Source organism: Schistocerca cancellata, chromosome 3, assembly GCF_023864275.1.
Source record: "Schistocerca cancellata isolate TAMUIC-IGC-003103 chromosome 3, iqSchCanc2.1, whole genome shotgun sequence".
Classification (NCBI taxonomy): domain Eukaryota; kingdom Metazoa; phylum Arthropoda; class Insecta; order Orthoptera; family Acrididae; genus Schistocerca; species Schistocerca cancellata.
In genome coordinates, this window is record NC_064628.1 from 105,464,845 (window position 1) to 106,618,277 (window position 1,153,433).

The 1,153,433-nt window shown below is 43.9% G+C and overlaps 1 protein-coding gene and 14 non-coding genes across 15 annotated transcripts; 11 read left to right on the forward strand and 4 right to left on the reverse strand.

The window, feature by feature from the left end:
- Positions 1–56,597: 56,597 nt before the first annotated feature.
- On the reverse strand, positions 56,598–863,386 carry LOC126177118 (uncharacterized). The gene is made up of 5 exons (XM_049924388.1): positions 863,116–863,386; positions 427,580–427,906; positions 92,900–93,015; positions 71,103–71,211; positions 56,598–58,221 (listed from the first exon to the last, which is right to left on the reverse strand). Exons 1-5 carry the CDS (start codon positions 863,246–863,248, stop codon positions 57,977–57,979), a joined length of 930 nt encoding a protein of 309 aa, XP_049780345.1. The 5' UTR covers positions 863,249–863,386; the 3' UTR covers positions 56,598–57,976.
- Trnas-acu (transfer RNA serine (anticodon ACU)) lies at positions 201,807–201,878 on the forward strand. Its single transcript has one exon. It is a non-coding gene; the product is annotated as a tRNA-Ser (tRNA).
- A 284,053-nt stretch (positions 863,387–1,147,439) lies between the features above and the next one.
- Trnas-aga (transfer RNA serine (anticodon AGA)) lies at positions 1,147,440–1,147,521 on the forward strand. The gene has a single exon. It is a non-coding gene; the product is annotated as a tRNA-Ser (tRNA).
- A 266-nt stretch (positions 1,147,522–1,147,787) lies between these two features.
- On the reverse strand, positions 1,147,788–1,147,859 carry Trnag-ucc (transfer RNA glycine (anticodon UCC)). Its single transcript has one exon. It is a non-coding gene; the product is annotated as a tRNA-Gly (tRNA).
- Positions 1,147,860–1,148,674: 815 nt separating this feature from the next.
- On the forward strand, positions 1,148,675–1,148,747 carry Trnam-cau (transfer RNA methionine (anticodon CAU)). Its single transcript has one exon. It is a non-coding gene; the product is annotated as a tRNA-Met (tRNA).
- A 322-nt stretch (positions 1,148,748–1,149,069) lies between these two features.
- On the forward strand, positions 1,149,070–1,149,141 carry Trnae-uuc (transfer RNA glutamic acid (anticodon UUC)). The gene has a single exon. It is a non-coding gene; the product is annotated as a tRNA-Glu (tRNA).
- Positions 1,149,142–1,149,437: 296 nt separating this feature from the next.
- Positions 1,149,438–1,149,510, forward strand: Trnak-uuu (transfer RNA lysine (anticodon UUU)). Its single transcript has one exon. It is a non-coding gene; the product is annotated as a tRNA-Lys (tRNA).
- A 139-nt stretch (positions 1,149,511–1,149,649) lies between these two features.
- Trnas-aga (transfer RNA serine (anticodon AGA)) lies at positions 1,149,650–1,149,731 on the forward strand. The gene has a single exon. It is a non-coding gene; the product is annotated as a tRNA-Ser (tRNA).
- Positions 1,149,732–1,149,997: 266 nt separating this feature from the next.
- Positions 1,149,998–1,150,069, reverse strand: Trnag-ucc (transfer RNA glycine (anticodon UCC)). Its single transcript has one exon. It is a non-coding gene; the product is annotated as a tRNA-Gly (tRNA).
- An 803-nt stretch (positions 1,150,070–1,150,872) lies between these two features.
- Positions 1,150,873–1,150,945, forward strand: Trnam-cau (transfer RNA methionine (anticodon CAU)). Its single transcript has one exon. It is a non-coding gene; the product is annotated as a tRNA-Met (tRNA).
- A 322-nt stretch (positions 1,150,946–1,151,267) lies between these two features.
- On the forward strand, positions 1,151,268–1,151,339 carry Trnae-uuc (transfer RNA glutamic acid (anticodon UUC)). The gene has a single exon. It is a non-coding gene; the product is annotated as a tRNA-Glu (tRNA).
- A 296-nt stretch (positions 1,151,340–1,151,635) lies between these two features.
- Positions 1,151,636–1,151,708, forward strand: Trnak-uuu (transfer RNA lysine (anticodon UUU)). The gene has a single exon. It is a non-coding gene; the product is annotated as a tRNA-Lys (tRNA).
- Positions 1,151,709–1,151,847: 139 nt separating this feature from the next.
- On the forward strand, positions 1,151,848–1,151,929 carry Trnas-aga (transfer RNA serine (anticodon AGA)). Its single transcript has one exon. It is a non-coding gene; the product is annotated as a tRNA-Ser (tRNA).
- Positions 1,151,930–1,152,195: 266 nt separating this feature from the next.
- On the reverse strand, positions 1,152,196–1,152,267 carry Trnag-ucc (transfer RNA glycine (anticodon UCC)). The gene has a single exon. It is a non-coding gene; the product is annotated as a tRNA-Gly (tRNA).
- Positions 1,152,268–1,153,070: 803 nt separating this feature from the next.
- Trnam-cau (transfer RNA methionine (anticodon CAU)) lies at positions 1,153,071–1,153,143 on the forward strand. The gene has a single exon. It is a non-coding gene; the product is annotated as a tRNA-Met (tRNA).
- Positions 1,153,144–1,153,433: the final 290 nt, after the last annotated feature.

Consider the following 1,153,433-nt stretch of genomic DNA (forward strand, 5'->3'; position numbering starts at 1 on the left):
TAAATTTTACTTAACTCCTATCTACACCTTTCTCACAGTGATGAAAGTGGTTTTTAAATTAGAAATAATTCAACATGTGTCTGTCAGTCCTTCACTGATATGTCATGTTCCACTAATTACCTAAAATATACACTTGTATACTGGTCCACACACTGTCAGTAATTAATATTAACTTTTACGTTTTGAACTTACATAATACTTTAGTGTTTAACTGCAGTATAACCACAGGATAACAAAAAATAATGGAAGGTAAGCATTTAATGGCTCATCAGGATGGAGATCATTAGAGAAAAATAATAACGGAATTGAAAATCGCTTTCACAGTGGCGCCTGATACAGGAAACTTGCTCAGAGGAAAAACTGATTGAGCACAGCCCGGATGCTGGCATAATACTGCCCAGGTGCCAGGATACTATAGGTCATACGTTTGGTCATGTGCCCTGCAGAGAAGGAAAAGGTCTGAAGGGCCAGTGACTTCTGTTGGCACTTGGGTTGCCACATGATAGCTGGTTGGAGTGCGGCCATCCCTTGTCTGTTATCTGAAGAGCTGTGCCCTGTGAGATCTGTGCCCACATAACTGGTCTGTGTTGTTGGTTGCTGGCTGAGTAGGTGAAAATCCTCAACACAGCATTCCTCCCCCCACCCATCACCACCACCACCACCACAAAGGGGAAGAGAGGTGGTAGCTTGTCCCTGAACGGGGCTGGGTTCCCAGTGGTGGCCAGGGCAGCTGTAGGGCTGAGGTCGACCTCCATCAGCGTTAGCTCTGGTGTGATATCTGGGATGCTGGAGGATGGAACAGTGTCTGGGATGGGTACTGTGGAGGACTCTGCCTCTGGAATAAAAGATGATGGCAGGCTACCACACTGAGTATGAGGACCACAGTGGGGCTGCAATTGACTAACGTGTTTCAGATACACTGTGCCATCTTGAATCTTCACCTAAGTCATGGCCCCATCCAGGAGATTGGAAATGGCCACTGGAAACCAATTCTGAAGGCCTTTGGTGAAGACAAGAGCCCAAAGAGGATCTTGGAGAGAGAAAGGCTGGTGGCTAGACCACTGAGAGGATGGGTGGGTGCTGGTGGGCTGGATGATAATTGTGGCTGATGTCGTCAGCTGTGGGGTTTTTCTGATAGGGTTGACCTGTCATGGGGAGTGGAATGATAAGAAGCCAGAAAGAGTGTGAGGGCCTTGTCCAAGGGGTGATGGTGGTGGAGCTTAGACAGCTGGGATTAATATGTCTGGATGGGTGTAGTGTGTATCAGTGCTATGCCATTTGCTCCACAGAAAGTGGTGAATTCTGAGAAGCCAAGTGAGGGGTGTTATCTGTGACAATAGTTTCTGGCAGCCCTTCAATTGGAAGAATGCAGGACAGGATTTGAATGATCTGCCCTGTGGATATGGTAGACATGCATGAGATATGGGTGACACAACTGCCAGAATCTGTGGTGATCAGCCAGGTATATTGCAGGAAGGGACCCATGAAATCCAGGCGTGACTGGGAACAGGGGGTGGAAGTGTCTGGCCAAGGGAAAAAATGACATGGAGGGATGGCCTGCTTGCTCTGGCAGGTGGGACAGGAAGTCACCATGTGGGTCATCGTTGCATCCATGCCCTGTCAGTAGACATGCTGGCAGGCCATGTGCTTGGTAAACACAATGCCATAGTGCCTGATATGCAAGAGACAAGACATGCTGCTGGGGTCATGACCCTGATGCGGCCAATGTCTTTCTGGAGCAGGGGAAGAGCTCATTCTGACAATAACAGTAGACCTGGACATTTGGGTGATGCAGCTACTTGTGGTCTGGTGACCAATCTCGTTGCATCAGGCAAAGTACTCATGGAACTCGGGTCCTCGGCGGTTTGGCACACAACAAACTTGGTGTCCAAAGGGCTGTTGGCCATGACTGCCTCAGTGGTTAAGTCAAGGTGGACAGGATCCATGTTGAAGCCAGGGTCCTGGCTGAGTGGTCAGAATTAGCATGCCATGTTGCTGAACAGCACTGAATGTCATAATTATAGCTTGATAGAAACAGAGTCCATTGATGAAGGCGGCATGCTGTGTTGGTCACAATATTTGCCGACATTTTGAAAAGATGAAGTAACGGCTTGTGGTCCATGAACAGCTTGAAATAACAGCTGTAGACATAGTCATGAAAATTTTCTATGCCAAATATGATTCCTAGGGTTTCTTTTTCTATCTGACTGTAGTTGTGTGTGCAGCAGAGAGGGTCTGAAACACAGGTGCAATTGGTCGCTCCACCCTGTCAATCACAGGTGAAAGGACAACCCCAACCCATAGTCCAATTCATCAGCTGTCAAAATTAGGAGCTTGGCTGATTGTATGCCATGAGGCACACAGAGCAGAGGAGGACTGATTTCAAGTACTGGAAGGCTTTATCACATGCCGGAGTCCATTTCCAGAGAACCTTTTTGCGTAAGAGGTGGTGTAATGGTTCTGCAGTAGCTGCTGCATATGGAATATATTTATGGTAACAACTGAGCTGCTCCAACATTGATTTCAGCTGGCTGGTGTCAGCGGGGGCAGATTTTGCTCTGCCACTTTATAATGTGAGATAGGACAGGTGCTTGATGCACTAAAAACATGACCCAAATACTACACTTAGTGAAAAAAGGCACCTGTATTTATTACATTTGAGGTTTGCCTTTTGGAGGATCATGAACAGTGCACATAGGTTGTTAGCCAACTGCTGTGTGTCCTTACCTGTGATGAGAATGTTGTCTAAATAGTTCACAGTGCAGGTCACACTGTGGGTGAGGTGCTCGAGGTGGTGATGACAAATGGCCGGAGTACTAGCAATGCCAAACAAAATTTTATTATACCGAAAAAAAAAAAAATACAAAAGGAGTACTAATCTCCAAGAACCATTGGGAATTCTCAGTTAATGGAATCTGGAGATACACATCAAGGACTTCAGTCTTGGTAAACACTTTGCCGCTACAAGGTGAGTCATTATTTATGCCTTCCACCTTGGGAATAACAAAAGCGTCTGTGACAGATTGGACATTAATGGTAGTCTTGAAGTCCCCAAAAATGTCTATGTGCCATTTGGTTTTTCTGCGATGATGATGGGGTTGGCTCATTGGCAGCAGAAACGGGAGTGAGAATACCTTCATCCTGCAACTGCTGTAGCTCCAGCTGCAGTTTATCTCTGCCTGGGCACCACGATACTGCAAGTAGTACTTTTTGTCATGTGGACTGTGGAGGACAAAGAGGTCCATGGGGTGAGAGATCACTGGTTGCCACCAGATGGCCAGGTGGAGCATGACCATCCCTTGTCTGTTATCTGAAGAGCTGTACTCTGTGAGGTCTGTGCCCACATTATCTGTCTGTGCTGCTGGCTGAGTAGGCACAAGGCCTTGACACAGCATGAACGTTTGCCTGTAGCAATTAACGGAAAGCACAGAAAACCAGTATGAGGATTACAGAATGGAAATATGAATGCACTGTTCTGTAATACAGAGTCTATCATCTTAATCATCAGCTTTGAATCAGTTCATCAGCTTTGAATCTACTTACTGTATTCAAGTCTTGGTAACCATCCACAATTTAAGTCCCCCCCCCCCCCCCCCACCCCAGCTGCCTTCCCCCCTCCACACACACACACACACACAAATACAAATGCACGCACACACTTTCTTTCATTACTTACTGTTGATAGTTTCCTCCACACAGAGATCCAAAAATGGGGCTATTTTACCTCTGGAATATTTTACCCAACAGGATGCCATCATCATTAAGCTGTACAATAGAACTGCCTACCCTTGTGAAAAAAATAGCAGTTATAGTTTCCCCTTGCTTTCAGTCATTTGCAGTACCAGGGCAGCAAGTCCATGCTGACTAGCATTACAAGGCCAGATCAGGCAATCATCCAGACTTTTGCCCTGCATCTACTGAAAAAGCTGATGCCTCTCTTCAGGAATCATGTCTTAGTCTGGCCTCTCCATTGATACCCCTCTGCTATGGTTGGGTGTATTGTTGTGGTTGAGGCACACAAGCCACCACAGCTCTGCAGGCTCTATGGTTCACTGGGAGGACAGGAGACTATTAAGGAACATGTTAGAGATATAGAAAAATAAAAGTTAGCAAAATATAGTATTATATGACTGCAGTTTCTTTCTAGCTTGTTGTGTATACTCCATTTACATTCATCTTGACCCCTGTAGAGAGCATAAATGGACTCTCCATATTATCCACAATCTATTCTAAGTATTATTTTATTCAATAATCAGAGAGAGATTTGAATTACTAAATCAGGGGCACAATCATTAAGTCCAAGTTGCAGGTTTCCTATCTAACAACTTCCAGAGGCAACAATATTTTGATTTTTGATATTTCTGAACTGAAATTTTAAATCTCTAATAATCTATTCATTAAGAAGTATAAGCTTATGCTGAAGGTTTAAAACAGTAAGTCAAGAATTACAGTTAGAAGCAGTGCACATGTATTGTGGCAGCATAACTCATGGCATGTAAATTACCCAGATTGTATTCATCCAGTACTTGAGAATAAGAGCACTTAGTGACGTGCAATAAACTCTAACACAAAATTTCAAATCTTTACAAAACTTTTTCTCATTCACATCCTCCACAAAATGATGAAAGGAAAACAGTTGATCACATACCACCTTTTCGCTGTTTGTGCAATAAAATTGTGGCATCAAGCACAATGTTTTAATTTATTACTTCTTTATTACAACCTCTATACACAACACCTTCTGCAAGCAATATCCAATTACATTACTGAATACACCTGCAAAACTGTATCACTGTGTGATACATAGTTCAGGAAATATGACATCATAAATGTTGAGATGTGCAAAAACTAGTTTCTGTTTAAAATGGAGAGTAAATTACTGTGATTACATTCATCCAGTGTTTGATAATGAGAGCACTTAGCAACTTCCAGCAAATTATAAACATAATTTCAAACCTTTCCTAAACATTTTCACACTTACATATAATGTAAAATATGTAACAGATTAACTCATTTGTCAGCTAATCAGAAATTGGAAGCTGTTTTATGCCTCAGAGTTCGACTCTTTAAAGAATTGGGGCTTTATTGCTTGGAGAGATTTGCGATAAGTACAAGGTATTCTAGTTCCCCTACTGCTACACTAAGTTCAGTTTATACATTACTTTTTAACAGCAATACTTACTTGATGACTGGTAGCTTGATTTTCTAATACATTAACTGTATACAGACATCATCTGCTGCAGTTATAATTCCTAAGCCATTATTATGACCAAACCTACTTCGTTGTTACATGCAAACTATTTGTTTCTACGCCTTGTAACATGGCACAGTGAGTTTACACTTGCTGATTTGATTGATCCCACATCAGCTTGAATACTTGATACTGCAGTAGCGTATTCCACTTGCACACTGTGTGCACTATTTAACTTCTGCATTCATATGTTTATTATCATGTGAATACTATCTCAGTTTATCATTAATACTTATGTAACTTTGGATCACCTGGTCAAAAATATCACAGAAATTAATGTTTACTATTATTTGAGCTTTATCTCAGTTTACATTTGATATTTAAGTAGCTTTGATTCACTTACAGAACAGTATTATACAAATTAGTAAATTATAAAACATTCAGGCATTGGAGTAATTTGAATGTTACTGGCACTGAGTCTTAACTTCTTTTTACATCAAAAGTCATATGCTCAACAAAGCACAAATTACATACAGATGCTGATATTATGTTCAAATTTAAGTAATCTGTACATTAGTTACAAACATTGTTACAAAAACTCATAAAAATTTCTCACAAAGCTCGTAAAATAATCAAAAATGTTATTATGTTGAAAGAATACTTATAATATAAAGTGAGTTACTATAATGCAACTTTTTCCACAATTATCATTTGTAATTGTAAGCCTATCAATGCCATGCATTCAACAGTATAATGAAATGTACACCATTATAGTATTTTTATTTAAGATAACGTGGAAGAGACCAAATGTGCCAGTCATATCAGCCATTGTGAAGCACTGTCTGCACCAGTTTGTTGAAAAATTCTTGGGTTTTTGTTAATATATTGAAAGCTTAAACACGGAAATGTGTCACCAGAATTATTTTTTTCCAACATGCGGAAGCCATGAACTACAAAAGCTTTAAATTGCAGCAAAGCTGAATTTACACCTGTCAATGAAACATTATAATCAAGGTTAAGTTATGTAACTACAAGGTGAATTAGAACCTCAGCACACGTGGCAGGACACTTAGAAAATGTGACAGATCTACTAAGGAGACTGCCTACACTACCTTACTAGGTAGGACTGATGGAGTACATCGAAAAAGTTCAAAGAAGTGCAGCACGTTTTGTATTATTGTGAAATATGGGAGAGAGTGTCACTGAAGTGATACAGGATTTGGGCTGGACATCATTAAAAGAAAGGTGTTTTTCGTTGGGTCGGAATCTTCTCACAAAATTTCAGTTACCAACTTTCTCCTCCGAATGCGAAAATATTTTGTTGATGCCAACCTACATAGGGAGAAATCATCACCACGATAAAATATCGGAAATCAGAGCTCACACGGAAAGATATTCATGTTCGTTCTCTCCGCATGCTGTACGAGATTGGAATAGTATAGAATTGTGAAGGTGGTTTGATGAACCCTCTGCCAGGCACCTAAATGTGATTTGCAGAGTATCCATGTAGATGTAGATAATTAGCACTTTTGTGGGGTACAGTTTGCAGTATTATGTTGGGGCTAGATAAGAAAACTGGGCTACTGTTAAAAAGCACAAATCAGAGAAAAGTTCCAAGAGATACTGCAAGTCAGAGAGCTTCAGTTTGGGTACCTCTCATAGCTTCATTCCTATTGAGACTGTACACAAAATTATCAGGATAACTTGAAAAAGTTCAGAAGCAGCGTGGCAGTATAGAGTATAGAGAGCATGCGAAAGGTAAGAAGAAAAATCTTGAGAAGAGCAAAAAAAAGGAATAATTGCTGGGTAGTAGTCATGGGAGGGAGATGTCAGAACTGGTACAAAACTCTAAGGGAAGTGATTACCAGATAACTAATATTTCTGAACCTAGTACTGGGCTAAGTGATTTTTTAATCAAGTGAGTTCACCTGTGATTTAGACTCTTTGGGGAGTACCTTGGGAACAAAGACCATGTAATAATAATTTTAAGAGTAAAGGAGACCATTAACCAAATATCAGAAATGTTAAATTGTCTATAGGCACACACGAAAGTGAAAGAAAACTTGCTAGCTGTCAGAATAAATCCTTTGTCAAGATAGAGTGCAAAGAAATACAGACAGAAACATGCACACACATCCACGCGTGTGCACGCACAGACGCACACACGTGTACACCTACACACACACACACACACACACACACACACACACACACACACACACACAGCTGTGCCTTTACATTGTGCCAGCTGTGCAGTCAATGCCAGGATTGCTTTTTGGCAGATGGACTAATGTAGGGTGGGGGTTGTATTGGGTCAGATGGGTAGAGGGAAAGAGAAGTGGGAGGCAGGAAGAGAGGCCGAGGTGGGTAGCTAGCAACTTGGAGGTAGGCAGCAGGTTTGCTGGCTGGGAATGTGGGAGGAACGGGTGGCAGGTGACGGGCTAGGCGTGTGATGCACGAGTACCGGAGCTGATGGGGAGTGGCACATGATGAAGGTGACTTGGTCTGGGAAGAAGCGGAAACAATTTGATGGAGGGTGTGGACACAGTGGGCTAAAGAGATCGAGGCCAGGAGGGTTATAGGGATGGAGGCCATGTGGCAAAGATAACTCCCATGTGAGTAGTTCAGGAAAGATGGCGGTGGAGGCAAGGGTCCAGACGATCTGGGCTGTGAAGCAGACACTGAAATCAAATCAAGCATGTTGTGCTCAGCTGTATGTTGTGCCACAGGATGGACAACATCTCCCTCTTTACCCAAACAACACCCTGAAAACCCACTTCCTAGATGATCCCCAAAACCCTCAAACCCAACAATCCTGGACATCCCATTGTAACTGGTTATTGTGCTCCTACTGAAAGAATTTCTCCTCTTGTTGACCAACACCACCAATCACCTAGCTTCTCACATCAAAGGTACCACTTCCTTCACTGAATATCCACCATCCCCACCCTTTATCTCCTGGATTTCTACTAATCACACTTAGTGCCACCTCCTGATACACCAACATCGCTCATGTCCCCATGGCACTGCTGCTATCAAACACTGCCTCTCCCAGTGTCCTTCAGATTTCAAACCCACTACCTCATTCTTGTAACACCTTTCCAACTATAACCTGAAACACAATTACTTCTCTTTTGAGGGTAAGGTAAATAAACCAATCTCCAGTATGGCACCTCCTAAGTCTTTCTTTTATAGGACATCTAGAGTAAACCTGGTCTGGTTCAGGTTTACTGGTGATATCTTCATGATCTGGACTCAGGACCAAGGCACTTTATCCTCATTGCTCTGCAACCTCAACAACTTTTCTCCCACCCACTTCACCTGGTCCTTCTCAATCCAACATGCCATCTTCTTGGATGTTAACCTCCACCTCTCTGATGGCTCCATCCACACCTCTATCCATATTAAACCTCCCAACTACCAAACAGTAACTGCATTTTGACGTGTGTATCCCTGACACACACACACAAATCACTCCCATACAGTCTGTCTATCTGTCTTCTGAATCTGCGGTGACAACTCTGTTATCCAATATACTGAAGGCCTCACAAGGGACTTCACAGGCAGGCACTATCCTCAAACCCAGTCCACAAACAGATTTTCCTTGCCATATCCTTGGAGACCCCTAATCCAACCACCACCCTCAAGGGTCAGCTACAAGGGAATGTATCCTTGTCACCCATTATCACCGTGGACTGGAACAACTGAACTATGTCCTTTGCCAGGGCTTGAATTATTTATCATTGTGTCCAAAAATGAAGCACATCCTACCCATGATCCTTCTCACCTCTCCAAAAGTGCTATTCTGTCACCCACCAACTTACAGAACTTTGTGGTCCACCCACACGCCACTCCCTCTCCCCCACCCTGGCTGCAAGGATCATATCCTTGTGGAAGACCATGGTGCAAGACCTGCCCAATCAACCCACCCAGCATTTCCTACTCCACTCCTGTCACAATCTTATCCTGCCCCATCATGGGCTGGGCTACCTGTGAAAGCACCCATGTCGTATACCACATCTGCTGCAATCGCTACACAGTTTTTTTATGTTGGTATGACAACTGTCCAGGTGTCCACCAGAATGAATGCCATCCATTTGCACAACATGCAGATGAGCACAACATGCTTTATGTGATTTCATTGGGTGCTTCATAATCTGGACCATCTGTATCCTTCCCTCCACCATCAGCTTTTCTGAACTACACACATGGGAGTTACCCAGCCTGAGGCAGAACCCCATGCCCTCACTTACACCACACTGACGTCTATTATTATTCATTACTTCGGTTCTCAGGTGCACATGGTCACAGCACGCCAAACATTTTTAGTTGTAATAAACAATCTTCTTAGTCATATAGGGAACAGACAGCCCACCTCCAGTAGCTCTCTATGGATTGTTATTCTCAGTGTGCTGACTCCAGATGTAAGCAATCCTATGCCTCTTCACTCACTTCACCGATGAAGCATTATGTCACAACCTCTTGAAACTCAAATACCCATCTCTTGAGGTATGACTGCCTGTCACTGCACCTTTGATCAATCTTTGCACTCTTCAGTGTCTTTGCAGGATCCGCTGCTGGTGTTTGCCTCACACTTGGCTTGTGAGAACCCTCCTCTGTCTCAACTGGTCTGGAAGTCTGACAAGGAAGCACCAGACCCATGTCAGTTCTGACAGCTCCCTTAGTGTAGCTAGTGCTTTGTCAGTCACCAGCAACAGCAATGACACTTCCGGTGGGCAAAGTGTGCTGCCTGTGTCAAATCTGGCCATGTGGCCAAAGTCTGCCATTCTTCTACTGTGATTTCTATTGATTGGATGCACGTTGAGTCTCATGACTTGGCAAAATTTGGAAATTTGTGATAAGCCCTTATGGGACCAAACTGCTGAGGTCATCAGTCCCTAAGATTACAGAATACTTAGTCTGACTTAAACTAACTTTCGCTAAGGATGACAAACACACCCATGCCTGAGGAATGGCTCGAAACTCCAATGGGGGAAGCCGTGTGGACTGTGACAAGATGCCCCAGACCGCTCAGCTGCCCCACATGGCTCCATGACTTGGTGATGGTCGTGTAGGACACTGACCTTGTTGATGGCTCTTTTGTGCAGTTCATTCTCCCACTGCCCAGGAAGTTGATATCTATCTCTGTTCTGAATGATGGAGTTCCAGTGGACTTGCAGACAGACACTGGCACCTCTACCGCCATTATCGACTGGTGTAAGTCCCCTTAAACATTTTGACACCCCCATCTGTAGTTTTAGTAATGAACTCACATTCATCTGCATTGCATTTTTGGCCCAGCTTCAGTATGGTTCCCCAGCTCTCACAGCTTGGATACTGGTGATAGTCACCCCTGGCACTTCTAACCTCCATGGTCTGGACCTCTTTAATTCCTTGGGCTCAGAGATGCACAACCCCAACCCCACTGTTAATGTGATGGACAGTGGAAGACACTCTCTCTACACTCAGGACTGTTAAAGTGTTCATCAAGATTGATCTCCACAATGCCAATCTATAGCTGACATTGGACACTGCTTCTTGGGAAGCACTCATGATCAACATTCCTTTTGACTCGTTTCAGTACAATCGGCTGTTATTCTGCATTGCTAGTGTGCCTGTCATTTTTCGGAGAGATTTTGAAGAGTTACTCCGTGATGTCCCTGGAACAGGTAATTACTGAGATGATAGCCTGGTGGCTGCCACGTCTGCCGAAGAGCTTTCACGCAATTTGAATGATCTCTTTTCCATTCCTGATGACGTTCAGTTGTGCAACAAGGGCAAGTGTGACCTCTTCATTTGACTGTGGTCTACTTGGGGCATGTGGTTAGTGCTTCTGAAATTTGCCCTAACCCTCAGTACACTGAGGCTATTCAGTACATCCTAGTGAGTAAAGACAGATCTCAGTTGAAACCAGTACTTGGACAATACAATTATTACTGGTGTTTCTTCCCATAATTTGCAGTGTTGGAACCTTTATACCATCTGGTCCACAAGAACGTTCTGTGTACCTGGTCATCACAGTGTGACAGGGTATTTCAAGTCTTACTGCACACATTCCTGCAGACCACTTGCCGTAGTGCCCGTGGCCCTTCCAAGCCTCTAGTCCTGGCAGTTAATGCACTGAATTACAGTATAGGAGTGGTTCTCCCCATATTGTGTTTCTTGAATGTGACACAGGGTAACCTCTTATCACCAAACATAAACCACAACTTCCACTGTTCAAGTTGACTGCCCCCATCCCCAAGAAGATGGTGTGCTGCTTGCAACACTAGGCTCTCTATCTCTTCAGCTACAGCTATGAGATACAGTTCCACTCCGTAGCACATCACGGTAATGCTGACTTTCTAAGCGGCTGGCACAGCAACACATCTACTGCAGGGGCAAGGATGGTGCAATAGCCAACATGGTTGCTGCCTGCTCCATGTGCCACTGCCAGCAAGCTGTCCCAGTCCACGATATTTCCCATGGCCCACTACATCCATCTCGGATTTTGAGTTCGCTTGCTTGGTGCCTCCTAGCTCATAACAATTGATGCCGGCATGAGCTTTCCATTTGTGACTCAGATGCCATCTCCCACCTCAACCACCACCCTCAACCCAGACCACCAAAGTGCTTACTCATATTTTTGCTGTGGAAAGCCTCCCTCAGACCTCAAATTTTCCTCCATTTGTGCTGTGAATGGCATCTCTGTTATTAATTCAGCAACATTCCATCCATCATATAATGGCATCACTGACGGTTCATCTGCACTTTCAAGAAGCAAATGACAATGCTGTCATCACCATCACCTGGATGACATGCTCACACCCTTTTTGGCATCCTATCATGTCATTCTGCAGGACAGGTTCCCCCCATGGAGCAGTTGCATGGTCGACTACAAAGATCCTCTCTTTCCATCCTTCTTCATCCCCATGAAAAATGCGACAGCCCTACACAGTTTCAGCAGCATCATTTCTCCTTGCAGGTGCCCATGTAAGCGACGAAATTTGCCCGTGGTCAACTCCGCTGGCTCGTTGCATGGTGTCATGCTTCCTCAACCATGCCATGCTGGAGGTCACCTGACAGGACAGCACCCAGTGTTGCAAATACATTAATCACATTGGACTGTGGCAGGACTCAAATCTTACGCCTGAAAATCTCACTCAGTTTTCTTTTCCAGACTCCCCAAGCCAGCAAGGGGCTCTGGGGGACACCAACCTGGCCATTCCTCCACAGAGTGACACGGGATGGTGAGCATACAGTACTTCATCCAAATGAATGACAGTTCTACTCTGCGCTCCCTTTCCCAACCAGGCGGGGTGGACAAGATCACGTTAACGGGGGAAGGGGAAAGGACTGGTATGTCACAGAAATTGTCAGCTGCTGATACCACCCTGCAACACACCTCTGCCAGGCGGGCTGCACGAAGCACAGTCCCTGCGAATCAATGACTGCACACTACAGTGAGGCAAGAAATTTGCAACTCAGCCTGCAGAGGGCCTTTGCATACACCAGACATGAAAAACAAGTGACATGCACAGCCACCCGTGACAGGTGTCGCTCCTGCTGAGAAGCCTCTGCTGCATCAGCCATGGCACGTGCAGCCAATCGAATGCAAGTATACCTCTGCCATGTAAAGGATCACGCTGACCCTGATCCAAGTAGTTCTGTTGCAGCCAGCTGACTGATGTCTTCTGCCACAGACCCAGCACTGCTTCAGACTGCGTGCCCTCTTCATCTCCAGCAAACAGCACCTAGTTTGGTGACATGCTCGCAGGAACTGTTGGTATCATTTGTTACTGTTAGACTTGTTCAGCAAGATATAAGGGACTTTGAATTTATGTTGGTTTTCCCAGAACTTTAAGTTTCATTTTGTTCAGACTTACACCTCCCAGTGGGAGTGGACTTAGATATTTCTCTGTCTGGTCAGGTGGGAGGACTGCATCATATCACAAAGAATATCTTTGGGTGTCCCAGTAATAAAAGGATTGTGTTATCAAGCATTCAGTGAACTTTCTATTTAGTCTAAGATTTTTTACCAGATTATTGACATTTTTGCACTTTGTATTGAACTTCAGTATCGGTCAAGGTAGGTCATCTGTGTTAAGTTGAAGAAAATCATTTTGTTATTAAATGGAGACAGAACTTTATTCTTATGTTTTCTTGTGGGAGTATTCCAAGCCTGGAACACCTCACCTGCCATTCCTCCCTCTCGCATTCCTAGTCAGCAAACCTGCTGCTTCCAAGCTGCTAGCCAACAAAACTGGTATGGCATGCTTATTCTCATACAGAGATATGTAAACAGGCATAATACGGCGCTGTGGTTGGCAACACCTATATAAGACAACAAGTTTCTGGCATAATTGTTAGATTGGTTACTGCTGCTACAACGGCAGGTTCTCAAGATTTAAGCGAGTTTGAATATAGTGTTATAGTCTGTGCTCGAGTGATGGGACACACTATCTCCAAGGTATCGATGAAGTGGGGATTTCCCCCTACGACCATGTCATGAGTGTACTGTGAATATGAGGAATCCGGTAAAACATCAAATCTCCAACATCATAGTGACTAGAAAAAGATCCTTCAAGAATGGAACTAATGATGACTGAAGAGAATCATTCAGTGTGACAGAAGTGCAACCCTTCCACAAATTGCTGCCGGTTTCAATGCTGGGCCATCAACAAGTGTCATTGTGCGAACCATTCAATGAAACATCATCGATATTGGTTTTTGGAGCCAAAGGCCCACTCATGTACCCTTGATGACTGCACAATTCAAAGCTTTACACCTCGCCTTGACCCGTGAATGCTGACACTGGACTGTTGATGACTGGAAACATACTGCCTGGTAGGACGAGTCTCACTTCAAATTGTATTGAGTGGGTGGACGTGTATGGGTATGGAGACAACCTCATGAATCCATGTATCCTGCATGTCAGCAGGGGAACAGTTCAAGCTAGTGGAGACTTGTAATGGGGTGGGGGTACATGCAGCTGGGGTGATATGGGCCCCTGATACATCTAGATATGACTCTGACAGACGACACGTGCGTAAGCATCCTGTCTGATCACCTGCACTCATTCATTGTGCATTCCGACAGTCTTCGGCAATTCCAGCAGGGCAATGTCCAGAATTGCTACAGCGTGGCTCCAGGAACAGTATTCTGAGTTTTATCAGTTCCATTGGCCACCAATCTCCCCAGACATGAACATTATGGAGCACATCTGGGATCCCTTGCAACATGCTGTTCAGAAGAGATCTCCACCCCCCTCGTACTCTTATGGACAGACCTGCAGGATTCATGGTGTCAATTCCCTCCAGTGCTACTTTGGAGGTTTGTCGAGTCCATGCAACATCATGTTGTGACACTTCTGCATGCTCGCGGGGGCCTTGCACGATATTAGGCTGGTGTACCAGTTTCTTTGGCTCTTCAGTGTATGAGTAGGTAATAAATTCAAAGTAATAGCATACACAGAAGAACATGGAAACTGAGCAGCTGACCAGCATTTCGGCCCTCCATCAAAAGGAAAAACCATTTGTGACTGGCAGGCTAGTAAAGAAGAGCTGAAAAAAAAAGGAAGACTAAATGTGCAAATGGAGGACTGAATGAAAACTAGATGATGACATATTGAAATGGTTTCAAAGACATCATCAAAATAGCATTGGAATTAATACAAAAATGATTCCAATACATGTTCATAAGCTAGCATTACAGTGGAACTTAATAAACTTTAAGCGCGTAGTTGGTTGGTGCTACAGGTTTATTAAACATCATGGACTTCGCATGAAAACCGAAACCAAAATATTCCAGAAAATGCCCACAAGAGTATGAAGAAAAAATATGAGGGTTGTCCACAAAGTAAGTTCAGTTTCCATTTCTATCTGCAGCAGTGCTACGATCGCAGTTCTGAGCATGCGTGGCAGTTACTCTGACTCAAAGAGAAGACATGTACGCCACTTCAGATCGCTACTGCCAATGTGTGTTGAGTAGTGCTTCTTTATAATGTCAGCCGTAATTGAAAATGGCATCGAATGTGAAATCAGATCAGTGATTCGTTTTAAAACAACCTACAATCAAACAAGTGTGTCAGTGCATAAAACAGTAATGGTCAAAAGTGTGAGAAGACATTATTGTTACATCTTTCAAGAACTTCAGTGTAAGTAAGGCTCTCGATGGCAGTGGAGACCATCTTGTATATGAAGAGGACAAATGTGATGATGAAGAAGAAAAAGAAGGAGCAAGTTCAGAGGACAAATTTTGGGAATGTTAAAGGTCAGTTTTGCTTTATAAACTAAATTTTTTTTTTAGTCTGGCTTTACAATCTAATAATAAAAATGGTAAAAATGTTACTTTTAAAAAAAGCTTAAAAATTAAGGTTTGTCTTATAGTTTATAGAATATGGTAATTGCCAGAAGCACCCAGTCTGACCAAAGTATTGTCTGCAGGACCATGGTTGTTAAAAAGGATGAACTTTTCACTATCAACATAAGAATAGTGAAAGAACAGAACTAACATTGTACTATTGCATCATTACGGGAGACATCAATGAACAAAAAAATAAATTTGAACCTTCATTATTTGTAATTTTGTTATTTTATTATTCTTTTAACACTAAAGTAGAATCCAAAAATAAAGATTTATTGGATATATTATTTTTTGAGTTATTAATTTCTGAAGGTTCAAAAATTATGAGTGTTTTGTCGCACTTTGAAGCCTTAAAATGATAATATCCCCACAAGACATATCTGAGATTTATGCCATTTTATTCTGTTTATTATAGGCTTTGAAAATATGAGCTACTTGACCATATCTATAAAAAAGACTTAATTTTTTGAAACTAAACTATTTTTAAATCCTTAAAATTTTGAAATTGGATTTTTTTAATTGAAAAAAAAAAAATTGCATGTCATGCACTACTTGTTAATGTGTGTGCTGGATTCCATGATGGTATTGCAGTAGGAACATACTGAAATAAATTTTCTTTTACTGAAATTTGCATTTGCCAACTGTACAGCTGCTCATAGTTAGCAGGCTGGTTTATAAAACTACACTTAAAATCAAATTATTCAGTAATAATTATGCACACCCTGGATTATCATTTTAAAAATGTACTAAACCATGCCACATAACAATAAACCTAAATAATGTAAGGGAAATGAGAGTATGTCTTTTTCATTTTATATAACTTTTGATTTAGTTGTTGTTTGTGTTTATAAAACAATAAAAAATATTTATCACCAGTACACAGGTTGACCTACAAGTACATTAACATTTGAAAATGCACTAATTCCCAGAATAATGTAGTTAGAGAGGTGAAACATGTCACATGTTCCTGAAATGACATGAGAGTTTTATTGAAACGAAAAACGAGTGCAAAAACCGGACAACAGATGGTGCTGGTCAGCAACATGAAGTGATGCCACATGGTAACACCAACAATTGCAGAACTCTTGATTTAAAATACTTCAGTGCTCAATAAAACACTAATAGGCGCATGATGAAACAGTACCAAACACAGCTACTAAAGGAGAATATTATACTCGTAGCATTCCAACATGTACTTGCCCTTAAAGCTGTGCACATCACAGCACCTCTTCTGGGAAGGGGAATGCTCTGGCCCCAGATCAAATTTTCCTGGTGGATTAATAGCAAAAGTCATTGTGCTGCCACCTTGAATGTGTTTTCTAGGTGGTTACCCACATCCCACTAGATCAATACTGTGCAGGTACCCAAGACTTCCCTTACTTACATGATTCACAAACAATTTAGATGATTTTTCTTCACTTCCACAAGAATAACACTATGTGCGCATACAGTTGGGCTACAAATATTCTGGCCTGGGGGGGGGGGGGGGGGGGATGGGGAATGGGGCTGAGACAGGGGCATCCAGCCACCCTTTGAATAAGTCAAGCCTAATCCTTTAAGTACCAACGAGGCACAAAGACACAAGAAACAGAAAAGAAGAAGTTTCCCAACAAGTGCGTTTCAGTGTTTTATTGGGTGATCAAGCATTTTAATTCATGGAACTGGCACATTTGTGCTACCTTGTCACCTGAGAATGTTCATATACAGGGTGGCAATTACTAAACTATATGAACTAAAATTGTTGTAACTTCTGAACAGTTTGCATTAGGACATTCAAACTGCATAATTGGCTGCGGCGAATGACGGGCATTAGTATGTGCTGTATGGTTTGGTTTAACGACAAAGCCCACTTTCACTTTGATGGGTTTGTCAATAAGCAAAACTGGTGCGTTTGGGGGACTGAGAACCCACATTTCATGATCTAGAGGTCTCTTTACCCTCAGCAGGTGATTGTGTGGTGTGCAATGTTCCAGTCACAGAATAATTGTTGTGATATTCCTTGATGGCACGGTGACCTCTGAATGGTATGTGAAGATCTTGGAAGATGATTTCATCCCCATTGTCCAAAGTGACCCTGATTTCAACAAGGTGTGGTTCATGCAAGATGGAGCTCAACCACATCGAAGCAGGAGTGTGTTTGATGTCCAGGAGGAGCACTTTGGGGCCCGAATTCTGGCTCTGGGTTAGCTGGGGCTACTGGCATGGGCCTTGATTGACCACAATATTCTCCGGATCTGAACACAAGTGACTCCTTTTTGTGGGTCTATATTAAAGACAATGTGTACAGCAATAACCACAAAACCTTTGCTTAGCTGAAAACAGCCATTCCGGAGGTCATTGACAGCATCGATGTTCTGCCGTTTCAGTGGGTCATGCAGAATTTCACTATTCGCCTGTGCAACATCATCACCAAGGATGGTGGACATATTGAAAATGTCGTAGCCTAAATCTAAATATTTGTAGTGATGTTTATATGCTAAATAAAATGTGTGCTGGCTGTAGTTTGTAACTAATTTACGTTTTTTTCATATAGTTGAATAATTGTCGCCCTGTATAATGAAACTGGTGGCTTAATGAATGTACAAAAATAACAGTTGCTGTGTTTCTTTTTAATAGAAACTTGGAAAACCATATCAGTCACACAAAATCAGAAGTATCAAGCATTTCATCTATATCTACATCTACATCATATTCCACAAGCCACATAATGATGTGTGGTGGAGGGTACATTTTGTACCACTAATCTGAGCCCTCCAACCCTGTTCCACTTGTGGATAGTGCATGGGAAGGATGATTGTGTAAGTCTCTGTATTGGCTCTAATTTCTTGAATTTCCCCCTCATGGTCATTACATGAGATGTATGTAGGGGAAGTAATATGTTGTCTGACTCTTCCTGGAAAGTTCCCTTCCGAAATTTCAATAGTAGATCTCTCCATGATGCACATGCCAATGAAGTTTGTTAAGCCTTTCCATAATGCTCTCATACTGACTAAATGATCCCATGATGAAATGTGCCATTCTTCGTTGGAGCTTCTCTATAGCTTCTTTCAGTCCTATCTGGTAGGGATTTCAGATAGATGAACAATACTCAAGAATGAGTTGCATAAGTGCCTTATAAACCACTTTCTTCCATGGATGAGTTACATTTCCTTAAGATTCTTCCTATGAATCTGAGTCTGGCATCCGGTTCTCACACTATTTGTTTTATTTGGTAATTCCACTTAAGGTTGTTCTGAATAGTTACTCTTAGATATTTTATGGCAGATACTGTTTCCAGTGGTTTCCCATCAATAGTGTAGCTATACACCACTGGATTTCTTTTCCTATATATGCACAATATGTTACATTTATTTATGTTCAGGGTCAACTGCCAGAGCCTCCACCATTCATCAATTCCCTGGTCATTCTGCAAATCATTACTATCTTCTGGTGTTTCTACTTTGTTATAGACAATAGCATCATTTGTGAACAGCCTTAGAGAGCATCCAACACTTTCTACTAGATAATTTATAAATATTGTAAACAATAATGGTCCCATCACACTTCCTTGGGGTACACCAGAAATTACCTTTACATCTGTCAATTTTGTTCCGTTAACAGCAATGTGTTCTGTCTGTAATGAAGTCTTGAATCCAGTCGCAAATCTGCTCTGATACTTGATAAGCTTGTATTTTTTTACATTAAATGGCAGTGTGGGACAGTGTCAAATGCCAAGTCAAGGAACACGGCATCAAACTGAGCGACATTTTCAATGGCACTGTGGATCTCATGAAGGAACAGAGTGGGCCAAGTTTTGCAGGATCTCTGTTTGTGGAAACCATGTTGATATTTACAGAGGAGATTTTCCTTCTCCAAGAATGTTATACTTATTAAGCATAAAACATGTTCTATAATTCTACAACAGTTTGATGTCAATGATATAGGTCTGCCCTACAGCCCTTCTTAAAAACGGGTATGACCTGCACTTTCTTCCGGTTGCTAGGTACCCCTCATTGCTCAAGTGATCTATGATAAATTACTGCTAGAAGGGGAGCAAGTTCTTTTGGATAATCTTTATAGAATCTTAGAGGTATCTCATTTGGTCCTGATGCCTTCCCACTACTAAGCATTTGTAGTTGCTTACCTATTCCACAAGTGGTTATCTCAATATCTGCCATTTTGATGTTCGTACAATGATTGAAAGGAAGGATCGTGTTATGATCTTTCGCAGTGAAGCATTTTTGGACGAATGGATTTAGTATTTGACCTTCCCTCTGTCATCTTCTGTTTTGGTGCCAGAAAGCTCACTCAGTGAATGAACAGATGGTTTTGGCCCACTTACTGATTTTACTAATGACCAAAACCTCTTTGTGTTTTTACTTTCAAAGACACTGAACACTTCTCTCATTGCTCTCCTTATGCTCATTTTTGCTTTGTTCAGCCTTTTGTTTGTCAGCAAGGTTTTTACTTCAGTTGAATCTGAGGTGAAGTTCTCTTTGTTCACATGGTACTTTCCTAACACAGCTATTATACCATGGTAGGTCTTTCCCATATCTTAAGACCTTACTTGGAATATATTTGCCTGGGGAATATTGGACAAGTGCTTTGAATTCTTTCTATTTGTTTTCCACATCTTCATCCTCATCACTGAATATTCGATGCTCACTGCTCAGATACTCTGAAATTTGTATCCTGTCACTCTTGCTAAGCAAAAATATCTTCCTATCTTTCTTAACATCCTTTGTCAGATCCATTGTCACTGTTTTATGATCACTGATACCTTCCTTTATGTTAATGTATCTGATAAGTTTAGGTCTGCTTGTTGCAAGGAGATCTAAGAATCTATACATGGCAAGTTGAAGTCGGCCCCTATTTTAAAGGCATGATCTGGAAAATTACTTCTCTCTGAAGTGCTCTACCACTAGAGTTCCTGACCCATGTGGGCTATAAAAGCATTCGGTTACAATTTTTGACAGATCTTTGATACTTAACTTCACCCAGATTAATTTACAAGCAGAATCCATGATAACCTCACTAGATTTTATTGAATTCTTTACTGTAATATACACGTCACCACCATTGGTGACTAACCTGTCCTTACAATAAATATTCTAATCTGGACTTAGGATTTTGTGGTTTTTAACATCCGGTTGCAACCAACTTTCTGTTCCTAATTCTATCTGTGCTTTATAACTTTCAGTAATCGGTACTACTTCTGGGACGTTTCCTTGGATGCTCCTGCAGTTTACTAAAAGCATATTAACCTTTTCTATCTCTGATCTGCGACAGCGAATGTTCTCTGAGGACACTGTGGCTAATTTATCAGGCAAATCGTCTTTGATCCCAAGAGAGGGTTTCTCTAACCTAAAAAAGTCCCATGTGCATGCCACATGTACTCCGCTCCCTAGTAGCCACTTTCTGCGCATTGTGCATGCCTGACCTATTAAGAGGAACTCTGCAATTCTCTACACAATAGTGGAGGTCGAGAAATTCACATCCGATACCATCACAGAGTCATCTGAGTCTCTGGTTTAGACCTTCCACTCCACTCCAAACCAGAGTATCACGATTGACCCTTAGAACAATGCTACAAATAGACAGCTTAGCCTGCACCCTGCCTGTGATGCTAGTTGCCTTTACCAAATCAGCCATCCACCGAAAGGAGCCGGGGATGCTTTCAGAACCCAAGTGGCAGGCATCATTTGTGCCAACCTGTGTCACTATATGCAGCTGGCTGCAACCTGTGTTCTTGATAGCTGCCGGCAGGGCCTCTTCGACATCTCACATGAGACCCTTCGGCAAACATACCAACTGCACGCTGACATTCTTGCCTGCTATTTCTGTGAACAAAGGCAAAGGAAAAGAAAAATTGTTTCTGATTTTAAGGATTCTGATGTTCATAAGAGAATTTTGGAGGTCCTGATGCAGATGCATGCTTTCGAATATATTACAGGACTTTTTGTTTGTGCTTATGAAAAAAAAAACTTTCATACTTTGTATATTAAGTCCCATAACTGGTACTGAAGAACATACAGTCTATCTAACAAAGGCTTTGAAAAGCCTCACAGACTATATCAGAAAATAATGTGCTGGTGCACCAACAATATTATTATTGCATGAGACAACAGCATTACCCCATTTAAAAGAAGACTCAAATACATAATCTTGGACACTAATAAGTTTGTTACGATATCATTATAATGTTTTTGTTGTTGATAATGAATAAAGTCTCTTATTCCAGGGCACTCAAGAACACTTTGCTAAATAGTAACAGCTACATCATCGTTTAGTTAATATTAATGTATCTGCAAAATAAAATTACAGTTAAGTAAATTATTTGTAGTCTTTATTGAGCACGTGTTGTTGTGATGTATTAATATTTTCACGGTCAACATGGGAAGCCAAACTAATAATAATAATTTGACACCCTTATTTTGTTTTTGACATTTAAGTTTTGCATTATAACTCAATAAGAAGTCCAAAGTCCAACAGATTCCACACCACATGCTGCACATATCAGTAAAATAAAACTTTAACAAGTTCCCACTGCAAATACCATAATGAAACTTGGCACACATATTAACAAATATGTATGACTGACATGCATTTTATTTTCTCAAAACAAAAAAACACCATTTTGAAATTTTCAGAATAAAAAGAAAAAAATATTTGATGTGGGAAACTTCTGAATTTCTATGAATATCATCACATAGCATCTATTTTTACAGCTTATAAGAAACTGAATAACATGGTACAAATTTTAGGTCATTAAGTCCCATGTCCTTCAGGTTTATGAATATTGTGTTGAGAACAGCTCTTTGAATGTTGTGCCATAACAGCGGGTCAAAAAACACACAAGATTGCAGAAAAAATATATATATATATATATATAGAGAGAGAGAGAGAGAGAGAGAGAGAGAGAGAGGGAAACATTCCACGTGGGAAAAATATATCTAAAAACAAAGATGATGTGACTTACCAAACGAAAGTGCTGGCAGGTTGATAGGAACACAAACAAACACAAACATACACATAAAATTCAAGCTTTTGCAACCAACGGTTGCTTCATCAGGAAAGAGGGAAGGAGAGGGAAAGACGAAAGGATGTGGGTTTTAAGGGAGAGGGTAAGGAGTCATTCCAATCCTGGGAGCGGAAAGACTTACCTTAGGGGGAAAAAAGGACAGGTATACACTCACACACACACACATATCCATCCGCACATACACAGACACAAGCAGACATTTATAAAGGCAAAGAGTTTCAGCAGAGGCGTCAGTCGAGGCGGAAGTACAGCGGCAAAGATGTTGTTGAAAGACAGGTGAGGTATGAGCGGCGGCAACTTGAAATTAGCGGAGGTTGAGTCCTGGCGGATAACGAGAAGAGAGGATGTACTGAAGGGCAAGTTCCCATCTCCGGAGTTCTGACAGGTTGGTGTTAGTGGGAAGTATCCAGATAACCTGGACGGTGTAACACTGTGCCAAGATGTGCTGGCCGTGCGCCAAGGCATGTTTAGCCACAGGGTGATCCTCATTACCAACAAACACTGTCTGCCTGTGTCCATTCATGCAAATGGACAGTTTGTTGCTGGTCATTCCCACATAGAAAGCTTCACAGTGTAGGCAGGTCAGTTGGTAAATCACATGGGTGCTTTCACACGTGGCTCTGCCTTTGATCGTGTACACCTTCCGGGTTACAGGACTGGAGTAGGTGGTGGTGGGAGGGTGCATGGGACAGGTTTTACACTGGGGGCGGTTACAGGGGTAGGAGCCAGAGGGTAGGGAAGGTGGTTTGGGGATTTCATAGGGATGAACTAAGAGGTTACGAAGGTTAGGTGGATGGCGGAAAGACACTCTTGGTGGAGTGGGGAGGATTTCATGAAGGATGGATCTCATTTCAGGGCAGGATTTGAGGAAGTCGTATCCCTGCTGGAGAGCCACATTCAGAGTCTCATCCAGTCCCGGAAAGTATCCTGTCACAAGTGGGGCACTTTTGGGGTTCTTCTGTGGGAGGTTCTGGGTTTGAGGGGGTGAGGGAGTGGCTCTGGTTATTTGCTTCTGTACCAGGTCGGGAGGGTAGTTGCGGGATGCGAAAGCTGTTTTCAGGTTGTTGGTGTAATGGTTCAGGGATTCCGGACTGGAGCAGATTCGTTTGCCACAAAGACCTAGGCTGTAGGGAAGGGACTGTCTGATGTGGAATGAGTGGCAGCTGTCATAATGGAGGTACTGTTGCTTGTTGGTGGGTTTGATGTGGACAGATGTGTGAACAGATTGGACAGATGGAGGTCAACGTCAAGTAAATCTTTGGTTGTACCTAAGATTTGCCTCTCCACTGGTCTGGGCCTTGTCATCATCATTGTGGTGAAGGCTTTGCTTAGCATCTCACTCTTGCCTAGGTTTTTGTCCCTGTTCTGGTCTGTTGTTTTGTCAGCTGTCTGTCAGTCACATTTTGCTCACATGTGTTAGTTTGGGTTACTCTTCTGCAGGTGGCTTCCTCTGTGACTTCAGTTCTTCTGGACCTTTGACATGTGCACCAATGCCCATCTACATGCAGATATAGCATTGGAAATGAGGAAAAAGGAAGTTATTTAGTAGCATGGAGGCTCAACTGGTTTGCCTGCTCGAGCAACAGTAGTAGTTAATGCAGCAGTAGCTCCAGTTAGACTTGTTATAAAAATCACTTCAGCTTCAGGTGAACAAATCGGAACACAAGAGGCTCAGTTGCACTGGGCCTAGCATCTCCCACTACTGACACCCCCATATGTTCTCTGTCATTTCCACCTTTCATTGACACTAAGGAGGATTGGTACACATACTTGCATTGTCTGAAACAGCATTTCAAGTCACGTCTTAGTTTTGGGCTTCACCAGAAACATTCTTTCTGCTTCGAAAGTCAGCTCCTCTGTCCGACCTTTTCAGGAGATTTACGTTCTGCTGACAAATTATTATTCTCAGAGGTAACACACGGTTGCCTGCAGGCTCGAGTTCCAATACCATAAACAGCCGGGACGACCATACCGCTTGTGTCACTGATCTGCAAGGCTCAGCCGCAAATGTGATTTCACTTGCACCAATCAAGCGTGCAAGGCTTCATACATGTTCTCCTTGATTTGTGATATGGTGGTCCAGCTTGCAGCAGATCTGAAGGTCCATGTGTGATATTGAAACCATACATTATCTTATCATCTAAATAATACTATTCCCATCAGAAAGTTAAATATTAATAAGAATAATGCAAGACAGTCAAGGCCCGTGGAATTTGATAATACTACCAAAGAACTGAAAGAAAAAATGGAAGAAATGTGTATGATACAAAGAGAGACCAAAAACAATGAGCACAGGGATAAATACAAACAATACAAGTACCAGTTTCGCAAGCAAGTCAAAAGATTGAAGGCTGAAAAGATTAACTCGAAAATACAAAATTCAGATTGTATCTTTAAGACCAGCTGGTCAATAGTAAATGAAATTAGAGACAGTAAAACAAAACTAAGAGGTAATATCAACATACAGATATCTAATAACAATATTGATGTCACCAATCCTCAAGAGATCAGTAACATTTTTAATGACTATTTCATAGATATCATAGAATCTGACTTTTGTACCACAGATAAAGTACCTGTTGGAAGACTTGCTGAGGATAATTCTGAAGCTAATCAACTCCATGAACTTGAAATCAAGGATATTTTGCAGCTCATCAGAGAATGTAAAAACAAAAAATCTGCTGGATGGGATGAAATTTCTCCATTTTTACTTAAACAGTGTGAAAACAATCTAGCGTATCCCTTGGTGCATCTAATAAATAGTGTCTTAAAAGAAGGAGTGTTCCGTGACATACTAAAATTAGCCATTGTTAAACCTCTCTACAAAAAAGGTGATAAATAACTAGTAGAGAATTACAGACCACTCGCCTTAACTTACGTTTTTAGCAAGCTAATTGAAAAAATAATTCTGAAATATATGTTAGAGCATTATAATAAGCACAAAATCCTGTGAGATTTTCAGCATGGTTTCAGAAGTGGTCGTAGCACCATGACTGCAACACTTCAATTTATGCTGAAAGCTCTTGACAAAATTGAGGAAGGCATGCAAGTAGCTGGAGTTTTCCTAGACCTATCAAAGGCTTTTGATAGGGTTGATCATAAGGTACTCCTGTCAAAACTGGCCAGAGATGGCATAAGTGGAAAATTATTGCACCTCATCACATCATATTTAAAAAACAGAAAACAGTGTACCTCTATTTCACACAATAGTGGAGAAACATTAAAAAGTTATACATCAAGGGTCAGGAGTATTAAATTTGGTGTGCCTCAGAGATCGATAATTGGTCCCTTCCTCTTTATATGTTACGTCAATGACTTCCCAAAGATAGTAAAAAATGATACCTTCATCACATTGTACGCAGATGACACTTCAGGCCTTTGTTGGGGAAATGATATTCTTAATCTCGGCATAGAGGTAAAAAAATTTATAGATATTGCAAAGGAAAAGTTTGAAAAAGACAATCTAAAAGTCAACTTACAAAAAACAAATATAATCCACTTCAATGTTGGTGATTGCAAACTTGTATTGATTCTCAAGATAGCAATATCGTAGGGAAAATCTGCAGTGAGTGTAAATTCCAAGGTGTATGCATAGATAGCAAACTACTATGGACACAACAAATTGACAATGCATCTACAAGGCTGTCATCTAGCCTGTATGTTTTAAGAAGAATAGCTCCATATGTCAATACCCAAACAATGAGGATGATGTATTTTGGTTCAATACATCCATTTCTAGCATATGGTCTTGCACTGTGGGGTGGGGCTTCTAAAACTCATGTAGACTGAGTATTTAAACTCCAAAAAAGAGCTTTGAGAATATTAGGCAAAAAAGATGCTCGAACATCACGTAAGGAATTTTTTATAGAATTTAAAATTGTGACTATCTATTCAATGTATTTGTTTTAAACAATAGTATTAACTGTAGAAGATAAGAAATGTACCTGTCGTAATGCAGAAATTCATGATCACAATACTAGACAAGTACAAAATTACCATATGATACACAGAAGACTGAAAAAAACCGCAAACAGTCCATATATTAATGGAGCAAAATACTTCAATGCACTACCAAATGAACTGAAGGTAATAACTGGAGAGGCATTCAAAAAACGTCTAAAATCATGGCTCATTGAGGAGTGCTTCTATAGGCTACTGTAGAAACTAAAATCTAAAGTATTATTATGCAAATAATTTGGACTGCATTCTTAAGTTCCTATTATAAAGTAAAATTAGATTTATACTGTTGTATTTTGCTACCTATTGCTATGCATGTAATTACATGCTTCACACAAATAAATTACAAATTACAAAATATAACCCATCATTGGGGGACTCATTTGAAATTGTACAGGCAGCTAACAAATGACTCAAGGTGAGGCCACAAGCTGCAGGAGTCAACGCACTTCCATGCGCTCCACTCTTGTGCTGCATGCGTAGACCACCCCAGACTGCAGAATCGTCACAATTGCACCTTGTCTGATGTTTCTATGGCATATGAGCCTCTGGTCGTACCACATTGCAGGTCATGGGGGCAACTCCTTTCATGCTCAGTGTTTTCCTGCTCACTTTCATGCAAATGTCCAGATCACTAGGGTCCTGGATGCTTTGTGGCAAAGAAGGACCTCTTTGGTATGTCACAGCCATACAACCTGTTCCTGCCCCTCCCCTCAAGTGCATCAGGACATCATACATGCACTGCTGTCAGTAATCCTGTTGTACAACCCATTCATGGGAAAGTTATTTCACACACTCTGCACTTACAATGAGGATGCCTGTTTTCACGTGGATAGAGGGGACATCATTTCTTTGATCAGTCTGGCAACATTTGCACGACTGTACTCACCTGAGTTGTCTCTGACATCATGGCATTTGGTGGGCTACGGGGTCAGTATACTGGCAGTATAACTTATGCCTGTGAGACATGGACATTAAATGAATTCATGATTAGAAAACTAATAGCAGATTGAAGACAAATGGAAAGATCAATTTTGGGCTGCACAAACAAAGACAGAAAGAAAGTAGTCGATATCGGACAGACAACAAAGGTCAGTGATGTAACGGAAAGAGTGAATATCTTGAAATGGCAGTGGGCTGGACATGTTGCTCGAAGAAAGATGACAGGTGGATAGGGCACAGAAAATACCAACTGGTGCTGGTTTCTTAATTAATGCTTGTAAAATCTGGTAAGTGAAAGTGTAAGTGGTATTCTCAGTTGATAACTCTTCTGGAGTTAAAACTTTGATTTACCAAGTATATTAGAGTTCTCAGTTGGGATAGTATTATAGAATGTACGACCATCTGAAAATTGTGGTGTGAAAACTGCCAGTAGTGAAATGGGTCAGTAGTTACCGACATCTTTCCCACTACCTTTCCTTTTGCGGGGTTTAACAATGGCATATTTCAATCTCTCTGGAATAATCCCCTTTGTTAGCGATGCTTAGCATATTTCAGAAAAGACTAAGTAGTCTGTTGGAAATGCCAGGAAATCCAGATGAGCTTTCATCTCTGGGAGAATATACGATTTTATTAATTTCATAACGAGAATAAGGTGAGACATACAATGACTGCATTTCATGAAAGTTGGTTGTTGAACATAATCCTCTGATTTTTCTTTAGATCTATTTGTCACAATATTTTTTTCAACATTTAAGAAATGATTATAAACATACCTGCTAATTGAAACTGGTCATTTATAGCCCTTCTAATTACACCAACAGTGATGTTGTTGTGTTCTGTGGCTTGTTATCCTCCCTCTCATTTTACTATGTTCCATGTAGCCTTAAATCTGTTGTTGGATTTACTGATTTCTGACATAATCTGCATGTTACTCGATTTTTTAATAACATTTCTTATTAATTTTTTGTAGTGTGCAACTACTGCAGGACCTTTACTTGTTCTTGACATCAGATACATTTTGCTTTTCCTTTCACAAGATATTTTAAACCCTCCACTGATCCATGGTTTTTCACATGGCTGTTTTATGTGGGTCTTTCTGATTAATTTATGTGGAAAACTATTTACAAATAATGATATGAATTTCTCAATGAATAGATTAAATTTTATGTCAGCAATTGGGTCATTGTAAATTTCGTCCCAGATCATCTCTCAAACTATTCTTAAAAATGTTTGTCCTGGAATCATTAATTATTCTAAGTGATTTCACTGAAGAGTATGTATAAAGTATCACAATGTCGGCCATTGCTGTGCAAACACTGTTTCCACGTACGTGTACACCATAATTACTCTATCATGCAACAATTTGTGGTTACACTCCTCTGGTATGAGAGTTCCCAGGGGGGTGGGGGGTGTTCTCTGGGGGCTGAACCGCACAATAACCCTGGGTTCAGTGTGGAGCAGTGGTGGGGTGACAATGTATAAAGTAAGTTCATAATGGGATGGACCTCCATGGTATACAGCCATTGTAAAGAAACTTCTAAAGAAACAGAGACTGTTGCATAACAGGTGTAAAACAAAGCACAGGACTGTGAATAGAGAGATGCTGAATGAAATGCATTTGGCTATCAAGAGAGTAATGTATGAATCCTTCAGTGAGTGACTACCATAGCAGAATATTGTCAAATGCTCTTTCACAAAACCCAAAGAAATTCTTGCCATATGTAAAGGCTGTTTGTGGCACAAAAGTTAAGTGTCCAGCCCCAATGAATGAGACAGGACCTGAAACTGAGGGTAGCAAAATAAAAGCTGAAAAGTTAAACTCTGTTTTCAAATGTATCCTTACAAAATAAAACCCAGGAGTATCATTCCAATTTAACCCTCATACACTGGTGCCCAATATGAGTTCCAGAATATACAGAGATTGTCATTTGTGGCTAAGAAATCAATGTGAGTTTACTATTACGCTTCTCAAACCACTGCAGGATGATTCCGGTCTTGTGTCATCATCGCCATCAGAGAAGACATCAACCATTGAGGGGTGAGGGTAGTCTGCAATAATGTTCATGTAGTTCACTGCTGTCACCGTATCTTTGAGTACTATCATAGGTCCTATGAAAGCCCAACTCAATGTACCCCACAGCATAATTCTGCTCTCATTGGCCTGCGTCTGTGATGTGGTGCACATTTAAAGCAGCCAGTCTCCTGGATGACGGTGTGTAAGGAACCAACCATCGACCTGGTGTAATGAGAAATGCAATTCATTTGAGAGGTAACACACTTCTATTGATCCATGATGGAAACTCAATGGTGCTGTGCCCATTACAATCATAACTGATGACAGAGCACTTGCCCGCGAAAGGCAAAGGTCCCGAGTTCGAGTCTCGGTCGGGCACACAGTTTTAATCTGCCAGGAAGTTTCATATCAGCGCACACTCCGCTGCAGAGTGAAAATCTCATTCTGGAAACATCCCCGAGGCTGTGGCTAAGCCATGTCTCCGCAGTATCCTTTCTTTCAGGAGTGCTAGTTCTGCAAGGTTCGCAGGAGAGCTTCTGTAAAGTTTGGAAGGTAGGAGACGAGATACTGGCAGAAGTAAAGCTGTGAGGACCGGGCGTGAGTCGTGCTTCGGTAGCTCAGATGGTACAGCACTTGCCCGCGAAAGGCAAAGGTCCCGAGTTCGAGTCTCGGTCGGGCACACAGTTTTAATCTGCCAGGAAGTTTCATATCAGCGCACACTCCGCTGCAGAGTGAAAAATCTCATTCTGATAACTGATGACGTCATTGTGTCAACACTTAGGGGTCATGTGATGTGGAGGTCCATGTTCAACAATGGCCTCTCAATGGTGTGCTCAGAAACACTTGCGCCTGCACCAATATTCTACTCGGTCATCAGATCTGCCACAGATCCCTGCCTATCCTGGATAATACAGCAAGGGGTCCTCCGACCACTATGTTTTGTGATGAGACGTGGACATTCAATACCATATGGTCCACTCATTATTTCATCATCCCTCAACAATTTTCTCTAGGTGCTCATGACAGTAGTATGCAAACAGTTGACCAGCTTTGTCATTTCAGAGATTCTCATTTCCATCCACAGCACCACAACGTGGCAACCTTTGTCAAAACTGCCTATATCAGTGGATTTCTGAATTTGCGGCTCATATCTTCACTAGAATGACTGCTCATTCATCTTTCTTCCACTTACATTCTTTCCTTACTGTGTCACATGCTCGCAAGACCACCAGGAGGCATTCAACCTCATGGTGGGCAGTGGTCATAATGTTTTGGCTCATCAGTGTATATTGAATTTGTGGCTGAGTTAACCCCTCTTCTAATTATAATCCATCATAGATCTCTTGAACAAAAACTGTGCCCAGAAGTTGGAAGGAAGCACAAGTAGCACCCATCTACAAGGCTGGTAGTAGAAAAGATCCACAAAACTGCTGTCCAACATCTTTGACATCGAATTGTTGTAGAATCTTAGAACATATTCTGAGCTCAAATATAATGAGGTATCTTGAACAGAATAGCCTCCTCCATGCCAACCAGCATGGATTCTGAAAACATCAATCATGTGAAACCCAAATTGCATTTTTCTCACATGACATACTGAAAGTTCTGGATCGAGGTGATCCAATAGATGCAGTACTTATTTTATTTCCAAGGAGCAGCTGACTCAGTACCACATCTATGCTTATTGCAAAAGTTCAATCATACGGGCTAACGTGTGAAGTTTATGACTGGACTGAGGTCTTTTGGTAGCGAGGGTCAGTTTGTCATCTTGGATGGAGAGTCATCGTCAGATGTAGAAATAACTTTGGGTGCTCTGTTCATGCTGTATATTAATAAACTTAGGGACAATATTAATAGTAACCTCAGACTTTTTGCAGATAATGCAGTTATCTGTAATGAAGTACTGACAGAAAGAAAGTGAATAAATATTCAGTCAAATCTTGACAAGATTTTAAAGTGGTGCAAAGATTGGCAACTCAATTTAAATGTTCAGAAACATAAAATTGTGCCCTTCAGAAAACGAAAAAAAAAAAAAAACATAGTATCCTATGAATGTAATATCAACAAGTCACAACTGGAATCATGGAACACATACAAATACCTGGGTGTACGGATATGAAATGGAATGGGCACATAGGCTCATTCATGGGTAAAGCAGGTGGTACACTTTGGTTTATTGGTATAATATGGGGGAAGTGCAATCAGTTTGAAAGGAAGATTGCTTACAAATCACTTGTGTGACACATTATAGAATATTTTTCAACTGTGTGGGACTAAATAGGAATAACAGGGGATATTCAATCTCCACAGAGGCAGGTAGTGTGAATGCTCACAGGTTTGTTTGACCTGCGGGATAATGTTACAGTGACAATGAAGAAACTGAACTGGCAGACTCGAAGACAGATGTAAATTATCCTAAGAAAGTCTACTAACAAAGTTTCAATGAAGAGCTTTAAATGAAGGCTCTAGGAATAAACTACAACCCCCTAAATATCACTCACATAGCGATCATGATGACAAGGTTAGACTAATTACAGCAAGCACAGACGTATTCAAACATCATTCTTCCAGTGCTCCATACATTACCTTCTGCCATGCACTTCAAAGTGGTTTTCAGTGTATGGATGTAGATGTAAATCACTATCTGTTTATCCTAACTAACTGTGCATAATGATTTGAGAGTGCATTTGTTACTGGATATATAGTTATTTCTTTACATTGAGCTTCATCAAAGAAAACATATATTAGAGTCGTACTGCCTTACCCATCCCTGTTGGAAATTTGGTTACTGATATCAAGTTGTAGAATCCAAATAAGATTTCCAGATCATTTTTCCTACCAGATTTAGAAAATCTAAATTTAAATCACTACAGACTATTGACTGCTCCCTGCTGTCTAACAGATAGCATAGAAAGGCATCCATAAGGCTCATAAACAGTTCAAAATATCCCAGTGGGGATCTACATGCAGTTACAAGTAAAAGTGAACTATTTCTGAGTATTAATTTATAAGTATGCACTTTTTTGTGCTGATCACTACAAAATATTTTTGTTTAAATGTTTCTAAACTTTGGTTCTGCTTGATATATATATATAACAACTTTCCCTTTTCCTATGTTAGTTCTACACATGTAAGACGCTACAGAGTAATCTTTCATATTTAGCTTCTCTAACCCTTTGGTTACTTGGTGGTCAGATAGGCAAAGGATGTCTATCTTTCCAGAGCTTTCTAAATTATCCAAATACAAGAAGCTCTTATACTTTATAATTCAGTTTTCTAATATTATGATGGAATAAACTAATCTTATTTTTCTGTGCATTCTTAAGTATGTTATGGTGCTTTTCTGTTCTTTTAACTTCTTTCACAGCAAGGTGCCTGATTTCTGACTCTAACCTAAAAAAGGTACTCCTGTGACACCAGTAACCACAGGGACCTTGCTTTGTGTGATGGTGGCACACAGTACATTTTCTGCAAGATGTTCAGCCAAGCTATCTTTCCCCCTCTTTTTCAGGTGTAAGCCATGTCTAATATATCCCAATCTCCCAACTGTAGCAACAGACATTGCAGACATGTTTGTCATTTCAGTCCACAGCAGACTGCTTAAATCTGTGCTCACATGGCTCACAGTATTGGTAACTGAGGGCTGGTCATGGTGCTGTAGTACTTCCACAAAATTCACACGTGTGTGAAGTTGCTGCTCCTACTCCATGCAGGTCACACTTAATGCTGTAATTTCTGTGTTTAGCCACTCTACCTACTATTATCACCAGATCATCTTTATTGAAATCCTTACACAAACTTCCTACGCCATCTGTCACCTGACAAAGGCTAGCACTTGGTTTCACAATACTTGTGTCGTGATACCCTTTTCTTAATTTGTTGTGTACCATCTGACCTAAACCCCTGGCTACTATCTAGCAGCAACTCTTTTCTCCCTAATCTCTCTTGTTACTGACCTGCACTGAGTTTCTTTGCTTGAACTCTGCCACATCCTACTGTGACTAACAGCTCGAAGAGGCTCTTGCCCTCCTACTTCAGCTGACAAGTCAAATGTATTAGATACTATAAGCTGAAATGTAGTTGCTGAAGTTTAAGAGTTATACCCCCTTTGCATTTTACTTGTTACCTCTATCCATTTCCCATGATTTTTTCATCATTCAACCAATCTAATTCAAATTTTGTGTAATCGAATCCAGTTTAAAAGACATAGATCTTTGCTTCCTGTTCAGGGAGTACCTTGTCTTCTATTCCTGACTACAATTGTCTCAATGGAATTCCAACCCACAATCAACAAACACCACTTTCTATCTGACTACCCTGCAACAACATCCACACTTATCACACATTGAGATTAAACACTTAAAAATAAAACCAAACCACTTAACACACATTACCCTATCTGCATTTTTTTTACAAGACACAAAAATTAGGTCTACAGATTGGTGCTTCAGGTGTATGATATGAAGTAAAAAGTTATATCAACGAAAATAATCAGTTTTGGAAAATATAATGTAATTAAATAGAGAAAAATCTACTCACCAAGCAGAGGCAGGAGAACACACATATAAAGATATTAAAGGTTTCAAGCTATTGGAGCCAGTGGCTCCTTTTTCTGGCAGAAGAGTTGAAGGAGAAGGAAGAGGGGTGAAGGAATAGAAGTGGTGAGGTCTAGGAAAAGGGACAGAGTTCGGAAAAGTCACCCAGAATTCTGTGTCAGGGATGACTTATCAGACAGGATGAGAAGGAAAGTCTTTCCCTCTCTTCACATCCCTTTCCTTCTCATACAGCTCGGTGAGTCTCCGCTGACCTGGGGTTCTGGGTGACTTTTCTGAATTCTACCCTTTTTCCTAGACCTCACCATCCCTTTTCCTTCACACCTCTTCCTTCTCCTTCAACACTTCTGCCAGAAGGAGCTATTGGCTCTGAAAGCTTGCAAACTTTAATAACTTTATATGTGTGTTCTCTTGCTGCCACTTGGTGAGTAAATTGTTTAATTTAAAAGGTTAGTTATATTCACCTAAAACAAAACTTGAGCAATTAATTGCCGAATGTTTAGTAACCTTATTCACAGCAAAAGGTGACTTTTAGTTCCAACTTATAACAAGCATTACTTTACATTAGACTATATTTACAGTTCACAAAATATAGTCTACTACTCACAAAGCGGTTGTACGTGATGATAAAAATATAAAACCTCAGGTACAAAATCTTCTGTTGTCCGGGCGAAGGAAATATAAAGGAATGAACTTTCGCATAAAAGATGTGTCAAACAATTAGTTTTCACTACAAAAATTGCTATCATGTGCTTACTCCCTCATGGCAATAGCACCTGTGGAAAGTTGGTACAGTCCTATAAATGTACGTTGTGACTTACTGTAATAAACAAAAACCAAACACAAAATTATTTTAAAATCTGAAAAAAAAATTAACTATGAGGAAACTAATAGGGCTGCAAGTTGCATATATGTGAGGGACTGAGTAAGAGGAATGAAAAATGAAAGAAGGATAAGAAATAAAAGAACATTTGACTGAATAGTTTCAGTAATATTTATAATTCATTCATTTACTCATTCTCACTTCATGTTCCATAAATCCCGTCATGAAGTCGTGGACTGGGTCAGGTTATGCATTACCATGTAAAAACAACCACTGCAGGCTACTTATGTAAAGTGTGCTACCACCTAACAAATAGTATTAATCTATTCACACTGATAATTATGGCAATTACTTCTAGTTTACTTTATAAATGTATGTTAGGAGAAAAACAGAATCTTTGAATAAAGCAACTGCTCCTTCTTCTATACCATATAGCAGCTCTCTTCACCTAATACTTGAAACAAAGCATTTATGTAACTTTACACGTAACACTATCAGCGGTCTATACATACTGCAAAGTCAGGATCTGTTTAATACATATATTAGAGTCACATGACATTTTACATTCTTAGGTCCAAGTATTCTGATAATCTGTAGAAGTGGCTAATGAGATACTGCTTTATTTTGTTTCTACATATATGAGGATTTTCAGTTTCCTGCCTGATGTCCACCAGCAAACTGTCACAGACTTTTGCACCAGAATATAAAACTCAATTCTGAACCACAGAGAAAGAATCATAAAGTACATAAAAATTGCGTGTTGGCTTCTGTCTCGGGTTCTTCGGCCGACGTTCATCATTAGATGAACGTCAGCCGAAGAGCCCGAGACAGAAGCCAATAGGCATTTTGTCAACAAGTGGCCACGAAAGCCTTAACAATTTTGTACATAAAAGTTATTTCTTCTTCTAGTTTTATGGCTGTGGAATGCTAAATTTATACTAAATTCACTCTTGTTACTAACCACAAATACCACCACCGAATGTATGTGGTGGCATGTAAGTGTGAGAATCCCTAGGTCCCTGAATGGACTTCACAAAATTTTCAGTTTTCAACTTTACAGAAAATTTTCATTGCATCCAGAATGAATTTTCACTCTGCAGCAGAGAGGGTGCTGATAAGAAAACTTCTCGGCATGTTAAAACTGTGCGCTGGACCAGGACTCGAACCTGGGACCATAGCCATTTACAGGCAATTGCTCTGCCAACTAAGTTGTTCAAGCATGACCCACAACCTCCCCTCACAGCTTTACTTCTGTGGGGTCTTGCCCACTCGTCACTAATAGGGTGCCTACAGAATGCAGCTTTCTCAGAATGCTATACAACAGTTCAATCAAATAACACTAGTAGTTTTATTTCCAGAAGGCAAACTGACAATACTTAACTTTATTTTTGCAGATGTCATTAGCGAGAGACGATGTGAAAACCGTACAGTTCTTTCTCTGCACAGAGTCCAAGGAAACACTCAACACGGATCACGACAATCAGCGTAGCACCAATCGCGTTACCAGACTCGGGCCTGTCTGAGTGGACAATGTTAGCAGGAGCGTCGTTTATGTGCACTTGTTGCAGGGACGCACCTGGTGCAGCGTGGTCCAATTCTGTGCACCATTGACTACCATTTCCTCACAGCCTTCTCTGCTCTTGCGTTCCGGCCCTTCGTTCTGGCATTTGTGGTTATGCCAGAACAACTTCCCCAGTACTCCTATTCTACCTTTCAGGTTCAAGTAGTGATCTGACAGTTTTACACTGCCAGGAAGTTTCAAAGCAGTGCACAGTCTGCTGCAGGGTGAAAATTCATTCTGGAAACAATCCCCGAGGCTGTGGCTAAGTCATTTCTCCACCACATCCTTTCTTCCAGAAGTATTAGCCCCACAAGATATGGTGGATAGCTCATGGGAAGTCGGAAAGGTAGGAGAAAGAATACTGGCAGAAGTAAAGCTGTGAGCGAGGGTCACGAGTCATCTTTTGATGTCTCAGTCAGTAGAGCACTTGGCGGCAAAAGGCAAACATCCCAGATCTAAGTCCCAGTCCTCCACACAGTTCTGATCTGCTAGGAAGTTCCTCATTGCATGATTTTGTTGAATAAATACTTTTTCATCTTAGTTGCAGTTCTTCGTGCTAGAAATCCTCTCTGCAGGTCATCACAGTGAGAAAGATTTCCAACACCAAACCTGGCAGAACAGTGCAGTTTAATTAAATTATCCACATGCTAGTATCACCTCAGTTTATTTTCTATCTGGCTGTCCAGGAAATTCACACGTGTAGCCCCATCTAGTGTATGCTCACTGATCTCCACTTCTGGTAACAGTAAATCATTTTTATTTGTTTGGAAGTAAATAACATGAGTTTTTTTAAGATTAAATGTTATGCTGTTGGCTGTAAACCAATAGTACGCATGCTCCATTATCCTCCTGGCTGTCTCTGCTAAGGATGTGTTTGAGATATTTATCGAATAAGTAGTGTCACCACCAAATACCATATTTGTCCCAGGTACATTATTTCTGTAGAGTAAGAACAAGACTGGACGTAGCACCAAATTTTGCAATACACCATATTTAATATTTGCCTACTACAATTTAATATTATACCTGTGATATGACCCTATCCATTCAAGGGGAAGACACATTTAATGCCCTATCACTTTAGTTTCCTTAGAAGATTTTCTGATCCACACAAACAAAAGTCTTGGCAAGGTCACAGAAAATGTCCACAGAGTATTTTTTCTTGTTTAGTTTTACTAGAATTAAGTTCATGAGACCATTGCATTCTCATTAGAGATGTCTTTAGAGAAGTCAGACTGAGCTAGTGTAAAAAATGTTATCCTCAGAAAGATGGTTCAGTATCCCTTTGCAAGCTATGTTATCAAAAATTTCTGCGAGCTTGAGTAAACGGACTATGTTCTGTAATTAGAGGTCAGTTGCCCAATTTAGAAACAATTTGAATCCTTAATTGGCTACAGGGGTAACTCAAGGGCGACACTAACGTGTCAGAATAAGATTTTGGTGCTTTAGCTCAGATACCATCATAACTGCGAGAGTTACTACCTAACCTAATGATTTTTGTGATCTCTCTAATAGATGAGTCCACAAAACTAATGTCTGGTGGTGGAGTATGAATTTCTTGTCTAAGTAAGTTTATTGGATTTGCTTTTATGGGCAATTTTTTTGTTACCATGTTTTTCAGTTACTGTTAATAAGAATTCATTGGATTTAGTGGACTTTGTCTGGAATTTAATATTATCTACTAGCTACTGTAAGCCAGAAATCCAGTGTCATTTGCCTACGGGGTTTATTCATTTCATGGCTAAAATGCTCCAAATTGTTCTTGCCTTATTCTTGGAATATTTTGTGCATAGTGCATGGTTTTTGCTGTTCTGATGACATGCTTATGAATTTTATAGTACTCATTTGATTAAATAAAGGTCTTTCTTTCTTGTGTATAATGTTTTCATACCAGGTGTTAACCAACCTTTATTCCTCTCTGACCGTAAATGTCCCTGACCTGTTGTGAAGGAAAAATGGATTCATACAGTTGTATGAATATTTTTAGGTAATAATTAAATTTCTGATATACTTTGTGTCCTTGCTAAACTTCTTCCTATTCTCCATCCTGTAAATTCTATCTGAATAGTGTAACTGATTCAGCATATTTACAATTATGTGAAATTCTACTTTTTCTTTCTTAGTTAAAACTGAATAATGGTGACGCTTTATTGTTGCCATTTGACCATCATGTTTAAGTAAGCAGTTTACTATGGGGCTCACATCCGTTTCACTAAAAACAGTTGGTTTTAGAAATAATATGTTAGTTGCCATTGCACTGTGTCTCCTTTTCTCATTGGGATTAGTACTCTGGGGTAAAATCAAAACTATACACCAATAACTCCAGGTACCCACAGTCAGAACTATTTAAGATGAAATATATTGAAATCTCCATCCCAGTCTATTACTGAAGTACAGCACATAAATATCAATTCAATGCAACATTCAGTACGGTGTAAGACCTTGGACTTCACTTCAATTTTTGAGTACATAACAATTCCCTCTTTTGCATACTACAGTATGCCTACAGTAACATGAGGAGAACTTGTATCCATCTAGGTGCATCTGTTCAATTTGTATGTCTTCCATCGGAGAGTCTGTTATTCTTAGAACATTTTTCAGTGTCCTACGTTGATACCAGAAGCTCATTCTTTTTATTGAATAAGCTTCTTATGTTTTGATGGTAAAGTCCAGATGGATTATGATTGTTGATCTTTGTGCTGTCCAACCTACCATTTTCTATTTCATTATTTATTGTTACAACTGGCAGCTCTGTCTTTCCGAAACATTTGCCACAAAAATGGCCTATCATAAATATTGGAAGTCACAAGGACTGGACAGGCAGTTTTCTGGTTTCACTAAATGCTTCTGGAAATTAGTCGTGCAAGTAATCCCTTAATGGTAACACTGAGATGTAGACCATGTCACATACGTTGCAACCTTGTGAGATTATGTCTAAACTGTTTCAGATACCCCAATGATTACTAAACTGATCTTTACCAAAATATTTCCGCCTGGGAGACTAAATGACAGGTGACTTCGCTGAGCCCTCTTCTTGGTTGAATAATACTAGTTATTGGTATTCACTACCCAGAGAGCTCTGTACTTTATGTAGGACAGGCACTCTCCTCTCATGATTACTCCTTAGGATAGTTATAATCTTTTTAACTCTGTGACTACTACCAACCTTAGCTTGTTCTTTTTCTCTGTCTTGTCAGAATGTTTCTATATTCCCTGGAGACTTTGGGCTACAGTCTACACAGAGCAGAGTCATGCCATCTACCTTCTTCCTGACGTTAATGCTGCCAACTGCAGCTCTCAATTGTTCTGATTTTGCCTGTGCTGCTGTCAGATCACTGGCACAACTACTACGGCAGTAAAAACTATCTATCCTCGCTTCTCAGCATAAAACTTTAAAAAGTCGTAGGCGCTCCTCACACTGCCGAATACTTCTCAGTACTCTGCGGCAGTTTCCACATATGTGCACCGTCACAGCTGCTTTCGACTAAAAACATCATTTATCTGTTGCTGCTTACCGTCAAATTGCGATTATTGCACTTTTTGGCGATTCTATTTTCTCATAACTCAACCTGAAAAAATCGTGGGCGCTCTAAACAGTATTGACCGTATCTCACTATTTTGCGGCAGTTTTCACACTTGTGTATGTTACATTTACTTTGGAGCAGAAAGATTATTTAGCGGTTACTGCTCCCCTAAGAACTGCGATTTTGTGTAAAATACGGACTATCTAATTACACTCATACCAGTATGTAATTTATGAAAGATACTCATTTGTATGATACATAAATGTTACTGATATTAGCTAAATCTTATGTTAATAAATAATTCTAAAATTTAGTGGCGCTCCTAAGTTCCAGCGATGTTTGCAGCGGCAGTGTTGGCAATACACGTGATGACGGCATTTCTGCTGAGCTTTCTGAACGTGACAGTATTTAAACAGGACAAAACTGTACTGTAAACGAATGCAACAATACTGGCCAAATGCGAAAGGATACAAATTATATCCATTACAGAGATCTTTTACAAAGTCTGGTTACAATAACTTATGTAGTCAATATTTATATTGTGTTGTATTGTGGACAGCAAAGTCGGTATCATAGAGCGCCACTTAGAACAGTTCTTGGCATTCTTATACTCCACTGCATTATTTAAAACTTTGCTAAATATCAAAACTAAATAACAGTTACTTATTCAAATGATACAGTGGAGTTAAGGAACTCGTAAATTAAATATTAATAAATAGTCACCTGTGTGTGTCAACAGCTTCCAACCACAACAGCGCGTGACAATTCTTCAGCTTTTGACAACATTAAACGACAGTTTGGCACTCTAAAGGAAGCATACTCAGAACCCATCAATAAACCTAAAACATTACTCTGTGGTTAACAGTTTCATCACAATCTTACTTTATCCTTAAGTACTGTGGTACCATTGCAATATTGGCAAATTTTACATGATCTTTTCTTGTTACAAAGTCTGCAACTCTTCTCTTAAAGGCAAATCTATAATGCAGAAGTGTATGTTGTCTACACGGTTAAGTGCAGATGGAGAACTGTTTCAAATTCTTTCCTTTTTACTTACCTTGCTTATGACCACTACAGGGAGGTTATAATGGTTACATCGCAAACTGTTCTCCATATAGGCCTACCTTTGGAGTATAATGCGTACTGCTTATGCGTAGTATTATTCACAATCCACGCAGTTAATTATCAGAGCAGAGACGACTTCCGTATATCATCTTTCAGGCTTTCTCGGCGAAATTAATGATTTGCAGGTTTATGGGTTTGCAGCTGTTAATATTGACTTTTCTCTCTGCGGTATTTCGACAATTTCCTTGCTGTGCTCGTCAAATGTCGACCGCAGACTCCCAACTTCAAGCAAACTATTGCCGAACTCGCTGCACACCCCGCTAGCGATTGTTTTTCGGCGTCGTCAAAGAATAAAACAGTCTCACAGAAGTTTAGGGACAGCAAAATGGCCATGCTGGTTAGAGACAGCATAAATGTTGTAAGCGATACTCTACAACCAGAGACGGTTAATCGAAATACCTAATGTAGCAATTGCCCCACACCACACTCCCTAATTTTCGAGGCAAAATGAACCTTAGCAGTTTTGAAGTGAAAATAATTACTCTGTTTAGGATAATGTGCGCATGGTTGTGCAGAATTTTTGAAGCATAGTAAATGATATATCATTGTTGTAAAATTGTGTGCTTTTTTGAATATTTGAAGAATACAATCGACGTAATTCAGTGGTTTTATGAAATTACGTATTACGAACAGGCACAAGAGTTTTATTTACCTGTACTTTTCCACTGTGGTCTGTTGCTCATTGTTACGAACTTGCACAACATTGTTGACAGTTATTAATTGCTGTCTTGATATACTCATGCACCAAACGTCGTAGGCCGATCAGCGAAACAGCCGAACAAACAGAATACTTCCATGGTCTGGCAGATATTAATCTGAACTGAGATTAGTGATACATCATCTCACTTAATGCTGCTTATGCGAGTCTGATTTACGTTTCTTTCATTATTTTTTTCTGCTACAGTGCGCCTTTTCAGTATGTTTATCAACAAAGTTTCAACACATTCCAGTAGTTTTCACACATGCCCATTAACATACGCTACTGCGCTTCATTCTCTCGCGCCGAATGTCGCGTTGTGAGGTTTCCAGCTAAGAACAACATAGATCAAGGTTAGCCAAACAATGTGTAGTGACATTGTACTGTGTGACAATGTCTTATGGGGTGTCTCGCAAAATTTTGTCCTATCCAGAGGCATAAAACACTTATAAACTTTACAATTTTATAATTATGCCTAGTATTAGTATTATATAATACGACACAGTTTATTTTTTAAAGTGAGACGCAATAATTCATCATCAATTTCGAGATAGTCTGCACGAGTCATCGCCTGCAACAGCAGGCAACTGTCAGTCCTGCTTTCTGGTATTTCGAGAGATAGAAAATACCTGGAACAGTGAGTACCTCGCTCTTCCCACTTAATAAAAACAAGAGTAAGAAATTTATAACTGGAACACCAACTAGCCACAAGCATGGTTTAACAAGGTTTATTTGGACCAAACCATGACCGATTTCGAATTTTTTATAAATAGGTCATCAGATGGTAGTTACAAGTTTCCTTGATTTCTTGCTGGTGCCTCATTTTGTATTCGTTATTGGTTTGCTACACTAGGATAGACAAAAAGTTTTTTTTCACTATTTGGTAAAGTTTACGATACATTTGTTTCTTATGGCCTCTAATAAAGCACTTACGGAAAGATTAAAGTTATTAAAATGTGAAATCCGGTGAAAACGTAAGTGCTGCATGCTTCTGTGTGACGAAATCACCCTTTCTTAGTTGTGAATTTTGAAAGTAACACATTTGTGGACTACACGTCTTCTGCTCATTCACTGGTCATGGAGCAGTTCGAAGCGGGGCTCATCACTGAAGACAATTCTTCTCCAATCAACGGGATTCCAGGCCGAGGTCGTGTCTGGAGACGCTCGAGACAGTGGGGAAGTGGCCGTGCGGTTCTAGGCTCTGCAGTCTGGAACCGCGAGACCGCTACGGTCGCAGGTTCGAATCCTGCCTCGGGCATGGATGTGTGTCATGTCCTTAGGTTGGTTAGGTTTAACTAGTTCTAAGTTCTAGGGGACTGATGACCTCAGCAGTTGAGTCCCATAGTGCTCAGAGCCATCTGAACCATTTAGACAGTGGTGGGTGCCAACCTGACTGTTGCGTACCACGGGGCCCAACAACCACGAATGATGATCCTGGGTGTCCTTTCCACAGCTTGTCTCCTTTTGTTGCCATCCACGGCAGATTCGACGATATTCCATGCCTCGTTTTTTTTTTTGCTCTTCATGTCAACCCACCCTGGGCTTACATTTCGGCAAAATAATACCCGCCCGCACATTGCGAGAGCTTCTACTACTCGTCTTTGTGATTACGAAATCCTACCTTGGCCGGCAAGGTCGCCGGATCTCTCCCCAACTGAGAACGTTGGGGACGAACCAGCTCGGAAATTTGACGATGTAACCCGCCAATTGGACAGAATTTGGCACAATATCAAAGTTCCTGGCAGATTAAAACTGTGTGCCGGACCGAGACTCGAACTCGGGACCTTTGCCTTTCTTGGGCAAGAGCTCTACCATCTGAGCTACCCAAGCACGACTCACGCCCCCTCCTCACAGTTTCACATCTGCCAGTACCTACCTTCCAAACTTCACAGAAGTTCTCCTACGAACCTTTCAGAACTAGCACTCCTGTAAGAAAGGATATTGCGGAGACATGGCGTAGCCACAGCCTGGGGGATTTTTCCAGAATGAGATTTTCACTCTGCAGCGGAGTGTGCGCTGATACGAAACTTCCTGGCAGATTAAAACTGTGTGTTCTGGCAACATCCCCCAGGCTGTGGCTTGCCCGCGAAAGGCAAAAGTCCCGAGTTCGAGTCTCGGTCCGGCACACAGTTTTAATCTGCAAGGAAGTTTCATATCAGTGCACACTCCGCTGCAGAGTGAAAATCTCATTCTGACACGATATCCCTCAGGAGGACATATAAGAACTCTGTCAATCAATGCCAAGCCAAATAACTGCTTGCATATGGGCAAGAGGTGGACCAACGCGTTACTGAGTCACTTAATTTGCAGAAGCTCTTTTTATTGAATAAATCATCCAATTTTTCTGATGTGTTAATCATTTGTTTGTCTGCCACATACATCACATCTACTGATTTCCACCACATTCGGATAATTCCATCTTGCTGCGTCTTTCTTTTTTTTGTCTTAGAGTGTATTTAAATGTGTTCGTATTTTTTTTTTTTTTGGAAAGATTCCATTGTGTTTCGTGCCGTGTCTTGTTTAGAAACGTGGTGATTAGGGACAAGTGTTTGATTTGTGCCTGTGTCTGCGAATGCCGATGCACGAAGTTTAGAAAAGAGGATGCAATCTGTTAGGGAAGAAGCTAGTCCATCTGTAAATGTAAGCTGTGAACTTAAAGTGGAAGTCAAGCAAGGCAGGCAGGTCTCAGAGATTACTGAAGTTAGAGAAAGTCACGAGAGCAATTTGCAAGAGTCGGTAGCGACGTATAGTGAGTCAAATAACATGCAGGCTAATAGGCAACAATCCCAGGCTGACCACTGTGTGAGGAGGGTGACGACGACGTCACAGGTAGCAGAAAACTCGGCAGCCTGTGGACGCGAGGAGGTGACACAGGGAGTTAACTGACCACGCGCCAACTCCTTCACCGCCGCCCCCATCAGATCTCCAGCATTTCTTAGTTGAGATGGCATTGGAAAGCAAGCGTCAGTGTGAAAAAAAAGGCAAGTGGTATAAGAATGCGGATGAGTTTTTAAAAAAGACCGAAGAACGGCAGAAAAGAGCGGAAGAGCTTTACAAAAAGACAGATGAACGTCGTAAAAAGCCAGAAGAGTTTTTCAAAAAGACAGGGGAAAACTTTGCGGCATTCGCGTTAATCAATAAAGGTCAAGATGAAAGGAACGATGCGTAATTCAAAAGAATGAAAGTAGAATTTAAGGAAAATAAGGAATACACTCCTGGAAATGGAAAAAAGAACACATTGACACCGGTGTGTCAGACCCACCATACTTGCTCCGGACACTGCGAGAGGGCTGTACAAGCAATGATCACACGCACGGCACAGCGGACACACCAGGAACCGCGGTGTTGGCCGTCGAATGGCGCTAGCTGCGCAGCATTTGTGCACCGCCGCCGTCAGTGTCAGCCAGTTTGCCGTGGCATACGGAGCTCCATCGCAGTCTTTAACACTGGTAGCATGCCGCGACAGCGTGGACGTGAACCGTATGTGCAGTTGACGGACTTTGAGCGAGGGCGTATAGTGGGCATGCGGGAGGCCGGGTGGACGTACCGCCGAATTGCTCAACACGTGGGGCGTGAGGTCTCCACAGTATATCGATGTTGTCGCCAGTGGTCGGCGGAAGGTGCACGTGCTCGTCGACCTGGGACCGGACCGCAGCGACGCACGGATGCACGCCAAGACCGTAGGATCCTACGCAGTGCCGTAGGGGACCGCACCGCCACTTCCCAGCAAATTAGGGACACTGTTGCTCCTGGGGTATCGGCGAGGACCATTCGCAACCGTCTCCATGAAGCTGGGCTACGGTCCCGCACACCGTTAGGCCGTCTTCCGCTCACGCCCCAACATCGTGCAGCCCGCCTCCAGTGGTGTCGCGACAGGCGTGAATGGAGGGACGAATGGAGACGTGTCGTCTTCAGCGATGAGATTCGCTTCTGCCTTGGTGCCAATGATGGTCGTATGCGTGTTTGGCGCCGTGCAGGTGAGCGCCACAATCAGGACTGCATACGACCGAGGCACACAGGGCCAACACCCGGCATCATGGTGTGGAGAGCGATCTCCTACACTGGCCGTACACCACTGGTGATCGTCGAGGGGACACTGAATAGTGCACGGTACATCCAAACCGTCATCGAACCCATCGTTCTACCATTCCTAGACCGGCAAGGGAACTTGCTGTTCCAACAGGACAATGCACGTCCGCATGTATCCCGTGCCACCCAACGTGCTCTAGAAGGTGTAAGTCAACTACCCTGGCCAGCAAGATCTCCGGATCTGTCCCCCATTGAGCATGTTTGGGACTGGATGAAGCGTCGTCTCACGCGGTCTGCACGTCCAGCACGAACGCTGGTCCATCTGAGGCGCCAGGTGGAAATGGCATGGCAAGCCGTTCCACAGGACTACATCCAGCATCTCTACGATCGTCTCCATGGGAGAATAGCAGCCTGCATTGCTGCGAAAGGTGGATATACACTGTACTAGTGCCGACATTGTGCATGCTCTGTTGCCTGTGTCTATGTGCCTGTGGTTCTGTCAGTGTGATCATGTGATGTATCTGACCCCAGGAATGTGTCAATAAAGTTTCCCCTTCCTGGGACAATGAATTCACGGTGTTCTTATTTCAATTTCCAGGAGTGTATTTCGCGAAATTAGAACAGCAGTTAATTGGTCACGTACGAGGGTGTGACGGAAAGACGGTAGAAACGGATAAGACGACAGAGAAGGAAGTTAAGAAATCCAAAGACACGACGAAACATATAACTGAGGAATAAGTCAGTCAATAAGTTAAACTCAGGAAGTGAAGGCCACGACTGACGAATTGCGCAAGGACAGTGGCGTCACTAAAGAATGGAAAGACGAAGTAACGGACGACCTAACACAAGTCTCCTAAACAAGTAGAGCAGTTGACGTTACATAGCGATGCAGGTCTAGATAGGATCGGAAGGAGATGAGAGTGTCATTCCAATTTAATGAAATACAGAAGACATCAACCATCGTAAATCGAGGCGCAGCCGGAAGAATTATATAAGGAGGTAGAACTTAATAGTGGTTCAGGGCACAGTACGAGAATCAGAGAGACATTAATGAGTGAAGAAGATAGGCGGATGGAAGAGGAGAAATTATGTCAGTTAACCAAGTCTCTGCCATGTACGCGGCGATCCTTTACGACCATCTTAAACGTACAGCCAGCAGTAGCTACGAGGGCTATTCAGAAAGTAAGGAACTGTAGGTCGCGAAATGGAAACCACAGTGAAAATCAAAACTGTTTTATTTGCAACGGTTAGCTACACCTTCCAGCTACTTCTTTACACAGTCGCTGCTCAGACTTAGACATCTGTCGTAGCGTTGTATCAACTTTTCACTTCCCTCGTTATAGAGAACAGCCACCAGTGCTTTTTGACAGTTTTCTACTCTGGTCTACAGCTCGTTGTCTGTGTCAAAATATTTTCTTCATAGCCGGCAGTTCATTTGAGCAGAGATGAACCTCAGGGGTAGCCAATTACGGGCTTTATCGTGGGTGATCAAACACTTCCCATCGAAAACGCTGCAGGAGCATCTTCATTGCCCCTGCAGAGTGCTGCCGAGAATTTATTGTCGTGTAGAACGAACCGCATGACAGTTGTGTTATGTGGATTGCATAGCTTCAGGCGAAATCTTTCGCCAGGCCCACGTACTTGGCGGGAGACGCTAATTTCCAGCCATCTTTACGTTCTCACTGTGAGCTCAGAACTGAAAAGAGCGACATGATGCGATCGACAGGCGTACTGGACACAGTGCCCAACGCATCTGTGCAAAGCTTCATCAGATTTTCACTGTATTTTCCATTTCACGACCAATCGTTCCTTTCTTCCGAATAACCCTCATATATGAATAGGATGTCAAAGAGGACGAAAATGGAAAACATTTTGTTTCTGTACAGAAGTGTGTGCTATTTCTGGACAGATCAAATACTTTGCATTGAAAGATTTAGATTGAACGGTTCCAAGACAGACTACTGAGATCAGGGCTACTGGACACAAAATAAATTTCATTTGCTCACATCTTTGGGAAATGGCAGCCTCCGGGATGTGAGTGATTGCGGCAAAATGCAGGACTTACGAGGAATTTAAACAGGCATTTTTGCATGAGTTTTGGGCGCAGGAGAAGCGAATTCTGATGATGGAGTTTTATACAGGATCACAATTTCGTAGCCTATTTCAATATTTTAAAGAACTGGCGAAAAGAAATCAGTTCTTGAACACATCGCTTGAGCAGAAAGAGTCAATTCAACTAAAACTGACACTGACAAAAAAGACATATGATCAATGAGTCTGAACTGTTCAAATTCCTAGTGTTCAGATACATGGTAAGCTGTCATGGAAAGGCCATGTTCACGATATTTTTCAAAAACTGAATGCTGCTATATTGACCATTAAAACAATGTCTACAATAGGTGACACTCACACACAAAAAGTAGTCTACTTTCATGTTGCATTCTTAGGTAATTCTTTCCATTCACAAAGTGTATGGTTCGGAAATGTGTTGTTCTAGCAATATGTGATGTAATATCGCTAACCACTTTTCAACTCTTGTTCAGGAGTCTGGGAATTCTGACACTAGCATCTCAGTATACATTTTCTTTAGTGCTCTTTGTTGTTAACAAAAAAATGATTCAAATGGCTCTGGGCACTATGGGACTTAACTTCTGAGGTCATCAACCCCCTAGAACTTAGAACTACTTAAACCTAACTAACCTAAGGGATTATACCCAATAAATAACATCTTTCACTCAGTTAATACTAGGCAGAAATCCAACCTGTATTTGGATTTCACCTCCTTGCCTCTAGTGCAGAAAGGTCTGCAGTATTCTGCAACACCCATTTTCAGTAAGTTACCACAAGAATTAAAAAGTCTTAGTCGTAATCCACGCACTTTCAAGTAAACTGAAGAATTTCTTCACAATTCACTTCTTCGGTTCTGTTAGTTAGTTAGCTCGTTACCTGTTCCATATATCATTCGAACGATTTTTTTATTGAAGAGATGTGGAAAGAGTCAGTTTACAGGAAATGTATACACCATTAGTGTTAACATTAGTAAACATGCTTTCTGATCCTACTCATGCAACTACACTTACATTTTTCTCTGGTGTACCGGTTTTTAAATAGGAATTCATCTGTAGTATAGAAGGAGTTGTCCAGGAGAAAAGATTTTGAGATTATATTTAAACCTTGCTTTGCTACCTGTCAGACATTTTATGTTATTGGGAAAATATTCAAACATTTTTGTTGCCACACATTGAACTCCTTTCTGAGCTACTGACAGCTTTAATAATGGATAGTAAATGTTGCAGGTGTGGACATCATTGTTCTTCTCAACTACGTTGGACTATTCATGACGAATTTCACTAGCGAATAAATGTATTGTGACTGCACAGTTCAAATACCTAACTCCTCGAAGAGTTGCTTACATGACGACTGCTGACGGCCACCACATATTATTCTTCGGCTCGCTTTTGTGCAGTCAATAGTTTCTTTCTAAGTGGTGAGTTAACGCAGAAAATTACGCCATAAGACCTTATTGAGTGGAAATATGCAAAATTTGTCAGGAGGCTGAATCGTTTGTTTCCAAGGATAACAGTTGTGCGAATAGCAATAGAAGCAGAAGTAAGGATGTGAGTACCGGGCGTGAGTCGTGCTTCGGTAGCTCAGATGGTAGAGCACTTGCCCGCGAAAGGCAAAGGTCCCGAGTTCGAGTCTCGGTCGGGCACACAGTTTTAGTCTGCCAGGAAGTTTCAGAACTTAACTGTTTGAGAAGTTCAGTAATGTGCTTCTTCCAGTTCAAGTTTTCATCAATATGTACACACTAAAATTTGGAGCATTCTACCCTATTTACTGACTTCTGTCCATGTGCTACATCACTTGTGGTATGACTGCTTGTTGAACAGAACTGAATATAGTTCGTTTTCTCAAGATTTAGTGACTATCATTTAATAATTCGTTGTAAAACATCATTAATAATATTTTCTGTGGTTTTTTTCTCCAATGGGATTTATTATAACACAGTATTGTCTACAAAAAATACCAATTCTGATTGTTGAATGTTAAGTAGACGGACATTCACAAATGTAAGGAACAGGAGTAGACCCAAAACTAAATCCTGTGGGACTTCCTTTGTGATTTTTTTTTCTCCCAGTCACTATATTTTCTACGCTTCCAATACTGTTTCAATTATTTAACACAAGTTTTTGCATTCTAATTGTTTAGTATGACTGAAACCAATTGTGTCTAAAGGCATCAGTTCCACAAAACCCGAGTTTTTCTAAGAGTGTAACAGATCTGTACAGGAAAGATAACAAAAATACCAACTGCCTGCATCTTATTATTTGAGGCTTGTACATATTTACATATTTGATGACAGAAGGTAAAAATACCATTCTTAATTGAGGAACCCTTCTGGAATCCAAACTGTGATACGCTAAGTAAATTGCTTCTACTTAAATGTGAGACTACTCTTGAATACATTACATTTTCGAATGTTTTGGAGAAAGATAACAGTAATGCAACTGGAGAATAATCATTTAAGTCTTTCTTGTCACCTTTCTTACGAAGATGTTTAACGAGATTTGACTTTTCAGGCTTTGTCGAGAGATCTGTTGCAGCAATTGGGTGTTGTGGCCAGAACAAAAGCTGACAGGACACTGAGACATAATGTCTACCACAAACTCTCATGGAGTTGTATACGAGTATGAAGGCCAAAAGCTGTCATCACCCTGTGCAATAGCGTAGTGTATTACGCTTCCTGGTACATAGAGCACTTGTGGTCCCAGATCCCATTAGCCTACCAGGTGAGCTGCAACACCTAAGAATGGTGTTACAGTAGCACCGTTATTCTGATAAACAGATATGCATTATTCATCTGTGGTCACAAAATGGTGCAAAAATTCTCGTTTGTTTCTACTAAAATGAGCCAAACATTGTTCTGATATGTTCATTCTCATGCGTTTTTGATCCAGCGTCAAAAGTCGCAGCACCCATCTTGCAGATAATTTTTTTCATTTTTAATTCTTCAATTAATATATGATATACCCTTTCAGATGACATCTGGCAAGCGTGAGCAATTAAACGCACTTTCAATTGGCGATCCTCCATGACCATTTTGTGCACTTTTGCAATGATTTCTGGAGTAGTGACACATCTTGGCTTACCACTGTGCAGATCATCATCTAAGCTCTCCCGACCAAATTCAAATTCATTTGTCCACTTGGAAACAGTGGAATATGAAGGACAAGCGTCCCTCAGTGTATTTTGGAAATCGGCATGAATGTCCTCTGCTTTCATACCTTTTTTTACGGAGTACTTAATCACTGCTCGAATCAAGATTTTTCCATCTTCGCAAGTCACTACACGGTAACAACAACAGAGTCACATCACCTCCACAGCTCTCTTCCAACAGCACTGATGTGGCACGTGTTTACAGGCAACAGTCCAATGAATATCACGTGAACAACTCGTTGCGCTAGCGCTGACCTCTCGTGGTGATTCTGAGAACTTTTGAAACCACCCTCGTTTGACTGTTCTTTGTGTCACGAATCTGATGTCGCCTTAACTTCTGCAACTGGCTGTATGTAGTCAAATAAAAGAAATTTAACACTAATATTCTAATTTTTGTTATGTCTTACTTATGTGTTTGTTTGTAATGTTGTGGAAAGCAGTTTCAAAGCAATGTTATACAGCTGCGGACCGGAGATGAAACTCGCGGCAAAGATCTTGCCGACAAGAACTGGTCACCTGAGGACCCGTCGATGTCTGATGCTAATGATGAAGCTGTTGTCGAATGCATCGGTAGCGCTACACATTTGTTTTCTCTAAATGATTCCGGAAAGTCTTAACATGGCGCTCGCGGGCAGTTGACGCTGGACCACAGTTACCGTCTGACTATGATCCAGGGTTGTTGAGCTGATTGAGCTCAAATGGGTCAGATGGCTCTGAGCACTATGGGACTTAACAGCTGAGGTCATCAGTCTCCTAGAACTTAGAACTACTTAAACCTAACTAACCTAAGGACATCACACACACCCATGCCTGAGGCAGGATTCGAACCTGCGACCGTAGCGGTCGCGCGGTTCCAGACTGAAGCGCCTAGAACCGCTCGGCCACTGCGGCCGGCGCAGATTGAGCCCTCCATGTAGGACAGGGTACGGAATTTATCGCTGGGGATCTGGAGGATAGTCGAGGATAAACTGTCGGTGTGGTAGGCCTCCTACAGAGACAGTGAATGCTAATATATCTTGATATTACATTAAGTAACTACCGCTGTTCTGGTAGTCTAGATTCCTGAGTTTTCTGGTGGAGATATTAATCCAGGGATCTTGGGGCTTGTTGAATGAGAACTGTGCTTCAATAATTTTTTTAGAGTTGTTGGATATGCATGTAAATAGGTATTCTGACCAAGTAATTTTTATTGGAGATTGACGTTTGAAGTGGTTAAAAGCGGACGTTGATCTGAATGGTACCCTACTTCGTGTCTAGTGATTCTGATGGCGACCAGAGGAAACTGAGTAGCGTAATTGATTGAGATCAAAGTGGGCACTCTTTAAGGTACTTGAGTGATTGCTAGATTTTGTAGATTATATGCACGCTATAAGGTAACAGAGTCGTGGCTTTGGGGCTATTGGTAAAAGTAGTACAAGCTTGCATTTTATTTTTGGTGACCTTTTGCGTTTTAACAGAGGTATAAGATATTTCTACGCTTGATCACCTAATACAGAAGAAGGTGTATTTGTGAAATATTAATAAAAATGAAAACTTGTGAGTGAAAAGTAATTGTTAGCCCTCGACTATTTCTTGGTAGTAATTGGAAATTTTCCCCGAATTATTTTGATAGCTGATTCATGAAGAAAGAAAAATAGAAGAAAGGCGGAAATAAAGAAAGAATTTCGTATTCGTAATTGGACATGCCGTGTGGCTAGGGTCTCCCGTCGGGTAGGCCGTTCGCCTGGTGCATGTCTTTTGACGCCACTTCGGCGACTTGCGTGTCGATGGGGATGAAATGGTGATGATAAGGACAACACAACACCCAGTCCCTGAGCGAAGAAAATCTCCGATCCAGCCGGGAATCGAACCCGGGCCGTTAGGTATGACATTCCGTCGCGCTGACCACTCAGCTACCAGGGGCGGACAGTGTTCGTAATTTAAGGAAACCTTAACAAGAAAAACAGAGTTGTCCTCCAATTTTTACGGTTAAATGACATATGTGGATAAACTTTAGTAGCTGTCATTACGTATCACCAATATTGACGAAATAAATCTTTGTGATGAAGAAAATGTGTACACCTTATTTACCTTTGAACAATCGCCCATTCATATACCATACAGGGTGGTCCATTGATAGTGACCGGGCCAAATATCTCACGAAATAAGCATCAAACGAAAAAATTACAAAGAACGAAACTCGTCTAGCTTGAAGGGGAAACCATTTTAACACGGGTAATGTATCACGAAGCAAATACCGTCCGCACTGGCGTAATGTTGCGTGATACCACGTACTTACACGTTTGTGACTATTACAGCGCCATATATCACAAAGCGAAAAAAGTGGTCCAACTAAAACATCCATATTTCTTTACGTAGTACACGAATATATAATAAAAAATGGGGGTTCCTATTTAAAAAAACGCAGTTGACCTATGACAGCGCCATCTAGGGGGCCAACCATAGCGCCATCTGATTTCCCCCTTTAAGCTACGAGTTTCGTTCTTTGTAGTTTTTTCGTTAGACGCTTATTTCGTGAGATATTTTGCCCGGTCACGATCAATGGACAGTTGAATTATATCGCTTATTCACAAGTAAAGTTGATCTTTGCTCGCAGTTGTCTTACGACTGACAAAAGAAGATAAGCCTGGCTGCCTTTAAGCAATTCTGATATAACGAGAGAAATGAAAATGTTAGTGTGTATATCCCGTAACGATATTAAAACAGTAATCGGCTAGGAAATAACCATAGATCGCTTTTCCCTACAGGTGCGTCAGCGATGTAACTGAAGCTAACAAAGAATCATTAACAAGGTGCGCGTTTTCTCTTTCCCCTAAATAGAAAACTAATTCTAATTGAATGTTTCCTGATATTATGTTAATAGGACTGAGCCAATAACTGTTTCTGTCAAATAATAACAATACAGTCATATAATGATTAAGTGTATTAGGCTGCATTGATTAGTTTCATGTTTCTAGGCTGAACGCGTATATATTACTGCAAGAACACTAGCTCTTCTTTCAGCGATTGACTTTCAGATGTGTTGGTTTCGTTGGATGTTACTTTAGAAGAGGAAGATCTGTACTGTGACGAAGCGAAAAGCGACGCGAACATCATAGGGCTCCGCTTTCCACGTCGCTAATTGTTCCATATCTTTTACTGTTAATCCCGTTCGTAAGAACTTTTTTTATATGCTACAGGGAGTGTCGAACGACATTTGAGCTGGGTCATAAAACACAACTGTACGTGTACATTTATTAGTTTTGTTCACCAAACTTAACGTTTCCTGTCGATGCCACGGCAATTTGTATTCGCCCTGCGGGCGGTGTCTTTCTTCTTTGCTTCGATACGAAGTATTGCATATGCCTTACTGTACTGACACAGTACGGGAAGCGTAGTGTTCTGTTGAGCAATGTACATAAGTGGTGGCACGCTACAGTAAGTGTTTAGAATCCCTTCATCCTTTCCAGGGCACAGTATAGGAAGTGACTTTTGCCCACATCAGGAGGTTATCGCAGCCAGACAGTACACCATAATTCGTGTATCCCCATCTCCCAACTGCAGCAACAGGCATGGCACATACTTTGAATCAAAAACAATCCATTCAGCTCTTTGTTTACACTGTTAAAAGCTGTGATAACCCTGGGCTGGATATGACGCTACCAAATCTCACCGAAACCCATGTAAGTGTGTGTTGTTGTTGCTCCTATTTCTTCCAGATCACCTTTAATATTATGCTCTAACTTGCTAGCCAAGCTGTTTCCTGCTCCGCCTACTGTTAGTACTCGATATTGTTGGAGAGTTCCTCAAAAAAATGAATCAAATTCCTGTGTTATTTGTTTATTATGCTAGTATATGTTCAGCAGCTTAAGTGCATTGGACACGTTTAAATTTTATTTGATCTTTTATTAACTTTTCAATGTTGATTTCAGGTGCTGACTCGTTCCATGATCATGGAGATTTGCTCCTCGGTTTGATTCTACGGAACTAGATTTGTAAAATAAACAAATAAAATCGCAAAGCGATTGTGATGGACGTCGAAAAGAACGGTCGGAGCTTATTGTTTAGAGACTTCAATTGTTTAATTTTGTTTTGAACATATTAATATTAAATAATCAATGTAATTCAGAAATGTTTGTTTCTTTAATGTATGTTGGCATAGAATTTTTCCGATTGATTTGGCTTCAGGAATCTATCCCCAAAGTTTGTAAAAAGTATTTCTCAAACACCCTGCAGAAGGCATCAACGTCGAACACGCATCTTTTAACATTTGTTTCCAGCTTGTCTACCTTTGTAGAGTATGAAAAATGAGATGTCGTGTGGCTAAGGCCCCCCGTCGGGTAGACCGTTCGCCTGGTGCAGGTCTTTCGATTTGACGCCACTTCGGCGACCTGCGCGTCGATGGGGATGAAATGATGATGATTAGGACAACACAACACCCAGTCCCTGAGCGGAGAAAATCTCCGACCCAGCCGGGAATCGAACCCGGGACCTTACGATTAACATTCCGTCACGGTGACCACTCAGCTACCGGGCCGGACTTTGTAGAGTATTAATCAATTTAGCACCGGTTGTTTTTACTGATGTCTTTTCTAATAGACATCACTTCTGACTATCTGTTTCAAATTTCGAATATCATTTCGACCTAACGTCATTGATATAGTAATGAAAATTCGAAGAAACAATTTCAGATCATTAACAAGAAAAAAGTGACCATATTATAAAAATATAGAGCAATGACATCATGTGTACCTCCTCAGTATCATGTAGTCTAATCTACCTGTAAATAATGACTACATAACTATAAATCATGTGTGGTATCAAAAGTTTTGTAACTCTCCAGTGAAATTTTAGCCCTGGGGCATGATATGTCCTCAGTCTCTTTGACTATGTTGTATTAAAGGTAGTAATTTTAGAACCTTGGTTCCCTCCCTTTTTTGTGGACAAATTTCTGTAGACGCCCATGATGGTGTCCGCTCGCAGCTCTGAAATAAATAACTCCAGTTTATAATGTATTTTGGAGTAATTTGCTGGCACAACTCAAGCTGTAATTTTCGCTTGTACGTTATATTTTTTGATTTGTGCTCATTTTAATCTTGACTTCATACTTAGTTTTTATTTGTCAGTGCTTGCAAGACGAAACGGAAAAACATGATAAAACATATTAGTATGGCAACATCGTGAAAGAAAAGTTGTAGGTCACAAAATGTTACCAGTAACTGATTTTTATTAATAAAATCATCTGTACACAATACTGTAAAAGAATTACAGTGCAGTTAATTACATAAGTGGAATTTTAATAAGGCGAAATTCATTAAATTTTTATTGTTCGTAGACACATTTTTATAATGCAATAAAACAGTGAAAGAAAAATGTACAAAAGTTTTCATACAATATTATCATTCTTTTTCGGTGTACTACACAATACCATAAGGTATAATGAGTATTTTTTGCCTTTATTAAGTAGATCACATTCATAATTCGTTAACAATTGACTGAATAAAAGGATGCTGTGACTGAAATAATTATTTTAACATCAGTTACTTTAAGTTATCGACGAAAACAGAAAAATAGAAACAATAAACTTATTTTTTCTTCTACTAAGTTCCTTTGTATAATTCACTGGTCGAAATTAAAAGTATTCCCTGAATGAGCCCTTCGTTACGCAAACAGGCGCAACGAAGTGGCGGTAGCTTTCACCCAGACATTCACGCTTGCAGCCTGACAAAACACTAACATACCATGAACTGTGCGAATGAAGTGGCAGCCATTGAATCCGCCGTCTCTGTTACGTTGTAAATAAGCACTTTCCTCCGGACGTGATCCGGCAAGACACGCTGTCTTCCTCGAGTTACGCGGATATTATGTAGCAAAGTTCATTTATGGCGAGTTCTGAGGCACTTCGTGATCGTTAACTGCAACAGAACACGGGCGGACGTAACTGGAATGAGAAAGACTGACGCAACGTGGAGATCTGTGGCCAGCGGCCTGCTTGTTAAAATTAAGGAATTTCAAAGAAAGGGTTAAGTCTCAGGAAACGAGAATAGTAGGTTTCACATGGCAGCTAAGGCAATCCACGGTCCGGCGAGGGAAATACGAAATTAGTTTTTTTTTTCCGCTAAATGATTCGATTGCGACCTATCCTGCGGTTGTGGTAGCATTTACGAAATAGAGCAGTGGAATTACCTCATTTTCTCCCCAGCTACTGTCGCTGGATGCAGGAAGGGTGTGTTGTGTCTCGAGCGGGTGTTGACTCAACAGATAAGCAACCGTACAGCACATTTGGATTATATGTAAAGTTGGTTTAATTTCACACGCAATTCCTGCGTAGATTCATGGACCGAAATCGATGGCGGAAGACCATACATTAGCAAGGTTACAGATCGAATCTAGGCGGTTGTAAGAAAACGCTTCGTAACAGGAAACATTATTTCTTACCTGTCACTCTTTCTCATGACGTACATTTTTGTTTGAAAAAAAAATTGTGGTACCTATTTGGTTAGAGGACAGAAAACCTGATTGAAATATTGAAATAACAGGAGAGGAACGTAGTCATTTGGACCATGATAGACTGAGCCGGTCTGTTAGTTCCAAGAAGAGGGGGAGGAGGGGGGGAAGAAAAACGTTACTCTCATCTGCTAAGTCTAACTTAGAGGCTCACCAATGTGAAATTATTAATCCTCTGAGCTAACTAGAATCCATTTGCTCTGGGAGACACATTTCAGTAGTAATTAAGATACGCGGACACGGAAAAGTGAGAGAGCGGCAGTGACTGCAGGGCGAGATCGCGTTTCTCCAGTTTCCAGAGGTCAGCTTCGCGAAGTTCCCTCGCCGGAGCACGCGAAGACGGCCGGGGCTCACCACGGAAGTTGGGCACCACTTGTTAGTCTTTGGAAACGGAGCGGACGCGACCGAGACAACTGGGAGGTCCAGACGCGCTCGCTCGGTCGCCGCCCGCTGAAAACTCCGCTCACTGTCCCCTGCTTCCAGTCCGACCGATCACTGCACTTCGCAGACGAAGAAGGTCTCGAACGAGCAGGGGCTGTCGTTCCATTTGAGGCCCTTGCCGTCGCGGTTCCACAGCTCGAGGCAGTGCTCCTCCTCGCCGTTCTCGTAGCGGAAGTTATTGGGCTCGCCCGTGTTCCAGTTGGTGAAGGTGATGGGCCGGCCGGTCGCCATCCAGAAGAAGGTGCCTTCTTCCGCCTGGTCGGTGCCGGACGTCCAGAAGTGCTCGTGGCCCAGACCTGAAACAAAATGGCACTCATGTGAACGTGCTTCAAGAATCGATGGGGCACGAGAGCGAGTATAGCCAATACCAAAACGCTGTATCTCGTTAGTGGACATTAGTATGGGGTGTGTCCACCCTTCCTCTTTATTTATTTATTTCCTGTTCCGTGGGACCAAATTAAGCAGAAGTCTCCATGGTCTTCTTTTTCCTTTATTGATTTTCAATTCCCCCCGAAGGGGTCGGGCTAGCAGCAGCTTAGTACGCTGTCCTACAGCCTACAGCCTTTTATTTTAAAAAACGGAAGAAGAAAAGAAACAAGAAAAACAGGCGATAAAACGGTGACGTCAAGTGTAAAATGGCGGAAAAATGCGGAAAGTTAAAACAGAAAGCAAAAGGGGTTGGCAATTTTAATAAAAGACACAGGAATCAGACAAGCAACATAGTACACACACAATTAAAAAATACGGCGACAGTCTGGTTTCTGTTCGCAAGAGATAAAAGGCACACCCAGTGACAGTATGATGGCCGTTCGCAACACTTCCCAAAAAACACAACACGGAACACTCTGATGAAAATCACTGGCTGTGCTGTGTGCAGTAGAGATGGGTCGAACTCGTTCATTCCCGTCAACTACTTCGTTCATGTCACCCTTTGCCGTGAAGCGTTCAAATGAAGTAGTTCATTCATGAAGTACAGAAGCCTGGCGAAATTGCCCAGTTCGCCGCTCAGCTGCGACTACGCTCGCTACGCCTCGCTCGTACACTAAAGCTTCGTAATACTTCATAATTTTACCAACAGATGGCCGAACTATGCAGTAACGTGCACGCAACGTTTTACGCTCTTACAGCGTCTGAGTTAACTTACAGGGTGTTTCAAAAATGACGGGTATATTTGAAACGGCAATAAAAACTAAACGAGCAGCGATAGAAATACACCGTTTGTTGCAATATGCTTGGGACAACAGTACATTTTCAGGCGGACAAACTTTCGAAATTACAGTAGTTACAATTTTCAACAACAGATGGCGCTGCAAGTGATGTGAAAGATATAGAAGACAACGCAGTCTGTGGGTGCGCCATTCTGTACGTCGTCTTTCTGCTGTAAGCGTGTGCTGTTCACAACGTGCAAGTGTGCTGTGGACAACATGGTTTATTCCTTAGAACAGAGGATTTTTCTGGTGTTGGAATTCCACCGCCTAGAACACAGTGTTGTTGCAACGAGACGAAGTTTTCAACGGAGGTTTAATGTAACCAAAGGACCGAAAAGCGATACAATAAAGGATCTGTTTGAAAAATTTCAACGGACTGGGAACGTGACGGACGAACGTGCTGGAAAGGTAGGGTGACCGCGTACGGCAACCACAGAGGGCAACGCGCAGCTAGTGCAGCAGGTGATCCAACAGCGGCCTCGGGTTTCCGTTCGCCGTGTTGCAGCTGCGGTCCAAATGACGCCAACGTCCACGTATCGTCTCATGCGCCAGAGTTTACACCTCTATCCGTACAAAATTCAAACGCGGCAACCCCTCAGCGCTGCTACCATTGCTGCACGAGAGACATTCGCTAACGATATAGTGCACACGATTGATGACGGCGATATGCATGTGGGCAGCATTTGGTTTACTGACGAAGCTTATTTTTACCTGGACGGCTTCGTCAATAAACAGAACTGGCGCATATGGGGAACCGAAAAGCCCCATGTTGCAGTCCCATCGTCCCTGCATTCTCAAAAAGTACTGGTCTGGGCCGCCATTTCTTCCAAAGGAATCATTGGCCCATTTTTCAGATCCGAAACGATTACTGCATCACGCTATCTGGACATTCTTCGTGAATTTGTGGCGGTACAAACTGCCTTAGACGACACTGCGAACACCTCGTGGTTTATGCAAGACGGTGCCCGGCCACATCGCACGGCCGACGTCTTTAATTTCCTGAATGAATATTTCGATGATCGTGTGATTGCTTTGGGCTATCCGAAACATACAGGAGGCGGCGTGGATTGGCCTCCCTATTCGCCAGACATGAACCCCTGTGACTTCTTTCTATGGCGACACTTGAAAGACCAGGTGTACCGCCAGAATCCAGAAACAATTGAACAGCTGAAGCAGTACATCTCATCTGCATGTGAAGCCATTCCGCCAGACACGTTGTCAAAGGGTAATTTCATTCAGAGACTACGCCATATTATTGCTACGCATGGTGGATATGTGGAAAATATCGTACTATAGAGTTTCCCAGACCGCAGCACCATCTGTTGTTGAAAATTGTAACTACTGTAATTTCGAAAGTTTGTCTGCCTGAAAATGTACTGTTGTCCCAAGCATATTGCAACAAACGGTGTATTTCTATCGCTGCTCGTTTAGTTTTTATTGCCGTTTCTAATATACCGGTCATTTTTGAAACACCCTGTAAATAGAGCACGGCCGAAGGGGACAAAGGAAAGATAAACAGAGGAGCCTGTCACATATAAAGAAGGTATTTCATTTAATCTTGCTCGACATTTTCTCATGAAGCGCCCAAAAAAGTCTTTGTCTGCCAAATGAAACATTATTTGTTGTATTCATGGACTGAAAACTAGGGCTACCAACGAAATGCAGTCCAATTTTATGTTCCTTTTAAAATTTAATCCAAAATAGAATGAGTATGTTTACCACTCTCACAAAGCCTATATACCTACGTTAAGTAATTATTCACAAGTTTTCCTGTAGATTTTATTTTTGTTGAGAATAATAACCCTCCGGATTCAAAACGTAAACTGTCACCTGTAGTCATTGGTACGATTTCAGGTAAAATCCCTCTTTCAGTGTTATTAACAAACCTCTTATTTTCACGTTGGCTGTGCCTGTTCACACAGCCAGCCTCTTCCTTTGTATCTTTAATATTCATTTGTCTGCAAGCGCTGCCAACGGTAGGCTACCTGTAGACGCGAAGTTTAACTGAACTGCACAAATAGTCACGGGTAATAATGTCAGCAAAGCAGGAAGCAGCTGACGCTGCATTCCCCTCGCCCCCCAAACCCCGTGTAAACCTTTCGTTCCCCACAAACACCGCGCGATTCGTCGACAGGCAGTACCGCCGAAGTAGTGGGAGAGAGAGAGGGGAAGAGAGTGAGTGAACTAGAAAAAAGTGTGGAGTGTGCTATCTGTGAAGAGTATGAAGTACCAGTTCACTGAAATTGAGTGGTTAGTTCACACTTCACTGGAGTGAAGCGTTCATTTGAACGACTCATTCGCGAGCTCTCCATCACTAATGTGCAGTCTGTGGCTGGTTCGCGTTGTTGAAATATTCGCTATTGCAGTGTTGGGCTGTTGGCTGTTATATATATATATATATATATATATATATATATATATAATGACTTTTGAACACTATTAAGGTAAATAGATTGTTTTTTCTTTATCAAAATCTTTCGTTTGCTAACTATGCCTATCAGTAGTGCCTTCAGTAGTTAGAATCATTTATTTAGCTGGCAGTATTGGCGCTCGCTCTATTGCAGTAGTTCGAGTAATAAAGATTTTTGTGAGGTAAGTGATTAATGAAAGGTATAGGTTATTGTCAGTCAGGGCCATTCTTTTGTAGGGATTATTGAAAGTCAGATTACGTTGAGCTAAAAATATTGTGTGTCAGTTTAGTGATGATCAGAATAAGTAAAGAGAGAAATGTCTGAGTACGTTCAGTTTTGCTCAGCTGTTTGAAAATCAAATAACGTAAGGGGTTTACCAGCACAGTATTTCACTAATTTTTCTAAGGGGACGTTCCAAATACATGAAATTATAACACGATAGTAGAAACAGATAAAATCAAATATAAGAAACATATTCAGGCGACAAGCCGTAAGTTTAAATAAAGAAAATCAACAATGTAAGACTGGAATTTGCTTAATTTTTCAGCTCTTCCAGGAGCTCCTCGACAGAATAGATGGAGTGAGCCACGAGTTTAGACTTAAAAGAGTTCGGGCTACTGCTAAGATTTTTGAGTTCTTGTGGTAGCTTATTGAAAATGGATGCAGCAGAATACTGCACTCCTTTCCGCACAAGAGTCAAGGAAGTGCATTCCACATGCAGATTTGATTTCTGCCTAGTATTAATTGAGTGAAAGCTGCAAACTCTTGGGAATAAGCTAATATTGCTAACAACAAACGTCATTAAAGAAAATATATACTGTGAGAGCAATGCCAGAATTCCCAGACTATTGAATAGGGGTCGATGAGGTTCTCGAACTTACACCACATATAGTTCGAACAGCCCGTTTTTGAGCAAAAAATGGTTCAAATTGCTCTGAGCACTATGGGACTTAACTTGTGAGGTCATCAGTCCCCTAGAACTTAGAACTACTTAAACCTAACTAACCTAAGGACATCACACACGTCCATGCCCGAGGCAGGATTCGAACCTGCGACCGTAGCGGTCGCGCGGCTCCAGACTGCAGAGCCTATAACCGCTCGGCCACTTCGGCCGGCTTGAGCCAAAAATACCCTTTTTGAATCAGAAGAATTACCGCAAAAAATAATACCAAACGACATAAGCGTATGAAAATATGCGAAGTAGACTACTTTTCGTGTTGAACTGTCACTTATTTCAGATACTGTTCTAATGATAAATAAAGCAGCATTTAGTTTCTGAAGAAGATCCTGAACATGGGTTTTCCACAACAGCTTACTATCTATCCGAACGCCTAGGAACTTGAACTGTTCCGTCTCGCTTATAATAAGCCCATTCTGTCTGATCAAAATAATGGTTCTTGTTGAATTGCGAGTCAGAAAATTTAAAAACTGAGTCTTCCTGTGATTTAGCATCAAGTTATTTTCCACAAGCCACGAACTTATTTCATGAACTACATTATTTGATACTGTTTCAATATTACACACAAGAAGCCGGCCGCGGTGGTCTAGCGGTTCTGGCGCTGCAGTCCGGAACCGCGGGACTGCTACGGTCGCAGGTTCGAATCCTGCCTCGGGCATGGGTGTGTGTGATGTCCTTAGGTTAGTTAGGTTTAAGTAGTTCTAAGTTCTAGGGGACTTATGACCTAAGATGTTGAGTCCCATAGTGCTCAGAGCCATTTGAACCATACACACAAGATGCTTCACTATCAAGCTGGTGGCATCAGCAAACAGAAATATTTTTGAATCACTTGTAATACTATGACAGCTGAACTCTCCTGGAGACACTTTCAATGAAGTGTCTTTATGCCTGTACAGGAATGGGAGCCCCTTCTTCGTCAAGAGCCGAAAACATAGAAGGAAGTGATTTTTTTTTCATAATCATTGGAAATTGGGCCTCGAGTCAAATAGACGATGGGTTCAGGTGGAATTCTGGATATGCCAGTCTATTTAAGGAGTGTTATTGATCAAATGCTGCTTTATGACAGGGTCCTCTACCATGGTGACACAAAAACACATCGAGAATTCAAAGCTAAAATGTGTTCGTATCCTTCCGCATTTGACGTTTTCTTGAGTGCAATAAAGGGACCACATCCTAACTCACGAAAAACACTCCTATACTATGACAGCTTGTCTTCTGTACTTCACTGTTGGCACTACCTGTAAAGTATCGCTCTCCAGCCATTCACCAGACCCAAATCCTTCTGTCGGAATGCTACAAGGTAATATGAGTCATCACTTCAAATCATCCACTGGCCAGTGGCGTCGCTCTTTACACTATCTCAGGCGTCACTCAGCATCGACTGCAGAAATATCTGGCTTGTGAGGAGCTGCTCACTGTTTTTAACTCCATACTCGCAGTTATTATGCTACCTTGACTGCTGATAGCAACGAAGGATTCCTTGCGTTGATTACGCGCCATTTTCTGAAACCACCCTTCACAATCACTGAGCTGTCTTGCACGATCCATCCCGCTATTACTGCCGCTGCACTGACAACACCACACTCCTTTTACACTGGCGAGTTCGCCTCTGGTCACATCTTGCGTTGATTACGCGCCATTTTCTGAAACCACCCTTCTCAATCACTGAGCTGTCTTGCACGATCCATCCCGCTATTACTGCCGCTGCACTGACAACACCACACTCCTTTTACACTGGCGAGTTCGCCTCTGGTCACATCTAGTGATCAATTCCCATGACGTAGAGGTGTCTCGATACTTTTGGTCAAATAGTGTATATGACGTAACAACACGACAGCGATAAATATCAATAGGTTGCTGAGCGTGCTTTGATTGAAGATACAGTACTGGCCATTAAAATTGCTGCACCACGAAGATGACATGCTACAGACGCGAAAGAAGACGAATAAGATGCTGTGATATGCAAATGATTAGCTTTTCAGAGCATTCACACAAGGTTGGGGCCGGTGGCGACACCTACAACGTGCTGACATGAGGAACGTTTCCAACCGATTTCTCATACACAAACAGCAGTTGACCGGCGTTGCCTGGTGAAACGTTGTTGTGATGCCTCGTGTAAGGAGGAAAAATGCGTACCATCACTTTTCCGACTTTGATAAAGGTCGGATTGTAGCCTATCGCGTTGCGGTTTATCGTATCGCGACACTGCTGCTCGCGTTGGTCGAGATCCAATGACTGTTAGCAGAATATGGAATCGGTGAGTTCAGGAGGGTAATACGGAAAGCCGTGCTGGATGCCAACGGCCTCGTATCACTAGCAGTCGAGATGACAGGCATCTTATCCGCACGACTGTAACGGATCGTGCAGCCATATCTCGATCCCTGAGTCAACAGATGGGGACGTTTGCAAGACAACAACCATCTGCACGAACAGTTCGACGACGTTTGCAGCAGCATGGACTATCAGCTCGGAGACCGTGGCTGCGGTTACCCTTGACGCTGCATCACAGACAGGAGCGCCTGCGATGGTGTACTTAACGACGAACCTGGGTTCACGAATGGCAAAACGTCATTTTTTTCGGATGAATCCAGGTTCTGTGTACAGCATCACGATGATCGCATCCGTGTTTGGCGACATCACGGTGAACGCACGCTGGAAGCATGTATTCGTCATACTGGCGTATCACTCGGCGTGATGGTATTGGGTGCCACTGGTTACACGTCTTGGTCACTTCTTGTTCGCATTGACTGCACTTTGAACAGTGGACGTTCCCATTTAAGATATATTACAACCCGTGGCTCTTCCCTTCATTCGATCCCTGCGAAATCCTACATTTCAGCAGGATGATACACGGCCGCATGTTGCAGGTTCTGTACGGGCTTTTCTGGATATAGAAAATGTTCGACTGCAGTTCTGGCCAGCACACTCTCCAGATCTCTCACAAACTGAAAACATCTAGTCAATGGTGGCCAAGCAACTGGCTCGTCACAATACGCCAGTCACTACTCTTGATGAAGTGCGGTATCGTGTTGAAGCTGCATGGGCAGCTGTACCTGTACACGCCACCAAGCTCTGTTTGACTCAATGCCGAGGCGTATCAAGGCCGTTATTACGGCTAGAGGCGGTTGTTATGGATACTGATTTCTCAGGATCTATGCACCCAAATTGCGTGAAAATGTAATCACATGTCAGTTCTAGTATAATATACACTCCTGGAAATTGAAATAAGAACACCGTGAATTCATTGTAACAGGAAGAGGAAACTTTATTGACACATTCCTGGGGTCAGATACATCACATGATCACACTGACAGAACCACAGGCACATAGACACAGGCAACAGAGCATGCACAATGTCGGCACTAGTACAGTGTATATCCACCTTTCGCAGCAATGCAGGCTGCTATTCTCCCATGGAGACGATCGTAGAGATGCTGGATGTAGTCCTGTGGAACGGCTTGCCATGCCATTTCCACCTGGCGCCTCAGTTGGACCAGCGTTCGTGCTGGACGTACAGACCGCGTGAGACGACGCTTCATCCAGTCCCAAACATGCTCAATGGGGGACAGATCCGGAGATCTTGCTGGCCAGGGTAGTTGACTTACACCTTCTAGAGCACGTTGGGTGGCACGGGATACATGCGGACGTGCATTGTCCTGTTGGAACAGCAAGTTCCCTTGCCGGTCTAGGAATGGTAGAACGATGGGTTCGATGACGGTTTGGATGTACCGTGCACTATTCAGTGTCCCCTCGACGATCACCAGTGGTGTACGGCCAGTGTAGGAGATCGCTCCCCACACCATGATGCCGGGTGTTGGCCCTGTGTGCCTCGGTCGTATGCAGTCCTGATTGTGGCGCTCACCTGCACGGCGCCAAACACGCATACGACCATCATTGGCACCAAGGCAGAAGCGACTCTCATCGCTGAAGACGACACGTCTCCATTCTTCCCTCCATTCACGCCTGTCGCGACACCACTGGAGGCGGGCTGCACGATGTTGGGGCGTGAGCGGAAGACGGCCTAACGGTGTGCGGGACCGTAGCCCAGCTTCATGGAGACGGTTGCGAATGGTCCTCGCCGATACCCCAGGAGCAACAGTGTCCCTAATTTGCTGGGAAGTGGCGGTGCGGTCCCTTACGGCACTGCGTAGGATCCTACGGTCTTGGCGTGCATCCGTGCGTCGCTGCGGTCCGGTCCCAGGTCGACGGGCACGTGCACCTTCCGCCGACCACTGGCGACAACATCGATGTACTGTGGAGACCTCACGCCCCACGTGTTGAGCAATTCGGCGGTACGTCCACCCGGCCTCCCGCATGCTCACTATACGCCCTCGCTCAAAGTCCATCAACTGCACATACGGTTCACGTCCACGCTGTCGCGGCATGCTACCAGTGTTAAAGACTGCCATGGAGCTCCGTATGCCACGGCAAACTGGCTGACACTGACGGCGGCGGTGCACAAATGCTACGCAGCTAGCGCCATTCGACGGCCAACACCGCGGTTCCTGGTGTGTCCGCTGTGCCGTGCGTGTGATCATTGCTTGTACAGCCCTCTCGCAGTGTCCGGAGCAAGTATGGTGGGTCTGACACACTGGTGTCAATGTGTTCTTTTTTCCATTTCCAGGAGTGTATTTTTCCAATGAATACACGCTTATCATCTGCATTTCTTCTTGGTGTAGCAATGTTAATGGCCAGTAGTGTAGGAACTCATCTTCGGAAACGTTATCCAATCACACTACAGACCGCCAAAATTGCAGGGAACAACGTCTGAGGCTAGATCATCCCTCAGCGGAGAACAAGAGTTGGTATGGGCCCAACAGCGGTCAGATCGTGTGATGGCGTCGATTGCGTCAACACCTGCCTTCACCACCCTCTTTAGGCCTGTCTCCGTGAAACGTTTGACAGCAAAGACGCGGGAGGCTTTGTCTCTTCAGTAGTGAATGTGGTTGACGTTCCCATACATGGTTCCTAACCTCAGTTTATTCCGTTACAATTCTCGAAGTTTGTAGGTATTGTTTGGGTAGTGTTAGGCTTTACAGGTGCAAACGAAAGGAGCGAGTAAACGACAGTAAAACAAGCACATGATCCTAATAAACGTAGGCCCGGAAACCAATTGTTTCCTCCATACGACTTGTTATAACTGAGTAAATGAACGCTTTAGACAGTGCCCCGAGGAACTTGAGGACTAATGTATTACAGGAAGCGGTCCGCATAGTCACTGTTCGTTTGAAGGCAGGCTTCACCACGCATCCTCACTGATGCCAGGACACGTTCAGAACTCCCAGTCGTGTTCTGAATGGATTGAGAACCATCTACAATGCGTTCCCGCATATAGTCGACACTCTCAACAGAGCTAGAAGAAATTTCGAAATTTGTGGTAAGGTCTTATGGGACCAAACTGCTGAGGTCATCGGTCCCTAGCCCTACTTAATCTAACTTCAACTAACTTACGCTAAGGACAATACACACACCCATGCCCAAAGGAGGACTCGAATCTCAAATGGGGGCAGCCGCGTTAACAATGACAAGCCGCTGTAGACCGCTCGGACACCCCGCGCGGCCGCAACAGGGCTAGAATACACCAAAGCTGTAATATATGTGCCTACAAATAAAAATCCGAGGGGTTCAAGTCTGAGGACCTGAGAGGTCGCAGCATTACCGAGTCGAAGCAATATTAATCCATATTTAGGTATCTGGAATGATGCTAAAATTAAACGCGGGCGTCCGCAGCTCGTGGTCGTGCGGTAGCGTTCTCGCTTCCCACGCCCGGGTTCCCGGGTTCGATTCCCGGCGGGGTCAGAGATTTTCTCTGCCTCGTGATGACTGGGTGTTGTGTGCTGTCGTTAGGTTAGTTACGTTTAAGTAGTTCTAAGTTCTAGGGGACTGATGACCATAGATGTTAGGTCCCATAGTGCTCAGAGCCATTTGAACGATTTTTTAAACGCGGGCGGTTTATTGCTTTGTAATTTGCTCCTCTTTCTAAATACACTAACAGTGTTGTAACATTCGTATGATTACCCTTCTGCATACGTTGTATAGGAGAAACTATTGGTTTTTCCGGATCTACGTTTATTAGAGTGTATAAGTGATAGATTCTACCCAAATGCCAACCTCAACTGCACGTGGTGTAGCCTATTTCACACTGACGAGACTCTGGCAACCGAATGACTCCCGGGATAAGGAGTCCCCCAGTACCCACCTCCTCTCTTTCCAAAAGCGGATTAAGGTTAGGGCACTATTTTGGCCTACAGATGGGAAACTGGCTCTAAAGGCGGAGGGACTGTGAAGATGGTCAACGGCATAAGAATGTAGAACACACTGGACAACGACTACATTAAAGGCCTTACAGCATGTTCTGGTAATCATCATAGCTGTGCTCATGGCAATCATCTGGGAGCAACAGTTATGAGTACAGACATGCAGGACTAAGATCAGGGGAGGAGGAGGACTGTGGAAAAACAGGAATGCCTTTTGAGGTCAAAAATTTAGTATGGGAGTGGCCGTGTGACACGAGGCGTTGTCATGGTGCAGCATCTGCTTGCCTGCAACGTCCGGTCTCACTCGATTCACCCTTTTCCTGAACCTTTCAAGGACTTCTTTGTAAAGCACTTGGTTAACAGTTTGTGCTGGAGGAACCAGTATTTTATGCACGATACCCCTACTGGACAGAAAATTGGTTTTTGAAGTTGAAGCTCTTCCTGAGAGAGGTCTTCAACATGTTCTCAGCCGTCCAAAAATTTGTGCCAGCGAAAAACTTGTGTACTTGGTAAGGAATATTCCCTATAGGCCTGTCTCTACTTTTAAAAGACCACACTCGGGAATTCCCCAGATTTAATACAAAACTTGATAGCATAACATTGCTCAAAATTCTGCTGTTCCCTTTTCGTAATACACAACAGAAACACAACTTCACCGATGGCGCTCTCCAAAATCACGTGATGGCTGTACGCAGCTGAAACTCGGACTGAGCGTCTGGAAGGGATGAACACAGAAGTGTACACGAGAACAGCAACACACCGTTGCCAGATCGCTACAATGTTATCAGTGTCATTAGTTATCTCACACACCTAGTAAGTAAGATGGGATAATACAGTACTGACCATTAAAATTGCTACACCACGAAGACGACGTGCTACAGACGCGAAATTTAACACACAGGAAGAAGATGCTGTGATGTCCAAATGATTAGCTTTTCAGAGCATTCACACAAGGTTGGCGCCGTGGCGACACCTACAACGTGCTGACATGAGGAAAGTTTCCAACCGATTTCTCATACACAAACAAGAGTTGACCGGCGTTGCCTGGTGAAACGTTGTTGTGGTGCCTCGTGTAAGGAGGAGAAATGCGTACCGTCACGTTTCCGTCTTCGATAAAGGTCGGATTGTAGCCTATCGCGATTGCGGTTTATCGTATCGCGACATTGCTGCTCGCGTTGGTCGAGATCACTGATATCAGAATATGGAATCGGTGGGTTCAGGAGGATAATATGGAACGCCGTGCTGGATCCCAACGGCCTTGTCTCACTAGCAGTCGAGGTGACAGGCATCTTGTCCGCATGGCTGTAACGGATCGTGCAGCCACATATAGTTCCCTGAGTCAACAGATGGGGACGTTTGCAAGACAGCAACCATCTGCACGAACAGTTCGACGGCGTTTGCAGCAGCACGGACTATCAGCTCAAAGACCATGGCTGCTGTTACCCTTGACGCTGCATCACAGACAGGAGCGCGTGCGATGGTGTACTCAACGACGAACATGGGTTCACGAATGGCAAAACGTCATTTTTTCGGATGAATCGAGGTTCTGTTTACAGCATCATGATGGTCGCATCCGTGTTCGGCGACATACGGTGAACGGACATTGGTAGCGTGTATTTCGTCATCGCCATACTGGCGTATCACCCGGCGTGATGGTATGGGATGCCTTTGGTTACGTGTCTCGGTCACCTGTTTATCGCATTGACGGCACTTTGAACAGTGGACGTTACATTTCAGATGTGTTACGACCCGTGGCTCTACCCTTCATTCGATCCCTGCGAAACCCTACATTTCAGCAGGACAATGCGCGACCTCATGTTGCACGTCCTGTACGGGCCTTTGTGGATACAGAAAATGTTCGACTGCAGCCCTGGCCAGCACATTCTCCAGATCTCTCACCAACTGAAAACGTCTGGTCACTGGTGCCCGAGCAACTGGCTCGTCACAATACGGCAGTCGCTACCCTCGATGAACTGTGGTATCGTGTTGAACCTGCATGGGCAGCTGTACGTGTACACGCCACCAAGCTCTGTTTGACTCAATGCCGAGGCGTATCAAGGCCGTTATTACGGCCAGAGGTGGTTGTTCTGGGTACTGATTTCTCGGGATCTATGCACCCAAATTGCGTGAAAATGTAATCACTTGTCAGTTCTAGTATAATATATTTGTCCAATGAATACCGGTTTATCATCTGCATTTCTTCTTGGTGTAGCAATTTTAATGGCCAGTAGTGTAGAAGGCCAACTACAAACAATGAATCACAGGGTTTCCGTACACTGTACGAGGACTCTGACTTGAAAGTGTCTAGCCTTGGCTGCGAACGAGGCAGTGAATGGTACGTACCGAAGTCTCGTATGTGCTTCTCGAGGCGGTCGTTCTCCTCCTGGCTGTTGATGCTGGCCAGGTGCATCCCGTGGTAGCGGCAGTACTGCGCTGCGCGATACCAGTTGGCCTGAAACACACCGAACACCGGCGTCAGACGAGCCTGCCAAGCGGGAGAACGCCCAGCAGCCGACACACAACTTGCGCCTGTTGTTACTGCGATAGGACTGCACCAAACGACAGTCTGCATCTAGCGAGGCAGCGGTAGCTGGTGCTGTTAGGTTGACAGCGTGAAGGAGTAGCGTCGACGTCATTCACTGAGCGAAATGCGGTGGGCTGTCGCTGAAAGACTGGAATCTGATCACACTCAGACAGAACTGAGCAGCCTCCTTAAATGTTAGTGCTTCTATTGCGAACTGAGTGTGGTAACAATTTTAATCGCATTTGGTTCAGCCAATAACGAGCATATACAATGATAAAAAATATGTAGCACCCAGAAGGCATGGTCAGACGTCAGAGTAATGTTCTACACTTATACACCATCGACCGTTATGTAAATGATTACAGTTTCAGTTCTCTCTGACAGGTAAAACGGCCAGAAGAGTGCATTTGTACAGTTTGGTACCAGGACTGTAGTACAGGGTGTCCGAAAAGACTTTCCCTGGTTACATAAATTGATAACTCAAGCTAGAAGTAAGATACAAATATGAAACTTGTGTCGAATTATTTACAACTATCAAAGTTTTTTTTCTGTTTTAGGTTCGCAGATGAGGTGCAGTGCCCAAGAAGCCATGTTAACCAATCAGGAGAAGGCACAGTGTGTCCTGTGGTACCATGAGACACGATCACCAACCACAGTGCAGAGACACTTCCAGACAACATTTGGAAGGAATCCACTTGACGTCAAGAGCATTAAAGCCTGGTATGAGAAGTTCTAAAACACAGGATCGGTTGCAGACCTTCCGAGGTCTGGTCGACTAAGAAGCTCAGCAGACAGGGTGGAAGCTGTAGGCAGTCTTTTCTGCGAAGTCCGAAGAAATCGGTGCGCAGGGCCTGACGTGAATTACAGAAGCACTCTCCATGACATTTTACACAAACGTTTATTGTTTCGTGCATACAAAGTGCAAATCGTTCAGGTCTTGTTCCCCAATGACAGTACACGTCGATATGACTTTGCGGTCGAAATGCTATCACGTATTGAGGACGATGGTTATCTCAAACGAATTGCCTTTTCCGACGAAGCGACGTTTTTAGTCAGTGGAGTAGTGAATCGCCATAATGTGCGCATTTGGGGTTCACAACCCTCTGGCGATGTCATGGAGTGCACCAGAGGCAGTCCAAACGCGAATGTTTGGTGCGCGCTATTGCACGATTCAATTATCGGCCCATTGCTCTTCGCTGAGGCTACCATCACATCTGCAGTGTATCTGCACATGTTGCAACTGTATGCTGTTCCTCAGCTGCCTCAGACTTCTTTTTATGGGGTTATGTCAAGGACGAGGTCTACCGAACACGTGTACCAGATCTTGAAACCCTGCGGCAACGGATAACCACAGTCGTTGAATCGATCCCTCCAGTGATGTTGGCTAATGTGTGGACGGAAATTGAAAATCGCCTAGATGTGCTACATGCTACCAAGGGTGCTCATGTGGAAGTTTACTGATGTGTGAAAAAAACTTTGATAGGTTGTAAACAATTAGACACCAGTTTCATATTTGTATCTTACTTCTAGCCTGAGTTATCAATTTATGTAATCAGGGAAAGACTTTTCGGACACCCTGTATAAGGGTGTGAACAGCGTCAGATCTTCAGTAAGCCTTGTGAAGGACACGAAGATGCCGGTACACTCATGTGAGACAGCATTATCAGTATCAGACAGATTTTCAAAGTGGCTGCATTGTGGGTCTCCATTTGGCCAGCTGGTTGAATCACGCTATATCCAGATTTGTGGGACATTCGGATGTTGGAATGCGTGGGGACGTGAGGACAGGTATATTCTTTGTCAAAGGACTGGTCGACCAAACGTGACCACCACAACGGGGATAGCATATTATGCACCAACCACACCGTGAAACTTTCGCACCTGCGCCCTACATCCGAGAACAGGTAATGGGCTCCCTGCGACACTGAGCATCAGCCCACAACACTGGCCAGAGAGTAACAGGAGCTGGACTTAAGGGTGCCGTGACTGGGAAGCACGGACTGTTGATGAATGGCGTCGCATTGTATTCAGCGATGAATCGCGGTTTTTGCTCTATCCTCGGATGACCATCATCAGCGACTATGGCGGCGATCCTGGGAGAGAGCCCATTCTTCGAATGTTTAGGAGAGCCACAGCGGTTTTACTTCTGGCGTCATGTGGTAGGGAGCCATCGGGTATGAACTGTCCCCGAAAGTACGCGTATGGGACCAGCTAGAACGTTAATTCAGTCCCAGGGCCAGTAGCCACGATATCAAGGACCAGCTACAACAACTGTGACCTGTGTTGTCTTAGCAGAGAAATCAGTGCAGGCGCCCAGGCCAAGGCTGGTACAACGCTATACCTGTAAGTGGGCTCGTTATTTGTAATAATTTTGACTCGATTTTGTAATAATTGACATGACATCAAATACCCTCTGCAACAGTAAAGTTTCATCTCATTTTTTCCTTTCTTCCTTGGTGCTTCACTTTTTTTCCCGGCATTACATGTAAAATGAATGATTCCATTCCAGTCCTTTAATGTTCGAGCGCAATATGATTCAGACAGAATGCCCATCTTCAAGCACCTTCACCTGTAAGAGTGACACCACGTGCACCTATGAAAAGCAACTAGAGCACTAAGTTATTCACCTGGAACAGTAACGACTCATAAATCGACGATAACTAATACTAGAGATAAAACCCTAACACCTTGAGATGTACGAGTATAAGGGGCAGTCAAATGAAAACGAGACAGACGGGAAAAAAGTAAGAAAACTCTTCCGTAACTGTTAATACATTTATCCCACTGTGAGACGAGATGGTCAATGCCTTCATGGAAAAATGTTTGCGGTTGCCTACCGAACCGTGAGTCCGTCCAGGCGTGCACCTCTTCGTCCACATCAAATCGGCGGCAACGGGTGTCTTTTTCCAGGGCTCCAAAAATACGGAAAACAATGGCGAGAGATCGGGACAGTGTGGATGATGTGTAAGGGCTTCCCAGCGAAACTCCTGCAGCATAGTCGAAACAACCGTGGGAGGTGGGTGTACTAAGCTGCAACAGAATGGTGCCGCCCATCAACATTATTCGACGTCTGGACTTGATGGTGCGCTTCAGTTTTTGCACACTGTCCTCTTACCGCCGTGCGTTAACTGTGACGCCGTGCTTAGAAAGTTAATGAGCAGCGGGTCCTTTCAGTTAAATAAAAAGGTACCACTGACACTACCGGGGGTGCCGTGTCTGTTGTTTCGACTACGCTGCAGAAGTTTCGCTTGGAAGTCTTCAAACATCCTTCATACAGTATCGACCGCTCCTCATGCCATTTCCATATTTTTGGAGGCCTGAAGAAAGACATTCGTGTCTGTCGATTTGTTTCGAATGAAGAGGCACACGCGTGGGTAAAATCACGATTCCGTAGGCAACAGCAAACAGTTTTCCATGAAGGCATTGACCATCTTGTCTCATAGCGGGATACGTGTATTAATAATTTGTTCAAATGGCTCTGAGCGCTATGGGACTTAACATCTGAGGTCATCAGTCCCCTAGAACTTAGAACTACTTAAACCTAACTAACCTAAGGACATTACACACATCCATGTCCGAGGCAGGATTCGAACCTGCGACCGTAGCGGTCACGCGGTTCCAGGCTGAAGCGCCTAGAACCGCTCGGCCACACCGGCCGGCTTATTAATAATTAAGGAGATTACTATTCAAAAATAAATACTTTACTTACCTTTTTGCCATGAGTCTCTTTTAAATCTGACTGCCCCTTACAACTGATTCAACAAGGAGAAAATGAACTCTCCAGTACCGAGATACACTGAAATGTTGGTAATCCTAAGCATTCCTTTTTCTGAAATTAAGAGAGAAGCTCTGTATTTTTGTGTAATACTTCTTGGTAATTCATGTATGAGTTTCATTTATGGTATGTAAAAGGTCGATTCTCATAACATGTGTAATTAATAATTAATGTATAACTTCATACTTCATTATTCAAAGTCAAGTAATTCTGCACATTTAATGGAAAATGTTATGTTCTATAAAACATTTGCGTTGTACATGGGTAGAAGAAGAGTTGTATAACGTGGTAAAATACTGAAACTCTTAACTAATGAAGAAATTAATGATAGAAAACTGTAAATTTGTTAAGTAAAGAAATTATGAACTATATTTATAATAAGAAAACATATAAATTCGAAAAACAAGGTATCATTTACATGTGAGAACTTAGTAACATTTTAGAGCATAAAAAACTTTTAATTATGAAATACACCGAAGTGATTGTTAGTAGGTTATAAATACATACGGAGTGGAAGCCGCTGAAACACTCTAGGGTTTTTGTCAGTGTTAGTCTGCTTTGGTCAATTTCGGCTGCCTGTTTTTCGCACTGTTGGTCGTGTTTCAGTGTACAATAAAACTCGTTTCAATTCAACAACTATCTGATTTCGCATAATTCAAATCTATGGACTAACGTAATAAATTGCAATGACAAGCTGTTTTGATTAACACATCGCAGACAGTATTTAGGTAAGGAAAATGAAGTCGACTTCAGTAGTGTAACGTTCGCCCTATAGTGCATGCGGTACCCGTAACTCATCGCAACCACAGCGATAAATATCTGCCTCCCAGTACTATTTGGGGTTGTTTAATATGAATACTGGAGTACACTATGTGATCAAAAGTATCCGGACACCTGGCTCAAAATGACTTACAAGTTCGCGGCGACCTCCACCGGTAGTGCTGGAATTCAACATGGTGCTGGCCCACCTTTAGCCTTGATGACAGCTTCCACTCTCGCAGGCATACGTTCAATCAGGTGCTGGAAGGTTTCTTGGGGAATTCCAGCCCATTCTTCACGGAGTGCCGCACTGAGGAGAGGTATCGATGTCGGTCGGTGAGGCCTGGCACGAAGTCGGCGTTCCAAAACATCCCAAAGCTGTTCTACAGATTTCAGGTCAGGACTCTGAGCAGGCCATTACAGGGATGTTTTGTCGTGTAACCACTCCACCACAGGACCTGAATTATGAACAAGTGGTCGATCGCGTTGAAAGACGCAATCGACACCCCCGAATTGCTCTTCAACAGTGGGAAGCAAGAAGGTGCTTAAAACATCAGTGTAGACCTGTACTGTGATAGTGACACGCAAAACAACAAGGAGTGAAAGCCCCCTCCATGAAAAACACGACCACACGATAACGCCACCGCCTCCGAAGTTTACTGCTGGTACTACACACGCTGACAGATGACGTTCACCGGGCATTCGCCATACCCACACCCTGCCATCGGATCGCCACATTGCGTACCGTGATTCGGCACTCCACACAAGGTTTTTCCACTGTTCAGTTGTCCCTTGTTAACGCTCCTTACACCTAGCGAAGCGTCTTTTGGCATTTACCAGCGTGATGTGGGGCTTATGAGCAGCCGCTCGACCATTAAATACAAGTTTTCTCACCTCCCGCCTAATGTCATAGTACTTGCAGTGGATCCTCATGCAGTTTGGAATTCCTGTGTGATGGTCTGGATAGATGTCTGCCTATTACACCTTGCGACCCTCTTCAACTGTCGGCGGTCTCTGTCAGTCAACAGACGTGGTCGACCTGTACCGTCTTGTGCTGTACGTGTCCCTTCACGTTTCGACTTCACTATCACATCGGAAACAGTGGACCTAGGGATGTTTAGGAGTGTCGAAATCTCGCGCTCAGACGTATAACCAAATGACCCCCAATCTCCTGACAACGTTCGAAGTCCGTGAGATCCGCGGAGCACCCCATTCTGCTGTCTCACGATGTCTAATGACTATTGAGGTCGCTGACATGGAGTACCTGGCAGTACGTGGCAACACAATGCACCTAATATGAGAAACGTAGGTTCTGGAAGGTATAAGGATACTTTTGATCACACAGTGTATGTAATACGCATAGGCAGGGTGGTGCGTTACAGTCTGAGTAACTGAACAATTTCGCGAGTAGCTCGGAGCTAGCAAATCCTGGAATCGGTCGGCAGCTCTCCTTGGTCTAGACGCAGTGGTCCACAGTATTGGCAAAGTTATCCTTCCAAGGGAAAAGTTTACCAGACGTCTCAGGTTTTGTCCTCGTATGCAGTCTATGGGTTCTGATCTAAAATGGCTCTCAGCACTATGGGACTTAAATTCTGAGGTCATCAGTCCCCTAGAACTTAAAACTACTTAAACCTAATTAACCTAAGGACGTCACACAGATCCATGCCCGAGGCAGGATTCGAACCTGGTTCTGATCGGCTATTTACGTGTTTCTGTAGGTGGAAGTTATAGCTTACATGAAATTAGTCGTCTGAGTCCGAGAATTTCATCGTATAACCAGATAAAGGTGGCACCAGCTAAGGAGACGGAATGGCGAACAATAAATAAATTAAATAAATTATATTGTACTCTGCGGGAACCGGAAGCGTTTCGGTGTGACTCTTGACCTATCTGGCTTTGAACTATTATCTTCTTTTGTTTCCGAGGAGATTTCTGCAGAAGTTGCAAGGAAATAATCGGAGGCATTAACTGTCAGAGATGGGCATGTTTATCTCGAACATATTGTACCAGAATAAAATTATAGTTCCTGTCCCACGATAGTGTTCAAGGTTTTCGCTAGGTTTCGCATGGCTGTCTCCCAAAAATTGCAAACTAGGAGTATACCTGCCCAAATATCACCCCGCCTAGTATTTGGTAGGAAATACTCTTTAAATGGTTCAAATGGTTCTGAGCACTATGGGACTCAACTTCTGAGGTCATTAGTCCCCTAGAACTTAGAACTAGTTAAACCTAAGTAACCTAAGGACATCACACACATCCATGCCCGAGGCAGGATTCGAACCTGCGACCGTAGCGGTCTCGCGGTTCCAGACTGCAGCGCCTAGAACCGCACAGCCACTTCGGTCGGCAGGAAATACTCTCAGTTTCAATGGGCGATTGTAAGACACTACATAAACAGACTATCGCAAGGAATGCGTGGATTCCGACAGCAAACGAGCGTCACACTTAGAACGACTGTGCGACATGACGGAGAACGGTGGAAGGAACTTTACGAAATCAGTGTTATTAAATTGTCCACTAATCAAAAGCATCAAATTGACACAAATGCAGGTCTGTACTTACGTAATAAACACGCCGCGCCAAATAAATTACGGTAAACAATATTGGTATCTTCATATGTCAGTCCAGAACTAGTAGAATACTTGGAAAAATAAGCATTGTGCGATTATCTGTCTTATTAAAATCTTTGTTTTTTGAGTCGCCATTCTTCTGACTGGCCCGATGCGACCCGCCACGAACTTTTCCTCTCCGAGTAGCACTTGCAACCTACGTCCTTAATTATTTGCCGGATGCATTGCTACCTCTGTCTTCCGGTGCAGTTTTTACCCTCTACAGTTCCTCTAGTACCATGGAAGTTATTCCCTGATAACTTTCACAATCCAGATTTCACTACTACACAATGCTTTGCTCCATACGTACATTCTCAGATATTTCTTCGTCAAATTAAGACCTATGTTTGATACCAGTAGACCTCTCTTGGCCAGTAATGTCCTATTGCCTGTGCTAGCCTGCTTTTTATGTCCTCGTTATACTGCCCATCATGGGTTATTTTGCTGCCCAGGTAGCAGAACTCCTTAACTTAGTCTACTTCATGATGACCAATCCTCAAGTTAAGTTTCTAGCTGTTCTCATTTCGGGAACTTCTCATTACACTCGTCTTTCTTTGATTTGCACTCAACACAAACATTAACATTACACAATATGTGATTTTAAGGTCCGTCTCGATACACCAATATTTTGTATTTGTTCACCCCAAAATACACTATTTGCCAAAAAGACCTGGGCACTAGGAGGAAACGAAATGAGACTTCACAGGTTGAGAGGGTATAAGATGTCATTTCAATGGTCGCAAAATCAGAGCAGATTTACAAAGAAGTCGGTAGTATGAACCCGCTTATCACTATGACGTTGCACTCATTCTGGCCTGGGTGGATGCATACACTGATTTGGTTGGACCATCTCCCGAGGCAAGCTGGCCCCCAAGTGTTGAAGCTGGTCTTTGGTACCCTGGACTCGGAGCTGGCATCACAGCTGGTCCCATACATGTTCTATCGGTGAGAGATCTGGGGATCTTGATGTCCAGTAGATTGCTTGAACATCACACAGTGAATTTACAGGGACACGTGCCATGTATGGACGAACTTCCTCCTGCTGAATAATGGCATCACAATATGTCGCATGAGAGGTAACACGTGAAGATGCAGGATGGCCGTGAGGTATCGTTGTGCCATCAGAGCTCCGCCAATCTCTACCAGCCGTGACCTGAAGTCATACCGGATCGCTTCCCATACCATGAAAGCAGGAGTAACACCGATGTGCCTCTCCAAAACATGCAGCCGCGATAGTCGCTCCGCCAATCTCTAGCAGCCGTGACCTGAAGTTCAAAAATGGTTCAAATGGCTCTGAGCACTATGGGACTTAACATCTATGGTCATCAGTCACCTAGAACTTAGAACTACTTAAACCTAACTAACCTAAGGACATCACACAACACCCAGTCATCACGAGGCAGAGAAAATCCCTGACCCCGCCGGCAATCGAACCCGGGAACCCGGGCGTGGGAAGCGAAAACGCTACCGCACGACCACGAGCTGCGGACGTGACCGGATCGCTTGCCATACCATGAAAGCAGGAGTAACACCGATGTGCCTATCCAAAACATGCAGCCGCCATAGTCGCTCCGCCAATCTCTACCAGCCGTGACCTGAAGTCATACCGGATCGCTTTCCATACCATGAAACCAGGAATAACACCGATATGCCACTCCAAAACATGCAGCCGCCATAGTCGCCGACGATATTCTTCCGAGGGTAACGCAGAACCGCGATTCATTGCTGAAAGTAATGTGACGCCATTCATCAGCAGTCCGATCTTCCCGGTCGGGGCACCACGGCAAACGCAGCTGTTTGTGTTGTGTTGTGAACGGCAGCCTAATGCATGGGACGATAACTCCATAGTCCGACAGCTGGTGGTATTCGAACAAAGGTCCAGGATCACACAGAATGTTGCAGGTAGTCCATTACTTGTTACTGAATGGCAGGCGCCGTTGTGAAGGAGTTACTAAGTGCGTGGTGTACAGTACAGCTATCATCGCCTGTGGTGGTCAGATGTGGCCGATGGGAATCTCGACGACGAGTTTGTCTGCCCTCATGTTACCACGCAATCCATCTTCGGGCCACGTCACATACGGATGTCCCACAAATCTGGATCTTGCACCAGCCGTCTTGCCGGGCAAATGGAGAACCACAATGACGCCCCTTTCAATGTCTGTGTGTGTGGGGTGCTGGGGTACGCGGGATCTCCAGAACCATCAAAGTGGTCACTTACCGAGTGAAGTGGTGCATGGTGCAGTGATTAGTACACTGGACTCGCATTCGGGAGGACGACGGTACGCACCCGAGTCCTGACATCCTGATATAGATTTTCCGTGCTTTCCTTAAATCGCTTCAGGCATATCCTGGGATGGTTCCTTTGAAAGGACACGGTCGATTTCGTTCCCCTTCCTTCCCTAATGCGATGGGACCGATGAAGCTCGCTGTTCGGTCCCCTCCTTCAAATCAACCAACCAACCATCCAACGAACCAATCAACCAACAGTGATCACTCTACATTGATGCTGTTCACGCTACTTTATATACTCTACCACTCCTAGTAGCAACACTAAACAGTAACAACAACTAAAGCACTCTGTTGGCCATTACACCTGTCACAGAGAATCGCACCGCTAATCACTTACAAACCCACCAATGGTGGGCGAGTTCGTTAGACACGGAGCAAGAGCACAGGTGGGGAATGAAACTGGGCGTGTCATTTTCAAAAGGACCATCTACATCTACATCTACATCTATACTCCGCAAGCCACCTGACGGTGTGTGGCGGAGGGTACCTTGAGTACCTCTATCGGTTCTCCCTTCTATTCTAGTCTCGTATTGTTCGTGGAAAGAAAGATTGTCGGTATGCCTCTGTGTGGGCTCTAATCTGTCTGATTCTATCCTCATGGTCTCTTCACGAGATATACGTAGGAAGAAGCAATATACTGCTTGACTCCTAGGTGAAGGTAGGTTCTCGAAACTTCAACAAAAGCCCGTACCGAGCTACTAAGCGTCTCTCCTGCAGAGTCTTCCACTGGAGTATATCTATCATCTCCGTAACGCTTTCGCGATTACTAAATGATCCTGTAACGAAGCGCGCTGCTCTCCGTTGGATCTTCTCTATCTCTTCTATCAACCTTATCTGGTACAGATCCCACACCGGTGAGCAGTATTGAAGGAGTGGGCGAACAAGTGTATTGTAACCTACTTCCTTTGTTTTAGGACTGCATTTCCTTAGGATTCTTCCAATGAATCTCAGTCTGGCATCTGCTTTACCGACGATTAATTTTACATGGTCATTCCATTTTAAAACACTCCTAATGCCTACCCCCAGATAACTTACGGAATTAACTGCTTCCAGTTGCTGACCTGCTATATTGTAACTAAACGATAAAGGATCTTTCTTTCTATGTATTCACAGGACATTACACTTGTCTACATTGAGATTGAATTGCCATTCCCTGCACCATGCGTCAATTCGTTGCAGATTCTCCTGCATTTCAGTACAATTTTCCATTGTTACAACCTCTCGATATACTACAGCATCATCCGCAAAAAGCCTCAGTGAACTTCCGATGTCATCCACAAGGTCATTTATGTACATTGTGAATAGCAACGGTCCTATGACACTCCCCTGCGGCACACCTGAAATCACTCTTACTTCGGAAGACTTTTCTCCATTGAGAATGACATGCTGCGTTATGTTATCTAGGAACTCTTCAATGCAATCACACATTTGGTCTGATAGTCCATATGCTCTTACTTCGTTCATTAAACGACTGTGGGGAACTGTATCGAACGCCTTGCGCAAGTCAAGAAGCACAGCATCTACCTGGGAACCCGAGTCTACGGCCCTCTGAGTCTCGTGGACGAATAGCGCGAGCTGGGTTTCACACGATCGTCTTTTTCGAAACCCGTGCTGATTCCTACGGAGTAGATTTCTAGTCGCCAGAAAAGTCATTATACTCCGCTTTTGTGGTAAGGGACTAAGCGATTTAGGGAAACCTCCGACAGCATGAATGCGGATGGCAACAAGGGAGTTGAACGGCCGTCCTCCCGACTCCGGAGCCCTTTCTTGTCACTGTGACGCCTCTCTCGGTCCGTTGATACATGGAAACAAGAGGTTTTTTAATCCGTTACATATGCAACTGATGCGTTTGTGGATGACCGCGCAGTACAGTATAGAACAGGGGTCACCAAACTTTTTAGTCCGCGGGCCACATTGACTCCTCCACGAAGTCATAAGGGCCAAGATCTACCTAACACTTCATGATCACCGTGATGTAAGGCTAAAGGAAAGATGAAATCGCAAAAATCTAAGGTTGTGGGAATAGCACTGAAACAAACAACGATTTTTATTTAATTACATAATTTTGATTGGTGGACGTACCTGAAAGAAATTCTGGCGTATTTTATTCTTGCGAATTTGACCGACAAAAAAGTAAGTCACTGCACATTCTGTATGTATTTTACAACGTAATCAAAAGACAGTGAAACCTTGCTTAAGGATCATCTTCCATAATGATTGATTACTAAGGCTAGTCGCCCATTTGAAAGACTTGCACCAGACTCCTGAGTAGAATAAAATGCAAATAATTTTTTTACTTAAAATGTTTTCGCCAAACTAGTCTGTAAACCGTTCTTTTTTTTCACTGTCGCACGGAGAATGGTCTGTCTGCTTATTGTGGATAGCCACAAGTTTAACCGTGACCTTCCGCTTTGTAAAGATAGAGCTCCGACAATGTCGCGGTGTATTGGTCGCGATAGGCCTCGAAACTCAATTGTTGGCAGTACAGGTACCACCTCAAGTATTTGGCGGGCCGGGTACCGGGGATGTCCGTCCAGCCAACGCGGGCCGGTTTCGGCCCGCGGGCCGTAGTTTGGAGACCCCTGGTGTAGAAGATGCACGGGTTAGGCACGTGTACAGCGGCGCGCGGGGCTCCGGACAGCTCGCGTACACCACCAACAGCGGCTCACGTCGTACGGACGCAAATTCGTACGCGTGGTGCGTACCGCAGCCTAGTGGTGGGGGCCCGCGCAGGAGGCGGCCGATAGTCAATACTCGCAGAAATGCCGGAAATTATGGCCGCCACGATCCTCACACGCTGCCGGAAATTAGCGGCCCGGCTGTTCCTAATCCGAAGCCGTCGATGTCTGCGGCTTGAGCCCCGCCAGAGTGGAGCGTCAGTCGCGCGTATCTCTGCGGCGGGCCGGCCAAACGTAAGCGGTCAGCTGCGGACTCATGCAGCACCGTTGCTAGGTGTTTTGCCGCCGTAGGCGAGAAGCGAAAAATGACGCTCCCCTCTTTTTTAATAGCATCTGTCGGAACGGTTTTCGCTTATAGTTTTCTTTCCGGTACAGGGACCCTTACCTCAAACTGATACATTTATCGTTCTTCATCATCCTTGGAAGTCTGTGTCATCATCACGGAATCATGATGTATGTACATACATTTACAGTTGCCGGCGCCTATAAATTTGACGCACTGTAGCGCCGTTTGATGACTTTTCCGGACATGGGTTCCTATGTGAAACTTGATCTACTAAATCCCCTCTTGCAATCTCTAGAGGTGTGTAACATGAATAGCGAAACACCCTGTACGTGTAGATGTAGGTAAACTGTTGGAAGACTAACTATATGCCTTTGATTCTATCAACGAATGTCTGTGTTACTATATTCTCACTGACACAAAAAAAGTTGTATCCTATGATTATAGCATCAATGAGTAACCGTTGGAACCAATCAATTCCCACAAATACCAGCCTATAAGAATAGATTGGGTTATGAGAATATCACACAGACTCGATCGTAGATAAAGCAGGAGGTAGACTTCGGTTCGTTGGTAGGGAGCAACGAAAATACAGTCAACCAGGGAGAATGCTTAAACAATATTAGTGTGACCCATTCCAAAATATTGCTTAAAGGTATGCGACCAGTACGAAGTAGGACTAACCGGGAATATTGAACGTATACAGAGAAGGGTAGCACGAATAGTCAAGTTTTGTCTGGCCCATGGGAGAGTGTCACAGAGATGCTGTAGAAACTGATGTGTCAGACGTCGGGAGATAAGACGCAAGCTATACCGAGGAAGCCTTCTTACAAAGTTCCAATAATCGACTTTAAACGACCTATTTACGAGTATGCTACAACCTCTTACGTAAGAGAACAAGTTTCAATACAGCATGCACAGGGTTGGTTAAGCAGTCACTCTTGCGGGCGCTCCAGACTATTTGAACGGCAGTGAACCCAAACATGTTGTACAGTGCTGCTTGGCAGAGAGTGTACAAAGTGTGGTCAAAAAGTAATGTGAAGTTTTTCACTTCGTGGGCTTAACACATCCAATTTTCAATTTTTTATCTTGTTGCCACACGTGTTCCTTATGTACGTTTCCATTTTCAACTGTTTTGAGCCGCGCGGGATTAGCCGAGCGGTCTCGGGCGCTGGAGTCATGGTCTGTGCGACTGGTCCTGGCGGAGGTTCGAGTCCTCCCTCGCGCATGGGTGTGTGTGTTTGTCGTTAGGATAATTTAGGTTAAGTAGTGTGTAAGGGACTGATGACCTTACACAGTTAAGTCCCATAAGATTTCACACACATTTGAACATTTTTTGAACTGTTTTGATTATTTAGTTTATCGTTTATAGTCGAAAAGTTACCCGTTGTTTCGAGAGCTTGCCGAATTTTTACTTTCGAAAAGATTGGATCAAAGCATTTGCATTAAATTTTGCTTGGAAAATGCAATAAAGTGCACCATCAAATTCGAAATCTTAACAGTGGCATTTGGCGAATCTACTGTGAAAGACAAGAGTTTACGAGAGGTTTAAACGTTTCAAACAGGGTCGAGAAGATGTTAGAGACGACGACCGGCCTGGACTCCCTAGCACATCGATTACTGACGACGCTGAGGAAAAAGTAAAGAAAATGGTTCTGGAAATCCCCGAATCACCATAAGAGAGGTTGTCGATGATGTCGGCACATCCTTTGGCTCACGCCAAGCAATTTTTTTCAGATGTTTTGACCATGAAATGTGTACCAGCAAAGTTTGCTACAAAATTGTCGAATTTCGACCAGTAACGACGCCCAGGAATTGCGCAGTGAAGTCGACAATGGTCCAGAGTTAACGAAGAAGCTTATAACAAGTGACGAGACATCGGTATACGGGTACGATGTCGAAACAAAGGTGCAATAGTCCCTGTGGAAACTGCCTGAAGTGCCAAAACGGAAGAAAATCCGGTCCCATGTGAAGGTTCTTCTCACTGTTTTCTCGGTTTAAAATGGGATAGTGCATCATGAGATGGCTTACGGTCTTACGGTCAATAAGGAAGACTACGTGGAAGTTATGCGCCATTTGCGTGAAGAAATCCGGAGGAAACTACTACAATTGTGGCAAAAATACGCGGGGAAATTGCATCACGACAACGCTCCCGAACACTCATCAACGCCTGCTCGTGATTTTTTGGCAAAGAAATAAAACCGGAATGTTGCTTCAGCCACCGTATTTGCCAAACTTCTTATTCCCGACGCTGAAGAGAACCATGAAAGGACTCAAATGTTCAAATGCGTGTGAAATGTTATCGGAATTAACTGCTAAGGTCATCAGTCCCTAAGCTTACACTCTACTTAACCTAAATTATTCTAAGGACAAACCCACACACCCATGTCCGAGGGAAGACTCGAACCTCCGCCGGGACCAGCCGCACAGTCCATGACTGCAGCGCCTCAGACCGCTCGGCTAATCCCGCGCGGCTGAAAGGACTCGTTTTGCCACCACTGATGAGATAAAAACAGAATCTCTGAAGGGGTTGAACACCGTAACGAAAATTGAGATCCAGAATTGCTTCCGAGACTAGAAAAGGCGCTGGCATAAATGTGTTATAGTGTGAGGGGGCTACTTTGAGTGGGACAATGTTGATGAATAAATAAAGATACTTTAACAAGCAACAAAATTCCGGTTACTTTTCGACCACAGCTCATATGTAGATGAGGTGCCTTTTGACGCTCCTTGGTTGCTTGGTTCTTCCCCTGCGTTACATATCCGCCCCACAATCGCACACCCACTCCGCCCCCGGCAACGTGGTTCTCTCAGCCAGTGGGCGTCGTGCTTGCCCAAGAGGTATACGCCACGCCGCTCCGGCTGGCCCCCCGCGGCCTACATAATTCTTATGAAACAAGTGTGCGCCGGGTAGCGGCACAATCCTCGCGCACTGTCTGGACCGCGGCTGGTCCCCAATAACAGTACAGGACGAGATGGCACACTGAGATACGGCAAGTGGGGCGTCGTGCGCTGTCAGTCGCGTAGAACTGGCGCCAATGGGCTGTCCGCAGCTAACGACTGAATTAGCGGCGATTTGTTGGTGCGCACTCAATTAGGCAGGAAGAAACCTGCCCCACCGCTGCCATCAGAGCGCTGAGTGTTACCACGTTCCCCGCACTGACATACGCGGCGTCCCAAACCTTTAGGATCAAAATTATACAAGATACGAACGATCTTGAACTGCGAATTAGGAGATGAATATTTCAATTGGTGCCAGGTCTGGGATGAAGAATGGCGTATTACGCACGTACAGAACTTGTGAACTGCTATTTTTCATAATAAACAACTGCCTGCCGCATAGACGTCATTGGCGCTACCTTGTTATACGCTGAGGTGAAAAAAAGGTAATAGGATAGCGATATGCGCTTATATAGAAGGCGAGGTATAAAAGCGCAGTGCACTGGCGGAACTGTCAGTTGTAGTCAGGTGATTCATGTGAAAAGCTTTCCGAAGTGATCATGGCCGCACGACGTCAATTAACAGACTGGGAACGCGAAATGGTAGTTGGAACTAGACGCAGGAACATTCTATCTGGGAAATCGTTAGGGAATTCAATATTCTGAGAGGGTAAAAATCGTAGAGGGAGACCAAGAGATCAATACACTGGGCGGATTCAGAGGGATGTGGGTTGCGGTGGGTACTGGGAGATGAAGAGGCTTGCACAGGATAGAGTAGCATGGAGAGCTGCATCAAACCAGTCTCGGGACTGAAGACCACAACAACAACAACAACGAGACCCATGTGTCAAGAGTGTGCTGAGAATACCAGGTTTCAGACATTACCTCTCACCACGGACAACGCAGTGGCCGATGGCCTTCACTTAACGACCGAGAGCAGCGGTGTTCGCATAGGGTTGTCAGTTTCAAGCAGTGGGACGTCCGATGCCCTTATCCATTAGGACAGTGCGGGGAAATTCAGCGTTAATGAGCTGTGGCAGCCGACGACAGACGCGAGGGCCTTTGCTAACAGAACGACATCGCCTGCAACGCCTGTCCTGAGCTCGTGACCGTATTTGTTGGAGCCTAGATGACTGGAAAACCTTGGCCTGGTCGGCTGAGTCCAGACTGCAGTTGGTAAGAGCTGATGGTAGGGTTCGAGTGCGGCGCAGACCCCACAAAGCCATGGATCCATGGATCCATAACGACGTTGTCTGTGTTTTCTTGGAAAGAACTCGGTTCTGGTTTTGCTCTGCTACATAGAAACTATTTGCAGTCAGTCCTGAACTTCATGTTTCCAAAAAAACCATGGAATTTTTATGGATGACAATGCGCTATGTCACCGGGCCACAATTTTTTGCGGCAGGTTTGAATTTTTTTTAGATTTATTCGCATATCTAGGGCCTCTCGCCGGGCAGGCCGTTCGCCGGGTGCCGGTCTTTCAATTTGACGCCACTTCGGCGACCTGCAGTCGCTGAGGGTGATACGATGATGACGAGGACAGCACAACACCCAGCTCCTGGGCGGAGAAAATTCCCGGACCCAGCTGGGAATCGAAACCGGGCCCAGAGGATTGACAATCCGTCACGCTGACCATTCAGCTACCGGGGGCGAACATTCCTGAAAATACGAGTGAATAATTCAGCTACCCAGATCACCTGACATAAATTACATCGAACGTTTATGGGACATAATCGAGAGGTCAGTTCGTGCACAGCGGCAACATTTCGCAATTATGAACGGCTATATAGGCAGAATGACTCAATATTTGTGCAGGGAACTTCTAACGGCTTGTTGAGTGCATGTCACGTCAAGTTGCTGTACTACGCCACGGCGGGATTTACCGTTCCTCATGAACGGTTGCCCTAATCTCTTTTCTTTCCCCCAGACCTCTTCAACTTCAGGCGTTGGCCTCTATCACCTCTACTACCCCCAAAACCTATCTAACCTACAAACAAAAACAGTAGCTAGCGCCACCGCCACTTTCACCCTAAAACCTAATTCGGACGGTTGTTTACTACCACTTCAGACTCCGCCCGCGAACAAAAAATAAATACGCCCCTGATCGTTTTGTTAAAAAACGAAAAATGTAAGCGAATGGGTACAATATTTTTATTACATTTTATTTGTTTCATTTTTATTGTGTTTTTCTTTATTATTTTTTGATCTTCTTTTGGGGGTGTCCACAGCACCAGAGGGTGGGATGCCCAGGTCGCCTTCTATTTCAGCGAGGGTTGAACACCCTATAACTACCGTTGATGTGTCTCATCGGTCCATCATGTGCTACATCATGAATCTCTCTTCACACCCGGTACACCCCAAAGGTCTGGAGGGTGCGTAAACAACGACCCCAAGTAATTCGCAAAGAGCGAATCATACGACTCCTTGCGCCGTAAAACCACGTAGTTGTCCGTTAAATAGCGACAAAAATCTAACAGCCCTGCAATGCCCTCACTAAAGAAGTATGACACTGCCATACTCTTAATCCACAGCGTCGTCTTCGGCCATCCGGACACGGCCCCTGACCGACTGTAACTTCCAGCTTATCGCACGCTGCAATGCAGCATCCCTCGTCCATTAAACCCCTACTCGCAAATTGTTGGTTATTGAATTCCCTAACAATTTCCGAAATGAAAATGTCTCTGGCGTCTGTCTCCAAGTACCATCCAGCGTTCAAGTCTGCTAATTCCCGTCGTGCGGCGATAGCCACGTCGTAAGCCTTTTCACACCGATCAGCTGAGTTCAAATGACAGCTGTGCCAATGAATTGCCGTTTTATACCCAATGTACGGAATACTTCCGCCATCTATATATCTGCATACCGCTATCCCACGACTTTCGTCACCTCAGAGCACATTTCGCGTAAGGACCTTGAATACAAGTTAAGAGAAATTAGGGTTCTGACGAAGGCATACAAACAGTTGTTTTTCTATCGCTCCATTTGCGCTGTACGGCTTGTGGTGGCTACCAATCCGAGCTTGGGCTGCGTCTGTAATGACTTCACGTTGACTTACCGTTGACTTACCATTAAGCACTGAGCTAAATCTTTACGTTGACAGAGTGTTCGAACGTGCGCGCACTCTTATTCGAGGGCTATGCCGAAAGTTTTTAGCAGCCCGTAAACCGTAAGGCAGAGGACAATGGGGTTGTTTTCATTCGAAAGAGCGATGGTTTTCGACCTTGGGACGTGCACGAGCAGCCCCTGGCTAGCGGTGATCCCCCCACAGCGCGGTAAGAAAGCACAGGCAGTGCTGAGTCAGAGACGGTGCAGGACGGAGCTGTCGCGCCGCGATCTTCGCGCCATGACTTTTTACGATTGTAAAAAGGGTTTCAGTGCCGAAGAATGCCATTCTTCTTTGCTGCGTGTTTTTGGTGAAGCTTCCCCTTCTAGGGCCACAGTTGGAAATTGGTTTCGCGAGTTTTCGAGGGGTCGGCAGTCAATTGAAGATGAACATCGTCCCGGTCGGCCAGCAGCAGCTGTGACTCCTGAAAATATTGATGCTGTGAGAAAAATGATCAAGGAAGATCCACATCTTATATTATATATTGAAGGGACCCTAAATATTGGATCAACAGCAGCACAGACCATCGTTCATAGTCACTTAGGCCTTACTAAGAGATGTGCCCGTTGGGTGCCACATTCCCTGATAGAAAGCCAAAAGGAGGCGAGAGTGGACTGATGTCGTTTCATGCTCGAAAAAATCAATGGAGGGAAGTCCCGAGACCTACAATATCGTCACAGGTGATGAAACGTGGGTGTAACATTATGACCCTGAACGAAGAGACAGTCTTCTGTGTGGTGCTTTCCAAGGGAGGAACCACCCACAAAAGTTGAAGAAGTCGGAGCTCTGGAAAAAAGATGGTGGCAACTTTTTTCACAAAGAATCGGACATCTCACCTCAGTGAGCTTGGACACACGTCGTACAGTCAATGCTGAATGGTACATGAACGATTGTCTTCCAAAAGTCATCGCCACATGGAAGTCACAGCATCCAAAGTCCAAGAGTGGGCACCTTTCTGCTGCATCTGCACACAGGGCTGCCAGAACGATGGACTTTCTGGAGAAGGAAAAAGTGCGAGTGTTACCCCATCCCCCATATTCACCTGCCTGGCCCCCTTTGACTTCTTTCTGTTCCCTAAGACTAAGGAAAAAATTAGAGGGCAGCAGGTTTCATCAGATGAAGAGGCCATTGCAGCGTACAAGAGTGCACTAAGTGACATCCCAAAAGAAGCCTGGACTGACACATTTTCTAAGTGGTTTCAGAGAATGGAAAAATGTATACATGCTAATGGAGAGTATTTTGAAAAGTTGTGAACTTTTTTGCAAATAAATTTTTTTTCACACATTCTCCTAAAAACTTTCGGCATAGCCCTCGTAGTTAGGCCTCCTCGCTAGTGAGCTGTGGTGAAAACTGCAGCTCATAGTGTGAAGCAGTCGCCCTCCGTTTCTGGCGGTGGCGCCGCTGTGGCAATCAAAGCTTTGGTGTCTCCCTCTGGTGGGAAAGGGGAAAGGTTGCTGTTCACGTGCATTTAAGGGGCGCTATGAGCTCACCAGTGAGTCAGTCTGGGGTCGTCTCTCATCCCCAGCTTCCTAGTCCGTCTCTCATCTGCATTTGTTAGGCAGTTAGTGTCTGTCTGCTTTCAGAATGTTAGTATGTCTGTCGTCCGGATCAACCTTTAAAGCCGGCAAAACGAGAGTCTTTCCACTCCACCAGTTAGAGATTTCAGCAAGTGGTCGTCCGGTCGGGGCTTAGTTCCTGCATCTGAGTCTGCGCGTTAGGCCGCCAGTCCGCTCGAGTTTGCTCAGGCAGTGGTCATTGGCAGTTGGATCGATCGGTTGGTCGGTCGTGCTCTGAGACACAAGATGACTTGTCCGCCTTGAGCGTCGGTGCTTGTGAGGTCGCCACGTGAGTCCAATGGGCCGCGGCGCATAGCGAGGGGTAGTGACTTCGCGGTCGACACGAGAGCAACAGGAGTCAACCCACGACATCAGTCTGGCCGGTGCGAGCTGCGACGCGGTGAGACGGGAGATCGGCGCTCCTTCCTGGGTCCGTTGAAGCAGCTGGCAGCGGACGGTTGGGGAGAGTCATTTGGGGGTGCTGCGCCAGGTCTTCTCGAGAAATCGCAGCTTATTAGAAGTTAAGTGATTGGTGATATGTTGTGTGATTTACTCTAGTTAAATTCTATTTGTTTTCTTGATCAGTCTTTCGTCCCCAGCTTGCTCGTTTGTCTCTCGTCCGCATTTGTTAGGCAGTTAGTGTCAGTCTGTCGTTTGGAGCTGCCTCTGTCACGTTTGTCAGATTTGGTGCGTGAACGAATTTATTGCTTGGAGTGTAACGGCCCAATACCTGAAGTATGTTTTGATCTTGCCTATGATCTTGAGAGGCGGTACCTGTGTACTGCAGAGCACGTTAACTTGTTTGGCCAACCTTGTAGAATTTTCTATAAAATTGCCTTTCATGGGCTTTTATTTAAATGATTATTTTAGTGTATAAAGTTGCCACCTTCTCACCGTAAGACTTTTCTTAGAAGTTAAAATTAAGTTGCAGCTCCGGTGGCAAAGTCAGTATTTTAATTCTTAGTGTTTTGTACCATTTCCATCTCTCCTACGGAGGTGCATAGTTGGTGTGCGTGTGTAAATTTTTAAAACTTTTATTTTAAAGTAATCTTGTGTGTTGCAGATTTGCACCAGTGTCGTCTTTCAGAGGCTGTTGCGATCGGTCATAACTACGGCCGTATCAAAAGGGAGCGGCAAGGTTCTCTGCCTGAAAGCTCATACAGTCAAAACATGTTTCCTTCTGCCTTTGAATAAATTGTAACATGATTTTTAGAGGGTGCTTTCTGATTATAATTTTAAATCTGTTTCTTTAAAAAAATGCTTCTAGGAATAAAATACCCATTTGTTAAAAGGAATTTGATTATGATTTCATCTGTTACTCCTTGGCACCTACTTCCACGCTTACATAGTGTGTGTTAATGTTCTTGATGAATCCCTAGTAAATAAAACAAATTCTTAAGAATATTCTTTGAAAATAAATCACGGTTCAGCTAGAAGGTACTCACTTGTTTTCGTTGACTTTTGTAACAGGATTGACCCTACACTAACACAGTCTCGGCTGAAACCTCTCAGAAGTCGGTCAGGAGGCCGTTCAGTGAACTTCGGCCTCATATTGTAAAATGGGCTCCGCAAGTACACCACTGACGCATAAGCAGCGAATGAGGCAGTAGCAGGCGTGCGGCGCTCACCTTGAAGAAGATGCCGAGGTAGTAGCGCTTCTCGCCCAGCTTGAGCAGCGGCATGGTCCACCTGTTGACCACCGCGGCTCCTGCACTCTCGTCCACGCAGTTGGTGCACTCTCCACCTGTGGGCAGACAACAGCACGAGTCACACCACGTTGCTCCACTGCAAAACGTAAACACCAGGTAAACACTACACAAATCAGGATGGGCTGTGTTCGAGGCTGTAAAATTTTCTATGTAAGGTACCACACACTAATACGGTAAGTGTAAAACTTTCGAACTGTTCAGATTTTGCAGAGAGTTCTTGGCAGTTGCTCTAACTGTAACTTTTGAAAATACACCTACGCATATAAAAGAGACACTAACCAACTGTCGACAGACCTCTTAACTGGGGTAGAGAGTGCCGGCCTTTGTGGCCGAGCGGTTCTAGGCGCTTCAGTGCAGGTTCGAATCCTACCTCGGACATGGATGTGTGTAATGTCCTTAGGTTAGTTAGATTTATGTAGTTCTGAGTTCTAGGGGACTGATGATCTCAGCTGTTAAGTGCTTAGAGAGTAGTGGGGTAAGGGATCTGTACATCATATTTTGGTACCACGGTTTTTTTCTGCTTTCGACTGGCGTCACAGGTCCATGCGGCGTACCTTTGACTTACAGGAAGACTTCGATAGAGATCTGCACTATCGTGTTGTTAAATACGTGCATACGCAATATTCGGACAGATGTACGATTCAGCAAATTAACTTCCTTTAGGAATGTGGATGTACTCAACGACTGTTATATGACCTTGAAAATGATGGAGTACATCAATCAGTCGTCCTTTCCTTCGAGGTTTTATTAAGCAAATCTAGATTTCGACTACGTACTAGACCCCTGTTGTTCGAGCCTCTGTCACAGTTCGTTCAAGACTGACGGGGGACTGACGTACTAGGACATGCATTGATACAATGAAATAGTGCATCGATAATGGCTATGCAGTAGCCGAAATCTAGATTTCCTTAATAAAACCTGAAAGGAAAGGACGGTTGATTGGTATCCTCCATTATTTTGAACCATGTACGATTGGTTTGAAGACTTTCCTGCGATCAGAACTCAGTAGGTAGTCCTTAATGAAGAAACGTAATTAGAAGCAAATATAGCGTCAGATGTAGGTCAAGGTAGTGTTATAGGGCTGCTGCTATTTGCTATATATGGGTCTATAAAATATTTAATTACGTGGTGGATATAGCCTGAGCAATAGGAGGCTGTTTGCAGAGGGCGCGGTTCGGTACAGGGAGGTGACGTCACCCAGAAACTCGCTACGAAATGCAGAGAGGCTTGCAGATGATCAGTGCATGTTGAGAAGTTTGGCAACTGACCTTCAACATCAAAAAATTTAATGCGATTAGGGTAAACAGACGAAAGGATCCGGTCTATCACTGGAATCAACTTTCAAGTGTCTAGGAGTTTCTGTCTGGGATGATTTAACGTGGTTTGACCGCACGTGGTCAAGGCAGACGCTACATACAGATCTGTTGGGAGACTCCTAAGAAAGTCAAATTCTCGCATATTTAACATAAGAAGAGGCTAGAGATGCATTTATGAAGCGATTGTAACTCGTGAAAATGTAGTAATAGAGTGCTTCGATCAAAGACTTACAGTTGATGGATTGTTTAAGAGGCTGTAGTTTCTATGGTACAATACACGAGGAAGAAGCACATAATGTTCTCAACAACTATCAGATTCATATTCCAGGAGAGAGCTTCAAAAATATGTGAATATTCAGTGATGAAGAAAGCATGACAATTCTTAATCACTACCAGCACAGCGTCACTGTAGACCCGGCATCAGAGGAGGCAGTGGCATGACAAATGTCATCACTGGGCTCTGAATGCATGATGTTCCCAAGATGTATTAGGAGCTTCAGATTCAGAGTTCTTGAAGTCTACCAGCGGTCCCGGCTTGGTGGACATTCCTAGACCAGAGCTTACGCATCGTTTTCCAGTAATTGAGGAAAGAATGACAGCTCGTCACTTCAACAGAGACTTCAGTGCCGGACAACGGAGAGAACCACAGCTGCATCCGCTGGATGACATCCTACGTGCCAAAAAACTCGAAGTCCAACGTCAGATTGAAGGAAGTGTGATGGAACGTGCTGGGCGTGTTGCAGCACACCGGGTACAGAGATATGTGCTGCGACTGCCGGTTTGACGCTCGTGATGCGCAGATAGAACCGTGGCAGAATTCTGACAATATCTGCGCCTAGCATTAGCTTGTAATTTCTTTGTATCATAATGGTGTCGGGGTCGTTATAGGATGTCGTGTGCAAGTCGATAGGGTGCGTACTATCAGCTCCCTGGCGTTCGTGCAATCGCAAGAGCTCATTTGGTATTAACATTGAGGTGTCAGGTCAGAGGGGTGTTCTGAATACAGTTTCGACACAAAGCAGCTCAATAGGCTGTGGAGTGGAAGGGGTAGGCTAGCAATAGAGCAGTGCATCACCATTGACTAGACACTCATTTATTGAACACATAAGTCAGGTATTACCCAAAAGGAACAATCGGTACAAATTACAAAATAATATTCTTTTCCTTTAAGTCACTCAAACATTTAAACAGGCAAATAGCAATCATTTAACTGAAAGCCTTTTAAGAAAGCAAGACTAGAAAATTTGAATGATGAGTTAAAATCATATTTAAATAGGCTCTGACCGAGAACATATTTTAAAACGAAATACTTCCTTTAAGGAACCAGCGATCAAAATTACATAATCATCAACAACCACATTGCATCCAAGACATTTAAGATTAAACAGTAATATATAACATCAGAGAGCTGCAGTCCCAAGTTTTAAGCAGCACGCTTCAGATGGACTGCACTGCAACAGTACAATACTAGTCCCTCAGAGGATCTCCCCACACAGGAAGTTATTGCCGCAATCGACAAAATATCAACATCATTCCAAGTACAGACCTAAAACAAACTAAAAGGTCTCTTAAGTTTGTTACAGTTAATTCCCTTTCAACATAACATACATCACAATTCTAGCCCTAGGACGGCACCGACACCCCGCAATTTAGCACGCGAAAACCTACAGCGATGCACTCATCCCGTATCCGTACAAAATCCAAGAACAGAGAGCCGGCTCCCCAATAGTGGAACATTTAACCACGCGCAGCGTGCGGGTTTGCAGGATGCTAATCTCGCCCTTAACCTCAACACCTGTTCAAATACTAGTCAGCCTACAATCCTGAACCACCATACACATTCCTTCAGTTACTGCATAGAAAGCCAATGTGATAGGCAAATAGACCAGCATATGATAAAAGCTTAAGCAATTCCTTACTAGACAACCCTTATGAATAGTAGCTGTATTTTTTTTAAACGTGAGCACACCCACAATCAAAAGACAAACAACGCCAATCATAAGGACAATAGCACATAAGCAAGTACCAATGGTAACTTCTGCTTAGATTGGCTACAAATCAGCGTGTGATTTAACACACCAGAGAACAGTCTTTACAACACAACCATCAATACAATAGCAAATTACTCACACGTGTACTCCCTCACGATTTCGATTCGCAAAGCCATAGACAAAACGTGGAGAAAGTATCACTTGGACCAACATAATGGTGCTCCCTCAGTTACCCCAAATAACTGACTCCCTTAGTTGCACAGCAAAGAACCAGACCTAATGAAACCACCACAGTTTTTGCCTCTAAATTGTCACAGTACAAGTGAGACTCAATCATAAATGTAATTTTACATCACCAGTTCCCGTATAGTCAATACAAGCATCTGATTTTCACCCGTTTATAACGGCAGGCAGCAACATCGTATGGAAAAGAGCGTAGACACAAGCTCATACCAGTTCTCTTGCCGGCCGGTGTGGCTGTGCGGTTCTAGGCGCTACAGTCTGGAACCGCGTGACCGCTACGGTCGCAGGTTCGAATCCTGCCTCGGGCATGGATGTGTGTGATGTCCTTAGGTTAGTTAGGTTTGAGTAGTTCTAAGTTCTAGGGGACTGATGACCTCAGCAGTTAAGTCCCATAGTGCTCAGAGCCATTTGAACCATTTTTGAACCAATTCTCTTTTCCGAAAGCAGCCACCGCAACTCTCGGGAACCACTGGGACATCCAATGCAAAAATCGTTACTCCTTCACACAAATTACAGGACGCCCGCTTCCCGCTGCTTGCTACGGCGCCTTCCGTTCAGAGCCAACTTGTATTTCTCCGTGCGATAGGTCCGGTCCCACACTCGCTGCGTCAACCCTACAACCGTCTTCCACCACGTCCCGGAGCACACCCCCACAGGACCTCGCCTCGTTACTCCTCGCGTAGGCCCCAGAGGGCGCTGCTTACCGCCCTGACCGTGGCACGAAAGATAAACCACCAGAGTGGCACTATCGATATGAGCCGCCACGGCACAAACATTCTTTATTCAGTATAGCGCACGTACAGAGATTGAGCTCAGTGACTCGGCGGCGTGAGAAGACACCTTGGAGCAGCTGCTAGCGACGTGGGGGCGTGTTTGGCCGCGGGACAGGAGAGATGCTTCAGCGAAGTGGCAGCGGCTGGTGTACCCTCGCCAGCGTGACACACGTGTCCGGGGTTCGGCAGGCAGCATGCGCATATGTGCTGGACCGCCCGCCGCTCCGGTGCTGTGCTGTGCTGATGTGCATGCCCCGAATTCAGGACCCTTGATATCGCCCAGAGACCGGACGAAGTCCCCCTGGAAATGGTCTCTTGTTGGTGGCGTCAGCCAGAGCACCAGAATTATCGCGTCTAATGCTCGGTTTACACTAGCAAGTTATTGCAGAAATTTACTTGCGCGGAGGAACTTACCGCGCGAGTTGCGAGTGAAAACATATCGCCAAGTCGACTTGCGACCGTAGCAATTTATTGCGGAAGTGACTTGCTGCAGGTTTTCCGCTTCCAGTGTGAACACCATGCAAGAAGTATCTGCAAGTAACTTGCAGCTTTTAGGATTTATTTCTACTTCCTGCAAGTAGGAAGCGCAAGTTGTAGTAAGTATGTCGTCTGCATAACACTCATATTTAACATTTTACTTAATGTGGTGACTTAATTTTATGCAACCATCTTACGAATTATATGCAAACAAATTTCAGAAATGGAGGAGAAACTGGAATGGATGAAGCAGGATACAGAACGTTTTATTGAAGCCGTGGAGAGCTATCGCGAAATATGGAACGTGCATAACCGGGACTTTACGGATAGAGTGAAGAAGATGAGCGCATTAAATGAAATCTCGTCGATATTCGACACATCTGCGAAAGAAGTGCAGAGCAAGTAGCATAACTTGAAGACACAACCCCTTTGCCACCTGCATCCACTAGCTTGTTGTTTTAGGAGTCTAGAAAAAGACGATGTGTAATTATTACATGTTCTATTTAATTACCTTGTCACTTTTCATTTTATGAACATTAGAAAAAAAATTTTTATAAGCATATCATTCTGTAAAATGCAGTTTATTTCAACAAAAATTTAATTTCATTGTTGTGTTTTCACATACCTTCAAATAATTTTCCCTTTTCAAGACGTCAAAAATGGCTCTACATACATCGGGTACGATCAGAGAAATCGTGCTGACGAGAATATGAAACAAGTACATTAGGGACTTGTATGGGTCTCCTACAAAGAATAGATTTCAAAATTCAAACTTCTTTTGGTTGTATGTTTCACATAAATAAATGAAATGCCTATTGTATTCGTAGCTCGCCTGTAGCTATAAATCGTAGAGTGACTAGCAAACGTTCTTATGCTGAAATATCAGTACGGAAGTTTGTGTCTCCTTCTGATATGACGGGCGCTATTAACATCAACAAATACTCCAGATCATTTGAGGACGTTCTGTAAAAGTTTTCAAAAGTATCCATGCTCTCGATACTAAGTTCTTGCAAAAGGTTGTTATAGGAACCATTTTGCGATCTTCTCATTATCCACTCTCTAACCCAAATATTTTTCTTTTTCACGTTTTGCATTACAAGAGCTGCAGCATATCTCACCTACCTACTTGTCATTTTATACTTCGGCTGTCACTCGTAGTGGTACTGAAAGCATATGTAAACAGTATCAGCAAGTTGTTGACACAAGTTTCTTGCCAAAGAACTTGTGGAAGAATCTTGTTTAATTCTTGCGCTATTGTGTAAACACAGCTTCAAGCGGCTAGCAATAGCTTGCAGCAATAACTTCTGCAAGCGATTGCTAGTGTAAACCCAGCTTAACAGCGGGTCGTAAACCCACAGGTAGTGGATGACGCCGCTAGACACAGACCTCGCTGGTTGGCCCACGTAGGGCCGATAGCTGGTGCGGAGATGTCTTGGTGTCGGCAGAAGTCGAAGACAACGAACTGCTGGCGTCTCAGCAGCGAGTATTTGTGGTAGCTCTCCCGAGCTTTGTTGTGACCCCTTACCAATCCCCCCCCCCCTCCCCCATTTCAGTCAGCCGGCCGATGTGGCCGTGCGGTTCTAGGCGCTGCAGTCTGGAACCGCGAGACCGCTACGGTCGCAGGTTCGAATCCTGCCTCGGGCATGGATGTGTGTGATGTCCTTAGGTTAGTTAGGTTTAAGTAGTTCTAAGTTCTAGGGGACTGATGACCTCAGATGTTAAGTCCCACAGTGCTCAGAGCCATTTGAACCAACCCATTTCAGTCACGTAACAGAGGCATGGCAGCGTTGGGGCACAACACCAAGGAATTTAGCTAAACACGGGAGTGGACTAGGGTCCTGTACCATCCTGCTTCAGCAGTATTCCAGCCCTAGCAGCAGAATCTCGTAGGCAGTTAAATTGCCCGCCTCGCCATTGGCTGTGGAGTTAGGATCAATGGGTGCTGCTGCAACAATATTTTCTAACAACTACTAAATGGTTCAAATGGCTCTGAGCACTATGGGACTTACCTACTGTGGTCATCAGTCCCCTAGAACTTAGAACTACTTATACCTAACGAACCTAAGGACAGCACACAACACCCAGCCATCACGAGGTAGAGAAAATCCCTGACCCCGCCGGGAATCGAGCCCGGGAACCCGGGCGTGGGAAGCGAGAACGCTACCGCACGACCACGAGATGCGGGCACTTTTTTAATGCGATGTGGATCTTAATAACAATAATAACTGTGAAATACGACTTTCAGTAGCTTCTAGGACGCGACTTTTTTCTAAAGAGGTGCTGTTGGGTATATTTAGGACGAATGTACGATGATTCTGCCACCGTCCTTATGCATCTGGCAATCATCAGAATAAAATTAGAGAGATTAGGACAAGTAAAGAGCCACACAGTTTTCTCTCGCCCAGTATGTGTATGCAATACGACTGAAAATCGGAGCCGGCCGGTGTGACCGAACTGTTCTACGCGCTTCAGTTTGGAACCGCGCGACCGCAACGGTCGCACGTTCGGATCCTGCCTCGGGCATGGATGTGAGTGATGTCCTTAGGTTAGTTAGGTTTAAGTAGTTCTATGTTCTAGGGGACTGATGACCTCAGATGTTAAGTCCCATAGTGCTCAGAACCATTTTTGAAAATCGGAAATATTGCTAACCTCCGCCACGCACTGCACAGCGGTTCGCGTAGTATTTATGTAGGTGCAGAAGCTTTGTTTCTCATCGAACAATAAGAAGGACACAGCAGCTTTGATGCGGAGAAAAGAAACTGGTGCAGTGTGTAACATTACTGTGCAACTCCAGCCACCTTGACCTCGCCCAAAAGTGCTGAGAGAGATTTGCAGTCGGCACACTTTGTCTTATGAATACGTGACTCCTTTACATAGAGACTTGTCCTGGTTACGTACAGTCCGACTGCGAGATTACCACAGACTGTGCCAACCCGGTAGTTTTCCGGGACAGCCACAACCTCAGACATTAATTCTGAAACACAGAATCCTTGCATTAACAACTCCCACGAGACACTGGAGCCTTTCATTCTAAATTACGTTCAGTCCGCTTTCGTATCATTTGTGTCTACGCCTAGCACTGTGTTGCAATTACTCGGCTACGACCTGACCTCTCTACCGAGATCTGAGAAATTACACACACAATTTTTAAAAATATCTTTAGCTCAGCATTTATACACTGCCAATTACAATTCCTTGTTCATTATTATCCAGATTTTTGGTCCTTTTATTTTTACTCTTCCTGGTCCTCCTCCTAGTGCATCTACGTAGTGACTAATGAAAAATAGTATCACATCGGAACTCTAACTAGTCTTTTGTACTCCTCACAAGCAGTTGCCCTAAATATTACACCATCTGAGCATCCTCCACAGCACTGGCTCATTCTGTCATTGTCACTGATGTTTCCATCTATAATTTACAGACGCTGCAATCAGTGGTTCTCTTACGTGCCACGTGGGAGTAGCATTATTGGGGGAACAGAATCAGTGAAGATTTTTTAATCGGTGAAGATGCAAAGATCGCTTCTTATTATGAAAGTTATTTTTGTATAAGTAGTAATACAATGCAAAACTCGTAACATAATTTTGTTTATTCACATTTATTGTTATGTGCAAAGAAGGTATTTTTCTCTTGTGGGAGGTAAGGTATCACCGTAGGAAGGAAGATTGGATTTAACGTCCTGTCGGCTAAATTGTCACCAGAGTCGGATAGTACAAGAATATGGAAGGAAATCGACTGGGTCATTTACAAAAGAAAAAAAAAAGCACCCCGTCTTCAGGCCACAAGTGGCTCATCGGGACCATCCGACCGCCATGTCATCCTCAATAAGGATGCGGATAGGAGGGCCGTGTGGTCAGCAAACCGCTCTCCCGGTCGTTACGATGGTTTTCTTTGACCGGAGCCGCTACTGTTCGGTCGAGTAGTTCCTCAATTAGCATCACGAGGCTGAGTGCACCCCGAAAAAATGGCAACAGCGCATGGCGCCCCGGATGGTTACCCATCCAAGTGCCGGCCACGCCGGTGATCTGACGGGAACCGATGTAGCCACTGCGGCAAGGGCCGTTGCCTTTACAAAAGAACCATCTGCTTAATCTATTTAGTGAAACCACGGAAACCAAATGTGGATACCTGCTGTAAACGATGCAGCACGACTTCAGTGCATCATGAAACCAACCAAAGCTGCTACAATGTGTGTTTATTTATCGATAACCAGTTTTGGCCAAGTGACCTCGTTCAAGCCACGGATAGCGTTACACCAGGTTAAAGGAAGGGCCCTTGGTGTCAAGTATATAATTACAAAGGCGCTTAATAATTGAAAAGACAAATTGATGTGGAGATGAAACAGTTTGTAGGGGAAGTTTTATACTTTCACGACTTTAGATAGGCATCAGCTGACGGATAAAAATTGTTTTGCTAACAACTTAAATATTGGATTTAACGATGGTTTGTGCGCTTAAGCTTCCAGATAGTTGAACAACGTTCGGTGATACTTCTTTTTTGTTTTCTGACGGTGAAAATCGACTAAAATCTTTTCTAGAATGATCGAATTGTATAGTGAAAGTTGTATGAATTGCGGAAAAGTGTGTAGAACAGTTCAAAAACGGTCGAGTCTCAGTGACTGACGAGCAATGTCTTGGCCGGTCAATTGAAGTGTCACGTCCTTCGCTTGAAACTAGCACTGACGACATTATTCGTGAAGACCGACGTGTTACAATTGAACATATAGCAGAAACAGTTGCAGTAAGTATTGGAACAGTTCGTAACGTTATCAGTATCATGCTCAAGTATAGCAAAGCAAGTGGAGTTCGGGTCCCGAAAGAGTTGCCGCAGTTACACGAGGAAGTAGAACTCAGAGTGTGTACAGACTTGAACGAACGCTATTAAAGGGAAGCTGATCCTTCTCTAAACAAGATTTTAAAATCTGAAATTCAGAACGCAAGAATCAGCGGGACAAGTCATGTTGACTGCTTTTTGCGGCGCCCTAGGTGTCGTCTTTCGTGATCATTTTGAAGATCAGCGTAGAATAAACAGTGTCTACTACTCAGACATGCTGATGACAGAAAAACGATGTTGATCTCGTAGAAAAGACGTGGTACTGCTACACGACAATGCTAATGATAACAACTCCCAGATGACAAAATTGAAGAATGGGTTGGTAGTTACTAGTTCATCCTCCCTACAATCCAGGTTTAGCCCCTTCGGATTTTCAATTTGTTTCGTCCACTCCATGAGGCATTACGCGGAAGAAAAAATTTAGCAACAACAAGGAGGTTAAAGAATTTGTGGGAAAGTGGCTCAAACAATCAGACAAATACTTCTTTGTATCAAGTATTAAAAAAAAATGTGTTCATTGTTGGGGCAAGTGTGTTAATATTGGTGGTTATTATGTTGAGAAAAATTGAAAGTCTCATTCAGTAAAACTACAGTGTTTTGTACATCAGTTTGTCTCTTTAATTATTGAAGGTCCCTGGTATCATTGGCAGCGTCTGTCATTTATATGTAGATCTATTATCTCAAACACTTTTCTATCGGTTACCATGTGTACAAACTGGCACTCCACTGAAGTGTACCGCATACTGTATGATCCAGTTCAATGGCCAGTTTATGGTACGGGAGAGATGTGGAATGGCATCAGGTAATATCTTCACACGTTGCCAGATTGCATTCGTCACGGAGATGCAGGAATAGCACCTGACCTGAAGGTACGGAATACTATTGGGTAGGCAATATGTTCAGGCATGGCTCCAGTACGCGGAATATTAGGACAGCATTCGTTACGCTTCTGTCATGTTAAGCTCAGTGGGTGCGATCTATCTTGGAAATGTCCGTGATGCTGTTTGTCAGCAAGATAACGCAAGACTACAAGCACAGCAGCACAGAATGACGTATCTATATATGTCACCCAGGCTCGATGTCCAACTGCGTTAGACCCATTGCTGCTACAAGAGATGGCAACTTTTTGTAGTAAATTTCGCACCTTCGCCCCCCCCCCCTCCTCCAAAATCATCTACAAAATTAAAAATGTACTCTTCTTCTACACTGTATTTTCTTATTTGCTAAACTTCATGACCGAGCGAGGTGGCGCAGTGGTTAGCACACTGGACTCGCATTCGGGAGGACGACGGTTCAATCCCGTCTCCGGCCATCCTGATTTAGGTTTTCCGTGATTTCCCTAAATCGCTTCAGGCAAATGCCGGGATGGTTCCTTTGAAAGGGCACGGCCGATTTCCTTCCCCATCCTTCCCTCACCCGAGCTTGCGCTCCGTCTCTAATGACCTCGTTGTCGACGGGACGTTAAACACTAATCTCCTCCTCCTCCTCCTCCTAAACTTCATGGCGTAATGGCCAGTAGTGTGGCTGTAGTAAATCGAGATGTTGTAACATTGGAAAATTGTATTGAAATGCAGGAGGATCTGCAACGAATTGACGCATGGTGCAGGGAATGGCAATTGAATCTCAATGTAGACTAGTGTAATGTGCTGCGAATACATAGAAAGAAATATCCCTTACCATTTAGCTACAATATAGGAGGTCAGCAGCTGGAAGCAGTTAATTCCATAAATTATCTGGGAGTAGGCATTAGGAGTGATTTAAAATGGAATGATCATATAAAGTTGACCACCGGTAAAGAAGATGCCAGACTGAGATTCATTGGAAGAATCCTAAGGAAATGCAATCCGAAAACAAAGGAAGTAGGTTACAGTACACTTGTTCGCCTACTGCTTGAATATTGCTCACCAGTGTGGCATTCGTACCAAATAGGGTTGATAGAAGAGATAGAGAAGATCCAACGGAGAGCAGCGCGCTTCGTTACAGGATGATTTGGTTCAAATGGCTCTGAGCACTATGGGACTTAACTTCTAAGGTCATCAGTCCCCTAGAACTTAGAACTACTTAAACCTAACTAACCTAAGGACATCACACACATCCATGCCCGAGGCAGAATTCGAACCTGCGACCGTAGCAGTCGCGCGGTTCCTGACTGTAGCGCCTTTAACCGCATGGCCACCCCAACCGGCGATCATTTGGTAATCGCGAAAGCGTTACGGATATGATAGATAAACTCCAGTCGAAGACTCTGCAGGAGAGACGCTCAGTAGCTCGGTACGGGCTTTTGTTGAAGTTTCGAGAACATACCTCCACCGAGGAGTCAAGCAGTGTATTGCTCCCTCCTACGTATATCTCGCGAAGAGACCATGAGGATAAAATCAGAGAGAGTAGAGACCACACAGAGGCATACCGACAATCTTTCTTTCCACGAACAATACGAGACTGGAATAGAAGGGAGAATCGATAGAGGTACTCAAGGTACCCTCCGCCACACACCGTCAGGTGGCTTGCGGAGTGTGGATTCAGATGTAGATGTAGATGTAGATGTACCAGCATCTTTTAGATGAGACTTTGCTTTCAATATGTGTTTTTGCGACGTCGTTTGCTTATATCCATATTAGTGATAATGCGTAACTTCCGTCACATGATACCACCGATGGGAAAAAGCGCACTTTATTTCCAGAAAAGCAGATATAGGCTCATTTTTAGATAAAATACCGTGCTACTGCCAAGATCTAAGGCTTCTCAGTCTCCAGTACCTTGTTCAACACGTCTTGCTTGCTGCAACTTGTTGGCGCATAGAGGTGAAACTCGCTGCAACCTGTTAGACACTGCATATTAACTGACCGTTCTTTTTATTTCGATGCAGATTCTTGACCGAAACGCTGCGAGCCTCTCTGCTTTCACCGAGAGGTCGCAAATGTGTGAAGCGTGCGTGTGTACAAACTGGTTTCAGTTCTCCCTTTAAATGGAGATAACTCGTTTCGCCTAGCTGCACCTAGGCACATAAAATGCAGACTAGAAACTTGTTGCTTGAATCAGGAACAGATTTTGATCCCTTGAGGGTTTGTCACGGAAAACTGCTGTTCGAACGACCGCTGACAGAAAAAATACCAGGTGATCGAAAAGTCAGTATAAATTTGAAAACTGAATAAAAAAAATGGCTCTGAGCACTATGGGACTTAACATCTGAGGTCATCACTCCCCTAGAACTTAGAACTACTTAAACCTAACTAACCTAAGGACATCACACACATCCATGCCCGAGGCAGGATTCGAACCTGCGACCGTAGCGGTCGCGCGGTTCCAGACTGTAGCGCCTTTAACCGCTTGGCTACCCCGGCCGGCGAAAACTGAATAAATCACGGAATAATGTAGATAGAGAGGTACAAATTGACACACATGCTTGGAATGACATGGGGTTTTATTAGTACCAAAAAAATACAAAAGTTCAAAAAAAAACCGACAGATGGCGCTTCATCTGATCAGAATAGCAATAATTAGCATAACAAAGTAAGACAAAGCAAAGATGATGTTCTTTACAGGAAATGCTCAATATGTCCACCATCATTCCTCAACAACAGCTGTAGTCGAGGAACAATGTTATGAACAGCACTGTAAAGCATGTCCAGAGTTATGGTGAGGCATTGGCGTCGGATGTTGTCTTTCAGCATCCCTAGAGATGTCGGTCAATCACGATACACTTGCGACTTCAGGTAACCCCAAAGCCAATAATCGCACGGACTGAGGTCTGGGGACCTGGGAGGCCATGCGTGACGAACGTGGCGGCAGAGCACACGATCATCACCAAACGACGCGCGCAAGAGATCTTTCACGCGTCTAGCAATATGGGGTGGAGCGCCATCCAGCATGAACATCGTACGTTCCAGCAGGTGTTTATCAGCCAGGCTGGGGATGATGCGATTCTGTAACATATCGGCGTGCCTCTTACCCGTCACGGTAGCAGTTACTGACGTTCTGCTGTCCAGCGCCATCTGTCGGGCACTTTGTGAACTTATTTTTTGTTCTAATAAAACCCCATGTCATTCCAAGCATGTCTGTCAATTTTTACCTCTCTCTCTACATTATTCCGTGGTTTATTAAGTTTTCAAATTTATACTGACTTTTTGATCACCCGGTACATCGAAAATTCCCTGCTTTGTACTATTGTCAGTAATTGGGAAAATAGATGTACGTTAAACTTGCAGAAATTATTGGTCGTGTTTAAATGCTGGAAATATGGTGATCTACCAGTGTGCTGGGATTTAATCTCGAGGCTTCTAGTACGAGCACGTCCTGCATCATACGTGAAACACAGCCGGGTCGCATAACCTAAGTTTATCTAATACATTCGCACCTCATTTATAGACAAGAAAAAAGAGATCTTGTGTAAGGAGTATCATCTTGCGGTTATGAAATCTTGTATTTAGATTCAATAACATTGCACAACACTATCAAGCAAGGTGTCATCAAAGGATAAGGGAATGATTACGGTTTAAGTGATGGAGATGACTAGTTTACTCTAGATGGTGCGCAAGGTTGTATTGTGGAAGGATAGGGGAGGAATCGGCCACCTCTTTTCGAACCAACCATTCTGATGATGACATTAAGCGATTTAGGATACCGTGATGAAGCTAAATCTGGTTAGTCGGACGGGGAGTTGAACGCTGGCCTTGTCTTAAACTCTGCTTCATTCGCTTTGTTGTAGTTATGAAACAGATAACGAAATAAAGTGGCTGTGGTGTAACTCATTAACAGTGTTTCCCAAAAGTGGTAAACGTTGCTGTCAAGTCTCTAGGTAACTGTATAAGGGAATATGAATCAGCGTATTTTGTGCGCGGTTGTTGCCCTTAAATTCCGCTGTTAGGGTTATGGAAGTTAGTCAACTTCTTTCGAATTTTGCAGCTCGTTTAATTCGTCTTCTCTGTATTGTTTTTATTCTTGATGTTATGCACACTATATTTACATGTCACACACCCCTAGGGAAGCTAGAGGTATCTTACCGCCAGGAACTTTTCTTTCCATTAGCCATACAGTATCGTGTGTGTTCCGTAGTTGTTTTTACGTATGTAAGACCCTTCTCATCCCCAGGGTCAGACGGCGGTAATCGTGTCTAGTTATTCGCCCCTCCCCCTCCCCTCCCCCGATGTCCTTAACACTTTATTTCCATACAGTTCTTTTGCAACTACCCCAGGCGTTTCACATTCCTCGAAGAAAGACCCCTTACTGCATGATTAAACGGTTGCAGAATAATCGCTGGAAGCAGCTAGATACACAAAATATGCAGGAGTGTGCGTCAGGAGCGGCTGAAAGTGGAACGACCACATAAAAGTAATCGCAGATAAGGCAGAGGTCATACTGAGATTCAGCTACTCAGGAAGTGTAACCCACCCACAAAAGATTACAAAACTGTCACACGACCAATATTTGAATACTGCTTGCCAGTTTGGGACCCGTACGACATAGAACATATGGAGGAAATAGAGAAGACCCAAAGATAGCGTGTTTCTTTACAGGTTAAAATAGTAAACACGAAAACGTCGTAGAGATGATAAACCAACTCCGGTGGTAGAAACTGCAGACAGGCTTTCTGCATCTCGGTGGAATTCACAGTTCAAGTTCCGAAAGCGTACGTTCCTAGGAGAACCAACCAAAATATTGATTCCTCCACTATGTCTCCTTACATATCGCGAAAAGACCTAGAAATTAAAGTTGTAGATTCGAGCTCACACGGATACTTACAAACAATTGCTCTTCTCGCACAATTCGCGACTGAAGCAGGAAAAGGGCGAACTAAACAATGGTAACGTCCGCCATACACCATAAGGTGACTTACGAAGAATAGATTTAGATGTAGATGCACGAGGAACTTATGCACAAGTTTTTCTTTTCCAGTTTGTAAACCATGTCTGTACCAAGGTTTGTTGAAATTGTTCGAGGCATTTTATAGAGTTATGCTGGAACCTACACGGCCAAAAGCATTGCACACATCCATTTATATTATGAATGCAGATTGCACGACCAAAAGAGACGTCACGTTAGCTCAGACACGGGATACTAGTCTTATCTGGAAGGTACAGAGTTCAAAACTTCATCTGCCAGGGTGCAGATTTCACGAGGTTCCTTGAAATGAATATGGTAAGTTATTGGGGTGATTCCTAAAGGATGTTCCAAATCTATTTTCTTGCACATCGTGGTCCAAAGTGACGCTGTACTGCGCCTCTTATGGCTTAGATGTCGATCGGACGTCAAACACTAACCACACTTCTTTGCAGAGCATTTTCATGAACCATATTCGACAGGACTCTGCGGAATACTGTGATTTCGTGCCAGACTTCACAGACCTGACCTTACTTAAGCTCTCGTCAACAGCCGTGCCGAGTGGAAACGAAAGTCCCGTCACATCGCTGAGCTTAAACACCATGGGGTGTACCTGGATGGCTGACTGTCTCGCTGCGCCGCGAGCTGTTGACAATTTTCTTTGTACCTTTAAGGGACAAGGGACAGGAGGGGTAGTTGTGTAAAGTGTCTGAACGCCAGTATTTTCGCCAACGTCCTGGACTGAAATCCAAACCCCTCCGTACTGTCTCATTAAGCGCATGTGAGACTGCTGGTGGTGATTCGTCCGTCGGATGTGGACGTTAAGCTCGGTTGCCTCCTTAGTGCTTTGTGCCGGTACTGGATTTCACCCTCTCCCTTCTTATCATCATCATCATCATCATCATCATCATCACTGAACTCGAACCGAGCGGTTCTAGGCGCTTCAGACTGGAACCACGCGACCGCTACGGTCGCAGGTTCGAATCCTGCCTCGGGTATGGATGTGTGGTGTCCTTAGGTTGGTTAGGTTTAAGTAGTTCTAAGTTCTAGGGGACTGATGACCTCAGATGTTAAGTCCCATAGTGCTCGGAGCCATTTGAATTTTGAAACACACACACACACACGGCTCTAATACTTCGCGAAAGAAAGGTGCCTGTGGTTTGTGGAGGATAAGAAAAATCTTTCCAATAAGGCAGCTGAACCTGGTCTTCGGAGTCTCTCACACATTCATGTCGTACGACTTTGCTTTACTAAAACTCTCGTCAAATATTGATTTCAAAAATGGTTCAAATGGCTCTGAGCACTATGGGACTCCAGTCCCCTAGAACTTAGAACTACTTAAACCTAAATCACCTACGGACAACACACACATACATGCCCGAGGCAGGATTCGAATCTGCGACCGTAGCAGTTCAGCCAGCCGGAGTGGCCGAGCGGTTCTAGGCGCTACAGTCTGGAACCGCGCGACCGCTACGGTCGCAGCTTCGAATCCTGCCTCGGGCATGGATGTGTGTGATGTCCTTAGGTTAGCTGGGTTTAAGTAGTTCTAAGTTCTAGGGGACTGATGACCACAGCAGTTAAGTCCCATAGTGCTCAGAGACATTTGAACCATTTCGTAGCAGTCCCGCGGTTCCGGAGTGAAGCGCCTAGAACCGCACGGCCACTGCGGCCGGCTATTGATTTCCCACTCTCGAGAAAACCATTCGTTATCTGATCACAAGAATCTAAAAAAGAATTTCACACACTCTACAGCCTGCATTAAACTCGTAAGATGAGCACAAATATTTTAAATGTAATAATTTCGACTAAGTCCCCACGTAATTTGACTCAAATTTCACGCGGAATGTGGTAGAGGTATGAAGGGCGGTCAGGCACATTTTGGACCAATATAGCCCAAGATGGATGGCTCGATCAGGGTCTTTACTTTGGCCCTCAACATCACGTGACCTCAGTCCTTCGGAATGTTCTCTCTGAGTCCACCTCGAAAGTCAAGTCTACAGAACTGTTGAAGGACTGTAGCACAAATTATACAGTCTTGCCCAGATTTGCGAGATGAAATGGAGAGTACGAAAGAATTCGTAATTTACAGCAGCAGCGATACATATCGCATACAAATGCTAGGACGACACGTGGAACACCTCCTTTAACAGAGATGAGTGTACAGTAACTTGCATCAAGTAACTTGCTCGAGTGATATTGTATTACATATTATAGTAGGCCAGGGTGAAATTTGAGCCCAGTTAGATGGGTACTGGATGGAAAATGTTTGCAAGTCAAACACGTCTGTACAAACTATCGCAATGTGTTACACTGAAGTCAGTGGCGGGTCGTAATCACACAGTAGCCGTTATCTCGAAAACTGCTCGTTTCAGGATCTATGTTTACTGGAATATCTTTGTTTCTATAATCTTACACTTTCACCCAAGTGAGTAGTCGCTGGTAATTACGATACACTCTTTCATCGATTCTAATGTCAGCGTGAGACAATCAAGTTGTAGTTTATTAGACTGCCGTAGGGTTTACAGCAACAGTCATCTCCAGTTAACAGCTTCTTACGGTAGACAAACAAAATGCCACGTGGACAGATTCACAGGTAGAGCAAACCGTAAAGAAATATACGCTGCTACGGTCGCAGGTTCGAATCCTGCCTCGGGCATGGGTGTGTGTGATGTCCTTAGGTTAGTTAGGTTTAAGTAGTTCTAAGTTCTAGGGGACTTATGACCTAAGATGTTGAGTCCCATAGTGCTCAGAGCCATTTGAACCATTTTTGAAATATACGCTGCCTGCCAAAAAAGCTGAAGCATCCAGAAGGTGAAGAGGAAACGAAATGAAACTCAACGCGTTGAAAGGGTATGCGATGCTATTACAGCGACCACAAAAACGAGCCCACTTCTCTGTACGGCGTTGCACCCACTGCTGCCAGGATGCATGCGCTGATTCAGTAGGGCAGGATGTCGTACAGCCGCTGTATTTTCTCTCGAAGCAAGCTGGCGCACAACTCGTGTAACTGATGCTTTATATCTCGGCTACTCACAGAGGGATGGATTTGACATCCGCGCTGGTCGCACGCACGTTCTACCAGGGACACATCTGGAGATCTTGCTTGTCACGAGGGTATCTCAACAACGCAGGCAGTTCAGTTCACTGAGGCAAGTACCACGCGTGCTCGAGCACTGTACTGTTGACAAATGGCACCGTGACACTGCCACGTGAAAGGTAACAAGTGTTCGAACATTACGAATCACATCGAAGAGAGCGGTCTATTGACACACAGTCAACACGGGTTTAGAAAACACAACTAGCTCTTTACTCACGCAAAGTGTTGAGTGCTGACAGGGGATTTCGAAGTGATTGCGTATTTCTAGAGTTCCAGAAGGCTTTTGAAACAGTACCACTCAAGTGGCTTGTAGTGAAATTGCGTTTTTATGGGATATCATCTCAGTTAACGCGACTGGATTCGTCATTTCCTGTCAGAGGGATCAGAGTTCCTAGTAACTGACGGAAAGTCGTCGAGAAAAAGTAACAAGTTCTGATCCGAGATCGCATCCGTAAAACTTTACTTTACCGATTTCCGTAAACCGAGTTACCATCCTGAGGGTACTTTCGTTCTGTCGTTGCTACAAGAAAACGCGTGTTTTTTGTTTTCTTCACCAGACGCGTTTCGCTTTATTCAGCTGAAGTATCATCAGTGGTCTGTAATTAAAGATCTTTACAATTTGATTTGTTTTTGTTATTGAAGAGCAGTTCGTTAACAATATGTTGCTCTTTACTTACAGTGATTTCCGCTTGGTTTCTCGGGTACATCGGGAAATGCCGTCTGCTAGCACACCTTTGGTGTCATTAGACACTGATACTTGCAGTATTATTTTTAGTTGCTCTGCAGAAGAATGCATTTCTTTTGTTTTACACAACACACTTTTTCAAACAATATTGTTTTTTTATATATGTTATCCTATGTGTTGCCTATGTTTGGATTGTCATTAGTTTGTCTTTGACCTATACCGGTACTTCTTTTTATTTTAGTCAGTTGTATTTGTGTAATTCATATAAATACTCAGTAATACAGTTAAATAGAATTACACACATACTATTAACTAAAATAAAAAAGTTTAGGTCAAAGACAAACTAGTGGCAATGTTATGTTGGCAACACAACAAAACACAAACCACAATACACACTTAGAAGTATAAAAATAAACAGAAAACAGTGGTGTGCGAAAGAGTGTGGTGTGTAAAACATAAGAAATGCGTAGTTCTGCAGAGCAACTAAAAGTTAGACTATAAGTATCGACCGAGCGGGGTGACGCAGTGGTTAGACACTGGACTCGCATTCGGGAGAACGACTGTTCAATTCCGCGTCCGGCCATCCTGATTTAGGTTTTCCGTGATTTCCCTACATCACTCCAGGCAAATGCCGGGATGGTTCCTCTGAAAGGGCACGGCCAACTTCCTTCCTAATCCTTCCCTAATCTTATGAGACCGATGACCACGCTGTCTGGTCTCCTTCCCCAAACCAACCAACCAACCAACTACAAGTATCAATGTCTAATGAAGAAAAACACCAAAGGTGTGCTAGCATACGGCATTTCCCGATATACGCGAGAAACCAAGCGGAAATCACCGTAAGTAAAAAAGCAACATATTGTTAACGAACTGCTCTTCGATCTTAAAAACAAATTAAACTGCAAATAGCTTTAACTACCGACCACTGATTATGCTTTACCTCAATAAACCGAAACGCGTATGCTGGGAAAAAAACACGCATTTTCTTGCAGTTGCAACGACAGAACGAAAATACCCCCAGGAATTGTACAGCAACTACGGACTATATGGCCACACAAATGAAGAGTTTAGAGTTACCATCATCTGATGTCAGTATATGTTCATACAAGTGGTCAATCTGAGCCACATTTATAGCTCAGATTGGCCGCATGTATTAACCTATACTGAGATCAGTTGGTGGGAACTCCGTTTACCGAAACCGATCATCGTAAATAAAGGCTTCACAGATGCGCTTTTGGCTGAGGAGTTGTCTTTCTTCAAGTATAATCATTTACACAGCCACCAATGGCGTGTGCATGTACGAAGTTACAATGTCATCCGACGGTGTCTTCTACGTGCTACACTTTTTCTGTCAGGCAACGTAGTTTTCCCCAAGCATTGGACTAGTTGAGGGATGGAGTTCAATCATCAACATCCCAAGGAAAGGTGTTTTTTTTTAGTCGCGCGGGTGATTTACATAATAAGGGATTATTTCTGAACTGGTTTTTCTGGCCGGCATGCACTGGAATTTAGATTGGTGAGATTTTCTGCTAGAGCAGCAATTAGAACGGCCATTGCACTGAGGTGCAGCGAGCCGATGTGTCGGCTGAGCGAAAGTGGGCGTGGCTGGAGAGGACGGCATTAGTAGCGAGAAAGTGCGTGGGGCGGCAGGCAGCAGCTATTACACGGATAGGGGGCGGTAACGAGCAAAAACATCGCGTCGTTAGGGGCACTAGAGCACCCGGGCGCGTTTAATCGCTGCGTTCGTCGCCTAGTCTGTCATTCACTGTAAAAAAGAATGAGTTTGCTGGAAGTTTCTATATGAACTCTCGCCGAAGAAATAGGCCTCCTTGCCATCGTAGTACACGCCGGCGATAGAGGCTCTAGAACTGAAAAATACTGTATTCCATTTCGTTGCTCAGGAGGAGCACAAATCAGTAGGCCATGACAACTAAAAACTATTAGCATCAGTTTTGCAGAAGTGCAGCATTTCTTCGTCACAATTTCGAAAAATGGAAACATGGTTTCCATTTGCTATTCTTAAAATACGCAGAAGCTGTTTTGAGAAGTGTGGGGCCTAAACAGATTCATTGGAACAATCGTAATAAAAACGTCTAGGAATAACGTGCCTTGCAAACTCCTAGTTAGGCTAATCATTCTGGTACTCTTCACAGATAGAGACAATTGAAAGAGCTGCGTGTTTCATCACGAGTCCATTAGTCTGCGTAAAAGTTTCATGGAGATCATCTAGTTCCAGTGGCGGACCCTCCCTAAAAGCACAGCACTTTGTACCATGGAGACGCTTATTGTTAAAATTCCGCGAATTAAAGTCAAACAACAACAAAAAAATGTTCAAATGTGTGTGAAATCTTATGGGACTTAACTGCTAAGGTCATCAGTCCCTAAGGTTACAGACTACTTAACCTAAATTATCCTAAGGACAAACACACACTCCCATGCCCGAGGGAGGACTCGAACCTCCGACGGGACCAGCCGCACAGTCGATGACTGTAGCGCCTACGACCGCTCGGCTAATCCCGCGCGGCGTCAAACAACATATTCCTTCCTTGCATATATGTATAAGTGTATGAATTGCTACTTTGCCTAGGGTTCATAGATTTTGAGAAAGATTTCAGTAAAATCTTCACTAACAACCTTTGAGATACGAGGCACTGATTCAGTTTCCGTTTGTATATTTAGGAAATTATGCCTCATTGTTACAGGTTCCATCAGCTATTGTCAAGATACTGAGAAGTTCACAATTGAGATTCGAGTGAGAAATCTACATATACTGTAAGCCACCTCGACGAAGTTTTGTTTGTTATTAAAGAAGGCATGTTACTGGAAAATATTTGAACCATATTCGTTAAAAAAAAGAGCACCTGGGAGAAGAAACATCATAAGAGCTCATAAAAACATTTTGAAAAAGGAAACTTGCTGGCAGATTAAAACTGTGTGCCGGACCGAGACTCGAACTCGGGACCTTTGCCTTTCGCGGGCAAGTGCTCTACCAACTTTTTTTTGTTTTTTGTTCGTTGCATCTGCTCGGGGCGGACGTCGTAAGACATCCGTTTAAGTTCGTTGTTGATCCATTAACTCAGTTTTTTTTTTTTTATTACAGAGGGCAGCTAACCGTCCGACCGAACACGCTGAGCTACCGTGCCGGCTAAATGATGATGAGGACAACACATCACCCAGTCCCCGAACGGAGAATATCTCCAACCCTGCCGGGAATCGAACCCGGGCCCGCTTGCATGGGAGGCGAGCATGTTACCTCCCATCTAAGCAGACGGACGCCAAATGGGCTACACAAGCACGACTCACGCCCCGTCCTCACAGCTGTAATTCTGCCAGTACCTCGCTTCCTACCTTCCAAACTTCACAGAAGCTCTCCTACTATTTTGAAAAAGGCTTTGTTATGGAATTACCTTTGACCATGGGGGTTTTGTTTTAAATTAATTTGTACTAGTTTTGCATTTCGATGAGGTCACGACAGGCATCCGTGCATTGTTGTCACCGTTCTGGGGTCAAGGTGTGCGGGACATACTTTGCACACATTTTTCTCTTCTTCAAAAAATTCTCGAGGAATGTCTTGCATACTCGATTTACATACATTTCTCCATTGTGATCTGTGCCAACGCAGTGTTGATACACTACAGCCGCACGTCTACTACTTAAAACTGCCTGTTCACAACTGATTGGTCGAATGCTAGTCTGTTGTTTACTGTTGTTGGTTGAAGCTGCTGCTGTAGCTACTTCGCTAACGTCGCTATTGCGCCAGCAACAAAATCGGTCTCGGAACTTTATGGCAGGACGGCGTATTTGTAAAAGCCACGAAAAGTGAAACACTTCACTTTCCGAATAAACAATAGTGCTCTTTCGGCCGTAGTGGCCAAGCGGTTCTAGGCGCTACAGTCTGGAACCGCGCGACCGCTACGGTCGCAGTTCCGAATCTTGCCTCGGGCATGTATGTGTGTTATGTCCTTAGGTTAGTTAGGTTTAAGTAGTTCTAAGGCTAGGGGACTGATGATCTCAGATGTTAAGTCCCATAGTGCTCAGAGCCATTTGAACCATTTCTGAACAGCGCTCTTTCACTGTCCAGAAGTATTCCTCACTTTTCGATACTGACATTTTCGTTTCGATTCCGAACACCCGAAATTTCGGCAGTTTGAGAAAAACTTCCATCAAATGGCAAGCTCGCCGAGTAAGTGGAGCAAGATGCAAGAAACTGACTCCAGTCTCTTGCAGAAACAGCTTCTGGAAGTTGAAGAAACTTGCAAGAGTCGCCTTGCTGTGGTGTTTTCACGCCAAAGGACTTGCAGAAGCAGCTTCTACAAGCGACTCGCCGAAGTTTAGCTGCTAGTGGGCCCTCACCTTCGCGCACACTCATGCACCGATCGGAGACCGGTGATCTTACGCCCACGACACGTCACCCGGCGTCCCTAGCGGCTGTTCCCGCGACAAGCTGGTGATCTTTGCGCCGGAGGAGCCGGCTGTGGGAAAGTGAGAGCGCGGCTGGGGGACCGTTAGTTAGCGCAGCTCATCCGCCTGGTCGGCTGCGGCCTTGGCGGCCAGTGGGCATCGCGGCTGGGTCACTGCCTCCCGCACACCGCCTACTCTCTCCCACTGTCCACCGGCTGGATCCGCGCTTCCACTACCGCTCTCACATTCCTACCAATATTGTCGTCTGCATCACAATATTCTCCCTACAGGTCATCAATCACGAGCAGGGGAGCCGTTTTATCGGAACCGAAGACTGATGCTGCACAATTATTCTGCCGGAGTCGAGAAGTCCAAGCGAGAGGCGGTATTTTCCTAATTACCATCTATTACTAACAAGGGTACTGTGTAGAATTGTCAACTTATTTCTTTACACACGACATTTGTTTCATAATATCGGGCACTTCTAAAAGATTCATCCCATTTTACGACATTGTACACCGAAGCGCGGAAGAAATTGGTATAGGCATGCGTATTCAAGTACAGAGATACGTAAACAGGCAGAATACGGGGCTGCGGTCTGCAACGCCTACATAACAAGTCTCTGGCGCAATTGTTAGATCGCTTACTGCTGCTACAATGGCAGATTATCAAGATTTAAGTGAGTTTGAACGTGGTTTTATAGTCCGTGCACGAGCGATGGGACACAGCATCTCCGAGGTAGCGATGAAGTGACGATTTTCCCGAACGACCATTTCACGAGTGTACCGTGAATATCAGGATTCCGGTAAAACATCAAATCTCCGACATCGCTCCGATCGGAAAAATATGTTGCAAGAACGGGACCAACGACGATTAAAGAGAATCGTTCAACGTGACAGAGTGCAAAATGGTTCAAATGGCTCTGGGCACTGTGGGACTTAACATCTGAGGTCATCAGTCGCCTAGAACTTAGAACTACTTAAACCTAACTAACCTAAGGACATCACACACACCCATGCCCGAGGCAGAATTCGAACCTGTGACCGTAGCGGTAGCGCGGTTCCAGACTGAAGCACCTAGAACAGCCTGTCACACCAGCCGGCGCAGAAGTGGAACCCTTCTGCAAATTGTGGCAGGTTTCAATGCTGGGTCATCAACAAGTGTCAGCGTGCGAAACATTCAACGAAACATCATCGATATGGGCTCCCGGAGCCGAAGGCCTATTCTTGTACCCTTGATGACTGCATGACACAAACCGACGTTGGACTGTTGATGACTGGAAACATGTTGCCTGGTCGGACGTGTACGGGTATGGATAGAACCTCATGAATCCATGGACCCTGCAAGTGAGCAAGCAACTGTTCAAACTTGTGGAAGCTCTGTAATGGTGTGACGTGTTTGCAGTTGGAGTGATATGGGAACTCTGAGACGTGTAGAAACGACTCTGACAGGTGACACGTATGTAAACATCCTGTCTGATCACCTGCATCCATTCATGTCCATTGTGCTTTCCGACGGACTTCAGCAATTCCAGCAGGACAATGCGACACCCGACACGCCCAGAATTGCTACAGAGTGGCTCCAGGAACACTCTTCTGAGTTTAACACTTCTGCTGGCCACCAAATTCTCCAGACATGATCATTATTCAGCAGATCTCGGATGCCTTGCAACGTGCTGTTCAGAAGAGATCTTCAGCCCCTCGTTTACTCTTACGGATTTATGGACAGCCCTCCAGGATTCGTGGTGTCAGTTCCCTCCAGCACTATTTCAGACATTAGTCGAGTCCATGGTAAGTCGTGTTGCGGAACTTCTGCTTGCTCGTGGGAGCCCTACAGTGTATCTTCCCCATCTATCAACGCAGCATGTCATTCTCAATGGAGAGAAGTCATCCGAAGTAAGAGTGATTTAAGGTGTGCCGCAGGGGAGTGTCGTAGGACCGTTGCTATTCACAATATACATAAATGACCTTGTGGATGACACCGGAACTTCACTGAGGCTTTTTGCGGATGATGCTGTAGTATATCGAGAGGTTGTAACAATGGAAAATTGTACTGAAATGCAGGAGGATCTGCAACGAGTTGACGCATGGTGCAGTGAATGGCAATTGAATCTCAATGTAGACAAGTGTAATGTGGTGCGAATAGAAAGAAACAAAGATTCTCTATTATTTAGCTACAATATACCAGGTCAGCAACTGGAAGCACTTAATTCCATAAATTATCTGGGAGTAGGCATTAGAAGTGATTTAAAATGGAATGAGCATATAAAGTTGACCGTCGGTAAAGCAGATACCAGACTGAGATTCATTGGAAGAATCCTAAAAAAATGCAATCCGAAAACAAAGGAAGTAGGTTACAGTACACTTGTTCGCCCACTGCTTGAATACTGCTCAGCAGTGTGGGATCCGTAACAGATAGGGTTGATAGAAGAGATAGAGAAGATCCAACGGAGAGCAGCGCGCTTCGTTACAGGATCATTTAGTAATCGCGAAAGCGTTACGGAGATGATAGATAAACTCCAGTGGAAGACTCTGCAAGAGAGACACTCAGTTGCTCGGTACGGGCTTTCGTTGAAGTTTGGAGAACATACCTTCACCGAGGATTCAAGCAGTATATTGCTCCCTCCTACGTATATCTCGCGAAGAGACCATGAAGATAAAATCAGAGAGACTAGAGCCTACACAGAGGCATACCGACAATCTTTCTTCCCACGAACAACACGAGACTGGAATAGAAGGGAGAACCGATAGAGGTACTCAAAGTACCCTCCGCCAGACACCGTCAGGTGGCTTGCGGAGTATGGATGTAGATGTGGATGAAGATGTAGAGCTGCCGAGAAGAGTAGTAACGTTCCAAAACGATGTCTATCGTGTATGAGAAAACACAATTAGCTTCTTCAGACATTCATTGAAAGGGGAAGTTGTGACGTGATTTGATTTTCGTGATACAGACGCACTGTACCAACTGTAAACATACGCCGCCCCATATCGCTCACAGCTTTGTGTACAGGTTGATTCAAAAAGAAAGAAATAACAGATTGCAGTTGCTTACTAAAGACACACTGGGAAAGATAGGAACACATTGTGCATGTCACTGAATATAGGAACATCCAAAGTTTTATATTCGTACATACACTATACCAGACACTCAACATGAGCAACATGCGTTACTCGAGAAACATCGATTTCATTCCACACACGAATCAACAATTCCCTGTTTATGGAACTGACAGCTTCACCAATTTGATCTCTCAGCTCTTGACGAGTAGCTGCCGTAGGTGGGACAAATACTGTCTTTTATGTACCGCCACAGAAAATGTCATAAGGTGCGAGCTCTGGTGATGTGGGAGACCAAAAGCAATGAACGCGATCTTGTTGTCCACCTCCTCCAATCCAACCTTGTGGGATGGTGTTGTTAACATAGCGCCACATTTCAAGGTGGAAATGAGGGGGGGCGTCATCATTCATAAAAGTTAACTGATTGGAAACTTTGAGAAGTTGAAGAAACGACCAATTTTGCAGCATGTCCACGTATGACATTCCCGTCAGTTTCCTCCGAAAAAAGGAAGGTCCATAACTTTTGTGTACAGAAACGGCACAAAACACTTTCACTTTCGGTGAATCCCTTATGTTCGACGACGCCACAATTTTGTGGCCCCCAAATTCTTACATTATGACGGTTTGCAATTCCCGGTGGATGAAACGTCGACTCGTCCGAAAAGACGAGTCGTTCGGGAAAAATGTCCTCTGTCATATCTTGTAGAACTGAAATGCAAAATTCATGCTTTCTGTTACGGTCACCGGGACGCAATTCCTGCAGTAACTACAACATGCAAGGCTTCGTATGCGCCGTTCGGGGTGACCGAGCGGTTCTAGGCGCTACAGTCTGGAACCGCCCGACCGCTACGGTCGCAGGTTCGAATCCTGCCTCGGACATGGATTTGTGTGCTGTCCTTGGGTTAGTTAAGTTTAAGCAGTTCTAAGTTCTAGGGGACTGATGACCTCAGAAGTTAAATCCCATAGTGCTCAGAGCCATTTGAACCATTTGAAAGCTTCATATGCAGGCGCCGTTTCAGAAAACGCCACATCGTTGTTTGAGAAAGTTGAAGTTCCTGGTCTCTCCGACTTGTGGACTTACGAGGGTTCCGTCTGAACGTATCTCGAATGCGCTCGACATTTTCATCACACGTGAGGGCACTACGTGAGCTCTTCCCTTTGGATATACGACACACACCCCATAATACTGTCTGCCAGTCATAATTCTGCTTGTACAAGGGCGGGTTGTTGCTGAATCCACGGTGGAATGCACGTTGATCTTGAACAATGTATTGACTCAACACACAAATGATGTCTCTTGTGATATAGTCGCCAATCGCTTCTAACAAACAACGGCGCTCCTGCCTAAAAAATTTGAACTTTTCTCTGTCCACTGACATGTGCAATGTGTTTCTACCTTTTATTTTGGAAATTTGTGGTAAGGTCTTATGGGACCAAACTTCTGAGGTCATCGGTCCCTTAGCTTTTTTTTTTTTTTTTATCAGTCTACTGACTGGTTTGATGCGGCCCGCCACGAATTCCTTTCCTGTGCTAACCTCTTCATCTCAGAGTAGCACTTGCAACCTACGTCCTCAATTATTTGCTTGACGTATTCCAATCCCTGTCTTCCTCTATAGTTTTTGCCCTCTACAGCTCCCTCTAGTACCATGGAAGTCATTCCCCCATGTCTCAGCAGATCTCCTATCATCCTGTCCCTTCTCCTTATCAATGTTTTCCACATATTCCTTTCCTCTCCGATTCTGCGTAGAACCTCCTCATTCCTTACCTTATCAGTCCACCTAATTTTCAACATTCGTCTATAGCACCACATCTCAAATGCTTCGATTCTCTTCTGTTCCGGTTTTCCCACAGTCCATGTTTCACTACCATACAATGCTGTACTCCAGACGTACATCCTCAGAAATTTCTTCCTCAAATTAAGGCCGGTATTTGATATTAGTAGACTTCTCTTGGCCAGAAATGCCTTTCTTGCCATAGCGAGTCTGCTTTTTATGTCCTCTTTGCTCCGTCCGTCATTGGTTATTTTACTGCCTAGGTAGCAGAATTCCTTAACTTCATTGACTTCGTGACCATCAGTCCTGATGTTAAGTTTCTCGCTGTTCTCATTTCTACTACTTCTCATTACCTTAGTCTTTCTCCGATTTACTCTCAAACCATACTGTGTACTCATTAGACTGTTCATTCCGTTCAGCAGATCATTTAATTCTTCTTCACTTTCACTCAGGATAGCAATGTCATCAGCGAATCGTATATTGATATCCTTTCACCTTGTATTTTAATTCCACTCCTGAACCTTTCTTTTATTTCCACCATTGCTTCCTCGATGTACAGATTGAAGAGTAGGGGCGAAAGGCTACAGCCTTGTCTTACACCCTTCTTAGCTTACACACTACTTAATCTGACTCAAACTAACTTAACGCTAAGGACAACACACACACACACACACACCCATGCCCGAGGCAGGACTCGAACCTCCGACGGGGGGAGCCGCGCGGACCGTGACAAGACGCCTAAGACCGCGTGTCCCCCACGCGGAGTAGCTTTTATAGTTTGTCTGTGATAAACAAGTGAAATCTGTTCTTTCTTTTTGAATCACCCAGTATACAACCCAAGGTCGGCAACTTACTCCAAGTTTCGAAAGCACCTCGCTGCCTGGTTGTAAGCCGGCCGGAGTGGCCGAGCGGTTCTAAGCGCTACAGTCTGGGTTGGGTTGGGTTGTTTGGGGGAAGAGAGAAAACAGCGGGGTCATCGGTCTCATCGGATTAGGGAAGGACGGGGAAGGAAGACGGCCGTGCCCTTTCAACGGAACCATCCCAGCATTTGCCTGGAGCGATTTAGGGAAATCACGAAAAACCTAAATCAAGATGGCCAGACGCGCGATTGAACCGTCGTCGTCGCGAATGCGAGTCCAGAGTGCTAACCACTGCGCTCCAGTCTGGAACCGCGCGACCGCTACGGACGCAGGTTCGAATCCTGCCTCGGGCATGGATGTGTGTGATGTCCTTACGTTAGTTAGGTCTAAGTAGGTCTAAGTTATAGGGGACTGATGAGCAAAGAAGTTAAGTTCCATAGTGCTCAGAACCATTTGAAGCATGGTTGCAACAGACAGATATGGTAATAGACGTCCCAAAATTCAAAAATGCGTGTTACTTTGCTGGGACGTGTTTTTCCCATGAACCACGAAAGAGTTAAAACCTATTCTTAATTGGTGTAGAAGATATCCCCTTCCGAAATAGGATGCTAGTTTTTTTTAAACTGAATACGTAACTGATACAAGTTATAAATAGGAGTACTGAAAATAAGAAGAAATCGCATCATCATCATTACTGATGTAATAAACTGCATTAAGCGAAGACCATGGATACGTTTGTAACTACTTCCTGTGTGTCGAATAGAGTGAAACTGTCTACGCGTTGACAGGAGAAAACGTTACTATACCCCGTTCTTCGTGTTCTCATTGTCAGTCAAACAGAAAAGAAAAATCATTGCTCTTCTCCTAAATCGTAGCAGTTACATACCTACTCGTGTAAATTATTCGAAGCGCAAGTATGTCGAGGTGAAAATAATTTGTCGGCTTGCAAGAGGTAATCACCATATGTCTCATTTTCTTTCTTAGATCGAAGTCTCTCTCTCTCTCTCTCTCTCTCTCTCTCTCTCTCTCTCTGTGTGTGTGTGTGTGTGTATCTTTCTTGTAAGATTATTTTCTTGACCTTTTCAGACGAGCAAAACGCCACGTCAGTCAAGGCGCAGCATCATTCCTGGCGTGTCACGATTATGAAAGACGAGTTCCTCCGTCTGGCTTTCGTCATGTCCTTGCAAAGGTCCTTCGACCGAAATGAAGTTAAAAGCTGTCTTGTAACGCTAGCGCCGATTCTTCGCGCTGCGGCGGTAATTACGGGAAATATTTGCCCATTTGATCTACACGTTACGCAACATAGCAGATCAAGAGGCACAAATCAATTTCAAGCGTCGGTACCCCCCGACAGATGCAACCGATCGCGCTACAAGTTAAGCTATCTCCGAACGACCAGTTATTCTGATCTGTGAATCAACGGCCGACCGGTGTGGCCGAGCGGTTCTAGGCGCTTCAGTCCGGAACCCCGCGACCGCTACAGTCGCAGGTTCGAATCCTGCAGTCCTGCCTCGGGGCCGGCCGGAGTGGCCGTGCGGTTCTAGGCGCTGCAGTCTGGAGCCGAGCGACCGCTACGGTCGCAGGTTCGAATCCTACCTCGGGCATGGGCGTGTGTGATGTCCTTGGGTTAGTTAAGTTTAATTAGTTGTAAGTTCTAGGCGACTGATGACCTCAGAAGTTAAGTCGCATAGTTCTCAGAGCCATTTGAACCATTTGAACCTGCCTCGGGCATGGATGTGTGTGATGTCCTTACGTTAGTTAGGTTTAAGTAGTTTAAGTCTAGAGGACTGATGACCTCAGATGTCAAGTCCCATAGTGCTCAGAGCCATTTGATCCAGCTGAGATACGTGAAAACAGATACAGAACACCGATCTCTTGCTACATAAACTGTCGTATCCTGCCCACTCGTCTAATATAGGGCGCCTAGGAAGCTGTTTTCTCGGATAGCTAGACAGCAATTCAAGCAACTCTTACTAATGGTGTTGATTATAGTGAATTAAATTGACAATACTTAACTTTGCGTATTTACAAAAATGGGTCGCAAGCAAATGGCGACATGCAAACAATCAATGTCTTTCGATGTATACAATTTCCATGCAAGCAAATTATACAGTTCACAAGTCACTACTATAGCGTTTACATCACGGCTCGTCTTCTAGTACGGTCGCGGCTAGTCAGAGCGGCACTTATGTTCTCTTCGTATAGGGGCCGCTTCTGCCTCGGTTTCGCCCCAGTCAGCGTACTATTGGCTGACGTCGTGTCATAGCGCTGTCTGCTGTAACGTTCCAGGCCGACGTGCCGGCGCTCAATGTTACGCCGGAACATAAACGAATATGTAATAATTTATTTAAAATTTCCATCGTGATGGAACGCGGAAACAGCGTCGTATGCTGAGTTCAGATTAAGAACAAAGTTGCCTCTTACTGCGGAAATTATCTTCAGATTATTTTTGTCGTGTCACTATCGATTTTCTTTTTTTACAAATATTGTGCTACTCGTTGGTTAATGTGTTATAAATTCATTGACCTCTTCCGGCCGTGAAATCGGATAATATTCTTATGTTCAGGTCAAACTGAACGTTAAGTTATTATTGTGCATACAGTGGAGACTCGATTAACCGGACTAATTGTTGTCGTATGTCACTTGTGCAGTCGGAAATGCGGAAGACTGAATCTGTGAAGAAGAGCCGTTTGTGTATTATTTACTCTAGAAAGATAATCTATGTCACCCACATACGGTTATCTTTTAGGTACGTTGTCATGTAGTTAACTTTCCAGGTGTAAGACATGATGTTAGGTGTTTATTCACAACAACAAAAACAAATTAAACTTATTAAAATCAAGAAAAATCAATGTTTATTAAGAGATTAGAGACACATTTTCTTAAAATTATGAAAATACTGCAACCTTAATCATAAAATACCTAACAAAAGTCTCATAGGAGAGTTACTAAAGTTCAAGTTTGCTTAAAATATTTGTTAATTGTCATTTGATTTAAATAATTTTTTCTCTCAGTTGCCGCTACATTACGAATTCGTTTCAATTGTAGTAAACTCACGGTATGACACTCTGTTTTTCGAACAATTGGAGAGTTGTTTCCAGGGCTTGAAATGCATCTGCATGAGATGGTCCTGCATTAGTTTCTGCATCTACCGTCCCTTCTGATTCATCTTCTCGCTTTTCCTACTGTTCGTTTGCCTGTAATATGTTTTCAGAATTTCTTCATCCGGCATGATCCAACACCCTTGATCATTACTGTCACAATTGAGCCACTTTTTCATATCATCGGCATCACATTCCTGGCATATTTGTATGTTTGTAATTGGCTCATTTATATCCTCCGAAAAAGAATCATCCGTATCGGTTGCTGAATCTTCGTGCTCCCGTTTTCGTGTTCTCTTGCAAGCTCTGTCAAAAATCTTTCTTTCAATCAAATCCCACGCTTGTACAAGCATGTTACAACACTGCTTTACATAATGAGATTTTCGCTCTGCAGCGGAGTGTGCGCTGATATGAAATTTTCTGGCAGATTAAAACTGTGTACCGCACCGACACTCGAACTCGGGACCTTTTCCTTTCGCGGGCAAGTGCTCTACCATGTGAGCTAACCAAGCACGACTCACGCCCCATCCTCACATCTTTACTTCTGTCAGTACTTCGTCTCCTACCTTCCAAACTTTACAGAACTTCTCCTGCTGGCAGAAATAAAGCAGTGAGGAAGGGGTGTGAGTAGTGCTTCGGTAGCTCAGATTGTAGAGCACTCGCCTGCGAAAGGCAAAGGTTCCCAGTTCGAGTCTCGGTCCGGCACACAGTTTTAAACTGCCAAGAAGTTTCAACACTCCTTTCAATTAATTTGCTTGAAAAATGACAAAAGACTTCTATGTTATCTTTATCAACAGATAACAATCTGCGTAAAAGGATTTTTTCTCTACAGTCGTTTTAACGTTTCAAAGACACTTTGATCCATTCGTTGCAGCTGTGATGGCAGATAGCAAAGGGCGCGAGCGCGCAGTGCCCGCTGAAGCCGGTACACACACGGACTAGACTCCAAATTCAGTTGACAATCTGGAAAAACCACGAATCCATATGACCGAGGTCCGGACAATCGAGTGTCTAATGTAGTATGTTCTTGTCTATGAGAACGTGGAACTGTAATTTTGTGTATAGTTTCACCTGAGCATAAGAATATCTGCACAATTTTGTAGCTCTGCGGGTTCTAATCGTCAGCTTCGTCTGGATTCGGCACACCTGAAGAATCTTGCAGACTCTCTTCTTCTCCTAATAGAGGCCATTACCACCGCTATAGCCTATGTTACACAGTGTTACCGTGACGTCTCCCGTTAGTGGCTAATTTCTTGCACAGTTTGCTTATAACAACGGAAAAGCACGAGCGATATTTAACTAATTCTGTCACGAAAATTAAGTAAGTGTGCGAAGCGTGCCTAAAGTAACAAATGACGTCGTTAAAGAGAAAAACGAGAGACTGTACTGAAGCTAGACAATACTTTGACGACTGTAACAAAATGTAATCGGAGTGGATCTTTTATAATTATACCCAATAGGAAACTACACTACTGGCCATTAAAATTGCTACACCAAGAATAAATGCGGGTGATAAACGGGTGTCATTGGACAAATATATTTTACTAGAACTGACATTTCCACGCAATTTGGGTGCATAGATCCTGAGAAACCAGTACCCAGAACAACCACCTCTGGCCGTAATAACGGCCTTGATACGCCTGGGCATTGAGTCAAACGGAGCTTCGATGGCGTGTACAGGTACAGCTGCCCATGCAGCTTCAACACGATAGCACAGTTCATCAAGAGTAGTGACTGGCGTATTGCGACGAGCCAGTTGCTCAGCCACCATTGACCAGACGTTTTCAATTGGTGAGAGATCTGGAAATTGTGCTGGCCAGGGCAGCAGTCGAACATTTTCTGTATCCACAAAGGCCCGTACAGGACCTGCAACATACGGTCGTGCATTATCCTACTGAAATGTAGGGTTTCGCAGGGATCGAATGAAGGGTAGAGCCACGGGTCTTAACACATCTGAAATGTAATGTCCACTGTTCAAAGTACCGTCAATGTGAACACGAGGTGACCGAGACGTATAACCAATGGCACCCCATACCATCACGCCGGGTGATACGCCAGTATGTGCGATGACGAATACACGGTTCCAATGTGCGTTCACCGCGATGTCGCCAAACACGGATGCGCAATCATCATGCTGTAAACACAACCTGGATTCATCCGAAAAAATGACGTTTTACCATTCGTGTACCCAGGTTCGTCGTCGAGTACACCATCGCAGGCGCTCATGTCTGTGATGCAGCGTCAAGGGTAACCGCAGCCATGGTCTCCGAGCTGATAGTCCATGCTGCTGCAAACGTCGTCGAAATGTTCGTGCAGATGGTTGTTGTCTTGCAAACGTCCCCATCTGTTGACTCAGGGATCGAGACGTGGCTGCACGATCCGTTACAGCCATGCGGATAAGATGCTTGTCATCTCGACTGTTAGTGATACGAGGCCTTTGGGATCCAGCACGGCGTTCCGTATTACCCTCCTGAAACCACAGATTCTATATTTTGCTAACAGTCATTGGATCTCGACCAATGCGTGCAGCAATCGCGATAGGCTACAATCCGCCCTTTATCAAAGTCGGAAACGTGATGGTACACATTTCTCCTCCTTACACGAGGCATCACAAGAACGTTTCACCAGGCAACGCCGGTCAACTACTGTTTTTGTATGAGAAATCGGTTGGAAACTTTCCTCATGTCAGCACGTAGTAGGTGTCGCCACTGGCGCCAACCTTGTGTGAATGCTCTGTAAAGCTAATCATGTCCACATCACAGCATCTTCTTCCTGTTGGTTAAATTTCGCGTCTGTAGCACGTCATCTTCGTGGTGTAGCAATTTTAATGGCCAGTAGTACATATTTTAAACCCGAACATTTTTAGTTTAGGCTTTATTGTGACTGTTATTGTTATCCAATGAAACGAGAACTTTACCAATCACTGTTTATTTATTTCTGCAACGTGTTTCACGAAGATATAACCTCCGTCATCAGATGGATTTATTTGTATTAATATGGCATGCGTGTTTTCTGCTACGAGTTTGAGGCAACGTGTGGGACTCTCTCCAGTAGCCACAGGCTCCTTCCTTTGTCCTAATACGCCATCTGTAATTCTTCGAAAGCAAAGATCTTTGTTTACCAAGTTTTACAGTTTATATGTGATCTATTACGACAGAGAAAGGAACCTGTGACCACTGGAGATAGCGTCATACGCTACCTCAAAGTAGTAAACAGACACACGCGTCATATTAACACGCTTAAATCTACCTGATGATGGAGATGTAAATCTTTGAAACGCCTTGTGGAAATAAATAAACGGTGACTGGTAACGGTAAAATTGTTTTATTCGAGAAAACTATGTGATACAAAATCGCGTCCAGTGTGCTCTTACGGTATCAACTTCTGTTTCATGAAATGCTTCTTATAAGTTTTTATGAACTGCGTCGTTTCACACTCGTGACCTATACTTTTTTACCATTTCAGCTACGATGTGACATGATTATCTACTGCACATGAATATGAAATAAGTACTCACACCATTTATATCTTAGTACCACCTGTACGAAGGTCATCGGCTTAATTTTTATGGTTCTGGGTATGTAAATGACGCATGGCATCGTTAGCTAGGAAATCACACAGAATGGGTTCAGTCGTCTAGAGGAAAGGGTGTTCTTTCTCCGCGCACACTGCCCCCTTTCCTTGCGGATATGTGACAGTTGTATTGTATGTCTAGTTGAAGAGAGTACGTGAGTGGAGTGCATACGTGTGTAGCGTGTGTTATGTGTGTGTTGTATGATGATGATGATGATGATGATGATGATGATGATGATGATGATGGTGATGTTGATGATGATGATGAGAGAAGGGAGAGGGTGACACCTACCGTCGGCACATAGCCAACTTCGTTGGAGTAGAACGAACGGGGCCGCGGAGCTTAATATCACCAGCCGATGGACGCACTAACATCAACAGTGTCACATGTCCTCAGTTGATGATACATTGCAGAGAGGTGTGGAATTTAATCCAGGACACTGGCGCAAAACCTTGTGATCAGGAACTCTACATCACCACCTCTCCTCACCTTGCCGGCCAAATACTGGCAGTAAAAATTTCATCCATCACCAGGAGTCAAACCAGGTCTACGGAGCCGAGCACCATTGCACATGACTGCGTTAGAACTCGGCTACGGAGACGTGTTAACCTTTGCATCTGATTCTAAAATAACCATTCGGATTAGTGATGTCATTTATGAAGTTCATACGGCGATTTTTACGGTGACGGTTACGCTCTGTGTGATCGTAAATGGTAATCAAAACAGGATTCCATTCAAGCGACAGCTTATCCTGGACATCATAGCGCTCTTCAGTTTTCTCGCATATGCCACGGTGCGGACATCAGCTTAACTCGTGTTTATGTCAGTGTCTGGTGTTTGCAGTAGGTATTTTATTATCAGATGAACTGAGGTTATGTGTGTCGACCGTAGGTGTCTGCCGCTGCCGTGACTCCTTTGTAAGGCCCACCACTCCCATGCGTGCCCTGGCGCCAAGGCCGACCAGGGCCCCTGGAGGCGACCTTGCCTGCCCGCAGGGTCATCGCTCGTTGGCAGAACGACGCTCCGACTGGACGCTGCACCCGCGCGGAATTCTGAAACGTGATACGTGCTGCGGCCTCCCTGATCGCCGCCCACCAGGCAGTTCAGAGGCCTGTGGTGCACACAGGGGAAGGGGGAGAGGTGACTGGCGATACGAGCCGACTGGCGCCGGTGGGCGCTCGCGCAGAAAACCTGGAACGCGACCCGCCACTGGTTGCCAAGATCGCTGTCCAGGACTAAGGTCACGGCCGTCGCTGGAGTCACTGAACTGACGTCACCGCCCTCCCAAGCATGCCATATGCCGGAACATGTGAATTAGAAGCAAAGACACTCAGTACTGACTGGACATCACTGTAGTCGACCATTATGGCGGTCTTTATCTATATCTGCATTGATACTCTCCAAGACACTGAAACGTCCCGTTAGAAAAATTATAAATGACTGCTTAAACTGACACACAATATTTTTAGCGCAACGCTATCTGACTTTCGAAAATCCCTACAAAAGGATGGCCCTGACTAACAATGACCTATACCTTTCATGAATCACTTACCTCAAAAAAGTCTTCGTTACTCGAACTACTGCAATACAGCGAGCGCCACTACTGCCAACTAAATAAAAGATTCAAACTACTGAAGGCACTAACTACTGATAGGCGTAGTTAGCAAATGAAAGATTTTGATAGAGAACAAACAATGTATTTACCTTAATGGTGTTCAAAAGTCATAATATATATATATATCAGTTCATGACGTCCAGTATTACAAATTTACTCTCTCTGAAAGACAGACGTCCAGATCATCCGCATCTCAAAACTCCGCCATCTCTCTCCCCACATCCACCACTGCTGACGGCTCACCTCCAACTGCGCAACGCTACGCGCTGTTCACATCCAACTGTCCAATACTACAATAGCGAATATTGCAACAATGCCGACCAGACTCAGACTGCACACAGCACAGTCAGTGATTTTCATACAGAGCGCTACGTGGCGTTACCAACATAAAAACCTAAACAGCCTACTTACAACACCATACGGTGCATGGTGGAAGTTTTATTTTACAGCTGTCAGTCATTTGGTTTCCTCTTCTACTCGCAAATGGAGCCAGAGGAAAACGACTGTCTACGCAAATGGCAGTTATCTGAACTTCTTCAATAGATTGTGAATCTTCACTGTAGATGACCATCAGCTATACATTTCTTGCTCAGTGCTACCGATCTCGATCAGTAGACCATTATCAAGCCGGAGCCTAACGGACAGACAGAAACTTCCAAGTGCAGAGGCCATAATATGCTAACAAAATAAAACTTAAATCGTTGAATAACGTAGAAATTATTTACAAAGTGTAACCAAGTTGTCACTAAAATTGAAGTGAATAACTTCCATGTAGGTAGAAATATTCAAATGTATGTGAAATCTTATGGGACTTAACTGCTAAGGTCATCAGTCCCTAAGCTTACACACCACTTAACCTAAATTATCCTAAGGACAAACACACACACCCATGGCCGAGGGAGGACTCGAACCTCCGCCGGGACCAGCCGCACAGTCCATGACTGCAGCGCCCTAGACCGCTCGGTTAATCCCGCGCGGCTCCTTGTAGGTAGTAAACATAGCTTCTATTACAATAAATTATCTCCAAAAGACACAGAGATGTACGAGACGCACGCAAGACGATCATACATTTCAGACAGAAGAAAATTAACAGCAAAGATCAAAGCCAAAAGACCGCTCGGTTAATCCCGCGTGGCTCCTTGTAGGTAGACAAACATAGCTTCTATTACAATAAATTATCTCCAAAAGACACAGAGATGTACGAGACGCACGCAAGACGATCATACATTTCAGACAGAAGAAAATTAACAGCAAAGATCAAAGCCAAACTGGAATGAATCTTGGACAAAGATCGCAAGAGAGTAACTGTAGCTGTAACATCGATAATGAATGCATATCACAGGTGCATGTGTGATCTTTGGAGTATTTTGGAGCCGGCCAGTGTGGCCGTGCGGTTCTAGGCGCTACAGTTTGGATCCGAGCGACCGCTCTGGTCGCAGGTTCGAATCCTGCCTCGGGCATGGATGTGTTTGATGTTCTTAGGTTAGTTAGGTTTAATTAGTTCTAAGTTCTAGGCGACTGATGACCTCAGAAGTTAAGTCGCATAGTGCTCAGAGCCATTTTGAGTATTTTGGAGTTCATCGATTTAAGAACGATATAAACAGTGAAGCAGCTTAACGAAAAACGTATACTTAAGAAACTGTATCATAAAACTCAGACAGCGGATAGACATGTGTGGCGAAAGAAAGCTTTCCAAAAAAATACAGTGTCAAATTAATAAAAAAATAAACAAGAAAACATCGAATTAGTGTCCTGTAAGGTCATGTGTCATGCAGAAGTGAATATGAGGTCACAATGTTCTCAATATTGTTTCTCGAAAATAGCGGTTTCCTCCCTCCAGGGATTCCCATTTGTGTTCACGGAGGATTTGGGAAACAGTCGCCTGTTGATCGAACCTATCAAATACAGCAGCAATAGTTGCATATCCAAAATACGCTAACTTTAAGAGTGGGTCGTACAAACGATCTGTACGTGGTCGCCTTCTTAGATTAGCTGCACTTTCGTAGAATTCTCCCGATAAAACGAAGCTGAACACTCACAATCCCTACAACCTACCTTACGAGCTTGCTTCCTATCATGCCACTTTGCAGCGTTACAGCCTATATATTAATCGATGGGAATGCGTCAAGCAGCACACCACTAGAAAAGTGTTCGAACAGTGCAGGATTGTTTTTCTTATTCAGCTACATTAATTTATATTTTTCCACATTTAAAGCAAGCTACTTTTTTCATCACACCAAACAGAACTTCTGCCCAACTTGCCATGTATCCTTCTACTGCCACTTGAAGTCGACACCGTTCGTATACTACAGCGTCATTAGTGAACAGTCGCAGACCCTGTACATCAGATCGTTCATGCGTACAGATAACAAGAGCGCTCCTAACAGACTTTCCTTTGGCACTCTTGACGATACCTTCGTCTCCGGAATCTGGAGGAAGGTATTGACAATGTGCGGTACGCTTGGGTCGGTAAGTGCAGTTGTTGTTGTTGTGGTCTTCAGTCCTGAGACTGGTTTGATGCAGCTCTCCATGCTACTCTATTCTGTGCAAGCTTCTTCATCTCCCAGTACCTACTGCAACCTACATCCTTCTGAATCTGTTTAGTGTATTCATCTCTTGGTCTCCCTCTACGATTTTTACCCTCCACGATGCCCTCCAATACTAATTGGTGATCCCTTGATGCCTCAACACATGTCCTACCAACCGATCCCTTCTTCTAGTCAAGTTGTGCCACAAACTTCTCTTCTCCCCAATCCTATTCAATACTTCCTCATTAGTTATGTGATGTACCCATCTTATCTTCAGCATTCTTCTGTATTACCACATTTCGAAAGCTTCTATTCTCTTCTTGTACAAACTATTTATCGTCCACGTTTCACTTCCATACATGGCTACACTCCATACAAATACTTTCAGAAATGACTTCCTGACACTTAAATCTATACTCGATGTTAACAAATTTCTCTTCTTCAAAAACGCTTTCCTTGCCATTGCCAGTCTACATTTTATATCCTCTCTACTTCGACCATCATCAGTTATTTTGCTCCCCAAATAGCAAAACTCCTTAACTACTTTACGTGTCTCATTTCCTAATCTAATTCCCTCAGCATCACCTGACTTAATTCGACTACATTCCATTATCCTCTTTTTGCTTTTGTTGATGTTCATCTTATACCCTCCGTTCAAGACACTATCCATTCCATTCAACTGCTCTTCCAAGTCCTTTGCTGCCTCTGACAGAATTACAATGTCATCGGCGAACCTCAAAGTTTTTATTTCTTCTCCATGGACTTTAATACCTACTCCGAATTTTTCTTTTGTTTCCTTCACTGCTTGCTCAATATACAGATTGAATAACATCGGGGAGAGGCTACAAGCTTGTTTCACTTCCTTCCCAACCACTGCTTCCCTTCCATGCCCCTCCACTCTTATAACTGCCATCTGGTTTCTGTACAAATTGTAAATAGCCTTTCGCTCTCTACATTTTACCCCTGTCATCTTTAGAATTTGAAAGAGCGTACTCCAGTCAACATTGTCAAAAGCTTTCTCTAGGTCTACAAATGCCTTTTCTTAATCTAGCTTCTAACATAAGTCATAGGGTCAGTATTGCCTCACGTGTCCCAACATTTCTACGGATTCCAAACTGATCTTCAAAATGGTTCAAATGGCTCTGAGCACTATGGGACTCAACTGCTGTGGTCATCAGTCCCCTAGAACTTAGAACTAATTAAACCTAACTAACCTAAGGATATCACACACATCCATGCCCGAGGCAGGATTGGAACCTGCGACCGTAGCAGCAGCGCGGCTCCGGACTGGAGCGCCTAGAACCGCACGACCACCGCGGCCGGATAACTGATCTTCCTCGAGGTCGGCTTCTACTAGTTTTTCCATTCGTCTGTAAAGAATCCGCGTTAGTATTTTGCAGCCGTGACTTATTAAACTGATAGTTCGGTAATTTTCACATCTGTCAAGACCTGCTTTATTTGGGATTGGAGTTATTATATTCTTCTTGAAGTCTGAGGGTATTTCGCCTGTCTCATACATCTAGCTCACCAGATGGTAGAGTTTCGTCAGGACTGGCTCTCCCAAGGCTGTCAGTAGTTCTGATGGAATGTTGTCTACTCCCGGGGCCTTGTTTCGACGCAGGTCTTTCAGTGCTCTGTCAAACTCTTCACACAGTATTATATCTCCCATTTCATCTTCATCTACATCCTCAGTAAGTGGAGTACGATTGAAAAAAAGTGGAAAATCTACAGCGAAAAGGCGAGCAGTAGCCGTAAATGAGTATCAGTATTTCCTTAAAGGGAAACAGTGCTGGAAATTTGTGGAAATGAGAGAAAAATAACTTCTGTTTGAGCACCACTCCTCTGAGTTTCATGCTACGAATATCTGCGGTGAGCACTCATCACGGAGAAATTGTGTTTAGGACATCCGTTCTGAACAGTCTGATAAACACTTTGGTGATGAATCAGTTCTTACGAGCTACTTTATGGTTGAACCTCATTTCTACTGTAAGTAGGCTGTTTAGGTTTTTATGTTGGTAAAGCCATGTAGCGCTCTATATGAAAATCACCGACTGTGCTGTGTGCAGTCTGTGGCTGGTTTGCATTGTTGGAATTTGCCATTGTAGTGTTGGGCAATTGGCTGTTAACAGCGCGTAGCGTTGCGCAGTTGGAGGTGAGCCGCCAGCGGTGGTGGATGTGGGGAGAAAGATGGCGGAGTTTTTGAGAGTGGATGATCTGGACGTGTGTCCATCAGAGACAGTAAATTTGTAAGGCTGGATGTCATGAACTATACAAATTTGGCCGTTAAAGACCGTGAAAACAGTTATTTCTTGCGCTTCTGGGAAGTCTTCTTTCTCTCAGTCCACACTTCTTTCATTCTTGCGCTGAAGGCGGCTTTTCTCTCTTCAGACCATTTAGTTCTACAAGTCTTCTTAATTTTCACACCGAAACCCGTGAATGAATTCAGTTTTTTTTTCTAAAAAGGTTTCTGTTAAATATTGTTTCCTGATCTATGTCCATTTCTTTTAGTTCTCTTTCTGTGTTGATAAACCATAAATTTTTATTTTTTAGATTTGCGATGTACGAAAATATTTGTTTTGTAAGCCTATTCGGGTTCATCCTCATGATGTGAGCATAAAAGGAGCATCTTCTTTTTCTAATTTCGTCTGTAATTTTGCTGCACTTCGTATACACTTCTTTGTTGCTTTTTAGTCTGTATACAGGCTTGCCTTGATCATCTGTTATTTTCCTGTGTCCAAGAATTGTCCTCACAATTCTTCTTTCACGATTTTCTATCCGTTCTGCGTATGTAAAATTTGCCAGTGTTTCTGATGCATATAGTATCTGCGGTCTAATGACAGTCTGGTAGTGTCTGAGTTTAATGTTTTTGGATATACATTTTTTTGGATACATTTGTCTGCAGTAGTGAGTTGCTGTCCCTAGTTTTTGTATTCTAGCCCTGCAGGCTGGATGACCTTTTGCCACAGGCTGAATTAGTTCACCAAGATATTTAAAATGTTTAGATACCTGTATTTTCCCGTATTTCGTAGTTATTTTCTTTGGTGGATTTTTGATATTTGTAATGATTTCTGTCTTTTCAAATGAAATTTGCAAGCCTGCTTTTTCAGCAGTTTCTTTAAGTAATTCTATTTGTTTTATTGTGTCTTTTTGTGTATAAGCTAAACAGGCGAGATCGTCAGCGAAGGCAAAACAGTTGGTTTCAATGGCTTTGTAGCACTTCCCTCCAATTTGGACTTTCTCAACTCCATGTTTTTGCGTGAGTTTTCTCCATTCTGCTATGACTTTATCCAGAACACAGTTGAAGAGTACCGGGGACAGCACATCTCCTTGTCTGACGCCGGTTTTGACCTCGAAATGCCGTGAAATTTCTCCTTGGAATTTTACTTTTGATGTTGTATTTGTTAATGTTTCTTTGATTATGATGATTGTTGTTTCATCTATTTCATATTCTCGAAGTGTTTTGATGAGTGTGTCCCTATCGATTGAGTCATAAGCTTTTTTGAAATCAATGAATGTTATGAAATATTTCTTGCTCCTTGTAGATAAATAGTTCATTGTTGGTTTGAGGTTAAAAATTTGTTCGGCGCAGGATCTTCCTGGTCTGAAGCCAGCTTGATATTCTCCAAGTTTTCCGTCTATAATTGATGATACAAGATTGAGCAGGGCTTTTGATAGAATTTTGTATGGGACTGGGAGAAGCGATATTCCACGATAGTTGTTAACATCCCTTTTGTCACCTTTTTTAAACAAAGGGTGAATTAGGGCAGTTTTCCAGTGACTTGGGATTTTCTTGGTTTCCCATACTTGTTCAAGTTCTTTGTGTAGTGCTTCTACTGATGTTTCTCCCCCAAGCTTGAGCATTTCTGCTGTAATTGTGTCTTCTCCACATGCTTTCCTGTTTTTGAGATTTTTGATTATGTTTGTGATTTCCTCTCGTGTCGGAGGTGTTGAGTGTGTTGGTAATGTTTCTGGTTGCGTAAAACTGAGAGTCTGGATGGGTGTTTGGCAGTTTAGGAGTGTCTCAAAATATTCAGCCAGGATTTCACAGTTTTCTGTATTGTTGGTGGCGAGAATCTTATTATTTCTCATAAGGTTTAGGCAAGGGGACTGGTATCCTCGGAGTTTCTGGTTGAATGTTTTGTACCAAGCTGCCGTGTTGCATTTCTTGAAATTCTCTTCGATTGACTCCAGTTGTTGTTTTTCATATTGTCTCTTGGTGTTGCGAATAGTTTTCGAGGCATTCTTTCTGGCTTGCTTAAATTCATCAAAGTTGTTTTCAGTTTTATGTGAGTTCCACTTTTTCCAGGCTTTAAGTCTTTCATGCAGAACTTCATTACAGTTGCTGTCCCACCACGGGTGTCTCGGTTTGCTCTTTTTTGGAAAGATTGTTTCTGTTGCCTCAATCAAGCTGTTCTGAAATTCTTGGAGGTATATATATATATATAATGACTTTTGAACACTATTAATGTATATACATTGTTTGCTCTTTATCAAAATCTTTCATTTGCTAACTATGCCTATCAGTAGTTAGTGCCTTCAGTAGTTAGAATCTTTTATTTAGCTGGCAGTAGTGGCGATCGCTGTATTGCAGTAGTTCGAGTAACGAAGATTTTTGTGAGGTAAGTGATTCATGAAAGGTATAGGTCATTGTTAGTCAGGGCCAGTCTTTTGTAGGGATTTTTGAAAGTCAGATTGCATTGCGCTAAAAAATATTGTGTGTCAGTTTAGTGTTGATCAGAATAAATAAAGAGCGAAATGTCTGAGTAAGTTCAGTTCTGCTCAGCTGTTTGAAAATCAAATAATGTAAGGGGTTTACCAACACAGTAATTCAATAATTTTTCTAAGGGGACGTTTCACTACCAGCTCGTTAACCTAATGAGAATGACTGAATATAAATACAGATAACTAAGACCAGTCACTTATGATACGTTACATTATTTCCATGAACTCGATTTCGAGCACTTTCTGGCTCGCATTCAAATGAGACATGCAGATGTTGCATACTCATCATTTTAGCTTGATCCTTTCTACTGAGGATCTCTTCACGCGGCAGTATGGGCGATACGGGTGTTAACATCGGCCTGGAAGCTTCCACTTTCATTGGCTAGCGGCCGCAGAATTAAGCACATAGTCTTGTCATGTCAGATGAGTCTTTTTGAAACACCACGTACAACAAAAATGATTTCGAATACAAACGAACAGGAAACATCCATATGAGGCATCAACAATCTTTTGTTGAAAATTTAGTAAGGATGTAAACAAAGCTGGGTAAGAGAACTTTGTGTAGAAGACAGTGCTGAAGCGTATATATACTGAAAACGAATATGTTTTAGGAACTCGAAAAGGTTGTAATACGAGTTGGACTTCATAGTATGGAAGAGGAAAGTGACTAGATCGTCGATGTTGTCACATGCAGCGAATTAGAGGTAAGTTCTACGAATACGGCAACAGAATGTACTCATACATCTTATGAAACCACAATTTAAAGAGAAGATTTACTACTGAATTTGCGACTGCAGACGATGTCCAATTAGGTATCTTATTAGCTGGTAATAGGTTGTTCTTACTATTTAAAAGCACGCCATTACCGTTTTGATACAGTGTGTCTCTACAGTCCATGCTCCTGCCCCACAACAGAGGCGCCAATTTCACACCGGTGTCAACTATAAGTAAAGACTGAGTTACGAAGCGGAACATTGGCTCATTTACGCTGCTAATGTACCAGATGAATTTTCAGCCGGTATGATTGATTAAAAAAGTACCATTAAAATCGCGACGTAATATTTGGTGTGTTGCAACGAAAGACTCGCCATTTGGGACAATTCGTAATGTGCGCGAACATGCGATGCTGTATCGTACACTGTTCCAGTACAGGTGGAGCGGCAGACGCCTTCTCCATATCACCAACGAGAGTATTGTACTGGCTAATTTAAAAACGTCTGTTACCCGTATGCCACTATACACTGAGGTGGCGCAAGTCATGGGATAGCGATATGCTGATATACAGACGGCGGTAGTATCCCGTACACAAGGTATAAAAGGGCAGTACATTGTGGAGCGGTCATTTGTACTCAAATGGTTCATGTGAAAAGGTTTCCGAAGTGATTACGTCCGTACGACGGGAATTAAAGAGTTTGAACGCGTAATGGTAGTTCTACCTAGGCACATGAGACATTCAGTTTCCCAAATCGTTAGGGAATTCAATATTCAGAGATCCATAGTATCAACAGTGTGCAGAGAAAACCAAGTTTGAAACACTACCTCTCACTGAGGACAACGCAGTGGCCAACGGCCTTCGCTTAACGACCGAGAGCAGCGGCGTTTGCGAAGAGCTGTCAGTGCTAACAGACAAGCAACACTGCGTGAAATAACCACAGAAATGAATGTGGGACGCACGGCGAACGTATCCGTTTGGACAGTGCGGCGAAATCTGCCGTTAATGGGCTGTGGTAGCAGGTGACCGACGCTAGTTCCTTCGCTAACAGCACGACATCGCCTGCATAGCCTCTCCTAGACGACTGGAACACCCTAGCCTGCTCAGATGAGTCCTGATTTCAGTTGGCAAGCGCTGATGGTAGGGTTCGAGTGTGATGCTGACGCCACGCAGCCATGGACTGAAGTTGTGAACAAGGCACTGTGCGAGCTGGCGGCGACTCCATAATGGTGTGGGTTGTGTTTACATGGAATGGTTTGGGTCCTCTGGTCTAGCTGAACCGCTGATTGACTGTAAACGGTTGTGTTCGGCTATTCTGAGACCATTTCCAGCCATTCATGGACATAATGTTCCGAAACAGAGATGTAATTTTTACCGATGGCAATTGCTGTCACCAGGCCACAGCTGTTCACCATTGGTTTGAAGAACATTCTCGTCCGTTCGAGCGAATTATTTGGCCATGCAGTTCGCCCGACATCAATTTCACCGAACACTTATGGGACATAATCTAGAGGTCAGTTCGTACCCAAAATCCTGCAATACTTTCGCAATTATGGACGGCTACTGAGGCGGCATGGCTCAATGTTTCTGCAGGGGACACCCAGAGACTTGTTGAGTGCATGGGACGACGAGTTGCTGCACTACTATATCGCTCGCCAGTGGTTGGTTCACTTTACTAACCAACCTGAACGAAGCTGGAGTTGTGGCTCCACTGGACAATGAACTGGCAATTGTTATTGCCTTAACAGAGAATATGCTTGTGAAGAGAAGGAAAGGAGATAACACCTCTATACTTTACATACTGGTCAGGAAACTTAGCCATTTTTGGTTGGTTAGTTGTTTGTGGAATGAGACCAGACAGCGAGGTCATGGGTCTCATCGGATTAGGGAAGGATGGGGAAGGAAGTCGGCCGTGCCCTTTCAAAGGAACCATCCCGGCATTTGCCTGGAGCGATTTAGGGAAATCACGGAAAACCTAAATCAGGATGGCCGGACGCGGGACCATTTTTGGTAAACATAAGCAATATAATGTGGTTTGTAAATATCATTTGCGTTAGCTTCGCTTTGTTTCGATTCTCTGACTTGATTTATTTCTTTTCAAAAAGTTCTCCTAAGATTTTGTGTCTTTTGTTATACGTCGAATATAGTACGTTCTTTAGATTAGATTAATTATTCATTCCATGGACCCACAAAAGAGGGGATACTCCTGGGTGTGGAACATGTCAGATAAACACATTACAAAAATGTGATTAGAAAAACTTGAGTTTCATTAATTTTAATGATCCTCAGTCAATAAACAGTAAAATTATGTACATGAATTAAAATTAAACTGTAATTTTGTCATATGATGACATGATGGTGACCGTGGCTGTTGTCTGAAGACAAATGTTGATGGTGTTAGGACAGCAACCAGCCACAAATTTACTTTCAGTTCCTTTATTCAAAGGATACCTTTACCGGTTTCGAATCGTTGTGATTCATCCTCAGACGGTTTACACGCTTTCTTTATGATATGTGGTGTGTTTTTACAGATTAACTGTCGTGAAACATCGGTTTCGAGTGTTTGTTTTCATAACATTCGTCCAACAGATGTAAATGCATTCCCACTGCATCCTCGTTGTCGCACACGTAAATAGTTGTCACTGAACACTTTAGATTTGTAGCTGAGATCATTTCTACCACGCACCACAACTTCTAATATTTACAGGTTTAATACTTACATACTTTCTTCTAGCGTTTCCCTATATTCGACCAATTTCGCATAAACTATCCATTTAAAGTTCTTATTTGTATAGTCCTTACTTACTACCTGAACACGGGAACGATCTGATCCATTTACAAATTCCTCAGATATATTTGGCTGAAGCAGGAAGACGCCATGCACCGCACGATGTATCTACACCAGCTAAACGGAATCGATTTAGCGCAGAGTTAAAGCGTAACAGTCCGGAACCACGCGACTGCTACGGTCGCAGGTTCGAATCCTGTGTCGGGCATGGATGTGGGTGATGTCCTTAGGTTAGTTAGGTTTACGTAGTTCTAGGGGACTGATGACCCCAGCAGTTAAGTCCCATAGTGCTCAGAGCCATTTGAACCATTTATCGCCGGTGAAATATTCGGACTACACTGTGCCCTAAGAGACATATTTATCTGCCGATACTGATTTCAGTTACTACAAACTGGTCATATTCACCGGTAAATCGCGTCGTGTGTAACGCCGTATTTTCTGAACATCTCACGTGACCTCAGCCTGTCTTATGGCTGTAAATAGTGGTGATAAGCGAAGCAGTTTGTGGGGTGACTCGAAGGGAATGTTATACAATTAAGTTTTCTTGCCAAACCTGTTCTTTTGTGACTTCTGGTAGGTGAACGAAGTTGTCTCAGATTTCGTACAACGTCAGCGGCGCTGAACTTTTGCTGTCTCCTTTTACGCGCTCCGTACGCATGACGACAGTTAGCTGCAGTAACTGTGTGTGCTCCAGTTGCGAGTGGCTGACAGCTTAGGCGAAAGTAAGAGCGCCGGCGGGCGGCGCCTGCTAGCGAGTGGCTGGCTGGGTGGCTGGCTGGCTGGCTGACCTGCTATCGATGTGGGCGATCTGGTGCACCGCGGTCTGTGTATGTGGCGCTGCTGGCTGCTGTTGGCAAGAGGCGCGGCGCGCACCACCGAGGTGCACAGCTCGCACCTTGGGGTGCCAAATAGGCAGAAGATCGGGACTTGCTGGTGTAAAAAAATTAGCGAGACAAGGACGTAAATGTCGGGACTTCGGAAAAGAGAGAAGAGAGAGACAGAGAGAGAGAGAGAGAGAGAGAGAGAGAGAGAGAGAGAGAGAGAGAGAGAGAGAAGAAAAAGAAGAAGACGTACAGTTCAGTCCTCAGATAAAAATATTTTTGTAACCTATGGATTACGGTCCGGCTTTGTTTGTCTCCCTGCCAGCGGACTGGGTGTCCGTGTCGTCCTTAACATTTCACCTCATTTTAATTACGTAGACGTGCGAGTCGCCGAACTGGCATCAAACAGAAACACTTGCACAAGGCGTCCAAACAAGCCCAGACGGGGTATCGCGGTCAGTAATGCCATCATTTTCTTTAGTTTCCTTGTTTTGAGACGCAAGGAGCGCTCTGTGATAACACACTACTGGCCGTTAAAATTACTACACCACGAAGATGTGCTACAGACGCGAAATTTAACCGACAGGAAGAAGACGCTGTGATATGCAAATGATTAGCTTTTCAGAGCATTCACACAAGGTTCGCGCTGATGGCGACATCTACAACGGGCTGACATGAGGAAAGTTTCCAACCCATTTCTCATACACAAACAGCAGTTGACCGGCGTTGCCCGGTGAAACGTTGTTGTGATGCTTCGTGTAAGGAGGAGAAATGCGTACTATCACGTTTCCGACTTTCATAAAGGTCGGATTGTAGCGTATCGCGATTGCGGTTTATCGTATCGCGACATTGCTCCTCGCGTTGGTCGAGATCCAATGACTGTTAGCAGAATATGGAATCGGTGGGTTCAGGAGGGTAATACGGAACGCCGTGTTGGATCCCATCGGCCTCGTATCACTAGCAGTCGAGATGACAGGCATCTTATCCGCATGGCTGTAGCGGATCGTGCAGCCACGTCTCGATCCCTGAGTCAACATATGGGGACGTTTGCAAGACAACAACCATCTGCACGAACCGTTCGACGACTTTTGCAGCAGCATGGACTATCAGCTCGGAGACCGTGGCTGCGGTTACCTTTGACGCTGCACACAGACAGGAGCGCCTGCGATGGTATACTCAATGACGAACCTGGGTGCACGAATGGCAAAACGTCATTTTTTCGGATAAATCCAGGTTCTGTTTACAGCATCATGATGGTCGCATCCGTGTTGGCGACGTCGCGGTGAACGCACATTGGCAGCGGGTATTCGTCATCGCCATACTGGGGTATAACCAGGCGTGATGGTATGGGGTGCCATTGGTTATACGTCTCGGTCACCTGTTGTTCGCACTGACAGCTCTTTGAACAGTGGAAGTTACCTTTCAGATGTGTTACGACCCGTGGCTCTACCCTTCATTCGATCCCTGCGAAACCCTACATTTCAGCAGGATAATGCACGACCGCATGTTGAGGTCCTGTAAGGGCCTTTCTGGATACAGAAAATGTTCGAGTGCTGCCCTGGCCAGCACATTCTCCAGATCTCTCACCAATTGAAAACGCCTGGTCAATAGTGACCGAGCAACTGGCTTGTCACAATACGCCAGTCACTACTCTCGATGAACTGTGGTATCGTATTGAAGCTGCATGGGCAGCTGTACCTGTACTCGTCATCCAAGCTCTGTTTGACTCAATGCCCAGACGTATCAAGGCCGTTATTACGGCCAGAGGTGGTTGTTCTGGGTACTGATTTCTCAGGATCTATGCACCCAAATTGCGTGAAAATGTAATCACATGTGTTTTAGTATAACATATTTGTCCAATGAATACCCGTTTATCATCTGCATTTCTTCTTGGTGTAGCAACTTGAATAGCCAGTACTGTAGATTAGAGAAGATAAACTACTTTACAAGGGTAGCTAATAATAACCTTTATTCTCGATTACCGGTTTCGGTAACCAGTGTTACCATCTTCAGATCTCAACAGCCAGGTTATCGCATATTTCTTAAAATCGCAGTAAGAAATCTTTCTCATTAATTGGCAGGTACGTAACAGACTAGAAGACTGATACATCGGCATGTCAAAATTAAAAAGACCTAGTGTAGTGGCACCCAGTCCGCTACCGCGTGCTCTGTTGCGAGTGGCGTAAATAGATGTATGTGGCCAATAACTCTGTACATAGTTGTTTCAATTTTGACGTGCCGATGGTTCAAATGGCTGTGAGCACTATGGGACATCTGAGGTCATCAGGCCCCTAGAACGTAGAACTACTTAAACCTAACTAACCTAAGAACAACACACACACCCATGCCTATCGTATTTACATGAAGCGGATTTCGGCCGGAGTGGCCGAGCGGTTCTAGGCGCTACAATCTGGAAGCACGCGACCGCTACGGTCGCAGGTTCGAATCCTGCCTCGGGCATGGATGTGTGTGATGTCCTTAGGTTGGTTAGGTTTAAGTAGTTCTAAGTTCTATGGGACTGATGACCTCACAAGTTAAGTCCATAGTGCTCAGAGCCATTTGAACCATTTTGAAGCGGATTTGGTATCCCAGTCAAATACCGTGCGAGGGAAACAACTGTTCCACTTTTCTGATTTAGTCAGCACAATCCTCGTTTCTTTTCACTTAAAAACTAGATGTAGACAGTTTCATGCTCAGTTTCATATTTCCTCTTCTCCTTCACCGCACCACGTCCATGTTAGTCGAATATTTTGAAAACAAAACGTAACGTGACAATACAAGTAGGTTTCAAAAACAGTTGTGCGTTTACATGGGAGCAAAAATCGGTGATGGAAGTAGAAAACTGACAACTAGAAACGCATTTCCAGAATCGATTCTGAAGTGTTTACATGACCAACCTGGAACGATATTGTTAAATCGTTTTACGAAATCCAGTTTGAGGAGGCCCATGCGAACAGTGATTGTCCGGCGCGTTGATCGATAATAACATCAAACAACCTAAGAGCCAGAAAATTGTAGAAATTCATCCACGTCCGCTTTTTCAAGATATCGTGCTGTCCATTCATATTCTCCACTTGTTAACTTTATTATTCATTCACTTTCTGTTTCATTCATGAATGTACCGAACGAAAAACCATTGACTACTTGCACTGACTGTACTGTCTTTGGCGATGACTGGTTGGTTGATTTAGGGGAGCGAGGTCATCGGTCCCATCGGATTGTGGAAGTCGTCCGTGCCCTTTTAGAGGAACCAGTCCGGCATTCGCTTGATGCGGTTTAGGGAAATCACGGGAAACCTAAATCAGGGTGGCCGGTCGCGGGTTTGAATCGTCGTCCTCTCGAATGCGAGTCCAGAGTGGTAACCATTGCACCACCTCGCTTGCTGCTCCTTGCTGAAAGATAATATAGAAATTCAGTAGGTTTGCTTTTCTAGTGTCTGGATTCCTGCACAGCGCGATAGAGGGGGCCAGAATATTAATTCCCTAGTTGTGATATGCGTTTATCGAGAGAAACAGAGAACTACACAAAAACACAAGCAAGGTTCTTTGCGGGTGCCAGAAACGCACGTCCGGGGATTGTTGCACGATTTGTCAAGTCCGAAGCACGAACCAAGCCCTTGCTAAGTGACATGATCAAAATTTGTAGTTAAAGTTCAATAAATATAAAATGTTCAAAAATACTTTTGCAAGAAGCATAGAATTCGTCGTTTCAATTGTAAACAACGTCATCAAGACGACAGATACACAGAAAACCATATTTCATCTACTGCTACAAAGGTGGTAATGCTGTCGACAGTCCGCAGCTCGTGGTCGTGCGGTAGCGTTCTCGCTTCCCGTGCCCGAGTTCCCGGGTTCGATTCTCAGCGGGGTCAGGGATTTTCTCTGCCTCGTGATGACTGGGTGTTGTGTGATGTCCTTAGGTTAGTTAGGTTTAAGTAGTTCTAAGTTCTAGGGGACTGATGAGCTCAGATGTTAAGTCCCATATTGCTCAGAGCCATTTGAACCATTTTTTTTGCTATCGACAATTTGGGCAGAAACAGAAGTGAATCATAGTGAGGTTAGTCAATTGCTGATGGTGAAGAATATCGTCAAATGTTTTCTCTAACAACTTTTACTATGGAAGCCATCAAACCTATATTTACAAACCTTTCAAATGAAAAGTTATGCATGAAATGTCTGTCTGTCTGTCTATATATCTGTGTGCCTTGTAGCTACACATATATAAACTGAAGTTCCCCACGACATATCTGTCTGCAGTTTTAAGTTTGAGCTAATCTCAGGAACCACCGTAGGAATTTTGATACAGTTTTGACTAATAGATAGACTGATTGGCAAGGAACGTTTGTGAACACAGGAGACAGTCCTAAGGCCACCCCACTGCAAGCCCAGCCGGCGCAAGCCGACATGAGCAACCGACATCTTCCTAAACGACCTGAGTTGCAGGATGTATCAGATATAAGCGGATAAGATTATTTGAAAGACAGTTAATGGTTAAGAGGCGTGGAGGGAAATGTGCAAGGTAGAATGAGATTTTCACTCTGCAACGGAGTGTGCGCTGATATGAAACTTCTTGGCAGGTAAAAACTGTGTGCCGAACCCAGACTCGAACTCGGGACCTTTGCCTTTGGCGGGAGAGTGCTCTACCATCTGAGCTATCCAAGCACGAATCACGACATCCTCACAGCTTCAGTTCTGCCAGTACCTCGTCTCCTACCTTCCAAACTTCACAGAAGCTCTTCTGTGAACTTTGTAGGACCGGTTCCGGCAGACAGTTTTAATCTGCCAAGAAGTTTCAATTAACGCACACTCCGCTGCAGAGTGATAAATCTCATACTGGAAACATCCCCCAGGCTGTGACTAAGCCATGTCTCCGCATATCCTTTCTTCGAGGAGTGCTAGTTCTGCAAGGTTCGCAGGAGAGCTTCTGTGAAGTTTGGAAGGTAGGAGACGAGGTACTGGCGGAAGTAAAGCTATGAGGACGGGGCGTGAGTCGTGCTTGAGTAGCTCAGATGGTAGAGCACTTGCTCACGAAAGGCAAAGGTCCCGAGTTCGAGTCTCGGTCCGGCACACAGCTTTAATCTGCCAGGAAGTTTCATGTGTAAGGTAGCTCGCATTGGACTTGTGATGGTGTCGTGCGGGCTGGCAATTGTAGCTCGAGTCAAACTCCATGACAGTCATGTGGACCGCTGCCTTATTGGTGCTGTAGCTGGTCGGAATAGGAAGCGGCAGTAGCTCGCTCCAAACTGGCGCTGCAGTTGAGCGTACCTGGAGGCGCAACAGTTCGCAGCTCCTATCATTGCTGTAAATGAGCGTTTGGCGTCATTGGTCGGGAGGCCCCTTACAAGGCAGGTCCGGCCGCCTTGGTGCAGGTCTTATTACATTCGACGCCACATTGGACGACCTGAGATGAAATGACTATGAAGACAACACAACACCCTGTCACTGAGTGGAGAAAATCTCCGACCCGGTCGGAAATCGAACCCGGGCCCGTAGGACGGCAATCCGTCACGCTGAACACTCAGCCATCGGGGCGAACGCTGGTCAGATATGGCATTCTAAATATCAGTTAAATATGGAACACACAACACTCTAGCCTCCTGAGCCCTGAGAACATTCATAGCGTACGTTGCCTGAATCGTTTATGTTAGATGGAAGTGGTGATACTGAATCACCCAATGTTGGTCTCTGTATTCTAATCATAAATCTGCGTTGTTGCCCATGAACAAAACTACCACTATACCAAACAAGCAGCCCACCTGTAGCTAAGTTGTACTAATCTTGTAAAACCGTCGGTGGTTAGTGTAGTTCTAAGTTCTAGGGGACTGATGACCTCAGAAGCTAAGTCCCATAGTGCTCAGAGTCATTTGAACCTTAAAAACGTGTAAACACGACAGCGAAAAACGGTTTCCGGAATTCGGTTTCCGCTTTCGGAAGACGCGCCGCATGTAGTGATCTAGTCAACACACACTATAAACATAGGTGTTGCTCTGGGGTCGGGCGCACACAAAACAGATTTGCGGGCATCCGGGTGGCGTTGGCGGCAGAGCGAATTAAAACGTGCGCGCAGCAGCCTCGCCACACGGGGTGACCTTGAGCGCCGGCTCCCGACGAATGCCTCATTACCGCCACAGCACGTTATAACGGCAAGGGTGGGGAGCGAACGCCAGTGTGGCGTGGGAAACACGCCGCCCGAGTGTGGTACACCGCTTCCAAAAGATTGCGGCAGCCGCTTGCAGGGCCAGCTGAACCATAGCGTGCGTACGAAATGGGCGAAGGTCGACTTTCTCCTTATGAAGTGTTGTAACAGTATGCGGGAACTGTAAACAATGCCAGAACGGAGTAGTGTCGCAAAGCTGTAAATATTAATCAGAACGCGGTCCAACGTAGTATGAGAGCGTCACCATAACTGGCAGATTAAAATTGTGTGCCGGACCGAGACTCGAACAGGAAGTTTCATATCAGCGCACACTCCGCTGCAGAGTGAAAATTTCATTCTGTCACCATAACTAATTACTTGCATGTATGTGGCAACCAGACAGTTTTTATATAACTTTTTAATGTGAAGATGCGGTTTGTGTTTTCAGGCATTTTTAATTGGCATAATAGATTCCTGCCCATTAAAATAGCAGCGGCCTGAAGGTGGTATGGGACAAATGTCGAACTGACAAAAAGTGCACTACGTGCTTGGGTATGCAAATGAAGGGTAGAAATGTCTAACGTTCTAAGAGCCAAACCTCACTTTTGTCAGGAGATTTAAAAAATGTATCTCTTTTTATACATAACTTATTTGTATCTAAGAAATTGAGGAAATATTTTGAGACTACAGAATCATGCTGCTAACCTAATCATTGCACAAAAAAAAGAGGTAAATTAAAAAATAAACAACTTACTAACAACTTTCTTTCTGTCCGCCCTCGTGGTCTCGCGGTAGCGTTCCCGCTTCCCAATCACGGGGTCCCGGTTTCGATTCCCGGCGGGGTCAGGGATTTTTCCTGCCTCGAGATGACTGGGTGTTGTGTCGTCTTCATCATCATCATTCATCCCCATTACGGTCGGAGGAAGGAAACGGCAAACCACCCCCATTAGGACCTTGACTAGTAAGGCGGTGCGGGTCTCCCGCATCGTTCCCCTACGCTCTGTAAAGAAGCATGGGACTTCATTTCCATTCCAACAACTTTCTAGGTGCCATACCAGGGAACTGACTGGTTCTAAGCGCCAATAAGAAATTTTTTGTTTTAAGAGCAATTGATACCAAGATACTACGTTTCATTTGTGAAAATAAAAGTACAGAAATACAAATAGTAGAACTGTCACCAACAAAAATCACTTCTCATTTTTTTTTTTTAATATTTAGAAGAGAATAACGCCGAGCGAATTGGTGCAGTCGGTAGCATGCTGGACTCGCATTCTGAAGGACGCCGGTTCAAATCTGCGTCCGGCCATCGGATTTAGGTTGAAACTTCCTGACAGATTAAAAGTGTGTGGCGGACCGAGACTCGAATTCGGGACCTTTACCTTTCGCGGGCAAGTGCTCTACCAACCGAGCTACCCAAGCACGACTCACGCCCCGTCCTCACAGCTTCACTTCCGCCAGTACCTCGTCTCCTACCTTCCAAACTTCCAAACTTCCAAACTTTACAGAAGCTCTTCTGCGAACCTCGCAGAACTAGCACTCCTGGAAGAAAGGATATTGCGGGGACATGGCTTAGCCACAGCCTGGGGGATGTTTCCAGAATGAGATTTTCAATCTGCAGCTGAGTGTGCGCTGATATGAACCTTTCTGACAGATTAGTTCTGCAAGGTTCGCAGGAGAGCTTCTGTGAAGTGTGGAAGGCAGGAGACGAAGTACTGGCAGAAATAAAGCTGTGAGGACAGGTCAAGAGTCGTGCTTGGGTAGCTCAATTGGTAGAGCACCTGCCCGCGAAAGGCAAAGGTCCGGAGTTCGAGTCTCGGTCCGGCACACAGTTTTAATCTGTAAGGAAGTTTCATATCAGCGCACACTGCGCTGCAGAGTGAAAATGTCGTTCTGGAAGCAGATTTAGGTTTTCCGTGATTTCCCTAAATAGCTCGAGGAACGTATCGGAAGGTTCCTTTCAAAAGAACATGGGCGATTTCCTTTCCCACCCTTGAAACATTCCGAGCTTTTGCTCCGTCTTTAATAACACCGGTGTTGACGGGACGTTAAACTCTAACCTTCCTTCCAAGGAAATAAGAAAATTAAGAATAAGAGAGGGCTTTCAGTACTAACTTCTGTTTCTTACACAACTCCATGTTTGGGGCCAAATGGCTCTGAGCACTATGGGACTCAACTGCTGTGGTCATAAGTCCCCTAGAACTTAGAACTACTTAAACCTAACTAACCTAAGGACAGCACACAACACCCAGCCATCACGAGGCAGAGAAAATCCCTGACCCCGCCGGGAATCGAACCCGGGAACCCGGGCGTGGGAAGCGAGAACGCTACCGCACGACCACGAGATGCGGGCTTGGGGCCAAATGTTACAAAGTTTAGTTAGAAATCACTCAGCTGTTGATGGCTTTTCATAACCATTGCCATGCATACATTTTTATCTGTGTACAATTCTCTGACTTTTGTTACTATTCGGTTGGTGCGTAAGTTCGCAGCGTTTTTGTTTTTCATGTTGGAATTCCGATTGCTATGGGTTTATCTGTCGACTGACTTATTTTATTTCCGGGTCGCTGTTGCTATCTCAGTCTACATATTATCAAATGGTTCAAATGGCTCTGAGCACTATGGGACTTAACATCTGAGCTCATCAGTCCCCTAGACTTAGAACTACTTAAACCTAACTAACCTAAGGATATCACACACATCCATGCCCGAGGCAGGATTCGAACCTGCGACCGCAGCAGCAGCGTGGTTACGGACTGAAGTGCCTAGAACCGCTCGGTCACAACGGACGGCTACATATTATCATTTTGTCATTAGGAGATAGCGAGTGTAGCTATGGACCATAGAAAATGGAGTGCCAAGTAAAGAAATCGGATCAGTTCCGACGTATTCCTCTGTTTGAGTTGAATAGACGGGTGGTAGCAGCGTATTCGGGCAGAAACATTTGCGCTGTGAACGGGGATAATGCCACTGGAGACAGAAGGGCTAGAAAATGGTTTCTTCGTTTTAAGGTGGGTTGTTTTTGGCATTAGTTACTTCCATGTTCAGGAAGACCTTCGGGGTTAGATGAAAATCTTTTAAACGCATTAATCCCCAATGATCCACTTCAGTGTACTCGAGAGCTGGCAGATCTACATCTACATCTACATCTACATCCATACTCCGCAAGCCACTTGACAGTGTGTGGCGGAGGGTGCCTTGAGTACCTCTATCGCTTCTCCCTTCTATTCCAGTCTCGTATTGCTCGTGGAAAGAAGGATTGTCGGTATGCTTGTGTGTGGGCTCTAATCTCTCTGATTTTATCCTCATGGTCTCCTCCGAGATATATACGTAGGAGGGAGCAATATACTGCTTGACTCTTCGGTGAAGGTATGTTCTCGAAACTTCGACAAAAGCCCGTTCCGAGCTACTGAGCGTCTCTCCTGCAGAGTCTTCCACTGGACTTTATCTATCATCTCCGTAACGCTTTCGCGATTACTAAATGATCCTGTAACGAAGCGCGCTGCTCTCCGGTTGGATCTTCTGTATCTCTTCTATCAACCCTATCTGGTACGCATCCCACACTGCTGAGCAGTATTCAAGCAGTGGGCGAACGAGCGTACTGTAACCTACTTCCTTCGTTTTCGGATTTCATTTCCTTAGGATTCTTCCAATGTTTCTCAGTCTGGCATCTGCTTTACCGACGATTAATTTTATATGGTCACTTCATTTTAAATCACTCATAATGCCTACTCGCAGATAATTTATGGAAGTAACTGCTTCCAGCTGCTGACCTGCTATATTGTAGCTAAATGATAAGGGATCTTTCTTTCTATGTATTCGAAGCACATTACACTTGTGTACATTGAGATTCAATTGCCATTCCCTGCACCATGCGTCAATTCGTTGCAGATCCTCCTGCGTTTCTGTACAATTTTCCATTGTTACAACCTCTTGATATACTACAGCATCATCCGCAAAAAGCCTCAGTGAACTTCTGATGTCATCCACAAGGTCATTTATGTATATTGTGAATAGCAACGGTCCTACGACACTCCACTGCGGCACACCTGAAATCACTCTTACTTCGGAAGACTTCTCTCCATTGAGAATGACATGCTGCGTCCTGTTATCCAGAAACTCCTCAATCCAATCACACAATTGGTCTGATAGTCCATATTCTCTTACTTCGTTCATTAAACGACCGTGTGGGGAACTGTATCCAACGCCTTGCGGAAGTCAAGAAACACGGCATCTACCTGTGAACCCGTGTCTATGGCCCTCTGAGTCTCGTGGACAAATAGCTTGAGCTGGGTTTGACACGATCGTGTTTTTCGAAACCCATGCTGATTCCTACAGAGTAGATTTCCAGTCTCCAGAAAAGTAATTATACTCGAGCATAATACGTGCTCAAAAATTCTACAACTGATAGATATAGGTCTATAGTTCCGCACATCTATTCGACGTCCCTTCTTGAAAACGGGGATGACTTGTGCCCTTTTCCAATCTTTTGGAACACTACGCTGTTCTAGAGACCTACGGTACACCTCTGCAAGAAGGGGGGGGCAAGTTCCTTCGCGTACTCTGTGTAAAATCGAACTGGTATCCCATCAGGTCCAGCAGCCTTTCCTGTTTTGAGCGATTTTAATTGTTTCTCTATCCCTCTGTCATCTATTTCGATATCTACCATTTTGTTATCTAGAGTAGGAACTGCAGTGCAGTCTTCCTCTGTGAAAAAGCTTTGGAAAAGTCTTTAGTCTGTCATCCTCTGTTTCAGTACTATTTTGGTCACTGAGATGTGATGAACTACATCATTCCACCGTCTTGCTAAATTTGTATGCAATGGCGAGGGTTCAAAAGTCGGGTGCAGGAGTACCACATGCTTTAAGGCAAAAATCACGAAAATCAGCGTGTGGCCATACGTATATCTACGCTTGCAGTTGGCTCATGGACAACACCGACGATTCCTGTCCTTTGTGGTTAATGGTGTCTTTGTGCTAATATAACGAAAAGAAAGGAATGCTTGAGCCCAAACGTAGAAGCAACTCCCAGTATAAAGACCAGCGCTTACCCACGAAAAGTGAGTGTGGAACACCGAGGTGTAACCATCTCTGCTGACATTTATTGTCGACAACTGAGACTACTTGGCGACACAGTCCAAGAACAACGACCAGGAAGACTTCGTGAAGCGATGCTACTCAACGGTAAAGCCCGCTCGTATTCATCTACACTGACAAAAAACACTATACCGGAGTAGGGTTGGGAAGTCATTCGGCACCCACCTTATTTACCTGATCTTGTGCCCTCAGATTTTCACCTTTCCCGCTCTCTCTCGTACAACCTTTGACGAACTTCCCCTTCGGATGAAATTGGGCTCCGAAAATGGCTCGACGAGTCAGTTGCCTCACCGGCAACCCACATGGAATCGGAAGGTCACCTCAGCAGCGTTGGCAGACTTGTAAATAGTGAAGGAGAATATATTACTGATGACGAAAGTCTCTGCTGCGTGTATCTTTTGTGTTTATTATAAACTTATAGAAAAACGCTACGAACTAATCCACCAACACAATAGAATCGGTGACGCAGATGTACACACACAACTGTAACAGCTTACGGATAACGAACTCATTTGTTAAAAGTAGATGAGCCATAGACGCTAGGCGTAGAGTTCTCGGTGAAGACGTTTTCTAAATCTGTCCATTAAGGGCAATAAGGTATTTCGAAAAAAATACTCCGTAGACACAACTGCGGCTACTTCGCAAAGGATATAATAAATTTCCTTTACGGATTTATTTCCGAAATCTCGCGTTCCGAAGGCGAACACTTAACAACTTTGTTTCAGCTGGGTGGTGAAATTTGGTCCAGGAAGCCTTTAGCGTAATCGTTACTGTAAAGTAACCTCGTTACCGTTCCGCCACGGACGCACTGCTAATTCAAGATGTCCTTGAAACCGAGTGTTTATACACGGCAGTCGGGCGGAGGCCGTTACTTTGATGATAACTGCCGTTTCGTAAGGCTATTTACAATCCGAATCACTAACCTGGTCCTCGAGAGAATTAACAGTAATGGCCGTAAAAGCCTTATGGCCTGTTAAAACACCTGACATGTGTTTAGGCACTGGGTGCTTGACGATAACTCGCAATTTTCGCGCGCAGCCAGCGAACGATACGAGATAGAGATCGTAAGTTACATTTCAGTTTTTTTCTAGATAAAATTTTGCGTTTTAATTTAGTGTCAAAATGGTTCAAATAGCTCTGAGCACTATGGGACTTAACTTCTGAGGTCATTAGTCGCCTAGAACGTAGAACTACTTAAACCTAGCTAACCTAAGGACATCACACACATCCATGCCCGAGACAGGATTCGAACCTGCGACCGTAGCGATCGCGCGGTTCCAGACTGAAGCGCCTAGAACCGCTCGACCAACAGCGGCCGGCGTAATCTACGTACCTGCTAAATCTACACAGTGGAAGCTACCCTACTATGTGCGACGGAGGATATTTCTTGTGCCATTATAATTTCACCCTTTCATGTTCCATACGAGAATGGTGCACAGAAAGAAAGAAAGTCGATAAGCCTCCACACGAACTCGGATCCTTAGGTTAGTTAGGTTTAGGTAGTTCTAAGTTCTAGGGGACTGATGACTTCAGTTATATCAGTTGGTGTAATTAGTGAAACATACCATATGACAAGGACTTAAAAGTATTTATATTTATGTGTGTTTTTCGTAAAGAAAGATTTTTATTGTATTCACTTAGCTGTCACAACTCTATGAAAACTCAGAATCGAGTGGTCAATGTTAAAAACACTCAGTAGGATATTTGACCTTGTTTGTCCACCACCCGAGAATCGATATCCGGGTTACAGCTGGTTACTTTTAGCCTTAAACCACTGTCTACAGACAATCTATTCATATATATATATACATACATATATATATATATATATATATATATATATATATATATATATATATATATATATATATATGTTTGTGTGTGTTTATATTTTGTACTTGTATATTTATTGGGCCTCTAACCTTTTCTCATAAAATAGGCGGTCCGCATAGCTAGAGAAGCAGGCAACCACTGATCTAAAACGTTCAGCTGTTTAATAATTGCAAATAAGAAGAGACCAACTGACAAGCTATGTATCGTTTTTTTAGCTGTATGTACTTCATTTACAAACAAAAAGGGTGACTACTGTCGTTCCGTCGGACTAGGGCAAGTACTTGTTATTTGCCGTAGCTCTCCAGCATGTTTCTTCCCAGTAGCTGCCTCTGTTCTGTGGTCCTCCTTTCATCAGAGATAAAGAAAAGCGTGGAAAGATGCGTTGGAAGCAAGCGGACACGGAACACAAGAACCCTACCAGTGGGAGCACCTTCTTCTTCTGCCCGAAGTTCCGCTTTCACCGAACTTTATGCTCCGAGCCCCGTGGCTCTGCGGTGTTCGACTTTCCTTGTCTACACCAACAACGCGGTGTTGCTCACTTTCCGGAAGAATGGCGGCGCTTAACTGCCACCAAACCTCATTCGTGTCGCACATTCATCCTGTCAGCCGCCATTAGAAATGGCTAGTGGTAGATTCTTTAAGAAAGCTGAGTAACAACAGAGGCTTAGACTGCTGAATGCAGCTGATAAATCAAGTGTTACAATAGTAAATAAAAGGCTCCGAAATATTTCAGGTGCGATTTAACTAAGGAACACATGGGCTTTGGAAAAATGCGGTCTTTCAGCAACTATGTTTTCAGTATGAAATAGACATAGACAAAAGGAAGGAATTCTATTGGGACACTTCAATGCCCTACAGTGCGTTTAGAATGTGGATACCTTAATGCACAGAGATGAGGTTTTTATAGCGATAAGAGAATATTCATTTCACTGTTTAATAGTATGGCCTCTGAAAATCAAACTGGCAACAAATAAGTATCAAATTACATAGCTGCCACCGGGGGTCGAAGTCAGCTATAAACAAATGGTTCAAATGGCTCTAAGCACTATGGGATTTAACATCTGAGGTCATCAGTCGCCTAGAACTTAGAACTAATTAAACCTAACTAACCTAAGGACATCACACACATCCATGCCCGAGGCAGGAGTAGAACCTGCGAGCATAGCGGTCGCGCGGTTCCAGACTGAAGCGCCTAGAACCACTGGGCCACAGCGGCCGGCATAAAATGTGGGAGGAGCAAATCTCCGCGCTACATTAGTCCGCAAAACTTAAGGACGAGATAGATGAAGTAGGTCTCCCAATAGTGCGCAGAAAGTTGGACTTCAAATAGCGAGAGGTCAGCATGACTATAGAGCCTAATCTACGTCTCCATAGTGTAAGTAGGCTGTTTAGGTTTTTATGTTGGTAACGCCACGTAGCGCTCTGTATGAAAATCACTGACTGTGCTGTGTGCAGTCTGTGTCTGGTTGGCATTGTTGTAATATTCGCTGTTGTAGTGTTGGGCAGTTGGATGTGAACAGCGCGTAGCGCTGCGCAGTTGGAGGTGAGCCGCCAGCAGTGGTGGAGGTGGGGAGAGAGGTGGCAGAATTTTGAGAGAAATACATTGCTTGTTCTCCATCAAAATCTTTAATTTGCTAACTATGCCTGTCAGTAGTTAGTGCCTTCATTAGTTGGAATCTTTTATTTAGCTGGCAGGATTGGCGCTCGCTGTATTGCAGTAGTTCGAGTAACGAAGATTTTTGTGAGGTAAGCGATTCATGAAAGGTATAGGTTATTGTTAGTCAGGGCTATTCTTTTGTAGGGATTATTGAAAGTCAGATTGCGTCGCGCTAAAAAATATATATACACTCCTGGAAATTGAAATAAGAACACCGTGAATTCATTGTCCCAGAAAGGGGAAACTTTATTGACACATTCCTGGGGTCAGATACATCACATGATCACACTGACAGAACCACAGGCACATAGACACAGGCAACAGAGCATGCACAATGTCGGCACTAGTACAGTGTATATCCACCTTTCGCAGCAATGCAGGCTGCTATTCTCCCATGGAGACGATCGTAGAGATGCTGGATGTAGTCCTGTGGAACGGCTTGCCATGCCATTTCCACCTGGCGCCTCAGTTGGGCCAACGTTCGTGCTGGACGTGCAGACCGCGTGAGACGACGCTTCATCCAGTCCCAAACATGCTCAATGGGGGACAGATCCGGAGATCTTGCTGGCCAGGGTAGTTGACTTACACCTTCTAGAGCACGTTGGGTGGCACGGGATACATGCGGACGTGCATTGTCCTGTTGGAACAGCAAGTTCCCTTGCCGGTCTAGGAATGGTAGAACGATGGGTTCGATGACGGTTTGGATGTACCGTGCACTATTCAGTGTCCCCTCGACGATCACCAGTGGTGTACGGCCAGTGTAGGAGATCGCTCCCCCCACCATGATGCCGGGTGTTGACCCTGTGTGCCTCGGTCGTATGCAGTCCTGATTGTGGCGCTCACCTGCACGGCGCCAAACACGCATACGACCATCATTGGCACCAAGGCAGAAGCGACTCTCATCGCTGAAGACGACACGTCTCCATTCGTCCCTCCATTCACGCCTGTCGCGACACCACTGGAGGCGGGCTGCACGATGTTGGGGCGTGAGCGGAAGACGGCCTAACGGTGTGCGGGACCGTAGCCCAGCTTCATGGAGACGGTTGCGAATGGTCCTCGCCGATAGCCCAGGAGCAACAGTGTCCCTAATTTGCTGGGAAGTGGCGGTGCGGTCCCCTACGGCACTGCGTAGGATCCTACGGTCTTGGCGTGCATCCGTGCGTCGCTGCGGTCCGGTCCCAGGTCGACGGGCACGTGCACCTTCCGCCGACCACTGGCGACAACATCGATGTACTGTGGAGACCTCACGCCCCACGTGTTGAGCAATTCGGCGGTACGTCCACCTGGCCTCCCGCATGCCCACTATACGCCCTCGCTCAAAGTCCGTCAACTGCACATACGGTTCACGTCCACGCTGTCGCGGCATGCTACCAGTGTTAAAGACTGCGATGGAGCTCCGTATGCCACGGCAAACTGGCTGACACTGACGGCGGCGGTGCACAAATGCTGCGCAGCTAGCGCCATTGGCCATTGTGTGTCAGTTTAGTGTTGATCAGAATAAATAAAGAGAGAAATGTCTGAGTACGTTCAGTTTTACTCAGCTGTCTCTGTATCAAGTAACGTAGAATTTTACCAGTACAGTAATTTACAAATTTTTCTAAGGGGAGGTTTCAGTAGACACTCCGCAGTCCACAGTACGGCGCGTGGCAGAGGGTAGCTCGTACCACTACTAGTCATTTCCTTCCCCTCGTAAGCAGATCGGGGCAATGACGACTGTCTAAATGCCTCCATATGAACACTAATTTCTCTTACCTTATCCTCATGATCCTTACGCGTGATGTATGTTGGAAGCAACGGAATCGTTCTGCACTCAGCTTCAAATGTAGATTCTCTAAATTTTTTTCAATAGCGTCCCTCGAAAAGAACGTCGCCCTCCCTCCACGGATTCTCATTCGAGTTCCCGAAGCACCTTTGTAACACTTGACGTTTGTTCGAATCTAGCAGCTCGCGTCTGAAGTGGGGTCACAAATGGGGCTGGCCCAGCAAAACGAGGCAGCTGAAGGAACTGGAGAAGTGTTGTCAATTAGCGACTGTGGTGATGGTCTTCATTACGACATGGCCAGGAGACAACGTTTGCTCGACCTGACACGGCCAAGAAGGGCGAAGTGTGGCGACTGTAGCTCAGGAATTTGGTATTACTACCAACATTGCTCCAACTGCGTGTGGAGCATTCCGAGCCGAAAGCACTGCTGCTCAAAGGAGAGGAGGTGGGCGATCTCCGCCAACTACTGCAGGAGATGACCGCTACATTGTGCAACAAGTAAGAAGGGATCCAGATCAAACAGCGGGGGCGGCTGCAAGTATATTTAACAGGACTGCAAAGCACAGGGTCTCACGATCAACTGGATAGAGGTGGCCTGTTTGCCCGACGACTGATGCGTTGTGTTCCGTTGACACCCGCACGTCGGCGACTCCGTTTGCGGTGGTGCCAGCAGCATAGGGAATGGGCCAAGAAGGAGCAGGGCCGCATGCTTTCCTCAGATGAGAACAGTTTCAGTGTGACTAGTGGTTCTGGACGTTCCTTCACATCACGAGATGTGGGGACCCAGGAACTTTGCAGAACTTCCACGTGCACCAACGACCATCCAGCAGCCGTGAACCGCGCTGACTGCAGCACGTTGCAAAGCATGCAGTACCATCCTTGGTGATAAGACGCCCTATTAACCCTTTAGTGACCAGTGGGAACTATAGTTCCCACTTATTTGTTTTCGCTGTAAGTTCAGTGGCAATCCGTGTTTCCACTTCTAACTTGTGCTACCATCTTTGTTAGAGTGTGCTAACTATGTGTAGATTGTCAACGGTTAGGTGAAAGCTGTTGTATTTCTACCTTATGAGTCAATCAATGCAAAAGCGCAGTTCCCACGTGAAAACGAGCCACTGTTTCGACCGCTACAGCGTTTTTTGGTTAGTGTGCTTTCCTTTTGCGTGTGAACTGACTTGTGTTGTACACTCCTGGAAATTGAAATAAGAACACCGTGAATTCATTGTCCCAGGAAGGGGAAACTTTATTGACACATTCCTGGGGTCAGATACATCACATGATCACACTGACAGAACCACAGGCACATAGACACAGGCAACAGAGCATGCACAATGTCGGCACTAGTACAGTGTATATCCACCTTTCGCAGCAATGCAGGCTGCTATTCTCCCATGGAGACGATCGTAGAGATGCTGGATGTAGTCCTGTGGAACGGCTTGCCATGCCATTTCCACCTGGCGCCTCAGTAGGACAAGCGTTCGTGCTGGACGTGCAGACCGCGTGAGACGACGCTTCATCCAGTCCCAAACATACTCAATGGGGGACAGATCCGGAGATCTTGCTGGCCAGGGTAGTTGACTTACACCTTCTAGAGCACGTTGGGTGGCACGGGATACATGCGGACGTGCATTGTTCCCTTTCCGGTCTAGGAATGGTAGAACGATGGGTTCGATGACGGTTTGGATGTACCATGCACTATTCAGTGTCCCCTCGACGATCACCAGTGGTGTACGGCCAGTGTAGGAGATCGCTCCCCACACCATGATGCCGGGTGTTGGCCCTGTGTGCCTCGGTCGTATGCAGTCCTGATTGTGGCGCTCACCTGCACGGCGCCAAACACGCATACGACCATCATTGGCACCAAGGCAGAAGCGACTCTCATCGCTGAAGACGACACGTCTCCATTCGTCCCTCCATTCACGCCTGTCGCGACACCACTGGAGGCGGGCTGCACGATGTTGGGGCGTGAGCGGAAGACGGCCTAACGGTGTGCGGGACCGTAGCCCAGCTTCATGGAGACGGTTGCGAATGGTCCTCGCCGATAGCCCAGGAGCAACAGTGTCCCTAATTTGCTGGGAAGTGGCGGTGCGGTCCCCTACGGCACTGCGTAGGATCCTACGGTCTTGGCGTGCATCCGTGCGTCGCTGCGGTCCGGTCCCAGGTCGACGGGCACGTGCACCTTCCGCCGACCACTGGCGACAACATCGATGTACTGTGGAGACCTCACGCCCCACGTGTTGAGCAATTCGGCGGTACGTCCACCCGGCCTCCCGCATGCCCACTATACGCCCTCGCTCAAAGTCCGTCAACTGCACATTCGGTTCACGTCCACGCTGTCGCGGCATGCTACCAGTGTTAAAGACTGCGATGGAGCTCCGTATGCCACGGCAAACTGGCTGACACTGACGGCGGCGGTGCACAAATGCTGCGCAGCTAGCGCCATTCGACGGCCAACACCGCGGTTCCTGGTGTGTCCGCTGTGCCGTGCGTGTGATCATTGCTTGTACAGCCCTCTCGCAGTGTCCGGAGCAAGTATGGTGGGTCTGACACACCGGTGTCAATGTGTTCTTTTTTCCATTTCCAGGAGTGTATTTATCTACTTTTATATTTATGAGGGACATAGTATTCGTGTATATTTGCTGGATTTTACTGAAAATTACGTAAATATTACAAGGTAAATTAGTGGAAGCAGAAGTTAAGTATTCTGCCCATTGGCTGTGGCAGAGTATTATAAAATAATGGGAGGAGTGGATGGATTCGATCAGCTGCGTGAACGGTATGCTGTAGGCCGTCGTTCATTGAGGTGGTGGCACAAACTTTTTTTCTTTCTTGTGGGTTTGGCAATTGTCAATTCCTTCGTTATGTGGAAGCTACAGAAGACAGAATCAGACCTGCTAACATTTAGACTGCACTTGAGAAGGCAGCTTATCTCTGGCTTCTCAAGCCGCAAGAGAAGAGGAAGGCCTGTTCATTTTCAAACACCAAAAAAAGGTGTGTCTGGAGTATCAGATGAAGTTTGTCTCGAGAAAGTTGGAACTCATTTCCCTACAAAAGGTACAAAAAAACAGAAGATACCGCCAATGTAGCACCAAGAACAAAGAAAAGAGAACAAAAATAATGTGTAGGAACTGTCATGTACCTTTGTGTGTAGCACCACACTTCTCTAAGTTCCATAGTACATCACCTTAGTGAACTCAAAGGACAGTATGAACTAACACAAATATAAATGTAATGTTTAACATGTTTCTCTACTAAAAAATAAAGGAAATACATTTTTTTAAATTAGCAAGTGAAGTTACTCCAGAGTTCGGCGGGAACAATAGCTCCCACTAATTTTTTTATGCTCGTAGGCTAAACTCTCACTTTCAAGATTTAAACTATGATTTTATGAACAGTTTCTTAGCCCAATAAAGTGTTCATAAAAAGTCTACAACTTCCGAAAATAATTTGGTCACTAAAGGGTTAAGAACCGTGTCTGGCGTTTTGCAGTGCCCAGGGGACTATCATAAATCACGGTGATTTCAGTGTGATTATTGTATTTCAATAAAAATGTCGTTACTGTTCGTCTCAGTTCGTGTTTCTTTCAGTTACTTTCTTTGGCGTATTGTGATAGTTCTTTCTGTGTATGGTCCAAGTTTCATCGAGCTATATTACTTGGCAGCGACGCACCATGAGAAAGTTACTTTCGCCGGCCGCGGTGGCCGTGCGGTTCTACGCGCTCCAGTCCGGAGCCGCGATGCTGCTACGGTCGCAGGTTCGAATCCTACCTTGGGCATGGGTGTGTGTGATGTCCTTAGGTTAGTTAGGTTTAAGTAGTTCTAAGTTCTAGGGGACTGATGACCACAGCAGTTGAGTCCCATAGTGCTCAGAGCCATTTGAACCATTTGAAAGTTACTTTCGCCCTTAAGCTTTCCACACCAGTGTACATTTGCGTAGGCAGGAATAGGGTTGCTGAGGGTCTTACATGTACCGACAGTGGTCGTGGGATATAGTGTACGTGTTGGGCAAATATTTATTTTTACCAAATAGTGGAACTTATTTTGGACGGTTAGTGGGCGGGGATTTCAAGGTAGCTTTTCATACCGTGTTAGACTGGAATATTTTAGTGTTCTAGGTGAGTGGATTTGACAACTGTGGATTGTCGTGTGAAGATCTGGTGACGGAATGGACGGATAATTTTATCTATAATTACTGCATTACATTTTGCAGGATTGATGGAGGGATCCCGTTGGTTACCAGTAGATGAGATTGTTGAGTTCCAGTTGGAGGGATCATTGAGATCCATGAAGAGTGAGATGGATGACATGAAGACCGTCTTGTCAGCACATTACCGCTGGATGTCGTCTGTATGTGGAGGATGATGGTGCGGTGACAAGACGGATGCTTGAAGCTCACTTAAAAGTGGAGGAAAATGTGGGAGGACGCCCAGTTAGTGTGGAACGATGCAGTTACCCAGATGTATTTGTTTGGAAGCGTTAGAACAGGACGCTGCATTCCGTGCACTGTCGGAGACTTTTTCTGACTCTAGGAGGAGGAGGACTAGGCACTGACACTTTTGTTGTTGGTTGAGGAAGTGGAGCCGGCCGCTGTGACCGAGCGGTTCTAGGTGCTTCAGTCCAGAACCGCGCTGCCGCTACGGTCGCAGGTTCGAATCCTGCCTCGGGCGTGGATGTGTGTGATGACCTTGGGTTAGTCTAGGGGACTGATGACCTCAGATGTGAAGTCCAATATCGCTTAGAGCCATTTGAACCTTTTCTTTTTTTTTTTTTTTTTTTTTTTTTTGAGGAAGTGGATTTGTGATCATTTGTTGAAAAGTTCGAACGAAAGTCGTTCTGCGTGAAGAAAGAGTTCGGTGTCGGGCAAATTGACTGTAGAGGCGTTGGGAGAAGGTGGATTCGAGGACCTAGCTTAAGACTGAGGTCGTTAGAAGGTTTACTGGATTTTAGGGAGAGGAGGATGTTAAACTGCTATGGGGACACTATGGCGTTATAGACAGTTGCTACGAGTTCCAGGATCGAGGGATAGCATTCCTTAAGGTGATGATATGCAGTGGAGTCATGCCCAGGCGCTGTGTTATGCTTTGTTTCAATTGTGACTTTTACGTCGTTTGTGCTGATTGATGTGTTTAAATCCATCAGTGGTTTGCAGTATAAGTGCTGCAAGGTGTGAGCGAGGATAGGAATGACGTGTCTGTGTGATTGTGTGTGTTCCACTGAGTTAACGAGAAAACGTAATTTGCTGTAAGCGACCTTTCCCCTAACACGTACTTAAGAATCACTTGTTGCCTGTTTGTACTCTTCCTACCGTGTAGTTCACTCCAAAACTGGCGGTTGCTTAAAGTCCGAAGAAGATCTCTCGACCACACAACGCACTTATGATTACAGGTTCCACTCGAGCATATCTCCAACACGGTCCGTACAACTGGAGGTTCTCTTCCAGAGCCGTGTGTTCCTGTTGTTAACCGCGTGCACGCTCCCAGAATCGAGGTCACGTACTTGATAATGAAGTGCCGTAAATAATGGGATTAGCTCGAACGCCTGAATGTGCTGCCTCCTCGCGAAGGAACAGCCAACACGCAACGCAGCCCCGGCTCGGCAGAATATTCAAATGCCTGCTGCACGACTTGGCTGCCCTCGTAAACATTTAGTGCCCCGCTACACGTAACTCCCCTGCAGTAGACAGTGCGCTGGAGGTTCCTGATGTGACGTCATAGGTAACGTAGCATTACCACAGCAAGCGATTATCCGCCTTCATGACACCAAAGCTACGCATCCTGATCGTTTGAATATCATCTTGATCAGGCTGCCATACGTATCCGTGGCAGTATTCTATCCTGTCTCCTTTCCTATTACCGTTACTTCGTGTATATTTGAACATACGATTGGTAGAAACGAATAAATGTAGTAATTTGTACAGAATATCTTCCTTCGTACATCAGTGGCAAACACAAACATATTTCGAGTGAAAATAATGTTATGCATCCATACGAACTAAACTACTATCGTATGTTACGTAACTACAGTGTTTACGGCCGTAGCTCCTCAGAGAGACTCTTTAAATAAAATGGTTCAAATGGCTCTGAGCACTATGCGACTTAACTTCTGAGGTCATCAGTCGCCTAGAACTTTGAACTAATTAAACCTAACTAACCTAAGGACATCACACACATCCATGCCCGAGGCAGGATTCGAACCTGCGACCTTAGCGGTCGCGCGGTTCCAGACTGTAGCGCCTAGAACCGCTCGGCCATCCCGGCCGGCCCTGAAGATGTGAAACGTTTCGAAGAAGTATTGTGTGAGTTAAAAAATGTTATCCGGCAGCAAATGCGAGAAATGTATTTGCAACACCTTATTAGTTTGATCTTTCCTAAATGTACGCCCCACATCGTTTTGACATGAGATATCTGCATGAGTCCTGTAACTATCTACGAGGGCTATTCGGAAAGTAAGCTCCGATCGGCCGCGAAATGCAAACCGCACTGAAAACCAAAAATGTTTTATTTGCAACAGGTTGCTACACCTTTCTACGTAGTCGTCGCTTCGACTTAGACATCTGCCGTTGCCTGTACCAACTTTCCAATATTCTCGTCATAGAAGGCAGTCACCTGTGCTTATTGCCACTTCTCTACGCTGGTCTGCAGTTCGTTGTCTGTGCTGAAATGTTGTCTTCATGTGAGTAGAGATGAACTTCGGAGGGAGCCAAGTCCGACCTGTATCGTGGGTGATCCAACACTTCCCATCGAAAACGCTGCGCCGGCCGCGGTGGCCGAGCGGTTGTAGGCACTTCATCCCGGAACCGCGCCACTGCTACGGCTGCAGGTTCGAATCTTGCCTCGGCATGGACGTATGTGATGTCCTTAGGTTAGTTAGGTTTACGTAGTTCTAAGTTCTAGGGGATTGACGACCTCAGATGTTAAGTCCCATAGTGCTCAGAGCCATTTGAGCAAATTTTTGAAAACGCTGCAAGGGCTTCCTCATTGCCCCTGCAGTGCGCGACAGAGAACTGTCACAAAGAAAGAAATGCCTGGCAGGTACGTAATGTAGTGCTGCATGAAATCAGGCGAAACCTCGCAGTTGGCGTCCGTACTTGGTGGGAGACACTATTGTTGTAGGCAACTGTAAGGTGTCAGGCAAATCCAACACCTTCCATGAAAACCCTGACAAGATAACAAATCCGAAAGAATGTCACATAGTTCCGAATAAATCCTGACATTAAATTAACCAAAGTAACACGATCAACGAGTGAGCAAATGGAATACCACAGACTAACACAAGAACGCCTAAATGTATGTCATACCTTCCCACCGTGAAACAGACGCAGTTCCGAGGGGAGAAACGAGAACAGAAGCCGAGAGCAGAACCGTGTTAAGCTAGAAGGCCCTACGATAAGGGACTGACACCCACATCTCCGGCTGACCGCCAGGACCACCCCTCAGCCCATGTTAAAAGATAGAGCCCTCCAGAAGAACAGTATAGATCTAACACTAAAAGGGCCACACCAGCTGCAAGTTTTAGTGTGAGACTTTTTCGCGTCTCTGTTACGTTGCAAACGTTAAAAACATTGCCCCACCACGAAAAGTATAAAGTTTCTCATTGGATAGACAGAATTTTTGTAGGCAGAGCTTAAGGTCAACATTGAGACCATGATTGGTCAGTTGAAAACACAGCCAGATACCTTTTTTTAAACCAACTTCGGTAAATCGTAGTAAGGAGAAGTTAGGAGAGAGTTGCTTCCGAGACGGCGAGCTGTGTGGAGCTGCGAGGCCCGCCGCCCCCTGACGAACACCGACAAGGTAATGAGCGCACGCGATGCCGCATAACGGCGCATAACGCTTCACTCAGAACTGCAGAAGTCTCATCTGTTACACCCCCTTTTTACGTAATACTAGTGTCGATCGTCAATTAAAGCTCATGGTATTCACATTTGCTACTTGAAGTTAAAATCTGAAACGCGATGATTTTTCTGTTATATAATTATTGAGAAGCCACATCAGCCACTGTAACTTATGACAAGTTAAATAAGTAATTAAAGATAATTGAGGGTCACTGTAGATCATTTGGATAGTTTTCTCTTTTATGAAACTTAACTTAAACCTAGATTATAGATGTGATATGGCATAGGTTATCATTCGATCCATTGTAGAACTTGGAAACTCATTCAGGGAATATTCGTTCACATTTTTGTTGAATGCAGTTGGCTTTTATCATCCTGTATTAAAACATTTCCTTTTATCAATAGTGCAATTTATAAACAATGTTTTGTGAGCAGAATAAAATTTCCAGTGGTAAACTTAACTGATTTTTCGACGTTATTTTACCAGCTAACTAAAAATAGGAAAACCTTGAACCCCTTCCACTAAATGTAGTTAGTATTAAGATTCTTTTACAGGGCGTGCAGTGGAGCTGACGCTGAAATCATTAAGTATTTGATTATATCATCGCTAGTCTCACTGAACTATTCTGAACTCTACATGTCATGTGTGGTCTGGCGTCTCCTTACCAGCAACAGGTCCCAGGTTCAAACTAGTCAGTTCCCTAAAAAATACGCTCAGAGCGTCGTTGCGCGAAAGTAGTAGGGAGACACGACTTAGAACAAACAGACACCACACAGAATGTTAGACAACTTGATGTGCTCACCGTGTGTGCAGAACTTAAAAGAGTGACGTAGCGCGATCGACAGGCATTCTAGAGACACTGTCCAACACATCTATGCGAAGCTTTATCTGATTTTCACTGTCGTGTCCATTCCTGTCGGACCTTACTTTTGCAAACAACCCTCGCAAAACCTTATGCTGTAGTTACCAGGAGTCCTCAAGACATTTATCTTCAAACATTACAAAACTGAACATATCATCATCATACGAAGAACCTCAAAACAATAGTTTCTTATTTAAAAAAAATGTACTTAGCTTCTAACAGTCAGTAGCTCAAGAGCAGCAGATGGGTCGCTGGAATCCCCCCCCCCCAAACTACGACAACGACTACATCATCATTATCATCATCATTTAAGACTGATTATGCCTTTCAGCGTTCAGTCTGGAGCATAGTCCCCCTTATAAAATTCCTCCATGAACCCCTATTCAATGCTAACATTGGTGCCTCTTCTGATGTAAAACCTATTACTTCCAAATCATTCTTAACCGAATCCAGGTACCTTCTCCTTGGTCTGCCCCGACTCCTCCTACCCTCTACTGCTGAACCCATGAGTCTCTTGGCTAACCTTGCTTCTCCCATGCGTGTAACATGACCCCACCATCTAAGGCTGTTCGCCCTGACTGCTACATCTGTAGAGTTCATTCCCAGTTTTTCTTTGATTTCCTCATTGTAGACACCCTCCTGCCATTGTTCCCATCTACTAGTACCTGCAATCATCCTAGCTACTTTCATATCCGTAACCTCAACCTTATTGATAAGGTAACCTGAATCCACCCAGCTTTCGCTCCCATACAACAAAGTTGGTCGAAAGATTGAACGGTGCACAGGTAACTTAGTCTTGGTACTGACTTCCTTCTTGCAGAAGAGAGTAGATCGTAGCTGAGCGCTCACTGCATTAGCTTTGCTACACCTCGCTTCCAGTTCTTTCACTATGTTGCCATCGTGTGAGAATATGCATCCTAAGTACTTGAAACCATCCACCTGTTCTAACTTTGTTCCTCCTATTTGGCACTCAATCCGTTTATATCTCTTTCCCACTGACATTACTTTCGTTTTGGAGATGCTAATCTTCATACCATAGTCCTTACATTTCTGATCTAGCTCTGAAATATTACTTTGCAAACTTTCAATCGAATCTGCCATCACAACTAAGTCATCCGCATATGCAAGGCTGCTTATTTTGTGTTCACATATCTTAATTTCACCCAGCCAGTCTATTGTTTTCAACATATGATCCATAAATAATATGAACAACAGTGGAGACAGGTTGCAGCCTTGTCTTACCCCTGAAACTACTCTGAACCATGAACTCAATTTACCGTCAACTCTAACTGCTGCCTGACTATCCGTGTAAAGACCTTTAATTGCTTGCAAAGGTTTGCCTCCTATTCCATAATCTCGTAGAACAGACAATAACTTCCTCCTAGGAACCCGGTCATATGCCTTTTCTAGATCTATAAAGCATAAATACAATTCCCTATTCCACTCATAACACTTCTCCATTATTTGCCGTAAGCTAAAGATCTGGTCCTGACAACCTCTAAGAGGCCTAAACCCACACTGATTTTCATCCAATTGGTCCTCAACTAATACTCGCACTTTCCTTTCAACAATACCTGAGAAGATTTTACCCACAACGCTGATTAAAGAGATACCTCTGTAGTTGTTACAATCTTTTCTGTTTCCATGTTTAAAGATTGGTGTGATTACTGCTTTTGTCCAGTCTGATGGAACCTGTACCGACTCCCAGGCCATTTCAATTATCCTGTGTAGCCATTTAAGACCTGACATTCCACTGTATTTGATGAGTTCCGACTTAATTTCATCCACCCCAGCTGCTTTATTGCACTGCAATCTATTGATCATTTTCTCCACTTCCTCAAATGTGATCCTATTTCCATCATCATTCCTATCCCATTGTATCTCGAAATCTGAAACATTACTGCTCGTATTTTCACCTACATTGAGCAACTCTTCAAAATATTCCCTCCATCTGTCCAAGGCATCCACAGGATTCACCAGCAGTTTTCCTGACCTGTCCAAAATACTTGTCATTTCCTTCTTACCTCCCTTTCGAAGACTGCTAATTACACTCCAGAATGGTTTTCCAGCAGCTTGACCCATAGTCTCCAACCTGTTTCCAAAGTCTTCCCAAGATTTCTTCTTGAATGCTGCAACTATCTGTTTGGCTGTGTTTCTTTCTTCAACACAACTTTCTCTGTCTACCAGAGTTCTAGTATGTAGCCATTTTTGATACGCCTTCTTTTTCCTTTTACAGGCTGCCTTGACTGTGTCATTCCAGCAAACTGTTTGCTTCATCCTAACTTTACACACTACTGTTCCAAGACATTCTTTAGCCACTTCTAGTACTGTATCCCTGTACCTTGTCCATTCCTTTTCCAATGACTGTAATTGACTACATTCAACTAACTGGTACCTTTCTGAGATCACTGTTATGATTTCCTTATCCTGAAGTTTCTCCACTCTTATCCTCCTACACATGGACCTGACCTCCTGCACTTTCGGCCTCACAATACCAATTTCACTGCAGATTAAATAGTGATCAGTGTCATCAAAGAATCCCCTGAATACACGCGTGTCCCTCACAGCCTTCCTGAATTCCTGATCTGTTATTATATAGTCAATGACAGATCTGGTTCCCCTGCCTTCCAAAGTATACCGGTGAATGTTCTTATGCTTAAAAAAGGAATTTGTGATTACTAAGCCCATACTGGCACAAAAATCCAAGAGTTGTGTCCCGTTCCTGTTGGCCTCCATATCCTCTCCAAATTTACCCATAATCTTTACATAGCCTTCTGTTCGATTTCCAATCCTGGCATTAAAATCACCCATGAGCAGAACTCTGTCCTTGTCCTTTACTCTAACAACTACATCACTGAGTGCCTCATAAAAACTATCCATCTTACCGTGATCTGTCCCTTCACAATGCGAATATACTGACACAATCCTAATTTTCTTCATGGTGTGGGTTCCTGTAGTCATGTCCTAGTTCATGAACCACGGGCAACGTATGAGTGGCCAAGTAAGTGGTCCCGACAGTTGGGATACCGGTTACTTTGGAATAAGGCTGGGCATCTCGGACATATTCTGAGTCGTGGTCACCTTTGTGCTCATACGGCAAAGACTACCAAATCCACCGGTTAGTCCCTCAACCGTTAGGGGTAAAACCCAATGGGACTCGGGGCAAGTAAGGCTAGCAACCTGCTTCTCTGCTACTTTAAATATGATGCTGGCAACAATCAGGGCAAAATGCCTCGGACAACGACTAAAGTAAATAAAATAAAATAATGAATTCATTGGTTGGTACGTGACGTATTCACTGCTCTGTCTATTGGAACTCTATACGAGTGTCACACACCTAATGCATATATACGAATACGTGATGCCACTGAATTCCTTTAGTGACTACGCCGGTGTGCAACCATTAGAGTGCATTGGCCATTCCGAAAGCTCGTACACCGTGCCCTGTACCACTATTAGCGCAAGTAAGATAAACGTTTGCTGATACAGATACAGAAAGGATATCGGAAATAGTCTCCTCCAAACTACGAGGGTGAGTCAAATGAAAACCTTAAATATTTTTTAAACTATTATTTATTGTGCAGAAGTGGTACAAAGCTCTATCACTTTTCAACATAATCTCCCCCACGCTCAATGCAAGTCCTCCAGCGCTTACAAAGTGCATAAATTCCTTTAGAAAAATATTCTTTTGGTAGTCCGCGCAACCACTCATGCACCGCGTGGCGTACCTCTTCATCAGAACGGAACTTCTTTTCTCCCAATGCGTCTTTGAGTAGTCCAAACATATGGAAATCACATGGTGATGAGAAATGGCGCCATTCCTTGCTCGCTCTCTTCGTTTCCGGTTGGTGGAAGTGAACCCAGGTTTCGTCCCCAGTAACGATTCTTGCAAGGAAGCCATCACCTTCTCGTTCAAAGCGCCGAAGAAGTTCTTCACAAGCATCAGCACGTCGTTGTCTCATTTCAGGAGTCAGCTGCCGTGGCACCCATCTTGCAGACACTTTGTGAAACTGGAGCACATCATGCGCAGTGTGGTGTGCTGACCCATGATTAATCTGTAAACATGCTGCAATGTCATTCAGTGTCACTCGGCGGTTTTCCTGTACTACGGCTTCAACTGCTGCAATGTTCTGTGGAGTCACAACTCGTTGTGACTGACCTGGACGAGGAGCATCTTCCACTGAAGTGTCACACCATTTGCGAACTTCCTACTCCATTCGTAGACTTGCTGCTGTGACAAACATGCATCACCGTACTGAACCTTCGAAACCGAATAACAGAACGCTGTTCTTCCCTGGCGCAAGTCGCAAGTGGGGCGGCCATCTTTATACTGATACTGCGACGGAATGTGTGCAGCTGCACTATGCTGCCACCTAAAGGCCATTCTGCACTCTGTTTGTAGCACCCTTACCAACTTACAGGATAACGGCGCGAAATTTCGATTTGTTATTACAAATTTAAGGTTTTCATTTGACTCACCCTCGTAACTCAAACAAAATTTCTTGCCCTGTAAAAGTCCTCTTTCGAAATTAAAAATTCTTTTAAAGAAAAAGCCTATCAGTGTGGAGGCTTCACGGCTGTGTCTGGACTTTCTCGCACCTCCGTTTAATTAGGCGTATTGGAATGCTTGAAGAGCTTCTCAAGGCGTTGACCGGTCGAGTGGCCCGAAGTCCGTGTGCTGCATTCCTCGTGAGAAAGTCGAGTGCTCACGCCCATTGCCAGCGTAAAGCGTATCGACGACCTTAACCCACACTCGGCATCACGCACGCTGGAAAACTGGACCCCAGCTGGTTTTCGTCACGCGGGCACAGTGCCGCATTGCCACACCGCCTACTTAGGGTCTGGTCCTACAGTACGGGCAGCAGCCCCTCACAGGCTCAGCCGTAGCGTCCGCCGAATAAATCAGTGTTTGTTCTTAATAAGGTCTCCGGCTCCAAAGTCATCTAGGTACATCTGGACGATTTTAGAAAAAAAGATTTCAGTGCAATATCTAGCAGTTAATTTTTAAAATGCGCAAACCAATTATTTGACATGCTTTTTCACGTGATTTTAGTTGTTACTTGAAGAAACAATCGCCATCACATTCAGAAATTATGTTTGGTTGTTACTCGTGTACAAACGACAGCCTCCCCCTGAATGAGAGTCATTTCGACACCGATTTGAAGCCAAAGATTTGGCTCTTGTGCAGGCATTAAGTGATAAATTCTCATGCACATACGCTTCTCGTAAAACGGTTTTTTACATTTACCAGTACATTGTTCCGAAGGCACACGAAGTTTTATTTGTACGAAAGAAGCCGCAGTTCGCAGAACAACAGACAATACACTTCTCCTCGTGTGATATGTCAGCGTTGTCCATTGTTCTCGGACGGCTGAACGCGTTTAGAGGCTGTGCACACCGATTGGTGGTTGCTCCTGGGGTTTCTAAGCTCTCGCCTGAAGTGTTCCGACGTCAATACTACTGACATCCGCTTCTATCTGGTCCTCCATACCTTTGTCGACACTTGTGGCTTTAACTATTTGTGTTCTGTCTAAAACCACAGTGGTCGGCGTAGAGCGCAATGTGTTTCTTTATACAAAGAATCATTTCGCAACTATACCTAAAGGGATCTTATTTACATTAACATATTTTTTTGTACCATCCCACTGACCAAGAATAACCTTACGCTTATATCTCTTCAGTAGTTTCAACCTAAGAAAAAAGTAATTATCAAACTAAGAGATGTCCGGCCGCTGTGGCCGAGCGGTTCTAGGCGCTTCAGTTCGGAACCGCGCTGCTGCTACGGTCGCAGGTTCGAATCCTGCCTCGGACATGCATGTGTGTGATGTCCTTAGTTAGGTTTAAGTAGTTCTAGGTCTAAGGGACTGATGACGTCAGATTTTAAGTCCCATAGTGCTTAGAGCAATTTGAACCATTTTGAAACTAAGAGACTGTACCAGGTAAGGGGGAAAGCGACACTTCCGGAATCTTTCGCAAATGCACTATCGGAACGTATTTGAATTACAACAGCCGCAGAAATGATTTGTACCAGCAGATTATAAACTTCTCCTGCTTTCTGTAATAGAATGGAGTGCAGAACTTAAGAAGTAAAGTAACTTTCGGGAATGACGTAATTGCTGAGTAAAATATCTTGATTAAGCTTGGGCCACACCGATACATAGAAAGAACCGCTACAGTATAACAGTGGAGGTAATGGGACGAACATAAATGACACTTTTATCCAAATACAAAATTACGATGAGGACTGTGATTCATGGCGGTCCCCTGAAGATTACAAAAGATGGGACCCTATTCTTAACAGGGTGGGTACATTACGTGTTCCAACCTCTGGTCATATGAGTGTAAGTCCAGCACTGTCGAACATGATCGTTTTGGTGGTCCAAGTGTTATGGTGCGGGGAAGCAGAATGAAATGAATGGGCGTACTCGTTATTGTGAAACTGTACTCCTTCCCCACGTACGTCTTTTCTCTTCTCTTTTCCTTTCAGATTACGCTGATACAATAGCTCCCTACTTAGCAATCATATACAACCGCTCGCTCACCGATAGATCTGTACCTACAGATTGGAAAATTGCGCAGGTCGCACCAGTGTTTAAGAAGGGTAGTAGGAGTAATCCATCGAACTACAGACCTATATCATTGACGTCGGTTTGCAGTAGGGTTTTGGAACATATACTGTATTCAAACATTATGAATCACCTTGAAGGGAACGATCTATTGATACGTAATCAGCGTGGTTTCAGAAAACATCGTTCTTGTGCAACGCAGCTAGCTCTTTATTCGCACGAAGTAATGGTAGCTATCGATAAGGGATCTCAAATTGATTCCGTATTTCTAGATTTCCGGAAAGCTTTTGACACCGTTCCTCACAAGCGACTTGTAATCAAGCTGCGGGCCTATGGGGTATCGTCTCAGTTGTGCGACTGGATTCGTGATTTCCTGTCAGGAAGGTCGCAGTTCGTAGTAATAGACGGCAAATCATCGAGTAAAACTGAAGTGATATCAGGTGTTCCCCAGGGAAGCGTCCTGGGAGCTCTGCTGTTCCTGATCTATATAAATGACCTGGGTGACAATCCGAGCAGTTCTCTTAGGTTGTTCGCAGATGATGCTGTAATTTACCGTCTAGTAAGGTCATCCGAAGACCAGTATCAGTTGCAAAGCGATTTAGAAAATATTGCTGTATGGTGTGGCAGGTGGTAGTTGACGCTAAATAACGAAAAGAGTGAGGTGACCACATGAGTTCCAAAAGAAATCCGTTGGAATTCGATTACTCGATAAATAGTACAATTCTCAAGGCTGTCAATTCAACGAAGTACCTGGGTGTTAAAATAACGAACAACTTCAGTTGGAAAGACCACATAGAAAATATTGTGGGGAAGGCGAGCCAAAGGTTGCATTTCATTGGCAGGACACTAAGAAGATGCAACAAGTCCACTAAAGAGACAGCGTACACTACACTCGTTCGTCCTCTGTTAGAATATTGCTGCGCGGTGTGGGATCCTTACCAGGTGGGATTGACGGAGGACATCGAAAGGGTGCAAAAAAGGGCAGCTCGTTTTGTATTATCATGTAATAGGGGACATAGTGTGGCAGATATGATAACGCGAATTGGGATGAAAGGCGTTTTTCGTCGCGGCGAGATTTATTTACGAAATTTGTCACCAACTTTCTCTTCCAATTGCAAAAATATTTTGTTGAGCCCAACCTACATAGGTAGGAATGATCATCAAAATAAAATAAGAGAAATCAGAGCTCGAACAGAAAGGTTTAGGTGTTCGTTTTTCCCGCGCACTGTTCGGGAGTGGAATGGTAGAGAGATGGTATGATTGTGGTTCGATGAACCGTCTGCCAAGCACTTAAATGTGAATTGCAGAGTACTCATGTAGATGTAGATGTAGATGGTGCACTCGACCCTACTTTCATTTTTATGGATGACAATGCGCGGCTGCATCGAAGAGCATAGGTGTAAGAGCCCTTGGAGGTTGGAACGAGAGGATGTTGGGTGAATGGACTAGGTTGCCCGTTCTTCCGACTTAAATCTAACAGAACACGTGGGGGATGCGTCGAGCAGAGGCGTTGCTGCACGTCCGCGTGCACCAGCGACCATCCGGCAGTCGGTAACCGCACTGGTGGAGGAATTGAACGCGTGATCAACATTGTGGCCAGTATGGGGGCACGTTGTAAAGTATAGCTGCCGGCCACGGTGATCACACGCCATGTTAATAACCACGTCCGGCATTTTGTATGTCCAGAGGACCATCATGAATCGCGCTGAGTTCAGTATAATTATTGTCTTTGAATAAAAGTGTCGTTTCTCTCCGTCTCCTTGCGTATTTCCTGCAGCTACCTTCTGTACTATACTGCAACTATTCTGTCTATGTACGGTCCAAGTTTCATTGAGCTATGTTGCTTGGCAGGGAAACATGATGCGTAAGTTACTTCTGTCATTAAGCTTTGAACATCAGCGTAGGTTCCCTCGTTACTAGTATCCAAAGATTACTCAGAGATAGATCCGGGAGTATCATGGACATTGGTTTAGTTCCGAAATATTTTAATACCCCTTTTTGACGTTGAATTCAGCTTGTCTGTACTTGTTAACTGATGTTTCTCAGTTGAGATGACTCTTTAAGGCAGCTGTCCGCTGTGGCCGAAGGGTTCTAGGCGCTTCAGTCCGGAACCGCGCTGCTGCTACGGTCGCAGGTTCGAATCCTGCCTCGGGCATGGATGTGTGTGATGTCCTTAGGTTAGGTTTAAGTAGTTCTAAGTCAAGTGGACTGATGACCTCAGATGTTAATTCCTGTAGTGCTTAGAGCCATTTGAACTCTTTAAGGTATTGTCTTCGATACTGTACAAACTACATAGGGTGAAGTGGCATGTGGCGTAGTACTGATTTTTCCACCAGATGAGCTATTGGCAGTGGCAAGTTAAGATCTTCCTACTGTCGCTATCTCCTTAAACGAACCTATCTACAGCTCTAGCCAGTAAAATAGTAACACCGTGAAGCCGACGTGCAACAAACACCAAATTGATATGACGTGTATTACATTCTTAGACACAGAAGTGATTTATTCCAAAGCAACCACATAACGTAGATAAGATGGTTGTTTGGGGGAAGAGACCAAACAGCGAGGTTATCGGTCTCATAGGATTAGGGAAGGATGGGGAAGGAAGTCGGCAGTGCCCTTTCAAAGGAACCATCCCGGTATTTGCCTGGAGCGATTTAGGGAAATCACGGAAAACCTAAATCAGGATGAACCGTCGTCCTTCCGAATGCGAGTCCAGTGTGCTAACCACTGCGCCACCTCGGTAAAGTAGATAAGAATAACGTCATACACATTCCGTAAATAAGGAAAATTACGCAGCGAGTTTCCCATTTATAAATGTTTCTTTGCGAGGAGATCGTATTATGCCTCGTGTAAGAAGAAGAGCGTAGCGGAATTCAACAACGGCGCGATCGTGGTCAATCGAGACCGTGGTCTATTATTCTGCGGAATAGCTCCACGGGACTAGCGGCAGATAGGACAGACATACCGTTCGCTCGGCCGTGAAGGATCGTACTGCAACGCCACGATCCTTTAGTCAGGAAAGGAATTACACTCCTGGAAATTGAAATAAGAACACCGTGAATTCATTGTCCCAGGAAGGGGAAACTTCATTGACACATTCCTGGGGTCAGATACATCACATGATCACACTGACAGAACCACAGGCACATAGGCACAGGCAACAGAGCATGCACAATGTCGGCACTAGTACAGTGTATATCCACCTTTCGCAGCAATGCAGGCTGCTATTCTCCCATAGAGACGATCGTAGAGATGCTGGATGTAGTCCTGTGGAACGGCTTGCCATGCCATTTCCACCTGGCGCCTCAGTTGGACCAGCGTTCGTGCTGGACGTGCAGACCGCGTGAGACGACGCTTCATCCAGTCCCAAATATGCTCAATGGGGGACAGATCCGGAGATCTTGCTGGCCAGGGTAGTTGACTTACACCTTCTAGAGCACGTTGGGTGGCACGGGATACATGCGGACGTGCATTGTCCTGTTGGAACAGCAAGTTCCCTTGCCGGTCTAGGAATGGTAGAACTATGGGTTCGATGACGGTTTGGATGTACCGTGCACTATTCAGTGTCCCCTCGACGATCACCAGTGGTGTACGGCCAGTGTAGGAGATCGCTCCCCACACCATGATGCCGGGTGTTGGCCCTGTGTGCCTCGGTCGTATGCAGTCCTGATTGTGGCGCTCACCTGCACGGCGCCAAACACGCATACGACCATCATTGGCACCAAGGCAGAAGCGACTCTCATCGCTGAAGACGACACGTCCCCATTCGTCACTCCATTCACGCCTGTCGCGACACCACTGGAGGCGGGCTGCACGATGTTGGGGCGTGAGCGGAAGACGGCCTAACGGTGTGCGGGACCGTAGCCCAGCTTCATGGAGACGGTTGCGAATGGTCCTCGCCGATACTCCAGGAGCAACAGTGTCCCTAATTTGCTGGGAAGTGGCGGTGCGGTCCCCTACGGCACTGCGTAGGATCCTACGGTCTTGGCGTGCATCCGTGCGTCGCTGCGGTCCGGTCCCAGGTCGACGGGCACGTGCACCTTCCGCCGACCACTGGCGACAACATCGATGTACTGTGGAGACCTCACGCCCCACGTGTTGAGCAATTCGGCGGTACGTCCACCCGGCCTCCCGCATGCCCACTATACGCCCTCGCTCAAAGTCCGTCAACTGCACATACGGTTCACGTCCACGCTGTCGCGGCATGCTACCAGTGTTAAAGACTGCGATGGAGCTCCGTATGCCACGGCAAACTGGCTGACACTGACGGCGGCGGTGCACAAATGCTGCGCAGCTAGCGCCATTCGACGGCCAACACCGCGGTTCCTGGTGTGTCCGCTGTGCCGTGCGTGTGATCATTGCTTGTACAGCCCTCTCGCAGTGTCCGGAGCAAGTATGGCGGGTCTGACACACCGGTGTCAATGTGTTCTTTTTTCCATTTCCAGGAGTGTACTTGGGGCAAGACGGTCGCTGTTAGAGCACCGTCGATTTTCATCGCAGTGGCCATTGTTGCCCGGCATCCCTTAACGCGGCAGCACAGAAAGGCAGAACATTTGCAGCACGAAGACTATACAGAAGATTTCCTGTTTCCTGTGCTGAATCACGACCTACGTATCCTTGTGTGGATACTTTGCCGGATCGCATTCCTCATCTCGTCAGGGTGCAACTAATGCACTAGCCTTGCATTTACGGAGGGTGCTACAGGATTCGAACACGCTTCTCTCCGGCACCAAAGCGGCACATCGGTCCCCGTGGCGAGTGCGAAATCTGTCTGGGAAAGCGGTAGAGATACAGCGTCCATCGGAAGACGCCTTTTGTCTCAGATCCACAATCGCTCGTTGAAGCTCTCACTGCGCCTCGCCGTTTCGTTTTCCAATGCTTTCTGATTTACCAGATGACATGCCGAATAGTTCCGCTAAGCGAGAAGTGCTTCGGTGTAGAAGAATAAAGGCCTCGAGAGCGTCTCACTGCGGAAAACAATAGACAAGACTGTTGTATTGTATCTCCTCCTTCGGCCGGCCGGGGTGGGGGAACGGTTCTAGGCGCTACAGTCTGGAACCGCGCGACCGCTACGGTCGCAGGTTCGAATCCTGCCTCGGGCATGGATGTGTATGATGTCCTTAGATTAGTTAGGTTTAAGTAGTTCTAAGTTCTAGGTGACTGATGACCTCATTAGTTAAGACCCATAGTGCTCAGAGCCATTTTTTGTCTCCTCCTTCCTTTTCTCTGTTGGTTTACGGTTTGTCCGTTATTTCCGTTTTAACTTTGTAACCGAATTACTTTCCTGTGACTGAGTCGTCAGCTAATTCGAGAGAAGGAAAGTTGTGTGCCCCGTCATTCTCTGAATTGTGTGTATCTCATACTGTGTTGACTGTCTGCGTTTCGTGTTCTCTGAAATTTGGCTAAACGATCATTGGGAGCCGCCCAAAGCCTACACACGTGCAGGCCAGTGTACCTGCTCCGTAAACCACAAGTTTCAGTAAAATAGTCCACTGAACAGTGAAAGGCAAAATGCGTTTACGTCTGTGCCCTGATACAAATAGATTCTAGTAGTATTCTCGTCAGCCACGCGATCGATCATTTCTCCAGGGCGGTAGCTTCTTGTTCGCAGCCTCCATAGCTGCTGGCATGATAGCGATGGTAGACTATGGAAACCTCGTAACTCCAACGGTCTGTGAAAACTCTTAATTCCAGTAACCACTAATTCCTTAATCAAAGTGAGCTTTGTAAGTGCATCGACTTCACTTATCTCTCAATAACTACATCTACATGATTACTCTGCAACCCACATTTAAGTGCTTGGCAGAGGGCTCATCGAACCACAATCATACCATCTCCCTACCATTCCACTCCCGAACAGCGCGCGGGAAAAACGAACACCTAAACCTTTCTGTTCGAGCTCTGATTTCTCTTATTTTATTTTGATGATCATTTCTACCTATGTAGGTTGGGCTCAACAAAATATATTTGCATTCGGAAGAGAAAGTTGGTGACTGAAATTTCGTAAATAGATCTCGCCGCGACGAAAAACATCTTTGCTTTGATGACTTCAAAAAAATGGTTCAAATGGCTCTGAGCACTATGGGACTCAACATCTTAGGTCATAAGTCCCCTAGAACTTAGAACTACTTAAACCTAACTAACCTAAGGACATCACACACACCCATGCCCGAGGCAGGATTCGAAACTGCGACCGTAGCAGTCCCGCGGTTCCGGACTGCAGCGCCAGAACCGCACGGCCACCGCGGCCGGCTTAATGACTTCCATCCCAACTCGCGTATCATATCTGCCACACTCTCTCCCCCATTACGAGATAATACAAAACGAGCTGCCCTTTTTTGCGCCCTTTCGATATCCTCCGTCAATCCCACCTTGTAAGGATCCCACACCGCGCAGCAATATTCTAACAGAGGACGAACGAGTGTAGTGTAAGCTGTCTCTTTAGTGGACTTGTTGCATCTTCTAAGTGTCCTGCCAATGAAACGCAACCTTTGTCTCGCCTTCCCCACAATATTATCTATGTGGTCTTTCCAACTGAAGTTGTTCGTAATTTTAACACCAAGGTACTTCGTTCAATTGACAGCCTTGAGAATTGTACTATTTATCGAGTAATCGAATTCCAACGGATTTCTTTTGGAACTCATGTGGATCACCTCACACTTTTCGTTATTTAGCGTCAACTGCCACCTGCCACACCATACAGCAACATTTACTAAATCGCTTTGCAACTGATACTGGTCTTCGGATGACCTTACTAGACGGTAAATTACAGCATCATCTGCGAACAACCTAAGAGAACTGCTCAGATTGTCACCCAGGTCATTTATATAGATCAGGAACAGCAGGGGCCCCAGGACGCTTCCCTGGGGAACACCTGATTTGCCGTCTATTACTACGAACTGCGACCTTCCTGACAGGAAATCACGAATCCAGTCGCACAACTGAGACGATACCCCATAGGCCCGCAGCTTGATTAGAAGTCGCTTGTGAGGAACGGTGTCAAAAGCTTTCCGGAAATCTAGAAATACGGGATCAACTTGAGATCCCCTGTCGGTAGCGGCCATTAGTTCGTGCGAGTAAAGAGCTAGCGGCGTTGCACAAGAACGATGTTTTCTGAAACGATGCTGATTACGTATCAGTAGATCGTTCCCTTCGAGGTTTCCAATCTGCAGGTACACATCTATCGGTGAGCGAGCGGATGTATATGACTGCTAAGGAGGGAGCTATTGTATCAACGTAATCTGAAAGGAACCTAATCGGTATACAATCTGGACGTGAAGACTTGCCCGTATCAAGCGATTTGAGTTGCTTCGCAACCCCTAAGGTATCTACTTCTAAGAAACTAGGCTTCTACTATACAGTTACACGTGTAGCAACTTCCTGTGTCACTTTCTATTACTTTTTAAGAAACCTGTTTTGCTACTTCTGCAAAATTTAACAAAATGTAATTTCGAGGTTTTCATTGCCTACCACCGATTGTACAAGCAGCTAAGTAGGTCCTAGTATTCAGTATCTGTTTTTGAGATGTGGTGCTAACGGCTGTAGCGGTGTCGGGTGGCATTGCTAGTTTCTGCAGTAGCCGGCAGAGGTACTCCTATGTGGCGACGCTGTTAAACGCTGTTAAGTATCTGTCGACATCGAAGTGTGCCACATAGCGGTCTTTCACCGGCGGATGCTATCAGACTCCAGGCACCATTTCTGTTCCTTTTGCATACACAACGGTACGCCGAAGACAACGAAAATACGAATTATAACTCTAATGCTACACGACTTATGAGTCCTAGTGTGATGGATAGACGGTATTTTTCCGGAAGTGGAGGTGCCTGAAAATTCCACTTTTGCGCACATAACTTTAACGACTTAGGTGTTTCTGGAAGGACCAGGGACTAGGTCTCCAGAACATACAAGATCAACCTTTGAAGAACCTGACGAAGATGAGGAAGTCTGTCACAGAAATGGTGTTGGAAAAATGAAATTATCAACGTCGCTGGATATCGTCAAACGTATTTCGTACCATTATGGCTGTTGTACATAATATAACAGTCGACACAGGCTTAAATGCTGACATTTTACAGCCGAGTTAGCAAAACTGTTGGTGCCGATAATGATAATGATTTTCATACTGCTGACGGTCATGATAATGGTAATTATAAAGATGGCAATGTTCACGTCCGTTTGGAACCTGGACATGAAAAGTAATCAGAATTGAAATGAGTGACTGAATTCGGACCTTCGGAAATCTTAGCTTCGTCGTAGAAGATGAATCTCCTTTCTGGCACAGTCTACTGTGGGCGCAGAGAACGTACTGTCTCACCAAAAGCGTCTCTCACTAAAAGGGTTCCAAACGATTAGCACGAGACTTTACGGAGACGAACGAACTTGCTGTAGATGCTAGCTAGTCGAGCACCAGAAGAGCGTAATTTAATGGTTCAACACACGATATGGCCAGCGGAATTAAAGATATACGCTTGGTCGGAGAGGAAGCGCTCTGGACTTTGGGAATATGACTGGCATGTCTTCAATCATTTTTACAGGCCATCGGCACTATAGTCGAGGACTGTGATGGCACGAGGCGCGGCAGCAGCGTCTTCACGAACACATAGTGTGTGCGTGACGCATGGGCCACAACCTCTTAAACATCGTGCAGACACTGAGGTGTCCAGGTAAGGGTGTACCGTGAGTGCCCCCATTCGAAGAACACCATTGCCGTGGACAGAATCCATGGCGTCGTGGGCAAACACGGGTTGACGCGCGTAAACAATACAGGACAGAAGTCACACTGTGCAGTGAACTACGCCGAATCATTGCTTCACCAGAACAAAAAGAACAACAACAGCAACAATCAGTGAGCAACAGTATCATTAAGGAGTATTTCCACTCTATGGAAACACCATATCTAAAGAATGGGAAAAGACAGGTTAGACAAGTAATCGGTTATGAGCCTATAGGAAAGAGAGATGCTGGACAACCGAGAAACATACGGCTTCGGGCTGTAAATGTACTCCATGTAGTGAAGCAGAAACTGGGGGAGGGAGGGGTGAGGGTGAAATACGGAAACCACAGCCCCTCGTGTATCTCTTTTTCACAACAGAACATGTGCAGGGGTGATGATGATGATGATGAGCGTTTGGCGTCATTGGCCGGGAGGCCCCTCGCGGGGCAGGTCCGGCCGCCTTGGCGCAGGTCTTATTACATTCGGCGCCACATTGGGCGACCTGCACGCCGGATGGGGATGAAATGATGATGAACACAACACAACACCCAGTCCCTGAGCGGAGAAAATCTCCGACCCAGCCGGGAATCGAACCCGGGCCCGGAGGACGGCAATCCGTCACGCTGACCACTCAGCTACTGGGGCGGACTGTGCAGGGGTGAACAAAACCATGGAAACATCAAATACACAATATATTTAATACGGTATATGAAAACCGTTGGCATTCAAAACAGCTTGCAGTGGTCTCAGGGTGAACGAATACATGTCCTGTGTGGTTCTTATACGATTCTTCCCGTAAAATAGTGGGAAGTTCAGATAACGATGATGGAACTGAATAGCGATCACGCATCATTCTCTCCAAAGTAGAACATAACGGCTCAATAACACTGAGATCTCCTGCCAATTCATCCTCGTGCTCACAAAGCCAGTCCTGGAACTGCGAGCTGTGTGGACAGGGGCTCACCATTGGGGAACAAACATTGCCCCATGCTCCTGATCAGCCAGAATGGTCACATAATCCTCGGCAGTAATGCGATGTTTCAAGCAAACTCAGCGACAAGTTGAAAACCGTGTAAAACAAGACTCATCCGATCAATTCATTTTCTTCTGTTACTCCATAATTCAGGTTTTATGGCTTCGGCACCTAGTTTTCCTGTTACGGGCTTTTGCGTGGCTGTTGAGTGGTTTCGGAATCCCAGTTCACCCTGGAATTTACTGTTTATCAAGCCCCCGTGGTGTTTTGGTGCTGACGGAGTTTCTCGAGTGCGATATCAAGCTCTGCACCGAATTTTGCAGCTTCTGTCCTGAACTTTCGTCACAACCCTCTTCAGTGATCGCCTGCACAGTCATTCCTGTGTTCCGTGGTTAGCGGATGATATTTTTCCGGTCTCTCTCTGTAAGCGGCGTAAATCTTCGATACGATGCCTCTTCAGACACCAAACAGTCCGGCTACGTTGGTTACGGAAGCACCCACCGTACGAGGAACAAAAATTTTCCCGCGTTCGAATTCACTTAGCTCCGACATAATGCTTGCACTCACAGCTACCTAGAATACTGTTGTGGTCACTGCTGACGGTTGGAACGTACTGAGGACAATGCAAAGGTGCCGTCCGTGTTTGGTTAGAACAGAACAACCTGCAGGCTTGGCTAGCATCTGCATTTATGTTCAAGCATGCCTTTCTCTCGGCGTTTCCATTTTTTTTGTCCGAGCCCTGCGGGTTAGGAAAGGGGCACTGGACACTCACATGATGGGAAAAAATCGCATGAGATGACGAGTCGCGGCTGACTGTAGACAAGAATTAATGTTTCCCGCATCTACAGTCTTCAATATAGCAGAGATTTCCAAACGGGTGATGCACTGCACAAATGTTTGACGCACGGACGCCACGGCGCCTCCGCTGAGCCATTCGGGCGATAGACTGGCTGCCTTGAGTCGCCGATTTGAATGTGGGTTGTCAGGAATCCAATTGTACCAGGATCGCGAGAAGGCAAAGGCACTGCACACGCTTCAGCAACTCATGGACGACTCTTGTCCCTTCGCTGAAACACCGAAAAAGAGCTTAGCGGCTAAGATGGGCTCTAAAATATCGTCACTGGGTCACTGGACAATGGCGGCGTGTAACAAAGTCCAACGAATCATTGTTTCAGTTGCATCGAGCTGATAGACGCGTGCGAGTATGGCTTATGCCACGTGAAGCTAGATCCTACGTGTCTACAAGGTAGTATCCAGGCCAGAGATTGCTCAGTTATAGCGTGAGCTGTTGTTTACGTCGTGGACTCTTAGCCCACACTGTCTGTATGCACGTTCTTTGGACATCCTTTCAGCTCGTCTGTGCTCCTTTCTTCAATTAGGGTACTCTGATGGAGGTGCCATGTTTGTGTATGTTTCACGAAGGTGGCTCGATGAACACTCCACTGAGTTAATGATCGTAGCTTGACCCCCCAAACACCCAATCTTAACTCAGTCCAGAATTTATGGGACGCTGTCGAATCCTGCTCGAACTATACAAGAATACTTATGGATAGTACTGAAATATGCGTGGATCGACATTTTTCCAGAGCATTGCAATATCTCGTTGAGGCCATGCCTCGACTTTTCACTGTGGTCTTAATGCTTCCACTGGATAATGGAATATTCTAGAAAAATGTAGATCCATGGATATTGCAGTGCTACCCATAACTGTTCTTGCGTAGTTGGGGCTGGGTGCATCGAGTTTACACAGGTATCGACAGCGTCCCATAAATTCTAGATTGAGTTAAGATTGTGTGTCTGGAGGCCAAGCTCCCAGAGGAGCGATTCGCTGTCAACATCACAACCAGTGCCTTCCGACGACCGTTGACCACTCAATACAACTCACTCATGACCTATACTTGATTCCTGAAGTCAGTTTTGGCCAAACGTAAAGGTCGGTGACAGGCATTAGTCCACGCTTCGTGATGCACTGCTCTTGGTGGTGCCTTCTTACACGCAGGACGCAGAGGCAGCTCCTGGTTTCGCCTGAAGCGGACGGCGGCGGCAGCTTTCTACTGCAGCCGGTTTACAGGTGCGCCTGTGCAGACGGCCTGTTAGCTGGCTACGCAGCCATCGTTTTCCCGAGGACACTGTCCGCGTATACAAGCACTCGTACGCGAGCCTTCATAACGCGTTAAGAATCCTCCGTCCTTCCCGCCACTGGAAACTGCTGCCAGCCAGCGATCCGTTTTGAACAGACCGCTGACAATGTCCTTATTCAGCTGCAACTGAGCGAGGTGCTTCTTCAAAGCCAGATACGATAGGGTTTGATACGGGGCAGTGATCAGCACACTGGACTTGCATCTGCGAGAACGACGGTTTAATTCCCCATCCTGCTTTTCAGATTTAAGTTTTCCACGAAGCCCTAAATCGCATAGGGCAAATACCTGGTAGTCCTGTAAGTAGGCTGTTTAGGTTTTTATGTTGGTAACGCCACGTAGCGCTCTGTATGAAAATCACTTACTGTGCTGTGTGCAGTCTGTGGCTGCTTTGCATGGTTGGAAATTGTGCTATTGTAGTGTTGGGCAGTTGCATGTGAACAGCGCGTAGCGTTGCGCAGTTGGAGGTGAGCCGCCAGCAGTGGTGGATGTGGGGAGTCAGATGGCGGACCTTTGAGAGCGGATGATCTGGATGTGTGTCCATCAGAGAGAGAGAGAGAGAGAGAGAGAGAGAGAAAGAGAGAGAGAGAAAGAGAGAGGGTAAATTTGTAAGACTGGATGTCATGAACTGATATATATATATATATATATATATATATATATATATATATATATATATATATATATATATTTGAACACTATTAAGGTAAAAACATTGTTTGTTATCTATCAAAATCTTTCATTTGCTAACTATGCCTATCAGTAGTTAGTGCCTTCAGTAGTTTGAATCTTTTATTTAGCTGGCAGTATTGGCGTCGCTGTATTGCAGTAGTTTGAGTAACGAAGATTTTTGTGAGGTAAGTGATTCATGAAAGGTATAGGTTATTGTTGGTCAGGGCAATTCTTTTGTAGAGATTATTCAAAGTCAGATTGCGTTGCGCTACAAATATTGTGTGTCAGTTTAGTGTTGATCAAAATAAGAGCGAAATGTCTGAGTACGTTCAGTTCTGCTCAGCCGTTTGAAAATCAGATAACTTAAGGGGTTTACCAGCACAGTAATTCATTAATTTTTCTAAGGGGACGTTAAAGTCCTTTCAAAAGAATACGGCCGATTTTCTTCCCTTATTTGATCTTGCGTTTCGTATCTAATTGTCTCGTCGTCGGCGGGGCGTTGAATCTAAATCTAACTACTTTCCTTCTTCATTCAGTTAAGCTACCTTCCGAACACTCTCATTGTCCGCTATGACTGATAAGACTGTGCATCATAAACTAGGCAGAACATGTTGCTGTGTAAGGCAGACCAGGATTTGAAACAGTTTTCTTGCCTTTACCGGGTATTCAACCTCGCATGAAGGACCAATTTTCCCAGAATGCGCGGGATATCTCATGCTGTGGAGTTTACTCTTGCTTTCCCAAAGTTTCAGTTGAGAATACCATAGTAACACGTAAGCAAATAAAGCAGTTCGTCATTCCCCTTACAATGAACACCAATTCCCAGAACACCAATTCCCTTAGTTCTAAATACCTGCAGGGTTTCAGAAGACGACTGCGCTAAAATGCAAGGCGTATAGAAAGACCGCATGATGTGAGCACGACTCAATTGAACTTCCTGTTCACTAAAAGTAGAGTTTTTACTACAGTTTTCATTGCAGAAATCACATCTTTAGTTCAGTAATAACACAAATTCTCATACCCTAAAGAATCGAACCTGCAAGTATAAAATAGCTCCGTTTCAAGAAAAGCTGTTTTTTTAGCTCAGTGTCTATGACGTCGTATCTTTGAACTATGTGTCGCAAAATGATATAATTTTGCGGGTACATTTGGATACAGTCTGCAAAATGTGTTGCGATTAGAGTTAGTAGTAAAGAAGTAATAAATTGAAAAACGTGATGTCTGATGCTGAAGTTGTACTATATGAACAGGGAAAATGTACTAACCGATAAACTTTTTTCCTTTCGTTATTTTGTGGAGAGCGGTAGCGACAAAAAGTTTCAAAAAGGTGTAAAATTATGTGTTAAGTTTGTTGGAAGTGCTTTTACTCCGAAATACCGGATGAATTTAGTTTGGATTATTTGCGCAGAATGAGTTACGTTGCTTCAACTGTAGTACTTGCCTCACTCTGTCAAACCCTTAACGTAAGGTTGTGCTTCTTAATGGATAGATCATGACAGCAGTTTAGCTTTCTGAATTCGGTTAATAATTACATGAAATATTGAAAATAAAATTCTTGTGGCCCCTGGAAGCCGTTTGTAGGCAACATGCAACTGAGACCAAATACTCGATTTAGCGATGTAGTCATACAAATATCTAAAGTCGTTTACAGGCTGTGTGTATCTCGCCTGCGATGTGCATTGTAAGCTGTGGAACTGCGGTATCAGTTACTAGGGTCGCTGGGTCCCTGGTAATGCATTTTAAAGAATAGGGCAATATACCTCAACTTCGTCGTTAGTTAGCTGCTGTCTTGGTAGTACGACAGCGGGAACTAAGTAACAAAGCGACATAAACAGATCCTTACCGGTGGTTTCCGTTTATACTGTAACGTAAACTCTATACTATAGAGTCTATAGGCTGCCGCTGAAAACGTTATCTCTTTCTTCCGCGAACGATACGTACCTTCTCTTTTAACGATACTGCCTGGGTCTCTGCCAGTCGCATTATACAAGCTTCTTCCGTTAAACAGCTGTTTGTCTCTCTGTACAACCGAAAGAAATCGTCAGGTTGGCATTCCTGACCCCTCACAAGGAGACCTTGGCTTTTGAAGCAAGGCCTTCTGCTTCTAACTGCATACTTGGAGACAAGCAGCTTTTGCAAGAGATTATAGACAACCGAGGCATCAGTGCTTCCTAGGATGTTCGTTTCTTTGTTTGCTCTTGTTCTGCTTCCTTTCGGAACGATAACGGCGAGACTAAACCACAGGCACGGCTGTTAAATTAATAAGAGAAGTTGACGCTACCACCAACCGTAATTACTTTGATGTTGGTATTGAAATTAATGGAAAAATGGAAATACAGTATTACAAAAAGAAGTTACATTAGTGAAGTAACAGTGTCCGTAACTAGTCCACCAGCTGAAGGAAGTCGTCAACGTGAATAATAAATCTTCAGAAAGATGAATATCAAGATGTGCAATATTCTTGCTGAGCTCCTGTAAGTAATAGGTTCACGCAGACACCGATTAACGGCAGTAAGTACCACTTATTCTACAAGATCGAACTGCTTAAAAACTACACGCGAACAAATTGGAGTCATTTAGTTGTTGTTGTGGTCTTTAGTCCTGAGACTGGTCTGATGCAGCTCTCCATGCTACTCTATCCTGTGCAAGCTTCTTCATCTCCCAGTACCTACTGCAACCTACATCCTTCTCAACCTCCTTAATGTATTCATCTCTTGGTCTACCTCTGAGATTTTTACCCTCCACGCTGCCCTCCAATACTAAATTGGTGATCCCTTGATGCCTCATAACATGTCCTACCAACCAATTCTTCTTCTAGTCAAGTTGTGCCACAAACTCCTCTTCTCCCCAATTCTATTCAATACCTCCTCATTAGTCATGTGATCTACTCATCTAATCTTCAGAATTATTCCGTAGCACCACATTTCGAAAGCTTCTATTATCTTCTTGTATAAACTATTTATCGTTCACGTTTCACTTCCATACATGGCTACACTCCATACTAATACTTTCAGAAACGACTTCCTGACCCTTAAATCTATAATCGATGTTAACAAATTTCTCTTCTTCAGAAACGCTTTCCTTGCCATTGCCAGTCTACATTTTATATCCTCTCTACTTCGACCATCATCAGTTATTTCGCTCCCCATATAGCAAAACTCCTTTACTACTTTAAGTGTCTCATTACCTAATCTAATTCCCTCAGCATCTCCCGACTTAATTCGACTACATTCCATTATCCTCGTTTTGCTTTTGTTGATGTTCATCTTATATCCTCCTTTCAAGACACTGTCCATTCCGTTGAGCTGCTCTTCCAGGTCCTTTGCTGTCTCTGACAGAATTACAATGTCATCGGCGAACCTCAAAGTTTTTATTTCTTCTCCATGGATTTTAATTCCTACTCCGAATTTTTCTTTTGTTTCCTTTACTGCTTGCTCAATATACAGATTGAATAACATCGGGGAGAGGCTACAACCCTGTCTCACTCCCTTCCCAACCACTGCTTCCCTTTCATGCCCCTCATTTAGTAACAGCTTTAAATCGACGCCTCACCTAGCAAACAAGGTTTTTTTTGGAATTTCACACGTGGTTAAGTTAATTGATGTCCCTTTGCGAAATGTTACGGTCTAGACGCGAACCAGATTCATTTTCTCCGCCACAACAGATTGAAAGTCTATTACGCGGCATGTTGGTTCAATACTGCTATTTGTATGGGTTCAGCTCATTGCAAGGCCATAAAAATTTGTAACGTTGTAATGGTTCGTTATTTGCGTGACCATTACGGCACTCCAACCCCAGTTCTCGATACCAGTAATATAGTACTACTTTTCTGAGAAGTAACAGACATATTTATGTGACAATATTCACATTTGGTTTTATTAATGTATAGGTACTCCGATTATCGATATATTACAGTGATATGGCTCTTGTGTGTTTTCATTTCTGTGAGACTGTCATAATCTTTGACTTACTTGTAAACGTTTTGGCGCAAATGCGCACAGAGCAGTCTTTGTTTCACTTTGTAGAAGTTAAGTTGTTATTTCGATTTGTAAAAGAACAATCAAGTCTTGTGTTTGGTTAAAGTGGAAATTAAATATATGAAGATTGATACAAAACTGTTTTCTTGATGATGTGACAATTAAGAAGTAGCATACGTGAATTTACAAGAGGTTTAATAAAAATGTGGATCGTGAACACCAAATCAAAAATTATTTCTACCATACCATTGTTCTGATCTGGGATTGTTTGATCATTAAGAATCTCCTGAAAAACGCATTTGTTAGGTCTTCAAATATTGCTAAGATACAGATTTGGACCTTCTAGCAGTCAAAGTGGAATCACCCTAGAATCAACAAGATGATCCATAACAACTTCGACGAAATCTACGTGGGAACCCATTCAAGATAAGTGCCAAAATTAATGACGTTTTTTACAGTGACTTCATTATTTCCATTCTGACGATACGATCCACAGTCAATAACTTTGTTGTTGCCCGATAAAGCGAGCATATGCTGCGTGAGGAACATTATTAACATTATTAATCTGATTTCTAACCTACTTTGCAAGCGGTGGTATTGTTAGAACGTGATGATAATTTTCAGACTATTCGAAGTAGCGGCGTTTGGTAAAGCGAAGGTTCTTATGAAGAAATGTTGACTTGCCAAACAGACAGCTTTTTCTTAGGGGGGAACTCCGATGCTGAAACTTTAGCTACACTGTTTTTCGACAAGCGCATAGCGCACAGATCAACGTGAAGGGGCCTTACATGGTAAAGGAACTGTAGCTAACCTCGTAGTACGCTCATCACCAACTCTAACCAGTAATGCTTTTCCTCTTGGTCACCAGAGCGGGTCATACTGTTTGCCGTGGTCATCGCTACCGGTTCCGTTGGTGGTCGCTCAACTACGACAAGGCAACAATCAGACGGACACATCAAATCCCCACGCACGCCCTAGGAGCGGTACTAGCAGCTATTTGCTATGAGGAGCGCAGCTAATCCGCACCGAGCCATTTAGAGCTGCAGAAAAACAGGAAGCGCGTAATGTTATTCAGCTACTCACGAGCTGTATAACAGGTCCGCTATGGCCAGGTTTCTATGTTCTAGGTGTTAAATTTCTGTTCCAAATTGCTAACCGCACCCTTCAACCGTTTACAGTTAGATGATTAAGAAGTGCAGAGTCGATGTCTTAAGACCTTGATCTAGTGTGAACAACGTAAATACTCTCGAAACCTGGAAGAAGAGATTAGAGTGAAACTTTGAACTGAAAACGAATCTCAGCAAGTAATAACTTTCAGGCCGCTACTGAAGCTATTTCTGAGATCTACATTTGCATGTAATATACTAGGTCCTTGGTTTCTTACTACCAGAGTCGACTCATCTAGGCAACTAACAGAACATATCGTTTAAATTGGGTCCAAAACGCAGAGATATTTGCCACCAATAGTGGTACAAGTCCATTACCCCCACTTTTCTGTCTATAATGCTTCTGGAATTAATGAGCCAAACAAACAGAAAGAAAGGTTCATCTCTAGCAAGAAGCCATATACTTGAATATTGCCGGCCGCGGTGGTCTAGCGGTTCTGGCGCTGCAGTCCGGAACAGCGGGACTGCTACGGTCGCAGGTTCGAATCCTGCCTCGGGCATGGGTGTGTGTGATGTCCTTAGGTTATAGTTAGGTTTAAGTAGTTCTAAGTTCTAGGGGACTTATGACCTAAGATGTTGAGTCCCATAGTGCTCAGAGCCATTTGAACCATTTTGAACTTGAATATTTCAGGTATCTCAACTGCAGATTTTTAGGCGCTCATTTAACTTTAGGACTCTGTACTCAATATGAACAAAAATGGACTTGTACCACTATTGAAATAAGTTCTTCATATATAGTAACAAATCATCTTTGGATACATACTTCCCTTGAAAAGATTGTGTTTCCAGTCTGTAGCTACTATTACCTGAATACTCCAAATCTTTTATTAAACTGAAATAAATTGACCCAAATTACGGTCATTACGAGGTACGTTACTGAAACGTCCGCCGTTTACCTTACTAAGTGGAAAATCCTAGTGTTTATTGCGACTTAATGTCCCTTCTAGAGCAACGTCATTATGGGTGGTGCGTTAACTCGGCTGTACGTAAATAGGTGGAGTTACAGAAAGTACGCTCCCGGAATTGTCCTGTACCCAGCTAGGGCAAGCGTACTGAACCTAAACTGAAATGATAGCGAAAAATGCGTCTGTTATGGACCATAAGCGCCTTAACCATTGCATTATCGAGTCTCAGGTGCCAATGCTATTTCTGTTCACAGCGACTGCATTTAATGGCGTATTATGTATTTTCAGAGTGCGAGAAGTCTCTTTTGTGGTTTTTAACATTTTTCCCACGATCGCAGAATACCTGAGTAATATAGTTTTTACAAATCAAAATTTGACTTACATTACCGGCTTGAGGTTTACGATTTCTGTTTCGTTTTTCCCCATAGAATTATAGCGACCCCTTGGTAGCGTGGTCGAGTGGTGAAAGTTCCAGTGTTGCCCTTTATAAGGAATATAAGTATTTTACCAAGGTGACAATGGCAAGATTAAGAAATGTAAAACGTAATAATCTTGGAAGAGCAGAGTGGTTTTGGCAAAGGACGATCCTGTATGGATTGTTTTGATTTTAACTCGTAGGGAAGGGACGGGAGTTTAAGAATGAGCCAGTCATTCGGTTCATAGATTATTCTAAAACTTTTGACAGTGTGGATAGAAGTGACCACTGTGGACAGTAAGGATAAGAGTCATCGCACTTAGTGTGATTAAAGTAGCGAAAGACCAATGTAGCGTTGCCTATAGGCACGAAAAGAACGAAGATAAGACCTTACAAACAGAAAAACAAACATGGAATTACGTAAACGATGTAGTTTATCATCCTCTATTTTTTTCACGGCCTGATAATCCCATCAGAGAAAGGAAAGTAGTCTGAGACTTCTAACATTTTACTCAGAAATTCCTGTAAGTAATGTTACTGCTATTCTCATGATGGCAGGTTGTCGAATTACCGTAATATTAGGCAGTTTTACAGCGAAAATTTTCAAAATTACATTAAATTTTACAAGCTCAACGTTTCCATTAACGAAAACAAACTAATGTCCTTCGTAGGGTTCTGGCCAACAGGATGCAAGCTATTCGAGACTCGTTATTGTGCTGTTGAAAGTCGTAAATCTAGAAAGTAGATACTGATTTAAGTTGGACGTATTTTACTATCTGCTTCGAACTGTTAGGAGAACATTGGGCAAAAGAACTAGCAAAATACACTACGAAATTCTAGAAAATAATGGCTGCGAGAAGCTGCTTATGTGCAGTGAGCAATGGATGCTAAGAAAAAGCAAGATAAGAATCCGGGCTGCGGAAATGCGATTTCTGGTTTTGGTCTCATATGTCACAAGAAGTGATAGAATGATAAACGCCAGTCATGAAGATATGGACCTTAGCGGAAAAGATTTTAGATTACAGCAATGTCTAGTGGAAACAACTATAATACCGAAAAGGATTCTTACACCCCACGAGAAAGAAGAGCTGTTGGCAAACCAAACAGAAGCTGGGTCCAACAGATGCAAACTCTAAGGTGCAACAGACCGTAAGGTTTGCTGATTGATGCAAGAAGAAGAAGAAGAAGAAGGAGGAGGAGGAGGTGGAGGAGGAGGGGGGAGACAATTTGACACGTGAAGCCTTTTCACCAAGAGGTAACATCTGATATCTTAATAAGTGTCTCCTTCTACACGTCATATTTATAGTGCAGTTTACCTCCTGTAAGTACGTGGAAATAGGATATCGCGGGAAATGAATGTTCATTTGTATTTATATAGCAATTTGCGAGGCTGAATAACTGAGCTTACGAATTTTGTGATGTTCTGTCGTGCCTCTCAACGATATCATTTCGTCTAAACCTCATCTCACACATTTTCTCTTGAGTAGAACAACTTTGGTGACTGTGGAAACAACTACATTCTCAAATTCTTAAGTGTAAATATTACACAATATTTGAAGTGTTCTGAGACTGAAAGCGAGAAACCAGTGGCCGTGGCCCTTGGGGGCGACCTTCAGAGTCCGGAATGTCGTCCACATTGAGCCAGTCCCCATCTGTAGCCGGCATTTTTCAGTTCGTTGTCTTTTTCTAGCCGTCGAAGGTGTCCATTTCCTGTTATACCAGAAAAACGTAGCGATGGCGAACCCCTACACGAGGAGAATGACTAAGGCGAATTTTTAACTACTTTGTTCCTTAATTTGGACGTATTTTCTGTGAAACTCACAATCGCTATATTACACAAATATATTCGCACGTGTCAAATGGTGTTTCTGAGGTTGAAATGTGTCAAAGAAGCCTATGTCTTATTGTCTGAGGCTGAAATACAGCCTAAGGAACTGCATAAAATTCCTGTAATAGTAAATGCTAAATAAAACGTCGGTATTCGTAGGATAATACAAAGTTTTAGGCGTTGGCGATCTCATACGTGAGAAGACGGTCACGTTCTTTGTGTGTAATTTTAATTTATACACGAAGAAATTGATGTATTTTCTCTTTCAGTCTGATGTGGAGCCCGAAAAGTAATTTGGCTTTGTCTTATTCGTATGAAAACCGGGAAATATACGTGAAACCTATTATGGAATTTTTTCTCTTTCTCTGCACGTATCACAAACCAAAACACACACACACAAACACAAACAAACACAAACACACACACAAAACCACCCCCCCCCCCCACACACACACACCCAAACACCCACTCACCCACCCACACACACACACACGCACCATGGCATACATTTTGAAGGTATAATTAAAACACAAATGTCGAAGTTGCAGTTGAGGCATAAAAATAAATAGCTGGTTTTGCCAAGATTTAATCGCATATTTCCAAAAATACGTGCAAAAACTATATGGACAATGTAGGAAGAAGCAAAAGAGGGGTACAAAAAAAGATTCACAAAGTATTAAAAATATTTGAAATAACTTTAGATTCGCTAGGAATTGACCACATAAACCTAACAGCACAGAAAGTGACTTATTTCCAGTCTTGTCGCCATCGTTTGTCTCCATGCGCGAATCACAGATTAAACGTCTGTGGTCTAGATCTACTGAATTACACACTTGCCAGTTATTGCCATCAGTTTCAGACGGGAGAAATTCCACAGCACTTTACATGGAAAAGCCTACATTTTTTCCATCCCCGAAATACTGTTACCTTGTCCCGCCAAAATCATTTAATAGATTATATATATCTGCTATAGGTGTTCTACTACTACATCTGCTCCCTTGATGCAATGGCTAGATAGAAATTCTAAGATGCACTCTCGTAACGTAAACTGACATTTTGTACGACAAACCTATTTTTATCTGATACTAAATTGAAGCTTAAGATGTCCCATGCACTAAACATCTTTATCACGTCTTAAGAACATCCGCTGTAATTAATTTGCCACTTTCGTTACGAGGATTACATCCGTATACTGCTTTATTTTATTGTAAATCACCACAAGGGTGCTGGAAGATGCCGTCTGTACGTTGTCTCTCCTTCTCTCGTTGAAGGCAACATACGAACCATGATTCCGCTACTCCTCAGTTGGCCTCAAGAGGCAAAACCAGTTTCATGAGAAATAGTCCAGTCTGATCGATTTGCAAAAGCGTGGGCAATATAGACGCGAATGGGACGCGATAGTAGCAACAGGTACTCAGTCTGATCATAAGGATCTGGACCGCTATTAGTAGAGATGAAGGTGGAGTGTGCCAACTGTTCGCTATGACGGCCCGAACTCTGCTTAGAACACATCCAATGAGTCCTCTGAATGTACGTGGAAGAACGGTGGCCTATAATCCCTCAAGTGTTGGAACCAGAGACGGAAGCGACGTTGGAAGCTGAGATGTGGAGGGAAGTCTACGTCCTAATCTTCCCAAACGTGTTCCATTACGTCTAGGTTTGGACTTTGGGTGGGCCAGCCCATTTCAGCAATGTTATTGTCCACAAACCACTGCCTCGCAGCTGCTGCTTTGTGACAAAGTGCACTGTCATGCCCTTACAATCAGCATCTCCGAACTGTACACAATACACTGTGCTGTAAAACGTGTTCATATCCTTCCGCATTTAGCGCTTTCTCAAGTACAAGAACTGGAACACCGCCTAACGGCAAAAAAGAATAGCATACGGCAATACCACGTCCTCCGTATTTCATTGCTGGCACTACACACGACGGCAGGTAACGTTCTTCAGTCATGTCGCCAAACCCAAAACTTTCCGTCGGATTGCCACAGCGCATACCGCGATCCATCGATCCAAATCATTTGTTTGCAATCATCCACTGTCCAGCGGCGTCTCTGTTTACACCACCTCAAGCGTCACTTATCGTTGACTACGCAAATGTATGGTTTATGAGGAGTTCCTCGACCACTGTACCTCATTACTTCTAATTCCGTAGGCACTGTCTTTGTCCTGGCTGGACTGCTGGCAGCACTTTGGAATTCACAAGTGATTCCTTCCGCTGACTTCCCGCAATTTTTTACGAGCACCACCTCAGTACCTGAGCTCTGCCTGCCCTTTGTTTGCTGTGCTTGATGCTCCGTCGTTCGGCTTCAAAAACACATCACCAGCAGTCTAATTCGGCATCCTTTTTTTTTCTTTTTTTTGGTCATCAGTCTACTGACTGGTTTGATGCGGGCCGCCACGAATTCCTTTCCTGTGCTAACCTCTTCATCTCAGAGTAGCACTTGCAACCTACGTCCTCAATTATTTGCTTGACGTATTCCAATCTCTGTCTTCCTCTACAGCTCCCTCTAGTACCATGGAAGTCATTCCCTCATGTCTTAGCAGATGGCCTATCATCCTGTCCCTTCTCCTTATCAGTGTTTTCCACAGATTCCTTTCCTCTCCGATTCTGCGTAGAACCTCCTCATTCCTTACCTTATCAGTCCACCTAATTTTCAACATTCTTCTATAGCACCACATCTCAAATGCTTCGATTCTCTTCTGTTCCGGTTTTCCCACGGTCCATGTTTCACTACCATACAATGCTGTACTCCAGACGTACATCCTCAGAAATTTCTTCCTCAAATTGAGGCCGGTATTTGATATTAGTAGACTTCTCTTGGCCAGAAATGCCTTTTTTGCCATAACGAGTCTGCTTTTGATGTCTTCCTTGCTCCGACCGTCATTGGTTATTTTACTGCCTAGGTAGCAGAATTCCTTAACTTCATTGACTTCGTGACCATCAATCCTGATGTTAAGTTTCTCGCTGTTCTCATTTCTACTACTTCTCATTACCTTCGTCTTTCTCCGATTTACTCTCAAACCATACTGTGTACTCATTAGACTGTTCATTCCGTTCAGCAGATCATTTAACTCTTCTTCACTTTCACTCAGGATAGCAATGTCATCAGCGAATCGTATCATTGATATCCTTTCACCTTGTATTTTAATTCCACTCCTGAACCTTTCTTTTATTTCCATCATTGCTTCCTCGATGTACAGGTTGAAGAGTAGGGGCGAAAGGCTACAGCCTTGTCTTACACCCTTCTTAATACGAGCACTTCGTTCTTGATCGTCCACTCTTATTATTCCCTCTTGGTTATTGTACATAGCCTTGCTTCCATTATTAGCCGTAACGTCAGAATTGCCTCTCTCATCCCTTTACTTTGCCTAAAGCCAAACTGATCGTCACCTAGCGCATTGTCAATTTTCTTTTCCATTCTTCTGTATATTATTCTTGTAAGCAGCTTCGATGCATGAGCTGTTAAGCTGATTGTGCGATAATTCTCGCACTTGTCAGCTCTTGCCGTCTTCGGAATTGTGTGGATGATGCTTTTCCGAAAGTCAGATGGTATATCGCCAGACTCATGTATTCTACACAGCAACGAGAATAGTCGTTTTGTTGCCACTTCCCCCAATGATTTTAGAAATTCTGATGGAATGTTATCTATCCCTTCTGCCTTATTTGACCGAAACTCCTCCAAAGCTCTTTTAAATTCCGATTCTAATACTGGATCCCCTATCTCTTCTAAATCGACTCCTGTTTCTTCTTCTCTCACATCAGACAAATCTTCACCCTCATAGAGGCTTTCAATGTATTCTTTCCACCTATCTGCTCTCTCCTCTGCATTTAACAGTGGAGTTCCCGTTGCACTCTTAATGTTACCACCGTTGCTTTTAATGTCACCAAAGGTTGTTTTGACTTTCCTGTATGCTGAGTCTGTCCTTCCGACAATCATATCTTTTTTGATGTCTTCACATTTTTCCTGCAGCCATTTCGTCTTAGCTTCCCTGCACTTCCTATTTATTTCATTCCTTTCCTAATTATTTCATTCCTCAGCGACTTGTATTTCTGTATTCCTGATTTTCCCGGAACATGTTTGTACTTCCTCCTTTCATCAATCAACTGAAATATTTCTTCTGTTACCCATGGTTTCTTCGCAGCTTCCTTCTTTGTACCTATGTTTTCCTTCCCAACTTTTGTGATCGCCCTTTTTAGAGATGTCCATTCCTCTTCAACTGTACTGCCTACTGCGCTATTCCTTATTGATGTATCTATAGCGTTAGAGAACTTCAAACGTATCTCGTCATTCCTTAGTACTTCCGTATCCAACTTCTTTGCGTATTGATTCTTCCTGACTAATGTCTTGAACTTCAGCCTACTCTTCATCACTACTATATTGTGATCTGAGTCTGTATCTGCTCCTGGGTACGCCTTACAATCCAGTATCTGATTTCGGAATCTCTGTCTGACCATGATGTAATCTAATTGAAATCTTCCCGTATCTCCCGGACTTTTCCACGTATACCTCCTCCTCTTGTGATTCTTGAACAGGGTATTCGCTATTACTAGCTGAAACTTGTTACAGAACTCAATTAGTCTTTCTCCTCTTTCATTCCTTGTCCCAAGCCCATATTCTCCTGTAACCTTTTCTTCTACTCCTTCCCCTACAACTGTATTCCAGTCGCCCATGACTATTAGATTTTCGTCCCCCTTTACATACTGCATTACCCTTTCATATACTTTCTCTATCTGTTCATCTTCAGCTCGCGACGTCGACATGTATACCTGAACTATCGTTGTCGGTGTTAGTCTGCTGTCGATTCTGATTAGAACAACACGGTCACTGAACTGTTCACAGTAAAACACCCTCTGCCCTACCTTCCTATTCATAACGAATCCTACACCTGTTATACCATTTTCTGCTGCTGTTGATATTACCCGATACTCACCTGACCAGAAATCCTTGTCTTCCTTCCACTTCACTTCACTGACCCCTACTATATCTAGATTGAGCCTTTGCATTTCCCTTTTCAGATTTCCTAGTTTCTCTACCACGTTCAAGCTTCTGACATTCCACGCCCCGACTCGTAGAACGTTATCCTTTCGTTGATTATTCAATCTTTTTCTCATGGTAACCTCCCCCTTGGCAGTCCCCTCCCGGAGATCCGAATGCGGGACTATTCCGGAATCTTTTGCCAATGGAGAGATCATGACACTTCTTCAAATACAGGCCACATGTCCTGTGGATACACGTTACGTGTCTTTAATGCAGGGTTTCCATTGCCTTCTGCATCCTCATGTCGTTGATCATTGCTGATTCTTCCGCCTTTAGGGGCAATTTCCCACCCCTAGGACAAGAGAGTGCCCTGAACCTCTATCTGCTCCTCCGCCCTCTTTGACAAGGCCGTTGGCAGAATGAGGCTTTGATTATGAATCAAAGACGCTACCCCTAGACCACGGGTTCACCCCTTCGGCATCCTAAGAGTGGTTAAAACGTTCCTGACTTTACTCGGGTGATATCCAGTGACCAGTACATTGTGCAAGTCACTGATCTCTGCTGGCAGGCTCCCTTTGCTGTTGCAGCTTCTCTACAGCCGACGCAGTACTCCACGCCTCCTTTTATATTGGTGAGTCCGTATCTCGTGATATCTAGTGGTAATTTTTGCATTACTTAAGGGCATGCGGATACTTTTGATCAGATAGTGTATGTTGGATTGTGAAATCTAACGCACCAGTATGGTCCAAGGTGGACAGGTCCAGCAGGCCTTGTATTTTGTTCTGCAAGGTCACCTCACCTCAGCTCTCTGGATTTGTCTATTTGATATCCTCTCCAAAGTGAAGTGTACAGCTCTCCCGTCGGTATAGTTGAAGAACTGCAGCAGAGAATCTTACAGGCTTGTCAAAATTTACAAGATGACCGGAGATGTTTGAAAGGATTTGTAACCGTCTGCAGAGACGAGTATAGTGGCGCATCGAAAAGCGAGGACGACTTGCGGAACACCTCCTTTAACAGGTACGATGCAAAGAAAGATTATTACGTGCTGGAGTATTTCTGCGTAAGATAGACCCTGGTTGGAATTTAAGCCAATTAGATGAAGAGTTCATCGGAAAGTTTGCGCTTGAAATGTGCTGTAAGGAAAAAAAATCAACGCATCACGAAGGAACAAACGATTGAAATTTCAGAAAAATTGGATGATTTATTAAACAGAAAGAGCTTCACAAACTAAGTAAGTCAGTAATTCTTTGGTCCACCTCTGAGCCCTTCGCAATTCGGCTTGGCATTGTTTGATAGAATCGTTGGATGTCTCCCTGGGGGATATCGTATCAAAAACTGTCCAAGTGGTATATTGGATCGTCAAAGTCCCGAGCTGGTAGGAGCGCCCTGCCGTAATGCTCCAAACTTTCTCGACTGGACAGAGATGCTATGACGTTGCTTTCCAACGTAGGGTTTGGCATGCACGAAGACAAGCAGTGAAAGTCTCGCCGTGTGCGGGCAAGCATTATCTTGCTGAAATGTACCTACGATGGCTTGTCTTGAAGGGCTACAGAACGGGGCGTAGAATATCGTCGACGTACCGCTGTGCTGTATGAGTGCCAGGGATGACAAGCAAAGGGGTCCCGCTATGAGAAGAAACGGCACCCCAGACCATCACCCCTGGTTGTCGCCTTGTACAGCAGGCGACAGTCAGGTTGGGATCTCACTTCTGTCCAGGGAGTCTTCAGACACATCTTCGGCTTGGAATCGCATTGACTGGAGTAGGATTGTCTTCAGTGATGAAAACCGCTTCGAATAGAGCCTTGATGACCAGCGAATACCTGTCTGGAGGCGCCCCGACAGTGACGGGATACCAACACGAGTGTCGTCCGCCATAAGGCGCGACAACCAGGAGTGGCGGTCTGGGATACGGTTTCATTCGCAGACTGCAGCGACGAATGCAAGGCCGGGATTAGGATTGGGGCCTCCTGCTGAGTAGGCAGATGCGCCAACCAATACGCCACCCTGGCACAGTGTCTTTGCATAACTGCGCGGTCTACCACGACTGCTTCCTCTATCCAAATTCCCATTCGTGCCACTTGGGAATTTGGACTGTGGAGGGAGGCGTGCTTGGGTAGTCCGTGAAGTTACTGTGCCAGGGTGGCGTAGTGGTTAGCGAGTCTGCCTACTGAGCAGGAGCTTTGGGTTCGATTCCCAGCCTTGGTACCAAATTTCGTTCATTGCTTCAGTCTGCATATATACGTCATAAATCATTCCACTCAAAGACACGCCGTAAGAGTGCGGCTACACAAGGGCACACACAGCGAGTCCGTCTTTCATATACTACTACGCATCACGCACGCACACACACACACACACACACACACACACAAACACACACACACACACACAGGTACGTCATTCAATAAGTTGACACAAAACTGGAAAACCTGAAGTACACATACGTCTCACAAGCTACATCGAACCAGTCTTCGGACTACAACAACAAAAGCAACTTGCTCTCTGTGTCGTACATTACCAAAATTTAAAATACATAACTTTATAACTTTGTAAACTGCTATCTTCTATGTCGGACATGTCGTGTATATATAAGCGAGGACAGCTCTAGCTACTTTCAGTCTGATGCACCGTATCTTCCGAACCTGCGGCTAATGGAAGGGGGCTCTACTTGCTCATGACATGATGACAATTTGGGTCGGCTGCGAAGCGCGTTCGAATTGCTCTAGTGATCAAGGCAATCGTTCTAGAAAAGCGGAACATCCGGATTCGAGTCTTGGTCCGACACAAATTTTCAGCCTCCACCACTGATTCATTTGAATGCCCATAAGGCGGTTGAAGTTATATTTCTCGTAATAATATCCTAACAAGTATTATTAATACCGTTGGACCTTAGAATACGACAGGTCAGCCATCTGACAGCAGTGTTGTTTCTGCAGTACAGCTTAATTAATGGCATTCCGGTACTGGTAGCGTAGTCGAATTAATAGTCCGGCAGTAAGCATCGCAGAAAATCGCGAGGAACGTAACCAGCCACGGATAGGAACAGTTTGTCTAGCTTCGGCTGTGGAGCGGAAACCATTGTCCACTGTTAATGTAATTAGTAGCTGCGATCTTTAGCATATCGGTTATTGTCTAGCGGGAGTTAGTTTAAATGTACAAACTCCCGCGCGCTCGCCGCTGCCTGACAAATATTTTATGTCCGTAACTCCACAACGCTGCGTTGACGTGCCGCTTTTATTTGTAAAGTTTTGCTCCACTGGGCGTGCTCTACCGGGGTCTGACCTTATTGTCAGACTGTTTTTCTGCTCAGTAAGTATATACAGGGCGTTTCGCAATTCGTGTTACAGACTTCTAAAGGTTGTAGAGAGGGGTCAGTAGATCAAGTTTTACACAGGAACTCATGTCCACAAGCATCGTCCAACGACGCTGCATAGCGTCAGAGTTGTAGGCGCCGGCGCCTGTGAATGTATGTATACAAAGGGTTATACCGTGATGATGATACAAACTTTCTAGGATGATAGAGAAGGGCAAGTGTATCAGTTTGAGGTAAAGGTAACTGCACCGGAAATGAACGACTCGAAAGTTATAGTCCGCAGCTCGTGGCCTCGCGGTCGCGTTCTCGCTTCGCGAGCAAGGGGTCCCGGGTTCGATTCCCGGCGGGGTCAGGGATTTTCACCCGCCTCGAGGTGACTGGGTGTTTGTGTTGTCCTCATCATTTCATCATCATTCATGCCAGTGGAATATTGGACTGAGTAAAGGTTGGAAATTTGTACGGGCGCTGATAGCCGGGCAGTTGAGCGCCGCACAATCCAAAGATCATCATCATCATCATCATCGAAAGTTATAAGCGAAAACCGTTCTGATACCTCTGACAGCGGAACACTTCTAATGGTACTGTTAATGCTAAGACTCTAGGGTAGGTGGTAGCATGGGCCAAAACAAGAAGTAGTGTCTAGAAGCGTGAGCTCTAAACTGCCAACGTTAAGAGTTAAGAGGAGTTGTTCGATAGAGGAGATGCGTTTCACGGTAGCGAAGATAAAGAAGCGGTCATAGCTTCTAAGGTATGCACTCTAGAGCCCATGTTTACTGTACATGTCATTCTTGTTTTCGTCCATACTACCACCTCTGAAAGTTGGCTACCATACAGTCTTACATCTGTCCCATCGTCAGAGGTACCCGAACGGTTTCCTCTTGTAACTTTCGAAAAAAAAAAAATGTTCCAATGTGTGTGAAATCTTATGGGACTTAACTGCTAAGGTCATCAGTCCCTAAGCTTACACACTACTTAACCTAAATTATCCTAAGGACAAACACACACATCCATGCCCGAGGGGGGACTCGAACCTCCGCCGTGACCAGCCGCACAGTCCATGACTGCAGCGTGTCAGACCGCTCGGCTAATCTCGCGCGGCGTAACTTTCGATTTGTTCGTTTCTGGCCCAGCGTCCCTGACCTCAAATTGATACCCTTCTCCGTCATCCTAGAAAGATTGTAGCATCATCACAGAATCACCCTGTGTTTACATACATTTATAGGTGCTGGCGCCTGTAACTCTGACGCTATGTGGCGTCATTGTATAACGTCTCTCTGACGTCGATCTGTTGTAGAATTTTAGAGCATGTTTTTTGCTCGAGTATCATGTCGTTTTTGGAAACCCAGAATCTACTATGTAGGAATCAACATGGATTTCGGAAACAGCGATCGTGTGAGACCCAACTCGCTTTATTTGTTCATGAGACCCAGAAAATATTAGATAAGGCTCCCAGGTAGATGCTATTTTCCTTGACTTCCGGAAGGCGTTCGATACAGTTCCGCACTGTCGCCTGATAAACAAAGTAAGAGCCTACGGAATATCAGACCAGCTGTGTGGCTGGATTGAAGAGTTTTTAGCAAACAGAACACAGCATGTTGTTATCAACGGAGAGACGTCTACAGACGTTAAAGTAACCTCTGGCGTGCCACAGGGGAGTGTTATGGGACCATTGCTTTTCACAATATATATAAATGACCTAGTAGATAGTGTCGGAAGTTCCATGCGGCTTTTCGCGGATGATGCTGTAATATACAGAGAAGTTGCAGCATTAGAAAATTGTAGCGAAATGCAGGAAGATCTGCAGCGGATAGGCACTTGGTGCAGGGAGTGGCAACTGACCCTTAACATAGACAAATGTAATGTATTGCGAATACATAGAAAGAAGGATCCTTTGTTGTATGACTATATGATAGCAGAACAAACACTGGTAGCAGTTACTTCTGTAAAATATCTGGGAGTATGCGTGCGGAACGATTTGAAGTGGAATGATCATATAAAATTAACTGTTGGTAAGGCGGGTACCAGGTTGAGATTCATTGGGAGAGTCCTTAGAAAATGTAGTCCATCAACAAAGGAGGTGGCTTACAAAACACTCGTTCGACCTATACTTGAGTATTGCTCATCAGTGTGGGATCCGTACCAGATCGGGTTGACGGAGGAGATAGAGAAGATCCAAAGAAGAGCGGCGCGTTTCGTCACAGGGTTATTTGGTGACCGTGATAGCGTTACGGAGATGTTTAGCAAACTCAAGTGGCAGACTCTGCACGAGAGGCGCTCTGCATCGCGGTGTAGCTTACTCGCCAGGTTTCGAGAGGGTGCGTTTCTGGATGAGGTATCGAATATATTGCTTCCCCCTACTTATACCTCCCGAGGAGATCACGAGTGTAAAATTAGAGAGATTAGAGCGCGGACGGAGGCTTTCAGACAGTCGTTCTTCCCGCGAACCATACGCGACTGGAACAGGAAAGGGAGGTAATGACAGTGGCACGTAAAGTGCCCTCCGCCACACACCGTTGGGTGGCTTGCGGAGTATCAATGTAGATGTAGATGGGTTCCTATGTAGAACTCGATCTAGTAAGTCCCGCCTACGGCCTCTAGAAGTGTGCACAGTGGGACGCCCTGCGCCTACCTTGGCCGGGGTCCCTGGCCTGCACGGCGGCGGGCGGCGCCTGCGCAGCGGCTACAGCCGGCGGCGCCCCGGCGTCGCTGCCCGCGGCGAAGAGGTGGGCGGCGGCGGCGGCGGCGAGCGCAGCCAGCACCAGGCAGCCGAGCAGCGGCCGGCCCGCGGTCTCCATGGCGAGTGAGCCGCCAGCCGCCAGCCGCCAACCACCCGGCACTCGCCTGCCCCCTCCCTGCCCTGCCGCGGCCGACCTTCACTGCCTACAGCCGAGTTCGCAGCCTCCCGCCACTGTCTCGGGATCCCCCGTAATGCGGGCCCCCCAAGTACCACTAATCGACACGCACGGCCGTATTTAAAGCCGCCGGCACACGGACCGTGCATCCGAACGCTGAGCGTGCCGAGTTTCTGACGTCATAGCGTGGAGTAGCACGTTCGGGAGTCTTTCCGAACGTGCAGAGCAATATCTGGCATGTCAGATATTCTGAGCGTGCGTCTGAGCCTTCACCAATGAGATGCCACAACGCCACCTACGTCACACGCACGCCGTCTCCCTTCAGTATTTACAGAGTTGTGAGGCGCCATATTGGCATTCATTTCATGCCTATACGTATATATGCAGCTTTACTGTATGATTAAATGATAATGGCGTCCTCTTGGGTAAAATATTCCGGAGGTAAAATAGTCCCCCATTCGGATCTCCGGGCGGGTACTACTCAAGAGGATGTCGTTATCAGGAGAAAGAAAACTGGCGTCCTACGGATGGAATGTCAGATCCCTTAAGCGGGCAGGTAGGTTAAAAAATGGGAAATGCATAGGTTAAAGTTAGATATAGTGGGGATTAGCGAAGTTCGGTGACAGGACGAACAAGACTTCAGGTCAGGTGAATACAGGGTTATAAATACAAAATCAAATAGGGGTAATGCAGGAGTAGGTTTAACAATGAATAAAAAAAATAGGAGTGCCGGTTAGCTGCTACAAACAGCATAGTGAACGCATTATTGTGGCCAAGATAGACACGAAGCCCACGCCTACTACACTAGTACAAGTTTATATGCCAACTAGCTCTGCAGATGATGAAGAAATTGATGAAATGTATGATGAAATAAAAGAAATTATTCAGGTAGTGAAGGGAGACGAAAATTTAATAGTCATGGGTGACTGGAATTCGAGACTAGGGAAAGGGAGAGAAGGAAACATAGTAGGTGAATATGGATTGTGCCTAAGAAATGCATGAGGAAGCCGCCTGGTAGAATTTTGCACAGAGCATAACTTAATCACACCTAATACTTGGTTCAAGAATCATAAAAGAAGGTTGTATACATGGAAGAAGCCTGGAGATACTGAGAGGTTTCAAATAGATTATATAATGATAAGACAGAGATTTAGGAACCAGGTTTTAAATTGTAAGACATTTCCAGGGGCAGATGTGGACTCTGACCACAATCTATTGGTTATGAATTATAGATTAAAACTGAAGAAACTGCAAAAAGGTGGGAATTTAAGGAGATGAGCCCTGGATAAATTGAAAGGGTATAAGATGAACATCAACAAAAGCAAAACGAGGGTAATGGAATGTAGTCGAATTAAGTCGGGCGATGCTGAGGGAATTAGATTAGGAAATGAGACACTGAAAGTAGTAAAGGAGTTTTGCTATTTGTGGAGTAAAATGACTGATGATGGTCGAAGTAGAGAGGATATCAAATGTAGACTGGCAATGGCAAGGGAAGAGTTTCTGAAGAAGAGAAATTTGTTAACATCGAGTATAGATTTAAGTGTCAGGAAGTCGTTTCTGAAAATATTTGTATGGAGTGTAGCCATGTATGGAAGTGACACGTGGACGATAAATAGTTTGGACAGGAAGAGAATAGAAGCTTTCGAAATGTGGTGCTACAGAAGAATGCTGAAGGTTAGATGGGTAGATCACATAACTAATGAGGAGGTATTGAATAGAATTGGGGAGAAGATGAGCTTGTGGCACAACTTGACTAGAAGAAGGGATCGGTTAGTAAGACATGTTCTGAGGGATCGAGGGATCACCAATTTAGTACTGGAGGGCAGTGTGGAGGGTGAAAATCGTAGAGGGAGACCAAGAGATGAACACACTAAGCAGATTCAGAAGGATGTAGGCTGTAGTAGGTACTGGTAGATGAAGAAGCTAGCACAGGATAGAGTAGCATGGAGAACTGCATCAAACCAGTCTCAGGACTGAAGACCACAACCACAACAACAACAACAACAACAACAACAACAACGTATATATGACATTTATGAGCACCAGAAAATTGAGAATCACTGGAAAACCCGTTGTTAACTGCGTGACTCGTTCCAAAAATTAATGAGAAACATCATATTCGTGGCAAAAGAATTACTGTAACTTGCGTATTAAGAGAGTAGGCTATATGAAGGCAGCGATACACTGAGGATCCACCCAAAACACGTTGTTCTTGGTACAATTTGTTATAATTAAGTTTCAATTAGTTACATATCTACGATTAAGGTCTTCAGCAAGTAGTAAGATACTGTGACTGGATGTAAGTAGTGTGTTGATGGTTATGCTTAGTGAATAGCGTTACTGATCCGTATCAACTTGTATGTTAGGGCGGTGGTTCGCGTCTTGACATTTCCAAATTTTTTTTCCTAACATTCACGTTTTTATTAGATTCTAGTACTTTATTACTAGTTTAATATAGTACATACTTTAATATTTGATGTTATGTAAATATAAGTTCACCTTTTTTTTGAGAGGTGACTTTTTTCGATTCGCTTAATCTACAGGACAGCTTGCACTACTTGTATAAAGACATTTTACGCTTCGTAATTCACATGTTGCAAAGATTCTGCTACTGGGTAAGAACAGTGACCAAGTAAGACTCGCCTTGGGGTTTTACTAAAGTGTGGGAATGATGAAATAATGTTTATCTTATGTGGAGAAGTATTTCAAATTTGTATCGCTCTGTTTGTAATGGAACATATGTAAAAATCAAATGGCTCTGAGCACGATGGGACTTAACTTCTGAGGTCATCAATCCCCTAGAACTTAGAACTACTTAAACCTAACTAACCTAAGGACATCACACACATCCATGCCCGAGACAGGACTCGAATCTGCGACCGTTCAATTTCAAAGTAAGGATTTGGGTTTATAACTCGACCTATTTCCATATATTCGGTTTTCTCTTGGTTAATCAAAAGCCCGATTTTGCTGGCGCTCTGCCTGAGAGATCTGTACATATCTGTCAGTTCTTCTTCAGCTTCACTCAGCAACACTATATCATCTGCATAAGCCAGGAGTTTTACTTCACTGTGTTCGAATCGGAGACCATTGTATAGTTGTAAATTACTCTCCCGAACCACTTTCTCTAATGCATGGTTGAAGAGGACACATGAAAGAGCGTCTCCCTGTCGTAAGCCTGTTTTAATTGGAAAGGTGGGGGATATGGATCCTCTGAACTTCACTGCTGCCTCGAAGTCATCCATGCACAGTTGTATCATACTAATGATTTTATTGGGTATACTACATTTTCGTAATGTGTTGTAGAGGCTACTTCTGTGGATGCTGTCGTAGGCTCGCTGGAAGTCAATGAAGAGACAGTGGATGTTTTTGTTAAATTCCCAGTATTTCTCAAAGATCTGTCGTATAGTAAACAAATTATCAGTTGTGGAGCGGTTTGTTCGAAATCCAGCCTGGTAATCTTGAATAATGTTTTCCGCGTAAGGTTTAAGTTTTTCCAGAATGGTCATTGACAGAATTTTGTGTGTTATGTTCAGCAACCTGATTTCTCTGTAATTTCCACATTCCATTCTGTTTCCTTTCTTGTGTATGGGACAAATTATAGCACTTTTCCAATCTTCAGGCAGCGTTTCAATCCCATACTTCCCATAAATTCTTCGAACGTTTTATACATAGGGAGAAGCCCATGTTTCTCATTTTACTATTCACCGTACTTCCAGGTATGTAGGGTGACGTACTATTATTTTGTTTACTAATTCCGTAAGACTGTCATACAGGCTGCTGTAAGTAATTTGTTGTTACCTGATAATATGTTGGTGGAAATTAATAGTGAATACAGGCGCATTTCACAGCAGCTGTTGGTGGTTCCTAAACACCACTTCCTGGAAATATTTACAAGCTGTGCGACACCAACTGCACAACACATACTACCTCCTATAGGTTTGCAGTGTACCTCCTTTATGATCCATGCGAAGCGAACGCGATAACTATTATTAATGATTCAAGTCACTCGCAGCAGCGTCTTTACACTTCATTCTCAGCGTGGCCTAGCTCAAGTGCGGTGCGCTCCGTGAAATGCAATTCCATCTTCTATAACTCCTGCAAGGACACATCTGGAAGCCAAAGAAGGAAATGACAGTGGTTTCTGCAATTACGGGGAAAACAGAAATAACGGGGGAAAAAGTAGGATGGCACCTTATATTACTGAAGAATGACTCGCAGCTAACGCAAATTTATACAAGTCTTCAGACTGTGGCAGTTTGTAGCCGCCTGCAGACACCAGAAGACACCTCAAGAAGATCTGAGCAGAAACGCCAAAACGTGGAGTCGTTGAAGGAACAGAAGACGAACATTCTGAACACCGAATAGACTTTATCAAAAAGAAATAAATACCAAATACAGAACTTTCAACATGTATAATTTTCGAGGGAGAGGAGTCACTATCTGACACACACACACACACACACACACACACACACACACACGCACGCACACACACACACACACACACTCTTCATCTGTAGGTTCAATCACCATATTTCACCACTATTTATACGACCTTAAATTAGCACCAGATTACAGAGTAATAATTCATTAATAAATAGACCTCTGCACACAATAACAATTAAAACTAATTACAAAATTCTGTAGCACCACATTATGTGCACACGAAAGTAGATTCCTACATGATTTCGCAATAACAGTCAGATATAAATGTTGCAATCGCTTGTATAGCAGTGACACACGAAGAAACCAAATGCGTCTGTCAATAACGTCATGCTGACTGTCTAATATTTATGTCTGCACAGCCTGGTTAATTGAATTGTGTAAATTATATGTAGGTACGCTCTAAACAAAAATAATTCGCAGCGCCACTGATTGTTGCAGTGATAATACCACAGAATAATGAGCGCGATCTATTACTAAATATTGTTTGGATCGATAGTGTAGTAATCGACTGTAGTTTCTTGCTCCTGTTCGATACTAGAACATGTACTGTAACTTCACTTATATGACACGTTCAAGTTGTGTTAGCGATGCATTCTTTTAAGTTTTCCGTATCCGTACGTATACGAAGAAAGGCGAAGACAGCCAAACTTAAGGGCTCCAATTTAGATTATGCAGGATATTCCAGTTGCAAACTTCTAGGACTTGTACAGGGGAGCGAGTACATAATATTTTGTATGGGAACCCATGACTGGAAACGTACCGTTTCCGTTCTACGACGGTTTCAATTCAGACGTGTAAATCGTCTACGTTTGCTGAAGGAAAGAGAAAAGTCTCGGAGTTTCATGCCCTAGTATGCAATAGGGTGTACGGGATTTAACTGCCATGGAATACTTCTTGTGAGGTCGTAGGCGAAGTTTAATTTACTAGACTCCTGTAGAGAAAGAGGAAGGTCCACTGGCACGAATTCGGGGCACTAGAAACTGAAGAGACACCAGGAGAGTGTTTATCAGAACATGCTTTGTGGGTAGAACTTCTGTAACAACGTTAGTGATCGCCACATCGAGACTCTGTTGTAAAGCGTTACTAGTGTTGTGTACGTACGGTACGTTGGGTTTGTTTTTGTTTTGGAGTAATGTAAACAACAATGTTTATTGTATTGTATCGTATGTTAACTGGGGACCTAGAAACGATGGAGCGGCTCCGTCCCCGCCGCAGCCGCGAACCCAGGGTTATTGTGCGGTTCGGCCCTAGTGGATCCCCCCAGGGAACGTCTCACACCAGACGAGTGTAACCCCTATGTTTGCGTGGTAGAGTAATGGTGGTGTACGCGTACGTGGAGAACTTGTTTGCGCAGAAATCGCCGACATAATGTAGCTGAGGCGGAATAAGGGGAACCAGCCCGCATTCGCCGAGGCAGATGGAAAACCGCCTAAAAACCATCCACAGACTGGCCGGCTCACCGGACATCGACACAAGTTCGCCGGGCGGATTCGTGCCGGGGACGAGGCACTCCTTCCCAACCCGGAAAGCCGCGCGTTAGACCGCTCGGCTAACCGGCCCGGCACATAATTTTAAAGTGTTAAAACAAACAAGCGTGCTTGACTAATAAATGAGTGTTTAGTTATGTTTCCTTTCGAACTGTTACCTAAAAACTGCACTTCCTCACGCCTAATTATGTTCCTCAAGCACAAGTCCTAGAAGTGTCCGCCCCCGGTAGCTGAGTGGTCACCGCGACAGAATTTCAGTCCTAAGGGCCCGGGTTCTATTCCCGGCTGGATCGGAGATTTTCTCCGCTCAGGGACTGGGTGTTGTGTTGTCCTAATCATCATCATTTCATCCCCATCGACGCGCAGGTCGCCGAAGTGGCGTCAAAGCGAAAGACTTGCACCAGGCGAACGGCCTACCAGACGGGAGGCCGCTGTCGGATAGGGAGCTGGTTAAACCAGGTGGCAGCCGAACATTTGGCATTTGGACTACATTTCACATAAATTTTCTCAGCATGTTATAGTCTTAGGTGGAGATTTCAATTTACCAGATATAGACTGGGACACTCAGATGTTTAGGACGGGTGGTAGGGACAGAGCATCGAGTGACATTATACTGAGTGCACTATCCGAAAATTACCTCGAGCAATTAAACAGAGAACCGACTCGTGGAGATAACATCTTGGACCTACTGGTAACAAACAGACCCGAACTTTTCGACTCTGTAAGTGCAGAACAGGGGATCAGTGATCATAAGGCCGTTGCAGCATCCCTGAATATGGAAGTTAATAGGAATATAAAAAAAAAAGGGCGGAAGGTTTATCTGTTTAGCAAGAGTAATAGAAGGCAGATTTCAGACTACCTAACAGATCAAAACGAAAATTTCTGTTCTGACACTGACAATGTTGAATGTTTATGAAAATGCGTTTTAGACAGGTACGTGCCGAGTAAAACTGTGAGGGACGGGAAAAACCCACCGTGGTACAACAACAAAGTTAGGAAACTACTGCGAAAGCAAAGAGAGCTTCACTGCAAGTTTAAACGCAGCCAAAACCTCTCAGACAAACAGAAGCTAAACGATGTCAAAGTTAGCGTAAGGAGGGCTATGCGTGAAGCGTTCAGTGAATTCGAAAGTAAAATTCTATGTACCGACTTGACAGAAAATCCTAGGAAGTTCTGGTCTTACGTTAAATCAGTAAGTGGCTCGAAACAGCATATCCAGACACTCCGGGATGATGATGGCATTGAAACAGAGGATGACAAGCGTAAAGCTGAAATACTAAACACCTTTTTCCAAAGCTGTTTCACAGAAGAAGACCGCACTGCAGTTCCTTCTCTAAATCCTCGCACAAACGAAAAAATGGCTGACATCGAAATAAGTGTCCAAGGAATAGAAAAGCAACTGGAATCACTCAACAGAGGAAAGTCCACTGAACCTGACGGGATACCAGTTCGATTCTACACAGAGTACGCGAAAGAACTTGCCCCCCTTCTAACAGCCGTGTACCGCAAGTCTCTAGAGGAACGGAAGGTTCCAAATGATTGGAAAAGAGCACAGGTAGTCCCAGTCTTCAAGAAGGGTCGTCGAGCAGATGCGCAAAACTATAGACCTATATCTCTGACGTCGATCTGTTGTAGAATTTTAGAACATGTTTTTTGCTCGAATATCATGTCGTTTTTGGAAACTCAGAATCTACTATGTAGGAATCAACATGGATTACGGAAACAGCGATCGTGTGAGACCCAACAGGCTGTATTTGTTCATGAGACCCAGAAAATATTAGATACAGGCTCCCAGGTAGATGCTATTTTTCTTGACTTCCGGAAGGCGTGCGATACAGTTCCGCACTGTCGCCTGATAAACAAAGTAAGAGCCTACGGAATATCAGACCAGCTGTGTGGCTGGATTGAAGAGTTTTTAGCAAACAGAACACAGCATGTTGTTATCAACGGAGAGACGTCTACAGACGTTAAAGTAACCTCTGGTGTGCCACAGGGGAGTGTTATGGGACCATTGCTCTTCACAATATATATAAATGACCTAGTAGATAGTGTCGGAAGTTCCATGCGGCTTTTCGCGGATGATGCTGTAGTATACAGAGAAGTTGCAGCATTAGAAAATTGTAGCGAAATGCAGGAAGATCTGCAGCGGATAGGCACTTGGTGCAGGGCGTGGCAACTGACCCTTAACATAGACAAATGTAATGTATTGCGAATACATAGAAAGAAGGATCCTTTATTGTATGATTATATGATAGCGGAACAAACACTGGTAGCAGTTACTTCTGTAAAATATCTGGGAGTATGCGTGCGGAACGATTTGAAGTGGAATGATCATATAAAATTAATTGTTGGTAAGGCGGGTACCAGGTTGAGATTCATTGGGAGAGTCCTTAGAAAATGTAGTCCATCAACAAAGGAGGTGGCTTACAAAACACTCGTTCGACCTATACTTGAGTATTGCTCATCAGTGTGGGATCCGTACCAGATCGGGTTGACGGAGGAGATAGAGAATATTCAAAGAAGAGCGGCGCGTTTCGTCACAGGGTTATTTGGTAACCGTGATAGCGTTACGGAGATGTTTAGCGAACTCAAGTGGCAGACTCTGCAAGAGAGGCGCTCTGCATCGCGGTGTAGCTTGCTCGCCAGGTTTCGAGAGGGTGCGTTTCTGGATGAGGTATCGAATATATTGCTTCCCCCTACTTATACCTCCCGAGGAGATCACGAATGTAAAATTAGAGAGATTAGAGCGCGCACAGAGGCCTTCAGACAGTCTTCCTTCCCGCGAACCATACGCGACTGGAACAGGAAAGGGAGGTAATGACAGTGGCACGTAAAGTGCCCTCCGCCACACACCGTTGGGTGGCTTGCGGAGTATAAATGTAGATGTAGATGTAGATTCAAAATTCCTCATTTTGCAGTTGATGCATATCTGTAAGACTAACGACAGATTCGACTTTCACAAGACTCAGCTAAGGAAGTTAGAGGTCCAAACTTTATGTGAGTCTTAGTAGCATCGTTAGAGCATCGCATAGAGCACACAGCAGGCTTACAAGGAGAAAATCCACACCTGTTTGGCCATTTCCCGATATCAAATGGTTCACATGGCTCTGAGCACTATGGGACTTAACTTCTGATGTCATCAGTCCCCTAGAACTTAGAACTACTTGAACCTAACTAACCTAAGGACATCAGACACAACCATGCCCGAGGCAGGATTCGAACCTGCGACCGTAGCGGTCGCGCGGTTCCAGACTGTAGCGCCTAGAGGCGCTCGGCCACCTCGGCCGGCTGCCGATATCAGATAAGGTGTATACATTCTGGGCTTGAGCTATATGTGCTTCTCAGCATACACTTATGGCTATCACAATTGCAATACTCTGTAGGTGACAAGTAATAAACGTCAAATTGGCATGAACGTCTATGTTCTTACGCATCTGAATCAGATTATTAGGCTACGCTCACTTAAAAACTTTTGCATAAATTATCAACCACAGAGATTTGTTTATATGCTTAAATATACAAATGATTAGTATTTCAGCGCAACCGTAGAAAGTAGGTACGTGTAACGGAATACACATTCTATATATATATATCGAAAGAATGCGCAGCACGTATCTCATCCAGAAATCGCATTTGAATGTTGTTTACTTGTGAGAAGAGCGTGTTAAGCATCCTTCAACAAGGACAAACGTGTACCAGTAAGTGTCGGAAATCGACAGCGGCAGGATCACGGCTTTTGGAGACTGCCTTTTCTTGTTGTGCAGAATCCCTGCGGTCCCAAGCGACTATCGCAGATAAGGACAGACGTATTCTTCGATCCGCCGCGGAGGTTCGAACAGCTACGTCACGTCCCTTGAGTAAGGAAACGGACTTGTTTGCAGCAAGACAGGTGCCCACACGGACGGTGCGGCATCTGAAGAACTACATCTACATCTACATATATACTCCGCTAGCCACCAAGCGGTGTATGGCGGAGGGCACAATTCGCGCCAAAGTCATATTTCATATTCCCCCCTCTGTTCCACTCGCGGATCGCGCGGGGGAAAAACGACTGCCTGAACGCCCCAGTACGAGCTCTCATTTCCCTTATCTTTGTATGGTGATCACTGCGCGATTTGATAGTTGGTGGTAATAATATATGCTCTACATCCTCGGTGAAGATTGGATTTCCGAAATTAGAGAGCAACTCCTTCTGTTTAGCGCGTCGTCTATCTACACAAGTGTGTCCCACTTCAAACTTTCTACAAGATTTGTAACGCTCTCGCGATGGCTAAATGTACCAGTCACGAATCTTGCCGATCTTCTTTGGACCTTCTCAATCTCTTGAATCAGACCCAAGTGGTAAGGGTCCCATACAGACGAACAATACTCTAAGACTGGACGAACTAACGTATTGTAAGCAATTTCCTTTGTTGAAGGACTGCATAGCTTCAGGATTCTACCAATAAACCGCAATCTAGCGTTCGGCTTACCCGTTACTTGTGTAATCTGATCATTCCATTTGAGATCATTTCGAACAGTCACACCCAGATATTTGACTGATGTTACCGCTTCCAAACACTGATAATTTATTTTGTACTCATACATTAATGGGGATTTCCGCCATGTTATACGCAGTAGATTACACTTACTAATGTTGAGAGATAACTGCCAGTCATTACACCACGCATTTACTTTCTGCAAATCCTCGTTGATTTTTTCACAACTTTCGTGTTAAGCTACTTTCCTGTAGACTACAGCATCATCGGCAAACAGTCTAAGGCCGCTGTCAATACCATCAACCAGATCCTTTATGTAAATCGTAAAAAGCAGAGGACCTATTACGCTCCCCTGAGGGACACCTGATGTTACTCTTGTTTCTACTGAAGTTACACCGTTCAGGATGACATACTGCTCCCTGTCTGCTACAAAACTTTCTATCCAACCGCATATGTCATTGGATAGACCGTAAGCGCGCACTTTTTGTAGCAAGCGACAGTGCGGAACTGAGTCGAACGCCTTTCGAAAGTCGAGAAATATGGCATCAACCTGGGAGCCGGTATCTAGAGCCTGTTGTATATCATGCAAAAAGAGGGCCACCTGTGTCTCGCATGACCGCTGTTTCCTAAAACTGTGCTGATTTCTGCAGATGAGCTTCTCAGAGTCTAGAAAGGTTATAATGTCTGAACACAAAATATGTTCCATGATTCTACAACACATCAATGTCAGTGAAATTGGCCGGTAATTATGTGCATCTGATTTTCTACCCTTTTTATAGATTGGTATGACCTGGGCCTTCTTCCAGTCCCGTGGAACTTTCGGCTGTTACAATGATCTCTGATAGATGACGGATAAGAATGGTGCTATATTTGTAGCATAGTCAGCATATAATCTTACGGGGATACCGTCTGGACCAGATGCCTTTCTGGCGTCTAAGGATCTTAACTGCTTTACAATCCCAGATACACTAAACACTACGTCAGCCATCCTTTCGTTTGTTCGATGATTGAAAGGGGGAACCACGGTTAGCACGGTGACCACCGTTGCAGCTTCCCTTGACACAGCGACAGAGAGAGGCACAAGAACTGACCCACATTGTCGTTTCGACGATTCCGGCTTTTGGGTACAGCATCACGATGGAGCTACCCGTGTGTGGAGACTCAGAGGACAACGAAAGTTGTCAGAATACATTCGTCATCGCCATACGAGGTCAGCCCCTGGCGTGATGCTGTGGGGTGCATCTGGGCACACAATACCGTCTCCGTATCCCATAGACATAAGGTGGACAACAAGCGTGACAACATCTGACGTACTAAGACCGATAGTTGCTCCTAACTTAGAACCGTTCATGACGCTATCTATCAACAAGATAACGCAAGACGGCATGTTACCCCTACTGTCATGAGCCTGGCTACCACGTTGTCTACATATCTAACCCACTGATCATGTGTTGCCTGCAGTCTGCAGCCACTACGGCTGATGACATCTGGCGCAGAGTTCAACCAGCATGGAGTGACGTACATGTATCTGTCATTGAGGGCAGATGACAAGCCGGGTTAGAGCCACTGTTGCTGCAGCCTGCTTACAAATTTTTGGGGGCTATATACCCGTAAATCACCTATAAACTCAGTCCTGTATTTTGCCTACGGTCGAGGATCAAATAGGCAAAACGTGTGGCTCAGTAGAAATCATTGGATCGCACACGAGATACTGAACCTAAATTATAAAAGGGGAAAATATTAAAATGAAACAGGCAAAATACACTCCTGGAAATGGAAAAAAGAACACATTGACACCGGTGTGTCAGACCCACCATACTTGCTCCGGACACTGCGAGAGGGCTGTACAAGCAATGATCACACGCATGGCACAGCGGACACACCAGGAACCGCGGTGTTGGCCGTCGAATGGCGCTAGCTGCGCAGCATTTGTGCACCGCCGCCGTCAGTGTCAGCCAGTTTGCCGTGGCATACGGAGCTCCATCGCAGTCTTTAACACTGGTAGCATGCCGCGACAGCGTGGACGTGAACCGTATGTGCAGTTGACGGACTTTGAGCGAGGGCGTATAGTGGGCATGCGGGAGGCCGGGTGGACGTACCGCCGAATTGCTCAACACGTGGGGCGTGAGGTCTCCACAGTACATCGATGTTGTCGCCAGTGGTCGGCGGAAGGTGCACGTGCCCGTCGACCTGGGACCGGACCGCAGCAACGCACGGATGCACGCCAAGACCGTAGGATCCTACGCAGTGCCGTAGGGGACCGCACCGCCACTTCCCAGCAAATTAGGGACACTGTTGCTCCTGGGGTATCGGCGAGGACCATTCGCAACCGTCTCCATGAAGCTGGGCTACGGTCCCGCACACCGTTAGGCCGTCTTCCGCTCACGCCCCAACATCGTGCAGCCCGCCTCCAGTGGTGTCGCGACAGGCGTGAATGGAGGGACGAATGGAGACGTGTCGTCTTCAGCGATGAGAGTCGCTTCTGCCTTGGTGCCAATGATGGTCGTATGCGTGTTTGGCGCCGTGCAGGTGAGCGCCACAATCAGGACTGCATACGACCGAGGCACACAGAGCCAACACCCGGCATCATGGTGTGGGGAGCGATCTCCTACACTGGCCGTACACCACTGGTGATCGTCGAGGGGACACTGAATAGTGCACGGTACATCCAAACCGTCATCGAACCCATCGTTCTACCATTCCTAGACCGGCAAGGGAACTTGCTGTTCCAACAGGACAATGCACGTCCGCATGTATCCCGTGCCACCCAACGTGCTCTAGAAGGTGTAAGTCAACTACCCTGGCCAGCAAGATCTCCGGATCTGTCCCCCATTGAGCATGTTTGGGACTGGATGAAGCGTCGTCTCACGCGGTCTGCACGTCCAGCACGAACGCTGGTCCAACTGAGGCGCCAGGTGGAAATGGCATGGCAAGCCGTTCCACAGGACTACATCCAGCATCTCTACGATCGTCTCCATGGGAGAATAGCAGCCTGCATTGCTGCGAAAGGTGGATATACACTGTACTAGTGCCGACATTGTGCATGCTCTGTTGCCTGTGTCTATGTGCCTGTGGTTCTGTCAGTGTGATCATGTGATGTATCTGACCCCAGGAATGTGTCAATAAAGTTTCCGCTTCCTGGGACAATGAATTCACGGTGTTCTTATTTCAATTTCCAGGAGTGTAGAATACATGTGTTAAAAAACTGAGATTGACAGGAAGTGCAAAATGGCACAGCAGAAACGACTAGACGAAAAAAGCGAGGCTGTAGAAGCATGTATAACTATGGCAAAGACAAAAGTCGTCTACAGAAAAATTAGAGAGAGACCTTTGGAGAAGACAAGCGACAGCGTGGCTATCAAGAGCTCAAATAGTAAGTCCAAACTTAGGAAAGAAGGGTAGCTGGAATATGGGAAGCATGTACAGAGGATCTATGCAGGGGAAAAAAAAGATAAAACTAACAACGGTCGGAAGAGCGGTGTGCTGACCACATGCCCCATCATATGTGCATCAGGTGACTCCTATCAGCTGAGGATGACATTGTGGTCGGTCAGTACCTTTGGGCCCTCCGAGACCTATTCCGACGGTGTTTCGTTTAATTTACAGTGAGTATTTTCTGAGTATTTTTGGGTATAAGGGGTTCCGAAGGGTCATTACTGGGCCTGAGTTACTGTTGGAATGTGGGTCCACAAGGGTTTGAATGTGGATCCGCCAGACATTATATCTGGAACAATGTATAGAGGATGATTCGCAATGTGGTATGTCTGAGATGGGTTTCAAAGGTGGATCCATCAGTGAGAGGACTGGGTCAGGTGTATTGGAGCCATCCACAACACATGAATAGGTATAGACATACAGAAAGTAGAACAAATGCATTGCATCTGTACAATATTTAGTTGTGAGTGACTGGGTGCATTCGAATACAGTGCTATACTATGATGTCCGACTAATGTGCTGTTCTATATTGTACATAAGAATAATACTCATGACGGACTGTCTCCATCCTTCCAACGGACATCTAGCACACAAAAGATCGGAATTGGCATACTCATGTGGCATCATCATGGACCTTAAGAGTTTTTTTAGTAAGGAAAGAGGAAATATATTAAACCTGTTTCAGAGACCGCCAGTGCTGTGAATGAATAAACAGTGAATAGCATGTGTGACAAAACGCAGCCCACCCGGACTTCTCTAAAGATCTGAAAGTTTTCGGGTATTTCAACATACATCTTTATCTAAGGCGTCAGATCCCAATATAAATTTGCTATCGACGTAAGTTCGCTCTGATCAACGTCCATTTTCTTCAGCATTTGAATCAACTTATGAACCACAGACATTTATTTACGCTCTGAACAGAGCAATTTTGCACCGTTGTATGTTTGGTTAGCCGGGTATACAGAGTGTTTCACAATTTCTATTTCAGGCTTCTAGGGGATGTGGAAGGGACTAGTGCAGTAGTTGAAGTCTTGATAAGGAATGCACGTCCAAAAATGTACCGTTTGGATGAAAAATAAGTTTCTAGAGCGGATCACTTCCAAATCTCTCACTTCACAGTAACACACAACCGAGACAATGAACTGTAACCTGTGTGTTCAGCCAATGGACAATGTCTGGAATACTCGTCGTCGGGTTTTCTTCTACGTGACAAAAGAAGTCGTCTTTAAAGTCGACACTATGGAGCGTCCGTGGAGCACCGTAGTTAACCGCCCGAACTGAGAACGTATCAGTTTCTCGCAGTCGTTGCTGCAGTTGGACGAAATTAGTTCAAAAATGGATCTGAGCACTGTGGGACTTAACATCTGAGGTAACCAGTCCCCTAGAACTTACAATTACTTACACCCAACTAACCTACGGACATCACACACAACATCTGTGGTAATCAGTCCCCTAGAACTTACAATTACTTACGCTCAACTAACCTACGGACATCACACACATCCATGGCCGAGGCAGGGTTCGAACCTGCGACCGTAGCAGCAGCGCAGTTCCCGACTGAAGCGCCTAGAACCGCTCGGCCACAATGACCGGCCCAGGCGCTCTAGCTGAGAACAATAATCTGTGTTCAGTTAATTTCAGATGGCGCAGCAAATTGACTTGACAGTGCAAATCTCACACTTGTTGCAGGCCTTTAATGCTACTCAGGAAAAGCTGTTACAAAGGCTGGATGAATGGGACCAAAGGCAAGCGGTAGCCAGGCGGACGCTGGCGGAGTTGCACCAGTTTGACGCGGCAAAGGAAACTCGCTCCAGTTACCTCGCCAGACTGCAGCAACACTTCACGGCACACGGGACAATATGTTATGTTACCAAATGAGCTTTCTTATTATCCAGTGCCGGTGCTCATATCTACGGTCTGATGTAATAGTTGTTCCCAGGTGAAGACCCACATGTGTTAGCTTCTGCAGAAGTGAAGGACAAAGACTGAATATTTTCAAAGTAAGACTGTAGTGGCGGCGGCACGCTGAATTTCTATAGGGTGAATTAGAATCCCTGCACATGTCGTGCACATGTCAGTCAAAAAAACCATGGAAGCGATCACAAAACTCGGATGCTAACACTGAAACACCCGCCTTACAGTGCTGACCTGGCTCCATGTGAGTATCATCTCTTTGGGAAACTGAAAGACTCTATTAGTGGAACAAGGCTTCAAGATGATGACTCCCTTGTGCACGCTGCCAAACAGTGGCTCCAACAGGTTGGTCGAGAATTTTACCGTGCGAGTAAGCAGGCGCTGGTTCCAAGATGGCGTAAGGCAGTTGAGAGGGATGGAAATTATGTGGAGAAATGAAAATATTGTTCATAAAGGATGTATCTACACACCGTAAAACTTTCAAACATATAGAATAAAAGATGGATTAAAAAATAGTGTGCATTTCTTTTGGAGTGACCCTCGTAGCATACACTCCGCTGCAGTAAGAGAGATTTATTCTGGAGGTACAGATACATTTGACTTCTTGACAAGCCACCATTGTCTTACAACAACTGTCATGAAAAGGTAGGCTTGTTAAGCTTCACAGATTAGCAGATGAAACTTGGCTTTTCAGTTCTGAGGTCGGTTACGTAAATACGATTGATTGAATGGCACTGCAGATTGCTTTCCCGGACCCGTCAGCTTAGCGACGTCGGCGCTGACCCTTCCGCTGTCCTTTCACTGCAGTTGCAGCGTCGGCCACGGCAAGTAGGTGGCAGGAGACGAGGAGCCTCGGCGAGCATCACTGGGCGGACAGGCAGCCCTTTGTGTCGCCTCTCTGAAGTCTTACCGACCGCGGCAGGTGTCTGAAGTGTGAAGACAGACGTGGGGGGTGAGCGGTCTGGGAAAGTGGAGCCGCAGCCGCAGCCGCAGCGGTGAACTGCACGCTCATCCCGCCATTGCTCAACAGCGCTGGACTTCTACTCCCGTAAACGAAGGCACTACTTCCTGTTTGTGCACAACTACCCACTGTGCTGAACAGTTGCAATGATCCAGTTTCTTCCACTCAGTGTGTTCGACATCTGCCACCACTAATTTTCCAACGTCCGCTCCGCAGTATTCTGGCTCCTCATCATGTCATACAGCACTGCCTGCTGGGATATCTCACATGGTGCGTTCATTCACCGAGCGGAAAGGATGTTCTTCACGTGCGCGCCATGGTCCCTTTCCTTGCGGGTATGTGAGAGTGCAATGCTGTCTTTCAAATTCTGAAGGTGGCAGGGGTAAAATACAGGGAGCGAAAGGCTATTTACAATTTGTACAGAAACACGATGGAAGTTGTAAGAGTCGAGGGGCATGAAAGGGAAGCAGTGGTTGGGAAGGGAGTGAGACAGGGTTGTAGCCTCTCCTCGATGTATTCAATCTGTATATTGGGCGAGCAGTAAAGGAAACAAAAGAAAAATTCGGAGTAGGTATTAAAATCCATGGAGAAGAAATAAAAACTTTGAGGTTCCCCGATGACATTGTAACTATGTCAGAGACAGCAAAGGACTTGGAAGAGCAGTTGAACGGAATGGACAGTGTCTTGAAAGGACGATACAAGATGAACATCAACAAAAGCAAAACAAGGATAATGGAATGTAGTCGAATTAAGTCAGGTGATGCTGAGGTAATTAGATTAGAGACACTTAAAGTAGTAAAGGAGGTCGAAGAAGAGAGGATATAAAATGTAGACTGGAAATGACAAGGAAAGCGTTTCTAAAGAAGAGAAATTTTGTTAACATCGAGTATAGATTTTAGTGTCAGGAAGTCGTTTCTGAAAGTATTTGTATGGAGTGTGGCCATGTATGGAAGTGAAACGTGGACGATAGATAGTTTGGACAAGAAGAGAATAGAAGCTTTCGAAATGTGGTGCTACAGAAGAATGCTGAAGATTAGATGGGTAGATCACATAACTAATGAGGAGGTACTGAATAGGATTGGGGAGAAGAGGAGTTTGTGGCACAACTTGACAAGAAGAAGGCACCGGTTGGTAGGACATGTTCTGAGGCATGAAGGGATCACCAATTTGGTACTGGAGGGCAGCGTGGAGGGTAAAAATCGTAGCCGGCCGCAGTGGCCGTGCGGTTCTAGGCGCTACAGTCTGGAACCGAGCGACCGCTACGGTCGCAGGTTCGAATCCTGCCTCGGGCATGGATGTGTGTGACGTCCTTAGGTTAGTTAGGTTTAATTAGTTCTAAGTTCTAGTCGACTGATGACCTCAGAAGTTAAGTCGCATAGTGCTCAGAGCCATTTGAACCATTTGGTAAAAATCGTAGAGGGAGACCAAGAGACGAATACACTAAGGAGATTCAGAAGGATGTAAGCTGCATTACGTACTGGGGGATGAAGAAACTTGCACAGAATAGAGTAGCATGGAGAGCTGCATCAAACCAGTCTCAGGACTGAAGACCACAACAACAACAACAACAACAACAACAATGCTGATGATGGTGATGATGATGATGATGATGATAGTAATGAGAGACGAGACAGGGTGAAACCAGCTGCCGGCACAAAGCCTGATTCTCTCGGATAGCACCAGCGGGGCTGCCGGGCTTAACCTCCCCACGCGACGCACGGATCACAATCAACTGCGTCACATGCCCTCACTTCATGAGGGTTCCCAGAGAGATTGAAAATTCAATTCAGGATGTTGTAGCAAAGACCGTTGTTCAGGAATTTTACGCCATCACCTCTCCTCCACTAACCGGCTAAATATCTGTACTGGCAGTGAAAATGTTGTGCACCACCAGGACTGGAATCGGCTTACCTCCAAGTCGAGCGCCGCGCAGATGTGCGTGCGTTAGCGACCTCGGTCACGGCGTCCTCCAACAGTATCTGTGACCGCTGTGTCAAATGCGCACAGAAGCCGCAAAGTACTTCGGAGTATGCAGAAAATGTAATCTTTCCTCTGAACTCCTACCATGAAAATATAATGTTTTCTTCCAGGGGAATGTAGTAGAAGAAGAAGCAATTAGTGTCAGGATGAGGAAGTTACACGAAGCATACTCTAGGGGCCAAGTTCCGACATTATAATACAGTTGTAAAACCTGGGGGGCTTATACGCGACCGAAATTTTGACCATGAATAGACAAGGTCGAGCTGAGCGGCTGGAAAAGCGAGAGCGTAGGATATTAAGGAAAATCCTAGGTAGGTTGATAGACAGTGGCCAATGAGTGCAAATGAGGACTTGTAGAGCAAGACAGAACCTATCACAGCATCCGTTTAGAAGAGACGATTGCTACTTTTACGGCCATCTCATGAGAATCGACGGTGACCGATTAACAATAAGAATATGGAGTTTCATCCAGTCTCAGAAAAAAAATGCCGAGATGGTTCGAAGAGTATGAGAAAGATCTTAGGCAGATTGGTATCTCAGAAAGAGAAATTTCTGACAGGAACAAATTTAGAAGATTTGTGAACAACTGCCAAGGTTTTAAATGGCATCAACGTCCGAAAGATGGAAAGGACCTTTGTCCGAAGAGCATAAACGGGCACTTCTTGGTGGACGCAGAAGATACTGGCAGGAAGTCAAATTTGGAACAGGAACGAGACCTAGACACTAAAATGAAATTGGTTGTTACCACGCAGTCCATAGAGGCACACCTCGATAGCAAAAAAAAAAAAAGTTTTCTCTACACTCCTACCTTGAAAATACGCTTCTACTAAACTCCTACCTTGAATGGAGTAAGTTACATTGACGACTACGATACACTCAAGAAGATACGACTTCCTTAAATGCGACGACGTCACATTTACGTAGCCCATACATGTATGCATAGAGTAAACATTTAAAGCGTTTGTCGTTTTTCTAATATGCTTTTGGAGAGAACAAAGCCTTCCCCATTCTCCTGGAAAACTCAAATAGGATGAGTTTTATACATCGGCATTTATCGAGCGAGTTAGTGCAGTGATAAGAGTTGAATCACATGTGTGAGGATCGGGATTGGATGCCCGTTTCGGTCACCCAGGTTTATATTTTCCACGTTTTGACAACAACGCTTAAGGCAAGAGTCAGTATCGTTCCTTTGATAATTACACGACCAATTCCCTTCCCCGTCCCTGTTAGTTCGACCTTATGCTCCGTCTGTAATGACCCCGTCAACGGCAGAACGTTAAACCACAATCTTCCTTCCTTCAACTGCCAGACTGTAATACGGTGTAGTGGCAGTGAAATTTCAGTGTAAGTATGTTTCAACATCTCGGGACTGTAATATTTTTCAACAAATAGGGAATTCATGAAGCACTAAAAATCTCTCGTCTGAGTCATGTAGGGAGAAAAAGGTCAACGTATTTCCGGTGGATTCTCAGAGGTAGAATAATAAGGGGCGCTTTGATGTAACTCGGTGTTATCAAGTGCTGTCAGCACTACTAAACGGTGAGGGAAAGTGAGGTGGTGTCTGTGTCTCTTAGTAAATGCTATGAAACTGAAAGTTATAACTCCACAAGACAAGGCAAGAATAGCGAGTACAATTCTCGTTGCTATCACAGCCTAACACATGCAACCAAATCGTACGAATTTAAGACCAGCAAGTGCAATGCTCGTTGCTTTCATAAAATAACAAATAAATTATTCTTGTAGCTGGCCACTGTGCACAAAGACAATCACGACCAAGTGAAATGAGCCAGTTGTGTATAGAATAGCTTACATTTGTTTTTTAACTGCGCGCCTCACCAGGAGAAGTTGTAGGACACTTTAAAGAATTTTCTAATCTAAGTCAAAACAGAGATGAACAGTTATTTATTTGCTTTAATGAATGGCATAAATCACAACGAAACACAGTGGAAAGTTCTATACAGCTCAAATCGAATTATAAAATGACTAACACAGTGGGGAAGCACAAAAGTGTGAAAGACTGAATTACTGTACGGAGCGATTGCAAAAAAGGATCTGATTAACTGGCAGCTCGCGACATTTCAGCTACTGTTACTACAAGATGCCACAAATTATAACCAAACTAAGCTACATAAGTAGCGTGGAGAAGTAAGCAAGTTCGGAGCTGCACAGAATGTGTATCTCAATACCAGAATTGTGACACTTACGAGCGGTTTTGAAAAGAAAAGGTACGAAACAACTCACTGCGTAGAATTGAAGTCTTTATTAGAAATTAATCACCTGTGACACGAGCACAACTATCCCATTGTTTCACGGGACGAAGGATTACTTGTTCCCGGAATTCCTGTGACTGTGACAAGAGCCTGTCTTTCTCTGTGTCCTTCAGTTCGTCGCCAGAGTTGAAGCGCTTTCGTGGAAGACACAGGGCGTCGTGTCCGGGTTCTAGGGCGGATGCTCAGGTTTCTCACACTCCAACTTGGCCATTACAGTTTACGAGTATGTGACTGTGGAGATGTGTGGAGGCGTGTTATCTTGGAGCTGAATCTCTCCCTCCGTGAGCAGCCTGGGCCGTTTGCTCTTGATAGACTTGCGTGGGCTGCGGAGTGTCTCACAGTACACATCACTGTTAAAGGTTTTTCCGTGTCTGAGGAATTCGATGAGTATTAGACCTGGTGTAACACAGAAAATGTGGATAAAATACCTTATGCAGCATCCAAATTTTTTCGGCGTTTAATATCCGTTGACAACTTGTACTGTACTTCTAATTCAGGCTTTCTTACAGAAACCATACTTAATATCTAATGAAGGTAATAGTGTATTTATTTGTGAATGTATGTATCTACATCTACATCTACATCCATACTCCGCAAGCCACCTGACGGTGTGTGGCGGAGGGTACCTTGAGTACCTCTATCGGTTCTCCCTTCTATTCCAGTCTCGTATTGTTCGTGGAAAGAAGGATTGTCGGTATGCCTCTGTGTGGGCTCTAATCTCTCTGATTTTATCCTCATGGTCTCTTCGCGAGATATACGTAGGAGGGAGCAATATACTGCTTGACTCTTCGGTGAAGGTATGTTCTCGAAACTTCAACAAAAGCCCGTACCGAGCTACTGAGCGTCTCTCCTGCAGAGTCTTCCACTGGAGTTGATCTATCATCTCCGTAACGCTTTCGCGATTACTAAATGATCCTGTAACGAAGCGCGCTGCTCTCCGTTGGATCTTCTCTATGTCTTGTATCAACCCTATCTGGTACGGATCCCACACCGCTGAGCAGTACTCAAGCAGTGGGCGAACAAGCGTACTGTAACCTACTTCCTTTGTTTTCGGATTGCATTTCCTTAGGATTCTTCCAATGAATCTCAGTCTGGCATCTGCTTTACCGACGATCAACTTTATATGATCATTCCATTTTAAATCACTCCTAATGCGTACTCCCAGATAATTTATGGCATTAACTGCTTCCAGCTGCTGACCTGCTATATTGTAGCTAAATGATAAGGGATCTTTCTTTCTGTGTATTCGCAGCGCATTACACTTGTGTACATTGAGAATCAATTGCCATTCCCTGCACAATGCGTCAATTCGCTGCAGATCCTCCTGCATTTCAGAACAATTTTCCATTGTTAAAACCTCTCGATATACTACAGCATCATCCGCAAAAAGCCTCAGTGAACTTCCGATGTTATCCACGAGGTCATTTATGTATATTGTGAATAGGAACGGTCCTACGACACTCCCCTGCGGCGCACCTGAAATCACTCTTACTTCGGAAGACTTCTCTCCATTGAGAATGACATGCTGCGTTTTGTTATCTAGGAACTCTTTAATCCAATCACACAATTTGTCTGTTAGTCCATATGCTCTTACTTTGTTGATTGTCATTATAAGGTAAATATTGTAAATTGCTGGGTATAGCCAAGGGCAGTTTATTTAAATGTGTCGATAGCAACGGCGAAATGGCAGTAGTGGTGCCGTTGTTTATCTTTTCGTGTGGAGCGTCTCTGTCGCGCTGCGAGCCGAGAGAAAGAATAGCAGCTTGAGCCATGAAAGAGTGCGGAAGTGTTTGTTAGGCGCTCCCGCCAACGGGGTGTGCAGTGATACTCGCACCAGTGTAGGCGCGCCTGATTCGTTAGTCCGTGAGTACACAACTACAACATCGTAACACTATTAAGTGAAAAAATATAACCTTGTAGAGGCATTACCTAGTGAGATTTCTTTCGGAAAGTGTTACTAACTTGAATAATAACCTGCAATAGTTGAAACTCTTAGGGCACCTGTGTTGTCGTTGTGCGCATTCATTATTACCAAGCAGGGTCCCTTTCCTTTCCATTCAGCAACAGAGTGTCTAAAAATATGAAAATTGATTAACTACCTACTGCCAGTTTTGTTTCTTTGCTAATGACCAGTTTCAGTCTAAGCCTTCTGCCTCAGTAACCATTTATTCTTGTAGTGCATAACAGAGGATTAACTAATTTGTAATTTTGAGTATCTACTTCATTCACTTACAGTAACCTAAAATTTCACTGAAAACTAATAACTAAAGACAAGCACAAATTAAGAGTGCGCCATTTTATTTATTCTGTATTTAGCTTAGCGAGTGACTTCTGCTGCCTTGGTATGCATTTAACTGTTGTTATATTAAACATAAAATCAGTTGCTGATTTGCCTATAGTAAATTCAGTTCAGTCCTTCAATAATTGAAAGGAAATTGCTTGCCTTTTTCTAAATTTTGCACTACTTTGCTCTGAGGTTACTGAAAGTAATTTTTTACATAACGAAGTTTTAGTGAGCGTCAGTCATGTATTCAACCAGTAACTTCATTTAATTTTACTTTCAAAATTTAGTATTTCAGAATAAGTAACTGCAAACGCAGTACTTTCTGATCCATTTATTTTCTCGTGGGCTGCTGTGTTGCGGGAAAGCGCGACAACTTGCTGCCATGCCAGTGATTATTTGCTTAAATTTCTTTGCCATTACCTTTCTTAACATACTGGAGGTTCATTACCCTAGTGTGCTGGAGACCGTTTAATTACACCCTTTTTAACTAATCACTATTTTTTTATTTATCAGTATTTTTGTATTATATATTACGTGGCACTCTTTCCACCCTGTGTTGTTCATGAGCGACTCTGCTAAATTCCACTCTCTTCAGAATCACCGCCAGTATTTAGATGAAGTTTAGAGTAGATTCTTCCTTCATAAGGGTCTGTTGTACACTGTCCTTTTACTAGCCGGTATTATTTGCCTTCGGCAACGGTTGTCTTACTGTAAAATTTTATCAAGCATACGCGATCACGGTCAATTGTATGGCAGTCCAGTAGGCCGATTAGGAAGGGGGAGGGGGGTTACACTCGGACGTCGAAAATGCCGGAGAGCATCACATTACCTGTTGAGGGCTCAGCTTTGAACTTTTTAGTGGGTGGTGCCGACACTACATTTGTGTCCCTAGATGTCTCACTACGTTACCCAAAGGGCGCACATGCAAATTTCAATCGGTCTGGTTGTTAGGACGTTTCGTACCATTACATTCGAATACTGCTTTTACACACATCAAAAAAAGTCTTCATCACCTCGGTTCCGGAACCGGTACAGAAAATTGGAGTAGAGATGAACATAAACATCATTTCCGCCCTTTTTATTGCTCATGAAAACCACACGTTGTATGTTGTACCACCACACAGTGACATCTTCAGAGGTGGTGGTCCAGCTTGCTGTACACGACGGTACCTCTAATACCCAGTAGCACGTCCTCTTGCCTTGATGCATGCCTATATTCGTCGTGGAATACTATCCACAAGTTCATCAAGGCACTGTTGGTCCAGATTGTCCCACTCCTTAACGGAGATTCGGCGTAGATCCCTCAGAGTGGTTGGTGGGACACGTCGTCCATGAACAGCCCTTTTCAATCTATCCCAGGCATTTTCGATAGGGTTCATTTCTGGAGACCATTCTGGCCACTCTAGTCGAGCGATGTCGTTATCATGAAGGAAGTAATTCACAAAACGTGCACGATGGAGGCGCGAATTATCGTCCATGAAGACGAATGCCTCGCACATATGCTGCGGACGCGATAGAACCGCGGCTTTGACGGTCTAGGCATGGTTGAACTACAGACAACACGAGCCGTGTACCTCCTTCCTGGTGAAACTGATCGACTGTTGGACCCCGTCCGTCTAATAGGCGCTGCTCATGCATGGTTGTTTACATACGTCTTTGGGCGGGTTTAGTGACATCTCTGAACACTCAAAGGGACTCTGTCTGTGATATAATATCCACAGTCAACATCTATCTTCATGAGTTTTGGGAACCGCGATGATGCAAAGCTCATTTTGATGTGTGTACATTCCCCTAACAGCTAGCGTGCGCCAATGAGCACCAGACGGCGGTCAGGTATGACCCCCTCTCTGCGACTTCCCGGAGTAGTCTCACTTCACAGCCTACAACCCTTTACTTTAAGAGGTTCATCATGCAGGGGACGACTCCATGATGTTGCCAATGGACGAGAAGAATTCATAAATTCGTGACAAAAACAGGGGAAAAACACATAACTTGCCTCCTTTTGAGTACAAGACATACATTTCAAAACAGGAATCTGGTACTGCGCTGAAGCAGTGTATTCATAAGTGTTTTACATTACGTGCCAGAACACAGTCCAGAGCGACGCAGAAATATTGGCCCGACCGAATTTTTGAACCGAACGCAACCAGGTCGGACTGTGCCGCGGTGTCTGGCTGTGCGAAGTACAGGCAGAAAGGCGAAAATGTCGCGCTCAGTTATTCTCTTGTGGCTGGGGAAGTTTCAGCCTGAGATACCCTCGTTGTGTTGCTGCATTTATGAAGTGCAGAACTGAATAAAAACTATGCGTTATAGCGATGAGATGACAGCATACCTGTAGAAGTATGCTACAAATGTTTTAAACAGGTGTCAGCAGCACCTTCACAACAAAACAATATTTTTCTGTATAAGGTACAACAGTCACACTACAGCCACCAAGCGAGGTGTCAGTGGTTACCTCACTACACTTGCATTCAGGAAGACCACGGTTTAAATAATGGTTCAAATGGCTCTGAGCACTATGGGACTTAACAGCTGCGGTCATCAGTCCCCGAGAACTTAGAACTACTTAAACCTAACTAACCTAAGCACATCACACACATCCATGTCCGAGGCAGGATTCGAACCTGCGACCGTAGCAGTCGCGCGGTTCCGGACTGAGCGCCTAGAACCGCGAGACCACCGCGGCCGGCACGGTTTAAATCCCTGTGCGGCCATTCGGATTTGGGTTCTCCGTGATTTCCGTAAATCGGTGCAAGCATATTTCGGAATGGTTCCTTTGAAAGATCACAGCTGATTTCTTTTTCCATCCTTGAAATATTCTGAGCTCGTGCTCCGTCTCTAACGACCTTGATGTCGACGGCAAGTCAAATCCTAATCTTTCTTCCGTTCTTCTTTCTATACTGTAGCTAATTTGAGAGAGCACATTTTACATAACATCTTGCATATACATGACAAACGTATGTATGTTGCTGGAGCTTACGACAATGTAAAAACCACAATTTTGGGAAAAAATGTGTTTGAACATGATTACCTCTTAAACTTAGAGGTGGTACTAAATCTTTGCTGTCAGTAAGAGGAATCTGTCTTAAGTTCAGGGTAAATACTATCGGGCCTCGGATATTCAGCTCCGTTAGGGAGCTATGCTGAGCCTCTTGCTGCACATTTTGCACAAGCGAGACTGCGAGAAATGGTTCTTGCCAAGAGCATCTACCCTACAATTCGCTGATTATACTCAGATGCCAAAATTCATGGGGTAGCGATATGCACACATTCAACTGGCGGTAGTATCGCGTACATAAACTATAAAAGGGCAGTGCACTGGCGGGGCTGTTATTTGCACTCTTGTAATTCATGTGAAGACGTTTCCGAAGTGATTATGGCAGCACGACGGGAATTAACAGACTTGGAATGCGAAGTGGTAGTTGGAGATAGATGCATGGGGCATTTCATTTCGGAAACCGTTAGGGAATTCAATATTCCGAAATCCACAGCACCAACAGTGTGCAGAGTTCTGCGTTGCTCGGATACTACCATGGTTGGTGAAGTAAATGTCCCATTCAGCAGTCAACCTAAATTTCTATGCGTGACAGTCCACTCGAGATTAACTTGGAGACCTCACATTTCGAAGACAGAAACAAAGATGAATGGACTGAGATGTGAGGTCGGCACATTGGGTGGACCTCACTCGAAAACTCTACTCAGTTTGTATAGCACTCTCATGAGTTCTGTTTTGGATTATGGATACACGTTTTACCATTATGATGCAAGAAATTCGGTATCCAAAATGGGCAGACCTCGCGGTATTCGAATTTGCACTAAAGCCATGTTGCTATCCACACATACGAATGCTCTCTTGTTGAGGCAGTCCCCCCCCCCCCCCTTCTTTCCGACGCAATCTCGGAGTATCAGAAGGCAAGAACTTACGAATAAATACTTGGTGTCCCGAATGTCATACACAGGATAGCCTTTAATCAACAGGTTAATGAAATGTTGGTGGAACTTCGAAAAGTATAACATTTCATTGTAAGCAGAAGAAAGCCACTGATTGTGAAATCTCTTGATGTTGGACCTTGTACGAAAATAAAACAAAGAAATACGAAATCTTGCCAGAATTCCTAGCCCCATTCAGCTACCTAGATGATACACGCAGGGGTCTTAAGTCTCATTCGGCATCTCAACCGTGTGTGACTTCACTGGTCAAATTTCTGCTTGTCATACTCTTTTCGATCCCCTGAATCCATTTAAGCTGCAATTTTTGTTCTGTGGATTCTGTTTGTCGTCTACCCCCAAATATGTTCTTGTGTATGTTCTCATTTAGTGCTCAAACCAAAAAATTGTCTACGATTCATTTCATCCATTACGGTATCTTCCTTGTATATTATTTCCCCTGCTTCCTTATTTGTTCGATGAACCAAACGAGAGATTCTTGACTCCCGTCTTAGGAAGTACAGCTCTACAGCTTCGGTCTTCTTGCGTTTCTTTTTCGGAATTGTCCAGAACTCCAAACTATAGATGTTAATTGGCTCAATAACGGCATGAGTTTCGTTTTTAATCCGATTTTTGTGGTGCGCAGAAAGTTGTTTCATGTTTCTCTTCTTTCTGAGCTCAAACCGAGTCTCAAGTTAATTGGACGTGTTCCATCTTTATTAACTATACTCTCTAGTTATTTATAGCTTTCATAATTACCGATGATTACATTGCCTGATATTTCAAGATAAACCGATTGCGTTCCTCTGTTTTCTTGCTGTACAGATTCAGTGCCTATTTGCTATTTCTTCTGTTAATTTTCTCACCATACACGAAATCATCGGTCGCACCCACCACCTAATCAGCTACGAATTTTAAAGTAAAATTTTTGTTCTAAGCCATCTTTTGAAATCAACGAAGATTTATACGGATACATCGAAGACCGTCGGCTGTGACCAAATTGGATGCACAGTACATGTGTTGTTGTTATAGTCTCCGCTCCATAGTCTGGTTTGATGCAGCTCTCCCTGCTACTCAATCTTCTGCAAGCCTCTTCAATTCCGAAGAACTACTGTAACCTACATCTTTCTGTACCTGCTTACTGTATTCATCTCTTTGTCACCCTCAACGATTTTTACCCCCACCACATACTTTCGTCCAGTACTACATTTGTGATCCGTTGATTTCTCAATGTGTCCTATCAACCGATCCCTTCTTTTAGTCAAGTTGTGCCACAAATTTATTGTCTTTCCATTTCTGTTCAGTACCTCCTCATTAGTTACGCAATCTACTAATATAACCTTAGGTATTCTTCTGAAGCACCACTTTTCTACTCTCTTCTTGTCTGAGATGTTTATCGTCCATGTTTCACTTCCATACACTGCTACACTCCAGCCAAATACTTGCACAAAAGCCTTCTTAACACTTAAAATCTATATTGGATGTTAACAAATTTCTCTTCTTTAGAAACGCTGTTCTTCCTATTGCCAGTCCACATTTTATATCCTCTCTGGTTGGGCCACCATTATCTATTTTTCTACGGAAATAGTAAACCTGATCTACTATTTTTAGTGTCCCGTTTCCTTATCTGATTCCCTTAGCATCAAATGATTTAATTCGACTATATTCCATTATCCTTGTTTTGGTTTTATATCCTCGTTAACAATACAAAACCCTGTAGAAAATTATGAAGCCCTACATTCCCTATAAAAAGAGGCACCCGTCTACTATGCCATTTATGCAGGGTTTCTATTAATAAACAAAACTAATTTATTAATAGAAACTGTTATGTAGGGTGCTATTCCTATTTTGTGCTAAAGGTTTTTGCTGTCTACTCAACTGTTATTTACGTACTGTTCAATTTTTACTTTTTCATTGCATTACCACCACTCTGTCAAAGATGTTACTGTATGTTTCTACTTCAGACTAGACGTGTTACTTCTCTTCCAGTGTTGTTTGCAAACATTGTAACTTGGCCTTGTAAGCCGAAAACCGGTTGCCACAATAAAAGTATATTAGAGAACGAAAGCAAACTGGTGCTTTTCATTTATTATGTTGTTCTACCAAGAGCCGACGGAAGATTGTATTAACTATTTTCGTATTTTTATTGTTGTAAATGTTGCTGCGTAGCACGTGTGGCATTTACGACCAGATTGAGGCAATCATTTTATTCTCCTTTTATGTGAGGAGAAAAAAAATCATGTACCCACCACGAGTTAGGTTAGTAACTGTAAAAGCGATATATCGCTATCTTTGTCCAAAATGAGGTCCGACAGACTTCGCTTGCGGAAAAGGAGGTTAGAGGGCTGTAATTTCTTCTGAAAAGTGCACTGGAATCACTAACTCATGCTGGTGAAAGTAGCGAAGTGCTGACGGATCATCTTTTCGTTCCCACTAAATGGCTTACGAAGCATAAAGCGGATTGACCATTACCCTCATCTGAATGACTTGACTGTTGGTGGCCAGAACTGGTTTGTCGGACCGTGGCATTCGTATTTTGAAGAATATTTTGCAAAGATCTGTTTTCGCTGCGAAGATAACAGTTACTACCTATCCAAAAGCTACCGCCATAATAAGACTTTATTTGTGGCCAGGGTCGCAACTGCTTTCACTTTACAAATTATTTTCTTTGTTGAAACTGATTGATGATGCGAAAATACGCGTATGCAGAAATAACGCTATCCTGTGGTTAGCAGGTTTCTGGTTGATGTTTACATCAGCACGCACGATGCGTAGTCATTAGGAACCAATTACGATTATCTCAAGTGAATAGTAGACTATACAGAAAAATAATCTAAGAAACAGTGATGCTCATATTTAATTAAAATTACTATGAAAGAGGCAGAAAAAAGTGTGGGGAACTGAATAGAGAGCTCAAAAAAGGAATAGGAGATGGAAAATAAAATAAAAATGTAAAACAAGGTCGATACTTTCGTGATGCATTTCAAAGTAAAGGATAGATTCTCAATTAAACCGTGGCGTATCAGAGCATGAGCAAACAAGGATTAAGCTGCTAAAATTTCGTAAACTAAAATACGTACACCATAAGCACAGTGCACTGTTACGTCTTCTCACAGCAGTAGGAATCTCTGCTTCAGAGGGAAATACCACATCAGGTGACGTCTTACGACATTTCATCTCACCAAAGCGTATAAAAGGGGATACGCCATAGATGTATATTTCAACAAATATCTAAAACGATTCCAGATCTTTGTTTCAGACATCGAATGAAAAAAGAAGTGATGCAGCTTTTATACCTCAGCTTACTGGCAGATCGAAAAAAAAATATTTTTCTCGTACTAAATTCGGATCTTAAAATGCCGAGGCTGAATAAAAACTTGACGGTCACGATTTACATGCATGGTGTACGTACCACTCCAGACGCCAAGACAATGACAAATGGCACACATTACATGAAGTATGCCGGTCTTTTTATTTACCTGCAAGTTTCTTACTTGCAGTGTCACTAAACGTCAGCATTTTTTAAATACAAGTTTAATAAGAAGACAACTCAAGGTAAATACACTACTGGCCATTAAAATTGCTACACCACGAAGATGACGTGATACACACAGCAAATTTTAACCAACAGGAAGAAGATGCTGTGATATGCAAATGATTAGCTTTTCAGAGCATTCACACAAGGTTGGCGCCGGTGGCGACACCTACAACGTGCTGACATGAGGAAAGTTTCCAACCGATTTCTCATACACAAACAGCAGTTGACAGGCGTTGCCTGGTGAAACGTTGTTGTGATGCCTCGTGTAATGAGGAGAAATGCGTACCATCACGTTTCCAACTTTGATAGAGGTCGGATTGTAGCCTATCACGAATGCGGTTTATCGTATCGTGACATTGCTGCTAGCGTTGGTCGAGATCCAATGACTGTTAGCAGAATATGGAATCGGTGGGTTCAGGGGGGTAATACGGAACGCCGTGCCGGATCCCAACGGCGTAGTGTCACTAGCAGTCGAGATGACAGGCATCTTATCCGCATGGCTGTAACGGATCGTGCAGCCAAATCTCGATCCCTGAGTCAACAGATGGGAACGTTTACCCGACAACAACCATCTGCACGAACAGTTCGACGACGTTTGCAGCAACACGGATTATCACCTCGGAGACCATGGCTGCGATTACCTTTGACGCTGTATCACAGACAGCAGCGCCTGCGATGGTGTACGCAACGACGAACCTGGGTGCACGAATGGCAAAACGTCATTTTTTCGGATGAATCCAGGTTCTGTTTACAGCATCATGATGGTCGCATCCGTGTTTGGCGACGTCGCGGTGAACGCACATTGGAAGCGTATGTTCGTCATCGCCATACTGGCCTATCACCCGTCGTGATGGTATGGGGTGCCATTGGTTACACTTCTTGGTCACCTCTTGTTCCCACTGACGGCACTTTGAACAGTGGACGTTACATTTCAGATGTGTTACGAGCCGTGGCTCTACCCTTCTTTCGATCCCTGCGAAACCCTACATTTCAGCAGGATAATGAACTACCGCATGTTGCAGGTCCTGTACGGGCCTTTCTGCATACAGAAAATGTTCTACTGCTACCCTGGCCAGCACATTCTCAAGATCTCTCACCAACTGAAAACGTCTGGTCAATGGTGGCCGAGCAACTGGCTCGTCACAATACGCTAGTCACTACTCTCGATGAACTGTGATAACGTGTTGAAGCTGCATGGGCAGCTGTACCTGTACACGCCCTCCAAGCTCTGTTTGACTCAATGCCCAGGCGTATCAAGGCCGTTATTACGGCCAGAGGTGGTTGTTCTGGGTACTGATTTCTCAGGATCTATGCACCCAAATTGCGTGAAAATATAATCACATGTCAGTTCTAGTACAATATATTTGTCTAATGAATACCCGTTTATCATCTGCCTCTCTTCTTGGTGTAGCAATTTTAATGGCCAGCAGAGTATTTCTTAACATGTATTGCAACGATAGATAGCGGAATTCTGAGACAAAGGCTGAGCCAGAACATTTTGACCACCGACCTGCTATTCATCTAAACCCGTCTGCTCGCCACAGTAGTTTTGATGACTATAGAATTTAAGTCTATCTACACCAAGGTCTTTCAGCGCTTGAACTAATGTGTATTGAGATGAATATCAATGTAGGTGGTAATTATGAAACGTGAGTTAATGTTAAAGATCAATTCAAACTAATACACACACACACACACACACACACACACACACACACACAGAGTAGTTTCGCTCTTAATTATGCCCTATATACATCGTGTACCGCAGCGTAACGAGACGCCAGTATGAAAGTAATATTGTCGCAGATTGTACAAATGTATCTGAAACGGAAGCTTTTCGCTCGTATGTGACGCTGAATCACGTCTTGTGCAGAAGACTCGAATAGTGTTTGGTTAATACTGTGTATGAAACGAGTGTATTTCGTTAGCATAGGTGTGTGAGTGGTGAAATACGAAACGAAAGGGCCAGACCCTGGATTCGGGAGCCAAACACATCAAGAAAAAAGCTGAACAAGGAATGATAAGTGAACTGACCTACTGTTGTGGCAGTTTGGTAACAGCGATCGGTTCGGGCGTGAGTTGAGCGCTTTCATCGGAGGAAACCGACTAGAACCCGTGAAGTTCCAAGTATCAATATTTTTTATCGGGCAATAGTAGAAGTGTTGACTGTGGTTCTCCATGTAGAACGGAACACGGCGTCTAGACTTCGAATTGCTGCCCATGCCATGGCTTCCTCTGGAACGCATTCCTCCAGAGCTCATCGTTTGCGCTGTGTGCGTACAGTGAAGCGGGAGATCTGAAAGTGATCCATTCTTCAAACTTATTTTACGTTCAAAAGGTATGTTCTGAGACACGGGTTTATTATCAGAAGTTTACCTGCTAGTCTCCCTCAACATCTCCTAAAGCCTCTGTTTTGAAACACGAGTATATCGATGTGCTGTTTCCGCTGCATCATGGCGGACAAAGTGGCGATTTTTCTGACATTCGCAAGAAATTTTTAACGTTTACAGTTACTGATTTTTTTTCCTAAATGGTTCTATGTATTCTTTCCCTGGTATTACAAAGAGCCTTCAAAGATGACTTGAATGACGTGACATGGGGGCAAATAGTAAGACGATAACGAAGTCGCATACCTCTCAGCAGGAGAGGTCCAACAAACGTCTGTCGCACTGGACCAAATGTTATAAAACACGTATGTATAGAGATACGAAAGTAATCGCAATTCTCGTGGGAACGCAGACAGGGTACACCAAGTACAACTGTTTTATTTGCGAGTGACACAGCAGAGACCGAAAGTCCCACTACATAAAGAAGAAATGGCCGATTAGAGACGGAATGTAGCCAGGAGGCGAAAACTTCTTTCGTGTGGCTTTTGTTGGGCGTGACAAAGTTACCGCACCAATACTTCATATACAGCTTGCGCTCATGGACAATATCATAGAGGCACTACAAAAACTATCGATGTTTTTCAATACCTGTGCAACTTGTTTCTGAAGTTACGCAAACGTGAAAGGAGGTCTGTTCACAGGTCCACATTAAGGAATGTCATTGCTGATAGCCACTTCCAAGACTTACTGAGTACTGCTGAAAGACATGCATGTGTGGCATTCAAGTGAGTCTTAGCCAGATTCTTTGAAATTTATGAATCTGATGGCTGTGGGAATGCTGTACACGAACATATTAGATAAAAGTCGTTCTTTTTATATTGATGACTACAGACAGCGTGGTTGCAATACTTGTTCCCAAACAACGAAGGAATTTTTATGGATGGCAATGCGCTATGTCAACGTGTAACATTTACATCGATTAGAAGTAGGTTTATATTATGTAACCTTGTGTATGGAATTATGAAGTGTTTATTCTTTGTTAGTTAATGTCATTGATTTGAGACAGGAAATTTAAAGTTTGTAATATATAAGGAAAAAGATAAATGATCGTTTAAAACAATGAAATTTTATAATGTGTGTATATTTAGAAGAAAAACATTGTATATAGGAAGCTGGTTCACGCTTAGGACACTTTTATTGTAAAATGTAACAGATGTAGGGAAGTCCCTCCGCAACGGAAGTGGCTGAGCGCTATTTAAAAGGTGGTTTTGGCGGTCGAACTGGGCGGCTCCTTGGTGTGAACGGTACGCAGTGGGTAGCCGTTGCACGGTACACATCGACGGTGCCAAGGAAGGCAACGGGAAGCCGCTTTGCAAAGAATTTTGCCTCGGATATGGATTTGGCTGTTGCGTGGTACTCTTGGCAATAAGGAATGACTTTAGCACATTAAAAATCCACTGCCAAGAAGAAATTTTATACAGCATTCAAACATCAAGAGCTGTGAGTACAGTTAGCCGCCATGAAGCTTGCCACAACAACTTCGCCACTGCTCCACAAACTTCATGCATACAGATATGTATCAGAGCATGGACCAGTTAATTTGTGTGAGTGATTTCAACAATAATCCAAGTGCTATAAATCTGTGTTTGGACACACATCTTCTATTCTGATCATGAACCTATGCAGGGTCCTCTCCTAAGTGTTCAGAAAACCGAATATCCTGTTTCAAATGAACTGGTGATTTCTTTATGTTGGTCAAATGTGCAAGAATTAGCAAGAGTTGAAGTTAGTTAGAATGTTGATAAAAACCTCTCAGTTTATTGTAAAGTATCGTTTTGCAAAAATTCAGCAAAAGACTGTGTAAATGTTACTGTCTAAAATACGTGCTTCACAGATGATGAAAAAAAGGCACATAAGATAAAGTTATCTGAAACATAATTTAGCGCTGATTACTATCATGAACGATTTTTTTGAAGTTTAAAAAATTTGTGTGAAATCTTATGGGACTTAACTGCTAAGGTCATCAGTCCCTAAGCTTACACAATACTTAACCTAAATTATCCTAAGGACAAACACACACATCCATGCCCGAGGGAGGACTCGAACCTCCGCCGGGATCAGCTGCACAGTCCATGACTGCAGTGCCCTAGACCGCTCGGCTAATCTCGCGCGGCTTTTGCAGTTAATTGAGCTCAGTGTTGAACAATTTGCCTTGAAAAGTAAAAACATAAACTATTCCAAGTGAAGCTACGAGTTAACTTTAGTTGAATTAAATTTTGCTCTTGAAATAATCATAGGGTTTGATTAGTGATACTATACCAGTTTATGGGTCCCCACCATATTCTTCTCATATTAGAAAGATAATTGGAATATTATTCCTACTACAGAAATATGATATATTTCTTTAAATGGGAGTATAAACAGTGTAACTGTGATATTTGTTTTTTTTTATTAGTGGTTGTTACGAGGGCTATCCACAAAGTACATTACGTTTTGGAATTAAAAATAAATAAAGTATTGGAAATTTTTTTATTATATACAGATGAAAGCCACACTTAAATACTACTTTTCTACATAGTTGCCATTTAAATTAAGGCACTTATCGTAGCGATGGACGAGCTTGGAAATTCCTTGGTCGTAAAATTCGGCCGCCTGCGCCTTCAACCACATGGCGACTGTCTTTTGGGACAGAAAAGGTGCGATTTTTGTGGATTTCCTGGAAAGAGGCACTACAATAAACTCTCAAAGGTATTGCCAAACTCTGCACAACCTCAGAAGAGCAATACAAAACAAGCGCAGGGGAAAGTTGGGCTCAAAGATCTTGCTGATTCACGACAACGCGGGCCCAAACGGCAAATGCCACTCGTGAAGTTCTCGAATCTTTTAAGTGGGAGTTGTTTCCTCATCCGCCGTACAGTCCCGACCTGGCATCGAGCGACTTCCACTTATTCCCAGCAATGAAGAAGTGGTTGGCTATGCAGCGTTTTGATGACGATGCACAGCTTCAAGAAGAGGGAACCACGTGGTTGAAAGTGCAGGCGGCCGAATTTTACGACGAAGGAATTTCCAAGCTCGTCCATCGCTACGATAAGTGCCTTAATTTAAATGGCAACTATGTAGAAAAGTAGTATTTAAGTGTGGCTTTCATCTGTATACAATAAAAAAATGTTCCAATACTTTCTTTATTTTTAATTACAAAACGTAATGTACTTTGTGGATAGCCCTCGTACATGTTAGTTAAGTCAGAAGCCCCTCCTGGCCAATTGTAGTTCTGCATTTCTTGCAGTAACTTTTCGATACTGATCCAAGTAGTTATCTTCACCGTAACTATTATTAGTGTGAGTTTGGCACATTTTTGCTTTCTATGATTACTAGTTTGTGCATTGGTGGTAACTGCTGCTCCCCGCAGTTCAGAGTGTCCTGTGTCAGTTTGTATCCTATGTGCTACTCAAAGGGAAATCTTAATGAAAGTCACTTCAATAACTAATATTCAATTTGCTTATACATATATAAAGAAGGCAGTGTTATAAACGGACGAGAGTTGTTCGCGATTTGTTTGAAGAACATTGTGGACAGACTGAGCGTATAATTTGGCCACCCAGATCGTCCGACATGAGTCTCATCGAAAATTTATGGAATATGATCGAGAGGTCAAGTCGGACACAAAAAATTAACCACCGGCAATCTTTTAGGAATTATGCACGGCTATAGGGGCAGCATGGCTCGGTATTTCTGTAGGTGACTTCCAACGTCTTCTTGAGCCGATGCCACGTCAAACTGCTGCACTTCGCCGGGCAAAAGGAGGAATGACACGAAGTTAGGAGGTATCTCATGACTTTTCCCACTTCATTGTATATGTGGTATACTAAATACCATGTTGATTAGTACACATGTAGTAACAAACACTCTAGTCAAATTAATGTTTGTGTCTAGTCTGCCTTGATACAATGTTGCACGCACTAGTGCCTGGGCAAAATAAAAGTGGCTTGAAAAATACTTCATACACCTAACTATAGGCAAACCAGCTCACATCATCTATCCGGGGTGCGGAACATGTAAGTTGCGTTGCCTATATTGAGGGGCATCAAACATTTTCCGGGCTAGTTTTATTTTGCCTACCCCTTATAAATGGTTAATGTCATGAATGTGAAGAACAGTGGGTTATATAAACAAATGACTAGCATTTTACGAATCAGTATACGTTAACTGTTTCAAGTGTGTTGGATATCAAAGTATCCCACGAACATCTTGTCAGCCCTGTTTACACGAGGACTCGTGTTTACGTGGCATGACAGGCAATGAAACAAAGTATCTTTATTCTATAAATGCACGTGTTTATATCTTATATAATGTACGCATTATCTCCATTAAATCAAGTTTATTCAGTTCGATTGTTAACGATATTGGGAAAGAGATGCTCTGTTTACTTCGTGTGACTAAAGAACACGGCTTGAGAACCTCTCAGTTGTTGTTCACAATGAAGCTAGCGATCAACATCAGTTTTAACCGCTGAATGAAAAAATGTCCATTATCTCATAGCAAATCATAACGTTTATAAGGGCACGTTTACTGTTCTCATATTTTTTTTGTCGTCGAAAATATCACCCGGCAATGTTGTCCGGCAACATTGTTGGGCATACGAGTTGCAGCTAAATTTCAACAACATTTCGGCTACAGTTGGGCCGAATGATTACGGCAACAAATTTTCCCGCCGGAAGTGTTTATAGGACCACAGTACTTGCAGCGAAGTGGACAAAAGCAAGCTACGGGAAGTAAGTGCGGCTCTCCCGTTTCTGTACCCCACAAGAAAACAAATTAGCAAGAAAACGAGAAACTAGTCTTTGCTTTCTTTTTTAAGAAAGTGAACTGCATCCGTAAAGTGATGATTACATACTTTCCAGAGTTTCACCAAAATATCGAAACACAATTTTTAATACATCGTACAAGCAACTGGCTTGAAAACTGGTACGACTGATACGATTATTGAAGGCTGAATACCAGTTACAACCAGGTTGTCTGTTATCCTTCGGTTTCTGGTTACTTGGGAATTTTTCAGAACTTTTGATATTCCTCTTGGTTCAAAAATGGCTCTGACCACTTTCGGACTTAACTTCTGAGGTCATCAGTCCCCTAGAACTTAGAACTACTTAAACCTAACTAACCTAAGGACATCACACACATCCATGCCCGAGGCAGGATTCGAACCTGCGACCGTGGCGGTCACGCGGTGTCAGACTGTAGCGCCTAGAACCGCTCGGCCACACTGGTCGGCTATTCCTCTTGGTATCGGATGTTTTGCAGTGCTTTGGTGAAAGGAGTCTTGGAACTGATTAAGATAACTTTAGAATAACAATCAGATTTTTTAGGTGTTAACATATTACTGCGGTTCATCAGTGCAGTTAGCGAACTATGAACTTCATAAATGCAATTCACCAGCGGCCCGAGTTGTGGAACGTGCAAATTAATGTATAAAAACATTGTAATAACAGAGAGTACAGTTGGCAAGTTGCCGTTCGTGAACATGAAAACACATGCGATGAAAGTTGCAAAAAGTTTAGACGTCTTAAGAACGTATGCAAAACACGGTTAGGACTCACTGCTGCAGATTTGCTAATACTGTGGAAGAAGACAGACTGTTCGTATTCAGACTGCAGTCTTTCGATATATTACTTTCTGTGTGTCACTGCTCTGGTCGTAGATGTCTCACATTTATGAAACTCACGGCTCTCTCGTTTGACCGCTTTTACATTCCTCAAGAGAAACAAACTAATCGGGTGTGTCTGCGATCGTTCGCCAACGACCTGAAGTATAATAATATGGTTTCACCACTCAGATTTCGTGACTTGGCACTGTGGCCCTGTCGGCGTGAGAAAGATGAAGCAAAGCTGAGAGTGAGAGGCAAACACAGACAAGGACTGCACTATATAGGGTGTTCCAGAAGAGATGGTCCATATTCGACGATATGCCAGGAAATCTCATTTGAAGCAAAAATCTTCATGTAGATACATGCCATATTTTGAACGGTTTCCGAGATAGAGCACCTTTAATGTAAACTGTTATACACTCCTGGAAATTGAAATAAGAACACCGTGAATTCATTGTCCCAGGAAGGGGAAACTTTATTGACACATTCCTGGGGTCAGATACATCACATGATCACACTGACAGAACCACAGGCACATAGACACAGGCAACAGAGCATGCACAATGTCGGCACTAGTACAGTGTATATCTACCTTTCGCAGCAATGCAGGCTGCTATTCTCCCATGGAGACGATCGTAGAGATGCTGGATGTAGTCCTGTGGAACGGCTTGCCATGCCATTTCCACCTGGCGCCTCAGTTGGACCAGCGTTCGTGCTGGACGTGCAGACCGCGTGAGACGACGCTTCATCCAGTCCCAAACATGCTCAATGGGGGACAGATCCGGAGATCTTGCAGGCCAGGGTAGTTGACTTACACCTTCTAGAGCACGTTGGGTGGCACGGGATACATGCGGACGTGCATTGTCCTGTTGGAACAGCAAGTTCCCTTGCCGGTCTAGGAATGGTAGAACGATGGGTTCGATGACGGTTTGGATGTACCGTGCACTATTCAGTGTCCCCTCGACGATCACCAGTGGTGTACGGCCAGTGTAGGAGATCGCTCCCCACACCATGATGCCGGGTGTTGGCCCTGTGTGCCTCGGTCGTATGCAGTCCTGATTGTGGCGCTCACCTGCACGGCACCAAACACGCATACGACCATCATTGGCACCAAGGCAGAAGCGACTCTCATCGCTGAAGACGACACGTCTCCATTCGTCCCTCCATTCACGCCTGTCGCGACACCACTGGAGGCGGGCTGCACGATGTTAGGGCGTGAGCGGAAGACGGCCTAACGGTGTGTGGGACCGTAGCCCAGCTTCATGGAGACGGTTGCGAATGGTCCTCGCCGATACCCCAGGAGCAAGAGTGTCCCTAATTTGCTGGGAAGTGGCGGTGCGGTCCCCTACGGCACTGCGTAGGATCCTACGGTCTTGGCGTGCATCCGTGCGTCGCTGCGGTCCGGTCCCAGGTCGACGGGCACGTGCACCTTCCGCCGACCACTGGCGACAACATCGATGTACTGTGGAGACCTCACGCCCCACGTGTTGAGCAATTCGGCGGTACGTCCACCCGGCCTCCCGCATGCCCACTATACGCCCTCGCTCAAAGTCCGTCAACTGCACATACGGTTCACGTCCACGCTGTCGCGGCATGCTACCAGTGTTAAAGACTGCGATGGAGTTCCGTATGCCACGGCAAACTGGCTGACACTGACGGCGGCGGTGCACAAATGCTGCGCAGCTAGCGCCATTCGACGGCCAACACCGCGGTTCCTGGTGTGTCCGCTGTGCCGTGCGTGTGATCATTGCTTGTACAGCCCTCTCGCAGTGTCCGAAGCAAGTATGGTGGGTCTGACACACCGGTGTCAATGTGTTCTTTTTTCCATTTCCAGGAGTGTATATGAAACTGACGTCTTCGCACACAACTGGTTTGAATCATACTTAACAAACAGAATACAAAAGATGTGGTGAATAATTCGAACTATGTTTAAAAGGCCGAAAATTTTAATGACTGGGGAGAAATCACAAAGGCAGTCCCATGGGTTTCAGTTCTGAGTCCACTCCTATTCCTATGGGAGAAAGATATCACAAGCAAAGACGTTGTAAGCAACAGGATAGGTTGGGGTAGAATAAGACGTTCAATAGGTAGGATGGGTAAGAAACATACGAGCGCCAGTAGCCCAAAAAACAAACGTGCGTAAGCGTATTCTAGCTTGGGAGCCATTCGGAATAAGGTATGCCTATATATCCATATGAAGATTTTTGCTTCCAGTGAGCGTTCATGTCATATCCCTGAATACTGACCATTCCTCCCTGGACACACTGTATATCGCCCAGTCATAGTATGTATTGTCCTCCCTAGGTGGACAACAGGAGCAGTATTGCCAGGCCATTTTACATTAATGCCAGCCACAGTACAGCAATGTTGACAGCAACACTGTCGTAGCCACACATTGCCGTAAAATATGGCCCATGTAAACACATCTTTAAAGACGGCCATTTTGTGCCAAAGCACTAATTAGATAAATATCTGTGTAGACGAAAGAAAAAATTCATACTATGGATCTGATGAAGAACGGGTCACTTTGCTTCATTAAGATATCCAAACCCTTTCTCCAGGCAACCAAAGTTATGCTGTCGTAAACGGTAACGCTGATCATAACAAGGAACTGGGTTGAGGGTGCTTCGATATTACTGTCATTTTACTTGTTATGTAAAACCTAAGCTTGAGAAATGGAAGAAGACTAATTACTTGTACAAAATCTATGGTGGTGTTGTGGTGTTAAAATAAACAGTACGGTTGTTGGTTTCCTTAAGTTATAGTTACTTGAAAACTCAGAACGACATTCAGTTTCATGTACATCAGTGTGAAAGTTATAAACGCACGTTCAGAATTCAGTACAAATTACGTATTAGAACAGTTACTATTAGACGCTAAGCTGACGAAACTTCTTCACACTCAAGCTATGTCGATACTGTACAAAAACCTTTGTACACTAACATTATTATTAGTTTCTGTGTACACCAATTCAACTGCTGCAACGATACGGGACTGCACTGATATCCTGCTTTACATTGGAATTCAGTCTGTATGGATGAAATGCTGATGATCAGAATCATTTCCCATGTTCCTGTTTAGTTGTCTTGCCTTGCCGGCTTAGACAGCCTACCAGTATCTTTTGGACCCTCGGTTAACGTCTTCATTTTTTTGTTTGACAAAAGCTCTACCCTCGTCAGGTTTCTTCATCCAGTCTGAATTCCTGGCAATTGTGTTCCATATGTCTGAATTTATACCTGTTTCCGATCGTGCTTTGTGGGATACCAATTTGTTGCAGTTTTTTTTGCACTCTTCACAATAGCTTGTTATTGGATAGCACTATATTTGATCAACGCAGCTTATTTATTTTTACTTCAAAGCACATGACATGTCTCATACTTTACGTAATGTTTGGACTGGATTGTCTGTAGAAGTAACAAGTAGACGAATTACATTAGAATAGAGTGCCAAAAGATATGATTAGACGCCATTATATACCTGCCGTAGCATATTAAGTGAGGCGCAGGTAATGTGGTTGAGTTTAAGAGTGAAATAAATGACATTCTGTTGAACAGACCTACTCTACTGAAGAGTATTTTCAAAGAAACTCTTAAAATAAATATTTTAGGTTACTTTATAAAAAAAATAGCATTATCACTGTCAGATAAGAATCGTTAAATCATTCCATTATACCGCACTTCAATGAAAGTATATATCTGAAGTTTTTCCACCGTCCAGAGAACCCTCTCCGTGGGATCCATGGACTACGACTCGTGTGATGTAAGTGCGATGTAACATGTGTCTACCTGTATCTAGTGGCAGAACGATGTAGTTGAAGTAGCACGATTCAATTTTTTTTACCCTGAAACATGTTCCTTACTTCGAAACAGTGTGTACACTACTGCTGAGACCTGCTGTAGAGCAGTGCTTCTTAAACTGTATTCCGCCAAATTGCGGAGTTCTGTAGCCATCACTCCACGGTTCCACAGAATTAAGTGTTGTTTTTTTAAGTAACAACAATGAGAGTAACTAAAAAATAAAATTAATAGATCTTCGAAATTAAAAAAATAGAAGAATAGTTAACCCTCTCATCCACTTACTAATTTGGGTACTTCGTACGAATGCGACACCGACAGTGGATAAGGCTGTATTTATCAGGAACCAGACGGCAACAAGTTCGAGCCACGAGCTCGAGACCTATTCAAAAATATAATACCTTTTAGGAGCGGCAGGAGTTGGAACAGGAGAGACAGTTATTGAAAAAGTTAATCAGCACCCTGGAAGGTTTGAAAGAGGCTGTAAATCAGTAGTTTTCAAATGAACAACAGACTAAATATCAAAGTGAATTGTAGATTAAAAGTGTAAATTATCAATGAATGGCCTTCGACCTCCTCAACAGAAGCATACGAAACTTTTACTAAACTGACATTGCATTCATCGTTGGAAGATAAATTGGAATTAATGCTGTTATCGGAATTCTGGTACAGCTTAAAAGATTAATTCCTGAATTGCTCCAAAAGGCAATGTTGCTATTTTTACCATTTGCAATTACATATATGTGCCAGACAGAATTTTCAGATTGTGTGCGGACAAAAACTAAATACCGGAACAGAACTGCCGCCGAACCTATCATGATAATTCAACTTTTGTCCACGACACCTAATATTAGGTTTATCTACGAAAATAAAAACCAATACCACTCGTCTCTTTATTGTTTAAATTTATAAGTGCTACTTGATTACGTTATCTTAAATTTAAGATTACTTCAAGAAATTTTAGATTAATATTGAAATCATTTTTGAAGTAAGTAAATATTAGTTGAATTAATTACAACTTTTGTTATAAAACTAATCCATTTACAGACTATTGCATTAAAAACATACTATAGAAAGAAGGTAGGGTTTCAACGATAAAGGTGGACATTAAAAGCGGTTCCACTAATTGAAAAGATTGAGAAATACTCCTGTAGAGGAAATATCAACGACCTACAGACTCGTAGTATGACACATTTACAGTGGCCTTTTCGATGCAGTAGCTCAAGCAGCATGAAAAGAAACACGTTTGTGAAACCAGAATGCAGGCTATTTTTCATAGTTAAACATTTTATGTGACGACAAATGATGTCTACACAGTGGCGAAATTTACAGTTCAAGCGTGTACACTGCGAGCTACGCAGGTTAGCCTACATCGCAGGGGCTCGCTTTCCCGCGCCGCGAGGTTCCTTCGCTCCAGCTGCGTCGCACTCCCGGCTCCGGAATAGTGCTGACGCGGCGGCTCGCGCCGGCCACGCCCTCGGTGCGAGACTGTGTGTGTGAGTGTGTGTGTGTGTGTGTGTGTGTGTGTGTGTGTGTGTGTATGTGAGCGGCCTTGGGTCGACTTTTTGGCTGTGTTGCAGGCTTAGTCTCGACCTCCAGGTGTTGCGGTGGCTGAATGTTTAGGCGAGGCGGGGCTAAGTTCACGGAGAAGGGCCGTTTGCGGCCTTCCCACCGGGGACAGACACCGCCGTCGCCATCGCCGTGTCCGTGTCTCTGCAGCTGGCCGCGAAAGAAAGTGGAGCCTGTGTAGCTGTCGTACACTCGTATGAGAATAATAACGTGACTAACAGTTGTTTGTTTACAGAGCCGGCCGCGGTGGTCTAGCGGTTCTGGCGCTGCAGTCCGGAACCGCGGGACTGCTACGGTCGCAGGTTCGAATCCTGCCTCGGGCATGGGTGTGTGTGATGTCCTTAGGTTAGTTAGGTTTAAGTAGTTCTAAGTTCTAGGGGACTTATGACCTAAGATGTTGAGTCCCATAGTGCTCAGAGCCATTTGACCCATTTTTTTGTTTGTTTACAGGAAAACAAGTCAGAGAAAAAGTTTGATCAAGCCTGTTGGCCCGTTCACGTTCGTCGTATCTGTGCGCTACCTCTACTCCCAGTTACCACAAAAATGGCTCTGAGCACTATGGGACTTAACTTCTAAGGTCATCAGTCCCCTAGAACTTAGAACCTAAGGACATCACACACATCCATGCCCGAGGCAGGATTCGAACCTGCGACCGTAGCGGTCACGCGGTTCCAGACTGTAGCGCCTTTAACCGCTTGGCCACACCGGCCGGCCCAGTTACCACAGTCACTTGCATACGACTCTTGTGACCAATAATAAAACTGTTGCGATCCGTATCTGTTATTTGTACGAGGGTAGTCAAAAATTTATCGTTAAAGAAAAAAAAATAAAGTGATATAATTAAAGTTTTGTTCTGTAGACCTGGTACACACTGAAATTGACGCGTCACGTATTACGCCGCTGGAGGAGCCTAAACAAAACAGTGCAGCCTACCGATAAAGTGAAGTATCGCGCCCTAATTTATTTTCTACAGGGTGTTACAAAAAGGTACGGCCAAACTTTCAGGAAACATTCCTCACACACGAATAAAGAAAAGATGTTATGTGGACATGTGTCCGGAAACGCTTAATTTCCATGTTAGAGCTCATTTTAGTTTCGTCCACCTACGCTCAATGGAGCACGTTATCATGATTTCATACGGCATACTCTACCTGTGCTGCTAGAACATGTGCCTTTACGACACAACATGTGGTTCATGCACGATGGAGCTCCTGCACATTTCAGTCGAAGTGTTCGTACGCTTCTCAACAACAGATTCGGTGACCGATGGATTGGTAGAGGCGGACCAATTCCATGGCCTCCACGCTCTCCTGACCTCAACCCTCTTCACTTTCATTTATGGGGGCATTTGAAAGCTCTTGTCTACGCAACCCCGGTACTAAATGTAGAGACTCTTCGTGATCGTATTGTGGACGACTGTGATACAATACGCCATTCTCCAGGGCTGCATCAGCGCATCAGGGATTCCATGCCACGGAGGGTGGATGCATGTATCCTCGCTAACGAAGGACATTTTAAACATTTCCTGTAACAAAGTGTTTGAAGTCACGCTGGTACGTTCTGTTGCTGTGTGTTTCCATTCCATGATTAATGTGATTTGAAGAGAAGTAATAAAATGAGCTCTGACATGGAAACATGTCCACATAACATATTTTCTTTCTTTGTGTGTGAGGAATGTTTCCTGAAAGTTTGGCCGTACATTTTTGTAACACCCTGTATATTTGAAGGGTAACAATGCTGTAGTTATGTGTACTGCGTCGTTGGAAGCTTATAGGAACAAGGCACCATCGTATGACACAGTAGTCAGCTGGCGTAGAGGCATCCAGTGTGGTCAAAGAACTCTGAATGACAGTAAACAAAGTGGCAGACAACCTCTCTGAGAAGAACTGAGAATTGCAGCAGAAGTGGAGGCCCTGCTGCTGTATTACAGTCGAGGCAATATGGAAAACGAGAAAAGTGATCATGGATCAGTGCCTTGAACGACAGTTTGAACATGGCAAAGGTTTCGCGACTGCTCGTACTCAGTCAAGAAGCCCGCCGAATCGCGGCGACGGCGGATATGTTGCAGCTGTTTTAGGCCAAAACAGATGACTTCTTTAGCCGGCCAATCACTATGGAGTGCTGGATGTATCATTATGACCCCCAGATAGCGAAGCACAGTGCACTGTCGAAACAGAGTTTCACCACATCCGAAGAAGACGAATGTGCAGCCGTCATCGAGCAAGGTGGTGATGAGTGTCCCTTGGGCTTGCCATGATGGGGTGCTAACAGGTTATGCTCGTATGGTGCGAACCGTCAGAGTAATACTCTACCGAAATATCCTGACGAGGGTACGGGAGACTGCCAAGTCGAACCGTCGCCAAAAGCTGTCCAAGCGACTGTTTCTGCTCCTCGACAACGCCACTTCTGATCCTGCACAGGACACAGTCATACGTACGGGTTCTTTGGGTTTCAAATTTTGCCTCCCCACATCCTCCTCTCCGTATTTTCCTGATATGGCACTTAGTAGTGAAGTCCTTTTTAGATGAAGAAACCATTGTATGTATGTATGTTAACCTGGGGACCTAGAAACGACGGAGAGGCTCCGTCCCCGCCGCAGCCGCAGTGGTCCACAACCTCACGACGACTACCGCAGTCCACTTCATCCCTTCGCCGTCCCACACCGAACCCAGGGTTATTGTGCGGTTCGGTTACCTGTGGACCCCCCCAGGGAATGTCTCACACCAGACGAGTGTAACCCCTATGTTTGCGTGGTAGAGTAATGGTGGTGTACGCGTACGTGGAGAACTTGTTTGCGCAGCTATCGCCGACATAGTGTAACTGAGGCGGAATAAGAGGAACCAGCCCGCATTCACCGAGGCAGATGGAAAACCGCCTAAAAACCATCCACAGACTGGCCGGTTCACCGGACCTCGACACAAATCCGCCGGGCGGATTCGAGCCGGGGACCGGGCGCTCCTTCCTGCCCGGAAAGCCGTGCGTTAGACCGCACGGCCAACCGGGCGGGCGCAAGAAATCATTAGGTGACTGGCTTTTAAAATGAGAACAAGGTAATTTCCGAGACGGGACGTTCCTTGAACAAAAAATCGCAGTCTTCTAAGACCATGATCTGTAGCAAATCGTCCATCGTATGGAAAAATATGTCGCACTGAAGGGTATATATATACAGAACGTCTAAAACCATCACCAAGTTTCACGATCACAACTTGATCTTTCCGAGATGGTTATCAAATCCTTATGGTGCCCCTACATTGTTTCTCGAGCTGTGTCTTTATTTCACGAGAAAATGAGCAGAAGAGCGAACCCACTAGGCCTGCTGTGTATTAACGAAGAGTGTGGGAATATGCAAGGAGCGAACAAAAATATGGAAATGCCACGAACACAACATATTACCATATCTAATAGGGTGTAGTAAATCCCGTCAGTATTCAAAAAAACTTGCTGACGTCTCGGAATCGATAAGTATAGGTGCTGTATGGTTTTAAAGGGAATTGTATATCCTTTTTCCTGAAAAATAGTGGCAAGCTCAGATAATGATGTTGGAGATAAGCAGTGATCACACACTATCCTCTCCTAAGTAGGCAACAAAGGGTCAATGATACTGAGATCTGGTTGTGGGTGGCCAGGGGACATGAGGCAGTTCATCCTCGGGCTCACAAAAACAGTCATGGACGATGGGACGCTCAGTTGGTAGAGCACTAGCTCGCGAAAGGCAAAGGTCCCGAGTTCGAGTCTCGGTCCGGCACACAGTTTTAATCTGCCAGGAAGTTTCATATCAGCGCACACTCCGCTGCAGAGTGAAAATCTCATTCTATCAATGGCAGTGTTGCTAAAGCAGAGTTGCTACACACAGCCTTGCGAAATTCCTTCAGCAAAGAGCACAAAGTAAATATTACAGAATTCGAATCAAGAGCAGTTGCCACTATGAACAACTTGGAAGCAGATATCCTCGGAGTAGTGAAGCAACTTAAAATACTTGATAAAAGCAAGTCTTCTGGTCCAGACTATATACCAATTAGGTTCCTTTCAGAGTGTGCTGATGCAATAGCTCCATACTTACACTCATATCCGTACCCAAAGACTGGAAAGCTGCACGGGTGACGCCAATATTCAAGAAAGGTAGTTGGAGTAATCCACTAAATTAAAGGCTGATATCATTATGTGGGTATGCAGAGGGATTTTGAAACATACATTGTGTTCGAACATTATGAAATACTTCGAAGAGAACGTATTGACACACAGTTCATAGTAATTGAGGAAAAGTCATGGAGTGCAACAGAAGTGATTTCTGGCGTTCCCCAAGGTAGTGTTATAGATCCTTTGCTGTTCCTTATCTATATGAACGATTTGGGAGACAATCTGAGCAGCTGTCTTAGGTTGTTTTCCAGTGACGCTGTCGTTTATTGACTAATAAAGTCGTCAGAAGGTCAAAACAAATTGCAAAACGATTTAGAAAAGGTATATGAACGATGCGAAAATTGGCAGTTGACCCTAAATAATGAAAAGTGTGAGGTCATCCACATGAGGGCTAAAAGGAATCAGTTAAACTTCGGTTATACGAAAAATTAATCAAATATAAATATGGTAAATTCAGCTATATACCTAGGCATTACAATTACGAACAACTTAAATTGGAAAGAGCAGATGGAAGACGGTCTTGCAAACTTAGATTTTACAAAAATCTTAGATATTGTCCAATGGCTTCAAATGTTTAAAAACGATGCGTAAAGGTGACAAATACTCCTTATAATTTTTAAATGTTATCAGTCGCACGTCGAAAAGATAACGGTGGTGTTTACGGGGACTAGTCATCTAATAAACAATGAAGTTGTTTCAGCATTTTGTAACTCTGCAGCAAAGAAATATAGTAGATGATGATTTTGGTAAAGGCATTCACAAGCAATTTTTAGCTTCTTATTTTACAGCGTGGTAACGGCCTTGCCACAGTGGATACACCGGTTCGCGTGAAATCACCGAAGTTACGCGCTGTCGGGCGTGGGCGGCGTTTGAATGGGTGCCCACCCAGGCCGCCATGCGCTGTTGCCATTTTTCGGGGTGCACTCAGCCTCGTGATGCCAATTGAGGAGCTACTCGACCGAATAGTAGCTGCTTCGGTCAAGAATACCTGACCGCACGCCCCTCCAATCCGCATACTCCACTGAGGATGACACGGCGGTCGGATGGTCCCGGTGGGCGACTCGGGCCTGACGACGGAGTGCTTTTATTTATTTTACAGCGCCAAAACCGGACTTACGTCATGCAGATACATTAAATACGAAATAGCAGAGGTACACGATTGGAATCCCCTGGTGCACCTTTTTGTAACTGTAGTGTCTTCATCAATTAATTGGCTACTACACGTTGGCTCACTCTCGCTGATGAAATACCGATTACACGGCCTGCAAGTTTTACAGCGTCACAAATCGCTCCCCGAGAGGTCTAGGCGGCATTTCGCGCGTCGGCGGGCCCAGACACAAATCTCGCGCAAACGGCTTCGCACGCAACCAGAGGTCCGCTTTCTCTCCGGAGGTTTATTCCGCGATTCGGCCGGTTGCGCCAAGTTAATCTGCAGGGACGAGACGGAGTGAGTCATCCCGTGAGAGACCGCTCTTGCTGAGCTCTCGCACCTCGTGCTGCAGACGCCGAGTAGGCTCCGAAAATAGCCACGCGCGTGACGGGGACGCCGAGTTCCGTTAGCGCAGGCGGCTGGCTGGTTAACTGCTCGTCTGCCGCCGCGTACGTAGCGTCCGGAGGAAGAGGCGCTGCGCGCTGGCACATTAAGTGCTCCGTCTTGCAGCTTTCCACAGTGATTCGAGATGACGCGGAACTCAGCTGCTAAAAATCACACGCCGGAAAACAAATACTGGTTATTCCTCTGTTCCCTCTATAACAGCCGGCCGCTGTGGCTGAGCGGTTCTAGGCGCTTCAGTCCGCAACCACGCTGCTGCGGTCTCAGGTTCGAGCCCTGCCTCGGAAGTGTCGGAAGTTCCATGCGGCTTCTCGCGGATGATGCTGTAGTGTACAGAGAAGTTGCAGCATTAGAAAATTGTAGCGAAATGCAGGAAGATCTGCAGCGGATAGGCACTTGGTGCAGGGAGTGGCAACTGACCCTTAACATAGACAAATGTAATGTATTGCGAATACATAGAAAGAAGGATCCTTTATTGTATGATTATATCATAGCGGAACAAACACTGGTAGCAGTTACTTCTGTAAAATATCTGGGAGTATGCGTGCGGAACGATTTGAAGTGGAATGATCATATAAAATTAATTGTTGGTAAGGCGGGTACCAGGTTGAGATTCATTGGGAGAGTCCTTAGAAAATGTAGTCCATCAACAAAGGAGGTGGCTTACAAAACACTCGTTCGACCTATACTTGAGTATTGCTCATCAGTGTGGGATCCGTACCAGGTCGGGTTGACGGAGGAGATAGAGAAGATCCAAAGAAGAGCGGCGCGTTTCGTCACAGGGTTATTTGGTAACCGTGATAGCGTTACGGAGATGTTTAACAAACTCAAGTGGCAGACTCTGCAAGAGAGGCGCTCTGCATCACGGTGTAGCTTGCTCGCCAGGTTTCGAGAGGGTGCGTTTCTGGATGAGGTACCGAATATATTGCTTCCCCCTACTTATACCTCCCGAGGAGATCACGAATGTAAAATTAGAGAGATTAGAGCGCGCACAGAGGCTTTCAGACAGTCGTTCTTCCCGCGAACCATACGCGACTGGAACAGGAGGAGGAGGAGATTAGTGTTTAACGTCCCGTCGACAACGAGGTCATTAGAGACGGAGCGCAAGCTCGGGTGAGGGAAGGATGGGGAAGGAAATCGGCCGTGCCCTTTCAAAGGAACCATCCCGGCATTTGCCTGAAGCGATTTAGGGAAATCACGGAAAACCTAAATCAGGATGGCCGGAGACGGGATTGAACCGTCGTCCTCCCGAATGCGAGTCCAGTGTGCTAACCCTGGAACAGGAAAGGGAGATAATGACAGTGGCACGTAAAGTGCCCTCCGCCACACACCGTTGGGTGGCTTGCGGAGTATAAATGTAGATGTAGATGTAGATGTAGATGGGCATGGATGTGTGTCATGTCCTTAGTCTGGTTGGGCTTAAGTAATTCTAAGTCTAGCGGACTGATGACCTCAGATGTTAAGACCGATACTGCTTACAAGGGAACCTCCGCATCGCACCCCCCTCAGATTTAGTTATAAGTTGGCTCAGTGGATAGGCCTTGAAAAACTGAACACAGATCAATCGAGAAAACAGGAAGAAGTTGTATGGAACTATGAAAAAAATAAGCAAAATATACAAACTGACAAGGGAACCTCCCCATTGCACCCCACTCAGATTTAGTTATAAGTTGGCACAGTGGATAGCCCTTGAAAAACTGAACACAGATCAATCGAGAAAACAGGAAGAAGTGGTGTGGAACTATGAAAAAAATAAGCAAAATATACAAACTGAGTAGACCATGCGCAAGATAGGCAACATCAAGGATAATGTAAGCTCAGGAGCGCCGTGGTTCCGTGGTTAGCGTGAGCAGCTGCGGAATGAGAGGTCCTTGGTTCAAGTCTTTACTCGAGTGAAAAGTTTACGTTCTTTATTTTCGCAGTTATGATCTGTCCGTTCGTTCATTGACGTCTCTATTAACTGTAATAAGTTTAGTGTCTGTGTTTTACGACCGCACCGTAAAACCGTGCCATTAGTAGACGAAAGGACGTGCCTCTCCAATGGAAACCGAAAACATTTGATCGCAAGGTCATAGGTCAACCGATTCCTCCACAGAAAAACACGTCTGATATGTTCTATACGACACTGGTGACGGCATGTGCGTCACATGACAGATATATGTTGCCGACCCACCTAACTTGTGCACTTGGCGAATGGGTAAAAAGATTCTTCTACCTTGCCCGATTTAGGTTTTCTTGTGGATGTGATAATCACTCCCAAAAAAGTGATGAAAACATAAGAGTTTGTCACATAAACTGCAACAAATGAATGCAACAGTTTCACAGTCGCACAGTTTTCCCTGTGCTCTGTCAAAACATATGTTTTTAATGTTTTTGCGCTGTAGTCGACAGACGTCGTGTGTTTCGCTGTTTGTTTAGGTGTAGCGTCCCCATACTACGGCGCAGTTACCTCGCATCGGACGGACGGACGGACAGATAATAATTGTCTGAAAAAAAATTAAAATATTCACTCGAGGGAAGACTAGAACCAAGGACCTATCGTACGGCAGCTGCTCACGCTAAACACGGAACCACGGTGCTTCTGGGCTCCGGCTATCCTTGATGTTGCCTATCTTGCGCATGGACTACTCAGTTTGTATACTTTGCTTTTTTTTTCATAGTTCCACACAACTTCTTCCTGTTTTCTCGGGTGATCTGTGTTCAGTTTTTCAAGGCCTATCCACTGTGCTAACTTATAACTAAATCTGAGAGGGGGGCGATGGGGAGGTGCCCTTGTGAGTATTCCATGCGTAACATAGGTAACATCAAGGAGAGTCTGAGCTCAGGAGCGCCGTGGTCCCGTGATTAGCGTGAGCAGCTGCGGAAGGAGAGGTCCTTGGTTCAAGTCTTCGCGCGAGTAAAAAGTTTAAATTTTTTATTTTTCAGACAATTATCAAAGTTCAGGCACTCACACATAATCAACTTCGCTCTCCAAAATTCCAGGGCATGTTCAGATTTGCTTGGACATATGAAGGATTTGACGGTCTACACACGGAAAAGTTTTAAAACGTTAAATATATATGTTTTGACAGAGCACAGGGAAAACTGTGAGACTGTGAAACTGTTGCATTCATTTGTTGCAGTTTATGTGACAAACTCTTATGTTTTCATCACGTTTTTGGGAGTGATTATCACATCCACAAGGAAACCTAAATCGGGGAAGGTAGAAGAATCTTTTTACCCATTCGCCAAGTGTACAAGTTAGGTGGGTCGACAACATATTCCTGTCATGTGATGCACATGCCGTCACCAGTGTCGTATAGAATATATCAGACGTGTTTTTCTGTGGAGGAATCGGTTGACCTATGACCTTGCGATCAAATGTTTTCGGTTTCCATTGGAGAGGCACGTCCTTTCGTCTACTAATCGCACGGTTTTGCGGTGCGGTCGCAAAACACAGACACTAAACTTATTGCAGTGAACAGAGACGTCAATTAACTAACGGACAGATCATAACTTTGCGAAAATAAAGGAAGTAAACTTTTCACTCGAGGGAAGACTTGAACCAAGGACGTCTCGCTCCGCAGCTGCTCACGCTAACCACGGGACCCCGGCGCTCGTGAGCTCAAATTGTCCTTGATGTTGACCATCTTGCACATGGAGTACTCAATTTGTATATTTTGCTTATTTTTTTCATAGTTCCACACAACTTCTTCCTATTTTCTCGATTGATCTGTGTTCAGTTTTTCAAGGCCTATCCACTGTGCCAACTTGTAACTAAATCTGAGGGGGGTGCGATGGGGAGGTTCCCTTGTTAGAGCCATTTTTTGAACATCTACGCCAAACAACAGAGCTGCTATTTAATTGCTAACGATTTCAAGGGTACAAGACTCCGTTATCAGGTGGAGCTCTCTGTACAGTACGTCCGCCTCAGAACTGCTGGACATTAAAATTAAACACCTGGAAGAATACTAAATAACGGCAGTTTGGTTATGGTACCTTTAAATATGTAGGAAGTATGGAGGTAAACATCTAGCGATATTTTACTACATACAGGTGCGACGTCTGGCATCAACACCGACTATGTTTTTACCTGGCCTGGTATCGAGTCTAACTGAGCTTGGAATACAGATACGGGTACACCATTCTATGCAGCTCGAGGCTTACGAGACAAAGGCTTTGCCGCGTGCGTCACCACACGTGACTGCAGGACTCACGCGTACCTTTCCATTGACATGGAGCCTGGCGTTGACGAATTTTGGCGGACGAGGCTACTAGTGTGACGTCACAAGTTCGTTTCGGGCTCCGTATTTCTCGTGGTCCCCGACACACCTTCAGTTCCATGCCGGAGGTCAACAATCGTAGTGGCTAGCTCGGCAGTTTCTCGACAACCCATGATATGATCTGGAGAATGTGTTGTCCTGGGCAACAGTCGAACATTATCTATATCGAGCTAGATCACGACAGAATGGGCAACATACGTTCTTGCCTTATTCTGTTGAAAGACGACGTCAGGGAGACCTCGAAGATAGGGCTCTTGCACCGACCCTAACACACTGTAAATGCGACGGCTGGGTTAAAAGTATCTAATGTAGCCCCATACCATCATGTCAGGTACCGGGCTCATGACGCTGAAGAATGGAATATGGCAAGGTTCATTCATTTTCGATCTCCACATGTGGATACGATGCTTTAGGTAGAACAGCTGCCGCGCGGTTAGAGGGCCCATGTCACGGACTGGGGCCTCTCCCGCCGGAGGTCGGTCAAGGGTGCATGTGTGTTGTTCTTATCATAAGTTATTGTAAGTATTGTGTAAGTCTAGGGACCGATGACCTTAGCAGTTTGGTCCCTTAGGAGCTCACACACATTTGAATATTTTGTAGAACAGCGACTTGTCTGAATAGAAGATAGTATCCCAATTGTAAGGGGTCCACAGCACTTTACGTAAAGATAAGTGTGTTTTAAATTTTTAAACAACATAGCTGTATGGAGATAAACAGCGATTAATTTTCTTATAATCAATTATTCAAAATGAAAGTCACAATCACATTATTCATTTTGCCGCCAACCGGTTTCAACCCGCGATGGGGTCATCTTCAGGGTAATTTACACCGTAAAGTTATAATATTAGTAAGTAATCATGTAAGTAATCTACAAGCAATTAGTCAAAGTTACATAAATAAACATATTTTTATAACCTTTTCGTCGCTCGCTGGAGTCGTCACCCTGCCTGTGCGTGGTTGGTAACTCTGCATGGTTGGCTCTCTGCATGAGCTTAAATAACGGCCAACAACACGTGGGCAGACGGTAACGCCCACCACGGTCACCAACGCTAGTTACATGCTTAAGCAAGAAATCGTAAATTCTAAAATTTGTTCCAGTTGTAATATAAAACATAATAAATATAACTAATTAGACCTCGATAAATTTACTATTATTTAAAATTCAGGTAACTGTTGTCCCATTCAACTGGAACAAATTTTAAAATTTCCGCGCGCCTTCGCTATTCTGCACACGGACAGCATGCTCACTGATACTACAGGCACCGTGCGTGTGTCCGACTAGCAGTCATTCGTCGCAAGAAGACGCTGTTCTCGCCTAGACGTGTTATGTCGACAGTAGGTCGGTGGTGATGATGTTCTGGCTGATAAGTGTAAATACAGCAGTCTGCTTATAGAAATAAAAGAAAAACGTAATAAATACTATTTATTATCCGCTGTTAACTGCGAGTTTTAGGCGCTTCAGTCTGAAACCGCGGACAGCTGAGGTCGCGGGTTCGAATCCTGCCTCGGGCATGGATGTGTGTGATGTCCTTAGGTTACTTAGGTTTAAGTAGTTTTAAGTTCTAGGGGACTGATGACCTCAGAAGTTAAGTCCCATAGTGCTCAGAACCATTTGAACCTTTTTTGAACAGCAAATGCACCTGACCCCCGTGCTTAATTAAGTGCCAAGTGCAACGAAGATATTCCCGCTTCATGCACGACTGAAGCTTCAGCATGGTTGCCATTCCGAGTTGAAGGTTTCATCTCACTATCTACAAAAGTATTTGCCCTTGAAGTGCCAATTTCTATTCCTGTGTTATTTCGAAATGTGGAGGCAATTCCTTTTTGCACAGTGGCCCATCCTACCAATTTAGCGCGATTATTTTCCGTACTGGGGCAATAGTTGCCATTTGGTTGGATATTGAAATAGCTGAGCTCCAACTAATTTATTCGATGGAGATGTTTGAAATGCTGTGACCATACTTATAGAATAGACAACCGTAGATTATTCAACATTATTGTTCAAAGAAAGTCAGTATCAATTGTATCAATTGATTAGCAGAAACTAGAAATTCTTTACAAGATATGAGTATCACAAAAGAAATTACAATACATTACCCAGCCTTTGGAAATGCAGGAACGGAGCAGAGATTCACGTAGAAGCTTAAATAGAAGACTGGAAAGAGATGGTCAGCAGAATATAATGAAAAGAATAGGGATTCCAAAAGGAGAATTGGGGGTTGGTAAGAAGCCAATAACCAGCAAGCTAATTACCAAGCTTCGACACGCTTCTTACGTGGGCCAAACAAAGAAGGAACGGCGAATCTGAGCATTAAACTTAGCCCCATACAGGTAGACGACTCTCGGATAGCTGAGAGCGCAATAAACGTCACAAAGTGGTGTAAGCGATTTGGCATCTCAGCCATAGACAGTTTGCTGCCGCGTCGTATTGCACAATAACAGTCACCGAATAAAACCGACGGTTCGGCGGCGGTTGATAGGCCCTCCCTGGCCCTTCTGGGGTTCTGTCTGGTCCAGTGCCCAGTTTGATTTCATCGCCGCTCCCCTCCACCCAGTCTACCCTTCGTGGCTGAGACATCAGCGTGGCTGGTGGGATGACTGGAACGCTGTCTGCTCACCTCCGTGATGCCAGTTGTGATTGGCTGCTTGAATGAGAAGCGGCGCCTCGGGGGTCTGCAAAGACGGGAGAGAAGTGTGTTGACCCCCGCCCCTCCGTACCGTATTCAAATGAGGCCACTGGTTGAGGATGACATGGCGGTCGGTCGATCTCGATTGACCTGTATGAGGCCAGAATGGCCTTGCCTTTTTTTTACCCCTCTAATGTGCATGACATCCTCCCAATTTCAAAACAATTGGAGGCTTTTGCTGTGGACAACATTGGCTATTCTCTTACTAATTTCCCACTCAGCTATGTTTATTCTTTGTGAACAAATCAATGAGGATTTGCAGGAAATAAATGCGTGGTGTAATGACTGGCAGTTATCTCTCAATGTTAGTACGTGTAACCTACTGCGTATAACAAGGCGAAAATCCCCATTAATGTACGAGTACAAAATAAATGTCCAGTGTTTGGAAGCGGTAACGTCCGTCAAGTATCTGGGTGTGACTATTCGAAATGATCTCAAATGGAATGATCAGATGACACAAGTAACGAGTAAGGCGAACTCTAGATTGCGGTTTATTGGTAGAATCCTGAAGCGGTGCAGTCCTTCAGCAAAGGAAATAGCTTACAATACGTTAGTTCGTCCAGTCTTGGAGTATTGTTCGTCTTATGGGACCCTTACCAGATGGGTTTGATTCAAGAGATTGAGAAGGTCCAAAGAAGATCGGCAAAATTCGTGACTGGTGCATTTAGCCACTGCGAGAGCGTTACAAATCTCATAGAAAGTTTGAAGTGGGACACACTTGCAGATAGACGACGCGCTAAACGGAAGGGACTGCTCACTAAATACCGAAATCCAATGTTCACCGAGGACGTAGATCATATATTATTACCACCAACTTTCAAATCGCGCAATGCTCACCATTCAAAGATAAGGGAAATAAGAGCTCGTACTGGGGCGATCAGATAGTCTAGTCGTTTTTCCCTCGCGCGATCCGCGAGTGGAACAGAGGGGTGGAAATATGACTTTGGCGCAAATTGTGCCCTCCGCCACACACCGCTTGGTGGCTAGCGGAGTATATATGTAGATGTAGATTTATTTGTAATCGATTTTGCAGCAAACTACGGTTTCATAATCGGGCACGATAGTTATGTTACAGGTGTACATCCTGCAGGTACATGCTGGTAAAGTATCCTAAGACTAACCTGGAGATGAGGCCGTAGTTTGCTTTGAAATCGATTGCAGATAAATTAAAACAATAAACATAGCTATATGGAAACGTAGCAAGAAAATAAAATTTTTCTATATGGATATTGTTGAACAAGCGACTGTGCATTAGTAGAAAATAAGTACAGGTCACCGCGACCATTTACATATGAAATGTTTGTTTGACTGTCAAAACGGTACTGGGTCATGCGCTATCAACATAGACACTAAATAAAGGCGATTGAGACCTCTTTTTTTTTTTAAAAAAACACCACGTAGCAATTGTTGGACTTCGATAGATATTATATTTAAAACTATCTATATTTTATCATTTCCATTAACAAGTTTTCGAGGCTTTTCACGGCCCCTTCAGATGGGGTATACGGAAGTCACACATTTATTTTTTGCAGCGTGACGCTCGTTACGGGCATGCGGCAGTGTGTACGAGTGCTCGTGTTAATGGCACTTCCATTTTCGTTGCCTATTGGGCACAGAATTAATCATCATTCACTGTAAGCACTGTCAACATAAATCCATCACGTGCTTTAACACCAGCAACACAACCACAAAAAGCATCCTCTAGTACCCAGCCTCACCCTACAAACACGAATATGTTACATATACGTGCATCATCTTAAGACTAGCCTGATGATTCTCTCAAAACTAGTTAACGGAAACAAATCAGTATTACATAAATAAGAGGTCGCTGTTATCTGTATTTACACTCTAAGAAAAAAAAATCGACGCACCACGAATAAATTATCCGAATGGGACGGTAATCGATAGATGTGATGTGCATGTACAGATAAACTGGATGATTAATTCAAGAGACAGATCTTCACAAACCGAACGAGTCAAAACGCGCTGGTCCATCTCTGGTCCTTATGCAAGCTGTTGTTGGGTTTGGAATTGCTGATAAAGAGTTGTTGGATATCCTCCTGAAGAATATTGTGCCAAATTATGTCCAACTGTCTCGCATGTTAGAGTGTCAAAATCCCGAGCTGGTTGGAAACTCTGCTCATATGCTCCAAAATTTCTCAATTGGGGAAAGGTTCGGTGACACTTGTGGCGAATGTAAGGTTTGGAAAGCACGAAGACAATCAGTAAAAGATCTCGCCGTGCGCAGGCGGGCATTATCTTGCTGAAATGTAAGCCCAGGAGCCAGCCTGTGTGGCCGTGAGGTTGTAGGCGCTTCAGTCTGGAACCGCGTGACCGCTACGGTCGCAGGTTCGAATCGTGCCTCGGGCATGGATGTGTGCGATGTCCTTAGGTTGGTTAGGTTTAAGTAGTTCTCCGTTCTAGGGGACTGATGACCACAGATGTTAAGTCCCATAGTGCTCAGAGCCATTTGAACCACTTTTTGTAAGCCCAGGATAGCTTCCCATGAAGGATAACAAAGCGAGGCGTAGAACATAGTTGACGTACCGCTGTGCTGGAAGACTGCCGCGGATGACAACCAAAGCGGACCTGCTATGAAAAGAAATGGCACCCCAGTCCATCACTCCCGGCTGTCGGGCTATGGAGAAAGTCAGTCAAGTTGGTATCCCACTACTGTCCGGGTCGTCCCCAGACACCCCCTGGCTGGTCATCGGGGCTCAGTTCGAAGCGGGACTCATCACTGAAGGCAGTTCTACTCCAGTCAATCAGATTCCAGCCGAAGACGTGTATGGGGGCGCCTCAGACACCGATGGAATACTAAAGAGTAATTATTTGATTGTCTGTACTTCATATCTTCCGTCCCATTCGGATAATTACTTCGTGGTGTGACGATGATTTTTTGTCTTAGAGTGCGTATCCAAGTAAGTGAATAACCTTCGTTCTCCGTAACAAATTATTTCACAACAGACACCACCATTTCCAGAAACATGGAACAAACATTATTGTCGTCTTATGACTGAAGAAGTGAAAATCCTTATTACGTTCGCTTCCTATAGTGTAAGTAGTGGGGATCTACTCCCTCAATCGGTACGAACCATGATTGGCGGTTATCGGTGAATGGATTGCATATTCCTGTTTATCTCGTGCGCATCATTGGAAGCTCTGCGGCAGTTTTTCGCTGGTGTTGAACCCTGCATTGACGTTAAATATGTGAGGTCTAGGAAGCCTGCCTTCCCGGATCGCTAGACGACATTCAAAAAAATCGTATTAATGAGTTTTACTACGAAATGAACGATGACAATACTTAACTTTGATAATAACACAGAAAAGTCGCAAGCAAAGGGTGACATCCAAATAAGAAATCTATACATTACATGCAATTCCTAATACAAGTGAAGTAATACAGTTGACTCCTCTATTCAGGTCGCTAGTCGTGAAGCTTCTGTAGAACTGGGCCGCGACTAGTCGGGCGCAGCGCTATGTTCCCTTCGCATAGAGGCCGCCGCTGCCGCGTTTTCGTCCTCGAGAGGACTCGGTCAGCGTGAAATTGGATGACGTCTTCTTTACAGCCCTCTCTGCTCTCTTGTTCCCGACTGGCGTGCCGGCCCTTGACTTTACGCCGTAACGGCTGGCACAGGTGAAAGTTTTCTTTGCGTGTTTATTTTTTCTTTTATTTTATCTTTGTTTCACATCATCATCATCATTTAAGACTGATTATGCCTTTCAGCGTTCAGTCTGGAGCCTAGTCCCCCGTATAAAATTCCTCCATGATCCCCTATTCAGTGCTAACATTGGTGCCTCTTCTGATGTTAAGGCTACTACTTCAAAATCATTCTTAACCGAATCCAGGTACCTTCTCCTTGGTCTACCCCGACTCCTCCTACTCTCTACTGCTGAACCCATGAGTCTCTTGGCTAACATTGCTTCTCCCATGCGTGTAACATGACCCCACCATCTAAGCCTGTTCGCCCTGACTAGTACATCTATAGAGTTCATTCCCAGTTTTTCTTTGATTTCCTCATTGTCGACACCCTTCTGCCATTGTTCCCATCTACTAATACCTGCAATCATCCTAGATACTTACATATCCGTAACCTCAACCTTATTGATAAAGTAACCTGAATCCACCCAGCTTTCGCTCCCATACAACAAAGTTGGTCGAAAGATTGAACGGTGCACAGATAATTTAGTCTTAGTACTGACTTCCTTCTTGCAGAAGAGAGTAGATCGTAGCTGAGCGCTCACTGCATTAGCTTTGCTACACCTCGCTTCCAGTTCTTTCACTACGTTGCCATCCTGTGAGAATATGCATCCTAAGTACTTGAAACCGTCCACCTGTTCTAACTTTGTTCCTCCTATTTGGCACTCAATCCGTTTATATCTCTTTCCAACTAACATTATTTTCGTTTTGGAGATGCTAATCTTCATACCATAGTCCTTACATTTTTGATCTAGCTCTGAAATATTACTTTCCAAACTTTCAATCGATGCTGCCATCACAACTATGTCATCCGCATATGCGAGACTACTTATTTTGTGTTTCTGAAATATGTAAATTTTATGTATGTAAATGTTATATGTTGAGGTGCACTCAGCCCTTGTGAGGCAAATTGAGGAGCTACTTAATTGAGAAGTAGCGGCTCCGGTCACCAAAGGTGACAAAGGTCTAAAGAGGGGTCGTTCTGACCAAACAGCCCTCCATATCCGCCTCCAGTGAGACCTATAGGGTGAGGATGAGATGGCGGTCGGTCAGTACCGCTAGGATCTTCCGAAGCCTGTTCGGACGGAGATTTGTTTAAATGTTGTACGCACCATGTATCTGTTTTGTAAGTTAAGTGCTACGTCCAGAAGAACTGATATCTACATAATATCAGAGGAGCAGTTGAAGGTCAGTTGAGTCAACAGAGGAGTCATTGCGTGTTGGGATTGGTGGATTTTTGCGCGGGAAAAAGGTTCATAAACTCATTCTAGAAGACAATACGACAATTAATCTGCGTGGAAAGTGCTTTAAAGACAGCCTTGACTGTCGAAGTCTGAAGGTTAACGTTTCAAGGGAGCTGCTAAAGAGCGTATATAACCTTCAGCATTCTTCCGTAGCACCACATTTCAAAAGCTCTTCTTGTCTGAACAGTTCAGTACCCATGTTTCACTTCCGTACAAGGCTAGAATCTATACAAATAGTTTCTGGAAAGACACCGTAAACCTTAAATTTATATTAGAAATACGTGCCACAGCAAAGCTGTATTTCATATCCCCTCTGCTTTGGCCATCATCAGTTATTTTGCTGCCCAAATATCAGAACTCGTCTACTGCTTTTAGTCTCTCTTTTCGTAATCTAAATCCCTACCACTGCCTGTTTAATGCACCTACGTTCCATTACTAATATTTTATTTTTATTAATGTTCATCTAGTATCTTCCTTTCTATCTCATTTCAAGACACTGTTCCATTCAATTGCTCTTCGAAGTCCTTTGCCGCCTCAGAATTACAATGTAATTGGCAAATCCTAAAATTTTTATTTCTTCTCACTGACCTTTAACTCTCTTTCCAAATTCCTCCATAGTTTCCTTTACTGTTTGCTCACTGTACAAATTGAATAACATTGGGGATGGGATGCAACGCTCACTCTTCTCAACCAGTGCTTCGCTTTCGTGTCTTTCGATTCTTATAACCGGTCTGGTTGTTGTAAAAGTCTTAAATAACTTTTCGCCTCGTGTATTTTATCGCTGCTACCTTCAAAATATCAAACTCCATAGTTCAGTCAACATTGTCAAAACCTTTCTTCAAGTCTACAGTTGCTATAAACGTAGGTTTGCCTTTCTTGAACCATCTTCTAGGATAAGTCGAAGGGTCAGTGTTGCCTCGCGTGTTTGTTCTTTTCTCCGGAACTCAAATTGAGGCCGTTGTCTACCAGGTTTTTTCCATTCTTCCGTAAATAATTCGTGTTAGTACTGTGTAGCAGTTACTTATTAAACTGATAGTTCGCTAATATTTAGACCTTTCGGCACCTGCATTCCCTGTAACCGGAATTATTCAAATGGTTCAAATGGCTCTGAGCACTATCGGACTTAACAGCTGAGGTCATCAGTCCCCTAGAACTTAGAATTACTTAAACCTAACTAACCTAAGGACATCACACACATCCATGCCCGAGGCAGGATTCGAACCTGCGACCGTAGCCGTCTCGCGGTTCCAGACTGTAGCGCCTAGAACCGCTCGGCCACATCGGCCGGCCCTGGAATTATTCATTCTTCTTGAAGTCTGGGGGTATAGATTCGTCATGGCTAGCTGTCGCAACGATCTCGGTGATTCCGAGAAAATTTCATCTACTGAAGGGACCTTGTTTCCATTTAAGTCTTTCAGTGCTCTGTCAAATTCGTCTCTTCTTATCTTCCCGTACTGCTTCTTCTGTTAGTATGATACTGTCCGCAAGGAAGCAAGGGAGAGGATGTTGTTATGGGTGGCCGCTGTACTCTTTCTACAACACAAATGCACAAGTAGATTAATACACTTCTTTATTCAGATGAACTGGAAACTTAACTTGAATACAGTCCATGTGTTGTGGCACAAGCTCTTCAGTCTTGCATACAGTATCGGTAATCTTGCTATTACAAATTTTAGTCTCACTGCTGGTGAAGTTCAAGTCCCGCTGTAGTCACTAATCTGGTCGCTATGTACTGTCGCAGCATGTGACGTCAGCTGAGCCCGGTCTGCGATTATATTGACACACGCCAAACTGGAATGACTGAGTCAGTGACTGGGACCCTCCAGTCAGCGTCGGCAGCCTAAATACGTGCGGTCATCAGGGTGTCGGTGGATTGTAGCCTGCGGGTGTCTCTCGGGCCTATCTCGTCACAGGCGCGCTTGCTCCACGGCGTACTTATCGATCTTCGCGCTTCGTCTCTGGCGACCGGCGTGATGGCGACAGCTTACGACAGCACACTCACGTTTACTTCCCTTACTTAGACACTCTATATATTCTTTCCACCTTCTGTTTTAAAAAAATGTTCAAATGTGTGTGAAATCTTATGGGGCTTAACAGCTAAGGTCATCAGTCCCTAAGCTTACACACTACTTAACCCAAATTATCCTAAGGGCAAACACACACACCCATGCCCGAGGGAGGACTCGAACCTCCGCCGGGACCAGCCGCACAGTTCATGACTGCAGCGCCTTAGACCGCTCGGCTAATCCCGCGCGGCCATTCTGTTTTACTTTCTTTGCTTAGCAGTGCCTTGCCATTTTTCAGGTGTTAGTAGCTAACAATAAAGTCACTAATGACGAGTAACATTAGAACTTTACTAGCAGAAACTATGTCCACATTATGTAAAATTTGCATATGTCAGTGTTGTGTAGCTGGGTGAAATTTTATTTGTATGTTGTGAACTTAATGTCGACGTGAAAATTATCAGCGGGAAGACAGTAACAAAGCATAAGAGTAACATTACAGTACTGCTCGCATTCAAGTTATTGCTGCACCTGATAAGGCTCTGACGGCTGGCAGTGACAGTTCAGTATAACGCGGCCCTGCCATACCCAGGGCAGGAGGGGCGAGAGCCTCGTGGGACCTGGATGCTCTGCCGGCCGCCCACGCACAGTGGCCGGCGCCGCCCACCACCGGAGGAGGAGAGCCGGGCCGCGCCTGACTCACTGCCAGTGTCGCACGCCGACCTCGCACGCCGCCCACGCGACTCGCACAGGCGCCCCACCCCGCCACGCCCTGTAATGCGACCGACTGCTCATCACCAGCCGTTGCCCACCGCCCCCCGCCCATGCGTTTCGTACGGTACCCTTGCGAAAAGCGACGACGAACGGAGACGTTTGGTTGCACCACCGCTGCCCCGGGTGTCTCAAGGCATGTCGTCAACCTGGAATCTAACTGATTGGAGTATAACTGTGTTCAGTGATGAATACCGCTTCTAACTGAGCCCAAACGACCGGCGAAGACGTGTATGAAGGCGCCCCGGACAGCGCTGGGGTACCATCCAGACTGCCGCCCGCCATACTGCGCGACAACCAGGAGTGTGCGACGTTTCTCTTCACACCAGGACCGCTTCGGCTGTCTTCAGCGGCACCCCTACAGCGGAGCGGTACTCTGACGACATTCTACTCCCCGTTTTGTTGCCCCTTCATGGCAAGCCATCCTGGGCTTACATTTCAGAAAGGTAATGGCCGCCCACACATAGCTAGAGTTTTTTACTACTTCTCTTCGTGCTTGACAAACCCTCCCTAGTCCATTAGGGTCTCTTTTCAGTTTAGAACATTTAGAGCATTATGGGCAAGGCCCTCCAATCAGATCGAGATTTTGACGATCTAACGCGCCAGTTGGACAGAATTTGGCACGATATTCCTCGAGAGGACATCCAACAACTCTATCAGTCAACGTGAAGCCGAATATCTGTGCCAGCCGATGTGGCCGAGTGGCTCTAGGCGCTTCAGTCTGGAACCGCGCGACCGCTACGGTCGCACGTTCGAATCCTGCCTCGGGCATGGATGTGTGATCTCCTTAGGTTACTTAGGTTTAAGTAGTTCTAAGTCTAGGGGTCTCATGACCTTATATGTTAGGTCCCACAGTGCTTAGAACCATTTGAACCAGGCGCTCCGTTCAGTGGATTCTTAAAAGTGACCTCCGGGTGTTTCCATACAAGATAACGTCTGCGTCGCTGTGGACAGTGTTCCTGGCACGTAAGCCGGTCGGGGTGACCGAGCGGTTCTATGCGCTACAGTCTGGAACCGCGCGACCGGTGCTGTCGCCGGTTCGAATCCAGCCTCGGGCATAGATGTGTGTGATGTCCTTAGGTTAGTTAGGTTTAACTAGTTCTAAGTTACAGGGGACTGATGACCTCAGATGTTAAGTCCCTTAGTGCTCAGAGCCATTTGAACCATTTTGAACCTAATATCTGTTTACCTAAGGGCCAGAGGTGGATCAGCGCGTTACTGACTTGCTCAGTTTATCAAGCTCTTTCTCTTGAACAAGTCATCCAATTTCTATGAAATTTTAATCCTTTGTTTACCTGTACACGGACATCACATCTACCGATTTCCGTCCCATTCGGATAATTCCTTCGTTGTGTATTGCTTTTGTGCTAGACTTTATTTCACCCGTAAAGGAAAGTCGTGGCTCGATGTGACTGGAGTATTGTTTGCACTGAGGTCTTGAAGACTCCCATCAAGGATGAAAACTAACTACTTGGTGTAAAATATTGTTCAAAGTTGCCCAAGACAAGTCTACTGGACAATTCAAGTAACTGGAAAGTTCGTACGAGTGTTATATTAAAATATTCGTAGATAGCACTCTGTCTTCAGGCCACGAGTGGCCTACCGAGACCATCCGACCGCCGTGTCATCCTCAGTGGAGGATGCGGATAGGAGGGGCTTGGGGTCAGCACACCGCTCTCCCGGTCGTTATGATGGTATTCTTCACTGAAGCCGCTACTATTTGGTCGAGTAGCTCCTCAATTGGCAGCACGAGGCTAAGTGAACCGCGAAAAATGGCATTAGCGCATGGCAGCCTGGATGGTCACCCATCCAAGTGCCGACCACGCCCGACAGCGCTTAACTTTGGTGATCTCACGGGAACCGGTGTATCCACTGCGGCAAGGCCGTTGCCTAAAATATCCGTAGTTGCAAATGAAAAAATTTCTCCTGGCTCCAGATGTCTATGCGCTCTTAGAGATACGTTCAAGTCTAAAACGATATCGCATTCTGCGAAAATGATCATCTACAATACCATTGTACACTCCAGTGTCCTTATGGTTGAGAAAGCTGGGCACTAACTGACGCGTAGATGCAAATACTTCTAACACTTGAAAGAAAGGCGATATGAAGAATCTGAGGCCCAAGGAGAGACAGAGGTAACCCGGAGAGAACAAGAAAGAATAATGAAATTTATGAGGTAATGAACCAGCCTAACGTTTTGCAATATCAGAAGAGCAGAGTCTCCTTTCATTTCTCGCTTACAACAAAAGGACCCTGGGTAGGCCAAGAAACAGGTGGGAAGACGGCTCAGAGAAAGATGGTTCAAATGGCTCTAAGCACTATGGGACTTAACATCTGAAGTTCACTTTGAACTACTTAAACCTAACTAACCTAAAGACATCGGACACATCCATGCCCGAGGCAGGATTCGAACCTGCGACCGTAGCAGCCGCGTGGTTACGGACTGAAGCGCTTAGAACCGCTCGGCCACAACGGCCGGCAAAGAGAAAGATGCGGATGCTTTGAACTTAATCCACTGGGAGGGAACGGCAAATGAGAGAAAACAATGCAGACTCATTGTTGACACAAAGTATGGTTTACTGGGCCAGCGACAGCCGATAAGTACATGAGTAAAATAAAATATTGTTCCGTTACTGAAATAATTATTTAAAAAATCCTGAATCACTATGAATTTTGCTGAAGCTGTGTCGCAACTCGTCGTGACAACTAAATAACATGCAAAGTGCAGCCCCTCGCCGTCTCATCATCTTAAATGCTGGGTGCAGCACGTGAGGGCAGAAACACCGAGCCGTGCTTGTTAGGTGGTTGCCACACGCCAGTTACAGTGATACAATGATGGCTTTCACTACAGGTTGGCTTTGTTTCTGGTGAATATTCCGGTTTGTACTATCGAGATATGTCAAACATTTTTGTTCCTGGACTTTCGTCCAGAGCTGCGTTACACATCCTGAGAGGAGCCCCTGGTTCTCCAGAATCTTGCCCGCTGACAGCCGGACGTTGGAGAGTGATGCAAATATTGAGGAAGATGGGCATGGCAGAAGTTTACACTTGATCGGCAGAGATAATCCTTGTCAAAGATAAAACAACTGTCGAACTTCCGTGTGTCGGAGAAGAAAGAACTTAAAATACGGTAAAAACCTGTAGAAAAATTCTTTTGTTACCTAAATATGTAACTTCCCACTATATTTGTTTCTTTATGGAATTTAGCCCAACTTTTCCTCCCACTCTACAAAAACGTACGTATTACCAAAACTATGTCCCCACAAACTGTTATTCCAACTTAAACTCGCGCGATAACCTTGATTAAACAGAACCTAATTTGATTTGATCTATATCTGATCAGAATGCAACCTGTCTTTATATTAAAATGCGCAACTGAAGTGAAACAAATATCTGGCGCTAATCAAAATTTCCACTTACCTCACGTCTTGACAACATTGTTGCAGATTTATCAAAGCACAACAGCAATCAGACAGCGGCTAAGCTAAATTTTTGTTTCTAAATATATATTCATACTGTTGCATGTGGTAATGCACAACGATAAACAGTGCGGTTGGGAGAATAACTATTCCTATGAAATGATATACCAAGACAACGATTTTAGAATGAAGTATGTATTCAAAAAGAAAGAGTAAAGCTTCGACTGACCTTCATACATAACACTGGCCTGAACGATAATATGCTTAAAACGTGAACAATGATTTAATGGGGATACAATGTTAACAGAGAATTTCTATAGAAAAACAAGCAGCTTAATCAGTTAATACGGTAATACATGACTCAGGGAAGTGGGGTGGTCTTTCTCTCAGCTCTAAGCAAGTTAACTAACTGACAAGAATCATTCCTAGCTGCGCAGGGCTGCAGTCTTACCCCAGACTACTTCTCTTCAAAAATAATAACACTGTTGGATTTTCGCCTTCTAGTGTACACATCATCTTCATCCTTCCTGTCCTTTACAATAAATCTTTCTTCATCTAACAGATACCATCGCAAGGTAACGCACCACTACAAAATATGTCCACCACCTATCACACTTCAACTAAACGTGCATCAGATTGCGCAGAGGTAAAGACTGTGCCATAACAAAAATATGCATAAGGCACAGCTCCCACCGTTTCGAAAGGAAAGTGTCCACCGTGGGCGACTAGGTGGCTGAACATAATCTGCACCAGTTGGGTTCTCCCAGACAACAGTGGCATACGACTTTGGTTACTTTTACGCCCTCCCACATACGTCTCACGAAATGACCATACCTACAAATCGGAGAAATGAGAGCTCATACGCAGTATGCGCGCGTGGAACAGGGAAAGACGATAAATATAGTGGCACCAAAAACAACCTCTGCTACAAACAGTAAGATGGCTTCCGCAACATAGATGTGGATATAGATGTAGTAGTTCTTTCGGTAAGAGCATCGTACTGAGATCGAAACCCGATGGGGGCACACAGTTTCACTCTTTCAGGCATTTAAACCATAAACTCTGCACTGAACGTGTGCAAAATATCAGCCACACCTCATTGTCGACAGGTTTCGCCAAAGGAGATCACTTTCCTTGTGGCCTATCGTCACACATGCTGTTGTCCAGCCACTCTCGCTCCTCGAATTTAGAAGAGAGTGGAGACAAGAGCCGCTTTCCAAGGTGCAGAAAGAGGCGATAGTATCGCGCGTTGGTGTCACCGCTTAGAGAGCAGATGCTGTGCGAGTGTGCGCCACGACACGGTCTGCTTACTGTCAACCGCCATCCGTCATCGCCGCTGACGTACCGCCGCTATCGCTTACCTAGGCGCCGCCGAGTCGCTAGCTCGGCGTCGTCCTATTTAGAGGCGTTTCTCCCGAACATCGTCGCGACGTTCGGGCGTTCCTTGCTGGCCGGCATCTGGGTCTTTGCAGAGCAGGAGCAGTTAACACTGTACGCACATCACGTGTGCAGCGATCTGAGGGAAGTTCTGCAGCCACGAGGGAGCGAAATCGGCCTGTGCTGTCACACCTCGCCTGTGCTCAACACTTACGCTGACAGATGGCACCGAATGATGGCGATGCCATACCGTGTGAATATTGAACCATCTGACTCACTCCTGCTTGCAGGTGTGAATCAAGCAGTCACTTTGAAAGAAAAAGTACAGAATGACTAATCGAAGCTAATCATCGGGATATACAGGGTGGTCCATTGATAGTGACCGGGCCAAATATCTCACGAAATAAGCGTCAAACGAAGAAACTACAAAGAACGAAACTCTTCTAGCTTGAAGGGGGAAAGCAGATGGCGCTATGGTTGGCCCGCTAGATGGCGCTGCCATAGGTCAAACGGATATCAACTGCGTTTTTTACAATAGGAACCCTCATTTTTTATTACATATTCGTGTAGTACGTAAAGAAATATGAATGTTTTAGTTGGACCACTTTTTTTCGCTTTGTGGTAGATGGCGCTGTAATAGTCACAAACATAAGGCTCACAATTTTAGACCAACAATTGGTAACAGGTAGGTTCTTTAAATTAAAATGCAGAACTTAGCTACGTTTGAACATTTTATTTCGGTTGTTCCAATGTGATACATGTACCATTGTGAACGTATCATTTCTGAGAACGCTTGCTGTCACAGCGTGATTAGCTGTAAATACCCCATTAATGCAATAAATACTCAAAACGATGTCCGTCAACTTCAGTCCATTTGGCAATTCGTGTAACGCCTTTCCTCTCAACAGCGAGTAGTTCGCCTTCCGTAATGTTCGCACATGCATTGGCAATGCGCTGACGCTTGTTGTCAGGCGTTGTCGGTGGATCACGATAGCAAATATCCTTCAACTTTCCCCACAGAAAGAAATCCGGGGACGTCAGATCCAGTGAACGTGCGAGCCATGGTGTGGTGCTTCGACGACCAATCCACCTGTCATGAAATATGCTATTCAATACCGCTTCAACCGCACACGAGCTATGTGCCGGACATCCGTCATGTTGGAAGTACATCGCCATTCTGTCATGCAGTGAAACATCTTGTAGTAACATCGGTAGAACGTTACGTAGGAAATCAGCATACATTGCACCATTTAGATTGCCATCGATAAAATGGGGCCCAATTATCCTTCCTCCCAAAATGCCGCACCGTACATTAACTCGCCAAGGTCGCTGATGTTCCACTTGCCGCAGCCATTGTGGATTTTCCGTTGCCCAGTAGTACACATTATGCCGATTTCCGTTACCGCTGTTGGTGAATGACGCTTCGTCGCTAAATAGAACGCGTGCAAAAACTCTGTGATCGTCACGTAATTTGTCTTGTGCCCAGTGGCAGAGCTGTACACGACGTTCAAAGTCGTCGCCATGGAATTCCTGGTGCATAGAAATATAGAACGGGTGCAATCGATGTTGATATAGCATTCTCAACACCGACGTTTTTGAGATTCCCGATTCTCGCGCAATTTGTCTGGTACTGAAGTGCGGATTAGCCGCGACTGCAGCTAAAACACCTACTTGGGCGTTATCATTTGTTGCAGGTCGTGGCTGACGTTTCACATGTGGATGAACATTTGCTGTTTCCTTAAATAACGTAGCCGGCCGCGGTGGTCTAGCGGTTCTAGGCGCTCAGTCCGGAACCGCGCGACCGCTACGGTCGCCGGTTCGAATCCTGCCTCGGGCATGGATGTGTGTGATGTCCTTAGGTTAGTTAGGTTTAAGTAGTTCTAAGTTCTAGGGGACTGATGACCACAGATGTTAAGTCCCATAGTGCTCAGAGCCATTTGAACCATTTTGAACCTTAAATAACGTAACTATCCTTAAATAACGTAACTATCCGGCGAGCGGTCCGGACTTGGATGATGTAGTCCAGGATACCGAACAGCATACATAGCACACGCCCGTTGGGCATTTTGATCACAATAGCCATACATCAACACGATACCGACCTTTTCCGGAATTGGTAAACAGCCCATTTTAACACGGGTAATGTATCACTAAGCAAATACCGTCCGCGCTGGCGGACTGTTACGTGATACCACATATTCATACGTTTGTGACTATTACAGCGGCACCCTGTATAGGGTGGCGCACGAAATGCGTCACCATTTGTTTCGTACACAATTTATGAGTCGCACTAGATATGCTGTTGAGCATCTCAACAGCAGTAGCAGTAGAACTTGGAGGAACAAGTGAGCTACGAAACGACGCCTAATTCACGATACCGTCGCAAGGAGACTAGTGTTTACAACATGGCCGACATTTGGACGACTAACAGCGCAGTAGCGGTCGGCAGTTGTCTTAGCTTTACACGAAACGCAAAGGCCTGTTGCGATTCAGAGGCGGTTTCGGCAACAGTTTAAAACACAGTACGCCGCTTGCAAGAGAACTATTCACAGACTGTATGATGAAATTGTACGGGAAGGATCAATACTGGAAGAGAAGCGACTTCGGCCGAAGCCTATATTACAGCAGTACGGGATCATTTGGCCGACGACGTAGTTTACTCGTCATGGCCGGTTTCACCTTCATAGAATCGCCTGTCAACTCCATAGTGTGACGTTCAGATTCTACGAGTTTCCTCTTTTCCTCCAAATCGCTTATCAGCGTTTCACGAAGTTCTGTCTTCTTTTCTTCAAATTCTTTTGCTACTGCCCTTTTTCCCAACAGCGTACGCTCTTTCTAGACAGTCATTTAAATAATACCTTGAAACGATGGTTAAACGCGACCACTCTCTATAAGCTTGTTCTAACTTCTTCAGTTTTCCGCTATATTATGGGTGTATACCATTTTTCAACTGCTGGAGCTGTTTCTCTAAACCGGCAGTTTGTCTTGGTACATTTGCTCTTTAATTTCCGTGTATTTATAATATTTCCCCGTGTCTGTTTCACTTGCTGCTTCTGTATCTTCTTCGCTTTCATCGTGCTCGTCATTCTCTCTGTCGTCGTCTAAGTTATTATGTTCGAGTACAATGACTTCTCTGGAGACTAGAAATCTACTCTGTAGGAATCAGCATGGGTTTCGAAAATGACGATCGTGTGAAACTCAGCTCGCGCTATTCGTCCACGAGACTCAGAGGGCCATAGACACGGGTTCACAGGTAGATGCCGTGTTTCTTGACTTCCGCAAGGCGTTTGACACAGTTCCCCACAGTCGTTTAATGAACAAAGTAAGAGCATATGGACTATCAGACCAATTGTGTGATTGGATTGAAGAGTTCCTAGATAACAGAACGCAGCATGTCATTCTCAATGGAGAGAAGACTTCCGAAGTAAGAGTGACTTCGGGTGTGCCGCAGGGGAGTGTCGTGGGACCGTTGCTATTCACAATATACATAAATGACCTTGTGGATAACAACGGAAGTTCACTGAGGCTTTTTGCGCATGGTTCTGTAGTATATCGAGAGGTTGTAACAATGGAAAATTTACTGAAATGCAGGAGAATCTGCGACGAATTGACGCATGGTGCAGGGAATGGCAATTGAATCTCAATGTAGAGAAATGTAATGTGCTGCGAGTACATGGATAGAAAGATCCTTTATCATTTAGCTACAATATAGCAGGTCAGCAACTGGAAGCAGTTAATTCCATAAATTATCTGGGAATCTGGGAGTAGGCATTAGGAGTGTTTTGAAATGGAATGGCCATATAAAATTTAATCGTCAGTAAAGCGGATGCCAGACTGAGATTCATTGGAAGAATCCTAAGGAAATGCAGTCCGAAAACAAAGGAAGTAGGTTACAGTACACTTGTTCGCCCTTGCTTGAATACTGCTCACCGGTGTGGGATCCGTACCAGATAGGGTTGATAGAAGAGATAGAGAACATCCATCGGAGAGCAGCGCACTTCGTTACAGGATCATACAGTAATCGATAAAGGTTACGGAGATGATAGATAAACTCCAGTGGAAGACTCTGCAGGAGAGACGCTCAGTAGCTCGGTACGGGCTTTTGTTAAAGTTTCGAGAACATACCTTCACCGAGAAGTCAAGCAGTATATTGCTCCCTCCTACGTATATCTGGCGAAAAGACCATGAGAATAAAATCGGACAGAGTAGAGCCCACACAGAGGCATACCGACAATCTTTCTTTCCACGAATAATACGAGACTGGAATAGAAGGGAGAACCGATGGAGGTACTCAAGGTACCCTCCGCCACACACCGTCAGGTGGATTGCGGAGTATGGATGTACATGTAGATGTAGATGCCGTTGTCATCTTCAAAATCATACTGGTCGAGTACGTACGCTGGCGAATATGAAGATCATGATGAGATATTTGTACAACGTGTCAAAATATTCCACTACGTAGAAGTAACTGTTTACGTGGTACACAAGGGGGCCGTAAAATATTATATAAACAGGCACTTTTTTGTTATAGTATCCGTGGGCCATAACGGTGTATCCTGGGACAACACACTGACAGCCCGGAAATACCTATCTTTCCATCGTTCTACACACAACAAATCTGTACTGAGTATAGCATCCGTCTCTTAATTTCGAACTGGCCAATGGAGAATCCCCGGTAAATCGTGCAGAAATGCAGCACCACAACTGCGCTTATCCAGAGGCTCCGTTCAGTGGATTCTTAAACGTGACCTCCCGGTGTTTCCATACGTCTGCTCAGAGGTTCAGTGCAGAACACAAGCCTGATTGGTGGAGAATAGGGAGCAAAGTCTCAACAACGTCTGGTTTTTAGACGAGGCGCATTTTCATTTGGACGATGCGGTTAACGAACAAAATTTACTCTTTTGTACCTCTGAAATCATCAAGTACTTCATGAACGACATCATGCTCCGAGGATTACAGTAAAGGTCGCAAGTTTCAGTCACGGGTCAGTTGGACCCCTTTCCTTTGCAGAAACTGAACAGTGCTCGTTATTTGAGTATACTCCGCAACAACTTCATTTGACAGCTTTTTGCTACTGCTTCCAGGTAGTTTCAGTGACAGACAATTTTGGACCACCAAAAGTCCAGATCTCAACCGCATTTGACTTCCTTCTTTGGAAGTACCTGAAGGAAACAATTTTTCCGTAACGTCTAGACGAATTAATGGAGATAAGACGCCTTATTTTTCAGGTTTGCTGTGAAATCATGGACGGAAGACATGTGCCGTAGGGTTACCGCTAACGTTAGTGTTCTTGTGAAGGAAGTTATGAATGAAAATGGCGGACGTACTGAGCATGTGCTGAGTTAGAACAAGCTTTCACTAAGTGTTTTCCATGGTAGTATATGTTCCTTTGAGTTTCTCTTGACAGTGAAGTGTCTATTCAGAAACAAAGTGATGACCCATTTCGTGGGTGAACATTAGATGAACAGAAAGGGGAGTACCGCAACTGTAAGAATAGAGAGAACCCGACTCTTTGATTTCGAGATATTTTACATTCAAGGTTTATAGAGTGACAGAAAACAATATTTAAGCAGTGAATTCCGGAGGAAAGGGTTTAGTCATCAGTCCCCTAGACTTAGTACTACTTAAACCTAACTAAGGACATCACACACATCCATACCCGAGGCAGGATCTGGACCTGCGACCGTAGCAGCAGCGCATTTCCGGACTGAAGCGCCTAGAACCGCTCGGTCACAGCGGCCGGCTTTTATAAAGCATCAGTTAAAATTGTACTCAATGAAGCCCCTATAAGGTTGAGACGAGCGGGAGAGCGAAATGCTAGCAATGGGGAGCAACAGTGGTGCGTGATGTCGCTTTACCTGGGCCTGTAGGCCGCTGCACCTCGCCGTGTTGTCGGCGACGTCCTCCGTGACGGGAGAGACACGGGTGCTACATGTTGACTGCTCCAGGACACACACAAAAGTGAGTCTGAGTGACCCAGCTCGTTCCCATTTAAGACCACGTTCGCAGCAAGAACACAGCAGAATGTCAGGGTAGTCACCGTTGCCACCCTAAACGCCCATTCTTACGGAAAGCAAAGTCGCTCCCCAGCGAGTCCTGAGTGAACTCTCCAGATCATTCAAGTAAAGCACTCCGTCTTCAGGCCACTAGTGGCCCGTCGGGACCATCCGACCGCCGTGTCATCCTCAGTAGAGGATGTGGATAGGAGGGGCGTGTGGTCAGCACACCGCTCTCCAAGTCGTTACGATGGTTTTCTCTGACCGGAGCCGCTACTATTCGGTCGAGTAGCTCCTCAATTGGCATTACGAGGCTGAGTGCAGCCCGAAAAATGGCAACAGCGCATGGCGGCTGGACGGTCACACATCCAAGGGCCGGCCACGCCCGACAGCGCTTAACTTCGGTGATCTCACGGGAACCGGTGTATCCACTGCGGCAAGGCCGTTGCCCCAGATTATCCAAGTACTCCAGATTATTCAAAAACTTCAGATGTGTTAGGTTGCCATTACCTGGCTGTCCCGATAGCAAAATACCTCGCAGGAATGTATCCCTACGCTCTTGGCGTCCTTCTTCAAACCAAAGAGCTCACTAACGGTCACCACCATTTAGGTGACCATCAATAATTCTAAAGGGCGTTTATAAATTAGTTATACGAAAGTAACCTGTAATTGTGAAAAGGGCAAATAAGTTACAGAAATTTTGATACAGCACTGAATGCATGATATGTTCAAAGCTTTGTTTCCGGCTAATCCGTTACTTTCTGACATTCCTAATAGGTGGCACGCGCGAGTCAGTTATTCCAACAGCCGTCATGGAATCCTATGACGGTGAAGAATGTGCACAGTGTTCTATCCGCTACTATAGTTCAGGAACAGTTCCGGACTAAATACCCCAAGTCACCACCTCAAAGAGAAACTGTTGTTAACTGGTACAATCGTTTCACTGAAGCTGGCTGTGTATATCTCACAGGACGCTGGGTTAGGGTCGGCGATCAGTTGAACAAGTTCGCCAATCTTACATTTGTAGTCCGTATACATCAACGAGAGATGCTACAGAATTTATTTTCCAGCAAGAAGGCGAGCGACCACATCATCAGTGTGAAATTGTCGCGTATCTCCGACGGAATGTGCCGACTTGTATTTGACGTGGTGGAACAATATCCACCACGATCACCTTCAAATGGTTCAAATGGCTCTGACCACTATGGGACTTAACATCTGAGGTCATCAGTCCCCTAGACGTAGAACTACTTAAGCCTAACTAAGCTAATTACATCACACACATCCATGCCCGAGGCAGGATTCGAACCTGCGACCGTAGCGTCGCGAGGTTCCAGACTGTAGCGCCTAGAACCGCTCGGCCACCGCAACCGGCCCACGATCACCTGATTTAATCCCAATGAAAAGAACAAAGTTCTACGACGCCCTACCTCGCTTTCACCGAAAGGGAATGAAATAAGTAAAAATCAAAAGGAAGTTCCAATTCCCAGTTTTAACTCAGATGTTCCGGATGTTTCTTGTGGGTGTAAGGAAAATTCCGGAACAGATAATCCCCCCCCCCTGCCCCCATCTCGTTCCAAATAATTCCCAATTTGGACCACCCCTTTGCCCTACAAGAGACTCGTCTGGTAACTGGTTGGAAAGAACCGACTCGGTAATGAGCCGGATCTTACACAGTCTGCTATGTTCACTGCAATAGAGAGTGGAAGAAAAAATTGCTCCGCTTGCGTCGTTCTGTTGAGCTCCCTTGTTTCAAATTAGCGTTCGCCTTTTCAATGCGTGTGCTAACAAGTCTCCAACGGTTTTCAACAACGCCTCACTAGGAGGGGATCTTCCTGACTGGGTTCCCCTCGCGTTGCGCCCTTGATACTCGGGCGCGCTGTGGGATGAGAACACGTTTCATGGCTATCGCTGTGGCTCCGTGTCAGGGAACAACGAACGGCGGTAATCCGGCTGTCGCAAGAAAAGGTCGCGGAGGTCCCGTTCGGAGGCGGCTGCTCCACCCGCCATTATTTATCGTGTTTACGCGGACTCAATCGCGGTGTAGGGGCCTTAGCCTTTGGTAACACACGGACCACAGCCTGGGCCGCACTGCTATATAACTTGCGTGACATTAGTGCTGTGGCGTGCACGCTTTGAAAGGCTGGAATGAGTTAAGGGCCGACCGTAGTGGCCGAGCGGTTCTAGGCGCTTCAGCCTACGGTCGCAGGTTCGAATCCTGGGTGTGTGTGATGTCCTTAGGTTAGTTATGTTTAAGTAGTTCTAAGTTCTAGGGGACTCATGACCTCAGATGTGAAGTCCCATAGTGCTCAGAGACATTTGAACCATTTTGAGTTAAAGATTTTTCTCCGTCCTTTCCCCTTCCAGGACATATGAGCCCAAATGGTAAAAGGATTGATGTAAGGAAGGAAGCAGACGTTGTCTCGTCGATATCCAGGTCATTAGAGACAGATCACAATATCACAGTTGGTCCTTTTTTTCGGGGGGGGGGGGGGGGTGTATTCCTTACATTTCCAGTAACTGATTTCGGAATCTCTATCTGGCCATCTACATTCTACATTTCTACTCCGCAAGCCACCCAACAGTGTGTGGCGGAGGGCACTTTACGTGCCACTGTCATTACCTCCCTTTCCTGTCTCAGTCGCGTATGGTTCGGGGGAAGAACGACTGCCGGAAAGCCTCCGTACACGCTCCAATCTCTTTCATTTTACTTTCGTGATCTCCTCGGGAGGTATAAGTAGGGGGAAGCGATATATTCGATGCCTCATCCAGACATACACCTCTTGAAACCTGGACAGCAAGCTACACCGCGATGCAGAGCGCCTCTCTTGCAGAGTCTGCCACTTGAGTTTGCTAAACATCTCCGTAACGCTATCACGCTTACCAAATAACCCTCTGACGAAACGCGCCGCTCTTCTCTGGATCTTCTCTATCTCCTCTGTCAACCCGACCTGGTACGGATCCCACACTAATGAGCAATACTGTGGTATAGGTCGAACGAGTGTTTTGTAAGCCACCTCCTTTGTTGATGGACTACATTTTCTAAGGACTCTCCCAATGAATCTCAACCTGGCACCCGCCTTACCAACAATTAATTTTATATGATCATTCCACTTCAGATCGTTGCGTACGCATACTCCCAGATATTTTACAGAAGTAACTGCTACCAGTGTTTGTTCCGCTATCATATAATCATACAATAAAGGATCCTTCTTTCTATGTACTCGCAATACATTACATTTGTCTATGTTAAGGGTCAGTTGCCTCTCCCTGCACAAAGTGCCAATCCGCAATGATGTAATCTAACTGAAATCTTCCCGTATAATCCGGCCTTTTCCAAGTATATCTCCTCCTCTTGTGATTCTTGAACAGATTATTTATTGGCTGTTACTAGCTGAAATTTATTGCAGAACTGAGTCTTTCTCCTCTCTCATTCCTCGTCCCAATCCCAAATTCTCCTGTAACCTTTTCTTCTGTTCCTTCCCCTACAACTGCATTCCAGTTCCCCAAGACTGTTAGACTTTCATCTCCCTATACAAACTGTATTACCCTTTCAATATCCTCATATACTTTCTGTGTCTGTTCATTTTCATCTTGCGACGTCGGCATGTATACCTGAGCTATCGATGTCGGTGTTGGTTTCCTGTCGATTCTGATAAGAACAACCCTGTCGCTGAGCTGTTCACAGTAACACACTCTCTGCCCTGTCTTCCTATTCATGACGATTCCTACTCCCGTAATCCCATTTTCCGCTGCTGTTGATATTACCCTACACTCATCTGACCAGAAATCCTTGTCTTCTTACCATTTCAGTTTACTGACCCCCTACTTTATCTAGATTGAGCCTCCGCATCTCTATTTTCAGATTTTCTAGTTTCCCTACCACGTTCAAGCTTCTGACATTCCACGCCCCGACACGTAGAACGTTATACTTTCGTTGATTATTTGATCTTTTTCTCATGGTCCTCCCCTTTGGCAGTCCCATCCCGGAGATCCGAATGGGGGACTATTCCGGAATATTTTGCCAGTGGAGAGATGGTCATGACACTTTTCCAATTACAGGCCGCGGTGGCCGAGCGGTTCTAGGCGCTTCAGTTCCGAACCACGCGGCTGCTACGGTCGCAGGTTCAAATTCTGCTTCGGGAATGGATGTGTGTGATGTCTCTAGTAAATAATTTTATTATACTTGAAGCTCATCGTTGCTTATCCAACTAAAGTGGCATATTTGAACCGAATTAATTCATTTCATATACATGGCCGAAGACATCATCAGCACTTGACAAAATTGGGTATTGAAAATTGTTTCTGTGTCGTTATTTTAGACGAATACAGGACGAAACACGGCCGGAAAAGATACTGGAGCACTGTCAATGAAGACACGTGGCCACAAGACGAGAGAGAAGATTTTGCAACTGGGGAATTTCAGGAAACCGGTTGGCAGAACAGGCAACTGTGGCGTTCGAGATGGTGGAAACGGATCAGTCCGTAGAATCCCCGACTTAAGAAAGAAAGAAGAGACGTCCAAGTTGTCAGCAGCGCCGAACAGCTCCAAGTTCCACCCACGCAGGCCTGCCGTGAAATGTACCGAGCAGGCGATAGCTGCGACTGCCTTTCTATGCGACGGGTGATACGTTCACGAGATACTCCAGCCGAAGGCCGTTTTATCGGAATATCTTCGCACGCGTGCCGCCATTCACTGGCTGGAGCCGTACCGGCAGCCAACAGCTTCTGGACATAACGCTTTGAAAACGACTTCGGCACCAGCCAGAACCAGCTGTTCGCAGCGCTTGCTTCCGCTAGCTCTACGCGGGTGAGCTACTTTCTAGGACCTTAAAACAGACACGCGAGTTCAGAAAGTCAGAAGGAGTTTATTGCCGCGTGGTAATGGCCACATAAATATTCAGTGTCCTGGTGAACGTCGATTGGACTTTTTATTGTGTTTTGGTAAGTAGAGCATTACGTCAACATACTACTGTCGCCGAGTGTGGGTACTTAGTAGTGGCTGCGGGCGCGCCGGGGCTGATAAGAGCGTGTAACTGAAATTAACTGCATATTGGAATTCCACAAAACTGGAAAACTGCAGCCTGCGTTTACAGGCCTAATAAGCTACTGCAGTGCCACGAACTTAATCACGTGAATGAGGATACAAAGTACGAGTGAAAAAAAAAATTTGGTGCCAATGCAACGCATGTACTGAGAATGGCTATGAGCTTAATTTCATGATATGAGACGTAAGGTGATTATGTCGGTAAACAAAGCATTCCTTCCGACAATTCTTTTCTTGTATCACAGTACTGTGTTCAGTATCCTCTACCACCTGTATAATTCTGACGCTAGAACTTCGATGCAACTTTTACAGCTACACATTTGTCTGAACTCTACTGTATTTTGAGTGACAGAAGGTACTTTGAATGGTATCATGCGTAAAGGTTTCTTCTCAAATCACTTAAATGTGGAGTGTGGAAAGAATGACTGCTTCAAGGAGTTATGTAGTGAATGAGAGAAAAAGTATCGAACATTATCAGCTAACAGATCATTTCCATGTTACCTTCAACTGACGAAGTGCATAATGTACCTACCACGCTAAGACCACATAACTCCAGTCCAGCAATAGCTGGCGAGCGTTCGGGAATCTCGCATGACTCGTCTGAAAAAATGTCTAAAATTTCCTTAAAGTTAATTTATTGTCTGTAAAACACAAAAATGCCTATCAAGTCCGTATTTAATATCCCGACATCAATTAGGCAATGTTACTGACTGTCTGTATTATAGGTTCACACCCGAAAGCAGCCAGAAGATATTTAGTCCGGCCCGTTATTCTGAGCGTCCTATGGAGTCGCTGACCTACTTGCGAGTTAACGCATTTAGTCGTTCAGTAGGCTTCTTGTGAAGAAATGCTCGCCATAATGTCTCGTGATCTGCACGAAACACGCCACACGACGTTTATGTACGACGTGACATATTCAAACTCGAATATTTCCTATTTCGTAAAATAAACCACTCACAAAGCTCAGACTTTCACAAAATAGTACTGCAGTCAATTTTCGTCAACGACACGAGAACCTTTCAAAAGCGCGAATTTCTTCATTTCGGCACAAATTTGATCAGCGCGGTTTATCAAAAGACGGCTCCTGAGTGACCATCTCGACTCTTAGATCTGAGGCACAAAGCTCTATTCAAACGAGCAGGAAATGCTGAATTCCTATTGTCTACTATGTTAAGTAGCCACTCAGATCATCTCGAGAATTTCTACACTCATGGTATTTCTAATGTCAGCCAATCTGATTACCACAAGTAATTCCAAAACTAAATAAAATTTAATGAAAACAATGATATCAACTGAATTCAACAGGTTCTCTAGTTGTAAGTTTTCTTCATAGACGACCAGAATTACTACGTTTTCTACAGACCTTGGAATCTGTATCTGTTTTGCTTACCTGTTTATTCTTGCACTGAAATTCCCTTTAGTTTCCTCTATTATTTCTTGGACATGCGTATTAAACAATGACTGGAAGCTGAAAAATTTCCTTACATTCTTCTAAATACGAACCTGACCGTTCACTTTCACTACTTTCAGTTGATTTTTGTAGATGTAAACTTACCTTCAATAATTCAATAAAATGGGAAACTGATTCAGTGAGTGAGTTTTAAGCTGAATGTGTTGAGGACTGAGGCTCGGCCACCAGTTAGATAGGTTTTTTTGTGATTAAGACGAATTCACTTCTGAAAATACTTACATGAACGCATAAAAAAACTATTTTAACCCTGCTTAAAATTTCTTATTACATTCCATTCATAACACATAATCGAGTGGATGGTTTGGCTCTAAGGTTGATGAAAGGCAATAGAACACGAGCTAGTAAAGCTTCGTGACTCAACATCTTTGCTTCGACGATGTGTTTCTGTGCGGTGTACTGCCGCTACGTACGCCGATTAGCAAACACGGAGACTGGTTCTTGTGAAATGAAGTGTAAAACAGACATTAAAAATCTAAGTGGGACGTTATAAACTTCGGATATCTTTGTAGGTGGCAGTATTTACCAAGACTGGCAAACAAACCCTTCTATGTTTACAGTGGAAAATAGCGTTATTAAATAGTTTATGAGTACAATTAAATTTTACCTCGCTGACGACAAATTATTTTTTCACGAGGAAACAAGAAGCGAACGGAATATACATTACTGCAGGACATGTTTCTTCATTACACACGAAGTTTTCTAGTTAATGGCGCATTTCAGCAAGAGCACTTTTCGTAGAAAACTATGAACATTTCTGGCGTTTACTGTCCATTAAAACAGCGTTTCTTTTACATCTTTTTACTGGAACGGAAGTGAAAGACTGTGAAGAAGATATACTCCGCGGTAGTTTAAAAGTTTGGATGAGAATAAGAGAAAAAGTTACGTTGCGATTTAGGATGCAGTGAACTGAGTGATTACGGAAATTATCTTACGTTTATAATCGTTGTGCTTGTGGTTAAGTAATGCTACAGCACTTTCACTAGCCGGATGCGGTGGCCGAGCGGTTCTAGGCGCTTCAGTCAGGAACCGCGCGACTGTTACGGTCGCAGGCTCGAATGCTGCCTCGGGCATGGATGTGTGTGATGGCCTTAGGTTAGTTAGGTTTAAGTAGTTCTAAGTTCTAGGGGACTGATGACCTGAGATGTTAAATCCCATAGTGCTCAGAGCCATTTGAACCATTTTGAACTTGAGAAACATAATTCGATTTATTATATGTTTTGATGTATACCCGTATTCAGTGACACTTATAGCGCAGTGCATTTCGCAACTTGACATCTTGTGAGGGGGATAGGAACGTAACGACCAAAGACGAGCCCGCCTAGCCAATAGGTTACAGCTTCGAATACGAGGTTACATGACATTTGCTAATTGTTGACACGCTATCGAGGAAATGTGGTGTCACATTAATTGTTCGTTAAAGTCCACATTTGTTCGTCTTTTCTTATTTGAGCTAGCTTTCTCAAAGCGATTTTATTCTGTTGGACTAAAATAACTACGTCTACTCCTGTGCCACCTTACGGTGTGTGGCGAAGGGTGCTTTGTGTACGAGTGTCGGTTCCATCTTTCCTGCTCCACCAGCGAACGGTTCGCGGGAAGAACGATTGCTGTTAAGCCTCCGTGTGGGCTCGAATCTCTCTGTTTTATCTTCATAATCTTTTAACGAGATATACGTAGGTGGAAACTATAGGGTAACGCAAATTAGCTTCTTTCTGTGACTCGGTTACCTTCACATACTGACAGTTGCTGACTCAATATAAATCCAACATGGGATCCACACTCTTATATGGACGGAAGTGTGTGATGAACAGCATAGTACCAAGTTCTTTCTGAAGCGGTTTTTTTTCGACTTCGCTTGAAGAGTCAATTATATTAATAGCATCCTTTTTTCTGAAGTGTTTTTCTTTCCTTCCGTTACGCTAGACTTTCGTAATGAATCCCATCTCCTGAAAACGCATTATTAAGGGTAGCGAAAATCAGACGAACACTGGTTAAGATACAGAAATCTTGTCTAGGAGAACATGTTTCCCTTTGCACTGGCGAATCGAGGGGAGCACGGCTTAAACCACTGCCTAGCCATCTTGCTTTAGTTTTTCCGCGCTTCCTCCTATTTCTTTTGGCAAATGTTTGTGTCATTGCTTGAATCGCGATCGATTCCTTCTCGCATGCTTACCTAATCCGAAATTGTGCTTCGTCTGCAGTGATCTTGATATTGACGGGGCATGAAGCTCTACACCGCATCGTAACCGTTCTTTTTATCTGTGAATGAAGATCATGAATGAGTACAACAGACGCGTTGGCATTATCCTCTTCACACGGATGACTTCCATTCGCTTACCCAACCATTTCTTATCCAAGGAATTACTGTGTTGGTAAATGAGATGTCCGGAGGTAGCTCACCTAGCTGGAAGAAGGACGAAAGCAACTGGAAAAAGAACTATCCTATCTGTACTGTCCAGACGCTGATGAATGTGCTCCTTGATGAAGTCGTTGTATTACTCGTTTCTCGTTACGCAAACTTAAAAACAAAGGAAACGGCAACTGTCTTCTTAAGCAAGTACTCCGCCAATCGTTTCCTTCATCCTACATCGCTTTTTGGCTGACGAAGAGATCAGAGACTACTCTGTTCACACCTGCACCAGACCGAAATGATTTAACGAGATTGATGACAGAGGAACTTTCAGTCGAACGAAGTTGCACGTTATCGTACTACGCTGTGCTTCGCCTACTTACTAAGAAATAATAAAAAATTCGGCTTAATTTTGAAGGTCGCTTAGAATCCCCACTCCCTCTTTTTTGTCACACGTTTACTACGATGGAACATAATCCGTATTAATTCAGTAAGAAACTCGAACCCTCCAGTTCGTTATCTCTTTAGCAAGAACAGAAGCACCAAACTTGTAATATTCTGTCAACATGACAACGTATCAGTAGCTTAAGCTCGGAACACCTTCTTAGCCTATTGTGTGCACGAGCTGCAGTTTTGTCGTAATTTCGTCACAATTTTACGTCTGTCTGTTATCAGTCACTTAGCATTGACTACAAAAATGTGTGGCTTATGGAGAGCTCAAATCAAATGGCTCTGAGCACTATGGGACTTAACATCTGTGGTCATCAGTCCCCTAGAACTTAGAACTACTTAAACCTAACTAACCTAAGGACATCACACACATCCATGCCCGAGGCAGGATTCGAACCTGCGACTGTAGCAGTCGCGCGGTTCCGGACTGAGCGCCTAGAACCACTAGACCACCGCGGCCGGCTATGGAGAGCTGCTCGTCCATCACACCCCATTCTTTTTAACCTTCTACGCACAGTCATTTCAGTACCTGTATTGCTTGTACCGCTTTGAAAATTTCATGTTATATTTCACAACCACCCTCGGCAATGACTGACAGTCCCTAACCGTCAGTAGACGATGTCGGCTTAGGTGTGGCAGTGCCTTCGCGTTTCCACTTCAGAATAATATCACCAAGAATCGACTTGGGCAGCTGTAGAATGGTTGAGATATTCCTCATCGGTTTGTTACTGAAGTGCCGTCCAGTATGTGACTAGTCCACTTTCGAAGTGACTGAGCTCTCCTAACCGGTCTGCCTATCGTGACATCTAGTGGACAATTATGATTTACATAGGGGTGTCAGGAAGCATTTGATCAGATAGTGTATATTTTGACTTCAGCCGTAGCCGAAAACTGCAGTTGCAGATACTGTGGAAGGAAAGACCCGCTTGGAGACTCTTAAATATGAGTAGGTAAGGTATACGAGGTGAATTCAAGTTCTAAGGCCTCCGGTTTATTTTCTAATTAACTACTCACCCGAAATCGATGAAACTGGCGTTACTTCTCGACGTAATCGCCCTGCAGACGTACACATTTTTCACAACGCTGACGCCATGATTCCATGGCAGCGGCGAAGGCTTCTTTAGGAGTCTGTTTTGACCACTGGAAAATCGCTGAGGCAATAGCAGAACGGCTGGTGAATGTGCGGTCATGGAGAGTGTCTTTCATTGTTGGAAAAAGCCAAAAGTGACTAGGAGTCAGGTCAGGTGACTAGGGAGAAACTGTTGCGTAACGTTAGCTCGATGTGCGGGTGCGTTGTCTTGGTGAAACAGCACACGCGCAGCCCCTCCCGGACGTTTTTGTTGCAGTGCAGGAAGGAATTTGTTCTTCAAAACATTTTAACATTTTTGTAGGATGCACCTGTTACCGTAGTGCCCTTTGGAAAGCAATGGGTAAGGATTACGCCCTCGCTGTACCAGAACATGGACACCATCATTTTTTCAGCACTGGCGGTTACCCGAAATTTTTTTGGTGGCGGTGAATCTGTGTGCTTTCAGTGAGCTGACTGGCGCTTTGTTTCTGGATTGAAAAATGGCATCCACGTCTCATCCATTGTCACAACCGACGAAAAGAAAGTCCCATTCATGCTGTCGTTTGCGCATCAACATTGCTTGGCAACATGCCTCACGGGCAGCCGTGTGGTCGTCCGTCAGCATTCGTGGCACCCACCTGGATGACACTTTTCGCATTTTCAGGTCGTCATGCAGGATTGTGTGCACAGAACCCACAGAAATGCCAACTCTGGAGGCGGTCTGTTCAACAGTCATTCGGCGATTCCCCAAAACAATTCTCTCCACTTTCTCGATCATGTCGTCAGACTGGCTTGTGTGAGCCCGAGGTTGTTTCGGTTTGTTGTCACACGATGTTCTACCTTCATTAAACTATCGCACCCACGAACGCACTTTCGACACATCCGTAACACCATCACCACATGTCTCCTTCAACTGTCGATGAATTTCAATTGGTTTCACACCACGCAAATTCAGAAAACGAATGATTGCACACTGTTCAAGTAAGGAAAACGTCGTCATTTTAAGTATTTAAAACAGTTCTCATTCTCGCCACTGGCGGTAAAATTCCATCTGCCGTACGGTGCTGTCATCTCTGGGACGTATTGACAATGAACGCGGCCTCATTTTAAAACAATGCGCATGTTTCTATCTCTTTCCAGTCCGGAGAAAAAAAATCGGAGGCCTTAGAACTAGAATGCACTTCGTACTATTGCTGATGCAACAGTTATGCTCAAATGAATAGAAAGACTACAGGAAGTGAGAATGTCGGCAAAACAGGCTTAGGGTCGGTAAAAAGAAGAAATGACCGTCAAGCAGATGAATATTACATTATGTACTCATATGTTTTTCAAGTGCCACCTAACATTTTCCCTGAGAGCAGATGCGCTACATACACATTCCTTTCACGAACAGCTCTCACATTAATCCATTGTCTTCATTTCTCATTTTTTACACTCTGCACTATCTGAGTCATTATTTAATTTTCATACGCAAGTAATTGAGCTTTTATGACATCTATATTGAGCTTATTACTTTAGATATACTTATATGTTTCAATGTGTAGTGTTGGAAGGCCCGTATACACTGAAGCAGCAAGAAACTGTTGTAGGCATGCATATTCAAATACAGAGATCTGTCACTAGCGCTCCGATCGGCAACGCTTATATAAGACATCAAGTGTCTGGCGCAGATTTTAGATCGGTTACTGCTGCTACAATGGCAGGTTATCAAGATATGAGTGAGTTTGATCGTGGTGTTATAGTCGGCACACGAGCGGTGGGACACAACATCTCCGAGGTAGCGATGAAGTGCCGATTTTCCCGTACGACCATTTCACGAGTGTACCGTGAATATCCCGGTTCCCGTTAGATCACCGAATTTAAGCGCTGTCCGGCTCGGCTAGCACTTGGATGGGTGACCATCCGGTCTGCCAAGCGCTGTTGGCAAGCGGAGTGCACTCAGCTCTTGTGAGGCAAACTGAGGAGCTACTTGACTGAGAAGTAGCGCCTCCATATCTGCATCCACTGACGCCTATGGGTCCAGGATGTCACGGCGGCCGGTCAGAACCGTTGGGTCTTCATGGCCTGTTGCGGAGGAGTGTAGCTTAGTTTTACTGTGAATATCAAATCTCCGATATCGCTGCGGCCGGAAAAAGATCCTGCAAGAACGGGATCAACGACGACTGAAGAGAAACATTCAACGTGACGGAAGTGCAACCCTTCCGCAAATTGATGCAGATTCCAATGCTGAGCCTTAAGCAAGTGTCAGCGTGCGAACCATTCAATGAAACATCATAGACATGGGCTTTCGCGTACCCTTGACGACTGCACGACACAAAGCTTTACGCCTAGCCTGCGCCCGTCAACACCGACATTCAATCGTTGGTGACTGGAAACATGTTGCCTGGTCGGACGAGTTGGGTTTAAAATTGCATCGAAAGGATCGACGTGTACGGGTATGGAGGCAACCTCATGAATCCATGGACCCTGCATGTCAGCAGGGGACTGTTCGAACTGGTGGAGCCTCTGTAATGGTGGGGGGCGTGTGCAGTTGGAGTGATATGGGACTCCTGATACGTCTAGATACGACTCTTGACAGCTGACACGTACGTAAGCTTACGGTCTGATCAACTGCATCCATTCATGCCCATTGTGCATTGCGACGGACTTGGGCAACTCCAGCAGGACAATGCGACACACCACACGTTCAGGAGGGCCAGAGAGTGGCTCCAGGAACACTCTTCTGAGTTTAAACACTTCCGCTGGCCTACAAACTCCCCTAACATGAACATTATTGAGCATATCTGGGACGCCTTGCAACGTGCTGTTCAGAAGAGATCTCCACTTTCTCGAACCGTTACGGATTTAGGGACATCCCTGCAGGATTCATTGTGTCAATTCCCTCCAGCTGTACTACAGAGCTTGGTCGAATCCATGCCACGGCGCGCACTTCTGCGTGCTCGCGGGGGCCCTACACGGTATTAGACGGGTGTACCAGTTTCTTTGGTTCTTCAGTGTAGTACCTTCTAACCGGCCGGTGTGGCCGAGCGGTTCCAGGCGCTACGACCCGGAACCGCGCGATCGCTACGGTCGCAGGTTCGAATCCTGCCTCGGGCATGGATGTGTGTGATGTCCTAAGGTTAGTTAGGTTTAAGTAGTTCTAAGTTCTAGGGGACTGATGACCTTAAAAGTTAAGTCCCATAGTGCTCAGAGCCATTTGAACCATTTTTTGTAATACCTTCTGCCTGCTTCGGAAAGATCTGTTACACTTCGTGCAGGTCTTATCGCTCACGTCCAAGAACTGGAAAAAAGAAGGTATGAATACTTATTCAAATTACGGTTGAAAACCGAAATACGGAGGCATATGGAATATGGATCATCATCTGGCAGTAGTTAAACTGTTTCCAGAATGAGATTTTCACTCTGCAGCGGAGTGTGCGCTGATATGAAACTTCCTGGCAGATTAAAACTGTGTGCCGGACCGAGACTCGAACTCGGGACCTTTGCCTTTCGCGGGCAAGTGCTCTACCAACTGAGCTACCCAAGCACGACTCACGGCCCGTCCTCACAGCTTTACTTCTGTTTCAGTAGTTAAACTGGCGCAAAATACGAAGAAATGGAGAACGGTATTAAATCAGTTGAAAAACTTGTGACTTAAAGCGTACGTAGGAATACGGAAATATGGTGTTTCGGTCATAAATCTTTCACTTCGCAATCCGATAGTCTGTAAGTAGTTTGCCTCTGTATACTACATCAACCGTAACAAGCACGTTCGCACACCGTTTCCTCACGTATTTGTGTTTTTGCTAATGAGCAGGTCGATCTAATGAACCAGCGAAGTCAGGTACACTTCCAGTCAGAAAGTAGAAAGAGTTGAATACGAGCAGGAAGCACGCCTTCTAACAGTACCGGAGCGAGTGGCGATATATCATGAATGAACTTTTTCTTTTAGAGGAATGTAATACGTTCTCGACGTTAGAACCAGCATGTGATGTCTCTTTTAACAGCTCCGTAGGTCGGAATACGTCACGATCCGCTGTATTTCTTCTGATACAGGAACTAGCTTTCTCTTCTTGGTCACGATGCAAAAAACGGAACAGAAAACCCGCTAAGGATACAGAGGTTTATGTACGCGAGAGTTCTGTTCCAACTTAATGTCAGGGGACTGCTACAAAATTAATCACCCAGAAAATGTTGGAAACAAAACCCAAGTTCTAGTTTCTGAGAGCTTCATGAGATGTCAGTCAGGGGACTGCAGCAGCTGTATGCAGAATGATAGATTCGCGATATTTTGTGCATAACGGCACTGAAAAGCTAAGGTAAGGTATCCAGACCTTCTTTTCACTTATAGGTACTTGAATTTTCTTTGTTACTTACGTTTTACTACACGAGAAAGTCTCAGAAAAAAGTTTGCAGTCAGAATGGTGGTGCATTGCTGGACGTAAAGCAACTGAAACTTGAAGTCACATTTGTTGATGATCCGTCTTTTGGTGCTGGTACATCTGCCCCATTTAAACTTTTCCGTGGTTTCCAGGATTAATAGTTCAGTGCCAGTTCCCCCATCTGCTTCCCAAAGTGCTGACGTCGTATGTAAAAAAATCTTGGTGTCACGATTTACGTCCTGTTTTCGTTACAGAGTACAGACCTACGGTCATCCTGGAATATAATTGATGACCTCCCTCTGACAGAAGCCCACTGAATTCCTAGTCTGTGAAGTTATGATGACTGTCATATTGGCCAGTTTTGAAAGTATAAAGGGCAGTCAAATGAAAACGAGACAGGTAGAAAAAAATAAGTTATCTGTTTATTATTTCAAAAGTAACTTGAAAACTGATAATACATTTAGTCTATTGTGAGATAAGACGGTTAGTGGCTTCATGAAGAACTGTTCGTGGTTGCCTGTGGAATCATGATTGTACCCAGGCTTGTACCTCTTCTTCCGAAGCAAATCGGTGGACACGAATGTCTTTTTCAGGGCTCCAGAAATATGGAATTCGCATGGGAGAGATCGGAACTGCATCGAGAGTGTGTGGAGGTTCCCCAGCGAAACTTCTGCAGCATAGTCGAAACAACGTTGGCAAGACGCGGGCGGTCATTATGTTGCAAAAGAACCGCGCCGTCCGTCAATATAGCTGGGCGTTTGGGCTTGATTGCACGCTTCAGTTTTTGCAAAGTGTCCACTTGGAGCTGTGTGTTAATTACGGCGCCAAGTTCCAGAAAGTCTATAAGCAGCGGACCCTTGCAGACAAAAAATAAATAAATTAAAATTCACATAGATAAGGTCGTCACCAATTTCTTGGAGCTGACGTGCCTGTCGTTTCGACTACACTGCAGAAGTTCCGCTGGGAACCCCTTACACATCCACCGTGGAACCCCGATCTTTCTCCGCTTGTTTTCCTTTTTTTTTTTTTTTTTTAGACCCCTGAAGAAAGACATTCGTAGTCGTCGATTTGTTTTGGACGAAAAGGTGCACGCCTACGTACAAACATGGTTCCGTACGCAACCGCAGGCATTGACCGTCTTGTCTCACAGTGTGACAAATTATTAACAAGTTATGAAGATTACTTTGGAAATAATAAACAATTTACTTACCTTTTTCCATCTCTCTCGTTTCCATTTGACTGTCCTTTTAATATTTTAGACGGTATATGTCCTGAGACGTTTGGCAATTTTCTACCAAAAACAAAAGCTGCACTATGCAACATGGTTTAATCTCTCGAAAGAGGCAATAGATGCGGTGAATTCGCCTACACTACGATGGCAAAGTTTCGATAAGGTTTAACTACGAAATGTTAAAATTTAAGACGCCGTCGACGTCGAAGTCATTATGGATGGTACACCAGCTAAGATGGAAAGAGGATGGAAAAGGAAATCGTCCTTCAAAGGAACCAGCGGGGCGTTCGCCCAGGAGACCGTGGAACGCCGAAACATAAATGGCCGGGCGGTCATTTGAAGCGCAGTTGTGTCGAATAAGAGTCGAGGCTCATTGCAACTGCGCCATCTTGCTCGGTTTCGAATAGGGTCGTAATAGCTGTTTTCGGAGCTAGGATATACTTTCTCGCCAGTCAAAAGGAATCTACACGTTGCCGCAAACGTTTAGAGTCCAAAATGTACAGCTAGCAGAGGGGTCTAACCAGAAGATTTGAGATATGAAGCTAATATTTTCGCGACGTGAAGTCTTAAACAAGCACTGCATGATATACAGGGTGCCTGAGAAATTACGCGTCAAGATTATACACCTGGTATTGAATCGTAAGCTGAGTGCTTTAACGTACCATATTATTGGCTGGAAAAGAATGTAGGGTGTCCATGAAATCCCACTATAATACGAAAAAACTTCCATAACTTGGAAACTATTGCAGACAGAGCATTGTGGTTTGTTGCAAAATGGCCGTGCGGTTAAAGGCGCTGCAATCTGGAGCCGCAAGACCGCTACGGTCGCAGGTTCGAATCCTGCCTCGGGCATGGATGTTTGTGATGTCCTTAGGTTAGTTAGGTTTAACTAGTTCTAAGTTCTAGGGGACTAATGACCTCAGCAGTTGAGTCCCATAGTGCTCAGAGCCATTTGAACAATTTTTTTTGTTGCAAAATGTTCAGAAGCTCGTATAACTTTTCTATATTACGCCAGAAATACAAGTATTTAAAAGTGGTTCTATTCCTGCATCAAGGTCGTGTCGCTACTTTGTAAGTAATGACTGAATATTCTGTGGGGTGTCCGTGGTGTTCTTTTACTCCATGGCTTTACTTGAAGTAGTTGGTGTAAGAAACACCAGTAGAAGCTGAAGAGCAACTGATTAATAAGATCAAACATATCAGTCTCATTGTAGTACTGGCAGGTAGGATCTACGTCCACAATAGTACTCAGCAAAACACTATGAAGTCATTGCCAGAGCGCCTTAACATTTATACCACAGGGTCTCCACGTTAACATTGGCGTATTGAGTGCGGGAAAAATAGCTGTTTAAATGGCTGTCGGCGTACCGTAAATACACTACTGGCCGTTAAAATTGCTATACCACGAAGATGACGTGCTACAGACGCGAAATTTAACCGACAGGAAGAAGATGCTGTGATATGCAAATAATGAGCTGCTCAGAGCATTCACACAAGGTTGACGCCGGTGGCGACACCTACAACGTGCTAACATGAGGAAAGTTTCCAACCGATTTCTCATGCACAAACAGCAGTTGACCGGCGTTGCCTGGTGAAACGTTGTTGTGATGCCTCGTGTAAGGAGAAGAAATGCGTACCATCACGCTTCCGACTTTGAAAAGGTCGGATTGTAGCCTATCGCGATTGCGGTTTATCGTATCGCGACATTGCTGCTAGCGTTGGTCGAGATCCAATGACTGTTAGCAGGATATGGAATCGGTGGGTTCAGGAGGGTAATACGGAACGCCGTGCTGGATCCCAACGGCCTCGTATCACTAGCAGTCGAGATGACAGGCATCGTATCCGCATGGCTGTAACGGATCATGCAGCCACGTCTCGGCCCCTGAGTCAACAGATGGGGACGTTTGCAAGACAACAACCGTCTGCACTAACAGTTCGACCTTGTTTGCAGCAGCATGGACTATCAGCTCGGAGACCATGGCTGCGGTTACCCTTGAAAGGAGCGCCTACGATGGTGTACTCAACGACGAACCTGGGTGCACGAATGGCAAAACGTCATTTTTTCGGATGTATACGGGTTCTTTTTACAGCATCGTGATGGTCGCATCCGTGTTTGGCGACATCCCGGTGAACGCACATGGGAAGCGTATATTCGTCATCGCCATACTGGCGTATCACCCGGCGTGATGGTATGAGGTGCCACTGGTTACACGTCTCGGCCACCTCTTGTTCGCATTGACAGCACTTTGAACAGTGGACGTTACATTTCAGATGTGTTACGACCCGTGGCTCTACCCTTCATTCGATCCCTACGAAACCCTACATTTCAGGAGAATAATGCACGACCGCATGTTGCAGGTCCTGTAAGGGCCTTTCTGGATACAGAAAATGTTCGACTGCTGCCGTGGCCAGCATACTCTCCAGATCTCTCACCAACTGAAAACGTCTGGTCAATGGTGGCCGAGCAACTGGCTCGTCACAATACGTCAGTCACTACTCTTGATGAACTGTGGTATCGTGTTGAAGCTACATGGGCAGCTGTGCCTATACACGCCATACAAGCTCTGTTTGACTCAATGCCCAGGCATATCAAGGCCATTATTACGGCCATAGGTGGTTGTTCTGGGTACTGATTTCTCAGGATCTATGCACCCAAATTTCGTGAAAATGTAATCACATGTCAGTTCTAGTATAATATATTTGTCCAATGAATACCCGTTTATCATCTGCATATCTTCTTGGTGTAGCAATTTAAATGGCCAGTAGGGTAGTTCCATCTTGTTGGTCCCGAAGGGAGCGATGTGTAGGGGGAGGGAGCGGCGTGATGCAGCATATTCCCAGATTTCTCACTTAATGCTGATTCGTGAAACTTCTTTCGATGGTACATCAACAAGTAAGTTACACACTATTACGGCAGACCAAGTAACTTTTATTTAATGCTGTGTGGAGTTCCTGAACGTTGGAAAATCTCTTTCCCCCTACATATTCGCCTTTCTTCGCAGTTGTCATATCGTTGCACGACGTGTGTAACTTGTTTCTAAAGTTCATGCGTAAGTAGAGTTTCGCGGAAAAGTAACGCCTATCTTCACAGATCTGCCGGTTTACGTTTTACATCACATCTCTGCCACTCTCTGTGGGTCGAACGAACCTGTCACCAGTCGGCCTGCCCTACTTTGCACGCATTCATTATTTGATACGAGTTCCACGTGCTTCAGCAGCATTCTACGATAGATTGCGCGAGCGTTTTGCAGGTTCAAATGGTTCAAATGGCTCTGAGCACTATGGGACTTAACATCTGAGGTCATCAGTCCCCTAGAACGTAGAACTACTTACACCTAACTAAACTAAGGACATCACACACATCCATGCCCGAGGCAGGATTCGAACCTGCGACCGTAGCGGTCGCGCGGTTCCAGGCTGTAGCGCCTAGAACCACTCGGCCACTTCGGTCAGCTCTAAAGAAATATCCGTAATTACCTGTTCAAATTACATGTGATTGTGTAAGTAGGCTGTTTATGTTTTCTTATTGGCAACGTTACGTAGCGCTCTGTATGAAAATAATTGGCTGTGCTGTGTGCAGTCTGTGGCTAGTTTGCATTGTTGTCTGCCATTGTAGTGTTGGGCATCTGGGTGTGAACAGCGCGTAGCGTTGCGCAGTTGGAGGTGAGCCGCCAGCAGTGGTGGATATGGGGAGAGAGATGGCGGAGTTTGGACATTTGTAAGACTGGATGTCATGAACTGATATATATAATATGACTTTTGAACAATATTAAGGTAAATACATTGTTTGTTCTCCATCAAAATCTTTCTTTTGCTAACTGTGCCTATAAGTAGTTAGTGCCTTCAGTAGTTTGAATCTTTTATTTAGCTGGCAGTAGTGGCGCTCGCTGTATTGCAGTAGTTAGAGTAACGAAGATTTTTGGTGAGGTAAGTGATTTGTGAAACGTATAGGTTAATGTTAGTCAGGGCCATTCTTTTGTAGGGATTTTTGAAAGTCAGATTGCGTTGCGCTAAAAATATTGTGTGTCAGTTTAAGCACAGTCATGTACAATTGTTCAAAGGGGACGTTTCAATTGTGATGGCAAATAAACCATTTTTACAAGTATTTCAACAACCACTGACGTCTCCATCACGACCGTAGTGGCCTTCTTTGCAAGCCTTTTACGCGTTGTGATGCACGCTTCCAGTTATTCCTGTACGAATATTGTTTGTGTCAATACAAAACTAAATAATTTAGAGACTGTTCAAAAGTACCGCTATCATTTCAAGGAATTTTACCTCGGAAACTATCAGAGATAGGAAGTCCGGCTTTTAGCAGCTCTCAAAATTTATTTCCTTCTGTCTTTGTTGCAGATTTGCCCTCGGAATGCACCTAAATAGCGACAGAGCAGGACAAGGCGCAATGTGTTATCTGGATTACAGAATCGAAATATGTGACAATAGTACTGCTGCACTGTCGACGTCCATATGAGATGGCTTGGGGGGGGGGGGGGGGGGAGCCGTGTGCTACCAGCAAAAACAAGTCTTCAAGGATCGCGTGTACAGAAGAACAGTCAATGACATCGTTATCCTTTATGCGGGAATCGTCCGCCCCAGTAGCTGAGTGGTCAGCGTGACGGATTGCCGTCCTCCGGACCCGGGTTCGATTCCCGGCTGGGTCGGAGATTTTCTCCGCTCAGGGACTGGGTGTTGTGTTGTGTTCATCATCATTTCATCCCCATCCGGCGTGCAGGTCGCCCAATGTGGCGCCGAATGTAATAAGACCTGCGCCAAGGCGGCCGGACCTGCCCCGCGAGGGGCCTCCCGGCCAATGACGCCAAACGCTCATCATCATCATCATGCGGGAATCAACGAAGCAATCAGAATTGCTGATACTACAATGCTGACCCCCAAATGGCCACAACTCTAATGTCGGAGTGATGGTCTACGAAAGACGGGTGAGACACATCTTCTACCACAACAAGATAGACCTTTGCGAGCTACTGAACATTTTGCAGAAAACCATGATATTCTATCTCTAATAGTTTCGAAATTATGCTTTTTTGAAATGATAGCGAGACTTCCTGGAAACACTATATTGTTTTCCAATAAATAATATTATACGTGAAAGTACTCAGCTTAAGATACAATATGATCTATATGATCCTGACCGATAAAGCTTTGGAGTAAACTATATAGTGTACATTGCATTTCAATCTGTCGTTAAGCGGAATTCCAAAAACATAAATATGTAACGGCAACAAACAGAATCCATTGGAGCAAGCAATGACAGCATCTCACCCTGACACTAGAATTGCAGTGCTTGCATCTGCCGAGATGCTAGAACGTCTTTCTAGCATCTACTATACTCATATTTTATATCTTATTTTAGACGCAATAGGGACACGTATCGTCTGTGTTTTATCCCTACCTACAAAGCGATATTTTAATACAAACGGATCAGTGATCACAGATACACCCGTCACAGGGTTTTTCTTTGTCAACTCCATGTAGCGCAGTAAACACTGCTTGTAATTTACAGAACGGACTAGCTTTTCCTGAACTCGTTCTGGTTCGCTGAAAGTATTTTCCTCCAGGCAAGCCATAATTATCGAGCTTAGAATATAGCCTAGAATCGTGCAGTAGATGAGTGTCACAGATTTTAGTCTGTGCTTCTGTGCACTAAAATGATTTTACTCTTCTACGTTCTAAACTAACATCTAAGCTCCGCAATTCACCTTTAGATGAGTAGCAGAGGATATTTCGTGTACCACTGTCATTTGCCCCCTTACTTTTCCAGTTGCGGTGCGCGGGCAAAACGATTAATAGTAATCCTCTGTGTGAACTCCTATATCTCTGCTTTTACCTTCATAGTCTTTTCGCGAGATATACTTAGGGATAAGCAATAATATTGGTTGACTCATCTATGAATGTACGTTGCCGCAACTTTAACATGAAGCCACACTGGGATGCCGCTTTTGTAGCGACTGCCACTGACGCTTTCACGTTTACTAAACGAGCCTGAATCCAAACGCGCTGCTCATCTTTACTTCCTGTATCAATCTTATCTGGGAACCCTTACTGTCGGACGATACGTAAGTGTCTGTGAAAGAGGATTTTGCTACCTCCTTCGTGAGTGGTTTGTACTTTTTGAGTATTATGCTCGAGCATAACGACTTTTCTGGAGACTAGAAATCTACTCTGTAGGAATCAGCATGGGTTTCGAAAAAGACGATCGCGTGAAACCCAGCTCGCGCTATTCGTCCACGAGACTCAGAGGGCCATAGACACGGGTTCCCTGGTAGATGCCGAGTTCCTTGACTTCCGCAAGGCGTTTGATACAGTTCCCCACAGTCGTTTAATGAACAAAGTAAGAGCATATGGAGTGTCAGACCATTTGTGTGATTGGATTGAAGAGTTCCTAGATAACAGAACGCAGCATGCCATTCTCAATGGAGGGAAGTCTTCCCAAGTAAGAGTGATTTCAGGTGTGCCGCAGGAGAGTGTCATAGGACCGGTGCTGTTTAGAATATATATATATATAACCTTGGGGATAACATCGGAAGTTCACTGAGGCTTTTAGAGGATGATGCTGTAGTATATCAATAGGTTGTAACAATGGAAAATTGTACTGAAATGCAGGAGAATCTGCAACGAATTGACGCATGGTGCAAGGAATGGCAATTGAATCTCAATGTAGACAAGTGTAATCTGCTGCGAATACATAGAAAGAAAGATCCTTTATCGTTTAGCTACAATATAGCAGGTCAGCAAATGGAAGCAGTTAATTCCATGAATTATCTGGGAGTAGGCATTAGGAGTGATTTAAAATGGAATGACCATATAAAATTAATCATCGGTAAAGCAGATGCCAGACTAAGATTCATTGGAAGAATCCTAAGGAAATGCAATCCGAAAACAAAGGAGGTAGGTTACAGTACACTTGTTCGCCCACTGGTTGAATACTGCTCACCGATGTGGGATCCGTACCAGATAGGGTTGATAGAAGAGATAAAGGAGATCCAACAGAGAGCAGCACGTTTCGGTTCAGGATCATTTAGTAATCGCGAAAGCGTTACGGAGATGATAGATAAACTCCAGTGGAAGACTCTGCAAGAGAGACGCTCAGTAGCTCGGTATGGGCTTTTGTTGAAGTTTCGAGAACACACCTTCACCGAGGAGTCAAGCAGTATATTGCTCCCTCCTACGTATATTTCGCGAAGAGACCATGAGGATAAAATCAGGGAGATTAGAGCCCACACAGAGCCATAGCGACAATCTTTCTTTCCACGAACAATACGAGACTGGAATAGAAGGGAGAAGCCATAGAGGTAATCAAGGTACCCTCCGCCACACACCGTCAGGTGGCTTGCGGAGTGTGAATGTAGATGTAGATGATAGCAGGCTGGAGCTTCTGACATTATCGTCTAGGTCATGTGTGTACATTCCGAACAGTAATGATCCTATAAACTTCCCTTGAGTTACGTCCAAAGTCAATTTTGCGTCTGAAGGATTCCCTCCGTCAAGTATCACACGCTGTGTGTCCTGTTTAGTAGGAACTCTTGAATTCAATGACAGAGTGGGTTCCTGATATCCCGCACGCTCGCACATTGTCCACTAGGCGACAGTACGCAACTGGATGGAACTCCTGCCTGGTAATACAGCATCAGTCTGGAGACGGGTATCTCCTGCCTTAAGGGTCTTGCGGTCGGGTATTGTTCTCTTTCGCAGTCACGAAGGATTACAGGCTGCGTGCGAGATTCTCGGCTTTTACGAATCGGGACAGAGCCTAAAGACAGAAGGGAATTGAACACATTAACTGGTAGTGGGCATTGATTTATATCAATGGGGAAAGTTAAAAATTTGTGTCGGGCCAGGATTCGAACCCGGATCTCCTGCTTACTGGGAATGCACTGACCACTACGGCGTCCGGACACAGTGGTCGAGACGACCGCACGAACCACCCCAGCACGCCTCCCGTCTGACCCAACTTCTCAACTTTTACCACACGCTGCTGATGTAGTGGCCCTGCTGATTAGCAGCATCTCGCCGATTTCCGTTAGAGTTCAGGCTTGGTGCGCATCCGCACTGAAGGGAACACTGGCCGTCGTCGCCTTATATATATATATATATATAGGGTGAGTCACCTAACGTTACCGCTGGATATGACGAACCGATTCCACAGGCCGAACGTGAGGAGAGGGGCTAGTGTAATTGTTTAATACAAACCATACAAAAATGCACGGAAGTATGTTTTTTAACACAAACCTATGTTTTTTAAATGGGACCCCGTTAGTTTTGTTAGCACATCTGAACATATAAACAAATACGTAGTCAGTGCCGTTTGTTGCATTGTAAAATGTTAATTACACCCTGAGATATTGTAACCTAAAGTTGATGCTTGAGTACCACTCCCCCCGCTGTTCGATCGTGTGTGTCGGAGAGCACCGAATTACGTAGGGAACGGTGATGGACCTTGGGTACAGAAGAGACTGCAACAGCACGTTACGTCCACATGCTAACACCTTTTTATTGGTCTTTTTCACTGACGCACATGTACATTACCATGAGGGGTGAGGTACACGTACACACGTGGTTTCCGTTTTCAATTACGGAGTGGAATAGAGTGTGTCCCGACATGTCAGACCAATAGATGTTCAATGTGGTGGCCATCATTTGCTGCACACAATTGCAATCGCTGGCGTAATGAATGTCGTACACGCCGCAGTACATCTGGTGTAATGTCGCCGCAGGCTGTCATAATACGTTGTTTCATATCCTCTGGGGTTGTAGGCACATCACGGTACACATTCTCCTTTAACGTACCTCACAGAAAGAAGTCCAGAGGTGTAAGATCAGGAGAACAGGCCGGCCAATTTATGCGTCCTCCACGTTCTATGAAACGCCCGTCGAACATCCTGTCAAGGGTCAACCTAGTGTTAATTGCGGAATGTGCAGGTGCACCATCGTGCTGATACCACATACGTCGACGCGTTTCCAGTGGGACATTTTCGAGCAACGTTGGCAGATCATTCCGTAGAAACGCGATGTATGTTGCAGTGCTCTCCGATACACACGATCGAACAGCGGAGGAGTGGTACTCAAGCGACAACTTTAGGTTACAATATCTCCGGATGTAATTAACATTTTACAATGCAACAAACGGCACTATGTATTTGTTTATATGTTCAGATGTGCTTACAAAACTAACGGGGTTAAATTTAAAAAAACGTAGGTTTGTGTTAAAAAACATACTTCCGTGCATTTTTGTGTGGTTTGTATTAAACAATTACACTAACCCCTCTCCTCACGTTCGGTCTGTGGAATCGGTTCGTCAGTATTTGATGAGGTTACCGAAATATATCCAGCGTAACGTTAGGTGACTCACCCTGTATATATATATATATATATATATATATATGAAGAACAGACACCGTAGACAGGGTGAGACTTATTCAATTGTATGAGATAAAATCGTCATAACTTCTGAACGGTTTGCGTTAGGACGTTCAAACTGACCGGTTGGCCCGCGGGACATAATGGGAATTCGTATGCGCATGCACGGTTTGGTTTTAGCGACGAGGCCCACTTTCATTCGGATGGATTCGTCAATAAGCAAAACTGGCGCTTTTGGAGGGCTGAGAATCCGCATTTCGCGATCGAGAAGTCTCTTTACCCTCGACGGGTGACTCTGTGGTGGCGGTGTCCAGTCACGGAACAGTGGATGCGGTATTCCTTGATGGCACGGTGACTACCGAGCTGTACGTAAAGGTTTTGGAAGATGATTTCATCCCCGTTATCCAAAGTAACCCTGATTTCACAAGATGTGGTTCTTGCAAGACGGAGCTCGACCCCATCGAAGCAGAGGAGAGTTTGATGTCCTGGAGGAGCACTTTGGGGACCGCATTCTGGCTCTGTGGTACCCAGAGGCCACTGAGATGGGCCTCGATTGGCCGCCATATTCTCCGGATCTGAATACATGCTACTCCTTTTTCGGGGCTATATTAAAGACCATGTGTACAGCAACAACCAAAAAACCATTGCTGAGCTGAAAACAGCCATGCATGAGGTCATCGATGTTCCGATACTTCAGCGGGTCATACAGAATTTCGCTATTCGTCTGCGCCACATCACCGCCAATGGTGGCAGGCATCATTGTCATAATCTACATGAGAATATCTGCAGTGACGTTTGCATGTTGAGTAAAGAGTGTGTACCCCTGAGCCGTGGATCGACTCGTGCTACACCCCGTGTTTAGATTGCATTGGTTTTCCTTTTCTTCCCCTGACATGTTTGTTTGATATGTTGTCTGTCATTAAGTGGCTGCTTGGTTGTCTTTTCCCTCTGCTATCGATATCTGTGTTTTGCTTCCGGGAAACTGCTATGGAGGAAGTGAGATCTTTGACCGGTTGTAACCTCGTGTGGTGGCGCGGAAGTAGGGGCGTTGGGCGCAGAAGGAGTGTGGTGGACACGGGAGGGCAGTGTGGCTCTCCAGCGCGAAGCAGGCGTGGTCGGTTGTACCGAGTCGCCACGTGATGTATGTCGGCTGTGTGTAACGAGCGGGTCGAATTGACGGAAGAGTTCCCCGCGTGTTGGTTGTTTACAGAATCGCCCCACGAGTAGTTGCTGTTCATTTCGCCTTGGTGGGACGTTAACAAGCTTCTTTAAATCCTGCGTTTCATCACTGGAGTTTAAAAGGATACACCTAACATGAAGGATCGGTCACTACCCGTCAACGTTGCAGAGAAGACGTGAACTCCGGTGACAGAGCGTGTTGTCGCGCGACCGTGGCGTATTGGGTACGACGGCGACGCGTGCGCGGTCGGATGTTTAGATCCTTGCCATCGGAGGTCGTGTACTGCCTGTTCGAGCATAATTGCAAGTTAAGTTCGTGGAAGGTTTAATCATTAAGTAATAATTTTGTGTAACCAGCGTCTCTTCTGCCTTGTGGCCTCCGGCGACCGGGTTTCCTGTCCCTGGCACCGGTGTAATTGAAGACAGTGATCTTTTCTCCTCCTCTCGTTACTGTCCGGTGGGAGGAGTAGTTTTGGCAGTTTAATTGTTTCGCTATTTTGACGTGGGTTATGAGTAAATTCATGCTTCTTGTTCGTTGATCGTGTGGTCGCTCGTTCAGGACTGTGTCGTGTAATGTTTCCTTGCACGAGGTTAGCTCAAATTCTGTCAACAAGTTAAGCCATCTTATAATAAGTTTTCGCTGGCTAAAAGTCGGTGCAGTGACCAGCCTGAGAATGGCAATTGTGTTTACGGGCGTATTTAAATTGGTCAGTATTCTGTCTAGCCTGAGCATCCATGAGTGTGTGATTTGTGGCCGCCTTACACGGGTCTGTTATGTTCTAATGATATTCCAGGACACTTTTGTTTAAATTTTTTTTAAATTCCTCCAAGTTTGTAAATTCCTTTTATTGCGATTAATCGCGTGTTTGCTGAGACCTGTTTAATTTTTCTTTTATGGCGGTGTTGGTAGCTTCACTACCTCACCGTACCTTATTAAAAGAGTTCTGTATTTCCTTTAGTAGCCTGTTTACTAATGTTCTTTAAATTTTTTAAAATTGTTGTATTGCTATAAATTAATTTTGATAGCCGTTAGCGGCGTGTTTTAAAAGGCTGTTTATTGCCGTACTGCTAGTTTCTGTAAGATACGAATAAAACATTTGTGAAAATCTCAACTCGACAGTAAACTACTAGAAATTTGGCCGCGTTTCCCAACTTGTGGTGTGGCTTGTAGTAACTGTAACCACTGTGTGTGTCAACGCCGTAGTTTGTAACTAATTTACGTATTTTTTCATATAGTTCAATAATTGTCACCCTGCGTATACAGGGTGTTACAAAAAGGTACGGCCAAACTTTCAGGAAACATTCCTCACACACAAAGAAAGAAAATATGTTATGTGGACATGTGTCCGGAAACGCTTACTTTCCATGTTAGTGCTCATTTTATTACTTCTCTTCAAATCATAATAATCATGGAATGGAAACACACAGCAACAGAACGTACCAGCGTGACTTCAAACACTTTGTTACAGGAAATGTTCAAAATGTCCTCCGTTAGCGAGGATACGTGCATCCACCCACCGTCGCATGGAATCCTGATGCGCCGATGCAGCCCTGGAGAATGGCGTATTGTATCACAGCCGTCCACAATACGAGCACGAGGGGTCTCTACATTTGGTACCGGGGTTGCGTAGACAAGAGCTTTCAAATGCCCCCATAAATGAAAGTCAAGAGGGTTGAGGTCAGGAGAGCGTGGAGGCCACGGAATTGGACCGGCTCTACCAATCCATCGGTCACCGAATCTGTTGTTGAGAAGCGTACGAACACTTCGACTGAAATGTGCAGGAGCTCCATCGTGCATGAACCACATGTTGTGTCGTACTTGTAAAGGCACATGTCCTAGCAGCACAGGTAGAGTATCCCGTATGAAATCATGATAAGGTGCTCCATTGAGAGTAGGTGGAGGAACATGGGCCCCAATCAAGACATCACCAACAATGCCTGCCCAAACGTTCACAGAAGATCTGTGTTGATGACGTGATTGCACAATTGCGTGCGGATTCTCGTCAGCCCACACATGCTGATTGTGAAAATTGTGGCGGTGAATCGAGGAAGTACAGTACATACTGACGAAACTAAAATGAGCTCTAACATGGAAATTAAGCGTTTCCGGACACATGTCCACATAACCCATCTTTTCTTTGAAACTTCCTGGCAGATTAAAACTGTGTGCCCGACCGAGACTCGAACTCGGGACCTTTGCCAGTTTAACTACTGAAACAGAAGTAAAGCTGTGAGGACGGGCCGTAAGTCGTGCTTGGGTAGCTCAGTTGGTAGAGCACTTGCCCGCGAAAGGCAAAGGTCCCGAGTTCGAGTCTCGGTCGGGCACACAGTTTTAATCTGCCAGGAAGTTTCATATCAGCGCACACTCCGCTGCAGAGTGAAAATCTCATTCTGGAAACATCCCCCAGGCTGTGGTTAAGCCATGTCTCCACAATTTCCTTTCTTTCAGGAGTGCTATTTCTGCAAGTTTCGCAGGAGACCTTCTGTAAAGTTTGGAAGGTACGAGACGAGGTACTGGCAGAAGTAAGGCTGTGAGTACCGGGCGTGAGTCGTGCTTCGGTAGCTCAGTTGGTAGAGCACTTGCCCGCGAAAGGCAAAGGTCCCGAGTTCGAGTCTCGGTCGGGCACACAGTTTTAATCTGCCAGGAAGTTTCATATCAGCGCACACTCCGCTGCAGAGTGAAAATCTCATTCTGGAAACATCCCCCAGGCTGTGACTAAGCCATGTCTCCACAATATCCTTTCTTTCAGGAGTGCTATTTCTGCAAGTTTCGCAGGAGAGCTTCTGTAAAGTTTGGAAGGTAGGAGACGAGGTACTGGCAGAAGTAAAGCTGTGAGTACCGGGCGTGAGTCGTGCTTCGGTAGCTCAGTTGGTAGAGCACTTGCCCGCGAAAGGCAAAGGTCCCGAGTTCGAGTCTCGGTCGGGCACACAGTTTTAATCTGGCAGGAAGTTTCATATCAGCGCACACTCCGCTGCAGAGTGAAAATCTCATTCTGGCATCTTTTCTTTATTTGTGTGTGATGAATGTTTCCTGAAAGTTTGGCCGTACCTTTTTGTAACACCCTGTATACAATGAAGCTAAAGCCGCGCATTTGATGTCAGATCTAATAGGAATTCCTCCATAGCGTGGTGTCTTTCTCCGGCATTTGTGGCCGCCTTTCAGCGACGTCTGAGCAGAACCAGGGCAGGCAGGCTTGTAATTAGTGGCGAGTCTCTCCCCGAACGGAGCCGACAACTACTTTGCAGTGCGGGGCGCGCGTTCTCCTTATAGGCGCGCCGCCCGGCTTGGAGACAGACGCCGGCCAGCACTGACCGCCTGCTTTCTCCCGCAGTCAGCCGCGGCCGGCACCGGGAAATGCCGCGCCAGTGACAGCAACACTCGGCGCCACAGATACCGTCACTCCCACCCACGTCACACACGGTCGTTTCTCACCTCGATTCTCTTGACAACGCTCTACGAAAGTGACTCGATGTTATCTTCCTGTCATCGCTCCTTTCTCCGCACAATACTACTCCGTTAGCCCCAGAGGCTACCGGTTCCGATCCTGAAGGTGCAAAATGCTATGGCCATAGACACGGGTTCCCAGGTAGATGCCGTGTTTCTTGACTTCCTCAAGGCGTTCGATACAGTTCCCCACAGTCGTTTAATGAACAAAGTAGGAGCATATGGACTATCAGACCAGTTGTGTCATTGGATTGAAGAGTTCCTAAATAACAGAACGCAGCATGTCATTCTCAATAGAGAGAAGTCTTCCAAAGTAAGAGTGATCTCAGGTGTGCCGCAGGGGAGTGTCTTAGCACCGTTGCTATGCACAGTATACATAAATGACCTTGTGGATGACATCGGAAGTTCACTGAGGTTTTTTGCGGATGATGCTGGGGTATATCGATAGGTTGTAACAATGGAAAATTGTACTGAAATGCAGGAATGATCTGCAACGAATTGACGCATGGTGCAGGGAATGGCAATTGAATCTCAATGTAGACAAATGTAATGTGCTGCGAATATATAGAAAGAAAGATCCCTTATCATTTAGCTACAAAATAGCAGGTCAGCAACTGGAAGCAGTTAATTCCATGAATTATCTGGGAGTACGCATTAGGAGTGATTTAAAATGGAATGACCATATAAAGTTGATCGTCGGTAAATCAGATGCCAGACTGAGATTCATTGGAAGAATCTTAAGGAAATGCAATCCGTAGGTTACAGTACGCTTATTCGCCCACTGCTTGAATACTGCTCAGCAGTGTGGGATCCGTACCAGATAGGGTTGATAGAAGAGATACAGAAGATCCAACGGAGAGCAGCGCGCTTCGTTACAGGATCATTTAGTAATCGCGAAAGTGTTACGGAGATGATAGATAAACTCCAGTGGAAGACTTGGCAGGAGAGACACTCAGTAGCTCGGTAAGGGCTTTTGTTGAAGTTTCGAGAACATACCTTCACCGAGGAATCAAGCAGTATATTGCTCCCTCCTACGTATATCTCGCGAAGAGACCATGAGGATAAAATCAGAGAGATTAGAGCGCACACAGAGGCATACCGACAATCCTTCTTTCCACGAACAATACGAGACTGAAATAGAAGGGAGAACCGATAGAGGTACTGAAGGTACCCTCCGCCACACACCGTCTGGTGACTTGAGGAGTATGGATGTAGATGTAGATGTAGATGTAGAATGCTTTTTGTACGTGAAGACATCTTTAACATCAATTCCAGACGTTGAGAGGCAATTGCAAGTGACGGCAGTTTCTGTCGACGTAATACAAACACCCATTTGCTAGGCTCAAAATAGAAATAATGTCACATATCTTGGAGTCGCCTTATAGTGTAAGAATCATAATATGTGTCATTCTTCTCCGCTATCAGTGGCGGGGGATGTCGCCATCTGTAAATATGCAAAGTGAGCCCAAGATTTTTTGAGTTTACGGAATCCACACGTGTTTATAAACACTATCATATCTCAGACATTAATTATACCATTTGAGAGAACCGACTGTGGTTTTGAAGACGGGTGCAAGTGTTACAGTTAATGCTAAGCTCCAAGTATGTACGAGTATATCGGAAACTAATAAAAACACGAAAAAATGAAGAGGCGTGGTTGTGAATATGAAAACTTCTAAAATTTTCCATTTTTTGTAAATATTAAGATATAAGAGCGTGAACTCATTGGTACATGTGCATAGAGCGCAAAAATTCGAAGACGATGTCAGCAAATAGCTGGAATCGGTACTGAAATTGGAGCACAGAAGTGGCAGTAAAATAGAACAAATAAACGCTCTCGGGCAATACAAGCGGCGTACGACGAAACTTAGATATTATGGATGAAGATGAGTCAGACAGTAGTGCAATGAAGGTGTATCCCGTCGCATGAGACCCACTCGAAGTACCTAATACGTCAGCGGAGGCTCAAACTTGGATCGCCAGATACTTAAAAAAAAAAAAAAAAATCCCGTACTGCGATCGACAGAAATAGGAGAGGTAGTGTTGGTCCTCATACTTTGCGCCAGAGTGCTGAGCTAAATTCTAAACCTTCCACAGCGTCCCATGATGTAAGGACGTGTGGTACTGTTCACTCTTCACTGGAACCAAAGCTCAGCAGCGCTCTTGGTGGTATTCGAGGGGAATATTCACGTCTCCCAACAATTATGGTCTACGTAGTATTAGTTCCACTACATTCCATTCAAATCCACCGACATATGGGCAACATCGATCTGTCACGACGTGAGCTCACGTGGTGTCATTCTGGGTGGCAAGTACCGTCAAAAGTAGACAGATTTCTTGACATCTGATATGTCCCATACATGAATCGAATAACGAATTTTCGTTGTTTTTTTTGTGTGGAATGTTCGGCAGGAAGGGCTCCAGCACTTCTTCTGTAGCTACATGGCAAGATTGCCTACTATGGTACAGGTACTTGAAGGCTTTCGTTGTATTATAATGGCTGTCGTATTATAGCACGGTACCTGAATGGGTCGTTGCAGTACAGAGGTTCTTTTCTATAACTGTCCATCTTTTATGGTTCTCTATCGTCGTTTGAAGTTTATCTTGTCATTTTAGAAACACCGCGTGTATTCGATAACATATGATAGCTCAAGATAGCAACTCTAGACAACTCAACGTAACGAGTTAACATCTTAATAAATACTGATATATTTTGAAGAGCACTGAGCACGTGATGAATGCATGAACATAGTAATCTAGTGCAACTGATAGCAATAACCTACTTCTTTTTTCTCCTATTGGGAAGTATCACATTGGATTACACAGTACAACAGTTACAAGCTAACGAGGCACCCTATCATGTGGTTACGGGGCATAAAAGATGGGTACCGCGCATCTATTTGTTATCCACTTGCGAACAAATTTTTGCAGGTCACATGGATTGTTTTGAGGAATATTCAATATTGTCTAAGCCTTGGAAAATAATTGCATACGGTAATATAAACCTTCTCACACAGGGCTCACTGCTTAGTTACGAGCTGACAGTTCTGACGTATACACACATCAAAAAAAAAGTTTTGCATCACCTCGGTTCCGAGAGTTCCGGAACCTGTACAGAAAATTGGAATAGAGATCAACATAAACATCATTTCTACCCTTTTTATTGCTCATGAAAACCACACATTGCATGTTGTGCCACCATGCAGCGAGACCTTCAGAGGTGGTGGTCCAGAACGCTGTACACACCGGTACCTCTAATACCCAGTAGCACGCCCTCCCTCACTGATGCATGCCTGTATTCATCGTGGCATACTGTCCACAAGTTCGTCAAGGCACTGTTGGTACAGATGGTCCCACTCCTCAACAGCGATTCCGCGTAGATCCCTCAGAGTGATTGGTGGGTCACGTCGTCAATAAACAGCCCTGTTCCATCTATCCCAGGCATGTTCGATATGGTTCATGTCTGGAGATCATGCTGGCCACTCTAGTCGAGCGATGTCGTTACCCTGAAGGAAGTCATTCACAAGATCTGCACGATGAGCGCACAAATTGTGGTCCATGAAGAAGAATGCCTCGCCAATATGCTGCTGATGGAGGATGGCATTCATGTATCGCACAGCCATTGTGGCGTCTTCGATGACCACCAGCGGCGTACGTCGGCCCCACATAATGCCACCTCAAAACAGCAGGGAACCTCCACCTTGCTGCACTCGCTGGAGAGTGTGTCTAAGGCGTTCAGCCTGACCGGGTTGCCTCCAAACACGTCTCCGACGGTTGTCTAGTTGAAGGCATATGCGACACTGATCGGTAAAGAGAGCGTCATGTCAATCCTCAGCGGTCCATTCGGCATGTTGTTGGGCCCATCTGTACCGAGTTGCATGGTCTCGTGGTTGTAAAGATGGACCTCGCCATGGACTTCGGGAGTGAAGTTGCGCATCATGCAGCCTATTGCGCACAGTTTGAGTCGTAACACGACGTCCTATGGCTGCACAAAAAGCATTATTCAACGTGGTGGCGTTGCTGTGATGGTTCCTCTGAGCCATAATCCGTAGGTAGCGGTCATCCATTGCAGTAGTAACCCTTGGACGGACTGAGCGAGGCTTGTCGTCGACAGTTCCTGTCTCTCTGTATCTGCTCCATGTGCGAGCAACATCTCTTTGGTTCACTTCCCTTGTTGAGAGCCCTTTCTGGCACAAAGTAACAATGCGGACGCGCTCGATCAGCGGTACTGACCGTCTAGGCGTGGTTGAACTACAGACAACACGAGCCGTGTACCTCCTTCCTGGTGGAGTGACTGGAACTGATCGGCTGTCGGACCCCCTCCGTCTAATAAGCGCTGCTCATGCATGGTTGTTTACATCTTTGGGCGGGTTTAGTGACATCTCTGAACAATCAAAGGGACTGTGTCTGTGATACAATATCCACAGTCAACGTTTATCTTCAGGAGTTCGGGGAACTGGGGTGACGCAAAACTTTTTTTCATGTGTGTCGCCGGCCGCGGTGGTCTAGCGGTTCTAGGCGCTCAGTCCGGAACCGCGCGACCGCTACGGTCGCAGGTTCGAATCCTGCCTCGGGCATGGATGTGTGTGATGTCCTTAGGTTAGTTAGGTTTAAGTAGTTCTAAGTTCTAGGGGACTGATGACCACAGATGTTAAGTCCCATAGTGCTCAGAGACATTTGAACCATTTTTTTCATGTGTGTATATGGGAGATTTCTACATGTTATTGGATACTGAAACGACGGAAGTTCGTGTTCGAGTCGTTTAGCTAATGCATTGTAATTCACTACTTACTCCCAACGCTTTCGCTGTTCCTGATGGAGGTTGAGAGGCGAAACTTACCTGTAAACAAAAGAAACAGAGTCATTAGTGAACTACAGACGACTTAACATCCTGCTCTTTATACTAAACAACTAAAATCTTGTAGCTACTCAGCTATCATGCTTAGAAGAAAGCAAATGTCATAGAACAAGACAGGTTAAATGCAGCATAAAATAAACTCTGTACTGATTTAGCAAGTTGCTGCCGATCTAGAACACAACGCAAATGACCAGGATATAAGCTTTAACTGCAAACCAGTTTAAAACGTATGGTAAACGCACCCATGTTAGCTGATGGGGAAAGATGGCTGGCTACACAGTGAATGGTGTAATTCCTCGTTCTACACAGCTTGGGTGACGTCAGACCTTCCTCTGATCATCAGCGTGATTGGTGAGTGCAGACCGAAGCAAAAGCGGTATCAGCGCAACTGATCGTGGCCAGATGTGCACACCAAGCGAGGCGGGGTAGTGGTTAGCACTCTGGACTCGCATTCGGGAGGACGACGGTTCAATCCCGCGTCCGGCCCCCTGATTTAGGTTTTCCGTGATTTACGTAATTCGCTCCAGCCAAATGCCGGGATGGTTCCTTTGAAAGGGCTCGGCCGACTTCCTTCCCCGTCCTTCCCTAATCCGAAGAGACCGATGACCTCGCAGTCTGGTCTCCTTCTCCGAAACAACCCAACCCACCCCAGATGTGCGCGACACATGGGCCACCCATCTCCGAGACTGTGCAGGGAAAACCGCTGTCGCCACGGTCAGCTGCCGAGGGCAATGATGTTTTATGACAGAATCCGTTTGCACGCGCTAGCTAGTGAGCCCTAGGCTTCTCTAGTATCCACGTCTGTTCTGCCAGCTGGGGCATCATCGTGCTGCGCCCCGGCAGTGCTTACAGTAACGAGCACGAGGTGTGAAAGTGGTTTCGCGTAGGTCAATCAGTGAGCTGCATGTTCCACGTATCATTTGAACGAATATTTTCTCTAAATGAAGTGGGACAAAGTTTACAGGATATGTATATCTGATTATAGTGTAGTCAGACGAATCGTTATTTTGGCTCATTTCCAAATGTGAGAAGGCGGCAAGTGCCCAATGAGGCGATTAACGTGCTGTGTGTGGAGACGATAACTCCAGCGGATGTCGTTCTGTGATATTTCGGTGGTTTATTTCCTACTAACACCTGGGCCTCCTCATTCAGATTGTCGTGACCAAATGTTGCCCTTACCTTCTATATCTTCGTCATGAATATGCTGTGGACTCTCCCGTCTTACAAGATGTGACGAAAACTCATGCATCGTATGGGACCTCGAATGACCCGCCCTATCTCAATCCCACAGAAAATGTCTGTGACTACTTGGAACAGAGGATGAAAAGAAGCAATCAACATTCCCGAAGTTTGATGACTCTACGGGATGTAATCCTCAATGAGTGGTTTCATCTGGATACAGCATATATTGCCGCAGTGGTAACACCAGCTCCCGTCAGGTACCTTGGACCTTCACGGCCTGCTCGTACAGCGTTTTTGTTTTTTCGTTTTTGAAGAAATTTATTGAGGTAACTGAGGCCATGTCAAAGTTACAGGCAGTGTCACACATCAGGACGATGTCTGTTGGAGTGCGTCCAGTGTGCTTCTAACGATAGATATCCCCAAGTTGGCAAAGTTTTACAGAAGTTGGAAATACAGCGTGTACTTCAATGCGAGATGATTTTCATAATTTCCACAACGAAATTCTGTCTCAAAATCTGGCAGAAAAACCCAAAGAGATTCTGGCCATACATAAAGCACACCAGAGGCAAGACGCAATCAATACCTTCACTGCGCGATAACAACGGTGAAGTCACTGGTGACAGTACCACTAAAGCAGAGTTATTAAATACGGTTTTCCGAAACTGCTTCACCAAAGAAGAAGACGTAGATGTTCCTGAATTCCAATCAAGAACAACTTCCAAGATGAGAAACATAGAAGTAGATATCCTCAGTGTAACAAAGCAGCTTAATTCAGTTAATAAAGGCAGGGCCTCCGGTCCATATTCTATACCAGTCAGGTTCCTCTCACAGTATGCTGATAAAATAGCTCCATGTTTAGCAATTATATGTAACCACTCGCTCACAGAAAGTTCCGTACCTAAGCACTGGAAAATTGCTCAAGTCACACCAATAACCAAAAAGGGAAGTAGGAGTAATCCGCTGAATTACAGGCCTATATCACTAACGTCGATTTGCAATAGGGTTTTGGAACATATACTGTATTCGATCATCATGAAGTACCTCGAAGAAAACGATTTATTGACACATAGTCAGCAAGAATTCAGAAAATATCGTTCTTGTGAAACACAGCTAGGTCTTTATACTCATGAAGTAATGAGTGCTATCCACAGGGGATGTCAAAACACACCAATCCTCAAAAGCGTCTTCTAACCAAACTGCGTGCCTACGGAGTATCGCTTCAGTTGTGCGACTGGATTCGTGATTTCCTGTCAGAAATGTCACACTTCGTAGTAATAGACGGAAAGTCATCTAGTAAAACAGAAGTAATATCCTGCGTTCTCCAAGGAACTGTTACAGGTCTTCTATTGTTTCTGATCTATATTAATGACATAGGAGACAATCTGAGTAGCCATCTTAGATTGTTTGCAGATGATGCTGTCATTTACCGTCTTGTACAGTCATCAGATGATCAAAACGACTTGCGAAATGATTTACACAAGATATCTGTATGGTGCGAAAAGTGGCCATTGACCCTGAATAAAGAAAAGTGTGAAGTTATTTACATGAGTACTAAAAGAAATCAGTTAAATTTCGATTACGCGATAAGTCACACAAATCTAAAGGCTGTAAATTCAACGAAATACTTATGGATTACAACTACAAATATCCTAAATTGGAACGATCACATAGATAATATTGTGGGTAGAGCAAACCAAAGACTGCGAATCATTGGTAGAACACTTAGAAGGTGCATCAGGTCTACTAAAGAGACTGCTTACACCACGCTTGTCCGCCCTATTCTGGAGTATTGCTGTGAGGTGTGGGATCCGCATCAGGTGGGACTGACGGATGACATCAAAAATGTTCAAAGAAGGACAGCACGTTTTGTAACATCGCGAAGTAGGGGAGATAGTGCCATAGACATGATACGTGAATTGGAGTGGCAATATTAAAACAAAGGCGTTTTTCGTTGCGACGGGATCTTCTCATGAAATTTCAATCACCAGTTTTCTTCCTCCGATTGCGAAAACATTCTGTTAGCACCCACTTACATAGGGAGAAATGATCATCACGATAAAATAAGATAAATCAGGGCTCGCACAGAAAAATTTAAGTGATCGTTTTTCCCGCGTGCCGTTCGAGAGTGGAACGGTAGAGAGACAGCTTTAAGGTGGTTCATTGAACCCTCTGCCAGGCACTTTATTGTGAATATCAGAGTAATCACGTAGATGTAGATGTATAAAAAGGACCTGATACGTACAGTTCCTGGGAAGCAGCTCCTGGGTAACAACAAATAAATAAATAAAAGATACGCTCATACGGACGTTTGTACACTCCTGGAAATGGAAAAAAGAACACATTGACACCGGTGTGTCAGACCCACCGTACTTGCTCCGGACACTGCGAGAGGGCTGTACAAGCAATGATCACACGCACGGCACAGCGGACACACCAGGAACCGCGGTGTTGGCCGTCGAATGGCGCTAGCTGCGCAGCATTTGTGCACCGCCGCCGTCAGTGTCAGCCAGTTTGCCGTGGCATACGGAGCTCCATCGCAGTCTTTAACACTGGTAGCATGCCGCGACAGCGTGGACGTGAACCGTATGTGCAGTTGACGGACTTTGAGCGAGGGCGTATAGTGGGCATGCGGGAGGCCGGGTGGACGTACCGCCGAATTGCTCAACACGTGGGGCGTGAGGTCTCCACAGTACATCGATGTTGTCGCCAGTGGTCGGCGGAAGGTGCACGTGCCCGTCGACCTGGGACCGGACCGCAGCGACGCACGGATGCACGCCAATACCGTAGGATCCTACGCAGTGCCGTAGGGGACCGCACCGCCACTTCCCAGCAAATTAGGGACACTGTTGCTCCTGGGGTATCGGCGAGGACCATTCGCAACCGTCTCCATGAAGCTGGGCTACGGTCCCGCCCACCGTTAGGCCGTCTTCCGCTCACGCCCCAACATCGTGCAGCCCGCCTCCAGTGGTGTCGCGACAGGCGTGAATGGAGGGACGAATGGAGACGTGTCGTCTTCAGCGATGAGAGCCGCTTCTGCCTTGGTGCCAATGATGGTCGTATGCGTGTTTGGCGCCGTGCAGGTGAGCGCCACAATCAGGACTGCATACGACCGAGGCACACAGGGCCAACACCCGGCATCATGGTGTGGGGAGCGATCTCCTACACTGGCCGTACACCACTGGTGATCGTCGAGGGGACACTGAATAGTGCACGGTACATCCAAACCGTCATCGAACCCATCGTTCTACCATTCCTAGACCGGCAAGGGAACTTGCTGATCCAACAGGACAATGCACGTCCGCATGTATCCCGTGCCACCCAACGTGCTCTAGAAGGTGTAAGTCAACTACCCTGGCCAGCAAGATCTCCGGATCTGTCCCCCATTGAGCATGTTTGGGACTGGATGAAGCGTCGTCTCACGCGGTCTGCACGTCCAGCGCGAACGCTGGTCCAACTGAGGTGCCAGGTGGAAATGGCATGGCAAGCCGTTCCACAGGACTACACCCAGCATCTCTACGATCGTCTCCATGGGAGAATAGCAGCCAGCATTGCTGCGAAAGGTGGATATACACTGTACTAGTGCCGACATTGTGCATGCTCTGTTGCCTGTGTCTGTGTGCCTGTGGTTCTGTCAGTGTGATCATGTGATGTATCTGACCCCAGGAATGTGTCAATAAAGTTTCCCCTTCCTGGGACAGTGAATTCACGGTGTTCTTATTTCAATTTCCAGGAGAGTATCTTGTTGAAGGGCGATGGTCCAGCCACAAAGTTTGAAAAAGTACTTTTGATACAACTCTTAAGAGCGGTGGTCAGTGGTGTAGCGAGGTTACGCGAGCAACGAGTGGTTACGCGAGCCCTATCCAGAGCAGAGATAATTGGCGCAGTGAGAGGTAGAGGCGGTCCACCGGAAGCGAAGGTGGTGCCTCCTGCGCTTGCGTCAACTGGGGCGACGCATTGCCAGGGTGAGAGGGAGAGGCTGTTTGTAGCCAGTGGGTGTGGAATCCACTGCCGCCAACGGCGTTCCTCAGCGCGCTGCCCAGTCATCAGCCTGCCAATTACGGAGAGGCGCAAGGCAGCGTGCGCGCCAGGGACCGATCTCCATCGCTTATCCAGCACGACCCAGTTACGTCACATTACGGAACCTCTGTGCCGAACGAACTAGGTGAAGTGCCTCAGCAGTGTCTTAGGTTTACAGTAATTTAGACACACACACACACACACACACACACACACACACAGAGAGAGAGAGAGAGAGAGAGAGAGAGAGAGACGCAGTAACGCAATTCTATCACAGTAAACTAAAAATAGTAATAGGCACTGAAAAGTTTGAAGCAAGCTAATGTGACTTACCACAGGGTTCTATGATGGGTCCTCTTTTTTTTTGATACACATAAATTACCTTTCACTTACATTTTCAGAAGGCGTAAATTTTGCCTTTTTTGCATGTGACAAAAGTACAACAATAAAAAACAATGTAAGTTCTCTTATTGGAAATGAACATAATGAAACATGTCAAAATATCCACAGATTGTGGATGGCAGGTTGAGTAACATTATACACTACTGGCCATTAAAATTAATACACCACGAAGATGACGTGCTACAGACGAGAAATTTAACCGACAGGAAGAAGATGCCGTAATATGGTGACACCTACAACGTGCTGACGTGAGGAAAGTTTCCAACCGATTTCTCATACACAAACAGCAGTTGATTGGCGTTGCCCGGTGAAACGTTGTTCTGATGCCTCGTGTAAGGAGGAGAAATGCGTACCATCACGTTTCCGACTTTGATAAAGGCCGGATTGTGGCCTATCGCGATTGCGGTTTATCGTATCGCGACATTTCTGCTCGCGTTGGTCGAGCAGAATATGGATTCGGTAGGTTCAGGATGGTAATACGGAACGCCGTGCTGGATCCCAACGGCCTCGTATAACTAGCAGTCGAGATGACAGGCATCTTATCCGCATGGCTGTAACGGATCGTGCAGCCACGTCTCGATCCCTGAGTCAACAGATTGCGACGTTTGCATGACAACAACCATCTGCACGAACAGTTCGACGACGTTAGCAGCAGCATGGACTATCAGTTCGGAGACCATGGCTGCGGTTACCCTTGACGCTGCATCACAGACAGGAGCGCCTGCGATGGTGTACTCAACGAATCTGGGTGCACGAATGGCAAAACGTCATTTTTTTCGGATGAATCCAGGTTCTGTTTACAACATCATGATGGTCGCATCCGTGTTTGGCTACATCGCGGTCAACGCACATTGGAAGCGTGTATTCGTCATCGCCATACTGGCGTATCACCCGGCGTGATGGTATGGGGTGCCATTGGTTACACGTCTCGGTCACCTCTTGTTCGCATTGACAGCACTTTGAACAGTGGACGTTACATTTCAGATGTGTTACGACCCGTGGCTCTACCCTTCATTCGATCCCTGCGAAACCCTACATTTCAGCAGGATAATGCACGATCGTATGTTGCAGGTCCTGTACGGGCCTTTCTGGATACAGAAAATGTTCGACTGCTGCCCTGGCCAGCACATTCTTCAAATCTCTGACCAACTGAAAACGTCTGGTCAATGGTGGCCGAGCAACTGGCTTGTCACAATACGCCAGTCACTACTCTTGATGAACTGTGGTATCGTGTTGAAGCTACATGGGCAGCTGTACCTGTACTCGCCATCCAAGCTCTGTTTGACTCAATGCCGAGGCGTATCAAGGCCGTTATTACTGCCAGAGGTGGTTGTTCTGGGTACTGATTTCTCAGGATCTATGCAACCAAATTGCGTGGAAATGTAATCAGATGTCAGCTCTAGTATAATATATTTGTCCAATGAATACCCGTTTATCAACTGCATTTCTTCTTGGTGTAGCAATTGTAATGGCCAGTAGTGTAGATAGTGTGAAGTGCTAGGACTACAGACATATCACGATCTTAATTCGGCAACCGATAAGCAAGGATTAATCGGCTTTGTTCAGCTACATTTTGAGTACGCATGAATTCTGCTGTAGATGATTTTAAAATGATAAACTAGTTTCTTTAGTATATTACCATTCACTGACGAATAATGGAACCATTTTAAGAGGAAACTGGACTTACGGGAGTAGTATTTTGAGAACACTGTTACAGGAATTGCAGCTACTGTCCATAACGTCCTGTGGGGTTGTCTGCATTCAACTTAACATTTTGACATCTGTTTGATAAGGCACTTATTCATTATATCTTTCTGCAGTTAGCAATATTTCTCTTTTCTCAAAAAAAGTAGTCCTCAGCATGAGAATGGCTCTAGTGCTAAGAAAGACCATAAAAAAGACTTGAAGGACATAATAGCAGAGCAGAAAGGATTCCGATACATTGCTATACATGTATTAAGCAATCTATGAGAGCATATGAAACTGGTAATAGATAACGTGTTGCAACTTCAAACAATTAAATGATTTTCTTTGGATCAAATTCTTTTACTCCACTAACGAGTATCTTCAGAGAAACACTTATAAGAACGAATGATTTAGGATACGTTGTAATCAATACTAGTACTGTAATAGAATGCTATTTCATAACGTTAAATAATTTCATTGGATTACACTGCAATAAAAAGTGCGTCCTTACTTCATTTTACATCCCAGGGACGAAGGCTGATTCACAAAACGAATCTCGTGACCATCGGACAAGGTTTGAAAGAATAAAGTATTTATTCTCACACTGTCACTAAACGCGGTTCAGATTCCTCGTAAATAAATTATCATTTCCAGCAATTCGTCGATCTGTGCCCCTGCCTATCAAATACAGATTAGCCTCTGTTTGTACATGACGTTAACGTCGCACAGCCATTCCAACTTACAGATAATCTTGAAGCGCAGCTGATGTGTTCTGCGGAGATATTATTAGTACGGGGGGTGAACAACAGTATCCAAGCCGCGTTACTTGGAGCTACTCTAGATCTCTCTGCTGCGTCTGCTGATGGCTCCACATCCACGTAAACAAGTTAAGCACTCGTCTCAAAGAATCCGGCTGCTTATCGCACAGGAATGCTATTTACTGAGCGACATTGTGGCAGTATGGAATAAAATAACTAATCAGGTAAGTGGAATAGTATTGGTATACAGCAACATTTTATACAACCAAGAGGTACAGTCGGACTTTCAGGACATTCACCAAAAATAGGAGAAGAAATATTTTATATGGATATGGATCCGGAAACGCTCTATTCCCATGTTTGAAATTATTTTTATAGCACTCCAGAATACAATAATCATGGAAACAGTCTGGAACAAAACGTACCATTGTACAACGGGAACCCTTTCTCACATGATAATTTCAAAATGCTCTCCGTTAGCACTGATACTTTCATCAAACGCCCATCGCATCGAATTCCAGATGCACTGACCTATTCACGAAGTACGGTTAAAATGTTACTTACGTCTCAGACGCAAAACTTCAATCGCGTCCCTTTCGCGCGCCGCAAGGGATCACGCACTCACGTGAACGACGCACGAGACAAATTACGTGAGGCACGGCTCCGTAGATTTTCTCGGAATCATTTACTGGCAGAACCACATTAATACCCTGCACTGTTGCACTTTTAAAACCTGTCCACTTAAAAGTCGCCAGCTTCGCTTGGACCCTCGAGACAAGGTTAAACTAGTGACTACTCCAAAGTGAACAATTATAAGCCGTGTAACTATCTAACAGTTTTCAGAAATATTCAGTTATCCGACGTCTAAACTGCAAAATGCTCACCGACAACAGCCCACGCACCGCGCCAGCTGGCCTCTAGGAAATCGATAATCTTCCTAAAGACGAAAAGGGGAAAACAGTTTCAAGTCGATTTGTCTAATGATATAAAAAAAAGAAAAAAAACGGGCAAGGGCTAAACTAGGACACGCACTCCGAGCTCTCAGTACGAACTTAATTATGTGTATAGATACTTCATCTATCCAGAGAATCGAGGATCTCGACGTTGTATCGATATAGGGAAGATATTACTCCCGGAAACGCGTCCGGCCATCCAGATTTAGGTTTTCCATGATTTCCCTAAATCGCTCCAGGCAAATGCCGGGATGGTTCCTTTGAAAGGGCACGGCCGACTTCCTTCCCCGTCCTTCCCTCATCCGATGAGATCGATGACCTCGTTGTTTGGTCTCTTCCCCCAAACAATCCAATCCAAACTCCCGGAAATTCCATGGCTTTCGAGAATGTCTTAATGTTAAGCTTAGACTTTTTGTGCAATTGCGCATTCCTTACTGTAAGTTTTCGTTTGTTTTATTAATACTGGAGCTTTATTAATAAGCTACGCTAATTGGCAATTGCAGATGCATTGACTTCGTCTGTTGTCCTGTTGCGATTACCGCGCGGTCATGGGCGTCTTGTTGTAACGGTCAGCGCTCCCCCTCCCCCCCTCCCCCCGTCGGAGGTTTGAGTCCTCCCTCGGGCATGGATGTGTGTGTCGCCGGCCGCGGTGGTCTAGCGGTTCTGGCGCTGCAGTCCGGAACCGCGGGACTGCTACGGTCGCAGGTTCGAATCCTGCCTCGGGCATGGGTGTGTGTGGTGTCCTTAGGTTAGTTAGGTTTAAGTAGTTCTAAGTTCTAGGGGACTTATGACCTAAGATGTTGAGTCCCATAGTGCTCAGAGCCATTTGAACCATTTGTGTGTGTCGTCCTTACCGCAAGTTAGTTTAAGTAGTGTGTAATCTTAGGGACCGATGACCTCAGTAGTTTGGTCACATAACACCTTACCACAAAATACCTGTTGCGATTACTGGTGAGCGCGGGACTGTTGCGGTCGCAGGTTCGAATCCTGCCTCGGGCATGGGTGTGTGTGGTGTCCTTAGGTTAGTTAGGTTTAAGTAGTTCTAAGTTCTAGGGGACTTATGACCTAAGATGTTGAGTCCCATAGTGCTCAGAGCCATTTGAACCATTTTTCGATTGCTGGTGAGATTTGACGGAAGTTCCCAGAGAAGGAAAAGGTACAGCTGGCCATAGGGCTACTGTAGTTACGCAAGTCTCGAATCGTTCTGTGGAATGCTTCGACGGATATTTTACGTAGTATCGGAAACCTATCTCAAGCAATGGAAGTGCAATGATACATCAATACCAGTAGTACTTTCCTCTGAAACATTGCAGATGTTGTTCGTGTCGTAGGCATGGACTGTAAGGGAAGTTTTCATGCAGAATGAGCAGTTCGTAAAGCCTTAAGCGATTTACTGGAGTCAGGGTAAAGATAGATCTGGATGCTCGGACAGAGACTTGAACTATCATCCTGCTGAATGCGACTGCAGAGTGCTGAGCACTGCTCCACCTCTCCCAGTGAAAGGCTTTCCGGACACATCCTCATGTGATATACATTCACTGACAGAAAAAATAAAGCAACCCGTAGTAGAGACGATCGAACGTCACTGTAACTTCCTACACGTACACACCATCAGCGGGTACTGAAATGATTAGACTTGGCATTCTATGTGACAGGCGGAACGGCCACATGAGTTCAGTAGCGTTGTTGGTGTATAGTGTTATTACCAGGTCCGGTAGGGTATGTAAGGAGCGTTAATAGCATCAGATTTTCACTGATCCCTGTGAAGGACTCCGAGATGCCGCGTACTTGCATGAGACATCGTTATAAGCACTTTACAGACTTTTAAGGGGCCTCATCATCGGGTTTGCATTTGGCCGGCTTTTCGAATCACGCAGTTTATTTGTGAGGGACCTGGATGTGACAGTGGCCCGATACGCTTCAGACTGGAACCGCGCGACCGCTGCGGTCGCAGGTTCGAATCCTGCCTCGGGCATGGATGTGTGTGATGTCCTTAGGTTAGTTAGGTTTAAGTAGTTCTAGGGGACTGATGACCATAGAAGTTAAGTCCCATAGTGCTCAGAGCCATTTGAACCATTTTGATCATGTCTGACAACCAGAAGGGAGGTTAGACGTATTTTGCAACAAACACACCGCAACCCGATCACATCTAAAGTAATGGACTCCTAATAACATTCCGTTGTCATTCCGCACCATTGGTTGGAGATTAGCAGCAGCCAGATAAGGGAATTAGCGTCCCAAGCGTGGGCTGCCGTCAACACCACAACACAAACGGCGTTTCTCAGGATCTATGCACCCAAATTGCATCAAAATGTAATCACATGTCAGTTCTAGTATAATATATTTGTCCAATGAATACCCGTTTATCATCTGCATTTCTTCTGGTGTGCCAATTTTAATGGCCAGTAGTGTATTTGTGGCAGTAGTAAATTTGAGGGCTTTTAGTATAAACGCCGCCTTCAGTGACAAACAAATATATCTGAAGTCATATAAAATGACACTGCAGAGCCTGTGCATCATCCGCAAGTGTACATCCTTCAGCAACCAGAGCATCCGACGATAGATCCTAAATGCCATTTTGCATGATTTAAGAATGAATTATTTGAAGGAGGAATTTGTATGAACACTCACCAGATATAATTTAACAGTTAACTAACCTACAAATCCACACATCAAAAAGATTAAAATTATACGACGGTGCCGGCCAAGGTGTCCAAGCGGTTCTAGGCGCTACAGTTTGGAGCCGCGCGACCGCTACGGTCGCAGGTTCGAATCCTGCCTCGGGCATGGATGTGTGTGATGTCCTTAGGTTAGTTAGATTTAAGTAGTTCTAAGTTCTAGGGGACTGATGACCTCAGCAGTTAAGTCCCATAGTGCTCAGAGCCATTTTTATACGATGGTGGATCAAAACGTAATGCTTCATGAGCCATAGAAACTTTAATAAGAGGAATTAATACAGATCATAGCTTGAACTGCTCTCTACACAATACTATAGTTCAACATAGGCACAAAACATTTTGCACACATTTGCGCCATCGTTTAACCCAGGCAGCAAAAGCAGTTTGGAAATTTTCAGGCTTTGCTTCTTGATCCATGATTTTAAAGCTATTTTAACCTCATATGTGGAACACTGTAACGGACACCAGCAATGTACGGCGTTGGGTGAAAAAGCTCGCTAACGGACACGGGGACCTTGCATGTAAACCACGCATGCCAATCGAGGGCGTGCTGATGAAATGATTCGAGGAGGTAGTAGCGTTATTAACAGTGAAATGTATGTAACCACGCTATACAAACTTAAATTGTGAATTTTTCTACTCTGGTTTTAATGCTTGGGTTCAACGATACAAATGTGTACAGATGCGTGTTCACTATGTTGAACGATACCGTTGTGTAGATTTCAAGATATGATCTGTGCTAATTCCGCTGTTATATGTTCATTACTGACTTTTCGTGATCCGCCTTCGAACTTATTCGGGACACCGAGGTGTTCGGGCGATCTGAAGAACTAATATTACATATAAATACAAAGTGTCAATACCGTCCCGGAGTCTAATTTTAAAGCCAACCTTTTTTTCTTTTTGAGATTGCCTTTGCTGCTGCATAGGTATTGTTAAGGTGCTACAAAGTGCGATTACGGAGTCGTTTGGATGTTGATCTTTAAAAGAAGCGGCTAAACTCAGCACTTGGCGTTTAAATACACGAAATAAAATAACAAATAAAAAGAAACATGTAGAATGGAGGCTGTGACGACCTAGAAAACTACCTGTTTTAAAAGTGGGTCATAAAAGCACACGGTAGCTAAAGAAATATTTAAGGCTTCAGTCTACATTTGTTGTGGCGATTAAAATGTTTATGTGGAAGTGAATGCTACTGGTAGAAGTACAACTTACACAGGAAATAAAAGAAAATTCCAGTTTATGTCATCTCCGGGAACTCATTAATTTCTCATAAAACTGCTTGTCGTCTGTAAGTTGAAAGGTATGCACCTTAATGCCATCATCTGACGACTGCTTAAAGCTGTGCACCGTATAAGTGTCTGTCTACCTATCGTCGAATGCCGTAATTATTGACGTTGGCAACAGCCTGAAAAAAATATTTTGATGCGTGAGACGCAGACTTCAGTTATCCTTCGCAACGAATCGCTTACTTTTAAATGAACCACACACTAGGTAGCGGCTCAGCAAACGGACAACAATCATACGCCCGCCCGATTAACGGCACAGCTTGTCTCTCGGCGGCCTTGACGTAGCAGTATTTTTTCTGTATTTCTTTTTTGCCAGCTCTGGCAATGCCAAGTTCACTCGCCAGAAGGCGTTAATCGATTGTTTATGTCGGTGCCGCGCAAGCTATGCTGGCAAACGAGATTGTGTAGCGGCAGCGCAGACTGATTTCTCCCAGCAGACGATCACAGCGTTCCGCAGAGAACGTCGGTGTACCGTTTACCACAGAAACTTAACAGCGAATTCTTACGGCAACATTATCGCTCAGAATAGTAGTTGGTCACGATGTATCTTAGATTGCTGAAGTTTCCAGTTTGGCTAAATAATTCATGAAACAACAAGCAATGGAAACTGCAGGTAGGAACATCAACAGTGTAGGAAAAGACAGATTGCCACTTACCGTAAGGATGACATGTCAAGGTGCAGACAGGCAGAATTAAAAGACACTGACATACAGGATTGGACCACAGCCTTTGTCAGTAAAAGACACACACACACACACACACACACACACACACACACACACACAGTGTGAATGGTGTGTTTGTGTCTCTCTCTGTCTGTTACTGACGAAGGCTGTGGGCTAATCCTGTATGTCAGTCTCTTTTTATTCTGCCTGTCTGCACCTTGACATGTCATCCTTACGGTAAGTGGCAATCAGTCTTTTCCTACACTGTTAATTTATGAAACAGTTTGGCATTCTATATCTTTATGCGATAGTCGTTCAATAAGTAATGTTTTTGTTGTTGTGGTCGTTGTGGTCTTCAGTCCAGATACTGGTTTGATGCAGCTCTCCATGCTACACTACCCTGTGCAAGCTTCTTCATCTCCCAGTACGTACTGCAACCTACATCCTTCTGAATCTGCTTAGTGTATTCATCTCTTGGTCTCCCTCTACGATTTTTACCCTCCACGCTGCCCTCCAATACTAAATTGGCGATCCCTTGACGCCTCAGAATATGCCCTACCAACCGATCCCTTCTTCTGGTCAAGTTGTGCCACAAATTTCTCTTCTCCCCAATTCTGTTCAGTACCTCCTCATTAGTTATGTGATCTACCCATCTAATCTTCAGCATTCTTCTGTAGCACCACATTTCGAAAGCTACTATTCTCTTCTTCTCCAAACTATTTATCGTCCATGTTTCACTTCCATACATGGCTACACTCCATACAAATACTTTCAGAAAAGACTTCCTGACACTTAAATCAATACTCGATGTTAACAAATTTCTCTTCTTCAGAAACACTTTCCTTGCCATTGCCATTTTATATCCTCTCTACTTCGACCATCATTAGTTATTTTTCTCCCCAAAACTCCTTTACTACTTTAAGCGTCTCATTTCCTAACTTAATTCTGTCAGCATCGCCCGACTTAATTCGACTACATTCCATTATCCTCGTTTTGTTTTTGTTCATGTTCGTCTTATATCCTCCTTTCAAGACACTGTCCATTCCGTTCAACTGCTCTTACAAATCCTTTGCCGTCTCTGACAGAATTATAATGTTATCGGTGAACCTCAAAGTTTTTATTTCTTCTCCATGGATTTTAATACCTACTCCGAATTTTTCTTTTGTTTCCTTTACTGCTTGCTCAATATACAGATTGAATAGCGTCGGGCCCTGTCTCATTCCCTTCCCAACCACTGCTTCTCTTTCATGCCCCTCGACTCCTATAACTGCCATCTGGTTTCTGTACAAATTCTAAAGGGCCTTCCGCTCCCTGTATTTTACCCCTGCCACCTTCAGAATTTGAAAGAGAGTATTCCAGTCAACATTGTCAAAAGCTTTCTCTAAGTCTAGAAATGCTAGAAACTTAGTTTTGTCTTTCCTTAGTCTATTTTCTAAGATACGTCGTAGGGTCAGTACTACCTCACGTGTTCCAACATTTCTACGGAATCCAAACTGATCTTCCCCGAGGCTGGCTTTTACCAGTTTTTCCATTCGTCTGTAAAAAATTCGTGTTAGTATTTTGCAGCCGTGACTTATTAAACTGGTAGTTCGGTGATTTTCACATCTGTCAACATCTTTCTTCTGAAAGCAAGTTCGTTTTATTCAGGTTCCAATACACCATGTTATTACCCATTCCTTTGGCTACAAAACGCTGCTTTTCAACATAATCTCCGTGCAATGGGACGGTCTTACGCCGCCTTAGTAGGAGAAAATGTACACCACTCCACTGCAGTGGTCCACGTCCGAGCCAACGACTTGCTGCATCAATAAACTCCTCATCACCCACGTACTGCTCCCCGCCAAACATACGGAAGTCGGAAGATGCGAGATCCAGGTTGCAGGGTGGATGAGGAAGAACAGTCCAGTGAAGTTTCGTGGGCTGCTCTCGGGTGCGCAGAGTTATCTGAGGTCTCGCGTATCATGGAGGAAGAGAAGTTCGTTAGCATTTTTGTGACGATGAACACGCCGAAGTCGTTTCTTCCGTTTCCTGAGGAAAGAAGCATACAGTTCCGAGTTGATCGTTGCACCACGAGGGAGGACATCGAACAGAATAACACCTTCAGAGTCCCAGAAGACCGCCGGCATGGCTTTACCAACCTTTGGATGTGAGGTGGTGTGGCTTGTAATGGTTCTTTATTTACGTGACCATTACGGCAGTCCAACCCCAGTTCTCGATACCAGTAATATCGTACTACTTTTCTGCGAAGTAACAGACATATTTTTGTGACAATATTCACATTTGGTTTTATTAATGTTTAGGTACTCCGATGTATCGATATATTACAGTGATATGGTTCTTGTGTGTATTCATTTCTGTGAGACTGTCATAATCTTTGACTTACTTGTAACCGTTTTGGCGCGAATGCGCACAGAGCAGTCTTCGTTTCAATTTTCAGAAGTTAAGTTGTTATTTCGCTTTGTGTTTGGTTAAAGTGGAAATTAAATATATGAAGATTGATACAAAACTGTTTTCTTGATGATGTGACAATTGAGAAGAATTATATGTGACTTACAAGAAGTTTAATAAAAATGTGGATCGTGAACACCGAGTCAAAAATTATTTCTACCATACCATTGTTCTGATCTGGGATTCTTTGATCATTAAGAATTTGCTGAAAAACGCATCTGTTCAAATATTGCTAAGATACAGATCTGGACCTTCTAGCAGTCAAAGTGGAATCACCCTAGAATCAACAAGATGAGCCATAACAACTTGGACGAAATCTACGTGGGAATCCATTCAAGATAAGTGACAAAATTAATTACTTTTTTACAGTGACTTCATTATTTCCATTCTGACGATACCATGCACAGTCAATAACTTTGTTGTTGCCTGAGAAAGCGAACATATGCTGCGTGAGCAACATTATTAATCTGATTTCTAACCTACTTTGCAAGTGGTGGTATTGTTAGAGGCGTCACTCCATGGACTGCCGTGTTGTATCCAGTTCGAAGTTATGAAGCCATGTTTCATCACCTGTGACGATGTTCGACAAAAAATTGTCACTATCTGCCTCGTAACGCGCAAACAATTCCGCACAGATGGTCCTTCGTTGCTCTTCATGGTTTTCTGTTAGGCGGCGAGGAAGCCAGCAGGCACAAACATTTGAGTACCCAAGCTGCTGAACAAGTGTGTCAGTACTACCAACAGAGACGTCAAGATGAGCAGCAAGGTGGTTGATTGTGATCTATCGATCACCTCGGATAAGCGTGTCCGCACGTTCCAGCGTTGCAGGAATCATAGCTGTGTGTAGCCGGCCGGCACGCTGGAGATCAAACAGGTTTGCGCGTCTTTGTTGTGGTGAGTACAGACGCCTCGCCCAACGACTCAACGTGCTTTTGTTCACTGGTAGGTCTCCGTAGACATTCTGTAAGCGCATATGAATATCTACGATGCTCTGGTTTTCCGCCAAAAGAAACTCACTGACAGGTCACTGCTTGGGACGTACCTCCGTTGCAAAGGCTGTAAGTGTACTGTCACATCGCTAGTTTAGTTGTGTAGTATCTTTGCGGGCAGTCGCGTCTAGAGAGTCGAGCGCGGGATACGGAACTGTTATGTTGTGTAGTGCGTAGATCTGCACGTGAGAGGCATTGTTAGTATGGAAGTAGAAGTGTTGATACAAGTGTTATTGCAGTAAAGTGATAAAATAAGTAAATGATTCAGAAGAAAGTGCGTCATGAAGTAATTTAAAAATGAGCACTGCTGCTGATAACGTATTTGTGTATCCTCTCGATGCGTGTCGTACCGTACTGTATCAATCATCCGCGCCGTGTTCCGTCTCTCAGAATGAACTGAAGTGAATTAGTAAAAATTAGGTACCATAAAAGAGTGCAGTCAAGTGCCAGTGTCTTGTAGCGAACGTGAGGACGTGCGTTCGATCATCGCGTTCCGCATTTATCAACAATCAGCCGCGCCGCGACGGTTACGCGCACGCTCGTACAAGTGAGAAATGAGAACTGAAAAATTAACTCTATCATCAGTGTTATATGATTACTAGTGTCAAGGAGGACTGGTACCAAAGAAATCTGTGTATGCGTGGCGAGCGTAAGAACTTTCGTGCGATCATTCGGCTTTCGCATCATCAACAATCAGCCGAGCCGTGTTCGGTTACGCGTACGCTCGTCCTAGTGATTTCTTTGTGGCCAGATAATCACCAAGATTGTTAACTGGGATAAACATTTATGAATTAGATGAATTAGAATGTAAACAGTGCAACCTGTGATTTCCTTTAATCGTCTCAGAATATAGATGTTCATACCAGACGTAGAACAGTGTCGTGTTTTAACGTTGAGTGGCTCCCCTAAACCCGCCTGCATATTTCGATAGATAATTTCAGGCAAGCCAACAGCAGTGTGGAGCAGAGCAGTACGACCGCCGCGGGATTATCACGTACGTGGGGTGGACAGGGCGCACGGTCACGAAACGAGAAGTCAGTTTAAAGTACGCCACCCATTCGTACTCCCGGGAGTGTTACAAGGCCAGTTTGAAAGCTACGCATGGCGCGCACACCTATCAGAACTGCATGAAACTATCGGAGCTGAAGCGGGAATATTTCACGACCTCCCACAACAAAATCAGAATTTTTTTCAAGGGAAATTGGCCAAGAAAACAAAATGTGTTGCATTATGTATTGAACGCCCCTCCTACATACTCTGAAAGACATTGCATACTGCATGCTCGTATCAGTAACTTTCTCTGCTATTCCATTCGTGTACGGTGCGAGGAAACAAATTACTGTGTACGTGCGTTGTCACTCGCCGTAATCTCTCGTATCAAATCCTCATGAACCACTCGCGAGTTAGCGGAACAGCGAAATTGTTTCACAGTTTTGAGTATGAAACGTGTGGCAGAAAATCTTCCTGAAATTGTCAAATTTCGATGAAAAGGAGGAGTTGCTGAATGAAGTTCACGAGGTATAAAAACTGCGCAGACAAACATGACGTCGAAACTAAGGCCCAGTCGTTCTATTAGAAGCTTCTTGAGTGGAGAAAACATCGAAAAAGTCTCGTAAAGTTTGAATTTGTAGGCTCTGGGCACTGTGTTACGCTTTCTCGACGCACCCTTCAGTAAATGACATCATCGTGTGATATTATTGGCCGGGAGACAAGGTATGGAATTGTTGGGACGTCCGGTGCAAGTCTTTCTATTTGACGCCACTTCGGCGACGTGCTCGTCTTTGCAATGAAGATGAGAGGAAATGATTAGGACAACAAAGACACCTATTCCCCGGGTGTAGACAGTGGCCGACCCGGCCGGAACTCGAACCCGGGACCCCGCGATCTAGACGCAATGACGTAAACCACTAAGCCGCGAGCTGCGGACCCTCCAGATAGTGAGGTTGCGTTCAGAGTGGCACCAGCAGCTAGCACAGTGGACGACGTCGCCAGAGGTCGCCCGACAATTTCGGCCGACAGTGTGGTCACCGTGTGTCCTGTATCAGTTTTTGGCGGAGTGAAAGAGGTTAGCTTAGGTTACATTATGGTCTATCCTATGTATGAAGTAGGTTAGATTTAAATCTCCTAGGCTGGGACGGGTACCACGTTGCCTCTGTACTTCGAGACGAGTGCTGCAACGCTGAATGCGTGTGAGTGAGGTGCATCTGTCTTGAAAAGAACGTGGCGAGAACTCTAAAAACTGTCCTCAGCTATCTGAATAGCCAAACAAGTTTTACGAATATATGAGTTAACGGGAGAAACGTGCTGTTAAATACTCCAGATGATTCGTGGCGAACTTGAAAAAGAAGATCACAAACACTCTGTTTCGCTTTATTTCTTTAAAGTTGTGCAGACTTAACTTCAATCACGGTCATTTAGCATATGTGTGAAAGACAAGTACAAAGATTAGCATAAGCTACTCTGAGCACCTACAGTATGATAAGCGGGAGTCATACAGCACACCACATTTGCAAAGCACTTCTTATAACAGACTCACCACTCTACAGGCATAAAAAGGCCAGTAAACAGTACTGATAATTTTTAGATAGCTATTGCCGATATACCAATCTACCACAATCCAAAAAAGATCCACTACTGTAGCTGTAAGATACAACCCCTTTTCACTTGAACAAATTACTTTTTGAGATTATAATTTACGTCTAAAATTTCCAATGAAGGTTTTGCTTACTCGTAGTTTCCAGTAAACCAGCGATTTCAGTCCACAGATTCCGAATTATACTCAGATTATGATATTATAATAGTCAGGACGCCACAGGCTCACTCTTTCATGCACTAAACTGATCAGTTTCTCACACTGAATAACGCGTGTGTGAGAACGTCGGTCGATTTGACCGAAGAAAACAAACTGAGCTCAATCTCACCCACTGCCGTCCGAAGTCTGTACGTTCGGACGATGAGATCGAACTGTGTGTAGTGGCGAACTGATTTCAAAAGACCGGCTGGCCGGGGTGGCCGAGCGGGTCTAGGCGCTACAGTCTGGAACCGCGCGTCCGCTACGGTCGCAGGTTCGAATCCTGCCTCGGGCATGGATGTGTGCGATGTCCTTAGGTTAGTTAGGTTTAAGTAGTTCTAAGTTCTAGGGGACTGATGACCTCAGAAGTTAAGTCCCATTGTGCTCAGAACCATTTCAAAAGACCGGCCGTCTTCGGCCGATGTCGGTCGTCGGCAGAAAACACTGATGTCGATGCCAGTGTGGACGCAGTCTAGGAACTACTAACTAGAAGTTTTACATCGTTTGCGTAATGCAATCAAAGAAATTGTTATGTTTCTGTCGAAATAATTCATGGTAGCTGCACATCCATAAAACACTACCTTACAGTCCAACATCTTTTCTTGAATTTTTGGCTAGAAGCCATGCTGATATGCCTGTCTCAGCCTTCATATTCTAAAGTTATGGCGCCCTGTCCGGTCATCGTATTCCTGAAGCTGAAAAGAACCATGAAATCGTGACGTTTCGCTTACGTTGAAAAGCGGACGGTAGAATAACTGAAGCAGATAAATGCCATACTGATAATCGCAGTCCAGAAATACTTCAACCCTAGGAAAAAATGCTGATACGCATGGGGAATGCTTTTAAGGGAAAAAATTGAGAAAAAAGAAAATTCAGAGTAACTGTGATATTAATCCCGAGATTATTAATTGGAGTGTTTGGAAACATTTGTCTGCCTAGTTCGGATTACACATATAGTCTTATGACACGACTGTCAACCCTTATTGCGGAAATATTTTGGGACAAATAGCTGCAACTGCTTATTCGCGAAAACCAGTCGCTTCCGTAGTCCAACATGGGCGTACGCAGAATTTTTTCCAAGAGTGGGCAAGATTCAAAAGTTGCCAGTTTTTATATAATTGATTCGAAGAGTTATAAAACATACCCTGCTCTCAGAACTACATTTGACATGGCGTACGCAAAAACTATTCTTTGTCAAAAGATTGATAGTGATTTTCTTAGTAGTTTTAAATTAGAGTGCTTTCGTATCTAAAAGGCAAGCGTATGTTAATAGTAATTTCAAACTACGTATTTTTACGTTATTAACGTGAATAAGGATGTCACTTGTTTGATTCAGTGGCGTGAAAGTAAATCGTCGGGATGAAGTCACGACATCCAACGAGTTATGAAATGAAGGTAAAAAATATTTAAAAGGCATGTCTTTGAACTCCCATAATGTTAATTTGAAACTGAAAATTAAAAATCTGAAACAACAAGAAAGTCACAAAGATTGCGAAAATCCTGCTTGATATCAGCAAAGAATGTCACATGAATCTTCCTCTAAGTGGACGAACAAGACATGAAGTTTAAAAAAATTTATTCAGCTCTGATGCCAACAATTCGTTTATTTATAAAGCTTAATACATGTTCAAATTAATGGAGCAATCGCGGAACCCATTTTCGGATAGCTTTCTCATGTCCAAATGTTTATGCAAGATATTATGTACTCGTTCATTCGAGATGCCCACAGCACTAGCAATCTCACGCACATTACCTCTCCTGTCATCCATCACCATATCATGGATTTTATCAATGATTTCTGGAGTCGTAACCTCCATAGGGCGTCCAGAACGTTCAGCATCACTTGTGCCCATATGGTTACTCCAAAAATTTTGAAACCACTTATAAACTGTTCTAATCGAAGGTGCAGAACACCGTAATGTTTATCAAGCTTCTCTTTAGTCGCCGGCCGCGGTGGCCGAGCGGTTCTAGGCGCTACAGTCTGGAACCGCGCGACCGCTACGGTCGCAGGTTCGAATTCTGCCTCAGGTATGGATGTGTGTGATGTCCTTAGGTTAGTTAGGTTTAAGTAGTTCCAAGTTCTAGGGGACTGATGACCTCAGAAGTTAAGTCCCGTGGTGCTCAGAGCCATTTTTTCTCTTTAGTCTCCTGAGGCATTTTGCCTTTTATAAAGTAATGTTTATTCACCACACGAAATTCTTTTTGTCCGTTTTTTGACAATCACTCGACTTCCCTTGATTCACACGAATGCCAAACACAAAGAAATAGACCAATATGGCTGAAACTTGGTATGCGTTCTTTCCAAAGATGCTACTAACTAAACATGACCTCGATACGTGCCGGTGCTGTCATCTCTCGGACTTTGCACGGACTCTTCAAAAGCCCCTCGTAAATACCGACAGCCATAATTTTATTTAGCTGCCACTTTCTGTGCCTCATTGGCAACGTCTTCAGGCCCCCATACAAGTAACGAGTTGTCGTTAGAAGTGTGAAACGTCCACGTCTATCGAGAAGAGGTCTATCGAAATGATTTGGATATAGTGGTCCCTATAACACCACAAATGTCTTGTCTAGCTACGTGTGTAGAAGCCTGAAGATGGTACCAATGAGGCACCGAAACTCGTAGCTAAAAAAATTATGGCTGTCGGCATTTATTTTCTTCAAGTTTTCGACCAGCTGCAGTCCCGTTCCATCTACAGAAACTGGATGTTCTGAAAATGGCAGGGATTTCAGAAAACTACAAGGTATGTTTTGCACAGGACATTTTGCAGTTGCTTTTCTGATAGGCTATGCTGCCGGGCTGCCGAAAACCTTGCAGCCACGTGAAGGCTGACCATAGCAGCCGCCAACAAAAAAATCCAATACGGTTCGAGTGCCCAGCAACAGAATCGCCAAACCAGAGGACGTTGAGCAACAAAAGACAGGAAACCAAAGACGTTCTCCTAAAGAAAAGATTGACCTTACCCGAATGTAAGCGGAAACGACTGAAAGAAACAGCTTTCTCCATGACTCTACACACTCGCAAAGCCGTTGTCTGCAGACGTGCTCACAGTCGTAGTTCCGGCTGTAATACTGACAGTGATTATGATTTATGACGTTGTCAAAGTTATGGCGGTTTGTTGCTATTATAACTCTCCAACTGATTTTCTCAGATTGTGTGTTTCTCCGAATTGCACTGATCTAAACAAATTATGACCATTATTATCGTTACTACCATCAACACAATATATACATTTTATCGTTATTATTGTTAATAATATCAAAATCGTTCGCAGCTCGTGGTCTTGCGGTCACGTCCTCGCTTCCCGAGCACGGTGTCCCGGGTACGATTCCCAGCTGGGTCAGGTATTTTCACCTGCCTCGAGATGATTGGGTGTTTGTGTTGTCCACATCATTTCATCATCATTCATGCAAGTGGCGAGACTGGACTGAGCAAAGGTTGGGAATTTGTACGGGCGTTGATAACCACGCAGTTGAGTGCCCCACAATCCAAACATCATCATCAATATCACAATCATCTGTGGCATGTTAAAAGCTATTCTTGTAGGGGGGGAATCCGGTTTGGTTTCTCGCTCAGTACTAAACTTTTTGGATGGTTTGTTACTTGATGATAGCATAATGAACCGAAAATTGTTTTCGAAGTAAACAAATATTAATGAAACAAACTGTAACTAGTTTGCTTTTCATCTTTACATGTCTACATTCACTTGTCAGATGTGACACTAAAGAACCGCAGTTATTTTTTTGCTGTGTCCTGAAAATCGTGAATCAGCTACAACAATAAAAATGTACAAACAGATATTTTGTTGACACCGACCTACATAGGGAGGAACAAAAAAAATGGTTCAAATGGCTCTCAGCACTATGGGACTTAACATCTATGGTCATCAGTCCCCTAGAACTTAGAACTACGTAAACATAACTAACCTAAGGACAGCACACAACACCCAGCCATCACGAGGCAGAGAAAATCCCTGACCCCGCCGGGAATCGAACCCGGGAACCCGGGCGTGGGAAGCGAGAACGCTACCGCACGACCACGAGATGCGGGCTAGGGAGGAACGATCAGCACGATAAAATAAGGGATATCAGAGCTCGTACAGAAAGATATAGGCGTTCAGTCTTCCCACGCGCTATACGAGATTAGAATAATAGAGTATTATGAAGGTGGTTCGATGAACACACTGCCAGGCACTTGAATGTGATTTGCAGAGTATCCATGGAGATGTAGATGTAGATACACTTCGTAAGTTATATCTGCAGAACGGGAATGAACATCTCGAAGTTCATGTTGCCGTTACAATTATTTCTGGAAAATAGAAAGAAATGTTAATTTCTGAAACATATATGCTGAAAATTTTATTCCGCGGTTACGATGTTAACCAACTGCAGACGCGCTCCCTGTGAGCTTTCGCGTCAGCGCCGAGCACATCGTGCGTTGCATTTCGCATAGCTCACGCCGACTGGTGGCGATTCTCTGAACTGCGTCGTCGTGCCGGCTGGTTTCCTATCAGGCTGATCTCTCTGTTGTAAATCTTCCGCCGACAGGGACCGCTGGCAGCGAAGTTTAAGCTGCTGTAAAGAACCCCTTAACAAAGTCGGTTGCCGGACAGTTGAAGATGAACCTAAGATAACCCCGACAAATAAGATTCGGATGACTCGGAAAGCCTTGCGGGACCCGCAAATCTAAGGAGGCGCTAGCGGCACGATCGAGTGAGCTACCGTTTTATACATCACAAACGAGACGCATCGAATTTTATGTCCAGCTGATCCGAAGTGTCTTACGCAAACTGTTTCCAAAATGATGATTTTATGTTATTACCAAATATGGCAACAATGAAGCGTCACACCGATTTTCACCTCTAAGATTCTTTCTGCGATTAAATATTCTGCCTGCTTCAATTTTACAGCGATAAGAACCTGTCAATGAAATATAATTTCTAGCGCCAATTTCAATACTGGGATTTGTATGACTAAGTATTGCCTCAAGTTTCAATATGCAATCCCACAAGCCGTCTGCTGAATTCCCTTCGACATGCGAAAAGTAGGTATCCATTACGTCTCTGGGTCGATTACAGGGTATTAATGACAATGTTTAACTTGCATACATTTCTAAGAAAAAATACAGGCAGTTTTCAGTATTTATGTTGCGAATGTGCATTACGTCCAAGGAGATTATTATTAAAGATTTTCAGTAAGAATTATCTGCAGGGCACACAGTTTACTAATGGCACCAACAACTGCATTTCTCCAATTGTTGGGCTTAAATAATTTCCCCAACTGTTTGGCTTAAATATTAACAATGTAATTTCCTGCAGAGCACTCATTGGAAATGAAGTTTTATCTTCAAAGTTGGTGACATTGTTATTTCTGTTGCGACAGAACACGCAAGTCACCGTAGTCCAATAGAATGGCGCACGATATTATACTATCATCATTCAAAATATTCTGTTGTGTGGCTTGCAACAAATCACCAGATCTCTGTTATGATACGATTTGAGACCATCAAAAGTTATTTTGAAGCCACTTTTCAAATACAAAAGTCACTAAGTGCAAAATAAATTGTACTACGGTCTATTATCTGCACGTAGGTGGGAAGCTGTAATGAACTCGAAAGAATGAGCAGTGTGCGTTGACAGTCGTTCTTTTTTCATTGAAGTGTAAGTACGTTTCACTTCCTAGGTTGGACTGGAAACTTGACAAAAACATGTGTAAGGTGCCGTACACCTTGTGCTGTTAGTTCTTCTCCGGTAGTTGGGAGTTTATTGAAGTCGGCAGCCACAATTCAGTTTGAGAGTGTCTAGCAACAGGGCATTTGTGCAATCACGCCGATTTATGAAACCGAAGAAGATATGGTTGGCTTCCTCTTGACACGTTCATGTTATAGGAAAAAGGTATGAACCCAATGCGGCGAAGCCACTTGTTGCTATTTCGTGGTAAAGGCTCAGCAGTGCGATGGTGGTTTTGAAGCTGTTTTGAACATAGACATTTGCCATACCAGCGAAACTCTATGTGTGCGTAAACTCTTACCCTACCTCCGGTGAACTACTATTCTCTGCCAAACACGTTCGTGCCTAAGGTTCCTCTTCGTAGGTATGATTAATAAAATGTCCAAGCTCCAACACAGCAACACTACAAAATGCGTTCAGTTTCGGTTACACGATGAATCACATGAATTTAAAGGTTGTCGAGTAAACTAAACATCTTCGTATTACAATTAAGAACTTAAACTGGAACAGTCACATAAAAAAATGTTGTAGGGAAGGCGAACTAAATACAGAGTTTTATTGGCAGAACACTTAGACGATGCAACAAATCTACACAGAGGTTGCCTATGCTACACTTCTCCGTCATGATCTGGGGTATTATTGCGCAGTATGCGTTCCGCACTTGGAAAGGACTGACGTAGGACATCGAAAAAGTTTAAAGAACCACAGCTCGTTTTGTATTATCACGAAACAGGCAAGAGAGTGTCATGGAAATGATAAGCTAGTTGGGGTGGCAATCATCAAAACGAAGACTTTTCGCGATCTTTTCACGAAATTCCAATCACAAACTTTGTCTTCCGACGGCCAAATTGTTTGGTTGACTCCCACCAGCTTAGGGAGACATGACCATTGTGATAAAACAGGAGAAATCAGAGCTCTCACGGATAAATTTTGGTTTTCATTTTCCCACGTGCTACTCGAGAGTGGAACGGAAGAGAATTAGTTGAAAGTGGTTCTATGCACCCTCCACCTAACATTTAAGTGTGAATTTCGGAGTACTCATAGAGACATAAATGTAGATGGAGACTGGGTGCTTTCCTTTGGCAAAACTTCATCTATTTAGTTTTGCTTGGCGCTGTAATGTACCTTTATCGTATAAATATTGACTGCTTGTTCACAAGTGTGGAGTACTTCAAATGGTTCAAATGGCTCTGAGCACTATGCGACTTAACTTGTGAGGTCATCAGTCGCCTAGAACTTAGAACTAATTGAACCTAACTAACCTAGGGACATCACACACATCCATGCCCGAGGCAGGATTCGAACCTGCGACGGTAGTGGTCGCTCGGTCCCAGAGTGTAGCGCCTAGAACCGCACGGCCACTCCGGCCGGCTGTGGAGTACTATTGGCAATTTTCGCTTATCGTACTACCCGGTTTATTACTTGTTCCATTGTATAGTTGCAGGAGGAATGTAAGCACTGATGTCTAATCCATTTATATAATCTTGCTGTTGGTTAACGTGTATGTAGCAGGACTGCCAGCTCTCCTCTTGGTGATGTCAAGTAGAAGCAGAAATTTTCGTTAGCTTTTTGAAACACGGGTGACATATCAGTAAACAATTCCACATTTCTCTTCACTACATGGGTCCGATGCTTCTCCATTTGGAGAGAAGGTTTGATACTGTTTTGTGCGTATCTGCGTCGACGAAAATGAAGTTTAACGTAGTTTCTGGCTCACAAGGGATGCTTTGGTGGCTGGGATCAAAACAGTGCAGTATCTGGACAGATTTGCTTCTGGTGATTTAAGAACTTGAAATCGCCTCGAGTAACGGTCCCAGGTGGAGGTGGGGGGGGGGGGGGTTGGGATTAGAGGTGACTTTTCAATTAGTTTTTCGAAGTAAAACGCAAGTCGACCACTTCTCTGAGATTAAACATCAATAAATTCAGCAAAAAATAGTCAATAGCGTCGAGATCTGTTGTGCATGGACCAGATACAGACAGTGCTGTTGTCGGGAACATCGCATGCTGGGCTCCAAAACTATGACTGCAAATGCCGAACGAAATCTGTTGGCTGCGCTGACATTTTTCGTACCTTACGAAGGACCAGGGGGAGATTTTATATACACAGTATTGTAAGTACGATGAGATTTACCTATCTCACCGCTCATCCGAGAACGAGAGATTGCCAATGTAATGACTGCTGTTGCTGCTTGGTTTGAGGACGCTAAATGAACTTGTGACACACACACACACACACACACACACACACACACACACACACACACACACAGAGTAGCATGATGTCAGAGTCAGCAATTTCATGTCTTCGTTGAGTGCCATAATCACGATGGAAGCGTGACAGCTAGCAAATGAGACTATGTTGTTTCCACAGGTATTTCTGAACAATTTACTATGGGAATGAAATGTGGAATAAAAGCAACGCCACGAATTGTCCTCTGTCGTGTTAAACAGAGCATTTTAAAAACTACATATTTTTCCGCCTTCCAAGTCCTCCTGCTTCACAAAACAGTGGACATCCTGTAAAAACTTTCATTAACATCTAAAGCTGTTAAATATGTATGTTCCCGGATGATGTGAGAACTATTAGCTCCTCTTTCAAAGCAACAATAACGAGGGGAGATAGAGGAAGACGTGTGCCATTTAGAGTTTCCGTAATTGGGTAACTGCTCCAGAGAGCGTTTAACACTGTGTGGGAAATACGGCAATAAATGACAGAGACACTGGAATGTTTCCGTGTGTCATACTACAGTCACGATGCGCTCACGCAGACGAAAATACCCATTAAAAGTTCAACTGCCAGAATGTGTTTACACTCTGCGACAGCTTTTCCTGTTGAAAGGCGCCAAACGTTCTGGGTTCAGCAATGTGTGCCGGGATACCAGTCCAAGTGTGAAAGGAGACGGTGGACCGGCCTGCTCAGCGGTCTATATGTACCTGAATATGGTATTTACGATCTCAGGAGATAAACGCTGTGCTATTTTGAAGACAAGTTAATGAGAGAACATGACTACAAATACTCGAAATAAAGTAGTGTAATAGACAAGTTAGGATCGTATACCCATAATGCAGAAAGGGAACGGTATGTAGCCACTTAGGTTGCTAAACTTGCGGTCTGCGGCTGGACAATTCCATTCTTTTTCTGCATTCTGTATGAGTTTCTTCTCTCATCGTTCTTCGCACGGAAGTTCCACTGGACGAATGCCTCGCCGTTCGCCAGTCTGTGCAACATCGGTAACGTAAAAAAAAAACGTAAAAAGTCTAGAAACTGTGGTACTGAGTAATGCTGAAAAATTTTGATTAGGAGTAACTCGAAGGATGACGTTTAATTTTTAAACAGTACCACGAACTTTATTTCAAAGTGGAATTAACCCATATCCTCCAACGCTTTTTATACCGGTTAGGTAGAAATTGTGCATATTAGGTTAAGAACACGCCACACCGATGTGTATAAGTAGTCATTTTTTTCAGTCATCACTGGAGAGAGGCCGGAATAGTTTAACAATGGTTCAAATAAAAATATTATCCCCAGCGAAGCACCTGATTTGCAGAGCACATATCTGTAACCACTTCACAGTCCAAAAGTATGGGCACTATGCAGGACGTTTACCAACCATCAACTGCTAGAAAGTAACCATTTATAAGAAAAACTTCCGGACAACTTAAGCTGAAACCAAAGGATTGGAACTATTGAACTATTGACCAAGGCAAAAATATATAGAAGTGTGTGTGGGGGGGGGGCAATAGATGGGCTATTTTACGTATTGCGAATGATGGACGTCTTGAAAAAAATCAAGGCTGTACGTAAATTATACCTGTGAACTTCAGTATAACATATTTTTGATAAGCGTAACTAATATAAACGGCGTAATTTACATAAAACTCACAAATTACGTCAAATTTCCCGTAAACAAGGATCCTTTGTGCTACATATTAAAGTAAGAGTTCATAATTTTATCCTCATAACCATGTAACTCTCTTCGTGTGTTGCAACTATTCCAATTCTTGTTCATTTCATCACATATGATTTTATTGGTCTTGCTGGCTTAGCACTCTACAGGGTAATTTACATGACACTAAGAACGGACCTTCATTTTTGAATTTCTTTAGTCAATTAGCATTCAGGCTTGTACCCAGTAGATTAAACGTTGCTGTCCGACACGCATACGCGAAAGATGATGGAATATTCTATCCGCTGGGAAAACTTCAATAATAGTGTGTTTTTAGTTGTACAGCTGCAAGCTAGTTTACAATTTGAAGGAAAGCGCTGGTGCAGAAACCTTTTTTTGAGGCTCTAGCGTAATGATGTGAGGGACGAACATTGTCAGGTTGCAGTCTTGTTACTGTCTGTCGGAGACGTCTATACAATGGCAGTATTAAAAGCTGTTCGGAAGGGAAGTCAGTCGCAAACTGTTTTAGATTTCTATTTTGCATAATTTTCGTACTGAACATGAATTAGAAGCATACTTTAACAGAAAACTTAGAACTTGCAGATGTTTAATGACTGGCTACTTTCACTAGTCCTAGCTCTGAAACAGGCTGTGCGCTGGCATTTCACTGCATAGACAGCACTGCTAGTGCGCTAAAGGTAATAATAACCTACGGTATGTAAGCCGAGAACTACTTTAAATTATTGTACGGGTTCGAGGGGGGAGTATAGCCTTCTTCCTTGTTCCGAGTGTCGTAATACAGGGTGTTTCAAAAATGACCGGTATATTTGAAACGGCAATAAAAACTAAACGAGCAGCGATAGAAATACACCGTTTGTTGCAATATGCTTGGGACAACAGTACATTTTCAGGCAGACAAACTTTCGAAATTACAGTAGTTACAATTGTCAACAACAGATGGCGCTGCGGTCTGGGAAACTCTATAGTACGATATTTTCCACATATCCACCATGCGTAGCAATAATATGGCGTAGTCTCTGAATGAAATTACCCGAAACCTTTGACAACGTGTCTGGCGGAATGGCTTCACATGCAGATGAGATGTACTGCTTCAGCTGTTCAATTGTTTCTGGATTCTGGCGGTACACCTGGTCTTTCAAGTGTCCCCACAGAAATAAGTCACAGGGGTTCATGTCTGGCGAATAGGGAGGCCAATCCACGCCGCCTCCTGTATGTTTCGGATAGCCCAAAGCAATCACACGATCATCGAAATATTCACTCAGAAAATTAAAGACGTCGGCCGTGCGATGTGGCCGGGCACCATCTTGCATAAACCACGAGGTGTTCGCAGTGTCGTCTAAGGCAGTTTGTACCGCCACAAATTCACGAAGAATGTCCAGATAGCGTGATGCAGTAATCGTTTCGGATCTGAAAAATGGGCCAATAATTCCTTTGGAAGAAATGGCGGCCCAGACCAGTACTTTTTGAGGATGCAGGGACGATGGGACTGCAACATGGGGCTTTTCGGTTCCCCATATGCGCCAGTTCTGTTTATTGACGAAGCCGTCCAGGTAAAAATAAGCTTCGTCAGTAAACCAAATGCTGGCCATATGCATATCGCCGTCATCAATCCTGTGCACTATATCGTTAGCGAATGTCTCTCGTGCAGCAATGGTAGCGGCGCTGAGGGGTTGCCGCGTTTGAATTTTGTATGGATAGAGGTGTAAACTCTGGCGCATGAGACGATACGTGGACGTTGGCGTCATTTGGACCGCAGCTGCAACACGGCGAACGGAAACCTGAGGCCGCTGTTGGATCACCTGCTGCACTAGCTGCGCGTTGCCCTCTGTGGTTGCCGTACGCGGTCGCCCTACCTTTCCAGCACGTTCATCCGTCACGTTCCCAGTCCGTTGAAATTTTTCAAACAGATCCTTTATTGTATCGCTTTTCGGTCCTTTGGTTACATTAAACCTCCGTTGAAAACTTCGTCTTGGTGCAGCAACACTGTGTTCTAGGTGGTGGAATTCCAACACCAGAAAAATCCTCTGTTCTAAGGAATAAACCATGTTGTCTACAGCACACTTGCACGTTGTGAACAGCACACGCTTACAGCAGGAAGACGACGTACAGAATGGCGCACCCACAGACTGCGTTGTCTTCTATATCTTTCACATCACTTGCAGCGCCATCTGTTGTTGAAAATTGTAACTACTGTAATGTCGAAAGTTTGTCCGCCTGAAAATGTACTGTTGTCCCAAGCATATTGCAACAAACGGTGTATTTCTATCGCTGCTCGTTTAGTTTTTATTGCCGTTTCAAATATACCGGTCATTTTTGAAACACCCTGTAGCTGCAAGTAGTTCGCAAGAGTTGGTTCCATGATTATGTGCTTATTCAGTGGAACTGCGCGAGTTAAGTTTAACTTTCGTAAATTTCGGTGATGATATAATACCACAGCGTTGAATTTCGGTTATAAGTTTCAGATAGGTAGGAACCAGGCAAGAACGAAAACTTCTCTCCCGCCCCCCCCCCTCTCTCTCTCTGTCTCTCTCTCTCTCTCTCTCTCTCTGTCTCTCTCTCTCTCTCTCTCTCTCTCTCTCTCTCTCACACACACACACACACACACACACACACACACACACACACACACACACACACACGCAGAGTCCAGTCTGTGGTCATCCTAAACCTTTACTCGTAAATATAATTTAATAAACAAAGTCGTTGCATGTTGGCGAGAAAGCGCCTTTTTAAAACCCTATAACCCATGACATCCTGACTTAAGCACGATTCATCGCATTTGACCCAAAAGGAACGTTGCACGTTTTCAGCAGTGAATTCGAGATTGCAAATTAATAAACGGCATAAGATTGGAGGAGATGAAGTGGTTAACACACAGTAGTAGCCTTCACGATTAGCGTAGCTGATATCACCTTTGCGCCTAATTCGACGGGTAGACTATGAACAAAGCCACATACTGTATCTGTTCTGTAGCTTTGGATTTAAATCAGTTCCTTGGCGAATAGTTGACGATGGGGCATGTTGTGTCTAGACAAGACAGTCTAGACACAGGGTGAGGTTACCGAAAGGGCACGCGTCAACTCACGCCGACTGGCGTGAAGTCTGGAACAGGATACGTAATTAATGCTAATAAAGAAAAGTACGTAGCTAAGTTAATACTCAACTTTTAATTCCATCATTGTGGTACATCGCTCTTGACTATACAAATGAGACACTCTCCAGTTAAGGTTAATGGCGCCTTGCTAGGTCGTAGGCATGGACTTAGCTGAAGGCTATTCTAACTGTCTCTCGGCAAATGAGAGAAAGGCTTCGTCAGTGTAGTCGCTAGCAAAGTCGTCGTACAACTGGGGCGAGTGCTAGTCCGTCTTTCTAGACCTGCCATGTGGTGGCGCTAGGTCTGCAATTACTGACAGTGGCGACACGCGGGTCGGACATGTACTAATGGACCGCGGCCGATTTAAAGCTACCACCTAGGAAGTGTGGTGTCTGGCGGTGACACCACAGGGCAACCTTTTCTCCTCTAATAAGGAAAGAAGGAAGATTACAGTTTAACGTCCCGTCGACAGTGTGGCCATTACAGACGAAACAAAAAGCCGGGTTACTAAAGGATTGGTGTGTGTGTGTGTGTGTGTGTGTGTGTGTGTGTGTGTGTGTCAGCAAAGCCCTGTTCAAAGGAACCATCCTGGCATTTGCCTGGAGGGATTTATGGAAATCGCGGAAAATCTTCATCAAGATGGCCGGATGGGAATTTGAACCGTCTTCTTACCAAACGCAAATACGGTGTTCCAATTACCGCAGGTGATTTAAATTTCGAACACGCTGAGTTCGCACCGGCCACCTACCGGCCGACCGCCCGCACTCTAGCCGCGTAGGCAGTTGGAGGTCGGAATCGTTTGCCGTGCTGAGCCGCATCGCACGTACGTCGCTTTATTGCCGGTGGAAGGCGAGCTGAACTGGGAGCAGCGGAGCTGACCCGCGGTCCCGGCCGGTCCGGAAAGACCGGTTGGGCTCGCCATCTCCATGGCGACCGCCACCGCCGCGGAATACCGAGGAGGAGCCGGCGAGGCCGCCCGCCGTCTGGGCCATCTCTGCAAGCCGCGACCACTTGCCTGCCTCTCTGTGTGCCGCAGCAGTTCGGGAAATGACGCGCCCGACTTGACTCTGCTTGAGCGACACATCTCTCCGCCTTTTGGCATACGTGCCACGCCCACCGCCGATGGTACCGGCTGCAGAGCTCGGTTACGACACGGCTTGTCGCACCGACCATAAATGCAGGCTCCACCTGTGTCAATAATGTGAAATGCCTGTTTTCAGAATGATAATCGTTCAGTCAGATGTGAAAATTACCGAACTATCACTTTAATAAGTCACAGCTCCAAAATACTAACGCGAATTCTTTACAGACGAATGGAAAAACTGGTAGAAGCCGACCTCGGGGAAGATCAGTTTGGATTCCGTAGAAATGTTGGAACACGTGAGGCAATACTGACCTTACGACTTATCTTAGAAGAAAGATTAAGAAAAGGCAGACCTACGTTTCTAGCATTTGTAGACTTAGAGAAAGCTTTTGACAAAGTTAACTGGAATACTCTCTTTCAAATTCTGAAGGTGGCAGGGGTAAAATACAGGGAGCGAAAGGCTATTTACAGTTTGTACAGAAACCAGATGGCAGTTATAAGAGTCGAGGGGCATGAAAGGGAAGCAGTGGTTGGGAAAGGAGTAAGACAGGGTTGTAGCCTCTCCCCGATGTTATTCAATCTGTATATTGAGCAAGCAGTAAAGGAAACAAAAGAAAAATTCGGAGTAGGTATTAAAATTCATGGAGAAGAAGTAAATACTTTGAGGTTCGCCGATGACATTGTAATTCTGCCAGAGAGAGCAAAGGACTTGGAAGAGCAGTTGAACGGAATGGACAGTGTCTTGAAAGGAGGATATAAGATGAACATCAACAAAAGCAAAACGAGGATAATGGAATGTAGTCAAATTAAGTCGGGTGATGCTGAGGGAATTAGATTAGGAAATGAGACACTTAAAGTAGTAAAGGAGTTTTGCTATTTAGGGAGTAAAATAACCGATGATGGTCGAAGTAGAGAGGATATAAAATGTAGACTGGCAATGGCAAGGAAAGCGTTCCTCAAGAAGAGGAATTTGTTAACATCGAGTATAGATTTAAGTGTCAGGAAGTCATTTCTGAAAGTATTTGTATGGAGTGTAGCCATGTATGGAAGTGAAACATGGACGATAACTAGCTTGGACAAGAAGAGAATAGAAGCTTTCGAAATGTGGTGCTACAGAAGAATGCTGAAGATAAGGTGGGTAGATCACATAACTAATGAGGAGGTATTGAATAGGATTGGGGAGAAGAGAAGTTTGTGGCACAACTTGACTAGAAGAAGGGATCGGTTGGTAGGACATGTTTTGAGGCATGAAGGGATCACAAATTTAACATTGGAGGGCAGCATGGAGGGTAAAAATCGTAGAGGGAGACCAAGAGATGAATACACTAAGCAGATTCAGAAGGATGTAGGTTGCAGTAGATACTGGGAGATGAAGAAGCTTGCACAGGATAGAGTAGCATGGAGAGCTGCATCAAACCAGTCTCAGGACTGAAGACCACAACAACAACAACAATCGTTCAGTGGTAGTAACGGGGAACTCTTGAAAGTTGGAGGAGAACCGTTATTCCATAAGTGATAGGTAAGAAACTAATATTTTTGATGCATTCCGCAAATGCACTAGGTGTCACATATACACTATGAGATCAAAAGTATCCGGACACCTGGCTGAAAAAAAGTTCGTGCCGCCCTCCATCGGTAATGCTGGAAATCAGTGTGGTGTTGGCCCACCCTTAGCCTTGATGACACTTTCGACTCTCGCAGGCATACGTTCAATCAGGTGCTGGAAGGTCTCTTGGGGAATGGCAGCACATTCTTCACGGAGTGCTGCACTGAGGAGAGGTATCGATGTCGGTCGGCGAGGCCTGGCACGAAGTCGGCGTTGCAAAACGTCGCAAAGGTGTTCTATAGGATTCATGTCAGGACTCTGTACTAGCTACTCCATTACAGGGATGTTATTGTCGTGTATCCACTCCGCCACGAGTCGTGCATTATGACCAGGTGCTCGATCGTGTTAAAAGATGGAATCGCCATCCCGAATTGTTGTTCAACAGTGGAAAGCAACAAGGTGCTTAAAACATCAATGTAGGCCTGTGCTGTGATAGTGCCACTCAAAACAACAAGGGGTGCAAGCCCCCTCCATGAAAAGCACGACCACACGATAACACCACCGCCTCCGAAATTTACTGTCGGCACTACACACGCTGGCAGATGACGATCACAGGGCATTCGCCATACCCACACCCTGCCATCGGATCGCCACATTATGTACCGTGATTCGTCGCTCCATACAACGTTTTTCCACCGATCAGTAGTCCAACGCTAACGCTCCTTACACCAAGCGAGGCGTCGTTTGGCATTTACCGGCGTGATGTGTGGCTTATGAACAGCCACTCGACCATGAAATCCAAGTTTTCTCACCTCCCGCCCAACTGTCATAGTACTTGCAGTGGATCCTGATGCAATGTGGAATTCCTGTGTGACTGTCTGGATAGATGTCTACCTATTACACATTACGACCCTCTTCAACTGTCGGCGGTCTCTGTCAGTCAATAGACGAGATCGGGCTGTACGCTTTTGTGCTGTACGTGGCCCTTCACGTTTCCACTTCACTATCACATCGGAAACAGTGGACCCAGGGATGTTTAGTGAAATATTACTGTATCTCATTGCTACCTATCAGAACCCTTCGGAGAGCATTAAAGATAAACACCAGTCCTAATTGTCCAATTGTAAAGTGACCTGTTTCCAAATTACATACAAAAATAACCACTATTTCAGTGTACATATAAATCGAAAACGATGCTTTGCTGATTAACATTGTTCTTATGTGAGAAACATAATATAAATGTGAAATTAATACTGTAACTAATCGAAAGAAATACAGCACATGGTCAGGATGTACCAGTAAACCTATCAGTATAAAATTACTACAGCAAATTAAATAGAACATATAAAAAAAGCATGTTAATTGAATCTCCGATATATGTTAGCACTAAAATTCAGGCACTGGTTGATTTGTTATAAACAAATTTAGAAGTGTAATTGTTACCTGTAACATAATTAATCAGAAAATGTTATATTAACTCGTAACTAAGTTGAAAATAGATTCACCTTGTTCAGCACTGAGATTGTAAATTTTTTGCAATGTGTGTCTCATATTCGGTTTAACTTTTAATTGTGATTTTACATAAAATTGTAGTTTTCATTGTAGGTAATTGTTAACAAAAGTATAAATAGAGGTCACGCAGGCGCCTTGGAGCACTCGTTTTTTGGCTAGGGTTGCGAGCAAATGTATTGTCACTCGTTTGTTGATTGTTGTGAACACTGTGTCGTTTGATGTCAACTTCGGGTACGTGTGATGTAACCGATACAGTTCACCAGGCTCGGACACCAGAGTCCTGGAAATATATTGGTATCAAAACTGCACTGTACTTTGGAATTTATTTGGGAGTCTTCCGCAATCCTTTTCATAGGCTGCACAGCGACGAGACATGAATCCAGGAATGTTACAAAACCCCGAGAACTAAACAACTCTTAATGTTGGTAGAACTGACGTGAAAACAACAGCGCATCGACTGGGCATTTCACTCAAAACATTTGCAACGCGGAGGTGGGAAAATATAAACATCTCATTAGGACTGTGGAAGTCCTCGCTTACAGGAGCATGACACAAGTGACACCCAATCACCTGACCACATTCGAAGTCCGTGAGTTCCGCAGAGTCCCCCATTCTGCTCTGTCACACGATGTCTAATGACTACTGAGATTGCTGATATGGAGTACCTGGCAGTAGGTGGCAGCACAATGCACCTAATGTGAAACACGTATGTTTTTCGGAGTGTCAGGATACTTCTGATCACATAGTGTACGCAGCAACAAGAGAACTATCTATCACCGAGGTATTTGCTGTTATGAGCCACTTGCTTGCACACAGCAACTGAACAATCTCTTCACAGGGCCACATACGGTTAGGCAACAGCTATGACAAAAATATTGGGTTGGTGCACAAAGTTCGTAGCGTTTTCGCATAAGTTTAATAACCACAACAGATACATACAACAGAGACTTCAGTCATTACTAATGTACTCTCTTCCGTTGTTTACAACAGTCTGCCAACGCCGGGATAACTTTCAGATTAACGACTGTAGGAAACGCGCACTTTTGAGGAGAACAAATCGTCGAGCTATGTTCGGAGCCCATTGTCATACGGAGAGGAAGATCCTTGAATGTTGCTCGAAAGAGATCAGGAAAGGTGAAACTCTTAAGAGCGCGAAGATCAGGTGAATAACGTTTGAACTCTTAAGTTAAGAAGAAGTGGAGGAACTTATCATTTTGTCATCGGATTCACGATCAGCGCCTACACTCCTAACGCATTTGTACGTTGGAAGAAATAACCGTCCCACTGCGTGCGACACAGGGGAGCTCACAACAGCCGGCCGCGGTGGTCTAGCGGTTCTAGGCGCTCAGTCCGGAACCGCGCGACCGCTACGGTCGCAGGTTCGAATCCTGCCGTGGGCATGGATGTGTGTGATGTCCTTAGGTTAGTTAGGTTTAAGTAGTTCTAAGTTCTAGGGGACTCATGACCACAGATGTTAAGTCCCGTAGTGCTCAGAGCCATTTGAGCTCACAACATTATTACACAACTGTCTACAAGAGCCAGGTTCTGTTGTATGCAGGAACATTACCTCGTTAAGGGGAACGAGGTGGTGTGCCGTTTCCCGTAGACTGCAATAACTTCGTGTTCGAAATGTGTAACGGCTTCCATACACTTTTAGTAAACTTAGACCTCGAACTATCATATGAGGCAACAAGTGAAACGTATAGAGCGTGATGTGAACCTGTTAGCAAGTGGTAAACGTTTAGTAATACAGGTGTAAAGCGGTCAGCCCGCATCTCGTGGTCGTGCGGTAGCGTCCTCGCTTCCCACGCCCGGGTTCCCGGGTTCGATTCCCGGCGGGGTCAGGGATTTTGTCTGCCTCGTGATGGCTGGGTGTTGTGTGCTGTCCTTAGGTTAGTTAGGTTTAAGTAGTTCTAAGTTCTAGGGGACTGATGACCATAGATGTTAAGTCCCATAGTGCTCAGAGCCATTTGAACCATTTTTGTAACGCGGTCAATAATAATCATGAAGGCTAAGAGAGTAGGTTGAAGAGACCTTCTGATACATCAATAAAATATTACGTTTAATTATTCATGAAGCTTAGCTGCGTCCATAAGAACACATAGAAATTGTCTGCAAATAGGCTAGCTTTTTTTTTCCCCTACACACGACATTCGTCTATCGCAAATTCCATTTCATCGTCACTGTTGAAGACTTGCTGAATTGTGCTCTAGCTGTACTGGCTGTAATCTTTCTTCTTCTTTAGCTGCGCCAACCGGTGCAATATTCGTTGCAATACGTACCAGTACCGGTACAATCAATCACATGTCCGTTGACCGTGGCTTGTTTAAAGTAACTGCAGGCACTTAATGTACTTACCGCTCCTTGCAAGTTTCCGTAATAGGTAACACAAAACGTCTTAGACAGTCTCTTAAACATTATGTGGCAAAGTAATCTACTTCGCTTTTGCAGTAATTTATGTATCATACACACGGCGCGCTCTCAGAGAAGAGACGGATAAATGTTCGTTGCATCTGCGGCAAGGCCACCTGAGTGGTACAAAGAGACCAGTGCGCGCAAGGGCATCCATCTGCCGTGCCGAGAGTGCCTCTCGTGCCGTTTACGTGGCCGTCTAACGACAAGCGACTGAGTCCGGCGCAGTGCTGACTGTGACATACAGGGAGACAGTTATTGAACTATATGAAAAAAAAACGTAAATTAGTTACAAACTACGGCGTGCACAAACTGTATTCAACATGTAAACGTCATTACAGGTACTCGAATGTGGGCTATGACATGTTCGATATGCCTGCCACCATTGGCGGAGACGAATAGCGAAATTTTGCATGACCCGCTGAAGTGTCGGAACATCGACGCTGTCGATAACCTCCTGAATGGCTGTTTTCAGCTCAGCAATGGTTTTGGCGTTATTGATGTACACCTTGTCTTTAGTACAGCCCCACAAAAAGGAGTCGCTTGTGTTCAGATCCGGAGAATACGGCGGCCAATCGAGTCCCATAACACTGGCCTCTGGGTATCCCAGAGCCAGAATGCGGTCCCCAAAGTGCTCCTCCAGGACATCTAACACTCTCCTGTTTCGATGGGGTCGAGCTCCGTCTTGGATGAACCACATCTTGTGGAAATCAGTGTCATTTTGGATAACGGGGATGAAATCATCTTCCAAAACCTTCACGTACGTGCCATCAAGGAATATCGCACCGATTATTCCGTGACTACATATTGCACGGCACACAGTCAGCCGTTGAGGGTGAAGAGACTTCTCGATCGCGATATCTGGATTGTCAATCCCCCCCAATATTGACGAACCCATCCACGTGAAAGTGAGCTTCATCGCTAAAGCAAACCACGCATGCGCATACTAATTCCTGTCATGCCCCATGACCAACCGTGCAGTTTGAACGTACTAACGCAAACCGTTCAGGAGTTATGACGATTACATGTAGTTCAATAATTGTCACCCTGTGTGTACTTGCTTTGGTAGGGCAGTTCCGGAGACTTCTCCGAGGGCCAAGATTTTCTGAGGTATCGATGCATCGACTTCGTAGTGAATCACTTTAGTGATGTTCAACTCGACGATGTATCGGATGATATATGGGACTTTCGATATATCTAAAAGATTCTTACATGAGAAATGTTTGGTTCGAAGCAGAAAACCGTTATTATATACGCTTGTTCTACGAGAGGTCCGTTATTGCTGATTTCTACGCATCTTTCGTCCAGAAATTTCTTTAATTTCCATAAAAGAGTTGAGTTCTTAAATTGCTTTCGAATTAAAGGAGCCGGCCGGAGTGGCCAAGCGGTTCTAGGCGCTACAGTCTGGAACCGAGCGACAGCTGCGGTCGCAGGTTCGAATCCTGCCTCGGGCATGGATGTGTGTGATGTCCTTAGGTTGGTTAGGTTTAAGTAGTTCTAACTTCTATGGGACTGATGACCTCAGAAGTTGAGTCCCATAGTGCTCAGAGCCATTTGAACCATTTTTTTGAATTAAAGGAAATTTATATAAATGGTTGATAAACACGCTTTTCGACCAGAAATTTCTTTAATTTTTATAAAAAGGAAAAGATTTGCAATGGTTTTTAATTAAAGGAAATTTATAGACTTGGTTATATAAACCTATGTAAATAAAGATATCAGAAAGTAAATAATTCAGTGAACACTAAATAAAGTGGAAGATTATAGGATACGTCTTGAGACATCAAGAAACAGTCAACTTGGTAAAGGAGAGAAGTGTATGGTAAAATTGATAGAGGCAAGGATTGAATACATTAAGCAGGTTCAGACGCTACTTTGGAAAGATTCACCAAAACAGTTTTCGGACTGAAGACTACAACAACTATATTTGACAGGACAGAGGTTACTTATAGCTAATACCTAATAAAAGTATATAAAAAACCGAATTACGAATGTTCGCTATATCAGACAAATGCGTTAATATTTCCGATATACCGACATTATAATATCAGTGTGGCTATCAATCCTATTTTTACAAAATATCGATATTTCCGACCTATCGATACGTCGTTTCAATCACTACCCATGGTACTGAGAAGTCCCAGTTCTGTGGGTGAGACACCTGTATGTCTAGAGGATACACGGAAGACCAGGCACGGGGTAGATCCAAGGCGGTATTCTTACTGGGCAGGTATCACGACCGTGAACATCAGTGCAGGATACCGAGTTTTCGAAATGTCACCGGTCTGGCGATCCGTTGCGCTTATGCGTGAACTCTTGTTGGTGCTGGGTGTCCTTGAAAGCAGAACTCAGCTTAGTCACCTGCATTTGCATTACGCTGCAATGTCGACACGGGATTGTTTTTGCGCTCTTTGGTTTGAGACTAATCAAGCAACGCCTTTGAGAAGCTGATGTACAAGCGAAAAAATTTCATTCCCGAGTTAAAAAAGTAATGTGTTTCTCACAGTGTTACTGTTAAGTTCTGAATTTGACATTCTGTGAACTGCAGTCGCTGTAACTGAGAAGTCGTCGACTTGTTTGCCAGAATGTATCACAGGTGTGACTGTTGTAGCTCTGGCCAATCAGCAGGAGCACAATGGCAGTCGGCTAAAGGTAGCTGCCTCCAGCTGTTTCTTTTTCAAAGCCGTAGTCGCGGAGAGGCCATTCAAGCGAGTTGTGGTAGACTGCTAACGTCGGAATCTGCAGTTTAAGGAAGGAAAAATATACTTTGTATTATTTATTCATTAAGTTCTGTGGGACAATGAAGAACCAAAGCTGCTTGGTCATGAGAAAGTCAGTATTTAGTTTACAGAATGCCCATTAGTAAATTTATAAACAAGGCAATTAAAGAATTAATAAAATACGAAAAAACTTCGAGAGAGTGTATGAACAAATAATACATTGCAGATAAAAGTTCTGGGAGACTGCGAGAAATTCCTGTACTGAATAGAAGGATTGAGTCGCAATGAAATTCAACTTATATTGGGGTTTATTACTCATTTTTTCAGTTGTTCTGGAAACTTACTGAAAATCAAACCTGCTGAATACTACACACGTTTCTGTACAATGCTTAACGAAGTGTTATCGAAGCGCACATCGTTTCCCTGTCTAGTGTTCACCGAGTGACTGTTTCAGTTCCTTCTGAATGATTCAGTATTTTTTGGGATAGCCAGCAGGGAATGAGTGGTCAACGTTCGGTTAGGAAGCAGAGCAATCTTTTGCGCGGTTGAACAATCCTGTGACACACAAGGGGTAAGGCAGTTGAGCAGAATTCCTTTGATTTTTGCATGTGACGAGCGTGGAGGAATTAGAAACATTGTCGTGGAATCAAATATTCTCGTGGCAAGGAGGTGTCACGCTTTTGACGACCGTTACTGTGAGGGCTAGAAACTTTATTCAATTCCGTAAACACTTTCAGTACATCTTGTATAGAGGACTAGGGAAAGAAACAAAGGCTAATAAATGCGTGATAATTAGTATGTTCATGCCTTATCAGTATACTGAATCAGAGTTTAGAGCTTCTCCGGCCACATGACAATCTCACTACAACCAATCAGCGACGCCAGTGGTAACTGTAGTAGTCATCTTCAACTGGAAACCTAGTAGTGTATCCTTTCCAATGCAATACACATGGGAGAAGTAATAATTCGATCTGTATTTCACTCCGAAGAACAATTGTACGTACAGGGTGTTTCAAAAATGACCGGTATATTTGAAACGGCAATAAAAACTAAACGAGCAGCGATAGAAATACACCGTTTGTTGCAATATGCTTGGGACAACAGTACATTTTCAGGCGGACAAACTTCCGAAATTACAGTAGTTACAATTTTCACCAACAGATGGCGCTGCAAGTGATGTGAAAGATATAGAAGACAATGCAGTCTGTGGGTGCGCCATTCTGTACGTCGTCTTTCTGCTGTAAGCGTGTGCTGTTCACAACGTGCAAGTGTGCTGTGGACAACATGGTTTATTCCTTAGAACAGAGGATTTTTCTGGTGTTGGAATTCCACCGCCTAGAACACAGTGTTGTTGCAACAAGACGAAGTTTTCAACGGAGGTTTAATGTAACCAAAGGACCGAAAAGCGATACAATAAAGGATCTGTTTGAAAAATTTCAACGGACTGGGAACGTGACGGATGAACGTGCTGGAAAGGTAGGGCGACCGCGTACGGCAACCACAGAGGGCAACGCGCAGCTAGTGCAGCAGGTGATCCAACAGCGGCCTCGGGTTTCCGTTCGCCGTGTTGCAGCTGCGGTCCAAATGACGCCAACGTCCACGTATCGTCTCATGCGCCAGAGTTTACACCTCTATCCATACAAAATTCAAACGCGGCAACCCCTCAGCGCCGCTACCATTGCTGCACGAGAGACATTCGCTAACGATATAGTGCACAGGATTGATGACGGCGATATGCATGTGGGCAGCATTTGGCTTACTGACGAAGCTTATTTTTACCTGGACCGCTTCGTCAATAAACAGAACTGGCGCACATGGGGAACCGAAAAGCCCCATGTTGCAGTCCCATCGTCCCTGCATCCTCAAAAAGTACTGGTCTGGGCCGCCATTTCTTCCAAAGGAATGATTGGCCCATTTTTCAGATCCGAAACGATTACTGCATCACGCTATCTGGACATTCTTCGTGAATTTGTGGCGGTACAAACTGCCTTAGACGACACTGCGAACACCTCGTGGTTTATGCAAGATGGTGCCCGGCCACATCGCACGGCCGACGTCTTTAATTTCCTGAATGAATATTTCGATGATCGTGTGATTGCTTTGGGCTACCCGAAACATACAGGAGGCGTCGTGGATTGGCCTCCCTATTCGCCAGACATGAACCCCTGTGACTTCTTTCTGTGGGGACACTTGAAAGACCAGGTGTACCGCCAGAATCCAGAAACAATTGAACAGCTGAAGCAGTACATCTCATCTGCATGTGAAGCCATTCCGCCAGACACGTTGTCAAAGGTTTCGGGTAATTTCATTCAGAGACTACGCCATATTATTGCTACGCATGGTGGATATGTGGAAAATATCGTACTATAGAGTTTCCCAGACCGCAGCGCCATCTGTTGTTGAAAATTGTAACTACTGTAATTTCGAAAGTTTGTCTGCCTGAAAATGTACTGTTGTCCCAAGCATATTGCAACAAACGGTGTATTTCTATCGCTGCTCGTTTAGTTTGTATTGCCGTTTCAAATATACCGATCATTTTTGAAACACTCTGTGGATTAATTGCAGTGTGAATACTGCCGTAGTCCTTCAGACACATGTTCGAATCCTGCCTCGGGCATGGACGTGTGTGATGTCCTTAGGTTAGTTAGGTTTAAGTAGTTCTAAGTTCTAGGGGACTGATGACCTCAGATGTTAAGTTCCATAGTGCTCAGAGCCGAGCCTTCAGACACCAAAAGCGAGTACAATATTACAGAATGTGGTGTTGCAATATTCTTTTTTTAGCGGGCTTAAGGCATTGCATTGCACATGGCACGGAGGAAAACGTTCGATGCATGGTAAATATTTTACTGGAGTTTCAGAGCTATTGCTTAGTGTAACATGGTCTTTAACATATGGTATAACAAATGTTAGGTGCCTACGTGTACATATTGTTTGACGATCATACTTGTACTAGAATACTTTCAATGATCTGATTATGGTAGTAAGCCGAAACTGATCATTCGGAACTGTAAGGCATATGTGGTCAAGACGGATGTTTAGGTCCCGGCGGAGGTCCGAGTCCTCCCTCGGGCATGGGTATGTGTGTTTATCCTTAGGATAATTTAGGTTATGTAGTATGTAAGCTTAGGGAATGATGACCTTAGCAGTTAAGTCCCATAAGATTTCACACACATTTGAACATTTTGAACGGATGTTTATGAATGAAGTTCCTGATACGATTGCGGACTCGATAATAGATTTTATGCCTTCAGTTCACCTAATGACCTCATCGCTAAGTTGGTGTTAAGCCTCAACCTTCTTCCTCATGCACATTGCAGATAAGGGTTTAAAAATATAAGATGTCTGTACTCTCTGATATGTCAAAGCACCGCACGCTTCTGAATATGCCGTTTACACGAAAGTCTGAGTTGTTGGTACAACTTCAGAGAATTTTTTCATCGAAGACTGATAGATTGCCATCACTGGAGCGTCATTATCTTCCTAAATATGGCATCAAGAAAACTAGGCAGAACAAGGCAAAGGTAATGCGATAGGATCCAGCTTTTCCCTGGAGGAATAGAACAGTGCAGCGTAACTTCAAGATAGAGAATCTCCACCTGGAAACGGTATGGGGTCGAATCAGCGGTAGTAGATAAGAACGTCACGTCATTTTCAAGAAAACTTTCAAGCTTTTATGATTAATTGAAATTTTATTGTGAGGTGACGACGCACGAATTAGAGGATTAAGGTCCACCTACCTTTAAAGTACCATATAGATGAATGCTAACTAAACCAGAGAGAGTTTCATCAGGGTGAAGAGCGTAGGGACAATGATATCAAACTGTCAGCTTCTTTGTGCATCGTATGTCATACGTTTGCTAGAAGGTATCAGTACGAAGAGTGTACCAGATCATTTTAGCGCCAATCCTTCTGTTCCCAAAAATGGTTCAAATGGCTCTGAGCACTATGGGACTCAACTGCTGAGGTCATTAGTCCCCTAGAACTTAGAGCTAGTTAAACCTAACTAACCTACGGACATCACACACATCCATGCCCGAGGCAGGATTCGAACCTGCGACCGTAGCGGTCTCGCGGTTCCAGATTGCAGCGCCAGAACCGCGCGGCCACTTCGGCCGGCTCTTCTGTTCCCGATAGCTGGTTCTCTATTACTGTGCCATGGACGTACGGCTCTCTCCTGATTCTCTACGAACAATACTTTCGTAACACACCGTTGCAAAACCTGTCGCGCCAAGTACTTGCTATATTTAGGCAGATTTTTTGTCAGCTGCAATTAGAAAGCCATTTAGACGTTATTCTGTTAAAATGTAAGGGGTTAAGGAAAATAATAGACCCTTGCCCTTACCTAACTGTTCATGGTGTGATTGTCGATTATGTCCCTGAACCTCGTCCGTGAACTTTCCTCGCGGATTTATCTGTCACGTTTTGGTTCCGTACGAATCGCTTCCTTCACGGTGGATTACACCTCATTGCGGGAAGCAGACTCTCAGAACACAAGAACAGGCTTTGTTCCTAACAACGGAACGTGTATACGTTGGAAATTAATACGACGAACGTACAAAGTCGAGTGTGACGCTTAAAATTGCCGTTTGCGTAACTGATAAGGCAGAGCACTAGTGCTCGCTCATGAGAAACTCACAAAACAACATGTACATGTACGTACATACGTCTATTTATCGTTTTATTATCCGGAACGCAGTGAGAACATTGATATTGAAAACGTTGTTAAAGAAACACGTTTGAGTATTATTTTATAAGTTTATCGAATTGGTCACACTGTTGCAAATGAATTTCTACGTATAGTAACATGTAGGAATTAATTTGTAGTAATTCACAAATTGTTGGACATTTATCACCCATGAAAGTAATTGGTTTGCCCTAAAATTCTAGAAATGTCAGTTACGACAACAGTGTGTGATGATCCTCAGGTCTTAAACACTAAAACGCAAATAAAAAATCTTTGTGACTTCAGTTTTTCATCCCTGCTACAAATCTTAGTGGAGGAAGAAATTTTAAAGTCACATCAAAGAAGAAAATTTGTTGAAAATGGTTACATTCTACGAAATTCTGCGAAATTTCGGTGAACTGTGTTATTCCTCCTTGTAACGCTTTGTTTTATTGACAATATATTTTATTTTGCTTTCACAGGAACACGAGGTACAATTGTTCCTTGGTAGTTTCTTGGAGTCGTCGTTGTGACGTGTGGTGTACAAGATGGATAAAACGTGTTTCTTGGAATTTTCCACATTTCCATATGAAAGGTTGCTCGCAGCGCAAAATCAAATGAGATGAAGCTTGTGCATCGGCACTGGAACTATTTATGTATCTATTTATTTATAGTTTGGTCAGATGATTTCTGAATATGAAGCGTACTCCACTGTACCAATTGGGACATGTTACGGAAATCTACCGAAAAGCTTATAGCATGGCAATGAAAGATTCAATGACGAAAGTGCGCGAGATAGTTGTTGTAGTCATCTCAACTGAACATCTGGACTTTATCCTGGACAAGAAATAGTTGCTCACTGGGTGTTGTGATTCCTTCTTTGGGCAAATTCGATATCGAAGCAGTACACAAGGTCGGTTCGAGGACATTTTTCACACGCCAACGCCTCTGTTCTCACTCGTACACTTTAGCCCGTGTCAAATTTCGCTACTAATTGTGACAAGCACTGTATACAAAACTTGCTTTTAGACGTCCCCGGCTCACCTTACAGCTTGGAGCGCCAAGCGGCTTCTGCTAATTGTGGTAGGCCACGTCCTGCATGGAAATCTAGCAGTTGCGCCCCCAAGCGGTGGCCTGTGACGCTCGGCACTCAAAGCGGCTCCAGCGATACGTCAGCGCTGGATCAGGGACCGTTTAGACGCATTTCGCTGCACTTTTCATGAAGAGTGGGGACTGTGGATGAGAGACGAATTGATCATCACACTCGATTCAAAGCAATAGCCAAAAAAGAAAGGGGCATAAGGTTTTAAAATCTTTCCGACGACGAGGTCGTTAGAGTCGGAACACAAGCTCGGTTTGGGGAACGATAACGTAGAAAATCGGTAGTGCCTCTTTTAAGGGAACCATTCCGGCATTCGCCTTAATAGATCTGGGGAAACAAGTAAAATCCAAATCTGGATGGGAATGGGGATTTGAATCGCCGCCCACCCGAATACGAGTCTATGTTCTTAGCACTGTGCCACCTCACTCGGTAACACAGTGGTCAAAGGCTGGTGTAAATGCACAGAGGAAGTCGAAGACATTTTTACTAATGGGGATGGGTAGGCCACTGTCATTAGCGGCAGTAACTTCGGATTACTCCAACTGACTTCTTCTTTCTTTGTCCCGCATCGGAGCAGAGTGCGCATGATTATTTCACGGATTTGGCATGTTTAGTTTAAGGGCTGCCCGAATGCTCTTTCTGTCAACACCCCGTGATCACCCGAGACAAAAATACGTGTACTGCAACTGCCTGCACGTAGTGTTATTCATGTTTTCTTGGTGTTAGTGAATCGTCTGACGGAGACGGAACTTTGGCACCAGCGCAGTATGCACGTAGTGGGATGTGGAAAACCGCCTGAAAACCACATCCAGACTGTCCGACAGACCGATCCTCGTCGTTAATCCTATGGAGGATTCAATCTGGGGCTGGCGCATCTCCCCTATCCCAGAAGCGGCGCTTTAACGCGTACGATTATCCTTTATTACCTCATCATTTGAAGAAATTTATTTGAAAATCTCCGCGATAGACACACAAGGGATTTTTCACTCTTGCAACTCACAGTAGCAGTCACAAAGGCTAATTGTACCGGTTTTAAAAAGTAATTGCTTCCCCATTGTTCTTATTGTCCTGATTTAGATCCAGGAGATCCACTAAATATGAAATCTGGCTTCCTGAGAAGAAAAAAGAAAACATCATCGAGCGAGAAACTTAATGCCGTCACTACGAAGTTGTTTGTAGAATTTGACAGATCCGATTCTTGTAAAGGGACGAAAAATTTTAGCAGTTACTGGACCAGGTGCAAACCATTCTAATGACATAAAGACAGAAAAAAATCTTTGTTTTCCCCAGACTACACCCGCATTGTACAATTTCAGGAAAAACGACGGCGCAGTAGTACACTACTGGACCGTGTGCTATTGTTTCCTGCCTAACTTCTTCACAGTGTAACAGAGAATAAAGACACGACCGAGTGTGACCCATTTGTCGGATGGGAACGTTATGACTGTAAACTGTCCGCCGTTGCATGGCGAGTAAGCAGTGGCTCTGCGTTGACTTTCATCCTCTTCATCCTCGCACCTCCATTAAAATCAATACAAACACAGCGCTGAACCATATATGCAATTATCAGAGTAAAATAACCTCGACAGTTTTGTCTGAGATCCATCACTAATATTTCGTAAAGGAGAAATGTGAACGCTGTGAGTGAAAAGAAACCACTCCAATACGTCAACAGAACTAATCCAAGGGCTGTCCCAGCCGACAATGCCATACAGTCCTTTATTTTTCTTCGTCTGGGTATGCTACGACAGGCACACACAGTTTAGTTCCAGTCTTTGTTACAAACCGGGAGAGAGGAAGGACCACGGAAGAGCTGACACACAGCTGCCTCTCTGTTGCGGATATCCTGCAAGGTCATTGCGCAAAACTTGGCGGCACCAAGGTCGAGGCCTCGGGAACAAAAACTGACTGTAACGGTAAAAATGCAGAAGTTTTTGTTACTCACTTCCAAGAGAGAGGAAGAGGGGAACGAAGAGAGGCAGCAAGGCCAGAGAGGTGATGACTCAACTGCAGGGGCTGACGTCTGCGTTTAAAGCCCGGCTTACGACTCGGGGCGCGTCAAACGAGCGACCTGATCCGTGCTCGGCTCGTAACAAAGCCAGCGAACTCGCACGCAACAGTGCAGTTCAGCACGCCCTGCCCTCGAAGGTGCTGTTATGATTTCGCAACCTGCACTCCGCTATCAACTACCCAAACAACTGTATCGAGCTACAATATAAGCGCTCTCCTGTTTACTGTGGTCGGGAGACATACTCAATCCTTTATTTGGCAATGGTGTTCTCAAGCAATATCAAAATCGCACACTGTTTCATATTTCCTGTAACACCTTTCAGGTTCCGTCTCTGGTTGCACAATAGTGATTGCAAATAACAATTAAGCTCCCGTATTCAGCGGTATTCTGTGGTCTCTGGTGGTAAGTTGCTGAACAGTGTGTATATGTAGCAAACAGCATGTAAGGTTACGTGAGCATCAGTTTACGGTTGTAAAAGGGATGCCCTCCTCTAGCGTTACTTTTCCTCAACAGAAGTAGTCAATACCAGAAATACACGGTGTTACAAAAAGGTACGGCCAAACTTTCAGCAAACATTCCTCACACACAAAGAAAGAAAATATGTTATGTGGACATGTGTCCGGAAACGCTTACTTTCCATGTTGGAGCTCATTTTATTATTTCTCTTCAAATCACATTAATCATGGAACGGAAACACACAGCAACAGAACGGACGAGCGTGACTTCAAACACTTTGTTACAGGAAATGTTCAAAATGTCCTCCGTTAGCGAGGATACATGCATCCACCCTCCGTCACACGGAAACCCAGATGCGCTGATGCAGCCCTGGAGAATGGCGTATTGTATCACAGCCGTCCACAACACGAGCACGAAGAGTCTCTACATTTGGTACCGGGGTTGCGTAGACAAGAACTTTCAAATGCCCCCATAAATGAAAGTCAAGAGGGTTGAGGTCAGGAGAGCGTGGAGGCCGTGGAATTGGTCCGCCTCTACCAATCCATCGGTCACCGAATCTGTTGTTGAGAAGCGTACGAACACTTCGACTGAAATGTGCAGGAGCTCCATCGTGCATGAACCACATGTTGTGTCGTACTTGTAAAGGCACATGTTCTAGCAGCAGGGTTAGAGTATCCCGTATGAAATCATGATAACGTGCTCCATTGAGCGTAGGTGGAAGAACGAAACTAAAGTGAGCTCTAACATGGAAATAAAGCGTTTCCGGACACATGCCCACATAACATCTTTTCTTTATTTGTGTGTGAAGAATGTTTCCTGAAAGTTTGGCCGTACCTTTTTGTAACACCCTGTATTTTCGATTTTTAATATTATCTCAGGTGCTTTTCTAAAAAATTTCATACGATTTTTTACACGATGTGATGTATTACAAGCTAAAATCTATAAAAACAAATAGCCTTATTTTATTTTTTTACAATAGATAAGTACTAGCTCTGAATGTACGGTTAAAATTATTGTTTTAGAAACATTTGAAATTAAGAAATATTTGGCACACTTACAAGCCCCTAGACATGAAGAATTGGAGCCAACTACGAGAAAAGAGGATAAGTAAAAAGTATATTGTAAATCTTACTAATCTCGTAGTTTTGAAAAAAAAGAGACTTCACCATTGAAAATAGTAGTGACAACAACAACAAATTTTGTGAGGGGGAGATTACGCGGTGTACCATTTCTTTCGGTTTTGTTGTCCTGTTTTTCCATGTGCGGTGAAAACTGCTTGTAAACGGAACGAGGAAGTCTTGAAAGTGAGTTGTTATACAAATGTGTTAGCGAATGTTTACGTAGGACATTGCAAATGGACTGATCTTCTCTGGAGAGAGCAAGTTTCCCTTTGACGATTAGGAAGAGCAAGCCTGGATTTGACTATTGGATGGAGAAGAAGAAAACTCCAGCTCCAACGCCAGTAAATGACGTACGATAAGAAAATTTTGCACACAGGCCAGACTATGGGCTGAAAAGAAAGATTTGGGGCTGGATTTTAGGGGTGTTCTTCTATAAATTGTAGGCATTGTGCAATTGCTCTCTTTTGAACCTAAATTGTATTGTTTTAAAAAATTCACATGAACTAATGCAAAATGCAACCTGTTTCAAGCCCCAGGATCAACACTGTAGTATTTTTATTGCAGCGCCCATGTGCCTTTTGTGGGCAATGACACTTAAGGGCAACATACTGTATTTTTAAAAGAAAAAAAGGGTCTGAAAGTGTCAACTTGCCAATATGCATCTAATTTACGTAAATTAACACTTTTTTCACAATATTCCTGTGTCTGTCAAACAGAGGGTTAAGACTGCACACACCACATGTACTCTAAAAGCAGATTTTACGTCGCAGTGCGCTACCCTACTGATACACTGGACATCCAATATCATAAAATACAACCTGATCAGTGCGGCAGCGGTCTTGTTCGACAAATATAGGTACAAACCAGAGTTCTAAACAGCGTCAAACGCCCACAAAAAGATTGTATTTACACTCGACTTCATGCAACAGTGCTGCATATGGAAGAGCTATGTAATAGGAAGCACCCTAAATCTCAGAGGGGAGGTTGCAAAGATAATGTATGGCGCAGTCAGAGGCAACGCACTAAAGACGGAACATTGCTTGGCATACTGTCACAGCGCGTTTTTTTTTGTTTTTCTTCGGAAGTCCAGAGCACGTGGTACATGGTTGTTAACAGGATGATATCGACCAATGAAAAACTAGCAGGCGTACACCTGATAAGGACACAGGACAGACGCCTGCGACACTTGCAGTGAACCAGACACTCAGGAACACACGATTCTGTGCCGAATGGTCGCAAAAGTATTTTTTTTTTTTAACTGTGCTGAATGTCGGTCACCTAACTGTTCAACAACAAAAGACCGACGGACACTGTCAACTAAAGCAGGCAGCTCATCAAGACCTGTGAAAGAAGAGATCAGTAACAGTCGGCGCACGGAGGCAAAGGGGATTCGGCCTCTCAGTAACACCTACCCACAATGAACTGTATCAAGTGTCAAATCATTTCCAATTTACAGTGTTGACATAACTATGTAAGTTCATAAGCTAACAATAAAAATTATTAAAAATGGTAAAGGCTGCAGGAAAGGAAGAGTTTTCTTGCCTTACACCAGCAAAAGTAGCTGACGAAAGTAAAGAATTGGACACTTGGCGCCGTTCTCTGTTGATCCATTAAGAACATGGAACAGTGGCTGGTCAAATATTTAACAATGAAATCCGCCAAGCAGCCCAGCTATTGAGATGTTATTTCATTTTATTTTCGCTACCAGTTTCGGCAATTCATTATACCATCTTCAGGCTCGATATGCACCTCTCAAAAATAATCGATATTGCCATACTGGAGCCATATGTTTCTAGATGTCGTGAATTCATAGCTCAAGTGCAGTTTTCAGTCAAGTCTTCGAAGCAAGCACTTGAGCAACAAATTCACGGTATCTAGAAACATACGGCTCCAGTATGGCTATATCGATTATTTTTGAGAGGTGCATATTGGGCCTGAAGATGGCATATTGCACTGCCGTAACTAGTAGCGAAAACAAAATAAAACAACGTCTCAATTGCACGGCTGTTTGGCGAATTTCATTGTCAAATACCTGGCCCCATTAGGGACACTACTGAACGAAGTCAATTGAGCCAGCAAGCTGCTACTGTCACGAATTATTGGGTACAATGAATGGCCGGCCGGAGTGGCCGTGCGGCTCTAGGCGCTACAGTCTGGAACCGAGCGACCGCCTCGGGCATGGATGTGTGTGATGTTCTTAGGTTAGTTAGGTTTAATTAGGTCTAAATTCTAGGCGACTGATGACCTCAGAAGTTGAGTCGCATAGTGCTCAGAGCCATTTGAACCATTTTACAATGAATGAAAGTACGATAGAGGCAAATAAGCAATCAATACGTAGGACACGTTAATTACAAGTGTCGTCCCACGCTAAGACCACTGAGCAACAGAAGATTCGCACTGTCAGAAGACAGCACCGTATTCCGGGTTTCCTGAAAATACGGTTCTCCTGCGGTACAGACAACAGACGCATCACAGTGAGTGAAATGGTGCGGCCAGTGGAAACGTACACCAGTGTGAGCGGGACACTACAATTCTTCTGCGCAAACGTCTAAATTCCAGACAGACCCAGCGTGAAATTCTTTCGGCGTGCGGATCAACCGCAGTGTCACGTACGGCCGAGAAGGCGGTCTGTATTAACTTCTGGCGCTACAAAGAGTTTCTCCCACCGTCCTTACGACTCGGTCCCGTTGCTCTCCCATTCGTGGAGACAACAAAATTTTTAGGTCTTACATTTGACAGGAAACTTAGCTGGTCTCCACATGTGTCATATTTGGCTGCCCGTTGTACCCGTTCTCTAAATGTCCTCCGTGTTCTCAGTGGTATGTCATGGGGAGCGGATCGAACCGTCCTACTTCGTCTATACCGGTCGATCGTCCGCTCCAAGCTGGATTATGGGAGCTTCGTATACTCCTCTGCACGTCCATCCATCTTACGCCGCCTCAACTCCATACAACATCGGGGTTTACGTCTTGCGATCGGAGAGTTTTATACTAGTCCCGTCGAGAGTCTTCATGCTGACGCTGGTGAATTGCCACTCACCTACCGGCGCGATATACTGCTTTGTCGGTATGCCTGTCGGCTACTGTCAATGTCCGACCACCCGTCTTATCGTTCCTTTTTTGACGACTCTCTCGACCGTCAATACGGGTTGTATGTCTCTGCCCTGCTACCCCCTGGAGTTCGCTTTCGTCGCCTTCTTCAACACCTTAATTTTTCACTCCCTGCAACCTTTCGAGTGGGCGAGAGCCACATGCCACCTTGGCTCCAGGCTGCGGTTAGCGTTCACCTTGACCTCAACTCGCTCCTAAAGGAGGTTACCCCCGGTTCGGTCTACCACTCCCGTTTAGCCGAACTTCGTTCGAAGTTCATTAATATGACCTTCATTTATACAGATGGCTCTAAGACCAATGAAGGGGTCGGGTGTTCTTTTATTGTCGGGGCACAAAGTTTCAAATACCGGCTCCATGGCCATTGTTCGGTCTTCACAGCTGAGCTCTTTGCCCTCTACCAGGCTGTTCTTTACATCTGCCGCCACCGACATTCTGCTTATGTCATCTGCTACGATTCCCTGAGCGCCATCCAGAGCCTCAGTGATCCGTATCCGGTTCACCCTTTCGTGCACCGGATCCAACGCTCCCTTCAGCAGCTGGTGGACGTCGGTTCTCCGGTTAGCTTTATGTGGGTTCCTGGCCATGTCGGTATCCCTGGGAACGAAGCTGCAGATGCCGCGGCCAAGGCTGCAGTCCTCCAGCCTCGGACAGCTTCTTGTTGTGTCCCTTCGTCAGATTGTAGCAGTGTCATTTGTCGGCGCATTTTATCGCTGTGGCATGCCGATTGGGCTGCACTTACGGACAACAAGCTTCGGGCCTTGAAACCTCTTCCCGTGGCTTGGACGTCCTCCTCCCGCCCTTCTCGGCGGGAGGAGGTCGTTTTGGCCCGGTTACGAATTGGACACTGCCGGTTCAGCCATCGCCATCTGCTGACGGCTGCGCCGGCGCCGTTCTGCCCATGTCGGCCATTGCTGACGGTCCGCCACACACATTTTAACGTCCTGCCCGGATTTTAACACACTGCGTCTTGATCTTGGCCTGCCATGTAGTCTAGATGCCATTTTAGCGGATGACCCACGAGCAGCTGCTCGCGTTCTTCATTTTATCAAGTTGACCAAGGACCTTTGATTATGCTGTTTTTTTTTTTTTTTTTTTAAATCCTATGCCTGTCAGTCTGTCTTTTATCGTGTTTTCCCTTTTAGTTGCTGTTTTAAACTTGTGCCTGGCGTTGCATTCCTAACGTAGTCTGGGCGCTAATGACCATTGAAGTTGTGCGCCCTAAAACAAAAAAAAAAAAAAAAAAAAAAAACGTACGGCCGAAGTGAAATGGTGCCAACAACTTGAACAAGGCGGCACAGACGGTGGAGGTTCTGATCGAGAAAGAAGGCCATCGACATTGGCCACGGACGGAAGTGTCCAGGCAATCGAGGAACTGTTTCGTAGCAATCGCAGAGTGATTTTTTGTAAATGTTTGGTAAGTTCCTATGGGACCAAACTGCTGAGGTCATCTGTCCCTAGGCTTACACACTACTTAATCTAACTTAAACTAACTTACGCTAAGGGCGACACACACACACCCATGCCCGAGGGAGGACTCGAACCTCCGACGGAGGGAGCCGCGCGAACCGTGACAAGGCGCCCCAGACCACGCGGCTGCAGAGTGATTACCGCGGGTCAACAGGCAGCGCTCACTCCACTGTCCTGTATTGTCAACAGTATCGACATATGGGCTCACAGCAGATTCAGCAGCGATCGCTGTAACGTGCACACATCGAGCAAGATCTATGGCGTAACGAAGCCGCATAGTTCCGGGCGACGTGGCATGAGTTCATCATTTCACACCTTCAAGCATCCACCATACAGTCCACACCTTGCGCCATGCGATTTTCACCTTTTCGGCAACATGAAAGTACATCAGGGGGTATAATGGTTTTCCAAGGATGAAGACTTTCACACAGCGGTTCTGCAATGGCTTCGTGACCAGGAAGCAGATTTCTGTCGTCAAGGAATCAAACAATTGGTAAAACGTTCCGACAGTTGTTTACCGAAACTTGGTGACCATGCTGAAAAATAGCGTCACGCAGACGTATCACTTTGAATTGTAGTCCAGCATTCAAAATAATTTACTCGGTCTGCCATAATAATGTGTAACTTGCTTTCTGAAGACACCTTATATACAGCGTGATCAGAAACTGTCTGAAAATCTTCTAAGGGCCCCGCAGAATAGGTTCTACTGAGAAATAATTGTTAAGAAAAAAATTCCATATAATTTGCATTGACGATAGCCAATCCGGTCGTTGCGCTCGCATATTCAAGCAGTTGCGCAGACATATATGGATCCGTGAGTTTCCACTTGTTTGAATACCCATTACCAGTTAAAATGTGCCTTTCTTGCGAATGATAAAATATAGCTAGGTGAGCACAATCTACGTTTGTTCGGTTTGAGGAAAACAAATGGGCAACAAATTTGGCGATAATGTTTCTGTCTGGCTGCTTGAATTTACGGCCGGACGGAGTGGCCGAGCGGTTCTGGGCGCTACAGTATGGAACCGCGCGACTGCTACGGTCGCAGGTTCGAAGCCTGCCTCGTGCATTGATGTGTATGATGTCCTTAGGTTAGTTAGGTTTAAGTAGTTCTAAGTTCTAGGGGACTGATGACCTCAGCAGTTAACTTCCATAGTGCTCACAGCCATTTGAACCATTTGAATTTACGCTCGCAATGACCTCGTTGGCTAATTTCCATGGTTGGGTAATAATTTGTACGTCCCGATTTGAAAAAGCGCCGCACAAGTGTCAAATTTCATTCGGGGAGTTCCCTGCCGCGCCTATCGAAATCTCTACCTGCCGTTCAGTGGGTCAGTCACGATAATCTGCAACGCATTGTAAGTAGGCTGTTTAAGTTTTTATATTGGTAACGCCATGTAGCGCTCTGTATGAAAATCACTGGCTGTGCTGCGTGCAGTGTGTGGCTGGTTTGCATTGTTGTTGGCTATTGTAGTGTTGGGCAGTTGGCTGTTAACAGCGCGTAGCGTTGCGCAGTTGGAGGCGAGCCGCCAGCAGTAGTGGATGTGGGGAAGTGAGATGGCGGATTTTTGAGAATGAATAATCTGGAGGTGTGTCCATCAAAACCAGTACATTTGTAAGAATGGATGTCGTGAACTGCTATATATATTATGACTATTAAGGTAAATACATTGTTTGTTCTCTATTAAAATCTTTCATTTGCTAACTATGCGTATCAGTAGTTAGTGCCTTCCGTAGTTTGAATCTTTTATTTAGCTGGCAGTAGTGGCGCTCGCTGTATTGCAGTAGTTCGAGCAATGAAGATTTTTGTGAGGTAAGTGATTTGTGAAACGTATAGGTTAATTTAGTCAGGGCCATTCTCTTGTAGCGATTACTGTAAGTCAGACTGCGTTGCGCTAAAAGTATTGTGTGTCACTTTAGTGAATGTTTGAGTACGTTCAGTTTTGCTCAGCTGTTTGAAAAGCAAATAATGTAAGAGGTTTATCAGCACAGTAATTCATAAATTTTTCTAAGGGGACGTTACAGCATATAAAGCCGATGTTATTGTGTTCAACATAAATTTGTATCAGAACTTTTACAATGCGTATGTTCAGCGGCATGCCGATAACTCGAAATCCGCGAGAAAGCAAGAAGTTAATCGTTTGCGTAAGGAAGCTAAGCTGAAGTTGAGAAGTCCATTTTATTTGGACTGTTGAGCTCCGTGGCCGTGGATAATGACATTTTACTATAAAAATAGTCCGCCCCTGGTAGCTGAGTGGTCAGCGTGACGGACTGTCAATCCTAAGGGCCCGGGTTCGATTCCCGGCTGGGTCGGAGATTTTCTCCACTCAGGGGCTGGGTGTTGTGTTGTCCTAATCATCATCATTTCATCCCCATCGACGCGCAGGTCGCCGAAGTGGCGTCAAATCGAAAGACCTGTACCAGGCGAATGGTCTACCCGACGGGAGGCCCTAGCCACATGACATTTCATTTCACTATAAAAATACAGCGACCAGCCACTTTTTTTTAATGCGTTTTATTTATGCCAATATGCATTTCGGGTTTGCACCCATCTTCAGCTGGCAAATTACATGTATGTTCAGTTTCTACAGTGGTACAGTATCGACAGCAGTTTGGATGCTGCAGCTGGCATTCTCCTCTCCTTGTTTTTTCTTGGCTTTTCTTCTTTTTTGTAACAGCGCAAACAAATCCAAATCAGACCCTTGAGACGTTCAGATCATTTCAGCCCTGCAGGGCGGCTCCCCGTGACGTGGGCCACGCCTACGCGCTACGCCTGCCTCTACGTGCGCTGCCGGCCGCTGTCTGCGCTCTGCAGTGTCGGCGGCCGTAGTGAGCAGCTCGAGCCAGCCGAGGCACAGTGGCTCGCTGCAGCCCGCCGCGTGGACACGGCCGGCGCTAAAGCGTAAATTACGAGCCGGGGTCCCGACCCGGTACTCCCTTCGCACAGTGTAAACACTTACGGACGCCTAACCTATCGGCCAACTGTGTTTCGGCACGAGCGGCCAGCCAAGACTCAATCGGCAAGTGCGGTGCGCCGTGCCGTCCCGCTTCTGGGGAAGGCTGTCTCCACTATCTAGTCCAGGGGCGGGCAGGAATCCTGCACGTGTGCGGTGCACTTGCACGTGTGCAGTAAACAGGTGTTCTGCGTGCACACAGGGGCAGGCTGGCCACCCGCTTCTCTCCCCTCCCCACCATACCGTCTCTCCGCTTCTTCCTCCGCAATGCGTTTTGTTTCCTGGCCTGCTTTATTGAATGAAGGAATAAGGTTAGTACGAGTGCGTGAAAGAAATCATGGTTTGAAAGAGTACCTATTACCTACGATACGTTGTATTTAATTATCACAGGTGGAGTTTACAATACGTTTAATGTCTGGAACAAAATTTCTACATACAGACAAACGCAAACTGTTAAGTAAATTTTCATTACTGATGTTTACTCTTAACCGAGACTTATTAATTTTCATAACAGAAAAAAATCTCTCGCAAACGTATGTCGAGCCAAATATATTATCTTCGCGGCTTCACGATGGAGACGAGGAAACTCTTGCTGTGGATAGTTGTGATAAAAATCTGTTACACGTCTTGCCAAAAGGAACTTGTCTCTCATACGAGAATTACGCTGTAGAATCTACATTGTAGATCTGTTAATTCCATTTGCAAACTGGGATGAATATCATCTACAGAAACAGCAAATTGTCTCGAGAACTATTCAAAACCTTGGGATAAGTATGATGTATCCCCAAATCGCTTGAGAATTTCCTCTTTTATTGCACTAAGTACGGGAACATATTGAAATTTATTATAATGGCGTTCAATATTAAACTTCCGCTGACCAGCGACAATACTGTCATTTCGAATTTTCACGTTTTTGCACAAAGAAAAAATGATTCTTCCATTCCTTTTTAAAAGATAGCAAATCTCCACTTCTTCGTTTCCTTGATTCACTCTGCATTTTCCGGTTCTTGAAATACAAGGTTCACTACGTAGTGGTCGCTTCGCTTCAACGTCCAACGCCTGGTACTACACTGCCGCACCCTGCCAGCTGTCACCACAGTCCCATTCGATGATTGCACGCGAGCAGCACACGTGCAGCGCTGTGTGCTCATGAGCCGCGTGCAACGTTTGCCCGCCCCTGATCTAGCCGTTTCTCACAGTTCTTTTCAACCGATTGTGACAGTCATAGACCAGTTTAGCACAGATGGGCACAAGCTGGGATACAGCATTAGTAGTAGCACGTCGTTAAATATCTGGACGTAACGTTGCAAAGCTGTATGAAATGGAACGAGCATGTGAAGATTGTGGTAGAGAAGGCGGAGGTCGACTTTGGTATACTCGGAGACTTTTGGGAAAATGTTGCCCGTCTGTAAAGGGGACCGCACATAGGACGTTAGAGCGATCTATTCTTGAGTACTACACTACTGGCCATTAAAATTGCTACACCACGAAGATCACGTCCTACAGACGCGAAATTCAACCGACAGGAAGAATATGCTGTGACATGCAAATGATTAGCTTTTCAGAGCATTCATACAAAGTTGGCGCCGGTGGCGACACCTACAACGTGCTGACATGAGGAAAGTTTCCAACCGATTTCTCATACACAAACAGCAGTTGACCGGCGTTGTCTGGTCAAACGTTGTTGTGATGCCCCGTGTAAGGGGGAGAAATGCGTACCATCACGTTTCCGACTTTGATAAAGGTCGGATTGTAGCCTCTCGCGATTGCGGTTTATCGTATCGCGACATTGCTGCTCGCGTTGGTCGAGATCCAATGACTGTTAGCAGAATATGGAACCGGTGGGTTCAGGAGGGTAATACGGAACGCCGTGCTGGATCCCAATGGCCTCGTATCACTAGCAGTCGAGATGACAGGCATCTTATCCGCATGGCTGTAACGGATCGTGCAGCCACGTCTCGATCCCTCAGTCAACAGATGGGACGTTTGCAAGACAACAACCATCTGCACGAACAGCTCCACGATGTTTGCAGCAGCATGGACTATCAGCTCGGAGACCACGGCTGCGGTTACCCTTGACGCTGCATCACAGACAGGAGCGCCGGCGATGGTGCACTCGACGACGAACCTGGGTGCACGAATGGCAAAACGTCATTTTTTTTGGATGAATCCAGTGTTTACAGCATCACGGTGGTCGCATCCGTGTTTGGCGACATCGCGGTGAACGCACATTGGAAGGGTGTATTTGTCATCGCCATACTGGCGTATCACCCGGCATGACGGTATGGGGTGCCATTGGTTACACATCTCGGTCTCCTCTTGTTCGCATTGACGGCACTTGGAACAGTGGATGTTACATTTCAGATGTGTTACGACCCGTGGCTCTACCCTTCATTCGATCCCTGCGAAATCCTCCATTTCAGCAGGATAATGCACGACCGCATGTTGCAGGTCCTGTACGGGCCTTTCTGCATACAGAAAATGTTCGACTGCTGCCCTGGCCAGCACATTCTCCAGATCTCTCACCAATTGAAAACGTCTGGTCAATGGTGGCCGAGCAACTGGCTCGTCACAATACGCCAGTCACTACTCTTGATGAACTGTGGTATCGTCTACATGTACACGCCATCCAAGTTCTGTTTGACCCAATGCCCAGGCGTATCAATGCCGTTATTACGGCCAGAGGTGGTTGTTCTGGATACTGATTTCTCAGGATGTATGCACCCACATTGCGTGAAAATGTAATCACATGTCAGTTCTAGTATATTTGTCCAATGAATACCCGTTTATCATCTGCATTTCTTCTTGGTGTAGCAATTTTAATCCGCAGTAGTGTACTCGAGTGTTTGGGATATGTACATCCGTACCAGGTCGGATTAAAGAAAGACATCGAAGGATTTCAGAGACGGGCGTGGATTCGTTACACGTAGGTTCGAACAATACGCAAGTGTTACGAAAATGCTTTGGGAACTCAAATAGGAACCTCTGGAGGGAAGGCGAAATGTCTTCTAGGATTCAATAACAGCAACAGTAATAGCAAGTTATTATCATACATCGTATTTCTTTCTTGGTGGTATAGTAGTTTTATTCAAATACTATTGAGAACATTTAGAGAACCAGAGTTTGAGGCAGACTGCAGAACGATTCTACTGCCGCCAAAGTAGATTTCACGTATGGACCACGAAAATAAGATACGAGAAATTAGTGCTCATACCCAGACATATGGACAGTCGTTTTCCCCTCGCGGGAAAGGAGATGACTAGTAGTGATACAAGCTACACTCCGCCACGCACCGTACGGTGGCTTGCGGCGTACGTATGTAAATCTAGAGTAGGTCACCGACGCTCGTCCTGTCCTGAGTTCGCCACGCAGGGAAAGGGACCCCACTTCCAGAGACTAACTCTGTAAGTAGGCTGTTTAGGTTCTTATATTGGTAACGCCACCGCCACGTAGCACTCTGCATGAAAATCACTGACTGTGCTGTGTGAAGGCTGTGGTTGGTTTTCATTGTTCGAGTATATGCTACTGTAGTGTTGGGCAGTTGGCTGTTAACAGCGCGTAGCGTTGCGCAGTTGGAGGTGAGCCGCCAGCAGTGGTGGATGTGGGGAGTTCTGAGAGCGGATGATCTGGACAGAGACAGTAAATTTGTAAGACTGGATGTCATGAACTGCTATATATATTATGACTTTTGAACACTATTAAGCTCAATACATTGTTTGTTCTCTGTCAAAATCTTTCATTTGCTGACTATGCCTATCAGTAGTTAGTGCCTTCAGTAGTTAGAATCTTTTATTTAGCTGGCAGTAGCGGCTCTCGCTGTATTGCAGTAGTTCGAGTAACGAAGATTTTTGTGAGGTAAGTGATCTGTGAAAGGTATAGGTTATGTTACTCAGGGCCGTTCTTTTGTAGGGATTTTTGAAAGTCAGATTGCGTTGCGCTAAAAATATTGTGTGTCAATTTAGTGTTGATCAGAATAAGTAAAGAGCGAAATGTCTGAGTACGTTCAGTTTTGCTCAGCTGTTTGAAAATCAAATACTGTAAGATGTTTATCAGCACAGTAATTCATTCATTTTTCTAAGGGGACGTTTCAACTCTTCTCTTGGGAGGATGTCCGGGTTCTCCATTTACGTTGACCATTATTAGAAAGACATACTTTCTTTAATACGTCACTGCCTGAATACATGAAAATGTTGACTACATGCCATATCATTTTCTGAAATACGGGGGATCTCCACGTTTCATGGAACTCGTTAAGTTGCAGATCTGCAGACTACAGACTAAACCTCGCCCTCCCTTCTCCAGGATACGGCGCTGCATTCCACAGTGCGATGGCTCTGGACAGGGAGCCTGCATCGAGATCGAAATGAGCGAGCGTCGTTTGCACAGAAACAATGGCTTCCGATTCTGCAACTCGTCGGCGCCGTTGCGTCACGGCGTGGCGGACGATCACGAAGGCAGCGTCTGCTCGCAAGTGCAGTGCACTGGCGGTAGGCATTACCCCCCAGCACAGTGGCTGCTTGCAGCCACCGCAGCTGCAGGAACTCGAGACCGCGTATAGCGTTAAACTACTTCCACTTGCTTCTTTAAAGCAATCTCTAAAAAGTAGATCTGCGTACGGGTACGTTGAGAATGGGTAGTCTTTTTAAAAAATGATATGTTTATGCTGACTGTGACAGGAGAACAAAATTATGGATACCTCAAAGACAGGAAGTACGCATTAAATTCATATAAACTTGTAAGGTAACACTTATTCGCTTTTATACCGGGTGATCAAACAGTCAGTATGAATTATAATAGCTGTAGTCGAGGAATAATGTTGTGAACATCACTGTAAAGCATGTCGGGAGTTATGGTGAGGCATTGGCGTCGGATGTTGTCTTTCAGCTTCCCTAGAGATGTCGGTCGATCACGATACACTTGCGACTTCAGGTAACCCCAAAGCCAATAATCGCACGGACTGAGGTCTGGGGACCTGGGAGGCCAAGCATGACGAAAGTGGCGGCTGAACACACTATCATCACCAAACGACGCGCGCAAGAGATCTTTCACGCGTCTAGCAATATGGGGTGATTTTTTTTTTTTGTTCTAATAAAACCCCATGTCACTCCAAGCGTGTGTGTCAATTTTTACCTCTGTTTCTACATTATTCCGTGGTTTATTAAGTTTTCAAATTTATATTGACTTTTTGATCATCCGGTATATTTCATCTTCTACCAAAGAATTGTTGCTTAGCTCACTGCAAAGCTGCCAATGCAATTGTGAAAACGAAATAACTTTCATCCAGTGTAATCAGAGTCTTAACTTTCTCTCTTATTACGTCGAAGCGGAAAAATCTCTTTATTCACTTTGGATACATATCTTGGTTCAGTATCCTGGCGATCGAAATTGAATACAGTACTCAAAATACTTCGTTCGCCTCACGGAAGAAGTCCGATGCGCTCCATCATTCTGTGCAATAGCAAACTGTATGAGTCGTACTGTTCTTTCTTTCTTCGATTTTGTGGTGCCTGGCTTTTTCATTGGTCTAGTCACTCACGTAATACTCTTCACGTTCAACTGCTTCATCGTCGGCAAATATGACGTTGGCATCTGGGCGTGGTTTTTAGGAAGTCTTATATGCTAATCTAGACAGATGCCAGTTTAGTTGTCTATTTCGGTCTTTTCTTCAGTGCAGCTAACACAGTTGAAAACTTCCTGCCAGATTAAAACTGTCTGCCAGACCGGAACTCGAACCCGAGACCTTACTACCTGCCCACAGATTTAAACTGGCACGAACTTACAGAAGAGCGAAACCTTGATTCTAGAAACAATTGAGAAAACTGAGAAAGTGCGCAGAGTGGTATAAGATGAAGGTACAGGAAACAGACGTAGCCATAAACCTATGACACGACCTGCACATTTGTTGAATGCTGATAAAAAAGAAATACGAAAACCGGATTATCAATGGTTGCAACTATTAAAAAGAACAGAACCTATTTTCCGCACCGAAATATTACTATCGGTGGCAACTGTATCAATCAGTTAATGCCTGAAACGAACCGTGTAGTCCTGCACCAAAAACTACGGAGATGATTTTGTCTATGAGAATAGTTATGGCCGGTGTTACCCAATCAGAACAGTTAGGGGCAGCGCTTCCTGCGTCACAAATGGATTTCTTGTGTTGATTATTTTGTTAGCAGTAAAACAATAATTGAAAATGTTTGCCGACCGGAGTGGCCGAGCGGTTCTAGGCGCTACAGTCTGGAACCGCGCGACCGCTACGGTCGCAGGTTCGAATCCTGCCTCGGGCATGGATGTGTGTGATGTCCTTAGGTTAGTTAGGTTTAAGTAGTTCTGAGTTCTAGGGGACTGATGACCTCAGATGTTAAGTCCCATAGTGCTCAGAGCCATTTGAACCAGCTTTTTGAAAATGTTATTGTCTTATTGACCAGAACGTGAAAGGAGGCCTAATTTTAAAAAAAGTAATTTTCATCCAGAGAAAGAAAGCTCCTAGCGATGATTATTTAACAACGGGGATGCCAGCGCGGTGTGTTTGTCATTCTCCACTTCATTCTGTGTAGTAAAGAAGCTGTAATAAGATTTCTCCGTCAAAGCTGATATGCTTCTCAAGTCTACTATGCTTATTTCCCTGTTATACTTGCTCCGTAGGTAGCAGAACCATACCTGCTCTACTTTGTCCCCCTCAACTTTTGGTTTGAGAAAATAACTATTCTTCTCTATACTACTTTTCCACTCTTTTGTGCATACTTCTCTTACTTTTGGCGGAGAGAACTGAATCGTTCCCCCTCCCTTGCTATTGTTCTGTTCTAATATTTTCTTTTACTGCCTTTGACGCTTCTTTGGTAATAGTGGCAATAAACTATGCTTTGCACCCTTCCTAACTCGAAGAAAATTCTCTCTTTAAACTTCAGAGAAGTGTTGAACCTTTATTACTATTCTGCGAAGTATGAATTACTTCAAAAGCAGTCTGCACTCCCATAAAATAACATAGGATTTTCGATGGCACCACCACCCTAAGAAGATTTCGCCACATCGAAAAACATCGCCTGTACTGCATAAGCCGATGCGATTTTAAACTAGAACAGCTGTCTGACGGTGGACTTACCGGCTCCAAACTGGTAACGGCATTGTTTGCTCTTAATGAATTGAATTATTAACCGCGAGTGGTTGATGCTTTCACTTCTTTAAGAATTATCTTGTAAATAATCACAACCCAAAGAAGTTCTAAGCTCTTAAAGATCTTGCTTAAGACTTTCTCGTAAAAGAGTGAAATAGTCTACAGCTTAAGAAAGAGGACTAGTAACCTGGTGTAGACTGTGCACAGCTGCCCCATACAAATTCAACGTTTCTCCGCGATGTTCCTAATGATTCTCATGCTGACGGGTTGACAAACTGTAACCAGTGCATCTTCGTGTTTTCACTGCGCAATACTGATCCAAAAAATTCTGGAATGCAGCCCCATATATTTCTTCTTCTTCTACTACTACTACTATTACTACTAATATTTTAGGCGTATACCTTTCGGCCGTCTTCAGAGTGAGACGACAGAATGAAGGAACAGGACTCGTTCCGTAGTTTTCAACCAAAGATAAACGAGCGCCAGAGACGCTGATCAGCGGCAGGGAGCATGCATAAAACTGAATCTGTGGCAGTCCACGAAAGATGCTTCGAACACCCTAGGTACATCCGCCTATTATTGCTAATAAATTGGCTGCGGCAGAAGACTGCATCGATATCGATCCCTCTGTGCGGTATGAAAATGTCGAAATTTTTTTTTGGCGACTCGTTGGTAAAAGTAGCACCTGAATTTTTTGTTTGTCCAAGAATTTAATTAACAACCCGGAAAAATCATGGAATCCCTCGCTTTCTTGAATAAACTGGCGAAGATGCCGCTACAGTGCAACCAACAATGATGCGTCGATGTCCCAGAATGGATCGACCGCGCTAACCTCAGATTCAATTCATGCGTATTCTTGCCATTCGTCAGTTTACCTGGCGCTTGTGTACTGTGGCTCAAAACGATGGAACGAAAACTGTAGCTTTAGTCTTCGGCTCACTGTGAAGCAGTGTTCGATTTGTGCTTTTACCAGTGGAGGGGATGTCTTAGGGGATTAGTATAATTATATATGTTACTAGCTTGGACCGTGGCGTTACCCACGGTTAAACAGTTATTTATAAATAGATGTTAATGCCGAAACTCACTATTCACGCGTAAGCACTATCAGAAAAGCCATCCCTTGTTATATCTTTAAACGTACACTATAGGTAAAGCTTATTTACAAAATCATCTACATACAGATATACGAGGGGAATTCAAAAAGTAAAGGCACATTTGTGAAAAGCTGTACTTATTCTGATGATAGAAAACTGAAACATGCGTTATTTTTCTACATAACCTCCCTGGACTTCAATGCAGTTTTCCCGACGTTTTACGAGTTTTTTTACTTCATCAGAAAATACGTTTATCGGTTGCATCTGTAACCAATTTTGCACCGCAGCAATGACGTCTTCATCACTTTCAAATCTTCTTCCCTGTAGTACTTCCGTTAAGGGTCCAAACATGTGAAAATCGCTTGGAGCCAGGTCTGGACTGTATGGTGGATGTTCCAGCACCTCGAATCTCAACTCCTTTATTGTGTCGGCTGTCCGTTTGGCAGAATGTGGGCGAGCGTTATCTTGCTGCAGGATGACACCTCTTCGCAGTTTTCCACGACGTTTGGATCTGATTGCAGGTTTTAGTGTCGTACGCAACACATCACATCCACCATACAATACGGACCTGGCTCTAAAGCCTCGTTTACGCTGGGGCGACGTCTTGCAACATTGTGGCATGCTATGGAAATGTGGCGTGCGTCGTCTTGTCGTTTAGTTCTAAATGTGTTGAAATGCTTACCTACTACATAACACTTTTTCAAAATTAATAAGCATACATATTAATAGTAAGACTGTATTAAAAACTTTCAGTGTTCGGCTCCACAAATTTAAATAATATGTGAAGTTTTACTCCAGTGCGTGGGAAATAAACATCCCAGGTTGGGATGCATAAACTAAAACCAGAGGAGGGGATGGTCTGATGCAGAGGGGGGGAAATCCCCCCCATCCCCCCCCCCCCTGCAAATCGCACACTGCTGTGAGGATGTCCGAAAGGAATAGGTCGAAATATTAGACGAACGAGAAGAAAAATTTATGCTGCTGAACTCCCGAAACTTAACGTAGCTAACTCTAACCTGATTGCCGCTTGCTGAACAGAAGAGAGATTCAGTTGCAAAGTCTCTAGCATGGTGAACCGTGTAACGAGTATAACAAGTAAATTCAGTTGGCTGTTTGATCCTGATGACACGTTAACCGGAGAGAATAAAAGATATGCCATTCCGTTGGGTCGCGTGCTGAAGGATACACGCGAGGCTGAAAGTACACCATTTGGTCTGTCGCCTGATCTCAGTTGAGAGATTTAAGTCTGTGCTTTGAGCGTATCCGGTGAAATAGTCCAAATAGGGCGGCGGGTCCCTCCTTCGACTCCCGGCTGGGCACGCACTTTCTTGTCAGGTTTCTGGCGCAGCGACGGGCTGCCGCATTCCGCTGACCGGTGGCGGTGAAAGCGAACTTTTAGCCACACTTCGCCTGCCGCCGTGTTACGCTCTTGCACTCATTTTACAAGATAGGCCTTTCAGTTGGAACTATCACCCGAAATATCTGGATATAATGGTCTCGTTAACGAAACATGTCTTCATCATCTTATGTAACGATCATTATATACTGCGGCTTACTAATATTAAAAACATTTTTAGTAATACAGTATGCTCATCGAGGATGCCATAAAGTGGTGAAACACTCTGAACACATACGAAACTGCATTTTCTACAAGGGTAAATAAAAGTGGCCCGGACATTTTGAAACCATTTGTGGCAGAATTAAAGGAGGAGGAAAAGACTTACAGTTACTTCCAACAGGTTGGAGCAACTGCCCATGCAGCCGCCGAACCTTGGAGCACATTTGCACAAACTTCACGCCTGACAAGAGTTGTTAGCACAGGTCAGTGTGGTCGCGGGCCTAACTGGCCACCCAGGTCACCAGACCTGTCAGTCTGCGATTGCTTTGTCTGGGAGCCCTCAAGCGTAAGGTGCACTGCAACAACCCTCACAGCGTTCAAGAACTGCAGCAGAACATTTCGGATAAGATTGCAGCTGCGATCCGCCTTCAGAAATTTGCTGGCCAGGGTCCAAATGTGCCAAAAGATGAACAGTGGTCACTTGCAACATCTGCTCTAGTCAGGTTAGTACTGTATTTCCTTTCCTCTGCTGCGTTTCTTTGTACCCTCGAACTCTATTCTCCGGGCCACTTTTATTTGCTCCACCCTGCAGTAGGCGATCTCTAAAATAAATACAACAAGAAAATAACATGTGATTCTTGAGTTTCTTCCGGCGTATTCATCATCATCATCATCATCATTTAAGACTGATTATGCCTTTCAGCGTTCAGTCTGGAGCATAGCCCCCCTTATACAGTTCCTCCATGATCCCCTATTCAGTGCTAACATTGGTGCCTCTTCTGATGTTAAACCTATTACTTCAAAATCATTCTTATCCGAATCCAGGTACCTTCTCCTCGGTCTGCCCCGACTCCTCCTACCCTCTACTGCTGAATCCATGAGTCTCTTGGGTAGCCTTGCTTCTCCCATGCGTGTAACATGACCCCACCATCTAAACCTGTTCGCCCTGACTGCTACATCTATAATTCCCAGTTTTTCTTTGATTTCCTCATTGTGGACACCCTCCTGCCATTGTTCCCATCTACTAGTACCTGCAATCATCCTAGCTACTTTCATATCCGTAACCTCAACCTTGTTGATAAGGTAACCTGAATCCACCCAGCTTTCGCTCCCATACAACAAAGTTGGTCGAAAGATAATTTGATAATCAAAATATCCACGGGTGTTCTGCCGGTCTACAGTGCCCGTTGGACACTGTAGACCGGCAGTACATCCGTGGATATTTTGATTAAGAAAATAACAGTTTCAGCATTGCCAAATAATGAGGACTGAGGTCTAAATATCATTGTTTGAGAATTTCCAAACCTGAACATTCATCCATTTAACAAGTACTGAACAGTATCTGTATTATACTGTTACATGGAAGTTCAGTGTTATGATATCCCGTGTTCGATTCCTGCTGTCTGTCGGAAATTGAAACAGTATTTTCTCTACTCCCACAGGTGCTTCCTGTGTGCCGGACCGGGATCCCATCCCGTAACGCCGCCTGTCACAGGCGCTGCTCCCGCCATCTGATCTATCAAGGCATGACTCACGATCCGCCCCCACAGCTTCGCTACGGACTACTCCTCGTTTTTCCTCTTCCTTCCGTACTCTCCAATTAACGAGAATTATTTAAGACAAGGTGGTGTCGTATCCACATGTCATCACCGATACTGCTAGCTTTTAATTAGGAAGAGAGTTCCAAATCTTTTACGTGATGTATTACCTCTGATCTCATAGCACTTAAGAGAACTGAAATAACGGCTTGCGATATACCCTTTATAAAAAGGCACTGTTGTAATGGGCACAAGAAAACTGGTGTAAACATCATAAATAAGAAAAATTGTCGAAAAAAAAACAGCACTTCCGACAGCAATCCAAATGCAACACTTTAGACAACCTAATGAAGTTTTGTTAAACAACGAAGTTTCTAATCATACTTTACCAAAACGTTTTCTTCTGCTTGCTCAGTAGGAATAAAAGAACGAAAAATCTGTCTACATAAATAAAAATGTAAATGTTCGTTTGTTCAAAATCGTTAATCGCCAGAAGTTCTTGTTTGAGTTCTTTGAAATTTTGACAACGTTGAATTCTAATACGGCCGTGGTTTTACGTACATAGTACTTTAATATATAAATATTTTAATACATATAACATATAAATATGTAAATGTAATATTCAAAAGGAAAACATTGTTACCAAAAATCTTAAAATGTACCTTTCCAATAAACTTTAAAATTTTATACATTATTGTGGCAAACGTTTAAAGATATATAGACTATATACTTTTGCTATATACATAATCGTATAACCGAGCAAGGTGGCGCAGTGCACAGCACACTGGACTCGCATTCCGGAGGGCCACGGTTCAAGCCCGCGTCCGGTCATCCTCATTTAGGTTTCCCGTGATTTCCCTAAATCGGTCCAGGCAGGTGCCGGGATGGTTCCTTTGGAAGGGCACGGCAGACTTCCTTCTCCATCCTTCCCTAATCCGATGAGACCGATGACCTCGCAGTTTGGTCTCCTCCCCCAAATCAGACCAACCCAACTCAATATATACATATAAATTATACCATAGTGAAACGCTGTTAGCAATCAGAAAAGTTGTATTTATGGCTTACTAGTTTATGATTAGAATACCACAAAATTATCTGAATTAGCAATAACAATAAGAAGACTCAAGGATAGAGAGAGAGAGAGGAAAAGGAGATGGACAGGAAGATGGGAGGAAATTGGCTTAGAAGACGGGAAGGAAGAGGTGGACAGAGAGAGAGGCCAGGAGGGAGGGAGAGAGAGAGAGAAGGGAGCAGGAGAAGATGACAGAGAAAGGGGGAGGAGGTGATCGGCTCAGAGAGGGGGGAGACAGGAGGAAATGGAGAGAGAGATGGAGAAGATCGACAGAGCGAGGGAGAAGGAGCAGGAGATGGACAACGGAAAGGGGAGGTCGTATGTAAAATCGGTAAGTGGGTCAAAATCATCTATTCATCAGGGACCACACCGCCACCGAAACGGAAGATAACAGAGAGAAGTCCCAAATACTGAATTCGATCTTCCGAACTTGTTTCACCGTCGAAGATCGTAATACTGTCCCTCCTTCCAATCGTCGTACGAACGTCGAAATGCAGATATTGAGATAACCGATCGCGGAGTTGAAAAGCAGCTACAATCGCTTAGTAGTGGGAAGGCGTCAGGACCAGATCAGATACCTATAAGATTCTGTAAAGATTACGCGAAAGAACTTGCTCCCCTTCTAGCAGTAATTTAACGTAGATCGCTTGAGCAACGAAAGGTATCTAACGACTGGAAAAAAGCGCAGGTCATTCCCGTTTTTAAGAAAGGCCAGAAGACAGATCCACACAATTATAGACCTATATCGCTGACGTCAATTTGTTGTAGAATTGTGGAATATGTTTTATGCTCAAGAATTATGACGTTTTGGAAAATGGACATCTCCTCTACAAAAGTTAACATGGATTCCGCAAACACAGATTCTGCGAAACTTAACTCGCTGTGTTCCTACGTGAGATCCACAGCGCAGTGGACAACGGCGCCCAGTGTGATGCCGTGTTCCTTGACTTCAGTGAGGCATTTGACAGCGTCCCGCATTGCCGTTTAATGAAAAAAATACAAGCTTAAGGAGTATCGGAGCAGACTTGCGATTGGATTCAAGACTTTCTTGCAGATGGAACTCAACACGTCGCCGTTAAACGGAACAAAATCGACAGATTTAAAGATAATATCCGGAGTACCACAGGGAAGTGTGATAGGACCGTTGCTGTTCACAGTATATATAAATGACCTAGCAGAAAGCGTCGGATGCTCTTTAAAGCTATTCGCAGATGATGTAGTTGCCTACACCAAAGTAGCAACGCCAGAAGATAGTAAGAATTTGCAGAACGACCTGCAGAGAATTGATGAATGGTGCAGACTCTGGCTGTTGACTCTGAACGTAAATAAATGTAACATACTGCGCATACGTAGGAAAAGAAATCCACTACTGTACAGCTACACTATTGATGACAAACAGCTGGAGACAGCGTCTGCCGTAAAATATCTAGGCGTAACTATCCATAGCGACCTTAAGTGGAATGACCATAGAAAACAGATAGTGCGAAAAGCAGACACCAGACTCAGATTCAGCGGAAGAATCTTAAGGTAATGTAACTCATCCACCAAAGAAGTGCCTTATAAGGCGCTTGTTCGTCCGATTCTTGAGTACTGTACATCTATCTGGGATCCCTATCAGGTAGGACTGACAGAGGAGATGGAGAAGATCCAACGAAGAGCGGCGCGTTTTGTCAAGGGATCGTTTAGCTGGCGAGAGAGCGTTACGGGGATGCTAAGCAAACTCCACTGGCAGACGTTACAAGAGAAACGTTATGCATCACGGAGAGGTTTACTATTGAAATTTCGGGAGAGCACTTTTCAGGAATCGGACAACATATTACTTTCCCCGCATACATCTCGCGTGTTGACCAAGAGGAGAAAATTCGAGAAATTAGAGCCAATACAGAGGCTTACCGACAATCATTCTTCCCGCGCACTATTCGCGAGTAGGGAAGGATTGGAGGGATCACATAGCGATACGGAAATTACCCTCCGCCACACACCGTTAGGTGGCTTGCGGAGTATGATGTAGACGTAGGATGTAGATGTAGACAGAGACAGAGGAGAGAAGAAGATTAGGACGTATATCCAATTGCCATACATATTAGACACGTATGATTTCTCTCTTCTTTCTTCTCCATTGAAGCAGACTGAGCCATAACAAAGTGTGGCTGGGTGCAGCTAGTACGTTAGATAAGGTTCTTATTTCTGTTTATTAATTTATTCAAATAGTAACTCAGGTGGGTCCGTACAACAAGCGCTGTTACGCTGGTTAGTAATAATATAGCGAAATTAAAAAAAACAGTTTACAAAAAAATGGTTCAAATGGCTCTGAGCACTATGGGACTTAACAGATGAGGTCATCAGTCCCCAAGAACTTAGAACTACTTAAGCCTAACTAATCTAAGGACATCGCACACATCCATGCCCGAGGCAGGATTCGAACCTGCGACCGTAGCGGTCGCGCGCTTCCAGACTGAAGCGCCTAGAACCGTTCGGCCACCCTGGCCGGCAAACAGTTTACAGCTCCGTAACAGTTTCAAATGTTCAAATGTGTGTGAATTCCTAAGGGACCAAACTGCTTAGGTCATCGGTCCCTAGTCTTACATACTACTTAAACTAACTTATGCTAAGAACAACACACACACCCATGCCGAGGGAGGACTCGAACCTCCGGAGGGAGGGGCCGCGCAGTCCGTGACAAGGCGCCTCAAACCGCGCGTCCACTTCGCGCGGCGTAACAGTTTCACTTCTAATTCTGTCATCAGTCCCCTACTGGTTAATGTTGCACAACACCTCGCTGTCGTTGTTCAGCACTCCTTTACACTTGTGAGCCACTCTCTGCTTCTGAAATTGTGTGACACAGACAAGTCCGCTGACTGTAACACAAGTATGTGAACTTAACAGGTAATACTCTACAGCTGGTAATGGTTACATCGCCGAAACTGTGTAATAACAAACAATATAAAAGAAAAGGATGGTTTAATCCTAATAATAGCAACCCGTGCGGCAAACTGGTATCATTCAAAGGAGGCGACACGGAACACTGTTGGATAAAGAATACCTGTATTCGAACAGAACTGGGCCGCTGATATTATGTCGGGCAGGTATCACGAGATTAACGTACGAAAGTATTAATCGGCACAGTAACTTTCGCTTCGTCTTTCACTTCCACGCTTTTTTCTGATGTCTGGGGTCGACCGTCCTAGTTTTTTTTACGCCATTCTTAATTCTGGCGCATGACATGCCCGTCACAATGTAGGCGATTCTCTTGAAGCCTTTCCACTGCGTTCTCTGCCTTAACCAAGCCTCGGGCGTGTCGTTTCTCAATCTATTAGGACCACTTCTCCAGACCAGCGTAGTATCTTTGTTTTTGCGGGCTAGAGAAATTTGGAAATTTGAGGGAAGATCTTATGGGAACAAACTGCTGAGGTCATCTGTCCCTAAGCTTACACACTACTTAATGTAACTTAAACTAACTTACGCTAAGGACAACACACACACCCACGCCCGAGGGAGGACTCAAATCTCCGACGGGGGGAGCGGCGCGAACTGTGACAAGACGCACTAGACCGCGTGGCTGTAGCCTAGAGCTTAGGTCTATCATTGCCCAGCATTCTGAGCAGTACGTCTGAGCTGGTTTTACTACTCATTTCTATACATTTGCTTTGGCTTCGGCTGGCATTTTCGCATAGCAAATGGCTCCTGTTACTGACCTTCATTTCAACCAGTCAGTTGTTATACGATTGTCGATGCGTTTTGTCTGTGAAAGCTGTGGATATTATTACAGATCCGATGTACTTGAACTTCTCGGTTGGTGTTATAAGGTCATTGTCTGGATACAGGTGTGGTTTAGAACTGGTGGCTGTTCTTGAGATGCTCCGTTTTGACCCTACTTACTCCATGACCTCTACTTTCTAGTGCTGTGTACCAAACTGTGATGACCAGGGAATACTTTAGTGAAATGTCGGAGCGTAAGGGGAACGGCTTCCAACGAAACTTCTGGGCAGGCTTGCATATGTGTACGTGAGTAGCCACCCAGACGACCAGGATGTTTGCTACAGACAACGCTCTGGACACAGCGGGAAGCGAGTCATCACTTGAAAGTTTACCAAGGCGCCAGCATGTTGTTACCATTTTTCCAATCACCATGTAAAGCGAGCCACACAGTTGATGTTCGTGGATTTATAACACCCGCTGCATTCACCGACATCGCCTATCATCATGGTATGAAGGTCTGAAAACATTGTCAAAAACTAACCGAAACCAGTTACCATAAAATAAATGTGTTTTTTTTTTTTTTTTTTTTTTTTTGCAGTCGAGACTGTTTGTGCTTATTTTTAAAGTAATTTTTACAAGACTGCTGGTCTCCGGGAGAAATTTCTCAAAAGTTACTGATCCTTCTCTGTGCCCAACACCATCCCTAAACAACCAAGGGGGTTCTACTCCAGCCTGAACTCCGTTATGCCGAGCTGTCTGTGGCGCTGCAGTCATGGACTGTGCGGCTGGTCCCGGCAGAGGTTCGAGTCCTCCCCCGGGGATGTGTGTGTGTGTTTGACCTTAGGATAATTTAGGTTAAATAGTGTGTAAGCTTAGTAACTGATGACCATAGCAGTTATGTCCCTTAGGATTTCACACACATTTGAACATTTTTGAACTCCATTATAAAGGTTAATTACGGAAAAAACAATCGAGCGATATTGTCGTTAACGTCCTGATTGCGCCACACAGCGCAGATCAACTCTGTATTAACAGCTTGGATCTGTGCCATGTTGCGACAAAACATTAAGGTTCTTTGGATAACGTATAAAAGTGTCCGTGTAGTAGGTTTCTGCCGATGTTACGTGGCACAGTTCGTGACCAGACTGAATAGAGCATATCCTTGGTGGACACCAACTTTCGCCTAGAATTCTTCGCCGAGACCTGCAGGGTTTACAACTTCTGTCTCGATCCTGTTACACAAATCCTTTGTGGCATAGACGTAGTAATCTGGCACACACGGTGCGAGGATTGCCTGCCACGTATGCTTTCCCGGCACTCAGTCGGAAGCTTTTTCGAGGCCAATAAACACGAGATGGTCGTCTCTCTCGAGATCTTTGTATATTAGCAGTAGGACTTAACAGTATGCATAGCCCCTATTGTGCCTCCTCCGCAGGCGAAAACCAGATGGGTTGACGTAGCTTTTGTTGCCTTATTCAATCCGTTTGCAAGCTACACTGCTGGCTGATCTGCAATATAATCTGGAAATGAAGCAACCCTCGCTAATGCAACGACTCCATCGCAGGTGTTCTGGAAAGCAGCGCACACCCGACTATCAGATGGACTCTCCCCCCCCCATCCCGCACAGGAGGCGTGTTAGCATTTCGCTCTCGTGCTACGTCAGCCGTGGCCGCTACGAGCTAACGAGACCTCGAGCGAGGAGAAGATGCGAGTACAAACAATTGCGCCGGCCCTGGACGTATTGCGGAGCGCTCAGATCTGGGCCGCGATAATCACTTGGACTGCCGGGCCGTTGCCTCAGAGGGGCTCACAGCAGACCCACACGACTTTTCGCCACCATGGCTATCGCGAAGGTGACTGCGCGAAACGAAATCGCGCAAATTCCCTTCCATGCAAGTGTAACTGGTCTCTGTAAAGTGATTCGTGTTATCTAACAAATGGACACTTCATCACCATCATCAGCGTCATGAAGAGGGAGTCCAAGTGATTAACGAGAAATAACCACCTGTAGACAGTAACACTCAAATGAATTTTGGTAAGACACTTGTAGACGCGTCACTAGGGCTCCATTTGAACTGTTCGAACAGTTTACGTCACATTTCGGGCTCTGTTCGATCGGCGTGCGACCTAGTGGCTTTTCTTGGTACTGTGACAACAAAATGTCTTAGCGTTTTTAATGAACTAGTGATTTTAATAATAAATTGGCTGTGAAACACGAACTGAAATATCTTCTAGTAGCAACGGCTACTAATACACTACTGGCCATTAAAATTGCTACACCACGAAGATGACTTGCTACAGACGCGAAATTTAGCCCAAAGGAAGAAGATTCTGTGATATGCAAATGATTAGCTTTTCAGAGCATTCACACAAGGTTGGCGCCGGTGGCGACACCTACAACTTGCTGATATCAGGAACGTTTACAACCGATTTCTCATACACAAACAGCAGTTGGCCGGCATTGCCTGCTGTAACGTTGTTGTGATGCCTCGTGTAAGGAGGAGAAATACGTACCATCACGTTTCCGACTTTGACAAAGGTCGGTTTGTAGCCTATCGTGATTGCGATTTATCGTATCGCGACAATGATGCTCGCGTTGGTCGAAATCCAATGACTGTTAGCAGAATATGGAATCGGTGGGTTCACGGGATTAAACGGAGCGGCGTGCTGGATCCCAACGGCCTCGTATCACTAGCAGTCGAGATGACAGGCATCTTATCCGCATGGCTGCAACGGATCGTGCAGCCACGTCTCGATCCCCGAGTCAACAGATGGGGACGTTTGCAAGATAACAACCATCTGCACGAACAGTTCGACGACGTTTGCAGCAGCATACACTATCGCCTCGGAGACCATGGCTGCGGTTACCCTTGACGCTGCATCACAGACCGGAGCGCCTACGATGGTATACTCAACGACGAACCTGGGTCACGAAAGGCAAAACGTTATTTTTTCGGATGAATTCAGGTTCTGTTTACAGCATCATGATGGTCGCATCCGTGTTGGCGACATCGCGGTGAACGCAGATGGGAAGCGCGTATTCGTCATCGCCATATTGGCGTATCACCCAGTGTCATGGTATGGGGTGCCATTGGTTACACGTCACCTCTTGTTCGCATTGACGGCAGTTTGAACAGTGGACGTTACATTTCAGATGTGTTACGGCCCGTAGCTCTACCCTTCATTCGATCCCTGCGAAACCCTACATTTCAGCAGGATAATGCCCGACCGCATGTTGCAGGTCCTGTACGGGCCTTTCTGGATACAGAAAATGTTCGACTGCTGCCCTGGCCAGCAAATTCTCGAGATCTTTCACCAACTGAAAACGTCTGGTCAATAATGGCCGAGCAACTGGCTCGTCACAATACGCCAGGCACTACTCTTGATGAACTGTGGTATCGTGTTGAAGCTGCATGGCAGCTGTACCTGTACACGCCATCAAAGCTCTGTTTGACTCAATGCTCAAGCGTATGAAGGCCGTTATTACGGCCAGACGTCGTTGTTCTGGGTACTGATTTTTCAGGATCTATGGACCCAAATTGCGTGAAAATGTAATCGCATGTCAGTTCTAGTTTAATATATTTGTCCAATGAGTACCCGTTTATCATCTGCATTTCCTCTTGGTGTAGCAATTTTAATGGCCAGTAGTGTAGTAACCAAGAGTGAACTTTTGCAGCTGAAACTGTAATGGTAAATACTTATACAAAACAATTTGAAAACTTAAAATAATGGCTCTCTGTTGCAAAACGCTCGTCAGTGGCATTCACTGCAGACAGGATGCTTCTCGATCCAGTGCGGCCGAGCAGTTTCGGCTGCCACCTCTCAAGCATGCAGGCCGTTACTTAGAGCGAGCTAAGTGGAGTTAGCGGGCTGCCAGTCACGAGTGTTGGCAGTTAACCCGAAAAGCGCGCTCACGGTTCACGCCCCACGGCGTAAATGAGCGGAATGGCGGCCGTCGAATGCTGTGTGAATACATTTCGGCGCCCGTTATCCGCCGAGCGCCCCTACATTCATTTGAAAGCAGGCTGACGAAACGGCGCTGTAAGCGAGTCTTAGCCCTTTGAAACGGTCTTCAGTTTTCACTTCTTGTGTAAACTGCTTTGCGCTCAACAAAAAGCTGTCGGTGGTGCAATTGGCTTACGATTCATATTCGTTTGCAGAATTCGACGCAGGTATATCCGAGAAATCATTGGGCAGTTACCTGAACCGATATTTACCGCGTAGCAAAGCGAAACTCGTTAGGTAACTCTCCCATCTTTCCCTTATATACGGATTTGAAAATTTACTCTAGTACCCCTTCTACATCTATATCTACATCTACATGGTTACTTTGCAATTCACACTTAAGTGCCTGTCAGAGGGTTCATCGAACCATTTTCATGCTGCTTCTCTACCATTCTATTCTCGAATAGCACGTGGGAAAAAGGAACACCTAAATCTTTCCGTTCGAGCTCTGATTTCTCTTATTTTATTATTATGATCATTTCTCCATGCGTAGGTGGGTGTCAACACAATATTCGGAAGAGAAAGTTGGTGATTGAACTTTCGTAAATAGATCTCGCCGCAAAAAAAAAAAAAAAACAAAAACTGCCTTTGGTTCAGTGACTGCCACCACAACTCGCGTATCATATCAGTGATACTCTCACCCCTATTGCGCGATAACACGAAACGGGCTGCCCTTCTTTGCACTTTTTCGATGTCCTCCGTCAATCCTACCTGGTAAGGATACCACACCACGAAGAAATATTCCAGCAAAGGACGCGCAAATGTAATGTAGGCTGTCTCTATAGTGAGTTTGTCGCATCTTCTAAGTGTTCTGCCATCAAAACGCAGTCTTTGTTTCGCCTTCCCCTCAATACTATCTATGTGGTCTTCCCAATTTAAGTTGCTCTTCATTGTAATTCCTAGATATTTAGTCGAATTGACAGCCCTTAGATTTGTGCGATTTATCGTATACCCAAAATATATCGGATTTCTTTTAGTACCCATGTGGATGACCTCACACTTTTCTTTGTTTAGTGCCAGTTGCCACTTTCCGCACCACACAGAAAATCTCTCTAGCTCATTTTGTAACTGGAATTGATCGCCTGATAATTTTACTAGACGGTAAATTACAGCGTCATCTGCAAACAGTCTAAGGGGGATTCTCAGATTATCACCTAGATCATTTATGTAAATCAGGAACAGCAGAGGGCCTATGACACTACCATGCGGAACGCCAGATATCACTTCTGTTCTGCTCGATGATTAACCGTCTGTCACTAAGAACTGTGACCTCTCTGAGAGGAAATCACGAATCCAGTCACACAACTGAGACGATACTACATAAGCACGGAATTTGATTAATAGTCGCTTGTGAGGAACGGTATCATAAGCCTTTTGGAAATCTAGGAATGTGGAATCGATCTGAGATCCCTTGTCGACAGCACTCATTACTTCATGGGAATAAAGAGCTAGCAGTGTTGCACAAGAACGATATTTTCTGGATCCGCGTTGGTTATGCATCAATAAGTCATTTTCTTCAAGGCGATTCATAATGTTCGAGTACAGTAAATGCTCCAAAATCAAGCTGTAAATTGAGGTCAGTGATATGGGCCTGTAATTCAATGGCTTACTCATTTTTCCTTTCTTCAATATGGTGTTGACCTGCGCTACTTTCCAGTCTTTACGAACAGACCTTTCGTCAAGTGAGCGGTTGTCTATGTTTCCTAAGAAAGGCGCTATTGTGTCTGCGTACTCTGAAAGGAACCTGATTCGTATGCCATCTGGGCCGGAAGGCTTCCTTTCTTAAGTGATTTGAGTTGTTTCGCAACACCTAAAATATCTACTTTTATGTCACTCATGCTAACAGCTTGACAATAGTATTACGGGTTTGAGATCTCTTTTCCTGGCTGCCCTCTCCATTCCGCATCCCCTACTACCCTGGTGAACTCTGAGACCGCAGCTTTGACGTATGATACACACTGTTCACGGATTTTTACTGAGTATCTATATTACTAGACGGCTAAAATAATCATCCGTTCCAATTGTCGAATAAGCTAAATATTAGAACTAGAAACTGTGTACGCATGGTGTCTCTCCTAGAGACGTCAGATACGTATTCACTGGTGATTCGGCATATATTTGCAATTTCGGTTATGCGTTGTGGAGTCAGCGCGAACAAATAGTGTTCCTGAGGTCTTTCATGCGACGCTGAGTGTCGGCGGAAAGCGTCGGTTTGTTTCCCGTTACAAACAAAATGATTCTCAAAGCGGAATTTTACGTCACTATTCGGTGGAGCGGTCCCATGTTAATCTAGTGCGATATGTGTTCTAGCGATATTATATTAACAGAGACAGTAAAATAGAAAGAATAAACAGCAATTCAGCCGCGACTCACAAGGGAAACTAGCCATCGCAACCCCCCCCTCCCCTACAGAGTTACTGGTAAGGGTAGACAGCTCGTCAAAAGCTGAGCGCAGCTCAAGAATGAAAACAGGAAGCCAACAACAGTAAGTGCAATATAGAGCAGGTGGGAACAGAAATGGCGTCCTGGTTAAATACCGGCTCGGTAGCTCAGCGTGTTCGGTCAGAGCATTAGCTGCCGTCTGTAATAAAAAAAACTGAGTGAATGGATGAAAGACGAACTTGAACGGGTGTCCTTGAACGTCCGCCCCGAACAAATGCAACGAACAAAATTAGGTGAAAATAAGTGGTTACGGTGTTGGACTGCCAAACGGGCGAGACATGTTCAAACCTACCTTATGCCATTTTTTTACTTTTTCCGCTGTTCGCTTTATTCAAATTTGTGTCTGTTCGCTGTATTCAAATTTGTGTTTGTGTCGTGGTGTAACATCCGTTTGCAACAGCGATGTGTAAGGTTGGGGACCTATAATGACAGTTGATTCTGAACAATTTCTCTATTAGCAGCCGAAAGGAAGCGGCTTTCGAATGAGAACTGAAACGTTTGATGACAAGGCGACTACTCAACCGAATCGCCCACTGGACAACACGTCTACTGTGTCATATACGGCATTAACGACAGTAAGTGTATCATATGATGGGAATCTCTCTGCTTATAGACGCACCTAACTTGTACGGCAGATGAGTGAGTAAGATATGCCGCCTTGCCCAATATAGGTGTTCGTATGATTGTGAATGTGATCTCTCCTATAGAAATGATGAAAAGATAATAGTTTGTCACATAAGCTGCAAAAAATGAAGGCAACAGTTTCACAATCACACAGTTTCTCCGTGCCCTGTCAAAACATACGATTTCAACTTTTTTGAAGTTGCGTTCCGTTTTCGAAGCCTTGACTCTTGAATTCCTTTGTTGTAACATACTTCACACATGTTCATCTGCTGTTTTCATTTCTGCGAGACGTCTGTGTGGTATCTCGCCTGGTCTTACTATTCATCACATTCACTTGCGATGGTAACGTAATTTTACGTATTCTATTACCAACGTATATCAGAAAACCTATTCATAGAATTAACACTGTCTGAAAAACAAACTCGAGGCAGAACCAGCGGCACTGAATCCAAGCATGAGGGCGAACAGTAAAGTGCGCGTTACAGTTGTCAGCAACAACACCCACGAGTGAATGAAACAAGTTTGTTTCAACGCAAGGCATAAGGCGAATACCGTCGATATTTGCACTATTTTGCATATACTTTCATTTGAGTACAGATGCAAAAAGAAATTAAAGAAAGAAGTCTGACGAACTGTAACTACTCCGTAATGAGCCACCGAATACTGTGGGTCACTTGTATCAAAATATTCTGAATGTATCAGTCAACAACCAGTATACTTTCTTCTTTATGCTAACGAAGGACGAATCGGGAACCCGTTAGTACAAATTTTATTACAATTTATTCAACTGATTATTCGAAATCTACGAATGCCAGGAAAGGTTGTAGCTCTTATTCATTACTCCATTTCATAGTTTCGTTTACAACTTGCAAATGTCCCATTGTACTATATTCTAAAGATCGTTTGCTCCTTTGCTTGCTTATTCGATTTGGTTGATCAGCAAACACCGTTTTTTACGCAGTACCAATATAAATAAAATCTGAGCAAGGGTAGACAATATTAAGATGAAAATATGTGCTAACTCAGATGATGTAATAGCTGACTGTTAAATTTGTTCTCGGTCTGAAAATAATCCAGTGAACCTGGCTTTCATACGTACGATTGTTCCATCATATTTATATGTACAGAGCTGAACCAACAATGTTGTTGATTTAGAAGTGCACCGGACGCAGGAGTAGGACGTAGTGCCGCAGTGGCCTCTGTCGAATTGTGAGTCTTTAGCTACGTGCACACCGCGCAGAAAAAGGTCAAATGCGCGGCCATATTTGGATGAGCTCTAAATAATCGTGCATCGCGCCATTTGCATCGAAATGGCAGCACTGCAATGGCATCGTTTCGGAAATGCATACGGCGAGAACGTGATGCGATAATCGTGAAAGCCGGCTGTGTAGTAATGAGCGGCCCGTGTGGCATTCAGAGGGGCCTACACGGTGGGTGTAACGCGGAGAACACTCCTAACAGCGAACGGTGCGCCGCTGAAAATACCCCCACACTGTGTTCACCACGTTCAAATTACAACCATACCTAACAAAATCACTTGGTCGGTGTAATAGACGGCCAACCAGTTGCAATAAACAGTGGTTTTCAAATGACCTTTACTACGGTTGCCACGGATTTAAATCCGTCTTCCTCGGAGGGACAAACAAACTTCACATTAGGAATCGGTCAGAAAAGCTGTCTCCATATGACATGTGTCGGCAACGGCCTGTATGTCCGTATGTGAAAATTAAGGTCCCTAGAATTAAGGACTTGTCACATCAGTGAAACCATTCCAGTCGGTACGTAACTATGAACATGGTCTGTTATTTTAAGTGATTGGTTTTACTGATATGACAAGCCCTTGATTCTAGGAGCCTCCCTAATTCTCACATATGGATATACAGACCGTTGCCGACACATGTCATGTGGAGACAGCTTTTCTGACTGATGGCTAATGCGAAGTTTGTTCGTCCTTCTCAGAAAGACGGGTCTAAGTCCTTCGAAAATATAGTAAAGATTGAAACTTCCTCCGCTGCAGAGTGAAAATCTCATTCTGGATAGTAAATATTATTTGAAAACCACCACTTATTGCAACTGTTTGCCTGTCTATCACATTTACTGTTATGTAACCGTTGCTGTAGTGAAGCCATGTTCAAAATATTGAAAATCGCTCGGTTTCTGCTTCCACTAAAGTAATGGTGTTTCTCAAACATGACAGTTAACATCTAAAACCTGCCAGAACTTATTGTTGCACTAATTATGTCGGTTTCTCGTTACAACTGTTACATTTTAGTTTGATGTTCTATTCGAGTACGACCGACTCCAAGATACTATATCATCATAATTAGGTTCCCAGGGCGCCTCAAATCTAATTGCCATAAATGCGACTAGCTTTCGTCCAGAACACCAGGACGCCATAGGTAAATAAGCTAAACTTAATTCGGCAGGATTCCCCTTAAGTCGCTTAAAGTCAATGCCTGGGCCTTCCCCCCCCCCCTCTCTCTCTCCCTCCCACTCTTCCCACCCGCTTTTCTTCCTTCCCACCTTCCTTTCCTTGTGCTTGCCCCCTGAAGACTTCGGCGTCAAAACCATCCCCTCTCCGAATCCGGCGTTCCACACGTTTCACCCGCTAACATCAACTCACAGCAGCAGGAAGTTATTTGCATGCCTTGATGGCTGAAATGATGAGCGGTAGTGGCTCGGAATGCGTCATTAATAGACTATTGTCATAAGATTAGTAACCCTCAAACAGTCTGAATGGTGCAGTACATGCTATACCCTTTCCTCGCTGGTCAAAGCCAGTCTGTCGACTTTTCAGAAAATAATAATAATAATAATAATAATAATAAATTTAGGGAGTTTTGGAAGTAGCTTCGAGTCCACACACATTCATGGTTTCTTCACCGGCGATAACGTAATGGTATTACGAGCTGTAGAACATCGTACGTCTGTCGCTTAAAATGGCAACATTTAGTAATCGTACTCGCAGATGAAACTTAACGCGATCGTCAACATTATTGCTTGAACGGATCAAGATAACGAATACAGGATTTGTGACTCCCATCCCGACAAGAATGGTTAACTGCATGGCTTCGACAACTGTTTCAATATCGCTCTCACTTGTTGGGCACGTAACGTGTTCGTCATCCGCACAGCTGAGCTTATACGACACCACACTTTCCACTCACTCGTCTTGCAGAAATGGTAATATTCCACCTGACACTATTTTTCTCACTCTGCGAAATTCCTTGGGTTCCTATCTGACGAAATGTCAACTTCAGCAACTGTTGTAAATACAATGCAATGTTCCCTTTGTCTATCGGTGCTATTGCTCTGCTTTGTATCAACACCAGTAGCACTGTTGTGTGCCGGCCGGAGTGGCCGAGCGGTTCTAGGTGCTAAAGTCTGGAACCGCGCGACAGCTACGGTCGCAGGTTCGAATCCTGCCTCGGGCATGGATGTATGTGATGTCCTTAGGTTACTTAGGTTTAGGTAGTTCTAAGTTCTAGGGGACTGTTGACCTCAGCAGTTAAGTCCCATAGTGCTCAGAGCCATTTGAACCATTTTGAGGACTGTTGTGAGTTACTCGTCGGCTAAGCAGTTAAAAAAAATGGTTCAAATGGCTCTGAGCACTATGCGACTTAACTTCTGAGGTCATCAGTCGCCTAGAACTTAGAACTAATTAAACCTAACTAACCTATGGACATCACACACATACATGCCCGAGGGAGGATTCGAATCGGCGACCGTAGCGGTCGCTCGGCTCCAGACTGTAGCGCCTAGAACCGCACGGCCATCCCGGCCTGCCTAGGCAGTTCAACTACGCTCCGTAGCCTCATGATGTACTCATAAATGGATGCCTCCAATACAGCCCCCTGTTGCCATTACAAGCCAGTATTTTGGTTGCCTGGTAGACAATATATGGGGCGTCGAATGTTTCGCACTGAAGGGGTTCCATATGAGATAAATAGACGCTTGATTACCGTTTTGAAACGAGGTTATGATAAAGGTGAAACAATTTGGCAGTATTGTAAACATAGATTTTTAAAATAAAGTCCCATGAAACTAATGGAAACAAAAATTATAGCGTATGGCGTAGATAAGCTTCGAAACATTTAGTCTTGCTACAGAGTGTACCATTAAACCGAACGATTTATTCTTCACAATTTCTTGTCGCTATCGTGGCAAATAATACTGTGCGGAGAAATTCGTAATTCTATTTCATTTTTAATCATCTCAACTCTTGTACCAAGCAACACACTGAAGCAAGTATTGCTTTTTAAACTGTATCATACACTTTTGCGGAGGGCCGGGAGAGCAGCGTGCTGACCACGTGCCTCGCGTTACCGCGTACGCATGACGCTGCACGGCAGAAGACCACACGGCGCACGGACGAGCGCCTCGTTTTTAAGGTTCCGCATCTCACTTGTTAAAAACCGGACCCTTGCAGGATCACTTACGTTGTCCGTCTGTCTATCTGTACGACCATTCAAAACCCTTTGTGTCAGGAACGGGTAGACGCATCAAGCTGAAATTTATGTCCCGTACTATGGTCTATCTTCCACTGGCGGTCTAATAAACGTCACCATGTAAATCAGAGCAATCAAAGGATAAGGCCATTTATGTCGCATATTTCGTTATTCGCAAACTCACTCATCAAAACCTACCGGGTACTTCCCGTTGGTCTACAATCATGAAATCTGGCAAGAAGAAAAAGGTTTCACAGCACAATTAAGGCGAAAAATTCGAAATTTGTAATTATATTACACGAAAAAAAATTTTTAGGATTTTTCATCCGACTGTGTGTCTGTCCATCCGCCTGTTAAGAGCCATTTTTCTCAGGAACCGGTAGATATACCAGTTGAAATTTATCTCTCATACTGACGTCTGTAGTCCTTTGGTGATGTAAAAATGTGAAACTTCTAAGTTAAAGCAGTGAAAATATACGGCCATTTATGTCACACATTTTGATACGCGCAGGCTCAGTGTGCCGGCCGGTGTGGCCGTGCGGTTCTAGGCGCTTGAGTCCGGAAGCGCGCGATTGCTACGGTCGCAGGTTCGAATCCTGCCTCGGCCATGGACGTGTGTGATGTCCTTAGGTTAGTTAGGTTTAAGTAGTTCTAAGTTCTAGGGGACTGATGATCTCAGCAGTTAAGTCCCATAGTGTTCAGAGCCATTTGAACCACTTTTTTCAAAAAGTGTAGGATCCTTCCGATTGCTCTAGAATCATGACGTTTGCCAAGAAACAAGATTTCACTGCAGAAGTAAAGGGAAAAATTAGAAAATAGTGTATATGTAAGCATATCAGACGAAAAAGCATTTCTTTTCTCATTTGTCATCAGAGTCAAAACTTGAAATAAGAACACCGTCAAAGGTCTTGGAATCCTTGGGACAGATATCTTGCCGGTATCGATTCGATAACAGGGGAAAAAAATCATCAAGATCCTCGATTCACGGAGTGGATAAACTGTCTATACATACAATTTAGCTCGTACGGGACACAAAATAAACATGGGTCCGAAAATGCATGCTTTCCGAGATAAGTTCAATAAACATGGGACCGTAAATGCACACTTTCTGCGATACGAGATGTTCAGCGTGGCGTCCATTCATGATAATCCACCCCTCTGCTCTCTGGCGTAAGGAATGACGCATCCTTTGAAGTATTCCCGGTTGTTGCATTCAAGAGGCTACCCAGTAGTATCCGCACATCGTTGATTGTCGTGGCGTAGACCAATTCCTTCACGTAGCGTCCCCATAGCAAAACGTTTAGGGGATTGATGCCTGGGGAACCAGCAGGGCAAGGTGCGCCGCCCCCCCCCCCTCCCATCACCACCACCACCAATTCTGCGGTCCTGAAATGTCTACGTCACATGTTCACGCACTTTGTGACGAAAGTGTGCTGTTGCGTCATAATGCATGAACCACATTTGTATTCGTTGCTGCAATGACACAGTCTCCAGCTAGGTAGGCAATACACTAATCAGAAACTTGAGATAATGTGCTACATTTAACCTTCGTGCTAGTATGTATGGCAATATTAATCTATCGCCAAATAAGCCTGCCCACAAGCTGATTGAGAATCGTTATTGGTACCTTGTTTCCCGAGTTGCACGGCGAGTTACATTTACCCATACGTGCTGGTTATGGAAATTCACAACACCCAGCGTCATCGGTAAATAAAATATTGGATGCGAATAGTGGATCTGCCGCACTCTTCTGCAACAGCCATTGACAGAACAGACCAGACCTCAGCGACGGTGTCGGTGTTGCGACAGGGATTAGTGATCATGATGTTGTGATTACGACTATGGTTACAAAAGTTAAAAAGTCGGTCAAGAAGGCTAGGGGAGTATTCTTACTAGAAAGAGCAGATAAGCAGTTGTCAGCATACCACTTAGTAAATGAATCGACTTCATTTACTTCCGGTACGATGGACGTCGAAGAATTATGGGGAAATTTTAAACACATTGTGAATCACGCATGTGCCGAAAAAGTGGGTTACGGACGGAAAAGAGCCACCGTTGGTTTAACAGCGCAATTCGGAGAATGCTCAGGAAGCAAAGGCAGTTGCACTCGCGGTACAAGAAAGATCGGGAGAATGACGACAGGCAAAAGTTTGTAGAGATTCGTGCTGCTGTAAAAAGAGCGATGCGCGAAGCATACAACCACTACCACCGTCATACCTTAGCAAAAGATCTTGCTGAAAACTCAAGGAAATTCTGGTCTCACGTAAAATCGGTAAGCGGGTCGAAGGCTTCCATCCAGTCACTCACTGATAAGTGTGGCCTGACAACGGAAGACAGCAGAACGAAAGATGAAATTTTAAATTTAGCATTTGAGAAATTTTTCACGCAGGAGGATCGTACAAACATACCGCCGTTTGAGTCTCGTACAGATTCCCGTATGGAGGACATATTGATAGACATCCCTGGGGTTGTGAAGCAGCTGAATGGGTTGAAAATAAATAAATCGCGAGGTCCTGATGGGATTCCAATTCGGTTTTACAGAGAGTACTCTACTGCATTGGCTCCTTACTTAGCTTGCATTTGTCGCGAAGCTCTTGCCCAACGTAAAGTCCCGAGCGACTGGAGAAAAGCGCAGATGACGCCTGTATATAAGAAGGGTAGAAGGATGGATCCTCAAAATTACAGACCGATATCCTTAACATCGGTTTTTTGCAGGATTCTCGAACATATTCTCAGTTCGAATATAATGAATTTCCTTGGGACAGAGAAGTTGCTGTCCGTGCATCAGCACGGCTTTAGAAAGCATCGCTCCTGCGAAACGCAACTCGCCCTTTTCTCACATGATATCTTGCGAACCATGGATGAAGGGTGTCAGACGGATGCCATATTCCTTGACTTCCGGAAAGCGTTTGACTCGGTGCCCCACTGCAGACTCCTAACTAAGGTACGAGCATATGGGATTGGTTCCCAAATATGTGAGTGGGTCGAAAGTTCTTAAGTAATAGAACCCAGTACGTTGTCCTTGATGGTGAGTGTTCATCGGAGGTGAGGGTATAATCTGGAGTGCCCCAGGGAAGTGTGGTAGGTCCGCTGTTGTTTTCTATCAACATAAATGATCTTTTGGATAGGGTGGATAGCAATGTGCGGCTGTTTGCTGATGATGCTGTGGTGTACGGGAAGGTGTCGTCGTTGAGTGACTGTAGAAGGATATACAAGATGACTTAGAGAGGATTTGTGATTGGTGTAAAGAATGGCAGCTAACTCTAAATATAGATAAATGTAAATTAATGCAGATGAATAGGAAAAAGAATCCCGTAATGTTTGAATACTCCATTAGTAGTGTAGCGCTTGACACAGTTACGTCGATTAAATATTTGGGCGTAACATTGCAGAGCAATATGACGTGGGACAAGCATGTAATGGCAGTTGTGGGGCAGGGCGGATAGTCGTCTTCGGTTCGTTGGTAGAATTTTGGGAAGATGTGGTTCATGTGTAAAGGAGACCGCTTATAAAACACTAATACGATCTATTCTTGAGTACTGCTCGAGCGTTTGGGATCCCTATCAGGTCGGATTGAGGGAGGACATAGAAGCAGTTGAGAGGCAGGCTGCTAGATTTGTTACTGGTAGGTTTGATCATCCCGCTTATGCTTCAGGAACTCGGGTGGGAGTCTCTGGAGGAAAGAAGGCGTTCTTTTCGTGAATCGCTACTGAGGAAATTTAGGGAACCAGCATTTGAAGGTGACTGCAGTACAATTTTTCTGCTGCCAACTTATATTTCGCGGAAAGACCACAAAGATAAGATAAGAAAGATTAGGGCTCGTACAGAGGCATATAGGCAGTCATTTTTCCCTCGTTCTGTTTGGGAGTGGAACAGGGAGAGACGATGCTAGTTGTGGTACGATGTACCCTCCGCCACCCACCGTATGGTGGATTGCGGAGTTTAGATGTAGATGTAGAACCGCCATCTGCCATGATCACCCGGTCGCCTTAGGGCATGAACGCGCTGTGTATGATATAGGTACAGAAAATATTGTTGACGTACCCCCCCCCCCCCCCGCTCTCCAGAGAAGAGAGTGAGACACACCTTCTGCTGCTCTAACCGTCCCAGGGGTTTCTTCCACCGAACGTGGCGCACACGCTCCTACATGTCAGGCAGCGGACTGAGCGGGGCCTTCCACTGTCAGTCTTCCGAGGTGCAAGGGTACCTGTGTCCCCCAGGCGCTGGAAAAGTCTGCCGAACATCTTATCAGAGGGCACTCTGCACTGTCGATATTTTTTAGCGTAGAAGACACGGGCTCGCAGGCTACTTCCATTTGGTAAAACCATAGCTGAATACCATATGTCCCATTTCACTTGCCGAGTAGTAGGCGTCCATTACTAACAGGTGGTGCAAGAGTGAAATGTAAACGTACTATACCATTTGCACGTACAAACAGCGCAATAACAGGAAACACATAAGTGAATCCGCGTTTGAAAGAAGGTGAAACACCATGACACGTAGCTAGGATTGACGGTACTGTACAATGACGCACACAATGCGACGAAAACTATCGTAGCATACAACACACTATTGACTGCAGATCACGTAATGGTAATTAGAGTACTGTGAGAAAGTTCAAAATGGCTCTGAGCATTATGGGACTTAACATCTATGGTCATCTGTCCCCTAGAACTTAGAACTACTTAAACCTAACTAACCTAAGGACAGCACACAACACCCAGTCATCACGAGGCAGAGAAAATGCCTGACCCCGCCGGGAATCGAACCCGGGAACCCGGGCGTGGGAAGCGAGAACGCTACCGCACGACCACGAGCTGCGGACACTGTGAGAAAGACATCATAAATCTCTGCCCATACATTTGACGGAGCGCCAATACAACGGTTGTGTAATATCCGCAGTCAACCGTTGCGCAAGTTCCCTATAAACACGTGTCTACGTCGGAAAGTATGCGTTTCCGGAACCATGTTTATTGGACTTATTTTTCTTGTTTCGATGAGTACTACCACTTTTGTTGTTATTCGACACATTTTTTGAACACCGTATGATGTTTTGTCTCACATTCACGGAGTTTCAAAATCTTTGTGAGAATCATGCAGGGGTTATACATCACATCATGAGGAACAACTTTTGCTGGAGACAAAAGGTTCGACGAGACACCCAGCGACGTTAGGCGTCTTAAATAATTGATTATGCTCCTGAGAGACGTAAACCTGCAAACACGCTGCGGCGCACATGTGCAATGCCTGTTGTCTATACGTCAGTCATTTGCCTCCAGTAAAAAGCGGTAGGCCGAGCTTCTAAAATGTCGTTCTCCACTCAGAGACACTCATTCTTACGGGCTTCTCGTTGAAAATCACTGTATCAATATACTAGGGTAGGCAGCATGCGGAAGCAGCGCGCCTGGTTAATAATCCCCAATAGGTGAAATCTCGTCATCTCAGGACCGGTAAATTCAATAAAACGACCCCGGGCGTCTCAGAAAGCGCCAACGAACATTCTGTCACTAAAAAAAGTTGTTCCCAATTACGTGATAGATAATCGCTAGACATTTGTCGCAATGACTTACAAACGACCTATATACACTACTGTCCATTAAAATTGCTACACGAAGATGACATGCTACAGATGTGAAATTTAACCGACAGGAAGAAGATGCTGTGATATGCATATGATTACCTTTTTAAGAGCATTCACACAAGGTTGGCGTCGGTGGCGACACCTACAACGTGCTGACGTGAGCAAACTTTCCAACCAATTTCTCATAGACAAACAGGAGTTGACCGGCGTTGCCTGGTGAAACGTTGTTGTGATGCCTCGTATAAGGAGGAGAAATGCGTAACATCACGTTTCCGACTTTGATAAAGGTCGGATTCTAGCCTATCGCGATTGCGGTTTATCGTATCGCGACACTGCTGCTCGCGTTGGTCGAAATCTAATGACTGTTAGCAGAATATGGAATCGGTGGGCTCAGGAGGGTAATATGGAACGCCGTGGTGGATCCCAACGGCCTCGTATCACTAGCAGTCGATATGACAGGTATCTTACCGCATGGCTGTAACGGATTGTGCAGCCACGTCTCGATCCCTGAGTTAACAGATGGGGACGTTTGCAAGAGAACAACCATCTCCACCAACGGTTCGACGACGTTTGCAGCAGCATGGACTATCAGCTCTGAGACCATGGCTGCGGCTACCCTTGACGCTGCATCACAGACAGGAGCACCTGCGATGGTGTACTCGACGACGAACCTGGGTGCACGAATGGCAAAACGTCATTTTTTCGGATGAATCCAGGTTCTGCTTACAGCATCACGAAGGTCGCATCCATGTTTGGCGACATCGCGGTGAACGAACATTGGAAGCGTGTATTCGCCATCGCCATACTGGCGTATCCCCCGGCGTGGTGGTATGGGGAGCCATTTGTTACACGTCTCGGTCACCTCTTTATCGCATTGACGGCATTTTGAACAGTGGACGTTACAATTCAGATGTGTTACGACTCGTGGCTCTACCTTTCATTCGATCCCTGCGAAACCCTACATTTCAGCAGGATAATGCACAACCGCATGTTGCAGGTCCTGTACGGGCCTTTCTGGATACAGAAAATCGACTGCTGCCCTGGCCAGCACATTCTCCAGATCTCTCACCAATTGAAGGCGTCTTGTCAATGGTGGCCGAGCAACTGGCTCGTCACAATACGCCAGTCACTACCCTCGATGAACTGTGGTATCGTGTTGAAGCTGCATGCGCAGCTGTACCTGTACACACGATCCAAGCTCTGTTTGACTCAATGCCCAGGCGTATCAAGACCGTTATTAAGGCCAGAGGTGGTTGTTTTGGGCACGGATCTCTCAGGATCTATGCATCCAAATTGAGTGAAAATGTAATCACATCTCAGTTCTAGTATAATATATTTGTCCAATGAATACCCGTTTATCATCAGCATTTCTTCTTGGTGTAGTAATTTTAAAGGCCGGTAGTGTATGATCCAATTTGGGTTTGAAGATGAAGTAATAGGGCAGGTTCCATTGGAGGTAGCAATAACACGTAATTAAGATCGTGTTTTGTTTAGGAAAGCACAAATAAAATCACTGTTTTCCTTGGCCACACAGAGCCACCTTTCTCGTTTCCATTCTCCCGCGTATTTACTAGTAAGAGAAAGCAGTGTGGCTGGCAAGGAGCCCACAGCGAAGCTCACGTGCCCGCGGAGGCCTTGGCGGGGTCACGTGGTTACGGCACGACTCGCTTCCGGAAGAGAACAGATCCAGCCGAGGAGACGAGGCGCGGCGCGTCGTGACACCGATGGTAGGGGGGAGTAGGCTGAGCCGCAGAGCGAGCGCACCACCAGCTGAGTGTACCGCTAGGCCATTGTTTGCACTTTGCGGGCCACGGCTACACCGAGGCGGGCAGGTTTCACCGCTGCAGCCCGGCCTCGCCGGAGAGTTCCGATGCCGCTCGAGAGAGGCGCAAGGTCCCACATCAAGCTGAGACAATCTGGAAGACTTCCCGACACACAAGACGGTTTATGTACACTACTGGCCATTAAAATTGCTACACCAAGAAGAAATACAGATGATAAACCGGTATTCATTGGACAAATATATTATACTAGAACTGACGTGTGGTTACATTTACACCCAGTTTGGGTGCTTAGATCCTGACAAATCAGTACCGAGAACAACCACCTCTGGCCGTAATAACGGCCTCGATACGCCTGGGCATTGCGTCAAACAGAGCTTGGATGGCGTGTACAGGTACAGCTGCCCATGCAGCTCCAACACGATACCACAGCTCATCAAGAGTAGTGACTGGCGTATTGTGACGAGCCAGTTGCTCGGCCACCATTGACTAGACGTCTTCAACTGGGGAGAGATGTGGAGAATGTGCTGGCCAGGACAGCAGTCGAACATTTTCTGTATCCAGAAAGGCCCGTACAGGACCTGCACCACACGGTCGTGCATTATCCTGCTGAAATGTAGGGTTTCGCAGGGATCGAATGAAGGGTACAGCCACGGGTCGTAACACATCTGAAATGTAACGTCCACTGCTCAAAGTGCCGTCAATGCGATAAAGAGGTGACCGAGACGTGTAACCAATGGCTCCCCATACCATCACGCCGGGTGATACGCCAGTATGGCGATGACGAATACTCGCTTCCAATGTGCGTTGACCGCGATGTCACCAAACACGGATGCTGTAAACAGAACCTGGATTCATCCGAAAAACTGACGTTTTGCCATTCGTGCACCCAGGTTCGTCGTCGAGTACACCATCGCAGGCGCTCCTTTCTGCGATGCAGCGTCAAAGATAACCGCAGCCATGGTCTCCGAGGTGAAGTCCATGCTGCTGCAAACGTCGTCGAACTGTTAGTGCAGATGGTTGTTGTCTTGCAAACGTCCCCATCTGTTGACTCGGGGATCGAGACGTGCCTGCACGATCCGTTACAGCTATGCGGATAAGATGTCTGTCATCTCGACTGCTAGTGATACGAGGCCGTTGGGATCCAGCACGGCGTTCCGTATTACCCTCCTGAACCCACCGACTCCATATTCCGCTAACAGTCATTGGATCTCGACCAACGCGAGCAGCGATGCCGCGATACAATAAACCGCAATCGCGATAGGCTACAATCTGACCTTTATCAAAGTCGGAAACGTGATGGTACGCATTTCTCCTCCTTACACGAGGCATCACAGCAACGTTTCACCAGGCAACGCCGGTCAACTGCTGTTTGTGTATGAGAAATCGGTTGGAAAGTTTGCTCACGTCAGCACGTTGTAGGTGTTGCTAACCTTGCGTGAATGCTCTGAAAAGCTAATCATTTGCATATCACAGCATCTTCTTCCTGTCGGTTAAATTTCGTGACTGTAGCACGTGATCTTCCTGGTGTACCAGAGTATTCACGAACAACCTCGTAACTTTTGTCAGAGTATCTTGACACGAGGGCTGTTCGGAAAGTAAGGAATGATCGGCCACGATATGGGAACCACAGTGAAAATCCGAAGAAGGTTTGGACTTGTGTGGTGGGCAGTGCCTATAGTATGCCAGTACACAGCATCACGTCGCTCTTTTCAACTGTGAGCTCACAGTCAGGGCTTAAAGATGCCTATTAAGTGGCGTCTCCCCCAGAAGTATGGGTGCCTGCCGAGAGACTTCGCCTGATGTCTTGCAACCTCACATGACACGAGTGTCACGCATTTCCTTCTTGGTGACAGTTCTCGGCCGCACAGTGCAGGGGCAATGAGGACGATCCTGCAGCGTTTTCGATGGGAAATGTTTGATCACCAACCATGCAACCCGACTGGTCTCTCTCTGATTTTTATCTCTGCTCGAATGAACAGCTGTCTACGAAAACAACATTTTGGCGCAGACAACCAGCTGCAGGACAGCGTAGAAAATTTTCGGGAAACACAGGAGGCTGTCTCCCATGAAGAGGGTATTGGACACTTGCTACAAAGCTTGAGAATTGGAATTACTACATTCTTCTTGACGTCTGAGGGTATTTCACCTGTCCCATACATCTTGCAAACCAGATGGAAGAGTTTTGTCATGGCTGGCTCTCCCAAGGCTGTCAGTAGCTCTGACGAAATATCCTCTGCACCCCAGGGCCTCGTTTCGACTTAGACCTTTCAGTGCTCCGTCAAATTCTTCTCGTAGTATCATATTCACATTTCATATCGATTTACGTCCTCTTCCCTTTCTATAATATTGCCTTCAAGATCATCTCCCTTGAATAGACCCTCTATATACTCGTTCCTCTTTCAGCTTTCCCTTCTTTGCTTAGGATTTGTTTTCATCTGAGCTCTTCATATTAATACAGGTGCTTTTCTTCTCCCCAAAAGCCACTAATTTTCCTGTAATCAGTATCTTTGTTTCCCTTAGAAAAACATTCTTACATTTGTCACCCCATATATATATATATATATATATATATATATATATATATATATATATATATATATATATATATACACTGGGGTAACGGGTATAAGTGCAGATATTTCTACTGGTGAATTGTGAGGAAGAGTAAAAATTATCTGTGTTAAGTGTAGTATGTTTTTAGGTTGATTGGTACCTGCAAGAACATATGGCAAGGGCAAACAAATAACGCTTATTTTTACCTGGGCAGCAGTTGGGGTATTGAATTGTGGGCCGCAAAAAGCTTAGTCTGTATTCACAGACTTACTCCCAATTAGTGGTGCAGTTCCAGCCATGCAGAAAACATCAGGTTCTTAGGTCTGTAACGTTTTTGTGGGAATACTGTTCGACACAGAGAAGAAACGACCAACACACTGACGTGTGTACGTAATGAGGTACCACATACAAAAATATCTGCAATGTACCATACCTTTCTCCTAATAATTATTTCTCAGCACAATCTTTTCAGACTTTTTCTGACCACCCTATATATGGACTGAGAGAATATGTATAGCGAAGTGGCGAAAGTCATGGGATAGAAATACACACATACACTCCTGGAAATTGAAATAAGAACACCGTGAATTCATTGTCCCAGGAAGGGGAAACTTTATTGACACATTCCTGGGGTCAGATACATCACATGATCACACTGACAGAACCACAGGCACATAGACACAGGCAACAGAGCATGCACAATGTCGGCACTAGTACAGTGTATATCCACCTTTCGCAGCAATGCAGGCTGCTATTCTCCCATGGAGCCGATCGTAGAGATGCTGGATGTAGTCCTGTGGAACGGCTTGCCATGCCATTTCCACCTGGCGCCTCAGTTGGACCAGCGTTCGTGCTGGACGTGCAGACCGCGTGAGACGACGCTTCATCCAGTCCCAAACATGTTCAATGGGGGACGGATCCGGAGATCTTGCTGGCCAGGGTAGTTGACTTACACCTTCTAGAGCACGTTGGGTGGCACGGGATACATGCGGACGTGCATTGTCCTGTTGGAACAGCAAGTTCCCTTGCCGGTCTAGGAATGGTAGAACGATGGGTTCGATGACGGTTTGGATGTACCGTGCACTATTCAGTGTCCCCTCGACGATCACCAGTGGTGTACGGCCAGTGTAGGAGATCGCTCCCCACACCATGATGCCGGGTGTTGGCCCTGTGTGCCTCGGTCGTATGCAGTCCTGATTGTGACGCTCACCTGCACGGCGCCAAACACGCATACGACCATCATTGGCACCAAGGCAGAAGCGACTCTCATCGCTGAAGACGACACGTCTCCATTCGTCCCTCCATTCACGCCTGTCGCGACAGCACTGGAGGCGGGCTGCACGATGTTGGAGCGTGAGCGGAAGACGGCCTAACGGTGTGCGGGACCGTAGCCCAGCTTCATGGAGACGGTTGCGAATGGTCCTCGCCGATACCCCAGGAGCAACAGTGTCCCTAATTTGCTGGGAAGTGGCGGTGCGGTCCCCTACCGCACTGCGTAGGATCCTACGGTCTTGGCGTGCATCCGTGCGTCGCTGCGGTCCGGTCCCAGGTCGACGGGCACGTGCACCTTCCGCCGACCACTGGCGACAACATCGATGTACTGTGGAGACCTCACGCCCCACGTGTTGAGCAATTCGGCGGTACGTCCACCCGGCCTCCCGCATGCCCACTATACGCCCTCGCTCAAAGTCCGTCAACTGCACATACGGTTCACGTCCACGCTGTCGCGGCATGCTACCAGTGTTAAAGACTGCGATGGAGCTCCGTATGCCACGGCAAACTGGCTGACACTGACGGCGGCGGTGCACAAATGCTGCGCAGCTAGCGCCATTCGACGGCCAACACCGCGGTTCCTGGTGTGTCCGCTGTGCCGTGCGTGTGATCATTGCTTGTACAGCCCTCTCGCAGTGTCCGGAGCAAGTATGGTGGGTCTGACACACCGGTGTCAATGTGTTCTTTTTTCCATTTCCAGGAGTGTATACAGATAGCGGTTGTAGCGCGTGCACACGGTATAGAAGGGCAATGCATTGGCAGAGTTGTCTTTTGTTCTCAGGTGATTCATGTGAGAAGGTTTCTGACGTGGTTACGGTCGCACGTCGGAAATTAACAAACGCTGAACTGTAGTTGGAACAGTAGTTGGAGCCAGGCGCGTGGGATATTCCATTTCGGAAATCGTTAGAGAATTCAGTATTGCCATATCCACAGTGTCAAGAGTGTGGCGAGAATATCAGCCGTTACCTCTCATCACGGAAAACGCAGTGGCCGACGGCCTTCACTTAACGACCGAGAGCTGCGGCGTTTGCGTAGAGTTGTCAGTGCTAACAGGCAGGCAACACTGCGTGTAATAACTGCAGAAATGAATGTGGGACGTACAACGAACGTATGCCTTAGGACCGCGCGGCGCAACTTTTTTGGCGTTAATAGGCTACGGCAGCAGACGACCGACCCCGAGACTGGAATAGAAGGGAGAACCGATAGAGGTACTCAAGGTACCCTCCGCCACACACCGTCAGGTGGCTTGCGGAGTGTGGACGAAGATGCAGAACCTCTGCTAACACCACGACTTCGTCTGCTGATCGTCCCCTGGCCTCACGACCATCTCGTTTGGACGCCAGAATATACAGAAAACTTTATTATAAAAGCCATATCTGTGGGAGAAATCCCACTGATGTTGTCGAAATCCCCTCGAAACTATTCCCAATTGGAACCGTATCTGCCTCACGACCAGTTCGTCTGATGATGCACCGGAAACATCAGAGCTTCAAATCGGTCGGATCTCAATCAGGCCGGGAGTGCTAATGACGTGACTCAACCCTTCAAGGTAGTGTGCTTGCAGTGCAGTGACTAGCACCCGAGTTCTTTGCGCGAAAGCACTGGTGGGGCGCTGGATGTTGGGTGAGTAAGGCCGCCAGAGAGGCCGGAAGTGGTCCTCAAAGTCTGTCTTCCTCTGTCCGCCTTCTCCGGCTGCGGAGAGCAGGGCAGAACTCTCTCTCTCTCTCTCTCTCTCTCTCTCTCTCTCTCTCTGCTTCCTCTCCAGGCGTGTGTGTGTGTTTTCTCCAGGGGCAGCGAGTCCCAAAATCACACGAGCCGCTAGTTTCTTTCTTTTTATGGGCCGTAATAGCGAAGTTCCCCCTGACTTTCACGATCGCCATAAAACGGCGCCCAGAATAAAACGGCGTGCCGGGCGCTTCCCTCGCTGAGCTGGCGAACGATTCTCCATCATTTCTCGAGCTCTCGCCTGGAGCGTAATGTCAGCGAAACAACCGCTGGAGCTCTTTCCAGAATAAATTTATGTCACATCGTACTGCCACCACGTGATCTCCGTGCTCAGCTTAGCGCCCGCAGCGGTAGGTAAATCGTAAAGCGAGGAAACGGGAGGAACCAGAGATACAACAACGGCGTAGTATTTCGGATTACTGCAGGTCACATATCACTCTGCAGACTTCTTCGTTGGAAATCTCTATTGACCCATCGTGGATACGGGGCAGCGGCCGGTCAAATATTTACCAAAGGAAAGTCGCCAAACAACCGTAGGTTTTCAGAGATTATTTTATTTAGACGACAAGTTGCGGCATCTGTTTGCAATATCATGCAACACTAAGAGAAAACCTACACACACCATACAACACTGCAACTGTCACCTGTCCTTTTGCGCAAGAAGAGGTTGCACTAGCAATCTCAGAGCTCAAAAACAAAAAAGCACCTGGACCAGATGGTATATACTCGGAAACACTGAAAAAACTAACACCGCAGATCACCCGGTTCCTAACAACGTTACTGAACGATGCCTTACGGCTGGGCAGGGTACCTACAGTATGGAAAACCTCCAAAGTAGTCATTATTAAGAAATCAGCGGACAGGGATCCTTCAGATCCAAAGACTTACAGGCCAATATGCCTAATAAACACCCTAGTAAAGATTCAGGAGAAACTACTGTGTAAGCGCCTGCAAACACACAGAGCTCTCAGGGGTATGAGCTAACACCAGTTCAGCTTCAGATCTGGCAGATCAATAGATAATGCCATCAACCAGGCCCTGCACACCACAAAACAGAAATACGCCATGGCAATAATGATTGACATTGCCGGAGCATTTGATAATCTCTGGCGGCCCGCACTGTTTCAGAGGCTAAGACATCTGGAGGTACCGCAGTCACCGTACAACAGTTTTCTGGACTACTGTAAAGACCGAGTACTCGAATGGCAGATGGACAGCCGGAAAGTAATTAAAAGAATAACCAAAGGCTGTCCTCAAGGGTCGATCTGCGGCCCCAACTTCTACAGCTTCTGGATGGGGATGACAGGTCAGACGGAATTGACGCCTACGCAGATGACCTATTAGTTGTAGTCACTGCGAACAACAGAGCCCAATATATACATACATATATATATATATATATATATATATATATATTCAGTGGAATACTACAAACAATTACTCAGTGGTGTTACAACAACAAACTCAGGATAGCCGAAAACAAAACAACATACACTTTGCTGAAAGGATCACTCCAAAGGAATCCTTCGGTTGAAATTGGGGACACAAACATCAAATGAGCACGCATTACGCGCTGTCTTGGAGTACACATAGATGAAAAATTGAATTTCCATGAACACATAAGGCTAACAACAGACAAAGCAGAAAAAATACTACACAAACTGGTGAGGCTAAATTCAAAACAGTACAGACTACCTCTACCAGTCATACGGACAGACCACTGTGCGCTCTTCGAATCAGAACTCAGCTTCGCAGCTAGCACGTGGGCACATAGACTGCACGTGGTCAGCAACAAAGCATTGGTCAGACAAGGGCCGGGAAGTGCCCTACTTAGGCTCTCTGGAGCCTTCGGTACCACCTCACCACTGTGTGTGGTGCTCGGAATATGCCCCATAGATATCACGATCAAATACAGAGCTGCAAGGTACTGGTTAAAGGTGGGGAGACTAGATAAGGTACACACAATAGTCGGTGTGCCCATAGAGACGATACGTCACCTTAAAAGTTGGCGTTTGGATACATGGCAATGTGAGTGGGATGTAAGTGATAAGGTGAAGTAGACTGCACGACCTCCTCCCTGACATAAGAGAGCGGTTGAGAATGAGACATATCGATCCCAGCCGCGGTATGGTACATTTCTTAACCGGACACGGACCTTATCCTACGCACTTAGACCGCGTGAGTCTGAGGCAGACACCTACATGCACATGCGGGGAAGAAGGTTCCCCAGAACACACTGTCTTTTTCTGAAGGCAATACGCGAGCAATAGACATACACAACACTTAGACTACACAGATACAGACATAGATATATACACAGCAATAAGAGACGAAGAACAATGGGCACAATTAAACACACTGACAAACAGTATTTCAAAAACAACACATGAAGAGTATATGCGGACACGACATTACAGACATGCCTATGTGCAGCGTAACAGCACTCTCCAGAGGATGGACAGCGATACCCACAGTGACAGCAAAAACAGTGGCAATGAGGAGGAACAGGAGGAGGAAGCTGAGATGTGTCAGTAAATAAGCAAAAGTGCTGACGATATAGCCAAGAAAACACCAAATGCTGTACATGGATGGGCACCTAAAGTAGTTAATACATAGGATTAGTAATAAATAGGATAAGCAACATTATTTCTCTACTAATAACCATTTGTGTGTGTGTGTGTGTGTGTGTGTGTGTGTGTGTGTGTGTGTGTGTGAGAGAGAGAGAGAGAGAGAGAGAGAGAGAGAGAGAGAGAGAGAACTGGCGGTCAACGGCTCATCTATCCTATCTTTCTTTATATTTCAACCTTAAATTATAGTTATTTTGAAAAGCATCATTCTTTGTAAATGTTGTAGATAAAACAAAAGGAAAGAAAACTGTAAAAAGATGAAAAACGAAAATTGTAAGATGTACGACCTGTTTTAAACATCAGGTAACAGGTCTATAATTTGGCAATAAATAAATAAAATCTGATTAAAGTCATCTTTAGGCCCGTATACACTCCATGTACGACGGTCAGATATATCAATAAATGCGTAACCGAAGCCATCAATATCTATATTTCATGAATTCGTTTGTGGAGTGTTTCCTTCGAAGACTTGACAACAGCAGAGGGGCTTGGTACTTTTCGCAAACAATACTAGTGTAATAAAAAATATCATTAGAGAGGAAGCAGCAGAAGAGATGGTAAATGATATTTTTCAAGGAATTTAAAAGTGGTTCTCAGAAAATGGACTCCTCCCAAATTAAAAAAAAAAGACACTATATTGAGCTCTGTGAAACAAGTAATCATACCAACAACTGATGCAGCCCATGAGCAGGAATCAGTAAATAGGGTAAAATGCTACAAAATTTTGAGTGCACATATTGGTGAAAACTTGAGCTGGAAGAAGCATATAACTGAGTTTCAGTTTTGTTTGTATACCTCTGCGCAATGGCAAGAGTGTGGAATGACAAAGAGTGACTGAAAAACGTGGTGAACGAGTGCGGGTCTTTCATGCTTAGCCCCAAGAAATATCCCCATGGAAAGTTTTCGGTGAATCAACTGTAACTGATGTTGCTTATCTTGATGTGCTACAGCTACGGCCCGTGCCTCAATGGGAAGAAGCTGAACAACACATCTTTATTTGGGAGCAAGATGGTGCGCCGCCTCAGTGGCATAACTGAGTACGCGACTGGTTAAACGACGTTGTATCCGACCCGTGGTTTGGCGCAAGAGGCCGGTTGACACGGCAGTTTATGCATGACCTCCACGTTCACACACATATTCTGCGTCAAACGTAGTGAGTTACCTGGAACAAAATGACCACCGCTTCCATAATACCCAGCATGGATACCGAAAACATCGATCATGTAAAACCCAACTCGCACTTTCCTCGCATGACACACTGAAAGCCGTGGATCAAGGCAGTCAGGTAGATGCAGTGTTCCTTGATTTCCGGAAAGCATTTTAATCAGTGTCAAGTCTACGATTCTTATAAGAAGTATGGTCGTATTGAGTATGAAGCGCAATTTGTGATTGGAGTGTGGATTTCTTGGTGGGGAGGGCACAGCACGTTATCTTGTATGGAGAGTCATTAAAAGACGTACAAGTAACTTCGATAGTGCACCAAGGAATTGCATCAATCTATGATGAAGTACTGTCTGAAAGAAGCTGCATAAATATTCAGCCAGTTATTGATAAGATTTCAAAATGGTGCAGAGACTGGCAAATTGCTTTAAATGTTCATAAATGTAAAAATGTACAGCTCACACAACGGAAGAAACCTAGTATCACGTGACGATAATATCAGTGAGTCGCAGTTGCAATTGGTCAATTCATACAAATACTTGGGTGTAACACCTTGCAGGGATATGAGGTGGAACAATCGCATAGACTCAGTCGTGGTTCAGTTAGGTGGCAAACTTTGGTTCAGTTGTAGACCACAGGGGAAAAGCAATCGGTCCACAAAGGAGATTTCTTACAAATCAGTCGTACGACCCATTTTGGAATATTGCTCAAGTGTGTGGGACCCATACCAAATAGGTCTAACCGGTGATATTGTACGCGTACATAGAAAGGCGGCACGATTGGCCACATGTTTGTTTGATCCCTGGGCGTCACATAGACACTGAATCAACTGAAATGGCAGATCTTAAAGACAGACGTAAACCATCCTGAGAAAATAGCTCCTAGACAATTCTCCTAAAATACCGTGAACAACTCGAACTAATTTATGAGCATAACATGATGTCATAGGAGCAACGACGTATATGACATAATCTGTTACTAAAAAATCATCCATAAAATACTTGAAAATGGCCTAACGCCGAAATTGTACAATCGTACTGGAAATAAAGACAATGGCAGCTGAAGGCTTCAAGAAATCATTCACAAAATATCCCGAGGAAGCCTACTCACAAAATTTGAAGAACTAGCTTTAAATGCTGACTCTAGGAATATGCTAGAATCCCTTACTTATCACCCTTGTAGGGATCTTGGGGACATTACAGCATGCACAGTGGTGTTCAAACAGTTATTCCTCCCTCGCTCCGTACGTGAGTGGAACGGGAAGAAAACCTAATAATTGATATAATGGTACGTGCCCTCTGCCACGCGTTTTACAGTGGTTTTCAGAGCCTACATATAGATGGAACATTAATTACAATGTGGACAAGAAAACACTTTTCAGTTTGAATAGAATATTTGTCCCTAGGTACATGACCATATTGTACCTTGGAACACTATTTTTGTATTTGGAAAAACCTTACTTTTCTGAAGTACTTTTCGTAATATCAGAAAAACACTGCAGCACATAAAAAGTGAATACTATCATTTAAAAAGGAATAACAAAATATATTCATCTTCTATTACAGGGCTGGCAAGAGGCGGAAGTCTGAAAAGCGTTCCAAATTACATCACTCTCCCCTAAAGCTGTCAGCATTCTGCTTTGAACATCACTGTGATTACTGGGATGGTTCTAAAGTAGCTGGAATTAGGATCCGTTGTTTTTGACCGACCTTTGAGTTGACTCAACCAGCCATTTACAGCAGGACCTAAAGTTTGGCATGTACCTCGAACCACGGCGGTGCTCTGCAATTTTCACGTCAAGAAACATTGCCAGAGATGAAACTGTTTTTGCTTGCAGGGTGTAATCATGTGGATGTATCTTTAGGCACAAAGCACATAGTATATTACAATGAAGGTGAAACTGACCACAGCTTACTGCTCACCGTAAGTGTTATGTTCCAATTAATTCCCATTTCATTTTTAGCTATTTCAAATCAGACACATGTTGCAAAAGACGAAGATATACGAAAATAATAACCTAAAGCTTCACACTAAACAAGTTTCGCTGCTTTAAATTAGAACATATATTTTCTGAGAAAATTTGCATTATGCCTTTATGAACTGATGGTACAAAAGTCAGATAAATACGATTTTCAGAGATAGCAGGTACTCGTCAAAAGAGACCAGGCTACTATTGTGTGCGGTACAGCATACCATTTCAAACTTTTCGACATCATTACTTTATTCTTAAGCGGCGAACACTACGACAGACTCTGTCTGCTACAGTCACACAAAGAACAAGTGTGGCCTCAATCGCAAAGGATCATGGTCGCATGACTTGATTTCAAAAATGTAGACCTTGGTCTGCCGCCCGTAAAAGGCGGAGTGAACATTATTTATCGATCACGTGGATTAGCTGAAGATGACAGGAGCTACAACACATCAAACGAATGCCGAAAGGGAACTTTTCTTTTTTTTAAAAAAAGGAAAGGTGTAGACAAAAGTAATAAAAACTGCCGAGACATCCGACATTTCCACTTTACTGTTAAGCAGATTCTCAGTTGACCTAAGACTGTCTGTTTCCAAGATACTAGGAAAGTACGGTGACTACCAGACTGCGAACGTGTTTTGTTTCCCATTAGCATAAAAAAATGTGCTCTTGGAAAACGAGTTTACCTGCTGTAAAAAGTAGTCAACTACCACCAAAAAAAGGAGATACCCCAGCTTCAGTTAAAACTTCGGAGTTTAACGTCGTTAACGTAGCAGAACTTTCTCTATAATTCGATTAAACGATTTATCTGCAATCAGAAATTACCTCCATAATATGGAGAGCTCATACCAGGTTGGGCTGAGAAACAAAGAGGAAAAGCGAAGAGAAGCGACCATAGCGAAGTTAATTCCACTGTTTGATCTGCCCTCATCTCCACGTTCCTCATTCTTATAATGGTTCTGCGCTTAAATGGCTTTGGTGCCACCGAACCGTATCCTAACATCAGGTGCACAACGTTCCCGGATATACGGTTCTATACATGGAAGACGCTACAGCAGTAGTATCCACGTTAGGAACAAAGATTATTGGGACTCTGCATTTCCTAGCTACAAGGCAGCTGCTGCTACCAGAACTACTGATACCGTTCAAACTTATAACTAATTTTTGTTTACGCCTTCATAATTATTAGGAAATAACTATTCATATAGACAGGTACGGTTTACATCAGTTTCCTTGTTCGTGAGTAGAGCAAGAGTGAGGGTTTCGAGGATTGAAACTATGTTGTTGATTAATTCTTGATTTAAATAGATGTTTCTTTATTTCATCATTCGTTTACGCACTATCAGCTGACTATTGCGCGGGCTATTATCAGCAGCTTTTAGAATTATCCGAGACAGAACTAGCACAGATTTTGGAATACTGCATCTTTAAACAACGTTAGAAGCTCCTTGTGTAAATTGCCACACCATGCAGAAAATGTATTTGAAGTTTGAGAGAGCGGATATCTTAAAAAAAAATAGTGTAAGTGGCTTGGGGTTTCAACTTTTGCAAGCAAACATCGTGGTGGTGCAGTGGAAAACACTAGCGAAAAGTTATTAGAGGTGTGTACTTACGGGGCAGTGTTCCGATTTGCGTATTCTGTAGTTTCCGTCTACACCGAATATTTACGTGCACACTAGTTTAAATTTACGATGAACTAAACAAAAAAAAAGTAATTGAAATTTTATATTTTCATTCGAGCCACTCAGTTTAGTAAGTAACACATATTTATGCAAGCCAGAACAATAAAAGGTGTAAGTAGGCTGTTTAGGTTTTTATATTGGTAACGCCACGTAGCGCTCTGTATGAAAATCACTGGCTGTGCTGTGTGCAGTCTATGGCTGGTTTGCATTGTTGTTTGCTATTGTAGTGTTGGGCAGCTGGATGTTAACAGCGCGTAGCGTTGCGCAGTTGGAGGTGAGCCGCCAGCAGTGGTGGATGTGGGGAGTGAGATGGCGGAGTTTTGAGAGCGGATGATCTGGACAGAGACAGTAAATTTGTAAGACTGGATGTCATGAACTGATATATATAATATGACTTTTGAACAATATTAAGGTAAATACATTGTTTTTTCTCTATCAAAATCTTTCATTTGCTAACTATGCCTATCAGTAGTTAGTGCCTTCAGTAGTTTGAATCTTTTATTTAGCTGGCAGTAGTGGCGCTTGCTGTATTGCAGTAGTTCGAGTAACGAAGATTTTTGTGAGGTAAGTGATTTGTGAAAGGCACAGTTTAATGTTAGTCAGGGCCATTCTTTTGTAGGGATTATTGAAAGTCAGATTGCGTTGCGCTAAAAATATTTTGTGTCATTTTAGTGTTGATCAGAATAGGTAAAGAGCGAAATGCTAAATGTCTGAGTACGTTCAGTTCTGCTCAGCTGTTTGAAAATCAAATAACGTAGGGGCTTACCAGCACAGTAATTCATTAATTTTTCTAAGTGGACGTCACTAAAAACTGTCAAAGACGTTAGGAATTACGTTAAATGGAGATGAGTTGTTCTTTTAATATTTAGCACTGGAATAAGTTTCATAACTTTATTTCTGTTACAAAATAATTTCCATGTAGTACTTATTTTAAAAGAAAGAACAACTATTTTTTCGATCAATAGATTTAGATTTAATTTTAAAGGTGTTAGGAGGGGCCCAGGGAAAGGCAACTAATGTCTGTGTGTGGTTAGGGGCGGGCGGAGGGAGGAATCGCCAATTGATATGTTGGTTGTGTAGAAAAATGTTCCCGAACCAGCGCTAATTGATGTCAATAACAAGTACCGTGAATGAGTGAAACAAGTTTGTTTCCAAACAAGACAGGTGTAGAGCATAGTGCCCATATCTGCATTGTTGTGCTGATATTTTCAGTTCAATGCAGAAACAAAGATGAATAGGGTAAAAACTAAAGAGAAATGCAATTGTTCTTAAAGAGCCATGGGAGGCGACGGCCTATTTTGCAACATATACTCGGAAAATCTCCTTGAATATCCTCCGAAATTTTGTCGGTTGTAAGCTCCTTACAAGCAAATTCTTATGACAATTTAATTAATTTTCGGCTACCAGACTATATAATTAGTTGTACAGCTCACATCTGTTTGGCGTATTCGCTTCCATTAACGACCGTTTGCCCTAATCAACACGATGGCTAAAGTCATTATAAGTATGTACTATTACTGACTAGGGAAATATTGAATAACGACAGTTCAAGTTTCGCGACACTTAAGGAATATCAAATATCAGTCGCTATGACCCCTAACTGCTGTAATCCCAAGTCTACCTTTCATCACCATGCGATAGTTCTTCCAGTTGTCTGTATTCAACAACGTAGGGTACATTATGCAGATATCAGTCGCGATGTCCTTTCGTCTCTCCCCTGTCAGCTAACTGTGTTACGGCCATGTTCATGTCTGTAATTCGACCACGCGCCGCACGTTTATACTCTGGCCCCAGACTTGACATACCCCCCCCCCCCACTGGTAACTCAAATAACGTCCTTCGGACGCACTGGTAGTGCTGCACTTCAAAGAGAACCAACGGCGGTAGAATGGGTACACCACCGCCCCTGGCTCTGGTGCCACTGCGAAAATGTTTTCGGTGAAGAAGTACAGCGTTATTGGTCAGTACCTCTGAAGTTCCAGAAGATAACTGCTTGAAAACTGCAAGACATAAAGTAGTCACATATCATAGTCCATTTCACCAAATTATTAATTCAAATTACAGGTGCCCAGTGTGAGCACTGTTTGTGCTGCGCCATCGTCAGTGCGTTCCTGCAATTCACTGAAGTTTATGAACTGCCTAAGATGCGTAACAGCAGCGTGCCTTGGAAATGTATCCATCCGGTTGCCTGCATGTAGGCGCAGATTAATTCACTGTGGCAATGCGCACTGAATCGAGTGGAACTGATGACTGACGGTAACGAGAGGTGGGCTGAACCTGGATATCACCTGTGTAACAAATCCTTCAGCGATATGTCAATGCTTACGAAGCTTCCCAAGGCGCCTGTTGCTGATGTGATTGTGAAATGGAAACGCGAAGAAGCAACAACAGCTAATCTAAGACCAAAGAGACCTAATGGCTCTGAGCACTATGGGACTTAACTGCTGAGGTCATCTGTCCCCTAGAACTTAGAACTACTTAAGCCTAACTAACCTAAGGACATCACACACATCCATGCCCGAGGCAGGATTCGAAACTGCGACCGTAGCGGTCGCGCGGCTCCAGACTGCAGCGCCTAGAACCGCTCGGCCACTCTGGCCGGCCAGACCTAATGTACTGTCTGACAGGTATCATCGAGAATTGCGGAAGGTGGCTGTGAAAAATCGCTTGAAATCAGTGGAAGGAATTACTGGTGAGTTCCAAAGTGGTGCCAACAGTCACGCTACCACAATGACTGTATGTAGAGAGTTACGAAAGTTGAGGTACAATGGTTGAACAGCTCCTCATAAGTCGCACATTTCTGTAGCTGCAGCGCTAAGCGACGCTTGAGATGGTGTAATAGGCGACGCGACTGAAGAGTGGATGACAGGAGACCAGTGATTTAGAGTGAGAAATGACTGTACCCCCGTGGCAGTCCGACGGAAAGGTTTCGTTTTGGTGTAAGCCCTTAGAATGTTACCCCCCCCCCCCCCTTTGTGCGTAATGCCAACAATGAAGTACAGACGACACGGTGTTACGGTGCGGTGGTGCTCTCCGTGGACAGGGCGTGGATCCCCTTACTGCGCTTACGGAAACTCTAAATGCGGAAGAACATCAATACAGTATAAAAATGGTTCAAATGGCTCTGAGGACTATGGGACTTAACATCTGAGGTCATCAGTCCCCTAGAACTTAGAATTACTTAAACCTAACTAATCTAAGAACATCTCACACATCCATACCCGAGGCAAGATTAGAACCTGCGACCGTAGCGGTCGCGCGGTTCCAGACTGTAGCGCCTAGAACCGCTCGGCCACACAGACCGGCAATACGGTTTACTACATTTTGTATTGTGTAGAACAGAGGGAAGTTCGGAGACGATGACTGTATCAGCAAGACAAGGCAACCTGTGAAGAACCAGCATCAGTGAGGCAATTGTTTATGGACAGTAATATTCCTGAAATGGACTGTCCCGCCCGGCGTCCCCCCTGAACCCAATGAAATACCTTTATCTGGTTTCTGCTCTAAACCGACGCACCACAAAGGAATTATCCGAATGGGATGGAAGTCGGTAGATGTGATAGACGAACATGTGACTACAATTTCATAAAAATTGGAAACTAGATGACTTATTCAAGAGAAAGGGCCTCAGAAATTGACTAAGTCAATAGCACGATAGTCCACCTCTGGCACTTTCCAAGCAGTTATTCGCCTTGATATTAACTGACAGAATTATTGGATGACCTTCTTGGGGATAACATGTAAAATTGTGTCCAAATGGCGCGTTAGATCGTCAGTATCCCCAGATGGTTGGAGGGCCCCGCCAATAATGCTCCATAATTTCTGAATTAGGCGAGAGATCCGGCGACCTTGTTGGCCAAGCTCGAAGACAAGCAATAGAAACACTCGCCGTGTGCCGACGGGCATTATATTGATGAAATGTAAGCGGAGGATGGTTTGTCATGAGTGGTAACAAAATGGGGTGTAGAATATTGTCCACGTACCTCTGTGCTGTAAGGCTGCCGCGGATGTTTACTAAAAGGGTCCTGCAATGGCAAAAAATGGCAGCCGCGAACATCACTTCTGGTTGAAGGTCTACACGGGGGGCAGCAGTTGGTTGGTACCCCGCCGCTGTCCACGTATTCGGCGTGGAATCGTATTGAGTGGAGTAGAATTGTCTTCACTGATGAGTCGCGCTTCGAACTGAGCGCTGATGGCCAGTGAGAATGTGTCTGGAGACGCACTGGACAGCTATGGGATACTAACCAACAGTTGCCCGCCATATAGCCCTACAACCTGCAATGACGGTCCCACTGACTGTAATCAGCGGGACCCATACAGCACAGCGGTATGTCGACGATATTCTACGTCCCGTTTTATTGCCCTTCGTGGCAAGCCACCCTGGGCTTAAATTTCAGCAAGATAATGCCTACCCGTAGACTGCAAGAGTTTACACTGGTTGTCTTCGTGCTTGCCAAACCCTGCCTTCGCCAGAAAGATCACCCTATCTCATCTCAACTGAGAACGTTTGGAGCATGATGGGCAGCACCATCGAACCATTTTGGGATTTAGACAATTTGACGCGCCAATTGGACAGATGGCACCATGCCCTCACGAGGACATCCAAGAACTCTGTCAATCAGTGACGAGCCCAATAACTGCTCGAATGATGGCCAGAGGTGGAACAACACGTTATTGACTAGCCCAATTTGTGAAGCTCTTTGTCTCGAATAAACCCAATTTTTCTGAATTGTAGTGATTTGTTTTTCTGTACATGTACATCACATTTACCGATTTTCGTGCCATTCCTTCGTGTTTCTTCGTTTCTTTTGTATTAGAATGTACTACTGTGCAGAGCTTCTAAGGTAAGGTCGTTGGTGTCACATGCTAGCAGACCACGCAGTACTTCACGGGAGCTGCAGAACGTGATGTACCTGTGACTAACTACAAAAAAGCCAGAGCCGAAGCAACAAGGCAAGCACTACAGCCCCGACCGCCACCTTACGAAGCGAGGGACACAGGCCGGCACCTTGGGAGCTGAGGAAGTTGGACACCTCCTCGCTCTCTCCCTCCTGGAGGCTGTCGGGCTTGTCGGGCACGTGCAGGATGTCCTCCGGAGGGTCCTCGTCCGGCTCCGGTTCGTAGTCCGGTTCCAGCTCCGCCTCCGCCTCCGGCTCCGGCTCCAGCTCCGGCGGCGGCCGTTCCGTAGTCGTCGTCGTCGTCGTCGTCGACTTGGCGGTGCGCGGGAAGAACTTGTTGGTCGGGAACCTCGGCGCGTTGAGTTGGGGGAACAGCCGCCTCTGCAGGTACTGGGCGAGGATCTGCTGGGTGATTTGGTTCTGGCGGGCTACGTCACCTGTGGGGACGAGGAGCGGCCGTCACTCGGCGTCTTCCATTCGTCATCTCGCACCAAACAGCGGGCCAGTTTCAGGAGCCATGGGTCGGGTCACCGGCGCCTGCCCGACAGGCGTTAAACGGCTAACACTACGAGCCTCCAACCTTCCCCACGCAACCGCCGAGGCTTTGCTCCATTTACTCCGTATTTTTTTAAATCGACTGTACCACCAGTATTCATTGTTGTCGAGGAAACACTCTCGCTCCTGTAACGTAACTACTTTGTGCAAATTTTCAGTAATACAACGCAAATAAAACTTACTGATCCAGGGAGTAAGCGAACACCACGGCTTCCAAAACTTGCCAGCTACTTGTGCAAATTACACAAGCAACAAAAGTTTATAAATGAAACTCCCACAGATGCCACGTGTGACATTGTGACAACATTTTACACTAATACCAATGTTTCACAGTGTTTCCAACTAACCATCCTGGTGCATGGTCTTTCAGTGAGGAAGATGTATACAGCATGAAAGAATCTTAATCAGTTCTGCCCTGCTTAAGATTGGTATTGAAATTTTGCATGATCCACAGGTCTCAAAAAAAAAAAGAAACCTAAAAATAATACCAAAATATTTTTTTTCTGTAGTGAAGATAGACGAATGGAAGGAGTGCGACCACATTCCTCTATTCCCTACAGGGGAAGACAGCAAGGAAGGGGATGTCTTTGGTTAGGGAAGGGGCTTATGAAAACGCTTCGGAAGCAATATATCATGCTATACTGGTACGTATTCATCTTTAAGAAAGCCTGAGAAGTTTATTTAGTGAGCTAAAGCAGATAGACCATACACTGATTGAGAAGTTAGTAGGCATTAACAAATTGGAAATTATAAATGTGAGGTGTTTAACAACTGAAATTATTAGTAATTAGTGCGGTTATTGCTTAACTACTTGCATTTAGCATTTTGACGTCTTCACGACGTTTTTATGGTGTAAATTTTAGAGTTCAAAGTTATTATTGTTTTTAACAAACCTGTTGGTTCTGCCACTGTGTTCGTATGAAGTAACTTCTGAAAACCTGTAGAAACTTAAAAGTAAAATTTAAAGACAGTGGTTTATTTTAATCACAGTGGAAAACAAGTTTTCGATATTTGTCGATGTGTAAATTTTCACTACGAGCACCTAACTCGAAGCGTGTTTTCTTGACAGATACCGTAAACGGTAAAGGATAATTAAAATCACGGAGTAGCAGATGATTCTCAATAGCCAGACAGCACTATCTGCTTTCAATCGTTCGAACTAATAGTTGCAAGTTTGTAACGCTAATCAGTAGCGGTCAGAGTACGAACACATCGTATTTGGGTGAAACTCTTTGTATTTACATGCAATGGCTTCTCCAACTCACAAGTAAACTATCATCTTCATACGAATCATTAAAAAATGGTTCAAATGGCTCTGAGCACTATGGGACTTAACATCTGTGGTCATCAGTCCCCTAGAACTTAGAACTACTTAAACCTAACTAACCTAAGGACATCACACACATCCACGCCCGAGGCAGGATTCGAACCTGCGACCGTAGTAGTCGCGCGGTTCCGGACTGAGCGCCTGAACCGCTAGACCACCGCGGCCGGCACGAATCATTAAGAACTATATCAATACAATAAGCGAATGATAAATGATTGTATACACCACCGAAAAGAGTGAGAATGCGGCAAAGTCAGAACGTGAAAGAAGGGTCTTCCACACAATGCGAGCAATCCTTATTTCCTCTCTACAGACATCGCCCGGTAAAGCGCCCGCCATTGGTTACCGCACACCATCTTCCCGTTCCTACCTCCTACTTGACACGATAATGTACGGCCTAAATCCGTCCACAATTATGGTCCGTTAGTGACACCGTGTGACGTACACACAAGCACAGCGAACGGATACTTTGATCTTCTCGTATAGCTTAACGCTCAGTGCGCCAGCTTTCGAGACAGGGAATTAAGCCATAAAACACATCAAAACTGCTTCTCCGATTAACAACAGTTGATTCGGTACGCTGACTAGACCTACAGCACTTTTTGACAGTTATAAAGTAAATGTCTGGCGAGACACATCTTGCCTATCATGCTGCATGTTGCAACTGGCAAATCCGAGACATAGCTCTCCCACTCAGCAGAAGTGGAGGAGTTAAACAACTGGTCTGAAAAGCTTATAGAATATTCCTGTTCAAAATATTAACTAAAGATTTGTGAAGAGCAACTTTTCCCTCTCCAAAACCAGCTTATTGGCTCTGAGCACTATGGGACTTAACATCTGAGGTCATCAGTCCCCTAGAACTTAGAACTACTTAAACCTAACTAACCTACGGACATCACACACATCCAAGCCCGAGGCAGGAATCGAACCTGCGACCGTAGCGGTCGCGGGGTTCCAGACTGAAGCGCCTAGAACCGCTCGGCCACACCTGCCGGCACCGGCTTATTCTTGGGGTACCGTATTCTAGCAGCTCTGTCATTCTTTCTGGAATTATTCGCTCTCGACCGTCAGCGGTTCACAGAGAAGGATCAAGCGGCTATAACTGCTGGGACTTCTTAACTCTTTTCCGTATTTTTGAGTTGTAAGTTCAGAATTAAAGCTTCATATTTTAAGTATCTTTCAGGAGTAAATGCAGTTATTAAAGAGTTAGCAACTATTCTTTGGTCAATGACCGGAAGATCGGATGGTTCCAGGTCGTCAGATGGCTAGTCACACTTGAAATTCAACCACCAAGCCACTAAAAAGCACGGACACTTGAGACTTCCGTGACTGATACCTGGGTTTGAAAAATCCAAGGCAAATGTCATGAAACGGGTCTGTGGCAGACTTAAGGGATCCGTGGCTCTTAACGGCGCGTGTTGCTGTTGACAGTTCTGTTATCGTCGCTCATAACCAATCGAGTGATAATACACGGTATCCAGTCAGAATAGATCCGTCGGCACAATTGGATTTGCGATGCAGTCAGACGCTTTTTTTTTTTGCTTGCAGCTGTTGGTAACGGCACGCGAAACGATGATTAGAAGTGATCAGCATGAATCATGAATCAGATGTAGGTAGCTACTCACATTGTACGCTGTAATTTCCTATGCTTCGTAAACGAAGTTTTCTGGTAATCTGTTACACTCGCGGCAGTTTAAGCTGACTTATTGGCTCCCAACGCCCAGAATGAATTTTCGCTCTGCTGCTCTGTGTGCGCTGATTTGGAACTTCATGAAAGATTAAAATATACATCTACATCTACGTGATTACTCTGCTATTCACAATAAAGTGTCTGGCAGAGGGTTCAATGAACCACCTTCAAGCTGTCTCTCTACCGTTCCACTCTCGAACGGCACGCGGGATAAACGAGCACTTATTTTTTTTATGTGCGAGCCCTGATTTCTCTTGTTTTATCGTGATGATCATTTCTCCCTATGCAGGTGGGTGCCATTAGAATGTTTTCGCAATCGGAGGAGAAAACTGGCGATTGAAATTTCATGAGAAGATCCCGTCGCAACGAAAAACGCCTTTGTTTTAATGATTGCCACTCCAGTTCACGTATCATGTCTGTGACACTATCTCCTCTATTTCGCGATAATACAAAACGAGCTGCCCTTCTTTGTTCTTTTTCGATATCATTCGTCAGTCCCACCTGATGTGGATCCCACACCGCACAGCAATACTCCATAATAGGGCGGACAAGCGTGGTGTAAGCAGTCTCTTTAGTGGACCTGTTGCATCTTCTGCGTGTTCTACCAATGAATCGCAGTCTTTGGTTTGTTCTACCCACAATATTATTTATGTGATCGTCCCAATTTAGGTTATTTGTAATTGTAATCCCTAAGTATTTAGTTGAATTTACAGCCTTCAGATTTGTGTGACTTATCGCGTAATCGAAATTTAGCTGATTTCTTCTAGTTCTCATGTGAATAACTTCACACTTTTCCTTATTTAGGGTCAATTGCCACTTTTCGCGCCATACAGATATCTTATCCAAATGATTTTGCAAGTCGTTTTGATCATCTGATGACTTTACAAGACGGTAAATAACAGCATCATCTGCAAACAACCCAAAAAGACGGCTACTCAGATTGTCTCCTATGTCGTTAATATAGATCAGGAACAATTATGAGGCAGATTGGGACTCAAACCTGGGACCCTTGCCTTTCGCGGGCAAGTGCTCTATCGACTGAGCTACCCAAGCACGACGCTGTGAGAGCCCGTTGTTGGTCCTAATTGGTAGATCACTTGGTAGAACACTTGCACGCGAAATGCAAGGGTCACAGGTTCAAGTCCCAATCCGTCAGACGATTTTAATCTTTCTTGAAGTTTTAGGTCTCAAGCGAACCACAATATCGGAAATCGCAACATTTTCAGAACAAAAAGCAAAATTTATTTGACAAACAAAATCATTATTTCATCTCTGCTCGTCAGTCGGAGCAATTTGAGCTGTGATATTAGATTCCAGTCTAGCCACGACCTAGTTGTCAGCTACGAACGAGCAATGTGACTGGCTATTCATGTCACACTTATGATTTGTCGTGTTAACTTCCCATCATTCATCACGTAAAGGACGCAACGGAAAAAATTTTACTAGAAACAGAGACTTTTCTCTGTGAGACGGCTGTCGGAGAATGTGGACGGGAACAAACTATGACTCGCCTGCTGAATTATGCCATAGAATGCCTAGGTAAAGAAACACCGACTGGTTGTGACGATGATGCTAAATAGTTTTTGTATATCCGTCCTTTTGATTGGAGGTTTGGGGGGGGGGGGGGGCTGGGGATTTCGGCCTTTCTCTTGTGTAATAAAGTGGAACACTTACAGCCGTCCTTATGATGCTATTTCTTATGTGGGAACCAGTTTCGGTGCTTCAGTGCGCCATCTATAGGCTTTAACTCACGTGAGGGGGTTAATTCCAATGGTGTACACCAGGGGCGGGCAGGAATCCTGCACATGTGCGGTGCACTTGCACGCGTGCAGTTAACAGGTGTACCGCGTGCACACAGGGGCAAGCTGGCCACCCGCTTATCCCCACCATACCTTCTGTCCGCTCCTTTCCTCTGTAATGCGTTTTGTTTCCTAGCTTGCTTTATTGAGTGAATGAATAAGGTTAGTAGGAGTGCTTGAAAGAAATCATGGTTTGAAAGAGTACCTATTACCTACGATACGTTTTATTTAATTATCACAGGTGGAGTTTACAAGTCGTTTAATATCTGGAACAAAATTTCTGCATACAGACAAACACAAACAGTTACGTAAATTTTCATCACTGATGTTTCCTCTTAACCGAGACTTATTAATTCAGCAAATGGTTTTCCAGCTCTCGCTATATTAAGCGCAGTCTTATAACTTGCACATACTGCTGGGCTGTTATTGTTGTCGTCCTGAAAACTTGAAAACAGTGCTCCATAAAATGTTAAATCAGTTAGATGAGAGACACGACGAGAGAAAGTCGCAGATCTCTCGTGACAACAGCAACTACGACAAATTCAAATGGCCCTGAGCACTATGGGGCTTAACTGCTGTGGTCATCAGTCCCCTAGAACTTAGAACTACGTAAACCTAACTAACCTAAGGACATCCCACACATCCATGCCCGAGGCAGGATTCGAACCTGCGACCATAGCGGTCGCGCGGTTCCAGACTGTAGTACCTAGAACCACTCGGCCACGCCAGCCGGCCAACTACGACAGATTCATCTGGTATCGTCAGATCGCTCTTCTTAAGCTCAGTCAATTCCCCATCCGCTCAGAATCCGACAATAAATTGTACTCGTCCCTGTGAAATTTATTATAATGGCCTTCAATACTAAACTTCCGTTGACCAGCGAGAATACTGCCACATATTAAACATTTCGAATTTTCACGTTTTTGCACAAAGAAAAAATGATTCTCCCAGTACTTTTTAAAAGACAGCAAATATCCACTTCTCCGTTTCTTGAAATACAACGTTCACTACATAGTGCTCACTTCGCATCAACGTCCGCAGCTTAGCCTGGCACTACACTGCCGCAACCTGCCGGCTGTCGCCACAGCCCCGGTCGACGCCTGCACGCGAGCAGCACACGTGCAGCGCTGTGCGCTCATGAGCCGCGAGCAACGTTTGCCCGCCCCTGGTGTACACGAACATCTATGAACTGGTTTCCGCATACAATGTGCAACAACGATGTCGCGTCTCCAACCAGTTGGTAGTTGATGGCTGGAGACACAACGTCGTTGTTACAGGTGGTTTGCGAGAACCAGCTCATAGATGTTGGCCACTGAGGAATCGTGTATATAAGTTTGAAGTTAATCCCCTCAACGTGAGTTAAGACCTGAAGATAGTGCACTGAAGCACGGAAACTGGTAGCCATATAAGAAATAACATCATAAGGACGGCTGTAAGTGTTCCATTTTGTTACATTGTTGAATACTGTTCTAACATGAATATGCTAAATATTCTTAGCGTTCTAACTTGCTGACGTTGGTAGAAGGCTGGCATGTAGACAAACATGGTTCAAATGGCTCTGAGCACTACGGGACTTAACATCTGAGGTCATCAGTCCCCTAGAACTTAGAACTACTTAAACTTAACTGACCTAAGGACATCACACACATCCATGCCCATGGCAGGATTCGAACCTGCGACCGTAGCGGTCGCGCGGTTACAGACTATAGCGCCTAGAACCGCTCGGCCACCCCGGCCGGCACTTGGTACAAGTTTTACCTACTTAGCACATGTTGTTTTATTTATACGGCCTGTATTTTGAATGTTAACAATTTTGTCTAACAATAAACACTCTGTGTGCAAGGAAATAGAGGAATGAATAAGAATATTTGCTCATTTTCGCTACAGACATGAGCCAATATGGCTCCGAAAATGTAGGAGGAACTCCTTGTGCCGTCAGATAAACGGCGCGGGACGTTTCCTAGCAACTGTCTCTGTGGTGCCGTCGGCAAGGGAGCTAAACCGGACCAGCTGCTGCGAGCCGCCTGGTGCAAGGCGGAGATTAGAGCGCGGAATATTCTCAAGAGCACGCGATGGCTATCGGGAGCTGCGGGCCGCGTAACTGCACGTGCTGTGGGGAGCGTCGGTTGCGGCCCCACCCGTCAAGGTCAGCCTACACTCTACACCCTGCGTGTTGCTGCTTCTGCCGCCGTGATGCCCAGGCCTCCTGCGGTACATGAAATACAACGAGATTGGAGAAAGTACAGCACAGCACCTTAACCCTTTCAACTAGCGCTCGATGGTACACTACTGGCCATTAAAATTGCTACATCAAGAAGAAATGCAGGTGATAAACGGGTATTCATTGGACAAATATAATATACTAGAACTGACATGTGATTACGTTTTCACGCAATTTGGGTGCATGGATCCTGAGAAATCAGTACCCAGAACAACCACCTCTGGCCGTAATAACGGCCTTGATACGTCTGGGCATTGAGCTTGGATGGCGTGTACAGGAACAGCTGCCCATGCAGCTTCAACACGATACCACAGTTCATCAAGAGTAGTGACTGGCGTATTATGACGAGCCAGTTGCTCGGCCACCATTGACCAGACGTTTTCAGTTGGTGAGAGATCTGGAGAATGTGCTGGCCAGGGCAGCAGTCGGACTTTTTCTGTATCCAGAAAGGCCCGAACAGGACCTGCAACATGCGGTCGTGCATTATCCTGTTGAACTGTAGGGTTTCGCAGGAATCGATGGAAGCGTAGAGCCACGGGTCGTAACAAATCTGAAATGTAACGTCCACTGTTCAAAGTGCCGTCAATGCGAACAAGAGGTGACCGAGACGTGTAACCAATGGCACCCCTTACCATCACGACGGGTGATACGCCAGTATGGCGATGACGAACACATGCTTCCAAAGTGCGTTCACCAAGATGTCGCCAAACACGGATGAGACCATCATGATGCTGTAAACAGAACCTGGATTCATCCGAAAAGATGGCGTTTTGCCATTCGTGCACCCAGCTTCGTCGTTGAGTACACCATCGCAGGCGCTCCTGTCTGTGATGCAGCATCAAGGGTAACCGGTTTCCAAGCTGATAGTCCACGCTGCTGCAAACGTAGTGGAACTGTTCGTGCAGATGGTTGTTGTCTTGCAAACGTCCCCATCTGTTGACTCAGGGATCGAGACGTGGCTGCACGATCCGTTACAGCCATGCGGATAAGATGCCTGTCATCTCGACTGCTAGTGATACGAGGCCGTTGGGATCCATCATGGCGTTCCGCATTACCCTCCTGAACCCACCGATTCCATATTCTGCTAACAGTCATTGGATCTCGACCAAGGCGAGCAGCAATGTCGCGATACGATAAAGCGGAATCGCGATACGCTACAATCCGACCTTTATCAAAGTCGGAAACGTGATGGTAAGCATTTCTCCTCATTACACGAGACATCACAACAACGTTTCACCAGGCAACGCCGGTCAACTGCTGTTTCTGTACGAGAAATAGGTTGGAAACTTTCGTCATGTCAGCACGTTGTAGGTGTCGCCACCGGCGCCAACCTCGTGTGAATGCTCTGAAAAGCTAATCATTTGCATATCACAGCATCTTCTTCCTGTCGGTTAAATTTCGCGTCTGTAGCACATTTTCGTGGTGTAGCAATTTTAATGGCCAGTAGTGTATGTAATCCCCTGTAAGTTATCAGAGCGGGGTGCCGTCGCGCCTTTCCAGACATTCCGAGTCAATGAACTGCACGCACGTTTCTACGTTTGCCGTGTAACAAGCGATCCTTATACTGAGCACATGTAATGTGAGCTAAGAACTTGGGACACTTCTACGTGCCTCTTTTCTGCATGTGTTTTGCGCAGTCATATTCTGAAACTCCAGAGATAGTTACGAATAAGCATTTACGTCTCTCCCACACCTACACTGGAAAACGAAACAGTACAAAATAGTCTTTCATCTTTCGATTAAGTTTCATCATAAAGATAAGAAAACTTCCACCGTTTCCAACTGAAATTTATTGTTGAGTACCAAGACATGTTTCACCTATTCATGTTAGGCATCTTCACTGGTAATCATTTTTGTGTCTTGTTCAGCAACCATTTGTTGATCTATGTGTGCTGAATGCACACGGTAAATGTATCTCCCAGTAAATATTTCTTTGCACATAACCTTGACTGCAGTGGAATCATATGCAATTTTCTACATGTGATGACTACTCGAATGAACTTCTGACTGGAGGGAGATGGTTATTCACAAAATATTTTCAGATCATGATGGTGATGATTTTGGTTTGTGGGGCTTTCAAGGGCGTTGTTATCAGCGCCCGTACAAATTCCAAATCTTTTCGCTTTGCAGTCTCGCCAGCTTCTGTAATGTCCCCACAGAAAATACCCTCTACCTCGCATCAATTAATCATTTTCAATCAAACCATCCACATTCATTCACTTTGGAAAAGTTATCTGATCTGGTTTTCTCGTAATATATGAGGCGACAGCTCGACGACGCCAAAGTATTTTCCAGTGCGTTTATTCTTTGAAATAACAGAGATGCATATATGCATTCTCCATGGTTGTTAAGAGTGGTAACTAGGACAGCTTCTGGAGTATCTGTTGAGGGATTGACGTGTTTCTGAGAGATACATATTCTGCTTTTCTTCTCGCTAAAGCGAGCCAATTAACATTTGTGCCGCTAGCGGTTTGTTTGAAGAGGAAGAGACTGTAAGCGGAAAATAATTAAGGCGTGGAATCACCGGAGATCTGGATATGTAATGGAGATGGATTTAATACACAATTTCCTCCATAAATAAGGTTTGTGACTTTTTTGTTCTGGAGTGAATGAACGAGTGAGTTTTTTCTGAATCATTTGATGATCACGTTGGCCCTGTAATTAGTGGGGAAGTTTCAGCTGTGTCGAAGAGAGCCTGCAATCACTGAGTCTGTGTTAAATCGTCCAAAAAGGCTTCGTACACATCTGGAATTCGCAATCTTTCGTAAAAGGAACAAATTGTCCAAACGATTGAGTCTCCCGACTGACTGCAGTGTTTAACAGTAATAATAAATGTAAAGATCTCTTACAGCAAGCCAGCCGCTGATTACCAAGACGAAGGACTCCACCAAAGATCCTATTTGGCTGATTTCACGTAATAAAATATTGTATTAAAAACTGTACATAGATAAAGGAGAGAAAGAGAGAGAGCGAATGAAAATAGAGATAATACTAATAATCCTCCATTAGTCTAATTTTTCGCCTGTCTTATCACGGATCAGCCAAGAACGGGGAGGGCCTTACTTTACTGTATATGTGTGATAGTGAAGGGATCCTAAAGGCAACAGATACACGTCTATACAGACAAGACGTTACACAGAGATAGCGGCTAACTGCATTCATCATCTATTCTTAGATAAAGAGACGGCAACTTATTATCCGAACATTTAAAAAGGTTAAACTTCCTGAATGGTGATGAAATGATGAGATCAACACAAACACCCCATCCCCGGGAGGAGAAAATCCCGGACTTGGCTGGTAATCGAACGCAGGACCCCGTGATCCAGAAGCAGCAACGCTAGCCACTAGACCATGAGCCGCGGACAGTTGATTCTACATCTACATCTACATTCTCACTGAGGGAGCCAAGTTTCATGTCTTCGGAAAGGTTCGTCGTAACGTGCGTGTTTAAGGCACTGAATATCCACACGAGTCTGTGGGACGCATTCGTGATCTGCTTAAAATTAACTTCTTTTGTGCCACGTCCTCTTCATAAATTTATGGGCATTTTTCGTTTCAGAGTAAACTGTGACTGGTTTCCTGTTCGTGGACATGCAGTAATGGCTCATGGCATAATTACAGCACTATTGTGGAATTCGTTTTGTAAAAACGCGGTGCTCCAGTAGACTTTCTTGCAGAGATTTGTGTTTACGTGCTTAATTGTTGGATTGGACGTGCTTCCCATCATCACTCTGCTCTTCTTCAGTCGCCGGCCGCTGTGGCCGTTCGGTTATAGGCGCTTCCATCCGGAACCGCGCTGCTGCTACGGTCGCAGGTTCGAATCCTGCCTCGAGAATGGATGTATGTGATGTCCTTAGGTTAATTAGGTTTAAGTACTTCTAAGTCTAGGGGACTGATGACCTCAGATGTTGAGTCCCATAGTGCTTAGAGCCATTTGAACCGTCTTCTTCAGTCGCTCCCCGTGGCCACCTGACTTAAGTCCACGTAATTGCTTCTTATGGGGTTACATCAAAGATCGTGTATTCCTGCCTCCACCACCACCTAATTTGGAAGAATTGGGAGGAGGGATAACTAATGTGATCGCTATATCGATCATGTTTTATTAGGACGTGTATGTTAAGAATTTTGCTATCATACTGAGCAAATGCAAAACGAGTTAAAATTTGGGGATATTCTCTATCCACTAATATGTGCCTATTTTGTGTATGTAATGTAGTTTCCACGCACACGTATTCTGAAATTCCAGAAGCATTTATGAATTAGCCTGAATTTTATACCCAGGCTTTTTTGGCCAGTTAGCACCATTAGGAAAACTTAGACATTCCAGTTGACGGTTTCCTGCTGCCACTGTTAGCATTGCACTGCAAAAGTTCTGCTCCTTCCCAGTTGGAAAACACTTGCCTTCGTGGGAAAGTCACTACACTGTGTGCTGGCCTATTCAGTCTTGACCATAACCCGTTTATAAGGACTGTGGAAAGCCCAGGCCGTGAGCTGAACAAAACCTCCGTCCCTCGAATAACGGAAACTGGCTCTGGCGTTCACCTTAGGAAACGGGACGAACACACAGACTAGTGCGACCAAGAAACGATATGTTTCCTTTAGAAACATGCACCTGATGCACAAGAATAACATTGCGCGAAGAAAAGGTGCCATTGTGCACGAAGAGAGGCAACTTTTCAGTGTTTACGATGAGGAGACATTATTCGCACAGTGACTCGACAGTCTCTCGTCGACTCGACACCCGCGGCGCTGCTGGCGATAGAAACTGCACTGCAGTGGAACAAATCGCGACTGATGATGACCCTTCACAGCTGGCGCTTTCCCCACTATTGTTCAGCACACGTTTGTTCTCATCTGAATGGGTGGACCACGTCAAGCTGCTTTTTCTTTCAACGAAAGAGGCCAAACACACATCACTCAGCTAGACCCGCTTCCCAGAACTGTGTTCGAGAAGCTCCCATGTCTGTTACGGCAGTTTCTTTTCGTGCTCGAAGAACATCGATGCGCGGACGAGTCATTGTGGAACTTAAAAGGCATTGGTAGGCTGGGGCGTTGTGTCTGTGCACGGGGCGTCTTAATAGCCGAGCGTGAAAGAGCCCTATCCGTGCTCTGTACTCTAGCCCGCAAGCATGGCTTCTACATCAACATCTGCATGATTACTCCGCAATTCACACTTATAAGGATCTGGGAGAGGGTTCATCCAACCACATTCACACTATATCTTTGCGTTCCACTCTGTAACAGCGCAAGGCCAAAACGGACACTTAAATCTTTCCAGGTGAGCTGCGATTTATCCAGTTTTATTACAATGATCATTTCTCCCTATGTATGTGGGTGGCAACAAATTATTTTATCATTCGAAGGAGAACAATGGAGGTTGAAACTTCGGGAAAAGATCTCGCCGCAACGAAAAACGCCTTTGTTTGAAGGATTATTCGCAACACTCTCTCCCCTATTTCGCGATAATACAAAACAAGCTGACCTTCACTAAACATTTCGGTGTCCTCTGTCAATCATATCTGATATGAATCCCACGCCGCACAGCAATAGTCCAGTAGAGGACGGACAAGCGTACTGTGAGCAGTTTCTTTAGTAGACCTGTTGCATTTTCTGTGTGTTCTGTCACTATATTGCAGTATTTGGTTTGCTTTCCCCGCACCGTTATCTACATGATCGTTCCAATTTTAGTTATTCGTAATTGTAATACCTAAGTAATTAGTTGAATTTACCGCCTTTGCCTTTGTGTGATTCATCGTGGAACCGAAATTTACCGGATTCCTTTTAGTACTCACGTGGATGACCCAACACTTTTCATTATTTAGTGTCAACTGTCACTTTTCGCACTATACAGACATCTTGTCTAAATTAGTTTGCAATTTGTTTTGATCTTCTGATAATTTTTCTAGACGGTGAATGACAGTAACGCCTGAAAACAATCTAAAACCGCTGCTCAGATTGGCTCCTAAATCATTTATATAGATTAGGAACAGCAGAGGGGCCTACCTTGGGGAATGCCAGAGATCACTTCTGTTTTACTTGATGACTTTCCGTCAGTTACCAAGAACTGTGATATTTGTGACAGGAAATCAGGAACCCATTCGCGAAACTTCCACGATGCCCTATAGGCACCTAATTTGATTAGGAGCCGCTTATGAGGAACGGTACTAAAAGCCTTCTGGAAATCTAGAAATATGGAACCAATCTGCGGTCCCCTGTCGGTAGCACTTATTACTTCGTGCGAATAAAGAGCTTGTTGTGTTTCAAAAGAACGATATTTTCTGAATCCGTGATGACTGCGTGTTAACAGATCGTTTTCTTCGAGTTAATTCATAATGTTTGAAACAGTATACCTTTCAAAATCCTACTGCAAACCGGCGTCAGTGATATGGATCTGTAATTCATTCCATTACTTCTTCTTCCAGTCCTGAGCTTTGGTGCGGCCTGTCCGTGACTCTACTCTCAGAGTACCGATCTTTCGCCGAGTGAACGGTTGTATTTGTTAAGTACGGAGCAGTTATATCAGTTTGGTCTGAAAGGAATCTAATTGGTATACAATCTTGACCGGAGGACTTGACTATATTAAGTCATTTAAGCTGCTTTGCTACACGTAGGAAATATACTTCTAAGTTAATCACGTTGGGAACTATTCTTGATTCAAACACTGGAATACTTACCTGGTCTTCTTTGGTGAAGGAATTTCGGGAAATGGTGTTTAGTAACGTGGCTTTAGTGGCACTGTCAACGGTAACATTACCTTCGTTATCGGACACTGAGTACTGATTGCCGCTGGTGTACTTCACATACGACCAAAATATCTTCGGATTTTCTATCAGATTTAGAGAAGAAATTTCGATGTGGAAACTATTAAATGCATCTCGCATTGAAGTTCGCGCTAAATTTTGAACTTCTGCACATTCGCCAGTCTAGGTGCTTTTGCGTTCTTTTTAATTTGCACTCACTCCGTCTTCAGGCCGCGAGTGGCCTACCGGGGTCATCCGACCGCCGTGTCATCCTCAGTGGAGGATGCGGATGGGAGGGGCGTGTGGTCAGCACACTGCTTACCCGGTCGTTATGGTGGTATTCTTGACCGAAGCCGCTACTATTCGGTCGAGTAGCTCCTCAATTGGCATCACGAGGCTGAGTGCACCCCGAAAAATGGCAACAGTGAATGGCGGCGTGGATGGTCACTCATCCAAGTGCCGACCACGCCCGACACCGCATAACTTCGGTGATCTCACGGGAACCGGTTCTTTTAAATTTGGCATGAGTTTTTTTCGTTGCTTCTGCAACAGTTTTCTGAGTTGTTTTTTGCACCACAGGGGGTGATTTCAGTCTACGAAATTAATTTATGTGGTATAAATCCGCTGCTGTCGATACTATTTCTCTGATCTTAAACCACACCTGTTGTACACTTTTACACTTCGTTCCTGATTCGAAGCCCATGGGAGACTTATTTCTATAAATATCTGCATGTTTTCATGTAGACAGTTTTTATTGTGGAAATATACAAAACCTACGGTATAATTACGTAAAATGGCAGCATTCCGGTGCACTTGTGAAAGACGCGCGATGACAGCATCCAATCTACCGTTACCGGCACTGCGTTGAACAGGCGTAAGAAGTTCTGAAACGCCCTTCATTACCGTTTTCCACGCGATATCAAGTCGTACCGACCGTGGAGCAGAAACGACGGTGTTTGCTTGAGATTACGTTTCACAGTTTCAAAATGTAACTGAGTGCTCCCAAGCGTCTTGAGCAACTTCCCGTTTGGACTTCATTTTCCTTTCTTAAGTACATCTTTCCGTTGGTTCGGCGAACTCAAACGCGGGAGGAACTTTCTGCGAGGCAACAGTCAGACCAAGACAGACACAGACCACTACCAAAGGAAACGAGGATAATTAGAACAGACGTCTGCTCTTCTTGCGAACACATCCAATGTCCCTCCCGGCTTTACCAGTGCATCACTGAAAACGCTTCCATGCTACTCCTCAGGCTAACTGGCTGAAAGACCGCAATGTTTAAATTTTGTCGGGCGTTGTTGGGGCTCGCGTTATGGACGAATCGACATTCAGCGCCCTGCGCTTAGATGGCACGTATTGGGTCTGCTATGGGGTTGTTTGAAAGTGTTCAACATTTCTAGAGTCGGTAGGGGAACGGTTACTAGTATGGGCCACTTAATTGAAAGGTGCTATAAAACTTATACAATAAAAAGTACAAGATAACAAAGAAACAGTTGGTTGATGAACGTTTCAACGTGTGGTCGATTGAACCTGACAAGAAATGAGTTTGTGGGCTGATGTTTTCTGTAGGGCAGTTCAAAGTGCTTCTTCATAAAATTTTGATAGAAATCGTTACCTGCCAATTTCTTTTGTCTATTTAATTTTCTAGACATTCGAGGGCACGCTTCTTCATCAACTAAAGTCAAAAACAAAAAAAACAAAAAATACTTATACGACCCCTACCACGCGACTGTGATATGGCCGATACTACCCGGATAACACCACACATTAAAATACAGCAGAAACAGAAAGCAGCTTGAAAGAGCGGGATTTCGTTACTACCGTACAATCTACATCAGACTACTTAAACATTAATACTCGTATGATGAAATTAGTTCCCATCTTTAAAAATATAAACCGATGCTGAAAATTACACCGTTCACGAGCTTCGCCAGTCAGAAACAAATAAAATTTACTTGTGGCGCAAATCGAATAACTACACCACTTACGTTCTAGTAAACTGGGGAATGACGTCAACGCTTTATTGCAAGCACTGTACACTTAAAAAAAAAAAAAGGCTCTGAGCACTATGGGACTTAACATCTGTGGTCATTAGTCCCCTAGAACTACTTAAACCTAACTAACCTAAGGACGTCACACACATCCATGCCCGAGGCAGGATTCGAACCTGCGACCGTAGCAGTCGCGCGTGTACCCTTTCGTTTTTTTTGCGGAAAACTCGAGTGTTATCAGGTGGCCCGTACTACCCGCCGACACATACTATCCGGTGCATTCCTCTATTTGATGATCCTTCGTGACACAAAACGTTAGTTTTCCAACACGGAAAGTAATCAAGAATTCAGAAGTGCTGTGCCGTACGCGGTCGTGGAATTCTTGTTAGGCATTTTACCGTTTTCTAGGAGAGTACTGCTGTTTCGTGGACATGTTCGTACTCGGCAGATGGAGGTTTTACATCATAATTTCCAACCATCCAGTAGGTAATAAGCGATGCAACAATTCTTTTTTCTGAATGCAGATTGGCTTCGTTCGGGATTCCGATAAACCGTATTATTCCCCACTCTTCTGACTACAAAAACCGATTTTTCAGTATACTCTCCGTTCAATGCGACGGCCTTGCGCCATCTTACTGGCAGGGCGTGCACGCCAGCATGGTACTAAAACAGGAGACCGGACAGCTTCGCGCGACCTTGCGATCATGAGAGACGCCTCGCCCAATGACTGCCCCTGCTTCTGACCACTGTCAATTCTCCGTAGTTATTCTCCATACGCCTACGAATATGTGCGATGCTCCGGTTTTGCGCCGAAAGAAACTCAACGACAGCTCTCTGCTTCGAACGTACTTCCGTCACAGACGCCATTTTGAAGGCTACGTATAGTGCCACCATCTACTGGAACTTCGCGAAACTACAGGGTTATTACAAATGATTGAAGCGATTTCACAGCCCTACAATAACTTTATTATTTGAGGTATTTTCACAATGCTTTGCACACACATACAAAAACTCAAAAAGTTTTTTTAGGCATTCACAAATGTTCGATATGTGCCCCTTTAGTGATTCGGCAGACATCAAGCCGATAATCAAGTTCCTCCCACAGCTCGCAGTTCTGGCACGTTACTTGGTAGAGGAGGTTTAAACACTGAATCTTTCACATCACTATGCGTGAAACTTGCCCGCACGCGTTCAACCGTTTCTTCGCTCACTGCAGGCCGACCCGTTGATTTCCCCTTACAGACGCATCCAGAAGCTTTAAACTGCGCATACCATCGCCGAATGGAGTTAGCAGTTGGTGGATCTTTGTTGAACTTCGTCCTGAAGTGTCGTTGCACTGTTATGACTGACTGATGTGAGTGCTTTTCAAGCACGACATACGCTTTCTCGGCTCCTGTCGCCATTTTGTCTCACTGCGCTCTCGAGCGCTCTGGCGGCAGAAACCTGAAGTGCGGCTTCAGCCGAACAAAACTTTATGAGTTTTTCTACGTATCTGTAGTGTGTCGTGACCATATGTCAATGAATGGAGCTACAGTGAATTTATGAAATCGCTTCAATCATTTGTAATAGCCCTGTATAGGATGTGAAGTGGGCGTATTCCACGGTGTCCCACAACGAATTCCGCATTTTTTTTCTTCAGCCGAAACTGGCGGAGGAAATAAATGTGTTGCCTTACTTACTGAATGCTGAACGCCCTTGTATATCTGGCGTTATACAAAGACTCGACTTTAAAATACGACTTAAATACTAGCTTTAACGAGATGTCATCTTTTTTGACTTTTGGTTTACATATTTCCTTCTGTTTCTTAGTAAATATTTTAGCTCCTATCTGCTACAAAAAATTGTATAGCGATTACCACATTTGTATTAAAATTGTACATTTATGCTTGCACTTGACGATGACATGAATACACGAGCGACGTCTAACAGCACTAAATGTGAAGATGCTCCCCAGTAACTTTCGCTGTATGTCAGTTCAGCGGCGCCCTTGCTGTTGCATCACTAATGTACATTGTCATCTGTAATATCGGACGGATGCACTTGGCCAAACATTTCGTAAATACTGGTTTTAGCTTTGCCATGCCAGTGCGTCTTACGTGAACTGACCGGCTGATTTACATATGGAGTACATTATAGTCACGTTGGCTACATATATTTACCTGTACTATGATATTATAATAATAATTCAATCTATTTATAATATTAATGATACGTACGCTAAATTTCACAATGAAATATGTTTACACTTTATGGTAGCTCTGTTTGACGAAACAGATCATCGTAAATAAAGGTTTTACAAATGCGGTCTTGGCTGAGAAGCTGCCTTTCTTCAAGTTTAAACGTTATTAACGTTCTACATCTTTCTTCTTCATGGGTACATACTGTATTTGCAGCCTTCTGTCACTAGAGGGCTCAGAATCGCAGCGTGTAGCATTGCGTGTGTAACGAATTGTGCACATTCGTGAGAAACAGCCTGCTGTAAACGAGTTTCGCTTTCGAAGAGTTCGCCGACACACGGTGCACCCTCTCGTTCAGCATGATAACGCCGGACCACACGCGATCGTCGCGACATCTGCCACAAGCTGGTTCACTGTCATCGATCATCCACCATACAGTCCCAACTTGGCCCCATTCGAATTTAATCTATTTTCGAAACTTAAAGAACACCTTCGTGGACTTCTTTTCCACTGCGATGAAGCGGTGCAAGAAGAGGTGAGGTTGTGGCTCCGTCGGCAAGGTCAAACGTTTTACAGTGACGGTATCAACAAACTGGTCTCTTGTTGGGAGAAACGTGTTCGTCGCCTCGGTGGCTATGTTAAGAAACAAATACGTAGAAATGAAGAATAAAGATATAGAACATTAGTAACGTTTCTTTTATTTTAAGTGTTTTCGCACAAAAAATTCGAGGGCATTACTTTACAGCAGGCCCTCGTATCCCACATATGTTTCGTCTATTTTAAACAGTGTAAATGATTTCATGCAGCCAAGTGTTAGTGTGGATGAAACGTGGACACAAACAACAGTTCACGCCATTCATCGATACAGCAATCGAAGTAGTGTGCTGAAACCTGCGGGTTACTGCTGTTTTTGGGGGAAGAGACGAAACTGCGAGGTCATCGGTCTCATCGGATTAGGGAAGGACGAGGAAGGAATTCGGCCGCGCGCTTTCAAAGGAACCATCTCGGCATTTGCCTGGAGCGGTTTAGGGTGTGGTGTCACCGCCAGACACCACACTTGCTAGGTGGTAGCTTTAAATCGGCCGCGGTCCGGTAGTATACGTCGGACCCGCGTGTCGCCACTGTCAGTGATTGCAGACCGAGCGCCGCCACACGGCAGGTCTAGTGAGACGTCCTAGCACTCGCCCCAGTTGTACAGCCGACTTTGCTAGCGAAGCTACACTGACAAATACGCTCTCATTTGCCGAGACGATAGTTAGCATAGCCTTCAGCTACGTCATTTTCTACGACCTAGCAAGGCGCCATTACCAATGTATATTGAGATTGCACTTATGTATCATCAAGAGCGATGTACACCAATTATGGATTAAAGTTAAGCATTCCAGAAGCTATGTACTATTTTTGGCTACTATAATTCCTTGTCATTTTCCAGACCTCACGCCAGCCTGCATGAGCTTTAACGCGTACATTTCGGCCTCCTCTAGCTATACGGTGTTGGCTCTTCTGCCAACACATCATAGGGAAATCACGGAAAACCTATATCAGGATGGCCGGACGCGGGATTGAACCGTCGTCGGTGAAACCTGCGGCTTTGCACCACAAGAAGCGAAATCTGCTGACAAGGGAACCTCCCCATCGCAACCCCCTCAGATTTAGTTATAAGTTGGTACAGTGGATAGGCCTCGAAAAACTGAACACAGATCAATCGAGAAAACAGGAAGAACTTGTGTGGAACTATGAAAAAATAAGCAAAATATACAAACTGAGTAGTCCATGCGCAACATAAGCAACATCAAGCATAATTTTAGCGCAGGAGCGCCGTGGTCCCGAGGTTAGTGTGAGCACCTGCGGAATGAGAGGTCCTTGGTTTTTATTTTCGTAATGTTATGATCTGTCCGTTCGTTCATTGACGTCTCTGTTCACTGCAATAAGTTTAGTGTCTGTGTTTTCGCGACCGCAACGCAAAACCGTGCCTCTCCAATGGGAACCGAAAACATTTGATCGCAAGGTCATAGGTCGACCGATTCCTCCACAGGAAAACACGTCTGATATATTCTATACGACACTGGTGACGGCATGTGCTTCACATGGCAGGAATATGTTGTCGGAGATGAATACACTAAGCAGATTCAGAAGGATGTAGGTTGCAGTAGTTACTGGGAGATGAAGAAACTTGCACAGGATAGAGTAGCATGGAAAGCTGCATCAAACCAGTCTCAGGACTGAAGACCACAACAACAACAACCTTGCCCGACTTAGGTCTTCTTGTGGATGTGATAATTACTCCCAAAAAGTGATGAAAAAATAAGAGTTTGTCTCATAAACTGCAACAAATGAATGCAACAGTTTCACAGTCGCAGTTTTCCCTATGCTCTGTCAAAACATATGTTTTTAACGTTTTCAAATTTTTCCGTCTGTAGACCGTCAAATCCTGCATATGTGCAAGCAAATTTGAACATGTCCTGGAATTTTGGAGAGCGAAGTTGATTATGTGTGAGTGCCTGAACTTTGATAATTATCTGAAAACAAAAAATTAAACTTTTCACTCGAGGGTAGAATTGAACCAAGTAACTCTCGTGCCGCAGGTGCTCACGCTAAGCACGGGACCACGGCGCTCCTAAGCTCACATTATCCTTGATGTTGCCTACCTTGCGCATGGACTACTCAGTTTGTATATTTTGCTTTTTTTTTCATAGTTCGACACAACTTCTTCCTGTTTTCTCGACTGATCTGTGTTCAGTTTTTCGAGGCCTATCCACTGTGCCAACTTATAACTAAATCTGAGGGGGGTGCGATGGGGAGGTTCCCTTGTGAGAAGCGGTCAGTGTTTCTTGGCATGGAAGAGGATTTTTTGCTGATTGTTTTGCAGAGGATAGAACAATTAATGGCCTTACTAGACAAGTCTCCTGTATTAACAGGACGAATGGCTAGTGAGGAGAACCCTGGATTGGATCTTCCTGAGGGATATCGTGCCGAATTCTGTCCGACCGACGCGTTAGATGGTGAAAATCCCAAGGTTCTCAATTGGGGAGAGATCCGGCAATCTCGCTGGCCAAGGCAGGGTTGGCAAGCCCGAAGACAAGCAGTAGAAACTGTCGCAGTGAGAGGGCGGGCATTATCTTGCTGAAATGTAAGCCCAGGGAAGCTTGCAATGAAGGGCAACAAATCGGGGAGTAGAATATCGTCGACGTACCGGTGTGCTGTATGGGTGCGGAGGATGATAACCAAAGGGCTTCTGCTGTGAAATGAAGAGCCACCCCACAGACCGTCACTTGTGGCTGACGGGCCCCACGGTCAACGACTATTAGGCTGGTATCTCACCACTGTTCAGGGCGTCCGGTCTCTCCAGACACGTCATCGCTGGTCGTCGCGGCTCACTTCAAAGTGGAACTCATCACTGAAAACTACTCCAGTTAATGAGATTCCAGGCCGAAGACGTGTCCTCAGACGCCCTGGACAGTGGTGGGATGCCAACTGAATCGCCCGCCATAAGGCCTGGGGTGTCACTTCTTTTCGTAGCAGGACCGCTTTGGCTATAATCTTCGGCACTCTTACAACAAAGCGGTATGTCGATGATATTCTACGCCCTGTTTTGTTACCCTTCACGACACGCCATTCCGGGCCTAAATTTCAGCAAGTGTAATATTGTGTCCTGCCAGCGACGTAATAATGTACTGTTTTCCTTTCCTATCGAAATATCAAAAGTTAAAGACATAATTTAATCTTTGTGCCAATTAAGTGCGCTGCAAGTCAGCGAATATGTACGCCCAGGATAATGAGAACGGCGTAGGATTATCATCTGTATTTTGTCATGTATAAGAATGTGCGCTCGTCTTTTCTTTCTCTCTCTTTAGTCGCGCGCCTTTACGACAGCATCTTACGCTATCGGACTCATATATTCTTCCATTTTGTTTCAAATGAACTGAAATCGTATTCCTGCTAGGAATTTGTTTACTTGTGTCATTATTATCGGCAACTGCGATTACCGAAATGACTTTACTATGAATATTTTTCTTTCGCTCCAGGGTCGAGCTGAGATTACTTTAATTTCTACGTGTTTCGGCACAATTCTTTATTTTGTTGAAAACTGTGAGATTAGCGTTCGAGATTTCAGATGTCTGTACAAAAAACTAAGATTGTGAAATAATAATTGCACAATTTGGCATTTCCGCTTTCATTTCATAGTAACGGCTATCGATCTCCAATTTATAAAATGTTACAGATTTTTCTTTACTACATTTTTTCCTACTTTGTCAACGCGATACCCACGAAATTAATTTAGAACTGATCTGAATTTTTCTCTCGACGCGAGAAGACAATTTTGCATCCCCTGAGATTTTAAGATCGCAAACTAAACGTTTTTCCAGCACGTTAAGAGTCTACTGACCTTCACTTCAAACAACAAAAAAGGTAAAAAAGATTAAGAAAGTGATTTGTGTATGCGAATGAGGTAATTTAAATTCATTTTACTTTTCATTTATTACCTTTCCTCCTGACTAATCAATTATTGATTATACATTCCAAGAAAAACTAACTTATTAATTATATATTATTTATTTACTATTATTATTGTTATTATTATACAAGATAGTTGCAGCCCGCACAATGCGCTAGTTTCTACCACTTGTCTTCGCGCTTACCAAAGGCTACCTCGGCCAGCCAGGTCGCCGAATCCGCCCCAATTGGGAACGTACAGAGCAGTATGGACAGGAACTTCCAACCAGCTCGGAATTTTGGCGGTCTGATGCGCCGTCTAGACGGAATTTGGCTCGTTATCCCTCAGGAAGACATTCAGCAAGTCTACCAATCAATGGCAAGCCGAATAACTGCTTTAATACGGGCCAGAGATGGACCAACGCGTGATCGACTTGCTCGATTTGTGAAGCTCTTCCTATGAAATAAATCGCCCATTTTTTCTGAAACTTTCATCATTTCTTTGTCTGTACACGTACATCACATCTCCCGATTGCCGACCCACTCGCATAATTCCTCCGTGGTGCGTCGTTCTTTTGAGTGTGTTTCGTTCGAAAGGAGACAGTCGTCATCTTTCGCCAATCCTAACGTTGGCAGTGACATCGTCCAGAATGAGATTTTCACTCTGCAGCGGAGTGTGCGCTGATATGAAACTTCCTGGCAGATTAAAACTGTGTGCCGGACCGAGGCTCGAACTCCGGAACTTTGCCTTTCGCGGGCAAGTGCTCTACCAACTCAGCTACCCAAGCACGACTCACGGCCCGTTTGGAAGGTAGGAGACGAGGTACTGGCAGACGTAAAGCTGTGAGGACGGGGCGTGAGTCGTGCTTGGGTAGCTCAGTTGGTAGAGCACTTGCCCGCGAAAGGCAAAGGTCCCGAGTTCGAGTCTCGGTCCGGCACACAGTTTTAATCTGCCAGGAAGTTCCAATGACATCGTCGTTGCTGGGGCATTAACTGCACACTTTGGACCTTGTTTGCAGCTTCAGGTGGCCACTAGGCTGAGAAGGTCCAGACACTGGGTCTATTTAGAGTGAAGTCAAAAGGTAGAATTAACAGGCACTCCCGGTGACACGTGACAATGCCTCCTTGTTTGCACAGATAATCGGCAAACCGCTCAGTGACGGAGGCAACGCTTCTCACAAGGAGACGGCACGACCGTGGGGTCGGGGATTTGTCCGCAATTTTGTGTAGTGAAAGAGGACCCCTAACACTTCACGTGGTTAAAATATTAGGAAGCACTACTCGGAAAATCCCGAGATAAATCGATCCAAAGTTTCTTAGGTGCCTTATGAGTATAAAACGGGCCGCCGTCTGGCCTACATGGTTAGCGCTCGGACCCTTACGCCAAAGGTCTCGGGTTCGATTCCTCCTCTGGCACTTTTTTTTTTCTTCTGTTGCTTGCAAAATTGCAGCGCATTGTTACAGGAGAATCGTGAAATCAATTCCCGGGAAGATTGTATAAAAATTCATTCTATAATTCACCATCAATTATCGTCACCAATATTCCGAGACAAGATTCAATATGCCTGGTTTACCTCAAAATTGTCAGAAACTCGAAACATTTTCGTAAATGTTAATGGGGCATGTTTTTGTACGGATTTATTGCAAACGCCCTGTGATTGTACAAAATCCGCTTTTATATGTTGCGCAAGATGTCGCAAAAATTATTGCTTTGTTTGTTTTTACGATAACTACCACTGCAGTTCTTGTTTATAATTATTATATGTATAAAAATTGAATGTTTTGCAATAGACTTTGCTATTCTGATTAAAAAGGCAATGTTTCTGCTCGTATACTTTACAATGAAAAATGGAAAGCCCATCACCATGAATTGTGTTGTTGGACAAAAATGAAAATAATTTTTATTCAATAATGAAACTAATTTGTTAAAGATAATGTAGGTTTGGAAAACTTTCTGAATAATTGGTGGAATAACCAAAGAAAATGACACAGAAGAAAAAAAGTGCCAGAGGAAGAATCGAACACGAGACCTCCGGCGTAAAAATCCGAGACCTAAACACCTTTTTTTTTTTTTTATCGTTGTGGACGTCGCAAAACATCCGGTTCAAGTTCGGTGGTTAATCTTTCCACTCAGTTTTTTTTTATTACAGAGGCCAACCGGCTCTCTGACCGAAGACTCTGAGCTACGGTGCCGGTTGAATATCTAGGCCAGACGGCCGCTCGTTAGTGTACTGACATTTTAAACTGATAAGGCACCTAAGAAATTTTGGATCCATTTTTCCCGGGTATTTCCGGTTAGTGCGTCCTAATATTATAGCCACGTGAGGTGTTAGGGGTCCTCTTACAGTACACAAAATTGCGGCCAAATCCCCGACCCCACGGTCGTGCCGTCTCCTTGTCAGCGGCGTGTGCCAGCTCTGCCAGCCTGGGACTCCCCCCCCCCCCCCCCCCCCCCCCCCCCGCCCATCGTCCAGCCGGACTTTGAGAGCGCACTGATTTCACGCTTTGCGTAGCGCGACGGGCGCGCATTGTCCTCGTTGCGCAACCCGCGCCGCTCTCGCCTTTGTCGGCCGGGGGGATCTTCGCCCTCCCTTTCTCCCCGGACTAACTGCTCACAAGGCCAGCCTCCCCGCTAAGCTAATTAAGCGGCATTCACCTGAAGAGCGCCGCCGCTTGGGCCATACCCGTTACGTTCCGAGCGTTAAAAACCGCCCTGTCGTAACGCCGTCCTCGGCATACAGGGCGTCCCGTAAGGTTAGGTACTAACTTGTTTGATTACATTGTTTAACGCAAGACCAGCCCACTGCATCAAATGTCACAGCAGTGAGTGTCTACATAAAAAGAAAATGATGTGTCAGAGACTATGAAATGCCTCAGTTTCTCTGAGAGAGACTACAAATATAGCAATTTACCACGTATATACACTACTAGCCATTAAAATTGCTACACCACGAAGATGACGAGGTGCACACGCGATATTTAACCGACAGGAAGAAGATGCTATGATATGCAAAAGATTAGCTTCTCAGAGCATTCACACAACGCTAGCGCCGGTGGCGACACCTACAACGTGCTGACATAAGGAAAGTTTTCAACCGATTTCTCATACACAAATAGCAGTTGACCGGCGTTGCCTGGTGAAACGTTGTTGCGATGCCTCGTGCGAGGAGGAGAAATGCGTACCATCATGTTTCCGACGTCGGATTGTAGCCTATCGCGATTGCGGTTTATCGTAGCGCGTCATTGCTGCTCGCGTTGGTCGAGATCCAATGGCTGTTAGCAGAATATGGAATCGGTGGGTTCAGCAGTGTAATACGTAACTCCGTGCTTGGTGCCAACGGCCCCGTATCACTATGAGTCGAGATGACAGGCATCTTATCCGCATGGCTGTAACGGATCGTGCAGCCACGTCTCGATCCCTGAGTCAACAGATGGGGACGTTTGCAAGACAACAACCATCTGCACGAACAGTTCGACGACGTTTGCAGCAAGACGGACTATCAGCTCGGAGACCACGGCGACGGTTACCCTTGACGCTGCAACACAGACAGGAACGCCTGCGATGGTGTACTCAAAGACGAACCTGGCTGCACGAATGGCAAAACGTCAGTTTTTTGGATGAATCCAGGTTATGTTTACAGCATCATGATGGTCGCATCCGTGTTTGGTGACATCGCAGTTAACGCACATTGGAAGCGTGCATTCGTCATCGCGATACTGGCGTATCACCCAACGTGATGGTATGGGGTGACTTTGGTTACACGTCTCGGTCACTTCTTGTTCGCATTGACGGCACTTTGATCATTGACGGCACTTTACATTTGAGATGTGTTACGACCCGTCGCTGTAACCTTTATTCGATCCCCGCGAAAGCCTACATTTCAGCACCATAATGCACGACCGCATGTTGCAGGTCCTTCCTGGATACAGAAAATGTTCGACTGCTGTCCTGGCCAGCACATTCTCCAGTTCTCTCACCAATTGAAAACTTCTGGTCAATGGTGGCCAAGCAACTGCCTCGTCACAATACGCGGTATCGTGTTGAAGCTGCGTGGGCAGCTGTACCTGTACACGCCATGCAAGCTCTGTTTGACTCAATGCCCAGGCGTATCAAGGCCGTTATTACGGCCAGAGGTGGTTGTTCTGGGTACTGATTTCTCAGGATGTATGCACCCAGGTTGCGTGAAAATGTAATCACATGTCAGTTCTAGTATAATATATTTGTCCAATGAATACCAGTTTATCATCTGCATTTCTTCTCGGTGTGGCAATTTTAATGGCCAGTAGTGTACGTGCCTGCTGACAGTGTGTAGGTGTTAGGCAGTGCATCAACAACTGCGGTGTGGTGTCACAACTTTCCACGGTTAACAACTTCCTTCTCCATTACGACAAAAGCGCCCTCCATCCGTGCACACACCCCAAAATCTGTCGATCGCGAGCGTACGGACCACAGAGGGTTGGCAAAAGGCGCAGCCTGGGGTAGTAGCCACAGTAGGCCACATCCGGTCCGCGCTGCTGGGAGGCGCCAGAGCCGAACCTCGCAGCCCGCCGCACCGGGCCGCGGCCGTGATTTCTCCGGCTCTGATGTAAGCCGAGGCCGCCGCCGCGCCCCACATTCTGCCGCCGAGCTACCTCACTGCAGTGGCTGCCAGCTACCAGCCACCACACGTGCCGGCGCGGCGGCGCATCAGGGACGGCGTCGGAGTGCGGGGGGCAGTCGGCTGGCACGAGGGCGCCTCCCCACACACGAGCGTCGGCTCGCTGCAGTCCGTCTCAAGGGCGCGCCCCCTGTCCGCATGTCGCACGTGTGCGGGCAAATCGCAAATCGCAGCGATCGATAGCTGACCGCTCGGAATTCCTGTGCAATTTGATCAATACTCGCTCATCGACAGGATCTCCACAATCGAAGTTCCAGCTTCAAAAGGCAGTAGAATGATAACCACTGCTCGGAATGACGTCACATTCGAAAACTATTTCACTGCCGCAGTGCGATATGCCATCAAACAAAAAAACAAACTAACATTTTTGCAATACGTAGCGACGTAACCCTCTTAAGGGGCTCCGGAACGCCCTATACTTGCAATGTTAAAATAACGCTTATAAATTACATCTTTCCTCACAAAGTATTTGAGGTAGGGAGTTGAACTTTTTACAGATTATTTATTGGAATATGGGCTACAACTTAACACAGGGATTTTACAAAATTTTAGTTCAGTTATTAAAGATGATTTTTTTTCAATTGTAATGAAAATTCACAACATTTTTTTGCAATTTTTTATTTATATATTCAAAAATATACAGTTTTTTTGGAAAAAGGCTGTGTTAAATTATGCAGAAGGTACTGTGTAACATTTACTGAAAGTTTGAAACAAATATGTTTGGAAGATCCTTAGAAAACATGTAATTAGTATGAGAAAATAAAAGTTTTGGGAATCGAGCGACAAAGATTGGATTAACTTTTTAGTGCATTCCAGGTCCATAGGATGGATTATCTTCATCCTCTGCAAACTCCTCCTCCAGCTTCCTCTCGTTCCTCCTCCTGTTTACTCTTGCTTGTATTTCTAGACTCTTTACAGCCCTGTCTGCAGCCCGAAGGCGTTCCTTGTCTAAAGCAAGCATCGCTCGTACCATGTTAGAACCTATCTTCATTCCCATATTTCTAAATACCTTGCACCTTACAATGTTGCCATCATTGAAAGTCGCAACAGCAACTTTACTTTTACTCATTATTATACTTCAACAAAACAGAGACTCAAGAAACAGAATTAATTACGAATATTTTCGAGATAACGACAGAGTAAATAAACATGAAACAATCGACAATCACACCAGCGATATATACTGAACCATCACAGGTTAGCCACAACACATACTTTATCTCACATCACTAAAATGTACCTGATGAACACGGACGTTAATAATAACACCATTTGACAGCAGTTTAACAGCGCCACAGTGGGTCACGCCCATGTAGAACACATTTCAAAAAAAAATTAAAAATAGTTGTAGTCTTCGGAATTGAATAAATTATATATCTATTAAAAGGTAATAGTCTGCAGATTCAGAAAACGCAAAAAAGTAAAAATTGAACTTTTCATGATTTTGAGCCTTTCCGGAGCCCCTTAACGTAAATTGGATCGGCTACAGAACACAGATGAGTCGCAATACTGAGGTTGTAGTTTGAGTTGCACATTACATCGTCCGTGCTGTTCAATGTGAAGCTGGCCGGAGTGGCCGAGCGGTTTTAGGCGCTGTAGTCTGGAACCGCGCGACCGCTACGGTCGCAGGTTCGAATCCTGCCTCGGGCATGGATGTGTGTGATGTCCTTAGGTTAGTTAGGTGTAAGTAGTTCTAAGTTCTAGGCGACTGATGACCTCAGATGTTAAGTCCCATAGGGCTCAGAGCCATTTGAACCTTTTTCTCCTATGGACGTCTACCGGTGTTTATCCTCCGGCAGCCAACTGTTGTGGCACTGTTAGTTAGGTAAGACCGTCCACCAAGGCAGTGTCATACTATATTGGATCTGAAAAATCGGTTTTTAATTGCCCGGGGCCAAAAAGCTCCTTACACGAGGCGTCACAACAATGTTTCACCAGGCGACGCCGGTCAACTGCTGTTTGTGTATGAGAGATCGGTTGGAAACTTTCCACATGTCAGCACGTTGTAGGTGTCGCCACCGGCGCCAACCTTGTGTGAATGCTCTGAAAAGCTAATCATTTGCATATCACAGCCTCTTCTTCTTGTCGGTTAAATTTCGTGTTTGTAGCTCGTCATCTTCGTGGTGTAGCAATTGTAATGGCCAGTAGTGTATATGATAAATGTCTCAACTCTCTCTGACCGGTAGAACGGCCAAACAATGGATGTGAACAGTATAAGATGTCGAGAGAGCACTGTGAAGGACACAAAGACGGCGCATACTCGTGTGAGACAGGGTTATCAGCAACTGGAAAGGTGTCCATTTGGCTGGCAGGTCAAGAGCTGCAGTATCGACATTTGAGGGGTATTAGATATGACAGTGGAGCAGTGTGGGACTGCACGGGAACCTAAGGGCAGTCATACGTGTCGTTAAGGTTTCTACCGACCACAACTCATCATCAGAACGGACGATCGCACCAAGCACATCGTAACTCCTTCACATCTGCAGCTGCCATCCCAGAACGAGTAATCGACCTTCTACAACATTCTGTGTCAGCCCGCACCACTGGTCAGAGACCAAAAGCAGAGGAATTAAGGAACTGCATTCCCCTACATAGACTGGTGTTTACACCACAACACAAGTGGCTGCATTTGGAGTGGAGTCATGATCGGGAAGCATGAACTGCTGATGAATTGCGTCGTGTTGTGTTTAATGATGGACTGCAGCGCTGCACTACTGTGAGTGAGCACTGTGGGTGAGTATGGAGTATGGTAGTGACGTGGTGACAGATCCTCTTATTACAGTCATTTATAGAGGCAGAGCTTTGTTACTCCTTGAGCGACGTTGTGGGAAGCCACTGGGTATGACTTAAGGTCACAGCCATCACTGATTGAGAAACCTCTGTGTTCAAAACGGTCCGTGGTGGACATCCTGCGTCTTGTTGAGTTACCCCAACTGCCAGCAAAATCCCTAAATCTGTCCGCCAATACAACAAGTGTGGGACCAGCCAGATGTCAACTCCACTTGAGTGCCGGTACCCGGGATATGAAAGACAGTTGTAGACGATCTTGCCACAGGCGAGGATGCAACTCATTTATGGCACACTTCCCAATAAATCAGTGCATACGTTCATGCCAGAGGGGCTGCAACGCTATACAGGTAAGTTCCTCATACTGGCAAGTTCTTTGTAAATTTGACTCGACGTTGTAATCACTAAAATAACATCAAATACCCTCTCAGCTGTTGAAGTGGCATTTCGTTTCCTCCTCCACTCCTCAGAGCTTCACTTTTTTCTCAGACAGTGCATATTCTGCAAAATCAAAACCTCAGGAAACGTCTTAACTGCTCTCCCAGCAAATCCAAGCCCTTCTTCCACAGAGGAGAATGCCGCATAGCATATGAGCAAGATATTCCGAATGTAGTGCATCTGATGGCAGGAGACAGGCCATATGGCGGCTGCTCCAGCGTCAAACCCATCCTGCACAGCGCCTGTGACGCGTTCAGAGAACATTTTCGAACAGCAAGTGCCCGAGCAATACATGGAAGAACAGAGAGGTAATTTAGAAACAAGACGTAAAAAAATAATACGAATGACGTTTTATACGAAAATGAGTCGTGAGTCATTTACAAACGACAAGAAAGTTAGATCCAGGCTGCTGAAATGAGTCTTCTTAAGACTGTGAAAGATTGTGCGAGAAAAGACAGAGAAATAAACAGCAACATTAGAAAGGAACTAAACATATTTAACGTAAGAAACAAAACTTAAACACTACCGAAGAAAACAGAGTAAACAGTGGTGAACTAACTTACTAAACCATAAATTGTAATCCGGTGGGCCGCACAAATCTGCGAAGGTCAAAGAAGAAATGGATACCATAACAGCCGGCCGCAGTGGCCGAGAGGTTCTAGGCGCTAGAGTCTGGAACCGCGCGACTTCTACGGTCGCAGGTTCGAAACCTGCTTCGGGCGTGGATGTGTGTGATGTCCTTAGGTTAGTTAGGTTTAAGTAGTTCTAAGTTCTAAGGGACTGATGACCTCAGACGTTAAGTCCCATAGTGTTCAGGGCCATTTGAACCATTTTTTGATACCATAACAAACAATGAGTTAGTATCTGAAGAGAAGAAGTAGTAGAAGAAGAAGAAGAAGAAGAAGTAAACATTGAACAATAACATCGCAAAAATTGTCGTCGACTGACGATTCGCTGTACACGTAGGTATAAAATAATTGGAGGGTATTGTAACAATACATGTTAAATGTCATAAATAGTGTAATATGTGTTACTAGATGTACTATAAGTTGTAGGAGGCTAGTGAATGCACCCTCTGCTGTAGGCGGAAGCTAGGTCACTGGGTGCGGCAAGAACGCAGCAGAGCCGCGGTTCATCGTGTTTTTATAGTGCAGTAACCGATGCCAAACCGAATCACTGCTTGCATAAGGGCCATATGTGGACCAACGCGTTACTGACTTGCTGAATATGTGAAGCTCTTTCTCTTGAATGAATCATACAATTTTTCTGAAATTGAAATAATTTGTTTGTCTGTACATGAACATCTCATCCACCGATTTCCGTCCCATTCGGCTAATTCCTTCGCGGTGCATCGCTTTTTGTCTTAGAGTGTATAGGCGTCTTCACGACAAATTTTGACACCTTCGTCTCTTCAGGCAATCAGGTGAAGCCGTGAGCAACGAGGCTAATGGACAGAGGACACTAGGTATGTAGTGTGCGACATGTGGGGATTTCGGTTGGACGAGAAGCGTGCTCGGATACTGAAAATGGTTAAGGGGACCATTCTCTATAAGCTGGAAATCTGGGTTCGAGTCCCGGTCTGGCACAAATTTTCACATGTCGCTATTGGATTTATTTCGGTATCCCTTTTGTAGCTGATGTGGAATTTCCCTTTCCTCACTGTATTTTACGTTTTGCTAGAAATTTCAATTAAGGTGTTACTGTTGCGTTTCCAAGTGGCTAGTTTATTAATAATGAAGTTACAATAATTTGAAAACAGGGTGTTATTTGTCAAGTACCATGAATTTCGTGTTTGTGACCTATCAGGTTTTCTAGACGTGATTGATTAATCGTGTACTTCCGGAAGCTCAGTAGACTCCTACGGAAACATGGCATCCAGTGTATTTCGTTCCCATCTTCTCTGTAATACTAATGGCGATCCAACTTTCTGAAAGTCAGGTGTATATAGCGTTCCACGCAAATGTGGTGTTCTCTGAAAAACCGAGTAGGATTAAATGGGGTGTTGGGCGTCAAGAATGGAACTCACAATCAACTACGAGGGTCATTTCCAAAGTTTTACACACTATAAGATAGATTTAAAGAAAATAGCTTACATTACAAAACAACTTTACAGGACTTCAGTATAATCTACATTCTTGTTTATGACGGCTTCCAAACCTCTTGAGAACTTCAGTATTCCTCATAAGGCACCTCCGTTGTTCAGCTGTTTTATCACGAGAAGCTTGAGCGATTGTATCTAAATATTTTCCACTGAGAAACAAATCAAAGTCCGGTGGGCTCGTATCAACTCTGTATGGTGGGTGGGGGAGTATTTCCCACCCATATTTGTCGAGCATTTCTCTCACCGGTTGCGCAGTACGCGGTCTGTCATTATCGTGCAAATATAAGACACCAGCTGGAAGCGTGTCAGGCCTGCCTTGACGAATTTTCGGAAGCAAAAAATTTTGCAGAAAGAGCTTGTAGTAAGCGCCTGTTACAGACGTCACCCGGGGTACTGTATTTCTAACTATGACTGCATTCGTGTCATACGCATGGATCATCATCAGATTCACCTTTGACTGTTGGTGGCGGAATTGTTTCTGCCTTGGAGAGACGGAACTTTTCCATTGTGACGACTGAGACTTCAGTCCTGGCTCAAAATCTCGTAGCCAGGTTTTATTTAGTGCCCAATCCTTTTCATAAACTGTTCTCCTCCTGTTCGATGACGTTGAAGCTATTCTTCTGCTATTCTTTTGCGACCTGCTTTCAGTTCTTCACTCAGATTATGCGGAACCCATCTGGCAGCAACTTTGCTCGTCTTTAACATTTCAGTTATGATTTTGCAAACTGAACTGAGAGACATTCTGGCCTCATATGTAAATCTCTCAAACTTTTCATCGATCCTCTCTCAAAATGTCATTAACAATAACCAGAGAGGAGTAGTCTGTTTCAGTTGAAGGCCTTACACTTCTGGGATTGTCCTTAGCGTTTATCCAACCGTCACGGAAACGAACAGACCACCGTAATATTCTACTACGACCGACTACGCTATTCCCACACAGCTCTCTCAAACTGCTGTAAATTCCGTTGTGTTCTTTCCACGTACGGATTCGATTTTGTTGTAGGAATTTTGGTTACTACGTGTAATCCGAACTGACACATTTCAAAACTAAATTACTGACTCAAGATGTTGGGTAACGTTTTTCGGAAAACAGCGATCTTGTAAACTATATACACTACTGGCCATTAAAATTGCTACACCAAAAATAAATGCAGATGATAAACGGGTATTCATTGGACAAATATATTATACTAGAACTAAAATGTGACTACATTTTCACGCAATTTGGGTGCATAGATCCTGAGAAATCAGTACCCAGAACAACCACCTCTGGCCGTAATAACGGCCTTGATGCGCCTGGGCATTGAGTCAAACAGAGCTTGGATGGCGTGTATAGGTACAGCTGCCCATGCATCTTCAACACGATACCACAGTTCATCAAGAGTAGTGACTGGCGTATTATGACGAGCCAGTTGCTCGGCCACCATTGACCAGACGTTTTTCGTGCATTATTCTGCTGAAATGTGGGTTTCGCAGGGATCGAATGAATGGTAGAGCCACGGGTCGTAACACATCTGAAATGTAACGTCCGCTGTTCAAAGTGCCGTCAGTACGAACAAGAGGTGACCGAGACGTGTAACCAATGGCACCCCAAACCATTACGCCAGGAGATACGCCAGTATGGCGATAACGAATACACGCTTCTAATGTGCGTCCACCGCGATGTCGCGAAACACGGGTGCGACCATCATGATGCTGTAAACAGAACCTGGATGCATCCGAAAAGATGACGTTTTGCCATTCGTGCACCCAGCTTCGTCGTTGAGTACACCATCGCAGGCGCTGCTGTCTCTGATGCAGCGTCAAGGGTAACCACAGCCATGGTCTCCGAGCTGATAGTCCATGCTGCTGCAAACTTCGAGCAGATGGTTGTTATCTTGCAAACGTCCCCATCTGTTGACTAAGGGATCGTGACGTGGCTGCACGATCCGTTACAGCCATGCGGATAAGATGCCTGTCATCTCGACTGCTAGTGATACGAGGCCGTCGGGATCCAGCACGGCGTTCCGTATTACCCTCCTGAACCCACCGATTCCATATTCTGCTAACAGTCATTGGATCTCGACCAACGCGAGCAGCAATGTCGCGATGCGATAAACCGCAATCGCGATAGGCTGCAATCCGACGTTTATCAAAGTCAAAAAGGTGATGGAACGCATTTCTCCTCCTTACACGGGGCATCACAGCAACGTTTCACGAGGCAACACCGGTCAACTGCTGTTTGTGTATGAGAAATCTGTTGGAAACTTTCGTCATGTCAGCACTTTGTAGGTGTCGCCACCGGCGCCAACCTTGAGTGAATGCTCTGAAAAGCTAATCATTTGCATATCACAGCATCTTCTTCCTGTCGGTTAAATTTCGCGTCTGTAGCACGTCATCTTCGTGGTGTAGCAATTTTAATGGCCAGTAGTGTACACTGAACACCCGTAGTCACACCATTGTTTTGAGGTATCTCCAGGTTTCAGTTGCGCTGTTTTCGTTCCTATCTCAATGAGCAGTTCGTGAGACATGATCACTACGTTAGCCACTGTGTCACTTGGCGACCTTGCGAAGTCGGGAACAGGAGTCAGAGCCCACGGAAAAACTGGGCTGTCTTCAAAGAGCGAAGGTCAGGAGGAGACTGTGTAGGGGACAGAGGACCGGGGACAATGCAACATAATGACAAAGCTAACTCACCCAGATTGTAAGGCGACTGCCGACGTGGTGGGTAACCAGCTCGAATGTCTTGAAATTACTGGGATTACCGCAGAATGGGATGCTGGCTGTGGAAATAAGCCTCAGGGCGGCCGGACAGTATAGTTCAAGTCTTTTATCTTGGCGGTTCACGCATGCCCGCCCAGACGCGGGAGATTGCTGCGTCGCCAGTTGTACGCGCCAAGAGAAGCGGCGCCATAGTATAGTTCGCAAACTTACTTTTAGGGGGGGAGCGCGCAGTTAATGAAGAAAAGACTCCACGGGCGCCCGCATCTCGTGGTCGTGCGGTAGCGTTCTCGCTTCCCACGCCCGGGTTCTCGGGTTCGATTCCCGGCGGGGTCAGGAATTTTCTCTGCCTCGTGATGGCTGGGTGTTGTGTGCTGTCCTTAGGTTAGTTAGGTTTAAGTAGTTCTAAGTTCTAGGGGACTGATGACCATAGATGTTAAGTCCCATAGTGCTCACAGCCATTTGAACCATTTGAACTCCACGGGCGCATTAACCCTTTCGCTGCTACAGAGACGTGCTCCCCGCATTCCGCGCTGTGCGCGATTTTGTCATCACTACTGTTCGCCTGTGCAGATACATGGTGTTTCGACTGCTTTGACACATTTTATCATTCGATTTCACAAAAACTATTTGGCCCAAAAATTTGATTTTTACACATCTTCTTGACTGATACATTCCCCCCATAAATGACTTAATTTTGTTTCGATGTTCAACGCAGTTATTGTGCAGCATTAGATGTAGTAAACCATTGCACGAAATTTTGAAGAGTTTGCGGAGGTAAAAGTCCACAGCGTAGATTTTCCGTATGGTCGATTTTAGTTGCCACTAGAAATTTCAAAAAATTACATTCAAAGGAATAAAATTCATGAAGTAAGACAATTCGACATTGTTTTTAAATGAAGAAAATATTAAGCACCGAACGAGGATTGAACTCAGAACCCTTTGCTTAGCAGCCATACACTTTCACCATTAGGCTAACATAACTCGTCGTTCTATTGGCCTCCCGGAGCATTTTAAACTATTACGCAAAATACCGACAAACACTGTTGGCATGACTATGAATTACTCACGTTTTGTCGAAATAAACAATTACTCCTGTTCTTTATTGCGAAAAAGCGGTTAGTGACAATGATACAAACACCTTTCCTTGCTATCGCCTGAATTAGGAGGCTTATTGCTTGTTTGGTTTAATTAATTAATGGAATATGAAGCAATTGGTATAAAGAATGCTTTTTCCAAACTTTCTTTAAAAGAAAGTCTGCTATGAAGACATTGCTTTTGTTCAATTACTTTACTTATGTGTGAACGTTTCTAAAACTGAAGACACTCGTTCGTGCTCTGCACTGCAGTCGAGCTCTGGCAACGTCGTTCTCTGTTCATTGGCTGACGGTGTTTTGTGACGTCAGATGCACAGAACGAACCTGAACTCGGCCACCGTCGTAAATGACGCGCACTTTAAGAGTACCTGAACCGCAGACCAGGTGGACAGAGCGAGGTCAGTGGTTTTTTGGGATCGTCGTCCGCAAGGGCAGCGGGCAGCCGGCGTTCGCCGACCTGTTTTAATGGCTGCGGCGTTTCGCCGCGAGGCTCGCCCGGACAGACCGGTCTGCGTGAAGAAGATGCGTGGAGGAAGCGGGGAGCAGGTGGTCACGTGGCTACGCTGGGTGTCAGGGAGCCACAGTCTCTGGCGAGGCTCTCTGCGGCCAGCAACTCGGAAAGCGCACCGCAGACACCGCGCTAATCCCGTGCAGCACCGCCTCTCGCCTTCTCACCTTCCTCAGATTGGCGAGGGAGTGAGTCTACAAGTATCTCCAGCTGAAGACACTGACCATTATATTCCACAGAGATACCAAACTAAGACCGGTCATACACCCTCGGATTTCAAGAAGAATGTAATAATTCGAATTCCAATGAAATCAAGCGTCAACTGGTCTGAACATTACCGAAATATCAATTTAATAAGTCATGGCTGCAAAATAGTAACACGAATTCTTTACAGCCCTCAGTTTAATATTAGTTTAGGAGGAATAAGGCCACATCCGAACTCCAGAATACAGCTCGCACTGCTGCCGCTTCTCGGCAGTGACGTCACGTGAAAACGGCCAATCGCTGGCGAACGTTTTGGCCCAGCCTTCTCTGTGTAGTAAACTTGACCTCGTCTGGCCATCGATAGAAAAGTATCCGTCATTCAGCTGACAGGTGTTAAGCTTGTAGGTACAGCTCGGAATGATCCGAGTGCCTCTGAAAATGAAAAAAAAAAAACTGTCCTTAGCGTTGACTGAATACTGTTGGAGCACATTCAGTGTGTCAGTACAACTTGTACTCGCTAAATTCAAATTGAGAGCTATCGTATCAGCAAACTTTAGCGATTGAGGTAATGATAGCTAGAGTCTGTAATAATAGTTTCACTGGGTCCTCGTTTCACGCCTTTGACCACACAGACGATATTAAATTACATCAGAGCGCCACCGGCAATTTCTGTGGTCACGCAGGCAGCTGAATCGGTCGGTCTGTTTCGCAGCCAGCGCTGGCCACGGCTGGGCGTGTCCGCGGAATGTGCGGTTTGTCAGCTGGCCGTCCGCCGACCTCATTCACGTGACCAGTGACCTGTCCGGTCGCGTTCGTGTACCTGTGGCGCCGCAGTAGGGAGCCGCTCCCACCTGGTTTCGTCACAGGCGCCCGCCGTCGCCCACTGGCTTCGGAAGGAACTCCAGAGGAACTGGTTCCAGCCTCCTCCTCCTCCTCCTCTCACCGGATCCATGACACCAGCACTACGTGGACACCGCGCCGGCTGCGATATACAGGGTGTTACCGTGACGATGATACACGCCTTCAAGTATGATAAAATGTAAATGTCGCGTGACTAGGGCCTCCCGTCGGGTACACCGGTCGCCGGGTGCAAGTCAATCGCTTTGACGCCACTTTGGCGACTTGCGCGTCGATGGGGATGAAATGACGATGATCAGGACAACATAACACTCAGTCCCTGAGCGGAGAAAATCTCCGACCCAGCCGGAAATCGAACCCGGGCCCTTAGGATTGACATTCTGTCGCGCTGACCATTCAGCTACCGGGGGCGGACTTCTAGTATGATGAAGAAGGGAAAATATATCAGTCTGACGTGAGAAACCCTGGTCTGCCTGTTCGCTTCTGCCTTGGGTTCTTCGGTCGACGTTTGTTTGATGTTTTTTCTGACGTAATTGCTGGAGTTCATCCAAGATTATCCTGCAGACACTTATTTAAAGAGCTAGAGATCTTCACTGTAGCCTCAAAATATGTGTGTGTGTGGTGTCACCGCCAGACACCACACTTGCTAGGTGGTAGCCTTTAAATCGGCCGCGGTCCGTTAGTATACGTCGGACCCGCGTGTCGCCACTATCAGTGATTGCACACCGAGCGCCGCCACACGGCAGCTCTAGTCTAGAGAGACTCCCTAGCACTCGCCCCAGTTGTACAGCCGACTTTGCTAGCGATGGTTCACTGTCTACAAACGCTCTCATTCGCAGTTTAGCACAGCCTTCAGCTACGTCATTTGCTACGACCTAGCAAGGCGCCATATTCAGTTACTATGAATGTATTCTGAACAGATAATATTGTGAATCATGTACCGTCAAGAGCGATGTTCATCATTAATGGATTAAATGGATTAAAGTTAAGAATCAAACTAATTACGTCCGCTTTCTGAATTCTAATTGTCATGTTCCAGATCTCACGTCAGTATAGTCCTTCCCTCCTCACGCCAGCCTATATATATAGGCTGGCGTGAGGAGGGAAGGACTATACTGACGTGAGATCTGGAACATGACAAGGAATTAGAATTCAGAAAGAGCATCAAAAGTCTGACAGATAGCCATATAGCATTTAAAAGGAAATTAAAAGAATTTCTTAATGGCATCTCCTTCTACTCATTAGATGAATATTTGGATATAGTAAGCGGGTAATTTCCCCAACCCCTACCAAAGGAAAAAGAAAAATATTAAGTGTCATGAAATATTTTGTGTAATGTAATACATTGTATAGACACCTTTTATTAACCTGACTCGCTCCACATTCTTACGAAGCGTCGTATTCGTGATCTATGGAACAAGTAGTAATATAATCTAATCTTTCGCCAGTACAAGCGGCTGGCATTGTCAAAGCTTCACCCTCAATCCAGAGGAGGGTGAGTTTCGAGAATGCCGACCACACGTGCTGGCGAAACGCTAGAAAAATCATCAAACAAATGTTGGGAGAAGAACTGGAGACAGAAACCAAGAGGCAATTTGTCAACAAGTGGCCACGACAGCCTTACCAATTTCGAACAGTGGATATAAGCTGTGCAGAATAAAATTAAGTGGGAAGAATAAAGAATACATTCTCTAACTGACAGAGAAAAGAAATCGATTGAAAAATAACCTGCATTATAATCTTCTAAGAACATAATCCGTATGGATACGCCGGACAAGGTGATAAAACTGTATTAGGCTGTTCCATTTATGACTAAAAGAACCCGCCAGGTTAGCCGAGAGCGCTAACGCGCTGCTTCCTGGACTCGGGTAGGCGCGCCGGCCCGGCGGATTAACGACGGCGGCCGGTGTATCGGCCAGCCTGGATGTGGTTTTTAGGCGGTTTACCACATCCCGCTAGGTGAATACCGGGCTGGTCCCCACGTTCCAACTCCGTTACACGACTCGCAGGCATTTGAACACGTTCGCACTATTACTTGGATTACACTAGACGCAGACAGTTGGGGTACACTCATTCCTTCTTGGGGGGGGGGGGGGGGGGTACAGGGTGGCGGCAGTAAGGGCATCCGGCCACCCCTTAAAAACTAACCTTGCCAAATCCGTTCCTAACCGTGCCGACCCTGCGATGCTGCGGGACAAGGCACCAGCAAAAGAAAGAAAGAAAGAATTTATGACTAAAAGAAGAAGAAATAAGAACTATGTCCTGGTGGTTATTCCCCTAGTAGCGATTCTCCTCTAAACGAAGCATTCAAACTAGGAAATCAGATTCTGAGGACTGTCGGGTGTAAAAACCGAGCGAGGTGGCGCAGTGGTTAGCACACTGGACTCGCATTCGGGAGGACGACGGTTCAATCCCGTCTCCGGCCATCCTGATTTAGGTTTCCCGTGATTTCCCTAAATCGCTTCAGGCAAATGCCGGGATGGTTCCTATGAAAGGGCACGGCCGATTTCCTTCCCCATCCTTCTCTCACCCGAGCTTGCGCTCCGTCTCTAATGACCTCGATGTCGACGGGACGTTAACCACTAATCTCCCCCCCCCCCCCCCCTCCCACGGGTGTAAAACATGAGTCTGCGCCAGAGCGGTTTTGTCCGGCGCTCCACACCGGCGTCCAGCGGCAGAGTGGAATCCGCGCGAGCAGACGCTGTCCATCTAGTGAAAGCGACCGCATGGAAAGCGAAATAGTTTTTTCGTGGCTTGTTGTTTGGTGTTGACGCTTTCTCTTTTTCTCGCCTCTGATATGTTGCTGTCCGTCGCTAGGCGACAGCCGTAGCTGGCTTTCATGCTGATGTGAATTATTTCAACCGGTTCATATGTAGTGCGAGACGGCGACACGACTGAGTAACACTGGTCTCTGTGTGACGTACGGCGGTGTGTGGTAACTGAAGGCGGGTCTCGTATCTTTTCATAGTGGACTTGGCAAATGTTCGAGGAGAGGAGTGGAGTAGAGTGGCTGTTGTGTCAAAATAAAGTAGTCTGCGTTGAGCATTAGCTCATCCACGCAATTTTATATGCTCGTGGAGGTACATTATCTAGGAATTGGCACCCTTAACAAGTTCGGAAACATACAATTCAATTCTCTTTCACGGTCTCCTTCTTCTTCTACTTCATTTTACTGCCGTCTTATACTAGATTTGGTAATGCTATGGTAGACGATGGTGGGATGCCCTTGCTGGAGCCACTGCTTTCACGCCCTCGATCACGCTTACTACAAGAGGAGATATGAAATTATTATTTTATCAGATGATGGAGACGACAGTATAAAGATAGTCCATCGGGCAAAAGCACCTTACTTTTTTTTTTAATTTATTTACTTATCGGTTCCGTGGGAGCATGTGAGATACGGGTATTTGGTCAGTCCTAACGAGTCAGTAAATAGTTTACACAACGCTGATTAGAAAATTTATAAAAAAATAATAAACCCACGAAAAATTGTAACAGAGTACACGAATAAACAGCACATTACGAGGTAAGTTCTCAACTATTAGGAGGAGATCCTGTACAGAAAAGAAAGTGTGTGTCAGAAGGAAATACACTCCTGGAAATTGAAATAAGAACACCGTGAATTCATTGTCCCAGGAAGGGGAAACTTTATTGACACATTCCTGGGGTCAGATACATCACATGATCACACTGACAGAACCACAGGCACATAGACACAGGCAACAGAGCATGCACAATGTCAGCACTAGTACAGTGTATATCCACCTTTCGCAGCAATGCAGGCTGCTATTCTCCCATGGAGACGATCGTAGAGATGCTGGATGTAGTCCTGTGGAACGGCTTGCCATGCCATTTCCACCTGGCGCCTCAGTTGGACCAGCGTTCGTGCTGGACGTGCAGACCGCGTGAGACGTCGCTTCATCCAGTCCCAAACATGCTCAATGGGGGACAGATCCGGTGATCTTGCTGGCCAGGGTAGTTGACTTACACCTTCTAGAGCACGTTGGGTGGCACGGGATACATGCGGACGTGCATTGTCCTGTTGGAACAGCAAGTTCCCTTGCCTGTCTAGGAATGGTAGAACGATGGGTTCGATGACGGTTTGGATGTACCGTGCACTATTCAGTGTCCCCTCGACGATCACCAGTGGTGTACGGCCAGTGTAGGAGATCGCTCCCCACACCATGATGCCGGGTGTTGGCCCTGTGTGCCTCGGTCGTATGCAGTCCTGATTGTGGCGCTCACCTGCACGGCGCCATACACGCATACGACCATCATTGGCACCAAGGCAGAAGCGACTCTCATCGCTGAAGACGACACGTCTCCATTCGTCCCTCCATTCACGCCTGTCGCGACACCACTGGAGGCGGGCTGCACGATGTTGGGGCGTGAGCGGAAGACGGCCTAACGGTGTGCGGGACCGTAGCCCAGCTTCATGGAGACGGTTGCGAATGGTCCTCGCCGATACCCCAGGAGCAACAGTGTCCCTAATTTGCTGGGAAGTGGCGGTGCGGTCCCCTACGGCACTGCGTAGGATCCTACGGTCTTGGCGTGCATCCGTGCGTCGCTGCGGTCCGGTCCCAGGTCGACGGGCACGTGCACCTTCCGCCGACCACTGGCGACAACATCGATGTACTGTGGAGACCTCACGTCCCACGTGCTGAGCAATTCGGCGGTACGTCCACCCGGCCTCCCGCATGCCCACTATACGCCCTCGCTCAAAGTCCGTCAACTGCACATACGGTTCACGTCCACGCTGTCGCGGCATGCTACCAGTGTTAAAGACTGCGATGGAGCTCCGTATGCCACGGCAAACTGGCTGACACTGACGGCGGCGGTGCACAAATGCTGCGCAGCTAGCGCCATTCGACGGCCAACACCGCGGTTCCTGGTGTGTCCGCTGTGCCGTGCGTGTGATCATTGCTTGTACAGCCCTGTCGCAGTGTCCGGAGCAAGTATGGTGGGTCTGACACACCGGTGTCAATGTGTTCTTTTTTCCATTTCCAGGAGTGTATTTCAACTTGGATCTGGCTACTCGGAGTTTATCACTAAATTTTTTCGATTTCTGCTGGACGTCTACTGAAAATGAAACCTGTTGGATATAGCACACCTTTCTGCAAATTGCTTAGGAAGTGTTATTGAAGTGTACATCGTTTTCTCGTCTCATATAAACTGAAAAAATGTTGTAATTTCTCCTGAAGGAGCCAATTTTGCCAACGACTAGTTTCGTGGTGGAATATATATAGGTACAGGGACGCTAACGTCAAATTTCCGAGGCACTCTAACGACGTTCTACACGAAGTTCGCGAAATGACACAGCAGATCAGTCTGACCGACCTTCTCTGAGTTAAAAATATTCTTGGTGTCGCAAAATATAACACCACATGAGACAATGGAATGAAAGCAAACACAGCAAAGAAGCCTTCACGTTTCAGTATCAAGCAAGGAAGATCATTTTTATAGTGAACACAGCAACATTTAGTTTCTGCACAAGATCCTGAACGTGATACTTCCAAGGAGGTCTTCCATCTACCCTCAGTCCAAAGAATTTAAAATAGTCGATTTCACTAACTATTTGACCTGCTTGGCACAATAAAAAAAATGGTTCAAATGGCTCTGAGCACTATGGGACTTAACATCTATGGTCATCAGTCCCCTAGAACTTAGAACTACTGAAACCTAACTAACCTAAGGACAGCACACAACACCCAGCCATCACGAGGCAGAGAAAATCCCTGACCCCGCCGGGAATCGAACCCGGGAACCCGGGCGTGGGAAGCGAGAACGCTACCGCACGACCACGAGATGCGGGCTTGGCACAATAAAATTTCGCTTTCACATGAGCTCTGTTCGAGAAATTGTTTACACTGCGTTTTGTTGCATTAAAATGTTAATATTTTTTGTGACAGCCACATTCTGATACTACTACCTACCCTATTAGCTACATTATTAAATTTCGAGTTATCTGTCATGTTTAATAGCAGGCCACTGATGTGTCAATAAAAGGAACGGGTCCAGAACTGAACCCTTTGAAATCCTCCGCTTTACATGATCCCAGTGTAATTCAATGTTCTCCGCAGCTTGATGATACTGTGCTTCTGACAGCAATAAAGCGGTGACGCCGGTGCTAATGTTTCGCTGCAACGCATTAAACACTTAGCTCCGAACAGAACAAAAGTGTATGTAACTGTCCATAGCGACATTACTAATCGTGGCAACCGACTGCTGCTGGTTCATGTAACTGAAATAAGCACTCAGAACGGTCTGTAGATTAGTATTTAACTCACAGATAAAGGAGCGTAGCTCAAGAGGTCTGGATGAGGCAAAGCTGAAAAATTTTGATGATAACGACAATGAGAATTTAACGGTGATCTCATTATTAGCATTGCTGACCATTAGCGTGTTTGATTCCCAGTGGTCATGTCAGATGTTTTTGTGCTGGGAAACGATTCCTTCAGCCACGTGAGACCAAGTGCGAAACTGATTGACTAAAGCATAAGAGATGTTGACGCGCTCAACGCTGAAGTGGTGTGACATCGACAGGTTGGCACCAGGGTGGGAGCTAACAAAGTTTTTAAATATTCTACCAATGGACACTGTTGTATCCTGAAATGGAGTTCTCGAATGGCTTGACTGACAGATCACTATGGTGAGCCACGTGCAACAGAATCTTAAACCCGACTAGTCGGTCAAAAGACGTCTACTACGTATGAACATATCGATGACATATGGAAGTTTGTGTCTGGCCGTGAGTCGTGCACGGATAGCCAAATGGTAAGGCGACCGCTCGCGATAAGTGGGAAATCCGGGTTCGAGTCCCGGTCTGGCACGGATTTTCATTGTCATTTCATTCTACAGCTGATGGTAGTCATTATTCGCAGTCGCGAGTTCATCTGATGTGTTTAGTAACGGCTGTGCTCGCCGCAGTGCATCGTCACGAAAATAACACCGTCACTGCTATATCGTACTGTTGCAAGTGGTCTCTCATATCCTGGTTACTGGCAATGCGACAGGAGTGACGTCAGAGTTGGTCCCATACACGCAGTATCCGGGACAGACGTGGAAATTTTGGTGCCCAAGAGAATACTTCAACATCACGCACACAGACCACAGAGACACGTGCCGTATTTGGACGAGCCTGTCCTGTTGGAAAAGGGCGACATGACACCCTCGCACGAGAAGTAACACGTGAGGACGCAGGATGTCCGTGACGTACCGCTGTGCCTTTAGAGTTCCCTTAGTCACTAAGGAGAACCACATGCATGAATGTCAAGAGCTTTGATGGAAACCCAGTTCTAAGCAAAGAGGGGAAAGCAGAAAGGTGGAAGGAGTATATAGAGGGTCTATACAAGGGCGATGTACTCGAGGACAATATTATGGAAATGTAAGAGGATGTAGATGAAGATGAAGTGGGAGATACGACACTGCGTGACGAGTTTGAGAGAGCACTGAAAGACCTGTGTCGAAACAAGGCCCCGGGAGTAGACAACATTCCATTAGGACTACTGATAGCCTTGGGAGAGCCAGTCATGACTAAACTCTACCATCTGGTGAGCAAGATGTATGAGACAGGCGAAAAACCCTCAGACTTCAAGAAGAATATAATTATCCCAATCCCAAAGAAAGCAGGTGCTGACGGATGTGAAAATTACCGAACTATCAGTTTAATAAGTCACGGCTGCAAAATACTAACGCGAATTCTTTACAGACGAATGGAAAAACTGATAGAAACCAACCTCAGGGAAGATGAGTTTGGCTTCCGTAGAAATGTTGGAAAACGTGAGACAATACTGACCCTACGACTTAGAAGAAAGATTAAGGAAAGGCAAACCTACGTGTCTAGCATTTGTAGACTTAGAGAAAGCTTTTAACAATGTTGATTGGAATACTCTCTTTCAAATTCTGAAGGTGGCAGGGGTAAAATACAGGGAGCGAAAGGCTATTTATAATTTGTACAGAAACCAGATGGCAGTTATAAGAGTCGAGGGGTATGAAAGGGAAGCAGTGGTTGGGAAGGGAGTGAGACAGGGTTGTAGCTTATCCCCGATGCTATTCAATTTGTATATTGAGCAAGCAATAAAGGAAACAAAAGAAACGTTCGGAGTAAGTATTAAAATCCATGGAGAAGAAATAAAAACTTTGAGGTTCGCCGATGACATTGTAATTCTGTCAGAGACAGCAAAGGACTTGGAAGAGCAGTTGAACGGAATGGACAGTGTCTTGAAAGGAGAGTATAAGATGAACATCAACAAAAGCAAAACGACGATAGTGGAATGTAGCCGATTTAATCAGGTGACGGTGAAGGAATTAGATTAGTAAGTGAGACACTTAAAGTAGTAAGGGAGTTTTGCTATTTGGGGGAGCAAAATAACTGATGGTGGTCGAAGTAGAGAAGATATAAAATGTAGACTGGCAATGGCAAGGAAAGCGTTTCTGAAGAAGAGAAATTTGTTAACATCGAGTATAGATTTAAGTGTCAAGAAGTCGTTTCTGAAAGTATTTGTATGGAGTGTAGCCATGTATGGAAGTGAAACATGGACGATAAATAGTTTGGACAAGAAGAGAATAGAAGCTTTCGAAATGTGGTGCTACAGAAGAATGCTGAAGATTAGATGGGTAGATCACATAACTAACGAGGAGGTATTCAGTAGGATTGGGAAGATGAGGAGTATGTGGCACAACTTGACTGGATGAAGGGATCGGTTGGTAGGACATGTTCTGAGACATCGAGGGATCACAAATTTAGTATTGGAGGGCAGCGTGGAGGGTAAAAATCGTAGAGGGAGACCAAGAGATGAATACACTAAGCAGATTCAGAAGGATGTAGGCTGATTAGGTACTGGGAGATAAAGAAGCTTGCACAGGATAGAGTAGCATGGAGAGCTGCAACAAACCAGTCTCAGGACTGAAGACCATAACAACAACAACAACAACAACATAATCACTAACAGCTATGAATTGAAGTTGTACTCTATGGTTCCCACACCACGACACCAGGCGTGAAACCGCATTGCCTCTCCAAAATATTGGAAAAGTATGGCCATTCCCTAGGTCGGATACATACTCTCCGACGGTGGTCATACGGGGTAATGCGGAACACAATGCGACACCGAGCATCAGCAGTCCCTGCTTCCCGGTCGTGGCACAATGTAAACGCAGCCGTCTGTGCTGTGCCGTTAACGGCTGCCTGCGCGTGGGACAGCAGTTTCCCAGTCTGGCTGCTGTCAGTCTCTGCCCAGTGGTGCGCCATGACACGGAGTGCTGAAGGAGCCCAGCAGCAGGTCTGAAGGGGCTGCGGCGTGCCTGGTCCACAACACGGCGGTCCTCGGTTGTTATGGCCAGACGTCGTCGACCTAAACTTTTGCGATGGGTATACCTGACCTCCCTTTACCACGCATTCCAACACTGGACCTCTGTCACATCCCCCGTCGGAGGTTCGAGTCCTCCCTCGAGCATGGGTGTGTGTGTGTGTTGTTCTTGGTAAAAGTTAAAGTTGGAGTAAGTAGTGCGTAAGCCTAGGGACCGATGACCTCAGCAGTTTGGTCCCATTTTCCTACCTTTGTCACATCCGAATGCTCTACAAATCTGGACACTGTACAATTCGACTTTCCGACCAAATGGAAACCCACTTTCAAACTCTGTCAGGTGCTGATAAAGCTCTTTCACACAAGTACGCGGTATCTGCGTCTCCTTCATAGCGATCACTCAACATCTAACGCTATTCACGTCCCTTATACACCCTGCAAGTCCTGGTAACAAACTAAACACGAACAACACTAATGCGCTCTGGCGGCCGTTCTAGCTATCACAGAAAATCACAACCCTAATCTTTTACATACCCACCGATGACGTGCAAGTCTACGAAACTCCGTTGACGTCCAGCCATGTCTTGTAGGAGCTTCACTTTTTTGTAGAGGCAGTGAAATTTTACATTGTTTTCATACAGTTTGTTTCGATTGCTCAGCTGTTCTGTATTAGCATTTGAGACAAAGACAAATGAACTATGTTGTGCCTGCACAGCAGCACACGACTCACGAGTAATAAGCGAGACTGTCTACTTCGATTGTCTGGAGATAAATCTGCAAGAGTTCCGTCAGCATAATGTTTGCTAATTGCACTGGAAGTATGCAAATTTTAACGCTTAAAGCTGCACGCAGTTTAAGTTTGGTACTCTCATTACATCGAAAAGTCAGCTCAGCGTCTGCATTATTATGGTTGGAAATTGGTTGCACAAACAATCTGACAGATATGTACCAGGTGATCAAAAAGTCAGTTGTTGTTGTTGTTGTGGTCTTCAGTCCTGAGACTGGTTTGATACAGCTCTCCATGCTACTCTATTCTGTGCAAGCTTCTTCATCTCCCAGTACCTACTGCAACCTACATCCTTCTGAATCTGCTTGGTGTATTGATCTCTTGGTCTCCCTCTACGATTTTTACCCTCCACGCTGCCCTCCAATGCTAAATTTGTGATCCCTCGATGCCTCAGAACATGTCCTACCAACCGATCCCTTCTTCTAGTCAAGTTGTGCCACAAACTTCTCTTCTCCCCAATCCTATTCAATACCTCCTCATTAGTTACGTGATCTACCCACCTTATCTTCATCATTCTTCTGTAGCACCACATTTCGAAAGCTTCTATTCTCTTCTTGTCCAAACTAGTTATCGTCCATGTCTCACTTCCATACATGGCTACACTCCATACAAATATTTTCAGAAACGACTTCCTGACACCTAAATCTATATTCGATGTTAACAAATTTCTCTTCTTGAGAAACGCTTTCCTTGCCATTGCCAGTCTACATTTTATATCCTATAAATTTGAAAACTGAATAAATCACGGAATAATGTAGATGGAGAGGTACAAATTGACCCACATGCTTGGAATGACATGGGGTTTTATTATAACGAAAAAAATACCAACGTTCAAAAAATGTCCGACAGATGGCGCTTCATCTGATCAGAATACCAATAATTAGCGTAACAAAGTAAGACAAAGCAAAGATGATGTTCTTTACAGGAAATGCTCAATATGTCCACCATCATTCTTCAACAATAGCTGTAGTCGAGGAATAATGTTGTGAACAGCGTTGTAAAGCATGTCCGGAGTTATGGTGAGACATTGGCGTCGGATGTTGTCTTTCAACATCCCTAGAGGTGTCGGTCGATCACGATACACTTGCGACTTCAGGTAACCCCAAAGCCAATAATCGCACGGACCGAGGTCTTGGGACCTGGGAGGCCAAGCATGACGAAAGTGGCGGCTGAGCACGCGATCATCACCAAACGACGCGCGCAAGAGATCTTTCACGCGTCTGGCGATACTTTGTTTTTTCTTTTGTTCTAAGAAAACCCCATGTCATTCCAAGCATGTGTGTCAATTTTTACCTCTCTATCTACATTTTTCCGTGGTTTATTAAGTTTTCAAATTTATACTGACTTTTTGATCACGCGGTACTACAAATAGTAGTGCATTTCGTAATTTTTTTCAAATAGTATGACTTTGAGAGATACGAGTACCTTACGTAAGCGGAAGTGCTAAAACACACGCTATTAATGTTGCATGTCAGAACGTCTATGATATTACGACTATTTCAAGGAAACTCATGAAGAGCTATTAACATTCAAAGACGTTTGCAACTATCTTGCCTTTGACACAAGTGTCTAGTTCGAGAATTAAAAATGAAACTGAATACTGATGCCACAATTGTAGAAAGGTAGAATACATGCGTCAATAAACAATTAATGTGGAACAATTAAATGGCTCGCACTTATACAACTGTAACAACTGTCTCTGAAATAGGTAATTGCCTTCGACGTAGAGAAGCTGTCAGTCTCTCACATTCCAAATGAATTCCAATTCTTCAGCTGAATCTACAGCGTAGTTTAAGCTGTCAAAGGAAATATACCCCCGATATTCAAATCAAATACGTAGCTGTACAGTGAAGTGAAGGAAGAGTGTGTCAACGAGGCATGTTCATTTGCGCTCTACAAATTGATTGGTGAGCAGTGACGCAAAATGTCTGCTCTGCTCCCTCCCCTAGCGTCATACGACACCAAACATGGTAGCGGCGGCAAACCCGTCCATCGATAACAAACAATGGAAATACTAGAAATGACACACACACACACACACACAAAGAAATAATGCTGAGCCATAAATAAATACATGTCGCAAAAAGCGCCACATATTTCCAATGAAATGAATTATAGAAGTGTAAGCACCATCGCGACATTTGAAGAGACATTACGCGTGGAGTTCCATACACGTGGTAACAGTAAGCGACATTAACACCACTCTTTGTTTACAGTGTGGCACGGATACTGATTCGATAGAATGATCGACAAAGTAGTGTAGTTGGGCGAACAGTGTTGCCAAACCGCAGCAGAAACAGGCCTGCGTACTAAGACACCAGCGCGTGTGCGTGTCGCGGTTTGGCCAGTGATACGCAGTGGCGCGTTCGCGTGTGTGGGGTGTGGTGCGGTGTGGTGGCAGGGTATCGCGAATCAGCGGGGGCCGGCTTGCGACAGTGACCCGGTTTGTGGGTCGCCCACGAGACCCGCCCAGCACCTGCTGCTCCACGTTACGAGAGGCGCTTATATAGGCCGCCGCAGCAGACGATGTGCCAGGGGCGAACGGTGGAACAGTTGCAGAATCGCCCAGGCACCACTCCCAACCAACACACTGCGCAAAACATTGTTCTACAAACCACTGTGTCGTAAATGGCAGAGGGTACTTAAAACTGTACCTCATGTTAAGAGCTTCTACTTAAGCCGTCGGCCCAACGTAACGTTAGCGACAGCCCCGGACGGTGCACAAGTCCCGCCCAATCACCCCCCTCCACACCAATCCATATCCTAAGCTCCGCCCATGGTCTGCCGCATGTTCCAACATCAAAGTTGTTCGTATCACAGATATGCCAGTCATAACAAGGGAGAAAATCAGTAGTTAGTACGAAATACAGTTTTCCGGTACCATTGTGAAAAGAATCGGAAATATGTTCATTGAATATGCGAGTTGAAAAATCATCAATAAGAATGAAAAATAAAAATGGCATCCACACTGTCTTTTTTATTTCATGAGCTTTCATCTGCACTATATAACAAAATCTGATATTTGCTAACTGCAGTCAGCGCAAATTTCCGTCATCTCGCGTAGTGTAAGAAATTCTGTTGGGAAATATTAATTGGTAGTATCGCCAAGGATGCTGTCCATTATCTCGATTGTCTAAAGTCGATGTTGTGCATAAACAAGGCAAAGTCGATGTCTTGGTTTGTTTCTGATTCCCTCATTAAGACTAAAGAATACAAGAGTGGGATAATGTAGAAATACGTAGTGCAAGCAGTCAGATATTTATACAGTGACATTCTTCATTAATATGTAATGTATGTGTGTATGTATGTATGTGTGTAATGGGTGAATATTTACTTGTGAACTCTTATGACTGGTTCCTTATAGCAGACACGACATTAGCTTGAGTTCTTCTTCAGTGTTTCAGAGCTTTAGACCTGCCTATTGTTAAACATGTGTACATAATTTCGTCAGTGTAATTCCAACACATCTTATCGTACTTTAATGTCTGTTAGATATCAGTTTTGACAGCAGTTGGCCACAGCAGTCAAGATTAGGTACCTTGTGTATGATACCTTTATTGAGAGTGCATATATATATATTTCATTTTGACAGTATTACACAAACTGCTAAGAAGTACTAATAGCACAACACTGCTAGTGTGAACAACCGCGGTAAAACAAAAAACGACGAACAAAAACACGACAGCGACGAGGACTACCAAAGATCATACTGATGCGCTCTTGGTTGGTGTGGCGTGGGTAGGTGTGGAGAGGGGTAAATGGGCGGGGCTTGTGCAAATGTCCGGGGCTGTCGCTAACGTTTCTGTCGGCCCATGAACCGTGCATCCGAACGTTGAGCGTTGAGCGTATCGAGTTTCTGACGCCATAGCGTGGAATAGCACGTTCGGGAGTCTTTTCAAACGTGCAGAGCAATATCTAGCATGTCAGATATCCTGAGCGTACGTCTGAACGTTGACCAATCAGATGGCACAACGCCACCTACGTCTCATGCACGCCATCTCCTTTCAGCACAGAGTTGTCAGACGCCATATTGGCATTCATTTCAAGCCCATGCGTATATATGCCGTTTCTGAGCACCAGCAAATTGAGAATCACTGGAAAACCTGTTGTTAACTGTGCGATTTGTTCCAATAAAATAATGAGAAACATCATATTCATGGCAAAAGAATTACTGTAACTTGCGTATTATGAGAGAATATCATTTGAAGGTAGCGACACACTGAGGATCCACGAAAAACACATTGTTCTTGGTACAATTTGTTATAATTAAATTTCAGTTAGTAACATAGCTACGGTTAAAGCTTTTAGCAAGTGGCAACATCTTATAAGAAGTCCGTAAACGAATTGTTATCACTTTAGCGTAGTGAGTAGCGTTGATGATTCAAGACCAGGTACATGATGTCATGATGGTTTGCATCTCGCCTATTCTAATTTTTTTTTTCATAATATTCGCGTATATAATAGGTTCTGATGCTTTATTATTAGTTTAATGTAAGTATATACTACAATATTTGATGTTATGTAAATATTTGAGGAGTGAGTTTGTTCGATTGGCTTAATCTACAGGACAGCTTGCGCTACTTGTATAAATATATTGTGTTCGTTTTTCTTTTGAGTTTCGTGATTTACATGTTGTAAAGTTTCTGCTACTGGGTAGGAACAGTGATCAAGTAAGAATGACTTTAGGGTTTTAGTAAAATGTGGGGGAGATATAATAGTGTTTATCTTATGTGGAGAAATATTGCAAATTTGTACCGCACTGTTTGTAATGGGACTTTTATAAGCCTGTGTCTTAAGTGACTGGACATAGTACTTTCCTTTTTGTCTTAAATCATGTACATCGATATTGAAGTTTTTATTTGTGTATATTACATATAGAACAACGTGACTGGGATATGAACAATGGAGGAAATGTGCGTTTTAATAGAGCTAAAGTGGGAATTTTACGTAGCCTGTTGAGTAAACAGTGTGATTTACAGACTAGAAACATCCCACTACTGCCGCTGGAGTGCGCTGCGATCGCGTATACCACGTTGGGGTCCACGTACTGTATGCACAAGTCGCGTCGTTCCTGAGCGTTCAGCAGCACGTTGAACTTGGCACGCTCAACGCTCAACGTTCGACAGTACGGTTCGTGTGCCGATGGCTTTACACAGAGATCACAAAAGTCGTCGGATACCTCGTATCTTGTAGGACTCGTTTTGCCCGGGATACTGCAGCCACACGTTGTGGCATGCACTCAACAAGTCTTTGGAAGTCCCCTGCAGAAATATTGAGTCATGCTGCCTGTATATCCGTCCATAATTGTGAATGTCTTGCTGGTCCAAAATTTTGTGCACGAACTGACCCCTCGATTATGTCCCATAAATGTTCGATGGAATTCATGTCGGGCGACATTGGTGGCCAAATCAATCGCTTGAACTGTCAAGAATGTTTTTCAAACCAATCGCACCAGGTGACATGGCGCACTGTCATTCGTAAAAATTCCATCGCCCATGTAAGCACAGTCTATACCATTACAGAACCACCACCAGGTTGGACAGAGCCTTGTTGACAATTTGGGTCGTTGACTTCGTGGGGTCTGCGACACACTCGAACTCCACCATCAGCTCTTACCAACTGAAATCGCGACTGATTTGACCCACCAACAGTTTCCCAGTCGTCCAGAGCCCTTCCGTTGTGGTCACGAGCCCAGGACAGGCGCAGCAAAGCCACTCGCGTCGGTCGTTTGCTGCCATAGCCCATTAACGCCCCATTTCGCCGCACTGTACTAGCGGATACGTTCGCCGTACGTCCCACATTGATGTCTGCAGTTACCTCACGCAGTGTTGCTTGTCTGTCAACACCGACAACCCTACACAAACGACGCTGCACTCGGTCGTTAAGTAAAGGCCATCGGCCACTGCGTTGTCCGCGGTGACAGGTTGAAAGGGTACAGTACCGCCCGACATTGAAAATAGGTACAACATTCTTCGTTATTCTTGTCAAAACAACATATTTTTTGTAATAACTCAATTTCACTTAATACACCGAAGCCGGATACCAGTGTAGGAAAGAATGACAATTTATTTATCTAATTGATCACATGTGCACTCCCACAAAATAAATCCCTACATCCAATTTGGTGAGATCTGCGAAATGAATGAATGTATGGTCGTCTGCTAACCACAGATAGTGAATATGCAATATATGATCATCTTTGAGACGGTACTTTTGTCACCTTTGGTGGAACCAAAGAGATGAAATTTACCTGAGCTTTGAGCGCCTGAAATGTGGCTGACCAATACGGTAGCAAGGTGCTCCCCCACTTCGGCAGAGGTGCGAGAGGACCTGAAGAACGGCCATGTTTTCAGCACTCTGCCGCTGGATCTAGTGTTGGTAAGACCTGTCTTAGGTGTGCTCCGTAAAGACAAAAGAGTGGAGACATGGTATGCATGTGAAATACTTAAGAGTAGTTTGGAATAATAATTTCTCTATTTCAGGAACTTTTGTGGGGAGAATTTAATGTCAGGCAGGTAATAGTAAGGGGATCGTAATAATCTTCGGAAGTGACCAACGGTCACAATGAAACCATGTGTAGCAATAAGTTGAAATACTTCCGAGTGCTTAAGTTGAGCTGAATTACTAGCGTGTGTACTATAAGTTGGAAATATTTAAGAAATGGCGTGTGCAGGACTTGAAATTAGAGACGAGTACTTCCACATGGTGAGTACTATGTGAGTCCCAATCTGTGTATGACACAAAGGAGAAGTACTCGTCCATGGTATCAGTTGAGGACTCGCGTGTGTAATGAATATGTTCTTAATATTACTTTGCGTGTTATGTTTCCGTGTGACGCTTGATTCAAACTGTAATACTCTGAGAGAGAAGCAAGGTGAGTCAGCCGTCTATCCAGCAACGCCACTTGCCTTGCATTGCACAGGAAGACGTGCATATATCCTCCAGAGTTCGTAGCAGGAAAAGAAAGTTACGAAGTGGGACAGTGACGTGTGAAACTGGGATGAACATTAATTGGAGTGGGAAAGCTGAAAGTGATGTGATTATAACGTTGTGACTATTCTTTGTATTGTATGTTGCCAGTGTGATGTATTTCATGAAATTTAAGTATGTGTGGTTGGCATGGGAGAGTAACAAGATAGTTTCAGAGGCAGTGGGTTATGCATGTTCTTTTTGTACCGCTCGGTCTGGAGGAAATTTTCGTGACGATGGCTGTGAGAGTCGAAGTGTGAGATATAGCAAAAGATCCACCATCCTATGCAGAAAGTGCACTGTAGTGTTAGATAATTACGAGACCATAAGATAGAGAATCACCAATGTAAAGCCATGCCCACTGGGCGGAGTTTCTCATATGCAATTGTTGTAGAAAATGTAATGGTGTGTTTAGGTTATAGAATTTATCGGAATAAAAAAGATAGTGAAAAGAAAAAGATTGGTGGCCTTTTCCTTCGAATAGTATGTTATGATATCCAGAATTTATAATGTGTACGCTATTCATATTCAGTGCGATGGCCACGTGTTCATCAAAGCCGTTGAATAAGAAAGAAAATGTGGTATTGCCAGTGCGTAGTGAACAGTCAGAGTTGTGTAAATAGTCAGATGTGCGTCATCCGTTTCCGTTGCATAATATTCAAACAGGATAATAATTTGTAACTTAATTGTGAGTACTAGAGTTCATGTTACTTGATAAATAAGAATGAATCCACTCGCTTGGCAGACCACTCATCTCGCCTGAAATCTGGTATTCTCAGCACTCTCTTGACGCTGTGGATTTCGGAATATTTAATTCCCTAACGATTTCCGAAATGGAATGTCCCGTGTATCTGTTTCCAACTACCATTCCGCGTTCAGAGTCTGTTAATTCACGTCATGTGGCCATAATGACATCGGACACCTTTTCATATCAACTACCTGAGTACAAATCACAGCTCCGCCAATGCACTGCCCTTTTATATCTCGTGTACGCGATATTACCGCCATCTGTATACGTGCGTATCGCTATCCCATGACTTCTGTCATTTCAGTGTATTCAAATCGCATATGGAGAGCGGGAAGGATGACAACTTAATTGCCTGTGTGCGCGGTACAATTAGTCTGACCTTGTTTTGCGCTCCCTGCGGTAGTGATATATAGGGTGTTGAAGTATATTTCTAGATTTTCCACTCCATGTTCCAGTTCAGATTTTTTCAGCACTTCATGGTGCTCTCACACGCTGTTTGATATGTGTATTCTAAGATCGGATGTACAAGTGCTTTGTAATTGCAAATGCCTCATTACTGTGTAATTCTGTTAAGGGGGGTAGGACGTCAAACGGGCCGACTTGTAGCAGGAGAGGCACCACAGGACATTTTAATTTCCACTGTCTATACTTTTACAAGTAAATTCATAAAACTTTGTCAGCATGACCAGGAAGGATTCAGGATTCACACTCGTAGCAATGGATGTTCAAACACATAACAAAATATTTTTTTTTTACATGTGATATTTCATCATTTTTTCACTTACTATTGGCTGCATTTGTTGCTATAGGTACACTTCTCTTCATAAGTAAGAGAGACTGTTCGATGAATTTTGCACATCATACAAACCATACTTACAGGTGCCTGAAACTCTAGAATCTCTTTAATTTATGAAAAAAATGAATGAGCTGTTACGTTTTAAACTTTATGTTTAGAAAAAAATCAAATTTTGTAGCTAATTATCTCAATTTTTACCACAGTTTTTAATAGATTTGGAAAACTCTAGCGTTTAATACACAGGTAAGTGTGGTTTGTATGCTGTGCAAAATTTATCAAAGAATCTCTCTTACTTGTCAAGAAAAAGGTACTTATAGCAACAAATGCAGCCAAATGTAAGTGAAAAATGATGAAATTTCATATCTAAAAAAAATTAGTTTGTTATGTTTTTGCACTTCCACTGCTACGAGTGCGAATCCTGAATCCTTCCTGGTCATGCTGACAAAGTTTTATGAATTTATTTCTAAAAGTATAAACAGTAGAAAATGAAATGTCCTGTGGTGCCTCTCCTGCTCCAAGTCGGCCCGTTTGATGTCCTAGCCCTCTTTGGTAACCAAATTCCTCGTCTCTATGTGTTTTGATTACGGCAGTCAAAACCCTCACCACTACAATTCCTATCTTAAGGTAATCAAATGATTGTTACTTTTGTAATTCAGTAAAGGTTGCCAAATGACTCATCGCCGTGTTTTACTCTTAAAGCAATAAAGCATACTGACGAAACTAAAATGAGCTCTAACATGGAAATTAAGCGTTTCCGGACACATGTCCACATAACATCTTTTCTTTATTTGTGTGTGAGTAAAGTTTCCCGAAAGTTTGGCCGTACCTTTTTGTAACACCCTGTATATATTTCTGACACAACTGTGACGCTGCAGGCAGTAGAGTTAGTTAAGATTTTATACACTAAATACTAATACATGTAGGAATTTAGCTGCCCATTGTAATTAGTTATAGCTGTAGCTCACAATCAATTACATTACAATTAGCTGCAATTGATGTTTAAACAAATTAAGACCCACTAATCATATAAGGAAGTGGGTTATGTTGTATAATAATTATTGATGTTGAAATAAAGAATTTAAAAAAAAAGAAAATAAATCTGGTCCGACCGACCGCCGTGTCATCCTAATGCTGTCAGGAGGGGAAAGTGGTCAAAACTCCAGTCGACCTGTCGTTGTCGAGTTTCTCGACTCGGAACCTCTACTAATCGGCGAGTAGGCCCTCAGTTGGCATTAAGAGGCTGAGTGCATTTCGTACCAGTCCTCCCACCAAGGACAAATCCCTGTCGGTACCGGGAATCGAATCCGGGTCCCACGCATTTCAGTCAGCAACGCCGATCACTCAGCCACGGACACAGACATTGGGCTGGCAGTTCCATTTGTCAAATAAACGAATTCACTCTTGTTCTGGTAGAGTTGCATAACCGGTGTGTGGTAACGGCGGCTGGGGAAGCGTCAGTGGAGCAGTGACGTGCGGCTGCTGTCGGCATTCTGCAGCCTACGGACGTTATCTGGCGGCGAGATCTGCGCGACCACGCCCTCCCTCCAGTAATTAGACAGCCGCCTAGACCGGCGGACACTGAGTCAGACCGCCTCCACTACAGCCACCGCTACTGCAGGGGCTAGGCAAAGACTGACTGGCGCGGGACGTGGTAATCTGCTAACAGAGATTACCTAGGGGCGTGTCCTGTAAAGATGCCCTCTCCCTTATTCGTATCTATCGTGGCCAAGTTCCGCTCTAAAACCAGCTGTATTGGTCGGACCAGTGTTTACGTTGCGCAGGTTAGATTCGGCATCTTACTCCCAATAAACATGCACCTTGTAATGGTTGTTTATTTACGTGACCATTACGGCACTCCAACCCTAGTTCTCGATACCGGCACTCCAACTCCAGTTCTCGATACCAGTAATATCGTACTACTTTTCTGCCAAGTAACAGACATATTTTCGTAACAATATTCACATTTGGTTTTACTAATGTATAGGTACTCCAATGTATCGATATATTACAGTGATATGGTTCTTGTGTGTATTCATTTCTGTGAGACTGTCATAATCTTTGACTTACTTGTAACCGTTTTGGCGCGAATGCGCATAGAGCAGTCTTTGTTTCACTTCGCAGAAGTTAAGTTGTTATTTCGCTTTGTAAAAGAACAGTCAAGTCTTGTGTTTGGTTAAAGTGGAAATTAAATATATGAAGACTGATACAAAACTGTTTTCTTGATGATGTGACAATTAAGAAGAAGTATATGTTAATTTACAAGAAGTTCAATAAAAATGTGGATCGTGAACACCAAGTCAAAAATTATTTCTACCATACCATTGTTCTGATTAGGGATTGTTTCATCATTAAGAATTTCCTGAAAAACGCATTTGTTACGTCTTCAAATATTGCTAAGATACAGATCTGGACCTTCTAGCAGTCAAAGTGGAATCACCCTAGAATCAACAAGATGAACCATAACAACTTCGACGAAATCTACGTGGGAATCCATTCAAGATAAGTGCCAAAATTAATGACTTTTTTTTACAGTGACTTCATTATTTCCATTCTGTCGATACCATCCACAGTCAATAATTTTGATGTTGCCCGATAAAGCGAACATATGCTGCGTGAGCAACATTATTAATCTGATTTCTAACCTACTTTGCAAGTGGTGGTATTGTTACAACCTGAAGACAAAAAATGGGACCATGTGCCTACCGGTAAAGGTCCATCAAAATAGCCACACTTGCCGTTAAAAATCTTCAGTTGTAATATATCTGAAGAGGATTCGAAAGCAGACGTTGACTTTGTAGAACTGAAAGTTTTATTGTCTCACAAAATTTCGGAAGAACTGCCGGATGTCTGTAACATCCTGTCTCAATATTTCGGCGCAGAGCCTTCTGGCCATCTTCAGGTGATACAGGCGGCGATACACTGAGCTCTGGTAATTTGCAACCTTTGGAATAACACCCTTGTCTCTGCAACTTAATAAAAATATCAGTGAGCTAAGTAGCGTCGCTGTTTTTTCACGTAACTTATCGGAGGAACTGATGCAGCGTATTCGAAGATTCGATAAGTTACTTGAAAAAAGAGCGCGGCTATTCAGCTCACTGATATTTTTATTAAGTGCCAGAGACGAAGGTATTATTCGAAAGTTTGCAAATTGCCAGAGCTCAGTGTGTTCTCGCCAGTATCACCTGAAGATGGCCAGAAGACTCTGCGCCGAAATATCGTGACAGGAAGTTACAAACATCCCGCAGTTCTCTCGAATTTTTGTGGAACCATATGTACGCCGGGAAAGTTTTAAATCCCACATGAAAGGTTTATTGTCACCAGAACGATTCTACGCACGCCTACTGACGTTCACTCCTGGATCGGTCTGTTATCACTTTTCTGAGGCAAACATTGCTTCTACCGATCTTTGCTAAAGAGTCACTTGTAATATTTACGAGTTCTCAATCCCGTCCACGAACACTGCAACATTTAACGGATTTATCGAGCGTCTCACGCCGAGCGGCCGTGTATCGCCCAACTACGTCTGACATCCAGCAACCACAGCCCACTGCTGAACGCCTTCCACGCCACCCGTAACGATGGGCGACAAACCGAGCTTCTCGATCACTGGGGGGTTCCCCTGGCGACAGTGCCGAGTTAGGCCGCTGGCCGCTACGTGTGACGTGCAGGTATCGATACTCAAGGAGTAACTATATCCGTAACCGTACAGTGAACACTAACAATTAACTTCCTCGAGTAACTTCTGCAGCCGGCCGGGGTGGCCGAGCGGTTCCAGGCGCTACAGTCTGGAACCACGCGACTGCTACGGTCGCATGTTCGAATCCTGCCTCGGCCATGGATGTGTGTGGTGTCCTTAGGTTAGTTAGGTTTAACTAGTTTAAGTTCTGGGGGACTAATGACCTCACATGTTAAGTTCCATAGTGCTGAGAGCCATTTGAACCATTTTTAACTTCTGCAGGTACTTGCTGAGGAGTTTACGACAGCTTACTTCTGCAAGTTGCCTTGGCAAGTTAATGTCAGCAACTTGCTGCAACTACTGCAGAAGTGTTTCCGCTGAAGTTGCGTTGTGGGACAGGCACGTCGAAGTTGACACTGCCGCGCTTAAAAACCTCAAGCAGCTGCCACATTGTTGCATTAGTGTTATTATTAAGGAAAAATCATAACTGAAAAGAAAAAGTTGAGAACGAGACTTATTTGGCTGAGGAAATACATACAGAAACGTACATACTTAAGTTTTCAAGAAACGCTGTTGAATCAACTAAACTCAGGGGACGCCGTTCTGATTAAAGCCCTTCTGACAATGTCGTATACAAGTTTTGAAGATCTCTTCTATAATCAAGTACGCGAAAACGAGACACAAACAAATGCTGCACGTTATATAGCCACGAGATCGGCTATTAATTACTCTTCGATCCTCACGAACAGTATTAAATGTTTACACTAACGTTGAACAAAATCCGCTGTATTTTAAAGACCTAATAAGTATCGCCATTCTACTTTCCTTTCTGGTTATACAATGTAATCGGTAAACATTTCGTACTTACTTGGTTTACAGTGTCAAGTTATGTACGTAAATCGGTTCCACTGGTACATTTATTTCGTCTCATCCCCGCCGTTCATTTTTCCAATATTGACATTTCTGTACCGGTACTGGAGACACAAAACATCTGCAAGCTCGAGAAGAACTTCCAGCAGTCGGCAAGTTCGACAGGTAACATTTCACAGCAATACACGATCACAGCAATATGTAGGAAACGGTTTCCACTACCTTGCGGAAGCTTCTTCTGGAAGTTGGCGAAACGTGTGCAAGTAGACTCGCTGGAGGTGTTCTAACGCAAAGGAACTTGGAGCAGCTTCTGCAGGCGACTTGCAGAAATTTCCTTGCTAGTGGACACACACCTTAACGAAGAACGCCCTATGAGTGCATGAGATCGCATCGGGCGTAGCTGTTTGGTCGCCAGCGGCTAGACAGATTAGTTTGGTGCCTAGTGAGGCATTACATTGGATCTCCTCGGAAGGTCAGCTTACTATTAGCATAATGATGAGGTAATTCATCTGACGTAGGATAAAAAGAATGCTCAAAAGGTTGCTCTAATAACTTTATTAACTTGTTATTAAGATCTTTTTGTACGTAATATACTGTGCATCGTAAGTACAGAGAAAAACCACACACACACACACACACACACACACACACACACACACAGAGAGAGAGAGAGAGGGAGAGAGAGAGAGAGAGAGAGAGAGAGAGGTGAGACCCACAGGCAACAAAGCATCACAGCCACGCTTGCTTATATTACGGCGGCTCGATTCTGCAGCGGGGGAACCGGCCCTGTGGTTTGCCAACCAGTGGAGGCTGGGCGTAACCACGGCTCGGCGCCGCCTGGCTGGACAGCCATTTCGTGCCGCGCCTTTCGCAAACTGCTCTAATTAATATAGACGCTATATCGCTGTCGAGATACTCATCTCGTTCTTGAACTTTTACACGTGTGTGTTGGCTACGGTAGACGGAGACAAACGAGAAACCTCTGCGAACTAAAGTAGCAAAACATTCGATGTGTTCCTTCTTCCTAAACTCTTCATCACTACGTCTTCTAATCTATTTCCTCATCATCACTGACGTAATTGTCGCCAATGTGACATCATCAATTCTCTGACATTCATTAGACTGATATCGTAATTTCCAAGAATGACTGCCTACCGAATGCGCGGGCCCCGAACAGTATATAACGAACTTGCGATTCTAAATAACCCACGCTGCTGTCACCGTGCGAGTTACGATAAGTGTTTCAATAGATACCGTTTGCGAGTAGCAATCATCGATTCGAAGGTGTTCACGTTTCTTCCGACAGTTCTTAGACGGGGAGAATTTTAATTCTTTATTTGTGTAATGTCCAAGAAATTCGGGTTACTTCCAGACAAGGAGAAGAGAAATTGAGCAGACTGCGGTGGAGAGAAGTTCGTCAAACTTCGCAAGATAGGTTCTGATGCTGACATCTCTTTACAATTTCATGGCACCAAGTGTAGGAAGAGAATAACCGTGCCAAAGCATACGTAGTTTGGCCGTTCGAAGTTATCAATCGAGAAAAGCATAATATTAACTTCTTGCTGGATCACAGACAACACGCAACAAGCGACATCCCCCGGAAATTATTAACGAAAACCCTAAGCGACTACTTCGGCTTCTGCTGATAGGTGTGTTAAGTGATAGCGACCAAAGAGTGTGTTCTCATCGGTGTTCGAAACAAGGTCGTAAAAGTACACGAGTTCCTTACAGCAATAAGAAAATAACAGAGAACAGAACCGTTAAGAAATAAAGTCTATATTTCGGTATTTGGCAGTATTAAACGAGAGCCCCGCAAGTGCTTCACAGTAAGAGTTTATTCGAGAGACAAGCAAACTTTAGTCATTCGCATAAACTACCTCATAGCACCAGGCACGGAAGTCATTATAGGCGGGTTCAAATCGTACAACACTTAACGACAGAAGGATGTGATCGCGAGTTCGTGAATCATTCTGCGAAATTTGTATCGTCGGACGATCCGTCGTCCATACCCAGAACAGAGCGGCAGTGGAAATCAGCCAATTCTTCCATTAAGAGAGATGGCGTCGCGGTCCAGGAGACAGAGACCAACTTAACCTGTTTCAGTGCCTCTATTTCCACAATCTGACGTTGCGTGGAAAAGCTGACGCAGCTGATACTCTGCCGATATTTCTCCGTGACAAAGCAGGAGCGTACCCTGGTTATGGCTAAAAAGGACCGCTTCCATTGACTTACACGACAAATGGACTAGTTCTTGACGAGTGAAGTAACCGAACTAAGTACTGCCATTTGTAACTACTTATAAGTTAGTAAACATTCCTCTTTTATCGTTGCTTTAGACAGCTGTAAACACTGTTCACAAATCGCGCGATAACAGTCGCGTGGTCGATTTAGAACCCCATGTTGGATATACACTTAAGCGCCAAAGAAACTGTTATAAGCATGCGTATTCAAATACAGAGATATTTAAACAGGCAGAATACGGCGCTGCGGTCGGCAAAGCCTATATAAGATTGAAAAAATGTCTGGCGCAGTTGTTAGATCGGCTATTGCAGCGAAAACAGCAGGTTATCAAGATTTAAGTGAGTTCGAACGTGGTGTTATAGTCGGCGCACGAGTGATGGGACACAGCATCTCCGAGGTAGCGATGAAGTGGGGAATTTCTTGTACGAGGATTTTACGAGTGTACCGTGAATATCAGAAATCCGGGAAAACATCAAATCGCCTACACCGCTGCGGTCGGAAAAAGATCCTACAAGAACGTGACCGACGACGATTGAAGACAATCCTTCAATGTGACAGAAGTGTACCCCTTTCGCAAATTACTGCAAATTTCAATGCTGTGCCATCAACAACTGTCAGCGAGCAGATCATTCAACGAAACATCATCGATATGGGCTTTCAGAGCCGAAGGCCCACCCGTGTAACCTTGATGATAGCACTACACAAACCTTTACGCGTCGCCTGGGCTCGTCAACACCGACATTGGGCTGTTGATGACTGGAAACATGTTGCCTCGTCGCACGAGTCTCGTTTCAAACTGTATCGAGCTGATGGATATGTACGCTACGGAGACAAACTCATGAATCGATAGACCCTGCATGTAAAAAAAAATGGCTCTGAGTACTATGAGACTTAACTGCTGAGGTCATCAGTGCCCTAGAACTTAGAACTACTTAAACGTAACTAACCTAAGGACATCACACACATCCATGCCCGAGGCAGGATTCGAACCTGCGACCGTAGCGGTCGCGCGGTTACAGACTGTAGCGCCTAGAACCGCTCGGCCACCCCGGCCGGCCCCTGCATGTCAGCAGGGAACTGTTCGAACTGGTGGAGCCTCTGTAATGATGTGGGGCCTATGCAGTTGGAGTGATATGGGACCCGTGATTCGTCTTGATACGACTCTGAGATCTGAACGTACGTAAGCATCTTGTCTGATCACCTGCATCCATACGTATCCACTGTGCATTCCGACGGGCTTGGACAATTCAATGACGGCAATATGACACCCCATACGTCCAGAATTGGTACAGAGTGACTCCAGGATCACTCTTCAGAGTTTAAACACTTCCGCTGGCCACGAAAGTCCCGAGACATGAACATTATTGAGCAGATCTGGGACGGCTTGCAGCGTGCTGTTCAGGAGAGATCTCCAACCGCTCTCACTCTTACTGAATTATGGATAGCCCAGCACGATTCATGGTGTCGATTCCCTCCAGCACTACTTCAGACATTAGTCGAGTCCATGACACGTCGTGTTGCGGCACCTCTGCTTGCTCGGGGGGAGGGGAGGGGGGGCTACACACCGATATTACGCAGGTGGCAGGTGTACCATTTTCTCTGGCTCTTCAGTGTGTATCGATCGGAGACTGCGCATTCCAAAGGCAATCATCGTCGGGTATTACCGTTTCTGAAGAATGAGACGCCCCCCTTTCATTGGAATGAAAGCGCACCAGGCAACGTAATAGTCACCAGTCTAAAAGAGATCGATGGTCGCCGGGAGTCAGTTGACCCTCCATTGCTGACAAGTCAGCTCAGTGCAACGGTGTTTGTGTGATGGTCGGTTGTATGCAACGAGATGTGGAGGCGTGACAGAACGCCAGAAAGGAGCTACCACGTTCCGGCGTGCCCGTGAGCAGAGCGTGCATAGGAGCTCTCCGATCTGTTGGCGTATTAACGCAGAGTCTCCAGTGTGTCTACTGTTATTAGTCCTATAATGATGGGAAGTCCATGGCCCTACTTATAATGTATGATTATATGATAGCGGAACAAACACTGGTAGCAGTTACTTCTCAAAATATCTGGGAGTATGCGTGCGGAACGATTTGAAGTGGAATGATCATATAATATTAATTGTTGGTAAGGCGGGTACCAGGTTGAGATTCCTTAGAAAATGTAGTCCATCAACAAAGGAGGTGGCTTACAAAACACTCGTTCGACCTATACTTGAGTATTGCTCATCAGTGTGGGATCCGTACCAGATCGGGTTGACGGAGGAGATAGAGAAGATCCAAAGAAGAGCGGCGCGTTTCGTCACAGGGTTATTTGGTAACCGTGATAGCGTTAAGGAGATGTTTAACAAACTCAAGTGGCAGACTCTGCAAGAGAGGCGCTCTGCATCGCGGTGTAGCTTGCTGTCCAGGTTTCGAGAGGGTGCATTTCTGGATGAGGTATCGAATATATTGCTTCCCCCTACTTATACCTCCCGAGGAGATCACGAATGTAAAATTAGAGGGATTAGAGCGCGCACGGAGGCTTTGAGACAGTCGTTCTTCCCGCGAACCATACGCGACTGGAACAGGAAAGGGAGGTAATGACAGTGGCACGTAAAGTGCCCTCCGCCACACACCGTTGGGTGGCTTGCGGAGTATAAATGTAGATGTAGATGTAGATGTAGATGAACGGCGTATCACTCGCACCCATGTCGCAAGGGATGGAAAATCGGTTGCGAAGTTTAGGTAGATGTAAAAGTAGATGAGAACCAGATATCTTCGGTTGCATAGGTACGTACCACGGTTGGGTGAGACGCCTCGCCTACAGCCATAGGTAACTCGCAATTACGCTGCGGAGAGCAAACAATGAAAAAAAACAAAAAACAAAAAAAAAACCAAACCAACCTGCATTGCTCACAGCTAACACCCAAAAGGAAGATTGTTAGTTCGAGGACGTTTTTCTGGACATTGGCCCCGGAGCGGCATTTCCGGCCGACAACTGGCAATAAATTCTCGGTAAAATTAAGCGGTGTGAACCAGGCACTTGCGCACTCGGGACTCGCGTCACGGCCGCAGTCGGGGGGAGAGGGGGGGGGGGGAGAAGAGGAGATGGGCGGGCAGTCCAGTCCAGCAGCCCGGGGCGCGCTCCACGGCGTTCAGTCACCCACCGCCAGCAGCGGCCGGCCTTGGCGGGTCGCCGCCCGCTGCCCGCACATCGCGTGGGACTGCACACCACACACACCTCACCACGGCGCGCCCTGCCTCTGGTCACGGAGGAGCAGTTTCTCGGGCCGCTCTGCCCGCCTCGCTTGTTTTTTCATTTTTGCACGAGCGCTCTAAAAGGCCCGCACAGCGGCGGGCCAGTCGTGTACTGCCTGAGGCGCGGAAGTCGCCCTCTGTGTCGCGAGGCACACACTCCTCAGTGCCTGTCTCACACGAAGTTACAACACCAGCAGAGATCCGTAAAATTATCCGGAAGACTCGGAATAATGCGCCGGGCAACGACTCCATAAGCAACACCGATTTGAAACAGTTGCCCAGGAAGCCAACTGTGCTCCTTACCCGAATTCTCAACAGCTGCCTTCTGCAGGGATATTTTCCTACGGCATGGAAGACGGCTCGAGTAGTTCCAATACCCAAGCCAGGTAAAGACCCAGCAGAACCCAACAGTTACCGGCCAATTAGCCTCTTGCCGACCCTTGGCAAGGTGCTCGAGAGAGTGCTGTTGCAGAGGCTCCATGACACGCTTACAGCGCATGATGTTATACGACCCGAACAATTCGGTTTCAAGGACAAGTTATCTGCCGAACTTCAACTTCTACGGATCACCGAACGGATACAAGAAGGATACAACAAGCAGCACTTCACGATTGGTGTCTTCCTTGACATCGAAAAAGCTTACGATAAGGTGTGGCGGCCCAACCTTACCGTCAAACTGCATCGCACTACCCCTATTGCGGATTGTTACATTAGACTCATAGACAGCTTTCTGCAGGACAGAAAACTGTATGTCCGAGTCGATGATAAAAACTCCGAAATGAAACTGATCTCCGCAGGAATTCCGCAGGGCTCTGTCATTTCGCCTCTACTTTTCAACTTATATATAAATGACATCCCAACAGTCCCCCTTGTTACGGCGAGTTTTTATGCGGACGATACGGCCTTTCTGACAACTGGACGACACTTGGACCAGCTAATCGCTAGGATGCAACGGCAACTTGCTGTAATGGAACGTTGGGCGCTGCAAAATAAGATAACGATCAACCCGACGAAGACGGCAGCAGTTTCTGTTCACACGGAGGAAACCAGTTCTGAACGACAGACTCCAAATAGCTGACCAATTTATCCCATGGTCACCGGGAGTGAAGTATCTCGGTGTCTACCTTGACAAAATATTACTCTTTACGCAGCATATTGACGACAAGAAGACGGCAGCCCAGAAGATGGCCAGGTCGTTGATTCCGTTCCTGAAGAGTAAGGATCTCAACCCTAAGACTAAACTCCAATTGTATAAGACAACGGTGGAACCCACAATGTTGTATGGCTCCACCTCGTGGGGAACTACGTGCGTCTCCGACTACAACAAACTCCAAGCGCTGCAAAACATTTGCTATCGATGGATCACAGGAGCTCCATGGTGGACAAGAAACGTCGACATCCGCACCGTACTCCACGAGACCACATACAAGAGAAGGTCCATGACAAGGCTCTACGAGTTTTTGACAAGATCGATGCCCTTAGGGACGAAGTTCGACAATTACAATCGGTAGGAACGGTAAACCCTGCAAGATGGCACAAGTATCGCGTACCGAAGTCAATAACGTTTCACCCCCCATAGGCAATCTGTCATAACACGAGGAAGCAGTCACACATAACAGCCTTGACACATTTCACCCCCCACAGGAGATAGACATCACCAAAGACAGCAGGCTAAAGGACACATTGCGTGCCCAAGCCTAACTGAATGCGTAATAAATAAAGTGTTTTCCTTTTATCCTTACATCCCATCCTAGAAGAATAAGTCATCAAGGATGATCTCTTCAGTCCCCACTACACACATAAAAAAAAAAAACGAAGTTACACTCCCTCTAAAGCGTCGGCACACGGACCGTGCATCCGAACGTTGAGCGTTCAGCGTGCCAAGTTTCTGACGTCATAGCGTGGAATTGCACATTCGCGAGTCTTTCCGAACGTGCAGAGCAATATCTGGCATGTCATATTCTGAGCGTGCATCTGAGAGTTGACCAATGAGAGGGCGCAATGCCACCTACGTCACACCCACGCCGTCAGAGGCCTACGAGAAACACAGGCCGCGGCGCGTACGTCACGAAGGTAGACCTGTGCTCGCTCAACTCAGCAGATAAACTACGTCTCTATACCTGTTAACTCGTAACTAGGCGTGTACGTGCAAATGAAAACTGAATCTTCTACTGGAATCCGCTATTACGGAATCTTACTGTTATTAGTCCTATAATGATGGGAAGTCCATGGCCCTACTTATAATTTGTTATGGCTGTACTGGCGTACAATAAAATAAAATCATGCTAGAATGATTATCAGTTCCATAAGGCACCACTTCCAGCATGTAATGCAGGGCCGGCCAAACGCTGCACAGTGTGCAGACGTGCGGAAGTGCTGCACATGTGCGCACGTGTGCGAAAGCGACATCTGTTATTAGACATGTGTCCTAAATGAACGGCGGCGGCTCCACTTCCCTGTGGTAAAAGCAAGAGCGCAACATATCCAGTCTCGTTTACCCCTGGTGACCGTAACCTTAACAGAGAAGTACTGTGAAAAGGCAAAGGACTGGAGATCTATGTTCTCAGTCGTTTAAAAATGACTGGGAACTGCAATTCTTTTTTGTAGCCGTTGGTGAAAACTCACAGTGTTTGCTGTGCCGCCGAATAATAGGCGTCCAGCGTAAGTTTTCAATTGAAAGACATTACAATACATATCACAAAGACGAGTGTAGTGTACTCAACAGTCAAGAACGGCAAGCAAAATTAAATGTCCTTAAGAAAATGGATGATACACATCAACTCGATTATCATTTCTGATGACCAGTGATAAACGTGTTTGGATTTATTCCTTTTATAATTAAAAATTATTGTTTACTAACTGTGCATTGTTGCCTCATTCTGCTCCTTGTTACATTATTATCACGAAGTTGGCCATTAAACCGATTGTTCTTATGAATACTTACATTTAGGTTCTTTTTTTTTAATTGTGTGAAGGGCTACGCTCAGCTGAAGTCGATGAAACGTAACACTCATCTAATTGTCGGTTATTATGCAGATTTCAGACGGAACTGATGAAAGATATAGCAATAATGGTATTGAATTAACAGGTGATCATCGAGAGGTCTGCGGTTATCATTCTGTTCAGAGGTCAGTAGACAGAAATTATGTGGGTGTAACTGAGGGCACCGAGAATTAGTTACAGGAATTTGAAATCATGAGTAAGGTTCGTTGGAAGTGCTCTCTTTCTTAAATACTAGATCAAAAACATTACGCGTATTTACGTGCCGTCAGTCAAGCTGCCTTAACCCACGGTTGTTAACTGTATTACTTGTCTTACTGGGTTAAACTGTTAACATAAAAGTAGACGTCGCAATGAGTAGATAGTGTTTTAAATGTTTAATACGCGAAATACCTTCCCATGGTTGGCTTGTAAGATGTGGAAAGAGCACTAGTATGCGCCGGTACAGAGTATCCCAGCAAGTGGATAAAGCGACATCTGTGCGTAGAAACATGCACTACATGAACGGTGACGTCTGCGGCGTGCACGCTGTGACCCGGAAGTTGCACATGTGCAGGAGCACCGCACGCGTGCAGAATTTCTGGCCGGCCCTGATGTAGTGAGTACTGTTAAACAGAAGAGACTAAATGCTATAAACAAGCCGTTATACCATGTATATCGAGTAGTGGTCTTACATTAAATTTTGCTGTAGTACTGTTAATCAGTAAGACTTCATAATAGCAGATTCCAGTGGAAGATGCAGTTCTCGTTAGTACTTACACGCCCACCTGCGAGTTAACAGTTTTAGAAACGCAAAAATGTTCAAATGTTCCAAAGTGTGTGAAATCTTATGGGATTTAACTGCTAAGGTCATCAGTCCCTAAGCTTACACACTACTTACCCAAAATTATTCTAAGGACAAACACACACACCCATGCCCGAGGGAGGACTCGAACCTCCGCCGGGACCAGCCGCACAGTCCTTGCCTGCAGCGCCTCAGACCGCTCAGCTAATCCCGCGCGGTAGAGTTTAGAAACGCGTTTTGTCTGCTGAGCTGAGCGAGTGAGCGACTTCAGGACTACATTCGTGACGTATGCGCCGCGGCCTGTCTTTCTCGTGGGCCTCGCATGCCGTCCCCCTCCAGTACAGAGTTGTGAGGCGCCATATTGGCATTCATTTCAAGCCTATACATGTATATATGCCGTTTCTGAGCAACAGCAAATTGAAAATCACTGGAAAACCCGTTGTTAGTTGTGTGATTCGTTCCAATAAAATAATGAGAAACGTCATATTCGTGGCAAAAGAATTATTGTAACTTGCGTATTATGAGAGTAGGATATTTGAAGGCAGCGACACACAAGATCCACCCAAAACGCATTGTTCTTGGTACAATTTGTTATAATTAAATTTCAATGAGTAACATATCTACGATTAAGGTTTTAGTTGTTTGTTGGGGCGGTAGTTCGCGTTTTGCCACTTCCAATTTTTTTTCCTTACATTCGCGTCTTTATTGGGCTCTGATACCTTAGTTTAATATAACTATCTACTATCATATTTGATGTTATCAAAATATAAGTTCACCTTTTTCTGAGGGGTGACTTTGTTCAATTGGCTTAATCTACAGGACAGCTTGCGCTACTTGTAAAAACATATTTTGCTCCTTTTTCTTTTACGCTTCGTAATTCACATGTTGCAAAGATTCTGCTACTGGGCGGGAACAGTGATCAAGTAAGACTGACCTTGGGGTTTTACTAAAATGTGGGAATGATGAAATAATGTTTACCTTATCCGGAGAAGTATTCAAAATTTGTACCGCACTCTTTGTGCTCTGCTAGTGATACGAGGCCGTTGGGATCCAGCACGGCGTTCCGTATTACCCTCCTGAACCCACCGATTCCATATTCTGCTGACAGTCATTGGATCTCGGCCAACGCGAGCAGCAATGTCGCGATACGATAAACCGCAATGGCGATAGGCTACAATCAGACCTTTATCAAAGTCGGAAACGTGATGGTACGCATTTCTCCTCCTTACACGAGGCATCACAACAACAACATTTCACCAGGCAACGCTGGTCAACTGCTGTTTGTGTATGAGAAATCGATTAGAAACTTTCCTCATGTCAGCACGTTGTAGGTGTCGCCACCGGCGCCAACCTTGTTTGAATGCTCTGAAAAGCTAATCATTTGCATATCACAGCATTTTCTTCCTGTCGGTTAAATTTTGCGCTGGCCGTTGTGGCCGAGCGGTTGTAGGTGCTTCAGTCTGGAACCGCGCGGCCGCTATGGTCGCAGGTTCGAATCCTGCCTCGGGCATGGATGTGTGTGATGTCCTTAGGTTAGTTAGGTTTAAGTAGTTCTAAGTTCTAGGGTGCTGATGACCTCAGAAGTCCCATAGTGCTCAGAGCCATTTAAACCTTTTTTTTTTTAAATTTTGCGTGTGTAGCACGTCATCTCCGTGGTGCAGCAATTTTAATGAGCAGTAGTGTAATTTTTAAGACACATTGATAGTTGGTGAAAAGAATATTGCCGTATGTTTTGGAGTAACATAAGTGAAGATATTACACTTATTTTTTTAAAGAGCATCGGTTTTTCCACAAACTGTTGCTAATGCTATAATGCTAATGCTAATACAATAATACACTGTTCCATGATTTTTGTTGCAATTTCACCTACGTTTTGTAGTGAGGTGAGTTTTTGTAAACTCTTCTGTATTGTGTCGAATGATGCAAATTTTAACATGGCAGCAAGACAATTTAGGTGTTGAAATGGTTCAAATGGCTCTGAGTACTATGGGACTTAACTTCTGAGGTCATCAGCACCCTAGAACTTAGAACTACTTAAACCTAACTGACCTATGGACATCACACACACCCATTCCCGAGGCAGGATTCGAACCTGCGACCGTAGCGGTCGTGCGGTTCCAGACCAATTTAGGTGTAAATCAAAAATGAACAGTTATGACACTTCTCTCGAAAAAAGGAGTAAGAAGTCTGGACAACATACGTCGCCATTTCTCTTGCAATTTCGGAGGACTCCTACAGCCCAGTGTATTTCTAATAATATATGGTTAGGAATGAAACTTGCCCAAAGATATTGTTCCTATACATCGATGATCTGAGAAATATGGAAACGTTGCCACACCAACAACGAGGCGTCTGACATTAGAAGCTGGGTCTTGGCTGCTGCTGTTGCGCATGCGAACAGGGCGATTTGCTCTTACCGTGTTCTCCGCCCGTTTGACAGCGGACACATCGTGGCGCGAACCTACGGCCCATCGGCAGCGACCTCGGTTAGTACGGTGTATCAAACATTAATAGTCGTCCCTCTCTCTCTCTCTTTTTTTCGTCCTCGCCATCTCATTCGCTTGAGATCGCTGCCCTCACCTTGCCACGCACACATGCGCGACCTTGCCTGCCGACCAGTGGGAGGGGTCGCAGACACGAGCTAGCCGAACCTCAGTGCTGGGTCAACAGCCCGAGTATTAGCTCCATGTAGCTTGCTGGCCACACCCTAAGGCGGGCGCTCTTCCAATAAGAGGTGAGCGGTCGCCGAACTGGTCGGACACTCCCGCAGCCACTCACGAATCCAGTCACTTAATCTCTCCTACGTGTACGCGAGCGAGCGTGTTCGTGTGTGTGTGTGTGTGTGTGTGTGTGTGTGTGTGTGTGCGGGCGCGCACGCGCTATTATAGCGTAATTAACCCATTGAAATGTATATGAAGAGACTTGCGATGTCTTTTAACATCCCATTTTCGAGCTGGAAAAGGTGTTCGTAAGAGTACATAAATCCGATCTCGATTTTACTTACGGTACTGACCTCATGTTCACCTGAGTCTGCCAAGAGAGATGGCCGCATCTGAGGACCCGTAGCTCTTAGCGATGTGAGACCTGGCACGTAGCGGAACTTCCACCAGCCCATTTGCCTAGAGGTCCTCGCTTTTAATTTGCGGTCTGAATCTGATGGATTAGCTTTCCCCAATCCCCATAAAATGAGCTGTAGGGGAGATTCACAGTGTGTGCTGAATGGTACGATCCGAGTCGCTGGGCTCGCTTAAGGGCTAGAGTTTCAGATGCCATTTCTTACATTGAAATGATAATTAAATCGACACCCTAGCTGCAAACAGGTGTTGATATACATCATTGAGGAGATTTTTAAGATGTGTGCCCCGACTGGGACTCGAACCCGGGATCTCCTGCTTTCATGGCAGACGCTCTATTCATCTGAGCCACCGAGGGCACAGAGGATAGCGCGACTGCAGGGACTTATCCCTAGCACGCTCCCCGTGCTTCCAATATCATTAAGTTGGAAATCAAAGAGAGAAGTACTGTCAAAAGACTGTTGTTATGGTCTTTATTCCAAAGACTGTTTTGGTGCAGTTCTCGATGCTGCTCTATCCTGAGCAAGCCGCTTCATATCCGAATAACGACCGCAACCTGCCTCCTTTTGAATCTGGCAACTCCAGTCATCTCTTCGCAACACGCCGCACAATAACAACAACAGCAACAATGACAAGACCAGCAACAACGACAACAACAGTAAACAACCAGTACTTAAGTTGTAAGATGGCAAGAACTATGCCCCTTACATGATGTCATTAAAGATCACCTAACTCACGTTGAGCGAACAGTAGGCCTGAACAAAAATGACTGACAAGGCAAAATGCATCTTGTAGAGGGTATAGTATGGACATATTGAAATAATTAATGTCGGGTGATGGCTTTAAAGTAATTCACACGACATGAAAACTTTGTGGAAACACGTCGATTTACTGGAGGCTAGTTTATCCCAGGGAAGTATTCAGGAATTGACGGTGGCCGGCGGGGGAGCGGCGAAGGGAAGCAACAATAGGCAGCTTAGGGCGGCTCAAGCTCTGAGAAAGTGGTAACGGGGTGCGGCCTCCAGCTGCCTATAGATGAGTGACAGTGAGTGGGTGGTTGACCCCATGCTGGTGTACCGGGAAGCAGACGGAGAACTTGTACGCCTGTTGATAAATGTCCGTCGTCCTGTTTTCAGTTAAATATGCGAGAAAGCCGCGCAAGGCTACAGTGGAGCAGTCAACAGAGGTCAAAATATGTGTGTTCGTGACTATAGCAACTTCACGCTGAATTCACGGTCCGCAGAGTCTGAAGTAAATCAGGTGAAGAGCGACAGAATGAAATACGCTGGCCTCCGATGGGAATGTACGACCAGGGAATTTGAAGTACTCTCCTGGGAGTCAGAATTCCGGAAAAATTTGTGTTTGTGCAGACACTAATCTTGATGCATGTCCTAGGAGGAGCTAAATAGCAGAAGTTGAGAGGAAGCGAAATTTTGTGGGAATTTGTTCACTTCCCAGAGCAGGCATTGGTCGGCGCTGGGAAGCGACGCATAATTAACATGACTTGCGCTGCAATTGGCGTAAGTGATTTTGCTGGAGGGGAAACCGAGGCAAAGTGCGGACTGGGAGAAGTCTCTGTAGTGGTCTTCCGTTCCCAGCTTGCCTAGAGTGCGGACGTGGCATTCTTTACTCAGCTTGCCTGAGAGAGAGTGAGGATCTCTGCAGTTTAGGACCTAGCAAATGGAACGATTAAGCTTGGAGAGAGGAAGTTTTGGTTCAGCTATGTACTGAACAAGATAGCTAGGAGTGAATAGACGAGCGCAGCCTTGCAGCACCGCGAGGTTGGCCGACGTCCGCACAACGACGCCGCTCTGCTATGCTGTATTCGGTGATATTGCGCCCGCTCCGGCCACTGATTAATTTGTTGGATCACGTCGGTAAAGTTTCCACGAGGGTTTCATGGGCCATGTATTGTAGAATTCTTCTAACACTTCGCATTACGCCTGGGTCAGTCGATAGGAATTACTTTTGAGCTATCGCGCTTTACTCCACACAAACGCAATTTATTACCACTGCCTGTTAGGAGAGTCATGTAATGTGACGATTGAAGGTCGTGAGTTAAAATAAATCTATGCTAATCGACTGCATCTGTTTTCAATGAAGTAGTTGAAATCCCAAGTCACTTTCTTAATTAATTTTATGTTCAACATTTGCATCTGGTGTTCAATAGGTGAATATAACATCAATGTGCACCCCTTTTTAATTAAAAGGGATCAATTCTGAATCAATTAATGTCAACACTGCTACCGAAGTTCAATCAGGAGTCACAGGGCCTTATTACTTTCCTTGCGTTATTCGACATTGCGGCAGTTTTGCAATCTCTGTTGATCTGTTAGTCAATTACCTGGGGTGAACACACACCAAAACCAGATAAGTGATGGGTGGGGTGTTACAAAGTTTTCAATTGTACCGCCCACATGTTTTGCAATCAGGTGAGATTATATGTTAGATAAAGGGATCTCTGTAGCATCATGAAATCACCAAATTAGAATGTGTAGTTGTAGCGTGAACGAAAACTTCCATCAGAAGTCACTGTGATATGAAGTGACTAAAGAATTTAGTTACCTAAAGTTAAATGAAGACAGTAACCAAGTAGCTGGAAATTTATGGCGCTAATGCCGTGATGAGGACTACGTAATAAACTGAAAATTGCCCTGCTGCTTCTCCTGTCCCGTTCGAGACATTCGCCTAATATTATTTAGAACGTTGCCTCCCTGCAGCTGTCGAAAATGTGCGTAAGTGCTGACAGTGAAAGTTCCTTTGATGGATTGCCCCATATGCTGTAACTTAGCTGCCTTGATTAAAACTCGTTTATGGGGGCACGTGCTATTTATCAATTATTCTCGTATCATGAAAGTTCGCACTGGAGAAACTCTTAGCAGTTTAGCAATCAACAAACTAAAGTCCATAGTAACGCAACCACATGTGAAAATACTCAAAGGGAACGACATTTTTTAAAACCAAAAACCTCTATGACGATTGTAGTTTTGGATCGTTAACTCCAACATATAGGACATTATCAACCACCGAGGCCAAGAAGGTATTTCTCATCTATTCGTTTGTGTATTAGGCTGGTCAAGGAGACATGTTTATGTACGAAGCTGCTTCAACAACTCACAGGAGGACTGTTAAAAAACCTACATAAATTAAAATTTAAACTGCGCCTCACCGAAAAACGGCCTGAATGTCGTAGATTAAAGACTCTTAATTGGCAGTCACGGCGTCTTGATATTGACATACGACCTTAACCAGAAATTTATGCTGGTGGAGCGGAAAAGCTAATTACAACAGTGTTGTCTGACATTCATGAGATGCTGGACGGTATGTTCTGTAGGCTATGGTATTCGCTATGCACGAGATGACGGAGCAAATACCTGTTTCAAGATTCATAGTGTATCATTTTTTATTGACTTTAACGTAACGACGGTGCGGTGGAGATCATTATTGACGGATATCCGAGCCCGAGGGACGAGAAGAAGTTAAGATCGGCAGCGGCTATCGTAAAATGGGTTAGGTGAGCCGCTGGGAACCTAGGCTAGGAGCAAGAGAAGGCATGTTTCCTTTCCTTTTACTGAGCGATTTACAGAACATGGTTCGCTCAATGAGACCACCAATCAATTCAGAATGTGCTATGTACAATTTCCGAAATTTTGTATTTTCACGCGTATGATTATGAGTGCATAGAAAAAGCAGATAGGTCTCAATCATACTTTGCTGAAAAAGTAACTCCGTGGTGCAAATTTGGAGAGTGTATCGTTTCTTTTTAATATTTGTCTTTACCTAGTTGACATAACATACGGGAGTGGGCTGTTGTTGGAGATCCTATTTTAAGTCGCTGTTCTTTTCACCCAAATCCCAACGAGATGAGATTTTGTAATATTTGTGTGAAGATTTCTAGTTGCAGTAGTTGCATTATAACCAAGGAAACCCTCGCGAAAGCGTTGGTCGGAATCAGAGTGTTGAGATATTTTTAATTTCTTTCTGAGAAATCACGTCCTAGTAAAAAAATATAAATGTTTTGTGTGTATAAGAGAGTGAAGTCGATGACTTGCTCGGCATGTAAGGCTCCGTGCCGGCCGGGGTGGCCGAGCGGTTCTAGGCGCTTCAGTCAGGAACCGCGCAACCGCTTGCCTCGGGCAAGGGTGTGTGTGATGTCCTTAGGTTAGTTAGGTTTAAGTAGTTCTAGGGGACTGATGACTTCAGATGTTAAGTGCCATAGTGCTCAGAGCCATTTGAATCATTTGAAAGCTCCGTGTCTTGCACGAGCATCGCGAATGGTTTTGTTCATATTTGGTGGATGTATTTCCATCGTTTTACTTCAGTGCGTGCGGCTTTGCGGTGGCTAACCTGGAAGTGTGGCGTGTCTTGCTTAAGCTCCGGAAACACTGAGGAAAATGTAGAGGTGCACACAAAGGGATATAATGAGCACAGAAATTACAATTTCATTGTGTAAGGACAGCAAAAGAAAAAGTGTAGAATATAATTTTTACGTTTACAACGCTACTCTGCAATTCCCGTTGAAGTGCTTGGTAGAGGATTCACAAAACTGCTTTAGGACTATATCTCGACCGTTTCACTCTCGAACAGAACGCGGGACAAATGAAGGCCTAAGTCTTCCCGTCCGAAATCCGATTTCTCTTATTTTATTACGGATAGTCATGTCTCCATTTATAGGTGGGAGTCAACAAAATACTTTCAAAATTCGGAGGAGGAAGATGGTGCCCTCTGAGTACAGATGGTGTTTGAAATTTTGTGAAAAGATTTCGATGTAACGAGAAACGCTTTTGTTTTAATGACTGCTACTCTAGCTCGCGTCATATCCGTGACACTCTCCCATATTTTGCGTTGGTACAAGACGAGCTGTCCGTCTTTAAACTTTCTGAAAATCCTCCGTCAATCCTACGTGGTAAGGATCCCGCAGCGCACAGGAATGCTCTAGTAGAGGGCGTACAAACGTAGTGTGGGCAGTCTCTTTGGTACATTTGCTGCATCTTCGATGTGTTTTGCCAATAAAACACAGTTTCTGGTTCGTCTTCCCACCAACATTTTCTGTGTAATGGTTCCCATTTAAACTTTTCTTAATTGTAGCCCCTAGGTATTTAGCGAATCGACAGCCTGCGCAGTTTCAGCGACTGAGGCCAACTGGCTGTTGTACGCATTGTTAACTTCAGCTGATGGTGCTGTCTGAAGATGGCCTTAGCATAGGACGAAGTCGGTGATGTAAAGTGCCATCGAGATCTAGACTCTTTTTTCACTGATTTTATGGTTTTGTGGTTCAGGGTACGTCTGGTATCACGACCATTTCGCGAATTCCTGTTCCATTAGTGAACAGTTCTTGGGAACTACGACTCTCAATTAACTTCGGTTGTTGTTGTTGTGGTCTTCATTCCTGAGACTGGTTTGATGCAGCTCTCCATGCTACTCTATCCTGTGCAAGCTTCTTCATCTCCCAATACCTACTGCAATCTACATCCTTCTGAATCTGCTTAATGTCTTCATCTCTTGGTCTTCCTCTACGATTTTTACCCTACACGCTGCCTTGCAATACTAAATTGGTGATCCCTTGCTGCCTCAGAACATGTCCGACCAACCGATCCCTTCTTCTAGTCAAGTTGTGCCACAAACTCCTCTTCTCCCCAATTCTATTCAATACCTCCTCATTAGTTATGTGATCTACCCATTTAATCTTCAGCATTCTTCTGTAGCACCACATCTCGAAAGCTTCTACTCTCTTCTTGTCTAAACTATTTAACGTCCATGTTTCACTTCCATACATGGCTACACTCCATAGAAATACTTTCAGAAACGACTTCTTGACACTTAAATCTAGACTCGATGTTAACAAATTTCTCTTCTTCAGAAACGCTTTCCTTGCCATTGCCAGTCTACATTTTATATCCTCTCTACTTAGACCATCATCAGCTATTTTGCTCCCCAAATAGCAAAACTCATTTAATATTTTAAGCGTCTCATTTCCTAATCTAGTACCCTCAGCATCACCCGACTTAATTAGACTACATTCCATTATCCTCGTTTTGCTTTTGTTGATGTTCATCTTATATCCTTCTTTCAAGACACTGTCCATTCCGTTCAACTGCTCTTCCAAGTCCTTTGCTGTCTCTGACTTCGGTATGAGCTCTAATTTTTCTGATTTTCTCTTCGTGGTCGTTTTGCGTGTCTTGTATGGGAGAAAGTAATATGTTATCTCACTCTTCTTGGAAAGTGCGCTCTCGGAATTTCAACAGTAACCTCGTCTGAGCCACCCGGTGCTTCTCTTGCAGCGCCTGCCGCTGGAGTCTGTCGAGCGCCTACGTAGCGCCCTCGCGCCCAAAAAGCGGTCCTGTGACGAAACACACCGCTCCTCGTTGGACCTTCTCTGCATGTTTCGCTGTCCAATCTGGTAAGGGCCCAGGAATACTGAAGAGTCGGTCTTAGCAAGTGTTTTGCAGTCCACTTCTTTCGTGGATGATTACATTGAAAAAAATTTTTGAAATTTGTGGTAAGGTCTTATGAGACCAAACTGCTGAGGTCATCGGTCCCTAAGCTTACGCACTACTTAATCTAACTTGAAATAACTTACGCTAAGACAAAACACACAACTATGCCCGAGGGAGGACTCGAACCTCCGACGAGGGCGATGGTTACATTTCTTCAAGATTGTCATAGTGATTCTCAGCCTGGCATCTGCGTTTCCTACAGTTTGTTTCAGGTGATCATTCCACTTAATATCGCTACGGATGGTTACTCCTACATATTTTGCTTCAGTTACTTTTTCCAGTGCCTTATTTCCAATAGCGTAATGAACAGTAGTGGATCCTCTTCGCTTATTTTTACTGAGTAAGTGACATTTATTTACGTTGAGGGTCAACTGCCAATCCCAGCACCAACTGGAAATCGTCTACAGGTCTTCCTGCATTTCGCTACTGTCTTCTCGCGTTGTGACCTTTCTACAGACAACAGCTTCGTCCGTAGGTAATCTCACGGAGCCTCTGACATTATCTCTTACATAAATAATGAGCAGCCTGAGCCTGATCACCATTGAAAAAATTTAGGATACCGTTCAGGAACATTATACCTGAATATTTTGGTATAACGGACTCGTGGTCTGCGGTGGCTCGTTACAGTGTACTGCATTTCGTTTGATTTCTTACCCTCAGTTCTTTTTTTATCAGTGTTACACTGAAACTTCTGCACAACAGTACAAATGTCGATGGTCATTGGCGCGTGTCTTGTTTGGAAACGAACTTGTTCCATTCACTCACGGTATCTGCTGTTGACAACAGTAATGTTCACTTTTCGACCTCAAGCTTGGGTTCGCTACTGGTGGGTCCTGTCTCGTATCTGCTACTACTGCTGTGCTAATCTTACCGTAACAGTAACGTAAAGCAGTAAGTGTAGTTTTACTGCCCGACAGGTATCTCGTGCAATGCACGGGCGCTACAAATACGCTTTTCTGAGCAATTTCGGCAGTGACTGCAACAACATCATAATATTTTTGAATATGTACATTACTCTGTATTTTGTGTTGTATACTTTGAAGATGGCATATTACAAGGTTTCTTCACTATTGTGAATGTATTTTGACAGAAACGAAGGTAATTATGATAACCGACAGAGTAAATCATAATTACATCATAATTACGTTACTGACACCACGATTTACCTTAGAAGAGACACTGAAGGAAGGCAGACCTACGTTTATAGTATTTTTTAGACCGAGAAAGCTTTTGACCTTGTTGACTGGGATACACTCTACGAAATTCTGAATGTAATGGGGATACAGTACATGGAGCGGGAGGCTATTTCCAACTTGTACAGAAACCAGACTGCAGACTGCAAAGGACTTGCAACAGCAGTTCAAAGAACTGGTTCGAGTCTTGAAAAGAGGTTATAAGGTGAATATTAACAAAAGTAAAAGCAAAGGTTATGTACTGTAGTCCAAGTAAATCAGCTAATGCCGAGGAAAGTAGATAAGGAAATGAGACATTAAAAATAGTGGGCAAGCTTTGTTTTTTTCTCAGCAAAATAACTGGCGACGGTCGAAGTAGAGAGAGTATCAAATGCACATTGGCAAAACCAAGGAAAGCATTGCTGTAAAAAAGAAGTTTATTAGCACAGGATATTACTTTAACTGACGTGAAGTCTTTTCTGAAGATGTTCGTTTGGAGTATAGCTTTGTACGGATGTGAAATGTGGACGATATCCAGTTCAGATAAAAAGAGAATAAAAGGCTTTGGAAATGTGGCGCTGCAGAAGAATGTCAGAAGGGTACATCGAATAACAATGAGAAAGTACTAAATGGAACTAGGGAATAAAGGAATTTGTTGGATAACTTGACTAGAAGAGGGGGTCTGTTGACAGGGCACATTCTGAGGCATCAAGAAGTCGTCAATTTAGTAATGGAAGGAGGTATGAGGATTAGAAATTGTAGTAGCGAACCATAGCTTCAATAGATTAAGGAGGTACAAATGGATGTATATTGCAGTAGTTACGAAGAAATGAAGAAGCTTGCACAGGATAGGCTAGCGTGCAGAGCTGTACCAAACCAAAGCATCGGACTGAAGACAACAACAACAACAACAACAACAACAACAACGAGCCATCAGAAACTACAGCGCCCTTATACTAAAATACTCAGAAAATACCCGTGGACAACATCAGATATTTTGTCTATGGTGTTCAGGTTCAACCAACATACTGGAACAGTAGCTGTCCTGTCACACCCGAATTACATCCAACCACTTCGGTCGTTGAGTATGTCAAGTTGGCTGCTATCGGGAAGGAAGTCCTGAATGCGACCACAAATTTGGCACGTTAGTCGGTAAGCTTGTATTTTGTTCCCTAAAATGGCTCAAATGGCTCTGAGCACTATGGGACTCAACATCTTAGGTCATAAGTCCCCTAGAACTTAGAACTACTTAAACCTAACTAACCTAAGGACATCACACACACCCATGCCCGAGGCAGGATGCGAACCTGCGACCGTAGCAGTCCCGCGGTTTTTCGTTCCCTAAAGTATAGTGCTGAGCTGTATACAGGGTGGTCCATTGATAGTGACCGGGCCAAATATGTCACGAAATAAGCATCAAACGAAAAAACTACAAAGAACGAAACTCGTCTAGCTTGAAGGGGGAAACCAGATGGCTCTTTGGTTGGCCCGCTAGATGGCGCTGCCATACGTCAAACGGATATTAACTGCGTTTTTTAAAATAGGAACCCCCACTTTTTTATTACATATTCGTGTAGTACGTAAGGAAATATGAATGTTTTAGTTGGACCACTTTTTTCGCTTTGTGATAGAGGGCGCTGTAATAGTCACAAACGTATAAGTACGTGGTATGACGTAACATTCCGCGAGTTCGGACGGTATCTGCTTCGTCATACATTACCCATGTTAAAATGGACCGTTTACCAATTGCGGCAAAGGTCGATATCGTGTTGATGTATGTCTGTTCTGATCAATATGCCCAACGGGCGTATGCTACGTATGCTGCTCGGTATTCTGGACGACATCATCCAAGTGTCCGGACCGGTCGCCGGATAGTTACGTTATTTAAGGGAACAGGAAGTGTTCAGCCATATGTGAAACGTCAACCGCGACCTGCAACAAATGATGATGCCCAAGTAAGTGTTTTAGCTGCTGTCGCGGCTAATCCGCACATCAGTAGCAGACAAATTGCGCGAGAATCGGGAATCTGAAAAACGTCGGTGTTGAGAATGCTACATCAACATCGATTGCACCCATACCATATTTCTGTGCAACAGGAATTGCATGGCGACGACTTCGAACGTCGTGTAGAGTTATGGCACTGGGCACAAGAGAAATTACGGGACGATGGCAGATTTTTTTGCACGCGTTCTATTTATCGACGGAGCATCATTCCCCAACAGCGGTAACGTAAACCGGCACAATATGCACTACTGGGCAACGGATAATCCACGATGGCTGCGACAAGTGGAACATCAGCTACTTTGGTGGATTAATGTACGGTGCGCCATTATGGGAGGAAGGATAATTGGCACCCCTTTTATCGATGGCAATCTAAATGGTGCAGTGTATGCTGATTTCCTACGTAATGTTCTACCGATGTTACTACAAGATGTTTCACTGCATGACAGAATGGCGATGTACTTCCAACAAGATGGATGTCCGGCACATAGCTCGAGTGCGGTTGAAGCGGTATTGAATAGCATATTTCATAACAGGTGGATTGGTCGTCGAAGCACCATACCGTGGCCCGCACGTTCACCGGATCTGACGTCCCCGGATTTCTTTCTGTAGGGGAAGTTGAAGCATATTTGCTGTCGTGATCCACCGACAACGCCTGACAACATGCGTCAGCGCATTGTCCATGCATGTGCGAACATTACGGAAGGCGAACTGCTCGCTGTTGAGAGGAATGTCGTTAGACGTATTGCAAAATGCACTGAGGTTGACGGACATCATTTTGAGCATTTATTGCATTAATGTGGTATTTACAGGTAATCACGCTGTAACAGCATGCGCTCTCAGAAATGATAAGTTCACAAAGGTACATGTATCACATTGGAACAACCGAAATAAAATGGTCAAACGTACCTACGTTCTGTGTTTTATTTTAAAAAGCCTATCTGTTAGCAACTGTTCGTCTAAAATTGTGAGCCATATGTTTGTGACTATTACAGCGCCATTATCACAAAGCGAAAAAGTGGTCCAACTAAAGAATTCATATTTCCTTACGTACTACACGAATATGTAATAAAAATGGGGGTTCCTATTTAAAAAAAAAAAAAACGAAGTTGATATCCGTTTGACCTATGGCAGCGCCATCTAGCGGTCCAACCGTAGCGCCATCTGGTTTCCCCTTTCAAGCTAGACACGTTTCGTTCTTTGTAGTTTTTTCGTTTGACGGTTATTTCGTTAGATATTTGGCCAGGTCAGGATCAATGGACCACCCTGTATAATGCCTTCCGGAAGTCAGGAAACACGGTATTATGTTATACAGCACGCTACCTGTTGTTTACCTTTCTTGCTTTGGCAGTTCCAAATCAGAGCCCCAGCAACACTGGGGACTGTTATGACGTCGAGGGCCTCGGCGGCGGGTCGCTCTGTTACTGGGTAGAGAGCCTGTGCACAGACAGAGTGGCCATAGGTGAAGTTGCCCGTGATTGGTTGATTAGCTTTGGCAGAAAAATGTCGCCAAACGTCTCTCGCGCTTTCTATGTTCTCCGTGCTTTTGAGTTGAATTGAAGTTCAGAAGACTTCTGGAAACGAGTAAAAGGCATTTGAATTATTGAGAGACTTGTTATGCGTTATGCATGCATGTTAGATTTAGTTGTATATCGTTTTTAGTACGCAATTAGCGTTTGCGATCTTAAATACGAGTTGAAATAATGAAGCGTTTTGTGATGAAGTCGGTAAGCCTTCATGTTTGAATTAAACACGTTAGTAATTGTACAGTATTGTTTTTGACATCTGTAATTCGTTCTGCAGACGTTCGTAAACGATGCCAGATTGTGCTGCATTTGTTCCGAGGCGAAGGTGGATTTCGCATGTTAGCATTTCCACGCAATCAAGAAGGACGAAAGCAGTGAGCAGTCGCAGTCAGCAGGGCTGACATGAATCAGACAGGAGCCTTGTGGAAAACAACCAAGTACTCTTATCTACGCGAAGTAACTCGTTTTTGCTTTTGACTACATATAAAACAACTTGCAATATGCATAGTTAAATTTGAAAACAGACCTGTAAACTGGCTGTGTGAAAATTATTATAACACATAAACAAAGGCATTTAACGAACGATTTCGCCATATTGCCTTGTGCTGTAGATTCGGTGAGTGTGTACTCCACTACTCCACTACTGGCCATTCAAAAGTCCCGCCCGCAGTTTGGCAGAAAAATGGCCGCCGTATCGTCCGGTTGGCCACTCTCTCCCTATGCAGGCTCTCTGTTACCGGGTGGTCCCTGGCGACACCAGAACTCGAAACCGCGGCTGGGCCGGCACCTGCGACCGCACGCACGCACGCAGGCGAGAACGAGTCGGCTGTCGAGGTCACCGCCACGGGAAGTGCAGGAGGAAGCCACGGCGCCGCCAGAGAGTTGCTCACCCTGATTCGCAGGTCGACCGTGAGAAATGACACTCCGTCCAAAACACCGGCAGCGCGAGGAAACGCAGTAGCCGAGTGACCTCGCGCCCCGCATTCCGCTTCCCAAGCGGTCCAGTGTCCATTACTTTTCGTAATACTCCAGTTATAAGCCTCTAGCATATCACTTATAATCTGATCAGCTGAGAAGAACCTTGTGGCACTCGTTATCCAGGGTCCTGAGTCGAGGATGGCTCACTCCTCTTCCGGTAATTAATAACGGAAATTCGTAACCCAAAGGGACATTTCTTCACGTCGCTGTTATCCATCTGCTTTCTTCGTTTTAGTCTCTCACTTCAATTATCCGTTTTCCAAAGTGTTTGATGCTATTCGTTTTGTATTCACCAAATGGTTCAAATGGCTCTGAGCACTATGGGACTTAACATCTATGGTCATCAGTCCCCTAGAACTTAGAACTACTTGAACCTAACTAACCTAAGGACATCACACAACACCCAGTCATCACGAGGCAGAGAAAATCCCTGACCCCGCCGGGAATCGAACCCGGGAACCCGGGCGTGGGAAGCGAGAACGCTACCGCACGACCAGGAGCTGCGGACATTCACCAAATGGTCTTGGTGTCAGATAAACAGTGTCTTCCACAATTCGAGTTACACACTTTTAGAGGTTGTAGAGGGGACTTAGTAGATCAAGTTTCACATAGGAACTCATGTCCGGAAATATTATCCAACGACACTACAGAGCACCAGCGACTGGAAACGTATGTATGCTCTCGATGATTTATTCAGGAGCAAGAGCTTGGTAGACCTCTGGCCCTTATGCAACCAGTTATTCGACTTGACATTTACAGCTGTTACGTGTCCTCCTAAGGCAACTGCCTTACCGCAGTGGTTACACCGGTTCCCGTGAGATCACCGAAGTTAAGCGCTGTCGGGCGTGGTCGGCACTTGGATGGGTGACCATCCAGGCCGCCATGCGTGATGCCAATTGAGGAGCTATTCGACCGAATAGCAGCGGCTTCGGTCAAGAATACCATCATAACGACCGGGAGAGCGGTGTGCTGACCCCGCGCCCCTCCTATCCGCATCCTCCTCGGAGGATGAAACGGCGGTCGGATGGTCCCGGTAGGCCACTCGTGGCCTGAAGACGGAGTGCTTTTTTTTGTCCTCCTAAGCGATACCGAACCAAATTCCGTCCAATCGGCGCGATAGATTGTCAGAACCCCGAGGTGACTGGAGGACCCTGCCCTTAATGCTCCAGACGTTCACAGTTCGGGAGAGATCCAGGGACGCTGCTGGCCGAGGCAGGGTTTGGTAAGCAGGAAGACAATCAGTACTAATTATCGCCGTGTGCGGGGAGGGGAGGGGGGCCTTCAACCAGTTCGACATTTTAACGGTCTGAGGCGACGACTGGACAGAACTTGACACGATATTCTTCAAGAGGACATCCAGCAATTTAGTCGATTAATACCAAGCCGAATGGCTGCTCGCAGATAGGCCAGAGGTGGACCAAAGCGTTATTGACTTCCTCAATTTGGTAAGCTCCTTCTCTTGAGTAAATCATCCAGTTTTTCTGATATGGTAATCACTTGTTTGTCTCCACGTGTCATCACATCTACTGATTTCCGTCACATTTGAACAATTCCTTCGCGCTGTGTCGTCCTTTATTCTTTTTTTTGTGTGTGTTATGGGTGCATATGTGGCACTTGATGCGGATGTCGTTTGCGCTCCCTCCACAATCTCACCTTAACGATGTTGCGCGCCTGAGTCGAAGGCAGCTGTACGCATTTCTACGTGCGCTGTGCCCCCTATCTTCTGATATCTACACTACTGGCCATTAAAATTGATACACCAAGAAGAAATGCAGATGATAAACGGGTATTCATTGGACAAATATATTATACTAGAACTGACATGTGATTACATTTTCACGCAATTTGGGTGCACATATCCTGAGAAATCAGTACCCCGAACAACCACCTCTGACCGTAATAACGGCCTTCATACGCCTCGGCATTGAGTCAAACAGAGCCCGGATGGCGTGTACAGATACAGCTGCCCATGCAGCTTCAACACGATACCACAGTTCATCAAGAGTAGTGACTGGCGTATTGCGACGAGCCAGTTGCTCGGACACCATTGACCAGACGTTTTCAATTGGTGAGAGATCTGGAGAATGTGCTGGCCAGGAGAGCAGTCGAACATTTTCTGTATCCAGAAAGGCCCGTACAGGACCTGCAACATGCGGTCGTGCATTATCCTGCTCAAATGTAGCGTTTCGCAGGAATCGAATGACGGGTAGAGCCACGGGTCGTAACACATCTGAAATGTAACGTCCACTGTTCAAAGTGCCGTCACTGCGAACAAGAGGTGACCGAGACATGTAAACAATGGCACCCCATACCATCACGCCGGGTGATACGCCACTATGGCGATGACGAATACTCGCTTCCAATGTGCATTCACCGCGATATCGGTAAACACGGATAAGACCATCATGATGCTGTAAACAGAACCTGGATTCATCCGAAAAAATGACGTTTTGCCATTCTGCACCCAGGTTCGTCGTTGACTACACCATCGCATGCGCTCCTGACTGTGATGCAGCGTCAAGGGTAACCGCAGCCGTGGTCTCCGAGCTGATAGTCCATCCTGCTGCAAACGTCGTCGAACGTTTCGTGCAGATGGTTGTTGTCTTGCAAACGTCCCCATCTGTTGGCTCAGGGATCGAGATGTGGCTGCACGATCCGTTATAGCCGTGCGGATAAGATGACTGTCATCTCGACTGCTAGTGATACGAGGCCGTTGGGATCGAGCATGGAGTTCCGTATTACCCTCCTGAACCGACCGATTCCATATTCTGCTAACAGCCATTGGATCTCGACCAACGCGAGCAGCAATGACGCGCTACGATAAACCGCAATCGCGACAGGCTACAATCCTACCATTATCCAAGTCGGAAACGTGATGGTACGCATTTCTGCTCCTTACACGAGGCATCACAACAACGTTTCACGAGGCAACGCCGGCCAACTGCTGTTTGTGTATGAGAAATCGGTTGGAAACTTTCCTCATGTCAGCACGTTGTAGGTGTCGCCACCGGCGTCAACCTTGTGTGAATGCTCTGAAAAGCTAATGATTTGCATATCGCAGGATCTTCTTCCTGTAAGTTAAATTTCGCGTCTGTAGCACGTCATGTTCGTGGTGTAGGAATTTTAATGGCTAGTAATGTATGTAACTGCTCCTTAGACTTCTTTGCTCATCTATTCCTTTTAAAACTTTCTCGTTTCCTACTTTTATCCGTCGATTTCATTTTTATCATTGATCGATAGCGCCATATTTCAAACGGCTCAAATTTCTTTTCCGGTTTTGCTACGTTCAACGTTCACTTCAGCAGAACGTCGTGCTCCAGGGGAACGCAAGAGGGTACTTCGCCCTCATTTTCATATTAGTATCTGACAGCAGTTCCCCACGTTTTACTGAAGGAAACTTTCCTCTTCTTTGTCATCCTACTTGTGATATCTTCCTTGTTGCAGTCAATCTGTATAGTCTTACTCCCAAAATACCAGAATTCTTTCACTCCTACAACGTCTGTCATTCGCAGTTCTGATGTTTAACAAGTCGTTCGTTGTTCTACTTTCCGCTATACTTCATAAGGTTTTTCTGTTTGTCATCTATACTGTATGACAAAAAAGTGAAGAAGGAGAAAGCCGGCCGTGGTGGCCGAGCGGTTCTAGGCGCTTCAGTCCGGAACTGCGCGACTGCTACGGTCGCAGGTTCGAATCCTGCCTCAGGCATGGATGTGTGTGATGTCGTTAGGTTGGTTGGGTTTAAGTAGTTCTAGGCGACTGTTGACCTCAGAAGTTAAGTCCCGAAGTGCTCAGAGCCATTTGAACCTTTTGAAGAAGTAGACAAAATAAATTTCGTGTATTGAGAGAGTACGTGATCTTATTTCAGTGATTACAAGACGAGTCAAATTTGTAGAAAACCTTCCAGTATGAGTTCACTTATCAATATGAACCTGCACCCTCTCTGGCCTAGATGTACGAACTAATTACACTAGGACGGGTGTCATAAACTATAGCATCTTGTCCTGGAGCAAGCTGTACAACAACTGTTGTTAACTGGCGCTTGATGTCCTGGAGACTTCCACTGGGACGTAGCTGACGTTCGAACTGGTCTCAAAAACGTTCTGTTGGGGAGAGATGCAGTTATCTTGCTGACCGAAGGAGTTCCTCAACACCATCCACATACTTTATAGAGACACGCACTACGCGTGGGGCAGTATTCTTCTGTTGGAAAATGGCACCATGATACCGTCGCATGAGAGGTACGGTAACACACGAGGGCACAAAGTGATGTACTCTCAGTCAGACCAAGCGAGACCTGAAGTCACAGTCCATGGCTCCCCACACCACGACCGCCAGGCCTCTCCAAAACACTGCAAGAATGCGACCTCCTCCCTGGTCGCCACTGTACTCGCCGACAATGGAGCAGAGCCGCAATTCATCGCTGGACACAGTGCGACGCCGTTCACCAGCAGTCAGCAGCATTCATCAGCAGCTCATCTGGAGAAACCAGCAAGGTTTTAGCTAACAGCGGTCATGCGAGACACAGCTGACCCCCTTTGTGCATGATATACAACAGGCTCTAGATACCGACTCCCAGGTTGATGCCATATTTCTCGACTTTCGAAAGGCGTTCGACTCAGTTCCCTACTGTCGCTTGCTACAAAAAGTGCGCGCTTACGGTCTATCCCAATGACATATGCTGTTGGATAGAAAGTTTTGTAACAGAAAGGAAGCAGTATGACGTCCTGAACGGGGTGACTTCAACGGAAACAAGCGTAACTTCAGGTGTGCCCCAGGGCAGCGTAGATCAGCTCCTTTTTACGATTTACGTAAACGACTTGGTTGATGGTATTTACAGCGGCCTGAGACTGTCTGCCAATGATGCTGTAGTCTACAGGAAATTAGTATCACACGAAAGTTGTGAACAAATCAATGAGGATTTGCAGAAAATAAATGCGTGGTATAATGATTGGCAGTTATCTCTCAATATTAGTAACCTACTGCATATAACAAGGCGAAAATCCCCATTAATGTACGAGTACAAAAAAAAAAAAAAAGAAAAATACCCAGTCTTTGAAGGGTAGTATCCGTCAAGTATCCGGGTGTGACTATTCGAAACGATCTCAAATGGAATGATCAGATGACACAAGTAACGAGTAAGGCGAACTGTACATTGCGGTTTATTGGTAGAATCCTGAAGCGATGCAGTCCTTCAGCAAAGGAAATAGCTTACAATACGTTAGTTCGTCCAGTCTTGGAGTATTGTTCGTCTCTACGGGACCCTTACCAGTTGGGTCTGATTCAAGAGATTGAGAAGGTCCAAAGAAGAGCGACAAGATCCGTAACTGGTATATTTAGCCATCGCGAGAGTGTTACAAATCTCATAGAAAGTTTGAAGTGGGACACACACTTGCAGATAGACGACGCGGTAAGGGGAAAGGGCTACTCGCTAAATTTCGAAATCCTATCTTCACCGAGGATGTAGAGCATATATTATTACCACCAACTTTCAAATCGCGCATTAACCACCATTCAAAGATAAGGGAAATAAGAGCTCGTAGTGAGGCGTTCATACAGTCGTTTTTCCCTCGCGCGATCCGCGAGTGGAACAGAGGGGAGGAAATATGACTTTGGCGCCACAGGCCGCTTGGTGGCTAGCGGAGTATATATGTGGATGTAGTCCCGTCACGGAAGATCTGTACAGTGCACGATACGATCAGCCAATCAAATGATGACCCAGAAAGATGCTCCATTCGAACTCTGTTACATGCTGATGAGGCGGTTTCACACGGGTACGGCACATCTCCATGTCCTTCGCAGTGATCACTCAACATCTGTCATATTCAGGTCGTTACATGTCCTACCACGCGTGATAACAAAATAAAACACGAACGTCACTAATGCACTCGCGTGGCTCTTATATCTGTTACAGAGAATTGCACCGCTAATCGTTTATACACGCTCTATGGTGTGTACGCGTACGCTGACAGGTGACTGTGTCTTCTGGGTGCTTCACTTTCGTACACACAAAAATCGTAAACGAATTACCTTTTTCATGACCAAACGAACGCGCAATTCCGCATGAGTTTTCTTCACTACCTTTGGAATTTCTTGAATGCAACGTAGATTCGAAGTGAGACTTCTCGTGCAGTAGTCAGGAATTTACATCTAACGTAAATAAATTGTTTGCCAATTTCTATCAGAAGAATTTTTTCACGGAAAATCTATCAATTTATCATTGTGTTTCTCTCAGTTACACGTTCTGGAGGAGGCGAACTAGTTTTCTCGAAGACAATAAAATCCAAATGTGTAATGAGATGAGAAGAGATACTTGACAGGGTGAGTTACCGAGTCTAGGATACGGGGCAGCACTTTGCGGCAGAACTGCTCGGCGCGTCCTTGGCTGCCGGGTAATTCGAGCGCCCCCCACGGCCCAGTTGGCAGGCCCGGGGTCCGGCTTTCCTCCCGTGTTGCACTTCAGGCTGCGCGACGTACGTGGTCAGCCAGCCACACACTGCAACTGCCGCACCAACGAAGACGGCTTCTCCTCCGGATTACTGTTACCTCCCACGGAATATTCAGTCTTATTCAGACGTTAGAAACATATCGTGGAAGCACGATGAAGAAGTCCGGGACACTAACACGCAGAAGCATTCCAGGTGATGGAATATGTTACAAGGCGCTCTCAAAGGTAGTGTAAGTAGGCGGTTTAGGTTTTTATATTGGTAACGCCACGTAGCGCTTTGTATGAAAATCACTGGTTGTGCTGTGTGCAGTCTGTGGCTAGTTGTCATTGTTGTAATATTCGCTATTGTAATGCTGGGCAGTTGCATGTGAACAGCGCGTAGCGTTGCGCAGTTGCAGGTGAGCCGCCAGCAGTGGTGGATGTGGGGAGAGAGACGGCGGAGTTTTGAGAGCGGATGATGTGGCCGTGTGTCCGTCAGAGACAGTGACTGGATGTCATGAACTGTTTAAAAATCAAGTAAAGTAGAGGTTTATCAGCACAGTAATTCATAAATTTTTCTAAGTGGATGTTTGATATGAACTGAGCAAAACTGAACGTACTCAGACATTTCTCTCTTTACTTATTCTGATCAACACTAAACTGACACACAACATTTTTAGCGCAACGCAATCTGACTTTCAAAAATCCCTACAAAAGAATGGCCCTGACTAACAATAACCTATACCTTTCACGAATCACTTACCTCACAAAAATCTTCATTACTCGAATTACTGCAATACAGCGAGCGCCAATACTGCCAGCTAAATAAAAGATTCAAACTACTGAAGGCACTAACTACTCATAGGCATAGTTAGGAAATGAAAGATTTTGATAGAGAACAAACGATATATTTCCCTTAATAGTCTTCAAAAGTCATAATATATATATCAGTTCATGACATCCAGTCTTACAAATTTTCTGTCTCTGATGGACACACGTCCAGATCACCCACTCTCAAAACTCCGGCATCTCTCTCCCCACATCCACCACTGCTGGCGGCTCACCTGCAACTGCGCAACGCTATGTGCTGTTCACATCCAACTGCCCAACACTACAATAGCGAATATTACAACAATTCCAACCAGCCACAGACTGCACACAGCACAACCAGTGATTTTCATACAAAGCGCTACGTGGCGTTACCAATATAAAAACCTAAACCGCCTACTTACAGTAGCTCAGCACAGTTTATAGGCAGTAGTACGAATTTGAAAGTTCGCTGTAGATAACAAATGTCGTATAGCATTTTGTACAGATCCCTCCTTTAAGCTTCACTATAGTTGACAGGGTGAGCGGGTTATCAGGCTAGTTGACCAGGTAAGCGGGTTACCAGACTGTAAAGTACCATATCCCAGTCGTTCTTATGTGCACCTCTTATTCACTAATGTGCATGCGAGGATCAGTTTGGGTTAGCAGGGGTAAGGGGCAGCATACTCAGGACCAGTAATTCTTCAATTATAGCCGTTGTGTTACGGCGCCCACTGGAGAGATACTTCGCTAAGTCCTCTCAGGAAGCTGCAACACTTTACAGATACCGCTATTAGGGAGCTGGAAGTGGCCAATGAGAATGCATCTGACCAAAAGTATCGAGTCACCTATTAGTAGACATTAATATCGTGTGCGTTCACCCTTCCACTCTTTGACGGCTTGAACTCTGTTGAGGACACTTTCAGTTAGCTGTCAAGGACGCCTAAGGAAGAAAGGTGACTCATTCTTCCTCACGATCCGAAACTAGAGAAGGTTTTTATGTTGCACACTGGTCTGAGGACCAAAGTCGAAGTTGTGACTAATAGCAAAGGTGTTATATTGGGCTCAGGTCGGGATATTGGGCAGGCCAGTCAGTTTTAGAAATGTTATATTCCGCAAACCACGGCTACAAGGATGCTGCTTTATGACCATAGACTTACTAAATAAAAACTAGACCGCGCATTGGCTCTAGTGTCGCGTCCCCACATTGAACGTGACAGAAGCCGCCATTTGCAGGGAAACAGTGCGTAAGCATGGTTCGTTCGTTGCTGCTTTTAATTGTAACAGTAAGAATGGAAGCAAAGACGAAAACGGAACCAATATTACATTTCACAGGTCAGCCATTTCTGGTTGTTTGTTACTTCCTATTACTTGTATATAGTATTTTCATGGAGAAATAATACATCATGAGTGTTTCTTGTTGTTTAGGTTTCCCCTTACAAGTGATTTTCTAAAGTTGAAATGGATAGTTGCTACTCAGAGAGAGAACTTCCAACCGACAGCAAATCATTTGCTGTGCTCTCTTCATTTTGGAGAGAATTGGTACATGGAAAATTATGTAAATAGACGTCAACTGAAGGACGATGCTATACCGACAGTATCTGTATTTCTAACTCATTTGAAAAAGGTATAGTGTCCTGGAAATCGTGCAATATAGGCCTAAGTTAAATAGTGTGGAATACTGTCAGTGTGTATAATTTTGAACGTTCCTTTTCCAGGTTACCAAGGCAAGGAAACCTCCGAAGCCAAGAACATGATAGGTATTTAGATTTTTAATCGAATATACACTCCTGGAAATGGAAAAAAGAACACATTGACACCGGTGTGTCAGACCCACCATACTTGCTCCGGACACTGCGACAGGGCTGTACAAGCAATGATCACACGCACGGCACAGCGGACACACCAGGAACCGCGGTGTTGGCCGTCGAATGGCGCTAGCTGCGCAGCATTTGTGCACCGCCGCCGTCAGTGTCAGCCAGTTTGCCGTGGCATACGGAGCTCCATCGCAGTCTTTAACACTGGTAGCATGCCGCGACAGCGTGGACGTGAACCGTATGTGCAGTTGACGGACTTTGAGCGAGGGCGTATAGTGGGCATGCGGGAGGCCGGGTGGACGTACCGCCGAATTGCTCAACACGTGGCGCGTGAGGTCTCCACAGTACATCGATGTTGTCGCCAGTGGTCGGCGGAAGGTGCACGTGCCCGTCGACCTGGGACCGGACCGCAGCGACGCACGGATGCACGCCAAGACCGTAGGATCCTACGCAGTGCCGTAGGGGACCGCACCGCCACTTCCCAGCAAATTAGGGACACTGTTGCTCCTGGGGTATCGGCGAGGACCATTCGCAACCGTCTCCATGAAGCTGGGCTACGGTCCCGCACACCGTTAGGCCGTCTTCCGCTCACGCCCCAACATCGTGCAGCCCGCCTCCAGTGGTGTCGCGACAGGCGTGAATGGAGGGACGAATGGAGACGTGTCGTCTTCAGCGATGAGAGTCGCTTCTGCCTTGGTGCCAATGATGGTCGTATGCGTGTTTGGCGCCGTGCAGGTGAGCGCCACAATCAGGACTGCATACGACCGAGGCACACAGGGCCAACACCCGGCATCATGGTGTGGGCAGCGAGCTCCTACACTGGCCGTACACCACTGGTGATCGTCGAGGGGACACTGAATAGTGCACGGTACATCCAAACCGTCATCGAACCCATCGTTCTACCATTCCTAGACCGGCAAGGGAACTTGCTGTTCCAACAGGACAATGCACGTCCGCATGTATCCCGTGCCACCCAACGTGCTGTAGAAGGTGTAAGTCAACTATCCTGGCCAGCAAGATCTCCGGATATGTCCCCCATTGAGCATGTTTGGGACTGGATGAAGCGTCGTCTCACGCGGTCTGCACGTCCAGCACGAACGCTGGTCCAACTGAGGCGCCAGGTGGAAATGGCATGGCAAGCCGTTCCACAGGACTACATCCAGCATCTCTACGATCGCCTCCATGGGAGAATAGCAGCCTGCATTGCTGCGAAAGGTGGATATACACTGTACTAGTGCCGACATTGTGCATGCTCTGTTGCCTGTGTCTATGTGCCTGTGGTTCTGTCAGTGTGATCATGTGATGTATCTGACCCCAGGAATGTGTCAATAAAGTTTCCCCTTCCTGGGACAATGAATTCACGGTGTTCTTATTTCAATTTCCAGGAGTGTATATTAAGTATGAAGCAGAGGTAGGTCGAATAGTTGCGTTTAGATACTTAACATGTGTTGTCAGGTGGTGATTATACTTTGTAAATGGTCGAATATTTTATCAAATGTTGCAAACTCAACCACTTTCAGAGGTGCTATCAGTGTTAAAAACTAATGTGCGAATGAAATTCCTACGGTATTTAAAGTGATATGGGTTATTACAATTAATCATACCAAAATTCGAGTGTAGACAATACTGTGCTAAACAAAAGTAAGCGTGCAAAATGTACACAGTAGTCGGTAAAAAGCAAACAGGACCTGATAGGAAAATTATGTGAATTAAATAATAATCGTACTGTCTGCTACTTTAAAAGTTTCATGTAATTAACTAATGCAAGTAACTCGATGTAAACTCGCTTTTTTAAGAGCTTTACATTCTTAAATTTCGCGCCTCTATGCAGACGTATTTCGGAAATTAGGAAACTTCATTCATTTAAGTACACTTTTAAAATAGACTCGAATACTCAGTATTTTTTTAAACAATCATGTGTTTAATTTGTGCTTCAATTTGCTCTTGTTGCGTCTCATATACTTCAAATCATCATCCCAGTACTAGGATTCATCCCTGCAAATGGCGGCGATCAGCTGCTTCAATTGGGGGACAGTTGCCTCGCTTCTCCGGTACTGCGTGCTAGGGGTTTGTTTATGACAGGGTGCATTGTCATACCGATCCAGTCACAGCTGCCTGCGGAAGACATCATCTGCGTGCATTGTAGTTTCTGTTCATCACACGCAGTGACTCAGCACCGAACCACTGTGTGGCTGTCTCCCGTCTACCGGAGCCACGGCCCTCCCACCCTCCCTCGTCTCGTGCCTCACCGCCCCAGACCCCACTCATCTCCGGAGGCAGTCGAAGAATGTACGGGTTCACCAAAAGAGTCCATTCGGCCGCAGCTTAATACGCTGGAGAAGTTCAATACAGAGCGACAGGTTTCTGGCATCATTCGGACAGGGGGAGGGGGGGGGGAGGCCTTTCAAGATGCCGCACTAAGCTGAGGCCTACTGAGGCTGGGATTAGCGACGAGCCCCCCCCCCCTCCCCCCATCCTCCAACCGGGCTCCCAGCTTCCGACTACGTCCACCAGAACCGGCCGCGGGCGCAACCAGCCGCGCAGGCTTTCTCGCGGCAGGCGACGGGTTTCCCTGGCGCCCACTGTGCGCTTCTTGAGACCCCACCAGGACCGTTCAGACTCTGTTCAAATAACTTACGGGTTTGCTGCCGGGTGACGTCGTCGAACATCGCCGATATTTCGACAGGAGCACACCCTGCCATTCTCGAGGCACAAATGCAAGGAAGGAAAAAATGTGCAAGCAATGGGAAGCCCGTTGTCACCTATTGTGGCCAATTTGTTTATGGAGGACTTTGAGGAACGTGCATTGGAGTCGGCGACCTTGAAACCTGCGTGTTTTTTCAGATATGTAGACAATACTTATGTTGTGTGGCCTCATGGTAGTGAGAATTTAAACCGGTTTTTGGAACATCTGAATTCAATCCACCCGAATATTAAGTTCACTATGGAGGTGGAAAAGAATGGATGCTTTCCCTTCCTTGATGTGTTGGTCAAAAGGAAGGCTGATGGTACGTTGGGACATCCTGATTTAGATTTTCTGTGATTTCTCTAAATCGCTCCAGGCATATGCGGGGATGGTTCCTTTGAAAGGGCACAGCCGAATTCCTTCCCCATCCTTTCCTAATCCAATGGGACCGATGACCTCACCCAAACAACCCAACCTCCTCCAGGTCATCACTCTCCTGCTTCGACAGGGTCGAGCTCCATCTTCCATGAATCAAATCTTGTCGAAATCAGGGTCACTTTGGATAATGGGGATAAAGTCATCTCCAAAACCTTCACGTACCATTTGGTAGTCACCATGCCATCAAGGAATATCAAACCGATTATTCCCTGACCGGACACTGCACACCACAAGTCACACAATGAGAGTGAAGAGACTTCTCGACCCTGAAATGCGAATTCTCAGACCCCAAATGCGCCAATCTTGCTTATTGACGAATCCATCCAAATGAAAGTGGGCTTCGTCGCTAAATCAGATCGTACAGCGCATGCTAATATCTATCATGCCCCGTGGCCAACCGAGCCGTTTGAGCGTCCTAACGCGAACTGTTCAGAAGTTACGACGATTTTATTTCATAAAGTTCAATAATTGTAACCTTGTATATCACTTGATTGAAACTACAACCCCATAAGAAGTGAGGAAGATCTTGAAATCAATATTGAGTGTTGCGCCATTGCTGACTATACTTTGGTCTTCCGAGTGTTCACAGAGCGAGCAAATATCTGCACTTTTGGAGCCCTTGACCCCTCTGTAACGAACTCATCGTCGATAGGATTTTAAACGATAATCTTCCTTTCTCCCTTTTTTTCAGCAGTTTCCATAAGACTGGAGATCTTCGCCAGCTAATGGCTATAGTTCTCCCACATTATACACTCCTGGAAATGGAAAAAAGAACAAATTGCCGCCGTCAGTGTCAGCCAGTTTGCCGTGGCATACGGAGCTCCATCGCAGTCTTTAACACTGGTAGCATACCGCGACAGCGTGGACGTGAACCGTATGTGCAGTTGACGGACTTTGAGCGAGGGCGTATAGTGGGCATGCGGGAGGCCGGGTGGACGTACCGCCGAATTGTTCAACACGTGGGGCGTGAGGTCTCCACAGTACATCGATGTTGTCGCCAGTGGTCGGCGGAAGGTGCACGTGCCCGTCGACCTGGGACCGGACCGCAGCGACGCACGGATGCACGCCAAGACCGTAGGATCCTACGCAGTGCCGTAGGGGACCGCACCGCCACTTCCCAGCAAATTAGGGACACTGTTGCTCCTGGGGTATCGGCGAGGACCATTCGCAACCGGCTCCATGAAGCTGGGCTACGGTCCCGCACACCGTTAGGCCGTCTTCCGCTCACGCCCCAACATCGTGCAGCCCGCCTCCAGTGGTGTCGCGACAGGCGTGAATGGAGGGACGAATGGAGACGTGTCGTCTTCAGCGATGAGAGTCGCTTCTGCCTTGGTGCCAATGATGGTCGTATGCGTGTTTGGCGCCGTGCAGGTGAGCGCCACAATCAGGACTGCATACGACCGGGGCACACAGGGCCAACACCCGGCATCATGGTGTGGGGAGCGATCTCCTACACTGGCCGTACACCACTGGTGATCGTCGAGGGGACACTGAATAGTGCACGGTACATCCAAACCGTCATCGAACCCATCGTTCTACCATTCCTAGACCGGCAAGGGAAGTTGCTGTTCCAACAGGACAATGCACGTCCGCATGTATCCCGTGCCACCCAACGTGCTCTAGAAGGTGTAAGTCAACTACCCTGGCCAGCAAGATCTCCGGATCTGTCCCCCATTGAGCATGTTTGGGACTGGATGAAGCGTCGTCTCACGCGGTCTGCACGTCCAGCACGAACGCTGGTCCAACTGAGGCGCCAGGTGGAAATGGCATGGCAAGCCGTTCCACAGGACTACATCCAGCATCTCTACGATCGTCTCCATGGGAGAATAGCAGCCTGCATTGCTGCGAAAGGTGGATATACACTGTACTAGTGCCGACATTGTGCATGCTCTGTTGCCTGTGTCTATGTGCCTGTGGTTCTGTCAGTGTGATCATGTGATGTATCTGACCCCAGGAATGTGTCAATAAAGTTTCCCCTTCCTGGGACAATGAATTCACAGTGTTCTTATTTCAATTTCCAGGAGTGTATAAATTGCTTTGGCGATGGTGAAACTATTTGGGACTGCCATTCCTGTAAGTCTGCTGTAATATCTGCTTTGATCTTCGCAAAACAACAGGTGTGCGAAGTTACTTGCCACTTGGTGCTCTCAGAGAGTCAGAACTGACCTTCGAAGCCGACATTCCCCTCCAGTCTTTCGTACATCATCCTTATAAGGTGGGCTCTTAAGGCGCGGTGCCAAGACAGCGTGTCAGGATAATAAACCACTCAAGGAAGGGATTCACGAGGATCATCATATTCTGGGGCTAGAAATGAGCGCACGGCTTCTGACTTAAAACGCTTCCGCCTGTTGGTGGGCTGTTTGTCCGGCAGATTTCACCAGGCGTCGTATGTAAACAACTCCAGGATGTATGCATTGAACTTCGCTTTGATGGAACGCAGTACAAGGTTCAGTATTCCGCATATACTGTTAATTGAAACAATATTCTGCCCACTATATTTTTATCATCCTAACTGCATCTTGGTGTCATAGAGCAATACTTATCCTGTGTTGCAGTTTACTATCTAATGAATAAAATACGAATGCACGATATATCCGACCAGCTTTCTACATCTACATCTACATTTATACACCGCAAGCCACCCAACGGTGTGTGGCGGAGGACACTTTACGTGCGATTGTCATTACCTCCCTTTTCTGTTCCAGTCGCGTATGGTTCGCGGGAAGAACGACTGCCGGAAAGCCTTCGTGCGCGTTCGAATCTCTCTAATTTTACATTCGTGATCTCCTCGGGAGGTATAAGTAGGGGGAAGCAACGTATTCGATACCTTATCCGAAAACGCCCCTCTCGAAACCTGGACAGCAAGCTAAACCCCGATGCAGAGCGCCTCTCTTGCAGAGTCTGCCACTTGAGTTTGCTAAACATCTCCGTAACGCTATCACGCTTACCAAATAACCCTGTGACGAAACACGCCGCTCTTCTTTGGATCTTCTCTATCTCCTCTGTCAACCCAACCTGGTATGGATCCCACACTGATGAGCAATATTCGAGTATGGGTCGAATGAGTGTTTCGTAAGCCACCTCCTTTTTTGATGGACTACATTTTCTAAGGACTCTCCCAATGAATCTCAACCTGGCACCCGCCTTATCAACAATTAATTTTATATGATCATTCCACTTCAAATCGTTCCGTACGCATACTCCCAGATATTTTACAGTAGTAACTGCTACCAGTGTTTGTCCCGCTGTCATATAATCATACAATAAATGATCCTTCTTTCTATGCATTCGCAATACATTACATTTGTCTATGTTAAGGGTCAGTTGCCACTCCCTGCACCAAGTGCCTATCCGCTGCAGATCTTCCTGCATTTCGCTGCAATTTTCTAATGCTGCAGCTTCTCTGTATACTACAGCATCATCCGCGAAAAACCGCATGGATCCTCCGACCCTATCTACTAGGTCATTTTGTGATTGGACTGAAGAGATTTTAGCAAAAAGAGTACATCATACCATTCACAACGCAGAGAAATCTTCCTGCGTAAAAGTAACTCCGGGTGTATCGCTAAGGAGTCTTAAAAGATGATTACTTTTCACAGTAATACACAAATGACCAACTGGACAACGTCGAAAATTCCTTTAGGCTTTTCGCGCATAACGCTGTTGTATAAAGCAATCTCTCAAAGCTGGAGTTTTGTACTGAAATGCAGGAGTACCTACAGAGGACCGACACTCGTTGCAGGGATTGGCAGTTGGCTCTCAACATAAACAAATGTAACGTAATACCCAGAAAGAGCTGAGGCATCCATTATTGTACGATTACACGATTGCAGAACTGCCACTGGAAGCAGTCACTCCATAGGAGTCTAGGAGTACAGGTACGAAATGACAAAATGGAGTGACGACGTAAAACTAATCGCTGGTACGACAGATGACAGACTGGGTTTCATTGGAAGAATCCTCAGAAACTGTAGTCGACGACATAGAAAGTGCTCACAAAGTCGTCGTTCAACCATTACTCGAGTGTTGCTCGTCTGTCTGGGATCTGTACTAGGTATTACTGATGGAAGAAATAGAGAAGTTCCAAAGAAGAACAGCGCGTTTCGTTACAGTTTTATTTAGTAAGCGAGAAAACGTCTCGCAGATGGTGAGCCAACTCCAGTGCCGTTTACTCTTCAAATACCGAGAGCGTACGTTCATTGTTTCTTCCCATGCACGCCTCGAGAAGAGGCCATGATCGTAAAATTAGGGATAGTCCAGCTGACACGAAGACGTCTCAGCAATAGTTCTTCCTGCGGATCATACACAACTGCGACAGGAAAAGGGAGAAGTTACAATGGAAGACAAAGTACTATCCTCCACACGCCGTAAGAAAGAAGATTGGGTTTAACGTCCCGTCGACATCGAGGACATTAGAGACTGAGCCCAAGCTCGGATTGTGCCAAGGATGGGGAAGGAAATCGGCCGCGTCCTTGCAAAAGGAAGCATCCCAGTACTCGCCTGGAGCGAGTTAGGGAAATCACGACAAACCTGAATCTAGACGGCGGAAAGCGGGTTTGAACCATCGGCCTCCCGAATCTGCGACCAGTGTGCTAACCACTGCACCATCTCGTTCGGTCACACACCGTAAGACGGTATGTGGAATGCAGATGGAGATTCAAGAACATATGTCGTGTGGCTACCGGTGACAAAAATGACTTTTACTAAACGAATTAAAATACCTCTCAATGAAACAGGTTATCACGCGATCGGAAACAATAACTGCGTCTTACAGTTTGGTTTGTTACCTAATCCAACATTCAATACTAGTAACATACATTTCTGCATTGATCGCCAAGCAACTCTTAGTTTTTGAATGTGTCCATTAAAGGCCATTTCTCAGTGCCATAAGCCAAAACTGATATCAGACGCAGGTTGTAACCGCCACGTGTAACCTCCCCCTCACTTATCGACCTTAATGACATTGAAAAATTAAACCGCGTGTACCTAATGGAAATTTGGGAAAAGCAATCGTCACCCAAGTTAATTTGTCGGTAAAGAGGGAGGAAAGGGTTACATCTAAATGAAAGGAAAAATGCAAATGAAACTGGTGGAAATTAATTTTGAAAAGGGGTAAAGTTAATAAAGAAAGTAAATGTGCGGCCGTTACGTTAACAATTAACTAGCGGCAATTAGATATTTGAGATTTGGGGGAAATTACGGTCGCCAGTCCTAAGGACAATTACTATAGTAACTGAGAAAGAAAGGTTATTACACATATAACTAGCACTAGAAGCGTGGCAACTGAAGGTTGACACGTGTAGTGTGAAAACTGAAAGTTTGTCAGAAGTAATAAATTTCGCTACACTCTGACTTAATTTAGCAAAAGAATTAATAAAACCGGAAAATTGAAAGTTAATTTAGTGACTGATATTAATAGTGAGCTTTGTTTCTGAAGCACATCGAAATTCAGTAAGATACGGTTAGTCTTGGACTACCTCAACAATCATTTTAAAAGCTACTTGAATCTACGCAATTTAGAAATAAGAGATTTAACTTTGAACTTGAATTAAATGATTCTGGACAATTAACAATAGTAACATTTGGTACGTACCAAGCTGAGCTGCAGTCACAGGTAAGCTAAAATTTGCTAACAAAACTCGCACTCTTAATTTGTGCTTGTGTAATCTAAATATTGTAGCCAGCTATAAATACCTTAACTGAACTTTGAAAATAAAGCAGTAAAATCGAATGATGCTGGCGTTTGAATTTCAACGACACTCGGGTTCATTCCGGAAAAGAAAGGGACCCTGTTTAGTAATGCAATTGGGACAATGAGAAACAAGGGTTCATGCTACATTGCCGTAATTTAGTTATTAAAACGGAGCAGTTTGAAAAGCTGAGGTCTGCCATACAGTTCTAAAACTTTGCGTGCTTACAGTCTTCCTTGGGTTGATTGAAGGTTTGAAGCCGTCGATCGAGGAGGTGGCGACAGTCACTCATTGTCGGCCGTCGTTGTTGCAGAAGCTGGATGTTGGCGCGCCTTCTTCTCGACACGGTCACCAAGCAACTCTTAGTTTTTGAATGGTTTGTCCATTAAAGGACATTTCTCAGTGCCATAAGCCAAAACTGATATCAGACGCAGGTTGTACCCGTTTCAAACACATTAGAATCTTGCTTTTGAAAACCTTAGTTTGCCAAAACCACTCCAGGTCATTTTTACTGTTATATATATACAGGGTGTCCCAGCTATCTTGTCCACCCACAAAATATCACTGGAACAATAACAGCTATTGGAAAACGACTTTCACCGGTATCAATGTAGGGCTGGGGACCACGAATGTAGATATTTGGAAACATTCTAAAACGAAAGCATATGTGATTTTGAACACAAACTTATGTTTTTTTTAAATGGGCCTCCTATATTTTTTCTTCAGAAATCCAGAGCATGACAAAGCACATACACAATGGCGTTGATTGAATCGCAGTATTCCCATTACATCCCGAGATATTAAGACGCGAAGTTGACACTTGAAACACCCGACATGCGCTGCTAGCTGGTCAGCTGTCAGCGTGCTACTGTCGTGAGCTTATAAGGAAAAGTAGTGGAATGACGTTGAAAGCACGAGGCGTTCGACGTTCACCACTCATAACAGGTCTGACCTGCGGCAGATCTGAGGACAGGGTGCGACGCTCGTGCAGGCAAGCGTGTTTCGGAACGTATCGTTCAGCGCACGTTATTAACGTAGGGCACCGCAGCGGATGACCTCAACGTGTTTCCATGTTGACTCAACGACATCACGAATGCTGTTGGCACGTTGCCCTTGAGACTGGACCGCGACTCAATGGAAACGTATAGCCTCGTCGGATGAGTCACGTTTCGTTTTTACACCGAGTCGGCATTCTTCTCCGGATACGCCGTCATCCAGGTGAACGGGTCCTCGAAATGTGCACCGCGCCACGGGCGGAGGCCGGCGGGGACAGTATTAAGCTATGGAGGACGTTCATCTGGGCTTCCATGGGACCTGTGGCGGTAGTCGAAGACACCACGACAGCTGTGGACTGCGTGAACATTACTGTGAACCATCTTCCGCCTGCATCATTTAGTGCTCGATATCTCCCCCGACCGTCATGGTGTTTTTCAACAGGATAACTGTCCGTGTCCGAGGGCGAAAATCATACTACGAAGGAAAAATTTGTGGTTAGGTCTTATCGGACCAAACTGCTGAGGTCATCGGTCCCTACGCCTATACACTACTTAATCTAACTTAAACTAACTTACGCTATGGACAACACACACACCCATGCCCGAGGGAGGACTCGAACCTCCGACGTGGCATACTACGAAGGCTTGAGCGGCGTGATAGCGAACTAACGATCATGTCTTGGCTACCAAATTCCGCTTAACTGAACCTAGTGGAACGCATCTGGCACGCTACAGAGCGCCAGCAGCGCGCTCAAAACCCACCGACCCGTAAATTACGGGAATTGCGTGACTTGTGTATAATCATCTGGTACCACGTAGCTCCGGAAAGGTATCTACATCTACATCTACATCCATACTCCGCAAGCCACCAGACGGTGTGTGGCGGAGGGTACCTTGAGTACCTCTATCGGTGCTCCCTTCTATTCCAGTCTCGTACTGTTCGTGGAAAGAAAGATTGTCCGTATGCCTGTGTATGGGCTCTAATCCCTCTTATTTTCTCCTCGTCTCTTCGCGAGATATACGTAGGAGGGAGCAATATACTGCTTGACCCCTCGCTGAAGGTATGTTCTCGAAGTTTCAACAAAAGCCCGTACCGAGCTACTGGGCGTCTCTCCTGGAGAGTCTTCCACTGGAGTTTATCTATCATCTCCGTAATGCTTTCACGATTACCAAATGATCCTGTAACGAAGCGCGCTGCTCTCCGTCGGATCTTCTCTATCTCTTCTATCAACCCTATCTGGTACGGATCCCACATCGGTGAGTAGTATTCAAGCAGCGGGCTAACAAGTGTACTGTAACCTACTTCCTTTGTTTTCGGATTGCATTTCCTTAGGGTTCTTCCAATAAATCTCGGTCTGGCATCTGCATTACCGACGATCAACTTTATACGATCATTCCATTTTAAATCACTCCTAATGCCTACTCCTACATAATTTAAGGAATTAACTGCTTCCAGTTGCTGACCTGCTATATTGTAACTAAATGACAAAGGATCTTTCTTTCTTTCTATATATTCGCAGCACATTACACTTACCTACAATGAGATTCAATTGCCATTCCCTGCACCATGCGTCAATTTGTTGCAGATCCTACTGCATTTCAGCACAATTTTCCATTGTTACAACCTCTCGATATACTACAGGATCATCCGCAAAAAGCCTCAGTGAACTTCCGATGTTATCCACAAGGTCATATATATATATATATATATATATATATATATTGTGAATAGCAAATCAGTCTTACTTCGGAAGACTTCTCTCCATTGAGAATGACATGCTGCGTTCTGTTATCTAGGAACTCTCCAATCCAATCACACAATTGGTCTGATAGTCCACATACTCTTACTTTGTTAATTAAACGACAGTGCGGAACTGTATCAAACGCCTTGCGGAAGTCAAGAAACACGGCATCTACCTGGGAACCCATGTCTATGGCCCTCTGAGTCTCGTGGACGAACAGCGCGAGCTGAGTTTCACACGATCGTCTTTTTCGAAACCCATGCTGATTCCTACAGAGTAGATGTCTAGTCTCCAGAAAACTCATTATACTCGAACATAATACGTATTCCAAAGAGAGATATAGGTCTTTAGTTCAGCACATCTGTTCGACGTCCCTTCTTGAAAACGGGGATGACCCGTGCCCTTTTCCACTCTTTTGGAACGCTACGCTCTTCCAGAGATCTACGGTACACCGCTGCAAGAAGGGGGGCAAGTTCCTTCGCGTACTCTGCGTAAAATCGAAGAGGTATCCCATCAGGTCCAGCGGCCTTTCCTCTTTTGAGCGATTTTAATTGCTTTTCTATCCCTCTGTCATCTATTTCGATATCTACCTTTTTGTCATCTGTGCGACAATTTAGAGAAGGAACTACAGTGCAGTCTTCCTCTGTGTTGTGTGATGTCCTTAGGTTAGTTAGGTTTAAGTATTTTAAGTTCTAGGGGACTGATGACAATAGATGTTAAGTCCCATAGTGCTCAGAGCCATTTGAACCATTTTTCTTCCTCTGTGAAACAGCTCTGGAAAAAGACATTTAGTATTTCGGCCTTTTTCTGTCATCCTCGTTTCAGTACCATTTTGGTCACAGAGTGTCTGGACATTTTGTTTTGATCCACCTACCGCTTTGACACAAGACCAAAATTTCTTGGGATTTTCTGCCAAGTCAGTGCATAGAACTTTACTTTAGAATTGCATAGAACTTTACTTTAGAATTCATCAAAATGGTTCAAATGGCTCTGAGCACTATGGGACTCAACATCTGAGGTCATCAGTCCCCTAGAACTTAGAACTACTTAAACCTAACTAAGCTAAGGACATCACACACATCCATGCCCGAGGCAGGATTCGAACCTGCGATCGTAGCAGTCACGCGGTTCCGGACTGAAGTGCCTAGAACCGCACGGCCACCGCGGCCGGCTCGAATTCATCGAACGCCTCTCGCATAGCTCTCTTCACACTACGTTTCGCTTCGTGTAATTTTTGTTTGTCTGCAAAGCTTTGGCTATGTTTATGTTTGCTGTGAAGTTCCCTTTGCTTCCGTAGCAGTTTCAAGGAAATGTCGAATTCATGCCATGTACAATCGCCGCTGTACTGCGTTCCAAATGGGTAACAACAAGCTGTTGACGGAGTGGTCGTCATGTTTTTGCTCATCGATGGAAAAACGAATCTTTGACTGTGACCTTCAGCGTAGGGGGATGTAAAAGCCACGTGTTCTGGTAGCGTGGCCCGCGACGACGCGTAAACTGGAGAAACTGCCCGGTATGCGGTGGTGTCACCCGGGGTGATAACGGGCGCCGAGCGCGGGGTGTTGCTGACGGCTCGGCGAATGCCGGCGTGGGGCTGGAGGCGGGACGGTGTGGGCCTGGAGGCGCGAAGCTGGGGGCGGGAGGCGGCGGGCAGGTGTCGACGCGGCAGCCGCAGAACTCTCGGCACGCCGCTCAGGCGTGTGTAGCACGCCGTGCAGGGAGGGATTCCGGCCTCGCCCGGGCTGGCCCACCACACTCGCCGCCACCAGCCTCGGGCATGGATGTGTCTGATGTCCTTAGGTTAGTTAGGTTTAAGAAGTTCTAAGTTATAGAGGACTAATGACCTCAGATGTTAAGTTCCATAGTGCTCAGAGCATTTGAGCCATAACGCCTTATTTTAATATCTTTGGAAAAACTTTTTTTACTATACAGACTTCGCATGAACACTCTTGTCAGTTGTCACTTATGATTTTAATCGCTTCTTTTTCACTTTATATTTTTATCCAGATATTTAAAGTTCTCAGTTTTCTTGACCTTGTACTTGGCGTTTGTAATTACGAGGATGTGCTGAAAATGTTTCCTCCTAATTGTTTATGTGAAGTTTCTTAAAGCTTTTCAAATAAAACAAACCTTATTAGTATTATACATCTCTATTCTCCATGTCAACATATTCACTTCTCATCACAGTCACCCTACCGACGAACACATTTCTGCCAACGAGAAACCACATTGTTAATTCCGTCACTGCTGAATGTCTGACTTTGTTGACGGAGCCACACCCTCACCTGTGCTTGCACCGCTTCGTCACTATCAAAGTGAAGCCTTCGAAGGTGTACTTTAACTTTTGGAAACATAAAAATCGGGTGGGGCCATGTCGGGACTGTACGGAGGATGATCGACTGCAGTGAACCCAAGGCGTCGGACTGCTGCAGATGTGGCAGCGCTCCTGTGTGGTACGGCATTGTCGTGCTGAAGTAGAGAGCGCTCCGTGGGTGGACGAACTCTTCGACTTTGATACTCGATTACAGCCCGCTGTTTCTCACCCACCGATATAGAGTTACGTTAAACACCGCCATGTTACACGCTACAAATCGGAGATCTCTAGCGGCAGAGGGCTGCAAATATGTAGAAATGAAGAATAAATATGTAAAACGTTAATAACGTTTACTTCATTTCAGAAGCTTTAGCAGTTTTCACATAAAAATTGCGGAGACATTACTTTTCAGCACGCCTTCTTATTGGTGAGTTACTTTCATCGCTCATGTATTCTACCTTTCCATATGTCATTTGTAAACCTGCCTTTTCAGCTATTTGCTTCAGAAGTCTTTTCTTTGCATGCTGTAAGGTTACATTTCTTGTTACGAAATGGTCTGCAAAAGTCAAACAATTCATCGCGCTTTTCGCTCTACCCAACTGTATATAGTTTTTTTTCCCTTCTTTTATTTTCCATTCTATTAGAACAGAATAATAATAATAATAATAATCATACACTTTGTTATTGTTATTATTATTATTATTGTTATTATTATTAGTGACAGTGATCAGACACAAAACAATGGCAGCATGAACTCTTACAGTTTCTGCCAGTTCAAAATTAAGGAGTGAAGCAATCAAGTTATTTACAAACAGTAATTACGGTGCATACATTTTAAGTTGATTGGCTGTAAATGGGGGTGGACGCAGTGAGTGAAGCAAGTGTCGCTAGTGAGAGCAGCGGTGCATGTTCTGCAAAAAATATCTACGCGCAATCTAAATAGTTAACTTTGTTTCCTGAGAAGGAGCTGTAGGTAGCACTCGCAGTCCACTTGGAATTGCTTCAGAATTCTGTACAAAGTTCTTAGAAGCCAGTGGTTTAATAAAACACCTACAAAAAGTAAATATCATTTATCTTTCATCATATTAAAAATAAAACTTCTCATAGAAAAATTGTATTCCTTCTAATATTTAGTCAGGAACTAATGTTTGTGATGATGATGGTGGTGGTGGTGGTGGTGGTGGTGGTGGTGGTGTGTGTGTGTGTGTGTGTGTGTGTGTGTTAGTAGCTAATATCTGATTGCATTCATGGCTAACTGTCTGAGATTGGTTGAGAATCATTGGATTTAGTGGCACGAAAGGCTGAGAAAAGGGAGGGTTGGGCGATTATTATTATTTTCAATTTATCCGTTATTTGTTTCCCTCAGCAGGGGGATGGGCTGGCAATGACCTTAAAAGTTGGCTGCATATACGGCATTAAACATTATCACACTTACTATCATCACGCTTTTAGCAATTCGTCAGTCTTCAGCAGTCAAAATACCTACTGAAATAGACTGATGACCTCAGAAGTCCCATAGTGCTCAGAGCCATTTGAACCATTTGAACCTACTGAAATAAAGATATCCTGTCAGTATAGATACCCTTGAAGCAGGAAACTCCTTGGGAACAAAAAACGCGTGCGTTACTTTGCTTTCCTTAAGGTTGGTCAGTGAATATGACGAAAGCTTTTGGTTACGCGGAAAGGCAGCTATTACCCTTTGTTTCCGGTGACCACGCTGCAACGTGTGGGCAACGAAACGTCTATTATTCTCATGCATGTTTCACGAAAGGCCTTTGATCATTCCTATTATTTCTGTTAATACTATATTCTGGACGCATTATGGTCGCAGAATTTCGATTAGTTAGATTAAGCGAATCATGATGTGCGACACGTGTTCTGGTTAACACAAACGGTTTTGATTCCTATATTTCTTCTATGTATTCTCTTACGGCCATTCCCAATGTGCTCTTCAATGCCTTTTTCTAATTTTAATCGTTTTAAGATTTCGCGAGGCTTGCACTTTCGATAATACGCAGTTACGCATTGTGTCTTTCAGTATTTGATCGTCTCTGTCCTTACACTGTGTTTGTAATCCCCATTGTGTTTCCTTCCCATTTTTATCTCGATGCAGGCTTACTGAAAACTGTTTTAATTATTTCACACTCCCTCTAAGTACTCTTCCATAATCCTAGGCCCATCTTTCCCTTGGTCACAGTTCGTCTTTTTGTAACAGGCTGAGCTACATACATTACACACGGGTACACAAATGTATTTCAGCGTTTGAGGGAAGTTTGAAACTCTATGAGTCTAGGAGGTGCGGGATAGGTCCACTGAGGTATTCCTCTGCGCCAATTATTGTTGACTAAATGTGTTGATTCATTTCAGGGCTATGATCAATATGGTAGATTGTTCATGCACGCCAGTTATGGGTCTCGCCAACTAGTGAAGGTATTTTGCGTCGTCAATAAGATGGACTGCAATGTACCATTCATAAACTAAAAATAAGGATAAGAAAGTTCCGTTTAATCAGCAATAAGCAAATAAACAAACAGAATCGTACAGCAACTTCACGGTTTGATTAAAACGATTAAAATACATAACATATTGACAGGAATAAAAACGATAAGCTTAAGCTTGGCGAAACGCTGGAACTGCTCGTCTAGCCCATGCGGCTGTTTGTTTCTTTAAACTAAAGGGTCTCTGGTGGCCACATCGAGATTTCTAGTGACACTATTTGTTGTCAGGCCTGTCTTAATCACGTGACTGCTGGCTTCCTCGCGTAAAATCTTATGACCCAGCAGCTCTGGGTACACTGAGCGAACGCATTCCAGCAGGAGCTCCCATTCCGGCAGAGCTACGATGTATAGGCGACCATTGTTGAATTGTTTATACCAAAAAAATGCAAGAAAACCTCCCTCGCGGCGACACGCGCAGGGAGACGAGCATTCAGGTAGTTGCGTTATGCTGTCGAAATCCGTCATATGTGATTGGCCGCCTGTCCCCAGCTCAGGAAAAGTTGGAGAAGAGAGATTCTAGCCAATAAAACCCTACGTTGCTTATTAACAGACCTCTAGGCTACACTCATAGACGCGTTGAACCGGTAAAGATACATTTCTGGCCAGTGACGTAGGAGTTTGCATTTCGTGCCTTGCCTCTCCACAGTAAGCACCAGTAGCGCTACACGTCTCGTAGGACTTCTCGTATAGTTGTTTACGGTCAAAGACAAAAAATAAAGAACGAGTCCAGTAGAGGTGTCCCTACCATCGGACTTACAGACAACTCGAATTTCAGCGTTAACCTTACAGCAAGTAGGTGCTGACCTTTCACAATGCGTAAAGGTTACGCTCGGACCTTCTGGCAACAGCAGAAGAGAATCTGTGTTGAAGGGAGAACCACTTGTCAAGATTCTTTAGTATGGCAAAATATGGCATCTGTCAGAAAAAGACTGATACCGTAATAAAATGAAAGCTAATGATGTATGTAACAGTATGTAAAAAACCACATGAGTCATCCACATTGCTCATTCGTCTTGACTCTGGATTTGCAACGCACCCCGGGCACTCAATGCGTGCACTGGCAGCTGGGGCTGATGGTCCCCTTTCCCATCTTCAGCGTTCATTAATAATGCCAAGGACGGTGTCGGTCGTACGGAGAAATTGAAACCGCTCTTTCCAAAACGGGACGCGCCAGTAACTCACATTTCGCACCGCGGTAATGACAGGCTGGAGGTCGGCGATACGGGGCTGAGAAGCCACCAGCACGCGTGTTTTCGCCCGACTCATCCCGCAATCCGTTATGCCTAACGCTTCATTCCCAGCTTGCCTGAACTTTCGCTGTGCGGATGGGCGCAAGAATGTCAGACGAATTTCATTATCACGTCGTGACGGTGGTACATCATCCGACTCCCGATTACGTCATCTCGCACAGGTAGCCGGCCACGCGCATTTTAGCGAAACATTACCACTACCTATAGGGCCATACCGCCTTCCCCTGGAGTTTACTCGAACAAAAATTTCATTTGAAAAACCGTTTTACAACGGCTCCGACCGTAAAGGCAGACGAACTCAAATTCCGCCATCCATCCAACTGCAGTGCATAATTACTGCAGAAGTGAACACACTTTGTGTTGATCAGCACTTTGAGGTTTGTGCATGTGAACTTCAGCTAGATAATGTAGTGTTGATATCAGCAATAGTGTACAGGTCCCCATTAAGACACTGGGAGCTATTCATAAAAAAAGGCTGACTCCCTATTATGCTGCCTGTCAGACAAAAAGAAGTTATAAATCTGTGATTTCAATGTAAACTTTCTAAGTAATTCTGAAAGTAAAAGTGAACTAGAAGTGTTATTAACAACATGTATCTTAGAATCAGTGGTCAATTTCCCTACACGTCTAGTTCAAGACAGTAGCACTCTAATAGCTAATGTATTTGTACAGACAGAGGATGTAAAACAAACACATGCTTTCCCTGTGGTAAATGGATTGGCAGATCATGATGCACAACTGATTAACTTACAAAACCTAGCAGGGTGTACACTTCAGAAACAATTAAGTAAAAGTGTGAGGTCGCTCAACCCGATATCTATAGAGCACTTCAGAGAAAGTTTAAGAAATGTTAACTGGGGAGATGTATATAATGAGCCAAATGCTAATGATAAATGCAACATATTTCTTGATAAATTTATATCCCTTTTTGAACATTGTTTCCCAAAGAAAATTACTAAATGTAATACCACACACTTTTCAAAGAAACCTTGGATTACTACAGGTATTAAAGTGTCTTCAGAAAGAAAAACTGTATGAGACAGCAAGAACCAGTAAATATCCAGAACTAGTTATACACTATAAAAATTATTGTAACATACTGAGAAAAATTGTAAGGAAATCAAGAAATATGTATGTTAGAGAAGAAATTCAACTCCGGCAATAACATCAAATCAGTATGGAATGTTGTTAGAAGGGAGACAGGAAAAGCAACCACTGGTGTAGGTAGTATTACTATTAAAGAGAATGAAACCATCCTAACCAACAGTACCAAGTGGCTAATGTATTCAACAACCATTTCTTAAGTGTAAGAGAAGAAATTAGTGAGAATAGTTCAAAAGAAAAAGCCAGGCAATACATGGAAGAGTCAGTTTTGAAAAATTTTAGTCAGATTAAGTTTCACCTAACAACCTCTTGTGAAATAAGTAAAATTATTAAATCTTTGAAAAATAAATGTTCTGTTGGAGTAGATGACATCTCTAATAAGATATTAAAACAATGTGGAACAATTACAGCTGATGTTCTGAGTCGCATATGTAATGCATCACTAACTGAAGGTATTTTCCCAGACAGATTAAAGTACGCCACTGTCAGGCCTCTCTACAAAAAGGGGGACACCACAGATGTCAATAATTATCGGCCAGTATCCTTGCTTACAGCATTTTCAAAAATATTTGAGGAAATAATGTACTCAGGAGTGGTTAGCCATCTCAACAGTATTGGGATACTTAGTAAATCACAGTTCGGATTTAAAAAATGCTGTTCCACTGAGACAGCAATATACAGATTCACTGTCCAGATAGTAGTCAGTAAATAGTAAAATGTCACCAATAGGAATTTTCTGTAACTTGTCCAAAGCATTTGATTGTGTGAACCATGACATTACATTACAGAAATTACAATTCTATATTATAAATGGAACAGCATGTGAGTGGTTTAAGTCATACCTACAGAACAGGAAACAAGAAGTTTCTTTATATGGGTCAAGTGATTTAAATAAGTTTGCCACTTCATCTAACTCGGGTGAAATTACATTAGGTGTTACACAGGGTCCAGTTATGGGTCCTCTTCTGCTCTTGGTGTATGTGAACGACCGTCCTTCTTATCTGAAACAAGGAGCTGAACTAACACTGTTTGCTGATGATACAAGCATCATTATTAATCCAGTAAAAGAAACTGCAATTGAAAATGATACAAATAATGTCTTTGGAAAAGTCATTAATTGGTTTTCTGCAAATGGGTTTGCTCTAAACTTTGAAAAAACACAGTACATCCAATTTTCTGCTGCAAAAAGTACAGTTCCTACAATAAATATAACAGATCAGGGTAGAGCATACTACGTTTTTGGGTGTACATATAGATGAGAATCGTAATTGGAAAATTCATACATTGAATCTTCTAAAGTGACTAGGTTCAGCAACTTCTGCAATCAGAATAATGGCCAATTTTGAGGATATAGAAATCAGTAAGCTAACATACTTTGTACACTTTCACTCTCTGATGTCATACGGAATAATATTTTGGTAACTCAACACTTAGACAAAAAGTATTCACTGCTCAAAAGAAAGTCGTTAGAATAATGTGTTGGGTTCATAGTCGCACGTCTTGTAGGCATCTTTTTAAAAGACAGAATTCTTACAACAGCCTCACGGTACATTTACTCAGTAATGAAATTTGTTCTCAACAACATGTACCAGTTTAAAAACAATAGTAACATTCATGATTACAATACCACAAAAAAGAAAGACTTACACAATCCTTTACTCGACCTATCTTTGGCACAGAAAGGGGTAAAATATGCTGCTACAGAAATTTTAGACGAATTACCAGATGAAATAAAATGTCTGACAGACAGCAGTAATAGTTTCAAAAGTAAATTGAAATCATATCTCCATGGTGTCATTTCAAGCTTTCGACGACTTCCTCCGTTGCCATCGGCAATAATTATCCGAAGGCCGTATGTTACGTTATTTATTTGGCCGAAGTGATTTGTGGAAATGTCACGAGACATTATGTCGCTGTGTATGCTAGAACATTGGTAGCGATGTTGATTTCTATAGATGGTAGTTGGTTCAACTTATTTCTATATTAGGCACGTTTCCACGCGCCTTTGGTATAGCCGTTGTGCAACAACTTTAGACGGGACAGCCTTTACACCTTTAAAAGGTGCCTGCATACGTGCGCTGGGTACTGAAAGGTTACAAAGAAATAAGCTGAATCACACGCCACCTACCGAAATCAACATCCGTCACAAACGTCGACATAATCTGTGGTAGCACACGGACGTTCCCTGACTTCTTGATGCCTCCATGACAAAATCGGCGACATGACTAAAGACCCACCCGACCTACGGATAGCTCCTGACAAAATCATCGAAAGCTTAAGACTGCATACAACTCTGACGCGTCAAGAACTCCGTGAAGCATTTATTCAAGAATGTCGCCGTGATAAACTATGTTCTCTTAGAAGGAGTGGTTTGAAACAGTTATTGTAAAAAAATTAGAAACGTCAGAAACAAAAGCTTGTACTCAAGTAATTTCAGTTTCTTAACAGAATTTTGTGTAGATACAGAAACTGATAGCAACCAAGCTTTCCTGAGGAAATACTACTCTATATATTGCTATTTTAGATTTTTGTGAGTATTTTTTGACTGCTGTTTGACATCATACTCTTTTCAAGGTAGTGTTGCTAAACAATATTTTTATTCTGTTTACATGTCTGTAAAATCATGGTCATTGACCTAATTTAGTTTCAGAAATGTAATGATCATCTAAAATAGCAACTTTTAACGGTGTTTCAAGATGTCCTGTATTATTAGATTTGAATACTTATCATACTTAAAACGAAAAACTGCAAGGGTTCCACTTTATTGTGGATTTGTTAGTTAACAAATAGCTTAAAGTCGAAAGGTGTAAACGATTCAGTAGTTGTACATACGATTAAGTTCTTGTTCGCATAGAATTTAAGTACTGTCTTAGGTGTCTATTTGTTCTTCGGAAGCTTATAACTTGCACTTTGAGATCACAACAAAAATTTGACGAACTTTCACCACAAAATTATGGCTGGAAGCTGAGTAAACTCGATGTTTCGAATGCTCTTTTGCGATTTTCCACTCGAGTTTACTGGTTGCTACGGTAACTTTGCGATTCATTTGTCTCTTGCGGATCTGCTTCTACGTCCACCGAGAACGCCAGCGTATTGGTTTGGACCCTAGCCACACATTAATAAGAAGTGAGATTCAAATATACTGCAGTTACACACTCAACTTACTGGTGTGTCTCCCGTGTGACAACTGACTGCTCTTCTTTGTTCACAAAAGACATTGCTGTCTCCCTAATGATCTACTTGCAGACGGAAGCGTAAACTGTGACCTTTCGGTTATTTTAAAAAAAAAGTTCAAATGTGTGTGAAATCTTATGGGACTTAACTGCTAAGCTTACACACTACTTAACCTAAATTATCCTAAGGACAAACACACACACCCATGCCCGAGAGAGGACTCGAACCTCCGCCGGGACCAGCCGCGCAGTCCATGACTGCAGCGCCTAATACCGCTCGGCTAATCCCGCGCAGCGGTTATTTTTTCATTCCAGTTTACAACCGGATAATTTCCTCTTTTCACATGGGTAAATATACCTTGGAAAGATTGTGCCTATTGCTATTATTACTGTGTATCCCGTATTTTACTCCAAGATTAGAAAAAATTAATTTTTTTGCTATTCGATCAAGTTACATCCATAATCAGATATCACTAGTAAGAGAAACTGAAAGTGAAATTCTCACAGATCTCTCATCTGCATTAGGAGAAATGTTCACTAATAGCATTTTTGTTTCATGGTTTATAGAAATGGTGTTCGTGTCTTTCAAATACGATCCTTCTACTTTGACCACACTCTCCCGCCTTCAAAATGTTGGTGATGAATTTGTTGCCCAACCTACTTTGTCAGACAATGTAATTTACAAAGTTAAAAAAAAACAGAAAAAGATTTTTAGCTAGCGAACCGTGCACAACTGCTAAAAGAGCTTAATCTCGAAAAGCACGTCGGCCAAGCAGGAGACTCATGTATAATTTAGAGAGATGTAGTTAACATAAACATGAGCAGGAAACTCGTTGGCGTGCGTTCTTTTGGCGTGTGTGATACTAAAATTTCATTGTTTTGATATGCAAATGCGAATTAACTCCGCTCGCTTTTTTATCTGAAAGTTATGCGGCCACGTAGCGGTAAACACGGTACTTCTAAAGCTTGCAAGCTCTGGTCCCCACCAGTGCCACATGTCATCGCGTCGCTAACGCGAGGTTAGCTGCCAGATTCGGCTGGTATCTCACTCGGCGTTCAATGAAATCCGAGAAGCGGCGAGCGATCCCGCCCATTCGGCTGGCAGATAGGGGAGTGCGCCCAAGGCTAGTCGGCGGTTTCAAGCCGACGATTCGCCGATAGCCAACAGCTAGCGGCCGGCGTCCGGATTTGCATGCGCCGTATCAGCGTAGCCGGCCCGCATCTATTGCGACAAACCGGTACAGCCCACGGTCACATCTCAAGGTCTCGTGTCAAGAATCTGCAACAGCTGTAAATTACCGCCATTGGACCCACGGAATCTATCGCCACTTGGGTGCGGTCACTATACTGAACAACAGCAAGTGGAACCGCCGTCAATGGTCCAAATGGCTCTGAGCACTATGGGACTCAACTGCTGTGGTCATAAGTCCCCTAGAACTTAGAACAACTACTTAAACCTAACTAACCTAAGGACAGCACACAACACCCAGCCATCACGAGGCAGAGAAAATCCCTGACCCCGCCGGGAATCGAACCCGGGAACCCGGGCGTGGGAAGCGAGAACGCTACCGCACGACCACGAGATGGGAACCGCCGTCAGTTGGAGCTTATTCTCATATTTAATTTTGCTTTAGGCCATCTCGGTATGTTCCCTGTACTCTGTCTTCCATTGGCCACCATATCATATAAACTGTAGCTTATCTATTCTGGGCGCTGAACATTGCAACTGTGGTTAAGTAGCGCTCACTCACTGTGCACATATAATCCGCTGAAGCCATGACGTCTGTAAACAATCCCCGATCACGTTTGGTACTTTGTTTGTCATAGTAACTGTTTTCGGCTTACTGTCATCAACAGATCTGTTCCAAAAAGAAAAAAAATGTTCAAATGTGTGTGAAATCTTATGGGACTGAACTGCTAACGTCAGCAGTCCCTAAGATTACACGCTACTTAACCTAAATTACCCTAGGGACAAACACACACACCCATGCCCGAGGGAGGACTCGAACCTCCGCCGGCATCAGCCGCACAGTCCATGACTGCAGCGCCTGAGACCGCTCGGCTAATCCCGCGCGGCCCAAAAAGAAAATATAAAAAAATGTGACAATACAGCTAAATATATAGAATTCCTACGAATACACGAAAAGATACCTTGGTTAGTAGTCATATATACTAGCCATACGTAGCACTGAAAGTATTCAGAATCAAATATCATCGTCCAATAATCCGTAGACACGCTTACATAAAAAGTACTGGTAACGATCGGCGGGCGTTCTACGCTTATACAAAAATAACCAAGTCAGTAGAGGAGTGTATGAGTGGCCACAAATTTAGTAGTTCAACATAAAATATGCATAGTAATGGTTGGTTGGTTTGGGGAAGGAGACCAGACAGCGTGGTCATCGGTCTCATCGGATTAGGGAAGGATTGGGAAGGAAGTCGGCCGTGCCCTTTCAGAGGAACCATCCCGGCATTTGCCTGGAGTGATTTAGGGAAATCACGGAAAACCTAAATCAGGATGGCCGGACGCGGGATTGAACCGTCGTCCTCCCGAATGCGAGTCCAGTGTCATAGTAATGGATTAAAGTGATTTCACACGGCAAACTGTGTGTAACACTGAAATATAACACGTGGGAAAAAATCCACGCTTAAAACTTGCGTAAAATACGGAAAAGATAAAGACTATTAACAGAAGGCGCGCGTGGTATCCGCGAAGTCTCAGACGTCTTGTCACGGTCCGGGCAGCTCCCACCGTCGGAGGTTCCAGTCCTCGCTCGGGCATGGTTGTGTGTGTTGTCGTTAGCGTAAGTTAGTTTAAGTTAGATTAAGTAGTGCGTAAGCTTAGGGAGCGATGACCTCAGCAGTTTGGTCCCATAAGACCTTACCACAAATTTCCAGTTTTACTACTAACAGAACCCTCCTGGCATGACAACATAAACAACACACCACTATGTACAGGAATATAAGGTGTAAAAGGTAATATACACTACTCGTATTAACGGAAAACTTATTTTCCATTTGGTTACAGACGGTACGTAGACGACATCAGACTACTGTATGAAGGTGGTGAAAAAAAAAGAAAAACGTGAAGTAACACTAAGAGTCAGTGTGATACACGACAAAATTAAAATCACAGTGGGAGTGAAGGAAGAAGGAAGTATAAGCTTTTTAGATATCAGGTTGAATAAGAAAGATGAAAGACAAAAACTGGTTCAAATGGCTCTGAGCACTATGGGACTTAACTGCTGAGGTCATCAGTCCCCTAGAACTTAGAACGACTTAAACCTAACTAACCTAAGGACATCACACACATCCATGCCCGAGCCAGGATTCGAAACTGCGGCTTTTTTTTTTTTTTTTTTTTTTTTTTTTTTGCATTTTGTTCGGTATTCTCGATAGAGGAGAGATTTGTTAGGCGATAGGCGATAGTCACAATGAGGAGAATGATGTTCAAAATATGTTTTAGGACAACAGCTTGTACCGAGCTACTCGAAAATGGCTCATTAATCATGAGCCACTATTAAGTGCTGGAATCTCGGATCTTGTAATAGTGCAATGACTACTTACTTCTCAAATCAGTTTGTTAATGGCGCAGTCTCAAGGCTTAATCTGAAACCCACAATTTACTGCCATCAAAATAAAGTTCACTCTGTATGCGCTGTTGCATTAGCGAGGATGCATCGAAAAGAAGGGCCCCTTCTCACGTCCTGAATAGTTTCCTTCCGAAAAGAGTAGATGTTTCCTATTGATATCTTAACGATGGATAACTTAGCTCGATATAAAGGTAGGTGTAGGTTATATGAAACGTGTTAGTGAATGCCAGGCGTTTTATTGTTACTGCTAAGACATTTCAGATATCAGATCTTTCAAAGAAGGTGCCTTAGGAGGCAGTATACCTTTTCTAACATCTCTGCATTTTTTGCAGTACCTCCCAGAAACCACTTTCACATGTTTGCGCTAAATTTCCTGAGCTTCCATGAACCATGGACCTTGCCGTTGGTGGGGAGGCTTGCGTGCCTCAGCGATACAGATGGCCGTACCGTAGGTGCAACCACAACGGAGGGGTATCTGTTGAGAGGCCAGACAAACATGTGGTTCCTGAAGAGGGGCAGCAGCCTTTTCAGTAGTTGCAGGGGCAACAGTCTGGATGATTGACTGATCTGGCCTTGTAACATTAACCAAAACGGCCTTGCTGTGCTGGTACTGCGAACGGCTGAAAGCAAGGGGAAACTACAGCCGTAATTTTTCCCGAGGACATGCAGCTCTACTGTATGATTAAATGATGATGGCGTCCTCTTGGGTAAAATATTCCGGAGGTAAAATAGTCCCCCATTCGGATCTCCGGGCGGGGACTACTCAGGAGGACGTCGTTATCAGGAGAAAGAAAACTGGCGTTCTACGGATCGGAGCGTGGAATGTCAGATCACTTAATCGGGCAGGTAGGTTAGAAAATTTAAAAAGGGAGATGGATAGGTTAAAGTTAGATATAGTGGGAATTAGTGAAGTTCGGTGGCAGGAGGAACAAGACTTTTGGTCAGGTGATTACAGGGTTATAAATACAAAATCAAATAGGGGTAATGCAGGAGTAGGTTTAATAATGAATAAAAAAATAGGAGTGCGGGTTAGCTACTACAAACAGCATAGTGAACGCATTATTGTGGCCAAGATAGACACAAAGCCCATGCCTACTACAGTAGTACAAGTTTATATGCCAACTAGCTCTGCAGATGATGAAGAAATTGATGAAATGTATGACGAGATAAAAGAAATTATTCAGGTAGTGAAGGGAGACGAAAATTTAATAGTCATGGGTGACTGGAATTCATCAGTAGGAAAAGGGAGAGAAGGAAACATAGTAGGTGAATATGGATTGGGAGGAAGGAATGAAAGAGGAAGCCGCCTTGTAGAATTTTGCACAGAGCATAACTTAATCATAGCTAACACTTGGTTCAAGAATCATGAAAGGAGGCTGTATACATGGAAGAAGCCTGGAGATACTGACAGGTTTCAGATAGATTATATAATGGTAAGACACAGATTTAGGAACCAGGTTTTAAATTGTAAGACATTTCCTGGGGCAGATGTAGATTCTGACCACAATCTATTGGTTATGAACTGCAGATTGAAACTGAAGAAACTGCAAAAAGGTGGGAAGTTAAGGAGATGGGACCTGGATAAACTGAAACAACCAGAGGTTGTAGAGAGTTTCAGGGAGAGCATTAGGGAACAATTGACTGGAATGGGGGAAAGAAATACAGTAGAAGAAGAATGGGTAGCTCTGAGGGATGAAGTGGTGAAGGCAGCAGAGGATCAAGTAGGTAAAAAGACGCGGGCTAATAGAAATCCTTGGGTAACAGAAGAAATATTGAATTTAATTGATGAAAGGAGAAAATATAAAAATGCAGTAAATGAAGCAGGCAAAAAGGAATACAAACGTCTCAAAAATGAAATCGACAGGAAGTGCAAAATGGCTAAGCAGGGATGGCTAGAGGACAAATGTAAGGATGTAGAGGCTTGTCTCACTAGGGGTAAGATAGATACTGCCTACAGGAAAATTAAAGAGACTTTTGGAGATAAGAGAACCACTTGTATGAACATCAAGAGCTCAGATGGCAACCCAGTTCTAAGCAAAGAAGGGAAAGCAGAAAGGTGGAAGGAGTATATAGAGGGTTTATATAAGGGCGATGTACTTGAGGACAATATTATGGAAATGGAAGAGGATGTAGATGAAGATGAAATGGGAGATAAGATACTGCGTGAAGAGTTTGACAGAGCACTGAAAGACCTGAGTCAAAACAAGGCCCCGGGAGTAGACAACATTCCATTAGAACTACTGATGGCCTCGGGAGAGCCAGTCATGACGAAACTCTACCATCTGGTGAGCACGATGTATGAGACAGGCGAAATACCCTCAGACTTTAAGAAGAATATAATAATTCCAATCCCAAAGAAAGCAGGTGTTGACAGATGTGAAAGTTACCGAACTATCAGTCTAATAAGTCACAGCTGCAAAATACTAACGCGAATTCTTTACAGACGAATGGAAAAACTGGTAGAAGCCGACCTCGGGGGAGATCAGTTTGGATTCCGTAGAAATGTTGGAACACGTGAGGCAATACTGACCTTACGACTTATCTTGGAAGAAAGATTAAGAAAAGGCAAACCTACATTTCTAGCATTTGTAGACTTAGAGAAAGCTTTTGACAATGTTGACTGGAATACTCTCTTTCAAATTCTGAAGGTGGCAGGGGTAAAATACAGGGAGCGAAAGGCTATTTACAATTTGTACAGAAACCAGATGGCAGTTATAAGAGTCGAGGGGCATGAAAGGGAAGCAGTGGTTGGGAAAGGAGTGAGACAGGGTTGTAGCCTCTCCCCGATGTTATTCAATCTGTATATTGAGCAAGCAGTAAAGGAAACAAAAGAAAAATTCGGAGTAGGTATTAAAATTCATGGAGAAGAAGTAAAAACTTTGAGGTTCGCCGATGACATTGTAATTCTGTCAGAGACAGCAAAGGACTTGGAAGAGCAGTTGAACGGAATGGACAGTGTCTTGAAAGGAGGATATAAGATGAACATCAACAAAAGCAAAACGAGGATAATGGAATGTAGTCAAATTAAGTCGGGTGATGCTGAGGGAATTAGATTAGGAAATGAGACACTTAAAGTAGTAAAGGAGTTTTGCTATTTAGGGAGTAAAATAACCGATGATGGTCGAAGTAGAGAGGATATAAAATGTAGACTGACAATGGCAAGGAAAGCGTTTCTCAAGAAGAGAAATTTGTTAACATCGAATATAGATTTAGGTGTCAGGAAGTCGTTTCTGAAAGTATTTGTATGGAGTGTAGCCATGTATGGAAGTGAGACATGGACGATAACTAGTTTGGACAAGAAGACAATAGAAGCTTTCGAAATGTGGTGCTACAGAAGAATGCTGAAGATAAGGTGGGTAGAACACGTAACTAATGAGGAGGTATTGAATAGGATTGGGGAAAAGAGAAGTTTGTGGCACAACTTGACTAGAAGAAGGGATCGGTTGGTAGGACATGTTCTGAGGCATCGAGGGATCACAAATTTAGTATTGGAGGGCAGCGTGGAGGGTAAAAATCGTAGAGGGAGACCAAGAGATCAATACACTAAGCAGATTCAGAAGGATGTAGGTTGCAGTAGGTACTGGGAGATGAAGAAGCTTGCACAGGATAGAGTAGCATGGAGAGCTGCATCAAACCAGTCTCAGGACTGAAGACCACAACAACAACAACAACAAGTTTGGGAAACGTGATTTCGATTTGAAGAAATAGGAAGGCGTCATACGGGGTCAAATCGTGAGAAAAGGTTGGACACACCGTAACAGACGTGAGATATTTCTCTAGATAAATGAGGATGAAAGGTGATAATGCAGCGACGCAACACTCAAGACTATTTTTCTCTCACAATTCAGGGCTCTTCCCGCACATTCACCGTAGCACACTTGCCGCAGCCTTCTACTTTTTGTCCAACCAAGGAGAAAAAGCTCGTTATCTGAACAATTAACGTTCTTGATGTGTGATCATTTCATTCATACATCCTTTGAATGAAAAAAAGTAGAAAGAAGATAATACTTTACTGTTTCGGTAACGCAACAAAAGCTCCAATGTGAAAAGATTGAAACAGAGCAACGACAGCAACTATAGTCAAGGAATGTTATCGGAATCAAAGTTCTAAAAACCAAATTAAATTAAAGTTACTATCTAGAGCTATACGAAAAAAGCCCCGAAGTATATTAAACTGGGACAATCAAGAACGAATACTGTTTAACGGGATGTCTCTTAGTTAATTCCTTTTTTGACATACCGTGGTCACGTTTGAGTCTGGTCTAGATAAAGCTCGAAGATGAATTGATGGACTAAATGAAGCAAATTCTAAAGCAAGGCTGAAAATAAATTATCATCATCACCATCTATATCCGGGGGTGAGTCTTTTGGTCCGTTCCGTCGCCTTTAAAATTGGTCAAGCAATTTTTCTAGTCCGTGTACCTAAAGAACTTTTTCCTCTTGGTTTATATTCTTTTCGTGATTCTTACGTCTGGTATGCGGTTTGTGCTCTTTCCATCTTTAACGATATTGTTTTATTGTGCCATTGATGTTTTGCATATTCATTTGAGCCCGAATGTCATCATTTCTCTATTTTTCATTTTGAAGTACATACAGCTACGTATTTAATTAAGTTTATTTCACATGAGTCTGTTCTCTTTTCATCTCTCTTCTTAAACAACGAGTTTTAGCATCCACAGAGCAGCACAGGCATAACCATACCCTTGTAGAACTTCAGTAGAATATCTCTGTGGACTTCCTTTCTCAACGTTCTGCGTATAGTTCCGCGTAATAGAGATGGTCGGCTTGTACTCCCATTACTATTTTGCCTAAAGAAGACTTGTTGTAGGTCATTGCCTATCTGGCGATGACACAGTCATCAGAAGAAAGCAGTGTACTGACGTCCATCTTATTAATTTTAAATTGTTTTATTACTGTACATCATCGGTTTATTTCAGCCATAGTATGCCTGCTGTCTACTATTTTTATTTTATTTTATTATTGATATATAAACCTTATACAGTTCTTACGCGATAGATTCAATCTGCATCTTAAAATTTCGCACAGTTAGCTCGATTTACATTATCAAAAGCCTTTTAGTAATAAGTAAAGGAAAGAAAACTTGTTAAATTATAACAAAGCTAAAATAATATATAATCACCACATTCAAAGGAAAGGAGTGCAACAGATTATCAGTGGAATTACAGGCCAGATGCTGAGCTTTTTTAAATTTAGAGCTGTTGCAACACACCTGGATTGACAAGAAAAGAAACACAAGATAAACGGGCCTAAAGTGATTTTGGTACAATAAAAAGGAATTTTTAAAACAAAGATTCAGATACATCTGAAATAGAAAGTTTATGATCAGTATGCATTGCCAGATTTGAATTATGGCAGTGAGACATGGTGTTTTAATGCGAAAACCATTCAAAACCTGAGGAAAGCTAAGTGAGAAATAAAGAGGCACGTGACGGGAATTGCTGGGTCTGGCAGGGGAAACAATCAAATGAGGCAGGAGACTGGAGTGGAAGACGTAATTACGGTTATAATCAACATCAAATAGAGGCATTAGGAAGATGCATCCAAACGAACGGATATTAAAGGAAGTTCAGTGCTGCATTCCAAGAGATAAGAAGAGACTGTGAGGACGACCTAATGGCGGATGGGCAGATGACATTACAAAATAGGGAAGAACAGCATAGTCATGCGTCGCTAAAGATCTAAATGTATAGCAAAGTCTGGAGGTGGTCTTCAACCAGTAGTGCATAGGGAAAGTGCTGACGACGACGACGACGACCATGTTGACGATGACGTAAATTTCCTTCAGTACACACAGGACAGACTGGCTGCATCAGGAAAGCAGAGGAATTTGCTAGCATCTAATACAAATTCAAGTTTTAGGAAGTTTTTGCTTCAGTATTTATCCGGAGTGCGGTACTTCAGACAAGAAGAGTTTAGAAGCTTTTCTGATGTGTTGCTACAGAAAAATGCTACGATTAGATGGATAGATCATATAATTAATGAGAAAGAACTAAAATCTAACTAAAGAAAACCGAAATTTACAACAGAACTTAGGTAAAAGAAGGGATCGATTGTAGCACACAGTCTGAGGCATGAATGAATCGTGTTTCGTATTGTAGGGAAGCGTAGGGAGAAAAACTGTAAAGAGAGACCAAGGGATGACTACAGAAAGCAGGTTCAAATGGAAGTATGTTGCAAGTACTTATTCAGAATTCAATATGCTTGCACACAATAGGACAGCGTGAATAGCCGCATCAAATCAGACTCAGACTAAAGACCACAACTAACTCAGAAAGATGGCTTCGACTCCAAAACTGACGAGATGGCTGTACGATCTAGAAACCAAATGTTAATTTAGAGCTTACTGCTTGTATAGCCTGACGTCATGACACCATTTATCACTTCTTCGACGACCGCGTAGTTCTTAAGTTACTTTGGTCACCAAATCAATCCGCGCCTACGTTGCTTGTAACTAATTAACTGACGACGGCTTAATAAGCCGAAAGCCGGTTAGTGGTAAACAAATGTTGGTGGAGACAAAAGCAATTTGTTTGTTTTTCCCCTATAAATATGAAACGTCCCCTTTGAAAAATTAATGAATGACTGTGCTGATAAACCACTACGTTATTTGATTTTCAAACAGCTGAGCAAAACTAAACGTACTCAGACATTCACTAAACTGACACACAATATTTTTAGCGCAACGCAATCCGACTTTCAGTAATCCCTACAAAAGAATGGCCCTGACTAACAATAACCTATACCTTTCATGAATTCTTGCCTCACAAAAATCTTCGTTACTCGAACTACTGCAATACAGCGAGCGCCAATACTGCCAGCTAAATAAAAGATTCTAACTACTGAAGGCACTAACTACTGAGGGGCATAGTTAGCAAATGAAAGATTTTGATAGAGAACAAACAATGCATTTACCTTAATAGTGTTCAAAAGTCATAATATATATATCAGTTCATGGCATCCAGTCTTACAAATTTACTGTCTCTGATGGACACACGTCCAGATCGTCCGCTCTCAAAACTCCGCATCTCTCTCCCCACATCCACCACTGCTGGTGGCTCACCTCCAACTGCTACGCGCTGTTCACATCCAACTGCCCAACACTACAATATTCCAACAATGCAAACCTGCCACAGACCGCACACAGCACAGTCAGTGATTTTCATACAGAGCGCTACGTGGCGTTACCAACATAAAAACCTAAACAGCCTACTTACAAATACTTCCTCTGCTCGAATAAAGGGAAAATGTTGAAAATCGTTACTTTACGCAAATATTGTAAGTAATGTAAATTTTTTCCGGTGCTAGTACTGGTGTTAAGGCTAATGTAGAATGCTGTAATCGGCATCCATTCCAAGGGGTGGTAAACGTCTTCCGGTTGGCCTCTACATAGAATTTAAAGGTGAGGTAACTGTACAAAACAAGCGCAGTAAATGGAATCAAAATGAAGGAACCACAGGGAAGCGAAATGGAAAAACCCAAGAGCTTAGGGCGAAAATTACTACGTAATTATTCCCACTAACGCAAAGCACCGTAGCAACGCCGAAAACTTTCGCACTCTTATAATCATTTACACGCGGCCCTGGCCAAAAACCTCCCTGAGTTGCTAACAGATCACAACCGTAAAATGATACACCGAGACGAACCAGTAATTTAAATTATTGAATCAGCATTCAGACGTTCACCTGAGGTCGGGACCGTAATTTTAGGGACCTTCTCTACCGACGGACATACTAACGTCTCTTACCCAAAAGTTTAACGCAAACTTACCGAAAATTACTCCACAGAAGACCTTCGTTACGTACGAGGCGAAACCTTTGCGTTACTTTGTGCTCGTTTCTTACTTGAGTAGACCGTTAGTTAATTCGTCTGCGGTTGCTTTTTGTCTTGGTTTATGTTCCTCAGAGAGAAAGTGTAGTCGTTGAACGAGCAATGTGGTGCTGTTTACGGGAAGCTAATCGCATCATCTTATATTACAGACACTCCCCCTCGCTTAACGAATCTCTTCTTCAGCTCACTGGATAACATTGTATATGAGTGACCTAGAAGAAGCTGTTAGCATGTACTTCACAACAGAGTGCAAAAGGAAAGAGTAATATATGCGAAGATAACCAGCAAACACTCTCGATTACTGTAATACTGCTGATTTGCACGTTTATTACATTTGAAATTTCAGTGTTTTTTATCTACATAGTATCAACGGTACAGCTTTCAAGTTTAAGTTAGTAGTGGGGCAGGAAGGAGAAAATTGTGTTCAACTCGTGGTGGGACACCCTATGGGATTGTGCTACCGTCCAATACAATCTACGGGATAGATGTACTCTATTGTTGATTTAGTTGGCATTTCTCCTTCGGGAGTTGTGAATTACGTCTTGCGATTGTATAAGCTCTCTTACTTCGCTGAAGACACACACACACACACAGACCAATTTATTTTATATCTGGGACAATGTTGGTTCAGATTCAAATTAAAAATACTCCTTAACCCCCGGTTCCACGGAGTTTTTTTAGAGATGTTTCTTTGGTTAACAAGTCAGAGCTGTAACCGAAATTGTCCTCCCAAATATTTCTAATTCGGACTTTCTGCGGTCCATTTGGTTGTAAAGACTCGCGTTGTAGGATAAGCTCTCACCTGAAACAGCTCTACCTGTCCGCTCGGTTGGGGGGTGGAGGGGGGGGGGGAGGGGGCAATTATATGTGTGTGAAAAATCTAAAGATTATAAAAAAATACATTTTCACATTGAATCTGCAGTATGTGACTAACAAGTAATGAACTTTAATTGTCATTACACACACAAGCATGTCGTAAGACTGGCGGCCCGAAAATGCTGGCTACCTAAATTGACAGGAACTGTGTTGAATGTTTTTGTATTTATGGGCCTTCGTTTTTACCAATTCAAAATAATGTGTTTAAAATCCTTCATTGTTGCAGAAGGTACAATTAGAAGCATTAAACTTCCGTTCAAGTGCGCATCCAGTTACATATGGCGGAAACAAAATCCCTTGTTGAAAATCGTGAATGTGTTACGGGAACAAAAAAATGCAGCAAGAAAAAAATGGAAATAAAGAAAAAAATAAAGAGTAGCACAGTCAGACAAATAGTTCTCTATCTTACTTCTTCAATGACTTAGTCATTGCAAATAGGTCACAGCACAGTGAAAAAAATTTTTAAGAATTAATTTTTTTATGTTGCTATCCCAGACTGAACTGGGGAGGCTCGATTCAGGATCCCCATCAAGATACCTGAATCTCGATTTTTCGTAGTTTCTCTAAACCACTGCAGGCGAGAGTCAGATTTACTGCCAGGTTGGTTCGCACGATACGGCTGAGGACGTTTTTCTTCCCCTTCCTTGTCCACCTGAACCGATGCAGTGTCATATGATGACAAGCATGTCTTGGCAGACGTTGAACTTTCATCATCCACCCACCATTTAAACTTTCGACTCATCAAAACAGACCATTTTGCTCAAAATTTACCTCCAGCTTTGATCCGAACGGCATTTTGCTGGCATTCTCTTCTAATCTTTTCAACGTGGAGCACCAACAGCAAAAATGGTTCAAATGGCTCTAAGCACTATGGGACTTAACATCTGAGGTCATCAGTCCCCTAGTCTTAGAACTGCTTAAACCTAACTAACCTAAGGACATCACACACATTCATACCCGACGCAGTCCGGAAACTGCGACCGTAGCAGCAGCGCGGTTCCGGACTGAAGAGCCGAGAGCCGCTCGGCCACCGCGGCCGACACCAACTGGAAAAGTGAGAATCACTTTCATAATTGAAAAGAGGACGTTGGCATTTTTTCTTCCTCTGCCTGCTTCACGGACAGGGTGTCGTGCGCATTGCCATCATTACTTTAATCCGCGTTACTTCTGGACATACCAATAAGAATTTGAACAGATAAAAGTAATGTTCAGTCTGAGCTTCCGCGCTGGGACTGTGACTTTATTTCAGTTTCACATGCTTACGTGCCCTAAAATCCATTTCAACTTTTTCCACTCTGTATAGTCAATGTGCATTATTACTTAGACATTAAAGTGTTCTCGTGAGCAGAAGTTCTTTTGAGACACAATTGTATTACGTAGAATTTTCGTGCGGTTGCCTCTCCGGTGCTTCGCTTTTCGTGACACTGGACGCGAACATTTCGATGTTTCAGTTACTAGCGCATTCGTTCTCCGTTTAAAAGGAAGTATTTTATTTGTTATTTTTTGCAGAGAAAACACCGGGCGTCATCGTCACAAACTCTTCCATATTCTGAGCCTTCCAGATGGCTGCAACGTTCTTTCCTCTGCTTCCACGTCGTGTAACTGGAGAGAATAGTTCCCAGATTAGTTGCGCTGTGTCTTTTCTGCTATTAATTCACTGAAATTTCTTCACTTCTGTGCAGGGCCGAGTGTATACTGCATTATAGTGAACGTAATGGGAATCTAATGAAAGATATAATACGTCGTTTTTTGAAAAACTGACCTAGTAAATTATAATTCATTGAGGTCATCATCTGACAGCAAATGAGGTATCATGCCGACAAAAATCTTCGATTTATTTTTGTGTAATGAATCACGCACTATCAGAAGTGAACAATTACTCCGGATTAGAAAACAATAATAAAACTTACTGAACCCGGATCTGGAGTCGTCCTCACACCTTCGAGTTCTCCGTCTGTCAACGAATCAACTGAGACTGCCTCACGGCCCGAGGAGTTACAACTTACTGGGGGCGTCGGAACCGACTTTCCTGTACAACGTGTCCCAAAGGTTTGGAGTCAAAACTGTTCAGGTGGTAGAGATCCTTAATCTGACTGATTTGAGATAAGGAATCAACGGTCAGAAATGAATGTTTACACAGGTACATATACTGAAGCGCCAAAGAAACCGGAATATTCATGCGCAATCAAATACAGAGATATGCACACAGGCCGAAAGGCGCTGCGGTCGGCAACGCCTATACAAGACAAGCGTTTGGCGCAGTTGTTACATCGGTTACTGCTACTACAGTGGCAGGTTATCAAGATTTAACTGAGTTCGAACGCAGTGTTATAGTCGGTGCAGGAGCGATGGGACACAGCATCTCCGAGATAGCGACGAAGTGGCGATTTTCCCCTGCGACCATTTTACGAGTGTACCGTGAATATCATGAATACGGTTTCATCAAATCTCCAACATCGCTGCGGCCGGAGAAATATCCTGCAAGAACGGGACCAACGACGAACGAAGTGAATCTCTCAACGTGACAAGTGCAACCCTTCCGCAAACTGCTGCAGATTTGAATGCTGGACCGTCAACAAGTGTCAGCGTGCGAACCATTCAATGAAACATCATCGATATGAGCTTTCGAACCCGAAGGCCCATTCGTGTGCCCTTGATGACTGTACAACACAAAGCTTTATGCCTCGCCTGGACCCTTCAACCCCGACATTGGACTGTTGATGGCTGGAAACATGTTGCCTGGACGGACGAGTCTCGTTTAAAATTGTATCGAGCGGATGGACCTGTACGGGCTTGGGGACAACCTCATGAATCCACGGACCCTGCATGTCAGCAGGGGACTCTTGAAACTAACGGTGTGGGGCCTGTGTAGTTGGAGCGATACTGGACACCTGGTACGTCTAGATACGACTCTGACAAATGACACGCACAGCATAATCCCTAATCAACTGCTTCCATTCATGTCAATTGCACATTCCGACGGACATGGGCAATTCCAGCAGGACAATTCAACACCCGACACGTCCAGAATTGCTACAGAGTGGCTCCAGGAACACTCTTCTGAGTTTAAACACTTCTGCTGGCCACCAAACTCCCCAGACATGAACATTATTGAGCACATCTGGGATGCCTTGCAATGTGCTGTTGAGAAGATATCTCCACCCCCTCGTACTCTTACGGATTTATGGACAGCTCTGCAGGATTCATGGTGTCAGTTTCCTCCAGCGCTACTTCAGACATTAGTTGAGTCCATGCGACGTCGTGTTGTGGCACTTCTGCGTGCTCGCTGGGGCCCTACACGATATTAGGGCCGGCCGTCGTGGCCGATAGGTTCTAGGCGCTACAGTCTGGAACCGCGCGACCGCTACGGTCGCAGGTTCGAATCCTGCCTCGAGCATGGATGTTTGTGATGTCCTTAGGTTAGTTAGGTTTAAGTAGTTCTAAGGTCTAGGGGACTGATGACCTCAAAAGTTAAGTCCCATAGTGCTCAGAGCCATTTGAACCATTTGAATGATATTAGGTAGGTGTGCCAATTTCTTTGCTCTTCAGTATAGTTAAACGTTACATAAATCATTTGAACGATTTTTTTCTTTTCGAAATGACGTGAAACAAGTCAGGTTACACTATATGGATGGATGATCAGTTGTAATATTAAATAGGAAAACACTTCCTAATTAATATTCTGCAAAATCATATTTATTTGGTCACAAACCGGCTCTCTGCTTCCCAGGCCATCTTCAGGTGACAATTGACTGTTGTAAACACAGATAAACATCAAAATCAGCCTTTCAGACAGATCTACAAACCATCAAAGAAATCGTTTTCACCAATAGCCATAGCTCTGCCCTATTGATAATAATCTACGAAAAAAGGAAACGAATAAAATTCCACCACTTCTGTATGCTGGCCAGCACCAATCACTCAATAGTTTCAAAGCCTGATGCAAAATTCCATACATTAGCAATATTACAGACAATATTGCAAAAAAAGTTAAAGTCTTGCAACTACAGACCTGCATTTTATAGTACCAATACATTTCAAAATGCAACCCTTGGCAAAGAGTGATGTATATAAAATCACTTGCAATCAGTGTGAAAAGGCGTATATTGATCAGACACAGCTGTGGCAATTACGCTATGTAAACATGAGAAGATATTTACTAATAATGAGAATATTCATGCAGCTGTGACCAGGTAGTGGATTTCTGTTGTCAAGGACTGATTGTTTACGGAGACTTGGTGACAATATTGACAAATAATGTCCTGATGTATCTTTGTCACTTTGAAGCGTGCTACAGCATTCAGTAAAAGTTATCTGGAGTGCCATATTAACGTTAACTTACTTTTTGAAGCCCCTCGTATATAAGGGAATAGAAAGTCGATAAATCTGAATGGACTAATCCATTCACCACTGTATACGCTCTTCCAGAGGTATTAGTGTAGCGTTGGGATGAGGAGAGCTTTTTTGCAGTTTGGAGAAGTAATACAAAGCCACTTTCAGTTGAGCTGAGAAGCTGGCCCCCTAGAGTAAGTTAGCAGAGCGTAACCTGCAAAAGTCAAAGGTCCTGATTCGATTTCACCATCTGTGCACAGTTTTAATTTGTTAAGTTCACACATGCTGTCATCTGAAAATTGGTCTACTGTTCTTTATGGTGCATCTGGGGTTAGACAGATATAATAGCAAGCGCCCATCTGGCTCCTAATTAATGAAATTAACTTCATGCAGTAACTTCGTTGTTGACGAAAATAAGTACTTACATTCAGTTGCAATTCAGTTAATACAACAATAAATCAAGCAACTCCCCACGCTTTATTATAAACGTTAGAAAATACCATTTTAATCTTCGAATACTCTCACTCCTTCCTGCTATGATACAGTGACATCAGTTTCGAGGTCTCCTGAGGTACACAACACCTCGATTTATGCAGTGAGTACGTTTCCTGCAGAACTCAGAACACAAACGCACGTCAGTACCGCATATTAGTTTAATTGGAATTGTGTTAAAATGTTCACGATATAAGAAACAATGAACAATAGACTAAAGTATCTTAAATTTTATATGCAGCAAAGTCTTAAGAAAACAGCCGTCTTCGTATATGACGCCACTGACGTGCTTTCGACTGTAGGTGGAAGAAACAATGTGGCGGTAAGAAAAGAAAAAGAGAGGTTAAATGTTCCACCATTATTAAGGTCATTAGCGAGGGAGTAATGAGCTTATATGTACAGTACACATGTGAGGGGAGGAATGTATCGGGAATTTGTCGAAGGAACAATCCTGACAATCGCTGAAAGTGACTTAAAGAGCCATTGGAAGCTTTATCATGATGGCCAGTAGTGGATTCGAACCCTGCACGTTTAGAATAAATCAATCTCTACCTCTACCTCTACGACTTATCGTTAGGCAGTTACGACGAACCAGAGACCATAGCATAGGCTGATCTGAGACCACGCATAAGAAACGACTTACAATGTCCACAGCAAATAAAGGAAATATGGGCGTCGAAGGAGGTCATTCTCGAGATCACGCTACATGGGAAAAGGTAAAGGCGAAACCTCACAGTTCCGAACATCCTGTGTGCCGCGGCAGTCCTTTGGAATGAACGTTTCCTGCCATGTGGTAACACTGTAACTGCGTCCGTTTCCTGTGGCTTAATGATTACCCGCGCTCACGTGCAATGCAGTGCAACTGTGTGTTAGCGAAAGCCGTGTTCTCACAAAAGTGCTACATCCTTAAACAACTAAGTACATACTCTGATCGACTTTTAAAGTCGATTCTCAGGACATGTCTTCTTGGAACAAGTGAATTACAAGATGCAGGAAGGGCATATCCAACAAAAGTTAAAATGTTTAATAGACACAAAAAAACTTAATAGACTGTTTGAAAGACAAAGTATGCACTTGAAACTTTTCCACAGCTTTGCAGTCATGTTTTGTTACAGTATTGAAACAAAATTACTGCGACATGTAAGTTCAAATGGTTCAAATGGCTCTGAGCACTATGGGACTCAACATCTTAGGTCATAAGTCCCCTAGAACTTAGAACTACTTAAACCTTACTAACCTAAGGACATCACACACACCCATGCCCGAGGCAGGATTCGAACCTGCGACCGTAGCAGTCCCGCGGTTCCGGACTGCAGCGCCAGAACCGCTAGACCACCGCGGCCGGCTGTAAGTCAACTATTGAACGTTATGTATATTGTACTACATATGACTCTTTTGCAGAGTGCCACTTTTACAGTCACAGGAATTTTAAAAATTGTAATGAAATAAACTGAAAGAAAATTTTTTTTATCATTGTTTCACATTATAGAAAATTAAGAGGCGAACAAAACTGATGAGAGTCTACAGAGAAACATATAAATAGAGTAATTTGGGCAGTTTTCCCTCTCATTAATTGTCCTCTTCTTCTGTATGTGTTTCAAAACTCTCACATAAAAGTCACTGTGTCCTGCACGAATATATTCTGCAAGTTTCTGCAGATCCTTCACTTTCTTTATCTTTATTCGAACACTACCAATGATGTTTGCTTACTAATGCGGTTGTCTCTGAGGGATAGCAGCTGGTGGTCGTGCGGTAGCGTTCTCGCTTCCCGCACCCGAGTTCCCGGGTTCGGTTCCCTTTTGTCCGCAGCTCGTGGTCGTGCGGTAGCGTTCTCGCTTCCCACGCCCGGGTTCCCGTGTTCGATTCCCGGCGGGGTCAGGGATTTTCTCTGCCTCGTGATGACTGGGTGTTGTGTGTTGTCCTTAGGTTAGTTAGGTTTAAGTAGTTCTAAGTTCTAGGGGACTGATGATCATAGATGTTAAGTCCCATAGTGCTCAGAGCCATTTGAACCATCTGATTACCCTTTTGTTTTCGACTCGAAGTAATGAACCCATGTTTCATCACCTGTGACTACGTTCGACAAAAGAGGTCCCACGATTAGCCTTGTAACGCGCAAGCAGTTTCGCACAGATGATCCTCCGTTGCTGTTTACGGTCTTCTGTTAGACGGCGGGGAATGCAGCGGGCACACACCTCTGATTACCCCAGCTAGTGCACGAGTGTATCAGCACTAACGACAGAGACGTCCAGATGAGCGGCCATGTGTTTGATTTTGATCCGCCGATCACTTCAAATGAGAGTGTGCGAACCACAGATGCGTGCTGCCCGTCGGGACGCGGTAGATCGGACATGTTTGCGCAACCTTGTTGCGAGGATGACAGACGCCTCTACCAACGACTCAGCACCTATGAATGTCTGACATGTTCTGGTTTGGCGCCCCCCCTCCCCCCGCAAAAAAAACCTCGATGACAGCTCTCTGCTTGGAACGCACCTCCGTGCTGAAGGCGACGGTTAGCGTCGCCACCTACCGTATGATGTCCCACAACAAATTCCGCGTTTTTTTCGAAAGAAGTTGGCCTTACTTACGGAAAGGACCTCGTAACACAAACCTTGGAATCGTCACTGATGAAAGGTGGTCCTTTGGGAAGCACATTGACACTGTAACCCAGAGAGCCCTTCAAGTACTCCCTCATTTCCATTGGACATAAAAGATTTCATCTCCCACCACATCTCATTAAATTATGCCATAATAGCATACTTACATCATTAGTGGGTTACGGCTCGGGAGTCTGGGCACACAGACTCACGAGGGTGGTGCCTGCCATGACAGTCAGAAGAGTCCAGAGGAATATGATAGTGAGATCAGTGGTGGCATACAGGACAACGCCAGAAGGAGCCCTGTTAGTCATAATGGGGCTCTGCCACCTGGACATCAAAATTCGTGAACAGGCCGCATGGTACTGGGCCAAAAAGGGACCGTAGAGAAAACAGAAGAGATATTAGGCATCAGGGCTGGGAAGAGGGTTAATATCAGACTAAGAGGAGACCAGTTATGGCAAGAATCCTGGGAAGCTGAAGAAACCGGACGTACAACTTTTGATCTTCTTCCGGACATTAGGGAACGGATGGGAATGAAGTACTTCGAACCAACGTGGGGACTATTCTACTTTCTCACCGGTCATGGCCCCTACCCGACATATTTATGTCGATTTGGGAAGAGGGCTACACCTGCGTGTGACTGTGGCGTTCCGGAGGGTACTCCTGACCATGTTGTTTACGAGTGCCCCCTTTTCAATGATGTAGCTTCAACGTTACGTGACCAACTGCCACACCAAAACACATACAGCTTACTCAGACAACACGACACTTTTCAGACTATCAACAAACTGGCAAACGTGGTATCACAAAAAGTTTTAAGGGAATATCTGAGAGACCTAAACTAGCAAGAACTTGAGAAATAGTTAACACCTACTGAGTCCGGTACCCTATTCCCTTACCGCCTGAGCGTGGACAGGCCGACTTCTACAGTCTGGAATCCGCCGCGTTCGGGACTTAGGGGGAGTGGGGTGCAACACCACCGACCAAGGACAAGCACCGAACTTTAGGACAGAATTAGTTGTAGGACTTAGTTTTTAGGTACATAGTTTTTAGAAACCTGCAGCGACTAACATCTTGGCCTACCCAGTGTCGTTTGCTAATAGGGTACAGGCTTCCATGTAAAAATAAATATTTTTTTTTAATTTTCTTTTAAAGCAGTACTTACTGTAGGAGTGGTCCTTGTACTTTGCAGCAGTAGAAACCAAAGGATTATTATTTCTGTCTCGGAATCGCACACACTACTAGCTCCAAAAATATTTTCCCATTTCTGTGAGACCACTGTGCACGTTGTACCCATGACAGTTGCGGTATCGTCCAAAGAAGGCGGTGCTGTAACAAAGTCGGCAATTTCCATCGATACCACACAAGTTAACGATATCTGACTGCATTCAGCAACGACGAATGAGAGGGGCTGGTGGAGCCACACCCTCTCCCCCACGGAAGCCAATATACAACCGAGCAAAGGTACCCTTGGCTGCAGTTCGCATCGTCTTACATAGGGCACCAGTGTATCTCAAGTCTTATACCGAACTTAGCCGTGAACAGTGTGTCTATGTACTCCAAGTGAATATTCTTGTAAATTGTCTCTATCCAGTGATCAGAGACAGTTGAAAATACTCAGAACATTCGTGTGGAAATGGATTGTGCACACACCAAAAAAAGTTTTGAATCATGTTCCCAGAACTCCTGAAGATAGACGTTGACTGTGGACATTGTATCACAAACAGAACAGTGGTTCACTCCGAGACGCCTGGTCATTTCCCTTGTTGAGAGCCCTTGCTGGCACAGAGTAAGGATGTGGACGCGATCGAACCGCTGTACTGACCGTCTAGGCATGGTTGAACTACAGGGGCACGCGCATTGGGTTTAGCTCAATGAGCAAGGCTTTACAAGTAGGTTTATATTTGACTGACACACCTGTAACGCTGCAGGCAGTAGTTACTAGTTAATAGATAGGTTCATTAAGTAATCCCTATAAAATTAAAATCAGCTAGTTTTGCCCATTGCAATTATCCTGCAGTTTACTTTAATAATTAGTTACTTAAATATTACTTAGGATTTAGCTGCAATTGTTATCATTGTATAAATATATGTACCGACTAATCGTATAAGGTTGTTGTTGTTGTGGTCTTCAGTCCTGAGACTGGTTTGATGCAGCTCTCCATGCTACTCTGTCCTGGGCAAGCTCCTTCATCTCCCAGTACCTACTGCAACCTACATCCTTCTGAATCTGCTTGGTGTACTCGTCTGTTGGTCTCCCTCTACGATTTTTACCCTCCACGCTGCGCTCCAGTACTAAATTGGTGATCCCTCGATGCCTCAGAACATGACCTACCAACCGATCCCTTCTTCTAGTCAAGTTGTGCCACAAATTTCTCTTCTCTCCAATTCTATTCAATACCTCGTCATTAGTTCTGTGATCTACCCATCTAATCTTCAGCATTCTTCTGTAGCACCACATTTCGAAAGGTTCTATTCTCTTGTTGTCTAAACTATTTATCGTCCACATTTCACTTCCATACATGGCTACACTCCATACAAATACTTTCAGAAACGACTTCCTGACTCTTAAATCTATACTCGATGTTAACAAATTTCTCTTCTTCAGAAACGCTTTCCTTGCCATTGCCACTCTATATTTTATATCCTCTCTACTTCGACCATCATCAGTTATTTTGCTCCCCAAATAGCAAAATTCCTTTACTACTTTAAGCGTCTCATTTCCTAATCTAATTCCCTCAGCATCAACCGAATTAACTCGACTACATTCCATTATCCTCGTTTTGCTTTTGTTGATGTTCATCTTATATCCTCCTTTCAAGACAATGTCCATTCCGTTCAACTGCACTTCCAAGTCCTTTGCTGTCTCTGACAGAATTACAATGTCATCGGCGAACCTCAAAGTTTTGATTTCTTCTCCATGGATTTTAATTTCTACTCCGAAGTTTTCTTTTGTTTTGTTCACTGCTTGTTCAATATACAAGATTGAATAGCAACGGGGAGAGGCTACAACCCTGTCTCACTCCCTTCCCAACCACTGCTTCCCTTTCGTGTCCCTCGACTCTCATAACTGCCATCTGGTTTCTGTACTAATTGTAAATAGCCTTTCGCTCCCTATATTTTACCCCTGCCACCTTCAGAGTTTAAAAGAGAGTATTCCAGGCAACATTGTCAAAAGCTTTCTCTAAGTCTACAAATGCTAGAAACGTAGGTTTGCCTTTTCTTAATCTAGCTTCTAAGATAAGTCATGGGGTCAGTATTGCCTCACGTGTTCCAACATTTCTACGGAATGCAAACTGGTCTTGCCCGAGGTCGGCTTCTACCAGTTTTTCCATTCGTCTGTAAAGGATTCGCGTTAGTATTTTGCAGCAGTGTCTTACTAAACTGATAGTTCGGTAATTTTCACATCTGTCAACACCTGCTTTCTTTGAGATTGGAATTATTATATTCTTCTTGAAGTCTGAGGGTACTTCGCCTGTCTCATACATCTTGCTCACGATATGGTAGAGTTTTGTCAGGAGTGGCTCTCCCAAGGCCGTCAGTAGTTCCAATGGAATGTTGTCTACTCCGGGGGCCCTGTTTCGACTCAGGTCTTTCAGTGCTCTGTCAAACTCTTCACGCAGTATCGTATCTCCCATTTCATCTTCATCTACATCCTCTTCCATTTCTATAATATTGTCCTCAAGTACATCGCCCTTGTATATACCCTCTATATACTCCTTCCACCTTTCTGCTTTCCCTTCTTTGCATAGAACTGGGTTTCCACCTGAGGTCTTAATATTCATGCAAGTGGTTCTCCTTTCTCCAAAGGTCTCTCTAATTTTCCTGTAGGCAGTATCAATCTTACCCCTAGTGAGGTAACCCTCTACATCCTTACATTTGTCCTCTAGCCATCCCTGCTTCGTAATATCAAGCAAAGTGAGGTAACGCCGGCGGGCGGGATGAACTGAACTGGCTAGCCGGATGCGGCCCGCGGGTCGTATTTGGTGACCCCTGGTCTGGAGTTTTGGAGCTGACGACACTGCAGCGTCGGCGGGCCGTGGGCCGGCCTGCAGGTCCACGTCGCTGTACTCTGGGACTGACCCGCCCACTGCTGCGCGGCACACCCAAGCGCCGCGACCTGGCGGACACGCAGGGACACCAAAAACGTGTTTGTGCGGCGCGCGCGGCGGCTGGTCGCGGTGCGCGGAAAGTGCAGCGAGGTGTCGCTCCTCTGGACCGGCGCTCCCTGTGCGGGTCCCGGACTTGTGGGCTGCCGTCAGGTCCTTCGCCCCTGCGGCCTTGGGCTAACGGCAGTCTCGTGTCTGCGCCTAGCTGCGCCACGTGCTATGCCTCGCTGTGCGCCGCGCACTAACGGGACAGCCGTGAGGTGCCGGGAGCTGGGGTCAGCCACAGGGTGCTGCGCGCTTACTCATTACGGCCGTCCGCGCCGGCGTTTCGCTTCACGCGCGCGTAGTACTGATGTACCTCACGAAATTACAATCGTCAGTACTTACTTGGTCCGTGAGGAGAACGAGTGGAAACTAGAACATGTAAAATATTAGTTCACTTTATTACAAGACAGATATAAAGATTTACTTACAAGGGAACCTCCCCATCGCACCCCCCTCAAATTTAGTTATAAATTGGCACTGTGGATAGGCCTTGAAAAAACTGAACACAGGTCAATCGAGAAAACAGGAAGAAGTTGTGTGGAACTATGAAAAAAATAAGCAAAATATACAAACTGAGTAGTCCATGCGCAAGATATGCAACATCAAGGAGAGTGTGGTCCCGTGGTTAGCGCGAGCAGCTGCGTAACGAGAGGTCCTTGGTTTAAATCTTCCCTCGAGTGAAAAGTTTAATTTTTTATTTTCAGACAATTCTTTTGCGAAGCTGCACAGGTACGCAGAGCAGTATTGTTTACGTCATAGTGTGTCAATTATCAAACTTCAGGCACTCACACATAATCAACTTCGCTCTCCAAAATTCCAGGACATGTTCAGATTTGCTTGGACATATGCAGGATTTCACGGTTGACAAACGGAAAAATTTGAAAACGTTAAAAACATATGTTTTATTTTGACAGAGCACAGGGAAAACTGTGCGACTGTGAAACTGTTGCATTCATTTGTTGCAGTTTATGTGACAAATTCTTATCTTTTCATCACTTTTTTTGGGAGTGATTATCACATCCACAACAAAACTTAAATCGGGCAAGGTAGAAGAATCTTTTTACCCATTCGCCATGTGTACAAGTTAGGTGGGTCCATAACATATTCCTGTCATGTGACGCACATGCCGTCACCAGTGTCGTATAGAATATATCAGACGTGTTTTCCTGTGGACGAATCGGTTGACCTAATGACCAAATGTTTTCGGTTCCCATTGGAGAGGCACGTCCTTTCGTCTACTAATCGCACGGTTTTGCGGTGCGGTCGCAAAACACAGACACTAAACTTATTACAGTGAACAGAGGCGTCAATCAACGAACGGACAGATCATAACTTTGCGAAGATAAAAAAAGTAAAATTTTCACTCGAGGAAAGACTTGAAACAAGTACCCCTCGTTCCGCAACTGTTCACGCTAACCACGGGACCACGGTGCTCCTGAATTCACAATCTCCTTGATGTTGTCTACCTTGCCCATGGACTACTCAGTTAGCATATTTTGCTTATTTTTTTCATAGTTCCACACAACTCCTTCCTGTTTTCTCGATTGACCTGTGTTCAGTTTTTTCAAGGCCTATCCACAGTGCCAATTTATAACTATATCTGAGGGGGGTGCGATTGGGAGGTTCCCTTGTTAGTACACATCAAAAAACGTTTTGCATCTTGGTTCCAAGAGATCCGGAACGTGTACAGAAAATTGGAATAGAGGTCAACAAAACATCATTTCCGCCCTTTTTATTGCTCATGAAAACCCCACATCGCACGTTCTAGCACCATACAGCAAGACCTTCAGAGGTGGTGGTCCAGATTGCTGTACACACCTAATGCTCTATTATCCAGTACCACATCCACTTGAATTGACACATGCTTGTATTCGTCGTTGCACACTATCCACAAGTTCATCAAGGCACTATTGGTCCAGACTGTCCCACTATTCAACGGTGAATCCTGCGTATATCCCTCAGAGTAGTTGCTGGGTCACGTCGTCCATAAACAGCAATTTCAATCTATCCCACGCATGTTCGATAGGGTTCATGTCTGGACAACATGCTGGCCACTGTAGTCGAGCCACTTGTGGTAGCCGCGCGGTCTGCGGCGCCTTGTCACGGTCCGTCCGTCTATCCCCGTCGGAGGTTCGAGTCATCCCTCGCCCATGGGTGTGTGTGTTGTCCATAGCGTAAGTTAGATTAAGGAGTGTGTAGACTTAGCGACCGATGACCTCAGCAGTTTTGTCCCATAAGACCTTACCACAAATTTTCCAAACTGTAGTCGAGCGATGTCGTTATCCTGAAGGAAGACACTCACAAGATGTGCACGATGGGGGCCTCAACTGTCGACCATGAAGACGATTGCCTCGCCAATATGCTGACGATATGGTTGCACTGTCGGTCAGAGGATGGCATTCATGTATCGTACAGCTGTTACGGCGCCTTCCATGACCACCAGCGTTGCATGTCGGCCACACATAATGCCACCCCAAAGCAGCAGGGAAGCTCATCGTTCTGCACTCGCTGGACAGTGTGTCTAACGCGTTCAGCCTGACCGGGTTGCCTCCAAACACCTCTCCGACGATTGTCTGGTTGAAGGCATATGCGACACTCATCGGTGAAGGGAACGTGCTGCCAATCCTGAGGGGTCCATTCGGCATGTTGTCGGGACCATCTATACCGCGCAGCATGGTGTCGTGGTTCCAAAGATGGACCTCGCCATGGACGTCGGGAGTGAAGTTGCGCGTCATGCAGCCTATTGCGGACAGTTTGAGTCGTAACACGAACGTCCTGTGGCTGTACTAAAAGCATTATTCAACATGATGGTGTTAATGTCGTCCGTGCGATAATCCGTAGGTAGCGGTCATTCACTGCAGGAACAGCCCTTGGGAGGCCTGAGCGAGGCATGTCATCGACAGTTCCTGTCTCTCTGTATCTTCTGCATGTCCGAACAACATCGCTTTGGTTCACTCCGAGGCGCCTGGACACTTCCCTTGTTGAGAGCCCTTCCTGGCACAAAGTAACAATGCGGACGCCATTGAACCGCGGTATTGACCGTCTAGACATGGTTGAACTACAGACAACACGAGCCGTGTACCTCCTTCCTGGTGGAGTGACTGGAACTGATCGGCTGTCGGACCCCCTCCGTCTAATAGGCGCTGCTCATGCGTGGTTGTTTACATCTTTGGGCGGGTTTAGTGACATCTCTGAATAGTCAAAGGGACTGTGTTCGTGTTACAATATCCACAGTCAACGTCTATCTTCAGGAGTTCTGGGAACCGGAGTGATGCAAAACTTTTTTGATGTGTGTGTAATCCATTTCGAGAGGAATGTTTTGAGTGTTTTCAACTGTCTCTGATCACTGGATACAGTCAATTTTACAAGAATCTTCACTTGGAGTACACAGACACACTGTTCACGGTTGAAGTTTGGTATAAGACTTGAGATACACTGGTGCCCTACCTAAGACTATACTGCCGTCAAAATCACTGATCACGAACTGCAACCAAGGGTGCCTTTGCTCGGTTGTACATTGGCCTCCGTGCGGTAGGAGAGAGGGTGTAGCTTCACCAGCGCCTCCCATTCGTCGTTGCTGAATGCAGCGAGATAGCATTAACTTCTGTGGTATCGATGGAAATTGCCGACTTTGTTACAGCACCGCCTTCTTTGGACGATACCGCAACTGTCATGGGTACAACGAGCACAGTGCTCTCACAGAAATGGGAAAACATTTTTGGAGGTAGTAGTTTGTACGGTTCCGAGACAGAAATAATAATCCTTTAGTTTCTACTGTTCTGAAGTACAAGGACCAGTCCCACAGTAAGAACTGTTTTAAAATAAAATTTAAAAAAAAAATATTTTTACAGGAAACCTAAGACCCTATTAACAAGCGAGGGCCGGCCGAAGTGGCCGTGCGGTTCTAGGCGCTGCAGTCTGGAACCGCGTGACGCTACGGTCGCAGGTTCGAATCCTGCCTCGGGCATGGATGTGTGTGATGTCCTTCGGTTAGTTAGGTTTAACTAGTTCTAAGTTCTAGGGGACTAAAGACCTCAGAAGTTGAGTCCCATAGTGCTCAGAGCCATTTGAACCATTTTGAACAAGCGAGGTGGCGCAGTGGTTGGCATACTGGCCTGGCATTAGGGAGGACGACGATTCAAACCCGCGTCCGAACATCCTCATTTTGGTTTTCCGTAATTTCCCTAAGCCAATACAAGCAAATGCCGGGACGGTTCCTTTAAAAGGGCACCGCTGAATTCCTTCCCCAAACTTTAATCATTCCGAGCTTGTATTTCGTCTCTAACGACCTCGTTCCCGACGAGCCGTTAAACCCTAATCTTCCTTCCTACCTTCTCTGGACCTTAATTTACTTTTCAACTTAATTTCCACTTATATTAAGGCATTTATCTGTGCCGTACGACCAGCTCCTGAAATCCATCCAAATTTGATTTTTAAAGCAGCCCTAACATCGTCATCTCTCTAGCAGCGTTGACCAGCAAGGCACTTCTCTATGGCAAGTCTACAAGCACAAAAATCAGAATTTTTGACATTTAACAAAACAATAATTTTGTTATGTTATTTGCGTAGCTCTGAAACTACCTAATTTAGGATATGTCTCTCTTTATATGCGATTCCAAAGCCTATAAGTACGCAGTTGAATCAAATCAATACGAAAATATGGAGACAAAGAAACTGTAATGTAGTGGACATCTACAAAAGAGGATGGGCACATGCCTCAGAAAATTAAAAGAAACCCTTCGCACCACCTAACTGTCAGATGCCAAGCCACCGAGGGATCGACCGATAGTTAAAACTATACATCAGATTGAGCAGTATTATGGAATGGCCGTCAGACATAACAGAAATGATTTCGAAAGTATGAAGAAAGCAGCATTGGTCTCATAATTCCACAAACTCTCAACAGACAAAAAATCAATACATTCAATTTGCCAACCTGGGTCTGAATCATGGTGTAAATTCCTGAAGGCTGAAGTTTCCGGACTATATTTTGAACACAAGAACAGTAGTCCTGAAGCTGTTCTGGAAGCCATCAAGCGTCCTAAAGTGTCTACATGGGTGGACTCAGAATTTCAACGAGTCTTCCAGTAATATTATCTGGACAAGAGCGTCTAAAAATCTGTTCGTAGGGTTAAATACACTGAAACGCGCAGTTAGTGATGCTGTATTAATATTTATTGATAGAAACGTGGCGAGAATAAGAATTCTCGCCGATCTTAACGTCATCCCAGGCTGTCATACTTTATCAGAGAAGTCGAGAGATGCCGATGGACAGAGTGCAGCGGAGTTTACCACCAAAGAAGGAGGATCAGCCAGAAGGAACAAGTTTTTAGAGAAGGAGGGTGGCACAGAAAATGATGCTCACTATTCTGCTGGGTGGTTCTGAGCCCTAATTTGAAAATATGAGGGCGTTTTTATCATTTTAAACTTCAATCGCGATTTTCTCTAAATTGGCTTTTTTAAATACATTATGTACCTTTACATCAAAAGCTACTTGTATAGATACGTGAAATTTTGTGACCTGTTTTATTGTAACACACTGTACCTAAAGAAGCATTATCGTGATAGCAATTGGAATAGGTACGAATGTAGGAGCTTATATGTAGAAACATTCACAGTAAAATGGCATAATTAAAAAATATGTATGTCCCTGGGTATTTTGTATCTTATCTCTGAATTCTGCTTCAATAGACACAGATAACATGAATTAGATAGCTGTAAAAACCTCAGTTTGTTATCCTCATTGGTTCCCGAGATAAAGATACATAAACTTGGGTTGTTTAACACTGGCCGAATAGGCTCTGCGAACTCCCCTTAAGCGCAAGAACAAATGGTAGTCACTAGGTGATAGGTCGGCGAAGCACGGAGGGTGGCCAAATTCTTCACCTACCCTCCGATTTAAACCAAGCTTTTTGGGAAATTTGCTTTAATTGTAAGAAAAATGATGTAAATCGAAAGCCCTTCCTAAATATTCTTCTGATGGACTCCTCTATGCTACTTGCAACTCCGTACACTTTGGCAGAGAAGAACAGCGTCAAAGAAGTTTATCTGCGAACATCAAGTAGAGCTGCCTACGCAGAATGTTAGGCAGTGTTCTGTTAACGACTTGTGTGGCGTCTGCTCACGTTTGTGGCCACTTATCAGTCGACGTCGATGCGTGAGAAATAGGTGAGAGGCTACGCATCGCGTTCAGACTTTGGAAGAAGCGTTACTAGTAATGGTTCTCCTAATCGACTAACATCTAAAAAGATAGCTGTTATTGCAGTCTTATACATATTCAGTGTCCCTTATCTTTAGGTAGAGGGTCTTAAACTAAGTATTATGAGATAACGAAATGAATATTTCAAGCAGCAAGAGATGTGGAATGAACACTGTATGTGAGGCAGGGGTTTTTAACTGCTTTGCTACCATTACAAACAACCGTCTGTCGTACCGGCGTTGTTGGTCCATCCGTGAAAAACAATACACGAGCGTCTGTTATGTGAACACAGTGGAGTGCATCACTATTCACAGTTCGCAGTTATTTGTTGACGATGGAGTTTTTGCGACACAGTAACTTGCAGACATGCATTTAATTTGTGGGTGCAGTAGGAAGTATTACCAGAAAAGCCGAAAAAAAGTAAAGAGAAAATTTTCGCAACAGTGGTCAACTTAATTGTTTAAAAAAATTTATCGTCGGGGATAGAAGGGTGGGAAATTGGATAGAACGCGGAATAGGGCAGGGAAAAGTTTGTTCACACACTATAATTTGAATAGATAGTGCTGAATCGTGTGGAAAAAGATTCAATAACATGCAACCGCCAACTTGCCCGCGAAATGCAGAAAAGCAGCATATGGTGTGAAAAGTACCGGAGGAGGTCAGTAACATCACTGATTTAAGCGATGTGGGCAAGCAACTGGGACAAATAATCTTGAAATCATAGTTAATTTCTGTCAATGTACTACCTTGTACTACATGCTCTTCTCACTTTGAGAGACTGCATGCGCTTAAGTTGTTGCCCCTAAAAACCCTGTGGCTTTTGCTACAATAAGGCTGAGACAATAAGAGATTCACATTTAAATACATCCTTCGATTAATTCTACTTATAAAAAATTAGTAGGTAAATCTAAAATTAAGATATTGGTCGTCTTTTGACCAGCGAAATTTACTTGTTTAAATGAGCATCCTTTGTTACACCCGGAATTACTTTTTGTCGGATAGGCGCTTGTTTTGTGTGTTGAAACATGCATGTATCATGAATAGAAAACGGCACCATTGAGCAAAGAAAAGAGAGAGCCTTCAGACGGTTCGAATTTCCAAGAACTTTGCACAGATGTGTAGTTCTGATTAAACCTCCTGTAACTAAAATTCCAGAAATCAATCTGGTATTTAATTGGGAAAATAACATCTATGATCTTGTTGGAGCGACTGTTCTCTTATCCGCTGGAATAGATTTAGACAAATAACAGTAAATTACATTAGACCACCGATGCTAAAGTTTAGCGAGCAAGAGCTGAAATTTTTTTTGAAAGGTAGCAATATTGAATAACACTTTTTTGTAAACGTTAAATAGTCTCTAATACAGGTATAAATGGTGGAAAGACTGAAAAAACTATCTAATGTGATCATCCCTATTTTCATCTCTCGTGGTCTCAAAACGCGAGACAAATTCATGTAATAGGCTGATCGAAATAATTAACTCTTTCATCCCTAAATCTTAATTCATCCAAAGATTTCTTGGTTGAGACTTGCACTACAGCGACTGATGAAGGAAGAGATATTAACGCCTGTAGACGCGGGAACCACATTCCAGAAACTGCGTAACAAAAAGCTAAACATGGAAAGCGTGACCGCGATCACCATTTAGAACGAGTAGGAGCCGCTGCGCTAATCGTTTTAATTTATACTTTTAATTATGTCCGCCTCTGCTAATAAATTCTGGCAAAGTCAGCTATTAAAGTCAAGGAAGGTGGGGAAGCGTGCAATTTTCCACCGAAGCGGCATTTCGGCGCGAAGTGTAGGTATACAATTTTACGAAGCCAAAGAGAAGTAATGAAATGAAATAGAGGAGCAAACTTGAAATTGCGCACAAATTACGGTTGTAGAATTCATTATAATCAAGACGTCACGCGAATAATTACGTGATTCTGTGAAGTGTGTGAATCTGTGTGCGGTAAAGTGAGCCATTACTACTAAACACTAGTCACACAAAACGTGCCAAAATATCTGCATTTTGTGGAAGAATCATTGACGGAGTTTTAGATTTTACGAACAGTGACACAAGAAAAGCCTTAGTAGTCAGTCGCTCTGCGGCAGCTGTAGTGCTGCATATTTTCTGTTGAACTATCTTTTTATATACCAGTCGATTAGCAGAATGATGTACTGGTAATGCCTCTTCCAAAGTCTGAGAGCGATGCGCAACCTCGCACTTATTTCGCACGCAGTCCTTGACAGTTAAGCAAATGCGTGTTACAGGGCACATAAATAACTGGCATGTCAGCTGTTGCAGTGGCCACAAACGTGAGCAGACGTCTGGCAAGCCGTTAACGGAACACGACATAATTTAACGTTCTGCGTAGGCAGCGCTACACGGAACTCGCAGCGAAAGTTATTTGACTCAGCCCTTTTAAAATGAGGATGGTCCAGCAAGATGAGAATTCCTGCCGGGGACCAGTTCTTCTGGATTTACAGCTCACTGCGTACCACCTCTGCGTCCTTGTACCTGTTGGCAGAAGATAATGTGAAGGACGGGCGAAGGACTGGAACAACACTGGCCTTAAGGACAGTGGAGACTTCAACGCACGGTAGGAAGAGGAACACTTTACAAGTATTTTAGTGCACAGCGTAAAAGGGACGCCTACAGCGACGTGCTAAAATAACACGGACAGGAGGAGACAAGACACGTGTGATACCTCCTGAATATCGTGGCGGACCTCCTTTTGCCCGAGCAGCAGCTCGGCGTGGCATGGACTCGACAAATCAGATCTTGTCTTATCTTCGACTGTCTGCACTACGCGCGAAACACAGTAAACGATGCAGGTCATGCTCGACAATCTTACCGACCCCGGTAGCCGAAGCAGCAACTGAAACTCGCGCATGGCGCGATGCGGCAAGTCTGCTAAGGCGGCGCTGGACGCCGAAGGGGGAAGTTAGTTGCCAAATACACTGTAAGAGCGAAAGCGGACTCAATTCAAACACGGCGAGAACGTTAAAAAAGGAAGTGGTCACGCTGTTTACATTTCAGCACAAACTTGCGCTTTCACTAGCAAACACTTTGTTCCACCTTCAAACATACTTTCCAGCCTCCCTGGTGGTGTACTGTTCTTACCTGATGACTGGTTGCTATTTAGGATGCAATCCTTGCTGGAACTGCTACCAAAGTGTGAGGTAATAACAAGCACTTTATAGACTGTCGGTGCCTTCTTGTCTCTTGTGCTCTCTGAGCCGACAGTTGTGACCGAGCGGTTCTAGGCGCTTCAGTCCGGAACCGCGCGACCGCCACGGTCGCAGGTTCGAATCCTGCCTCGGCATGGATGTGTGTGATGTCATAAGGTTAGTTAGGTTTAAGTAGTTCTAAGTTCTAGTGGACTGATGACCTGCTACGGTCGCAGGTTCGAATCCTGCCTCGGGCATGAGTGTGTGTGATGTCCTTAGGTTAGTTAGGTTTAAGTAGTTCTAAGTTCTAGGGGACTTATGACCTAATATGTTGAGTCCCATAGTGCTCAGAGCCATTTGAACCATTTGACTGATGACCTCAGATGTTAAGTCCGATAGAGCTCAGAACCAGTTGAACCATTTGTGCTCTCTGACAACAGGTTACTCATCAATTAACCTATTCATACATGTATGTTGCTTCCCTCAAATTACCTTACTTGTTGTATGGTGTTGCAAAAGGTGAATCTCGCGAAGTGCTAGCATGATTTCTGGATTTACGCAGTTATCACAGCGCGTTTAGTTTTGAAGACGGGAACCATTAATTGATTGGATCGATAATCTCCCATTGATTGCACATATCCTTATGCCTGTACGACGGTAAAGACTACATCCCATACCGCTCTTCTAGCTTCTCCTACAGGCTGAGTCCCATTGGCAAACAAGGATACCTTGTGTCGTGCTACTAAACAATTGAAAGTAGTTGTCGAAAAACGGAAAAAAATACATATGGCTACCGATGGTTCATCAGTATGGCGCAAACTGTTAATGGAATAAAAGTAGCCTTTGGCTGACTAGTAATTCAAGTTTTCACAATCAATACTACTGTTTTAGTAAACTGTCGGTTCTCCTAGAAAAAAGGTGAATGGAAAGAATCCGAATTATAACGTCAGTAAAAGACATAAGCCGCCCAGAGAATGTTAGTCTAGCAGCTGGACTATGAGCATAGTTCTGTAACTTGTTTCAGCCTACAGTATCTTGTGCGTAATAGCAATTGAAATGAAACAGAATCTACTAGGACTCTTATGGAATTGTCCATTTCATCCTGAGGATATCATACATACTAGTTCAAGATGGTCATGCTTTACAGTTGGCTCGGAGATCCAGTTGTCTATTTTACCCCATGTGACTGAATATAACTTCTATCTTTTGGATACACTGATAGCTTGCCTTTGCGCTGCAGGATTATCTTAACTGTACTTTCAGCGCAGATGACTGGTGGGTATGGTGAACAGCATTGTTGGTGAGGGAAGAAGGTAAATAGCGCTGCTGACACGCAGCCTTTACGATTGGAGTAGCACTTGGGGTCCTGTCACAGTAGAGACGCAGTGCGCCGCTTACTGCAGATTTCGGAGTAGCACTCGCTGTAGCTAAGCTGTGACGTGGTGGGTAAAACTGGTACTTGCTGGGGTCTTGTTTAGAGAACGGTCATCCAGAAAAGTTTTTTGCTGAGAAAATGTCGTCACTGTGAAAACAAATACAGGAAAGAAACAATTGCTTCCATCCAGGAACTATTTCTCGATTACATTTAGCAGCTTTCCTTTGCCTTCACGAAAAATTTACGGAAGTTACAAAGAATTTTACGTCGTAATCACTGTCCTCTTTTAAGGAACTATGTAAAAAGCTGAAACCATATTCCATTCGGTGGACATCAACAGCAAGAAAAACAGAAAAAAGAATGCGAGAAAGAAAAAGACTGTGACTCTGAGAGGAGTAAAAAGTACATATATCATTAACAAAAAAAAGAACACCATCTTCAGTTAGGTATCGACCGAGGCTGCCGCAAATAACATTTCGTTTTTCTACAATAAAAATTTCTCCGGTTTCTTGTCGCTTCGATTCACAGTGTGCCACAGACGTTTCGGAAGGCGACCAATCCTAACCTCGCCAGAACAAGGAATGAGAGTGCATGCCTTCGTGAGCTTCAAGGACTCACAACGATTTGACCCTCAAGAATCCTAAGACATTTTTATTGCACTGATACGAGAACAATTATTTGCAGTCTTTCCTTTGAATAATCCGGAGTGGACTCTGTACACACCCACAGAAGACATTTAATGCAATTAATAAATACTAGGCAGCAGACGGAGAGAATGACCCTCCCGTATAGCCGAAGGCGTGAACGCGTCACTTCTAGGTATTCGGAGAGGCGAACCTGCCCGGGATCGAATCCGCCCCGCGGATTAACGACTAGGGCTGCATGTGGTTTTTAGGCGGTTTCCCCCCTCCAGCTGGGTAACTGCCGGGTCGGTACCCACTCCCGCCTCACATGCACGCTACGCAGACATTTACAAAACGTGCTCACACTTGAACATGAGATTTACTCCGGACACAAACAGATGGGGTACGTAGATTCCATGTTGTTGTTGTAGTCTTCAGTCCTGAGACTGGTTTGATGCAGCTCTCCATCCTGAATCTGCTTAGTGTATTCATCTCTTGGTCTCCCCCTACGATTTTTACCCTCCCCGCTGCCCTCCAGAATTAATTTGGTGATCCCTTGATGCCTCTGAACATGTCCTACCAACCGATCCCTTCTTCTGGTCAAGTTGTGCCACAAACTTCTCTTCTCCCCAATCCTATTCAATACTTCCTCATTAGTTATGTGATCTACCCATCTAATCTTCAGCATTCTTCTGTAGCACCACATTTCGAAAGCTTCTATTCTCTTCTTGCCCAAACTATATACCGTCCATGTTTCACTTCCATACATGGCTACACTCCATACAAATACTTTCAGAAATGACTTCCTGACACTTAAATCTATACTTGATGTTAACAGATTTCTCTTCTTCAGAAACGCTTTCCTTGCCATTGCCAGTCTACATTTTATATCCTCTCTACTTCGACCATCATCAGTTATTTTGCTCCCCAAATAGCAAAACTCCTTTACTACTTTAAGTGTCTCATTTCCTAATCTAATACCCTCAACATCACCCGACTTAATTCGACTACATTCCATTATTCTCGTTTTGTTTTTGTTGATGTTCATCTTATATCCTCCCTTCAAGACACCATCCATTCCGTTCAACTGCTCTTCCAAGTCCTTTGCTGTCTCTGACAGAATTACAATGTCATCGGCGAACCTCAAAGTTTTTATTTCTTCTCCATGGATTTTAATTCCTACTCCGAAGTTTTCTTTTGTTTCCTTCACTGCTTGCTCAATATACAGATTGAATAACATCGGGGAGAGGCTACGACCCTGTCTTACTCCCTTCCCAACCACTGCTCTTATAACTGCCATCTGGTTTCTGTACAAATTGTAAAGAGCCTTTCGCTCCCTGTATTTTACCGCTGCCACCTTTAGAATTTGAAAGAGAGTATTCCAGTCAACATTGTCAAAAGCTTTCTCTAAGTCTACAAATGCTAGAAACGTAGGTTTGCCTTTCCTTAATCTTTCTTCTAAGATAAGTCGTAAGGTCAGTATTGCCTCACGTGTTCCAGTATTTCTACGGAATCCAAACTGACCTTCCCGAGGTCGGCTTCTACTAGTTTTTCCATCCGTCTGTAAAGAATTCGTGTTAGTATTTTGCAGCTGTGGCTTATTAACTGATTGTTCGGTAATTTTCACATCTGTCAACACCTGCTTTCTTTGGGATTGGAATTATTATACTCTTCTTGAAGTCTGAGGGTATTTCGCCTGTTTCATACATCTTGCTCTCCAAATGGTAGAGTTTTGTCAGGACTGGCTCTCCCAAGGCTGTCAGTAGTTCCAATGGAATGTTGTCTACTCCGGGGGCCTTGTTTTGAGTCAGGTCTTCCAGTGCTCTGTCAAACTCTTCACGCAGTATCGTATCTCGAATTCCATCTTCATCTACATCCTCTTCCATTTCCATAATATTGTCCTCAAGTGCATCGCCCTTGTATAGACCCTCTATATACTCCTTCCACCTTTCTGCTTTCCCTTCTTTGCTTAGAACTGGGTTTCCATCTGAGCTCTTGATGTTCATACAAGTGGTTTTCTTATCTCCAAAAGTCTCTTTAATTTTCCTGTAGGCAGTATCTATCTTACCCCTAGTGAGATACGCCTCTACATCCTTACATTTGTCCTCTAGCCATCCCTGCTTAGCCATTTTGCACTTCCTGTAGGCAGTATCTATCTTACCCCTAGTGAGACAAGCCTCTACATCCTTACATTTGTCCTCTAGCCATCCCTGCTTAGCCATTTTGCACTTCCTGTCGATCTCATTTTTGAGACGTTTGTATTCCTTTTTGCCTGCTTCATTTACTGCATTTTTATATTTTCTCCTTTCATCAATTAAATTCAATATTTCTTCTGTTACCCAAGGATTTCTACTAGCCCTCGTCTTTTTACCTACTTGATCCTCTGCTGCCTTCACTACTTCATCCCTCAAAGCTACCCATTCTTCTTCTACTGTATTTCTTTCCCCCATGCCTGTCAATTGTTCCCTTATGCTCTCCCTAAAACTCTGTACAACCTCTGGTTCTCTCAGTTTATCCAGGTCCCATCTCCTTAAGTTCCCACCTTTTTGCAGTTTCTTCAGTTTTAATCTACAGGTCATAACCAATAGATTGTGATCAGAGTCCACATCTGCCCCTGGAAATGTCTTACAATTTAAAACCTGGTTCCTAAATCTCTGTCTTACCATTATATAATCTATCTGATACCTTTTAGTGTCTCCAGGGTTCTTCCATGTATACAACCTTCTACCATGATTCTTAAACCAAGTGTTAGCTATGATTAAGTTGTGCTCTGTGCAAAATTCTACCAGGCGGCTTCCTCTTTCATTTCTTAGCCCCAATCCATATTCACCTACTACGTTTCCTTCTCTCCCTTTTCCTACACTCGAATTACAGTCACCAATGACTATTAAATTTTCGTCTCCCTTCACTGTCTGAATAATTTCTTTTATTTCATCATACGTTTCTTCAATTTCTTCGTCATCTGCAGAGCTAGTTGGCATATAAACTTGTACTACTGTAGTAGGTGTGGGCTTCGTATCTATCTTGGCCACAATAATGCGTTCAATATGCTGTTTGTAGTAGCTTACCCGCATTCCTATTTTCCTATTCATTATTAAACCTACTCCTGCATTACCCCTATTTGACTTTGTGTTTGTAACCCTGTAGTCACCTGACCAGAAGTCTTGTTCCTCCTGCCACCGAACTTCACTAATTCCCACAATATCTAACTTTAACCTATCCATTTCCCTTTTTAAATTTTCTAACCTACCTGCCCGGTTAAGGGATCTGACATTCCACGCTCCGATCCGTAGAACGCCAGTTTTCTTTCTGCTGATAACGACATCCTCTTGAGTAGTCCCCGCCCGGAGATCCGAATGGGGGACTATTTTACCTCCGGAATATTTTACCCAAGAGGACGCCATCATCATTTAATCATACAGTAAAGCTGCATGCCCTCGGTAAAAGTTACGGCCGTAGTTTCCCCTTGCTTTCAGCCGTTCGCAGTACCAGCACAGCAAGGCCGTTTTGGTTATTGTTACAAGGCCAGATCAGTCAATCATCCAGACTGTTGCCCTTGTAACTACTGAAAAGGCTGCTGCCCCTCTTCAGGAACCACACGTTTGTCTGGCCTCTCAACAGATACCCCTCCGTTGTGGTTGTACCTACGGTACGGCTATCTGTATCGCTGAGGCACGCAAGCCTCCCCACCAACGGCAAGGTCCATGGTTCAGGGGGGGTGGGGGGTAGATTCCATATCCATCCCAAAATTCAGACCCCGTAGACAAGCGAGAGACGACAAGGAAGCAAAGTTAGGAGACAAAATACACAGACAGTACAGTGATGCTGACTTGACGGAGTGTAACGCAAATTACGTGTGAGGTGAAGGAAGCAGTGATGCGCAACATAGGTAGCAAACGTCACACAACCCGCCTGCTCTGTATAAAACAAGTAGCGGCGTTTCGCTTTACAAGCTGCGAGACAGCTACAGCGAGCCGAAAACGCGCTCAAGGTCCATTGTGAAGCGAATCGCTCCAGCTCCGTCCGGCCGTATGCACTGACTCCAGTTTGAACGGGCACTAAGATAGGTACCTGCCGATAGCAACGAGCACACCTCACATGCTGATCACTATCAACAGCGCCACATGCTCTCACCGCATGACGCACTTCGCAGAAGTCAGGGACTCATCTTACGACACACTGTCTGGGACTTACTCAAGACACTTAGCCTCATCAACAAAAACTTCAGGTAACAACCACTCTTTCTCGTCAACCCCAAATCCCGATTGTAAAAATGTATCCTTTCTCCGTTCACACATTTTCTGAGAGTATATTGTTAATGTAAATATGCTTCTAACATAAAACGTTTGAAAGATTTATTATTTGATTGATTAAAATTAAAATTGAAACATCAACAGAAAATGGAAAGAGAATACAGAAGGACATCTAGTTACAACAAAAACAGAGTATCAAGAAATACAAAAATAACGTATTACAACACGAAAGTGAAACAAGTATACCCCTGAACACCTGAATATATAGACTGAATGTATAGCCTGAACAGACGAACTGAAAATATCAAATAGGAGACTCGTGAAAAAATTTCAGATCCTAGACGCCTAGATATTAAGAGACAAATGATGAAACACATGCAGATATAAGAAAAAACGAAACACTATAAGTAAAAGAGGAAAGTTTTCGGGCGTTTATAGAGAATGCATGAGAACTGGCTGACAAGACATATGTTGAAATATCTTTTGGGAAAGAAATAAAAGCCGACCGGAGTGGCCGTGCGGTTCTAGGCGCTACAGTCTGGAGCCGAGCGACCGCCACGGTTGCAGGTTCGAATCCTGCCTCGGGCATGGATGTGTGTGATGTCCTTAGGTTAGTTAGGTTTAATTAGTTCTAAGTTCTAGGCGACTGATGACCTTAGAAGTTAAGTCGCATAGTGTTCAGAGCCATTTGAACCATTTTGAACCAACAGTCTTCGGTCATGTTTTCCCACTGTTTGCCATCTACTTTTAGAACGCATTCACAGAAGAACAAGTGTTTTAGGTGTATACGGCCTACCTTAACGTTACTTCACTCTCGTTTGCTTTAGGGCATCTCTCCAAAATCTATTCATATACATGCCTCTCACCACCAGTGTAAGAGATGTGAGGTCACAAAACCAAGAATAAATATGCATGCCATACTAAAATTAAGCTGCCTGATGGCTAGAGCTATTATAATTTACGTTAGTCTTGACTCAAATCATATTATACACACACATACATTTTATATATATATATATATATATATATATATATATATATATATATATATATATATATCTATTAGTCGGAATGAGTATTAATGGGGTACCAACCACGCTTGATTTCACTATTCTGTCCATAGCTTGTTCTGCCATTCTAGCAAAATAAAATAAATGTAATCTTTACGAAATTTAAAACGGCTGAAAAATGATGTGTAAACTGTCTCATCTCCAAAAAGTTTTTTCCTGATTCCAAAATCGATCTTAGGTTCTGCGAGTCTGTAATATTTCCGAGGTTATGGAGGTTTTAATAGCATTATTAAATATTTAATAATATTAATATTAATTTATTTGCTGCGTTTGAGTTACACCGCTACGTGTCAGGCATGATCGTATTTTCGCACGCATTGGCTGAATAAACGTTGCTTTTAAAAACATTCGTTTATTTGAATTTCAGGGTTGTATCACTGCTCCCTTTGCCATTACGTGTCACATTTCCGGAATCATCAAAATAAGTAGGTCCACCTACTATCTTATTACGTTCGTAAGTTATTGTAGATCCTCAACTCACGATAGAAAAATACGTTGTGATGAATTTATATGGTTTCAAAACAAGAAATATTGATTTTTTTTAAGGAATCCTAAATTAAAATTTTAGAAAGATTGTATGCTGGCTGTGGAATCAGCAAGCAATCAGAAGCGTTGTATTGCTGCTACAAAAATGTTTTATGAATAAAAAGCTAGAATCGGGTGATACGAATTTAGGTTAAGATCGAAGAGTCTGTTTGCAGCTGTCTCGATCGATTTTGCTTCAGTAATCTACACTACTGGCCATTAAAATTACTACACCAAGAAGAAATGTAGATGATAAACGGGTATTCATTGGAAAATATATTATACTAGAACTGACATGTGAATACATTTTCACGCAATCTGGGGGCATAGATCCTGAGAAATCAGTACCCAGAACAACCACCTCTGGCCGTAAAAACGGCGTTGATACGCCTGGGCATTGAGTCAAACAGACCTTGGATGGCGTGTACAGGTACAGCTGCCCAAGCAACTTCAACACGATACCACAGTTCATCAAGAGTAGTGACTGGCGTAATGTAACGAGAAAGTTGCTCGGCCACCATTGAGCAGACGTTTTCAGTTGGTGAGAGATCTGGAGAATGTGCTGGCCAGGGCAGCAGTCGAACATTTTCTGTATCCAGAAAGGCCCGTACAGGTCCTGCAACATGGGGTCGTGCATTATCCTGCTGAAAAGTAGGGTTTCTCAGGGATTGAATGAAGGGTAGAGCCATGGGTCGTAACACATCAGAAATGTAACGTCCACTGTTCAAAGTGCCGTCAATGCGAACAAGAGGTGATCGAGACGTGTAATCAATGGCACCCCATACCATCACGCCGGGTGATACGCCAGTATGGCGATGTCGCCAAACACGGATGCGACCATCATGATGCTTTAAACAGAACCTGGATTCATCCGAAAAAATGACGTTTTGCCGTTCGTGCACCCAGGTTCTTCGTCGAGTACACCATCGCAGGCGGTCCTGTCTGTGATGCAGCGTCAAGGATAACCGCAGCCACGGTCTCCGAGCTGATAGTCCATGCTGCTACAAACGTCGTCGAACTGTTCGTGCAGATGGTTGTTGTGTTGCAAACGTTCCCATCTGTTGACTCAGGGATCGAGACACGGCTGCTCGATCCGTTACAGCCATGCGGATAAGATGCCTGTCATCTCCACTGCGCACGGCGTTCCGTATTACCCTCCTGAACCCACCGATTCCATATTCTGCAAACAGTCATTGGATCTCGACCAACGCGAGCAGCAATGTCGCGATACGATACACCGTACCGCGAAAGGCTACAATCCGACCTTTATCGAAGTCGGAAACGTGATGGTATGCATTTCTCCTCCTTACACGAGGCACTACAACAACGTTTCACCAGGAATTGCCGGTCAACTGCTGTTTGTGTATGAGAAATCTGTTGGATACTTTCCTCATGTCAACACGTTGTAGGTGTCGCCACCAGCGCCAACCTTGTGTGACTGCTCTAAAAAGCCAATGATTTGCATATCACAGCATCTTCTTCCTGTCGGTTAAATTTCGCATCTGTAGCACGACATCTTCGTGGTGCGGCAATTTTAATGGCCAGTAGTGTATATTTAAGTTATATGTCAAAGCATGCCACACAGTGACAGAAGCAGCAAAAGATATATTTGCAGCAAGAAAGTGTTAAACTTAGGAGTCCAAGACAGACGCAGTGACAGAACGGGAATGGGAAAATCGTCGCCTACCCATAGTCTAATCTCTAAACGGCTTTTTGATTTCATAACCAAAATACGCTGAGCTGATCTAATCTATGGGATAGCGATATGCACGCAAACAGATGGCGGTGGTATCGCGTACACAACGTATAAAAGGACAGCACATTGGCGGAGCTGTCATCTGAACTCGGGTAATTCATGTGAAAAGGTGTCCGATGCAATTATGGCACCAGGACGGTAATGAACAGACTTTGAACGCGGACTTGGTGCTAGACACATCGGATATCCCACTTCGGGAATCGTTAGGGAATTCAGTACTCCAAGAGCCAGTGTCAAGAGTGTGCGGAGAACAACAAATTTCAGGCATTACTTCTCACCACGGTCAACGCAGTGGCCGATGGCCTTCACTTAACGGCCGAGGGCAGCGGCGTTTGAGTTGTCAGTGCTGACAGACAAGCAACACTCCGTGAAATAACCGCAGAAATCAATGTACAACGAACGTAGCTCGTTAATGGGCTATGGAAAAATACGGCCGACGCGAGTGTCTTTGACAACAGCACGATACCGCCTGCAGCGCCTCTCCTGGGCTCGTGACTGTACCGGTTGGACCCTAGACTACTTGAAAACTGTGGCCTGGTCAGACGAATCCCGATTTCAGTTGGTAAGAGCTGATGGCAGGGTCCGAGTGCGGCGCAGACGCCACGGACCCAAATTGTCAACAATGCACTGTGCAAGCTGGTGGTGGCTCCATAATGGTGTGGGCTTTTGTTTACACGGAATGGGCTGGGTCCGCTGGCGCAGCTGAACCGACGATCATTGGCTGGAAATGGCTATGTTGGGCTACTTGGATACCATTTGCAGCCATTGATTCGCGAACAGCGATGTCATGTCACCGGGCCACAATTGTTCCCGCTTGGTCGGAAGAAAATTTTGGACAGTTCCAGCGAATGATTTGGGCACACAGATCTCCCGACATGAATCCCATCGAACATTTATGAACATAATCGAGAGGACAGTTCGTGCACAGAGTCCTGCACCGGAAATACGTTCGCGGTTATGGACTGCTGTAGAGGCAGCATGGCTCAAGATTTTTGCAGGTGACTCCTAACGAATTGTTGAGTCCATGCCACGTCGAGTTCCCGAACTACGCGGTGCAAGAGGAAGTCCGACACGATATAAGCAGGTACACCGTGACGTTTTTCACCTCAGTGTAGGCTTTGTAGGTCACCGTACATGTCCGTTATCCGGCCTGCAGCGTGGGCGGTGAGCCTTGGTGCGTCAGTCCACCTTCGGAGAGTAACATTGGTAGTGAACCTTGGAGCGCGCCACGGGCAGTTGGGCCGGCTGCAGCGCCGTGACAACGACCGTCCCGTTACTGGCTCGCAGGCAGCCACTGGCGTTGTTTGAAACAGCAACAACCAAGGCTGCGCCGGGCTCTGGGCGCCTGTACAGTTAATCCGTACACAGCAGCCAAGGGCGGCGCGCCGACAGTGGGTCCGCAGATTGCAGAGATTGCGCGCCCGCTGCACTTCGGCGGCTCCTGGTGTTACGGTCTCTGGCGGAAACGTGACGGAAAGGCCCCCCTTAAAATTAGAACTGTTCTCGACCTCGAAATGAACTGGCCTGCGATTTTTCAATAATGAGCTAGTCAGATTTTAATGTCTTTGCTTTCACGTTTATGTCCACGGCATCTGAGAGGAAAATGAAGGTCTATGTATGTCTCCTGGAGCCGACCATTAATGCAGGAAACATATTCATTTTGATTTGGAGGTCTTCAGGATGACGTTTCTACTCAAGTTAAGGTTAAAATATGGCCAACTGATCGCATTCCGTCGTCACGTTCAAAAATGGCTCTGAGCACTATGGGACTTAACATCTGAGGTCATCAGTCCCCTAGAACGTAGAACTACTTAAACCTAACTAACCTAAGGACATCACACACATCCGTGCCCGAGGGAGGATTCGAACCTGCGACCGTAGCAGCAGCGTGGTTCCCGACTGAAGCGCCTAGAACCGCTCGGCCACACCGGCCGGCCGTCGTCACGTGTGTACCTTCCATGCATAAGCAGTATTATTGTAGGTAGTTCACCGGAAGAAATCAGCACAGGGAATGGGAGGTTTTCTTTCTCTTTAAGACGAAGAAGAATACTTTGATTACGTCTAATTTTGTAGGAAAGCTATTTACTGGTACTTTGCTCAGTGGCCGTGTGCTCAGCTATGGGTGCTGTTAGCTTGTGGTAAATACTTTCTCGTTTCAGGCATTGGGTAATATATACTGTCACGTGTCGACAGGTGTCCATATTACCCAAATATCAGCTTACTAAAGCATAGTTGCCAAATGCTAGCATGAATTATTTACTAAAGAATGGAAGAAATGGTGGAAGCTGACTTTCGGGAAGGTCATTTTGGGTTTCGGAGAATGTAGGAAAACGCGAGACAATACTCGCCCTAACACTTATCTTAAAAGCTAAATTGAAGAAAAGCAAACTTACATTTACAACATTTGTAGTTTTAGAGGCAGCTTTTTACAAAATTGACTTGAATACACTCTAGGAAATTTAGCAGAGATACCATACAGGGGGCGAAAGATTATATACAACATGTACAGAAATCAAACTGTATTCAGAAGAGCCTTAGAACATGAAAGGTAAGCAGTAGCTGAGAAGTTAGTGAGACAGAATTGTAGTATGTCTGGATATCATTCAGTCTGTGCATTGCGCAAGCAGTAAAGGAAACCAAGGATATTTGTGGAAGGGGAAGAAGGGAAAATAAATAAAAACGTTTGAAGTTTGCCAATGACATTACTAAACCGAAAATGTGATGTTCTAATCAAATGATTTTTAAGAAGTATGGTACTACCCTTTAGGACATTAAATTCTGGGATATTTGACAAAGAAAAGATGCCAGTAAGGAAATTGGTCGATAATTGTTTAGATCATTCAAGTCACCGTACTTGCAAATAGATTGAAAACACAATAATTTAATCTGTCGAGAAATAAATCCACGCGATAGTGTTATAATGCTTGTGCCATTAAGGACGTGACATATTTAAGCCAACTTTTCAGATTATTGTTCGAGACTCTGTCAATACTCTGGCTGTGGAATGAGATGCATAATCTCTACTGTGTCACACGTGGTATGTGTGGGTAAGATTCCCATCGACTACAGAGGTCGGCTCTGAAATAGAAGGTCGATAGGGTCTCACACAAGTGCAGACTTTCGCCAGTTTTTTCGAGGTACGGGTTCTGTGCGCGTCACTCGTCATCACTTGCGCAACTACGGCTCTCGTGTTATGAGAACGCGAGACGCTGCTTGCGCTGTCACGCTGTGACCCCCGCCTTAAATGTTAACTCACATCTTAGGTGGTTACCGTTGCGCCTGTAAGGCCGCTCTGTAGCCAAGAGTCAGAGTATGCGTAAGCCTGTGGCGTGACGCGTGGGCTTTCCTGGGTTGGAGCCTGCCGACGCCTCGACTGTTTGACCACTCGAAAGTCAGCTCTTTCCGAGAGCAGCTCCTTCAGCAAACAGTCCCGAGGATGAGCCGCTGCTGGCGGACTTTCTCCATCCGGTGCTCAGAGCCCACACTACGTCCTCTTTCCATTGCGTTTCCTTACGGCTAGCCCCTGGCGCAGTTGTCTCCTAATCATCGTCGCGTCCGCATACTAAATTAAGCCGTGTTATTTCTACATCTATATCTACATTTATACTCCGCAAGCCACCCAACGGTGTGTGGCGGAGGGCATTTTACGTGCCACTGTCATTACCTCCCTTCCTGTTCCAGTCGCGTATGGTTCGCGGGAAGAACGACTGCCGGAAAGCCTCTGTGCGCGCTCGAATCTCTAATTTTACATTCGTGATCTCCTCGGGAGGTATAAGTAGGGGGGAAGCAATATATTCGATACCTCATCCAGAAACGCACCCTCTCGAAACCTGGACAGCAAGCTACGCCGCGATGCAGAGCGCCTCTCTTCCAGAGTCTGCCACTTGAGTTTGCTAAACATCTCCGTAACGCTATCACGCTTACCAAATAACCCTGTGCCGAAACGCGCCGCTCTTCTTTGGATCTACTCTATCACCTCTGTCAACCCGAGCTGGTACGCATCCCACACTGATGAGCAATACTCAAGTATAGGTCGAACGAGTGTTTTGTACGCCACCTCATTTGTTGATGGACTACATTTTCTAAGGATTCTCCCAATGAATCTCAACCTGGCACCTGCCTTACCAAAAATTAATTTTATATTATCATTCCACTTCAAATCGTTCCGTACGCATACTCCCAGATATTTTATAGAAGTAACTGGTACCAGTGTTTGTTCCGCTATCATATAATCGTACAATAAAGGATCCTGCTTTCTATGTATACGCAATACATTACATTTGTCTATGTTAAGGGTCAGTTGCCACCCCCTGCACCAAGTGCCTATCCGCTGCAGATCTTCCTGCATTTCGCTGCAATTTTCTAATGCTGAAACTTCTCTGTATACTATAGCATCACCGCGAAAAGCCGCATGGAACTTCCGACACTATCTACTAGGTCATTTATATATATTGTGAAAAGCAATGGTCCCATAACACTCCCCTGTGGCACGCCAGAGGTTACTTTAACGTCTGTAGACGTTTCTCGCGTATATGATGCAACATTTGCAACAGTTTCCTACTTTTATTTTTTTGCCATCATTCTTGCGACTTGTCGGATGCGGTCCACCACGACTTCCTCTCCTCCGCCAACCACTTCATCTCCGAACAGCATTTATGTCCATCGTTCTTAATTATTCGTTCTATCTGTTCTAATCTCTCTCTTCCACCACAGTTTTTATCCTCTACGCTTCCCTGTAGCATCATGGAAGTTATTCCCTGATGTTTCAAAACATGTTCTATCGTCTTACACCTTTTTCTAGTTACTGTTGGACATATATTCCTTTCCTCGCCATTTCTCAGGAGAAGATCCTCGTTTCTTACTTTACTCGTCCACATAATTATCAGAATCTGTAATACCAGATATCAAGCGCTTCGATTCTCTTCTATCCCGGTGATAAAAACTGTTCGGTACTTTCTGCGGAAGACACAAGTGCTGTAATCAAACTGGTTAGTCAGACAACCACACAACTAATTTGAGTGCTGTTTTCTAAAGCATTATGAAATTGCTTTCTGCAAGTGCACTCTCCCTTGGTGTCTTCTTTACGACACAGTACTAAACTCTGTACAACAAATACAGTAACACCAACCTCCTCTCTATACAATGCTGTGTTCCACATGATCCTACATCTACTCTGCAAATTACACTTGAGAGCTTGGCAGAAGGTTTCTCTACCGTTCGTTGTCGAACGGCACGTGGGAAAAACCAACACTTAAATCTTCCTGGGCGTGCTCTGATTTCTCTTATTTTCTTGCGATGATCATTTCCCCCCACGTATATGGGAGTCAACAAAACATTATCTCATTCGGAGGAGAAGGTTGGTGATTGAAACTTCGTAAAAAAATTTCGCTGCGAAGTTGACTGCCATCCAGCTCGCTTACTATAAACCTGGCACACACTTCCCCCTTTCACGATTATACAAAACGAGCTTCCCTTCTGTGAAATTTTTCAATGTCCCATTCATTCTCGTCTAGTAAGGATCCCATACCGTGCAGCAGTATTCCAGAAAAGGGCGGACAAGCGTAGTGCAGACACACTTCTTAGTAGTTTCGTTGCATCTTCTAAGCGTTCTACCAATAAAACGCAGCCTTTAGTTCGCCGTCACCCAACATTATCTACGTGATCGTTCAAATTCAAATTGTTCGTAACTGTAGTCCCTACGCATTTAGTTGAGTTGAGAACCTTTAAATCTGTTTGAGTTATCGAGTAAATTTAAGAGATTCCTTTTAATACTCACATGGATGACAACACAGTTTTTACTGTTTAGAATCAACTGCCACTTTTCGCACCATATAGATATCTTGTCAAAAACATTTTATGATTGCTATCGATCTTTTGATAGCTTATAAAAACGTTTAACGACAGCATCTCCAAACAATCTAAGAGGGCTACTCAGATTGTCTCCTAAGTCATTTACGTAAATTAGGAGCAGCAGAGGACGTATAACACTTCTTTGTAGATAGACAGGTATCACTTCTGTTTTATTCGATGACTTTCGGTCAGTTACTACAAACTGTGACCTTACTGACAGGAAAGCACGCATCCACTCACACAACTGTGATGATACTCCATAGACACGCAATTTGAGAAGCCGTTTGTATGGAATGGTATCAGAAGCCTTCTGGAAATCTAACAATATGGGATACATTTGAGTTCCCTATCGACAGCACTCATTACTACGTGTGAATAAAGAGCCAGTTGTCTTTCACAAGAACAAAGTTTTTTTTTTTTTTTTTTTTTTTTTTTTTTTTTTTTTTTTTTTTAATCCGTGCTGGCATTCTGGGAAATTTTTTTTGGTCTGTGTTTGATATTAATAGATTTCAGAGAACTATTCTCTTTGTCTATGTTAGCATACTTCTTATTTCTCTCTTGCTTTGTCCTCCAACTGTTTCTTTGTTTACAAAGAAGCAGAATTGCCCCCAATTTTTATGCTAAGTTTTTGGCTAATCTCATTTCTGCTACTGCTTTATAGTTTCGCATATCTTCTGTTACTCTCAATCCATATTTTGTACACAGCAGACTATCATATTCAGGAAGTTGTGTAAATTATCATCTTTTAAGGATGACAGCGAACTCGAAGGAAGGAAGGAGGAAAGGAAAGAAGGACGATTGAGTTTATCGTCCCGTCGACATCGAGGCCATTAGAGACCGAGAACAAGCTCGGATTGTGTCAAAGATGGGAAAGGAAATCGGCAGTGTCCTTTCGAAGGAACCATCCCGGCATAAGCCCGGAGCGATTTAGAGAAATCGCGGAAGACCTAAATCTGGATGGCTGGACACGGGTTTGAACCGTCGTCCTCCCGAATGCGAGTCCAGAGTGCTAACCACTGTGAGTGAACTCGTCAGCAACTCTTACCAATGATATACCTTCGCTCTGACTTTTAATCCCATTATTGAAGCTTCGTTTTGCATTATTCCTACTGCGAAACAGGTTGAGGAGAAGAGGAAGAAGACTGCGTCCTCACCTTAAGTCCTTTTTAATGCGAGCACTTGTGACTTGGTCTTCTATTCTTACTCTTTCCTCTTGGTTATTATATATGTTCTGCATCACTTGTCATCCTCTCTGGTGTATACCTGTTATTCTAAGGATCAAAAATATCTAGCAACATCGTTGTTTCCACTATCAAGCGCACCGCCAGAACAGCCTCTCCGATGCCTTCACTTGTTTGTGTATGCAGTAATACCAAACTTAATTTTTGCGAGTCCGGAGTGTCTTTGACGTGGAGTAGTGAGTCATTTGTTGTTGTTGTTGTCTTCAGTCCTGAGACTGGTTTGATGCAGCTCTCCATGCTACCCTATCCTGTGCAAGCTTCTTCATCTCCCAGTACCTACTGCAACCTACATCCTTCTGAATCTGCTTAGTGTATTCATCTCTCGGTCTCCCTCTACGATTTTTACCCTCCACGCTGCCCTCCCATGCTAAATTTGTGATCCCTTGATGCCTCAGAACATGTCCTACTAACCGGTCCCTTCTTCTAGTCAAGTTGTGCCACAAACTCCTCTTCTCCCCAATTCTATTCACTACTTCATCATTAGTTATGTGATCTACCCATCTAATCTTAAGCATTCTTCTGTAGCACCACATTTCGAAAGCCTTTATTCTCTTGTTGTCCAAACTGTTTATCGTCCATGTTTCACTTCCATACATGGCTACACTCCATACAAATACTTTCAGAAACGACTTCCTGACACTTAAATCTATACTTGATGTTAACAAATTCCTCTTCTTCAGAAACGCTTTCCTTGCCATTGCCAGTCTACATTTTATATCCTCTCTACTTCGACCATCATCAGTTATTTTGCTCCCGACTTAATTCGACTACATTCCATTATCTTCGTTTTGCTTTTGTTGATGTTCACCTTATATCCTCCTTTCAAGACACTGTCCTTTCCGTTCAGCTGCTCTTCCAGGTCCTTTGCTGTCTCTGACGTAATTACAATTTCATCGGCGAACCTCAAAGTTTTTATTTCTTCTCCATGGATTTTAATACCTACTCCGAACTTTCCTTTTGTTTCCTTTACTGCTTGCTCAATGTACAGATTGAACAACATCGGGGAGAGGCTACAACCCTGTCTCACTCCCTTCCCAACCACTGCTTCCCTTTCATGCCCCTCGACTCTTATAACTGCCTTCTGGTTTCTGTACAAATTGTAAATAGCCTTTCGCTCCCTGTATTTTACCCCTGCCACCTTCAGAATTTGAAAGAGAGTCATTTACGACGATTAAATCAAAACTAATATACGGTCCACAAAAGATGTCGACCTAGCGTCTACCCCGTGTCCTACTGTTCACCTCTTCCTTAAATCTTCAACGCACACCTTCCGCTACAGCCTGTCCAACCCAGAATGCTAATGGCTATAGGATTTCTGTGTCAGCCAGTTTGAGCTAACCACGATCGAGCGAAGAGGCCGAATTCCAACACCGATATAGTCTTCCCGATTAAATGTTGCTTTGGTTTCCACAAATCACTCCAAACGATCACAGGCGCTTGAAACTAGTCACAGTCACTTCGTTTTCTTAGTCCGTCTCTAGCGACCTAGACATCGAAGAGTCGTCAAATACTAACCATTTTATCCTCAGTTCGCCATAATCAGGGCTTAATTTTGGCCGGAACGCGTTCCGGCACCTGCCAGAGACCCCCCTTTTTTTTCTTTTGTTTCACAGTTCAGCACCAGAGAGTTGAAATAGTACACGTGTATTAAATCACAACGTAACTATAATTTGCCGCTGCGCCAGCACAAGTGAACGTGACAATGGGTCGCCAGCGTGATGTGACGGACAGGAGGTACTGTGTATGTGTGTGTGTGTGTTTTTTGTGTACTCACGTACAGTATACCCAAGATAAATTGAATGTTATTCCAAAGTTGTGATCGGTACATATCGCCTTTTGTTTACGACTGCCAACAACCTCAGCGATGTAGTAGCAAGGCGACGTCTCATGCTATGTGTATCAATGAGAAATAACAGTGTAACATGAAGTGGGGAAGAGTCATGATGAGGAAGGGGGCTTTGTTATCAACTCAGGCGCGACGCAACGAGCAGCTGCTATGGTACAACATGCACACGAAAGTAACGTTTCGCGCAGACGTGGGAAATCGGAATTGTACGAGACCCAGATGTAGCAGAAATATCTTCATCCTCATTAACCACTAAATGCCTTGCTGATTAATACTGAACGCACGTTCATGGAGCAGGTACAAAGAAACTGTTCGAACGTTGCTGCTGGCAGCATTTGAAAGCACGATGTCATAGTCACGAAGACTACCGACTTGTGCCGATTCGTATGAAGCAGAACTATGGAGCAAAGTGACACTGGTACGGCACCAGGCGGTGGCAGCTGTTGTTTATACTGGAGCCTTGTGGTGTTATGTTTTTTATTATAAGATATTATGGTTTAAAAACCTGAATTTCAGAACAGTGTTTTCTAAAAACTGATTTCTCATTGTAAGTCTTATCACAAGTCTCTCTCTGCGGCCGGCGGGGGGGGGGGGGGGGGGGGGGGAAGTGGGGGGGGGGGGGGGGGGGGGGGGGGGGGGGGGGGAAGTGATAGAAGGGGGCGCGTTCCGGCACCTTAAAAGTTTAGAAATTAAGCACTGGCCATAACATCAGCCGACTACAGGTACGACATGACAGTAATGTGGAATGTAGGTGTGTCCATTGATAAGAGATTAAATTGGAAGAGACACATTGATGATCTGCTGAAACGCTTGAGTTCAGCTACTTATGCAATAAGGGTCATTGCAAATTTTGGTGATAAACATCTTAGTAAATTAGCTTACTACGCCTGTTTTCACTCATTGCTTGCATATGGCATCATATTTTGGGGCAATTCATCACTGAGGAATAAAGTATTTATTGCACAAAAGCGTGTAATCAGAATAATAGCTGGAGTCCACCCAAGATCATCCTGCAGACAGTTATTTAAGGCTCTAGGGATATTCACAGTAGCTTCTCAGTATATATACTCTCTTATGAAATTTGTTATTAACAACCAAACCCAATTCAAAAGTAATAGCAGTGTGCGTAACTACAATACTAGGAGGAAGGATGATCTTCACTATTCGAGATTAAATCTAACTTTGGCACAGAAAGGGGTGAATTATACTGACACTAAAGTCTTTGGTCACTTACCAAATAGTATCAAAAGTCTGACAGATAACCAACAAGTATTTAAGAAGAAATTAAAAGAATTTCTGAATGACAACTCCTTCTACTCCATAGAGGAATTTTTAGATATAAATTAAGAAAAAAAAGAAATAAACAAACAAAAAATTATAAAAAAATTAAAAAACAAAAAATAAAAAAGTTGTTATATATACTTAATTATGTTGAAAAATTAACTTAATTATGTCAAATGGCTCTGAGCACTATGGGACTCAACATCTTAGGTCATAAGTCCCGTAGAACTTAGAACTACTTAAACCTAACTAACCTAAGGACATCACACACACCCATGCCCGAGGCAGGATTCGAACCTGCGACCGTAGCAGTCCCGCGGTTCCGGAATGCAGCGCCAGAACCGCTAGACCACCGCGGCCTGCAATTATGTCATGTATTGGAAAATTTGACTCGTTCCACATCATTACGAAATATCCAATTCATGATCCATTGAACTAGTATTAATCTAATCTAATCTAATCTTAGCGTGCGATGTCTGAGAAGAACGGTAGCAAGACGCAGCACCTAGCACCCAGACGTTGTCCGTGTCCCTTGTGACGTCACCGGCGGTTCGTCTGGCACAGTAGCCCTCTGGAATGCTGTCACAGCCCATAATGTGGGCGGCCTCAAAATGTCGCCTCACCGTGTTTGGCGTGTGCTCTCAGCGTTACCTTGAAGCACCTGACCGCAGATTTCGTTCTACTCGTGGCCTGTCCACTGCGTCCAACGGCGCTGCGCCAGAGAATTTTCCTGGAGATTCGTCGTGACGAGACAGCATGTGCGGAGGCCTATGGTTCACACTGTCTTCCATCTTTCATGGTCAGCGTATATATTGTTACAATGGTTCACACTATCTTACATCTTTCATTTTCGGCGTATACATTGTTACAAAGAAGCAGACCGTAAGAAATCGTGCTTTGAAACCAGAGGTTATTCGATCCGCTGCGTTCGCGGCTTGTGGTCTAGCCGTGCCGGCACGGTAGCTCAGCGTGTTTGGTCAGAGAGGTGGCTGCTCTCTGTAATAAAAAAGCCGAGTGGAGGGATCAACGATGAACTTCAACGGCTGTCATGTGACGTCGGTCGCAACGAAATGCAACGAAATAAAAGAGTGGTTAGCGTTGATGTCTCTGGATCATGGGGTCCCGAGTTCGGTTCCCGGCCGAGTCGGGGTTTTTCTCGGCCTGTGGACTGGATGTTTGTATTGTTCTCATCATTTCATCATCATTCGGGAAAATGGCGAGACTGGACTTTGAAAACATTGGGAATTTTTACGGGCGCTTAACATGCCGTTGAGCGCCCCACAAACCAACATCATCATCATGATCACCGATCCCCTGTATTTTTTAATTTTTATTAATTTTGAAAGAGTAAGAAATATATGACAGCTGCAGGAAATGTGGGGACCACAGGTAAGCCATATCATACACTAAACGCACCGAATACTTGAAAAAGCAAAATACTCCACCAGAAGATGAGACAGCACGGAATACTTGAAAAGCCGCGATGCGGTCGCAAAATAATCCACCAGAAGTTGGGACAGCACATCAGTTATTGAGATACTTCTCTCCGTAGTACTGATGCGATTCTGTCACTGTTGTGGAAAACGAAAAGTTGGAAAGTTACTCGTTTGTTTTCTTTATGAACGGTGATGATAGCAAGCTGTGACTTACACACCACATATTAGACTATGTATGCACAAGGTAAATCCGAAGATGAGCTTGCAACGTTCGGAAACCCATAAAAAGCAACCCGTTGTAATAGACGTGTCGTAACAGTGAAAAATAAACCACTTGCCCACCGAGCGAGTTGGCGCAGTTGTTAGCACACTGGGCTCGCATTTGGGGGGACGACGGTTCAATCCCAAGTCCGGCCATCCTGATTTGGGTCTTCCGCGATTTCCCTAAATCGCTACAGGAAATGCCGGGATGGTTCCTTTGAAAGGGCACGGCCGACTTCCTTCTCTAAGCCGATGAGACCGATGACCTCGCTGTTTGGTCTCCTTCCCCAAACAACCCAACCCAATCCACTTTCACTGAGAAGATGGCAAAGCACAGTAGTCCAGCAGCTGAGATAAAAACGATGTCGAAATAAAAGTCTGCCCTGTGGTACTATCGGACACTGAAGTTATCCCAAACCAGAGATAAGACTGAATTTTTCACTCAGTAGAAGGTGGATGTACTGAATAGTTCATATTTACAGAATAGTTTCTCTGGTCCTTCGAGAGCATAGTTAACTAAGTCATGACTTGTTAGTTAAACCGCTGACATTAAATCCATAGCATGTAAACATGAATGAGCTAATAAACAATACCAAAATTACCTATTTCAATAATATCAGTTCTGTTAACACTGTGACAAGTGCATTTCTTACACACATCAAAAAAAGTTTTGCATCTCCTCGGTTCCTAGAGATACGGAACCTGTACGGAAAATTGGAATAGAGATCAACATAAACATCATTTCCGCCCTTGTTATTACTCATGAAAATCACGCATTGCATGATGTACCAACATACAGTGAATCCTTGAGAGGTGGTGCTCCAGATTGCTATACACACCGGTATTTGTAATACCCAGTGGCATGTCCTCTTGCACTGATGCTTGCCTGTATTCGTCGTGGCATACTATCCAGAAGTTCATCAAGGGACTGTTGGTCCAGTTTGTCCCACTCCTCAACAGCGATTCGGCATAGATCCCTCAGAGCGGTTGGTGGGTCACGTCGTCCATAAACAGCCCTTTTCAATCCATCCCAGACATGTTCGACAGGATTAATGTCTGGAGAACATGCTGGCCACTCTAGTCGAGCGATGTCGTTATCCTGAAGGAAGTAATTCACAAAATGTGCACGATGGAGATGCGAATTGTCGTCCATGAAGACGAATGCCTCCCCAATATACTGCCGATATGGTTCCACTATCGGACGGAGGATGGCATTCACGTATCGTACAGCCGTTACGGCGCCATCCGTGACCACCAGCGGCGTTCGTCGGCCCCACATAATGCCACCCCAAAACAGCAGGGAAATTCCACCTTGCTGCACTCGCTGGACAGTGTGTCTAAGGCGTTCAGCCTGACCGGGTTCCCTCCAAACACTTCTCCGGCGATTGTCTGATTGAAGGCATATGCGACACTCATCGGTGATGAGCGGTCCATTCGGCATGTTGTAGGGCCCATCTGTACCGCGCTGTATGGTGTCGTGGTTGCAAAGATGGACCTCGCCATGGACGTCGGGAGTGAAGTTGCGCATCATGCAGCCCATTGCGCACAGCTTGAGTCGTAACACGACGTCCTGTGGCTGCACGAAAAGCATCATTCGACATGGTGGCGTTGCTGTCAGGGTTCCTCCGAGCCATAATCCGTAGGTAGCGGTCATCCACTGCAGTAATAATCGTTGGGCGGCCTGAGAGAGGCATGTCATCGACAGTTCCTGTCTCTGTGTGTCTCCTCATGTCCGAACAACATCGCTTTGGTTCACTCCATGATGCCTGAACACATCCCTTGTTGAGAGCCCTTCCTGGCGCAAAGTGACATTGCGTACGCGATCGAATCGCGGTATTGACGGTCTAGCCATGGTTGAACTACAGACAACACGAGCCTTGTACCTCCTTCCTGGTGGAATGACTGGAACTGATCGGGTGTCGGACCCCCTCCGCGTAACAGGCGCTGCTTATGCACGGTTGTTTACATCTTTCGGCGGGTTTAGTGACATCTCTGAACAGTCAAAGGTACTGTGTCTGTGACACAATATCCACAGTCAACGTCCATGTTAAGGAGTTCTGGGAACCGGGGTGATGCAAAACTTTTTTTGATGTGTGTATAAAGTAAAGGTGCTCTCAAGTCTTAGTAATGATAAAGTAAGAGAAAGACATCGTGGCGGTATGGAAGTGACCAAATCTGTAGTATTTGGTAACTGGTCTGGGAAGGGTAACAAAGTTAGTAGAAGGGGTACTGAAAGAAAAGACAAAGGACCAAAGGAAAGGAAAGAGATGGGTTTGAGGAAAGCTAGGACAGTGTTTCAGAGTGACATATACGATTCGCAATTGGACAGGAGGGATATCGAAGCCAGTTATAAATGTACCATAATTTTGGGTCAAACGGAGGTTAGTGGGTAGTTTTAGTGAACCGTGGTAATCAGTGACGCTTGTTTCAGGTGTCTCAGTGAGTAGTTGCAACTATAAATAAATTAGCTTCTTCCTGCAAGGATGGTTTGCAGTTTCCTTATTGCATTACCGATTTCTGGGACATCAGGCTCATCTTCGGATTCACCTTGTGCATACACACGTCTAATCTGTTCTGTGTAAGTCACAGCTTGCTATCATCACCGATCATCAAGGAAACAAACTCGTGTCTACCATATCACACAAAGTAGACATCTCAGCGGTCGGTAGCAGATTATTACTTCCATCACGGTGGAGAGTTTAAATATCATTGTGAAGTGTTTTACGCTTTTGGGAAAGCCTTCTCAGGGACTGCCAGGAAAGGGGAGGACGCCGTTGCATGCACCAGCTTTGAGACAGTCCGTGTGGTTGCGAACTGCCCATGGAATGCAAGGTCCCGGCTTCTAATCCTGGTCCGGCTCAGAGTTTTTACTTGTCGCATAGAATCAACGCAGTGTATACTCCGCCCAGCATAAACGATTTCCACCACTGTTCTGAAGAATTTTTTTTACGTTGTTGGTCTGGTACACCAGGCAGCCTGAGCGTGGCACCTGGGTTTTACATGACCGTTTCGGCCAATTCTGGGCTGTTTCTAGTCTCCGCCTCAGTAAGTACGATAAGGAGAAACACATCTCAACAACAATTTTTTTTTCATGCCATCCTGGTTGAGTTGTGTAAATCTTTTGCTAGATACCCTGTGTAAACTAATTTGTCGTTTATGAAAGTAGTTTTCCCTTGGTCCCACAATGTAAACTACGTCCTGAGCAATGAAATTTTGTTGTCTGAACGTTGATTGTTACTTACGTTTTAGACGAAATGCGTAAAAAAAACACTATGCCTCGCACTATTGAACGTACAGTGTGGCGCACGAAATGTGTTACCATTTTCTTTTTGAATATAAACTTTATTATCAATACAACTGAAAGGAACATATACAATGAAGAGACGTTCATGGAGATTTGTTCTAACTCAGTACATGCTTAATATGTCCACCATTTCATTTCCTAACTTCCTTCAAACGAACACTGAAGTTTACCCTACGGCACATGTCTCCCGTAATTTCACTGCAAGCTTGAAGAATAAATCTTCTGAGCCCCATTAAATCACGTGGACGTTTCGGGAAAATTTTTTTCATTAGGCACCCCCAAAGAAAAAAGTCACATGGATTGAGGTCTGGACTATTGGGGGGCCAATTTTGTCCGTCATTGAAGCGACCTGGAAACCTGAGTGAAATGATCCGCATGTCAAAATGCTCGTGTAAAAATTCCAACACAGTGTTTGCAGTATGTGGCCTTGCTCCATCTTGAATGAATCACTGCGTGTTGAAGGGCAAGGCAGTAGCAACAAACTGTGGAATAAAGCTATTGCGGAGCATGCCCAAATAACGCTCGCTGTTCACAGTTTCTTCAAAGAAAAAGGGTCCAATAAATCCGTGACTGGAAATTGCTGCCCACACTGTAATCCTCGGAGCATAATGTTGTCGTTCATGAAGCACTTGTGGGTTTCCAGTGGCCCAAAAGCGTACATTTTGTTTGTTAACCACACCGTCTAAATGAAAATGCGCCTCGTCTGAAAACCAAACATTGTTGAGAGTTTCTTCCCTATCCTCCGCCCACAGAGCAAACAGTAGTCTCTGCTGCTTGTGTTCTTCAGTGAGCTTCTGTGCACAGGTCATCTTGTATGGGTGCATATGCAGGTCACTTTTAAGAATGCGTTGAACGGAGCGTCTGGATATTCCCAGTTGCACTGCTGCCTCTCCACACGATTTCCCGGGACTTCTCTGTACAGCAACACGTGCCGTTTCAATATTCTCCGGCGAACAAACAGGCTTAGGCCGAGGTCGCTTCGCTTCCAATACTGTTCCTTCCTGTACAAAATTATCGTACAACCTGTGGACGGTCTATTTGCAAGGGACCCATTGTGTGTTAAACTGTTGTCGAAAACGCCTCTGAGTCACAACAAGGCTTCTCGTTTCATGTAAAAGTAACACAATCGTCGATCGTTGCTGTGTCGTCAGTCTTCCATTGTCAGCCATTGCTGCTTACTAGTCTCCTAGCGGAAGTATCGTGAATTAAAAGTCATTTCGTAACTCATTTGTTTTTTCAAACTGTGCTGGTACTGCTGTAGAGATCCGAGCGGGATATCTAATGTGCGTCGTAAATTGTGAAAGAAACAATTGGTAACACATTTCGTGCGCCACACTGTATTTGAGTCTGAATTGTATACGACGGTGAGAAAGACCGTTAATGTGCAGTTATAATCAATTCTTGCCTTTATATTGTTATTGACCGAGCGAAGTGGCGCAGTGGTTAGCACACTGGACTCGCATTCGGGAGGACGACGGTTCAATCCCGTCTCCGGCCATCCTGATTTAGGTTTTCCGTGATTTCCCTAAATCGCTTCAGGCAAATGCCGGGATGGTTCCTGTGAAAGGTTACGGCCGATTTCCTTCCCCATCCTTTCCTCACCCGAGCTTGCGCTCCGTCTCTAATGCCCTCGTTGTCGACGGGACGTTAAACACTAATCTCCTCCTCCTCCCTTTTTATATTGTAATTGATATTGTTATTGATTGTGATCTGTCGATCATCTCGAATGAGAGTGTCCGTACGTTCCAAAATTCCCGGAGTCACATCTGTGTGCGGCCAACCGGCACGCGGGATGTCGGACAGGTTTGCGCAACCTTGTTGGCCTCGCCAAGCAACTCACCGTGCTTTTGTTCACTGCCTGGTCTCCGTGAACATTCTGCAAGTGCCTATGAGTATCCTCGATGCTCTGGTGTTTCGCCAAAAGAAACTCAGTGACAGGTCCCTGCTTGGAACGAACCTCCATTACAGACCATTTTGAATCCTAGGTATAGCGCCGCCACTTGTCGGAACTTTATGAAACTATAGGGGCTGAAGCGGGAATATTCCACCATGTCGCGCAAAAAGTTTCGCATTTCTTAAACCGAAACTGGCCTAGACAAAAAGTGTTGCACTACTTATTAACCTTCCCTTGTATAATATCTGTACATTATGGTGAAGCTTCGCTGCTCTCTGTAGTGGCGTCGGCTGTTTACTGCTTTTCCCATCAGATGCTGCACCCCTTGTAGCTGACCATCTCGTATCTGCCATCTCTCTCCATGCGATGTCACTCCAAACTCCAGTTAAATATGGAACAGGAAACATTACTACAGTTATAAATTACATATTCAAATCTTCCTCGTGAATCAGTCTACCTATAAATGGAAACCATATCCAAAGTCATAAAGTAGTTCCTGATATTAGCCTCCAGATACCGACAAATTTCGTAGTAACTACATATTCACTGCAAGAGAAGCTTATAGCAAAATGGCTTGCAATTTGGTTGCTGTGCAATAACGTAGCCGTGTGTGTGTGTGTGTGTATGTGTGTGTGTGTGTGTGTTCTTCGGTCCCCAGACTGGTTTGATGCAGCTCTCCATGCTACTCTATCCTGTGCAAGCTTCTTTATCTCCCAGTACCTACTGCAACCTAAATCCTTCTGAATCTGTTTAGTGCATTCATCTCTTGACTCCCTCAACGATTTTTACTCTCCACACTGCCGTCGAATACTAAATTGGTGATCCCTTGATGCCTCTGAACATGTCCTACCAACCGGTCCCTTCTTCTAGACAAGTTGTGCCACAGACTCCTCTTCTCCTCAACTCTATTCAATCCCTCCTCATTAGTTATGTGATCTACCCATTTAATCTTCACCATTCTTCTGTAGCACCACATTTCGAAAGCTTATATTCTCTTCTTATCCAAACTATTTATCGTCCATGTTTCACTTCCATACATGGCTACACTCCTTACAAATATTTTCAGAAACGACTTCCTGACACTTAAATCTATACTCGTTGTTAATAAATTCCTCTTCTTCAGAAGCGCTTTCCTTGCCATTGCCAGTCTACATTTTATATCCTCTCTACTTCGACCATCATCAGTTATTTTGCCCCCTAAATAGCAAAACTCCTTTACTAATTTAAGTGTTTCATTTCCTAATCTAATTCCCTCAGCATCACCCGAGTTAACTCGAGTACATTGCATTATTTTGTTGATGTTCATCTTATATCCTCCTTTCAAGACACTATCCATTCCGTTCAGCTGGTCTTCCAGGTCCTTTGCTGTCTCTGACAGAATTATGATGTCATCGGCGAACCTCAAAGTTTTTATTTCTTCTCCATGGATTTTAATTCCTACTCCGAAGTTTTCTTTTGTTTCCTTCACTGCTTGTTCAATATACAGATTGAATAGCAACGGGGAGAGGCTACAATCCTGTCTCACTCCCTTCCCAACCACTGCTTCCCTTTAATGCCCCTCGACTCTAATAACTGCCATCTGGTTTCTGTACAAATCGTAAATGCCCTTTCGTTCCCTGTATTTTACCCCTGCCACCTTCAGATTTGAAAGAGAGTATTCCAGTCAACATTGTCAAAAGCTTTCTCTAAGTCTACAAATGCTAGAAACGTAGGTTTGCCTTTCCTTAATCTATTTACTAAGATAAGTCGTAGGGTCAGTATTGCCTCACGTGTTCCAACATTTCTACGAAATCCAAACTGATCTTCGCCGAGGTCGGCTTCTACCAGTTTTTCCATTCGTCTGCAAAGAATTGGTGTTAGTATTTTGCAGCCGTGGCTTATTAAAGTGACAGTTCGGCAGTAATTTTCACATCTGTCAACACCTGCTTTCTTTGGTATTGGAATTATTATATTCTTCTTGAATACCTAACCGTATCTATTATAAAAGCGTCAGTACTGGTCATGAAAGGGCATTAATCCTGAACAGCTATCCCACGGGCGAGATGTTTGCATCTTTGAAACATTTCTTGGTCAGTGGAATTGAGGCCTGACCTCTTTACACACTTACCTTTCTCCCGGACGTTTTGTCGCTGCCGTCATTCTGTTTAGATAAACGCAGGGACTTCAACCGGTTCGGAAATGACGCCTCATACTGCTAACGGGAAGATGTGCAAGAGTACAACGCACAGAGCGCTGATGACCCAACAGAAATCCGGGTTACACAAGGGTCCGTTCCGCTCCGCACTTGAGTCACGCTGGAACACGGGCCTCGGTTGAGAGGAACCCATTTCGCTTACACCAGCGACCTTGGCATTATGAAGTTCATAATCAAGTGCTTTACAAATTACACCTCTGTAGATAATACAGCACTCATTTCCCACCATCAATTTCTGCTTACAATGTTTTCTTTATTGCCTGTCATGCTAGACGTTTTCGGCACCGCTACACCCTTAATGAAGATGAAAATAATGTTTTTTTGTTTCGCTGAGCTCCCAAGTGACCGTGAGAGTATAAGCTAATCGGTCATGGATTGAGGCACTCCATAAACGAATCGAGGCTCTTACGAAATTCAGATGAATAAACAATTAAAAAAGTACGACAGTATGCGCAACAAGTAACAAAATACAAGCAGTGAGCCAAAATCAAGCATTTCAGCTTTTAGATTTGAATTTCGTGCGCTTATCATTCACATATTTTGCTTCTACTGAAAGCCTATTCAAGCTAGAATCTGCAGAACAGTATATACCAATCCGTACAATGTTTAAGAAAGTGTCATCCTAGTAAAAATCGTTTCTCTGTCTAGTAAATCGGCTCCAGTCCTGCTGGTGGACGAGATTTTCAATACCAGTATTTGGCCGACAAGGCGAGGTCTCCATTACATGACTACTCTGAAATTCACAATTAAGTGCATGGCAAAGGGTTCATCGTACCACTTTCAAGCTGTTTTTCTAACGTTCCACTGTCTAACAGCGCACCGAAAAAACGAATACAGAAATCTTTCCGTGAGAGCTCTGGTTTCTGTTATTTCATTACGATGTGTGTTTCCTCGTATACAGGTGGGCGTCAACAAAATATTTCCGCATCTGCATGGGAAAGTTCGTGGTGCAAGGGAAAGTTGGTGATTGAAATTTCTCGCCGCAACCAAAAACGACTTTGTTTTAGTGTTTGCAACCAACATATCATATCTGTGACACTCTTCCCCCTACTCCACGATAACACGAACCGAGCCACACTTCTTTGGATTCTCTCAGTCTTACGTGTCAGTCCTATCTGAAACAGACCACATACCGTGCAGCAGTGCTCCAGACGAGATCAGACAAACGTAGTGTAGGCAGTCCCTTCATCACACCTGTTTTATCTAGTAAGTGTTCCGCCAATAAAACGCAGTCTTTGATTTCCTTTCCCCATATCATTCTCTATGTGAGATTTTCAATTTAACTTGTTCGTAACTGTAGCCCCTAAGTAATTAGTTGAATTGACAGGTTTTAGGGTTGTGTGATTTACTGTGTAACCGAAATTTTACCGATTTCTTTTAGAATACATGTGAATGAGTTCACACTTTTCATTATTTAGATTCAAATGGATCAAAAGGCTCTGAGCACTATGGGACTTAACAGCTGAGGTCATCAGTCCCCTAGAACTTGAAACTACTTAAACCTAACTAACCTAAGGACATCACACACATCCATGCCCGAGGCAGGATTCGAACCTGCGAGCGTAGCGGTCGCGCGGTTCGAGACTGTAGCGCCTAGAACCGCTGGGCCACACTGGCCGGCATTATTTAGATTCATTTGCCACTTCACGTACCATACAGATATCTTGTCCGAGTCATCCTGCAATTGATTTTGATCTTCTAATGACTTTACTATATGATAAAAGACAGTTCCGTCTGCAAACAATCTAAAAGGGCTGCTCAGAATGTCTCCTAAATTGCTTATGTATAAGAAGTGTTCAAATAAAACATGCGAACGTCTCAATAACCAAACCGTTTGAAAGTTGCATATGTCGCTGTTAGATAAGGTAGTGAGACATCTAGGGACGCGAAGCATGGTTCGTCACCTCTTCATAACAAATTCAAAACTGTGTCCTCAGCAGACAAGTTGGTGCTCACCCACCGCGTTGTCCGAGGTCCGATACTCATCGAATCCTTGGAAGACAGGAAGACTATTCACACTGACGTGCACTGTGATTCACTCCGAAGCCCCCCTACGCAAGTCCACCAAAAACCAACGGCCACTAAGAGAGGTGGCGCAGTGGTTAGCACACTGGGCTCGCATTCGGGAGGACGACTGTTCAAACCTGCATCTGGCCATTCTGATTTAGGTTTTCCGTGATTTCCATAAAATCGCTTCAGGTAAATGGGATGGTTCCTTTGAAAGGGCATGGCCGATTTCCTTCCCCATCCTTCTCTAATTCGATGAGACCGATGACCTCACTCCAAATGAACCAACCAACAAATGGCCTGGGCTGCTCACGGAGGGAAGTGATTCTGCTTCAAGACAACGCGCGTCCACACGTCTCCAAGGTCACATAAAGTGTAATGGCCAACTCCAAATGCAACCTCCAGGTGTCTGATGCACTAAAAAACGTCTTAAAAGGAAGCGCTTCAACTAGACGACGAACTGCGGGACACAGTGGAGGACTGACTCCTGTCACAGCCACAGCAATTCTGGCAACAGGGAATCCTTCAGCTTGTGAAACAGTGGGATAGTTGTGCTCAGGCTTCTGGTGACTACTTTCAAATAAAGATTTCAATTAGACCCATAGTGTTTTTCGTACCTTTTCTTTTGAACACCCCTTACAGATTAGAAACAGCAGAGGGCCTATAATACTTCCTTAGCGATCGCCAGATTTCGTTTCTGTTTCACTCAATGACTTTCCGTCAATTACTACGAACTGTGATCTTTCCGATAGGAAATCACTAACCCAGTCGCTAAACTAAACGGCTTAGGCACGCAATTTGCATAGTAGTCGCTGGTGAGGAACGACGTGACAAGCCTTTTGCAAATCTAGAAATATGGAATCAATTTGTGATCTCCTGTCGGTAGCACTCAGTACTTCGTAAGAGTAAGGAGCTAGTTGTGTTTAAGAAGATCGATATTTTCTGAATCCGTGCTGACTGTGCGTCATCAGATCGTTTTCCTCGAGGTAATTCCTCATGCTCGAACACAGTATATGCTCCAAAATCCTACTGCAAATCGACGTCAGTTATACGGGCCTGTAATTCAGCGTATTATTCCTACTTCATTTCTTGAGTATTGCTGTGACCCGCCCAACTTTCCAGTCCTTCGGTACAGACCTTTCGTCGGGCGAGCGGTTGTATATGATTACGTACGGAGCATACTCTGAAATGAATAAAATCTGGGCCAGAGGCTTTGCCTTTATTAAGTGATTTAAGCTGCTTTGCTACACCGAGGATGTCTACTTTCAAGTTACTGATGTTGGCAACAGCTTTTAATTAGAATTCTGGAATATTTACTTCGTCTTGTTTGCTGAAGGAATTTCGGAAAACCACATCTAGTGCCTGTATTTTAGTGGCACTGTCAGTAGTTACATTACCATCGCTGCTGCGCGGTGAAAGTATTGGTTGCGTCTTCTCGCTGGTGTACATTTTTCACGAAAGACCAGAATCTTTGGATTTTCTGCCAGATTTCGAGACACAGTTTCGTTGTGGAAACTATTAAAAGCATCTCACATTGAAGTTCCTAATAAATGTCGAGCTTCTGTGAAACTTCGCCATCTCGGGGATTTTACGTTCTTTTAAATTTGGTATGGTTTTTCGGCTGCTTCTGCAATTCGTTTTCCGTACGACTGGAGTCAGTTCCGTCTGTTATTATTTTTTTGGAATAGATCTCTTCATTGTTGTCGATACTATTTCCTTGAATATAAGCCACATCTGGTACTCGCTTGCATAGTTAGTTCGGAGTCAATGAAAGTTGTCTCTTAGGAAGGCGTCGTGTGAGTTTTTATATGCTTTTATTTTTGGTGGGTATGGATGATACGGGATTAAGTTTTCGCTACAACGACCTTGTGGTCACTAACCCCTGTATTCGTAATAATTCTCTCTATTTGCCGGGAATTATTTGTTGCTAAGAGGTCAAGTGCGTTTTCGCAACAATTCACGATTCGAGTGGGCTCCTGCATTGGTTGTTCAAAATAATTTTCGCATAAAGCATGTAGTACGATTTCGAACGACGTTTTATGCCCACCACCGACTTTAAACATGTATTTTCGCCAACGTACCGAGGGTGGACTGATGTCACCGCAAAGTATAATTGTATGAGCTGGGTACCTACTTGAAATGAGCCGGGAGCTCTCGTGCGGTGTAGAAGTGGTGTGCCCTGACGACGAAGGTTGCAACACTACTGATGGCCCGTGAACATTAAATAATGATAAATTAATCACCACTTGGGATTAGTTTATTGTTCCTGACCCGTCAACATTACTGTTGTATGTGACTGATCTGTACGTGGTAGATTAGTTTGACAAAGACAATTCAGTGAAGGATTTATAACAATAGAATTTAATGAGTAGATTTACAGAGTAAAGAATATACTAAAAATATGGCCCCTTAAGAAATGACGTAAGGTACAACCACAGAATTAAAAAAAATTATTCAGACACTACTTACTCCGAACGTAGTAAAAAGACAAGAAATCATATGATTAAGACCAAGAGTGTGCGCAGAAAGTACGAAAATGCAAAACAAAGGAATTGACCCATGCACCTAATATTTCAACTGAAAAAATTCCTGAAGTTCAGTAGTTTACTGAAGACTTTATACGGCAAAAAAATCACCTTGGCAAAAGTTCAGCCACTCACATTTCAAACTGGTACACACCGAAATATTTCGGGCAGGGGGACGGTGCCTGTATGTCATTACCGCTTTCATCCAGATTTATGGTGTAGTTCAATCGTGGCCAGAAATTAAAGTTACAGATGTGGTGGCTCCAGGTGGCCAAGCGATTAGAAAAAAAAGGCATTATTGGCACAGATCGGGTGAGGCATGAACCTTTTGTGTTGGTGTGGTATCCAACCAGCGGTTGGCGCAGTGGAAAGAGTACAGAACGGGCGTCTTGGATTTAATAAATTTGCGGAAACTGTTTTTATACTTTTTTTCTGCTTTTACTAACGTGACACTGCAATAAGTCGAAATAATTCTCACTGTACTATATTTATTAATATTTTCAGAAAAGGCATGAAAAGAAAAGACAGTCAAAAATTTGTGGATGAGTACGTGGTAATCTTACAACAAGATTATACAATTTTTTTTTACTTATGGACTGAAGCCTTACATGCAGGAGAACTAATTTCTTCAGTTAGGAGACTTGTAGGAAGGACAAACAAATCCATATTTATAGGAGAAGACTTTTCAAGATGAAGGAAGATTGCCATCATGCAGTATTAATGCGAATGCCCCACCCTATAAAATGTACACGCTAGTTCAGTGCCGCAACGTCTATTTTTACTGTTAGGTGAAGAATTTCATTAAAAAGCCTCAAAATACTCTTGTCTGATCAAGAGGGAAAAAGAATTCACACCCCGAGAAGACTGCATCATAATACACTCAATTGTCAATATTCTGTGAGATGATGCGTTACGAGTGGTTTGCTGGCACTGTGTGATGAGAGAGAACCTTTTATGAATACAAACCAATCTCGTTTTTCTGTAGAACCCGTAAAATTATAAACATGCGACGTTTATGACGTGTGCAAGATAACAGAAAATCGTTGCTCCTGCTGTTTTCACGATGAATGCAACACCAACACATGTAAATCCTCAACTATAAAGATAATAAAAATACACAATTCGTGTATACCTTATAATCCTTTTTTGGAAATTTGTTTGCAAGTTCAAATTTTCGTTGACATTTCCTTTTGATGCATTTTATGAAAATAATAATAAGTACAATACACTGAACATTATTTCGGTTTTTTTTGGAGCCTAACTGACGTAGAAATTGAAAAAAAACCATTCCCACATACAGGGTCCACTCTATTACGCTCGTATTACCATCTACACTCTTCCCGCGGCGCCAAACCCAGCGTGCGAACGTCACTTGCACAAATGGCCCATACCTCGCCCGACCCGCACTAAAAAGTATATTTTTTCCAAACGCTCGGCCATTTGGTGCTCCCCATTTTGTCATTTTCATTTCTGGGCAAGACCTGCATATACCACGAATTTGGACGAAATCGGTCAAGACGAGTAGTCGCAGTCCCTTTGTATGTCCCGAATAGACGTACATCGTCATACTTGGATGTGCAAACACGAACACTTAGGCCGACGCGGATCACTGGCCACATAAACCTTAACAAGCAATCTTGCCAACCAAAATCCAAATACCAAAAGACCTGAACCCCTCTCTGGCCGCCTATTTAAGAACTTGGTCGTATGGCTCAGTACGAGTAGTAGATTCAATGAAGCAACTGATAACCAGACCACCGTTCTTACGATTACACATACTATAACTTTTACTTTTTTCAGACATACATTGTACTTACTTTTAGTTAGTTTTCCTCTGAGATTGCTTAACATTGCTCAATTATGACCTTTTATTTGAACAAAATGCACCATAAACGGAATGGCCAGAAACTAGTCAAATACACACTTTTATTCAGTTTGCCGCTCCAGTATCACGATACTCAAATGGTCAACTTACAAACCTTTCGTTACTCAAAATTTTGTACATGGCTGCACGTTCAGAGACCGTGAATAGTTACAACTGAAATAAAACAGCCGTCGGTCACTAATTTTTAACGAATTGACCGGGTTTCAACACTGCTAGGAGTGTCTTAATCAGAATTTAAATCAAAGAATGGTCTATAACATGGTCACAGAATTATGACTAAAAACGTATGATAGAGAGTATAAGTACGGAATCATCGTGAAAGACTGGCAGTACTTATATGTCATTTATAAAATAATAAGTATGCCAAAGGGGCATTAGTCACAAGATATTTAAGATGATAAATCTGTGATGGCGAGCTAGTAAGGGCTGCTCGTTACTTGGGTGCTGCAGCCTGTAAACGTTACTAAATAAAACTGGATAAAAGTGGACAGACTTGACTAGGGTTCATTGATGCCAATGAATTACATTTGTTTCCGTGCAAATTTAAGAGTGCTGGTTTCGTGTAATTCTTTCCGTACTAACTCTGCACTGTGTTTCTGTTTTGTTGTTGTAGTGATTATCGGCGAATGTCGGTAGTGTCCACTTGGACGCCGTGTATGAAGTTTTAGCGTTTGCGTACGTACTCCAAGCCAGTGGTCAGATCTCGGAACGGTACAGGGTTTTGATTATTGACACTGGAGTAGTGAGACGCTTAAGGGGGGTAGGACGTCAAGCGGACCGACTTGGAGCAGGAGAGGCAACACAGGACATTTTAATTTCCGCTGTCTATACTTTTACAAGTAAATTCATAAAACTTTGTCACCATCACCAGGAAGGATTCAGGATTCACACTCGTAGCAGCGGAAATTCAAAAACATAACAAAATAATTTTTTTACATGTGAAATTTCATCATTTTTTCACTTACTATTGGCTGCATTTGTTGCTATAGGTACACTTTTCTTCATAAGTAAGACAGACTGTTCGATGAATTTTGAACAGCATACAAACCATATTTATAAGTGTCTGAAACTCTAGAATCTATTTAATTTATGAAAAAGCGAATGAGGTGTTGCGTTTTAAACTTTATGTTCAGAAAAAAATCAAATTTTGTAGTTAATTATCTCAATTTTTACCGCTGTTTTTAATAGATTTACACCTGTAAGTATGGTTTGTATGCTGTGCAAAATTCATCGAACAGTCTCTCTTACTTATGAAGAAGAGTGTACCTATAGCAACAAAAGCAGCCAATAGTAAGTGAAAAAATGATGAAATTTCATATCTAAAAAAATATTTTGTTATGTTTTTGCACTTCCACTGCTATGTGTGTGAATCCTGAATCCTTCCTGGTCATGCTGACAAAGTTTTATGAATTTATTTGTAAAAGTATAGACAGTAGAAAATAAAATGTCCTGTGGTGCCTCTCCTGCTCCAAGTCGGCCCGTTTGACGTCCTACCCCCCCTTAACCCTATCTCCTGAGTCAAAGCGAGGACGGCGAGCCTTATATAGACTGACTTGATAGTGTTACATAGGGGAGAATTAATCGGGGTCCGCCAGGAAAAATTTCCAACTTAACCCTCGGAGCAGCACGTCTCACAACTCGCCTTGCCACGCCAGTGCGCCGATTCTGGCCGCCGGCGCTAGGGTGATTCCGCAATGACGCAACGGGCAATTGAAGGCACGGACGAAAAGGGGCGTTCCAGACGAACTGGCTGCTCGCTGTCACTGACTGGTTGGTGTTCTTTCACAGCTACCGCAGACGGCAGCATAAGCGGTGAGAAGTTTGAACTTGACCACTGGATTGCCGGCCGGTGTGGCCGAGCGGTTCTAGGTGTTTCAGTCTGGAACCGCGCGACCGCTACAGTCGCAGGTTCGAATCCCGCCTCGGGGATGGATGTGTGTGGTGTTCTTAGGTTAGTTAGGTTTAAGTAGTTCTAAGGTCTAGGGGACTGGCGACCTCAGAAGTTAAGTCCCATAGTGCTCAGTAGAGATGGGCAAACTCGTTCATCCTTGGGAACTAGTTGACTGCTGATCGTTCTTTTTTCGGAATCGTTCATTTTTACTCGTTCACCGTTTATTTGTGCTTGGTATATGATTCTTACAAAAAACTGAAAACTAGTAGTGTAGGTGACTGAAGGATGGAGGGCACCAAGAGGGGGCACTTACCTCCCCCCTGGAGCATAGAGCTTTTATTCATTACAGATTTCTTACACACTTTTAGAAGTAATTTCTGTGATTCTGCAGAACCTCTCGTTTAGCCAACCGTAGCCTTGTGTGGCTGATCGCAGGGAAATAATATAGGGTGGCGCACGGAAAACCGGCCCCGACTACAGACTGCTCGCCAATTACGGACGATGTGTTGCCCGTTACGAGCATATACAACAAACAGACAAACATGTAATAATTAGGCAGTGAAGAAATAACAAGCTAATGCAAGCAACAGTTGGAAACAATCGATGACAATGTGTAGGGAGCTGGAGAAGAGAACATGAAAATCTCACGCGACGCGCATGGGCTATAGCTCATGTAGTCTTGTAAACCTGTTGGTGGCTGTTTCCCAACTTAATAGACCACAAGTGTCTTGTATAAAATTCTTCGTTTCGACTTCCACTACATAGCTAAGCTACGTTGTAAACAATAATCGTTTACACCCTACATATACTTCACGTTGTCTCTGAGTTCGTAGGCGAAGTAGAGACTTTATGGAAGCATAAAGTAAAATGTGGTTTTCTCATATTTGCGTCACACGCTTAGTAAAAATTAGGTTCTTATGTTGCACTATTAAAGTTAATGAAACAATAATAATAATTAAGTTCGCGGTATTAAAGTTTTTGGTTTGAAAGCTCCTTCTGAACAAATGTTTTTGAGATAATAAGTAAATACGATTTTATGGCAATCTATGTCTTCTCAAATGGAGAGGCACCTCTTTTCCTACTGAGCCAAAATGACCCACAACCCACTTTTTTTTTTCAAAGAAACCAACCTAGCAGGTAATGCAAATTGGAAACAACCAAACTTAAAAATGATTAGAGCCTTCCTAAATGTAATTTTTTGTATGTGAAAGGTACACGAAAATCGTTTTATATGAATTTTCTTACACTAAAAATTAAGGAAATTATTGAAAGTTAGCTGCTAAATCAAGTCGATGAAACCAAAAAATATATGAATAAAAAAAATCTTGCCTTGTTATAAGTATGTCTTCTGCTGTTCATCGATATAATGAAGTGGCTGATATGCCCTTTTGTTACCTGAAAAGACGTATCTATTACATACAACGTAATTGATTACCGGTCGTGGACGCTGAATAGCCAGAACCAAGCGCAATAACAGTTTGGAACACATGTAAAAAAGGCGAGCGCAGTGAACGGAACGAACAACTGCATACTGAAGTAACCAGGAGCAGTCGGCAGTGGAACTGAGACAGGTGCTCATGCGAAGAACGACGAGTGCGGCCGAGGGAGACCGAGACTGAGACGAGCACGCGACCGAGGCTGGAACGAGAACTGCCGAAGTGACCGCCGCGACCGAAGTGAACTAGTGAACTATGAACCGATCGTTCCTCGTTCCCGGGAACTATAAGTAGACCGCCGCGACCGAAGTGAACTATGAACCGATCGTTCCTTGGAATTCGTTGCTCGGTCCTTTCGTTCATCTTGGTGAATCGTTCCTTTGCAGCCGTTCGTTCGCGAACTACCCATCTCTAGTGCTCAGAGCCATTTGACCAATGCATTGGCACTTGGTAAGCGACGCTCGTAACGAGAGAGATCCTGGATGTGGGAGAGGCACGTGGAGGAGAGCCCCACCGAGAGCGCTCCAGCTCCAGCTCCAGCGAGGCGCTGTGCGTGGGCGTGTGAGCGCGCGGCCGCCGCGGTCGCGCACTACTTGCCGCGGCGGACCAAGGCCGCTCCCCAGCCGGCAGCCGCAAGGCCGGCACGGCCCCAGCTCCTCTCCTCTCCTCTCCCGTTACCTGCCGACAGCTGAGTCAGCAGGCGTCTGGGATGCGCCGGCCTCTCCCTGCACCACATCACCTGTCCCCGTCACCCGTCCTACGCCATACGCCTCCTCTTCTCCCAGTTTCCTCAGTTCAGTCATTTTTTACTTGACCAGCCGAAGAGAAGCTTTTGACACCGTTCCTCACAAGCGACTTCTAATCAAGCAGCGGGCCTACGGGGTATCGTCTCAGTTGCGCGACTGGATTCGTGACTTCTTGTCAGGAAGGTCGCAGTTCGTAGCAACTGACGGCAAACCATCGAGTAAAACTGAAGAGATATCAGGTGTTCCCTAGGGAAGCGTCCTGGGACCTCTGCTGTTTCTCATCTATATAAATGACCTGGGTGACAATCTGAGCAGTTCTCTTAGGTTGTTCGCAGATGATGCTGTAATTTACCGTCTAGTAAGGTCATCCGAAGACCAGTATCAGCTGCAAAGCGATTTAGAAAAGATTGCTGTATGGTGTGGCAGGTGGCAGTTGACGCTAAATAACGAAAAGTGTGAGGTGATCCACACGAGTTCCAAAAGAAATCCGTTGGAATTCGATTACTCGATAAATAGTACAATTCTCGAGGCTGCCAATTCAACTAAGTACCTGGGTGTAAAAATTACGAACAACTTCAGTTGGAAAGACCACATAGATAATATTGTGGGGAAGGCGAGCCAAAGGTTGCGTTTCATTGGCAGGACACTTAGAAGATGCAAAAAGTCCACTAAAGAGACGGCTTACACTACACTCGTTCGTCGTCTGTTAGAATATTGCTGCGCGGTGTGGGATCCTTACCAGGTGGGATTGACGGAGGACATCGAAAGGGTGCAAAAACGGGGAGCTCGTTTTGTATTATCACGTAATAGGGGGGAGAGTGTGGCAGATATGATAACGCGAGTTGGGATGGAAGTCATTAAAGCAAAGACGTTTTTCGTCGCGGCGAGATCTATTTACGAAATTTCAGTCACCAACTTTCTCTTCCGAATGCGAAAATATTTTTTTGAGCGCAACCTACATAGGTGGGAATGATCATCAAAATAAAATAAGAGAAATCAGAGCTCGAACAGAAAGGTTTAGGTGTTCGTTTCTCCCGCGCGCTGTTCGGGAGTGTAATGGTAGGGAGATAGTATGATTGTGGTTCGATGAACCCTCTGCCAAGCACTTAAATGTGAATTGCAGAGTAATCATGTAGATGTAGATGTAGATGCTCTGCTTTTCTACAACTGCGAGGGTCATTCCGAAAGTAATGCATCCTATTATTTTGTGGTGACTTCGGATGTCCACGCCAGATGTTATTTTTTTTATGTAGTTGTAACGCTTGAACCTTCTTCTTTCATTTCCAGCTGGTTCGGTTGTTCGGAGGTTGTTGGCGCCAGCAGGGTAATGTTCCAAAATGGGGTCTGATACGGACGCACTTATAAGACAGCAGTGTGTCATTGAATTTCTCACTGCTGAAGAAAAATGGGTGATTGAAATCCATCGACAGTAGCTAAAGGTGTATGGAGACGATATAACAGACGTGAGCAATGTGAGGCGATGGGATCGGCGTTTTCAAGGTGGTGAAAAGGGGTGTGCATGACAAGCCACGAGCCCATCAATCCTGCACAGCTGTCATCCCTCACAATGAAGAGCATCTTGATTAACTCACCCGTGCTCATCGGCGGATAATGACCAGAGAATTGTGTGCAAAGCTGAATGTCGGCTGTAACGCCTTGGAAACATTGTTCTAATACAAGTAAAAAGATCGATATAGAAAGGGACGGATCAATTCATGGAACTGTTCTATTTGGGAATGGAACAGGGATAGAAGATGCTAGTTGCGGTGCGAGGTACCCTCCGCCACGCACCGTATGGTCGATTGCGGAGTATGTATGTAAAAAAAAATATTATTTAGCGCCCAAGAAGAGTTTCTTATGCTACATCAGGACCAACTTTTATTGCGTGGAATTTAGGTTGTGATGAATAGCAGCTTTCATCTGAGGAAGTTGATTTGGAATAGATCGATCTCAAAAGCGGAACGAGTTCAGTAGGATTGCATCACAGCCGTTGCAGCTGGGATTACATTAACCTTTGGAAGGTTACTTGAAGGCTATAGCCCTACATTCAGAGTAGTTGTCTAGGTTCGATTGCTAATATAAGTAGAAAATTTCGATAGCAGAATTTGGCCATCAAATAGATTTAAGTTTCTAGTGTAAAGTTCCTGATAACTGCACTGTTTATTACTGGCGTGGATTAATTCCCGTTTATGTTTAGCTGCAACCGCTAGTCTGGCAGCAGGTGCTAATTCTATACAATTTATTTATGTACTTCGTGAATGAATGCGCTAGCGACTTTCCACTTGTTATCTTAGTTGCCGGCTTAACCTCTCCGCATAGAGCGCCTTATAGGGCTCTGCCTAACAAGGCATCTTCAGTCTCGCCACCCGTAGCTGATCGTCGTTACATTTGCGCCTATCTAACTTCGTGGGAGATAGTGCAGAACCAGCTTTACGAGGACAAGGGAGAAACAGAAGCTGTAACGTTTTCCGTTAGACACAAATTGGAAATCTGTTATTATACATCGACAGTTCGTACCAAAAATCTTGGGCTTTTGAGGAAACGGATACAAGAAAGTAACAGTATAACGTCCTGTCGAGATCGAGGTTATTCGAGATGGAGCATGAGCTTGCATTGTTTCAAGGATAGGGAAGGAAATCGGCCGTGCCCTTTTAAAGTACCATCCCGACATTTTCCTGGAGCGATTCAGAGAAATCACGAAAAAACATAAATCTGGATAGCCGGACACGGATTTGAACCGTCGTCCTGTCGAATCTGGATCGGTTGTGCCAACGACTGCAGCATCTCAGCATGGACGGGCTGCGTGTTCCGGTAAAGCACAGGCTATACTGTTTTCTTTGTTTACATTTCCACTGGCTAAGAGAACACATACTATCGGACGACAAGGTGATGCAGCGCGCTGGTTGACACCAAGGGCGCATATTTGTGACGAGCGCCGTGAAAATAGCTATTCAACTATTGTGATTTATGTTTTCTGTGATTTCATCAACTTTGGCTCAGACAAATGACAGACTGAAACCGCTGTCTAGTCCACTGTTGATTCTTCATTTTGTCCTCGTTCTTTGTTGATCCTTGACCAAATGCATTTTACACAGTAGCCATGAGTAAGTCAATAACTGCGTTTCAACGTAAGATTTACTCATTACCGTATGCATCTTGAAATCTGCTTCTTGAACGTAGGCTTCTCTGTTCATACGGAGCTACCTGCTGTTGAGTATTACGTAACATGTACAAGACAATTAAACAAAGTCATGCGTCAACATTCCGTACTTCAAACTTCGTGCGATGTGTATGTGACGATCACTGTTTCGTAAGAGTTTTGAAACATTCCTACCTACGGCAAGCTTCTCCATACACCTGAATTTCCATTGCATGCTGGAGCCATATTGTTAGAAACTGTACGTTCGGTGTACTCAGACTTATCGAGCTCCAGGGTGTCGAACACCGGCGTTTTCCTTGGAAAACAATGGTTATCAAATAGACAACATGCAAATCAGACGGTTCGACAAAAGCAGTTGCTTCTACGAACATGTCAGTCGCTTTATTTTCTTGGTGCAAACCTAAAAATCAATAGAACGACCTGTTGATGACATTGCTGTCATTCACAAATGACTGTCTCTGTAAAACAGTTTAAATTTGCAGTATGATCTAGGACGTTTCTGTCTCGCGTATTTAACGGTGGTATATACAGATGTACGTAATGGCAAGAGAAGGAGCGTGAGCGGCCAATAAATCAAAAGTTTTTCCTTTCCATAGTCACAATATTTTTCCGTAAGTAGACGAAGACGTGCGAAGAAAGGTAAAAACATACGTTATTACCATAGCTTATTTGTTATAGAGATCGACCAGAAACTTTCTTGAATATTGTAGGGCTAAGTAGCCATCCAAGGACGAGGAGCAACTGATAGGACCGCTCTGATTTCCACAGTGATAGTCGACAAGAAAGTACAAAGAAGATGGCGTGGGAGAAAGAAATAAGGGATCGACAGGCTTCTTGCAAGTAGCTGATGATAGAATCTGAAATAAAGTTAACGAAGAATTTGTTGAAATAGTTATTTATAGTGGTGATTTACAACTTTTTGCTTCCCAACATAGTGGTAGCCTGAAAGTTATTTGGCGTCCCATGGACTTACAGAAATATTCCCCTTTCACTGTTTGCACTGTCAAAAGACGTTAAAGGAGAACGAGTGATATTCTTTCACACAGCATCATAGTCACATTTAGACGATCGAGAGAGTATGATTGAGTGAAAAATCTAAAGGCGTGAATTTACATACCTTTTGTGTATTAAGTATCAGTTGGGGAGCCATGGATTTGTTCATTAAATGCAAGCATCTCTTAAAGTCGTTTAGTATACGTATGAATAATAAGTTCCCATTCCTAACATCAAACAACGATATACTACTGCGCACTAGTAACGGTTTTAGAATGGCCGAAATATGTATATTAACATTTAACGTTACATAAAATTATATTTTCTTCTGTCAGGCAAAGGCGACCCCAAAACGAGGGGAAAGGAGAGGGGGAAGGGGCAGTTTCCCCCTCCTCCGATGAATTTTTATTCATTGCAAAATTTTCGTACATCTTAGAAATGATTGTTTCTGATTGTCTTAAAATGCATATTAAGTCTCTTCTGACATTACGTGGCCGGGCTTGATAGCAGGTACTGTATTCTTCGCAATCGCTATATGTCACGCTCTCCGCAGCAAATTATGCCGTTTCCTTTGGCTCAGCGTAGTTTTAGGCATCATACTCTAATGGAGACGGATGCGAACGTTTGAAAAACAGTGTCAAAAAGTGCCTAAAACTTTCGCTATCTTTTCAGTGTACACAGACCTACCGAGCTACAGAAACGAACGTGTCGAACACCCGCCGTGAAATGTACACTTTTGTCTGCCCTCTCACCAGCACAACATAAACACTGCCGTAGAAAACACGACCGACAGCCACCACGAATTCCCTGCAGTCAGTGTAATTACGCCTTTCTGCTGAGGGCTTGCCCGCGGCGAGGTCGGCATAACCACACTCTACTTCGGCCATTACCTCAGTTCTCTTTCGCGATTTTTAACAGGTGAACAACCTCACTGAGGCGGCATTCTAGGCGCTTCCGCCTTGATAATACACTTTTATGCACATTCGTGACATAGTTAATAACGCTGCGTAAGGGAACGTGGATCTTTTGCAATCTCCTGCAATTAGACTGATATAAAAAGCCCGCTACCATCCATAAACAACTTGCTGCCTCTTATCTTTTCTGGACTCTTAACAAGCCTGGACAAGTACTCTGAATAAAGTGCCTGTACACAGGATTTAAAAGACGTGCTTAGAAAAATTACATCGATAATCATATTACTATTACAAAAGATGTACTTGATATATACTAACAATTTGTAGGTATCTTTAAGGTTATCATGGTAATCTATCTACAATAAATATTAGGTGGATAACTATCAATCATCTGAGACATCATACGTTCCGTGTAGTTCGTGTAAAACTGAGTTCTTGCAGCAGGACACGTCTTGTTAAAAGGCAATGTTTTAATCTTGCCCCGCACCCCGTGGACATCCACGCTGCCAGGAAAAGTGTGCCTTCGACTAAATAGCGACAGAAGCTCTCTTAAAAATTACATACTGCTACGAACAGTAATTTTTAATAAGGGAAATTTGATTGAAAGTTGTAAAACCACGCTCATGTTTTTGTACTAGGTACAAGACACAACTTGTACTCGGTAGAAGACGAAACTGACCATGGAAAATCTAATTTCTTTAAGTTGATGAACAGAACAGAGATAGAATTAAAGTAAATTTACTATTTGGAAAGTACTGGATGTCTGATCCAAATCATCTTCAAAGAAAAGAAGCAGCCACAGTCTTTAGTTTCCCCACCATCTGGATGTTTTCATTCAGTTCCCCTTTTCTTTTCGTTTTCGTGCAGCTTTTCCACATTCTGCTGTTACTGGCCGGCTCGTATCACTTCACGACCTCCGTGTGCCTTTCATTGCCCCACGCGTTTTCCTTGGAATGCGTTTCGACTCCGTAAAGCGTCTCGTCTACTTTGCCTGATTTTGCTAGGAGTGTAAATTCGCTGGTTGATCTACAGACTCTATACGTTCTTCACGTTGTTAGTTTTCTCCTCATAAACTTTGTTTCCATTCTTATATTATCCATCCAAGTCTTCCTTCAGACATTGTGTGGCTCTGTAACTCAGTGCACAAGCGTCAGACTAAAAGGGAAAAGGCCTCACCTTCAACAGCTGGGGGGTCCCAGGATTCGACCACCAATTTATGGCTTGTTTCACATTTGACAATGGCTAGTATATGTGGAAAATACCGTGTCCACTATAAAATGCAGGTCCCTGATAACTGTCTGGATATGTCAGCTCAAAGATCAGACAAAGCTTGTGGCAAACCACCTCAAACAGGTCTGGACAAGTAACAGATCGATTTTGCTTAAACGACACGTAAAACTGGGGATAGGTTTGCTTCACACATTACGATCGTTGTAAGGCAATAAAACCTATTCTAAGACGCTTACAGACAGACCCGATACTTTCCAGTTCTGAATTCAGTGAATCCTGGAACATTAACGCAGACATGTAGGTGGAAAGCTTTACTCTCGTGCTGGGAGTTCAGGGTCACACAGCCGTGCGATTCTCACGATAAAGAGCCAACCTTTTCCCATCTACTAAGAGACGCGCCTGGATGAGAAATCAAGTGGGTCAGAATAAGGTCACGGCAAGCTGCCTCTGTTAGCATCTCTCATGGGAAAACCCATACGGATATAACCACAGCTTGCCGCCGAGCACGCGGTAATTTCGTTGTACATCTTCTTTATTGATTAGTAAGAATTTTTATAATGAAAGTGGAAGAAGGAATATATTAAGAGATGGATCGAAGAAAATTACAGTAGTACGGACATGTAAGAAGAATGGAGGAAATAAGAATATCAGAACTGAAACTGAGTTGGGAAATGGAAGGAAGAAAAAGATAAGCACGACAGATCTCTGCCTGGCTCCGAAATGTACAGATGGCACTGAGAAAATATCGTGCGGAACAAGATCGAATTACCAGGCGAAACAGGTAGTGGTCAGTACTTGTGTAATGCTCATTGTAATAAGCTCAGAGTGTATGCTTATTTTCGAGAGAAAGCTCTGTTAAGAACTGTCTCAATAACGAAGAATTATTAGAATGAGAATAGTTATTACCGTCTTTAGACCATGAACCTAGTAAGTGAGGAAGTCAGGCATATTCTCTTTGATATGGTGTTAGCCGATCTCTGGAAATCATTGAAGTTGTTACGTATCTCCAGTGACTCCAGAGAAGTTTAATTCTATTGTTACAGACTTGCGAGTGAAGATAGACAGAGAGACGTGGATAATGAGTAAGATATTGCGCTATCGATGAAGGCCAAGAGAAAAACTTGCGAGGAATTTGGAACGTATAAAAACAGTTTCAAGGCAAAAGTAATGAAAACAGAGAAGAAACACAGCCCAGGAAATATAATACTAAAGCGAAAAGAATCTGAGCAAGTGTACTCCGTTGCTTACTTAGAAAACAGGATTACCGCAGATGCAAACTGAATCGGAGAAGTAAGGAGAGTACTGGAAAGGAAGCCTTCAGAAAAATACAAATATTATTGGTAACAGAGCAAAAGAGGAATTATGTTACGCAAAATGCTGTATTTGTTGTTACATATGGTACCGAAAGGTGAATAATTAAGAAGCAAAAGCAGGGACGTCTGGAAAGCTTTAATATCTAGATGCGAAGAAGAATGAAGATAATTAAATGGGTAGACACAGCAAATAATAATGACGTATTTCATACAGAGAGGGAACCAAGAATCCTCGTGAAACATATTAGCAAGAGAAAAGCAAAGTGGATTTCACATATTCTAAGGGGAAACTCTCTGCAGAAAATTATCATTGAAGGAAAAAGAATTTGACGTAGAAAAAGACAGCAAGAACTAAAGAAAACAGCCAGGAACAGGACATGGCGAGCCTTTTCATACATTTGTGTAAGAATGGTGAGGAATTCCATAAGGAGAGCATAATGCTAGAAATACTTCAAAGATAGAAAAATTAATTATATGCACTAGGCAAACAACTTAGAAAATTACTGTCATGTTTGAAGAAAGCTCCCGAATATAAAAATGGCGTGACCTGTTTACAGCCGGCCGGTTTGGCCAAGCGGTTCTAGACACTACAGTTTGGAACCGCTCCGACCGCTACGGTCGCAGTTTCGAATCATGCCTCGGGCATGGATGTGTGCGATGTCCTTAGGTTAGTTAGGTTTAAGTAGTTCTAAGTTATAGGGGACTGATGACCTCAGATGTTGAGTCCCATAGTGCTCAGAGCCATTTGAAGCATTTTGAACCTGTTTACAAATCTTACTGAGGCGAGTGTTAAGCAAGAACTGGCATATACCACGAATTTTAATTCCGGCAATGAAAGGTGTGTGTGTTGTTCGGAGGTTAGGGTTTCAAGTTAATTTCTAGTTGAGCTTGGCAAGCTGATTCGGTGGTTGGAATTTCTACCTGGTGCCTCGCGTTGCAGCTCCAGAATATCGACTGCCCCTTATGTTTATTTAATTCATTTATGTTTTAATTTCCTTTCTTCTTTCGAAAAACTTTACTTGACAGTAATATGCAATCCACACTTTAGTAAAAGAGTGATGTCAAATGCACAGTATTACTAAACTATGGAGTTTCAAAGGACTTGATAGCCGAAGTAGAAATGTCTTTATGTCTTATTAAGTACCCAATGATAATGTTTTCACTCGAATAACGCTTTTCACATCTAACATTTTTTTGTGTGATGAAAGTCAAAAGAAAAATTCAGTACACGAATGAGAGTTTGAAACTTCTTTTTCTTTGCGCAGCTCTCTAATATTTGGTTTCCAACTAGTTAAAGCACATCTAGGGTCACTCTCCACGTTCAGGTGACTATGGTGTTTTGTTTTCAAAGTTTGTTAGTGTCGAGAATTCAGTCTTGCAGAAGTGTGTAGATGAGACCTGTAGGAGGACTTAAGGCTTCCTTCGCCATTCCTGGATGTACAAGAAGGAAACTGGTCCAAAATTCTGCCAACCCCAATTGCTGAAACTGTTCCTCACATTTCAATTAAGCTGCACCTTTTTGTGTTTCGTCATGGAGTACAAGCACATAAATTGTGAAGGGTGATTTTCGTAATTTACACTGTCAGTGTTCTGAAGACAAATGAGGAAAATAACGTCTGAACTCTTCTTGAAGTGGTTCCAGGTGTTCACTGATGAAACCTCCACTCGATGACATCACACTGTGGCCTATCTAGAATTTCACTGAATTGAGAGAATGACGCAAAGTTAGTAATGGGAGTCTTCACATAATGCTTTCATAGTTATTTCTTTTCCAAGAGGACCCAATGACATCATTGCCATCCGTTATTGTGGTGTTTCTACCTTGTAGTTTCAAATTCAGATTATTCAGGGTTACAGTGAAGTGTGCAATGTTGCGTGAATCCGAGAGAAATAGCGCACATTTTCAAGATCGCATATGTAAAGTGCCATGGCACACTTTTAGTAAAACTTTTTTTTACAACTAAATACACCAGTTGTCTATGATACCCAATTTTTTTGGCTTTTTCAATATAATATTTAAACAAAACACTTGACCACGAAAACGTCTTTACATTGCGGCGTCTGTCCCTTATGCTAAGGGTGATATGCCTTCGTAAAACGATCTTGTTTTTTAAGTCAAAACATTTTTGGTTATAAATATGTTGTGGAACGAAGAAAAAACTATGAAGTGTTAAAAATTCTTTTTAATATCTTATTTATATATCTAAGTAGTTCACTTGTTTAGATAACTAGTTTGCTTCCTGATAGCTGAAAACTTAAAAACTAAGACATATAATCTATTTATCTTTAGTTAATACACTCAATAAATCCTTGTGAAATATTAAATCAAAGTCAGAGGTAAGATTTACAAACTTAGTTCATTTGGCTTTCTTCGTATTTTCTCGGCCAAAATTGACACAAAACATACCAAAAATTGTGTAGTCTACTTGTAACCAAAACTTACAAGTTGTGGGAACATAAGCAATCATTTTCTTTGCTCATTTCATGTATACTCCTCCGCACTCCTTACACATATCTGGGGATATATTTTTTGACTCTCTTGTGTCGTCATCCGGGTCGTCTGAACCTTAAACGTTGGGCACGCTAAGTCGTTTGAACGAAAAGACAAACAAAATGAGAATGTTGTCACTTATTTAAAACCGTTATTTGATTTGCGCGGGAAATATCCCTAACGAAAAAGTGTGCAGCATATGTATCGGTTTTTATTGCGGCGTGTATCCGGATCTGTAGGGGAGAGAGGCCGCACTTCATAAATTCATGACCTTGATAGCCAAGATGGCCACACTAGAATCAAAACACGCCCAGTATAACTTACTGTTAATAAAACTAGTCAAGCATTTGGAAAAATCTGACTATTTAGTATACACTAAAAAGTAATCGTGACGTTGAGAAAGGTTTTGAAGTGGTGTTTATGGACTTAGCTCTGTTATTGCCTCAAAGCTTGATGTGAAACATCCTCGATCTAAACGTAAAATAGTTTTATTGTGCTTGACGCCACTGAGCAACTACAATGCCGCCACTGAGTCGGTGTTCGCTGAAACTACGAAGGGTGGACAGTCTATACCGCATGCGGTGCCTCTACGAATTTACCCTATGCTAGGGAAAATATAAACCCTTCATCATTGAATGAACGTTGAAGCTCAGCTTCCCCTCGACTCGAAGGAAATAATTCTACCTCTGATTTCAATTTATACAGCGTGCTAAGCACGTAGCCCTTCGAAAGCCATCGAACTTGTATACAAAAGATTAAAAATTGGTTTCCAGCACTGAGATCATTAGATAGGACTCGGAAAAAAAACGGATATTCACAGCACTTGATTTAATTCTGTTAATTGTACTGGTAGCCAATTTCAGCTCCGTGTCCTAAGCCAAACCATTTTCAACTAAAAATTCATTAACGGGAGAATATACAACAAAACCTTTAGATGTTTTTTTTCAATTTTTTTAGAAAACAATAGTTCTTTAATTACTTTTTTCTTCCCGTCCACAAATCGGCAGTATATTATTGACACTGTAGAGCTATATCAGTAGGATAGCACACTGCAAGGCAAAATATTAAGAAGTCTTCAGTCATTTAACTAGCTGTTCTTTCACATTCAGGACCATTTCTTCCACCTTACTTTGCACACAGTTCGTTTTTCGCAGCCTGTCTTCTGCAATAACAATTCTCGTTGCTTTAAGAATGGAAGGTTTGATTAACGTCTCACCATTGGTACGAGGTTTTGTCTTTTGCTATTGAGAGAGAAATTTCATACGGATGCTTCAATAACTTTCTCATTCTGCAGCCGAAAGATCGCAGCAGAGTCAAGTTTCATGCGATTTAAAGAATCTCATTTTGGAACAAAAAACTTTTGCTTTATTTTCAGACGCCACGTGTGCTGTTGTTAGATGACGTTCCGGACGCACAGGTCGCAATGAGTCGTTCCTGAGGAAATTAAGACACTGTGGCATCTGGACATCGTCTTACGCAATAAACATGAATCCATTGTTGTTGTTGTGGTCTTCAGTCCTGTGACTGGTTTGATGCAGCCTCCATGCTACTCTATCCTGTGCAAGCTTCTTCATCTCCCAGTACCTACTGCAGCCTACATCCTACTGAATCTGCTTAGTGTATTCATCTCTTGGTCTCCCTTCCCAACCACTGCTTCCCTTTCATGCCCCTCGACTCTTATAACTGCCATCTGGTTTCGGTACAAATGGTAAATAGCCTTTCGCTCCCTGTATTTTACCCCTGCCACCTTTAGAATTACGATTTGGTGATCCCTTGATGCCTCAGAACATGTCCTACCAACCGATCCCTTCTTCTAGTCAAGTTGTGCCACAAACTCCTCTTCTCCCCAATTCTATTCGATACCTCCTCATTAGTTATGTGATCCGCCCATCTAATCTTCAGCATTCTTCTGTAGCACCACATTTCGAAAGCTTCTATTCTCTTCTTGTCTAAACTATTTATCGTCCATGTTTCACTTCCATACATGGCTACACTCCATATAAATACTTTCAGAAACGACTTCCTGACACTTAAATCAATACTCGATGTTACATGAATCCATACTTAATATATTCTTCATTAAGCAATTTTCTTTATAACAGACATTTTCACTCAACGTACAAAACAGATAAAAATACTGTTTATCTATACTGAACGCAACAAGCGTAATACACAGTTAAGAACACTGAGCGCAGACTGAAGAGTGTCTTACGTCAGCAAAAACTTGGTGACTCTCGAGAAAACATGGTGCCACGAACTCTACAAAAAATAAATTCACTAACTGTAATAAAAATGTAAAATTTTTGACTTGTCTGACCGCATGTCTCTCCTCTCTTCTGAGCTGTCTGCAGCCTCCCACCCTCCTTCTCCCCCCCCTCCCCCACCCCACGCCCACTCGATTGGGAAACGCTGGGTTAGAGGGTGGTAACAGAACAAAACCTCAAATAAAACAGTGCCATGTTTAAGCACTATGGTTTGAACCCTCGTACTGTAGACCGCTTTACATGACTAACAAGGAGACGGCACGACCGTGAGGTCGAGGATTTGTCCGCAATTTTGTGTTGTGAAAGAGGACCTCTAAAACCTCACGTGGTTAAAATATTAGGACGCACTACTCGGAAAATCCAGGGAAAAATCGATCCAAAGTTTTTTAGGTGCCTTATGAGTATAAAATGTTAGTATACCGGCGAGCCGCCGTCTGGCCTAGGTGTTCAGGGCTCGGATTCTTACGCCAGAGGTCTCGTGTTCGATTCCTCCTCTGGTACTTTTTCTTTTCTTCTGCTTCATTTTCTTTGGTTATTCCACCAATTATTCAGAAAGTTTCCCAAACCTACATTATCTTTAACAAATTAGTTTCATTATTGAATAAAAATTATTTTCTTTTTGTCCAACAACACAATTCATGGCGATGGGCTTTCCATTTTTCATTGTAAAGTATACGTGCAGAAACATTGTCTTTTTAATCAGAATAACAAAGTCTATTGGAAAATATTCAATTTTTATACATATAATAATTATAAACAAGAACCGCAGTGGTAATTATCGTAAAAACAAACAAAGCAATAATTTTTTCGACGTCTTGCGCAACATATAAAAGCGGATTTTTTACAATCACAGTGCGTTTGCAATAAATCTGTACAAAAACATGTCCCATTAACATTTACGAAAATGTTTCAAGTTTCTGACAATTTTGAGGCAAACCAGGCATATGGGACCATGTCTCGGAATATTGGTGACGATAATTGATGGTGAATTATAGAATGAATTTTTGTGCAATCTTCCCGGGAATTAATTTCACGATTCTCCTGTAACAATGCGCTGCAATTTTGCAAGCAACGGAAGAAAAAACAAAGTGCCGGAAGAGGAATCGAACACGAGACCTTTGGCGTAAGGGTCCGAGCGCTAACCGTGTAGGCCAGACGGCGGCTCGGCAGTGGTCTAACATTTTACACTCATAAGGCACCTAAGAAACTTCGGATCGTTTTTTCTCGGGATTTTCCGAGTAGTGCGTCCTAATATTTTAACCACGTGAGGTTTTAGAGGTCCTCTTTCACTACACAAAATTGCGGACAAATCCCCGACCCCACGGTCGTGCCGTCCTCTTGTAAGAGGTACGCATACGATTTCCATTGCCAGGGATCTGATGAAAGAGTCTCGCCTCATGTCTATTTCATCTACAGAAGGAAAAAACTTCGACCCCTCACCTTGAGGGGCGAATTTCCTCGCAGCATAGATGCTGTGTTCCCGGCCGTCGATGCGTCGGCGAAGATACGGCGGCGTCCTTCCCTGCGAACAATGAGCGGTTTTCACGCAAGACGGGAAGCCGTCGCCCCGGCCTATGCGGTCAAAAGTAGCGCAAGACCTCGCCTCTTTTGCGTCGCCTCATACATATGCATGCGGCGGGCCTTGAAATTATACCGAGATTAAAAAATTTCGCCGGCCACCAGAATAACGCGATACGGAGCGCCCGGGAAAACGTGCCCGTGCTGCTGTACCCGGCGCAGGGGAGTCGGAATGTCAGAGTTCGTCGCCGCTAGCAGCTGAATGCAGCGGAACCCCAGGTTGTGCAGCGCGAACGACACGGAGAAAACGGCCACTCCGTTCTAACTTGCAGCGCACGTACGTCGGAGTTATTCGACCGTCTACCGCTGCCGTAACCACTGAATAACAAATTCGACCGTGAAGGCCAAGGATTGTCTATTCCTGAGAATAAAGCTCACAGTCCGGCGACATCGTTCTGCTAGTACCAGACGTCTATTTTCGGTAAATAGGTATTGCTGAGGAAGATGCGACTAATCGAGTTACTTCTTTTTCGGAAGTATTTCCGGTTTTCCATATGGTGCGCACTGTGACATGGGAGACAACATATGCATGGCTGCCCAAAAATATAGAAACACTAAAAAGACAACACATCTTGATGCCCAATATGGTGCAGGAAAACTGCTGGCATTCAAAACAGCTTCCAGATTCTTCTTGCTAAACAGTGCCAAGTTTCCCTCCAAAGTAGCTCGAACGGAAATGCAAATGCTAGTCAAACCTGCTGGTTGCGCTATTGTACGAGGCGTGTTTCTTAAGTAAGTACCGTTTTGAAATTAAAAAAAAGACGTGCTAAGGTATCTCAATAATTTTATTTTTCAATAAAAGCCTGTACCTTAATCTACGTGCTGACGCCATTACAGTCTGATTCTTCCTTGTTTACGTTGTGTACTGAGTGTTTAAGATGCCTCCGATAATCGTGATTCCCGCCGACTGCGAAGTACCGGTTGTTATAAGATTTATTAGCTCTAAAGACCTAAACGCGATCGATATTCATCGTGAGATCTGTGCAGTTTACGGAGAAAACCTTATGAGTGATGGAATGGTAAGAAAATGGGTGAGAGCATTTAAAGATGGCCGCACAAATGTGCACGATGAACAACGGAGTGGGCGTCCTTCGGTCGTTAATGAAAGTTTGGTGCAGGAAGTGGAGAATAAGGTGAGAGAAAACAGACGCTTTGCGATTTCCTCCTTGCGGAATGACTTTCCTAATGTTTCTCGTAGTGTTTTGCATGGCGCTGTGACCGAGCACTTGAATTACTGAGAACTGTGCGCACGTTGGGTACCGAAAATGTTGACGGATGTGCAAAAAACCAAACGTTTAGACAGTGCATTGACTTTCCTTTAGCGGTACCACAACGACGGTGATGATTTCTGAAGCCAAATTGTTACGGGCGATGAAACATGGGTGGCCTACGTCACACCAGAATCAAAGCAACAGTCCATGGAAGTTGAGCAAGGGCATCGTTTTGCTGCAAGACAATGCCCGTCCCTACGTGGCGAATCACACCAAAGATCTCATTACATCTTTTCGATGGGAAACTAGATTATCCTCCGAACAGTCCCGATCTTGCGCCCAGTGACTACCATCTGTTCCTGCAATTGAACAAACACCTGGGCGGTCAGCGTCTTCAAGACGATGACGAAGTAAAAACAGTGGTGATGCAGTGGTTAACAAGTCAGGCGGCAGACTTCTATGACGAGGGTGTTCGAAAACTGGTACAACGTTATGACAAGTGCCTCAATATTGATGGAAATTGTGTAGAAAAGTAGATTAAGGTACAGGCTTTCATGTAAAAATAAAATTGAGATATTTTAGCACGTCTTTTTTTAATTTCAAAACGGTACTTAGTGATCAAATACGAGGCGTGTTTTTAAGTAAGTACCTGCGCAGTCTCCTCAGTACGGCCGGCCAGTGTGGCCGTGCGGTTCTAGGCGCTTCAGTCTGGAACCGCGTGACCGCTACGGTCGCAGGTTCGAATCCTGCCTCGGGCATGGATGTGTGTGATGTCCTTCGGTTAGTTAGGTTTAAGTAGTTCTAAGTTCTAGGGGACTGATGACCTGAGATGTTGAGTCCCAAAGTGCTCAGAGCCATTTGAGCCATTTTCCTCAGTACGTTGCATGTGTTAGACGTGGCCAGAACAGTGTTCTGTGTAGTTGTGAGTGCATTGTGTCGGAGCTAAGGAACCCTGAACGCGGGCACATTGTTGGTGCTCGTATGGTGCGCGCTTTCGTAACCAAAGTAACCAAAGTGTTTGGTGTTTCAAGAGGCACCGTATGGAAGATTTACACCGCATACACGGAAAGCTGAAAAACATCATCCGTTAAGCCACAACGCGGACGAAAGTGGCTGCTGAGGTATCGCGACAGATGGTCATTGAAGCGGGCTGTCAGCACAAAACCAACACGAAGGAGCTGCAGAAGATGGAGCTGCAGGGCGAGCTGTATTCCAGAGCCACTCGTCAGTGGTTCAAACGCACTTAACAGGAAAACGTGGTGCCAAAGCCATAAGGCCTGAATTATGGAGCAATGGAATAATGTCATTTAGTCGGATGAGTCTTGCCACACACTGTTTCCAACTTTGGCCGAGTCGCCCAGATTGAGACAAATGGCTCTGAGCACTACGGGACTCAACTGCTGAGGTCATTAGTCCCCTAGAACTTAGAACTAGTTAAACCTAACTAACCTAAGGACATCACAAATATCCATGCCCGAGGCAGGATTCGAACCTGCGACCGTAGCGGTCTTGCGGCTCCAGACTGCAGCGCCTTTAACCGCACGGCCAATGCGGCCGGCAGACTGAGACATGGAGGGGGTACAGTAATGATTTGGCCAGCCGTATCGGGATATTCTGTGAGCCCCATGTGTTTTAAAGCATGCACTTCTCGCAGTTTTTCCATTTTCTGCCCAACTCCTGCTTGTCCACACGGTGATTCCCATACAGACATCCTCTGGTGTATCCTCCCTGCTTTAGAATGTAGACTACATTTTACCGATTCCTGAGGGCAGCTTGTGTTACCTAGTTAGTTTGCCTGGATCCTCTCTCGCGTCTAACATGTCATAATCGTAGACCTAGAAACAATGCAAGGGGTCGCTTTCACTCGTAAAATATCTCCTTTTAAACAAGCCGCAAATAAGTTTATGTACCTTCCTACACGAATTATTCTGTAGTTTGACAATCTAACACAAATTCTTCTGTAGTAGTAACGATAACACGCAATCAAAGGACGAAATACGAAAAAAGTAGCATGATAAATAAATCTGATTGGGTATGATGTATAGTAACAATATTTTGTGATCAAAGATAGTATTTATATTTACGTTCTTTACCTCTTCTAATGTCATTACGATTCTGTAAAAAGTACAAAATAGTAGATATGGTATTGACTTACATTACAGTCATCGAACCTTTCGTATATTTCCTGCATTAGTTTTATTGCACCCAGGACCATAAAACTAACTGATTTTCACTAACAGTCAAGCGACTGGTAGGAGGGCACTGTCGATACAAAATAAGTAACACTATACTGTTAAGTCTGCAGGCTTTCGTGTCGTTGTCATGAAGGTCTTTCACGTTGACAAGGCGCGGTATGTGTTCTGGGTCGAAACGTTGACTGTGTAAGAAGAAGTTGAAGGGAAACATGACGCAGCTTGACAAGTTGAAGATTTTACCTTTAGTAACATTATGCTGACAGATAACCCCAAAACTTGCCTTTGTCTTCGTCCCAGTGACCCGACGTAATCAAAAGTTCGCATTCTTTTCATTCGGGTAATTCGGAATTCAGGAGTTTATGATCTAACATAGTTATTTGATATAAACATATATATAAATTCTGCCCAGCTACAGTACAGATGACGAGTACAGCGAGTTTTAACTTTCTTTCTTACATCATTCTCTGTAGAACAGAGGACAATCGTGACAGCAGATCACTGAACCCTTCTCTCGTTAGTATTTTTTTTTTTTCCTTACTGTCTTATGTTCAAGCAAGGAACAGGAAAAGAAACACATTATTGCTCGCAAATAAACATGCCTAAATTGAAGCTCATGCTTTGCTTGTCAGGTTTATAGCTGGAAATAATATCGCGTGGACAGCATGCAGTACGTCCGTTCAGTCATTCGGTAGCGAGTAAGCATCTTCGCAATAACTTGCACTAAGTCTTACGAAATTAAAGTGAACTGCATAAAAAACGCAGTTGAAGTAAAAGTACACTTCTGAAAGACGAATAAGGAGCGGGATAAAAGTGAGAGTATAGTGAAAATGATTTGAATAAAAGTGAAAAGTGTCTCTGGATAGATACTTTTAACATGCAGTACGCTTAAGACAGAAGATGCAAAATGACACTTTTTCCATAACAGTTGCTAAGGAAGGTTTTTGGTATTCTGCACCGAAAACTGATAACAATTATCTTTTAGTGTGATAATGTTATGCGTAATGTACTTTCTGCGGAGTTTAAGGTCGCCAATAACGCTTCGTTTCCTGAAAACTGATTAATCCTGTACACGTCTGAGCTGGTAACTTAGTATTTGAAAACAAAACGTTCTGTAACTGCTCCTGAAATTGTAATACACACTAGCAGTGTTCTTAGCGACTGTGGAGTTTCGTTGCCCTATTTAAAATACTTCTTGTGTTATGAAATCGTCTCATAGAGGTATTTTCAAATGTCTTACAATAATAGAAATGGAACACTTCTTGACTTATATGCTACTGTAAATTGTTCTGAAACTGTAAAAGTGGTATATATTCATGGACAGACGGCTCCATACCGACGAAGTTTGTCACTCTTACGCATCTGTATTTTAAAGATTTTGTTTAAAATTTCAATTTGCGCAGCTTTTCAGTTACATCAGACTGAGAACTATTGTCATCTGATCTAACATTGTTATGAACTGGACTATCTGACTAATCTTCCAGTAATATTCAGAAGCTAGCGTTCGTTATGGTTGATAGACATTGCAACCAGATACACCCAACAAAACACCCGTGCACTTCGGAAAACGACGGATCGCGGCTGGATATTTTCGATCAAACAGCGCACGATTCTCACCAGGGTCTGGAAGCCATTCGCTTTCGTGTGTGTCATCCGTTTACGTCAAAAAACGCAAGCGCAAATATCTTGAGTGCCATTCGCTGTCATAGGAGTCAAATGCATGGGCACAGTTGAACAGAAAAACGGGAAAAGGCATTCGGTTGAAGTAACGTAAGTGCGCCAGCATTGCACTACCGCCAGTAAGAAGCAAGTTACTCTTCGCACATGGAAATTCGAATTTCTCTGATAACCTATCTTTGAATACTACACATTCGGGAGTACCCATTCCTTCGGTATTACTCAATGAAGCCCATCCTACAAATATATACCTTTTCTCCAGTCTACTTTGTCAGTAGCCTTCTTGACCTCCCATAGGTCGAAATCGGAATCCTGGTGTGGTACTGTGTAATTGACCCATCTCGTTGTCTGTATTGGGCTCGTCGTACTCCAACACAAGCATGTATTGCTTTTTCTTTTAACATCACTTTTCGGAAGTATAGTCCATCCGACAGAGGCGAACCTCGACCGATATAGAACGTTTTAATACATGCGATGTCGGACGTATAAATAAGACTCAGTTCATATTATGGAGTACTTACTTGGAAATTGCACCTCACTTCCAAATCTTCCTCTGAATAAAGTAGGCATTCCCATAATTAAGACCAGAACCATTCCAACTGAAGCACCTGTTTCTGCGTTATGAAGATGTACTACTTACCTGAAACAATAAAAAAAAAAACAGAATTACATACGATGCAGACAGTAAAAGTTAATGCTATGAAAAAGAACAAAGAAGTATACTAAGCTATCATGGAAGCTGTTACATTTTACAAAAATCAAAATACGTAGAGCATATCAATGAGCTCATATATGAGACAGTACATAAACATTCACTTTTTCAATGTTTTTGTTGTTATAGACTGCCATTGAAGATATAGGTTAGCACCACTTCTGGAACCTAGTAGCCCTATCGAAATGAGCTCTTCCTTTGTCCACTTTTCTTTTTCTGGGACGGACCATGACTAATCCAGTCTTCCTAAGCATCGCTTGTTTGTTCCTCCTGTGAACCTATTGTTCTTTCCCTTCACGTCTCTCGACAAAGGAAAACAGATCAGTGATGCTATTGGCGGCAGAGGATTAACATGAATCCCAACAAGAGCGGGAGTGGAAGAATAGAAAAAGAGTGCCTTGTGGAATGTCGATTTCATCTGAGATCTATAAGAGAAAAGCCTAATAGAAATTTACGGTCCTCGAAGTTGAAAGGTAAGCAATTGGCCAATAAGTAACTCTCCCAAAAATATTACTACTCTCAGTGCCCAGATCTGTCTCGGAAGAAAAAGGGAGAAAGAGACCCTGCAAGACATAGACGCAGTAACAAGCAATAAATAGCCTAAAAGAAGAAGATAACATTATGCCACAGCTAGACGTCTTAAAAAGAACAGGATCAGAACAGGGTCAGATCCTACCGCCTACTTTCACTTATAGAAAGCTACTGATTACTTAAACGAAACTTACAAATAGTCCATCTGGTTTTCAGTTGGGCGAGACACAATAAAAGTTTCATTTAGCTAGCTTTCAACAGTTTTTCGTATGTTCAACGCAGAATTTGCGGCTGAGTTTGCCCCCATTTTAACTACGATACCCGCCGTTATCTCGAACAAACTGTGTCCAGCAGTTGGAAGAAAGCGCCCATTTACTAGAAGCGTAACAGAAGTTATCCACAAAACTATTTTGAAGTATCACTGACATCCGTTTGTTGAAGAATCTTAGAATATATTCTAAGCTCAAACATAATTAGGTATCTCGAACAGAATGACTTTCTCTATACCAACCACAACAGATCCTGAGAACACTAGTCATGCGAAACCCAACATGTATTTTTCTCACATGACACCCTGAAAGCCATGGATCAAGCAGTCAGTGGGATACAGTATTTCCTGACTTCCGAAGAACCACACCAACGTTTATTAACGAAGTCACTGCCTGAAAAACGCTATCAAATGTTCAATTAGACTCTTGCAAAACTGTGCCCCTAGCGAAACGCAGTATGTTATAACTACGAGGGTCACTCCAAAAGAAATGCACACTATTTTTGTAAAAATACAGTTTTCATTCCGCATGTGTGAAAGTTTTACAGTGTATAGATACATCCATCCCGCTTGTTTTCAATCTTAGTTCAAACTGTTCCCGTGAGTGGCGCCGTCACAGCATGTCTTCAAGATGGCTGCTATGCTTGACGTTCGTCAGAAGCAACGTGCTGTCATAGAATTCCTGTGCTGTGAAAACGAGACAGTGGGAAACATCCAAAAGAGGTTGAAAAAGGTGTATGAAGATGCTGCTGTCGATCGCAGTACAGTTAGTCGGTGGGCAAGCAGGTTACGTGATGAAAGCGGGCACGACAATATTGAGGATTGTCCTCGCAGCGGCAGGCCTCGTACTGCACACACTCCAGACAATGTGCAGAGAGTTAACGAATTGGTGACTGCCGACAGACGCATCACAGTGAACGAATTGTCACGGTACGTTGGGATAGGGGAAGGAAGTGTCTGCAGAATACTGAAAGTGTTGGCGTTAAAAAAGTGTTGTGCCAGATGGGTTCCCAGGATGTTCACAGTGGCTCACAAAGAAACAAGAAAAACGGTATGCAGCAAACTTTTGGAACAGTACGAGACTGGTGGAGATGAGTTTCTTGGAAGAATTGTGACAGGTGATGAAACATGGCTCCATCATTTTTCACTGGAGTGGCATCATGCAGATTCACCCAAGGAAAAAAAATTCAAAACCACATCTTCTGCTGGAAAACTTATGGCTACGGTGTTTTTCGATTCCGAAGGACTCTTGCTTGTGGACATCATGCCAACTGGAGCCACCAAAAATTCTGATGCATATGTGACGACACTGAAGAAACTTCAAGCTCGACTGAGTCGTGTTCGACCACATCGGCAAAAGCAGGATGTTTTGCTGTTGCACGACAATGCACGGCCACATGTCAGTCAAAAAACCGTGGAAGCGATCACAAAACTCTGATGGACAACACTGAAACACCCGCCTTACAGTACTGACCGGGCTCCATGTGACTATGATCTCTTTGGGAAACTGAAAGACTCTCTTCGTGGAACAAGGTTTGAAGATGATGACTCCCTTGTGCACGCTGCCAAACAGTGGCTCCCACAGGTTGGTCCAGAATTTTACCGTGCGGGTATACAGGCGCTGGTTCCAAGATGGCGTAAGGCAGTTGAGAGGGATGGAAATTATGTGGAGAAATAAAAATATTGTTCATAAATGCTGTATCTACACACTGTAAAACTTTCAAACATGTAGAAAACAGATGGATTTAAAAAAAAAATAGTGTGCGTTTCCTTTGGAGTGACCTTCGTACAATATCTGTAAGTCACAATCAAATTATACAAATTTCTGGGTGTAACAATTTGAAGGGACATGAAACGGAATGATAACACGGGCTTAATCGTTGGTTCAGTGGTAAGATACTGGAAAAATGCAAATAGTCTACAAAGGAAAATACAGAACACTCTTATGACTCATTCTAGCATACTGCTCAAATGTTTTGGGACCACATCAAATAGGACTAAGACGGGTTACTGAACGTATACTTAGAAGTACAGCACAGATTTTAATAGGACTGTTTGGCCAGAAGGAGAGTTTCACGGAAATGCTGAAATAACTGAACCTGCAGACGCGTCAGTATTTGTTGAGAAACCTATGACTATACTACTCCAACGTATCGCTACAGGGACGGAGAGGATGACAGACATTCTCTCATGCCACTTATGCTAATGTAACAGGGAGAAACTGTAATACGCGGTAAAATGAGATGTGCTCTCTACCATGCACTTCACAGGAATTAGCAGAATACGGCTGTAGATGTATGAGGATTATTCCGAAAGTAAGGTCTGATCGGTTGCGGAATGGAAACCACAGTGAAAGTCAAAAATATTTTATTGGCAATATCTTCCAGTTACTTCTCTACATTGTCGCCGCTCTGACTTAAACTTTTTCGCCGGCCTGGGTGGCTGAGCGGTTCTAGGCGCTACAGTCTGGAACAGCGCGACCGCTACTGTCGCAGGTTGGAATACTGCCTCGGGCATGGATATGCGTGATGTCCTTAGGTTAGTGAGGTTTATGTACACTACTGGCCATTAAAATTGCTACACCACGAAGATGACGTGCTACACACGCGAAATTTAACCGACAGGAAGGAGATCCAGTGATATGCAAATGATTAGCTCTTCAGAGCATTCACACAAGGTTGGCGCCGGTGGCGGCACGTACAAAGTGCTGACATGAGGAAAGTTTCCAACCGATTTCTCGTACACAAACAGCAGTTGACCGGCGTTCCCTGGTGAAACGTTGTTGTGATGCCTCGTGTAAGGAGGAGAAATACGTACCATCACGTTTCCGACTTTGATGAAGGTCGGATTATAGCCTATCACAATTGCGGTTTATCGTATCGCGACACTGCTGCTCGCGTTGGTCGAGATCCAATGACTGTTCGCAGAATATGGAATCGGTGGCTTCAGGAGGTTAATACGAAACGCCGTGCTGGATCCCAACGGACTCGTATCACTAGCATTCGAAAGGACAGGCATCTTATCCGCATGGCTGTAACGGATCGTGCAGCCACGTCTCGATGGCTGAGTCAGCTGATGGGGACGTTTGCAAGACAACAACCATCTGCACGAACAGTTCAACGACGTTTGCAGCAGCATGGACTATCAGCTCGGAGACCATGGCTGCGGATACCCTTGACGCTGCATCACAGACAGGAGCGCCTGTGATGGTGTTCTCAACGACGAACCTGGCTGCAGGAATGGCAAAACATCATTTTTTCGGATGAATGCAGGTTCTGTTTACAGCATCACGATGGTCGCATCCGTGTTTGGCGACATCGCGGTGAACGCACATTGGAAGCGTGTATTCGTCATCGCCATACTGGCGTATCACCCTGCGCGATGGTATGGGGTACCATTGGTTACACGTCTCGGTCACCTCTTGTTCGCATTGACGGCAGTTTGAACAGTGGACGTTACAATTCATATGTGTTACGACCCGTGGCTCTACCCTTCATTCGATCCCTGCGAAACCCTACATTTCAGCAGGATAATGCACGAACGCATGTTGCAGGTCCTGTAGGCGCCTTTCTGGATACAGAAAATGTTCGACTGCTGCCCTGGCCAGCACATTCTCCAGATCTATCACTAATTGAAAACGTCTGATCAATGGTGGCCGAGCAACTGGCTCGTCGCAATACGCGTCACTACTCTTGATGAACTGTGGTACCGTGTTGAAGCTGCATGGGCAGCTGTACCTGTACACGCCATCCAAGCTCTGTTTGACTCAATGCCCAGGCGTATCAAGGCCGTTATTACGGCCAGAGGTGGTTGTTCTGGGTACTGGTTTCTTATGATCTATGCACCCAAATTGTGTGAAAATGTGATTATATGTCAGTTCTAGTATAATATATTTGTCCAATGAATACTCGTTCATCATCTGCATTTCCTCTTGGTGTAGCAATGTTAATGGGCAGCAGTGTAGTTCAAAGTTCTATGAGATTGATGACCTCAGAGGTTAAGTCCCATAGTGCTCATAGCCATTTGAACCATTTAAACCTTTTCGCAGTGTTGTACCAACAGACACTTCCCATCGTAACCAGGAGCGTCGTCATTGCCCCTACAGTGTGCGGCCGAGGATTGCCATGAAGAAGGAAATGCATGATATCGTTATGTAGGACTGCATGAAATTAGGTTCAATCACTCCGCTGGCGACCGTACTTAGTGGGAGGTACTACTGATCTAGGCATTTTTGCGCGCTCACTGTGCGCTGTGAACTGAGAAGAGCCGCGTGACTGGATCTAGCGGCATACTATAGACACAGCCCGACACATCTGTACAAATCCTTATCTGATATTGACTGTGGTTTACATTTCACAACCTATCGGACCTTACTTACAGAATAACTCTCTTAGATACAGAGGTGAACGTTGATGTAGAAGTATGACTACTTGCGTGAAATCCTCCCCTTTTGCTTTGTCCTCACTGTCTACATAGCATGCACGTATTACGTGATTAATCAATCAAATAATGTAATGAAATGGACGCAGAATAATCGGGAGTCTGGTTTCCCACTTTCGATACGGTTGCTTTTGCTTCCGCCCCGTACTAGATCCCACGTTCTCGGATTCGACTCAGTCACGCTTCACAGCTATTACTGGCGCTATTTGCCTGCTCGCCATTAAGACAAGGGCTTCCGAGGTAATACGGCTGCCACACTTGCGGCGCTACTGCCAAGTCGTGAGCTTAATAAGGAAGGAATGGCCCGGTCCTTGGGAAACACCTGTCGAGACAGGATCTCTTTTAATGTTTCCGAGGGACTCCATGTCCGCGTCCTTAACCGTAACTTACAGTAATTGGCGGAACGGGATGCTTATCATACGTGTTAGGAAACCCTCATTTCGTCAATATTTTTGCACGAGATCTTTATCTGTATGAGCTCACTCCAATAGCGTGATTAGGATTGGCATAATGTACATCAATTTTGCATTAAGTGAGCAGTGTTGCCACTGTCTTACTGTATGCCCAAAAAAGACCAAGAGAAACTGTAACGAAATCTTTCCGTTATAACCCAGCCAGATTGCAAACATGTAGTACCCGCTGACATAATTCTATCACCAAAAGGCAATATGACCTGGAATGTGCAGGTGCAGTCTCAACTACGGAAAGTGAAGGAATGATTTAAATTTGAAAAGAGAACTCTAGGAAAATGCAGTGAATCCTCTAATGGATTCGCATCGAGTATTGTAGCCCGGCCTAATCTGGAGCGCTGCAGCAGCGTCCGGAGTTGTCAACAAAGCCATCTGCTAACGCAGCATGTGGTCGGTGTAGCCGATATCAAAATATAAAACATGGCCTCTACACTTAAATGTGGATCGTCGACAGAATGACAACGACATTTTCACGAAACGTTGTTGAGTGAAACCGGTGATACGTTACGGGCGGTAGAAATTCGCTGCCTCCATCGCATATCTCTTGGAGGAATCGTGAAAATAAGATAACGGCGCGTGCAGGGGCGTCAAGAGTAAATTTCCTCTCATTCTGTACGCAACTCGAGTAGATAAATTAATGTTAGAAAGAATTACCATCGCCACTACTCACCAAACGGTACTACCTGTACTACATACGTAAATTTACGCTGGTTGACATTTGATAAGGAACAGAGACTTCCTTGAACAGGAATAATCACACGCAATTATGGACGAGATGAAACACAGAACATAAGTAATACAAGTGGAACGATATATTTATAACGAAACATGGTACAGGTTTCACCACACGGGCCGGCCGAAGTGGCCGTGCGGTTCTAGGAGCTACAGTCTGGAACAGCGAGACCGCTACAGTCGCAGGTTCGAATCCTGCCTCAGGCATGGATGTGTTTGATGTCCTTAGGTTAGTTAGGTTTAAGTAGTTCTAAGTTCTAGGGGACTGATGACCTCAGATGTTAAGTCCCGTAGTGCTCAGAGCCATTTGAACCATTTTTTCACCACACGGGAAAGCAGTACAGCAGACATAAATAACGTTCATATTTGACGTAGGTCAGATTCCCAACATAAAGGTCAATATCGGACTCTCAGTAAGGAATATACCCTCCCCAGGCAGTAACGCACATCTTGCACCTGTTGCTCATGCTGGCTACCAAATTGTTGAGGAGTCTTTGGGGGATATAGTCCCACTCTTCCCTCAAGGCAGTTTTCAGTTCTTGGGCGGTTCATGGATGGGGTATTCGTTGAGAAACACGTCTGACGAGTGCATCCCAAGCATGCTGTATAGACTTTAGGTCCGGAAAGTACGCAGGACGTTCCATACTTTCAGTATCTTCATTTTCCAGTGTGTCCGATACATCAACGGTCCTGTGAGAATTGTCGTCATAAACAGAAAGTCAGGTCGTACCGCACCCCTAAACAGAGGGACACGATCCAGAATAATCTCCCCTGCAATACCGTTGTGCTGCAATGATACTTCGCGTAAAGATATGTAGCGGTTTTCGGCCATTGTACATAATGCCTGCCCACACCATAACGCCTACGACATACAGATGACATTCGTGGTGTGAATGTGTTTCCCCCTCTCTCCACTCTAACTGGTGACCAGAATCGCTTGCTATAGTGAAATGGGACTCGTCGGACAACATCACTCTGGAATACTGTTGATGACCCCAAACAACACGCACCCTCTACCAAGAAACTCTTTCTCGACGGTAGTGTGGTTGAAGTGGGATGCATTTCAGACTTCCGAGCATACAGACGAGCTTGATTTAATCAACGGGAGTTGGTTCTGGCAGAGACATGTGTACATGTAGCCGTTGCAAAGTCTGCAGCCATCTGCCTAAGAATGAAATGTCTGTCTGTTTTGGCCACTAGGGCTACGTATCGATCCTTTTGCGGTGTGGTGGTCCGTGTACGACCACCTGCATGCTTTCTCATAAAATTTCCACCTTCGGCGATCTTTTTTAATTGCGAGACTATACTTACGGACACATCCGTCACTGTGGGCACCGAAGTGACACTATGGCCGGAATCGAGTCGTCCTATTACTCGTCCAAGATCGTAAGGACTCAAATGATGTCTTGCAGACATGTTTCCGTACCACACGGAGTATCGCACTAATCTGCTCCATAACAGACTTCGTCAAAAACCGTACTACATGAACTGCGGAATGCACACAGAGTGATCGCACACAGGTTTCGCTGCAGTTAACTGCCGGCCGCGGTGGCCGAGCGGTTCTAGGCGCTTCAGTCCGGAACAGCGCGACTGTTACGGTCGCAGGTTCGAATCCTGCCTCGGGCATGGATGTGTGTGATGTCCTTAGGTTAGTTAGGTTTAAGTAGTTCTAAGTTCTAAGGGACTGATGACCTCCGATGTTAAGTCCCATTGTGCTCAGAGCCATTTGAACCATTTATTTGCAGTTATCTCATCTCGCCCTCTACATTTCCTTCTACTGACAGAGGTAGGGTGTTCTGTAGCAGTTGGCAGTTGTTCCTTAGCAAGTGTCCGTTGTTGCTTAACAATTGTCAGGCAGTGTAAATGCGAAGGTCTAAACTTGTTAGTGAGAACATCGAAATGAAACCTATTTAGCGAGCCACATACCGTTACACAAAAACAAAACCTTGTGGTGTAGTTGCGTGCGGGATTACAAAAGTGCAAATACAAAACTGGAAATCAGCACGCTTCTCGAGCTGACGTTATAATGGCCACGCTGGCACAAATCGAATCTCGCACCTTCCTCGTAACTCATAGTCAACATGTCTAGGGTGAAATCGACGAAAGGCGAAGGTAGAACGTTTGTAAAACAATGAAATATTCTGAAGAATGCTGGCTCAAATCTTGCTTCTATCATCTTGACAAATCTTCGGCGTTTCACCACCTGGAATGCACAGTGGTTTCCGAAGTGGTACTTATTCAACGGCTGGCCGCGGTGGCCGAGCGGTTCTAGGCGCTTCAGTCCGGAACGGCGCGATTGCTACGGTCGCAGGTTCAAATCCTGCCTCGGGCATGGATGTGTGTGATGTCCTTAGGTTAGTTAGGTTTAAGTAGTTCTAAGTTCTAGGGGACTGATGACCTCGGATGTTAAGTCCCATAGTGCTCAGATCCATTTGAACCATTTGAACTTATTCAACGACAATGTCGTTTTCCTCGACTTTATTTAAGCGAAAAGAGTGGGTTTTTAATGTCTAGTGAGCACGTAACATTGCAATGGATGTTGCCCAGTATACTAGGGCTATATTCCTACTCAGCTGTACCAAGCGACAGACTTCGGCAGTCAGTTATAAGAGTCAAGTACTTTTAATCTTTGTTTATCCATTACGGACCTTGGGACAACGGCTGGCCTGTATTTCTTGATGCAATAATTTACCAACAGCCGTATGTACTGTAGAAATTTATTTTATATTTATTTAATATAACTATTAAACTATTGACATATGCAAGAAGTAACTTTAGAATAAGTCTTTAAAGTTACTGAAATAACTATGGCTTGCGAAATCTGTTTGTTAAACCAGAATCTATGTTAAATGAACAACCAGATTTCGCAAGCCATAGTTATTTCAGTAACTTTAAAGACCTATTCTAAAGTCATTTCTTGCATATGCCAATTGCTTAATAATTATATCTTTAGCACTGCGAATAAATTCATCTTTGACAACACCATGTGCAAAAATATTGTGAAGTGTTTCTAACATGTGTGTGCAAATGAACATCTTGAATGAAGTGACATGTTCTAAAACGACGGAGAAAAGAATGTTTGCTGGTGCTAAAACGTTAAAAATGGTTTCCTTGGATTGTGTGGTAAGTTTACACTGTTCATTTTCCACTATTTTGCACGTATTTTCCGCATGCGACTAACGAAATTCATAACCTAACATTAAACCTTTTCGTGACAGGAATATGCATTTCACCTCATTCAAGAGAAGAAATAAAACATGTACTACGACAAATTACACCTGACGATGGACCCACAGAGTCCGAAATGCATCGTGTAGTTAATAAAACACGAAAAAGTTGTGATTGATGGCGTTGTTTAGTTCATACCTCCATGTTTTGAATACAGTCACGTTTTAAGCTGCAAAATATGGATAAAATTAAATGGAATAACTGTATACGAATGCATAGTTTTGCGGCGATGTATACTGATAAAAGTTTTTCAGGCTTCCAGCCACGTCCACTGGTTTAAAATCCACGAGCTTTCGGCCGAGTTCTCCTCGGCCATTGTCAAGTGGTGACTGCCGCGCTGTATGAGGATGGCAGCATCAATCATTCAGCAGTCACGACTTGACAATGACTGAGGAGAACACGGCCGAAAGCTCGTGGATTTTAAACAAGTGGACGTGGCCGGAATCCCTAGAAAATATTTATCTGGGAATAACTGTGCTAGATATGTCCATTCTCCACCATCAAAGATAAAAAAACAGCCCGTGAAATCATGTTCCAGTGGGTGTAAGTGTGGCCCTTGTGCACAGTATATTGAGTTCCATTCCAGCTATTGGTTTATACAAAAAATGAAATATCAAATTCTGTTAGATGTACCCTTTCTGCATGTTGTAGTTAAATTCGATCTAAACTTAGGCCTTATTAGCACAGTAGTTTCGTTGTAAGATGGCCAGGCAAAAAAATATATGATTATTAATTTTATGCTGTTAATATTCCCAATATTTTGAGATACAGGCTAATTTACAATTCACAGTTTTACATTTTGTAAGACCAAGTGTGAATGATTTTAATCAAAATGCCGAATATTTTGTGGTTTAGACTAATTTACAATTGTCAGTTTTATATTTCTTAGGTGCAATGGGGAAGATTTTAGCCAAAATGTTGTGCAGAGGCCAAGCGCTGTAGCTTTTGCATGCCAATTTGAGAATCGTTACCGCCTTGATAGACCGCAAATGTCCTACGTAAATTTGTTCCTCTTGACTTCACCTAGACCACCGTGGTACGGCGCAAACACTTATCCTTAACACTCTGTATTCTTTTCTCAATGTATAACAGCTAATGAGACGAACTGCTGTCGCAACTCCGATGGTCATTATTAATATAAAACAGACCCTTGCTGTCTGACAGAAAAGTTTGGGACACAAGACGCTAGCGCGTCCAACTGTTCAGAGTATTTTTCCAGCGTTTGGAGTCGTTACCAAGTACGCAGGACAACAGACACCGGGGAGACCGCAAACGTTCTGACGTCACCGTCGCATATTTCGCGTAGGAATCATGAGAGTAAGATAAGAGGGATTTGGGCGCAAAAAGAGTACTGTAGTGCGTCGATTTTCCCTCGCCTGGTACGCGAATGTAAGACATTTAATGGTTATTATTAGCTTGTTGTATACTCCGCATGTACCGTACAATGTGAAGTATACAGGGTGAATCAGAACTGCACAGAACAACTTTGAGAGGTTGTAGTATGAACCATAATAATATAAAAATCTCTACTAAACATAGGTTCTACAATGCATACCTTAACAGCTGAAAGTACTTGTTCATCTTCGATACTGTGAAACATCTCTTCTACTGCAAGCTCTTTGCTTTCCATATTTTGGGAGGAGGCAGTATGGACCCAAAAAAGAAAATACGGGCAGTAAACATGGACTTAAGAGCAATGAGCACTTGTTCAGTAGAAGAGATGTCTATCACAGTAGCGAAGATGGACAAATGCACGGCGCATGTTTACGAGCCCCTTTTCTTATTTTGGTCCACAGTACCACATTCTGAAGTTTGTCAGTAAAATTCTGATTCACCTTATAAGTGCAGATGCAGATAAATTCCTGACACTCTTTCCCAACGCAGTTGTCCTCTTTCAGTTCCTACAGCAACCACTCAATATCCGTGAGACGAGTCGTACAGACGTTTCGTCCAAGACACCCTTTCATTGTTTAAAGACGAAACGAATATTATATCACCATAAGAAAGACCTGAATTAAAACCACTAATTAAATGAAACTGCATTACGATTACCGCAGCACATGACGTTTATCGCAGTGTGCAAATAAGACGTGATGCACAAGCCCCTACCAATTCTTTACCACCTCTAAGTCCTTTGGTCAAGCACGCACGAACATAAGGATCTGGGAGTAACGGAATGAAATACAGAAACTGCTGACTCTGAATCCATTAGCCACGAATCGCGTAAGGGGAACATAAAGATACTAGTAACAGACTGAAAATAGGCCTATAGATGAAAAATTCACGTATTTCTCTGGGAGTATTTTACATAAACTGCGTTACGAGTAGCTAAGTTTAAAGAGGATATATACAGGGTGTCTAAAAAATGACCGGTATATTTGAAACGGCTATAAAAACTAAACGAGCAGCGATAGAAATACACCGTTTGTTGCAATATGCTTGGGACAACAGTACATTTTCAGGCAGACAAACTTTCGAAATTACAGTAGTTACAATTTTCAACAACAGATGGCGCTGCGGTCTGGGAAACTCTATAGTACGATATTTTCCACATATCCACCATGCGTAGCAATAATATGGCGTAGTCTCTGAATGAAATTACCCGAAACATTTGACAACGTGTCTGGCGGAATGGCTTCACATGCAGATGAGATGTACTGCTTCAGCTGTTCAATTGTTTCTGGATTCTGGCGGTACACCTGGTCTTTCAAGTGTCCCCACAGAAAGAAGTCACAGGGATTCATGTCTGGCGAATAGGGAGGCCAATCCACGCCGCCTCCTGTATGTTTCGGATAGCCCAAAGTAATCACACGATCATCGAAATATTCATTCAGGAAATTAAAGACGTCGACCGTGCGATGTGGCCGGGCACCATCTTGCATAAACCACGAGGTGTTCGCACTGTCGTCTAAGGCAGTTTGTACCGCCACAAATTCACGAAGAATGTCCAGATAGAGTGATGCAGTAATCGTTTCGGATCAGAAAAATGGGCCAATGATTCCTTTGGAAGAAATGGCGGCCCAGACCAGTACTTTTTGAGGATGCAGGGACGATGGGACTGCAACATGGGGCTTTTCGGTTCCCCATATGCGCCAGTTCTGTTTATTGACGAAGCCGTCCAGGTACAAATAAGCTTCGTCAGTAAACCAAATGCTGCCCACATGCATATCGCCGTCATCAATCATGTGCACTATATCGTTAGCGAATGTCTCTCGTGCAGCAATGGTAGCGGCGCTGAGGGGTTGCCACGTTTGAATTTTGTATGGATAGAGGTGTAAACTCTGGCGCATGAGACGATACGTGGACGTTGGCGTCATTTGGACCGCAGCTGCAACACGGCGAACGGAAACCCGAGGCCGCTGTTGGATCACCTGCTGCACTAGCTGCGCGTTGCCCTCTGTGGTTGCCGTACGCGGTCGCCCTACCTTTCCAGCACGTTCATCCGTCACGTTCCCAGTCCGTTGAAATTTTTCAAAAAGATCCTTTATTGTATCGCTTTTCGGTCCTTTGGTTACATTAAACCTCCGTTGAAAACTTCGTCTTGTTGCAACAACACTGTGTTCTAGGCGGTGGAATTCCAACACCAGAAAAATCCTCTGTTCTAAGGAATAAACCATGTTGTCTACAGCACACTTGCACGTTGTGAACACCACACGCTTACAGCAGAAAGACGACGTACAGAATGGCGCACCCACAGACTGCGTTGTCTTCTATATCTTTCACATCACTTGCAGCGCCATCTGTTGTTGAAAATTGTAACTACTGTAATTTCGAAAGTAAATATACTGGTCATTTTTGAAAAACCCTGTAGTTTCTAATGGTCCCAAAATAAACAGCCTAGTGATGAGCGTTACGCCATATCTTAAGGACTCTAGTCATGACGTATCCTGGACGTGAGAAGCAGTCACGCCGCTGCTAACAACAAAGCGAACAGCTTCCCCGCTAAAGTGGCCCCCATTGTCAGCGTCACGAACAGCTGAATCTGTGTTAACAGCGATCAGCGGCCTACGGGAGCCTTACAATCATACACAGCGCCCGAGGCCGAACCGTTAATGGAAAGTAATTGGCAGATCACGAGCTGGAAATAAAAGCCCTTGTTTCAGATGTGCTATCAATATTTTCAAGGTACACGCAGCTGCCTTCTACTTAACGGCGGTGTCTTGTCGGAGAATCGTGTGTAAGCTGCTGTTAGAGTGTCTCCGAATTTTGACCTTGGCACTGCAGTTCTTGAGACTTGTGATTAGTAACACGGACTCAGTCAAAGGGAACTGCAATAGTCAGTCAGTGAAAACGATTTCCTGTAAATAAGGCACCACCCATTGTGGAGAGCTCTACTTTAAAAATTTGGCAAGATCATATTCCAGCCAATAAAAACGGTATATTCTCCAACTTATATCTTGCGAAGTGGCCAAAGCGGTAAAATTAGAGAAATTCGAGCGTATTCAGAAGGGTACCGACAATTTTTCTCCTCACACACGAATGGAACAGGAAGAGGGAAAATTAACTGTGGTACACTACCTAGTCTCCGTAACACGTCACGCGTTAGCTTGCGTAGCGCAAATGAAGATTTGAATGTGGTTTCTCTACATCGTCGAAAGCAAATTTTGGAATAGTTTCTTTGAAGATGGCATGGCCGATTTCATTTCCCAATCCGAGTTTCTACACCGTTTCTAATGACCTTTCTGAAGACGAAATGAATAGTGCAGGCTACACACGGAATATGTTTACACATAAAATGAAACACATTCTTGTGGCACTCTCTTTTTGTTTTTCACAGTATTCGCAACAGTTTATAGGCTTTTTCAAATGGGTCAAATGGCTCTGAGCACTATGGAACTTAACTTCTGAGGTCATCAATCCCCTAGAACTTAGAACTACTTAAACCTAACTAACCGAAGGACATCACACCCATCCATGCCCGAGGCAGGATTCGAACCTGCAACCGTAGCGGTCGCGCAGTTCCAGACTGAAGCGCCTATAACCGCTCTGCCACTGCGGCCGGCTTATACGCTTTTTCTGTAATGTATTCCTTTTGATTGTTAATAAGCATTATGACAACTATACAGGTATGAATGCTCAACTGCATTAGGATATGAAAGAACCCATTTCAAGACACGGCTAAGAGGCACGGTGTAGCATTCAAAATTAAGTCTTCAACTTAGTAATGATGAAGACATAAATGTAGTTAGTTGTTTCATACATCAAATTCACGATAAACGATATGATGTGGAACGAGTCAATTGGAAAAAAAACACAGAACGCATATATATCTAAGAAGCGAAAAAAATATATCGCCACATGTTAACTGTTTATAGGTTTCTTCTGTAAAAATGACTATTTCTATTCAATAGAAGGAGTTCTTAAGAACAAACATGTTTAATCTATTCTTGCAAACACTTCTGGTATCTGTCAGACGTTCCATTTCCATGTGTAAATTGTCAAGCGGTTTTGTAGCTGCACATTTCACCCCTTTTCGTGCCAAAAGTAGACTCAAATGGTTCAAATGGCTCTGAGCACTATGGGACTCAACTTCCGAGGTCATTGGTCCCCTAGAACTTAGAACTAGTTAAACCTAACTAACCTAAGAACATCACACACATCCATGCCCGAGGCAGGATTCGAACCTGCGACCGTGGCGGTCTCGCGGTTCCAGACTGCAGCGCCTAGAACCGCACGGCCACTTCGGCCGGCAAAGTAGACTCATTAAAGTGTAATGCGGATCACTTTCCTTCCAGTGTTGCACTTGCGAATATCTCTGTTTACTCTCAAAAGTCAGACGGATCATGGCTAACAAATTTCAGAAGGGAAAAATGAATTCTGCTTAAAGATAAGCCTGGAAGATGAAAGTTTGTGAACCCCATCGATAATTCTAATTACTTTCTTTTGTGCAGTGGTATAATGTATACCTTTTGCCTAAGCGAGGTGTTATACCAGGATATTATCCCCTAAGATATCAATAATCGAAAATATGCTAACTGTATTAACTTAATGTCTTCTGTATCCCCAAAGTCGCCAATTATTCTTGTGGCAAAAATAGCCAAGCCTAAACATTTAGCAACTCAACTATATAGTTTTTCAAAGTTTAAAGCTAACCCATTTGCGTAAAACCAGTCAGCAGTTTCCACAAAAATATCATTTACTATTTTCTCTGTTGGTGTATCTTTAGTCGGCTGCTTAACAATGCTAGCATCATCTGCAAACAGGAGTAACTCTTCCTCCTGATTCAATTGCAATGGTAGATCATTAACATAAAGTAGTAACAGTAGAGGAGGACCAATGATAGAACCCTGTAAGACCCTCATTTTAATTTTTGCGCATGAGATGATGTGGCGTCCCTCCTTGAACAGCCTAGGGTAACATTCTACACTCGGTTTACTAAATAACAGCTAATCTAGGCACGCGCTGAACAATGTATTCTATAAAAACCTAACTTCCATAATAGAATATTATTATTAACACAATCAAATGCTTTCGGTGAGCCACACAAGATTCAAACTAGTATTACATCAATCGCAGATTGGTGAAAGCCTGAAGCGCGTATTGGCATAACTGAAGTGGCTGGATGCTGTACTTCTGCGTGTAAAATTAGAGGAAGCTGGATGATAAGTTGGTGAATACGTTAATTCATCCAGTGTATCATCTGGAAATCGAATATCAAAGAGGGAAAGCACACGCACCGCCACATATCGTACGGGGCCTTTGGAATACAGATTTAGATGGACAGTAGAAGAATCGACTAACCTCGCCCATCGAGAGAGCAATCAGCCATGCGTACAAACAGTTCACATTATTGTGGCTTTCCCTAGTCATCTTACATTGTTTTTCTTTTCTTTAAATTTTTTTAGCCCTGGCAGCATATACCACGTAACAAAAAACAGCTGAGCATAACCAGAAAAAGAGTGTGACCAGTGGGTCGTGGTCGTCCAGATTTGCTGAACATTTACCAACTATTTACAGTTTCATGAGGTAATGGAGCTTCTAAGACAAGTCTGTAGCTTATAAATTACTAACCACTGCAGAGACGATCGAGAGTTGAAAAATTCGTTCTGATACATTGACAGTCATTTATACTTACAAGCGTAACAGCCCTTGTCATCACCTCAGTTCTTATTTCTCGTACTATGCAAGGATTGTTGACGTTTCCATGACCAATTACACGTTCACGGACATAGAAACACAGCTACAGTTGCTAGGAGCTGACTCGCATGTCGAATGAAGTGACGAGACAAGCTTGTAGAACAAAGGAAATACAGTTTGCGTAATTTTAATCACGATGTAATGTGTGGTTTTCCGGTTTCAGCACACGGGTCTGATGTAAACCGCGTAGAGTCTATTTTCAAATTATCAACGTTAGGAGTCACGAAGCAGATCTCGTGATTGTGGTCATGGTTCTTTGACTTTTATTACACTGGAAGGGAATACCGCTGCAGACCATTTCAAAATTATTCTGACTGCATTTTCAAGGTCTACCATAGAGGTAGAGATTTGGAATGAACGTAGTACCTAGCTATATGAAAAGAAAGCATTCACCCTAACTATACGGTTGCGGGAGACAAGGTAAAGTGTTCCAACTACGATTTTTTCCTGGCTGGTGATTTATGGATATTTTGGACGCCCACTGAGGACCACCTCTCTCCGTGAAGAACAAGTTTCGCTTTACTAATATCATTTACGAAAACGATCTGAAGGAACTGCTCGAAATTGCATGCTGCCGTCATGATGGTTAATACATGTTGTCCTACGTATCCTCAAAACATGTAGCGGACCAATGAACAAATTTAAATCGTAGTTTCCGTTTGGTGCCGGATACTTTCAAAAGCCTGTTTCTCCTCCAGTAGTGTAATGAACCGAAAATGCTGTGCATTTATCTCCGTAACCTCAATCCGTCGCCCATTGTTCTGCTGCTAGTTGAACGGTTTTCTGGCTTTTATCTCCGTCGCCTGTGTTTCCCGTTACCGAGCAGTAGGCTTGGTAAGTAACAGAATTATCCTAACCTCAATGTCTTATGTGGGGGCGAAAATCTTTCGCTGCTAGAGGTGATACCGTTGTAAAACTGACCGGATCTTTGTTTGAATATTCTAACCTGGGTTTTTCACAGCTATCTGAAACCACTCAAAGTGCAAGGCCGCACACGAGTTATTCGTCGAGACAGTAGTTAAATATTACATAAATTAGGTAAGACATGCAATCAGCACACAAAACTTAAACACTTGGACAAGTAATTCAGATTTGCTATATCCACAGGCTTCGTTGTTCGAAAAAACTTAACTGCCATCTTCGTATTGCATCCTAGATCCCCATCCTTATTGTTCGACAATAAACAATGAAATGTCACTGTATCTTGGATAAAAATAGCATAACATGAAATGGCTTCATGGAATGTAGATAATTTTAAACACACTTATTTTCATGAAACAAGGTAAAAAATTTAGCTTTTGTGTTAACTAATGTAATCGTGATGTCAGCTATTTCGGTCCGGGGAGTGGAATGTCTGTATTACTCTGAGATGAACAGAAGCAGGAAACATAGCCGCGTCAAACTAGTCAGAAGACTGATGACACAAAAAGAATAGAAATATGGTATTTATATCGGAGTCTGAGTGGACTGTGATATTACAGATAAGTCAAGTAAGGGAAAGTTACTCAAACAACCAAAGAAAACATTAAATTAAAAACAGGAGAAAATATTACAGTGCTGAATGTTGCGTGGAAGATCGGGGAGAATAGAAAGGTTTTGTGACCTGCAGATGCGTAAGTTTTCACGAATAGGTTTGACTGTAATATACATACAACTAATAGGACGGAGAAATGGCTAAATGGCTCTGAGCACTATGGGACTTAATTCTGAGGTCATCAGTCCCCTAGAACTTATAACTACTTAAACCTAACTAACCTAAGGACATCACACACATCCATGCCCGAGGCAGGATGCGATCCTGCAACCGTAGCGGTCGCGCGGTTCCAGACTGTAGCGCCTAGAACCGCTCGGCCCCTCCGGCCGGCGACGGAGAAATGATTTAAATTTGAATGTGAACGCAGGATTATGTATACTTTCGGTACCAAGAATATTTTACGTGCTACAGATTATTAGTTAAAAGAAATGAATGTTATTGACTCTACTTCCAAAGACAGTATATGATAGGTGCGTGTTAGTCTATTTCTGGCGCCTTTATAAATGCTTTTCATGTTTTGTGGTGCAAGGTAATAGAATTTAGAGTTGGAATGAACTTCGTTTCGCATTGTTCCGGAATGAATAACAGACTATTCACTGTTAATGTACTGACAACGTACATATTGTAATGTAATACTGAATTTTAAGACAATTGTTTCATAGACGCGGAGCACATCAAGATTTTCAGATAATCTTGATATGTAATTATATTTCACTGGATGAAGAGCTGAATGTAGCGACAACGCATTTTGTACCAAAATAGTTGTCAGTTAGGACTCTGTTCCCATGCTCATTAAAATTCGTTCGAATTAAAATGTGTAGCAGTTCCAAGAGCAAAAGAGACACCATACCTGGGAGGAAGCAATGCCAGAATCAAACATTCGTATAAGATCAACGGGGTTTTGGTGGCTTGTGTACATTCACGTATCTTACCCTGTATGTAGCGTGTTTAGCTTCATGTGTCAGTTGATGGAACCTGTAGTTGAAGAACGAGTTTTGCCTGTAATTCATTACTGAGAGCAATCAGTTTCTAGTAACAAAGCAATTAAACATGAATTACGGCCAGATGTCGGTTGTGGTGGGTGGTTCGATTTGCGGGCTAGGGTAGGGTGACCAAAAGTCCCGGAAAACCGGGATTGTCCCGGTTTTCATCCCTGTGTTCCGGTGTCCCGAAAATTTGTTTCGGGACGCTCAGAAGTCCCAGAATTCAGTTTTTAAATACATTTCGTGAAACTTTCTCAGATTTTTGGGATTTCGCTATATTAAAGGAAATACAACACAAGAAATTAATATATATTAGCTTATTTGTCTAAAACCTCCATTGTCCCATAATAGTAAACACAGTATCAGTATTGATACACTCAGGCAATAATTTACTTTGAGCGGTACTTTGGCCAACAAGTAGTAAGTTGTATTATTGTAACAGACCTATGAAACCGTCCGATTGTCGCGCCACTTACTCAAACACTCATTGTCAGAACAGTGTGTTAGTTGATGTTCTGTCAGACAAACTGCAATAGTTTTTTCTCGTATTAGTGGCATTATTGCTGCAGTACTGTGAAACGCAATGCCGAAACGTGCCAGCAAGTTCAGTGACTGTTATTCCAAGGAATGGAATTTCGTTAAGAAAGGTATTTTTGATTACAAAGCAGAGTGTTCCGTATGTAACTGTTTTATTAGTATAAGTCATGGTGGACGTTCCGACATAGTTGATCACATCAGGTCAACGAAACACATTAACAGATACATTGCACCGAGCTGCAGTAAAACTCTACAAAATTATTTTGTGAAACATCAGCCAAGTGAAGAGACGAAAATTCGAGCAGCCGAGCTTACACTAGCCTACCACACGGTAAAACATCACCAAACTTATAGATCTAGTGATTGTACTATAAGCTTAACAGCATTATGTTTGATGATTCTTCCATTGCAAAAAAGTTTAGTTCAGCAAGAACTTAAGTGTCAGCCTTAGTGAAAGGAGTTATTGCCCCCCAGAGTGTAAAGGAAAGCCTTGAATGCATCAAAAAGTCTTCTTTCTACGGGATATCCACTGATGCCAGCAATCATAAGGCCACTAAAATATTTCCGTTTGTTGGACAGTTTTTCGATATTAATCAGGGAATTCAGACCAAACTTTTGAAGGTGAGTTCCCTACCTAATGAAACATCTGGCGAAATTTCAAGATTTTGTATTAATACTATGGAAATGTTTGATCTTGAGAAAAATAAATGTGTGGCATTTTATGGAGACAACACCAACACAAACTTTGGTGGTTTAAAAAGACAAGACAAATGCAACTTATTTACCAAATTAAAGGCAACATTGCGTGAAAACATTGAAGGCATAGGGTGCCCTGCCCATGTTTTACACAATAGCGTGCAGACATCTGCTGACAGTTTAAGCTGTGATGTTGAAACTCACACATTTACGTATATACTGTTAGAACACAGAGGCTTAAGGAGTTCTGTGATTATGTGGGAACTGAATATATGAATGTAATGTGTCACTCGAAAACTCGTTGGTTATCACTGTTTCCAGCAGTTGAAAGAGTAATCCACCTGTTTGAACCGTTAAAAGATTTTTTTCCTAAATGAAGACAAAGCCCCCAAAATATTGGTTCAGTTTTTCAGTAACCCTTTAAGTGAAGCCTACTTATGGTTCATTCACAGTCAGCTTGGCACTTTGCAGCATGGGATAAAGGAAATTGAGAGAAGCACGAAAAGTGTAATAGAGGTAAATGATGTTTTGAAAAATACTCTGGAAGCTGTTACTAAGAGGAGAGAACAGCTGTTCATCTCTTTTAATGTTAAATCTGTCCTTAAAAGAGCAGAAGTATCAGAAGCAGCGGAAAGGAATTTTAGAGAAGAAGTTAACAAGTTTAATGACACTTTTGTAGAATATCTCACCAAGTGGAGCGTCTCATATTTACCCTCATCGCCGGTGTTTGGTTCATCGCCGGTGTTTGGTTGGATGTTACTGAAGAGAGTGCCAAAATGGGAAAGTGTTGAAGAGACAGTTTCTTATTTGAAGAGTAAAGAGTTTGAAATTGATGATTCCATTCTCTTTGATCAGTTCGGCATACTGACAAATTTTGTTGAAGAAAGTCTTCACAAGTGGAATGATGAAAAAAAAAAAAAACACCATTGGAATGTCATGAGAAGTGGGTGAGTTTTTTTAAAAGCTGTGACTGTCTTCAGCATTACTCTGAGTTGGTAATAATTGCAAGGTATTTATTTGCAATCCCAGCCCATAATGCCAATGTGGAAAGAATATTTTCGTTCATCAATATCCAGTGGACTGATGAAAGAAACAGAATGGAGGTGGACTCTCTTGAAGCAATCCTGCAGATCCTGCACAACTACAAATGGATTGTGCCGAGTTTTATCACTGTGTCTCAAAGAACAAAGACATGATCAAGAAGGCTGGAGGCAGCGAAAAATCCCCTTTTCTCCGAAGGACAGCCAATTCCATCTACAAGTGCTCAATAATATTAAAGCTCATGTTAATATAAATTGATTAAAAGTTGATGGCTGTAAAATTTTGTAAAATCGTAATACATTTCTTTATTAATGTATACGTTTATTAAATGTCATTAATTATACAGATAATCTAGATTATATCAATCTTTTGTATCCTCTTATTAGTTATAATAATTGGGTTAACAAACTGTATCAACAAAACACTAATATTTAAAATTAAGGAACCTGGGTACATGTGGAATGAGGTGTCCATTGGCACCTGGGTGAATGTGTCCCGGTTTTCACCGAAAATAATTTGGTCACCCTAGTCTAGGGCAATGAGCTTCAAATTGATGTAAAATGTTGGATGAGAAGTTGAGTTACATCAGGGGCTGTTCACCTTATCGATACGTGACTGCTGTATCTTTACAAGTTAAATCCGGCTCATCTTCGAAGATAACAGACTTGCACGAGCCTTTAAACCAGCAGTCCTCTGTAACCCTCCCGAGTTGAACGGAGAACGGTAGTATACACAAATGGCAGACTGCCACGCGTAAATTCCATATTCATGAAGAATTGCGCACGCTCAGTGCCAGATGATATCACATTTCCGGGGGCTGCAGTAAGGGGAGATTCTAACTGTGGTATTTGTAACGTGGGCGTCAGCATTTGCTTTTTAATTGTCCTCTTTAATTTGAAAAAAACTGACCGTGAACAATGGACACCCAACGTAGCCCTACGACAGAAATTTTTAAGCGCACGCCGTAATAATATTTTATTTTTGTGTGATCATAAATACGAAACTGAAATCAAAACGAAAGTAAGTATTGACAAATATAAAAAGCTGATGTCTATACTGCTAATGATGTAATATGCTATGAACTGAATCACGTAACGACAATAGCCATCGTAATAACAATAGTTCTAGTAATCATTCACACACTAAGTCAAGCAAAGAACACTAATAATCGTACACTAAGCAACACTGATATTAATACAACAGATACCGAGAAGCTAATCAAATCTCTTACATTTTGGAATGGCTACTGAGATATTATCGAAATGATATCCGCGAAGTGATACCATTTTAGTGCCAAATTTATTACTGCTTTATGATTATAGGTTTTAGAATAAATTATTAACCAAAAGCGAAGAATGTATGTCGAAGGAAGTAACACTTCAGAGAAAGACGCCGAACTTATCTGGATTGTTACCGTCGCCGTGAGAATTTTAGTGGCAGACGTTTTCTCCCTCAGTCCTCTCGTCGCAGTTGCTATTATGTAACATATGTGATAATTCTCTGCTTCCGCATCTCAACAAACTGCCATTATATTCGCAATAATTCGCGTACTTTCCTTCAAGCACAATAACGTACGCATCAGAATTCACGCGCGCTCCGCCGCACAACGACTGCGTCAGAGACAACAGACTGCTACTTTTTTAACAATAATAATGTCTTTGGGTTATCCACTACAGTTCTCTTTGCCATTGTTAACGAAGTCGTTTGTACGTATATTTAAACATTCATTTACTTCATGCTGTAGCCTTATGTTGCGGAAGTGTGTCTTACACGTAAATCTCTTGAATTAACTGCGTCATTACGTATTCCAAGCCGTTTTCGCGTAATTTTATTCCGTATAACAACAAAGCAGAGATGTTCTGAAAAATTTTGGTGACACATTATCGTGCAAGATTTTTCGAAGAAGAGAAAATAAAACAGACAGGTCTTCGAAGTGCATGAGCAACGGGGAAAATTGGTGGTAGTTAGTGAGAAACGGAGTCATTTAGGATAAGTGAAAACATTTTTATTTGTTTAATGCCACGTGATAAGCTCTAGCGCTGTTGTCTTGTTAACTATTAGTATTGTACAATCCAACATCTTACGAATTGTTGATCATTTCGGAAAACATTGTGTGAGCCTCAATAATAACATCGTATCAGAGGCGGAAGACCAAGTTGCTACGTTGACAATGTCATTGCAATGGACAGCGTTAAGTCCAGCGTTCGCAGAGCATTTACAAAAGGACGGCGGCGGTGGCGGGGGTGGGAGAGGGGGGAGGCGGGGTGTCCTCCTCTTCACAATATCCACATAATGAGGGTTAAGTAAAACCAGTGCGGCACTGATGTTTCTTGAAGAGCTGATAACTGAAGCTCGGGCGTGCGAGTACTGCTTGTACATTGGTTGTTGTCATACCAGTGATGCACTGGCAGCGGAGGTTACATTTCTGTGTAACCTATCCCCTGATTCTGGAGCACGCCAATCTTCGTTTCTCATTTGCTTAGCTGAAGCTGTGTTAATACGAGATTGATAACTGGGATTCATTCCAGAATGGCTAATTTCTCTGTTGTGAGCAGCCTCATCAGCAAAAATATTATATCTACCGCTTCAGTTACCTTCATATCGTAATATGCGTTTATACAGGGCTGCTCAGCTGTTGGCTGTAGTGGAACAATATCAGCAGTTGTTGGATGTCGTACGCAATGAGTTGATCCCTTCTTCCGTCGCAGAAATGCTGCAGGAGAACTAGTGATAATCCGGAGTCCTATAATTCGATGATCAATTCTTCCTCATGTTGGCAAGCATATGGAAGATTCTGTAGGATGTCTGCCAATTCTGCTGTTAGAATAGTGATGTCCTGTGAAACAAATATTTTGGTTTGCTTCTTCTAACAAGATAACAGTGAGCGTCTGCTTCGGCTGGCGGGGCGTTGGTGTGTATAGGTTTGATGCCTCTCCACACTTCGAGAGAGAGTTTGTGAGTGTCCCGAGAGCCTTTTGTAACTTTTCATTCTATATTCCTTCCTGAAAGATGTATAATTGTATCGAACATAAGCCTTAATTTAAGGAAGAAGTTTTTGAGAATTTTGTGGAAGTGAAATACGGACTGTCGGAAAAGTGGAAAAGAAGATAATCGAAGCATTTGAGCCGTGGTGTCACAGTAGGACGCTGGTAATTAATCTGATTGATAAAATAAGAAATGGGGAAGTTCTACGCAGAATCGGCGAGGAATAGAACATATGGAAAGTACTAATCGAAGAAGGGACTGGATGGCAGGACATAAATTAGCAACGTAGCAGGAAATAACATTCGTATTACTAGACGAAGATGTAGAGGGCAAATCTGTAGAGGAAGGCACATCCACCCCATTCTGGAGCCAGATTCTTTTCAGCCAAATTAAGCGAGCTACGAGTGAGGAAAGGGGTTAACCATTTGAGAATTTTATGGGACGGGTTTACCCAGTCAAGCTACTACCTGAGAACCAAGGCAAACTTCCCGAAAACCCTGATCAAAACTGGGGGTACTTACGCTGTAATTTCCTTTAATTTTTCGTTTCATCTCTGAAGGCCACGGTAAGCTGCAGTAGGGTGGAGCCCTTTTTAGTTAGTTATGCTGTAGTAACGTTGTTTATTTTTAATTTTGGGCACTTATTTTATCTGAACATAGTACATAATGCAGGTGGATGAGAGGGAGATGTTCATATAATTATTATCTAATCCCGACATTCGCCTTACGGCTGAGGGGAAATCTGCCTGCAGAAAAACATCATCTGTGATTGATTGTCTTATGTCTAGGCATTTTGTGTCCTGTTGGTTTATGTAGTCTAATTGATATACAGATAATTCCTGTTGTCGTAGAGACTTATATTTCCTGTGCTAGCTTGTGTGATGATGTCAGTTCTTTCTCTCTATACGCCGGCCGGGTTGACCGAGCGGTTCTAGGCGCTACAGTCTGGAAACGCGCGACCGCTACGGTCGCAGGTTCGAATCCGTCCTCGGGCATGGATGTGTGTGATGTCAGGTTAGTTAGGTCTAAGTAGTTCAAAGTCTAGGGGACTGATAACCTCAGATGTTAAGTTCCACAGTGCTCAGAGCCATTTGAACCATTTTTTTCTTTCTATGCTAGAACTTGCATCGCTCCTGTTGGTGTGGCTGCTCTGCGGTGTTGTTGTTGTTGTGGTCTTCAGTCCAGAGACTGGTTTGATGCAGCTTTCCATGCTACTCTATCCTGTGCAAGCTTCTTCATCTTCCAGTACCTACTGCAACCTACATCCTACTGAATCTGCTTAGTGTATTCATCTCTTGGTCTCCCTCTACAACTTTTAGCCTCCAAGCGGCCCTCCAATACTAAATTGGTGATCCCTTGATGCCTCAGAACATGTCCTACGAACCGATCCCTTCTTCTAGTCAAGTTGTGCCACAAACTCCTCTTCTCCCCAATTCTATTCAATACCTCCTCATTAGTTATGTGATCTACCCATCTAATCTTCAGCATTCTTCTGTAGCACCACATTTCGAAAGCTTCTATTCTCTTCTTGTCCAAACTATTTATCGTCCATATTTCACTTCCATACATGGCTACACTCCATACAAATACTTTCAGAAACGGTATATCTCTATTTTTTCATTGCTTACAAGTGACTGCTGCAATACGTCTCTTGTAAGTTCAAGAATGAGGTGAGGGGCGGGTATATGAGTAGTCTAAGGTCCCAGGTTTGTGCTGACAGAGATTTTGTGTCAATACTGCGACGTGCCTCTGTCCGTAGAAATGAAGCATAGCGATACTTTCGACCGAAAGACGGAGGGGAAAATCCGAGTACTTGTAATGTCGACGAGTGACAAAGTTGATTTCATTCATTATCGCAGACCAATGCATGTACAAAGAAACTTTACAGAAACTTCCTGACAGATTAAAACTGTGTGTCGGACCGAGATTCGAACTCGGGACCTTTGCCTTTCGCGTGCAAGTGCTCTACCACCTGAGCTGCCCAAGCACGACTCACGACCCGTCCTCACAGCTTCAATTCTGACAGGACCTCGTCTCCAACCTTCCAAACTTCACAGAAGCTCTTCTGCGAACCTTGCAGAACTAGCACTCCTGGAAGAGCTTCTGTGAAGTTCGGAAGGTTGGAGACGAGGTCCTGGCAGAATTGAAGCTGTGAGGACGCGTCGTGAATCGTGCTTGGGCAGCTCAGTTGGTAGAGCACTTGCCCGCGAAAGGCAAACGTCCCGAGTTCGAGTCTCGGTCCGGCACACAGTTTTAATCTGTCAGGAAGTTTCATATCAGCGCACACTCCGCTGCAGAGTGAAAATCTCATTCTGGAAACTTTACAGAAACTGTCAAACACAAGCACTGCACTAATTACTTCATCCCAAAGCCAAGGCAATATGGGAAGAAAACTAAATAAATCTCTGCTGTGTAGGTATCACATCAAAGTGCGAGCACTATGGGAAGCAGAAACTGGGACATATGAAAGTTTGCGACTGTCCGCGAAGTATGCTCGGATAGCCGAAAAAGTTAAGACCGTCTTTACACGAAGAGGGAAATGCGAGTCCCGATGCAGTATAAATTTTCATTTGTTCCCAGTAAACTGTATAGCTGTGGTGGTCTGGTGTTCGTAATTTGCGAATACATTTCCTGAAGTTAATTCCGTCGTAGTTGGTGTGAAATGATGGTCGCTGTGAAGTACTACACCCAGTAGTGTGTGTCTAGCATCACAGGCTGGAGTAGGTCTGCAGGTGTGGAGACGGCAGTGGGCTGCCTGGATCCGTATTTGCATAGAGAGGCCGGGCCGGCAGTTAATTAGAGCGACGTCCGCGGCTGGCTGGTGTGTGGCGCGGTGTGGCCGCGTGTCCCCAGAGAGATGCGGGGAAAGCCACGGGCAGGCGGAGACGCAGACGCACCGCCGCGGCGAAAGCGGACGACCGGGTGTCGGGACGGTGCTCTGCGTAGACGGACGCTCCTTCGCGCCTATCTCTGGATGGCTCTCCCCCCCCCCCCCCCTTTCCCACTGTCTGAGGTCATCCACACTCGCCGCAGTTAAAGATTTGCCTACATCGGTCTAAACACTTGCAGTATCAGACAAGATATCACACAGTGTAAAACATTAGCTTCTAATTTATTACGGTAAAGTATATAGGCGGACACAGAGGTGTGGCGTCTAAAACTGTGTTCACTCCTTGATACTCAACATCTTTGGTTGTTGTTGTTGTTGTTGTTATCTTTGTTATGGTCTTAAGATAGCTTGATGCAGCTCTCCACGCTACTCTAGCTTCTGCAAGGGTCTTCATCTCTGCATAACTACTGCTGCCCATATCCATTTTAACTTGCTTATTGTACACTACTGGCCATTAAAATTGCTACACCAAGAAGAAATGCAGATAATAAACGGGTATTCATTGGACAGATGTATTATACTAGAACTGACATGTGATTACATTTTCACACAGTTTGGGTGCACAGATCCTGAGAAATCAGTACCCAGAACAACCTCCTCTGACCGTAATAACGGCCTTGATACGCCTGGGAATTGAGTCAAACAGATCTTGGATGGCGTGTACAGCTACAGCTGCGCACGCAGCTTCAACGCGATACCACAGTTCATCAAAGTAGTCACTGCCGTACTGCGAAGAGCCGGTTGCTCTGCCACCATTGACCAGACGCTTTCAATTGGTGAGAGATCTGGAGAATGTGCTGGCCAGGACAGCAGTCGAACATTTTCTGTATCGAGAAAGGCCCGTACAGGACCTGCAACGTGCGGTCATGCATTATTCTGCTGAAATGTAGGGTTTCGTAGGGATCGAATGAAGGGTAGAGTCACGGGTCGTAACACATCTGAAATGTAACGTCCACTGTTCAAAGTGCCGTCAATGCGAACAAGAGGTGACCGAGACGTGTAACCAATGGCACCCCATACCATCACGCCGGGTGATACGCCAGTATGGCGATGACGAATACACGCTTCCAATGTGCGTTGACCACGATGTCGCCAAACACGGAAGCGGCCATCATGATGCTGTAAACAGAACCTGTATTCATCCGAAAAAATGACGTGTTGCCATTTTTGCACCTAGGTTCGTCGTTGAGTACACCATCGCAGGCGCTCCTGTCTGTGATGCAGCGTCAAGGGTAACCGCAGCCATGGTCTCCGAGCTGATAGTCCATGCTGCTGCAAACGTCGTCGAACTCTTCGTGCAGATGGTTGTCGTCTTGCAAACGTCCCCATCTGTTGACTTAGGGATCGAGACGTGGCTGCACGATCCGTTACAGCCGTGCGGATAAGATGCCTGTCATCTCGACTGCTAGTGATACGCGGCCGTTGGGATCCAGCACGGCGTTCCGTATTACCCTCCTGAACCCACCGATTCCATATTCTGCCAACAGTCATTGGATCTCGGCCAAAGCGAGCATCAGTGTCGCGGTACGATAAACCGCAATCGCGATAGGCTACAATCCGACCTTTATCAAAGTCGGAAACGTGATGGTATGCATTTCTCCTGCTTACACGAGGCATCACAACAACGTTTCACCAGGCAACGCTGGTCACCCGCTGTTTGTGTATGAGAAATCGGTTGGAAACTTTCCTCATGTCAGCACGTTGTAGATGTCGCCACCGGTACCCACCTTGTGTGAATGCTCTGAAAAGTTAATCATTTGCATATCACAGCATCTTCTTCCTGTCGGTTACATTTCGCGTATGTAGCACGTCATCTTCGTGGTGTAGCAGTTTTAATGGCCAGTAGTGTATTCATCCGTTGGTCTCCCTCTACACTGCTTACTCCTTCTCGCTTCCCCCCCCCCCCCCCTTCCCCACACACTTCCTTCCATTATCAGAATGACGATTCCCTGATGCCTCAGTGTATGTGTCGTATCAACATTTCACTACTGTAACTAAATTTGTGCCACAAATTTCTTTTTTCCCTAACTCGGTTCAGTACCTCATTAGTTATTCGATCTATCCATCCAATCTTCAGCATTCCCGTATCAGCAGATTTCAAAGTCCGCTATTCTCTTCTTGTCTGAACTGTTTATTGTCCAAGTTTCATATTCGTACAATGCGACGCTCCACACAGACACATAAAAGAAATCCCAATATCGAAATATGTATACGATTCTAACAAATTTATCTTTTTCAGGAATGCTTTCCCTCCTGTTGTTTGTTTACGTTATACATCGTCTCTACTTCGCTCGTCATCAGTTATATTACTGCCCAAATATCAAAACTCATCGATTTCTTTTAGTGTCTCACTTCCTAGTCCCTCACCAGCAACTAATTTAATTCGATTCATTCCACTACCCTTGTTCTATTTCTTAATACACCTTATGACTCTTATTTCTTCTTACTGTCCCTTGCTACCAAGAAAATGTTTATCTACATCCACAGGATGGAGCAGCTAGGACACGCCACCAAAAATGGTTCAAATGGCTCTGAGCACTATGGGACTTCACTTCTGAGGACATCAGTCCCCGAGAACTTAGAACTACTTAAACCTAACTAACCGAAGGACATCACACACATCCATGTCCGAGGCAGGATTCGAACTTGCTACCGTAGCGGTCGCGCGGTGACAGGCCACTCAAACTACATCCAGAACGACTAAGTGCATCGACGTGCGTTTTCTGTGAGCTATAACTGTAATGTGGCATTTGTTCCCGAAGAACCTAAGTAATTTTATAGCTTTCACAGCTGCTGAATTATAACATCAACTTTATTTTTGTAATGGAACTACAAACTCTTTCCTGTATCATCGGAATGAGGCTTCGAAAAGGACTGGAGCCACTTAGCGCGCATATGTTTTGATCAGATAGTAACGAGATAACGGAGTCGCAAACCACCGTCTCGGCGCCCAGTCAAAATGTCCGACCAATGTCTGTTCCAGTCTAACAAATGTAAGCGAATATGTAGCTCAGATACAGTTCCAGTGTTTATTATTATTATTTATGTGATATCAATGGCTGAAAATGTTAGCCTTGTGCGTTGATACGTGCTATAAAGCAATTTCTAACAGACAATAACGAATATTCAATTTCATTTGGACTTACCGCAGCACAGACAAACGTTACACGGTATTTCCTATCATCGGGAGTCACCGGAGTTTGTAGTACAGCTCTTGTTTTAAATGGTTCAAATGGCTCTGAGCACTATGGGACTTAACTACTGAGGTCATCAGTCCCCTAAAACTTAGAACTACTTAAACCTAACTAACCTAAGGCCATCTCACATATCCATGCCCGAGGCAGGATTCGAACCTGCGATCGTAGCGGCCGCGCGGTTCCAGACTGTAGCGCCTAGAAACGCTCGGCCACTTCGGCCGGCCTCTTGTTTTAATTTTCTCTACAAATTACATGTAAGGATTGTGAAGTACTAAGTTCGAGCAGGCTATTTTGCGTTTACTGTACTAGCGATCTAACGACCTCCAAATTTTCAGTTAATAAAGGTCTGTAAGAGACATGGATTACCCTTTATGCCCAGCAGAATGTCTTCCAGTGACTGCCGCTGCGTGTCTGTTAGTAACTGTAGATACATGTGGCTATTTAGAGCGCCACCAATAAAACAGGGAGCAGTGATGAGGTTCTTGAAAACCCTGCACCCCACGTAGGCAGATCAAGGCAGTGGTAGGCAAACAGCGGTCCGAGTCAATTACTCTTGCAGCCGTAATTTATAATACTCGTAATGGGCACCTAGCACTTAACTGTCAAATCCAAAAACGTTGACGACCGTTAAGAACTTCCTAAGGCCCATTACACGCTTAAGCTGATGTTTCACGCTCAGTGTTCCGCTCAAAATGGCTCTGAGCACTATGGGACTTAACATCTGACGTCACCAGTCCCGTAGGACTTAGAACTACTTAAACCTACCTAACCTAAGGACATCACACACATCCATGCACGAGGCAGGATTCGAACCTGCGACCGTAGCGGTGGCGCGGTTCCAGACTGAAGCGCCTAGAACCGCTCGGCCACACCGGCCGGCGGCACACCAGCGCCAATGGCATAAAAGACGAGACACAGCAATACACTACGGACATAGCATCCAAAAAATTTTTATGGTCACTGATTCTGTTTGCATTCAAGTAAACGACTACGAAAAGCTAGAGCTTATAACTGTACCATCAACAGAGCAGAGCAGCGCATTCATTGTAACAGGAAAGGAAACCTCTTAGAAATAACTTAGGCGAGAGGACACTGGGGAATCAGATACAACGAAGAAGCAGACCTACTTGTAAAAGTAGCAGTTTTAACAGGCATACCTTTAAATAAAAAAAAATATCAAATGCAGAATTTTATAGTGTCATTAAACCCTACGCTAAATTCCTTTGGCAAGTATAGTGCAACTTATCAGGGCAATTGAAACACAGTAGGTATGTAGCAGTTCAAAACATGATCCCATCGAGACCTTGGTTCCACAACACCAACTCCAGCACAAGAAGCATCTCCGGTTTAATACTGATGCGACTAAACTACGGGAATTTCCAGTGTCATCTGCACCGCGTTGGGCTTTCCGAAACATCCTCTTGTGAGCAGCGAAAAGAAGCAGTTGCCGAAGTAGACTAGTCCCTGTCTGCCTGCTCTCTGTTAAGAAGTTCAGTTAAGAGGAGCTAATAAAGAACCTAATAATAAAAGAAAATTGACCTGTCTCTGTGTCCAGCAGCACTCTTATGGGATCAGGAGCACCAACTATGACGTATTGATAAAAAATCTCAACAGAAGTAATTTATACATTTAGTGACTGTTCAGAAATAGCACCTGAGGAAATACGGCGCAAATGATGCAAACACAATGAATGTGAATCATTTTGTAGAAATTATGATTGTAGCGGTTATGATATGATATATCAGCTACAATATTCTGTTATTAACCTAAAAAATAGATTTAAATAATCACTATTTCGTAATTAAACTTGTTATTTCCAGTGCGTCTCTTATGTCGATGTGAATACGGAAGATGGTCGTATCGACAAAGGCCTGAACATCAATAAACAGTCAACCAGTCAATCGAGAGTGGTCTGCAGGATTAACGAATGATGGTGAACCTTCGTTTGAGCTCTAATTCTTTCAATCTAAAGTCACAGTCGAATTGTGAGGCATGTCTAGGAGGAAGTAATAAGTCATTTCTCTCTTCTCGGAAGGTACGCTCCCTGAAAGTTGAAAGCGGACTATACACTGACAGACAATGCCTGGGTTGTTAGCAGCTACCGCTGGAATGACATCACGTTCGCTTGTAACTGTAACTCATTTATTGCTCAAAAAATCAGTCACAGCTAAAAGTAAACATAACGTCAGTTACAGAAATTATAGAGGCCGGGAACTCATCTTACACGAAGTTAACTACCACTGAAATTGAATGGGCTTCGCTCTTACAAAAGGAAGCTGTACGAGCGAGATGTGTAGTACAGTAGTTACGGCGATGAACACGGACTCTGGAGAGCCACGGTACAGTTCCTCATCCTAGCACCCAGTTTCAGATTTTCCGCGGTTTCCCCCCAAACTGGTTAAGGGGAAGTCCGAGATGGTTCGTTTGAAGACGAAGCTGCTGATTTCCTTTCCCTGTCCGAGTTTGTGTTCCGTTTCTAATGCCCTCGTAGTTGACGGGACATTAAACACTAATATTCATACCGCTTTACTCCTAGTTTCAGAAAATAGGGAGCGCAGAACACTGTAGAATGTCATAAGAAACGTTGCTTCGACGGCTCGGAGATACATGTATAAGATTGCCGACCTTTTGTCGTTTCCTGGTTATCCTTTTCCAATAAGCAAGCGACCGTACTGTGTTCTCCAGAGGGTACAGAATATGCCAGAACTACCGGCCATTAAAATTGCTACACCACGAAGATGACGTGCTACAGACGCGAAATTTAACCGACAGGAAGAAGATGCTGTGATATGCAAATGATTAGCTTTTCAGAGCATTCACACAAGGTTGGTACTGGTGGTGACATCTACAACGTGCTGACATGAGGAAAATTTCCAACCGATTTCTCATACACAAACAGCGGGTGACCAGCGTTGCCTGATGAAACGTTGTTGTAGTGCCTCGTGTAAGCAGGAGAAATGCGTACCATCACGTTTCCGACTTTGATAAAGGTCGGATTGTAGCCTATCGCGATTGCGGTTTATCGTATCGCGACATTGCTCCTCGCGTTGGTCGAGATCCAATGACTGTTGGCAGAATGTGGAATCGGTGGGTTCAGGAGGGTAATACGGAACGCCGTGCTGGATCCCAACGGCCGCGTATCACTAGCAGTCGAGATGACAGGCATCTTATCCGCACGGCTGTAACGGATCGTGCAGCCACGTCTCGATCCCTAAGTCAACAGATGGGGACGTTTGCAAGACGACAACCATCTGGACGAAGAGTTCGACCACGTTTGCAGCAGCATGGACTATCAGCTCGGAGACCATGGCTGCGGTTACCCTTGACGCTGCATCACAGACAGGAGCGCCTGCGATGGTGTACTCAACGACGAACCTAGGTGCAAAAATGGCAACACGTCATTTTTTCGGATGAATACAGGTTCTGTTTACAGCATCATGATGGCCGCTTCCGTGTTTGGCGACATCGCGGTGAACGCACATTGGAAGCGTGTATTCGTCATCGCCATACTGGCGTATCACCCGGCGTGATGGTATGGGGTGCCATTGGTTACACGTCTCGGTCACCTCTTGTTCGCATTGACGGCACTTTGAACAGTGGACGTTACATTTCAGATGTGTTACGACCCGTGGCTCTACCCTTCATTCGATCCCTGCGAAACCCTACATTTCAGCAGGATAATGCATGACCGCATGTTGCAAGTCCCGTACGGGCCTTTCTCGATACAGAAAATGTTCGACTGCTGTCCTGGCCAGCACATTCTCCAGATCTCTCACCAATTGAAAACGTCTGGTCAATGGTGGCAAAGCAACCGGCTCTTCGCAGTACGGCAGTGACTACTTTGATGAACTGTGGTATCGCGTTGAAGCTGCGTGCGCAGCTGTAGTTGTACACGCCATCCAAGATCTGTTTGACAGCTATCTCGGATCAGTTCCTCTAATTTCGCGCATTTCCTTTTCTTCTGCAGTGGGTCAACTGGCCGTCTCCGAACTGAGCAAGTCTCTCTGCTCTTCGTAACAGTTTAGGACCGCCCCGTGCACGACTGCGACATGTACGAATTGCCGCACAGAGCCACAGGCGCCGTCTGCCCGACTATATCTTGAGCAGCGGTGGGTTTCTGACGCTACCGCGAAATACATCGAACGTTGCGTTTGCTTGTGACGTTTGACGTTTTGGTGTTTAGCTAATACGAAAAGTCCATTTCGTACCTGTTCATTTGCATACCTGCTCGGATATTTCGTAATCACGTGTTTGGTAGCTTGGGGAGAGCCTTCGGGTACATTTCGCGCCGTCTTTAGTCGACCAAACAGATGGAAGGCGATGTTCTTGCTTACACGCTGTGCACCTTTCAAGTTAAATACTCTGGCACAAATAATGAGTACTCTAGGAGGTGTGCGATACTGCCGAAAAGACATGAAACACCGTCAATGACAGGGCCATTGTACTGACAAGTGATCTGACAGGTAGTCAATCACAGTAGGAGTATATGATAAATTCAGACCAAATGAAACAAACACGTCACTGTTAAGTGTGCCCAAACAGTCGCATCACTATACAATATACCCCCGTCTGGTTGCAATGAAAGCGTGTATTCGCGCATGCAAACGAGCATAAAAGTTGCGAATGGCACCCTATGACAGATTGGCCCAAGCATCTCTTGCATTCCGGCCATGATTTATGCACACCCGAAGAACGATTAAGTTGCCGCTCCGTGACGTTCCGCCCGCTCTCAATTGCCGAGAGATCCGGTGATCTTGGTGAACTAGGCAGTTCTTGTACACCACGAGGAGCACGTTGCGTCACATCATCCGGATATGCGTGCCATGCTTAACATGTTTCTTAGCCACGCATAATGCACTTTTAACGTTTTTCCTGTAATTTTCTATAGGCCTATCATCATCATCAGTTATCTGCTATATTAGCAGGTCCTTTGACTCTCCATTTTCTGCGATCCATTGCTTCATTCTTAGGGCTGCTGTATGTTGTACCGTCCATCATGTCATCCAGTATCTGGAATCTCTTCCTTCCTCGCTTCCTTTTTCCTTCTACATAACCTTCTAAAAGTGTTTCCATCTGTCCGTCATTCTTTCTTAATATATGCCCAATCCATTTTTTTTCTTCTCTTTATTGCATCTAGTAACTGTCTTTTCTCTCCCATTCTTCTCAGTACCTCTTCATTTTTTACTCCGTCCATCCAACTTATTCTTTCCATCCTCCGCCACGTCCAGATCTCAAAAGCCTCCTGCCTTTCTCCGTCTTTCTTCCCCATAGTCCATGTTTCAGCGCCATATAGAAGAACACTCCATACAAGACATTTTATGAGTCTCTTCCTGAGGTCTCTGTCCAGACCGCTGCAGAAAATTCTCCTTTTCTTATAAAACGCCTCTCTTGCCATTGCTATACTTGTTTTAATTTCTGTGCTGCACTTCCAGTCGGTGTCTATCCCGCTTCCAAGATACTTAAAATTTTGCACCTGTTCTAGTGTTTCTCCATTCAACATAATTTTTATTTCCTTATTTCCTCCTAGTGTCAATACTTTTGTTTTATTTGTGTTGATTTTCATTCCATAATTTTTTCCGTTAGTTTCAATGGTGTCCACTAAATCCTGTAATTCTTTTTCCCCTGTGGCCTATAAAGTTTCCCTTTTACCATTTTCCATTTTAAATGTAAATCACTAATCCAAATTGTGATCGGCCGGATTAGTGATCCCGCGTACTTCTCCTCGTCAACAGATGACAGTACTTTTGCCACTCTGGTTTACCAGTTTGCGTCCTCCTTCGCGTACGCTACTCCACGCTCTGTGCTCGCTGCTAGCACGCCGCGTCTTGTACTCAACCACCACGGCGCTCGGAGCACAGCACCAAGTGTAAGTGTCCTGCTATTCTTGGCATATTTCTTTACCCAGGCAGCCGGCCGTAGTGGCCGACCGGTTCTAGGCGCTCCAGTCTGAAACCGCGCGACCGCTACGGTCGGAGGTTCCAAGCTTGCCTCGGGCATGGATGTGTGTGATATCCTTAGGTTAGTGAGGTTTAAGTAGTTCTAAGTTCTAGGGGACTGATGACCATAGATGTTACGTCCCGTAGTGCTCAGAGCCATTTGAACCATTTTTTTTTACCCAGGCAGTCGTCTGTAGTACTGACCTATGTCAGTTTGGCGTTGACTTAGGTTTCACAGCACCTAACCCTACCGGTGGTTTTAAAAAAGGCTTTACAGCACCTAGCACGACCGGTGTTTTTTAAAAACTTTTTTGTGCAATCTTTTTTTCACGTCTATTGCTGCGTGTAGAAATTATCTCCCGTCTCTTGCTATTTTCAGTACGACACTTGAAGATCGGCCTATAACAGCCCGAAACCGGTCGTCTCCTAAATAAAAGCGATATTTTCAACCTCTGGGAAAAAATGAGTAGCCCGCAGCTCGTGGTCGTGGGTTGCGTTCTCGTTTCCCGCGCCCGGGTTCCCGGGTTCGATTCCCGGCGGGGTCAGGGATTTTCTCTGCCTCGTGATGGCTGGGTGTTGTGTGATGTCCTTAGGTTAGTTAGGTTTAAGTAGTTCTAAGTTCTAGGGGACTGATGACCATAGATGTTAAGTCCCATAATGCTCAGAGCCATTTGAACCATTTGAACCAAAAAATGAGTATTTAGCTTTCTTTACTGACGTCAACAGTCTACACATGGTAGAGCTCAAAGCAGCTGCTCAAACTGTCGACCGCCAGTCTCAGTCTATTCATTTCAAAGAAGTAAAAATTCGGCCTCACACTCTCCAATACTTATGTTACCTGTTGTGCAGTGACACAGCAAGGATCCAATAATGACGTTTCCTCTTCAGTTCCAGCGAGTATCCATGAACCAAGGACTTCATGTAACGCCATAGGATAAGAAGTCCATAGCAGTGAGATCCGATAATCGCTGCGGCAGTGAGACACGATAAGATCTCCACTTCCAATCCAACGATGAGTGTATCTGTAGTTCAGGAATTCGCATACATTTCTAATGAAGTGGTACGGTGCTAGACTGTTCCGTTGAAATCACAATTTCTCGCGGACAAGGAGATGCACAGCGTACAGTCACTGTCTAGGCATATCTCTAATTAACATCAGGTAACCGACCGAACGGCGTGGCAGCAAATAATCGCTTGCTCCACGAGCACTGCTTGTTCAGTGCGTCTTATCGCCTAATCATTTCCAAACGTTGGTTTCTTGAGCTTATAATAATCAGATTGTGACAGTCTACAGTCTGCATAATTGTGACCCTAAAGTTTCGGGACACACTGTATATGGAAGTGGAAAGAAGCCAAGGACGACCAACAGCGAGTTGTGTGGACCTTGTCTGCAGACGAATAAGCCAGCAGAACCTAGAATGGAATTTAAAAAAGTGGGGCAAGGGCGAAGTTAAACAGAGAAGAACCGTATTTGTCACAACAACTTATTGGCAAATGATGATGATGGTGGTGGTGGTAATAGTTTCTTGCGATTGGTCCACTTATTGACGCAACTGATTACAGTACTAGTGCTCTAGTGCTCTCGAAGGCCATCGTAAAGTTTACCATCAATCTTCACGTAAAATCGGATGTACACCTGATTGTCCGAGTCTTCCCAACACGATATTTCGACGTCGTATCTCTGCATCTTCATCAGGAAAACACCTGATGGCAGTTACGACGTCGAAATATCATGTTGGCAAGATGCCGACCACCGACAGTACACCCGATTCTACAAGATGACAACGAATCGCCGGGACAGTCTAAGAAATTATCTACACTTATCAGCAGTCCTTATGGTCGCAAATATTACTGCACTGGTGGGATCGATTTGATCTGCTGGAAGAGTTATTTTCTGGTTGTTGCAGTAATTGTGGGTGTAGCCTACCGACCGATCTGAAAGGTATATCTCTGAAAATTTGAAAGGCATATCTCTGAAACTATTCAGATTGCTGCGCATTCGCAGTTTGAAACTGTAACAGATTATGTGTAAGGGTAAACATGGTTTTTTCTAAAACACCACAACAGAAATGTAGCCAGTTCATAGAATTATTTTTTTGTGGCGGAATACCCATCGAGCTAAAATAACTCTGATATGCACGAATGCATGCGTAATGCTGTTAAGAAAATGTTAAGTTCCTACAAAACTTTTATAACCGTTTCTGAATCTGTTTTAGTTAGCATTCTTTTCACATCATTTGGAACATTCAAAAAATCTCTAACTGATGAGAGATTTATTTCAAGCTAAAGTCCCATTTCTCATCGAATGGCAAAGATGTAAAGATTTCCGAACGTCTTAGACCTACTGCATGTTCCGACCATTAGGAAATCTGTTCAAACTCTGTTAAATAACGCACTGCGCCAGAAAGGATGCTGTTACACAACTATAATCAAAATAAATGAGGAGGAAAAGAGGAAGTTGAAACATTTGAAAAAAAAACAAAAGATTGTTAGACCGGTATTTGACAGTAGAACAGTAGCTAAATAAAAGTAAATGGTAACGCGTAACAGATGAAACTACGAAATACTTGTTTGCCTTTGGCAAATACAGGAAGAAATCGAAGCAAGAAATTTAAGAACGGAAGGAAAAAGGAAAGGAAAAGCTATAGAAATGACATAAAACGCGAAATATCGATAGAGTTTCGGAATCATTCTGTTCAGATTTCATATAATTACGGAAAAATTTTGATCACATTTATGTTCTCACCGTAAGCGTTTCAGAACGTTCAGCATCAACAGAATATAAACTTGAAAATTAATAAGTTTAGCTTAAAAGAGGCAGCCCCGTGAGGAGTGCGATGTAATCTGAATGTCATGCACGTAGGGAAAGTAAAAAAAAAAGAAGTGCTAAAGGTAGTGACACAGTTAAGAAGTGCTAAGACTTTCAAGATAGTAAAAAAAAAAATCGAGGAAGTAGACAAAGAATTGAAAAGACGAGAAGAAAGGAAAAACTTTAAGATGATCTGTCACGGAAAAAAATTTGCATGGCTTCACCCTTCACGTAAAGTTAGATTTTAGTCTAATGGAGACATGTGAGTTGGGAGAGAATCACTTTCTACTGAGGAATTCGAGAAACGAGGAGAACAGCTCGGCAGTATTCCGTCAGACCTCTCAAACCTGTTTATAAATGGCGAAATTTAAGGCCTCGTTAACGTCGCTGCGCCTCGACTTCGGCGAGATCAACCAAAAGCGTCGTAACTTGTGAGATCTCGTCCTCGAAGCAGACAGACTTGCGTTAACGTGTGACCTCCCGCCTACCACGTGGCGCCTTAGCTTCCTGAAACAGCGGACTAGCGCGGCCTGGAAGAGGAAGTTCTCCCACCTGCTGCAAAGTAAGTTTGGAAATTTGTGGTAAGGTCTTATGGGACGAAATTGCAGAGGTCATCGGTCCCTCAGCTCACGCACTACTTAATCTAACTTTAACTTACGGTAAGGACAACACACACACACACACACACACACACACACACACATGCCCGAGGGAGGACTCGAACCTCCACGGGAGGGGGAAGCCGCCCGTACCGCGACAAGACACCTAGGACCCCACGGCTACCCCGCGCGGCAAACTAAATTTCATGAGATGCATAAAGACACTGAACACAAACTTTCACTTTTTAATACACTCCTGGAAATTGAAATAAGAACACCGTGAATTCATTGTCCCAGGAAGGGGAAACTTTATTGACACATTCCTGGGGTCAGATACATCACATGATCACACTGACAGAACCACAGGCACATAGACACAGGCAACAGAGCATGCACAATGTCGGCACTAGTACAGTGTATATCCACCTTTCGCAGCAATGGAGGCTGCTATTCTCCCATGGAGACGATTGTAGAGATGCTGGATGTAGTCCTGTGGAACGGCTTGCCATGCCATTTCCACCTGGCGCCTCAGTTGGACCAGCGTTCGTGCTGGACGTGCAGACCGCGTGAGACGACGCTTCATCCAGTCCCAAACATGCTCAATGGGGGACAGATCCGGAGATCTTGCTGGCCAGGGTAGTTGACTTACACCTTCTAGAGCACGTTGGGTGGCACGGGATACATGCGGACGTGCATTGTCCTGTTGGAACAGCAAGTTCCCTTGCCGGTCTAGGAATGGTAGAACGATGGGTTCGATGACAGTTTGGATGTACCGTGCACTATTCAGTGTCCCCTCGACGATCACCAGTGGTGTATGGCCAGTGTAGGAGATCGCTCCCCACACCATGATGCCGGGTGTTGGCCCCGTGTGCCTCGGTCGTATGCAGTGCTGATTGTGGCGCTCACCTGCACGGCGCCAAACACGCATACGACCATCATTGGCACCAAGGCAGAAGCGACTCTCATCGCTGAAGACGACACGTCTCCATTCGTCCCTCCATTCACGCCTGTCGCGACACCACTGGAGGCGGGCTGCTCGATGTTGGGGCGTGAGCGGAAGACGGCCTAACGGTGTGCGGGACCGTATCCCAGCTTCATGGAGACGGTTGCGAATGGTCCTCGCCGATACCCCAGGAGCAACAGTGTCCCTAATTTGCTGGAAAGTGGCGGTGCGGTCCCCTATGGCACTGCGTAGGATCCTACGGTCTTGGCGTGCATCCGTGCGTCGCTGTGGTCCGGTCCCAGGTCGACGGGCACGTGCACCTTCCGCCGACCACTGGCGACAACATTGATGTACTGTGGAGACGTCACGCCACACTTGTTGAGCAATTCGGCGGTACGTCCACCCGGCCTCCCGCATGCCCACTATACGCCCTCGCTCAAAGTCCGTCAACTGCACATACGGTTCACGTCCACGCTGTCGCGGCATGCTACCAGTGTTAAAGACTGCGATGGAGCTCCGTATGCCACGGCAAACTGGCTGACACTGACGGCGGCGGTGCACAAATGCTGCGCAGCTAGCGCCATTCGACGGCCAACACCGCGGTTCCTGGTGTGTTCGCTGTGCCGTGCGTGTGATCATTGCTTGTACAGCCCTCTCGCAGTGTCCGGAGCAAGTATGGTGGGTCTGACACACCGGTGTCAATGTGTTCTTTTCTCCATTTCCAGGAGTGTATATGGCACGCTGTTTCTGATATCACTAACATATGACGAAAGTATATGAAAAACTATCTGTTAACAGATTGTGTGTCATTCCCGTGATATTGTGTTGCCTCTTACCATGGAAGGAATGCCAGCCGCCTAATATTTCGCGCGTGGCAATCTTTCCAACATTGGAGGCAAAGTAGTGTTTCGGGTATGGTACTTAGTGTTGAAAAACTTGTTCATCAAAAGAATTTATCTGACAACAATTTACCACAGTCAGTTCTAATGAAGTGTTAATGTGAATTATAACAGTGGCTTCATGCTACAGTTCGCCTTACCGAACATCCGCCTTACGGAACGTAGATTGACAACCTAGTGGCGTATTGTCACAGTGCCTTGAAGAAAAGCAGATGACGTGGGTTGGATACCTGGTCGGACACGATAGTGGGTTTAAAATGTGCTGTTATACCATACAGAAGAACGAAAACCGCTAACAACTGGGTGGATTCCTCACACTAAAACAAGAAATTAGATCCGAGAATACTTATTTTTTGAATCATTAATAAAAGAACGCTGTAGAAGGTTCTCAAGCCAGAAATTCGTAGACATTGTTTAAAATGCTGTCAGCTTGCTTCTAATCGCGCATCCACTTGTCTCATTACGGTATGTGACATCCTTTCAAAATGTAAGCTAATGCAGATGTGAAGGAAAAAAGGTCCTGCAACGTTCGAACACGGAATTAGTGACGTGGTGCTTGACACAGTTGCGTCGTTTAAATATGTAGGCGTACAGCTGCAAAGCGATATGAAAGGAGACGGTTCAAATGGTTCAAAGTCCGCCGCTCGTGGTCTCGCGGTAGCGTTCTCGCTTCCCGAGCATGGGGTCCCGGGTTCGATTCCCGGCGGGGTCAGGGATTTTCACCTGCCTCGAGATGACTGGGTGTTTGTGTTGTCCTCATCATTTCATCATCATCCATGAAAGTGGCGAATTTGGACTGAGCAAAGGTTGGGAAATTGTACGGGCGCTGATAACCACGCAGTTGAGCGCCCCACAAACCAAACATCATCATCATCATCATCAAATGGTTCAAATGGCTCTGAGCACTATTGGACTTAACATCTGAGGTCATCAGTCCCCTAGAACTTAGAACTACGTAAACCTAACTAACCTAAGGACGTCACACACATCCATGCCCGAGGCAGGATTCGAACCTGCGACCGTACAAAGGAGACGGAGCACAAGCTCGGATTAGGGAAGGATGGAGTAGGAAAGCGGCTGGGCGCTTTCGAAGGAACCATCCCGGCATTTGCCTTAAGCGATTTAGGGATATTACGGAAAACTTGAATCAGGATGGCCGAGGCGGGTTTGAACCGTCGTCCCCCCGGAATGAGAGTCGAGAGTGCTAGTCAGTGCGCCACCTCGCTGGTTGGAACGGTTCTGTAAGGTAGGTTGTAGGGAAGGCGAATGTTTCACTTGGGTTTATTGCGAGGATTTTACGAAAATGTAGGTCATCTACAAAAGATACCGTGTGTAAAACAGTAGTACGACCCTTTCTTGAGTATTGGTCCAGTGTTTGGGACCCTGCCAGGTCGGATTAAAAGAATATATCGAAGCAATTTAGAGACGTGCAGCTAGACTGTTATAGGTAGGATCGTTCAAAACGCGAGTATAACGGAGATGTTTCGTGAATTCTAATGGAAATCCTTGCCGCGCGGGATTAGCCGAGCGGTCTGGGGCGCTGCAGTCATGGACTGTGCGGCTAGACCCGGCGGAGGTTCGAGTCCTCCCTCGGGCATGGGTGTGTGTGTTTGTCCTTAGCATAATGTAGGCTAAGTATTGTGTAAGCTTAGGGACTAATGACCCTAGCAGTTAAGTCCCATAAGATTTCACACACATTTGAACATTTTTTTGGAAATTCCTGGGGGGAAGACGACTTTCTTTGCGCGAAATACTATTGAGAAAATTTGGAGCTTTGCCATTTGCGGCTGACAGCAGAACGGCTCAACTGTCGCCAAGGAAGACAGGACAGAAGAAATTACGGCTTTTAGGGATGCGTATACAGGCTGGTTTTTCCTCGCTCAAGCTGTAAGTGGAAAGGAAGCGGAATGACTAGTAGCGGTACAATGTACCCTCCGCCATGAACCTTATGACGGATTGCGGCTTATGTAGAAACATTTATACGGCGTTTTCGTGACGTGAAAATTTGTGATAATCTACTCTACTGGTTATTAAAATTGCTACACCACGACGATGAGGAGCTACAGACGCGAAATTTAACCGACAGGGAGAAGATGCTGTGATATGCAAATGATTAGCTTCTCAGAGCATTCACACAAGGTTGGCGCCGATGGCGACACGTACAACGTGCTGACACGAGGAAAGTCTCCAACCGATTTCTCATACACAAACAGCAGTTGACCGGCGTTGTCTGGAGAAACGTTGTTGTGATGCCTCGTGTAAGGAGGAGAAATGCGTTCCATCACGTTTCCGACTTTGATAAAGGTCGGATTGTAGCCTATCGCGATTGCGGTTTATCGTATCGCGACATTGCTGCTCGCGTTGGTCGAGATCCAATGGCTGTAACGGATCGTGCAGCCAAGTCTCGATCCCCGAGTCAACAGATGGGGACGTTTACAAGACAAAAATCATCTGCAAGAACAGTTCGACGACGTTTGCAGCAGCGTGGACTATCAGGTCGGAGACCATAGCTGCGGTTACCCTTGACGCTGCATCACAGACAGGAGTGCCTGCGATGGTGTAGTCAACGACGAACCTGGGTGGACGAATGGCAAAACGTCATTTTTTCGGATGAATCCAGGTTCTGTTTACAGCATCCTGATGGTCGCATCCGTGTTTGGCGACATCGCGGTGAAAGCACATTGGAAGCGTGTATTCGTCATCGCCATACTGGCCTATCACCCAGCGTGATGGTATGGGGTGCCATTGGTTACACGTCTCGGTCACCTCTTGTTCGCATTGACGGCAGTTTGAACAGTGGACGTTACATTTCAGATGTGTTACGACCCGTGGCTCAACCCTTCATTCGATCCCTGCGAAACCCTACATTTCAGCAGGATAATGCACGACCGCATCTTGCAGGTCCTGTAGGGGCCTTTCTGGATACAGAAAATGTTCGACTGCTGCCCTGGCCAACACGTTCTCCAGATCTCTCACCAACTGAAAACGTCTGGTCAGCGGTGGCCGAGAAACTGGCTCATCACAATACGCCAGTCACTACTCTTGAGGAACTGTGGTATCGTGTTGAAGCTGCATGGACAGATGTACCTGTACACGCCATCCAAGCTCTGTTTGACTCAGTGCCCAGGCGCATCAAGGCCGTTATTACGGCCAGAGGTGGTTGTTCTGGGTACCGATTTCTCACATGTCAATTCTATATATTTGTCCAATGAATGCCCGTTTATCATGTGCATTTGTTCTTGGTGTAGCAATTTTAATGGACAGTAGTGTACATTATTCCTGTCGGAGGAAGGCAATGGCAAACCACGTCCACTAGGACCTTGCCTAGTAAGGCGGCGCTGGTCTCCCGTGTCGCTCCCCTACGCTCTGTGAAGAAGTATGGGACTCATCATCATCATCTTCAGTGTACATTAAGTCTCGAACAACGTCAGACCTCCTGTTACTCGCATCATTTTCTGGCAGTGGTCTGAAAGGAGCTTCCTCTCATACAGTCAGTAACGTCTACAGGAATACGTCTGTAAACCGGTACTAGGTACACCGGTGAAATGTTTCCCCTCCCCCCGCTGCTCGCATATATTCCACCGTCGCTGGTACGCCCCTCTACAGTTCTAATGAAGCAGTCCGTTTGTATAGTAGTGGCACGGAAAGAGGAATAAACAGTAACGTTGACACGCACCGCCCACTGCAGATCAGCCGCTCCCTGGGTTCCATTGTTATGCGGGCTGCATCATCGGAGACTGCGCAATGCGCCACAGCCGCGCAGGCTGGAGTGAAACCGTGGAGAGCTGGAATCAGCTGGGACCGCGACACCGCCCAGGGCGTCTGGGTTGGGACAGTGAAAGCCTACACTTGACCCGGCATGCTGCAAGTAGGCCGCGTCTGTAACACACGTATCACTCACCCCCTCCTCCCCCTACCCCCTCCCCCCTCCAACACCACCGCTCCCCCTTTTTGTCTGTCACTCACCCGCCGGCGTGTCGCCGAACGCGTGTTTTGCTGTCTCACTGCCGGGTTTCGCTTCCTCAGGGGACCACCGTTGACATTTAAGGCGTCCGGTTTGCGGACGGACGGGCTAACATGTTTTTTTTTTCTGTGTCTCCTCTTACCTGTCGGCTTTTCCAGGAGAGCCGAACCCTGTCGAGACGTGTGGGGGGAGGACGAATGTCCCATTAGAATTACCCAATTCTCGTGATGACAACACTTTCTCCAAGAGATCACGTCTTCAGCTTGTTTAGCTGGTACCGACACTGTGTAATACTTGAACATAGTTACGAAATACGTGCTTGCACAAATATTAGGTTGGTGCACAAGTACGTAGCGTTTTTGTTTTGTATGTTGTTATTCCGGTTGCTGTGGGTTTATTCATCGAGTGCCATTTTTTATTTGTAGTTCGCTGTTACTGTCTGAGTTTTTCTACTGCCATTTTGTCACTGGGAGATAAGGAGTGAAGGTGTGGACGCCTCGTGATGACTGGGTGTTGTGTGATGTCGTTAGGTTAGTTAGGTTTAAGTAGTTCTAAGTTCTAGGGGACTGATGACCATATATGTTAAGTCCCATAGTGCTTAGAGCCATTTGAACCATTTTTTTTTTTTTTTGAAGGTGTGGACACTACAAAATAGAATGCGAAGTGGAGAAATCGGATCATCTACCATATACGAGAGTAAGTCAATTTATATCCGCAATTCAGTTGTATTTTTGTTAGTTTGGTAGTACTGTCGTTTTACGTTGATGACACATGCTTTGTTTATTTGTTGTTATATATTTGCAAGCTGCTAGGTTAGTTTCGTTATCGCTGGCGTGCTGTTAACCATGGCTGCTTCGTTGTCTATTTGCACCAAAGAAGAGCAACGTTCAGTGATCCGTTTTTTTGTGGTCGGAAGGCGTATCAGAGGCCGAAATTCATCGAAGACATTCAGTACAGTATGAGAACAGTGTTTTGCCAAAACGGAGTGTCCACGAGTGGATTGAAAAATTCCGAAATGGTCGCAGAAGTGTTACGCACGATGAAGGAGCCGGACGACCGTTTACCGCCACAAATGAAGAAACCATTAAGCGTTCACGTGAAACGATTCTCTTAGACAGACGATTAACTATTGACGAAGTGGCACATCGTCTGCAAATTAGTCACGGTTCTGCCTACGAAACCATCCACAATAGGCTTCCGTTTCATAAAGTTTGTGCAAGATGGGTCCCGAAACAACTCACACAGTTGGACATTTGCAAAAAACATTTGGATCGCTATGGTAACGAAGGGGACAACTTCTTAGACAGGATCCCTTCTGGTGACGAAACATGGATTCATCATTACGAGCCAGAGAGTAAACGGCAGAGTATGGAATGGAGACATCCAAATTCGCCGTGCAAGAAAACGTTCAAGACACAACCGCCCTCAGGAAAACTGATGCTTACGGTTTTTTGGGACGCACAAGGTCCAGTACTGGAACATTATGAAGAAAGGGTCACAACAATAAACAGTGTACGTTACAGTGAGATGCTTACTGCCAGGCTAAAGACTGCAATTCGAAGCAAACGCCGAGGATTGCTGTCAAAGGGTGTTGTGTTGTTACACGACAATGCCCGACCGCATACTGCTGCCCACACTGCTGAAACGCTCCAGAAACTCAAATTTGAAGAACTGGATCATCTTCCGTATAGTCCCGATCTTGCCCCTTCTGACTATCACTTGTTTGGTCCGCTCAAACAGGCATTTAGGGTCCGTCGACTTGCCTCGGACGAAGCAGTGGAAGAAGTGGTGCATTCCTGACTCGCAGCTCAACCCGAGAACCTTCTTTTATGAGGGCATCTGGAAGCTTGTACGACGATGGACCAAGTGCGCTGAAACGCAAGGCGACTATGTCGAAAAATGATGTTCATGTAAGTTTCCTATATGATTACAATAAAATTTTATAACTACTTTGCGGATAATAATTGACTTACCCTCGTATTTTTCTGTTCCATAGAGGTGTGACAGCATCGGAGGCAACAAGGAACGTTTTCACCGTTTGTGAGGATAATGCCATTAGACAGTACAGCTAGGAAATGTTTTTCTCGTTTTAGGGAGGATCTTTTTGGCATTACTGACTCCCCACGTTAACCAAGACCTTCAGCGGTTGATAAAGATCCTTTAAATGGATTAACCCACATGATCCTTGTCAATGTATTCGAAAAGACAAATGTGATGATTTGTGATCGTTCTATCATCGTGCGATATTTGCACGCTATGGGGAAAGTTAAAAAAACGGGTATATAGGTACCGCATGCTGTAAGCCAAAATCATAAAGAATCAGCAGGTGATCTTATCTGCATCTCTGCTGGCTCTTCATCAATTGGCTCGTGAACAACACCGATCATTACTATACTGTATCGTAGCCGTGAGGAGAAACTGTGTCTTTATGCTACCATAAGGAAAAGAAAGGAAGAGCTGAGCCCAAACAAAACACCAAATCCCCTTACTAAAACATGCGCGCAACCGCAAAAGATAATGTTATGCATCTGGTGAAACAGCGACGATGTCCTGTACTACGAATTGTTTCCACGAAGTGAGACCCTCACTGCTGACATTTATCGTCAACAACTGAGGCGTCTTGCAATCGCAATCGAAGAATAACGTCCAGACAGACTGCGTGAAATGACCCCACTATGCGGTAGCGCCTGCCCGCATTCCGCTAGACTGACAGAAAACACCATATACACACATCAAAAAAAGTTTTGCATCACACCTGTTTCCAGAACTCCTGAAGATAGACGTTGGCTGTGGATATTGCATCACAGACACAATGCCTTTGACTGTTCACAGATGTCACTAAACCCGCACAAAGATGTAAACAACCATCCATGAGCAGCGCCTATTAGATGGAGGGGGTCCGTCAGCCGCACTGTTATTTCGTGCCAGGAAGGTCTCTCAACAAGGGAAGTGTCCAGGCGTCTCGGAGTGAACCAAAGCGATGTTATTCTGATATGGAGGAGATACAGAGAGACAGGAACTGTCGATGACATGCCTCGCTCAGGCCGTCCAAGGGCTACTACTGCAGCGGATGACCAAGACCTATGGATTATGCTTTTCTTGTAGCCTCAGCACGTCGTGTTACGACTCAAACTGTCCGCAATAGGCTGCATGATGCCCAACTTCACTCCCGAAGACCATGGCGAGGTCCATCTTTACAACCACGACATCATGTCTGCGCGGTACAGATGGGCCCAACAATATGCCGAATGGACCGCTCAGGATTGGCATCACGTTCTCTTCACGGATGAGTGTCGCATATGACTTTAACCAGACAATCGTCGGAGACTTGTTTGGAGGCAACCCGATCAGGCTGAACGCCTTAGACACAAAGTCCAGCGAGTGCAGCAAGATGGAGGTTCCCTGCCGTTTTGGAGTGGCATTATGTGGGGCCGACGTACGCCGCTGGTGGACATGGAAGGCGCCATAACGGCTGTATGATACGTGAATGTCATCATCCGACCGATAGTGCAACCATATCGGCAGCATATTGGCGAGGCATTCGTCTTCATGAACGGGCAGTTCGCGCCCCCAATCGTGCACATCTTGTAAATGACTTCCTTCAGGATAACGATATCGCTCGACTATAGTTCTCCAGATATGAACCCTATCGAACATGCCTGGGACAGACTGAAAAGGGCTGTTTATGGACGATGTGACCCACCAACCACTGTGAGAGATCTACGCCGAATCACCGTTGAGGAGTGGGACAATCTGGACCAACAGTGTCTTGATGAACTTGTGGATAGTATGCCACGACGAATACAGGCCTGCATCAATGCAAGAGGACATGCTACTGGGTATTAGAAGTAACGGTGTGTACAGGTATCTGGACCACCACCTCTGAAGGTCTCGCTGTTTGGTGGCACAACATGCAATGCGTGGTTTTCATGAGCAATAGAAAGGGCGGAAATGATGGTTACGTTGATCTCTATTCCAATTTTCTGTACAGGTTCCGGAACTCTCGGAACCGAGGTGATGCAAAACATGTTTTTCATGTGTGTACATACTCGCGAGCCTGCACATGGTCCATGGCACAACATTCTCTTTCCTGTTCCACTCGCACGTGGAGCGAGGGAAAAAGACTATCTATATGCCTCCGTAGGAGCCCTAATTTCTCTTGTCTTGTTTTCGTGGTATTTTCGCGAGATATACGTTGGCGGCAGTAGAGTTGTTCTTCAGTATCGTAGATGCTGGTTCTCTAGGCTTTCTTAATAATTATTCCGCGAGAAGAACGTCATCTTCCCTCCAGGGATTCCAGTTTAACTTCACGGGGCATTTCTGTAATACTCGCGTATTGATCGGACCTTACCGTTGACACATCTAGCAGCATGCCTCTGAACTGCTTCGATGTCTTCCTTTAATGCGACATGGTGGGGAACCCAAAGACTGGGGCAGCCAAATGGAATGGGTCAGACTAGTGTTCTACGAGCGAGCTCCTTTATAGATGAACTACACACTCATGATGTTCTACCAAAGTCTACAATTCGCATTCCCTGCCACGGGCCTAATCTGCTCGTTCCATTTCATGTCACTTTGCAAACGTCAGGCCTAGATACTAAATCGTCGTGAGTGTGTCAAGCAGCATACCATCAATATTGTATTCGAACATTACAGGACTGTTTTTCCTGGTAATCTGCATTAATTTTCATTTTTCTATATTTTGAGAATTCTTGAACCCAAGTAGAAGAGACACAAAGGAACTAAAGACATTCGGGAGGACGACGGTTCAATCCCGCGTCCGGCCTTCCTGATTTAGGTTTTCCGCGATTTCTCTAAATCGCTCGAGACAAATGACGGGATGGTTCCTTTCAAAGGGCACAACCGACTTCCTTCCCCGTCCTTCCCTAATCCGATGAGACCGATGACCTCGCTGTCTGGTCTCCTTCCCCAAAACAACCCCCACCCCCCAACCCCCAACTAAAGACATTAGCTGCCAGTGGGCATTGACTTATATCGACGGAGCAAGTGGAAAATTTGTACCGAACCTGGATTCGAACCGTATCTCCTGCCTACTAGGAAGATGAGCTGACCACTACACCATCCGGACCCAGTGGTCACCACAACCACATGGAGCCCCGCAGCACACCCCCGTCTGATCCAGGTTGTTAACTGATACCAGACGCTACTGATATAGCGACCCTGCTCATTAACCTCATTACTTGCGGCATCTCGCCGATGCCCGTAGGAGTTCGTGCTTTGCGTGCATCTGCACTGAAGAAATCGTTGGCCGTCGTGCCCGAAAGAACAGACACTACATAAGCAAATAGAAATTGTGCCTAAGCCATCCTGTATGAATCCTCCTAGAGTCACACAACGGTGACACTTGTCGTGCAGCCTACAACTGTACCTCAACAAGCGGTGAATGGGTTCAATCCTAGGCGCTTCAGTCTGGAACCGCGCGACCGCTACGATCGCAGGTTCGAATCCTGCCTCGGGCATGGATGTGTGTGATGTCCTTAGGTTAGTTAGGTTTAAGTAGTTCTAAGTTCTAGGGGACTGATGACCAAAGAACTTAAGTCCAATAGTGCTCAGAGCCATCTGAACCATTCATCGTGGTCAGGCGTTGTTCACGGGAACCTTGACGACGGGTATGCCAACGTATCACCCAGCTTCCTCCAATTTTACACGCAGAAGTACAGCATCCAGCCACTTAACTTCAGTTATGCCAATACGCGCTTCATTCTTTCACGAATCTGAGATTGATGTAATACTAGTTATGACCTTCTGTGGCTTACCGAAAGCATTTGATTGTGTTAATCATAATATTCTATTACGGACGTTAGGTTTTCATAGAATACATTGTTTAGCACATGCCTAGATTAGCTGTTATTTAGTAAACAGAGTGTAGAATGTTACCCTAGGCTGTTCAAGTAGTACAAGGAGGGACGCCACATCATCTCATGGGCAAAAATTAAAATGAGAGTCCCACAGGGTTCTATCATTGGTCCTCCTCTACTGTTACTGCTTGGTGTTGATCGTCTACCATTGCAACTGAATCAGGAGGCAGAGTCACTCCTGTTTGGAGATGATGCAGGCATTGTTAAGCAGCCGATTAAAGATACACCAACAGTAAAATAGTAAATGATATTTTTGTGGGAACTACTGACTGGTCTCACACAAATGGGTTAGCTTTAAACCATGAAGAAACGCAACTCATCCAATTTTGAACACTCGTAAATATCCCGCCTTCTGCTAACCTTTAAAACTTAAATTGTAAAAACCATATAGTTGAATTGCTGAGCCGGCCGCTGTGGCCGAGCGGTGCTAGGCGCTTCAGTCCGGAACCGCGCGACTGTTACGGTCGCAGGTTCGAATCCTGCCTTGGGCATGGATGTGTGTGCTGTCCTTAGGTTAGTTAGGTTTAAGTAGTTCTAAGTTCTAGGGGACTGATGACCAAAGAACTTAAGTCCCATAGTGCTCAGAGCCATTTGAACCATTTTTGTTAGACAAACGCAGTTCGTACTGGTCGAGATGAGGCTCTGCGCCGATGATGCGGGGCATGTCTCTGGCGAGAGGCGCAAAGATATCCTGCCGCGATAAGCGACTGCCCCGGGAAGCGAGCCGAGGTCTGTGCGTGAGAACCGCGCCACGCGGGAATGTGACCAGGCTGTCCGCTCAAAGGCCACGGGCAGCTGGCTGGTTAGCTAGCCTATCTCTGGCCTCCGCTGCCTGCGCTGCCGGAGGTACTCTGGGTAGAGCCCACCGGCGAAGACAAACACACCACGCAGGTGGATTGCAGTACACAGCCTCTGGCAAGAGGACCGTTTCATCACAGATCCAATCAGGTGATCTAACCGTACAGGAAACCAACCCGCTCTCTTTGCCTTTGCAGCAAGGTACTTTGCGAAGGAGCACATCACATGTGCAGTGACACCGCACGTGTAGTTTACGTCAATGAAAGAAGACTGTCAGCCGTGAAGTACATGAATTGTACAGGAAGGCTGCATTTTGTCCACACGGGGGAACAGTGATCTATTCTATACATACAGGTTGATTTTGTGATGATGTTACAAACTTTCAGGGATGATGAACAAGGGTAGATGTATCAATCTGAGGTAAGGAACAATGGCGCGAAGACGACCTTAAGAGCCCATCTTTGTCACAGTGGAACTCACCGCTTGTACTCATCGTATGCCCATAGCTCTTAACGTGTGCATTTTAGACCCCATGTTTACATGACAATTTTTTTTCTTAGTCTTATCCATACTACCGCTTCCAAAAAAAAAAAAAAAAAAAAAAAATTTAAATGTGGTGAAATCTTAAGGGACTTAACTGCTAAGGTCATCAGTCCCTAAGCATACACATTACTTAACCTAAACTATCCTCAGGACAAACATACGCACCCACGCCCGACGGAGGACTCGAACCTCCGCCGGGACCAGTCGCACAGTCCATGACTGCAGCGCCCTAGACCGCTCGCCTAACCCCGCGCGGCTTGAAAATTATCGGCGACTTTGCAAGTCGCTAGTATTCAAGAGAGTAAGCGCTTGGTCTCCTGAGGGCAAGGTCTCTGGATCCAAACTCCCTGCCGATATTAAATGTTTTTTTATTCCCACGTAAGTCCAACAACAGATTTGTTATTTTCATAATCTTTAGCGGAAAAAATTTTGATAAGGAAGCTGGAAATAAAATACGATACTCATCAGCACTGTCATTTTATTTATATTATTTTATCTACATCTGTGACAAGTACAATGTGTATCCTTGGGAGCACAGCACGAATCAGGATGATACTGGTCGTGGAAACATGGAAAACAACTGTGGCCTACAGGATATGCAATGAACACCGAATTTTTGCGTGTGCATGGTTCGTTCAGTGTGTCTCTTGCAAGACAAACTTGATTTACATTCATAAACGGTTCCCGGTTATCACACAATTTCGCAGCGTGTCACACATATCTGTTGTGATAATTACGTGGGAATGAGAAGAAACAAGTAACGGCAGCGTGATTCGATCCAAGGACTTCGTGTTTATGAAACCAACCACTTACTCGCTCTCTGTGGAATCCTTGAATACTAGTGACCTTACAAAGTACATAAGCACGCCTAAAATTTTCAAATTTGATTTTCTTGAAAACGATTTGGAGCTGCGTCGTCTTGTTTAGACACGTTCAAGTCCTAGTCGTATCCCACACATCCTGTCAATATGAATCAAATCGATGAGAGGAAGTTCGTATGGTCCGCTTGTTAGCGCTAACCGTGTGAAATCGGGGCAGGTCGCTAGTATTTTATAAATTAATGAACAACGCACGTACTTTTTATGGTAATGAACGCTTTCTGCCAAATTAGTCCCCTCTAGTTCTAAAATACAGGGAGAATGGTAGGCAACAGAGCGCGCGCGACGTCAAATGTTTCGAAAATTATTCGCCTTAACCAATTTACAGAAACCCTGGAAAACCTGACTGAAAGGGGATTTGAACCCTGCTCCTCGCGAATTCGAGTCGAGTGCGCTAACCACTGCGCTGAGGGAACTCGCAAGTACTGGTTAAATAATCGGAGGTGGCCGTATTACAATCTTGCGGGGCACTAGCTGTTTATTACGTGTATGCGTCCAGCTTTGAGGAAATGCTTGGATTCACTGCTTGGAGCAATAAGAGATTCGATGACTTTAAAGGACATTAATACCATTCTTTAAAAAGGATGTAGGACAATTGAGCAGACCTACATTTCTGTCTCACTGACATCATTTACGGAACAGGTTTTGAACTCTTGTGTAGGGAGCAGGAAAATTCTCAGAATAAGTCAACAGGTATTCCAAAAGCTGCGATCGTCGGAAATTCAGCTTGATCTCTTCCTACACTTGAATTCAGAAGGTGGAAACAAGGCTGATGGAGTTTCGTAACTTCCGAAAACCTTACATCCAAATCTGCACCGTACCTTCGTAGAAATATAATTATTTTCGGTATTTCAGACCAGGTACGCAGTATAGGAGAAGAATTCTTAACCAACAGAAGCCAAAATGTCACTAGTAAAGAGGAGATATGACCAGGGGTGACAATACCGTCCGGTGAACCTCAGTGAAACATATGACGGCCGCTGTTCACGATATACATGAAAGACCTGGCTAACAACATATTCAACTTTCTGTGATTGATCGCATACGACGGAGTTCAATCCCTTTGTCAGGTTTGGCTTGATTTAGTGGAAGAGATCAAACAGCGAGGTCATCGGTGTCATCGGATTAAGGAAGGATGGGGAAGCAAGTCGGCCGTGCCCTTTCAAAGGAACCATCCCGGCATTTGCCCGAAGCGATTTAGGGAAATCACGGAAAATCTAAATCTGGATGGCTGGACGCGAGATTGAACCGTCGTCCTCCCGAAAGCGAATTCAGTGTGCTAACCATTGCGCTACCTCGCTCGGTTGCCCCTTTGACAGGAATGTGATGTAACATGCATGAAGAACTGGAGACGGCCAAGTGTTGATGCGAATACTGCCCGTTGAACCTTAAAATAAATAAATGAAATATAATATGTCAGTATGTTAAAAGAAATTGTTTGAATACTTGACTGACAATCAGCCAATGGAATCTGCCACAAACATCATATATATATTGGAGTATCTACTTGAGAGTGATTTTAAATAGAATGGCCTGCGGCTTTTTCATTGACCTGTGATCACTGTCAAGTTCGATTAGCGGAAGAGATAGAGACGCTTCCAAGAATAGATGCGCGCGCGCACACACACACGTACAAACACACACACACACACACACACACACACACACACACACACACACACAGAGAGAGAGAGAGAGAGAGACAGAGACACGATTAAGTTCGCGTTCCAATGAAGCGTTGAGATCTCCAGACGAGTTTAACCACAGCTGCTTTTGCATCGCCACTTTCTTCCTCCAGAGTCATAAATATATCGACTTGTCTCGTTCCCTTCTCTCCGCTGCGCCTCTTCGGAGGGTATTACAGTCTGAATAAGTTGAAGTACTTGCACACCACGGCAAGGACTCGGCATTTCTCAGGCACTCCCATACAAATTCCTGCAAAGTCTGTGGGCTTCTTTTGATGTTTATAATAATGCTCTCAGCCTATAGGATAGATGTGTGTAAGACAGAGGTTCTAAAATACATCCACTAGTTCTAAATTGATGGAACTCCTACGTGTAGATAGACAGCAAAAAATAGCGGGAAAAATTAGAAACCTACATTATTTCCATTATGAAATTTTAAAATTTATTATAAGATTTAACTGTGCAGAACTCTTGAACCTCTCACAGTTCATAGAAAAGCTACTAGTTTAAATGAAACGCGTTATCTATTATTATCTATGTTCCTGCTCACGCGATTTTTAAAAATTCAAAATATGTTATACATTAACTAATTCACACAGAAATTAAAAATCCTTTGTCAGAAAGACACCGAGGTGAACTGATGAGTCAGGTTAGAATAAAACTACAAAGATTCGATGAAATAACTGCAGTCATATACATGCTTGGCACACCAGACGATAGATGGCATCTGAAGGAATACAGGATTGTATATAAATTGAATCCGAAGTCAACATTGGTTAGTGAATTCTAGCTGTAGCTTTTATAAGATGTCAGTCTTAAAAAAATACATATGGAAGTCTTACGCATACAGGAAATCTACAATTTGTGCTGAAAGTTGCCTATTTTAACGGTCGTCTTAGCAGCTTTCTACGTTATCGTCAAAGTTCACGGATTCTTGCAGTTCGGTGAAAAAAATGTGAGCGTTATACCTTAAGGGGTGCGTCATGTTACTGATGTATTACTCTTAATGTTATTGTAATTAAGTTACATTATTGTTTCATGTGATGAGGTCGGAGTCATGTTAAAACTATACTTTGCCTGCGGTATCGAGCCATAGTTCCTATCGAATACGTTGTAGCCTCTCCAACATAGATTTTGTAAGTAGACTGTTTAGGTTTTTATGTTGGTAACGCCATGTAGCGCTCTATATGAAAATCACTGACTGTGCTGTGTGCAGTCTGTGGCTGGTTTGCATTGTTGGAATTTGCTATTGTAGTGTTGGGCAGTTGGCTGTTAACAGCGCGTAGCGTTGCGCAGTTGGAGATGAGCCGCCAGCAGTGGTGGATGTGGGGAGAGAGATGGCGGAGTTTTGAGAGCGGATGATCTGGACGTGTGTCCATCAGAGACAGTAAATTTGTAAGACTGGATGTGATGAACTGATATATATATATATATATATATATATATATATATATATATATAATGACTTTTGAACACTATTAACATAAACGCATAAATACATTGTTTGTTCTCTATCAAAATCTGTCATTTGCTAACTATGCCTATCAGTAGTTAGTGCCTTCAGTAGTTAGAATCTTTTATTCAGCTGGCAGTATTGGCGCACGCTGTATTGCAGTAGTTTGAGTAACGAAGATTTTTGTGAGATAAGTGATTCATGAAAGGTATAGGTTATTGTTAGTCAGGGCCATTCTTTTGTAGGGGTTTTTGAAAGTCAGACTGCGTTGCGCTAAAAATATTGTGTGTCAGTTTAAGCACAGTCATTTATAATTTTTCCAAGGGGACGTTTCAATTTTATCATAGCGGTTTCCTTGATATTTTTCGCACCAAAATAGAGGGCTGTTTCCTAAGTGTAGAGGAAAGACTATGAAATAGTAGCGTCGTCAAATGTGTCTCCAAGCAGATATGCTGGTCCAGTGCCATAGCACTATAAAATAAAACAGATATCTTGTACTAGAGAACAGTGTGGATTTTTTACATGTAGAAATTCCTATCGGTCTAGGTGTCAGCTATAGTTACCTTTACAGCCGCCAGATACCATCGAAATTGCACTATCTGATAGCATCTGCAAGGAAACAAATGCGCGTATGTGTGTGTGTGTGTGTGTGTGTGTGTGTGTGTGTGGGAGGGGGCGGATGCTCCTTACGCATTCTGACGAGAGGTTACATCAATTATCAGCAATGTTTGCACACGAGTATTGCGTAAATTTTATTGCAGCATGTAAGTGAACCGTTAATGCCCACATAAGTCAAACAAATTGCTCTGAAATCAGCTTCGTGGCAAATACGAGCGATTTATGGTTCTCTCAAGCAGAGCCATTTACCCACGGAGTCACGCACGGGCTTAGTTACCTATCATTATCAGCTTTCAAAGTACGCATTTCTTTCCTTCAGTCCACGGCTAAGTTACGACTTGCACGTCCATGACAGGCACAATTATCGCGTCAGACGAACGTAACGAGACGTTAGGTGCTACATAATGCCCGGGCCTTCTCTCACTTCCCCCTATGGAGCCAACCGCAAATTTACGAGTGTTCACGTACCCACGTACCTGTGCAATTTCGACGACGCCTCAGAGCTAGGATTAAGTCTGAGCCACCTCTAAGTTCATTCGACATTCCTACCACGTAAGATAAAAATATCATACACTGATTTAGACACGGTTATCAAAATGATTTAAACGTCGAAAGAAGATCATTTAAATGTGGCTGTTATATTAGCACGATTTGTCGGGAAATATCGACTGCACGATAAAAAAAAGTGAACCAGCTAGAAGGTAAGGAGAAAACGAAATGAAATTTACACGGTTGAGAGGGTATGTGAGGTTATTTCAATGAATACAAAACAGGGTCAATTTCACATAGAATTTGGCAGTATGAACCCACTTATCGTTTAGGAAAGATGTTATAAAGTCATTGTATCCTCCCCTGAAGCAAGCTGGCCTACAGTTGTCGTGACTGGTTCTTGATACCCGGGATGCTGACACGGTGGCGGGTTTGACGTCCGAAGTGGTTCCACACACATTCTGTTGGGGGCAGGCCTGCGGAACTTGCTGGCTGCTTTCGAACCTCAGCATCAGACGGACGGCTCCTACAGACACGTGCCGTCTGAGGAGGAGCATTATCCTGTTGAAAAATGGCACCACGATACTTCCGCAAGAGCGGTAACACATAAGGACACAGAATGTTCGTATCGTTGTGATATAAAAGTCCCCTCAGACACTACGGGCCATGACCTGAAATCATACCAGACGGCTCCACTCATCAAGACGCAAGGATTAACATTGCTGTTGTAACCCGTAGACCCTTCCATTACAAAAAACACTTAAAATAGTAAAGTACAAAACAAATTCAATAATACAAAGAAACTGTTACATCAGACTGGTACAAGTAAAAAATTATGAACTGAAAATAATATGAAAAACAGTAGTTCATGGACACAAGGTTTACAAGACAACTATGGAACACAATGGTGCCTCTGTAATAGGATTTAGCAAATCTACATATTCAATGTCCAAGATATGATACACATTTAGTAAGAAGTAAAAATAAGAAAAAGTCAAACAAAATTTAATCCTGGTGGTGTAAAAAGATATAGTTACAGTGTATGAAAAATATCTGCAAAGCACCACGTAAAGTAGAAAATTATGATAATTAACCGCTGGGCAAAATAGTTTCAGGCAGGATTGTGTATAATATCTTTGTATCATCAAAATTAATTATTTCTTAGGTTGAAAAGAAAAAATAGGAAAATCTAACTAATTCTTTTCCTTTTAGTTTCCATGAAGCATGGGATGTTCTTGCAGCTGAGTGGCCAGTGTTCCTTTTCCTTTCAACCTAAGAAATAATTCATTTTGATGTTACACACATATTATACATTCTCCTACATTAGAGTATTTTACATTGCGGTTAATTATGATTTTCTGTCATTGCTTTGTACATACTTTTCATATCCTATGACTACATCTTTTTATACCAACCATATTACATCTTCTTTATGATTTTTTTTTATTTTTTACTTCTTATTAAAAATATTTCATACCTTGGCCGTTAAATATGTAGGTTTGCCACATTCCATAACAGTGGCACCATTGTGCTACGTAGTTGTCTTAACAGACTTTATGTCTGTTGTTGTGGTCTTCAGTCCTGAGACTGAGTTGATGCAGCTCTCCATGCTACTCTATCCTGTACAAGCTTCTTCATCTCCCAGTACCTGCTGCAACCTACATCCTTCTGAATATGTTTAGTGTATTCATCTCTTGGTCTTCCTCTACAATTTTAACCCTCCACGTTGCCCTCCAATACTAAATTCGTGATCCCCTGATGCCTCAGAACATCTCCTACCAACCGATCCCTTCTTCTAGTCAAGTTGTGCCACAAGCTCCTCTTCTCCCCAATTCTATTCAATATCTCCTCATTAGTTACGTGATCTACTCCTACAATCTTCAGCATTCTTCTGTAGCACCACATTTCGAAAGCTTCTATTCTCTTCTTGTCTAAACTATTTATCGTCCACGTTTCACTTCCATACATGGCTACACTCCACACAAATACTTTCAGAAACGACTTCTTGACATTTAAATCTATACTCGATGTTAACAAATTTTTCTTCTTCAGAAACGCTTTCCTTGCCATTGCCAGTCTACACTGTCCATTCCGTTCACCTGCTCTTCCAAGTTCTTAGCAGTCTCTGACAGAATTACAATGTCATCGGCGAACCTCAAATTTTTTATTTCTTCTCCATGGATTTTAATACCTACTCCGAATTTTTCTTTTGTTCTCTTCACTGCTTGCTCAATATACAGATTGAACAACATCGGGGATAGGCTACAACCCTGTCTCACTCCCTTCCCAACCATTGCTTCCCTTTATGTCTATGAAGTACGTAATTCATATCATTTTGGGTTCATAGTTTTTACTTGTATGTATCTGATGTAACTGGTTTGTTGTACTATAGAACTTATTTTGTACTTCATTGTTTTAAGCCTTTTCTGTAACCGTATAGGGTCCTGAAGAAGAAGACGCTACTGAGACGCTGAAACTAGTAGCCCAAATAAAGTTTTCAAAAATTACGGCTTAAGGTATGTATTTCTGCCACACATTCTGTCACGTCTCCACGTAGATGCGTCTCATGGCGCCGACTCCACACAGCTGCGTGACACACACCGCTTCACTGCCGCGACTTATTTCACTGGTTGAAGTTCGCCTGCTATCACTTCTACACCGTCTGCAGTGCTCCAGAGCGACCAGTGTGCTCTTGTAAGAGAGCAACTAATTACTTCCATTAACTTGAGAATGTTTTTATCATCGCATTGTCGAATGATGTGAGTAAATTTTATACATTTGACTGCTGTAATGAAAGCTCTGTTTGTAACAACAAACGTTGCCATCGGCAGTGATGCTCCTGTCGCGCGTGGCACTTTTCGATTGACTTCTGCCATCAACCTCATCAGTGACTCGCTTATCGGTCTGCATTTGTATGAAAGTTAACTTTGTATTGGGACGTGATTGACTCCTTCCTGGCCATGATGTAGTTCTCAGTCAGGTGCGGCACGACCAGGGAGGCCGTGGGAGGGGTTCCACAGGGTTCAGTTCTGGGCCCCATATTGTACTCGCTCTACACCAGTGACGTGCCAACATTTGAAGGTGGTGAGGTAGCGCCGTGTACAAAAGTAGCAGCAACCTCAGCTTCATAGCACGAAAGCTACATGAGCTCCCAGACGAAACTGTAAAATTCAGCAGTGTATGGAAAATCAGCAAAAAAAAAAAAAACCGAAAAATCTGTAACTGTTACGTTCACGGGAAAGTTGACACCTCCAGTCAGACACATCTCTGTGGCAGACAAAGAAACAGAATAGAGGAACTCAGCAACTTATCTCGGCCTTCGCGAAACAGATACACAGATCCCGGAGCATAGGTTGCACTGCTTCTATCCAATTATACCCACTCCTCAAGGGTGGGGTGCTTAACGTAGAGACGAAACAAGGAATAGAGCACTTTCCAGTGAAAGGCAAAGGCCCCGAGTTCGAGTCTCGGTCCGGCACACAGTTTTAATCTGTGAGTAAGTTTCATAGGAATATACAAGTCCGTTATCTTCCCAACTATTTTATACGAATATGAAGTTGGGTCAATGGCTACAGATGGGAATTTGCAAAAAATTCAGAAACTCCAGATCAGAATACTCAGAGTCATCGCCAATGCAGATCGGTACACGCCAAGCATACACATCATGGACCTCTTACACAAACCATCGATCCTCATTTGCATCAAAAAGACGTCAGAAAAACTCCATGAGAGGGCTTCCACGTCGATCCACCATCTAATTCACCAGCTACGTTCACAGTAACCCGACGCTTAAGATAGTAGGCAAGTCTCCACAGTAGCCAGACAATTTAGGGCATAACAGTTACAAACAGTAATACATACTAATATAGTGTAGATAATCACACAAAAACTATTTTTCAAAATACCATTTAGCCACACTAGAAGTCAGACGGGCAAAGCCCTGTGGTGCTTCAACGCGATATAATTATAGATAGGCAGAAGCGGGCATTTCAATGCGTTAGATAAGAAAAGTTATAATCTGCAAATGACACTTCATATTTATTTTCAAATATTTATGCAATGCTTCAGTTTTGGAGTGTATCTGAATAAACCGATGACGGCTAAGCAAAATTAGTTTGCCGTAAACTTACGGACACCTTAATAATCCGAATACGATCGCAATTTAATCAGTAGCAACGTATTAAAAAAAATTATTCAAGTACCTTTCGTAGTATTACGACATTGTGGGTGTGTGTGTTACTGCTGTTGTAGTTAAATCCAAAGCTGTTCCGAAATATAACAAGTTCTGCCATAATACGTTCCGCTTTCGATCCACAGAAAGTAATGTGAACTGTGGCATCAGTGTTATCAGGACTCATGTATGTTTCGCTTAATGTCAAGGGATATGAATGCCGCTGTACAGTTAGCGGGAAAGATCTGAGCGCAAATAATTCGTGAGTTATGCCTGCACGTGACATGACATGACCATATAGCTACGCTGCCTTTTATTGTGTCTCAAGGCCAGGAGCAACTGCGTTCCTAACCGAGGTAGGTTGTACGAGTTTTGCCTCGTACGTGAAATAAATATAGAGTTCCTGAGAATAAAACGATTGAAACAACTGCGAAAAACAAAAGAAATGAAACCGAAGTAAGGGAAAAGTTGAGTGCCGCGGGACATGGAAACAATCTGAAGCAGAAGAAACAAAATAGATTGAAATTGGCATAGCCATTACTACAGGCCTAGGGTCAGCAGAGGCGCAACGTAATCTGGAGTGTAGGCGTGGGAAATGGTGAAAGTGGTAAAGGAGTGTGAGCCGGCCGTTGTGGCCGAGCGGTTCTAGGCGCTTTAGTCCGGAACCGCGCTGCTGCTACGGTCACAGGTTCGAATCCTGCGTCGGGCATGGATGTGTGTGGTGTCCATAGGTTAGTTAGGTTTAAGTACACTACTGGCCATTAAAATTGCTACACCACAAAGATGACGTGCTACAGACGCGAAACTTAACCAGCAGGAAGAAGATGCTGTGATGTGCAAATGATTAGCTTTTCAGAGCATTCACACAAGGTTGGCGCCGGTGGCGACACCTACAACGGGCTGACATGAGGAACGTTTCCAACCGATTTCGCATACACAAACAGCAGTTGACTGGCGTTGCCTGGTGAAACATTGTTGTGATGCCTCGTGTAAGGAAGAGAAATGCGTAACATCACCTTTCCGACTATGATAAAGGTCGGATTGTAGCCTATTGCGATTGCGGTTTATCCTATTGCAACATTGCTGCTCGCGTTGGTCGAGATGCAATGTGTGTTAGCAGTATATGGAATCGGTGGGTTCAGGAGGGTAATACGGAACGCCGAGCTGGATCCCAACGGCCTCGTATCACTAGCAGTCGAGATGACAGGCATCTTATCCGCGTGGCTGTAATGGATCGTGCACCCACGTCTCCATCCCTGAGTCAACAGTTGGCGACGTTTGCAAGACAACAACCATTGGCACGAACAGTTCGACGACGTTTGCAGCATGGACTATCAGCTCGGAGACCGTGGCTGCGGTTACCCTTGACGCTGCATCACAGACAGGAGCGCCTGCGATGGTGTACTCAACGACGAACCTGGGTGCACGAATGGCAAAATGTCATTTTTTTCAGATGAATCCGGGTTCTGTTTACAGCATCGTGATGCTCGCATCTGTGTTTGGCTACATCGCGGTGAACGCACATTGGAAGCGTGTATTCGTCATCGCCATACTGGCGTATCACCGGGCGTGATGGTATGGGGTGCCATTGGTTACACGTCTCGGTCACGTCTTGTTCGCACTGACGGCACTTTGAACAGTGGACGTTACATTGCAGATGTGTTACGACCCGTAGCTCTACCCTTCATTCCATCCCTGGAAAACTCTACATATCAGCAGGATAATGCACGACCGCATGTTGCAGGTCCTGTACGGGCCTGTCTGGATACAGAAAATGTTCTACTGCTGCCCTGCCCAGCACATCCTCCAGATCTCTCACCAATTGAAAACGTCTGCTCAATGGTGGCCGAGCAACTGGCTCGTCACAATACGCCAATCACTAATCTCGAAAAACTGTGGTATCGTGTTGAAGCTGCATGGGCAGCTGTAGCTGTACACACCATCCAAGCTCTGTCTGACTCAATGCCCTGGCGTATCAAGGCCGTTATTACGGCCAGAGGTGGTTGTTCTGGGTACTGATTTCTCAGGATGTATGCACCGAAATTGCGTGAAAATGTGATCACGTGTCAGTTCTAGTATAATATATTTGTCCAACGAATACCCGTTTATCATCTGCATTTTTTCTTGGTGTGGCAATTTTGATGGCCAGTAGTGTACCTGCACCCTTCGTGTGTCTGACCAGCAGTCATTCCTCGCCAGGTGACGCTGCTACCGCCTGGACGGGTTTATGTCGATAGTAGACCGCTGGTCATAACGTTCTGGCTGATCAGTGTATGTTCCAAAATCCTGCTGCATTTCGACCTTAATGACACGGGCCTGTAATTCAGTGGATTACTTCTATCGCCTTTCTTGCATATTGGTGTGGCCTGTGCATCTTTCCAGTCTCTGGGTACGGATCTTTCATCGAGCGAGCTGTTGTACGTGACTGTTAAGTGTGGAGCTATTGCATCAGCATACTCTCCTCAAAATATGTTCAGAAAGGTATCAGATTGTATCACTGACTCTCTTTCTCCTGTACTAACACACTGTGCAGGTAATCAGGATACCATAGCTCGTTCGATAAACAAATAGAAACACAAGAAAAACGCATATTGGTCATTCAGTCAGCCATCACCAGTTGAGTGTTTGCGTGAGTACGATGCACGCCAACGAAGAGAAGTTGGAGAAGGTGGACGTACTACTCATTTATCGACAATCTAAGTTAACAGAGCAGTAATTGCAATAATGTTCGCCTATTCGTGTTTCCATTTACATACTGTCGGTCGATGAACTGTGGGTGTGATGATGGTTCCAACGTCGCGTAGGCCAGGGAACTTCACTTTGCTCAATTTGAAATCTTTTATTATAATGCGGCCATCCAGCATCGACTTTCCAAGACTGTTCAACTGCAAATACCAGCAGCAAATACTATGCATTGCTTTAGATTCTATTACTAAGATGATATTTTAGCGTCTCTGCCGTGCGGGATTAGCCGAGCGGTCTAGGCGCTGCAGTCATGGATTGCGCGGCTGGTCCCGGCGGAGGTTCGAATCCTCCCTCGGGAATGGGTGCGTGTGTTTGTCCTTAGAATAATTTAGGTTAAGTAGTGTGTAAGCTTAGGGACTGATGACCTTAGCAGTTAAGTCCCATAAGATTTCACACACATTTGATGATTTTTGAACCGTCTACTGGATAAATATTGAGTGACTGTAGGAGGATACAAGATGACTTGCACAGGATTTGTGATTGGTGTAAAGAATGGCAGCTAACTCTAAAATAGATAAATGTAAATTAATGCAGATGAATAGGAAAAAGAATCTCGTAATGTTTGAATACTCCATTAGTAGTGTAGTGCTTGACACAGTCACGTCGATTAAATATTTGGGCGTAACACTGCAGAGCGATATGAAGTGGGACAAGCATGTAATGGCAGTTGTGGGGAAGGCGGATAGTCGTCTTCTGTTCATTGGTAGAATTTTGGGAAGATGTGGTTCATCTGTAAAGGAGACCGCTTATAAAACACTAATACGAACTATTCTCGAGTACTGCTCCAGCGTTTGGGGTCATTATCGGGTCGTATTGAGGGAGGACATAGAGGCAATTCAGAGGCGAGCTGCTAGATTTGTTACTGGTAGGTCTGATCATCACGCGAGTGTTACGGAAATGCTTCAGGAACTCGGGTGCGAGTCTCTGGAGGAAAGGAGGCGTTCTTTTCGTGGATCGCTACTGAGGAAATTTAGAGAACCAGCATTTGAGGCTGACTGCAGTACAAAATTTACTCCCGCCACCTTATATTTCGCGGAAAGACCACAAAGATAAGACAAGAGAGATTAAGGCTCGTACAGAGGCATATAGGCAGTCATTTTTCTCTCGATCTGTTTGGGAGTGGAACAGGGAGAGAAGATGCTAGTTGTGGTACGAGGTACCCTCCTCCACGCACCGTATGGTGGATTGCGGAGTATGTATGTAGGTGCAGATGTAGAAATAGACGTGTGTGTTCCACGTGATACATTTGAAGCGTAACCATAGAGATTCTTGCAGTATAAAAAGAGAAGAAAACAACGGAAAGTAGACCTGTAATAACTTCTTACGTCTCCAGAATCCTGTAATAACGGATTGCTTCCGTATTGCAGGGTAATACGCAGTTAAAGAAAGACAAAGGTCATCTCAACCACAATGCCTTGAGCTATACGTCACCCTGGCAGCACACGATCATATTGCTCTGCTTCTCGCTAGTTCTGGATGAAGGCCAAGCGTACCTGCATTCCAGACACGGATTGGAGGCACGAGTCCTTTTACTTGAATACAGAAGTAACACGCTTACTGTATTTGTGTCTTGTCTTCACGTAAATAAGAAAGAAAGGACGTAAAATATGTCTGTAGCTTGTCGTCTAAGCTGGTAAGACTCCAAATACTGAAAACCGGGCTTCAGTCCCGAAACAGTTCTAGGATTTCTTTCTGGCAGTTAAAGTGCCGTCTCCTCGGGTAATGTTTTGTATCTGAGAGAAATAACAAGCTGCATTGTTATCCGAATTCCACGTTAAATCGCATGTTCCACAATCACTGCCTGTAAATTTTCAGGGACATAAGCGCATACCACGTACAGTTGTTGCCTAGTAAAGCAATCTGATTTTAGGACACCTTTAAGATCATGATTGATAACCTTTCAAATGTGATATTACATTCAATAAATTTTCTTCGTCCTTTGGTTGATACCGTCGACACCTCCTCAGTATATAAAATGTAGGCTAAATTGTGCCCATGTGATACACTACCTCCATGAGGGTCAAATTCGCGGTGAAACCTATGTTTTCCCGTACCACTTCTGAATTGCGAAGAAAGGACAATAATTAAGAAGTCGGGGCAGTAAGGACACTTAGTACGCCACTCGTTTCACTAGTGCAGAATATCGTGTACGCTTTGGCCTCTGGTGAGTTCCTTTTCTGCAACACCACAGACGCCATCATCATTGTTTTGAAATGCCACGTGCTCTGGTCTTTCGACGTCATCACGAGTGCACTTGTCATGAGAAAATCTACCCATTTCGTACAGGTACGTTGAATACGGATCACGGCCATGACCGAGAACCATGCATACTTCGTCTTCAGTCATACATAACACTTCTTAGGGACTCACACTGATATATGTACCATTCTTCCGGTCTTTGTCTTGCCCCTATCTCTTTGCCGCGCATTGACGATTCACTTAAGCCACTCTCGCTCATTTTGGAATTTGCGACAGGCGATTGCTTCTACTTGGTATGCTTTTTTAATAATATCTTTTTATTGGTTCATCAGTCTTCCGACTGATTTGATGCGGACCTCCACAGCACCCTATACTGCGCCAATCTCTTCATCTCGCAGTAGCACCTAGACCCTGTTAGTCTGCGGAGAAATTCCTGATTTCTTACCTAATCAGTCTACTTAATTTTTAGTATACTTGTATGTTTCATTGTATGGAACTGGGAACCTAGAAGCGACGGAGAGGCTTCGTCCCCGCCGCTGCCCTTAGTGGTACACAACCCCACAGCAGACCACAGCAGTCCACCCACCCCTCCGCCGTCCACACCGAACCCAGGGTTATTGTGCGGTTCGGTCCCCAGTGCACTCTTTTCTCATTCTCACATAATTCTAACAAAAGGTTTCTTACAACTGTGCAAATTATCAATATTTAACAGTTCATTTATTATTTATTAAATATTCATCCTGAAGGAAAACGAGAAAAACTTTCTTCATAGAGAGATTGGAAATAAAAAAACGATACACAGGAACTTTCAATCAAATCAGTTTAGACATTTACATTAGTGTATCCACATTTCGACAAGTATATTATGTAACCTATTGAGCACTGCACAAATGAGGATGATACTGATCGTAGAAACATGGAGAACAATAATTGTTGCGACGTACAGCACATATGATGAATGAAGACTTTTTCACAGCCCCTATCTATTTCATTAGCGAAAAGAAAGACGATAAATAAGAAGGAAAGAATTGAAGAAAGATGGAGAGACTACTTCTCAGAACTCGTAAATTGTCCAGACCCAGATGAGATGCTGCCTGCAGACACCATGGAGGAAAGGAAATATGAAGAAGAACGGGAAATGACTGAAGGAGATGTGAGGGTTGCAATAAAAAAGCTCAGAAAGAACCAGGCTCCAGAGAAGAATAGAAAAACAGGAGAATTAATCAAAAAGGAGAGAGAGAGCTTGCACTTAGATGTATATATACTGATCCAGCTGATATGGAAGAACGATTGCCGGAAGAATGGAAACTGGCCACAATATACGCGATATACAAGAAGGGAAGCAAAATGGAATGTGGTAACTACAGAGATATCAGCTTGCTAAATGTATCCTACAAGGTACTGGATCATTATCCTCAGAAAATTACAACCATTCATAGAGAATAACATGCAGGAATACCAAGGTGGCTTTCGACCAAACCGATCGACAATAGATCACGTTTCCACCCTAAGACAATACCTTGAAAAGCACTGGGAATATGATAAAAATACCTATAGTCTCTTCGTCGATTTTCAATGTGCTTGCGACACCATCCACACAAATATCCTATACAATGCACTGCGTGATTTCAGAATCCACCAGAAGCTAGTGAGAATGGTGCAGACTTGCATGGATGGATCAAGGGCAGCTGTGCGTTTCCAAGTTAGACATTGCGACAGGTTTCAGACAAGGGGATGCTCCCTCATGTGTTACGTTCAGTGTCATCATAGAGAGCGTAATAAGGGAATGTAGGCAACAGCAATGGGCTGGTGTACAGATGGATAGTTATTGCAATTGTCTCACATATGCAGATGATATAGTACTCCTAAGTGAATCGATCCATGAATCGAAAGAAATGTACCAGAAAATGGGCAATTACGCACAGAAGAGTGGACTAAAGGTGACTCAAGACAAAACGGAGTTCATGCTATTAGAAAGCAGACATGAGCAGCAAGAATTTCTGGAGGTAGAAAGTATGAGGTTCAAAAGAGTTTACCAGCTCAAATATTGGGATCTTGGTTCATCAGCAACCACAACATTGAACTGGACATCAAGGAAGAATAGCAGTGGGAATGAAATGCACGTATTCACTCAAAGAAGCTCAGCTCAAAGCCTATATCAGCAAATACTAAGATGAGAATCTCTTACACAGTAATATGCCGAGCAGTAATGTACGGTTCAGAAAGCTGGAGGACGACAAAAAGCGAAAAGGAAAAACTATTAACATCTGAAAGGAAAGTAATGAGGAAGTTATGGGGACCAATCTTAAAGGAGAATGGAGGAGGAGGTGGAATGAGAAAATCAACATCTTGATGCAACGACCAACAATATTACAGAAGCTGAAGCGCAAAAGAATCCATTGGGCAGGACATGTAGCCCGTATTCCAGAAGACAAGCGAAGAAAGCATTTGAGAGGAAACTAAACACCAGGCACCCCGTAAGACGACCAAGGGAGCACCAGATGGACGGCCTGGCAGCTCTAGAGACTGAAGACACCTGGAGGAACCGAGCACAAAATAGAATGGAGGCAGTTTGTGGAAGCAGCGCATGGTCTGCAGGGCCTGTGAAGTTGGCGATGTCCAGTGTGCATCAAAGTGTTTACTGCAAAACAAACTTGGTTTACATTTATAAACTGTTCTTGGTCATCACACGCTTCAGCGGTGTGCCACGCATACCGAAGCAAATCACCAAATATTGGTACAGATGACTGTTGGTGTAAGACTCTAGACGCTATCTTTCTACGTACGTGAATTTTTACAGTCGTTTGATAAGGTTCTTCTCCAGTATGTAAAAATTAGGCTGCACCAGTGAAATGAATTTGGGAGGGTTTACTTTAATACTGCACGTTGGCAGAATAAAGCGGAATGAAGAAAGATATCGGTAGCCGTATTCGATCCAGAGACCTCGCCCTTGTGAAACTGACCACTTATCCGCACAGATGCCGGCTCCATGAATGCTTACTGCCATTCAAAGTGTTTAAGCAGGCCTAAAATTTTCAAACTCGATTTCCCCAAAAACGGTTGACAGTCACATTTTCTGATGATGGTGATGTTCGGTTTGTGGGGCGCTCGACTGCGCGGTTATCAGCGTCCCTGCAAATTCGCAACCTTTGGTCAGTCCAATCTCGCCACTTTCATGAATGATGATGTAATAATGAGGACAACACAAACACCCAGTCATCACGAGGCAGGTGGAAACCCCTGCCCCCTCTGGAAATCGAACATACACTACTGGCCATTAAAATTGCTACACCAAGAAGAAATGCAGATGATAAACGGGTATTCGTTGGACAAATATAATATACTAGAACTGATATGTGATTACATTTTCACGCAATTTGGGTGCATACATCCTGAGAAATCAGTACCCATAACAACCACCTCTGGCCGTAATAACGGCCGGGCGCTGCAGTCCGGAACCGCGGGACTGCCACGGTCGCAGGTTCGAATCCTGCCTCGGGCATGGGTGTGTGTGATGTCCTTAGGTTAGTTAGGTTTAAGTAGTTCTAAGTTCTAGGGGACTTATGACCTAAGATGTTGAGTCCCATAGTGCTCAGAGCCATTTGAACCATTTTGAACGTAATAACGGCCTTGATACGCCTGGGCATTGAGTCAAACAGAGCTTGGATGGCGTGTACAGCTACAGCTGCCCATGCCGCTCCAACACGATACCACAGTTCATCAAGAGTAGTGACTGGCGTATTGTGACGAGCCAGTTGCTCGGCCACCATTGAGCAGACGTTTTCAATTGGTGAGAGATCTGGAGAATGTGCTGGCCAGGGCAACAGTCGAACATTTTCTGTATCCAGAAAGGCCCATACAGGACCTGCAACATGCGGTCGTGCATCATCCTGCTGAAATGTAGGGTTTCGCAGGGATCGAATGAAGGGTAGAGCCACGGGTCGTAACACATCTGAAATGTAAAGTCCACTGTTCAAAGTGCAGTCAATGCGAACGAGAGGTGACCGAGACGTGTAACCACTGGCACCCCATACCATCACGCCGGGTGATACGCCAGTATGGCGAGGACGAATCCACGTTTCCTATGTGCGTTCACCGCGATGTCGCCAAACCCGGATGCGACCATCGCGATGCTGTAAACAGAACCCGGATTCATCCGAAAAAATGACATTTTGCCATTCGTGCAACCAGGTTCGTCGTTGAGTACACCATCGCAGGCGCTCCTGTCTGTGATGCAGCGTCAAGGGTAACCTCAGCCATGGTCTCCGAGCTGATAGTCCGTGCTGCTGCAAACGTCGTCGAACTGTTCGTGCAGATGGTCGTCGTCTTGCAAACGTCCCCATCTGTCGACTTAGGGATCGAGACGTGGCTGCACGATCCGTTACAGGCATGCGGATAAGATGGCTGTCATCTCGACTGCTAGTGATACGAGGTCCTTGGGATCCAGCACGGCGTTCCGTATTACCCTGCTGAACTCACCGATTCGATATTCTGCTAACAGTCATTGGATCTCTGCCAACGCGAGCAGCAATGTCGCGATACGATAGACCGCAATCGCGGTAGGCTACAATCCGACCTTTATCAAAGTCGGAAACGTGATGGTACGCATTTCTCCTCCTTACACGAGGCATCACAACAACGTTTCACCAGGCAACGCCGGTCAACTGCCGCTTGTGTATGAGAAATCGGTTGGAAACTTTCCTCATGTCAGCACGTTGTCGGTGTCGCCACCGGCGCCAACCTTATGTGAATGCTCTGAAAAGCTAATCATTTGCATATCACAGCATCTCCTTCCTGTCGGTTAAATTTCGCGTCTGCAGCACGTCGTCTTCGTGGTGTAGCAATTGTAATGGCCAGTAGTGTATGTTGTAGTCCTAATCGTGCCCTACACAAGCTGTAAGTACGAGGCAGATCGGTGAGGCAGGTTCGTACGGTCGCGTTGTCAGGCGCAGAACTGGCCCATCCCAGATGCAGTGAGCAGTGCGAGTGAAGCCAGTGAAGGGACGGCAAACGGATCCCCGCTGCCGCCACGTCTCGACCAGCGCTTGCGGCAGGACGGAGGCGAGCTGACCAGTTACGAGGACTTTCTCTCTCCTGCCGCTTGTAAACACTGCAGGGTCGGAAATGAGCCGGCCACCGGCACACCGCAACGAGAACGCTTGCATCGTAACGGGCTGACTGCCGCCGCCGCCACAAGCGACGTGGCTAAGGGGCGTAACACGATCGGAGGGGGCGGCCGACTTCTCGCTTCGCAGCTCCCAGCTGACGAGCGCCTACTCGGCTGACGATAATCTGCTACTGCATCTACTTGTTGCACCGCACGCCTCGTTAGCGTTTCCACCTTCGCCAGTGACTGCCAGACCAGTCCGGCGTTTTACTCACAGGAAAAGCACTCTACTTTTCTGTGCAATGTTCCGCACGCCTTGAGAGAGACAAAAACAGAGGGAACGGGGTGAAACGTTATGTGCTGACGTTCACTAAAGTGGCAGCTCTAAATCCACCTTCCTGTCGCAACAAGGCTGCAAGCAAAGACTGTCATCTTTCACTTCTGTTGGTACGTTGCTGCATTTTCGCCATCTGTTGATTCCAGATCGAGCAGAAATGAGGATTTCTCGCAAATCTTTTCAATGAACATATCGAATTTGGGGCCAATGAGCGAACTGAGAAATTCTGGCAATAATTTTCGGAAATCTCTCAAACATTCTGATAATATTCGTGTTTCGGAGTCTCCCGCTGACCAGTTTTCCCCGCGATACTGCTACACGTTACGTCATATTTAATTTCATCTACAGTTCATTCATTCTTTCATTTCACTGAAATATTTAGGGCGACCAACTCTCCCGTATTTCCCGGGATCTCCCGTATTACAGCAATTATTTTTAATCCTCGCTGCTCCCTTATTGGCAGCTTCTTTCTCCCGTATTGTCAGTGACAAATGTTATAAATTTAATCTTGCAAAGTACTATCAATAGCCTAAATTCGCTGATCGACAGAACTCGAAAAGTTTTCGTCCAGTAATCGGTACTATTTTCGATACATATTCTCTTTTCTGTTCACGCTTCTACAAAAAATGGTTCAAATGGCTCTGAGCACTATGGGACTTAACAGCTGTGGTCATCAGTCCCCTAGAACTTACAACTACTTAAACCTAACTAACCTAAGGACATCACACACATCCATGCCCTAGGCAGGATTCGAACCTGCGACCGTATCAGTCGCGCGGTTCCGTACTGCGCGCCTAGAACCGCGAGACCACCGCGGCCGGCATGCTTCTACAGAAAGAAGATGTTTTGGCTCAAGGTAATATAAGGAGAGGAGAACGAATGGCATAGCCCACACGTCTACATCTACGTGGATACTCTGCAAATAACATTTAAGTGCCTGGCAGAGGGTTCATCGAACCACCTTCACATTTCTCTATTATTCACAATTCTCTGTTATTCACAATTCTCTATTGTTCCAATCTTGTATAGCGCGCGGAATGAACGGACACCTATGTCTTTCCGTACGACCTCTGATTTCTCTTATTTTATCGTGGTGACCTAGAAGGGTTGTGAGAGGGGGAATGTTTCCAGAATGAAGTTTGCAACGTAGGAGATGAGCTACTGGCGGAAGTAGGTGGTGTCTTAAGTCGCGCGTGGGTAGTTCAGATGGCAGAGCACTTGCCCGCGAAGGGCAAAGGTCCCGAGTACGAGTCTCGGTCCGGCACGCAGTTTTAATCTGCCAGGAGATTTCGGGCGAATGTTTGTTCGTTTCTCAGTCAATACTGGCAACCAACGGATTCACTCGCCTTGTACCGATCAGCAGCTATGGTATAAATTAAACACGGGAGTAACAAGGATTAGCAAAATCGGATTGTAGGGACGTTCATGCTCAATACAGTCGTTACGTGATTCATGAGACAACTGATTAGCACACTACAACATTTCGCAACGCTTCCGAAGAGCCTGTACTGACAAATCGCTTAAGCTGTCAGCAGTCGAAAACAGAGAACAGCCAACACGAAATGTTCTGATGTGTGTGGTCTTCTTTCCGTAAGCGTACCTGCTATATTGTTCGGCGTCCATGTGGGTCTTCATTTCCTTCTAAATTGAATCATTTTCCATCACGTGCTCTCACAGTGAAAATGAAGTTACCCCAAAATATGATACCGTATCGCCGGCCGAGGTGGCCGAGCGGTTCTAGGCGCTACAGTCTGGAACTGCGCAACCGCTACGGTCGCAGGTTCGAATCCTGCCTCGGGCATGGATGTGTGTGATGTCCTTAGGTTAGTTAGGTTTAAGTAGTTCTAAGTTCTAGGGGACTGATGACTTCAGCAGTTAAGTCCCATAGTACTCAGCGCCATTTTTTTGATACCGTATCACATTATAGAGTAAAATTACTCCATTGTTACCCATTACAAGAAAATAAGATGTAGTTGTACAGTTGAAAATTACTACGATTGAATCTCCTTAAAGCTTCCTTAAATTCACGGTCAAACATTTGCCATCTCCGTTAAAACCATGATCAAATGTTGGTCAAATGTTATTTCGCAACTGCACACCAGCGTTCTACAATGAAATTGCGTAGCACATTATTAGTCAACAGTGAAGACACAATGAATCCTTTGGCACAAAGTGGTGTGTATGAAATCACCTGCATGCACTGTTCGTTACCCAGAACAGAGTTGTGGCAGTTAAATTATTATAAAGTGAGTGAAGCTGGACATAAAGAAAGTCATATTCAACTTTCGCTGAACACTTTTTAATATAAAATCACCGATTAGATGTAGACTGTGATGTTTCACATACTTATTAGAAAATCAGGAAGCTGACACTATTGTATATCAATAATCATACGAAAACGTGATTTATTTCACACCTCTCTTAAATTTATTTTTCCACTGTGCAAATCTTTGATTACAGTAGCAAAATCAATTTTAATTTTCATTTTTTGTTAAATTTAACATCTTTGTTTGTAAACATTCTCTGTCTAATCATTTCACGTATCATCTATACAATAATATCTGTACACGTCGCACCCAATTTTATGTCTAGCTGTGACATTTATTGCAGCAATAAATCCAGTTTTACCTTTCATTATTTTTCATTTATATTTAAAAGTAACGATACCCATGTATGCAAAAACTAATATCTGAATCAGTAAACATTCTGTATTTTCTTTACAAACACTTTGCATCTTCCCATTCTATGTTGTATCAGTAGTATCTCTGAACGTCACCATGCAGTTGGAATATCCAAGTAGTGATCCAGGATGAAACTGGAAGTTTTGAGTGACTTAAGTATAACGCAGTCTGTTTACATTTTGAGCTAAGACCAAAACTTTAACATTATATGTCCAAATTCTGTTCTCAGACTTAATTAATTAGTTACAGAAATGGTGAATAATTATTGCCACCACGAATGAAAATCAAAATGCGCTGAAGGAGGAAAAATACTTTTCGTAGTAAGTAATCACTAAGATCTATTCATACTCATAGTTATTATATTAATAAGAGGCGCTCTGGGTCCTATTTCTTGGAAAACGAGACATATTACAAAAAGTTTACATCGCGAGGCTAATCTGTGTGACGTGCGGCTTTATGTTTATGAGACTTCACGAGCGTGGGAATGTGCTTCCCGTCAATCCAATGTACGTATTCACATTCTGAGAAATGTTGTAGATAAAATTTGTGTATGATAGTCTGAATTGCCCGCATCTCGTGGTCGCGCGGTAGCGTTCTCGCTTCCCACGCCCGGGTTCCCGGGTTCGATTCCCGGCGGTGTCAGGGATTTTCTCTGCCTCGTGATGGCTGGGTGTTGTGTGCTGTCTTTAGGTTAGTTAGGTTTAAGTAGTTCTAAGTTCTAGGGGACTGATGACCGTAGATGTTAAGTCCCATAGTGCTCAGAGCCATTTGAACCATAGTCTGAATTATGACCTTCGGGTTATACAGATATCCAAAGCCATTCTACTTCTTTTAAAGTAGTAACAATAGAAAACTGGAGTACTAGCGGCTATTACGTCAAGAATGAGTATCTGCGATTAATACTCGTATATCAGTTTCCTTCAGGATGAACGAAGATTAAACATATAGACCAGAAAATAAAAACCAAAAATTTTCCTTTACTGTTTTATTGTGTGAATAATCGCCGATTTGTTGTATGTATCCATCTTCGACGTTTTTTCAGGTAACTTTCACTTTTGGCACGCTAGGAAGCGATTTAGAAATGCCGCCTCAGCAGTATTTCTTTAAACAGAGACTATGCAATACGATGAAGTGCAATACAAAGCTTAAAAAATGATCGCGACAAAGGCGTTTTCTGCTATACCAAGTTGTTCTGTGATACCAGAGCTGTGACACTTTCTGCAAACGAGTGAAATGACCTTCCATTGTTCTGTTCATAGCCTCAAGTCAAGTTCACTCCATACATCGAATAGAAATGCAACACGGATCTAAAACGCGCATGCAAAACCCACAGTAGTTTTGAACGGTATCTGCCTGTACTAGAGATGTAATGAGAACCAAAATCTGCAAAGCGTTTGCGGAAAAACATTGTGCCTCACCGTAGGCAAGTGACTTTGGAGGCGTTGTACTACGTTTGCGAATCTGAATGCTCATTCCGTGGATAATACCTATTCTAGGTAAGTACGTAAGTCGCGCGTCGTTTCATCTGATGCTAGCCTAATGAGCTCCACATACGCATCAACAGACCGATTGATCGATCGACAAACTGGACTTGTGCAAGCGATATGGCCAACCGAACAACCGATTTTGTGTGTATGTGTGTGTGTGTGTGTGTGTGTGTGTGTGTGTGTGTGTGTGTGTGTGTGTGCGTGTGTGTGACTGAGTGGGGAGCGTGCAATGCCAGATACCTTCATCGGATACGTAGGTTAGAAAATTTAAAAATGGAAATGGGTAGGTTAAAGTTAGATAAAGTGGGAAGTAGTGAAGTTCGGTGGCAGGAGGAACAAGACTTTTGGTCAGGTAAATACAGGGTTATAAATACATAACTGAATAGGAGTAATGCAAGAGTAGGTTTAATAATGAATAAAAAATAGGATCGCGGGTAAGCTACTACGAACTGCATAGTGAACGCATTATGGTAGCCAAGATAGACAGGAAGTCCGCGTCTACCACAGTAGTACAAGTTTATATGCCAACTAGCTCCGAAGATAACGAAGAGATTGAAGAAATACATGATGAGATAAAAGAAATTATTCAGGTAGTGAAAGGAGCCGAAAATTTAATAGTCATAGGGGACTGGAATTCGACAGTAGGAAAAGGAAGAGAAGGAAAAGAAATAGGTGAATATGGAATGGGGGGTAAGGAATGATAGAGGAAGCCGCCTGCCAGAATTTTGTACAGAGCATAACTTAATCATAGCTAACACTTGGTTCAAGAATCATGAAAGAAGGTTGTATACGTGGAAGAGGTTTGGAGACACCGGAAGGTTTCATACAGGTTACATGTTGGTAAGACGGAGATTTAGGAACCAGGTTTTAAATTGTAAGACATTTCCAGTGGCAGATGTGGACTCTGACAACAATTTATTATTTACGAACTGTAAATTAAGACTGAAGAAACTGCAAGAAGGTGAATATTTAAGGTGATAGGATCTGGATAAACTGTTGTAGAGAGTTTCTGAGAGAGCGTTAGCGAACGATTGACAAGAGCTGGGGAAAGAAATACAGCAGAAGAAGAACGGGTAGCTTTGAGAAATGAAACAGTGAAGGCCGCAGAGGATCAAGTAAGTAAAAGGACGAGGGCTACTAGAAATCCTTTGGAAACAGACGAGATATTGAATTTAGTTGATGAAAGGAGAAAATATAAAAATGCAGCAAATGAAGCAGGCAAAAATGAGTACAGACAATTCAAAAATGAAATGGACAGGAAGTGCAAAATGGCAAGCAAGGATGGCTAGAGGACAGATGTAAGAATGTAGAGGCATATATTACTTGGGGTAAGACAGATAGTGCCTACAGGTAAATTATAGAGACTTTTGGAGAAAAGAGAACCATGTGTACGAATATCAAGAGCTCAGATAGCAAACCAGTTCTGAGCAAAGAAGGGAAAGCAGAAAGGTGAAAGGAGTATATAGAGGGCGACGTACACGAGGGCAATATTATGGAAATGGAAAAGGACGTAGGTGAAGATGAAATGGAGAAAAGATACTGCGTGAAGAATTTGACAGAGCACTGGAAGACCTAAGTCGAAACAAGGCCCCGGGAGTAGACAACATTCCATTAGGACTACTTATACCCTTGGGAGAGCCAGCTGTGACAAAATTCTACTATCTGGTGAGCAAGATGTATGAGACAGGTAAAATACCCTCAGACTTCAAGAAGAATATAATAATTCCAATTCCAAAGAAAGTAGGTGTTGACACGTGAGAAAATTACCGAACTATCAGTTTAATAAGTCACGGCTGCAAAATACTAACACGAATTCCTTACAGACGAATGGAAAAACTGGTAGAAGCCAACCTTGGGGAAGATCAGTTTGAATTCCGTAGACATGTTGGAACACGTGAGGCAATACTGACCATACGACTTATCTCAGATTAAGGAAATGCAAAGCTACGTTTGTAGCACTTGTATAGAGAAAGCTTTTGACAATGTTGTCAGGAATAATATCTTCCAAATTCTGAAGGTGGCAGGGGTCAAATACCGGTAGCGAAAGGCAGTTTACAATTTGTATAGAAAGCAGATGGCAGTAATAAGAGTCGAGCGGTATGAAAGGGAAGCAGTGGTTGTAAAGGAAGTGAGACAGGGTTGTAGCCTATCCCCGATGTTATTCAATCCATATATTGAGCAAGCAGTAAGGAAACAAAAGAAAAATTTGAAGTAGGAATTGAAATCCATGGAGAAGAAATAAAAAACCTTCAGGCTTGCCATTGACATTGTAATTCTGTCGGAGACAGCAAAGGACTTTGAAGAGTAGTTGAATGGAATGGACAGTCTTCAAAGGAGGATATAAGATGAAAATCAACAAAAGCAAAACGTATTCGAATTAAATCAGGTGATGCTGACGTAATTGGAATACGAAATCAGACACCTAGAGTAGTAGATGAGTTTTGCTGATAGGGGAGCAAAATAACTGATGATGGTCGAAGTGGAAAGAATATAAAATGTAGACTGCCAATGGCAAGGAAAGCGTTTCTGAAGAAGAGAAATTTGTTAACATCGAGTATAGATTGAAGTGTCAGGAAGTCGTTTCTCAAAGTATTTGTATGGAGCGTAGCCATGTATGGATGTGAAACATGGATGATAAACAGTTGAGACAAGAAGAGAATTGAAGCTTTCGAGATGTGATGCTACCGAAGATCACTGAAGATTAGATAGGTATATCACGTAACTAATGAGGAGGAATTTGTGGCACAACCTGACTAGAAGAGATCGTTTGGTTAGGACATATTCTGAGGCATCAAGGGATCACCAAGTTAGTAGTGGAGGGCAGCGTGGAGGGTAAAAATCGCAGAGGGAGACCAAGAGATGAATACACTGCGCAGATTCAGAAGGATGTGGGTTGCCGTAGGTACTTGGAGATGAAGAAGCTTGCACAGGATAGAGTAGCATGGAGAGCTGCATCAAACCAGTCTCAGGACTGAAGACCACAACTACAACGACGTGGATGGTTGTTTATGACCTTCCGACAGCCGAATCCCCACCACTCCACCCAAAAAAACTGTGCCTCTTGTAGCTCTGTTGTGCCAGCTGCTCGACAAAAGTTATTTATCACTACGTGCGGAATTAAACGCTATTCTGATATGGATAACACAACAGAGTGGAAGGTGGACGAAACTCTGATGACAGAGTTTCTCGAGAAATTTATAGATTGCTCATTTTTGTTGAAGACATTGTGCGAGTAGTATAGCAGTATCGACGCATGTTTAATTTTATTTCACTTTTTACGGATTCTATTACGGTTTCATGTGGCACTCAGAGACATTAAGACATATCTTTATTAATGAAAGTCCGTCGATTGTCTGTACTTCGGTTTTTAGGTTTTGTATTCGACACTTATCGAAAATGAAACCTAAAGGCTGAAATAGAAATAGAGTAGATTCTAGATTCAGCTGTAATGAAATCTAGAAACCGAAATACAGACAGACTAGATTTTGAGATTTCATTTCCTACTCGTATCGCAAATAAAAAAACTAACAACCGAAATACAGACTGTCGCTGGACCTTAATTCACAAAATATACGAGCGCTTGCTTCATTGTCAGAAGCGTTGAAAGAAATCCTGCTTTCCGCCACGTCTTCTGCTATGAAGAGCAAAGTGTAGAACTTCCGTTACTGTTCTAACAGTTGTTAAATGCTTAATTTATTACGTATCTGATGCTGTATTTATTAAGTGATGTGCGCCACCACCATTCCGTCTTCCAATTCGAAATGAGTTTCTTAAACTTACAGGGGACAACTTTTATGTTATATACAAAACTTTATTAATCAAGTTTACACGAACATCATTCGTTCCACTTATTTAGCTTTACGAAGATGTACTTTTTGAGGCTACTGTAAAACACAATGCATGTTTCAATAATCATTTTAGATAATAATTGTGAGGATCCAACTGCACTGCAATTGAGGTCTTCGTAACTTCTGCAAGTGGCTAGAAACGTTAGTTAACAGCCTGCTCTTCGAGCAGCTTACAGCTTCTTTTACGGGTGTTAAGTATAAGAGTGTAAGTGAATATTTACTTTTGCATTAGCCACTGGTTTGCCCACAGCTTCCTCTCGGCTCTTTTTGACCTTTTAACTCCAAAACAGTCAAGACAAGTCCCTGTTATTGTGTCTATGTAGTAACAAGCGGCATCTCGCAGAACATAACTTCACTGAACGTAGTATAAACATTTCGCAACCAGCGACAGGATAAGGGCCGTGCTTAAACGCCGAGTCAAGTCGCAACGAAATTGGTCGGTTGCTAGGTTGAGCGATAAATTTGTGCGTGTGGAGGGCCCTTAAGAAACCGAAAGCTGGCTCATGATCAAATGGTTCAAATGGCTCTGAGCACTATGGGACTTAACATCTATGGTCATCAGTCCCCTAGAACTTAGAACTACTTAAACCTAACTAACCTAAGGACATCACACACATCCGTGCCCGAGGCAGGATTCGAACCTGCGACCGTAGCAGTCGCGCGGCTCCGGACTGAGCGCCTAGAACCGCTAGACCACTGAGGCCGGCGCTCATGATTAAATAAATAATATTTGCAGAACATCATGGAAGTGTTTCTTTCGTAATATTGTGCCCACGTTCTGACAAGCAGACAATGTAAATTCAGTTAGCGTACTGTAACTCTCATAGGTAGTCAAACTGCCTCAGGGACAGACAGGTACCTTCCTGTAACTTTGCGAACTATCTGTCTGAGCCTCAGGTTACATAAACGGTATTATTACCAGTTTCAACGTACTACCAGGTCATTATCAGACGATCTGTTTAAAGCGAAAGAAAAGAGAGATAGTAAAACACTAGGTACCAAAAGTATAAATCAAACTAACTTGTAGACCCAGCTTTACGCACATGTTTCATGGTGATTCGTGAGCTGAAACGGACCCGGACAGGCACTCACAATATTAACATGTCTGCGCTGTAAGTGTTGGGACTGAGGGCTAAAGTTAGCTAGGAGACAGTATAAAATTTATATCTCTTAAATGACAAAGGTAAGATTAAAAATATTCACAACCACAGATCGATTTTGAAAGAAAGCCTCCTCAAAGAAGACATTAGTAGAATATCAACAACTTGTTGTGTGGTCGCTGTTGCTGCATGTCTGTCCATAACAACTCTGTTCAATCCCGCGTCCGGCCATCCTGATTTAGGTTTTCCGTGATTTCCCTAAATCACTCCAGGCAAATGCCGAGATGGTTCCTCTGAAAGGGCACGGCCGACTTCCTTCCCAATCCTTCCCTAATCCGATGAGACCGATGACCACGCTGTCTGGTCTCCTTCCCCAAACCAACCAGCCAACCAACCATAACAACTCTGAAAAGGAATACAAACCTTCAGAACAAATATAACCTATGCGAGGTGCGGCAGCGCGCGGTTAAGAATTTCTGGACTCAGTAATGAGTTTTGCGGTTTCCCGATGTGAGCGCACGCCACCGCGGTAGTTGTTGAGTCTAGAGACCAGATCGGCCATGAGCACTTGGTCGAAAGAAGTATTCGCAAGGTGGTCAAGTATCGAACTGAATTAGAATGTCTCGTGTCGGGACGATGTTGAAGAGTAATTCGCAAGTAGAGAACTGTGTCCAAGCTTGAAGCATTCGTGAAATTTGACGTTTTATTCGAATCTCGTGGCACGATTTGTTACTGTAATTCAGTGCTAGCTTTAACAAAGGATGCAGTAATCTAATACTGACATCTCAATACACTCTTTCAAATAATGCTAATGATGAAACAATTAATAGTCGACAAGGATAGGAGTAATTAGCAATTAAAAGAGCAAGCAAGCGAGCTCACACGGTACAGATAAGTAAGACGTCCTCTAGAAGCCGGAAGATGATGCCCGCCTGCAGACTGGATCCCCACGTAGCGAACAATTCATTGGCAATCGGAAATGTACAGTGAACAGCCAAAATGAGAAAATCGTTAAAACAAATTACAATTAGACAAGTGGAAGCCGGAACAGTGGAGCCCGAAAATAATTCAGTAGGGTACAGTATTATATTTTGCACCCAATTTAAATTGTACCATTAACGTATCTAACAGACTATCTGCATGGTGACGCTGCAAGTTGGACAGAATATGTGTTATTAGCCTTTATCTAGGTGTTATATGTGACCAGTTTGAAAGATGCTTGATAGTTTTGGCGTGGAGTAGTTCAAGCTTATTTTTTGCTCTAAGGAAGTAAATATTGGTTTGTGAAGCTAAGCATCTGTTCTCTTACAGATATGTAAAGTCTATTTACAATTTATCTAGCATGTAACTATACTTACTAAGTGACAATATAGTGTAGAAACATTTAAAATCAGCGTAGCCCCTGTGCAGTAAAAAGTAAGTTCACAAAGTATGGTGTCGTCTCATAAAGTGTACCACCTCCATTCTTACACATTGTACCAGTACTTTGAAAAAATGGTCACCATTCACGTTTCAACAATTGATCTGATCCGATAATTCTTCTAGGAATTGTACTGCTTTATTTGTCGGCTGCTATAATTTTAGAAAATGGTGTAATATTTACCTACCTCCACGGGCCACTCATATGCTACAGCCACTACACATTGCATTTTTAAGCCACTGTCTGTTTATTTCAACCAAGCAGTTCACAAATGGTTTCGCAAAAAACCGTCTGAGCAATACTAGTCAGCCAGTCAGCTGGTACAAGTAGGAGAGTCATATGACAGGGCTGTGATCGTACAAAACGCCACCAGTGGCTTCTCGAAAACTGGAATCTGGCCATTTTTTGGGGTTCAGACTTTTTGGCGATTAGATGCTGTCCATTATCGGAAGCCAGAAATGAGGCATAGGAAATGAGTCAACAGACATGTACTCCCAGGAAAGTCAGGCCAGACTAATGGACCTTACGCACTCCTGAATCCTTTAACTCCTCCACAACAAACCTGTAGTAGGACAGTGTCAGTGGGGCCACAAGATGCCTCCCCTACCCCAACTCTACGAAAAAAAAAGCAGAAAGAATGACAGCAACTTCGTCTGAAGTTGAGACAACCGGTAGTCCTTACAAGAGGCTCCACGTTGACAGACTGTCTGAGAGAAACAAAAGTAGTCCTAACAAAACTGAAACTGGAAAAACTTAATGCGTCTTCAAGCTGCTTCTGCAAGATCTGCGAAGCTGACCAGGACGAAGAAATCGTGAAGTTCTTCCAATGTTGCACGTATGATTGACTGGTTGGTTGATTTGTGGGAGGGGCAAAACAGCGACGTTATCGGTTCCAACGGATTAGGGAAGGATGGGGAAGGAGTCGGTTGTGCCCTTTCAAAGGAACCGTCCCGGCTTTTGCCTGAAGCCATACAGGGAAATCACGGAAAAACTAAATGAGGATGGCCGGAGGCGGGATCCCGTCGTCATCCCGAATGCGAGTGCAGTGTCCGAACCACTGCCCCTCTCGCTCGGTGCGCGAATGATTCCATTCCCAAAGTGCAGTAGTAAGTTTGAAGTAAAAAATACTTTACTGTGATAGTTGCAAACCTGAATGAGTAGCTAATGTTGAAACTGTTCCATCAATCATTTTAGATAACAAATACAGTATGTATTAAGGGGTTAAAATTTGTTTTTCAACGTCTCAAAAATTAAACTGAATGTCGGCAGTAATCACCAACTTTCTGTATTTGTTGCTATATTTAGTAAAATATTTTTTTGGTTCAATTTATAATAGCACTGGTACGATGTAGAACACCTGGTCATAAACTATGCCAGTCTGCACCGCCCCACCTGTTGTTTTATGTCTTGTAAGTTGTAGGAAACTTATTTTCGAGACTTTCGGTACATGTGTCTGAAGAATGGGCTACACATTTAGATAACGTATACTGCAACAGCCTCGAGGACTGTGTTCTTTAGCCAGAGAACGCACGGCCACATACGGCTGCTGCGACGCAGCGTGGTCTTCGGGGCGTACGATAGCTGCTCTAGCGAGCGAGACCACCAGGTCTCTCGCCAATTGAACACGTATTGGACATCATGAAGTGGAAATGATGAACCACATGTTTTCTCGTTTGTCAGTAAAATGACTTTGTCTTAGAGGGTGTTGCATTTTTCCCGGCAGTGTACATTAACTTTCAGAAAAATGCTGAGGCTGGTACTACACTACTGGCCATTAAAATTGCTACACCACGAAGATGACGTGCTACAGATGCGAAATTTAACCGACAGCAAGAAGATCCAGTGATATGCAAATGATTAGCTCTTCAGAGCATTCACACAAGGTTGGCGCCGGTGGCGACACGTACAACGTGCTCACATGAGGAACGTTTCCAACCGATTTCTCATACACAAACAGCAGTTGACCGGAGTTGCCTGGTGAAACGTTGTTGTGGTGCCTCGTGTAAGGAGCAGAAATGCGTACCATCACGTTTCCGACTTTTATAAAGGACGGATTGTAGCCTATCACGATTGCGGTTTATCGTACCGCGACATTGCTGCTCGCGTTGGTCGAGATCCAATGACTGTTAGCCGAATATGGAATCGGTGGGTTCAGGAGAGTAATACGGAACACCGTGCGGGAACCCAACGGCCTCGTATCACTAGCAGTCGAGATGACAGGCATCTTATCCGCATGGCTGTAACGGATCGTGCAGCCACGTCTCGATCCCCGAGTCAACAGATGGGGACGTTTGCAAGTCAACAACCAGCTGCACGAACAGTTCGACGACGTTTGCAGCAGCATGGACTATCAGCTCGGAGACCGTGGCTGCGGTTACCGTTGACGCTCCATCACAGACAGTAGCGCCTGCGATGGTGTACTCGACGACGAACCTGGGTGCACGAATGGCAAAAGGACATTTTTTCGGATGGATCCAGGTTCTGTTTACAGCATCATGATAGTCGCATCCGTGTATGACGACATCTCGGTGAACGCACATTGGAAGCGTGTATTCGTCATCGCCATACTGGCGTATCACCCGGCGTGATGGTGTGGGGTGCCATTGGTTACACGTCTCGGTCACCTCTTGTTCGCATTGACGGCACTTTGAACAGTGGACGTTACATTTCAGGTGTGTTACGACCCGTGGCTCTACCCTTCATTCGATCCCTGCGAAACCCTACATTTCAGCAGGATAATGCACGACCGCATGTTGCACGTTTCTGGATACAGAAAATGTTCGACTGCTGCCCTGGCCAGCACATTCTCCAGATCTCTCACCAATTGAAAACGTCTGGCCAATAGTGGCCGAGCAACTGGCTCCTTACAATACGCCAGTCACTACTCTTGATGAACTGTGGTATCGTGTTGAAGCTGCATGGCCAGCTGTACCTGTACACGCCGTCCAAGCTCTGTTTGACTCAATGCCCAGGAGTATCAAGGCCGTTATTACGGCCAGAGGTTGTTGTTCTCGGTACTGATTTCTCAGGATCTATACACCCAAACTGAGTGAAAATGTAATCACAAGTCAGTTCTAGTACAATATATTTGTACAATGAATACTCGTTTATCATCTGCATTTCTTCTTGGTGTAGCAATTTTAAAGGGCAGTAGTGTATTTGTGAGACTACCCTACTGGACGTCAGATGGTGTCATTACAGAAACGCCAGTACGAGATATTCCGCTTCTCTTTGGGGCGCTCCCTCGCCGCAGAGTTGTCCCCGGGTCTGAGTGGGTCGGTCTGGCGCTTCGAGTGCGGGTAATGCCGCCGCCTTGGCATTTCGTCCGGCCGCGGCGCGGCGCGGCGCGGTCCCGCTCCTGTGCTAAAGGGACCGGACCGCTTGCTTAACGGTTCAGTCCCTCTGAAGAGCGGCGGCCAGTCGCCGCCGTTTTTTTAGCACCCAAAACGTGTCCTAATGAGCGGCCCGGGGGCCTACCTTGACATTTCGGCGCCGCCTTCCACGCGGGTTTCCCCGCTCCTCCACCGGTGGGCAGAAGCTCCTAAAGTACGATGAATAGGGTCCTCTCCATAATCGTCAAGCACACACTGGAGGAGCGGTCGGTAATGATGACAAATGCTGCTGAAGCCTCACCTCCTCATCGGACTGCCGCCTGCCAGCAGCCTCTGACCCCAGGGATTCTTCCTTGTCGGTCCAATCATCTGCCGCCCGGGAGCTGCCCCGAGGACGGGCTGCGACTGTTTCGAAACGAACCGACACAGCACATTGGAGTGTGAAAGGCAGGAAGCGGCTGGCCGGCTGTTACGCACATGTGTGTCTGCGATGGTCCTTGAGCCATAGCACACTGGAACGACTCTTAAGGTGACATCGTATCGAGTGAAAGCGGCTGCAGGTGTCCCGAAAAGGAAATACCACAGCCGTGACCATTAAGACCGAAATACTAAAAAGACCAGTCACCTAATGGACAACGAATGAGAAGATGATGATGATGCGAAGGAATGCGCGGAGTAAAAAATGAGTTCTGCGGAAACTTTCTCCAAACATATCTACATCTCTACAGTACAAATCATTGTGAAGAGCTTCCACACCGCTACTCTCCATATTACTTCTTCCTGTTCCATTCCAGATGCCAAGTGGGAAGAAAGACTGCTTCTGTGCCCCCGTGCGAGCTGTTGGTTTCCTAAATTCTTCTGCACGATTCTATGGAATAGATCCGTAGGGGACCGAAGAATATCCTTGTTTCTGCCCTCCAAGATGGCTCCCGATGTTTCCGAGGCAAGCTCCGGCGAGGTGTAGGGCGCGTTTCTCCAGGCATGTGCCACTTTAGATTTTTCATCATTTCTGTTACACTCTCTCGCCATTCCAATAAGCCTTTGAAAATTCGCTCCGAATCTTTATTTGTTTACGCTCGATGTTTCCTGGGATCCCTACATCAGTAAACCTCCACTCTGTAAAGAATCGAACGTTCACGTATAAAACAGCTTGAAACTTCAGATTACTTTACTAATGAGGTAATGTGTTAAATATTTGACGTTAAGCATTTTCCGAAAGTCTTAACAAGCCCAGCCAACAGTTCAACAGATTTGACTTCTGGAACAGGTCAAGTGTGGATGCTACAGCATATAAAGAACATTAGTTCAGTTTCACTAAAACTCTTTAATGGGGAATACTTAACTTTGCGTGACGATACATATTTGTTTGAATCTCAGAACGCAATGACAGCTGTTTATTATTTTGGACAATTCTGTAATGTCACAAGTGTAGTTATTCTTGTATTGAATGAGAATCAAATATCACACTGCATTTAACAATGGCCGGCCGGAGTAGCCGAGCGGTTCTAGGCGCTACAGTCCGGAACCGCGCGACCGCTACGGTCGCAGGTTCGAATCCTGCCTCAGGCATGGATGTGTGTGATGTCCTTAGGTTAGTTAGGTTTACGTAGTTCTAAGTTCTAGGGGACTGATGACCTCAGAAGTTAAGTCCCATGGTGCTCAGAGCCATTTGAATCATTTTTGAACTTAACTATGAACTTTGGTACACAATTATGATCAATGACACCAGCTCGGTGGCGGATCTAAACTACGATGCTGCTGCTATCAGAGTGGGCTATTAAAGATCGGGAGAACGGCGCTTTGCTCTGACGTAAATAGACTTCCAGCAGCGGCGGCGTGTGGAACCTTTTGACGGTGGGCGTGCCTTCGTCGACGTCTCTCATTCGTGGCTGTGTCTGGCAGCAACTGTCCGTAGCTTGTGGTTCCCTGGTGATGTACCAACTTTACTACGAGACCTCTCTCTTCGAACGACATCACAAAGTATGTAAGCGGGAAAAAGATCAGAAAATTTCAAATTATGTTTAAAGTTTGTTGGAAGGCGGTAAGTGCTCTGACTGTCCAACACTGGATGAGTACATTCCTGGTAATTTGCGCCCCATTTTACGCAAAACCTAGGTTTTCACGCATCTCAGTGCTTATGGCACCATAATTTCTGAACTATTTTGCAGGTACATTCAGTGGGATATGTGAACACTGTCTGCAAATTCTGTTACGGACAGAGTTAGTAGTAAAGAACTCATAAATCAAAACGCAATACCCGACGCGGCACTTTTACTGCGTGACCAGCGAAAATAAAGTAAACGATAAACCATTGTGAGGGGGGCAGGGGGCGGAGAGAAAAATTTTCTTGAACGTTTGAGATTATGTGTAAAGCTTGTTGACAGTTGCTAAATGCTCTCATTCCCAAATGCAGGCTGAATGTAGTCTGGGTATCTGCGTGACGTGAGTTATGTTGCCTCAAGAGATCTACGCAGTGTCTAGCTGTAGTGCTCGTCTTATTGTGTTAAACCTTTACCATAAGATTACACCTCTGAATGAGCAGACTGTGTCACCATTTTATATTTTTAAATTCGGGCAATTTTTATAGCATGTACTGAAAGTCAAATTTTTGTTGCATCTGGAACCGTTGGCTAGGCCACCTATAATTTCTTTAGTGCACCACGAACCACGGACCGGGTCAACCGTTTAGTACTACAGATGACGTGCATACGATATATTCGACCACTAGTCAGGTATGGGCCATACAAGAATTTTCAAGGGAATATCTTTTGTAGGCGAATTTAGTCTGCCGTTTCCTTTATCTATAACCGAGCCTGTGCGTTCACTTCCCCTGATCTCTCTAGACACTGCTAGTCCATACCACCCTCATGACATGGCTAACGCTAACCGTAGTACTTACTTATTCTGTCAGCTAAAGACACTACTCCTTCATGTTTTGTGAAGTGCATAAATCTGAATTTGTCTAAATTAAGAGCTAATTACCGTTCTTAATGCCACTCTGGTATTCTGGTTGTATTTAACTGAACACCACTGCAGCTTTTAGCGGGATAGACTTTTCTCGGAGAAAACTCCAACATCCGCGAAATGCTTGAGATTTTAAATCACATGATACGCTAACTAACGGTTCTATCACACTCCTCCAGCGGACACAATATATAACACTACTCGCCATTAAAATTGCTACACCAAGAAGAAATGCAGATGATAAACGGGTATTCATTGAACAAATATATTATACTAGAACTGAAATGTGACTACATTTTCACGCAATTTTGGTGCATAGATCCTGAGAAATCAGTACCCAGAACAACCAACTCTGGCCTTAATAACGGACCTGATACGCCTGGGCATTGAGTCAAACAGAGCTTGGATGGCGTGTACAGGTACAGTTACTCATGCAGCTTCGCCACGATACAACACTTCATCAAGAATAGTGACTGGCGTATTGTGATGAGCCAGTTGCTCGGCCACCATTGACCAGACGTTTTCAATTGGTGAGAGATCTGGAGAATGTGCTGGCTAGGGCAGCAGTCGTACATTTTCTGTATCCAGAAAGACCCGTACAGGACCTGCAACACGCGGTCATGCATTATCCTGCTGAAATGTAGGGTTTCGCAGGGATCGAATGAAGGGTAGAGCCACGGGTCATAACACATCTGAAATGTAATGTCCACTGTTCAAAGTGCCGTCAATGCGAACAAGAGGTGACCGAGACGTGTATCCAATGGCACCCCATACCATCACGCCGTGTGATACGCCAGTATGGCGATGACGAATACACGCTTCCAATGTGCGTTCACCGCGATGTCGCCAAACACGGATGCGACCATCGTGATGCTGTAAACAGAACCTGGATTCACCCGAAAAAATGACGTTTTGCCTTTCGTGCACCCAGATTCGTCGTCGAGTACACCATCACAGGAGCTCCTGTCTGTGATGCAGCGTCAAGGGTAACCGCAGCCATGGTCTCCGAGCTGATAGTCCATGCTTCTGCAAACGTCGTCGAACTGTTCCTGCAGATGGTTGTCTCGATATCGAGACGGGGCTGCACGATCCGTTACAGGCATGCGAATAAGATGCCTGTCATCTCGACTGCTAGTTATACGAGGCCGTTGGGATCCAGCACGGCGTTTCGTAAATCCACTCGTGAAGCCACCGATTTTATTTTGCTAACAGCCATGGGATCTCAACCAACGCGAGCAGCAATGTCGCGGTACGATAAACCGCAATCGCAATAGGCTACAATCCGACCTTTATCAAAGTCGGGAACGTGATGGTACGCATTTCTCCTCCTTACACGAGGCATCACAACAACGTTTCACCAGGCAACGCCGGTCAAGTGCTGTTTGTGTATGAGAAATAGGCTGGAAACTTTCCTCATGTCAGCATGTTGTAGGTGTCGCCACCGGTGCGAACTGTGTGTGAATGTTCTGAAAAGATAATCATTTGCATATCACAGCATCTTCTTCCCGTCGGTTAAATTTCGCGTCTACAGCACGTCATCTTCGTGGTGTAGCAATTTTAATGGCCAGTAGTGTACTTCAGTATACACCAGTTTGGCTTTATAAAGGCACCAGAGCGTTAGTTCTGATGTTGCGGTTGACAACGGAAGCAAGACTAAAGACAAATCAAGACACGTTCATAACATTTGTCGTCCTGGAAAAGGCGTTCGTCAGTGTCAAATGGTGCAAGATGTTAGAAATTCTGAGAAAAATAGGGGTGAGCTACAGAGGAACCGAATAATACATAATATGGACAAGAGCCAAGAGGGAACAATAACAGTGGATGTCCAAGAACGAAGTGCTCGGATTAAAAAGGGCACAAGACAGGGATGTAGTCTTTCGGCCAACTGCCCAATCTGTACTGTATGTCGAACAAGCAATGATAGAAATTAAAGAAAGGCCCAAGAGCGGAATTAAAATTTAAGGTGAAAGATGTCAATGATACGATTCGCCGACGTCATTGCTATTATCAGTGGAAGTGAAGAAGAACTGCAGGAAGTGCTGAACGGAATGAACAGTCTAATGATTTCAAAATATGGATTGAGAGTAAATCGAAGAAAGACGTAAGTAATGAGTAGTAGGAGAAATTGGAACAGAAAGATACGTAACATCAGGATTAGTGATGACGAGGTAAATGAAGTTGAGGAATTATGTTACTTAGGCAGGAAAATAGCCCATGAGGGACGGAGCAAGGCGGGCATAAAAATGAGACTAGCACCAGCAAAAAGGCCGTTTTTGACCAAGGGAAGCCTACTGGTATCAAACATAGGCCTTAATTTGAGCAACAAAGTTTTGAGAATGTACTTTTTGAGGGCAGCGTTGTATGGTAGTGAAACATGTCCTGTGGGAAAACCGGATAAGAGGAGAAAAAAATGGTTCAAATGGCTCTGAGCACTATGGGACTCAACATCTTAGGTCATAAGTCCCCTAGAACTTAGAACTACTTAAACCTAACTAACCTAAGGACATCACACACACCCATGCCCGAGGCAGGATTCGAACCTGCGACCGTAGCAGTCTTGCGGTTCCGGACGGCAGCGCCAGAACCGCTAGACCACCGCGGCCGGCATAAGAGGAGAATCTAAGCATTTGACATGTGGTGCTGCAGAAGAGTGTCGAAAATTATGTGGACTCATAAGGTAAGGAATGAGCAGATTGTGCACAGCTTTGGAGAGGAAAGGAATATGTGGAAAATACTGACAAGAAGAAGGGACAGGATGATAGGACATCTGTTAAGACATCAGGATAACTTCCATGGTATTGGAGGGAGCTGTAGGGGGTAAAAGCTGTAGAGGAAGACAGAGATTGGAATACATCGAGAGGATGTAGGTTGCAAGTGCTACCCTGAGATGAAGAGGTTGGCACGGGACAGGAATTCGTGGTGGGCCGCATCAAACAAGTCAGACGACTGATGAAGAAAAAAGAAGAAGAAGAAAGAAAGTGAATGACTAACGATTCGGGATAACGCGCTGCATCCTCCAGATCAGCAAATTTTCAGTTGGTTTGCACACCCATTTAGATATCCCGTGCGACTGTGTTTTCTTTTAAATGTGTCGACGTGGACTGAATTAAAAGGTATTCGACAGTTAAGAAAGTGTACCCATGACACTCAGTACATCGTGTGTAAAGAACGTGAGTTGAGGTTCGCTTGATCGACGTTCTTGGCGCCACCATGCGATATAATTTTGCTGAATTCTCTGGTCTTAATTGATCAAATATCCACTGCGAACACTCCCATATTAACGGATTATCAGAAGGGGACACTATGTGTAACAAACGCTTTTGTCTACTACATACCCCGACAGTCCATAAAGTTCCGAGACTGGATTAATAAAAAAATAGAGAAAAACTAAAATGAAGGTTTTAATGCTTCACGTGTTATAACGTAGTCTCTCCCCACTTGAGTACAACACACAGAGCGTTCATACAATTTTGTGGAAGTGCCAGAAGTGTCATTCGTGCGATGTTGTTCAACTCGCGTGCCACATTGACATCATCTTCGATTTTGCCGAACCACCGAAGGCCTATTCTGCTCTTTGTTCTTTTTTTGGTAGGTCTGTACTGATATCACCAAGTCTAGTCATACACGATGATTTTTTTTGGAAGAGAATGGTACGCATTTTTCACTTCATTTCAGTCGCGACAGCCGCCCACAAGTCGTTTTTAAGATGTGCGGGACGAAGTTTGCACACACTTTCCTCTTCTGGAGAATGTCTTCAGCGATTCACTTACGCATGTTGCTCCATTGAAATTCGTGGCGCAACAATGTTGACACTCTTCGGCTGTACGCCCAACACCTAACACTCCCTCGTCCCAACTGCCTGGTCGAATGCGCATCTGTTGTTCACAGTTGTTAGTTCAAGTTACTGAGCTGACGTCGCATACACATCAGGAATAAAAAGAGTCTCGGAACGTTTTGGTCGGACCGACTAAAACTGCTGGGAAATAACCGCCTCTTTCCATATCGAACTTTACCTTTGCGTTCGCTGTATCAGGTTTCTTCGTATGATTCAAGTTTTCGTATTTGGTTTCTCTTTTAGAACTTACCCGTAGCTTTACTAACGTGTTTTTGAAGTGAGAAGCACTTCTTATTCTTAGTAATATAACAGGTTTTGCCTGTAAAGGGCAGCTTCCTTGAATTAATCCTGCAAAGGCTGATTTGAGAGCGCTACTCAGATTACTTTTTGACACTTTATTTGCAAAGCATTCCGAAGCAACTGAAGTGTCACAGTCGAAATAAAAGGCTGAAATTCCTCGATACTGGTAATTTGTTTCATCCGAACAACAATATTCTAACTAACATAAATTAAAGCATTGATACAAATACATCGACACTTTCTCCCGTCGATATTTGTAATCCGTGATTAAAATAAACTCTTTTGATGTACCCATGAAGCACATTTCGTTTAACTTAGATTTTAACATTTTTGTACCGATTTCCATTTGTGTATGATTTCAGCCCTTTTATCCCGTCAACTTTGTTCAGTCAGTATGCTGTAGACAATTTCAATACAGACAGATCCAGGAATCTGTGAGGATCTCTTACTACTAATCTGATCTGCCGAATCATATTAAAAATTAGCATTCGGCGTCATTGGAAATAGTAGAAATGTTCGTAGACACTTTGCTATTCTAATGTTGGACTCGTTTGGTACCAGAAAGATGACGGCACAAGTCACCACAAAAAAAGGGTCTCAGCTGATCGTGGGCAGCTATGACACGACATTGAAATGGAACAATACTTCTCTCTTCTGAATGATGATAAACAAACATCATGTTTTTCTTTGTTATTTAGAAATTTCAAACCGCTTCAGACATATAGAACCGTGGACTTGCTATACCGGACTAACGACCAGAAGGTAAATATATATGAACGGGTGTTGTAGATTTGGGAACCTACTAAAATGAATGACGTGGTCGTACGGCATTACTGGCCAGCAGACCCTTTGTGGAGCTGATGCAAGTCTTTCTGTTTGACGTTTTTTCGGCAACTTGCGCTTCTTTGTGATGAAGTTGTGAAATGTTCAGGACGACACAAACACCCAATCCCCGAGAGAAGAAAATCTCGGACCCGGCCGGGAATCGAATCCGGGACACCGCGATCTAGAGACAGCGAGGGTAACCACTGCTTTTTCCTCTCTCCCTCCTCCCCCCCCCCCCCTCTCTCTCTCTCTCTCTCTCTCTCTCTCTCTCTCTCTGTCCCCATTTTGTTCGCTGCATTTGTTGTGGCCGGACGTCACATGACATCCGTTCAAGTTCATCGTTGATTCCTTCACTCAGTATTTTTTTTTTTTTTATTACAGCCCTCTGACCGGCAAACGAGACGATGGCGCCAGCTGTAGCAGTCATCTGAAGCTCGTGAGTGGAATACAGAGAGGCGCGTAAATACCACTCACGGAGGAAGATCACGAAAATCAATTGCAGTTAAGTGTTGTTAATTATGAACCCAGCGGAGAAAACAACTCTTATTAAAGGTTTAATCTTGCAATTTATCTATTTCTGGTTGACCTTGTACTACAGTGTGAATGCCTTTCCTTGGAGTCATTCGTCTGCATCAACACGTACATGATTTCTCTGCAATGCAGAGGATTCTTCGGACAACCTTCATACTTTTTTTTCTGACGTTCCACTAACAGCGCGTGAAAAGTGAACGCTTGAATCTTTCTATACATTCTCTGATTTCTCTTATTCTATTACGATGATCATTTCTTCCTATGTCAGTTGGCGACAGTAAAATATTTTCACATACAGAGGAGAAAGTTGGTGATTGAAATCTCGTGAAAAGATCTCGCAGCAACGAAAAGTGCCTTTGTTTTAATGATTACCACCCCAACTCGCTTACCATATCCGCGATATTCTCTCCCTTTTCGATGTCTTCCGTCAATGCTACCTGGTAGGAATCCCACAACGCACAGCAATATTCCAGCAGAGGGCGGACAAGAATAGTACAAGCAGTGTCTGTAGCAAACCTGTTACATTTTCTAAGTGTTCTGCCAGCAAAACGCGGTCTTAGGTTTGCCTTCCCCGCAACATTATCTGCGTGATCGTTCTAATTTAAGTTGCTCGTAATTATGCTTCATAGATATTTAGTTGAATTCGCGACATTTAGATTTGTGTGATTTATCGAGTAGCCTAAATTGAATGGATTTCATTTCGTACTCGTGTGGATGACCTCACACTTTTCTTCGTTCCCAAACAGGTGCCACTTTTCGCACCATGCAGATATCTTGTCTACATAAGTGTGCTGTTGGATTTGATCTTCCGATGACTTTACTATACGGTAAATAACAGCGTCATCTGCAAACAGTCTTAGACGATTTCTCAGATTGTGTCCTAAGTCGTTTATATAGATTAGAAACAGCCGATGGCCTATAATACTTCCTTGAGTAACGCCTGATAGCACGGCTGTTTTACTCGATGACTCTCCGTCTAATACTATGTACTGTGAACGTTCAGAGAGGAAATCACGAAACCAGGCGCACAACTAAGCTTGATTAGAAGTCTGTTGAGAGGAACGGTGTCAAAAGCCTTTCGGAAATCTAGATATAGGGAATCAATTTCAGATCGCCTGTCGACAGCACTCATTACTGCACGCGAATAAGGAGCTAGTTGTGATTCACAGGAACGGTATTTCCTGAAACCGTGTTATGTGCCAACAGACCGTTTGCTATCGTTTGCTTCAGATAGATGAAATTATAGAATTGGAAATAACAGCAGAGGTACAACAGGTGTGTTATGAAAACATTTGTTAGGTTTATTACATCTACTACTTGAATATAATCCACTGAAAAGATACGAATGGCGTAAATAGGGGATGAAATTAGTGTAGATACAACGACATGAAATGATATCAGCGCAAATAGCCCTGTATCGCTGAATGCGTAATTTAATTAGTGTTGTTGTTGTGGTCTTCAGTCCTGAGACTGGTTTGATGCAGCTCTCCATGCTACTCTATCCTGTGCAAGCTCCTTCATCTCCCAGTACCTACTGCAACCTACATCCTTCTGAATCTGCTTAGTGTATTCATCTTGGGTCTCCCTCTACGAGTTTTACCCTCCACACTGCCCTCCAATGCTAAATTTGTGATCCCTTGATGCCTCAGGACATGTCCTACCAACCGATCCCTTCTTCTAGTCAAGTTGTGCCACAAACTTCTCTTCTCCCCAATTCTATTCAATACCTCCTCATTAGTTATGTGATCTACCCATCTAATCTTCAGCATTCTTCTATAGCACCACATTTCGAAAGCGTCTATTCTGTTCTTGTCCAAACTATTTATCGTCGATGTTTCACTTCCATACATGGCTACACTCCATACAAATACTTTCAAAAAAGACTTCATAACACTTCAATCTATACTCGATGTTAACAAATTTCTCTTCTTCAGAAACGCTTTCCTTGCCATTGCCAGTCTACATTTTATATCCTCTCTACTTCGACCATCATCAGTTACCTTGCTCCCCAAATAGCAAAACTCCTTTACTACTTTAAGTGTCTCATTTCCTAATCTAATTCCCTCAGCATCACCCGAGTTAACTCGACTACATTCGATTATCCTCGTTTTGCTTTTGTTGATGTTCATCTTATATCCTCCTTTCAAGACACTTTCCATTCCGTTCAACTGCTCTTCCAAGTCCTTTGCTGTCTCTGACAGAATTTCAATGTCATCGGCGATTCTCAAAGTTTTTGTTTCTTCTCTATGGACTTTAATACCTACTCCGAACTTTTCTTTCTTTTCCTTTACTGCTTGCTCAATATACAGATTGAATAGCATCGCGGAGAGGCTACAACCCTGTCTCACTCCCTCCCCAACCACTGCTTCCCTTTGATGCCCCTCGGCTCTTATAACTGCCATCTGGTTTCTGTACAAATTGAAAATAGCCTTTCGCTCCCTGTATTTTACCCCTGCCACCTTCAGAATTTGAAGGAGAGTATTCCAGTCAACATTGTCAAAAGCTTTGTCTAAGTCTACAAATGCCAGAAACGTAGGTTTGCCTTTCCTTAATCTTTCTTCTAAGATAAGTATTAAGGTCAATATTGCCTCACGTGTTCCAACATTTCTACGGAATCCAGACTGATCTTCCCCGAGGCCGGCTTCTACCAGTTTTCCCATTCGTCTGTAAGGAATTAGCGCTAGTAATTTGCAGCCGTGACTTATTAAACTGATAGTTCGGTAATTTTTACATCTGTCAACACCTGCTTTCTTAGGGATTGGAATAATTATATTCTTCTTGAAGTCTGAGGGAATTTCGCCTGTCTCATACATCTTGCTCACCAGATGGTAGAGTTTTGTCAGGACTGGCTCTCCCAAGGCTGTGAGTAGTTCTAATGAAATGTTGTCTACTCCGGGGGCCTTGTTCCGCCTCAGCCTGTGAAAGCAAAAACGTACTGCAGTTTCTCGTCAGCATGTCATATTTTTCCAAACGCTTAAAATATGTGATGCGGCACCAACTCAAAATTTATTCATTCCGTTCAAAAGGCGACGCAAAAGAGATTATGGGGAAGAGATGGGGTGCTTTCTGGCTTCAATTGGAAATTTACTGGGAAACAATGTGCGACACAGATCTAATATTCTCATTGTAGGTGTGGAAACCTCGGAAACCCAGCCCAGGATCGCAGCGACCCGGGTGCGTGCTTTCTATCGCTCCAGTGAAAACCGGAGAGTGGCCCCACGCAGGAAGTCTTAGCCACGCAGGGAGCGCCCGACTGACCCCCTCCCCCTCCCCTCCCCCCCACTACCCTCCTGCTCCTTCCGCGTTTTCGCTCTTTCCTGCGAGGACAATAGCGCGCGGCCTGTCATTACGTGCGTGGGCGTCGGAACGCCAAACGGCGAAACACTTTCCACATCCACTCGGCCCGCACGACGTCTGCCCACGCGCTGCGATGATGAGAGGGCGTCGCAGTCTTGCACTTCCATTACGAAACACGTCGCACTTTACGCCCGTTCCGTTTCACAGCACTGCCGCGAAAAGTTTATTTCCTACGCGTGTCGCAATCATCACGAAGAAAGTTTGAAGAGCACGAGGTTTAAAAGCGTTAATTATTCGCCTCATAAACGAACGTACAAGGTGGATAACAAAGGCCATTTAGTTCGTACTGGACGTAAACTATGATTGTACCACGGCCCAAGTGTGATCCCGCTTGTATAACTCTACTCCATTCCTTCTACTCACAAGCATAAAAACTGTCGTTTGGAATAACGCATAAGCGTGCTTGCTAGTGAGCATTGCCGTTTACGTTCTCAACAGTCTAGCCTCAATTGTGACAAACACCTCTAGGGCAGAGCATATTCTGTAAAGTGAAGATCGGAGTGGTAAGAGTTTAATGTCCAGTAGGTATCGACTTCGTTAGAGAATGAGCTTGTAACATTTACATTGATTAGATGTAGGTTTATATTATGTAACGTGTGTCTCTAATTACGAAGAGTGTATTCTTTGTTGATTAAGGTCATTGATTTGTGATAGGAAAATTAAAGTATTGCGATGTATATATGGGAAAATTCTTTCGAATTCTGAAGGTGGAAGGGGTAAAATACAGGGAGCGAAAGGCTATTTACAATTTGTACAGATACCAGATGGCAGTTATAAGAGTCGAGGGACATGAAAGGGAAGCAGTGGTTGGGAAGGAGTAAGACAGGGTTGTAGCCTCTCCCCGATGTTATTCAATCTGTATATTGAGCAAGCAGTAAAGGAAACAAAAGAAAAATTCGGAGTAGGTATTAAAATCCATGGAGAAGAAATAAAAACTTTGAGCTTCGCCGATGACATTGTAATTCTGTCAGAGACAGCAAAGGACTTGGAAGAGCAGTTGAACGGAATGGATGGTGTCTTGAAGGGAGGATATAAGATGAACATCAACAAAAGCAAAACGAGGATAATGGAATTTAGTTGAATAAAGTCGGGTGGTGCTGAGGGAATTAGATTAGGAAATGAGACACTTAAAGTAGTAAAGGAGTTTTGCTATTTGGGGAGCAAAGTAACTGATGATGGTCGAAGTAGAGAGGATATAAAATGTAGACTGGCAATGGCAAGGAAAGCGTTTCTGAAGAAGAGAAATTTGTTAACATCGAGTATAGATTTAAGTGTCAGGAAGTCGTTTCTGAAAGTATTTGTATGGAGTGTAGCCACGTATGGAGGCGTATGGAGGTGAAACATGGATGACAAATAGTTTAGACAAGAAGAGAATTGAAGCTTTCGAAATGTGGTGCTACAGAAGAATGCTGAAGATTAGATGGGTAGATCACAGAACTAATGAGCAGGTACTGAATAGAATTGGGGAGAAGAGAAATTTGTGGCACAACTAGACTAGAAGAAGGGATCGGTTGGTAGGACATGTTCTGAGGCATCAAGGGATCACCAATTTAGTTTTGGAGGGCAGCGTGGAGGGTAAAAATCGCAGAGGGAGACCAAGAGATGAATATACTAAGCAGATTCAGAAGGATGTAGGTTACAGTAAGTACTGGGAGATGAAGAGGCTTGTACAGGATAGAGTAGCATGGAGAACTCCATCAAACCAGTCTCTGGACTGAAGACCAGAACAACAACAACATATGGGAAAAGCTAAATGATGTTTAAAACAATGAAATTTTATAATATGTATATATTTAGAAGGAAAACATTGTGTATTGGAAGCTGGTTCACACTTGGGGCACTTGTATTGTAAAATGTCCAACTTGTCAGCAAGGCACTGTCCGATGTGGTGGTGGGTCCATAATGGTGAGGGCTGTGTTTACGTGGAATGGACTGGGTCCTCTGGTTCAGCTGAATCGATCTTTGACTGTAAATTGTTATGTTCGGTTACTCGGGGACCATTTGCAGCCGTTCACGGATTTAATGTTTCCAAACAATAACGCAATTTTTATGGATGGCAACGCGTCTTGTCACCGGGTCACAACTTTTCGCGACTGGTTTCGACAACAATTCGTACAATTTGAGCGAAAGATTTAGCCTACCAGATTACCCAACATGAATTTCATCGAACATTTACGGAACATAATCAGGAGATCAGTTCGCGCACAAAATCGTGCAGCTGCAACCCTTCCGCAATTTGCAGCATGGTTAAATGTTGCTGCAGGGGACTGCCAACGCCTTCTGGAGTCCATGCCACTTGGAATTGCTGCACTACGTCGGGAAAAAGGGGTCGGACACGATATTAGCATGAGAGAATTCCTCACCGAAATAACTCTGCCAGTGTAAAACACTGGTCTTAATTTGAGGAAGATATTTCTAAAAAATGTGCTTGTGCAGCACATCATTCTGTGGAACTGAAACATGGACTGTGGGAAAACTGCAGATGTCTCATCACGGGAGGATACTGGTAAGACCAGAAACGAGTTCACTATACCTGCTGGACTTTCTGCAAGGTACCTTATACTGTGAAATGTGTGAGTCTGCTGTGACAGGCTGCTACCATCTGGGGTTTCATGCATCTCCTTACTGCTGATTGCCACGACGAAGTCACGGATTAGCAGTGATGTTGTTTATGATATTGAGCTCGCACTAAGGCGGGGAGTGGATCTAATCTCCATCCAGCCATCCTGAATGCGTTTCCCGTGATGTCTAAACCATTTGAGGAGAATGCCGAGAGATTTTCATGAATAATAGCACGGTAACTCTCATCTTACATCCTTCTTCAAGCGAGCTAGTGCTTCGTGTCTGTTTACCTCCTTGTCCGGCGACTCGTTAAAAACCAGGAAGCTTTTCTTGTGGAGCTCACATAAGAATGTTTCCTCTGCGAGATGTTAATATAAGATTTCCGAACTCCGTTCTGGACAGCTGGTAAATGTCAGCTATGAACACCATAGAATACATTTCCAGAAACGTCGAAAATGAAGTAACTAAAAGAATTGGGAGTCAGTAAGTGATAGAAGAGAGACCCTACTTCATTGGTTGTGTAAGTCTTAATTTCAGCCGGCCACTGTGACCGAGCGGTTCTAGGCACTCCAGTCCGGAACCGTGCTGCTGGTCCGGTCCCAGGTTCGAATCCTGCCTCGGGCATGGAGGTGTGTGATGTCCTTAGGTTAGTTAGGTATCAGTAGTTCTAAGTCTAGGTGACTGATGACCTCAGATGTTAAGTCCCATAAGTGCTTAGAGCCATCTTCTTCTTAATTTCAACAATCGTATTCTCACTATTACTTCGACTACTTTCCCAGCAGCCCACTTAGCTCATTACCTAGAAATATACGAGGCACTAATGTTCCGAGCTGTGATACAGTGAGAATCCCACGGCAAATGTAAAGAAATCGGAAGTACAAGGGAAGAAGGTGCACGGATAACAGGATGTAAGAAACAAAACTCTCTGAAAATCTGCATGTACTGGAAGTTATGGAATAAGAAATCAAAATCCAATGCAAAAGGGAAAGCTTGGTAAATATCTCTCTTCGCTGCTTTCACTCATTGCAATACAAATTTTACGCCGACGGGAGAGAAAATATCTGCGGCCTTTCTCTGCGGAAAGCACAGGACAAACTTCAATGCCTCTATGACAGATTTTGCTATACATAGTTATAGCACGAAATCTCCATTGATTCAGCACTCTAGAATTCCCCTCCTTCAAGCAGCGCCCAGTCAATAAACTCTCCTGTCCATATTTAAATTCTGATTCGGATGTCCCTCGTGTGAGTGCGTGTATGTGTGTGTGGGGGGGGGGGGCGGAGGGGAAGAGAGAGAAAGAGGAGAAAATCGGAAGTTATTCAAGACGTAATGTATTTTTTGTTGCCATGCGTTTCCATTCTTGTTTGGCTCGTGGTATGAAAAAGTGACTGAGAAATCCGTGTTTGCATCATTAATCAAAACACATCATGCTGCTGCTAGCGCAAAAGAAAATATACAAAGCTTCAGAAAGATAACCTTAATTAACAATCCAGATACTTACATTTGAAGACAAGAAGAACTGAAACGAAAATAAAGCGGATAACACGCTTAGGAAGAGAACTCGAAGAACGCGCTTTTTAAAACAGTTGTAAGGAACTAGCTCTCGGACACAGGTTAAGTTTTCTTGAGTTCTCCCGAATAAATACAGGATAATGTCACAGAGCTATGAACGAGTATCTTCTCATGAACTAATGCTTCATCAATAATATCCTCTCACAATAGCTTTTAAAGGTTGAAAAAAATACAATAATGAAGAAGCACTTAGGAATCCTCTATGCGAGACGTCATTATTTCTGTTTATTTTACTCATTCTTAATTAAGCACCTTTTGTGCTATCTTTAAAGTGTTACTGATTACTAACTCAGAAAATAGCTACTTTCAGTGACAATGTATTGTGGTTTTGCATTTACATAGCTACTACTTTTATTTACTGATTAACATAATGAGGGCACAAGTATCTAGAAACGAAGAACGAAGAGAAGACAACAGAAAAATACTGTTGCCACAATGACAATTTTGGAAAATCAATAAATAAATTACTGGTTTCAGTCATCGTAGACCAACTTCAGATCCAGAAAAATGCTAAGCACAAAAATAGAAGAAAGAGGCATAGAATTAAAATTCGTGTACCTATGTTACCTAACCCTGAATTTATCGTTTTGATCTGGCTCTGACTATGGGCCAAGGTGTATGAGACCGCTACAAAAATACTCTAATGAATACTCCCAATCACGAGATCACCATTAATGGTGGAAACTTTTCTTTTTTCAAATCCATTGCCCGACAAAAGGAGTGAAGTAGCGAGAAGGAGAGGAGGAAATTAAATGAAACTTCACGGATTGGGAGGGTGCGTCATGTTATTTCACTGATCACAAAATCGTGTGAAATTCATAAACAACTTAGCTCTATGAGTCCATGTATCACGATAACTTTGCACCCTCCCTGCTCTGGATGCATGCACTGATTCGGTTTGGAAGGATATCACAGCGCCGTTTTATCCTCTCCTGGGGCATACTGACCCACAACTGTTGTAACTAGTCCCTCATACCCCGTCCGCCGCTCGTGGTCTCGCGGTAGCGTTCTCGCTTCCCGAGCACGGGGTCCCGGGTTCGATTCCCGGCGGGGTCAGGGATTTTCACCTGCCTCGAGATGACTGGGTGTTTGTGTTGTCCTCATCATTTCATCATCATCCAGGAAAGTGGCGAAGTTGGACTGAGCAAAGGTTGGGAAATTGTACGGGCGCAGATAACCACGCAGTTGAGCGCCCCGCAAACAAACATCATCATCATCCCTCATATCCTACATACTGGCACTGGGACGTAGTTGACCGCCGATCTGATCCCGCCCAAGTTCTATCTGAGGATATTGTTGACCTCTGGAGTACCTCAACATCACGCAGACAGTTCCTAGAGACACATACCAAATGTGGACGAACACTGTTATGTAGAAGGACGGCACCACGATACAGTCGCATCAGAGGTAATGCATGAGGAATCAGGATGGTCGTGGCGTAACTCCGTGTCAGCAGAGCTCCGCCAGTCACCAGCAACTGTGACCTGAAGGCGTACCCGATGGCTCCCCGCAACATGACGCTAGGGGAGACATCGCTGTGACTCTCCAAACCATTGGAAAATGGGATCTCTCGATAAATCGCTGCCATTCTCGCAAATGATGGCCGTGTGGGGTAGTGCAAAACCTCACTGAACACAATGCGACGCCTTTCATCAGGAAGCCATGCTTCCTGGTCACGAAGCCACTCCGAACGGATCAATTTGTGTTTTTGTGTTACCGGCGGCCTACGCTTGGGACGGTAATTTCCTATTCCAGCAGCTGCTTGTCTCCGATCAGTGGTGGAGGGATGTCACCGAATGTAACAGAAAATCCAGGCCCTGGCGTGAAGGGGTTACAGTGTGCTCGACGTACAATAAGGCGATTCTTCTGCATCGTGGTCGCCGGCCGCCGTGGCCGAGCGGTTCTAGGCGCTTCAGTCTGGAACAGCACGACCGCTACGGTCGCAGGTTCGAATCGTGCCTCGGGCATGGATTTGTGTGATGTCCTTAGGATAGTTATGTTTAAGTAGTTATAAGTTCTAGGGCCTCAGAAGTTAACTCCCATAGTGCTCAGAAACATATGAACCAATCATCGTGGTCAGACGTTGTTCACGGGAACCTTGAGGACGGGTATGCCTACCGTCACGTTCGCATGTAACCCAGTATCGGGCCTGCGTCAGAGCCGAATGCCTCACATATCAGGATATTGCACGATTCGACCAGCCGGCCAAACGGTGACAACCAATGAGGCCCCTTCTAGCTCTGTCAGTGCTGACAACTATGTCTTAAAATAATGCGCCGCATTTCCGTGCCCTTCACAATTAATATTCAACGTTTGATGTTGTTCGCGCCGCTTATAACCCCTATAAGACGCGGTAACAACAGTAAACACGAAAACATTACAGCACTCTGGTGGCCGTTCTACCTATCACAGTGCACTGCAGTTCCAATTACACTCCTGGAAATTGAAATAAGAACACCGTGAATTCATTGTCCCAGGAAGGGGAAACTTTATTGACACATTCTTGGGGTCAGATACATCACATGATCACACTGACAGAACCACAGGCACATAGACACAGGCAACAGAGCATGCACAATGTCGGCACTAGTACAGTGTATATCCACCTTTCGCAGCAATGCAGGCTGATATTCTCCCATGGAGACGATCGTAGAGATGCTGGATGTAGTCCTGTGGAACGGCTTGCCATGCCATTTCCACCTGGCGCCTCAGTTGGACCAGCGTTCGTGCTGGACGTGCAGACCGCGTGAGACGACGCTTCATCCAGTCCCAAACATGCTCAATGGGGGACAGATCCGGAGATCTTGCTGGCCAGGGTAGCTGACTTACACCTTCTAGAGCACGTTGGGTGGCACGGGATACATACGGACGTGCATTGTCCTGTTGGAACAGCAACTTCCCTTGCCGGTCTAGGAATGGTAGAACGATGGGTTCGATGACGGTTTGGATGTACCGTGCACTATTCAGTGTCCCCTCGACGATCACCAGTGGTATACGGCCAGTGTAGGAGATCGCTCCCCACACCATGATGCCGGGTGTTGGCCCTGTGTGCCTCGGTCGTATGCAGTCCTGATTGTGGCGCTCACCTGCACGGCGCCAAACACGCATACGACCATCATTGGCACCAAGGCAGAAGCGACTCTCATCGCTGAAGACGACACGTCTCCATTCGTCCCTCCATTCACGCCTGTCGCGACACCACTGGAGGCGGGCTGCACGATGTTGGGGCGTGAGCGGAAGACGGCCTAACGGTGTGCGGGACCGTAGCCCAGCTTCATGGAGACGGTTGCGAATGGTCCTCGCCGATACCCCAGGAGCAACAGTGTCCCTAATTTGCTGGGAAGTGGCGGTGCGGTCCCCTACGGCACTGCGTAGGATCCTACGGTCTTGGCGTGCATCCGTGCGTCACTGCGGTCCGGTCCCAGGTCGACGGGCACGTGCACCTTCCGCCGACCACTGGCGACAACATCGATGTACTGTGGAGACCTCACGCCCCACGTGTTGAGCAATTCGGCGGTACGTCCACCCGGCCTCCCGCATGCCCACTATACGCCCTCGCTCAAAATCCGTCAACTGCACATACGGTTCACGTCCACGCTGTCGCGGCATGCTACCAGTGTTAAAGACTGCGATGGAGCTCCGTATGCCACGGCAAACTGGCTGACACTGACGGCGGCGGTGCACAAATGCTGCGCAGCTAGCGCCATTCGACGGCCAACACCGCGGTTCCTGGTGTGTCCGCTGTGCCGTGCGTGTGATCATTGCTTGTACAGCCCTCTCGCAGTGTCCGGAGCAAGTATGGTGGGTCTGACACACCGGTGTCAATGTGTTCTTTTTTCCATTTCCAGGAGTGTATTTACGTTCCTGCCGATCGTGTGCATTTGTACAAAGTTACATTGACATCTGACCATGTTTTCTGGATGCTCCACTTTTTTTAGACAGTGTATAGTGGTGTAATGAATAGCAACGACAACCAGGAAAACATAAAAAATCTAGAATGAGATTTTCACGCTGCAGCGGAGTGTGCGCTGATATGAAACTTCCTGGCAGATTAAAACTGTGTGCCGGACAGAGACTCGAGCCGGCCGAAGTGGCCGTGCGGTTAAAGGCGCTGCAGTCTGGAACCGCAAGACCGCTACGGTCGCAGGTTCGAATCCTGCCTCGGGCATGGATGTTTGTGATGTCCTTAGGTTAGTTAGGTTTAACTCGTTCTAAGTTCTAGGGGACTAATGACCTCAGCAGTTGAGTCCCATAGTGCTCAGAGCCATTTGAACCATTTTGAACCAGAGGCTCGATTTCGGGACCTTTGCCTTTCGCGGGCAAGTGCTCTATCAAGCACGACTAACGCCCCGTCCTCACCAAGTTTGGAACGTAGGAGACGAGATACTGGCAGAAGTAAAGCTGTGAGGACGGGGCGTGAGTCGTGCTTGGGTAGCTCAGATGGTAGAGCACTTGCCCGCGAAAGGCAAAGGTCCCGAATTCGAGACTCGGTCCGGCACACAGTTTTAATCTGCCAGGAAGTTTCATGAAAAATCTGTTGAGCAGTAGAAAATTGAAAGAGGTGATCTCGATAGATATTGCAAGACAGTTCTGAAAGAGGACGACTAAGGGGTATGTTAGGAAACGAGTGGGATGAGTGACACAGGAAAATACATTGACGGAAAAAAATTGCAATACCAAGGAGTTGTGCAACTTAAGCGAAAGTTAGTAGGCATGTTCCTACGTCTGACAGGTGATGTCTATTCAAATTTCGCGCCAGTTGTACGAGAGTGGCGCAAGTAGAGCCAGTACGAGGATGCAAATCAGGTTTGCTTTAAATACAGTCTGTACGGTTGTGAGCTTTAGTTACCTCTGAGATTGGACGTGGTGAATTGATGTTAGTCAAGAATGCCTTTAAGACGACAAAGACGCCATTATGACCACCTCACTGACTTCGGACAAGGTCGTGTAATAGGGCTACGAGAAGGTCGATGTTCACTGCAGAGAGACTTGTCAGGAACGTAGCCACTGCGCATGATTGCTGGCAGCCGTGTTTACGAGAATGTACGGTCGCAAGAAGATCTGTCTCCGGACAGGCATTTCCGTCAGGGAAGACCATCGTGGCGCGACCGCTAAGGTCGCAGGTTCGAATCCTGCCTCGGGCATGGATGTGTGTGATGTCCTTAGGTTAGTTAGGTTTAAGCAGTTCCAAGTTCTAGGGTACGGATGACCTCCGATGTTAAGTCCCATAGTGCTCAGAGCCATTTGAACCATTTTTTTGAAGCCCATCGAGTTCGGCTTATGGGTCTGGCGCATCTTACTGCATCTGCAGCAGCAATTTGAGCAACAGTCGGCACCACAGTGACACGCGAACTGTTACAAATCTGTTACTTCAAGGAGAACTCCGATCCAGATGTCCTGCAGCGTGCATCCCAGTGAGCCCAAACCATCGCCATCTGCGACTTGAGTGGTGTCAAGCGACAGCTCATGGGAGGGCAGGCTGGATGGTTAATTGTGTTTTCTCATGAAAGCTAGTTCTGTCTGGTTGCCAGTGTTGGCCGTGTCTCGGTTAGGAGGAGACCAACCAACCTGTCTGGGTGCTAGACAATCTAGACTGCACCCGCAGTTCAGTTACGGTCTGTGGTGCGACTTCGTATGACGGCACGAGCGCTAACGGTGTTACCCGACGCACCCTAACTGTAAGTTGGTCCATCAGTCTGATGATTCGTCCTGTTGTGCTACCATTCACGAACAGCATTTCAGGGGGTATTTTCCAACAGGATAACGCTCCCCCACACATCGCTGTTCTAACCCAACATGCTCTACAGAAAGTCGACAAGTTTATTTTGACGTACTCGATCACCAGATATGTCTCCAATCAATCACATATGGGGCACCATCGGGCGACAAAGAGATTAGATTAGTACTTGTTCCATAGATCACGAATACGACACTTCGTAATGATGTGGAATGTGTCAGGTCAACAAAAGGTGCCTATGCAAGATATTACATTACACAAAATATTACATGCACTTTTTTGCGGGGGTTGGAGAAATTACCCACTTACTATATCCAAAAATTCATCTAATGAGTAGAAGGAGTTGCCATTCAGAAAGTCTTATAATTTCCTTTTAAATGCTATACGGCTATCTGTCAGACTTTTGATGCTATTAGGTAAGTGACCAAAGACTTTTGTGGCAGCATAATTTACCCCCTTCTGAGCCAAAGTTAGATTTAACCTTGAGAAGTGAAGATCATCCTTTCTCCTAGTGTTGTAGCCATGTACACTGCTATTACTTTTGAATTAGTTCGGATTGTTAATAACAAATTACATAAGTGAATACATATATATTGTGAGGCTACAGTGAAGATCTCTAGCTCTTTAAATAACTGTCTGCAGGATGATCTGGGATGAGCTCCAGCAATTATTCTGATTACACGTTTTTTTGTGCAATGAACACTCTTTCACTCAATGATGAGTCACCCCAGAATATGATGCCATACGAAAGCAGAGAAGCCGGCCGCGGTGGTCTAGTGGTTCTGGCGCTGCAGTCCGGAACCGCGGGACTGCTACGGTCGCAGGTTCGAATCCTGCCTCGGGCATGGGTGTGTGTGATGTCCTTAGGTTAGTTAGGTTTAAGTAGTTCTACGTTCTAGGGGACTTATGACCTAAGATGTTGAGTCCCATAGTGCTCAGAGCCATTTGAACCATTTTTTTGAAAGCAGAGAATGAAAATAGTCGTGGTAAGCTAATTTACTCAGTTGTATATCGCCAAAATTTGCAATGACTCAACAGCATAAGTAGCTGAACTCAAACGTTTCAGCAGATCTTCAGTGTATTTTTTCCAGTTCAACCCCTCATCAATGCATACACCTAGAAATTTTGAATATTCTACCTTAACTACCGATTTCTGATCGAAGTCTATATTTATTAATGGTGTCATTCCATTTACTGTGTGGAACTGTATATACTGTACTTTGTCAAAGTTTAATGAGAGCCCATTTGCAGAGAACGACTTAATGATTTTCTGAAAAACGTCGTTTACAATTTCATCAGTTAATTCTTGTCTGTTGGGTGTGATAGCTATACTTCTATCATCGGGCAAAAGTACCAGCTTTCCATCTTCGTGAATATAGAATGGCAAGTCATTAATATATATTAAGAACAGCAGAGGACCCAAGACCGAACCTTGAGGCACCCCATTCTTCATTGTTCCCCAGTTTGAGAAATCACCAGTTTTTGCGTATTATGTGAACTGCTTATTTCAACTTTCTGTACTCTTCCAGTTAGGTATGATTTAAACCATTTGAGCACTGTCCCATTCATACCACAGTACTTGAGCTTATCTAGAAGTATTCCATGACTTACACAATCAAAAGCCTTTGAGAGATCACAAAAAATCCCAAAGGGTGACTTCCGGTTACTCAGAGCATTTAATACAGTATTTCATCAGTGAAAGTAAGTATAGCAATTTCCGTTGAAAAACCTTTCTGGAGAGCAAGCTGAGATTTTGTTAAAACTTTATTTTTACAAAGGTGTGAAGCTACTTTTTCAAGAATTTTGGATAAGACACTCAGAAGAGAGATTGGGCGGTAGTTGTTGACATCAGACGTATCCCCTTTTTTATGCAGTGATTTAACGATGGCATACTAAGTTTATCTGAGAAAATACGCTGCTTCAGAGAGCTATTACATATGTAGCTACGAATCCCACTTATCTCTTGGGAAAATGCTTTTATTATCGTGCTGGAAATGCCATCAATTTCATGTGAGCTTTTATTCTTGAGAGAGTTTATTATCTTCCTAATTTCAGAAGGAGAGGTAGGTGGAATTTCAGTTGTATCAAATTCTTTGGGTAAGGCCTCTTCCATTAACTGCCTTGCTTCTTCTAATGAACATTTAGATCCCATTTTCTCTACAACGTTTAAAAAATGATTATTCAAAATGTTTTCGACTTCCGGCTTGTTGTTTGTCAAGTTTCCATTCGCTTTGATGGTAACGCCGTCATCCTGTACTCTTGGTTGCCCTGTCTCCCTTTTAATAATATTACAAATTATTTTGTTATCAGAGGTATTAATCTCAGGCATGATGCACATGCTTCTGGACTTTTTTAATAACCTTTCTTAATGTAGCACACTAGTTTTTATAATATTTGGATGTTTCTGGGTCATTATTCTTTCTTTCTTATTGTTAGATACAGTCCCCTTTTGTGGTTACAAGAGATTTTTATTCCTTTAGTAAGCCAAGGTTTATAATTAGATTTAACTGCTTTCTTGGAGAAACAGTTTTCAAATTCTCTTACAAGTGTATCATGAAATATGTAGCGTTATCCTCAAACAGCGTTAACTATCCGTGTACTGACTGACGAAGTGCAACAGGAATGGGACTTCAGCCCACAAACTGACCTTCAGTGTCTGTACAAGACACTACATGCACTTTTTCATGCCTGCATTCAGCTTTAAGGGGGATACACCGGTTATTAATGTACTGTATTAACGTTTCACATTTGCAATGGGTTATTTCGCGCATAGGTTAACCTGTGATCTTGCAAATAAGTTACCTAGAAAAACGTATGCCCGAAATTTCATTACTTTACAGTAATTATTTTTGCTGCTGTGATTTTTTTCCGTCAGTGTATGAAAATGTGATGTTCAAGTTAACCTCGGTCGCGTACAGTGTGAAAGAGTTTATCACACTGAAATCACTGATCTTGCGAAAAGAGAGTTTGAAGCATCTGATCCATAGCTTTTTGAAGCAGTATGAACCAAAGTGAGCGATCTTGTGTACGGAAATTTCGCTCCGACTCACGGACCCAACGTTCCTTTAACAAGCCGCCTTAAGCGTGACGACAAAAAAAGCAACGTACAAGAACGAACCGCGGCGCGCCGGTGTTGGTGAACGGCCGTTCGCTTTAACGATCCACTTGCCGCGACCTGCTGGACGTAGGAAAGAGATAATTAGCGAGACTCGGCTCGCCTGGAATTCCTGGCTGGAGCACCGCCGCCTCCTCCCAGAGTTTCCTTTCACCTCCGGCAACACGCGAGACTCAACGTGAACGGGCGTTAGTGGGGGTAGCCTCACACCGCCCCCACCCGTGTACTGCATTTGCTCGAACACCAGACCGCGCCGCGGCTAAATCTGCATCTGTAATCAGCCACTCACGCTCAATTGCTACGCCGCTTTTTGTTGTACCGGTGCACCAATGTTGCTTTTCTCTCGCTTCTTCTGCTGAGCGAGGCTTTTAGTATTACGGTATATTGATAATTTTTACTTATGGACCGTCTGACAGCAACTGAATAAAACACAATTTTAGTGCCATACGCGTTTCGCCTTCGTCTTCTGCAAGGCATCATCAGTGGCCTGGAATATGTACATATGTTAGCTATTTTATTTACATTTTTTTCATTGTGCCTATAGGTTATAAACAGTTCTGGTGGTTGGTACTTCTTATTAAGTAGCAATGTTTTGAACTGTACTTACAGGTTGCGTGGGCAATTTCTTACATATTACGCTCCTGTTGCATTTTTTGTATTGTTGTTCTTCTTATGAACGCCAATTTGCGGTTTTTTCCACATTCCACAGCACTATGCACTGAACGCTTGTTTTAATGCAATGTTTTGGTTTCTGTTGCCGACTGTCAAATGTTTTTGCCAAAGATCGAATGGTATTGCCAAACTTATGAGTGTAACTATTGAAGTATCTGTGGTGTGTTCGTGTATGCATTTGTGTGTGCGTTTGTGTATGTGTGTGTGTGTGTGTGTGTGTGTCTCCAGATGGTGTGGGAAGATTTTTTTTTTATTTTTTGTTTTATTTTATCATTTCCTTTACTAAGTGTAGTAGGGAGCCTGTGTTGATGTGTGTTTGTTCATTTATCACATGTTTGTTTTCTGCTATGGCTTTCTGGATGTGGAAGTTTTCTTGCATTTGTATAAGATGTTTGTCATGGTTGCTTATTCTCATTATTCTCATTTCTTGTTCCATGTTTGTAGGATGATGGTTATAGTGTTTTAAATGCTCTGCAAATGTGAAATGGTTCGTTTCATACTTCCAACATCTTAGTGTATTGTGTCCTCACTCGAGAGAACCGGAGCACAAACCAGTGCTCGACGATCCCGTTTTAAATGTCTGTGGTTTATCTTAATCGCTACTGACAAACGCTGGTATAGCGTCCCCAGTGAAATAATAAGAAAAGACTTAAAAAAAAGTATTTATAAAGAAGAGACATTTAAAACATTGAATAATATACGTTTTTCTCATGTATCCTTATTATAATAATTTCTCTGTGTAGGTTTCGAGGGCAAAGAAATTTAACAAAATGATCTAAAGAGACGACAAGATACGCTCTTTTGTTAATTTTTTTAGTCGTCTTCACTTCTTCTCTTGCCTTGGTTACGTGTAGACGGACATCTTGCGAGTGCTGGCAAATGTAAGCATATTTGTACTAATTAAGCAGATAGTATATTGATTTAATATTATTGTTCACTTTTAATTTGTAAGAGGTGATCCCGATTTCATTTCCGCCTTCCTTGAATTAACCTGCATTCGAGTAATTTGCAGTACAACAATCGCAGCGGCCGATGCAGCCAACGACGCCATTACGTGACGATAATAACTTATAGAAATTAGCGGAAGCAAAAAACTCTCCCGCTGTTAACGTAATATACATTTTTCTCCACAGCTGCCCGACGCTGCAGAAAATGCATAGCTTTAAGATTCTTATTGTCAGTACAACAGCCGAGAGCCAGAGCCAGGACTCCGACTACAATGCAATGGTTAACGGAGCTAAGAAGAAATACTCTCGCGCGTGTGTGGGCCGCAAATGTAATTAATAACTAAAGATTTTTTGCTTTAAAGTGAACTGACTAGCCGAGGAAATTAATATAAAAAGTTTATTCCATTGTTCAACTTATATGTTTATGGTTTAAGATTCAGTGAGTCTAACGTTCATTAACGTAAAAAAATAATTTCCACCTGTAATGGTACTTGAATTACGTAACCATTATGGTACCTCACCTGAACCTCTCGATACCAGTAATATTCTACTGTATTTCTATTAACTACTTAACATATTTCTGAGACAACATTCAGATTTGATTTCATTTTTGATACATCGATATGTTTATATTGCAACGATATTATTCTTATGTGTATTCTTTCTTTTGTCACTATGATCTTTGACGTACTTGTAACTCTGATTTTTGGGCGCGTAAGCGATTATTAGTTAGCTAGTTGTTAACTTGTTAGAGAGTCGGACCTTGATAAAGGCAAGTTGTGGACGTCATGTTGGAAAGACGAATATTGTCGTCAGCCTATAAAATGTGAACTTTAACAGTGACTGTGAGGAAGATGGTTTCAAGTACGTTTTGTATTCTGAAGTGATGTTTTGTGTCTACGTGATATTGCAATAAAAGCAATTAAAAGGAGTGTAACTTAATTTCGGAGTGCTGATTATTTTTTTACATCACCATTGTCCAGCAAAAGTGTAATCTTCAAGGATGGTTTGTGAAGCGCATCTACATAACTTTTGAATACAGCAGAATAAAACCTAGGCCTTTTTGCATCCGAGCTTGGAATCATAACCACCTAGATTTTCAACGATTGAGCCATGATAATACTAGACCAGCGTGGGAAACACAAAAAGATGAGTGCCTAGTTTTTTGATTATTACATGAAATGACTTTATTAACTGTGCTCTAATGGCACCTGCCACATAATATGAGAGTTGTTGCCCGAAAATGCAGTATTTAGCAGCGTGAGCAACACCAAAATCGTTATTAAATGCTGACCTTTGTTGTGGTGGGGTTGTTAGACACTCACGTTTAATATTGTTAAAAAAAGATAACTTCACAAAAGCATTTAATTGGTAATCAAAATTGAACAAAATATCATTTTGATTAAGGCCCACCACGTAGTCGGCAACAATCACCGTTACCAATCACTTTCTGCAGTAAAGAATAAATTAAATTACGACGGCGGACGGACGCGAGACTGGGTTGGTTTCTTCAACAAGGCCACAGCCTCTTGCTCTGTGAGAGTACAGGTAACTGATACCACTGGTACTGAAGGAAAAGGAAAGTCGGCTGGACCCGACTCGGTACCCGTCCGATCCCACACACACTACGCAAAAGATCTTCTGCAACTCGTTGCAGCAATTTATGTTAGGTCGCTGGAGCAACGAAACGTTCCAAGCAGTTCGAAAACGATGTAGGTCGTTTCCGTTTCCAAAAGACCCGTCCGAAGGATGCGTGTAACTATACCAGGTGAAGAAGTATGAAACCGGAAATTAGTTGCAATAATCACACGTCTGTTGCTTGAAACTGATAAACAATAGCAATAATCTCCTTTGCTATCTATACATTTCTCCCAACTCTGACAGGCTATGAATGCCACGACAAAGGAACAGTTCTTCTGTTGAAGCGAACCAGTCAGAGAACCATTTTCGTACATTTTCATACAAATTGAAGGGTTGTTAAGCGGAAGCGTGTCCCAGAGATGCAAATAGATGATAATCGGACGGAGCCAAGTCTGGTGATTATGCCGCATGCCCTAGTATTTCCCAACTGAAAGCCTCGGTCGTTTCCCTGACCCCTTTTTCTGTGTGTTATGGGGCATTATCATTGAGAAATATGACTTTGTCTTGCCTTTTTCCATATTCCAATCGTTTTTCGAGTAATGCTCGATTTAAATCAATCGTTTGCTCTTGGTAGCTCAGTGTTAACGGTTTCACCAGGTTTTAGCAACTCATAATAGGTGACAACCTTCTGATCCCACCAAACACAGAGCATTGTCTTCTTTCAAAAGCGATTTGGTCTTGTAGTGGATGTCGATGGTTCGCTTGGATTCACCGATGATTTACGACGCTCAGCATTCTCAAAATATATCCATTTTTCATCACCGGTCACTATTCGATGGAGAAACGACTTTCTTCTGTATCTGGGAGCAGAATCTCACAAGTGGTCTTTCGATTTGCTTGCTGTCTTTCATTCAGTTCATGTGGAACCCATTTTCCCACTTTCTGCATCTTTCGCATGGCTTTCAAGAGAAAGGGCTTTCTGCGTCACATTCAGTTGTTTTGCGAGTTCCTGTCGAGTTTGAGTATCCTCTTCATCCAATAAGGTTTGCAAAATCATTGTCTTCGAACTTTTTCTGTGGTTTCCCGCGTTCGTCGTTTCTCAGGTCAAAATCACCACTTCTGAATTTTTGGAACCACTCTAAACACTGCGTTTTCCCAAGAGCATGTTCGTCGAAAGCTTCGACGAACATTCCATGCGGTTCTGCAGCAGTATTCTTCAAATGATAAAAGAAAACCAATGCTGTCTTCAAATCGTAGTTCGTAGGCACAAAACTCCACATGTTTACGAGTTTGAAACAGGTACCGATGCATGGAACTTGGGTTACTGTGTGTTGACATTCGTCGCCAGGCGTTACAGGAAGCAGATGGCGCTGCAGACGCAGTCTCAGGGGCCCTAAACTGGTGGCTAGCACCATCTATGGGGAAATTCCAGTTTCATACTTCTGCACCTGGTAGGTGAACATGCCTTGCTTCCGTCCGTTCGCATTATAATTATGAAACACGTATCCTTTTCCTGTACTACGAGAGAACTCCTCGGTTTGAGACGATTACAAGAAGTGAAACTACCTTTCACACTTACTGTACTTCGACGAGGCAATTAAAGGAAACAAAACAAAGTTTCATGAAAGCGATTAGAATTCGGGGTTAAAGTATACCTATGACAAGTTTCATTGATGGCATTGGTGCCTTGTGTGAAGGTCACGAAGACCTGTAGGACTTGTTGAACAGAGTGAACGTTCTGCTGATCATATAATTTGTACTGAGAGTTAATCAAAGAAAGACGAAAGTGATGAGAGTTAGCAGAAATGAGAGTAGCGATCAAGTTAGCACATCAAAACTGGAGGCAACATAGCACGCAAAGTTAATGAATTCTACACTGAAGAGCCAAAGAAACTGACGCATCTGCCTAATATCGTGTAGGGACCAGCGAGCACACAGAAGTGCCGCAAAACGACGTGGCATGGACTCGACTAATGTCTGAAGTAGAGCTGGAGGGAATTGACGCCTTGGACCCTGCAGGGCTGTCCACAAATTCGTAAAGTCCGTGGGGGTGGAGATCTCTCCTGAACAGCACGTTGCAAGGCATCCCAGTCATGCTCAATAATATTCATGTCTGGGGAATTTGGTGGCTAACAGTAGTGTTTAAACTCAAAAGAGCGTTTATGAAGCCGCTCTGTATCAATTCTGGACGTGTGAGGTGTCGCATTGTTCCGTTAGAATTTCCCAAGTCCTTCGGAATGCACAATGGACAGGATGCTTACGTACGTGTTGTAAGAGGGCGGCTTCTGTGTTGGCAGCGCTGTGTAGCGCTTTGCATTGGATCTCTGACTGCGCTTTCATTGTAAAAGACTCGGTGGCTGGTCGGACTCGTTGTTGGAAGTTAGTCGCCAGCAGTGATGGAAGTACTGTTGGGCAGTTGGAGATGAACAGCCAGCAGTGATGGATGTTAGATGTGGGAAGTTAGTATTGATGGAGGGTAGAGGTCTGAAGTGTTAGCGTAGGCTACCGATCTGTACATGTTAGACTTGGAGATTAAATATCATTCACGATTATATGCCTTTGTACTAGGTGTCAATGACGATTTATATTGGTGTCTGAACTGGATATCACATTATTAAGGTAAAAAAAAAAATACATTATCTGGTTTGCAACAAAATCTTTCCTTTGCTAACCCCATGCCAATTAGTAGTTAGTGGCTTTAGTAGTTAGATCTTTTATTTAGCTGGCAGTATTGACGCTCGCTGTATTGCAGTAGTTCGCGTAATGAAGATTGTTGTAAGGATTTCTTTTTAGTCAAAGCCACTGTTTTGAATTAATTATTTGAAGTCAGGTTATCCTTTTTTTTTTTTTTAGCAGTCAGATTGCGTTGCGCTAGAATATTGTGGGTCAGTGTTGACATGATAAGAATAAGTAAGTTTTACTCAGCTGTTTCAGAATTAAATAACATAGAATCTTCAACTTCCCATTTCATTCAGCAATAGAAGCAGAAAAGAATTTTAATACAGATGTTTCAGTGTCACCTATCAGAGTCGTTTCTAGACGTATCAGGGGTCCCACATCACTCCAACTGCACACGCCCCACACCATTACACAGCCTCCACCAGCTTGAACAGCCCCCTGCTGACATCCAGGTTCCATGGATTCATGAGGTTGTTTCCATACCCGTACACGTACATCCGCTCGGTACAATCTGAAACAAGACTTGTCCGACTAGGCAACTTATTGCCAGTCATTAACAGTCCAATGTCGGTGTTAACAGGCCCAGGCGAGGCGTAAAGCTTTGTGTCGTGCAGTCATCGAGAGTACACGAGTGGACCTTCGGCTCCGAAAGCCCATATCGATGACATATCGTTGACTGGTTCGCACGCTGACACTTTTTGATGGCCAAGCAATGAAATCTGCAGCAATTTTGCACTTCTGTCACGGTGAACGATTCTTTCAGTCGTCGTTGGTTCCGTTCTTGCTGGACATTTTTCCGGCCGTAGCGATGTGGGAGATATGATGTTTTACCGGATTCCTCATGTTCACGGCACACTCGTGAAATGGTCGTGTTCGAAAATCCCTTCACAGATACCTCGGAGACGCTGCGGCCCATCGCTCGTGCGCCGACTTTTAACACGACATTCAAACTCACTTAATTCTTGATAATATGCGATTGCAGCAGCAGTAACCGATTTATTTAACAACTGCGCCAGACACTTGTTGTCTTATACAGGCTTTGTCGACCACAGCGTCGTATTCTGCCTGTTTCAGTATCTCTGTATTTGAATACGCATGCCTATACCAGTTTCTATCGCGCTTCAGTGTAATACCCTGCAAGCAAACTATCGTGTGGCGGTCGAAGCAAGGAGGACACGAGAAGGAGAGTAGCAGAGACAAAAAGGGCATTCCTGCTCAAGGCAAGAGTACTAGTATCAAACATTAGCCATAACTGGAGAGTGAAAGTTATGTGAACGTATGTCTGGAGCAGCACATTTTATGGAAACTCAAAGACTGTGAGAAAAAACATACAAAATATTAGTGCCCTTTTATAACGGGAAGTGTTATAACATATGTCAGATATATTTCATTCAGGTTCTTTGTTGTTTTAAACAGAATTGTTATGTTGTAATAATATTAAGAATAGGAACAATTTGATCTTCATAGGATTACCATAATTACCGGTGATATTTTTATCGCCATCTATACCTGACGTATGTTATGCACTTGCCTTTATAGAAAGGCACTAACGTTCTATATCTTAATATTGTTTGCCTGTAACGCCTTTTAATAGTTAAAGGCAACATTATTTTTGAATATAATTATGATAGAAACATTTTCAACCATTTCGTTCTATGATCGGTAGTAGTAAGATATCTTTATTGATGATGATATCTTGACTACTGGCGAGCCAAAGATTGTAAGCCAGTACTGAAGTATCTTTGATGTGCAGTCGCAATACATCGATCTTCAGAATATTACCATGGTTACAGGTATCGTCCATGCTAAACACCCTTGGCCTCATGGTTGTTACACACAGGGCTGAAAATGGTTCAAAATGCTCTCAGCACTATGGAACTTAACATCTGAGGTAACCAGTCCCCTAGAACTTAGAACTACTCAAACCTAACTAACCGAAGGACATCACACACATCCATGCCCGAGGCAGGATTCGAACCTGTGACCGTAGCGGTCGCGCGGTTCCAGACTGAAGCGCCTACAACAGCACGGCCACGGCGGCCGGCACACACAGGGCTCTGTAGAGGATACCATCCGTATTCTTATACGTTAACAGCTTATTTTCTTTCTTTTTACTCCATTTTAAGTTTTATATTGTCGTTTGATAAAGCTTACTTGTATTTCTCGATACATCTATAATCTGGACGTAAATATTATGCACAAACCAATGTACATAGGCCTTATTTAACGTGTTTTACGGCCTTTGGCTGACAGTGATATAATGCTGGAGACAGTGGCTGGAGCTTCCGCAGCGATGTGAATTGCATGTCATTCAGCAGCTGTTATTTGCCTCTTAGAGAGGCGACCCCTCCTCACCAGCTTCAGCAGACTCACTTGGGTATAGCCTTTCTTTCTTTTAAGTGTTTGTTGATGTACTACGGTTCTTTTCGTGCTTGTAGTTTACATTCGTCTAAGTACATTCATGTTACTCTCTTCACAGAGTAAGCGGTCTGATGATGACCAGAACAATGGTCGAAACCGGTCAGCAGTAAATAAATAAACATCATTATGTGGTTGGAACTGTTTTATTATTTAAAAAATTTAACTACCTCTTAACTAAATCCAGTATCCACTCCTCCCCTTCTGGATTGCAGATTTTAATGTAGAGATACTAGTTCTGTACACTGGCATGATTTTATTCCAGGTGCAGCGGAATAACGAAACGCATGTCCACTCTTCCTGATGCGAGAGTATTAGCTAATAGCATCTGAAATGCAAACAAAACTTCGTTTCTCTCCATGTGACGTACGGGAGAATTTCGACACGATTAGGAAACTGTCATTGTGATCCCCAAGCGACTTTCTAGACAGAATTGAGGTTAACACAGGCGCCCACGAGGAATAACGTACGCTCAAGATCGCTAAATGGGAGAGGCAGTGTCTACTGTATATTAAGAGCGAGAAACGACAAGTCGAGGTATCGAGTCCTGATATGTTTACCGTGGCACCCTCCAAGGTGAAAGACTTCGGAGGTGAACCAGTCACCCAAGTGGAATGGCAGGTGAGGAGAGGTCAGAAACACGCCTCAAAAAAAGTAAAAAGGCGACTCTTACCTTCTGATGATGAATGTTTCGCATTTAAATGCTGGCAGGTATTCCGATAGAGAATTATTCCAGCACATTCCTTCACAGCACAACCGTCTTGTCAGTTTCGGAAGACTATTTATGACGACTCAGTACTCATTCCGAAATATTTCTCAAATTAGTGAGACACTTTATCACTTCCTCTGCGCGTTCCTTTCTATATCATCGAACTCTGTCCCATACGGATTTCCATTAGGAGAATGAGGCTGTAGATGAGCCATCTGGGACGGGAGTCCTTTTGCCACAGCAAAAGATAGTAAAGGTTTCAGTTCGTCCATGTGATATTGCTTATATTAGCAATGAGTGATGATGCACAGAAATTGCTTACGTTGGCTCTCCTCTACTGGTGTATCTATCGTTGAAAGAAGCGAAGAATCAACAGGTAACTAATGTAGTATCAGAAATTCTGGATTGTAATCTTGCAGAAAGCAGACGTGTTTCTTGAGATATCGGATTGTGTACCAAATATTGTCGTATTATCAACACGTAATTCCTGTAATGAAAATAAATATGGGTGAGCTACCGTTTTACATGTCGGTCACAGCCAGCCGGAGAGGCCGTGCGGTTCTAGGCGCTACAGTCTGGAGCCGAGCGACCGCTCCGGTCGCAGGTTCGAATCCTGCCTCGGGCATGGATGTGTGTGATGTCCTTAGGTTAGTTAGGTTTAAGTAGTTCTACGTTCTAGGGGACTGATGACCACAGATGTTAAGTCCCATAGTCCTCAGAGCCATTTGAACCATTTGAACCATTTTTTTGTCGGTCACATTATTTGTATTAATATCTGGACCGATTTATATTCAAGACCCGTACATTTGCCTGCGTCGGATATTATAAAGGACCTAAACTACAACCTTCACATTGAAGACTTGTTATTTTTGATTGTACATGTAATTATTGTTCTGTTATCAACACCAAATTACAACAAGGAAATAAATACTAGTGAATCACAATTTTACTCGTCAGATATATTATTTACGTTTATTCTCATTTCGATTCCTGTTCAAGATCTATACATTATCCAACGTCGGGTATTGTAAAAGCGTTATAGAGGAGTAACACTTCTTCAGACAGTACCGTTATTCTGTACGATCAGCATGCAGAACATCGCAAGGGCAAGCTGGCAGAGAACAGGTGAAGTGAATTAACAGCCTTGAGGGTGAATGAAGCAGGTGATCTGAATAGCGGATAATGTGAGCTTAACGCATCATTTTTTTTCAGTGCGACTTGAGGCTGCTAAATACTTGTATTCTACATTATGGGAACGGCATGAGGTACAAGTTCTGAAAAAAAGGGAAGACGCTGCTTGCTTTATTATGGAAATATATGCCGTAGAGTATTAGTGCGCGACTATTGTTCCAACCTACTCAGGAAGAAGGTGGCTCAGCGAGTGCAGCAGCAGATGATGAGCAGTTTACTGCAGATGTTTACTTGTACTCAGCCGCCTAACGCCGTGTACATGGTCTGATACAAATGAATCAGAACTGATGCTGCAAATATGTACGTTTGCGAAATATACACAATCAGCGATGCTCGACTTCAAAGTAGGGCGTATTTAAGGCCCACACACGTCTGCGTTCGTTCCACCCACAGCTCGGGAACACTCATCTGTGTTGTTGTCCGTGAAGTTCTACGAGAATTTCGTCGATTTTGCTTTCCGGTCGAGAGCAGGAACATTATCTGCAGATCTCCAGTAGCCTGGTCGTCCACTACCACCGATTTGATCGATTTTGACGAAACAACTCTCTCTCTCTCTCTCTCTCTCTCTCTCTCTCTCTCTCTCTCTCTCTCTCTCCCTCTTTCATTGAGAATATGTTCATATTTTACAGTACTTACTCGTGAATTGCAAGAAGCTCCCAAATCTTCCTCTGGTTAAGCAAGTTATTGCCACTCCAGAATCATGTCAGCTCAAGCATCGGTTTCAGAGTTATAAGATGTGCTACTTACCTGAAACAAACAAACAAGTATAATTACATATGACGTAGACAGTGAAGTTAACTGTTTCTAACAATAAAAAAGTTTACTAAACTATCGTATAACCTGTGCGAGTTTATTCCTGAAACTAATGTACATACTTGTAAATTATAGATTTCAGCGATCAGTCGTACTTTTCAAAATTTTTTATTGGCAGATCTAGATTTCAGCTAAAAGCTAGCCATCCTCAATGCTAAGAATACAAGAAGTACATAGTTAGATTATGTCATACAGAAGTCTTCAATGAACTGTGGATGAAGCCCGACCAGCAGCCATTACATGCATTGGGCAAAAATAATAGTCGTATGTAATATACAATATATGTATGTAATATACAATATGTAATATACAACCTTCCATGAACCATGGACCTTGCCGTTGGTGGGGAGGCTTGCGTGCCTCAGCGACACCGATGGCCGTACCGTAGGTGCAACCACAACGGAGGGGTATCTGTTGAGAGACCAGACAAACGTGTGGTTCGTGAAGAGGGTCAGCAGCCTTTTCAGTAGTTGCAGGGGCAACAGTCTGGATGATTGACTGATCTGGCCTTGCAACACTAACCAAAACGGCCTTGCTGTGCTGGTACTGCGAACGGCTGAAAGCAAGGGGAAACTACAGCTGTAATTTTTCCCGAGGGCATGCAGCTTTACTGTGTGGTTAAATGATAATGGCGTCCTCTTTGGTAAAATATTCCGGAGGTAAAATAGTCCCCCATTCGGATCTCCAGGCCGGGACTTCTCAAGAGGACGTCGTTACCAGGAGAAAGAAAACTGGCGTTCTACGGATCGGAGCGTGGAATGTCAGATCCCTTAATCGGGCAGGTAGGTTAGAAAATTTAAAAAGGGAAATGGATAGGTTGAAGTAAGATATAGTGGCAATTAGTGAAGTTCGGTAGCAGGAAGAACAAGACTTTTGGTCAGGTGAATACAGGGTTATAAATACAAAATCAAATAGGGATAATGCAGGAGTAGGTTTAATAATGAATAAAAAAATAGGAGTGCGGGTAAGCTACTACCAACAGCATAGTGAACGCATTATTGTGGCCAAGAAAGACATGAAGCTCATGCCTACTACAGTAGTACAAGTTTATATGCCAACTAGCTCTGCAGATGATGAAGAAATTGAAGAAATGTATGATGAGATAAAAGAAATTATTCAGGTAGTGAAGGGAGACGAAAATTTAATAGTCATGGGTGACTGGAATTCGAGAGTAGGAAAAAGGCAGAGAAGGAAACATAGAGGGTGAATATGGATTTGGGGAGAGAAATGAAAGAGGAAGCCATCTGGTAGAATTTTGCACAGAGCATAACTTAATCATAGCTAACACTTGGTTCAAGAATCATGATAGAAGGTTGTATACATGGAAGAATCCTGGAGATACTAGAAGGTATCAGATAGAATATATAATGGTAAGACAGAGATTTAGGAACCAGGTTTTAAATTGTAAGACATTTCCAGGGGCAGATGTGGACTCTGACCACAATCTATTGGTTATGAACTGTAGATTAGAACTGAAGAAACTGCAAAAAGGTAGGAATTTAAGGAGATGGGACCTGGATAATCTGAAAGAACCAGAGGTTGTACAGAGTTTCAGGGAGAGGATAAGGGAACAATTGACAGGAATGGGGGAAAGAAATACAGTAGAAGAAGAATGGGTAGCTCTGAGGGACGAAGTAGTGAAGGCAGCAGAGGATCAAGTAGGTAAAAAGACGAGGGCTAGTAGAAATCCTAATTGAATTTATTGAAATTGAATTGAATTTAATTGATGAAAGGAGAAAATATAAAAACGCAGTAAATGAAGCAGGCAAAAGGGAATACAAACGTCTCAAAAATGAGATCGACAGGAAGTGCAAAATGACTAAGCAGGTATGGCTAGAGGACAAATGTAAGGATGTAGAGGCTTATCACACTAGGGGTAAGATAGATACTGCCTACAGGAAAATTAAAGAGACCTTTGGAGAAAAGAGAGCCACTTGTATGAATATCAAGAGCTTAGATGGAAACCCAGTTCTAAGCAGAGAAGGGAAAGAAGAAAGGTGGAAGGGGTATATAGAGGGTCTATACAAGGGCGATGTACTTGAGGACAATATTATGGAAATGGAAGAGGATGTAGATGAAGATGAAATGGGAGATACGATACTGCGTGAAGAGTTTGACAGAGCACTGAAAGACCTGAGTCGAAACAAAGCCCCGGGAGTAGACAAGATTCCATTAGAACTACTGACAGCCTTGGGAGAGCCAGTCCTGACAAAACTCTACCATCTGGTGAGCAAGATGTATGAGACAGGCGAAATACCCTCAGACTTCAAGAAGAATATAATAATTCCAATCCCAAAGAAAGCAGGTGTTGACAGATGTGAAAATTACCGAACTATCGGTTTAATAAGTCACTGCTGCAAAATACTACCGCGAATTCTTTACAGACGAATGGAAAAACTGGTAGAAGCCGACCTCGGCGAAGATCAGTTTGGATTCCGCAGAAAAGTTGGAACACGTGAGACAATACTGACCCTACGACTTATCTTAGAAAATAGGTTAAGGAAAGGCAAACCTACATTTCTAGCATTTGTAGACTTAGAGAAAGCTTTTGACAATGTTGACTGGAATACTCTCTTTCAAATTCTAAAGGTGGCAGGGGTAAAATACAGGGAGCGAAAGGCTATACAATTTGTACAGAAACCAGATGGCAGTTATAAGAGTCGAGGGGCATGAAAGGGAAGCAGCGGTTGGGAAGGGAGTGAAAAAGGGGTGTAGCCTCTCCCCGATGCTATTCAATCTGTATATTGAGCAAGCAGTAAAGGAAACAAAAAAAAAAAACGGAGTAGGTATTAAAGTCCATGGAGAAGAAATAAAAACGTTGAGGTTCGCCGATGACATTGTAATTCTGTCAGAGATAGCAAAGGACTTGGAAGAGCAGTTGAACGGAATGGATGGTGTCTTGAAGGGAGGATGTAAGGTAAACATCAACAAAAGCAAAACGAGGATAATGGAATGTAGACGAATTAAGTCGGGTGATGCTGAGAGAATTAGATTAGGAAATGAGACACTTAAAGCAGTAAAGGAGTTTTGCTATTTGGGGAGCAAAATAACTGATGATGGTCGAAGTAGAGAGGATATAAAATGTAGACTGGAAATGGCAAGAAAGCGTTTCTGAAGAAGAGAAATTTGTTAACACCGAGTATAGAATTAAGTGTCAAGAAGTCGTTTCTGAAAGTATTTGTATGGAGTGTAGCCATGTATGGAAGTGAAACATGGACGATAAATAGTTTGGACAAGAAGCGAATAGAAGCTTTCGAAATGTGGTGCTGCAGAAGAATGCTGAAGATTAGATGGGTAGATCACATAACTAATGAGGAGGTATTGAATAGAATTGGAGAGAAGAGGAGTTTGTGGCACAACTTGACTAGAAAAAGGGATCGGTTGGTAGGACATGTTCTGAGGCATCAAGGGATCACAAATTTAGCACTGGAGGGCAGCGTGGGGGGTACAAATCGTAGAGGGAGACCAAGAGATGAATACACTAAGCAGATTCAGAAGGATGTAGGTTGCAGTAAGTACTGGGAGATGAAGAAGCTCGCACAGGATAGAGTAGCATGGAGAGCTGCATCAAACCAGTCTCAGGACTGAAGACAACAACAACAATATACAAACCATATGAGTTAGCCATTAATTGTAACTTTTTATGACGTCATCTAACTATGTACTTCTTGTATTCTTAGCATTGAGAATGGTTAGCTTCTAGCTGGGATCTAGATCTGCCAATAAGAAATTTAAAAAGGACGACTGATCGTTGCAATCTATAATTTACAAGTCAATATAACAGTCGCTGAGTGCAACAGCTTTCTGAATGGAAGGTAACCTGACCAAAGTACATACATAATATTAACGAGGTCATACACTGAAGCGCCAAAGAAACTGGTACAGGCGTGCATATTCAAATACAGAGATATGAAAACAGGCAGAATACGGCGCTGCGATCGGCAAATCCTATACAAGACAACAAATGTCTGATGCAGTTGTTAGATCGGTTACTGCTGCCACAATGGCAGGTTATCAAGATTTAAGTGAGTTTGAACGTGATGTTATAGTCGGCGCACGGCCGTTTGGACACAGCATCTCCAAGATAGCGATGAAGTCGGGTTTTTCCCGTAGGATCGCAAATATCAGGAATCCGGTGAAACATCAAATCTCAGACATCGCTGCAGGTGGAGAAAGATCCTGCAAGAAGGGGACCAACGACGACTGGAGAGACTATTTCAGCGTGACAGAAGTGCAATCCTTCCGCAAATTGCTGCGGGTTTCAGTGCTGTGCCATCATCAAGTGTCAGCGTGCGAACCATTGAAAGAAACATCATCGATATGGGCTTTCAGACCCGAAGGCTCATCCGTCTAACCTTGATGACTGTACGACACAAAGCTTTACGCCTCGTCTGGGCCCTTCAACACCGACATTGGACTGTTTATGATTGGAAACATCTAGCCTGGTCGGACGAGTCTCGTTTCAAATTGTATCGAGACGATGGACATGTACGGGTATGGAGACAACCTGATGAAACCGTGGACCCTGCAAGTCAGCAGAGGACTGTTCAAGCTGGTGGAGGCTCTGTAATGGTTTAGGGTGTGTGCAGTGGAAATGATATGGGATCCCTGATACGTCTAGATATAACTATGATAGGTGACACGTACGTAAGTATCCTGTCTGATCACCTGCGTCCATTCATGTCCACTGTGCATTCCGACGGACTTGGGCAGTTCCAGCAGGACAATGCGACACCCCACACGTCCAGAATTGCTAAGAGGGGCTCAAGGAACACTCATCTGAGTTTAAACACTTACGCTGGCCACCAAACTTCCCAGACATGAACATTATTTAGCATATCTGAGATGCCTTGCAACGTGCTGTTGAGAAGAGATTTCCATTCCCTTGTACTCTTACGGATTTCTGGACAGCCCTGCAGGATTCATGGAGTCAGTTCCCTCCAGCACACTTCAGACATTAGTCAAGTCCATGCCGCGTCGTGTTGCGGCACTATTCCGTGCTCGAAGGGGGCTCACATGATATTAGGCAGGTGTACCAATTTCTTTGGCTCTTCAGTGTATTCCAATATTTACATGTCTGTGGGATATGTTGAGTAAAATTTCATTCTCATCTGACTTCATCTTCAGTGTTTTCAGTACACAGGAAAGACATTCCTAGAGATAAAAAGTGATGTGAAGACATGATGGCCATTGAATGTGTCGAACGTTATTGGAACTTTTCAGGTAGAGATCGCAACGCAGTATGCCCAGAGGATAACCAGTGGCGTGGGGGAGATAGGATCGTCATACTGAGGGCGCAGACAGGTCGATATAGGCCAGTGACTGCAAGCCGAGTGATGACGTCATGGACTGGCCAACAGCAGAAGAATTACTACAGTTCCTTCCAGAAGGAATACAACACGGGGTGGTCTTAGGATGGTTCGACTGGCTCTGACGAATAGACAGATGACAGCAGGTGAAATCCGAGCATAGGTTACAAGCAGAGTGTCACAAGTACAGTCTGAAGCGGATTACTGGAAGCATGGTTCAGGTCTCTAACTCCCATGCTATGTTTATCACTGACACCATACCGTAGATAACACAGGCTTGCAAGGTGTCAGTTGGGACCTCGGCATTTTGTGGTGTTCAACAGTGAGTTTCACTCCTTTTTGTGGTAGTCTTGAGTTATAACCTGGTGAAGGATCACAGGAAGCAGCTATTCTTGAGACTCATAGCTCTCCAACACCTGCAACCGTGGTGTGGGGAGCTATTGGATATAACGACAGGACTGGTTTGGTAATTGCTAAAGTAAGGCTGACTGCTCGCCAGTATGTTGCATGAATGGTGAATCACACTGTACAGTTCTTCATGACTGGGGTAGGAAATGCCATGTTCTTGCAGGATAGTGCAGGGCCTCACATTGCAGTTCACACTATAAATATCTTGAGGGCTGTACATATATTTGACCGCCCTGTATGGTTCCCTATGTGGCATGCAATAAGAAGCATACTTTCTTACCAGCCTTCATGAAATTACACAAAATGTTTTTCAGGTATGGCAATAAATTCCTGAGAATGGCATCGGAGGCTGTTTGCTTCCGTACCACAGCGAATGGAAGACTGTATTCTACCTGCGCAAGTCACACCATGTACTGTTGCTGATGATGTTCAACGTGGTCAGAAACAGTTTGAAAAGCTTGTAAGGGTGTTGCGGGGGAGGTTGTGTTGAGAAATAACTGTTAAGAAATAATTCGATTTCTTGCGCCATTTCCGAGTTATTTAGCGTTGAAGTTAGCCAATCGCGTCGTCGTGCGCATACGTTCAAGCAGCCAGCCAGAGACTGTGTCGCCAAGCGTATACTTCTTCTTGTTTCCTCAAACCGAGCAGACGTAGCTTTTGCTCACCTAGGTTAAATTTATCACTTCCAAAAAAGCCGTATTTTAATTGGTAATGAGCATTTGAACAAGTGGTAACTAACAGACCCACATATTTCTGTGCATTACCGCGTTTAGCGCGTGCAGGTGTGAATTTGCGCATCGACTTGATTGGCTAACTTCAATGCTAAATAATTCGTAAACAGCGCAACCAACCGATCTTTTCTCAACAACTGTTTCTCAGCGCAATGTCCCCTGCAACAGCCTAACATGAATTTCAGACTATGTCTGACCATCGTGTATGTCAGTTTCGAATGGAATGAAAGCCTAATAGCCGGCCGGAGTGGCCGAGAGGTTCTAGGCGCCACAGACTGGAACCGGGCGACCGCTACGGTCACAGGTTCGAATCCTGCCTCGGGCATGGATGTGTGTGACGTCCTTAGGTTAGTTAGGTTTAAGTAGTTCTAAGTTCTAGGGGACTGATGACCTCAGAAGTTAAGTCCCATAGTGCTCAGAGCCATTTGAACCATTTGAAAGCCTAATTATTTAATAATCTTTACGTAAAGAATTTCTATACAAAATTCTATAAGTATCGGACTGGCGCGTCATGATGTAACACTCTCCATTTCCGTCAGTGTAATAAGGTGTTCAAGATGAGGAACAATATCTGAACCAGTTCCGAAAAGGACGGAACCAAAACGACAACTCGAGCCAGGAGCATATGCCGACAGTTTTTGTAGCCGTTCTGTCACCGCAAATTGTTTAGAAAATATTTTAACTGTCTTCATTTTGTCTCAAAGCGGTCCATTTTCTCTTTGCACGCAGTAAACAGATAGCTCCTCAATATTTTCGTAATTAGAGACCAACGATAGCAAGTGAAAATAAATGTCTCCTTCCATGCATTCATTATTCCGAAAATTTTTGGAAGATATCAACAATTCTGAAACATTATTACGAAAGAATTTTCCTCTCTTTAGCAGCCACATCATGCTCGGCACACTTATTTTTCGCGTCTTCTCAAGATCTTTGACGTATACTACGAACTGTGTTTGTGCGCCCTAAACCACTAATCATCATCATAATCACGAACTGTGCTTCATTAGACTTTGTCGTAACTATAACTTGCATATTGGAGAAAACCCCGACGATGCCCCGCCTCGTCTGTGAAGAAGAATCTGGATGGGTCGTTGCTCATGGCTCGACCTTCTTGAGACGGCGCAGCTGGTCGTTTCCGTACTGGGGAAACTGCGACATTTATCGATCTGACCTACGCTACACGTCAGTCTGTCACCATAACAAAAATTTCACAGCAGAGGGATTTAGCCAGTATCACACTCTAGTCAAAAGTTGACTTACTGTATCACCTTTCTGTTTCGTAATCACCCACTAGCCGGCCGAAGTGGCCATGCGGTTCTAGGCGCTGAAGTCTGGAACCGCGAGACCGCTACGGTCGCAGGTTCGAATCCTGCCTCGGGCATGGATGTGTTTGAGGTCCTTAGGTTAGTTAGGTTTAACTAGTTCTAAGTTCTAGGGGACTAATGACCTCGGAAGTTGTGTCCCATAGTGCTCAGAGCCATTTGAACCATTTTTTTTCACCCACAAAATGACACCAAAATCCATGGCTACAGTAGGAAATCTATCCGCCGACGTCACATTTCTCGACGCTATCACAACAAATCGCGAGAAAGACGCGTCTTTCGAGTTGGACTGGCTTATGTAATATATCTCCGACGTGTCATTAACTGACATTTAAGTATAACAAATCGTACCAAGAATGACGCGTTTTTGATAAATCTTCAATATGGTACTGCCTTGAAACGACATACTCTCGTAATACGCAAGTTTTATCCAAACAACAAAGTATGAAAATTGTTTAACCACGAATATGACGTTTCCCGTTATTTTATTACAACAAATCGTAGCAGTAACGACGCGCTTTCGAGAGATTCTCAATGTGCCGGCGCATAGAAACAGCATGTATTCGTAGCGCGTAGTTCTAATACACAACTTACCAGTTACGGGCTTCAGCTGATTACGACGAAACTCAATATGGCGTCTCCCAAGTTCTGCTTCCACTCGTGACGTGGGCATGACGTAACGCGACGTAGGACAGCTGGGTGAAGCGCCTGGCTCCTCGTGAAGCCCGAAGAACTGTACTCCGTAGATGCCACACCACAAACTTTTGATACAAAGATCTAAGTAGCATTTCAAGGCACAGCATTAAGACTAGCTACTATCTGTTGGAAAACTTCTCCTGATGAACAGATCCAAAAATGTTGAGTGTCATTACGTACATTCGTGCGTGGAATGTTCTAAATGTGTTCTGATAATTTAAATTATATAATCCGTTACTGAAAAAAATGTATCTTAATATATACTTTGCAGGAGCTCCGCCTCAGAGCCTTTAACTATGAACCGCACCTATTTTTGAGGAACATGTGTACATGCGAAGTGGACTTAAACGCGTATCTGGACACAAGTGATTTCTGATGCAATACCCGAATCATATAGTCTTTTCTATCTTACCCAGCCCATCCCACTGGCCCGTTGTGGCAGTCATTAAAATCTACATCCAAATCAATACTCTGAAAGCCACTTTCCGGTATGTGGTGGTGGCCACCTTTGGTACAAGGACAGTATTTCGAAGGAAATTAAATTAAATTTCACGTAAGATTAGTACTTTATTCCAGATAAAATCATTCACCGTACATTTTGATCACACCTCGTATCTAATGCTGACGCGTTGTGTCACATTTGCGTACACACGATAGCACGATGTGGCGGCATAGAGATCGAAGTCAGTGCTGTACTCGGAGAGCTTCTGGCACAAAGCATAATTCTAAAACGCCACTATTCGATTCCAGCTTGGCACGCTGTGTGCCTGGGTTACGTGAGCCCGCTGCTGCCTCCGCTCCGTGGAAAATGCGAGCCTCAGTCGCGAAGTGAGTGGGACAGCTGCGGTCGGCTGCCACGTTGGCCCAGGTCAGGGCGTTCCCACTGACAGCAGCTGCCACTCACCTGCTGCAATGACACCACTCGGTGGCGCGGTAGCGTACAACTGTGGACATCAGGGCACTGGGAGGCAGCTGAACGGCTGACAGGTTTCCCCAACAACAAGAAGATATCAATGCAGAGTCTCGCGGCGATAACATTGAATAAAATGTTCTAGGGTTTCCAACCGCGCCAATTGCTTAAAACTACACGAGCTTTCGGCCAAGCACTCCCTGGCCATTGTCAAGTGGTATGACTGCCCGTGGGCTGTTGGTGCGCCCTTATACAGGGTGTTACAAAAAGGTACGGCCAAACTTTCAGGAAACGTTCCTCACACACAAATAAAGAAAAGATGTTATGTGGACATGTGTCCGGAAACGCTTAATTTCCATGTTAGAGCTCATTTTAGTTTCGTCAGTATGTACTGTACTTCCTCGATTCACCGCCAGTTGGCCCAATTGAAGGAAGGTAATGTTGACGTCGGTGCTTGTGTTGACATGCGACTCATTGCTCTACAGTACTAGCATCAAGCACATCAGTACGTACCATCAACAGGTTACTGTTCATCACGAACGTGGTTTTGCAGTCAGTGCAATGTTTACAAATGTGGAGTTGGCATATGGCCATTTGATGTATGGATTAGCACGGGGCAATAGCCGTGGCGCGGTAAGTTTGTATCGAGACAGATTTCCAGAACGAAGGTGTCCCGACAGGAAGACGTACGAAGCAATTTATCGGCGTCTTAGGGAGCACGGAACATTCCAGCCTGTCATTCGCGACTGGGGAAGACCTAGAACGACGAGGACAGCTGCAGTGGACGAGGCAATTCTTCGTGCAGTTGACGATAACCCTAATGTCAGCGTCAGAGAAGTTGCTGCTGTACAAGGTAACGTTGACCACGTCACTGTATGGAGAGTGCTATGGGAGAACCAGCTGTTTCCGTACCATGTACAGCGTGTGCAGGCACTATCAGCAGCGGATTGGCCTCCACGGGTACACTTCTGCGAATGGTTCATCCGACAATGTGTCAATCCTCCTTTCAGTGCAAATGTTCTCTTTACGGATGAGGCTTCATTCGAACGTGATCAAATTGTAAATTTTCACAATCGACATGTGTGGGCCGACGAGAATCCGCACGCAATTGTGCAATCACGTCATCAACACAGATTTTCTGTGAACGTTTGGGCAGGCATTGTAGGTGATGTCTCGATTGGGCCCCATGTTCTTCCACCTACGCTCAATGGAGCACGTTATCATGATTTCATACGGGATACTCTACCTGTGCTGCTAGAACATGTGCCTTTACAAGTACGACACAACATGTGGTTCATGCACGATGGAGCTCCTGCACATTTCAGTCGAAGTGTTCGTACGCTTCTCGACAATAGATTCGGTGGCCGATGGATAGGTAGAGGCGGACCAATTCCGTGGTCTCCACGCTCTCCTGACCTCAACCCTCTTGACTTTCATTTATGGGGGCATTTGAAAGCTCTTGTCTACGCAACCCCGGTACCAAATGTAGAGACTCTTCGTTCTCGTATTGTGGACGGCTGTGATACAATACGCCATTCTCCAGGGCTGTATCAGCGCATCAGGGTCTCCATGCGACGGAGGGTGGATGCATGTATCCTCGCTAACGGAGGACATTTTGAACATTTCCTATAACAAAGTGTTTGAAGTCACGCTGGTACGTTCTGTTGCTATGTGTTTGCATTCCATGATTAATGTGATTTGAAGAGAAGAAATAAATTGAGTTCTAACATGGAAAGATATCGTTTCCGGACACATGTCCACATAACAGATTTTCTTTCTTTGTGTGTGAGGAATGTTTCCTGAAAGTGTGGCCGTACTTTTTGTAACACCCTGTATACGCTAGCTGCCGGCTGTGACGTCACTGGTGCCCGTGACATTGCCATATATGGCCAGCTCAGCGCTGCGTGGGATCCAGCGATCGCGTGGTTGAAGAGGGCACATCGAAAGCCGACCAAAAACATGCCCATGTATGGCAATGTCACGGGCACCAGTGACGTCACAGCCGGCAGCTAGCGTGTATAAGGGCGCACCAACAGCCCACTGGCGTCATACCACTTGACAACGGCCAAGGAGTGCTTGGCCGAAAGCTCGTGTAGTTTTAAGCAATTGACGCGGCTGGAAACCCGAGAACATTTTACTCAAGAAGTAGATAGTAAGCGAGTGGACATTAAGCACTAAGGTTCCAGTTTGTGAACAGAAGGGCAGCCAGGCTGAATGTTCCAACTATCGTCCTATACGCCTCTTATAAAATACGATGAAGGTCTCGGAGCTCATCACAGATTCCAGAATACACGAGGTTGTCAACATTACCACCAGTCAGTACGGCTTTGTGAAAGGCTGAGGGACTGCCCATGCAACTCGCTAGCTTATCGAGAAACACTGTGAGAATTCTAAGCATCTTCACTTCGCTTTCCCAGAACTGGAAAATACTTATGATCGAGTGGCATGAAGTTCCATAAGAACTAGTTGGGCCCAGTGGCTCTACCACAGTCCTAAAAGTCGAGTACCATCTTCTCCTCAGGCATCAGACGACTTTCGTTTCTGTGGGTCTCCGTAACCTCTTTCTTCCCTTCTTTTCATCCTCATAACGGACACGGTCACGAAAGTTCTTCAGAAATTAACACCTTCGACATTGTTGTATACTGATGACGTTCTACTTCAGAAATGTGGTGTGGCATTAATCGCTGGTACATGCTATGGGATGGATTCAGGCAGCTAGCGGAAATGGTGTGGCCGGCCGGTGTGGCCGAGTGGTTCTAGGCTACGGTCGCAGGTTCGAATCCTCCCTCGGGCATGGATGTGTGTGATGTCCGTAGGTTAGTTAGTTCTAAGTTCTAGGGGACTGATGACTTCAGATGTTAAGTCCCATAGTCCTCAGAGCCATTAGAACCATTAGGAAATGGTGTTCTTCCATTGCATATATTGGCCCCTTTCCTTGCTGATATGTGGGAGTACTGTCGTATGTCTATTTGTAGACATATATGTGTAATGATTGTGGGTGTAGCGTAGGGTTATGTTTGTGTCGTATGTCGATGGTGGTGATAAGAAAAAGAAGGAGGTGAAACCGGATGTCAGCACATAGACTACTCCTCTGGAATAGCACCACGGGGACTACGGAGCTTAACGTCCCCATCCGACGGACGGATCACACCAACAGTGTCAGATGCCCTACCTTCATGAGACACTATGGACAGGTTTGAAATCTGACCCAGTACATTGGTGCAAAACTGGTAATCAGAATTACCACGTCACCACCTCTCCGTCACCCCTCCCCCCCTCTCCCGCCCACGCACACCAAGCTGTCAAATACTGCCAGTGAAAATTTCATCCACCACCATAATTCTAAACGACATAACTTCGAGTCAAGCACCATTGCGCATGTGTGTGTCAGCGACCTTGGCTGCGAAGGAGGGTGTGCTCTTCTAATCAATTATTCAAAATGACAGTCACAATCGCATTATTTATTTTGCCGCCAACCGGTTGCAACCCGCGATGGGATCATCTTCAGGGCAATTTACACCATTTGGTCGCTCGTTACCAATCGTGCACAGGCAGGGTGACGACTCCAGCGAGCGACCAAGTGGTGTAAATTGCCTTGAAGATGACCCCATCGCGGGTTGAAACCGGGTCGCGGCAAAATAAATAATGCGATTGTGACTGTCATTTTGAATAATTGATTATAAGTAAATTAATCGCTGTTTATCTCCATACAACTATGTTGTCTAAAAAAAAATAATGATGCTCTTCTGGCCAGTGAAGACAAGAACGACGCTCAACGACAAGCACAAGCGTGTTGAAAACAGGCTTGAACAGTCCGGATTACACCTCAGTAGAAAGAATACTGAATACCTGTCAACTGGACACCATCAAGATCAAAGATCAACAGTTCAGATATGCCAAAGACAAATACACTCAAAGAAAGAAAAAAAAGAAGCACCACGGACGAATTATCCGAATGGAACGGAAATCCAAACGAATGATTACCGTTTTAGAAAAATTGGATGATTCATTCAAAGGAAAGATCTACACGAATTGAGCAAGTCACTAACGCGATGGTCCATCTCTGCCCCTTACGCAAGCAGTTATTCGACTTGGCATTGATTGATTGATAGATTTCCTGAATGTTCTCCTCAGAGATACCGTGCCAAATTCTGTACAACTAGCGCGTTGGATGGTCGAAATTCCGAGCTGATTGGAGAGCCCTGACCATAATACACTATATGTTCTCGATTTAGAAGAGTTCCGGGGACCTTGCTGGCCAAGATAGGCACTAAGACAAACAGTAGAACACTCACCATGTGCGGATGGCCATTATCTCGGTGAAATGCAAGCCCAGGATGGCTTGCCATGAAGGACAACAAAGCAAGGCGTAGAGAACCGTCGGCCGCGCGGGATTAGCCGAGCGGTCTCAGGCGCTGCAGTCATGGACTGTGCGGCTGGTCCCCGCGGAGGTTCAAGTCCTCCCTCGGGCATGTGTGTGTGTGTGTGTGTGTGTGTGTGTGTGTTTGTCCTTAGCATAATTTAGGTTAAGTAGTGTGTAAGCTTAGGGACTGATGACCTTAGCAGTTAAGTCCCATAAGATTTCACACACATTTGAACTTTTTTTGAGAACCGTCGACGTACCCTGTGCTGTAACTGTGCCGCCGATTACAACCAAAGGCGTCCTGTTGTGAAAAGAAATGGCGTAGCAGACCATCGCTCCTGGTTATCTGGCTGTAAGGTGGGCTACAGTCAGGCTGGCATCCGGCTGCTGTTCAGGGCACATCCAGATATGTCTGGTCTCTGGGGCTCAGTTCGAAGCAGGACTCATCGCTGAAGACAATTTCACTGCAGACAATGAGATTCCAGACTGTATACGTGCTAGAAATGCCCCTGACAGCATGGGAAACCAACCAGACCCTCGCACGCCATACGGCCTGACAAACAGGAATGGCGGTCTGGGGTGCCATTTCTGATCATATCAGGACCCCTTTGGTTGTCATTACGTCGGAGACATTCTAAGCCCCGTTTCGTTGTCCTTCGTGACAGACCATGCTGGGCCTGCATTTCAGCAAGATAATGTCCGCTTGCACACGGCTAGAGCTTATACTGGCTGTCTTCGAGCTTCCCAAACATATCTTGACCTGCAAGGTCGCCTGATCTCCCTCCAATTGAGAAACTTTGGACCGTTGTAGGTAAGGCCCTCCAACCATCTGGCGCCTTTAAAGGACCTAACGCACTAATTGGACAGAATTTGGCACGATATCCACCAGGAAAAGATTCAACAACTCTATGAATCAATTTCAAGTCGAATATCGGCTTACCTAAGGCCAGAGGTGGACCAACACGCTATTGAACTGCATAGTATGTGAAGCTATTTTTCGCGAATATATCATCCAATTGCTCTGAAACTGTAGTCATTTGTTTTTCTGTACATGTGCATCAGATCTATCGATTACCGTGCCATTCAGACAATTCCTCCGTGGTGCTTCGCTTTTTTGTCTTCGAGCGTACCTTCAAGAACCTTGGCTCAAAAAACCCTGCCGACGGCGCAGTCGTTTCAGAAACCACAAACCGCTTTAGCAGTGCACGGTTTAAATGCATGCTTTCTGCGAAGAAGATCATGCCTTGGCTCAAGTCGAAAATATATCGATCTGCATTTCGTCAGTTGTTTTGCACGGTGTAGAATGTTGATCCACAACAAAAGAAGCAGAAGCTTGCTGTAATAGAAATTAAAACGCTTTCGTGGACACTTGGCCTCCATCATCATGTGACCAACGGTGTAATTTGCAGGCGGTATGGAATGGCACCTTTAGCTGAGAAGATGAGGCATAGCCGTCTATGTGGTATGGATACGTACTTCGATCAGATCAAGAAAGAATAGCAGGCAGCGGGCTTCGCTGAAAGTCGATGGCAGATGACCTGTTGCGAGACCTTTCTAGGTTTGCTAGAGACCCACCATATGGATCTCAAGACAGCGGTCTTCACTTTGACCAAGTACAAGATCGAGAGAGAGACCCAAAATGGCGGACCCTGTACTGTGGAACAATCGCGGAAGGGTAAGGTGTATACAGGTGGAAATCAAGTGAGCAGAGCCCCCCCCCCCCCTCTGGGGGACTTAGTTCGTAGGGGGGGGGGCGGAGGGAGGTTGTTGTTGCCCCATCCAAAGAATATTTACGTAAGTTTGTATATATTTCTACATCTATCAATTCCAAAATTTCTCACCTAACTTTCGCGGAATACAGAAGTATGAAAACCAAGAGTGTCGAAACAGGCAAGGAAGTGTAGAAAGTTTAAAATTGTGTTTAACACAGGATACTGTCCAGTTGCTTGCCTGAGGCCCTGTTCACGTTGATGCTTTTTGCGGCCTATTCGCCCTGAGAAAGACATTCAAGCCAGGAAAAGGCACACATTAGCTGACTATAAACTGCTGCGGTGGCAAATGCCACACGTTTCGTGGGCCCACAGTCACGGCCGTGAGACCACGGGAAGTGGAGTAAAGAGAGACACAAAGGGAAAGGCCCTCCACTAAGAAAATTATAACAGAAGGTCTGCGTTTACCGAACGGACGCGGAAACGACTGAAGGAGACAGCAGTGCGCCCATTTTCACGCCCGCACAGTCAGAGTCTGTGCATATGTGTTCACTGTTAACCGAGGCAGAAAATGCAACTTTGTAATTGTGTCATAGGCGCGCTGGCAGTGTGTATATTTGCAATTTCCTTTACGAAATAATCGTAGGTATTTCCGCTCTTTGCTAGTTCTCAGATCAAAAGCTGAAGTACGTTGTTCACGCACCTATCAGAAGCTATAGCCCAGTCCAATAATTCATGGGGCACTTATCGCACACCATACTCTTCTTTTATTATGATGCAGATTTATGTAACTCATGAGGATTTTCAGAAGTCCAATTTCGCAAATTGACGTAACCCGATGAATGCAGAGATGCTTCATCAGAAACAGAGGATTTCTGAATCAACCTCTCCATAATGCACAGACTGCAATAGCCAGTTGGAGTACTGACGTCGAGAAATAGTATGTGAAATAATCAGTAGACTCACCACAGTTATTGTGCAAGGTTTCCGTTTGCGTTTGTGCACACCTGCGTGAGCGGATGCTGTTGATGACACACCACTCTGAACTGTTTCGGCTAAAAGCGATATGCCACCAGGTAACACGTTCAAATGGTTCAAATGGCTCTGAGCACTATGGGACTCAACTTCTGAGGTCATCAGTCCCCTAGAACTTAGAACTACTTAAACCTAACTAACCTAAGGACATCACACACATCCATGCCCGAAGCAGGTTTCGAACCTGCGACCGTAGTGGTCACACGGTGCCAGACTCTAGCTCCTAGAACCGCTCGGCCACTCCGGCCGGCAACACGGAGGATTGGCTCTGAGCACTATGGGACTCAACATCTTAGGTCATAAGTCCCCTAGAACTTAGAACTACTTAAACCTAACTAACCTAAGGACATCACACACACCCATGCCCGAGGCAGGATTCGAACCTGCGACCGTAGCAGTACCGCGGTTCCGGACTGCAGCGCCAGAACCGCTAGACCACCGCGGCCGGCAACACGGAGGAACAGACCACAGAATACGCTATCTGATCCACAGTATCCGGACGTATGTTGGTGAACATTAATACGGGGTGTGTCCACCCTTCGCCATTTTGACGCCTTGAACTCTGCTGGAAACTCTTGGGTCTGAAAGTCTTCCTCAAGGCACGAAGCCACAGAAAGTGGCGCTGGGGTCTGAAGCCAAGCCGACTCCTTCCTGACCCAAAGATGTTCCATTCGGTTCGGGTTGGAGCTCTGAGCAGGCCAATCCACTTCAGGAATGTTATTGCTCACAAACCATTGCTTCACAGATAATCCTCTATGACAGGGTGCATTGCCGTGCGGACACAATCATCTCCCAACTGTTCCTTTACTGTACACATTACACAACGCTGTCCAATGTATTCACATCCCTCAGCTCGCGCCATTCGTCCACGAGACTTGGAGGGCCACAGACACGGGTTCCCAGGTAGATGGCGTGTTTCTTGACTTCCGCAAGGCGTTCGATACAGTTCCCCACAGTCGTTTAATGAACAAAGTAAGAGCATATGGATTATCAGACCAATTGTGTGATTGGATTGAAGAGTTCCTAGGTAACAGAACGCAGCATGTCATTCTCAATGGAGAGAAGTCTTCCGAAGTAAGAGTGATTTCAGGTGTGCAGCAGGGGAGTGTCATAGGACCGTTGCTATTCACAATATACATAAATGACTTTGTGCATAACATCGGAAGTTCACTGAGGCTTTTTGCGGATGATGCTGTGGTGTATCGAGAGGTTGTAACAATGGAAAATTGTACTGAAATGCAGGAGGATGTGCAGCGAATTGACGCATGGTGCAGGGAATGGCAATTGAATCTCAACGTAGACAAGTGTAATGTGCTGCGAATACACAGTAAGATAGATCCCTTATCATTTAGCTACAATATAGCAAGTCAGCAGCCAGAGGCAGTTAATTCCATAAATTATCTGGGAGTAGGCATTAGGAGTGATTTAAAATGGAATGACCACAAAAAAAAAATCGTCGGTAAAGCAGATACCAGACTGAAATTCATTGGAAGAATCTTAAGGAAATGCAGTCCGAAAACAAAGGAAGTAGGTTACAGTACACTTGTTCGTCCACTGCTTGAATACTGCTCAGCAGTGTGGGATCCGTACCAGACAGGGTTGTTAGAAGAGATAGAGAAGATCCAACGGAGAGCAGCGCGCTTCGTTACCGGATTATTTAGTAATCGCGAAAGCGTTACGGAAATGATAGACAAACTTCAGTGGAAGACTCTGCGAGAGAGACACTCAATAGCTCGGTACGGCTTTTGTTGAAGTTTCGAGAACATATCTTCACCGAGGTGTCAAGTCGTATATTGCTCCCTCCTACGTATATCTCGCGAAGAGACTATGAGGATAAAATCAGAGAGATTAGAGCCCACACAGAGGCATACCGACAATCTTTCTTTCCACGAACAATACGAGACTGGAATAGAAGGGAGAAGCGATAGAGGTACTCAAGGTACCCTCCGCCACACACTGTCAGGTGGCTTGCGGAGTATGGATGTAGATGTAGATGGAACGTTTTCTGAAGGGGACCACACACTAACCACGATAAAAAAATTCCATGCCATAACACCGCCTCCTCCGTGCTTCACTGTTGGTATTATACATGATGGCAGGCGGCGTTCTTCAGGCAACCACTGAACCCAAACCGTTGCTTCATTTTGCCACAGGGAACAGCGTGATTCGCCACTCCAAATCACTCGTTTCCAGGCATCCACTGTCCACTGGCGTCGCTCTCTAGGCCACCTCAAGCGTTGCTTAGCTCTGATTTCGGGAGCTGCTCGATCACTGTAAATCATTTTTTTAACTCCCTACGCATGATCATTGTCCCAGATAGATTAGTGTCACCACTTTCGAAATGACGAGTGACTCCTTCTGGTAATTTCACGTGATTTCTATAACAACCCTCCACAAATCTCGATGGTTCCTGTCCATCAGCAAATCATATCTGCCAGGCCTTTATTTAGCTGTAGTCGTTTCTTCTCGTTTCCACTTCGCAAACACGTCACCAACACCTGACTTCAGAATTTCAAAAGGCTTCAAATGTCACTAATGTGTGTCTCACACACTTGACATCCAACATCTAGTCACTGGGTTTACCTCAGCGTCCCATTCTGCTATTACTGCTTTTATACGGGCAACACAATACTCCCCCGCCTAGTTTGTACTCTCGGCCCACTTCTCTTGGCATCTGGTAGTCGACTCCTCACTACATTGGCGGGTCCGGATGATTTTTCTGATCGTGTATGCAGCGATCGCAGCATGTCTTCATACTAAAATGTAGACTTTCACGGCCGGAAATGTCATATCCATTATAATTATCGGGCTGTTATGCCGTGGTCGGTTGATGAATTCTGTGTCAATTCCCAACGTTTCGTCGCCGTCTGCGGGAGACATCTTCAAGGGGGTCTGTAGCTCGATGGTAGGCCCAACACACCCACTGGCTCGCTACTGACTGCCGCTAAATTCCGTGTGCGCGCGCTCCCGCGCCGCGGCGTGACGCCACGTGTTTTGAAAACGTCAGTGCAATTGGCTGCTGTGCGGCAGCGAGGAATTAAGCCTGTTCCACGAACATCTGAATACTATAAACTCGAGAATTCAGTTTAAAATGGAGGAGGGGGTAGACGGCAAATTACATTTGCTCGATGTGCTTCTTTTTAGAAACGAAAATGGAAGTTTGGGCCACACAGTACGTCGCAAACCCACGCACACGGACCATTATTTGCACCGGGATTCGAACCACCACTCACAACAGAAGCGGGGTGTTATCAAGACGTTAGCGGACAGAGATAGAAATATTTGTGAACCTGAGTTGCTCGACGCTGAGATGGATCATCTGCACAATACACTAATGAAGAGCGGATATTCGTCCACCGAAATAAAACGTGCGGTGAGACAGCCACGCAGATATCATAGTGACGTACAGGCTACTGCAAAATCTAAGGTTTTCCTGCCGTTTGTTAAAAATGTAACGGAAAGAATAGGGAGGGCCTTGACGAAGCGGAATATTACCGTAATTTACAAGCCCACCAGGAAGATACAGGAATACCTGAAGCCTGCCAAGGACGCTCGCAAACCATTGGAAAAAGCTGGAGTGTATAGGATCCCATGCAGTTGTGGAGATGTTTATGTGGGTACTACTAAAAGAACTGTTTCAAAACGTTTGGAAGAGCACAAGGGCAATTATAGAAGAGGAGAAACGGAACAATCAGCTGTTGCGGAGCATGCTTTCCAGCCAGGCAACCACCATATTCGTTTCGTGGGGACGCAAGTACTAGCGGCCACAAGCGGATATTACGAAAGGCTCTACAGGGAGGCAATCGAAATCGCCAAACACCCTAACAATTTCAATCGGAAGGAGGAGGGCGTGAAATTAAACGGTATATGGATGCCGATGTTAAAGAAGATGTGTACCACCCGTCCACCACTAGGTGATGGCAACGGCGATCGACGACAGCGGACAGCGGCCAATTGCACTGACGTTTTCAAAACACGTGACGTCACGCCGCGGCGCGGGAGCGCGCGGACACGGAATTTAGCGGCAGTCAGTAGCGAGCCAGTGGGTGTGTTGGACCTTCCATCGAGCTACAGACCCCCTTGAAGATGTCTCCCGCAGACGGGGACGAAACGTTGGGAATTGACACAGAATTCATCAACCGACCACGGCATAACAGCCCGGATAATTATAATGGACACAGCATGTCTTCATGTTATTGGTTCTCACACAACGACGGAACATGAAAGAGCATGTACATCCAACTCTGCAAGATGGGTTCCATTTACAAAAGTCTGTTGAATGCAGACTGTAGCTCGCACGTGCTGATGACTTGCACACGTGGAAGAGTCGTCGCGTCAGCAGTAGCTGCTCGGAGGCTAAAGTAGATCAGAAGACGTTCGCCTTCGCGCAGACCACTTTTGACACATTTGAACGACTTAATGTTATTGGTACGCGTGTAGGTAGCTGGTCGGCTTGTCGCATGGAGCTTCATACCAAATGTGGAGCCCGGCTGACTCGAACTGGCAAATACTGAGATAAGCGATAGCGGAATAAATAAGCAGCTACAATCGCTGTGCAGTGGAAAGGCAACTGCGCCAGGTGACTCTACAGAGATTATGGGAAAGAACGTGTTCCCCTTCAATCAGTAGGTTATCGTAGTTTGCTGACAAAAAGAAAGAAAGAAAAAGAAAAAAAAATCTGGAGATGATTCTCTTTTTCAAGAAGGGCTGCAGGACATACGCGCATCATTATAGATCTAAACCGCTGATGACAGTATGTTGTGCAGTTATGGAACATGTTTTATGCTCATGTATGTGACATTTTTGGAGAAAGAAAATCTTTTCTGTAGAAATCAACATGGATTCCTCAAACACAGATCTTACGCAATTCAGTTCGCTCTTTTCGCCCATGAGATCCAGAGCGCCTAGACATGGGCACTCAAATTTACGCCGTGTTCGTTGACCTGAGGAAAGCGTTTCATGCACTTTCGCACTACCATTTAATGAAAAAATTTGACCTTTCCGAGTATGAAACTAGATTTGTGACTGTACCGAGGACATTCTAGGAGATTGCAGTCAATCATCCGCTCTTAACGGAACGAGATGGACCGATGTAAAGGTACCCCAAGGAGTGTGATGACAACGTTACAGTTTACCATCGTATATAAATGATCCAGAGGATAGCGTCGGAAGCTCCATGAGGATGGTCACGAATAATAAAGATAGCGATGCCAATACACTGTAGCGAACAGCAGCAAGATGTGTAGAAGGGTGACGATTGGAGCAGCGATTCGCAGTTGACCCTCACTGAACCTAAATAAATGGAACTGAATACATAGGAGGAGAAATCGACTACGGTACGATTCCATTATTGACGAAAAATCGCTGAAAATACTAACTACCGTTAACAGGAAAAATTACCCGGAGAGACCTAAAGTGGAATGACCACATACACTACTGGCCATTAAAGTTGCTACACCAAGAAGAAACGCAGCCGGCCGCTGTGGCCGAGCGGTTCTAGGCGCTTCAGTCTGGAACCACGTGACCGCTACGGTCGCAGGTTCGAATCCTGACTCGTGCATGGATCTGTGTGATGTCCTTAGGTTAGTTACGTTTAAGTAGTTGTAAGTTCTAGGGGACTGATGACCACAGATGTTAAGTCCAATAGTGCTCAGAGCCATTTTTTTGAAGAAACGCAGATGATAAACGGGTACCCATTGGACAAATATATTATACTAGAACTGACATGTGATTACATCTTCACGCAATTTGGGTGCATACATTCTGAGAAATCAGTATCCAGAACAACCACCTCTGGCCGTATTAACGGCCTTGATACGCCTGGGCATTGAGTCAAACAGTGCTTGGATGGCGTGTACAGGTACAGCTGCTGCCCATGCAGCTTCAACACGATACCACAGGACCTGCAACGTGCGGTCGTGCATTATCCTGCTGAAATGTAGGGTTTCGCAAGGATCGAATGAAGGGTAGAGCCACAGGTCGTAACACATCTGAAATTTAACGTCCACTGTTCTAAGTGCCATCAATGCCAACAAGAGGTGACCGAGAAGTGTAATCAATGGCACCCCATACCATCACGCCGGGTGATACGCCAGTATGGCGATGACGAATGCACGCTTCCAATGTTCGTTCACAGCGATGTCGCCAAAACGGATGCGACCATCATGATGCTGTAAACAGAATCTGGGTTCATCCGAAAAAATGTCGTTTTGACATTCGTGCACCCAGGTTCGTCGTTTACACCATCGCAGGCGCTCCTGTCTGTGATGCAGCGTCAAGGGTAACCGCAGCCATGCTCTCCGAGCTGATAGTCCATGCTGCTGCAAACGTCGTCGAACTGTTCGTGCAAATGGTTGTTGTCTTACAAACGTCCCCATCTGTTGAATCAGGGATTGAGACGTGGCTGCACGATCCGTTACAGCCATGCGGATAAGATGCCTGTCATCTCGATTGCTAGTGATACGAGGCCGTTGGGATCCAGCACGGCGTTTCGTATTACCCTCCTGAACCCACCGATTCCATATTCTGCTAACAGTCATTGGACCTCCACCAACGCGAGCAGCAATGTCGCGATACGATAAACCGCAATCGCGATGGGCTACAATCCGAACTTTATCAAAGTCGGAAACGTGATGGTACGCATTTCTCCTCCTTACACGGGGCATCACAACAACGTTTCACCAGGCAACGCCGGTCAACTGCTGTTTGTATATGAGAAATCGGTTGGAACCTTTCCTCATGTCAACAGGCTGTAGTTGTCGCCACCGGCACCAACCTTGTGTCAATGCTCTGAGAAGTTAATCATTTGCATACCACAACATCTTCTTCCTGTCGGTTAATTTTCGCGTCTGTAGCACGTCATCTTTGTGGAGTAGCAATTTTAATGGCGAGTACTGTAAAAGCAATTGTAGGAAATGCAAATGTTACACTGAGATTCATTGGAAAAACCTTAAGACACTGCAATTGTTCGAAAAATAAGTGTGTTCGAGCCTTTCTTGAGTACTGCTCATCAGTCGGGGATCCTTACGAGATTGTATTAAGAGAACAGATGGACAAGATCCAACGAAGAGCGGCACCTGTTTACTCATCACGGAAACATTACAGAGCTGGTCAAGAAACTCCAGAGGCGGACTCGGCCAGGGAGGAGTTGCACATCATGTGGGCGTTTACTATTGAAATTCCGTGAGAATACGCTCGGGAACAGTCGGACAACATATTACTTTCTTCGTATATCCATAATTGAAACGGTCGACCTGGGACGTCAACTAGTATAATATATGTTAAAAATGACGAAATTGCTGCAGCTGCATTAAGGTGTTGGTTTTATTGGCAACTAGTTTCGATGTTGTTACAACATCATCTTCAGGCCCATACTTGTTGACAGTAACCGTATGCGTCTAACACTAATAGTCAGTGGTGAGATAGCCGTGTCCCACGCGGAAATTTTGAGCTACTACCTGCCTTCCGCATGGAACACACGTATCTCACCACCGACTACTAGTGTTAGACACATACGGTTACTGTCAACAAGTATGGGCCTGAAGATGATGTTGTAACAGCATCGAAACTAGTTGCCAGTAAAACCAACACCTTAATACAGCTGGAGGAATTTCGTCATTCTTTAATTTATTACTATCTCTTATATACGGCTCTCGAACAGGCGGAAATGGGAAAAGCCGGGAAATCAGAACTAATATGGATGTTTACCGACAATCATTCTTTCCAAGCGCCATTCTCGAATGGAACAGGGAAGAGGGGAAAAAAAGATAGTGGCGCCGGAAATAGCTTCCGCCACACACTGTAAAGTTTGAGGAGTATAGATGTAGATGTAAAATGTTTGCAGATGTAGATAAATTCTGACAGGATGATAGGATATGTGTTGGGTATGAGCGAATAACTTCCATCGTACTAGAGGCAGCTGTAAAGAACTGAACTGTAGGGGAAGACAGATATTGGAATATATGTAACAAGTAACTGAAGACGTTGAGTGTAGGTACGTTCTGCTTTGTTATGAAGAGGCTGGATTAAGTCGTGATGGGTCGCATCAAACGCGATTGACGAAAAAAAAAGAAAGAAAGAAGAAGCAGCATACGCACGGGTGCACTCATACACTTGGGTCGGGCTCAGCAGGTGCAGTTACGGCGCGTGTCTCTCAGCGATCGCGGCAGGGGCTACTCTACTGGTCGGGCCGGCCCGGTGCGGCAGGTGAAGTGTGTCGCTGAGAAGTGGGGCACCCAGCATCCGCCACAGGCTCTCTCCGCCACGCGCCTCACGCGCTTCCTGCCCGCCTCTGCCTCCACATACAGACTCCGAAAGTCACCTACGGCTCACGGTTGAGGGTACCTTGTAACACCGATAGTCATTTTTTTCCTGTTCCACTCGCTAATAGAGCGAGGGAAAAATGTCTATCTCTATACCTCCTTACGTCTTAATTCTTGCTATCTTAGTGGTTCTTACGTGAAATCTACACGCGGCAGTATATTCGTTCTGCAGTCAGCTTGAAACGCCAGTTCTCGAAGTTTTCTAACAAGGGAACCTCCACATCGCACCCCTCTAAGATTTAGTTATAAGTTGGCACAGTGGATAGGCCTTGAAAAACTGAACACAGATCAATCGAGAAAACAGTGAGAAGTTGTGTGGAACTATGAAAAAAATAAGCAAAATACACAAACTGAGTAGTCCATGCGCAACATAGGCAACATCAAGGATAATACGATCTCAGGAGCGCCGTGGTCCCGCAGTTAGCGTTAGCAGCTGCAGAACGAGAGGTCCTTGGTTCAAGTCTTCCCTCGAGTGAAAACTTTACTTTTTTTTATTTTCGCAAAGTTATGATCTGTCCGTTCGTTCATTGACGTCTATGTTCACTGTAATACGTTTAGTGTTTATGTTTTGAGACCGCACCGCAAAACCGTGCGATTAGTAGACGAAAGGACGTGCCTCTCCAATGGGAACCGAAAACATTTGATCCCAAGGTCATAGGTCAACCGATTCCTCAATAGGAAAACACGTCTGATATATTCTATACGACACTGGTGACGGCAAGTGCGTCACATGACAGGAATATGTTGTCGACCCACCTAACTTGTACACTTGGCGAGTGGGTAAAAAGATTCTTCTACCTTACCCGATTTAGGTTTTCTTGTGGAAGTGATAATCACTCCCAAAAAAGTGATGAAAACATAAGAGTTTGTCACATAAACTGCAACAAATGAATGCAACAGTTTCAGAGTCGCACAGTTTTCCCTGTGCCCTGTCAAAATATTTGTTCTTAACGTTTACAAATTTTTCCGTGTGTAAACCGTCAAATCCTGCATATGTCCAAGCAAATCTGAACATGTCCTGGAATTTTGGAGAGCGAAGTTGTTTATGTGTGAGTGCCTGAACTTTGATAATTGTCTGAAAATAAAAAATTAAACTTTTCACTCCAAGGAAAAGTTGAACCGAGGACCTTTCGGTCCGCAGCTGCTCACGCTAACCACGGGACCACGGCGCTCCTAACATCATGTGATCCTTGATGTTGCGTATCTTGCCCATGGACTACTCAGTTTGTACATTTTGCTTATTTTTTTCATAGTTCCATACAACTTCTTCCTGTTTTCTCGATTGATCTGAATTCAGTTTTTCAAGTCCTAGCCACTGTGCCAACTTATAACTAAATCTGAGGGGGCTGCGATGGGGAGGTTCCCTTGTAAGTAGTGTTCCGCGAAAAGAATGGCGGCTTCCCTCCAACGATTCCTTCTTGAGTTCAAGAAGCATCTCTGTAATTCTCTGATCTGACTTAGCGGTAACAAATCTAGCAGTGCACATCCGAATTTTTTCGATACCTCCCTGTAATCTGATCTGGTAGGGAACCAAAACACTCGAGTATGAAGCACATTTTCTTAGAATTCTCCCAATAAACAGAAGTCGACCATTGGCCTCCCTACCACCATCCTTACGTCCTGGCTGCCATTCATCAAACAAACTAGGAATTTTGCCTGAATCATCTCGTATCCTCCTACAGCCACTCTACAACGACACCTTCCATTACATACTAAGATGGTATCTGTTCTTTCGGACAGAATGAAATGACAAGCAAATGAACACCCTTAGCTGCTTACAGGCGTTGACCTAGGTCAACGGGGACAGATGCAAAGCAGGAGATCCCGGGTGCGAGTCCCGGTCGGTGCACACATTTCCATCTGTCCCCGTTGACGTATGTCAACGCCTGTAAGCAGCCAAGGGTGTTCATTTCATTGTAATTTCATTCTAACGAGCTGCATGGTCACCGATGGTATCTGTTCTTTCGGACATGTCCGAAAGAACAAAAAATGGTTCAAATGGCTCTGAGCACTATGGGACTTAACATCTATGGTCATCAGTCCCCTACAACTTAGAACTACTTAAACCTAACTAACCTAAGGACATCACACACATCCATGCCCGAGGCAGGATTCGAACCTGCGACCGTAGCAGTCGCACGGCTCCGGACTGAGCGCCTAGAATCGCTAGACCACCGCGGCCGGCTCCGAAAGAACAGACACCATCTTAGTATATATATAGTTAAGGCTCACCGGCCACTTGACCATGTTGTTCTTCTGTGCGAATGCACAAACAGTGCCCGAACTCTTATGGGAATGGGCAACGCGCCGCGAGTAATGAGTATAATGGGCGGGGGCACTACGAATGTAGTGCGGGAGAATACGTTGAGAATGTGGGTTTCGCGGGAGGCGTGCCAGAGATAAATCCCTGCCGTCGCGCTATCCTCTGTGTACTCGGTGGCTCAGATGGATAGAGCGTCTGCCATGAAAGCAGGAGGTCCCGGGTTCGAGTCCCATTCGGGGCACACATTTTCGTCTGTCCCCATTGACGTATGTCAACGCCTGTAAGCCGCTAAGGGTGTTCATTTCCTTGTAATTAGGTTCCATTACGCCACAGCACCATGAGCAAACAGCTGCAGAATACTGCCCACCCTGTCCAGCTGATGAGTTATGTGCACGGAGCACAACGTCGGTCCAGTCACACAGCCATGGAGCGTTCCTGACGACACCCTTGACTCTGCCGAACACTCGTCACCGAGCACAACATACTGCTTTCTGTTACTTGAGGAGTCTTCGAGACACTCACATACCTGACAACCTGTGCTCTATGCTTGGACTTTCGTTAGTAGTCTGCAGTAGGGCACCATGTCGAACTCTTTCCGGAAATCTAAGAATATGGAGTCTGTCTGTCTTCAACTTCATCCATAGTTCGTAGTGTATCATGTGACAAAGTACATACAGTCGTGGACTGTGCGGCTGGTCCCGGCGGAGGTTCGAGTCCTCCCTCGGGCATGGCTGTTTGTGTTTGTCCTTAGGATAATTTAGGTTAAGTAGTGTGTACGCTTAGGGACTGATGACCTAAGCAGTTAAGTCCAATAAGATATCACCCACATTTGAACATTTTTTTTTTTTTTTTGACAAAGTACAAACTGAATTTCGCACGACCGATGCTTTCTAAATCCTTGCTGTTTTGTGGACAGAAGCTCTTTCGTATCAAAGAAATTTATTACATTTAAAGCGAGAATATGTTCAAGAATTCATAAGCAACTTGGTGCTAAGGATATTTGCGGGTAATTTTTCGGGCCCATTCTCTTACCATTTTCATGTACAGGAGTCACCTGCGCTTCCTCCAGTCGCTTGAGACATTGCACTGGGCCGGGCACTCACGACAAAAGCAAACTAAGTAAGCGGCCAAAGCTATAAAGTACTCTCTTTAAAACCGAATTTGGGGTCCATCATACCTGGTGACTCACTTGTCTTCAGCTCTTTCTGTTGTTTCTCTACGCCAGGGATACTTTTTACGACGTCCTCCATACGTTAATCTGCACGACGGTCAAATGACGATATGTTTGTACGATGCTCCTGCATGAATGATTTTTTAACGCGAGATTTAAAACTTCCGCTTTCCTTTTGCTGTGTCCTGTTATAATATCAGACTGTTCAACGAATGACAGCCTAGCAACCAGTTCCACTTCATGGCCTGCCTCATGAGTGGAACTGATCTAGTGAATGTTATTCGATAAATCCCTAGACGTGATCACTTTCTCGAACGGAACCAGAACTAAATGGTTCAAATGGCTCTGAGCACTATGGGACTTAACGTCTATGGGCATCAGTCCCCTAGAACTTAGAACTACTTAAACCTAACTAACCTAAGGACATCACACAACACCCAGTCATCACGAGGCAGAGAAAATCCCTGACCCCGCCGGGAATCGAACCCGGGAATCCGGGCGTGGGAGAACCAGAACTGACGCACCTATGTGGCTGGCAGTTACTTCAGGGAAGACGTGTAATGGTTGTTCTTAATATTCTGTCACTTCAATATGTCTGGTAGTCTTGAGTTTTATTTTCACATACACAGTTAACATAAAATGAAATATGAAATACCAAAAAAGACACATGCATTTTTAAGAAATGTTAACCGTGGCATATGACAATACTTGTCGGTAAACCTCCGTAAGAGATCTAATTTATTTCATATTCCACCTGTGACAGTCTATACGTGGACAATCTAGTCGCGCAAAAAAGGTAGACACTATGTGGCTCACGCGTCGAATACGTGCATAAATGCTACAATTTATTTGAGTGCGTACATTGCTGCGATGCACGTGACCTACGCCTTCGTTTGCACGCTTTATTTCACCAACTTTTGCAGAATGTACGACGTAACATATGGTTCACTGGCCTTCATCATCTCCACTTTCCTAAACCTGCGCCGGCCGGAGTGGTCGTGCGGTTCTAGGCGCTACAATCTGGAGCCGAGCTGCCGATACGGTCGCAGGTTCGAATCCTGCCTCGGGGATGGACGTGTGTGATGTCCTTAGGTTAGTTAGGTTTAATTAGTTCTAAGTTCTAGGCGACTGATGACCTCAGAAGTTAAGTCGCATAGTGCTCAGAGCCATTTGAACCATTTGAACCTAAGCCTGCCGTGATAATACGGGACTGAATGTAGTTCCTGTAGTTACCCGTGTGGCTTGTGCACGGGGCATGTGGGCGACAAAACCGCGTCTAATTAATCCTGACGTAAGGTTTTGCTAGTTGTCTGGTTCGCTTGAGGTGAATACCAGGAATGTCACAGACGTTTACTTCAACCACCATTCTATAACTCAATCAGTGCTCCCCCTTTAAAGACGGATCCTGTAACGAGATAGCTCGTTTTATGTCAGATAGTTATCCATATAGTGTGTCCGAAGCTGAAACGTAGAACAACATCAGAACGTTTCCTTAGAAAAGCGCTTCAAAACCCAGGCAGTATGGTATAGTTCGGTGCCAGACAGTCAGTGTTTTGTGTGTCTCTAAACTGGTTCGGCTCATTGCTCTGCATCACAATGAATACGTTGTCAGTAGCTCCAGTAGCAGTGGACACGTCTTTCGACTTTTTACACGAAATTGGAGCAGCGTAGAAAAATTGTAGGTTTCGATAATATGGAAGAAATAAGTGTTGCAACTCTAGTTTTAGTGCGCATGGAAACAAGGTGTGTAAACTGCTGAATCAACGGATAACTTTTATTGGAGTGCAGTCAGCGTCAAGGCCGACCGCCTAATCAGTTGGCTGAGGACCTGCGCGTGGGAAACAGACGAGTTGAAGCGTCCAAGGAATTTCGCAGATTCTCAGCTGCCACACGTGTTGACCGACTCAGACAAAACTGGACCGATTTTTATAGACAGCCGACTGCTGCCTACGGAAGATGTAACAGGTGTTTTGAAAGATACATAATTGTATAATTTTCAACCATGTTCCGTCTTGTAGAGATACAATGTCATACAAAGTCGGCATGGAAGGGTAAGAAGGAGCATTTCTCCCCTTGCTAGAATCTGAGAGTGTTGACTTTTTACTTATTGTAAAATGGTCACATATTTGGGGAACAGACTGTCTGCGGGTGCTCTAAACCGCAAGTTTAGCATTTCGGAGAGTCACAGAAGATACTGTGACTTTAGCGATGACTATGTAACTTTGATTCGTTGTCACGTTGTTGGTGAGAAATTGTGCTGTTTTCTTCTTCGATTTCGCTGCTGTCCTGGTGTCAAGATGGATAAGAATCTTCGCAGAGCGGAGTCGAGGTAATTTTTATTTCCGAAATTTTATCTGTACCTTCTTCGTACAGCTATTTTCTGGTTGCAGGATAGGATAAGCGCGAGTATTTAGGTATGCCGTATTTCTCCCGACGTCCGTTCCCAATGCGCACACGGAAGTCCCATATAAGGATTATACCGACATTTAGATTTACACCGCGGAGGTATTAAGGAAACTAAAGAACGTGCGTATGATCTAATTAAGTAAATACACTGAAACACCAAATAAACTGGTATAGGCATGCGTATTGAAATACAGAGATATGTAAACAGGTAGAATACAGAGCTGCGGTTGGCAACACCTATATTAGACAACAAGTGTCTGGCGCAGTTGTTGCATCGGTTACTGCTGCTGCAATGGTAGATTATCAAGATTTAAGTGAGTTTGAACGTGGTGTTCAGACGGCGCACGAGCAATGGCACACAGCATCTCTAAGGTAGCGACGAAGAGGGGATTTTCCCGTACGGCCATTTCACGAGTGAATATCAAGAATCCGGAAAACATCAAATTTCCGATCGCTGCGGCCGGAAAAATATCCTGCTTTAACGGGACCAACGACGACTGAAGAGAATCGTTCAAAGTGACAGAAGTGCAACCCTTCCGCAAATAGCTGCAGATTTCAATGCTGGGCCATCAACAAGTGTCAGCGTGCGAACCATTCAAGGAAACATCATGAATATGGGCTTTCGGAGCCGAAGGCCCACTCGTGTACCGTTGACGACTGCACGTGACAAAGCTTTACGCCTCACCTGGGCCCGTCAAACCGACATTGGACTGTTGATGACTGGAAAAATGTTGCGTGGTAGGACGAGTCTCGTTTCAAATGGTATCGAGCGGGTGGACGTGTATGGGTACGGACACAACGTCATGAATCCATGTTCGAGCTGGTGGAGGCTCTGTAATGGTGTGGGGCGTGTGTAGTTGGAGTGATCCCTGAAACGTCTAGATACGACTCGGACAGGTGACACGTACGTAAGCGTCCTGTCCATTGTGCACTCCGACGGACTTGGGCACTTCCAACAGGACAATGTTACACCCCACACGTCCGGAATTGGTACAGAGTGGCCTCTAGGAGCACTCTTCTGAGTTGAAACACTTCCGCTGGTCACCAAGCTCCCCAGACATGAACATTGTTGGGAATATCTGGGATGGCTTGGAACGTGCTGTTCAGAAGAGAACTCTACACCCTCGTATTCTTACGGATTTATGGACGGACAGCCCTGCAGGATTCGTGGAGTCAATTCCCTCCAGCACTACTTACACATTAGTCGTTTCCTTGTCATGTCGTGCTGCGGCACTTCTGCGTGCTCGCGGGGGCCGTACACGATATTAGGCAGGTGCACCACTTTGTGTGGTCCTTCAGTGTACCTTTAAATTTCTATGAAAACAAATGCATCGATCAAGAAGAAAGGTAAAGAAAATGGTTCAAATGGCTCTAGGTACTATGGGACTTAACATCTGAGGCCATCAGTTCTTTAGAACTACTTAAACCTAACTAAGCTAAGGACATCAGACACATCCATGCCCGAGGCAGCATTCGAACCTGCGACCGTTGCAGCAGCGCGTTTCGACTGAAGCGCCTAGAATCGCTATGCACAGCTGCCGGCAGCCAAATAGTGATATCGATGGGACTGACCTATAACACGCTTTCCTTTCGCTGGATATTTTACCCCATGTGGTACGCATCTCATGGAACACTGTCTATCCCCTAATGAAGCAGTTCACTGCCCTGGCGTTGACTGGTAGCTGTTTCTGTATCGAAGTGTTACTCGGGTGCAGAGGACGCGCTTCGGCAACCAGCAGTATTCACCCGACCAAGCACCCGAGCAGTGAGTCGGACAAATACGGACCCAGTGGACGCAAAGGCTAATGGTTCTTTCGCAATCAGCGGTCGCACACCGAAGTTACACCACCCTCGCGCCTCTCTGATATTCCTCCAGGGCGAGTAGCTAAGCGTGATCAACATACAACGTAAGCCGCCCGCTGTGGCCGAGCGGTTCTGGGCGCCTCAGTCTGGAACCGCGCGACCGCTACTGTCGAAGGTTCGAATCCTGCCTCGGGCATGGATGTGTGTGATGTCCTTAGGTTAGTTAGGTTTAAGTAGTTCTAAGTTCTAGGAGACTGATGACCTCAAAGTCCCATAGTCCTCAGAGCCATACAACGTAACCGAGCGAGGTGGTGCAGTGGTTAGCACATTGGACTCGCATCTTGGAGGACGACGGTTCAAACCCGCGCAGGTCATCCAGATTTGGGTTTCCCTTGATTTTCCTAAACCGCTTCAGGCAAATGCCGGGATAGTTCCTTTGAAAAGGCATCGCCGGCTACCTGACCCATCCTTCCCTAATCCTGTTTGGTCCTCTCCACCAAATCAATCAACCAACCAACATTAACTGGAAACCTTCGTCTCGTTTCCGACATGTTTAGTAAAAAAGACCCCTTAATTACGCTGTTCCAAAAACTCGTCCTTTCATTTCATGATTATATACCTGAAGAAAGCCAAGAATCGCATATCTCGCTTACGCAGGCCCAATCTTCCGAAAGAGCGGTAGAGTTCTACAGAAACGTGCCGTTCAATATATTTTTTTCCCGCGCCAAAAAGGAAAATAAATCTTCTTTTCAGTGTTGTAGAATTGTGATGCATGTTTTATGCTATCGCATAATGACGACGCTGGGAGACGAAAACCTCTTTTGTGTATATCGATAGTGGTTACACAGACAGACATCCTGCGAAACTCAGCTCACTCTGCTCGCCCATGAAATCTGGAGTGACGAAGACATCGATGCCCGGGTTGATGCCGTGTTGCTCAACTTCAGGATGGCGTTTGATGCAGCTCCCCCCTGCCGTTTAGCGAAAAAAATACGAACTAAACTAGCGCCGGGTCAGATTCGTAATTGGGTTCAAGACTTCCTTGCAGACAGAACTGAACATTTATTTATTTATTTATTTATTTAACATGATCAGATTAGGGCCATCAGGCAGTCTGTTACATCGGACCAGTGTTCCACACATGCAGCATTTCACACATCAGAGTTACATCATGACCATAGTTTAAATGAGAAAATTAGCTTACTAGAGTAGAGTGACAGTAGAGTGACAGTATGAATAAAGAGTAGTGACTAAGACCTAATAAAGTAAATGCGGCAGTATTTTTACAACAGGTGCTATACACACAGATTATGATGAAAGCAATAACAATAACAGTAAAAAAATGAAATAATAATGACAAACATGAGAAAGATTGGCAATAGTAATGAAGGTTTGTGTAGATGTACATTAATATCTTGGTGTGTAAGATATATGTTTACTAGTATAGCGAGTTTTGGGAATGGGAGATTTAAGGAGGGGGAAAGAGGGAAGTAATGAGGTGAAGTGCATTCATGTACAGAGGATGGCATTACTGTTGCTTAAGTAGATACGTCGATTAACTGTTTTTTGAAGCCGGACATGTTTTTAAGTTCTCTAACATAACGAGGGAGGTTATTCCAGAGTCGGGTTGCCGCTACTGTAAAGGACTTGGAGAAGGTGACTGAGCGATGCAGTGGAACGGAGAGGATTTTATTATAATGGGAACGTGTGTTTCTGTCATGTTGTTCCGACATGAGCGTTAGGGACGAGGAGAGATATGAGGGAAAGTGTACATTTATAAGGCAGTAGATGAGACAGTGTGTATGGAAATCTCTGCGTTTGTCTGCACGCAGCCAGGACAATTTTGCATATGCTGGTGAAATATGATCAAAAAGTCGAACGTCACAGATGTATCGGACGCAGGCATTCATGATCAGTTCTAGACATCGGGAATTTTCCTGAGAGAGGCCTTGTAGGATGATATCGCTGTAGTCAATGATTGGGAGTATAAGCGTTTGTACTAATTTCTTTTTCAGATCGAAAGGGAAGAGTTTTTTATATTCTTGTAGGGCATGAAGGGATGCTGATGCTTTTTTGCACACTGCAGTTACGTGCTCTGTCCAATTTAGATTTTCATCTATTATTACTCCCAAACTCTTTGCTGAGGGAGAGAAGTTAATATTTGTTCCATTTAGGATAAGAGGTGGTACGGATTCCCGATGTTTTGGGTTACATCTACATGTACATTTATACTCCGCAAGCCACCCAAGCTAATGAGCTTAGAGTGACCAACAAGTACCGCTTGGGTTTTAGATGGGTTTAATTTTAGACCTATGTCCTGTGCCCATTTTGACGGTGCATCGAGGTCAGTATTGAAATTTTCAATAGCTTTCTTGAGACTGCTTGGTTTCGCACTTAGATACAACTGAAGGTCATCAGCATACATATGATATTTGCAATAGGTCAGAACCGATGACACATCATTGACGTACAGAGAGAAGAGTATAGGACCTAACACTGAGCCTTGGGGAACGCCTGACACTACCTGCCGCCATTGCAATTTTATATTCCCAGACAGGACGCGTTTATTCCCAGACAGGACGCGTTGTCGTTCTTAACAGAACCAAATTGACAGGAAAAAGTAATTTTAAGAGTACCCTAAGAGTGTGTTTTAGGGCCGTCACTGTTTACAGTTTATATTCGTGGATCGTGGACGACATTATTATGCGTAGGTCACAGTAAACTGCATTGCCTTTAATTTTACCCATTTAACTATTCATCGAACGGCGAGTTGGCGAGAGCCTCCTGTAACAAATGAGCCAGGCAGATTGCGAAAGCGTCCGCTGGCAGCGCCTCTCCAGCCAGGGGCTGGCCGGCTCGTCCTTGGCACGGAGGGGCTTCCTCGCTGCCAGAAGCTCCACATTCCCGTCCAGCCCAGAGGAGGAGGCGTCCGGTCTGGCTGGCTGGCTGGCTGGCTCTCCAGCGAACTCCCGCTGGACGCTGGAAGGCCGCCGGCCTTCGCGCGCTGACCTCGCGGACGCACTTGATTCCAGCGTGCCACAACTGTGACGCCACCGTACCGGCCGCCCGTGTTGCCTCGCGCGTCTGCCGCTTTCTATTTGTAGATCTAGCGGCGCTGCCGTAGAGTAGAAATATCTCTGGAGTGAGCATTCAGAAGCGCAGAATTGATTTTGTGTTGTCAACATACGTCGCCACAATGATCACGTGATCTCGGGACGCCGTAGATTTGTCCGACATTTGTCCTATAAATTTTGAATGTTGTCATATCGCTAGTAAAGACATATTCCCATCGTAAGTGCTGTGTATTTAGTATAGACGTTTTTCAGGCACCATAGCGGTTTACGTCTGATATTTGAAGTAAATTGGGCTCTTAGCTTTGAAGAGCAAAATGAACGAGCATGACGTCACAGAAGCTTCACGTCAGCATGTGTTTACAATGTCTTTCATGTCACATCTCTTCAAGTCGCTTAACACAGTACTGAACGGGGAAATTGGAGTTTTGAGTACCATCCCTAATACGCATAAAATGTTAGAGTATAGATCAGAACTGAGGAGCTAACGACGACAAAATTTGTCAATGGCCGAAGCAAACTTCATAACCATGTTCTTGATCAATTATGTTTGGCAAATTACTGAGAAGTGAGACAACGTTTCAAAACATCGACAATTATTTGCTAGGGAAAATATGTACATTCATACACATCAAAGAAAGCTTCAAACGAATTAATGAAGCCTTTTAAACTTATCCATTATGTCGTTTCTTACGTAATTAATAACAACTGTATTTTACTCCTTCATTAAAGCTCACTTTTTTGCTTAAAATGTCATATGGTGGAATTTGCTTCGTCTACTTATGTTCTTATACATATACATTGTGGGCGTCAGCGCCGTTGTGTTATCGTAAAACCTAAATCACTTTTCGCCTTCAGATATACGACCTCGGTTGTGTAAGAAAGTGGAAAAAATATCCCAGTCGTCATGAAACATCTCCAATTTGTCACTAAAACAAAGCGTTATTACAAAATAAAGATTATGAAGATACAACATTACAAAATCAACTACTATAAGGAGAATGAGCGCGGCAAAAATAAGTTGACTTAAGATGTTAACAGACTGGTACCGTCAAAATTTTCTTCCCGAGAAACCTTCACGTATCGTGAAATGAAGTGACGCTCCGTTGACGACCTGTGCGAATGCCTCCATTCGAAAGGTATTGTAGAATGTTTTGGTGTTATGTGACGAGACGTAACACCACCTGATGGCGGACGCGAATTGGCGTTAAACAATCGACGTCGTCCCTAGATCACGTGACAATTCCAGTTTAATGTTGACAACATGCGCAGGACACAATGCTCACACCAGAGATATTTCTACTCTATGGGCGCTGCTGCGACCGCAAGGTGCGCGCCTGCCCGTTATGACAAGAATCGGGAGATCACTGGAGGCTGTAAAGCGCCAAGAAGCACCGTGGTGGAGACGAATCAATAAAGCCATGAGCTGCTAAAAAACGTTTTGTGCAGCCACACCTACATCTATACTTCGCAAGGCACCTGATCGTTGTATTGTACTAAATAACAATCAATTTTTTCCTTATTTCGTTACCTGAAGATATGACATTTCTGTATGCATTTATGTCGATGTAATCGAACGATTACATCGATAGGTCGTGTGGAGTAACAAAGTGTTTAGGATCTTTGGTAGTGTTAACTCTGGCACGTGGAGCGCGGGCAGAGCGGAGTCAGGCTGGAGTAGGGCGGTGGAGCAGGTGTGTTGTGTGACGCCCCCGCGAGTTGCCGCGCTTTCGGGGTTTGGCAGCATGTAATTGCGCTCGACTTGCTATGATAGTTTCTGACACGGTGTCGCGGACGGGAAGCATTAGCTGGTGCACATCAAGAGTCCGTTTCGCCTGGTGACCGTGTCGAGAAGAAGGCGCGCCAACATCCAGCTTCTGCAACTGCTCCGGCCGACAATGAGTGACTGTCGCCACCTCCTCGACCGACGACTTCAAACCTTCAATCAACCAACAAGGAAGACTGGAAGCACGTAAAGTTTTAGAACTGTATGGCAGACCTCAGCTTTTAAAATTGTTCCATTTGCCTCACAAAATTACAGCAACGTAGCATGAACCTTCGTTGCTCATTGTCCCAATTGCATTACCAAGCAGGACCCTTCCTTTTCCGGAATGAACCCGAGTGTCGTTGAAATTCAAACGCCAGCATTAAAGTAATATCATTCGATTTCACTGCTTTAATTTCAAAGTTCAGTTAAGACATTCATAGCTGGCTACAATATTTAGATTACACAAGCACAAATTAAGAGTGCGACTTTTGTTACCATATTTTAGCTTACATGTGGCTGCAGCTCAGCTTGGTACGTACTGAATTTTCCTATTGTTAATTGTTCAGAATCATTTAATTCAAGTTCAAAATTAAATCTCTTACTTATAAATTGCGTAGATTCAAATAGCTTTTGAAATGATTATTGAGGTAGCCCAAGACTAACCTTATTTAATTTAATTTCGTAGTGCTTCAGAAACAAAGTTCACTATTAGTTTCAGTCTCTAAATTAACTTTCAATTTTCCAGTTTTATTAATTCTTTTGCTAAATTAAGTCAGAGTGTAGCGAAATTTATTACTTCTGACAAACATTCAGTTTTCATACAACACGTGTCAACTTTCAGTTGCCACGCTTTTAGTGCTAATTATATCTGCATTAATCTTTCATTTTCAGTTATTAACGTACTTGTCCATAGGACTAGCGACCGTAATTTTCCCCAAATCTCAAATATCTAATTAACGCCAATTAATTGTTAACGTAACGACAGCACATTTACTTTCTTTATTAACTTTACCCCTTTTCAAAATTAATTTCCACCAGTTTCATTTGCATTTTTCCAATCAATTATATGTAACCCTTTCCTCCCTCTTTACCAACAAATTAACTTCGGTGACGATTGCTTTTCACAAAGTTCCATTAGGTGCACGCGGTTTAATTTTTCACTGTCATTAAGGTCGATAAGAGAGGTGGAGGTTACAGTGTGTGGCGTAGAGTACGTCGTGTACCAGCGCCACTTCCTCCCTTAACGCCTGTAGTCCCAAATAGTGTTCTAGAACAACACTTGTTGGTGTGTCTCTGCGTATGTTCCAGTCTCACAGTTGCACCTCCACGCAGCAGGGAGCAAAGTGTTGGTTGTTTCTTCTAGCTACGAACACTCTCGGAATTTGAACAGCACATCACATCGCGACACATCAGGCACCTGCCACTGAAATTTGATGAGCAGCTCCATGACCCTTTCGCATTTACTGAATGAATCTGTGAAGAAACGCCATTCTTCTTTCCATCTTCTCAATTTCCTCTGTCAGTCCTATCTGGTAAGGGCTCCAGACTGACGACCAATATTTAGTAAAGGGTCGACGAGAGTTTTGTAAGCTATGTGTGTGGACTCCACTTCCAGAAGATTTGTCCAATGAATCTCAGTGTGGTATGTGTCTTCCCTGAGATACGTTTTATGTGGTATTTCGCTTTCAGTGTCTCCGTACACATAATCTACCGGTCATTGTGATCGAGCCATTCTAGGTGCTTTAGTCCGCAACTATGCAGCTGCTACGGTCGCAGGTTAGAATCCTGCCTCGGGCATGGATGTGTGTGATGGCCTTAGCTTCGTTAGGTTTAAGTAGTTCTACGTTCTAGGGCACTGATGACCTCAGATGTTAAGTCCCATGGTGCTCAGAGCCATTTGAACCATTTTTGAAATTAAGTCGGGTGACAATTGAAAGAAAAACAGCCCTCGGTATAGTGCCCTGGGTATAGTGACCGAGGGCTGTTTTTCTCTCAATTGTAACTATTCACGGTCTCTGAACGTGCAGCCATGTACAAAATTTTGTAAGCTGGGTGTTGCTGAGGGAAGTAGATTAGGAAATGAGACACTTAAAGCAGTAAAGGAGTTTTGCTATTTGGGGAGCAAACTAACTGATGATGGTCGAAGTAGAGAGGATATAAAATGTAGACTGGCAATGGCAAGGAAAGCGTTTCTGAAGAAGAAAAATTTGTTAACATCGAGTATAGATTTAAGTGTCAGGAAGTCGTTTCTGAAAGTATTTGTATGGAGCATAGCCATGTATGGAAGTGAAATGTGGACGATAAATAGTTTGGACAAGAAGAGAATAGAAGCTTTCGAAATGTGGTGCTACAAAAGAATGCTGAAGAATAGATGGGTAGATCACATAACTAATGAAAAGGTACTGAACAGAACTGGGGAGAAGAGGAATTTGTAGCATAACTTGACTAGAAGAAGGGATCGGTGGGCAGGACATATTCTGAGGCATCAAGGGATCACCAATTTAGAATTGGAGGGCAGCGTTGAGGGTAAAAATCGTAGAGGGAGACCAAGAGATGAATACACTAAGAAGAGTCAGAAGGATGTAGGTTGCAGTAAGTACTGGGAGATGAAGAAGCTTGCACAGGATAGATTAGCATGGAGAGCTGCATCAAACCAGTCTCAGGACTGATGACAACAACAACAACAACAACTCCCAAATATTAAATGGACGTGACTGCTCCCAGTCAGTGTCATCAGACATAAACGGGGACTTCCGCCAACGCCCAGTGCGCCACAACCGTTTCTTTGATGATCGATGGCCAATCTCAGTGACAAGCATCTGTCCTCTGGAGATCTTCCTCCGCGTAGTTACAATTTTCTAGCATTACGACTTCTCTGTGTGCACCATGCAGCTTCCTTGGTTATCCGCTAGGTTATTTATGCATATTGTTAAAAGTAATGGTCTTATAACGCTCTCTCGTGATACCCCAAGAAGATTTCTGTCTATTCACAATGACAAGCATCATCTTCATGATCTGAGCGCGCGCGCATGTGTGTGTGTGTGTGTGTGTGTGTGTGTGTGTGTGTGTGTGTGTGTGTGTGTGTGTGTGCACGTCTGGAACCTTCTCAACACTTTGACCGCAGTTAACTGATTACGTACAGCCACTTAACGGAAACGGAGGTAAAAGTAAACCTACATTCACAGCGCAGTGTTCAGTCTGTCGGTTTACCTTCAACGGTCATTTCGAGTTTGGACCACAACTTTACGGTGATAAAGGTTGTCAGCACGGGAAAGTTCCCCGCCGAGTTCACGTACAAAACAGAGATGTCTTTCAAATGCCAGCCAATCTGTAACCTATTAGTTTCTCCGTGTTTGGATGCTGCTGATCCCGTGACTGTTGTTCATTAATGAAAGCCGCTCCAGTAGCTTAATTAGAACTTTATGAAATCCACATGACCATTTCCGCCCTCTTATTTTACCATTATTAGGTGTATCTGAAACTGCCAACACGTAATACAAGTATCGTGTGATCAAAAAGTCAGTATAAATTTGAAAACTTAATATGCCACGGAATAATGTAGATAGAGAGGTAAAAATTGACACACGTGCTTGGAATGACATGGGGTTTTATTAGAACAAAACAAAAACACCCCATATTGCTAGATGTGTGAAAGATCTCTTGCGCGCGTCGTTTGGTGATGATCCTGTGCTCAGCCGCCACTTTCGTCATGCTTGGCCTCCCAGGTCCCCAGACCTCAGTCCGTGCGATTATTGGCTTTGGGGTTACCTGAAGTCGCAAGTGTATCATGATCGACCGACATCTCTAGGGATGCTGAAAGACAACATCCGACGCCAATGCCTCACCGTAACTCCGGACATGCTTTACGGTGCTGTTCACAACATTATTCGTCGAGTATAGCTATTGTTGAGGAATGATGGTGGACACATTGAGCATTTCCTGTAAAGAACATCATCATTGCTTTGTCTTACTTTGTTAGGGTAATTGTTGCTATTCTGATCAGATGAAGCGCCGTCTGTCGGACATTTTTTGAACTTTTGTATTTTTTTGGTTCTAATACAATCTCATGTCATTCCAAGCATGTGTGTCAATTTGTACCTCTCTATCTACTTTATTCCGTGATTTATTCAGTTTTCAAATTTATACTGACTTTTTGATCACCCTGTACATAAAAATATTTTATATGGTAGGAGAGGAGACAACGTTTATACATGGTGTCCCAGCGGGAATGGTCAGTATTCATGGATATGACAGGAAGCAAAAAAGTAAATATCGTGTCTAAAATGCATATCTTAAGAGATGTCAGCAGTTCTTCGATTTCGATACTGTGAAATACATCTCTTCTACTTTAAGCTCTTAGGTTTCCATACTTTTGGAGGAGTTAGTATTGACCAAAATAAGAAAAAAACTCATCTTTGCTACTGTTAAACTTATCTCTTCTACTCAACAAGCCTCCATAGCTCTTAAGGAATGAGTTTTTGAGCCCTTATTTACTGGACACACCACCTCCAAAAATATGGAAACCAAAAAAATTGCTGGAAACCAAAGAACTTGCAGTAGGAGAGATTTGTTTCACAGTATCGAATCTGAAGAAGTGCTGACAGCTCTTATGGTGTGCATTTAAGCCATTTGTTTACTAAACCTTTTGCTTCGAATGATCGTTCCTGTCAACTCTCTGAATACTGATCACTCCTTCTGGGACACCCTGTACAAGCTTTGCCTACTTTCCTATCGTATAAAATATTTTTATGTATCCGTATTATGTACTGGCAGTTTCAGATACACTTCATAATGGCCTAATAGAAAGGCCGAACCTGGTCGTGTGGATTTAATAAAGTTCTAATTAAGCAAATGCAACGGCTTTTCAGTAATATGTAATCTCCTTCAGACGCGTAATAAAGCAGAAAACAAGACAACATCTAGTCGTCATGGTAATAATTCCAGAGACCGAAAATAAAGTTAGCCCCTACGCAACGGAAATCTAAGGCTGTAACAGCATTCTGTGACTAAGTAAAATATAACGACGTCTCGCATACCGTATGGCTGCCCTAGAATCGATACCATTAACAAGTTACCATGCCGCTTAGTTGTGCAACGACCTAATCGGTATTTGACAACAACGTTAGCTAAACTTCTCCTCAAGCGCCATCAAAATTATGTAGATATAACGTAAAATAAATGGAGTGGAACTTTTCCAACAAACGTTCGGATACGGAGTATGGTCTGTTTACGTCAGTCTGTGAGCGTATTATAATACTCTCCTAGATAACAGGCGCTACTAGAACGATTCTTGAATTTCCAACAGTCTGATGGTGAGGATTCTACCCCCCTCCGCAGCCGAGATCGCTAACGCAGAGCGGTGTCACTCGAGTCGGAGGTACGCCGATTCGAATCCTGATGGTGGAAAGGATTTTCACTGCCAGTATTTCGCCGACAAGGGGAAGAGAGGTTGTGGCGTAAAATTTCTGACCACTGTCGTTCCCCAAAGTCCCGGAGGATTAAATTCCAAACCTCTCCGTGGTGTCTCATGGGGTGAGGGCATGTGACACTCCTCATGATAATCCGTCCGTCACATGGGGATGTTAACCTCGTGGGCCCTCTTAGTGCTATTCGAGCGGAGTAGGGTATGTGCCGCCGCCGGGTTTCAGCCTCTCCCTTCCTCCCTTCATCCAGAACTACACAGAAGCAGAACTGCAGAGTGCAGACATTCACCATAGTCATCCATCAACACAGACATTTCATAACAGTTTGGAGTGAGGCAATGTCAGACCACCTCCACCAGGATCTCGCATGCTACAGTGATACAGGGGTACTGCCTCTGCTAGCTACGCTCATTTCCTGAGTGTGGGACTACTTTTACTTGAACACTGGGGTTATTTAAACTGAAAGAAAACTGTTGTGCTAAAAGAATATAAATTACTATGCATCACGTCACTACCTGTGACAGCTTACATTATATGGCTTTAGAAATGGTAGACCCAGTCCTTTACTGTTAACCGGTAGCAAAATACCAACATACATGTACACTACTGGCCATTAAAATTTCTACACCACGAAGATAACGTGCTACAGAAGCGATATTTAACTGACAGGAAGAAGATGCTGTGATATGCAAATGATTGACTTCTCAGAGCTTTCACACAAGGTTGGCGCCGGCGGCGACACCTACAACGTGCTGACATGAGGAAAGTTTCCAACCGATTTCTCATACACAAACAGCAGTTGACCGACGTTGCATGGTGAAACGTTGTTCTGATGCCTCGTGTAAGGAGGAGAAATGCGTACCATCACGTTTCCGACTTTGATAAAGGTCGGATTCTAGCCTATCGCGATTGCGGTTTATCGTATCGCGACATTGCTGCTCGCGTTGGTCGAGATCCAATGACTGTTAGCAGAATATGGAATCGGTGGGTTCAGGAGGGTAACACGAAACACCGTGCTGGATCCCAAACGGCCTCGTATCACTAAGAGTCGAGATGACAGGCATATTATCCGCATTAGTGTAACGGATGGTGCAGCCACGTCTCGATCCCTGAGTCAACAGACGGGGATGTTTGCAAGATAACAACCATCTGCACTAACAGTTCGACGACGTTAGCAGCAGCATGGACTATCAGCTCGGAGACCATTACTGCGGTTACCCTTGACGCTGCATCACAGACAGGAGCGCCTGCGATGGTGTACTCAATGACGAACCCGGGTGCACGAATGGCATAACGGCATTTTTTCGGATGAATTCAGGTTCGGTTTACAGCATATTGATGGTCGCATCCGTGTTTGGCGACATCGCGGTGAACGCACATTGGAAGCGTGTGTTCGTCATTGCCATACTGGCGTATCACCCGGCGTGATGATATGGGGTGCCATTGGTCATACGGTCTCGGTCACCTCTTGTTCGCATTGTCGGCACTTTGAACAGTGGACGTTACATTTCAGATGTGTTATGACCCGTGGCTCTACCCTTCATTCGATCCCTGCGAAACCATACATTTCAGCAGGATAATGCACGACCGCATGTTGCAGGTCTTGTAGGGGTCTTTCTGGATACAGAAAATGTAGGACTGCTGCCCTGGCCAGCACATTCTCCAGATCTCTCACCAATTGAAAACGTCTGGTCAATGGTGGCCGAGCAACTGGCTCATCCCAATACGCCAGTCACTATTCTTGATGAAGTGTTGTATCGTGGCGAAGCTGCATGGGCAACTGTACCTGTACACGCCATCCAAGCTCTGTTTGACTCAATGCCCAGGCGTATCAAGGCCGTTATTACGGCCAGAGTTGGTTGTTCTGGGTAGTGATTTCTCAGGATCTATGCACCCAAAATGCGTGAAAATGAAATCACATGTCAGTTGTAGTATAATATATTTGTCCAATGAATACCCGTTTATCATCTGCTTTTCTTCTTGGTGTAGCAATTTTAATGGCCAGTAGTGTATATTATAAGGGGGCGATCTAAATGTTTTCGTGTGATTCTGTCGTTGTAGCATATATGCAACGAAGCGCGACTCAGATGCGGGTATATGAGCACCGACATATATATGCAAGTGACAAGAGAGACATTCGTGTCTTTCCGATGCGCATGCGGTCAATGTAGAGAAGTCAACTATGGAGACTTTATTACCAAATCTGTTCAAACAATGCCAACATGCTGTTATTCTTTTCTCGGCTGCCGGAGGATAAAGATCGGTAGACGTCCATAGGAGAAAAATGGTTCAAATGGCTGCAAGCACTATGGGACTTAACATCTGAAGTCATCAGTCCCCTAGACTTAGAACTATTGAAGCCTAACTAACCTAAGGACATCACACACATCCATGCCCGAGGCAGGATTCGGACCTGCGACCGCAGCAGCCGCGTGGTTCCGGAATGAAGGGACTAGAACCGTTCGGACACCCCGGCCGGCCCTTTTTTTAACGAATTCTGCTTCGCATAACGCTGTTTTATCGTGAGCGCCATTTTGTGTGCCATTCAGCTGGTTACTAAACATGTGCGCGACTCAAAAGTACCGACAAAGCAAAGTGTTCGTGACAGAGCAGATGGGAGAAGCAGTCGCAGGCATCTGACATTAACCGATTGTTGCAACTGAATCACGCTTTCCAGCCTTTTCTGTGGTCGGGAGTTGTTCTGGGTCAGTCCCCGTCAGTCTCACAAATATTTTCCTCGCCATTTCTACTTCGCCACCCTTTATTAGACCTTGGGGCAAACAACTGACATTGATCTGTCGTCCTTTTCAGTGCTGATACCAAAAATTCTGTACAGGCTATGAGAGGTAGGTATCTCACCGACAGTGGGACAATTGGCCATTTCCAACGGTACAGAAAGTACGAGTATTTAAAGGAATGACCGGCGGAAGATATCACGCAATAGCACTATCGCACCATTTATCTGGAGTGATTTGAGAAAGTCTCCGATAAGAAGCTGTCATAGCTGTTTTGAAGGATATAACCGCTATTTCACTATACAACAGGTTTTATTCCACAATCTGGATTTCGGCGCTAAGACATTTGCAAGTGTTACAAGACTCAAAAATCATCAGACTTGAGTAGAAGAGAAGGCTTCGTCAATATATGTATTTTCGCTTATACAAACCAATTTTGTCAACAGTAAATGCGAGAAGATTTATGTAATTGGCTAATTTACTGGCAATTAGCAATACTTATTCATTTGATATGGTTATGGAATAAAATAGATGACCGAATCCCAGACTCAAAGTTCGCTACACTGTGTCTAAGCACCCACTGGCAAATATAATTATGTTTATGTCAGTAGCTGCTTTGACCCGGTGTAGCGAAGTCCATTTGGAGAGTCCTAAGGAAAAGGTTAGTAATGAAACCTTATCGTCTACAATTGGTTGAAGCTGATCGAGTTATGCGAGTTTGCCCTTCAAATGGAAACGGGTCACCGGTTCATTACGAAGCTGGTTCTTAACGATGAAGCATTTCACATAATGGGGGAAGTCAGTCGCCACGGCGTCCACATATGGGGCACTGCGAATCCGCGGGAAACAATTCGGGAAAAACTTGATCCACCCAAGATTAACGTTTCTTATGCCATTTCCGCCAATAGAGTCTTTGGACCTCTTTTTCATCGGAGGTGCAACTGTAACTGGGCAAACCTACGTGGAAATGTTGCACAACTGGCTGTCGCCTCAACTTCAATAAGGAGCATGTCAATTGTTATTTCAGCAGGATGGAGCACCAACCCCATTGGCACTTACCTGTCCGTGCATATTTGAACGAAAGGCACCCAATCGATCAGCCGCCAGGGAGCTCGTGATAAGAGTACATGATCACTGGCCTCCAAGTAGCTCTGACTGACCTCAGCCCCTGTGATTTTTTTTCTGTGGGGTACGTTAAAGATACGGTGTATAAGAAGGAATAACTGCAGCTATACAAACTGTCACGCCGGAGGTGCTGCAGACAGTGTGGAACGAGTTCGAGTATTGGGTCGATGGTGCTCGAGTGTCTGGAGGGGGTCATTTTGAACATTTATGAACTTGAAAGACTTTGTTAAGAACTTTTCACATTGATTAATTACCCATTGTTCCAATATGTCTCTTTGATTGAATACAGATTTTCAGAGTTATGGTATTCTTTTTGAATCAACCCATACTAATAAAATTTTCTCGGGCTCCCAGCCGCGTCAGGTGGTTAAAATCCCACGAGCTTTCGACCGAGCTCTCCTCGGTCATTGTCCAGTAGTAAGACTGACTGCTGTGTCGCCGTGGCCGTGTCGTTATACAGCCGCACTGCTGGCTGTGACGTCACTGGTGCTCTCTTCCTCGCCGTATACGGTGATCTTTTCATCCCGCGTGCGTCGCGCCCGTTTTAACCTCGCGATAGCCGGGTCCCAGGCTGTGCTGAGCTGCAAATCGTCGTCCTTGCTGATGGTGTTTTCAGAGGTTTTGATTTCAATAGCTTCTTTTATGACGCTATCCCAAAATCCCTTCGTCCTCATAACGACAGATGTTTCGTTGAGAGCCAGCCGCGGTGGTCTAGCGATTCTAGGCGCTTCAGTCCGGAAATGCGCTGCTGCTACGGTCGCAGGTTCGAATCCTGCCTCGGGCCTGGATGTGTGTGATGTACTTAGGTTAGTTAGGTTTAAGTAGTTCTAAGTTCTAGGGGTCTGATGACCTAAGATGTTAAGTCCCATAGTTCTCAGAGCCATTTGAACCATTTGTTTCGTCGAATAGAATTCGGTGTCCATTTTCTAAGGCGTGTTCTGCCACGGCTGATTTTTCTGGATAGCGTAGGCGTAAGCACCTCTCGTGTTCCATCCGGCGTTGCTCCACAGTGCGCACTGTTTGGCCGACGTAGTAACAGCCACACTGACATGGTATCTTGTACACTACAGGCGTTGTAAGCCCAAGATCGTCCTTCACAGGCCTCACGAGCTGTCGAATTTTTGCTGGAGGCCTGAACACCGATGAAATGTTATATCTCTTCAGGAGCCGGCGAATATTTCCCGACACTGTACCACAGAAAAACAAGAACACAAGTTTCTTGCTTTCTTCTTCGGTGGTGCTCTCTTCTCTGTTGGTGTGTTTCTTGCGTGTCACACCAGATATGGCCTGTGACACCTGTCCGTGCCTGTACCCGTTTCCCCGGAAGACTTTTCGTAGGTGGCTCAGTTCTAGAGGCAGACTTTCTGCGTCTGAGACACCTTTAGCACGATGGAGGAGGATATTCAGAACGCCACGTTTTGTGGTGGTGACTGAGAGCGTGCAGATACCGATCTGTGTGCTTCGGTTTCCTGTAGACACTGTGGCTGAGGTGCCCATTGGTTTCCCGTCGAACGAGGGCGTCAACGAAGGGCAATGCACCATCTGTCTCGACTTCCATCGTAGCCTTGATGTGGCCGTGAATGATGCTCAGATGTCCTAAGAATTCTCCCAGTTTTTCACGACCATGGCAACGGCATTGCCGCAGTTCCGTTCCCGTGAGATCACCGAAGTTAAGCGCTGTCGGGCGTGGTCGGCACTTGGATTGCTGACCATCCGGGCCGCCAGGCGCTGTTGCCATTTTTCGGGGTGCACGCAGCCTCGTAATGCCAATTGAGGAGCTACTCGACCGAATAGTAGCGGCTTCGGTCAAGAATACCATCATAACGACCGGGAGAGCGGTGTGCTAACCCCACACCCCTCCTATCCGCATCCTCCACTGAGGATGACACGGCGGTCGGATGGTCCCGGTAGGCCACTCGTGGCCTTAAGACGGACTGCTTTTTTTTCACGACCATGGGGCCAGATGATAAAAGTGTCATTGACGTAACGATAAAAGCAACTTGGCTTAGCTGGAGCCGTGTCCAAGGCGATGTTTAGTGGGATTTTAACCACCTGATGCTGCTGGAAGCCCGAGAAAATTGTATTAATTCATATCGCCCCGAAACCATGCATTGATACATGCATTCAAACCTATACTACTATGTTCCAAGCTACGAGAGTGTCATTCACTGGTGCGTCTCTTAGTGCGTGAAAAAATGCAGAATAATACACTCCGTTGTCTCAGTATACAGCGAAAATGTCTGTCCTAATCACGGAGACCAAAATCGAAGAGTTACGACTGTAGTGTCGCTGTGTTCTGAACAACGCTACTACCCGAGGATCGTTGTGTGACGAAATCGTTGATCGACAACGTAGTAGAACACCTTACCTAGAAAATAGTAAATGAAAAAGAGCCGCAAGTCAAGGATGCGATGCGGTGCTTCGAACACCCTATACGGGGACGGTTTCTTCTTACAATACAGTTGTCACGGCCAGTTTCCATAAAAAGAAACTGTCCATCGCCGGGCCATAACAGAAAAACGATAGCATTTCCACAACGCAACCTGTCCTCGCATGTACGACTCGGAGCAATTATTACTGCCCTTCACCATAAACTTTCCAGGTATTCCCGGAAGATTTAATGGACCGGTGTACTCTTAATGTTTCAGTGACAATAATAATAGCTATGATCAAGGGGCCTTCCGAAGAACAGCTTGGCGCTTCCACAAACACACACGCGCTAAAGACGTCCACAGCCGTATTTTGAAGACTCGAAGGTTGGGGTTTAGCGACGATGAGGGAGGAAATCGTTTGCTACTCTTGGAAGCAACGATTCCAGCTTTCTCCCAAGATGACAGAGAGACAGCGAAAAAACGAAATGAGACCGGTCGAAAGGGTATTAGAAGCTTGCTCTTCACGAATGCAAGTCTAGTAGGCTAACCAAAGTGCCGTCTTACTCGTTAAGGGTGTTCTGCTACTGCCAATATTACCCTTTCGGCTTGTAAACTACACAGAAGCGACAGCCTAGTTTCACGATACTGGATTTCTTTCCCTGTATATGCGCAGTGTAACATATTGCGCATACATGGGAAAAGAAATGCACTACTGTGTAACTGCACTATTGATGACAAATTGCTGGATATATTATATATCGTAAAATGTCCAGGAGTAACTATCCATGGCGATCTTAAGTGGAATGACCACACACCACAAACACTAGAAAAGCAGATGGCAGACAGAGATTCACGGGAAGAATCTTAAAGAAATGTAACTCCTCCACGACGGAAGTACCTTACAAGGCGCTTTTTCGACCGACTCTTTAGTACTGTTCATCAATCAGAAATCCCTACCAGATAGGACTGACAGAAGAGATAGATAAGATCCAACGAAGAGCGGTACGTTTCGACACGGATTCGTTTACTCGGCACGAGAGCGTTGCAGAGATTGTCAACAAATTCTAGTGGCAGACTTTACAAGAGATGCACTGTGCATCACGGAGAGTTTTTAAATTTCGAATGAGCACTTTCCAGCAAGAGACGGACAGCACATTACTTCTTCCCACATGCATCTCACGAAATGATCATAAAGAGAAAATTCGAGAAATTCAAAGACTATCGACAATTGTCCTTACCACGCGCTATTCGCGAACGCGAATGGAACAGGGAGGGGCGGGGGCATCAGATACTGGTTTCAGAAGTACCCTCCGCCACACACCGTGAGGTCGCTTGCGGAGCATGATGTAGATATAGAAGCCCTCGTGCATATCTTGAGGAAGTAGCGCTTTTGGTAAAATGGATATTGCCTAGGCATGGTTTCCAGAATGAATTTTCACTCTGTAGTAGAGTGGACGCTGAATTTCATTATTTATTGTCATTGCCTGTTTCGAATATTGTATTGATTTTTAGATCGCTACAGTAATTCACGTGGAATGCACTGCCGACATCTGGCACGAACAAGACTCGTGTGTCCGAAACCAGATATACCAATACACAATACAGTTTATCAAAAATTAATTTAGTGGTTGAAACTTCCTGGCAGATTAAAACTGTGTGCCGGACCGAGACTCGAACTCGGGACCTTTGCGTTTCGCGGGCAAGTGCTCTAACCATCTGAGCTACCCAAGCACGACTCACGCCTCGTCGTCACAGCTGTACTTCTACCAGTACCTCGTCTCCTACCTTCCTTCGAGTCTCGGTCCGGCACACCAATTCCATGGCCTCCACGCTCTCCTGAACTCAACCCTCTTGACTTTCATTTGTGGGGGCATTTGAAAGCTCTTGTCTACGCAACCCCGGTACCGAATGTAGAGACTCTTCGTGCTCGTATTGTGGGCGGCTGTGATACAATACGCCATTCTCCAGGGCTGCATCAGCGCATCAGGGATTCCATGCGACGGAGGGTGGATGCATGTATCCTCGTTAACGGAGGACATTTTGAACATTTGCTGCAACATGGAAAGTAAGCGTTTCCGGACACATGTCCACATAACATATTTTCTATCTTTGTGTGTGAGGAATGTTTCCTGAAAGTTTGGCCGTACCTTTTTGTAACACCTGAAATATCATTTATAAGTAATTAAAGTCACGAAATACTATAAACCGGTTCCGCGACATACCCCATTCATCTAAACTCTCTACGCACAGTCATCGTACTGGCTGGAGTAGTGGTAGCATTTTCGAACTGACGAGTGATTACTTCTGCTAAATTTCACGCGGTTTTGGTCAGAACAACCCTACACAAAATCTCAACGGTCCCTGTCCATCACCACATGAGATTTGCCTGATCTTGATTTAGTTGTGGTTGTTGCTTCACGTTTTCACTCCACGGTCACATCACCAACAGTCGGTCTGGGGAGCTTCAGAAGGGTGAAATGTCCCTAATGCAATTTGTTACTCAAGTGGCACCCAGTCTCCTGTTATTGCTTCTCTACTGACAACACTGTGCTCCTCGCCTCCTTTAGCACTTGAGGGTACGCTTCTCGAGGCATCTAGTGGTCAATTAATTATTATCTAGCTGTGTCAAGATACTTCACCTGGTGTGTGTTCCTTCTCAGCCAAGAATTCTCAGACCAACTCCCACCGATTCTTGCACACGAGCACGTAATCTAAATATAACTGGGACGTAGATGGTCTCGCGCCGGTAACGACGTTATTGCGCTGCACCGAAACCAGAATAAGCGATCGTGCGATACTAGTGAACCGTTTCTTCCTCCTCTACATTCACTCCGCAAGGCCGCTATAAGACGCTCCTCCTACGGCTATCTTAGGGGCGGCCGGGCGTGGAAAGTCACAAGGCATTTTGAGTAACGGTAGAATCCTTTCACACGCCGGCTGGCAGCCGTAGAAAGTGGGAGCGCTGCCGCAGCACTGGACTTACGGATGCCTACTCACCGTGCCATGCAGTGGACACAACTCGCCGCTCGCGCTTCACTCATAGCCGTATCCACGAATGTGATTAGCCGAATTCAGCTCTTTAAAACGTACATTTTGTCTGTTGTCCTACTCGCAATATCGCCAGAGACCTCGGTTTCCCACTGATTTCGTTTCATACGAAGGGACTTCAACTAATGATAAAATGGAATACCTGCAGCCGTCCTTTCCATGTTATTGATGAAATAGCTACCAGTTTCGGTGATTCAATACGCCATCTTCAGGTCTTAACTGACGCTGACGGGGTTAACTCCAATCGTATACACACGATCGCATCAGTGGCCATTAAAATTGCTACACCAAGAAGAAATGCAGATGATAAACGGATATTCATTGGACAAATATATTATACTGGAACTGACATGAGACTACATTTTCACGCAATTTGGGTGCATAGATACTGAAAAATCAGTACCCAGAACAACCACCTCTGGCCGTAATAACGACCTTGATACGCCTGGGCATTGAGTCAAACAGAGCTTGCATGGCGTGTAAATGTACAGCCCATGCAGCTTCAACACAATACCACAGTTCGTCAAGAGTAGTGACTGGCGTATTGTGAAGAGCCAGTTGCTCGGCCACAATTGACCAGACGTTTTCAGTTGGTGAGAGATCTGGAGAATGTGCTGGCCAGGGCAGCAGTCGAACATTTTCTGTATCCAGAAAGGCCCGTACAGGACCTGCAACATGAGGTCGTCCGTTATCCTGCTGAAATGTAGGGTTTTGCAGGGATCGAATGAAGGGTAGAGTCACGGGTCGTAACACATCTGAAATGTAATGTCCACTGTTCAATGTGCCGTCAATGCGAACAAGAGGTGACCCAGACGTATGACCAGTGGCATCCCCTACCATCACGCCGGGTGATACGCCAGTATGGCGATGACGAATACACGCTTCCAATGTGCGTTCACCGCGATGTCGCCAAACACGGATGCGACCACCAAGCTGCTGTAAACAGAACCTGGATTCATCCGAAAAAATGACGTTTTGCCATTCAGGTTCGTCGTTGAGTACACCATCGCAGGCGCTCCTGTCTGTGATGCAGCGTCAAGGGTAACCGAAGGCACGGTCTCCGAGCTGATAGTCCATGCTGCTACAAACGTCGTCGAACTGTTCGTGCAGATAGTTGTTGTCTTGCAAACGTCCCCATATGTTGACTCAGGGATCGAGACGTGGCTGCACGATCCGTTACAGCCATGCGGATAAGATGCCTGTCATCTCGACTGCTAGTGATACAAGGCCGTTGGGATCCAGCACGACGTTCCGTATTACCCTCCTGAACCCACCGATTCCATATTCTGCCAACAGTCATTGGATCTCGACCAACGCGAGCAGCAATGTCGCGATACGATAAACCGCAATCGCGAAAGGCTACAATCAGAAGTTTATCAAAGTCGGAAACGTAATGGTACGCATTTCTCCTCCTTACACGAGGCATCACAACAACGTTTCACCAGGCAACGCTGGTCAACTGCTGTTTGTGTATGAGAAATCGGTTGGAAACTTTCCTCATGTCAGCACGTTGTAGGTGCCGCCAACGGCGCTAACCTTGTGTGAATGCTCTGAAGAGCTAATCGTTTGCATATCACAGCATCCTCTTCCTGTCGGTTATATTTCGCGTCTGCAGCACGTCATCTTCGTGGTGTAGCAATTTTAATGGTCAGTACTGTAACAACTGGTTTCCGTAGACTGTAACAGAGATGATGTGTCTCCAACCATCAACTACCACACCTTAGATGTTGGCCACTGATGGGATCCTGCATATGGTTGGAGTTAACCCTCAACGTCTGTTAAGGAAAGGTTTACTGTCTTTGGCCCGAAAGAAGCATGTTCTTTGAGAATTTTGTTCTCGGCATGTGTTTTAGATATCAATGTCAAATTTGGTCAAAATGTTTATTGATATTTCCTGTACAAACTGGAATTTTTTCGACCGGAAATGTTTAAGAGCAAAGGCGGATGTGCCGTCGGAACAATACAAAATTTCAAAGTAGACCTTCACGCGCGGTATGTTACAGGTCAGCCGGCTCGTCTGAAATCAAAATTTAGTTGACGTTAGCGAGGTATGTAAGATTCTTTAGGAGTTGTACCTCGCTTAAGTTATTTGCACCATAGGAAACAAAATGACGGCCATTTGAAGAAAATAGGATATTTTCCATCGATTTTTGGACTTTGTCGACCAAGTAAAAATATTTATAGTTGATGGATCGGCATAAAAGTGGTACAACTCCTAGACAATTTAGTTATCTTCGTCGGAAACAAAGAATCATGCCAATCGATTCAGTAGATTTGAAGTTGCCATACAGCGCGATAAAAATAATTCATTTCGAGGAAATCGCGTTTGCAGTTTTGATTAGATATAAATGCAATATTATGCAACCGACGTTCAATCTGCTATTCCGGGTCCATAAACTAGTACTTCCTCTCCCTCATAGAGGGCGCTCTGCTCGATCTAGACCATCCTGCGCCGCTCCAGAGCCGCTCGTACGGCCGGTGACAAGCGGTTTTCGGCCGCTTGAATCCGGTGGTCGTCCGAATGCTTGGCGAACTGCGTCGAATAGTGTCCCGAGGTGACGTCCCTCGTTGTCATGGTCTTCAGAATGGCTGAATACCGCTTCGTTGATGCTGCTCACTGCCAGGAAAGTCGCAATCTCCACAGTCTTCGCAACAGAATGCAAATGCTTGGGGGCTAACTTCGAAACACACGCGTTCGAACTTTCATTTGAATTTTGCGTGTTTCCTCCCAAGCACCGGTACAATAACTAGTCCTCCGAAAGAAAAAAAAAAAAAAAAAAACTGGTGCGTGAAAAAGGCCGATTTCAGGCAGGTGCAATTTTTTGTTCAACCTCGATTAACAAACATTCCCGTTCCGTATTCGGAAAAACCGTTTCAGGGGTGGATTCTAAACACTTATGGATCCAAAAATGCAGTTTTTTTAAAAAGTCGATTTTTTGAAGCAAAAGATAGTAGACCTCCCCTTAAGGCCTGAAGATGGCGTATTCAATCAGCGAAACTGGTGGTGTAACATCAAAATGATGGCTGCAAGTGTTTCACTTAATTACGTAAGTGAACGCCAAAAGTCCCTTAAACCTTCAATCAGAAAAATGGACATAAAAAAATTCAAAAACTAAGTTACGGATATCGACCCACCACCGCGCAACAGTAGTGGAGCGTTGTCAGAAGAGAGATGAGATGAAGGGGGACAGGCAAAGTACACATTTCTAGACTTCCGGAAAGCATTTGACATGGTGCCTCATAGCAGACTTAGCAAACTCATGAGCACATCGAACATGTTCCCAGATATGTGCGTGGCTCGAAGAGTTCTTAAGTGATAGAACCCAGTATGTTGTCCTCGACGGTGAGTGTTCATAAGAGGCAAGGCTATTGTTACGAGTGCCGCGGGGAAGCGCGACAGGACAGCTGTTGTTTCCTATAAACTTAAATGATCTGGCGGGCAGGGTGAGCAGCAGTCTGTTGTTGTTTGCTGATGATGCTGTGGTGTACAGGAAGGTGTTCTCGAGGAGCGAATTTCTATCTTCGAGGAAGTGAACGATTGGCGTAGCATTCCGATCGTTGCTAATACAGACTTGATAACAATGTTGAAATACAAAATGGTTCAAATGGCTCTGAGCACTATGGGACTTAACTTCTAAGGTCATCAGTCCCCTAGAACTTAGAACTACTTAAACCTAACTAACCTAAGGACATGACACACATCCATGCCCGAGGCAGGATTCGAACCTGCGACCGTAGCGATCACGCGGTTCCAGACTGTAGCGCCTTTAACCGCTTGGCTGTTGAAATACAGTGTCATGTATCTATGTTACTATGAAGTGCAGCATTCAGTAAAAGTTACTTGGCCTGCCATAATACTATGAAGTGCAGCATTCAGTAAAAGTTACTTGGCCTGCCATAATAATAGATAACGTGCTACTTGATACCCCGTCGTATTCAAACACAATGAATCACCTCGAGGGGAACGATCTATTGATACGTAATCAGCATGGTTTCAGGAAACATCGTTCTTGTGCAACGCAGCTAGCTCTTTATTCGCACGAAGTAATGGCCGCTATCGACAGGGGATCTCAAGTTGATTCCGTATTTCGAGATTTCCGGAAAGCTTTTGACACCGTTCCTCACAAGCGACTTCTAATCAAGCTGCGGGCCTATGGGGTATCGTCTCAGTTGTGCGACTGGATTCGTGATTTCCTGTCAGGAAGGTCGCAGTTATACTAATAGACGGCAAATCATCGAGTAAAACTGAAGTGATATCAGGTGTTCCCCAGGGAAGCGTCCTGGGACCTCTGCTGTTCCTGATCTGTATAAATGACCTGGGTGACAATCTTAGGTTGTTCGCAAATGATGCTGTAATTTACCGTCTAGCAAGGTCATCCGAAGACCAGTATCAGTTGCAAAGCGATTTAGAAAAGATTGCTGTATGGTTTGGCAGGTGGCAGTTGACGCTAAATAACGATAAGTGTGAGATGATCCACACGAGTTCCAAAAGAAATCCGTTGGAATTCGATTACTCGATAAACAGTACATTTCTCAAGGCTGTCAATTCAACTAAGTACCTGGGTGTAAAAATTACGAACAACTTCAGTTGGAAAGACCACATAGATAATATTGTGGGGAAGGCGAGCCAAAGGTTGCGTTTCATTGGCAGGACACTTAGAAGATGCAACATGTCCACTAAAGAGACGGCTTACACTACACTCGTTCGTCCTCTGTTAGAATATTGCTGCGCGGTGTGGGATCCTTACTAGGTGGGATTGACCGAGGACATCGAAAGGGTGCAAAAAAGGGCAGCTCGGTCTGTACTATCTCGTAATAGGGGAGAGAGTGTGACAGATATGATACGCGAGTTGGGATGGAAGTCATTAAAGCAAAGACGTTTTTCGTCGCGGCGAGATCTATTTACGAAATTTCAGTCACCAACTTTCTCTTCCGATTGCGAAAATATTTTGTTGAGCCCAACCTACATAGGTAGGAATGATCATCAAAATAAAATAACAGACATCAGAGCTCGAACAGAAAGGTTTAGGTGTTCGTTTTTCCTACGCGCTGTTCGGGAGTGTAATGGTAGGGAGATAGTATGATTGTGGTTCGATGAACCCTCTGCCAAGAACTTAAATGTGAATTGCAGAGTAATCATGTAGATGTAGATGTAGATGTACATACTGTGGCGCAAGGCCGGTTTAAGATCTGACTGGGCCCCTATTCAGCGACATGTACCTATATTTTGCCGAGTTCTTATCTTAGTTGCGTATAACATATGGAAATAACGTCTGATAATAGAAGGTCTAACACAATTGACAGCGAAAACTGACTCAGGTGGAATCTTGCGATAATACAAATATGGACGTTCCAATAAACAGGCGTACACAAACGAACTGTTTGCTGGATAACTGCAAATGGTTGCTTACAAACCGCCACTGATTTCAGTACGAAATATTATCGTAATTAGTGTATACGTATTTGGAATGGGCCCTTTTCGATTAAGTCCCCGTGTAATTGCATTCAAATTTCAACCACGGCGTACATTAACAAGCATGCAATACTGCTTCAGCACGTTACATTTTACAAATTACTGTACACTCGTGCCTGTCGAAGAAGGTTGCCCACGTGTCGTCTTCAAATTTGGATGGAGTGCTGCTCTCTTCTCTACAGTGAGTTACAAATTCTTTGAAACACCTGCCGGTTATTACGCAACTCTTCGCAAGACTGTACAGTTCGTTGCTCCCATTCTACAAGTTTTTCAGTGGAGGTGCTGTGTACATCATTTTTGCAATGACGCCAGAGAGGAACATCAAGAGGACTTAGGTCAGGTAATCTCAAAGGCCAAAGTGGACGCCCTACTCGACCTACTGAACCAAATTAACGCACTACTGGATGTCACCTTGCATCGGCAGCAAAATCTGGCGGTACACCATCACGCATGCACACATTCCCCAGCCGTAGTTCACAGGTGAAATCTACATCTACATGACTGCTCTGCAATTCACACTTAAATGACTGGCAGAGGGTGCATTGAACCACTTCGACACCACTACTCTACAGTTCCAGTCCCGAACAACGCGCGGGAAAAAAACTTGCACTTAAATCTCTCCGTGTGAGCTCTAATTTCTGTTTTATTTCGATGATCATTTCTCCTTATCTAAGTAAGCTTCAATAAATGATGTTCGCCGAGCGGTTCTAGGCGCTTCACTCCGGAGCCGCGCTGCTGCTACGGTCGCAGGTTCGAATCCTGCCTCGGGCATAGATGTGTGTGATGTCCTTAGGTTAGTTAGGTTTAAGTAATTCTATGTCTAGGGGACTGATGACCTCAGATGTTACGTCCCATAGTGCTTAGAGCCATTTGAACCATTTGAAAAAATGTTCGCATTTTGAGTAGAAAGCTGGAGTGAGAAACTTCGTGAAAAGATCTCGCCGCAATGAAAAACGGCTTTGTTTTAATGATTGCCAGTCCAACTTGCGAATCATATGCGCGACACTATCTCCGCAAATACAAAAGGAACTGCTCTTCTTTGAACTTTTACGGTATCCGATCCTATCTGGTATGGATCCCACACCGCACAACAGCACTCTAACCGAGAACGGACAAGTGCAGTAGTATCGACAGTCTCTCTAGTGGATTTCTTCTAACCGGTCCGTCAATAAAACGCAGTCTTTGGTTCGCCTTCCCCATAAAATTATCTACGTAACCGATCAAAATAAGTTGCTGGTAATTGTTATCTCTAGGTATTTAGTTGAACTGACAGCCTATAGATTTGTACGGTTTATCGTGTAATTGAAATTTGACGGATTTCTTTTAGTACTCATGTGGATGGCCTAACACTTTTCGTTATTTAGACTCAATTACCGCTTTTCACACAATACAGATAGCTTCTCTAAATCATTTTGCAATTGGTTTAGATCTTCTGATGACCTTATTAGACGGTAAGTGACAGCATCATCAACAGACACACTAACAGGGCTGCTAAAATTGTGTCCTAAATCGTTTGTATAGGTTAGGTTCAAATGGCTCTGAGCACTATGGGACTTAACATCTGTGGTCATCAGTCCCCTAGAACGTAGAACTACTTAAACCTAACTAACCTAAGGACATCACACACATCCATGCCCAAGGCTGGATTCGAAACTGCGACCGTAGCGGTCGCGCGGTTCCAGGCTGTAGCGCCTAGAACCGCTCGGCCACTCAAGCCAGCGTATAGATTAGGAACAGGAGGCGGCCTGCAGCACTTCCTTGAGCAATGCCAGATATCACTTCCGTTCTACTCGATGACTTTCCATCAAGTACTACGAACATACAATTACAAGTGCAGCTGCACGATTGAGAAGATGCTGCATACGCGCATAACTTGATCAGAAGCTGTTTTCGAGGAACAGTATGAAAAGCCGTTCGGAAATAGAGACGTACAGAATCAGTTTGAGATCCTCTGTCAATAGCACCTGTTACTTCGTGAGAACAAGGACCTAGTCGTATTGCACAAGAACGACATTTTCTGAATCTGCGTTGACTGCATGTTGGGTTATATTTGAAACACATTTGTACTTGTTTGGTCAATTCTTCATCGTGACGTCTTTGTCAAGTGACAACCACAAATAAATTATCTCACAAGGGTTGTTGCAGACCCATGTTAAATGGTACATTTTTGCTTCTACTATTATCATGCACTTATACCTGCGTCAATTTTCGCTATTACTTATAATTCACCTAGTAATTTATTCCATTAACTCAATCACTGCTAAATGGTATGCATTAAGATTTTTGAATCATTTTCCGAGCAACCTCACCAACATTAGTTAAGCCTTTGAAATTACCCCGTAAAGCGGCTTTTATTAACTCCATTGGCACAGAAAGGGAAAACCGCTGCTTAGGCAAGTACAGAGTTCAATTCAAGCATGTGATTTGTGTCCATTGCCAGCCGCTGTGCCCGAGTGGTTCTAGTCGCTACAGTCCGGCATCGGGCTGCTGCTATGGTCACAGGTTCGAATCCTGCCTCGGGCATGGGTGTGTGTGATGTCTTTAGGTTAGTTAGGTTTAGTAGTTGTAAGTCTAGGGGACAGATGACCTCAGACGTTAAGTCCCATAGTGCTTAGAGCCATTTGAACCATTTTTGTGTCCATTCCAAGGAAGAAATTTATGAACCCTCTGAGGGGCTTCTGCGGCAAAGTGTGAAGATCGCGGAGGCGGGTGGAGTCCACGCAGAATACTGTGGCCGGTAGCGGTAGCTGCACAGGCGGCAGCGCATGTTTGGGGAGGGTAGCGGTGGTGGGGGCTGCGGGCAGGCGCTGGAGGGGAAATGCCGAGCGCTGGAGGACAAGTGCCGCGCTAAACTGAAGCCTACACTCAGATTTTTTCTAAATATTAAGCGAGGCCCCTCCACACCCACCCCTGCATTGTAACCATTCAAGAAGACCTGTCACCTCTGCTTTAGTTACTACATAAAAATAATACAGCTGAAAATGCAACAAAAGCAGCAATTTATTTTCGCGTGGCTTGTTAAGCATTTGTAATTTTAAGAGAAGCGTCACGTGTGGCGAATTTTCAGTAAAACCTACACATTTCTCTTGCTGCCATGTTAAAATTTGCGTCTTTTGCCAAAACACAGCGGCGCAATTTACACAGTCTCACCTCACTAACATGTTGTGCAGACATGATTGCGAGAGAATTCTGAAATGGTGTATGTTTATTAAGTGTGAAACTGAGGAAAACTAAAGTCAATATCTTACAAAAAAACACATCCTCAGTACAAAATACACGTGTAATTTCTTCACTCATGTTGTTCCAAAACACACAGCATTTCTCGTTTCACCAGCTATCTCTGACTGCGACATCCTGGTGTCTTGTGTTGTACCTTCCAGATCCCCGTGGCGATTGTTTAGGGGATACAGAGGATGAGAAACTCAGTACACACAGCTGACACTTCTAGCAGCAAGAATCGCTCTAATTCGGCAGGGAACCGAGTCGAACTGACCTTTGATGACAGACATGGATATGTCAATCCATGTTGTTTCAGGTCAGGACCAGGACCACTAAATCTGCTATCAAACGAGTACTGGAGATTTTTCTCGGGAGTAGGGCCAACCAGGGCGACGGGCCCGCCACCTTCCCGCTCCCAGTGCTGTGGCGAAGAAATGGTGTATTCCACCCGCAGTTAGGTCAGCAGCTCAGTAACAGGCTGTGCGCCAGGGATTACACTTCATCTTTATAGACCCTCTTGTGGCGGGCGAAAAAACACTGGTCGGCACTGTGGTGGGTTCTCAGATTTACTTTTGGTGGAGGCCCACTTCATACTGTAACACACACCAAATATGAGATCGCTTTATTACAGCTTGAACAGGATGAAATATTTAACTTGGAAACAATCACTGCCCACAAGTTTGTCTATGTTCTCGTATATTTGTTAGTGTAACTGAACAGAATAATTTTGAAAATACAGTTGACTACAAATTTTGCCACATAGTTCTGTCTAATATAACTCTCGCACTGCTAACTCTGTACTGAGACGACGATGTCGTCTTCGGCTACAACTGGAGGCTGGGCAGAGCGGCACTCCACTCTGAAGTAAGCAAGCGTTCAGCAGCGACGACACGCGGAGTTCTACGCCGACGTTTCACTTTCGTCGCTGCGTCTGGCAGCGATTATGCTTACTTGTTGATCTATGGTATCATCTTTGCCACGGGACATCGTACTTCGGACGACACCACACCCCACAAATCACTTTCAAACTTAATCGTCTGTTCTTCGTGCTGTACTGTATATGAACAATAATTAAAATATCCTTATTTTCTAACCTTCCTGGTGTTGTAGTTTTAACGTGGTAGATAGTGGGAACTGTTTTAAAGCGGTAGCATCAGCGTCATTGATAAGTACGGTTTTCAGTAATCCTGAATTTTAATTTGTAAAAATTGTGCTTGGTTCCCACTACCCCTCCCCTCCGACGACTAAAGTAACATGAGCTGCGCCTCGCCCCAATAGCAGGAATCGTTAGCGCTAGGATTTCACCCGGAACAAGTCCCGCCCACTCAACCCCGGGTTTACCGGTCTTTGCTCTGCGCCTGGGCATCGGTTCAGTTGACCCACGTGGTTTACCGCGTTCGGCTGCACTTGGAGTGAATGTTAAATTAGTATCTTTGCTAGGTCTTAAATTTTGCCAGATAGTTGAAAGACACGTTACAGAAAACGCGCACAATTGGCCTCAGCTGTGCCAGGTACTTCCACAGCAAACATAAGAGAAAACAATTTAGCACTGAAGTCTTTAAATACGAGAACTCAGTATTCAGATGAATAGCCTATGAGGAAACATACTTCTATGTGAGGAAAAGCACCCAAAGCTAACACAGGATAAACCTACCCTCAAAGAATAATTTGCTTGGAGAAAGAGGAACTACAGCATACTTGACACTTAAGTTTCAGGACTCAGACAGTATATGTGAAACAAACGCCAATGTTCACTATACTTCCAGAGGGCATCAAAATTACTTTGTTCTTGCTAGATCGATCCAAGCTGTTTTTGCGTGCTATTCACTGAATAGTTTTTCTGAAAAGTTTTAGGGGTGAAAGAAGAAAATGGCTCTGAGCACTATGAGACTTAACTTCTGTGGTCATCAGACCCCTAGAACTTAGAACTACTTAAACCTAACGAACCTAAGGACATGACACACATTCATGCCCGAGGCAGGATTCGAACCTGCGACCGTAGCGGTCACGTGGTTCTAGACTGAAGCGCCTAGAACCGCACGGCCACACCGGCCGGCGTGAAAGAAGAACTAGCACAGCATGAAGGACGTTTTACAGCCGTGAAACACCGCAGCATTTATTTCCTCCATAACTGCTCTGTGACAAACATACACATCACATTATTATTTTTTAAAAATAGTTTGAATGACATTTACGAAATTAATTAATCTTTTGATTAAAAACAGACAGGACAAAGAATAATGACACATTATTTTCCTGAGACGTTTGCAACAGCATATAGGTCACTAATAACACAGAAACAGCCACAATTCTTTGTAACCTCGTTTATAATGCGCAGGTATGGCATTAGAAGAATTTAAAAGTTAAAATTCACCCATTACCCATGCAAATACTAACGAAATATGTCATACAAGGCAATATCTTACTGCTTTCATTAGGCATTTCTACTTTATGAGATTCTTCTATTCTTTAATTTTCGTGAGCTACTATGAGGGCATACATATCTACATCTACATCCATACTCCGCAAGCCACCTGACAGTGTGTGGCAGAGGGTACCTTGAGTACCCCTATCGGTTCTCCCTTCTATTCCAGTCTCGTATTGTTCGTGGAAAGAAGGATTGTCGGTATGCCTCTGTGTGGCCTCTAATCTCTCTGATTTTATACTCATGGTCTCTTCGCGAGATACACGTAGGAGGGAGCAATATACTACCTGACTCGTCGGTGAAGGTATGTTCTCGAAACTTCAACAAAAGCCCGTACCGAGCTACTGAGCGTCTCTCTTGCAGTCTTCCATCGGAGTTTATCTATCAACTCTGTAACGCTTTCGCGATTACTAAATGATCCTGTAACGAAGTGCGCTGCTCTCCGTTGGATCTTCTCTATCTCTTCTATGAACCCTATCTGGTACGCATCCCATACCGGTGAGTAGTATTCAAGCAGCGGGCGAACAAGCGTACTGTAACCTACTTCCTTTGTTTTCGGATTGCATTTCTTTAGGATTCTTCCAATGAATCTCAGTCTGGCATCTGCTTTACCGACGATCAACTTTACATGATCATTCCATTTTAAATCACTCCTAATGCGTACTCCCAGATGTTTTATGGCATTAACTCCTTCCAGTTGCTGACGTGCTATATTGTAGCTAAATGATAAGGGATCTTTCTTTCTATATATTCGCAGCACATTACACTTGTCTACATTGAGATTCAATTGCCATTCCCTGTACCATGCGTCAATTCGTTGCAGATCCTCCTGCACTTCAGTACAATTTTCCATTGTTACAACCTCTCGATATACCACAGCATCATCCGCAAAAAGCCTCAGTGAACTTCCGATGTCATCCACAAGGTCATTTATGTATATTGTGAATAGCAACGGTCCTACGACACTCCCCTGCGGCACACCTGAAATCACTCTTACTTCGGAAGACTTCTCTCCATTGAGAATGACATGCTGCGTTCTGTTATCTAGGAACTCTTCAATCCAATCACACAATTGGTCTGATAGTCGATATGCTCTTACTTTGTTCATTAAACGACTGTGGGGAACTGTATCGAACGCCTTGCGGAAGTCAAGAAACACAGCATCTACCTGTGAACCCGTGAACAAAACAACCTTCACTTATTTCTATATAACGTTGATTTTAGACAACAGAGTTAGTCGACTGCATCCGTGGCTTTACTACCAACATGACAGATTCAAGACCATTGTTTTCGCATTGTATGTTTGCTCTGCTGTTTCCCTCAGATAAACGTATTATAATAAGTGAATTAGTTAATGAAAATTTGTCCTTATTGCCCTTAAATAACATCACGTTATTTTTTGTATTCTATTGCTGGCGATGCTTTCAATTTTCTGTAAATAGTTTTTTTCTTTATTAATGCAGATTCATGTTACATTACTATCCAGAAAAACTTAAATTTCTTATCGTTACTGAATTTCATTACAGTGTAACATGTGTTAGACTGTGACGATAGCAACTTTGATGTAGCTTCCAGTTTGTGGAACTGGCGGCTGTTTAGGGGAGGGCCTTACACTATGGATAGGCGTGGAGGGGGTGAATGAGCGGGACTTGTTCTGGGTGAAATCCTAGCGCTAAGGGTACGTCCCCATAGCTCGGTCCCTGGCTAAGCTCTTGGGTCGGTCGGTGCCAGGAGAGGCTGCTGCCAGTAGCTGGTAGCCGGTAGCAGGGATAGCCTGTGACGGCAAGTGTGGCGAATTAGAGCGCGCCGGGTCGCTAGGTGGCGTTATTTATGGCCGCGCCTGTAGCGGCGGCAGAGCGTGCCGTCCAATCGTGACCCAGTGCATCCTCCTGTGTGTGTGTCTGTGAGTTTAATAAGTCGTAACTCAGGCCTGCTCTCACCGTCTGCCAGCCTAATAAGTCGTAGTTCATCCCGCTATGCCGAGGTCACTCTAGAGGCAATGAACTGCGGTACCTTTACTCTCAAAGACGCAACAGTACCTGTTGGTACCTCGCAACGCAGAACGGATCAGATATCAACTACACTGCGCAAGAAAACTGAGGAATTACTTTTTTCGGATCCCCGTAATTATCCCCCATTGCAACTCGTAAGTTTGAGATTTGGCTCAAAGGTGCCTACAGACTTACTCTGTAACGGTGCAACAGCGTGCCACCCTGTGACGTCACCCGCGAGCTCGGCAACGGTTCAGACACCAAGGTCTTGACACATGCGAGAAAAATGCCAGAGCTCAGAAGTTCACGTGAGGTGTAATGTGCCTTAATCCGTCACCAAAATTCACCACAATGTCCGCCTCGAGAGCTGAGTGGTCATGGTAAGGGGCCCGGGTTCGATTCCCGGCTGGATCGGAGATTTCCTCCGCTCAGGAACTGGGTGTTGTCCTCCTCCTCCTCCTCCTCATCATCATCATCATCATCATCATCATCTCATCCCCATCGACGCGCAAGTCACCGTAGTGACGTCAACTCAAAAGACTTGCACCAGGCTGATCTAGCCGACGGGAGGCCCTAGCCACACTACATTTCATTGTCATCACAATTATGCCCAACGCCATCGAGGCCGTGTCACATGATGGGGAAGGTCATCACACACCCTCTTACCCACATTTTACCCCTGGTTTGATGCCTCTGCGATGGAGGTCAAAACCGCGACTCGCAGCGTTTAAATCACGCGGTTTTCTTGTGGGTGGCCGAGAGGAAAGCATTTCAGACACACCGAAGCTCAGGATCGCCGCGAAAAGACCTTAGAGGATGGCATAAAGGGCGTCAATGAAACAACCCTTTCCCTTGAGGCGTTGATTTCCACACATTTCACGGTCGAAAACGAAAGTTCGCAGTATGAGGAGCAAGTGGACGGCGTTCTCGACAACCTTTAACAATGCTGACATCTCTCGGACGATTCAACCTTCTCTAAGGACATCGCGGGCCACCAACCCCATGTAAAGTGGTCCCAACTGTTCGGAGAGCAGCGCGACCGCAATTTTTTTACTGGTGTACAGGGTGGAACCACTAGTGACCATTAAAAACCATTCGATGAAATACGAACGCGATGCGGAACAGCGAAAGCTACTTATGCTTAGAAGGCCGTAATATTGATGGTTTATTGATAGCAAAATCGATTTTCAATCACACAGTGATCATCTTCAGTGCTGTGGTCTACAAATTAAACTCATAGGCGCTGGTATCAAGTTATTATTACTAACCAAAGCTAAGAAACGATCACAATAATGACATAACAATGCTGTTATTGTGATCGTTTCATAGCTTTGGCTACTAATAATAACTTGATACCAGTGCCTATGAGTTTAATTTGTACACCACAACACTGAAGATGATCAGTGATTGAAAATCGATTTTGCTCTCAATAAACCACCAATATTACGGCCAACGCTGACCTTCCTTCTAATTTCACGTATATGGTCGTTGTGCACACAGCACTCCATGGAGTCGCCAATCAGTAAGTGCTTATGCTTTTCCAGCCCGCCTGTTTCACAGTCTCCTGTGGTGGGATCAGCATAGGGATGCGAAATTGACGTATGCCTGCATAAAACGGCAAAAGGGCGTTCTAAGACACCTCCCCCCCCCCTTCCTGTTTGGCAGCACACTCGGTGCCACTAACACATCTCTGTTGAGCACTTTAAAAATGTACCTGAACAGGAGCTACCTGTGACGAATTCCTAGGCGTTTGCAGACAGGCAACCCCTTCGATACCGCTCCATTTCAGGTAGCCTACCAGCAGGCGCAAGAGCAGCTGCGTAGCCCGCTGCAAGTTCCTAGGACTCTAGTCGTAGGTTCTGTCTGTACTGGCACATTTTTAAGGTGTTCAACAAAGGTGGGCAGGTGGCAGCGAGTGTGTTGCAGAAGTAGGTGGTCTTAGAAGGACCCTTTGCAGTTTTGTTCACGCATCTGTTGCATAAGCACCTTTGGCTGCTTGGGATCGCGTTCAGATTTCGTCGAATGGTTCTGGACTGTCCGTCTGGACTGTCCGTATTGGTTTCACACTGTACACCGGAGCAAGAACTGCGGTTACAATGCTCCTTAAAGGAATGCGATCAGTTAAACGGGGTTGCCAGTCAACGATGTGCTTAGCCGACTATTGAAACGTTCGCGAGGTGCGAGCAGTGTCAAAGGTTGTCAAGAAAGTCGTACCGTTGCTCGTCATACCGCGAACTCTCGTTTACGACCGCGAAATGTGTGGGAATGGACGCCTAAAGGGAAAGGGTGGTTTTATTGAGCCCTTTATGCCACCGCCTGAGGCCATTGAGTGTCGATTTTCAGCGATGGTGTCTCTGAAGTGCTTTCCTCGGCCACCCGCGTGATTTCAGTGCAGGGCGCCGCGGTTCTAACCTCCATCACAGAGGGGTCAAAACAAGGGGTGGAACGTGGGTAAGAGGGAGATGTGACGACCCATCGCGTGACATGTTCACAGTGGCGTTGGCCATAATTGTGGCGAATTTTGGTGACAACGTGACATCATTAACCCACCTACACCTCACGTGAACTTCTGAGCTCTAGTCTTTCTCTCGCATGTGTGGACACCTTATAGTTTGAATCATCGTCGAGCACAAGGACAATGTCTCAGGGTGGACCATAAAACCAAATCTCCAACTTCTACCTCGAAATGGGAGGCAATTACGGAGGTTCGAAAATTTGATCTTTTAATTAAGTTGTAAAGTGTAGATCTTCCTTCTTTACACTGTAGCGTCAAAGAAACTGGTACAGGCATCCGTATTCAAATACAGAGATATGTAAACAGGCAGAATACGGTGCTGCGGTCGGCAACGCCTATATGAGGCAACAAGCGTGTGGCGCAGTTGTTAGATCGGTTACTTCTGCTACAATGGCAGGTTATCAAGATTTAAGTGAGTTCGAAAATGATCTTATAGTCGGCGCAGGAGCGATGGTACACAGTATCTCCGAGGAAACGATGAAGTGGGCGTTTTCCCGTACGACCATTTCACATATGTGTACATCGCTGCGGTCGGAGAAAGATCGGGACCAACTGAAGAGAATCTTTCAACGTGACAGAAGTGCAACCCTTCCGAAAATTGCTGCAGATGTCAATGCTGGGTCATCAACAAGTGTTAGCGTGCGAACCATTCAAAGAAACATCATCGATATGGGCTTTCGGAACTGAAGGCCCACAAGCATAACCTTTGATGACTGCACGACACGAAGCTTTACGCTTCGCCTGGGTCCGTCAACACCGACACTGTACTGTTGACGACTGAAAACATGTTGCCTGGTCGGACGAGTTTCTTTTCAAATTGTATCGAGCGTATGGACGTGTTCGGGTATGCAAACCATGAATCCACGGACCCTGTGTGTCAGCAACGGACTGTTCAAGCTGGTGGAGGCTCTGTAATGGTGTGGGGTGTGTGAAGTTGGAGTGATATGGGACCCCTGATTTGTTTAGATATGACTCTGAGAAGTGACACGTACGTAAGCATCCCGTCTGATCACCTGCATCCATTCATGTCCGCCGGCCGGTGTGGCCGTGCGGTTCTAGGCGCTTCAGTCTGGAACCGCGTGACCGCTACGGTCACAGGTTCGAATCCTGCCTCGGGCATGGATGTTTGTGATGTCCTTAGGTTAGTTAGGTTTAAGTAGTTATAAGTTCTAGGGGACTGATGACCATAGTTGTTAAAGTCCCATAGTGCTCAGAGCCGTTTGAACCATTTGAGCCATTCATGTCCATTGCGCATTCCGACGGACTTGGGCAATTGCGGCAAGATAGTGCGACACTCCACACGTCCAGAATTGCTACAGAGTGGCTCCAGGACCGCTCTTCTAAGTTTAAACACTTCCACTGGCCACCAAACTCCCGAGACATTAACGTTATTGAGCGTATCTGGGATGCGTTGCAACGTGCTGTTCAGAAGAGATCTGCACCCCCTCGTACTCTAACGGATTTATGGACATATCTGCAGCATGCATGGTGTCAACTCACTCCAGCATTACTCAGACGTTAGTCGAGACCATGCCACGTCGTTTTGCGGCATTTCTGCGTGCTTGCAGAGGCCCTACACGGTTTTAGGCAGGTGCACCAATTTCTTTGGCTCTTCAGTGTATGTTACTAGCTGATTGGATACCCTCTTACATCTGCAAATTCGCACGAACATCATGTTTACCTCTCTTGACATTAACTATAAGGTGCATCCTTGGTTGTAAATGGATTACTCTTGAAACAAATTTCTGCAGTAAGACAATAGCTGTTAGTGACATTCGGGTAAGGGGTGAGAAAGAAGAGGAAGTGGGAGAATACAAGGTCTACTTGTCAGGAGTCAAAGCAGGAATAGCACAATGGGGTGTAGGGCATTACATCAGGTAAGAAATGGAACCCAGCGTAGTTGCAATAAAGTATGTAAACGAACGACTGATGTGGATACATTTGACAGTGTCTAGCAAGAAAATTAGGATTGCGTCAGTATATTCGCATTGTGAAGGGACAGATCAAGATAAGATGGATAGTTTTTATGAGGCACTCAGTGATGTAGTTAGAGTAAAGGACAAGGACAGTGTTCTGCTCATGGGTGATTTTAACGCCAGGATTGGAAATCGAACAGAAGGGTATGAAAAGGTTATGGGTAAATTTGGAGAGGATATGGAGGCCAACAGGAACGGGAAACAACTCTTGGATTTCTGTGCCAGTATGGGCTTATCACAAACTCCTTTTTTGAACATAAGAACATTCACCGGTATACTTGGGAAGGCAGGGGAATCAGATCTGTCATTGACTATATAATAACAGATCAGGAATTCAGGAAGGCTGTGAGGGACACACGTGTATTCAGGGGATTCTTTGATGACACTGATCACTATTTAATCTGCAGTAAAATTGGGATAGTGAGGCCGAAAGTGCAGGAGGTCAGGTACATGTGTAGCAGGGTAAGAGTGGAGAAACTTCAGGTTAAGGAAGTCAGACACAAGTACATAACAGTGATCTCAGAAAGGTACCAGTTAATTGAATGTAGTCAATTACAGTCATTGGAAAAGGAATGGACAAGGTACAGGGACACAGTACTAGAAGTGGCTAAAGACTGTCTTGGAACAGTAGTGTGTAAAAGTAGGATGAAGCAAACAGCTTGGTGGAATGACACAGTCAAGGCAGCGTGTAAAAGGAAAAAGAAGGCGTATCAAAAATGACTACATACTAGAACTCAGGTAGACAGAGAAAGTTATGTTGAAGAAAGAAACAAAGCCAAGCAGATAATTGCAGCATCCAAGAAGAAATCTTGGGAAGACTTTGGAAACAGGTTGGAGACTATGGGTCAAGCTGCTGGAAAACCATTCTGGAGTGTAATTAGCAGTCTTCGAAAGGGGGGTAAGAAGGAAATGACAAGTATTTTGGACAGGTCAGGAAAACTGCTGGTGAATCCTGTGGATGCCTTGGGCAGATGGAGGGAATATTTTGAAGATTTGCTCAATGTAGGTGAAAATGCGATCAGAAATGTTTCAGATTTCGAGGTAGAATGGGATAGGAATGATGATGGAAATAGGATCACATTTTAGGAAGTGGAGAAAATGGTCAATAGATTGCAGTGCAATAAAGCAGCTGGGGTGGATAAAATTAAGTCGGAACTCATCAAATACAGTGGAATGTCAGGTCTTAAATGGCTACACAGGATAATTGAAATGGCCTGGGAGTCGGGACAGGTCCCATCAGACTGGACGAAAGCAGTAATCACACCAATCTTTAAACATGGAAACAGAAAAGATTGTAACAACTACAGAGGTATCTCTTTAATCAGCGTTGTGGGTAAAATGTTCTCAGGTATTGTTGAAAGGAAAGTGCGAGTATTAGTTGAGGACCAATTGGATGAAAATCAGTGTGGGTTTAGGCCTCTTAGAGGTTGTCAGGACCAGATCTTTAGCTTACGGCAAATAACAGAGAAGTGTTACGAGTGGAACAGGGAATTGTATCTATGTTTTATAGATCTAGAAAAGGCATATGACCGGGTTCCTAGGAGGAAGTTGTTGTCTGCTCTGCGAGATTATGGAATAGGAGGCAAACCTTTGCAAGCAATTAAAGGTCTTCACATGGATAGTCAGGCTGATTATGCCTTTCAGCTTTCAGTCTGGAGCATTGTCCCCCTTATAAAATTCCTCCATGAACCCCTATTCAATGCTAACATTGGTGCCTCTTCTGATGTAAAACCTATTACTTCCAAATCATTCTTAACCGAATCCAGGTACCTTCTCCTTGGTCTGCCCCGACTCCTCCTACCCTCTACTGCTGCATCCATGAGTCTCTTGGGTTACCTAGCTTCTCCCATGCGTGTAACATGACCCCACCATCTAAGCCTGTTCGCCCTGACTGCTACATCTATAGAGTTCATTCCCAGTTTTTCTTTGATTTCCTCATTGTGGACACCCTCCTGCCATTGTTCCCATCTGCTAGTACCTGCAATCATCCTAGCTACTTTCACATCCGTAACCTCAACCTTATTGATAAGGTAACCTGAATCCACCCAGCTTTCGCTCCCATACAACAAAGTTGGTCGAAAGATTGAACGGTGCACAGATAACTTAGTCTCGGCACTGACTTCCTTCTTGCAGAAGAGAGTAGATCGTAGCTGAGCGCTCACTGCACTAGCGCTACACCTCGCTTCCAGTTCTTTCACTATGTTGCCATCCTGTGAGAATATGTATCCTAAGTACTTGAAACCGTCCACCTAACTTTGTTCCTCCTATTTGGCACTCAACCGGTTTATATTTCTTTCCCACTGACATTACTTTTGTTTTAGAGATGCTAATCTTCATACCATAGTCCTTACATTTCTGATCTAGCTCTGAAATATTACTTTGCAAACTTTCAATCGAATCTGCCATCACAACTAAGTCATCCGCATATGCGAGACTGCTTATTTTGTGTTCACCTATCTTAATCTCACCCAGCCAGTCTATTGTTTTCAACATATGATCCATAAATAATATGAACAACAGTGGAGACGGGTTGCAGCCTTGTCTTACCCCTGAAACTACTCTGAACCATGAACTCAATTTACCGTCAACTCTAACTGCTGCCTGACTATCCATGTAATGACCTTTAATTGCTTGCAAAGGTTTGCCTCCTATTCCATAATCTCGTAGAACAGACAATAACTTCCTCCTAGGAACCCGGTCATATGCCTTTTCTAGATCTATAAAGCAAAGATACAATTCCCTGTTCCACTCGTAACACTTTTCCATTATTTGCCGTAAGCTAAAGATCTGGTCCTGACAACCTCTAAGAGGCCTAAGTATTTGATAACAGATTTAAAATATCTTCAGTACTTGTAAACAGACATGTCTCCAATGAAGTGCCCGGAGAGGCTGCGCGAGCGACGGGAAGCCCGTGTGGGTTTGCTTCCGGCCGCGAGGGGGGCGTGTCGCCGCGGCGGCGGCGGCGTGGCTGAAATGCCAGCCGCAGCCGTGAATGTCACGTCTCGCCCCAGCACGCGCCCCGCTGCTTTCGAAACCCGCGAGCCGCGCTCTAACGGCACCTCACCTCGCCTAACCTCTGCAGCTACAGGGCCGGCGCCAAGCATGCTCTGCATCTAGCTGCAGCGCGTATCGTCTGTGAGGAGGCTCTGTCCTCACGTACGCAGAAAGAGAAAGCACACGTCTGTAACATGTGTGGGAACTGGATACACGTGCCGATCTGCTCCTCTCCCCTCTCTCTGTCCGTCACCTCTCCCTCCCCCCCCCCCTTTGTCTGGCCATCTTCTTCTCCTCCATCTCTCCCCACCTCCTACTACCCACTCTATAACCCTGCCGGCACGGTAGCTCAGAGTGTTCGGTCAGAGGGTTAGCTACCCTCTGTAATAAAAAAAACTGAGTTAATCGATCAACAACGAACTTAAACGGATGTCTTACGACGTCCGCCCCGAGCAGATGCAACTAACAAAAGTGAACAAAATGAGATGTCTTCCCCTCAAACTGTTCACCACGTCCTCCTCCTTTCTCTGGCTATCTTCTCCTCTCTCCTCTCTATCTCCTCCATCACCTCTCTCTTTTCGTCACCTCCTCCACCATTTTAATGCTCATCTTTTCCTCCCCCTCTATATCTTCTCCTGCCCCACCTCTCTCTCTCCATCTCCTTCTTTCCTATTTCTGTCTCCATTTCCTCCCACCCCTTCGTCCATCTCCTCTTCCCCCCTCTCTCAGAACTTCAGCCTTATCTACTGGTACTGCACCTTATCTACTGGTAGTGGACATTCAGATTCTGTAGTAGTTTTATAACCATAAGCCGCGCCGGTTTAGCCGAGCGGTCTTAGGCGCTGCGGTCATGGACTGTGCGGCTGGTTCAAATGGCTCTGAGCACTATGGGACTTAACTACTGTGGTCATCAGTCCCCTAGAACTTAGAACTACTTAAACCTAACTAACCTAAGGACATCACGCACATCCATGCCCAAGGCAGGATTCGAACCTGCGACCGTAGCAGTCGCGCGGTTCCGGACTGCGCGCCTAGAACCGCTAGACCGCCGCGGCCGGCTGTGCAGCTGGTCCCGGCGGAGGTTCGAGTCCTCACTCGGGCATGGGTGTGTGTGTTTGTCCTTACGATAATTTAGGTTAAGTAGTGTGTAAGCTTAGGGACTGATGACCTTAGCAGTTAAGTCCCATAAGATTTCACACACATTTTTTTTTATAACCGTAAGTCGATATGACATAAATAAAACTTTCCTGTTTGCTAACAACTTTTCAACGACTAAAAAATTAGATTGAATGGAAGTGCAGAATGGCTAAAAAGGAGCGGCTACAGGACAACTGTAAATATTTAGAAGCATATTGCACTACGGAAAAGATAGATACCGCCTACAGGAAAATTAAAGAGGTCTTTGGAGAACAGAGACGAATATCATGATTCAGCTGGAGAACCAGTCCTAAGCGAAAAAGGGGAAGCTGAAAGGTGGAAAGAGTACAACATTACAGAAATCGAAGAGGATTTAGATGAAGATGAGATAGGAGATATGATACTGCGTGAAAAATTCGACAGCGCACTGCAGGACCTAAGCTGAAACAAGGCTCCAGGAGTAGACAACATTCCGTCAGAACTACTATATAACCTTGGGAGAGCCAGCCACGACAAAACTCTTCCATCTAGCGTGCAAGAGGTATGAGAGAGGCGAAATATCCTCGGACTTCAAAAAGAATATTATAATTCCAATTCCAAAGAAAGCAATTGCTGACAGTTGTGAGAATTACCGAACTATCAATTTACTAAGACATGGCTGCAAGATCCTTACACGAATTCCTTAAAGAAGACTTGAAAAACTGGTAGAAGCCTACCTCAGGGAAGATCAGTTTGGATTTTGGAGAAATGTAGGAATACGCAAGGTAGTACTGACCCTACAACGTTGCATTCGAAAAGACTCGAGTTTTAAGGAAAGGTAAAGCTACGTTTATAGAATTTGTATCCTTAGAGAAACCCTTTTACAATGTCGACTGGAATACTCTCTTTGAAATTCTGAAAGTAGCACAGCAACCAGAAGGCAGACATAAGAGTTGAGGGGGCGTGAAAGGGAAGCAGTGGTTGAGAAGGGAGTGAGACAGGATTGTAGCCTATCCCGGAAGATTTCAGTCTGTACGTTGAGGAAGCAGTAAAGGAAACCTACGAAAAATTTAAAGGAAGAATTAAAGTCCAAGGGGAAGAAATAAAAACTTTGAGACTTACCACTGATATTGTGGTTCTGTAAGAAAGCAAACAGCTTGTAAGAGCAGTTGAATAGAACGGACATTGTCTTGAAAGGAAGATATAAGATAAACATGAACAAAAGCAAAACAAGGATAATGGATGTAAAAAATGGTTCAAATGGCTCTGAGCACTATGGGACTTAACACCTATGGTCATCAGTCCCCCAGAACTTAGAACTACTTAAACTTAACTAACCTAAGGACAGCACACAACACCCAGTCATCACGAGGCAGAGAAAATCCCTGACCCCGCCGGAAATCGAGCCCGGGAACCCGGGCGTGGGAAGCGAGAACGCTACCGCACGACCACGAGCTGCGGACGATAATGGATGGATGTAATCGGATTAAAATATATTAGGAAATGAGACACTTGAAATAGTAGAAGAGGTCTGCTTTTTCGGCAGCAAAATAACTGGCGATGGCCGAACTAGAGAAGATATCAAAAGTAGACTGGCAATGGCAGAAGGAAATAAATTTGTTATCAAATATAGAATGAAGCGTTAGGAAGTCTTTCCTGGAGGTATTTGTATGGAGTGTAGCTATGAACAGAAGTGGAACATGAACGATAAACAGTTTAGACAAGAAGAGAATAGAAGCTTTTGAAATGTGGTGCTACAAAAGAATGCCGAATATTATATGGGTAGATCACGTCACCAATGAGGACGTACTGAATAGAATTGAGGATAAAATAAATTTGTGGCAAAACCTAACGAAAAGAAGGAATCGGTTGACATAACACATAATGAGACATCAAGGGATCAGCAATTAAGTATGGGAGGGAAACGTAGGGGATAAAAATCGTAGAGGGAGACCAAGAGATGAATACAGTAACCAGATTCTGAAGGATGTAGGTCGCAGCTGATGCATCTCTCCAGGCTATCCCTGTCCTGTGCAAGCCTCTTCATCTCAGAATACATATAGCCTATGTCTGTCTGGATGCTCATTGGACTACTGTGCAAAAATTTAAAGTAAATCGATGAAGGAGTTCTCCAGATATTTGATAATAGCGGTTTCCCGTTATTATTACATATTTATTTATATATTATGTGATTAAAAAAGGTATATAAAACATGCCCGTATTCTAATGAAATGCTCTATCAAAATTTCAAAGAAATCGACGAAAAAGCTCCGGAGATTTATGATTTTGAAGACACAAACATTTACATTCTTTTTGTAAATAACAGATTTCAGCTATCAGTCGTCCTTTTGAAATTTTTATTGGCAGATCTAGATTTCAGCTAGAAACTAGCCAATTTCAATGCACTATCATTTTTGATCAATGCATGTAATGGCTGTTGGTCGGGCTTCATCCACAGTTCATGAACTGTGGATGAAGCCCCACCAATAGTGCATTGAGAATGGCTAGTTTCTAGCTGAAATCTACATCTGCCAACAAAAATTTCAAAAGGACGACTGATAGCTGAAATCTATTATTTACAAGTCAATAACAGTCGATGCGTGAAACAGCCTCTGAATGGAGGGTTACCCGATTTACATTTTTCTTTATGTTGATGTTAATGTTCTTTTGTAAAAAACCCGTACATCTCCGAAAGTTCTTCATCGAATGCTTTGAAATGTTGAAACAATGTTGCATTCGAATACGGGCGAGTTTTGTATACCTACTGTAGCGTCATATACACATATCTTTATGCTATATGGCGCCCCAGTAGGGAAATAAAAAATTTCACGTCATGGCTCGTCAATATCGACCTCCAAGCCAGTGGAGAAAGAGGTAAACCTCCCTGGCACCCGACAATAGGTACGTTGTTGCAGTTTGAGTCAGTGTGCGAACGTGGGCGTTCGAAGAGCAAGGGCGTATTATGCATACTGTGGTATTCATCGACAGCACTGTTTAACGGTTCCCCGAGGCTGATGTTGGAGACGCGGGTAGATTGGGATGAATGCATTTGTTTGACGTGATTAAACATAATGTTCCAATGTGATAGTTCGGACAATAATGGTGGCTGATAGTCGATTACCGTGTGACGAGTTTAGCGTAATGTATCTTGGGATAATAAATAATGGCTTTTTACGTTAACTGCGTTTAGACAGCATCAAACACAATCTTTTATTAACCACATTCGTAATAATCCATCTCGACGAAAAGAAAGAAATCTGAGTGTGGAAAAAGAACAGTGACTGGTAAATGTATGTAAAGGCCAGTAGTATAAAGTCCATTCAGTAATTGAAGTTAATTATAAATTTAAACATTTTTAAAAGATATCTTATAATGCGACGTACGATGAGGGTAAATCCATCAGACCAGAAAGCCTTAAATAATAAAACATTCGCAGCTGGTACTTTTTAAGATCTTTGCAAGGCATTTGATTGCGTACCGTACGCTCTTAGAAGAACTTAAGTTTTGTAGAATTGATGGCTTTCCAATCAACTAGTTTGAATCATGCTTCAAGCGCAGAATACAAAACATTACGCCCAATAATGCTAATAGTGTTGGAGGGAGAGAAAATTTTAGTGAGTGGGGAGAAGTCAAGAATTCAATTTTGTGTCCACTCCTATTACTTAGAAATGTGAATGACCTTCCACTTAACATTCATCAAGCAGAATGTGTACTTTTTGCGGACGGTACTAGTCCTATAACAAATCACGTTAGAGTGAAATCAGTAGAAGAAACTGTTAATGACGTTTCTCAAACAACTATAAAGTGGTTCTCTGAAATGAGCTCTCCCTTAATTTTGAGAAAACGCATTATTTTTCAGTTGTGTACAACAGTATGTCCAGTGGCCTTTCCTCTGTTGAGCGATTCCAACTGACGTCATTTATTCCGATGTCTGTCATTTTGACGTTCGCTTGACTATTTAAAAAAAGGACCCACATTAAGTTTTTCCTCTGTGAAATATGGAGAAAGGCGTTAGTATTTCGCCCTTCTCTCCGTAATCTTCAGTTTCGAACCCGTTATAATCACAGAGAGTCTGGCATTACGGCTATGATCCGTTTCATTTTTTGTCAGTCGGTAGTTAGAATTATACTTTCGAATAATGAAATATAAAACTCTCTCGAAACCGCCGTCAGTAGTGACGCAAGACTTTTCTTACGTCACGGTATGGCCGATTACTATAGAGGCTGAAGCAAATGTTGTTTGATGATGACGACGATCAGATCACCGAAACTGGTCGTGAACAAAGGTTTATTTCGTCATAAGCTCTATGCGTCTCTTAAATATGACATTCTGCAAATAAGAAAGGCTGCATTAAGTAAACAATCACAAATCTGCTGTACAAAAACAGATTTTTCTCCATTATTTTCGTTTAGTTTCAACGAGCTACTATGGCCACAACATAAGCAACCAGAGCGCTTGAATGGGGAAAGTGGAGACGTATAAGAATAACTCTGTTACACCTGGGGCAATCTTATCAAACCGGCACGCATATAACTTCCGATCTAGAAAAAATACTGTGGTAGTGGGACACCCCTAACATTTCTTGGGGTGAGGATAGGGTTAGGAGAAGTAAGTGAGTGGCGCGCAAACATAGCTCTTGTGGAATTTCAACCAAATTAGATATGTATATGTTCTACTATCTGAAAAAATATATATATTAGTGAGGTGAGACATACCTAACATCCCTCAGGGCGCCATGAGAGTAAGGGAGTGTGACGTAAAAATATTCGAAAACTAACGATATTGTTATCAATACGATAAGTTTCGGCGTCGCTATGCTGAAGACATGTAATCCCCACTGAGAGGAAGGGCTGACATATGACTGCGGAACACCTGGAGCAATTTCAATCAAACTTGATACGAATAATACAACATTCGAATGTTATTTTATCCATGATGGATCGTGTGAACTCCAAACCTGTTAATGAAGGGATACTGAAAAGCGGTACTACAGAACTGTGCTTAAAGAGTGCTCACAAAGATTCTTTTTAACAAGTCGTCGCCAAAAGGTAACTGCCTTAGAGACACTCCGCATCATTCACGTCAAGTTGTAAACAAATAGCACGCTAAAATCGACAGTCCATATTTAAAATGAAGGGGAACGTAGATAAAAATATGTATAAAAACTAAACGGACCAAACAAAGCTGTAGACTAGTAAGACACCTAGATAGTTTCAAAATATGAACCCAGTAAACGAGACAAGCTTACCGTGCTATAAGCAGGAAGGTGATTGAGCGGCAGAAAGCAAGGCAGTAATATCTGATATGCAGTGGGGAAGATTTTATTTTTGTAGGTTCTGTTATCTCTTTCATTTTAAATGTGGATTACCGCTTTTAGCGCGCTATTTTTTTACAACTTGACGTGAATGATGGAGTGTGCCTCTAAGAGAGTTACCTTTCCCCCGTCACTTGTTAAAAAGAATCTTCGTGAGTATTCTTTACGCATAGCTCTATAATACTACTTCTCAGTTTCCCTTAAAACTTTAGACCATTGTCAAAGAACTTTCCCTTATTATTTGTACAGATCACCTGAGGATACTTCTTCAGTTGACGCTGCCGGTCGAAGTGGCCGAGCGGTTCTAGGCGCTACAGTCTAGAACCACGCGACCGCCACGGTCACAGGTTCGAAACCTGCCTCGGCTACGGATGTGTGTGATGTCCTTAGGTTAGTTAGGTTTAAGTAGTTCTAAGTGCTAGGAGACTGATGACCACAGCAGTTAAGTCCCATAGTGCTCAGAGCCATTTGAACCATTTTTTTCAGTTGACGCGAAACACGTCGTGACTTTTATAAAAGTATTCTACAACCAGTGCGGATTGTTTCATTCAAAACGGTTTTATTTTAGATTGGTGACCGGTTTCGGGCAGTCACGTCCATCTTCAGATGGATAACGTTTCCAGTTACGTAAATGTTTTCCTCAACTCCAGCAATGCATAAGAATATCGAAATATTTACCGCCACTTTTATGTTGCCTCGATAGAAAAAAAATGTTAATATGCCTGCATTTATTTAGATACAAAGTGAAACAGTTGTATACACATACATATGTTCCAGTGGAGGACGTAAAGACGAAGCGCAGACCACTGAAAAATATCTAAGCAAGAACAACTGTTTATATGCATCCAGAATGAGATTTTCACTCTGCAGCGGAGTGTGCGCTGATATGAAACTTCCTGGCAGATTAAAACTGTGTGCCCGACCGAGACTCGAACTCGGGACCTTTGCCTTTCGCGGGCAAGTGCTCTACCAACTGAGCTACCGAAGCACGACTCACGCCCGGTACTCACAGCTTTACTTCTGCCAGTACCTCGTCTCCTACCTTCCAAACTTTACAGAAGCTCTCCTGCGAACCTTGCAGAACTAGCACTCCTGAAAGAAAGGATATTGCGGAGACATGGCTTAGCTACAGCCTGGGGGATGTTTCCAGAATGAGATTTTCACTCTGCAGCGGAGTGTGCGCTGATATGAATGTTTACCATCGAAACAAAAGTGGCACTTAATATCAAGATATTCTTGTGCGGTTATGGCTCTAAAATAAAAGAATTTGTGTTTGATTGCGTTAATTACGAACATAATTTTAGGATTTTTTACTTCAATTTATTCATATTATATGGACATTATTTGAGGGTTGGGACTGTATTGTAAGATTTTTATGAAATAATATATATTTAAACAGTCACTTGTTACTCATATTTGTTAACACGAAGCATTTACAGTTAGTTTTACATTGTAGTCAATATGAAGGAAACTAACCTCACTTCATATTAATTATGACATAAAAGTAAGTATAAATGCACCTGATGATGGCGGCATACTGCCGAAACGTGTCGGCTAGTAAAATATTCGTAACAAGTGACTGTAGCAGTACGTATTATTTCATAAAACTAATATTGGGGTATCGGCTAAACAGCACGTCTTATACAAGAGTTTGCAAATATTATAGGCAGAATGGAACGAGCCAGCAGAGAGCAATGGAGCAAGCAAATAATCCTAATAAACATACCGGAAATCATCAATGGTTTCGCCGATACTACGTAACCCCCGGACGTGTTCCGAGTGCATTGACAACCATTCACAATATGTTCCCAGAGTTCATCGACACTGTCAGCAGGGCTGGAATTCACTAAAGCCTTTAAATACCCCCTCCACCACCCCCAACCACCCACCCTCTCCACACACACACACACACACACACACACACAAACAAACAAAATCGGACGGGTTCAACTCGAGTCACACGGGAGACCATGATACTGCTGAACCACGACCGATACATTTTTTGTCGGAATGGTATTTACAAGTACGGATGTATCCGGAATGATGATAAAATCAGACGAGGACAGCTAATCTTTCTGTGATTTACGCTCCACTCACGGTGTTTCGAAATAAATGTAGCGTTAGCAATTAAAAGTGTTGTAAAATTGGTATGAATGGACCTGTGCATACGTCGTATCGGGGAAATCATTGGTTTCCGGACCTATGTTTATTGGAATTATTTGCTTATTTCGTTATCATCTAGCCACCCCTTTGGTTTGTACCTATAAGTCAAACGTCTTATACACTACTGGCCATTAAAATTGCTACACCAAGAAGAAATGCAGATGACAAACGGGTATTCATTGGACAAATATATTATACTAGAACTAACATGTGATTACATTTTCACGCAATTTGGGTGCATAGATCCTGAGAAATCAGTGCCCAGAACAACCATCTCTGGCCGTAATAACGCCCTTGATACGCCTGGGCATTGAGTCAAACAGAGCTTGGATGGCGTGTACAGGTACAGCTGCCCATGCAGCTTCAACACGATACCACAGTTCATCGAGAGTAGTGACTGGCGTATTGTGACGAGCCAGTTGCTCGGCCACCATTGACCAGACGTTTTGAATTGGTGAGAGATCTGGAGAATGTGCTGGCCAGGACAGCAGTCGAACATTTTCTGTATCCAGAAAGGCCCGTACAGGACCTGCAACATGCGGTCGTGGATTATCCTGCTGTAATGTAGGGTTTCACAGGGAACGAATGAAGGGTACAGCCACGAGTTGTAACACATCTGAAATGTAATCTCCACTGTTCAAAGTACCATCAATGCGAACAAGAGGTGACCGAGACGTGCAATCAGTGGCACCCCATACCATCACGCTGGGTGATACGGCAGCATGGCAATGACGAATACATGTTTCCAATGTGCGTTCACCGCGATGTCGCCAAACACGAATGCGACCATCATGACGCTGTAAACAGAACCTGGATTCATCCGAAAAAAATTTTGCCATTCGTGCACCCAGGTTCGTCGTTGAGTACACCATCGCAGGCGCTCCTGTCTGTGATGAAATGTCAAGGATAACCGCAGCCGTGGTCTCCGAGCTGATAGTCCATGCTGCTGCAAACGTAGTCGAACTGTTAGTGCAGATGGTTGTTATCTTGCAAACGTCCCCGTCTGTTGACTCAGGGATGGAGACGTGGCTGCACGATCCGTTACAGCCATGAGGATAAGACGCCTGTCATCTCAACTTCTAGTGATACAAGGCCGTTGGGATCCATCACGGCGTTCCGTATTATCCTCCTGAACCCACCGATTCCATATTCTGCCAACAGTCATTGGATCTCGGCCAGGGCGAGCAGAAATGTCGCGATACGATAAACCGCAATCACGATAGGCTACAATCCGACCTTTATCAAAGTCGGAAACGTGATGGTACGCATTTCTCCTCCTTACACGAGGCATGGCATCAACGTTTCACCAGGCACCGCCGGTCAACTGCTGTTTGTGTATGAGAAATCGGTTGTAAACTTTCCTGATGCCGGCACGTTGTAGGTGTCGCCACCGGCGCCAACCTTGTGTGAATGCTCTGAAAAGCTAATGCTTTGCATATCACAGCATCTTCTTCCTGTCAGTTAAATTTCGCGTCTGTAGCACGTCATGTTCGTGGTGTAGCAATTTTAATGGCCAGTAGTGTATATTTAAGGGCTTCGAGAGTCGAAAAATGTGTAAAGTATCCCAGAAATGACAACGTGAGTAGGCTAGCAAAGTAGAAAGGGCGCCGCGAAGTGCTGCGTAGCGCTATTCATTCGGAGAGCCGGTGGCGGTACCGTACCGCCGGAGTAGTGAGGATGGAGTGAAAGTCAATGCCGCAGCCGGCAGTGTTGTCGCTTTCTGCATTCCGCCGGCTGCTACCGACCCGGCCGCGTAAATACGCGCTGCATTGAGCGCACCACGCACGCACCTGTCAAGGTCACAGTGCGTGTCAGTTTTACTACGCTGCGTGTGGTTTCCTTTAGGGGTCTTTACAACTGTCTACCATAATCACACTACCAGAATAACGAGAAATGCTGACTGGCATCGCACGAGCGCCTAAATGGCAGATATTGAGATTAGTTATTACGGAACAGAAAATCAACTAAAAGCGCCCATTAGGGGATAGGTATCTGGACCAGGTGTGTCAGATATAGGAGATATAAAAATGAAAAAGCTGGTATACTATGCTTACTTTCATTCCATAATGTCATATGGGATTATTTTTTTGGGCAATTCATCAAGCCAAGCTAAAGTTTTCCGGGCACAAAAACGTGCAGTAAGAGTTATATGTGGTGTGAACTCAAGAACATCCTGCAGAAGCCTGATTAGGGGACTAGGGTACTAACTACTGCTTCCCAATATATTTATTCCTTAATGAAATTTGTCATTAAAAAGATATCACTTCTTCAAACCAACAGCTCAATTCATGGAATCAATACTAGAAATAAGAATAATCTTCACAAGGATTTAAATTCACTTAGGCTTGTACAAAAAGGTGTGCGTTATTCAGGAACACACATTTTCAATAACTTGCCAGCAGTCATAGAAAGCTTAACAACCAATGAAATTCAGTTTAAGAGAAGCCTAAAGGATTTATTGGTGGCCAACTCCTTCTACTCCATTGATGAATTTCTCAGTAGAACCAACTGATTTGTGTGTATATATGTAAATAAGTACAATATAACTTCTGCACAATTTCAGCGCAGTAATGTGTTCATTGTAAATAAGTGTATGTGTGTGTGTGTAAGCACAATCTAACTTATGCACCACTTCAGTGCAGTAATGTGCTCATTCTAAATAAGTATTTAGTAGTTGTATTACACGGATATTACCTTATAAATAAACAAAAAACATTTTTATTTTAAATTCAGTGCATTAGCATTTGTAAAATGATTTTTTCATACACCGTTCATTAAAAAATGACGATCATTCCACTTGGTACCTGTGAAAGGTACATTAGCTTATTTGTTTCAGTTCTGACATGTTCTACATCCTGGAGGACCTCCTCACTACGGATCAATTGGAATGAAAGTAAATCTAATCTAATCTGATCTAATCTGAGATACCTGTGGGATTCTGTAGACATTATGCTAAAGAATTTTCTCGCCTTCAAGCAGCGTTTCATGGTAACCTATTTCATGCTCACGTGTTACGATGTGTTTGGAGAACGAAAATCTCCGTAGAAATCAACATGGATTCCACAGACGTGGGTCTTACGAAACTCGGCTCGATAGACAACAGCGCTGAGGTTGATGCCGTGTTGCCTGACGTCAGGAAGACATTTAACATGGCCCAGCACAGCCGCTCAGTGAAAATAGTTACAAATTTATGGAGAATCGAGCCATATTGGCGACTGCATTAAGAACTTCCTGACAGAGCAGAACGCTTCGCTTGTAACGTGACAAAATCGACCGATGTAAACGAAATTTCTGGTTTAGCACAAGGAGGTGCGACAGACCAGCAGCTGGCCGGTGTGGCCGAGCGGTTCTAGGCGCTACAGTCTGGAACCGCGCGACCGCTACGGTCGCAGGTTCGAATCCTGCCTCGGGCATGGATGTTTGTGATGTCCTTAGGTTCGTTAGGTTTAAGTAGTTGTAAGTTCTAGGGGACTGATGACCTCAAGCAGCTAAGTCCCATAGTGCTTAGAGCCATTTGAACCATTTGAACAGACCAGCACTGCTTACAGTACAACGGGGTGATCGAAAATTTCATTTTCAAGCTTCTAGGAATTATTGAAGTACGTAAGTACATAATATTTCGAATAGGAGCCCATGTCCGGAAACGTCATCCAATGACGCTACAGACCGTCAAAGTTGTAAGCGCCGGCGCCTGTAAATGTAAGTATGTACGAATACGCGGTGATTCCGTGCCAATGTTACAGATTTTCAAGGATGATGGAGATGGATAAATGTATCAATTTGAAGTATGAAATGTATCAGTTTGGTTCGGAAAGGAGCGAGTCGAAAGTTACAAGCAGAAACCGTTCTGATGGCTGTGAAAGTTGAATATATCAAGCGGTACTGTTTTTGCCAAGAATGGAGGGTAGGCCACTATTCACCAAAACAACGAAAAAATATCTAGGAAACACTGGCTCTAAAACGCATACCTGAGCATCTATGAGCTCTTGTTTATCTTCGCTAGTGTGAAATACATTTTCTCTACTGAACAAATGCTCGTAACTCTCCAGGTCTGCTTTTTAGAGCCCATGTTTTGTAGTTATTTTTCCTTGTTTTAGTCCATACTACCTCCTCTAAAAGTTGCCTGTCCTACATTCTTAGCAACAACAGTACCGGTACAAACATTCCACTTTCAAAGGTATCAGAACGCTTTTCGGTTGTAACTTTGGAATCGTTCGTTCCCGGTACAGAGACCCTTACCACAAATTGATACATTTATCCTTCTCCATCAACCTCGAAAGTTTGTAACATCACCATGGAATTATCCTGTATATACATATACAGGGTGTTACAAAAAGGTACGGCCAAACTTTCATGAAACATTCCCCACACACAAATAAAGAAAAGATGTTATGTGGACATGTGTCCGGAAACGCTTAACTTCCATGTTGGAGCTCATTTTAGTTTCGTCAGTATGTTCTTCCACCTACGCTCAACGGAGCACGTTATCATGATTTCATACGGGATTCTCTACCTGTGCTGCTAGAACATGTGCCCTTACAAGTACGACACAACATGTGGTTCATGCACGATGGAGCTCCTGCACATTTCAATCGAAGTGTTCGTACGTTTCTCAACAACAGATTCGGTGACCGATGGATTGGTAGAGGCGGACCAATTCCATGGCCTCCACGCTCTCCTGACCTCAACCCTCTTGACTTTCATTTATGGGGGCATTTGAAAGCTCTTGTCTACGCAACCCCGGTACCAAATGTAGAGACTCCTCGTGCTCGTATTGTGGACGGCTGTGATACAATACGCCATTCTCCAGGGCTGCATCAGCGCATCAGGGTTTCCATGTGACGGAGGGTGGATGCATGTGTCCTCGCTAACGGAGGACATTTTGACATTTGCTGTAACAAAGTGTTTGAAGTCACGCTGGTACGTTCTGTTGCTGTGTGTTTCCATTCCATAATTAATGTGATTTGAATAGAAGTAATAAAATGAGCTCTATCATGGAAAGTAAGCGTTTCCGGACACATGTCCACATAACATATTTTCTTTCTTTGTGTGTGAGGAATGTTTCCTGAAAGTTTGGCCGTACCTTTTTGTAACACCCTGTATTTACAGGCGCCGGCGCCTGTAACTTTGACACTCTACAGCGTCGCTAGATAACGTTTCCGGACATTGGGTCTTATTCTAAATATCATGTATTCACTCCCCTTCACAAGTCCTAGAAGTTTGCAACGGGGAGTTCCACGCACACTGTATAGATGATCTAGTATATAACATCGGAAGCTCTACGAGGCTGTTCGCAGATGATGAGATATAGGAAGGCAGCAACATCAGAAGACAATAACGAGCTGCAGGAAGATTGCAGAAGACTGATGGCTGGTGCAACGAGCGGCAGTTGACCATGAACGGAAATACGTGTAACGTATTGCGGATAAATAGCCGAAGACGTCGATTACTCTGTTGGCGAAAAATCATTGTAAACAGCTAACTAAGATAAAATATCTAGATGTAACGGCCAAAAGTGCCTGAAGTGGATTGACCAAAACAAACAGTAGGAAAAGCGGATGCCAGGCTGAGATTCACGGGAAGATCTTAAGGGCATGTAATTAAGCCATGAGAGAAGTCGCCTGCAAAACACTTGTTCGACCGATTCTTGAGTATTGCTCATTACTCTACGATCCTTACCAGGTAGGACTAATAGATGCGATAGAGAAGATTCAATGAAGAGCGGCGCGTTTCGACACGGGATCGTTGACTCGGCCCGGCAGCGTTACAGGGGTGCTAAAAAAACCTCCAGTGGCCTACGGTACAACAAGGCATTGCGCATCACACAGAGGTTTATTGTCGAAGTTCCAAGTGAATATCTCCCGGAAAGAGTTGGGCAACATATTACTTCCTCTGACATAGTTTGCCAGAATGAGAAGCAAGACAAAATCCGATAAATTCGGGTTTAATACGGACGTTTATCGACAATCATTCTTCCAATGCGCCATTCTTCTCAAATGAAACAGGGAAGGGTGGACCGGAGGGGGGGGGGGGGTTTACCAGAAATACCTTCCGCCATACATCGTCAGGGGGCTTGCAGAGTAATGATTCAGGTGTGGGCGTCTTTTTCGATGAAGACATTTTGATTATACGAGGGTCACTCCAAAAGAAATGCCTATTATTTTTGTAAAAATACAGTTTTCATTCTGCATGTGTGAAAGTTTTACAGTGTGTAGATACATCCTTCCCGCTTATTTTCAAACTTAGTTCAACCTGTTCCCGTGAGTGGCGCCGTCACAGCATGGCTCCAAGATGGCTGCTACGCTTGACGTTCGTCAGAAGCAACGTGCTGTCATAGAATTCCTGTGCTGTGAAAACGAGACAGTGGGAAACATCCACAAGAGGTTGAAAAATGTGTATGGAGATGCTGCTGTCGATCGCAGTACAGTTAGTCGGTGAGCAGGGAGGTTATGTGCTGAAAGCGGACACGGCAATGTTGAGGATTGTCCTCGCAGCGACTGGCCTCGTACTGCACGCACTCCAGACAATGTGCAGAGAGTTAACAAATTGGTGACTGCTGACAAACGCATCACATTGAACGAATTGTCAGGCTACGTTGGGATAGGGTAAGGAAGTATTTGCAGAATACTGAAAGTGTTGGCGTTAAAAAAGGTTTTTGCCAGGTGGGTTCCCAGGATGTTGACAGTGGCTCACGAAGAAACAAGAAAAACGGTATTCACCAAACTTTTGGAACAGTACGAGAATGGTGGAGATGAATTTCTTGGAGGAATTGTGACAGGTGATGAAACATGGCTCCATCATTTTTCACCAGAGACGAAGAGGCAATCAATCGAGTGGCATCATGCAAATTCACCCAAGAAAAGAATTCAAAACCACACCTTCTGCTGGAAAAGTTATGGCTGCGGTGTTTTTCTATTCCGAAGGACTTTTGCTTGTGGACATCATGCCAAGTGGATCCACCATAAATTCTGATGCAAATGTGACGACAGTGAAGAAACTTCAAGCTTGACTGAGTCGTATTCGACTACATCGGCAAAAGCAGGATGTTTTGCTGTTGCATGCCAATGTACGGCCACATGTCAGTAAAAAACCATGGAAGCGATCACAAAACTCGGATGGACAACACTGAAACATCCGCCTTACAGTCATGACCTGGCTCCATGTGACTATCATCTCTTTGGGAGACTGAAAGACTCTCTTCGTGGAAGAAGGTTTGGAGATGATGACTCCCTTGTGCACGCTGCCAAACAGTGGCTCCAACAGGTTGGTCCAGAATTTTACGGTGCGTGTATACGGGCGCTGGTTCCAAGATGGCGTAAGGCAGCTGAGAGGGATGGAAATTATGTGGAGAAATGAAAATATTGTTCCTAAAGGAAGTATCTACACACTGTAAAACTTTCAAACATGTAGAATAAAAGATGGATTTTTTTTAAAAAAAAAAGTGTGCATTTCTTTCGGAGTGACCCTCGTATTTGTCTTGAGATGAGACATTTAGAATCTGAAATGTTTCCGCCTTGACACAAACCAGTAAATTCAGTGAGATGTATGAAACGCTTCGAACATTATGGAGGAGCAAGGCAATAAAAGAAGCAAGGATAAAAATTTACTACAAACCAAAGGCGATGCCAACACTACTATAGGGTTGGGTTGTTTGAGGGAAGAGACCAAACAGCGAGGTTCAAATGGTTCAAATGGCTCTGAGCACTATGGGACTTAACATCTGAGGTCATCAGTGCCCTACAACTTAGAGCTACTCAAACCTAACTAACCTTAGGACATCACACACATCTATGCCCGAGGCAGGCTTCGAACCTGCGACAGTAGCGGTCGCGCCGCTCCAGACTGAGGCGCCTAGAACCCCTCGGCCACTGCGGCCGGCGGCTACTATAGGGAAGGGAAATCTACACACTAATAAAATGAAAAGTATCTATGGTATACAGTCCCATTAAATGAGGTTCCATCGTATTTTAGAGTGCTGCTCTAGAAAAGAAAAGTTCAGAAACGTGGACATACGCAGGGAATTAAAAGTTTACTGCTTATTGAGTAATGTAATCACGTACAGGAAACGCTGGAGTGGCGATCTTAACACGTATGTCGCCAAACCGGCTCCCTTTGCGTATCTGGAAATATCTTACTACCGACAGGTGAGATCATGGAACGTCGAGGAAACGGTGCGCACCGCAACAGACTAATTAGCTTCATCCTTGAACGACATGACGTTTTGAAGACTATATAAACCCCTCAGATTTTTTTCCCACTTCATGTTAGTAAATTGCAACACGGAAAATCTGTACATGCAGTTATGGTATTTATTGAAACGCTACATTTAACACCACCAGCAGTTTCAAGACAGGCTTTCGTCTTTTCCTCTCCGTCCTTATTTTTACAAACTACTCTCATACTAATTCGGAATATAGAATGAGCTGTCAGTCTCACATGCCGATCAAATGTAGAGACCTAGGCTTCCTGTTGTCCTAATTACCACCAAACGACTCCAAAGTCGCTTCAGCGCGCTACAGTATCGGACGGTCAAAGAATGAGTGCATGACACGCTACCAACACTACTTCCAAATAATTCTACCCCTTTGCGTCTTGTCCTTATCAGATGTACTGTGAAGAGTTTGGTCTTTTTGTCATCTACAAATTTCAAGTGTTTTTCGGCGTGAATTGCGTAAGATAAATGTTCAGTATAAATCCACATGTTTGACAGTAGTGCTCTTTAAAATTTGTTGTTAACCAGGTAACTAAATGTCTGATTTTGTGAAATGCGTAATTGTTTCATCTGTTCTGAGTATTATAGCACACTGAATTACAAGACCTGCGCTGAAAACAATAGCTCTAAGAGTCTCATAGATACAGAAACACGTAGACAAAACGTCCTGCATGATTTCTCTACAGATCTCATTTTCTTTTAACTTTAAGATAATCCGTGGAAAAAATTATGAGCTCGGGAACAAAAAATGCAAACGATGTGATGCGAACGTGGACTGTATTGTTTCTAAAATGCAAGTGAAATTTCTAAATTTTAAACGTAATCATCACGTTAACATCTCGAAACTATAACGTAGTCGTTTGCATTGCGATTTTGTAACAGAAAACTCCAAGAATAAGAAATTAGTGCTTAAAGTAACCGTGTTTAAAAACGAGTAAGCTTACAGAAAGCCATCATCCGAAAGTGAAGACTGAAATCTTCGACCGCTACATACGTCCGATAGAAAATTTCCTCTTTTTCACGGTGTCCAGAATGGCAATTCTTGTCAAAACTGAAGCAGCGTATTTTATTCGTCGTTGACACGAAAACTAAATAAATTATTAAAAAAGCAGTACATGCACTTATCCAGCAAATAACCTGTCTTATTTATTTATGGAGGTTGCAGACACAGGTTACATCAGCAGAGGAAATGAACAGCTGACGTAGCTCATAGCAGGAAAGATTTCTGGAAGCCACTTTACCGTAGCTGGATTCCGTCAGTTGCTGCAATCGTTCTGTAACACGTAACCAGCCTAATTTTCATTCAGGTTGCGACCCCAGACGGGTACTATTAGCTGTACTACAAGCGTTCAATAAACAACTAATCAACGTAAGCTTCAGTAACGACAGGTGTTAGAGTCAAAGCTTATAAAACGGTCAGATCTAAAATACTATCACAGATGGAATATTTTTACAGATATAACAGAACAAGTCAGAAACAAGATTACGGCAGAGCGTCATCGACTGCTGGTTCATTCTCGCAGTGTAACTTTTTTTTCGTACTGCCTCTTGCGGAGGTATCACCAACGATCCGAGTGAACTTTTGTGACACTATATTTAAAATTCCAGGATCAAATACAATATTTTGCCTTATAACTGGTTTCAGCCTTTCGCAACCATGATAAAATCCTTGTAGTTAACATTATTGATAGTTTTTTTTACTATGAACGATGGAAGTACTAAGCTACTGGCTGTATAGTATTTCACGTGTGATTAGAACTATTTACAAGATCTCAATGTGTATTTTGGACATCATGAAAACGTCGCACCTCCTATAAGTGGCAAATTTACTTTTCTTTATTCTTGTATGATAAAAGACAACAGCCCACTATATTACTATTCCACGGATTGTTTTCTCCTGTTTTGGTCTTCGTCAGTTACTATACTCATACAGGGTTTTATTCGATATCACCAAGCTTCCGTACGTTACTGCACCTAGCAATCAGAATACTATCAAGTAACGCAGCGGTTATGATTAACCCCGGTACATCCGAATAAAAACTACGTAACCCATCTTGCTATGTTTGAATATTTAAGTTCAATAACTTACTACAACTTATTTGCTATACGGGTTAAAAATGTTACTGATGACGCATTGTACGTATCTATCATTTTTGTTAAAATGATTATTCCTCGTTTTCATTGAGAACCCCATTGCTGCTTACGCGATGGACAAAAACTGAGAAAGACCAAAAACATAATACGTTATAAAGCCCAGTACGGTGTAGCAAAACCGCTGGCATTCAAAACATCTTCCATTCTTCCTGGAAGGGATAAATACTGGTTTTACATTTTTTTCAAGGGTATCTTATACCATTCCTCCCGCAAAATATTGGCAAGTCTACGGGACGATGATGAAAGTGGATAGAGATCATGCATCCTTCTCTCCAAAGCAGACCACAAAGGCTCAATAATACAGGGTGTCCCACTCAAATCTCCCTGGTTTCAAAGATCCAGGAGAGAAAAACCACAGTAGATACAACAATGAAAAATGCACCATATTGTAGAGCGTCTCTAAGAATTTATATTCCCGCGTCAGAAGTGCTAAGTATCGTCGACAGAGTGCAGCATGGTCGCATGAAGTAAAAATGGCGACTTCACAGCAGTGCGCGCAAGCAGTAGTGTGGTTTCCAGAAACAAAATCGCCGATTACTGTGCAAACAAATTATTGTCGTGTGTATGAATCTGATCCATCTGATGTGAAAACAATTAAGGAATGGTATAGGAAGTTTCTGGCAACACAAGAAGTGTTCTGAAACATTCTGGCGGTGCACGTTACCGAGTTTCAGAAGAGACAGTGGAGGACATCAGGCAAACGTTTCTCAGAAGCCCACATAAGTCAATTCGTCAAGCATCTAGGCAACTTGATGTACCTCGGTCAACATTGCATCGTGCAGTTCAGCAGCATCTTTGTATGCGTGCTTACAAAGTGAAAATTCTGCAACATCTGACACTGAACGACAAACCACGCCGACAACAATTTGCTGCGGATATGCTGCAACGTATTGATATGGACGCCAGCTTCCTGGAAAGATGTCTATTCTCAGATGAGGCAACCTTTCATCTATCAGGAAGGGTTAATAGGCATAATGTTCGGATTTGGGGTTAACAAAATCCGCTCTTTGTCATTGAACATGTTCGTGATAGCCTTAAACTGAACATCTGGTGTGGGTTAATGCACGACAGGGTTGCCGGACCGTTCTTCTTTGGAAAACAAACAGTGAATCGGTCAGTGTATCTGGACATGTTGGAGGAGTTTGTGTACCCTCAGATACAAAACTTGTAACCCAGCATCATTTTTCAACAAGATGGAGCTCCGCCACATTGGTAAACGGCTGTTCGCAAGTTCCTGGGTAGGAAATTTCCAATAGTTGTATCGGACGCGCAGGACCCATTGCCTGGCCACCGTGTTCATGTGGGGATTCTTGAAGGACCGCGTGTGTGCGACCAAAGTTGACGATATTCCTATGTTGCGACATCGTATCACTGATGCGATTGCAACAATAACAGAGGAAATGATGAAAAAAACTTGGCAAGAAATTGAATATAGATTCGATATTCTTCGTGCTACAAATGGTTCACATGTAGAGGTGTATTGATGATGAATACATAAATTCTTTGAGATACTCTACAATTTGGTGCATTTTTCACTGTTGTATCTACTGTGGTGTATTTCCTCTGAGTCTTTGAAACCAGGCAGGTTTGAGTGGGACATCCTGTATTTAGATCCGGTGACTGTAGTGGCCATAGGAGAATCCACACTTGTTCCGTCCACTCACGGTACTTACTGTTGACAACAGTAACGCCCACTTTACTCTTCGCTCTCAAGCTCGAATCCAGTACTGCTCGGTCCTGTCTCGGATTTCTTTTTCCGACAATGTTGGCTTTACATTAACAGCGGTACATAGTAGTATAGATAGGTTTACTGATGAAGAGTTGCAAAAGTTTTAGATGCAAAAATACTGTGACGCTGTTGCCGTCGTTGTGGGAGCATCTCGGTATGCATCGTTGTGCCGCGCTTCTATTGCATTCACTGAACCCATACCCGAGGTGCACGCCGGCCAACTGTTCATCAGGGAACCTCTCCGTACCTTTGCTATCACTGTTAACGTACGACTAACACCGCCAGCGGAACAGACCCGACGCAGAACCGAGCAGTATTGAAGGCAAGCTTGTGGGAGAAGAGCAGAGTGGGTGTTACTGTCACCAACAGCTGTTTCCCAACAAGTTGTACAGTCCATAGTGCCGACATTTGCAATGTTGTGCTGATACTTTTAGTACCGTACAGAAACTAAGATAAATGGAGCAAGACGTCAAAGGAAACGCATTTAGTAAGTAAGATACTACCGATGACTACAGCTCTCCTATGTGCATTTATTTGACAGCCTGAGCCTTTTACGATCATCATCATGAACTGTTTCAGTAGCAACTCATCAGCAGGTCCAAAACTTATGAAGTGGTGCTTTAACTAGAGGGTCGATCCACTCACACGGGTGTCATACAACAGCTTTGTCAATTTCTGCTTTGATCTGCGCAAAAAAAAAAAGCCACCTGGAGATACTGTTTGTATCAACCTGTTGCTGACTGACCATTTTTCGAATTAACGGAGAAGAGGTATACCGGGCGAAACTGGTGTAAATGCAGATATTTCTTCTAGTGACTGAGGACGGTGTAAAAAATAACATTACATCGGCATTTAGGTCATTTGCAGACTAATATTTATAGCTATTGCAAGACCTATGTTTGATTGGCGATGCCAGTCGGTGTGGCCGTGCGGTTCTAGGCGCTTCAGTCTGGAACCACGTGACCGCTACGGTCGCAGGTTCGAATCCTGCCTGAGGCATGGATGTGTGTGATGTCCTTAGGTTAGTTAGGTTTAAGTAGTTCTAAGTTCTATGGAACTGATGACCTCAGATGTTAAGTCCCATAGTGCTCAGAGCCATTTGAACCATTTTTTTTTTTGTTGGCGATCTTTTGCAGAAGCTCGAAATACAGCGCGGACTTCAATGCGAGATGCTTATAACAGTTTCCACAACGGAGCTTTGTCTCGAGACCCGGCAGAAATCACTGAAATTATACAGGATTTTGGCTGGACATCATTAAAAGAAAGGCGTTTTTCATTGCGACGGAATCTTATCACGAAATTCCAATAAACTTTCTCCTCCGAATGCGAAAATATTTTGTTGACACCGACCTACATAGGGAGAAAAGATCACCACGATAAAATAAAGGAAATCAGACCTCGTACGGAAAAATACAGGTGTTCGAGCTTTCTGCGCGCAATACGAGACTGGAATAGTAGAAAACTGTGAACATGGTTCGATGAACCCTCTGCCGGGCACTTAAATGCGATTTGCAGAGTATCCATGTACAAGTATATGTATTTTAGGTAGCTCCTCCAAGTGCATGTGTTATAAGCAAGCCATTAATGCTTATTGCCTCCTGTGCAGCAAGTGAGCTGTTGAATTGTGGACAAGTGGACGTGTCGAAGGGGTAGTCCACTTACTGGGGCAGTTACGACCTTGCACAAAACGTTAGGCAGTGAATTACGTGACGTGTTTGTGCGAAGACTGTTTGACGCAGATAAAAAACAGCATATTTCTCTATCACATATAGAAATATCAGAAATTACACCCCTTGCACCCTGCATATATCGAAAATAAACTCGTGGTCAAAGACACAACTATATTTCCATCCTTATATATATAATTCTCGTGTCACAGTTTTAGTTGCCATACTCCTCCAAAACGGCTCGATCGATTCTGACGAAATTTTACATGTATAGTCGGTACGTCTGAGAATCGGTCGTAATCTATTTTTCATGCCCCTAAGTGATAAGGGCGGTCCACCCCAAAAAATTTTCTTATTTTTTTGGACAGATCTTTCTATTTTATTTTTTATGATGTGGCATTACAAAATACACGCAACCATAAATTTTCAACCTTCTACCACCAACCCCTATATTTTAATAGCGATTTTAGTAATTTAATAATTTTCAACTCCAGTCGATAACTGATCAATTATCACTTGATCAGTTATCCCCGCCCGGTGTCTACCGGTTATAGTCTTTCACTATTCGATAGATAGGTAATTGAAGAAAACGTACCAAAAGCAACGACTATAATATTCCTCTTTGAATCGACGTCACTACACTGAGAAGTTTAACTAGGTAGCACGCGTCATTCGCCAAACCGACATTTAGGGCTAGCGCACACACATCGATTTTTATCGTACGGACATATATCGTACGATCAAATTCTTTTAGTGGAACAAAGAAGTTCCTATGCTTTCCTTTGTTCCTCTAAAGGAATTTAATCGTACAATATCTTTACGTACGATAAAAATCGACGCGTGTGCGCTTGGCCTTATTCATAATGTAGAATGAAGGCTTTCACGACCGGTTGACATGGCTGTTTATATACTTTCCGGGATGCGAGGTCGTGGTCCAAGAACTTTTCTGCTCCTTACGTTTCGTCCAGGACTGCGCTGGACTTCCTCAGAGGCGCTGCTCCGCTGAGGAAGTCCAGCGCAGTCCTGGACGAAACGTAAGGAGCAGAAAAGTTCTTGGACCACGACCTCGCATCCCGGAAAGTATATAAACAGCTTATTCATAATGCTGGTGAACACGTTTCGACACTAAATGCCGAATGTCTGTATGCTCATGGACGAGCCGTGTATCGGCTACAATTGTTAAACCCGTGCGATGTACCGTGGAAACGCTAGAACTAATAGTGGCCGATACTGCCGGACTTTCCCCTAATCCTTTTCTCACTCCGTGCTCAGTTTTCGGCCATTATTATTGTTTGTGTCTCGAGCTCCCGCCAACAACGGCTATTGTGTTACACGTATACATTGTGTTACAGGTATACATTACTCTTATAGACTAGAGATAATTTATATGGCAGAACAACGTTTGCCGGGTCAGCTATAACATATAAAGAGTTTCAGAGGCGCAACGAAGTTCGCCGGGTATAAATTGGTTTCCAGACCAATAGCACGTTCACAACGCGAGTTACTGAAATACTCATTTACTACCAGAATCATAAGAATTCTTGCGTCAAAGACACTCGAATACATATGGTCTGTGGCTCTGTCCCTGCAGATAAAGGGGTTGGGCAAAAATATACTAACACCACGAGAAATTCGTGCTTCAACATAAATACAGAAGCTTGCCAAGCCTGCTGGTTACCTTCTTGTATTTGGCCGCAAAATGTTGCAATTGTCAGTCGTGGCCAGTACAGTGTTCTGTATAATTGTGATTGATTATGTCGTAACTAAGGGAATCCGAACGTGGGAAAATTATTGGTGCTCTTATGGTGGGTGCTTCCGTAACGAAGGGAGCCGAAGTGTCTGGTTTTTCAAGGGAGATCCTGCCGAAGATTTATACCGCACACAGTGAAAGCGGAAAAACATCATCCGCTAAGTCATGTTGTTGTTGTTGTGGTCTTCAGTCCTGAGACTGGTTTGATGCAGCTCTCCATGCTACTCTATCCTGTGCAAGCTTCTTCATCTCCCAGTACCTACTGCAACCTACATCCTTCTGAATCTGCTTAGTGTATTCATCTCTTGGTCTCCCCCTATGATTTTTACCCTCCACGCTGCCCTCCAATACTAAATTGATGATCCCTTGATGCCTCAGAACATGTCCTACCAACCGATCCCTTCTTCTGGTCAAGTTGTGCCACAAACTTCTCTTCTCCCCAATCCTATTCAATACTTCCTCATTAGTTATGTGATCTACCCATCTAATCTTCAGCATTCTTCTGTAGCACCACATTTCGAAAGCTTCTATTCTCTTCTTGTCCAAACTATTTACCGTCCATGTTTCACTTCCATACATGGCTACACTCCATACAAATACTTTCAGAAATGACTTCCTGACACTTAAATCTATACTCGATGTTAACAAATTTCTCTTCTTCAGAAACGCTTTCCTTGCCATTGCCAGTCTACATTTTATATCCTCTCTACTTCGTCCATCAGTTATTTTGCTCCACAAACAGCAAAACTCCTTTACTACTTTAAGTGTCTCATTTCCTAATCTAATACCCTCAGCATCACCCGACTTAATTCGACTACAATCCATTATCCTCGTCTTGCTTTTGTTGATGTTCATCTTATATCCTCCCTTCAAGACACCATCCATTCCGTTCAAGTGCTCTTCCAAGTCCTTTGCTGTCTCTGACAGAATTACAATGTCATCGGCAAACCTCAAAGTTTTTATTTATTCTCCATGGACTTTAATACCTACTCCGAATTTTTCTTTTGTTTCCTTTACTGCTTGCTCAATATACAGATTGAATAACATCGGGGAGAGGCTACAACCCTGTCTTACTCCCTTCCCAACCACTGCTTCCCTTTCATGTCCCTCAACTCTTATAACTGCCATCTGGTTTCTGTACAAGTTGTAAATAGCCTTTCGCTCCCTGTATTTTACCCCTGCCACCTTCAGAATTTGAAAGTAAGTATTCCAGTCAACATTGTCAAAAGCTTTCTCTAAGTCTCCAAAGGCTAGAAATGTAGGTTTGCCTTTCCTTAATCTAGCTTAATCTGGCCACCATCATTTAATCATACAGTAAAGCTGCATGCCCTCGGGAAAAATTACGGCCGTAGTTTCCCCTTGCTTTCAGCCGTTCGCAGTACCAGCACAGCAAGGCCGTTTTGGTTATTGTTACAAGGCCAGATCAGTCAATGATCCAGACTGTTGCCCTTGCAACTACTGAAAAGGCTGCTGCCCCTCTTCAGGAACCACACGTTTGTCTGGCCTCTCAACAGATACCCCTCCGTTGTGGTTGTACCTACGGTACGGCTATCTGTATCGCTGAGGCACGCAAGCCTCCCCATGGTTCATGGGGGGGGGGGGGGGTGCTAAGTCATAACGCGGTCGAAAGTGTGCGTTGAGTGATCGTGGCAGACAGCCATTGAAGAGCACTGTGTGACGTAAAAGAAGAAGACGACAGCTGCAAAAGTCACTGCAGAACAGAATGTCGCACTCGCGAGCACTCGCAGCAACACGAAGGGAGCTCCATAAGCAGGGAACTGCAGGAGAGCTGGGATTGCAAAAACACTCATCATTCATGCAAATGTCCTTAACTGGAAAACGTGGTGCAGAAACTTTAAAACTAAGACTACGGTGCAACGGAAGAAAGTCATTTGGTCGGACGAGTCTTGTTTCACACAGTTTCCAGCTTCCGGGCGAGTTTACGTCCCACGAATGAAACACGAAGACGGTTCAGTGATGATTTGTACAGCCATACCGTGGTTCTTCAAAAAAAATGGCTCTGAGCACTATGGGACTTAACATCTATGGTCATCAGTCCCCTAGAACTTAGAACTACTTAAACCTAACTAACCTAAGGACATCACACAACACCCAGCCATCACGAGGCAGAGAAAATCCCTGACCCCGCCGGGAATCGAACCCGTGGTTCTTCACGGTCCTCGTGGTTACTCTGCAACGACGCATTACTGCCAAGGATTATGAGACCCTTTTGACGGATCACGACCGTCCCATGAACATCTAAAAAGTTCAGAGAAAGACAGCTCATTTTGTACTATCACGAAGTAGCGGAAAGAGCGCCACGGATATGATTCGTGAACGGGGACGGCAATAAACAAAGGCGTATTTCGACGTGACAGTTTCTTCTCAAGAAGTTTTCAATCCTTATCAATCTCCGCGCAGTCTATTTTTTTGTTGTCGTCCGCCTGCATCTGGTAGGTCGCTGGCGTATGCAGGAATAAAAACGGACAGGGAAGTCGGCATGAAGTGTTCCGGACAATTTCGATATGTGACGAAGTCGAACGACGCACCCATCGGACACCTTTCATTGTGCCACTTACAAGCAGTTACCATTGTTGTCGCCAAGCTTGAACGTGCATCGTTTTTCCTTTCAATTATCGCTCTAAGGGGTTTAAGCAAGCTGCTAGCTTGTTGATGTACAAAATATCTAATAATAAATCAATACTTAAATATACAGTTCTAAGATGGGCAGTATACTTACAATGTGTAGTCTATGTTTCTACAGGCCCGTGCTTCGATACACTTTACGTCGATGTATCGATAATTTCTTTCGATATACCGAGAGCCTGTAATGATACGTCTTAGATACCGATACACACGATACCCGATATTTTTAAAAATATCCACAGTTCTAGCTGCAACTAGTATTTCGCGTTCAGTGTCTGTTAATTCCTGTTGTGTGTCCACAATCACGTCTGAAGCATGAACCACCCGAGTACAAATGACAGCTACGAGAATGTACTGCCCGAGTACACCTTCTGTACGCGATACTACCGCGATCTCTATATGTTCATATGGGTATCCCATGACTTGTCGTGAAATACAGATACAACGATTGAAAGAAGAGAGGGGGAAAGTGAAAGCAATCAAGCGAAGCGCAGTTCCTCCGTAACGAGTCACCGGAGACCAGGGGGTTCCTCCTACCGAAGTACTCAGAAAATATCGCCGAACCATCTCCCAAATTTTGTAGATGACATTCTGGTTCACCCCGAATATAGACATTCATAATGCTGTTTACGTTTTCTGCAGTTAGTAGGGGCGTCGAAAGTCATGAGTAACTAATTGTTTTCCTCAGCTCCTTCGGTACGTATTATGAAACAGCGCATAACAGCCCACCATACGGCGAGGTGCACAGACATGAAGAAAGCACCTGATGGCTAACACTCATACTGCCGGTGATCTGCGCGAGTGGCAACAAATCGCATGAATTCTCTGCTATCCTCTTGCCAGTGACACCTTGCTACAGAGTCTGCTGTTTCATAATGTGTATTTCAGCAGCTGAGATAATTGTTACTCACAGATTTTTACTGGCACTAAAATATGTATACACTTGAAATGGCTGTATGACGTGACTAAGAAGAGGTACCGTAGCATAGTCTGTCGTCCATGTTAGCATCATATTTAATGCAATCCGCCGTATTTTATGCAAGGTAAATTCAGAAAACCCATGTCAGATAATGTACAGTTCTCAGACGAGTATTTCGAAGCGTTTTATATACATATATCGTACATTAACTACGAAAAATGCAAGCGAGGTCCGCTACGTAACATTTACCGAGGTGAAAAAAGTCATGATTATCGCCAAGAGCTGCTGATAAAATTTCTTTATTTAACAATCAGTTTCGGTCCACAGTCCATCATCAGGCTCATAAAAGCTCCTTCAACATCGTATTCGACCACATAAAATAACTGACGTTAGGTAATACAATCCATGAGTTTATCACTGTTGCCACATAATAATATAAATTACATCATCAATAATAAACTATGTTAGGCAGTGCACTCATTGACATATTTTATTATATAGCTCTAAGAGTAAGTATTTATTGCATTTTATTTTACTCGACGAGTAACGATACACCTTGAGCGTTTTATTTAACTTATCTCATTACTCGCAGCTCTACTTGAAGGATATCCATGACAGCTGTGTGCATCATCTCTGTATGTCTGCTGTGTAGTCTACCGTAACCTCTTTGTAACAGCATTTTCCACAGTGAAGTGCCCACATTAACCATTGCGCGGTCATAAAGTGGAAGTCGAATACGATGTTACGTGGAAATAGGCTACGTAAAATTTTAATTGTGTGACGTGCACTCGTATTAACGATGTTAGTGACAATGTTTTTCTGAAAATAACGAGATTTGCACTCAGGAAGAAAGACGACAGTGGATGCCATACAAATTTAACATGTGCAGTGTCCTGTGGCGTAATGTTCCACCGCTGAATTTTTCTACGGTATGTTCCTATTATTCCTAGCACATTTTAAGATGTCATTTGTTACTGTATTTAACGTTTAACCGATTATTAATACACTGTCTTCTATTGCTATGTTACCAGATTCTTCCGTCGCTCCTTGGTAGAACGACTTTATAACTGTAAAAAAAGAAAGTCAACATTATTTTGCATTTCCCCAATATTTTTTCGTTAACTGGCTTTCGGCTTACAAGGCCGTCATGAAAATTTAACTGATTATCGTCGTCAAAGAGGATTCAGTATTAAATGACCCAATACAGCTCAATAGCAGTACCTCCCCTTTCTTAAACTTCACGTAATGCTTACAGTTACCCAATGCTTCCCATCTTCCCATGCAGAGTCCCGTTCTGTTCCTGCATTTTGCCTGCATTCATTTATTTTGTTGTTAGTTTCTACTTACTGCATATGTTTTGTTGTTACAATTGTCAGTTCTATCTTGTATTCAATTTCTGTATCGCCTGTCATATGAAAGACCTCTTCAAGCTATTCTTCAGCACGCTTTTCACGCATTAATTTTATTTTATTGGGATTGGTAGTTTAACTTATGCTGTTGAAAATGCACTGGCTTCTCGAATTTAGTGTTAATGTTTCCTAGGTTTGTCCCATTCGTGTTCGTTTACTGTTTAATATTTTTAATTCCATTACCACTGTATTACCAAAGATGACTTTGTGTTAATGCTTCATGCTCGATGCCTAACACATTTTCCAGTGCCGTTCACCAATATTGTACTCTGTTTGACGACGATAGTTATTTAAAGAGTGATGATGACCTTATAGGCCGAAAACCGGTTAAAGAAATAAATTAACGCCGTAGAGCATACACAATATTGCGTTTTTCAGTTCTAATTGTTATATATACTTCTGATATGGTCAAGAACTGAAATTGTACAAAGTGTACAATGAAGAAAATAAACTGGTCAAGCGCGAGTAGACCTCCAGAGATGAAGGTTCCGTAAAAACTTTATGTACGTGGATAACAGATTGGTGTGGCTCAGTGGCCGGGTGCAAGTCTTTCTATTGGACACCACTTCAGCGAAGTGCCTGCCACGTCCTTAACCTGTCGCATTTAGTTAGTCAGTTACGTGTTCCATTGATCAATAGCAAGGAAAACCGTTAAGATGTGGAACGTGTCAAATGCACAAGAAATGCGCACAGGAAACAAGGTTTTTTTGTGTTTACATTATAGTGTTATACCTAAATATTTCTATTATCTAACCCATTTTCTTAAATGGCACAAAATGCATGTATTATATCTCCAGATTTATTTACTCATATTCAAGAATTCATCTATGGTATAGAAGGAGTTGTCAAGGATGTATGATTTCAATTTGTTTTTGAAACTATTTCTGCTGTCTGTCAGACATTTTATTTCATCTGGTAATTTATCAAAAAGTTTTATAGCAGCATATTTTACCCCTTTGTGTGCCAAAGATAGGTTAGGTAAAGGATAGTGTAGATCTTTCTTTTTTCCTGGTATTGTAATCATGAATGCCGCTGTTGATTTTAAACTGGGCCATGTTGTTGAGAAAAAATTTCATTACTGAGTAAATGTACTGTGTTATCCAACCGTGAAAAAGAGGCCTCCAGTTTGACGTGGAATCCGAACCACGTGTTGTTTCTGGCCACTTCTCACATCGTTGAGAGGTGAAGAATAAGTTGAAACGAGGACTGAAAGATCCGTGGCCAGACCGAGATTTGATGTCGCCACTCCTCGATATCCACGCACGCACATTACCGCTAGACCAGCATACCCAACATGTATATACATAGTTCATCCATAGGTTTTAATTAGAGAGTTTGCGAGTATGAAAATGTGTGTGATAAAGGGCCGTATCTTTTGATTACATTGACTTAGAAGCTTAAACTTTTTACACCGCCAAGGAACCGTAGATCTCAGTATGTGACACAAATTTCAACGTGATATCTCTAACCGTCCCTGAGAAAAAGGGGTCGTAACAGTCGGACAGACAGCACCCTAAACACGAGGACTGAAAAATGCGTGGTCAGACCGAGATTTGATCCCACGACTCCTCGGTATCCAGGCGCGCACTTTAGCATTAGACCAGCACATCCAACATGTATATACATAGTTCATCCATACGTTTTAAGGAGAGAGTTTGCGAGTATGAAAATGTGTATGATAAATGGCCGTATCTTTTGATTACATTGAGTTAGACGCTTAAATTTTTTACACCGCCAAGGGACCGTAGACCTCAGTACGTGACACAAATTTCAACGCGATATCTCTAACCGTCCCTGAGAAAAAGGGGTCGTAACAGTCGGACAGACAGCACCCTAAACACGAGGACTGAAAAATCCGTGGTCAGACCGAGATTTGATCCCACGATATCCAGGCACGCACTTTACCACTAGACCAGCACATCCAACATGTATATACATAGTTCATCCATACGTTTTAATGAGAGAGTTTGCGAGTATCAAAATGTGTGTGATAAATGGCCGTATCTTTTGATTACATTGAGTTAGTCGCTTAAATTTTTTACACCGCCAAGGGACCGCAGACCTCAGCATGTGACAGAAATTTCAACGCGATATCTCTATCCGGCCATGAGAAAAAGGGGCGTAACAGACGGCCAGACAGCGTCCTAAACAGGAGAGTCTGAGATGGGAAATGTCACTTTCGTTCAGCAAGTGTGGGACCGTTGTTTCGACTACGGACTACCTGGCGTGGCAGCCCGAACTGCCGGGGATCCTGCACAGGTGATCTGATCACAGCGCGAGCAGAGTGCGCCCGCTTCGGCAGCAGGCGCCTTTCTGTCCGCCGGTACTCACTGGGGTCGTTGCCGCCGCCGCTCCTGGCCAGGCCCCCTCGCAGCGACTGGGTTCGACCCTGGGCCGTCAGCATCGCCGCCAGCAGGACCGCCGCCAAGCCGAGCGCGCCGCCGCCGATCCTCCGCTGTGCCATCTCCTCGGAACTGGGACCGCTGTTGACTGGTAGCGTAGCGTGTGGCGCGCGCGACCGACCTCACTGCACTGTGCTGAGCCACCTGGCGGGACGACGGGCTGGTGGCTGTGGCTGACTGCCGACTGGCCGCCGGGCGCAGCTGGACGCAGCTCGGCTCAGCCGGCGGCCCCTCCCACCACTCCTCACCAGGCCTCGCCTCACCACGCGGGCACTTCTTGCGCGAGTCGCCGCCCCACTGCCGACCAAGGACGAGCCGCCGCACCTGTGCTAACCCGTCGCACACACTCGCACACTCCTCGTCGTGGCTCCAGTCCTTCGTACCCTCTTCTTATCGTCCTAAAGGACCCTGTACACTTGAGCAACCGACTGATCAACCGACCCACAAACGACCCCTGTTGCACATGCTTCTACAGGGTTATTACAAATGATTGAAGCGATTTCACAGCTCTACAATAACTTTATTATTTGAGATATTCTCACAATGCTTTGCACACACATACAAAAACTCAAAAAGTTTTTTTAGGCATTCACAAATGTTCGATATGTGCCCCTTTAGTGATTCGGCAGACATCAAACCGATAATCAAGTTCCTCCCACACTCGGCGCAGCATGTCCCCATCAATGAGTTCGAAAGCATCGTTGACGCGAGCTCGCAGTTCTGGCACGTTTCTTGGTAGAGGAGGTTTAAACACTGAATCTTTCACATAACCCCACAGAAAGAAATCGCATGGGGTTAAGTCGGGAGAGCGTGGAGGCCATGACATGAATTCCTGATCATGATCTCCACCACGACCGATCCATCGGTTTTCCAATCTCATGTTTAAGAAATGCCGAACATCATGATGGAAGTGCGGTGGAGCACCATCCTGTTGAAAGATGAAGTCGGCGCTGTCGGTCTCCAGTTGTGGCATGAGCCAATTTTCCAGCATGTCCAGATACACGTGTCCTGTAACGTTTTCTTCCCAGAAGAAAAATGGGCCGTAAACTTTAAACCGTGAGATTGCACAAAACATGTTAACTTTTGGTGAATTGCGAATTTGGTGCACGAATGCGTGAGGATTCTCTACCGCCCAGATTCGCACATTGTGTCTGTTCACTTCACCATTAAGAAAAAATGTTGCTTCATCACTGAAAACAAGTTTCGCACTGAACGCATCCTCTTCCATGAGCTGTTGCAACCGCGCCGAAAATTCAAAGCGTTTGACTTTGTCATCGGGTGTCAGGGCTTGTAGCAATTGTAAACGGTAAGGCTTCTGCTTTAGCCTTTTCCGTAAGATTTTCCAAACCGTCAGCTGTGGTACGTTTAGCTCCCTGCTTGCTTTATTTGTCGACTTCCGCGGGCTACGCGTGAAACTTGCCCGCACGCGTTCAACCGTTTCTTCGCTCACTGCAGGCCGACCCGTTGATTTCCCCTTACAGAGGCATCCAGAAGCTTTAAACTGCGCATACCATCGCCGAATGGAGTTATCAGTTGGTGATCTTTGTTGAACATCGTCCTGAAGTGTCGTTGCACTGTTATGACTGACTGATGTGAGTGCATTTCAAGCACGACATACGCTTTCTCGGCTCCTGTCGCCATTTTGTCTCACTGCGCTCTGGCGGCATAAACCTGAAGTGCAGCTTCAGCCGAACAAAACTTTATGAGTTTTTCTACGTATCTGTAGTGTGTCGTGACCATATGTCAATGAATGGAGCTACAGTGAATTTATGAAATCGCTTCAATCATTTGTAATAGCCCTGTAGATGCTGCTCTAAACTATTAACGTGAATGTTCTTGAATTTATGGCAGTTTTTAATAAATGTGGCTACTCCTCCTCCATCCGTATCTACTCTGCAGAAGTAGGAAGCTAGCTTAAATCCTGAAATGTCTAATTGATAATAAATTCAGTTGGGAGGAGCACACCACAGAACTGCAGAAACGCCTTAACAAATCTGTATTTGCAATTCGAGTGTTACTTGACATAGGCGACATAAAAATGAAAAAGCTTGCACACTTTGCCTACTTTCACTCCATAATGTCATACGGTATAATATTTTGGGGTATATTGAGCAAGCAGTAAAGGAAACAAAAGAAAAGTTGGGAGTAGGTATTAAAATCCATGAAGAAGAAATAAAAACTTTGAGGTTCGCCGATGACATTGTAATTCTGTCAGAGACAGCAAAGGACTTGGAAGAGCAGTTGAACGGAGTGGACAGTGTCTTGAAAGGAGGGTATAAGATGAACATCAACAAAAGCAAAACGAGGATAATGCTATGTAGTCGAATTAAGTCGGGTGATGCTGAGGGTATTAGATTAGGAAATGAGACACTTAAAGTAGTAAAGCAGTTTTGCTATTTGGGGAGCAAAATAACTGACGATGGTCGAAGTAGAGAGGATATAAAATGTAGACTGGCAATGGCAAGGAAAGCGTTTCTGAAGAAGAGAAGTTTCTTAACATCGAGTATAGATTTAAGTGTCAGGAAATCGTTTCTGAACGTATTTGTATGGAGTGTAGCCATGTATGGAAGTGAAACATGGACGATAAATGGTTTAGACGAGAAGAGAATAGAAGCTTTCGAAATGTGGTGCTACAGAAGAATGCTGAGGATTAGATGGGTAGATCACACAACTAATGAGGAGGTATTGAATAGAATTGGGGAGAAGTTTGTGGCACAACTTGACAACAAGAAGCGACCGGTTGGAAGGACATGTTCTGAGGCATCAAGGGATCACCAATTTAGTATTGGAGGGCAGCGTGGAGGGTAAAAATCGTAGAGGGAGACCAAGAGATGAATACACCAGACAGATTGAGAAGGATGTAGGTTGTAGTAGGTACTGGGAGATGAAGAAGCTTGCACAGGATAGAGTAGCATGGAGAGCTGCATCAAACCAGTCTCAGGACTGAAGACCACAACAACAACGATTCTTAAAGTCAAACAAAAGTTTTCAGAGTCCAAAAGCGTGTAATACGCATTATTTGTGGAGTAAATTCACGGACGTCCTGTAGAAACATCTTCAAAGAACTGGGTATACTAACTACTGCCTCTCAGTACATTTACTCCTTAATGAAATTTGTCCTAAATAATATATCTCTTTTTCCAACAAACAGCTCAGTTCATACATACAATAGCACGAACAAAAATGATCTCCACAAGGAATTACTTCAGTTCAAAAAGGGGTCCACTACTCAAAAGCGCTTATCTTCAATAATTTGCCAGCAAGCATAAAAAATTTAGTTAAAAATAAAGATCAGTTTATAAGGAGCCTGAAAGACTTACTAGTGGCCAACTCCTTCTACTCCAAAGACGAATTTTTTAATAGAAACAAATGATGTATTGTATATATTCATACTATTAGTATTGTTATTTCAGCTTTAAAAAAATTGACATGTTCCACATCCACGAGGATCTCCTCAGCACGGATCTATGGATCGAAAAATTAATGTAATCTAATCTAACATTCCTTATCGTGATGTCAGCCGGTTAGGTTCAAAAAATGTTCAAATGTGTGTTAAATCTTATGGAACTTAACTGCTAAGGTCATCAGTCCCTAAGCTTACACACTACTTAAACTAAAGTATCCTACGGACAAACACACTGTAAGTAGGCTGTTTATGTTTTCTTATTGGTAACGTTACGTAGCGCTCTGTACGAAAATCACTGGCTGTGCTGTGTGCAGTCTGTGGCTAGTTTGCATTGTTGTCTGCCATTGTAGTGTTAGGCAGCGGCAGCTGGATGTGAACAGCGCGTAGCGTTGCGCAGTTGGAGGTGAGCCGCCAGCAGTGGTGGATGTGGGGAGAGAGATGGCGGAAGTTTTGAAATTGAACTGCTATATATATTATGATTATTAAGGTAAATACAGTGTTTGTTCTCTATTAAAATCTTTCATTTGCTAACTATCCCTATCAGTAGTTAGTGCCTTCTGTAGTTTGAATCTTTTATTTAGCTGGCAGTAGTGGCGCTCGCTATATTGCAGTAGTTCGAGTAATGAAGATTTTTGTGAGGTAAGTTATTTGTGAAAGGTATAGTTTAATGTTACTCAGGGCCATTCTTTTGCAGGGATCTTTGATAGTCAGATTGCGTTGCGCTAAAAATATTGTGTGTCACTTTAGTGAATGTTTGAGTACGTTCAGTTTTGCTCAGCTGTTTGAAAAGCAAATAATGTAAGAGGTTTATCAGCACAGTCGTGTATAAATTGTTCTAAGGGGGCGCTTCATAACACATACCCATGCCCGAGGGAGGACTCGATCCTCCGCCGGGACCAGCCGCACAGTCCATGACTGCAGCGCCCAAGACCGCTCGGCTAATCCCGCGCGGCTGTCCGGTTAGGACCATCCGACAGCCGTCCCTCTCACCACCGCACACAACAAACTGTACCGTGCCAACCTCCCGACAAAAAATTTTCTTTTGTCACTGCGGGTGGGATTAAATGTTGTTCTACACCTGCGAGCCAAAACATTATGACCACCTCCTTAATAGCTTGTTCGTCCGTCTTTCGATCGCAATACTGCACCGATTCTGCGTACCGTCGACTCTACATTTCGTTGTAAGGTCTGTGGAGGTATGTGGAATCAGATGTCACAAGTCATGTGATTCCCGTAATTAATTAAAAAAGTCGGTCAAGAAGGCTAGGAGAGTATTCTTACTAGAAACAGCAGATAAGCAGTTGTTAGCATCCCACTTAGTAAATGAATCGACTTCATTTACCTCCGGTATGATGGACGTGGAAGAATTATGGGCAAATTTTAAACACATTGTAAATCACGCATTGGACAAGTATGTGCCGAAAAAGTGGGTTACGGACGGAAAAGACCCACCGTGGTTTAATAGCGCAATTCGCAGAATGCTCAGGAAGCAAAGACAGTTGCACTCGCGGTACAAGAAAGATCGGGAGAATGAGGACAGGCAAAAGTTAGCAGAGATTCGTGCTGCTGTAAAAAGAGCGATGCGCGAAGCATACAACCACTACCACCGTCACACCTTAGCAAAAGATCTTGCTGGAAACCCAAGGAAATTAGGGTCTTACGTAAAATCGGTAATCTGGTCGAAGGTTTCCATCCAGTCACTCACTGATCAGTCTGGGCTGGTAACGGAAGACAGAAAAACGAAAGCTGAAATTTTAAATTTAGCATTTGAGAAATCTTTCACGCAGGAGGATCGTACAAACATACCGCCGTTTGAGTCTCGTACAGATTCCCGTATGGAGGACATAGTGATAGACATCCCTGGGGCTGTGAAGCAGCTGAATGGGTTGCAAATAAATAAATCGCCAGGTCCTGATGGAATTCCAGTTCGGTTTTAACAGAGAGTACTCTACTGCATTGGCTCCTTACTTAGCTTGCATTTATCGCGAATCTCTTGCCCAACGTAAAGTTCCGAGCGACTGGAAAAAAAAGCGCAGGTGACGCCTATATGTAAGAAGGGCAGAAGGACGGATCCTCAAAATTACAGACCGATATCCTTAACATAGGTTAGTTGCAGGATTCTCGAACATATTCTCAGTTCGAATATAATGAATTTCCTTGAGACAGAGATGTTGCTGTCCATGCATCAGCACGGCTTTAGGAAGCATCGCTCCTGCGAAACGCAACTCGCCCTTTTTTCACATGATATCTTGCGAACCATGGTTGAAGGGTATCAGACGGATGCCATATTCCTCGACTTCCGGAAAGCGTTTGACTCGGTGCCCCACTGCAGACTCCTAACTAAGGTAAAAGCATATGGGATTGGTTCCGAAATATGTGAGTGGCCCGAAGACTTGTTAAGTAATAGAACCCAGTACGTTGTTCTCGATGGTGAGTGTTCATCGGACGGAGGTGAGGGTATCATCTGGAGTGCCCCAGGGAAGTGTGGTAGGTCCGCTGTTGTTTTCTATCTACATAAATGATCTTTTGGATAGGGTGGATTGCAATGTGCAGCTGTTTGCTGATGATGCTGTGGTGTACGGGATGGTGTCGTCGTTGAGTGACTGTAGGAGGATACAAGATGACTCGGACAGGATTTGTGATTGGTGTAAAGAATGGCAGCTAACTCTAAATATAGATAAATGTAAATTAATGCAGACGTACAGGAAAAAAAATCCCGTAATGTTTGAATACTCCATTAGTAGTGTAGCGCTTGACACAGTCACGTCGAATAAATATTTGGGCGTAACATTGCAGAGCGATATGCAGTGGGACAAGCATGTAATGGCAGTTGTGGGGAAGGGCGGATAGTCGTCTTCGGTTCATTGGTAGAATTTTGGGAAGATGTGGTTCATCTGTAAAGGAGACCACTTATAAAACACTAATACGACCTATTCTTGAGTACTGCTCGAGCGTTTGGGATCCCTATCAGGTCGGATTGAGGGAGGACATAGAAGCAATTCAGAGGCTGCCTGTTAGATTTGTTACTGGTAGGTTTGAGCATCACGCGAGTGTTACGGAAATGCTTCGGAAACTCGGGTGGGAGTCTCTAGAGGAAAGGAGGCGTTCTTTTCGTGAATCGCTACTGAGAAAATTTAGAGAACCAGCATTTGAGGCTGACTGCAGTACAAGTTTACTGCCGCCAACTTATATTTCGCGGAAAGACTACAAAGATAAGATAAGAGAGATTAGGGCTCGTACAGAGGCATAGAGGCAGTCATTTTTCCCTCGTTCTGTTTGGGAGTGGAACAGGGAGAGAAGATGCTAGTTGTGGTACGAGGTACCCTCCGTCACGAACCGTATGGTGGATTTCGGAGTATGTATGTAGATGTAGATGTAATTGCTGCTGATTTGTGTACGTGGTGATAGCGCCCGATAGCGACTCAGAAGGGGACAACTATACTGCTGAAAGACGACATCGCCTTCGGGGAAGACATCAAGCATCAAGCGATGCACGTCGTAGGAAGGTGTCAGCTTCTCTTCGATAAGTACCACAGGTCCCGCGTTTGCGTAGCAGAATGTTTTCCGCAGCTTAAGACTGCTCGCACCAGCCAGCATCAGTGGCGTGCTGCACGTCTCGAGCCGCCGTTCTCCTCGATGTCGGCGTTTGTGGAGACGACCGGCGATCTAGTTTCGCAAAAATGTGATACACCCGAAAAGCCGACACATCTACATTGATCGACGGTCGAATGTCAATGGTCCCGTGCTCACTCCAATCGTAACTGACGGTGTCATTGGGTCAACATGTCAACACGTAGGGATGGTCTGCTGTGGAGCTCCATATTCAACAACGTACAATGAACGGTGTGCTCTGAAACACTCATGCGACCACCAGAATTATGCTCTTTCGGCAGAGATGCTGCAGGTCACCATCTGTCCTACTTTACAGACCAGACAAGCCTCCGAACCCAACGTTCTACGAGCAGTCGTGCACGTCCAACCACGTAGCACCTAGTGGTAGTTTCACTGTCCTCCTACCTCATTCCGTAGATGCTCACGACAGTACGAGGTGCATTCAAGTTCTAAGGCCTCCGATTTTTTTTCCTAATTAACTACTCACCCGAAATCGATGAAACTGGCGTTACTTCTCGACGTAATCACCCTGCAGACGTACACATTTTTCACAATGCTGACGCCACGATTCCATGGCAGCGGCGAAGGCTTCTTTAGGAGTCTGTTTTGACCACTGGAAAATCGCTGAGGCAATAGCAGCACGGCTGGTGAATGTGCGGCACGGAGAGTGTCTTTCATTGTTGTAAAAAGCCAAAAGCCACTAGGAGCCAGGTCAGGTGGAGTAGGGAGCATGAGGAATCACTTCAAAGTTGTTATCACGAAGAAACTGTTGCGTAACGTTAGCTCGATGTGCGGGTGCGTTGTCTTGGTGAAACAGCACACGCGCAGCCCTTCCCGGACGTTTTTGTTGCAGTGCAGTGCAGGAAGGAATTTGTTCTTCAAAACATTTTCGTAGGATGCACGTATTACCGTAGTGCCCTTTGGAACGCAATGGATAAGGATTACGCCCTCGCTGTCCCAGAACATGGACACCATCATTTTTTCAGCACTGGCAGTTACCCGAAATTTTTTTGGTGGCGGAGAATCTGTGTGCTTCCATTGAGCTGACTGGCGCTTTGTTTCTCGATTGAAAATGGCACCCACCTCACATCCATTGTCAGGTTTTATTTTCAACACTTACCGGAATTTATGAATTGTACATGTTTCGTTGCAATCAGTGTTTAAAAATTCCAGCCCTTATCCAAGTCCCGTGCTATTAAGAGCTAAGTGTAAGACATTTTACAGGTCTAACCGTTGCTAAGAGCTTCAGTTTTTATGTATTTGTTGTTGTATTTATTAAATGATGCACGCCACCACCATGTGTAGTCTTTCTTGTTCGAAATCTAAATGAATTTCTTAAAGGTCATCTTTTGTGCTACATACATAAATAAATTAACAACGTTTACAAGAACGTCTTTTACTTCATTTATTTCACTTTAGTACGATGTATTTCCTCAGTCAGCTATACCTCTTGTTGCAGGTTTCAGAAATCATCTTGGTTAGTAACTGTGGCGATGCATCAGCGTTGAATTTGAGGTGCACTTCACTTCTTCCAGTGGCTAAAAACCATAAAGTAGCTAACAGCCCCTCCTCTTATTTTAAAGTCTCTCTCATGACTGTATTCTCTTTCGTTAAGAATGGTTTGATGATTATCGGCAGCTCCGGAATGCATGACGCACCCATTCTTCGATAATTACGAAAATCATCGGACCCCAGCCGCTCGAGTAACAGAACTTGGATGGATTTCTTTACTTGCATCAGCCACTTCTTTGTCCACAGCTTTCTCAGCTTTTTTGCCTTTGTTACCTCTACAACAGCCAAGACAAACCCTCGTTTTCGTTCCTTTGTACAACCAACCGGGATCGCGTAGAACATAAACACAACGAAATTGCGATAAACAAATCACAGCAACACGGCGCTGTATTCGCTGGATGCAGTCGGACAGGACGTGTGTAGGTTTCCAAGAAATTGGTGGTCGGTCGCTCCGTATGTGTAGGGGCCCTAATCAGTTAAGACCGAAAAGTCACAATGTAGAAGTCAAGAAATTGTTTCGCCCAGCCAGAATAATGGAGATCACAATCTGATAACAGTGTTTCATTCCGTACACGTTGCTGATATATAACTTAAAATATTTTTTCAATAAAACGGGTACCGTACCGAGAAGTAACCAACAAACGGTCCTCATAATGTACATCTACATCGCTACTCTGCAAATCACACTTAAGTGCCTGGCAGAGGGTTCATCGAACCATCTTCACAATAATTCTTCTTAATTCTACTCTCGCCGGCCGTTGTGACCGAGCGGTTCTAGGTGCTACAGTCTGGAACCGCGCGACCGCTACGGTGTCAGGTTCGAATCCTGCCTCGGGCATGGATGTGTGTGATGTCCTTAGGTTAGTTAGGTTTAAGTAGTTCTAAGTTCTAGGGGACTGATGACCTCAGATGTTAAGTCCCATAGTGCTCAGAGCCATTAGAACCATATTCTACTCTGGAAGAGCGGGCGGAGAAAATGAACTCCTATATTTTTCCTTGCGAGCTCTGATTTCCTTTATGTTACTATGATGATCATTTCTCCCTATGAGCCGGCCGCGGTGGTCTAGCGGTTCTGGCGCTGCAGTCCGGAACCGCGGGACTGCTACGGTCGCAGGTTCGAATCCTGCCTCGGGCATGGGTGTGTGTGATGTCCTTAGGTTAGTTAGGTTTAAGTAGTTCTAAGTTCTAGGGGACTTATGACCTAAGATGTTGAGTCCCATAGTGCTCAGAGCCATTTGAACCATTTGAACCATTTCTCCCTATGTAAGTCGCCGTCAACAAAATATTTTCGCATTCGGAAGAGGAAGTTGGTGATTGAAATTTCGTGAGAAGATCCCACCGCAACGAGAAACGACTTTGTTTCAGTTATGTCCATCCCAAATCCTGTATCATTTCACTGACACTCTCCCCTATTTCTCGATAAAACAAAACGTGCTACCCTTCTTTGGACTTTCTCGATGTAACCCGTTAATCCTATGTGGTAAGGATCCCAAACCGCGCAGCAGTACTCCAAGAGAGGACGGACAAGCGCAATGCAAGCATTCTCTTTAGCAGGTTTTGTGCACCTTCTAATGTTCTACCAAGAAAACGCAATCTATTCTTCGCCTTCCCCACAGTATCTTCTGTGTGTTCTTTCCAATTTAAGGTGTTCGTAATTCTAATTCCTAGGTGTTTAGTTGCATTTACGGTCTTTATATTTCATTAATTTATCGTGTAACCGTAGTTCAACGGATTCCTTTTGGCACTCATGTGGATGACCTCACAATTTTCATTATTTATGGTCAATTGCCAATTTTCACCCCATACACATATCTTATCTAAATCTTTTTACAATTGCTTTTGAACTTGTGATGACTTTACTAGTCCATAAACGACAACATCATCTGCAAACAACCTAAGATGGTTGCTCAGACTGTCTCCTAAATAGTTTATACGGATAAGGAACAACAGAGTGCCTATAACACTATCTTGAGGAACTCTAGGAATGAGTTCTGTTTTACTCGATGACTTTCCGTCAGTTACGACGAACTGTGACCTCTCTGACAGAAAATCATGAATCCAGTCACATGTTGTTCTTGTGGTCTTCAGTCCTGAGACTGGTGTGATGCAGCTCTCCATGCTACTCTATCCTGTGCAAGCTTCTTCATCTCCCAGTACCTACTGCAACCTACATCCTTCTGAATCTGCTTAGTGTATTCATCTCTTGGTCTCCCCCTACGATTTTTACCCTGCACGCTGCCCTCCAGCGCTAAACGTGTGATCCCTTGATGCCTCAGAACATGTCCTACCAACCGATCCCTTCTTCTGGTCAAGTTGTGCCACAAACTTCTCTTCTCCCCAATCCTATTCAATACTTCCTCATTAGTTACGTGATCTACCCATCTAATCTTCAGCATTCTTCTGTAGCACCACATTTCGAAAGCTTCTATTCTCTTCTTGTACAAAATATTTACCGTCCATGTTTCACTTCCATACATGGCTACACTCCATACAAATACTTTCAGAAATGACTTCCTGACACTTAAATCTATACTCGATGTTAACAAATTTCACTTCTTCAGAAACTCTTTCCTCGCCGGCCGCGGTGGTCTAGCGGTTCTGGCGCTTCGAATCCTGCCTCGGGCATGGTTGTGTGTGATGTCCTTAGGTTAGTTAAGTTTAAGTAGTTCTAAGTTCTAGGGGACTTATGACCTAAGATGTTGAGTCCCATAGTGCTCAGAGCCAAACTCTTTCCTTGCCATTGTCAGTCTACATTTTATATCCTCTCTACTTCGACCATCATCAGTTAGTTTGCTCCCCAGATAGCAAAACTCCTTTACTTCTTTAAGTGTCTCATTTCCTAATCTAATTCCCTCAGCACCACCCGACTTTATTCGACTACATTCCATTATCCTCGTCTTGCTTTTGTTGATGTACATCTTATATCCTCCCTTCAAGACACCATCCATTCCGTTCAACTGCTCTTCCAAGTCCTTTGCTGTCTCTGACAGAGTTACAATGTCATCGGCGAAGCTCAAAGTTTTTATTTCTTCTCCATGGATTTTAATACCTACTCCGAATTTTTCTTTTGTTTCCTTTACTGCTTGCTCAATATACAGATTGAATAACATCGGGGAGAGGCTACAACCCTGTCTTACTCCCTTCCCAACCACTGCTTCCCTTTCATGTCCCTCGACTCTTATAACTGTCATCTGGTTTCTGTACAAATTGTAAATAGCCTTTCGCTCCCTGTATTTTACTCCTGCCACCTTTAGAATTTGAAAGAGAGTATTCCAATCAACATTGTCAAAAGCTTTCTCTAAGTCTACAAATGCTAGAAACGTAGGTTTGCCTTTCCTTAATCTTTCTTCTAAGATAAGTCGTAAGGTCAGTATTGCCTCACGTGTTCCAGTATTTCTACGGAATCCAAACTGATCTTCCCCGAGGTCGGCTTCTACTAGTTTTTCCATTCGTCTGCAAAGAATTCGTGTCAGTATTTTGCAGCTGTGGCTTATTAAACTGATTGTTCGGTAATTTTCACATCTGTCAACACCTGCTTTCTTTGGGATTGGAATTATTATATTCTTCTTGAAGTCTGAGGGTATTTCGCCCGTCTCGTACATCATGCTCACCAGATGGTAGAGTTTTGTCAGGACTGGCTCTCCCAAGGCCGTCAGTAGTTCCAATGGAATGTTGTCTACTCCGGGGGCCTTGTTTCGACTCAGGTCTTTCAGTGCTCTGTCAAACTCTTCACGCAGTATCGTATCTCCCATTTCATCTTCATCTACATCCTCTTCCATTTCCATAATATTGTCCTCAAGTGCATCGCCCTTGTATAGACGCTCTATATACTCCTTCCACCTTTCTGCTTTCCCTTCTTTGCTTAGAACTGGGCTTCCATCTGAACTCTTGATGTTCATACAAGTGGTTCTCTTATCTCCAAAGGTCTCTTTAATTTTCCTGTAGGCAGTATCTATCTTACCCCTAGTGAGATAAGCCTCTACATCCTTACATTTGTCCTCTAGCCATCCCTGCTTAGCCATTTTGCACTTCCTGTCGATCTCATTTTTGAGACGTTTGTATTCCTTTTTGCCTGCTTCGTTTACTGCATTTTTATATTTTCTCCTTTCATCAATTAAATTCAATATTTCTTCTGTTACCCAAGGAAATCTACTAGCCCTCGTCTTTTTACCTACTTGATCCTCTGCTGCCTTCACTACTTCATCCCTCAAAGCTACCCATTCTTCTTTTACTGTATTTCTTTCCCCCTTCCTGTCAATTGTTCCCTTATGCTCTCCCTGAAACTCTGTACAACCTCTGGTTTAGTCAGTTTATCCAGGTCCCATCTCCTTAAATTCCCACCTTTTTGCAGTTTCTTCAGTTTTAATCTACAGGTCATAACCTATAGATTGTGGTCAGAGTCCACATCTGCCCCTGGAAATGTCTTACAATTTAAAACCTGGTTCCTAAATCTCTGTCTTACCATTATATAAACTGTCTGATACCTTTTAGTATCTCCAGGGTTCTTCCATGTATACAACCTTCTATCATGATTCTTAAACCAAGTGTTAGCTATGATTAAGTTGTGCTCTGTGCAAAATTCTACCAGGCGGCTTCCTCTTTCATTTCTTAACCCCAATCCATATTCACCTACTATGTTTCCTTCTCTCCCTTTTCCTACACTCGAATTCCAGTCACCCATGACTATTAAATTTTCGGCTCCCTTCACTTTCTGAATAATTTCTTTTATTTCATCATACATTTCTTCAATTTCTTCGTCATCTGCAGAGCTAGTTGGCATATAAACTTGTACTACTGTAGTAGGTGTGGGCTTCGTATCTATCTTGGCCACAATAATGCGTTCACTATGGTGTTTGTAGTAGCTTACCCGCATTCCTATTTTCCTATTCATTATTAAACTTACTCCTGCATTACCCCTATTTGACTTTGTGTTTATAACCCTGTAGTCACCTGACCAGAAGTCTTGTTCCTCCTGCCACCGAACTTCACTAATTCCCACTATATCCAACTTTTATCTTTTTAAATAACTAAGACGATATTACACAAGCACTCTGAAACGTCCCCTTTGAACAATTTTACATGTGAAACGTCCACTTAGAACAATTGTACAAGACTGTGCTTAACCTGGCACACAATAATTTTAGCGCAACGCAATCTGACTATCAAAAATCCCTGCAAAAGAATGGCCCTGAGTAACATTAAACTATACCTTTCAGAAATCACTTACCTCACAAAAATCTTCGTTGCTCGAACTACTGCAATACAGCGAGCGCCACTACTGCCAGCTAAATAAAAGATTCAAACTACTGAAGGCACTAACTACTGATAGGGATGGTTAGCAAATGAAAGATATTAATAGAGAACAAACAATGTATTTACCTTAATATTCATAATTGACATCCAGTATTACAAATTATCAAAACTCCGCCATCTCTCTGCCCACATCCACCACTGCTGGCGGCTCACCCCCAACTGCCCAGCGCTACGCGCTGTTCGCATCCAGCTATAGCAGTTCATGACAACAATGGCAGACAACAACAATGCAAACTAGCCACATACTGCACACAGCACAGCCACAGAGAGCGCTACGTAACGTTGCCAATAAGAAAACATAAACATCAAACTTACATAAAGAAAACATAAACAGCCTACTTACATAGAGAAAACATAAACAGCCTACTTACAACTCAATTAGATTACAAGCCGCTTGTGAGGTACGGTGTCAAAAGCCTTCTGGAAGTAAGAAACAAGGAACCAGTTTGAGATCTCTTGTCAATAGCACTCAACACTTCGTGTGAGTAAAGAGCTACACACTTCGTGTGAGTAAAGAGCTAGTTGCGTTTCCCAAGAACGATGTTTCCTAGATCCGTGTTGACTGTGAGTAAATTTCCTTAGTGGTCTATGCCCTCTTATACAAAATAATAGTAAAAGAGAGACACTCTCACTACAATCTGCCAAAGTCACTGCCTCGCTCTTAGCAACGTCTAAACAAGATACTCAAATGCCACAATAAAAAAAAAACCGCCAAATAGTTCGTGAAATGATTTTTCTACTCTAAGAAACAAAATAGATTGGATAAACATTTCATGCGCCTTTGACTGATGCCCGAAACCACGTACAGCACAGGACGCTGTACAGTCTACATAATCCATCATTGATCCTCTAGTAGTCCTTCACGTTCTAAGATTCTGAGTTAAACACTAAACTTTACGTTCTCAGTCGGCGCCTCATTTGCTATACATGAAAGCGAACATCATTCAAACGCGCGTCGGATGTTTCTGTAATCTATTTTATTTATTGATTTTAGTGAGGCAAGTTATTTCACAAAACATTTGACCAATTTTTTTAAAAATTTTTATTTGTCTCAAATTCTTTCGACAGTTACAGCACATACCAATGTGAGTCTTTATGAGCAAAACAGCTAGGCCTTGACGAGATGAACTTTTTGATACTTCTTTTCTTTCACAGCAATTCGTGAAATATTTAAAATTTCCCTGAAATCACTAATTAAATATATCTTAATTACCTTGGTTACTTTCAATCAACGTCTCAGAACCTTCATGGGGTGACACTGATACGACACCTGCTCTGTACCGGAGCTGCAGCCTACGAGTATCCGAGTATCTATTTATTTTTATTTATTTATTTATTTATTTATTTATTGTTCCGCGGGACCATATTAAGGAGAAGTCTCCATGGTCATGGAACGAGTCAATACATGAAATTATAACACGATTGTAGAAACAGATAAAATGAAATATAAGAAACATATGCAGGCGACACGTCATTAGTTTAAATAAAGAAAACCAAGAATGTAACACTAGAATTTGCTTAATTTTTTAGCTCTTCCAGGAGCTCCTCGACAGAATAGAAGGAGTGAGCCATGAGGAAACTCTTCAGTTTAGACTTAAAAGCGTTTGGGCTACTGCTAAGATTTTTGAGTTCTTGTGGTAGCTTATTGAAAATGGATGCAGCAGAATACTGCACTCCTTTCTGCACAAGAGTCAAGGAAGTGCATTCCACATGCAGATTTGATTTCTGCCTAGTATTAACTGAGTGAAAGCTGATAACTCTTGGGAATAAGCTAATATTGCTAACAGCAAACGACATTAAAGAAAATATATACTGTGAGGGCAAGGTCAGAATTCCCAGACTATTGAATAGGGGTCGACAAGAGGTTCTAGAACTTACACCTTACGGTGTAGCTCTCATAAAACGTTCAGGCGTCACCCCAACCCAGTGCAAGAGGAAGTCGAGAAAAAAATTAAATATAGGTGCAATAAACTGCTAATAATTCGCGGAGAGGAGCGATAGATCTCAGTCTAACCTCTCACAAGATAACAGGTTCTTGAAAAACACTGTATGAGCAATTCGGAAAACAAACAGCACTCGTGTACCTGATGGAAGTGGTAAATAAACTTTTCAGCACTATAACGATCCCACGGATCTTTTTGAGTTAAGCTCATAAATAATTAGAGAGATCTTCAACACACCACAAATTTGATATTATACAAATTACTATTAAAAAAAATTGTGGTGAGGTCTTATGGAACCAAACTGCTGAGGTCATCGGCCCCTAAGCTTACACACTACTTAACCTACTTAACTAACTTTCGCTAAGGACAACATACATACCCATGCCGGAATTGAGAGAGGAACAGCAGAGCTTCAGACATGTGAGATCAGCTGCTGCCCTGATATTTGCAGTGAGGGTCTCTAGGAGCACCGCTATGAATTTGGGAAAGACCTTATAAGGGTTTTTCTAGATATACAAAAGGCATTTGATAGCGTCTATATGAACCATGGACCTTGCCGTTGGTGGGGAGGCTTGCGTGCCTCAGCGATACAGATGGCCGTACCGTAGGTGCAACCACAACGGAGGGGTATCTGTTGAGAGGCCAGACAAACATGTGGTTCCTGAAGAGGGGCAGCAGCCTTTTCAGTAGTTGCAGGGGCAACAGTCTGGATGATTGACTGATCTGGCCTTGTAACATTAACCAATACGGCCTTGCTGTGCTGGTACTGCGAACGGCTGAAAGCAAGGGGAAACTACAGCCGTAATTTTTCCCGAGGACATGCAGCTCTACTGTATGATTAAATGATGATGGCGTCCTCTTGGGTAAAATATTCCGGAGGTAAAATAGTCCCCCATTCGGATCTCCGGGCGGGGACTACTCAAGAGGACGTCGTTATCAGGAGAAAGAAAACTGGCATTCTACGGATCGGAGCGTGGAATGTCAGATCACTTAATCGGGCAGGTAGGTTAGAAAATTTAAAAAGGGAGATGGATAGGTTAAAGTTAGATATAGTGGGAATTAGTGAAGTTCGGTGGCAGGAGGAACAAGACTTTTGGTCAGGTGATTACAGGGTTATAAATACAAAATCAAATAGGGGTAATGCAGGAGTAGGTTTAATAATGAATAAAAAAATAGGAGTGCGGGTTAGCTACTACAAACAGCATAGTGAACGCATTATTGTGGCCAAGATAGACACAAAGCCCATGCCTACTACAGTAGTACAAGTTTATATGCCAACTAGCTCTGCAGATGATGAAGAAATAGATGAAATGTATGACGAGATAAAAGAAATTATTCAGGTAGTGAAGGGAGACGAAAATTTAATAGTGATGGGTGACTGGAATTCGTCAGTAGGAAAAGGGAGAGAAGGAAACATAGTAGGTGAATATGGATTGGGGGGAAGGAATGATAGAGGAAGCCGCCTTGTAGAATTTTGCACAGAGCATAACTTAATCATAGCTAACACTTGGTTCAAGAATCATGAAAGGAGGCTGTATACATGGAAGAAGCCTGGAGATACTGACAGGTTTCAGATAGATTATATAATGGTAAGACAGAGATTTAGGAACCAGGTTTTAAATTGTAAGACATTTCCTGGGGCAGATGTAGATTCTGACCACAATCTATTGGTTATGAACTGCAGATTGAAACTGAAGAAACTGCAAAAAGGTGGGAATTTAAGGAGATGGGACTTGGATAAACTGAAAGAACCAGAGGTTGTAGAGAGTTTCAGGGAGAGCATTAGGGAACAATTGACAGGAATGGGGGAAAGAAATACAGTAGAAGAAGAATGGGTAGCTCTGAGGGATGGAGTGGTGAAGGCAGCAGACGATCAAGTAGGTAAAAAGACGCGGGCTAATAGAAATCCTTGGGTAACAGAAGAAATATTGAATTTAATTGATGAAAGGAGAAAATATAAAAATTCAGTAAATGAAGCAGGCAAAAAGGAATACAAACGTCTCAAAAATGAAATCGACAGGAAATGCAAAATGGCTAAGCAGGGATGGCTAGAGGACAAATGTAAGGATGTAGAGGCTTGTCTCACTAGGGGTAAGATAGATACTGCCTACAGGAAAATTAAAGAGACCTTTGGAGATAAGAGAACCACTTGTATGAATATCAAGAGCTCAGATGGCAACCCAGTTCTAAGCAAAGAAGGGAAAGCAGAAAGGTGGAAGGAGTATATAGAGGGTTTATACAAGGGCGATGCACTTGAGGACAATATTATGGAAATGGAAGAGGATGTAGATGAAGACGAAATGGGAGATAAGATACTGCGTGAAGAGTTTGACAGAGCACTGAAAGACCTGAGTCAAAACAAGGCCCCGGGAGTAGACAACATTCCATTGGAACTACTGATGGCCTCAGGAGAGCCAGTCATGACAAAACTCTACCATCTGGTGAGCACGATGTATGAGACAGGCGAAATACCCTCAGACTTTAAGAAGAATATAATAATTCCAATCCCAAAGAAAGCAGGTGTTGACAGATGTGAAAGTTACCGAACTATCAGTTTAATAAGTCACAGCTGCAAAATACTAACGCGAATTCTTTACAGACGAATGGAAAAACTGGTAGAAGCCGACCTCGGGGAAGATCAGTTTGGATTCCGTAGAAATGTTGGAACACGTGAGGCAATACTGACCTTACGACTTATCTTGGAAGAAAGATTAAGAAAAGGCAAACCTACGTTTCTAGCATTTGTAGACTTAGAGAAAGCTTTTGACAATGTTGACTGGAATACTCTCTTTCAAATTCTGAAGGTGGCAGGGGTAAAATACAGGGAGCGAAAGGCTATTTACAATTTGTACAGAAACCAGATGGCAGTTATAAGAGTCGAGGGGCATGAAAGGGAAGCAGTGGTTGGGAAAGGAGTGAGACAGGGTTGTAGCCTCTCCCCGATGTTATTCAATCTGTATATTGAGCAAGCAGTAAAGGAAACAAAAGAAAAATTCGGAGTAGGTATTAAAATTCATGGAGAAGAAGTAAAAACTTTGAGGTTCGCCGATGACATTGTAATTCTGTCAGAGACAGCAAAGGACTTGGAAGAGCAGTTGAACGGAATGGACAGTGTCTTGAAAGGAGGATATAAGATGAACATCAACAAAAGCAAAACGAGGATAATGGAATGTAGTCAAATTAAGTCGGGTGATGCTGAGGGAATTAGATTAGGAAATGAGACACTTAAAGTAGTAAAGGAGTTTTGCTATTTGGGGAGCAAAATAACTGATGATGGTCGAAGTAGAGAGGATATAAAATGTAGACTGGGAATGGCAAGGAAAGCGTTTCTCAAGAAGAGAAATTTGTTAACATCGAATATAGATTTAGGTGTCAGGAAGTCGTTTCTGAAAGTATTTGTATGGAGTGTAGCCATGTATGGAAGTGAGACATGGACGATAACTAGTTTGGACAAGAAGAGAATAGAAGCTTTCGAAATGTGGTGCTACAGAAGAATGCTGAAGATAAGGTGGGTAGATCACGTAACTAATGAGGAGGTATTGAATAGGATTGAGGAGAAGAGAAGTTTGTGGCACAACTTGACTAGAAGAAGGGATCGGTTGGTAGGACATGTTCTGAGGCATCGAGGGATCACAAATTTAGCATTGGAGGGCAGCGTGGAGGGTAAAAATCGTAGAGGGAGACCAAGAGATCAATACACTAAGCAGATTCAGAAGGATGTAGGTTGCAGTAGGTACTGGGAGATGAAGAAGCTTGCACAGGATAGAGTAGCATGGAGAGCTGCATCAAACCAGTCTCAGGACTGAAGACCACAACAACATAGAAGAAAGATCTGGAGAGCACTAGAAAAGAAGGTAGTGGAGAAAGAGACAACAAACAGAGTGGAACAGATGTATTGTGGAAATCTGAGTTGCGTGAAAGTGCGAAACGAAAGGACGGATTTGTTCCAGCAAACATGTTGTGTGAAACAGAGCAATGCATTGTCACCTCTCCTCTTCATTGTGTTTTCGATGAGATAATGACTAAGGTGTCAGAAGCAAAATAGGATGAAATCAACGGCGTTCACAGATGACTTGATGGTTGGGGGAAACGGAGGAAGAGAGTCAGGAACAGCTGAAAGCTTGGAAATAAACTGCGAGACAGTATGGAATGAAATTTAATGTAAACAAATGTGACATACCGGTTTCAAATAGAAAGGAAGGCAGACCAACTAGCAGAATAAGGATTAGAGGTGAACAATTGAAGAAGGTGAAAAGTGTCAAGTGCTTGGGAAGTGTCATAGAGGGATATGGAAGAATTGAGAAGGAGATCAGTCAACGTGACAGACAGACATAAGCATTTCTGCGAAGTGTTAGGAGCCTGCTTTGGAACAAAGACGCCCTACATAAAAAGCAAAGTAGTAATATAGAGAAGTTATTTCATCTGAAACATGGGTAATAAAGAAAAAATGTAATCAGATTACAGGCATGTGAAATGAAGTTTCTCAGAACTAGGATAGGAGTAACAAGGAGAGACAGGATAAGGAATGAAAGGGTAAGGGAAATAGTGAAAGAGGAGCCCTTGCAGAGAAGAATAGAAACATTAAGTCTAAAAGATAATATGGGCACTTAAAGAGAATAGAAAGCATGGGGATTCCTAAGAAGGTACATGAAATGGAGATGCGAAGGACGAGCAAGAGCAAGACCAAGGTAGAGATGGCTGAAAGGTGTGAAAGAGTGTGTTGAAAAAAGACGCGGGGACTGGACCAGAGTGAACATACAATAATGGTGGGAAAACGGGACTAGACGGTGGAGCTTATGTTTCAAACAGACCCACTCTAGGTCTAGAAACTGTTCATGATAATGATGACGATTTTGATGCAATTTATTTTTGAAGAAGGAGCTCTCATGCTGGTCAATTTGATATCGTATTTAACCATTTCCCTCCTTTCGTTTGGCTACGAAATTTCGGATAAAAATCCTTTGTGTGATTTTCCCTCAAATCACTAAGTTTTTCGCAGTTATCCTGATTATTTTCAATTGCATATTTTTTTTCAAAACTAGATTTCACGCTGGTCAATTTTCTATCCCATTTTCCGTTCCCTACACTTCGTTTGGCTACGACATTTCGGACAAAAATCCTCTGGGTGATTTCCCTCGAATCACTAAGTTTTCCTTAATTATCCTTATTGTTTTCAAGCAATTATATTTTTCTTTGCAAAAATAAATCTCACGCGCTCAGGTTGATATCCAACTTGTCTATTTCACACTCCTTGTTTGACTAAGAAAATTCGAGCAAAGATTCATTGTGTAATTTCTAGTGAGTCTTGTTTTCTCCCCGATCAGACAATGAACCAAAAAGGATTAAACCTTGAAATAGTACATTATAAGCGATGGGGAATTTTTCTAAATCAGGCCAATTACCAAAATTTTTATCATCTGCACATTCGTTTGGTGTTTAATATACGGCAAACGATTCTTTCCAATGCATGTAGAGTGGTACAGTTCGACCTTTCCTTCAAGATAAGTGAGGAAATTACAGTTGTATTTGTATGGAGATATGAATATTGGCAAGTTGACACATTAAAAAATTAATTTCACGAAAACAGTTACTGGTGTTACATAGCGTTCATATACTGGAAAGTTTAAGTTCCTTTTTACTGTATATTTAAAACAAACGCAATCTGTAGATGCTACGAAGGTTGGTAACTGATTTAGAAAACTAATACGAGGCTCGTAATACAATACTTCAAGGTATTAATATTCTTAGTGTCTGGTTTAGAACCGAAAGGGATGGCGCAGAAATCAAATATTTGTCTTTTATTGCCGAAACGTAAGTTTATATGACTTTTTGTAAAAGAAACCAAATGTAAAATTCTAAATGTAAATTTTTGTATTGCTGTTTATCTCAGATTTTGGCATTTCTCTATTTCAACAGGAATCGCCTCCGCAACTTTCTGTTATAGTTAAGGATAGCGTTTATGCAAACTGACATATCAAATATAGTTGAAATTTTAAGGTGGAGAATATGGAGACTGAAGAGGGGGTTGAGGGGTTCCGTTATTCATATCTCGTCTAAAACGGAAGATGATTATGCGCCGTTGTCGTGGGAATCGTCGTAGGTTTATTCGATGGAACGTGAAAGAACGTCTATTCCTCGCTTTTGTTCAATGAGAAAATAGCTTACATTTTTTACTGATACCTTCAATCTTACATTACAAGACGTTAATAAAGGGAAATTCGATAGTTAGCTCCTGGCCTACTCACTGATTGGAATGGAAATGGTGCACCATCATCACCTTGACCGATTGCCGCCAAACTGACACTCCAGTACGAGGGGTGGCAATAAAGGCCTAATTATCAAAGCAAAAAGAAATAGTTACGTTAATTTTAAAATTTTCCTGGCGAATTGAATGTTCAAATAAATTTTGGGCTTGCAGCCGGTTGTCGTTTAATTAATTGCACGATATTTCGACTGGGCACCTATCAGTCATCTTCAAGACAGCCATCGAAGACTGAGGAAGATCTTATTTGTTTCTTTATAGAATTTCGATTACGCAGCAGCGTAATATGCCACTGTGCAGCCTACAGAAGAGTTAAAAACATAATGAGGAAATAAAAAAAAAAAAAAAAAACAGGTGGTAAAATGGTGACTGTTCAAACCTGTAATATGGCGAAAAGATGCGAAGTGAAATTATAAAGACAAAAGGTTGGTGATGCTGATTAAAACACGTAGTAATTAGACAGGCACAATTAAAAAACACAGCGACAGTCTGGTTTCTGTTCGAAAGAGTTAAAAACACACCTAGCAACAGTATGGTGTCTTAAAAAGGGGGACGCAAACACTGAACACTCACGGAAACACTGCACTATAGAGTACGAAGGCATATTTCGGGGGGGGGGGGATGGGGAAAAAGGGGGAGGAGAGGAAAAGCAAACGGGGGGGAAGTCAATGGGCCACAGAAAAGGGGGACAGGGCGGACGCGAGAAGAAGTGGGGAAGGTAGTGCAGGGAAAAGCAAAAGGACTCAGGGGGAAAGATGAGAGGGTAGGCGGGGGAAAACAGGATGGAAGGGGGGGAGACGGAGTCCGGGAAAACGACAGAGGGAGGGAGGGGAGGTGAGGATCAGAGCTGATAGGAAGGATAAATGGAGGGAGAGAGGGCATCATCCGGGAGGGGGAGTTGATGGAAGCCACCTACGAAAAGGAGATGAAGGGTGTGTAGGTGGAGGGTAGTGGGGACACAAAAGTGAAGGTGTGGCAACGAGTGGAGGTTGGAGAGGAGAGGAGCAACCATGGGATGAGGGGGATGAAGTCGGCGGGAGTTGCAGAGGACTCGGATATGTCCGAGGAACGAAGATCTGCTCCGTTCCGCCCTAATATATAAGGGTGCGAGTATTCCGCGCATGAGTCAAAATTCAAGTTCACAGACGGACCACACTTCCCCGCAGCAGCGCCATCGCTGTCATCTGTGTTAACAGCTCGGCAACGGCTTGAATTTTTGACGCATGCGTGGAATACTCGCAGCATGCTATGCAGGGCGGAACGGAGCAAGTCCCTGTCAGTCATCAACGGCTCACCTGAAGATGACTTGCAGGTGCCCAGTCGAAATTTCGTGCAATGAATTAAACAACGCCGGCCATGGTGGCCAAGCGGTTCTAGGCGCTTCAGTTTGGAACCGCGCGACTGCTACGGTCGCAGGTTCGAATTCTGCCTCGTCCATCGGTGTGTGTGATGTCCTTAGGTTAGTTAGGTTTAAGTAGTTCTACGTTCTAGGAGACTGATGACCTCAGATGTTAAGTCCCATAGTGTTCAGAGCCATTTGAACAATTTTTTTTAAATTAAACATCCGGCTACAAGTCCGAAATTTGTTTGTTGAGTAATTATTTTTTTGTTTCTTTGCAACTACATTCCATGTCTGAAAGTATGTATTTCGGCCACTAGTCTCTAGCTGGACCTATCGTAGCTCCTTTTGCTATCAAAGTTTTCTCTCCAGCCTTTTTGGCCCAAGGGAGGCCCAAGAGTCGCTAATGATCTTTCCGCGATCCGCCACCTGTGGCTGAGTCGGCGAAAGAAGATCCCTGACAGTTGCTGCTTTGAACGCCTGCGTTAACCAGTGACGCAACGCGATTTTGTATAGGCTTCTAAGGCAACTCCTCAGTGTTGCTGCAGCTCTATGGACGACTACTGTTCTCGCCTGCAGCCGTTTGCGCTTCGCAGCTGGCAAAAATGCTACCAGCTGTTAGAGAATTTCTTTCTCCATCTCTACTGTGGGAATGCGTTCTCTAGGGTTGCGGCAGTAAGGAACTGTCCTACACCCGCTACTTTTCATTCCTGCTGTAGACAATGGTAGGAATGCCAGTGCAAATAGGAGATGAAAATCTGAAAGCAGTGGTGTTTTCAGATGATTAAATGGAGAAGGAGAAGTACTCCTACGAGAAAGGCTAAATGTGTGGGAGAAATGGATGGTGCAGTATGGACTGAAATTTAACAGAAGGAAATGTGAAGTGATGGTGACACTCTGGAAAAAAAATACACTACTGGCCATTAAAATTGCTACACCAAGAAGAAATGCAGATGATAAATGGGTATTCATTGGACAAATATATTATACTAGAACTGACATGTGATTATATTTTCACGCAATTTGGGTGCATAGGTCCTGAGAAATCAGTACCCATAACATCCACCTCTGGCCGTCATAAAGGCCTTGATACGCCTGGGCATTGAGTCAAACAGAGCTTGGATGGCGTGTACAGGTACAGCTGCCCATCCAGCTTCAACACGATACCACACTTCATCAAGAGTAGTGACTGGCGTATTGTGACGATTTAGTTGCTCGGCCACCATTGACCAGACGTTTTCAATTGGTGAGAGATGTGGAGAATATGATGGCCAGGGCAGCAGTCGAACATTTTCTGTATCCAGAAAGGCCCGTACCGGACCTGCAACATGCAGTCGTGCATTATCCTGCTGAAATGAAGGGTTCTGCAGGGATCGAATGAAGGGTAGAGCCACGGGTCGTAACACATTTGAAATGTAACATCCACTGTTCAAAGTGCCGTCAATGCGAACAAGAGGTGACCGAGATGTCTAACCAATGGCACCCCGTACCATCACGCCGGGTGATACGCCAGTATGGCGATGACCAACACACGTTTCAAATGTGCGTTCATCGCGACGTCGCCAAACACGGATGCGACCATCATGATGCTGTAAACAGAAACTGGATTCATCCGAAAAGATGACGTTTTTCCATTCGTCCACCCAGGTTCGTCGTTGAGTACACCATCGCAGGCGCTCCTGTTGTGATGCAGCGTCAAGGGTAACCGCAGCCGTGGTCTTCGAGCTGATAGTCCATGTTGCTGCAAACGTCGTCGAACTGTTCGTGCAGATGGTTGTCGCCTTGCAAACGTCCCCATCTGTTGACTCAGGGATCGAGACGTGGCTGCACGATCCGTTACAGCCATGCGGATAAGATGCCTGTCATCTCGACTGCTAGTGATACGAGGCCGTTGGGATCCAGCACGGCGTTCCGTATTACCCTCCTGAACCTACCGATTCCATATTTTGCTAATAGTCATTGGATCTTGACCAACGCGAGCAACAATGTCGCAATACCATAAACCGCAATCTCGACAGGCTAAAATCCAACCTTTATCAAAGTCGGAAATGTGATGGTACGCATTTCTCCTCCTTACACGAGGCATCACAACAACGTTTCACCAGGCAACGCCGGTCAACTGCTGTTTGTGTATGAGAAATCGGTTGGAAACTTCCCTCATGTCAGCACGTTGTAGGTGTCACCACCGGCGCCAACCTTGTGTGAATGCTCTGAAAAGCTAATTATTTGCATATCACAGCATCTTCTTCCTGTCGGTTAAATTTCACGTCTGTAGTACGTGATCTTCGTGGTGTAGCAATTTTAATGGCCAGTAGTATAACATGAGAGTAGCAACAGGTTTAAGTGTTAGAGGACACCTACTTTAGATAGTGGTAAGTTACTTGAACTTGGAGAGCGTAATAAAAGACAGTGGGAGGAGTGATAACGATATTAGTGAAAGGGGAAGGTAACCACATGTATTCCTGCAGAGTGTAAGAACTAGGTATGGAACAGTTAGTACCGGCCGGTGTGGCCGTGCGGTTCTAGGCGCTTAAGTCTGGAACCGCGTGACCGCTGCGGTCGCAGGTTCGAATCCTGCCTCTGGCATCGATGTTTGTGATGTCCTTGGGTTAGTTAGGTTTAAGTAGTTCTAAGTTCTAGGGACTGATGACCACAGATGTTAAGTCCCATAGTGCTCAGAGCCATTTGGACCATTTGGAACAGTTATGTACCACCAAAAAACAAGCAAATGTTATGCTGAACGTAATATGCTATAGTGCTCAAGTATGCATTGGACAACTGGATGATGAAGAAGAGGCAGATGGGCAGGATACAAACTTGCGAGATGAAATTTCGTAAAAGCCAGACAGGAAGTGTATGGCAACAATGAACCATTATATGAGACTGGTTTGGTGGCGCAGGCACTTTCAGTGCGACCGAACAAGTCTGAATAGTGAATAACGAAGTGGCAGACCATCCCTCTGTGAAGAAACGGGAATCGCAAGACAAACGCAGACCTTCGTGCTCGAAAACTAGAATATCACCGTGACGATGAAAGGGGAAAATATGAAAGTCAGTCAGGGATAAGTTGTCAACATCTTGTTCGACATTTTGATCATGACAAAACTCAGTGCCCGTTGGTATCACAACTGCATGCCTGTTCAAAAAGCTTGCGGAACCGAGGCAATAACAGAAATGTTGCAGCTGTGTCGACTTGTGTAGTTCACTTCTTTAGCCCCTTCGCTACTACCATGGATCACTGATGGACGTATCAATATCACCCTGAGACAAAGGAGCACGGCAAGCAGTGGAAGCATGCGGATTCACCAGCACCGAAAAAGGCTAAAATCCAACCATCACTGGACAAGCTGAGGCTGAGTATTTTTTGAACGTGGCATTATGAGGGACTAAAAGTAGTGGAAATATGTCGATTCACCACTGCCGAAACAGACTAAAATCCAATCACCACTGGACAATGTTCTACATCCTGGAGTACCTCCTCACTACAGATCAATTGGAATGAAAGTAAATCTAATCTAAACAAGGTGATGCTAAATATGTTTTGAGATTACCATTATGTAGTGCTCAAGTAGTGGAAATGTATCGATGCATCATCCCAGAGAAAGGCTAAAATCTAACCATCATTGGACAAGATGATGCTGAGTATTTTTTGATGTTGCCATTATGAGGTGCTCAAGTAGTGGAAATATATCGATTCACCACCGGCGAAAAAGACTAAAATCCAACCATCATTGGGCAAGCAGATGCTGTTTTTTGAGATTGTCATTATGTGGTGCTCAAGTTGTGAAAACATGTCTCTCACCATCGCCGAAAAACACTAAAATCCCATCATCATCCTATTAGCCTACGCCGATTTTTTTAGACTGTCATTGTCTGGTGCTAACAGGTTATGTTTGTAAGGGACAAACTGTCACATGAGCACAGTGCCGAAATCTTGTGTCATGGTTACGGGAGGCTGTCAAGACGAAGTGTCTTGGGAAGATATCCACTGTGGTGTTTTTGCCCCACGACATCGACCCAGCCTATTCTGCACCGCACACATTCTATACCTACATCTACATATATACTGCGCTAGCCACTAAGCGGTGTGTGGCAGAGGGCACAATTCGCGCCAAAGGTCATATTCCCCCCCCCCCCCCCCCCCCGCCCACCCCCTTCCTCTGTTCCACTCGCGGATAGCGCGAGGGAAAAACGAAAAACGACTGTCTGAATACCTCAGTACGAGCTCTAATTTCCCTTATCTTTGAATGGTGATCATTGCGCGATTTGGAAGTTGGTGGTAATAATACATGCACTACATCCTCGGCGAAGATTGGATTTCGGAATTTAGTGAGCAGCCCATTCCGATTAGCGCGTCGTCTATCTGCAAGTGTGTCCCACATCATCCTTTCCATGAGATTTGTAACGCTCTCGCGATGGCTAAATGTACCAGTCACGAATCTTGCCGCTCTTCTTTGGACCTTCTCAATCTCTTGAATCAGACCAACTTGTAAGGATACCATACAGACGAACAATACTCTCAGACTGGACCAACTAACATATTGAAAGCAATTTCCTTTGTTGAAGGACTGCATCGCTTCAGTATTCTACCAATAAACCGCAGTCTAGAGTTCGCCTTGTGTAATTTGATCATTCCATTTGAGATCATTTCAAATAGTCACACCGAGATACTTGACGGATGCTACCGCTTCAAAGACTGGGCATTTTTTTTTACCGCTGTTTCCTAAAACAGTGCTGGTTTCTGCAGATGAGCTTCTCAGAGTCTAGAAAGGTCATTATGTCTGAGCACAAAATGTGTTCCATGATTCTACAACAAATCGACGTCAGTGAAATTGGCCGGTAATTACGTGCATCCGATTTTCTCCCCTTTTTATAGATTGCTATGACCTGGGCCTTCTTCTAGTCCCGTGGAACTTTCCGCTGTTCCAATGACCTCTGATAGATGATGGTTAAGAATGGTGTTATATTTGTAGCATAGTTAACATATAATCTTACGGGAATACCGTCTGGGCCAGATGCCTTCTTGGCGTCTGAGGATCTTAACTCATTTACAATCCCAGATACACTATGTCAGCCATCCTTCACACAAGCTTGTTCTTTGAACCACAAAATTTTGCGTCACCTCTTGTTTTTACTGGTATGGTGTCTGGTGTTGTCTTTCTCTTTCTTCAGCTGAAAAAACCATTACGTGGAAGGAATTTTCAGAATGATGGCAAGATGATTCCCGAGGTGGAATACTTCCTGAACAGCCATTTGGCAGATTTTTACAAGTAATCTCTCCTTCAAGCCATCCACCGTTGGGAAAAATGTATCGCATTGAAGGGCACATTTTTAGAGAAGAGGTAACACCATTACCAAGTTTCGTGGTCGCAGCTTGATTTTTTCTTAGTGATAACTAAAACTTTATGAATACCGCTCGTGTACATATGTCTGTGAGATATCTTCATAAAATTTCTATCGTTATGTGAGCTCATTTTCAGTAACATCAATAGAGAAAAGAGCCATTCTTATAGATGATGAATGGTGTCAGTATGTGGAGACTATTGGATGTGTCAAATGCTGCTGGATTTTTTTACGTGTTGGTTGCTACACAGGTGTGCTCAGGGGATGTACACTTTCAGCTTATTACCATCTTTTGGACACCCAGAGAAGACATATAATTGACATGAGGGACTTGGGAGCATCATACCAAGGGATCACTCAGACTGTCGCCTGTAGTGACCAGACGGACTCGTGACAACGGTGTGGCAGGAACAGTATACATGGATCCTTCCAGAAGGATTGCGCCACGAGAATATAGTAGAACTAATCGACTGGCTCTCAAGAACAGATGGACAGCTGAAATGTGGGCGAATGTCACCAGGCAGAGCGTCACCACAACCATCGGGAACAAGTTACTGGAAGCTGGGTTGAGATCTCGAATTTCCGTGTGTCATTTACCACTGACCCCAAACCATAGATATCATAGACATGCATGGTGTTGACTCAGAGCCAGTTGGGATGTCCTGTGGTATTCTCTTGTGTTCAGCAATGAGGATCGCTTCTATTTCTGGCGATCAGGTCGACGCCAACGTGTCCATAGACGACCTGCTGATAAATTACGGGAAGCAGATATTCTTGAGTCTCGTACCCCACCAACTCCCGGAATCATGGGGTGGAGAGCTATTGCATATGACACTAACACTTACGTGGTAATTGCAGAAGGGAGCTGGTTGCTCGCCAGTACGCTGCAAGAATGATAAACGCTGTTGTCGCACCCTTCATGACCAGGTCAGAAAAACGTCATATTCCATCGGGATGACGCGAGACGCCACACTGAAATTCACAACACAAACGCCTTGCGGTGTGTACTGGTCCTTGATGAGTCTGCCTGGTCTCCCTGATTTGTCAACTACAGAGGGTGTCTGGTACGCGATTTGAAGACATGTATACTTTCATGCCAGTCTCCGGTAGCCACCTCTACGAACTGATAAAACATGTGTTACTGCAGTTGTAAGAAATTACTCAAAATGACAACCGACAGCTTCCACGGCACGACGAATACGGGACGGTATTCGCGCACGTCGAGGTCACACCGCGTCTTGATGATGGATGTCAGTTCCAAATGGAGTGAAAGTTTAATCATTTAATACCCGTTATATGATGAACATTTCTATAAAGCTTTGTAAATATGGCACTGGTGCTTCATGGTGTAACATTTCCCATTTCCTTGAATGTACTACCAGGCATTTGACTAATTTCTTCTTCTTCTTGTGGTGTCCGCGAAAATAATTTTACAAACAATATTTGTATTCATTCTGTTTAGTCAAGTTGCAGTTATATAGAGGCGTTATGTGTCTTATTTGTTATTATGCATCTTTGCAAGAGTGTTAATTATTTTTAAAAATTTTGAACCTCATTAACGTGAAGTACAGGTTCTCTCACACGTACGTACTTTTTAGTGCGTAGAGGCGAATAGTATTTACGATAAGGAATTTTTTTTACTTTCCACTGCAATCAATACTCGTAGGCGTCGAACACACATTTTTTTTCTAATATAGAAAGATTTTCTTAAAAACACATAGGTTTCAGATTAATGATGGAGTGCAGTTAGGTTGCTAAGTACAGATAAGAACTCCAAGAAAATATAAGTTCTGCCTTGTCTTTTCTCTGTGTGATCAGTGCTTTATAACAATGCCTGTGGCTATGTCCTAGCATTTATCTACATTACATTAAATAGCGTGCATGTAATGGCGGAAGTCGTGCTCTGCGCTCCGAAGTCTTTAAACAGTCCCGCTTCACTGGAAGGCAGGGAGACAGAAGATCGCTCAGAAACATTTGAGAAGCGAAATTCTACCAGCGATAATTCAGTTTAATTCTCTGGTACTGTGACAGTGAAAAATATGTCTTTATGGAGGTCGTTGCTTAAATTATGATAAAACTTATACAGTTTGTGGTTGATATTACATTATTTTTATTCTTATGCTTCTCTTGGAGCGTCAGGCATTTTTCTGTTGCGATCCCAAGTTTTCCTTCGTCTTGCTTGACGTTTTCTCCCGGTAGGTGATTCTGTGATTCTGAAAAGTGTTATTTGGCTACTGAGCCTGTTGACGTGTTTGTTATATTTAGGACTGTTTTTGTGAATCGTATTTCCTACCTCAGAGATGTTCAATTCATTCCCAACATTATTCGTAAATCTCCCTAATCAACTACATCCCCTCTGTGAAATCTCATTTCAGCTACCTGATATGTATTCCCTTGTTGTTTATATGTTATCCATTACTTACTTCGGTACAATAAAGTAGGAACAACCACTTTCTTAAAAAAATTCGATGGTGTCTTTTTCTGAATTTTGTTTTTCAAGCAATTCTTAATTTTTCCACATACATTTGAGAACTCAGCCTTTTTCATCTCTGCATCAGATTCATGTGTAATATCACATCCTCGATTACTAAAATATTTAACCTGTTGTAATATTTCCTTATCAACAACAATTCTTGGTGTCTACAGGTCTCTTCCTTTACCGTGTATGAGCCTGGCCAAGATTTCTGCAGCCGTTAACGTCTTCAGCTCTATACGTCGTTGTTGGTCCTACATGACTTTTGATGTCAGTCACCCACCTTCCTTTAAGTTGCTGGTTTGGTTTTTCTTTGTCATCTCTTGTACTGATGAAGATTTAGGTTTCACGTCCAGTGCATCAAAAAGTCATTAGAGACGGCGCACAAGCTCAGATTGGGGAGTTTGTTCAAAGATTACACACTCTACAGTTTAGAGATGGAACGCGTCATATTTGTACATATACACCCAGGGCTATACCCTGCAAGCCACTGTGAAGCGCACGGCAGACGGTACTTTACATTGTACCAGTTGTTACAGATTATTCCAGTTCCATTCATCTATGGAGCGCGGAAAGAATATTGTTTTACCGCCTCTGTGCGCACTGTAATTAATCTAACCTTGTCAATGCGATCCCTACGGGAGCGATGCGTAGGGGGTTGTAGCATAGTCCTAGTTTCATCGGTTAACGTTTCTAAGTCTTTCTAAGTAGGCTTTCACGGATAGTTTCCGTCTCTCTTCGAACATTTACCAGTTCAGTTCTTTCTGCATCTCTGTGACACACTCCCGCGGGTGATCAAATGGTTCAAATGAGTCTGAGCACTATGGGACTTAACTTCTGAGGTCACCAGTCCCCTAGAACTTAGAACTACTCAAACCTAACTAACCTAAGGACATCACACACACCCCTGCCCGAGGCAGGATTCGAACCTGCGACCATAGCGGTCGCGCGGTTCCAGACTGTAGCGCCTAGAACCGCTCGGCCACACCGGCCGGCTCCCGCGGGTGACATCTTGTGCTGCCCTTCTCTGTATACATTCAAAATCCCCTGCTAGTCCTCTTTGGCCTGGGTGACATACACTTGAGCAACATTCTAGGATGAGTCGCACTGACGTTTTGTAAGCAATCTGCAATGTAGAATGATTGAATTTCCCTAGTATTCTACCAATGAACTGAAGTTTTCCAACTGCTGAGCCTACCGATTGCAGCTGTGATACTGTAGTGATGGGATACTACGCTTTTTTCGTTTCATGAACAGCACAAGTTTACATTTCTGAAAATTTAAAGAAAGTTGCCAACATTTGCACCACTTTTAATTCTTATCAAGATACTACTAAATATCTGTGCATCATTTTTCAGAGAGTGCTTCATTAAAGATAACTGCATAGTCTGTGAACTGCCTGAAGTTACTGTTAATACTATCTCCACAGTCATAAATGTGCTACATGATCACCAAGGGCCCCAAAACACTTCCCTGGGCCACACCTGAAGTTACCTCTACATCTGTCAAGATAACTTACTGCATCCTCTCTACCAGGAAGTCCTCAACCCAGTCGCAAACTTCGCTTGATTCCCCATACGATCGTGCTTTCGATAATAAGCGTAGTTGCGGTACTGAGTCAAATGGTCGTCGAAAAACACTGCAGCTCCCTGGTTGCATTGATCCATAGTTTTCAGTATGTCGTGTGAGAAAAACAGAAGTTGCGTTTTATATGACCAATGTTTTCGGAATCCATATTGGTCAGCGTGGAGGAGGTCAGTCTGTGCGAGATATCTCACTACATTTGAGCCCAGAATATGTTCTAAGAGTCTACAACAAATGGATGTCGTGGTCATTATACGACACTTTAGTGGATCGTTTCTGGTGCCATTCTTGTAGACGGGTGTGATCTGTGTCTCCTTCCAACCAATGGGTATATCCCCAACGGTTGTCTGTTCTAGGGATCTACGGCACATTACGGTTAAAAAGGGGGCTAAGTCAGCCACAACTTCCGCGCAGAATCTGATTGTGATTCCGTCGGGGCATGGTGCTCTGGTCACTTTTAACGATTTCAGCTGTTTCTTAACGCTGCTGACTCTAATACCTTTTTCACTGATCCTTGCAGTGGTGCGAGAATTAAATGGGCCAATAATCTTGAAGTTACCCTTGTAAAGGAATATTTGAAAACAGAGTTCACCATTTCTGCTTTCACTTTGTTACCCTCTATTTCAGTTCCTGCCTCGTCCATGAGTGTCTTGACACTAATTTTGGTGCCGCTAACAGCCTTTACGTATGACCAGAATTTCTTCGGTTTTTTGAGAGATCTTTCGACAGTATTCTGCTACGGTAGTCGTCGAATGCTTCACGCCCTGCCCTCTTGACAGCCAAAGGCGCCTCATTCAGCATCTCTCTATCTACAGCCCTATGCTTTGTTTTACTACTGCTTCCAGTCGCTGATTGCTCAACGCGGTGCGCTTGTGTATTTCTGTCTGCTAGAATACTGCTTATCGACCAGTGGCGCGACCAAGGTATAGCCTCCCAGTCATGTGCCATAGGGGCCTTATACATGATGGCACACTTTTGTGGGGAAGGCTAAAAAGAAAAGGGGAAGATGGAGGACGAAGTAAAAGACGGAGAAAGAAGAAGTAGGAGAAGAAGAAAAAAAATTGGTGACTTTTCAGCTGCTTGGTAAATTAGATGAAATAAATAGAATTCTTGGTATGGGTTTCTCTTTTCCGGTTAATATTTCAGTTTCCATGATATTGTTTAGAAGCTTTCTTGCAAGGGTACTCCAGGAGTAATGAGTGAATTTAGGAATTCTTGTGGGAAGTTTACGCTTTCGTTTTGATTCATTATTGTATCAATTGACTTAAATATTTTTTTCTCACCCGACAACCACAGCCTGTATTCGCTGATTTGTTTGTTGAACTACGTTGCTGTAATTGTTCGTTCACAGAACAATTCTTTGTTCTTGTAATCCCTCTCTACAGGGCGTAAACGAGAACTGCTACCAACGTACCACAGTGATGTAGAAGACAACGAGACGAACAATTTGATCTACCAGACATATGATACGTCAAGGAAATAACCTTGACCTACAAAGACCTGATAGGCTACAGCGGGTGCGTGCCGCTCGAAATTTTGGGTAAAATTGTCGTTGAATATTAAAAATTCACTTATCTTACACTTGCAAAATGTAAAATTGGCGTTTATGTGAATTTTACCTCAAAATATTGTGAATTTTAACGGCGCAAAACTATCAGTTAAATCGTTTTGTTTCTCTGGACTTCTTACTAAGAAACTACTCTGCTTGTAACGTTTAACTTTAGATCGAATTGTAAATACAATTTGTTTTTGAATAATGACAAAAAGTCTATTTTCTTCCATTACCCTCCCGGGAAAGATTAAATTAACAACGTTAATGAAAAGAGTGTAGAAAATCAAGCGCATCCACTTGCAGGCTTTCAGATTAAAATGATGTGGTGGTGCTGAGTGTTGGCCCTGATCTACGTACCCTCAGACTCAGAGCTGAAATATTAAACGTTTTGGCTGGTTTCGTTGTCTAGGGGCTGGGGTACGTAGTTGCCGCATTCCGAGCAAAATACTGCTGACTCTACAGTATACAATATGAATACACGCATGAATCGAATGGTCGAGGTTCTTATCACTCGGAAATTGTGAATTAATACAGAAATTTATAAATGAAAGATTGCAATTAAATAAAATCTGCAGGTACTATTTTAACGACTTTAAATGATGAGTACGATAGTAGAAGTACTTTTGAGAATGTGGTATATTTCTGCGAAACACTTATTGATGTCGATGGTCCAGCAATTAAATAAAACGTAAGTTGAATAACAGAGGAACAACAGATTCGTACTTCACGTAATTAGTTATGAACAACAACATAGCTCACAAGATATTCACTTCCAAACGCGTACTTCATCTTCACTGCAGAAGCCACGGAAATCTTACAAGAACACAAGTCGGCACTACGAAATATTTCTATCTCTTGTGACCACACGCAAACTGCTCCACTCCAGGTCTTTTCCGCCACTCTGCGTCAGTCGCGCCGTCCAGTACCTCTCGTACTGTTCGTGTCCTGTGCCATCCTGCCCAAAACTCTTCTCTCGCTTCCATCCAGTCTCCCCATTTACGAGCGCTGTGATTGCCTAGAGCGCTCGCACCATGTCTTCGAGCTAACGCACCCACACAAACATAATGAAACACAATGAAATGAACACCCTTAGGCTAGCTTGCAGGCGTTGACAGACGTCAACGGGGACAGATAAAAATGTGTGCCCCGACCGGGAATCGAACCCTGGATCTCCTGCTTGCATGGCAGACGCTCTATCCATCTTTTTTTTTTAAATCTCATTTTGTTCGCTTTTGTTCGTTGCATCTGCTCGGGACGGACGTCGTAAGACATCCGTTTATGTTCATTGTTGATCGATTAACTCAATTTTTTTGTTACAGAGGGCACGTAGCCCTCTGACCGAACACGCTGAGCTACCGTGCCGGCATCCATCTGAGCCACCGAGGACACAGAGGATAGCGCGACTGCAGGGATTTATCTCTGGCACGCCTCCCGCGAAACCCACATTCTCAACGTATTCTCCCGCACTACATTCGTAGTGCACCCGCCCATTATACTCATTACTCGCGGCGCGTAGCCGATTCCCGTAAGAGTTCGGGCACTGTTTGTGCATTCGCACAGAAGAAGAAGATGGTCAAGTGGCCGGTGAGCCTTAACTATATATTTACTAAGATAGTATCTGTTCTACCGGACATGTCCGAAAGAACAGATACCATCTTAGTAAATATGTAATGAAACACATTCGAAATACTGGATTTACATTTAAATGACTTGAAATTAAATGAATATTCCTACGGCTGGACTATAAACACTTTATAACACACATTATTAGATACATAAACAAATTAAATAAACATATATAAAAGGAGTAGAACAAAAGGTAGGCCAGTAGCCTAATGTCTCTGTGCTTTCTAAAACACAGTAAATATTTAACCAATTTCTTCATGAATAGTACATATCGGATATAAACAGACATAGACGAATAAATATATTTACAAGCATGCTGCTACCGTTTTTCGTGTCACTGTGGAGTACTTATGGCCTGACGCGATTAGTAGTAATCAGCCACTTTGACTGCCAATAACTCATGTATTATTCAAGTTACATGCCTGTAATTCATACTATAATTCATACTAATTTACGTTTAAACTAATAGCTTTCTAAAGACACATAGATCGACGAAATCGGATGAACCGTTTAGATTTCGGAAATTCGTTGCTGGGTGTTACTTGTATAATTTACAGTCTGATACTAAACTTTAAACTAATAAAGATATTGAAAATCTGATTACACCATCAGAATCGTCATGGAAATAATGGTAATGTACATGTTTCTTTTTGAGGTATCATGATTCATCTGGCTACTATTAATTTCTGTACGAACATTCTATACGAGCATTGTTGAAATAACCTTCGCAATAATGGTGTAGAAGTTTCGCTGGGAAGCCCTTACACATTCTCTATGCAGTCCTGAGCTCTCCCCATGCGATTTCCATTTCTTGGAGTCCTCAAGAAAGACATGGACGTCGATTTGTTTCGGATGAAGAGGTTCACACCTAGATGCAGTCATGGTTCCGTAGGTATCTGCAAACATTTTCCCATGAAGGCACTGACCGTCTTGTCTAACAGTGGGATATTGTATAAACAGTTACACCTATGACTTCTCAAATAATAAACTGTTTATTTACTTTTTTCCATCTCTCTCGTTTTCATTTGAGTGCCCCTTACACATTGCACAACTCATCGGTTAAAACGATTTTGCCCGGGTGCTGACCTGCCGTTTCCAAGTTGTATTCATTTCAAAACATTCGAGATTAATCGTAAGAGCTCGATAGCTCTCGAATTTTTCCGTCGAAAAATACATTGATGCGAAACAAACAGTACGGAGATAATTATGCAGCAGTTGCCTAAAATGTGTGACTTATTCAACATAACATGTCTTAGGACTACATTACCCCATTATAAGTTATCAGTAAACACAGTTACGTGACTGTTTCGCGCCTCCGCTAATCATGGACGTTATACCGTGACATGTATAAGGAAGAGTCTTCTACGTTTGACAACCATGTTTGTTGCTTGATTATTATTATTTTTGAATATGTCTAACCACATGTTAATTGTAAGAACGTGATAACAGAAAAATGTAGTGGCAGGTTATCAAGATTTAAATGAGTCTGAACGTGGTGTTATAGTCGGCGCACGAGCGATGGGACACGGCATCTCCGAGGTAGCGATGAAGTAGCGATTTTTCCGTACGACCATTTCACGAGTGTACTGTGAATATCAGAAATCCGGTAAAACATCAAATCTTCGACATCGCTGCGATCGGAAAAAGATCCTGCATGAACGGGACCAACGACGACTGAAGAGAATCGTTCAACGTGACAGAAGTGTAACCTTTCCATAAATTGTTGCAGATTTCAATGCTGGACCATCAGCAAGTGTCACCATGTGAACCATTCAACGAAACATTATCGATATGGGCTTTCGAAGCCGAAGGCTCACTCGTGTATCCTTGATGACTACACGACACCAAGCTTTACGCCTCGCCTGGGCCCGTCGACACCAACATTGGGCTGTTGATGACTGGAAGCATGTTGCATGGTCGGACAAGTCTCGTTTAAAATTCTATCGAGCGAATTGACGTGTACATGTATGGAGACAACCTCGTGAATTCATGGACCCTGCATGTCAGCAGGGGACTGTTCAAGCTGGTGGAGGCTCTGTAATGTTGTGGGGCGTGTGCAGTAGGAGTGATATGGGACCCCTGACACGTCTAGATACGACTCTGACAGGTAACACGTACGTAAGCATCCTGTCTGATCATCTATCCATACTTGTCCATTCTGTATTTCGACGGACTTGGGCAATTCCAGCAGGATAATGCGACACCCCACAAGTCCAGAATTGCTGCTGAGTGGCTCTAGGAACACTCTTCTGAGTTTATTTATTTATTTATTTATTTATTTATTTAACCTGATCAGATTAGGGTCATCAGGCCCTCTCTTACATCGGACCAGTGTTCCACACATGCAGCATTTCAAACATCAGAGTTACATCAAGACAATAGTTTGAGTAAGAAAATTAGATTACTCTTGTGACAGTATGAATAAAGAGTAATGACTAAGAACTAATAAAGTAAATGCTTCCAGTATTTTTACAACAGATGCTATACATACAAATTATGATAAAAGCAATAATAATAACAGTAAAAATCAAATAATAACGATAAACATGAGAAAAATTGGCAATAGTAATGAAGATTTGTGCAGATGTACATTAATATCTTGGTGTGTAAAGTACATGTTTACTAGTATAGCGAGTTTTGGGAAAGGGAGATTAAAGGAGGGGGAAAGAGGGAAGCAATGAGGTGCATTCATGTACAGAGGAAGGCATTACTGTTGCTTAAGTAGATACGTCATTAACTGTTTTTGAAGCCGGACATGTTTTTAAGTTCTCTAACATAACGAGGGAGGTTATTCCAGAGTCGGGTTTCCGCTACTGTACAGGACTTGGAGAAGGTGACTGAGCGATGCAGTGGAACAGAGATGATTTTATTATGATGGGAACGTGTGTTTCTGTCATGTTATTCCGACATAAGCGTTAAGGACGATGAGAGATATGAGGGACACTGTACATTTATAAGGCAGTAGATGAGACGGAGTGTATGGAAATCTCTGCGTTTGTCTGCGCGCAGCCAGGACAATTTTGCATATGCTGGTGAAATGTGATCAAAAAGTCGAACGTCACAGATATATCGGACGCAGGCATTCATAACCAGTTCCAGACGTCGCGAATTTTCCTGAGAGAGGCCTTGAATCATAATATCGCTGAAGTCAATGATTGGGAGTATAAGCGTTTGTACTAATTTCTTTTTTAGATCGAAAGGGAAGAGTTTTTATATTTTTGTAGGACTGATGCTTTTTTGCACACTGCCGTTACGTGCTCTGTCCAATTTATATTTTTATCTATTATTACTCCAAAACTCTTTGCTGAGGGAGAGAAGTTAATATTTTTTCCATTTAGGATAAGAGATGGTACGGATTCCCGATGTTTTGGGGTAATGATCTTAGAGTGACCAACAAGTACCGCTTGGGTTTTCGATGGGTTTAGTTTTAGTCCTATGTACTGTGCCCATTTTGATAGTGCATCGAGGTCAGTATTGAAATTTTCAATAGCTTGGTTTTGCACATACATATGCTATTTGCAATAGGTCAATGACACATCATTGACATACAGAGAGAAGAGTATAGAACCTAATACTGAGCCTTGGGGAACGTCTGATACTACCTGCCGCCATTGTGATTCTATATTTCCGGACAGGACGCGTTGCTGACGAGACGTCATGTATGAGCGAAACCACTGCCCTGCACTTGGTGAGAAATTTAGACCGCTAAGTTTGACTAGTAAGATGTCGAAGTCGACAGCATCAAATGCTTTGCTGAAATCTAAGAAGCAAATGATAGTCGCTTCTTGTCTGCCCATATTTTTTCAGGTCATCTGTCACCTTTATCAGTGCGGATGTTGTGCTTCGATGTTTACCTGATTGGTATTCATCTAGTTAAACACCTCCGCTCGCCACCAAACAGATTAGCCTAACATATTAAGTAAAACTAATGTAATCATTAGGGAACATAAGGAATTTTAGAGGGGGTGGGGGGAGGAAGAAGATGTAAGTTAGTGTTATAAAACTGTGATTTACCAATAATATCATTCAGTTCTTATGGTAGACTACAGAAAATGTATTTTTCGGACAGTACCTAAGGATATGCTTGCAACGTGAAGATTATAATGCTTCCTTTGTCGTGTGATCCGTCCGTGTACACTGCGGTTGACCATACATCTCATAAAAAAACAAACGTACACTTGTGTCAGGACGTCTGAATCATGTTCGCTAATTGACATAACGTGCAATTGTGATATACCATATAGTGTTTTCACTTAAGTACCCTTTAAACCTTAACTAAGGTGTCCCAAAATTAAAATCCCAGTTAACATTACGGAATAGAAATGTGCAAATTAAAGAATTCACTGTATGCTTGAAGCAGTCTTCTATCACTTCGTGTACTATTTTGATAACATCGCCAGAGTGAAGAAGTATATCTTGCGACCGAACCGCCGAATCTTTTCATCAGTAAATGGGGTATGTTCTCATCTGACTCAGTTGTTTTAACCCCCTCCGCTGACGGAATGACCCGCTTCCTAATTCCGTATGTATAAAACCAATACGGACTTGTAGCTGTCACGCCTTTGCGCTTACTGCTACGTATTTTAACTGTAAATAGCTCAGTCCTAATGGTAAGAGGCAGTAGTGAATTCACGTTGTTAATATTTGAATACAGCACAGCTGCCACAAGCTCAGCTCACTTTTACTCCGCTCCTACCCTCGCCATTGCACCACGTTAACTAGGTGCTACGTGGACCTTGCTAAATTCACTTGCGTATATATTTTTGACCGTTACTCGCCAGTATTTACCTAATGATTAGTATACTCCTAACCGGACTATTTCCCTAAGAGCTGTGATGATTGAACGGGTTCGATCCATGGCCTACAGTGCCCTACAGTTCACACGGTAACACTGCCTACCGGACCCACTTAACTTGGTAGTGAGCTTATGTATCCAATCACCACTGCTAGCAGCAGTGGATAATCCTATCAGCACGACGAGAGCAGCAGACTTACCGTCGAATCCTCCTGAAAATACTTATAACTACGGTCGCCAGCTCTGAAGGAGCAAAAGAATAAATCAATTTTTGGCTCGTTTCAAAGTGAAATGGCTTGAGTTGAATTTAAAATTAATTCTGAATATTACTATTTCTAATCATTCTAGATGATTCTACAAAGCAAATTCTCTCTCAATTTCTGTGAGTTGGCTTGGTAATTACTACCAAGACAGTTTATGCAACTTTGGTTAACAAAATTCTATCCTTCAACTTATTTAATGATTTTGGATATTACTCTTTGGACAATTGATACAGAATTAGTTAAGTGACTTTACTTGAAAGGTTACTCAGAAAAATTTAAGTAACTATAAATAGGCGACTCATTCTGGTGTGACCATTGCTCTTTTCAACATTCTTATACGCTAAAGTATTCTACAACCAAAAGAATTGTAAATGAAAGAGGCGATGGTGGCCTCAGTCTGATTTCACTATACTATGTTTGAGGTTACTACACTTTACAATGAACAACATGCGTCGTAATTTTACTCATTACTATATTCTGTCCTCTGCACTTGCATAAAAGAAAACTGGTGTTCTCCTTTTACATGTATACAAAGTTCGACTTAACAATTGCAAGCAGTCTTGCCTTGGGTAGACGTGTCGGTGCTGGTGGTAAGATGCATGTGGCTAACGCAGCTCTTCACGCCTCATGCCCTTAATGGCGGCTGGAACTACGAGCTGTAGCACTCGTATAAGCTACTGCACGTCCGCCATAAAATCTGGGCGCAGGAACTCTTACAATCAGCCCCAGTGGCATAGAGGCGGCTTCAACAACCATTCGTCGCGTTTCAATCCAAAAGCGGCGACGATATTCGCCTCTTCGCTGTTGCACAATCACTTTTGCGTGAGCACAGTTACGCACGTCTGATCACGTCAACACTCCCCAGGCCATTCCATTGTTCAGTCCCTGTGTCTCCATCTACCCCTAGCTACGCTCGTACCACCAAGAGTGGGGGCGTTCTCCTACCACCTTTTTACCAAAATCATTTAGTATTTAAGAATATTTATATTTATTACCCTGGAGTTCATACCAGTCATAATAATTTACTACTAGCGCTTTACAACATTAAATTATACAGTAATAACTTATAATTACCAAGAAAAAGAATACATTTGACTCCGAGAGCTTAGTGCATTGTCTGACAGGTAGCGCTAAATCCCAGTTTCGCCAATAGATGGCATCAGGGTGCACTCCCTGGCATTCTCACACAAGCGCGCCCGTTTCCGACGCGCGGGCTCCAAATTACTGTCAGCCCACCATCATTTCAGTTCCGTTACACATGCCCCACTTCTTATTGAAGTATCTTACAGTGATAATTCGATAAGGAGTCTCTCCTATAATGAATCTGAAATGTTCGTTAAGCTTTTTACCAAGGGTTCTCCCTTTCTTACTGATACACCTCGATACTTATATTACATATTTAAAATTAAATACCAATTCTTTCTCTCTTTCCTGCTAAACATTACATAAATGACTTACATATATTCTTTCCAATTTTCTTACTTCTAAACACAGTACACTTTAAACATCTTTTTTTTTTTACAAAGTTTTAAATACACTTCTTTTATCTCAGGCAAGTAAAACACACGTTTTGCGCCTATTACTTTGTAGCCCGTCCTTTTCACTTTACCTCCTCACTTTTCTACCTCTTCCACAACACTTATTTACACATCCATTAAGGCTTTCTTAGAAGCTCAGTCTTTCCCAGTCTGTTTAGTCTCTAGTTAAACTAGAAGTTTCATTAGAGTACTGCAATATATTTTAGTGAGCATTTACCTTTCACATAGAACAAAAGAAACAAAACTATTTACATATTGGTTTACTTTAATATTTATTTTCAATCTGGTAGAATTCGTGCTTCATACCTTTTGAGATCCACTATGTTTCTTACTCCCAGGCGTTTGCCTGTTAATGGGTACTTTAAATAATAAGCATTCACATTGGGTATGGACACTATTTTAAATTGTCCATTATATATATATTTAAATTTGCTGATCTCGTTATTAATTTCACTTGACTTTTCATGTGTTTTTACAAGAACGAGATCACCTATTTTGAATTTAGGATTCCTTACTTTTTCGTCGTGACGACGAACTCTCGCATCTGCTTGTTTTCTCATCTTGTCTTTTACTAAGTTCTTTTTACTATCATAATCTAATTCAACTCTATCTGGAAACTCTAGTAGGTCTTCTACTAGACTTTTACTTCTTGTCTTTTTCAGGATTTCTTCTGGAGTAAATCCAGTGCTCTCGTTTGTTAATGAATTCATGATTTCTTCGAATTCACTCACATACATGCCCCACTTCTTGTGGTTACTATGGCAGTACGTCCTAAATAACCGACCTATCTCACGCATATATCTTTCTGCCGGATTGCTTGATGGGTGATAAGCTGAGATATGTACCACTTCTACCTGTTTCTCAGTTATCCCATCCTTCCACATTTTTGAGCAAAACTGAACACCATTATCTGATAGTATTCTCTTTGGTTTCCCTACTTTCACAAATTAATCACACGCCATTTTATCATACACAGCTCTGGCAGTAGCTTTTCTCAAGGGATATAGCTTTATATACTTTGAGAAAAGTTCAACTGCTACAAATATGTACACACAACCCCCCATGGTTTTCGTTAATGGTCCAAAGATATCTACTGCTACTATTTCTAATACTTCATCAGGTTTTATTGATTGCATGGGCCCTTGATTAGTTGCATTTGTTACTTTCGCCTTTTGGCATAGATCACAAGATCTTATCCTCTGTGCTACCCTTCGTGCCATGTTGTTAAAGGTAATGCATTCATCTAACTTATCGGTACACTTCCGTCCTTCTTACCTACTATCACCAATGGGTTATTATATGGGCTAGAACTCCGTTCAATGACCCCACATGAAACCATTTTATATATTTCTTTTTAAACTGCTTCTTTCTTAGACAAGGGTACATTATGTAGTGGTTTAAAGAAAGGTCCATGCTCCTCTACTCCATGCAGTACTCATAATTTATCACTCGGCCCGGTTTGTCCGAAAATACCTCCTGATTTTCTTTCAGAATTTGCCATAGATCCTCCCTTTGGGAATCAGATAGACCTTCCGTTTTATCCACTACATTTCGAAGGAGTCTCTCCTTATTTCCATCTTCAACTATCTGCCTCACCAGAAACCAATCGAATTTTTGACCTATTCCTGAATCATGATCATCTCTAAATTCTACCCATCTCAGCTGGTTCTCTTCCATTACTCTAGATGATTCAAATGGTATTTCTAATACCGCACTATCAACTTTACAAACTATTATCCCTTTGTCACAATCTATAATTACTTTCTGTTTTATTAACCAGTCAATGCCTAAAATGATCTCGGCACTGAGCTCTGGAACTACTAAAAATGCATTCGAAAATAGCTTGTTTTTTAGCTTAAATTCCATCATCACTTGATGTTTAACAGGTTTACTACATCTCCCTGTCGCCCCTATCACTTTAACACCCGTTACTGGCATCATGACTACTCCTCGTTGCTCTTTGATCATCTCAAAAAATGCGTGCGAAATAGCACTTATTTGAGCACCCGTATCCAACAATACATATAAATCGTACCCACATACATTAATGGGTAGGATTGTTTGCATCCTATTGTCATCTTTCATACTTTCTTTATCTTCCCATAATAAATCCTTTTCCACCGCCAAGTCTTGCCCTATTATTTTTCCGGTTTTTATACTGACCATTCCATCTGGAGGTTTCTTTCTCCTTTTCATCCTAAATTCTTTTACCACTTTTTCCAATAGTCCTTCGTCTAGGCTCTTTAATGCCATCTCGTTCTCATTCGAATCTGTCATGCCTGAACTCTCGGTTTCGGAATCGGAAACTTCCTCTACTTCTTTTTCTCCCTGGATGCTTTCTGATGATTCTGACGATAATTCCTCCTCCTTAGAAATATGACCTTCTTCGGGTTCAAATAATTCTCGCAAATTATAATCCATTTCTCTACTTTCCCTTTGTTGGATAGTGCATTCGCCACTCTTACTTTCATTATTTTCCCCTACTAATGGAATTCCAGTCTCACTCAACTCATTTGCTTCAGTACTACAGGGATCGCAACACTCTTTCTCTTGGTTAGATACACTTTCACTAATTTCTTTAAAAGAATCTTCATCACAGTCATGTACTCTTGCTGTCACTAGGTACACATCATAATCGGTATGGCTCTCTAACACTGTCATACTCAGGTCCAAATTAATCACTTGAGTGGAAGATCTTTCTAATTGTGCTGGCTGGCTTTTGAGCTGATGTACATATTCTGCATACGAGGTAATTTCTGAATCGGCATGCGTCTCTGCACTATGCCCCTTTTTCTTATCCACCCTTTCCTCTTTAATTACTTCTCGATGCGATTCGTCGACTATTCGTGCGAACCTTTTACCATAAGTCACATCACTCCTCCCTTGCCCCTGCCTCTCTGCACAGTTGCCATCCCTACCGACAAACAACGCCTTCTCTGACTCTTCCTTCATCAATTCGTCACTCTGACCTCGAATTGTACTTATTTCATTCACGTGAGCCTTCACATCCGACCGATATTCTTTTCCTACTTCATTTCCCTTAATAATTCCTCCCTGCTCTCTCTCCTCTGTTTGTATCCCTGCATTATACTTCGCAAAGTTTCGTTTATGTAACTGCTCTTCAGGCGAACGACGCACTATCCTACTATAGTACTGCCTACTCCGATCTTCCCTATATTTGGGCCATTTCTTTCTTTCCGCGCGCGTTAGGCCCTTGACCTGCGCGGTATTTAGTTTTCCTGATTTTGATAATGCATCCTGTTTCCCTGATAGTGTCCTCTCCCTCGCTGAGAGTTACCTCCTTGACCTCTTCCTCTCATCATGTTAATTTGCGGTTCATTCCTACCACCTTTTACTATTCCATTCTGATTTCTGAAACCTCGAAACTCTCTAGTTTCACGCCACCTATCTTCATTCTCGATTTTCTCTAAAAATTCATCGAATGTTCGATGAGTGCCTCCTACATAACGCTTTGAATCGTCAGGTAGCTTTTTCCACAACTCCCACACTATTTCCGATTCTGATCTACGATCTTTAAGATACTCCAAACGCTTGAACCATCCTTCACAGTATTCTTTCATGAGCCCACGCCCATGTTCTGGCATTCTGGCGACAATGAATTCTCTCCACAACCTATCTCTCTGTTGTGTGGTCCAGAATTCCTCAAGGAACTTTTCTTTGAAGTCTGTAAACTTCAAATTGTCGATATCCAAATTCAATCCCCAACGTTTAGCATGACCTGCTAAAGCGTCTATTACTAAATTAATTTTTTCTTTATCCGACATGTCTGTTGGTAAGACACGTTCACAATTTTTTATGAAATCCATTGGATGCCATCCACCTTGTTTCTTCTGAGGATCATATTTTTCCTCCCTACTCAGTATTTCCGATTTTTGCATTACCAATGGGATACCACTACAGTTAAGAAACGTCTGATTCTGAACTTGCTGACTTAACAATTTTATCTCATTACGCAGTGTATTTTCCTGCTCCTGCACACATGCATCAAAACTCAACATGGTATTGCGCAGTGTTTCAAAATCAGCTGCCGTTTCTTTAACAATCTCTTTTTTTACAACTGGTACCATCACCTGTAATTTACTTTCAATTATCGGTTCTAATTTTTAGCTAACCAAAGGTTCCACTGATTTCTCTATTCTCTGAATTTCGGTATCAAATCTTTTCTCTATTTCTGTGACTTTTCTCTGAACATTTGTTATTTCAGCCCTAATGCATTTACTGATTTGTTTACCTCTGTGATACGTTGGCTTTGCATATTCAAAATATCTAAATTGGCTTTTATTTTACCAGATAGGTTTTCATCCAATTGGGATATATGACTAGCCATTTCTGCTTTCAAACTAGCATTCCCTTCTCGAATTTGCGCCATCATCCTATTTAACAAACTTGTTAATTCCATATCCTCTCCCTTGTGACTTGCATCCACAGATACATTGGGTTCACTTTTCACTACCTTTGGTTTCACTTCCCGTTCCTCCTGTCTTATGGGTGTGGATTCATCTATAAGATTTTCCAACCCTACAACAGTATCTATGGTCCCTAATTCTGGGTCTGACCTTGTAATGTTTTCGTCTTGCTTGTTACTATTCGACTCCATCTTATGCTGCTGTATTTCGTGCCTAATAGAAATGTTTATTAAACCAAGTAGTACTTGTTTAACTCCTACTATTGGACTTTCTTTTGCTGCTTTGCAGGTTGTCGTCTTGAACTTAACAATTGTGGTATATTTGTCTACAACAGAATTTTAAATTTAAAATTTTCTTGAAACTGCAATTTTATATAAAACACTTTTATTGCAGCCATTATTCTACAAACTTGGTAAGTCCTGTCACGGTCGCCACATGCGACCGAACCGCCGAATCTTTCCATCAGTAAATGGGGTATGTTCTCAACTGACTCGGTTGTTTTAACCCCCTCCACTGACGGAATGACCCGCTTCCTAATTCCGTATGTATAAAACCAATACGGACTTGTAGCTGTCACGCCTTTGCGCTTACCGCTACGTATTTCAACTGTAAATAGCTCAGTCCTAATGGTAAGAGGCAGTAGTGAATTCACGTTGTTAATATTTGAATACAGCACAGCTGCCACAAGCTCAGCTCACTTTTACTCCGCTCCTACCCTCGCCATTGCACCACGTTAACTAGGTGCTACGTGGACCTTGCTAAATTCACTTGCGTATACATTTTTGACCGTTACTCGCCAGTATTTACCTAATGATTAGTACACTCCTAACCGGACTATTTCCCTAAGAGCTGTGATGATTGAACGGGTTCGATCCACGGCCTACAGTGCCCTACAGTTCACACGGTAACACTGCCTACCTGACCCACTTAACTTGGTAGTGAGCTTATGTATCCAATCACCACTGCTAGCAGCAGTGGATAATCCTATCAGCACGACGAGAGCAGCAGACTTACCGTCGAATCCTCCTGAAAATACTTATAACTACAGTCGCCAGCTCTGAAGGAGCAAAAGAATAAATCAATTTTTGGCTAGTTTCAAAGTGAAATGGCTTGAGTTGAATTTAAACTTAATTCTGAATATTACTATTTCTAATCATTCTAGATGATTCTACAAAGCAAATACTCTCTCAATTTCTGTGAGTTGGCTTGGTAATTACTACCAAGACAGTTTATGCAACTTTGGTTAACAAAATTCTATCCTTCAACTTATTTAATGATTTTGGATATTACTCTTTGGACAATTGATACAGAATTAGTTAAGTGACTTTACTTGAAAGGTTACTCAGAAAAATTTAAGTAACTATAAATAGGCGACTCATTCTGGTGTGACCATTGCTCTTTTCAACATTCTTATACGCTAAAGTATTCTACAACCAAAAGAATTGTAAATGAAAGAGGCGATGGTGGCCTCAGTCTGATTTCACTATACTATGTTTGAGGTTACTACACTTTACAATGAACAACATGCGTCGTAATTTTACTCATTACTATATTCTGTCCTCTGCACTTGCATAAAAGAAAACTGGTATTCTCCTTTTACATGTATACAAAGTTCGACTTAACAATTGCAAGCAGTCTTGCCTTGGGTAGACGTGTCGGTGCTGGTGGTAAGATGCATGTGGCTAACGCAGCTCTTCACGCCTCATGCCCTTAATGGCGGCTGGAACTACGAGCTGTAGCACTCGTATAAGCTACTGCACGTCCGCCATAAAATCTGGGCCCAGGAACTCTTACAATCAGCCCCAGTGGCATAGAGGCGGCTTCAACAACCATTCGTCGCGTTTCACTCCAAAAACGGCGACGATATTCGCCTCTTCTCTGTTGCACAATCACTTTTGCGTGAGCACAGTTACGCACGTCCGATCACGTCAACACTCCCCAGGCCATTCCATTGTTCAGTCCCTGTGTCTCCAGCTACCCCTAGTTACGCTCGTATCAGCAAGAGTGGGGGCGTTCTCCTACCACCTTTTTACCGAAATCATTTAGTATTTAAGAATATTTATATTTATTACCCTGGAGTTCATACCAGTCATAATAATTTACTACTAGCGCTTTACAACATTAAATTATACAGTAATAACTTATAATTACCAAGAAAAAGAATACATTTGACTCCGAGAGCTTAGTGCATTGTCTGACAGGTAGCGCTAAATCCCAGTTTCGCCAATAGATGGCATCAGGGTGCACTCCCTGGCAGTCTCACACAAGCGCGCCCGTTTCCGACGCGCGGGCTCCAAATTACTGTCAGCCCACCATCATTTCAGTTCCGTTACAACCTCGAAAGTTGGCAGTTACATTGCAACTTTCAATATTTAATTTGCTATTTTACTATCAATTATTTTCGCTTGCTAGTTACCGCTGGGCTACTGCATAGACGCTATTCTGTACCTAGTATCAACTTCAAACAATTTAGTCATCTTTGGAGTTAATCTATGAGGCACCCTGCACGTCATGGAGGGAAGAATAGAGGGAGACGCCGTGACGTCACAGCTGTGAAGCTATGTGAAGCCGAGGGTAGCCATCTCAATCCGACCAAAACATTGCTGCTGTAAGCTTGTGTGCATAGGCTTGTCGCTCGCTTTTGGAAGGATTTTGCGCTATTATGGTGACTTGTGTGGTGTTCGGATGTACGAATCGTTCTGATTGTGATGCGAAATCGAAGGGAATAACATTTCATGTGTAAGTTGTCTCGTTAAGTGTGATTTTACAACTTCATTGTGAATGAACGTGTGCTACATCGGTACTTGTACTATAGCGTGTTTTTCTCCTGTATGATTTTAGATTTCCTAAAAATGAAAGTCGGAAAGCTCTGTGGGAGAATGCCGTGAGGAGGAAGAATTGGCGTGCGTCTAAATGGAGCACTATATGTTCTCAGCACTTCCGAGAAGAGGGCATAGACCGAACTTCCCTATCAACAGTAAGGCTCCGAGAACATGCTGTACCATCAGTTTTCCCTACACACCCAAAACATTTGCAAAAGGTATGTTAATTCAAAGAATTAAATTCTTAGCTTTCAAGTTCACGTTTCAGTATAATACGTACGTATCATCGATAATCGAAGTGTTGAGTAACTCACTTTGTCTTCATCATGTACCAAATTAAAAGCTAACACTACATTAACTGGCGTAAAGTATAGGCCTAAATAGGACACTGTATAGATTTGCCATTCTATGTACCGTATTTCAGTAAATATTGGTGGTAATGAACAGTGTTTCCCAGTAGTGTAACGTAACTGAAATGTCCCAGTACGTATTACAAACAAGATGTATTTATGGGGCTTTGGAGGGAGGGTATAGCTAACTTAGTTTTCAGTTTCTATTATTTAGTTTGTGATACACGTTTATTACTGAATTAACAAAATTGTATCGTTTACATTGAAGGCTAGCTATTCGTAATATTACATTAAAAACTATTTTTAATCAGAAGAAACGCGGAATTTCGCCTTTACGAGATTTTATTTTAAACAAAAACTTTGAAACAACCAATCTGATGACGTTACATGCGTATATGGTGCAATTAGCGACTGTAATACACGCAGCGCTATAGCACACTGGCAATGTTTTGGTCAGAGTGTCATGGCAGCGATCCACGCCCCCATGGCTTCAAAACGTAGTACGGCTGGGATACGTAGCGCCATCTCCCCTTATTCTTACCTCCATGCTGCACGTCTTCTTTCGGTTCCGGGTGAGCAAACCAGTGATACTCGTATCATTGCCTGCTCGCAGAGAATGCTGGGACATGGATTTGACAGCTGCTCTTGTGTTCCATAGTGTGGAGAGAACTGAAGCAAGTGCTTGTCGTACGTGAGTTTGAACTACCACTTTAGCGCTCCCTAGCGGCCGTTTACTGGGAGCCGGTTGAGGACGGAATCTCTTCCAGTGCCACCGAACACAGTAGAAGAGGCCATCATTCGTCACCATCTGCCACGTCTGCGGAGAAGTGCAGTTTCGCGATTAATTACTAACGCGAAGTGTGGCTTATATGCATGTCGGGCTAATTGGTTTCGTGGTATCGTAAGTAGAAGAGTGCACCGGCGGACCTAGTTCGATGCCGAGTCGTGGCCAAGGGCGCTTGTGTGCGTGGAGATCTGTCGGTAGTCGCAGACTGCAGTGGATCGTATGCGTGATGCGCATTTGGCCACCTTCTTTGGAGCTTGCCTCTACGTTACGATCTAACTAGCTGATCTCTGTGCGAAGGCAGTCAATGTGTACATGTGTGCGTTTTCCAGAGCACAGTGACATCACGTCTTGGGAAACCGAGTTGCGCTTGGTAATATTATTTCCAAAATTACGCTGCTGTGGTGTTTCGGACATGTACTTTTGTTGTCGCACGCGAACTGCCAAGAAACTGTCCAGCGGTTTAGTCGTGAAAAGATAACAAACACACTTTTGCTTATACAGGGTGGGTCACTAACTATTGTCACCTAGAATAACTCAGAAAGAATGACAGTAGCTGAAAAGTTTGTGGGACAAAAGTTGCATGGGATAACGGGGGCCATAATATGACGTTGGGTTTTTGTTGCTAGGTAGGGTCGCTTCAGAGATATGAAGCTTAACTTTGTTTTTCTAAATGGGATGCTATATTTTGGTACTTATTTTCTGACAGCGGCTATCGAGACGAATCCACTGATGTTTAACAGTAAGCTCTTTGAAGCTCAAAGAAGGTCAAAAAGGTGGCATGAACGTCCATTTACGGAAGGCGTTCCAAGTGATAACTATTTGTATCAGTCCAGAGCTGCAATCTTCTTATCATGTATTGAGTGGTATGCCTTTTCACTTCGGTACTTATCGAAGCACATGCTCTGACAACTCTCTCTCGTATATAGTGCAAGTCGTAAATATTCGCCGAATACGGCGTATCCATCTAACGTGCCATTCACATGTAAACACCACTCGACAGTTTCGCAATACAACACTAATAGGAACGATGAGACCAGTATAGTCGAATCAAGCGAATGCGAATGGTGTATTCCTTCGAAGAACAAGTCGACAAGTCGATATGCTTCTCATTTACGGAAAATGCCAACGAAATTCAGTGAGAGCTAGAGACTTACACGCTGAAAGATATCCTCAACGTACTCACCCTACACGTCGTATATATAAATATGTGTATGATAAATTGAGAACAACTGGATCTTTAATGCATCAGAAACATATCCGGCAAAGGAAAGTTACTAACGAGGAAAAGGAAATTGGTACTCTTGCCACTGTAGTTCGAGATCCTTGTGTTAGTTCGCGTCAAATCGCAAGGGAATCTGGCATGAACCAGAGTAGTGTTGTTCGTGTTCTGCATCGCAATAAATATCATCCTTACCATATCACCCTCTATCAAGAATTAATTGGTACGGATTGTATGCGTCGCATTGAATTCTGCCGATGGGCTCAACTTCAGATTCAGAGGTATGACACATTTATTAATTTGATTTTATTTACTGGCGAGGTTACATTGACGAACCATTCAAATGTTAATTTGCATAACTTGCATTACTGGACAACTGAAAATCCATGTTGGCTGCGGCAAGTTGCTCACCAAAAACCGTGGGCGGTGAATGTATTGTGCCGGATTATGGAGGAGAGAATTATAGGCCCCTATTACATCGAAGGAAAACTTAATAGTAGGAAGTACACCACATTCCTGCAAGAAACATTGGGTCTGTTATTGGAAGAAATACCTTTAGGAACAGAGCACAGAATGTGGTATCAACACGATGGGTGTCCGGCACATTTTTCGCTTATGGCTAGAAATGAGTTGCAGAGACAATTCCACAATCGTTGGATTGGATGCGGGTGAGATGTGTCGTGGGCGGCTCATTCGGCAGACTTGATACCTCTGCTTCTTTTCTTGTGGCGATTAATGAAAGACATTGTTTATAAAGACGTTGCAACTACACCTGAAGATATGAGAGGGAGAATTGTCAGAGCATGTGCTTCGATAAGTGCTGATGTGATAAGGAATACCACTCAATCCATGATATGCAGCAGTCCACTGATACCAATGGTCATCACTTCGAATACTTTCTGTAAATGGACGTTCATGCCACCTTTTTGACCTTCGCTCAGCTTCAAAGACCTTACTGTTACACATCAATGGATTCGTCTCTATAGCCGTTATCAGAAAATAAGTACCAAGCTATGGCATCCCATTAAAAAAAAACAACAAAGTTGACCTTCATATTTTTGAAGCGACCCCACCAAGCAACAAAGGACCTTACGTAGGTGAGTGATTACGAATAAAATAACAGGCTGACGCAAATTTTATCTTCAACACAACAATTATTCAAAAAAAGTTAATTTTGAATTAATGGTTCACGCTTCTACAGCTCTAGTTATATGGTTCGTAACCTGCTGGATGCAGGCGCTGGGTGCGGCGAATGATAGTGGCGGCAATACTACCCATGGTACGGCGTACAGGTTTCTTGTAGTACGGACTAATTAATTCTTCTTGGCTTCGTTTCAACGTCCATAAAATAGCCTAACAACTTTTACTAAAGCCGTAATTATTCATCAGTCCTCATCCGAGGCTACTGTGCAACTATTTCTAGGCAAAGCATCGCCTGCTCCGAGTGTCGCCTCCTTCACTGCTGCCTACCGACTGTCTCTTCTCGTTCCCGCTCGCACTACACAGGTAGCGCGCCAAGAAACCAAGCCACGTTTTACGCTTCCCACAGTTACTTCCGTACAGTAAAGAAGCACTGCATCTTTTACATAACACGTAACCTACGAATTGTCCCTAAGCCTGGTTGGTTGGCTGGTTGATTTGGGAGGTGGGCGGGGGGGGGGGGGGGGAGGGAGGGACCAAACAGCAACGTCATCGCTCCCATCGGCACGGGGAAGGAAGTCGGCCGTGCCCCTTCAAAGGAACCATCCGAGCATTTGCCTGAAGTGATTTAGGGAAATCACGAAAAACCTAAAGCAGGATGGCCGGTCGCGGGTTTGAACCGTCGTCGTCTCGAATGTGCTAACCACTGCGCCACCTCGCTCGGCTGTCCCTGAGCGTATACCGTGTATAACACACATGACAACCAGCACAAATATATAAAATAACATACACGAACATTCTGATTTCATTAATCCATGACAAAATATTATTTAGTAAATTGTATCATTCACATATTTCTTTACATATCTTACAAACACAAATTTGGAAACCTCTCTAACATCACACATGTAAAACTTTCCGCATAGTCTTTGCATACCACAGCCATATTACGACAAATTTTACAAGCAAATTTTTTTATACGATACTGGCCATTAAAATTGCTGCACCGAGGAGAAATGCAGATGATGGCTGGCTCTGAGCACTATGGGACTTAACATCTATGGTCATCAGTCCCCTAGAACATAGAACTACTTAAACCTAACTAACCTAAGGACAGCACACAACACCCAGCCATCACGAGGCAGAGAAAATCCCTGACCCCGCCGGGAATCGAACCCGGGAACCCGGGCGTGGGAAGCGAGAACGCTACCGCACGACCACGAGATGCGGGCTAATGCAGATGATAAAAGAGTATTCATTGGACAAATATATTATACTACAACTGATATGTGATTTCATTTTCACGCAATTTCAGTGCGCAGATCCAGAGAAATCAGTACCCAGAACAACCACCTGTGGCCGTAATAACGACCTTGATGCGCCTGGGCATTGAGTCAAGCAGATCTTGGATGGCGTGTACAGGTACAGCTGCCCATGCAGCTTCAACACGATACCACAGTTCATCAAGAGTAGTGACTGGCGTATCGAGACGAGCCAGTTGCTCGGCCACCATTGGCCAGACGTTTTCAATTGGTGAGAGATCTGGAGAATGTGCTGGTCAGGGCATCAGTCGAACATTTTCTGTATCCAGAAAGGTCCGTGCATTATCCTGCTGAAATGTAGGGTTACGCAGGGATCGAATTAAGGGTAGAGCCACGGGTCGTAACACATCTGAAATGTAACGTCCACTGTTCAATGCGAACAAGGGGTGACCGAGACGTGTAACCAATTGCATCCCGTACCATCACGCCGGGTGATACGCCAGTATGGCGATGACTAATACACGCTCCCAATGTGCGTTCACCGCGATGTCGCCAAACGCAGATGCGACCATCATGATGCTGTAAACAGAACCTGGATTCATCCGAAAAAATGATGTTTTGCCATTCGTGCACCCAGGTTCGTCGTTGAGTACACCATCGCAGGCTCTCCTGTCTGTGATGCAGCGTCAAGGGTAACCGCAACCGTGGTCTCCGTGCTGAAGTCCATGCTGCTGCAAACGTCGTATAACTGTTCGTGGAGATGGTTGTTGTCTTGCAAACGTCCCCATCTGTTGACTCAGGGATCGAGACGTGGCTGCACGATCCGTTACAGCCATGCGGATAAGATGCCTGTCATCTCGACTGCTAGTGATACGAGGCCATTGGGATCCAGCACGGCGTTCCGTATTACCCTCCTGAACCCACCGATTCCATACTCTGCTAACAGTCATTGGATCTCGACCAACGCGAGCAGTAATGTCACGATACGATAAACCGCAATCGCGACAGGCTACAATCCGACCTTTATCAAAGTCGGAAACGTAATGGTACGCATTTCTCCTCCTTACACGAGGCATCACAACAACGTTTCACCAGGCAACTGCTGTTTGTGTATGAGAAATCGGTTGGAAACTTTCCTCACGTCAGCACGTTGTAGGTGTCGCCACCGGCGCCAACCTTGTGTGAATGCTATGAAAAGCTAATCATTTGCATATCACAGCATCTTCTTCCTGTCGGTTAAATTTCGTGTCTGTAGCACGTCATTTTCGTGGTGTAGCTATTTTAATGGCCAGTAGTGTAAATTTAGATGGCCGTTTGTGTAATAGTGTCACAACTGGAAACAAAGCGACGCTCTGCATCGACACTGGGTGTCGCATCAAAGACTTAATGAGAACTATTTGTTTGGGCTGACTGAAGCTACACATTGCAGAAAAGAAATTGCAAATACCTGCTGTAACAGCAAGGAAAATGCGCCTGACGAATTTTATGAGAGACACACTGTGTGCGTATATATAACCAAACTTTCTACTTTCCTCATTGATTTCGATCATCGTATATTTATGTTTTTATATATAACCAAATTTTATACTTTCCCCATTGATTTCGATTAATGTCCGCCTGCAGCTTAGGTCTATCGTTCTTTTGTGTAATAACTTATGTTTATGTTGGTGAAGTATACGGTAACTCGAAAACAACCCACTGCCAGTCATCGGTTTTCGTATATGGCTCAACCCTGGATTCTTCCGCCGCTCGGCACATTAGTTCTGCTGTTGGGTCACGCCACTGAATTTATCGCATTGGCATTAGATCTCGACTGTACCGGGTGGCTATAATTAAACTTTCCCTGTTTAGTACGTCATAACACGGAAACTAATTACCGTACGAGCAAACCTGGTAGCATTAATGTCAAGGACATGGGAAAGAGAAATAATGCAGGATCAGTTCAACTGAAATTCTTTTAATGAGTGGCTACGCTACCTCACTCCATTACATACCGGTACCATTACTGCTACAAAAGGGGCTCAATATATCGGCCATCAGTGTCCTGATGAGTCTGAAAGCTCAAGATTGCAGAACGAAGCATGTCCATAGGTACGCTAACTACCTCTATTGATACGCTGCACTTCAGATCAGCACCTGTGTGAATGTTCCCCAGGTAAACCCTGTCACACAGGTAGCCCCACAAACCAGAAATCTCAGGGAGTGAGATCAAGTGATCGTGCCGGGCAAGCATTTGGAAACGATCGATTTACACTATGCGATCAAAAGTATCCGGACACCCCGAGAAACATACGTTTTTCATATTAGGTGCATTGTGCTGACACCTATTGCCAGGTTCTCCACATCAGCGACCTCAGTAGTAATTACACATCGTGAGGAGCAGAATGGGGCCGTCATACGTCTGTAAGCGAGACTTCCGCACTCCTAAACATCCCTAGGTCCACTGTTTCCTATGTGATAGTGAAGTGGAAACTTGAAGGGACACGTATAGCACAAAAGCGTACAGGCCGACCTCGTCTCTTGACTGACAGAGACCGCTGACAGTTGAAGAGGGTCGTAATGTGTAATAGGCAGACATCTATCCAGACCATCACACAGGAATTCCAAACTGCATCAGGATACACTGCAAGTACTATGATAGTTAGGCGGGAGGTGAGAAATCCTGGATTTCATGGTCGAGCAGCTTCTCATAAGCAATACATCACGCCGGTAAATGCCAAACGTCGCCTCGCTTGGTGTAAGGAGCGTAGACATTACTGGTAGCAGAGCGTGGTTAGCGTTCGTGCTACTACTCTTTGAGTAACCGATGGAATTGTAGTTGTACTTATTTTATAATTTTGTAATATGTCGCTTTGGCCAAGTGACTGTTTAGCTGCAGTTTCAGGTTGTCATGGTGGCCAGAGAATGTCCAGGATTAGGCCTGTTGCGTAATCGTCATATAAACAAACAAGGCACTGTTCCTGAGTTGCTTGTGGACCTAAAAGATGCCTTGCTCAATCCGGTCCAAATTTCACCGGAAGTTTTTGGTTCCTTTCCGACAGACATGGCAGCGGCGGCAGCAGAGGTCGGCGAGTTCCAACAACATAATCCGTGAAGTTCAGGCATTAGCTTTTGGTTTTAGACTTCTGGTAGCTCTTTGGTTGTCAGCTTCGATTAGTTCCTCCAACTTTGGTCATCTTGTGAGGCTTAGCTCGGTGCATTCTACTGTGTAGAGATGTCGGATTGCCTGGGGCATGTTTCCTCTGCATGGTTGAAGTCCGAGCGGGCATCTCGCTATTTTCGTTGCTGGCTTAGCAATGGGTGTGAATTGGTCGTCTTGCCGAACTTAGGTCGGTCTCTTCCCGGGGCAGGGATGTCGGGTAGCCAGTGGGCGTGTTTCCTCTGCAGGGTTGGGTCCGACCGAGTGTATCGCTTGCGGCCTTTCGCGGGCATTGTTTTGTGCCTTTTAAAAGCTGCTAGTTAGTTTATTTCGGGATATCACCCACCGGGTTCTAGTTTGAGGGGAGGAGGTTGAGCCGTGGTAAAATTTGCTGTTTTGAAGAGCGCGCCGCAGCGCGTTGTGTGAAGCAGTTTCTGGCGGTGGCGCCGCTGTGGCAATCGCAGCTTTGGTATCTCCCTCTGGTGGGAAAGCGGACAGGTTGCCTGTTCACGTGCATTTAAGGAGCGCTATCAGCTCGGCAGGGGGTCAGTCGGAGTGAGGCTAGGTCAGTTTCGCGTCACCAGTTGTTGGTCTGTCTCTCGTTTGCATTTGTGCAGCACTTAGTGTCTGTCTGTCGTCGGAGTACTACTACGTCTGTCGTTTGGATCAAACTTTAAAGCCAGAAAATGAGAGTCTTGCCACTCCGCCAGTAACAGAACTCAGCTAGTGGTCGCCCGGTCGGGGCTGAGATTCCTGCATCTGAGTCTGCGCGTTAGGCCACCAGTCCGCTCGAGTTGCTCTGGCAACGGTCATTGGCGGTTGGATCGGTCGGTTGGTCGGTCGCGCACTGAGACACGAGATGACTTGTCCGCCTGGAACGTCGGCGTATGTGAAGTTCCGACGTGAGTCCAGTGGACAGCGCCGTATAGAAAAGGGTAGTGGCTTCGCGGTCGACACGAGAGCAACAGGAGTCAAACCACGACATCAGGCTGGCCGGCGGGAGCTGCGACGCCGTGAGACGGGAGATCGGCGCGCCTTCTTGCGTCCGTTGAAGCGGCTGGCAGCGGACGGTTCGGGAGAGCTTTTTGGGGGTGCTGCGCCAGGTCTTCGCCAGAAATCGCAGTTTATTAGAAGTTAAGTGATTAGTGATATGTTGTTTCAGTTACTTGTTCATTTCTACTTGTGTTCTTGGTCAGTCTCTCGTCCCCAGCTTGCTCGTCTGTCTCTCGTCCGCATTTGCTAGGCAGTTAGTGTCTGTCGGTCTGCCGTACGTTAATAGCTGCCTCTGTCATGTTTGTCGGATTCGGTGTTAACGAATTTATAGCTTAAAGGCCGAATTCTTGAAATATGTATTTATCTTGCCTATCATCTTGCGAGGTGGTATATGTGTAATGTAGAGCATGTTGTACATTTTATGTAAGTCTGCATTTTATGGTTTTTTTTAAATAGAACATTCACCGGTATACTTGGGAAGGCAGGGGAACCAGATCTGTCATTGACTATATAATAACAGATCAGGAATTCAGGAAGGCTGTGAGGGACACACGTGTATTCAGGGGATTCTTTGATGACACTGATCATTATTTAATCTGCAGTGAAATTGGGATTGTGAGGCCGAAAGTGCAGGAGGTCAGGTCCATATGTAGGAGGATAAGAGTGGAGAAACTTCAGGATAAGGAAATCAGGCACAAGTACATAACAGCGATCTCAGAAAGGTACCAGTTAGTTGAATGTAGCCAATTACAGTCATTGGAAAAGGAATGGACAAGGTACAGGGACACAGTACTAGAAGTGGCTAAAGAATGTCTTGGAACAGTAGTGTGTAAAAGTAGGAAGAAGCAAACAGCTTGGTGGAATGATACAGTCAAGGCAGCCTGTAAAAGGAAAAAGAAGGCGTATCAAAAATGGCTACATACCATAACCCAGGTAGACAGAGAAAGTTATGTTGAAGAAAGAAACAAAGCCAAACAGATAATTGCAGCATCCAAGAAGAAATCGTGGGAAGACTTTGGAAACAGGTTGGAGACTATGGGTCAAGCTGCTGGAAAACCATTCTGGAGTGTAATTAGCAGTCTTCGAAAGGGAGGTAAGAAGGAAATGACAAGTATTTTGGACAGGTCAGGAAAACTGCTGGTGAATCCTGTGGACGCCTTGGGAAGATGGAGGGAATATTTTGAAGAGTTGCTCAATGTAGGTGAAAATGCGATCAGTAATGTTTCAGATTTCGAGGTAGAATGGGATAGGAATGATGATGGAAATAGGATCACATTTGAGGAAGTGGAAAAAATGGTCAATAGATTGCAGTGCAATAAAGCGGCTGGGGTGGATGAAATTAAGTCGGAGCTCATCAAATACAGTGGAATGTCAGGTCTTAAATGGCTACACAGGATAATTGAAATGGCCTGGGAGTCGGGACAGGTTCCATCAGACTGGACAAAAGCAGTGATCACACCAATCTTTAAACATGGAAACAGAAAAGATTGTAACAACTACAGAGGTATCTCTTTAATCAGCGTTGTGGGTAAAATTTTCTCAGGTATTGTTGAAAGGAAAGTGCGAGTATTAGTTGAGGACCAATTGGATGAAAATCAGTGTGGGTTTAGGCCTCTTAGAGGTTGTCAGGACCAGATCTTTAGCTTACGGCAAATAATGGAGAAGTGTTATGAGTGGAACAGGGAATTGTATCTATGCTTTATAGATCTAGAAAAGGCATATGACCGGGTTCCTAGGAGGAAGTTATTGTCTGTTCTACAAGATTATGGAATACGAGGCAAACTTTTGCAAGCAATTAAATGTCGTTACATGGATAGTCAGGCAGCAGTTAGAGTTGACGGTAAATTGAGTTCATGGTTCAGAGTAGTTTCAGGGGTAAGACAAGGCTGCAAGCTGTCTCCACTGTTGTTCATATTATTCATGGATCATATGTTGAAAACAATAGACTGGCTGGGTGAGATTAAGATATGTGAACACAAAATAAGCAGTCTTGCATGTGCGGATGACTTAGTTGTGATGGCAGATTCGATTGAAAGTTTGCAAAGTAATATTTCAGAGCTAGATCAGAAATGTAAGGACTATGGTATGAAGATTAGCATCTCCAAAACGAAAGTAACGTCAGTGGGAAAGAAATAAAAACCTATTGAGTGCCAAATAGGAGAATCAAAGTTAGAACAGGTGGATGGTTTCAAGTACTTAGGATGCATATTCTCACAGGATGGCAACATAGTGAAAGAACTGGAAGCGAGGTGTAGCAAAGCTAATGTAGTGAGCGCTCAGCTACGATCTACTCTCTTCTGCAAGAAGGAAGTCAGTACCAAGACTAAGTTATCTGTGCACCGTTCAATCTTTCGACCAACTTTGTTGTATGGGAGCGAAAGCTGGGTGGATTCAGGTTACCTTATCAACAAGGTTGAGATTACGGATATGAAAGTAGCTAGGATGATTGCAGGTACTAGCAGATGGGAACAATGGCAGGAGGGTGTCCACAATGAGGAAATCAAAGAAAAACTGGGAATGAACTCTATAGATGTAGCAGTCAGGGCGAACAGGCTTAAATGTTGGGGTCATGTTACACGCATGGGAGAAGCAAGGTTACCCAAGAGACTCATGGATTCAGCAGTAGAGGGTAGGAGGAGTCGGGGCAGACCGAGGAGAAGGTACCTGGATTCGGTTAAGAATGATTTTGAAGTAATAGATTTAACATCAGAAGAGGCATCAATGTTAGCACTGAATAGGGGATCATGGAGGAACTGTATAAGGGGGGCTATGCTCCAGACTGAACGCTGAAAGGCATAATCAGTCTTAAATGATGATGATGATGATGATGATTTAAATAGTCATTTTAGGTTATAAGCTTGCCACCGTTCCACCGTAAGAGTCCTTAAATAAATAAATAAATAAATTGCACTTTCGGTGGCAAATAATTTGAGTGTTGTACCATTTCCATCCCTCTTACTGGGTGCATAGTTTACGTGTTTTAGTTTAAAGTAATCTGGCGTGTTGCAGATATATACCAGTGTACTCTTTCAGAGGTTGTTGTGAGCGGTCACGACTACGGCCGTGTTGAAAGGGAGCAGGCAAGCCTTTCAGCCCGAAGGCTCATACTGTTAATATTGTTCTTTCTGGCTCCAAATAAAATTGTAACTTGATATTTCGACGGTGCTTTTCTGCTTATAATTTTAAATCTGTTTTGAAGAGCTTTTAGGAATAAAATTCACTTTTGTTAAAAGTAATTTCATTTTCCATCAGTTACTTCCTGGCAACTACTTCCACGCTCACATAGTGTGATTAAATGTGTTAATGTTATTGATGAATCGCTAGTAAATAAAGTAAATTCTAAATAAAAAAAAGAAAGTAAATTTACGGTTCATTCCAACGTTGTGTGGAGTGACAAATCACGGTTCACAATGTGGCGATCCGATGACAGCGTATGGGTATGACGACTGCTCGGTGAACGTCATCTGCCAGCGTGTGTAGTGCCATCAGTAAAATTCGAAGGCGGTGGTGTTATGGTGTGGTCGTGTTTCTCATCGAGGGGGCTTGCATCCCTTCTTGTTTTGCGTGGCACTATCACATCACAGGCCCACATTGATGTTTTAAGCACCTTCTTGCTTCCCACAGTTTAAGAGCAGTTCGGGGATGGCGATTGCAGCTTTCATCACGATCGAGCACCTGTTCATAGCGCACGGCCTGTGGCGGAGTGGTTACACGCCAATAAAATCCCTGTAATGGACTGGCCTGCACAGAGTGCTGACCTGAATCGTATAGATCTCTGGGATGTTTTGGAACGCTGACTTCGTGCCAGGCCTCACCGACCGACATCGATTCCTATCCTCAGTGCTGCACTCCGTGAAGAATGGGCTGCCATTCCGCAAGAAACCTTCCAGCACCTGATTTAACGTGTCCTACGAGAGTGGAAGCTGTGATCAAGGCTAAGGTTGGGCCAACACCATACTGAATTCCAGTATTACCGATAGAGGGCGCCACGAACTTACAAGCCATTTTCAGCCAGTTGTCCGAATACTTCTGATCACATAGTGTATATTTCGATCATTTCAATGCGTCTCTCTCTCCCTTAGGGCGGGTATGACATGCTATCGAAGCATATCGCAGTAACGCTGTCCAGTCACACTGCACGTCTTTGGTTCCTAGCGCCAACCTGTTCAAAAAAGAATGGGCCAGCGATGAATGTAGCCATAAAGCCACACCGTACGGTGACACGTTCACCATACAGAGGAACATCATGCACAGTGACTGGAGGCGAAGATCCCCACACTCGGAAATTCTGCGTGTTCACGTTATCCGTCAGAGAAACAATGAGCTTCGTCCGTCCATAGGACAGGTCCAGCCCATCGACAACTTCAATCCTTGCGAGAAAGTGAAGAGCGAAGTCAACGCGTCGTTGTGCGTGTTTTGGTGCAAGCTGCTGTACGGTATGGATCTTGTACGGATACCAATTGAGAATGGTTCGAAGCCCCTTCCGTACAGTGGTCCATGGGGTGTTCAATTGTCGTGACACTCCACACTGGCTGCCTGACTACCGGGAACTGAGCGCGGCGTTGTCTGCCATGGCAACAGCGATTTCATCAACAACGTCTAGTGCAACCGGTCTTCGCCCTCTTCCCGCAGCGACCCCCAATTCTCGAGTTGATTCAGATTACTTCATCATGCTCCGCAGAGGGAGTGCACCCTTCCGTAATCCTTTCAGCCGGCGATATTCTATAAGTCCAGCGACAGCAATACGGTTGTTTTGATAACAGAGCTTCACCAATAATGCCCTGCTCCTTTCGTCCAAGCTCATGTTGACACGTCAGCAAGTGCGTGCGACTGGTCAGGTGTGTGAGGCTATGAATCACGATGACTGATCACGGTACCTGGTGCCCATAGTTGGAACTGGACTGTGGCTCTGTGACGCGTGGAAATCATGCACCCCATACTCAGAACATTATGCGACCAAGTTTGGTACTCTTAGTGTAATTATTTTCCGTGTTATAACGTGTTAAATAGGGCAAGTTTAATTATAACCACCCGGTACAATAGCCTGTGAGTTCTGTGCAGGCTGTGGATCGATGAAGTATTCTGCAAGTCATACAGGGTTTGTTGTTTATTATTTGAAAAACTAGCAACGCAGTCACACCATCTGCAGCTATTCTGCTGGTGCGCCATCGCTGGCTACAGCGACCAGGAAGTAGACGTCTCTTGGACACAACCGACTCATTTTCTATTGTTGTTGTTGTTGTGGTCTTCAGTCCTGTGACTGGTTTGATGCAGCTCTCCATGCTACTCTATCCTGTGCAAGCTTCTTCATCTCCCAGTACCTACTGCAACCTACATCCTTTTGAATCTGCTTAGTGTATTCATCTCTTGGTCTCCCCCTACGATTTTTACCCTCCACGCTGCCCTCCAATACTAAATTGGTGATCCCTTGATGCCTCAGAACATGTCCTACCAACCGATCCCTTCTTCTGGTCAAGTTGTGCCACAAACTTCTCTTCTCCCCAATCCTACTCAATACTTCCTCATTAGTTATGTGATCTACCCATCTAATCTTCAGCATTATTCTGTAGCACCACATTTCAAAAGCTTCTATTCTCTTCTTGTCCAAACTATTTACCGTCCATGTTTCACTTCCATACATGGCTACACTCCATACAAATACTTTCAGAAATGACTTCCTGACACTCAAATCTATACTCGATGTTAACAAATTTCTCTTCTTCAGAAACGCTTTCCTTGCCATTGCCAGTCTACATTTTATATCCTCTCTACTTCGACCATCATCAGTTATTTTGCTCCCCAAATAGCAAAACTCCTTTACTACTTTAAGTGTCTCATTTCCAAATCTAATTCCCTCAGCATCACCCGACTTAATTCGACTACATTCCATTATCCTCGTTTTGCTTTTGTTGATGTTCATCTTATATCCTCCCTTCAAGACACCATCCATTCCGTTCAACTGCTCTTCCAAGTCCTTTGCTGTCTCTGACAGAATTACAATGTCATCGGCGAACCTCAAAGTTTCTATTTCTTCTCCATGGATTTTAATACCTACTCCAAATTTTTCTTTTGTTTCCTTTACTGCTTGCTCAATATACAGATTGAATAACATCGGGGAGAGGCTACAACCCTGTCTTACTCCCTTCCCAACCACTGCTTCCCTTTCATGTCCCTCGACTCTCATAACTGCCATCTGCTTTCTGTACAAATTGTAAATAGCCTTTCGCTCCTTGTATTTTACCCCTGCCACCTTTAGAATTTAAAAGAGAGTATTCCAGTCAACATTGTCAAAAGCTTTCTCTAAGTCTACAAATGCTAGAAACGTAGGTTTGCCTTTCCTTAATCTTTCTTCTAAGATAAGTCGTAAGGTCAGTATTGCCTCACGTGTTCCAGTATTTCTACGGAATCCAAACTGATCTTCCCCGAGGTCGGCTTCTACTAGTTTTTCCATTCGTCTGTAAAGAATTCGTGTTAGTACTTTGCAGCTGTGGCTTATTAAACTGATTGTTCGGTAATTTTCACATCTGTCAACACCTGCTTTCTTTGGGATTGGAATTATTATATTCTTCTTGAAGTCTGAGGGTATTTCGCCTGTTTCATACATCTTGCTCACCAGATGGTAGAGTTTTGTCAGGACTGGCTCTCCCAAGGCCGTCAGTAAATCCAATGGAATGTTGTCTACTCCGGGGGCTTTGTTTCGACTCAGGTCTTTCAGTGCTCTGTCAAACTCTTCACGCAGTATCGTATCTCCCATTTCATCTTCATCTACATCCTCTTCAATTTCCATAATATTGTCCTCAAGTGCATCGCCCTTGTATAGACCCTCTATATACTCCTTCCACCTTTCTGCTTTCCCTCCTTTGCTTAGAACTGGGTTTCCATCTGAACTCTTGATGTTCATACAAGTGGTTCTCTTATCTCCAAAGGTCTCTTTAATTTTCCTGTAGGCAGTATCTATCTTACCCCTAGTGAGATAAGCCTCTACATCCTTACATTTGTCCTCTAGCCATGCCTGCTTAGCCATTTTGCACTTCCTGTCGATCTCATTTTTGAGACGTTTGTATTCCTTTTTGCCTGCTTCATTTACTGCATTTTTATATTTTCTCCTTTCATCAATTAAATTCAATATTTCTTCTGTTACCCAAGGATTTCTACGAGCCCTTGTCTTTTTACCTACTTGATCCTCTGCTGCCTTCACTACTTCATCCCTCAAAGCTACCCATTCTTCTTCTACTGTATTTCTTTCCCCCATTCCTGTCAATTGTTCCCTTATGCTCTCCCTGAAACTCTGTACAACCTCTGGTTTAGTCAGTTTATCCAGGTCCCATCTCCTTAAATTCCCACCTTTTTGCAGTTTCTTCAGTTTTAATCTACAGTTCATAACCAATAGATTGTGGTCAGAGTCCACATCTGCCCCTGGGAATGTCTTACAATTTAAAACCTGCTTCCTAAATCTCTGTCTTACCATTATATAATCTATCTGATACCTTTTAGTATCTCCAGGGTTCTTCCATGTATACAACCTTCTATCATGATTCTTAAACCAAGTGTTAGCTATGATTAAGTTGTGCTCTGTGCAATATTCTACCAAGCGGCTTCCTCTTTCATTTCTTAGGCCCAATCCATATTCACCTACAACGTTTCCTTCTCTCCCTTTTCCTACACTCGAATTCCAGTCACCCATGACTATTAAATTTTCGTCTCCCTTCACAATCTGAATAATTTCTTTTATTTCATCATACATTTCTTCAATTTCTTCGTCATCTGCAGAGCTAGTGGGCATATAAACTTGTACTACTGTAGTAGGTGTGGGCTTCGTATCTATCTTGGCCACAATAATGCGTTCACTATGCTGTTTGTAGTAGCTTACCCGCATTCCTATTTTCCTATTCATTATTAAACCTACTCCTGCATTACCCCTATTTGACTTTGTGTTTATAACCCTGTAGTCACCTGACCAGAAGTCTTGTTCCTCCTGCCACCGAACTTCACTAATTCCCACTATATCTAACTTTAACCTATCCATTTCCCTTTTTAAATTTTCTAACCTACCTGCCCGATTAAGGGATCTGACATTCCACGCTCCGATCCGTAGAACGCCAGTTTTCTTTCTCCTGATAACGACATCCTCTTGAGCAGTCCCCGCCCGGAGATCCGAATGGGGGACTATTTTACCTCCGGAATATTTTACCCAAGAGGACGCCATCATCATTTAATCATACAGTAAAGCTGCATGCCCTCTCCTTGCTTTCAGCCGTTCGCAGTATAAGCACAGCAAGGCCGTTTTGGTTATTGTTACAAGGCCAGATCAGTCAATCACCCAGACTGTTGCCCTTGCAACTACTGAAAAGGCTGCTGTCCCTCTTCAGGAACCACACGTTTGTCTGGCCTCTCAACAGATACCCCTCCGTTGTGATTGTACCTACGGTACGGCTATCTGTATCGCTGAGGCACGCAAGCCTCCCCACCAACGGCAAGGTCCATGGTTCATGGGGGGGGGGGGGGCATTTTCTATTAAGGATTTAAATAAAAGAAATATTAGTTTCAACCGAATACCAATCAATAACACCCAGCCCTCATTCCCCAACCACCTTACACGGCACAGAAGACGTGTTCGGTGCCAAATACCGCGGATTGCTGTGTTGCTGTATGGTCAGGTCGTAACAAGTAGCTTGGTTACGTGCAGTAAACGCACATGTGCAATCAGATTCCGCTAATCATTCACGACGTCCGTGTGTTCCGCTCTTAGCTTTTCCTTGATACACACCGCGGTATTGCTATAACTTTTACGTGTTGGACTCACGTCTCGCATGTGGTTATCGGCTCTTTGTGTCTTTGTGAGGCGAGTAAGTTTCGAGGTTCGGCACAGACTCTGCTTGCTATTAATTCATTCGAATGGCGATACAGGCAGTTTAGTCACCCTTCATATTACTGAATCTTTGTAAATGTTCTGATGTGTATATTAAATCACACTTAGTTGAATTTTCCGGGCGCTTTGGCTATTTTGTGTGTTACGTGTTCTCTAGGCACAGGTATGCACCCGTATCGTTATGCCTCACCTACTTCACTGAGATCATTTACAAAACTTGAGTTTCAATTTAACCATTCCTTACAGTCATTCTCCTTGCCATGTATTTTCCTATTTACTCTTAAATGAACCAAGCCGATTTGCATTCAAAAGTTGGTACACGGTAACTAGATCTCAAACGAGTTACTTGGTTACCTCAGGTGATAGAACTCTCTGATTTTCTCTCCGATTTCACGTCAACAATAGTAGTAACCACTATAAACATTACACTTCTCATTTCTATGCATGTTTTCAGCAGAATGGTAGGTTTTCGTGTTGACGTAGGAGGGAGAGGGTCATTGCTTTGTTCTACAGAAAATATGTTTATCATGTTTCGTGTATCACTACAATAAACTGGCAACATATTCTCCTTTCACTGAAAATGGATGCAAGCCACGTTTTTTATATGATTCGTGACATATCTTACAATGTACAATGTGGTTGCTCAGTTTCACCTACATTCAATTTTCGTTTTGCTATTTCCTCTATAAATCGTTGCGGTATTAACTGCCTAGGTAATTTTCTATTAAATTTTCCAGTACGATCATGTGCCTAGCTGTGATTCATGCGGAAAACTATTGTATATGATTGGACATAATATTCATATCTGGACATAAACAGATTTACTTTCACATGTAATCCAAGTTCAATATCTAGCAATAATCTTCCAACCTCTAAAGTCTGTTCGAAACCTAATACGATTCAGTTTACTGCCACGAATTTTAAACATGTTATCTGAAAACTCTAAACTGGTCGTATATATTCAGTAATCATGGTGACATAATGTTTCATATGATGTATGTGGTAATAAGTTACGTTAACAGCAACCATTGGTAATATTACTATAGAAATAAAACGGAATATCGAAAATAAGAATCAATTAAAAATAACATAAAATAAAAGGAATTAACTCAGGTTCCCAGTGGATAACTTCCAGCTCGTATAACTAGGTATGTTACTGGCAGCCTCGGAATAACTGAACGTTTGCGGAATAACTCCACCTATGCCTACTTCTACATGTGTTGTTGCTACACTATTCCACTTTGCCAACACAGGTGTATGCGTGCCTTGGCAGTTCTCGAGTCTGTGCATAACTGTGAGGGTGGCCATAGCATGCTTAATTCCTGTCTTTCTTTCTTTAAATATTTCGTGTACACTGAGTGGTCCATTGATAGTGACCGGGCGAAATACTCACGAAATAAGCATCAAACGAAAAAACTACAAACAACGATACTCGTCTAGCTTGAAGGGGGAAACCAGATGGCACTATGGTTGGCCTGCTGGATGGCGCTGCCATACGTCAAACAGATATCAACGGTTTTTTTTTAAAATAGGAATCCCCATTTCTTATTACACATTCGTGTAGTACGTAAAGAAATATGAATGTTTCAGTTGGACCGGTTTTTTCGCTTTGTGATAGATGGCGCTGTAATAGTCAACATTCCGCCAGTGCGGACGGTATTTGCTTCGTGGTACATTACCCGTGTTAAAATGGACCGTTTACCAATTGCGGAAAAGGTCGATATCGTGTTGATGTATGGCTATTGTGATCAAAATGCCCAACGGGCGTGTCTTATGTATGCTGCTCGGTATCCTGGACGACATCATCCAAGTGTCCGGACCGTTCGCCGGATAGTTACGTTATTTAAGGAAACGGGAAGTGTTCAGCCACATGTGAACAGTCAACCACGACCTGCAACAAATGATGATGCCCAAGTAGGTATTTTAGCTGCTGCCGCGGCTAATCCGCACATCAGTAGCAGGCAAATTGCGCGATAATCGGGAATCTCAAAAACGTCGGTGTTGAGAATGCTACATCAACATCCATTGAACCCGTACCATATTTCTATGCACCAGGATTGAATGGCGACGACTCTGAACGTCGTGTACAGTTTTGCCAATGGACACAAGAGAAATTACGGGACGATGACAGATTTTTGCACGAGTTCTATTTAGCGACGAAGCGTCATTCGCCAACAGCGGTAACGTAAACCGGCATAATATGCATTACTGGGTAACGAAAAATCCACGATGGCTGCGACAAGTTGAACATCAGCGACCTTAGCGGGTTAATGTATGGTGCGGCATTATGGGAGGAAGGATAACTGGCCCTCATTTTATCGATGTCAGTCTAAATGGTGCAATGTATTCTGATTTCCTACGTAATGTTCTACCGATGTTACTACAAGATGTTTCACTGCATGACAGAATGGCGACGTACTTCCAACATGATTAATGTCCGGCACATAGCTCGCGTGCGGTTGAAGCGGTATTGAATAGCATATTTCGTGACAGGTGGATTGGTCTTCGAAGCACCATACCACGGCCCACACGTTCACCGGATCTGTATGTGCGAACATTACGGAAGGCGAACTACTCGCTGTTGAGAGGAATGTCGTTACAAGTACTGCCAAGTGCATTGAGGTTGACGGCCATCATTTTGAGCATCTATTGCATTAATGTGGTATTTATAGGTAATCACGCTGTAATAGCATGCGTTCTCAGAAATGATAATTACACAAAGGTACGTGTATCACATTGGATGTCCAAACGTACCAACGTTCTGTATTTTACTTTAAAAAACCTACCTGTTACCAACTGTTTGTCTAAAATTGTGAGCCACATGTTTGTGACTATTACAGCGCCATCTATCACAAAGCGAGAAAAGTGGTCCAACAGAAACATTCATATTTCTTTACGTACTACACGAATATGTAATAAAAAATTGGGGTTCCTTTTTAAAAAAACGCAGTTGATATCCGTTTGACCTATGGCAGCGCCATCTAGCGTGCCAACCAGAGCGCCATCTGGTTTTCCCCTTCAAGCTAGAAAAGTTTCGTTCTTCGTAGTTTTTTCGTTTGACGCTTATTTCGTGAGATATTTGGCCCGGTCACGATCAATGGACCACCCTGTTTATACACGAAATATATATATATATATATATATATATATATATATATATATATATATATATATATATATATAGTGATTTGTTTTGCACCGTGTAGGGAGCAAACTCTAGTGACTGATCGATGAGAGGACACGGAACAAAAAAGCTCTAATGGACAAACGAGCGTTGTACCATATAGTTGCTGTTGCAGTATGTGTTGCAAATGGGTTTCATGTTCCCCAACGCATTCGTGGACGCACCAAAGCATGTTCTGTCTCACACGTTCACATCGCCCAAACTGCATCCGAACAGTGTCAAAGGCCGAATGAATACGCTGTCCAGCGTCTCCACATCTAGAATGGGCTCTGCATGCACGATACTTTTGAGATGGCCGCAAAACTAGAAATCGCACGGGTTGAGATCCAGTGGATGAGCAGGTCGTTCAACTGGACCACTTCGTCCGATCCACTGACTAGGAAGACACGATTGAGATGCGACCGGACGTTAACGGTGAGGTGGGCTGGAGCACCATCATGTAGCAGCCACATAACCCTTAGGAAGATGAGCTCTGTGATGTTCGGATACAGTATTGCTAGTGTCCTGCTTCACGCAGTCCAGTCGTTTTATCTGTGCATAACGATGGGCACAGCGATATGAGATGGAACGAGCGTGTGAGAACTCTGGTAGGGAAGGCGAATGGTCGATTTCGGTTTATTGGGACAATTTTAGAAAAGAGTGGTTCAACTGTAATGGAGAACGGGTAGGTGCGACCGATTCTTGAGTACTGCTCGCGTGTTTGGGATCCGTGCCAGGTCGGACTGAAGAAGAACATCGTAGCAATTCAGAGGAGGGTTGCTAGATTTGTTACCGGTAGGTTCGAGCAACACGTGTTACGGAGATGCTTCGGGAACTGAAATGGGAATCCCTGGAGAGAAGGCGACGTTCTTTTCAAGAAACACTACTGAGAAAATTCAGAGAACCGGCATTTGAAGCTGACTGCCGAACGATTCTACTGCCTCCAGAATACATTGCGCATAAGGACCACAAAGATAGCATATGAGAAATTAGGGCATACACAGTCGTTTCTCCCTCGCTCTATTTGCGATTGGAGCAGGAAGGAAATGACAAGTAGTAGTGCAGGGTACCCTCCGCCACTCACCGTACGGTGGCTTGCGGAGTATCTACGCAGATGTAGATGTAGACTCATCAGTGGCACTTCTTCCAGCAGGGGAGGCAAAGTCAGCGACATGAAACGCCGGTAGTTCCGGCCTGTTAGGCGTCGTGGAACGAAGACTGGTCCCAAAATACGGTCACCAATTATCCCAGTCCACACATTCCGGCTGAACCGCTGTCACCATACCTTGGAGGTTCTCCGTACTATCTCACAGATGACTGTTAAGAAAGTAGAAGATACCATTGCAGTAGAGATAGCCTCATCTGTGAATAGGATGGATGACACAAATCCCAGGATTGTAGTTCCCTGGTGAAGAAACCAGTTACGAAACTGTTCCCTATGTGGTAAGTCTGCCGCTGGTAAGCTCTGCACACGCTGTAACTGATAAGGGTAGTAACAATTGTCATGGAGAATGTTCCACACGGTCGTCTGGCTTACCCTGTACTGGCGGGCCAACTGCCTGTTACTGACACGGCGGTCGCCTTCAACAGTGTTCGTAATATTTTCCTCCAAGTCTGCTGTCCAAACATTTCGGGTACGTCATTCATAATTTCCTGCTCCTTTGAACGAACCTATCTCAGACAAACGGCGAAACATTGTAGCAAAAATTGAGTGCTGTTGTTGTTGTCGGCGGGAACAGGACTTTTGATAGAACTTGCTGCACACCGACCGTTGCCATTTGCCTTTCCGTAAGTAAACACCATGTCGGCAAGCTCCATTGTGTACAAAATTATGTCTCGTAAATGTTCGATGGTTGGCCACATCATTCGCTCGAACAATTGTGGCCCGCTGGCAGGGCATACTGCCATCCATAAACAATCCATCGCTGTTTGGCTGCTGATTTTCTCCAAGTAGCCAAACAAAACCATTTACAGTCAGTGATCGGTTCAGTTGGACCAGAGGCTCCAATACAATCCATGTAAACACAGCCCACACCATTATGGAGCCGTCACAAGCTTGCACTGTGCCTTGTCGACAACTTGGCTCCATGGCATCGTGGGGCCTGCACCACACTCGAACCCTACCATCAGCTGTTACGAAATGAAATCGGGGATCATCTGAGCAGCCCACGGTTTTTCAGTCGTCTACAGTCCAACCGATATGGTCACCAGCTCAGGTGAGGTTCTGCAGGTAATTTCGTGGTGTTACCAAAGGCACTCCCCTTGGTGGTCTACTGCCACAGCCCATTAATGCCAAATTTCGCAGCCTCTCCTAACTGATACGTCAGTAGTACGTGCCTCATTCATTTCTGAGGTCATTTCACGTAGTGTTGCTTGTCTGTTAGCACTGACTGCTCCCGGTCGTTAAGTGAAGGCCGTCGGCCACTGCGTTGTCTGTGGTGAGAGGCAATGCCTAAAATTTGGACACTGTGGACCCTGTAATATTGAATTCACCAACGATTTCCGAAATGGTATGTCCCTTACGTCTAGCTCCAACTGCCATTCCGCTTTCAAAGTCTGTTAATTCCCGTCGTGCGGTCTTAATCACGTCAGAAACGTTTTCACATGCGTACAAATGACAGCTCCACCAATGTACTGTCCTTTTATACCTTGTGTAAGCGATACTATCGCCATCTGTATACGTGCTTGTCGCCATCCCATATCTACATCTACATCTACATACATACTCCGCAATCCACCATACGGTGCGTGGCGGAAAGTACCTCGTACCACAACTAGCATCTTCTCTCCCTGTACCACTCCCAAACAGAACAAGCAAAAAATGACTGCCTATATGCCTCTGTACGAGCCCTAATCTCTCTTATCTTATCTTTGTGCTCTTTCTGCGAAATATAAGTTGGCGGCAGTAAAATTGTACTGCAGTCAGCCTCAAATGCTGGTTCTCTAAATTTCCTCAGTAGCGATTCACGAAAAGAACGCCTCCTTTCCTCTAGAGATTCCCACCCGAGTTCCTGAAGCATTTCCGTAACACTCGCGTGATGATCAAACCTACCAGTAACAAATCTAGCAGCCAGCCTCTGAATTGCTTCTATGTCGTCCCTCAATCCGACCTGATAGGGATCCCAAACGCTCGAGCAGTACTCAAGAATAGGTCGTGTTAGTGTTTTATAAGCGGTCTCCTTTACAGATGAACCACATCTTCCCAAAATTCTACCAATGAACCGAAGACGACTATTCGCCTTCCCCACAACTGCCATTACATGCTTGTCCCACTTCATATCACTCTGCAATGTTACGCCCAAATATTTAATCGACGTGACTGTGCCAAGCGCTACAGTAGTAATGGAGTATTCAAACATTACAGGATTCTTTTTCCTATTCATCTGCATTAATTTACATTTATCTGTATTTAGAGTTAGCTGCCATTCTTTACACCAATCAGAAATCCTGTCCAAGTCATCTTGTATCTTCCTACAGTCACTCAACAACGACACCTTCCCATACACTACAGCATCATCACCAAACAGCCGCACATTGCTATCCACACTATCCAAAAGATCTTTTATGTAGATAGAAAACAACAGCGGACCTACCACACTTCCCTGGGGCACTCCAGATGATACCCTCACCTCCAATGAACACTGTTGTGTACATAGTTCCACGTAGTCAGCGCGTACACAACTTTCCCACTAGAGCGCGGCCCGCTAAGCACAACAGTGCAGGCGCAACGCTCGTCCGTCTCCGCACTACGAGATGGCGCTGCCATAGAGACGGACCAAATTCTGCTTCCGCCGATCCGCGTATTAATATGTAACGCAGCCAATGAGATTGCTGCTAACGTAGAACCTTTTCTCCTCACGGATCACACTCGCGCAGTGATACATGAACGCGCGTGGTATTATAACGAGTGTACAGACCTCTGAGTCGTCAGTCTGCATTTGTCTGCACCAGTCTGTACCAGTCTGCATTTGTCTGCACCAATCTATAGTCAAGTTTCAGTCTGCGCCTAATAAGATTACCATATTCCTGTACATAGCAATGAAGATAAATGTATAGACACTTTTGTCAAGTATCAGAGATATATGTGACAATAAGATTAACGTACCAATACCAAAGGAACTTCAGATTGTCAATTGTAAATAACATGCAGAACCAAGTTAAGTAATTTTTATGCTTGTTATTATTTTAATAAATGTGTCTGAAAATTAATCAAGTTCTGTTTAATGTTGGTCACCGTCAATCTGCTACTCTAAGTGTGCCAGTGGCATTTCTATCGTCTGACCTAACGGCAGAAGATAAACACGCCACGATAAGACCACGAGACATATTTCTGACACTCGCCTACTTCATTAGAGCGACAAGTCAAATAATCAGATGGTGCGTGTACTGAAAAGGTCTTACATTACGCAGACCACAAACACTCACCATCGAGGACAACGTACTGGGTTCTGTCACCTCGATGTTCTAAATTTTCTGTTGATTACATTCATTTGTGCCTGTCATTATCTATAATGGAGGATACGCTTCTTGCGATCTGTTGACGTCATTTTGATATTCAGTCCGTCCACTTGATACGATACTCAACTGTCGAAATTTGGAACTGGGACTGAGTTAGTGAAAAATGATACAGTGTTCCGGGGAAACAGCATGTTGCCGAGAAAGGCCGTTGCGCCCGAGTTGTTCTGCGCGTTCTCAATCGGCGAAGCCCTGAAGGCATAACTGGGCGACAGCTTGTTAGCCGTCCGTCCTTGTACGTTGACAAAGGACGCCCACTAAATCGACAACGTCTGCGCAGAAGCCAAACAAAAGAAAAGTGAAACCTCTTAGTCGCTCGTGTATATCCTGTTCGACAAGTGGGCGTGTGCGAAGGTACGTGTATGAAGCAATTGTCTTAACGGTATTAGCTATGACACAATTTTTCCTCTCTCTTTTTGCTTGGCGTCAGCCTGTGTTTACGACGGATAAAGTTTTATTTGACATCTCGAAAAAATAAAGTGCGGTGTTAGTCGTTCTCTGCGATGAACACGCTGTCACAATAGAAACAATGAATGTCTTAATATAAATTCTGCATTACAACTCAATATTTTCAATAGAGTCAGGAGATACAACAGAGAAGTTAGTAACTTGTTAGCAATGGTAGGTCGGCACCATGATGGACGTAAATGCGAAATCAACATTGTGGAGCAGCAGAGTAACTGACAAGAGCGTACTCTGCCTTCAGGACCAAATAAAAGAACTTTGGTTTCATCTCACGAATAGCCCTCTTAGTGCCGGGAGAGGTGGCGCAGTGGTTCGCACACTGGGCTCCCATTCTGGAGGACGACGGTTCAATCCCCGCGTCCGGCCATCCTAATTTAGGTTTTCCGTGACTTCCCTAAATCGCTCCAGGCAAATGCCGGGATGGTTGCTTTGAAAGGGCACGGCCGACTTCCTTCCCCATCCTTCCCTAATCCAATGAGACCGATGAGCTCGCTGTCTGGTCTGCTACCTCCACATCAGCCCAACCCCGACGCCTCTTAACAGGCTTGCTTTCTGAAGTCGCGCGGGTGCCAAAACAGGTACTGATATCACCCATGTAAACTCGGAAGTCAGTGAGCGTATTTAAAACTGTTACGTCTGTGACGGATCTAAAACGACTGATCGTAATCTCAGCTATTACACAATACCAGTCGCAGAAAATTACTTATATACTAACATCCAACCCGAGCGAATAAACAATCTACGCAAAACGATATGGGAACTTTTAAAGGCAGAATTAAAGACAGCTCCACGTAAGGAAGTGAATTAAAGTGAACGTTGCAGACGGCGCAAGACAGGGCGATGCCAACATTTGTTAAGACTAATGGCTCTGAGCACTATGGGACTTAACATCTGAGGTCATCAGTCCCGTAGAACTACTTAAACCTAACTAACCTAAGAACATCACACACATCCATGCCCGAGGCAGGATTCCAACCTGCGACCGTAGCGGTCGCGCGGTTACAGACTGTAGCGCCTAGAACCGCTCGGCCATCCGGCTATCATTTGTTAGACAGTCGAAAGGTATGGACGAGAATATATTACCAGACATCTTTAGGAGAAACAGAACGACAAAGGAAGTTGAATTTCTATCGAACGATCAAACAACAAAATTAAGTCCTACTACACCGACCAAGGGAACAAAAAAGGAGGCATATGTGAAACACCAAATAGTGTCACGTACATTACTGGCCATTAAAATTGCTACACCAAGAAGAAATGCAGATGATAAACGGGTATTCATTCGACAAATATATTGTACTAGAACTGACATGAGATTACATTTTCACGCAGTTTGGGTGCAGAGATCCTGAGAAATCACTACCCAGAACAACCACCTCTGGCCGTAATAACGGCCTTGATACGCCTGACCATTGAGTCAAACAGAGCTTGGATGGCGTGTACAGGTACAGCTGACCATGCAGCTTCAATACGATACCACAGTTCATCAAGAATTGCAACTGGCATATTGTGACGAGCCAGTTGCTCGGCCACCATTGACCAGACGTTGTCAATTGGTGAGAGATCTGGAGAATGCGCTGGCCAGGGCAGAAGTCGAACATTTTCTGTATCCAAAAAGGCCCGTACAGGACCTGCAACGTGCGGTCGTGCATTATCCTGCTGAAATGTAGGGTTTCGCAGGGATCGAATGAAGGGTAGAGCCACGGGTCGTAACACATTTGAAATGTAGCGTCCACTGATCAAAGTGCCGTCATTGCGAACAAGAGGTGACCGAGACGTGTAACCAGTGGCACCGCATACCATCACGCCGGGTGATACGCCAGTATGGCGATTACGAATACACGCTTCCAATGTGTGTTCACCGCGATGTCGCCAAACACGGATGCGACCATCATGAAGCTGTAATCAGAACCTGGATTCATCCGAAAAAATGACGTTTTACCATTCGTGCACCCAGGTTCGTCGTTGAGTACACCATCGCAAGCGCTCCTGTCTGTGACGCAGCGTCAAGGGTAACCGCAGCCACGGTGTCCGAGCTGTTAGTCCATGCTACTGCAAACGTCGTCGAATAGTTCGTGCAGATGGTTGTCGTCTTGGAAACGTCCCCATCTGTTGACTCAGGGATCGAGACGTGGCTGCACGATCCGTTTAGCCACGCGGGTAAGGTGCCTGTCATCTCGACTGCTAGTGATACGCGGCCGTTGGGATCCAGCACGGCGTTCCGTATTACCCTCCTGAACCCACCGATTCCATACTCTGCTAACAGTCATTGGATCTCGACCAACGCGAGCAGTAATGTCACGATACGATAAACCGCAATCGCGACAGGCTACAATCCGACCTTTATCAAAGTCGGAAACGTAATGGTACGCATTTCTCCCCCTTAGACGAGGCTTCACAACAACATTTCACCAGGCAACGTCGGTCAACTGCTCTTTGTGCATGAGAAATCTGTTGGAAACTTTCCTCATGTCAGCATGTTGTAGGTGTCGCTACCGGCGCCAACCTTGTGTGAATGCTCAGAAAAGCTAATCATTTGCATATCACAGCATCTTAAATTTCGCGTCTGTAGCATGTCATCATCGTGGTGTAGCAATTTTAATGGCCAATAGTGTATTTTAGAGTTTTTCCACACAAACCTCCAACAAACAGATTCGATCATCCACTGTGTTGTCCACTTGGAGAGGATCCGAAGGCAAGATGACGGCAGACTAGGTGACGAGAAATCCTGTGAACTCTGCTGCCGGACGATGCGACGATGAAAGACACAGGCGCCTTTTGTATCTCCGTTCTGAATTACTAGAGCAGCATGAGAATTACAGAATTGTGATTCCATTTGCCCAGCAGGAACTGCGGCCGTCAGTAATGAAGTTAAAGAAGAAGAAAGCACCTCGGCTAGATATGATTACGACGGAAGTGTTGCAGTAGACTAAACTAATTCATATCTGCTAGTGTTATTAATTGAATTTTGGAACAAGTTTTATGCTCGTATATTATGACATTTCTGGAAACCGATAACGTCCACCTTAGGAATCAACATGGGTTCCAGAAACAACGAAAGTGCGAAATCCAGATCGCTCTGTTGGTCTACGAGACACAGAGAGCAGTAGATACAGGCGTCCAGGTAGATGCCGTGTTCCTTGACTTCCGGAAGGCATTCGATACAGTTCCGCACTGCCACCTAATGAACGAAATAAGAGCACACAGAATATCGAAACAACTGTGCGACTGGATTGAAGAGTCTCTAGCAAACAGAACACAGCATGCCGTTCTCGATGGAGAAAAGTCTTCAGTCGTAAAAGTGACTTCGGGAGTGCTGCAAAGGAGTATCATAGCATCATTACTTTCTGCAGTATATATAAATGACCTAGTAGATAACGCCGTAAATTCCAAGAGGCATTTCGCAGATGATGTTGTTGTATACGAAGCTATCGCAACGCTAGCAAATTGTAGCGAAATGCGGGAAGGGCTGCAGAGGATCGACACTTGGTGTACTGAGTGCAACTGACCCTCAACATAAACAAGTGTGCCGTATCGTGAATACATACAGGTAGACAGAAAGACCTTTTGTTGTATGCTTACACGATTGCAGAACAAACGGTGGAAGGGATCACTTACATAAACGAGACGCACCATGGTAGAACACCCAACCAGAACGACCTGTAACCTCCCCCTCACTTCTCGACCTTAATGACAGTGAAAAATGAAACCGCGTGTACCTAATGGGAATTTTGGAAAAGCAATCGTCACCGAAGTTAACCTGTCGGTAAAGAGGGAGGAAAGGGTTACATCTGAATGAAAGGAAAAATGCTAATGAAACAGATGGAAATTAATTTTGAAAAGGGGTAAAGTTAATAAAAAAAGTAAATGTGCGGCCGTTACGTTAACAGTTAACTAGCGGTAATTAGATATTTGAAATTTGTGGGAAATTACGGTCGCCAGTCCTAAGGACAATTACTATAGTGACTGAAAAAGAAAGGTTATTACACATATAATTAGCACTAGAAGCGTGGCAACTGAAGGTTGACACGTGTGGTGTGAAAACTGAAAGTTTGTCAGAAGTAATAAATTTCGCTACCCTCTGACTTAATTTAGCAAAAGAATTAATAAAACCGGAAAATCGAAAGTTAATTTAGTGACTGAAATTAATAGTGAGCTTTGTTTCTGAAGCACATCGAAATTCAGTAAAATACGGTTAGTCTTGGGCTACCTCAACAATCATTTCAAAAGCTACTTGAATCTACGCAATTTAGAAATAAGGGATTTAACTTTGAACTTGAATTAAATGATTCTGAACAATTAACAATAGTAAAATTTAGTACGTACCAAGCTGAGCTGCAGTCACAGGTAAGCTAAAATATGGTAACAAAACTCGCACTCTTAATTTGTGCCTGTGCAATCTAAATATTGTAGCCAGCTATAAATACTTTAACTGAACTTTGAAATTAAAGCAGTGAAATAGAATATTACTTTAACGCTGGCGTTTGAATTTCAATGACACTCGGGTTCATTCCGGAAAAGGAAGGGACCCTGCTTGGTAATGCAATTGGGACAATGAGCAACAAAGGTTCATGCTACGTTGCTGTAATTTTGTGATTTGAACAGTTTGAAAAGCTGAGGTCTGCCATACAGTTCTAAAACTTTACGTACTTCCAGTCTTCCTTGTTGGTTGATTGAAGGTTTGAAGCCGTCGATCGAGGAGGTGGCGACAGTCACTCGTTGTCGGCCGTCGCTGTTGCAGAAGCTGGATGTTGGCGCGCCTTCTTCTCGACACGGTCACCAGGCGAAACGGGCTCTTGATGTGCGCCAGCTAATGCTTCCCGTCCGCGACACCATGTCAGAAACTATCATCGCAAGTCGAGCGCAATTACATGCTGCCAAACCCCGAAAGCGCGGCAACTCGCGGGAGCTTTACACAACACACCTGCTCCACTCGCTACTCCAGTCAGACCCCCTTCTGCCCGCGCTCCACGCGGCAGAGTTAACACTACCAAAGATCCTACACACTTTGATTCTTCACACGACCTATCGATGTAATCGTTCGATAGCAGTTTTCCCTAGGCAAGACCCAGCGTAAAAATACAAATAATATTTACGAAACAAACCAATTATACATCGACATAAATGCATAAATATATATATATATATACAAATAGTAAATCAATTACAATATACGAAGACACAGAAATGTTATATATTCAGGCAACAAAAATAAGGAAAACAAATTTATAGTACAATAGATGGAAATAGGAGGATATGCATTTCCGGCGTTACAGACCATCCGGGAGCACCGAGGAGATGAGCCTTGGGAAGCACGAGGAAAGATTTCCTGAGACCATGGTAGCCATATCTCTTCCAGTCTCTACCCCTTGGGTGGCATGGCAGCACAGCCCCTTGAATCCTGAATTGTGCCTCAGCACGACAGAGGCTAACAATCAGGATAAAATTAGTTACACTAGCTTTACTTCTGTTACCAAGTACGGCAGTGTAGATTTATATTTTATAGCGCTGGCTAGATTTACAAATTACAAAATCTATTCAGCAGCAATAGGTATGGTACAGCAAAACTGTAGCCTTCTCGAACTCTTGTCAGGATATATCTGTGCACTAGATGACCAAAAGGTGATATATAGATTTTTTGGTTGCTTGGTTGACATGGAGGAGGGGACCAAGCAGCGAGGTCATCGGTCCCATCGGATTAAGGAAGGGAAGGATGGGGAATGAAGTCGGCCGTGCCCCTTCAAAGGAACCGTCCCGGCATTTGCCTGAAATCACGGAAAACCTAAATCAGAATGGCCAGACGCAGGTTTGAACCGTCGCCGTCCTGTATGCGAGTGCAAACCACTGCACCACCTCGCTCGGTGGGTAATATAAGGGACGTTCAAAAAGAAACGAGCCGGAGGCATAATTACAGAAACCAGTACTTGTGTGTTAGAAGTATTGACCCTGGCTGTTGAGACATTTGTCCCACTGTGACACAAGGCGGTGAATGGCTGTCTCATAAAATCCCCGGGCCTGCGATGTTAGCCAGTTCCACACGTACAGCTGCAAGTCGTTGTCAAGGTGTCTTCTTAAGGGCACCAAAAATGGCTCAGTCACACAATCACAGGGAGAAAGGTCCGGACTGTATGATGGGTGGCCGAGAAACTCCCATTTGAAATTTCTGCAGGAGTGCTCCGACTGTGTTGGCCGTATGAGGCTTTGCATTGTCGTGGAGCAGAATGACTCCACTGGTGAGATTGCCTGGTCGTTTTGAGTTAATCGCCTGGTGAAAGGTGGTCAAGGTTTGTGAGTAACGCTGGGCATTCACTGTTGTCCAGTGCTGCAGGAAGTGAATCAGAAGGGGGCCATCTTGGTCAAAGAAGAACGTCAGCATAATCTTTCCTCCACTCGTGTGGATGGCCTTGGCTTCTTTTGGTGGTGGTGACCCTGGATGCTGCCACTGAAGACTCTGTCGTTTTGGTTCTGGTTCGAAGTGATGACACCATGACTCATCTTCAGCCACCACTCATGCCAGTAACGCATTCCCTTCCCTAGCATAGCGCTGCAGATGAGCAAGACAGTGGTCCATTCGACATGCTTCCTGGTGTGGTTGAAGACTGTGGGGCACACACTTTGCACTTGTGCAGTCGTTCCTTCGTGATGGTGTGAACATTTCCGATGCTCAATCCGACCACTGCGGCTACGGCTTTCACTGTCACTCGGTGGTCCTGGGTAATGAGTGCATCCACCAGCTGGACGATGTCATCGGTAATGCAGTGTGGTGTTCCAGACCGTGCATCATCAGCTAACGACACCCGTCCTTCCCTGAAGTGCTTGTGCCACGCCTTGACCCTTGCAAGGGACATACAGTGTTCGCCGTACACTTGTGACATTCGTCGATAAATGTCCGTTCCTCATACTCCCTCTGTCAGAAAATGAGCAACACCTTCTTCTTTTGACGCCCCCATGTCACTGTTTGCAATGCGACTGGTAGCGTTGGAAGATTGATGCATGCTGCTGCTAGCTCTGTATAGTCCTGTGACGTGCACGTGTGCCCTCTGGTGACGGGCTGCAAACTTCCGCGCTCTGGTCGGAACCACACCTCGTTACACCACGACATTAACCTTCTGTCACTGGTTTGCGCATTCCAGACTCCGGCTCGTTTCTTCTTGAACGCCCCTTATATGTCGATTTTTTTAATGCAGCTCCTTAAACACCATAATGCTGAGTTATTCTAATGCACTTGAAATTTCATGTTAAAATTTTATATTCATATATACCAATTCATGTGCAATATTTGGCCTGTTCTTGTATCTAGATGATAGACTAAAAGACAATAGCAAAAACAGTCCTTCTCTACAGATTCACTCTCATGCGTCACGTTTTTCCAACGATGACTTGACGGACACCTTGACTGTAGAAATCTGGATTTTTGGTTTTCAGGAATCGTTACAGCCCGAAAATCACCTCGTCCTCATTCTGGAAATGCCTCCCACGCAATGGTTTTATCATCTGAGAGAAAGTAGAAGTCACTGGGTTCCATATCAGGAGAATATCGGAAGGCGAGATAAAATTTGATTGCCCAAAGACACAGCATGTGTGGCTGCGACCTGCAGAATGAGCTAGAGAGCTGTCGTGGAGCAAAAACAGCACATTGGATGCTTGCACTGTAGCCTCCAGTATCCTCATCAGGATATTTCGGTAGCCTGCCCCTATGACGATTTTCTCCTGACGAGTATAATCTGTCACCAGAACAGTATGGCAGTTCCACAAAATACTTAGCATCACGTTACCGTTGGTGGTTGGCCGTTGGCCATTTTTTGGTGATGGTGAATCCAAATGATTCCCCTGCTACCTTAGCTCCTTTGTCTCAGGGTCATGATGACTAGGTGGCTAAAGGCTAAAGAAGTTACCTGGATTTGCTTGACGCAGCTGCAACATTTCAGCTGCTGCCTAAGGTCGGCGAGCTTTTGGAGTGGGTATGAGTAGTTGTGCAACTCAGAGGATGCCAATCTTTGTCATGTTACGTGTTCAAGACTGACTCGTGACAGATCTTCACTTTTGCCATTATTGCCACGACAGTAATACATTGGCCTTAGACCATCAGCACATAAATATCTCTTCGCGTCTTGCGTCTTCAGATGGTCTGTCACTTGGTTGTTCATTATCTAGACTTACTTTACCGCACTAGAAGCATGAGTGTCACCTAGTCACTTATCGTATGATGATACATTGTTGCAGCAGACCTCAACCGACTTATCATGGATTGTTGGAAATTGTTCTGCTTCAAATGCAGAAAACGGTTTACCACACCAGGCTCCACATTATTTATGGAGTGCGCAGCGCCGGCCGAAGTGGCCGTGCGGATAAAGGCGCTGCAGTCTGGAACCGCAAGACCGCTACGGTCGCAGGTTCGAATCCTGCCTCGGGCATGGATATTTGTGATGTGCTTAGGTTAGTTAGGTTTAACTAGTTCTAAGTTCTAGGGGACTAATGACCTCAGCAGTTGAGTCCCATAGTGCTCAGAGCCATTTGAACCATTTTTGAGTGCGCAGCTTTGTTTACGATCTCCAATAACGTGTTGTGGTACTTTGGCATGGAAATTCCAGCGTGTATAGTGCACGCAGAATGCTGCGACCGCTTGATGCGCAGGCGGTAGGGCAGGAGTGGGGAGAGTGCTAGAGGTGGGGGTTACGGGCAGGCGTTGTAGGGGAAATGCCATTCTAAACACACACACGCATTGTCTGTAAATATTAAGTGGAGGCCCTCCATGTGCACACTTGTGTGGTGGACATTCAAAAAGAGGTGCTGTCACCTCTGCTTTGTTTCATATCTAAAAAAAATTTCGCCAAAAACACAGTGATTTATTTTCGCCTGGCTTGTTAATCATTTGTAACGTTCAGAGAAGCGTCATGAGTGGCGAATTTTGAGTAAAACCTACACATTTTTCTGGCTGCCATATTAAACTTTGCTTCTATTGCCAAAACACAGTGGAATTTACACACTCGCACCTCATTAACATGTTGTGCAGATGCAGCTGCAAAACAATTCTGAAAAAGCGGTTTATTAAATTTATTGAGGAACTCATGATGATGATGATGATGATGATGATTATGATGATGATGATGATGTTTGGTTTGTGGGGCACTAAACTGCATGGTCATCAGCCTCCATATAAAGTCCCAACTCTTACACAGTCCAATCTAGACACTGTCACGAATGATTTTGATGATGATGAGGACAGCACAAACACCCAGTCCCTGGGCAGAGAAAATTCCCAACCCGGCTGGGAATCCAACCCGGGACCCCATTATATGAGGAACTGAGGAAAAGTAAGGTCAGTAGCTTACAAAAACGCACACGCTTGGTAGAAAATAAACTTGTAATGTCTTGAGTTACGTTGTTCCAAAACCGACTGTATTTCTCATTTCACCAAATATTGATGGTCCTTAAAAACTGCATTCTTTCAACGAAAACGTCTGTGATTAGTGGAATAACACGGTAGATAATGAAGTTTTGCATAATGAACACAACGCGAAATACTCTCCTCTTGCTGGCCGGGATGGCCGAGCGGTTCTAGGCGCTACTGTTTGGAACCGCGCGACCGCTACGGTCGCAGGTTAGAATCCTGCCTCGGCAATGGATGTGTGTGATGTCCTTAGGTTAGTTAGGTTTAAGTAGTTCCAAATTCTAGGGGACTGATGACCTCAGAAGATAAGTCCCATATTGCTCATAGCCATTTGAACCATTTTTTAACTCTCCTCTTTGAGTGATATTATTTGCCAAAATCTTATCTTAGTATCTGCAACCGTTTGTGAAATATGAGGAATGTAGTGGATATTTAACTCTGGCTTTATCACTGGCGCGGCGCGATCGCAAGCGAGTGTGCTACGCCAGATGAATTTTCTCGAGGCAGATAGAGACCTCCAGCCAATTCTAAAGAAAAATTCAATATGTTAGCTGCATAGCGTACTCTGCAGCATATTATGTAATATGCATCAAACGCAAAATCATAGTGACCCCTATTTTTCATTGCGAACTTTTTCGAATTTGGCGCAGTGTCTTACTTCCACGTAAATACCACGATAAGTATGACCATTAACGAAATGATGGGTACGCCATGATAAACCTGACACATAAAACTATAAGTAAAGCAAAAATTAATAGTTTTTACCGAGTAGTTTCTGTGAAATCGTTTGAGAAAGATTGTAGGACTTGCGCCTCGATTGCCGACCGGCCGATAGGTTTCAGACACTGTTGGCGTCCCTTTCCGAACAAACGAATGATCTCGCCCAGCGCTTTGGACGAAAATTGGTCACTGTGCATCGGCCGGCGTATCTTGTGTGGGCTATACTGGGATTGTTGATACGCCCCTGCAAACGAACATAAAACTGACCCTGCAGGTTTATTTTTCAGATGAGATAACTAAAACTTTGTTTTCCCCTGTTCTAGCTGTACAAGTTCCTCGGCGGAAGCTTACAGGGAGTCGTTTTACCGTCGCTCCATTTGCGAATGTAACAGAAAGCGAATGATCAGCAGTGGAACACGATAACCGTACCCTCCCCCACGCACAGTGTGGTGACTTGCGGAGTATGTAAATTGGAGATGTAAATTGGACAGCCTCCACCCTCTTAGACGTTTACTCTCGGTAGGAATTTCAGTTTGCTGTAGAAGTCTACCGTCGCCTACACTGCCGTTCAATCTCATCAAACAGGCGAGTAAATTTCTTCAACGGATGCCTCGTCCCCGCCAATCTAAGTGTAGTTCAGTCTACGGCTCACTGTCGCCAGATTACGAACTCCACATTCTTTACCAGCGTTGTTGACGTGTACCTCTCAATCATCACCCACTGACAAATCAGCAGAATATTAGAGAGGTGATTAGTCGCATTTGGGTTCTCTACATCTACATCAACACTCGTCACGCTACCTTATGGTGTGCGGCAGAGGGTATCTGGGATACTACTACCACTTCCCACTTCCGTTTTGCAGTCGTGAACGGTACATGGGAAGAACGACTGTCAACAAACCTCCGTATGAGATCTAATTTGCTTGACCTTATACTCTACTCGCCATTAAAATTGCTACACCACGAAGAAATGCAGGTGAAAAACGGGTATTCATTGGAGAAATACATTATACTAGAACTGACATGTGATTACATTTTCACGCAATTTGGGTGCATAGATCCTGAGAAATCAGTACCCAAAACAACCACCTCTGGCCGATATAACGGCCTTGATACGCCTGGCCATTGAGTCAAACAGAGCTTGGATGGCGTGTACAGGTACAGCTGACCATGCAGCTTCAACACGATACCACAGTTCATCAAGAGTAGTCACTGGCGTATTGTGACGAGCTAGTTGCTCGGCCACCATTGACCAGACGTTTTCAATTGGTGAGAGATCTGGAGAATGTGCTGGCCAGGGCAGCAGTCGAACATTTTCTGTATCCACAAAGGCCCGTACAGGACGTGCAACATGAGGTCGTGCATTGTCCTGCTGAAATGTAGGGTTTCGCAGCGATGGAATGAAGGGTACAGCCACGGGTCGTAACACATCTGAAACGTAACGTCCACTGTTCAAAGTGCCGTCAGTGTGAACAAGAGGTGACCGAGACGTGTAACCAATGGCACCCCATACCATCACGCCGGGTGATATGCCAGTATGGCGATGACAAATACATGCTTCCAATGTGCGTTCACCGCTACAAAACCAAAACATCAAAAAAAAAAAAAAAGTGCGTTCACCACAATGTCGCCAAACACGGATGCGACCATCATGATGCTGTAAACAGAATCTGGATTCATCCGAAAAATTACGTTTTGCCATTCGTGCACCCAGGTTCGAGTACACCATCGCAGGCGCTCGTGTCTGTGATGCAGGGTCAAGGGTAACCGCAGCCACGGTCTCCGAGCTGATGGTTGTTGTCTTGCAAACGGCCCCTTCTGTTGACGCAGGGATCGAGACGTGGCTGCACGATCCGTTACAGCCATGCTGATAAGATGCCTGTCATCTCGACTGCTAGTGATACGAGGCCGTTGGGATCCAGCACGGCGCTCTGTATTACCCTCCTGAACCCACCGATTCCATATTCTGCTAGCAGTCATTGGATCTCGACCAATGCGAACAGCAATGTCGCGATACGATAAACCGCAATCACGATAGGCTACAATCCGACCTTTATCAAAGTCGGAAACCTGATGGTACGCATTTCTCCTCCTTACACGAGGCATCACAACAACTTTTCACCATACAACGCCGGTAAACTGCTGTTTGTGTATGAGAAATCGGTTGGAAACTTTCCTCATGTCAGCACGTTGTAGGTGTCGCCACCGGTGCCAACCATGTGTGAATGCTCTGAAAAGCTAATGATTTGCATATCACAGCATCTTCTTCCTGTCAGTTAAATTTCGCGTCTGTAGCACGTCATCTTCGTGGTGTAGCAATTTTAATGGCCAGTAGTGTAATTCCGCTTTAGGTCTCTCTGAAAAGGTACTTTAAGTGTTTTAGGATTATTACCATTTCCTGTGGTTTATTGTTACTAGTGTAATAGAGAAGTTGTGGATAGTTTCGCGTATTTATGTGTAATACGTAATATTTATTTACTTTCAGGGTAGACAGGTATTTCCTGGAGCAGTCATCGATGTCGCTACAGGATGGGTGCGCAGGAGAGCTTATCAACAACAGCGGTGGCAGTCTCGCCGATTCTTAATTCTTTCCCTACTGTAGATCGGTGGTTGCAGAAGGTCGTGCGAAGTAACACGGGCCCAGCACACAAAAGCATTCTCCTCTTGAGCGCTGGGTGATTCCATCTCGTCATGTGTGGTTAATGCTAATGCCATTAAATTTTGGTACAAAGAAGCTAACAAGGCAGCAAAAATCTCATTAAAAACTTCGCTGGAGCGGGCCCGCAGCAACCGCCAGGCACGGAAAAGAGAATAGAGAAGGAGGGGGCTTCACTATTTCGAAGTACATCGAAGAATGAGTATGAGTTTGAATTCCTGAGGGACCAAGCTGCTGAGGTCATCGGTCCCTAGACTTACACACTACTTAAACTAACTTAACGCTAAGGACAACACTCACACCCATGCCCGAGGGAGGACTCGAACCTCCGGCGGGAGGGGCCTCGCAATCCATGACATGGCGCCTCAAACTGCGCGGCCACTCCACGTGGCTGGAAGAAGGAGAAAAAATTTTATTGCCAGGTAATATTTCCGGACAGGCTGTGAGAGCAAATTCACATAACGTTCCCACGACCTTTGTTCTTTTTTCGTATTAATATCTGAATTAGCGATATTGTGTGCTATGCTGCATATTATACCCCCTTTAATCTACATCTACGTGATTACTCTGCTATTCACAATAAAGTGCGTGGCAGAGGGCTCAATGAACCACCTTCAGGCTGTCTCTGTACCGTTCCACTGTCGAACGGCAGGCGGGAAAAACGAGCACTTATATTTTTCTGTGCGAGCCCTGATTTCTCTTATTTTATCGTGTGATCATTTCTCCCTATGTAGGTGGGTTCCAACAGAATGTTTTCGCAATCGGAGTAGAAAACTGGTGATTGAAATTTCATGCGAAGGTCCCGTCGCAACGAAAAACGCCTTTGTTTTAATGATTGCCACTCCAGTTCACGTATAATGTCTTGGGCACTATCTCCCCTATTTCGGGATAATACAAAACGAGCTGCCCTTCTTTGTACTTTTTCGATGCCATCCGTCAGTCCCACCTGATGCGGATCCCACACCGCACAGCAATACTCCAGAATAGGGCGGACAAGCGTGGTGTAAGCAGTGTCTTTGGTAGACCTGTTGCACGTTCTAAGTGGTCTGCCAATGAGTCGCAGTCTTTGGTTTGCTCTACCTACAATATTAATCTATGCGATCGTTCCAATTTAGGTTATTTGTAATTGTAATCGCTAAGTATTTAGCTGAATTTACAGCCTTCAGATTTGTGTGACTTACCTCGTAATCGAAATTTAGCTGATTTCTTTGAGTACTCATGTGAATAACTTTGCAGTTTTCTTTATTCAGGGTCAGTTGCCACTTCTCGCACCATAAAGATATCTTATCTGAATCATTTTGCAATTCAGTTTCGTCATCTGATGACTTTACAAGACGGTAAATGACAGCTTCATCTGCGAACACTTTTTTTTTTTTCACTAGCTGCTTATATTTTATGACCCACCGTCTAATTTCTTATGTTGGGTCGTATATTGCCACTTAGCCGCTGTGACTGGGTCCGGGGTCCGCAGTGACTGAAAGTAACACCACACCGGCTCCCGTCCCCACTCACACCGTTGCCCGTGTCCCGCCACGTGGAGGCGGGCTCTGTTTAGATCCATTTGATATCTTTTTTTTTTGTGCAGCATTAGAAAAACGTATAACTAATACAAAATCAAGTACGATATTAATAAACAAAACGAAATTAAATATTTAGAAAGAAGAAAGGAAGAGAACTGAATAAAGAAGTTATAGGTATAATATTGCCCGTCACCTGGTTGTGGGCGGCGGCCCGGGTCTTGGAATGAACCTCAAGACGCTGGCCGTTGCTCACCATGCCTTTAACATCCACTATCCTAAAAACTACCTTAACTAGAAGAGATTAGGGTACGTTAAAGCTAGAAACTAAGACTAAGACCTCCATGTCCAGCCTACTAAACTATTTACGATATACAATAGAGAGGTAACTGATTTTGTGCTTGGCTCAAAGTTGCTAATGAAAGGGTACTCGTAGTAAAAGTAATAAGGTAATGACGCTAACGGTTTGTGTTGAGCCTACAAGGCTCCTAGTAGAGTACACCAGGCGCAAGCACCTCCCGGCCCCGCCGACAACACGACCTGAACGGTGGTTTTCCCCGATCTACCATAGGTATCCGTCGGGTTGGGCTCAAAAGAGAGGAACCACAATTAAGATCCTTCCATCCAGGACGTGCGCCGCCTCTTACCAGGGGGGCGTGGGTCCCTTGAAGAGGTGCCCAACTTTAAGCTTCACATGAGAAGTTCTTAGTATAGTGGAGGTTGAAGTATAGGCTATGTAGGTTAGTTGTACAAACAGTTCACACTGAGCCAATGAGACTTACAATGATACGTGGTGTGGCAGTTAGCACCTTCCGGTCCCGCCAGCAACACAGCCTGAGCGGTGGTTTTCCCCGATCTACCATAGGTATCCGTCGGGTTGCGAACAATCAAAGACGGCTGCTCAGATTGTCTCCTATGTCGTTAATAGAGATCAGGAACAATAGAGGTCCTATAACACTTCCTCGGGGAACGCCGGCTACTACTTCTGGAAGTTCGGAACAGGGCGGCGCGAGGGAGAGTCGCGCAGGACACGGGAAGTTCTGGACGCGCCGGCGCGACGGACGCATAGTAGCGGGAGGCGGACTGGAGAGTGTGGAGCGGTTTGCGCGTGGTCACGACAGATAGAAATACTTCGGAGTGCCGACTTGTGAATTTGTGAGATTTCCGAGGTTTCTACACTGAAGACGTAGTATTCATTTAAAAGTGAATATCTCGCGAGCTATGTTGTCGTTCATAACTAATTATGTGCAGTAGGAATCTGTTGTTCCCCTGTTATTCAACTTACATTTTATTTAATTGCTGGACCGTCGACACCAATAAGTGTTTTGCAGAAATACATGGCTTTCTTAGAAGTGCTTCTACTATCGTACTCATCATTTAAATTCGTTAAAATAGTACCTGCAGATTTTATTTAATTGAAATCTTTCATTTATAAATTTCTACGTTACATCCGCAATTGCCGAGTGATAGGAACTTTCGACCATTCGATTCATGTGTGTATTCATATTATATACTGTAGACGCAGCAGTATTTGGCTTGTAATGGAGCAACTACGTATCCCAGCCCCTAGACAACGAAACCAGCCTAGACTTTTAATATTTCAACTCTGAGTGTGAGGGTAAGTAGTCGAGAACCACCACCTCATCACCTTCATTTATCTTATTTGAAAGCCCGCAAGTAGACTCACAGACCTCTCCCAGTAAGGTGGAATAAGGCCGTCGAACTCAAAGGAGATTATGATGAAAAACGGAATTTTGTAGCCAAAAGATTGGGTAGTACTACAGTGCATTGACATCCTGAACAAATCCAAACAGCTTTCAGAAGAAAAGTGTTGCATTACTTATTGAACATACCCCGTATACGAGTCATAGTGGAGTAACCTGTTAATATGAGCGTTAGCAGACTAGCTAGCTGTGACTTACAAGTCACGCGAGATATGTGTGTGTCTGTGCATAGATTTCTGCTGTTGAACTGCACGTTCCCTACAACGCACTTGTCGCTCACAGCGGAGCCACCATTGCCGCAGTTGTACCATCCCCTACCACGCCACCTGTGCAGACATAGGTCACTTGACTTTTGGTGCACCACTATATTCAGAGCGTGAGGGCGTTGCTGTACTGCTGACAACAATGCCCAAACTGCCGTGGTTTGAGTTTGAGAGCGAAGGAACGAAGAGATGGTCGTATCGTATGTCACATTCGCATGCATACGTGTATGTAACATCCTGTTTCACGTTTACAGTAACCTCAATGAGTGCACTTAAGTCAGGGTACGAAATACACCTCCAAAACATTACAGAAACTAACTCCAATCTAAACTACATCCTCCACGCACAGCGGGTTAAATGGCTCAATGGACCATCAGCGCACTCAACATCCTGGATCATTTGAAAAGAAAATCTCGTCTCGTCGGGCCACGCTTCATTACTCCAGACAGCTGCCGTCCAGCTTGTAATGAATTTGGCGTCTTTGGAGATTCTGCTCAAATAATAAAATATTCGACACCATCTAAATTTCAGCCAGATGTGAGCTGATTTTAGTACGTAAATTATTTCTTATCTATGAAAGCTTATAAAGTTTTCTAACTGTCAGATACAATTTTCCTCGGAATTATATCTTACTACTTGCATTTCGGTATATTATCAAGTATCGATCTCATATACCTTGAAAATTGGTAGTCACAATTACTAACTTGAACGATTAGAAAACAAGTTTACACTAGAGACAACATTATTAGAGTTAAATTTGCTTGCAAACAAAATTTCTGTCTTCATTTATAGTTTTTCTAATTATCGGTAATGTAATCAATCTCATAAGCAAACACGAATTAATTATTTTTCATGTTTTAAAAATCTGTAATCTCTATCAGTAAACATTACACCTACAAATAATTACGTAACTCATTATTATCCAAAAACGATACAGAAGGCAAAATCAATAAACAGTTTCTGTAGCAAAAGTTAATCAACTATTAATTCCATGCACTGCCGGTTCTAGGTTGTTCTAGAAGAGTGGATCCCAACCTAGGGGTAATTACCCCTGAGAGGTAAAATGAAATTTTCTGAGGGGTATAAACTAAACGATTCAATTCTGCTTCAGTCACGAAACTAAATTATTTGCCAAAGGTCATTACTATTATCACAATTTTTAAGACTCTAATAATAATTATGTAAGTTATCAATAATTACTTTTTCTCAATTAGCAGCGTAAAGGCGATGGAGGTTATAGGTTGCTGACATAGCCGACCTTCTACACACATTCGTGCTTTGTCCCGTACATCGCTCATGTTAACATAACATGAGACATATATAAAACAAATGCTAAATATCTCAACAAAATGTCTTCTCCAAGTTGCAGGTCATACTAAATAAATTATGTGACAACACGGAACAGCAGTAACTACATAAAGGCTACTATAGTGCTGTACAAATTATTATTATTATTAATAATACTACTTGTGGCTGTGGTCACACACAAAGCATTAACAGCTCAAGTCTTCCAGTTTCTGCCAGTTCAGAAGAGAGGAGTCAGTAATCAAGTGATTTACATACAGCAATTACAGTGCACACCTTTTAACTTGGTTGATTTTAAATGGAGTTGTAGTGTGCAGGTCAGGGGCCCTATTCTGTATCGTTCATATCGATCGGTGTAGTTGGTTCGTTTCGGTAGTGACGTCATTTTCGGTTCTTTATCGAAATATCCTATTCAGTAAGCTTCTGAGACCTGTTACCGAACGGTCCTTCCACCGATTTTACGACAATTGTACGGAGAGGTTTTGGATTTCGATGTGGCGGTGTCGATCGGTTCAAAAATGGTTCAAATGGCTCTGAGCACTATGGGACTCAACTTCTGAGGTCATTAGTCACCTAGAACTTAGAACTAGTTAAACCTAACTAACCTAAGGACATCACATACATCCATGCCCGAGGCAGGATTCGAACCTGCGACCGTAGCGGTCTCGTGGTTCCAGACTGCAGCGCCTAGAACCGCACGGCCACTTTGGCCGGCTGTGGATCAGTGAGCTGTGGTTTACGTACACCTATAATTTGTTATTTTAAACATATTTAGCGGTTTTAGCTTTGGATTTAGTAATTGTGTTACTAAAGAATCACCAGAGGGCGCATCTGGTTGGAAAGTGAGTTCATAATAGACTATTTTCCTTTTGTTGGAAATATGGTTAGGTTAGGTTGTTACTGTGAATGATTACATCCAAAAAGAAAACGTTTTTCGGTCAATATTATCTCAAAATACGTGTTATTTTAATGCAAATAAGAGTTTAAAATTCATTAAATACCAAGGCATTGGCTCTGCTTACGTGTATTACATGAGTGTGATCTTACGTTGCTAGTAACTTTGTGTACTTTTTCCCACAAATGGTTTAGTTAGTAGTTATCGAAACGTGTTTACAACTTTCAAGTAACAATGGAAAGCAATTATGTGAAGCCTGATATTAGAAACCTTCCAAACTATTACGGATTTCTGACTTACGCAGCATCGTTTGGCAATGAAGTCAGCCTACATTCCTCCACAATCGTACATTCATTCAGCCATGCTTAGCTGTTGTTTAGCATAGCGAAGTGTTTAGCGCGTGGGCTTACTACACGTAAGAACACGGGTTTGCGCACGGATGGATGCAAAAAAATTTTTTTTTCCTCTTCATATATGCAACACGTCTGAGACATTGTTATTCGTGTACGTTTTTTCTGCAATATTACTTACATGTAAGGGCGCATTACCTCAGTAATGATTTCGTGATTTCTGTGTGTTTAAAATACGAAATATCAAATTGTTGGAGATGAAATTGCTGTGAGTGAAACAACTGACAGTGACTATTATATTTTTTCTTGTCAGAAATAATTCACCATTTTTTGCGAATATGTAGCGATTTCCGAGTATGCGGCTAGACAGGACTCTAAGAGCACAAATTAAATTACTGGGAATGTAACTAGCAGCAGTCATCTTCATAATCTTGTCCGTCACATGTCTTTATCTGCGATCGAATCCTCAACAACAGTAAACAGAGATGAAAGATCTCCGCCGTAATATTTTTAGCCTTTAGCACCATATACGAAACATTTTCATTCATGAGGTGCATGTTATAAGCTTCGATGAACTGCAGGAGCTCTCGAAAACGCGTTTTTTCAATTTTGTTTTTAAGACCGAAATCGTTGACGTATCATATAGTGAAATGGGCTACTTAATCATTTGTATCTCTAGGAGCGAGTTACAACCACATTCTGTTTATCTTCTTATTCTTTGAAACTATCAATAAATTTTTCGGGTGTTTTTATAGATGTATCAGAGCAATGTGGTACTACACACTATTCCTAACTCATTTTCCGAAACGTAAAATCCAAAACACGATGTAAGTGTGAATGAGAATAAGATGACACAATGCGGAATTCACGAGAATCTGCAGAATACAGTCAAAAACACTATCGTTATTATGCATGCATGGAAACATGCGGTCAGGGAAACTGTAAAAATTTCTATGCATTTCAGCTGAGAATCATTTTCGTCCAACATTTCCCCTGGTATTTTAGCAACACTTCGTACAGCGAAAACGCAAGTTCGATACTGCGGAGAATAGCGTGCCTGTGTCGTCTGCCAGCCGCTTTGTGCTCGTGGCGCTGTGCGCGCTGCAGTGCGCATGCACGAATGTGCAGCTGCTTGCTTTTGATTGGCTTGCGCGACGCGAACCGACAACAGCGCTTCGGTTCTCTAGACCCGAACGGTATCGCTACCGAAATGCATACTGAATAAAGATGGGACTCTAATTCGAGTACTAGACCGTTCGGTGTTCTTGAGTACCGAAACGATCGGCACAATGGCGGAAAGATACAGAATAGGCACACAGGCAAGTGCCGCAATGGAGAGGAATAATGCAGCGAAAGCATGTTTAGTAACAAGTGTGTGCTCTCACTGTGGACAGTTAGTTTCCTTATCTGACAAAGAGTTGTCGGTAGCACTTGCGAAGCACCGCGCACTCCTTCGTCATTCATTCGGACACACACGCACGGTTGTGCGGGCCCCCCCTCCCCCCCCCACGTACACACACACACACACACACACACACACACAAACTAAATATCAGTCATGTTTCATCATTTTTAAAAATAAAAGTGTTCCAAGAAAAAAAAGTCTTTCATTCTAAAGTTCAGTTAGATGCTAAAGTTGGTGATAATGTTGGAGAGGGGGGGGGTGTCACAGAGATCAGGGGGGGGGGCAGGAGCGAGGGGAGGCCGGGTGTACTAGCTAATGCCTAATTGCACTCGGGGGTAACAGTCTAAGAAGGGTTGGGAATCACTGTCCTAGAACAATTATTCATTTTATATGTCTAATATTTTGCCCCGAGAGCGTCAGGTATTCAGACAGAAAGCTTGAGACAGATTCAGATGATTTATCATGCCAGAGATTTATTATTGTTAGATTACTCAAGCTCTTTGTATGGTAAAAGTCAGTTACGTGGTGTATTTTTGAAGCAGTGTTTCGTGATTACAAGGTGTGTTTCAAGCAAATAACACTAAAACAGGATGTAAAACAGCAACAAACTATTTTTACCTCTGTCACTGAGATGAATCCAGGACCAACCTTCTTATAGGCTGTGATGAAACAAAGGAAGAAGCCTTGACGCTGAGACCACCATTGCAAGATAAGTAAAACTCTTCTTCAAATATGATGCTTATTCCCTTATAAATTATTCTATAAATTGTCAAAACCAAAAAAATACTTCGTTGCAACGTAAATGTGAACATTAAGATCAGTCAGTGTAAGTGAATAATAATAAGGGAAATGCGTCATAACTTTCATGGCCCGTTGTTAGCAACGGCCTTCTGTTAAGGTGCTAAGCTCCAACTGTGTGTTGCATGCAGCTCCCCTTGCAAAGTTTTCTCGGAAATCGGTTCAGGTGGACCTGTATTCACTGATAGCAGCGAGTCTTGTCCTGTTTGAAGGAGATTGTCATGTAAAAGGCGTAGCACTTGTCTCCTGTCGCTATCGGTTCGGATCGCCCTGGAGGCACTGTTGTAACGCTATGTTTACATGGGTTTGAGTGGCACGTCAGTCCTAGTAGACACTTTGAGAAGTCCAGGTTGATACACAAACAAATTGGCCAGCTTAATTCACGGTCAAGTGATGGGCATGTGTAAGCCCGAGAACTCCTTCCTAACAGTCTGCCGCAGCTCCACGTCGACCTACCGCTCTTCGCTGATTCCATACAGCCAATTGGCACAGGTAGAGCGGTGCTCGAACCAGAGATACGCACTTCACATTTTACTGGTGGAAAAATCGGATTTTCTGTGTTTGGTCAGCATAAGAAATAAGTGTGATGGCTTAATGTTCTGAAGGAAAGAAGAGATACCCAATCCCACTTATTCAGTACTAGACAAGAAACCCGGCGTTGCTCTGATATTTACTTATAACTGTTCATCCGAGCCCGCATCACGTAGCTTCTGGCCTTGTGCTTAATGTTTATGACGTCATTACTCCTGAACTATGTCTGTGAAGTTCATTGTGAATAGAGTTAGGAGCAAGGAAGTGATAAATTTAAACGTAATGCGTGATGCGACACTTTTTCACACATTTCGTTGTTTTGGCACACGTAGAGCGATGCTAACCAGAGATAGGCACTTCACATTTTACTGATGGAAAAATCAGATTTTCTGTGTTTGGTCATCAAGGGAAATAAGTGTGGTGGCTTATGTTCTGTCTTACAGTGATATAATTTTGCATTAACATTCAACTAAAAAAAAATGTGTGTGAAATCTTATGGGACTTAACTACTGAGGTCATCGGTCCCTAGACTTACACACTACTTAAACTAACTTATCCTAAGGACAAACACACACACCCATGCCCGAGGGAGGACTCGAACCTCCTCCGGGACCAGCCACACAGTGTATGACTGCAGCGCCCCAGACCGCTCGGCTAATCCCGCGCGGCAATTTACATTCAATGCAGATACTGTCTATAAAATGTGTCACGAACATAGTTAATAGTAAAGACGTAACAAATTATAACGTCATGCGTCATGCTACTTTTACTGCACGAACAGTGGAAAAGCAGTAAGCGATAAATATTTTTCCTTTCATCGTTTTGCAGGGGTTGTCAACGAGAAAAAAGTTCGTAAAAGTTTGAAATTATGTGTAAAATTTTTTGGAAGTCACCAAGTACTCTCATTCTCAAATAATAGATCAGTAAAATCTAGGAATGCACACGTCGCGGGCTACGCTTTTTTTCTCAACCACACCCATCCCTTTGATAGATAGGTGGTTCCTAGCGCCATAGCAATTGTCACCTGACAGTGAGGTATATATGTACCAAGTTTCGTTGAAGTGTGTCCAGTGGTTTATGGGGGTACGTGGTACACACACACACACACACGAGGACTGATAACCGTAGATGTTAAGTCCCATAGTGCTCAGAGCCACACACACACGAAGTATGTATGTACTGGTTCAAATGGCTCTAAGCACTATAGGACTTAACATCTGAGGTCATCAGTCCCCTAGACTTAGAACTAGTTAAACCTAACTAACCTAACCACATCAGACATATCCATGCCCGAGGCACGGTTCGAACCTGCGACCGTAGCAGCAGCGTGATTCCGGACTAAAGCGCCTAGAACCGCTCGGCCACAGCGGCCGGCTATGTATGAGCTGAAAGGACGCATATCAGGAAGCACTTAGGGTCCCACTGTCAGCCGAGCGACTTAGAGGTGGAGCAGGGGCTCAAATTGGACAACGATGAACAAAGAGAGTTCAAAAATGGCTCTGAGCACTATGGGACTTAACATCTGTGGTCATCAGTCCCCTAGAACTACTTAAACCTAACTAACCTAAGGACATCACACACATCCATGCCCGAGGTAGGATTCGAACCTGCGACCGTAGCAGTCGCGCGGTTCCGGACTGAGCGCCTAGAACCGCTAGACCACCGCGGCCGGCAACAAAGAGAGTATCCGGGCGTTTAAGGTAGTGTAGTTGTTCTTTCTCAGAGCCATATCGAGTGACATCGCTATCGATTTCGGTCGTGCAAAATCTTTGACAAGCCGGAAGCCATTCAATCTATGCTTGGGACTGTCCTCCGGGGTCAGTTAAACGGTGCAGCGTGGCGTGCAATCGCGGTCATCCACCTTAGAATGTCTCCAATCGAATACCAACGTAGCATGATCAGTCAGCTACTTCTGATGCTTTATGCTTCCGCTAATTTATTGAGATAGTTGATCACATATTTATAAGGGCTATTTGCAAATGCCTTTCTTGTGATATATCTCGGTAGTACATATGGTGTGTTAGAAAATTTTCATGGCAAAGATCAATTTCAGTTTGCTTCTTGATAATTATGCGCTTGTCACTTTCATTCTGTTGCTCTTGTGCATCTCAATTCCGTTTTTTCTTTTAGTTTACGGGAGGTTCCATTCTTTGAATCGACTGAGTATTAGAAAAAATTTACGACCCTTATTCTTATCATGTCTTTATTACTCAGTATGTAAGAGCTCTTCTGTGAAATTGATAGGTAATGTTGTTTTATTCTTGAAGGGGATTATTGTATTTTGGACATTTTCTATTTGTTTTTTGATCCTGATTCATATGTCCAACCATCCAAACTTTCTGGTAACATTAAAATTTGCTAAACAGTTCGGGAGAGTTCCATACTAGTGGTATTTGAGATCATGAATAAATTATATTCTTATGATATTTTATTTATTTATTTCTTTTATTTATGTGTTATGCTCCTAGAAATGTCCTTCTCTTCTCATCATTTTTGGCTTTCCTAGCTTTTTTCAATGAATTCTATTGCCTTTACTACTAATTATTTCGACATTTCGTACTACTGCGTATCAGCTGTACATTGACTCCAGAGCCAGTTTTCAGCAGTGAAGGAAGTCACTACCGATACATTCCACCGGTACGTTGAGCACTTTGTTGCGTAAGAGGAAGATCACATATTAACTCAGTCATTCCTAGAAGTTTCACTGAATGTTCAACTACCTGGTATTTAACCTTTGTTTTTGTCTCTGCCATGTATGGTCTCACCATACCCACGACATTCCTTGGTACACCTCAGTCACTCCCGATATTCCAGTGACCTGGAGCAAGGGAAACGACGACTTCCGCCTGGTCGTTCTTTTCCTTTTCTTTACTGTTAATTTCATTCCTCCTACTTGGCAGTAGTTGTTAGGGAAACATGAATACTGATAGCTAGTTGTAATGCAGGGTGGTGTGGGGTCTGTAGTCGTTTGGTGCTTAAGCCATTGGAATCGTCAGATCGTGACTGCATGCCACAAAGTGGTTGTAGCTGAGCTGAGAACGGACCCAGGGTGCATATGGCCAGTGAAGGCCAAATCCAGGTGGTCGCAGAGAGGAAACTGTTGACCGCTTGAGTAGGGGGAGTAGCAGTTAGCGTCCGTGGCGCGAGCAGACGCACCGGGTGTAAGCCAAAAGACCTATATTTTACTTGCTGTTGACGTGTATCTCTATAAAGAATTTATTTAATTCGAGTGACTCGACTCGGTGAGCTAGTTTCCGTACGTCCCTTGTAGTGATGTTCTTACATTTGGAATAGAGGGATTTGCGTATTTATTTATTCTAGTCAGAAATTAATACAGTGCGTGGTTAGTACCATTAAATGCAAATAAAAGAAAGAATAATAAAGTTACACTATTGTTGAACAATAATTTGCAACTTCAATCACGCTTGGAGACACAAGCAAAGCTCTTATTCTGTGCAAGATGCAGGGCGTAGTTGAAAACCCAGTAGGTGATAGTAGAGGGTGTAGGCCAGTTCTCGGAAAAAAAGGTGGCATTTTTCTCTTATATAAACAAACCGCTCAGTCGTTCTAGCTCCACTTATGTGAACAAACCACTCACTTGTGTGCATGTTTTATTTATTTATTACATAATTAATGCGTAATGCTCCCCTCAGAGTATGGGACCTCATCATCATCATCATCACTGTCATGATAATGGTTATTAATGGTGAGTGACTGTCAAGATAATTACCGTAATTTGTGGGCAAGACGGCGGCCTAGCAGGGGCTTGGGTTCATATTTACCCAGATGTCTGAATGCCTTTAGCATAAAGTGATAACTGTCATTTTAATTACGGTAATTTCTGACCCAAAGCAATTGTGTCTCATGCACTGTGGTCGTATTTGCCCTTCCTCCCTACCACCCCGTGCACTGTGCTGCTATTGATCATTCCCCGCCATGACCCACACCAGTTCTTAGCATATCCTAAGACAGGCTTTCTTAAGCTGTTCTTCATTTGAACAACACCACCAACATCCTCATGTGTCTCCAGTTTCCAGTACGACAATACAGCCCAGTGATATTTACCTACTTTTTTTAAACAAAGAATACAGTTACAAATATGAAACTTAACAATGCACTGTACTAAAAACTATGCTCTTTCTATTCTAATACACTACTGGCCATTAAAATAGCTACACCACGAAGATGACGTGCTACAGACGTGAAATTTAACCGACAGGAAGAAGATGGTATGCTATGCAAATGGCGCCGGTGGCGACACCTACAACGCGCTGACATGAGGAAAGTTTCCAAACGATTTCTCATACACAAACAGCAGTTGACAGGCGTTGCGTGGTGAAACATTGTTGTGATGACTCGTGTAAGGAGGAGAAATGCGTACCTTCACGTTTCCGACTTTGATAAAGGTCGAATTGTAGCCTATCGCGATTGCGGTTTATCGTATCGCGCCATTTCTGCTCGCGTTGGTCGAGATCCAATGACTGTTTGCAGAATATGCAATCGATGGGTTCAGGAGGGTAATACGGAACGCCATGCTGCATCCCAACGGCCTCGTATCACTAGCAGTCGAGATGACAGGCATCTTATGCGCATGGGTGTAACGGAACGTGCAGCCACGTCTCGATCCCTGAGTCAACAGATGGGGACGTTTGCAAGACAACAACCGTCTGCACCAACAGTTCGACGACGTTTGCAACAGCATGGACTATCAGCTCGGAGACCGTGGCTGCGGTTACCCTTGACGCTGCATCACAGACAGGATCGCCTGCGATGGTGTACTCAATGACGAACTTCGGTGCACGAATGGCAAAACGTCATTTTTTCGGATGAATCCAGGTTCTGTTTACAGCATCATGATGGTCGCATTCGTGTTTGGCGACATCGCGGTGAACGCACATTGGAAGAGTGTATTCGCCATCGCCCTACTGGCGTGATGGTATGGGGTGCCATTGGTTACACGTCTCGGTCACCTCTTGTTCGCTTTGACTGCACTTTGAACAGTGGACGTTACATTTCAGATGTGTTACGACCCGTGGCTCTACCCTTAATTCGATCCCTGTGAAACCGTACATTTTAGCACGATAATGCACGACCGCACGCTGCAGGTCCTGTACGGGCCTTTCTGTATACAGAAAATGTTCGACAGCTGCCCTGACCAGCACATTCTCCAGATCTCTCATGAACTGAAAACGTCTGGTCAATGGTGGCCGAGCAACTGGCTCGTTACAAAACGCCAGTGACAACTCTTGATGAGCTGTGGTATCGTGTTGAAGCTACATGGGCAGCTGTGTACCTGTACACGCCATCCAAGCTCTGTTTGACTCAATGCCCAGGCGTATCAAGGCCGTTATATCGGCCAGAGGTGGTTGTTCAGGGTACTGATTTCTCAGGATCTATGCACCCAAATTGCGTGAAAATGTAATCACATGTCAGTTCTAGTATAATATATTTGTCCAATGAATACCCGTTTATCATCTGCATTTCTTCTTGGTGTAGCAATTTTAATGGCCAGTAGTGTATTAAGTTTGTAAAACTAACATTACAATGCGTAATTCACCATGACAAGTAAAAAATGTCCAAGTAACGTTACACTGCATTAAAAAGTGCTCTTTTTAGCCTAATGTTACGCTTAATAACGCTGGGATAGGTTAGCTACGTCCTTGTTTTTCACACACTTGGGTCTACAGGAACTCAAGTCCTCCGTTAGGTAGTCATCTTGCCTGGAAATTACGGTAATTATCTTGACAGTTATTGACCTTGAGCTGCCTTTATTAGGACAGTAATTGCTTAATAATTACATAATAAATAAACACAATATGCACACAAGTGAGCGGTTTGTTTATGCAAGGGGAGCTAGGACAACTGAACGGTTTGTTTACGTAAGAGACTGGGCCCTCTGTTCCAGAGACATCCCACACTCACTGCTTGTAGTTCACAGTCTGTGGTTCTCCACAGTCACAGTTGATGGCAACCACAGGGAGGAGCCGTTTCTGGAGATTACTCCTGGATCTTGAAACTCCAGGATGAAAATGGATGAGTTGTCTCCACATGATCTAATTCTGTTCATGCCCTCGTGGGAGGATTTCTGAATTGAGAGGCCAAACACAGTAATTATCATGCCGATAAAATCACAATTGTTTCTTTGCTGTAGTTGCCATTGTTTTGCAAGACGGAAGTAGTCTTGAGGAAACTACTCCTGTACCTCACCCTTGTACCTGCTGGAAAGTGCCCATGTAATTGGTGGGTTTCGTGATGAAGCTGATTTGTTCTCTCTGCAATAGCAGCCACTTCATGACGAATGTGTGGTGGCGCTATGCCTACGAGTGGTAGAATTTTACAAGTAGCTTAGGTTTCAAACAACCTGTAATAAGTCTACAGGTTTCACTTAGCGCCTGGTCAACCATATTTGCATGGGTAGGTTTGTACCAGACTGGACACACATACTATGCAGCACTGTAACTTGTTGTTACTGCTGTCGTTCTCAGGATTTGTGGCCAAGAGCCAGTGACCTTGCGAAGGATATTACTTGTGGCTTCTAACTTCAGTCTAATAAAGTTGCAATGCTGCTCGTGTGTCTTAGTACTATTCAGAGTGACTCCCAGGTGCTTTCTATAGGGCGTATTTACTAACTGCATCTCTTGCGATATGATTTTAAGTTTCAGACATTAAGATGAAATGCGCACACTTGGGTTTTGACTGAGTTGGACGAAGTTAATTGTTAGAGTAACCGACACTCAGCTCCGTCCAACGCACCTTTCTACGTGGGCTTCACATTTTCAGATTATTCCCGTCTGGTCACACACAAAGCACACTGTGCGAAAACAACGATGAAAACACTGATGACAGTGCCACCAAAGCAGAGTTATTAAACACGTTTTTCCGAAGCTCCTTCACCAAAGAAGACGAAGTAAATATTACCGAATTCCAATCAAGAACAACTGCGAAGATGAGAAGCATAGAAGTAGATATCCTCGGTGTAGCAAAGAAGCTTAAATCACTTGATAAAGGCAAGGCTTCCGATCCAGGTGGTATACCAGTCAGGTTCCTCTCAGAGTATGCTGATACAATAGCTCCATATTTAGCAGTTATATACAACAGCTCGCTCACAAAAAGTTCCGTACCTAAAGACTGGAAAGTCGCTCAAGTCACACTAATACCCAAAAAGGGAAGTAGGAGTAATCCGCTGAATTACAGGCCCATATCACTAACGTCGATTTGCAGTAGGGTTTTGGAACATATACTGTATTCGAACATTATGAAGTACCTCGAAGAAAACGATTTATTGACACATAGTCAGCACGGATTCACAAAATATCGTTCTCGCGGAACACAACTAGTTCTTTTTACTCATGAAGTAATGTGTGCTATCGACAGGGGATGTTAAATTGACTCCAAGTTTTCAGAAGGCTTTCGACACCGTTCCTCACAAGCGTCTTCTAACCAAACTGTGTGCCTATGGAATATCGCCTCAGTTGTGCGACTGGATTCGTGATTTCCTGCGAGAGAGGTCACAGTTCCTAGTGATAGACGGAAAGACATCGAGTAGAACAGAAGTAATATCCAGCGTTCCCCAAGGAAGTGTTATAGGCCCTCTATTGTTATAGATGTATATTAACGATATAGGAGACAATCTGAGTAGCCCTCTTAGATTATTTGCAGATGATGCTATCATTTACAGTCTTGTAAAGTCATCAGAGGACCAAAACGACTTGCAAAATGATTTAGATAAGATATCTGTGTGGTGCGAAAAGTGGCAATTGACCCTGAATAAGAAAAAGTGTGAATTTATTCACATGATTACTAATAGAAAGCCAGTCGGGGCGGCCGAGCGGTTCTAGGCACTACAGTCTGGAACAGCGCGACCACTGCGGTCGCAGGTTCGAATCCTGCCTTGGGCATGGATGTGTGTGATGTCCTTAGGTTAGTTAGGTTTAAGTAGTTCTAAGTTCTAGGGGACTGATGACCTCAGAAGTTAAGTCCCATAGTGCTCAGAGCCATTTGAACCATTTGATCTAAAAGAAATCCGCTAACTTTCGATTACGTGATAAGTCACATAAATCTGAAGGCTGTAAATTCAACTAAATACTTAGGGATTACAATTGCATTTAACCTAAATTGGAACGATCACATAGATAATGTTGTGGGTAGAGCAAACCGAAGACTGCGACTCATTGCCAGAACACTTAGAAGGTGCAACAGATCTGCTAGAAAGACTGCTTACACTACGCTTGTACGCCCTGTTCTGGAGTACTGCTGTACAGTGTGGAATCCGTATTAGGTGGGACTAACAGATGATATCGAAAAAGTACAAAGAAGGGCAACTCATTTCGTATTATCGCGAAATAAGGGAGACAGTGTTACAGACATGATACGTGAATTGTGTAACACCGCACCTGTCACTTATCTGGTTGTGGTGTGTGTTCACCCCAGGTAATTGACTAACAGATAAACAGAGCGTGCAAAACTGCCGCAATGTCGGATAACGCAAAGAAAGTAATAAGGCCCTGTGACTCCTGATTTAACTGCGGTGGCAGTGTTGACATTAATTGATTCAGAATTGATCCCTTTTAATTAAAAATGGGTGCACATTGATGTTATATTCAGCTATTGAACACCAGATGTAAATGTTGAACATAAAATTAATTAAGAAAGTGACTTGGGATTTCAACTACTGGATTAAAAACAGATGCAGTCGATTAGCACAGATTTATTTTAACTCACGACCTTCAATCATCACATTAAATGACTCTCCTAATTGGAAGCGGTAATAAATTGCGTTTGCGTGGAGAAAAGCGCGATAAATCGAAAGTAATTCCTATCGACTGACCCAGGCGTAATGGGAAGTGCGAGAAGAATTCTACAATACACGGCCCATGAAACCCTCGTGGAAACTTTGCCGACGTGATCCAACAAATTAATCAGTGGCCGGAGCAGGTGCAATATCACCAAATTCAGTGTGGCGGGGCGTCGTCGTTGTGCGGACGTCGGCCGACCTCGTGGTGCTGCAAGGCTGCGCTCGTCTATTCACTCCTAACTATCTTGCTCAGTACATAGCTGAACCAAAACCTCCTATCTCCAAGCTCAATCGTTCCATTTGCTAAGTCCTAAACTGCAGAGATGCTCACTCTCTCTCAGGCAAGCTGAGTAAAGAACGCCACGTCCGCACTCTAGGCAAGCTGGGAACGGAAAAGCTCTACAGAGACTTCTCCCAGTCTGCTCTTCGCCTCGGTTTCCCCTCCAGCAAAATCACTTACGCCAATTGCAGCGCAAGTCGCGTTAATTATGCATCGCTTCCCAGCGCCGACCAATGCCTGCTCTGGGAAGTGAACAAATGCCCACAAAATATCCCTTCCTCTTAACTTCTGCTATTTAGCTCTTCCCAGGCCACCCATCGAGGTTAGCGTCTGCACAAAACACCAATTTTTCTGGAATTCTGACTCCCAGGAGAGTACTTCAAATTCCTCAGTCCCACCTTCGCATCGGAGGCCGGCGTATTTCATTCTGTCGCTCTTCATCTGATTTACTTCAGACTCTGCAGACTGTGAATTCAGCGTGAAGTTGCTATAGTCACGAACACGCATATTTGGGCCTGTGTTGACCGCTCCACCATAGCTTTGTGCGGCTTTCTCGCATGTTTCACTGAAAATGGGACGACAGACATTTATCAACAGGCATACAAGTTCTCCGTCTGCTTCCCGGTACACCAGCATCGGGTCAACCACCCCCTCACTGTCACTCATCTTAAGGCAGCTGGAGGCCACGCCCTGTTACCGCTTTCTCAGAGCTTGAGCCGCCCTAAGCTGCCTATTGTTGCTTCCCTTCGCTGCTCCCCAGCCGGCCACCGTCAATTCTGAATACTTCCCTGGGATCAACTAGCCTCCAGTAAATCGACGCATTTCCACAAAGTTTTCATGTCGTGTGAATTACTTTAAAACCATCACCCGACATTAATTATTCCAATACGTCCATACCTTTACAAGATGCACTGTGCCTTGTCAGTAATTTTTGTTCAGCCCTACTGTTCGCCCAACGTGAGTTAGGTGATCTTTAATGACTTCATGTAAGGGCCATAGTTCTTGCCATCTTACAATTGGAGTGGCAATAATTAAAACAAAGGCGTTTTTCATTGCGAAATGATCATCACGATAAAATAAGGGAAATCAGGGCTCACACAGAAAAATTTAAGTGCTCGTTTTCCCTGTACCCCGTTCGAGGGTTGAACGGTAGAGAAACAGCTTGAAAGTGGTGCATTGAACGATCTGCCAGACACTTAATTGTGAATAGCAGAGTAATGACGTAGATGTAGATGTTGAATCGCTAACGCTAGATCGTCGGCTTGAAGGGAACACCTAGTGCTCACCGGAAGTGGTTGGTCACTGCTGTAGGTGTTAAATAACGTAGGGTAGAAAACTGAATCACAAGTGGACTCAAAAACAGCTCGTGATTAGCTGGAGTAGCATTCATTATGCGAGATGTTAAGGAGCTGACGCTACCTCCATGTCGGAGGTCACTCTCTATGTCGGATGGATACAGAGATTAGAAGCGCTTGGAAAGCACTGCCGTCCATACTGCGAAAGGAGAGCTCTGGCAGTTAAAGTGGGCTGAGTGCAGCTGCTTCCCGCACTCACCACGACCAATCATGTAACGCGATTTTGCTTCCGGTTCTGTGGCAACGCCTCAGTGTTGCCACAGCTGTAGTCGACTGTAGCTTTCAGGGAGAACTGACGGCAGACTTTTGCACCTCGGGCTTGAAAACTGTCAGTGGCGCTTTCAGCTGCCATGGCTCTTCTTGCACCATACAGAGAACAGGTAAGCAGTTCAGTATAAGGCTGCTATCGTGCTACAGTGGTCTAACATTCCCAAAATTATTCGTGGAATACTACTTTGCTTTTGTTTCTCCCTGAAATTTATCACTACACTTACTGGTAGGAGCACAGCGTATACGAGTGTGATGTTGTGCGTTAACGGATATGAAGTGTAATTATCATCTGAAACGTGTCGGCGCAAAGCGCACCATCCTGTTCCGTACTGCACGCAAGCACCCCATGCGCGAGTCACTTGTTCTCAAAGTATTGCGCGCCTGGCGAGTTCGGCTGTCCAACATGTGCTATCTTTGTGACGTAAATTGTAATATATATAAATGCATCACTTTAAGTACTCTGACCTAAGGGAGCCAATGAGAGCGCACGCCGCCTTGGTTGAACCATTACGCTCTGAAACAGATGAAAGTCGCGAGCTCTTTGTTCTTATCTCGTGTTTTCTACTGAAAATCTCGTGCTTGCACTCTTGTTAACATTACTATTACAGAGATCGCCTAAACTTTTTTTTTTATTTAAATTGGTCCTGTGCGCAACAAGTAACTTACTTGGTCTTACTGCTGCCACTGCTTGATCTGCTGCATTCTATTATTTAACAAAAACAAAAAAAAAGAAAACTATATTATGAAAGCGATTCTTTCTCATTCAATTAACAAAACGCTAGAAGCTCTTTGAACAATCGCTTCGTATGTAAATCTGCCTCCAGTGGCATTAAAGCAATATTACAAATTAATGAAACTATGCATTTAGCTTCTCAGTTAAATGCATAGTGAAACACTCGCTGACAATTACAAAAGAAATCAATGAGAAAAATCAATACTTAATCTATTCGCCTAACAATGGTTTCCCTTAAGAATTCAACTACTATCATTATCAAAATTACCGTGTGCTGCTACGCACATGCACAAACCCTTTTCTTTAAATTAATAAGCGCGCTGCAAATTATGAAAAATATCAATTCACTACCAAATCCTGTGTCGCTGCTGGCGGACACGGCAGTACGGCAGCTCGGCGACGACCCCCTCGCCCAACACACGTGCGCACCACAGCAGGCGGGCTCCTACACTGGCTTCCAAACTGCCGCTAGTTAATCCGTGCGCTGCGAGGCGCGACAACAATATCTTAGATTCCAAGGCTTGTGTATGCGCGCTGTAGCCAAACTTTACATCCTAAGAGAGTATTGCCAACTCTCACAGAAAACTCACTCTAGGCCCGCCATTTATGTCCAATAGTCGGTTCTGGCGCTGATCTTGCTTTGTGCGGACGGAGTCGGCTGTCCAGGTGTCTCAGCATGCTGCTTGTTGCAACCCCGTGACATTCCTGGCTGCTGTACGCTTTATCCATGCATTGAATTTGCGTTGGAATCTCAAAAGCTTTTCCTGTCGCATGTTTGTTTCATTTGCAACGGGACTTCAGTATTCTTTGAGTCAATGTGTACATGTGGGTGACAGTATCCATTTATAAGTAATCCGAAACTTCCTGGCAGATTAAAACTGTGTGCCGGACCGATACTCGAACTCGGGACCATTGCCTTTCGCGGGCTAGTCCTCTACCATCCGAACTACCCAAGTACGAGGTGCATTCGAGTTCTAAGGCCTCCGATTTTTTCTCTAATTAACTACTCGCCCGAAATCGATGAAACTGGCGTTACTTCTCGACGTAATCGCCCTGCAGACGCACACATTTTTCACAACGCTGACGCCATCTCTTTTGACCACTGGAAAATCGCTGAGGCAATAGCAGCACAGCTGGTGAATGTGCGGCCACGGAGAGTGTCTTTCATTGCTGGAAAAAGCCAAAAGTCACTAGGAGCCAGGTCAGGTGAGTAGGGAGCATGAGGAATAACTTCAAAGTTGTTATCACGAAGAAACTGTTGCGTAACGTTGGCTCGATGTGCGGGTGCGTTGTCTTGGTGAAACAGCACACGCGCAGCCTTTCCCGGACGTTTTTGTTGTAGTGCAGGAAGGAATTTGTTCTTGAAAACATTTTCGTAGGATGCACCTGTTACCGTAGTGCCCTTTGGAACGCAATGGGTAAGGATTACGCCCTCGCTGTCCCAGAGCATGGACACCATCATTTTTTCTGCACTGGCGGTTACCCGAAATTTTTTTGGTGGCGGTGAATCTGTGTGCTTCCATTGAGCTGACTGGCGCTTTGTTTCTGGATTGAAAAATGGCATCCACGTCTCATCCATTGTCACAACCGACGAAAAGAAAGTCCCATTCGTGCTGTCGTTGCGTGTCAACATTGCTTGGCAACATGCTACACGGGCAGCCGTGTGGTCATCCGTCAGCATTCGTGGCACCCACCTGGATGACACTTTTCGCATTTTCAGGTCGTCATGCAGGATTGTGTGCACAGAACCCACAGAAATGCCAACTCTGGAGGCGATCTGTTCAACAGTCATTCGGCGATCCCCCGAAACAATTCTCTTCACTTTCTCGATCATGTCGTCAGACCGGCTTGTGCGAGCCCAAGGTTGTTTCGGTTTGTTGTCACACGATATTCTGCCTTCATTAAACTGTCGCACCCATGAACGCGCTTTCGACACATCCATAACTCCAACACCACATGTCTCCTTCAACTGTCGATGAATTTCAATTGATTTCACACCACGAAAATTCAGAAAACGAATGATTGCACGCTGTTCAAGTAAGGAAAACGTCGCCATTTTAAGTATTTAAAACAGTTCTCATTCTCGCCGCTGGCGGTAAAATTCCATCTGCCATACGGTGCTGCCATCTCTAGGACGTATTGACAATGAACGCGGCCTCATTTTAAAACAATGCGCATGTTTCTATCTCTTTCCAGTCCGGAGAAAAAAAATCGGAGGCCTTAGAACTTGAATGCACCTCGTACGACTGACGACCCGTCCTCACAGCTTCATTTCTGCCAGTACCTCGTCTCCTACCTTCCAAACTTCACAGAAGCTCTTCTGCAAACCTTGGAGAACTAGCACTTCTGGCAGAAAGGCTATCACAGAGACATGGCTAAGCCACAGCCTACCACTGGCAGAATTGAAGTTGTGAGGATGGGGTGTGAGTCGTGCTTGGGTAGCTCAGATGGTAGAGCACTTGCCCGCGAAAGGCAAAGATCCCGAGTTCGAGTCTCGGTCCGACACACAGTTTTAATCTACCAGGAAGTTTCATATCAGCGCACACTCTGCTGCAGAGTGAAAATCTCATTCTATAAGTAATTCACCTGTGAATATCAGTGGCTTTTAACATTTCTCTCTCTCTCTCTCTCTCTCTCTCTCTTTCTCTCTCACTATGTCTCAAAAACCAAGGGAAACATTTTGCAGTTTTCATATGGGATCTCATTTTTTTTTTTCCTTTATTGAATTTCAATTCCCCCCGAAGGGGGCGGGCTGGCAGCAGCTTAGGACGCCGCTCTGCAGCCTACAGATTTTCTGACAAAGAGCAGGAGAATAAATAATAATAAAAAACAGGCGATAAAATCGGGGACTTAGTGAGTAACAAGGTGAAAAGAAAACGGGGAAATTAAAACAAACAACAGGGGGATGATGAAGCGAATAAAAATACATACGGAGCAGACAGGGAAAACAATAGACAATTAAAAAACACGGCGACAGTCTGGATTCTGTTCGCAAAGGATATAAAATTCACACCCAGCGACAGCATGGTTTCTGTTCGCAACACGTGAAAGACAAACAACACTGAATAGTCACTAGAACACTGCATGAAAAAGTCGGCAAAGGTGACACCACAGTCGAGAGCAGGTGGGGGGAAACTGGACAGAAGTTGGGAAAAAGGGGGGAAAGGAGAGTATAAGCGAAGGGGGGGGGAACTGGGAAAGGAGCTGATGGAGGATGAGGACCCATAAGAGGTGTGGGGGGCAGACGCGACAGGGAGGGGGGTAGGCAGAGGAGGGGAATACAAAAGGACTGGGGGGAGAAGGGAGGTAGGGAGAGGTGTAGTGGGGAGGAAATAGGACGGAAGGGGGGGGGAAGAGGGAGCCCAGGGAAAGGACAGAGGAAAGGAGGGGGAGGGAGGATCAGAGTTGATAGGAAGGATAAATGGAGGGAGAGAGGGCATCATCCGGGAGGGGGAGTTGACGGAAGCCACCTTGGGAAAGGAGATGGAGGGTGTAGAGATGGAGGGTAGGGGGGACCCAATGGTGAAGACGTGGCAGGGGGCGAGGATGGGAGAGGAGAGGAGCAACCAGGGGGTGAGGGGGTTCAAGACGGCGGGAGGTGTAGAGGATGGGATCTCATCAACTGAGTACGTATTTCAGCAGTCTGTGCAAAACTGAGACTGATGATTTGCATTGTTCATGTGGGACTACAATTTCTGTGAAACTGTTTTCAACACTATAACGTTCATTTATCACATTTTGCATATATACAGGGTGGCCCATTGATCGTGACCGGGTCAAATATCTCACGAAATGAGCGTCAAACAAAACAACTACAAAGAACGAAACTTGTCTAGCTTGAAGGGGGAAACTAGATGGCGCTATGGTTGGCCCGCTAGATGGCGCTGCCATAGGTCAAACGGAAATCAACTGCGTTTTTGTAAATAGGAATCCCATTTTTTATTACATATTCGTGTAGTACGTAAAGAAATATGAATATTTTACTTGGACCACATTTTTCACTTTGTGACAAATGTTCTAGTGGGCTGCCTGTTATACTGGAAGTGATAAGCTAGAGGTACCAAGTACGTGGTGCGCTATGAGCAATAATTTCTTCTAGCAATCTGTCTGATTGTGTGTGTGTGACTTTGGCAAAAAGACAAGATTAAGTTTGGAAAAAGATCCTAGATGTTGCACAGTCTGTTCAAGACTCCCCTTCAAAGGTAAGAAGTGTTGTTGGGTTCACAACTGTAAGAATCACGACGATCCACGTCAATCTGAGAAGAAACACTGAGGAGAGGGATATCAGGACTCACATTCAAACGGATCATCTCTCTCAGCCAATGCCGTAGTCTTACGGTTACAGATTTGTTTCATAAACACGACTGACAATGTTAAACTGTCGTTAACTGCAAATACTTTGAGCTCCGAAATTATTACAACAGCCGCTTGCAAAGACCAGAGAATAGCGTTTTCACATTTTGCTTGCACCTCATTCTCGCTTGTGCCAACAACTGAGTTATGAATAGTACGTCAATAATGAGCCCAAATCGTACTTCCAACTTGAGACTCATTGACTAACATATCTGTCTGCACCTGCAGAAGAGACTAGAGTCTCAACGGTTGTGAGACACTGTGAAGAGAAAATACCAGTGGAAAATTGGCTAAACACCAGGCAACAGAAATGTATGCATAGAGATTTAAAAAGTTGCTTTGCGATACTAAAAGTCTTATGAAAGAAATTGCACAGACGCAGATTACGTAGAAAAATAAGCAACGGCGTGTGTCCCTAATTAGTATACAGTTCCAATTTTTTTCCTTTGTTTTCAACCGGTCCTTAGTTCTCGACTTCGGCACGCGATTACAAGCCCACTAACGTGCCCCGAGGCGCCTTGCACGAATTGCCACTGCCGAAACGAGGTATCAAATAAGGCGCTGTAAAACTGACAATTACTCGATGTCTATCTCTTCAGTGGTGGGAAATCGGCACCTGCGCAACTGAAGCGATAAACTGTCAGTGATAAATCTGCTGGCCATAAGTCGGCCCTGCAGTACGAAGTAAGGTGGGGTCTGCAACAAAATTTCTTGCATGTGTCGGATCGAAAACTACTGATGCACTGAGCAGAATTGTAATTATCCCCAATCTCGAAATTCTTAAGAGATACATGCCAACTGGAATAACGAACCGTTAGGAACATTTTCTGGATTTGTTAGTGTGACTCAGAAAAATCAAACGAAACCGAACTCTGTGTAGTTACAATGGGAACTGAATTCAGTACCAGCCGAACATGTTTACAGCGTTTCATCGCGCCATCAACTCGTTACGGAACTGAAATGCAAGTACTTACGCTAAATACATAAGAAATTCATTTCACAACTTAATAATCAACTGAATTATTCAGCTGATCACGTCTCGAATACTACGCAAACAACTGTTAACTCTACGTTTCGTCAATTAAGACGGTAAGTGGCAAAGTAATCAACATCAGAGAGGGAGCTGCACAAGCGCTGGAAGATTTTTGTAAATGTTTGTACAGTATAAGAAATTAATCAGAAAGATGTACAGTTAATAATGGAAATAACGGCGTTCGGGGTGTAGTGTTAGAGTATAAAACCATTCGAGGCGACAAGAAATGATGCTGCAATATAAATGATCAAAGCCAAAGATAATTAACAGAAAACAAACTCGCAGAACTGTGTAAAACGTGTCTGCAGAGGAAGACAATTTCGCAAAACTGCAATAAAGCTCCAATTATTGTACTTTACAAGAAAGACGGCTAACAATAAAATTAAAACTATAAACCTAGCAGATTCCTCTCTGTAATGCACGAGATACTCACTAAAAATTAACAGCAACCACACGGAAAAACACTTAGGACATGGAATTTTGTCATATGATGACATAAATGGAGACCGTGGCTGTTATTTGAAGAAAAATGTTGATGGTGTTCAGACAGCAACCAGCCACAAATTTATTTTCAGTTCCTTTATTCAAAAGGTACCGTTACCAGTTTCCAATCATTACGATTCATCTTCAGACGGTTTTCATACTTTCATTATAACGTCATGAGCTTTTCCACAAATAATAAATTACAACAAAAAGTAATCCATGATGTAAATACCTCCAAGAGGCCCTACGGTAAATTAGGGATATACAAACTCAAATGAGATGAATGCAAAAAATTCTACATTGGACAGACAGGTAGAAGTTTTGAAGTTAGGTACAAAGAACACATTGATGCTTTAAGGCTTGGCAACTTCAACCTGCATTTGCAGCCCATATTGCTGGAGAAAAACATTCAGTGAGAAACATTGAGAACAACTTAAAAATTTTACATCTACCAGAAAAAGGAACCACTATGAATATATTAGAAGAAATACACTCCTGGAAATGGAAAAAAGAACACATTGACACCGGTGTGTCAGACCCACCATACTTGCTCCGGACACTGCGAGAGGGCTGTACAAGCAATGATCACACGCACGGCACAGCGGACACACCAGGAACCGCGGTGTTGGCCGTCGAATGGCGCTAGCTGCGTAGCATTTGTGCACCGCCACCGTCAGTGTCAGCCAGTTTGCCGTGGCATACGGAGCTCCATCGCAGTCTTTAACACTGGTAGCATGCCGCGACAGCGTGGACGTGAACCGTATGTGCAGTTGACGGACTTTGAGCGAGGGCGTATAGTGGGCATGCGGGAGGCCGGGTGGACGTACCGCCGAATTGCTCAACACGTGGGGCGTGAGGTCTCCACAGTACATCGATGTTGTCGCCAGTGGTCGGCGGAAGGTGCACGTGCCCGTCGACCTGGGACCGGACCGCAGCGACGCACGGATGCACGCCAAGACCGTAGGATCCTACGCAGTGCCGTAGGGGACCGCGCCGCCACTTCCCAACAAATTAGGGACACTGTTGCTCCTGGGGTATCGGCGAGGACCATTCGCAACCGTCTCCATGAAGCTGGGCTACGGTCCCGCACACCGTTAGGCCGTCTTCCGCTCACGCCCCAACATCGTGCAGCCCGCCTCCAGTGGTGTCGCGACAGGCGTGAATGGAGGGACGAATGGAGACGTGTCGTCTTCAGCGATGAGAGTCGCTTCTGCCTTGGTGCCAATGATGGTCGTATGCGTGTTTGGCGCCGTGCAGGTGAGCGCCACAATCAGGACTGCATACGACCGAGGCACACAGGGCCAACACCCGGCATCATGGTGTGGGGAGCGATCTCCTACACTGGCCGTACACCACTGGTGATCGTCGAGGGGACACTGAATAGTGCACGGTACATCCAAACCGTCATCGAACCCATCGTTCTACCATTCCTAGACCGGCAAGGGAACTTGCTGTTCCAACAGGACAATGCACGTCCGCATGTATCCCGTGCCACCCAACGTGTTCTAGAAGGTATAAGTCAACTACCCTGGCCAGCAAGATCTCCGGATCTGTCCCCCATTGAGCATGTTTGGGACTGGATGAAGCGTCGTCTCACGCGGTCTGCACGTCCAGCACGAACGCTGGTCCAACTGAGGCGCCAGGTGGAAATGGCATGGCAAGCCGTTCCACAGGACTACATCCAGCATCTCTACGATCGTCTCCATGGGAGAATAGCAGCCTGCATTGCTGCGAAAGGTGGATATACACTGTACTAGTGCCGACATTGTGCATGCTCTGTTGCCTGTGCCTATGTGCCTGTGGTTCTGTCAGTGTGATCATGTGATGTATCTGACCCCAGGAATGTGTCAATAAAGTTTCCCCTTCCTGGGACAATGAATTCACGGTGTTCTTATTTCAATTTCCAGGAGTGTAGAAATACACATACAAAAAAACAGCACCCCAGACTATATCCTTAATGAACAAACCGAGTTAGCTAACACCCCTTTCCTGAAAAATTCCTAAAATTATTTTCCACCCTCCAAAGCAAATAATATTCCTACGCCTATCTGCAGATCAAGTAGAAAATTTATACGTTACTACAATTCTCATGATGCTAAATGTAAATAATGTACTGTCTTACCTATACAATACTCAAAAAAAGGAAACAACTTTGTAATTAATGTAACAGTTTTCGCTCTAAAACTCAAAAAATCAATGTCTCTCTGTACTAGTGTAAAAGGCGTTTCAGTTGCATAATTGAATATATGATCTTTTACCAAACATGGGACATCTTCATAATGTTACGATATATCATAGCATCTTTGACACTCATATGTTTGTAAGCACTTCTTACGTATCAAAACATGTGGTGCGTGTTAGAAATCTATTCTGTGACAAATCTAAAGTGTTCAGTGAGAAAAATTTACGTGTGCAACGATGAGAATGCTGTGGGAATGTATTGACATCTGTTGGACGAATGTTATGAAAACAAACACTCCAAACCGACATTTCACGTACGTCACATCCAATGAAAATCTGTAGCGCAACCATCTGTTTGGCGTGCTTATAATTGTGTAATATTTATATTTTAGGACAATTAATCTGTAAAAAACGCACCACGTGCTATAATGAAAGTATGATAACCGTCTGAAGACGAATCTTAATGATTCGAAACCGGTAACGGTACCCTTTGAATAAAGGAACTGAAAATAAGTTTGAGGCTGGTTGCTGTCTCAACACCATAAACACTCAGGATTTTAAGGCATCAAAGTACCGAGCTCGTTTTAGAAATGTCTAGGCCTGTAGCACAGTGAGCGGTTTGCGAATCGTGAACGAAATAAAAAATTGAGCAATGAGCATACATCTCCCCTTTGTCTATGATTCGCACATTCTGAGAAAGAGTGCGGCATATGAAGTCTTCTCGAAAACTATGATCGCGAGATGGAAACCACAATGAAAATCAAAGACGTTTTATTTGTAACTGTTTACTACATCTTCCAGCTACTTGTCCACATAGTCGCCGCTCTGACTTGGACATCTGTCGTAGCGTTACATCAACTTCCCAATACCCTCGTCATAGAAGGCAACTGTCTGTGCTTTCCGACACTTCTGTTCCCTGTCCTGCAGTTCGTGCCTGTGTCTGCGATTCATGTGAGCAGGGATGAACATCAGAGGGAGCCAATTCCGGACTGTGTGGTGGGTGATCAAACAGCTCCCATCGACAACGTTGCAGGGGCGTCCTGATAGCCTCTGCAACGTGGGGCCAAGAATTGTCATGAAGAAGGAAACGCTTTACAGGTCGTTATGTGGGTTGCGTGAAATCAAGCGAAACCTTACAGCGGGCACCCACACTTGGCATGCAACGCTATTGTTCTAGGCTGCTTCACGTGCACACTGAAAAGAGCTATGATGTGTGACGAAGCCGATCATGGCTGTAAATATTATTTGTCTGTTTTATTAACTTCTGGGAGACAAGTACACCGTCAGTCGCTTCTCAGATAATGTTAATCATCGTGAGGCGTAGCGCCGTATAACGATCCTGCCTTGGAGGCGGTTAAGTGGGAGATGTGTCTCAGAGCTGGAGAGTGACAGATGGTGACGCGAGACTGGACCCGCACGTAGTTTATGTATCAGCCTATAGAGGACAGTATTGGATAGGGGGACTGTGATTTTAGTTTCGATTGTGCCCACTAGAGTGCACTAAAGTAATAGAATGTTTTTCATAAACTGTTCTAGTATTTTCATAAAGTGTTATTATGTCTTTTTGTGTATGTAAAATGTTATAAATGTGTTTTAGCAGTATGAATGGTTTGAGGTTAATATGAAGATAATTTTTTAACGAGTTATGTAGTAGGATTTAGTGTGGGGACTTTTCGAAGAAGTAGCGATATGGACAAAGGGGATTTTTGTAGAATAGATTTGTAAAGCAAGTTTATGGTAAAGGGAAAGTTAATTCAGGTATAAATAACAATAGTAAATAACTTTATGCATAAACAAAACTTCAGCATATTAGACAATTACGTCGGTAAAAAGTGCAGTCGTTACGTTTACTATTTTGCGATTGGTTATTGATGAAAAGCGCGGACTGACGCGGGAGAATGTTGTTTTGCTATTGGCTGTTGAGTAAACCGACCAATGGTAAAGCAAGAGTATTCTAGAGGAGTGGGAGCCTTGCCATGAAACAGTTCGGACGTGTGTAGTAGTAGTTCCGATGGAAACGATAGGTTGCCGGATCTAGCAGTGTTTCATACATCAAAAGTGACGTAAAGTGACGGCATAATTATTCCGATGGGCGTGTAGAAATTTCGGAGTTTTCAAGTCAATTTTGTGACGAGAAAAGACATATATTCCGCATGGCGTATTGAGCAGGTCGGTGGCTAAAAACTGTGACTGCATTTCGTACCGACAGTCTTAATATTTGGCGAGCATTATCAATCAAAAACAATCAGTATTTTTGTAGCTATTACGTTTTCGGAAAATGCAACACCATAAACTTGCTAAGGTGAGTGAAATGATTTGTGAGTGACTGTGTTAAGACTAGCACGGGCTTGGCAGTGATACTTGTTCACCTAAGTTTCAGAATATATTAACTGAGGACAAAATTTTCAAACTTTCATTTCGTGTTTCTCCCGAAACGTAGATTAGTGACTTAAATTGCAGCCTGGTTCACGTCGAAGTACAGTAGGTTTCGCTCGGCTTCCCTACTGATGATCTGCTGAGACAATGTTCACAGGTAGGTGCAGGTCCGTCGTAAAGGGACGGAAAGAACCGCGCCGCCGCAATCGGTGCTACTTATAATGTTAATTTATCGGAATGCTGTTTCTCATAAATAAGCACATTATTTTTTAGAGCAATCGAAAGATGATCATTACGACTGAAGCCAGTCATTCAATACAAATATTTGTAAACGTAGGCTGTTTTGGTTTTCACACATTGACAAAATTTGAACACTTGAGGTACACCTCTATTTCACATAGCGTCATAAAATACGAATGGATTTTAATGGCAACCAGGTCATTTGTTTGTGAATGTTAGGCACGGACTTATAAGAAAGCAGAAAAACTGCGAAACTTGTCCGATTTCCCAAGTTGAGTAGGGTTTCCGTCACATTCCAAAGTCGTTGCAAAGCAGTCTATTCTGGAAGTGTTTTCAGTATGTCTGTGCCAAAGAGATACCTCGACACGTTAGTAGGACAGGCGTTAAAAAGTCACGCATCCTACAAATACGTCGTTTCGACTAATTACTTATGGACACATACAACCAATAAATACATTAGGGAGAGTCGGAAAACTCAGCTACTTATAACCGCATTAAAAAGAGATCAGAAAACTCCAGCGAGTACTCATCTGAGAGATCTAAAGCCATTAGCTAAAAAAACTTCCAGCGCCTATAAACGACTAAAATTCATCTTTGTCAAGGTATTTAGGACACGTATGTCTAAGGACAAAAACAGACTCAGATAGTCCACTGCTCGTGTTCGTGCGGTAGCGTTCTTGCTTCCCGCGCCCGGGTTCCCGGGTTCGATTCCCGGCGGGGTCAGGGATTTTCTCTGCCTCGTGATGACTGGCTGTTGTGTGCTGTCCTTGGGTTTGTTAGGTTTAAGTAGTTCTAAGTTCTAGGGGACTGAAGACCATAACTGGGAAGTCCCATAGTGCTCAGAGCCATTTTTTTATACTCAGATAACCGTCACGACTTTCATTAGTCGATACCCGTCCAATTCTCCGTCGATTGCAATGTCAAGCTAAATGGCAAGCGATTTCCAAATCTATGTACAACTAACATCCTTCCAGCATTGGTGGAAAAGACTTATCGAACTGCATTACCAATGAGAAATTTTTTAACAACATACTTTTCTTAGTCATCTCTAACGTAACTGATGCTAATACATCGTCTGTATTACGTGCGGTACAGGTTTCCCTGAAGGCTAGGTCTCCGCTGGACGTGTAAATACACGACAAAACATCGCACGTCGTGTGCCATGTTATTGCGCGACAACACTGCGTTCTTTGGTCACGATGTCATCCGACCTAATCAGTGAGGTTTTCGTGTCTTTCTCCATATCACTTTTTCTATATGCATTGGCAGCGTTCTTTTTTCTAGAAAAAGTTTGACGGTACTCCGACATAGGATATAATGCAGCGAAAATTACTTATAACTGAAGCATGAGATACCACCCGTCTGCTTTTAGCCATGACGCCCAAACATACAAGAGAATGTGGTATTGAACACTTCAGTTTACATCACCTCAAATGAAGCACAGTTGGTTAGTTTTCCGCTCATCTCGCGCGTCCAACTTAACTTACAAGTTGCAACGAAAGGCAGGTCACAGTGTAAAACTTCGCACAACCGACAAGAACGGAACAGAAAGCGCAAACGAATAAAGAACAACAAAACAAAGATGGCAATGATTCGCGAAGGATCATGGTAGCGGGACCGTAGAGACATCTATCGGTAGCTCGGCGTTTGAGCGTACGCATATCCGTTTAGCACTACCATCGCCCTCTATTAGCGGGCGAGGGCACTACACGCTTGTCGAACTGGCTGCCAGCGATTCAGCTGTCGAGAACGGTTGCCGCAGCTTCGAAATGCTTGAAACAGTCAACGACATCGCTTTTCCCACCAAAAACTGCACTGGTATTGTTCCGCATTGCAATTACCAACACGAAAAAATGAAATAAAAATTTACGTCCATGAAATAAATCTTTGGCACTCTTCCAACTTCTTAACATCGTAAAAAAGTTTAGGGGTATGCATCCTCCAGCGTTCCCACAGAAAAAATAGCACTGCGCATTGCACACATCAGAACTCACAGGACGAAGAAGCAAAAGATGGAAGAGAGAATGGATGAAAATGATATGTTACGCAGTCAAATGCTTACGCGAAGTAAAACACTGTGATGGGACACTACAGAGGACATTAGCAATGGTTTTATAAGACGGTTAATTCTCTTATTACCTAAAATTGATAACGTAAACGTATCTTCTAATTAAAGTTAAAAGTTTGGTTACTTGCGTTCATTTTCCTCATTAAGAGTGGTATTGAATATAAACTTGTCAGATTCCATCAGAAGAGACCTAAGAAACTAGCAGACGATCAAGGTCCACTCGCATATCCGTGTTTAGCCCCACTTCCTGCCTAACTGAATTTTTACTTATACAGGGCAGTCAAATGAGAACGAAAACCTGCCACATTGGGTCAATGGAACGGTTCCGCTCAAAAGTAATCGCGACCCGCGATAAGACATTTATCCCACTGAGAGATGAGACGATCAAATCCTGTTTCGTACAAAGCGGTCGGTCGCTGACGGATCCACAACCCCATCCACTCCTGTACTTTCTCGTCCGACTGAAACCGACGTCCACGCAAGCTTCTTCAGGTCGCCAAACATACACTCCTGGAAATGGAAAAAAGAACACATTGACACCGGTGTGTCAGACCCACCATACTTGCTCCGGACACTGCGAGAGGGCTGTACAAGCAATGATCACACGCACGGCACAGCGGGCACACCAGGAACCGCGGTGTTGGCCGTCGAATGGCGCTAGCTGCGCAGCATTTGTGCACCGCCGCCGTCAGTGTCAGCCAGTTTGCCGTGGCATACGGAGCTCCATCGCAGTCTTTAACACTGGTAGCATGCCGCGACAGCGTGGACGTGAACCGTATGTGCAGTTGACGGACTTTGAGCGAGGGCGTATAGTGGGCATGCGGGAGGCCGGGTGGACGTACCGCCGAATTGCTCAACACGTGGGGCGTGAGGTCTCCACAGTACATCGATGTTGTCGCCAGTGGTCGGCGGAAGGTGCACGTGCCCGTCGACCTGGGACCGGACCGCAACGACGCACGGATGCACGCCAAGACCGTAGGATCCTACGCAGTGCCGTAGGGGACCGCACCGCCACTTCCCAGCAAATTAGGGACACTGTTGCTCCTGGGGTATAGGCGAGGACCATTCGCAACCGTCTCCATGAAGCTGGGCTACGGTCCCGCACACCGTTAGGCCGTCTTCCGCTCACGCCCCAACATCGTGCAGCCCGCCTCCAGTGGTGTCGCGACAGGCGTGAATGGAGGGACGAATGGAGACGTGTCGTCTTCAGCGATGAGAGTCGCTTCTGCCTTGGTGCCAATGATGGTCGTATGCGTGTTTGGCGCCGTGCAGGTGAGCGTCACAATCAGGACTGCATACGATCGAGGCACACAGGGCCAACACCCAGCATCATGGTGTGGGGAGCGATCTCCTACACTGTCCGTACACCACTGGTGATCGTCGAGGGGACACTGAATAGTACACGGTACATCCAAACCGTCATCGAACCCATCGTTCTACCATTCCTAGACCGGCAAGGGAACTTGCTGTTCCAACAGGACAATGCACGTCCGCATGTATCCCGTGCCACCCAACGTGCTCTAGAAGGTGTAAGTCAACTACCCTGGCCAGCAAGATCTCCGGATCTGTCCCCCATTGAGCATGTTTGGGACTGGATGAAGCGTCGTCTCACGCCGTCTGCACGTCCAGCACGAACGCTGGTCCAACTGAGGCGCCAGGTGGAAATGGCATGGCAAGCCGTTCCACAGGACTACATCCAGCATCTCTACGATCGTCTCCATGGGAGAATAGCAGCCTGCATTGCTGCGAAAGGTGGATATACACTGTACTAGTGCCGACATTGTGCATGCTCTGTTGCCTGTGTCTATGTGCCAGTGGTTCTGTCAGTGTGATCATGTGATGTATCTGACCCCAGGAATGTGTCAATAAAGTTTCCCCTTCCTGGGACAATGAATTCACGGTGTTCTTATTTCAATTTCCAGGAGTGTATGAAAGTCACACGGCGGAAGATCCGTGCTGTACGGAGGATGTTGCAGTGTTTCCCAAACAAATTGCTGAAGCGTAGCGTTCATCCGATTGGCAACGTGGGGGCGGCCGTTATTGTGCAACAGGATGGTTCAGTCCGACAGCATTCGTGGGCGTTTTGACTTAATGGCTGTCGCACTCTCTGCAAAGTGTCTTCGTAGCGCTAAGCGTTGATTGTGGTTCCACGTTCGCGGTACTCGACGAGCAAGGAGCCCCTGCAGTCGAAGGAGGAGGTCTCCACGACTTTGCCGTAACTTGTGTGAACATCTTTGGACTTCTCTGATGAGGGAGATGTGGGATTTTTCCACTGCTGGCTTTGCCGTCTGCCCTCAGGCTGTCGGACGGAATGATTCTGCTGCACGAAAACGCCCGCTACCACACTACGCTTCAGCAGTTTGGTTGGGAAACGCTGGAGCGTCCTCCATACAGCCCGGATCTTCCGCCGTGTGATTTTTCACATCTTTGCCGACCTGAAGAAAGATGCGCTTGGACGTCGGTTTCAGTCGGACGAGAAAGTACACGAGTGGATGGGGTTTGGGGGCCATGAGCCGCCTACCGCGTTCTGATCGTCGCGTGTCCCAGTGGATAAATGTCTTAAGACGTGTGGTGATTACTTTTGAATGGAAATATCCCATGTCCTGATGTGACGGGTGTTCGCTTTTCATTTGACTGATCCTCACTGAATAGCTTACTGGGAAGGGGAAGAGAAATCGTCAGACTACATTGCTCCTTAACATAACGATAATTCCAAACGTAATTATTATTTAGAAACAGTGCCTCAGAAAAATGTGAAGCATCCAGAAGAGATGGCTGGCTGTCGATGTAACTTGGTACACGTGTTCACCATCGATTGGTACTTAAATTATTTGAGCTGAATTGTCTGTGACACGTAGAACAGCCATTATTGTAGGTTAATGCGGTTCGTGTTCATTGTTGTTGCCAGGCCTGGAAGGGAATACAAGGTCTGCGAGTGATCGCTATGAAGGACACGGAGTTGGCACATAATCGTGTGAGGCAGCGTTATCAGCACCTGACAGATAATGGGACCTCACTGTGAATTGCTGTTTGGCCGGCTGGTCGAATCGTGCAATATCCAGGTTTGTGGGCCATTCCTATGTGACAGCTTCCCGATGTTGGACTGCATGAGAACGTGAGAGCAGGCGCAGTCTCCGTCAAGGTTCCGGTCGACCACGTCTCACCACCACACCGGACGATCGCTGTATTGGGCACCAAGCACATCGTAATCCTTTCACATCTGTGCCTGCCATCCGAGAATAAATAATGGATTCACTGTGACATTCTGTGTTATCCTGTACCATTGGTCGGAGACTGGCCGTCAGACTAGGGACTAACTGTCCCATGCATAGGCTGCCACTAACACCACAACACAAACGGCTGTGTCTGGTGTGGTGCCGTGACTGGGAAGCATGGACTGCTGACGAATGGCGTCGCACAGTGTTCAACAAAAGAATCGTGGTTCAGCAGTAGCCTGGGTGACTATCTTCCGCAGGTACGGCAACCACCTGGGCAGAGGTCCCACTCGTCCAAAATTTTTGGAGAGGCGCAGTCCTGGTTGTTATGGGGCGTGGAGCCATCGGATGTGACTATAGGTCACGGCTTGTAGCCACTGAAGGAACTCTGACTTCACGTCGGTACGTCACGGACATCCTACATCCACTTGTGCTACCTCTCATGTAACAGCATCGTGGTGCCACTTTTCAGCAGGACAAAGCTCGTCCCATACACGGGACGTGATCCATTAACTGTCTGCGTGATTTTGAGGCGCTCCCCTGCCACGGAACAGGTGTGGTGTGACTAGCTCCGATGTCAACTCCTTCCCGAGGTCAGCATACAGAATATCAAGAAATAGTTCTGGGGCACGTTGTGTCAGAAGAGGATGCAACTGCTTTATCACAGCCTTCCAGACCGATGATACACTCTATGCTTCCAGGCCAGAGAGAGTGCAATGTCGTGCTGGGAACTGGGTTCATACCTTTTAAAAGATTGGGAATTCTTACTAAAGCCTCACAATACATGTACTCACTAACGAAATTTGTTCTCAACAACACGGGCCAGTTTAAAAACAACAGTGACATTCATGATTATAATACCAGAAAAAAAGAAAGACTTACACTATCCTTTACTCAACCTATCTTTGGCACAGAAAGAGGTAAAATATGCTGCTATAAAAATTTTCGACAAATTACCAGATGAAATAAAATGTCTGACAGACAGCAGGAATAGCTTCAAAAATACATTGAAATCATATCTCCTAGACAACTCCTTCTATACCATAGATGAATTCTTGAATAGGAATAAATAAATCTATAAATGTAGTATATGCATTTTGTGCCATTTAAGGGAATGGGGTAAATAATAGAAATATTAATGCTTAACTCTGTATTGTAATCCATATATATATATATATATGCATTAAAGAATCTTGTTTCATATGTGCATTTCTTGTGTACTTGACACGTTCCACATCATAACGGCTGCCGTACCGTGCGATTGACCAATCGAACACGCAACTAACTAACTGCCAAGTTCTTTGTAAATTTATCTCGAATTTGTAATAACTTAAATAACACCACATAGTCCCTCAACTCGTGAAATTTAATTCCGTTTCCTTCTCCCTTCTTATATTAGGCAGTGCATATGCACCACGGCAGGGTGGATAATTCGTTCTGGAAAGAATTCATATTTCTCAGCGATTTTCTCTTCAGCACGAGTGCTGGTCCAGCGCATTAATGAGGACAGCTTCTCTGGAGTTTGGAAAACGGGCGAAGAGGTACAAGAATTAAAGAGCTAATGTTGCCTGGCAAATCTCACGTGATTAGCATAGTTAGAAAGGTAGTATGGATTAGAGTCCAAGTCCATCCCAGAGTTTTAATCTGTCAGAATGTTTTCTAACAGCCCACGCTCCGCTTCAAACCAAATAAATGTTGTGAGACATTCAAGAATTAGTCTTACTAGAATTTTGTAAGAGTTGTACTTCGCGGACGACTTTCACTTCATTGGGATCCTTCGGATAAATTCAGATTCGGCGCCTGCCTCTCCTACGGGTGGATATATGTGGCCATTCTGCATCCGTTCACTCTCGACAGATACTCCTTAACGACAGTGACAGTCTGCTGTCTTCGTTTCCTGTTCGTGCAGTCCAGGCATGGACAACAACCTTAGGTGACCATCGAGTCTGATTCACACTTCTCTTAAGTTCGCGGACCGCCTCGTCACATCACGCGACAGCAGCGCTCCTAACGCATAAAATCAAAACTATTTACAGCGTCCGTGACAATGTTTACGGGGCAACGCAATGATATGAATGACACCGCTTTCCCGACAAGCGACGCCAACAATTTACGCCTCAAAACACACTGTTTGTGAAGTGCATACAACTTTTGTTCACTCCACCTGCAGATGTTTTCATTTATTTACCTGTTGTGAAAATTGTTTCTTTGCTTACCACATTTTAAAACAGTTGAGTGTCTGTAGACCGACATATTTGAGACCGGGATGAGTCGGATTATAGAAATTGTCGGATTCCCGGATTTTCAATAAAAATGCTGGTTTTTTTTATATTACAACATTTGACTCACAAAACAAAATAAAAATACTATGTAACACTCAGATCATATGTTAACAACATTTTACGAACATGTTTACATCATCAAACACTTTAATTCAGAAACAAAAACAATTTTATTTTGAATGTATTAATCGTTTTTACGTTCATCTTCATCAATCGGCTTCTTCTGTGTTTTGAAGTCGTGAACCTTTGTTTTATTTTTCGAGCTCAAAGAGATTTTTTAAGCTTTATCTTCCAGCCTCCTTAAAACTAAAAGATCAACTGCCTCTACGTCGTGTTCCTCAGTTCACATGACACCTGCGTTAAACGCACTTACAGCATCGGTATGTAGTACTATATATACTGGCAAAGTTCCCGATTGTTCTGTATTGTCATGTGTAGTTAACACGTTTCAGATAATCTCGTTATCACTCATCACTTGACAATTTTCGTCTTCGTTTCCGAATAACCAGTCATTTAAATGGCTAACAGATAGTGTTTCGGCCGGCCGGAGTGGCCGAGCGGTTAAAGGGGCTACAGTCTGGAACCGCACGACCGCTACGGTCGCAGGTTCGAATCCTGCCTCGGGCATGGAATTGTGTGATGTCCTTAGGTTAGTTAGGTTTAAGTAGTTCTAAGTTCTAGGGGACTTATGACCACAGCAGTTGAGTCCCATAGTGCTCACAGCCATTTTTTTTTTAGATAGTGTTTCAGAATCATTTGAACAGATATCGCCAATTGTCTCTTGGGGACTGATGACCGTAGCAGTCTGGTCCCTTTAATCCCACAATCCAACCAATTGTCTCTTGGAGATGCATGATTTCCTCGTCGTTAATATGTTCAACATCTTCCTCAATCCCTTTACCTTTTTAAAAACACTTTTTCTACTTGTTTAAGAAAGGAAGATCTGGCCACATTTTTCCCCAAGCTGATACCAACACTTAAGTCGAAACACTTTCCCAAACCCGAGCAAGATTGTAAACAACATCTTTAACATTCGTTTCTTTTAGTGATTGACTAATACTTTTCTCTTTGCTAATTTCTCTATAGGGTGGTCCATTGATAGTGACAGGGGCAAATATCTCACAAAATAAGCATCAAACGAAAAAACTACAAGGAACGAAACTCGTCTAGCTTGAAAGGGGAAACCAGATGGCGCTATGGTTGGCCCGCTAGATGGCGCTGCCATAGGTCAAACGGATATCAACTGCGTTTTTTTCAAATAGGAACCCACATTTTTATTACATATTCGTGTAGTACGTATAGAAATATGAATGTTTTAGTTGGACCACTTTTCCCGCTTTGTGATAGATGGCGCTGTAATAGTCCCAAACATATGGCTCTCAATTTTAGACGAACAGTTGATATCAGGTAGGTTTTTTAAATTAAAATATAGAACGTAGGTACGTTTGAACATTTTATTTCTGTTGTTCCAACGTGATACATGTACTTTTGTGAACTTATCATTTCTGAGAACGCATGCTGTTACAGCGTGATTACCTGTAAATACCACATTAATGCAATAAATGCTCAAAATGATGTCCGTCAACCTCAATGCATTAGGCAGTACGTGTAACGACATTCCTCTCAACAGCAAGTAGTTCGCTTTCCGTAATGTTCGCACATGAATTGACAATGCGCTGACGCATGTTGTCAGGCGTTGTCGGTGGATCACTAAAGCAAATATCCTTCAACTTTCCCCACAGAAAGAAATCCGGGGACGTCAGATCCGGTGAACGTGCGGACCATGGTATGGTGCTTCGACGACCAATCCACCTGTCATGAAATATGCTATTCAGTACCGCTTCAACCACACGCGATCTATGTACCGGACATCCATCATGTTGGAAGTACATCGCCGTTCTGTCATGCAGTGAAACATCTTGTAGTAACATCGGTAGAACATTACGTAGGAAATCGGCATACATTGCACCATTTAGATTGCCATCGATAAAATGGGGGCCAATTATCCTTCCTCCCATAATGCCGCACCATACATTAACCCGCCAAGGACGCTGATGTTCCACTTGTCGCAACCATCGTGGTTTTTCCGTTGCCCAATAGTGCATTTTATACCGGTTTACATTACCGCTGTTGCTGAATGACGCGAAATAGAACGCGTGCAAAAAATCTGTCATCGTCCCGTAATTTCTCTTGTGCCCAGTGGCAGAACTGTACACGACGTTCAGAGTCGTCGCCATGCAATTCCTGGTGCACAGAAATATGGTACAGTCGATGTTGATGTAGCATTCTCAACACCGACGTTTTTGAGATTCCCGATTCTCGCGCAATTTGTCTGCTACTGATGTGCGGAATAGCCACGACAGCAGCTAAAACACCTACTTGGGCATCACGATTTGTTGCAAGTCGTGGTTGACGTTTCACATGTGGCTGAACACTCCCTGTTTCCCTAAATAATGTAACTATCCGGCGAACGGTCCGGACACTTGGATGAGTCGTCCAGGATACCGAACAGCATACATAGCACAAGCCCGTTGCGCATTTTGATCACAATAGCCATACATCAACACGATATAGACCTTTTCCGCAATTGGTAAATGGTCCATTTTTACACGGGTGACGTATCACGAAGCAAATAGCGTCCCCACTGGCGGAATGTTACGTGATATCATCTACTTATACGTTTGTGACTGTTACAGCGTCATCTATCACAAAGCGAAAAAAGTGGTCCAAGTAAAATCTTCATATTTCTTTACGTACTACACGAATATGTAATAAAAATGAAGGTTCATATTTTAAAAATAGCGCAGCTGGTGTCCGTTTGACCCATGGCAGCGCCATCTAGCGGGCCAACCATAGCACCATCTGGTTTCCCCCTTCAAGCTAGACGAGTTTCATTCCTTGTAGTTTTTTTCGTTTGATGCTTATTTTGTGAGATATTTGGCCCTGTCACTATCAATGGACCAGTCTGTATACAGTAAGCTTTTTTTGCAATGAACCTTAACAGTCTGGATAATATTCTGATTCATAGGTTGCAGCACATGGGTTACATTTGAGGGAAGAAACATCACTTTTATCAAATCATCTTTGAATTTAACTTCATCTTCATCTGGATGTCCGGGACAGTTATTCAAGACGAAGAAAGCATTCCGAGACAAATTTTCCTTCCTGAGGAACTTTTTCACCGATGGCACGAACTCCTCGAATTACTGGACGCGTCGAACTGCCGAAGCGTCGGATTATAGAGACTCTACTGTACTAAAGAAGCGATGATCACGACACGCCGGCCTCTGTGGCCGAGCGGTTCTAGGCGCTTCAGTCTGGAACCTCGCTACCGCTACGGTCGCAGGTTCGAATCCTGTGTCGGGCATGAATGTGTGTGATGTCCTTTGGTTAGTTATGTTTAAGTAGTTCTATGTCTAGGGGACTGATGACCTCAGATGTTGAGTCCCATAGTGCTCGGAGCCATTTGAACCATTTGATCACGACACGTAAATAAATGTAAACATCTGAATTTGGGAAGCCAGGCAGAATGATATCTCGTCGTGGACAAAATAACGCCTATTAAAGCACCTGGTTGCAGCTAATTCACTGTAAATTACCTTCAGTTTAAACAACTGCCGTGTTCTAATATATCCACAATGGACATAAATATATTTTACTGTTAATGCAAGAAAGGATAAAAAATAAGGCATTGAGGTAGATAGTTTCACTCAACAAGCAATTAGAAGTAACTTTGCGATGTTTGGCTAGTGTTTGAAAAATACTGTGTTAATATCAAAAAAAAAAAAAATCTGAAAGAATTTTCTAAATATTTGTCCAAAAATACTTACGATGACTGCTCGGATAGGCATGGGTTACAACTGTAACACTAAATAAATACAATACGAGCGTCTCCTTTTTTCTCACACGAATTTCTTCCGCACGTCGGATTGAAACCGAACGTGGTCCGAATACAGTCCGCGGGCCGCCCGTTACCCATCCCTGGCGTAGTCTATCGATGTTTTCACCACGGTACGCATGCTGGACATCTGTTAGAGGATAATTATATGACGAGTCTCGATCCTTAGCCTTTATGACGGTTTCAACTTTGCTGGTGACACTTTCAATGTGGCGTTTGAAAATTACATTGTCACATGTCCTCACTTCATTAGACACTGCAGTGACGTTTGGAAAGTAACCCAGGACATTGGGACAAAGTCTGATAACTAGTGACTCTACGCCATCATCCCTCCGCCTCTTTGCCGTAAAGGGCAAGGGCAAGCGTCCAGCAGGAAGTGGCCTACCTATCCAAGTACCGGTCACACCCGACATTGCTTAACTCCAGTAATCTGACGAGAAACGGTGCATTCAACAAGGTATGGCCACTGGTACAGAAAGGAATGTTTGGAGACTTTGGCTCCTCAGAAACCATCATCTTCAACTGCCAAAATATGACGTAGACCAGACAAGCTCTTCCACAATATTGTGGTACTATTCAGTTAGTACAAGATTTAGAATTATGTACCAGAATACATACAATGTAATTGACAGCATTTGTCAGATATAAAGTGTAAATTGTTTACATCCATAAAAAACTAAGTATTTATTTCCGACCATTAGTTTCTTATCTCAAAGTACACAGCTTACGATTTTGTACCATGTGTATAGTGCCTACCCTAATGATTCGGGACATTCAATATATAGCCTCTGTATGCGGAACCTTATGACACCCTATAGCAATACAAGGGACTGGGTCTACACTTGCAAGCAGAATAAATAAATAAATAAATGTCGACATGACACCAATTTCTAACCTCCCTTCGTTCCGCAAATTTTTTCTCATAGACAAGGTTTATGAACAACTGATACTAACCACGAATCGAATATAAACAAAAATGGTTCAAATGGCTCTATGCACTATGGGACTTAACATCTGAGGTCATCAGTCCCCTAGACTTAGAACTACGTAAACCTGACTAACCTAAGGACACATCCATGGCCGAGGCGGGATTCGAACCTGCGACAGTAGCAGCCGCGTGGGTCCGGAGTGAAGCGCCTAGAACCGCTCGTCTGGAAATAAACACTTTGTATCTTCGATGTGAACAATAAGACGATGAAGCATTCTCTAAAGACATGAAGGCCATGTATTTATTTATTGTGTCGTATACCAGCCAATAGGTGCACAACAAATACCATGAGAAACCGCCACCACATAGCCACAACAATATGACTGGTACTTCTCAGTTCTGTGCAGCAGTCTCCAGACAGCACTCACAAATGCGGACCTCTTTTTGCTTCTGTGCCACTTCTTCCAGTGTGTCACATGTGTCCGTCGGTAGTGTGGACAGCTGCCATAGGAAGCACTGTCAACCGTGGTCCACATTTCTTGTGCCTTGTACTGGCGGACGGGGAAATCCTTCCGCAAACTGGCACCAAAGCATGACGTGCAATAGGCCTTCACACAGTTCGGACAGGGGACATTGTAATGTCGATAAGAACAGTCATCGCCTCAGAACTGTTCTTATACAGTATGCAGTTTCATAGTTAGTTACATGTTCCACAAATCACGTGAAAGATTGTTTAATCGAAACGATATGGAATGAGTCAGTTTATAGAATATGTATATGTCATTATTGTTTACACTAATGAACATGGTTTAGTTCTACTTGTACAGCTACTCTTAAAAGCTTTTGTTTTTTTTACAGGCCATCAGTTTAAAAATACGTAAAAATTCGTCTATGGAATAGGAGTCTTCTAAAAGAAACTTTCTTAGCCACCTATCACACATGTATGTTGTTCTTGACAAAAAATAAAAACACCTACAACTGTTGACAGTTAATGGTTAGAGTGCTGACACGTGAGTTTCAGATTATCTGCGAATCCAGTAAAGCTGGCAACTGATGAGGGTTATGCATGGGGATCGTATCCACCTGTACCGCATCTTTTGAAGATGACGCAAAGAAGCGTAGAAACTGGTAGCGACAAAATAAGATAAAATCATAAGGACGGCTGTAGGTGTTTTTATTTTTTGTCAAGATAGTAAACGGCCGTCGTCCCAGAGAAGTCCTGCTAAAAGGATGGACATACAAAAGATTTATGTTGTTGGTCAAATCATAAAAAATATTTGTTGCAGCATATTAGACCACTTTCTGAGCCACTAACAGCTGAAATAATGGGCAATAAAGATTATTTTTCATCTGTTGTGTGTATAGGTTTCACTGTTCTTCTCAAACTGTGACAGATTATTTATGTCGAATTTCGTTTGTGAATTTATGTACTGTGTGGTGGACTAAAAAGGCGTAACTCTTTGAAGACACTACGACCGCAGATGAGCAGCACATATTATTCTTTCTGCTTTCTCAGGTGCAATCAGTATATTCCCTCTAAATGATGAGTTACCCTCGAAAATTGTTCCGTAACACATTATTGACTGTAAATGTACAAAATTTGTCAAGAAGCTGATTCCGTTTGTTTCCAAGACTAGCAATTACACAAAGAACAAAAGCAGCAGAAGCTAATTGTTCGATCAGATAACTAATATGCTTCTTCCACTTCAAGTTTACATCAATGCGCACACTGGAAAGTTTCACATAAAAAGTTCTTTGGCTGGGACCAAATACTTAACCTGTGTTATCTGCTTCCAAGAATTTATCTCGCTCTGTTGATGTTGAAAGCAAGAATAAACTTAAGTCCTGGTGTTACAAACACTAACCAAGTGGGTAGTAATGCCCACAATGATACGTCTACATGTAGTTTTGAGTTTCTATCTTGTTTATTTCATGGTACAGCCGTACAAAGTTGGTACAGTATTTGCCTTTTAGAATCGATTACATATTTACGAAACTGGTCGGCATAAGTGCAGTGTCGTCACTTCAAGCAAAACTCTGTGCAGGACTGATTAGGTGCATGAAACCCTAACAAACAGGATTTACGATGTGCTTCTCTGTACTCGCCACCAATCACAGCCTTGCTATGTCGGCTAGCAAATACCTCTAAACAATTGCTGTGTGGTTTTTCTAACAACATTCTACCGTATTTCTATTGAGGTAATAGTGATACAAGCAAGTTGACAGCTGTCTCTGGTGCTTTCCTGGAACCATCTGCCTCTAAATTGACTTGAATCTGCCTTAAAGGATGACAGAAAGTGGATGGAGTTGTAACGAGGTATGGTTTAATGGTAGACGGGTATTACATTCTAGAGATAGGGAGAAGTTTGTGTAGATCATTTATAACACATCTAACTATTTTTTTCATTGTTCTCTTGGGATGCACAAGTTGTTTGGCATAACCTGCATTGGACTCGTATACAATTGTGTCTTCTGTCACTATCTACTTGTAATCATTAATAGCAAACCACAGTTATCAGAGGACTTCCAACTCATGTATGATGATGAATCATATCCATCGATGGAATAACTGTTTCAGCACTCTCCTCTGGACGAACGAAGATTAATGCGACATACTCCATCCCCCTGCCACATCTTGAGGCATAAAATCGAGTCTTCAGTTTCATAACTACGGTGATTCTAAGTTAGTGACTGGTGTTCGTGAGGTACTGCAATCTCCATGTATACAATTGCTAGACAGATGTTCTGTTTAAGGAGCTAGTGCCAGCATGACGTGTAATTTTACATGTCAGACACCACTGCTATGCATCTGTCTGTTTCCTTGTAAGAGGCATTCTCCATTGCTGATGACCACTTTATAGGACTGGTGCGAGCATAGCATAATTTCTGAACCATGATCAGGCATGAACAGTGGGTGCTATACACCTCTGGAAAGCTATATTCTACATGTATCACAAAGACTGTTTTTTTTCTTTGGAGTAGAAGGAAGTAGTTTTATCTTCTTAACGTTTGTCACTGTAGTGAGTGTGAAAGAAAACTTGCAGGTGGAAGGATGTCAGATGTATGTCAGACATTTATGTCCTGTATTAGGGTGCATGTGTTTACGTTCTATGAGCATTCCTCTCTTACCAGTACCTTCTTGGTACTGACCCAGACACTACAACAATACTTTAGAATTGATAGTATATACCAATAAGGGATGCTAATATCCTCGACACGTGCGCATTTGTACACTTCTATGTTTGCCATGACTAAGATTGTTGCAGAACGATCTTTGCTGAACAACAGCAGGTACGGACTCTTGGCTCGATCTGCTCCGTCATGAGATGTGGAATGGAGCAGTCTATTTCTAGTCAGTTGCAAATTAAGTTGGTGACAATGTTGCAGGGAGAGTTGTAAAAATACAATGTGGGGAGATCTTTCGATCTCTAACTTTATGTTAATAACGCAAGAATGCTCTGTGACTCCCATCCACATAGGAAAAGATGGGCAATCGTAACTGTAAATGACACACTATGATTGAAGTACTAGAAATATGTAGACCGGTATATGAGACTGTCTGGCATACTTTTATATATATATGTTCAAGAATTAACAATGGATGGACATGCACAGTCATCTATCTACATTCACAATCTAGTATATGATACTCGCAAAGTAGTGGAGGGGTCGTTTAGTGATGATTCAGAAACTGGGAAGCATGCTGCCATATCACTGGCTGGCATCAAAATTAGAGGAAAAATTGATAAAATTGCTAAAATTGATTGCATTATCAACTGTGATGCTTATTACAGTACATTGTCCCATATCAATGGTGTCTTTTCCATCCAATCCATCCACTGATACGTTGTCGATTACCAAATGGTGATTGACTGACACCACTTGTTTGAGATGGAGAGAGAGAGTCTTGGTGAGAGCAACTCCTTCCAAGAATGGCTAGCATCAAAACAGTGATCACGTACATGACTGCAATATGAGGAATTAATCAAAATGGAACACCGAGCCATCTGCTACTCCGTCACTGTGAAAGATGAGTTTAAATGTAGAGGTCATCAGTCACCTTCGGATAAGTGTTTGGAAATGTTCCACAATGGCGCATAACTCTTCCAGTTTCCCTATGTTGTGATGTCTTACAGATTTTTTTTTTGTTGATGAGAAACACCACCACTGTCTTTTATTTCCATCATCCTGCATGTTGTGGGAGCAGCAGCAACATAGTTTACATCGTGTGATGTCCGGCTTTCAGTGAGAGCCAATTGATTGAAACATGTTATTATCAATTTAGAACCTGACACAGATCTCAAAGTCATGGTGGAAAAAACATAATGTACGGCAGTGTACAAAGCTGTAGTCATACACTGCTTGGACGTGTTGCAGCAGAAAAAAAACAATGTATCAGACAACAACACAGTGACCCTCTCTTGCGACTGATAGTCTGTGGGATATCATCCTTCTACAGAGCAGGTGATGAAACTTTACACTGGTCTATACAGGTGACTTCGATCACTGCCCATTTGCTCCATTGGATCAATACCTGTATATTTAATAGGATTGCCACATATGCTCGATGCCGGCACACAGACAGTATTTCCTGGTATATAGAAAGAGAGACGTGCTGTAAAAATCTTATCGAATTCTCTATCAGATGATGTCAGTGGACTTTTCGTAGTTCATAGTCTTTCTGTTGGATGGTACAAAATAACGATGACAGAGAGAATGTTTTGATGGCAGATGTGAATGCACCCTGAGGGACGCAGATCTCCTTTAGACTGCAGTACCTGTTTGTAGTTTGGAGGTGCATCGCAAAGCAGTAGCACTGGTCGTTGGCCATTGGCCACAGTGGATGACCGACCGACCTTCCAAGAAATATCTAGTCCTGCAACTACACAAGGTACATGTACTTGTGTTGTTTTTTTTTTGGTCTGTCTCTCTTTGCAGTGTACGTACGAGTGTCTGGTGGTCGATAGCTATAAACAGGATGCAGAAGCGATTATTTTGTATGGTGCAAGCTGCAGAGTGAAAATTTCATTCTGGAGACATCCCCCAGGCTGTGGCAAAGCCATGTCTCCACAATATCCTTTCTTCCAGGAGTGCTAGTTCTGCAAGGTTTGCAGGAGAGCTTCTGTGAGGTTTGGAAGGTAGGAGACGATGTACTGGCGGGAATTATAGCTGTGAGGACGGGTCTTGAGTCATGCTTGGGTAGCTCAGTTGGTAGAGCATTTGCCTGCGAAAGGCAAAGGTGCTGAGTTCGAGTCTCGGTCTGGCACACAGTTTTAATCTGCCAGGAAGTTTCATATCAGTGCACACTCCGCTGCAGAGTGAAAATTTCATTCTGGAGTTACAAAGTATTCTCCAGGGTCATAGTGACCATTCAAAAATTATTTCTGTCAAATTAATGAAACTACATTGTCTTACAACTTCGAAATCCACCCTCTACTGGGTATCACTGAATTCTGAATTTACATTGGTGGTAGTGGGCTGTGTACATGCAGTAGGGCATGTACAATTACAAACGAAGAACTCCACGGCCAGAGTGACACTGGTGTACACTTCCAGCGTTAAAAAGAATAACGTATAATGGTCGATAATTTACTCACAAACCACCGAGAATTTACTCACAAACCACGCATTTCTGTAGCCAGTGCTAAGCAACGTCTGAGGTGGTGTAAAAATCCACGCTACCAGATAGCGGACGGATGGACACGGTGTGATTTGGAGTGATGAATTACGCTATGCTCCATGGTAATCTGATGAAACGGATTGGGTTTATCAAATGCCTGGAGAACCCGCCATGAAGTGCGGAGAAAATGGTGTTATGACATGGGGGTGTTTCTCGCGATTTGGGCGTGGTCCCCCTATTGCGCTTAAGAAAACACTAAATGCAGATGGATATGAACACACAATTTTAAGGAAACGCTTTATATTCAATTCTGTACACAGAACTGAGTCACATAAACAATTGATGTAGCACAAGAACAGGAGTCAGTGAACAAGGTAGAATGTTCCTAATTTTTGACTGTTGAAACGTAACAGCTACCACTTCTTTCAAGCTAGTTACTAGCAGTTTCTCACTTACATCAATTAATTGAAGAGCATATCAACTCCAATCCTAGCATAGCCAAATATGGGCAACATCAGTAATACTATACTTTGGGATCTGTGATGAAGATATAAACCTACATGATGGATTCCTTATGCCTCAAGTAGACACTAATTTGTAGGAATGCTTAAAACCATTCTATTCTATTAATATTGCTAAAATTCTTTTACCAGAATTATTGATAACAGAAGTAATTTGAAAGTAATTAAAATCAGTAAAATCCAGTCATAATCATTATCGATGACACAAAGTTCCAAACTAATACAATTAAAAAATACAAAGAACAGAATCCAACTAAAATACGAGTATAACTATGTAATTACAAAGCATTATCCTGTCTGCCATTCTCAGTTTTGAAAAGACTGTTTTATTGAAATTAAGTATATTTTTATTGAAGCTAGGAAACATGCTAGGAAGAATTCATTTTAGGAATAATCCACTAAAATACACTCCTGGAAATTGAAATAAGAACACCGTGAATTCATTGTCCCAGGAAGGGGAAACTTTATTGACACATTCCTGGGGTCAGATACATCACATGATCACACTGACAGAACCAGAGGCACATAGACACAGGCAACAGAGCATGCACAATGTCGGCACTAGTACAATGTATATCCACCTTTCGCAGCAATGCAGGCTGCTATTCTCCCATGGAGACGATCGTAGAGATGCTGGATGTAGTCCTGTGGAACGGCTTGCCATGCCATTTCCACCTGGCGCCTCAGTTGGACCAGCGTTCGTGCTGGACGTGCAGACCGCGTGAGACGACGCTTCATCCAGTCCCAAACATGCTCAATGGGGGACAGATCCGGAGAACTTGCTGGCCAGGGTAGTTGACTTACACCTACTAGAGCACGTTAGGTGGCACGGGATACATGCGGACGTGCATTGTCCTGTTGGAACAGCAAGTTCCCTTGCCGGTCTAGGAATGGTAGAACGATGGGTTCGATGACGGTTTGGATGTACCGTACACTATTCAGTGTCCCCTCGACGATCACCAGTGGTGTACGGCCAGTGTAGGAGATCGCTCCCCACACCATGATGCCGGGTGTTGGCCCTGTGTGCCTCGATCGTATGCAGTCCTGATTGTGGCGCTCACCTGCACGGCGCCAAACACGCATACGACCATCATTGGCACCAAGGCAGAAGCGACTCTCATCGCTGAAGACGACACGTCTCCATTCGTCCCTCCATTCACGCCTGTCGCGACACCACTGGAGGCGGGCTGCACGATGTTGGGGCGTGAGCGGAAGACGGCCTAACGGTGTGCGGGACCGTAGCCCAGCTTCATGGAGACGGTTGCGAATGGTCCTCGCCGATACCCCAGGAGCAACAGTGTCCCTAATCTGCTGGGAAGTGGCGGTGCGGTCCCCTACGGCACTGCGTAGGATCCTACGGTCTTGGCGAGCATCCGTGCGTCGCTGCGGTCCGGTCCCAGGTCGACGGGCACGTGCACCTTCCGCCGACCACTGGCGACAACATCGATGTACTGTGGAGACCTCACGCCCCACGTGTTGAGCAATTCGGCGGTACGTCCACCCGGCCTCCCGCATGCCCACTATACGCCCTCGCTCAAAGTCCGTCAACTGCACATACGGTTCACGTCCACGCTGTCGCGGCATGCTCCCAGTGTTAAAGACTGCGATGGAGCTCCGTATGCCACGGCAAACTGGCAGACACTGACGGTGGCGGTGCACAAATGCTGGGCAGCTAGCGCCATTCGACGGCCAACACCGCGGTTCCTGGTGTGTCCGCTGTGCCGTGCGTGTGATCATTGCTTGTACAGCCCTCTCGCAGTGTCCGGAGCAAGTATGGCGGGTCTGACACACCGGTGTCAATGTGTTCTTTTTTCCATTTCCAGGAGTGTATAATATGCATTGTTATATCTACGTATCTGATTATTTTCACTGTGAATGAGACTGCTCTGTAACGAAATTCATTTTACGATTTATTCATTGTCATTTAATATACTGTTTTCTGTCAAAATTCATTGTAATTCTTTAATTTTCTGTTTTTAACAATCGCGTAAAATGTATATAAGGTCCATGTGAAAGCACTGTTGTACGCCCAGTTTTGCTTGAAGTATCGACACAGCACTTTTGCCGATCAGTTTAGTAAACACGCAATCGATTCTAAAAGGCACACACTGTACCAACTTTGCACAGCTGTACCCTGAAATCAACAAGATGAAAACTCAAAGCTACATGTGGCACGAATTAATGTGGGCATTACTACCTACTTGATCAGTATTTGTAACACGAGGACTTAAGTTTATCCTTGCGTTCAACATCAACAGCAGCAAGATCAAATCTTCGAAGCAGATAACACAGGTGAGGTATTTGATCCCAGCCCAATAACTTTTTATGGGAAACCTTTCTGTGTGTGTATTGACGTAAACTTAAGTGGAAGAAGCATATTACTGATCTGATCAAACAATTGGCTTCTGCTGCTTTTGTTGTTTATGTAATTGTTAGTCTTGGAAAAAAAACCAATCAGCTTCTTGGCAAATATTGTACATTTTCAGTCAATAATGCCTTAAGGAAGAATTTTCGGGGGTGTTGATTGCACAAGAGAGAGCAGTAAGAATAACACATGCTGTTCATCTGCCGTCGCCACGTAGATATCTCTTCAAAGAGTCAGGCATTTTAACTGCACCACCACAAACGAAATTCGCCATAAATAATCCATCATAATTTGAGGAGAACAGTGATATCCATACACAAAAGTGAGGAAAAAATGGCCTTTATTGCCCATTATTTCAGCTGTTAGTGGCTCAGAAAGGGGTTCAGTATACAGTGACAAAAATTTTGGATCATTTGACCAGTAAAATAAATGTCTGACAGGCGGAAAAGGAATTTTATGTTATCATAAAAAGGTTTCTTTTAGAAGATTTTGGATCATTTGACCAACAGCATAATTGTTTGACAGATTGCAAAGGAAGGTTAGCCTAGTTTAAAACCATTTCTTTTAGAAAACTTCTTCTAGTTTATGGACGAATTTTTATGTATTGTAAAACTGTTGGCCTGTAAGAAAACACTTGCTTTTAAGAGTAGCTTGAAACGTCCCCTTTGAACAATTATACAAGACTGTGCTTAAACTGACATACAATATTTTTAGCGCTACGCAATCTGACTTTCAAAAATCCCTACAAAAGAATGGCCCTGACTAACATTAAACTATACCTTTCACAAATCACTTACCTCACAAAAATCTTCGTTACTCTAACTACTGCAATACAGCGAGCGCCACTACTGCCAGCTAAATAAAAGATTCAAACTACGGAAGGCACTAACTACTGATAGTCATAGTTAGCAAATGAAAGATTTTAATAGAGAACAAACAATGTATTTACCTTAATAGTCATCACAAGTCATAATATATGTAATTTCAAAACTCCGCCATCTCTCTCCTCACATCCACCACTGCTGGCGGCTCACCTCTAACTGCGCAACGCTACGCGCTGTTCACATCCAGCTGCCGCTGCCCAACACTACAATGGCAGACAACAATGCAAACTAGCCACATACTGCACACAGCACAGCCAGTGATTTTCATACAGAGCGCTACGTGGCATTACCAATATAAAAATCTAAACAGCCTACTTACAAGCTGCACGAGTAGAACAACATGTTCATTAATGATAGCACTAATGACGCATACATCTTCTGTAAACTGGTTCGTTCCACATCATTTCGATAAAACAATCACTCAAATGGCCTATGGAACATGTCACTAACTATCTATATACATGTGTGCTGTAGAGGAACAGTTCTGAGACGATGTATCGACATTACAATGCTCCTGTCATAAAGCAGCATCTTTGAGGCAAAGGTTTGTAGACAATAACATTCCTGAAACAGACTGGCCTACCTAGAGTTCCGATCTAAACCCATTGGAACACCTTTGTGATGAGTCAGAATGTCACCTTTGCTCCAGACCCGAGAGTCTAACGTCACTACTTTCTCTGGTCTCGGATCTTGAGAAAGAATGGGCTGCCATTCCTCCATAGACACCCCAGTGAAATTTCTCCAGCAGACTTCAAGCTGCCATTAGACGAAATGTGGACACACTCCACATTAATGTCCACTGATAAGTAACCAGATAGTCTCGATAAGATAGCGTACCTCGCATCCGTGTTGTTCACTATGAAAGTAACTCTAGAGAAGCATCATATCCTTACCGATCTCCTGCTGCATTACACGGTAAGTGAAAGATAAAGCCAGAAACTCTAATCAAAGGAGCAGCCACACGAAAGCAGCAATAAGTATAGATAAGATGTGCGTTAGTTCATATGCGCCACATAGATAAGTAACTGGATTCTTTTAATAGATATCTGGTGTGGTCTCTTACGTCCACCGTTATTATATTGATAACCAACTACACAATATAGCGCAACATTCCTTGAAGTCTTGACGTATGTCCTGCCATCATGCCCCTTTTTTTGGCGATGTTTTCCACGTGTTCCTGTCCTCGCCTACTCTGCAGAGGACCTCCTGATTGCTTATCTTATCAGTCCACCTAATTTTCAACATTCTTCTTTAGCACCACATCTCAAATCCTTCTATTCTTTTCCGTTCCGGTTTTCCCAGAGTTCAATATTCATTTCCATGCAATGTTGCACTCTAAACGCAATTTCTCAGAAATTTGTTTCTCAATTTCAGGCTAGCCCTTGGTACCAATAGACCTCGTTTGGCCTCTCTGCCTGTGCTAGTCTCATTTTTATGTTCTTGGTTTGTTCGTCACGTCTTAATTTGCCTCCAAGGTGGCACAATTTCTTGACTTCGTCTACTTCATGGTTCCCAATTTTGATCTTAAGGTAATCGCTAATTGCGTTTCTGATATTCCTTATTCCTTTCGTCTTTCTTCCGTTTACTCTCAATCCTCATTGTATGCTCGTTATATTGTTTATTCCATTCAACAGGTCCTGCAGTTCTACCTCATTTTCACTGAGCAAAGCAATAATATCAACGAATTTTATCGTTGATATCTTCTCACTTTGAATTGTAATCCCAATTCTAAAACTTGCATCCCTGTCTTATACCTTCTGTAGCCCGAGGAATTCGTTATTGGTCTTCAGTTCTTTGTTACCCGTCTTTTGCTGTAGCTTTTCATCAGCGAGAAGGGTGAACATGTAAACGGTAACCTGAACAAATGAGACCAAATCATGGTACGAAAGACACTACCAAAACATTAGAGAGTCACATCCATCCTGAACTACACACTCCACAATCTGCAATCTCATTGAATCGTCAGTACACTTGACATCTTGCATTTTGGCTTGGAAGACATGAAGTATAGCTGAGACTACAGGACTCTTGGCTAAACAGCCTTATGGTACGCTTGTTCGAAGCATGCCATTTGTTTTGACTACGAGAAGGAAGAAGAAGTTAAATGCTGATGAGTACCTCTTTATATGGGCGAAAGTCGGCAATGGCAATTGTAAAATAAAGATCAGTGGTGATTGTATGATTTATTATAGACAATAAAGTGTGTTCTGTCCTTTCCTTATCTCTTTTCCTTATCTCCTTCCCTTTTTTATTAAAAAAATCTATTCACTTTTTGTTTTGGTGGCCGTGCCGCTCTTGCTTGCACGCTAGGCGGCTGACCTTGAAGCGGACTTTAAGCCGCTGGAGGAGACTGCCGGGCAACATCCTGTCGTGATGTGGTCCTAATCAGCGCACCATTAGCCGACGTCGTATCACGTCGTTATCACTGCCTTCTCTGCTATTCCGTTATTCATCATCATTCCGGCGCTTGTGGTTACACCAGAACAGTTTTAGAGTCGGTGAGTTAGTGAAAGATGTGGTACTGTGTACAGACTTTTCGAGCAAATATAAAACTTTACTGAACTGCGAGGAAAAGTGCCTCGAATATGAACAAGACGGCAAGAAATAGAAATTAAAATTTAAAGAGATTTTCAACGGAAAACAGCATATAGCACATCTGAAAGTTTTGCAGTGTTATGCTAGGAGGAGCTTTTGAGCAGTCCTGATTTACCGCAATGTATTTAAATAAATACATATAGTTTCACGTGTAGCAAGTGTTATAGGCCGTCTATTGTTCCTGATTTATATTAACGACATAGCAGACAATGTGAGTAGCCGTCTTAGATTGTTTGCACATGATGCCGTCATTTGCCGTCTTGTAAAGTCATCAGATGATCAAAACGACTTGCAAAATGATTTAGATAAGATATCTGTATGGTGCGAAATAAGCCACAGCTGCAAAATACTAACACGAATTCTTTACAGACGAATGGAAAAACTAGTAGAAGCCGATCTCGAGGAAGATCAGTTTGGATTCCGTAGAAATACTGGAACACGTGAGGCAATACTGACCCTACGACTTATCTTAGAAGAAAGATTAAGGAAAGGCAAACCTACGTTTCTACCATTTGTAGACTTAGAGAAAGCCTTTGACAATGTTGACTGGAATACTCTCTTTCAAATTCTAAAGGTGGCAGGGGTAAAATACAGGGAGCGAAAGGCTATTTACAATTTGTACAGAAACCAAATGGCAGTTATAAGAGTCGAGGGACATGAAAGGGAAGCAGTGGTTGGGAAGGGAGTAAGACAGGGTTGTAGCCTCTCCCCAATGTTATTCAATCTGTATATTGAGCAAGCAGTAAAGGAAACAAAAGAAAAATTCGGAGTAGGTATTAAAATCCATGGAGAAGAAATAAAAACTTTGAGGTTCGCCGATGACATTGTAATTCTGTCAGAGACAGCAAAGGACTTGGAAGAGCAGTTGAACGGAATGGACGGTGTCTTGAAGGGAGGATATAAGATGAACATCAACAAAAGCAAAACGAGGATAATGGAATGTAGTCGAATTAAGTCGGGTGATGTTGAGGGTATTAGATTAGGAAATGAGACACTTAAAGTAGTAAAGGAGTTTTGCTATTTGGGGAGCAAAATAACTGATGATGGTCGAAGTAGAGAGGATATAAAATGTAGACTGGCAATGGCAAGGAAAGCGTTTCTGAAGAAGAGAAATTTGTTAACATCGAGTATAGATTTAAGTGTCAGGAAATTATTTCTGAAAGTATTTGTATGGAGTGTAGCCATGTATGGAAGTAAAACATTGACGGTAAATAGTTTGGACAAGAAGAGAATAGAAGCTTTCGAAATGTGGTGCTACAGAAGAATGCTGAAGATTAGATGGGTAGATCACATAACTAATGAGGAAGTATTGAATAGGATTGGGGAAAAGAGAAGTTTGTGGCACAACTTGACCAGAAGAAGGGATCGGTTGGTAGGACATGTTCTGAGGCATCAAGGGATCACCAATTTAGTATTGGAGGGCAGCGTGGAGGGTAAAAATCGTAGGGGGAGACCAAGAGATGAATACACTAAGCAGATTCAGAAGGATGTAGGTTGCAGTAGGTACTGGGAGATGAAGAAGCTTGCACAGGATAGAGTAGCATGGAGAGCTGCATCAAACCAGTCTCAGGACTGAAGACCACAACAACAACAACATGGTGCGAAAAGTGGCAATTGACCCTGAATAAAGAAAAGTGCGAAGTTATTCGCATGAGTACTAAAAAAATCAGCTAAATTTCGATTACGCAATAAGTCACAAAAATCTGAGGGCTGTAAATTCAACTAAATACTTAGGGATAATAACCACAAATAACCTGAATTGGAACGATCACATATATAATATGGTGGGTAGAGCAAACCAAAGACTGAGATTCAGTGGCAGAACACTTAGAAGGTGCAACAGGTCTACCAAAGAGGCTGCTTACACTAAGCTTGTCCGCCCTATTCTGGAGTACTGCTGTAAGTTGTGGGATCCGCATCAGGTGGGACTGACGGATGACATCGAAAAAGTACAAAGAAGGGCAGCTCGTTTTGTATTATCGCGAAATAGGGGAGATAGTGTCACAGACTTGTTACGTGAATTGGAGTGGCAATCATTAAAGCATAGGCTCTTTTCGTTGCGACACGATCTTCTCATGAAATTTCAATCACCATTTTTCTCTTCCGATTGCGGAAACATTCTGTTGGGACCCACCTACATAGGGAGAAATGATCACCATGATAGAACAAGAGAAATCAGGGCTCACACAGAAAAATTTAAGAGCTCGTTTTTCCCGCGTGCCGTTCGAGATTGGAACGGTAGAGAGACAGCATGAAGCTGGTTCACTGAACCGTCTGCCAGGCACATTATTGTGAATAGCAGAGTAATCACGTAGATGTAAATGTAGATGTAAGATTTCTTGTTAAGTTATTATTATTGTTATTGTATAATCAGACGATGCTATAATACACGAAAAGAGAGTATGGAGGCACAAGTTTAATGTGTGGCGGCAGAAAGATGGAGACACGAATTTAGTGTGTGGAGTTTGGAAGACAGTAGTGTGATGTATGAGATAAAAGTTCAATTCATTCCAGTGTAAAAAGTTATTTTGTGATTATTTGAGTGGGTTGTTAGGAACAGTTTATTATGTGCTTTTTTGGAAGGGGGTATATGTGCTACACATAATGTGCCAAAGAAATTGGTTTAATATTAATAGGGTAACTGTACAATCATTAAACTCTAAAGGAAAATTTTATTATGTAGGGTAGGATTAATTGCAATTACTGGAGTGCAATTAAGAACGTTTAGAACACAATTGCGGTGAGTAAATTCAGTGGGCAAAATCAATGCCTGATAAAGAAAGTAAAGCGCCCTGAAGGGGAGGAAGAAACGAAACGAAACTTCGCGGGTTGAGTTGGTGTGCCATGTTATTGCAGTGATTGGAAAATCGAGTCGAATTTGCAAAGAACTTGCAGTATAAGCCCACTTACCAGTATGGCACTGCACTCCAGCCGGCCTGGTTGTAAGCAGTGAATTGTTTGGAAGGGTACCATAAAGCTGTTGTACCTTCTCCTGAGGCAACGCAGGACACAACTATTGTAACAAGTCTTGACATCCTGAATACTGCCACCGGGCTGGAGCTGACGGCTGAGCGGGTCCTGCACACGTGCTGTCGGGTACAAATCTGTGGGTATCGCTGGCCACAAGAGTCATGCAGACAGTTCAAAAAGTCAAGTGTTGTATGAGAATGAGCATTGTCCTGCTGAAAAATGGTACCACAATACTGCCACATGATGGTTAACAGATAAGGATGCAGGATGTCTGTAATGTACTGTTATATCATCAGAGGCAATCCATTCAACCTATATCTATCTTATCTACCTGACATACTGCTATACCGATGACCTGGCTCTAGCCGTAAAACACCAGGAAATGAAGACAACAGAAGAGATTCTAGCCAATGATCTGTCTGCATTAGATAATTACTTCAAAATCTGGAGACTCCAACCCAGTGTGAGTAAAACAGAAGTGTGTTGCTTCCATCTAAATAACCGGTTGGCGAACGTAAAACTGGAAGTAAGTTTCAGAGGCAGAATTCTTCGTCATAATTGGAACCCAAAATATCTTGGTGTCATCTTGGATCGTACACTATGCTTCAAACAACACCTTCTCAACTTAGCTCAAAAGTTGAGCACTCGAAACAACATCCTCCATAAGCTATGCGGAACTACCTGGGGATCTTCAGCAACCACCCTGCGATCTTCAGCTCTGGGCTTGGCGTACTGAAATGCTGAGTATTGTGCACCTCTTTGGTCGAACAGTCATCATAAAATGCTTGTTGATACCCAGCTGAATACGACTATGCGCATAATATCTGGCGCAATCAGACCTACTCCAGTTTATTGGCTTCCACTGTTGACCGGTATAATGCCTCCTGATCTACGCAGATGTACTGCCCTTATGAGAGAATTCCACAAGATCTCCAGGAATTCTAACCAACCCGTGCATAGCGACCTGCCACTTTTAAATCGTAAGAGACTGAAATCACGCCATCCAACTCTGTGCGATGCTGCTGACATGGTTGCTAAGGATATCAAACCTCTCGAAGAATGGAAAGGTCGGTGGGAAGCAGTGACAGATGTGCACCTGCATAACATCTTCTCAGGTGCTAAACTTCCAAGTGGATTCGACCTACCACGCAAGTCTTGGACTACTCTCAACATAATCCGTACCGCCCATGGCAGATGTAGGGATGCTCTCTTTAAGTGGAAGAAGCTGCCTGATCCAGCCTGTGACTGCGGGGCTCCATACCAGACTGTTCACCACATTGTCAGTGACTGCAGGATTCGAGCCTATCACGGCGCCAAAGAGGACTTCCTGCTAGCAACTCCAGATGCAGTGCGCTGCATTGAAGGACTGGATATTCAGTTGTAAAGACAAACTTAAGTTTCTTGTGTGTCAATATGTACGAGGTGCATTCAAGTTCTAAGGCCTACGATTTTTTTTCTAATTAACTACTCACCCGAAATCGATGAAACTGGCGTTACTTCTCGACGTAATCACCCTGCAGACGTACACATTTTTTACAACGCTGACGCCATGATTCCATGGCACCGGCGAAGGCTTCTTTAGGAGTCTGTGTTGACCACTGGAAAATCGCTGAGGCAATAGCAGCACGGCTGGTGAATGTGCGGCCACAGAGAGTGTCTTTCATTGCTGGAAAAAGCCAAAAGACACTAGGAGCCAGGTCAGGTGAGTAGGGAGCATGAGGAATAACTTCAAAATTGTTATCACGAAGAAACTGTTGCGTAACGTTAGCTCGATGTGTGGATGCGTTGTCTTGGTGAAACAGCACACGTGCAGCCCTTCCCGGACGTTTTTGTTGCAGTGAAGGAAGTAATTTGTTCTTCAAAACATTTTCATAGGATGCACCTGTTACCGTAGTGCCCTTTGGAACGCAATGGGTAAGGATTACGCCCTCGCTGTCCCAGAACATGGACACCATCATTTTTTCAGCACTGGCGGTTACCCGAAATTTTTTTGGTGGCGGTGAATCTGTGTGCTTCCATTGAGCTGACTGGCGCTTTGTTTCTGGATTGAAAAATGGCATCCACGTCTCATTCATTGTCACAACCGACGAAAAGAAAGTCCCATTCATGCTGTCGTTGCGCGTCAACATTGCTTGGCAACATGCCACACGGGCAGCCATGTGGTCGTCCGTCAGCATTTGTGGCACCCACCTGGATGACACTTTTCGCATTTTCAGGTCGTCATGCAGGATTGTGTGCACAGAACCCACAGAAATGCCAACTCTGGAGGCGATCTGTTCAACAGTCATTCGGCGATCCCCCAAAACAATTCTCTCCACTTTCTCGATCATGTCGTCAGACCAGCTTGTGCGAGCCCGAGGTTGTTTCGGTTTGTCGTCACACGATGTTCTGCCTTCATTAAATTGTCGCACCCGCGAACGCACTTTCGACCCATCCATAACTCCATCACCACATGTCTCCTTCAACTGTCGATGAATTTCAATTGGTTTCACACCACGCAAATTCAGAAAACGAATGATTGCACGCTGTTCAAGTAAAGAAAACGTCGTCATTTTAAGTATTTAAAACAGTTCTCATTCTCGCCGCTGGCGGTAAAATTCCATCTGCCGTACGGTGCTGCCATCTCTGGGACGTATTGACAATGAACGCGGCCTCATTTTAAAACAATGCGCATGTTTCTATCTCTTTCCAGTCCGGAGAAAAAAAATCGGAGGCCTTAGAACTTGAATGCACCTCGTACATATGTAATTTAATTTCATGATATGGCTGTATTAGCCATACGCTAAATAAATAAATAAATAAATATCATAAGAGTTCCCTCAATAACTACTGGTCGTCACGTGAAGTCATACCCGATGGCACCCTACAACATGAGGCTAAGAGTAACACTGATGTGCCCCTCCTAAACGTTGGGAGAATGGATGCTCTCCCGAGGTCACTGCCATTCTCGCCGATAATGGTCATCTAGGGTATATGAGAATTACAACTCACCACTGAACAAAGTACAGTGCCATTCATCAACAGTTCATCCAGCACTCCAAACGCAGACGTTCACGCTGTGTTATTAACATAAGTCTACGCATGGGATGGTAATTCCATAGTTCAACTGCTGCTATCCTCTGACTAATGGTGCGGGAGGGCAAAGAACGTTGCCGATAGTCCATTACTTGTACTCGGAGAACAGGCGCAGATGTAAGGGGATTGTGATGTGCTTGGTATACAATTTGACGACATCCCTTCTAGTGGTCAGAAGTGGTCGACCAGAACCTTGACGACGAGTTTGTCTACCATCATGTTTCCATATGTAGTCCAAACGTCATGTCAATGCCACTGTCAGACATTGGGTCACTCCCACATCCGAATGTCTCACAAATCTGGATCTTGCTCGATTTAACCAACCGACCAAATAGAAAGTCCGCAGCTCGTGGTCGTGCGGTAGCGTTCTCGCTTCCCACGCCCGGGTTCCCGGGTTCGATTCCCGCCGGGGTCAGGGATTTTCTCTGCCTCGTGATGACTGGGTGTTGTGTGTTGTCCTTAGGTTAGTTAGGTTTAAGTAGTACATAGTTCTAGGGGACTGATGACCATAGATGTTAAGTCGCATAGTGCTAAGAGCCATTTGAACCATTCTGAACCAAATGGAGACCCACTAGGATCCCCTTTCAAACTCTGCCAAGTGCTGATAACGGTCTCACACGAGTACGCTGCACCTCCGTGTCCTTCTCAGCGGTCATTCAACATTCAAGGCTCTTCATGTCCCTTATTTACCCTACCACCATTGATAACAATATTAAACAGGAACAACAGTGATGCACTTTGGCAGCCGTTCTACATGTCACAGTGAATTGCCGATGCTCAGAGCATGTATACAAACTTACGCTAACTTCCAACCATGCCTTCTGGGTGCTTCACTTGTCTTGTAAGGTAGCGTATTTTGCATTTACGTTACTGGCTCCACACTGTTTATCAAATTTCATACACTATGTTCTCTTCAGCAATTTGATCATCGTTAGTCCGTACCGCAGCAAAGCCGCATAAACCTGGCTTGGCACACAAGTTATTAAGTAAATCGACGCCAGTGAAACGAATTAAAGGTATTTCCATTTGCTAACGTAGATGAAGATGAAATAGGAGATATGATACTGCGTGAAGAGTTTGACAGAGCACTGAAAGACCTAAGTCGAAACAAGGCCCCAGGAGTAGACAACATTCCATTAGAACTACTGACAACCTTGGGAGAGCCACGCCTAACATAATTCTACCATCTGGTGAGCAAGATGTATGAGACAGGACAAATACCCTCAGATTCAAGAAGAATATAATAATTCCAATCCCAAAGAAAGCAAGTGTTGACAGATGTGAAAATTACCGAACTATCAGTTTAATAAGCCACGGCTGCAAAATACTAACACTAATTCTTTACAGACGAATGCAAAAACTGGTAGAAGCCGACGTCGGAGAAGATCAGTTTGGATTCTGTAGAGATATTGGAACGCGTGAGGCAATACTTACCGTACGACTTATCCTAGAAAACAGATTAAGGAAGGCAAACCTACGTTTCTAGCATTTGTAGACTTAGAGAAAGCTTTTGACAATGTTGACTGGAATACTCTCTTTCAAATTCTGAAGGTGGCAGGGATAAAATACAGCGAGCGAAAGGCTATTTACAATTTGTACAGAAACCAGATGGCAGTTATAAGAGTCGAGGGGCATGAAATGGAAGCAGTGGTTGGGAAGGGAGTGAGACAGGGTTGTAGTCTCTCCCCGATGTTATTCAATCTGTATATTGAGCAAGCAGTGAAGGAAACAAAGGAAAAATTCGGAGTAGGTATTAAAATCCATGGAGAAGAAATAAAAACTTTGAGGTTCGCCGATGACATTATACATCTGTCGGAAACAGCAAGGACCTGGAAGAACAGCTGAACGGAATGGACAGTGTCTTGAAAGGAGGATATGAGATGAACATCAACAAAAGCAAAAGGAGGATAATGGACTGTAGTCGAATTAAATCGGGTAATGCTGCGGCAATTAGATTAGGAAATGAGACACTTAAAGTAGTAAAGGAATTTTGCTATTTGGGGAGCAAAATAACTGATGATGGCCGAGGTAGAGAGGATATAAAATGTAGTCTGGCAATGGCAAGGAAAGCGTTTCTGAAGAAGAGAAATTTGTTAACGTCGAGTATAGATTTAAGTGTCAGGAAGTCGTTTCTAAAAGTATTTGTATGGAGTGTAGCCATGTATGGAAGTGAAAAGTGGACGATAAATAGTTTGGACAAGAAGAGAATACAAGCTTTTGAAATGTGGTGCTGCAGAAGAATGCTGAAGATTAGATGGGTAGATCACATAACTAATGAGGAGGTATTGAATAGGATTGGGGAGAAGAGGAGTTTATGGCACAACTTGACAAGAAGAAGGGATCGGTTGGTAGGACATGTTCTGGGGCATCAAGGGATCACCAATTTAGTATTAGAGGGCAGCGTGGACGGTAAAAATCGTAGAGGGGGACCAAGAGATGAATCACTGAGCAGAATCAGAAGGATGTAGCTTGCTGCAGGTACTGGGAGATGAAGAAGCTTGCACAGGATAGAGTAGCATGGAGAGCTGCATCAAACCAGTCTCTGGACTGAAGATCACAACAACAAATGGCCACTCCGCTGAAACTGCAGAAGTGGGTTGTACAAACAAATAATTTTCTAGTCAAATGACAACCATAATGTCATTTACAGAAAGTATTTGGACGAGTCTTGAAGCTGAAGTGGCAAATACGACACGAGAAATAGGTTTCCAACTTTGAAATTACGAAAGGCAGTACCGGAATTATTAGTGACACTGTTCGACACAAGCCCGTAGTTCCGACTGGAGAAACAGCCAATAAAACGTGTTTCTCTGAAAAATTTTGCTTTTGTGGCGCGAATCACCTTTGCACTGAGGACCCCAGCTGTCGAAGTCGACGGTAAACGCGGCGTCCGTACTGCTTCTGTTAATGGTCTGGCCTCTATACTCGTAGTACGGTCTGTACGAACATTAAATAGGAAATGCGGATGCGAGAGTAATGTCCGCTGCACGGCATACGTGCCGATCAAATTTCGTCCATGCATAGGTAGAAAGGAGAACGTTCCCGATATCGTTGAGTACCTTTTCGTGAGCCGGCGTTTCTGACGTGTGTTTCCACGGCTGTGGCGCCTGCCCTGATATCGGTATTACATCGAACCTTGGGCGACGAATAAACCCAGTTTTTTTACCCCTTCACTGCTAGAAAGGAGTGAGATAAGAGACTGTCATACGCTGTTACTGGCGGTGTCCAAGTTGATAGTGCTGTCTCGCAACGGGCGCGCGATTTGTAGATAACGTAACGAGTGGAAAGTGCGGATTTGTGCTTTCCGTGTTTGCATACTGGCTTTGTTAGCGTGCACCAGTCCGCACACAACACAGACTTTCACTTTGTTGTAACGGTTAGAGCGGAAAAACGTTTCTACACCCCAAATAAAAATCTCCTTTCCAGCCTACGGCATACTGAATGAGGCAGATAACACAGCCCATCCCAAATATACCTGCAACGAGTAAACATAACGAGCTGTTGTTTTCCCGAAGTTATAGCCGACAATATGACGGTTTTTCTGTCACACGTAAGTAATTTTTAACGTTTATTTTTGCCGAATTATAACATCAACTTTGCTTTTCAGTTTAATGAAACTATACATTTTTTCGTTCTATTGGAAAGAGCTTTTGAACAATACACTAACTGAATAACATGTGTGGCACCTGATAAAATACGAGATAATGGCGCCGCAAGCCAAAGCTCCGTCGTATAATATGATCTGAGTAGAATCGCGGAATCTACGATGGTAATAATCTCTGCCGTAGCGATAATAAGAATCCACAGGCGCTCCGTGCACGAGGTTTGAATCTTTGTCGTCCTACTTTTTTCCCTCGCTCCATTATGTAAAATATTTTAAAAAATTACGTCTGTGTCTTGGACATGTAGAGAGGATTGGCGCCCATGTACGCCACACTGTAACTGCTATTGCCACAATAAACAACTAAGCTTGGTGAGCTAGTTACACTAATTAACATTTTATTATTTCAGTTGACCTGGTTTAATTAATGTTAACACTTACTCTCTCTTATTTTTCTCGAGGGAGTTAGAAGTACAGGGTGACCCAAAAGAACGGGAAATTTTGGAATTGAAATTAATGGCTGACCACAATTACTTTCCACATATTTATTTGTGTCAGATACAGTACAGTGTATGCCGTTATTAAATGTCACAAGTATTTATTTATGTCAGTATACAGTACAGTGTATGCCGTTATTAAACGTCACAAGCATGTCACAGGCGTTTCTTGAACATCACATCCGATAGATGAGCTCCCCTCGGCGCATACATTCCTGCAGCTTGGTAGGAATTTTATGCAAGGTTCGACCTAACATTTCAATAGGAATCATGGAGATTTCCTCGCGTATTCTCGCTTTAAGGTTTTCAGTGGTTGCAAGTCGAGTACGATAAACGGCACCCTTAAGGTGGCGCCACAAAAAACTAAATAAATAAAAATAAAAAAATCACACGCTGTCAGGTCAGCTGACCCTGATGGTCACGAATTGTGACTGTGCCTTTAGATGACACGATTGCCAAACAATCGTCGCACACTTCGACCATAGATACTAGTAGACTGGCCTTGCTGTGCAGAAGCTATAGGGCTGGTGTGGCTCCAACATAAACCACGTGACTGTTGGCAAAACGTGGCGGGATTTCAAATGAGCAGCGGTCTGCCATCCTGTGTTTGTATCGTATTTTACCCACATTTCTCAATTGACTGCCAAACGCTTCCAACAAAAATTACTTTTTTATTTGCGAAAAATTATTTCAGAACTACATTTGACCTGGATTTGTTCACAGTACCATTTATAAAATCTAAAAAATATATCGAAGGCCCCTCTGGTGGACAACGGGACTAAATTACTATAAACTATCAGTTAAAGTAAAATGTCGTTAAAATTCTTTTAAACAGTAACAGTGGGCTCGGGTCAAAACTTTAAATATTGGATTCGCCGCGTTTTGAGCTCTAGTCACTTATAAAAGAAAATGGGATATGGGAATTATGTCAACTATAGGTCCCAAAATTGTCGACTTTACAAGCAGGTCCATTTTAGAGTATCAATTTTAGGTACACTTCAAAGGTTCAGTTCCTACTATTTTTACAAAAGTTTAAACTATCAGTTTAAAATAAAATATTTTAGATGAAAGGTGAGACTCTGAAGTTTCAGAAAATAATTTTGGAACCTACATTTATTTAATAGTATTAGAAGGTAGAAAAAAATGCTCTTCATGTGTCGACTATAGGTGCTCTTACCTTATTATAATCTCACTTGTATATACAAAAAGGCGAGTATGTGCAGATGGCTTAAAGTTTTTCCGTTTCAGGGCCTGTATCCAAAGCTGTCTTCGGTTTTCATCCTTAGGGAACCTATAGTAGGAACGAGAAACACTTGTACTTACTTCTGTAACCGAATTATCACAGATACTTTCCAAAATGTAATATGAGTCTGACTACAGGCATCACTTTCAACACTTTAATTTACGTGATACTCTATTTCTAGTGTAAAAAACATATAAAAGTCACTTCAGCAGATTTTAATAAACGCATCTGCATTATCATAGAAACACACGTGAAATGTAATGCCATTTCCCCCGACAAAACGCTGAGTACAGCCATAAGCGCAACACGAAACAACCATGTTTTGCCAACATTCACGTGACTTCAGCCCAGAGATGTTGGAGCCACGAAAATGACGTCAGGGCCAGTCTATTATATTTATAGTCGAAGGTCGCACAGCTCCCATCGATATCCGTGGCGTATTTGCCGTTGCCCCGTCATGTTGAAACCTATCGTTGGCAGAAAAATGGGGCAGTTCATGCGCAACAGAACTTCCCACCATGGCAACATACCGAACAGACGTTACAGTGGTTCAGCACCCATTGTCATCTTAGAAAAGAAATACGGAACTATAATGCCTTTCGATGACGTAGCGCGCCATACAATAACGCCAGTGCTGTCCATAAGGTCGTGTTGCTGACTTGGATTTTGCTGAGACCTGTAACATTATGAGATTGCCTTATCATTTTAAATCATTCACTAATCGAGCAGTCGCTCGCAACAGCCACAATTAGCAAACAATGTTGCGAGAATGTAAAAGGTGAACGACCTGTGACGTAACTTCTTTATTGACGAAGCGCTGTCAGAGATGCAGTGAGTTATTGACTTTGAAAACCGCGGCGCGAAAAACGGACAGATGAAGAACACTTTTACACTTTTTTTTTTTTTTTGATGTACGAGATATTCTCGATGAACAATTACTCATTCTTCTCTTGTCTCTTGTAACTTGTGTCGGACGCGCACGTCTTGCCGCCGTATTATCATCGTTAAAATAATATTGTTTTAGTGTAAAGTAAATGTGTAATACTAAAAGTGCCTAACAGTAGATTTATTGTGCAACGTGTATGTGAAAACGTCAAAGGAATTGTTTTCATTTACGAGAAGTGCCAGTCAAAACGGCATCCATGTTAAATCCCTCATTGCAGTGTAAGTTCGTCTATTAATTGCCATAAATTCAGAGTTAAATGGAACTGGTGTATGGACTATTTATTTAATATAGAATCTATGTCTCACTCCTTCATGAAGTTATTTAATTTTCTTTATGTTTCTGCCAAATAGAGAGTCAACAGTCACGAATTCTTTCGTCGAGTTCGGACAGAAGTTGCATGCGGCGAAATATTTTCTCCGCGCCATATTCTACTGGTAAATGCATGATAAACTACGGTCCCTTAGGAAATTCATGTTGAGCTATCCCAAAATAATTATATTTTGAATAGGCATTTTCTCTCCTCTGCAATGCAACTTCCGACTGATCAGACGATCAAACAAGAAACAGCCGCACACGGTCGGCGTTCGCAAATATGTTTCCACCGCTGATTATAGCTATATGTTACAGCACAAAAGTAAACATATTGTTATAATTAGCGACTACGAACGGGGACATTTATAACTGTATGTTTATGTGTACACATTACGTAAACATATCGTTATAGACCAACAGCGAAAATTCTGTCTGTTGCCAAAGCCACTGAGGTGGAAGGTAGCTTCGTCTGACATCCACAGCTTGTTAATGAGATTGTAGTCGTCGTGCATTTCTGCTAACAGGCGTTCAGCATATTGTCCAAGTATTAGCAGATCGTTAGGTTGAAGTCGCTGAACGATCTGCAGTTTGTACGGATGGAGCTTGGAATCTAGTTTTAGTACTCATTAAACACTCGAACGACCCAACTGTACAGATTCTGCGTGACATCGAACGGACCACTGTGGGCTTTTTACGAAAGCAGTTCGCACAGCCTCCTGTACGAACGGTTCGGGATCTCCCTGCGGATTGCTCCTTCAATGCAGAACCTGTTGCTTCAAAATTGCAGACCTAGGTGTTGATTGCATGCGCCGAGGGAGCACGACCATGCCGTCCGATGTTGAAACGACGCCAAAATTCTCGCCGCGCGACCACCACGCTTCCGTTCTTGTAATAAGCTTTTACCGCAAAGGCGCGCTGGACACTATTTCATTGTTCCAAGTTTACTGTTTACTGGAAGACAAGACCGTGCGAGCAGCATTCTATATGTCATTCGGCGCCGCCTACCTCGCAGTGTTGCCACGATAGGTCCCAGAATTTCCCCTTCTTTTGAGTCACCATTTATTTGTGTGAAGTGTAATATTAGCGTGTGTATATGACGCTACAACAAACCCAGACGATGAGCTCTCGTTCCTATTACGTAGTATATTTTCGAACCTGCAACGTAGTCACTTTTTTCAAAGATTATTTTGATTGTTTACAGTGTATTCATCTATACTTCAGTTTTGCAAGTAGTCATGTAGCGGAGGCAAATACGAGTGTTTAACACATTGCAGTCGTCAGGAGAAGAGGTCCCACAAAAGTCTCCCCTCCTGCACCAATTGTAGGAAAACATGTAACTCAGGTACGATTTGAGTGTTTATTAATAAGATTGACATATAAAGCTCTAGAAATGTTGACCTTGCGCATTTATAGTGTCTATAAAGCGACTCGGGAGAGACAACATTGCACGTCGAATTTCATCTGGACAGGCCAAACGACGTGGCCGAGCGGTTCTAGGCGCTACAGTCTGGAACCGCGCGACCGCTACGGTCGCAGGTTCGAATCCTGCCTCGGACATGGATGTGCGTGATGTCCTTGGGTTAGTTAAGTTTAAGTAGTTCTAAGTTCTAGGGGACTGATGACCTCAGAAGTTCAGTCCCATAGTGCTCAAAGCCATTTGAACCATTTTTCATCTGGACAGGCAAGTGTTATACTACACTTCATGTCTTCAGAAGTCGTCATGTTTTCCTTGTAACTTCTTGTTTCAATTTCTCCCATCGATTAAATGCCAGAGGTCCTAAGTATGGCGAGCTTACTGAGTATTTTCTGTTTTTCGAACGCCCAGTCCAACGGTGTCCTAATGTTCCGCTATGCATCGTCATTGATCGTTGTGCTCATTGCTGAGCGTCTTCTCCGCGTGAACCAGGCGTTTGCATCTCTTAGGCCTGTTGCTCCCGACTTTCCCTTACATTATTATTTTCTTTAGACTTTCTCCATCTCTTCTCACAACATGGCCAAAGACCTGGAGACTGTTTTGGATGACACGAGAAGAAAGACGCCTTGAGATGGTGAGTAGGTTAATAATGGACGCATTTGCTCTACTTTCGGTCCATTTTATGCGCATCAACCTGCGTCAGCACCAAAACTCAAATACAACAATACGCTGTTGTCTTTGGCGTTAGGAGACCATGTTTCGCAACCATAAAAGAAGACCAAAAACACGAGAGCTTCTAACACGGTGGACCTCTGTGGTGTTCATTATCGCTTCTTTCTGCCAGATCTTGGCGAGTTTCAAAATGGTTCAAATGGCTCTGAGCACTATGGGACTTAACATTTGAGGTCATCAGTCCCCTAGAACTTAGAACTACTTAAACCTAACTAACCTAAGGACATCACACACGTCCATGCCCGAGTCAGGACTCGAACCTGCGACCGTAGTGGTCGCGCGGTTCCAGACTGAAGCGCTTAGAACCGCTCGGCCACACCGGCCGGCTTTGGTGAGTTTCTTCATAGCCACTCGCCCTAGCGTGGTCCATCTTCTCACCTCCTCTTCACTACGTCCCGTGTCGCAGATGAAAGAATGCACAATTTCCAGTTCCTTTAATCAATCTGTGAGATGAACCTGTGCTCCTCGATCAGTTATCATGAGTTTGGACTTGCTAACTATGATGTCTAATCCATATGACAGACTAATGTCCTTTACTTTTGTTAGTAGCTTAGCAAGTTTATCTTCGCTGGTGCCTAAATGCACTCTGCTGTCAGCAAATTGGAGGTTTTCAATAATTCTACCACTAATTGAGAACCGAGCGAGGTGGCGCAGTGGTTAGCACACTGGACTCGCATTCGGGAGGACGACGGTTCAGTCCTGCGTCCGGCCATCCTGATTTAGGTTTTCCGTGATTTCCCTAAATCGCTTAAGGCAAATGCCGGGATGGTTCCTTTGAAAGGCCACGGCCGACTTCCTTTCCTAATCCGATAAGACCGATGACCTCGCAGTTTGGTTTCCTCCCCCAAATCAACCCAACGAACCCAACCAAATAAGTTGCCTTTGGTCCAACTATCAAAAGCATTTACAATGACTTGTTCTACATAGTTGTTGTGCAGTTGAGAAAACCCTGCTGACGTCTTTTGATACACTGAACAAATCACACGGGCGAATGTTTTCACAGCTGTGAAGTGATTATTGTGCAACCTACTGATTAGTGCTGCCAAATGTGATGTCACACCGAACTCTACCGCAACTTTTCCCAGGCAACATTGTCAAAGGCTTTCCTGTAGTCAAGGAAGCAGATGAAAACAGGAACACAGAACTCTCGATTTCTCGATCATTCGTCGTATGTTGAGAATCTGATCACGAGTTTCTTTCCTTCGACAAAACCTGCTTGTTCTGCGGTTATGTGAGGCTGAATATAGGACTTCAGACACTGGTTCGATTTGTAGAGCAAAATTATTTGCTTGGGATACGGCAGCAATAGTTCGTTAGTTTGAGCAGTTCCTCATTGAGCCTTTCTTGTGTAGGGGTATGAAGAGAGACTTCAACCAGTCTTCTGCTATTAAAGTCTGTAATTATCTGTGCGAAATGGGTGGAATATGCATCATATTGGTCTCACAACTGCGCTGTATCCAGTGGGATGTTTTTCAATAACTGCGGCAGCATATCCATTAGGAATTGTAGATATTTTTGGATATTTATCGTCCACAGTGACAACGATGCAATTCCTGAAAAGCTCGCACCACAACTGCGTTTATCCACTTCGGTCACCCAGCGTGGAATTTCAAATGACCAGTGGTATATAATGCGAAGTCTCATCTGTCCATAATTTATCCTTTATCCGTAACAAAATATTGCATAGAAAGGCCGCATGCCAGCGCAGTTTTCATAGACACCATCCGCAGATCTGTTACCAAATCTGAAAGGCATTGTCATGAAACTGTTGATGGAGTGAAATGTGGGAAGCAGAGCTTCGGTATTCGCAGAACACTCATCTGGCTGATCCCGCTCGCACATTCGAGCAGTCTCGTTGTAAAGTGGACTTTGTATTACCTCGGCTAAAATGTGTGTTACGTTTCTCTCTTCAGTTGGCGTTCTTTTTCTCTGGCGTAGCTTATCTTTCACATTTCCAGCTTCTATAATTTTCTTAAACATTAAAAAAAAAACACTACACCGCTCCACTATCAGTTTGGTGACATTCGTCATAAACCAAAACCACTGGTACCCACGTTTTGGACTGTCGTTTACATTGTGAAAGTCTGAATGGCTTCACCGGCGAGTTCTCTGATCACAGATTGAGGTGCTTCAAGTCTACAGATAAACACACATATCGTACCTGAGTTACATATAAGGCGCAGCCAAGTAAAAAACAAGACTGATGGACAAAAATAAATGATATGTTTATTTTTTCAAAAGCAATCGCCATAATTGTTAATGCATTTATCCCACTATGAAACAATACGGTCTATGCCTTCGTAGAAAAATGTTTTTGGTTGCTTACGAAACCGTGATTGTACGTAGGAGTGCACCTCTTCGCCCGAAGCAAATCGACGGCTGCGAATGCATTTCTTCGTGGCTCAAAAAAATATGGAAATCGCATGGGGAGACATCCCAACTGTATGGAGGATGTGCTGCGAAACTTCTACAGCATAATCGAGCTAACCTGGGCAACATGTGGACGGGCCCTGGAAAGTCCTTACACATCATCCACGCACTCCCGGCCTCTCCCCATGTGATTTCCACATTCTTCTATCCCCTGAATAAAAATATTAGTGGCCGTCAATTTGCTTCGGGCGAAGAGATGAAAGCCTAGGTAGAATCCTGGACCCGTAGGCAATCGCAAACCTTTTTACCATGGAGGCACTGACCGTGTTCTCCCACAGTGGGTATGTATAACATTTATAGTGATTGCTTTTCAATAATAAAAAGTTTATTTACTTTTATTGCATCTCTTTTTCTTTCGTTTAACGGCCCGTGTATTTGTTATCATTTGCAATAGTAGACCAGGAGTTTGCGGGACATCTCCCCGTGACTGAGGTGTAGTTGTTTGCGGTGGTTCGAGTTCAACACTCGTAATGTCATTGAAGTTTTGCTCTTATGTTCTTTCCAAACCCGCAAAAAAGTATATACTTCCGTTTACAACAAACAATGTCGGCAGGAGCATAACCAGAATGGGCCAACCAGGACACTGCAACAGGGCACGCCATGATAAGGAGCACCAGGCGCCCGAAGGAAAGAAATGAGAAAAAATTAGTTGTAAATAAAATGGAAACAAGAGGCACAAAAATCGGTAAAATCGATCAGTCAAATGAAATCTTTCCATACGTTAAAACAAAGCTGGTTTTGGAAATCCTTAAGAGGTAAAGATATGTGATCATTTACCTCTTTTACTCAGAGCAAAAGTCTGTCTGTATTAGATCTCAAACATAAATTAATTTGATCTATAGAATGAAATGGACGAGATGTGAACAAATGTTGCAGCCAAAGGTATGGCGGAATACAAATTGGAAAGATCTACAAAGCACTCTTGGCGAGTATTCATTCTGTGATACGGACGTAGCTTACTTAATTTGAAAAGAGTTGTCGTAAAAAAAATTAATATGTGTACGTACTTTAAACGCTCCTATATCCTAGGCGACAAATAGAATCACAACAACACGCAGAATAAGCATCATGGGACGTCGATGGTTTAGCACTCCGTCTTCAGGCCACGAGTGACCTAAAGGGACCATCCTCGGTGGAGGATGCGGATAGGAGGGGCATGGCGTCAGCACACCGCTTACCCGATCGTCATGATTGTATTCTTGACCGAAGCCGCTACTATTCGGTCGAGTAGCTCCTCAATTGGCATCACGAGTCAGAGTGCACCCCGAAAAATGGCAACAGCGCATGCCAGCTGGATGGTCATCCATCCAAGTGCCGGCCACGCCCAACAGCGCTTAACTTCGGTGATCTCACGGGAACCGGTGTAACCACTGCGGCAAAGCCGTTACCATACGTCGTTGGTTACGAGGTTAAATCACATTACAAATTATACTGGAAAATTCTAAGAAAAAACATCATACAGTTAAAATATATTTTCAAGGAAGGAAGGAAGAGGAAGATATTAGTTTACTGTTCCGTGGATTATGAGGCCATTAGAGCTCATATTGCCTAAAGATAGGGAAGGAAAGCGATTTCGGGGAATCCCGGAAACGCAAATCTGACTGAGCTGAATGGAGTTTTGGATCGTAGTCTCCTCGAATACGAAGTATATATTTTGGAATATAAAATACTTTTAGCAACAGCATAGAAACTATTTGGAACGTAGAAGCAAAATGAGGAAATTTTTAAAGGTTAATAATGAGCTGGTCGAAGATGACCCAAAGATTGTGAACGGTTCCAATAATTTTTATGTAACTATCAAATAATTTAAGCCTGTACACTACCTAGCGGATAGACAGCAATTTCAAAATAGGTTTAACAAATTTCAAACTCCTGATTTTTTTACGGGTAATAATCGACATACGCAGTTTTGCTAAACGTGGCAAATGATTTTCCATAACAGAACTTCCCGTCATAATGGCGTTCGAAATATTGCTTTAAAATCGCTTGGTACATCGTTCGTGTGTGGCGAGATCGAAGTGAGTGGTCGATTGCAGACGATATTACTTTCGAAACGCCAGCAGTATTCAGGGTGATTCAGGAGGGATGTCACACAGTTTGTGAGGTGATTCTACATGCGAAAATAAACCGAAACGAACGGGAACGGGCTGAAGACTACATACATACATCAATAAATATGAAGACACGTGTTAATATAACTTACCGAAATGCTGTGTAGGTGCTGTGTAGGAGGGAATAATGGTGGGACAGAATACTGATCCATCCTGCATGAGGTGTGAGGTTTTTCAACAGATGGCAACACTGTGACCTCTTATCGGGGCAGCAGCTGCAAACATATTTATTTATTTACAGGGTGTTTATAAATGAATATCGGGGTTTTAACGCTTTATAATATTTATTAGATTAAACTTACAGTTATAAATGATGTGTCAAATGAAAGAGTAACTCAAACAGTTGTACCAAGAACCTTATAAATGTTCACTGGCATACCGAAGTATGCGACTGGTTGAACTTCACTGTACCCAGTGGATAGGCCGCAAGGGGCCCAATGACAGGGCTTGCTTTGCATGGCCTCCACGTTCACCCGAGCTAACGCCATGCGATTTTTTCCTTTGGGGCTTCATCAAGGGTCGTGTGTATGTGCCTCCGCTACCGGCAGACCTCCCTGAATTAAGAAACAGGATTGAAGCAGCTGTTGCTACTATCACTGAAGACACACTTATCAACCTTTGGGAAGAACTCGGCTATATACTTGATGTGTGGCATGTGACAAATGGTGCTCACATTGAACATTTATAAGGTTCTTGGTAAAACTGTTTGAGCTGCTATTTCATTTGACATGTCATTTATAACTGTTAAGTTTAATGTAGTAAATATTGTAAAGTATTAAAACCCCGATATTCATTTATAAACACCCTGTATTTATTTTTTTAGCCATCTGTGGACATTTTAAAATGTATGGATGTTGTCAGTTTGTGTACATTCATATATTTATGCAGTTTGTTGTTACATGTAGTTAAACATTGTGACATACAAGTTATTTATAATCATTTTTGGTCCTTATCAAAACGTTAGATATATTTAATTATTGTGAAACAAAAGTTATTTACAATCGTTTTGTACTAAGGAATTCACTTATAGTGTAAAAGCAGTGTTCCTGCAGAAAAAAATTAAGATTTTTCCTAAAGTGGTACATGTTATCTGTTTCTTTTATTTTCTGCGGCAGTTTATTATAGAGTTTTACACCTTCATACAAGAAGCTATTTTGAGTCTTATGTTTATTCTTCCTGTCTAGGTGAAGACAGTGACTTTTTCTTGTACTATAGTTATGAAAAATGCTATTTGAGCCATAATTTTCTATATTTTTCTTGATTTACACTATGGTTTGGAATATAAATTCACAAGGAACAGTTAGAATTGTTCTCTGCAGTGGGCCCGCTTACTACTTTCGTCATAATTCTTACTTCTGTCTTTTGCATTTTAAATACTGTTTGTAAATTCTGAGCACTGTTTCCCCAGAAAATAATACCATAACTGATTACTGAATTAACATAACTAAAGTACGGTATACGGAATGTACAATTTCGGGCTGGATTAGTAGCTAATCCAGAGGCCGTATGCGTGTCGTCCTTCAGTGTTGTGTAATTGAGCAAGTCCTTTATGTCCGCGAATACCAACATGCCAGGGTATTTCCCAGGGTTATTCAAACGTTACATGAATCCCGAACACTATCCAGTGCACACATAACATTAGAGCGTGAGGCCGTCCGGTCAGTTGAGGAAAGGGAAGATATTATTGCAATGGTACAATGGAGTACTACCACCATTACGAGACACATTAGCCGTCAGCTCGATATTCCACAAAGGCGAGTGTGGCGTACGTTACATTCTAGGGGCCTATACGCATTACACGTGCAGCCCTGCTAAATCTGCATCCAGGTGACTCAGTAAGCAGGCAAAAATTTTGTGAATGGTTGGCTGTACACAGAGATGTCGTGCAATACATCTTATTTACAGATGAGGCTACATTTACATGCAATGGTACCACGAACACCCACAATTCTCAAACATGCCCGATGGATGACACTAGGGAAACAAAATTAGTTTCTGGCGTTTATTTGGTAATAATTTAAATCACATTCGCAGTTCGTCATCCACAATGGATATACTGAGAAGATTAGTTTCACATTGAAAGTCTAGGGTGGTATAATTGATGACCAGGTGATAAAGTCTGTGTTCCTACCAAACCGCATGACAGCCTATAAAATAAATAAAATAAAATATTAATTATTAATTATGTATGATAGTGATTGGTTGTAATTAATATTTGCTTATCTGGAACGTGGACGTTTAATTATTTGGCATCAGACGCTTGACAATGGCTTTTTCGTAAATGCAATGCTATTCGTAGTTGACCGTGAAATAAGACTCAAATAATCGGATTTCGTGTTTAAATCGTTTCCAAAGACTGCTGCGGTAGGTGCGGACTCAAAATCTAAATCTCAAGATTAGCATAATTTGCCAGCCATGTCAATACGTCGTACAGAGGTGACTGTCTACTAAATATAAAAAAGTTTACACAGTTAGTTAAATCAGATATATTGAACGAATAAACCTACAGTTAAATAATTCTACTTACTTTCATAAATATAAATTCTTTACAGAATCGAGTGCCTAGTAAGATTGCAACTCGCAGTGTTCTTATATAACTTCAAATATGGCGGTGTACCAGTTAATAAAATATACGTGCTTCCCGCACCAGCTATTCTACTCGACCTACTTCTTCTTAATGAAACATAAGAGTGTCATAATTGAATTTTGTTTTATCAGCGGCATAGCGCTGCAGTTCTGTGCCATAGGCTTTATTTATTTGTCAGAGATTAATTATTTAATTAAGATTTCGCGTTTCCGAGGAAACTCACGCAAGGCATGCAAATGTGCCTTAATAGGCCCTGCGTACACACATTTCCTGATAAAATACCTGTTTGCACTTTTGGAAGAGGAGACACTGGGGCAACGACGGCAGATATACCTGCAACATCAAAGATCGCTGATTCACTGCGCCAGACAAGCAAGTATCATCGAGTTCTGTAACGATCGAAAATCGGACACATATTCATAGGACTTTTCTGACTTATTTTCGCATGTAGAATCACCTCGTTATTTATGTGATATTCCTCCTGTATCACCTCGTATTGCTAATGTGTGGGGTCTTTAATGAACTTCTTCCCGTAGGAACTAGCTGACGTACAAAATCACGGGCATAAGAGGTCATGTGGAAATAGTACTTACTGATACAAATGGCTCGGATAAAGTGGAAACTGCGATTCCAGAGGCCACTGACGTAGTGGACTTGCCTCTGGCAACGTAAACAACGTGGCAACCATAACTTCATACCTCAAGCCATATTTTGAAACGGAAATAAAACTGTCAGTTTTGATTATGGGAATTGCTACGTCGCAAAATGAAATATTTCGAGTTACAACTTCAGTACTGAATCACATACCAGTAAGAGAAACTTTTATCGGAAAGTATCATAAAAAACCTCTACAGCTGTAGTGGAAACCACGATACACAATACGAACTATATATATGTATATGTATTAAATCAATAAATCTAGTATCGCAAAATACACTTTAGTGGAGACTTCGATAGACAAAATGAAAGAAGAAAGCAAATAACTGATGTAACTACGAAGAACTCCCGCCGAAACAGAGTATTTTGTTTTCATTACAGAACAGAGATTAAAAAAGTATCTCAAAACCAGTGGAAATGTAACAACCAATAACGCTGTAAAGAGAGAACATCGAATTCCAGCGAACTCTATCGACGCAATACTAGGAAGAAGCAAAGAAATTGTAGGTACACTTAGACTTTGGTTACAAAGATGATACATAGGTTGACTCTTACACAGAAGACTACAGCAACCAGGCGCTTTTTACAATGCTATCTATTTATGTAAACAGTGCCGTTTTACATTACATTTCGTAGCGGTGAATTTAATGTTTTTGTGCATGCATCGTTGAAAATGAGACCAACAACAGCATCAATTTCCTAGACGTAAAAATCAACAAAAACCATAAACATGATTTTGAGATTTATAGAAAACCAACATCCACTGATGTATGTATCAACAGCTCATCTTGTCATCCAAACCAGCATAAGATGGCATATTGCAGATCCACACTGAACCGCCTACACAAAACTCCTCTTGAACCAGTTAAAAAAGAAAAAGAAATCAGTAACACTAAAACCATAGCCGCAAACAATGGATACAGCCCTGTCATGATACACAAACTATCACAAAAGATATAAAAACCATCAGCCAACAAAACTGTGCACCAGACAACCATGCAACTAACACAAGACACAGTAGAAAAGAGCAGAAAATACGTTGCACTACCTTTCTTAGGGAGAATATCTGACGGCCGCAGTGGCCGAGCAGTTCTAGGCGCTTCAGTTAGGAACTACTCGGCTGCTACGGACGTAGGTTCGAATCCTGCCTCGAGCTTGGATGTGTGTGATGTCCTTAGGTTTACATAGTTCTAAGTCTAGGGGACTGATTATCTCAGATATTAAGTCCCATAGTGCTTAGAGCCATTTGAACCATTTTGAGCATAACCTATAAAATAACCAACCTATTTAAAAACACGAACATTAAAATAAGCTTCCACACAAACAACAAACTCCAGCAGTTAGCAGTTCAAAACTCAAAAAATAACACCCCCCCCCCAACGTGAAATTGCTTGAGGCGATTGAAATATATGTACATAAAAGAAAATCACCACAAAATTTCCTCAATGAACAAACCGAGTTAGCCAATGCAGCCTTTCTTCAAAACTTCATTCACCTGCTTCCCAATTTAAAGTAAAAAATAAAAAGGTTTACTTTTCTGATATTTATATGCGCACATCCATCCCAACCCATTTACTGTGCTTTCAACGTATGCCATAATATGTCCATAGTTGTAACATTTATTTATGTATGTCTGGCCCTTATCACTTACTTTTGTTCCAATGTACCAGTGCACCTTAATATTTACGTAATATTAATGCAGTAACACTTTACAACTGGCTGCTTTATTTGTTTATCTCAATTTTTCTTACATGTACATAATGAAATGTTTCTGAAAGTGGAAGTCTTTGGCATTGTTATGGTTGTAATATCGCCATCTTTGTATGCATACCTCCATGTGACGAAAGTTCTAAGTGAGTGAGTGGTGTGTTACAATATATATATATATATATATATATCTCCAATGCGGAGTACCCTCAAACTTTTTTTTAGTAGAAAAGTACTGTATATATATATATATACAGAAAATACGTTGCACTACTTTTCTTAGGGAGAATATCTGACGGCCACAGTGGCCGAGCGGTTCTAGGCACTTCAGTATATATATATATATATATATATATATATATATATATATATATATATATATATATATATATATATATATATATATATATACTTTTCTACTAAAAAAAATTTGAGGGTACTCTGCATTGGATATAATGCAGCGAAAATTACTTGTAACTGAAGCATGGGATACCACCAGTCTGCTTATACCCATGATGTCATCAACATGTGTAACCGCAAAAAAAGTGGTATCGGACTCTTCTGTTGACTTTACTTCAGCTAAAATGAAGGTGTACAGTCTCACTTTCGTCATCCACTGATGTTGAACTTCCTGGCTTTTCACTCGCACACGACTTATTACAGTTTTTTGTTTTTTAGATGCAGGAAAACAAGTAAAATAGTTTGTTTGTTTTCTGCTCATCTCTCACCTCTTAACTTACAACTTGCAACGAAAGACAGGACACACTGTAAAACTTCACACAACCGACAAGAACGGAACAGCAAACGCAAACGAATAAAGAACAACAAAACAAAGATGGCAATGAATCGCGAAGGATCATGGTAGCGGAACCGTAGAGACATGTACCGGTAGCTCGGCGTTTGAGCGTACGCATATCCGTTTAGCACTACCATCGCCCACTATTAGCGGGAGAGGGCATTACATGCTTGTAGAACTGGCTGCCAGCGAATCAGTTGTCGAGAACGGTTGCCGCAGCTTCGAAATGCTTGAAACATTCAATTATATCGCTTTTCCCACCAAAAACTGGACTGGTATCGTTCGTATTGCAATTACCAACACGAAAAAATGAAATAAAAATTTACGTCCATGAAATAAATCTTTGGCACTCTTCCAAGTTCTCAACATCGTAAAAAAATTACTTTATCGAAGAAAAAGTTTAGGGGTACGCATCCCCTGCATTCCCCCAGAAAAACAGCAATATATATATATTACCGGCCAAACCCGATTATTTTAGAGTTAACTAGTTTCGCCTAGGTCAAAATCGTTCATCCTGTTACCGTTAGGATAAAACAGTTTAGCCTAGGTCGAATCGGTTTATTCTGGTTAGAATTTACATACTTTAGGATAAACTGGTACGTCCTAGTCTGAACTAATTTTGCCTAGCCCGAACTCATGTCGCTGCCTGTACGAGCGGGGAATCCGCGAATCATCTCTGGCTTGCCCCTCGCGCCTCTCAACCGCTCTTCACTCGCACTGTTCTTTATTTTGAACGGTGTTTTGCATCGACGAGTGCGCGTGTTAAGTTCCTGTTCGTGTTTAAAAGATTTTATTATAATCCTAGTATAATTATTGTGAGGCGTTTCATCATAAATGAGCTTACGTGTAGTAGGCAAGCCAATCAAAAGCTGTGGAGAGAAAAGTTTCTGGAGGAAATTTTGCAGAGTGAAAACAAAAAGTTCTCTCGTTATAAAGTGTTATCAGAAGACGAATATACGGATTTGGTCAAACGAGTAGAAGGCGCCTAAAAGTAGGAAAAAAGAACATTATTACAAAAAAGAAGACTGAAACGATTTGCTGTTTTGAAAATTGGTGATGTGAAAAAACTCATTGCTCGGTGTGAAGGGAATATCAAATACTTTGTTCCAGCTGATGAACTAAATGATGTGATCGACGCAGTTCATGTAGCTGTGAGTACTGGTGGTCGCGATAGGATGTTAGCCGAGACATCAAAAACATACTCGTATCTTATAATGGCAGAGAATTTGTCAAGAATGTTATAAGTAAATTCGCAAACCTTTGTTCGAACTGAAACTTGTGCATTGGAAAACCAAGACACAGCCAAAGCCAGGGTTCTGTTGAACGTGCCAACCAAGACATTGAAAATATGATAAGTTATTTGCTAAAGGACAACTATTCGACGAAGTGGTCGGAAGGATTAAGGTACGTCCAATTCATGAAAAGTCGAGCTTACCACTCTGGCATAAAACAATCACCTTACAATGTGTGATGTTCGTCAACCAAAGAAAACAAAAAAGGGAAAGAAGGGCTAGTTTCAAAACCAATTCTCCATTTGGAAATGAATAGCAGATGCAAAGTCAATTTGATTGATTTCCGAACACGACCAGACGGGAATTTAAAATTCGTTCTAGTTTACCAAGACCATCTCACCAAATTTATTCTCCTTCGTGCGTTAACATCAAAGAGGGCTGAAGCAGTGGCTTAGCGTTTGAATGACATATTCCTAACTGTACGGGCGTCGTGCATTCTTAAATCTTATAATGGCAGAGCATTTGTCAAGAATGTTATAAGTAAATTCGGAAACCTTTGGTCGAACTGAAACTTGTGCGTTGGAAAACCAAGACAAAGCCAAAGCCAGGGTTCTGTTGAACGTGCCAACCAAGACATTGAAAATATGATAAGTTATTTGCTAAAGGACAACTATTCGACGAAGTGGTCGGAAGGATTAAGGTACGTCCAATTCATGAAAAGTCGAGCTTACCACTCTGGCACAAAACAATCACCTTACAAAGCATTATTCGGAATCGAATCTAGAGTAGGACTTTCCACTTCCTCGTTGCCTCAGGAAATCATAAATGATACTTAGGATGAAGATGACCTAAAGAAGGCAATCGAAGATGACAGTATTACTGAGCAGTAGGAAGACAGTGATGACGATAACATTGTGAAAATTGACACAAACGACATTCAAAATGCTAGAAAAATTGCGACAAAAAATTTAAAAAAACAAACTAAAAGAATGAAAGCTTCCTCTGGCAAATCCCATCCACCAGCTGACATTGGAGACAACGTAACCATGCCTGTTCCAGATGTAGATAAGGGCAGATGTGACCTTCGAAACATAATTGGAGTAATACTTCAAAAGACTGATGAGGGCCTCTACAATGTTGGCACCAAACATGGCGTACTTCAAAAACATAATTCCAGGTATAATTTTATTAATATTTTTCCATAATTTTTTTGTAATAAAGTATTAAAAATAATTTGTTTTAACTTCTTTTTTTTATAACTGATTTCGACGTCTGCATTCAGAAGTTTTTAGATGTGGGAGATATTAAACAGGATATTGAAATATCGTTAAGGACTACAGCCACAAAACATTCTGTTGGATCACGGCGAGGCTTCGTGAAATGCTGTTGCATGAAAAACTGTATAACAAACAAATGCAGTTGTAAGAAAAACAAAGTACTCTGAAATTCTAAGTATCACCAAAGTAAACCTTGCAAAAATAAGTAAATAAGCAAATTGCAGATAAAGCGATTTCCGTGGATGGATATATATAAGTTGATCTAGTGATAGATGTGAAATAATTGATTAGTTTGTAACATTCCAGGCCTATGGTTACCACCCCTTCATTATGTATTAAGAGATCAATACTCTTATATCTCCAGCTATAATTAAATTCAATTACTCTTCGATATTAGGAAAAAGGATTTTAGAAGAATAATAGCAATACCAAATTATAGTAGTTACAACACCCTTTGTACCATAAACAATCAAAATCAGACTCAGGAAATTAATATATGGAAAATGTTTCGATAAAAGGATAATATATTTCGTTCTCATCAGCTGTAAATTGTAGGAACAAAATATAGATAATTAGCATTTTTAGAATGCTTATTTCTGCAATTTCATTATTAATGTGATTTTTATGTGTTTATAAAATGTCTTAAACTTGTTCTAGCAAATAATGGAATATTATAGAGTGTTTGATAATGTAGTACATTGTAGGAAGTGTATAAATACTCGGCTTCGAGTGTTGTTAGGGCAGATGAGTGTTGGACCCACTAGAGGACAGATCTGTGCGTATAGCTGAAATAAGTTCTTGGTGCATGATTCAGGTTTGGATTTACAATAGAGCAACTCGTGTGTTGGACATTGTCTAAAACAGCATATTAGAACTGTGCAGCGACGGATTATTTCGGAGTGTTAAACAGTTGATTTATTATCGCAAAAGGCAGAATGATATGAGACTTTATATTCATACTTTGTTGAGTATTACTGTTGAACAATGCAATGGAGGTCACACACGCATTTCTATCAAATTGCTGCATCTGGACTATTTAATATCGCCAGTGCAGTATGTGCAACATTCGGTTAGCTGTAGTAGTAACAACGAGGCTTGTTACACTGAAGACTGATCATGAGCTCATAAGATACAGGTTTTGAAGCGAATAAATCTATGTACTTAGTTTACTTCAGTTGTGGCCTACATCACTGTAGTGAAATCCATTATGGTATCCTGTATTTATTGAACAAGCATATTTTAGCTCGTGTATGCAGTCTCGAGGGAGACCGAAGGAAAGATATTCACAGGTATTTAAACCATTTTTAACTACTCACTAACCGGTGGGACGTTACTAGTTAATAAATAACTTTAATGAATCATATTGACTATTTTATTTCTATCACTATATTCAGTTTGCTTTGAAAAGCTTATAGAAGATACAAACTTGGTGAAATTAGTTCAGACTAGGACGTACCAGTTTATCCTAAAGCATGTAAATTCTAACAAGCATAAACCGATTCGACCTAAGGTAAACTGTTTTATCCTATCGGTAACAGGATAAACTAGTCTGACCTAGGCGAAACTAGTTCATCCTAAAATCGGGTTTGGCCGGTAATACACTCCTGGAAATTGAAATAAGAACACCGTGAATTCATTGTCCCAGGAAGGGGAAACTTTATTGACACATTCCTGGGGTCAGATACATCACATGATCACACTGACAGAACCACAGGCACATAGACACAGGCAACAGAGCATGCACAATGTCGGCACTAGTACAGTGTATATCCACCTTTCGCAGCAATGCAGGCTGCTATATTCCCATGGAGACGATCGTAGAGATGCTGGATGTATTCCTGTGGAACGGCTTGCCATGCCATTTCCACCTGGCGCCTCAGTTGGACCAGCGTTCGTGCTGGACGTGCAGACCGCGTAGGCGACGCTTCATCCAGTCCCAAACATGCTCAATGGGGGACAGATCCGGAGATCTTGCTGGCCAGGGTAGTTGACTTACACCTTCTAGAGCACGTTGGGTGGCACGGGATACATGCGGACGTGCATTGTCCTGTTGGAACAGCAAGTTCCCTTGCCGGTCTAGGAATGATAGAACGATGGGTTCGATGACGGTTTGGATGTACCGTGCACTATTCAGTGTCCCCTCGACGATCACCAGTGGTGTACGGCCAGTGTAGGAGATCGCTCCCCACACCATGATGCCGGGTGTTGGCCCTGTGTGCCTCGGTCGTATGCAGTCCTGATTGTGGCGCTCACCTGCACGGCGCCAAACACGCATACGACCATCATTGGCACTAAGGCAGAAGCGACTCTCATCGCTGAAGACGACACGTCTCCATTTGTCCCTCCATTCACGACTGTCGCGACACCACTGGAGGCGGGCTGCACGATGTTGGAGCGTGAGCGGAAGACGGCCTAACGGTGTGCGGGACCGTAGCCCAGCTTCATGGAGACGGTTGCGAATGGTCCTCGTCTATACCTCAGGAGCAACAGTGTCCCTAATTTGCTGGGAAGTGGCGGTGCGGTCCCCTACGGCACTGCGTAGGATCCTACGGTCTTGGCGTGCATCCTTGCGTCGCTGCGGTCCGGTCCCAGGTCGACGGGCACGTGCACCTTCCGCCGACCACTGGCGACAACATCGATGTACTGTGGAGACCTCACGCCCCACGTGTTGAGCAATTCGGCGGTACGTCCACCCGGCCTCCCGCATGCCCACTATACGCCCTCGCTCAAAGTCCGTCAACTGCACATACGGTTCACGTCCACGCTGTCGCGGCATGCTACCAGTGTTAAAGACTGCGATGGAGCTCCGTATGCCACGGCAAACTGGCTGACACTGACGGCGGCGGTGCACAAATGCTGCGCAGCTAGCGCCATTCGACGGCCAACACCGCGGTTCCTGGTGTGTCCGCTGTGCCGTGCGTGTGATCATTGCTTGTACAGCCCTCTCGCAGTGTCCGGAGCAAGTATGGTGGGTCTGACACACCGGTGTCAATGTGTTCTTTTTTCCATTTCCAGGAGTATATACACAAAAAGTGCATTATACGGTTTTGGATGTTGCAAAATGATACGCAACCTGCACTGGAATGTAATGGCGCGGGTTCTTCATTGTAAGAAACCGAAACATCTTCCATTTAATAATAATAATTTGTTTACATCACTTAAAATTGTCGTGAGGCACAACTACAATTAAAAAGATATTGTCTCACATCTTGTTATGGTTGTAGGTCATCGCCACCCCAAGGAAGTTCCGTCAGGTGGGGATACAAAACACGAAATGTATTGTAAAACGTGAACTAGCCGTCTGAAGATGAACCTGTCGGTTCGAAACCCCTAACGGCGCTGTTTAAATAAATAAATAGCATTGTAAAAAGTGGCTGGTTGCTGTCATCTTCCGTGTAAGAGTGAACCTATATTTTGTACACAGCCACGGGCTCAATATGTCAGTTTTTGACAAAAGAGCACAAAGATGATAATTTTAATTCTAGACTGCAGAAACAACAATTTCACATTGGATTTAGTTCCGTTAGTAAGAAGCCTATGATGTAAAAGGCAAATTAACGTGTGATAAAAATACAGTCATTCTCCCTCACTCTATCTGCGAGTAGCAAAGGAAAGGTAACGACTAGTTGTGGTAAAGGGAACCCTCCGCCAAGAACTGTTTCATGACTTGCGCAGTACATATGTGATCAAAAGTATCCGAACGTCCCCAAAAACATACGTTTTTAATATTAGGTGCAGTTTGCTGCCACCTACTGCCAGGTACTCCATATCAGCGACCTCAGTAGTCATGAGACATCATGAGAGAGCAGAATGAGGCGCTCCGCGGAACTCGCGGACTTCGAACGTGGTCAGGTGATTCGGTGTCACTTGCGTCATACCGCTGTACGCGCGATTCCCACACTCCTAAATATCCCTAAGTCCACTGTTTCCGATGTGACAGTGACGTGAAAACGTGAAGGGACACGTACAGCACAAAAGCGTACAGGCCAACCTCGTCTATTGATTGACAGATACCACCGACATTTGAAGAGGGTCGTAATGTGTAATAGGCAGGTATCTATCCAGACCATCACACAGGAATTCCAAACTGCATCAGGATCCACTGCAAGTACTATGACAGATAGGCGAGAGGTGAGAAAACTAGGATTTCATGATCGAGTGGCTGCTCGTAAGCCACACACCACGCCGGTAAAGGCCAAACGACGCCTCGATTGGTTAAGGAGCGTAAAAATTGGACGATTGAACAGTGGGAAAACGTTGTGTGGGGTGACGAATCACGGCGACCTGATAGCAGGGTGTGGGTATTGCGAATGCCTGGTGAACGTCGTCAGCCAACGTGTGTAGTGCCAACAGTAACATTCGGAGGCGGTGGTGTTATGGTGCGGTCATGCTTTTCGTGGAGGGGGCTTGCACCCCTTCTTCTTTTGCGTGGCACTATCACAGCAGAGGCCTACATTGATTCCCACTGTTGAAGAGCAATTCTGGGATGGAGGTTGCATCTTTCAAAACGATCGAGCACCTGGTCATAATGCACGACCTGTGGCGGAGTGGTTACACGACATTAACATCCCTGTAATGGGCTGGCCTACACAGAGTCCTTACCTGAATCCTACAGAACACCTTTGGGATGTTTTGGAACGCCGACTTCGTGCTAGGCCTCACCGACCGACATCGATACCTCTCCGCAGTGCAGCACTCCATGAAGAATGGGCTGCTATTCCCCAAGAAACCTTCCAGCACCTGATTGAACGTATTCCTGCGAGAGTGGAAGCTTTCATCAAGGCTAAGGGTGGGCCACCACCTTACTGAATTCCAGCATTACCGATGGAGGGCGCCACGAACTTGTAATTCATTTTCAGCCAGGTATCCGGATACTTTTGATCACATAGTGTATGTAGATGTAGATGCAGAAATTAAATTCAAAATACACACCAAGAAGTGGCATCACTGGTCGAAGTCGATGGTCAGTATCGCAAACTCCTCCTGACACAATTATTTATGACTGAAATGAAACACAGCGTTAACCAACGAAGACTACAGTGTCTCACCTATTGCTCACTATATCATTTGTTTGACGCATTTGGCAGCAAGAAGAGCACCTCGAATTCCAGCGAACTCCATCGACCCATTACTAGGAGAAGAGAAAGCTAAAAAATGTGGGCACACTTAGTCTTTGATTACACTGTATTGCTATTGACACAAAGGCGATAATTTTAACTCTACGTCTGCAGAAACAGCAATTTTAAATGTGATTTCATTCCGTTAATAACAAGCCTATGATGTAAAAGGCAAATTAGTTTGTGACAAAAATACAGCTGCATGCACAAAATCACCGTCAGAAATTCCGTAAAAAATATTATTATTTAACACATGTGTGCGAAAAACTACTTTTCGAGACATTATGATGGTAGTCTCGAAGTCCCGAACGCGAGGATACGGAGAGCACTTGGCACAGAAGCTTCTTAGGTTTAGGCCTACTATTATTACAAGATTTATAAAATGCGTACTTCTCCAACACAAACTGACTCAGACAAAGCGTGATACACAGTTTGGCTGACTGATTTCCAAAATGAAATTACCCTGGATATGACTACCGTGTCGAAGATCTCCACAGTCTGTTACAAAGTCTCGGTTATTCTTAGAGTGGCATCCTCTGGCCAGTCTGACTCGTCTGGTTTCATTTTCGTTCTGTCAACAACGAGAACATATAATATAACAATGGCTTCACAAAATCATATTAAACATTTGGGAAACAGAACAGATCCCTTCTGAATGGAAATGCGCACTCATCCGTCCACTCCACGAAAAAGGGGACAAAACCGGTCACATATAAAATCCTATCAAAAGTTCTCATGAATAGATTAGAAGAACAAGCTGACCCACAAATAGGAGAATACCAGGCTGGTTTTCGCAAGGGACGATCACGCATAGAGCAGATCTGCAATCTGAAAATGATTCTCCAGATGAGAAACACCCGAAACACAGTGGTTACTTTTGTAGATTTTAAAAAGGCCTACGACTCAATAGACAGAGTAGCGCTCTGCAAGACGCTGGAAGAATTCAGCATTGACAGAAAGACAAGAGCAATCATTCGGGAAACATTAACTGACACAGTCTCCAAGGTTAAATTTATGGGGGATATCTCGGAACCATTTGAAATACAAACTGGAGTGCGACAGGGTGACAGACTTTCACCATTACTCTTTAATATCATTCTTGAAAAAATTATCAGGACATGGGAAAAAGAAGTCAAAGGAATCCAAATTGGCATTAGAAAAGATAAAAGATTCAATGTGAAGTGTTTAGCTTTTGCGGATGACCTTGCAATCCTCACAAATAATAGAAAAGAAAAAGAAGCCACTAACGCCATAGAGAAGTTACACGAAATTGCACAAAGAACTGGCCTGCAAATCTCATATGAGAAAACCCAGTACATAGAAGGAGTGCCAAAAGACAAATTGCCTATTGTGACAACCCATGGGAAAATCGTACAAGTACCACATTTTAAGTACCTGGGAGAAATCATCCAGCCATCAAGGATCAACCTAAAGGCCAATGAGGAAAGAATAAAAAAACTACAGAAAGCATGTAAACTCACGTGGAACTATTATAACAAAAAGTCCATATCCATTAACGCAAAATTGAGGCACTACAACACTGTCGTACTTCCGGAGGCACTGTATGCATATGAAACAACACACATAGGTGGGCAAACTAAAATCAAAGAAATAGAGAAACAAGAAAGGAAAATTCTCAGGAAAATTTTTGGCCCGATACAAGAGCAAGGAATCTGGAAGAAGAGACCAACATCAGAATTATATAAATACACAGACAAGATTACGGATACAATATGCAAAAGAAGAATGCAGTTCTACGGACATATCCACAGGCTGAATGAAAACAGAATTTCAAAGCGAATTCTTAAAGTCATCAACTCAGGCAGGGGAAAAACAAAATGGATAAAAGAAGTTGAAGAGGACCTCAGACAAGCACACACAACAGTAAACGATGCAGAAAATAGAACTGAATTCAGGAACATCATCAAAAAACATAAATTTGAAGATACCAGGATGCAAATGGACAGCGGAGCGAAAGAAACAACACAGTGAACACATGAAGAAAATTTGGGCTCAGAAAAAACATAAACAATCATCATAAAGGAATTCAAGTTCAAACTCTCTCTTAAATGGGAATAATCGAAAATAATAATAACAACAATGGCTATTTCAGATGTTAAGATGGTTACTCTCCTATCAAGCCGAGCGTGAAATAGCTTTTAATTCTTGTTGCCGTTGCATAAAGCTTTCTCACTGTGTTACTCTTTTTACAAACGCATATAATAGATGACTGATGCAATATTACTTATGCAGCTGCCCCCACCCCCTCTTTTTTTCACCTGCGCCTAGCAAGATTATGGGGTATTTATCACTTTTCGGTTTCTTACGCCATCGTCAGATAACTTCACATTAAATACAACTTCTGTGAGACTTCACAGCTGCAAAAAAAATTTCTGTACAAAAATATGTGAGATTTTATGACTATATCGACAGAAAACACAAGCTTATGTAATATCCAAAGATACTCTGAACAAATAAATCTTTATTACAGTATACTCCAATATTAAAACTGCATGAATGTATAAACATGTCGTACAAGTGAGTAATGAATGGCACCGGCTAGTACTGTATGTCATACGCATGAAGTGGTGAATGCGATGAAGAGGCCGAAAAGAGGGGGAGAGAGAGTACAAAGATGTCTATTGAATGTGAACGTGAACAGTTATAACAAGCTTATTATCTAATGGTGAGAGAAATAATAATTGGCTGCTGCTACTTTAGTAAGGGCGAATAATGGAACTGTGTTTGGTCATTAACGACCAAGTGAGGATTCTTTGATTGGTGTTTATTAATAGCCAGAATTACGAGTAATTTTAGTTTCCTGCTTTTACTTCCTCTATGAGAATATCACATTTCATATCACAACATTCACTGAGAGTACATTCAGCAAAAATGGAATGTTTCTTTTTCAGTCTCCAACTCCTTTCATGTTCAGTCAGTCTAGTAGTTATAGTCGTATGTGACTGGTCTATAAATTATTCTCCACATAGATTATGGGAAATTCTATAATTCCGTTCTGTTCTAAAGGTGGAATGTTATCTTTATTGTTGGGCAACAGTATTCCTAGTGTAAAAAGCTGGAGTATATTTCATGGATTTTAGTTTCCTGGCAATAACCTGCGAAGTCCTTCCCACATATAGCATAGGGGCCCATTTCTTATATGGTTTTGTGCTGTTTGAGAAGGATAAAGGAAGATAAAGGAGTGTTGCTATCCGCTGTCTCTTCTTTTTGCTGAACATATTGTCATTTAGAGTAGGAATATAACCATTGCTGTATGCTATTTCTTTAATTATTTCCAATTCATTTTCAAAATCCCGTCTGATTTGCGGTGTAGATAGTAGGCATTCCATGGTGTACCACCTATCTTTGTATAACGATCGTTGTACAGCTAAGGGCTCTCTCTGAAGTTGTGTGGACTATCTGCTTAGTATAAAGTTATCTTACGAGTGGCTAATAAACCGAAAACCGATTCGTAACAAACTGTTAAACAAATATTATTGTAGAACATTAATTCTCCGTATTCAAGCTTTTACTATGTCTGTGTTCTGCTAGAAAGGAACATTCCAGAAGTATTAACACTGCGTGTTTTTTCAGGCTGTTGATACTGTTCGGCGCACATTCATCTGTATTCAGCTCATATTCACCAATATTTACGATCTGAAAATGGCTGTCATACACAACCGAAACTAGTTATCACGTTTCATTGCCTGATGGAAATTGCTGTCTAGGCAGTAAAAGCGATTTTGCATAAATTTTCTTTAATTTAATAAATTACGTTACGATCGCTATCTCCTTTCCTCATAATGTCGGGCTTCACAAATATCCATGTTCATTAAGCATAAATTCCTGGGACAACTTAATGTTATGCGTCCATTGAAGGGTGCAATCGATTTGACGCCTGCCTGTGTTTAATGTGTCACGACTGACGTAACTCAGACGTTTGTTCTGACTGCTATCGCCACCCCACGCCCTTAACACAGTTCACGGCCTTCTTGCGATATTTCTGGATGGGATAGCTAATGCTCCTGTTCGTCTTTGGGCTCGTCTCAAACTGATGCTAACCAACAGTGTGTCCCGCTGCAGGAACCCGTGTATTGTTGAGAGGTGCGTCACGTTACGATTTGTCGTTTGCTCAGGATGAGGTGCAGAAAACTATTACCGCTACTTCTTCTTCTTAACTGTCGCTTCTCTTAATTCCTCTTCCAGTGCTCTCTGCTCCTAGCTTTTGAAGTCCATTCTCCTTTACTCAGGCCCATTGCCACCGCGTCCTCGTCGATGTCATCCTCCCGTCTGGTTCGTGACCTACCTCGCTTCCTTCTGCCCCCTATGACTTCAGAAAATGCTACTTTAGGTAGTCGTTCCTCCTCCATACTAATTAGGTGTCCGGGCCACATCAGTCTCCTCCTCTTCATCCTTTGACTAACATCAGCCTGTTGATACAGCTCCTTCAGTTCATGGTTTTTAAGTATTCTCCACTCCTGTGTTTCTGGGTCTGTCTTGGGTCCAAAAATTTTCAAATTCTCAAATTAAGTAGACAGTAAACACTGCAGCCTCTAAGATACTGGGTAAACGGAAAAAGTCCGGTAAAGTGTGGTTCAACCAAATGTGCCAGGAATAATTGGCTAGGAAGATGTGGTCAGCAAATCTGAGAGACCACGATATCAGAGATACGTACACCGAATAAAAAGGAAACAGCTACTATACTAAGGCAGGAGAAACGGAAGTATTACAAGGAACTAATAAAAGAGGTGGAAGAGGATTTATCACAGGACAAGACAGATGTACCAAAAAGTAAAGAAAGTAACACAAAAATATAAAAGAGGGGAAACATTTATTAAAGACACCCAAGGAAAAATCCTCCCAAGTGATACTAAAGTAGAACAGCGTTGGGCAGACTATTTCGCTAATTTACTAAACTGCGAAGACCCTACTGAAACTCTTTTATGTGACGTGCCACACACAGTAGACATCAAAGTGGAGCCACCCACTGAAGAAAAAATACAGGGAATAATTAAAAATTTAAAAATAATAAAGCTTCAGGTGAAAATAAATTTGTGGGTGAACTAATAAAGAATGGAGGGCCAGAATTGGTAAAAAGAATTGCGAAAGTGATAAGGAAAGTGTGGGAATATGAGAAATTGCCTGACGACTGGAAAACGGCCATAATCTGCCCCATTTTAAAATAGATTGTGATAATTATACAGGAATTTCACTCCTTAATGTAACCTACAAAATCCTATCACAGTGTCTACTCAACAGAGTGATACCACTAGCTGAAGAGTTAGGAGAGTTAGGTCAACTAGTGATCACCTCTTTACACTCCGACAGATAACTGAGAAAGCATGAGAACATAACGTTGACATCCACATGGTATTTGTTGACTTCAAAAAAGCTTACGACAGCATACACAGTAGCACAATAATCAGGGTTCTCAAAGAGTTTCAGTTTCTTGGAAAGTTAATATATCTAATACAGGTGTGCTTGGAGGAAACCTATTGCAAGGTAAGGACCAACACAGGAGTGTCAAAGGAGTTTGACATCAGAACAGGCCTTAGAGAAGGAGATGCTCTATCTCCAATACTTTTCAATCTGGTTTTAGGAAAGATAGATAGAGAACACCAAAGATTAGAACCAGTTGGCGTAAAGATGGGTAGGAATAACATACAGGGCTATTACAAATGATTGAAGCGATTTCATAAATTCACTGTAGCTCCATTCATTGACATATGGTCACGACACACTACAGATACGTAGAAAAACTCATAAAGTTTTGTTCGGCTGAAGCCGCACTTCAGGTTTCTGCCGCCAGAGTGCTCGAGAGCGCAGTGAGACAAAATGGCGACAGGAGCCGAGAAAGCGTATGTCGTGCTTGAAATGCACTCACATCAGTCGGTCATAACAGTGCAACGACACTTCAGGACGAAGTTCAACAAAGATCCACCAACTGCTAACTCCATTCGGCGATGTTATGCGCAGTTTAAAGCTTCTGGATGCCTCTGTAAGGGGAAATCAACGGGTCGGCCTGCAGTGAGCGAAGAAACGGTTGAACGCGTGCGGGCAAGTTTCACGCGTAGCCGGCGGAAAATTGGCTCATGCCACAACTGGAGACCGACAGCGCCGACTTCATCTTTCAACAGGATGGTGCTCCACCGCACTTCCATCATGATGTTCGGCATTTCTTAAACAGGAGATTGGAAAACCGATGGATCGGTCGTGGTGGAGATCATGATCAGCAATTCGTGTCATGGCCTCCACGCTCTCCCGACTTAACCCCATGCGATTTCTTTCTGTAGGGTTATGTGAAAGATTCAGTGTTTAAGCCTCCTCTACCAAGAAACGTGCCAGAACTGCGAGCTCGCATCAACGACGCTTTCGAACTCATTGATGGGGACATGCTGCGCCGTGTGTGGGAGGAACTTGATTATCGGCTTGATGTCTGCCGAATCACTAAAGGGGCACATATCGAACATTTGTGAATGCCTAAAAAAACTTTTTGAGTTTTTGTATGTGTGTGCAAAGCGTTTTGAAAATATCTCAAATAATAAAGTTATTGTAGAGCTGTGAAATCGCTTCAATCATTTGTAATAACCCTGTACATCGTCTTGCTTATGCGGACGAGATTGTCCTAATACGCGGAAACAAAGAACTACAGCTCATGACAAGTTCCTACAGAAACATTACAAGGAAAGCAGGATTAAAATTAATTAGAAGAAAACAAGAGCACATGGTCGTGAGGAAGGCATCCAATGATGGCAGTCCACTGACAGTTGATGATCTCACTTTTAAAGGAGTAGACACCTTCAAATATTTGGGATGCATCATCAGTGTACAGAATAAAATGGAAACTGAAGCCAGGTTAGGAGCAGCGAATAAAGCTTATTTTGGCCTACGAGATGTGTTATCCAGTAGAGCTGTTTCCAGAAGCTTCAAACTTAGGGTATATCACAGTGTAATTCTTCCAGTAGCTCTATATGGGTCATAAAACTTCACATTTAGAAAAGCAGATGAACAAAAATTATTAATTTTTTCAGCGGTGTACCGTAGGTCTCTAGAAGAGCGTAGCGTTCCAAAGGATTGGAAAAGGGCACAGGTCATCCCCGTTTTCAAGAAGGGACGTCGAACAGATGTGCAGAACTATGGACCTATATCTCTAACGTCTATCTGTTGTAGAATTTTGGAAGACGTATTATGTTCGAGTATAATGACTTTTCTGGAGACTAGAAATCTACTCTGTAGGTATCAGCATGGGTTTCGAAAAAGACGAACGTGTGAAACCCAGTTCGCGCTGTTCGTCCACGAGACTCAGAGGGCCATAGACCCAGGTTCCCAGGTAGATGCCGTGTTTCTTGACTTCCGCAAGGTGTTCGACACAGTTCCCCACAGTCGTTTAATGAATAAAGTAAGAGCATATGGACTATCAGACCAATTGTGTGATTGAATTGAAGAGTTCCTAGATAACAGAACGCAGCATGTCATTCTCAATGGAGAGAAGTCTTCCGAAGTAAGAGTGATTTCAGGTGTGCCGCAGGGGAGTATCGTAGGACCGTTGCTATTCATAATATACATAAATGACTTTGTGGATAACATCGGAAGTTCACTGAGGCTTTTTGCGGATGATGCTGTGGTTTATCGAGAGGTTGTAACAATGGAAAATTGTACTGAAATGCAGGAGGGTCTGTAGCGAATTGACGCATGGTGCAGGGAATGGCAATTGAATCTCAATGTAGACAAGTGCAATGTGCTGCGAATACATAGAAAGAAAGATCCCTTATCATTTAGCTACAATATAGCAGGTCAGCAACTGGAATCAGTTAATTCCATAAATTATCTGGGAGTTCGCATTAGAAGTGATTTAAAAGGGAATGATCATATGAAGTAGATCGTCGGTAAAGCAGATGCCAGACTGAGATTCATTGGGAGAATCCTAAGGAAATGCAATCCGAAAACAAAGGAAGTAGTTTACAGTACGCCTGTTCGCCCAGTGCTTGAATACTGCTCAGCAGTGTGGGATCCGTACCAGGTAGGGTTGACAGAAGAGATAGAGAAGATCCAACGGAGAGCAGCGCGCTTCGTTACAGGATCATTTAGTAATCGCGAAAGCGTTACGGAGATGATAGATAAACTCCAGTGGAAGACTCTGCAGGAGAGACGCTCAGTAGCTCGGTACGTGCTTTCGTTGAAGTTTCGAGAACATACCTTCACCCAGGAGTCAAGCAGTATATTGCTCCCTCCTACGTATATCTCGCGAAGAGACCATGAGGATAAAATCAGAGAGATTAGATCCCATACAGAGGCATGCAAACAATCCTTCTTTCCACGAACAATACGAGACTGGAATAGAAGGGAGAACCGATAGAGGTACTCAAGGTACCCCCCGGCTTGCGGAATATGGATGTAGATGTAGATGTAGATGTAGATGTAGAAGGAAACTACCCAGTGATAATACATATCAGGAGTGTAACAAGCCTGGGGCGACTGGAGCAATGTCCGGATGATAAGGTGTACCTTACCCCTGAATGAAAGAAAGAAAAAGAAAGGAAAAATTAAAACGGGAAGCAAAGGTGGAAAAAATAAAGAGGAAAATCGGCAAGTCAAGAGAAATATTTCACCACCTTAAAAATCAGAGGTATCTTTGTAAACCATTCTGAAGTAAAAATATACGAATTTTTTATCTCCGTAATCCAGGTTAAATACATGCTCTACATTGGGACTCGAACATGAGTTTATTGTAAAAATAACTTACCCATTTTACTGCCTGTTGAGTTCTGTGACTGCGGATTATGATATTTTAATAAATACAGCAACCAGTCACTTTGTTATGCATTTTTTATTTAAGCTAATGCGTGTTTCGTGCTTTCACCTCTCTTCAGTTAGCGTAATCATTTCGTAATACAGAGCATCATATATGACGGAAATCATGCCGTATCATATATGATGTAAATACTGATTGTGTCTGTTATTAAACTGAAACGGCATAACACCTTTGTTTTATGACCTTCGTTCAATTACACTAGCCACGAACGATAAAAAGCTGTTTTTAATTTTGTCATGTATAGATGTTGTCATTTTAAGCAAAATTTTAACGATGTGTGAAGCAGTAATGGCATCAACGTTAATAAGAATATTTTTTGATCGAAGATGCCTAGATTGTTAGCCGAAACTAGTAACCAATCCAGGAATTTCAGTCCCATAAATTTAAAAAATTTACAACAGATCGCATATCCCCTGGTTAACAATGTCAAAAAATATGATGAAGTGACAAACATTTGTGTAATCCACAACTAGTTTTTGGGTATTTGCGAACAACTGTACTTTCGAATATTACGACTGAATTTACGTCACACGAGAACATTACAAATAGTTAGTAACACGTCTTTAAAAATCGATAGTTTTAACCGTATATTCGCATATTAACAATGATATATGCTTCTTCAGGAGAAAGAAAACTGGCGTTCTACGGATCGGAGCGTGGAATGTCAGATCCCTTAATCGGGCAGGTAGGTTAGAAAATTTAAAAAGGGAAATGGATAGGTTAAAGTTAGATATACTGGGAATTAGTGAAGTTCGGTGGCAGGAGGAACAAGACTTTCGGTCAGGTGAATACAGGGTTATAAATACAAAATCAAATAAGGGTAATGAAGGAGTAGGTTGCATAATGAATAAAAAGATAGGTGTGAGGGTAAGCTATTACAAAAAGCATAGTGAACGCATTATTGTGGCTAAGATAGACACGAAGCCCATGCCAACTACAGTAGTATAAGTTTATATGCCAACTAGCTCTGCACAGGATGAAGAAATTGATGAAATGTATGATGAGATAAAAGAAATTATTCAGGTAGTGAAGGGAGATGAAAATTTAATAGTCATGGGTGACTGGAATTCGAGAGTAGGAAAAGGGAGAGAAGGAAACATAGTAGGTGAATATGGATTGGGGTTAAGAAATGAAAGAGGAAGCCGCCTGGTAGAATTTTGCACAGAGCATAACTTAATCATAGCTAACACTTGTTTCAAGAATCATGAAAGAAGGTTGTATACATGGAAGAATCCTGGAGATACTAGTAGGTATCAGATAGATTATATAATGGTAAGACATAGATGTAGGAACCAGGTTTTAAATTGTAAGACATTTCCAGGGGCAGATGTGGACTATGACCACAATCTATTGGTTACGAACTGGAGATTAAAACTGAAGAAACTGCAAAAAGGTGGGAATTTCAGGAGATGGGATCTGGATAAACTGAAAGAACCAGAGGTTGTACAGAGTTTCAGGGAGAGCATAAGGGAGCAATTGACAGGAATGGGGGAAAGAAATACAGTAGAGGAAGAATTGGTAGCTCTGAGGGATGAGGTAGTGAAGGCAGCAGAGGATCAAGTAGGTAAAAAGACGAGGGCTATTAGAAATCCTTGGGTAACAGAAGAAATATTGAATTTAATTGATGAAAGGAGAAAATATAAAAATGCAGTAATGAAACAGGCAAAAAAGAATACAAACGTCTCAAAAATGAGATCAACAGGAAGTGCAAAATGGCCAAGCAGGGATGGCTAGAGGACAAATGTAAGGATGTAGAGGCTTATCTCACTAGGGGCAAAATAGATACTGCCTACAGGAAAATTAAAGAGACCTTTGGTGAAAAGAGAGCCACTTGTATAAATATCAAGAGCTCAGATGGAAACCAAGTTCTAAGCAAAGAAGGGAAAGCAGAAAGGTGGAAGGAGTACATAGAGGGTCTATACAAGGGCGATGTACTTGAGGACAATATTATAGAAATGGAAGATGATGTAGATGAAGATGAAATGGGAGATACGATACTGCGTGATGAGTTTGACAGAGCTCTGAAAGATCTAAGTCGAAACAAGGCCCCGCGAGTAGACAACATTCCATTAGAACTACTGACGGCCTTGGGAGAGCCAGCCCTGACAAAACTCTACCATCTGGTGTGCAAGATGTATGAGACAGGCGAAATACCCTCAAACTTCAAGAAGAACATAATAATTCCAATCCCAAAGAAAACAGGTGTTGACAGATGTGAAAATTACCGAACTATCAGTTTAATAAGTCACAGCTGCAAAATACTAAGACGAATTCTTTACCGACCAATGGAAACACTGGTAGAAGCCGACCTCGGGGAAGATCAGTTTGGATTCCGCAGAAATGTTGGAACACGTGAGGCAGTACTGACCTTACGACTTATCTTAGAAGAAAGATTAAGGAAAGGCAAACCTACGTTTCTAGCATTTGTAGACTTAGAGAAAGCTTTTGACAATGTTGCCTGGAATACTCTCTTTCACATTCTAAAGGTGGCAGGGGTAAAATACAGGGATCGAAAGGCTATTTACAATTTGTACAGAAACCAGGTCGAGGGACATGAAAGGGAAGCAGTGGTTGGGAAGGGAGTGAGACAGTGTTGTAGCCTCTCCCCGATGTTATTCAATCTGTATATTGAGCAAGCAGTAAAGGAAACAAAAGAAAAATTTGGTGTAGGTATTAAAACCCATGGAGAAGAAATAAAAACTTTGAGGTTCACCGATGGCTAATTCTGTCAGAGATAGCAAAGGACTTGGAAGAGCAGTTGAACGGAATGGACAGTGTCTTGAAAGGAGGATATAAGATGAACATCAACAAAAGCAATACGAGGATAATGGAATGTAGTCGAATTAAGTTGGGTGATGCTGAGGGAATTAGATTAGGAAATGAGACACTGAAACGCGTATGTATTCAGTACAGCGATGGTGATCCATGAGAGAATATCTGACCAGAGAGTTACTTATCGTTGCTAGTCTGCGCTTGACTGCGCGAGAGTTCAGTTCAGTTGGAGAGTAGTAGTCAGTACTAGTAGCGCGCGAGAGACAGTCGGTAGTTGCAGTTGCGAGTTAGCTGTTGTGTGTGAGGAGTCGGCGGGCGTCGACATGGCTCTATGGTCGGGATTCAGGACGAGGTATATTTTTTAAATAAGGTAATGAAGCAGCATTGCGCTCATCTGATAATGTAATGGATCTTAAGTGTAATTAATTTGTTCAAGAATCGCCCCAATAATAATTTTGTTTTCAAACCAAGCATTTTATCAAAACAAACATTTTATTGAAAGAAAATTTCCTTTGCTTTTCCTCCAAGAATCAATTAATCACGCTGGTTATTGCACAGGGCCTAAGGTTAGCGCAGCTGGCCTTATAAAATTTACCAGGTTTAGCATAACGTTAATTTTGTGGGGACTTAACATTTTTGCACATTTTTATTATCATTGACTTTTATTACTGTGGGAAGCTAACATATGGGACTATTTGCATTTTTTATTCAATTCATATCATTTAAAAATAATTACGGGGAGGTTACACTTGGCTCTATGTCCATTGACATTTAAAAATATATTCATTTACATTTTTGTGGGGAGGTTACACTAGTGTAACATTGACATTAGTGTAACCTCCCCACAAAAATGTACACTAGTGTAACCTCCCCACCAAAATGTAAATGAATATATTTTTAAATGTCAATGGACATAGAGCCAAGTGTAACCTCCCCGTAATTATTTTTAAATGATATGAATTGAATAAAAAATGCAAATAGTCCCATATGTTAGCTTCCCACAGTAATAAAAGTCAATGATAATAAAAATGTGCAAAAATGTTAAGTCCCCACAGAATTAACGTTATGCTAAACCTGATAAATTTTATAAGGCCAGCTGCGCTAACCTTAGGCCCTGTGCAATAACCAGCGTGATAAATTGATTCTTGGAGGAAAAGCAAAGGAAATTTTCTTTCAATAAAATGTTTGTTTTGATAAAATGCTTGGTTTGAAAACAAAATTATTATTGGGGCGATTCTTGAACAAATTAATAACACTTAAGATCCATTACATTATCAGATGAGCGCAATGCTGCTTCATTACCTTATTTAAAAAATATACCTCGTCCTGAATCCCGACCATAGAGCCATGTCGACGCCCGCCGACTCCTCACACACAACAGCTAACTCGCAACTGCAACTACCGACTGTCTCTCGCGCGCTACTAGTACTGACTACTACTCTCCAACTGAACTGAACTCTCGCGCAGTCAAGCGCAGACTAGCAACGATAAGTAACTCTCTGGTCAGAGATTCTCTCATGGCTCACCATCGCTGTACTGAATACATACGCGTTTCAACACTTAAAGTAGTAAACGAGTTTTGCTATTTGGGGAGCAAAACAACTGATGATGGTCGAAGTAGAGAGGATGTAAAATGTAGACTAGCAATGGCAAGGAAAGCGTTTCTGAAGAAGAGAAATTTGTTAACATCGAGTATAGATTTAAGTGTCAGGAAGTCGTTTCTGAAAGTATTTGTATGGAGTGTAGCCATGTATGGAAGTGAAACATGGACGATAAATAGTTTGGACAAGAAGAGAATAGAAGCTTTCGAAATGTGGTGCTACAGAAGAATGCTGAAGATTAAATGGGTAGATCACATAACTAATGAGGAGGTATTGAATAGAACTGGGGAGAAGAGGAGTTTGTGGCACAACTTGACAAGAAGAAGGGACCGGTTGGTAGGACATGTTCTGAGGCACCAGGGGATCACAAATTTAGCATTGGAGGGCAGTGTGGAGGGTAAAAATCGTAGAGGGGGACCAAGAGATGAATACACTAAGCAGATTCAGAAGGATGTAGGTTGCAGTAAGTACTGGGAGATGAAGAAGCTTGCAAAGGATAGAGTAGCATGGAGAGCTGCATCAAACCAGTCTCAGGACTGAAGACTACAACAAAAACAACAACATGCATTTTCATAATTCAACATTTTATAAATATCTCACGTCAGACTTGAGTTCGACAGTATCAAGAGCTTATGCTGCCGCTGATGCGCTCTCGAAGCGCGATTGTCGTGTGCTGACTTGTCTTGTTGTTAGTGACAGAGCGAAGTTCATTCAGGACTAGCCCGAATTTAAATGCTAGCAAAGGGAATTTCTGAGTCAGAGCCCTGGCTGTGGCGGAACAAGCCCGCGCCTTAAAATACGTCCAACTAAGTAAGAGAATTGTACATTCCAACTGAAAGTGGCATTTAACAGCCAGATATACAGGGTGTTCCACTCAAACTTCCCTGATTTCAAAGACCCAGGGGAAAAAAACCACATAGTAGATACGACATTGAAAAATGTACCACATTGTAGAGCATCTCAAACTATTTATTTATTTATCATCAATTCACATGTGAACCATTTGTAGCACAAAGAATATCGAGTCTATATTCAAGTTCTTTGTAACATTTTCTCTGTTACTGTCGCAATCGGATCAGTGATACGATGTCGCAGCGCAGGAATATCGTCCACTTTGGTCGCAAACACGCGGTCCTTCACGAAACCCCACATGAAGAAATCAAGCAGCGCACTGTCAGGTGAACGTGGTGGCCAGGCAATAGGTCCTCCGCGTCCGATCCAACGACAGGGAAATTTCCAATCCAGTAACTTGCGAACAGCCATTTACCAATGCGGCGGAGCTCCATCTTGTTGAAAAGTGATGCAAGTTTTGTATCTGAGGGTACACAAACTGCTCCAACATGTCCAGATACACTGATCCATTCACTGTTTGTTCACCAAAGATGGACGGTCCAACAATCCTGTCGTACATTAGCCCACACCAGATGTTCAGTTTAGGGCTATCATGAACATGTTCAATGAAAACGTGCGGATTTTGCGAACCCCAAATCCAAACATTATGCCTATTAACCCTTCCTAATAGATGAAAGGTTGCCTCATCTGAGAACAAACATCTTTCCAGGAAGCTGGCATCCATATCAATACGCTGCAGCATATCCGCAGCAAACTGATGTCGGCGTGGTTTGTCGTTCGGAGTGGGATGTTGCAGGATTTGCACTTTGTAAGCACACATACGAAGACGCTAGCGAACTACACAATGCAATGTTGATCGAGGTACGTCAAGTTGCCTAGATACTTGACGAATTGACTTACGTGGGCTTCTGAGAAACGTTTGTCTGATGTCCTCCACTGCCTCTTCTGAAACCCCGTAATGTACATAGCCAGAATGTTCCAGAACACTTCCTGTTGCCAGAAACTTCCTATGTTGTTGTTGTTGTTTTGGTCTTCTGTCCTGAGGCTGGTTTGATGCAGCTCTCCATGCTACTCTATCCTGTGCAAACTTCTTCATCTCCCAGTACTTACTGCAACCTACATCCTTCTAAATCTGCTTAGTGTATTCATCTCTTGGTCTCCCTCTACGATTTTTACCCTCCACGCTGCCACCTGATTTATTTCGACTACATTTCATTATCCTCGTTTTGCTTTTGTTGATGTTCATCTTATACCCTCCTTTCAAGACACTGTCCATTCCGTTCAACTGCTCTTCCAAGTCCTTTGCTGTCTCTGACAGAATTACAATGTCATCGGTGAACCTTAAAGTTTTTATTTCTTCTCCATGGATTTTAATACCTACTGCGAACTTTTCTTTCGTTTCCTTTCCTGATTGCTCAATATACAGATTGATTAGCATCGGGGAGAGGCTACAACCCTGTCTCACTCCCTTCCCAACCACTGCTTCCCTTTCATGTCCCTCGACTCTTATAACTGCCATCTGGTTTCTGTACAAATTATAAATAGCCTTTCGCTCCCTGTATTTTACCCCTGCCACCTTTAGAATTTGAAAGAGAGTATTCCAGTCAACATTGCCAAAAGCTTTCTCTAAGTCTACAAATGCTAGAAACGTAGGTTTGCCTTTCCTTAATCTATTTTCTAATGTAAGTTGTAGGGTCAGTATTGCCTCACGTGTTCCAACATTTCTACGGAATCCAAACTGATCTTCCCCGAGGTCGGCTTCTGCCAGTTTTTCCATTCTTCTGTAAAGAATTCGCGTTAGTATTTTGCAGTTGTGACTTATTCAACTGTTAGTTCGTTAATTTTCACATCTGTCAACTTCTGCTTTCTTTGGGATTGGAATTACTATATTCTTCTTGAAATCTGAGGGAATTTCGCCTGTCTCAATCATCTTGCACACCAGATTGTAGAGTTTTGTCAGGACTGGCTCTCCCAAGGCTGTCAGTAGTTCTAATGGAATGTTGTCTACTCCCGGGGCCTTGTTTCCGCTTAGGTCTTTCAGTGCTCTCTCAGACTCTTAAAGCAGTATCATATCTCGCATTTCATCTTCATCTACCTCCTATTCCATTTCCATAATATTGTCCTGAAGAACATCGCCCCTGTATAGACCCTCTATATACTCCTTCCACCTTTCTGCTTTCCCTTCTTTGCTTAGAACTGGGTTTCCATCTGAGCTCTTGACATTCATGCAAGTGGTTCTCTTTTCTCCAAAGATTCTCCAAAATTGTTTTTACATCAGGTGGATCACATTCATACACACGACGATAATTTCTTTCACAGTAAACGATGATTTCGATTCTGCAAACCACACTACTGCTTGCGTGCGCTGTTGTGGAGTCGCCAGATTCGCTTCATGCGAACATGCTGCACCCTGACGACGATACTTGGCCCTTCTGACGCGGGAATATAAATTCTTTGAGATGCTGTACAGTGTGGTGCATTTTTCACTGTTGTATCTACTGTGGTTTTTCTCTAAAAATGGTTCAAATGGCTCTGAGCACTATGGAACTCAACATCTTAGGTCATAAGTCCCGCGGTTCCGGACTGCAGCGCCAGAACCGCACGGCCACCGCGGCCGGCGGTTTTTCTCTCCTGGGTCCTTGAAATCAGGGAGGTTTCAGTCGGACACCTTGTATAACACGATACGACACATGCCGAAACTGACATGTAATCCCGATCACAACAACTACAGAGAGACGTCCAGATCAGAGAGGAAGAAAAGAAACATAACGAGAAACGGCGTGCACACAACAGCCATCGCACTCACTGAGGTTCCGATGACGAGGAACCAAGAAGACAAGCGGGGTGTTATAACAGTTCCATAACAGAATCAGAACCTGACTCAACTGACATGGATATTTCCGACAGCGAACCACCAAGTGATAACTTAGAAGGGATTCCCACACCCATTCAGCCCAAGCCGGTTCATTCCATGAACACAGGTAACTTCATGGTTGTAAAACAAAAGAGCAAAATCAAAAACCCCGAGGAAAACCATCACTGCCACAATTCCGAAGGAAGCAGAGATAAATCTTGAAGAAATCCTGCACAACGTCCAACCCAAGAACTCTTTCCAAAATTTAACCGTGCCCGGCGACATTGCAAAGGATATGGATCACCAGGCTACAAATACGTCGAGGAACACACAAGGCCCTTCCCTTTTCATACTAACAACTACCTACAATTGAACAAAGCGATCAGGGAGACAATCTCTAGCGCACTACGCACGATCTGTAAAAGCAAGCACATCAAACACACACTCGACACACGGAATACTATCGAGCCGCTAGTCTTGTTACTGAAAAAAAAAAGATCCATTACTAAACATAACAACTCCCAGAGAAAAGCGGGGCTAAAGAAGTCATCAAAGCTTTGCCCCAAGAAATATCGAAACAAGACATCTGGCGAGATATTTGCAAACAGTGGGTACACAAGAAAAGAACTACACCAGCACAAAAGACGCGACGAACGTACAAAGCATCTGATGTCCCTAGCCCTAGCGACATTTGTGGCGACGTTGCCAGAATGGAAGGTCTTTGACAAGATATTTACCGAAAGGTACCTGCTGTGAATTTAGCGACGAACTGAATCTTATGAACCGAGAAAAGGCCCAACAAAATGCAAAAATTGCCAGCAAGAGGTCCGTAACTCTAGCTACTGCCACCACTTACCTAGGTGTTTCAAATGCGGTGGACAATATCAGACCAGTGTATGTACAGACCCTAGTATGGAGGACACTGCAGTAGCCATCCCTGGCGTGAGAAGCAGTTGAGAGAGTTGGAAACAAGTGAGTCTCCAGGTCCAGATGCAGCCCCATTTCGGTTTTACAGACAGTACTCGTCGGCACTGGCCCCTTACTTAGTTTGCATTTACCGCGAATCTCTCGCCCAGTGCGATTTGCTGCAGAATTCTTGAACTTATTCTAAGTTCGAATATACCATTTTCCTCGATCGCTTTTGTCCGCAAATCAGCACGGATTTAGAAAGTATTGCTAGTGTCAAACTGAGCTCTTTTCTCGCACGATATCCTGCGAATCATGGACGAAGGTCAACATGCAAAGTTCATGCTCTTATTTCTCAGTAAAATGACTGACGCAGTGCCCCACTGCAGACTGTCAACGAAGGTCCAAACACGAGGTCTGTTCAAAAAATTCCAAAACTTTGTCCACAAAATTTTTCTATGCTTACCTTTTATTTATTGAGCATGGTCGCCGACGAAATACTCACCTCCACCATTGACACACCGCTCCCAATGCTGTTTCCACTTCCGGAAGCAGTCTTTGTACTCCTCTAGCTGGATCGCACGAAGCGCCCTCTGCGAATTTTCTTCTATCCCGTCTATCGTTGCAAATCGTTGTCCTTTGAACGGGGTTATCAGCTTTGGAATGAAAAACAAAGTCGGCACGGGACAGGTCTGGAGAGTACGGAGTATGAGGCAGCAGAGTGATATCGCTTTCTGGGCAACAGTCACGCACCAACAGGGATGAATGTGCGGGTGCGTTATCGTGATACAAGAGCCATGAACTGTGTCGCCACATTTCAGGCCGTTTCCTTCTCACATTTTCTCGTAGGCGTCGCAACACGTCCCGAAAGTACCATCGATAAACAGTTTGTCCGTGTGGCACGAATTTCGATGACGTTCCAGACATGACCGTCGTCGTTAGACGTCGAAGGGCCTCCTGAACGAGGGCCATCTTTAACTTACGTCCGGTCATTTTCAAAACGTGTGAACCGTTCGTAACGCTGAGTGCGGCTTAAGCACACATCGCCATAGCACTTCCTGCATCATTTGGTGCGTGTCTGTGAAGGTTTTCTTGAGTTTCACGCAAAATGTAATGCGCACGCTTTGCTCCTGTAACTCTGCCATCTCTAAATCAGCAAACTGTGAGACACAACATTCTACTTACTACAGCACTGAGCAATAACTAACGACGAAACGATGAAATTAAAGCATGAGAACCACAACCAAGAAATAATTAATTTGATTTTGGAAACCGAAGATGAGACAATGGCTTTCTATACCACAGCATTTGATTACTTAGAGAAATGGGCAATTTCTTTTAATAAATATCAAGTGTTTGATTGGATGACGCTATCTGAAACCCCATATCGGGTGATGATTGAAAACACTATTACATGCCTGACTAAAAATGGGGTGAAGAATTCAGACCACAATTGTTTTCAGGAATATATGTATCTAAAGAATTTTTTAGAAACTAATCGTGATTCTTGAGAAGGGAAATCTAAACACTACGTGGAAGAAAGGTGGACTTACTATCTTAAGGAAACCGAAAATCCTGAACGTAAATGCCAACTGCTAAAATTATGGGAGTATATGTTTTCTGCTCCCGCACAGAACCCCATTGTGGAAAGAGTGTTTTCCCTGCTGTCAGCCCAGTGGACTGATGAAAGAATCGACTGCTGTCGGGCCGGGCAGAGTGGCCGAGCGGTTCTAGGCGCTACAGTCTGGAACCGCTATGCCGCTACGGTCGCAGGTTCGAATCCTGCCTCGAGCATGGATGTGTGTGATGTCCTTAGGTCAATTAGGTTTAAGTAGTTCTATGTTCTAGGGGACTGATGACCTCAGAAGTTAAGTCCCATAGTGCTCAGAGCCATTTGCACCATTTCAACCATCGACTGCTATCAGGGACTGTGGAATCAATCTTACAGTGAGAGTTTAAATACAAGCCGACTTTCATGGAGTGTTATAAATACGTAAAAGGGGAAAAAGACTTGCTGAAAAAGGTGAAATCATCCGAAAAATATGGTGTCAACTACTTCTGCCTTAGCAAGTTCCATGTAATTGTGTTCCAAATAAAAAGTAATTATACTAAATAAATTTGTTACTTCATTTCTATAGCCCAGTCTCATAGTGACCCTACGAGGTCCCAGCCACATATGGCAACCATAGGAGCGCCTGACAAAAGAAAAATTAATGCATTCAGGCGCTACACAATAAGTACTGGTTTTATTTAGACAGAATTGTGGCGGAGCATGAAAAGATCGTGGTCACGCTCTGCGTATTATGCTATGTACCAGGCATACATGATCAAATTCCTAAAATGTGGAGATGCAAACTGACAATGTACAAATGACTGAAGTTTATCAATACTGTTCCGCTAATAAACCTGAAAAGACAAACAGCTATGGGCAATTGTATTGTCAGACAATTTTCTGAAAACTGCTTGTCACTGTCGAAAAACTTCTTTGTAGAGAGGCTGAATCATACTGTTAGTTTCAGGTGGAATCCGAATTATATTATGCCTTTTGGTCGTCACCCTAAAGGCAGGGATATTATGTCCAGGCCATGAGTCAAACAAATCAATGGTAAGAAGAGGTTTCGGGAGTAACACTGAAAATTATTCTTTCCTTTTTTTTCAGATTTTATGATGCCGACTACAAGCTTTTTCCTGATAAACAGCCAGTGCCAATTATTACTATCTGTGGACTACTCTTTGCCAGCTTTATATCCCTCTTCAGCAACCTCAGAGCAAATTAGGAGCAAAATTTAAAACAAGGACTATTTAACGGCAAAGATCATGTAATCGACGTAGTAAAACCTGGAAAAGTAGGCGAGGACAATCGAATGAGTCATAGCACTCATCGAGTGCACAAGCGACTCTGATTTTTTTTTTTTCGCCCGAAATGATCGAGTGCAGTTTGCACACCGTTCTTGCACGAAACCTGACTGAATAGCTTAGGAAGAACTCCGTCTTCATGTCAGCTATGAATACCTCTATAGTACTATCTATTAATGACATCTCATCTACTTGCTTTCTTGAAGTAAACCTCGTTATTTTGTGACTTCCTTCTCAGTATAATTTCCTGAATCTGTTTTTATGGGTCGAAGAAGTATGGGAATCAGCAATGTTTCTCTCACTTGCAATTCAGAGGACCCAGTCTCGAAGATTCCGTCAGTAACGATGCACTAACACTCACGAACAGTTGTAACTCTTTCGATTAGTTTTTCTTTTACACTTTTGCGTGTTTTAATTTTGGCGAGTATTTTGTATCTGGTGAAAATATTTCTTCCATTTATAGAATACACATTCAGATTTTACGAAACGAAACTTGCTTTGTACACTGCTTAATTTTAAACGTTTTCTCCCTCCTTCGTTTAACCAAATAATTTACAGTCTTTTCTTTATCACTGAAAGCTATTACTTTACATGTTTGCTTCGTGGGAGGAAGGTACTGTGTCTTTTTTTTTGTTAAAAGCACAATTCAAGGAATCATCAGAGTTTTCTCCTGTTTCTTCTGATGTTCCCATAATTTCTAACAAAATGTCAACATGTAGGTATTCAGGGGAAATAGGTGATATCAATTGCATATTACGTTCTTCATATTTCATCTTTGCGAAGTTGGGAACATTAACTGGACTCCACATTAATGCGAAGCTCTGCAGCCTGTACAGAGACAGATGCTTTTAGCAAGCATATGCGGGAAAGAAACAGCTTTATCTCCAATGTTAGCACATGGCAATACCGCAAATGCAACTGCTAATTGTTATGAATATTAAATGAGTTGCAAATTCCAGCGAATAGTAACTGTGAACAATTGTGTCAGGCAAATTATCAACGGACACTGAAATTCGCTTTACACATTACAATCGCATTGGGCCGCATTATCTGTTTACCGGTGTGCCGTCAACCAAGGATATGTGCCTGCCCTGTTGTTCAGGCGCTGTATGCTACTTCTATGGGTAGGGTTGTACGTTTCTCCAGCTGCTTGGCAGTTAACGAATTTGGCAAATTTCACCATCTAAAAAAATACTTGTAATGTGTTTTAAACTCTAAAATTTTGAGATTGTGTTTTTTTTTCGGTGTACTCTCTCTGTATAAAAAACTTCAGGGCAGTTATCGATATGTCGGATTCGGCTGCTCCCTTGTTAGACAGCATTTCCATTTGACGTGACGAATGGCAGCTTGCTCTAAATGTTCTAACATTCTGCGTGGTGTCTATTTGTTCTAAGTCGTGTCTCCCTACCACTGTCGCGCAATGACGCTCTGAGCGTGTTTTTTAGGGAATTGACTAGTTTGAACCTGGGACCTGTTGTTGGAGATGGCAGACCACACATGACATGTAGAGTTCATAAGAGTTCAGTGAGACTAGCGATGATATAACCAAATACTTAATGATTTCAGCGTCAGCTCCACTGCACTCCCTGTAAAAGAATCTTAATACTAACTAAATTTAGTGGAAGGGGTTCAAGGCTTTAGTATTTTTAGTTAGCTGGTAAAATAACGTCGAAAAAACAGTTTTGTTTACCATTGGAAATTTTATTCTATTCACAAAACATTGTTTATAAATTGCACTATTGATAAAAGGAAATATTTTAATACAGGATGATAAACACCAACTGCGTTCAACAAAAATGTGAACGAATATTCCCTGAGTGGGTTTCCAAGTTCTACAATGGATTGGAGGATGACCTATGCCATATCACACCTATAATCTAGGTTTAAATTAAGTTTCACAAAAGAGAAAACTATCAAAATGGTCTACAGTGATCCTCAATTATCTTTAATTACTTGTCTAACTTGTCGTAAATTACAGTGGCCGATGTGGCTTCTCAATAATTATATAAGAGAAAAATCATCGCGTTTCAGATTTTAACTTACGTAGCAAATGTGAATACCATGAGCTTCAATTGACGATCGACACCAGTATTACGTAAAAAGGGGATGTAACAGATGAGACTTCTGTAGTTCTGAGTGAAGCCTTATGCACTCAAAAATGCGGCATCGCGTGCGTTCATTACCTTGTCGGTGTTCGTCAGGGGGTGGCGAGCGGCACAGGTCCACGCACCTCGCCGTCTCGGAAGCAACTCCCTCCTAACTTCTCCTTACTACAATTTACCGAAGTTGGTTAAAAAAAAAACTATCTAGCTGTGTTTTCATCTGAGCAATGAGAGTCTCAATGTTAACCTTAAGCTCCGCCTACAAAAATTCTGTCTATCCAATAAGAAACGTTATACTTTTCGTGGTGGGGCAACGTTTTTAACGTTTGCAACGTAACAGAGACGCGAAAAAGTCTCACGCTAAAACTTGCAGCTGGTGTGGCCCTTTTAGTGTTATCGTAAGATCTATACTGTTCTTTTGGAGGGCTCTAGCTTTTAACATGGGCTGGGGGGTGGTCCTGGTGGTTGGCTGAACACGTGGGTGTCCGTCCCTTATTGTAGGGCCTTCTAGCTTAACATGGTTCTGCTCTTGGCTTCTGTTCTCGTTTCTTCCCTCGGAACTGCGTCTGTTTCACGGTGGGAAGGTATGACATGCATTTAGGCGTTCTTGCATTAGTCTGTGGTATTCCATTTGCTCACTCGTTGATCGTATTACTTTGGTTAATTTAATGTCAGGATTTATTCGGAACTATGTGACATACTGCCGGATTTGCTTATCATGTCAGGGTTTACATGGAAGGTGTTGGATTTGTCTGACACCTTACAATGTAGAATGATGTAAGTTAACGCACATATCAGGCTAAACAATCCCTTAATATTCGGAATATAGTATTACCGGTGTGCTGCTTGACACAACCATGTCAATTAAATATCTAGGCATATCTTTGCAAAGCGATATGAAATGGAACTAGCACACAAGGTCGGCAGCAGGAAAAGCGAATGGTCGATTCCGGTTTATTGGGAGACTTCTACGAAATTGTAGCTGATCTATAAAGAAGAGCACGTATAGAATTGTAGTGCAACCCGTTCTTCAGCACTACTTGAGTGTTTAGGATCCAAACCAGATCGAATTAAAGAAAGACATCGAAGCAGTTCAGCGGCTGCCTCTACATTTCATACCTGTAGTTTACTCGCAAGTCGCCGTAGTGGCGTCAACCTAAAAGGACTTGCAATACGGCGGCCGAACTTCCCCGTGTGGGGCCTCCCGGCCAACAATGCCATACGATCATTTCATTTCATTTCTTATCATGTGACTATTCAGAAGAGGGGTCTCCAAACTACGGTCCGCGGGGCGAAACCGGCCCGCGAGGGCCGGCAAACCGGCCCGCGTTAGATGGCTGGACATCCCTGGTATCCGGCCCGCTAAATATTTGAGGTGGTACCTATATTGCCAACATTTACTTTCTTAACCAGCGACTGCTGGGTTTTTAGCTGGCGTTTCAGAGACTCGTACATTTCTAATCGTTCGCATCCTGTAAACTTGGAGTAATTCTGAGTGCTTAGTCTCATAATGACGTTTTATACTGTATATTGTGTATTGAAGAGTGATACTGCTTCATTGCAAATAATACACATTCGTTTGTTGCTTGACTCCATCACGAAATATTGACATCCCCACTGCTCTTTAAAAATTCTACATTCACTGTCAACCTTTCGTTTCTTTTCCATATTTGTACAGAACTTCACAAAAGATTGTAACATGAAAATAAAATTGTGCTATTTAACACTAATAACACTAGGGAGTAGTCTGACTAAACAAAATGCAATGAATTTATTTTTAAGGTACTTTAATTACTAAATTAAATACTCACAATTACACTGTAGTTCCACTAAAAAATACAGTGAAAAAATACTCAAGTCGTGCTAATTGTCCCACACTTCGTCGTCTCACCTACTAGTACAGTGCATAAAACACTAAAAAACTAGTGAGACACTCGCAACATAGACACAATCACGCAACAGAACTATCAAATATATGCTCTGGCTCTGCAACTCGCTACAAGACTACATAACTAAATTTATTGTTGCGCCGCTTGAAATACCAATGCGTTGACATACTCTACCTCTGTTACGTCTTTCAGTAATACTGTTGCTAACAATGATTTTGAGATTTCGTTAACTTTGCAGGCCGCTTTCGTGAAGAATGTGCAGTGACATACCTTATCGTCGGTGAAATTCGCCAGAATAAAATACGCCAGAATTTCGGTCAGGTACGTCCACCAATCACAATTACATAATTAAATAAAAATCGTAGTTCATTTCAGTGCTAGCTATTCCCAAAACCTTAGATTTTTACGATTTCATCTTTCCTTTAGCCTTACATTACGGTGATCATACTTTAAACGCACTAGGTAGATCTTGGTCCTTAGGACTTCGTGGAGGAATCAATGTGGCCCGCGGACTAAAAAGTTTGGAGAACCCTGATTTAGTTCTCCAGCAACCAATGACTATACCATAGTGGTCTGGCTGCGTCACCACTTTGCACAAGATACCTATGCAAGACACTGATGAGCACCACCTTACACGCACTATAGAGCACGAAGTCTGGTTCCTAATACAGCATATACTGGCCTGCTATCTCCACACCCCGCCAGCAGTGGTCCACCCCTGTCGCCTACTCTTACCACACATTTCTCATTTACCCCGGGCTAAACACCATGCTATCATATGGTCCAAGGTCAGGCAATCACATATCTTTCCTGCAATCCCCCACACTCCACACGTGAATTTTGGTGCCATGTAATGAAAGGTCACACTATGCTCGAACGTTTATCCACATATTGTCAGATCTTCTGCATCTCTTTGCACAGCATTATCAACAACCTGCCCCCCCCCCCCCCACCCCAGCACCACCCTGTAGTCAGGAAGTACTCAACCTCCTACATTCTACGTGTGTGATCATTTTTGGTGTAGCAGCATTTTCTGGCTGATGACTTGTACAGTCGACCACTTTTTTTCATGAGTTTAAATTTTAGTTCATGTTGGCCTGTGATATATATATATATATATATATATATATATATATATATATATATATATATATATATATATATATATATACCATTTTGTCAGTTACCGTGAACCAATCCCTTTCCTGTTGTAGCGGGTGAGGGAGTACATCGCGGCCAGGTCTCAGGTTGCAAACCCTGCCCTCTTCGCTCTCTTGTCCTCCCCACCACGACTCAACGTCATTTAAAAAAAATAATAACAAAAAAGCCGGTAGTCCACTTGCCTGTGAAAGTTGAAGGTACCGAGTCTGAGTCTCGGTGAGGCGCACTGTTTTAGTCTGCCAGTAAGTTTCATACCAGCGCACAATCCCTTGCAGTGTGAAAATTTCATTCTGGAGTTCTAGAATATCTTGCTCAAATAAAGTGGATAAGAAATGCCGGCCCTATGACATAATATTCGATACAACCATTGTGAAACCAGTAATATTCTCTTTTTAAGGAATATTATTGGCATGGAAGACCTTGACAGTCTCCTGATGTAATGTACGACTAGTAGCATCAGTAAGTGGAATCTGTCCTAGGAAGGGATCAGTTATTCTGTTTCCTTCACTCAGAAAACCTACTGCCAAAGATGAATGTTTTAAGCAACCCTTATCTCTTGGTGAATCAACAACAAGGGTAAATTTATTTGTCTTACGTGTGTTAATTAGTTTCACAGCTACATTTGTTCTTCCACAATGAACACGTTTTGCAACTTGTGAATCAGGACACACTGCATGGATGATTTCCGGTAAATGTTCAATAACCCAAAGTGGAAAACAGTGCTCTACAACAAAACTAGCAAGGCGAACGTCACTAGCCTTAACTGTATCATGTAATCTTGTGATACCACTAACTGATGAGATATCGATTCCACAATTAATTCCATGCACTTTACCACTCGCGAGCCTTACTACATCACTTACTAGGCGTAATTTGTACATAAATGACCTGATGGACGGGGTGAGCAGCAATTAACAGCTGTTTGCCGATGACGCTGCGGTGTACGGGAAGGTGTCATTGAGAGACTGTAGGAATTTAGAAGATGAGATACAAAATTTCTAGTTGATGCAATGAACGGCAGCTTGGCCTAATGTAGAAAAATGTGAGTTAAAGTGGATGAGTGACAAAAACAGTCCTGTAGCGTTCGGATAGAGCATTAGTAGGGTGCAGATTGAGACAGTCACTTCGATTAAATGTGCAGCCATAACGTTGTCAAGCGATATCAAACGGTATGAGCACGTCAGGTTGATAATAGGGGAGGCGGATGCTTGACTTTGATTTATTGGGAGAATTTTGGGAAAGTGCAGTTTATCCATAAAGGAGATGACGTATAGAACGTTAGTGCGACCAATTCTTGAGTACTGTTCCAGCGTTTGGAACACCCAGCGCATCGAATTAAAGGAAGACATCGAAGCCATTCAGAGGTCACCTGCTAGATTTTTTATTGGTGGGTTCGATCAGCCCGCAAGTATTACGGAGATGCTTTGAGAACTCAAATGGGAATCGTTGGAGGGAAGATGCTTTTTCTGCAAGGCGCTATTGCGTAAAATTTAGAGAACCACCATTTATCGCTGATTGCAGAGCGATTCTGCTGCCACCAATGTACATTTCACGTAAGGAGCATGAACATAAGATTGAGAAATTAGGGCTCTTACAGAGGCTGTTAGACAGTCGTTTTTCTCTCACTCTTTTTGCGAGTGGAACAAGAGAAGAAATGACAAGGAGTGGTACAAGGTACTCTCCGCCATACACCGTCCGGTGTTTTTCGGAGTACGTATGGCTCAAATGGCTCTGAGCACTATGGGACTTAACATCTGAGGTCATCAGTCCCCTAGAACTTAGAACTACTTAAACCTAACTAACCTAAGGACATCACACACATCCATGCCCGAGGCAGGTTTCGAACCTGCGACCGTAGCGGTCGCGCGGTTCCAGACTGTAGCGCCTAGAAACGCTCAGCCACCTCGGCCGGCTGGAGTACGTATGTAGACATTGTACAGGGCAAAGTCAGGATACACCCCTATAGAAGTCGAACGGTGTGAGAAAACATAATGGTGTCTGGTATAGGCTGTACATAGGGGGGGGGGGGGGGGGGCGGGGCGCAACTTACAGGAGCTGTGGTGACAGCAATGGCCATCTTGAATTCCGCCATCTTGGATTTGGGATACGTGTTTCAAATGGAAAGTGGGTCATGTGGCACATCATTTTGAACTGCCCCTTTCTCAAGAATACACATGAGAAGTCTGTTTTAAGCTATCTTTATTGGTGTAGGAGTTATGACCTGTTAAAATTTGGAACACATGCCAGAGCTGGCGGTAAGCATATGCTCAATATGACCTCCACTGTGCTGGACACACCGTCTAAGGCTTTTTTGCTAGCCCTGCTGCACACGCTGCAGGATCTGTGGGACTACAGAGGCACACGCATCCTCAATACGTCAGCAAAGATGAGCTACATTGTTCATTTTTACCTCGTACAGAAATGGTTTCAAATGCACCACAGATAAAAATCAAAAGGTGAATGATCAGGGAACCGTGGTGGCCGTTGGATAGGAACCCTCCTGCTTATCCGATAACCTCCAAACTGTTCATCCAGAAGCTACCTGACTTCAGTAGCATACTGGGGAGGTATGCCATCTTGTTGGAAGAAGGTTGGGAAATCTCCCTATGGATTCAACAGTATTGGAAGCATGCGAAGATATCTCTCCCCATTCAAGGTTCCGATAACTCCTACACAAATAAAGATATCTGAAAACAGATTTCACATGTGCATTGCTGAGAAACGGGCAGTTCAGAATAATGTACTACATGTTCCTCTTGCCTTTTGAACACGTAACCCAAATCCAGGAAGGCCGCTGACGTCGCCATAGCACCTGTAAGTCGCACCCGCACCTACGGACACCGCACACCGGTCGCCATTGTGATTCCTCACACTGTTATACCCCAGATCACGTAAGAAATAGATTGACTGTCCTTACGGCGGAACAGGCAACCGTAAAAATAGTTTTCCCGTCGGTCAACAGATGTCGCAGGCGATGCTACAATGCTAACTGACCTGTCCATGTCGCGGAATTGGCAACGCTGTATCCTCGGTGAAGTGAATGACGCTGATTTGCGTTCGGCTAGAACGCTGCGCGCGAAATGCATTCGTCACACTGCTGACTGTAGTTCATGATCGGCTGTGGTTTTTCCCGAGTTTTCAATCTAAGAATTAGCTCCTGTAATTCTACAAACCAAGTTTATTTCTCACAATCATATGCGAAATGAAATAAATGAAAAGTAACACACAAACATTTCTTGCGAGTTACTGTTTAAATGCAGACTCCATTGCAGTCGCATAGGTTTTACACTCGCTTTCCATGCCGTCTATTTCCTCTTTGCTATACAGCTCTTCTGATACGGATTATGGTGGTAAAAAAGATCTCCACGTGCAGGTTAACACTAGAAAGTTTTCAAAATCTGCACTCGGTTATGATGCGAATTAAGGCTGGACATATTTCAGTGACAGTCATTTCAAATTTAAATTCTTTTACTTTGCATGTAACGTATCGTAAATGATATAAGAGTGGCACAAAAGGATGAATTTTGGATTGTTGTTGAAAGGGGGCTGCAAACGCGGTAATATACAAGTGAAAGCGTGTTTTTCAAGCATATTTTGGCGGTGTCAACTTTGAAGAGCCACAGACGGCAAACCATAATTATGTTAAAAATTTACTTTGTACAGTTTAAAGATAACCCGCAAATATTCGCGACAGACGTACGCTTTTATCTGCAACACAGTTATTACTGGGGATATCCGCACTCCCGCAGACCTGTTACTATAAGAAGTGTTGTTTTCGAGTGAAAGCTGTGTGAGGATTATTAAAGCACAGATAAAAAAAGAATTAAAATAGGCAGCGGCTATAGTTTTCATGTTATGCTCGTTCTCTTCTATTCTCCTCCCTTCATTCCAGTATAAGCGTTTATTCACAAGTATAAACGAACGGCAGTGAACATTGGCGAATTATCGATGAACACTCGTTTGCAGCAGTGTAAACGAGGTTTTACACTCGTTCACTTCGTTCGCTCTAGTATATACCAGGATTTAGAGGGACCGATGACCTAGCAGTTAGATGACGGCTATTATTCATTTATTTCACTGTTGCGATTTCAGCTCTAGAGCCATATTCAAGTACCAAGGGAAAGGTCTTGTAAGGTAATGCTTCTTAAATTGTTTACCAAATTTTACCACACTATGCTTTGCATTTTGTTATCAATATCTTATATTGGTTTCAGTTTTCACATTGCACACAAAAATGCCTCTACAGCCAAAATTACGATAGTGAAGTGAATAAACAGTTTAAAAAAGTTCAAATCGCAGCAAAGATTTCATTTAAAAATTGTATGATATGATTCTTGTACAGGAAGGGCTGCCACGTTATATCAGAATATAAGATCGACAAAATTTAGATAGGATCGAATGCCTAGGTCTCTTTATTAATTCTTACTCGTAACTAATTTATTGATTTACCTGAATTTAAACTCCACTCCCGTAACCTTTCTTTATCTTTGATGGGAAATCTGAACATTTTTAGTTCAGGATTTGTCCGTCTACTCCTTCTACAGTTGATATACTCGCAGGCCCTCGGCATGACGACTCAATCCACTACCACAGGTATGTCAGAAACAGCTGTACTTCACAGACGCCAAATGGTGGAAAGTTGCATGCATTCGGAAGATGTTGCCACATATTTCACTGAACGGAGTGCCATCAATTGGTTGGTGCCACAAGTAAGGGCGTGGCGCTGTTGCCGCCTGGTGGCTGTTCCCTGACAAGGGTTGCCTGCTAGACCAAGCGATTGGGCAATCTGTTTCTTACGTGATCTGGGGTCACACTTTAGAGGATGTATCCGAACTTTTGTTTTACCCTGTAGGTATGTGTTATGTAGCAGCATATACTATCGATGAAGGAAGGTCGGAAAATTTCGGAGGATTTACACGAAATTTCGTATTTTCTCGAATAATTCAAAAAATCGGGACACCTTCCGAAAGTTCAGAGAACCTGGCAACACTGAACAATCGTAGCAATGACAATCATGGAGACAAAGCAATTATTGTCATACGGACGAGGCGAATCGCTCGCTGCTGTGACAGATCATGAAACCGTGCTAACATTTGGCGCACACAATTCTAGAGCCGAACAGGAGGGGGAGCACATGACAAAGGTACGGGTAGTAGATTCCCCCATGTACACAAAGCGTACCGGATTGCGGAGAACGGAAGTAAGTGACTTAATCTACTGACGGCGGCTCTAAATTTACGTGCTTAACTATGGCGCAGATTACAAAATAATACCATCTCATTTTAATTTAGTTTCACCCTTTGGGCAGGGCAAGCTGGAGGGGTAGGCTTGCTCTTGCAGTCGGTGCAGGGATCGAGGTCTGGAGTGAGGCGGCTGTGACTATTTGTGGTTCGCTTTCTTGTTCTACTGCTGTTGGTTTGTATTTTTGCATCACCCGTTGGTAAGTTCGCACCCTATTTAGGAGGCTGCGTGGTATCCTTTACAAAAGACGCACATTGCCTTGTCTTCTGCAGGCGAAGTACATCTACACATACAAGGTTATTACAAATGATTGAAGCGATTTCACAGCACTACAATAACTTTATTATTTGAGATATTTTCACAATGCTTTGCACACACAGACAAAAACTCAAAAAGTTTTTTTAGGCATTCACAAATGTTCGATATGTGCCCCTTTAGTGATTCGGCAGACATCAAGACGATAATCAAGTTCCTCCCACACTCGGCGCAGCATGTCCCCATCAATGAGTCCGAAAGCATCGTTGATGCTAGCTCGCAGTTCTGGCACGTTTCTTGGTAGAGGAGGTTTAAAACACTGAATCTTTCACATAACCCCAAGAGATTTCCTTCTGTGGGGTTAAGTCAGGGGAGGGTGGAGGCCATGACATGAATTGCTGATCATGATCTCCACCACGACCGGTCCATCGGTTTTCCAATCTCCTGTTTAAGAAATGCCAAACGTCATGATGGAAGTGCGGTGGAGCACCATCCCGTTGAAAGATGAAGTCGGCGCTGTCAGTCTCCAGTTGTGGCATGAGCCAATTTTCCGCGGGCTACGCGTGAAACTTGCCCGCACGCGTTCAACCGTTTCTTCGCTCACTGCAGGCCGGCCTGTTGATTTCCCCTTACAGAGGCATCCAGAAGCTTTAAACTGTGCATACCATCGCCGAATGGAGTTAGCAGTTGGTGGATCTTTGTTGAACTTCGTCCTGAAGTGTCGTTGCACTGTTATGACTGAGTGATGTGAGTGCATTTCAAGCACGACATACGCTTTCTCGGCTCCTGTCGCCATTTTGTCTCACTGCGCTCTCGAGCGCTCTGACGACAGAAACCTGAAGTGCGGCTTCAGCCGAACAAAACTTTATGAGTTTTTCTACGTATCTGTAGTGTGTCGTGACCATATGTCAATGAATGGAGCTGCATTGAATTTATGAAATCGGTTCAATCATTTGTAATAGGCCTGTACATATTCCACAAGGCACCACACGGTGCGTGGCGGGGAGTACCTTGTACTTCCCTTTCCTGTTCTACTCGAAAATGGAATGAGCGAGAAACGACTATCTACATGCCTCCGTAAGAGCCCCAATTTATCTTATCTTGTCTTTGGTGTTCTCACTGAAGATGTACGTTGGCGGCAGTAGAATTCTTGTGCAGTCAGTCGCCAATGCCGATTCTCTAAATTTTCTCAGCAACATTCCGCGAGAGATCGTCGTCTTCGCTCCAGGGATTCCCGTTTGAGTTCGTGGAGCATCTTGTAAACAGTCACGTGATAAAGAAAACTACAGGTAACAAAGGTAGAGGCAGCTGCTGAACTGCTTCGATGTCTTTCTTTTATTCGATCTGGTTGGGATCCCAAACACTCAAGGAGTGCTGAAGAATGGGTCACACTACAGTTCTACACGCGCTCTTCTTTATAGATCAGCTACAATTTGGTAGAAGTCTCCCAATAAGCTGGAATCGACCATTCACTTTCCCTACTGCCGACCTCGTGTGCTAGTTCCATGTCATATCGCGCTTTGCAAAGATACGCATAGACATTTAATTGACACGGTTGTGTCAAGCAGAACACCGGTAATACTGTATTCGAACATTACAGGATTGTTTAGCCTGATAAGTGCGTTAACTTACATCTTTCTACATTTAGAGCAAGCTGCCATTCGTCACGCCAAATGGAAATGCTGTCTAACAAGGGAACAGCCGAATCCGACATATAGATGACTGCCCTGAAGTTTTTTTTTTTATACAGAAAGAGTACACAGAAAGAAATGCAATCTCAAAATTTTAGAGTTTAAAACACATTACAAGTATTTTTTTTTTAAAAATGTTGAAGCTTGCCAAATTCGTAGACTGCCAAGCGGCTGGAGAAATGTACAACCCTACCCATAGCTGTAGCAAACAGCGCCTGAACAACAGGGCAGGCACATATCCTTGGTTGAAGGCACGCTGGTAAACAGATAATGCGGCACAATGTCATTGTAATGTATAAAGCGAATTTCAGTGTCCGCTGATAATTTGTCTGACACAATTGTTCACAGTTACTATTCGCTGTAACTTGCGACTCATTTAATAGCCATAACAATCAGTAGTTGCATTTGCGCTATTGCCAAGTGTTAACATTGGAGATAAAGCTGTTTCTTTCCCGCATATGCTTGCTAAAAGCATCTGTCTCTGTAGAGGTTGCAGAGCTTCGCATTAATGTGGAATCCAGTTAATGTTCCCAACTTCGCAAAGATGAAACATGAAGAACGTAATATGCAATTGTATCACCTACTTCCCCTGAATACCTACATGTTGACATTTTGTTAGAAATTATGGGAACATCGGAAGAAACAGGAGATAACTCTGATGATTCCTTGAATTGTGCTTTTAACAAAAAAACACAGTACCTTCCTCGCGCAAAGCAAACATGTAAAGTAATAGCTTTCAGTGATAAAGAAAAGACTGTAAATTATTTGGTTAAACGAAGGAGGGAGAAAACGTTTAAAATTAAGCAGTGTACAAAGCAAGTTCCGTTTCGTAAAATCTGATCGCGTGTTGTATAAATGGAAGAAATATTTACACCAGATACAAAATACGCGCCAAAATGAATCACGCAAAAGTGTAAAAGAAAAACTAATCGAAAGAGTTACAACTGTTCGTGAGTGTTAGTGCATCGTTACTGATGGAATCTTCGAGACTGGGTCCTCTGAATTGCAAGTGGGAGGAACATTGCTGATTCCCATACTTTTTCTACCCATAAAAACAGATTCAGGAAATTATACTGAAAATGAAGACACAAAATTACGAGGTTTACTTCAAGAAAGTGTGTAGATGAGATGTCATTAATAGATAGTACTATAGAGGAATTCGTAGCTGACATGAAGACGGAGTTCTTCCTAAGCTATTCAGTCAAGTTTCGTGCAAGAACGGTGTGCAAACTGCACTCGATCATTTCGGGCGGAAAAAAAAAAAAATCTGTCACTTGTGCACTCGATGAGTGCTATGACGCGTTCGACTGTTCTCCCCCACATTTCCAGGTTTTACTACGTCGATTACTCGATTTTTTCCATTAAATAGTCCTTGTTTTAAACTTTGTTCCTAATTTGCCTTGAGGTTCCTGAAGAGGGATATAAAACTACTAAAAAGTAGTCTACAGATACTAATAATTGGCACTGGCTGTTTAGCAGAAAAAATCTTAAAATCGACGTCATAAAATCTGAAAAAATGGGAAAGAATAATTTTCAGTGTTACTCCCGAAACCTCTTCTTACCACCTGCAGAAAATAAACCAATGCTTTTGTTTGGCTCTTGGCCTGGACACAACGATATCCCTGCCTTTACGGTGACGACAAAAAGACCTAATATAATTCGGATTCCACCTGGAACTAACAGTATGATTCAGCCTCTCTACAAAGAAGTTTTTCGACAGTGTGAAGCAGTTTTCAGAAAATTATGTCACAATATAATTTCCCATAGATCTTTGTCTTTTCAGGTTTATTAGCGGGACAGTATTGTTAAACTTCAGTAATTTGTACATTGTCAGTTTGCATCTCCACATTTTAGGAATTTGATCATGTATACCTGGTACGTAGCATAATATGCAGAACTTGACCACGACCTTCTCATGCTCCATCCCAATTCTGCCAAAATAAAACTAGTATTTATTGCGTAGCGCTTGAATGCATTAATTTTTCTTTTGTCAGGCGCTCCTATGGTTGCCATATGTGGCTGGGACCTCGTCGGGACACTCTGGAATTGGAGTGTAGAAATGAAGTAACAAATTTATTTAGTATAATTACTTTTTATTTAGAACACAATTACATGGAACTTGCTGAGGCAGAAGTAGTTGACACACCATATTTTTCGGATGATTTCACCTTTTTCAGCAAGTCCTTTTACCCTTTTACGTATTTATAACACTCCATGCAAGTCGGCTTGTATTTAAATTGGCACTTTAAGATTGATTCCACAGTCCCTGGCGGCAGTCGATTTCTTTCATCAGTCCACTGGGCCGACAGCAGGGAAAACACTCTTTCCACAGTGGCGTTCAGTGCGGGAATAGAAAACATATACTTCCGTAATTTTAGCAGTTGGCATTTGCGTTCAGGATTTTCGGTTTCCTGAAGAAAGTAAGTCCACCTTTCTTCCACGTAGTGTTTAGATTTCCCTTCTTAAGAATCACGATTAGTTTCTAAAAAATTCTTTAGATACATATATTCCTGAAAACAATTGTGGCCTGAATTCTTTACACCATTTTTAGTCAGGCATGTAATAGTGTTTTTAGCCATCACCCAATCTGGGGTTTCAGATAGCGTCATCCAATCACACACTTAATATTTATTAAAAGAAACTGCCCATTACTGTAAGTAATCAAATGGTATGGTATAGAATGCCATTGTCTCGTCTGCAGTTTTCGAAATCAAATTAATGATTTCTTGGATATGGTTCTCATTCTTTAATTTCATCGTTAGTTATTGTTAAGTGCTGTATTGAGTAGAACGTTGCGTCTCACAGTTTGCGAATATCGAGATGGCAGAGTTACAGGAGCAACGCGTCCGCACTACCCCTGACACAGTACTCGTTAAAGCCTGTGCTATGGTAAGTAAGCGGGATTCACCTTATGAGAAAGGATTTTCGCATAGATATCGACCGCGTGTGCCTGAATGGTGGCAAGTCACTCTATAATGACAATGATGCGTCAAGTAAGTTCGAAATGCATCACACATCAGGATGGATTAAAAGCAATCCAGAAGACGCTACCAATGTGACAATAATACAGTCGCAGGCCTAATTAGGCATTAACTGAGTTTCTTCCCTGTACAAGTTGGTATATATTCATGCAAAACAACAAGTTGTAACACTGCAAGATATAGTAGAATTTTAGAACCAGAAAATCTATTGAACTGATACTTTCACGTTCTGTACTGATATGGAAAATCATGAATACATAACACTACACTATAATGTTTACTACAAAACTTTATACTGTCTATTAATCTGATTAAAATCGGACATAGGTTACCCTAGAAATTGCACTTTCGTGCCACACACAAAATGTCAATTTTGATAAAGGTAAAACACTGATAATTTTTTTCTTTTATATTGACTTTAACTTTTACTGGTCAAACCAATGTAGAGCACTTCAGAATTCACATGAATGAGGGGGGACCCTAAAACTGTTATGATCTCTGTATTTAAAAAAAGATTGATTACTGAATTTATTATTCATTCAAGATTTCCATTATGTAAGTTACTACTCTTTTCATCTTACTTACTGCTCATTTCAATGCCTTTAAATCTGTCTCGAAATAATAAACTTCATTACTATATCAATACTATAGTTATCTTTCATCTTCGTTAGACCTTCGTTATTCATTTACTGATTCATTAACAAAACATTTCTTTAAACACCATTCTAATATAGCTAGTTCTGCAAATAATTATTATTAACACAATTTTTTAATTTTCATTTCGGGACACTTGGATTGCACAACATTTGGAAAGGACCCTGTCTAGGTTAGTTGTGAGGATAATTAAATGATGGAAAAGTTCTGGTAAATTTTATGTTATTATTGCACCAAACAAACACAGTTCACTCTCTGATCCATACGAATACAGTACTAAAAGTTTCAACCTGCTAGTATCGATGCGGCGGTAGGCGCGCGGCGAGATGACGAGCCACAGAGCACACATACAACCACAGCTATGGCTCTTGATGTACCGGCACATTAATTCTTCTTAGCGTCGCAGTACTGTTTCATTTAGTGCCTATGGAATTTAGCCGTGCTGTGTGGGCATTGGAACAGCATACCCGAGGCTCAGTGAAGCTATGTCTTCCAGGTGAGCCTCCTCGCTCCACAAGGTGTTGCTCAAACCAATGCCAAACTCCAACAACAACTGTGCCCGTTGCGCCGTGCAGTGACCGCACGCATTTTCCCGCGCTCGCCTGCCATCCACCTTTTACCGCTCCCTGAGGGACCGGGTATTCACCCGAGGTTTTGCATTCTACATATCCTAACACATTGCCTACGTATGGACCAGATGCGCAGTTACAATTTTAAACATCTTACAACAGTTTCAACACTTGTTACATTTCATTTCTATTACAATATTACTTGACATTTGACATAAACATTAATATTCACATTGAAACTTGTTTACAGTTTTCTTAACACAATGGCATGAAACAAAAAAAATTGAAATCAGAACATCAATTACACAAGTAATGGAATAATTACTTATATGTACAATATTACAGAGTCGTTGTTGTTACAACCTGAGTATCAACTTCACCAGCTCCACCCTGCACACCACAGCAAAAACATACTGCTGATTGCTGAAGTCCATCGGTAATGCATTCGCCATAACCTCCTGCACAACCCGGATCCACTACAGAAAGAGACTTATGTCAACATGTATATTGGTCCATGCCAATCAAGTATTCCCTCCACCATCAGTCCTGGGAAGTCAACTCCAACAGGCCCTTGGGTACTTCATTATACACACACACACACACACACACACACACACACACACACACACAAACACATCATGCTAAGAGTTGGCAGGAACCTTCACCATCCCTTACTCACCACCCCACCGATCATCAAGCAACATGATGCATGTTGCTCCATCCCTGTCTGACTCTTCCACTGACTCTTCCACTTGTTTTGTTGAACTTAGTTACATACACGATGCTCTTCTGAAAATGCACTCACTGTGGCATTTTTGTATGTTGTTGTTGATGTGCACCCTCTGCACCGCATTGGAGACGGCACACGGATGTCCAATGATCGACAATGTGGAAGACTGTCCATGCTCCTTTCCTTCCATCTCACATCAGCTCATTTTGATACCACATTGTTAATGTAATTGTAATTTTTTTAATTATTGAAGGAAATACGAAATTTCGTGTAAATCCTCCGAAATTTTCCGACCTTCCTTCATCGATAGTATATGCTGCTTCATAACACATACCTACAAGGTGAGACAAAAGTTTGGATACATCCTCTAAAGTATAACGGTGTGAGGAATCACAATGGCTACCGGTGTGCGGTGTCTGTAGATGCAGGTGCAACTTACAGGTGCTATGGCGACATCAGCGACCTTCCTAGATTTGGGTTACGTGTTTCAAATGGCAAGGGGAACATTTAGTACATTATTTTGAACTGCCCGTTTCTCAGGAATCCACATGTGAAATCTGTTTACAGATATCTTTATTTGTGTAGGAGTTACAAGTATGAAATTGTAAGGAGGTGATCAATCCTGTTTATTGTTGCAGGTGACCCACAATGGCACTTATACAACAGGAACGCAATGAAATTGTGTACCAGAGTGATTGCTACAGACTTCAACGCCCGGCATGCTGAGAGGAACGACATTTCACACATGACAGTGGGCCTATCTAAGTTATAACACTACCGTTGCTACTACTATACCATAACCTCAAAGCTGCAGGCAGATGGTATAATGAAATTATTCTTATTCAAGTAATTATAGTATGAAGAAGCAGAGCAGTGTTACCCTCTGAGAGGAATTTTGTTATATTGACCGTGTTGTACCTAACGGAGGTGGCTTATTGGAAGTGAAAGTCGGAATTACATAAGTATTCAAACAGTAACAAATAATATTTTACCTAGCTACACTGTTTAAAGAATAAAGAAAACGGTCACCAGCCTAACTAGGCAAAAGAATGATTAACATTCTTGTTTAAGAAAATAGGTATGAGTAACTTTAACGGACAAACACAACCTATACTTTGCCACACGCGAGTGCTATGAACTCTGGCACCTGAATACTGTGTGCTCAGGTTAAGGTTGGAGTTAACAGATCAGAACAAACTACTGGCATAAATATAACAGATAACAATACACACTATTACTTTCATGGATTATTCAAACTGAATGGTCTTTATAACATTACTATTAATATTCACTGTAGAATCATAAATTGGACATAGGTTCAGTATTACTTTCCAAACATTTTCCTAGCTGACTTAAAACTGTAAATGTAGTTCATTGCAAAATTATGAACTGGCCACAGGTGAAGCCTCTCTCAGCTTAACACTTTTCTATTTAGAATGAAAGTTAAATGGAATTGACCAACAGGTTACTTTTCACTGTTTTTGGAATAAAGAAATGATTGTTTTCATAAATAGTGGTCATTCTATTAATTGTTATTTATCATGAGCATAAACGATAACCTGTGGATTCTATTCCACTATCAATACACTTTCAATACCCAAAAGAAACAAGTGCTTAGCAAGCATGAGTATATAACTTTCCACAACTGCAGTTTTCCACTTTTACTACAGTGAGACACAAAATTAACATATTTGTAAGATACTGACTCACCTTCTGCGATTTACAACAGGCAACAATGTGATCATTTACTAAGCAAAACTTTATAAGCCTCAGTCTTAAGAACTTTTAATTTTGAAGTTGGCAACAACATATTAATAAGCAGTTTTAATAGGAAAATTATTTTCAGCAAGCATCATTTACTTTAACTCACTCTCTTGCCACATTAACTTTAACTTTCTTTTTACTATGTTCAAGAGAGATTAATCAGCAAAACACTGGGCTTTAATGTGCTTCCAGTAAGAACACTCGGTAATCACTTTAGTTCAAATGGAGAAGAACCTGAGAGGTGTTATGATAAGGAAAAAATCAAGGTAGGTACATAAATTCAGTTATAAATTAACTTATGTTTGAGCACACTAACACATCCAATAAGCTGATCCTTCACTGTACATAATTATAGTGTTCCGTTACAGTGATTGCGCAATGTGGTGGCGATTGCATGTTAGTAGGTGGATTTGCAGGTAGAATTGCTGGACTCTGTCATTTCTTGATGGCGATGATAGATACCAATTTCTGGAAAATTCCAGCTCTTCCCATCCATCCGAGGCATTAGAAAGCGTCAGGAAAAGCCTCTCTCGGAACCAGCACAATATACAACTTTTACATGAGCAGTTCACAGTTTGGTAGCTCGTCCCTGACTGACTCTTTGTTCCACCTTTTCTGCCTAGCCAACCACAATTTGCGCGCACTACAGTTCCGTTCCCGAGGGGACCCACAACACCTTTTACATACAAAATAACTAAGAACCCTAAGTGAAGGTCAGCAGTTTACATAACAGCAACCAACCGTAGGAAATAAAACAGAACATTTTCATATATTGATAATTCAACATAAAATTATTTAAATAAAATTATTTGTCTCAAAGATATCCAAAGACATTAAGTGAGAAAGACAAACATATCCTTTGCTCATGTTGTATATATTACATAGGTCAAACTCGTCACATTCCAAAAAAACATCAAGTTTATAACAGAGAAAAGAATAAACACTTCCACGGTATGGATTCAATGCAACAACATTTACAGAAACTCAATGATGTAATATTAAATGAAACAAAAGGAAAAATAAATCAGTGGAGTATTAGAGCTATGGTGTTACAAAATTACTAGACAATTTTCGTGCAAGTGGACATCCAAGAACAGCAACCGACAAGGAGACTGAAGCAACTATTGTTCTGTCATTTCTGAAAAGTCCACGTGGCAGTACGCGCCGGTTATCAGCAACATCCAGTGTCAGCCAGTGTTCAGTCCTGTGTACAGTTCAACATCCTCTCTCTTGGGGGATGACCCTGATCGGCGGGTGCAGTTTGAAGAATGGGCTCTGGATCAGTATCACAGGAATCCAAACTTCGTACGACAAGTGTTGTTCAGTGACGAAACTAATTTTTGTGTGAAAGGAGAAGTAAACAAACAGGAACGTCATAACTGGCCAGATGAAATCACCTCTTGGGTGGATCCCTGTAAAGATGCTGGTGGTGAAAAAGTGATAATTTGGTGTAGGATTTGGGTCACAATAATCGTGGGTCCGGTGTTTATCAATGGAACCTTGAATGGAGAGAGGCATCTTAACATGCTTCCAATGCTGTTGAATCCATAGGGTGATTTCCCAACCTTCTTCCAACAAGATGGCGTACCTCCCCAGTATGCTACTGAAGTCAGTTAGCTTCTGGATGAACAGTTTGGAGGTTATCGGATAAGCAGGAGGGTTCCTATCCAACGGCCTTCACGGTTCCCTGATCATACACCTTTTGACTTCTATCTGTGGGGCATTTGAAACCATTTCTGTACGAGGTAAAAATGAACAATGTAGCTCATCTTTGATGGCGTATTGAGGATGCGTGTGCCTCTGTAGTCCCACAGATCCTGCAGCGTGTGCAGCAGGGCTGGCAAAAAAGCCTTAGACTGTGTGTCCAGCACAGTGGAGGTCATATTGAGCATATGCTTACCGCCGGCTCTGGCATGTGTTCTAAATTTTAACAGGTCATAACTCCTACACCAATAAAGATAGCTTAAAACAGACTTCTCATGTGTATTCTTGAGAAAGAGGCAGTTCAATATGATGTGCCGCATTTCCATTTGAAACACGTAACCCAAATCCAAGATGGCGGAATTCAAGATGGCCGCTGCTGTCACCACAGCTCCTGTAAGTTGCGCCCCCCCCCCCCCCCTATGTACAGCCTATACCAGACACCATTATGTTTTCTCACACCGTTCGACTTCTATAGGGGTGTATCCTGACTTTGCCCTATACAATGTCTGCATACGTACTCCAGCCGGCCGAGGTGGCCGAGCGTTTCTAGGCACTACAGTCTGGAACCGCGCGACCGCTACGGTCGCAGGTTCGAATCCTGCCTCGGGCATGGATGTGTGTGATGTCCTTAGGTTAGTTAGGTTTAAGTAGTTGTAAGTTCTAGGGGACTGATGATCTCAGATGTTAAGTCCCATAGTGCTCAGAGCCATTTGAGCCATACGTACTCCGAAAAACACCGGACGGTGTATGGTGGAGAGTACCTTGTACCACTCCTTGTCATTTCTTCTCTTGTTCCACTCGCAAAAAGAGTGAGAGAAAAACGACTGTCTAACAGCCTCTGTAAGAGCCCTAATTTCTCAATCTTTTGTTCATGCTCCTTACGTGAAATGTACATTGGTGGCAGTAGAATTGCTCTGCAATCAGTCTTAAATGGTGGTTCTCTAAATTTTGCGCAATAGCGCCTTGCAGAAAAAGCATCTTCCCTCCAACGATTCCCATTTGAGTTATCAAAGCATCTCCGTAATACTTGCGGGCTGATCGAACCCACCGATAAAAAATCTAGCAGCTGACCTCTGAATGGCTTCGATGTCTTCCTTTAATTTGATGCGATGGGTGTTCCAAACGCTAGAACAGTACTCAAGAATGGGTCGCACTAACGTTCTATACGTCATCTCCTTTATGGATAAACTGCACTTTCCCAAAATTCTCCCAATAAATCAAAGTCAAGCATCCGCCTCCCCTATTATCAACCTGACGTGCTCATACCGTTTGATATCGCTTGACAGCGTTATGGCTACACATTTAATCGAAGTGACTGTCTCAATCTGCACCCTACTAATGCTCTATCCGAACGCTACAGGACTGTTTTCGTCACTCATCCACTTTAACTCACATTTTTCTACATTAGGCCAAGCTGCCGTTCATTGCATCAACTAGAAATTTTGTATGTCATCTTCTATATTCCTACAGTCTCTCAATGACACCTTCCCGTACACCGCAGCATCATCGGCAAACAGCTTTTAATTGCTGCTCACCCTGTCCATCAGGTCATTTAAGTACAAATTACGCCTAGTAAGTGATGTAGCAAAGGCTCGCGAGTGGTAAAGCGCACGGAATTAATTGTGGAATCGGTATCTCATCAGTTAGTGGTATCACAAGATTACATGATACAGTTAAGACCAGTGACGTTCGCCTTGCTAGTTTTGTTGTAGAGCACTGTTTTCCGCTTCGGGTTATTGAACATTTACTGAAAATCATCCAGGCAGTGTGTTCTGATCCACAAGTTGCAAAACGTGTTCATTGTGGCAGAACAAATGTAGCTGTGAAACTAATTAACATACGGAAGACAAATAAATTTTAGCCTTGTTGTTGATGCACCAAGAGATAAGGGTTGCTTAAAACATTCATCTTTGGCAGTAGGTTTTCTGAGTGAAGGAAACAGAATAACTGATCCCTTTCTAGGACAGATTCCACTTACTGATGCTACTAGTCATACATTACATCAGGAGACTGTCAAAGTCTTCTATGACAATAATATTCCTTAAAAAGAGAATACTACTGGTTTCACAATGGTTGTATCGAATATTACGTCATAGGGAAGGCATTTCTTATCCACTTTATTTGAGCAAGATATTATAGAACTACAGAATGAAATTTTCACACTGCAAAGGATTGTGCACTGATATGAAACTTACTGGCAGACTAAAACAGTGCGCCGGACTGAGACTCAGACTCGGTACCTTCGACTTTCACGGGCAAGTGGTCTACCGGCTTTTTCCTTTAAAAAAAAATATGACGTTGAGCCGTGGTGGGGAGGACAAGAGAGCGAAGAGGACAGGGTTTGCAACGTGAGACCTAGCCGTGATGTACTCCCCCACACGCTACAACGGGAAAGTGATTGGTTTACGGTAACTAACAAAATGGTTCTCACGACATGACAGTGGGTCAGCATATCAGGCCATTCTTGGGGCTTGGGGGAGGGGAAAGCCATATGCCTCGAGGCCTGCGACATCACAGGCCGACATGAACTAAAATTTAAACTCATGAAAAAAAGCGGTCGACTGTACAATTCCTCCAGCATATATTTAGGTCATCAGCCAGAAAATGCTGCTACACCAAAAATGATCACACACGTAGAATGTAGGAGGTTGAGTACTCCCTGACTACAGGGAGGGGGTGGGGGGTGGGGTGGGGGAGGCTGTTGATAATGCTGTGCAAAGAGGTGGCAAAGACCTGACAATATGTGGATAAATGTTCGAGCATAGTGTGACCTTTCATTATATGGCACCAAAATTCACGCGTGGAGTGTGGGGGACTGCAGGAAAGATAGGTGGTTGCCTGACCTTGGACCATATGATAGCATGGTGTTTAGCCGGGTAAGTGAGAAATGTGTGGTAGCAGTAGGGGACAGGGGTGGACCACTGCTGGCGGGGTGTGGAGATAGCAGGCCAGTATATGCTGTATTAGGAACCAGACTTCGTGCTCTGTAGTGCGTGTAAGGTGGTGCTCATCAGTGTCTTGCATAGGTATCTTGTGCAAAGTGGTGACGCAGTTAGACCACTACGGTATAGTCATTGGTTGTTCGAGAACTTGCCATTAACAATGTGGTATCAAAATGCCCTGATGTAAGATGGAAGGAAAGGAGCATGGACAGTCTTCCACATTGTCGATCATTGGACATCCGTGTGCTGTGTCTGCAATGCGGTGCAGGGGGGTGCACATCAACAACAACTAACAAAATCCGGAATGAGATTTTCACTCTGCAGCGGAGTGTGCGCTGATATGAAACTTCCTGGCAGATTAAAACTATGTGCCGGACCGAGACTCAAACTCGGGACTCTTGCCTTTCGCGGGCAAGTGCTCTACCAACTGAGCTACCCAAGCACGACTCACGCCCCGGCCTCATAGCTTTACTTCTACCAGTACCTCGTCTCCTATCTTCCAGACTTAACAGAAGCTCTCCTGCGAACCTTGCAGAACTAGCACTCCTGAAAGAAAGGATATTGCAGAGTGAAAATTTCATTCTGGAAACATCCCCCAGGCTGTGGATAAGCCATGTCTCCGCAATATCCTTTCTTCCAGGAGTGCTAGTTCTACAAGGTTCGCAGAGAGCTTCTGTTAAGTTTGGAAGGTGGGAGACGAGGTACTGGTAGAAGTAAACCTGTGAGGACGGGGTGTGAGTCGTGCTTGGGTAGCTCAGTTGGTAGAGCACTTGCCCGCGAAAGGCAAGGGTCCCGAGTTTGAGTCTCGGTCCAGCACACAGTTTTAATCTGCCAGGGAGTTTCAACTTACAAAAATGCCACGGTGAGTGCATTTTCAGAAGAGCATCGTGTATGTAACTAAGTTCAACAAAACAAGTGGAAAAGTGAGACAGGGCTGGTGCAACATGCATCATGTTGCTCGCTGATTAGTGGGGCAGGTGAGTAAGCATGGTGTGTGTGTGTTCGTGTGTGTGTATGTGTGTGTATAATGAAGCACCCAAGGGCCTGTTGGAGTTGACTTCCCAGGACTGATGGTGGAGGGGATACTTGCTTGGCATGGACCAATATACATGCTGACATAAGTCTCTCTTTGTAGTGGATCTAGGTTGTGCAGGAGGTTATGGCTAATGCATTACTGATGGACTTCAGCAATCAGCAGTATGTTTTTGCTGTGGTGTGCTACGGTCGCAGGTTCCAATCCTGCCTCGGGCATGGATATGTGTGATGTCCTTAGGTTAGTTAGGTTTAAGTAGTTCTAAGTTCTAGGGGACTGGTGACCTCAGAAGTTAAGTCCCATAGTGCTCAGAGCCATTTGAACCATTTATTATTTTTTTTGTGGTGTGCTGGGTGGAGCTGGTGAAGTCGATACTCAGGTAATGGAGTGTTGTTGTAGTAGGCAATGGTAGTGGCCCCTGATTTCGTAGTCTGCATCCAGTGTTCATGATCATTGATTTGGTATCACTGAGGTGACTACCTGATGATTGTCTGTAATACTGGATCCATGCTATTGCTTCATGCGTTTTCATGAGTGAGTGTTCAAGAAGCTGGAGATCATCCACGTAGGCCCTGCAGTGGAACATGTGGCAGCACAGTGTAAGGCCCGTAAAATGGGCTAGGAGGCCTCTGCTGAGAGGCCTGAGGGTGACCACATACAAAACGGTGGACGAAGGGCATCCCCAGCTGACCAAATGCTGGACAGGGATTGGTCCACCCAGTTATCCGTTCACCTGGACCATAGATATGGCACTGCAAAGTAAGCAGCGAATGGCGTCTATGAATAGTGGAGGGAACCCCATATGTTCTGTCACCAAGAGGAGAAAATTGTCACAAACTCAGCTGAAGGTGCTGATGAAATCTGTCGACACCACCGCTGCATGGAGATGGCAGGACGCAGCCAGCACAATAAGGTTCCAACATTCACCTATGGCTGTCCAGAGCGTAGCTCCACAGCTTCATAATGTTTGTTCTGGAGAAAGTGCTGCAGGTAACACCTCACAGATGTGCGCCATGAAGAGATAAGTATAGCTTTTATAATCTAAGTTGAGTAATGTGAGGGAGCGAGTGTGGATGATGGGTGTTTTCCCTGTAAATTTGGGCACCGGTATGAGAATTCCATTGACAAAATCTGCTGAAATGGGGAAGGAAGGACTGAACAACACCTGGAACATCCCCATCCTATGTGGAAGCACCAATGCACTGAAGGCCATCGGGGTCTGGGGATTTATTCTTCACGCCTTTGGCGATCGCATACACCACCTCACTGCTGTGATCACTGTTACCAAGGATGTCACTTCCATGTTGTTGAGGGAAACTACTGCCACTGTCAGGTTCGTAAAATCATTGGTATTGAACAGTGAAGGTTGAGATGACTGCTGCTTGTGTGTTGACGCAATTGCTATCCTGAGTGCTAAGGTGGGAGATGAGAGAACGTCGTCGATGACAGAGGTCAGATGCGATAAGAGCCATGGATGGAGGCTTCTCTTCAGTGGTATCTTGACAGCATGAATACACCATCATGACTCACAGTTTGCTGCATTGAAGGGACAGAAGTTCAACTTTGATACATTGGCATTCATGATTGACATCAGAGAATTGTGGCAGGTCATCATGTCAACATAAGAGAATCTAATAATAGTGTGTAGTATCCCTGTGCCAAGCTGCCGCATCTCTGCTACATTGGTTGAACTCCCTCTCGATAACCGGCTTTGTGCAAGTGATCCACCGCAGCACCGTTGAATGAACTGAGCGAGATGTTGCTCACAGAACATCCACGTAGCAGTGATGCACTGACAACAAACATGGTCATGAAAGAAAAAGCTATTGAGCTCCCAGGGACCTTGAGCACGCTAAACTGGTTGTGGCAGCGGGAGTAGTGTGCAGTAATTGGAAAAGGGAGCTCTACTGACAGCGAAGTACGTATTGCTCCATATGAGACGACTGCAACGAGATGCAATGTCCTGGTTCGAAGAGCGCCTAGGCACAATAAATGAACCAATCCTCATTGTTAGTGACTGTAACAACATCTGAGTGATGGTGGGGAGATGCATGGTGCTGTTCGAGGAGGAGATTTGTGTTTGACGTCCCGTCGACAACGAGGTCATTAGAGACGGAGCACAAGCTCGGATTAGGGAAGGATGGGGAAGGAAATTGACCGTGCCCTTTCGAAGGAACCATCCCGGCATTTGCCTGAAGTGATCTAGGGAAATCACGGAAAACCTAAATCAGGATGGCCGGACGCGGGATTGAACCGTCGTACTCCCGAATGCGAGCCCAGTGTGCTAACCACTGCGCCACCTCGCTCGGTTGCTGTTCGAAGTGGCCATGGAACAGACTGGGAGCTGGTACCGTCACAGTGAGTGCCACAGCATATATCACTGACAAGACAGTTGTGGTGATCAGGGATGGCACATCTGTAAGAGGAAGTTACACAGTATGTTGTTGAAGGCATTCAGGCCATAAATTACCCTCTTTCCTGCAACCAGAGCACATGCTTGATTGACCATTGTATAAAATTATGACCCTGCAACCTCTGATCTGGATGTAGGTGGGTACATAGCTCGGAAGTTCGATGCGAAATTGCCAAACACCATTCAGGATGGGATATATCCTGAACTACACCTACTTTTCGGCAATGTAATCCATGACTGTATCGTAGGGTTGGAAGTCCTCTATTACAATGTCTGGAAGGAGTTTGAATGGCAGTCTGAAAACTCTGATTGCTCTGATAGCAAGACCATTATGGTCAATGATGACAGGCCCTATGATGCAGGCAGAGTGACAGAAGTATAGCCCATGGTGGGTCTCTCCTATAAATTTTCACCTGCTGCATCCTTAAACATTTTCATATGGACAGTACTACTATGGAAAGATAAATCTGTTTGATGTCAGTCGGCAGTATCTTTGCTTTATCGAACATAATCGTTTGCCACTAAATGCCTTGGGATGGCGAAGTCATTGCAAAAAGTGAAATGCAATGTCACTTTGCAGTAGTTGTTCTCCATGATGTCTCTTTAGGGACGATGGCACGTGGTTACAGCCATGGTAAGCACAAACACTGGTTAGCTGCGCCTAACCGCGAAACACAGTCACATGTCCGCATCACTGCAATGCTGAAGGCATATGGGCGGCCATCATTCCTTACCCACTTTGTTTGAGCAAGATAATCTAGAACTCCAGAACTAAGTTTTCATCTGCAGCAGTGTGTGCACTGATATGAAACTTCCTGGCAGATTAAAACTGTGCACTGGACCAACTCGGGATCTTTGGGTTTTCAGGCAGGTCCTCTACTGACTGAGCTACCCAAGTATGATTGGTGATCCGACCACACAGCTTTACCTCTGCCAGTGCTTCGTCTCATACATTCCAAACGTCATAAAAGCTTTCCTGCGAAACTTGCAAGACTAGCACTCCTGGAAGAAAGGATACTGTGCAGCCGTGGCTTATCCACAGCCTGGGGTATGTTTCCTTCATCCTGTAGCAGAGTTTGTCCTGATACGAAACTTCCTGACAGATTAAAACAGTGTCCCAAATGATAATCGAACTCGGGACCTTTGCATTTCGCAGCAAGTGCTCTACTGACTACACTATACAAGCATGACTCATGAACCATAAAGTAAAGCTGTAAGACTGGGTTGTCAGTCTGGCTTGGGTAGCTCAGTCGCTATAGCACTTGCCTGTGAAAGGCAAAGGTCCCAAGTTCGCGTCTCGGTCTGGCACATAGTTTTAATCTGCTAGGAAGTTTCATATCAGCCCACACTCCACTGCAGAGCGAAAATCTCATTCTGGAATAATCACCATGCTGGCACAAATTTCGCTGTTGGTCACTTGCAGTGCCTGGAGGCATTACAATCCTGATGATGCCAATCCTACCTGGCCAAAACACATTCACATCATGATGTCCGCTGGTGGCAACAATGATGAACAGCTTTGGATGACAGTAGTTTTAGCAACATTAACTACTATGTGTGTTTCCCCATCAGATATACAGGTAGAGGCCACAGTCTCCCCAGTCATTACATGACCACCCCCACTCTTCAGAGAAGATTATATGAATTCAGCACAGTCCCGCAATATGTGGGCATGAGGCTCAATGTCGAGAAGAAGCCAGCAGCCCCCCCCTCCCCCCTGCCACGAGTTACCACCACCATTCTGCACAGATACCCAATAGAACTCCTATCCGTGATGTAGAACATGGTGTGGTGATACCACCACTCACCACTTCTGATGATGATAGATCCTCTTCCAGCACCACTACACCACACATACAAATTTGCAATGTTCATATCAATATGGTTAGCAACAGGGTGAAGTTGCAGCCCATTCGTGACATGTGCAGAGCATCAGAAGTTGATGTTACCCTTTTACAGGAGGTGTCTTCCAACAATTGAGACTCTTTATGCATTTGAGTTGTTTGTCCTCATTTATCCTCAGTCGGCAGACACACAGGGTGCCTGTGGCACTCTACATCTGGGAAGGTATGCCAGACACAGATGTGGTTGTCCTCCCACCTGGATCTGGTATGGCCCTTACAATATTTGATCCCCAGGTCATTAATTTATACAAAGCCATCAGGTTTGTCACACAGACATAAATAAGCTAATTTCTCCATGGAAGAAATAGTACCTTTATTTGAGATGCAATGTGAGCGTTACATAGAAGGAAGCAACTTCGACTATGTCCTTCGTCCAAAGGACCAGACTCCCAATTACTCACTACGTCTGGCTTTACATATGTTGGTGGATAATTTTCATCTTCTTGATGCATGGGAGGACATACATAGTGACACCCCTAGATACACCCACCATATAAGCTATCCAGCAAGGCGATCTCAGTGTTTTTGCAATGTTAGCAAAACAACTAAGATCTTGAATGATGAATTCTCATTTCTGAAACGAAAGCAAGAAAATGTGGTTGTAGAACTCAGCCTGTTGTACCACCAAGCCATAAATCTGGCAGATATTCAAACACCCAGCATTACACCTTGGCAAGTTAACATCCTGTGAACACATTTTAATTCTAAACAGCTGTCTATCACAAAATTGCTCATCTTCAGTATGGTCCATGAAGTCAATGGTTAGGGAAAGCAGAAACTGGCTACAAAGTAATTGGAGGAAAGGCGGAGGGATGAAAGTGACTGCATTTCTAATCAGAAGACAGAGATAAAGCTATGGGCGGCAAAATGGAAAAGGGAAGATGCACACAAAATACTTCTGCCAGGCTATGTTGTTTTCCACTCCACAAATGTTCTCTTAGATTAGATCTTTAATATTGATTCTTTCTTTTCCTGAATCAAACTGCAACAGCAGAGAGATCTGTCTCAACACAAAAACTCTTGGTTGGGATACTCTAACAGGCAAAACTGCTTAACACGACATGCTTTATTGTTTGACAACAGAGGCATTAATGTTAACAAAGAAAAAATTGTAGATACTTGTACTGTGAAGGACAGAAAGAACAGAAATATATCTTCTTATGTACAGAAAATATAATGCCAGTTTTTCTTATGTGATGTACAAAGATAGAGTAATTATCATTCACACACGTTGATTACTTTATACACTTCTATGTGAAAACTGGGAAAAGTGCAAAACAGATGCTAATGTGCATGAAGCATGCCAATATATACTCTACGATTAGAGAAATAAAATGAAAAATGTGAACAATTTTTTGTTAAATGCAAATTCCTCTTCTCCCCAACTCTATTCAGCATCTCCTCATTAGTTATGTGATCTACCCATCTAATCTTCAGCATTCTTCTGTAGCATCACATTTCAGAAGCTTCTATTCTCTTCTTATCTACACTGTTCTATCGTCCACGTTTCACTTCCGTACAAATACTTTCAGAAAAGATTTCCTGACATTTAAATCTATGCTCGTTGTTAACAAATTTCTCTTCTTCAGAAATGCTTTCACTGCCACTGCAAATGTACTTTTATATCCTCTGTACTTCGACCATCATCAGTTATTTTGATTCCCAAATAGCAAAACTTATTTACCACCTTAAGTGTTTCATTTCCTAATCTAATTCCCTCAGCACCACCTGATTTAATTCGACTACATCCCATTATCCTCGTTTAGCTGTTATTGATGTTCATCTTATATCCTCATTTCAAGATACTGTCCATTCCGTTAAGTTGCTCTTCCAGGTCCTTTGCTAACTCTGATAGAATTAGAATGCCATTGGCAAATCAAAGTTTTTATTTCCTCTACATGGCTGGCTCTCCGAAGGCTATCAGTACTTGTGATGGAATCTTGTCTACTCCCGGGACCTTGTTTCGATCTATGTCTTTCAGTGCTCTGTCTAATTCATCATGCAGTAGCATATCACCCATTTCATCTTCATCTACGTCCTCTTCCATTTCCATAATATTGTCCTCAAGTACATCACCCTTGTATAGACCTTCTACATACACCGTCCACCTTTCAGCTTTCCCTTCTTTGCTTAGGACTGGTTTTCCATCTGAGCTTTTGATATTCATACAGATGGTGCTCTTTTCCCCAAAGGTCTCGTTATCTTTCCTTGGTCTTGAATTCCTACTTGAGAGAGGGGAAAGCTTGAATTTATTAGTGGTATATGTTTTTAAGGGATAATGGGGAGAAGATGATACTAGATTTAATAAAAACTCAAGAAGTTCATGACAAATACTTCCGTGGTCTGAAGGTAAGGTGTAGGAAGCCTAAAATACTAAATATGAGTAACGAGGGTTCCAAAAATATGTTTGTGAATAGTTTGTCACAAAGGAATGATGCTGATACTAGTCTGTCGGACTTCCATAACAAAGATGCAGTGTTTGAATGAACAACAACAGGTGCAACTTTATGACCTCCTTGCTAAGTACTTAAACATATTTTCTATAAAACCAAAATCATCAGAAGTTATGTATACAGAATGGATGTAATCCCTCATAAAACATTTCACCACTCAGACAATTCTGTTCTGCGCACCAAAACAGTGGTGTTCAACAAAGAAATTAGGAGAATGACGTTGTGGGGAATTACTGGGCCCTCTTTATACCTCTATACACACTAGCCCATTGTTAGTAGTGGCTAAGTCAGGATGTAGTGTGTGGATGGTTTTAGACGTGAGGGAAATCAATCGAATCATAGTAATAGCCCGTATATGCTTGGTAAATCTTCAAGAGCAAATACAGATGTTTCATGCAGTAAAATATTTAACAAACAGTGATCCAAAATCATTGTACTGGTAGGTGCAACTAAACAATCCAATAAGTATACAGTGTTTATATTTGCAGGACAGAGCTACCCTTTCCCTGTATGACCTTTCGGTTTAAATTTTAGTGCTGGGGTATTCATCACTGCTTTAGACACGGTCTCAGGCCTGAATTTACTAGGCAAGGTAGTTTTGTATGTGGAAGACTAATTGCAACTCCCACTTGGGAGTTATGGGCATCGGGAATATGGATAACTGTATATGCAACAAACTGTTCCCATAATGTCTATACATACATATATTTCAGCACAAAGAAAGAGACGCGTGTACACTGTACAAGGTACAAAGGCTGACTGAAACATTAACATGGCGGCTCGTCAGAGCAGTTAAGAGTCAAAGATCATGCTTTACATGGTCGATGTGATCTATCAACGCCACACAGCCCCTCCCCCCCTTTCCAGTACGGAGTACGGCCTGTGAGGCCTGTGGGGAGGTCATGTTGGCGTCGGCGTCGGGGTGAGTAGTGTGAGGCGAAGCTCCATCTCAGTCAGGGCGATGTGCAAAGGCACGATGACGGGCTGCAGGTCCACATCGTAATCAGACAGCCAGCGGGGCCAGACGATGCGTTGGCAGGCCCGGGAGTAGAGGTGTGGGGATGGTTGCAGCACGCGAGCGTGCCTGCCCCTAATGCAGATCGAGCCATCCGAGGAGATGAACACACGAACTCTTGATGGATCGCACTCTCGGAGGAGGGACAGGCTATGCATTATCTTGACATCTAGTTCCTCATTGAGTGCCGGGTCTGCAGTGTCTGTAAGGAGTATGAGCACACTGGCGTCGAAAGCGACAATCAGCACGTCGTCGACGCGGTTGGGTGGTACATTGCAGCGCAAGTTGAAAGTCGGGGAGCAAGTCTCTGCAGTAGACGAAACATCATCAAAACCTGTGCATCGGGGTTGATGACGACATGCTTGGGAAACCAGCGAACTGCAATGACAAATCATCAGTAGGAGAAGACCCTACCGTGGGATGAGCTAACTCATTATCAAGCTCGGCAATGGAAAATTCGTCCGGATGGTCCGACTGGGACAACAGAGGGGCGTCGGAGTCCATAAAAGCAGGCTCGAGCCTATGTAGTGAAACGGTCTGCAGGCAGTCTTTAACCATAATGTCAAACATCGTCTCCCCCCGCCGGAGTACTTCAAAGGGGTCGATGTGTGGGGGCTGCAGGGGTTGTCAACGGAATCGTCCCTGAGCGTAACGTGGGAGCATGTGTTGAGTGCGGCTGGCAGATAAGTGTCAGGCGGGGAATGACTGATAGGCGGGTGTAGCTGTGTGTGTCTAAAGTGGGTACACATTCTAGTAATAAAATCTGGGGAGGTGGGGAAATCCCAGGTAGAACCGGGTTCTAGCCGAAAAAGAATTCGGAGATGGTTCCCTGTAAGTCAGGTTTAAAGGTCGAATGGAGACCGAGTAACACCCAAAGAAGCGCCTCAGACCAGAGGCAGTCATGGCACCTGAGTGCTGTTTTAAGGGAGCAGTGCCATCGTTCCACTAAACCGTTGCTTTGCGGGTGGTAGGCTGCTGTATAAATTTTTTTAATACCGCAAATGTTACATGGAATCGTTAAAAGTACAGACTCGAACTGTCGACCCTGGTCGGGGTGACGGTGGATGGGCAACCGAACTTAGCGATCCATGATGAGACGAATCCCTTGGCCATGGTTTCTGCTGTGATGTTGGGTAAAGGAACAGCTTCCACCCAATGAGACATGCGATCAGTTGTGGAGAGGATATATCTGTGGCCCTCTGACAGTGGCGGAGGGCAGATGACGTCGATATGTACATGACGAAAACGTCCTTGCGGAATGTCAAACTTGCCAAGGGGGGGAGAGGTGTGGCGTCCGATTTTGTTGCATTGGCTGGAAATGCAGCTGTGTGCCCAGGCTTGACAGTCCTGCTTAACATTTTTCCAAACAAAACGCTCGGTGACGGGGCATGTGGTGGCGCGGATGCCAGGGTGGGCGAGGTTATGCAAGGCGTCGAAGGCTTGTCGGCGCAACGTGGGAGGGAGCAATGGCCGCAGAGTGAAGGTAGAAGAGTCGCACCACACGTCGTCCGAAACGCCGGGGAACTTGGCTTTGGTAAACACAAGCGATGTCTGAGGATCCGTGAGGGGGGGCTTGAGGTTCCTCGTCAGAGGCCTGGAGTGTGACGAGGTCGGATAAATCGACGATGCGTGAGACAGTATTGATCCACGAAAAGAAATCAGCGGGGATGTTTTCCGTGCCTTTGATGTAGTGTACGTCCATACTAAATTGAGAGAGAAGGTCGAAGTGGGTCCTCGGGAGTGTTGCAGAAAGTATCCACCAGTGGTTTGTGGTCAGTAAGGATGAGGAAAGAACGGCCCTCGATGTCAGGGCGAAAGTGTTTGACGGCTTCATAGACCGTCAGAAGTTCTCTATCAAAAGCGGAATATTTCTTCTGTGCTATAGACAGTATTTTAGAGAAGAAGGGGTGAAACCATGTCGCCTTTGCGTTGCTGTAATACTGCCCTGACTGCGACGTCGCTGGCGTCCGTAGTGATGAACAACTCGGCAGACGGATCGGGGTGGGCGTGTACGACGGCGTGAGCTAACACTGTCTTTAAAGCCCTGAAGGCCTCTAGCATAGGTTCAGTCGAATGGACTGGCTTAAGGCCCGAAGTCTGTTTGCCAGGCAGCGAGTCCGTCAGAGGGGCCTGCACGGCGGCGGCAGAAGGTAGATGTCGGCGTTAGTAAATTATAGTACCCAGGAAATGTCGGAGTTATTTGTACGTAGCCGGAGTGGCAATGACTTGATAGCCTGCATGCGGGATTTGGGAGGCTGTATTCCGTCTGCGGAGATGATGTAACCCAAAAACGTCACAGAAGACTGGCGCAGTTGGAATTTATCTTTGTTGACTGCGACACCATTGGAGTTCAAGGTCTGGAGGATCTGCGATAAATGATCTTTGTCGTCCTCAGTCGATGTGCTGAAAATGAGGATGTCATCCAGGTATGCAAAGCAGAACTTGAACTGTCATAAGACTGAGTCAATGAAACGTTGCCACGTTTGTGCCGCATTCTTTAAGCTGAATGGCGTTTATTTGTATTGGAACAAACCGAGCGGCGTGATGATAGCAGTCTTCGGAATGTCTTCTGGCGCTACGGGAATCTGGCGATAGGCACGTTTACAGTCAATAACACTGAAGATTGTGGCGCCCTATAACATATGGGTGAAATCGTTTATGTTCATCGCTGGGTAATTGTGCATGACGGTGCGAGCGTTTAAACGTCTGTAATCATCACACTTTCGAAAAGAACTGTCATGTTTAGTGACGAGGTGAATTGGTGAAGACCAATTGCTGTCCAATGGCTGTAGAATGCTTGCCTCCAGAAGTTCGTTAATTTGCTGCCAGGCCGCATGCAACTTAATGGGGTTGAGGCATCTAACCTTGTGCCTAATAGGAGGGCCAGGAGTGGTAATTATCTTGTGTGTCATTCCGTCAGTGACGGAAGAGACTGAGAACTGCACACGAGGCTGACCAATATCCCGATGTGAAGTTTTGGGATGAGTGGGGTGTGATGAGGCGTAGCCATTAGCGTGAGTGGGAAAAGGCAGCATGAAAATCACATGCCTATTATGTGAGCGTGGCGTGCGCTTGTTAAGGAGAGGTCGGCTGCACGCGCAGGATGGAGCGGATCGGGGCGCGCAGTGACTGTCTGTTGTTAGCTATGCCTTGAGTAGCCGGCGCAGGCTAGAGAGGCGTTGGCGTCGCGCGGGGAACGGCAGTAGTGCATACATCTGATCTGCTGTGCGAAGGCGAGAGCCGATAGGCTCAAAGGAGTGCGGTAGCAAGTGTATCTGCAGGTTGGTAGCTAACTTGGCAGACCATACTGCCCACAGGGTAATGTCCGGCATCGTGTGTTCACTCACAAGTAGCCGAAGGCGGCGCCAGATTTGTGATGGAGTGCAGTCCCCCAGGTGTTCCTCGTACAGGATTTTGATTATTAATTCCTGTGGCAAGAAGGCGAGTCGGTCCAATATTGTCTTCCTGGTGAACTCGTATTTTGGCGGCGGTGGTGGCGAAAGAAGGAAATCACAAATTAAATCTGAGAAGTCATGGAAGTGCGTGACGAGACATAGGAATTTAGAGTTGTAGTCGATCACCTTGAAAGGTCTCTGTTAGATTCCTTTCATGTTTAAATTCTTAAATCTGTTGCCATTTATGGAATAAATTCCTCTTCTAAATGTACTGTGGCGTTTCTGACTATCTGGGAGGAGACTGAGCAGTGGAACGTGTTACTTTTACACATAAACAAGAACGATCTGTAACACTACTACACTTTAAAGCACAGTTTATATGTAATTCTTATATGTAATTCATGTCACACAGTCTCATACGGAACCTACATCCGCTTTCTTTTATATACTGTATATGATAAGATACTGTCATCCCCCTTCCCTTTTGTGTGAGAGGATGAATGAGCATATGCATTTCTAGTTGCATGCTTGAGGGTAGCAGACAAGGCTGTCTGCTAGAGAACAGTAGGACCAACGTCGGAACAGGTAGCTACGCTTCCTAAAAGCAAAGAGGTTTCTATCCTTAGTATGGTCCTGTCCGTCCGTTGTCATGTTGGTATAGGAAGCTGCCCCTCTGGCCACTTCCGTTGGTCTTTGTGAGCCACCCCTCAGGAAGCACGCTCGGAAGCAGTAGGCAGTTGCAGTGTGGCCGTGGCGAGCGTCGGAAGTGGTAAGATCTCCGGCTAAGCGCGTGTCTGTTAAGTCTGTAGGACAATGGATTTCTTAAGTTCAGCCTAACTGAAAATTTAATCACCTTGATTTCAGGTTTAGCTCTAAAATATCTAATGCTATCTTAAAGTGCAGCGGAGTGTAATTCTCGTGTTAAATTCAGATTATTTTGCGGTAGTTGCTTTGTTACTACTTTGTGAGTAAAGTGGAACCACGTGTTGATCAGTAACTCTAACTAAGATCAATCTTAAATGCGAATGCTTGTGTGATTATAACGTCTCGTCTTGACTATATTTTCAATATAGCAACTTTTCTTTATGTTCAGCCCACGTGGGGTGTACTTTGCGAGACCACTACCACGTGCTTATATAACTGTTTGACCCATCAGGTTAATAGTAAGACGTTAGTAACCAGTTCAAGGTTTTTCTTTTGTCAATTTCTTTTCGATCTAATGTATTTTAATTATCAAAATTATTGTGGAGTTGTACGCTTTGTGTAAACCAAGTTGACCACGTGGAGCATGTAGTGTAATCATCAAAGTAGCCCTCAGCTATTCTTTTTGCGAAGACTTCACAAAGAGTTAATATGAATTTAGTATACCAGTGTGTGGTAATTACATGACGGACAGGATTGTGGTATGAACGTAATTTCTTTGGGTAAAAAAACTGAATCTGTTGGTTGTGGTTAATTTCTTCTTGCTTATGTTTCAATGTTCTTCGTGTGTTATTTTATGAATGCAGTGTGGTATGCAGTCTCCCAATCTTGGCTCCATATTTTATGTGTTCCGTAAGATTACAATCTCACATTTTTTCAATCGTAAATAAGGCACCAGCTCAGTTATAACTCACGTATAATATGCTGAAATTTCAATGAACAATCTTAAAATAAATTTCCAAATATAAACTGATTTCTTTCCTTTTATTTAAATTCTCCTTTTTATATATATATATTACCGGTTTTGTCTGCTTGGTAAACCTAGACTAAATATCTGATGAAACAGTTGCCCAGTAATCCACGGTTAACGTCCCCAGACAGATCACGGCTTTTAACTCACTTTCATTGTCAATTAGTTCCGATTTCAGTATACCAAAATTAAAGTTACAATCTTACACATCAGCATACCAAATTAAACCAACAATCTTACACATGGCGACCCTGTTCTGTGATTCCGCTAGACTCTGGAATCTCTGAAATGTTAGATTGCGAGCGTGTTATAATCTTAATTTTTTTCCCTACAGCGCTCAAACAACTTCTGCGTTGTTTCCGAGCAGACTTTCAAAAGATTCACGGCGTTGTTGATCGGCGTTGCGTTGTTTGTCTTGTTTTGTTTTTTATATTTGTGTGTTTTATATGTCTGTGTGTTTTTTATTCTCGCTTGTAAATTCCACTGTTTCGATCTAAGATAAAAATTTGTATTGCGTGTAAAAAAGTGCGCACTAGGTTGGGTATCTTTCGTGTGACTGTCGTAATTTTTGTGGGACACATTTATTTTGATTAGTGTGTCGCATACCGGTTATAAATTGCACTAATGCAGACACGTAACCAAACTAAAAGTAAGCGGTCCGACAACCTAACCAACATGGACCAAGGGGATAATTTAATTTCGAATGTTAACGCGTCGGGCGGTTCCGAAAATGCAATGGGGAATACTTCAGACGAAATGCAAGACAGGACGAACGGGCTCACATCAGAGCCACAAATTAATTTGCCTCCAACTAACCAAATTGATTTGGCAGAACTCATGAAAGCCTTATTGCAACAAAATAAAGAATCATTTGAAAAATCGTTCCGAGAACAAAAAGAATCATCAGAAAAATCGTTCCGAGAACAAAAAGAATCATCCGAAAAATCGATCCGCGAGCTAGGCGAACAAATGACGCATAAATCTGAAAAATCGATCCGAGAGCTAGGGGAACAAATGACGCAGAAATCTGAAAAATCGATCCGGGAGCTAGGCGAACAAATAGACGAAAAACTAATCCAGCAGACAAATAAAGTCGACAAGTCGATGCAGAGAGTGTCCGATGATATCTCACAAAGAATAAACAATCTGGCAAGTGAGATAAAAAGTGATATTATGAAAGAATTAGGCCGTACATTTGAACAAATCGATGATCGTCTGCAAGCTTTAGAACAGAGCAAGCGGAGGGGCGATACCGAATCTAAAGAAAGCGAAGAACGGCTACTTAGGAATTTCGAAGAGCTGAGGGAAGAATGCCAAAGGGAACACCAGCAGGTAATCTCGAGGGTCCAGCAGGCGGAAACGCATTGTCCCACGTCCGTTAGCAACACAATAGCGGACAACAGTTTAGCGATCCACGCGTTGGAACAGCAAATAGAACAATTGAAGCAGACTGGGGCGGAGGACAAGAGACAAATTGATGATAAGATTGCGGCATTAGCGGACACTGTAGGCAGGATGAAGCTGACGGAAAGCGAGAACAATACTACACCTGTAGCGGCCGCAGAGACCGAAGAAGTGCGTTCGCTTCTTAGATTTCAGAAGGGACAGTTTGAAGTGAACAGACAACACAAAGCTGTAACAGGCGAATTACAAGAACGCGTGGCGCATCTGGAAAACCGCATGGCGTGTGATTCCGAACTCGCCAATAGCACTAAAAATAGCCGTATGAACAGTGCAGAGAGGGACTCCGGCCACGAGGGAGATTTTGACGACAGGGAAGAATGTAATTTAAGGGGCAGACATGAGAGAAACAGAAACATTCAAGGGCCTCGCCAGGAGGAAATGCGGGGATTTGATTTCAAACATTTCCTTACGGTGAGAAAGTTTGAAATATTCCGAAATTCGCAAAAAGGAATACATCCACGAGCATGGCTCGAGCAATTTGAGTTCTGTCTTCCTCCCGACTGGGCAAGTTCACATAAGATAGAATATATGTGTGGCTATTTGGAAGGCGAACCGGCGATTCGCATGAGGTCGGCAGCGCGTCACTGCAACTCCACTCGGGAGTTTCGACAAGCCTTTCTGTCCGCCTATTGGTCGGAAGCGGCACAAGATAGGGTCAAACATGGCATAATTATGCTGCCAAATTTGAACCAGTCTGGTTTCGGCAGCCCTGCACGTCTATTCGACCACATGCTGCAGGCAAATCAATTTTTATACGACCCATACGGGCCTGCGGAACTAATTAGGATATGCATCACCAAATTGCCGATGCACTTGCGGCACGTCATTCTTGCGGGACGATGCAAAGAGGACGTGGAAACGTTCAAGACGCTTCTCCAAGAGTTGGAATACAATACAGGAGAATGCCCGCCTAATCAGGCACAAAGTTATTACGGGGCACAGCAGCGCGACCGCAATCGTGGCCGTATTACTAATCAACGGCGTGACTGGTCGTCGCGACGCGAACGGAACAATAATCGGGACCGGCCGTACAGAAACTGGGGTAACAGTCGCGAACACAGGTGGAACAACAGAAATGATCGAGGACGTGGACAAGATCGTGAACGCTACAGGTACGGCAACCAGAATCGATACTACAATGAATACGGTGGGAATAGGACTGTAGGCGGAGCACCTCATGATGTCGAAATTCGGCCGGCCAACCCTAGAAATAATCCGGCAAATGGAAATGAACGAAACCGGCAATGACAAACGATCAGCGCAGAATGCACCCAATCGCAACAAATGAGCGACATGGCAAATGACTAGAAAGGACAGTGAGAAGTAGAGAGGACGGTGAGGAGAAAGAATTGATTAGTTTAAATTTGTGACGTATGCATTTTGAATAATATGTTGGTAAAAATTAATAATAAAGATGTTTCTATGTGATGGATTGAAGTGATGTTTTAATTTTTTTTCTCTCCTTGTGCAATTAGGATTTAGTTTGATTCAAACGTGACTATAAAAGGTTTCTTTGTGAACGAGTAAAATGCTGTTTATGTTTTTTTTGTGTGTAAATTGAAAAGAGCCGCTCCTGAGAGAAGCAATATCTGCGTTGAATTAATGCAAAACTCAGGGGAATATCCGATCTGTGGGTATTATGGGTCTGGCAAACCCAGGTCCCCAGCTGTTAGTAGCCTTGTTTCCGATTTTCTGCTTTCAGTGCTACTATCTATCTATTACTATTCTATATCTGTCAGTATAAATGAGGATCTCTTACTATAGTATGCGTGCTGTATGAATATTTTAAGATAGGAGAACTCTGAGAAAGGAATGAGTAAGTTTGGAATCTTGAAAACAGGATGCGATAATACGATTGTTGAACCATTGGCTTCCAATATGCGATGATATGTTAATATTGATGATATATGTCTTTTTTGCTCTTTATAGCTGAGTACGTAAAGTGCTGTCTGTGGATTTCGTAAGTATATTGATTCCCTTCAAGGTGAAAGAAGAATTGTGGTTTGTGTAATTTACGTGGCTCTGAAATATTATTGTGGTAGTCAAATACGAGCAGCTTTTCAGCAAATGGAGAATGGAACGGAAATATGGATCCTTTTTGTAGTCTTGATTGATGTTGAGCCAAAGCCTAAAAAATTATTCTGTGTTAATACTTGTCCTAGAAAAACGACGTTTATGTGTTTTGCTGATGCTGTGAGCATTACAGCTTACTGTTTTCGCTGGTGCGGGATGCACTGCAGCCTATATGATATGTACTGAGGAAATTTCCCTCTTGAAGGTAGAGGATGATTAAATAATTTTGATTATGGGAACGAAGGAAAGCTTTGTTTAAGGTAATAAGGATAAAGCAAAACATTTGTCATTTAAACTACAGGAGGATTCGGATCTTTTGTGTCTGTTGTAAGTTCAATATGTTAAGATGATACTGTTTTACAGAATAGAGGTGACCACAATTTTGCCATTCATGAGAAATGAATCCAGAATAACCACCACAGGCGAAATAACTGATTTGGAAGCGAAAGGTAACGTAAAGAAGGAACGAAATCGCAGCAAAATGGGTAAGAAAATGTAATATAACCTGTATAATGCAAATATTTTTAACCTTCTCAGAGTCATCTGCGTGATTAATTGTTGTGATAACGTAATTTTAGGTGAAATTTTCTTACTGTTTTATGTGTGAATATATGAGTATGATAAATGTATAATTGCGAGTCTCTTTTCAGGTGTGCGAACTGGTATAAATGTTTTGGCGTGTAAATAACCATTGTTCTTTTTAATGTGTATGTTTAAGGAAAGTTCTCCATATTTATCATGTGACAAGACGTATGCCGCGAGCGTCAAGAAGAGGACGAATTAGAACAATGTTGTAGTGGTATATACACGGTGTTGAAATAGCATTGAAGTAGCTTATTGGCTTAACTAGTAGTGGATAGAAGTAGAATATTGAGTAATGCATGTTTATGGGTAGTTAGTTTGTAGAATAGACAACAGGTGTGCATGTATGTGTGTGTAAATAACATGAGAACCCTATGCTGTCCTGACCTATACTTGCACAAAGCATAATCCTATTCATTTTAGTGAATTAATAAATAGCATTTGATTTATTAAAACGTAAGTGAACCACATTAGTGATGTGGATTTAAATATTGTATTGTCAGTTCATTTAAATTTTTATTTTTATACTGTCAAGTCATTTCACTTTTATTTTTTTTTTTACATTGTCAAGTCATTTAAATTTTAGTTTATATTGTCGATTCATCTAATTTTTTATTTAAAAAAAATATTAAGTCTCACTTTGTTCTTAAAAATTGTGAAAGACAATACTAAGTGGTATTATGTATGACATTGTGTAATCACATAAGGATGATGAAAAATTTCTGTGAATGCAGTTGAGAACCTGAAAGCGAACCGGCAAAACTCTTAAGAGACAGCGGGAGCAGCCGGACTAGTTGTAAACTGGCGGGTTTCCCAGCGGGACACGCTGTCATCCGGGCCACTTTGGGAGCGCGGCCGACAACAAAAGGAGAGTAAGCGGCAAACACTTTCCCTTGTACCTGGAGCTAATGGGCGGCCGCCCCGGGTGACCCTTCCTCGAGGCGATGACCTGAGATGGGCGAGCGGTCCACCGCGCGGAAATCCATCTGCTGGCAACGCACCACACGCACGCTACCGTGACGAGACGGCCGCGGTGAAACAACACAAGGGGCGTGGAGCCTTTTGACAGGTACTGCCCAGAGAAACTTGCAGACGTCAACGACGCCTATCGACATTTCCTGATGGATGCCTACTGTCAAGCGACAGTAAATCTTGGTTCGATGTTCTCTGGTCGCTAAGGGTGGCACAAAAGAAGAGCCATTAAGTGTCATCCTTGCCCGAGAATATCAACCTGGCGTATCAAACGAGGATACCGCACGAATTTGACAATACAAACATGGAACCAAATCGAGATGTACGTGACACGAGAGAAACTTCATGAGAGGGCAGAGACGGCGGGATCGCACGCAACAGATGGACAAAAAATCCCTACTGACAGCTGCGGCGACGAACCCCCCCCCCCCTTTCCCTTATATTGTGCCTCGGAACAGTGGAAGTACTGAGTGTGTCAGTGAACAGTGATTATACGGTTCTTAGTCCAGTGCATATACGTGTGTTTCTGTCAGAGAAACTCTGACTCGTGTGTTTTGCAGGAGTTCGATTTATTGGTGTTTATTAGACTGACTCTTGTATTTTGCAGGTGTTCTATTTATCTTTTTTAGACTTTGACTCTTGTATTTTGCAGGTGTTTTATTTATAGGTGTTTTTTTGTTTTAGATGTTGACTATTGTACTGTTTTATTTATCAATGTTTGTTTTTGTGTGATGTATTAGATTTGTGATATTTTGTTTCGTAAATTCATTGCTGTGGCACCTTTGCTATTCTCATAAATTTTGTTTGTTAATAAACAGTCATAAATTTCCTGTGATCAGTTGGCTCTTGCAATGAGCAAATACTGGTGAACTCCATAAGGGTAACAACCAGAAATTGTTTTCATATTAATGACACAGGAACCATTGTTTTTACTTGCTGACCGAATTAGGTCTACACTACCTTTTAAATAGGTGTCACAGATTGTGTTCTTTTTTTTCTGTTTGAAATTGGTAGATTCTAAAGATGTGTTGAAATTATTGTGTTTTAGCAAGTAGCTGGTGTCCTTTTGCCTTTTCTTTTACACTTTTGGTTTAAGTAGGGTGTGAGAAGCCTGCTTGGGAATGTCCTAGCATGGCCAGAAAATTCCCTGCACAGTCTTTTCCCGGAGCGTTGGGGTTATGAAAGGTCTCTGTTAGATTCCTTTCATGTTTAAATTCTTAAATCTGTTGCCATTTATGGAATAAATTCCTCTTCTAAATGTACTGTGGCGTTTCTGACTATCTGGGAGGAGACTGAGCAGTGGAACGTGTTACTTTTACACATAAACAAGAACGATCTGTAACACTACTACACTTTAAAGCACAGTTTATATGTAATTCTTATATGTAATTCATGTCACACAGTCTCATACGGAACCTACATCCGCTTTCTTTTATATACTGTATATGATAAGATACTGTCATCCCCCTTCCCTTTTGTGTGAGAGGATGAATGAGCATATGCATTTCTAGTTGCATGCTTGAGGGTAGCAGACAAGGCTGTCTGCTAGAGAACAGTAGGACCAACGTCGGAACAGGTAGCTACGCTTCCTAAAAGCAAAGAGGTTTCTATCCTTAGTATGGTCCTGTCCGTCCGTTGTCATGTTGGTATAGGAAGCTGCCCCTCTGGCCACTTCCGTTGGTCTTTGTGAGCCACCCCTCAGGAAGCACGCTCGGAAGCAGTAGGCAGTTGCAGTGTGGCCGTGGCGAGCGTCGGAAGTGGTAAGATCTCCGGCTAAGCGCGTGTCTGTTAAGTCTGTAGGACAATGGATTTCTTAAGTTCAGCCTAACTGAAAATTTAATCACCTTGATTTCAGGTTTAGCTCTAAAATATCTAATGCTATCTTAAAGTGCAGCGGAGTGTAATTCTCGTGTTAAATTCAGATTATTTTGCGGTAGTTGCTTTGTTACTACTTTGTGAGTAAAGTGGAACCACGTGTTGATCAGTAACTCTAACTAAGATCAATCTTAAATGCGAATGCTTGTGTGATTATAACGTCTCGTCTTGACTATATTTTCAATATAGCAACTTTTCTTTATGTTCAGCCCACGTGGGGTGTACTTTGCGAGACCACTACCACGTGCTTATATAACTGTTTGACCCATCAGGTTAATAGTAAGACGTTAGTAACCAGTTCAAGGTTTTTCTTTTGTCAATTTCTTTTCGATCTAATGTATTTTAATTATCAAAATTATTGTGGAGTTGTACGCTTTGTGTAAACCAAGTTGACCACGTGGAGCATGTAGTGTAATCATCAAAGTAGCCCTCAGCTATTCTTTTTGCGAAGACTTCACAAAGAGTTAATATGAATTTAGTATACCAGTGTGTGGTAATTACATGACGGACAGGATTGTGGTATGAACGTAATTTCTTTGGGTAAAAAAACTGAATCTGTTGGTTGTGGTTAATTTCTTCTTGCTTATGTTTCAATGTTCTTCGTGTGTTATTTTATGAATGCAGTGTGGTATGCAGTCTCCCAATCTTGGCTCCATATTTTATGTGTTCCGTAAGATTACAATCTCACATTTTTTCAATCGTAAATAAGGCACCAGCTCAGTTATAACTCACGTATAATATGCTGAAATTTCAATGAACAATCTTAAAATAAATTTCCAAATATAAACTGATTTCTTTCCTTTTATTTAAATTCTCCTTTTTATATATATATATTACCGGTTTTGTCTGCTTGGTAAACCTAGACTAAATATCTGATGAAACAGTTGCCCAGTAATCCACGGTTAACGTCCCCAGACAGATCACGGCTTTTAACTCACTTTCATTGTCAATTAGTTCCGATTTCAGTATACCAAAATTAAAGTTACAGTCTTACACATCAGCATACCAAATTAAACCAACAATCTTACACATGGCGACCCTGTTCTGTGATTCCGCTAGACTCTGGAATCTCTGAAATGTTAGATTGCGAGCGTGTTATAATCTTAATTTTTTTCCCTACAGCGCTCAAACAACTTCTGCGTTGTTTCCGAGCAGACTTTCAAAAGATTCACGGCGTTGTTGATCGGCGTTGCGTTGTTTGTCTTGTTTTGTTTTTTATATTTGTGTGTTTTATATGTCTGTGTGTTTTTTATTCTCGCTTGTAAATTCCACTGTTTCGATCTAAGATAAAAATTTGTATTGCGTGTAAAAAAGTGCGCACTAGGTTGGATATCTTTCGTGTGACTGTCGTAATTTTTGTGGGACACATTTATTTTGATTAGTGTGTCACATACCGGTTATAAATTGCACTAATGCAGACACGTAACCAAACTAAAAGTAAGCGGTCCGACAACCTAACCAACATGGACCAAGGGGATAATTTAATTTCGAATGTTAACGCGTCGGGCGGTTCCGAAAATGCAATGGGGAATACTTCAGACGAAATGCAAGACAGGACGAACGGGCTCACATCAGAGCCACAAATTAATTTGCCTCCAACTAACCAAATTGATTTGGCAGAACTCATGAAAGCCTTATTGCAACAAAATAAAGAATCATTTGAAAAATCGTTCCGAGAACAAAAAGAATCATCAGAAAAATCGTTCCGAGAACAAAAAGAATCATCCGAAAAATCGATCCGCGAGCTAGGCGAACAAATGACGCATAAATCTGAAAAATCGATCCGAGAGCTAGGGGAACAAATGACGCAGAAATCTGAAAAATCGATCCGGGAGCTAGGCGAACAAATAGACGAAAAACTAATCCAGCAGACAAATAAAGTCGACAAGTCGATGCAGAGAGTGTCCGATGATATCTCACAAAGAATAAACAATCTGGCAAGTGAGATAAAAAGTGATATTATGAAAGAATTAGGCCGTACATTTGAACAAATCGATGATCGTCTGCAAGCTTTAGAACAGAGCAAGCGGAGGGGCGATACCGAATCTAAAGAAAGCGAAGAACGGCTACTTAGGAATTTCGAAGAGCTGAGGGAAGAATGCCAAAGGGAACACCAGCAGGTAATCTCGAGGGTCCAGCAGGCGGAAACGCATTGTCCCACGTCCGTTAGCAACACAATAGCGGACAACAGTTTAGCGATCCACGCGTTGGAACAGCAAATAGAACAATTGAAGCAGACTGGGGCGGAGGACAAGAGACAAATTGATGATAAGATTGCGGCATTAGCGGACACTGTAGGCAGGATGAAGCTGACGGAAAGCGAGAACAATACTACACCTGTAGCGGCCGCAGAGACCGAAGAAGTGCGTTCGCTTCTTAGATTTCAGAAGGGACAGTTTGAAGTGAACAGACAACACAAAGCTGTAACAGGCGAATTACAAGAACGCGTGGCGCATCTGGAAAACCGCATGGCGTGTGATTCCGAACTCGCCAATAGCACTAAAAATAGCCGTATGAACAGTGCAGAGAGGGACTCCGGCCACGAGGGAGATTTTGACGACAGGGAAGAATGTAATTTAAGGGGCAGACATGAGAGAAACAGAAACATTCAAGGGCCTCGCCAGGAGGAAATGCGGGGATTTGATTTCAAACATTTCCTTACGGTGAGAAAGTTTGAAATATTCCGAAATTCGCAAAAAGGAATACATCCACGAGCATGGCTCGAGCAATTTGAGTTCTGTCTTCCTCCCGACTGGGCAAGTTCACATAAGATAGAATATATGTGTGGCTATTTGGAAGGCGAACCGGCGATTCGCATGAGGTCGGCAGCGCGTCACTGCAACTCCACTCGGGAGTTTCGACAAGCCTTTCTGTCCGCCTATTGGTCGGAAGCGGCACAAGATAGGGTCAAACATGGCATAATTATGCTGCCAAATTTGAACCAGTCTGGTTTCGGCAGCCCTGCACGTCTATTCGACCACATGCTGCAGGCAAATCAATTTTTATACGACCCATACGGGCCTGCGGAACTAATTAGGATATGCATCACCAAATTGCCGATGCACTTGCGGCACGTCATTCTTGCGGGACGATGCAAAGAGGACGTGGAAACGTTCAAGACGCTTCTCCAAGAGTTGGAATACAATACAGGAGAATGCCCGCCTAATCAGGCACAAAGTTATTACGGGGCACAGCAGCGCGACCGCAATCGTGGCCGTATTACTAATCAACGGCGTGACTGGTCGTCGCGACGCGAACGGAACAATAATCGGGACCGGCCGTACAGAAACTGGGGTAACAGTCGCGAACACAGGTGGAACAACAGAAATGATCGAGGACGTGGACAAGATCGTGAACGCTACAGGTACGGCAACCAGAATCGATACTACAATGAATACGGTGGGAATAGGACTGTAGGCGGAGCACCTCATGATGTCGAAATTCGGCTGGCCAACCCTAGAAATAATCCGGCAAATGGAAATGAACGAAACCGGCAATGACAAACGATCAGCGCAGAATGCACCCAATCGCAACAAATGAGCGACATGGCAAATGACTAGAAAGGACAGTGAGAAGTAGAGAGGACGGTGAGGAGAAAGAATTGATTAGTTTAAATTTGTGACGTATGCATTTTGAATAATATGTTGGTAAAAATTAATAATAAAGATGTTTCTATGTGATGGATTGAAGTGATGTTTTAATTTTTTTTCTCTCCTTGTGCAATTAGGATTTAGTTTGATTCAAACGTGACTATAAAAGGTTTCTTTGTGAACGAGTAAAATGCTGTTTATGTTTTTTTTGTGTGTAAATTGAAAAGAGCCGCTCCTGAGAGAAGCAATATCTGCGTTGAATTAATGCAAAACTCAGGGGAATATCCGATCTGTGGGTATTATGGGTCTGGCAAACCCAGGTCCCCAGCTGTTAGTAGCCTTGTTTCCGATTTTCTGCTTTCAGTGCTACTATCTATCTATTACTATTCTATATCTGTCAGTATAAATGAGGATCTCTTACTATAGTATGCGTGCTGTATGAATATTTTAAGATAGGAGAACTCTGAGAAAGGAATGAGTAAGTTTGGAATCTTGAAAACAGGATGCGATAATACGATTGTTGAACCATTGGCTTCCAATATGCGATGATATGTTAATATTGATGATATATGTCTTTTTTGCTCTTTATAGCTGAGTACGTAAAGTGCTGTCTGTGGATTTCGTAAGTATATTGATTCCCTTCAAGGTGAAAGAAGAATTGTGGTTTGTGTAATTTACGTGGCTCTGAAATATTATTGTGGTAGTCAAATACGAGCAGCTTTTCAGCAAATGGAGAATGGAACGGAAATATGGATCCTTTTTGTAGTCTTGATTGATGTTGAGCCAAAGCCTAAAAAATTATTCTGTGTTAATACTTGTCCTAGAAAAACGACGTTTATGTGTTTTGCTGATGCTGTGAGCATTACAGCTTACTGTTTTCGCTGGTGCGGGATGCACTGCAGCCTATATGATATGTACTGAGGAAATTTCCCTCTTGAAGGTAGAGGATGATTAAATAATTTTGATTATGGGAACGAAGGAAAGCTTTGTTTAAGGTAATAAGGATAAAGCAAAACATTTGTCATTTAAACTACAGGAGGATTCGGATCTTTTGTGTCTGTTGTAAGTTCAATATGTTAAGATGATACTGTTTTACAGAATAGAGGTGACCACAATTTTGCCATTCATGAGAAATGAATCCAGAATAACCACCACAGGCGAAATAACTGATTTGGAAGCGAAAGGTAACGTAAAGAAGGAACGAAATCGCAGCAAAATGGGTAAGAAAATGTAATATAACCTGTATAATGCAAATATTTTTAACCTTCTCAGAGTCATCTGCGTGATTAATTGTTGTGATAACGTAATTTTAGGTGAAATTTTCTTACTGTTTTATGTGTGAATATATGAGTATGATAAATGTATAATTGCGAGTCTCTTTTCAGGTGTGCGAACTGGTATAAATGTTTTGGCGTGTAAATAACCATTGTTCTTTTTAATGTGTATGTTTAAGGAAAGTTCTCCATATTTATCATGTGACAAGACGTATGCCGCGAGCGTCAAGAAGAGGACGAATTAGAACAATGTTGTAGTGGTATATACACGGTGTTGAAATAGCATTGAAGTAGCTTATTGGCTTAACTAGTAGTGGATAGAAGTAGAATATTGAGTAATGCATGTTTATGGGTAGTTAGTTTGTAGAATAGACAACAGGTGTGCATGTATGTGTGTGTAAATAACATGAGAACCCTATGCTGTCCTGACCTATACTTGCACAAAGCATAATCCTATTCATTTTAGTGAATTAATAAATAGCATTTGATTTATTAAAACGTAAGTGAACCACATTAGTGATGTGGATTTAAATATTGTATTGTCAGTTCATTTAAATTTTTATTTTTATACTGTCAAGTCATTTCACTTTTATTTTTTTTTTTACATTGTCAAGTCATTTAAATTTTAGTTTATATTGTCGATTCATCTAATTTTTTATTTAAAAAAAATATTAAGTCTCACTTTGTTCTTAAAAATTGTGAAAGACAATACTAAGTGGTATTATGTATGACATTGTGTAATCACATAAGGATGATGAAAAATTTCTGTGAATGCAGTTGAGAACCTGAAAGCGAACCGGCAAAACTCTTAAGAGACAGCGGGAGCAGCCGGACTAGTTGTAAACTGGCGGGTTTCCCAGCGGGACACGCTGTCATCCGGGCCACTTTGGGAGCGCGGCCGACAACAAAAGGAGAGTAAGCGGCAAACACTTTCCCTTGTACCTGGAGCTAATGGGCGGCCGCCCCGGGCGACCCTTCCTCGAGGCGATGACCTGAGATGGGCGAGCGGTCCACCGCGCGGAAATCCATCTGCTGGCAACGCACCACACGCACGCTACCGTGACGAGACGGCCGCGGTGAAACAACACAAGGGGCGTGGAGCCTTTTGACAGGTACTGCCCAGAGAAACTTGCAGACGTCAACGACGCCTATCGACATTTCCTGATGGATGCCTACTGTCAAGCGACAGTAAATCTTGGTTCGATGTTCTCTGGTCGCTAAGGGTGGCACAAAAGAAGAGCCATTAAGTGTCATCCTTGCCCGAGAATATCAACCTGGCGTATCAAACGAGGATACCGCACGAATTTGACAATACAAACATGGAACCAAATCGAGATGTACGTGACACGAGAGAAACTTCATGAGAGGGCAGAGACGGCGGGATCGCACGCAACAGATGGACAAAAAATCCCTACTGACAGCTGCGGCGACGAACCCCCCCCCCCTTTCCCTTATATTGTGCCTCGGAACAGTGGAAGTACTGAGTGTGTCAGTGAACAGTGATTATACGGTTCTTAGTCCAGTGCATATACGTGTGTTTCTGTCAGAGAAACTCTGACTCGTGTGTTTTGCAGGAGTTCGATTTATTGGTGTTTATTAGACTGACTCTTGTATTTTGCAGGTGTTCTATTTATCTTTTTTAGACTTTGACTCTTGTATTTTGCAGGTGTTTTATTTATAGGTGTTTTTTTGTTTTAGATGTTGACTATTGTACTGTTTTATTTATCAATGTTTGTTTTTGTGTGATGTATTAGATTTGTGATATTTTGTTTCGTAAATTCATTGCTGTGGCACCTTTGCTATTCTCATAAATTTTGTTTGTTAATAAACAGTCATAAATTTCCTGTGATCAGTTGGCTCTTGCAATGAGCAAATACTGGTGAACTCCATAAGGGTAACAACCAGAAATTGTTTTCATATTAATGACACAGGAACCATTGTTTTTACTTGCTGACCGAATTAGGTCTACACTACCTTTTAAATAGGTGTCACAGATTGTGTTCTTTTTTTTCTGTTTGAAATTGGTAGATTCTAAAGATGTGTTGAAATTATTGTGTTTTAGCAAGTAGCTGGTGTCCTTTTGCCTTTTCTTTTACACTTTTGGTTTAAGTAGGGTGTGAGAAGCCTGCTTGGGAATGTCCTAGCATGGCCAGAAAATTCCCTGCACAGTCTTTTCCCGGAGCGTTGGGGTTATGAAAGGTCTCTGTTAGATTCCTTTCATGTTTAAATTCTTAAATCTGTTGCCATTTATGGAATAAATTCCTCTTCTAAATGTACTGTGGCGTTTCTGACTATCTGGGAGGAGACTGAGCAGTGGAACGTGTTACTTTTACACATAAACAAGAACGATCTGTAACACTACTACACTTTAAAGCACAGTTTATATGTAATTCTTATATGTAATTCATGTCACACAGTCTCATACGGAACCTACATCCGCTTTCTTTTATATACTGTATATGATAAGATACTGTCATCCCCCTTCCCTTTTGTGTGAGAGGATGAATGAGCATATGCATTTCTAGTTGCATGCTTGAGGGTAGCAGACAAGGCTGTCTGCTAGAGAACAGTAGGACCAACGTCGGAACAGGTAGCTACGCTTCCTAAAAGCAAAGAGGTTTCTATCCTTAGTATGGTCCTGTCCGTCCGTTGTCATGTTGGTATAGGAAGCTGCCCCTCTGGCCACTTCCGTTGGTCTTTGTGAGCCACCCCTCAGGAAGCACGCTCGGAAGCAGTAGGCAGTTGCAGTGTGGCCGTGGCGAGCGTCGGAAGTGGTAAGATCCCCGGCTAAGCGCGTGTCTGTTAAGTCTGTAGGACAATGGATTTCTTAAGTTCAGCCTAACTGAAAATTTAATCACCTTGATTTCAGGTTTAGCTCTAAAATATCTAATGCTATCTTAAAGTGCAGCGGAGTGTAATTCTCGTGTTAAATTCAGATTATTTTGCGGTAGTTGCTTTGTTACTACTTTGTGAGTAAAGTGGAACCACGTGTTGATCAGTAACTCTAACTAAGATCAATCTTAAATGCGAATGCTTGTGTGATTATAACGTCTCGTCTTGACTATATTTTCAATATAGCAACTTTTCTTTATGTTCAGCCCACGTGGGGTGTACTTTGCGAGACCACTACCACGTGCTTATATAACTGTTTGACCCATCAGGTTAATAGTAAGACGTTAGTAACCAGTTCAAGGTTTTTCTTTTGTCAATTTCTTTTCGATCTAATGTATTTTAATTATCAAAATTATTGTGGAGTTGTACGCTTTGTGTAAACCAAGTTGACCACGTGGAGCATGTAGTGTAATCATCAAAGTAGCCCTCAGCTATTCTTTTTGCGAAGACTTCACAAAGAGTTAATATGAATTTAGTATACCAGTGTGTGGTAATTACATGACGGACAGGATTGTGGTATGAACGTAATTTCTTTGGGTAAAAAAACTGAATCTGTTGGTTGTGGTTAATTTCTTCTTGCTTATGTTTCAATGTTCTTCGTGTGTTATTTTATGAATGCAGTGTGGTATGCAGTCTCCCAATCTTGGCTCCATATTTTATGTGTTCCGTAAGATTACAATCTCACATTTTTTCAATCGTAAATAAGGCACCAGCTCAGTTATAACTCACGTATAATATGCTGAAATTTCAATGAACAATCTTAAAATAAATTTCCAAATATAAACTGATTTCTTTCCTTTTATTTAAATTCTCCTTTTTATATATATATATTACCGGTTTTGTCTGCTTGGTAAACCTAGACTAAATATCTGATGAAACAGTTGCCCAGTAATCCACGGTTAACGTCCCCAGACAGATCACGGCTTTTAACTCACTTTCATTGTCAATTAGTTCCGATTTCAGTATACCAAAATTAAAGTTACAGTCTTACACATCAGCATACCAAATTAAACCAACAATCTTACACATGGCGACCCTGTTCTGTGATTCCGCTAGACTCTGGAATCTCTGAAATGTTAGATTGCGAGCGTGTTATAATCTTAATTTTTTTCCCTACAGCGCTCAAACAACTTCTGCGTTGTTTCCGAGCAGACTTTCAAAAGATTCACGGCGTTGTTGATCGGCGTTGCGTTGTTTGTCTTGTTTTGTTTTTTATATTTGTGTGTTTTATATGTCTGTGTGTTTTTTATTCTCGCTTGTAAATTCCACTGTTTCGATCTAAGATAAAAATTTGTATTGCGTGTAAAAAAGTGCGCACTAGGTTGGGTATCTTTCGTGTGACTGTCGTAATTTTTGTGGGACACATTTATTTTGATTAGTGTGTCACATACCGGTTATAAATTGCACTAATGCAGACACGTAACCAAACTAAAAGTAAGCGGTCCGACAACCTAACCAACATGGACCAAGGGGATAATTTAATTTCGAATGTTAACGCGTCGGGCGGTTCCGAAAATGCAATGGGGAATACTTCAGACGAAATGCAAGACAGGACGAACGGGCTCACATCAGAGCCACAAATTAATTTGCCTCCAACTAACCAAATTGATTTGGCAGAACTCATGAAAGCCTTATTGCAACAAAATAAAGAATCATTTGAAAAATCGTTCCGAGAACAAAAAGAATCATCAGAAAAATCGTTCCGAGAACAAAAAGAATCATCCGAAAAATCGATCCGCGAGCTAGGCGAACAAATGACGCATAAATCTGAAAAATCGATCCGAGAGCTAGGGGAACAAATGACGCAGAAATCTGAAAAATCGATCCGGGAGCTAGGCGAACAAATAGACGAAAAACTAATCCAGCAGACAAATAAAGTCGACAAGTCGATGCAGAGAGTGTCCGATGATATCTCACAAAGAATAAACAATCTGGCAAGTGAGATAAAAAGTGATATTATGAAAGAATTAGGCCGTACATTTGAACAAATCGATGATCGTCTGCAAGCTTTAGAACAGAGCAAGCGGAGGGGCGATACCGAATCTAAAGAAAGCGAAGAACGGCTACTTAGGAATTTCGAAGAGCTGAGGGAAGAATGCCAAAGGGAACACCAGCAGGTAATCTCGAGGGTCCAGCAGGCGGAAACGCATTGTCCCACGTCCGTTAGCAACACAATAGCGGACAACAGTTTAGCGATCCACGCGTTGGAACAGCAAATAGAACAATTGAAGCAGACTGGGGCGGAGGACAAGAGACAAATTGATGATAAGATTGCGGCATTAGCGGACACTGTAGGCAGGATGAAGCTGACGGAAAGCGAGAACAATACTACACCTGTAGCGGCCGCAGAGACCGAAGAAGTGCGTTCGCTTCTTAGATTTCAGAAGGGACAGTTTGAAGTGAACAGACAACACAAAGCTGTAACAGGCGAATTACAAGAACGCGTGGCGCATCTGGAAAACCGCATGGCGTGTGATTCCGAACTCGCCAATAGCACTAAAAATAGCCGTATGAACAGTGCAGAGAGGGACTCCGGCCACGAGGGAGATTTTGACGACAGGGAAGAATGTAATTTAAGGGGCAGACATGAGAGAAACAGAAACATTCAAGGGCCTCGCCAGGAGGAAATGCGGGGATTTGATTTCAAACATTTCCTTACGGTGAGAAAGTTTGAAATATTCCGAAATTCGCAAAAAGGAATACATCCACGAGCATGGCTCGAGCAATTTGAGTTCTGTCTTCCTCCCGACTGGGCAAGTTCACATAAGATAGAATATATGTGTGGCTATTTGGAAGGCGAACCGGCGATTCGCATGAGGTCGGCAGCGCGTCACTGCAACTCCACTCGGGAGTTTCGACAAGCCTTTCTGTCCGCCTATTGGTCGGAAGCGGCACAAGATAGGGTCAAACATGGCATAATTATGCTGCCAAATTTGAACCAGTCTGGTTTCGGCAGCCCTGCACGTCTATTCGACCACATGCTGCAGGCAAATCAATTTTTATACGACCCATACGGGCCTGCGGAACTAATTAGGATATGCATCACCAAATTGCCGATGCACTTGCGGCACGTCATTCTTGCGGGACGATGCAAAGAGGACGTGGAAACGTTCAAGACGCTTCTCCAAGAGTTGGAATACAATACAGGAGAATGCCCGCCTAATCAGGCACAAAGTTATTACGGGGCACAGCAGCGCGACCGCAATCGTGGCCGTATTACTAATCAACGGCGTGACTGGTCGTCGCGACGCGAACGGAACAATAATCGGGACCGGCCGTACAGAAACTGGGGTAACAGTCGCGAACACAGGTGGAACAACAGAAATGATCGAGGACGTGGACAAGATCGTGAACGCTACAGGTACGGCAACCAGAATCGATACTACAATGAATACGGTGGGAATAGGACTGTAGGCGGAGCACCTCATGATGTCGAAATTCGGCTGGCCAACCCTAGAAATAATCCGGCAAATGGAAATGAACGAAACCGGCAATGACAAACGATCAGCGCAGAATGCACCCAATCGCAACAAATGAGCGACATGGCAAATGACTAGAAAGGACAGTGAGAAGTAGAGAGGACGGTGAGGAGAAAGAATTGATTAGTTTAAATTTGTGACGTATGCATTTTGAATAATATGTTGGTAAAAATTAATAATAAAGATGTTTCTATGTGATGGATTGAAGTGATGTTTTAATTTTTTTTCTCTCCTTGTGCAATTAGGATTTAGTTTGATTCAAACGTGACTATAAAAGGTTTCTTTGTGAACGAGTAAAATGCTGTTTATGTTTTTTTTGTGTGTAAATTGAAAAGAGCCGCTCCTGAGAGAAGCAATATCTGCGTTGAATTAATGCAAAACTCAGGGGAATATCCGATCTGTGGGTATTATGGGTCTGGCAAACCCAGGTCCCCAGCTGTTAGTAGCCTTGTTTCCGATTTTCTGCTTTCAGTGCTACTATCTATCTATTACTATTCTATATCTGTCAGTATAAATGAGGATCTCTTACTATAGTATGCGTGCTGTATGAATATTTTAAGATAGGAGAACTCTGAGAAAGGAATGAGTAAGTTTGGAATCTTGAAAACAGGATGCGATAATACGATTGTTGAACCATTGGCTTCCAATATGCGATGATATGTTAATATTGATGATATATGTCTTTTTTGCTCTTTATAGCTGAGTACGTAAAGTGCTGTCTGTGGATTTCGTAAGTATATTGATTCCCTTCAAGGTGAAAGAAGAATTGTGGTTTGTGTAATTTACGTGGCTCTGAAATATTATTGTGGTAGTCAAATACGAGCAGCTTTTCAGCAAATGGAGAATGGAACGGAAATATGGATCCTTTTTGTAGTCTTGATTGATGTTGAGCCAAAGCCTAAAAAATTATTCTGTGTTAATACTTGTCCTAGAAAAACGACGTTTATGTGTTTTGCTGATGCTGTGAGCATTACAGCTTACTGTTTTCGCTGGTGCGGGATGCACTGCAGCCTATATGATATGTACTGAGGAAATTTCCCTCTTGAAGGTAGAGGATGATTAAATAATTTTGATTATGGGAACGAAGGAAAGCTTTGTTTAAGGTAATAAGGATAAAGCAAAACATTTGTCATTTAAACTACAGGAGGATTCGGATCTTTTGTGTCTGTTGTAAGTTCAATATGTTAAGATGATACTGTTTTACAGAATAGAGGTGACCACAATTTTGCCATTCATGAGAAATGAATCCAGAATAACCACCACAGGCGAAATAACTGATTTGGAAGCGAAAGGTAACGTAAAGAAGGAACGAAATCGCAGCAAAATGGGTAAGAAAATGTAATATAACCTGTATAATGCAAATATTTTTAACCTTCTCAGAGTCATCTGCGTGATTAATTGTTGTGATAACGTAATTTTAGGTGAAATTTTCTTACTGTTTTATGTGTGAATATATGAGTATGATAAATGTATAATTGCGAGTCTCTTTTCAGGTGTGCGAACTGGTATAAATGTTTTGGCGTGTAAATAACCATTGTTCTTTTTAATGTGTATGTTTAAGGAAAGTTCTCCATATTTATCATGTGACAAGACGTATGCCGCGAGCGTCAAGAAGAGGACGAATTAGAACAATGTTGTAGTGGTATATACACGGTGTTGAAATAGCATTGAAGTAGCTTATTGGCTTAACTAGTAGTGGATAGAAGTAGAATATTGAGTAATGCATGTTTATGGGTAGTTAGTTTGTAGAATAGACAACAGGTGTGCATGTATGTGTGTGTAAATAACATGAGAACCCTATGCTGTCCTGACCTATACTTGCACAAAGCATAATCCTATTCATTTTAGTGAATTAATAAATAGCATTTGATTTATTAAAACGTAAGTGAACCACATTAGTGATGTGGATTTAAATATTGTATTGTCAGTTCATTTAAATTTTTATTTTTATACTGTCAAGTCATTTCACTTTTATTTTTTTTTTACATTGTCAAGTCATTTAAATTTTAGTTTATATTGTCGATTCATCTAATTTTTTATTTAAAAAAAATATTAAGTCTCACTTTGTTCTTAAAAATTGTGAAAGACAATACTAAGTGGTATTATGTATGACATTGTGTAATCACATAAGGATGATGAAAAATTTCTGTGAATGCAGTTGAGAACCTGAAAGCGAACCGGCAAAACTCTTAAGAGACAGCGGGAGCAGCCGGACTAGTTGTAAACTGGCGGGTTTCCCAGCGGGACACGCTGTCATCCGGGCCACTTTGGGAGCGCGGCCGACAACAAAAGGAGAGTAAGCGGCAAACACTTTCCCTTGTACCTGGAGCTAATGGGCGGCCGCCCCGGGCGACCCTTCCTCGAGGCGATGACCTGAGATGGGCGAGCGGTCCACCGCGCGGAAATCCATCTGCTGGCAACGCACCACACGCACGCTACCGTGACGAGACGGCCGCGGTGAAACAACACAAGGGGCGTGGAGCCTTTTGACAGGTACTGCCCAGAGAAACTTGCAGACGTCAACGACGCCTATCGACATTTCCTGATGGATGCCTACTGTCAAGCGACAGTAAATCTTGGTTCGATGTTCTCTGGTCGCTAAGGGTGGCACAAAAGAAGAGCCATTAAGTGTCATCCTTGCCCGAGAATATCAACCTGGCGTATCAAACGAGGATACCGCACGAATTTGACAATACAAACATGGAACCAAATCGAGATGTACGTGACACGAGAGAAACTTCATGAGAGGGCAGAGACGGCGGGATCGCACGCAACAGATGGACAAAAAATCCCTACTGACAGCTGCGGCGACGAACCCCCCCCCCCCTTTCCCTTATATTGTGCCTCGGAACAGTGGAAGTACTGAGTGTGTCAGTGAACAGTGATTATACGGTTCTTAGTCCAGTGCATATACGTGTGTTTCTGTCAGAGAAACTCTGACTCGTGTGTTTTGCAGGAGTTCGATTTATTGGTGTTTATTAGACTGACTCTTGTATTTTGCAGGTGTTCTATTTATCTTTTTTAGACTTTGACTCTTGTATTTTGCAGGTGTTTTATTTATAGGTGTTTTTTTGTTTTAGATGTTGACTATTGTACTGTTTTATTTATCAATGTTTGTTTTTGTGTGATGTATTAGATTTGTGATATTTTGTTTCGTAAATTCATTGCTGTGGCACCTTTGCTATTCTCATAAATTTTGTTTGTTAATAAACAGTCATAAATTTCCTGTGATCAGTTGGCTCTTGCAATGAGCAAATACTGGTGAACTCCATAAGGGTAACAACCAGAAATTGTTTTCATATTAATGACACAGGAACCATTGTTTTTACTTGCTGACCGAATTAGGTCTACACTACCTTTTAAATAGGTGTCACAGATTGTGTTCTTTTTTTTCTGTTTGAAATTGGTAGATTCTAAAGATGTGTTGAAATTATTGTGTTTTAGCAAGTAGCTGGTGTCCTTTTGCCTTTTCTTTTACACTTTTGGTTTAAGTAGGGTGTGAGAAGCCTGCTTGGGAATGTCCTAGCATGGCCAGAAAATTCCCTGCACAGTCTTTTCCCGGAGCGTTGGGGTTATGAAAGGTCTCTGTTAGATTCCTTTCATGTTTAAATTCTTAAATCTGTTGCCATTTATGGAATAAATTCCTCTTCTAAATGTACTGTGGCGTTTCTGACTATCTGGGAGGAGACTGAGCAGTGGAACGTGTTACTTTTACACATAAACAAGAACGATCTGTAACACTACTACACTTTAAAGCACAGTTTATATGTAATTCTTATATGTAATTCATGTCACACAGTCTCATACGGAACCTACATCCGCTTTCTTTTATATACTGTATATGATAAGATACTGTCATCCCCCTTCCCTTTTGTGTGAGAGGATGAATGAGCATATGCATTTCTAGTTGCATGCTTGAGGGTAGCAGACAAGGCTGTCTGCTAGAGAACAGTAGGACCAACGTCGGAACAGGTAGCTACGCTTCCTAAAAGCAAAGAGGTTTCTATCCTTAGTATGGTCCTGTCCGTCCGTTGTCATGTTGGTATAGGAAGCTGCCCCTCTGGCCACTTCCGTTGGTCTTTGTGAGCCACCCCTCAGGAAGCACGCTCGGAAGCAGTAGGCAGTTGCAGTGTGGCCGTGGCGAGCGTCGGAAGTGGTAAGATCTCCGGCTAAGCGCGTGTCTGTTAAGTCTGTAGGACAATGGATTTCTTAAGTTCAGCCTAACTGAAAATTTAATCACCTTGATTTCAGGTTTAGCTCTAAAATATCTAATGCTATCTTAAAGTGCAGCGGAGTGTAATTCTCGTGTTAAATTCAGATTATTTTGCGGTAGTTGCTTTGTTACTACTTTGTGAGTAAAGTGGAACCACGTGTTGATCAGTAACTCTAACTAAGATCAATCTTAAATGCGAATGCTTGTGTGATTATAACGTCTCGTCTTGACTATATTTTCAATATAGCAACTTTTCTTTATGTTCAGCCCACGTGGGGTGTACTTTGCGAGACCACTACCACGTGCTTATATAACTGTTTGACCCATCAGGTTAATAGTAAGACGTTAGTAACCAGTTCAAGGTTTTTCTTTTGTCAATTTCTTTTCGATCTAATGTATTTTAATTATCAAAATTATTGTGGAGTTGTACGCTTTGTGTAAACCAAGTTGACCACGTGGAGCATGTGGTGTAATCATCAAAGTAGCCCTCAGCTATTCTTTTTGCGAAGACTTCACAAAGAGTTAATATGAATTTAGTATACCAGTGTGTGGTAATTACATGACGGACAGGATTGTGGTATGAACGTAATTTCTTTGGGTAAAAAAACTGAATCTGTTGGTTGTGGTTAATTTCTTCTTGCTTATGTTTCAATGTTCTTCGTGTGTTATTTTATGAATGCAGTGTGGTATGCAGTCTCCCAATCTTGGCTCCATATTTTATGTGTTCCGTAAGATTACAATCTCACATTTTTTCAATCGTAAATAAGGCACCAGCTCAGTTATAACTCACGTATAATATGCTGAAATTTCAATGAACAATCTTAAAATAAATTTCCAAATATAAACTGATTTCTTTCCTTTTATTTAAATTCTCCTTTATATATATATATATATATTACCGGTTTTGTCTGCTTGGTAAACCTAGACTAAATATCTGATGAAACAGTTGCCCAGTAATCCACGGTTAACGTCCCCAGACAGATCACGGCTTTTAACTCACTTTCATTGTCAATTAGTTCCGATTTCAGTATACCAAAATTAAAGTTACAATCTTACACATCAGCATACCAAATTAAACCAACAATCTTACAACCTGATGAAACTTGAAAAGGTGCTCCACAAGCGCGAACCGTGAAACGGAGTTGTCCTCGTATAAAGGAGGTAGCTTTGACAGATCGCCAGGGTGGGGGGGGGGGGGACGATGGTGGCTTTGGCGTATCTTGGAATGCCTGCTGTCCCGTGGTAGGAGAGGCCGTCCTGTAACCCATCACTAGTGGTGTGGGCGTGTTACCAGCAAACCTGTCCTGAACAATGGCCGGTTCCAATGTCCCTGATGAGTCACGGGAGCAAGACGCAGCAGGCACAGTCGGTACTGTGGGAACGAATGGATGAGCGGCGCTTGAGATAAACCCGTAAACTGGACCGGAGGTTAAAGGCACAGCACTTCAATTGTTTACCTCGGAAATGACGCGGAAGGCCAGCACGGCAGGTGCAGACGGTACTACGGATGGAGCGAGTGGCTGTATGGTCGGAATCGGGGTCCCCCGTGAGTGAGAGGGGGTAGGGGGGAGGGGGTGTTTGGTACTTCGTGTGGCAACAGTGAGAGTTTTCTGTGCACATCGGAAACACACCCCTTGCGGTAGGACCATAAATCACTGGTGAAACCTGCTGGCTGTCACATTGTCATAGTACAACTTTCCTGGGTGGCAAAGCACCGTCACATGTGCTCGAACCCATGTGGTCGAGAAACTGGGCGACAGATCTGGTGGTTGAGCCTGGCGAACTTCATGTATAAAAATGTCCGTTATTAAATTGTGAGGAAGGCAAAACTGGCATAGCTTGATAGTAGTCGACCGCGTGTGCGTTTTGCACGAATGGCGGCGTTGCACACGCCACTGCTGTAACCGACGTTGCGGCGCGTAGAGGGTCAAAGCACATGTGCGATTTTGGGTCCCTTTGAACACTATGCGAGGGATCGATCATTACACGATTCTGAAAATCGTCCACTTCACCTTTCACATATTGGCGTGCACTGTCCAGCGACATGAAACTTGAGTCCATTGTTTGAGGTAACAGCGTAACGCTCGGCCATTGTAGAGCTGCAAAGTTTGAGGTTAACTTCATTGGAGATTGCGAATCACTGTCCGTTAGCGACGAAACAACCATTGGCGGGGCATTGGAGTGGCCTGGTAGTAGTAGCTGAGCGTCCAAATCCTCGTTTAAAACGTTGGGTGAGGCAGCCATGGCGTCGAACGTAAAACCTGTTGATTTCACACAGCCGGTGCGGAAGTTGTAGAAATTTCGGGGTAACCAATATTGGAAACAGGAATACGGATAATTGTATATGAAACAAACTGTTTACATAATGTCTATACATACATATATTTCAGCACAAAGAAAGATACACGTGTACACTATACAAGGTACAAAGGCTGACTGGAACTTTTAACATGGCAGTTCGTCAGAGCAGTTAGAGTTCAAAGATCATGCTTTACTTATTTATTTATTTATTTATTTATGCATTTATTTTACCTGGCAAGATTAGGGCCTTCAGGCCCTCTCTTACACCTAACCAGGCATACTCAGATTCAACAAATTTCAGTTTCTACAGAACATTAAGGACATATAACATGTTATACAGTATTAATGTTACAGAAAAAAATTAGAGATTATAAAAGTAGTACAATGATAATTATAACAATCAAAAAATAATTATAATAATCAAGAATAATAATAATAGTAATGACTATGTATAGGAAAGTAAACATATTTATTCTTTTATGAATGTCAGTCCTATTGCTAGTCACGAATTTCCTCGTTATATTCTTGCAGCTTGTGAGTTATTCTCACCAAGCAGGGACATAACACGATAGAATGGGGTGAAAGAGATATAGAAGAGGTAGATAGGTTAGAGGAAGAGAAATAGAATGGTAAAATTCGAAGCTATGATGGAGAGGAGAACGAAAAAGATGAGAGGGGCACGACAATGGTGGCTATACCGTCCCTAATATGTAAGTCTTGAGTTCCCTCTTGAATGTTAAGTGGTTCTGGATAAGACGCAGATCACAGGGGAGCACGTTCCATAGTCGTATGGCTGAGATGGAGAATGACACAGAGAAAGATTTTGTGTTATGTAAAGGTACAGCCAAGATGCTAGACGTATCCGATCTGGTATTGCGGTTGTGGAATGATGATAGGTGTTTAATGTGAGAAGATAAGTATTGGGGGCACCAGTGGCTAAGAAATCGATGAAGTAAGCACACCGTGTGGAGATCGCGTGCCTTATGTGGGCGTATCCAACCTAGCTGGGAGTATGAAGGACTGATATGATCATACAACCGTATATTGCATACGTATCTAACGCAAGCATTCATCACTAGCTCGAGGCATCTCGAATTTTCACTGTTTGTGCCGTGTTGAACTACATCACAGTAGTAAAGATTAGGCAAGGCTAGTGTTTGGACTAATTTTTGTTTAACATGGGCTGGAAATATTTTTCTAAATTTTTGAATTGCATGTAGGGAGGAGAGCGATTTCCGGCAAGCTGTGACTGTTTGTTCTTCCCAGTTTAGGTGTTCATCCAAGATTATTCCAAGGTCTTTTACTGTTTTTTGGTATGGTAGTTGGGTACCATTGAGGAGTATTTGAGGGACTGTTTCGCGAAAGTACCGACTGATTAACTTTGGATGAGATATAAGTATGACCTGGGATTTCTTGAGGTTTAGTTTCAGACCTATGTTCTGTGCCCATCGAGAAACAGAGCAAAGATCTGCGTTCATACTCGCTACTGCGTCAGCAATGTTTTTGGGGCTTTCACTTATGTACAGTTGGATGTCGTCGGCATATAGAGGGTAGTTGCAGGAGTGAATCACTGAAGAAATATCATTAATGTACAGTGAGAAGAGTAATGGACCAAGGACGGAGCCTTGGGGAACTCCAGAGCGCACGTTTTTCCATGATGACTTTTCCGACCCACAAATGACTTGTTGACTTCTGTTTTTGAGGTAGCTGTCGAACCAGTGTATAGCGCTGTTTGAGAAATTCAGCTGTTTCATTTTAATTAGTAATATATCAAAGTCAACTGTATCAAAAGCCTTGCTAAAGTCAAGCAGTGTTAGGATGGTAGCTTCACGTCTGTCCATAGCATGTTTAATGTCATCAGTTACTTTGATTAATGCAGTTGCTGTACTATGGTGCTTTCGAAAGCCTGACTGATATTTGTTGTGGATGTTATGAGTTTTGAGGTAATCTGTCAGCTGTTCATGGACGATGTATTCTAGGGCTTTAGATATTGCAGGTAGTATGCTGATCGGCCTGTAGTCACCTGGCGACTTAGGGTTGTCAGTCTTGGGTATAGGTTGAATTAAACTTTGCTTCCACTCAGTAGGATATGTACTACTGACAAGAGACAGGTTGAAGATGTCTGTGATAACTGGAGTAACAGTGTTTACGACGTTCTTAATCATGCCAATGCACACTCCATCATTTCCTACTGCCTCGGAAGAGATTCTCATAATTGCCTTGTGTACTGTGCCGGTAGTTACATGTTTTAGGAAAAACTTGTCTCTCGAGAGATTGATATCTTGGGGCCCATAATTTGTCGCTGCGTGGCAGTTTACAGCTGTTGAGAAGAAATCGTTGAATTCTTCTGCAGACGCTTGATAAACAGCGTCAGATCTTCGCTTCCCTATACCGAAACTGCGCAGCTTTTTCCACAGTGCAGCAGGTTTTGTTATACCGCATACGACAGAGCGGGCATGTCTGACTTTGGCATTCCTCACGCTTTGCTTGGTTCTATTTCGGAGTTTCCTATAAGCTTCGTACGCCTCGGGAGTTGGGTTACGCTTGAAGGCCCTATGTGCAGCATCACGTTTATTCATTAACTGGCGTAATTCAGTGGTGAGCCACGGAGCGGGAGCTCTCTTTACCTTGACAGTGCGTTGAGGAGCGTGTTTATCATACAGTGCAATAATTTTGCGACATAATTCCCGAATTTTTCCGTCTAAAGTCGGTTCATTGCTTATATCATGCCAAGGGATGTCTGAGCAATCCGTTTGAAGAGCGGCATGGTTAACATTTTTTAGGTTTCTGTAGGTTACCAGGTGAGATTTTTCTTTGGTAGTATGCACTGAGTAATTTAAGAATATCACGTCATGCGCAGAGAGTCCTGGAGCGGATGTCTGATTGGCGCGAATTATTTTATCTGGTCGCTTTGTTGCTATTATATCTATGAGTGTATGGCTATGTGGCGTGTGATGAGTTGGGTCCAGCGGTGTTAAACTCATATCATTGGAGTGGAACAGTCTCCTTAGTTTTTCTGCAGAGGGAGATTTTAACTGTAAGTCGATGTTTGTGTCGCCCATAATGATTATGTGTTCATACAATGTCACGAGCGAGGACAGGGCAGACTGAAAGGAGGACATAGCACCAACGTTTGGAGGTTTATAGATTACTCCAATTAGCAGTTTCTGATTTGAAGTATTTATTTCGAAAAACAAGAACTCTGCTTCTCCTTCGCCCTTTGCATCCGATGTGCATAGTACAGTAGGTCTGAGATCAGAGCGAACATAGGCACCCACACCACCCCCGCATCGTGTTTCACGATCTGCCCTTAGGAGAGAGTAACCAGTGATTCGGATAGCGTCGGAAGAAATGTTTGGTTTCAACCAAGTTTCAGAGACGAGGATAACATGGAACAGCGATTGGCAGGACAGGTCACAGAACTCGTCAAAGTGAGCCGTTAGCGACTGGGCGTTCGCGTGGGCCACAAAGAGCCCGCCGCCGGAACCGGTCCGTCCCATTGTGGCCGCCTGTAGGACCGAGCGCGCTCCGTCTACCTGCTGGCTGGAAGAGGGACAAAAGCTGGATTTCACGGGGGAAGACATATTTACAGGTGTGTCCAAGGTCGTGATTGACTCAAGCGTCTGTGGGCTAAAGGTGAAAGAAAAGCTGGAGGTATCGGAGAAAGGAGCAAAAAGAAAGATGGAAAGTGGCAGTGGTGGTTACGAAAAAGATAATAGTAGTAGTAGTAGTGGTAGTGACAAGGATGAAAATAACAGATATAGAAAGGCGGTTTTAAGGAGATTCCTGTTAATGGAGAATGTTAATTCCCGTTTGACTGAACAATATGAATATGCATGAGCACTTATGATAGACAAATAAAGAAGCAATATTTATGTGAAACAATTGACTGATTTTAAATAGAGTACTTATGGTACTTATAGAAATAACGAAGCAATATTTACGTAAAAAAATGAAAAGAAAGAATAAAAATTAACTTATATTAGACAGAGTACAATATGAGACTTTGTGTCTCGCGAGATTTCGCTCAGTCTTTCAGTTCGGACATGTTCGTCACCGTTTTCCTCCCTCCTTCCGTCTTGACTACGATCCTGCCATCTTGGGTCCATACATTTTGAAGGCCGAACTGTGTGATCGCAGTGTTCAAAACTTTTAGTCTTTCGCGCGTCAGATCTTCCCTCAGGGTAACCCCACTCTTGGCGAGTTTTCTTTTCTGGGCAAACACTTCAGCTCTTTTCCGGTATGACACAAATTTAATTATTATGGGCCTGGGTTTCATGGCACCTGGTATCCTGCGCCCAACACGGTGGCTTCTGTCAATGTCGGCCACGTCGATCTGCACGCCAAGTTTCTCACGCACGAGGGTAATGGCCAGGTCGTCGGTATTTTCACGATCGTTTTCAGCTACCCCGAACAAGCGCAAGCTGTTCCTTCGCTGATACTGTTCAATTTCATCGGTGGCCGCAGACAGTTTAGCTTCTAGGTCGGCGGCTTTTTTCTCTTGTGCAGCCAGGGACTTTTTAAGAGACTGGATTTCGGTGCTGTTGCGCCCGACAGACTCTTGCAGTTTTTCCATGACCGCGGCCGTCACAGAGTCCGTGATGGACTGCACGATTACGTCTAGCGTGTCTTTACTGTGCAGCGCCGCACTCACCTGGGACCGGACGAGCTCCCCGATGTCGGGAAGCGAGGCCTCACCTGCCGCCGGAGACCGGGCGCCCGCGCTGCCTGCGCCGCTGTAGCCTCGCCTGCTGCCGCTTACTCGTGCTCTTCCCATTTTTCACTCACTTATCACTTTTGGTAATCAATGGAGAACAACACACCACGGCAAGTAACACTTGTTTAGTCGGATGCACACGTTGTGGACTGCCGCACTTCTCTGTAACACCTTCAATGAGCGGAAAAACTCGCGAGCCAAAGAAACGCGCGTCACTCAGTGGCCGCCATCTTTACGTGGTCGATGTGACCTATCGACGTCACAGAGTCTTCAGGAAATTTACAAATGCAGGAATAATAGCAAATCATTAGAAGTCTGTTAGGACCATAATAAAGTTCTTAGGTCACATAATATCATCTGGTGGCATAATACCAAAACCAGAGAAAAATCAATGCTATTCACAACGGCCTATACCTGAGAACAAAGAAACGGCTTAAAGTATTTCTAGGATTAGTATCTTTTTTCTGTAGGATCATGTCGAAATGCTGTTGAGCCTTTTTCCATAAAAGTACAGCATGGATTTGGTCACCTGAACGTAAAAGAGATTTCGATTTAATGAAACCCACTTCAGTCCAATCTAATATTTTACATCATCAGACCTGGGGAAGATTTTTGTTTAACAAAAGATTGATTGTGTTGTCGTCTGGGCACATGTTTTCAAAATATGGTTCAAATGGCTCTGAGAATTATGGGACTTAACATCTGAAGTCATCAGTCCTCTAGAACTTAGAACTACTTAAACCTAACTAACCTAAGGACATCACACACATCCATTAAGTTAAGGGGGAATGTACTGGAAAAAGTAAACATTTATTTAAAAAATCATTAGAGCCGTATTTATTTATGTACAAATATAGAATTTTCAAATTTGTGTATACGGTTGCTGCAAATGTCAGCCATGTTCAAAGTTGTACGCTTGTTACCTGCCCATGTATCAAAGGCTGCCTGAAAGTACAAAGACATCAAAAAAGATCCTAAACACCTTCTGATGAAGTCACCCTTAGAGGTGACGAAACCTGGCCAAGGTATATAGAAAACCTATGCAACCGGTTGGTAGAATTTTACATATATTTCAAATTTGTGTATAAGGTTGCTGCAAATATTAGCTATGTTCAAAGTTGTTCTGAATTCAATTAATGTTGGAATAGTATTATAATTAAATATATCATTTATTAATTAATTCTTATTACATTTACTACTATAGTCTTTAATTATATATTGTTTAGGGTATTGTCTAAGTTGTTTAAATGTTGGATTTCTCAAATTTATATGCTCCATTTAAATAGCATAAAAACTATTGAGAATTCCTTTTCTATCTGTGATAGAATAACTAGATGCAGATGTGTCTTTGACAGATATAATATTTAACAACAATTAACAAGTATGTATAATCAAAGGAGTATTTTTGATTTTGCAATTAGATGCAATTAGATTTTGCAATTAGATATAAAAACTATTAATTATTTTCATACCTAGATACAGATTTATCTTTTTATAGCTATAATAATTATTAAGAATTTTTAGTGTCTGTGAGATTGTTATGAATTAATGTTTTTACATGTCATTTGCATATGCTCCTAGCTAAACATCTATCACATTCACATGGAACCTTTTGTAATATTTATGAGTATCATAATACTCTCAGTATAATAAAATGCACATTGTTAGCATAAATGTCCATGACCATCTGTTTGATATTTATCAAAATAAAATTCATCAGTAGTTTTTACATTGTTACACTGATAATAATTTATTAGACATAAGAATCTTAATTTTACTTCAGTATATATGTAACTTTTTCATTTATTGTGACAGTAATTCATAGTTGTACAACTATCCTAACCTATTATTTTTGCGCAGCTATTTGGTAATATAATTTTCAAATTGTTATTGAGCTCTATAAATGTTTTACAGCTCAGTTTGGCAATAATGATATCTACATTTATAATATGATAAACATTGTCTATAACAATATCATGCAATTTTTTCAATGGTTTTATTGACACTATAAGCTTAGCTACCAATTCAATTCATATAGCAATAAAATCATCAAGCTTTCATAATTTTCGTTTTGATAAAATTGTTAGATCTGGTATTAATGCTGATGGTTTAATACAGTCTATACCAAATAGTCATAAATCACTTGCTTTTATTACTATTTTTGTGAGTTCATTATACTCATAAAAGTCCTGTATTAGAAAAAATACAACATACCATTAATGTACCTAGTGCAGAATTTATAACTACTAGTAAAGCTAGAAATTGTCTGTTTATAGTGCCACATATTTTACATTTAAAGTTGCACTCATCCAACTCAGTACAGAAAAAAATCATTAAAGAATAAAAATGTTCTTCTTGAATATGTGTTCACTGCGCCATTTAATAACGAATATTTACGGAAACCTTTCCAGGGCCATGACTCTGGATATCCTGGAATTAATTGTATTGTTTCTAAATACATCATATATATCATGTTTTCAATGCTGATGGTTTAATACAGTCTATACCAAATAGTCATTACCAGATATTACAACTTCACAGCTTGGCCTTTTATATACACCAGTTATAGTTCATAAATTTTGCGGTAATGTATTAACCAGTTACTTATTAATTGTGATTATGGTGTTGTATCATTATCAAGCTTCCACATCCATCTTTTATAAAAAATATCTAAAATTCCATTCACAAATAAGAAGTAACCTATATTCTTATTTTGACTTAATGATTCAACTGGTACAATTGATGTAGATGATAAACTGGTGTAGTTTTTGGTGTAGTTGAATGCGTTGGTGTTTGTAATATTTTACCACATAACCTTTGAATAACATTGATGTCATCTTGAGATAATTGTAAATCGGATCCATTATAGTACAGATACATTTTAATCTATAAAAATTTGTGTGTTGTAAACCTATTGCATATCTACTCTCATGCACTAATACTTCAGATAGATTTATTTGGTATTTTGATGTATCTTCATTAATCCTCAAGTAGCACAACTCATTGTCATCCATACATAACTTTACCAGTTATTGTTCATAGTTAGAAAAGTGTGTGAGTTAGCACATTACCATTTCATGTAATTGTAAGAGTGTTGGATATTTTAACCAAATTCATGTCTATGTTATTAAAACATCAGGATTATTACTAGTATGATTAAACTAATGTCAATATACTTTTGCCACAAATGAAATGCTGTATCTGATACATAAACAGAGCAATAGGAACATCACTCTAGCACTCAGCAACTCCTTACAATCAATTATTTTAATAAACACACAATCGTTTGAAGTTACAGAACATACTAAAAAGTGCTTAAACTGAGAGGGTGAACTTGCTGAGGTTTGTATTACTGCAGAACAGTCGGTACTGTAAAGGTGTTTGTTTCTTTCTGTACAATTATAATAAGTTTTTGCTTTAGACTTTGAATGTGAATGTCACCATGAACTGAAAATTTATTTATTGATTTAGAGATTTAAAACTATTCTTTATAATCATTAAAATCCTATGCAGATATAACAGTGTGCATATTGGCAATATCATTAAGTAATAACTACTCTGCACAGTAGTACAAAATGTCGTTATGAAATTAATACCATACCAGTACATTTATAGCACTTGTGACCTATCAGAAGACTGACTAACTCTGAAAATAAAAACGAAGCTGAAGTGTTGAGACAAAACTCTTACCTTCCAAAACAACTTCAGTGTACTGTACATAACATGAACCATTATAACTACTGCTCTTCAGAATGCAATTTATGTATTGCAGTGACTCGAATGCCAGGTATTTGAATATCACCTATAGTTTAATGTGAAATGGCACAGCATCTCACATACTTGTATTAGACTTCTGCACAGAGCCAGAAATATGGTTGGAACAGGATTTCAAAATTATTTTTGTCATTCGAAAATGATTTTCGAACAAAACGTCATTCTCGGCAGATAACCCTCTTATTAGCATGTGCCAGTAATGGTGTTACCAGTGCAAAGTTAGTGAGAAAAGTAAACTCTCACTGCTTATGGATCAGATAACTAATGAATATGCATAATCTCTATGCAACATCTGAAAGGGACAAATATACTAATCAAAATTCTTTCAAGGACTGCATACTGTGTAACAAACATGTTTTCATAACTTTAATGCTGTCTTTAACTTTTTTCATAAGAATCGATGATGAGGTATAAGAAAAGATATGACCAAAAATTGCCATGCCAACCCTGATGCGAGCAGTAGGCACCTGTACATGTCAAACAAATCGCTGGTGTGGAGACAGTGCCTCCATGTCAAATATTTGGTGAATCAATCAATTAAGATCCTCAAACAACAAATTACTATCACAAATACCTTTATTTTCGTTATTCATTCTGACAGGTTTTCAATGTTGGTCTTTGATTTCTGTATGAGTAAGTTGTCTGTTATTGTTACAAAGTTTACTTTAATTCAGCATCGGATGAAAATTTTGATGTAGTTACATTTAACTTTCTAAGGACAACTGAATATTTGTGCTTACATATCGTCACATTTAATTTAACTACATTCTTCGCCACCCTATCAATTTCACATTAAAATTTTTGATTCAAGTTTGAAGTATGATACAAATTTACACTTTCAACAACAATAGAATATTTCATTTTTGGTCAATTTATTTTATATTATTTAAGTGAATTATTAACTGCACTAAAAATCTGAGTTATTTTACTTCAGTTTACAGAGTACGATGAAGTTCTTTCTTTTGTTATGTGTGAAGCTAAATCTGATCTGGTTAAAAACTTAAGAGTTATGTGAAATTAGCATTAATGATCGTCCTCAAAATTTCACCCTTGTATGACTTGATATAAACACAACACCGGGCCAGTGTTGGCAGCCAACAATTGTCCAGCTTGTGGTGGTTTCACATGAAGACGGTTCCACATGAAGACGGTCCACAGCTCAAGCTCAGAGAACTTCAATGTTCAATGAGGAATGCTGCTCGGTTCAGGGTTGGCATGGTAACTCTTAGTCATACCTTTTTTTTGTACATAATTGACTCATACGAAACAAGTTAGGTACAGCATTAAAGATACAAAAACAAGTTTGTTACACACCATGCAGACCTCAAAAGAATTTTGATCAGTACATTTGTCTTGTCAGAAGTTGAATGAAATTATGTGTCCTTATCATTTATCTGATCCATAAGCAGTGAGAGCTTGCGTTTCTCGCTAACTTTCCGCTGGTAACTGTTGGAAAACGTGAGGCAATATTGACCCTACGACTTATCTTAGAAAATAGATTAAGGAAATGCAAACCTATGTTTCTAGCATTTGTAGACTTAGAGAAAGCTTTTGACAATATTGACTGGAATACTCTCTTTCAAATTCTGAAGGCGGCAGGGGTAAATACAGGGAGCGAAAGGCTATTTACAATTTGTACAGAAACCAGATGGCAGTTATAAGAATCGAGGGTCATGAAAGGGAAGCAGTGATAGGGAAGGGAGTGAGACAGGGTTGTAGTCTTCCCCTATATTATTCAATCTGTATATTGAGCAAGCAGTAAAGGAAACAAAAGAAAAATTCGGAGTAGGTATTAAAATCCATGGAGAAGAAATAAAATCTTTGAGGTTCGCCGATGACATTGTAATTCTGTCAGAGATAGCAAAGGACTTGGAAGAGCAGTTGAACAGAATGGATAGTGTCTTGAAAGGAGGATATAAGATGAACATCAACAAAAGCAAAACGAGGATAATGGAATGTAGTCGAATTAAGTTGGGTGATGCTGAGGGAGTTAGACTAGGAAATGGGACACTTACAGTAGTAAAGGAGTTTTGCTGTTTGGGAAGCAGAATAACTGATGATGGAGGAAGTAGAGAGGATATGAAATGTAGACTGGCAATGGCAAGGAAAGCGTTTCTGAAGAAGAGAAATTTGTTAACATCGAGTATAGATTTAAGTGTCAGGAAGTCGTTTCTGAAAGTATATGTATGGAGTGTAGCCATGTATGGAAGTGAAACATGGACGATAAATAGTTTGGACAAGAAGAGAATAGAAGCTTTCGAAATGTGGTGCTACAGAAGAATGCTGAAGATTAGATGGGTAGATCACATAACTAATGAGGCCGTATTGAATAGAATTGGGGAGAAGAGGAGTTTGTGGCACAACTTGACAAGAAGAAGGGACCGGTTGGTAGGACATGTTCTGAGGCATCAGGGGATAACAAATTTAGCATTGGAGGGCAGCGTGGAGGGTAAAAATTGTAGAGGGAGACCAAGAGATGAATACACTAAGCAGATTCAGAAGGATGTAGGTTGCAGTAAGTACTGGGAGATGAAGAAGCTTGCATAGGATAGAGTAGCATGGAGAGCTGCATCAAACCAGTCTCAGGACTGAAGACTAGAACAACAACAACAACAACAACTAGAATACCTGCCGACTGGAGTCATTGCATTACACATATTGCACTCTGAAGAACACTAATTCTAAATGTTTATGTTATATACAGTACACTGAAGTTGTTTTGGAAGGTAAGGTTTTTGTCTCAACAGTTCAGCTTCGTTTTTATTTTTGGAGTTAGTCTATGTTTTGATAGGTTACAAGTGTTATAATTGCACATTTGTTTTACTAGTATAGTAGTTAATTTCGTAACCAAATTTTGTACTTATGTGCAGAACAGTCATTACTCAATGATAGCGCCAATATGAGCACTCTTATATTTAAGAACATTTTGCCACTTTAGAAAGTGTTTATTTACTTATTTGAAGACTGATCCCATTATTTTGGCATGATGCTAAATTTATACATACATAAACAAACAATTCTCAATCTGTGCTGTTGAATGATCCAGAGAAGAATGAGAGTAAGTCCATCTGTTGGTAGTTGTTGAAGCTCATACACAATGGTGGGAGAAGTGACATCATGCAAGAAAGTAGAACACCTTTCAATGTTCGTAACTTGCATTTAAGTTGACATGATTGTGTGCATTTTGAGTGTTTCCACATGTCAGTTAACTTACTCAATAGGTGGTGGGGAGATCCTTGTGTAAGAAATTAATTCCTGTGGAAACTTGGATTTACCCACCAATCTCGTAGTTATTTTATGTGTTGTTTGCTTGTTGGCCAAACTAGTGGCTGGCAGCAGAGTTGTATTATAATTATCCGGGCTGTTATGCCGTGGTCGGTTGATGAATTCTGTGATGATTCCCAACGTTTCGTCTCCGGCTGCGGGAGATATCTTCAAGGGGGTCCGCAGCTCGATGGAAGGTCTAACACACTCACTGGCTCTCTAAATTCCGTGTCCGCGCGCTCCCTCGCCGCGGCGTGACGGTACGTAATTTGAAAACGTCAGTGCAATTGGCCGCTGTCCGTCACCGTCGATCGCCGTTGCCATCACCCAGTAGTGGACGGGTGTTGCACATCGTCTTTAACACCGGCATCCATATACCGTTTAATTTCACGGCCTCCTCCTTTCGGTTGAAATTATTTGGGTGTTTAGCGATTTCGATTGCCTCCCTGTAGAACCTTTCGTAATATCCGTTTGTGGCCGCTAGTACTTGCGTCTCCTCGAAACGAATATTGTGGTTCTCTGGCTGGAAAGCATGCTCCGCAACAGCTGATCGTTCCGTTTCTCCTCTTCTACAATTTCCCTTGTGCTCTTACAAACGTTTAGAAACAGTTCTTTTGGTGGTACCCACATAAACATCACCACAGCTGCACGGGATCCTATACACTCCAGCTTTTTCCAATGATTTGCGAGCGTCCTTGGCAGGCTTAAGGTATTCCTGTATCTTCCTGGTGGGCTTGTAAATAACGGTAATATTCCGCCTCGTCAAGATCCTCCCTATTCTTTCCGTTACATTTTTAACAAACGGCAGGAAAACCTTAGATTTAGCAGTAGCCTGTACGTCAGTATGATTTCTGCGTGGCTGCCTCAACGCACGTTTCATTTCGGCGAACGAATATCCGTTCTTCATTAGTGCATTGTGGAGACGTTCCATTTCAGCGTCGAGCAACTCAGGTTCACAAATATTTCTAGCCCTGTCCGCTAACGTCTTGATATCACCCCGCTTCTGTTGTGGGTGGTGGTTCGAATCCCGGTGCAAATAACGGTCCGTGTTCAGATGTTCGTGCAACCGGCTTAGGTCCTCCCTACCATGTCTCCACAGCACAAACGTGACATCCACGTATCGGAACCATACATTTGGTTTTTTGCTGGCAGTACCTAACGCCTGTTATTCGAATTTCTCCATAAAGAAGTTTGCAATTACGGAACTTAGGGGGCTTCCCATAGCCACGCCATCCGTTTGCTCATAAAACTGTTCATTACACTTGAAGTATGTGGTCGTCAAACAACACTTAAACAGTTCTAAAATATCGGCAGGAAAAATTCTATCCAGCTGTTCCAATACATCATTAAGTGGAACCATGGTAAACAGCGATACCACATCGAAGCTGACCAATATGTCCTCCGGCTGGACCACTATGCCATTCAATCTGCTGATGAAATGTGTCGAATTCTTTATATAAGAGTCCGAACGGCCCACATGTGGTTTTAACAGCGTAGTCAAAACGGCTAACGAGTAGGTGGGCGAACCAATGGCACTTAGTATCGGTCTTAACGGCACATTTTCTTTATGAATTTTGGGCAATCCATAAAGCCTCGGTGGTAGCGCAACCGAATTGCAGAGGCCTTTCTGTACACTCACTTCAATGGAGGACTTTTTTATTAACCGCGACACAGTTCTGAGAACGTTGTTAGTGGGGCCCTTATTCAGCTTCCTACACTCCTGGAAATTGAAATAAGAACACCGTGAATTCATTGTCCCAGGAAGGGGAAACTTTATTGACACATTCCTGGGGTCAGATACATCACATGATCACACTGACAGAACCACAGGCACATAGACACAGGCAACAGAGCATGCACAATGTCGGCACTAGTACAGTGTATATCCACCTTTCGCAGCAATGCAGGCTGCTATTCTCCCATGGAGACGATCGTAGAGATGCTGGATGTAGTCCTGTGGAACGGCTTGTCATGCCATTTCCACCTGGCGCCTCAGTTGGACCAGCGTTCGTGCTGGACGTGCAGACCGCGTGAGACGACGCTTCATCCAGTCCCAAACATGATCAATGAGGGACAGATCCGGAGATCTTGCTGGCCAGGGTAGTTGACTTACACCTTCTAGAGCACGTTGGGTGGCACGAGATACATGCGGACGTGCATTGTCCTGTTGGAACAGCATGTTCCCTTGCCTTTCTAGGAATGGTAGAACGATGGGTTCGATGACGGTTTGGATGTACTGTGCACTATTCAGTGTCCCCTCGACGATCACCAGTGGTGTACGGCCAGTGTAGGAGATCGCTTCCCACACCGTGATGCCGGGTGTTGGCCCTGTGTGCCTCGGTCGTACGCAGTCCTGATTGTGGCGTTCACCTGCACGGCGCCAAACACGCATACGACCATCATTGGCACCAAGGCAGAAGCGACTCTCATCGCTGAAGACGACACGTCTCCATTCGTCCCTCCATTCACGCCTGTCGCGACACCACTGGAGGCGGGCTGCACGATGTTGGGGCGTGAGCGGAAGACGGCCTAACGGTGTGCGGGACCGTAGCCCAGCTTCATGGAGACGGTTGCGAATGGTCCTCGCCGATACCCCAGGAGCAACAGTGTCCCTAATTTGCTGGGAAGTGGCGGTGCGGTCCCCTACGGCACTGCGTAGGATCCTACGGTCTTGGCGTGCATCCGTGCGTCGCTGCGGTCCGGTCCCAGGTCGACGGGCACGTGCACCTTCCGCCGACCACTGGCGACAACATCGATGTACTGTGGAGACCTCACGCCCCACGTGTTGAGCAATTCGGCGGTACGTCCACCCGGCCTCCCGCATGCCCACTATACGCCCTCGCTCAAAGTCCGTCAACTGCACATACGGTTCACGTCCACGCTGTCGCGGCATGCTACCAGTGTTAAAGACTGCGATGGAGCTCCGCATGCCACGGCAAACTGGCTGACACTGACGGCGGCGGTGCACAAATGCTGCGCAGCTAGCGCCATTCGACGGCCAACACCGCGGTTCCTGGTGTGTCCGCTGTGCCGTGCGTGTGATCATTGCTTGTACAGCCCTCTCGCAGTGTCCGGAGCAAGTATGGTGGGTCTGACACACCGGTGTCAATGTGTTCTTTTTTCCATTTCCAGGAGTGTATATGCTTGCGGATCCAGTAGATCAGTAATTTTACTCTGATAGTCGGCCACATCCATAACCACCGTTGCGCTTCCTTTGTCAGCTGGGAGAACCAAAATGCTATCGTCGTCATTCAGGAGTTTTAAAGCTATTCTCTCACCCACAGTCATACTACTTTTCGGCGGTTTTGCATTGGCTAATATTCTCACTGTTTCTATACGGATTTCTTCAGCTGCTACAGAATGCACACTGCGAATTCCTGGTTCTACACTGGCTATAATTTCTTCCGTGGGCACAAAACGTTGGCAAGCACAGATGTCTCATCGTCAGATAACGAACGTTTGGACAAATTGATAACGGGCTGGGAAACGTCTAAATGCCGAACAGTCTGATTAGGTAGCAAATTATCAAACTTCTTCTTCTGTCTACTAGACGTTGTCAACATACGCTTCCCCATGGTATCATGCAGTAGTCTATCAATTTTATCCCAGTCACCGCTGCACAGTTTATTACTGATCGTAATATGGAGAGACATTAACTTACAGTTTGTGCTTGCCAAGTCCCGTCGGGTCTGCTGAATGCGCTTTCTTGGTAAGGCCTCCTCAGTCCGTTTGAAAATGCGTTGTGCCTTTCCCGAATAAAACAGTCGCTTTATCTTCAGAAACTTCGGTTGGGAATCATCACAGAATTCATCAACCGACCACGGCATAACAGCCCGGATAATTATAATGGACATGATATTTCCGGTCGTGAAAGTCTACATTTTAGTATCAGACGCCTCTACGGGGAGGAGATGTCAAGGGAAGTGCGACGCCTGGAAGGACTCCAGAAGAAGAGAGTGCAGCTTTTGTGTTCCCTCACATTCCTGTCTCGTTGCAGAGCCGTCGGAATTATACCGAAGTTTCTGAAGATGAAGCGACTGTTCTATTCGGGAAAGGCACAACGCATTTTCAAACGGACTGAGGAGGCCTTACCAAGAGAGCGCATTCAGCAGACCCGACGGGACTTGGCAAGCACAAACTGTAAGTTAATGTCTCTCCATATTACGATCAGTAACAAACTGTGCAGCGGTGACTGGGATAAAATTGATAGACTATTGCATGACACCATGGGGAAGCGTATGTTGACAACGTCTAGTAGACAGAAGAAGAAGTTTGATAATTTGCTACCTAATCAGACTGTTCGGCATTTAGACGTTTCCCAGGCCGTTATAAATTTGTCCAAACGTTCGTTATCTGACGATGAAACATCTGTGCTTGCCAAGGGAGGAAATTTTGCTGTTAGTCCGCGTTTTGTGCCCCCGGAAGAAATTATAGCGAGTGTAGAAGCAGGAATTCGCAGTGTGGATTCTGTAACAGCTGCAGAAATCCGTATAGAAACAGTGAGAATATTAGCCAATGCTAAACCGCCGAAAAGTAATATAACTGTGGGTGAGAGAATAGCTTTAGAACTCCTGAATGACGGCGATAGCATTTTGGTTCTCCCAGCTGACAAAGGAAGCGCAACGGTGGTTATGGATGTGGCCGACTATCAGAGTAAAATTACTGATCTACTGGATCCGCAAGCATATAGGAAGCTGAATAAGGGCCCCACTAACAACGTTCTCAGAACTGTGTCGCGGTTAATAAAAAAGTCCTCCATTGAAGTGAGTGTACAGAAAGGTCTCTGCAATTCGGTTGCGCTACCACCGAGGCTTTATGGATTGCCAAAAATTCATAAAGAAAATGTGCCGTTAAGACCGATACTAAGTGCCATTGGTTCGCCCACCTGATCGTTAGCCGTTTTTGACTACGCTGTTAAAACCACATGTGGGCCGTTCGGACTCTTATATAAAGAATTCGACACATTTCATCAGCAAATTGAATGGCATAGTGGTCCAGCCGGAGGACATATTGGTCAGCTTCGATGTGGTATCGCTGTTTACCATGGTTCCACTTAATGATGTATTGGAACAGCTGGATAGAATTTTTCCTGCCGATATTTTAGAACTGTTTAAGTGTTGTTTGACGACCACATACTTCAAGTGTAATGAACAGTTTTATGAGCAAACGGATGGCGTGGCTATGGGAAGCCCCCTAAGTCCCGTAATTGCAAACTTCTTTATGGAGAAATTCGAATAACAGGCGTTAGGTACTGCCAGCAAAAAACCAAATGTATGATTCTGATACGGGGATGACACGTTTGTGCTGTGGAGACATGGTATGGAGGACCTAAGCCGGTTCCACGAACATCTGAACACGGACCGTTATTTGCACCGGGATTCGAACCACCACCCACAACAGAAGCGGGGTGTTATCAAGACGTTAGCGGACAGGGCTAGAAATATTTGTGAACCTGAGGTGCTCGACGCTGAGATGGAACATCTCCAAAATTCACTAATGAAGAACGGATATTCGTCCGCCGTAATAAAACGTGCGTTGAGGCAGCCACGCAGAAATCATACTGACGTACAGGCTACTGCTAAATCTAAGGTTTTCCTGCCGTTTGTTAAAAATGTAACGGAAAGAATAGGGAGGATCTTGACGAGGCGGAATATTACCGTTATTTACAAGCCCACCAGGAAGATACATGAATACCTTAAGCCTGCCAAGGACGCTCGCAAACCATTGGAAAAAGCTGGAGTGTATAGGATCCCGTGCAGCTGTGGTGATGTTTATGTGGGTACCACCAAAAGAACTGTTTCTAAACGTTTGTAAGAGCACAAGGGAAATTGTAGAAGAGGAGAAACGGAACGATCAGCTGTTGCGGAGCATGCTTTCCAGCCAGGGAACCACAATATTCGTTTCGAGGAGACGCAAGTACTAGCGGCCACAAACGGATATTACGAAAGGCTCTACAGAGAGGCAATCGAAATCGCTAAACACCCAAATAATTTCAACCGAAAGGAGGAGGCCGTGAAATTAAACGGTATATGGATGCCGGTGTTAAAGACGATGTGTACCACCCGTCCACTACTGGGTGATGGCAACGGCGATCGACGGTGACGGACAGCGGCCAATTGCACTGACGTTTTCAAGTTACGTACCGTCACGCCGCGGCGAGGGAGCGCGCGGACAAGGAATTTAGTGAGCCAGTGGGGGTGTTGGACCTTCCATCGAGCTGCGGACCCCCTTGAAGATGTCTCCCGCAGTCGGAGACGAAACGTTGGGAATCATCACAGAATTCAACAACCGACCACGGCATAACAGCCCGGATAATTATAATGGACATGATATATCCGGCCGTGAAAGTCTACATTTTAGTACCTGAGTTCTAACCAGACCTGATCATAGCCAGCATGTCGTTGTATCCCATAGCATGTCATTTACATAAATGCAGTCCGTATGGCCATATGCTATACAAAAGCTTCACTGTCTGTTTCATTATCATTATTTTTTATCATTTTTTGTTGTTATCATGTTTCATTATAGAGAAACTGATTGGGTGTACAGAATTCTACACTAAACTGTAAAGATAAGTGTTTATAAAGTTACTGTTAAAGAAAATACTGTTACTACAACACTATTCAATATCTTATCTCTGAGCATATGCTTTTTCTAACGTCGAATTTGAGAAACAGAAACGACAAGGCCTTGAAAGCAAACCAGTAAGAGTGGTATTCTAGCACTCATGCTCGAACTGGTACACTGTTTATACTGTTCATGTCTGAATGAAGCAAGTAAGCAAATCATCTTCTTCTTCAGCTGTTCACGTGGAATTAAAAGTATTTCAGTAGGGACAGTTAAAATGCACTTCTAACGTGAGCAGTTTTCAAGTAACATGTTGTTGTTGGTAACACAGAAAATGAATACAGCCAGTCATGAGCCAGGCATTGACAGCCAGTAACAGTGTCATGCATCATTTCTTTCAGTTAAAGTTAGTTAGTATTTTGTTTGTATCATAATGCACAAATGTTGGTTTTCAACGAGACTGTCATTCCTCATTTCTTTCACTTTGTAAATAAAGTTTGCTGATATTACCTTTTGTTCATAGGAATTTGAAATTTGTATTATGTGTGATTAGCACTTTGCCATTAGGTTACAGGGTAGTGAAAGCTTTTTAGATTCTAATGTATTCCTTCCTTTATTCGGATATCGCGATATTATGGAATAGCTAATCATAGTCACTGAAAATAATTTATTTTTTCGGGTGGAAGATGCTGGTTTATTAGATTTCCAAAGCTGTGGTTATGCAGGAATATAACAGCAAACCTTAAATTGTTGTGAGAGAAACGAGCAATAATCATATTTACAGCCTTCACTGTTAAAAATGCATTGCCTTCTTTCTGTGAATATATCATGACTTTTGAGGATGGGGCTATGCAGGAACCTAACAACACAGCTTAAATTGCTGGGACTCGCTTATGAAGTGAAACAAATGAAGAAAAAAAATACCACTGACTTTCTGCATATGACTGATGATTAGCTGTCTTCACTTCCCATAATTCATTGTGCTGTTACTGACACCTACAGAGCATGTAAAAACCACCAACACTTAAGTACATGCTTATCACATGAACTTCATTCAAGGATTCGTTCCAACACTGACAAAACGTGGATCATAAGCGAACACTTGCGAAAGCCAAACGAACTAGAACGAACGCATCTTGCTGCCCGTTTCACCAAAAGGAATGCTCTGTACACTGATGCACATACACTTGTTCATTCCAGTGTACAGGCACCTTAAGAGTTGGCTCTTCCATAGGGCATTCTTCGACCACTCTACCTACAGTCCTGTACCATTTCACGTCCATGTTTAAGTTTATGAAAATTTAGCTGCCTATTTCACTACTGTGCCGTGAACTCGTGATATGCAGCTAAATTAAAAATAAAACTGAAACATGGACGTGAAAATGTCAACAAATGTGCAACTGACTGGAAAAACTGTCACCACAGCATAATTACAATAACGATACTTGATCTTTATGTAAGTACAGATATATTTTCGACAAATGCTGCCTTACCACTTACAACTGTTCCACTTGTATCTGTTTAGTCACCAGCAAATAATTTTCTTTATATTCAAACAGTGATCTCTTGCAATATAAACATGTACATGAATGTATAAACACCTGAGAATGGCCACAATCCCGAAACCGTTCGTGTGACGAATAAATAATCTTTTATTGTGACTGGTAGCGGATATTTCTCTACAGTCTACACCCTATAAAGCCAAAATACACCTTTGAAAGGAGTGCAGCCACAATACCTCTCGTGAAGTATATAGTGAAATAAAGGCACGTGTCCGCACTTACTGTCCCGACAGTACTGCTCTTTTTTTTTTAGACTGTGCGTCCTTTCTGTTTATCACCTATGTAAAACAGCATATCACGGAGCGCAGGATATCTGTTCTATCCACATGCCGGCATAGATAAGGGGAGATGTAACATATGTGTAAAATGTCTGTGGTCTTAATTCTAGGCTATCTGGTCATTACACTAATTGCTCAATAGGTAGTTTGTGATCGAGAAGCTGATTGTAAAATGCTGACAGCCTAGAAGTAAATTCCGGTCTCTCCTATTTTATCTTGATTCAGTGAGGTAGCCACTTCACACAAAATAAAATGAAGTTCTTTCCCTTGCTTTTCTTATTGGTATCGACATGTGCAGCACAAGATACGTTTCTTACTACTAAAGTTTTTGTGATGCCCATAGTTCCATCATTGCTTAACAGGACGTTGCAAGGTACATAAGAAAGACAATACGTTAAGCGAACAGAATTTAATTTCTTGTAGCTGCCAGTATGTACGAGGGCAGGTCAATAAGTAGTGCAACACATTTTTTTCTGAAACAGGGGTTGTTTTATTCAGCATTGAAATACACCAGGTTATTCCCCAATCTTTTAGCTACACAACACTATTTTTCAACGTAATCTCCATTCAATGCTACGGCCTTACGCCACCTTGAAATTAGGGCCTGTATGCCTGCACGGTACCATTCCACTGGTCGATGTCGGAGCCAACGTCGTACTGCATCAATAACTTCTTCATCATCCGCGTAGTGCCTCCCACGGATTGCGTCCTTCATTGGGCCAAACATATGGAAATCCGACGGTGCGAGATCGGGGCTGTAGGGTGCATGAGGAAGAACAGTCCACTGAAGTTTTGTGAGCTCCTCTCGGGTGCGAAGACTTGTGTGAGGTCTTGCGTTGTCATGAAGAAGGAGAAGTTCGTTCAGATTTTTGTGCCTACGAACACGCTGAAGTCGTTTCTTCAATTTCTGAAGAGTAGCACAATACACTTCACAGTTGATCGTTTGACCATGGGGAAGGACATCGAACAGAATAACCCCTTCAGCGTCCCAGAAGACTGTAACCATGACTTTACCGGCTGAGGGTATGGCTTTAAACTTTTTCTTTGTAGGGGAGTGGGTGTGGCGCCACTCCATTGATTGCCGTTTTGTTTCAGGTTCGAAGTGATGAACCCATGTTTCATCGCCTGTAACAATCTTTAACAAGAAATTGTCACCCTCAGCCACATGACGAGCAAGCAATTCCGCACAGATGGTTCTCCTTTGCTCTTTATGGTGTTCGGTTAGACAACGAGGGACTCAGCGGGAACAAACCTTTAAATATCCCAACTGGTGAACAATTGTGACAGCACTACCAACAGAGATGTCAAGTTGAGCACTGAGTTGTTTTATGGTGATCCGTCGATCATCTCGAACGAGTGTGTTTGCACGCTCCGCCATTGCAGGTGTCACAGCTGTGCATGGCCGGCCCGCACGCGGGAGATCAGACAGTCTTGCTTGACCTTGCGGGGATGATGACACACGCTTTGCCCAACAACTCACCGTGCTTTTGTCCACTGCCAGATCACCGTAGACATTCTGCAAGCGCCTATGAATACCTGAGATGCCCTGGTTTTCCGCCAAAAGAAACTCGATCACTGCCCGTTGTTTGCAACGCACATCCGTTACAGACGCCATTTTAACAGCTCCGTACAGCGCTGCCACCTGTCGGAAGTCAATGAAACTATACGAGACGAAGCGAGAATGTTTGAAAATATTCCACAAGAAATTTCCGGTATTTTCAACCAAAATTGGCCGAGAAAAAAAAATGTGTTGCATTACTTATTGAACTGCCCTCGTATTTTCTTCTCCCAGGACATACCACTCAGTATACGTATCGACCATCCTTATTAAATGCCCCAGACCTTCCAGAGTGGATCCATTATTCACACAGCAGATCAAATGGCAAAGGATATTTGTATGGTGTACCGCCAGTGAAACAGAATGATTTGGAGGTAATATTTAGTTTTTTGTAGCACCAATAGGCTGTAGCAGAGAGCATGTTTCACAACTCAGATTTCATAGAGTTAAGTTGCATGTAATATTTGTAGATACACGGACACTATTAAACTAGTTCACATGGGTACAGATCTGATACTGGCAGACCAAACATCCACCACTCCCCGCCACCGTCACAAATATGGCGCATATACAGTCGTTACCTACACATTATGAAGACGAAAATACATCGAAAAACAAACACACACACACTTTCCACAAAAAGCCCAATGACACTAACGGGACAAGCGTGGGAAATGGTTTTTTTTTGGGTGGGGACAAACTAAATATAAACAAATTTAGACACCCAGCCCCATACAAAACCACGAAAAAAACCGACATCACACAACTCCCCAAATTTTAAACCGGACACTTCCCTTGACCTACATAGCTCAACAGCTGCTCCCGATACCAATACCAACATATCGTACCCATTGGGATCGAACACTTCCCTTAACCTATGTAGCTCAAAAACATCTCCCGATACCAACATACACCGCCACACATTGGGATTGAACACTTCCCTTGACCTATGTAGCTCAACAGCAGCTCCCGATCACATAAATTAGGATCAAACACTTCCCTTGGCTTATATAGCTGAAAAACATCTCCCGATACCAGCACCAACATACACCTCCACACATTGGGATCGAACAGTTCCCTTAACCTGTGTAGTTCAACAGCAGGTCCCGATCACATCAATTAGGATCAAACACTTCCCTTGGCCTATATAGCTCAAAAACATCTCCTGATACCAAAATACACCGCCACACACTAGGATCGAACACTTCCCTTGACCTATGTCGCTCAACAGCAGCTCCTGATCCCATAAATTAGGATCAAAAACTTCCCTTAGCCTATAAAGCTCAAAACATCTCCCAACATATACCGCCACACACTGGGATCGAACACTTCCCTTGACCTATGTAACTCAAAAGCAGCTCCCGATCCCATAAATTAGGATCAAACACTTCCCTTGGCCTATATAGCTCGAAAACAATACCTACATACACCGCTACACATTGGGATCGAACACTTCCCCTGACCTATGTAGTTCAATACCAGCTCCCGATCACATAAATTAGGATCAAACACTTCCCTTGGCCTATATAGCTCAAAAACATTTCCAAATACCAATACCAACATACACTGCCACACATTGGGATCGAACGCTTCCCTTGACCTATGTAGCTCAACATCATCTCCCGATCCCATAAATTACTATCAAAACTTCCCTTGGCGTATATAGCTCAAAAACATCTCCCGATACCAATACCAACATACACAGCCACATATTGGGATCGAACACATCCCTTGTCCTATGTAGCTCAGAAGCAGCTGCCGATCCCAAAAATTAGTATCAAACAGATGCCTTGGCCTATATTGCTCAAAAACATTTCCTGATACCAACATACACAGCCACACACTGGGAACGAACACTTCCCTTGACCTATGTAGCTCAACAGCAGCTTCCAATCCTATAAATTAGGATCAAACACTTCCCTTGGCGTACATATCTCAGAGAAACATCTCCCGACAGCAGCACCAACATACACATCCACACAGTGGGATCGAACACTGCCCTTGACCTGTGTAGCTCAACATCAGATCCCGATCACATAAATTAGGCTCAAACACTTCACTTGGCCTATATAGCCAAAAACATCTCCCAACATACACTCCCACACACTGAGATCGAACACTTCCCTCGACCTATGTAGCTCAACAGCAGCTCCCGATCACATCAATTAGGATCAAACACTTCCCTTGGCCTAAATAGCTCAAAAACATCTCCTGATGCCAACATACACCGCCACACACTAGGATCGAACACTTCCCTTGACCTATGTAGCTCAACAGCAGCTCCCGATCCCATAAAATAGGAACAAAAACTTCCCTTAGCCTATAAAGCTCAAGAACATCTCCCAATACCAATAACAACATACACCGCCACACATTGGAATCAAACACTTCCCCTGACCTGTGAAGCTCAACAGCAGCACCCGCTCACATAAATTAGGATCGAATAATTCCCTTGGCCTATATATCTCAAAAACATCTCCCAACATACACTGCCACACACTGGGATCCAACACTTCCCATGACCTATGTAGCTCAACAGCAGTTCACGATCCCATAAATTACGATCAAACAACTCCCTTGCCTATATAGCTCAAGAAAGTCTCCCATTATCAAAATACACCGCCACACATTGAGATCGAAAACTTCCCTTGACCTATGTATCTCAACAGCAGCTCACGATCCCATACATTACGATCAAACACCTCATTTGCCTATATAGCTCAAAAACGTCTCCCATTATCAACATACACCGCCACACACTGAGTTCGACCACTTCCCTTGACCTATGGACACACGCGTTCCAATTATTCACATTGCTTGCTGCCGCTCCATCCCCAACGAGCGTGAGCCCGGATAGCTTCAAACGGATGTCTTACGACGTCCGCCACAAGCAGATTAAACGAACAAAACCGAACGAAATGAGATTAAAAAAAAAAACAAAAGAAAGATAGCTCAGTCGGTAGAGCATTAGGCTTTTAACCTAAGGGTCCAGGGTTCGAATCCCTGTTCGGGCGAAGATTTTAACGCTTCCGTAATGGCTCGTCTCGTAGCGCTGGTAGCCCTGCCGTAATCAGTGCACCGAGTTCGTTTCCTGTCAACATTCTGCGCAGACCGGTTGCATTTTTCACGATTCGAGGGAAGCTTTAGCTACGAGCAGTCGTGGCCGAGTGGTTAAGGCGTCTGACTAGAAATCAGATTCCCTCTGGGAGCGTAGGTTCGAGTCCTACCGACTGCGTCGGTTTTTTTATTTTTTGTTTCAGAAGAGAGAGCAGAAAATTTCGCAGTTTGCCTGTCGTTTTGGTACCTCGCTACACCTCACCTCTCACAGTCGTTTATAGCGCCTGTCCTTTTGATAAGGGCGAATTCCAAGCGTCAGCTTTCGCGTCAGCCGAGCTAAGTCGGGACATACTACAGGATGGCCTGCGTGGAGCGACGACGGAAAGAAAACGTTAATTCAACAGCACGTGGCTCACATACTCATACGCATAGATTTGCGCCCGTTGCGGTGGCCGGGAATCGAACGCGGCTCAACTGCTCGGAAGGCAACTATGCTCACCATTACACTACCACCGCACAGCCGCTGCTCGCAACGCCGCGCTGTGTCGGCTTCCCGCCCGCCGGCAGTGGCCCACGGTGATAGTAGCTGTAGGCGCTTTACGAGGTAGGAGGGTGCATTCGGGCAGCGCCTCCACGCACGCTGCGTCTTTGGGCAAGGCTCGTCGCCGCGGCCGCAACGTTACTCACACAATAGTGACGAGCGGTCGCTTTGAGGCAGTGTAGTGGGGGACTCCGCGTGTGTAGCACTTTTTTCGGTTGTATCCGACGTCGCTGGGTGGCAATCCCACTTTCCCTGCAGACAGCTGCTCGGGAATATGCTCGGGAAGCACGGACGTCATCGGACGTCCGCTCCCAACAAATGCAACTAACAAAATGAGAACAACAACTAAAAAAGTGGTAGGTTGTTCGACTACCACGCGGGCGGCCCGGCTTCGATTCCCGGCCGATGCATCGTTTTGCTGTTCTCGCTATAGTGCTGCCGCGCCGATTGCTCGCTTGAGGTGCGCCAGCCTCAGGAATGTATAGCAGGATTCGCTGTGAGAAGAACCAAACATGCAGCACGCAAGAGACCCTACTTGGACGGCCGCGTGCTGTTACTGAACTCCAGCGTCGGCCTGGCCCTACAGGCCGCTGTGTTCAGGTGCCGCAAGGGCGATGTACTGTAACCTCAGGCAGTGCTGCTTTCCGTCGTTAAAAAAGCTGCGGCAGCAGTTTACTCTAGCAAGTCGGGAAAGCACGCGTAGCGACACAACAGATTCCTGAGAAAGCGCAAACTGTCTATCTCTAATATGTGAGACTTACCAAGATTCCTGGGATGATGGTTGCAACGAGCCTCGGTAGCGCAGTAGGTAGCGCGTAAGTCTCATAATCTTAAGGTCGTGAGTTCGATCCTCACCCGGGGCATTTAATTTGCTGTACATCACGGCTGAATTAACGGCGTTGCTATTGCTAGCGAACGAACTTAATTGTCGTTTGTTATCCACAAGGAGTCCACGCCTCAGCGTCACAATGTTTACTTCCAATTATGGCAAGGTACAACTTTGATCATTCTCCTCCCCTGTTATGAGTGAAATATGATGCAAACAGCAATGACTAGACAGTTTCGACTTGTGCGCCATGCCAGTCTGCACGCGCAAAAATGCTCGCAAACAGAGAACAACACTGAGTCCGGATTGAGCACGAAATGCGAGAAGAGAGGGAGTAAATCTCACGTTTCTCGAGCAAATCCGGTGTGGTCTAGTGGCTAGGATACCTGGCTTTCACCCAGGAGGCCCGGGTTCGATTCCCGGTACCGGAAAGGAAGTTTTTGCGCACACGACCCTCCATCTTTTGGCCTTCCAACCTTCGTTTGTCGCCCTCCTTCCGGAGCTTCAACCGAACGTAATCGGGGGAAGCAGGCACAGGATGCAATTACTGCCAGCACCGGGATAAAGGGAGAAGAGGCACTGGTCCGCTGTTGGGGTGCTACCAGCGTCAGTGGGAAGTCGGTGAAGTCGCCAGTTGCGCCAGAAGCCAGCAATTACCGTAGTACGCCTACACACGCGTTCCAGTTATTCACATTGCTTGCAGTCGCTCCATGCACAACAAGCGTGAGCCCGGATAGCTCAGTCGGTAGAGCATTAGGCTTTTAACCTAAGTGTCCAGGGTTCGAATCCCTGTTCGGGCGAAGATTTTAACGCTTCCGTAATGGCTCGTCTCGTAGCGCTGGTAGCCCTGCCGTAATCAGTGCACCGAGTTCGTTTCCTGTCAACATTCTGCGCAGACCGGTTGCATTTTCCACGATTCGAGGGAAGCTTTAGCTACGAGCAGTCATGGCTGAGTGGTTAAGGCGTCTGACTAGAAATCAGATTCCCTGTGGGAGCGTAGGTTCGAGTCCTACCGACTGCTTCGGTTTTTTTATTTTTTGTTTCAGAAGAGAGAGCAAAAAATTTCGCAGTTTGCCTGTCGTTTTGGTACCTCGCTACACCTCATCTCTCACAGTCGTTTATAGCGCCTGTCCTTTTGATAAGGGCGAATTCCAAGCGTCAGCTTTCGCGTCAGCCGAGCTAAGTCGGGACATACTACAGGATGGCCTGCGTGGAGCGACGACGGAAAGAAAACGTTAATTCAACAGCACGTGGCTCACATACTCATACGCATAGATTTGCGCCCGTTGCGGTGGCCGGGAATCGAACGCGGCTCAACTGCTCGGAAGGCAACTATGCTCACCATTACACTACCACCGCACAGCCGCTGCTCGCAACGCCGCGCTGTGTCGGCTTCCCGCCCGCCGGCAGTGGCCCACGGTGATAGTAGCTGTAGGCGCTTTACGAGGTAGGAGGGTGCATTCGGGCAGCGCCTCCACGCACGCTGCGTCTTTGGGCAAGGCTCGTCGCCACGGCCGCAACGTTACTCACACAATAGTGACGAGCGGTCGCTTTGAGGCAGTGTAGTGGGGGACTCCGCGTGTGTAGCACTTTTTTCGGTTGTATCCGACGTCGCTGGGTGGCAATCCCACTTTCCCTGCAGACAGCTGCTCGGGAAGCACGGACGTCATCGGACGTCCGCCCCCAACAAATGCAACTAACAAAATGAGAACAACAACTAAAAAAGTGGTAGGTTGTTCGACTACCACGCGGGCGGCCCGGCTTCGATTCCCGGCCGATGCATCGTTTTGCTGTTCTCGCTATAGTGCTGCCGCGCCGATTGCTCGCTTGAGGTGCGCCAGCCTCAGGAATGTATAGCAGGATTCGCTGAGAGAAGAACCAAACATGCAGCACGCAAGAGACCCTACTTGGACGGCCGCGTGCTGTTACTGAACTCCAGCGTCGACCTGGCCCTACAGGCCGCTGTGTTCAGGTGACGCAAGGGCGATGTACTGTAACCTCAGGCGGTGCTGCTTTCCGTCGTTAAAAAAGCTGCGGCAGCAGTTTACTCTAGCAAGTCGGGAAAGCACGCGTAGCGACACAACAGATTCCTGAGAAAGCGCAAACTGTCTATCTCTAATATGTGAGACTTACCAAGATTCCTGGGATGATGGTTGCAACGAGCCTCGGTAGCGCAGTAGGTAGCGCGTAAGTCTCATAATCTTAAGGTCGTGAGTTCGATCCTCACCCGGGGCATTTAATTTGCTGTACATCACGGCTGAATTAACGGCGTTGCTATTGCTAGCGAACGAACTTAATTGTCGTTTGTTATCCACAAGGAGTCCACGCCTCAGCGTCACAATGTTTACTTCCAATTATGGCAAGGTACAACTTTGATCATTCTCCTCCCCTGTTATGAGTGAAATATGATGCAAACAGCAATGACTAGACAGTTTCGACTTGTGCGCCATGCCAGTCTGCACGCGCAAAAATGCTCGCAAACAGAGAACAACACTGAGTCCGGATTGAGCACGAAATGCGAGAAGAGAGGGAGTAAATCTCACGTTTCTCGAGCAAATCCGGTGTGGTCTAGTGGCTAGGATACCTGGCTTTCACCCAGGAGGCCCGGGTTCGATTCCCGGTACCGGAAAGGAAGTTTTTGCGCACACGACCCTCCATCTTTTGGCCTTCCAACCTTCGTTTGTCGCCCTCCTTCCGGAGCTTCAACCGAGCGTAATCGGGGGAAGCAGGCACAGGATGCAATTACTGCCAGCACCGGGATAAAGGGAGAAGAGGCACTGGTCCGCTGTTGGGGTGCTACCAGCGTCAGTGGGAAGTCGGTGAAGTCGCCAGTTGCGCCAGAAGCCAGCAATTACCGTAGTACGCCTACACACGCGTTCCAGTTATTCACATTGCTTGCAGTCGCTCCATGCACAACAAGCGTGAGCCCGGATAGCTCAGTCGGTAGAGCATTAGGCTTTTAACCTAAGTGTCCAGGGTTCGAATCCCTGTTCGGGCGAAGATTTTAACGCTTCCGTAATGGCTCGTCTCGTAGCGCTGGTAGCCCTGCCGTAATCAGTGCACCGAGTTCGTTTCCTGTCAACATTCTGCGCAGACCGGTTGCATTTTCCACGATTCGAGGGAAGCTTTAGCTACGAGCAGTCATGGCTGAGTGGTTAAGGCGTCTGACTAGAAATCAGATTCCCTGTGGGAGCGTAGGTTCGAGTCCTACCGACTGCTTCGGTTTTTTTATTTTTTGTTTCAGAAGAGAGAGCAAAAAATTTCGCAGTTTGCCTGTCGTTTTGGTACCTCGCTACACCTCATCTCTCACAGTCGTTTATAGCGCCTGTCCTTTTGATAAGGGCGAATTCCAAGCGTCAGCTTTCGCGTCAGCCGAGCTAAGTCGGGACATACTACAGGATGGCCTGCGTGGAGCGACGACGGAAAGAAAACGTTAATTCAACAGCACGTGGCTCACATACTCATACGCATAGATTTGCGCCCGTTGCGGTGGCCGGGAATCGAACGCGGCTCAACTGCTCGGAAGGCAACTATGCTCACCATTACACTACCACCGCACAGCCGCTGCTCGCAACGCCGCGCTGTGTCGGCTTCCCGCCCGCCGGCAGTGGCCCACGGTGATAGTAGCTGTAGGCGCTTTACGAGGTAGGAGGGTGCATTCGGGCAGCGCCTCCACGCACGCTGCGTCTTTGGGCAAGGCTCGTCGCCACGGCCGCAACGTTACTCACACAATAGTGACGAGCGGTCGCTTTGAGGCAGTGTAGTGGGGGACTCCGCGTGTGTAGCACTTTTTTCGGTTGTATCCGACGTCGCTGGGTGGCAATCCCACTTTCCCTGCAGACAGCTGCTCGGGAAGCACGGACGTCATCGGACGTCCGCCCCCAACAAATGCAACTAACAAAATGAGAACAACAACTAAAAAAGTGGTAGGTTGTTCGACTACCACGCGGGCGGCCCGGCTTCGATTCCCGGCCGATGCATCGTTTTGCTGTTCTCGCTATAGTGCTGCCGCGCCGATTGCTCGCTTGAGGTGCGCCAGCCTCAGGAATGTATAGCAGGATTCGCTGAGAGAAGAACCAAACATGCAGCACGCAAGAGACCCTACTTGGACGGCCGCGTGCTGTTACTGAACTCCAGCGTCGGCCTGGCCCTACAGGCCGCTGTGTTCAGGTGCCGCAAGGGCGATGTACTGTAACCTCAGGCAGTGCTGCTTTCCGTCGTTAAAAAAGCTGCGGCAGCAGTTTACTCTAGCAAGTCGGGAAAGCACGCGTAGCGACACAACAGATTCCTCAGAAAGCGCAAACTGTCTATCTCTAATATGTGAGACTTACCAAGATTTCTGGGATGATCGTTGCAACGAGCCTCGGTAGCGCAGTAGGTAGCGCGTAAGTCTCATAATCTTAAGGTCGTGAGTTCGATCCTCACCCGGGGCATTTAATTTGCTGTACATCACGGCTGAATTAACGGCGTTGCTATTGCTAGCGAACGAACTTAATTGTCGTTTGTTATCCACAAGGAGTCCACGCCTCAGCGTCACAATGTTTACTTCCAATTATGGCAAGGTACAACTTTGATCATTCTCCTCCCCTGTTATGAGTGAAATATGATGCAAACAGCAATGAATAGACAGTTTCGAGCTGTGCGCCATGCCAGTCTGCACGCGCAAAAATGCTCGCAAACAGAGAACAACACTGAGTCCGCATTGAGCACGAAATGCGAGAAG

Coding starts and splice junctions, on each gene's coding strand:
- LOC126177118 (XM_049924388.1), bottom strand. CDS start 863,248: ATGGCACAGCGGAGGATCGGCGGCGGCGCGCTCGGCTTGGCGGCGGTC. Junction 93,016..427,579: donor CAACTTCCTCAGCTCCCAAG/GTGCCGGCCTGT, acceptor GTCTGCCCACAG/GTGGAGAGTGCACCAACTGC. Junction 58,222..71,102: donor GAAGCACATACGAGACTTCG/GTACGTACCATT, acceptor ATTTTGTTTCAG/GTCTGGGCCACGAGCACTTC.